At 40.3% G+C, this 1153433-nt stretch overlaps 3 protein-coding genes, 1 long non-coding RNA gene and 1 pseudogene across 22 annotated transcripts in view; 4 read left to right on the top strand and 1 right to left on the bottom strand.

Moving 5' to 3' along the window:
- The first annotated feature begins 254767 nt into the window (after window positions 1-254767).
- CA10 (carbonic anhydrase 10) lies at window positions 254768-779397 on the top strand. Its single transcript, XM_009190286.4, has 10 exons — window positions 254768-255440; window positions 256348-256995; window positions 345148-345222; window positions 476680-476822; window positions 663834-664019; window positions 758299-758394; window positions 762769-762841; window positions 773742-773896; window positions 776111-776285; window positions 778121-779397. The coding sequence occupies exons 2-10, from the start codon at window positions 256935-256937 to the stop codon at window positions 778141-778143; spliced, it is 987 nt and encodes a 328-aa protein (XP_009188550.1). The 5' UTR covers window positions 254768-255440; window positions 256348-256934; the 3' UTR covers window positions 778144-779397.
- Window positions 696487-700974, top strand: LOC116271054. The gene is made up of 2 exons (XR_004179430.1): window positions 696487-700297; window positions 700620-700974. It is a non-coding gene; the product is annotated as an uncharacterized LOC116271054 (long non-coding RNA).
- A 122934-nt stretch (window positions 779398-902331) lies between the features above and the next one.
- On the top strand, window positions 902332-908440 carry LOC110741609 (annotated as a pseudogene).
- A 205553-nt stretch (window positions 908441-1113993) lies between these two features.
- UTP18 (UTP18 small subunit processome component) lies at window positions 1113994-1150349 on the bottom strand. Of its 2 annotated transcripts, XM_003912766.5 has the most exons (14): window positions 1149911-1150349; window positions 1147178-1147290; window positions 1143953-1144051; window positions 1141368-1141435; window positions 1136542-1136630; window positions 1134033-1134158; window positions 1132724-1132898; window positions 1129948-1130048; window positions 1129578-1129668; window positions 1125080-1125203; window positions 1122460-1122634; window positions 1116266-1116408; window positions 1114932-1114970; window positions 1113994-1114144 (listed from the first exon to the last, which is right to left on the bottom strand). In XM_003912766.5, the coding sequence occupies exons 1-13, from the start codon at window positions 1150301-1150303 to the stop codon at window positions 1114946-1114948; spliced, it is 1722 nt and encodes a 573-aa protein (XP_003912815.4). In that variant the 5' UTR covers window positions 1150304-1150349; the 3' UTR covers window positions 1113994-1114144; window positions 1114932-1114945. The 2 variants fall into 2 exon arrangements, with proteins under 2 accessions (XP_003912815.4, XP_021784752.2); XM_021929060.2 differs by lacking the exons at window positions 1113994-1114144; window positions 1114932-1114970; window positions 1116266-1116408 and adding an exon at window positions 1116807-1118315.
- Window positions 1149891-1153433, top strand: part of MBTD1 (mbt domain containing 1) — an 86596-nt gene continuing 83053 nt past the window's right edge. For 4 of the 18 annotated variants that reach the window (XM_021929049.2, XM_021929047.2, XM_021929051.2 and 1 more), the window contains exons 1-2: window positions 1150774-1151002; window positions 1151632-1151695. Coding sequence is in view for 6 of the 18 variants with exons in the window: in XM_021929041.2 (XP_021784733.1) it covers window positions 1150580-1150717 (138 nt within the window). In the remaining 12 variants the exon portion in view is untranslated. Of the gene's footprint in view, window positions 1151003-1151631; window positions 1151696-1153433 lie in introns of all 18 variants that reach the window. The other 14 variants (XM_021929048.2, XM_021929046.2, XM_021929053.2 and 11 more) reach the window with 11 other exon arrangements.

The following is a 1153433-nucleotide window of genomic DNA, read 5'->3' on the forward strand; positions in this document are numbered from 1 at the left end:
TAAACAAGGAGCTATTATTTAATTTAAAAAATCTTCTTTCAAAAAAAAAAAAGAAAACTCTTACAGATTAGACAAATGTGTTAATAGAAGAAACCCTGAGTGTAATCTAAATATTCAAAAATAAGATTACATTATCTAAAGAATATCTATTCAACAGAATATTAGGCAGCTACTGAAAACAGGGTCAGTGTTTATAATATAACATCACATAAAAAGTTATTATATAGAATTACATATATGGTTTGGTTAAATTATACATAAAATAAATTTCAAATAAAAGAAAAAAGAAATAATGCCTTATTTAAGTCTGGATGAAGTACTAAGGTCTTACCTTGACAAATTAAGATCCTTCCAATGTAGGTCCCAAATTACTTTCCACGTATTTGTCCTATCAGTCTTATTCATGCAGCATATATTCATTCATTCATTGAACATTTACTGAACACCTACTGTATTCTAGGAACTGAGCTAAATATCACACAGTGGTCACACTAATCTGTCGTAGTCTGTTCAGGCTGCTATAAAAAATTCCATAAACTGAGTATCTTATAAACAATAGAAACGGATTTCTCACAGTTCTGGAGTCTGGGATGTTCAAGATCAAGGACGAATCAGTATCTGCTGAGAGCCTATCATCTACTATGAAAAAAGGACAAGGTAGCTTCCTGGGACCTCTTTTTAAGATATACTAATCCCATTCATGATGGCTTGCCCCTCATGATCTAATCACCTCTTAAAGGTCCTAATTCCTTAATACCATCACTCTAAGGGTTAGGAGTTCAATATATGGATCTTGGAGGGACACAAACATTCCGACCATAGCACTGGGTATACACCATGATCATCCTGCATATACCTGTGGTTTTACATGTACCGTCTCTTCTTCCTGTAATGAGAGTTCCCTCCCTTCCTTTTCCTCTCTCCTTTTGGAAAAGTTTCTGTATACCCTTCAAGACTCCATTCAAAAGTCACTTTCTCTATGAAGCTCATGCAGCTCATCTAGGCACAGTAGCTCTTGGGCTATCACTGAAGTTTCTATGCTCCTCCTTTATACCATGAATGTCTATCTGTCTATTGTCTAGCTATTCCATCCATCTACTTCTCTCCTGGTCTTTTGCTCTTGAATGTAATAGCCTCAAGGACTCTTGAGCCATGTCTTCATAATTTTTCTACTTCCTCGCAGAACATCTGACATTTATAAATACTGTGAAACTAAATTTGCCTGCTATTCTAAAGCCATAAAGAAATACCAGTTGGATGATCTAAATGGTTGTATTTGTAAATAACCTTTAGGCTACATTTTTAAGTGACTTACTCAGTAATTACCCATCATCAAGAGTCTCCCAGTCTAGTAAGAAACAATCACAAAAATAAATGAAGAAAACAAACTTTTGTTATGAACTGAATGTTAGTGCCTCCCCTCCCTGCCAAACTGATATGTTGAAATTTTAACCTTCAATGCAATAATATTAGTAGCTGGGAATTTTCGGAGGCAATTAAGTCAACAGGGTGGAGCTATCATGAATGGGGTTGCAGCCCTTATAAAAGAGGCCCCAGAGAGCTCTCTAGCTCTTTCTCTGCCTCATGAGGACACACAGAGAAAATGGCTCTCCATGAACCAGGATGTGAGACTCCAACAGACACAGAATTTTCCAGCGTCTTAAAATTGGACTTTCCAGATTCCAGAACTATTTTAAAAAATTTTGTTGTTAAAGCCACGCAGTCTATGGTATTTGGTTATAGCAGCCAGAACTAAGTAAAATAGTTATACTTGTGACAATAATGAGGCAGGAACAGTGGTAACACAGAATGGAGGAGAAAGTTATGCAGGCCACCTGAAGGAGTCTGGAAATGCTTCTTTTAGGAAACAATAATTGTGCTAGGACATAGTGAGTAGGTCTTAACTAGGTCGACAGCAGGGTAAGTATCTTTTAGGTACACAAATGTGCAGTCCATGTGAATGTGGTCTATTCAGGGGTCCAGTAAGTGCAAAAGGGTAAGTGTGTAGGTGTTTAGAGGAAAGTGAAAGGAAATAGAAATAAAGTACTATAAAACGCCAAATTACAAAGGGTCTGACATGCCATGGAATAGAGTTTTGATTTTTTTTTCTACCAAAGGGAGGTTATGAAAGCAGTTTACATCTAATGTGGAATGATCAGATGTTCAGTTATAAAGATAACTCTGGCAATAATGTAAAGGGTACAATTTTTGGAGAAGATTGCATTTATCATCCAGGAGACTGTTATCACCTCTTCCAGCTTTTCACATGCAATTGATTTTAAAAGCCATAGAGCAGCCCCCTGGCTCAGGAAGCTCTAAGTCCCTGGCCCAGTCCCCTGGCTGATACTGTTCCTGGAGTCTCTTGGCCCGAGACACTCTCCTCTTTGCTTTGTGGTCCCCTGACTTGTTTTGCTTCCCAAGGAAATTTCATTTTTTTCTTGTACATACCCTCTATTTAAGGAAAACCTAATCATCTATAGCTGGGTCCCCAAAGATTTCTAAACTTTCTATTTTCAGAATGCAAAAATATAAATCCCCTATTCTAAGACATTCTTTATTCGTTAGGATGAAGATTATTTTGCTTGCAAGTGACAGAAACCCAACCTAAATTAGCTTATGTAAAAAAGTGAATTCATTTGCTTATGTAATCAGAAAGTCTCAGAGGGCTGATTCTGGTCAGATAAAACTAGACACAGGTTTCAAATTGTCAACAGGACTCTCTTCACTTCCTGGCTGTACTATCCTCTCTGCTTATTTTTACATACACTCTCTTCCTAGGGTGGCAGAAGTGGTGATCAGCTGCTGTTCATTTACATTGTCTGTACAGCCTTAATTCCAGAAGAAAGCGAATGGCCCTTTGCCCACAAACGTCCATACAGATTCTTCAGAAAATTGTTAATCAGTCTTGTCTGGACTTATGTACCTGATTCTGAACCAATCACTATGTCCAGAAGGATAAACGGTATCATGATTGGCGTGTTGGTGGTGGCTTAATGAAGCAGGCTTATATAAACTTGGCACAGCCAATTTCATGCCCCTCTCCCATGTCTACATTTAGTGATGTCATGTTATTAGCTTGAAGTCAGTCATGGTGGGAGAGTGGGGGTGTATATACCACAGAGACACTAGAGATGCTAGTGCTACAAATCAGGACCTCCTTGTTTGGAGAGGCAGGTTATTAGCACGTCTTTACCTCTCAGTGTCATGTGTTCCTCATCCTCATCTTACAAACTAACGCGTTTCATGAATGACATCTCCACTAGGATCACCTGGAGTACGGAAAGTTCCAAAATGGAAAGCATAAACAACAGATCAAAAAGCAGCTAGCATCTATCACATTTAAAACGTATTTAGCTTTTGGTCACAACAAGCAAAACCTGCCTCTTTGGGAGGATGAAAATATAGTTTCCTATGTCATTTCAAATGCCCATGTCCCAGGGACCTGCCTGTAGTTACTATCTTTAGAAAACACGGGAAGGATGGAGAGAAGAACAAGACTTACTCTTCTTGCCTTTAGGGCTCTCTCCACTGAGAAGTGATGTACTGGAGAATGTGAAGATCTGTAACAATAGTCTTACCCAATAGAAGCACCACCCAACACATTGTGGAAGTTCCATAAATATTTCTTAAAATACCATGACCAATGGCCATCTCAGTTTTATCAGATGCCTTATATTAGTATTTTTATCCTTCATTAGCTGAACTGGAGCTAAATTAGCCACTGTATAGACTACAGTGACACCTCCTAAGACACCTTAGAATATCTTAACTTTCAAGAAATGAGGGAGATAGTCAAGTAGGTACCCAGAAATATCCATTGCTTTGACTGTAACCTAGGAACCAGATGAACAAAAAAGGCAAAACTTATCTGTAATTATAACTACCTCTGCTAAACTGTGTTTCCTTTCCCCTGCACAACTGGAGACACAGATGACTCAGAAAACAAACACTCGCCATTATAAACTGAAAAGGCTATCAGTGTAGGGCAGATTCCCTTCCCTGCCCTATGTGTTACTATATAAACATGTTTACTCTCTCACCAGCCCTATTGTCCTAAGTGATTGTTTTCTCTCAGAAGAAAATAACTTTTGCATAAAAACATAATTGCTTCTAAGACGCCACGCAGTTTTTCTGTTGACCCCTCAATTAAAAATTAAACAGAAATGGCAGAGTTTGGTGATATAGAGGAGACCTGCAGTAACATAGGCTTCCTAGGGATTGCTTGGGGAATCAGAAGTCCAGGGCAAGAGCAGTAATGAGGAAAGTGGCCTGAGACAGCAGACCAACACTGGGCATATAAGCAGAGGAATCACAGAACACCAGGTACCCTATGCCCTACCAAACACCAGAAGACTCAATAGAAGAAAGCAGACTTAACTAGTCACCAAGCAGGCTAAGAATATCTAAAAAGCCTTTGGGGTTCCCTACAATATTAATACAGGAAACTTCCTAGAAAGCAAGGACCTTCCTGATAGTCAGTGCGTAAGGACTCAGAACACCTAAATGCTGTTCCTTACTGTAAAATGTGACTACAGTTTTAATTACCAGGTAGTGGAGCCTGTGATATTTAAGTTAAAACCAACTATTGACAAGGTATAAAGATGGTGAAAGTAATAGAGTGATTTCCCATATGATTCTGTTTTCCAGTCATGAAATCTGATGATACAAATTCTCCTGGTTATGCAATTACTTATTACAAATCCTTCATTAGTTGCTTGTTTCCTGTTAAGACAAAAGCTCCATCTAGCCTGTCTTGGCATGACTCTGTCTTGGTATGATACCCTTGTGGTATGACTCCTGCAACTTTCTCTAGTCTTATCTCCTTCTTCTCTCTCCTATATATCCTGAAACATAGTCATGTCAGCCTGAATCTATGTCAAGGAACACATGGCATATATGTTCTGATGCTTTTAAATATGCTGTTCCTTCTCCCTGGGATGCTTCACATGGCTGTATCTTCTCCATTTGGCAACATCTTTCTCATTCTTTAAGAAATAACTGTTTTCAGCTTGTTCCTGACTCCACACTTTCTCCTTGTTCACTCCCTTCTACCTCAACCCACCCTCAAGTGATATTAGGTCCAACCCCTCTGCTCTCCTCCTAAGTAAACTTGTGAGAGTATTTACCATGGTATTTTGAGTTTATGCACACCTTATTGACTATGTCATGAGTTCCATCAAAGCAGGGATTTCTCTATGGATCCTTTTCTGCATTTCTTAAGTCTGTCACTCCGTTGGGTACCTAGTAGGCACTTACTACACACTAGGTAAATTTAAACAGTCAAAAATGTAATGTCTGAACTTGAAAAATATTAAAACCTCAACCAAAAAATGCTTTTAAACTTGTATTTTTAAAAATAATGGTGTATATTCAGATTTTTAACATTCATATTAAAATTGCTTACAACTCCATATGTAAGTAGAAATTATAGAAAAACATACAAGTTGTTTTATAATGTTTACACCACTATTCATCAAGCAGAAAGAATGCCCCGTAGTGGAGTAAAGCACATTACTAAATACAATAATTAATTGATTCTAGATGAAGAACACATATTGAATTGCTAATTATTATGTTCGTGTCAACAGAGCAAGGGCCATTCAGTAGATAAATGAATGGGAAAATATCTATTTAGTTACATGAGAAAAATATGAACAGAGAAATTCCAGCTATACCAGCAATAAATCACAATAATTTGCAAATCATTTTAAATACCAAAGGTGCAGTGATTTTTTTTTTCCAAGAGTAACAACATTTTTATGTGGAAACTTCCTGTAATAAAGGTAAACATTAAAGCAGAATTAGCTTATTTTCAAAAATGTGTGTGTATATATATTCATATATAAACACATATGTGTATATATGTGTTTACTCAAGAATTAAATTTATTTTATGAAAGGTAATTATGAGTCTTGAGTCTGTATTGATTAGACTGACATTGAAAAGCCAGAGTGCTAATTTTCAAAAGTAAGCTCAACTGAAATTAGAGGCTTTAAATATTTGTTTGCTATTCTTATTATCCAGTAAATTTTGTGGCTAAATATTGAATGTGGGAGGAGCATGAAATACAGTGGATAAATAGTTCACTGAGATGTTGCTTCTGGACATTTCATTAGCACTAATTCATCAGAATCAAAAGCAGATGGAGGCTCAGTAGTCACATATCATCCCCAAGTGCTAACCCTCTTCGATTTGAATATAGACTTACTTGCTAAATTGAAATTAAATGTTTACCAAGTGCCTAATATGAACAAGACATTGTGAGGAACTTAACCATAAGATATAGTCCCTTCCCTCAAGTGGCAAGTACTCTCCCCAAAATAAAGAGGTGAATACATTTACAAATATATCCTAACGATCATGCATTAAGCACCTACTGTTTCTAAGGCATTGGTCTAGTATTCACATCAAAGAGGTAAAAATGATCCAGTTACTGACTATATTGCTCTGATCAGAAGAATACCTAAGTTCTAAAATGTACTATATGTTCCCTGGGGTAACATTGACTCCTTAATCTATAATGGTCTTATTTAAGGTACCTAGGAGAAGAATTTTACTTAGAATTGGAAGGTAGAGTCACAGAAGCCAGAACTCATTAAAGACATGGAGGGAGTCAGGTAAACAAAAAGAAGTAAATGCTGTAATCAATGCTCTGCATGAGACTTAGTAAAGTCTACTATAATTATCAATGACTACAAGCCTAAGTTACTGGAAACGCCTCGCAGATTGGATATGTCTCATATTAATCTGTTCAAAGTTAAACAGTCAGCAAAGATAGGAAAATACTCATTTGCATAACAAACTTACTAGAACTGCAAAGCCTAATACGGCAAACCAAGAGGTTAATATGTTACATTAACTATGTTAGTGGGTATAGACTAAGCTGAGCTGTGATAACATTGGCCCTGTAATCTCTGTGGTGTAACACAATAAAGATGTATTGCATGTTCATGCAAATTCTGATGTGAGTTGGAAGAAGAGATCTCTAGAGAAGCTGTGCTGCTCTAAGTGACTATAATTCAGGCTGTTTCGAACTTGTTAGGCGGTTCTTTATGGGGAAAGGAGATATGATGGGTTGAACACCAACTTTTAAATATTTTATTCTGAAAATGATACATTTTCCCCTTTATATTCCACTGGCCAAAGCAGTTTTATGACATGCCTCACTGCAAGGTTGCTGAGAAATATTCAGGAGTGCATGACTGATAAGCAATAAATGTTTATGCCACATTGACAATTAATGCAAGTCAAGTAAAGAGGACAGTAGCCAGGATGAAATGACAGAGATCTGTTGAATGCATGCACTGGGTGGAACAAGTAAATACAAGAAGAAGTTTGCCCTCAGATGGAGGAAATTTCACTTCTGCAGGAAAAGAGGATAAAGTTACCAGGAATTAGTCCACGAGATCAGCCTATAGAGTAATAGTTGGAATTTCAGATGAACCTCTAAGTCAAGTTAGGAAACACATTTAAAAAAAAAAAAATGGCCAGACACAGTGGCTCATACCTGTAATCCCAGTAATTTGGAAGGCTGCGGCACAAGGATTGTTTGAGTCCAGGAGTTCGAGACCAATGTGGGCAACATAGGTAGACCCCATTTCTAAATTTTTTTTTAAACTTAGCCAGGCCTGGAGGAGTTGGAGGCTGCAGCAAGCCATGATTGTGCCACTGCATTCTAGCCTTGGAGATAGAGTGGGACCTCCAACTCAGAAAAAAGAAAATTGGGCACAGGGATGAGATTAGTACTACTAATAAAACAACATTTCAGAAAATTATTCTCAAACTTTCTTAAAATTTGCTTATTTTAAACCAAGAAGTCTGCAATGAAACAAACCCAGGATAAGTATTTTGTAAGCAACCCAGATGATTCCTGTTTAGTGGGTCCATGGATTCTATTTAGAGATACACTGGTTCAAGGGATAAGCGAAGCCAGGATTCATATACAAAAGAAAGCAAAATGATAAGATGAAATAATACCAGTTTTATAAAGTGCTGTTTAATTGGTAAAGTAAGTACTCTTTTGGATGAATGCTCAAGTTAAATAGAAACTAAAGTTACCAAGGATCTAAAGTGGTGATATCACATCAGTTTGTAGAATGAATGTACTACGCTTTCATAATTTATCTTTTAAAAATATTTTTATTTTAGATTCAGGGAGTATGTGTATTTGTTTGTTACATGGGTATATTGCATTGTAGTGAGACTTGGGCCTCTAGTGTACCTATTGTCCAAATATTGTACCCAATAAGTAATTTTTCAACCCTTACCTCCTTCTCATCCTCCTCGCTTTTTGGAGTCTCCAGTGTCTATTATCTCCATCTTTAGATCCATGTGTTCCTATTGTTTAGCTCCCACTCATGAGTGATAACGTGCAATATGTTTCTGCTTCTGAGTTAGTTCACTGAGGACAATGGCTTTCAGCTCTATTTATATTGCTGCAAAACACATGATGTCATTCTTTTTATGGCTATATAGTATTCTGTGGGGTGTGTGTGTGTGTGTGTGTGTATATATATATATATATAAACATATATAAACTCACATTTTCTTTATCCAGTCAACCATTGGTGGACACCTAAGTTGGTTCCTATGGCTCTGCTTTGGTCAGTAGTGCTGCAATAAGCATATGAGTGCAGGTGTATTTTTTTGTAATGATATCATTTCCTTTGGATAGATACCTAGTAGTGGGAATACTGAGTTGAATGGTAATTCTACTTTTAGTTATTTAAGATAGATCCATACTGTTTTCCACAGAGGTTAAACTAATTTGTATTCCTACCAATTACATATAAGTGTTCCCTTTTCTGCATCCATACCATTCGTTGTTTTTGACTTTTTAATAATGGCCATTATGATTGGTTTAACATAATATCTCAGTGTAGTTTTAATTCACATTTCTCTGATAAGTGATGTTGAGCATTTTTTCATGTGTTTTTTGGCCACTTGTATTTCTTCTTTTGAGAAATGCCTGTTCATGTCCTTTGCCCAGTTTTTAATGAGATTGGCTGCTTTTTTTCTTTTTGAGTTGTTCAAGTTCCTTGTAGATTCTGGATATTAATCCTTTGTTGGAGGCATAATTTGCACATATTTTCTCCCATGCTGTAGGTTACCTTTTTATTCTATTGATTATTTCTTTTGGTGTGCACAAACTTTTTCATTTAATTAATTTAAACTATTTTTGGCTGGTTACATTTGCTTTTGGAGTCTTTGTCGTAAATTATTGGCTTAGGCTCATGTCCAGAAGAGTTTTTTCTAGATTTTCTTCTAGGATTTTTATAGGATAAGTGCTAGTTTCTTTTCCTTTTTCTTTTTTCCCCAAAATGCTTGATTTTTCTAATTATTTCTAACTATATTAATATTAGATCTCTGTCTTCTTTTGAGTGGTTATGTTCCATCTTATTTAAGGACTCCATGATTTCATCTTTGAGAAACTGAAGACCTGAGAAAGTCAAAAGGAGGTATCTCAGTTGAGTGGTACATAGTAACCATAAGGAAGTAGGGAAAGGTGGGAGCTTTCAGGATGTCAATCAAATAAGTCACCTACAAATATAAATCCAAATAAGAAGGAAGCAGTAAAAAGTAAAACCTAGGTAGAAATACAATATTAAGGCTCAAAAAAAAAAAATAGGGTTAAGACTATGCTATAAGGTTAGAGGTACAGTGTTCTACAGCTTATCTAAATTCAGGCAGCTAGAGGAAACGAGAGGAAGAGTTCACTCCGTGGCTGTCCAAATAGATATAGCAGTTGTTATCACAAATCCACCTAATATTAGAATTGTTTGTCAAAAATGTCAAATATGCATGCACAATATGCGATTGATATTAATTATTAGATTGATATTAGATATTAGATTATTAGTTCTGTTGCTAACTACAAGTATGTATATATGCCTTGATATTGGGAAAACTGAATATACATATGCAAAGAAAAAAAGAAGTTAGACTCTTACCTTATATCATATACAAAAATTAACTCAAAGTTGATTAAAGAACTAAATCTATGACCTTAAACTTTAAAACTTCTAAAGAAAACATAGGGAAAAAGCGTTATGATATTAGATATGGTAACGATTTCTTAGCTATAACATGAAGAACCCAGAAAAGAAGCAAACAAACAAATGGGACAACAAAAAACTTGCAAACTTCTGTGCACAAAAGGGCACAATCAACAGAGTAAAAAAGCAACCTATGGAATGGGAAAAATATTTGCAAATCATGTATCTACAAGAAATTAACATCTGGGATAAATAAAGAACTACAACCACTCAACAACAAAAAAAGCAAACTGAGAAATTTAACCCAATTAAAAAATGGCCAAGTGGGATTTATCCCTGAGATGCAAGGATGGTTCAACATTCTAAAATCAATCAATGTAGTGCACCACATTAACAAAAAATAAATTAAAAACACATGGTTTTCTAAATAGATACAGAAAACACATTTGACAAAATTCAATACCCTTTGATGACAAAAACTCTCAACAAACTTCTTTTCAAAATATTTACTTCAACAAAATAAAGGTCATACATGAAAAGCTCACAACTACCATCATAGTCAGTGTTCAAAGACTGAAAGCTTTTCCTCTGTGATAAGGAACAAAGCAAGGATGCCTATTCTCACCACTTCTATTCAACATAGTACTGTAATTCCTAGCAAGAGAAAGCAGGCAATAATAAGAAATAAAAGGTATTCAAATCAAAATGGAGGAAGTAAAATTAACTCTGTTAGCAGATTACATGATCTTATATGTAGAAAATAGTAAAAACTACACACACACACCCCCACACACACACAAACTTAGAACTAATAAATTAAAGTTTCAGAATACAAAATTAATATGCAAAAATCAGGTGTGTTTTATACACTAAAAACTAAACTTTAAAAATTAAGAAACTAATCCCATCATAACACCAAAAATAATAAAATACTTAGGAATAAACAGCCCAGGAGACCAAAGAGACTTGTACACTGAAAACCATACAACATTGTTGAAACAAATTTTTTAAAAATATACAAAAATAGATGAAAGACATCCCAGGTTTATAAATTGGAAGACAATAATGTTAAGATGTTCATACTATCCAAAGTGATCTCTAGATCCAATGCAGATTCAAAAAAATCTAAAAGTAGAACTATCATATGCCCCAGAAATTCTACTTCTGGGTATTTAGCCAAAATAATTAAAATTAAGATCTCAAAGAGATATTGGCACTCCCAGGATCATTGGACTATTATTCAAAGTAGTCAAGATGTGAAAACAACCTAAATGTTCATCAGTGGATAAATGGACAAAGAAAATGTACCATACATACATACAGTGGGTTATTAGTAAGCATTGTAAACAGAAGGAGATCTTGTCATATACAGCAACATGAGGGGAACCTTGAAGACATTTACTGAAAGTTAAATAAGCCAGTAACCAAAAGCCAAACACTATATGATTTCACTTATATGAGGTATCTAATATAGTCAAAATTCATAGAAACACAAAATAAAATGGTCGTTACTCATGGATGGAGAGAGGGAAGGAAGGGGGAGTTGTTTAATAGATACAGGTCTTCACTTCTGCAAGAAAAAAAGCTCTGGAGATCGGCTTCACAACAATGTAAATATACTCAACATAACTGTACACTTACAAATAATTAAGATGGTAAGTGTTATGTGTTTCTTACCAAAGTTTTTTAAAAAGTCCCATAATCCAAGCTTTGTGATCTTATTCTTGTATCAAATAATAAAAGTAATAGTAATTAGAAATAAATTCTGTGCCTCAGTTCCACATCTCCATAGAGAAAAGTTCTTACCTTGACTAACTCACTGATTGAGGTCAATCAGGTTATATTGTGAGTCTCAAATAAACTGATTTGTTTCAGTGCAATTTGAAAATAAATAATACATAATATTCATTATTTTTTTTACAAAACACAGAAACTAGTAATTAGTAATTACAGAGATTTTATAATTGTTTTAAGGACTCTACGAAACAGTTGTTGGAAGTTTTGAATAGGTACAATTTAAACTATGTAGGAGGTGGGTCTCAACAGGAAATAGTGGTACCATAAAAAACAAAATCACACCCAAAATAATTTGTAATAAAGAAACCAGGCAATGAGTTATACACAGAGTCAAGAGAATTCACCAAGGGATTATGAGATATCTAGAAATAAGCAACAAGGAGAATTGTCACACACTCACACACACACACATGCACACACACACAACACCTCCTACCCTGTCTTCACCCCAGCCTGGGGGTAAGAGGAGGGAACACAGTTACTGGAACTCAGTGAAAGCTTAGACCATAGACATGGACAGGGTGCTGTTCAACAAGAACTGTAGCTGTAAAGGAATGCAACCACTGTTAGAACTGCAGCAAGACAGGAAGAAAATGAAGAAGTTAAAGACTGATCTCTCTCTCCTCCTAGCCTCTAATATCCATCATTGGCCGAACACAAACATAAGCCAGAGTACAAGAGAATACAGGTAATACAGTTTATAGCTGTCCTACCCCTAGGAATAAAAGCAGAAAAGACAAGACCAGGGAATGCTGGTGAGAGTGGAGGAGGCAACTAGATTATAAGCAACAAAAAAAAAACACATAGAAAAGCGCAACAGAAAAGCAACTCAAGTGTCAATGTTACTTTTAAAATGCGACAAATGTGTCTGTCTTTCACAGGTCAGGTAGGTCATAGGTTATAGGTAACATATATTTATGACAGCAATGCTGTGAAACAAATGACCACAAAAGCTCAGTAGTGTATAACAGTAACACAATAATAAGAATCTCTTTGGCTCACATGCCTGTGCACTGCCCGGGAGTCAGTGCCTAAGGCTGGGCTTAATCAGAACAGTTCTATTTCTTGTGTCTTTCATCCTTCTCCGGGATGTCAGACAAGCCCACTGATGCCCTTCTCACAACAATAACTGGCAAAAAGAAAAGACCAAGACCAACTGTATAAGTGTTTTTCAATGCGTTCGTCACATCACTCACATTAACATCCAACTGGCCACAGCAAGTCACAAAGCTGTAGCCAAAGTCAAGGGGGCATCTACAGTCCATACTCTATCTCTTTGATGGGCAGAACTGAAAAGTCACATGGCAAAAGAAGCAGTTATGTGGAAAAGTGAAGAACTGGGGCTATGAATGTGTTCTTCTACATGTATGTATTAAAGCCTTTTGTTAAATACTACTATTATCATATCCAGGTGCAGACAGAAAGAATGGATACCTTTTATACATTCTGCATTATCCCCTGAAAAAGACGATTTAGACTTTTAAAGCTGGTTATCACAAAAAACCATGTTCAGAAAGAATTGGAAGCCATCATAAATCATGACCTGGGCCTATATGGCCTGAGCATTTTTAAGTGTCAATGGGTAACAAAATTACATCTATTAAAGCAATGCTAATTCCTCAGGCCAGCACATTGTGGGATGTTAAAAATAATAAAGAAAAAGAAAACAGCAAGCAAGAATGTATGTAGCGAGACTTCATGGTACAAAACTCTACAATCCAAAGGTCTTCGTTGCTTGTTAAGTTATTGTGTCCCAGAATTCCTTCAGCACCAGAGACCATTTTTATTACCATATGCCCCTTCAGTATCTTTTTTGAGCTTCTCTTCTGATCCTTTGATTTTCCTCTTTAATAGCCAATGTTCTCTGCCTGGTTACCATTTTGGCTTCACACTATTAGCGTCAAAGGGCTTCTTGCATTTGTCATCTTAATCATCTGATAACTTTGTCATTGCATTTCTGAAGAATTTGCCCTCAAGAGGAATATAGAGACAGGTATTATGATGCAGGATTCATGAACTTGACTGTTAGAGCAGTGTGTCTAATAAAAAACGGCATGAAGCAGGAGAAAAATCTGACCCCATAGGACGAGAATCTCCTAAGGGAGTTCACCACAATAGCATCTGGCTATCCCACTGACAGATTCTGAAACTTAAATATTATTTTAGAGTTGGTCTTATTTTCATGATCGCACTATACATACTCACAAAAGAGGGAAATACATACACCAGAATTCTAAAATGGAAATTATAATTACATTGTTGTTGTTGGATGGAGACAGGGGTTTCTAAGAAAAACTATGATTTACGCTGATTGTCTTCCTTGAATGTTCAACTGATAATCAGGAAATCTGGAGTTTCGTTTTCTTTTGCCACATGGGAGATGAACAGGAGGAAGAATTCCATAGAGGCGCCAGGGTTTGGGCTCTGGAGTGGTGGTTTGGTTTTGGAGGATGGGAGATGGCCTAGGACTGAATGTATTTTTTTTTCTTGGCTCTGAGGGACCACAGTTGAATTGTCTCTTCTCATAATCTGTCTCAATGGGACATGTTCAGGGCATTTCCTTCCCACTCTCTAGAGACCTACCTAGTTGAAGAGCAAATAGGAAAAACAGGGAAACAGGTTATTTTTAGGTAGTCTCTCCTGTGTCACAACCTCAGTTATCTCTTCACTGTATCTAATCTCTCTCTCCACACACACACACACACGTATATACATATACTATATAGCTCATATATAGAAATGTATATATATGATGTATATGTATATATACATGCATATGCATGTAACTATATATCACAAAATACAATGCCTTTCCTAAGATCATACAGCTGGTAGGCATTCAAATTGAAATTTGAACCGAGGTCAGCTGGAGGTTTCTGGCTCATTGTCTTTCCAGTGTGACAGACTGATTAAAAACATTTATGCTTTTTTCCCCAATGTCTTTGGCTAGATTAAGGAACTATAGCTTTTAAAACCACTAAGTCCTTTGAGAAACTCTGAAAGATAGCTTGTGAAGCCCTAAGTTTCATGGAGGACAGCGGGTAATCACTGGTCAAGAGGCTCTGCATATTGACTTTATAATCCATCTGAGTGCTTCTGAGAAAGAGCTCGGAATATCTAGAGAAGTAGACTCACAACATGTGCTTTTAAAGAATTTTTCCTGAAATAAGACTTATTTTACCCCATGTACACACATGAGATGTAAACCAGATGATTTATGGAAGGAAAAAAAATGAAGTCAATACCTTAGAGTGTTTTCTCTGTGCCAAGCACTGTACAGGTTCCTTCGCACCCACTTCTTCATTAAAGTTTGGGCCATGCTTCCTGGTGAGAACTCGAAGCTCTGGTCTCTAGTGCAATTTACACCACCTTTAAGAATTTTATTAAGTTTGGCTTTCTATTGTAAATGGTGAGCAGGCTGAGGTGGAAGGCTACCCAAGCATCAGATAAAGAGAGACAGAAAGAATGCTTGGAGATATGAACAGCTGCCTTGGATCAGACTGCAGGCCGCACCTGCCCGTGCGCATGCTGGTGTGCTGAATTAATGAATTAACTTCCAACAAACATATCTAGAAATATCTTTCAAGGTAAAAATAAAAAACTGAAGAGCATCAGAGAAAAAACTCATGGATTACAGTTGAGGAAGAAAATATTTTTTCCAAATAAACATGTGTAATATGTGTTAGGAAATACACCTCCCCTTTCAAGTAGGTATGTATTACGTGAGTACATAAATTTACTTCAATAGAGCCAGCTCAAGTTTTAAATATAAAATTTGATTCTGCTTTTATAAAATCACTTTTAGAAGTCCTCATAACACATTCTCTGGCAACTTTTGGTCATTTAAAGATGGACTGAAACATGGAAAACAATCACTTTAGCCTAATGGAAATTTTATTGACTTTGGAATTAAACAATTCTGAGTGTGAATTTACACTGAGAAGCTCACTTGAATGACAACTAAAATCTAGGGATTATCCCCAGGATGACTGTTCCTGCCTTGAATGTAGTTGGAAAATGCAGAGCTCAGGGACTTAACATACTTAACAAAAGCTATTACTGTTTTCATGAAAAAATTAAAAAATAACTCACATCGTTGATAAAGTTGGAAAATATAATTCGGCAACCAAACGTTAGATGCCTTTTTAATTTGTAACTTGTAATGGCCTCTGAAACCATGTGAAGAGAAAAATTCCCAATATTTTGCATAGTGGGAATTAATACAGTAAGTGCATTTACAAAGAAATAGCCTCCAGTAGCATCTGTTTTAAAGGACACCGTTATTTTGGATGCCAAGGTGCAGGAATACTTGTTTAAAGAGCCATCTCTGTGCTTCATAATCACTCCAAGCTCCCAGATGCAGGCTCAATGACAGATAAATTCCATGCAGACCTGCCTCTGAGGATCTTTGTAGATAGTTACAACTTGGCTGGCAGAATGTTGCCTGAGCACAAGACTCTCTATTTGCAAGCTTGGTTCTTCCTACAGGCTAAAAGGATCTCTCTGTTTTTATTCTCCTTCCCAGGAACTCAAACATATTTCTGTCTTTTTGAGGAGATTGCAGAAACCTGCCAAAGAGAACTGAGGCCACACCTCTGCAATCCCAGCAGAACCTCCCCTGACCCTGGTTTTCTAACTGACTGAGACCCCTCCCATGTGACACGAGGCTGTTTCATAAGCAGTGAGGCCATGTTTTCATGCCATTCAGATGCTGAAGGTAGAAGGATTTAAAAGGGTAGGGGTGTTAGGAAGGGGAGTGACCCACAGCTACTCTGGGGATTGTGTGATGTGACAATAAACTTGACAAAAAGCCTCCATGCAGATCACCATAGCAAACAAATGGAAAGTTATAGTCAACTTGCCCCTTTGGGATTGCCCTAGCAGTGCTCAGAGATTGGCTTCAGAGGTTAAAAAAGCAGGAGCTGGAGGTGCAAAGGAAAGGACTGTCCAGATTTGCAACAAATAACAAAAAATAGTTCACATGTATAACACTGCAATTCAGTGTATAAAGTTTTCTCTCTGGTCCATCATCTCCCTGGGGCTTTTATTGTACTTTTTAACACTTCTGACAAAGAAACCAAAATCTAGAGAGGTTTGGAGATTTGTCTGAGTTAAATTAAACTGGAAACTATTAGGGCAAAGACAGAAACCCAAAGCTCTGGAGGCCAAGGTCTTGGTTTATTCCCCTCTGTCACCTACTTCTGCTTCCCAGGTCGTAGCCACACAACCACGTTGTTTCCCAGTGGGCACTACAGGAAGCTCCCTAGTACCTAGTAATAATAATAATAATTTCTATTAATAATGATCATCTTCATTATTTACTATTATTTACTATGTGCTTGCCAGGCCAAGTGCTCAGTACTTTTCATAAATTATCCCATTTAATCCTTAAAAACAGTGAATGAAGTAGATATGATTATTATCTTCATTTTAGAAATGAAAACTGAATTAGGAGGTTAAGAACTAGACCAAGTCACAGAGTTAAGAGCCCACCCTCGTCTGTGTAATTCCAGGGCCCCGAAATGTAAATCTTACATTCCCATAGCTAAGAGACACCACACCCTTCCTGCTGACCCACAAGCCCAGGGATTTTTCAACACAGCAGAAAGGATCCCGTCTTCAGAGCACCCCCTTTGAGCTTCTGATTGCCCACAATCCAAATACGTGGGAACTGAAAGGAAAATTGAGGAGTAGGCATTGATCTAGAGACCCAAGGATTTCAGAGTCTCCTCACAAAAGATAATCTTCTTCTTTACTCGCTCCATTCTGTAGCAAATATTTCTTCTCCTTTTATTTCACCCTATTGCTATATACCTGTCTGAGGGATCCATGGGCTTAATAAAATAGCCCCCAAACAATATAAAAAACAAAGCCAAGCCAAAATGAAGTTGTAGGAGAGAAAGTACTGCTGGCTTAGAGGGATTCCTTGAGCTGTTTTTCTTACTACCTTTAGTACTGATTCCTCTCCGTGAACCTTTAGTCCCCTATGGCCAGCCCAACCAATTATTTTTTTTTTTTCAATGTATCACCAGTGGAGCCAGATATTTTTAGGGCTCTGATGACTTAATGAATCTAATTTGATGGCTTCTCCAGATATTTTTCTCCTATCCCCTCTCCTTTACTGAAAGGCAGCACTCACGGTAAGTCTCAGTATGAACTCTAGTTTTCCCGTATGGTCTAAACATGTGGAGCCCAGACTTTTACTCAGGCAGCATGGGTTTAAGAAGAGCCAGCTGAGAATCAGGCAGCGGAGTCAAGTGGTCTGGAAGTCAGAGGTTCTGGGTTTTAATCTTTTCCCTGTAAGTATCTCATTTGTTTCATTCAGAAAGCATCTATGGGTTTATTTGCCCCTTGCCAGTTACTGTGCTGCTGGCTATGTAAACTGTTCACTTTCACTTTCCTTCTTTTTATCGTGTTCCTTCCAGCTCTAACACTCCTGGCTTGGAAGCTCTTGAAAATGGTAAAAGTTGATGAGAAGTTGCAGGTTTAGATGGGGGTCTTTATTTGGTGGTATAAGAAGCAAGGGAGAAAAGGTTTGAAAGAATTCCGTAGAGATAAAGAGGCAGACAAATTCAGTTTTGCACTCACACCCTATCCCTCCCTTCTCCTACTTTATTTTCTCAGGGTCCTCCATCACTGATGCATTTGTTCTGTCCTAGGGATAGGAGTCATGACCATCATCACATGACATCTGACAATGTAGCCAAGGAGGCATAAGGGTCCCCTTCCTTTACTCAACGGGGGGACTCCACAGCAGTATGCATAGTGGGAGAGCTTAGGCCATTGAATTATCCTTTGCAATGAATCCCTCCTTTTCTCTTCATCTTTCTACTATTAACTTAGCACAAGCTCTTGTCAATGCATTCCTTAATTACTACAACAGAGAAGAAAGTTAACTAGTCTTCCAGTCTAAGTTCCTTCTATGGTTCTACTCCTTCTAACCCACAGTGTGTTTCTGCTTTCGTCTTCTAATTCTAAATAAAGTGCTTCACTGGCTCCCAGTTTCCTCTCATACCTGGCCCAGCTGTTCTCCTTTAGCTCCTCACTAGACACTCCCTTCACTGTATACCTTCTGTTTAAAGCTCAAGGGTCATTCCCACCTCCTCCCCTTTTTCTGTCAACTATCATCTTATCCAGTCCTCAGAGTCCAGCCTGTGTCTCTGCTTCATCATTGGGGATTACTCAGACTATTTTATTTATCCTACTTTTTCCTACGAATAATTGACATAAGCAAATATTAATTTACTCATCATGTGTATTAAAGAAACTCGCAATATGTGTGTGAAAAAGCAAGGTTCTTAGCCCTCCTTCAGTGTGATACAGTAAACTTCAAATTCCTTTACCTTATCCTCAGTAAGCTTATAATCACAGCAGAAAGTGAAGCAGGAGCAAGGGGGAGGAAGATGCCGTGGTCTTTTAAAGGACCGGATCTCACATAAACTCAGAGCGAGAACTCACTCATCACTGACGGAATCCTGCTAACCCATTAATGAGGGATCCACCCTCACATTCCAATCACCTCCCACCAGGCCCCACTTCCAACACTGGGAATCATATTTCAACATGAGATTTTCAGGGGACAAACATCCAAACCTATCATTCCACCCCTGCTCCCCCCTCCCAAATCTCATGTCCTTCTCATATCGCAAAATGCAATCAACCCTACTCAATAGTTCTCCAAAGTCTTAATTCATTCCAGCATCAACTCAACCAAAAGTCCTAAGTCCCAAGTGCAACGACTCATCTGCAGATGAGTTCTTGCCACCTATGAGCCTGTGAATTCAAATACAGGTTATTTGCACCCAAGATACAATGGTTATACATATATTGGGTAAACGTTATTATTCCAAAAGGGAAAATTGGCCAAAAACGGGCTACAGGCACCATGCAAGTCTGAAACCCAGCAAGGAAGTCATTAAATCTGAATGCTTAAACATAATCTTGTGTGCCTCCACGTCTCATGCTGATGCTAAGGGTACGCTCCCAAAGCCTTGAGCAGCTCCTCCCCTACGGCTTCCCTGGGTGCAGCTTACACAGCTGCTCTCACTGGTTGGGGTTGAGTGCCTGCAGTTTTTCCAGGTGCAGGGTGCAAGCTGCTGGTGGAGCTATCATTCTGGGGTCTGGAGGGCTGTTGCTCCTTCCCAGAGCTCCATGAGGCAGTGTTCTGGTGGAGACTCTGTGTGGGGGCTCCAACCCCACATTTCTTGTCAGCACTGGCCTAGTAGAGTATCTCTGTGGGGGCTCTGTCCCTGTGGCAGACTTCTGCCTGGGCACCCAGACTTTTCCATACATCCTCTGAAATTTAGGTAGAAGCTGCCAAGCCTCCTTCACGTTTGCATTGTGAGCATCTGCCGACTTAACACCACATGGAAGTTACCAACGCTTATGGCTTCTGCCCTCCAAAGCTGTGGTCTGAGCTGTACCTTGTCCGCTTTGAGTCAAGACTGGAGCCAGAGCAGCCAGGATGCACAGAACAGTGTCCTGAGGGTGCACAGAGAAGTAGGGTCCTGGACCTGACCCCCTAAACCATTCTTTCCCCCCAGGTTTCTGGGTCTACTTCTGATCATAGGTTGTTAGAAGCAACCACAGCATTTCTTGAATGCTTAGCTGCTTAGAAATTTCTTCTGCTACTCAGTATGTGCTCTGTGAATCAGAAGCACTAACTAATTTGGGAACTTGTTAGAAATGCGGAATCTCAGGTTCCACTCCAGACTTACCAAATCAGAGTTTGCAATTTAACGAGTTATTTTCATGCGATCATTAAAGTGTGAAAAGCACTGGTGAAAAGAACCACATGCGAAACAAGAAAAGTATTAAACGGACATATGTTTGGAGAAATGAAAGAACAAGAGGCAAAGCCAAAAGGCTAACTTTGACTGAGCCAGGCAGTATACTAGAATCTTTCACCTAACCCACACATCTATCTCTTAACCCCACGAGTGAGTATGTTATTAAAGAGATATCATTATATTCATTTTTGAGAGGAGAATACTGAGGCTGAAAAAGATTCAGAGTTTTGGCCCAGGTTACACAATTAATAAAAAGGAGAGCCACAGACTAGGGAAACATATTTGTAAAACACATGTCCAGTAAAGAATGTGTATCTAAAATATACAAAGAAACTTAAAACTCAACAACAAGAAAACAAACCACTTAATCAAAAAATGGAACCAGGTGTGGTGGCTCACACCTGTAATCCCAACACTTTAGGAGACCAAGGTGGGTGAATCACCTGAGGTCAGAAGTTTGAGATCAGTCTGACCAACCATGACCAACATGGTGAAACCCTGTCTTTACTAAAAATACAAAAATTAGCAGGACATGGTAGTACATGCCTGTAATCCCAGCTACTTGGGAAGCTGAGGCAGGAGAATCGCTCAGAGCTGGGAGGCGGACGTTGCAGTGAGCCTTGAGATATGGCACCACTGCACTAGAGCCTGGGTGACAGAGTGAGCGTCTTTCTAAAAAAAAAAAGAAAAAGAAAAATGGACCAAAGATCAACACACAAGATAAACCCAACACACATAACACATAAAAGGATGCTCAGCATTATATCTCATTGAGGAATTGCAAATTAAAACAAAAGTGAGCCAGCATTACACACCTAATCAAACGGCTAAAACCCAGAATACAACAACACCAAGTACTGAAAAAGATGTGTAGCAACAGAAACTCTCATTTATTGCTGATGAGAATGAATAATGAATAACGGTATGCCATGTTAGAAAACACAGTCTCTACTAAAGTAAACATAGTCCTATGTTTAATAGGATAATCTAGCAATCATGCTCCTAGGTATTTACCCCAGTGAGTTGAATACTTCTGTGCACACACACAAAAACTTACGTTCATACAGATGTTTATAAAAGCTTTATTTATAACTCCCAAAACCTATAAGAAACCAAAATATTCTATAGTAGGTAAAGGAATGAACTTTGGTTCACCCAGGCAAGGGAATATTATTCAGCAACAAAAATAAACGAGCTATCAAGCCACGGAAAGACATGAAAGAAACTTAAACATCCATTACCATATGAAAGAAGCCAGTCTGAAAGAGCCACATACCGATTCCAACTCCACGACATTCTGTGAAAGGCAAAACTATAGAGACAGCGAAAAGATCAATGGTTGCCAGAGTTCGGGGGGAGAAAGGGCTGGATGAATAGATAGATCCCAGATAAGCTTAGGGCAGTAAAACTCCTAATGATACTGTAATGGTCCAATACATGTCATTATACATTTGTTGAAACTCATTGAACTGTACAGCATGAAGAGGGAACCCTAATACCAACTATGGACACATGGACCATATTAATGCAAAATGTTAATAATAGTAGAAACTGTAGGGGTGAAAAAGGAATGTATGGGAATTCTCTGTACTTTCTGCACAATTTGCACAATTTTATCTGTACATCTAATGTTTTTAAATAAAGTATATTACGGAAAAATCAGAGGCAAAGTTAGAATTTGAACGTACATCTATCTGATATGAAAGAATACTCCAGGAAGGTGCCAAAAGGGCACTCAAACTTCCGCAAGATGGCAGTAAGCTTCCTTTAAGTGGAAGATGGAGAAAAAAGTGAGTGGTTCCATCTTAATCTTAAAGTTGCTCCCTTTCATAAAACAAATTTCCTTTGCAGTAACAATGATGTAAACAGTGAGTTTGCATCCATGAATTAAATCCCAAAGAGCAATAAAGAAACTAATTTCATGCAGATCCTTCCAGAAAATAGAAAATACTTCTCAACTTGTGTTACAAGGACAGCGTTGCTCTGATTCCCAAATCAAAACCATTATGAGACAAAAAAAAAAAAAAAAAAAAAAAATCTTATAATTCAAGTGCATGTGGCCTTTCCTACTTTTCTCTACAAATTCTCAGATACAGCTCAGAAAGACTATCTGACTTAGAGTCATGTGTGAATTTCCAACGAAGTGAATTCAATGATCAACAAAGAAGCGGGGAGAAACAGCAATGATGACAAAACTGATAATACCTGCTAGCCCTCAATTTATGAGAGCAATAGAATATGTGGATAACATAAACCTTTTGCACCCTCTCACCAAAAGTCAATGTCTTTAAAACGCACACCTCCCTGCTAGCTTGCTGTAAGGACATTATGAAGACATCTCTGGGGTTAAGCTCTGTGAGTCTGATCAATGACGCCAACACCTGTTTAATTTTGGAGCTGGTGCTGTTGTTTCTACATATTTTGTTCTAATTCCAATTGTTTATGAAAAAAATGAAGGTAGAAGTTAATGGCAAGTATTTACTTTTCCATAAATTTGAAATCTTCAAAACACTCTCTAACCCATAAGCTATAAATCTTTATGACACCATAAGATATTAGTTATTCAATCATAGTAAGAATTTCTTTTAATTTCTCTCCTGGGTTATCTGAAAGGAATGTTTTTTTTTGTTTTCACTCTACTACATTCAAAGGGAATTTTACTCCCAGTTTAAAGCTTGATGGGAGCCTATACAGACTCCAAGCTGAAAGCTGTCCCATGCCTTTGGCATAAACTCATGTCCTTAGCAAACTCCTCCCCCTGATTTTTCTGACTTAATTAGGGTGATTTCTACTGCTGCTCCTCCAGTGACTCTTCCAGTCTTTCTGAAAGTCTGTTGCTGATCCCTGTGACAGTATCTGCATTTTTCTTCACTGAGCACATTAACTGTCAACCAAACACCAGGCAATGTTCTCAGCCCTGCCCATCTTCCATCATGATGTAATGTCTTTCCCATCTACCTTCGCTCAGGTCAGTGACACCAGTTCCCTTTTGTCCCAAGCTCTACAGCCGTAGAACTTGAACTTCTCCACTATGCAAACTAGGTTAGAGCCCCCTTTGCTCAGTGTCTGACACTGAGGACCACTCTCACAATTGCCCGCATCCCTGAGGCCCACCAAGACCCACTCTAGGCCAGTAGTTAGTATTCAATGAATACTAACCTGAAGCCCGGAGATTCCTTGAGCTCCTACTTATTTCAGTTCAGCGCTCATTGGGATATCGCAGCCCTCAGTGAATATGCTGCTCTGTCGTAATCTAGAATGTATTTAGCCCTATGAGTGGAGATAAATGTCTGAGGCTTTTAGTGATCATTCTGCATTCTGCACAATCTAAAGGACCAATAGCCAACACAGGGAGGCCCAAGTCCAGGGTAAGTCATTTACATGGAAGACCATGGGCGTGTTCTCCAAGTTCCTGCACACAGCAGCAGCGGTGAGTGGTGCCAAAGACTTGGTCTAGTGTTGCTGTCAAAGGCAATGGCATAATAGTGCCCTCTAGTGGCAACTGAACTGTGTCCCATAAGCTGTGACGTGAGCTCAGCATGGTGAATCCTTTTCTCCTCTGAAAGTGAGATGGTGTAAATAATCTGATGCCTGAGTCATAGGCACCTTGTCAAGAACATGTGCTCCCCTTAATGAGACTCATACTGGAGTCTTTCAGAGTGCACGAGGTCTCTTCTTTCTCTGCAAAGGCCCCTACTGCCCTTTATTTTTAAACAGCTCTCTTGAGACCCAATTTATATACCACAAAAATTCAACCAATTTACATGAACAACTCGGTATATTTTTTCAGTATATTTACAGGGCTCTGCAACCATTATCACAATCTCATTTTAGAACAGTTCCATCACCCCAAAAAAGAAACCCTGTGCCCACGTGCAGTCCCTCTCCGTTCCTATCCCCAGCCCTCAGCAACTGCGAATCTACTTTCCGTCTCTGAATATTTGCCTGTTCTAGACATTTCATATAAATGGAATCACACAAGCTGTGGTCTTTCGTGTCTGGCTGCTTTCACTTAGCAGAATGTTTTTGAAGTTCACACATATTGCGGCCTGCATCAGTACTTCGTTCCTTTTTGTGGTTGAACAGTGTTCCATTGTATGGATATACTACATTTTATTTTTGAGATTGAGTCTCACTCTGTCACCCAGGCTGGAGTGAAGTGGTGCAATCTTGGCTTACCGCAGCCTCCACCTCCTGGGTTCAAGCAATTCTCCTGCCTCAGCCTCCCAAGTAGCTGGGATTACAGGTGTGCACCACCATGCTTGGCTAATTTTTGTATTTTTAATAGATATGGGCTTTCACCATGTTGGCCAGGCTGGTCCCGAACTCCTGGCCTCAGGTGATCCACCCGCCTTGGCCTCCCAAAGTGTTGAGATTACAGGCATTGGCCACTGCACCCTGCTGGATATACTACATTTCATGTATTCATTTGTCCTCTCATGCTCTTTGGGAATAAAAGTGTTTATGAGCTGAGGCTTTAATGCAGTCATCACCTTGGCTTTCAGGTTGATTCTGAAAAGTTCCAAAACTAGACTTTCAGAAAATTGAAAATCTTCATTTTATCCTTTTGTAGTAAGATAATAAGGGTATAAGAGCTTTCCAGACTCACTGTTGTGAAAAGTGGTGATGCCATTATCCTCTGCAATATCCCTGTTCCACTACAGTACTTGATACAGTACATCCCATGTCCTGTCTCAGGTTATGTGTTACCTTGAGAAATCCTGATGCAGTAATTCTTGAATTTCCCACATATTTTAATACATACCAAAATTTATATTATTCATTTTCATATTTTAACCCCCCTAACAGCCCTAAAACCTAACATAATTGACCATAAGTAATGGAGACTTTTGTATAATCCCTAAAAGCTTCCATAGAACTAAGATGGTTAAGAACTTAGTTCTGTTTTCAGCCCTATACCAGCACATTCTCATAAAGCCCTGCCTTACATCAAGACAGGCCTCTTACCCAGCATTACAATTTTTTTTTTGTATCCAAGCAAGATCCCAGTTTCCTTGAGAGAGAATACCTACCTTAATTCTTAATACTGTAGTCCCCTAACAATATTGACTACCTGGCCAGTGATGCTAAACTTTTCTGGTTATGGTAGGAATAGAAAATGCGGTGTATTCAAAAGACACAATAGAACCAACTCTCAGTCATAATTCCACCAGAACGTTTATTCTAAAACTCATCGAAGTTTATATGAAACAAATGACTATGCTTTGCAAGAAAATATTTATTGAAAGTTCAAAGACTGGATAATAGGTTTTTTGTTTGTTTGTTTTTTGTTTTGTTTTTTGCTTTTTGTTTTTTGTTTTTTTGAGATAGAGTCTCGCTCTGTCGCCCAGGCTGGGGTGCAGTGGCCGGGTCTCAGCTCACTGCAAGCTCTGCCTCCCAGGTTCACACCATTCTCCTGCCTCAGCCTCCCGAGTAACTGGGACTACAGGCGCCCGCCACCACGCCCGGCTAATTTTGTTTTTGTATTTTTAGTAGAGACGGGGTTTCACTGTGTTAGCCAGGATGGTCTCGATTTCCTGACCTCATGATCTGCCTGCCTTGGCCTTCCAAAGTGCTGGGATTATAGGCATGAGCCACTGCGCCCAGCCAAATAGTTCTTTTCTACTATTGCTATAGCTGTAGTTTGGATCTGAAGCCAAAATATCAAACAGCTATACTTGACTTTTTTCAGAATTCTGAGATTCTCTAGTGTCAAATGAGTAAAGTGGGCTCTAAGAAACAATATTTGAATTGTTGATATTTCAGGGTTGTTTTTTTTTTCCTTCATTTTCTAAGGACTGTGTTAAAACAGGAAACTGCCCTTCCAAAACAAGGTTAAGAGTGGCACCGCCATTCATCATGGAGCTAGCTAACGCTCTGTTGTAGCTGTGTAATGCAGTGTAGGTGACACGCTTAAAAGTAAGTTCGGTTGCCTTAACTGGAAAGCGAGGAAGAAAATGTCTGTTTCTGTCATTTTTCCTAGAACTGATGAGAAGAAAGATTGATGAGTACAGTTTTAGGATGGCAAGAGACAGAGATTTCAGACACTGGGTTTTACTCTCAAGTCAAATAAGGCTGGGATGGATGGCATTGTTTAAACCCTCACTGTATCTCAGTGAACAGCTTGGGCACTATAATGGAAAACTGCAGGGCAGCCCAGGTGGTACGGATGTTTCTTATGAGGGCAATAGCTATGACTAAAAATCTAATAGCAATCAAAAGTGAGTCCCGAGGGGCAAATTCCCTTCCTTCAATGTTGCTGAACAATAGCAGCAGCACTTTTGATGCTTGAGAGCTGATGAATGACCAAGGTTGCCGCAGTATTGTATAACTTTTCAAAGCCATTTCTGACATCAGAAAAATCGAGACATGTGGTAAGCAAGCCTAAAAACGGCAAAGGCTCTAAAATAGACTCTAAAAAAATAATGAGAAACTTGAGCAGCTGAATCATAATCTAATACTTAAAGAATAGTGAGTCTGCTATCATCATCCAGCTTTGCCAGGCTCTGCAAAAATCTTAACCCTACTTCCCTACCTCTTAAAGGCATACCTCTTTCTCATCTTCCCATCACCTCTACCTCCAAAACCAAAAAATAGGGTTATAAGGGTCAACTTGCATTCATAGACGGCCAGCTTGTTGCATACTGAGTTCCCTAATGTGATCTAATTAAAAATCTGATTTAATTAAATCATGAATAAACAAAATCTACAATAAAAATTATATTAACAGGTTTTGAAGGTGACATCTCATTTAATTCTTACTTTTAAAAACTATAAATGTATGTACTATTAGTAGTGATGCAGAATATTTTCTTGATCCCATCACAGGACTCACAGCAGTGGTGCTCTGTTTACTTAACCCACCATGCTCAAACCCTCTTGGGAGGGAGCACATGAGCAAACAAGTGTGAGAATAGGCTGGCTGCTTTGGCACTGGCAGGAGCAAACTCCATTTACCTGGGCACACTGCACTCAACCCCTTGTGAGAGGGAGCACACAGGCAAGTGAGTGTGGGAACTGGCTGGCCGCTTTGGCACCAATAGGAGCAAACTCTGTGCAGGCCATGCATGTTACAATGCTCTCTTTGCTCCACCATCCGTGGACAGTAGTGTTAATCAGCTCAGTGGGCCCCTTGCCTCATCACATGGGGCAGCTGCCCTCCGCCAGTGAGGGTGAAGGGCCAATGTGACAGCCTTTTTGGGTACCCCCCAAAAAGGTGGGTCCTGAATTCTTGTCTGGTGCCCAAGAAGAATGAGGTCATGCAGATGAATTAAATGATGGTGAATGTGGAGAATTGTATTGAGTGATGAAAGCAACTCTCGGTGGAGAAGGGAGCTGGAAAGGGGACAGGAAAGGCAGGTCACTCTTCCCTAAAGTCAAGTCACCTCTCTGCCTCTCTCCGCCAAAGTCAAGTTGCCTCTCCCTGATGTCCCCCACAACATCCAGTTACTTCTCCAAAGTCAAGTTGCCTCTCCCTGACGTCCAGCCACTTCTCCTCTCTGCCAGCTAAGTCTGAGGTCTTTATAGGCACAGGATGGGAGGCGGGCCAGGCCGTAGGTAGTTTTGGAAAAGGCAACATTCTATTGGTCAGAAGCCATTATTCAAAAAGAACCAATCTGGAGAGTGCGGACAAACAGGAATAGAAGTTCTCACTTTGGGCTGTGGGTTTCAGGCTACTTTTGGCTTAAAGGTAAGGTTTCCACCAGAGTCCCACCTCTGTCTGCCTAAAGTTTCTCTGCCTCCTGCCTCTCTCATTAGTACTGTTTTACAAAAGAAGAAATTTGGGGTTCAAAATGATTACATAACTTGCCCAGAGTTATTTAGTTAGTAAAGGACAGAATTATAATTTCAGCCCAAATTTTTGAATCCTTATTTGCTATGGTTGCTGGCAACTCATAGTTTTAAGTGAATTTTGTTAACAAAGCGTATCTGATACACCAACCTCATAGCAGGTGTTCAATAAATGTGTTTCCCATTTTGCCCCTCTTTGGGGAACTAAATCTTCCCCTCTCCGGTATATTCCTTTTTGAGTTCATAGTGCCTTGAAAGTCCCTCTGAAGGAGTTAAACCCAATGTTTGCAAAACAAACTATGGGCCACAGTCATTGCGAACAATTGTTTGCAAAACAAACTGTGGTTCACACCCATAGGGAGCAATTGCTCGCTAATTGTGCCAAAGGGTTTGCATTGTTTTATCTTAGAGAAACTCTGAGACTGAAGAATGGCACCCTTTCTCTTCAAGCCCATGACACACAGTGTTAGGTAGGATGTTGAAAATTTTTTTGAGGAATGTCTTTGTACATAAAATATCTGAACCCTAGAATCCAGCTAAGGAAGGTGGGGAAAAGCCTTTGGAATTTAAAAGAGTTCAGTGTCCACTGGTCACCATACAGTCTATTGTTTCTCCAACCTTTAATGATGTTTATTCTTAAAATTGATATAAATTAAATGCTTTTAAAAATCAAATTATATTTCTTTGTTGCCTTATATTTGAATTTCGGAGATGAGACTCAGAAGCAAAAGTGACCATAAGCCACAGTCCAAACTGTATCTGAGGATTTAGCAAATGCCACATTTAAAGGCAAATGGTATGCATTTCCTGATGAAATATTGATATGCTCGGTGACTTCTTCGGCCCCCGCATTTGTGGACCGGAGAACATCACCCGAGAGCGCCGGCGCGACTTCCCTGGCCCCCCACACCTGAGGACCAGAGAACCTCGTCCGAGAGTGTATGCATATTTGCAATAAAAGACTGCCACTTTCTTATGTACTTTGGCCTCATGTTTAATTACTTAGCTCTCCTAAATTAAGTTACATTAAATGAAATCAAAACAGTTAGTGCCAAATTAATTTAAATTAAAACAGTTGGTGCAGAAACCCGACCCAGGAGGAGACCCTTCCTCAACGTCCCCTAAGGGTCTAACGAACCTCCTCCACAGCGAACCGGCTCCCAGCCCAACCAGCCACGAACACCAAACAAGTGTTCCAGCTTTCCACTGGTGCCGCTCTGAGAATTTCTTCTTCGGTGAGTACTCCCCTTTGTTAACCATCTCCGTCTGTTTCCGTGTCCTTGGCCTAGAGTCGTACGTACGCCCAAGGACGTAGCCACCCTGTGGCGCAGTGAGGCCTTCAACCCGGAGACGTCCGTCTTGAAGTTCCTCAATTTTCCGTTAGTGGCTCCAGGAGCCCCCGGTCCCCAGCAGCGGCAAAGGACGCTTTGCCACTGCGTGAGGTCGGTTTCCATTTCTGGTGGTTAAACAATGGGAACCTCACAATTGAAAATCTCTACGAACACTTCTTTAGGGTGTCTCCTCCAAAACTTGGAAGCCTTACATCTAGCTCAAGATTTAAAACGAAAGCGGCTAATTTTCCTCTCCACTGTGGCATGCCAAAAACCCGGGAGGAGACCCCTCCTCAGGGCCCCCTAAGGTCCGAGGAGCCTCCTCCTTCACGCCGCGGACAGACCAGGACCTAGACATCGCTTTCCACACCTCCAAGTCTCCTAGGGGTGAGTATCTCTTGCCTCCCTCTCATACTCCTTGGCCAGAAGTCCTGCGCAGGCCCAAGGTTTTTTGGTCACCAGGTGACCCACAGGAGAGTTCCCAAAGGTAGAGACGTCTGCCCAAAGGAACTCCATTCCAGTCCATGTGAGACCCGTCCAGGACGGAGACGTCCGCCTGGAGGTAATCTCCATTCCGGCTCCAGGAGCCTCCCGGTCTCTAGTGGCTCCAAAGGACGCTTTGTAGCCAGGTAGAGTTCGGTTTCCGCCTATGGGTGAGAGAAAGGCAATGGGAAATCCCCAATCCAAAATACCTAGAGACACCCCTTTAGGGTGTCTTCTAACTAATCTCAAAACTTTACAATTGGCCGGGCGCGGTGGCTCAAGCCTGTAATCCCAGCACTTTGGGAGGCCGAGACAGGCGGATCACGAGGTCAGGAGATCGAGACCATCCTGGCTAACACGGTGAAACCCCGTCTCTACTAAAAAAATACAAAAAAAACTTAGCCGGGCGAGGTGGCAGGCACCTGTAGTCCCAGCTACTCGGGAGGCTGAGGCAGGAGAATGGCGTGAACCTGGGAGGCGGATCTTAAAGTGAAAGCTGACTGATTTTGCCACTGCACTCCAGCTGTGGCGTGGCCAGTCTCAACGGCCGCCTGAAGGCACTTTAGACCGTAACATTTTAATTAGATCTCTCTAATTTCTGCCAGAGGCTCGGAAAGTGGTCAGAAATTATCTATGTCCAAGGCTTTTAGGACTTGAGCTCTCGCCCAGACCTGTGCGCCCGCTGTTAAATGGCCCAGGTCTCGTTAGCCTAAACCCCTAAACCCGGCCCTTGGCCCCCACCTCAGCAACTGAGGAGGACTCCACCTCCATTTCAGATGGGGCCGACGGCAGGCGACCTCCCTCCCGACTTTCCAACCCCCCTCCCTATGGACTTCCTACCACCCCTCCCGACGCTCCTCCTTCAGCCACTCCTCTCACCCCTCCCTATGGAGCTCCAACTGCCCCGCCCGACACTCCTCCCTCAGCCACTCCTCTTACCTCTCCCATTTCCATCCACACTCGCTCCAAGACCGCGGTAGCGGCCCCCATTAGTCAGCCCTCTACCAGTCAGCCTGCCTCAACCCCCTCTACCAGTCAGCCTGTCTTAACCTACCCTACTGGTCAGTCTGTTTCAACCTCCCCTGCTAGTTTGTTGCCCTCTCCCCCACCCCAAGAAGTTGCTGGAGCCAAAGGCGTGGTTAGAGTCCACGTCCCCTTTTCCTTGGCTGACCTTTCCAAAACTGAAGAACGACTTGGCGACTTCTCAGCCAACCCCACCTAATATTCCAAAGAGTTTCGATACCTAGGCCAGAGCATATAACCTTACCTGGCATGACTTACATGTCATTCTTACTTCCACTCTTAACCCAGAGGAAAGAGAGTGCATTCTCGCAGCCACCAGGCAACATGCAAATCAATGGCATTTAATCGACGCCACCGTCCTGTTAGGAGAGATGGCTGTCCCGTCCATAGAACCAGATTGAGATTACCAACCACAGCAGCCTGGCCGCCGTAGGAAGGACATTATGGTTCAATGTCTCTTGGCCGGTATGCAGGCAGCCTCTAACAAAGTGGTCAATTTTGATAAACGAAAGGAAATCATCCAGCACCCAGATGAGAACCCGGCTTCCTTCCTAAATCGCCTTACAGAGGCACTAGCCCAATTTACTCGGCTAGACCCCACCTCCCCAGCCGGAGCAGCTGTCCTAGCCTCCTATTTTATCTCCCAGTCAGCCTCACATATTCCAAAAAAGCAAAAAAAAAAAAAAAGGTTGAAGATGGGCCTCACACTCCCATACAGGAAAATTGGCCTTTAAAGTTTTTAACTCCAGAGAAGCAGCAGCTGAGGCCGCAGAGCTAGACAAGGAAAAAAGAAGGGCTGTGCTTCAGGCGCAAGCTCTAGTGGCTGCCCTCCAACCACCGTTGCCCACTCTGCCGGCAGGGAAGACACAGGGCAAGTCTCCCAGGGGCTCCTGCTATAAATGCGGAGACCCAGGACACTGGGCAAACCAGTGTCCCCAGGCCAAGCCGGCCACTCTGTCTCGTCCATGCTTTAAGTGTGGCACAACTGGGCATTGGGAAAAAAGGTGTCCAAATCCTCGCCTGCCTACCACGCCATGCCCAACCTGCCAACAGGAAGGACACTGGAAGTCTGATTGCCCCGCCAGCAGGGCAGGCATTGCGCCTCAACGTGGTGCCTCTCCTCAAAGGCCGGAAGGCTCCTTCCAGCTCCTACACCTGGATGACGACTGACGGTGCCCACACTCGGAGACCCTGGTCACCCTCGCCGAGCCTAGGGTAACTCTACAGATAGCGGGTAAACCAATTTCTTTTCTCATCAATACGGAGGCTACCTATTCTGTTTTGCCAACCTATGGAGGTCCTAGCCAGCCATCCACTATCTCAGTAGTTGGGGTAGACGGTAAACCGTCTAACCCTCGCCAGACCCCAGTGTTAAATTACTGCCTGGACTATGCATGCTTTGCCCACTCTTTCCTCATCATGCCCTCTTGTCCCACCCCCCTCTTGGGATAAAACATCTTAACCTAACTCAAAACATCTATTCCCCTTCCCTTTCTCCAGGTGGCCAGGTTCTACTCAAGGATCAACACCCTCCTCAAATTTTCTCGCTTCCTCACCATTCTTCATCTTAACTTAACTGACTTTTCCTTCATAAACCTCATAGATACCCTCCTTCCCGACCCATCTCCCAACCAGTAGGTTTCCCAACTTTTTACTCTCATAGAAGACCTAGCTTGGCAGGGTGCCCTTTGTGATTTTGGCAATGTTGAACTTACCCTCTACACCTTTGTCATCATTATTATGGTTCACTCTAATTCCCCTAGTTACTCCTACTAATCCTAACTTTGTATGGAGATTCTAAACCTGGTCTACAGACAACCAGATACACTCAGTCATGCAGGGCATGGCAGATTGTCCCCCCTCCCCCCACCCAGGGTTGTCACTCTGCCCTCTCCCTAAATAAAATGTGGACTCATTAGGCCAGGATGAAGGACAGATACAGGGAAGGAGAGGCTGTAACCAGAAGGCAGTAGAAAGCCCAGACCTCCCCAAAGGCCTCTGCTGCACTCAGTCCCTGTTGAGTCAGAGATAGGGAGAAGCCAGGAGGTAGGGGAGTTGGTGAGGGGAGCAGCCTTGGTGAGCGGGAGGTGGAGAGACGGAGACGGAGATGGAGACAAAGAGATACAGAGATAGAGAGAGACAGAGGTAGAGAGAGACAAAGACAGAGGTGGAGAGAGACAAAGACAGAGATGGGGAGAGACAGAGATGAGGAGAGACAGAGATGAAGAGAGACAGAGTGAGACAGAGATTCCTTTTTGCTACTCTACGCCAAACTCTTCATGGTGTAATTGCACATAAGCTCCCAGCAGGACCCAGACGGCCCCTGTTGGAGGCTACTTTTGGTGTAACCAAACTCTATCTAAAACTCTTAACCATACCTCCATCACCCAGTCCCTTTGCGTTCCGGTATCTTTAGTGCCTAGCTTAACCCTATATAGCGAAGGAGAATTGTCTGAACTAGCTTCCCAGCTCAGCTCCAGCAATAACATCCAAAAGCGGGCTGTTTTTCTTCCCTTAATTATTGGGGTTTCCCTAGCTTCAACAATTTAACGCCCCCTTAACCCCCGGACCACCGGTATGGCTACCGCCTGTAGTACAGCAGATGCTTCCATTCCTAATTCCCATACTAATCCTCTGCCTTATGTTATGTCTTGCTCCCATTGTAATAAAATTTCTCCGAGCCAAGGTTCAAGAGATCACCCGAGTCACCTTCAACCAAATGCTCCTTCATCCCTACACCCAACTGCCAACCTCAGACCCTAACTACGCCCCTTAACATCAGGAAGCAGCCAGACAGACCACGGCGCCCTAAATTCTTATAATCAATAAGAGGTTGGACTGTTTGGGTGAAGGAGAAAGGACAAGATGGAGGAAGGTGAACAAGAAGGCATAATCCATGTTGCTTCCGGGTTCTTCCTCACCAACTTTCCCGCGCACGGGAAGATGCAGATCAACCGAGCATGCTCCAGGTGATGTCAATCCGAAGAGATCAAAACTTACCCAGCCACGCCTATGGAGACGCCCCTATCACGCCCTTATCCTGCCCACTGCCCTCCCCCTTCCAGTACCAATGCATAAAAGTCTGCCACTGGCAGGAGCCAGCGTGACTTCTTCGGCCCCCGCATTTGTGGACCGGAGAACATCACCCGAGAGCGCCGGCGCGACTTCCCTGGCCCCCCACACCTGAGGACCAGAGAACCTCGTCCGAGAGTGTATGCATATTTGCAATAAAAGACTGCCACTTTCTTATGTAAAAAAAAAAAAAAAAAAAGAAATATTGATGTGCTCGGTGTGCACCTTCAGCAGGACAGAATTGGGCTTAAAGGAGTGGAGCTGCAATGGAAGACTGACAGCTATCACAGGGCAGGTCTCCTGTGGGCATGAGTCCATATACTGATCTCCCAGGTACACAGCCTGAACAGCTTACTTGTAGTAATTTAGCCCCAGGAAACCGGGCTCACACCAATCAAACTCACACAGGATTGATTGGTATTAGAAAGCTACTTTAATAAGTTACAAGAAGAAATCTTGACTGCCAGGATTCCAGCTATCCACAGAAGCCAATCAGTGTACTTTCTTCCCAGCGGGGATGCCTGCTTGAGAGACCATCTGCACCATAGGGATTTGCTAGAGAATTTAATCATAAATTGATGGGAAGCCAGTGTCTGCTAAAGGATTATTTAAGACAGCTGATATTGGAAGAGAATGAATCCAATGGACTATGTAAATAATCTATTCTTCTAGATTTTCCAAGTTGCCAAATTATCAGAAAGCAAAGTGCTTGAACTATATTAGCTTAACATTCCCCATCATGGAAGATGTGGTCTGCTGTCTCTTAGATTCCAGTATTCACATTCAGTGAATGGATGTTGTGATCAAATAGTCCTCACGTATAGGATGTGCCAAGGAGAAGATAACATTTTGACTCTGCATTTGAAAACTGCTAATGACTTCTTATGTTTCCTTTAGTTAAATTGTACAATAGATATCATTAATCTCCTACTAGGTGTTAGGTGCTCTGCAAGATTCTGAAATTATAAAGTTGAATAAGACACAGTCCCTGTCCTGGGGGAGTTAATAGTCTGTAAGGAAATTACATACTTAAGACAGCTAACATAATTAGGATTGGGCAGGGGCATGAACAAAGGGTGGAGTCACTAATTTAGCCAGAAAGCAATACAGGAAATGGTTCAGGAAGTTTCTACTGAGGAATTCAAAAATAAAATGGCACTTCCTAGATGCACAGAAACATATGGGCATTCCAGGCAAAAGAAAACATGATATGTTTACTGGACAGAATGCTTCTGAATGAAAGTAGATATCCAGTACAAACCAGCTTGGAAAAAATGCATATTGGCTTATAAAACTAGAATATCTATGAGAGTATACAATGTTCACGATTCACTTCAGGCATGACTGAAACCAGGCACTCACACTTCAGGCACCACTGGTTTCTTTCTTGTTTCCTGTACTTCTGTTTATATTGTCTGCGTTTTCACGGAGGCTGTCTCCATGTGATGGGAAAGACAATTAACAATTTCGGGCTTGCATGTCCCTTTGCAGCCTGTGATTCTAGAGGATATTAAGGAACATCTTTCTCAACAAAAACCTGCAAAAGTACAGGAAAAACTCTAGGTCTGGCTTGTACAGCATACCTATACCTGAAATAATTGTGATATTCCTTGTGTTGAAATGCTCTTAACTGCTCAGTAAGGTGATGGAGACTGAAGAGGATTATTATGACAGAGTGGGGTATTTCCTACAGAAAGGAAAGCTGGAAAGATATATCCTATGTGTCCACAATGCTACCAAAGCCTAAAAACACATTGTATTTTGGAACTTATAGGTGTGACAAGTGAATACAGTTCAGAAAATAATATAACATCAGTCAATAAAGTCAGGTTGTTCTAATGAAGATTTCAGAATATTAATTTACCTGACAACACGATCTGTAAATAGTTCACATAAAGAGATTGGTGTTTATTCTAAATGTCACCAGGAATCAGTTGCAATTTGTAATTTAAAATGTGCCTGGTACCTTGTAAAAACTTTCTAGTATAATCATTACAGTGAATTCTTAAAAATTCCTATGAATTAAGTATCATTCTCTTTATTTAAAAGATGGAAAAAATAAGCTCAGAGATTAAGTAATATGCCCACGTCATAGGACCAGTAAGTAGCAGAATCAGTATTCAAGCTCTGACACAAGTTTAAGGCCCATACTTTTAGTCCCTATGCACACACATCTGTTGTAGATGTTTTTGCTCCTTAGTTCAGCTAAATCCAGGTTCTTGTGCCACGACCAGAAAAAGTTAAGCGTGCAGACACATTGAAGGGTAAGAGGAAAGGAATTCATTGGACAAAAAGGGGGGCAGGGAGGGGCAAAACTCTCAGCAAAGCGAGAGCGGGTCCTGCCAGCCAGTTTCCGCCTCACAGATTGAACACCAAGTCACCACACAGGAACTGAAGAGGCCAGGCTCCTCCCCTCTGCAAATGTTGGGAACGCCCCGTGGCTCCATCCCGTCCATCCAGCCTGCAGGCCAGTCGGAGAGTTTCCTGGGACTCTCCCCCTTATCATTTATCACATATATGTAGTAATTTAGGTGAGCCTGCCATGATGAAGAAGGGTGGCTTTAAAATGTCAGTTTTAGAAAAGGGGAACAGTCTTTACTGAGAAAAAGAAGAGTTGAAAACTCTTTAGCAATGATCCAGGGGTCTGTTCTATGACTATCCAGATGGATTGACTGGACTATATTTAGTGAGGAAGTATGGTTTAACAATTACCACAACTCAATTTAAAAAAAAAAAGAAATTCCATAAGAGCAGCCTCTTGCTTCTGATCTGCATTTAATGGGTCAGTAGTTCCCAGTACAGGTTGTGCATGTGGCATTTGGGTTTTTACAAGCTCCACAGGTGACATTGATGCTCGGACACATGTGGGGCCCATAGTACCAACAGTATTCCCATTTCAATGTGCTCCTTTTCCCCCGCCGAGGTACAGTGATTTGTATCCCCAGGACAAAATGTTGAAATGCCTAATAAAAATGCCTGGCATTTGATACAACCGTATGCTTAGGACAGAGGGTAGCTGCCCTCTCATTCACTAGGATTGATAGTCTCTTGGTTCCAGATAAGCAAAGCTAATTCCCCTCCTCAGGTATTTGCTGTTTCAAAGTTTATTTGAGAAGGTTTATTTACCCTAGTCATTCTGAATTTGGGAATTGGAGTGGTTTCATCTGTTGCCACTTTAAATTTCCTTTGACTTTTGAAAAGCTGTGATTACCTCAATATTTCCTCAAGTTTTTATTTTTTCTACTATCCACTCATCTTCAAAAATGTCTCTTCGCTGTTTATCTTTCTTTTAATAAATCAGAACTATTTCATTTAAAATGCTTTATGGTTATATTTGGAACAGACATTTATTTCCTTGTTCTTAGCATTTTCTCAGATAATCATTCTTAGTTTATTCTGTTGTGTGTTTTGAGCTTCACGGATCCAGCAAAAATGTCAGTGAAAAACAAACCATCAGGAATGAATTGTTTAGAAATTGATACTTGAGTCACAGGAGTCTATCAGAAGCTTCCCTAAAACTGGATTTAAAATAACACGAAAGGCTGGGCACGGTGACTCACGCCTGTAATCCCAGCACTTTGGGAGGCCGAGGCGAGGGGATCACGAGGTCAGGAGATCGACACCATCTTGGCTAACACGGTGAAACTCCGCCTCTACTAAAAATTAAAAAAAAAAAAAAAAAAGCCAGGCGTGGTGGTACACGCCTGTAGTCCCAGCTAGCTACTCAGGAGGCTGAGGCAGGAGAATGGCTTGAACCTGGGAGGCGGAGCTTGCTGTGAGCCGAGATCGCACCAAAAAAAAAAAAAGCGGGAAGCACTATAAATACTACGCGCATCTTACCAGAATGAACACAAAAGGAAGAGGGAACGTGCACAGAAAGGGAAGATTTGAGAAAAGAAAGATAAACATTGTCTGTTTCATAGTTTCTTTTAATGTTTCCCTAATTGAGTTCCTTAATTATTCTCAGAAATCTGAACATTTTCTGGAGAGAACATAGAGCTAATGTATTAATTTTTTTTTTTATGTGGAACTCTTTTCCAACAGAGGGCAAGCTCAAGAATATCTATTCAGTGTTTCCGAAGACCTCCATATAAAAACAAAAGTAAATTAATAGTTTAGAGATCAAAGCACTTAGAAAATGTTGTTTATCATCCCTCTATGAGTAAGTGGAGAATCATCACATACAAGAATATTTAGTAATATGCATTTCATTAAAATCAAATATTAGTGGGAGTTATGTGAGTGTGGAGAAAAAAATAACTGACTTCAATCTGTAGGAAAAGCAAGCAAATTTTTGGGATGGGAAGGAAAATTAAAGTTTAATTATCAGATATTTTCTTAAAGTTAATTTTCCTTGCCTTTGTCTCATGCAGAAGCTCTATCAGAGACATGATTTATGGGCATCTTATTTTAATTAGCAGTCTGGAGGTAAATGTTCTGTGAAAAGTTGAGTGTGTGTCCTCACTTTGCAAGGCTGCAAGGGGAACACATTGTGAAATATGTCACACAAGCTTACTAATGCCATATGTTATATATTCAGTTTCATTTTGCTTTGTTTTTAATTGCATAAATGTGACCAGGCATGTGTGAACCATAAAGCTAATAAAATGCAAGTTTCATGGCCCCTACCTTGCACAGATTCTTCCCAAGGTCCCAAGAGGGGCCTTGGCAATGGCATCTGGTGGTATGTTTCTGTAAAATTGATTAAGTAAGATATATTTGCTGCAATCTTTAAGATCAGGTTTCCTCAACCCAAACTGGTATTCCCTAGTGCCATTTGATAGTAATATAGTCATGGCCATTTATGAAATCCACTTAAGGGGAAGAGGAGTTGCGAGATACATTTATTTTGCATTTAGTGAAATATAGTTATGAGCTTCAGAGTCACTTCTGTGTATAGTTAGATTATTGCCAAACACCTCAATGTTGAAATGACTTCCAGAAATATCTTCCTGCCAACTGTGAAGATTTACTATGTGATATGGTTTGGCTCTGTGTCCCCGCCCAATTCTCATGTCAAATTGTAATCCCCTATGTTGGAGGTGGGACCTGTGGGAGGTGATTGGATCATGGGGATGGATTTCCCTGTTGGTGCTGTACTCGTGATAGTGAGTTTTTGTGAGAGGTGGTTGTTTAAGTGTATAGCATCTCCCCAACTCTCTCCCACTCCTACTCCAGCTATGCGATGTGTGTGCTGTGTGTGCTCCCTCTTCACCTTCCTCCATGATTGCACATTTCCTGAGGCTTCCCCAGAAGCCGAGCAGATGCCAGCATCATGTTTCCTGTATAACCTGTGGAACAGTGAGCCAAACAAACCTTTTTCATTTATAAATTACCCAGTCTCAGGTATTTCTTTATAGCAGTGTGAGAACAGAGTAATACACTATGCCACATTGAAAAACTACGAGGCTCAAAGTGGTATTGTAGTCTGCAGGTATGCCTCAAATCTCTATAAGGGCGATATGTGAAAAATTGAAGAGAAATAAGCTTTGAACTTTATGGAGCCATAAGCTAGTCTCTGGAAATTTCTTCCCAATATCACATGTGTAAAATTATAAGTAGAGGATTTGTTTCTTAATGATGCCTCTTCAAAACAGAAGTTTTCTTGTCATGAATATATGAGATAATGCAGATTATATACTTATAAATGTACCAAGCACCTTTACGGATATCATGCAAAATAAAATTTGTCAGAATTCTGGTGTTTAGAGAGAGTAAAGCTGTAGCAGACATATGAAACAGAGATAATAAGTTTGAGAATTGTCAACTGTTATGAATACCCAATATATGTAATTGTTAAAAAACTACGTTTGTTTATTTATACTAAAGAAAAGACTAAATTTGTCCAGACTCTATATAGAAAATCTTTTTAAATTGTTGTCCCATAAAGAGGTGATTTATTAAAGAGTATATGGTCAACAGTTATAAAAACTAAAAGTATTATGGTGACATATGATCAAGTTGTTCATGAATAAAAAAGTTATTTTTCTCAATTCTGTGGTATTTATTATATTTGTCAGCTATACAAAATTTTGTAATTTATTATATGGTTTCTTTTCTATTTTAAATATATATTCAATTTTACATAGTTTGTATTCATAATTGTATGAGTTTATTTTTAGAGACAGACTCCAAACTGAATAAGCTTTAGGTTCCTATAAACCTGAATTTTCCTGTATAGGCGACTTCTTCCAGGAATGATATCTGAAGAAATGGAGCAGACAGCTCCTTACTTGCAGAAGGGGGTCATTCTCCTTCCTAAGGAGTATGAACAAGTAGTGTTTATTCCAGCAATGTCAGAAAGTTTAACTTTAGAAAACTCTGTTAATGTAATTTACCCCATTTATTGATTAAAGGAGAAAAATTCTGAGATCATTTCAATAAATTCAAAAATATATTAAATAAAATACCCAGGAGAGATAAAATTCATAGTAAACTAAATATGGAAGGAATCATCCTTAACCTGATAATGGTTGCCTACCAAAAGGCTATAGCAATTATTGGACTTAAGGTGAAATAATAGAATCAATCACTTTAAGATCAGGAACAGAATGAAAAATCTCTACTATTACTGCCAACTAAAGCAACAAGACAATAAAAAGCAATTAGAAGTGAAAGTATTGGGAAGGAAAAATAATTTATAATCTACCAATTATATATTTGTGTTCCTCGACTATTAAATACAATCTATAGGAAAAATGCTAGAAATAATAAGCAAGGCAGTTGCATTGAAGATATAAAAATTAGTTATATCCCTATGCACTAGAAACAGCCATTAAGAAAATATATAGGTCCAAGACCTATATGGAAAAATGAATAATATCTTTATTGAAGGCATAAAAGTCCCCTAAGTAAATGAAGAGAGATACTTTTGGTCATGGATGGGAAGAATCAATTTCATAAAGGTGTCAATTCCCTCTAAATTAATCTATAAATTTAATGAATTTCTATCATAATCCCATCACAGTTTTTTATAGACTGTGACAAACTAGTCTGAAAATGCATATGGAAAAGTGCATAGCCAAGAATGGTTAATTTCAAAGAATAAGGAGGAGGAATTATCCCTATCAGACTTATACAGTTATAGTAATTGGGAGAATAGAACAACTCTGACACAAGGATGAGGACTTTATGTTTGACAAAGGTAGCAATTTACAATTCAGCAGGATGTTGGACTGCATAATACGTAGTGCTGAGACAGGATGCAAATGGAAAAAATACAGAATTATTGATGTCATTTATACCAGTGTTTCTCAATTGGGATGATTTTGGCCCACTGTGGCAATGTTTGGGGTCATTTTTGGGAGAACAACTGGAAGGGAAGAATATTATTGGTGTCAAGTGGATACAAGTCAAGGATGCTGCTGAATGTTCTACAAAGCATAGTGCAGTTCCCCACCATACCCCTCCCAAAAGAGCATTATTCAGCCCCAAATGTCATAGTGTCATCACTGAGAAACCCAGCACTAGCAAGAACAGATTTCTTTCAGATAACCAGAAGATTGGGTTGTGGTTATCTGGGAGAAATCTGTCATCCCTTTTCAGATCTGTTCAAATGTCACCTTCTAAATACAACTTATCTGAACCCCGTTTATTTACTTATTCTTTCATTCACTTAAATTTCTTCTTTATGGCATTTTTAAAATTTTTAAATTTCAGTTTTTATTTTAGACACAGAGAGTACATGGGCAGATTTTTTTACATGGGATTATTGCATGATGCTGAGTTTGGAGTACAGATCCCGTTACCCAGGTAGTGAGCATTGTACCTGATAGGTAGTTTTCTTAACCCACTCATCCCCCTGCCATTCTCTCGTAGCCCACAGGGTCTGTTGTTCCCCTCTATGTAAAATTAGAACCTCCATTCCTCCTTCTATAACATTTCTGATCCCTCTCGATTCTACTCTCCTTTTTCATTATTCTATAGCACTTACATTCTAACATTCAACAAAATGTAGTTGTTTATTATGTCTATTGTTTATTGTCAATCTGCTAGAATGTCTTGTTTTGTTTATTGACATATCACACACACCCAGAATAGTGCTTAGCCTGCAGCATTTAATCAATAAATATTTAATAAATAAATAATCCCAAGTGCTAATTACTACATACAGTGGCAGGATCGTTCCTAACCTTCTGGTGGATAGTGTCATTTTGAAGAGGACTGTGGCATTGTCAATTATATTTGAAGATGCACACACCAAGAAAGTCAATGTGAAGATGGAGGTCAAAGTTCATCACAGAACTTTTCCCCCCAGCACCTAACCAGATGAGCCACTAAAGTCGACTCCAAGGAAAAGAGTCACCAAGTTATTCTGAGTAATAACTCAAATGCATAAAATTAATGACATGTAACTAATAAAAGAAGCAGAAGATTAAGAACAGAAGAGAATTGTAGCATGTCAGGGCTCCTAACCCTCACTACCTCCCAATCTGTATGCCATGATCTTTTAAAAACATTTTTATTTTTAGGCAATAAATAGGAACTCATATTTGCCCTTTTTTCCTCATAATTTAAAACAAATAGGCATTTGAAAGCGATTATCCAACAGCACAAATGTAGAATCACATGAGACACACACACATACATGCACATGTGTGTGTGTCTGTGCATTTGTGTATGTGCATATAAATATGTATGGATACTTATATCCTGATGCTCAAACTCAGACCTTTTGAAGTGGAATCTCCTGGTATGGACCCAAACAATGTGTGTGTGTGTGTTCCTTTTTGTTGTTGCTATTGCTCTTCGGTTGATACTGATGATCAGCGAATTTCTACAACTTTCCATCCAGCAGGTTTTCAAATGTGTTCCAAGAAGCCCTAAGTATGTGAGTATCTGTGGAGATATCTGTGGAATCATATATTTGGTACTCTGGTAAATAAGATGGTTTTATCTCTTTTATATTTTATGTATATTTACAGATTTTATGTAAGATATTTTTTGGAAAAAAAAAAGTATTGTTTTAAAGCTAATATTCTATTGATTCAGAGAAACCTGGGAAACTGAATGATGTTTAAAGTATGTGGTAGGTGCTGTGATGGACCACACAGATCTGCAGGAATGAGGAAATTTTTCTTCCAGCTGTTGAGAGTGCGACCAGAAGATGAACCTCAGCTGCCATCCATCTTTGAAGATTGCTTCAGCTGAAGAAAACGGTCTGGTCCTAGGTCAGCTTCCTTCTAGGAAAGGCACATATCCCATATCCAAAGGTTAACTTTAGAAAAATCTGTTAATGTAATTTACCCCTCATGTGGGTGTAACAGAGTCCTGACTCTCTTGCTTCAACTCAGGACAACTTTGAACAGCGATCCCAGTCTCCAGAACACCCTCTGATGGGGAGCAGAGCCCTTCACTAGGACGGCATCACAGCTGCCTCTGCCCAATCCTGCTCCCTTTCCATCCTCACTGTTAAATTCCCAGAGCGCTCCCTAATAAGCATCCTGCTCATTAATGTGCATCTCAGAGTCTGCTCCTGAGACACCAACTTACAACACCGAGTGAACCTAGATCATGTGAATATATGATGCGCCGCACTGCATCGTTGCGCAAACGAGTGAGCTGACTAAAAGACTGACAGATAAAAGAAGGAAAAATGTACCACATGCCAAAATCACACCGTTCTGCATTCATAACACATGGAAACTAACGGTCTGCCAGTTGTGAGTTAGCAAAACAGGAAGTTTGTAAGGCACACTGGCATGAAATTACATGGATACACATATCTAGCATTAACTTCTGCCTTCGCCTGCTTAATTAGAGACACTGTTTGGAATATCTACTTGTGACAAAAGTTGGAGAAAGATAAGAGCAGGTAATTATTAAAGTCTGAGAAATGAAACTATTGAAGAGAAGTCAAAGAATTTGTTTTAAACATAGCCGTCCTACCTCTGAGACCAGTGGAAAGAATTAAACGAACTACACCCACCTTCCAATTTGTAAAAAATAATAAATAATAATAATGTACATGCAATAATTGTTTTTTAAAAGATGACATCTTAAATAAGTTAAAATACATATACACTGATGTCAGATAAAAATGCACACCAAAGTCATGGACCAGTTGCAGGGTTCCACTGGCGGTGAAGGAGACCGAGACACTACCATTCTGGGTAAGGACATGAGGCCACTGTGGGAAACACTGCCTCCCAGTTCCTCTGTATCACTTACATCTTCTGAGGCTATGTGCTCTCTGAGTTCTTGTTTTATTTTGCAGATTTATAGTTGCTGCTGTTTTACTCAAATAAATTCCCATCTAGAGAAACTTCAGTTAATGTCATAAGAAAGCATTCAGATGACGAACCATTGAAAGAGGTGAAAAGATCACTGTTAACAGTGAAAAAGGCAGTCAAGGAGATATTTGACAGTGCTGCCAAGATGAAAGGATATACTAAGGCTGGAACCACCACATATGAAGAGGACTCCCTATGTAAGAATATCTGTGACAGATGATATAGGATAAAAGAACTAATACTGTGGTAAATTTATTCTGTGGCTTGCATCACTGTTTCTAACTTTTGTTCTCATAATACAGATTTGTATGCATTCATTGTTTCCAAACCAGTGTATTTATTGTTCCAATAAGTAAATGTGGCAAAAACAAAATACAACTTCAATATGACATTTTTCAACCTTTTGTACCATTGATTCAGCTTATTTGTTCACTTCTCATTAGAATATGTAGTTTGATTTAAATTTTTTAACTTATTTCCACTTTCTATAAATCCAACTAATATGTCAATAAAAAGACAAACGTGATATTGTAAAAAACCTAGTCAGTATTCTGGAATTCAACATGTTATCTACCCAAACTTTCTCTAATGCCTAAAATGTGTCTCAATACTCCTAGATGAACAATATTGCTTTGAATTCTTAAATATAATCAAAAAACTTAGATTTACTTCAAACTTGAATAACTGCTACAGATAAAATAAAAATGCTCATCTCTCTTCAATAATTCTGTATTATAATAGGCTATTTAATAAAATAGAGCATGAATTATTTAATTGCCCACCATAAGAAATGAAAAAGACCTGTGAATTGGTGATGAGATTGAGAAATACAATTAAACTGTAAAATAAAATCTCCACTTTACCTAGATGGGTAATTGAGAAATAATACACATTGTCTAAGAATTTAATTAGACCAGAGTAATTTTAAAGCTTAGATTCACAAAAAGAGTCCCACACTAAGCCTATGGGAAAGGAATAGAAAAAGCTAACACTGTGTATAAAACTACCGAAATATTTGTTTTTATGTGTGCAAAGAAAGGGGCCTAGGAGGAAAGATGAGGAGAAACAGAGAGAAAAAGAGAGAGAGAGAGGCTAAGCAGATGGCAAGAACTAGGATCAAGGTCTGTAGAAATGGCTACAACATTGCAAGTCTGTTTGTGTGGTTGTATAACTTTCCTTACCTTCAGTCAAGTATCCTACATCCACACATGCCTTTTATAAGTGGTGTGTGAGTTGTATGTATGTGCATTCATATGTACAATAAACAAAAGGACAGAATTCTACACGTAGACCTCCATGAGAAAAAGGCGTATGCATAGGATGGTGAACAGCAGCAGAAACTCGGATCAAGGTGAACTTAAGAAAAGAATCCCCCTGGGAATTTACAGACTTCATAGAGAGAGCCTTAGACTTTGCACAAATCATGGAATGGGTTTAGCTAGTCTTACTCGGGATATTATAAATTCACCCAAGCTGACATTTGCGGTTCAGATCTGAGCACATCCTGGTACATTCTATAATTTAAAATTCAACAATGCCAGTTCCTGCTAAATATAACTGGTATTCCCTAAGGGCTTGGCTTAACTTCATCATGACTCTCTTCTTAAGGTCAGAGATCTTCTGAGTTATGCTGATGCAAACATCTATTGAAAGCAGTAAAGACAATTTCTCTCTCCACCCCAACCCTCTCCACTGCATCAAGAGGCTGACGTTAACTCTCCAGTTAGATCTTAATTAATGCAGGCTTTCTACACCACTTTGGAGCCTCAAGACCTGCCGTTCCCATCATTCCATTAAGCAATTTTTGTTCTGATTTTCTACAAATCTCTCTTTCATGACAAACTCACACATTTAAAGAAAGCCACGTGTTATCACCAATACAGGGAGATTCTCTCAAGAGGCCCTCTAACCAAGAATCTCTGTTGAAGACTACTGTCTCTTGTACCCCTCCAGTCTCTTCCTTCTGCGTGGAACATTCATTACTTAATGAAATATTTAACTCCTCTTTGCAAATCTTCTTCCACTTTCAGAGATTTTTAGCATTTTACTTTCTATTGATGTGAACTGGTTCTCTTCCGCCTCCCATTGAAAATATTTCCTGTTTAGAAACCTTTTTTAGAAATAAGTTTACAGTTGTTTCATCACAGGGTCAGATTGGTAAAACTGAGAAAAAGATGGTAATTCATCTTCCTCCTCCCTGCAACTCTTCTCAACAAGGAAATGACTATAAAATAGTGGAGAGAAAATACCAAAATTTGGATCATTTTCATTAGCATTGTAATTAACTGTATATCTTCTGTGTCTGTCTGCTGTAAAGCACATACTGTCTGGAACCTACTTTTTGGTTCTTCCATGTTGAAATAGCTGTATGATTGTTTCTTCTTTGCCCGAGTTATATATGTGCATTTTAAGATATAATTGAATATTGATGTAAATAATTAAGAAAGTTAAAACGATCACACATAACTATCATGTCTGTACAATTTGTTGTCCAAACTGGGACCTTTTCAGAATGAAAGTGGTGGTAATAATTACTTTGGGAAAAATAGACTGTTCCAGGAGAATCCCGATGCGGTCACTCTAACATCAATTGATGTGTAACCTTCCAGAATTTATTCTATGAATATACACACTATAGATTGCTTACCTATTTAGAAAAAATGAAATATGATGCATAGTTGTGTAAGCTTTTTATATAAAATAGACATTTATTTCTATATCAATAAGTACAGAGCTACACAATTATTTCAATGGCTAGAGTGACTTGCACTTGTTAAGTGCTACATAAATGTTATTCTTATTAGTTTTAGAATTCCTGTGTTGTTATAGTATGCTTTTGCTTAGTAAATGAAATTAGTTTTACATCCTATTACTTAAGATCCTATTCCATTTTTGCTATTTTAATCAATACTGTGATAAATATTTTTGCCCTTCCTTAAGGTAAATTTTTGCCCTACCTTAAGATAAATGTTTAGAAGATGAATTTTGGAATTTAAAGTATGTAATTTTACATTTGGTGACATGCTTATATATTGTTTTCTTAAAACCAATTTGTTTTGTATATTTTTAAGAACAAGATAAATTTAAATGTATCAACATACATACCCATTGGAAATGTATGATTGCCAATTTCCCTATAACCCTGAGAACAATAAATATTGTCAACAATTTTGACCTTTTTCAATTTAACAAATAGAAATGGTTTCGTATTTTAATTGCACTCTTTAGATCCAGCTAATTAATATTCACCCTGGAGCTGGGGATACAGTAGATAACTCAATAGAATAGAGCTTATTGTAGAAAGTAGGAACAGGGACAGAAAATAGAGCCACAATGTACCTTACAAAAGCAATCAAATTTTAGAAAATTTTAAGTGGCTAAATAGAAAAAAATTATGTTTTTGTCAGAAATTTATTTTTGTGAGGTTTAACACAGAAATCTAATGTTATTCAAATAGTTTTAATTTTGATGATAAAAATATGAGTATTTATGTTTATACTTTTTGTTTCCTACTTAAGGTATCTTTGTCTAAACCTGATGTTTTAAAATTTTAGCTCGCATAATTTATTGAACTGTCATCCTTTCTACATTCAATTGCCTTAGTGTTTTTTCTGAAAATCAACTTGCCGTATTTGTTTGGGTCCATTAATGGATTTTTTTATCCATGTCCATTCATCTATGTATTTTTGTGCCAATACTGCACATTCTTACCTCGGGTATTTTTTTTAATTGCCTTATTGCACTGTATAGGGCCTAGATGCCCTTTATTAGGTTGAATAACTTTTTCCTACTTCTAGTTTACTGAGAATTTTTGTCATGAATGTATATCAACTTTTATCAAATGTTTTTCTGTAACTATTGAGATGACCATGCATTGTTTCTTCTTTAGGCTGTTAATATTGTGAATTATACTGATTAATTTTAAGACATTAAAGTAGTCTTGCATTCCCAAGATAAACTTCACATGGTCATGATGATTCTTTTTTAATGTAATATATATTGCTAAGTTTGAACTGCTAACATTCTGTGGAGGATTTTTGCACTTATCATCAAGAGGGCTCTGTAGAGGTGATTTTTGTTGTAAATTATTTGCCTGGTCTGGACTCACAAAATGAGTTAGTTACAGCTTGTTCCTCTGTTATACTCTGGAAGATTTCATGCAAAACTGGGACTCCTTCTTCCTAAAATACTTGCTAATATTCACCAGTAAAGCCACCTGTGTCTGGGATTATCTTGGTAGAAAAGTTTTTAACTACAAAATCAATTTCTCAAATAGATGTGCCCCTTCTGGTTATCTAAATCTTCTTTAATGCATTTTGATATTTTTTGTCTTTTACGGAATTCCTACAGTTGCTCAAAGTTGCTGATTTATTGGCATAAAGTTGTTTATAATAAATCTTTATTATTTTAATGTCTGTAGAGTCTGCAGTTACGGCCATTATTTTATCTTTTATATAGTTAAATTGTACCTGTCTTCTGTTCCTCATCAATCTGCCTGAAGTTCTATCAGTTATGTTGATATTTTTCAAAGAAGCAACATTTGATTCTATTGATTTTCTTTTTCTGATTTCTATCTTGTTGAATTATGTTATTTATTATTATTACCATTTGTTTCATTTTGCTTAATTTGACTTTCTTTTTTCTAGTTTCTTAAATTGGAAGCCTAGTTCAATCACTAATTCAAGACCATTTTTGTTGTCTAATATAAGCATTTGATGCTATATAACAGTTCTCTAAACACTATTTTAGCTGGATCCCACAAGTTTTTATATATTGTTATCATTTTTAATCAGTTCAAAATATTATCTAAATTTTCGTGTGTGTGTGTGTGTGTTTGTGTGTGTGTTGTCCTATGGCCTATTTAAAAGAAAGTTGTTTAAATTTTCAAATATCTGGGACTTTTTGCAGATAATTTTCTTTTTTTTTTCACATTTCAATACTAACATTTATCTTTTTTATTATTATTATTATTATACTTTGAGTTCTAGGGTACATGTGCATAACGTGCAGGTTTGTTACATATGTATACTTGTGCCATGTTGGTGTGCTGCAGCCATCAACTAGTCAGCACCCATCAACTCGTCATTTACATCAGGTATAACTCCCAATGCAATCCCTCCCCCCTCCCCCCTCCCCATGATAGGCCCTAGTGTGTGATGTTCCCCTTCCCGAGTCCAAGTGATCTCATTGTTCAGTTCCCACCTATGAGTGAGAACATGCGGTGTTTGGTTTTCTGTTCTTGTGATAGTTTCCTAAGAATGATGGTTTCCAGCTGCATCCATGTCCCTACAAAGGATGCAAACTCATCCTTTTTTATGGCTGCATAGTATTCCATGGTGTATATGTGCCACATTTTCTTAATCCAGTCTGTCACTGATGGACATTTGGGTTGATTCCAAGTCTTTGCTATTGTGAATAGTGCTGCAATAAACATACATGTGCATGTGTCTTTATAGCAGCATGATTTATAATCCTTTGGGTATATACCCAGTAATGGGATGGCTGGGTCATATGGTACATCTAGTTCTAGATCGTTGGGGAATCGCCATACTGTTTTCCATAATGGTTGAACTAGTTTACAATCCCACCAACAGTGTAAAAGTGTTCCTATTTCTCCACATCCTCTCCAGCACCTGTTGTTTCCTGACTTTTTAATGATTGCCATTCTAACTGGTGTGAGATGGTATCTCATTGTGGTTTTGATTTGCATTTCTCTGATGGCCAGTGATGATGAGCATTTGTTCATGTGTCTGTTGGCTGTATGAATGTCTTCTTTTGAGAAATGTCTGTTCATATCCTTTGCCCACTTTTTGATGGGGTTGTTTGTTTTTTTCTTGTAAATTTGTTTGAGTTCTTTGTAGGTTCTGGATATTAGCCCTTTGTCAGATGAGTAGATTGCAAAAATTTTCTCCCATTCTGTAGGTTGCCTGTTCACTCTGATGGTAGTTTCTTTTGCTGTGCAGAAGCTCTTTAGTTTAATTAGATCCCATTTGTCAATTTTAGCTTTTGCTGCCGTTGCTTTTGGTGTTTTAGACATGAAGTCTTTGCCCATGCCTATGTCCTGAATGGTACTACCTAGGTTTTCCTCTAGGATTTTTATGGTATTAGGTCTAACATTTAAGTCTCTAATCCATCTTGAATTAATTTTCGTATAAGGAGTAAGGAAAGGATCCAGTTTCAGCTTTCTACTTATGGTTAGCCAATTTTCCCAGCACCATTTATTAAATGGGGAATCCTTTCCCCATTTCTTGTTTCTCTCAGGTTTGTCAAAGATCAGATGGCTGTAGATGTGTGGTATTATTTCTGAGGACTCTGTTCTGTTCCATTGGTCTATATCTCTGTTTTGGTACCAGTACCATGCTGTTTTGGTTACTGTAGCCTTGTAGTATAGTTTGAAGTCAGGTAGCGTGATGCCTCCAGCTTTGTTCTTTTGACTTAGGATTGTCTTGCAGATGCGGGCTCTTTTTTGGTTCCATATGAACTTTAAAGCAGTTTTTTCCAATTCTGTGAAGAAACTCATTGGTAGCTTGATGGGGATGGCATTGAATCTATAAATTACCTTGGGCAGTATGGCCATTTTCACGATATTGATTCTTCCTATCCATGAGCATGGTATGTTCTTCCATTTGTTTGTGTCCTCTTTTATTTCACTGAGCAGTGGTTTGTAGTTTTCCTTGAAGAGGTCCTTTACATCCCTTGTAAGTTGGATTCCTAGGTATTTTATTCTCTTTGAAGCAATTGTGAATGGAAGTTCATTCCTGATTTGGCTCTCTGTTTGTCTGTTACTGGTGTATAAGAATGCTTGTGATTTTTGCACATTAATTTTGTATCCTGAGACTTTGCTGAAGTTGCTTATCAGCTTAAGGAGATTTTGGGCTGAGACAATGCGATTTTCTAAATATACAATCATGTCATCTGCAAAGAGGGACAATTTGATTTCTTCTTTTCCTAACTGAATACCCTTGATTTCTATTATTCATTTTTATTTTAATTATATTATGATCAAAGAACATAGTATGCATTATTTCTGTTTTTCATAATTATTGAGATGTGCTTTATGGCCTTCAATGTGGCCTGTCTTGGTCAGGATTTGGGTAGTAATTGAAAATAATGTATATTATTATTTTCTCTGTTAAATAGAGCATTCTATAGATATCAAAGAGATCGAATGGGTCGATTAGTTATAACTTCTATTTTTAAAGTACTTTATCTACTTATTTTATCAATTACTGAGAGAGAAAGATCTTGAAATCTTCAACAACAGTTGTAAATTTTTAAAATCTATGTATTTATTAGCAGAAAATTCTCAAATTCTTGCTCAGTGTCTAGAGTTTAAATAATATGAGCATTATGATATAGTACTTAGTAACAAAGGTTCCTATAAATTAGTACTTCAAGGGGAGAATACTTATACAAAATAGTATCAAAGACAGTATTTAAGGCAAACAAGACGTTGAGCTCCTCTGATTTCTCACTTCAAATTCAAGTATTATTAGTGTAGATAGTACTATAAGAAAAGGTTTTCTCTCAGCTGACTTCTAATTGTACTTCATTCTTCTAAGTACATGCTTACATGAAAGTCTGCCTAAGCATTTATTAAATGAATAATGGGAAGATAGAAACATGATTTTAAAAGATGCTGGTGGAAATTCAGAGTCAGCTGTTTTAAATTTTATGAACGCAGTAGTAATTTAACTTGTGATGAAAAGAATTTTATTCCCATTTCCAAGAATGCTAATGCTCACATTTCAGTTATTAAAATTAATCTGACTCAATTTTGTTCTGTACGCGTGGGTTCAGCCGTACTGATTGAGAATAGCAACAAACATTAAGTATGGTTTTGTGATCTGTGACACTCTATGGCTGTTAACACCAAATAGGAATGGGTTGATAGAGTGTCCTTTTGACCCAAAATGCAGAATTCATTAGGAATTAATGGTAAATGATATTCCAAAGATAATGTCATTCATTTATTTGACAAATATTTATTGAGTCTTTCCATAAAACCATGCCTAGGGAAGGGAAACTAACATTTACTGGAGACTCCAATATATGCCAATAACTGTTAGGCTTTTTCTAAACGTGACTTAATCCTCATGGCAACAGAATGAAAATAGGTGTTATTATTATGGTTTACAGGTGAAAAAATATAAATGTATCAAGGTCACCTTGCTCAAATTCAAACAAAAGATAAGCGGTGGCACTGTAATTCACATCCATATATTCTGTAATCCCAAATCTCAATTCTTTTTATTATGCCATGTTCCTAGTAACTGGGTGGATTTCAAGAAGCATAAGACATGAATTGTTTCTATTGTCAAAAACTTACAGCCTAATTGGAAAGACATGATATGCAAATGTCCATTCACTCAACAAACACATTTAAGCCACAGCAATAAATAATGTTTTATACAGGTGGAGAAAAATTAGTTCCATAGTAGATGCAATTTATATCCCATGCATTGAGAAATTCCTGAATTATTTTGTCTTTTATGAGCAAATAAAATTGTTTATGTTTTTTAAAACCCACTTTATATATCCTATGGGGTGAAGTAAAAATAAATGAATGAAAAATTTAAAAATCGACTTTAATAAAAATGTTTTCTTCTTAACTATAAGGTGAAACATGAAGTTTTCCAACAAGTAACCACTTTCTGATGCTTGCAAAGTTAATCAGAGCATCATATTTAACTTAAAGCACAAAATTGCTCATAGACATTTCAGTGGAAACTTTAATTCATGAATTTTCTGGCACTGGCTTGGACATGTTTGTACACATATGAGACAATGAAATTTTATTGTCCTTTACATTTGTTTAACTCGCTCAAGTTCTTTTTCATATGTCACTTGGGAATCAATAGTGTATTCATTGTATCCAAAATTAAAGTCCCAGTTTATATCCCCAAATTTGTTCCAATCCCAAGTTTTCCATCTCACTGAATTACAGAACAAAAATATAAAAGTTAATCTCTAACTCTTTCCTTTTGCTATCATTCCATCACCCCTATTATTCATTAATACATTTTTTCATTCTACATATCCACAATGTCTGCCAAAAATATATATTTCTCTCCAGTTTTAGTCCTTCTACCATGATCTACCCCATTACCACTTGAAATTTGGTCTACGGCAATAACCACCTAATTCATCACTCTGCTTCTATTTTTGCCCCACCCTATATCTTCTCTACACTATAGCCATTTTTTATTCTTTTAAATATAACTCAAATATTATTTATTCCATATTTCAACACTTAATAAACTTAAATTCATTGATTGATTAATTTCCAAGGCTCTGAAATTCCTTTGACTTTAGAATAAAGTCTACATTTCTTATTCTATAGGAACCCACAAAGCTAATGCCTCTTTGCCCTTCATCTGCAAAACATAGGTTAGTACATGATAGCCATTTTCTCCATGTTGGAGTTGGTAAACCAAATGCTTAAACCAAGATAATCGCTACTTCGATCAGCATCTTGTTATAGAACCAACAAATTTATATGCCTGCTGCACAGTGAAATACCAATACACTGAGGCAGTAGAGTTTGCAGCAGAGAAAAAATTTAATGATCTCAGGGTAGCAAGCAAAGAGGCAGGAAGAGGCCCTCAAATCCTTAGCCCTGAGGAGTTCAGAGCTGACATTTTTAAGAGGATTGTGGATGAGGAGCTGGAAAATCGGGATCATTGATTGGTCAGGGTAAAAGTGATTAAATCATCAGGATGTGGAAACTTCATTCTTTAGTGAGTCATCTCCTTATTGGATACTTCAGACCAGCTGACATCAGTAGTTTTGCTAGTATACAGGACCTGAAAGAATATCTCAGATGGAAGGCATAATATTTCATAATGTTGTTGTCTGCAGAGGAGTTAAGGGGAACTATAATCTTGTGACAAGGTCTGCATAATTGGCAGCAAATAACTATGAGAAAGTGAATCAGAGCAAGCTGACCTAATGATTATTGCTGAATGTGCTGAATCAGCAATTTATTTTCATTTCTTACCTCTCTTCTTCCCTGGTTAAGTTTATAAAGTTAATAGAAATGTTTTGAATCTCATGTCTACATCACGTTCACCAGGTTGTTTCATAGTATTTTATTTTTGCAATTGCTACTCTGGGCAAGCCAATTATATAAGATTTATATATAATCTTTTTAGGGCTAAACTAGTCCTACTCATATGCTTATTATAGATGGAAGACGTTTGGCTTCAGAATGACACTTCCAATAGAATCTGGGTTCTACCACTCCCTTTCTGAACATACTTAGTTATTTCACTTCTCTTTGTCAGTCTCTTAAATTATAAATTGGGAACAATCAACATATATTTTACAAAAGTGTTGTGTTTGAGTTAAAAGGAAATAAATTGCAAAAGAGAAACTTGGAGTAGAAATTTAGCCAAAGTCAGTTCCTTTTATTCCCCTTACCTTATAACACACAAGCCAAAACTAAATTTTTCTATAGCTTAGTCATGGCCATTTAATTTTATAGCCTAAATTATGTTCAATTGGTTAATTTACTAACCAGCATTGCTTTCTTAAAGTAACCAATTGCTTTAACAATAATCTCAGCTTAAATTTTTTCTTTTACATTTTCAGTTCTGAGGTTTTCTCCTTTTAATATGCTAGAGACAGCTGCGTGATATTCCTAGCTGTGGTACAAACACCCTATGACATTGGGCATAGTTGCTCACATCTCCCGTTACAGCTCCACTGGGAGCTGGTACAGCAGCAAGAACAGGAGAATTCTCTTTTGATTGTTTTGTAATAAATTGTAGCTGTAACTATATGTACAGCAGCTTTTGGTTTTCTTGGCTTGAATACAATCATTTTCATAGCCTTTGTCCAGATACTAAAATATTCATCAATCCTGGGGGATGGGGGATGGGGAGAGAGAAGATACACCATACTTTAAGGCAAAATATACTCCTTAAGAAGAATTTGTAAAACCTTTTATAATAAAATGATTTATTTTTTTAATTTTTGAGACAGGGTTTTACTGTGTCACCTGGGGTGGAATACGGTGGCATGATCGTGGCTCACTGCAGCCTCGACCTCTCAGGCTTAAGTGATCCTCCCACCTCAGCCTTCCACATAGCTGGCCTACAGGCATATACCATCACTCCTGGATAACTTTTGTATTTTTTTGTAGAGATGGGGTCTTGCCCTGTTGCCCAGGCTGGTCTCGAACTCCTGGGCTCAAGTGATCTGCCATCCTTGGCCTCCCAAATTGTTGGGATTACAGGTGTGATCAACTGCATTTGGCCACAGTTATTTCTTTTGAAATTGAATTACTTCATACCAGAGATGATCAGTTGATCACTGTCAGGTCCACATCTACCTCACTTTGGAGCTCCCAGGTACTCTTTCCTTGGCAGTTCTGCTCAGGGGTCTAGTGCTATGCAACCAAAGTCACATCATGATAATGCTTAGGGGGCAGAGCAGTGCATTAGGATGTTGAAGAATAAATGTATTCAAGAAGGATGAATGTTCCAAAATAATGGATCAGAATGTGGTGTGGGTACTCTTATAATATTAAGAAGCATTAATCAACATGTAAGCCCCATGATTTTCTCTTCACACCTTTGGAAAGACAGAGACTGACTTGACAACATCAGTTTTACACCCATAATCCACCGGTTTTGAAAACTTCTCATTAGTGAAAAGCAAATGATATATGAATTTTAATGGACCCTGAGTAAAGAGTTTCATGTTGCAGTGCCATTCCAACATGGCCGAATAGGAACAGCTCCGGTCTGCAGCAACCAGCATGACTGACGCAGAAGACGGTGATTTCTGCATTTCCAACTGAGGTACATGGTTCATCTCATTGGGACAGGTTGGACAATGGGTACAGCCCACAGAGTGAGAGCCAAAGCAGGACAAGGTGTCGCCTCACCCAGGAAGTGCAAGGAGTCTGGGGATTTCCCTTTCCTAGCCAAGGGAAGCCATGACAGACTGTACCTGGAAAATCGGGACACTGCCTAAATACTGTGCTTTTCCAACTGTCTTAGCAAATGGCACACCAGGAGATTATATCCTACGCCTGGCTCAGTGGGTCCCACACCCATGGAGCCTTGCTCACTGCTAATGCAGCAGTCTGAGATCAACCTATGAGGCAGCAGCATGGCAGGGGGATGGGCATCCGCCATTGCTGAGGCTTGAGTAGGTAAACAAAGTGGCCAGGGAAGCTTGAACTGGGTGGAGCCCACTGAAGCTCTGCAAGGCCTGCTGCCTCTGTAGACCCCACCTCTGGGGGCAGGGTATAGCTGAACAAAAGGCAGCAGAAACTTTTGCAGACTTAAACGTCCCTGTCCGACAGCTCTGAAGAGAGCAGTGGTTCTCCCAGTATGGTGTTTAAGCTCTGAGAACAGACAGACTGCCTCCTCAAGTGGCTCCCTGACCCCCGTGTAGCCTAACTAGGAGACGCCTCCCAGTAGGGGCTGACTGACACCTCATACAGGCAGGCAACCCTCTGGGATGAAGCTTCCAGAGAAAGGATCAGGCAGCAATATTTACTATTCTGCAATATTTGCTGTTCTGCAGCCTCCGCTGGTGATACCCAGGCAAACAGGGTCTGGAGTGGAACTCCACCAAACTCCAACAGACCTGCAGCTGAGGGACCTGACTCTTAAAAGGAAAACTAACAAACAAAAAGAAAGGAATAGCATCAACATCAACAAAAAAGACATCCACAACAAAACCCCATGCGTAGGTCACCAGCATCAAAGACCAAAGGTAGATAAAACCACAAAGATGGGGAGAAACCAAAGCAGAAAAGCTGAAAATTCTAAAAACCAGAGCGCTTCTTCTCCTCCAAAGGATGGCAGCTCCTCGCCAGCAATGGAACAAAGCTGAATGGAGAATGACTTTGACGAGCTGACAGAAGTCGGCTTCAAAAGGTCGGTAATAACAAACTTCTCTGAGCTAAAGGAGGATGTTTGAACCCATTGCAAGGAAGCTAAAAACCTTGAAAAAAGATTAGACAAATGGCTAACCAGAATAAACAGCATAGACAAGATCTTAAATGACACGATAGAGCTGAAAACCATGGCACGAGAACTACATGACGCATGTACAAGCTTCAATAGCTGATTCAGTCAAGTGGAAGAAAGGGTATCAGTGATTGAAGATCAAATTAATGAAATAAAGAGAAGAGAAGTTTAGAGAAAAAAGAGTAAAAGGAAACGAACAAAGCCTCCAAGAAATATGAGACTATGTGAAAAGACTAAATCTACGTTTGATTGGTGTACCTGAAAGTGACAGGGAGAATGGAACCAAGCTGGAAAACACTTCAGGATATTATCCAGGAGAATTTCCCCAACCTAGCAAGGCAGGCCAACATTCAAATTCAGGAAATACAGAGAACACCACAAAGATACTCCTTGAGAAGAAAAACCCCAAGACACATAATTGTCAGATTCGCCAAGGTTGAAATGAAGGAAAAAAATGTTAAAGGCATCCAGAGAGAAAGGCATCCCTTTCTCTCTGCCTTTAACATAAAAAAATGTTAAAGGCATCCCTTGGGTTACCCACAAAGGGAAGCCAATCAGACTAACAGCAGATCTCTCGGCAGAAACTCTACAAGCCAGAAGAGAATGGGGGCCAATATTCAACATTCTTAAAGAAAAGAATTTTCAACCCAGAATTTCATATCCAGACAAACTAAGCTTCGTAAGTGAAGGAGAAATAAAATCCTTTCCATACAAGCAAATGTTGAGAGATTTTGTCTCCACCAGGCCTGCCTTACGAGAGCTCCTGAAGGAAGCACTAAACATGGAAAGGAACGATCAGTACCAGCCACCGCAAAAACATGCCAAATTGTAAAGACCATTGATGCGATAAAGAAACTGCATCAACTAACGGGCAAAATAACCAGCTAACATCACAGTGACAGGATCAAATTCACACATAACAATATTAACCTTAAACATAAATGGGCTAAATGCCCCAATTAAAAGACACAGACTGGCAAACTGGATAAAGAGTCAAGACCTACCAGTGTGCTGTACTCACATGCAGAGACACACATATGCTCAAAATAAAGGGATGGAGGAACATCTACCAAGCAAATGGAAAGCAAAAAAAAAGGCAAGGGTTGCAATCCTAGTCTCTGATAAAACAGACTTTAAACTAACAAAGATCAAAAGAGACAAAAAAGCCATTACATAATGGTAAAGGGAATAATTCAACAAGAAGAGCTAACTCTCCTAAATATATATGCATCCAATATAGGAGCACCCAGATTCATAAAGCAAGTCCTTAGAGACCTACAAAGAGACTTGGACTCCCACACAGTAATAATGGGCGATTTTAACACCCCACTGTGAATATTAGAAAGATCGATGAGACAGAAGGTTAACAAGGATATACAGAACTGGAACTCAGCTCTGCACCAAGCAGACCTAATAGACATCTATAGAACTCTCCACCCCAAATCAACAGAATATACAGTCTTCTCAGCACTACATCGCACTTATTCGAAAATTGACCACATAGTTGGAAGTAAAGCACTCCTCAGCAAATATAAAAGAACAGAAATCACAACAAACTGTCTCTCAGACCACAGTGCAATCAAATTAGAACTCAGGATTAAGTAACTCACTCAAAACCACACAACTACATGGAAACTAAACAACCTGCTCCTGAATGACTACTGGGTAAATAACAAAATGAAGGCAGAAATAAAGACATTCTTTGAAAGCAATAAGAGCAAAGACATAATGTACCAGAATCTCTGGGACATATTTAAAGCAGTGTGTAGAGGGAAACTGATAACACTAAATGCCCACAAGAGAAAGCAGGAAAGATCTAAAATCAACACCCTAACATCACAATTAAAAGAACTAGAGAAGCAAGAGTAAACACATTCAAAAGCTAGCGGAAGGCAAGAAATAAGTAAGATCAGAGCAGAACTGAAGGAGATAGAGACACAAGAAACCTTCAAAACATCAATGAATCCAGGAGCTGATTTTTTGAAATGATCAACAAAATTGATAGACTGCGAGAAAGACTAATAAAGAAGAAAAGAGAGAAGAATCAAATAGATGCAATAAAAAAATGATAAAGGGGCTATCACCACTGATCTCACAGAAATACAAACTACTATCAGAGAATACTATAAACACCTCTATGCAAATAAACTAGAAAATCTAGAAGAAATGGATAAATTCCTGGACACATACACCCTCCCAAGACTAAACCAGGAAGAAGTTGAATCACTGAACAGACCAAAAACAGGCTCTGAAATTGAGGCAATAATTAACAGCCTACCAATCAAAAAAAGTCCAGGACCAGATGGATTCACAGCCGAATTCTACCAGAGGTACAAAGAGGAGGTGGTACCATTCCTTCTGAAACTATTCCAATCAATAGAAAAAGAGGGAATCCTCCCTAACTCATTTTATGAGGCCAGAATCATCCTCATACCAAAGCCTGGCAGAGACACAACAAAAAAAAGAGAATTTTAGACAAATATCGCTGATGAACATCGATGCAAAAATCCTCAATAAAATACTGGTGATCTGAATCTAGCAGCATATCAAAAAGCTTATCCACCCCGATCAAGTTGGCTCATCCCTGGGATGCAAGGCTGGTTCAACATACACAAATCAATAAACATAATCCATCACAGAAGCAGAACCAATGACAAAAACCACATGATTATCTCAATAGATGCAGAAAAGGCTTTTGACAAAATTCAACAGCACTTCATGCTAAAAACTCTCAATAAACTAGGTATTGATGGAATGTATCTCAAAATAATAAGAGCTATTTATGACAGACCTACAGCCAATATCATACTGAATGTGCAAAAACTGGAAGAATTCCCTTTGAAAACTGGCAGAAGACAGGGATGCCCTCTCTCACCACTCCTATTCAACATAGTGTTGGAAGTTCTGGCCAGGGATCAGGCAAAATAAAGAAATAAAGGGTATTCGATTAGGAAAAGAGGAAGTCAAATTGTCCCTGTTTGCAGATGACATGATTGTACATTTAGACAACCCCATCATCTCAGCCCAAAATCTCCTTAAGCTGATAAGCAACTTCAGCAAAATCTCAGGATATAAAATCAATGTGCAAAAATCATAAGCATTCTTATACACCAATAACAGAGAAACAGAGAGTCAAATCATGAGTGAGCTCCCATTCTCAATTGCTACAAAGAGAATGAAATACCTAGGAATTCCACTTACAAGGGAAGTAAAGGATTTCTTCAAGAAGAACTACAAACCACTGTTCAACAAAAAAAAGGAGGATACAAACAAATGGAAGAACATTCCATGCTCATGGTTAGGAAGAATCAATATCGTGAAAATGGCCATACTGCCCAAGGTAATTTATAGATTCAATGCCATCCCCATAAAGCTACCGATGACTTTCTTCACAGAATTGGAAAAAACTACTTTAAAGTTCATATGGAACCAAAAAAGAACCCACAATATCCTAAGCTAAAAGAACAAAGCTGGAGGCATCCCACTACCTGACTTCAAACTATACTACAAGGCTACAGTAATCAAACAGCCTGCTACTGGTACCAAAACAGAGATGTAGACCAATGGAACAGAACAGAGGCCTCAGAAATAACACCACACATCTACAAACATCTGATCTTTGACAAACCTGACAAAAACGAGCAATGGGGAAAGGATTCCCTATTTAATAAGTGGTGTTATGAAAACTGGCTAGCCATATGTAGAAAGCTGAAACTGGATCCCTTCCTTACACCTTACACAAAAATTAATTCAAGATGGATTAAAGGCTTAAATGTTAGATGTAAAACCATAAAAACCCTAGAAGAAAACCTAGGCAATACCATTCAGGACATTTTATTCCATTCTTTATGGTGGTTTTAAGCACAGTATTAAAAGTATGGCTCTGATATAAGGCTGGGCAAACTTTATGTTTTGGCTTTTTAACTTATTAACTATATGACCTTAAGCAACTTATTTAGTTTCCCTGAAGCTCAATTTCCTCATAATTAACATTATTCCTCATGTTAATAGTAATAGTCATGTATTGTCCAAAAAGGGATATCAGAATTTTAAATAAGCAAATACATATACATTGTTTAGCAGAGTGCTTGAAAAAATACGTGTTCAATAAATATTAGTTGTTATCCTTTAACAGGTCTTTTGAAGTATAATTAACATAAAATAAACTGCATGTTTTAAAAAGTACAATTTGATTAGCTTTGACATAAGTGTTCACTCATGAAACCATTGTCACAATCAAGACAACGAACATATACATTATCCTCGAAAGTTTCCTTGTGTCTTTTTGTAATCTTTTCCCCCCTCTCCTGATTAAAATCCCTTCACTGCCCCAACAGTTTCTAGGGAAGTATCAATATTATTTCTGATACTACAGATCAGGTTTCATTTTCTTGAATATATACATGGAATATTCAGTATGCACACTTTTAAAATCCACCTTCTTTAAATCAGTGTAATCATTGTGAGATCCATCTTTGTGTCAATAGTCCTTCAGTTTTTTGCTGAGTAGTATTCCATTGTATGGATATGCCACTATTCATATATTCAATTTTTCAATTGTTAGATTTTAAGAATATTTAATATTTAATAAAAAATTAAATCCCATGGGGTTTGCTGTAAGCAACAAGATGTATCATTGTCTTCCTTAATAAAGATGTAGGGGACCCGAGTTGGTCAAAGAGAGGGAAACACACAGTTGGTCAAAGGTGGGCTTGTCTCTGCAACTTGGCTATAGGACCAGGCTTCAGGAGATATTAGCTAGGAGACCACCTTTTACGGGAACATTAATTTCTAGTTTTACATTTCCTTTTTCTGCATGCTAATAATTTATCCTAAAATCTTTAATAAATGTCATGTTAAATGTTACAGCCTACCAAACCTTTAAGGAATGATACCAATTCGACACACAACTCTTCCAAAAATTTGGCTTCATTTTCAAGGCTAGTACTGCCCTGATACTAAAACCAGGAAAAAGGCAAGACATGAAAACAAAGGTACGGACCAATGTCTGTCATGAACATGGAGGCAAAAAATTTCAACAAAATGTTAGCAAATTAAATACAGCAATGTATATTATAAAAAGGATAATGCATCATGACTAGCCAGGGTTCATTCCAAGAAGGCAAGGTTAGTATAACATTTATGTACCCATTAATGTCAATGTAATTTAATACATTAAAAGAGAGGATAAGGAGGAAAAACTATATGATCGTCTCTATGGATTCATAAAAAGCATTTGGATTTAATAATATACAACATTTGTTCATGGTAAAAAAAATCTTTCAGGACTGTAAGGGAACTTCTTCAACCTGATTAAGAGAATCTTTTAAAACCTATAGCCAGTATCATACTTAATGAGTAAAGATTAAGCTCTTCTATCTAAGATCAGAAACAAGGCGAAAATGTCCACTCCTACTTTTTCTATTGTACTGGGCATCCTAGCCAGTGAAGTAGAGCAAGAAAAGTAAGTCAAAGACTTACTTTTGGAAAGAAAGAAGTGAGATAGTCTTCATTTGCAGATGACATGAAAGTTTACATAGAATAATCTAATAAATCTATAAAAATCTACTTATGAAAATCCTGGATGCTGAACATGACATGATATTAAACAATGAAATTAAAGGAGAGAGATATATATATATACACACACACACACACCTTGTATGTGTATGTATGTATATGTGTGTGTGTATACACACACACACACACACCTTGTATGTGTATGTATGTATATGTGTGTGTGTATACACACACACACACACACACACCCCTTGTTCATGGATTGGATGAATAGGTATTGTTAAAGTGTCAGTTCTTCCAAATTGACCTATACATTCAATGCAATCTCAATCAAAATCCTAGCAGGCTTTTTATTTTAGTAGCAATTGACAAGCAGATTCTAAAATTTTTACAGAAATGGAAAGGATCCAAAATAGCCAAAACAATTTTGAAAAAGAAGAACAAAGTTGGAAGACTTACACGATGTGATTTCAAAACTTCCTATGAAGCTACAGTAATTGAGAAATATAGGATTGGATTAAGGATAGCCATATAGCTAAAGACAGTATCATAGAGATAGAAATATAGATGAATGAAACAGAATAGAAAGCCTAGAAACAACCAGTACATATATGATCAATTCATTTCTGAAAAAGGTGTCAAGGTAATTCAATAGGAAAAAAAATAATCTTTTCAACAAATTGTACTGGAACAATGGTATGTCCATACTGAAAAATTTAAAAACCCTCAATCCCTATTTCATATCATATTCAAAAATTAATCTAAAATAGATCATCCTAGACCTAAATGTAAAAGCTAGAACTATAAAACGTTTAGAAGAAAACGAAGGATTATAAACACATGCACACGTATCTTTACTGCTGCACTATTCAGAATAGCAAAGACTTGTGACCAACCCAAATGTCCATCAATGATAGACTGGATTAAGAAAATGTGGCACATATACACCTTGGAATACTATGAAGCCATAAAAACGGATGAGTTCATGTCCCTTGCAGGGACATGGATGAAGCTGGAAACCATCATTCTGAGCAAACTATAGCAAGGACAAAAAACCAAACACTGCATGTTCTCACTCATAGGTGGGAACTGAACAATGAGAACATTTGGACACAGGGCGGGGAACATCACACACGGAGGCCTGTCATGGGGTGGGGGGCAGGGGGATGGATAGCATTAGGAGAAATACCTAATGTAAATGACGAGTTAATGGGTGCAGCAAACCAACATGGCACATGTATACCCATGTAACAAACCTGCACATTGTGCACAAGTGCCCTAGAACTTAAAGTATAAGGAAAAAAAAAGATTTTCACTTTGCATCCTCAACACCACATGAATTTTATTAGTGAATGGCTTTATAGCTATTTTGAATATTGAGAACACTCAGGGAGCATTCTTACAGAAGTCATAACAATGCCAGAAATTGTGATAGGTATAGAGTTTAAAATAAAATCATCAGAGTAGAAGCGAACAAGTGAGCAAAGGAATAATGTATTGTCACATTTGTCTGTTTACTTGTTTGTTTACTTTGAATATTTTGAATACATGAACAGAGGTAAAGATAAAAGATCAGAAACCAAAACAAGAGAAAAATAATTACAGGCCGGGCGCGGTGGCTATGACCTGTAATCCCAGCACTTTGGGAAGCTGAGGTGGGCGGATCACAAGGTCAGGAGTTCCAGACCAGCTTCGCCAACATAGTGAAACCCCGTATCTACTAAAAATACAAAAATTAGCCAGGCATGGTGGTGCGCGCCTGTAGTCCCAGCTACTCAGGAGGCTGAGGCAGGAGAATCACTTGAACCTGGAAGGTGGAGGTTGCAGTGAGCCAAGATAGTACCACTGCACTCCAGCCTGGGTGACAGAGCGAGACTCCATCTCATGGGAAAAAAAATTATAATATTTGAGCAATATATTGAAGCCCAGGTTTCCAAAGCAAAACAGGAAAGGGGGCTTTACATAATAATGTACACAAATTTTCCTGTCTGATAAAAGAAAGCTTATAAAACCTTTAGAAGAAAGTTTTGCTGGCACTAAAGACTAAAATTAAATTATCTCATGGAAACATTTTTTCCTTTAGCAAGGAATTATCGAGATGTGACAGTGAAGAGCATGAACTTCAGAATACACTTCTTGAGTTCAAAGACTCCAATCTTGCTCTGAGACTCAGTTTTCACATCTGTTATATGGTTGTAACAACATCTGTCACATAGAGCCTCTATAAAGATTAAATGGAAATTAGGCCGGGCGTAGTGGCTCACACCTGTAATCTCAGCACTTTGGGAGGCCAAGGTAGGTGGATCATCAGGTTAAGAACTTGAGACCAGCCTGACCAACATGGTGAAACCCCATCTGTACTAAAAATACCAAAAAAAGTTAGCTGGGTGTGGTGGCGCGTGCCTATAGTCCCAGCTACTCAGGAGGCTGAGACAGGAGAATCACTTGAACCCGAGAAGCAGAGGTTGCAGTGATCCAAGACTACACCACTGTATTCCAGCCTGGGTGAGACAGCGAGAGTCCCTCTAAAAAAAAAAAAAAAAAAAAGATTAAATGGAAATTAAATGAATGTAATGCAAAATTTAAGAAAAAATGTAATACAAATATGAAGAGCTTAGAATAGCGCTTGGCACATAATAAGCACTATGAGTGTTATGATGATGATGAAAATGACGATTACTACTATTATTAAAAGAAGACTTGTAGTAAAAATCAAGTTTCCTGCCACAAACCTCTCCTGTCCTGTCTAGCTCCCAGGAAATTCCTATATGTTTTAACTACTTTTCATATTGATTGCTTCTGGTTGTTCATTTCAAAGTGCTAAATAACATTCTAATATGTATTTATCAACTTACATACTTTACCCCCACCTTCTTTTCCTCCACTTCTGTGTCACTGTTCTCACTCCTCCACTGGGCAACTCTCCAACTCTAAAAGTTCTCTCTCCAAGCATTGGTTACTTATTCATTCAAGTCAGACAGCATCTCTTGACTCTTAGGTTAAGGGCAATAAGTCATGTCAAAGAAACTGTCTTTAATTGTTATACAAAAGCTGAAAAACACAGGTTACCCAGAATTTTTTTTCTATTGACCTCGTATAAATAGTAATGGCATATCAAATCACTTTTTTTGTATAATTTCTATGATACCTAAGCTAGCAATATTAAAAATGCTTTGCTTTCTGATGATGTGACCTGATAGGAGAATTTTGTGAGAAGCCAGAGAAATCAGAGAAATAGGTGAGTTCACTCAAATGTTATTTAGTTTAACCATGCTTTTGACAGGAAACAAACCATGTGCACTTTAAGATTATAGTGTAGATATTACATGCTTGAATACTGAAAAGAAATGTATGTGCTTACATTGCCAAGCTTTCAGATTGAAGTCTTCATATTTTGTATTAAGAAAGGAAAGTCTTTTGTTGCCTACCATGTGATTTATTGCATAGAACTCTAAAAGCACAGGCAACAGAAGCAAAAATATACATATCGGATTGTATCAAACCAAAAAGTCTCTGCATAGTAAATGAAACAAATAACAGGGTGAAGAGACAGCCCACCGGTTGGAAGAAAATATTTTCAAACCATGTATCTGATAGGGGATTAATATCACAAATATATAAGAAACTCACACAGCTCAAAAGAAAGAAAACAAACAACCAAGTTTAATACTGGGAAAATGGTCTGAAAAGACATTTCTCAACAGAAGAGATATGAATGACCAAGAGATATTCAACATCTCCAATCATCAGAAAAATGCATATTAAGACCATAATATGGTTTGGCTGTGTCCCCACCCAGATCTCATCTTGAATTGCAGCTCCCACAATTCCCACGTTATGGGCGGGACCCAATGTGAGATAACTGAATCATGGGGGCAGGTCGTTCCCATGCTGTTTTTGTGATGGTGAATAAGTCTCATGAGATTTGATGGCTTTATAAAGCGTGGTACCCCTGCGCAAGCTCTTTCTGGCCTGTCGCCATGTAAGACATCCCTTGTTCTTCTACCGTGATCATTAGGCCTCCTCAGCCATGTGGAACTGTGAGTCAATTACATTCTTTCCTTTATAAATTACCCAGTGTAAGGTAGGTCTTTATTAGCAGCATGAGAACAGACTAATACAGACCACAACAGAATACTATTTTACATCTGTTAGAACAGTTATCATCAAAAAGACAAATGATAAGAAGTGCTGGTGAGGATGTGGAGAAGTTGTTGAGGTGATGGATATATTAATTAGCTTGACTGAATATTTCTACAATGTATACATAGATCGAAACATCACGTTGTCCTGCATAAATATACGTAATTATTATTTGTTAATTAAAAATACATTATTTTTAAAAGAAGGGAAAGGATCTAAAGTGTACTGATATTTGTAACTTGTTTTGAGATGCTTGAAAAGTATGATGGATCAATAGATGGGCAGATGGGAAGATAGAAGGATGAATATGAGACAAAGAAAATGTAACAAAATTTTAACATTTGTAACATTTACATGGTAAGTGTATAGGTGTCTACTATATAATTATTTCAACTTTTCAATATGTTCCACAATTTTTAAGATGATATGTTGAGGAAAAATAATAGAAATTCCTGATTTTCTTCTATCAGCACTGAAAATGCATTGAAGTGGTTTGTATGAATGAAGAGCTACATTGTTTTCAGAAAAAAAAAAAAATTGAAGATTTACCTGTTTAAAATTTAAATGCACAATCTGAGGCTCTTAAAGTCTATATTATAAAGCAAAAATGAAAAAGCTCTGTCTTACATTTACTTAAAATAGATACTACGCATGAGCAAATTTGATGGCTAAGAAATCCCAGTGCAACTCTCCTAGGCCATATAGTTTTCAATGACATTGTCCTCTAGTAATCTCCTGGCATAATGAGTGAGCATCAAAATTTACCCCCCAAAACTACATGTGTAGACCTGAGATTTTTTCAAGTTTACCTCTTAAAATGTTAGCTAGTGTCAGTAAATAACAAAATTTAGCTTAGTACTGAAGTATAAATATTTCTTAATCCAGATTGAAAGAAGAGCATTCCAGGAAGAAAGCTCGAAGCAAAGCACAGAAATGTAGAAATATGAGTGTTGGTTAGCAAATGGCAAACAGACAAGTATGGCCAGAGAAGGAGATGAAGGGAGAAATTAATAAATGGGTCTGGAAACACAGAGCAAGATGGTAGAATAGAAGCCTCCACAGATAGTTCCCCCTCCTCCTGCCCAAGGACACCAATTTAAAAACTATCTACACAAGACAAGGACCTTCATAAGAAATAAAAATCAGGTTAACACTCACAGTCCTGGTATTAACTTCATATCACTGAAACAGGCACTGTAAAGGGAGAAAAACACAATCTTGAATCACCTATGCCACCCCTCATGACCCCCCCAGAGTGGCAGCATGGTGCGGGAAGAATTTCTGTGGCTAGCAGAGGGAGCACACAGCAATAGTGAAACATTAAACTCAGTGCTGTCCTGTGATAGCAGAAAGGAAAACCAGACCAAACTCAGCTGACACCCCCCATCCACCCTGCACACAGACGGAGCATTTAAACCAGCCCTAGCCAGAGAGGAAACTGAGATCCCAGTGATTGGAGCTTGAGTCCTGCAAACCTCACCACTGTAGGCTAAAGTGCCCTAGGGTCCTAATACATTTGAAAGGCAGTATAGGACTGCAACCTTTATTTGAGTCCCAGTGCTGAACTGGAGCCAGAAACAGTAGACAGTGGGGAGAGGAGAACATGCAACCTACCCAGACACCAGCCAGGGCAGCTAAGGGGTTGTTGGCAACACCCTTTTCCTAACCCCAGACCATAGCTCACAGCTCCAAAAGAGACCCCTTCCTTCAGCTTGAGGAAGGACGAAGGAAGAGCAGGGAAGACTTTGTCTTCAATCTTGGATACCAGCTTAACCACAGCAGAATAGGGCACCGGGCAGAGTTGCAAGGCCCTCTTTCCAGGTCCTAGCTGCTGATGACACTTCTAGACATGCTCTGGGGCCAAAGGGAACCTGCTGCCTTGAAGGGAAAGACCCAGTCCTGGCAGGATTTGTCACCTGCTAACTGAAGAGCCCTTGGGCCTTGACTAACCATCAGCAATAGCCAGGTACTATGTCAAGGGTCTTAGGTAAGGCCGAGATTTTCTGGCTTCAGGTACCAGCTTAGCCACAGTGGAGTAGAGCCCCTAGCAGCCTTTAGAGTCCCTGATTCCAGAAGTTGACTCTTGGACAGCGTTTCTGGATGTGTCCTGGGTCAGAGGGGAGCCTACTGCCCTGAATCATGAATCCCAGGTCAGGCAACATTCACCAAAAATTGATTCAGAACTCTTGGGCCTTAAGGTAAGGTTGGCAGTAGTCTGGCAGTACTCCTTGTGAACCTGTGGTGGCAGTGGCCATGGGGTGGCGCTCCTCTGCCTTTGGAAATGAGAAGCAAAAGTGGGAACCATTGCAGACTGTGGTTTGAGTGCCAGCTTAGCGGTAGTACAGTGGAACACCAGCTAAACTTTTAAAGTTCTTTAGTCCCTAGCTCTTGGAAGGCACCTCTGGACCCACCAGGGGACAGGGGTTACTTGTTTCCCTGAAGGGAAGAATACAGACCTGGTAGGCTTCTCTGCCGGCTGATTGCAGAGCCTCAGGGCCTTCAGCAAACATAAGCAACAGCCAGGGAGTGGTTACATCAGGCCTTGGGTGAGACCCAGTACTGTGCTGGCTTCAGGTATGAGCAGGTACAGTCACAGTGGTGGTGGCCACTGAGGTTACTGTGTCACTCAGCTTCAGTTTCCAGTGGCTTAGAACAGAGAGACTCCATTTGTTCGGAAGAAAGTAAGGGAAGAGAACAAGAGTTTCTGTCTGGTAATCCAAGAAAATTCTCCTTGATCTTTTCCAGGATCATCAAAACGGTACCTACACAAGTCTTTTTTTTTTTTTTTTTTTTTTTTTATGACAGAGTGTTGCTCTATTGTCAAGCTGGAGTGCAGTGTCACAATCTCAGCTCACTACAACCTCTGCCTCCCGGGTTCAAGCAATTCTCCTTTCTCAGCCTCCTAAGTAGCTGAGACTACAGAAGCATGCCACCACATCAGCTAATTTTTGTATTTTTAGTAGTGGTGGGGTTTCACCATGTTGGCCAGGATGGTCTCGATCTCTTCACCTCGTTATCCACCTGCCTCGGCCTCCCAAAGTGCTGGGATTATAGGCATGAGCCACCACACCCAGCCCTACACAAGTCTTTAAGAATCACAGTATTATTGGGGTTGGGGTGATCCCTAAAGCAGATACAACTTAGATCTGTAAGGAACATCTCCATCCAAGTCTTTTGGAATATCTGGGAAGCCTTCCCAAGAAGCACAGGTACAAACAAGCCGACAGTGATGACTATTCAATGCCCAGACAGAAGCAAACATCTACAAGTGTCAAGATTTCCCAGAGGGAAATTCCTCAGCTTTTATCTGGGAATGTCTTTATTTCTCTTTCATGTTTGAAGGATATACAGTTCTAGGGTAAAAGATTTTTCCTTCTGCACTTTAAATATGTCATGCCTCTCTCTCGGCCTATAAGGTTTCCACTGAAAAGTCTGCTGCCAGAAGTATTGGAGTTCCATTGTATGTTATTCGTTTCTTTTCTCTTGCTGCTTTTAGGATCCTTTCTTTATTCTTGACCTTTGGTAGTTTTATTATTAAATGAGTTGAGGTAGTCTTCTTTGGATTAAATCTGCTGGCCATTCTATAACCTTCTTGTATTTGGAGATCAATATCTTTCTTTAGGTTTGAAAAATTCTTTGTTATTATCTCTTTCAATACCCCCATCTCTTTTTCTATCTCCTCTTTAAGGCCAATAACTCTTAGATTTGCCCTTCTGAGGCTGTTTTCTAGATGTAGGCATGCTTTTCTTTCTTTTTTTTTTTTTTTTTTTTTAACTCTTTTTTCATTTGTCTCCTCTGTGTATTTTCAGGTTGTCTTCAGGCTTACTAATTCTCGTTAGGTCAATTCTGCTGTTAAAATATTTTGATACTCTATTCAGTATGCCAATTGCACTTTTCAGCTCCAGAATTTCTGCTAATTTTTTAAACTTATTTCAATCTCTTTGGTAAATTTATGTGATAGAATTATGAATTATTTCTCTGTGTTATCTTGAATTCTTTTGAGTTTCTTGAATATTACTATTTTGGATTATCTATTTGGGATTATCTGTCTGAAAGGTCACATATTTCTGTTTCTCCAGGATTGGTTCTTGGTGCCTTATTTAGTTCATTTTACTTGACTTGTGCTACAAGAAATGCTAAAGGAAAGACACTAAAGAGCAATAAGTAATCACCTGAAGGTAAAACACTCACTGGTAATAGGGAGTGGTTATATTAGGCCTTGGATGACACCCAGTACTGTGCTGGGTACACAGAAAATCCCAGAATACTATAGCCCTGTAACTGTGGTATGTAAACTACTCTTCTTATAAATAGAAAACTAAATGATGAATGGATCAAAAATGATTATCTACAACAACTTTTTAAGACACAGACAGTACCATAAGATATAAATAGAAACAACAAAAAGTTAAAAAGCAGGGGAACAAAGTTAAGATAGAGCTTTTATTGGTTTTGTTTTTTTGTGTTTGTTTATACAAAAAGTGTTCATTTATTGTCAACTTAAAATAATAGATTATAAGATGATACTTGCAAGGTTCATAGTAACCTCAAATCAAAAACCATACAAACCAAACAATAAAAAGCAAACTAAATTGTTTCACAAGAGAAAATTGCATTCACGAAAGGAAGACAGAAGAGAAAGAAAGAAGAGGGGACTGCAAAACAACCAGAAAACAAATAACAAAATGGCAAGAGTAAGTCCTTACTTATCAACAATAACATTGAATATAAATGGACTAATCGCTCCAATCAAAAGAAACAGACAGTGAATGGATTAAAAAAACAAGGCCCATTGATCTCTTGTCTACAAGAAACACTTCACATACAAGTACACACATAGGCTGAAAACAAAGAAATGGAAAAAATATATTCCACGGCAACAGAAACCAATAAGGAGCAGGAGTAGCTATATTTATATCAGACAAAATAGAATATAAGACAAAAACTATAGAAAGAGACAAAGAAAGTCACTATATAATGAAAAATGAGTCAATTAATGAAGATGATATAATAATTTTAAATATATATGCACTAAAACAGTTGTGCCCAAATACATAAAGCAACTATTATTAGAGCTAAAGGGAGAGATAAGCCCCAATACAATAATAGTTGGAGACTTCAACACCCCACTTTCAGTACTGGACAGATCTTCCCAACAAAAAATCAACAACAACAAAAAATCAGATTTAATCTGCACTGCATACCAAATGGATCTACTAGATATTTACAGAGCATTTCATCTAACAACTGCAGAATACACATTCTTCTCCTCAGCACATGAATTATTCTTAAGGATAGGCCATGTGTTAGGTCACAAAACAAGTCTTCAAACAATGAAAAAAACTGAAGTAATATCAAGCACCTTCTCTAACCACAGTGGAATAAAACTCAAAATCAGTAATAAGAGGAATTTTGGAAACTATGTAAATACATGGAAATTAAACAATATGTTCCTGAATGACCAGTGAGTTAATAAAGAAATTAAGAAATTGACCAATTTCTTAAAACAAATGATAAAGGAAACACAACATACTAAAACCTGTGAGATAGAGCAAAAGCAGTAAAGAGCTTCTGTACAGCGAAAGAAACTATCATCAGAGTGAACAGGCAACCTACAGAATGGGAAAAAATTTTTGCAATCTATCCATCAGACAAAGAGCTAATATCCAGAACTTACAAAGAACTTAAACAGATGTACAAGATAAAAACAAACAAACCCATCAAAAAGTAGGCGAAGGATATGAACACACACCTCTCAAAAGAAGACATTTATGTGGTCAACAAACAGGAGAAAAAAAGCTCATCATCACTGGTCATTAAAGAAATGCAAATCAAAACCACAATGAGATACCATCTCATGCCAGTTAGAATGGCGATCATTAAAAAATCAGGAAATGGCCAGGCATGGTGGCTCATGCCTGTAATCCCAGCACTTTGGGAGGCCAAGGCAGGCAGATCACAAGGTCAGGAGATCGAGGCCATCCTGGTTAACATAGTGAAACCCCATCTCTACTAAAAATACAAAAAAATAATTAGCCAGACGTGGTGGCAGGCGCCTGTAGTCCCAGCTACTTGGGTGGCTGTGGCAGGAGAATGGCATGAACCCCGGGAGGCAGAGTTTGCAGTGAGCTGAGATCGTGCCACTGCACTCCAGCCTGGGCGACAAAGCAAGACTCCGTCTCAAAAACAAAAAACAAACAAACAAAAGTCAGGAAACAACAGATGCTGGAGAAGATGTGGAGAAATAGGAATGCTTTTACACTGTAGGTGGGAGTGTAAATTAGTTCAACCATTGCAGAAGTGTGGCAATTCCTTAAGGATCTAGAACCACAAATGCCATTTGACCCAGCAATTCCATTACTAGGTATATACCCAAATGATTATAAATCATACTACTATAAATACATATGCACACGTATGTTTATTGCAGCACTATTCACAATAGCAAAGACTTGGAACCAGGCCAAATGCCCATCAGTGATAGACTGGATAAAGAAAATGTGGCACATATACACCGTGGAATACTATGCAGCCATAAAAAAGCATAAGTTCATCCTTCTGCATGTCCTTTGCAGGGACATGGATGAAGCTGGAAACCATCATCCTCAGCAAACAAACACAAGAACAGACCATCAAACACTGCATGTTCTTACTCATAAATGGGAGTTGAACAATGAGAACACATGGACACAGGGAGGGAAACATCACACACCTGGGTGTGTCACGGGGTGGGTGGCTAGGGCAGGGATAGCATTAGGAGAACTACCTAATGTAGATAACAGGTTAATGGGTGCAGCAAACCACCATGGCACAAGTATACATATGTAACAAACCTGCACGTTCTGCACATGTATCCCAGAACTTAAAGTATAGTAAAATAAAATAAAATAATTAAGAAGAAAAGAAAGGAATACCTATAAGTGCCCACATCAAAAAAGAAAAAAATCTCAAGTAAACCATCTAATGATGCATCTTGAACTGACCATTAACAAGTAATGAGATTGAAGCCATAATAAAAAGTTCTCCTGTAAAGAAAAGCCTGGGATCCAATGGCTTCATTCCTGAATTCTACCAAACATTTAAATAAGAACTAATGCAAATCCTACTCAAACTATTCCAAAAAATAGAGAAGGAGGGAATACTCCCAAACTAATTCTATGAGGCCATTATTACCCTGATACCAAAATCAAAGACACATCAAAATAAAAAATAAAAAAATAAAACTACAGGCCAATATCTCTGAAGAATACTGATGCAAAAATCCTCAATACTGAATCCAACAATACATTTGCTCATTTATAGTGACAAAGTGGGATTTATCCCTGAGATGCAAGGATACTTCAACATATGCATATCAATCAATGTGATACATTACATCAACAGAATGAAGGACAGAAACCATGTGATCATTTCAATCAATGAAGAAAAAACATTTGATAAAATTCAATATTCCTTCCTAATAAAAATACTAAAAAAAACTGGTTACAGGGGGAACATACCTCAATATAATAAAAGTCATACATGACATACCTACAGCTAGTATCATACTGTATAGGGAGGAAATGAAAGCCTTTCCTCTAATATCTGGAACATGCCCACTGTCACCACTCTTATTCAAAATAGTACTTAAAGTCTTAGCTAGAGCAATCAGACAAGAGAAAGAAATAAAGGGCATCCAAATTGGAATAAAAGAAGTCAAATTATCCTTGTGTGCAGATGATACGATCTTATATTTGAAAAATCCTAAAGATTATACAGACAAACTATTAGAACTCAAATAAATTCAGTAAAGTTGCAGGATACAAAATCAACATACAAAAATCAGTAGCATTTCTGTATTAAAAACATAAACAATCTGGAAAAGTAATAAAAAAAGTAATCCAATTTGTAATAGCCACGAATTAAATTAAATACCAAATAATTTTATCAAAAAAGTGAAAGATCTCTGTAATGAGAACTATAAAACACTCATGAAAGAAATTGAAAAGGACACCAAAAAATGTGAAAATATTCCATATTCATGGATTAGAAGAATCAATGTTGTTAAAATGTTTATATTACACAAAACAATCTATAGATTCTATGCAGTTTCTATCAAAATACCAATGAAATTCTTCACAGAAATAGAAAAAGAAATCTAAAATTTATATGGAACTACAAAAGACCCAGAATAGCCAAAGTTGTACTAAGAAAAAAGAACGAACCTGGAGGAATCACATTACTTGACTTCAAATTATACTACAGGGCTATGGTAACAAAAACAGTATGGTACTGGCATAAAAACAGACACATACACCAGTGGAACAGAATAGAGAACCCAGAAACAAATCCACACACCCACAGTGAACTCACTTTGGACAAAGGTAGCACGAACATACACTGGGGATAGGATGGTCTCTTCAATAAATGGTGCTGGGAAAACTGAATATCCATATGCAGATAGACTCCTTTATCTCACCACATACAAAAATCAAACAAAAATGGATTAAATAACTAAGTCTAAGACCACAGACTCTGAAACTTCTACAAGAAAACATTGGACAAAATCTCCAGGACATTTTTCTGGGCAAAAATGTCCTGAGTAATACCCCACAAGCACAGGTGACCAAAGTAAAAATGGACAAATTGGATCACATCCAAAACCTTCTGCACGGCAAAGGAAAAAATCAACAAAGTGAAGTGACAATCCAAAGAATGAGAGAACATATTTGAAACTACCCATCTGACAAGCGATTAATAGCCAGAATATATAAGGAGCTCAAATAACTCTATAGGAAAAAATATAAAAATCTGATCAAAAATGGGCAAAAGATCTGAATAGACACTTCTCAAAAGAAAACATACAAATGGTAAACAGACATATTAAGAGGTGCTCAACATCATTGATCATCAGAGTGAATCAAAACTACAGTGAGATATCATCTCACCTCAGTTAAAATAGCTTACATGCAAAAGATAGGCAATAAGAAAAGTTAGCAAGGATGTGGAGTAAAGGGAAGCCTTGTACATTGTTGGTGGGAATGTAAGCTGCTAGTACAACCACTATGGAGAACAGTTTAAAGGTTCCTCAAAAAAATAAAAATAGAGCTACCACATAATCCAGCAATCCCACTTCTGGGTATATACCCCCAAGAAAGGAAATTAGTATATCAGAGACATATGTGCTCTCCTATGTTTGTCCTGCCTTTGAAGTGATGTTTACAATAGCTAAGATTTAGAGGCAACCTAAATGTCCATCACCAGATTAATGGATAAAGAAAATGTGGTACATGTACACAATGAAGTACTATTCAGCCATAAAAAAGAATGAGATCCTGTTATTTGCAACAACATGGATGAAACTGGAGATCATTAAGTTAAATACACCATGACAAATATCACATGCTCTCATTTATTTGCGGAATCTAAAAATCAAAACAATTGAACACAGAGAGCAGAAGGATGGTCACCAGAGGCTGAAAAGGGTAGTCGGGGGCTGGGGAGATGGTGGGGATGGGGATGGTTAATGGGTACTGAAAAAATAGAAAGAATAAGACCTACTATTTTATAGTACAATAGGGTGACTATAGTCAATGATAACTTAATTGTACATTTAACTAAAAGACTATAATTGGATTATTTGTAAGATAAAGGATAAGTGCTTGAGTAGATGACTACTCCATTTTCCATTATATGATTATTGTTCATTGCATGCCTGTATCAAACATTTCATGGACCCCATAAATATATATATACCTACTATGTACCCAAAAAAATTAAAAATAAAAAAATTTAAAAATGGGTCTGAGAAGGTGGGAAGTGTCCCAGTAAATAAACATGATCAGTTATTTAGACTTCCTTCCACATGTAATAAGAAACTATCGAAGATTCTGTGCAAAAGTGTGTGACTAGATTTGTAGTTAAAAAAATATATTTATCCTGGCATAAAGGAACATGGAATAGAGTATAAAATTAAAGTCAGAAGATCAGGTTAGTTAGATGTTATTCTTTTCTCCATTAGCCTTTCACTATCCCACTTCACCTTCCCTTCGCTCCTTTCTATGTTTTCGGAAAATAAAACACTGGCATCTATTTATTTGTGCAACTATATATGTATTAGGTTGATGCAAAAGTAATTGTGTTTTTTGCCATTGAAAGTAATGGCAAAACAGCAATTACTTTTGCACTAATTTAATATATATATGGATGAGTGTGTGTGTTCAATACACTGTCTCAAACATTCATGTGCAACAGAATCCTCTAAGAAGCTTTTTAAGAATGCAGATTTCACAGTTCCACTCAAGATCTAGAAACAAGTGAAACAGCTCATTAGTGAGACATTCTGAGCATTACTAAAAAGCATATTACACAAAATAATATACCTATAAATGAACTTTTAGCAAGTGTTCCACTGATCATTTCATAAGGGCAACATCTGTCCTGCCTTTGGCTCAGTGTTTCATTGAATTTTTATGAAAAGTGCAATGTGTTGTCTGTTTTGAGCTATCTCAGAAATTAGTGCTTTGAACAGATTTGCCGGAGGGATTACCACGTAAGAATTAACAATGACTTCATTATCACAGTGAGTTGGCATTTAAAGTCTTATTATAGGAAAGAAAACAAAGTCAGTTGCCATTTCTTGGGAGTCTGCATTGAGAATCTCACACAAGATTTTACATGTTTTACATCAGTAAACTATGAAAATATAAGCAGCTTGAGGACGGGGTGAGGTCCATGTTGACATAGACAAGAGACTTAGTACCTAACACTGTAAACTAATGCCATTCTTGTTAGAAGAGACAGATGCACATCCCTTCAGCACTGCTTATTCTCATTGATTCATTTACCCATTCATTCAGTCAGTACTCATAATACTTACATCTAGCAAGAGGATTTGATTAAAACAAAAATTATCATAATATAAAAACTCAGATGATTAAGACTGGCTGGGCTGAGGCATGTGAGCCTAATTTAGAAGAATCATTTTACTTATCACAACACATAAAAACATTTCCTGCTGACAGCCCCAACACGAAAAAGTGAGAGGATATTTTGCAGTTTTAAGAAATGACACCTGGCTATGTGATTATCAGATACTTCCTAATAAAAGGTCAAATCTCATTCACCATGAGACAAAGGATGAGGTGTGAAAATGAAGGCATTATTCTTCAACGATAAATGTGCTTCAAAGATACCTCATTTACGGTGAGTAGACATCTAAGCAAAATGGAATGTAATTTCCTATAGGTGAGAGAATCTCAGACACATGGTATGGCAAATTAAAGACTGATGCAAATTTTTGGACACTCCTCCCACCTACCGATGTGATCTATGTCTTCTTCTCTTGAATCTGGGCAACTTATGGGACTGCATTGACCAATAGAAAGTGATGTTGCCTCAAATTTTAGGTTCACACCTTAGGAACATGTTCTACCACCTGTTCTTGGAACATATTTGGAACCCAGAGCCCTGATTACGTGGCAGCTGCTTCTGCTGTGTGAAAGCCCAATATAACTATGTAAGGAAGAAGTCAGATAGAGATAGGGAAAAAGAGAAAGACAGAGAGAGAGTCCCAGCCGGGGCCTCCATTGTTCCAACTCCAGCCATTTGAGTCATCTCAGCAGAAGCAAGTTTTGGGGTAGTTTGTTCAACAGTAATAGATAACCTACATGGAAGTCCGTGATAGTGGCCACTGAGGAAAGGCCTCGAGAGATCAGGCAAACAGTTCCCATGACTGAACTCATGCAGGAGGGAATGGTGCACCAAGGGAGCTTCCTGCCCTCAAGATCACCAGGCCTGGGTAACTGGCAATGGCATTGGTGACCACTATGGCAAAATGTCATGATCCTATCTCAGGAGTCCTCGTTTTATCCAAAGAAAGGGAAAGCAACCTTGAAAGATGACTGTTGCTGTACTGCCTGATAACCTTGGGGGAAGGAGAACTGAACTAGGTTTAATCTAAACTAAATAAAAAATTTCACACCTCGCATCTAAGTGTGAGCAAGTCTCACTGGTTAAAAATACATTGAGTTCTTTCTAGCCCTTCCTTGAAGAATGAACTTGGGAAAGCCATTGAGACCCTCTGTTCTCCTTCTATAAAATAGAAATAACTCCTACATTACCTAATTTGAAGAGTTATTGTAAAATCAATGAAATACTAGCCATGAAATCATGTTGAGAACTATAAAAACACACAGTACAATAAATAAGTAAAACTGTAACCACCTAACCACCATCATTCTATTATGTGTTCAAACATGTTTTGAAACAAAAGAAAAGGTAATCCCTCTGCTTCCTGTATATATGTTTATGTACATACACACACACATACACGTGTACTCCTCCTCCTTAGATATCTCTATGCCTGAGCATAAACTTTCATAGGTGAATGGTGGGCCTAGTTGATAAAATAATCTCAGAACTGAAGAGAACAAGGACAGTGGAGAGGAACAGGAGTCAGTTATTTATTAGCTACCTGCCATGTGCTTTTTATGCATTTATCTTATTAAACCCTCATTAAGTCTAATAATCTAGACGTTATTATTATCATCTTTGTAAAATGCAAAAACCGAGGCACAGGTAGGTTAGTTACTTTGCCAGAGTCACAGACTAGTGAGTAGCAGAAATGGATTTAAACTCTAGTCTATGTGACTACCTAATGTGTTTTCTTATGCCTCATTGAATAAAGTAATAATAATAGTAATACAGAATGATAAAAAGTTTAGCTTTAAGCTTTGAAAGTAGCTTTTCCCTATAGTATGGTCAAGTGCAGGTATCTCAATGGCCCACAATATCACCATGACAACCAATCCAACCCAAGGCTAGCTTTCCTTTATGTGTTCCAAATTACCTCTGTGTCTGGGGCACTCCAGGGCTTGCTGGCCTTGTGAATTAAACAGAGAGTCAGTCAAAGCAATGAGTAAACTAATTTCCACTAAACGTCTGGACTCATCAATGTATGATGTGCAGATCTGGATTTCCGGGTTCAGCCAAATGCAAGGAAAACCTGACAAGAATTCAATTGAGGAGTGTGCAAGAAATGAGAGTTGAAAATAGAACAGAAGGCTCAGCATCCTGTTAGACAAGACATGGATTTGCTATGTTCCTGTCTTTTCCCCCCTCATTCTTCCTACCAACAAAGAACCCAAGCTTGGACTTTTGGCTAAGCTGCTCCATATTTGAATTTTGCAAGGTTTAACTCTTTACCTGCTGACTCACCCCTTCTGTGTACATGGGCATCATGGAGAATTAAGCCACGTGATTCAAAGAAAGTTCCCTGTATCAATCCTGCAGGGTGTGTAGAAGTATGAAAGAAAGAATTAAGTCTGTACCAAAAAATGAACTTTCAATTACCTTAGGATGGGGGATCAATGAAACAGCCTAAGTTGTTTACTGAGCAACTAGAGTTGACATTGGTTGGGTGAGTTTAATTGGGTATGTTTCAAGGTGAGTGCTGAAGAGAGATGAAAAGCTATGCTTAATAAGAATAAAATATTGTTGATAATCTTGTCAGGAGAGAGGAAATTAAAGAATTCTCATGGTGTGACTCCTTTCCCATAACCTCCATAATCTTCAGCAAATCTGCTAAACACAAAATGCTACATGCAAATGTATTTCTGGTAGAAACTGATGGAATAATTGATTTTTCATTGTACCTGTCCACGATGTGGGAGCAGGACAGAATCTTCTTGTACTCAGTCCACAGAGTGGGAAGCATCTAGTGACCATGTCTTTTCTGGGATAGAGCACACTCACAGAAATGGAGATGCTTTACATGCAGCTATAGATAGAGTTCCTTAATCTAGTCATAGATATGACATAGATAAAGATTAATCATTAGCAGGGACTGTAAGAGCAGAGGCCCTTAAGAATTATTGTTACTACAGGCAAGGTCCTGTGATAGACTTCTAGCAGGAGAACCAGGCAAGTCTGTAGTTAGATCCGATTTTAACTAGGGAATTTTACAAAAGGGCAGGCAACTGTCCTCCACATTCAGTCATGAGGGATTACAGACGAATATACTTGAGATGTCTTATCCATTCATCTTCTCTTTCATTTAACATTCATTCAAACAAGTATTGCAAGCACTGTGCTAGACAAACTGAGTAGATAAATGAACAATATAGTTCAGTGTTGCTCAAACTTCTTTGCACTAAAATTATCTGGTGATTGTTAAAATGCAGATTCTGAGATTTTCTTCAGCCTCTCTACATAATTTCATTTATAAGTTTGGGGTGGAGCCGAAGAAATTTGATTCATGTTGTCTGTGGACTCTACTATAAAAGGATATACATTTAATCTTTCACTCAAGAAAGGTACAGCATAGTAGGGAAGATAAATATATAAACAAAGATGATATGGTTAACAATTGTAGGGGTTGTGATTGCTCTATGTTTTGGGACCGTAAGAGAACCAAAAGAGGGACTACTCATTTCCTTCTTTGGGAAGGACTTATCGGGGAAGCTCACACTAACATTGAGAGTAAGAAATGACTAGAAGTTAATGAACATGGGTGGGAAAGAACTTCTAAAGAGAAATGGCACAAAACAGGTATGAAATCATGAGTTGACAGAACTAAGAAGCCGAGAGTGGTTGAGTGCAGGGTCAATAAAGACTCCTACCAAATATATAAGAGATGAGCAAGAGAAAGATGTGAAAGGCTTTGACAGCCATACAAGGAGTTGGACAACAGGGGAGCCACTGGAAGAATTTGCAAAGACTGAACAGGAGGGTAAAATAGCCCAAATTTCATTTTTTGAGGCTTAATATAATTGCAAAACAAAAGGCTGGCACTGAATTATGGTTGACCTCTGGGAAACAGCCTTGAAAAACTTCTTCTGTTAAAATCTCAAAGGTGTCAGATTCTCAGGAAGACTACAAGAACTTCTAAGTAGGCAGAAAAGAGCTATAAGAAGGCATCCTCTCCCGCTATGGCTCCAAGAATAGGAACGTATTTCTGCTGTGCTGTTGATATCATCTGAAGTAAGGAATAGTGAGTTTCATGAATGTCTTATGTGGACCACAAAGTAAAGTTATACTTATTAGTTATCCATCTCATCAATAGAAGACTCAGCCCTTCCAGGCTTCTCCAGCATTCCCTGTTCATCATCCAAAGCTTGAATTTCTACATCTGAAGGCTGAAATCCCCAAAGGAGATAGATGGTCTTTTGTTTTGTTTTGTTTTGACTTCTTCTATCCTTTGTACCTTCACCATTCTGTAAATTTGTAACCAGAACTTTATCACATCCTGGCTTTCAATCTGTAGATGTACAAATCTAGTTCAGTATCTGTACAATGTCTAGAAAGTCACAGGTCCTGTAGTCCAAATCCAGTGTCAAATGATGGCTAGACTTGTCTGTATGAGAGACATATAGCAATGGATACAGTTGGGTATTGTAGTCATTTAGGTGAAAAGGGAGAATCTAAGACAAAGATGACCATTTTTCATTCATTCTTTAATTTGTACTAAATACCAATTGTTGAGTCTTTGTTTAGAATTGAATGGCAGTCCTAATAGCCTGACCAAGTCAACTAGATTTCCAAAATGCCCCACTTGTGCTTTCATACTTGGAAATACCTACCCAGGTATGTGCATGCATTTATATCTAAGGGTGGATAATCTGACATCCTGTAGGTATAGATGTTGTAAAACTTTTGAGATTTCTATCATTCTGAACAAAGTTATAAAATTATCAGCCCTTGTAAACAAATATTAATTCAGGAAATGATTGAACAAAATAATATTAAAGGCACTAAAATAAATATTAGCACCATTCTAAATAATGTAAACAAGGAGCACACTGTCATTCATTAGAAAGCAAAGCTTTGGTTAAAACACACACACATGCACACACGCACACACCTGGAAACCATCTGCTTAACTACAGTAACATCAAACAGTAAAGATTTAGGATTTAAACCAAAGTCAGAAAACCTCTCGTTCTGCCTTTGTTGAGTACAAATTATTTAATAATTATTATTATAGTAATAAGTGCTAACATTTATTTCTTACCCAGGAGCTTAAGATCCTTGCCCAAGGTCCTACAACAACCCAAGGACAAAGCCAGGCTTCAAAACCAAACCTGTAATATTCTCATGTGCATACACATAGTCATTTGTCTGGTCCTTCTTTAACTTTCCGTCTACAATTGATGCCCCTTTGATGTTCCTGCATATTAATTTAACGGAGTATAAATACTGAGACTAAACAGTGAGGTGCACAAGATTTTATCTTATCATTTGTCTTCAGACTGTCTATGACTGCGCCCTCTTCTTTCCTGTACTTGTTGGTCAGACTCTTATTGCCTTAGGATTATTATAAGGAGGTGTTGCTTGTTGCTATTCGGAACAGGCAAAAACCTTTAGGAGCAATATTGGATAAGACAATGCTCTCATGCCCTCATGCCAAAATAAGTCTTCCCAACACTTCAAAAAGAGGAGTGAGCAGGGAAAGATACTAGCAACTTCCTGATATACCAGCATATTTCTCAGAAAGACTCCTCTGACCTGTACAAAATTGTGTTTGAACCAGAAAAACTGGACTCTTGCTCTGTCTTAGTCACCAGTCATCTCTGGCACTTGGTAAAACAAGTTACTTCCTTTGCCTAGAACCTCATTTGCTAATCTCTAAAATGGATTCATTGAGCTAAATGATCTCATGTTTTTTTCTAACTCTTAACTTTCTAGGATCCTAAATAGAAGAAATCTTTAGTGTAACCATTTGCATGAGAATTACTTCGTCCAAGAACCAAAGAATTTTCCCAAGGCACTACAGATTTTCTTTCTTCATTTATTTCTGTACAATCACTAGTAGGGTGCTGATTCAAGACAGTGCCATGTTAGATTCTTTTATCAAGAAATGAAGTGAAAAAAAGTTTTCTTTTTTAAAATGTGTAACTGATTCAAGTGATTGGGGCAGCAAGAAGGAGAGTTGCAATTTCTTAGAAACACTATGAAACTTTTTCAAATTGCACTGGCCACCTATTCTTTGACTTCAAGGGTAAGGTGGAGGAGAGCTAACTCTATGTTGGGGAAATTGAAAAAGGATTATTTTAATCAACCAGCTGGGGAAACCAATGGCATAGAGTGGTAACCTCTAAGGAAGAATTGAGCTTCTTTAAGTGAAAAAAAAGTCACCTGGAGAAGTTGAGGAAGGCAAAAAGAAAAGGAGCAAGGGGAGAAGGCAACTTTTACTGACTGTCCAGTTAAAAGTACCCCAGATTTGTATAAGCAGCCGACTTAGGGTGTCTCCTTCTGTTTTCAGTAATTCCAGATTTAAATCAGTGGCTCTAATTCATCCTCAGAACTGTTTTTTTTTTTCGTGATTCTGTTCCTGTGTGTATATTATATGTACATATTTTTACTGTTTATGCTGGGGAATAGGAAGTGTCAGAGTGATGAAGGTAGTTATGAACATAATCTAGAGCTCAGCAAGAACAAATGCCTCTACTCCAGGTAGCTTTGCATAGCTCTAGAATCATAGCTTGTGGCTAAATACACTTAGGACAGGCAGATAGTTCTGACAAAAATGGGAAAGTGAGGAAGAAGGAGGGAGAGTATAAGAAGAATGACACAGAGAGAGACGGAGAGAAAGAGGAAGAACAAGGATGAGAAGGAGAAAAGGAGAAGGAAGATGAGGGGAAGAGGGGAAAAATACAAATTATTTACACACAGGATTCAGAAGAATTCTGGCCAAAAATTACTGAAAACTGGGAGGTAGGGAACATTCCTAGAACAATATTTTTATCCTGTTTCAGAATTATTAAAAGAGAACTTGTTACTGGCAAAAATATACTCAAAACTGGAAGGTAGATAACATTCCTAGAACAATATTTTTATCCTGTTTCAGAATTATTATAAGAGAATTTGTGATCTAAAGCCTAGGTTCTCTTGCATAAAATTATCTAATAATAACAGTAATAGCTAGATAACAAAATATAGAAAAAATAACAGGTTAAAACCACAGGCTGAAGGATCAGACTTTCTGAGTTCAAACCCTCAATTCACTAATTATATCATCAGGTATCAGTTATACAGTCTAGGGCAAAATATTAAATATCTATGAGTCTTAGTCGCTTTATCTTTAAAAGAAGGATATAAGTTTATAAATGAGGATAAGTTTATTTGCCTTGCTAAGTTGTTCTAATGATTAGGTAAAATGACACTTGTAAGCTGCACATTGCTTAACACAAATTGGCCATTAAATGCTAGCTCTGATTACTCAACTTGAATAGAACATCTATCATGTGCTTTGAGCTACATTACAGCTAATCCTTACAAAATTCATTCTCCCATTAGATTGAACACAGTCCTTTTCTCAGAATCATGCAGTAAAAATAGAGATCTCTGACTCCAAAGCCTTCACGTCTTCTATATCACTGTCCTCAGAATATGACACTACTATATGATGAAACTGATCAAATAGAATAAAAAGACACTGCTAATAAAACAATTAGTTTAAAAAAAAAGCATAGTGAGGTAACAAAAGCTATATGCCTTAGACAAAATAAATTAGCACTAATTTAGAGTATTCAGATTTTCATGGGATGATTATTTTTCTACTACAATTAAACTTCAAAGGTAATGAAACAGTAGTTGCTCTCCACTCAGTTTATTAAACATAGGTTATGAATGTAATATTTCTTTTTAAAAAGTTTTTATGAATCAGGAAATAAGAGAAACAGAGAGAATGTACAAAAATCAAATGTAGAGATTTTATGTTGGCTGTGAATTTGTCATAGATGGCTTTTATTATATTGAGGTATATTCCTTGTATGCTGATTTTGCTGAGAGTTTTAATCAAAAAGGAATGCTGGATTTCATTGAATGCTTTTTCTGCATCTATTGAGATGATCAGGTGATTTATGTATTTAATTCTGTTTATGTGGTGCATCACATTTACTGACTTTCCTATGTTAAACCATTGCTGCATCCCTGGTATGAAACCCACTTGATCATGGTGGATTATCTTTTTAATATATTGCTGGATTTGGTTAGCTAGTATTTTGTTAAAGATGGTAGCATCTATGTTCATCAGGCATAGTGGTCTGTAGTTTTTTTTGGTTATGTCCTTTCCTGGTTTTGGTATTAGGGTGATATTGGCTTCACACAATGATTTACAGGGCAGGTTCCCTCTTTGTCTATCTTGTGGAATAGTGTCATTAGGAATGGTACCAATTCTTCTTTGAATGTCTGGCAGAATTCTGCCATGAATCCGTCTGGTACTTGACTTTGTTAGTAATTTTTAAATTACCAATTCAATCTTGCTGCTTATTATTGGTCTGTTCAGGGCATCTAATTCTTCCTGATTTAAGCTGGGAGGGTTGTATCTTTCTAGGAATTTATCCATCTCTTCCAGGTTTTCTAGTTTACGCACATAAAGGTGTTCATACTAGCCTTGAATGATCTTTTGTATTTCTGTGATGTCAGTTCTAATATCTCCTGTTTTGTTTTTTATTAAACTTATTTGGATTTTCTCTCTTTTCTTGGTTAATCTTGTTAATGGTCTATCAATATTATTTATCTTTTCAAAGAACCAGCTTTTTGTTTCGTTTATCTTTTGTTTTTTTGTTGCTGTTGTTTGTTTGTTTCTTGTTTTTGTTTTTTGCTCCAATTTCATTTAGTTCTGCTCTTCATGTGGTTTGGCTGTGTCTCCACCCAAATCTCATCTTGAATTCCCATGTGTTGTGGGAGGGACCTGGTGGGAGGCACTTGAATCATGGGGGCAGGTCTTTCCTGTGCTGTTCTCGTGTTAGTGAATAAGTCTCACAAGATCTGATGGTTTTAAAAACTGGAGGCTCCCTGCAAAAACTTTCTTCTTTTGTCTGCTGCCATATGATATATGTTTCACTTTCCACTATGATTGTGAGGCCTCCCCAGCCACGTGAAACAATGACTTTATTAAATCTTTTTCTTTTGTAAATTGCCCAGTCTTGGAGATGTCTTTATCAGCAGTGTGAAAATGGACTAATATAGTAAATTGGTAGCAGTAGAGTGGGGCGCTGCTGAAAAGATACCAGAAAATGTGGAAGTGACTTTGGAACTGGGTAACAGGCAGAGGTTGGAACAATTTGTAGGGCTCAGAAGAAGACAGGAAAATGTGGGAAAGTTTGGAACTTGCTAGAGACTTGTTGAATGGCTTTGGCCAAAATTCTGATAATGACATGAACAATGAAATCTAGGTTGATGTGGTCTCAGATGGAGATGAGGAGCTTGTTGGGAACTGGAACAAAGGTGACTATTAGTATGTTTTAGCAAAGAGATGGCATTTTAGCAAATGGCAGCATTTTGCCCCTGCCCTAGAGATTTGTGGAACTTTGAACTTGAGAGAGATGATTTAGGGTATCTGGCGAAAGAGATTTCTAAGCAGCAAAGAAGACAAGAGGTAACATGGGTGCTGTTAAAGGCATTCTGTTTTAAAAAGGAAAAAGAGCATAAAAGTTTGGAAAATTTGCAGCCTGACAATGTGATAGAAAAGAAAGTCCCCTTTTCGGAGGAGAAATTCAATTGGCTGAGGAAATTTACATAAGTAAAGAGGAGCCAAATGGTAATCACCAAGACAATGGGGAAAATGTCTCCAGAGCATGTGAGAGACCTTTGCAGCAGCCCTTCCCATCACAGACCTGGAGGTTCAGCAAGAAGAAATGGTTTGGTGGGCTGGGCCCAAGGTCTCTGGGCTTTGTGCAGCCTAGAGATTTGGTGCCCTGTGTCCCAGCCACTCTAGCCAGCTCTGAAAGGGGCCAACATACAGCTTGGGCCATTGCTTCAGAGGGTACAAGCCCCAAGCCTTGGCAGCTTCCATGTGGTGTTGAGCCTGCAGGTGCACAGAAGTCAAGAACTGAAGTTTAGGTACTTCCACCTAGATTTCAGAGGATGGAAACATGTGGATGCCCAGGCAGATGTTTGCTACAGGGGTGGGGCCCTCATGGAGAATCTCTGATAGGGCAGTGCAGAAGGGAAATGTGTGGTTGGAGCCCTACTGGGGTACTGCCTAGTGGAGCTATGAGAAGAGGGCCATCATCCTCCAGAGCCCAGAATGGTAGGTCCACTGACAGCTTGTACTGTGTGCCTGGATAAGCTGCAGATACTCAATGCCAGCCCATAAAAGCAGTCAGTATGGGGGCTATACCTTGCAAAGCCACAGGGGTGGAACTGCCCAAGGCTGTGAAAGCCCACCTCTTGCATCAGTGTGACCTGGGTGTGAGACCTGGAGTCAAAGGAGATCATTTTGGAGCTTTAAGATTTGACTGCTCTGCTGGATTTCAGACTTGCATGGCCAATTGTTTTGGCCAATGTTTCCCATTTGGAATGGCTGTATTTACCCAATGCCTGTATTCCCATTGTATATAGGAAGCAACTAACCAGCTTTTAATTTTACAGGCCGATAAGTGGAAGAGACTTGCCTTATCTCTGATGAGACTTTGGACTGTGGACTTTTGAGTTAATGATTAAATGAGTTAAGACTTTTGGGGACTGTTGGGAAGGTATGATTGGTTTTGAAATGTGAGGACATGAGATTTGGGAGGGGTCGGGGCAGAATGATACTGTTTGGCTGTATCCCCACCCAAATCTCATCTTGAATTCCCACATGCCATGAAAGGGACCCAGTGGGAAGTAATTGAATCATGGGGGCAAGTCTTTCCCATGCTGTTCTCATCATAATGAATAAGTCCACAAGATCTGATGGTTTTAAAAACAGGAGTCTCTCTGCACAATCTCTCTTCTATTGTCTTCCACTATGTGAGATGTGCCTTTCACCTTCAGTCATGATTGTGAGCCCTCCCCAGCCACGTGCAACTGTGAGTCCACTAAATCTCTTTCTGTTATAAATTGACCAGTCTCAGGTATGTCCTTATCAGCAGCATGAAAACAGACTAATACAGCTCTGATCTTGGTTATTTCCTTTCTTCTGCTGGGTTTGGGTTTGGTTTGTTCTTGTTTCTCTAGTTCCTTGAGGTGTGACTTTAGATTGTCTGTTTGTGCTCTTTCAGACTTTTTGATGTAGGTGTTTAGGGCTCTGAACTTTCCTCTTAGCACTGCCTTTGCTGTGTCACAGAGGTTTTGGTAAGTTATGTCACTATTGTCATTCAGTTCAAATAATTTTTTAATTTCCATCTTGATTTTATCCTTGACCCAATGATCATTCAGGAACAGGTAATTTAATTTCCATGTATTTGCATGGTTTTGAAGGTTCCTTTTGGAGTTGATTTCCAGTTTTATTCCACTGTGGTCTGAGAGAGTGCTTGATATAATTTGGAGTTTCATAAATTTATTAAGGCTCATTTTGTGGCCTCTCATATGGTCTATCTTGGAAAAAGTTCCATGAGCTGTTGAATAGAATGTATGTTCTGCAGCTGTTGGATGGAATGTTCTGTATATATCTAAGTCCATTTATCCTAGGATATAGTTTAAGTCCATTGCTTCTTTGTTGACGTTCCGTCTTGATGACCTGTCTAGTGCTGTCAGTGGAGTACTGAAGTCCCCCACTATTATCGTGTTGCTGTCTATGTCATTTCTTTGGTGTATTAGTAATTGTTTTATAAATTTGAAAGTTCCAGTGTTAGGTGCATATTTGTTTAGAATTGTGATATTTTCCTTTTGGACAAGGTCTTTTATCATTATATAATGTCTCTCTTTGTCTTTTTTAATTGCTGTTGCTTTAAAGTTTGTTTGCTCTGATGTAAGAATAGCTACTCCTGCTCTCATTTGGTGTCCATTTGCATGAGGATGAAAAGGCATACTAATGACACAATGGACTTTGCAAACTCAGGGGGAAAGGGTAGCAAGGGAGTGAGGAAGAAAATACTACAAATAGGGTGAAGTGTATACTGCCCAGGTGATGGGTGCACCAAAATCTCACAAATAACCACTAAAGAACTTATTGATGTAACCAAACACCACCTGTTCCCCAATAACATGTGGAAATAAAACCAAAAACAAAAATCGAATGCAGAGATTTAAGAGAAGAAAATCTAGCTATGGAAAAATAGACAATTTCTTAAGGTCAAACAAAATTTCAAACTCTTGAAATCTAACATCATGAAACATTTCAAACACAGGATTTCAGGAATTTTTAAATCTACAGAAAAGTCAGGTATTTATTTTGATTAATAAGTGCTGAAAACTAGATAATACAGCCACACTTCACAGTAACTATACAACAATGAATTTCAAATGGCAACGCATTTGCCATAGAGCTCTGGTATGCATTTAATGTTTACTGAAAGAGCTCATTGTAATTAATGTCACTGCACTGAATGTCAAAGGAATTAATAATGATTAGCCTCTGATTATAAAAAGCTGCCTATCATGGTTATTATGTTAACATTCAAAAACAACTTGCTTTATTAAAGCATTTGTTTTTGAATTGTCAACAGCAATCTGTAAATTAATGAGTTACATTTTTCAGGATCAAGGATCTCATATAGGTCGTTGGTTTTCTCACTGGAGCTGTGTTCCGTAACTATGCTTTTAGGCAGATGATCAATCTGAAAGGGGAAGAAAACTGAAACTCCCTAAATTAGATCTTGATATTACCCATTACCCTGTACGGGGTTGTGTCTATAGTTATCTAAATAACTAAAATATTTTTACTATTTGAAATGTATAGTGTCATAAGTTACAGTCTAATCTGGAACTAAGAACATAAAATTTTTTTTAAAAAACTGGCAAATTGGCCTGCATTAAATGCTATAAGATTTGTCCAAATCTACAAAACAGATATTTGTGAAAATTAAAGTTGCTGAAGTGCTGAGTGTCATCTTTCTCTTCATCAACGTATAACTTTTAAGACGGTTGAAATTCATAAGCAAAATGCCTTGCAAAATAATTGAATTTTTGAAGGATTAAAATTATTATTTATATATAAATCTGGACACCTGAATGACAATATGAAAGCTGGTTTCCAGAGGGCAATGGCATATTTAAGTCAAAAGTACCATCGATAAGAGTGAATGATGATCAAACCCCAGAGAACAAAAATGTGGGGGGTTTCAGAAAGATAATTGCACTTAGACAATGTGTGAAAAGGAGAAAAACATTGTTTTCCAATATTTATGCAGTCAGCTGCCCACCAAAGATAGTTTACTTCTTTCTTTCAATGCAAGATGATGTATTTAAAATGCACATCAGATTGTGCCTATACAACAGACTGAACCCTTCAGTCTTCAAGAAGTTCTTAAGAGAGAAATAATGGAGAGGAGCTTTGAGGCTTCAGTGCCATATGATTTGAGATCCGGAAAGCAGGCAAAAGTTCTCAAGGCTCATTTGAACTGGCCATGAGAACTTTTAATATAATAAATAATAATACTATGTACTTACCATGAAAACCAATACTCCTTATTATTTCTTCCTTTCTCCTCTTGCCTAAAAATAAATTCTTCTTTCTATCCCAGGAGACTCTTGCTGCTTTGACTTCTACTCACATATCACCCAGGAAACTGCTGTTTTAACATCAGTAGGAATCTTTTAAAAATGATAGGAAAGCTAGCCATCAAGATCTATATTTGGTAGGAAAATAAATCATAACAAATTTCCAGCCATTATTCAGCATGCCTTGCTCTTCCAGGCTGCCATTCCTTTGCTATGATAATTTCTGATTCCTAGAATGTGTGAAATTCCGGAATAAAAACTTAATTTCTGGTTTCCCCATTCTTCTCTTCCTTAAGACTCAATTTCAAATGTTTCCTGCCCTGATAAATATTTCTAATCTCTACCTCAGGGATTCCTCGGCATACAAATGTATTCAAGACTTACTATATTATATTAGAACTGTTCATTTATGCTTCTGTATGCCTTCACTTGACACAGGGTTGGAGGCTCTGATCAATTTTCATCTCAATATCCCAGACACATATGGCTTTAGCCCCTTTTCACTGCAAGAAATAATTTCTCAAATTTAGAATAGTTTAGTAATAATTCAGCTAATCTAAGGAAGAGCCTGCCCTCAAATGCCTGATTATAGATTTTTAAATTTGCTTTAATTATCATTGTCGAGTATATAATAAACAAAGTAGTGGCTCTTAAACTTATTTGTGTCAAAAGCACTTTACATTCTTAAAACTATTTGAAGTCCCCAGAAGTTTTTGTTTATGTGGTTTGTGTCTATTGCCATGTAACATATTAGAAATTAAAACTGAGAAGTTGTTAAAACTCAATAAAAACAATACACGTTTCATCGTACATTAGAATGATGTTGCCATCACACACCATGTAGCCTCTGGAAAACTCTACTGTATACTCCTGAGACAATTAGAGTGAAGAGAACAAATATTATCTTTAAATTATTATGGAAATAATTTGGCTTCATCTACCTTTATAAAGAATTTGGGGGTTTCACAGGGTCCCCAGACCATGCCTTTGAAAGCCACTAGAGTAGGCTAATAAAGCTGATAAATAATAAATTTTCTATCACTTTATAGTTTCAAAGTGCTTTTACACATATTATCTTGTGTGATGCTTTTAACGACTCAGAAAAGAAGGATAGCAAACTGGGAAATCAAGGCTTGGGTTAAGCCACTTGCTAAAGACATACAATAAGTATCAAAACCAAATTTTAAATAAAGGTTTCTAACTTAAAATCCTCTATCTTTTATATAACATTAAAAGTTGCCTTTCACTGGAGTCTTGGAGAAGTGCTTAGGGGATTAATAACTAGCTTTTGTTATTTTTAAAATTTATTTTCAGTTTCACTTATTTTTTTATTTGGGTTGTAACTCAATATTGCCATTATTCTGTTACTCAAACTGTTTCAGCTTTGGACATTAGGAGATCGTTCAGGATAGTTTTATGTTTTTTTATATGCATCTATATATCTATTTTACATATATATACACACACACATATATATATAAAACCTAGTGAATTATATTTCACATCTATGTGTATATATTTAGTATATAATTTTTAACTTTTGAGCAGTACATGATGCTCCAGGCTCATTCTGTATTTTCCATGCCTTAGCACTAGTATCAGCCATTTCTTTAAGAAGCTCTAGCTTCTTTGGTGGAAGAATTGTCTTTGGAAACTAAGATCCCGGTACTAGGTATGCATGTTTCTATTTAAGTGTCACTACTTCTAGGCCCTCGCAGCAGACAGATCTACAAAATATATGTATATATGCTAATCTATGTTTACACATATATCTATCTATAATTATTTATCTACAGACACAGGTTCATATGAACGTATCTGACTATAATCCAGTAACGAAGGGATTATTCTAGCCTTCTCCTCTTTCTTATTTGTAAATCCTTTGACAGTGAAAGCCAAGGTGTTTTTAATCATTATATCCTTCCAATTTATAAATGTCTTCTAAACATTAACTTTAGAATTTGGGATGCATTTTCTCATAGAAAGAAACAATTGTATGCATACTGCCCTATTTATACATGGGAGTTAGGTTCCCAGTCTAGCCTACAGAAACCTGCTAAGCCCTGGTGCAGGATTTAGAATTCAATTCCAAATTCAACAGTCGAATTTACAGTACTCTCAAATCTCAGTGGGTTCTATTGCCATTAATGCTAAAATTACTACCACATCTCACATTTTAATAAAACTGCTAAATTTACAAAGTGCTTGCACATAAATTATCTCACTCCATCCTCATAAAAGCCACAAGAGATGGTGGTGATTATAATTTCCGTCACTTTAGAAATTAGAAACTTGAGAATCATCTTCAAAAATTAATCATTGATTACAGAAAACATTTTATTTATGTTTAATGCATATCTAATTAAGTTAGCCAATATTTGCTGGGTATCATTTGTGTGCAAAATTAAGACAAACAATGCAGTAATACTTTGGAGTAGTACTACTCAAAATATACTCAGCAGCAGCATCACCTGAACGCTTACGCAAAAATTATATGGCACTCCTGGCATATTGAATCAGAATGGTTGAGATTGGCAGCCAAAAGTTTGTGTTTTAACAAATCTTTCAGGAGATTTTTAAGTTCACTGAAGCTTGAGACATAGATAAACCCACTTAGAAACAGAAATCAGGCTTCATAATGATGGGACTTGAGCGGGACTTTATCAGGGTCAGGAAAAGGATTTTCCTATATTCTAGTAGATATTCAGGTCATTCTTGCCATGTTTTTCATTTTATTTTCAAGACAAGTCACAAGTAAGCTAATTGTTCTCTTTCTAGGCAGGGTCTGGTAGGAAGATTGTTGGAAACATTCTTGGTGGGCTGGTAAATGTGTGACTTGTATTTGCAAGACCGGTCAATAGTGTGCTTAACATTTCTCAGAAAAAAAGTATTTGGTTCTTATTGTTATGCATATTCACCCTGAGGAATGAACAGTAGGTGTGAAAAAGAATATTTTTGGATGTGGAGTTCAGGACAAGGAAGGTTTTGGTGGCCATTGAAGCTCATCCTATGAAACATCTAAATCCCCTCATTAGTATTCACTGTACCTGGTAAGCAGTACTTCTGAGCACAGACTTTAAATCAAAAGCTTTGCTCAAAATTCTCATCTCTTTGCAAATCACAATGAATATCAATGATGAAAAAAAATTACAGCATAGAAGATTGCAAATGGGCCTCAGAAATCATCTGGTCCAGCTCTGTCACTTTGCAAATGAGAAACCTGCGGTGTAGAGAGATTCATTGGCTTGCCCATAGTCACACAAGGAGTCAGTGGCAGAGCTGGGACTGGATTCTTCGTTTCCTGCCTCTTTAGATACTTGTGGATATTTAAATCAGACCCCAAAAACAGGGTTTTCCTCAAGTGCCTTTTCCACTTAATCACTCACAGGATAGCAATATTCTTACAGGAAAGGGGTCTCTTACATGTCCCCACATCACTCTGGGGTTTCATGGATACATGCAGGATAATGCCAACAAAGAGAAAAGCGAGAGACTCCACTGAATTAACAGGTGTGGAACAAACTGAAAGAGCAAAGAAAGGTGGTGTTTGTAAATATCTTGAATAATTTTGCTGTGAGTCAACTCATTTTAGGTGAGCATACATATAGGCAGGGGTGATTTAAGTTTTTATAGTCAAGCATCTATTTGAGAGTGAAATGACAATTACAGAATTTTTAAAGGAATGTACCAAAGAGGAAGCTGGCACCAAAGGGAAGAGGACCTCATGGAGAAAGTGATGGACACAGAAAGTAATTCCCCAGAGAGGATTTAAAGGAAGAGAGAAATATGGTAACTCTGTGCAAAGTAGGCTTGATCCTTGACACTCCTTTCAGGAAATCAAGAACTCATTGATGGGGGCTACAAGTTGAAGAAAAGACATGTAAGCAGCCTTTTCTCATGATATGAGTCACCAAATCCTGAAAGCCCATAATCAAACATGATCAAAGCACAAACACCCAAAAGAACAGCTGAGTATGTCCAGAGGAGACCTAAATCTTCAGGAAAACATTTATGCACAAACTTCAAATTCTGCATGTGGGTTTTGAGAAGGAAGTTGCCCAGATACTTTTCTTTTGTTCTTTGTCTATTTATGTGTGTACATATACATACACATACACATATATACTGTTTCTCTCTATATATACATATATACACACACACATACATACACACATATATATTCCATATACTTCATATTCAATGAATGTTGTAGGTAGTATTTTGTATTAATTAAAGATATCAATATAGGTTTATGTCAAGAGTACTTATACTATATTGAAGCCTTTTTGGAGTTCTATAAAAACTTTATATGCTACTCACAATAGACCAAGAAAATAACAACCTGATAGAATTTATGAAAATATCTATGGAAAGAATGTGCTACAAAAATAAACAATTATTCTTGGTGTATTATCACTGCATTTTTCTTAACCTTGCAGCATTTTCATTTTCTTTAGAATTGACTGTATGCCTATTACTTTCTTAGGTGCTGTATTAAGGGAAAAATAGGCCACAAAGGAGCACATGGAGTTGAGTTCTGCAGTCATGAGAAAGCTTTGAGTCCTTAATTGTTATATGCTAGCTTAGGAGAAAAATCTAACATGAAATAAGGGGGAAAAAAAAAAAAAACAATAAAGTGCTGAACTAAGAACAGTGAACAAAGGGATTAGCATTATTAGAAATAGACAAAACTTCACAGAAGAAGTGGAATTGAAGTTGTGTCTTAAAGAATAAACAGAATTTGGATCAATGAATAAAAGAGTTTGTGTATTTTAGGCTAGGAAAAGATCCCTGATCACTAAGGCAAGAAATAGCTTGACCTATATGTATGGAAGGTAGTGGGGGATGGTGAGGAGATTATGAGAGGAATGCCCTGGGGAACACTGGAAAACAATAGGGGAACACATTAGAGCGCAACTGAGGATCAAACCTTCTGGGTGGTTTTGGTACCAGAATATGCCAGGCCATGAGATTTTTGAGTGTTTGCACTTGATGCTGAGAAAAATAGGAAGTCACTTAAGCAGGGAAGAGCCATAAAGGAAACATTGTTTTAAAAAAATAATTTCAGAATAATGATAAAGGAAAACTGAGAAGGAAGGTAATATAATGAGAGCTGTTTGAAGTAATGCAGGCTGTAGTTTATAAATGTCTAGTCTAAGGTATTAATATAGTCATGCATCACTTATCAATGGGGTACATTCTGAGAACTATATTATTAGGTGATTTTGGCATTGTGCGAACATAGTAGAGCATACTTACACAAATCTAGCTGGTAGAGCCCTACTACACACCTAAGCTACGTGACATAGCCCATTGCTCCTTAGCTACAAACTTGTACAACATATTTTTTTTTTATTTATTTAACCTAATAGGCAATTGTAACACAATGGTAAGAAGTTGTGTATCTAAAGATATCTAAACATAGAAAAGGCACAGTTAAAACACTTTATTATAATCTTATGGGACCACCGTCGTCTATGTGGTCTGTCATTGACTAAAATGTTACATGGCATATGGCTATACTGAAAATGTGTAAGTGATATTTTGAAAGAAGAATAGGTTGTAACTGTCAAATTTATATAATGATGTATAAATGTTTGTCTAAAATATTTCTTTTAAGCTTGAGATATTCAAGAAAAAATAATGAATGACTATTGGATGTTGTTAAAGTTAGCTAACTACAGTTTGGGGAGGAAGACAATGATGTAGATTTAAGACTTAATAAGCAGCTTGAGTGGGAATATGTAGAGAAAATAGTGTTTATCAAATTCTATTTTATTTGTTCCCTCTAGTGTTCATGCGAAGGCTATGAAGGCTACATTTATGAGTCTCCCTCAAAGTTAAGTTGGGATCATGCAGCTAAGTTCTGGCCATCAGAATGTGGTTGGAAAGCATATATGCCATTTCCACATTTAGGTCACATCTGGATCTCTGAGCCAGTTTGGAAGAGAACAAGTTGCCACACATTGGGTATAGCATGAGTAGAAATACAACTTTTTTTATCACTAATTTTTCAGGCTTATTTTTTGTGAAGTAGAACTTGTCCTGTCCTGACTCATATAGATGCACCATCTTGGCAGACATAGACAGTGTTGGAATGTAGATAACCAGATTTATACTTTGAAATTGAGAATTGGAATTTGTCTACCTGGTTGGAATAGTTTTAAAAGCAGCAGTGGGTAAGCTTTCAGAGGGAGTGAATGAACAGAAATAAAAGCATAAAACATGAGGCATGGACGGAAATTCACAGTTACTATGAAAAAGAAGCAGTCAAAGAAGATGACAAAACAAAAAATTTCAGAGAGGAAGTGGTTTAAAGAAGCAATGGCTAATCAACAGCATCTAGTGCTTTAAAACTATTGAGGATAGTGAAGATTACGAAAGGACATTGGGTTTTTCAAAGAATGTGTTCTCAGCGATATTAAAGACCGTAGTTTCAGTTGGGGGGGTGGTCTCAAGTCACACTCATGGGAATTGGTAAGGGAAAGAAAAAAGAAGTTTGTTTAAACAAGGTAGGGAAACCTGAAAGTTTTGTGTATAGAAAAGAGAAGGGGAAGGACATTTTTGTGATGGGCACAGCATGCACTGTGTTTATATCTGCATCTCACCCTCTAAGCAAGACTGACCTACTCATGTAGGATGCTCCTTTTGCCTCATATGTATGAGATGGTTTCTGAGGTAATCCCCCTATCATTGCTTCATTTTCTTTTGCTTGATTCCATCTCCCCTGGCATTTCAGATCTGGCTTATTAACCTTGATTTTTATTTCATCTGATTTTCAAAGATTTATTCAACCCAGTATTTGAACTTCTGCTTACTTAAACGATGTGAAACACTCAGGAAACAGCCTGAATCATAGTACACACAGATCAAATATTAGCAGTAATAATAATTACTGTTATTATTCTTTTAAACTCAGTTTTAACTTGTCTTTTTAGTTCTCGTAAACCATCATTATCTTGGGAGGAATTTCTTTTCTGCCCTAGGAATAAGCATGATTATGCAACAGAAGTCTGAGAGACTGAGAAGCTATTATTCCAACATAAAGTAGAGGGTGTATCCTGAGAGCTAAGTGTGAACATGAATTGGGTCTCTGTTGTATCCACAATAACTAGCTTGTGAAATGTTATTAAAAATGACTTGAAAAAAATGAATGCAGGCATAAGTGAAAAAAATGAATGAAATAAGTCAAGTTGGCATTATGGTGTCATTGCTGAGAAGTTTGGTTCAAGAGTCAGGCACACCTAAGGTTAATCTCAGTTCTCATTTATTTTAAGTAAATGTTAATATTACCTTAATGCATATCTCCTACAAAAAGTTTATATTATGAGGTTGATTAGTGTACATAAAATGTTTGATTTGATATACAGTACAACATAAGCACTCAACAAATGTTAGCTATCATCATTACCATTAAATAGTAGGATGACATCCGATTCTGGAAGTTTATTAAATTCTAGCTCAGTGTTCACTGAACTACAAAAAATTAATATGTCTACCCTAATCCCTCAAAAAATATCTAACTGCCCAGTTGGAATGATATGTATTTGTTACAATGGCTATATAGAAAGCAGCTTACATTTTAAAGAATTCTGTGAGACAAACATAAGCCAAGATGCTCTTTTAAAAATTTATTATATGCATTTAAGGTATAAGGTATGATATTGATATACATATACGTAGTGAAATCATTACTTCAGGCAAGCAGATTAACATATTCATCAACTCACAAAGTTAACTATTATGAGTGTGTATGTGTGTGTTGCGGGGGTGGGGGGGGGGGGTAAGGGCACCTAAAATCTACCCTCTTGGCAAATTTTCAATTTACAATAAAATATTATTAACTATAGTCTTCATGTTATACCTTAGATCACTAGACATATTCATTCTACATAACTGCTAGTTTGTACCACTTGACCTGGCTATATCCATTTCCTCATTTTCTTTTGTAACTACCTTTCTACTCTCTGTTCTATATATTTTACTTTTTCAGACTCCATGCAGTATTTTTCTATGTCTGGCTCATTTCACTTGGCATAATGTCCTCTAGGTTCATCCATGTTGTCACAAATGACACAATTCACCTCCTTTTTAAGGCTGAATAATATTCTATCATGAACACACCCACACACATGCCCCACAATTTCCTTATCTTTTCATCTATTGATGATCATTTAAGTTGTTTTTATATCTTAGTTATTGTGAATATGTAGCAATGAACATGGGAGAACAGATACCTCTACAAGATTTTAATTTTATTTCCCTTGAGTATATACTCAGCAGACAGATCTCTGGGTCATATGGTACTTCCATTTTTAGTTTGTTTGTTTTTTTTTTTTTTTTTTTTTGAGAAACCGTCACACTGTTTTCCATAGTGTTTCTACTGATTTATATTCTCACCAACAGAGTACAGAAGTTCCACCCCTTACCAATACTTGTGATCTCTTGTTTCTTGATAATAGCCACCCTAACAGGTGTGAGGTGATATCTGATTGCAATTTTAATTTGTATTTTCCTGATGATTAGTGATGTTGAACACCTCTTCATATAACTGTTGGCAATTTACCTGCCTTCTTTTGTATTCAGGTCCTTTGCCTATATTTAGTCAGATTATTATTTTTCTTACTGAGTTGTGTGAGTTCCTTATGCATTATGGGTATTAACTCCCTATCAGATATATGGTTTGCAAATATTTTCTCCAAATCTGTTGGCTGCCTTTTCATGTTGTTGCTGCTGCTTTACTCACCTTGATTCTTCCCAATTTAGATTGACCCACATGGTACCTTCTAACTTCCGCTGTCTTCCTGTTATATTTATTTAGCACACACTACATGAAAATGACTTTGTTGCCTTTTAGTCATTATGTTCTCTCATCTACCCAGGAACAGGTTGGCAGCTTTGTTTTTCATCTTCCAATTTTATCAGTGTGGGAAGATATCTTATGCTTGATGCAGCTAAACAAATCCATTCATTTTAATCCCAGATTTTGCCGCATCTAAGATGTCTTTGAGGGACTTGCTATAATCGTGTCTTTGTTCTTATCATTCTTGTGAAAATCACATTTCCAGGACTCTGGCCAGCTCTTCAACCTTGTCATAGTCCCTACACTGAATTCTGTCTCTCCTCTCTGCTTTGTTTTAGATAAGATTCCTATTCCACATATCTGAGGAGAGACTGAAAGCCTAGCATGTAGGTGGGGGTTTCCAATAGAACAGAAACCTGGATACTCATTTGGTATTTTACTGAATTTTATTGTTCAAGTTCAAGTGAATGTTAATGACTCCCTTGCACATGTTTTAAGGATTGCCTCTTATAAATCATTGACATTAAATTTGTTTGCATAATTTTAATGCCTTATAAAATTATATTCGTCTTGGACTTAATACAATTCTCACTCTTACTCTATACATTTATTTCTAAATAGTCCTGATATGATTTAATAAACACTGATATGTATATATACACATTAAAATAGTATTTCCATATTTTAGGTAATTTAATTTAATTTTTATATTACTCTTTAAATGTTAATTTTATTTAAATTTTACTTAAGAATAAATCCCCCCGGTAAAATTTTTATACAATGCTTTTGTTTAGTTTGTTTTGAGAGAATTTTGCTCTTGTCACCCATGCTGGAGTGCAGTGGCACCATCTTGGCTCACTGCAACCTCAGTAGCTGGGATTACAGGTGTTCAAGCAATTCTCCCACCTCAGCCTGCAAAGTAGCTGGGATTACAGGCATCAGTCACCACACATGGCTAATTTTTGTATTTTTAGTAGAGATGGGGTTTTCACTATGTCGGCCAGGCTGGTCTCAAACTCTTGACCTCAGATGATCCACCCACCTCAGCCTCCCAAAGTGTTGGGATTACAGGCATGAGCCACCGTGCCCCACCTGCAATGCTTTTAATAGAACAATAGAAGCAAAGTAGTTAAATTGTCAAATCTCAAACTGTTGCAGTCAAAACAAGGTATTTACTGATGTTATGGGTAAATAATATGACTATCATGCTTATACTCAATGGAAAATGTTCAATTTCAGTTTAGATTCAAATTGGAAAGCAATTTTTCCCACCAAAATTACTCTGTACCACAGCAGTACAAATAGCACCAGTTTGGGACACCATATGCATTCCATTTGGAAAACAGAGATAGCAAACTGTCCATACAGAGAGAGAAGCCTTTCCAGGTTAACACACAACTGGCAGTAGCATTCAGTTCCTTACAAATAACTTCATAAGGGCTGTGCTTAAAATTAACTTTATGTAAATTCAGAAGTAAAAACTGAGGACAAAATCTCAATTATTTTATGAATAAACATTGATTGAACATTTATTAAGCACCAGGAACTGTGTTCAGAGCTTTGTATTTATTATTCCATTTAATATTCACAACAGCCCTAATGGGTAGTAATCTGAAGATGCAGGTAAAATATGAAGAAATTGATGCATAATTGTTTTAAAATTGGAAAAAGTCACACAACCAGTCATGTCAGAGCTGGGATTTCAGCCCAGGTCTGCCCGATTTAGAGCCACTGACTGACTCTTCACCAATATGGACTTCCTGTGTTACACAGAACAGTCTTAGATAGCATAAAAATAGAATGGGATACAGAAAAGAAAATGTAGTAGAACAGGAAAGAAGACTTCACATAACAGCAAAAAAGAAGCTACGTATGATGGATTAAGGTCAGCCCCAAATTCTTTCCTTCTCCTCCCTTAAGAGGTAGAGTCATTTTTTCCTTCTCTTCAGTCGGGGATGACATATAACTTGCTTTGACTGCAAGAATGTGGCAAAAGTAACAATCTGGGATTTCTGGGCCCCAGTCTTGAGCAGATTAGGAACTTCCTCTTGCACTCTCTGGAAAGCTACATGCTCTGCTTTAAAAGTTAAGGGTTATACCAGTGGTTCCCAGTTGGTGGTAAATTTCCCCCAGGGAACATTTGGAAATATCTGAAGATATTTTTGATTGTCACAACTTGGGGATGAGACAACCACATATCTAATAGGTATAGCCAAGGATGCTGCTAAACATCCTACAATGCACAAGATAGCTCTCTGTTGTCCTATTCTGTAAAGAATTAATCTAGTCTAAAATGTCAATAGTTCAGAAGTTGAGAAACCCTAAATGATGAGAGAAATGAAATATGGAGAGATAAAGGTCATATAAAGGACCATTAAGAAACCAGACATGTACATTGAAGACTTATTAGACCTTCTGGCCTACATCAGTTGTCAGCTTAATGAAACTGAATGAGTGAACGACCTCAACTGGCACAACTTGGAGCAGGAAAATCACCCAACATAACCCTATCCAAATTCCTATGCTATGACATTGTGAAAAGTAACAAATTTAAGCAATTAAGTTAGGAGCTAGTTTGTTGCACTGCAATATATACTTGAAACACTATACTTTTAGCCATATTTGGAAGAATTAATTCATTCATCAAAAAGGATTTACATTGAAATTCAATTGTACAGTATCTCCAAATTGTAGCTTATTAATATGCCTAAATTACTAGCATCATTAGAGTACATAGTACTCCCCTGGATTTGGGCTCATTTCTTCCCATCAAAATGTTTGTTTTCTTATAAGGTCCCAAACAAACCATGATATGCTTTGGCTATGTCCCCACCCAAATCTCAACTGGAATTGTATCTCCCAGAATTCTCACAGGTTATGGGATGGACCTGGGGGAGGCAATTGAATCATGGGGACCAGTCTTTCCTGTGCTATTCTCATGATAGTGAACAAGTCTCACGAGATCTGATAGGTTTATCAAGGGTTTCTGCTGTTGCTTCTTCATTTTCTCTTGCTGAAAATGAACATGCCACCATGTAAGACATGCCTTTTGCCTCCCGCCATGATTCTGAGGCCTCTCCAGTCATGTGGAACTGTAAATCAAATTAAGCCTCTTTTTCTTCTCAGTCTCAGGTATGTCTTTATCAGCAGCATGAAAAAATGGACTAATACAGTAAATTGGTACCAGTAGAGTGGTACATTGATGAAAAGATACCCAAAAATGTGGAGTGACTTTGGAACCAGGTAACAGGTCAGAGGTTGGAACAGTTTAGAGGGCTCAGAAGAAGACAGGAAAATGTGGGAAAGCTTGGAACTTTCTAGAGATTTGTTGAATGGCTTTGACAAAAATGCTGATAGTAATATGATCAATAAGATCTCAGCTGAGGTGGTCTCAGATGGAGATGAGGAACTTGAGAACTGGAACAAAGGTGACCATTGTTATGTTTAAGTAAAAAGAATGGCGGCATTTTGCCCCTGCCCTAGAGATCTGTGGAACTTTGAACATGAGAGAGAAGATTTAGGGTATCTGGCAGAAGAAATTTCTAAGAAACAAAGCATTCAAAAGGTGACTTGGGTGCTGTTAAAGGCATACGATTTTAAAAGGAAAACAGAGCATAAAAACTCAGAAAGTATGCAGCCTAATGATGTAGGAGAAAAGAAAGACCCATTTTTTTGAGAAGAAACTCAAGCCGGCTGCAGAAATTTGCATAAACAGCAAGGAGCCTAATGTTAATACCCAAGACTATGAGGAAAATGTCTCCAGACCATGGCAGAGACCTTCATGGCAGCCCCCTCCCATCACAGGCCTGGAGGCCCAGGAGGAAAAAGTGGTTTTGTGGGCCTGGCCCAGGGTCCTCGTGCTGTGTGCAACCTAGGGACTTGGTGCCCTGTATCCCAGCCACTCCAGCTGTGGATGAAAGGGGCCAATGTAGAGCTTGGACTGTGGCTTCAGAGGGTGGGAGCCCCAAGCATTGGCAGCTTCCACATGGCATTGAGACTGTGGGTGCACAGAAGTCAAGAATTGAGGTTTGGGAACCTCCACCTGGATTTCAGAAGATGTATGGAAAATCTTGGATGCCCAGAAAATGTTTGCTGTAGAGGTGGGGCCCTCATGGAGAACCTCTGCTAGGGCAGTGCATGTCTGGTTTCTCAATGGTCCTTTATAACCTTTTTCTCTCCACATTTAATTATCTCATTCAAGCCAGGCTTTCTCAACTTCTGAACTATTGACATTTTAAGCTAGATTAATTATTTACAGGACAGGACAACAGAAGGCTATCTTGTGCATTGTAGGATGTTTAGCAGCATCCGTGGCCTGTATCCACTAGATATGTGGTTGTCTCATCCCGAAATTGTGACAATCAAAAATATCTTTAGATATTGCCAGATGTTCCCTGAGGGAAATTTACCACCAACTGGGGACCACTCTTGAAGAGATCAGAGTTATAGACAACAGCCAATATCATGGTCTTAGAAATGCTTGTTCCTGTGTTGATATTTTGGGATATGCCACATGGCCAGCACAAATGTACTGGAAAATTAAGATGAACTGTGAATTTTTCAGGCACAGGTACAGCAATTTGTAGAGTGGGGAAGCTTTTGAAAGTTGTCCTCTTGTAAATTGATCTAAAATAAACAAATTAGCACAAAAACCTTAATGTGAGCATATTAGGATGATGTTGCATTGGTAAAACAGCAGGTTTCTGGCATGCTTTAACTAATTATGATTATTTTGGTAATAATGAAACAATTCTATTTAAGGCTGAATCACATATTCTCAATCAACTTATATAAATTCAATTGTGCTAGCTTGATCTATAATAGAAAAGGAGGAATAAACAAAGACAACACATGATCTGACCTGATAATCCATTCACTAGTTTGCAGCCAAAAGCAACCTTGACGTGGGAGAGGCAGAGCCATTCTCTTAAGCCCAGGTTCCTTATGTTTCTGATAGCATAGCCTTCTCTTCTCCCAGCGTGTGCTTATGATAGTATATTTTTAGAACAACTTCACCCATAAATGCAAGAAACTATTTTTTATACTTTTATACTACTTTTTAACTGAAAAAAGAAATTATCCCAAGGCAGGTGGGAAGTGCTATATTAAACCTCTTTGAAACTAACTTCCCACAACATGAAGTTTTGCAACAGGATATTCAAGGGCAATTTTAGCTACCGTTCATTATTTTCACTTTAAAATCACTTTATATTTTGACTCTTAAGGTTGCAACCCCACCATGTAGTATATTTGCCACTACTATTGGGGTTATCTTTTTTAACTTTTAAGTTCAGGGGCGCATGCGCAGGTTTGTTATGTAGGTAAACTTGTATCACAGGGGTTTGTTGTGCACAGATTATTTCATAACCCAGGTATTAAACCTAGTACCCATTAGTTATTTTTCCTGATACTCTCCCTCATCCCACCCTCTACCCTCTGGAAGGCTCCAGTGTGTGTTGTTCCCCTCTATATGTCCAGTGTTCTCATCATTTGGCTCCCACTTATAAGTGAGAACATGTGGTATTTGGGTTTTTTTCTTACTTTAGTTTGCTAATGATAATGGCCTTGATAGTAATTTATTGATTTAAGCAGTGAACCAGCATTTTTTAATATCTCCTATATGATCATTCAGGGGAATACAGACTTGCAGAAATCATTTTTTTATGCGAAATACCACATTGAATGTCAGTGTAATTGATTTGGAGCTTAAGAAGGAGGATTCAAACCCATGCCCTGGGAAGACTAATAAGTAGAGGCTGAAAAGCATTGTTGCTACACATTTTTATGCCATATTAGGCTAAAACTTCCCAAGACATGGACCACACTGCTATTCTTGTTTGACCATCAGTCATCTCCATTTCTTTCTTCTCTTTGTCTTTCTTTCCTTAAATATCCATAAAGTTCTCAATTATAAATGGGAAATATTTCAAATACATATGTAAGAATGGGAGTAATGTAAAAGACACACATATATTCACCACATAATCTAACATTTTATCATCGTATTACACTTACTTCAATAATATATTTAAAAGGTAACACTTAATGGAAATAATTGGAAGCTCTCTCCTTTAATCTCACCCCCAACCCTTTTCCTGCAGAGTTAAATGTCATCTCAAAATTGGTGAGGACTATTGACGCACATAATTTTAAATTAGCACTACATATGTATAAATCCCTAAACTGTATTTTGTGAGCTGTTTTTTACTGAAAAAAAAAAATGCAAACATGGTATGACACTGTTCAATACTCTATTTCATTTTTTGACCATTCAACATTGTTTTGATGTTTATCCCTCATATATGTTTACTTTATCAATTCATTTTAACGTTTACATGGAATTTCACTGAATACAAACAGTGTAATTTATATAGTATCCTTCTATTACAATTTCTGGGTTTTGTTAAATATTACATATTACAGTCAACTCTGGTGAACATCTTTGTACATGCTTTGAGTATATGGGAAAAGATTTATCCGGAGTTCACACTTGTGTCATAGGTATCCACAGCTTTCACTTGATGTAATGTGTATCTTCCCATATGGTTGCAACCAATTTACCATTCCTCCAACAGTAAGTGACAGTTTATCTTTTATCACATCCTCCCCTTCAGTTGATCTTAATATATTTTTAATGTGGGCCTATCTGATGAGTGTGAAGCATTGCCTCATTGTTGTTTAATTTGCATTCTCCTGATTGCTAGTGCTATTGAGCATCTTTTCACAAACTAGTTGGCAATTCAGTTCAGGTTCTCTCCTCTGAATTGCCTGTTCATTTTTTAAGTTCTTTTATCGTATTGATTTGGTGAGGATTCTTTATATAGCCTGAGTAAAAATTGTATTAGTCATTGTTCTTGCAAGCAGTGGAATATACTGTAGCCAGTTTAAGCAGAAATGTTGTATATTAAAAGCATACTGGACAGATAATATAATAGAATCTCCAGAAGGGGTAAAGAGTCAGAATCAAGGCCCTGTGGTTCTCCCAAATCACACTGCAGGATTGTCCCGGCAAAACCTCACTGATGCACAGTTGGAGCCAAACACTTCATGTACCACTAACAAACCCGGAGCCTGAAGTGGACACACCTCTTGCAGTCCCCCAAAACCAAGAGCTTTGTTCCAGTTCAGAGTCTTTTCTGCATGCATCAATCACTGAAACCTAGGCCTCTGCCCATGCCCTACCTGGTTTCTGCCTTGAAGAAGCAGAAATCACACAATGGGGAATTCCCTAAATATCAGGAAAAGTGTGCAAAACATGACGGGCATGGTTAATGTCTACCTCACTGTATTAGTCAGAGTGCTCTAGAGGGACAGGACTAATAGAATATATGTATATATACAAAAAGAAGTTTACTAAGGAGAATCGACTCACACAATCACAAGGTGAAGTCCTACAATAGGCCGTCTTCGAGCCGAGGAATGAGGAAGGCAGTCTGAGTCCCAAAACCTCAAAAGTAGGGAAGCCAACAGTGCAGCGTTCAGTCTGTGACTGAAGGCCCAGGAGGCCCTGGAAAAACCACTGGCGTAAGTCTAAGAGTCCAAAAGCTGAAGAACTTGGAGTCTGATGTTCAAGGGCAGGAAGCATCCAGCACAGGAGAAAGAAGAAGGCCGGAAGACTCAGCAAGTCTGCTCCTTCCAACTTCTTCTGCCTGCTTTATCCTCTCCATGCTGGTGGCTAATTAGATGGTGCCCACCCAGATTGAGTGTGGGTCTGCCTCTCGCAGTCCACTGACTCAAATGTTCATTTCCTTTGGCAACACCCTCCCAGACACACCTGGAAATAATACTTCGCATCCTTCAATCTGATCAAGTTGACATTCAGTATTAACCATCACATTCACTAATCATGTGTTGCCTAGAAGTGATGTAAATATGTATTTCTTGGCAGTGATTCATCTTTTAATTCTGTTTCATGATGTCTTTTGGTATATAAAATGTCTGCATTCTGATTCTGTTGGATTTTTAAATCTTTTCCTTTGTGTCTTACTTTTTGTGTGAGTTATGAAATCTTTCTCCATGCTCAAGACATAATAAAATTCTCCTATAATTTTTTCAAAAAGTTAGAAGTTTTGCTGTTTATATTTGTGTTTTTACTCTATCTGAAGTTGACTTTCATGTCTTATGAGAGAAAGACATTGAGCCGATTTTCCCACATATTTACCCAATTATCCAGCACCATTTATCAGGCAGTCCCTGATATTCTCATTCATTTATGCAGCTATATGTCTCATATACCAACATCTCCTATCTATGTAGACCTCTGCTTAGACTTTCTATTCTGTCCCATTAGTCTGCTTGCCTATTTTTGTACAAGTACCATGTGGTTTTAATTACTAGAGCTTTATAATATCTCATAGAGTACCACTGTCTCGTTATTTTTCTTGTTTTGGCTCTTCTCATTTCATCCACATGCATGTTTTTAGTTTGACAACCCATAATGTAATTTTGATTGCAATTGTACTGAATGCATTAATTTATAACATTTTATTTCATAAATACTTTACTGTTATTAAATTTTCTAATTGATTTTTCCTTGTGCATCAGAACATCTTTGATTTTGGCATGTTAATTTTGTGTCAGGTAAATTTGCTGTATCCTTTTTATTAATTCTATTTGTCATTAGATCTTTCGGATATTTCTATATATACAATTATATCTCTTCAAATAAAGTCCGTTTTATGTTTTATTTTCACTCTTATACTATTTGTTTATATTGTCTTACTGGGTTGGATATTATTATCTTACTGGGTTGACCATGACCTTAAGGGTGGCACAGAATAGAAGCTGCAAAAGTGGGTATCCTTTTCTTGTCCTTTCAAGCCAATACTTCTAACATTTCATAATGAAGCACAATGCTTAGTGGAGGTTATTCATAGTAACTCTTTATCAGATTATGTAAACTCCTTTCCGTTGTCAAGAATGAGTATTTAAATTTATCCAAAGCTGTTTTTTCCTCCATTTTTAGTATGATCATATATTTCTATATCTTTTGTCTGTTATTGTGGCAAATTATATTAATAGATTCTTGCATTCCTTGTGTAAATACTAATTGGTCATGGTATGTTTATATTTGTGTATATACTTCTGTGCATATGTAAATGTAACGAGGTAACCCACATTCTATAGAATCGGAAAGGTAAAATTTGGGATCCTTCTTTAAGAAAAGATTCCAAAATTCCAAATCCAAATATGGTAATATGACTTAGAAGGAATCCTGAGACTCTGTCCTTCTAACTGAAGGACCCTGAGGCTTAAATGTCACTATTTTCATGGTAAATTCACCTCTGCAGGTGTATGAACAACAAAATTCTGATTGTTAAATATTTAAGACATTATTTATTTTATAACATGAAATTGCAAATTTATTTTACTCACATTTTCCTCTGGTTTTAGTATCAAGGTTATACTACCATCGTAAAATAAGTCGGACAGTTTTTAATTATTTTTGTTTGTTTCTAGAGCTACTTGAGTAACATAGAAGTTACCTATGCCATGAAATTTTCAGTTTGGAGCTGGTGCTTTCATTAATTCAATTTTTACAATAGGCCTAGACTTCAACAAGGTGCAGAGGAGGAACAGGAGAAGGAGGTGAGAGGATTAGGAAGCCCATCTTGTTCTCCACTCTGCTTTAAGAAGTAATAAAACCAAAGTATTTTCCTTTTCTTTGGTAATCTTTTGTCTATTTTAAATTGATTCAGGCCTCAGAGAGAACAGGCATAGCATTTATCATCATCTTCACTCCTTAAAACCCTCATACTTAAGTTTCTATTAGCATGATCCACACTTCGCATTCTGAACTATGGGAGCCACTCAAACAACCCACACTGAATACAGCAGTTTCCAAACTTCCATGAGTGGCCAGCCACCCAAAAATTTACTCAGCACCTACAGAGTGTACAGAAACACTCATGGCAGCTATTGATTCATAGACACTGCCCTGGCCTAGGGAAACAAAGTCAAACCTGAGACTTGCCTCTGCCCCTGGTTTTAGAATATCATCATGATACTTATGACTCAACACCACCCTACAGTCATTGAGTAATAAATTATTCCCCATAGAACAACCAGATAAACATATAATTCCAAAGTCAACACCAAAATTATTCCATAAAATACTTTGATAGGATTATGTCTACATTGTTTTCTTTACTGCTCTGTTTTCTTATTCAAAGCAATATCTGGAGCATGAATCTTTGTTTCTGGACTCTGTTTGCACATTGCAGTTCTTTGCACATTGCAATTCTTTACAAAGACTTTCTTTACCTAGGTCCTAATCAGCCAACCTTCTGAATAGACAGCAACGGATGACAGTATCTGCCTCTTAAGAGTTTGAAGTCAACCAGGAAAACGGTGATTGAGTGGACAATGCAAGGCACTGGAGTTGCAAGGTCACACAGACTTAGGGACAGAGACAGGCTCATGACAAGCCATTGCCTATGCAAGTCACAATTATGAGAGGAAGTAATTAAAATTTCATTGAAGGGCAGAGGTTGCAGTGAGCCGACATGGTGCCACTGCACTCCAGCCTGGGCAACAGAGTGAGACTCCGTCTCAAAACAAAACAAAAAAACAAAACAAAACAAAACAAAGGCTCACTGAGGAAACAGTTCTGAAACAAAGTCATGACATGCTCAGGAAGAGGCAAATACATATTTTTAATTCCAAAAAAGAACAAGAAAGTAAGATTGCCAGAAGACTTTTCAGTCCTATGAAGTAAAAGTCTTTATTCTGCATTTGGTTCTATGGAATTTTCCTGTATTCTTAAAATATAATGTTTATATTTGGCATTGAGTGAATTTCTTATTTTTACTACCAAATCATCCCTAAATAAGGATTAGTAATATTCATCTGAAATATAAGTAATGAGCATTATGCTGATGTAAATTAATTTGATCAGTTTATTATAAAATTAAAATTTTCATCTGTTGCCTTTCTTATAATAACTTTGGTACCCACCAGGCCCAAAGATGTACAGTAGTTTTACCAGGTTGATTCCAGAATTGAACAAACAAGGAATAGAATGAAAAATATTCACTCATACTGTGACATTTATTGAGTGCTCATTATGTTCTGGGCATGGGAAATATAGCTAAAATATGCATGACCCCTGACATCATGGTTTGTATCATACTGAAAGAGGTAAGATGTATTTTAAACAACTATATGAAAATTATAAAGCAAGTGCTATGAAGGTAAGTTATATGGTGATATGAGAGAGGAAAAAGAGGGATAGTGGATCCATATTTGGGGAGGATAAGGATTCTTTCAGAAAGTAGCACATTAGCTGAGACTGAGGTTAGAGGTTAGAGGTTGGCCAGATAAGATATCACAGGTGAGCAACACACTCCAGGGACAGGAAATATACTGTGCAAAAACCTTCATTTGGAAGAGAGGAAGCCAGGCTGTGTGAGAGGAGAGAGACTATAGGCACAATGGAGAAAGAAGAAAAAGTCAGATAATTTAGAATCTTTCAGATCTCATTAAAGGAATCAAAGCGTACTCTGTTAAAGGAAATGGTAAGTCACAAATCCAGTGGCCCACATCTTTAGGCTGGATTTTTTTATGAGGTTCAATCTCTCGCAAGTTTTTAATGAACAATTTTAAATATCCATAAAGCAGGAAAATGTTGATCCTTTGTCTATGTTCTTCTCACTCCCCACAAACACTCAGGAAGTAAAATAAACGTCATCTGTAAATAAAAATTATCTAAGATACATTATCAGCCTCTAAAGCATATCTACTCCATGCAAGCCTGCCCCTGTGTGTAAAACATCTAATTCTTCCAAGCATTTATTTCTTCACTATATGCCAGATTACCTTACCACCATCGCAGCTAGAGCATGTGATACAAACAACATTGTTAAAAGTGTATGGCACTGAACAAAATGTCAAATTAAAAATCATTAGATAATACATTAACATAACAAACATTAATCTTATAATCATCCAAATAAATATATAATGGAAACAGTAATGGTATTGAGCATTTCTAACTGGTGTGGGTGACTTTGTGTGGACTGCTTTGCTTGTAATGTTCCAAAGTGTTCAAGAATAAACTGTGCTGAGTTGCAGGCTACAGAGGCTGGTGGCAGGAATAAGAACATTTAGTTCAGCCTGGGAAAGAAAGTTTGATGGATTTCAAAACAAAAGCTAAGGCTGCAGAAGGAAGAAATGAAGCTGACATTCAGTGACCAAGTACAGACCAAAGCAAATTTGGTGAAATATCTTTCTTCTCTGATTGACACACTTCAGTGCTGCCATTGCCACATGGGACAGGACCAGGGACAAAAGACAGTGTCCTCTAATGAACCAGTGTCCGAGCAAGTACTTGAATAGAACTGACTTGAGAAAGTGTAGGGCTAAATAAACCTAAGAGACATCCTCTATAACAAAACTTCTTCTCAGCTTTTGGTATATGAGAAATGTAAGGTATATATAATTTTCAACTATAAAAAGTAGAAGAACTGGAAGAGATGACCAAATTATCTGCTCAAGTATCTCATTTTATAGGTAGGGAAGTTTGCTCTCTAGTTTATTATCTCTCCACCTTCATCCCAAATCCCAGTGCCTATTCCCACCTTTCTACTATCATTCATGACACATATCACTTTCCTTTATAAATGTATTTACAGAATAGAAATATTTATATATCTCTTATGCAAATTTCTTTGTACACAGAGCTAGTTTGGGGTAAAATTATGAGGTCATTTTGGGTGGAGGGGAGGGGGCCTTTAGGAAAACACTCACAATAAGTAGGAGATGATATTCTCATGTGAGAGTTTCTACTAATTGATCTCGCATGACATCATAGATATTGGAACAATATGTCCCAACGCTATGTTACGTATTGAATGTGCCTTTACCTATCTCCCAGGCAGAATGATTTCTGGTGAGTCCTTACTTTTAACTGGCTCAAGTTTACTCAAATATGAAATAAGAGGTTGAGAATAGATCACTGGTTTGCAGGTATTTGTCATGTTGATATTGGATGTGTTAGTACAGTCATCCATTTCTTTTAAACAAAGAAGAGGTTAGAGAACTCTGCCCTAGTTTACCCCCTTAATTCCTCATGCAGTATGGGGAACAATTCAGAAATCCTAGGGGTCCATGTAATATAACCTTAAATCCTGGAGGAAATGATTCCCATGGGCCTGTTCAGCTGTCACACTTTATGGTTTGTGATTAATGGTCAGTCTGTAAGGGAAAACCAATACTGAGATCCAAGTTGGAAAGAAAGCTAACATTGTGGGGCACCCACTGTGTGTCCAGATACTATATTAGTGCTTATATGGATTATCAAATGTAATACTCAGAACCACCCTATGGAGGAGGTACTGTACTCCCATTTTACCTACAAAATAATTGCAACTCAGAAGGGTCAGTCATCAGGAATTACATGACTCTTAGTGCCATGGGATTTAGAAGCAGCTGAACTAGGATTTGAACCTAGTTCTTGTTAGCTCCAAAAGCTTCTGCTCTTTCTACTACTATGAGTTTCAGTCATGAGTTAAGAGTTTAGGCTTGGCATTAGACATGTCTTATTTGTTTTAGCTACCCAGAGGTGTTAGCTGCTGTTCCAGTGGGGCAGTAAGATTGAGTAGGCCCTCTGATTTCTCTCAATTTGAAATAAGTCTGAAGTGCTGTACTAAGCTCCTGAGTGATCTTAGCTCCTTATGCATATTTGATTCCACTAAATCCCCATTTCCGAATCAGCGGTTTTTCCTATGCTCACAAAGGACACAGAGATATAACACACGCGTTGCCACAATGTTCTTTTTTTGAAGAAGAAATTAAGGCATATTTCTTGAGCACCAACTTCATGTCAGATCTTGGGCTTACATATATGTTCCTGCATTTTACCTTTAACAATGCTTCAATGTAGAACTTAATATGTAGTTTATGGACAAAATAAACAGGAATTTAGCTAAGATGACACAGCTAAGAACAGGTGAAGCTAGGATTTTAAATCCAGGCCTCCTGGCTCTAAGCCTAATCCTTTTTTCATTTTTCCACACTGCCTCCCTAATGGTTCCCTGTCTGAACTAAATCACAATTCAGCTGCTTTTTCATCCTGCCCTTTTAAAGGTTTGTATGCTTAACCGGATTTCAAAATAGTTGCAATAGTTGTCTGGGTTTTCAAAGAAATGTGTATTTCATTCTGACATCTTTACTCTCTCATTACTTTTAAATGCTGTTAAATTAACTGCCAGTTTACTTTGAAATTCTCATATCATGAGATAATGATCACTGGCACAGGGTTCAAACCCAATGATAAAGCAGAAAGATTAATGCATGAATGTTAATTATCCAGCATGGAGGGTTCCGAGTCCTCTGTCATGTCACTGGAAAAGATGGCTTTATTTTAATAGACAAACCTCTTTCAGGTGAGCTCCATATTACTCACTGGCAAATCATTACTGGGTGATATACAGATGACACAAACCTTGGCAACTGGGATGATTGCCCAGGCCGACTCCCCAAATTCCTGATAATTGGGGCAGACTGTGGCTACAATTGAGTCTATGGCTGAGAAAGTCTTTCTAAATAAGAACCAAGAGCATGAAGCGTTCTGATCTCACATGTGTTCCTCATTCACTCACCACTCATTTATAGTTTCCATCTTTAACCAAATATTTGTGTGCTATCTCCTAAGCATTGTGCTAAACACTGGAGATGCAAAGATGCACAAGCTCTCTGCTCTCAGGAAGCACACCCTCTAGATGAGAGAACAAACATATATCTGACCATAATTCCGTGTAACATGAATATCCTTAGTAAATTCAAAGGCATTAAAGGTCTCCTGATGATGCAATAGTTCAGGCAACTTGAGAAATAGAAGGGGTGGATAAGACTCCAGAGGTGAAATTGAACTGAAGTGTGAAGGAAGAGAATTATTTAGCCTTGCAGAAAAGAAGGTAAAGGATTGTAAAGCAGAGGAAACAGCCTATGCAGGAAAGAGCTCAGAAAAACATAACATGATCTGGAAATCATAATGATAATAACATCAGATAACTAGCACATTGGTTTTGAGACAAAAATAATAATAGAAAACAAATCTGAGGTAAGTTGATACTAGATCATGAGGGTGCTTGAGTGCCCTGCTAAGGCCGTACATTTATTATACGGATGTTAGGAAGCTAGCTTTCTTACTGATCAGCTGTCCTTGTTATCACCAGTGGGAGGTAGGCAAAGGTCGTAAGGACTCTGGACAGCTGTTTTCAGCTCACACCAATCACACTGTGCGTGAGCCAGCATCATACATTAGAAAAAAAGACACGATGTTCTCTCCATTTCAATTTTCATTTGCACTAAAATGGATGGCCTTTTTGCACACTATCAATAATGCCTGTGCTGGAAGAGCTTTTAATAGGACAAGCATTCATCATTTTAAGGTTACTCTTTCCCCAAAAGCATGAGAGCAATCTGTTGGTAAAATAGAAAAGCCTTGTACACGAGGCTGCCCTGCTGCCTTATTTTTCCAGGTGGTGTCCACTGATAGGAAAACTGGCAGCAACTGGGAACAAAAGTAATAAGAATTTGCTGAGGATTCTTATTATTTGATATAATAAGAATAAAATTCTTATTATTTGATATATATGAATTTGATATAATTATCAAATTCCCTCCCTTTGATCCACAAAACAAAAAGAGCTGGGACAAGAGCAGATGACCCGGGCTCTAACTCCAGCTTTCTTACTAAATAATTGTGTCACTTCAGGCAAATGATTTTCACTCCCCAACCTTAAATCTCCTGATCTTTAAAGGAGGATTAGACTATAGATTATCAATTTTCTCCCATAATAGCAAAATCCTATGCTATCTTGATATTAGATTAGATAATATAAGAACAAAAATAGGTTTTTAAAAAAGCATGAGTTGTTCAAAATTTCTAGTATGTTATCCATAACATCACACAGTTCTCATAATTGATTCCAACATACTAGCTGTATTAGTCTGTTTTCATACTGCTATAAAGAACTGCCTGAGACTGGGTAATGTATAAAGATAAGAGATTTAATCGACTCACAGTTCAGTATGGCTGGGGAGGCCTCAGGAAACTTACACCCACGGCGGAAAGGGAAGCAAGGCATCTTCTTTCAAGGTGGCAGGAAGGAGAAGAGCCCCTTATAAAACCATCAGATCTTGTGAGAACTCACTCACTATCACGAGAAAAGCCTGGGGGAAACAACCCTCATGATTCAATTACCTCCACCTGGTCTCTCCCTTGACATATGGCCATTACAATTCACGATGAAATCTGGGTGAGGACACAACGCCTAACTATATCACCAGCTGTGTTCTGATAGTCTTATCACTCATATAGAAAACACCCTTTCGACTCTAACATACCCACCACTGGTACCATAATCAATTAGAAATCACTCATTTTAATTTAGTAGAAGAATTGCAGATGAGCTGTGAGTCCAAACCAAAAGACCATATATATCTGATGCTCACTTATTCTTTATTAATAAAGTTTTAAACTCCTATTGCCAGTTAGTACACTGGGTGGTGACTGTGGCGTAGAAAGGTTGCTCTCAGCAGGATCACATAATAGTACCCTCGTGCAATAATGGCATTTGGATTTAAATGCAATCAATTTTCACTGCATCTGCATTTAGAGATGTCCTGTTCTATGCTAGACCCTGTGGGAAGTCTTGACAGCCACTGGAAATTAACAGAAGACAAGATCTCTCACTCTAGAGGGGCTAGAGTCTAGTTCTAGAGGACAAACACACAAGAGAAAGAGAAAAAATCCAAAGCATTCTATAAGGGTGCCCAATAGTTCAAAATAATAAAAATCATCAAGTGACAAAGTTGTCCAGGAGCACTTCAACTGAAAGTTATCTCCTTTTTTGAAACATTCCATAGCAACAATTGCTCCTTTTCAATAGCATATCTCATTTCTACCACTGCATCACAGTGATTGGTATCTTCTCCTTATTTTAAGCACTCTGAAAACAGGAATTGGACATCCACAACCAAGGTGAACTGACTTGAGTACTGAAGGATACTGAAGTAAGAATCACAGAATACTGGTAGTGAATGGTGAGGGGCACAGAAACGAGGAATCCATTTGGGGGCATGTTGAGAGACAAGTGTATGTAGGAAAGGAAAGGCTTTCAGGTAATCGGCCAAGCTTGAGGAGTTTCCTTTCGATCCAGCAGAGCTAGTAAAAGTTATTGAGGAAAGGAGAGATATGTGATAAAAATCTGTGCTTTAGGAAGATTTATCTGACAATCTTGTACATGATGACTGAACAAAGAGAGTAGAGGCAGGAAAATCAACCAGGAGGCTATTACCACAGCCCAGAGTTAGAAATATTGGCTTTGATATGTACCTTTTAATCTTTAATTTATTAAGACTGAGTATGGGCAGAGCCTTATTTTATCTTGTCCTGGCTACTTCTCTAGCCTCATCTTCTATTATTCTTTTTGCTTTCTCCACTCCAGCCTTGCTATATCTTTAACAGATCAAGCACAACTCTCAAAACAAGACCTTTGCTCATCACTTCTGCCTAGAAGTGGAAAGCTATAGAGGAAAGCTGTTCTCCTCTAAGGAATTCTCTTCTCCCAGATCACTAACTGGCTACCCCCAATTCACACAGGCATCCTATCAAATACCACTTTTTGAAAGAGTCTCCCTGACCACTTTACCTCTCCACCCTGGCATTCTCTATCTCTCTAAATTGTTTTGTTGTGGTGGGTTTTTTATATATATAGTCTTTGTTGTCTACCCAGGTAGAATGAAAGCTGTATGATAAAAGACATCAGAGACCTTTTTCTTCTTAGCTGCACTCCTGGGAATAGTGTCTGGCATATAGCTGGTGCTAAAAAATACTTGCTGAATGGATGAACAAATGAATGGGCAACTCTAAGAAGTGACATGAGCTAAAAAGCACAGTTTCTCTTTTTCCAGGTTAAAATAGACACTTCTACCTACTTACTTCTATCGAAATGAAACCACCTTTTTAAAATTTTATTCTTATGATCACATTAATGCTAAACTGTCATCTTGCCATGCAGTGTAGAAGTCAAACACTGGACTTCAAGTCACATGTCTTGGTTGTAGATGTGGCTCTCTGCATGTTACATGTTGTGGCTCTCAGCTATTACTTTCCCCATCATCTCCTTCCTTAACTACTGAGCTATCATCATAATTATTGTCTCTGCATTCCCCTTGCCTCCACCAAACCAGTCTCCAAAACAGCCGCCAAACTAGTGTTTTAAAAGTCAGTCCCTGGGTCAGGTGTGACAGCTCATGCATATAATCCCAGCACTTTGGGAGGCTGAGGTGGATCTCTTGAGGCCAGGAGTTTGAGACCAGCCTGAGCAACATAGTGAGACCCTGTCTCTAAAAAATAATTAAATTAAAAATTAGCCAGGTGTGGTGGCACAGACCTGAGGTCCCAGCTACTTGGGAGACTGAGGCTGACAAATATCTTGAGCTCAGAGATCAACGTTCATAGTAAGCTATAATGGCACCACTGTACTTCAGAATGAGTGACAGAATGAGACCCTATCTCTAAAATACTAAATAGTAAGATTAAAAATAAATAAAAGTCAGTTTCCCCTCCACCTAAAACCTGTTGACCTAAGGGTTGAGTTCACAATGCTTCATATATCCACAAGTCTCTGTATGCTTTGGTTACTGATTATTTCTTCAACTTAATTGGATGTCACTCATGTCTTAGCTGCTAAGCCACAAAGGTTTTCTTCAGTATCTTGATGCTATAGGGCTTTTTTCCTATGAAGTTTCTTATATTTGTTGGTCCTACTGCCTGGAATGCTTCCGCCATTTCTATCGCCCTTCCTTGTTTTCTCAATTTGGATTTATAAATTTCTGCTCGCTGGCTTAGTCTCATCTTGAATATTTCCTTAGGAAAACTGCCCCAGGTCCTTTAGCTCAACTACACACCACATGCTTTTCTTAAGAACATCATACTTTTTTTCTTAACATCAATTATTTTAAATTAATTTTATCCTATAAAAATAATAAGAGCAGATGGTTATTTCTAAATAATAGTCTTATGTTTCTCTATTATCTATCAGCTTTCTAGTATGAGAAATGAAGAATTCACTCTTTTCCATTGCCATTTCCTCTGCAACTCTTTCATCATCTTGATACAGTTATATTATACTTTTCTGTTACAGAATATGCAGCGTTTATATTCCTATGGCTAGAGTAAAACATTTCAAGCTGAGCATTGTTGGGTACCATGACTAGATTTTCCTTCTTTTTTATTTTTAAAATAATGGTCCCTTGTGGTTTTTACACTTTAAGATTCTTTGTACTTCTTGTAAATTTTTCCATCACTTTCAATAACCTTTCACTATAATTTTGATGAACTCAATCCAGACAGAGGCACTATCAGCTGAGTTTTATTTTTCTTGGAGACATCCCTCAGGTAGACGTTCATTCTTCCATCTGGGCTGGTTGCTCTCCAGGACTGCTGCAGAGCTGTTATCCTAGGTTTTCCTTCTGTTGCTATTCTTGAGTTTATTTTGTCTTCCTCCTGGGTTTCATTCCCTGTCTCCTGGATTGATTTTTTTGTTGTTGATCTTTTAGGATTTATTTTATTCATGGAGCACTTTTTCCAGTACATTCCTCAAGTTTAAAAAACAATGACAGAGAAGACAGTGATGAGAGCCCTCAGCTCTTGAGTCAAGTTCTCTAGACTGGAGTGATCACCCTCTATGCCTGGTTCACAGTTTTCATCTTGAATTCTCTCTGCGCTGTCATCCTGAGCTGTCTGTTGCAACTCTCCTATATCCAATATCTTTTTCGTTATTGTTTATATCCTGTGTGGAAGTCACACTCAAGTAGTTTCCAGGGAAAAGAGTATTGGAAGATTATTTACTAAAATGTTGGAATATGTCATTATTCTACCAATAAATTTAACTGCTATTTTTATTATTTTGGCTAAGTAAAATTTTAAGTGTGAAATCATCATTTTGTTTTGTTATGTAACAATTCTTGTACCTCCACATTCTGAAAGCTTGTAGAACTTTCTCTCTGTGCTCACTATTCTAAAATTTTACAGTGCTTTCCCTTCATGTCGGTACATTTTCCTACATTGTTCTGGGCACTCACTGATCCCTTTCATTCTGGAAATTCCATACTGGAGACTTATTAGAGTTACTATAGTGATCAACTCTATTCCATTTTCTCAGTTATTTCTTCTGAAATGCCTATTATTCAGATAACCCGGAATTTATTTTATATATATCTTTTTGTCCTTCAAATTTCCTCCCATTTTATTTTTATTTTGCTCTACTTTCTGAGAGACATCTCCAACTTTATCTTCCAACTCTTTCAATTAGATTTTTAATATTTTAAAGCTTCTTTATTGCTCTTGAATCTTTCTATCCATCTATCATGTATATATGTCATGTTATTGTTTTTTTACACAGTTTATTTCTCTGAAGATATTATATATTATTTAAGTTTAATATATATTTTAAGTTTCTTATTCTCTGAATAGTTTCTAGTTTCTCTGATTTATGCCCACCCCAACCCCCCACCCTCCACCATCTCTCTTTTCTTAATTTGGTCTCTTTTGTGTTAGAGGCTTTCCTCAGTTGTTTCAGATATCAGTAGATTGTGATTTGTCTAAATATAATTCAGAGTGGGCAAATAAAAACTTGATTGGCATCTCTGAGGATGTGGCTGGGGCTTTTCCAGTTTGAGTTTCCTTAAGGATAATGTGATAGGCTTTTGGCGGTAAGCCCTCGATGTCGGCGAGCAGGGTGGAGTGTTGCATTGGTGACCTCCAATGCCTTATGCCTCTCAGCATTCATGAATGTTTACACTGACTGTGGGCTGGGCTTCTGCTTCATTTAATCAATGAAATATGGTGGCAGTGATACTGTGCCAGTCCTGGTCCTCCCTTTTGAACTCCTGCCTCTTGAAACATCACTTGGAAGTTAGTCTCCATGATGTAAGGCAGCCCAGGCAGTCATGTAGAGAGAGCCAAAGGGAGAAGAACTGAGGCCTTTAACTAACAGCCCCAGCTGCAGCTTCACATGATTCCATCCACCCAGTACCCGAGTCCATGCCAAGAGGGGCTAAAGAACTCTTCTGTCCACATACAGAATTATGATAAATAATAAGTTGTTACGTTAAGCCCCTGAGTTTTTCAGTGGTTTATTAGACAGCACTAGATCCTTGAGTCAATATCATTAAGGCTGTTTTTGTTTTTTTGTTTTTTTTTTTTTCTTTAGACTTGTCAGGTTTCTCAGAGAGAAGCATTTCAAACCCCTACCTGGAACTCAAAGTATGGCAGTCTGCATTCTGAGAACTAACTGGAAAAAAGTTTTGGAGGACCTCAGCTTTCAGTATGTGTATAGTCATGTAACTTCCCTGCTTTTCAGATGAGATCCATGGTCTCAAATGTGCCAGTCAATCCTGGTGAGAATAAATCTTGCCAGAAAATAAATATCCATTTTTCTGCCAGAGAGGAAGATGTATAGTCACTCAGCATCATGAAATGGGGGAGAAGATCTAGATTTCTAACTAGTGCTCAAAAATATTTCACCCAATAAAACATAGTTTGGCTTTCTTCCTTACCCTTTCCCCCTACTTCTAGAAATTCCTGGTATTTCCAGAACCCAAGTCTTTTAGGGGCTTTGCAATATTAATTGGGTTGTTTCCCAGCTGTACTGCTGGCTCAGAATTTGGCTTTCTTTGGTATATTTGGCCCATTTTAACTGGTTTGTCTGCTTTCCAGGTTCAAAAATGCCATCAGTGTGTTGTGTCTTCTCTCTTGTTTTTGCTGTACTTTTTAAAAGTCTCAAGGGCGGATAAAAATCTTTTCAGTAGTGACTGTGTGCGGTGGCTCACACTTGTAATCCCAGCACTTTGGGAGGCCGAGGCAGGTGGATCACCTGAGGTCAAGGGTTCAAGACCAGCCTGGCCAATGTGGTGAAACCCCATCTCTATTAAAAATGCAAAAACTAGTGGGGTGTGGTGGCAGGCACCTGTAATCCCAGCTACTCGGGAGGCTGAGGTAGGAGAATTTTTTGAACCAGGAGACAGAGGTTGCAGTGAGCCAAGATTGTGCCACTGCACTCCTGCCTGGGTGAGAAGAACAAGACTCTGTCTCAAAAATTTAAAAAAAAAATCTTTCCAGTAGTTTTAATGGTGGCTTTTGGAAGATTAGAAATGAGAAATTAGATGTATTTGTTCAATTTGCTATTCTAACAAGAAATTCTTATCTTTAATGGTAACACCTTGCATAGCTAGTACAATATCCTGTGCTAAAGAATATTAGGAGTTTGACATGGTACAATCCACAGAATTTATATAGTCCCAGAATTGCATGTTGTCATTTGTATGTATGTATGTGTACATGCATGTGTGTGTAGTTCTGTGTAATTTTATTATGTATGTAGATTCATGTAACTCTTACCACAATCAACACAAAAAATTGTTCCATCATCACAAGAATTCCTCCCTGTGCTACTCCTTTATAGCTATGCCTACCAACCCTTTACCTGTAATCCTTGGCAATAACTAATCTGTTCCCCAATTATATATTTCCTTACTTTAAAAATGATATATACTTTGGAGGTCAAGGTGGGAGGATTTCTTGAGCCCAGGAGTTCAAGATTAACTTGGGCAACATAATGAGACCCTGTCTCTACAAAAAATAAATTTAAATTAGCCAGGAATGGTGGTGCATGCCTGTAGTCCCAGCTACTTGGGGCTCTGAGGTGGGCGGATCACTTGAACCTAGGAGATAGACTGAGACCGCAGTGAGCTATGGTTGTGCTACTGCACTCCAGCCTGGGCAACAGAGCGAGACCCTGTCTCCAAAAAGAGAAAGAGAGAGAGAGATACAGAGAGAGACATTGGCTTTTCCTTTTATTTCTTATACTTACTCTTTAACTTTTTGTTTAATCTTTTATTATACTTTAAGTTCTGGAATACATGCGCAGAACGTGCAGGTTTGTTACAAAGGTATACACGTGCCATGGTGGTTTGCTGCACCCATCAACCTGTCATCTACATTAGGTATTTCTCCTAATGCTATCCCTCCCCTAGCCCCGCCCCCAACAGGCCCTGGTGTGTGATGTTCCCCTCCCTGTGTTCATGTGTTCTCATTGTTCAACTCCCACTTATAAGTGAGAACATGTGGTGTTTGGTTTTCTGTTCTTGTGTTAGTTGCTGAGAATGACGGTTTCCAGCTTCATCCATGTCCCTGCAAAGGATATGAACTCATCCTTTTTTATGTCTGCATAGTATTCCATGGTGTATGTGGGCCACATTTTCTTTATCCAGTCTATCATTGATGGGCACTTGGGTTGGTTCCAAGTCTTTGCTATTGTGAATAGTGCTGCAATAAACATATATGTGCGTGTGTTTTTATAGTAGAATTATTTATAATCCTTTGGGTATATACCCAGTAATGAGATTGCTGGGTCAAATGGTATTTCTGGTTCTAGATCCTTAAGGAATCACCACACTGTCTTCCACAATGGTTGAACTAATTTACACTCCCAACAACATTGTAAAAGTATTCCTATTTCTCCACATCTTCTCCAGCATCTGTTGTTTCCTGACTTTTTAATGATCACCATTCCAACTGGTATGAGGAGGTATCTCATCGTGGTTTTGATTTACATTTCTCTAATGACCACTTATATATATTTATGGGACACAAGTGCAATTTTGTCATACTGATATATTGCATTGTGGTGAAGTCAGGTCCTTCATAGTATCTATCAACTGATTTTTTTTTTAAGTCTTGAATCCTCACTAAGCCATAGGCTTTGTGAGGGAGAGACCATATCCATCTTGTGTCCCTGGTGCTATTATATTCCTAGCACCAACCAGCTGACGCACAGAAGGAAATCAAAATGGTTGGCTAAGTGACTGAATAAAGCTCTGGTCCATGATTCTCTTCATTGATTAGGATTATTTTGGCTCCAAGTATCAGGAAAAAAAATAAAACTTAAAAACATTTAAACAACACAGGAATGTTTTATCTTTCACATCAGGGAGTCTGGAGGACAGCGGTTCTAGCAGCATGCCAACATTATTATCAAGTACAGAGACTCTGGACTACTCCCCTTCATGGTCCCAGGACAGGCGCCGGAATTCTAAGCACTATGTGCAGAGGCTGCAATATCCAACAATAGATACTTCTTCCTATTTATTTCTAAGGAGTATGTCAACCTTTTCCATAAGCTCTTCAGCATACTTCATCTTGCAAGTTGTTGACCAGAATTAAGTTTCCTGTTCATATCTAAACCAGTCACTAGCTGGGGGAACAGGACCATTGTTATCAGCTTACACAAATATAGTTCAGTTGTTTCTGAGACACTGGCTAACCTGCTCTGGAAAACAAGAAAGATAGTTACCTAAACAAATTGGGTTCCTACTAGTAAAGAAAAAGAAATAAATTACTATCAGGAGAGTATCAACTATAAAATGGAGGCAATCTTGCAATAGGATAGGAAAAAAATCATTTCCACTTCTGACTTTTGTGATTATTAACTAAAAGTTTTTGTAGAAGCTGGGCGCTGTGGCTCACACCTGTAATCCTAGCACTTTGGGAGGCCAAGGTAGGTGGATCACGAGGTCAAAAGATGGAGACCAGCCTGGCCAGCATGGTGAAACACCATCTCTACTAAAAATACAAAAATTAGCTGGGCGTGGTGGCTGTATCCCCAGCTACTCAGGAAGCTGAGGCAGGAGAATCGCTTGAACCCAGGAGGCGGAGGTTGCAGTCAGCCGAGACAGTGCCACTGCACGATAGCCTGGGCGACAGAGCGAGACTCCGTCTCAAAAAATAAAAGAGAAAGTTTTGGTAGAGTTAACTCCTACAAACCTGGGATCTGCATTTGTTCTGAAAATTAAATCAGTCTTTATAAAAACTGCTTACATTTATAATACAGAAAAATAAAGTGAGTACTTTCTTTCCTTTTTTTTTTTTTTTTCTTTTTGAGATAGACTCTCCCTCTGTTGCCCAGGTTGGAGTGCAGTGGATCTTGGCTCACCGCAACCTCCACGTTCTGGGTTCAAGCAGTTCTCCTTCCTCAGCCTCCCTGAGTAGCTGGGACTACAGGCGCCAGCCACCAGGCCAGGCTAATTTTTTTTTTTTTTTTTTTTTTTTTTTGTATTTTTACAAAATACAAAAGAGACCAGGTTTCACCACATTGGCCAGGCTAGTCTCGAACTCTTGACCTCATGTCATCCCGCCTGCCTCGGCCTCCCAAAGTGCTGGGACTATAGGCCTGAGTCACCACGCCTGGCCAAAAGTGAATACTTTCAATTTCATTAAGGATATATTTTCCTTCCACTTTTCCCTTAACCTTTCAATACAAGTTCTCATTGCCCTTTCATTGATCATCGTTTACTCTTCTCCTAAAATGGTGTTACTATAGCCAAAAGAACTAATGAGATATTCATGAAATAAGGGATAGTGAATGGATGAAATACTGCTAATAGAAGCTCAACAGAGACATACGAACCAGTGCTAGCAATCCCAGAGGCTTCTGAGACTGCAGATAGTTTTGCATTTCTACTTCTTAGAACTAATTTTCCCAATTTTGAAAAGAACAATCATTAGAGGAGTCTGTTCTTCCCATAATGTTCTTTCAGGACCCTTCATTTCAGTCCAGTTGCATTAATGTGGTGCTTAAATTTATTGCTCTGGAGTCTAATGTGCATTACTCCTGTCAGCATTAAATTTAATTTACTACGATGGGGCAAAGGGGTTGCTGAAACCAGATTTTAATTCCCAAGCCATTAAAATGTGTTGTCCTTGACAAGCAAGATCTTTATTTTATGCCGGTACAATGTGTGTGCCTATATAGAGCTATAGCTCTGCAGAATGTGCCTCTTTGGATAGGCTTTTTCTTTTTCTTTTTTAAAATGAGGCTTAGTCTCTTTATTCTGCATATATGAATGTTCCAGAAAGGCTGGGCTATTGAAGCATTTTGTTCTATGATTTTTTTCAGATGATGAAATAGGAAATCTAACCCCAGCAAGACTACAGAAATCTGCTGTATTCCTGCTGAGGTCTTCTCACCAGTGGATTATAGCCAAAGACACAATGTTGACATTTTTTGTAAGGGCAGATACTGAAGACAGCAGGGATTTCTTTGTTGCCAAAATGAAAATAGATTTTTTTTTAATCTTTAAAAAATTTTAAGATCATTTTGTTGTTAAAGTAATACATGCTTGTAAAGAATTCAATCAGTATGAAATGTTACATATTTTCAGCATTTTGTCATCTCTCCTTTGAAATCTTTCCTATCTTTCTTCTTGTCTCTTACCTCCCCTCTGTAAGTTTATGTGTGTGTGTACATGTCAGTTACATGTTTGCATATATACATTGTACATATATACTAACATTTGCTGCATATTTACTAACCTAACCCATTTCCATGCATAGCACATAGTGAGTATTCAGTAAATGTCTGGAGAATGATGGCATTGCCTAATGTATATATGTTATTCTTTCTCGTTTACTAATTCTACCAATCAGACGGACAATGCTATATGTAAAAACGAACAAATGAAAACAACCACTAATTGAAAAGAAGCTGTGTTAGCTCACCTGAGAGGCAGTTTGTAGGTAGGATGGACTTCAGGGTTGATTTATTGGGAACTCCGTGATGTTTTCAAGGCCCTAGGTTTGTCACGTATCTCCTCCATTCTGTGATGTCTAGCAGAGGCTTTTTGTTTGTTTGTTTTTGTTTTGAGATGGAGTCTGGGAGTCTGGCTCTGTCCCCCAGGCTGGAGTGCAGTGGCGCCATCTGGGCTCACTGCAAGCTCCGCCTCCCGGGTTCAGGCCATTCTCCTGCCTCAGCCTCCTGAGTTAGCTGGCGTTACAGGCGCCCGCTACCACGCCCAGCTAAGTTTGTATTTTTTCAGTAGAGACGGGGTTTCACCGTGTTAGCCAGGACAGTCTCGATCTCCTGACCCCGTGATCCGCCCGTCTCAGCCTTCCGAAGTGCTGGGATTACAGGCGTGAGCCACTGCGCCCGGCCTAGCAGAGGCGCTATTCTAAGGGGATTCCCCTACGTCAGTAGCAATTAGAGCTCCATGTTTCCTCATTTACAACGAGTATTCTTTGGCGCGCTCAAGACGGCAGAAGAACTTGCTCAGAAATCTGTATTATGCCTCCTCCTGCCATCTTGTTAACCCAAATTAGTTTACATAACTATTTCTCAATCAGTCACTGGCAAGAAGGTGAGAGTTTCATTGGATCCATCAGGTCAATCTTTAGCTTATTCTGAGAAACAGAACTGTGGGTCTGAGAGGTAAATACTTGAGAAAAAGTTAGTTTCTAATAAGAAGGGAGAATCCTGGGTCTATCACTGACAAAATCCATTACGGTAGTATGAGTATTTAAGGTCCTGATTTCACTCATTGACCTCAAGATGTATTGAGCAAAATACTTTTCCATTTAATTTTCAGTTACTTACTGTTTCTTTCTCTTTTTATATGTCTTTGGTTTTAAATGTTTGCTTTATGATCTGTGTTTCTTTTTTGCTGTATTCTGCTTTTCCCCCCTTTTGGTAATTCCAACATTGTGAATTAAAATTAAAGGCTTTCCAGTGGTCACCTTTTAATACCTTATAACTTCAAAATAACAAACCTAAATTTGATTTATGAATTTAATGACTTCAACATCTACTGATATTTTGCCCTAAAAATAAAAACATTATTATACTTCCAATGTCGTCTTCTTATAGTCTCTGTCTTTGATATTGATTAGTTGTAGTAATATGACATTGTCAAATTTTGTATCATTTGCATTATATTCTATAAACCATTTAATATAGATTTGAATTCTAATTTATGTATTTACATGCATTCAGCGATCTCTACTACTTCTTTTATAGTTTAGTTTCGAAATTTCTGAGTTTTCATTTTGTTTCTTCTTTGACTCTCCTGCTCCTCCTCTTCTATCTCTTCCACATCTTTCTCTTTCTCCCACTTCTAATTGGCTAGATATCAATAAAATATTTATCCAATCCATTTAAGTGCACTTTTTCTCTAAGTTCTGAAGTTACAGACATTACTTTTCTATACCTCTTTTAAGAACAGTAACTTCGCTGGGTAGGAAACTTACGTATTCGCTTTCTTCTCATAATTCTGAAAATATGGTTCTAATGTACTCTGCTGTTGCAGTATTGTTGAGGAGAATTAGGAAATCAATGTTTCTTTTCTCTTTTCATGTATTTCTGTTCTGCCTAGATAACAATATTGTTAATTTTTATATGATGAAATTATAGTAATTTCATCAGGGTGATGTTACATGATACTTCTTTTTTTTAAAAAAAAATATACTTTAAGTTCTGGGATGCATGTGCAGAACATGCAGGTTTGTTACATAGGTATACATGTGCCATGGTGGTTTCCTGCACCCATCAACTCGTCATCTACATTAGGTATTTCTCCTAATGCTATCCCTCCCTTAGCCCCACCACCCCCTGGCAGGCCCTGGTGTGTGATGTTCCCCTCCCTGTGTCCATGTGTTCTCATTGTTCAGCTCCCACTTAGGAGTGAGAACATGTGGTGGTTGGTTTTCTGTTCCTGTGTTAGTTTGCTGAGAATGATGGTTTCTAGCTTCATCCATGTCCCTGCCAAGGACATGATACTTCTTTAGCAGTGGTAGATACATTCTTTAGCTGTTTTTCCCTTGTACTCATGCAGTGTTCTTTCAATCTATATTTATGGCTTTTTTCATTTTAGGAAAATTTCCTTGTATTATATTTCTATTTTTTCTGTTCCACATGAAATGTATGTGTTGTGTTGTTTCCTCTATTTAATAAGAGGATGCCAATTATGCATATATGTATTCTTTGTAGCCTCCAAATACTTCTGCTTCTCTCTAATTGCTGTTATCCTTACCCTGTGATTTGAATAATTTTAACAATCCAGTTCACCATGCCCCTGTGTTCCATTAATATCTACTCAAGTTCCTTCTGCATTATTGTGTGGTTGTCATATATGTACATTTCTGTCTTTTCTGACATTTGTCATCTCACTTTTATTCTCTTTCCGTAGCTATATTAACTTTTCTGTGATTGCTTATAATTTTTGAAATGTTTATATTCCTTTAATTGTTTGAAAGCGTAAGAGAGTGGTTATCTAAAATATTCTTTTGTAGCCAGGCATAGTGGCTCACCCCTACAATCCTAGCACTCTGGGAGGCCAAGGCAGGAGACTGGTTGAAGCCAAGAGTTCAAGCCCAGCCTAGTCAACATCTTCTCTACAAAATTAATAAATAAATAAGTACAATTAGCTGGGTGTGGTAGCATGCACCTCTAGTCTTAGCTACCTGGGAGACAGGCAGGAGCATTGCTTGAGCCTATACATTTGAAGTTGCAGTGAGCTATGATAATGCCACCACACTTAAGCCTGGGCTGAGTGAGGCCCCATCTCTTAAAAAAATAAAATAAAATATCATTTTATTAATTAAATAATTATTTTTAAATGTACTTTTTTCATTTCTCTTTTACGTTTTAGTTCTCATCTTTATGACATTATTTAGCTTTTGTTTGTGTGTTTGTTTTCTCCCATCCAAGAACAATCCCAAGCTGGGATTTTCTGTTTTCTGAATGAGAGTAGTTTATTCATGACCTGCCAGTGTTTCTCAAGAGTAGGGGACACTAAGGTGTATCAGGACAGGTAGCCCCTCATTTCTGATTTCTTGTCTTAAAATACTACCCTACCCAAACAAATGCTATCTGTGGTGTGAGCACACTCCCTCTCAGTGTTCAGAGTTCCTTCTTTTGGGGTTATCGTGTCAATCAGGAAAAGGATATTTTAATCATCGTATTAGTCAGGGAGGAGATGAATCAGTGAATTTCTGTAGCTCATGAGAATTGGGTTTTTTTTTTCCCTTGAGATGGAGTCTCACTTTGTCGCCCTGGTTGGTGTTCTGTGGCGCCATCTCAGCTCACTGCAAGCTCCGCCTCCTGGGTTCACGCCATTCTGCCTCAGCCTCCCCAGTAGCTGGGACTACAGGCATCTGCCACCACACCTGGTTAATTTTTATTTTTATTTTTTTGTATTTTTAGTAGAGACGGGGTTTCACCACGTTAGCCAGGATGGTCTCAATCTCCTGACCTCGTGATCCGTCTGCCTCGGCCTCCCAAAGTGCTGGGATTACAGGCGTGAGCCACCACGCCTGGCCGCTCATGAGAATTTTTAATGGTACAATGCCTATTTACTTCTGCTCAGTTACCACCATTCAGGAGCTGCCAATAGTATGGCCATCTCTCATCTTTTGTACAACAAATCCACCTCTGATAAAACAAAGGTGCCATCCTACAAAACCCCTCCTAAAACCCTGCCTCTCCAGCAGTCTGAAATGTAGTTTTAGCCTCCCAAAAGGTATTCCCCACTTATGATGATGATCTGAGGTTCATATTACGACTATGAGGAACCAGGCTGCCTCAGTAGATTGTGGTTTCACATATGTCCCGTGGACAAGTTGTCTCACTCTGCTGTGCCTCACAGACGTTATTTCACCTGTAAAATGTGTTCACTAGTAGTATAAGCCTTACTGGGCTGGACAAGGATTAAATACACTAATATGCATAAAACACTTAGAACAGTGTCTGGCACACTCTTGAAAATTCATGGGCTGCTCGCACCCTACATTATTTCAAGAAGATACTTACCCATTTGACCTCCCAGGAAAGTTTTACTTTCAGAGCTGTATGCATCTTGTTTGAAATCTGGAGAGGTCTGAATACACTTTTGCCATCCTCCTTATTGAAGAGAAAAGTCACTGTATGGCAGGCAGTTTTCATAGCTTAGGACCTCTGGTTTTAGCTGCTTCCTGTTATCACTGCTAATAAACTTTTATTCCTTAATATATTTTCTATCATGTATTTAGTATGCTTTCATGAAGACCAGTAGATAAATGTCTTTTCTATCCTTGAAGAAAATTCTATTTTATTCTTATTCTAGAAATATGTGTATTTCCTTTTAAAAAGGAAGTCAAAATGTACTGCAGTAAATCAAAACAGATTACTAGAAATACCACCAATCAGAATTAGCTCCCATCAATAGTTTAGTGAACATCTGTTCAAGCATTTATGTGTACATACATGTGCGTGCACACACACACACGCACAAACACCTACTGATCTGAAGACCCTTCTGTGTCTCCTTTCTTCCTTCCATAATATGTTACAAAGTTCTATGTAAAGAAATGCACAATTTTAAGTTGATTCATATTATTCCATTAGATAAAAATAATATCTTGATAGACATTCATTTGCTTCCAGACTTTATGAGACTTTTTTTCTATAACGAATAATGTTTTAATGAGCATACTTATCCAGTGATCTTTTTCATGGTACAGTTCAAATTGTGGAATGAGACAGCAGGTCTATGCCTCTCTCCATTTAGCCTGTTCTTTGAAATCAAACCTTTTGTCCAAGACACTGATAATTCTCGCTGTCTCTCTCCCTAAGAGAGAAGTCATATGCTTTAAAAAAAAAAAAATGCTATCCAGTCAAGGCAAAGATGGACTGTGACTTAAACCTGGAAGGAAATATGTTTTCTCCTTTTCCCCCCTTTTTTTTCAGAGGAATTCTGAAATATTAAACGGATGGATGTAGGGTGCTAAGAGAACAGTTATACTCTCTGTTCCCTAAACTGGTATCACCACCAGAGGAAGTTCTAAATATGAAATCGACTTGTTTGGCTAAAGCCTTACTTTGTTCTGTAAAATCCAAGCTTGAGGACTGTCAAGAATAGTGAGTCTGATCACTTGTCAAAAGCCCAGAGAAAAGACAGGACTATTGAAATCAGCTAGAAGAGAGAGAAAGGAAACTCTCAGAGGTCTGTCTGGTACAGAAATCAAAACTAAAAAAAAAAAAAAAAGTTTAAATGTCTACGCTTTCTTTTGTATTTATATAATATTCTATTTCTAGACAGTTTGGAAAATTAATGTGCTAGCCTGCAGTGTCTGTATTAATGACTCTTAACTACATAGCAGTGAATCATCTTACATGCTCTATCACATAAATTCTTCACAAAACTCCATCTATACATTGCATATTCTTTTAGGCACAAATTCAGTAATATTTTTCCTCTTTTCTGTCATTTTTCTCATGCAGAAATATTCACTTTTCCTGGTAGATATTTATCAAACAGACTGTACCATGTTGCAGAGAAAGATTACTCTGCTACCATTTCTCTGCATGTTCAACTGATAGCCCTGAAAGAGTAACTGTGAGTATAAAATGCTTAGAGACATCCTGTATCTACCAAAAAAAAAATTAATTACCCATATGTGATGGTCTGCACCCATAGTCCCAGCCACTCAGGTTAGGAAGGCTGAAGTGACAGGATTGCATGAGCCTAGGAGTTCAAGGCTGCGGAGAGCTGTGATTGCACCACTGCACTCCAACGTGAGCAACAGATCGAGACCCTGTGTCTAAAATATAATAATGATAATAATAATGTTCAGGAAAAGTGCTGAGACAAATATGGTAGTGGACATATCAACTAATATCATGATTCTTCCCTGTTGATGGACGTTATTGTACTCTTTGAAGTATTTTGGCTGATTCCAGTGACACTCTAAGATTCTCTTTTTTTCCAAATCTTTATCAAGAAAAATAGATGTTAAATTATCAAACTAAAGTAAGGCAGATTCATTCAGATTCAACTTGTAATCAGATTTGCTATAACACTTGTGAAAACATGAATTTGTTCCAATGCAATTGATGTATTAGGAAATAATTTAAGCAAACTGAAAATGTTATATTTGCTTATGCACGATTTTATACGGGACAAATATTAAGTGAAGGCAGAAAACTCCACTCAGTTGAACCTAGCCAAGGAAAAATACACAAAACACATACACACAGATCTCAAATATCTACACCTGCTTCAGTTCATCTTGTGTTATGAGCCATATCCGTCCACATCTGGTCTTAACAACTTTCCGTCTTATTTCAGATAATACTTCTTCCACCACTTCACAATAACTCACGAGCTGCAGCTCTTCTAATGTCCATTTCTATGGGCAAACTTCAGATCTTCTTTAAGGAAAGTACCCTAATTATTGTAGCATTTATGTGTTTCTTAACAATTTTACATATGAACAATGATGCTACGACTTTTATTAGTTTCCTAGCTTTTGTTTTCTTGTATCACCTATGAAGTTTTTGGCTGTTGTGCCTCGATTCCATTTTTTCCGCAAGGCCTATGGTGTTTACTATGTTATTTTGTGTATCGTGGTCATTTAAGAAATGCCTGTGTCTTATGACAGCAGAACTAACTATATGTAGTCTCCCTATGACTATCATTGGTGATATTGCTTACGGTGGTGTCTGCAAGATTTCTTCACTGTAAAATTACTAATTTTCCCTTTCCATACTCTAGTCATAAGAAGAGAGTTGCCATCCTGGCTAACACGGTGAAACCCCATCTCTACCAAAAATACAAAAAATTAGCCAGGCGTGGTGGCGGGTGCCTGTAGTCCCAGCTACTTGGGAGGCTGAGGCAGGAGAATGGCGTGAACCTGGGAGACAGAGCTTGCAGTGAGCCAAGATCACCCCACTGCACTCCAGCCAGGGCGACAGAGTGAGACTCCATCTCAAAAAAAAAAAAAAAAAAAAAGAAGAGAGTCACCAGTCTAGCCCACCTTTAAAGGTAGGAAAATTACCATTCCCTATATAAAAAAAAAAAAGACTATAAATTATCTGTCAGAATATATTAAAACCATCACAGGAATTAACATTTTGGGGCGTGTACTGGGCTGTTCCTTGCATTGCTGTAAACACCTTAGACTGGGTAATTTACAAGAGGTTTAATTGGCTCATAGTTCCACAGTTTGTACAGGAGGCATAGCACCAGCATCTGCTTCTGGGGAGGCCTTAGGAAGTTTTTGCTTAAGAAGGCAAAGCAGGAGTTTGCATGTCACATGGCAAATGCAGGAGCAAGACAGAGAGTGGGAGGGAGTGCCACACTTTACAACAACCAGATCTTGTGAGAACTCACTATCTAAGTGAAAATTCACTATCTAAACTCAGTAAAGAGAGCACCAATCCATGAGGGATCCTCCCACATGACCCAAACTCCTCCCTCCAACATTAGGGATTACAGCGCAACGTCAGATTTTGTGGGGACATAAACTCAAACTATATCAGGGAGATATTTTGAGGCTATGCAAATATCTCTTTTTTCCTTAAAGCTTTGTACACTCATTTTAGCATGCATCAATAGATCTAACATGCAGCAATTCTTACTGTAGTTCTAATGGTGATTCCTATTGCTCTCATTCCTTATACATTTATTAATTGGAATTATTCTGTACAGAAGATTTGTCACTTCTTTCCCAGTAGTTTATTCATTTAATCATTTATTTATAAAAGTAAGGACTCATGGATATATATTTACAATGTAACAGGAAAGACACATCGCCTCCATGATTTTCTTCCCCCAAATCCAAAATCATGAGATAACATGAAAGAAACTCAAACTGAGGGACATTCAGTAAAATATCTGACCATTACTCCACAAGTGCCAAGATCATGAAAGGCAAGGAGAGGCCAAGGGACAACACAAATGTAAGACTAAACAGACATGAAAACAAAATGCAATGTGGTATCCTCAGTTGAATCCTGAGACAGAAAAGAACATAAGTATAACAACTAGGAAGATCCAAATAAAGTTTGTACTTTAATTAACAGCATTGTATCAATGTTAATTTCTTAGTTGTCATAAATGCATCATTGTTATCTGAGATAGTAACATGAGGGAAACTGGGTAAATGGTATGTGAGAATTCTATGTACTATCTTTTCCACTTTTCTGTAAATGTAAAATTATTTTGAAGTAAAAGGATTTGAAGAAACATAGGAATGGGCCGGGTACGGTGGCTCACGCCTGTAATCTCAACACTTTGAGAGGCCATCGTGGGCAGATCACGAGGTCAGGAGATGGAGACCATCCTGGCAAACATGGTGAAACCCCGTTTCTACTAAAAATACAAAAATTAGCTGGGTGTGGTGGATCATGCCTGTAATACCAGCTACTCAGGAGGCTGAGGCAGGAGAATCGCTTGAACCAGGGAGTCGGAGGTTGCAGTGCGCTGAGATCGCACCACTGTACTCCAGCCTGGCGACAGAGTGAGACTCTGCCTCAAAAAAAAAAAAAAAAGAAAAGAAAAAGAAAAAGAAATATAGGAATTTAAAAATGGGAATGACAATTTTCCCTTCACAGAGTTTTTTGAAAGGCAAATAAGTTAACATGTAAAGCTCTTAGAAAATTGCCTTTGCCATGGTAAGCACTATGTAATAATTTATTATTATTATTTTGTTGCATACCTAATACAGGTAAAGAGCTTTATATACATCATTTTCTTTATTCTTTGAAGTAATCCTTGAGGTTTTTCTTTTCTCCTATTCTAGAACTAGAAGCTTAGAGAACTGAAGACATTGAAGGTTCCGAAGGTTGATGGCTAGTAAGAGGAGAAGCTGGGTTTTAAATGTGATCCTCTCTGAATCTAAAGAAAGCCTTCTTTTTCCACACACATGCTGTCTTCCTGGAGAATGTGTGAGGCTGTTATGTATTATGGATCAGTTTGTAAAACTTTTCACACTGCCCTAAATAGTTTTGGGAGTCTGATGGAGAAGGAATTTTTAAGCAGTGAGTAAAATTCATATAGTATTGCTTTATGTGTAGGGGATAACGGCAGATTGAGTGATTGCATATATTTGTACTTCCATAACATTCTTAGATGTGATCTCCTTAGTTGTCTTTGTATTTAATGGTAAAATAAATGCAAAAGCATTTTATATAAGACACTCAACTAAACAGAACTTGGGAACCAGTTTTTTTGTGTGTTTGTTTTTGTTTTTGTTTTTGTTTGAGACAGGGTCTTGCTCTGTCACCCAGGACAGAGTGCAGTGGCGTGATCTTGGCTCACTGCAACCTCTGACTCCTGAGTTCAAGCAATTCTTATGCCTCAGCCTCCCAAGTAGCTGGAATTACAGGCGTGCACCAACACACCTGGCTAATTTTTGTATTTTTAGTAGAGAAGGGGTTTTTCCATGTTGGTCAGACTGGTCTCGAACTCCTGAGCTCAAGTGTTCCATCTGCCTCAGCCTCCTAAAGTGCCGGGGTTACAGGTATGAGCCACTACATCTGACTGGGAACCACTTCTTAACAAAAGCATAGCTAAATGACCTCTAGTAATGTCTCAGATCTACAGTGAATTCATTTGATCATCATTATCCTTATCCCCAATGACCTTGTAAAGTATTAAGGAAAAACCAGGGGATTTTTATTACAGTAATCACTGCATTCTAGAATTCACACTTTAATGTTTCTGAAATCATGATGCTTGTTACAGTCAATATGCATATTTCAGAGTTTCCTTTTTCCCTAAAATTATCTGTTATTTTTCAAAATAACAGCAAGAATGAATATCAATGACACCACCAAGTTTGAGGAAAAGATAGTTTGTATTATCATAATTCTTCTTTCTATCATCATCCTTCATTTCTATCAAAGCTGAATATAAACGATAACTTCACCATCCTATCCTTCTCACATTTTGAAACTCCTAAAGTCCCCATAGCAATCTTCTTTTTCTCCTTCATCCACCAAGTGGTCAGCGTAAAAGCTTCGTCTGTAACTAAAATAGGTGATAGACTTGGATGTCACAATTTCAGTGTCAGGAGAATGGCTCTCCATCCCAAGACCTAACTCTCCCACCTACAGGCTGCTACCTGGAGTTGCATATTTAGAGATTTGAAGTAGCCTGCTGTGGTTCAAGAGCACAAGCCTGAGTAGGGGGAACTGAGCTTTAAATGCCCGTTGCTCCTCTTACCAGCCATATAGCATCAAGCAAGTTATTTAACTACTTGGAATCTCAATATCCTCATCCACGAAATGAAGATATTTATAAACATCTCTTATAGTTGTTACTAGGACTAAATAAGATAACAAATATGGAATGATTGGTGCAGTGCTTGATATATTGTGAGCACTATGCAATTGTTAATGCCATTTAATTTAGTTGGATGCCATTGAAATGAGCATGTGTATACATACAAAAACATATTTTAAATATGTTGGAAGTTAGCTTTGGAAACAAATTTTGTAACAAAGCTCAAAATTATATGAACTCTACAACTAAAGTGGAACAAACCAAAAAAGTTCAAATTATGAATATTGATCCTTGGTGACTTTTAGTATACCTGAATCAATGTGTGTCTTTATTATTCAATTGCATGAATTATTCAGAATATATTGACAGAACAAACTTGAAATGCAGATGTCCAATGAACAATTTCTTGAGGATTTCAAAAAAACTGCTTTAATTGGAGGAAAATCCTTTCTCTTAGAATTAAAATCCCAACACAGAGAGGACTACGGACAAGGAGGGAACTTTATTATTTGAAATAAACAATAATGGTATTTACTGTTGCTGTTGGATTTAATAGTAAAAATAATATAGTTACATTTATTCAGAGCCAGGCAGTGTTCTAAGTTATTTGGAATAGTAATTCATTTAATTAATCATATTAACTCTAAGTGACAGATATTACCCCCATTTTAAAGTTGAAAAAAATGAGGAATAGACAGGTTAATAACTTGCCTAAGTTGGAAAGTAGGGTAGAAACAGTCAAAACCTGGCAGTCCAATTCCAGGGTCCACATCTCAACTAGTAGGCTATAAGGAGAAATTGTTAGGTCCTAAATATGTGTAAGAAATGTCCCTTGATAGTTCTGTCCATGATATAGTATATTATATTGTAATATTAAAACAGTAGAACTAAAAGATCATGTCTCAGCAACATGTGTTTTTGAGTGCAAAATTGGAAAAGATTAAGAGACTGAAAATTTCTCCTTAAGACCACAAGAAGAGAGATCAAGAAGGATTTAATGTCACTAACAGAGAATTAAATTTTATGATGGGGTGGGTAACATGTAAAAGAGATCTATTGACTCAGTGGTCACTATAGTCATAAATGAATGTCTGAATCCCCACTGATTCACTTTTCCTAGTGGCTGATAGAAATGCACAAACACATACACACACATCCTGGTTAGAGATGGCTAGTCTCTTCTCTTGGTCAATTTTGCAGATTCCTGAATTGCCATTAATTGTGGCTTAATCAGTGGTTGCCTTCTCTACTGATAGCTGACAAGTGGTGAAACCAAATTTTGAACCCATTTGTGTCTGTCTTCAAAGATATTTTTAGGAGCCATTATGTTTTGTGAGTTAATTGATTCCCAATCCTAGATCCTCTGAGTAACCGACCCTTTCTAGAAGCTTTAAGTAGACAAAGAAGCAGCTTATGCATTTTATTAAATAAGATAATAAATGCAATAGATATCTTTAATAAGATTAATAAGGATGTTTTTTAATAAGATAAATAAAATGCAATAGAAGTCATGTATTTTATCTCTTTCCTCTGACTTTTAGTTCCTTTTCTGTAAATTGGAATAATAATATCTATTTCTCAAGTTTATTATCAGGATTAAATATGAAAATCTTTATAAAGCACTTAGTATCTGACACGTTGTAGACAGTATATTAAAATATGTAGTATTAGTACTGTTTTGTTCCCACTACCATTAGACAGTATTGACATGTATTTGTTTGAAACATGACTTCTTTTCAACTAGCTGGTCACTGCTTTATTTCATAAATAATAGTAACCTGGAACTACCAAATTAAACATTTCTTAAACTTAATCCCCAGGAATTACTCTTGACTTCTCAAAAGAAGCCTTATCTTGACTATTGTATTTACACTGATTTAAAAAAAAAAAAAAAAAAAAAAAAAAAGAGCTCTAAACATCCACTGAGACTGTGGCAGAATGCGTACTGTCTTGAACATCATTGGAGTTTGTTTGATAGTATTTGGAAGTCATGGTGTAGTTGTGGTACAAATATGAAAGGTGGGCAAACTATAATGTATCCTACAGGAGTGAATTAGAAATGGCGACATTAGGCCAGGCGCGGTGGTGGCTCATGCCTGTAATTTCAGCACTTTGGGAGGCCAAAGTGGGCAGATCACCTGAGGTCAGGAGTTCAAGACCAGCCTGGCCAACATGGTGAAACCCTGTCTCTACTAAAAATAATTAAAAAAAAAAATATTAGCCAGGTGTGGTGGCACACACCTATAAGCTACTCAAAAAACTGAGGCACGAGAATTGCTTGAACCCAGGAGGCAGAGGTTGCAGTGAGACAACATTGCACTATTGCACTATATCCTGGGCAACAGAGTGAGACTCTGTGTTAAAAAATAAAAAAGAAAGAAAGAAAAGAAAAGAAAAGAAAAGAAATGGCAATGTTGGTGTTTGCCCATGATTTTAAATATACAGAGATAGAGAAATACGTGTGTGTAAGTTGCTTATTTATGTATTCTTTACCTCTATCCACTGACAGGGCCTGGGAAAAATGATAATTCAACAGCAATGAGTACTCTTAATTCAAGATTGTGGTGTCTTCTCTAAATGGAACAAGAACACCTTGAACAATAGATGATTCCAGCACTGGCGTAGAGTAAGTACATGATAAACACAGAATATTGTGTTGTACCAGAAACTCAGGGAAGTGTTTAAGAAGTAATGGGAACATGTCAAAAGGACATGAAGGTGAGATAGAAGGTTCTCCAGCTGGCCTAAGAGAGGATGATGTGAGAGTGAATAATGATAGTAATGGATTATATCCAGTTTAATAAAATATTAAATTATAAGTCCATAAATAGTTAATAAGTTGAAAGTCTGATGAAGAACAAGATATTAACATAATTTCAAAGTGTTTCCCTTAAACTACTTAGTAATTATAAATTGGAAAAGAGTAAGTTTACATTGGAGCAGCCCAGAAGGTACTACCTTAACTAACTGATCTAATTTAACAATAACAGTAATAGGACAAACAAAACTTGAACACTACTTTAAAGGGTGCAATGAAAGGAACAAGCCTGCCAAAAATGTGTGAAGTAAATCTAACCATTTGAAACACTGGACAAACCCAAATTAAGGGATATTCTACAAAATAATCTACCTGTAATCTTCAAAAGTGTCGGGGTTACAATAATTAAGGAAAGAGTAAGAAAAACTGTTCCAGACTGGAGACTAAAGAGACATGACAATTGAATGCAGTGCCTCATTCTGAACAGGATTCCTCTACCATATAGAACATAGTGGAGATACTTGCCAAATGTGAATGAGGTCTGAGGGTTGGATATAATATAATAATACAATAATGTAATTTTCTGATTCTGATGGTTGGGTTGAGACCCTGTAGGAGAATGACCTTGTTTGCACAAAATGCCTCCCAAAGTATTTAAGAAAAATGGGATATCAAGTTGGCAGCCTATTCTATATTCATTCACAGGGAATAAAATTCTTTGTACTGTACTTCCAGGTTTTCTGTATATTTATAATTATTACAATACTTAAAAAACCAAAAAGAGATTTTTTAAGTCAATAACATGCTTTTTAAAATAAATAAATTAAAGGAATGGCTGTCTGTGATTGTTAATTTCAGGTATCAACCTGATTAGGTCATGGTACTCATATATTCAGTCAAACATTATCCTAGATATGTCTGTGAAGGCATGTTTTAGATAAGATTGGCATTAAGTCAGTAAAGTTTAAGTTAAGCAGATTACCCTATACTGTGGTTGGGCTTTGTCCAATCTGTTAAGGGCTTTAATAGAGAAAAGACTGACCTACCCAGATGAGGCGGGGAGAATTCTGCCAGTAGACTGCCATCAAACTCAAACTGCAACTCTCTCTCTCTCCCTCCTCCATTCTCTTTTCTCTCTCTCTCTCTATACTCTCTGTACATATATATATAATATATATACACATATGTAATATATATAGAGAGAATATATATGAAAATATATTATTCATATATATATAAATTGCATATGTTATACATAAATTATGTGTATATGTGTGTGTATATCTGTATACACACTACCTTCACAAAGTGATCTAATTTATCACTAATAGTAATAGAACAAACAAATCAACATATTTTGTTGATTCTGTTTCCCTAATGAACCTCACTAATACATCTGACTTATATACTGCAGTTCTTTTCTGAAATCATATTATTACACAAGAATTCACACTTCATATTGAATGAACTTTAAAATATGCAAGACAAGATAGAAAGTTGAAATTTTAATATGAATTAGCTCATTGATTAAATATTGACTCCAGTTTTTGTAAAATGTTCTAAGATCCAAACCACACTCATTGATGTTTTTAAGATCCAGTTTTTAGGATGCCAGTTTGTCTCCTCTGCTCTGTGGCTATCATACTGAAAGCTTTCCAAGCCTTGGGTGCACCATAGCTGGAGAGTTGGGGAAAAACGCCTTTGGCCAGGGTTCAGGCATGACACAACTGCTTCACTCTGAGCAGTTCTGTTTTGTATGTTTTCTGTATTCGTTTTCTACATAAGATTTCCTTTGACAGAAGAGGTTCAATGCTGAATTTTTAAGAGGTTAGAAAATTACAGCTCTAAAGAACCAGAATTAAACTATTTTAAAATGGCAAAACATCATCACAGAGATGCTCTAAATCATTCTCTCGCTCAGCATCCACCCTCGCAAGTACCACTTTTCATTCTGTCACCATGAAATGTGAGAGTCCCACAGCAGGGCCATCTCCTATCACATAAAGAGAACTTTGTCAAAGCTTTCAGAACCTCTTCTCCTGGGAAGGCTAGAGTCTTGTTGTTTGTATGTGCTGAGATCAAATGAAAATCCAAAATCGTGAATAGTGACTGGGAATCTCAATTGTGCAATGGTGTCTAGGTGATCTCTCTTTTTCTCTTGATTCCTTCTCCATAATCCCAGTCATATACCTCACCAGTTACTACTTAGATCCTTTCCATATTCTTAACTTGTTGGAGGGGCAGTAAACACGATTTTAAACTATCAGGGTCTAAGAAGTCTTCTTAGTTATAGAGGAGGCTTTGGGACATGGATCTAGGGAACGTGAGTACGGCAGTATGGCAGTCTCAGGGTCCTAAAGGAGGTCAGTACTGAGACATTACATCAAGTGGACAGTCCAAAGATCAAGGCAGCCTCACAAATTGGGAGTCAAGTATCCTGATTAGTGTGTCTTATGAGTGATTTGCCACTTGTGTCAGGATACTGGAAAACATGCTAAGAACATGGAATGCAGAATCTAGCAGTCAGATGGGAGTTAAGGTGGGCATTAGAATGCCAATCAAGTATTTGGAGGTTTTGTTGGGAACCCCGACTCTGGAAGACTGGAAATCAACTCTAGAAAATATGACAGTCTATGGACATGGAGAGGTAAAGATCCAGTCTACAGGACTAACCTGACCCAGGAGGTGGGGAACGTGACTGGGTGGGAGCCATGTGTGTATTCATGACTTATTCAACTATGCGGTCTGGTCAGGTTGTCAGTAATAGATTCTGGTAAATCATGAGGGAATGGAAAAGCATATGGAATTCAACAGGTAATGATTTTGCCATCAAATCTCTAGAAAGATCAAGGAGTTGAAAATGTGACTCTATTCAAGTCCTTACCAAACAGCTCAGTCTGAGCCATCAAGGCTGACAATCTTAATTGACCTTCTAACTCAGTGGAGAAAAAGGGTAGAAAACAAAACAGGAGCTAAGTGAGTAGCCTCTGACAACTACTTTTTCCTATGGCATTAGATGTGCAACTAGCTATTAATACTTTTTACAGCAAGTCTCATTTCTCCAGAGGGATGGGAAACTCTTCAGCAGGGATAGACCATTGCCTTTTTCATTATTAGTGCCTATCACTGCAACCCACAACTAGGAGCCTTCCACTAAATCTTTACTCCCTCCCAAGCAGCAGCATGATCCTGTTATTGTTCTAGTTAAAGATATTTAATGGCTCTCAATCAGTGCACATCTCAGCTTCTCATCCTGGCCTCAGCTCTCGCCTCCCCTTGCATCCTACACTTGAGCCATGCAAACTACTTATAGTTTCCCACGTTCAACAGGTCAGCAATAATTATTTTACTTCACAAGCTCAGATACACAAGAAATATCCTTCTTCTTTGTACTCTTTACATTAAAATAAATCTAACTTTGCACCCATGTTGCCAGCTTGAAGGCAAATTCACTCAGTCATTGTGGGCTCTCGTTCCACCCAACTCCTCCTCCTACCGTTCTTTAAAATGTTATGTTAAGCAGAGCATTCAGAGAGACTCCTCTGATGTCCTCCATACTGGTCACTGCTAGTCTCTGTTGATGTGCCCATTGTCCAAGCCAAGGAGGTTTGCAGACCTCCAACTTCCCTGTAGGTTGATTGATTGCTTGATTTATGAGAATTAGAAAAAATTGTTGTGGGGGGTGGGGTACAAAAAATAAATAAGACATAAATGAATTCTTCAATAAGTTATACTTCTTTACTCTCAGTATTCTATTAGGGCAATACTCTCCTTTCTTTCTGGTAATTTTTTTCTCTCCTTCAGAAACCAGCTCAAATATCTCCTTTTCAGTGAAACCGTCCTAGTTTTTTCTCCCTACCTGAATGCATAGCTCCCTCTTCTGGTCCCTCAGCACTTGATACCAACCTTTACTGTAGCATTTACCCAGCTGTCCTGTGTTTTTAATGATCACGTCTCTATTTTGCCCTACACATTGTTCATTTCCCAAAGGTAGATATTATGTATTTTTTTTTATATCCTAGGTCTCTACTAGAATCCATGGAAAGTGATGAATGTCCAGTAATGAATAAATGGAGTTAAAATAAATTTCTCTATACTTATTGATTTTCTTTCTTTCTTTTTTTTTTTTTTTTTTTTTTTTGAGATGGAGTCTCACTCTGTTGCCCAGGCTGGAGTGCAGTGGCACGATCTCTGCTCACTGCAACCTCTGCCTCCTGGGTTCAAGCGATTCTCCTGCCTCAGTCTCCTGAGTAGCTGAGACTACAGGCATGCACCACCACACCCAGCTAATTTTTGTATTTTTAGTAGAGATGGGATTTCACCATGTTAGTCAGGATGGTCTCGATCTCCTGACCTCGTGATCCACCTGCCTCGGCCTCCCACAGTGCTGGGATTACAGGTGTGAGCCACCATACCCGGCCTGATTTTATTTCATTTGATCATAAGTGTGTGTGTGTGTGTGTGTGTGTGTGTGTGTGTCTGTGTCTGTGTGTTTGGGGCAACCACATACAACATACAATCTAAAGAAACAGTTTTGATTTGTTTTATTTCCAATCTAGGTTAGAGTAGAACCACTATCTAAGAGATAGTCATGAAATACCCTGAAGGACCAGCTCCAACCCAGAGGCAAGCAGCTTCTTCCAAAAGGGCAGAGCAACTTTCATATAGAAGACACAATTCCTTTCTCATGAAGAACATTTTAATTAATGCTTCCTACCAGGCAACCATCTTCAGTTGGATTGCTCAAAAGGAGACCCTGAGATAAGGATTTGTATGCAAGCAATTTATTAAATAAGTTTGAGGAAAAACTAGTAAGTGAGTAAGGAAAGCAAAAAAGCAAAAGGAAGCAAGAGTGCAATTTCAGGCAAAGCTTCCAGAGCTGAAACTCAACCTGATCTAACAGAGAGACCCTGGAAGTACAGAAGTATAAATTATACCTCAGCACTATTGCAACCTAAGCAAAGAGCTGGGCTTTTAAACCTCCTCACCCATAGGTATTTATCTGGCTAAGGATCATCCCTACAAATGAGTGGGGTGAGGTATAAATTCCCAGGCACTGCTCACTTTTTATACTTGAGGGGCAAAGTGGTTCCAGTAGCCTGAGGGTGGCCTCCGAGGTGGAGCCACTGCTATAGGTCATTGATGGCAAAAGCCACTGAAGCCAAGAGACGCACCTGAAGCAGTAGGAAAGATCTGTTTTGGGAATAAACATTGAGTGTTCAATCAAGGAGTCTCACTGCCTTTGAGCCACAGTGCTGGACCTCTGTACACAGGCTCTGAGAGAGAGTTTACAGAGCCATTTATCCCATATCAGCAATCATCCTCTGCCCACAACAGATTTGTGTCAGTGTCATACAAACATAATCATCAAATATCCTAAAGTGGTTATTATTCTTAGACATCAGGTTTTGTATAAAGTCAGGATACATGGCACATTACTTAAGACATACTTGATAGTGGAGAGACAGAGATAAAAATCCAAGAGAAAAAAAAATCCTCAACATTGTGTTTCTATTTTGCTCATACTTTAAATGAGGAATAATAACATCATTTTGAACTATCATAAGGATTAAAGATATGTAATAATGACCTATGAAAAATACTTGGTAAAACATATGTACTTATTACATGATGGCCCACTGATGGTCTGGTTTTGTTTTGTTTGGTTTGGTTTGGTTTCTGCTTCATTCGCTACAGAAGCGGCATTTAGTGCAGTGATTGTCAGTCTTTTATTAAACAAATGAGTAAATGAACAAATGAATTAAATGATTAACACTACAGACATTCGCCTATCTTCCAAATACTTAATAAGCACAGATCAATGTACTAGAGAGGATTCAGAATTACATTAAACAGCCCACACTTTGAGGGGCTTATGGTCTAATAAGATGAAATGTTTGGTATTTAGTACAATCGCATGATCAAGGGAGAAGTGTCAAATGTGTTAAGAAATTATTATAGAACCAAGAAAGACATGAGAAGACCAGGATAGAGGCTGGAGATGAGAGATGGCTCAATGGAAAATAAAGGACATTTTAACTGGACATGAGGAAGAAGTTGCATAGCCTTCAATATTCAACAATATTTGAGCTGTTGTTCTGTGACAGCAGTACAAAAATAGACATAACTCCTGTTCTTATAGAGCTTTCGTCTCAAACAGAGGGCTAGTGACAAAGACGGGATGAACAGATAAGCTAATAACAAATACATACTAATCAAGTGGCGGTAACTGCTATGGAGAAAAATAAAACAGAGAAAGGAATGGAAGAGAAGGCAGCATTTCTGATACACGAACAGGCCAAGGAGAGAGCAAGTCTTGAGGATATCTAGGAGAAAAGCATTTAAACAAGAGGGAGCAATAACACTGAAGACCTGGGAAGAGGAGCAGGTTGTTAGATTTGAGGATTAACAAAGAGGCTAGGGTGGCTGGAATTGAATGGTAGAAGATGTGGTCAGAAGGATGTTGGGGAGATCATGAGGTTGAAGAAATGGAGAAAATGCATTTTAGGTAAAAAAAAAAAAAAAAAAAAAAAAAAAAACTCACAAAGCACCAAAGCACCGCCGCCTGCATTAAATCTAGGACATGAGCAGGAATATCAAGCCAATCTGTCATGTTATACTGCCACCAGCAAGGGCAGTAGGCCCACTTCACGCCATTTAAAATCTCTTGTAGGAGTAAGGGGTTGTATAGGAGAGTCTGACTTCTCTTCACTAACTTCACTCACTCACAGGCTGTTCTTTCCTAAATCTTTCCTGTCATCTGCATCTTCAGGAAGACTAGCATCCCTGGGCTTGTGACCCAAGTAGGTGGGTATCTTAGATAAGATGGTGACATTTCATTGGCAGTACTGCCTTTATCTTCACCACTTAATGCTGTGTAAGATCTGCATTTTCAGAGAAAAAGAGTTGGTAGGGAACATATTGGCCCATGTTATTTTTGGTGGTTCCATTATTCATCATCCCTTAGCTTGCCTCTGCTGACGTGTGTGGCAGCTAAATGGTAGTTTTGAGGGGGTCTTTGTGATGCTTAGGAATGACTTAAAAGCAATGAGGGGACTATGAACTCGGCTATTAGGCTAGACTTATTGCCAGCATATGGTATCCAAAGGTACCCAAGTCCCTTTATGATAGCTGGAAGAATTTTGTGTCAGGACACACTGGATTTTATTGGCACAAATGAATTATGCTAACTGTGCCAGGGGTTTCTGGGTTATGGAGATGGACTGGCTGGCCCCACAATTACTTCCTATATATCTCACTTTGGGAGATGTGAATACTTGTATCCAATAATCACTTTCAAGGGAATATGTTCTCTTGTTCATGAAAAGGACCATCTGATAGGATGATAAAGACCTTATAATCTCCGCTGTCATGCCCAACTTGATTTCTCAGGTCTAACTTTGTTTTCAAATCAGAGAGCAAGACATCAAACAAGAAAGTTAGAGTAAGAAAAAGGCTCTAGATACCTAGCCCTAGAAATCAGTAAAAGGAAAACAGCCATTAGTACTAACATGTTACATTAGTATAGGGCTTTGTCATTTACAGTGTGTGTGTGTGTGTGTGTGTGTGTGTGTGTGTGTCTACGTGTTTAACATTAGCTTTATTCCTCTGATTATCACAGTCACTCATCGGGATACGTGTCGGCCAGAAAGCACTACCATTTTAAAGATAAAAAGCAAACAAATATATAAACCATCAAACGAAAAGAAAATCTGAGGTCTAGTGGTTCCATGAGTATTTCACCAAAGGTGAAAACTGGCAAAACCAAGTTCTGTCACTTTAATACTGACCACGAAATGTGCTAGAGAGATTGTCTAGTAATGGCCTGCTCTGCTTGTCTGTAAACATATTGAGACACAGAGATGCACCATCTAGTTCCCTTCAGGGAAAAATTTGTTTGCCTGCTGTGGGGGGTCCAATCAACAGACAGCTTCCACCTGTGAGCACCTTAATGCTCTGCTTTACCTGCAGAAAGCCATCCTACCAAGATGATATTCTTGCTGGGTCAACCCAGCATATCACGACTGAGTGAAGCAAAAGTATAAATGTCAACTCTAGAACTCCCCATTAGGTTTGTTTTTGTCAAGCCTGCATTACAATTTGACTTTTCCCTCTACCAAACCCCACCTTTTCTTTCACAGGTGTTAATCCATAATAATAAGCATTTGCACCCAAAATTCTAGTGGCTGTTTCCTTTGAACCCAACCTATAGTGGTCATTACGATGAGTAACCCCCTAAAATGGTGGTAATTTGGAGGCAGATTGCTCACACCTGGTGGATAATGAGCCCCTGACCCTCCCCATTGCTGGTAGCAGGTAAAGCACAGACAACCTCCAGCACAAAGTGATGGTCCAATTTTTAAGATTTTCACTAGCGCTAAATTGAAATGGTGCCTTGGTGGAAGAATATAATTAGCTGTCATTTAAAAGACATTAAGAAATTAGGAGCTCTAAAAATAACAGTATTGAAAACTATTGTGAAACTATTGTGAAGCATGATTGATGTGCTCCAGAAATATAATGAACTGATTATGGCCAATAACAAGCAATTGAAAGTCAGGGGCAAATGCCAGTGGGTCTCTTTGTTTTCATGCAATTAAGCTCTAATCTTCAGTGGGAGTATGGATAAATCTAAGTTAAGACTTGATAAGGCCAGTGTCTGAATTTCAAAGAAAGTTAAACACAATTAAATCAGATCTGTTAAGCCAAGGTCAGGACCTAGATCAGAAAAACCTAAATGAAAATATCTGGGTGGAAGCCTCCAAAAATTGTAACTGCCCAGACTCTTCTGAGCCTTCTGTGTTTGCAGAAGTGCTTCAGCTTTCCCCAATAAGAGTGGGCACTACATCCCTCCAAGTGGGAAGAAAATGCCAGGCATCTCTCTCACAAGGGAACAGATGCATTCCTCTGGATTTTTCCTCTACCTGTAGGCCTGTACCTAAAGGTTAAATCATAGCATAACCAAACTGGAAACATGCTGGGTCTAATATGGCAAGAAACAGACTATATGCCTAAGGAGCTGCACAACCTGGCTTGCAAGTGCTTATGGAACAAGATCCTCAGGATACTTAAACAAAGGTGCTAAGAACATGCAATTTGATAAGAGAGACTTCATTGATTTTGAAGCATTCTCCTGATATAAAGAATCTGACAGCGGGCAAGGATCCCAAGAAATAGTGCAACATGCATAAACATTTTAAAAATTCTTGGACACAGGATATGTGTTGACATTGAGACTCTGAGACCTAAAACATCATCATGGCCACAAAATTAAAGTGAAGACAGATAGGACTCAGGTAATAAATGGAGTCCTAGACAATATCAAGGTTATAGTGGTCATTTCACCAGTTCATGTATGTAAAACTGAAATTAGTATCATTGAAAATTAGCATACTCCCCACAGTGGAATCATGGTCTGTGGGAAAAAAACTATCATGTGGAGGTCTAGTGGAAACCTTGAAACATGCCCATCCCAAGGCAAAATAGTGAACTCAAAGCAATATAGCATCCGGGCAAGCAGAGAATGGCAAAGATTGGTGCCACCATTAAAGATCTGAACGAGGCAGAGGCAGAGGTAGTTGTCCCCATCATGTCTCCATTTGATTCTCTAGTGTGGACGCTGCAGAAACCAGATGCAATCTCAATGATGATTACAGACTATCGCAAGCGCAATCGAAGAGTATCTCCAATCACCATGACAATGCCAGCTGTGGTATCTTTATTACAGAAAACAGAGTTTTGTTGTTTGTTGGTTGCTGGACACATGAGCTCAAAATATCCAGGTAGTAGGTATAGGTTATAATTAAATGGGACTCTTTTTAACAAGCATGTTCACATATCCTATGAAAGAGGCAGAGAAGATTTTATTATTTCACCCATTTGTAAACTAAGACAAGATGTTAAAATTAAGTCTTCTAATTACACATTCAAACTTTTCCCCTCAGTTCCTGAAGCACACAAATTAAACCAAAAACCTGCCTACAAAGACACACAAACACAAAAAAGACCAATAAATATTCTTAATATCATGCTGAATACCCACATTTTTATGCAAATCATAGCAGTATTTTAGAGGAAATTTTATTTTTTGACAATATTTAATAATTTTGCTTAAAATAATATGGTAAGACTAATATTTGGTAATGAGATGCATTTTGAAGTTTTTCATTTTGAAGATTTTGAAGTTTTTCATTTAATTAGTCCTTTAGGCTATAGTAATAAGTTATTTGCAAACTTGCAAGTAAATCATTTCTGCCATCAATTAATGGAGAATAAATAAATACAATCCTTTTTTCTGTATTTACACTTTATATTTTTTCATTAAACATGAAAGTATCAGTTGCTTAGATTTTTTATGCTAAAAAATGTTAACATTAGATTCTACAGTTTATACTACTTTGAATTTAAAATTTCTCCTATTAAAGAGGTAGAGAGAATATAGTCTAAAAATAGACCCAAGACAAAAGGGGCATTTAGTATACCCCTTCTTTTATTAACAATGACATTTCAAATTACTGGAGGAAAAGATAGATTATTTGGCATATGGTGTCAAGGCAAATAGCCACTTAGAAAAACATAAAGCTGGATAATGCTCCTTAGAGAATAATAAAATAAACCAAAAATTTAAATGTGAAATGTGTCTATTTTTATAATCGAAAGTTTTGCTTTACGTGTTTAGAAAATATTAACTTCATTCTGTGACAAATATTGTCCTAAGTGCTGATACTGACATAATGAACAAAAGAAATTTGAGTTTACCAATTTAACATCTAGTAGGAAAGGAAGCAATTAAAAATAACTACACAGGTATTTGTGCAATGATAGATAAACCAATGAGTGAGAATACCAACTGCAGAAAAAAGACACAAGAAAATAAATAGCAAACATTGTATCAGAACTAAATGAAATAGAAACCAAAATAAAAATAAAAATAATCAACAAAACAAGAAGTTGGTTGTTTGAAAAGATAAACAAAATTGAAAAACACTAGCTAAAATAACAAGACCCAAGTTAACAAAATCAAAAATAAAAATGGAGACATTGTAACTTACACTACAGAAATACAAAATATCATCAGAGACTCTCATGAATAACTACACACTAACAAACGAGAAACCTAGAGGAAACAGATAAGTTCCTGGAGACATGCAGCCTCTCATGATTGAAGCAGGAAGAAATGGAAAACCTGAACAGAACAATAATGAGTAGCAAGACTGAATCAGTAATAAAAAATCTCACAACACACACACACACACAAAAGCCCATGACCAGACAGATTCACAGCTAAATTCTACAAAACATAAAAAAAAGAATTGGCACCAATCCTCCTTAAACACTTTCAGAAAATGGAGGAGATAATCCTTCCTAACTTTTCTTTAAAGCCAGTATCAGCCTAACACCAAATTATCACCCTAATACCAGGCAAGGACAAAACAACAAAAGAAAACTACAGACAAATATCCCTGATGAACAGATATACAAAAATCCTCAAAAAAATTAGCAAACCAAATCCAAAGTACATAAAAAGATAATATAACAAAATTGAGTGGGTTTTATCCCAAGGATGCAAGGATGGTTCAACCTATATAAATCAATAAATGTGATTCACCATTTAAATAGAATTAAAAATAAAAACCATATGATCATCTCAACAGAGGCAGAAACCACATGATGATCTCAATAGATACAGAAAAAGTATTTGATAAAATTCAGCATCCTTTCATGAAACCCTCAACAAAGTATGTATAGAAACAACATACCTCAAAACAATAAAAGTCATATACGATAAACCCCCAGCCAATATCATACTGAACAGGGGAAAGCTGAAAGCATTCCCTCCAAGATCTGGAACAGCAGAAAGATGTCTACTCTCCCCACTCATTCAACATAGTCCTGGAAGTCCTAGTAACAGCAATCAGGCAAGAGAAAAAAAAAAAAAAAAAATGGTATCCAAACTGGAAGACAAGTCAAATCGTCCCTCATTGCTGATTATATGATCTAATACCTAGAACACCCTAAAGAATTATCCAAAAATCTCCTAGATTTGATAAATAAATTCAGTAAAGTTTCAGGATACAATATTAATGTACAAAAGTTAGTAGCATTGTTATACACCAATAACCATCAAGTTGAGAACTAAATCAAGAAGTCAATCCCATTACGATAGCTACAAAAAATACCTAAGAGGTGAACAATCTCTACAAGAAAAAACAAACAAACAAACAAACAGACAAAACCACTGGTGAAAGAAATTACAGGAAACACAAACAAATGGAAAAACAACCTATGCTTGTGGATTGGAATAATTAATGTTATTAAAATGACCATACCTCCCAAAGGAATCTACAGATTCAATGCAATTTCCATCAAAATGCCTATGACCTTTTTTCACAGAATTAGAAATTACAATGCAAATATTCATATGGAACCAATAAAAGAGCGTAAATAGCTAAAGCAATCCTATGAAAAAGAGTAAATCTGAAGGCATCACATTACCTGAATTCTAATTATACTTCAAAGCTACAGTAACCAAAATATCGTGGTACTGGTATAAAAATAGACACATAGATGCATGGAACAGAATAGAGAACCCAGAAATAAAGGCACATATTTATTGACTACATGGATCTGATCTTTGATAAAGTCGACAAAAACATACACTGAGGAAAGACCTATTCAATAAATGGTGCCAGGAAAATTGGATTGTCATATGCAGAAAAATGAAACTGAATTCCTATCTCTCACCTCATACAAAAGTAACTCAAGATAGATTAAAGATTTAAATGTAAAACCTGAAATTATAAAAACATTAGAAGAAAACCTATACAAACTGGTATGATTAGGCTTTGTAACCACACCCAAATCTCATCTTAGATTGAAATCCCCATAATCCCATAATCCCTACATGTGTCAAGGGAGAGACCAGGTAGAGGTAATTGAATCATGGGGGTGGTTTCCCCCATGATGTTCTCATGATAGTGAGTGAGTTCTCAGGATATGTGATGGTTTTATAAGGGATTTTTCCTCCTTTGCTCAGCACTTCTTCCTACCACTCTGTGAAGAAGGTGCCTTGCTTCCCTTTCACCTTCTGCCATAATTGTAAATTTCCTGAGGCCTCCTCACCCATGCTGAACTGTCAGGCAGTTCTTTGTAGCAGTATGAAAACAGAGTAATACACAAAGTATTTTTTTTTTTTTTTTTTGAGACGGAGTCTCGCTCTATCGCCCAGGCTGGAATGCAATGGCGTGATCTCGGCTCACTGCAAGCTCCACCTCCCGGGTTCACGCCATTCTCCTGCCTCAGCCTCCTGAGTAGCTGGGACTACAGGCGCCCGCCACCACGCCCGGCTAATTTTTTATATTTTTTAATAGAGACGGGGTTTCACCGTGGTCTCGATCTCCTGACCTTGTGATCCGCCCGCCTCGGCCTCCCAAAGTGCTGGGATTACAGGCATGAGCTACCGCGCCCGGCTCACAAAGTATTATAGATATTGACCTAGGCAAATGATTCATGACTAAGACTTCAAAAACAGATGCAATAAAAAATAGACAAATGTGACTTAATTAAACTAAAAAGATTGTGCACAGCAAAAGAAATAATCAACAGAGTGAATAGACAAAGTACGGAATGAGAGAAAATATTTGCAAACTATGCATCCTTCAAAGGACTAATATCCAGAACCTGCAAGAAACTCAAGCAACTCAACAACAACAACAATAAACAAACAACCCTATTTAAAAGTAGGCAAAGGGCAGAAACAGATATTTCTTAAAATAATACATACAAATGGCCAACAAGCATATAAAAAATGCTCAACGTCACTAATTCAGAGAAATGAAAATTAAAATGGCAATGTGCTATCACCATTTTAATTACACCAGTTAGAGTGTCTATTTTAAAAAGTCAAAAAATAAGAGTTGTTGGTGAAGATATGGAGAAAAGGGAATGCCCTTAGGCTGTGAATGGGAATTTAAATTGGTACAACATCTATGACAAACAGAATGGAGATTTCTCAAAGAACTAAACATGGAATTAACATTCAACCCAGCAATCTCACTACTGGGTATCTACACAAAGGAAAAGAAATAATTAAGAAATCATTATATCAAAAAGATAGTTGCATTTGTGTGTTTATCACAGCACTATTCACAATAGCAAAACTATGGAATCTTACTCCATTAATGGATGACTGGATACATGTCACAAAACGTGAATGAATAGATATACCAGGGTATGTATACCTAACACATACTTAAAAAACACTTCTAGATATTGACTTAGGCAAATAATTAGAAGAAAACCTAAAAAAGCTCTTTTAGATACTGACTTTTTTTTTTTTACAATGGTGTGTATATACCTACAAAATGTCATTATCTAGAAGAGTTCTTTTAGGTATGTATGTATACACATATATATTATTTACATTTATATATTATGAAAATGTATATTATGACATATATGCATATATTATATATCATATGCATCATATATAATATGTATTATATATAATTATATATAAATATATTATTGTATATATACATCTATATCTTATATGGGTATATAATATATAACATACACATAAGTATATACATATTTATATATTACATATACCTATCATATATACATTGTTTAGTATATATTGTATCTACATTATAATTATATATACACATATATACACATATAAAACCTACACATGTAATATTTATGTGCATATATAATGTATATTTAATGTATACACATAAATATATATTTATGTCTATATATTTTATATATATTTTATATACTTGCTTAATATATAAAATACATATTATAGGTGTATATATATTTTATGTTATGTAGTATCCCATGGTGTATATATATATATTTTAGACATATATATCATATGATATGATACGGAGCACGTCTTCTTAACACCCTGTGAAGAGGCTGCCCTGCTTCCCTTTCACCTTCTGCCATAATTGTAAGTTTCCTGAGGCCTCCCCACCCATGCTGAACTGTGAATCAATTGAACCTCATATATCATATGATATTGTATATATGTCTAAAATATATATACACCATGGAATACTATTCATCCATAGAAAAAAATAAAATCATGTATTTTGCAGCAACATAGATGGAACTGGAGGCCATTATCTTAAGTGAAACTATTCAGAAACAGTCAAATACCACTGGTTTTCACTTATAACTGGGAGTTAAATAATGTGTACACATAAATAATGAGATAGACAGTGGAATAATAGACACTGGAGACTTGGAAGGGTAAGAGAGTGTGGGGTAGTGAGAAATGAGAAATTACTTAATGGGTACAATGTACACTATTCAGGTGTTGGTTACATTAAAAGCTCAGACTTCACAGCTACACAATATAGCCATGCAACAAAACTGCACTTATAGCCACTAAATTTTTACAAATAAAATAAATAAATTAATAAAACAATAATTAAAATTAGCAACTTTGGCTGGGCAAAAGACACAGTTCAGAGAATGAGAAGACAAGCCACAGAATAAAAGAAAATATTTGTAAATCCTATTTCTTACAAATAACTTGTATTCTAAATAAAGGACTCTCAAAACTGAAAAATAAAAAATAAAAAAGCCCAAGTTTAAAAACAGGCAAATTTTCTCAATAGAAACTTTACCCAAATATATATACAGGTAGCAAACAATATATGAAAAGATTCTCAAATAATATAGGACAAAATGCTCAATATTTTTAGTCATTAGAGAAAATTACGTTAAAACACCAATGACATACCACTGACACCACTTACAATGACTAAAGGAGAAAATGGAAATACCTAGGCAAGAGTACTGGAACTCGCATGCATTACTGGTAGAAATGTAAATTGGTACAGCCTTCTGAAAAAAACATTTGGCAGTTTCTTATAAAGTTAAATACACTCACTAGGTGATCCAGCTAATAAACATGTGAGTATTTGTCCAAAAGAAATGAAAACTTACATTCACACAAAACGTGCACACAAAGGTTTATATTATAGCAGCTCTATTACCAATAGCAAAGCTTGGAAACAATACCCATGTCCTTCCACTGGTAAATGCATGACCAAATTATGATACAAAGGAGTAGTACTTATTCACTGAAAAATCAAATTTTGTTGATTTATAAAACAACATGAGTGAATCTCAAATGCATTTTGATAAGTAAAAGAAGCTAAACCAAAAATGCTACATGTTGTATGATTCCATTTATATGTCAAATCAGTAAGAAAAAGATAAACATAACATTTATTTTATTTTTTTTTTTCCTTAGAAAGAAACGTTTACTGGGGACTTAGGAATAGAAGCCATGTCTGTGTCCTGGGCAGCAGCAAGACAAGATGGTGGATCTTCACACCATCACCCCCTCAGACCAGAGATATAGACTGTATGGGAGGGACACAGGTGCTTCAGAGGGAATGGGTATGAATTTGCTCTAAGGGCACGATTTACGTTAAGTATGTGCTCTTACACAAGGAATAATAGATAATCTGGAAATCTTAGAGGTATTCCCAGAGCTGGGGTTCATCCAAAGCCAATCTGTTGGATTAGCATCCAAGATGGAGTCCCTTTGGCTTCCACACTCCACCTCCACCCACACTCCAATTTGGTTCTTTCAATCTCACATGCCCTCCTCTTCTGTGATGGTCCCTGAGCCTTTAAGAGGGGTGCCTGATATGGTAGAGGTTAAGCAGCAGTGCACTGGCAATGGAAAACCTATCAGGCCAGTGAAATTCGAAATGCAGTAGATTTACAGGCTGTTGAATCATCTCTAGTCTTCAAAATATCACGACTTTGGTTTTCACAGAAGTAAGACAATGAGAGTCACATAACATGAACAATTTGAATAGCAGAAAAATAATATACACAACGATTACAATCAAAAGAAAATTTGTATGCCAGAACAACAACAACAAAGAACCTATTCCATTAAGGAACCAACGGAAATTATCATGAAGAAAATTAAAACCTGGTTCTTTTTTAAAGACTACATGTAGCCAAGAAATAACTCAGGGTTAGCCCAAATTGTGGGCAAATAATCAAAACTCAAAACAATGGGCAGAGCTAGATTCTGAATTTTTCTCCCTTCAGGTTCCCCATTTATACCAAGAATAAATCACAGTAGGACCAATTTATTTGCAAAATAAATTTTAGTCTCATTATAATTTGCCTGATTTCTGCATCCAGTATAGCAAGAATAGTAGTCAGCCATATAGGCTCCTTTTAAGGGGGCTTTATTAGAACTTTTAGAAGGAGTTCGAGATTTGACTTTTTAAATGTCTTGAGGCCAGAAGCCAAGCCAAGTATCCACCATTAGACTGTGCTTATAACACCCGTACAAATTCCTCTCTTCTCAACGTCCCCAAATATCTTGAAGCTCCAGGGCCTGTTCGAAAGTGATAATCTTTACTTACTACACATGTCAGGAATCTTGAAGGGAACCACTGAGATGACGTACAAGGCCAGTCTTTCCAAGGGGCTTTTTATCAGCTCTATAAAGTCAACCTCAAGTTCTCCACACAATCTGGTCATATCTGAAAATGTGTCATTTCAGTCAAAGCCTTGGTAAAATAACCAATGTCTCCAATTGCACCCTGTAACAAAGGAAAACATATTCTGACTGAGCTTGTGCGAATAACTATATTGATATAAAATAAGAAGACTCACAAATAGTTTCCAAATTTTGGAACTTAGGTAAAGAGAAAGGTAAATTTTGCTCACAAAAATATGCTTAATTTTTGTAAGATATAAATAGCTCAAAATAAAAAGTTTTTTCTTGACTCATCTTCAATCAGAATAGCAGTCTTCCAGACAGAATATAGTTTGTTCACCTTGGAACTGCCATTTACAAGCCACTCAACTCTTTGTCAGTCAGGTGAGAGCTATTTATTGGGCACTACAGAATCTGACAGCTCTTCACAGTTCCAGAATCAGTCCTAGGGAAAAAAGAGGCTTCCTGCCCATAAGTATCACCTCCTTGCATTCCCCAGGTAGCCAAATCCATTATAAACTATTTCCATTTTATCGTGGGACTCTTTTGGGCACCCCATTCCATTAGGGTAGCTTCAGTTAACATCACATAGCAAGGCAGTAAATACCTCTGAAGTAGAAATTCTCTTGTCCAAAGTCTCAGTATTTGTCACTGTGAGGTGCTCACAGGCTTTTGCCATAAACCCCTGTAAATGCTCCATAAAGGTCTACCAAGTGGAGAATTCGTCCTTACCAGCACTTCATCTCCCACTCTACACTATGTGGGCCAGGCAATCTTACTAGTTCCCATTTAGCATGGCCACTTAACATTGTAATATTGCTCAAAGGGTAGATTTACATGTCTTCTGTTTTATAGTACTGTTATAGGAGTTATTAATAAATTATTTTAGGCAGATAGGAAAAGGGGTTTTTGTAATTTTTTTCTTCCTTTAAAGCAGTTCTAGAAACATTTCTCATCTAGCAGAAAAGCCCTGACTCTTAGAGCACCGCCAGCACGCTTTAATATGCAAATGCTGGCCATTAGAATCTGGGTCCACCCAAACATGCCGATTCCCCTCATCTTCTTCTTGTCCCCACATGTGCCTGGCAACATGGCCGCCACCATGTATCTCCACATGTGTAGAACATCATGGCGTCCTGCACTTGCATATTCAAAGGTTAGGGTTGTAGCAGGACAAGCCACAGACAAAACCCCTCAGACACTGAGCTAAAGAAGGAAGGGCTTTATTCGGCTGGGAGCTTCGGCAAGACTCACATCTCCAACAACCGAGCTCCCCGAGTGAGCAATTCCTGTCCCTTTTAAGGGGTTACAACTCTAAGAGGGTCCACATGAGGGTCATGATCGATTGAGCAAGGAGGGGTAAACCACTGGGAGCTGCATGCACAGGTAATCAGAACAGAACAGAACAGGACAGGGATTTTCACAATGCTTTTCCACACAGTGTCTGGAATCTATAGATAACATAACAGGTTAGATCAGGGGTTGATCTTTAACCAGGCCCAGGGCACAACACTGGGCTGTCTGCCTGTGGATTTCATTTCTGCCTTTTAGTTTTGACTTCTTTCTTTGGAGGCAGAAATTGGGCATAAGACAATATGAGGGATGGTCTCCTCCCTTAGGGTGGGAGGGCCAGTTTTTCTGCGGGCTATTTGAATGACATACCTGGTCAAACCAATCCCCTGGGCCCTATGCAAATCAGACACCACCTCCTCCAGTCTTCTCATATAACTGGCTGTTTTCCACCACACTGGGGGTTCCCTCTTTGGGCTTGGAGCCCCCCTCCCTCCTTTTCTGTACAGGGGGAGTCTCTTCCTTCTTTCTTGCCTGTTAAATTTGCCACTCCTTAAAACCACTCCACATATGTCTTGTGTCATTTTATTCACACCAACACGAGACCAAGGACTCTGGTGTTCCTCCAGTCATCAGAGCCAAATCAGTAGTAGGTAGGAGAAATACCCCCAGGTCAGATACAATATTCGTTTTCATAAAACATTTAGGTAAAGACGTACAAACTATGTTACATAAAGCGTCATAACAATTGTTAAAAAGAAAACTAGGTAAAGGGCATACATGTATGAGGGAATGTCAGTGCCCATAAATATATGAAAAATTGGTCAACCATATTAACTATCAGAAAATACAAACCAAAACAGAAAAAGGTTGTAATTTGTGTTTATCAGATTGGAAAGGTATTTTAAAAGACTTAAAATATCCAATGTTGATTACAAAACAGTGTGGAGAAATGGACAGTCTGTGCTGCTAATGAGAGTGTACCACTTTTCTGGTGGGCAGCGTAGCAATATGCAGCAACATCTTAAACTGCAAACCTATAGACCTAAAAATGACACTGCCCCAGGGAAAAAAAAAAAAAGTATATTAAGGAGATGATCACATAGGTGCAAAAATAAACACATAGGTAATCAATGCAGTATTATCCATAATGGTGAAAATTCAACAGAAAACATAAATATGCACCAATTGGACACTGTTTAAAGATTTTATTTTATTAAATACATAGCAACAATGGACTATCAGTCATTTCCAGCACTAATATTTCCTAGTTCTGAATTCCAGTAACCTGATTTACATTTGACATTCAATTTTGAAAGCATTTCAGGACCGAGGAGGTACCCATCACTGCACTAAGTGCTCAGGTTACCAAGATGAATAAGGCACAAACCAAAACTTCCAAGATCTCATGATTTAATAGAGCCAGACTTGTAAATTAACAACTTAAAAAGCCATAAGTGCGTATGATAAAGCAATTTATAAGTTTCTAAGGGAATACAAAGGAGGAACACTTAATTCAGACTCTAATTAAAAGTCATACTTGCCAGAGAGTTGATACATTTCCTATTTTCCACTAATAATTTGCTCAACATAACACAGTAGCAAGTTTATGTGCCAGCATTTGAGCATGTGTCTGCCTGAGGGTAGATCCTTCAGAGTTTTCTGTTACTTCTCCTATGGTTGAGATCAGGGCTATCCACAGAGAAGCTTAAATTCTTGGGGCTATAATAAAGAGTGAGGTCTTTGACTAGCACAATGTACTGGCACAGAGCCTTTGAAGCGTATATTGAATATAGATTCTCAATGGATGCTTGTTGGTTTGGTGAATTTCTAAAATCTTTCAAAGGGTTGCTGTAAGATATGCCAAAGCAAAGTGTCAAGCCTTTCTCCAGTATTGGCAAAAACAAACTTCCCTTGATGGGTATATATCAGATATAGCTATAGAACAATAAAAATTGAAGGTGAAAAGTTTTAAGCCTAATTACCTCTTTGTTATTATAAATATTGGGCCACACAGGTAACTAGTTTGCTCTCTGGAAAATCTGAACCCCCAAAGACTATCCGGAGAAAGTTTTGGTATGAATCATACTAATTTATCACTGGCTGCCATACCTAATAAGAACTTTAAATTTGTATCTCACTCTCTCTAGAAAAAAATAAAAAATAAAAAAATGAAAGTAAAAAATTAATAATGAAACTACTTATAGCAGTAAGTTTAAGGATAAATCACTAATTAGACTTTTAGGAAGGAGAGAAGGGAAGAAGCAATTAATGTATTTTTTCTTCTGTAGAACAATGCATAGGTAATAGCCTATTGTGGGCATGAATTGCAGCCTAGCTGCAAAAGTGCTGTATAATTTTAACATTCAACTGGCTTTTCTTAATCAATCTCATTGATGGTCTTTCCAAGGATAAAGAATGGAAGCTTGACTTCTTTAACTTAAAGAAAATATAAGGTCTCATTCTGAGTTTCTCCGTTTCTTTGTTACGATGCTTTAATGCCACCAGTATAATTGATTCTCTCTTTCTCCTCAAGTCGAAGGCTCATTTTGATTCTAGCATGATAGCATCTGCTTCTCTGAAGCTGTGATGAATGAGGTATATGTACTTCTCTAACTCTTCACTTTTATGTCCAAAAGATGTGCTGCAAGAAGAGAATTGCTGGTTGTCAGAATTAGAGGCGCATCTTTCTACACTGGTGAAATATTTCCTGACCATTTCTGGCACAAATAGAGAACAAGCAAAACAGTCATCATAAAACCCTGAGGGAGTAGGCAAAAATCCCTTGCAGGCTTGCCTAGAAAAATCTATATCAGAATCTAAGAAATGCATCAGTTGCAATGGTATAGAGATAAGCATTTTTAAGCAATTTTGTTCAAGTGCCTGTTAGCCACCCCAACTTTCAAAGAATCTTTGAAACTTTGAATTCTCACTATAGCTAAAAAATGTATTAGGCACATTGCATATATTATTATTAATTGTTACAATATCCTAGAAAATCACTCCATTAATTTCCTTTCCAAATGAGAACAATGGACTTCCACAGTTTAATTAGCAGTTAGTTCCAAGATCACCAAGCTTGTAGGTATTTAAACTGAGATTTGAACTGAGGTCCATCTGTCTTCAAAGTCCAAGCTCAACCAAACTATCTAATGGACAAAAATGTGGGTGAACCCAAAATATATTCTTTAACACTTGGTTGGGTCTTGAAAACAAAACTATTGTGAACCTCTCTATTCCACTGCCTCTCACACCAATGAAAAAATGCTGTTTTCCTCCTCTCATCAAGAAAAAAGGCTGGGCACCCAGTTGCTCATGCCTGTAATCCCACCTCTTTGGGAGGCAAAGGCAGGTGGACTGCTTGAGCTCAGGAGTTCAAGACAAGCCTGGGTAACATGGTGAAACACTATCTCTACAAAAAATAAAAAGTTAGTGGCACTTGCCTATAGCCCCAGCTACTTGGGGGGCTGAAGTGGGAGGATGGCTTGAGCTCAGGAGGCAGAGATTGCAGTGAGTCGAGACTGCGCCATTGCACTCCAGCCTGGGTGACTGAAGCGAAACCCTGCCTCAAAAAAAAAAAAGAAAAGAAAAAAGAAAGAAAGACCATAAATAATTATTTTTAGTATTTTTGCTGAACTCTAATGGTATATAAATCATGTAAATACTGTGACACTTAATTTGACCTGGTTTTAAAAGATTTTTTAATAGACTTGGCACGTTGTTAAGGTTATTTTTATCTATTTGCTAATATAATTTAGATTCATTGCTAGCAAGAAAATGATAAGATGACCAGTGGTAAAAATGCATGCTTCCTTATTATTCAAGATAGTGGCTTTCACATCTAACTCTCCGCTAAGACAATACTTTATACTTCTAATACTTTGCGTAGATGTTGCATGTTATCAAAAATTAGTTTTCTTTATCTTTCTGTCTCTCCTTGAGTTTGTCAATTTTTTTTAACTTTATCTCATTATGGGCCTACTAAGTACCAAGAAACTTTCATATTTTCTCATTTCATCTCCAATAAGAAAGAACTGTTATGTCTATTTCTACTGCATGTTTAAGATCACATAGACAATATGAGAAGAGCCTAAGATTTAACTCCAAATGTTTCTGATTTAAAAGCCAATGAATTTTCAATAGTACGATGATGAATCTCTATTATCCTTTCTTGGTCTCATTCCCTTTATTTCTCTGTATAACCCCGTTTAATTGAATATTATTATATTGTTCCTCTGGTCAAAGAAATAACTGTACCTGTATTTCTTCCATTTCTATTTCTTTTCACCTCTGTATTCTATATTATACCTGCACTAAACAACCCTCAGGACCAACTCTCCATGTCTAGAGGTATAGTATTCATTCATTCATTTATTCATCAATTCAATCGATCAATCATTATTCCCTTCATTAACAATTCAACAAATATTTGTGAACCATCTATTATGCACCAGGCCCCTTGATGAAAATCACAAATATAAAGAATAAGGTAACATATCCCTTCTATAAAATACCTCATGGTCAACCAAGCTAAACATGCTGTGATGAAAAATGTAACCAGCTCTAAATATACAAAGCTAAGGAAACATAAAGGCAGGGAATTCCATCTTATAGATAAAGGGAAGTTTATCTATATTTTTTTCCAAAAGTGAAAACCATAATTGTATATATTATTTGAATTCTGAAGTTTTAAAAATCTAACTTATGCATATTTTCTTATGAGAGTACATATTACTTAAAATATTATTTTAATACCTATGTAATAATTAATGTGTAAGCTTATGGTTTATTTTTAAAATTCTATTATTGTTGATTGCATTGTTTCCTTTTTTATTAAACTAATAATGTTGCAATAATTTATCCACACTTTTTATTATACTTGTAAGATAGATACCTAGAAGTGGTATTGAAAAAATTCAGGTACCTTCAATACATTTTGCTAAAGTGCTTTTCAGAAGCATTTCAAGCACACATGCCCAATAGAAGTCTACAGAGTGGCCACCTCAGAGCACTCACCCTAGTATTAATACAAAAATTTTAAAAATTCTATTTAATACATTAAAAAGAATACTTTATTGTTACATGTACTTGCATTAATTTACTTACTAGCAAAGTTAAAAATATTCCCATATAGCTATTGGTTATTTAAATTTCTTTAGCTTACTTTTTGTTCAATGAATCATTAATGTTTCTCACACTGATTTATCAAAAATATCTTAATGAAATGTTAAATTTTTATTAGGATTATTGTATTATTTGGCATTGTATATTACATATTATAGAGTATTTTTCATTAAATCAAATATTCGCACAATACTGGTTAAAAGACTACTGGCTCCAGGTGATAGACTGAGCACACGTTTTTCTCCCTCTCTTGTGAGTTCCCATTAAAATGATGATACAGAAGTAAAAGGGAAAATAAAATCAGAACAAAAAGAACACAAGAGAGTAGAGACTTCAGCAGATTTTTGGATATCGAAAAGAGATGGAGGCATATTGATAATTGAAACAAAATGGAGGAAACCAAAGCCGAGAAAAGCAAGAGAGAAGTTAAGCAGAAGACGAATCTCATCTTTCTAGGAGACCTTCAGGAAGGATCCTGAGGAAGAGGTGAATGATGGAAGTGAAGGGGAAGGCTAAGTCTATTCATGGAAGACCCTTGATAGCCACCCCTAGTCCCTGCTCCATGCCTGTCTACAGTAAAAAACAGTCTGATGCTGATGTACAGGCAAACAAACAAAAACAGAAATAAACTACTTAAAGAAATTCAGTGCGTTAATTGACAAACCTAGAGATGCCTAGCTCTGGGTGGAGGAGTAAGCCTTGAGAAAGGGTCTTATAAGCCAGAGTAAAGTGCACATCACTGGTTGAGGATGTAGGGTCAACACCAAAACAGCCAGACCCCACCTACTCGCCCTAAAGTCAGCCCCAATAGACTGAGCAATCACACAGTGGGGTTTTTTGTTTGTTTTTTTTTTGACTTTCAAAAGTTTTTATTTTTATGTAGTGCAACCTATTAATAATCTTTGTGTTGGAGTTGCTTCCATTGGCTTTTATTGTTAAAAAATTCATCCTATCCATGTAATCAATTTAAATATTGCTTATCTTTTCAAAGATATTTTCAGTTTTAAACATTTTAAACCCTTTAATTCCCTGAAAACATATTTTCTAAAATGCCCTACAATCTAACCTAATATTTCAAACAACAACCTTCTGAACATTATTTTTGGTGTTTTAAATGCTTATATAAGTTTTTATATAAACTATTGATTTTTTCAGTTATTTATTATTTTCCATTGAGTTGTCTCTTGGTTAATGTGTCAATTTCACTCTGGTTGAAATTTAAAATAACTCAATATTTGAAAAGGCAGATTCCCCCATATTTGACTTTTTTCAAAATTATCCTATATATTCCATAGATTAATATCATTTCACTAAAGTCTCCAAACTTCTAACATTTTAATTGATACAGTCTTAAAACTATCAGTAAATTTAAAAATAGATATTTAGTCTTTCTACTCAGGAAGATGATGTATTTCTTCATTAATTTGTATATTTTTATTCTTCTCATAAAATGTTGCCATTTTCTTCACATGACAACAACATATTCTTCATGGTTATCTCTAGGATTTTTTTTGTTTTGTTTTTTTGTTTTTTTGAGGCGGAGTCTCACTTTGTCGCCCAGGCTGGAGTGCAGTGGCCGGATCTCAGCTCACTGCAAGCTCCGTCTCCCGGGTTCACGCCATTCTCCTGCTTCAGCCTCCCGAGTAGCTGAGACTACAGGCGCCCGCCACCTCGCCCGGCTAGTTTTTTTGTATTTTTTAGTAGAGACAGGGTTTCACCGGTTTAGCCAGGATGGTCGCGTGATCCGCCCGTCTCGGCCTCCCAAAGTGCTGGGATTACAGGCTTGAGCCACCGCGCCCGGCCATCTCTAGGTATTTTTGTTTCTGTTGTTACTATGAAGTGGTATTTCTCTTCAATAATTATTTGTCTCTGTTATTAAATTTGTATTTTTATCAAAATTTAATACACATACAGACAATAAATCATCAAATAGCTCTACAAGGCTTTTACAACAACCAAGAGAAGTCCGTTACCATCACCACCCCGTCTACATTCCCTGATTTCCAGGAGCAAAACCACCTTCAACACTTTGAGCTGATCCTTTCGGTATTTACTCCCACATTTCTAAATAATCTGCTTATATTACTATTCATTGACTTCCATTTTTAAGGATTATCTATTGATTTTTCTCCCGTAGAAAGTACAAACTAAGCTTTACTTTGCAGTCTCCCCACTCATCCTTCCAACATCTTATTTTTTATTTAATCAATATTTACATTATTTTTCTTTAAATATTATTGACAGCAGAGGAGAAGTTTAACTTTCCTGATCAACTTTTTATTTTCCCTGACATTGTAATTATCTTGTTTTTATGTATTTGTTTGGGTGGAATTTTGGGAGGGGAAGGAGGCAGGGCATAGCTTTCTATGTACTACTCTCTAATTCATCTTCATATTCTTTCCCAGTGGTGCAAAATCCTCTCAAGACGTTAAAAAATACTACGTTTTCTATCACATTCATCTTGTAGGAGGAGTTTTCCATGGAGATGTGTACACTTTAGGCCTACTTTAAGTGGGGTCTCCCTCAATTCAGTTATTCCCTTGAGCTTTCTCTAACGTTGGCAATCTTTCTCTTGTGTTGGATCCATGGTTTACAAGATTCCATTTCTTCCTCTTTCATGCTTCGCTACTGTATTTTGGTAGAGCATGTCTTTCAGTAGCTCCCTTAAAAATAGTGCATCTCTCGGAGTATGTACATTTAAGCAGAGGGAGGCAATTTTTTGTGTGTGTATACCTTGCATGTCTACAAATGCCTTTATTCTGCCCTCACATTTTGTTGATAATGTAACTGAGTATAGAATTTTCAGATGAAAATTATTTTCACTCAAAAGTGTAAAGGCACCTCCACAATAGCTTCCAGTTTCCAGTGTCTTTGTTGAGAAACACTTTGCCATTCAGACTCTTGGTCCTTTACATGTACCTGCTTTATTCCCTCTGGAAGGTTTTAGGATGTCCTTTTTCTCTAATGTGTTCTGAAATTTCTCAGCATGGGTGATATGGGTTGACTTTCATCCATTTTGCTGGGCACTCAGTGGGCCCTCCAAATCAAGAAACCTGAGTCCCTCATGAACCTTTTCATTCTGGAATTACTTCATATTATGTCCCTTTATACATTTTCTCTTTCGGCTTTTTCTGAAACTCTTCTCTGCCATTGTACTTCTTAGACAATTCCTTCAACATTCTCTTTTTTTCTCTTCTATTTTTCATCTCTCTGACATTTGTCAATACTTCTGTTAAATTCTGCTTTACTGAAATTGTAGTTTTCATTTCCTAAACCTGTATTTTGTCCTTTAAATATCTTATTTTTTCTCCTGTTTTGACTTTTTAAAAAATATCTCTTGGAATTGTCTGTTTTCTCAAGGTTTCATTAATGTCTATTGTGTTGGCCTTGATCTTTCATGTTTTCTCATAATTCAGAAAGAACCAAAAAATTGATTAGAAACACTGTGTAAAGTAGCGGAACCTGTTGTACAGTAGAATGATCTCACTGAACCATATACTTTGGATGCCTCCCACCCCATCCCCTCCCCGCGCCCCATGCCCCCGCCCTCCCCCGCCACACGCACACAAATACAGTGTTATAGTATTTAGTCATTTTTCCTGGACTGGTCACATTCACCAGAAAAGGTGTTTAAGATCTCCTGGCTAAAGGGCACAAATGGATTCTAAGCCTTCCAAGAGCCACCAAAAAAAGAAGGCTGAGGATCTCAATAGTCAGTGAATAAACATATATTTATTTCCTTCTTTTAGTACTAGCACTCTTAACTGAACCTGGAGGTTCCTACTGTTATCTTCCCCCTAGTATCCTCCAATTTTCTGCTACCACCATAGGAAAAGGCAGTCATTCACGTGGGTGAAGTTGGGGACAGAATCTAGGAGTCTACATAGGCTTTTTTTTTTGAGATGGAGTCTCACTCTGTCGCTCAGGCTGGAGTGCAGTGGCACAATCTCGGCTTACTGCAACCTCCACCTCCTAGGTTCAAGTGATTCTCCTGCCTCAGCCTCCCGAGTAGCTAGGATTACAGGCATGCGCCACCACGTCCAGCTAATTTTTGTATTTTTTAGTAGAGATGGGGCTTCACCATGTTGACCAGGCTGGTCTCGAACTCCTGACCTCAAGTGAGGGTGGCCGCCTCGGCCTCCCAAAGTGCTGGGATTATAGGTGTGAGCCACCATGCCCTGCCAGGCTATCAATCACTCACTCTCTTTTAAGCTCCATAATCACCCACTACTTGACCATCCTCATGTACCTACTGCCACTCGTTCCTGAGCCTTCGATAAGCCCACAGTATATATTAGCTTGCTTATGTTTTCCCCACTGGCAGCTTAGGATCACATTTCTCAGGTTTGGTAATAAATGAGGTACCAGTCTCTCATCTGCTTATCTATTTCCAAAATATTTCCCATGGTCTTTTACCTTGTGAGCATGTATTAGGCCATTCTTTCACTCCTATAAAGAAATACCTGAGAGTGTGTAATTGATAAAGAAAAAGGGTTTAATTGGCTCACAGTTCCTCAGGCTGTACAGGAAACATGATGCTGGCATCAGCTCAGCTTCTGGGGAGGCCTTGGGAAACTGACAATCATGGTGAAGACAAAGGGGGAGCAGACACTTCACATGGTTGGTGAGAGAGAGTGCTGGGGGTGGTAACAGGTACTTTTAAAAAACAGATCTGATGAGAACTCCTTCACTGTCATGAGACCAGCACTAAGAGGATTGTACTAAACCATTCATGAGCAACACTTCCATGACCCAATCACCTCCCACCAGGTCCTACTGTTGACATTGGGGATTACAAGTCAACATGAGATTTGGGTGGGGACACAGATCCAAGCCATATCAGGGCGTATGCCATTAGCTGGTATTCTCATTACATTTTTTAAACTCCAGTTTCATGAGGGGCCATTACTAAAATGTATAGTTATTTGTCCTCTGTAATAAAAAATGTTTATTGATTCTACACATTAATTTGTTAAATTAATGTATAGAATCTACAGACTTATTCTCATTTTCTATATATGTAGTACCTGAACTCTTTCACTAATGATGAGTTTATCAACTAGTTTTTTTCATATTTCTAGACTTAGAATTGTCAAAAAAATTTGACATGTATTTACTTCATATATTTATATTTATATATACAATGTATATGTGTAAATATACAAGAAATATATAAATATCATTTATAAAATACATATTTATGTATTATATATAGAATACTTCATGTATTATTGCATTTACAAGAAATTCCAGCAAAAAGTTGTAAACAATGATTTTAGTTATCATTTTTTCATTGCAGTTTCTAATGTTTTACCATTAAGCATTTGCTTTTCCATTAGTTGTGGTAACACTGTATTTTTTTATTACCTTAATATAATTCATTGCATCTTAGGAAAGTATCAATGCTATATATTTATAGAAGAGCTAAGCAACTTTCATATGTTACATTAAATACATATGCATTTTTAAATGATTTACAACATATATATATATATTTGTTCAGGACATTATTTTCAGAGCTAACCCGCTAAAATAAAAAATCTTCCATCTAAGACTTATAAGAAATATTTATTGAATTTCATTTTACTAAATGCACAACAATTCATTAACCATTCATTTCCCAACACTATTGCAATCCTACTATATGGCAGGCAGTTTGTTAAGCACCGGACAAGATAAACAAAGTTCTTGTACCCATGACATCAATATCCCAATCACCTTGAAATAAAGGTGTCCAGATATCCAAATTTGGTAGTCAGGAAAGATCTCTCAGAGTATGTACATTTAAGCAGAGGTTTAGGGCTTAAGTAATATGGTGAATGGTGGTGTCATTTAATACAATGGGGAACACTGGAAAGGTAAAGTTTTGGGGGCTGTGAGGGAAGAATTCCAGTGTTTTATTTGGGTATATTAAGTATGAGATATCTATTAGGCAACCTGGTGGAAATGGCAAGTAGTCAGTCTGATATAGGAACCAGGAGCTCAGAGGAGATGCCAGAACTATGGATACAATTTTATAATTTTTCAGGATCAATTATATTTAAAAGCATGAGCCTGGATGGTATCATCAAGAGAGCCAGTGTCAGGAGACTGGAGGAGAGGAATTAGGACAGCACCCTGAGAAGCTTCAAGAAGCTAAAGGGTAGGAAAGCAACCTGCCAAAGAGTCGGAAAAGAAGCATCCCGTGAAACAGGAGGAAAAACAGAGTGAAAAATAATGAACGCAACACAAGCAGCATTTTCAGAGGAAGGAGTGATCAGCTCGGTCAGAGGCTTCTGAGATAACTGGTAAGAAGGGCCAGAAAATTGAGCATCAGTTTGGCAAGGATATTATTGACCTTGAAAAGTATGATTTCAAAAGGGTGGCGGGCACACAATCAACCCCTGGTATGTATGTGTATGTGTCTGTCTAGCAAACATTAAGTTGCTGCTTAGGTTCTCACACAGACTAAGTGGAAAGTTGGATTTCACGAGGTTTGGAATTTTCCCAGGCAAGTGCAACAAAAGAGAAAAAGATATAGAGAGAAAGAGAGGCGACTGTAGGAATATGTAATGATGCACCATAAAATATATCATGAGTAAGGAAAGAAGAAAATGGTTGATATTGAGAAAATAACAGGGTCCGTGGAAGAAACAGCTCCATGATATTTAAGAATGATCCTATTAGTAGTAATGAAATATATAGCTGAAAGGATACAATTTGTGATGAGAGAATTAGATGCCTGAGGTCAAGAGCTCAGAGGCAGTTCAGAAATAGTGATGAAAATTCAAGTAAGTAGTCATTGATGAAGACAGATGAGATGGGGTGAAGGAAAATATTGAGAGATAGACTGTAAAAGACCTGAGAGGACAAGGTTGATGCATCATCCTGATGATTGATGAAATACTAATATTTTACTGTTAATCATTTGTTTCCCCACTAGTTGTTGGTAACATAGTTTTAAAAATTATCTTGTTCTATACTGTGACGAAGGATGGTCACAGAGGCAGGAATTTTAAAAAGCAAAAAGTAAAAACAGTCAGTCAGATGCCCATTAACAACACATGAAGGCAAGTAATTGGTAACCCCTTTACAGCAACCAGAAAAGATAGCAGACTGTAGAAACTGACATTAATACACACTTGGGTGAGTCACGAAGTCGACAAAATATACATTTTAGAAGCAGCAATGGACATCAAAGAAGACATCTACTCCCAAGTTACAGGGTACTCCTTGAGTGTGTGAAGCGAAGGTTAGAAGGAAGAGAGAAAGAAAATCAGTTTGACATTGCTTACATGCAGAGTTTGTGGTGAAAAGTAATAAGAGGAAATGGGAAAGGTATCCCAGATAATCTACAACATTTTATACCAGGGTAATTAACTTAAAATGTGTCCTATGAGTAATGAAGAGTCACGGAAGATATCCAAGTTTGTATAATTATTTTCCTTACAGCTATAAAGCCATTTTAATGGAAGGGTCAAACACAAAAAGACCACTGCAAAGCAGCATCCTGAGTTGTCAAATGAGACAATTCAGACACTGACTTATGAGATGATTGCTTAACATTCATTCATTCTTCACAAACCTCTTGAATGCTTGCTTCATGAAAAAAATGGTGTTGGGTACTGACACATATGAACAAATCATAAATGGGCTTGTCACAGGATTTTAGCATCAAGTACAATAAAATTGAGGTGAAACATGTTTTAATTGGTTGGCATCTAACAAGAATAATTGAAAATGTGAATATATTTTATTGTATGTGAACTCAACATGATATATATGCTAGATATATATGACCTCTATATATTCAGTATGATTTAACAGTCATCTATTCCACTTATCTCAATTTAAGGACAAGGAACTAAGACCCAGAGAAGTTAACATGAATTCTCAGAAATCACCCAGGTGTTCTTACGCCCATAAGTGTTAGGCCCATCACGTTTCCATTCAGGTTTGCACAGCTGTAAAGGAAATCACTTCACAGAAACTTTCCTCAAACTTGGGTGAATACCCTGGGCAACAGAAGCCTAGGGAATCAGGCAGATGGAGAACATATTAAGAATGTATTGACTTGTTAGAGCACAGAAGTTCACAGGTGAATTGTCAAGTAGTAATTGTCTGGAATCTGGAGCACTGAACGTAGGTCCATGGTCCCTTGGAGAGAACTCAGCAGCCTTTCCACTCATTAGACAATGACTCTACATTCTTTGGGGGTTTTCTCTTAGCTATTTGCGATGTAGAGAAATTATTCAACACAGAGATGCCTTCAAAGACAGACTGTTGGGAAGCACTTGCGATGTGGAAAAACTGAAAACCATTCTTAATTTCTTGTTCGCTGAAGGTGTTCTGCATGCCATGTTAATCAGCAAAAGCACTCATTTGCCTCCTTCTATCTAAATCACTATTTCTTCTACGTCTATTAGAATTTTGAAGGCATGCTTAAAGACAGAAAAAATACAAAATCTCAAAATTTAAAAAGAATTTATTGTCAACAGTCCCTTTTTTTTATATTACAAAACTAAAGAGGGTACATGGTATAACAGAAAGAAGGGACTTTGGCATCAGCCATACCAATATTTAAATTTAGGTCTCTTACCAAAAGTTCAGAACAAGTAGTTGAACTTTTAAAGTAAATAGAAAGTTTTACTTTCCTCTTACGTAAAATAGGGAAGAATACCTCTGTCTTGGGCTTATTCTATCAACTAAAAATAATATTAATATATATTCAATGAGATGGTAGAAGCAATAATAATTAGAGAACATTGAACTTCCGTACTCTACCTGAGTGAAAAAGAAACCACAGTGTATAAGTAGAAATATCACAGGAAGTGTGCAGTGACTTTTACATGGAAAATAATCAGCATTAACAGTAACAGTCATATTGACATCTTGCACCTCCTAAAAGGGCACACTAAGAAGGACACAATACCACTTTTGTGATATTCTTACCAAAAATCTACAACCTGAATATAATCATAACGAAATACTAGACAAACTTCAAACGAGGACAGTCTACCAAATAACTGGCCAAATCCTCTTTACAAGTGTCAAGGATAAGAAAGATAAAGAAAGGCTACAGACAAAATATAAAGAAAGGCTAGCGACCCATCTCAGACTAACGGAGACATAAGGAGACATGACAACTAAATGCAGCATATGATCCTGTATTGATCCCGGCCAGAGAAAGGACCTTAGTGGCACAATTGCTAAAAGAGTAATAAGATATGTAGATGAGAATAGTAGTACTGCATCAGTGTTAATTTCCTGATTCTCATAATTGTACTGTGGTTATGTAAAATGTTAGCCTTTGGGAAGTCTTGGTGTGGTTATGTAAAATGTTAGCCTTTGGGAAGTCTTGGTGTGGTTATGTAAAATGTCAGCCTTTGGGATGTCTTGGTGAGGAGTACAAGGGAATGTCTTGCTTGGACTATTTTTGGGATGTATAATGGAAATCAAAAATTGTTTCAAAATAAAAAGTTAAAATGTAAAAGCACTTTAAAACTTGAGTGTTAAAAAAAGTAAAACACTGGGAAAAAATAAAATCATATTTCTTAAGAGTATTCTAAAATTCAGACAAGCCTTTCAAATCAGTGCTGTTTTGCCCCTGGGCTCCAATTAAAAATCATTGTGGAGAATTTTAACAAGTTTTAAATTAAGTAATTAGATGGTTAGAAAATAAGTAGTCCAGGGCTTTCCAACTCAAAATAATATTTACTGAGTATCTACTGCATGCAAATAATAGAGCTACATAATATGGGTGATACAAAATGAAGAAGATACAGTTTCTTTTTTCAGTCAGCTTTCAGTCCAGTGAACCAGGAGGACTTAAAATGACATGATAAAATATGCAACTATAAATTAAATTGTGAGCAAATAATCACAGACAAACAAGAAAAAAGAAATGTCATTATTCGGTGACACTGACAAATGCATCATTCTGATTTACTGGATTGGTTCAAAAGAAGGGGAAATTCCTTGTGGCAGATTGTAGCTCCATCTACCTGGCAACTCCAGCCCACAGCCTTGGGTCACGGGAGTGTTGTGAAAAGCAGCACAGTATAGCACCACAAGAGTTGGAAGAGCAGAAACAATTGAAGTGTAGATTCAGATGCCTAAGTTCAGATCATGACTCTGTCGTTTATCAGCTGTGTGCCTTTGGACATGTTACTTGACCTTTCCTTGCCCCAATTCTTCATTTCAAAAATGAAGATTGTTAACATATAGAATGGTTAAATCAACCCAATGAATTCCTATATGCAAAAGACTGGCATATAATAAATGCTATGTAAATATTATTATTCTGCATTCCTTTCTTTCTCTTACCCAGCCCCCCTGAACCCACACATATAATCTTCCCAGAAGTTATTTTGCTATTCCTCGATAAACATTCCCTTAATCAGTCTCCTTTCCTCTATTTCCACTGCTAACTTTTTCAAGTCGGTGCCATCTCTTGCTTGCAGGGCTATAATTGTGTCCCTAACCGGTCTCTCTGCCTCCACTTTTGCCACCCTCCAATCCATCCTCCACACCACAACAAGAGCATCTTCCTAACATAAAACAGATGCCACACCTCCACTTAAACAACCAGCACCTTCCTATCGCACTTAGAATAAATTCTAATTTTCTTACCATGGCCTGAAGGTCCTCTGTGGTCTGGAGAGTGCCTCCTCTCTGAACTGATAATGCCTTCTTCCTCGTTCACTATACTCCAGCACAGGGGCCCCTCCCTGTTATCTGCACACTCATTCCACATCACATCCACCCTCAGCCTGTGCTCTGCTTCCACGTCTTCAGATACCTGTCTCCTTATTACCATTTGTTACACATACTATTGGTTATTTCAGCATCAATATACTCCATTTCCTTCTTCTGTTAGAATTCAATTTTGTTCAGGTTGGTATCCCTCCTTCACATGATCCATAGGATGACTCTAGTACAATCTTAATTTATGCCTATTACTTAAGTATAAATAACAGCATTCCCTTTCACTTTCAAAAGTGTCCTGATTGGTACCAAAAATTATATGGTCCCTCTCTCCATGGGCAAGTCCTAATTAGCAAGCGGAAGATCAGCAAACCATGGCCTGAGAGTCAAAACTGAATGTGTGTTTTTATAAATACAATTTTATTGGACACAGACACACTCATTCATGAGCATATCGTCTACGGCTGCTTTTGCATTACAACAACAAAATTAAGCGATTACAACAGAAGCCTTATGGGCCACAACCCTGAAAACATTTACTCTCTTGCTCTTTACAGAAAAAGTGTGCTGCTCCCTGTTCTAAGCCAATCAAGGTTATTCATTCCCCTGTCCTGCCAGTGATTGGTGCAGGAAGGGGTAGAAAACCCAATCCTGGCCAAGAAAATGTGAAAGGACATCCCCCAGGGAAGAACGTGTGAAAAAGTTCTTAGCCAGTGAAAGAGACACAGGAGGAGAGCTGGTATTTTTTTTCATCCAGATGATCTGGATATATGGATTTACTGTCTGGAATGCTACAGTCATCTTTAGCCAACCTGAGGATGAAACCAACAAGCAGATATCAGAGCCAAGAGATTTTCAGGAAAGTGGAACTGGATCCCTGAAGTATTAAGCCTCGAAGCTATCATATCTATGTTTATCTTCTCATAGGAGAAGAAAATCTGATTATTGTTTAAGCTACTTCAATGTTAGCGGTTAAAGCTAAAATCATTTCACCTGATGAAAGGTCATCAACCCATGCTGGGATTTTAGTAGTGGGCTAGTCAACAAGGGAAGCAAAGTAGGAATGGGCTTAATTGGGGTAGGAAATTGATCAAGCTGTAGGATAGAGTCTTGAAGGCATTGACCAAAAATCTAATGAGAGTGCGGAGAGAGTTTTATGTATTTGGACAATATCAATATCCAAGACAGTCTTATGTAGTGTTTAAAGAAGGGTTAACGGGGACTTAGACAGCTATCTACTGACCCAGGTAGTTACAGTTTCTCATTATTTAATGCAGTCTGTCTTTCTAGAGTGGGACAGACTATGACAGCAGTTGGGAGTCCAGAGGATAGAAACCTCTCCTGGCCCAGGAGGAGAGGATCTAAAAGAGCTCAGCAAGTAGCCAGTGCTCCAGTTAAACAGGCTGAGGTTTTGAACAGGGGTCCAGAACAAATATATGGACTAAATATGAATTATAATGGCTGCTCAGGGGTGATAAGCTCATGTATTCTTCATTGCCAAGAATGAAGGCAAGGGCCTTGCTAGATCTCAGCTGTAAATCTGCATATTTTTTTTCTGAGGACCCCAAGTTTTAAATGTTTGCAATTCATTTGGATGTTCAAACAGTATTATGCTAATTAACCATGTGAGAGGCAAGAAAAATCTTTTTGGGTCTGAACAAAATAAACACGGTAGTGGTTAGGCTACAGCTGAATGAAATGTGGAAGCCCAACTAACTCTGCAGTTAGCCAAACTCTGAACCTGGGGAAGCAAGACAACACCTGGACTCTACTCACCTGTAAACAGAGATGAGGCTCCAGACACTCTCTTTATCCTGGTCAGGACTCATTCAGGAATGGGTCAGCCCTGAACCTGTAGCTCAAGTCTCAGTAAATCCACCTGCTGCAGGCAAAGGAAACTGAGTCTGGTTCAAAGAAAGGGTTTGTGTATTGGGAGAATAAGAGAGAAAGCTAAAGACTAAAGACAATGTAGATCCAATTGGTTGCAGAGGACCATTATTCAAGGAATGAGGCTCATAAGGAGAAAGAGATCTCTTTGCCATATTTGGAAGTTCGATGAATGTGCCAGGACCTGGTTTACCTCATAGAAATGTTTGCACACAAATGAGTAAATACACCTGTCTTATTAGCAGGCAGCCTGAGACCAAAATGAGCTGGAAAAAAAATTTACATTGCAAATGTTATAACAGTTCAAATTTTCATTTTTTAACGTAGCTGCGTTGAGCTAGCCCTAGAGCTATGAGGATCAACATTAGGAATGTTTAGAAACTGCGTCTGCAAAAATGAGAGTTGCAAGTTGATACTCATCTTCCTAAATACCTACATTTATTCTCAAAGCTGTCAAGGAATTGTTCAGGAACCACTGTCTCTCCCTACTTGCCCTCCATCTGCCTCACATCAGCTTGTTTCTCTAAGAAGAAACAGTGACAATGTTTGAACAGAAAACTGTCTTTGAAACTTGGCCACCTATCTACTAAAGCATAAGAAGAGGAAATGTGTATTCAACCTGTTGTATGTACAGACAAGAGCCCGAAAATGCACAGCATCGGCACAATCGCCCAGCAGAGCCAGTCTCCACTCGGCCTTGGGAGGTAACATAATCTGCTAATGAGAGACCATGGAAAACACTCTGACTAACACTCTGACTACAAACCACTTAGGCCTTTGCTGATTGATTTCAAACTCACAGAAAAAGACCTAGAGCACTGATTCATTTGTAAGAATAATTATGCTATGAAAGCCGAACCTGCCGTACAAGAAATTAAAGGTCTAGCACCAGGTACATTCATATCTCAGGATTTTAAACTACAGCTGGATGCTTTAACTTAGTTGTACAAGTTCTCTCAGTCTAATTTGTTTCCAGAAAATAGTAATTTTTCTTTATCAACATCATCATCACCTACCAAATCATAATAGCAGTTAATAAATACGCAGCATTCACAACATGCTAGACATTTTGCTAAATATTTTATATAATGTATCTCAATGAATACAACAACCTTATAGGGGAGATACTATTTTTATTCCCCACTTAACAGATGGGAAGAAAAATAAGGCTCAGAATTACTAAGCACTTGAACAAGTTCCCATGGCTAATCATTGATAACGAAGGGATTTAAACCTTTTTTTTCTCTGAGGCCAGAAACTGCACTCTTAGCCAATATACTGTAAATAACGTGCCTATTCCACTTGAAGACTACGATGCAATTTCCTAAGAGGCATATTTAGATAATAGGGTTACTTAGGCCCGCAATGATGGCTCACGCCTGTAATCCCAGCACTTTGGGAGGCTGAAACAGGTGGATCACTTGAGCCCAGGAGTTCACAACCAGCCTGGGCAACATAATGAGACCCCCACCTCTACAAAAAAATACCAAAAAATTAGCCAGGTGTAATGGAGAGCGCCTATAGTCCCAGCTACTTGGGAGGCTGAGCTGCAAGGATTGCTTGAGCCCAGGAAGTCAAGGCTGCAGTGAGCCGAGATCACAGCACTGCCCTCCACTCTTGGTGACCCTGTCTAAAAAAAAAAAAAAGATAGTAGATAATAGGGTTATTCCAATGTTTAATTTATTATTTGTAACATTCTATCTATCTTGTTATTTAAATTAATTGAGGTATGCAAAAATATAGGCAGTTTATGAGAATTGCATGTCAGGATCCTGCCTTTGTCACCAGTTTATATATTGAGACAACCTCTACCTCATCTAGCCCATCAATTACTCTGTTCTCTTTCCTTTCTCTGCATCCCAATTTCTGTTGTTGTTTTTTAAATCACCATTGGCTTTTGACACAGTTTTAGACTTCCCTCTCCAACTCAATGCTAAAGTTTACATTTTGACATGCCTAAAGGTTTTGTCCCTTTTTGTCAAATGACACTTGTACCCTCCTTCTCCCAATTGTAGCCCCCAAATGACTCAAACTACCTGGACCTACCCTACCCAGCCTTCCCCCTAGGAAACAGGAAACTGACTATGACCAGTTATGGAATTTCAACTGATTTTACTATAATTTCATACCTTTTTTTCCTGCTTCAGTGACTGGCAATAATATATGGAGATCCCACACAGCAAATGTCAAAACCTAGAAGACTCTGCCAGCATTTCAGGTCATTTTCAGTCTACAGTTAGGGCAGGCAAAACAGGGAGCCAATTACAATAAGCCAATTATAGGCCCCTGACCAAGGACTGAGTCTGACTCAGGTTTATGACAGTGTGAAGTAAGAGGTTTAATGAGAAGTAAGAAAAACAGTTTGCTTTCTATTTTCTGGCTTTCCCTGACTGGAGACCTATTGCCTGATTCCACGTGCTCAGCCATTGTAAGGCAGGGCCTGTAATGGGCTGGTTGCCATTCCCCAGGGAAGCACAATTGAGCTGGGTCTGGCATCTGTTTGCAGCTAATAAGGTCAGATTGTGAATGCCCAATCCCAAATAGAATAACAATATATGGTCACTCAGAGTGACAGAATTAAATTCCCATAAGTCACACCAATAAATACTACTAATAAAGCGTCAGCACCCTCTGGTCTAATAATATATCTGATTCCTTAAAGACAGCGAAAAGTAATACACAGCAATGAATGTTTTGGTTCATATTCCTAGTTATTTACCATACCCAGAGCCCTTGGAGGCTCTGTCCAAAGCTGTATACAGAAATTGGAGCCCCTGCCTGATAAAGTTAATAGGTCTATTTGCTTCATTAAAGTAATCTAATTTTGCTTTTTAAAAAAATCCTGATTAACAACATTTCTAATTGATCTTCCCTGCTGTGTTAGTCCCTACTGGCATTTCTTCTTTATATAAATATATGCACAAAGCAGTCTATGTTCACAATACTGTAGCTCTTGGTTCAATTAAGCATTCTCTTGTATGTTTCTGTTCTTGACATATGCTGATACCTCTTCCTGAGACTCCTCCTTCTTTTCTGGCCCTATCAGACTCTTACTCCTACTTCAGTAACCAGTGTGAATGTCACTCATTTGGGAATTCTTCCCCAGATCCTCATGTAAACCTCATCATTTCATGTAGTGAAGACTTCTAGGCATAACCACAGTGATACTGAAAATGACTATTCTGTTTTTTACTTTATGGACAAATCTATCCAAAGTCACATGAGACTATAGTTTTCTTTGACTTTCATCAGTCTTTGATTTCATACATAGAAACCAAAGAACTTAGTATGTGCTGTTTATTACCGACTAGTAATGTTTATTACTGTTTCTTCAAAATCTGTACTCTAATAACTGCCAAAACTAGAAGTGATCCATCAATAGAAGATGGCATTTTTAATACTCTACAAAGACACAGTTTAAACTCTCTTCCCTATTTCAAAGTTTATATTTGTGTTAAAGTGAATTGAGCCCTGTATCTTCTCACCATACTAAACTAAAAGATTAAATATTCTTCTATGTATTGAGCTAATATCCACAGGACAAATATTTCTGGTGTAATACCCATTGCTATTGATATACGGGCACACCATTACTTTAAAAAGTAAAGCATTGCCTTTGCAGAATCTCTCTAACATTTAATGAGTCTGTATTGATTAGTAGAATCCTATGCTTGGTATCACCAAGGAGAATGCTGATACTAGACAGGGAGGTCCTCTTAGGCAAGTTTCAATGTGAAGGGAAACTTCACATTCGTATCACAGCCTGTCTGAGATGATCAGACAACTTCACATTAGGTTGAAAGACAGAAATTCAAAGTCCAAATGTATGTTGACAATAAGATCTTAACTTCTTGGTACATGAAATGCTCACATTGCCAGTCTGGCCAGAAGTCAGAATTTGGGGGGTGCCTCACTTAAGCTCTGGGAAAGCCCAAGTAACTGGACTGTTTTGATATTCCAGGTTTCATTTTTGGACAAGGTTATATTCATATCAATAATATTAATATCTCTTAAATTTTTTTAAGATTATGACCTCTGTCTCACTATCTATTGCTGCATAACAAACTCTACTAAGACTTCAAGACACAGCGTTCCCTATGTAAATCAGCCAAAACCCAACTCAGTGTAAACAGAAAAACAAAACTTAAGCTTAACCAATCAGAAACTGCCAACCAGTCTCTAACTAGGGACTTTGCCCTGGAATGATCCAAATAAAGCTACTGCTCCACTTTAACCATGCAAATATTTTCTTTGCCTTGTTTCTGAGTTCACCCTATAAAAGCTTCCCCTTATGCTCTTTGGCAGAGCCCCCAAACTCTCTTTAGTCTGCCTAATTCATAATATGTTACCTACTCAAATATACTCCTTAAAAGTTTAATGTATCTCAGTTTATCTTTTAACAGCACCGTGACTTCTATTGCATTTTATCAGCCAAAGGAAATGAAAAGTTTAGTTTATATTCAAGGACTCCTACATTGAAGAGGAGTTGTAAAGTTATACTGCAAAAGTCATGGATGCATGGATGCTTCAACAATAGTATTTTTGCAGTTGATCACAACCTCTACCTCTTTTTTGACACTTATTTTTCTTTTGATGTAATATCATTGTTTAAGCTATGGTCGAGTTTCTGCCAGCCTGTTGTATTAAGAGGCATTCTGGCCCTTATTATTATTACATACTTTGAGGATACCTTGTATGTACAGTCATTCATTGCTCAGGCATATATTTTTATGGCTGACTCATTGTCATGAATTCTTTGCTCCACTCAGGATTTTTGCGGTCACAGTTAATGAATGGTACAGAGTGCAGCAGAGCAAGGGAACTTTAAAAGTTGGAAAGAGAATTGAATAAAAGTGAATTAATAGCTCATATTCAATACCTTAGCATTGTATATATGTAACTACTGAAATGACAGGTCATAGGGGTGACTGCCGTTTCCTGCTAAATTCCTTGCTAAAACTATTCTAGCCTTGGTCTATTATTTGTTTCTTTGGAATATTTTGTAGGGGATTTTGAATGACAACATGCAGTGACTTCAACCACAGTTTCAAGACAGATGCAAAACAGAATCCATGAAACTATAGTTCAGCCAAGTGCTGAAGCATATCTGAAAATTATTTCTCATGAAAATCCTGGTTTGATGGTAGGTCCCTCTGTGCACTGACTCATGGCTTCTCATTCAGGGAAGCACGTATTTTACTTTTCGTGCCTTTTTCTATTTTTCTGTTTTTCAAGTTAGTGAGTCTTTCATTAGTCAGCAGTTTAGGATATGTTGCACCTAGAATCTCAATAAACCATTATAAATTTGAAAAATCTGTAATCTAGTGCTTGTCAACAATCTGGGACATTTAAAATTCAGGTTACAAGAATCCACACTACAATACCACTGGTGTGTAGTTTGGGAATAAACACTTCTTGTTGCATTAGCCTACACTGAATATCAGTACAAAGTACTGAAGAGAGAAAACTCCATGGAAAACACTTCAGAATCAAAGTACAACAATGTAGGATTTTTGGTAACTGGGCAATAGTAGGAATCAAGCCACATGTCCAAAGCTTTTTTGTGAATAGGTAATTGGGAGTCAGTATATATAAGCACAAAATCTTTGGTTCAAATAGATCAAGGTTAAGCTGACCTTGTTGGGAGGATTATAAGAATAATACACAAGTGGAAGAAAGGAGGTACAGCTCATCAAATGTTTTATCTGATTAGCTGGTTCTAATAATAGTGCAACAGAGAGCACCAGGCTGGAGGAAGTGAAGAGAGGGAATCTAAAGGCATTTCTTTTGAAAACTACAGTTTTTCTTCAGGAAAGAAAAGCACTATATATTATATCCCTATGGTGGATATATATAAACATATTGAGTACTAGGCTGTAGATTCAAGGGAGCTGCTGATGAATTTACCCTAGCCAGATGGTTCAAGCGAAAAGAGATGCTGTGCTAGCCTCAAAGATACTGGAAAACTCCAAGACCCAAGTCATGGACAGACTGTAGGGTCACTGAAGAAGTAGAGTCAGGCGTTTTGGCCATAAATGATTCAACTCAGAAGAAATGAAGGCAGTGCCCTCCATCTACATTCACAGTCTGCATCACCATATTTGCATAGCACTTTAAATGACATTTTCTGCAGCGTTTTCACAACTTGCAGTTTATTTTATCCACACACCTTCCCTTGGAGACAGTTCAGAGCAAGTTTCATAAAATTCACAGTATTTTTAAAGAGAAGACATGAAAACAATAAGAGGTAAAATGATTTGCCCAATGTCACCTAAATAATCAGGGACAAATTCAGAAATAGGACAACCATAGGTCTCTGCTTCTCAAAGTCACTATTCCTTTAGGATACCAGTACGTATGACAAGCAGATTTAGTAACAGCCCCCAAGGTGAATTCCAAAGTCTTCTTACATGCAGCTGCTCCTAAATTATCACTGTCCATCCTCTCCTTCTCTGCATTTGATCTGTGGTGAGCCTCCAACCACTTCCCTTCTCCCCATCCCTCCCTGAGAACAGTTAGTTAACTGACTTGGGGAGATGGGAGACGAACTTTCCTTTAGCATCTGCTTATTCTGTTTTATTAACTCAGTCTAATTCTAAAATTAGATTAGATGGATAATTGAAAAGCAAAGAGGAACAATCAATATTAGATGTGGTCATTTGCTATAATTCCTGGTTATACAGAGCCTGAATTCATGAGTGGGTGTTGGTCACAGGCAAAGACAGCCCGGTGGGGTAAACACAAGCCTTGGAATCAGCTGGGCCCCATTTCAATCTGGAAAACACTCACTTGTTTATTCCCTGATCATAGACAATTTAACCTCTCTGATCCTCAATTTCTTCAACTACAAAATAGATATAATAAGTCTCATTTCACAAGACTTGAGGGAATATTAAATAATATATAATACCTCCAAAAAATCTATTAATCTTTTCTTTCTTCATAAAAAAGTCACTTGCCAAACAATATACAAGATTATACACACAGCTAATTCAAACAGAATAAGGGTAAAAAAATTGTCTGAAATACTTAACATAGTGTCTTAGTCATTGCAGGCTGTTAAAACAAAGTACCATAAACTTTGTGGCTTATAAGCAACATAAATTTATTTCTCACAGTTAGGGACCCTGGAAGTCTGAGATCAGGGTGCCATCAGGGTCAGGTGCTGGTGAGGGGCCTTTCCAAGGTTGTATACTACCATTTTCTTATTGTACCCTCACATGACAGAAAAGATAGAGCGAGCTCTCTGGGATCCCTTTTATAAGAGCATTAATTCCATTTATGACAGTTCCACCTCATGACCTAAATACCTTTCAAAAGGCCCAGCTTTTAAATACTATCACATTAGAGGTTAGAAATTCAAAATATGGATTTTGAAAAGACACAAATATTTGGTCCATAAGACAGAGTTGGCCGGGCGCAGTGGCTCAAGCCTGTAATCCCAGCACTTTGGGAGGCCGAGACGGGTGGATCACGAGGTCAGGAGATCGAGACCATCCTGGCTAACATGGTGAAACCCCGTCTCTACTAAAAAATACAAAAAAACTAGCCGGACGAGGTGGCGGGCGCCTGTAGTCCCAGCTACTCGGGAGGCTGAGGCAGGAGAATGGCGTGAACCCGGGAGGCGGAGCTTGCAGTGAGCTGAGATCCGGCCACTACACCCCAGCCTGGGCGACAGAGCGAGACTCCGTCTCAAAAAAAAAAAAAAAAAAGACAGAGTTGTATCATTTTTAATTATTTAAATATATTCATAAACGTAATGGCTAAATGTTTCCCAACTAGAATCTAGAATATGGATAATTTGTTTTGTTAAACAAAATACTGTGTAATTTGAACATTGCATGTCAATATTAATGAAGTTATGATAGGATTAAGTGGAACAGACATTTCTTTTTCAGTTTATACACTAATTAAATTTCTATGATGGTTTGATGTGTCAGCTTAGCTAGACTATAGTCCTTGGTTATTTAATCAAATGCTAATCTCATGAAGGTATTTTGTAGATGTGATAAAAGTCCACAATCAGTTCACTTTAAGTAAAGGAAAGGATTATCCTAGCTAACCTAGGTGTACTTGATTCAATCAGTTGTAAGACCTTAAAAGCAGATCTGAGACTAACCAAAGAAAGAAGAAATTCTGCCTCTGGACTGCAGCTTTAGCTTGTGCCTGAGAATTCCAGCCTGTGCTTCTTGATGGCCTGTCATATGGAGTTTGGATTTTCTTAGGCAGATATACATATGTTTATATGTATATCTGGGTGGATATATGTGTATGTATAGTAGAATATGTATCTTACTAGTCACACGTCTTTGGTTGAGCCTGATATACCTCCTTTTTTCCATAACAAAGTATATGCTTTTATTAATTTTGCGTAAAAACTGTGTGTGTGTGTATATATATATGCATACATGCATATGTCTGTGTGTATATATATGTGACTCTGTGTGTGTCATTCAACTACATGACTCTGCTCTTCTGTAGGTCTAAAAAGATCCTCATGAAAAATATACCAGATTTTCCTGTACTTCTATGTGCTAGAGGGTCTCAGCCTGGTTTATCTAACAAATACTGTGAAATGGAAACACTTAATGAGTCTAGTGATTAACCAGGTCCTGGACCGCAATCCCCTCACAGCATAACAAACTGGGAATCTGTAAGAAATGTATGTCTTTCTAACAGTACTAGAAACTCCCACCAGCTTTGTGGAAGTGTGCAGCTTGTCTTTGTTCAATTCTCCCCACCTTGCATATTGTCAGATCTGTTTCATCCCCATTCATACCAAGCCTTCAACAGGGCTTAGAGGCAGCATTTAGGAGAAATTAAGAATTGAAGAGTCCAAATAACCATTCCTTTGTCAACGCAAAGATTCAGAAAAACAAACTCCCAGCTAATACGTTGTGATTCAATTCATTCTCAGACAGACATAATCAATACCACCAGATTTGAGGATATCATCTTTCTTGCATCCCCCCAGTCTTACAGACTCCCCGCCCCATCCCCCGCCCCGGAATTATCTCCAGCCTAATACTGCAATGAAGCTGCAAGTCTGCTTTGAATTGAACCAAAATATTCCTCCTGCTCAGACAAAGCCAGGAAACTTTGCTTTGTACACTTTTCAGCTGATGTGCAGCTTCCTATTGTGTGAGTAAGCCGGCCACCATCCATCTTCCTTTGGAAGGTTGTGACGCTGCTCCACAGCTCCTAATGAACTGGCAAGGTCAATTAAGCACTGCATAGAATATCCGTAGCCAACTAACCCACTGAAGTACAGATAGAACACATTAATACTGTGTCTTTTATAAATGGAGATTACCAGGAAAAGGGGCTTTTGTGTTAATTTCTAGCCCGGAGGGAAGTGGTTACCCAAATTCACCAGACCAACGTCTTTTTTTCCCTTAGGGACTTCTTGGCCAACTAGATCCAGCTAACATTTACAGAATGTCTAATATACGCCGGGTGCTAAACTAGGCAGTTTCATATGTGTAATGTCATTCAGTTATCACAGTAATGACTGGACATAAGGATCACTGTGATGAAAATATTGGCACTCATAAACTTGACAAATCATGCAGCTAAAACAATGGCAAGGCTGGAAGCCACATACAGATTTCTTAACACCAAGTCTGATGTTCTTTTCACAGTTATAGCTTTCATAGAGACAGCACTTGCATTTATGAGATGGCTAACTTCATGGGATAGATACTTTTTAAGGTAGCTTCCCTAAAATGTCTTCTGTGGAAGCCATTCCTCTTCTTTCTTCTGAGTGCTTACTTTCTCGCACCTCCACTTGAAATCTTTCCATGATTTCTAGAAACAGAGGAGGGGGAAAGTAAGCCTCACCATAGTTGGCTGAAATTGAGACAAAGTAACTTTGGAGGCTGTTAATGGCTAGGTCCTACCACAATTGTTCAATCTCCCAGAAGAAAGATGAGACAAAAGTGGGAAAAAGCATAGTAGCAGCAAGAGAAATGATCATGTTTGATTCTTCTAGGAGCTCTGACCCCTCTCTTCAGTCTGTTGCTGGTGTCAGCCAACTTTTGAATACTTCCCCCAAATACCACTGATCATCGTCTTTTATTTAAAGTAGACAGGCAGTTTTTGTTCCTTGGAATCAAAAGAGCTCTGATACAATAGAGAAGTCACACAACACAAGTTTGTCATTGGAAGCTAACAGGGAACTGTGCTTGGGTTTATATCAACATCCTTCTTGAAGCACTACTTTGGGGTGATAAGGTGAACTGTACTTATAAGGCAAAGGGAGTATGGGTGGAATTGAGATCAATTTAGGTATTAGCTAAAGCCACTGGTGAAACTGTCAAGGGCTAGGTAGAGAAGAATTGAAGAATTTATACCTTCAGGGAAAGCCACATTTATAATATAAGAGGAACAAGATGTGCAAAGAAAAAGAAAGAAGAGTCAGGGTTAAAGAATTAGAAAAAGAAACAGGATAGTGCTGAGTCACAGAAATTAATGAGAACATTTCCAGAGGGAAACGAATGTTCAATAGCACCTAACGCAGACAACATGGTGAAGTGCCTCAGTTGACAGGAGGGGACTTAGTTATGACCCATGAGCAAACTTTTTCATAAAAGACCTACGAAGACAAGTCAGATTGCAGTGAGTTACAAAATAAGTACATGTGTGATAGGGAAGTTTGTGTACTAAGAGTACATTACTGCTTTTTAGAACTTTGGTCATAAATGAAATGAAAAGGGGGCAGTAGCTTGAGGGTGTAGCAAACTGAAACTATTTATTTAGCACATGGGAAATGTGAATGTCCTATTAGTCAAGGAGAAAGCACACTTATTTCCCTACAATATCAGTCTACAAACCCATGGCAGAAACTGATAACTGTCCCACAATACCCATTCTCTCCTTCTTCCTTTAAATAATAAGTTCCTTCCACAGCTGGATATGACATATCCCAGCCACCCTTACACAGCATCCGGTATACTAATTCTCATCAATGGAGTAGAAATCACGTGGGCTGCTTTCACACTCCTCTTACGTAAAAATCCCCTGCCCTTTCCCCATAACCTGGAAATCATATTTGCTGGTGAACCAACTCAACCAGAATTCTAAGGAGTGGTAGAGAAACAAGAGAGAAGGAATTTGGGCTTCTCACGGAGTGAAGCTACCCACTCATTCCCCTTCTAACATCCCTTAGACCTCTGGGTTGTTATAAAAGAGACAGAGAAAAAAAATAGTAATAAAACCCCATTGTGCTTGAGTAAACTATATGCTGGGGTCTATATTTCAGAAGTTTAGCCCATGACTCAACATATACTGTAGCAATGATAAAAGGTAATTATCCTAGACAATTTTAATGAGATGCAATTATCCTAGGTTATTTTAATAAAAGTCTGTCTTAGTGACCACTGAAAATGACTGTCTACATGGAAACAGGTAGGAAGACGTGTTTAGCAGGTTTAGATCAAGCACTAAAAAAAAAAAAAGTCGCTACTTCTAGATATGAAATAAATCAGATTTGGGACATCCTCCTTCAGATAAAGACGGCTATTAACTTTAGACAAAGAAATGGAAGATTAATAAAAAAACGACAGAAGTGCTTTATAAATGCGCAATTGGAAGAATCTTTGCTAAGAATGGCAACAGATTCCGTTTTGATGCTGTTTATTGACAGTTTGGTCTTGCAAATGACAGAACTAAACTCCAGGAAGTTCAGGTAAAAGGAGATTTTTTGGTTCATACACACATAGAAAAGTCAAGGATAAGAAGGCAGCCAAGAAAAAGGGAAGGAGAATTGCTTGAACCCAGGAGGCAGAGGTTACAGTGAGCCAAGATCTTGCCACTGCACTCCAGCCTGGGCAACAGAGAGAGAGTCCGTCTCAAAAAAAAAAAAAAAAAAAGGAGGGGAGCTGAATCACCGCTCGCTCGCTCTCTCTCTCTCTCTCTCTCTCTCTCTCTCTGTCACTCACTCACTCGCTTTCATTGCAGGCCAGTTTCTGTATTTTACAGCAGACTTCTCCACAAGTTGGAGAACTTGAACATGGACAAATTCTTAACCTCTCATAGCTCAACTTCACCTCCCAAGAGTGGCTGGGACTTGCTCTATGCTCCCAAATTCAAAAGGAGCCCACAGATTAGCCTAGCTTGGCTGAGGTCCCCAACTTTGGGTCCACTAATTTATGGCAGAGAACAGGATATCTAAGAAAGTGGTAACCCACATTTAATTATTTATTCAACAAGTTACATTTGAAACAGAGAACATCACTTGTTCCAGAAGACTGACTAGAGCATTTTGGAAAGTTTGATGTTTAGTCTGCTCCTTGGAACTCATATTATCAAGAAACATTCTTTTTATCTTCTCATAGATAAAGTTTAGGCTCCTTAAAGGAAGCATGCTTGGCTGGGGATAACTAATAGGACAATTCTATGCCCTCCTCATCTTTTCTTTGTTTTCTTGAACAAGGACATAAAATAAATTTGTGAAAATCAGGCCTTATTTAATTCAAGTGTTTGATCATAGGTTATGAGTGTGAACTTTCTATTAGGAAATAATCAAATCCCAGCCTAATGAATACAGGACATAGATGAGTTGAAATCTCTGGAAACAATGGCCAAAGGAATCACGAGGTGGCAGAGGGAAAGGCAATTGCAGGTGATTCTGAGAGGTAAAAGCCTCACCCAACACGAGACTTAGTAGGGTCCTGAAAACAGAAGGATATTATCAACCACAAAGCTCACGACTAGAGCTTTGTGCAAGATTGTGCACCAGAGCCTGAATCAGGTTATTTTATGCCATGATAAGGAGAGGATTCCCCTTCATAACCCCAGGATGAGATCAGGGTCTGGGGCCATCTGTCTCCTTCTTATTTGGTACAGTAGAAGAATTCAAATGGATCTCCCATTGCCATAAAACAACCGAGGTCTGAAGCTAAATCAAGACTCCAGATCCCAGTTTCCCCCATCTCCTCTACCCCAGAGGGAGTGGATATTCTGCCAAACACTCGCCTGCAGAGTTAAATAAGATAAGAAGCTGGAATCTTTTTGAATGCAGACCGTAAAACATAATTGGAGAATCTCCACAGACAGTATAAAATATTGTATCCTGTCTCACACAGATGGGATTATTTAGCCTTCACACAACCTTCAAATAATGCATTGTGCTCCTTTTAATCAATCCATAATTCAAAGAGGACATCTTGTAGCCTCCAGAGGTTTTTCACTATGACAATAGATGTGGGCAGGCTATGGCGAGATATGTTTTATTATGAAAGTCGAAGTCGGCTTGGGCTATAATTTTATAAATCTCATTAGTGATTATAGTCTCTTATTTCCAGGTATGATAAAATACCAGTTTTACTTTGTAAATGTATCTCAGCCAGAAGGAGGGATCCCAGGGCCTCTCTACCAGGCACCAGGAACAAAGGGTGTGGGAGACTGTGCCAGTGCTGATAATGCTGTCCTTTGCTTACAAGCAGTGCACAATGAAAGGTCAGAGAGCAGAGGAGTCTCTCTCTGAGTCCCTCAGGAAGAGAAAGGCAACGAGTTTTGTGAATGCCAAAATAAATGACCTTCCTCTGCCCTCATGCTATGAGGCCTGTGTAAGGCCCAGTGACATATAAAATAGGAATACAAATTTCTTGCAGTCACCAACTGCACATGTGCTTGCAGAGGCTGAACTGCAGACTCTTAGAGAGCTTAAGCTGCAGCTGGAGAAACCCCTAGTGGAAGATGGTAAATCTTCCACCATCAATCAGTCAACTAAGCATTTGTGCCCATGTGGCCATGGATCTTAGTGTGATAAGAGGTAAGAGGCAATTAATACTCATTTGGAAACAATTTTCAAGCATCTATTTCAGGCAAGGCTACAGGCTAGATGTTGAGGAGACAGCGGTGAAAAGATATCTTTTGCGTGCTCAGATGAGAGGAAAAGTCAGCTGTGATGGGGTGGATAAGAAAAGTCTGCACAGAAGGTAAGATCTTTGATTTGTTCTCAAGTATGAGATAAGATTCCCCAGATGGACAAGGACAGAAAAATCAGTGGGAATAGCCAATATGCCAGTGTAATAAAAGAACAGGAAATATGAAGTTGAATTGGTAGAAAGGGAGATTGAAGACTTACACAGGGATCAAATCCTAGAAAGCTATGCTAAGGACTTTAGAGTTTTATATTTTGTTTTGTTTTGTTTTTCCTATAGGCAATGAAGAGACATGGAGGCATTTTAAGCAAGAAAATGATAAGAACATGTCAGAGGCATTTAAACCAGAGCAACTCCATCTTGAATAGGAGCTCAGTAAAATAAGGCTGAGACCTGCTGGCCTGCATTTCCAGGAGGTTTGACATTCTTAGTCACAGGATGAGAGAGGCGATCAATACAAGATACAAGTCACAAAGACCTTGCTGATAAAAGAGGATGTAATAAATAAACCGACCAAAACCCACCAAAAGCAAGATGGTGCTGAAAGTGACCTCTGGTCGTCCTCGCTGCTCATTATACACTAATTATAATGCATGAGCATGCTAAAAGACACTCCCACCGGTGCCATGACAGTTTACAAATACCATGGCAACATCAGGAAGTTACCCTATATGGTCTAAAAAGGGGAGGAAACCTCAGTTCCGGGAATTGCCCACCCTTTTCCAGGAAAACTCATGAACAATCCACCCCTTGTTTAGCATATAAGCAAGAAATAACGATACATATACTCAGTGGAGCAGCGAATGCCACTGCTCTTCCTATGGAGTAGCCATTCTCTTATTCCTTCACTTTCTTAAAAAACTTGCTTTCACTTTATGGGTTTGCTTCAAGTTCCTTCTTGTAGGAGATCCAAGAACCCTCTCTTGGGGTCTAGATTGGGACCCCTTTCTGGTAACAAAATATATTTGTGCTTTTGCAGTATCATCCAGTGACAGCACAGTGGAGGATAATAAGTCTGAACAAATGGGAGAGTAATTCTGGCACACAGTAGGCTCAGTAAATATTTGCTAAATAAGTGAATGACACAGACCAGACACGATCAAACATGTACATTTTTTTAAAAGATGGCTCTCCTTTATCTTGCCTTTTCCATGTAAAAGGCATGTAACTGATTACTAACGTCAGACTATGCATAAGTGAGCCAGAATTCACAAAGTTTTAGCAAAGAACTTTTGCTACATCAGTCTATGGCAAGCAAGAAAACAATATTGAGAGTGTGAGTGCAGCAGTCGATCACGGTGGTAATGAGTTTCATCAATGACTGGAGATGGAATTTTATTAAGTTGCATGTCAATAGCAGGAACAATTTAACTTAGAATGCCAATGGTTTCACTACCTTTTTAAAATGATGTGCTGAAATAATTTAAGTACATTTCAGCAGTAATACTACAGGTTAAGAGTCAGGAGAAAGCAAAAGTGCTGCATATTTATCCTCCTCCATATTTTATTGTGAAAACTACAGCATGAGAGATCTTGAAAGAAGATTCCATCTTCATCCCTTGTCGTTCTAATTTTTGTGTTTGTTTAGAATTTTGGTTGCATTGTTTAATTGCTATAACCATAAGAAATATAGTTTTATCCCTTAAGCATCACCATTCTGGCCTATTTGTCTGTATGAGATAAAATACCAGCTGCTTATATACTTTTCATGGATGTGAGTAAGAAAGCAAGATTACATTCTTTTTGAACTTGGAAAACAACTGTCCCAAGGTTTTGAGCAGGCCGATTAACCCACACAGTTGTTTTGCTGTTTATAGCTACATCTTTTATTCTGATAATCAGGCAAAATTTCATAATCCAGCATTTTCCTCTAACCTGCTGCTTTAGAGGGCTGCACGGGCTATCATGCCACCAAATTAAGAAGAGGCATAGGAAAAATATATCAGCTCTTCAACTCCAGAATCCCAACCCTATGATAATACAGAGTCTGGATTCAGTAAACATTCTCCTTACCAGGACAAATATTAAACCCTGAAATTAAACATGTCTCTCTGGGCCTCTGTTGCCTTGTTTACAAAGACCACTCAGTTAATCTCCAAGGGTCTTTTTACTTGTAACATTTTCAGGTTTATAAGAGAAGATACAACTTCAAATGCAACACAGATAATTAAGGGTCAAAACCTTAAATGGTTAATGGAAATAAAAAAGACTCAAAACCCAGTGCTATTAGCTTTTAAATACCAAGTATCTCACATTCTCTTAAGTCACTGGTAAGATCACAAGACTTCAGCATAAAACTCTTTAAAATATCCTAGATCATAACCGATCCACCCCACACAAACACTTGAAATACACTGCCTTTTAAAATGTGAGTTGTTAAATCTTCTTCGGCATTTTGTTTATTTTTAGTACAGTAAATTTACCATGGCTACATGTTATCTATAAGACCTGCTAGGGCTTTCTCCTCTCAAGCACATTGTACAGTATATCTTTTGTTCCAGACACTACCCAGTGTGCATGTCATAATATCTTTTCAATAAAATATGTGAACTTGTGCAGAGGGAGTCGTGGGGGGCAAGAAATTGGAAACTCAAGTCACACACTGTGTAAGCCACAGGGAATCAGGCCTTATGTGTTTTAAATGAAATCCTTTCATCTTTGGAGACGCCTCTGCGGCTCTCTACTTAACTGAACAGGTCTGTTTCCAGGACGTTTTACTCATCATCAGACCTCCTCATACTGCAGGGTGACAATGTCGTAAGCACAGAGCCAGAGACTTCTCATTGTTTCTAATATAATTGGTTGCTTTCACTCATTTCCTCATTCTTCTTTATTTTATTTTATTTTTTTCTGAATTTCACAGACACCCAGCAGAACTAATGTAAGTGCCCTCACTGCAATCTCTTTTCCAAAAAGAGAAAGTGGGTAGCGGGTGGGGGTCATACATTTGTTCTGCTTGAGTGTTCCTGTTTTTCTCAGCAGAACAATTAGACTTTTTTTTTTTTTTTCTGGTGTCTCTCACCAGACCATTTTAGCTTTCCTAAAATAAAAGTGAGGATTTTAAACCCCACTCATCTCTCAGCTCCTGTCTCACTCTCACTCATATGCTAAGGTTTGTAAGGGTCACACGTCTGGATTCCTCAGCACCTTCTTTCCTTTCTTTCTTCTCTAGCTCCTTGTTTCTCATTTGATTCACCAACAGGACATTACCTCTAGTCTCAACTGTTTCTCTAGACCCCAACTAATGGAAACCTAATCGCATTGTCTTTCTTCTCTCCATACTTCCTCAGATTCCTGGTTCTGAGGGCTGGAGGATCTGGAAGTGGGTTTCTGTGTACCTGTTCTGTTCTGGCGGCATGGACAAAATATATCTTCTGCTTCGTACTCACCTTCCATGTAGTTTGTTCAGAAGAAAGTAGAGACAGCTGGGAAGTGATCCACATGCCAGATGATATCTAAAAAAAAACTAGTAGGATTTTGAGAAACAATTCCAAAAGAAGAGCTTTTAGCTCAGATCCTCAATACATGAAAACCTGAATACCTAGATATCTGAATACCTGAATACTTGATACCCAGTTATCTGAATGTCCGGATTCTGAAGAGTGGCAAAATACGCCACCCCCAAATATGCCACTTTGGCATAAAGATTATTTTGAGCTGAAAGTAACTGAGAAGAAGTGGACACAAGAAAAGCTCTCTGCCCTCCCCTTATTTGCCCAAAAGCAGGACCTAAATTTACAAAGGAACCCCTCTCCTCTCTACTTGTGAAGGACAAACTTTTAGGACCTTTTCAGCACCAGCATAGCAAGCTGTACTGACTAGCCTTTATCACCATTTATTTGCTTTCCCACAATTTGCTGTCCCTAGGAACTCTAAGACCTTTTTCTTTGTCTTGTCAGCTCTCTAAAAATTTGCTCTTGTTTGTGGAAGAAGCTATATTAGCTGAAGTTATAAGCTACCTCTTTTGAGATTTACTCATTCCCTAGGTATCTCCCTTGTATATAGGAGATATAAATGTTAACGAACTCCTGTTTGTTTTCTCTCTTCTCAATTTGTCTTTTTTTTTTTTTTTTTTTTAAACAGAGTCTCACTTAGTGGCCCAGGCAAGAGTGCAGTGGTGCAATTATGGAACCCTCCACTTCCTGGGTTTAAGCGATTCTCCTGCCTCAGTCTCCTGAGTAGTTGGAACTACAGGCACATGCCACCATGCCCAGCTAATTTTTATATTTTTAGTAGAGACAGGGTTTCCTCATGTTGGCCAGGCTAGTCTCGAACTCCTGACCTCAGGCGATTTGCCCGCCTCGGCTTCCCAAAGTGCTGGGCTTACAGCTGTGAGCCACCACGCCCGGCCTTCAATCCATCTTTTATTACAGGGGTCCCAGGTAAAAACTCAGAAGGGTAGAGGGAAATTTTTTCTCCCCTACAACTCTTCCAAGCATATCTGATAAAGTTCCCTGCTACTAGGTTTACGCCTTTCCAAACCTTCATCACGATCTGCCAGAGTCATCTCTCTGAATGTGAAATCTGATGCATCACAGGGCTATTCATATCTTCCATAAGCCCCTAAGCCTCCAGGATAAGGTCTTGGTCTTTAGCAGGGCACACAAAGCCCTCCAAGACCTCACCCTTCTGACTCCTACAGCCCTATCACTTTCCCCTCAGCTCCTTCTCCCACCTCAACATGAATCGTATGCTCTATTCACATTCAGTAAACTGCAGATTACTGGACTGCATCCTGCTCAAACATCTCCCTCTGCTCAAACTGTCATTCTTGTCTTCATCCACACACAGAATACCTCTTGAGTTTTTAAAACTAAGCTCATACTATAAATCCTGTTCCTCACAATTATCTTCAGGGAAAATTGAAAACCGTATATCTAGAGTCACAAATTTATTTTACACACACATTTCTCAGTACATGAGCAACACTTCTGAGATATATATTTTTTAAAGTTGTCTTTTCCCAGCAAGACTGTAAGTCCTTTAAGGGCAAGGGCAGGCCTGTCTTATTCATTACTGACTCCCCAAGGTCTAGCACAGTGCCTGGTACATAATAGATGCTCAGTAGCTCAGTAAATGTTAAATGGATGAATGGTTGTAGTACATTGTTGCTCAGGCTGGAGTGGTGCAGTGGTGCAATCTCGGCTCACTGCAACCTTCACCTCCTGGGTTCAAATGACTCTCATGCCTCAGTCTCCCAAGTAGCTGGAATTATAGGCATGTGCCACCACATTCAGCTAAACACACACACACACACACACACACACACACACACACACACAAACACACATATATGTACTTGTAGTAGTGATGGGGTTTCACCATGTTGGTCAGGCTGGTCTCGAACTCCTGGCCTCAAGTGACAAGCCCGCCTCAGCCTCTCAAAGTGCTGGGATTACAGGCATGAGCCAATTCACATGACCATTTTCTTAAAATTAGTATGGGTTACAATGGTTATTCATTCTCTTTAGAAATCTACCTCTGAGCACCTGAACTAAAACTTAAACTGGAATCAGTTTATACATTTTCCTCCACTGATTCTGACCTGTACTTTTCACCCAAATCAGGAAAGGAATCTTCTGCTAATTTTGATCATTTTATCCTAAGGACCACAGGACCCCAGGGGGAACACTAGGTCAACTGTGACATTTAGTATGGTATTTTTTTAATTATGCAAATATCCATCTGTTCAGATACCAGTTGGGGGCTCGTTTAATGTGTATAATTTAGGATAAAGGGGATAAAACTAGAAAAAGTGCATCTCGCTTTGACTCCATAGAAATCTGAGTGCTACCTGATTCATTTGAAGCTATGAAGGGGCTGTGTTTTAATAGCGCATCTTTTCTCTTTGGTCAGAATTCTAAATCTTTTTAATTGCAGTTTAAACACCTGTAGCCAAATTTTAAATGTCTTTCTCATTTAAATTCCAAACATTAAAATTCCAAACATCTTGATTATGTAAATGGTAAAAGGAAAGGACAGAGTTTTCTTTAAGATTTTTTTCCCCCACTCCCTCCCACTGCTCCCAATTGTGGTTCTTCTTTAAGCCCCCAGCAAGGTGGCTAGGTTTCCTGGATTACCCCGAAGTTCATTTTTGGAATAGAACAGGAAGGCTAAATCCCAGCAATGTGTTTTTAAGACACAAAAAACAGTAAAAAGTAGCCACCATTTGTTCAGCACCTATTATTTGCCAGCCACTACAAGGGCCCTTGAAGCAAATCTGTTATATATATTCAATCTTCATAACAGCCTACAATTTAGTATTATCAAACCCATTTCTCAAGTTAGGAAACTGAGGCTAAGGTACAGAAGCAACCTGTCCCAGGTTAGATATCAAGTGACAAGGCTAGGGTTTAGAATAGAAGAGCCTGAGTCTGCGTGATCTCTTTACCACACCACTTCCTTCCAAATGCCTGTTTCTGCCAGGACACATGGGTAGAAAATTTTTAAATAATTAAAATTGACAAAGGAGGTTGATAAAATGGACAGAGACACAGAGGAGTATGCTTTTAAAAGAAGACAATATACAAAATGAATAGCCATTGTAATCCATACTAATTTTAAGAAAATGGTCATGTGAATTGGCTCATGCCTATAATCCCAGCACTTTGCGAGGCTGAGGTGGGCTGGTCACTTGAAGCCAGGAGTTCGAGACCAGCCTGACCAACATGGTGAAACCCCATCACTACACAAGTATGTGTGTGTGTGTGTGTGTGTGTGTGTGTGTGTAGCTGGATGTGGTGGCACATGCCTATAATCCCAGCTACTTGGGAGGCTGAGGCATGAGAGTCGCTTGAACCCAGGAGGTGAAGGTTGCAGTGAGCCAAAATTGCACCACCGCACCACTCCAGCTTGAGCAACAAGAATGAGATGAGACAAAAAAAAACAAAAGGCCTGGCATACATGCCAGGTTGAGGTGAGGAGGGGACACTATCACAAAGATTCATCTACTGAAGGTCTTAAGGAGCTTGCCTTTCAGTTTGAGACCCACTTCTGTGTTTCCACCTTACTCTGGCTTCCTGTGAGACCTACTTCAGCCCTGCTCCACCTGATTCCTACATGGAATGGTCTTCATCATAGTTTCATAACATGATTCTGCTCTTGGATATTTCTGATCTTTTTTCTAGTACCTCATTTATGTACCCTAGATTCAAATGTTTGAATCTATTCCTCCATTCCTTGCCAATCTGCCTCTAAGAACTGGCAATGTCTATACCTGAGTATTCTTTATCCTGATCTGTAGCCTTCATTTTTTTAACCTCGTTATTACATTTGTGCATCAACGGTCCAAATACTTTGCCTTGCCAGCTTGAAGTATCATGGTGTGCAGGAAAGAATCTGCAACAGACCAATTTTAGGAGTCATGTCAGGATATGTAAGCTCTTTGGGTGTCATTTTTTTCATCTATGAATTGTGAAGAGTACAAAGCTACAGTCCAGATGTACTTAAGATTAATGGAAATAATCCATGTGAGAATGCCGTGACACAAAGCAAGCACTCTGTGAATCTTATTCGCTCAGCACATATTGATGCTCTGTCTTTCTGAATGCTTGGAATATACTGATGAACATAACAAAGTTGAGTCAGATAGCAAACAACAGACAAATTAACAAAGTTTACACTATGCGATAAGTGATTTGTGCCATGTTTAAAAAAAGCAGAAAAAAGTATAAACAGGAGAATCAAGAGTGCAAGAGGGGGTGATGGGAGAGGTGTAGGTCAGAGTATTAAAGAGGAGGATGAGTGAGAGGGTTAGAAAGTTAGCCAACTGATATCTGGAAAAAGAGAGTTATGGGCAGAAGAAATAGCCATTGCCAGTGGGAAATTCAGGGAACAATAAAGAGGACTGTGATCTTGGAGTGAGTGATGGAGGAAGAGACTGGTTGGAGATGAGATCAGGGAGGTTAGAGGGATGGGATATGTAGACCTGAGGACATTGTAAGGGCTCAGATCTTTACTTTGAGTGAGATGTTAGTTGACTTATCTTTCCTTTGGAGCCTGGTATGACAGTTGACTTTTCAGAACTTTTCTTTGTTTTCATGCATACTCTGCGTCTTGATTTTAGCACTAACTACTCAAGGGAAGAAGCATGTCCTATTCATCTTTATAGTGCTAATGCCTAACATGGTGCCTAGAACATAGGCCATACTCAATGAACATCTCTTAAACTGATAATATTGTTTTAGATGCTTATCCTGGGAATTTTTTAAAGATAACATAATGCTTTTACCTGGTTAAAATGTACAGGACACTTGAAGGCCACTAGAAAATAAAATCTTATAATAGGCCTTTTCTAGTTTCTCTCAAGTCCCAGCCAGAGATGGATGTGTGCCCTAGCAGCATATTACTTACCCTATATCAGACCATTTAATAAAAAGATACAAGCTTGGAACTCAGATGACCTAGGTTTGACAACCAGAAATACCACTTACTAGTTATATGATCTTAAATAAATTATGTAATTCTTCAAAACCTTTTATGTCAGACTAAATGCCATCCAAATCATGGGATCCAATGAGAATCTAAAAATATAATGTGGAGGAAAACATTTTGGTAAACTGCATTGCAATATATGAATGTTAAATGTTCTTATTATAATTTAAGCATTAGCTAATATTTGACATGAAAATATAAAATTGTCCCTAAAAATTACAAACATACTATTTGGCAGAACCAGAAATTATGTTGTGTTGCTCTGGATGCTCAGTGAGGAAGGACCTCTTTCACCAAAGGAATAAATACTTCTGTTGCTCTAATAATCTGCCATACTGTTGAATTTTTTCTCACTCTCCTATGACAACTTTGCTTATGTTAGGATGTTCTTAAAATAGAATTTTCCCAATTAAGAGTCCATTAAAGTCCGTTAAAGATACAGAAGGTATTGTGCCTGATCATAACTTCAAACCATTCAAAAACTTGGCTATGAGGTGCTAAATAAACTCAGCTCTCCATCTGTATGCTCTTCATTGATTGCACACCTCTCTGGGCACCTACCAGATCCAGGGGTGGAGGCTCCATGATTCCAAAAGGGTTTGCTGAGTTCATCCCAACTAGCCTGTTGGGAACAAGTTGGGAGCTTCCCAGTGCCATTAGCAAGGCAGTCACCCAACTGATCCAGAGGAGTCCCACCTCCCAACTTCAGCCAAATTCTTTTCAAAACTGACTCTGTTTGTAGATATACAGGCTTTAAGCACTTCCCACAGAAGATTATATAAAACTACAAAGAAAATAGAGAACTGCATTCATTTCCCACGACTGGGTGGGATAACATATTCAGTTTTAATTGACTCTGGAGAATCCAAGTCAATTAGACGAAGGGTATAATAGGAACAAGAAGCTGTATTATTTCACTAGCTTGATTATTTTATAAAAATAGAAAGAAATAAATGTAAAATTTGAATAGTCCCACAGCATTGAGATGTGCCATCTATACCAGGCTGTTTTGAGCCACTTGGGGTACATCTCTTTATTTTAAAACTAGCTGAAAAGTGGATTTGAATATTCAATAGTCTGAGTCGTGCACTCTTCTCTAAAACATTAGTTCCGCTCTGGCCAAATGAGCAAGCCACTTCTGGTGGGTGGGTTAAGTACATACGTAAGAGTAGAGCCAGATATCAACATATTTTTTGAAATGGTGAATTTAAAACTAGGAATTCTGAGAGAAAAAAATAATTAAGGATTATTTGACATTAATTACCTACTATGTTCTACACACTGAGCTATGTTCTTTGCATGGAGGGATACATGCATTTCCTGAAGCGATTCTCAATCAAACAGTAGAAATATACGGAAAATCAGGGCAAAACAATTTACTTGCTATGGATTTTTTTTTCTGAGGGGGAACCGAAGAGGAAGTGGTTGATTTTGCACACAAAGAAAGGTGAATTTATGGAAGTTTTCACTAAGTCAGTGAGGTAGGTCTTGCAAGATTAAAAGGATCTCAACAAAGAGAGGTGAAAGAGACAGCTATTCTAGGCAAGAACACCACCATGTAGCTCTGAAAGTACATGGAACATATGGGCTTGAGAATAGCTCTGTGGCTAGATCATAAAGAACATATTGGGACAGAAAGGTAAGAGAAAGTAAAGACTGGGGAAATGGAAAGAAATAAGGCTGGACATGTTGAGTAAGTTTAGATTGTAAAGAGAATTGTTCTGCTATCGATTTTGAACTTTGTATTATAGGACTTCAAGAGCTACTAAAGATTTAAAAGAAAAGATATGACATATCTAGGTTGGGAAACACACACAAAAAATATGTATTAGGTTAAATATCATTAAAGAAAGAAACAGATCTCTGGAAGTACTAAGTTGTTTAAATTCTGTGTCAAACTGGTAATATTTTACCCAGACCTTGCATTAATCACTGATTTTTTTTTATAATCATCCTTTTAGTCAACAAATATTAAGTAAAATTCCTGTACCATGCTAGATTTCTGGGACATAATGTTGACTATGACAAATGTAGTTCTCGTCCTCATGGAGTTTACAATCTACTGGGGAGATAAACATTAAATATATAAAAGAGATAAATGCAGGTAATTACTGATCTTTCTACAATAACATGCTGAATAGCCTCAGGAACTCACTGGTACTGAGTTACAAAGATTTCAGATTTAGTTCATCATTATCCTTCTCACCAAATATGTGTGGGAGTTATTTTTTGTTAAGTAACAGAACTACATTTTTTAAACTATGGTATTTGCCAGTGAATTTGAGGTTTAGCGGCCTCAACACAACCCACTGTAGTATCTGCATGATTTTTTGCTATTGCAAACATTTATAAATTACTGGGAATCATTATATTTTGCAAGAGAAAGAAATAGTCAAGCTTTTCTCAGTTGGAATCTTTGAAATGTATGGGTTCACTGGTAAAAAGGACAGATGGCTGAGCTAATGTTAGTAATTGCCAAGAAAAAAGTCCACTGTTGACCTAAAAATGCAATGAAATCTATTCCTTTATAACTTTCCACTGACTGTTTAGCTTAAGTCCTAATTATTACAAAATTGAGAAAGGATTTCTTAACATTAGAAGATTTCCCTAAGAACATAAGAATATTAGGCCACATCTCTATATGTGCCTGTTAACCCATTTACTTCACAGGTTATTTAACCAATTTTCTTTGGTCTGTGATGCATCCAAGAATTTAATTAATCACATGTCATACTACAGGAATGAAGGTGAAAGTTAGTAGTGAAAGCGAAAAAGTAACCCAACAATTTAATATAAAAATATTTTTATGAGAGTATCTTTTTATCTAAAAACTTAAATTCTCATTAAGTCGTTTTAAAATGTATAACCAATACTCTTTTGCATTTTGATCATAACAGTGCACTACTTTCCTAAGGCTGATATAGCAAAGTATCACAAAGTGGGTGTTTTAAAAAACAATGTGTAGCCTTACAGTTCTAGTTGCTAGAAATCTGAGATCAAGGTGTCTAGAAGGTTGGTTCCTTCTAAGGACTGTGAAAAAGACTCTGTTCCATGCCTCTCATTTACTATATAGTGGTTTGTTGACAATCTTGAGTGTTCCTGGCTTATAAATGCATCACTAGATCTCTGCCTTCATCTTCCCATAGCATTCCTCTGTATGCTATGTCTGTCGTCTATCTCCAAATTTCCCCTTCTAATAAGGACACCAGTCATATTGTGTCAGGGCCAATCCAAATTACTTATTTTAAATTGGTTACCTCTGTACAGAACCTGCCTCCAAATAAGGTAATAAGGTCGTATCCTGAGGTACAGGAGGTTAAGACTTCAGCATACAAATTTTGGAGAGACCCAATCGAACCCGCAACCAGTATTTTCTGAGCTGAAAAATAAACTTTCTTTTCAGAAAAAAAAAAAGAAAACCTTCAGCATCTTTGCTATAAGCATCAAATTGCTTTATATCCTTTTTCATACACTCAAGGGGTGTGTGTGTGTGTGTGTGTGTGTGTGTGTGTGTGTGTAGCTCATTTTTATTTTTCATGCAGCCTGTACTTGGGAATTTTTTAATTGTGAAAATTAATGTTGGAATACGAGGTGTATAGCAGACAATTTTGGTGGTGGCTGCCTAGCTCAAAACAAATACTCCTTCTCTGAGATGGACTCATAGCTGACAGGATTATGCTCTGGAAGCTTTGCCTTTTCTGTGTGACCCTACCCCACTGACCATCTAATCCAAGCATAGATGCCGGACCTGGAAAGACCCCACGGGATTTTGAAATTTGGAGTAACAACATTTGGAAACTGGGAACAATTAAAGCTGATGTGTTGTTACTCGCCCCCCCAAAAGGTCCAAAACTTCTCCTAAGGAGGTGTCTATGCTGTCCTTATTCCTTTCCCTAGTGAGGTTCAGTTACTCATTTCTTCCCTCATTTCTGTAAGATACCACATTGTGACTACAATAAAATATTTTTTAGTGTGCCTATGCTTCTCAGGGTTATTTTTGTTGCATGTGACCAAGAGAATCTTAACAAATACAAGTGGCTCTGCAGTAATCTATGTCCCATTTGTGCACTTCTGGTTCTTTAACCCATATAATTTTTTCTGGTTCATGATTGCAGATGATACTCCTGGCTCCTGTCAATCCATGTCATTAGTCATAATGGGAACTCAGGGCAATAGTAAGAGTTTTTGGGCAGAAATCCATCCCTACTCCTAGAAAAGCAATAAAAAGCGTGCATTTTATCCATGTTGGGTCTATAATATAATCTTTGTATATACCTAATTGTAAAAACATGTTGAACTACCAAGTTTATTTTTTGATTTAAAAATAATAGAGAATAATCTGAAATAAGTCAAAGTCAGGAGCCCTTATTGAGGAAAAATTGCAATTATAGATCCGTGGAAGTTAATATTTACAGTCCATGATTGTCATTCAGCAACTTCCATCAGAGTTTCTGCTTTTACCTTCCACAGAGGCAAGAGCAATTGCTGTTGCCTCTAAAAGAGAATGTATTAAATATGGGCACTGGCACACAGCAACCTAAGCCCTTCTGTCCCACTCATTCTTACACAAGAGCCCCTTGATGACCAAACATTGCACCCAAGACCTCTTTAGGGTTTTGTTATCATTTGCATAAATAAAGGCCAAAATTATAACTGAATTTTTTTTTTTTTTTGAGACAGGGTCTTGTTCTGTTGCCCAGGCTGGAGTGTAGTGACACAATCTCTGTTCACTGCAACCTCCATCTCCTGGGTTCAAGCGATCCTCCCACCTCAGCCTCCCTAGTAGCTGGGACTACAGGTGCACACCACTATGCCCAGCTAATTTTTGTGTTTTTAGTAGAGATGGGGTTTCACCCTGTTGGCCAGGATGGTCTCAAACTCCTGTCCTCAGGTGATCCGCCTGCCTCAGCCTCCCAAAGTGCTGGGATTGCAGGCGTGAGGCACCACTCCCAGCCTTTTTTTTTTTTTATGTTAAGTTTCCTTAAAGGAGCTTCTAATTAGTTTATCTACTGCCACTTAAGACATTTGCAAGTCTATCTGTAAAACTCTTTGTATAGTGGAATGAGTAACAACAGAGAAAGTTAAGGGTTCCTCAACTTTGTACAAGAAATATGCATCAACATTAGACAGAAGGGCAGATTTCCATCAATGACTTTGCATTATTTGATGACTCCCTGCTCCATCAAATCTCCTAGGAAGGAAAGAGTTGTAGCACTGAAACTCCACAATAAGTCTCTGAGAACTTAGCTGTGGCTTTACACAGAGAGTTGCAAAGCGTTGTAGCTCAAAAGAAATGCAGGTTATATGGCAATACTAATGCTCTGCACAGATTTGCTTCAACCATGATATATCTACATTAATCTTTTCTTTTACCTGCAGATCTCTAGAGAATTCTTAGCTCAAGACAATTTGGTATAGGCAACTATGGAAGCTCATCAGTGAGAGAAAGAAAACAGGTTGGGTTGGAATAAAATCTAGGTGGATGAATTAACTAAATAGAAGACAAGCACTTAGGCCGGGCGCGGTGGCTCAAGCCTGTAATCCCAGCACTTTGGGAGGCCGAGACGGGCGGATCACAAGGTCAGAAGATCGAGACCATCCTGGCTAACACGGCGAAACCCCGTCTCTACTAAAAACACAAAAAATTAGCCGGGCGAGGTGGCGGCGCCTGTGGTCCCAGCTACTCGGGAGGCTGAGGCAGGAGAATGGCGGGAACCCGGGAGGCGGAGCTTGCAGTGAGCTGAGATCTGGCCACTGCACTCCAGCCTGGGCGACAGAGCGAGACTCCGTCTCAAAAAAAAAAAAAGAAGACAAGCACTTGATGGCACTAACCCATAGTACAATCACGATATTCAGAAGGATGCGGTGAGGTTGAGTATATTCTAATCCTGTGCTCTCCTGCTACAGGAAATAGCAAATCCAGGCAGTGGAAGCATTCTGGTTACAAATGAAACATCCACATGGAACAGGAGCGCAGTCAGCATCAAAGGCTGTAAGTAACAGTGTCTATCTCTAAAACAGATGGGTGTTAAGGACTTAGTGAGATGTCAGTGTCTCAGCAAAGTGTCCTGGGCTTCACTAGAGGAACCAGCATCTGAATCAAGACACCAATGTAGTAGTTCAGAACCAAAGCTCCACAAACCAATGATTTTTCCTTTGTTTTGTTTTAGTTTTTGTTTCTTAAAGTGGTGATATGGTTTTGTTGTGTCCCCACCCAAATCTCACCTTGAATTATAATAATCCCCATATGTCGTGGGAGGGGCCCGGTAGGAGGTAATTGAATAATGAGGACCAGGTCTTTCCCACGCTGTTCTCGTGATAGTGAATAAGTCTCATGAGATCTGATGGTCTTATAAAGAGGCGTTCCCCTGCACACACTCTTTTGCCTGTCACCATGTAAGACATCCCTTTACTCTTCCTTTGTCTTCTGCCATGATTATGAGGCTTCCCCATCCATGTGGAACTGTGATTCCATTAAACCTCTTTCCTTTATAATTTACCCGGTCTTGGGCATGACTGTATTAGCAGCATGAGAACAAACTAATACAAGTGGCAAAACCATACAGGTGGAGTTCCCAAGCAAGTTGGCTAGTATGCTGCACTACACAAAGAAGAGTTCCAGGCCCCATCAGCTGGAGTGACTGGTTCTGGTACTCTGCCCCCTACCTTGCTCAGGTCTGACTAAGAACCTAGGCAAGGTATATATACCTTTAGTTGAAATGCCTTCAACATCTGAGCTGACTCATGTCAAGGGAGGCAGGAACTAACATTGTGAGCATCTAGTATTTACCTACCTAGACTCATTTTTATCAGCCTATTTTCTTTACACTGACACCAGCACAGTACACATTTTTCCAAGTATTTCTTAGTTTATGTAATCCTCATCATCACTTATATAAAAGTTGGGTTTTATGTTACTTGATAAAAGCTACTATTGTTTCAGTACCTACTGTATTCCAGGTACTGCACTAGGTATTTCAAATACAGTACTAATTTTCAAAACAGTGCAAAATAGGTATCCTTATCCTCAGAAGAGGTAGATAACTTTCTCAAGGTTATAACACAGGGCTGAGATATAAACCCAGATACATCTGACTCCCAAGCGTGTGTATCTTGCATGTATCTTGCACTACATTTCCCTGAGAAATGTTTAAATTCATTTTGATGTAAGTTTTCTGTGTGAAGTTTTTAATATAACCAGTTAAACATAAGCTCTTTCCTTCAACTTGAGTTTGATTTCAATGTACGTTCCATCCTTTAAAAATACTTTTCATATTGAAAAGCAGTTTTACCAGAATAAACACTGATCAGAAATGAGATGTGAGATCTCATGCCAGTGAGTCATGTGACCTTGGGAAGTCTTTCACTTATCTAGGAAAATGTTCTTCCTTAAAAACAAAAAAAAAATGTGGGGGAGTAAAGACTAGTAGTGGGGGAAGGATTAAACTCGAAAAATTAAACTCTGAGAGTCTCTTCTAGCTCTCCCAACTTAAGGGTCTCTCCAATCCTTTAAAATCCACTCTCTTTATATATTTTAAACACTACCTTTTGCAAGGGAGTCATAAGCAAAAGACAATTTTAAATTTACTTTAAAGAAAAAATTATCAACTGTCTGCATATCTCAACAAGTTAGTCAACTTTCTTCACTTTTGTGCAACTTATGAGCATGGCAATTATGATATTTGAAGTTGACAACTCAAAGCTATTTGAAGCCTTGTTGACCAATGAAAATGTATAAATATAGATAGCAAATAAATCAAGTTCTTGTCTTCAACTAAAAATGCATTTTCAACATAATTCAATTTAGGGAACCAGTATTTTAGTTTTAACCATGAAAATATCATTAGATGGTGTATGTGGAAAGAAAAAAAAAAGGAGACTAGATATAATCATGTCCTTCACAAAAGAGTTGGCAATTGAAATGTTAGTACTGCAAATAAAAGTGTTTTCAGACCTTAAAATAAAAGTCTGTGAAATGCTTCAGGTACACAGCTGTAACAAAATCACCTATCTGACTGCCTTTGTGGCCTAAGCTAAGGACTATATGAAAGAGAGGAAGGAAGGAAAGAAGGAAGGAAGGAAGGAAGGAAGGAAGGAAGGAAGGAAGGAAAGGAAGGAAGGAAGGAAGGAAGGGGAAGACCTAGAAGGAAGCACATAATAGACTGCTTTGACTAGGTAATTTTTCACCTAATATTAAGTGCAGATGCTTAGAATAGTTCGTCGTGATTTTGCAGTGTGGTCTCAGGTTTATTGCTACAATTAATTTCTACATTTCTGTGAAGGACATTATACATTCCATTCCTATCATTTTAAATACTAAATTAACTTTAGTGCATTTTTGCACTGGCTTGAATGGAAAAGATGAAGACCAATTGATAGGCTCTGAGTTTTTAGAACGCCTTTCAACAAGATTAAAAGCATAAGGCATCCCAAGTCGGCTCTTCTAAAAACAGAAAGTAGCCATCTGCTGGGGCTGCAGAGCTATTCTACCCTAGAGTGCTGAGTAGTCCAGCAGAACAGACAAAGCACAAGGTATACGCCTTGACCAGACTGATCCTTAGACAGATTTGTGGCTTTGTGTGCTTTCAATCAACATATTGTTTGAGGTGCCCTCTATTTCTGTGTGACATAACTAATGAAAAGAAAAAAGCTACTTGTAATCATACCAGAACTAGAAAATGAAAATAACCCCAGTGAACTTGCTAGCAATCCTAAAGAATTCCTGGGTTTCCCTACGGTTATTCGAGCTAGCAGGGGGGACTAGGGAGGGAAATTGCGTTGCTCTTTATAAATGAAATGCTATGTTGGGACTTGGGTAGAAAGGGGAATGAAATTATTTTAATTTTGTTTGTTCATTTCATTTTTTGCTTTCTTCCAGTACTTCTTTCCTGTTTGTAAATCTTCACTCATCTTTAATCCTTTCTTGCTTGCCTTTCTACAATGTATGATACTGAAAATTGTGCTGGAAAGCCAATTCTCAAGGAAGTCTCTTCTCTTAATTTACTCTCCAATTTCTAATGGGTGCGTTTTTCTGAGGTCAAAGCATAAAGCTTGGGTGAATTTTTATTCCGTTAAAGACAGAACTCCATCATCTTTATTTAAAAATGTGTTGATATCTGATGGAAAGACCAGACACCTGAAGAGACATGCTGACTCTTAATTAGTTTTAATGATTAACCCATGTCCACTGAAAGCAGCTTTGAGAACACAATACTACACTTTATTGTTCATCAATGGATTGAAAACAGATATTTCAAGAAGATATGTGTGGCAAACACTGTTAGCTGGCAAAGCCAACAGCCATCCTCCAGCCAGCCCCTTGTTCCTTGCCTACCTTCATCTATAGGCAGAGAAGGCTAAACACTTGTCCAGTCTCCCATACAGCTCACAATGGCCATGTGAATTTCAGGCAATGAGAGGGGAGCAGAAGTCTGATGGGGGCTTCTGGAAACGCATGTGCTTTCCTAATAAAAAGAACAAGTAAATTGGCATTTCTTCCTTTATCTCCTTTCTTTCTACTTTGGATGCAGATGTAATGTCTGTAACTGTTGCAGCCACCTTTGAGGCAACAAGTATAAAGACAAAAGCCAAGAAGCAAAAGATAATGGAGTAAAACTAGACGCAGATCCCGAGACGCTGATAACACAATGAGCCAGCTGAACCAACAACTTACCTCCATATTTCTAGTCAATGAAAAAACAAACAAACAAAAAAAAAAAAAACACCTCTATTTGTTTAAGCCACTGTTTTTCTGGTTTTGTTTCTTGCCATTGAAATCCTTCCAAATGATAGGGCAGTTGTGTTTTCAACATCTAATAAGCTACTTTTTTGTGGTGATCATAAAATCTGGCATTTGTTTAGCATTTCCCAACTTATAAAGTTGGGTTTTGCCATATATTATCTCATTTAATCTGTACAATAGGATGGTAAAGCAGGAATTACAAACATAGCTTTAAAGATGAGCCCATTTAAGCACAGAGGGTTTAAAGTAACTTGCTCAAACTGACAGAAAGAGAATATGGCACAATTTAGGACTTGAACCCTTAGCCTCTGACTCCAGTTCCCAGCTGATCATAATTTTCTCATATTGGAAACCAAACCAAACTCTCGTCTTTGCATATTTATTATGTTCTTCATAATCCCCGAAGTACTTCTGTGAATCAGTCTTTAAAAGATAACAGACAGGAATTAGATAGAAATTATTGAACTCATAGCCTGGAATGAACAAAAGCGCTTTGATAAAGCCTGAAGTTTTAAAGAGGAATAGTAGGAAATATTCAATTCTAAGGATTTCACAGGCTACTAAAAAAGACAAACATATAAACAAGTTATTCTAAATATGATATAGAGTGGGGGTAACGGATGGATGTTTATTGCAGTACAGGAATCCTAATGCTTCCTTTAGGGGAGCGGAGATGAGGAACGCGTGAAGGTGGAAGCCATGGAAACAAAAACAGGTCATGCCATTAAACAGTTCTGTATGGCTGTGATATATTTGGAGTGGGGTGATTTATAGGGCTTCAAAGCCGAACATGTCTAGATCATCAAAATTCTTATAGGTACTAGGGTTTTTCTATTTATGTGGGTGATTAAGATCAATAAAAATATTTCAAACATGGTCATATTATATATAGAATTATATTTTTGAATATATCTTTGGCATCAGGCAATAAACTGGAAGTAGACAAGACTGGAGACAGGGGGCGAGTAGGATGCTGGGGCAAGCTTCCCAGCAAGATATAATGAGACCACAAACTCCAGTAATGTCTGTGGGTTGCATAGAAGGAAACAGATTGGAGACATATTCAGATATTATAATCTATGGGCTATAGTAGACAACTGGACACAGTTGGAGGGGTGGTTGGTATGTGAGAGGGAAAATATAGGATTTTACGCAGGTTTCTGGCTTGGGCTACTAAGGAGGTGGTGGTGCCATTTATAATAGAAAATACTGGAGAAGTATAGAGAGGTAGAGAGGCATAAAAAGGAAAATAAATTCCACATTGCATATGTTGAGTCCGGTAGCCTTTTAGAACCTCCAGATAGGGATGTTCACCAAATAATCAGAAATGAAAGATGTAATTCAACAAATATTTCTGGACTGGAGAAATCAATTTCTGAAGTTATGGAAGTAAATAAAATCTCACTGGGAGCATGTGTAGTCAGAGAAGAAGAAAATAGAGCTTTGTAGGAACACAGACATTTAGTGAGGAAAAGCATGGGATCCAGTAAAGGGAATGAAGTAAGAGAAACCAGAAAGGGAGGAGAAAAGCAAGCAAACAGAGAGAAGTTCTTTCCAGAAAGCTTCCAAATAGGTCTCAAGAAGTTAGTGAGTGGACAATAATAATCTTAGTAATAATACATGACATTATTGAGCACTTATATGCAATATTGCTTTTAATCTCTGTACTGTCAATTATCATGAAGAGGTTAAGTAATATAGGGGCTGAAAATTTACAATTGGATTGTGCCACAAGCGGATCTGAAGACGTTACGTAATTATGACGATGTTAAGTAATATAGGGGCTGAAAATTTACAACTGGATTTTGCCACAAACCAATCTGACCCTCAAAAAAAAATGGCATTTCCATCAAATGGGGAGTGTAGAAGTCACATTGCAACAGGCAGAGAAGTGAGTGGGAGGTGAGGAAGTAGAAGGCAGTAAGAGGAGTCTATCCTTTTTAAAAAGCTTTACTGAAAATAGAAAAAGAACAATAAAAATTTCAGCTATGGGTAAAGGGTGAAAAGAGGTAACTACAAGAACAAAAGAGAGGGTAGAAGTGATGGAGCAGGGCCCCTGAGAAGGTGAAACAGGATGAAATAATAGGTTGGGCGGAGGAAGAATTAGCCATAATAGAAAGAAGCACACTTCTTCCTCTGAGAACAGTGGGAAAGTAATATGTGCGACTGCAGTATTTGATGACAAATACAAACATATAAATATCAAACTGGAACTAGCATACATCCAGCAGTTAACTTACAACTGCTCCAGTCATTTTTGACCAATGGTCTGTCTTGATTAGACACTCATCTTCTGTGCCCAGTCTGTGGGAAGTCAGCTTGTGCGGATTAGTTGCTTTCATATTTCAAGCTGATTTGATAACTGAAGAGAACTCTAACATTCTCTATTGGCCCGTGAGCAAAGCTCAGACTTTAAGAAGAAACATCTTCTTAAAATTAGTTGTCCCTGGAAGCAAGACCAGAGATTCAAATTTTAGTGCAAGTAGTTTATTTGGGAGAGGAGCAAGTATGGCAGGGAAGTAAGGAACTGAGACAGAGAACAGAAGAAAGTTAATGCAGGGACCACCATAAGCAGATTCCTGTTGTGGGCAATTGAGGTCCCATTTCCTTGAAGAACTCCAAGAGATCGTGCCAAACGGACCTCAGAATTGACCCTCTTCCAGTGGAGGGACAGGAATCTGGAATATTTATCTGCCGATAACTGTTAGTCATTAATGAGAGCTGCCGTGGGCTTGTAAACTCTCTGACACTTCCAGCCTGCCCTGCGTGTGCACTAAAGCATGTTCCCATAGCCAAAGAAAGCTCTAGGCGGAGAGGCAATGATGTTAACAGTGAGAAAGCTTAGGAAACAGGGACCAGACACCAACAGTGTCTACTCAAGCTCCTCCTCATGAATGGCACTTCTTTGGATAGCAGTGGAGTTTGAGGGAAGGACAGATACAGTCCCCTCCAGTGTTTAGCCATAAGGGAATACATTCTGAGGAGAGTACTACCAGAAAAAGTTCCTATTCTTTAGTTATGGAATTTTGATTAGAAATTAAAAATAAGCAGCTTTGAAATCATAATAGACACATAAAAATGTACCAGACTTGTAGTTACAAAAATGTAGGTTCACGTTCCTGGTGCTGCCACTTACTGTGTAAACTTGGGACAGTTGCTTGGTCTCTGGAACCTTCAGTTTCCTCATCCATAAACAAGGATTATACTTCCTCTGCTATCTAGAAAATCAAGTTATTGTGAAAATCCAATGACATCATGCACATAGGACTTCTCCAGCCATGAGATTAAGGGGAAGAAGCATTCCAATTAGACTTATGGAAACTACGAAACAGCATGACTGTGTGTAGAAGTAGAGGACAACCATGAATTCCAGTAGAAGTAGTTTGGACTTGTTTCTATAGGCAACATGGAGCCATAGAAGTTTCAAGTGGGAGAGCAGGTCTGTAGGCATATATTTTTGAAAGATCACTTTGACAACTATGTGGAGAAGAGTATATATTGCTTTTCAGCAAGAGAGACAGAAATTGGAGAGAGGAAGACCAGTTAAGATGTTATATTAAAAATCCTGTCTCTGAAATTTATCTAGCAGTCTCCTTTTGGGTGAGAAGGTGAGGGTTGAGGAACAGGCAGAAAAACTGAGGAAGGAAGTGATATCCAAGAAATAGCCCAAAGGTTGATTAAGTTATTATTTGATTACTTCCCCAACTCAGTGACCAGGGCTCAATCTACACACAGTAATGAGGACTGAAAATTCAGTTTACAGCTTGAGAAGACATATGTGCAGGGGGACAAAATTACAAGCAGCCTTTGGGGTAAAATGAAGCCTGCACATACGCTTATAAATACACAAGACATCCAAATGGTCTTCCTGATTCAGCTCAAATTAAATACAGCTACTTTTGAAAGGTTAGTGAGCTTGGCTTTTGCTGAAGTGTTCCTTCTCCACACTTTGTTTTAATATTGCACTGACAAATTGCCTTCACTTTGAGGATTTATTTCCCTTCAGATACAGCTCACCAAATAGAAGCTGTACAGTCATAACACTTCAAGGGGGTGATTAGTGGTAACGGGTAAAGGGTGGGGGATGGGAGGGTGGGAAGAGGACTATGTGCAGTGCTATTTGGGGAAGAGGAAGCTCCCCCAGAGCCAGCTGAAAACATCTGCCACCCAGGTTTTCAAGGTGTCATTAGCCCTAGGGCTAGTCAGCACTCTGGTATGCCACAGAGTGAAATTCTGCACTTGTGACAAAGACCAGGTAATCACACAGCCCAGCGGTCCTCTCTCAGAGCTTGCCCAAGAGCAACAATTCAGTCAGAGCCTAGAAAGGGGAAGCTGCCTTCTAATTCAGATCTGGGCTTCCAAGGATCTTGTCTTGACAGCCGCCAGGCTCTTGTCACTGAGAAATGAACAAAGCCGTTTCAGTGCAGAGCAGGCAGCCCTCTGGGTAGCCAGACTCCTAGGAAAAAATAGTCTGCCCTGTTTTGGTCCCTGCTCACGAACTCCCCTGGCAGCAATGCCTCCAAGGTATTTCTGTACTCGCAGCTGGCACTGGTTTTTCCAATTCATTGAGGAGGAAGCCTGTAAGAAATCCGATGTAAAAGCACAGAGAAAGGGCTGGTTTAGCAAGCCCTTAGCAAGGTGGTGGCATGTCCAAGCCTTTAATAAATCTAAGGTTTTCTTATTTGTCTTTTCCAAAGTTGTTTTTCTAATCTCATCAACTTGATGAAATGCTGACATTACAATTTGGCTTACTATTCTGCCAAACATCTAACCATGTTTAACGGCCTCACTGGGTTTTCATGGATATACAAATAACTTAATCTATTTATTGTATAAAGTTTTATGACTTTGGAAATATGCAAACACCTATGGTACCATCGCCACAATCAAAGCAAAAGACATACTCAACGCCTTCCAAAGTGTCCCATTGTTTTTATTTTGTTGTTCTTGTTTTATTTTTTATTTTTTTACTTTTTGTGCTAAGTACATTTAACATGAGATCTACCCTCTTAACAAATCTTAATATATGTAATACCGTATTAACTGTAAGCACTAAATTGTATAATTAGATCTCTAGAACTTATTCATTTAGCATAACTGAAGCTGTATACCCATTAAACAACAACTTTCCATTTCCCCCACCCCCATCCCCTGGAAACACTCATATTCTCTGCTTCTATGAGCTGTGACTATTATATTCAATCCACAAGTTCCATACCCATGGATTCAACCGACAATAAATCAAAAGTATTTGGAAAAAAATACACATAGATGTTTGGAAAAAAACAGAAAAACAATACAATATTAATAATATAAATTTAAAAGTACACTATAACAACTACATTGTATTAGGTATTATAAATAATCTGGAGGTGATTTAAAGTATACAGAGGATATATGCAAGTTATATGTAAATACTATGCTATTTCACATAAAGAAGTTGAGCATCCACAGATTTTGATACACTGTGGGGTCCTGGAACCAATCCCCTAAGCAACAATTGTATAGATAACTCAAATAAGTGGAATCATGCAGTGTCTCTCCTTCTGTAACTGGCCTATTTACTTAATATAATGTGCTCCAGGTTCACCCATGTTGTAGCAAATGGCAGGATTTCCTTCTTATTTAAGGTTGAATAATATTCCATCGTATGCATATACCACATTTTCTTTATCCATTCATCTGCCCGTGTTCATTTGCATTATTTCCATACATTAGCTATCGTGAATAATTGATGCTGCAATGAGCATAGGAGTGCAGTTATCTCTTTGAGATCATAGTTTTAATTCTTTTGGATATATACCCAGAAATGGGATTGCTGGATCATATGGTAGTTTTATGTTTAATTATTTTAGAAACTTCTATACTGTTTACCATAGTGGCTACACCATTTTGCATTTCCACTAATATTGTACAAGGGTTCCAATTTTTCTATATCTTTGCCACCACTTGTTACCTTTTGTTTTTGTTTCCCTTGTCAACAATAGCTGTCCTAACACATGTGGGTGATATCTCCTTGTAGTTTAGATTTGCATTTCACTGATGATTAGTGATATTGAGTGCCTTTTCATACCCGTTGGCTATTTGCATGACCTCTTTGGAGAAATGTTTGTTCAAGTCCTCTGCCGATTTTTTAACTGGGTTATTATTGTTATTATTTGCTATCAAGTTGTAGGAGTTCCTTATATATTTTGGACATTAACCCCTTATCAGATACATGGTTTTTAAATATTGTCTCCCATTCTGTAAGCTGCCTTTTCATTCTGTTGATTTGCAGATTTTTTTTTTTTTTTTGGTCATATGTAGTACCACTTGTCTATTTTTGCTTTTGTTGCTTGTGCTTTGGATGTCATCATATCATCAAAATATCATTTCTGAGACCAATATCAAAAAGTGTTTTCTCTATGTATTCTTCCAGCACATTTATAGTTTCAGGTCTTACATTTAAGTTTTTAAACCATTTTGAGTTGATTTTTTGTAAAGCATGTAGATATTTAGTTTTCCCAGTACCATTTATTAAAGACACTCTCCTTTCTCCATAGTGTATTTTTGACACCTTGTCAAAGATCAGTTGAACATATATGTATAGATTTATTTCTAGGTTCTCTATTCTGTTTCATTGGTTTATATGTCTGTCTTCGTTTTAACGGTAGTATTGTAATATATTTTGAAATCAGGAAACATGATGCCTCTAACTTTGTTATTCTTTCTCGAAATCATCTGACTATTTGGGGACTTTGTGATACCATATAAATTTTAGGATTTTTTTTTTCCTATTTCTGTAGAAAAATGCCATAGGATTTTGAAAAGCATGGCACTGCATCGGTATATAGCTTTGGGAACTGTGGACATTTTAACAATGTTAAGTCTTATATCTCCTTTAATTTTTTAATTTTTTTATTTGTTTGTTTTCAGTGCACAAGTCTTTTACCTCCTTGGCTAAATATATTTCAAAGTATTTTATTCTTTTTTATGCTATTGTAAATGGGATTGTTTTCTTAATTTCCTTTTTGGATGGTTCATTGTTGGTATATGGAAATATACTATGTGTTGATGTTGTATCCTAACAGTTTACTGAGTTTATTTATTAGTTCTAGTTATTTTTCTGTAAAATATTTCGGGTTTGTTTTTTTTTTTCCTATAGGATCACATCATCTGCAAACTAAGATCATTTTACTTCTTCCTTTCTATTCTGGATGCAAAAATTCTCAACAAAACACTAGTAAACTCATTTCAACAGGACACTGAAAAGATCATACACCATGATCAAGTGGAATTTATCCCTAGGGTACAAGAATAGTTTACCATATGCAAATCAATAAATGTGATACTTTAGGAATAATCTCTAATGCTGATATGGAAGTTAAAAAGAAATTATTTAGGCAGATAATGAGGGTAAGGAAGTCCTTGGTAAGGTTTTCCTTTTAATGAAAAGCAGCCCCAAATCATTTTGTTTTCTATCAAAGTGCAATCTGTAAAATCGAGCTGCAGACCTACACAAGCAAGCAGGAAGCTTGCACAGGTGAATGCCAACAGCTGTGACAATGGGAAAGGGGTTCCCTGGGGACTAGGCATGCTCAAAATGGCGGCACCATCTTCCCCTTTCCTTGTCAACCAGTGCACAGTAAGGAGCAAGTAACATGGCTGTCAGCCAAGTAGAGACCCCACCTGCATAATAAGATTAGGGTGGAGCAGCCAGCTTCCTCACCAGCTATGTAAATATCACACCTGCTCCAAACAATCTTTGGGCCTTACGTAAATCAGACACTGCCTCCTCAAACCTGTCTATAAAACCCTGTGCTCTCGGCATGGGCCAGAAGTCCCACCCAGGGACCTCTCTCTCTCTCTCTCAAGAGAGATATTCTCCTTTCTCTTTCTTTTGTCTATTAAACCTCTGTTCTTAAAGTCACTCCTTGTGTGTGCCTGTGTCCTTGATTTCCTTGGCATGAGGCAACGAACCTCGGGTACTACCCCAGACAACTATTCTGCCTCGATACACTATATTAACATAATTAAGGATGAAAATCACATAATCAGTTCAATGGATGTCAATAAAGCTAGACAAAATTCAACACTTTCAAGATAAATATGCTTAATAAACTATAGAAGAAATGTACCTCAATATAATAAACAAGCCCACAGCTAATACCATACTTAGTTGAAAAATTAAAATATTTTCCTCTGAGATCAGGAACAAGAAGACAAGGATGTCCATTCTTGTCATTTCTATTTTAACACAGTACTAGAAGTTCAAGACAGAATAATCAGCCAAGGAAAATGTTAGTTTTTGTGAGGGTGATGGTGACTCCTTCTTAGTCAGTAGAAGGTAGGGTAAATTCAATCCATTACCATAAATACAAAAACCACTAATAGGCAATCATGAGCTCCCAGAGGCCAGAGGTGGAACAAAGATTTCTTCACCTTTCTCATCAAATAATCTATCAGTTCACAGAACAAGATTTCTTGTCTCTTTCTTCCTCCTTTCTATCCCTTCCTCTTTTTCTACTCCTCTACTCTCCTGCAATGGTTAGAGCTCCATCTTGGAGAAAGAGAAACAGATCTTCTTTCAAACTTAACACTCTGGATGGTGACGGTCAGTCCTTCTTTTAAAGAGGCAATCTTATTCAACACAAACAAACTCTTCTCTACACTCTGTTGACTTATTTTCATAGCATCACTTCAATATATTGTTATACAAACAATGTCTCTACTTCACCATTTTTTTTTCTTACTGAACACCTCTAGTCATAAAAGGAATAAGAGTAGGCAGAAGAGTATAAATGGAAAAAACAATGTACTACTACAATCTTGTTTCTGCTGCTGATAGTTGTTATTACTGATGTTAATACTTTATCATTATTATATATTAGATAGGAGCTCTCTGCACAGACCCAAAACTCCAGTAATTGAAAATTTTCAGTGTTCTTATGTAATAAATGTTCAAGTATCCAAAGATTTTCTAGTGAGTAACTCAAAAACTCCTTTGTTATTGCAAAAGAAAGGGCAAGGTATAAAAAGTATATCTTAGTTCAAAAGCCACCATCAGAAAAAGAGTGGCAACAACAACAAGATAAAGAGAATTGGTTTACAACGCATTAAATCCAGGTATTAGAGGAGATGAAAAAGCAAATTAGGAGCCAAATCATTGGGAAGCTGATTCCAAAGTTGGGTTAGAACTGGAAGCAATACACACTCAAAGCTGAGCCAAAAAGTAAATGATATGGAGCTCCTTCTAGCGCCCCTGCCTGGAGCCAGGATTGGTTCTGGAGCCCAGACATCATGGGCTGCAGGCTGGGATTAAAGAGAGATAGCTGGCCCAGTCAGAGGCTGCAGGAAGTGAGAGCTGATGTTCCTATCATCTGTTAGTTAGAATTTGTTATTCACATTTGATTTCAAGAAGATGGGAGCATCTTTATCTTTCAAGAACAAGAATAAACTCTTTTAAATTCTCAATATTGCAATGGTAGTGGTGGTTTTTTAACATGTTTGGATGTACATTATTGTTACTTTACTCTGAATTAAACTTTTAAACCTGCTTGTCAAGCCCCAGCTGGATCCCAGAGAGACAAAAATACGTATTATCAAACTAGAAAAGAAGTACTTGTGCAAATATATATTCTCTGTTTTCAAATAATAACATATCTGTATACAATTAAATCTAACATAATAGCAGAGGGTTTTCAATTATATTGTCTGGACCTGCTATATTTTTCTTGTTTATCAGAGAACAGTTAATCATTATTGAATTATTTATCTCTGCTCAGTTTACAGTAAAGTTTCAGCCATAAGGCTAGTGAACATTTCTTCTCTCTCCTTCCTGCCTCACGTACAAGTTTAGAGAAAACAGAGCTGGTGGGTGTATTAGTTCATTCTCACACTGCTATGAAGAAATAGCCAATACCCAAGACTGGGTAATTTATAAAGGAAAGAGGTTTAATTGCCTCACAGTTCCACATTGCTGAGGAGGCCTCAGGAAACTTACAATCATAGCAGAAGGCAAAGGAGAAGCAGGCACCTTCTTCACAAGGCAGCCGAATGGAGTGAGTGTAAGCAGGGGAATGCCAGACACTTATAAAACTATCAGATCTCACGAGAGCTCACTCACTATCACAAGAACAGCAGTGGGGAAACCACCCCCATGATCCACTTGCCTCCACCTGGTCCCACCCTTGACACATGGGGAATATGGGGATTATAATTGGAGGTGAGATTTGGGTAGGGACACAGAACTAAACCATATAAGTGGGCATGTTTGCACTATTGCTTCTCTCCGTTGTTCCCTTATATACTCTTCTCCACATAGCCAGGGTTATCCTTAAAAACAATTGTTCTCAACTGTGGGTGATTTTGCCTTTAAAAACACATTTGGCAATGCCAGGGAACATTTTGGATTGTCATAATGGGGGATTGTGGTGGTGCTGGCATCTGAGATGTAGAAGCCATGGATGCTGCTGAACATCCTACAATGCACAGAAATCCCTTCACAACAAAGAATTATATGATCCAAAATGTCAATAGTACTGAAGTTGAGAAACCCTGCTTTAAAACTTTAGTTAGATCGTGCCACTCTTCTGCTAAAATCACTTCAATGGCTTTCCATAAGACTCAGGATGAAATTCAGTTCCTTTTTGAAAGTATATGATTATAAATACATAAGTAAAAACATACATAAACAAATTACAAGATGTTTGCCATCTTCCATTATCTTGTTAAAAAAATTACGCTCAACCAAAAGGGTCTCTGGGATAAGTGTCATATGATTTAAACAGAGCATAAAGGTCACTGGGTGTAATAGACATGTTTGAGATGGAGGAAGGACATTTCATGTAGCAACTAATATAATAAAAGGAGCAAAAGTGAAAAAATTGAAGATTCATGGAAAAGTGCACAGGCTAGCCAAAATAGAGGTATCAGGTATAGGAAGGAGTCATAAGGGAAAGGAACAAAAATTCAAATGCTGCATTTATTGTAGAGAGTCTTGAATGTCAGAATTTGTGTTTTAGTGACATGAAGCCATTAAAGATTTTCAGGTTGGGTAACAACAAATTGAAATCTGTGTTTTAGGTAGACTTTTAGGGTATTACAGTACAATACAAATTACAGAAGAATGAATGAAAACAGGAGATAAGAAACTATAAGAACCGTTTGAGTGTGATGTAATTTGTACCTAAACAAAGGTTGTGCAGGTAGTGAGAGCAAACAGGACAACAGCAAAATATTTATAATGTGTCAGGGTTTTAAAATGCATCCAGCAACAATTGGTAAATGCCATGGCCAGAAAAATATTTTGGCACTGAAAATATAAAGAATAATATTAAATTTTCTACCCCAAAAGCTACTCATATAGGACACATCATTCATGTATTTATTATTAAATACTCAGTGACTGTCTATATGTATCAGACAATGCTCTAGAGGCTTGTAATTTATCAAACAACAAAAAAGACAAATGTTTCCCTCATAAAATGTACGTTCTTGTGGAAAAGATAGACAATAAACACATATGTAATGAAATAATAAGAGAACACAAATGTTTAATTTTATCATTTTAGCAAGTACTTAGTGAGACCCTAGCCTAACTCAGTATTTTTGGAGATGAAAACGAAAGCATATTTAAAACTTAAGCTCAAAGTCTCACAGTCTTGCTGGCAAGACAAGACTAATGCACACGTCACAGAAAACTACATTAGACAGCGTAAGATAGCACCATACAGTTTACAAAGCTTATGTCCCTTAACATATTTGACCATCACAACAATTATTTCAGGCAAAAATTATGATGTCTCTATTATAAAAGAGGAAACAGAACCTTAGTGATTTATTTACTAATCAAAGGTTCCAGAACTAAAAACTGTCATAAGCAGTACTTGCACTCAACTTTTACCATCTAGCCATTGCCTTTTTCATATAACAAGAGGAGACTTATAGTTGTTGCCAGTTGTGAATTCCCAAGGCCAGGTGCATGCACTGATGAGTATTTCTTTGCTAATACAGTTATTATTTTAACTAGTAATTCAAATGTGGTCTAATGATGCAGGTACATACTACATGCAGTATATAATTTATGGAGTCCGGTTCCCACAGTGTCAGATTATAAAGAGATGATCAATTACTGAGGCTTCTTGGGTAACTTGAGTTGAGTGGGAGGCAGGAGAGTAACCAGCACATGGAGGAGTTGAGACTTACTCATTGCCTCATTTATCATCCCACCATCAGCATCCGTTGGAGGAGCTACCAATTAGGACAAGCTTCCAGAAAGTTATTTTAAAATCACAACTTCCGTTTCAGAAGTGTCATGAATTGGCAGCAAAGTTAAAGTTGTGTGGAATTGCATATGTTGTATAATAAACAGCCTAAAATTTGGAATCAGAGGATCTTTATTCAAGCCAGATTAAATACTTTAGAGAGTGTAACTTCAGGAATCAAGTAACATTTGGTTATTGGCCTCAGAATCTTTGTAAAGTGAGGATTATGACCATTAAATACCATTAATACCATGTAAACAGCACTCAATAAAGGTGTAAAAATGTACTGTTAACTTGGGTTACTTTTGAGAGGTTTTTTTTTTTTTTTCCTTACACTCTCTGTTTTATATGGGAAAAATATAAATAGATTTTAAAGTGACTTTTCCAGGTTCTTTTGAGCATAAAATAAGACAAATTTTATAAAGATGTGTATGTGTGAATTGTCATCATCATTGTTATTTTTTGAGAACCATCTCCAAAACATTTTGCCCCATGAAACAATGATAAGACCTGTGAGAATCTGTCTTTCCAAATTTAATGCACTTGTCCAGCACCCAAGAAAGATATCACATGGGGCCTAAGAGTGCAGACTTTAAAGAGAACAGAAATTTTAATTCTGGTTCTGCCCCTTTCCAAGGATTTAAACTAGGGTCAGTTTCTTGAAATGTTATTAAAATTATTTTGAGGTGTTTTTATAATTACCTTTATAAGTATCAAATTCTCATCCTTCGTCTCTCTATCGTCTGATTTACTCATCAATCTTCCTCTTTCAATACACTAATTCTCTCTTCAGCTGTGTTTAGTCTATTCTTTGGTCTGTTTCCTGAGGTGTTTGTGTATATGTTTGTTTGTAAATTTTATTATTCATTATTTTTATTCAGTTCTTTTTAAAAATATACCTGTTTTCATAGTTTTCTATTATTTCTCAAAAATTCTATACCTTATTTTATCTGTCTGAACATTTACATGTAGTTAATTTAACATCCATATCAGAGTGTTCTATTTTCTGAAACTCATTGTGCATGATTTCTGTAATTTTCTCAGTTGCCTATTTCTCCTGTCATTGTATTTCCTTGTGTGCTTTGTAATTTTTGCCTGTAGAATGATTTTTATTGGTCCTAAGAAAATAATTCTGAGGAAGTTGCAACTGTTTCTATGTTGTGGAGGGTGTCCTGGGGTAGTTTTATGATCAGCCTTGTAAGGGCCTAATAGGACTCAGTTTCAGACCAATTTTTACACTAGTGTCTGGCTAAGGGCTTTTGCATATAAAGATAGTGTATGAATTTAAGCTTCATAGGCATATGCGGCTCAATATTTTTTATTCCATTTCCCACATTGACTCTCTGAATTCATGCCTTTGGGGAGATGACTTACTTCTCTGAAGCACACTGGAGGTGATAAATTTATCTAAAAAGACCTCCCTTCCTATCTCCCAGAGTTAACAAGGGACCATAGTTCCTATTTCAATGAGAGGTCTAAGGCTTTGAAGCCAGGCTCTGTGAAGGTGTTTATTCCCTAACCCTAAGGCATATATCCCATGTAATTGCCCCATCAACCATGCCATTTCACAAACCTCAGGGATTACTTTTTCCATTCTAGTGCAATAGTTGTAAAATACCTTTTAAAACATTTACTTTGGTGCTATATTTATATTATGGTAATGATTATTGTAATCTCACCACTTTCACCAAGCATTTATATGTGTTTGAAATATGAAGCAGGAGACCTATATAATTCATTTGTACATCTTGACTGGAAGATCCCCCTTTACTGTTTTGGAGGTGGTATTTTTATTTTCTTCATTATTATTCTAGATTCAATATAATTCTCATTCTTAAGACATCATAAAAATTTGTAAACATAGGATTATCTAAAATGCTACAATTTGAAAGGATAAAGTTCTAGTGCTATAATGAAAAGATAAAAATAAAACTGTTGAAGCTGTGAGGGGCGGCAATCTCAACGGACTTCTCCTTGTGATGCTATAAACCAGAACTGCCACCCTTGTTGAAAAGGGAGAGAAAGAATGTAAATGAGAACAGATGCTCTCCTGGGAGACACTGGATTCCTAAATACTGGTAGTGTTCAAAGAGAACAAGAACTTCAGCCTTCATAGTAACAGAAAACACAGCTGTATTAACTTTTATTCGCTTTTCTTAAGGGACCAAACAAATCATTCAGCAATTATTTTCAAACAGTTTATCATATAGTTTTAAGATATATATTGAGAAAAGAACAAAAATCAGGGTTTATGTAAGACATTGTCATTTTATAGCCTATATTCTATAGTAGGTTTTTCAGCTTGAGTTATTTGCCCTTAAGGATGGAAAACCAATAAACTTTCTTTTCATGTGAGAACAACTGGAATACATTTGGAGACAGCTAGCCAGATCCCACACTATTCCTGCAGCCAAAATTCAGCCCTCAACACACATGTTTCTGACTTCTACTTCTGCCAAAATAATAGACTGCATAACCAGGAAATGTCCCCACTAAAACACTTAGGAAGTCTACAATAATATGTGAACAGATTTGAAACTCATAGCTAAAATTCTGAGAAGGGAAATTCTTGGGGACAAGACATAAAAAGAACACTGAAAACTACAAATGTAAATAGGTGAGCAGAAGTTGCAACTTCCCTAGGAGATACTGTCAGCCTGTATGATCTGTATTCGTATTGTTATATTCATTATCACAGGAGTTGAAACCTCAGGCCAGTGGGAAATACGGATATGGAACTGAAACCTGCATCAAGCTGAGCAACCTTGACAGTGGGATTAGTCAAGTATTTCAAAGATACTTTGTCTGCTTTTGCTTATTCTTTGCATAGGAAGACAAGCCTGCCTTAAAAATTCATAATTATCAATTATGTTACATATGGATTTGGTGTCAAATTTATATCATCTGCATAGAGAATGAACTTCTAAACAGAGAAGAGAATATTAAAATTGATCCCAATTTGTAATACCTGAAAGTTCTAGGCAGGAGAAAATTCCAAACCACCTTAGAGAAACATGCTTTTAAGCCAACCAGGATTTTCACAGGGAAAGCCAGTCTAAGGAAACTATCACATCCAAAATCATAAAAGAAGTGAAAAATAGCCAACCATGAGTAAGAGATCGCATGCAGGCATGCGCGTATGCACACACACACACAAACACACACACACACTGAATTAGGCTACCAAGAAAATCAGATTGTAGAATAATCTGAAATTATGAAAAATTGTATTTAAAATGAGTACGAATAAGAAGTAAGAATTAGAGTAAGCAAGCAATCTGTGAAAAAAGAACAGATGTATTTGAGAAAGAAACACATAACACTTCTGTAATTTTAAATTTTTTTATCATTTAAATTGAAGGATAACTAATGGGTTAAAGGGCAGATTGCACACAATGTAAGACAGCTGAAAAATACATAGAAGAAAATTATCCATTATGAAACAAAGGAATTAAAGTAAAAAAAAAATATGAAAGGGAGGTTAACAGGGGAAAGGGAAGGTTCACAATATACCTCAATATATCTGGTAGGATTTCTAGAAAAAGAAAACAGAGTATAGAGAAAATATAATGTTTGAAAAAATAATAGCTGAGAATTTAGTACAACTGATAAAAGACAACAATCCTCAGATTTTCTAAACTCGGAGTCTTACGAATAATTTGAAAAGTTAATGACTAGACATGCAGTAAAATGCAGCACACCAAAGATGATTAGAAGGTCTAGAAGGCCACTAGTGGAAGGAAGATTACAACAAGAGTAGCCAGAAGACAGCGTTATTTCTACATGTTAGCAATGGAAAATCCAAAAAAGAAATTAATGAAGCAATTCCATTTACAATAGCATTAAAAAGAATAAAATACTCAAGAATAACTTTCTTTAAGTGTAAAACTTGCACATTGAAAACTATAAAACATCCTTGAAATAAAGAGCAAAATAAATGAAAACACATCTGTGTTTATGGATTGTTAAGATTGCAACACTCTCCCAATTGATCTATAGATTCAGTGCAATCTCTACCAAAATCTCAGCTCACTCTTCTGCTTAAATTGACAAGCTGATCCTAAAATTCATATATAATTGCGGCATTATTCATTGGGGAAATGCACATCAATACCACAGTGAGATATTACTTCTTATCTTCTAGGATAGTTATAATTTAAAAATGGAAGATAACCAGTATTAGTGAGGATTTGAAGAAATTATAACCCTCGCATATTACTGGAGGGAATGTAAAACAGGGTAGCCACTTTGGAAAACTGTTTAGAAGTTGTTCAAAGCTTTAGGCATAGATTTACCATATCATATAGCAATTCTTCCTCTAGGTACATACCCCAAAGAATTGAAGACATGTGTCCACACAAATATGTGTACACAAATGCTTATTCATTATTCATTCCAGCCAAAAAGTGGAATTAAAATATTCATCCACTATGAATGGATAAACAAAATGTGATATATCCATACAATGAAACATTATTTATCCTTATGAACAAATGAAGTACTGGCTGCAACATGGAAAAAACCTGAAATCATTCTGCTAAGTAAAAGAAGCCAGAAAAAAAGGTCACACATATTCTATGATATCATTTATATGAAATGTCCACAATAAAGAAATCCATAAAGATGGAAAATGAGTTAGTGTTTTCCAGGTGCTGGTGGAAGGGAGGACTGAGAAGTGACTGCTAGTGAACATGGGGTTTATTTTAGAGATGATGAAAATGTTCTGAAATTAGACAGCAATGAATATAATGTGTAATGATTGCACAAGTTAGTGAATACACTAAAAACCACTGAGTTGCACACTTTGAAAGGGTAAATTTTATGGCAGATAAATTATATCTCAACATCTCAATTTTAAAAAAAAGAAAAAGAAAAAGAAAGGTAGGAGCCCATGAAGGCAAGCCACACTGTGCAAACACATCAAGTCTCTGCTCACACAACCTTTATGAATATCTCATTGTCCAAAGCAAGTCCACGTGGTCTAGAGCAGAATGAACTGACAAGAAAGAACATTTCACCAATGAAAATGTTGAGGAGTGAACATGTACTGAGCAATCATCCAATGGAACATAACTCATAATAATTTATAACTTTGACTGTATAAAATCATGAAGGAATTAAAATACTGGACAAAATCAACATATACAGTAAATGACTTAAAGCATTTTAATATTATTGTATTGATTAAATGGACTATACAAATATTACAACCCAAATGTCCATCAGTGACAGACTGGATTAAGAAAATGTGGCACATATACACCATGGAATACTATGCAGCCATAAAAAAGGATGAGTTCGTGTACTTTGTAGGGACATGGATGCAGCTGGAAACCATCATTCTCAGCAAACTATTGCAAGAACAGAAAACCAAACACCGCATGTTCTCACTCATAGGTGGGAACTGAACAATGAGATCGCTTGGACACAGGAATGGGAACATCACACACCGGGGCCTATTGTGGGAAGTGGGGAAGGGGGAGGGATAGCATTAAGAGATATACCCAATGTAAATGATGAGTTAATGGGTGCAGCACACCAACATGGCACATGTATACGTATGTAACAAACCTGCACGTTGTGAACATGTACCCTAGAACTTAAAGTATAATTAAAAAAAAAAAACTTTTAGACTTAAGAAGCATATTTTATATTTGAGTAACACAAAAATCAAACATTTTATACACATATGTATACACATATGTATTATATATACACATATTCGCATTTTCTAAAACAATTGAAAAATAAAAAGGGAATAAAAACTACTTAATTAATTCAAGAAGGTAGAAAAGGAAGGAGAAAAAGAGGTAAAGAGAAGCCTGGTGAATAGAAAGCACAAACTAAGATGGTAGCAATAATCCCAAATACATAATTAGTCATAATGAATGTAAAGTGCTCCAAAACCGTCAGGTAGAAGACAAATTTTGAGATTACAATTTTAAAACAATAAATGCATTTATATGTCATACACAAATGAGAAGACAGAAGGTTTTTTTTTTTTTTCATTTTTTTGCAAATACAAATACTCCCTTTCCCCTCTTAAAGTCTTAAAGGCTCTAATGAAAACATATTTAATTAGTATTTCAAAATCATATGAGCACTTCACTTCAAATTAAGGACATTTAAACTCTGTACAGGATTTTTCTACATTCACCGTCATATCTGCCCCTATTGTTGGTGGCAAAGAGTAAAGGTCAACTTCTCCAAGTGGAAAAACAGGCAGACCGACAGAAATTTGCAAGTGATCTCCTGAATGCACATTGGGGGAGGCTGGAACATGAAGCATATTGAATCTCCATGTGATGAAGGAAGTGAGATATAGTCTGTGACAAGGAGCATATCAGGGGACTCTTTCTCCCCGACTCACTATTTTGAATTGTACAGAAGCTTAGTCAAATATGGAAGCTATTAAGGTGAGGGCTAGAAAAGCAGCAAGAAAACTGTCTGAGGTCAGTTGCTGCAAACCACAATTCCTATATTAGGTTCTGGACACAAAGACTACAGTTCAGCAACCTATTTGATTTGAAAGAAGCAAATAGACAAATAACCTACTAACCTTTAAGATAATTGTATTAAGAAATAAGGAAACAAAACATAAGCTTATCTAACTGCTATATGATTGATTAACCCAGGGGTCCCCAAACCCCAGGCCACTGACCAGCACCACGGTACCATGGCCTGTTAGGAGCTGTGCCACACAGCAGGAGGTGAGTAGCCTAAGCGAGCATTATCACCTGGGCTCTGCCTTCTGTCAGACCACTACTGAAGTATTAGATTCCCATAGGAGTACAACCCTATTGTGAACACGCATGCGAGGGATCGAGATTGCACGCTCCTTATGAGAACCTAACTAATGCCTGATGATCTGAGGTGGAACAGTTTCATCCTGAAATCATCCCTGTCCCCATCTATGGAAAAATTGTTTCATGAAACTGGTCCCTGGTGCCAACAAGGTTGGGGGTCACTAGATTCACCCTTAAGAAAATTCCCATGTCCCTGAGCTCACACTGTGTTACATAGACTGCTAAAGAGGTACAACCACCTATACGCAGAAAATGGCCTTCTTAAATCTAGCCACAGAGAGCAATGTAAAAAGAACAATCCGTTAGAGAACACCTGGGCCACCAGATTGACTAATCAAGACTTTCTGCCTTTATCAGAGATGAAAATTCCTACTTTCTGACCTGCAGGATATGACAACTGCCATGGATATATAACCACTGTATACTATTCACCAATATCTACCTCTTCAAAGAGGAGTCTTATACCATCTGTATACCACAGTGTATTGGTTAAGTTAGATGTAGATAAATTTATAATTTAGGCATATATTAAAAAATGAGGAGGAGCAACATCCCAAAATGACCAAGAAAGCTATACATCAGTTAAGGAGGAATCCCGGACTTGAACTTTTTCCCTTTGAGTGAGTTTTATCTATGAAAATGTAGGTATGTAGGTATATTTTGAATAGCAAGGAATATACTTTCTTGAACATCTGTTGTTTTCAGCTCAACATCCATTTACCCTCCTTCTGGGGACAAGACCATGAATTTCCTTTGAGAAACTAACTCACTCTCTTTCTCAGCCTGGTGGATTTGGTTGGATTAACCCCATACCTGCTCAATGGGCCCTAACTAGCTAAAACCAATAAATGAATCCTAACTCCCTCGGAACAATGAGATGAACTCCATTATGAGAGAGGGGGAGAATAATGAACTCTTTTTTTTGGTTTGGTTTTTAATTATTTGTCGGCAACAGAGTATGTACCTATGTCTATGAAATTACTTGGTAGTGATCATTTTGTTTATTTGGTAGCTCTATGATTTAAATAGATTATTTTGATCAATTTCCTTCTTTTTTTTTTTTTTTTTTTGACACAGAGTTTCACTCTTGTTGCCCAAGCTGGAGTGCAATGGTGCGATCTTGGCTGCAACCTCTGCCTCCCGGGTTCAAGCAATTCTCCTGCCTCAGCCTCCCCAGTAGCTGGAAGGGGATTACAGGCATGTAACACCACGCCCAGCTAAATTTTGTATTTTTTAGTAAAAACGGGGTTTTACCATGTTAGCCAGGCTGGTCTCGAACTCTTGCTCTCAGGTGATCTGCCTGTCTCGGCCTCCCAAAATGCTGGGATTACGGTCATGAGCCACCGCACCCAGCCTGACCAATTTCTATACAAACACTGACATTAAGCTCAATGTATGACACTATCTGCAACATTGAAATCACCAGTGGATAATCAAAGGAAGCCTATTTGTAAAATATATGTTGGGTAGAGGAACAAAATCAGGACATTGGTTAAAAAGAAAACAAAATAAAACCTTGGTTAAGAGGGCAGACTGGTCTGAATAAGTTCTCTTCTGGTTCTGAAAACTACTGAGGGTGTTGAATTAATGTCTTTCAAATAAGGATTTGTATTAGCTTTCTATTCTGCCATAACAAATAACCATAAATGTAATGGCTTAAGACAACACAAATTTATCTTTCAGTTGTGTAGGTCAATCTGACTTTTGGTCTCAGCAGGTTAAAAGCAAGGTGTTGGAAGTGTTGTGTTTCTTCTGGAAGCTCTAGGAAAGATTCCAAGTCCTTATTCATTCAAGTGGTTGGCAAAGTTCATTTCCTTGTGCTTATAAAACCGAGGTCTCCATTTCTTTACTGACTCTCAACTGAGAGTCATTCCCAGCTTTTAGAGACTGCCTGCATTCCTTGGTCATGGCCCCCTTCCTCCATTATTAAAGTCAACAATGACAAGTAGAGTCCCTCTCATACTTGGAGTGTCTCCTCTTTCTTCTTCATCTTCTCTCTCTGACTAACCCTTCTGCTTTTCTCTTCCACTTTTTTTTTTTTTGGAAATGGAAGATTGGGCCCACCTTGATCATTAGGATAATCTCATTTCAAAGTCTTTCCCCTTAATCACAACTGTAAAGTCCCTTTTACCATGTAAGGTAACTTATTCACAGATTCCAGAGACAAGGGTGTGGACATCTTTGGAAGGCCATTATTCTACCTCCCACCACATTGTTACTATAATTTTAGCAGGATTTCAAGGAAACGTGTTTCAGAAATGGAAAACACAGTGGTGAATGTTTATAAGAAGCAATTCAGTCCAGCTATCTTAAAATCAACTAAGCATGTTGTTTGTAACATTTGCACAAAGTGAAAATGGCCCTCACTACCCAGATTGACTGACAAGTAAAACACACTACTTATCTTTCAATGACAGCTATGGTCCACAGTGTGACACACACAGAAGAGACATCCTAGGTCCTTCCTTCCCTATAAATCAAGGGTAATAGTTTGGGAATAATAGTTTGAATTACTTTCACATTGGGCCACTGAAGTACATGATCATAGATTATTCTCCTCTGCCTAACATATCATCATTTCTCCATCTCCAAATTCTGTTTAGCTGGACATAGCAGGTCCAATGTAGCCTGTTAAGATAAATGTAGAAACTATCATCCTCACATTAAGGTTTGTCTTAATTTTATTGTGTCTGTATCAAAGCAAGATGCATTATTCCTTGATTTATTAAAATTCAAATCCATCTACACAGAGAATAAGAAAAGAGAAAAGCAATAGGGACCAGAGGTGGAGGACTCTAGTCTCTACTCAGTTACAGTAGTGTCCTTGGCCATGCCGCTTCCCTCTATAGATTTTCTCAGTTGCAAAATGTAGACATATATTCTTAGGCCATTTGAGTTCTGGAAGTCTACATGATTAACCATGTCAGAAACTGAATCCAAAAAGTTCTTTGAAATCTCATTTTCACTGAGAATCCCAATTTATTTAGGACCCTATGGGATAACGCTATTTTAATATTTAAAAACATATATTAGGCACAAGTATACATATGTAACAAACCTGCACATTATGCACATGTACCCTAGAACTTAAAGTATAATAATAATAAATACATAAATAAATAAATTGTAAAATTTAAAAAAAAAACCATATATTAATTTATGCTGTTAGCTATTAGCAATTGCACATTACTTTTTTCAACTCATCTTTGGAAAGGTTATTTTTCTCATGTCTTGAAGAATAGAAAATGCATATTGGCAGTAAAGTGTGGTTGTCAAATATACAGGATCTATCTACCCCAGACTATCTGGGCTCAATACTCTGACTCCTACTTAGTAGCTATATGATTGTCAAAAGATAATTTAATCTCCTTGTGTATCTGTTTCCTCATCTGTAACATAAGAATAATAATAGTTATTATGAAAGTATATGAGAGGAGTTAATGAGTTAATACTAAATTCTTATTGCTCAGCCTGACAGACAGCAAATATCTAATAAATGTGAGCTATTATTACAAAACTCAAAGGTTCTTTTTTAAAAATAATAATAATAATAACTGAAGGGCCTCCCTTAAAATAGTCACAAGGCCCATTCTCAAATTTGAATCAATTCTCAAATGCCTGGAATCCTCCAGCCTATGGCAATATTCAGCTGAAATTAAAGCAGAAAAGAATCCAGGAATGCACATACAATGAGGCTCTCCTTGTAACAGTGGTGATAAAACTTAATTGAGCCAAAGTTGTTTTTTTCTGTATGCTTTTAAAGCATGTATATAATTTTAAGCAACGCTTGGATCCATCAGAACAAAATATCTCATCCAAAATTAAGGCCTGTGATTCTACACTAAAAAAAAAAAAAAAAAAAAAAAAGGGGCTGGGGGAGATGGGTGTGAGAGTCACAGTTAAGCAGGCTCTGAAATGTGCCAGGAATCCTTTGACATTAGTGCTAGTGATATTCAGGCTAGAGCCAATGCTTGCAATGTAAACTCTGGAGCATAACTGCAGCTTCTGCGAAGGTATCGTTTTTCCTTCTCTCCAAACATTAGAACTTAATCCTCATTTGTAAGTCTATAACACCAGCAAACTGACAGTGTGCCTCCTGTCACCCTTTTCTTCAAAGGTGAGTCTCAGGGGCTAGGTCTTCTCTGCAGAAACAGGATAGGAACAGATGTGACAATCAGTTCTATTTGTCGTTTCTTCTGGGTCTTCCCAAAGTAAAGAAAGGTCTCTAAGAAGAAAAACTTGGTAGACATGATGATGATATTGGTAAGAAGAAGAAACACCTTTGAGTTAAGTGTCAGCACTTTATCTAACTAGTACCTCAACAAATAACAAATTCATGAGATGGGAGTATTTGGGTCATATTCTGTGGAACAGAACCAAGGCACATCCAGGATTAGTAACTGGCGCAAGGTCACTACATTATTTAAACCTCTGTTTGAATTCAGAGACCCTCACATTGACCACTGTACTTTATTGTCCCCATAAAAACTGCAGGGAGGGTCCCCCTCCACCCCTTCTCACCTCACCCTAGGACAGTGTCTTTCCCTTGTCTCATTTTTCCTTGGCATCCAGGCTCACATTCAGTATATTTGTTTACTTACGAAGGGCTTTGCTCCAGTGATTAAGGACCTAACGCGGATAATTACCCTGTGATTTGCAAGCAGTGCAGTGGCTGGTATTTCAGGAAGTAGCATTGCCGTATAAATATTACCTGTGTGCTGTGTCAGCTTATTGCCCACCTTGAGAGCAATCTCCCTGTTAGTTTTATGGCACATTAAGTCCCCTTTTGGAATGAATTGGGTTTGTGTGAGCCGGAATGGTTACATCAGAATAAAAGAGTAAACAGCAGGGATGACTGGAAAGCTATAAAAGAGACGCATTAGAGGAAGGGAAAGATGGTGGGAGGGGGGAGGCATTTAAAGGAGACGTTTAAAATGATAAACTAATAGAAATGGAGTGAGAGTCCAAGATGGTTATACTTACTGCAGACAGTCTGACTGTTACAGCAAAGGGGCGAGTCAGAGGATGAAAAACAGGCCGGGCGCAGTGGCTCACGCCTGTAATCCCAGCACTCTGGGAGGCCGAGGCAGGTGGATCACGAGGTCAGGAGATCGAGACCATCCTGGCTAACACGGTGAAACCCCCGTCTCTACTAAAAATACAAAAAAAATTAGCCGGTAGCGGGAGCCTGTAGTCCCAGCTACTCGGCAGGCTGAGGCGGGAGAAGGGAGTAAACCTGGGAGGCGGAGCTTGCAGTGAGCCGAGATCGCGCGAGATTCAGTCTTAAATAAAAATAAAAATAATAAAAAAAAAAACCGCTCTACAGGAAGGAAATTACCTGGGAGGGAGTGGGGAGAAGACAAATACTAGTAGGTATTATATGTCTACCTCTGTCTCTTCTTGGACATTTAAGTCAGCTGCGGACATGCACTTACTTTTAGGGACCAAGGTGACACCACGCGCAGTCTTCCATCTTGCCTCCGCCTCCACGCCCTTTGCAGTTGCCAGGAGAAAGGGACAAAGAGGGACTTCAGCACCATGTGCCAAGCACTTGTTACACGAACCAAGGTGCTGATGGGTGTTTCCTCTGCTAACATTATAACCATTGAAGCCAGAGAGAATTTTGCATATTGTGGTATGCCTGATACTGGCAGGAAGCGCTCAATAAACATTTGTTTGTTCAAAATAAATAAACGAATAAATAAGACGATGTACTGAGCAGCAAAGTCCATCTCTAGAAGTGCCAATGAAACTGGATTTCTTGGTATGAATTTCAGTACAAACCTGGAGCCTCTCAAATGCTGTTTTATTTACTAATTACAGAAGATTAGGGGCCTGGAATTTGGTCAAAGTCCCTAACTTTAAAAAATTTATTAATTTTGACATTGCTTTGTGTAGGAATTTATAATAGTACAAAAAATACAATAGTTCCTCTATGTACTCCTATGGCGGGGGAGCAGTCTCTATGATGTATAATTAAACAAAACCAAATCAAGGTGAAGAAAAATATTTGGAAAAAGGAATGCAAGGAAGTATGTGTTTGCTTTGCTTATTTCAAAGAGTCATAGAAAAATTTAAAAAATTAAAATGGTAACCTGTGGGAGGAAGAAAGAAAGAGGATACAGAGGACTGAGATTACAAGTTAGAAATGTCTAAATATATCTTGTTTTATACCTTTGATCTTGGGATAAAATATATATTTAACATAATTAGAAAATAAAAATATAAAAGCAGTTTCTAAAACTAGGAATCGTAATGAGGCCGGGCGCAGTGGCTTAAGCCTGTAATCCCAGCACTTTGGGAGGCCGAGACGGGCGGATCACGAGGTCAGGAGACCGAGACCATCCTGGCTAACACGGTGAAACCCCGTCTCTACTAAAAAAACACAAAAAACTAGCCGGGCAAGGTGGCAGGCGCCTGTAGTCCCAGCTACTTGGGAGGCTGAGGCAGGAGAATGGCGTGAACCCGGGAGGCGGAGCTTGCAGTGAGCTGAGATCCAACCACTGCACTCCAGCCTGGGTGACAGAGCGAGACTCCGTCTCAAAAAAAAAAAAAAAAAAAAAAAAAAGAAATCATAATGAAATCAAGGAACCTGTGTATTGAGTTGGTGGCATCGCTATACATAGGAGAATTATTTCACGTGCTTTCAAAACATGTTTATTATACTGAATATCTCTAGTAAAATACATGCTAAGGACAGCAGACTATTACATATTTGGAAAACAGATATATCTTTACATTTGTGGCAGTCTTGATAGTTATTGTGAGACTGTCATGAATTTTAGAATTTCAAAAATTAATGCTTATGTTGCTGACATTGGGAACAAAGATTTTTGATGAAAGAATGAAGTATAGCTCTAAGCTTAAATAAACTAATTTAAAAGTTAGTAGCCCAAGCAAGCTTATTTTGAAGTACCATAAACTTATGTGTTTTATCTTCAAACATAAACATGCACTTATGTGTGTTTACAGGCACACATGTACATACATACACACACATGCATACATGTATGCATATATTTCCCCTTCTGGTTCTGTGTACTGTAAAGACCTAGAAATTATGGCCAACCTAGGAGCATTGAACACCCCATCATACAGAATATGGTCTCAAATATCAGGACTGTTTGAGAGTTATTGACAGGAATTGTACCAGGTGACCTTGTAGCATTTCATCAGACCAGAAAGCAAGGAAGTTATCAAAACCATGTTGCTTTTTTACTTACTAACCTATTCTGGAGCAAGTAAAAATGGTTTTTATTAGTCATTGTTTTTTATTTATACTAGTTTCTTCTTCCATTTGGTGTAGTGCACACATACGCGCATTTCATGAATTTATGGTGGATAAATATAAACATGACTACATTTGAAGGAAGGGAAAAGGAAAACCACCAAAAGCCCATTTAGACAATTAGAACCTACTCTTTACATCTGTCATATAAGCTGCTGAGAACTACTCTCTTTAAATCATTGTTATATGCTATTAATTAACTTGAAGTCTAGACTATTCTTTGGCTTTTCTTTTTAGCTTTTGTTTCAAATAAATATTTCAATTTGCTATTGTTTTGCTCACATTCTATGCTTTGCTTTTCAATACAAGTTAAGCACAAGTATTTTTATGTTTTTACTAAAATCAATAAAAGATTTATGTTGCCTTTAATAGAATAAATACAGAAGAAAATGGATGAAATTGGCTGCTAGAGTATTTCAATTACGCAATTTATAAGGTGTATTAAAATCTCCCACAATTTTAATTTTTTCTATTTTCAAAAGTTATATTTTAAAAATATATGTGACATTTTATTAATTGGTGCATAAATGTTTACAATTGTTATCTTTTATTGCAGACTATGCTGTTAGTAGCATAAAATAAGCAGCTTTTGGCCAGGCGTGATGGCTCACGCCTATAATCCTAGCACTCTGGGAGGCCAAGGCGGGTGGATCACGAGGTAAGGAGATCCAGACATCCTGGCTAACACAGTGAAACGCTGTCTACTGAAAATACAAAAAAAAAAAAAAAAAAATTAAATTACCAGGCATGGAGGTGGGCGCCTGTAGTCCCAGGGAGGCTGAGGTAGGAGAATGGCGTGAACCTGGGAGGGAGAGCTTGCAGTGAGCTGAGATCGTGCCACTGCACTCCAGCCTGGGCAACAGAGCGAGACTCCGTCTCAAGAAAGAAAGAAAAAAAAAAAAAGCAGCTTTTTTTCCACTTAATGTTTCTTGCCTTGAATTATAATTTCACCTATGCCTTCATTGTCCTGGTACATTTGTCAGATTGTACATTGCATTCAGTCCAGTCAGCAAATTTGATGATGTAATTTCAGAGATAGTTTTCCTCTGTCTATAAAATCTCTGTGGGGATAAATGTCTCTAAACTATAAAAAGTATCCTTTTCAGCTTAGGTACAATAAAAGGGAAGACCCAGAATTCATACTCTATTGCCTCTTAAAAAACAGATAATTAAGTGTGGTCTGTAGGCTACCTGCATCAGAATCACCTGGGATGTTTGTTAAAAAGATAAGCTGCAAGACCCCACCTAAGACACATGGAGTCCGAGTCTTTGGGGAATAAAGTCCTGGCGTCTGAAGTTTCAGCAAGCTCCTCAGGTGGTTCCTATGATCATTGCAGCTTGAGAACAACTGAAACTGAAAAAAAATAATGACAAAGCATCACTAAAATAAATTCACTTTTTATGTATTTGGATGATTTTACATGGAAAGCTTCCAAATTAACTTTTTCTCTATGCAGGAAGAGTTAAGTATTTATTAAGATAAATTGACAATATTTATGGAAAGATTATTTCCTATTCCCTCTCTCTTAGTAACTCATAATAGCAGAAGAAAAAGAGGTAGCATAGTATTCAATTTGCCCTCTTTCCTGCCCTAGATTTTTCTCTCATTTTGCCCAACTGTTTTCCATTTTCTACCTTTACCCTATCTTTAGCTATTACTGCCTTCCTATTTATATTTCATGATCCTCACCTATAGGATCTTTTGTATAAACAAACCAAGGCTTTTTTTAAAATTTTTTTATTTTTTGCAAAAGGAAACAAAATAACCCCACACATTTGAAATGATAACAATGTGTTAACATGCTCTGATTACATAATCAAGGTTTCCTGTTTTCGTTTTATTCCTATGCAACAGAATTTCAATTTACCAGACCAAATATCTCAGTACTTTTGCTGTCAATCAATGAAGCTGTAATATGTAATTCAATCATCATGCATTTCTTTCCCCACTAAACAAACATTTACTGACTTTTTAGATTAATCTTTTGGCTGAAGTAACTGGAAACATTGTCAAGCACATAGCAGTGTATAATAATTAGATTAAGTCCCTTCCCTTTGCCCAGGCATTAGTGAGACAAATTTTTGTTTATTCACTTTGTTTTATTAGGTCAGGTCATCAAAATGGGACTCTTTGTAAGCTTTAAATGACATTTCAATTTGTTGAGTACATTCCTAATTGAATTCTATACACTTTCCCCTTGGGAAATATTTGCCTTACAGGCCCCTATGAAGCAAAGCCTGCTGGAATGTCACTAATGAGTTCAAAATATCTATTAGCAAACAAAGGTTTTGTTTGATCCTTAGAGACACAGTACAAATGAAATAAATGGACCTTTAGAGAAAACCTAATTTAACTCTTTCATTTTTACATATAAGGAAACTGGAGTACCTAGAGATGGAAAATTTCTTACTCAAGGCAAAATTATAAGTGACAAAGCTCAGAAAACTATCTGAGTTCTAGTCCAGTGCCACAGTGGCTATGCCTGGCTATCAGTGGGATATGCCAGGATATTATTTTTCACATTACAATAAAACTTTTCCTTGAAACTACTGATTCTCTGCCAGTTTGCAAAACCATTATGTCTTTGTTCCACAATAAAATCTTTAGCTCCTCTTTTTCCTCCATCCCCGTGTGTTGATAGTTCAACACATCCTGTAGACACTACCCTGGAAATAAATTCCAAATCCAACCACTTTCTCTCATCTATGACCCCAACATCTCTTCCCTAGTCTGCAGCTGTAGCTTTTCTCAGATGATCTCTCTGCTTCCACTTTCCATGTCCTCCTCTTTGTTGTTACCTGTGTCAATTCTCTACACTGGAGATAAAGCCAGCAATTTTCTCAAAACAATAAAGCCTTTGAACCAAACACTTAAATGACTTCTACAGTCCAGTAGGAATAGAATCCAACATGTTACCATAGCCTACAAGGTTTGACAGCATTTGATTCCAGCCTACCTCTCTGACCTCGCCTCCAACTACCCTTCCTCTTGTTCACAAATCTCTTATGGTTTTTCATACCAAGTTCATTATCTTCTGGGTCTTTGTGCTTGCTATTAGCTCTGTCAGAAATGCTCTTTGGACTCTGCTACTTTGTCCCTTGCTTTGATCAGGTCCCAACTTGAATGTTACCTCCTTAGCAAAATCTGTTCTTATCACTTGATCTCAAAGAGCTACCTGCTGTCCACCACCCCACCACTTTCTATTACCTTATTCTACTTTAATCTTCTCATTTAGCTATCTGATATATAATTATATAATGATATGTTTACTATTCCTCAACTACAATATAAGTTTTACAAGAACAAAAAAAGTGTCTATTGTGTTCATCTCCAATGTTTTACTATCTGTAGCAGTGTCTGTCACATAGTAAAGATCTTAATTAATATTTATTGAATAAATAAGCATCACTTTCCAGAAAAAGCAAAAGCATATATACACACTCACCCATACACAAACACACCCCATCTGTTCTGGTTAGACCACATGAGAAATACTGCATTTAATTCTACATCCTCTTTAATAGGTTGAATAAATAAGGCTCTTTATCTTTCAAAAATGAATAAAAAATTATTTGAAAACCAAAAAAATCACCACCCGAAAAAGCAGTAAATGGAGCATGGGTAGAGCCTGAATAGATGAACATTTTGGAGTAAAAGTTGCAGGCCGAGCACGGTGGCTCATGCATGCAATGCCAGCACTTGGGGAGACCGAGGCGGGCAGATCACCTGATGTCAGGAGTTCAAGACCAGCCAGGCCAACATGGTGAAACCCTGTGTCTACTAAAAATACAAAAATTAGCCAGGCATGGTGGCAGGCACCTGTAATCCCAGCTACTCAAGAGGCTGAGGCAGGAGAATTGCCTGAACCTGGGAGGCGGAGGTTGCAGTGAGCCGAGATCATGCCATTCAACTCCAGCCTGGGGGACAAGTGCGAGACTTCATCTCAAAAAAAAAAAAAAAAAAAAAGAAAAGAAAAGAAAAGGCTTTAATAGCCATAAATAACTAAAAATAGAATGGACATCAATATGAAATCAAGAGTCTGCAATTATTGAAGATGTCCAAGGTATAACCCGGACAACCATTAATGAGCACAGCTGTAGAAAGTAGTTTAACACAAAAATAGACAGCTGCAGGAGGTGGTCTTATTTGTCTGTTCCAATCCCAAGGTGCTCTGATACAAAGATTTTACTCGCATTAACATTATTTAGAGTATTTATGAAATAGTTTCTTAGAAATTGCTTTCTAAGAAACTGGTTCATTCTTTAGAATATACTTATTACTGACAAATTCAAGATTGCTGAAGAAAGTGAGTGATAAGGCTTGTTGAAAATACTTTTTTATACTTAAAAAAATCGCTGTGACTGTTATATGGCTACTTCATTTTGCCATGACTTTTAAAATTCATTTTTCAAATAGGAATTCCCATATTATTTTGAGAAATGATAAAATTGGAAACATCCTTTTCTGAGGTTCCTCCTTTGAAGAATGAAATTGTTTCAACTTGCAAATTTTGATTTGCGTGAATAAAAAAGAAACATGCTGAAATTATCAAATTAAATTGCAATCTCATCTCTTGCATAACATTCATAAGTTTCCTAATATATGCAAAGCGATTAAACGAAATATCTCATTTTAACGCTTTCATAACAGTAAACATCATTAGTGTCTCTATTTTGGTGATATGTAATTGAAGATAAGACACATTGAATTACTTGGCTCATAGTTAATTGAGTGCAGACCAGGTCTCAAAATTTGATTCTAGGTTAGTGGTCATATTATTCACCTCACCTTGATCACTTTGGTCTAGAATGAAGACCTTACCCAATGCTGCAAAATTCCAGACCCCACCAAAGGTACATGGAAAAAATAATTCTGGGAGGTCTACTTTTTATTTTTTCTCAAACTATGCTGTATAGGAAGTTTTCTATTCAACTTCCTCGTTGGAATGTTCTGGCTGTAAAGCACAATGAAAATGTCAAAAATTATTCTTTCCTGTAATGTGGGCCTTTTCTTGCCAGCGTGTAGAAAGCAATGATGGGTTTTCAATACACTTGATAAATTGTCACACTCTTGTTATTTTGTTTTCCAAAATCTATTTACATTCCATGGCTTTATATTAAGCTTGGGTTACTAACTCGCACATTTATTCTAAACTTAATTGAATTTTTATTACTCATGATAAAATTGGTGTTTTGCATTTTGCACAATATTTCTCTGCTGTGGACTTTCATAAGGTACAATTATGCAGGAATCAGAGCCTGGAGCAATTAATTATTAATGAATGGAATAAAGATATTAATGTTTATTTGTAACAAATGAGAGGCTACATTTGCTTCCCTCAATTGTCACAGCAGACCCTGGATTTTGATAGCCCTTTCCTTGCCTTAATTAGTCAATTCCAGTCCCGGGATTATAATAGCTAGATTGTCTAATATTAAGATACTATCTGAAATAGGTCTTTTATATGTATATGTGTGTATATAGATAGACATGCATATGAACATATATACACATATAAATATGAATTCACACACATATGTACAAACATACACATATACACTCATATACACATAGGCACACACATATAAAGTGTTTCCCACTGATATTTTTCGTCAGATCAACCACTGAGTAACTCTGTAAGGTAAGGAGACTCAGTATTACTCTCTTTGTTCCAAAGATGAGGAAAACAAGACTTGGAGATTTTAAGTGACTTACCCAGTATCACACAGCCAATAAGTGGTGAAGCCAAGACTCAAGTCCTTATCTCACTGATTCCAAAGTCCACAAACACTAAATGCTCAGGAGCTGACAATAATGACCCCCATTAGGGTTTGGGGAGTTTATTCTGTACTAGGCACTTTGCATGTAATATCTCATTCATTCTGCTAAACAGCCATGGGTTAGATACTAATTCACCTGTTACAAAGTCAAAAAACAAAACAACAACAACAAAGACTGGGGCTGGAAAAAGTTAAGTAACTTTCCCAGATAACTTCTAAATTGCAGAGCCATGACATCAACCCATGTCTTTTGGTCCCTTTTACAGTTCTTGGAAACTCATCTTTCTGTTGTTTTTCCTCTCTGATAAGAACAAGAAGAAAGACTTGTTAAGTGAATGCCGAATAACTATTTGCTTAACACAAATGTCTGCTTGAATAATAATCTATTAGATTATGTCTAATCTAATAATCTATGAATCTAATAATCTATTAGACATAATAATGTAATAATATAATTATGCCATACTGGTGAGTGGGGAAGGGATATAGAATAAGATGCATGAGAACCATAACTTGGTATACATTAAACATCTGGTAAATAATGTCTTTTTAAATTCCTGGTTGGTATGTTTCATAAACCACATATTACATTTTCCAATTACAATTTCATATAGATTTAGATGAATTAATTATTATCTATGATGTGTTACCTGCTTTTTATTTATATTCCATTTCATTGTTTCAATCTATATAAAACATGTTTTTTTTCTGCTTTTGCAAAAGAAATTGTGACTTAAGCACTTCAGTGTCTTTTAAAATCTCATAGGTGGAGAATGGCAGACTTCAGATTCAAACGTCAGCTTTCTGATTCAGGGTGCAGTGCCTCTTTATCCACTGTATTCTCCACAGTGCCTGAGGCTGGCACATCTTTAAGTTCAAGGCAACCCATTTCTTTCATCAAAATTTGCCCAAATGTATGGTTGATATTGGGCATTCCTCTTCTGGGTTCCTATAATGGTTTCTGAAACTGCAGGTTGGCAGCATTGCTTCTCTCATTCAGATGACCTCAGGGTCAAGTTTCTGAACCAGAAAACATCTTTTTTTAAATTATTATTATTTTATCATTAACATTATCTTCTGGTAGGTTCTAGGGACATGGAAATGAGGCAACAACCTTGGTGTGATCAGCTATTTGGAGGCTAGTCCCCACTGTGATTGTAAGGAGGGCTCAGCCATCGACTGTGATGGCAGCAAGCCAAAGCTGTGGGATGACAAATTTGAAGGTAGAAAAGAGACTGTGGGGTAGGCTGCTTAGTTTCATAGGGTAGCAAAGCTTAGCTCAAAAGCAGATTTTTTGTAAAGCCAAATACATATGAAATTGTGGGTTAGATATCAGAACTGCTATTGAATGAGGGAGAAGTGCACTGGTTCAACATCAAGCACGGTGAAAAGCTTCTGAGGAGCAGCACTTCATCCTGAAAACCCTGCAGTATAACAACCCATGTAGCTCTACAACATTAGAGGCTAATTTTTCTTTCACTCAAGTCCTGTCATTGTTGGAATTAATGGGTGTGACCGTTATTAGCCTATAATCTTTTTTTTTTTTTTTTTTTTTGAGATGGAGTTTCGTTCTTGTTGCCCAGGCTGGAGTGCAGTGGCACGATCTCAGGTCACTGCAACCCCCGCCTCGCAGGTTCAAGCGATTCTCCTGCCTCAGGCCCCAGAAGTAGCTGGGATTACAGTTGCACACCACCACGCCCAGGTATCTTTTTTTTTTTTTTTTTTTTTTTGTATTTTTAGTAGAGATGGGGTTTCACTATGTTGGCCAGGGTGATCTCGAACCCCTGAACCCAGGTGATCTGCCCGCCTCGGTCTCCCAAAGTGCTGGGATTACCGGTGTGAGCCACCACACTCAGCCTAACCTATAATCTTTTCACTCCCAATCCCTCCATATTCTGTGATGCTATTGCTGAGTCTCAACCAAGCACATTTCTCTTTTGTCAACTTGCTCTCTGTTAGGTTTTTGCCAACAGGGAGTGCTAGAGGGAGCCTAGAAAACAAGAGGTGCAAAGAAAGGACTTGATTCATTCAGTTTTGCATACCGGTTTTGGAATTGTCTCCCTAGCAATAGCTCTTCACTTCAGCAAGCAGCAGTTGCTTCCACTTTCCAGTTTCTTCCAGCAGTCTCTGAACCAGCCTCCACTGGGTTTCATTGTCAGCTGAGATGGAGGCTGTACTCAGAGGTCTAAGTTACAGCTCCTCCTCTGAGTTCTAAGGTGCCAGTCCAATGGAATGGGATGCACCATCTCTTGCGAGGTACAGTTCCTGGATTGTCAGGGACCCCTCCTCTAGGCTTCTAGGTTCTGATCATCCTAACCTCTTTATGTTGTCTGCCTGGTCATAATGGTGATAGCTGTTTCCTAGAGTTATTCTCTGTGTGTTAACTTGGTGTTTCGTGGTGGCTTTTTAGTCCTCCAATGCCTGTTCAACCAATTCTCTACTTTAAATTCTCTCTGAAAAAATAACTTGCTGTTTCTGTTCCTGGAAGGACTCTGCTTGGTTTTTTGGATCTGCATTATCTAGTTTGGGTTTCCACCAGAGTAGACCAAAATGTCTTCCCCTCAGTGTGAATGGTTAGACTGAGGTTCTTAAGTTCCCTTACCCCTAGGTACCTTTATTTTAAATTTGGCCATTGCTTCCCTACATGGATAAAGCATCTCCAGCCTGACTCAAGGTTGCACCCTGCTGGTTGAAAATAGATAGCTGGTAGACAGGAGGTGAAAAGAGGCTATCCTGATAGAGCTCAGCTGCCAAACTGGATAAAATCAGTCCCTGAACCAATAGAGACTCTACTCTTTATACCAATGACCCTTATTCAAACTTTTTATCATTTGATTTTGTGACACTTTCATGCCTTATACCTCATTTGTAAATTTATTTTTTATTTGTATTTTACTTTTTTAGAGACAGAGTCTTGCTCTGTCACCCAGGCTGGAGTGCAGTGACACAATTAGCTCGCTGCAATCTCGAACTCCTGGGCTCAAGCAGTCCCCCCACCTCAGCTTCCTGAGTAGCTGGGAATACAGGTACATGGCACTTGGCTAATTTTTTTATTTTTGTGGAAATGGGGTCTCACTATGTTGCCCAGGCTGGTCTTGAACACCTGGTCTCAAGTGATCCTCCTCCCTCAGCCTCTTGAAACTCTGGGATTACAGGCATCAGCCACTATGCCCAGCCCCTCTACACTTCCTTAAGAGTCATTGTAATTAAAGTATATTAAAATCAATTTTTCTTTGAAAATATTATGAAACTTCTAATGGTAAATGAGAATTTTAGAGTAGCACCCACTTTCTACTTGATAGGAAGCCCTATTATTTATCTTTGGTTATTGAGAACTATCCAACAAGCTAACTCAAGTAGTTACTGATTGAGCTGAATCCAATAACTCAAACATTATTATGGCAACATCTCCAAAATTACTACCATCTTCATCTGAAATGTACTTATACAAGAGGAGAAAAATAGAGCTTATTCTGCTCATTTTATTTCCAACAAAAATTGACTGAAGCGAAAAGGGCAAGTTGCCAGTCTGTATCCCATTTCATGGGAAGGAAAATGAGAAACAGCCACCAGAAATTGCTATTTTATCATAAGAAAGGTTGGGTGAACACAGATGAAAAGAATATAAGTTTTTACTTTAATAGTTGATCATTTAAACTATATTTAAGATTTCATTCACATTCATTTAAAAATCTATTTTCCTAAAGAAATAATAATTTATGAAACATGAAAATGGAATATCATCTTATATGTGATATTTATGTTCTTCCACATCCCAAGAGGAAATTCTCAGTATAAGATATTATTAACTCATACAAGTCTTAAAAGATTCATTAAAAGAAAGCATTTGAACTAATGAGATAAGAACCATTACTTAGTCATATGTTTATGTGACATTTACAGCAACCTTGATATTTTTCAATACCTGACAATGGCATGTTTATATTTTTGTAGGAAAAACTCTACTTTTGCAAGCTTCTTTGATCTCAATTGTTGTTAACTCTGTCATAAAATTATGGCTACTCACAATATCTCCTGTCCTGCTGGGCAGCAGGCTTTTTTTGCTTTCATTAGTTTTCTTCTCTATCTAGTAGCAATCAGAGAACACATTCAGAAATTTGAGGGTTTTCTTCTATGGTAACTCAACTCTGACTTTATTACATTCACACAATAGAATCAATGAGAAAAAAAAAATCTGTTGTTTTGAAGCAGGATACAATTCAGGAAATCTCATTTGCAGGAGAAGAAAATTAACTAGATCTCTATAGCAGGGTCTCATCTTCTGTACTGACTTGGAAATGGAATTCCTTTCAGAGCCCTCCAGTTGCAGTATTCCTCCCTTGCTGAACTTCCTCAATGCTCTAAATAAGTGGCATTTGAGGATTTGATGTTTAATACTGTTAAGGTGTGTGTTCATGGTGGTTGGGTGGGACCAGGAGGATCTCTTTCCCCAAAAGTAGACTGCAATGCTGGCGAGTGCATACCCAGGACTGAACCTGTGGTCAAAGAATGGCCCTTTAAGGAGATGTGTGTAAAAGTATGGTCTTAAGGCAGTTGATCTTGAGACATCTCAAACAAACATGAAAGATCCTACATGTGTCCCCTGACCATGAAGACAGTGGCCAGGAGTGGAAAGAGAAGGGGCAAGGGGCATGGGCTTCAGGAAAGGAAGACTCTTGTCCAAGACCTCTGACTTTTCATAGTGGATCTGTCTGCCACACCCATTATTTGTTAATTTTCCTAATAAATAAATGAGACCCGTAACTCTATAATCTAGCATGAAGACATTGCTGAGTAGAGAACTACAAAGAGTCTTCCAAGTGCAAAATGAAGCTTAATACTTGTAATTTTAATGCTAATCATTGGAAAGGCAATGTAAAAAATAATCTCAGCAAATAGTTTTGAAATCTAACGTGTTAGTTGCTGACTCCAAAATTATGCAAGCTGCAGTGAAAGCAGACTGTTGTGTGAATTAAAGCCTTTCTTTACACCTAAGAACCATTATGAAACTAAAATATTCTATACTGATCTATAACTGCTACCTGATAGTAGGGCAGTTGACACACAGAGAAGAGCGAAGGGTTCCCATTGGTATAAAACTTCACTGGAAAGTGCTTAATGTAAAATAAACACACACCACCCAATCACACCCACATACATACACACACACAAATGGTCAGGTAGAGTTGAAAGTGCATTGGACAGAAAGAACCAATCCAAGAAAAACATCTCCCACTAAAATGCATGGTTTTGACTAATACATTTGCCATCTATGTTTCAGCTGTTGCACTGTGTTACTTGGTCACAAAAGAAATAATGATGGGAATGGAAGGTTTATAAAAACTAATAATTAACTAGGAAGGCTGAAATTCTGACTCTGCCCCTGCTTTTGCCTCTGTTTGAACTCGGACACATCACTTGACCTAATCTTAAGCCTCCATCTTTCCACATAAAAAAATAAGGGAGTTGGACTACATTAGGACTGAAAGTATATTAATGTGCACCTACAATGTATTAGGAAACATTTATCATCAAATTCATTACAAAAAATGGAAGAAAAAGTAGATTTATTTGAATAAACAAATAAACAAACCTATTCAATTCTTCAGCAATCTTTTACAGAATGCCTGCTAGGTACTCATTGCAAATTAGTCTTCCATTTTTAAGATCTTGAGTTAAGAAGGCTGGATATTTGAGAGAAATTAACTTAAATAAAAGAAGAAAAGTGTAGCATGGGTTTTACTAACTTTCAAAATGATGACTAAAGCCTTAGCCCACGTGCCACAATCTTAATGTGAACTATTTCATCAAACTCATTATCCATTTGCCAAAATTCAAATAGCAAATAAGGTATAGCATTGTAATTCTTTGATGTTGGACACAAATTATAGTATGGGTGAGAAGAAAGTCTATTTTTAAAATATAATAAGCACTGGTGGTAATTAAACTATTATCTATTCTGATGTCAAAGAGAGGTAAATAATCTATTTTCCTAATGGTGTATGTCATTTCGGCATCCTCACATTCTTTGTACAGAGAAATGAACTGCATCCACTCAAATACCTTAACATCTCCTCTTGATAGACTCATTTATAGAGAACAAGGTCTCATACCAATTCCTCAAATAACTCACATGAACTCACTATTGAAAAATGTAAGGTACATTACCGTATAGATTGAAAAGCGGCAGCTTTTTTTTTTCAATTACTTTATGAGAAGCTCCACTGATCTACACTTGGCATTCTTCATGTGACCCATATCAATCTGCTTGCGATAGGTAGAATAATGACCTCCTCAAGATGTTAACATCCTAATCCCTGGAGCATGGGAATGTGTTACTTTACATGGCAAAAAACATTTGACAGATGTTATTAAATTAAGGATCTTGAGATAGGGAGACTATCTTGAAATATCCAGTTGGGTCCAATGTAGTCATATAATCCTTATAAGGAAAAGAGAGACTCTGGGGAGAAGATGTGAGGATGAAAGCAGAAAGTATAGGAATATCATTTCTGGAAGACAGCCGTGAGCCTAGGAATATAAACAGTATCTAGAAGACAGAAAAGGCAGGGAAAAGATTCTCCCCTAAAGCCACCACAAAGAATCTGCCCTGCAGATTTGTTTCAGATTTTGACCTTCAGAAGTCAAAGATACATTTTTGTTGTATCTTCTGGTTGGCGAACGCATCCATGTGCTAAGAGGGTGGCACATCCTAACTCCATGGGAGAAACTCCTGGGCTCAGGGCCCTTCCGGACCTTGTCCTATCTACCTCTTCATTGGTATCTTTTATGATAAACCAGTAAATTTCAGTATAAATAAATAGTATAATAAATAAATATATTTTTGTTATTTTAAGTTACTAAGTATGTACTAATTTATTACAGCAGAAATAAGAAGTTAATACACAGCTCGACAGCCCCAGTCTTCACACTGGATAGCAGATTACTAGTCCCCCTTTTGAAGTTTTTTCCTCCCTATTAACTTTTTTATTTAAATATAATGGTCATACACTTTCTTCAGTGTTTTTATTTCCACCTGACCTTAGTCTACACTGAATATCTTTTAATTTTTTTTTAATTTTTAGTGCTTATGGATATGTAATGGGTCTATATATTGAAAGAGTATATGAGGTATTTTGACAAAGGCATGCAATGTGTAAAACTCACATCAGAGTAAATGGGGCATAGGGTATCCATTATCTCAAGCATTTATCATTTACAAACATTCCAATTATACTTTTTAAGTTATTTTTAAAAGTACGATAAATTATTGTTGACTGTAATCGCTCTGCTATGCTATCAAATATTAGATCTTATTTGTTCTAATTACATTTTTGTGCCCATTAACCATCCCCACTTCCCTCACACCCCCACTACCCTTCCCAGCCTCTAGCAAATATCATTGTACTCTCTATCTTCATAAGGTCAATTGTCTTCAATTTTAGCTCCCACAAATTAGTGAGAATATGTAATATTTGTCTTTCTGTGCCTGGCTTATTTCATTTAAAAAAAAAAACCTATGGTTTTATCTATGTTATGTCAAATGACAAGATATCATATGTTTTATGGCTGAATAGTACTTACTGTATATATGTACCACACCTTCTTTATCCATTCTTATGTTAACGACCCCTTAGGTTGCTTCCAAATCTTCAGTATGGTAAATAGTGTTGCTATAAATATGGGAGTGCAGATACCTCTTCTATATACTGATTTCCTTTCTTTTGGGTATATTACCTTAAGAGTGGGATTGCTGGATTATAGTTAGTTCACTGCAAAAGTAATTGCAGTTTTGCCATTACTTTCAATGGCAATTACTTGCATAACTAAAAAAAATTGTTAATTTTTTGAGGAACCTCCAAACTGTTCTCCATAGTTATTACACCAATTTACATTCCAAACAACAGGATATGAAGTTCTCTTTTCTTCATATCCCCTCCAGTACTCATTATTGCCTGTCTTTTGGATAAAAGCCATTTAACTGGGATGAGATGACATCTCACTGTATTTTTGATTTGCATTTCTCTGATGAACAATAATATGGAACATCTTTTCATATAGCCATTTGCCATTGGTATGTCTTCTTTAAAGAAATACCTATTCAGATCTTATGCCCATTTTAAAATCAGATTATTAAATTTTTTTCCATTGAGTTGTTTGAACTCCTTATATATTTTGGTTCTTAATTCCTTGTCAGATAGATAGTTTGGAACCCCTGCTAACTCTTGGGGAGTCCCTTCGTGGTTGACTCATCTGGTCGTAATCCCTGTTATCACCAGTGTCTTTACCATCCCCCACCTCCGTTCTGCCACAGGTCTGCCCTTTGTGTCGCTGTCCCTTCTACTCCGTGATTTGAGGTACCACCAAGGTTGGTTTCTGCTTCTCCTACCATCTCCACATTGGTTTCAGAACTGTGGCAATTCCCCTCATCATTTTAGTCCATGTGTTTGCAGGAAATTTTCCAAAATAAATTGCAATGTTTGTAAATAGTTATCTGAAGAGCTGGTAGAAAGGAATAACATTGAGGCTAACTTGTCACTGGTCACCAGATGTGATTACTCTCAGATCAGAGTTACATTGCCAATTTTATTAGGTCACTTCAGTGTACCTTTCTGTCTTATAAAGCCTTCCTCCCTGCCTAGCTCACAGCCCACAACCCAATGACAGTAGTCAGCTTTCCCAGCACCATTTCACATCCGCGAGTGTACATAGACACTTCAACCTATCATCCTTGCTTAATGAACAAAGCATTTGTTGCTCAGCCACAGTTTAAGGCTCATCTTTCGAGTCTTTATTTCTATCCCAAGAGCTGCTTCTCTCCAAGTCTGGCAAACCTGGGTATTTTCCACTGCCTCCAAAGGAAATCTGTCCAGTTAATAACAGGGAATTTTACCCTGTGGTACCAACAGGACAATTACTTTATAATATAATAATCCAATACCTGTAAAGCAGATAAAGATATAACTACAACATCAGAGCTATTGGTTTTACACCAGAGCTTACAAATTGCAGAGAAATACAACTCTTTTAATATTTCTCAAAGTTTAAGTAATTAAACATTTTGTATGGAAAAACAACAGTTCAGTAATGTTGAGTTTCTCTAAGCCTAGTCCAGCCACACTTTTTAAAATATCTATTTATCATTACAGTTTCTGCCTTACATTTTCAAAAAAACTAATTCATTCATTTGGCTGGATTATTATCAGGTATAACTGACCTAAAACAAACTGCATGTGTTTAAAATGTATATTTTGATAATTTCTGACATATGTGTACACCCATAAGCCATCAACATAATTAAGATAATTAATATAGCCATTAACCCAAAAAGTCTCTTATGCTGTTTGCAGTCTCTCCCTCCCATTCCTCCCCATATTCTGGCCTGCCTTCCCAGGCAACCACTATTCTGCTTTCTGTCAGTAAAGATTAGCCTACATTTTCTAAAATCTCGTATAAATGGAATCATACTATATGCACTCTATTTTATCTAAATTGTTTCTCAGTGTAGTAATTGTGAGATTAACCCATATTGTTCCATGTTACAATAGTTCATTACTTTTGTATTGCTGCATAATTATTTCACAATTCAATTGTCTATTGATTTGTTGATGGGCATATGGGTTGTTTTTAGTTATATCTATTACAAATGAAGAACTACGAACATTTGAGTAAAAGTATTGTATAAACATTAGCTTTTCTTTCTCTAGGATAAATATCTATGAGCAAAATGGCGAAGTCATATGCTTTATATATATTAATATTTAATTTTTAAGAAACTGCCAGGCCAGGTGCGGTGGCTCATGCCTGTAATCCCAGCACTTTGGGAGGCCAAGGCAGGAGGCTCACGAGGTCAGGAGATCGAGACCATCCTGGCTAACATAGTGAAACCCCGTCTCTACTGAAAATACAAAAAAAAATTAGCCAGGCACAGTAGCAGGCGCCTGTCGTCCCAGCTACTTGGGAGACTGAGGCAAGAGAATGGCATGAACCCGGGAGGTGGAGCTCGCAGTGAGCCAAGATGCACTACTGCACTCCAGCCTGGGTGACAGAGTGAGACTCTGTCAAAAAAAAAGAGAGAAACTCCCAAACATTTCTCTAAAGTCGTTGCATAATTTTACCTTTTCACCAGCAATGTATGAGAGTTCCAGTTGCTCCATGTTCTCACCAACACTTGGTATTGTTTTTTATTTTGTTTCGTTTTGTTTTTAGTTTTAGCCAAACTAATAAATGTATACTGCTATCTCATTGGAGTTTTAATTTTTATTTTCCTAATGACTAATAATGTTGAGCATTTTTCTATATTCTTAATTTCCATTACTATATCTTTATAGTAAAGTATTCAAATCATTTGCCCATTTTGAAATTTTTGTTTTAATAAATTGAGTTTTCAGAATTATTTACCTATTTTGCTTACAAGTCATTTGTGCCATATATAATTTTCCAATATTTTTTCTCAGACTGTGACTTTTAAAAATTATTTAAAATTGTCTTTTGAAGAAGATTAGTTCTTAATTCCAACAAAGTTTAATTAGTCATGATGTTGGTGTCATATATAGAAAATCTTTGTCTAACCCAAACTTACAAAGATTTTCTTTTTTTTTTTTTTTTAGCAGTTTTAAAGGCTTAGGTTTTACATTTAGGTTTATTTTGAGTTAATCTTTTTTTATATATAATGTAAGGTATGGATTGTAGTTCATCTTTATTTTTTCTCAAAAATAGACACCCAAATATTGAAAATGCAATTGATTAAAAAGACTATTCTTCCTCCAAGGAAATGAGTGTGCACCTTTGTTGAAAATCAACTTAATCAATATATGTCAGTCTATTTTAGACTCTCTCTGTTGTATTGATTTGTTATATTGATGCCAGTACTACATTGTCTTGATTACTATAGCTTTACAAGCCTTGAAGTCACATAATTTAAATATTCCAGCTTTGTTTTTCTTTTTCCAAAGTGTTTTGGCTATTTTAGTTCCTTAGTATTTTTATATGGATTTTAGAAACAGCTTGACAATTTCTGTTTTAAAATTGGCTGGGATTTTTATTGGGATTATGTTGACTCTATAGACCAGTTTGGGGAAAATTGGTATTTTAACAATATTGAGCTTTCTCATTCGTGAACATGGTATATCTTTCCATTTATTTTGGTAATTTTATCTTTTTGGTAGAAGTTAGGGGTAGCTTCATCGCTAACTTCTCTTTCCCTCTGGCATCTAAGCAATTAAAAATAGAAACATTTTCTAAATGGGTATGGAACTGACCTTAAATAGAGCTTGATGTGTTTCAAAATGGCATTTTCCAACTATTCACCCCAAATTCAAAACTAGAAAATCACTTGTAAGGATGGTTGGGTCTACAAAGAAGGCTCTAAATATGCTTTCCTAGCTGCATACATGATTGTGACTGGCCCCAGAAAGCTAAGTACTGCAAGAAAGCAGAGATCTTACTGGCTCTGCTCTTTAAAAGTGGCACAGAAAATAAATATGCATAGGTACACACACTAAAATTGTGAGCTCAGTGTGCCTGAGGGCAGCTTTACCAAGAGAACAGAGAAGTGGGAAAAGTGATAGTTTTCCTTTGTCTTCTAGTACAGTGTGCTTGGCCTCTGATAAATGCACCCTAATGAAAGTCAAACACTTACAAAGTTTACCATCAGATGAGTCATCCCTTCTTCTGTGGTGTTGGTACAGGAAGAACCCAAAGGAATTTAATATTATCCTCTCTTGGAAAATGGAAATATAATTCCTTGCTTTCTACAGGACAATTGGTATCTCTCACACTTGGGTGGGCTTGGCCAAGACTCTCTTAAATGTGTAAGATACTTGCACTTAATTTGTAATGCAGAAATGTAGAGGAGTAAGTAAGGAACAAAAGATAAAGGCGGATATAATGTGGAGAGATTCTTTGTAGTTATTTAGATAAACATATAAGCACATTAAAATACGAAAAGGGCTAAGAATATTTTCTAGCTTCATGGACTTTTTTTCCACATTTCTTTGGTTTGTTTTGTGGACTAAAAAAACAACAAAAAGGGGAGGCAGAATTTACTTAAATTTAAAGGCTTCTACTTAATGCATTTTTTTACTGAGTTATTTTCTGTATTAAGATGGTGAATTTCTCAGAAAAACATATAGCAACCTACTCTAGAAATGTGGTAGCCTAGAAATGACTCAAGAATGTATGGCTCTTTCTTCTAGCAATCACTAGTATGGAATCAATATGTTGGGGACTATTGTGTTCATTGCTGTATTCCAAGTGCCAAAACCAGAACTGACATCTAGCAGGGGCCAAAATTCTGTCATTAGAAATGCTTTTGATTACTTCTGATTCCCAGTGATCTTTTCCTTCTCCCAACTAATGTAGTCGGGTTCTAAATTGCATTGTCTACTATTAAATTTTCATACCACCTTTGATTACCTTCTAGCTGTCATGTGTGTACTTCTGCTCTCTTTAAGTGCAAAATGACCTCCCCAAGATGATATTTTTCATTTTACAGAGCATATAAATATGTGTGACATGATTTCTGAGTTTAGACTTTCCAGCTATGGTCTCTACACTACTGATTAGTAGTTGTGGAACCTTGGGCAAAGAACTACCCAGGTATTGTTTTATTGTCAGTAAAATGGAAGTAATAATGACATTTATGTCACGGTCACATTATGATGATTAAATGAGATAATTTATGTAAGGGATTAATAATGCTTCACACATAATCTTCACACATAACAATCAATACACATAATACTTCATACATAACAATCAATACATTCAAATTTGTTTTTTAACTAACAAATATTCTCATATGAGTTGTCTTTTTAAAAACTGAAAGCACTTAGTGGCTTCAAAATGGAATTTTCTTTGGGAATGCTGGAGGTGAGTATGCAGACTGAAAGGGTGGAAATAAAGTATTGTTTTACTAGCATTGGCTCTTAAAGCAGAATATAGAGGGATATATGGTCTGCAGATTTTTTGAAAGCGAGGATAACGTATTTTCAATTACAAAGCCCAAGCATCTTGCCACAGTGTTTGACACATATAAGACACTTAATAGTTGCAGAATTCATTAGTAAATGAGTGGGTGGTGACGTAAAAATTCAGGCACCCTGCTTCTGCTTCCAGAGAGAGCTTTTCTGCCAGCGTTGTTTCCCCACCCAAGCACAGACGGTAGGTCGCTGTCCACGGTTCTGAACTCTCTCCAGGATGGAATCTGCTCACCTTTGTCAGACTACTTTTTTTTCTCCCGCTCTCAGAAAGAAAGAAAGAAAGAAAGAAAGAAAGAAAGAAAGAAAGAAAGAAAATAATTAATAATAGTTCTTCATTCTTCATGCAGTCTACTTTCAAGGCACGGAGACAAACGCCCCCATGTTTCCCAAATGGGCTAATTCTCACTGTCCGGAATTCTTTTAATGTTCTGAAGTTTCATTCTTTTCCCTGCTGAGCCTGGAAGCTCTCTACATACGAATGCTGGATTTATTTCATCTGGGCCTAGATTTTTAATGTGTTGACCACCTAGAGTCCTTGGCCTTTGTTTCACAGAACAGATCTCACGGCCATATCTCCTTTAAGAGTAGGCAGGTCTGCCGGCGGTTCCTTTTTCGAATCCCTAGAGTCGGTGGGACTGCGTAGCTCTGGCTCCTGCAGCCGCCCAGCCCAGACAGCTCAGAAAGCTGCTGATCTGCTGTGTGCTCTCTCTTATTCCTCCGTCTTCTCCCCGCCACTCAGCAAAAAGACCCACCAGACTCCTGGGCAGTTGGAGTCCCTTGAAGAATCCCGGGAGCACTGTAATGTAACTCCTTTAGCTCCCACTCCGCACCCTCGGATGCCGCACAGCCTGGGGGCTGGGATCAACACGGGAAGATTCACTAGATTGACTCTGTGCGGACGAACGGCACCCTTTCCTTCCCCTCCTCCATCTCCACTTATCTACCCTCTGTGCAGTTCTTCGACCGAGGTTTATACTGAAATAGCTTCTAAACATCAAAAATTAAAAGTGGATAAAAAATCCCCGCGGGGTATGTGTGTGTTTATGTTTGTTATGTGTGTGTTCATCCGCGTTTGTGCAAAATCTCCTAACGTCACAGTTCCCAATCGGGACAAGCGCGCCGAGAAATCCTGGATCTTCCCAGGGATTCCCTCTACGCTCCCTCCTTTTCGTCAGTAACCCCAAAGAGGTAGGTTTGAGCTTTCGCAAACCACCACTGCAGCGATGGAAGCAAACAAATCTGTTGAGATTTTGTCTTTCCCCTTTCGTTCCCAGCCCTCTTAGGCAAACAGTCCTGAGCACAGGGTTTTCTTCAATTCTCCCGCATCCACACTGCAACCGGGTGCAAGTCTTTCCTAGGCTATAGATAGCCCGCCTCCCCACGATACCTTCTGCGGACCGGCTGCCCCTGGCCTCGGCCTGGGTGGGCGGGTGGTGCTCGCGCCGCCCCTACCTTCCCCTGGGGCCCTGGAGCGCCGCGCGCTGGGTGTGTGTGTGTGCGCGCGCGCGGGTTTGGTGGGGAAATCTCCTTCAGTGGAAGCTGCTGAGTGTCGTTGGCGGAAAGTATCCTGGAGCCCAGCAAAAGCCTCCAAAGCACTAGAGCTTCCCTAAAGAAAAGCAGAATAAAAGAAAGACAAGGAGGGAACCCCGTTCCTCTAAAGCTCGGGTTTCCAATAGTCCTGAATCCTCCTGGAGTTGGGCGAAGGCGCAGTTGGCAGCAGCTGCTGCTGACACCCGGACTTGGAAAGGCGGTGTTCCCCCCTTTCGCGAGGAGGGAGGCAGGGACTTGCAGGCAAGAGTTGCACCTGGTCTAGGAACCTGCAGAGAAAAGAACTCTGGGGTAAGTAGTGTTCTGGCACTGGAGCGGAAAGGGGGAAGGGGTGGGGGGCATGAGATGGACGAAATGGAGAGGGCAGGCAATGAATTATGCAAAAAAAAAAAAAATCTCCAATATTTCGCAGCGGAGGGAGAGCACAGCACAGCACTCCCAGGATGAGTCCTGCCTGGGTCTCCCGCGCCGAACCCGCAGCACGAAGTTCTTTTTAAGAAGAGAAACTCGAAAATCCTGGAGGGTAACAGAGGCAGCCAGGGCGGTGCGGAGTGCGGAGGCGGCTGCCAGGGACTGGGGCCGAGGCGGCGGCCAAGGTGGCCTGAAGCTGTAACACCCAGCCTCCTCCTCCTCCTCATGGCCGAGCTCAGCCGCACCTCCCCGCCCGGGCCTCCTGCCTCCGCCCCCGGATGCCGGGCTGCGGAGCTGACGCTGGGACTCCCGGCGGCGGCGGGGACGCTCACCTGGCCGAGCCTCCTTCTCCTCCTCCTCCTCCCGCCCCCACCTGCCCTCCTCCTCTCTGAGTCGGGAAGCATCGGGATCCGTAGGCGAGGAAATAACGACCCCTGCAGTTGCATTGCGGAAAATCTCGGCAGCGGCGCTAGTTGCGGGCGATGGAAGCCAGGCAACTGGGGGTTCTGGGGAGTCTAGGAAAATAGCAAAGAAGCAGGAAGCGCGCGCGCGACCTGGAGAGTCCGTGGGCCCCCACCGCGCCCCAGTCCCCGGGGCCCAGCCCTTCCCCTTGGCACCCTGGACGCACGGCCGGAACCCGGCTGAGAGGCGGCAGGCTGCGCGCGGACTTGGGGAGCAGGGAGGGTCGGCGGAGGCTGCCGGCGGCTGGCGGTTTCGGGCAATAATCCCTGCCTCTCTTTCTCTGTGTGTCTGCTGTGTCTGCTCCTTCCCCGCCCCCCGGAAGCAGGAGAAGAACGGCCCCGGAGCGCAGCAGCCACCCTCCGACCATGCCCCGGTGAGGGGGGCGGACTTCGAGGGCAACTTGCCGCGGACTGCCTGGGCTTAGCCAGCGAGCTACGCGCTCCCGGGAGCCCGGAATTGCACGGCGCGGCCCGGCGGGGGGCTATCGTCTATGTCTTCTTGGGGCGCCAGGCGAATCGGGGTCTCGTTTTTGCTGGAAGAGCCCAGTGTTGGTGGCTTCAGGTGGCTGCCGCCGCCGCCGCCGCCGCCGCCGCCGCTGCTAGTGCGGTTTCCGCTGCTGGTGCGAAGAGAAGAGACACGCGAGCGGGGAGACCTCCGAGGCAGCGAGGCATCGGACATGTGTCAGCACATCTGGGGCGCACATCCGTCGAGCCCGAGGGGAGATTTGCCGGAACAATTCAAACTGCGATATTGATCTTGGGGGTGACTGTCCCTGGCCGGCTGTCGGGTGGGAGTGCGAGTGTGCACTCGCTCGGAAGTGTGTGCGCGTGTGTATGTGTGTGTGCCGTGTCGGGCTCCCCCCTGCCCCCCTGTTTTCCCGTCGAGTGATGCACTTGGAATGAGAATCAGAGGATGGAAATAGTCTGGGAGGTGCTTTTTCTTCTTCAAGCCAATTTCATCGTCTGCATATCAGGTACGGGACGCGCCGAAGTCACTGGCTGATTTGGGTTATGTTGTGATGTTTGGGGTGTATGGGGTTTTATTGTATGTAGCCGCGGGGCGGAGAGGGGGGTGGCGAGACCCTTTCAGTTCTGCGGGTTTGCCGCCTTCAGAATCAAAATCCTTCTCAGCCCAAGGGTGTCTGAATGTGTGTGTGTGGGGGGGGCGGCACGGGGAGGGTGGTTAGGATCTGTGTGCAGTCCTGGAAGGGTGAAGGAAAAAGTGGTGGGGGATGAGAAAGAAGAGCCAGATGGGTGTTGATTTTCAACTGCTTTCCTGGCTGAGAACTCTGGCGCCGAAATCCGAGCCTTGGCAACCACCACCCCCATCCCCTGGCTTTCAAAGTTCTCAAACTCGGTGGTTCCTGGCTGGCAAAATGGACGCGGGGCCCTGCCCGGGTATCTAAACACTTTCAAGAGACTGCGGGAGGATGTAGGACTGGAGAGTACCAGCAGGGATCAGATATGTCCTCCATGCCTTCCCCAAACACATCAGGACTGATTGCGATGCTTTGAAACCTGCTGGCACACCCTCCTCTACCCCTCAATTTTCTTTTTAAAGCACTACAGTGTCACAAATACCACTCTACATCATGGTGTTTCTTAATTCCCAGTAGCAAGGATGTGCTGGCTCAGACCTCTCAGTCTACTTGGGCCTGTCTGTGCTTTTAAGAGCAAACGGGATTTCAGGGTGTTGAGGTGAAGGAGGTAGGGCTTGTGGACACCTGTGCCTGAGTGTGTTAGGACGGGTTCTGGTTTTTGAGCAGTGTCTTTGTTGGTGCAGGGAATTGGGGATGGGAGGAAGCTGGGAGGGAAAGGGGAAAGCCCCTGGACCAGCAGTATTCCCCAGTTCCGTGGCTCCTCCCATTGAAGGCACCCACCCCATTTCCCTTCACACCTGCCACTTGAGCACCCAAGGAAAAGCCCATTTGTAGTGCTGCCTTCTGCCTGCATTCCTTCTGCAGAACTGGGGACTCGGCCAACTTCCCATGAAGTCATCAGAAGAGGAGAGCAGGATATTGCCCCTTTGAGCAGCCACATTTAAGCAGCATTGGGGTGGAGAGACATGTTTCCTGCCTCTTCCTTCAACCCTGTCAATCCCCTCCCCGTAAGCCAGACCTGATTCTTGATAGGAGAAAACAACCCTAGTTCTGTCCTCACCCTGGACTCTGTTCCAAATCCCAGTCTCGCTTCCAATTTTCTCCTCATAGGGAAGGAATGGGACTCTGTTATCCGAAACCATTCTATGTGGGACTTGGTTATCCTATTAAGAAATTTGTCTCTGTGATACATCAGTGAGATGTGTTGTGTACCTGGCAGACAAGAAAATGTGCCCTGGGGTCACCGCAACTCCTCTAGTGGGACTTCTATTATTCCATTCTGCATCTAGGAGTAAAAATTCTCAAGTGACTTGTAAAGGTTTGTATCAGTCATATGTCCAGATATGAACTGGGTGGCATCTCACAAGGCCATATTTTACATCTTTCTCTTCTACATGTCTATTTCAAACTCTCTCTCTTGTTCCGGAATATTTGACTAGTTATAAAATAGCCTTTCCTTACTTCTCCCCAGTATCATTAATAATTTTCAAATCAGACAAGCCATCTGAGTACCTTTAAGATTTATAAAGGGTTAACATTGATTAAGGCTCTGGATTTCCTCCAGCATCCTCTTTGTCCCCAGCCCTTACCCTGAGTTTGGCCAGGCAATCACCGAGGGGAACAGGCTGAGAAAGGGTCTGATCTTAGCCTCCAAAAAAAGCATTAGTGGGATACCTGTCACAGCTATATTTGATTTGGTGTATCAGCAACTAAATTATTCAAATGGAAGCATTAGGAGGGGGGTTATTTCCAACCCAGGAGGAGTGCTATGGAGTACATGGCCTTTCACATGTATTTACTAAATAATCATTATTGCTATGTAATGAGAGGATAAAAGTGTAAGCAAAATTGCTAGCTATTAGCTAAACACAGAAAACTAGGTTAGCGTTCCAAATGCCTAGTTAGGATCTGCATTAATTTGCACTTTATGAAGACATTTAGGCAGGGATGCAACATCATATACTCTTTATTTTACACATCCATAAACAACTTTAAAAGGCCATTTCTTCTCCATGGTCAGGATGGCCTCATCCTCCTGTAAGCAGAGCCACTCATTTAATAATGCCCATGTATGTGAGAATTATTATTAGTAATATGATTATGACTCACAATTGCTACAGTTTGGGAGACTCAGACTCCATTCTTTTTCCATCTGGCAGCCTTAGAATGTATAGGAAATGCAATGCACTAAGGTTGAATAATTGTGGCTTTGAGAGAGTTTAGTGGATCTTTCTTTTCTGTCTCCATGATTTGCAGTTTTAATTTACTCATGACTGAGCTCTACTGAAAGGAACATAACCCTGTGATCATAGAATCTGCTAAATCTTAAATTAAAAAAATTAAAAACAAAGCACCTCTTTAGCATCTTGGAATGAATTTTCCTGACCACTAAATGGGTGCTAATCCTTACAGAGTTACCAGACATTGATACTTAAAGCACTGATAGAGTTGGCTCCATTACTGAGAAACACCAGGCTGGAAAAGGCTAGTAGAAGTCTGCAGTCTAAACACTTTACAGAAGGAAAATGTTGGTAGTAGATTTGTCGTATGGAATATATATTGACTGAATTTCATTTGGTGGCATTTGCTTTCAGGAACACACTGGTGCTTTGTAGCTTAGTGTTTTGTTAACCAAAGGTTCCAATACTTCCTCTAACCCACCCTCAAATTTCTCCATGGGCCTATTTGGATATATTGCTTAAAGTACAGACACCTGGGCTTGGCATGTTTGATGGTTCTGCACTAATAATTTGGTTTTGATGAAACTATTGGAAAATGGGACTGTTTGGCCAGGCTTAGCTAGATGCTGGGTCAGTAGCACATATGTCTTTTATTTGCGAGATCACATCAGCTTTGGCTACTTAATGCAACACAGCTAGGCTAAAGGGCATGATTTGGGAGTTCTTCTGGCTTTCCATTAAACTCAGATCTCACTTTGCTGAAAATGTAAGGCATCCAGGGTCTATGAAGAGATCAGAGAGTTAAAGAGAGAGAACCAGAATGATTTTTCTGTGTACTGCAAGAGCACCATTCCCCTCCTACCAAAGCAGCTCAGATCAGCAAGAATGTATGCTTAGCAGCATGAGGAGAGAATTTCCTGGTCAGACAAGAGCTGCCTAATTTAGTTTATACAACGCATCCTACTTCCTCCTTATGTAACTTTACTTCTTTGTCAGTTTATTCATAATAATAACATCAACAACCATTTGAATTATGTGGCATTTTCACATATTTTACATATATTGCACATATTTAATTCATCTATTCTTAGAATTTGTGGGACAATCTTATAGATATAGCAACCAAAGCCCACAGAGCTTCAGCCTAGAGGTTTCACATCCAGGTCTACCTGAGTCAAAATTCAGTATATCATTTACGTTTTGGTTCAAGATTCCTTTCAAATATTTTTATTTAATTTTTTTAATATTGATGTCTCTGAAAGAATAAATTGGGTTAAATGAATGTAAGTCTCAGAGAATTTGGTAGTAAAAGTTTAAGATGATTACAGTTTAGAGCTAGAATTAAGGTAGCATTTGAGTTGTACATTACCCTGTCAATCAAACAGATGAGGCTATTACCCAAATGCCTCTAGCATCTTAGGATCAGCAATCTCTACAAGAAAGGAATATTTCCTACATTGTTTTCCTAATCTTAACATTAAAATGGCATAACTTCAGTTTTCTTATGTGTAGAAAAGAGATAATAGTACACATACCACATGTTTGTTCTATCAACTAAATGAGATATTGTGTCCAATGATTTTCACACAGCACAGTTTCTATCACATAGTAAGCATGCAATAATGTCATTATTTCCTACAAATCTGATGTTGTATAGGCTTAGTTCATGGTGGAGTAGAGCTTTTACCTTTTTCCATATCAACTTGTTTAAAAGCAAAAAGAAAACCATCATCAGCAAGCACATCTATAACATTGAGCACAAATCTTATTTTCCAGGAAGCTTTGGCTAAACAATTATGAAAAGTCTCTTAATTTTCCTTCCCATACAAATGAGACTGGTGGCATTAAGCTTTGGTGCATAGTCATGAGCGTAACCCACTTTATCCCTGTAAGTCCAATATGGAGTTGAGGCTTGGAAAGTTTACTAAACTACCTGGAAACCACGTAGTACTTATTACCCAGGGGATTCACAGAATTTTTCTTTCCATTGCATATTATAATGCAGTATAGACCCAACTTTAAAGTGCCTCAAAAATGGCAAACTACATATGCTTTCAATATGGCTCGAAATAGAATGTCCCCCAATAAAAAGTCCCACCCTTACAATGACTACTTATCTGATGATCTCCTTAGCAATGTGGCTTCTTTAAATCCAGTTTCCCATGTGATGTCATATAGCCCAGTTACTGACAGATAACCACCATCATAGATAAAACTCTCCAGATAGTGAGTCAAGAAAGTCTTTTGGAGTTGTATAAAATCTCAAGGGCAAAAATAAATGTCAATGTGGACTGCCAGTCCCTTGGCTGGGGAGAGGGGTTTGAGTACCAGTCCAAGTCAGTAACTAACATCTCAATTTATCACCGTAATTAAGCATTATATACTTGGGCCTAAGGGTTAGGTCAAAAAGAGATCCAAGTATCATAAATGTGTATGATAGCAAGTCATTATAGAAAGAATATGGAAATCAGAAGACTTTTCCTTCAATACAACTCCACCTTCATTACCTTTATAACTTTGGGCAGTTTTCTTGACCTCTCAGAATCTCAGTCCTCATCCATAAAATAAAAATTATATTTGCTTTGCCTATTTCAAAGCATTGCTGAGGGAAACTTCAGAGAGTTATTCTTGAATAAACATGTTTTGCATTATGCAAGTGTAAAGCATCTGTTTTACACTATATATGCTTTACACTATATATGATCCATACTTAAGATACAGTTATAGAAGCAAAGTTGAGATACATACACACAGTTTAGAATGATATAATGTAATATGAGTAATGTTTATTTGTTAAGATATTATTATAAATGCAACGTTGTAATGCTAAAATGCATTGTGATATAAATGAATAAGAATAATGTCTAATTGTTTAATAATTGGCACAAATTATATAGAAGGGAGAAGTCTAGACATGAAAGAAAAGGAGATTGATTTTGGAGATTTTGATGAAAGAGACAGAGGGGACCTCATCATCAAAAAGGAGGAATAGAAACGAGGATGTACGCTAAAGAATGTCCCAGCTGAAATGAAAGATTCACTTTGGGAGATACTGGAAAGTTGGGATGAGCCCACTTAGGGAGCTATTGAATTGAGAGAATATGAAGTATCCTAATATGGTTATTCACTTTGTGACTTTTGTTTTTTTATTATGGATCTTTGCATCAATTCAATGGATTCTTGGTTAAAATTCATTTGAAATTCTGACATTTCTTTGGATTTTAAATTTCTGTTGCATGTCTACAATTAGCACTGTACTTTACAGAGTTTGTAGCCTGTTTGAGATTGTAGACAGTTGAGTTGGAGTTCTTCTGTAGGGGGTGAACTGGAGGGGACTGGAGGTAGGCTCTCAGCTTGCTCATCTGTAAAACAGATACTTACCTCTCAAGGTTGTTGTTCCTACAAGGTAATTATAAGGATAATAAAACACCATTTGTGAAATGGCTAATGTGGTATCTGGAATACAGTAGCCATTAGCCAATACACATCATGTGAGAGCAAGCCTGGGTTTTAGAGCCCAGATAGGCAGACATGTGAATTCTAACTTTGGGATTCACTCTCTGTGTGGTCTTGGATAAGTAATTTAAGTTCTGTGTGCCTTAAGTCCTCATCTGTAAAATGTGAGATATAGAAAATGTACAAAAGAATCTGCCATACTGCCTGACGTGTTATTAATCATTCAGTAAATTGAAGTTGCTCCCATAAAATTATCATCATCATCATCATTGACATCAGTAATAATACTTGTTGACACTTTGGATCAGTTTTTCTAAATGCCAATTAATTATTTAATCATTTATTCTATGTTCAACAAAAATGTATCGACAGCAAACTGTATGCCAGGCACTGGAATCACAGAAATGAACAATACTTGGTCCTTAGTATTTAACAAGAGAGTACATGCTGTAAAATAGAAGTGTGTATACAGTATAATAGAAATATAAAGGAAGAGCAATTAACTCTGTTGTGGGTAGATACAAGTGGGGAAGGGAAAAGATTTATAGAAAACATATGAGCTAGACCTAGAAGAATACATGAGATTTCAACAGAACATGGAGAAAGAAGACATATCATGTGGCAAGAATAGTATGTTCATAGACAAGAAGGCATTTAAAAAACAAAATATCAAAGTATGGTGGATTGGGCATATGGAGTGGATGGGTTGGAATAAATGACTGGATATAGGGGTTACAAAAATAACCTTAGGCCAGTGCGAAGCAGATTGTAAGCCACGATAAGAAGCTTAGACCTTACCTTTTACTTATGAGGAGCTAGCTAATGGGGAGCTAAGGAAAATGACATAATCGGGTTTGTGTGCAACTTAATATTTTTACTTTGATTGTATTAAGATATTACTTAGAAACTCAACTCCTTGTCTTCTTTTCCTGTCAACATTTATTCTTGATCACAAAACCCATTAAAAAAATCCTGGCCTGATAGATCAATTAGGCCATTATGGGACATTCTAAGTGATAGACTTTTTAAAAAATTCATTTTTTATAAATCTCTTGTGGCTCTCATTTATCCTGATCTTTGAGATTTGGTATTTTCAGGTTAAGCAAATACAAATGTCTTCAATTTTGTACTTGAAGAATAATAACAATGTCTTTAGCATTAGATGAAGGCTAAGAGAAATGAATCATCTGTACATGCATTGGTGTCATGAAGATTAATTGTGGGCTAAGCAATAGATACACTATTTGACATAAAACAGATGCTTGAAGCACTACAAAGCATTGTGTAGCAGTTTTATCTTATTACATTCTGTTCAACTCTTATTTCCAATAGAGTACATATTCACTTAACAGAATATACCCCTGGTTAACTAAATGATATATCCAATTTACCCACTCTATGGTTCAGTTAGTATAGAATGAGTGTAGAGACCTAAATTGAAATGGTTTTCTTTGTCCACTTAATCATTCAACATTTATTGAGGGCACACTGTACATCAGGTACTCAGAATCCAACCAGAATAAGTAAGACAGTGACCTTTTCCTCCAAAAATTCTTCATCTAGTAAGAGACTGATTTTTAAAATATTGGTAGTCACAGCAGAATGTGATAGGCATTGTAATAAAAAGAGGTATAGAAAGTGTTTGAGGAGAAGAGAGCAGGGACATCTGACTCATCCTGAAAGTAGGAGGGGTAGAGAAGGAGAGTAAGTAGTGTTAGTAGAGGATGCTTAGGGTGAGTCTCCAAGGATGTTAAAGAGTTGTTGTGGAAGATTTTGGCTAATTAACCAAGAGGGATGTGATGAGAGATGGATGAACATATGAAACAGCATTTGCAAAGGAAGGGAGATTAGATAGGACATAGGACACGATTAATTCAGGGGACGGTCAAAAAGTCAACATGGCCACAACTAACGAGTGTAGTGTGATGGATGAGGTTGAGACGGAAGAGTATATAAGGTATGTAATTTCAATAACAGTAATCCCTTGCATATAATATTGTCAGTAAGAATCACCTAGTGCCCCTCTATGCAAGGAAGGCATCTTTTAAAGGCCCAAGGAAGTATGCAGTTTGCATCCTTCATTAGGAAGAGATCAGTCAGTATTAAAGCTTTGGCTCTTGTCCAACTATGCTCCACTTGGCCCAGATCATTTTCCAGTGTTGTCCATGGTTCCAGATGGCTTCCCAGAAGCTTTGGAGTAATCCAGATATAGATTACAGAGTTTATATCATCTCTTTACTTAGTTTATTGCCATATAATTACACCCTGGGAAAAAAAAGCCAGGACCCTACTGACTGATCGTGAATTTTACAGTATGTCTATTATCATCTTACTCATTGATTAGTGAAGGTTTTCTGTAACTTTTTTGCAGTTTTTATTTCATGTAACCTTAAACAGAACTTTAAAGGATTTCCAGCAGTGAGGGGTTGGGGTGGGAAGGTTTGGGTGATGAGAAATGATCTAGGATCACTTTTATAACAAAGCCACAATTGCTGTTTATTAGCAAGATTGGGCTGGTAACGGGATAGCCAGTGTGGGGTTTGATTACATTTGCATTAGGGGGCCATCAGCATGGCAGTGGAGAGATTATCAATGGTTATGAAGGAGACAGCATACAAATGCCTTTGCCTGCTGATCTGGGAGAGGTGGTACTTTCGTCACAGTAAATGAAGAATTAATCTTTAACTTTGTCCAATACTTCATGCCTGGTGGCTGAAGGGGCTGTCAGTAGGAAATGAGGCCTGCGACTTTTAGGTGAGTTTTCCAGAGCCAAGTCTTGCTGGCTTTGCAACACATTTGGCAGCAATGCCAGAGTTGGAATAAACACATTTACTGAAGGATATGAGTCAACATATTCTCTTTCCGCTCCCCTCTCTCTCACTACACACACAGCTACCTTTTACCCTCAAGGAAAACAATTCTGATAGCTGCAATTATTGAGGGAGCATAGGCCTGTCCTCCAACACAAGGTTAGAATAATAATAAATACCTCAGAGGATTCTTGAAATAAACAGTAAAGTAATATATATGGAAGATTTTTTTCCCCGTGTTTAATATATTTGTTAATATTTATTCCACAAATGATAACGAATGCCTCCTATGAGGTGGGCACTGGGCCAGGCATAAGATACAATGTAGCAAACAAAACAGCAATGGTCTTTGCCCTATAGAATGTGTATGTAGTGACACACGAATGTGTGTGTTTTTTTCCCATTACCCAACCCAGTGCCTGGCATTTAGAAAATGCTCAATAATGAATGACTGAATTAATACATAAATGAATAACAAGGAGCGATTGAGAGTGGCTTTTCCACATTCAGGGGAGACTGGGGGACAAGATCTGAGGCCATGAGGGAGGGGAGATGAAGATGACACCTCTTTCAGCTGTTGTCTTGCTTCTACTGCATGTAGGTTTTTGAGTGTGCAGAGTCACAGAGAATGGGAACCTTCCCAATGGGCAATATGTTTGATAGTTTTCTAGTCCCTGCTCTGACTCATATTTCATTTGACAAATCATCCTTATTTGGGGCACTTTATAGTTGTTTAAAATGTATTTTGGCTCTTTTTGTATTTTTGACACCATACCAAAGGTTTGAACTAGGACAATTAAAGATCGGTGAATACACTGTCATTCTTTTCTCCATGTCATCTCTGTTCCTTCTTGAGGAGATTGCCTAGAACATGTATGGTATTTCTTACCAAGTTCCTACTTGGGAGGAAACAACACTTCAGTAAGCTCACTGTTCCCTAGTTAGTGTTCAACTAGAGTGCTTGAGGGAGAATAGCCTACCCCACTTTTTAGTCTTGATGCAGAGCAATACAGGAAATTACTGTGGTCTCTATGGTGTTTTCAGTCTTGTGTCAGAAAACATTACTTCCCCTCTGGCCTTCTGCAACAGCATTGTGGTGTAGTTGACTAGTTCTTACCAGAGAAGAGCTGGCAGCCAAGGAATTGAAAGAATGGAGTGGATTTGCTATCCTCGGCTGTGAATTCACCCTGTAATCACCTGGTTAATCTTTACAACTGTGAGGAAATGGTCAATTGGATAATAATGTTGTTTGCTTATAATCTTAATTATGGAAAAAAAATAAAAAGGGGTTATAGAAAAAAAAGGGGCCTTATTGTTAATTTCTCAGTGGATGTTTGGGGATTTTAAAGTGAGACATTGGTGAGTATCAGGTTTCTATTGTATGACCTGGGTGTGAATAGAAATATGTCACTTGATGTCTAAGTCTTATAATGCACCATAATGATATTGGCTCTAAGTTACACTGATTCAAAACCCTGTAGAGTAGAATACAAAGTAGTGAAGTCATTATGTTTTATTTCTGTAACAAGTTTCATTCCTATTTTTCCACTGTGGTGTAGTTCTTTGTGGCCTTTTAGTTTTAGTTTTGTTTTAGCACTGAGTTTTATTGGCTGAATGAGAGCCACGTGCTATTTTAACTATATAAGTTAGTGCAGGCTTTTTTTTTTTTTTTTTTTTTTTTTTTTAAATCGGCTTTCAGAACTGCTGAAATGAGAGCTTGACTAAGCCAGGTAAAGGCATATAATGTGCCACATCCAAAGTAAGACAAGTTGAACAACTTAATGAATGACAGTTGTGTTTATGCCTTGGTTGTTTAGGCCAATCATGTATTCAATTGAGATGTTCTTTCTTGACCAGTGCTCCTTGCAAGACAGGGACTGTATATGCAAAGTGTTTTAGTGTCACAGACGTGAGTGAAGCCAGGAATCAATGAGTGTATTTTATGCCAAATATGATACAATATTAGAAAAAAATTTAGGAAAAAAATTATTCCCCATAGACCAAATTTTTGTTTACTAAATTTTGAAACTGTAACTTTTCCAATTTGTACTTTAAAAAGAAACTTTGTATCTTAAATATTTTCCCATGTTGCTTCCTAGTTGTGTCAGTTCAGGATATCCTGAACCCTGACACATACACTCTGCAATCTCAGTGACATAACACAATGGAGGCTTACTTCTTATTTGCATTAATTGTCCAATAGATGTCAATGTATGTGTGTGGGCATGTAGGTGCTTGGTGAGAGGAAAGAGATACAAGAAAAAAAATTATGTCATTAGTAGTGACTTGGAGTCTCAAGGTTGATGGGGTCTCTGCTACCTCCTGTGGTTTCCAAAGTTTTCCTGGGCATCGATATCACCAGATGGGGAAAAAAAATGTGTAGAGGAAGGCCACAGGAGGGGTTTCTGTGGGCCAAGAAGGAAAGCTGTGGGCATCCTTTCTGGTCAGTCACATTGCCACATCTTATTTTTATTTTTGTTTTTTTATCATGGGGTTTCACCATGTTGGTCAGACTGGTCTCAAACTCCCAACCTCAAGTGATCCTCCTGCCTCTGCCTCCCAAAGTGCTGGGATTACAGGCGTGAGCCAAAGTGCCCAACCAGCCACATCTTATTTATTTATTTTATTATACTTTAAGTTCTAAGGTACATGTGCACAACATGCAGGTTTGTCACATTTGTATACATGTACCATGTTGATGTGCTGCACCCATTAACATCTTATTTTAACACACTTGGAGAGCTGTAGGCTAGCCTTGTAGCCAGGAGCAAAGGGAAAATGGTTTGTGAACAATTAGCTAGTATCTGCTACTTTAATATGCATTTTTTTCTTATATTTCCAGAGTAGTTTATTCATCTAAAATCGCATTATTTATATTTAACTTTTCCCTTGCTTTTAAGCATATATGTTGTTTCTAGTTTATGACATTTTTTGGCATTTGTTTTTATCCAAGTAGATATTTATTGAATTATTTTTAAAAAATAATCTCAATATTGTGATTATTGGGTCAAACAGTATGAAGTTCCTTATCGTTTTACTGTATTATATCCGAAAGTAAAGTATAACCTGTTTATGAGGCTCTAGTAATGTGCTTGAATTCCTTGAGAGAGTAAGCAAGTATATAGAATAGTGACTAATCTTTCAAAGATCCTTTCAGCAATGGTTTACCTCAAAATCTATTAAACAAACCTCAATAGCTATGGGATTCAAGATGTTATTTTGCATAACAAGTTAGATCAGAGACAGGAAACCGTGGTTAAGAATAAACAAATACCTTTTCTAGGTCTAGAATTTTAAACCTTCTTAAGTATTGTTCCTGGAGGACATTTTTATACATTATAGGAAAGCTAGAATTAGGTGATTTGCTAAAGAGATGACTAGGATGGAAGTTAGGACATGTGTTTAGCATTAGTTTTGCCACTGCTACTTCTGGCTCCAGTTTCCTCCTTTTAAACAGGTTAAGTATATTGGAGTAAGTAGTTTCTAGGTCCCTTTCCAACTTGGGAACTTTAGTATGTTAACAGACTTTTACAGAAAGTTGTTCAAATTTGCTATTCATGCTAAACTTACCCAGTCTTTGAAATGTTGAGGCAACAAGATGAAAATATGGGAAGATCTTTCACGACTTGAGTGAACAGAAAAGTGGCAAATGACTTTCTCGATGGGCAATCATAAGATAAGACATTATGAGAAAAATAACCCAAATAATATTTGTTGACGATTACCTTGTCACCCTCTAGTGCAACACTGGGAAAGGGTCTAGGGGTCATCATTGACTGCTACAGATTTATTGAAGAGCATTCATTGAAAATATTATACATTGTTTTACTATGTAACCTCAACTCTGCTGTTTCTTATTGTGTGACTTTAGGAAGTTACTTAACATCTCTAACTAAGTGTCAGTATCCTCATTTGTAAATTGGACGTAATAACACCTATCTTTGGAGTTAAGCGGGCTTGAAATAAAAAAATGTGGAGCCTGGTGTTTGGCACGTAGAATGCACTTGATAAATGGTGGCTTTTGCTTTCGTTATGGCTGAAGCTAAAATAATAAAAGACGGCCGGGCGCCGTGGCTCAAGCCTGTAATCCCAGCACTTTGGGAGGCCGAGACGGGCGGATCACGAGGTCAGGAGATCGAGACCATCCTGGCTAACACGGTGAAACCCTGTCTCTACTAAAAAAATACAAAAAAAAACTAGCCGGGCGAGGTGGCGGGCGCCTGTAGTCCCAGCTACTCGGGAGGCTGAGGCAGGAGAATGGCGTAAACCCGGGAGGCGGAGCTTGCAGTGAGCTGAGATCCGGCCACTGCACTCCAGCCTGGGCGACAGCGCGAGACTCCGTCTCAAAAAAAAATAAATAAATAAAATAAAATAAAATAAAATAAAATAATAAAAGACACATGGAGCAAAATTAGGAAGGAATTTGGCAATATCATGTAAAACATGGCGATTAAATGAGCCAATGCATGTGAAAATGTTTAGCACAATGTCTGCACATAGCACGTAATCAGTTAAGGTTGGTTGCATCTGATTCACTAGGGGAAACTAGAATGTTTGGGGAATATTTTAAAGGTAATAAAAAGGGAGATAATGATGTCTTTTCATAGCATCATCTTCAGAGACAGTTTACTGGGTCTGGCCCATATGTTCCTTTAATAATTTTTTAAAAATTAAGAAATTAATGCCACCTATTTGTAGTTTACAACTGCACTTTAAATTTATCAAAACCTCTCATGTAGACATGTGGTCTCATGTAATCCAATAAATATTCGGCCTTGACAGTAGTGGCATAAATAGAATCATGGCTCAGGAATTTGCTGCTTATTTTTTCCCACTTAATACATTAGTAAATTCTAGGTCATTTGCCAGAGCAGTAAAGAAGTGAGGTATTATTATGGTCTAATCCATTTATGATAAAAGAGATACTATTTACCCTGCAATTTTTGAAACTGTCACTCATTTTTACTGAAATTTGGCTACTCTATTTCCTTTTCATTGCTCAGTTTTACCTGCTTCCCCAAGCACTAATTTGTGTTTATGATAACCCTACCCATGTTTTTTTCAACCTATTTGCAACATGAAAACATAGCTTTGATTTGTGTTTCATATTCACTTGACAGAAGGATTTTTTTAAATGATAATTAAATGCTGAGCTATTCCTGGGATTGCGGTATGGTTCCTTTTCAAATATATCTGATCTGAGCATTTCAGCAAAAGGCATGAAAGGAAAACCAACAAGAAATAGGACAGATGATAAATACTGTACTGATGTTAAGTAAAGATAAGCAAACTGTGACCTGAGTATGTCTGTCTCTAGGGAGCCTGCTTTAGAGCTTTTCCCGGTGTTTGTTTTTTTTGTGGGATTTTTTTTCCTCCAATCTCGTTGGTAGAGGCTGGATTACAACTGAGAATGCAGAGATTAATGGCCTGCTGTGACTAATCCACTAAACCTCTACTCCTGTTTCTCTTAAATTGATTGTACTTAGAGAAGCTGAGTATAGACCCACCCCAGCTAGCCTGATTTTAGGTCCCAGGGATTTAATGAGATCCAGTTGCTTTAGGTACATGGAACCTTCATGGAACATCATCACTTTTTGCATTTGGGCATTATTTCATTAGTTGCTGATTAGTTCCCAATGTATTATTTTTATAACCTCTCTTTTCTTAAAAAGAACATTTTTCACATGATTATATTTTAAAATTTGAACACTAACATAATCAAATTTAAAATAATTTGGAAAAAAGAGAAAAAACAGATCACTTATAATCACATAACCATAATACAACTATTATTAATATTCTGGTTTGTTTCTTTCTAAGCTTTCATTTATATAAGCATTTTTTACTTATTTAAAATTTTTATTATTTTTTTTTTTTAATTATTATACTTTAAGTTCTAGGGTACATGTGCACAACGTGCAGGTTTGTTACATATGTATACAGGTGCCATGTTGGTGTGCTGCACCCATTAACTCGTCATTTACATTTGGTATATCTCCTAATGCTATCCCTCCCCGCTTCCCCCACCCCACAATAGGCCCCGGTGTGTGATATTCCCCTTCCTGTGTCCAAGTGATCTCATTGTTCAATTCCCACCTATGAGTGAGAACATGTGGTGTTTGCTTTTCTGTTCTTGCGATAGTTTGCTGAGAATGATGGTTTCCAGCTGCATCCATGTCCCTACAAAGGACATGAACTCATCCTAACTTATTTAAAATTTTATCACACTTTTGTGTTTGGCCAAAAATTCATGTTAGATAAATATATGGTTTGTGTTCATCAAAGCAATATCCTCCTAAAATGTAACCCAAATAATGTGAAAATAATTATACACAAAATGGATAGATTTGCCATTGATGGAAATTAAGATTTAATGCTAAATCAGTGCACTGGGTTTGTATGAAACTTGAACAAAATTTAAATTTACAAATATTTTATTATTAATCTGGTGATCTTAAAAAGTAATTCATAGGAAGATAAAAAGATGACAAATGTAATTATAGTATTGGGGATTTTTGAGGAGAGGGAACACTGGAGAAACAATTTAGAAATGATGTTAAAAGTGTTTTATTTAACTGTTAAAATGCAGAAATATGTTTAAATCCACTGAGATGCCATATAGCTTGAGTTGAGAATGATTAAGAGCTGCATTTAAACGCACACTCTGTCTCTTACAAGCTGGTTGGCTTTGGGTAAGTTAACTTCTTATATATCTCAGTTTTCTAATCTGTAAAATGGAGATAAAAATAACCCCATCAGTGATTTCTTATAAGCATTATTAAATGACATATGAAAGTAAAGCATTTAGTACAGTATTATCAGGCAGATAATAATGGCTTAATAAATGTGATTTGGTATTAGCATCAAATTCATAACATGTGAGATGCAGCCAACCATAGTCTCTTTGTAAAGGAGGAAGACTATTTGAGTTGGCTGCTTTGTAGGGGATATGAGCTCAGAAACCTTCAGTACCTGTCACTGACTCTTAAAAATAAAAAGTTCACACTGTTGAAAGTGATGTTTTAAAGTCTTCCATGATGTGCCATAGACTGACCTTTCCAACTTTGCTCCAACTTGCCAACTCAGGATTCTATGCAGCACCTTGCAGATACTTCCCTGTGCTTTTGCTCATGCTGTGGTTTTTACCTTGTTTTGACCCACCTGAATCCTATGTGGCTTACTCATAGGTTCTTACATGTTCAACCAGAGGCTCCTTTGTGAACACTGTTATGAGCAGTCCAGCCAGCAGCAGTATCTCCCCACAATGCCCCATCGGCTCTTCCTGTCCCCGGTGCTGCCCATCCACTGGCTGCCTTTCTACTTTCATCAGGAAAATTCACCATGGCCAGGATTCATCTAGGGTATCCCCGCCCTACTCCTAATGCAACATCCTCATTGGTTGGGTTTTACTCTCCAATCCGTAATAATAGGTTTTTCCACATTCTCACCAGTAGTCTCTGCTGGTTTAGGTTTTTTTTTTCTCTTCCCTAACCGACCTAGTCCCTTCTAGATATAACACAACTCAGACCAGAGCTCAGCAAACAACAGCCTGTGGACTAAATCCAGCCCACAACCTGATTGTTTACAACTTAGAAAACTAAGTTGTATTGGGACACAGTCATGCTCATTCATCGATGTATTGTCTGGGACTTGTTTTACATCACAACAGCAGTGTTGAGTAATTGCAACAGAGACCATACTGCCTGCAAAGCCTAAAACATTTATTATCTGGCTTAAAAAAAAAATTGTGAGAAACGATTGAATCAAATTCTTCCAACAGGTAGGAGGATAAACTGGGTGCCTGGATAATAATTTTTTCTTCAATAAAGGATTGATTGAATTTTACATGTAATAGTCAATTTTTAAAAGCTTTGAAGCTTCAGGAACCTCTGAACTATCTTGACTTTTGTGGATACCTTGGCCATTTTACTACCCTAAAAATGCTTCAAGCACCTTCTACTCTCAGAAACCAAAAACAAGAAACCTCAGTTTGTGCTGGTTTGCATTTATAAAGCTCCCTTTGCTCTCAGAGGAGCTTAGAGTAGCTCTGGACCCATCCAGGCAAACATTATGGGGGAAAGCCACCCTCCCCTAAGGCATGGTTTGCGCTGGGATGCCAGTTTGGCAGGGAAGGAGCAAGCTTTCTGAGTACTTTGCTTCTGCCAGCTCTTTGAAAAAATAACCCTTCTCTTTGGGGAATGAAGGTCAGACCATACTCAGAAATAAGAACATCACCTGGAGAACAAGCAATTTTAGGAATGACAACCTGAGAAATCAAACCTTTCCCCCTGATGATTGAGACAGGCCAGACTCATAACCCAGGCCATGATCAGCTTTTGCACTTGGATAGAGCATTTTCTCTCGAATAACAAACTCAATGAGCTTTACCGGGCTCTGAAAGATGACTGTTGTCCTCTCTGCACAGATGGCAAAATTGAAGTCAAGAAGCAGCGGCTTAGGCTGGCCACAGAGGGAGTGGGTTCTGGCAAAGACCCTGCAGGGCTCACAGGAGCTGGACTCCCAGCCCTCTTAGACATGGTATTTGTACTAAGTCCCTAAAGCAGATTTCATAACGCTGCCTAACAAAGCCTCTTTGGAACTCTAGAGCAGGGGCTGACAAACAGTGGCCCACTGATCAAATCCAGCCTACTGCCTGTCTTTGTAAGGCCCAGGGTCTAGGAATGGTTGTTAGATTTTCAGATAGTTGGGGGAAAAAATCAAAAGAGGAAATAATATATTTCATGAAAATTATATGAAAACAAATTTTGGTTCATGAATTGTGTTTGACTGAAACACAACCACACCCATTCATTTATGAACTGTCTAGTATCTATTTCTTTTTTTTTTTTTTTTTTTTTTTGAGACGGAGTCTCGCTCTGTAGCCCAGGCTGGAGTGCAGTGGTCGGATCTCAGCCTCACTGCAGCTCACCCCTGGTTCACGCCATTCTCCCTCAGCCTCCGGTAGCTGGGACTACAGGCGCCCGCCAACACGCCCGGCTATTTTTTGTATTTCTTAGTAGAGACAGGGTTTCACCGTGTTAGCCAGGATGGTCTCGATCTCCTGACCTCGTGATCCGCCCATCTCGGCCTCCCAAAGTGCTGGGATTACAGGCTTGAGCCACCGCACCCGGCCTAGCATCTATTTTCGATGGCTACCTTTACACCACAGTGGCAGAGTTGAGTAGCTGCAACAGAGCCTAAGGTCGGCAAAGCTCAAATTACTTTCTATCTGGCCCTTCCCAGAAAAATGTTCGCTAACCCTTGCTCTAGAATACACATAATACATTAATTAAAATAAACTTTTATTGAAGTGCAATAAACATAAAATGCACTCACTTTAAGTATATGGTTTGATGAGTTTAGGATAAAAAATATAGTCCTATAATCACCACTGCAATTAAGATGTGGAACATTTCTATCACTCCCCAAATTTCTGTATGTTTCTTTGAAGTCAGTCCTTCTCCAATTCTTGTGCAGGCAAACACAGATCTGATCTCTGTTAGTGGTAACAACCTTTAAACAATTATTTAGAAAGGATTTCAGATCACTAGAGACCGTGTTGAGGGAAGGTGGTAGTGGTGGGGGATATTTGAAAACATGAAGTTGATTTTATTATTTCATTTGATAATTCCTTAATTCACTCCAAACAGCCACTTAACTGTTCGTAATATTAGAACCTAACAGGCACTGTGCAAAGTGCTCTCCATTTATTATCTCATTTTATCTCTAACCCTATGAGGGAGTTCTTCTCCATCTCTGATTCTATTGAGAGGAGACAGGCACCCAGGTAACACTGGGGAGCACACAGCTGTTAAGATGTAAGCTAAGATTTGAATGTGGACCTGTCTGAATCCAGAGTCTGAGCTCAGCCACCATACCACATACTTATTCAATCTTCACTATGAGTCTGTTTGGGAGCATAATATCAACATTTTTAGAAGAAGGAAGCTCAGAGAGGTTAAGTAACTAGTTCAAGTCACCCAGCTACTAACTGCTACAGTTAGGATTTGAACCGAGTTCTCCAAACTGCAAGCAGAAGACACTGAAGAGAGAGGGATGGAAATGCATTATTTTGAGGGGAAAAAAAAATCACCTTCTCTTACAGATGGATAAAGTAAGAGCCATATGTGAGCAAGTTCTAGATAATGCAGAGGCGAGTGAGGCAGTAGGCAAAAAGCAGTTTTAAGCCAGATATAATTTTGCTTTCTAAACTAATGGCTATCCAAGACTATTTAATTTAATATAAACAATTAATGACTGTAAAGTGCTTTGAAAATCACTGAGGAGTGCATCCATGCTGACCAGAATCAGTAATCAAAATCTCTCTTGCTATTCCTTCACAAACAGAATTCTATCTGAATTGGTCTGTTATATTGAGAAGAGATGAAAATCAAAGTCTCAGAACAGACCTCCATAGGATATTCTCTTTCTCCCCTCCCCCTACACCAGGTGTTATAAAGAACAGTGCAGTTTACCAACTCCTAGTTTGAATGATTGCATTCCATTTCTTCAGGGTCTTTTTACGAAGTACCTAGCACCTAAATGATGCCCCAAATGATTGTCTGCTCTTCCAATTTTCTAGGAGCACTCCGTCAGCTGCCCTGAAGGCCCTTCTTACAATCTAGCACAGGAGGCGATGTCCATTGGGTTCCTTAGTTATAAATAATAAAACCTTCAGGATTACTATAAGCAGAAAAAAAATTTATTAAAGCACTTGAGGTGCTCACAGGGTCTGAGGGTAGGCCAAAAAATAGGAAGTGGAAACTGTACTTACAAGGATATATTATGGCATTGCTCTGAAAAGGGTTCCTGCCACTGCTGTGTAGAAATAGCCAGATCTCATCGCTGGTGTGGACTGAGCTCTATACACCATTGGTATCCAGAAAGCTGGACACTGCTGCTACTAATCTCACCAGAAGATGGATTTGTTATCAAATCTGCTTCCTCATGCTGTTCACTTTAGAACGATAATCTCAGGCATCTGCATGACTAAGTTCAGTCACATGCCTCCTGTCCAAAGTAAAGTACAGGATTCTATCTGGGTGGGACTGGATACAAAACTCAGGAAAAAACTCCGAACATAGTGAGCTGGCTGAAGAATAGCCTCCCAGAGATGTTCGTGTCCTAATTCTAATGCCAGGAACCTGTGAATATGGTTATTTTACTGGTAAAAGGGATTTAGCATTCATGATTAAGGATCTTGAGATTGGGAGATTATCCTAGATTATCTGGGTGGGCCAAATGTAATCACAAAGGTCATTATAAAAGAGGGGCAGAATGATCAGAATCAGAAAAAGAAGATGTGAGAACAGAAGCTGAGGTTGGATTGATGCACTTGGAAGATGAAGGAAGGGAGTTACCAGAAATGCAAAAGGTCCCCAGTAGCTGGAAAACACAAGGAAATTAATTCTTCCCTGGAGCCTCAAGAAAGAACACATGCCTGCTGACACCTTGATTTTAGCCCCTTAAGATTCATTTCAGATTTCTGAGCTCCAGAACTGTAAGATAATACATTTGTGTTGTTCTAAGCTATTAAATATGTAGTAATTTGTTACAGCAGCAATAGGAAACTGATGCACATAGGATAGGCATTGAGAGTGTGATGACAGTCCAGGGAGCATGACAAATGTCCACCACAGCTGCTGTGAAGGAAAGCTAGAAAAATTATTAATATTTCCCGCATCCAGTGCTCTCCACCTTTTGAGAGCATTCTAATAGAGTCCTAAAGCTAAGTTGGGTGAACAAACTAAGTAAAATTGCTTGTGACCGTTCAGATTGTTCGCCCACTTTATTCACCCCACGATTTATTCAATAAATATTCCATTTATTAAATAAATATTTACTGGAGTTGAGTGCCAAGCACTGTGAAAGATACTATGGCTTCAAAGGAGAATAAGAGAGTAAGACTCAAAGCTAACGGTCAAGAAATTCACAGATACCAGACTTATATTGAGCTGATTTTCAGTTGTCTCTTCATATCAAATCCTACCCCAAATTTATACTGTTTGTTTTGAACAATAGGAGTTAGGATGTTGAGATGATTCACAATTTATGCATAAAAGCATTATACTGAAATGAATATTTTCACTTGAATATCTAACAGTAGTCAATAGTTATCTAACAGTAGTCAATATTTATTGAGTGCTTCCTGTGTGTTACAGATAACAGTAATATTTTTTATTATTTATTTCATTTAATTGTCACATCAACCCTGGGAGAAATGGATAGTTGTTCTCTCCATTTTGCAGATGAGGAAGCTGAGGCTTAGGAAATATGACCAAATTCATATTGCTAGGTAAGAGAGCTGGGATTTGAACTTCCAGTTATTTGACTTTTGGGTCCATACACTTTTGCCACCCTTCCTCCCTGTGTGCCAAGCTCTGGCCCAGGGACTCACATGTGTGTGTGAAAAAAAAAAAAAATCCCCACATAAGTAAACCTCAAAATTTAATAGGTATTATAAAATGAGCTATACAAATACAGAAGAATTTATATAGATTTCCAAGTTGACTAATTTTTATAGGGAAAAATTCCTCATTTGAATATTAATTACCAGGTCATTTGGTAAAAGTTCACATTATTTTACAACTGAGGTATTTTCCAAAACAACTCTATGTTGCCTTCACTAATCTAGGTGCAAAATTTATTCTGTTAGATTATTTCCATTTCAAAATCACATCTCACAAGGAATATACATGAAATCTACTCTCCCCTATCACCTCCTTCCCTCCATCCATAACAGTGTGAATACTTCGGCCAATGATTTTGTTTATGTTAATACCTTTTGTAGCCTCTTGCGGGAAATTATTAGGCTCAGAAAGGGACAGACGGAACTCTCCAGGACCCTATTTCTAGCTGGATGTCTCCCTTCTGCAAAGCTCATCAAGCATCCACACAAAAAAGCTGAAGCTGGCTGGTCTGTGAGCAAGACACACAGATAGCACCCTTCACTCCCAGTTTGAGTAGTTAGGGTGCATAGGATTCCATGACCGTGAAGCTAGGGGCCATGTCTTACACAAATAGCACCCAAGTGTTTTGCTCCTTAAATTCTGGGAACTGCTGTTGGCTGAATTACCTCTCAGCAGTCCTGTTGACAGATGGTGTAACTTGCTCATTAAATCAGGATCCTCCCCATTCCGAGGGCCCCAGGCATGTTAGGAGACAGACCTGGTGGTGTTTTCTAATGTTAATGGTCTGCAGCTCCAGAGCGAAGATAAATATTCTACTTTATTGTGCAACCACTAACTTAAGCCTTACTGGGTCTGCTCCCTTCATTTTGACAGGGCACATTTAGAAAAGTGAAATGAAGTGCTTTTAGGCATCCAGTTCCTCCATCCATCACTTTCTCTTATATTCTGCCAGCCTCGTCTTTTTCTCTGAGACTTGCCTCCACACAGTGCTTTATATCAGTGACATACAATATCCTGAACTAAAAAGAGACCTTACTAGTCCAGAGTTCAGGACTTAACTTTGGTTTTAAGGCAGTATTGTGCAAGGCTTATTTATTTGGAGAGCTTGTTGGAAGAAACAACAACAGCCTATGGAAAGAGGGGGCCTGATATAAAGTCAGTATGGCTCCAGCACAGATAATAAGCATGATTATTAAACAGCCATGTTTAACAAGTTCCATGTGTATGCTAAGAGCAATGGGAAGCCAGGAGAGGGCCTTAAGGTGGGGGTTTCACATGATCATAGTTATGCTTTAAGAAGACCTCTCCAGCTACAGAGTGGAGAATTGAGCAGGAATGAGAAGCAGAGAGGGGAGACAAGTATCAGCTGAAGAATGACAAGATTCATAAATTTGGGAAAACAGCTTTATTTCTCATAAAGCATTGCAGCCTGCAGGGTGCCCATTTCCGCAGGCTAGGAAGCATAGCCTCTTGCCAGAAGCTAGAAACAGACACTTCAAGGGAGAGGCAAAGGGAATAGGAGCATGTGCTGAACAGGGTGGCCGAATATACATATTTAATAAGCTATAAGAGCAGTCATGAATATTCATGAAAGGAGAAACGTGGTCCTGTGCAATTGAGCTTTATGCTTATTCATGGGTCCCATGTACCAAAAAAATGGTAGCATTAGCATGATCCAAGGGTGGAGTTTTAAGCTCTCTGATGTCAAAAGGTGAATCAGAGGACACAAAAGCCTTTACTGCACATTCTCTGTAGGCTGACCAGAACCACTGCATGGTCAGTGGTCTTATCTCAGGCAAAAAAAGGAGAAGCAGCATCAGGTGGTTGGTTAGTATCAAAAGTGGAGTCTTTCCAAAGAGCTAGTTATGCTCATCCCTTATGGAGGAAAGCCTAACACGGTTAGCAAGGGAGGGGTATACTGAGGCACGTCTGACCTCTCATCCTGTCATTGCTGAGAACTCAATTTTCAAGGTTACTCTGGGGTCCCCTTGGCAAATAGAGGGTCCGTTCGGTTGGGGGTGCTTAGGATTCCATTTTTATTTCTCACAGGCGACCTCACGAGGGCAGTCAGGAGGCTCTGGTGGCAGTCTGGGTTGGAGATGCAGGTAACCCGTTGAAGATGATGGCACACGTGGAGAGCAATGGCCAGCATCAGGAGCTGTTCAGGATGTGGATTAACAGAGCCTGATGAACTGTGTATGGTGGGGGTGAGGGAGAATGGTGAGTCAGAAAGAAACCAGGGTTCTGGCTCATGCATGGTGTGGATGGCAGTGACATCCACGGTGCGAGGGCACAGTGGAAGAGGCAGCTGTCATGTGTAACCTGCACCCTGCTTTGAGTCACACAGAGAATTGCAAAATACTGTGAAGGGAAAAGGCAGATATGCAGTTGTAGGAGGGGAGAGAAAAAGAAATAATAACCCAAGAAAGAGAAGACAATTCTTTCTCCCATAGAGTATACCAAGGCATAAGAACAAACAAACTTACTACTGTTATTATTGTTAACTAATATTGGCAGTGCCGCTATCACTAGCTGCTGGTATTGATTGTTTAGTTCATGTTTAAACTTTACAATAGCCTTCAATTCTTACAAAAATCATGTGGATAGGCATTATTTATCATGCCTATAGAGGTGAACAGATATTCAATAATATAATATCTGTGATATTAAATAATTTAGTTAAAGACAGAAAGCTTGTGGGTAGATGAGCTAAGATTTGAACCCAAGTTTGACACTAGAAAGTACACTCATAACTCTTAAAGAAAACCATCACTTCCCAAGGGACAAATAAATAGGTACAAGGTTACAATAGGTTAAGAATAAAGTACTGAGGAACAAAGATGGGAGGTTATTTTAGGATTATTTCTTGGAGAAGTTGAGGTTTAGGATTATTTTCTGGAGAACTTGAAACATTTTGTTTTGAATGAGTCTATATATGTCAAACCTTTGGATGTGAGCACATTAGTTCGAAGTAGGGAAGAAATGAGATTAATAACGTATGGAGTGAAGATGGCACTGGGGGAACAGCTCTTTGAAACATTCTGCTTTACAACCTTTTATTATGCTACCTTGCCAGTGGTTGAAAGCTGAAACGCTTAGCTTGGCGCACATCACCAGCATGATATGCTAAGACACCTTTATAAATCTCACTTCCTGCCTCCCCTTGCATGCACCCTGTACAGTCATAAAGCATCTTCCCTCCTTCGTTCTTTCTTCATTCTTTAATCTGCTATTCATTTAGTGATCATTAATTGAGCATTAGCTAATATGTGCCAGGAACTTTACTAAGGCCTGGGGATATAAGGATAAATATCCTCAAGAAAATGATGAGTGGCTATAATATCCAGAGTCATAATTCATTGCATAATATTTTAAAATATGCTATTACAAAAATTGTATCTATTAAAACAGAGGCCAGAAGAGGGTACGGCTTTGTCTAAGGGAGGTGAACTTTGAGCTAGAGTTAAGAACAAGTAAAAGTTTGTCAAATGCATAGAGCAGTCGAAAAAATGGAAAATAGTGTTCTCTGTAAATGTCGATTTGAGACTTGAGCAGTTTCTGATATGCAACTGTTTTTTTTTTTTTTCTTGTTATCACTTTTTGCTTTGCTTTCCCCCAAATCCTGAAGCCTCTTCTTCCAGTCTCCCATTTTCTGTTTCCTTCCACCTCTTCCCTGACTTTCCAGATTAAACTCAGAATTGCGGATCTCTGACAATTTCTCTCCTGCTTTGCTAAATGTCTATTTAAAAAATAGACATTTAAAAGCCTTCTGTGTGTCTCCTGCTATGGTGTGGCTCTCCTGCTGTGTGAATTGAAGCTCCCTGCCCAGAGGATGGATGCCCCACTGCTGGGTGCACTGGAGGCTCCAAGGCTTACCTTAGAGGATTGCACCGTGGGCTGTGATGAATGACAGCTTGGCTTTTGCTCCCCAGGGTCAGTCACCTGTTCCATGCCTGCTTTCACCAAAGGGCATGGTACCAGACTGCTTGCTCACCAGGAAGGTGAGGCCCGGGCAGGGCAGTGAAGCAGCTCCATGCAACATGGATTAGGTCCAGCCCGACTCCCAGCTTTTCCTTACCTTCAGAGTCATAAAATCCTTATCTGCATTCTCAGCCTGCCCATGGTCCTCTGGGCTGCTCCTGAGAAGAGGTAGCACTGATTTAAGCCCTATAATTCCACCCCATATATTAGGCTCTGCTCCAAGGTACTCTTGCTGCTGTCTCACTGTGGTCCTGTGCATCAGCTGAGCCACGAGGTGTCACCTGTGTCTGGACCAAATCCCCAGTTTGTACCCCAGTCCTGATGAGGGCCCTCTCTTCCGTACCTGGTACATGCATTTCTGTTGTGTTAACCTATACAAGGACCTTGGAATCTCTAGGCTTAGGGCCCCAAATCCTCCCTAAATTTGATTCTAGAACTGCCTAGAGGCTAACTTCACTAAAACCAAGTATGCTCAGATGACCAGAGGCTGAGGAAAGATGCCGAATTCTGCATGTTCACTGTGCCTTCATTCCCTGTTGCTGTGCCCCACATATAAGTCAGAAACCCAGAAGTCAGATATTGGTCTTCATTCTAATTATTCAGAATAATATAGCAGTTAACAGGTACAACACACCTGCTTTCTCCTTTACTGTGCTTAGCACTTTAGAAGAATTGACTCACATAGCTCACAACAGTTCCAGGAGTGGCACTCTGTGGCACGGGGATTCCAGTTTAGGCAGTCCTCTTTCAAAGTCCATTTTCTTAGCCCCCCATGTGCTTTACTGTCTGCCTCATCTGGACCATATCCTGCTGTTGTCATGCTCAGTGCCTCTCCAGTCAAACCATCTCTCTTGCAGCGTCTTCCTCTGAGTCCACCTCTCCATAGCTTCCACAGCTCTTGGGGGCAAGTTGTTGTAATTTTTTTTTTAATTTAAAAATAAAAATAGTATATATTTATCATATGTAATATTATGTTTTGATTTATGTATACATTATGGGATAGGTCAATCAAGCTAATTATGCATATGTATTACCTCACATTCTTATTTTTAAAAACACTTAGAATCTACTCTTTCAGCAATTTTCAAGTATACAATACATTGTTATTCACTATAGTCACCATGGTGTACAATAGATCTCTTGAACTTATTCCTGCTGTTTAATTGAAATTTATATCCTTTGGTGGTGTGCGCTTGTTGTCACAGCTACTCAGGAGGCTGAGGTGGAAGGATCACTTGAGCCCAAGAGTCTGAGGCTTTAGTGAAGTATGGTAGTACCAGTGAACTCCAGACCGGGCAACAGAGCAGGACTCCATCTCGAAAGAAAAGAAAGAAAGAAAGAAAGAGAGAAAGAGAGAAAGAGAGAAAGAAAGAGAGAAAGAGAGAGGGAGAGAGGGAGGGAGGAAGGAAGGAAGAAGGAAGGAAGCAAAGGAAGGAAGGTACAATAAAGTAAAGGAAGGCATGGAAGGAAGGAAGGAATATCCTTTGACCACCATCTCCCCAATCCCCACCATCCAGTCTCTAGTAACCACCATTCTACTTTCTGCTTCTATGAGGTCAACTTGATTGTGTTCCACATATAAGTGAGATAATGTGGTATTTGTCTTTTTCTGACTTATTTCAATTAATGTAATGTCCTCTAGGTTTATACATGGTGTTGCAAATGACAGAGTTTCCTTCTATTTTAAGGCTGGATAGTATTCTATTTGTGTGTATACTACATTTCTTTATTCATTCATCCATTGATGAACATTTAGATGGATTCCATATTTTAGCTACTGTGAACAGTGCTGCAGTAAACATGAGAATGCAGATATCTCTTCAACCTCTGATTCCATATACTCTGGATATATACCCAGAAGTGGGATTTCTGGGTCATATGGTAGTACTATTTTTAATTTTTTGAGGAACAACCATACTTTTTTCTTAATGGCTTTTCTAATTTGCATTCTCACCAACAGTGCACAAGGGATCCCTTTTCTCCATACCCTCACCAACACTTGTTATCTTTCATCTTTTTGATAAGAGCCATTCTAACAGGGATAAGGTGATATCTCATTGTGGTTTAAATTTTTATTTCATTTCACTGATGATTAGTGATGTTGAGCATTTTTTCATATACCTGTTGGCTCTTTATATGCTTTCTCTTGAAAAATATCTATTCAGGTCCTTTGGCTATTTTTAAAGCGAGTTGTTTTATTGCTATTGAGTTTCTTGTATATTTTGGATATTAACCCCTTATCAAATGTATGGTTTGCATATATTTTCTCCCATTCCATTGGTGTTCTCTTTATTCTGTTGATTGTTTCCTTTTCTGTGCAGAATTGCCAACAAATCTTGTTCCAGTCTGGCCCATTCCCTGTGTCCAGGCTGATGTTAAGTAATTGAAACATATGCAGTTGAGTCTTGAGATGATGATAGAGAGGACTCAAGGACACCGAAAAGACCATGGACAGCAAACTGTAAATTAGGCATCTAATGAGTACTTACTTTGTACTCATTTATTACTATTTAGTACTATTTATGTTCTCAGCTGTCTTTGGTACTATAAAAGGATCACATGAAAGAAAGTCTCATTGGTTAAACTCTTAGACTCTAGAACCAGGCTGCCAAGATTCAAATACCTGATTCACCACATAGTATATCCGTGTGATCTTAAGCAAGTTGTTTATCCTCTCTGTGCTCAGTTTTCTCATGTGCATTATGAGGATAGCAATGGCATCTGCCTCATAATGTTCTTGTGAAGATTAAATGGATTAATTCATGTAAAGCATTCTTCACTCAATAAGTTAAAAAAAATTTGCAATGGTGAAGAAGACAATTATGAGAAAGGAGAGTATGGCAATATGTTCCCTGCTACAAGAAACTTTTTGCCTAATAAGGGAGATGATGGATCACATAAAACAATATAAAACCATATATAATTAAATGCTAGTTTGGTTGATGAATATCAGAAGTTAATAAGGTTTCTAATAACTGTTGGGGACAGTTGAGGAAGGCAACATGGACTATGGCTTTCAGGATGAGTAGTCTACAAAGAGGTAGAGGAGAAAGTGGTGGCTTAGTCTTCCTGACATGAAGGCCACTTCTTTCAATAAAACACTGTTAGTCCTTGTTACAGTGTTTGTTATACATTATTTCAGTTACCATTCAAATAAACAGGAACTCAAGAGACTGGGTCTAACTGAAATAGTGAGGATTTGCTGTATTCATGGGTAGGGTATGATTCATCCTTGGGAAGTAGAGCATGAATTGGAAGGTGATTCAAGAGATAGTATCCAGATATTTAGCTGTCATGGAAGCCAGGCAGTCAAATCAGGATTTCCCTCAGCAGCTGAGTTGGAAGGCAGAATGAAGGCATGCCCAAAGACTAAAATCTGTAGTTAAATGCTAGAAGAAGAAGTCTGGGAAGGAAAGTTAGAAAACAGGGTTTAGAAGTGAAGGGCTGCAAGATATGACGGTCTCCATTTGATCAATTAAGGCAAATTAATTCTACTTAACATATCAGATAAATTAACTCATATGAAGGCATCAGATCTTGCATCAGTGGTGTCATATGAGAACGGGCCATAAAGCAAATGGTTCTCAGTGGTAGAGATAGGATTAGAAACCATTCCTATCTGGAGGTTCTGATGTGAGAATTACCTCCTGAAAAGATGCCACAGTGGGCAACCCATGAAGGCCATTGTCAGATTCAGCAGGGGGAAAATCAGTGATCTGGGATTATAAGGGAGAACTTTTGTGAAGCTGAGTGGTAAGTATATCTTTCTTTCAAGATATATTTATCAAGTTCCTACTGTGTTTGAGGTACTGTTTTTTTTGAAATGGTCTTGGAGACAGAGGTGATTCATCCATGCATTTTTCAGTTGAGAAGCTAACAGGCTAAAAGATAAGATACATCCAATTGACGAATAACTAATAAAAGGTAGAAAGCAATGCCTGATGCAAGGGACGCAGAGATAAACAGCCTTAGGAGAGCAGAGAAGGGAATGATTGCCTGCAGCAGAGCCCAGTGGCTCATAGCCCCAGAACTGGTGTTGAAACCACCCAGCCCAGATCCAGATTTCTGCTCTATGTCTTAATAGCCATTATGTCCCTGGGTAGACTTACATACCTCTTTGACTGTGTACTCATTTGAAAAATGTAGATCAAAGCAATACCTATCTTACAAAGTTATTTTGAGGATGTATTTTGAGGATGTATTGAGATAGTATGTTCAAAGTATATGTCAGTTCATCAATGGTAGTTGTTATTAATTCCAAAGAACAATTTTAATGGTCAGCTGAAACACAGGTTCACAGGATATCTGTTGTCAAAGATCTAGCCTTTTAAGTACTGTCTGAATTATTGTGAGCATGTGTTCACATCTTATTTCAGCTGAAAACTGAAATAAGAAAGGACAAAGAAGCATTAAAAAAGGAGTTCACTCCAGTGAAATGAAAAGGGGGGAACCATTGCCAGCTGAGCTCCTTTCACCTTGTGGGATTTACCTACTGAATGTATGTTCATAACCCTCAGAGAGCTAGAGGACACCAGCCTCTTCTGCCCAACTGATACCTCCCTAAAATAACACAGAGATGCTTAACTGGAGTGGATTCTGTTGGTGAAAGTGTACATTGTTACTTTATTGGAGGGCAAATCTGCAGTGTCTATTTAAATTTAAATGGAGGAAAGGAAGTGAATACTTCCGAAGCCACAATCATACCTCTTAGTGTATACCCTGGAGAAATATGCATGCATGTGTGCTAGGAAGCATATACAGCATAATACATCAGAAACAGCCCAGAAGCCCACCCGTCAGAAATGGGGTAGGTAAAGTATAGTAGTGGATCCATGTAATACGATACTATGCCACAGTGAAAAAGAATATGCTAGAACTCGATGTCCCCACATGGTAAGGTCTCCAAGACATATGTCAAAAACAAACTTGCTGGACAATATATAGAGCATGGTATTTATGTAAAATCCATATATATGTTTGTGATTACATACTAAAAACTCTAGAAGGATACATACCAAATTGATAACAGTAATCAGTTCATGACTGGGGTAAGGGTATGATAAAGGAGGAGAATAGGTAAGAGGAACCTGAGTCTTTTAAGTACTGTCTGAATTATTGTGAGCATGTGTTCACATCTTATTATATAATTGCAAATAAATATACAAATATATAAGTAAAGTAAAGAGGCCAGTGCCCTCCTCCATTTGCTACATTCTCTCCTCACTCCTAGTCAGCTTTCAAAAAGGTTGACATCAAAACATTCTTTAGCAACATGTAATATAGAAAAGGCATTGCTTAGTTTATTTTTATGTATTAATCCTTTATAAAGCTACCTAAAGTATGCTGCCGTTTTTTGAAATTTTGCAAACAGTTGCAAAATTAAATTTGATTCCTAAGTTTCATGGGTAATGATTTAATGTTCTCCCACGCATTGCTGGGATTCACATATGCCCCAAATAAAAATGAGCCACATAGAAATATAAATAACATTTATGTGAGATGGACAGTCCTGCTTAGCTTGTTTTTCAAAGTGGGCATGAAAATACCCATTTAAAATTTATGTTTAGACAGGAAAATTACCATTATCTCAATAGTATAAGAAAAAAATAATAATCCTGGAGATTGATGCTTTCAAGGGCACAACAGTAAATGCATGACTTTTCCAACCATGCAGATAGGTTAACCAAACATTCAGATGAAGACCGAAGCTGTCAGCCAGACATTTGCTTATTTTCAAACATCTAAATGACTGATGGATTTTTTTAAAAATTCATGTGTTGGCTCTTGGAAAGGGCAAATAGACACTGCATTACATCAAAATTAAAATAATAGCAATAAAGGCAAATGCTTGATCTGTTTTCAAAAATGCATTGCTATTCTTTCATATGTGAGCCTCACAGCCACCCTTGCTAGTTATTTAAAGCAGAAATTATTAGCACCATTTTATAATGTTATTTTATAACACTGAGTTTCAGAGAGCCTTTAGCAGGTTTGTCCAGGACAGGATGAGCAATATCATAGCCATGTTTTCCACATAACACTTACCACTAGTATATATTACATTGTATATGTGATTATCTTTTTTTAATCTGGTCTAACTCCCTTACTGGAAAACCTTATGAGGGCAGAGGCTTTGCTTATTCCCTTTGTCACCTAGAATAGTACCTAGCACTTAGGTAGAAAGTGTTCCATAAATAGCTGTTGAAAGAATGAATGAATGAGTGAATGGATAGGACTTGAGCCTGAGCTAGCACCCAATCCAGCATTCTTTCCACCACATCAGTCACTCTCAAACAATAACATCAGTCACCTTCGATCAGTCACCCCCAAACATCAGTCACCCCCAAACAATGGAAGCACTCTATGAAGAATGGAAACTGAAAAGATGGAAACGAATCTACAATAAGGAAAATCAAGGAGAAACTGATCACAGACTCTTCTGGGAAAGGCAGGAAATATATTAAAGAAGAAAAAAAATATTTAAGGATAACTGTTATGGGAAAAACACCTTCATCCCTGAACTGGGAAAGTGTCAAGAGACCGAAGAACGATTTGGACAAGTGCAGCTTGGCAAGCAGATGAGTTAAATTTACATATAGGGCACTCCTGGATGGTAGGCAGCAAGGCACTTCCAGAGATCTGCCCCACTTCCCATCTCTAAGCTGCTTTTAAGCTAATTCTCTGGCTCTTAGGCCTATTGCGCATGTGTGATGGGACTGTTTTTCTTGATAGGTTATTAGATACTCTAGGATGTTTGGGTTCTCAGGGACACCTGCTCTTTGGCTGGTCACCGTGACCTCAGCTCACCCACCAGGTGGCTGTCAAGATGCAGGCAGTGGGTATATACCCTTAAGTAACCTGATGGGGGATCCTTCACACTACAGTAACATTGGAAGAGTCAGTCACTAAGTGCTTATCAATGAGACACTGGCAAGGAGGTACCACGATGGCGGAAGCACTCAGACAGCAGGAGAGACTGACACCAACACTGACTCGGGGCTTCCAGAAGAATGTGACACCTCAGCTAAGACCTCACAAACACCGAGTTGAAATTTTCCTAGCAAAAGCGATGAGGGAGGCAGAGGGAGCTGTGTGTGCAAAAGCTGTGAGGAGAGACAGACAGTGATGTGTATGTGGAAACCATAAGTAATTCATTATGGACAGAGAATAGCGTCAGAGGGCATGGTAGGTACAGGAGAAGGTAAGACCAAAGATGTAAAGCAGATCCAGATCATGAAGGGCCTTGACTGCCACGTAGAAAGATATAGACCTTATCCTGAGGGCTGTGGAAACTGCTGAAGTAACAGTGTTGTGGGCACAGAGGAGAGCAAGCCTCACTCAGTGAGAAAGGTTCCTAAGTCATACTTAACAAGTTCTAGAAGGATGAGTTGGAATTTGCCAGGTGAACAGGATGGGAGGGGCATTGCAGATGAAACAGCATAGGCAAAGGCTTAGAGGCATGAAGGTGGAGGACAAGGGGCCTGCCAGGTTGGCATAGTTTGGGTACTATGGGAATAATGAGGAGTCATGAAAAAAAAAAGCAGGAAAGTCAGACAAGCCAAATTATGAATATCTTATATATCATGCTACAGAATTATATTTTTATTCCATAGGCACAGGAAGATATGGCTCTCTAGTATCATCCAAACCTTCTTACATGACTTATGTCACTTCTTATGTCAGGCTTTAAGCAACTGCATGCTGTATACCATGTTGAGGTCCTTGGTAATATAACAGAATCCTGGGGAAAGGAGACCTGGTTCTGAATCCCAGATCCATCACTTACTGAAATCTGAGGTCATCACTCTTAAATTCTCTGACCTTCAGTTTCTCCGTCCATAGAATGGAACCAATAATAACTTTTGCATTGCCTGCTTCATAGAATTGTGAGGAACCACTCAAAAAGTGTGCAAGAAATTATCCATGCTGGACCCAATTGTGTAGATGGGAAATGGGATGAAGGAGAGAGGATAAATGCAGGACTAGAGAGGGTAAACTAGTGTGTTGGAGTGGCAGGAAGTACAGGATGGAGCACCATAGTGAAAATGAAGAATAAATGAGTGTGGTTAAGGTTGTGTACTATCTTGAACAAGTTACTAGAGAGTTCAAGTGGGACAAATCCAAAAGGAAGCATCTGTGGAACATATCATTGATTTGTTAGCCAACAGGGGTGAATGAATGAGGTGCTTTATAATGTCTCTTAATGATTGTTCTTGACCAAATGCTTTTTAAAAACAGGGTCCCAAGGCTCTGCTCCTGTTGGATGCCCATATCTATCTTAATATGGGTTTCTAATCCTGATGCCTTTTAAAGTTTATTCAGATGTTAAAACAATGGTGATAAAAGAAGGAGCTCCTCATTCATTTATTTATTCAATAAATATGCACTGAGTCTGTCTGGGGAAAACACTGCAGGATATTAGGCCACACAGGTGGTTCCTGCAACTCAGAGAGCTTACATTCTAGTAGATAATCTTGAAAAACTTCTGGAAATGTTATTTTCTTAATGAGTTATATCAAGCTTCGGTCAATGGCTTTGGGTCCCTTGGACTGCTTTCCTTCCATGTATTTATAAGCCTTGTATTCATTCATACTTGCTTAGAAACTCATTCCTCTACCAGATCTCTTTCAGTCATTTGCCATAGCTGATTTGTTTCAACAAAACAATGATTCCTACCTAGGAGGTCCTTAGGTCCCCAAAGAACTAGAAAGCTGGTAATGGAGATCTGGATTATTTTTCAACTTTTAAATGAAAACAACACACACACACACACACACACACACACACACCGCATACATATATATACACACATATATATACACATGCACATATATATACACATATATATATGTAATCCTGTTATTACTATACCAAACTTTTTTACTTATTGCAGTTTTATAAAGCTACATGAAACATGGTATAACTACCATTTCTTTCATGTCACTCTTTTAAGTTAATATTTCATTATAATTATTTTTGAGAACTCAGTATTTCAAAATACCTAATGAAATTGCAGCATTCTTGATGAAGCTGGGCAGGCTGAATTGTGGGTCAAGTATCTCCGCCTTTGATCACAACTGTGTTGGTTCCCTCTGGCAGTCACAGGTGATCTCCCACTGATCAGAGGATATGACTGGCAAATTTAGATATCTTGGTGTATTAAATGGTGGACAGAATTTATGCATACATTCATTCATAAATGATGTATTTCAAAACACAAGCCCTAGTTGCAGGTGGGGAGAAAAAGAGTCTTTGATGGTATAAAGCCTGGTAATTATTGATCTAAAAGGACCCTGTTTGCGAAACAAAACCCATCATACAGCAGAAATGGAAAAAGTTGATGTTAAATTTGGGACTTTCCAATTACAGTTTATCTTGAATAAAAGCCATAGCATTTGAACCCAAGAGGCATATTTAAGCTGTTTAAGAATACTTACGTAGGATCTGCCCTCCATTCCACTTCTACTAATTCCGGGGCCTCTGATTTTTTAAAATAAGATGGGTAGCAATATTATGGAAAGCTGTATCAGAAGACAATACCCTTGTTCTTTCTAGTGATACAAGAATTATCAGTAATTTGGAGCAGGGCAGGGATAAGCATGAGATAAGCAAAGAGCTTGCCTTGGGTGCAAATTTAAGAGGGTGCCACCAAGAAACTCCTAAATCAACATATGTAATATTTTAATAAAATATTTTTAAAAAATCAAACTTCATGCAAAAAAAATCCATGATGAATGAAATATCCAAATTTTTAATGAAAACATAATCAGCATTACTGATTTTCTCTTTTGTCTTAGGCTTTAAAATGGCTCGTGATGGTACTGCTGAATTTTATTATTTAAAATTTTGATATTTCGTTCACAATGAATTTATCTGCATTAACTTCTATTTTAAAAAATGTATTGCATTAGAATATAATTTATCTATCTCAATCACCACTGAGCTTTTTAATGCTTTTTTTTGCCTTACCTTCCTAACTTCCATCAACTAGCCCCCAGCATCTGTGGGTTCTTAATACAAATTTGACTTTGCAGTTCATTTGTCTGGCTTTAGAACTTTTTCTTACTCTTCTCCCTCTCCAAGCTGTGTTAATGGCTGTTTGGGTAATTCCGATTGAGGTGTGCATAAAAGGCTATTTGCTACACAATGAAAGGCAGTAAGAAGTGTATTCGTGGATGAGATGTTAGTTTGCTGCTGTTGGTGCTAGGATAATAAATACTACATTCTGAGAGATGCGCCAGAGGTTAGGGACGAGTGAGTAGGTCAAGGCTCCTAATGATCAGCTTCTTGCCTACAGGTTTCTGGAGGCCATTGGATGGAAGGCAGCACAGGTGTGCAGCAGGGGCAGGATTGTTGTCTGGGAGACGAGCTTGCTTTTGTAATACAGTTTTCACTGTGTTCTGAGCTGTGATTGACCCAGTGCCTTCTAGCAGTGATTAGAAGTTAATATTTTGCCCTGGTGTGTGTGTGTGTGTGTGTGTGTGTATGTGTGTGTGTTTAGAGATAGCTAGAGATTCCCTCATTTTTTTCCAGTTTATGTGATTTCCAGAGGATGTCTACTGAGGGGCTGCAATTCTTTTTTTTGAAATGAAGATCTCTTTCTAATGAAAATTATGGAATGGGTTCACAGCTTCACATACCTAAGCATTGTAGAATGATTTATGGAAGAACTATTCAGCACCTCTGTTCTGCAGTACATACTAAGTATTAGGCTTTAGTTTGCATGCTAAGCAGAAGTCTCTTTTTTTTCTTTTTGAAGCAATATCCCTTCCACCCTAGGCCTTCTCCCTATTTTAATGCTAATGAGACAGTTTTGCCAATAATAGCAGAATCAAGGAGTTCGGAATGTCACCCTCGTCTTCTCATTTTGTCAAATCAACTAACCAGAGATGAGGCAGAGAAGGTGAATCCTTTAAGAATGCTTGGAAGGAACTCTTAGTGTATTTGCCATAACATTGGCAAGAGAGGAGGTGATTCAACCTTTTGAGGCTATCTGCTATATGGAAAACTCTGACAGCATTTGAGTAGATTAGACACCAAACCACAAATGGCAAAGACATGGAAACCAGTCAGATTGTTGGAGGCAGAGGAAGTGATGGGTGAAGATTTTAACAGAACAGTGGAAGGTATCCAGGTTAATGTGTAGTCATCATTTGAGCAGTCCTACCATAGACAAGTTCTCAGAAGGTAATGATACAGGATTTTTCCTCCTTAGTTCAGCTAAAATCCAGGTTCTTGTCTCACAACAAGGAAAACTTAGACATGCAGACACGTTGCAGGGTGAGGAAGGTGGATTTATCAGGTGAAAAGAAAGCTCTCAGCAAAGAAAGAGTGGGTCCTGCCAACAGGATCCCACCTCACAGATTGAATACCAGGCTACTACAGATGAGCTCAAGAGGCCAGCCTCCTCCCCTTGCATGAGGCATGAGTTCCTGGTGGCTCCGCCCCATTGCCCCAGTGCACATGGGCCACCAGTCCCTTGTAGGCATGCCCAAGCAAGACGCTGTGCAGGTTCCCCTATCTGCACAAAGACATCTGGCATAAACACTTGTGGGGCAGGTCAGAGATTCTCCAGGGACCCTTCCTTATCTGCCTCCTGCATCTATCATTCCCCCCACTAAAGAAGTACATCTAACTTTTCTAAGGATAAGGATAAGGATAAGGATAAGGATAAGGATAAGGATAAGGATAAAGACCAATATTAACTGCTTCCTGCTGACAGGGGGCGCTGTTTTGGGGAATTGGCAATCAGATCTCCCTCACAGGCCTATCTAAGGGTCCCTGGTAAAAGGGTTGATCATTGAAGGCTCCGGTGGCAGGACTATTTGGAGTATTTGGAGTTTGATGGCCTGAAGGTCAGAAGAGACAAACTGGGTTATTGGAAAACATGTATCAAAATGAAACAAAAAGAAATGGGTAAGGGCTGCTCAAAAATCCCAAGGCTGCTGGCACACACAGGTAACTGGTGACTATAGTTATGCTTGCTAAGATTTGGGTGCATGGGGCTTGACTTTGGTTAGCTCCCTTGGTCTTATTTTCTCAAAAACGATACCTCTGGGTGATGGGCACCCTATTCACTCCTATTACCTGCCAGGATTTGCAAGGTAACTGCCCAGAACTAGAATATTGATCCAGATTTTTACATTACCCATCTCTTTTGTTTCTTCTGAGCTGCAACTGGAGATCACTGGTTGGTTCACAGGAATAAGCAGAGTTAGTTTATAATGTGGGGAAAAAATCTTAAAACAACTAATGAGTCTAGAATTTAATGACAAATGTCTAAGTTTTGGAACATAATTTCTGTCTCTCCAGTCCTCGTTCTTGTTAAAAACAAATCATGATTGGACTGAGTTGTTTGAAAAATAGACTTTAGTCTTATACTTGGCCTGATTATTTGCATAAAGTACAGCACAAATAATTATTTTTACATAGGCCTTTCAGATTGGCTTTGATGGAACTCTGTTCCACAAGGAATCTGAGATAGGACTTTTTTTTTCTTTTTTCTTTCTTTTTTTTTTTTTTGAAGATCAGCCTGGCCATGGTTCTGTACCCTCAAATACCTGAGTTGTATGAACTCCTGTCTTCTTGAGGTCCCAAGAACATGGGGTTCCTGGACCTGTTAGAAAGTGACATTCTTTATTTACCACAAGTCAGGAATCCTGTACAGGCTCCTGACCATACAAGGTATGAGGCCAGTCTTCCCAAGGGACTTTTACTGGCTGTGCAAGTTGAGCTTGATTCCTTAATGGGATGCATATCCTTCCAGTCAAAGCTTTGATAAAACAACCAGTTTCTCCACTTGCATTCTGTTGCAAAAGAAAATGGATTCTTATTGCATTGACACAAATAACTATATTGCCATAAGTCACAGATACTCAGGACTAGTTCCCAAATTCTGGAGAAGCCAGGCAAAGAGAAACAAATATGCTTCAAATTTTATTCACAGAATTATACTTTACTCAATTATTAAAGGCCATAAATAGCTCAAAATAAGTTTCCTTGACTCTGAAAAACAAAACAAGGATCAGCAATGTTCTAAGCAAAAATTTAAGAAGGCTACTTCAGTTTTCTATTAGTTCAGTTCATTCTGTTAACTCTTGTTCTGTTTGATATTCATTAACATTTCAGCTCTTCATGAACCCTGTGCATTTTTGTTTATTCCAATGTCACAATCTCCAAAATTACTAGAAACCTGCATTTGAGAGCACCTGTCAAGTTCTATAGCTGATTATAAACCATCTTTTGAACAGGATCAAAACAAGACAACAATTGTCTGTGAATAAAAAGAAAAATTCCAGGTAGTTACAGTCAAAAACACCATTAACAAATAAATTTGGTTATCTCTGTGGTTTACAATAACTTAACATAATATCAACCTTAATCAAGATTGATAGCATATACCTAGACATTAGAATTTTAGAAATCTCATACAATTTTGGGACATATATTAATATTATTCCCAAAATTATAACCTGAAGAAGATTAAACATCATTTTAGCAACCCCATGTACCTTAACATGTCAAATAATCCTGTTTAACTCTCTTTTGGATGCTCCAGGGGCCATCTGTAGCATCCAAAATCTGGGGTCAGAAAAGACAACCTGAAGCTGAAATTTGATTCAGGGAAGCCTGTTAAATATGTTAAAAGTTTAAAACACTTGATGTTATGAAATAGAATTTCAGATTACCATAAGTTATTTATTTTGCCAAAATGATGACTTAGGAATTTTAAAACAAGGCAAAAAATCTTTACTCATTAAAAGGGAAGACTTAGTTTTCCAAAAAATTTTCCTCTTGTTTTTTCTTTCTTTTCCTTGGCAGTCTATTCACAAGGTAAATGAAAATCGCTCATTATCCTTTACTAGTACATGAAAATCTTGTACAAGGGAGAGAAAGCCAAATTTCACCCTTATGTTAATAGTAATTTTACTCTTACTATTAATGTCAATCCCAATTTTCTAATGAAATCTTACAGACAATTCTATCTAATCTTAACCAGTTTGACCACCAGGTGAGAGCCTTATAATCCTTCTATAACCCTCTACAAATTTTGCTAAAGAGCAGATTAGTGCCTTAAGAAAACCTTGTTGTGCTTTTACTTCAAAGTTCCATTTACAGAAAAACCATATAATATCCTTTTGAATAAAAACCATGTAATATCCTTTTGAATTTAGTCAATGTTCAAACACAGAATTTCTTTTGCAAGATTCTTAGAAACCTTCCACAATATGTTTAAACCTTTAGCTTTATCTTATCGAATTCAAAACAATTATTTAGCCCTAGGCAAAAATTTACATTTCCATGCCTTCTTATAATCTTTTACTAAAAACACATTTTACTGTTCTTACACACCTTGCATGTAAATCCATTTTCAGTGGTCTCAATTACATGTTATAGTGGTAACTCTTAGCAATTTTTAACTGTAATGTAAAATCTGGTAAGTTGTTTTAATTATGTACTAGGTACCGATACACACTTTGACTCCTTCCAGCATAGTTAAGGGAGTGGCTAATTCCATATCCCCAGGCCTGACCATTTGTGAAGCAGAGAAGTTGAACAGTTCTCAACAGCTAAAGAAGCAGTTTATAACCTTAAAATATTTAGCAAACCTAGTATTTGACCCATATAATTTAGACCACCTATTTACATTTTAACAACATTTGCATTTTACCAATAATCTTTAGAACTCTTTTTATTTCTCAAAGACTAAAGTCATATTAACTAAAAGGCATTATGGCTTTTATCTTTCCTTCAAAAATATTTGATCTAAGTGCTTATTTTTCTTTAAGCCAATTAATTAGAGCTCTTTTTTATAGACGTCACACACAACACATATATAACTACACAGACAGAAGAAGATCCAGTAGCTATAAAATTTTTCATTTGCCCATCTCAATTCTCAGGGTGGAGAAAAAAGAAAAAAAAAATCCCAATCTCAACAATCCCAATTGGATTATTCGCCTCAGAATGGAGCCCTTTAAGAGCATGCTGTTTCCAGGGCCCAATAAACAGGTATATCTGAAAGACAAAAACAGATTTTGAGAGGGATTTATCTGCTTCTAATTCCTGGGCTTCCATGAGGAAAACAGAGGCTTCTCCCAAAATGGAATCCATGGTGCCTTTTCTGTCTTTCCCAGGGAGTCCCAGGCCATCAGAAATTATCTTGCGGCCTCCCATGCACGCGTTAAGAGTGGCAAGGCAAAATGGAGAAAAATAATTCAGTCAACCGAGGAAAAACCTTTTTTCAGCAAAACAAGATTCAAGAAGAGAAAAACATAAGGGCCTTTTAAATACACCTATAACTTGGTTATACACTTCTAATTAAGCTGAGCTCTCTTTAAGAAAATCCTTTTAAATCCCTTATTAGCTTACTTTAGCCATGCCAAGCAGCCGATATATCTAGCTTTTGAACTTTATCAAAAGTAACCTCACCAGTGAAACCAACAAGCCTCAATTAAGACACACAAAGCATACCAGATTGGCTATAGCTTAAGACCAACCTCATAAATCCTTTTTCATTAATCAGAACTTTACAGATAATAGAAACAGTTATTCTTATCATTCCTTTTACTGGTTTGCACAGGGAGAGGGAAGCCAAAAGTCCGACTGGTAATAAAAAACTTTTACCCTTTTGCCAGCATGTCAGGCTTCTGGGTTCCTTTCCCCTGAGCTCAACCCCAAGCCAACTAGACTGAAGGTGAATGGCTACTCATCTAGAAAGGGTAACAGGCACCCCTAGTTCCTTTCTCTTTTTAGCGAATACCCAGGGCATCCTTTTTCCTTCTTCCATCTTTTTATTTCAGAATCCCAGTGGCCATGACAGGGTGCTGCCCATGGGTGTCAATGTGGCTTTCACCCATGTTAATAGGGAGGCCTGGGGGAGGGATTATCTGCTTTTACCCATGAACACCATGTCCTGCCTGCTGTTGGTAGCCTTCAAGTTCCAAAGCCTGGAATGGAGTTTGGGACAAAAATGTGTCTCATGGGGTTGCATGGATTCCTTATAAGCTGAATGTTAAGGCAAAGCTATGGAACTGAGTCCCCCTCCGAAAAGGGAGAGAAAAGAGTGTCTTGTGAATTGGGGTCCTAGCCTAGTAAAAACACCTTCTAAAAGGAAAAATCTCTCACAAAAGTTAATTCCTGATAGGGTGAAAAAAGAAGAAAATAATAATAGCTTAAGTGCGGGGCTGGAAAGATGCCTGGGGGAATAACCTCTTATTCTTATGTAAATGGATTTCTCCAACAGGGAGAGAAACTGTTTTGTTTGTTTGTTTGGTTGGTTGGTTTTGAGACAGAGTCTCGCTCTGTTGCCAGGCTGGGGTGCAATGGTGCAATCTCAGCTCACTGCAACCTCCCCCTCCCGGGTTCAAGTGATTCTCCTGCCTCAGCCTCCCAAGCAGCTGGGAGTACAGGTGTGCACCATGACACCCAGCTAATTTTTGTATTTTTAGTAGAGACGGGGTTTCACCATTTTGGCCAGGATGGTCTTGATCTCTTGACCTTGTGATCCTTGGGAGGCCTTAGCCTCCCAAAGTGCTGGGATTACAGGCGTGAGCCACTGTGCCCGGCTGAGAGAAACTTTTAATTGATGTTGGACTGAGCTGGATCCCTTGGCCAGGAGAGGGGAAGACTCCTGGTGCATGGCAGGGAATGCTGGCCAACTGACCATGCAGGGTCCTTGGGCCATGTGCCCAGCCCCAAACGAGAGGGGCGGGGGGCAGAGAGCTGCTGCTCACCCATCTGTCCTGTGCATTCACCTGTGGCCATTGGGGTGGGGGTGGAACACCCCCAATACTGTAAAAGAAAAGATAGCTGCCATTACACTCCTGACAAAAAGAAGGAAATTGACATAGAAAAAACTGGGCTGGACTGAGGCCAACATTCCTGACCCCCAAGAGTGATAAGGTGAGTCTCAGCTTTCTCTACCTTTAGAAGAAGTCAGAGGACAAGAAGGCTACAAAACAAAAGGGAAAGAGATGTTCAGGTCCTCATTTTACTCACCCTTCCTCAGGTCCCCGTATGGGTCATCAATATGATGCAGGATTTTTTGCTCCTTAGCTTGGTTAAGATCTAGGTTCTTGTCTCAAGACCAGGAAAAATTAGGCACACAGACACATTGAAGGATGAAGAAAGTGGATGTATTAGGTGAAAAGAAATCTCTCAGCAAAGAATGAAGGGGTTCTGCCAACAAGCTACCACCTCACAGACTGAATACCAGGCCACCACACAGGAGCTGAAGAGTTCAGGCTCCTGCCCTGCATAAGGGGTGAATTCCTGGTGGCTCCATCCTATTCCTTCAGTGCATGTGGGCATGCCCAGGGAAGACCCTGCGCAGGTTCCCTTATCTGCACAAAAACATCTGGTGTAAACACTTGTGGGGTGGGTCAGAAATTCTCTAGGGACCCTTCCTTATCTGCCTCCTGCATATATCAGTGGCAGAGCATAGCATTAGGGGACCCCAGTGGATGAAGAATGGCTGGGATGCAATGACTTAGTTTTTAGAATCACTGACATCAGTCAACACTAGTAACTCTTTCCAGAGAAACACAGGTAGTCTGAAGCCAGGACCTGATAGGTAGAAGGAGAATTTTAGAATTAATTATAATATTATAATTAGGTCCTATTAGTGGAAGGAGTGGGGTAAGATACCCACAAGGCCAGAGAGAAGACTACCAGATTGATAAACTCCAACTTGTTATATCTCCATTTGTAGGACCAGTGTTGGTCCCAGAGAAGGAGGCAGGTTGCCTCTATAGCTGACATGTTAAGTAATTAAAAGAATTACTAATTCTACCCTCTTACTTAGCAGTGACAGGGTATGTCAGCTTATATTTATAAGGTATTTACTATAGATAGTTCAAAAAACTTCACATGTATTAGCACATTTGGCCCTAATGACAACTCTATGAGTTTAATACTAGTATCCTTCCCATTTACAAATGGGCAAACTGAGGCTCAGTGGATGGATAAGCAATTAGCTCCAGATCACAGCAGTGGGATTGGGATTGGAACCCAGGTAGTTTAGTCCGGGAGTCACATTCTTTACCGCTATGCTTATGGAGTTTATCCAAGCAGATCATCAAGCTCCAAAATAAGAACTCTAGTGGTCCAAAAGGAACAGAAATCTGAGGGTGTAGTTAAATTTGAATTTGGTGCCATATCTGGAAATAAGCCTCTTCCCCAAACATCTAGGAAACAAGGGTGGCTGCAGTGAATTGGTGAATATGATAAAGAAGCTTCATTCAGGAGACTCACTTGTAAGTGTTTTAGCTTAATCTTTCCAGAAAGTTTTAGAATTCAGGCATGCCTGTTCATTCGTGCTGACTCTGGGGAAACTACTCTGAATTCAACTGAATTCAAGTTGAATGTTCTGTCAACTTGTGGGCCTTTTGATGCTGTTCAGGACCCCATCCTATCCTCCTGTTTTTGCTACAGGAGCATGCCTTCTTCTCAAGACTTCACCATTCCCGGTGTCCTGATTTCCATCTGAGTCTTTGGGTCTAGCCTACACATTATAACTGAAGTTGTTAGAAAACAAGGTTCAGTGACTGATTAACAAACATTGTTAGCCTGGGATGCTAGTTAATTAATTTTTATTTTAAATGAAAACACCTTAAATTACTCACTTGAAATGTAAATACATATTTAACTTTAGCGTTTTTTATCTTCCTTCAGTAGGAGGAAGTAGTATGGCCATTTTCTTGTGTTTTGGTTAACAAATTTACGTCATGTGGATTTTGTTTTCCCCTGAAATTTCTATAATATTAACTATCTGAATTTAGCAACTAATTACTTACTGCATGGCAGTATCTTTTCCATTGTTGTCTTGTACTGTCATTGAACTCATTAATTGCTATTTAACTTTTCATAGGCTTGTCTTGTTTTCCCAAGCAGATGATTAACTCCCTAGGATGGGAATTTTACCACATTGATTTTCTCCATGGTGCCCAGGGCAATGCCTTATGCATATGGGCATCAGTATACATGTTTTTAGAACTCAGAACACTGACCTTTTTATTATGAACCTGGCCATAAGGAAAAAGTGGAAAGGAAGTGAAAGAGAGAGAGAAAGAAGTATAATCTGTTTATTGATCTGTATTTCTCAAAAAGGTGGGTTTTCCAAACTTCTACTAATTTTACCCCCACTTTACATTCCTACCTTACAGAGGCTGTGGCCCTCTGTTCATCTTGAGCATCTAATCTGGACAAACTTGTAAACTCTCTTAGGAATTCAAGGTTTATATTCTAAGCCAATCTCTGATCCTACAATCTCTTTACAACCTCTAATTGATTCTAACCATGAGAAAACACTACGAGTTCTGAAAACAAACCAGTTGTTCTACCAGAGTTGTTAGTCTGGCCATTAAATATTTTAGGCAGAGGAAGGAGGTTTGAAATCTGTGCTTGAGCTTTTTACTGAAGCCATCTTCCAAGAATAAAGTGAGGAAAAGAAATGGCTTCTTCCCTTCTGCACAGCTGTTACAGAATAGCTAGAACACCTAGAAAGTATCCGTCTGCATTCAGAATGTTGGAGAGACATTCCAAACTTATCCATGAGAAAAGGCAGAAGGGCCTCTGGGTGGTTCTGTTGGCATGAGAGCCAACCATATATATGGGGAGAAGTTTATTTGTTCTTACTGTTTATAATAATAATGGCTCATAGTTATTAGATCCTGAATACATGCTAGATGCTGGTCTAGGCACTTTGGATATTTAAACTTACTCAATCTTCACATCAATCCTAAGTGGTAGATAGTGTTCGTTTCCTCTTGATGATGATATTGAGAAACTTTCTGAAAGTACCACAGCTAAGAAGTGATAGAGCCAGTATTTAATATCATGGAGTTTGGCTATAGAGCAAGAGTCAGCAAACATTTTCTGTAAAGGGCCAAACAGTAACTATTTTTTGGCATTGTGGCCAGCATGGTCTTTTTCTCACCTATTCAACTCTACTGTCTAAAAGAGGCATAGGCAGTATGTAAATGAATGGGCATGGCTGTGTTGTAATGAAACTTTACTAACAGAAACAGGCAGAAGAGAGATTTGGTCCTTAGTTTATGGGCTTCTAATCTAGGGCTCAGCTATATTCCTTTCCAAAATTAAAGTCTGTTTTTGCCATTACAGTGGATGTATTAATACATGTGAGAGCTAACTTTTTGTATTGCCCATACCAAATTGTGAGTTTTGTTTTTTTTACTTTTTCTTCTTTTCTCAAATACCTCATGATCCTAATAGAACTAAAATGAAAACTGGTGAATTAAGGTAGTAAATCCACTTGTTTTACACACATGAATCTCCTGAAATTCAACAACTAGTCTTTAGATATTCATTTCCTTGACTTCACAAGAGTGATGATGATGGAGAAAATCCCCATTTCCTTTTTATATGTTATCTGTTGGCCGCTCACAATTAAGACTCTTGAACCACTTGCCAGGTTTGTTTTCTGAATTCAATTTAGTCTCTACCAGTAGAGAGAGTATTAGATAAAAGTACAAGAAAAGAGCTGGTTCCTCAACCTGTTTAGGCTCCTTTTTATTTGTCCCCAGTCACCTGAACAGATGTGAAATCTCTGGAAGGGGCTGATTAATGCAGAAGGAGATGGAGGTAGAGCCAGGAGCACTGAACATAAAGTTGATGGTAGAATAATTACTACTAATAATTGACCTTTATAAATCACCTTGTGATTTACAAAAAGCTTTCCTCCATTCCTACTGATGACCAACCCAGCTCTTTCTTTCTATCCCTGAGTGTCTGGGATTTGTCCTAATGGTGTTTCAGAGTGTAAGGCTGCTGATACAATCTAATCTGAGCAGGTACTGGGACCTGTGTACATTACTTATTCATGCATTTGCTGATGGAGATGGAAACCCAAGCATGACATCAGTAGATTCACAAGGCAATCCTTCACATCTTCTATCTCTTTAAATCTGGGTTCTTGCTTGTCAAGGAGAAGAAAAAGTACATTATTTAAAAGTGCACCTGTCACTTACGTGCTTGGAAACATGTCACAGTGAATGGTGAAACATTATTAATTCCTTTTGCCTTCAAAGAATAATTCATGCACTTACAAGCGTAATCTGCATCACAATGAAATATTTGGACGTACGCGTAGGTGTAATTAGCACCAGAAAATCTCTGAAACAAGAGAAGCAAGAAAATTTATAGTTAAGTGAGCTTCATACATAATCAGTGTGCCAAGGAATTTAGGGGCGTGCTACAACCTTGTGTAGTCTTAGCGATTCTGAGGGCCGGTGAAGGGGAGGAATGTGACAACTGTCTCCAAAGATTCTGGACATGTAGATGAGAAAAAAGCTATTCATGCTGGCTGTGCGTAGTCTATGCAATTTAGATTCTTTAATTTAGTTCAACTATTTGTTGAGTCCCTGTCATGTCAAAAGCTTGTATTTGGACATAGAATGATACAAATATAATAATAGTGTAGTGGGTGCTTCTGGTGCCTTGCCCAGATCTCCCTTACATGGTTGCTGTGAGTATAGGTTGCTGTCAGCTCACAACTGCCCTATTCTTCATGGAATTGTCCTTGGCCATGGGAGCTGCTTGGACATGGAGGATACGTCCTTCTCTGCCCACACAGGAAGGCAGCCTCTATCCAGTAACCAATGGACATGGAGGGTTTGAATCGGGGGAGGATAGAAATGGCTGGACCCATCCCAAGAGGAAACCAACCTTGTGGTGCAATTTATGCTTCAGACCTCCCTGTGGGATCAGGCTGAAGCTAGAGTTCAGCTTAACTCCTCCCCCGACTCTATCTTACTTCCCTAACTCCTTTCTTTCTGAGACCTCTCCTTCAAGTAAATCGCAGACACCCAAATCTCTATCTCAAATATTACCTCTAGAGAGCCCAACCTAAGATACAGTGCTATTATTCATCACATCAATTGCTAGGGGCAAGCATTGGCTAAGAAATTTACATAAATGTCATTGGATACTTACAGTAACTATTTTCCTATTGGAATTGAGGCTCAGAGAGGTTAAGTGCCCAAAACCCTACGGTTAGTAAAGTTGGCCTTCCAGGATAGGTCTGTCAGACTCCAGAGGACTCATTTTATCCTACTGTCTGAGTTAAGTGAGGCACATGATCATACCTGCTCCCTACCCACAGGAGCTTACAGTTTAACAGGCAGAGAAAGCAAATGAAAAGCTATTATCAGAGAATACAAGAAAGGTTATGGGGATCCAGGGTAGGGAGAGCTAGCACTCAGTTGAAAAACATGACTAGAGATTGTATCACATGCTTATACAGAGACCATGCTGATCTCTCAGTTTTTTCAGTTGGACTCATGCCGGTGTCTGGTCTGGGGTATTTTATGCTTTGTGTTTGCAGAATAGTCACGTGGATGAGATTAGGAGGGTATGAGCATTCACAGTTATATTATATAAGCTCCTCATACACCTGTTGCAGATAAAACTTCTGTGATCATGATACCAGAGGAGGCATGGGATGTGATGCCTCTAGGTTCCAGAGACAATAGGAAGAGGGTCTCAAATTCTTTAATTTAAGTCAGAAAGGAAAATGATTCTTCTTTGATATTGCCTTCTCTGAGATTAACTGCCCGAAAGTCATGAAACACACTGTCAATGCTCCTGTTCCTATCTTTTGGACCACTGATCTAGGATAGTAATAGTGAAGATGGAGAGAATAATGGAATGTGAGACATATTTTTGAACTAGACCTGATAGAGTTTAAAGACTTGCTCAAGGGATTGAATGTGACTTGCATTAAACTCCCTCTCTATTATTTTCCAGTCCCTAGAAACTAATAGCCACTATTTTGTCTCTAGTCCTCAGACAGAACACAATGTAATCTGCATTAATCTGCAATAGTTTATTCCCCAACCAGGAAATGAGCTGCGAAAAGATTACAACCTTCTACGATGTTGCACACACAGTGTCTTGTTCTGGAAGATACTCACACTGAATAGAACTCTTGCTTTGGAAAAGTTAGTGCAGAATCACACTCAAACATTTCTTCTCTCTGCACTGTTGCTTTGGTTTTCCCCTGGAAATATGTGGTTTATTTTGTTTTTTTCTCTCTTTGGAAAAGAAGATACACATATATAAATCCATATAGCCCTAGCATCCTTAGAAGGACTTGAATGTTTTCTCAGAAAATCTCTTAGAGCAAAGTTTTAGATATCAGAAAATAGTACTTATTATCTGTGGGATTTGGTCTTTGTAGGGAAGGTATATAATCTTCTTAATTATCATTCACAACATGAGCGTAATGCCCCTATGATTCCCTTCCTAGTATTGGTTTTGTTGGTGGTGTTGTAATAAACTTACAGATTAATTTGGGGAGAATTGACAGCTTTATTATGTTGAGTCCTCCAATCTGTGAACATAGTAGGAATGTCTCCATTTATTGAGGTCTCCTTTGATTTCTTTCATCAGCAATTTGTAATTGAATATATAGATCCTGTGTTTTTCACATTTTTAAAAAAAGTTTGTACCTAAGTATTTTATTGTTCCATAACTTGTTGGGGTACAGTTGGTATTTGGTTACATGAGTAAGTTCTTTAGTGGTGATTTGTGAGATGATTTTGGTGAACCCATCACCGAACAGTATACACTGCACCATATTTGTTATCTTTTCTCCCTTCCTCCCCTCCCACTCTTCCCCTCAAGTCCCTAAAGCTCATCACATCAATTTTTTTTTTTTTTTTTTTTTGAGATGGAGTCTCCCTCTGTCGCCCAGGCTGGAGTGCAGTGGCTCAATCTTTGCTTACTGCAACCTCTGCCTCCCAGGTTCAAGCGATTCTCCTGCCTCAGCATCCTGAGTAACTGGGATTACAGGCACATGCCAACATGCCCGGCTAATTTTTTTGGTATTTTTTAGTAGAGACGGGGTTTCAGCATGTTGGTCAGGCTGGTCTCAAACACCTGACCTCGTGATTCACCTGCCCCGGCCTTCCAAAGTGCTGGGATTACAGGTGTAAGCCACCATGCCTGGCCCATTGCATCATTCTTATTTCTTTGCATCCTCACAGCTTATCTCCCACATATCAGTGAGGACGTACAATGTTTGGTTTTCGATTCCTGAGTTACTTTGCTTAGAGTAATAGTCTCCAATCTCATCCAGGTCATTGCAAATGCTATTAATTCATTCCTTTTATGGTTGAGTAGTATTCCATCATACACACACACATATATAGATATATAGTATATGTGTGTGTTCTTTACATGCATACACATATATGTGTGTGTATATATATACCTAATATTGATTTTTAAGAAGCAAATACAATTATTCATTTGAAAGTGCCTGATAGAATTAGTGCCTGGCTTATTCTGTTAATAGAATAAGTGTCTGGCTAATTAAATGCAAGGACATTTTATTTTTAAAAACAAATTCTGTTCTTGAAACTTGGTAAATTTTCACTAGGCCAGATTATTGCTAAGTCAATCAATTTTACGTTGTTGTATGTGGCATTTTCTGCTTTTTCTCATGGTAGAAAAGAAGTTCTTCCAGCATTGCCTTGTTCTTTCTTAAATGCTCTTAATGTTTGTTGCAACTATGGAGGATTATACTGTGCTCACCTTGCCTGAGCAAATGTCTTCTTTGCACTGTGACTAGGGACTGAGTAATCCACCAAAACGATGGAAGCAAAAGTTTGCTGATCACATTGCAGATCTGCTTTGAGAAGGGAAGTAGTACGGCTTTTAAAAAATGTTTCTGCTTAGGGACTCAGAGCCAACTCTTCTCCCTTGGACTTGAAGGGCCTCATCATTTCATTTTTCCCCCCAAATTATATGAATCTGCAATAAGTCTCTAGAATCTGGTGTTGGACTTTTTTCTCTCCTAGGTTCTAGATAATAAAAATGTTACAGGTTTTTCAAACTGTTTATGTTGAGACAATAGTTGCAGCTACAAGTATGAGGAGCTTTGTAAGGAATAGATTCTATGTTTTCTAGAAAATTGTCATAGGAAAAAAGAAAAAAATAACCTTTTAAAAGGGCTTTAAGAGGACTTATCTTTCTGAAAATTCCTCCCTGTCTCAAGGTTAGTATAACTTGAGTCCTAACATATTGGAATTCAAAGGAACCCTGGAGATTGCATACCCTCCTCATTCACTTTATGGCAAGAGTAAAAGGGAATCAGAACTAAATCTCAAATTAGGACTCAATCGCAGGGCACCTGGCTTCTAACATGGGGTGCGGTCCCTACCACACCAGCTTGAGAGATTAAAAAGGAGCCTTGTGCCTGTCTAGCCCCAACCTTCTCCTTTCACAGATGAGAGGGTAGGCCCATGTGAACTCAGATCTTCTGACCCCTGGTCATGGTTCTTCTTAAATTACCAAATATATGGAATCGAAAGATCTTTCAGGAAGCAGAATATTCAAAAACAGAGCAGATAATATGGGGTTTTATACACAGAAGTCTCTCCACCGTACTCATAATTGACCTTGAAAAAGTGTGTTCAAGTTGAAAAGGCCAATAGTTTCTAAAAATAGCTGTACTTTTTGTAGGACATGGTCAAAAACAGGCATGTACTCCAGCATGTGGCCAGTAGAGGGCGATCCAGTTAATACAATCTGAGCTGTGGGCTTTCAATTAATGCATGGAAGTGAATAAATAAAACAAAGAACCAAGTTAGTCTAAATGTTTTAAAACAAACCCGTTAATCAATATCTGCTAAATGCAGGAAACCAATTTTTCTTTATCTACTGTAGTCATTCACCAAGGAGTATTACAGAGTTATAGCATAGCCTGTTACAGTTCCTTAATTAAGCCCTAGAAATCCAGGCAGCTTGCTCTTCCATCATTGTCAGGGCTCTTGATGGCCGTCAGGTGGAAGACAGGCATGGCACTTGGCATGTGTTTTTGTAGCACTTATAGCAGCATCTTCATATTAACAACAACGAAAAGCTATACTCTTCCAGAGTGAAAGGACCCCTTATCAAATGTGATGGGGAGTAGCTCTTAACTCATTCCTCACACCTCCCCTTTCCTCCCTATTCAATTTTCAAGGACTCAGCAATAAACACATCAATGGTGGAGGATTCCACCTCCCTGGCTCACTCCACCTGCAGCATAAATCAGTTCTGCTCTTGATTAGAGCCATGGGCGGGTTGCAGCATTTGGAAACAGAATGAATGGTCAGGAAGACTCTCACAATCTTGAGACACAGGCAAAATTAGTGTGGCACGTGAAGGCAAGGGGAAATTCCCTAGTAATCCATTCATTTGTGCATTTAGAAAACATTCCTTAAACCCCTGATGCGGGCCAGCCCCTGTAGCAAAAGCTAAGAAATAAATACAAGGAAGATCTTTGGCTTTACTTAGGAGTCAATCTGGGTATTTTCTTGGGCAGGAAATGTATTAAGAATACTCCGGAATTTTCGACTTTTGTTGAAAATCGACCATTATGTGCAGTTATAACAGCTGGCATTTACTGAACATTTACTATGTACTAGGCCTCTGCTAAACACTTTTCATGCAATATTTCATTGAATCCTCATAACATACTTCTTTTACGCTGTTTATAATCTCCTGATACACAAAGGTGTTAGGTATCCCAAGGTCACAGACCTGGAGATTAGTCACTATGTCTTATATACACACACACATAAAATGCTCATCCACAGTAAGGGAGGGCTCAATAAATGCTTTAACATGCTAATAATAATAAGGTATCATTTCGTGAGACTTGCTGTGTGTCACACATTATGCTAAGTAATTTCCATCTTACTTAATCGCCATGAACACTTCCGTGGCAGGTACTGTTGTTATTGTCATTTTGTAAGTGAAGTAGGTAAGAACTTTGCTCAAAGTAATATGGTAGTGAGTGCAAGAATAAGGATTTGAGGCCAGGTGCGGTGACTCACGCCTGTAATCCCAGCACTTTGGGAGGCCGAGGCAGGCAGATCACGAGGTCAGGAGATTGATTCCATCCTGGTTAACATGGTGAAACCCCATCTCTACTAAAAATACAAAAAATTAGCCAGGCGTGGTGGCGAGTGCCTGTAGTCCCATCTACTCGGGAGGCTGAGGCAGGAGAATGGCGTGAACCCGGGAGGCGGAGCTTGCAGTGAGCCGAGATTGTGCCACTGCACTCCAGCCTGGGCGACAGAGCCAAGATTCCATTTCACCAAAAAAAAAAAAAGAATAAGGATTTGAACCTGGGTCTGGGTCTGATTTCAGAGCTGGAGAGTTTAATAGGAAGCCAGTGGGTTTTTAAGCTTTAATGTGTATAGAAATCATCTGGCAGCTTGAATACAGGTTCCTTGAGCCCGGGCCAGTGATTTGACCCTAATCATCTTACAAATCACCTGAGAAGCTTTTTAAAATACCCATGTGGCCCCACCCCAGCCTAACTGAACCAGAATCCCTGGAAGTTGGGGGTCTAGACTTCAGGTGAGTCTAACGTGCAGCTAGGTTAGTGATCTTTCAACAGTCTGGGTGGCTCTCAGGAACCCCTTATTTTTCTTTATAAGTACTCCAGCAAGAAAAGTTGCCTAAGCGCCACTGTTAATTAATCTAAGCTTTATCTAACCTACTGGGAGAAGAGAAAAATGTTGTCATCCGTGCAGCAAATGATGAATCGACAGAAAGCCGTAGCAGGGCCAAGACCAGCGAGAGGCACCCAGGGCCCACAATGCAAGGAGTCAACGCTTAGGACCTGGGAGAGAGTGAGCACCTCCTTAATTCAGTACCCTCAGTGCTTCACTTGCTGTGCCACAGAGTCCAGCACCTGGGAAACATGCCGGTAAGGCACAAAGAGAGGAGGAGAAGGAGGTAAGGTTGGAGATTTCAAAGAGGGTTGGATCTAGGGGTGGGAGAATGGATATTTTGACAAAGTTCTCCCAGTAGTTACTGTTGTTTGTGCCCTTGTTTGAGAAAGAGAGATAAGAACAAGGCAGGGAGGGCCAGACACAGTGGCTCAAACCTATAATGTCAGCATTTTGGGAAGCTGAAGCAGGCAGGTTGCTTGAGCTCAGGAATTCAAGACCAGCCTGGGCAACATGACGAAACCCAGTCTCTAAAAAAAAAAAAATTGCAAGAATTAGACGGGCATGGTGACGCACGCCTGTAGTCCCAGCTAGCTACTTCGGAGGCTGAGGTAGGAGGGTTGGCTTGAACCCAGGAGGCCAAGGTTGCAGTGAACAGAGATTGTGCCACTGCACTCCAGCCTAGGTGACGGAGCCAGAACCAGATGCTGTCTTAGAGAAAAAAAAAGAAAAGGCAGGAGGTGTGATGAGGGACCCCACCCTCCTTTGTAAAGGGAGCCAAAGGAGGAATGAGCAGGTGCTGATTGCCTAACGGATGTTCTAATATCATCTTAAGTCCATTAGACTTGTGAAGCAGGTGTTATTTTATTATTATCCTCATTTTATGGATCGCAAATGGAATCTTAGTTAAGCGTGGTCATTGGCCTAAGGCCACAGAACTTTAGGTTCTGCAGAGCTAGGGTTTGAACCTAGATCAGTCTGGCTCCAAAGCCCAAGCTTGCTTCACTACATCAGGCTGCCCATGTGGAAACATCTAAGGTGTGAGGCAGCACCCACGCAAGTGTGAAATCATGTCATCCAACTAACCACCCCAAGTGCTGGGGGGACTGCCTCGTGCAGTGAGGAGAAACTTGGGCTATGAACTTGAAACAAATGAGAGCCTTGGAAGAAGAAATGCGATGAACTGCATCCTTCATTTTGTGTATATGAAAAGTAGTTCCCAGCTTTGTGACTAAAAACAAACATCAATGCCGAAATCACCCTAGTTCATCCTTGCAGCATCAAACAGTCATGGCCACCTAATCCAGTAGGGAAGCCAGCACAGGTTGAGTTTCCCTAATTTAAGGGTAAAGCAATCTCGGGCACAGGCAGAGACTACTGAGTTGCTCTGATTAGGTGGGAGCTTACCCAGACTCACTCTTGAGCAAGATTGACCAGCTCCCTGTGGGGGAGCAAGAATGAGATTCAGGTGACAACCAATGGTATAAAAACTGAATGTGTGAACAAGCGCAAACCTGCCTCTCTTGCCTTAGAAGTCACTGTGGATTGTGCTGTGGATGACTGGGAGTGTGATTGGCAGGGAGTTGATGCTGGGGCAAATGATAGAGCTCGTGGTCATTGAAAAGTCTTAATTATCTAACCATTGGAGGTGGTGTGCTGGTACCCAAAGAAGGAAAACAATAACGCTATCCTCCTGTGCTAAATAGTGGGAAAGTCTTACAGCTGTATACAAAAATTACCAGGGAAGATGGTTTTACAAAACACAGGTGCTGGGTATAACCCTCAGACTCTGATTCAAAAGATCTAGTGACGTTCTCAGCAGTTTCAAAATCTCTAGGTTATTCTGATGATTACCTTAGGCTGAGACAGTTCTAAAAGTGTAAACCCAAAAACAACGAAAAGAAGTGCATGCACGTAGCAGGTTAAAAAAAATCTAATAAATGAAAGCCCTTGAGGATGTCTATTCACGTCAACAGTAAGTGACTTCCATAGAGGATGAAGGATAAATAAGAATATACCTGGGATGACATGAATTTTGGATCTTGTGTAAGGTTTACTCATTAAGAATGATGTCTCTTTCTTAGATCTGTAATGAGGTTGAGGACAGTTTTATTTACGAACATTCTTGAGACGAATACTGGTAAAAGATAAACGGAGGCACAATAAAATTGTATAGAGCTTATCTGGGCGAACAGTGACTCATGAATCAATCAGCAAGTGGTTCAGGTTTCCACTGAAGTCCGAGGGGAAGGCTTTTATGGTGAACACAGAAGCAAGGCAAGGAAGATATCTGATTGGTTTTGGTTATATAGTTGCCTCATTTTGTCCATACTACTGGAAAGTTTCTAGTTGCATAACTGTTGGCAGCTTTTGATTGGTTCAGTTTAAGTTTCATTTTTCTTAATGTTGGCATTTGTAAGAAATAGCTCAAGCTGGCCGGGCGCGGTGGCTCAAGCCTGTAATCCCAGCACTTTGGGAGGCCGAGATGGGCGGATCACGAGGTCAGGAGATTGAGACCATCCTGGCTAACACGGTGAAACCCCCTCTCTACTAAAAAATACAAAAAAAAAAAAATACTAGCCGGGCGAGGTGGCGGGCGCCTGTAGTCCCAGCTACTCGGGAGGCTGAGGCAGGAGAATGGCGTAAACCCAGGAGGCGGAGCTTGCAGTGAGCTGAGATCCGGCCACTGTACTCCAGCCTGGGCGACAGAGCGAGACTCCGTCTCAAAACAAACAAACAAACAAAAAAAAAAAACAAAAAAAACCCAAGAAATAGCTCAAGCTAAGTTCCACTTATAATCGCAAATCAAACAAGTTTAAGGTCACTTTCAAGACCTAACTATCTCTGTCTGCTCTAGAATTTTTCATGCCTGGTCTCCATTTTTTTTTGTTTTAACAACACTGCATTTGCTTGAGATAATCGCTCAGCAAAATTGTTTACTAAGGAGGTGAGAAAAGATAGAGACCTCAAGGACATGTTTAAGTAAACAAAGATGTTCCACAGACAGCCTTCTAAGGAGGCCGGCCGGAATTCTCTGGAGGAGTCTCTGTTTTCCTGAGAATCTTGGTGTTTAGGTTGGCAAGTTACGAGCTGAGAGAGTGTTATATTGGGAGTTAGAATACATGGGAAAGTAATTTGAAATTCCACAAGAGGAGGGGACAGGATTCAGGAAGGGTGTCAGGGTGGCTAAGGAGGGATTTTGGAGAGCAAAATTGTCTGTGGATTTTAAATTTTAGTGGAAACAATATGCCCTCCAAAATATCCTTTATAATGACTCAATCGCTCTTCAGTATGGATGACCAAGGAAAAAGTGAACAGAAGAGAAAGAGAAATGGAAGAAAGGAAAGAAAAAAAGGGAAGGAGAAAGAAATTTATTAATTTAGGTGTTCATTATTTACCTTTGAATATTTCTATTTAAACCCTATGCTATATATAAGTTGATTTCATCCATACCCTAGGAACAGCTAACATTTGAAGTGCCCTTGAGAAGAATACACACCCCAGAGGGTAGCACTGAAGAGACACTAATTAGTAGTGAACAGTTCAAAAGCAGCCCAACAAGTGATCAACTCTCCATACCTAAATCTCTACCTAGAGAATTTGGTGGTTAACATAAGAATATTATAATTTTTTATTGGTGAAATGGATGGTCTTCAAGACATGTGGATTGGTCAAAAGCATCATACAGGAACCACTGCCCTTGAATAAGCCCAATACAGCAACCCCAAAAGCTGCATGCTCCTTTCTAGTGGTAGCCCTCACTTAGGGATCTGTCTTATGTCCTGCCACTTAATAGATAATTTGCTTGGTTGATTTTAACTGGAATACTGGCTGAATTCTGCTGCTGACATGATGTCACATTTGCCTCAAGTACTCTTTTTATACAAGGGTCCTTTTGAAGGTGTCTTAAAGAACAGAGATTGTGCTTCACCATCTCACATGAGGAAAAAAAATTGTGTACATGCTCATGAATAAAAGGATGTATGTGTTGCAGAAATCAGTCAGATACATGTTTTCATTGCAACAGCTCACCTAGTGGCTGGGTTGGGAGGAGGGGACTTAGCTCTCACTTGTGTCTCATTACTGGAGGCCATCAACATGTACCAAAAAATCCTGCCAGCTGGGAATGGTGGCATCAGCTTACATTATTCTCAGGGTCATTGAGACTAGAATTCTTGGGGGAATATGTTAAAGTCTGAATTTTGCAACTACATTGACTTAGAACCAGAAGAGAGTAAGCCTCATTTGGGCAAAGGATTAGCTAATATCTGGACTGTAAGTCAGAGTAGCAAAAAATATTTAGAAGGCATCATAGACAATGAAGATATCATTATTTCCTCCAAAGTGCCTATCAAAGCTATAATACAGTACAAGAAAGACCTTGCTAAGCATGTAATAAAACAGAGAGATCAAAGTAGGGCAAGATCAATGGTGGGTGACATTGATGGATATCAGGAAAGGCTTGATGAGGGTGATATATTTGAGATGTTCCTTGGAGGAGGAGTGGGAGTCTCAGCATACCAGCATAAGAGACAGGGTATGGGGAGAAGGCTGCCAATGGCACCATTTTAAGTGTCAGAAGTAGTGTGGGAGAATTGAGACAGGATGAGATATAGTTCCATAATTTTAAAGCATTTTTATGCTGTTGAGGATATCATATTTCCTCTCCCCATTTCTGTTCAGAACTTGCTTACCTCTTTCTTGCCCTCTTTCATGTAGAGTTTTGCTTTTGTTTTTGTTTTCACTTGTAGTTTGTGGGGTCCCACTAAGTGTCGGCTTGTCTGTTTTTCTTGAGAGTCCTGTTGCCCTTGAGAATGGGTTATGTTTTTTTCTCAAACATAGAAGAAAATTGAGGCAGACAGAAACCCCTATACCTTTTCACTGCCCAACTAAACGATCTGTATCTCTATCCTGTCTCTTTCAGTCCTGTTTCTATGAAGATGATATCTCTGTGCCTATCAGAAATCAATCCTAATGCTTTGGTCTGGATCCCGGTCATTTTCACTTTCTCAAGGTCTTTGCTTCTGCAATGATATCTTCTTTTATTCCTGAATCATCATGTTATCCCCCTCAACTAGTCCATTTCCATTATTATACAAATACGCTCTTGGATCTCCTATTAAAAAATTGATCTCTTGTTTCCTTCCAACTACCACTGTCTTCACTCTCTTCACACAAAATCTTGAGCTTATTATCTACAGTCATTATTTTTACGTCCTTTCTGACATTCTCAACCCATCTGATCAGACTTTCCTCCCCACCACTCCACTAGGGCCACTATTATCAAGGTCACCAGTAATCTGTGTATTGCCAAATCTGGTGGGTTTTTCCTTGTTCTTATCTACCATGACCTTACAGTAACATCACATATAGTCAGGCCTTGCCTCCTTGAAACACTTCTTTGAGCTCATAAGACTCCATATCTTCAGTCTTCCTCTTTTCATTCTTCCTCTGCCTGAACTGGCCACTTCTCAAATTCCTTTGCTGGTCTTTCCTCCTCTGATCAATCTGTTAGTATGACATTCCCTATGGATATGCCTTAAGAGCCATCTGCTGAATGTGCCAGGTCTTTTGCTCTTGCCTAACAGCTCAATGATTCTTCAGGACTCTTATTTCCAACAGTCAGCTTGGCACCAACACATGGATGACTGGCAGCCATCTGAAACTTACCATGATCAAATGAAATTCTGGTGTTCTCTTCTCAAACATCACCCATACGACAACTTTCCCCAACCAAGTAAGTGACCCCAACAGCCAACTGATTGCTGAAGCCAAAAACAAACAGAAAAAGTAGCTACCCAGTAATTCTATCTGAAGCCTTATAGAGTCTATCTCTAAATCCCAAAATCTCAATGATCACTAAGGCTGCATATCACACTTAGAATAAAATCTATACTCCTGACCCTGACTCATGTAGGTCAGCAGGATCTAACCCCTTTCTACCTTTTCAATGTCAGTGTGTTCTATCCCAACCCCCATTCATTATGCTCCAGGCAATTTACTGGCCTTCCTGGTCTGTGAGCATATTAAGCTCTTCCCTGCTTCAAATCTAGTACAATCTATTTTCCTGCCTGTGATGCTTTTTTTCTTATTTTCTATACACGACTTTTTCCTGCTAGTAATTCAGGTCTGAGCTTAAATGACATCATCCTGACCACCCAATCCATAGGAGCCACCCTGCCACCCTCACCTCTTGCTGTTATTTTCAGCATAGCACCACCATATGAAATTCTTCTTGTTTATTCATGTATTTTTAAAGCATATCCGACCCCAGCAGAATACAAATTCCGTGAGAGGAAGCACTTTGTCTCAGTACCTAAAGCAAAGACCACCAGGTGTGAATGCTCACGCACTATTTGTTGAAGGAATGAATGAAACCTTGTAAAGATGTGTCTTAGAGCCTTAGCTCCCTGGAGGATTTCTTTAATATAGCAGTGGGCCTTTGTACAGCTAAAGAAGCTCGGGTGCATTGTTGGATGCATGCTAGGTATACCTTCTCTATGAGCTGGCCCGGTAGAGGAACAGGTGGGTATTACAAGCCCCTCCCAACATCACTAGCCTCCAAACTAGTGTAGCTGCAAAGATATGTGTATACAAAAACATATCTCCATGAATGGACGATGAAGTAGTATTGACTTTAACTTTTGCCCTTCCTAAAAAGACTTAGAGGACTTAGGTCAGTACGTGTCTATAGTGTGACACTGTTGTCAAAGAACTGATTTGACATTGGGCTGGGTCGCTAGTGTTGGGTCAGAATTATGGTGGTGTTGGTTCGTCTACATTTTAAGCTGCAAAGACCCTTGCTACTCAAAATATGGTCCTCAGACTAGCAGCATTGGCATCACCAGGCAAGTTGTCAGAAATACAGAATCTCGGGCCCCAGCCCAGGCCGTCTGTGTCATATCTGCAATTTTTTAAAAATGTAGATGTTTCATGCACACACTGAGGTTCGATAAACACTGTGCTTAGACTATTTTCCCATAAACCTACATATTGTTCTGAGCACTATAATGTATGAAGGATAAAGACAGATCTGAAAGAGAGTGATTGGGATGGTGAGAATACCTGTAACCAGGACACAAGTGAAAGTAGCTCCTTCCAAATATGATGGTCAAATATGTAACAGCAGTTCTGGGCACCAGCCCATCAGAACAGGCCAGCTTCAGCACAGGCGTAAGGTCCTGGTGTACCTCCTACACCCTGCCACCCCCTTAGTTGATATAGAAATATTGGGGGGCCTTCCCTGGAAGAGTGGCCAGGTGATGGGGAAAGATACACAAGAGGCCTATGGCAGTGGATACTTATTGCAGGCAAGTTTTATAGAAATGTCTATTTTAATAAATGGTGTGGTGAGAGGGTGAATATCTGTTAAACTCATCCTCATTCTGTCCTACCTTTGTTTCTTGTGCATACCACTATTACTGGGCTTACCATGTTGTATCATTAGTTAATTTGATGTCTGTCTCCTCTATTAAACTGTATCTCCTTGATGACTTGATCCAGGTTTTATTCCTGACTTTGATGAGTGCTTAATTTGTGTTTGCTGAAATGAATAAATGAGTAAGTATGCGAATGAATGAATAAATGAACAAATGGATATGTAAGGCAGTGATATGAAATAAAGGTCAGACTTATTCTGTGTCATCCCAGAGTGCAAAACCAGTGTATTGGATAGAAATATCAACAATGCAGATTTGAGTTCAATTTTAAAAAAGAAACTTCTGAAAATTAGAAGTGTGAGAGAAATTGGTTGAGCTTTGCTGGGAGAAGTAAAATTGAACCAGAATTATTCAAACAGTCTAATAAACCATTTGATGTACAAAATATATAAACAAGACAGTTTATAGATAAATTCCAACAGCCATAAATGTATGAAAAATTTGTTCAGCCTCACTGGGATTCAGGGGAAATTAAAATTGCAGTAGCATGCCATTACAAACCCATCTATTGACACACATTTAAAAATGTGATTATACAAACTGTGGCCAAAAGATGTGGTGTTTTAAATTGTTATAACCACTTTAGAAAGATCTAATTTATTCCAAGATAGGCATACTCTACAATTGAGTAATTCTGCTTCTCAGCATCCATTCTAGATTTTTTTTAATGGGATATCCTAGTTCATAAACAATGAGACCTACACAAAGATATTCATTGCAGCATAATTTAAAATAGCCAAAAATGGCAGAAGTGAGGTGGATCCAGCTATTTATTTGTAAGAGAATGGACAAATCCATGACCATTTATACATTGCAGTTAAAATGAATGGATTGTATCTGCATTATGATAAATGAAAAAAAGCAAGTTACAAAGGATAACAGGGCTAGATGCATTTTCTATAACTTTAATGATACCCCATACTATATTATATGAAGACTGTGGATAGAAAACAAAAAGCATATATACAAATGGCTTTCACTAACCTCAGAAATGAGGTGCCTCAAGGGAGAGGAGAGAAAGAGAAGGCATACAGAGTAGAACTTCAACCCTATCTGTATTTTTTTTTTTTTTCAAGAAAGAAATCTTAGCACATGTAGCAAAATATCAATGGCTCTTCCAGAAGGATCTTGGAGACATTGGTATCTATTCTGTTATTGCCTGAGCTTCTTGGAATCTGATATGTAGTAATTCTTAAAAACTGAGGGATACCAATTGTCATGGTTGTTGATGGGAATGGGGGGATAAAAGATTGTTCACTCTGTCCTCAGAGCCAGTTCTCATCTCTCTCTTCTGTAATCAGATGTACCAGAGTGTCCAGGAACTTTTTCTCTAAAGATGGGGAAAAGAAGGTAGACCAGTGGTTCAAGTTCCTTGGTCATTATCCAGCCAAGCCTTTTAAGACACTCTTACAGGCTTCTTGTTGAGATTCCTTCTTCCTGACAGTAGACGGTGTGTGTTCATTAGTGAGAACACCCACTAAGTTCCAGAAAGGAAATGTGGGTCAGAGAAAAAGTGACAGATGGAGAGCAATGAGATGCTCAAGCTGTAGTGGACACTCAGGTCTGCTGCATTTTTGATGTCAGCCCATTTACCCCTACATTGGCAGCCGGGTGAACCCTGCTACCCATGCTTTCTAGCTCACAGTGCTTTCCCCAGTGCATTATCCCAAGAGATATTCACAATATCTGGGAGGTAAATAGGGCTAGCCTGGTTTTTAGAGGTGAGTGGGCAAAGGTTCAACAAATTGAAACCAAGATTTCACAGGTAATAAAAGGACATCTAGACTCAAGCTAAAGTTTTCTGACACTGAATATTGCTCTCCTTTTATACCACCTTTCAATTTCTGTGCTAAGCACCTTGTTCATTTAGTACGTCATGTTATATCCTTACCTGCATCCAACACGGTTTTGAGGTAGTGAACGGCATACATAAAACATTTTCATGAGAATGGAAGTGGGGCTGGAGTTTGGGGAGTGAGGAGCAGAGAGAATGAAAGTAAATATACCAAAACCTAGGCTAAAATGATTAATTTAGTATTGAATTGGTGTGTGCTTCCTGACACAGGTGAGACATGACGGGATATATGGTTTTATTATCTGATAAAGGGAATATTGCCAGAGTGTCAGGAGAGACAAATGTTTTCCTTGGACCTTAATTATGAATATAAAATGGATAGATCATATAAATTCTTATTCGGGAAACTGGTATAATTACAAGTATATTTCCATTTTCCATGCTCTTCTCACTGACAGAGTGCTGTTTGGTTGATTATTTGCTTTTTAAATTGAGATTAACATACAAATGCACAAATCTTAATTGTACAAATTAATTTTACACATGTATATGCCACATAACTATCACACCAATCAAAATATGGAACATTTTTATCACTCCAGAGGTTCACCCCCACCCCTTCCCAGTCAATTACCAACACCCTTTACCCCCACCCAACAGAGGAAAAAAATATTCTGACCTTTATAACTATGAACTTGTTTTACATGTTTTTAAACTTCATATAAATAACATCATGCAGAATGTACTCTTTGGGTCTGACTTCTTTCACTCTACAATCTGAGACTCACCTATGTTGTTCAAGGTAGGAATTGTTCATTCTTTCAATGTGTAGTATGTATGCCATTGTATGAATGTACAAAAATGTATTTCGCCATTCTTGTGTCAGTAGACATGTGGGTTGTTCAGTCTTTGGCTATGATAAATAAAGCTGATGTAAACATTCTTGTACATGTGTTTTAAGTAGACGTGCACTAATTTTTTTGCATATATACCTACGAGTGAAATTGTTGTCATAGAGTAGACGAAATTTGTAGTTTTTATTAACTTTAGAAGATAAGGACAAACACATTTCCAAAGTGGCTGTGCTAATTTATATTACCACCAGCAGTATATGAGAATGCCAGTTTCACCACATTCCTGCCAATACTTGCTATTACCCATTGTGTTAATTTTAGCCATTCTGGTGGTGGTAGTGGTATTTCATTGGGGTTTAAATTTGAGTAATGTTGAGCAAGTTTTTATATGCTTACTGGCCATTTGGATATTCTCCTTTATCAAGGGTCTATCAAGTCTCTTGTCCATAAATGAACAAAAGACTTCATCTTTTCCCTATTAATTTTTAAAGTATTTCCGGATACTGTATGAGTATATTTTGGATACAATATATTCTAAATTCAATAATTTTGCCTGGATGTATGTATCTTCTCCCAACTCATGAATTACATTTTCACTCTTTTAATGATACCTTTAGGTGAACAGAAGTTCTTAATTTTAAAGAAGTCCAATTAATTGTTTCCCCTAGTGTCCTGCTAGTGAAGCCTTTGCTTACTCCAGTTTCCTGATGATACATTCCTATGTATTCTTCTAGAAACTTTATTGTTCACTGTGACGTAATTTTAAGGACATAATTTTTTTGTTTTTTGCTTTATACATTTAAGTTTTTAAAATTATACTTTAAGTTCTGGGTTACATGTGCAGAACGTGCAGTTTTGTTACATAGGTATACATGTGCCATGGTGGTTTGCTGCACCCATCAACTCGTCCCCTACATTAGGTATTTCTCCTAATGTTATCCCTCCCCTAGTTCCCCACCCCCTATGGGCTCCAGTGTATGATGTTCCCCTCCCTGTGTCCATGTGTTGTCATTGTTCAGCTCCCACTTATGAGTAAAAACATGCAGTGTTTGGTTTTCTGATCTTGTGATAGTTTGCTGAGAATGATGGTTTCCAGCTTCATCCATGTCCCTGCAAAGGATATGAATTTATCTTAAGGACATAATCTTTAGAGTTGAATCTTTCAGGCCCCAACTTTCCAACTTACCAGATGAATGATGCTGATCAAGTAACTTTGAACTTCAGTGTCCTCATGTGTAAATAAGGTAAAACCTACCTAATAAATTTCTAGTGAGAATGAAACAAGATATACGTGTAAAACATCTAGCACAGAGGAGACTCTCAGAAAATTTAATTATTACCCTCTTTTCCATTCTACCGCATGAAAGCTAGCAATGCTTAGGAACACTGGTCTCTTGCACTCAAAATATTAATAAATTAAACATTTATACTAGCACAATGAACACACAAAAGTAAGGTTCTCTTAGTTGAAGAGACAATGACAAGAGAGGAGTGAAATGACAATACAAAAGTTAAGTAATGATTAAAAACCCCACAGGGAAGTAAAGGATAAATTGCTAAATAGGTGAACATTGTCATAAACATTTAGAGAGGAAGAGTTGTTTCAATTCACAGCAACACAGGAGATTTTCCATGGGTTGGTGATGGTTTGGGTCAGGATGTAAATAGCATTTGTACAGAGAGGGAACAACCTCAGATGAGGTCTGTGGATATGAGCACTGCATTTATAGGGGACACTTTTCTAGTTGGCTGGAGCGAAAGATTTGCTTAGATGAAGATGGGGAGATAATTCTATTAGTTAATTCATTAAGTCAACAAGTTAATATATTAAGCAGCTAGTATGTGCCCATCTCTATGTTGCTTGGTTTTCCCAACTATGTGCCCTCATTTACTTCCTTGATATATGTATGTGTACGTATGTATCTACATATACATATATGAACAGTAAGTCCTCACTTAACATTACCGGTAGATTCTTGGAAACTGACTTTAAGTGAAAAAACAAACAAAACCATTTTTTTAAATCAACATTATAAAAATGACATTGAATGAAATGACATTATTGAAGGGCCTACTATACATTGTTTTACTTAAAGCTCCAGTTTCCAAGAACCTATTAACAACATTAAGTGAGGACTTACATAGACAAATTATTTTACCTTTTATTTTTTACAGAGAATAAATAGAAATCAAAGGCCATATTATCTTACCGAAGCTAAGGAAAAAGCAGCTTAAGAAGATGAGCTCCATGGTGCTCAATGCTCAGAGAGCAAGTACAGTAAGGACTGGGTGAAGGACATTGGGTCTACAACATTAGAAAACCCTATCAAGGATACATTTACTTTGTCTTAGGAATGAAGATCAGGTTGCAGGAAGTTAAAAAGAGAGCTGGTAGGAAAGGAATGGAGGTGGGAAGGATGGAGGACTGGTTGCTCTGCTGCCTTTATACCTATGGGTTAGGTCAGTTTACATCTTAGGCCATGGATTTCCCAGCCTATAGGTTAGGAAGAATAGCCTTTATCACAGAGAAGGTACACTCTGCAAGCATGTGCGCATACCAAGAAGGGTGTTACTCGAGGGTCCAAGGGGACTCATTACCAAACAGCCATCTTCCATTTTCTGTGAACAGGTGGCCTTTGGACAAAATTCTTCTGTGAGCCTCAGTTTCCTGATTTATAAGAAAAGTTTTTGGTTTTATCTTTAAAAGTTTTTTCCTCCTCTTAGGATTGCCGAATGGCTTGAATTAAATAGTGTATATAAAGTAGCAAATACTAGTGCCAGAAAAAGTAAATGCTATAATAGTCCCCTTCCCTTCTAAGAAAAAAATTCCGTGGACAAGAAAGAAGGAATGTGGTACAGGGAATAAGACAGAGATAGACCCTGAGAAAAATACAAGCAGAGACACTCATAGAAATGCACACAAAGAGCAAGAAACAGACAAAGGAGAGAGTCAGAAGGAGAACAGGGACAGATACAGAGACAGACAGGCAGAGAAAGAGAGACAGAGAAAGACAAGGTGTTTTAACTTGTCCCTCCCACAGAAACATGTATCAGTATGTAAAAGTTTGCGTAGTGATTTGGAAGCCCAGGTGTGTGAAGAGCATAGGCAGCATATACCTTTCAAAGGTAACATTTATCCCATTTTACACATGTCTTATAAAACCTCACTGGCTATGCAGAAAGCAGGTCATTCCAGGGCACATTTATTTCATTGTGCAGTCCTCTTATGAAGTCCTCTTAGGAAAACCTGTATCGTGGAGCTGGTTCCCTAAAGTGTTTGCAATTTCTTGCTAAATTGAATTCTGGCGCATACAGCGAGGTTCCCCCCCACAGCAGTGTTCATTGTCTTGTACAACAGCAAATCAAAGTTGAGTCCAAAGTGTCACCAAGTTCCCTGAGCTTAGAGCTTGAAGTAACACTCCAGGTTGTCCTCATCATTAATCACCCTTAGGGTGGTTTCTCTGATTTAACATGTATCTTTTATGCATGAGCAAAATGAATAACTGAGAATGGGGGGACATTATTTAGCCAGCAGCACAGTGGCCAGTGTGCGGGAGTGAGAAATTATGCTCAGAAACGGTCAATGTCCTGTGGGTTTTCTTGCTCCCATCTATAGCACTGAAAATGAAATATTAATGTTGGGAAAACTAATTATTGTTACCACTGAGAAGATTTTGTTAGGGTCCTCAGTGAAATCGGGGTTACTGGTTCTGGGAAGCTCGGCACACACTGGGAGGTTTTACCTTTTTAAAAAATTTTATACCATTTTTATCCTAATCATAAAAAATACACATTACAACAAGAAGTTGGAAAATATTGGTGAGAAAATTAACTTCACTTCATCATCATAAGACTTGAAAATAACCTCACTTAACATTTGGTTGTATTTTCTTCCAGATATCTTTTTCCTTCTCAAAATTATGATCATATTTTATATACTTTTTTGTATCCTGATTTTTTTTCAGATAGTATTTTTTGGTGAGGATTTTTCTGTCTTTACATAATTTTCAAAAAACATTATTTAATATTTCTTAGTATGAGTGTTCCATGATATATTTAGCTAATGCTGTATTGTTCAAAATCCTGTTATTTGTAAGTTTATTAATAAGAGTGTGTAGTCAGCAGTTATTTACACAAATCTTTATCTTCCTTGGCTCATGGCAACTCCCCTGGGGGATCCACTTATCTTTCCTTTAAAGAAGCCCAGATCATCAGATAATCTACATAGATCTGTAACTCAGTTTTACACCATGTTCCAGTTCATCTCACACAGGGGTGTGGGCAGAATTTATTTTAATTTCTCTGAATGTTCTGTGAGAGTTAGGCTGCTGGTCTACCTAGAATGTATAAAAAACCCTTAGGTTTAGGACAAAGAGGAATCTGCATTAACTTAAAGATGCTTTATTTACAGAAAAAATAGTTACATTCTATTCACCTATTTTAAAATTTTCATTTTACATTTAACTTTTAAATCTATCCAGGATGTATGTTGTGACAAATAAAACAATTTTTGTTACAGTTAGCCACTTTTCTTAGTAATTGTTAAACAGCCCACTTCTTTGCCGTAGATTTTGATATTTACACTGTTATATCTTATATAAAAATATGCTAGGGAATATTTCAGCATCATCAACGATATTTCATTGACCTGTCAATTACTTATCAATACCTCATCATATTAGTTATTACAACTTTATAAAGTTTTGAAATCTCCACAAGTAAGTCCCTAGAATTTTCTTTTTTAAAAATCTTGTTTGTTCTTCCATGTAATTTTGGAAACGGTTTAAGTTACTGAAGAATCCCTTAATGTTACTGAATTAGGGTTTCATTAAAACTACACCTATCTAAGAATTGATGCCTATTTGGCCTATCACTTTTGAACTATAAAGATTCTCACTGATCTCTATCTTACTGATTTATCTATCTTACTCTTCCCTTCTGAGGTGGTTTTTTTCTAGCTAATTTTTAAAAACACATGTTTAAGGTTATCTAATAACTTGTTTGTTTACAACTATACCTGTTTTTCCTCACCTATTTTAAATCATGGCTTCTTTTAAGCATACTGGAAAAACTACTGAGAATATGTGAAATACTAATAACCCATCATTCTAAAATAATAAATATTAACATTTTGCCGTATTTGCTTCTGATATTTTAAAATAAATACAATTTGTAGTAATCTGTGTAACCTTTCCCAATTCTATTCCCCATTCTCTCCCTTCCTCTCAAGATAGAGAACCAATTTTTCAAAGTTAGTATGTATCCATGGTTTTAACTTTACCACATATGCATGCATGCATGAAATTTATAGTTTTATTTTGAGAGTTTTAAAATATGCATATTATAAATGTCATATAAAATATATATACATTTCATATTATCAGTGTTCAAGTAAACCTTATTTAATTGTTCTATTGCTTACTATCTACTGCTGTTAATCTCTTACAGTGCCTAATTTGTAAATCAAACTTTATCATAAGTATGTATGTATAGAGGGGGAAAAACCAGTGTAAATAGTCACAAACTATCTGAGACTTCAGGCATCCACTGAAGTTCTTGGAACACAATCCCCCGCAGAGAAGGCAAGAATACTGTAACACTAAAGACAGTTGTTGTGAATTTAATGAGTCAATACATATATAAAATGTTTAGAACAGTGCCTTCCCATAAAAGCTATTTAAATGTTAGCTATTATCATTTCTTCTCTTGGCTAACTTTTGGCTGCTAAGAACACCTTGGAATCCAACTCAAGTCCAAGATCTAATGCCAGCCCACCCTTGGTCTCTGTGGTGACACTTTCACACATTGTACACTCACCAAGACCGGCATCTTTTCATTGAACACCATAGTATGTGTACACATAGTGACACAAAAACTCAGTTAAGGTCAATACTGGTGTATTTCTTGCACAGTTCTGTAATCTTCCTATCCTATCTTTTTGACCTTGAAAATTAGAGCACAACATTTGCATCGGCAGCATGCGGAACCTTTTCTGTGTCTGGTTTTGCCTACCTTTTGAAATTCATGATTACATGATCCTGCGTGTTCCAAAGGAAGTGAAATTGTAGCACTGTAGAACATTAGCCTAATGATGGAATTGCTTACTTTCTAAACAAAACATAATCCGAGAAACCTGGCTACCATGATAAAAGTATTTTATTGACAGATTTATATATGATCTATAGTGTATTTTTCACTTTTGTGCTTGGTGATTTTTTTCTTTTCTGAAAGTTAAGGATGCTGTGGCTCTTACTAATGGCATCTGCCTCACCCGTGATTTTAAAAAGCGTAAGGGTTTTCTTCTTTTCATTTCTTGCTTTTGTAACTATATGCTGGCATGCAATATTTATAACAAAAATATGGTGTTCTTGGCATTCCCAGAAATTTGAGAAAACTATTGTTTGAGAGGAAAAAATGTCTATTTTGAAGTACATTTGCCTTTGTTCATTGAAAGATTAACTTTTAGAGTGGTATCTCAGGGAAAGCAGGTTCCTATTGGTTCTCTCTTTTCATTCGTAATAATCTTTTTGATGTATAAAGTGAGTAGACCTTGAGGGTGCGTGGTAAGTGCTGGAGGTGGATAATGGAAGAACAAAAGGTGCTTACTGTAACTTGTGACCCAGGAACGTGCCAAACTGTTCTTCCACTCAATTTTCCTAGACAGGGTGCCCATCCTCCTCTAGGGTCACTTTTCTATATGCCAACAAGACAGAATCTCATTGTTACACGTTTCTTTGGTAGAATGACTGCATGTGATATTAAAAAACTTTGAAGTTTACTGACTACTTAACTAATTATCCTAAATAACCGAATTCAGATGTTCTGTTTAGCTGACAACTAATTCTTCCTTTTACAACTTTTTTAATTCAAGGGTACATGGGCGGGTTTGTTACATAGGTAAACTTGTGTCATGGGGGCTTGTAGTACAGATTATTTCATCACCCAGGTGTTAAGCCTAGAGCCCGTTTGTTGTTTTTCCTGATCCTTTCCCTTTCCCCCACCCTCCATCCTCCAATAGGCCCCAGTGTGTGTTGTTCCCCTCTATGTGTTCCTGTGCTCTCATCATTTAGCTCCCCCTTGTGAAAACATGGTATTTGGTGTTCTGGTCCTGTGTTCGTTTACTAAGGATAATGGCCTTCAGCTCCTTTTAAAATCCTTTTGTATGTAGTTGATAGAGCAGCAATTTGGTCACCAGAAGCCCTCATAGTGTTGGCTCCTACCATTAACTCTTCTGAGTTTTTATTCCTCTAGGACTCTGTTTCCCCATCTGATAAATAAGGGGGGCATAAAACACTGTCTTAAATCTCCCTTTCACATGTATAATTCTATGTTGTATTTTCATTTTTCTACTCATACTGGCTCATAATTAGGAGAAAATAAATTAAATAATTTCTGTATAAGATAATTATAACTTATTATATTCAATATTTTGTAATATAACTCATTCCGGCAGCTATTCTCACTGTATAGAACAGAATTGAAGACAGCATAGGGAGTCATGTTGAATATTTGCTGTTGAAGAAAAGTTATTCAGGGAAGAGGGAACCGTTCTCCATACCTTCTACCACTCAGCCTTTAATTCCTCTAATAAGCTTATTTTCTTGACATTTGCCTCTTTTTATCTAGCATTTAAATACAAGGAAAGGGACCAGGTGCGGTGGCTCACATCTGTTATCCCAGCACTTTGGGAGGCCAAGGCAGGAGGATCACCTGAGGTGAGGAGTTTGAGACCAGTCTGGCCAACATGGCAAAACTCTGTCTCTACTAAAAATATGAAAAATTAGCCGAGTGTGGTGGCATATGCCTGTAATCCCAGCTACTCAGAAGTCTGAGGCATGAGAATCACTTGAATCCAGGAGGCAGAGGTTGCAGTGAGATGAGATCACGCCACTGCCCTCAAGCCTGGGCAACAAAGCGAGACTTTGTCTCAAAAATAATTAATTAATTAATTAAATACAAGGAAAGGTATCTGGGTCATCAGGTTTCTAGTAATTGTGTCTTCTGTAGCCAGTTGAGTTGTTTGTATTGACTTATTGGCTGGTAAATGGTGAGTAAGAAAGCAAGTGAAAGAGATAGGTTGCAGGAGGATTGAGAGAAGGTGCACATTCTTGATTTCATTTAGACAGCAAACATACAAGACAAAATATGTGTCAATATGTGGGTGATCTGGTAGAAACCTAAGTTCCCTACAGGCAGAGTCTTCAAAATGGCTAAAGCTGTATGTGGCAAAGACTGCTAAGTGTAGAGATGTTACATAATTTATCATCTAAAGTGTGACATCTTTGAGACCCCACTTTATAATAATATTGGAACAACAAATGCAAATAGAATATTCTAGGCAAATTAGAAGTTATAACCACTCTGGCTGCATGTTCTCCAAAACATATTTACTCCTCTTCTTGGTCTATCTCAAGAGGGTGGAAAACTTTCAAATTCTCTTCAGTATCATTGTGGTGTGTGAGGGATTCTACAAGACTTCCCTCAGTTCTATCCAATCCAACACCACTGTGTAGTCCACAGCTGTACTACATTTCCCTAGCCTCCTTTTACATTTAGTTGTATTGAAGAGGCTAAGTTCTAGTCAATGAAATGTGGGCATAAGTAGTGAATATTATTTCTAGGTTTAAGCCAGGAAAACAACTTTTGAGAAATCCTCCCTGCTTTTTTCCATTCTGGCTTGACCTACACAGCATAGTGGCTTTTGAAGTCTCGTGTTGCAGATAGCAGAGCCACAGGTTAGAAGAAACCTGGGTCCTGACTTGGAGAGCTATATGCAAATCAGGAAAACCAGTTTGGAAATTTATATGTATGAGAAATAAACTTGTACTGCGTCATTGAAATTCTAGAGTTTGCCTATTATTTCAGGTAAACTAGCATTGTCAACACTATCATTATCTTCATTTGTATATTACATACAGTTTAACCTAGAATATATTAAAGACATCCCTTTATTTCTCATTGCACTGTAAACCACTCCAAAATAAAGACCTAGAATGAATATTCAAACATAATGAGTATGTTCTAAATACTAATATTTTCTGGATTTGATTGAATTGAATCATATCAAATTGGACTGAAATGAAATGAATTGTATACAATATGGTAAGAAACTTCAGAGATAATAAAGCTTTCTTTTATCTGGAGAAGCCATGGAAGGTTTCTAGAAGGTAGTGTTTGAGCAGACACTTGAAATGTTGGTTTGCTTTGGATATACAGTAAAGAATATGATACTCCAGTAAAAGTAAATAGTGTGAGCACATGGCAAACATCACCAAGAGCAGATAGTTCAGTCTGACTAGGATGTAGGGTCAGTCAGTGAGAAACAAATGTCTAAATTTACTTCAGCCCAAATACATTTACAGGGCACCTATTCTGATAGGAGGACAATCTCATGAAGAGGTGATTTAAGAAAAATATATATGTGATAAATAAATGTATAAAATAAATGCCATGAAAGCACAGAGAAAAGATGCCCAAAGGAGATAGGATGAGTTTTGGAAAACAGGTAAGTTAGCCACACCATACAGTTTGTTGAAAGTTTCATTGGAACACTTGCACATTATTGTGTAACCAATAGGGATTCATTGAAGGGCTTTGTGGAGAGCCTTGAAAGATGATCAATGAGTTTGGACACGGCTTTGTAAATAGTTGGTAAATGAGCTTCGTAGAAAGACTCTGTGCATGTCTTTCACTGCCCCTCAAAAGTGAAAGATGACATGGACACGGTGTTGCTGTAAACAGGAAACGTAATCATGCAGGAGGTATGAAGACCACAACGGGGAGTATGGATGGACACAGGAGTCCAGTTACTAGGCCACTATAATTGACCATTTAAGTAATTACTGAGGGCCTTTGTCTAGGATCTGTGTCTAGGTGGTAGAAATGTGAAGGAAAGAATGGATTAGAGTTATAGCAGAAGTAGAGTCAATGTTTTCACTCCATGGGTATTGAAGGCAAGTGTGTATCAGCTAGGATTAGTTTCAGCTATGAATGATGGGTAAGTCTAAATAAGATGGGGAGATTTATTTACATCTTACAAATGTAGATCATGCAGGGATCCCAGCTCTTTCTATCTTGATGTTGAAAATAAGGCATTTGCATGATGGTTCATGATGGCTATTTGAAGTCTAGTTATCATGTCCACATCCTAGCTTGCTGAAAGAGGTGAGGAGAGGCATAGCATTTTCTTTTAGCCCTTTCTGGAACTCTTATACATTTCCTAACATCTCATTGACCAGAACTTAGTCACATGTCCACACCTAGCTACAAAGGAGATAGGGCTACATAGTCTTTATTCTGTGATGTCTTACCAGACATCATGCAGGAAACATGTGGTCTTTGCTGGGACAAAGCCCAGGGAAAGCCCGATGCCTGGTAGGAAAGGAGGCAAAATGACCTATTAAGTCAATTTGTCATGGTGGGACGTAAAGCCACATGCAAACCATAGAAAAAGGCCAGAGCAGATATATGTATATCATAGCTCTATGTATTTTTGTCCTCCATTCCGATTCTGATCCGCACAGCATTTGCTGAGCATGCACAATATGACAGGTGCTGTCACATACTTATAAGTGTTAGAGCCAGTGAATTATGACCTTATCTGGGCTTTCCACACAAGAAAACTTTGGCTTTCCAAACCAGAGTTTTCCTTGTTAAGGAAGAAGGAGAAATAAATATTGGGGGATTTAGTAGCACTATCTTTGCCACAGGCGCAGAAGACAGTTGTGATCATGAGGTCCTGGAAAATAGCAATATTCTAATTAGTAGGGTGCTGAAAAGCTTGCATGGAACTGGAATAAAAAATCCAGGTGGGGAATATAAATTTGAGAATCATCCTTATTGAAGTAGTAGCTGAGATAGGGATGGTCCTCAAATATCCTCAGATACAACTCTCCAGACAATTCAAGTTCCAAATTTTAGTTTGGTCTTGGTTATTTATATAATGAAAATCTAGTTTGGCTTGTGTAGAAAGCCCAAATATGGTCATAATTCACTGGCTCTACCACTTATAAGTATGTGACAGCACCTGTCGTATAGTGCATGCTCAGCAAATGCTGTGTGGATCAGAATCGAAATGAAGGACAAAAATATGTTGAGCTATGATATATCTAAAAAATCTGCCCTGGCCTTTTTCTATGGTTTGCATGTGGCTTTATGTCCCACCATGGCAAACTGACTTAATAGGTCATTTCACCTACTTTTCTACTGGACACTGGGCTGTCTCTGGGCTTTGTCCCAGCAAAGACCAATGTTTCCTGCATGAGTTCCCTGAATCAGTTGTTTTCCTGCTGCAAGTCTTATGTTCTGTTCCCCAAGTTTCTTCAGTGACTGTACTTTGACTCACAAATGGCGTGAATGTCCTCAGAGGCTCCTGAAGTCTTTTTTCCATCAGGCAGGACTATCTTTTTTCTTCCACAAGTTGGCTCATACTTTAGAGGAGTTTTCTTGGTAACTAAAAATAGACTACCATTCAATCTAGCAATCACAGTATTGGGTATCTACTCTAAAAAAGAAATCATTACATCAAAAAGATAACTGCATTCATATGTTTATAGCAGTACTGTTCACAATAGCAAAGACATGGAATCAACCTAAGTCTATCAATGGGTAAGTGGATAAAGAAAATGGGGTATATCCATACCATGGAATACTATTCAGCCATAAAAAAGAATGAAATCATGTCTTTTGCGGCAACATGGATGGAACTGAAAACCATTAGCTTAAGTGAAATCCGAAACAGAAAGTCAAATATCACATATACTTATAAGTGAGAGCTATAAGCTATAATATGTGTACACATGGAGATAGTGGAATAATGGACCTTGGAGACTTAGAAGGGTGGGAGAGTGAGGGTGATGAGGGATGGGAAATTCCTTAAGGAGTACAGTGTACCCTTTATGGTGAGGGTTACACTAAAAGCCTGGACTCCACCACTAAGCGATATATCTGTATTTAAACAAAAAAAAACTGCATTTGTACTTTTTAAATTTATACAAATATTTTTTAAAAAGAGAAATAATTTGCCCAAAGTGACACAATTAGTAGTAAATTTGTGATTTAACTACAGGGTGCCATGTATTTTCCATCATTTCACACTGCCTTCCAAAACAACCATTCTGCTTGATTCCTTTCTTTTCATTGCATTTAGCCTTGCTGAATTCAAGCTTAAGAGAGATACAAGGAGATTTTAGTCTCATTCAGAGATTTTAGCTGTGATAGAAAATTTTATGTGACATGAGATTAATCCCATAATTGACTAACCCATTGATTTTAGGAATTACCAATAATTTCTTTCCAATTGTAGTTTAAAAATGAATTTATTACATCAGTATGCTCCTAGCATTCTGAATACAGCACATACACATTTTCCTTATGGCTGTGATTTATGGGAGGCTGCATGAACCTGGGCATGGACTTGGACTCTTTTGATCTGAAGTTTCATCCATCTGTTTAAAAACATAAATACACTCTACTACCAAAAGGAGCTACAATATTTACAGAGAATAAGTCTGTACCTGATTCCAAACAGATAAATAATAGTAAAAATATGGAACAGATTTCTATGAAATGTCCATCTCATGAGCTCATGACAGAACAGATTCATCCATTAGATAGAGTAGTGATGCTTCTTAAGTTGCCTATTTGTCAGAAGTCAAAATTATATTTAAATGGTTAATGTTATTTTATTATGTATTTGTCCTGAAAGTACCCCCAGAATTTTCCTTTCAGGAATAATAATCTATACTTTTGTGGCAATGCAGATTGTTATAACATTTTTTACAAAGTAACTTGACATATATACTTCTGTCCCTTGACTCTGATTTTGGCTCACTGTGCTAAAGAAAGGTCTAAAAGAAGATAAGCAAGGGAAGCTTTGTACCTGAAAAGGTTAAGTGCAGTATTCAAACAAGTAGATAACCAATAGGGAAGGAATAATTGGTAAATTATGGCGTATCTACTAAAAGAACTATTATCTGCACATTAAAAATAAGAATGAAAAAACAAGACGTAATGTTTGGTGAAAGAAGCAAAAAAAATTATAGCTATCCTCTTAAAATTACAGAGATTAGAGGTAATCTTTTTGTCCCTTTTCTTTTGTGTTCCACTATTATTGTTTGAGTTATACTCTTCTTTGAATTCTAAGGACCTTTTATCATTAAACTTATTCCAAGGAAATAATAGAGGGTAGTCATCAGAGTGAATATTTCTGTAAAACTTGTCAATAACATTTATAAATGGAGGTTCACATGTCTTTCTCCCTTTCCTAGATTTATTAAGCAAATATTTGTTAAACACTGTGCCAGCATACCCCTATGATATGTGTTGCATTATGGAAGACAAAGCACAACATTTTTACCCTTGAGACAGTTTTAATTTAGTCAGGGAGAGAGGAGTAATAGCAAAATATACAATAAAAATATACAAAGAAAGTGTTGCAGCCATGAGGAGACTAAAGAGACATGGCGAGTAAATGTAACATGGGATACTGCACGAGGTCCTAGGGCAAAAAAAGGACATCAGGTGAAAAATGTAAGAAATCTGAATAAAGCGTGGACTTTAGTTAATAATAATGTGTCAGTATTAGTTCACTAATTGTGACAAACATACCATATTCAGCATAGAATGTTAACAATCAGGGAACCTGGGTATGAAGTATATAATGAGAACTCTGTATTATCTTTGTAATTGTTCTATAGATACAAATTTCTATAAAATAAAGAGTGTGTGTATGTATATAGAGAGAAAGAGAGAGAGAGGAGAGAGAAAGACAAAAAGATAGAGTGGGAGAGACAGAAACGGCACTGGGCTATTTTCTCTTCTTCTTAACTTTAGTGGCCTCTTCCTCTTAGTCTCATTTTGCACTTGTATCCTCTATTCAGCCTTAAAATATTGAATATCCTGGAGTCTATTCAGTGTCCCTTCTGGTTCCTTTCTTCACAGTTCTCACAGTCTTGGTGACCTCTCTTAGACTCACGGATTTAAATATTATGTATATGTCGAAGAGCTGTAAACATAATCTCATCTTGACTTCTCAGAACTCATTTTATATCCAATGGCCTATTTGATGTCTGTCTCCCCATAAATGCTTACTAGCTATCTCTAACAGAACTGTTTACTTTATGCTCCCAAACTACTCCTCCCTTAGTCTCCCTGGTCATCTCAGTAACTGTCAAGTCACTCAGACTAAAAAAGGGAGTTTTCCTTGGTGTATGGTCTTCAACTTCCCTCATCCAGTTCATTACCAAGTCCTATCCATGCTTCACCTAAATCTTATGATGTTCTATTTTCACCAGCACTGCCCTCGTTGAAGCCACCACCATCTTTCTCCTGGGCTGCTATCTACATTGTCTGGTTTCATTTTTAGCCTCTCTCTCCCCCGTATCTACTATTGTCACACCTATTGGCCACTTTTAGTTTTCTTAAAGAAGCCAAACTTATTTCTGCCAACTTTCAGTCTCTGAATCTACCTGAAATACTACCACTGTTGATCTTCATGAAGCCAGATTGTTTTCGTTATTTAAATCTCTGATTAAGTGTCATAATTTCAGAGACCATCACTGTCACACAATCTAATATGTTCTTCCAGTCACTTTACTACCTCACCCTCTATATTACAGAGTACTTTTCTCTGATTTTTCTTATATATTTGAATTCAGTTCTTTTCTCTGTCTCCCTCCCGGAGAATGTATTAGATTTATGCAAAAGTAATTGTGGTTTTGCCATTACTTAACAGCAAAAACCACAATTACTTTTGCACCCACCTAATAACTTCATGGAAAACAGGAACTTTGTACCCTCAATGCTTAGAACACTTACTGACAATCATAGGTACTCACTAAATGTTTCTTGAATTAATAAGATTGATAAGTGAGGAATAGACACTAAAGTCCTGAAATTCAGGGAAGTGAGGGATTACGGTAGAGTTGGAATGATCATCAGTACACCTTTCTTGAAAGGAGTGGGAATTGGAGAGGCTTTGAAAATTAAGTAAGACCAGGTCAAGAAAAAGTAGACAAAGAGGGAATTTCAGGGGGGAAAAGTGCAGAGTGAAGGTGTGAAGAGAGTAATAAACATAGTATACTTGGGGACAGCAGGAAGAATGACTCTTGTAAATATTATGAGAAATGATATTAAATGTGTGGTAAACCCATATTGCAGACATTCTAGAATACTAGGCTGAGAATTAGCCATAATAGGGACCTTCCTCTTATTGATTTTAAACTGTAGTTACTTTTGAGCTTCTCTCTCTCTCTCTCTTTTTTTTTTGCCCGGGGGGGGGGGAGGGAAATGGAGTCTCGCTCTGTTGCCCAGGCTGGAGCGCAGTGGTGTGTTCTCGGCTCACTGCAAGCTCTGCCTCCTGGGTTCAAGCCATTCTCCTGCCTCAGCATCCCGAGTAGCTGGGACTACAGGCGCCCGCCACCACACACCTGGCTAATGTTTTTGTATTTTTAGTAGAGACGGAGTTTCATCGTGTTAGCCAGGATGGTCTCAATCACCTGACCTCATGATCCGCCCGCCTAGGCCTCCCAAAGTGCTGGGATTAGAGGTGTGAGCCACCGCACCCAGCCTTGAGTTTCTTAACAATAGTATCATGCTAAGCTTTTTAGGTGAAAGTAATACAGGCTACCCACCATCAATATTTTTTCTTATCTCCCAACACAAGTGTAATTTTGTCAGCTTGCTTAGGTCTGGTCCAACCTGCAAGGTGATTCTAGGTCATACCCATCTTCTCTGCTTGGAAATAGTTACTTTGTCACCCATTAGCCAGTTCAATTCTCGATGATCTGAGTGTCCTAAAGTTTTTATGGTAAGTGGGGGTGTCACATAGGATGGAGAGATAGAAATGAGTTTCATCCTGTCTGGAGAATTCAGGAAAAGCAAAGAGTGACAGAGATGTAAATAGTTCCAGGTATGACACATTTTCCCCTTTGCTTTTAAATGAAACACATTGTGCTAAATAAAAGTGGGTTTGCTGAGAGGCTTTGATTTCCCTAGGCAGGGTGTCAGCTCCTGGTGCTCTTCCATCTGTCAAGCACGTGTGGGCCTGTCAACCAAGTTGAAACCACTTTTGTCCACATTCCCACTGACCACAAATACAGGCGTCATACCCACAAGTCTTTGGATATAGACTAAAACCTCCCAAGGATTGTGTGAGCTGGACTGCAGGTTGGTATAATATACAACTTCACTACCACATTTATCAGGCATTCACCCAATATTTTTCTGGCACTTTTATGTACTAAGCCTTTGCATAAATAATGGATTTTTTTTTTTTTAGACGGAGTCTCGCTCTGTCACCCAGGCTGGAGTGCAGTGGCGCGAACTCTGCTCACTGCAACCTCCATCTCGCGGGTTGAAGCAATTCTGCCTCAGCCTCCCACGTAACTGGGATTACAGGCATGGGCTACCACACCCTGCTAATTTTTGTTTTTGTTTTTGTTTTTGTTTTTGAGCTGGAGTCTCGCTCTGTCGCCCAAGCTGGAGTGCAGTGGCATAATCTCAGCTCACTGCAAGCCCCGCCTCCCGCATTCACGCCATTCTCCTGCCTCAGCCTTGTGCATAGCTGGGAATACAGGTGCCTGCCACCATGCCTGGCTAATTTTTTATATCTTTAGTAGAGATGGGGTTTCACCGTGTTAGTCAGGATGGTCTCGATCCCCTGACCTCGTGATCCGCCTGCCTCAGCTTCCCAAAGTGCTGGGATTACAGGCGTGAGCCACTGCGCCTTGCCAAATAATGGAATTTTAAAATAAAATATATTCTCTGACCTCAGGAAGGTTACGGGTAGGTGGAAAAGAATGATATGGAAACCGATAGTGTGGGGCACTATCTAAATGTTAGAATGTAGGACCACACATAATACAGAGAGTGCACAGAAGAAAAATACCTTCCCGGTGTTGTAAAAGTCAAGCACTTGAGGAAGGGCATTATCCCCGTTGGTCCAGTGAGTGCCATGCAGCTCAATGGGGCTGACATTTTTGGTTCTTCTGATGATCCACACACTTCTCAATGTTCCTGCTTCCCACTTAAAACACAGAGTTGGCCATTCAAGGAAAGACAGTGATGTCATGGATATGCATCCAATGTTAGAAGTACTTTTTTACCTTCCAACTTATGGTGTTTCCTGGTCAATAGACTTGGTACCTTCCTCCTTGAATTACCTTCTCCAGTGGAGAAATGCAGTTTCTGAGGGAAACAACTGTTCAGGGCTTCTACAATTACATTCAAATGCGGTAACCACAGCAGTGTATATACTCTACCTCTCCTCTATATCTGGCTCCATCTTTGCTAGTTGTAGACCACTTGGCACAGGTATAGCTTGGAAGCTCATTTTTTGCAATGTGTGTGCTTATGGTTTGGTACGTTTTGACTGATGGTGAAGTTTTATTAAGCAATGTCCCTTCCCTGACTGCATCCCTTTGTGAGGGCTCCTCTGTTCCCTGTTGCACCATTTCCTTCCCCACCTCAACTGTGCTGTCTCAGATGTTGCTTTTAAGTCTTGTTTCCCACCAGGTCAAGAGACCACTGTAATTTCCAAATGGAGGTATTTCACAGTTATGTTATCTCTGAACCTAAGTTAGTTAAATTAGTTGACTTGGAGCAGTAAGCTCTGTTAATGATAGGGATTTACTTACAGTCCAGATCGCGTCATCTTTGGGAAGTTTTAGTCTGGATCGAAAGACTTGTTGGTGTGATGCCTGTATTTGTGGTCAGTGGGAATAGGAATATAATTTTTTCAGTTGGTTGGCAGGCCCATACTTACTTGAGAGAGTTTATGGACTTGTGGGAAGAATAAAAGGGAATTAAGATATTGTTCAGGTCTTTATTGACTGGTTTCAAAAACCCAACATGGGATCGGGCACGGTGGCTCATGCCTGTAATCCCAGCACTTTGGGAGGCCGAGGTAGGCGGATCACAAGGTCAGGAGATCAAGACCATCCTGGCTAACACAGTGAAACTCTGTCTCTACTAAAAATACAAAAAATTAGCTGGGCATGGTGGCGGGCGCCTGTAGTCCCAGCTACTTGGGAGGCTGAGGCAGGAGAATGGCATGAACCAGGAGGCTGAGCTTGCAGTGAGCCGAGATCGCACCACTGCGCTCCAGCCTGGGGGACAGAGCAAGACTCTGTCTCCAAAAAAAAAAAAAAAAAAAAAAAACCCAACATGGGTTGTGGGTCTTGTTTATATAAGGCTCTACCAACTTTGGTGGTTTAGCCCAATGGAAATCAGGTGGAGAGAGGGAAATACTCAATTTTATGTAGATGCTGGTGACCAGTTTCAGATCTGGAAAAGATTTAGTATGACACATAGCTTCTACAGTACATATTGATTAGATACCAGGTACATATAATCAGAAACCCATATATTTCAACATTCTGACTTTTTTGTAAAGTAGCTCACTTCTAAACATTTAAGTAAGAGAGAAATGGATAACAAAAATCTTTTAGATCCAAGACAGGACTGAGCAAACTATGGCCTACAGATCAAATCCAGCTCTCTGTTTTTGTAAATAAAATTGTACTGGCACACAGCTACACCCCTGCATATTGTATACGGCTGCTTTTGTGCTACAGTGGCAAATTGAGTAGTTGGCATAGAAATAGTATTGGCTTCAAAGCATAAAATATGTATTATGTTGCCCTTTATAGAAAAAATTTGCTGACCTCTGTTTTAAGATCCCAGCCTCTTATAAGTGCGATCCCTTCTCTGTGCAAGAAGGGATCACCAGAAGCCTCTGTTCCATCCAGAAACTTGCAAAACACTTTGCTGTTTCTTCATCCCCAATGATGGCTTCTTCAGCTATCCCATTCATTCTGAAGTAGAATTATGTAAGATAATTCTGCTCATTTGTATAAGAAGCCATTGGAGCAATGAACGTTGTCTCTCAAAATCCTGAGATTCAGAGTTTCCTTTTGAAACTCATCAGTTCTGAAACTGCCACAGTGAAAAATAAACCGAGAATGAAATTGAAATAGATTTTTCCTTGCTATGTATATCTTTCCTCTGGCAGTGATGACAATTTTTATTTTCAACACAATTTTTTAAATTAGACACCTGGATTTTTCCCAGGGGCTGGTTGCACATTAAAAATTCTGATCCATACCTAGGCAAAGAGGAGGAGAGAATGCTGTAAAAGCTCAGGCGGCTCTCTGTTCACCTGTTTGCTCTGAGGAATTCTCAATCAGCTCTTCACTCACTTCAAATCACATGTAAACAACAACAGGATGACTACCAAGGATCTGGTGGGAGGCGTTAAAATAGGAATCCTGTATTTCTCTAGGAGCTCCGTCTATAATAAACTCCTTGTAGTACTGTGGCAGAACTTTAAATGAGGTACCTTTTTAAATGTGCCATCCTGCCTTTCTAAATTGCCCAACAGTATGAGGCTAGACTGAGCATCCAAGGGCATTTGAAAACATTACATAAAACACCTTTATTTTCTTCAACTCTAGTCTGCAGCCATTATATTTTGTAATTGACAGACATGAAATGGGCTCTTCTGGCTGATTGATTTTTGGAGGGTGAATTTCGTTCTTCATGAGGCACATCAAAGACAGCTAACAGGAGCTCTGCAGTTCTACTGTTACAATAGTTTTTATTCAGATGGTCTGATTGTCTTATTACCTGCTAAAATCTTACATAGTTCTACTTCTGAACGGATGGGTTAGCTGAAGAAGCAATGATTGGAGATGAAGAAAGAGCAAAGTGTTTTGCAACTTTCTGGATGGAACAGAAGCTTTGGGTGATAATCTTGTCAGTTCCAATACTTTTACTTACACAGGGGCTTCTTTCTTCTTCCTTCTAGATAGGTGTTTCTTAAATTGATATTTCAGTTCGACTGATAGGTTGTCCTGATAGGGGAGTGTAGAAGATGTGCACATGTAAGAAAGAGAGATAAAAAGAGGGACTAGGAATGCATCTAAATATCTGAGAACCTAGTCATCTTACTCAGGTTTTATTAGAGTTAGCTTTCCCTTTTTTGCCATCTTGACAACACGCATCTATGCTTTCTCTTTTTTTCCTTACTGCTTTATCCCTTGTAGAAATGAGTTTCTTAATGATATGGTCAAATGGCAGGAAAGAGTAGAAAAAATATTTGAACATATAATGTGGCAAATATATTCGGTAAGACACTGCAATTCAGATATATGGGGAAAGATGTATCTTTTGTCTACTTAGACAAAGCACTATCCTCTGATTAGTGTTCAACATGTTTCATTTTATCCTCTTTTAGCACACGTAAGTACTATAAATAGCACCTTTACGTCAGTGACTGTCAATAGGAATGTCACTGTTTCTGGGGGAATATTTTGGAAATAGGTGAGGGCACTTGAGATTGTTATAATGAAAGAGTGGCAATTAGCACCAACTAAAGGGGGACAGAGATGCGATGCTCTGCAAAATATTAGATAGATAGAAACAATAATAAATTATCCCATGTCCCAACAGACATTCAAGTGACTGGAAAAACTTTTATTTATTTGACCCTCCAGTGAAACTCCATTTTGCATATGCACACAAAGCATGTCTTACAAAGTTTTATTATACCTTTTTCTTTAGCAATGCAAAGATGTAAATCAAGAGAAGGTGGTACTTAATTGTGTTCTCATCTTTGCCAAGAGTTCACTATTTTGGAAAATCATGTACCATTGAGAGCAATGCCACTTGTGGATTCTGGAATCTCTAATAGAATACAAAGTTATTTGTGTCTGTGTCAATCAAACATCCAACTTCTTCATTTTCTCTTCTAGTGCACCATGCCTGAGTATTTACATATTGAAATATGTAATATTTTGTTTTACATTATGTTCCTTGTGTTCCCCCTTGTATTATAGTCAAAACACTCTATTGATTATATTGATTATTTTTCTTTTTGAAATTATGTATGTAAATTAGCACTCAACAAATTTTTTTAGTAAAGAGCCATGGAGGAAACATTTTAGGCTTTGTGGGCCAAATGGTCTCTGTCATAACTATTCCACTCTGCCATTGTAGTGAGAAAGCAACTCTAGAGAATATGTAAATAAATATGTGTGGCTATTTGGCAATAAAACATTATGGACACTGAAATTTGAATGTAATATAATTTTAACTTTTCAAAATATTTTTTTCAACTCATTTTTTTTCTTTTTTTTTTTTAATTATACTTTAAATTCTAGGGTACATGTGCATAACGTGCAGGCTTGTTACATATGTATACTTGTGCCATGTTGGTGTGCTGCACCCATCAACTCGTCATTTACATCAGATATAACTCCCAATGCAATCCTTCCCACCTCCCCACTCCCCGTGATAGGCCCTGGTGTGTGATGTTCCCCTTCCCGAGTCCAGGTGATCTCATTGTTCAGTTCCCACCTATGAGTGAGAACATGCGGTGTTTGGTTTTCTGTTCTTGCAATAGTTTGCTGAGAATGATGGTTTCCAGCTGCATCCATGTCCCTACAAAGGACACAAACTCATCCTTTTTTATGGCTGCATAGTATTCCATGGTGTATATGTGCCACATTTTCTTAATCCAGTCTGTCACTAATGGACATTTGGGTTGATTCCAAGTCTTTGCTATTGTGAATAGTGCCACAATAAACATACATGTGCATGTGTCTTTATAGCAGCATGATTTATAATCCTTTGGGTACATACCCAGTAATGGGATAGCTGGGTCATATGGTACTTCTAGTTCTAGATCCTTGAGGAATCGCCATACTGTTTTCCATAATGGTTGAACTAGTTTACAATCCCACCAACAGTGTAAAAGTGTTCCTATTTCTCCACATCCTCTCCAGCACCTGTTGTTTCCTGACTTTTTAATGATTGCCATTCTAACTGGTGTGAGATGGTATCTCATTGTGGTTTTGATTTGCATTTTTCTGATGGCCAGTGATGATGAGCATTTTTTCATGTGTCTGTTGGCTGTATGAATGTCCTCTTTTGAGAAATGTCTGTTCATATCCTTTGCCCACTTTTTGATGGGGTTGTTTGTTTTTTTCTTGTAAATTTGTTTGAGTTCTTTGTAGGTTCTGGATATTAGCCCTTTGTCAGATGAGTAGATTGCAAAAATTTTCTCCCATTCTGTAGGTTGCCTGTTCACTCTGATGGTAGTTTCTTTTGCTGTGCAGAAGCTCTTTAGTTTAATTAGATCCCATTTGTCAATTTTGGCTTTTGTTGCCGTTGCTTTTGGTGTTTTAGACATGAATTTCTTGCCCATGCCTATGTCCTGAATGGTACTACCTAGGTTTTCCTCTAGGGTTTTTATGGTATTAGGTCTAACATTTAAGTCTCTAATCCATCTTGAATTAATTTTCATATAAGGGGTAAGGTAAGGATCCAGTTTCAGCTTTCTACTTATGGCTAGCCAATTTTCCCAGCACCATTTATTAAATAAGGAATCCTTTCCCCATTTCTTGTTTTTCTCAGGTTTGTCAAAGATCAGATGGCTGTAGATGTGTGGTATTATTTCTGACGACTCGGTTCTGTTCCATTGGTCTATATCTCTGTTTTGGTACCAATACCATGCTGTTTTGGTTACTGTAGCCTTGTAGTATAGTTTGAAGTCAGGTAGCATGATGCCTCCAGCTTTGTTCTTTTGACTTAGGATTGTCTTGGAGATGTAGGCTCTTTTTTGGTTCCATATGAACTTTAAAGCAGTTTTTTCCAATTCTGTGAAGAAACTCATTGGTAGCTTGATGGGGATGGCATTGAATCTATAAATAACCTTGGGCAGTATGGCCATTTTCACGATATTGATTCTTCCTATCCATGAGCATGGTATGTTCTTCCATTTGTTTATGTCCTCTTTTATTTCACTGAGCAGTGATTTGTAGTGTTCCTTGAAGAGGTCCTTTACATCCCTTGTAAGTTGGATTCCTAGGTATTTTATTCTCTTTGAAGCAATTGTGAATGGAAGTTCATTCCTGATTTGGCTCTCTGTTTGTCTGTTACTGGTGTATAAGAATGCTTGTGATTTTTGCACATTAATTTTGTATCCTGAGACTTTGCTGAAGTTGCTTATCAGCTTAAGGAGATTTTGGGCTGAGATGATAGGGTTTTCTAAATATACAATCATGTCATCTGCAAACAGGGACAATTTGACTTCTTCTTTTCCTAACTGAATACGCTTTTTTCTTTCTCTTGCTCAACTCATTTTTTTTCAACCATTTAAAAATGTAAATTCATTTTTAGCTCTTGGCAGTACAGAAATCAGGCAGTGGGCCATATTTGGCTAGTAGGCGCTAGTTTTCCAATCTCTGTTCTAGTGTACCATACTCAAGCATGTTCACGTTGAAATATATATTATTATAAATTTCTTGTATTTTTATTTATATTATAGTTAAAACACTACATTAAATTTTTAAAGTGATGTGTAAATACTGTAAAAAAACTTTTTGTAAAACAATTAGATAAAAAGCTTAATGTAAAACAAAAATTGAGTGCTAAGTGGTTATTTATTTGGGGTAATGAAACACATGCAAGAAAATGCAGCTTCCCCAGTGACTGTCTCATAGAATGCAGCTTCCACCAGTGACTGGATTTACGGTTTAAATTGTTTGATGACAGTCAGCAATCCTGATTGGATAAAAATTGGTGTGAGTTTTTATAGAACTCTGAAGTTTTTGCCTGTGATAAGGAAAACCAGTCCTGGCTTATCTCTGATGCAAAGCTGTTACGTGATGTTTATAGTTCAAACTTTCAAGATCTTAGAAATGTGCATTTTTCCCAGGCTTGAGACATTTTACATGTCTAGCAGAGCTAGGCTGAAGTTTAGTGAATTATCAGGGTTGGGATTTGGTTTTGTTGTTATTGTTTTTTAGTAGGTTGTACTTTCTGTGAATTTTATTTAATTATACTCGAGGTAAGAATTACAAAGTGGTTGTTTCATAAGAGGGCCATTAGATATCTGATCTCACAGGTTTCTAAGCCTTTCGGATTCTCCCCTAGCTCCTATGATGACTGTCTAATGAACTGGGGGAGAAGGAGCGTGAGTCAGGCAATACCAAGACCCAGAGGAAGAATCAGAGCCCTTTCTGAACTCTAGAGAAATGTTCTTTGTCTACCCACTTGGGGAATTTTGCAGCCAACCAAACCTTGATTTGGCTTCTTGACTTGGTCAGGTCTAAAGACCTCCTGGCTGACTTCAAATCTCCTTGTCTTTCCCTGGTGCTACAAATTCCCATAGTCTCAATTGAATCTTCTGCCTGGTTGGACAGAACATTTCCGGCTTCTGCTTTGAGGTCACTTCCTCCTTTGCCTGCTGTCCCAGAGCAGATGCACTGGCTTCCAACTCAGTTGACCTCGGGATCTTCCTCAAGGGTTATGGAAATGTCTGAACTCTATCCACACCACAGGGGCAATAAGAATACCAGGAAATCCAGTGTACTTTGGTGTGTCCATGCCCAAGATTTGTGCTGGGCAAATTTAAAGGCATTATTTTTTCGAGAATCTTAAATAAGCTCTTTGTCTCTCTTCTATTTGTTTTTAAAGTCCCCTAAGCCCACTGTCAGTTCCAGAAGGAGTGGGCTTCAGTTTCACTTATCCTATGTCAGAAAATCTTCAACCACAAAGATACAAGCCTCAGGGCTCTTAATATCCTAGGAAGAAAATGTATCTTCCCTGTACTATGAAAAGAGACTTGAAGCTAAACAGTACAAACTTATCTGGAAGCTAGAGAAATCTAGTAAATCTTCTCTCTATACAAAGCTTTGCATTCAAACCCATTGTCTTAGACCCATTCTTTCTAACTCAGAATGATGAGTCTTTCCCCTAGAACTTTGAAGAGGAAGGCAGGGGGGAAAAAAACCCCACCAGAATTAAAGAAGGAAAGAAAAAAGTGAAGGTTTAACATTAACTCTATAGTAGCCAAATTACAAATATGATTGATTCACTTATTTTCTTCCAATGTGGCTAGGAATTGAAATATGAATGTAGTTTAATAAAGGGATAAGCAAATTTATGTAGCATGTATACTTTGGGGTTTGCATGCATGTGTAATGGCATTGTCCCAATTCACTTGTCAACTGTCATGAATTCAAGGGTTTCCCTGAGGTCATGTCAGCATGACCTTACAGATCTCAACAATATTTTCTAATATCTTGAGCCCTCTGCACTTGAGCCCTGTGATGTCAAAAACTCCACCACAGTTATTTATATTCTTGTTTTCATTTTCCTGGGACCTAAGGAAAGCTGGCTGGGTATACCTTTCAGCCTTCTACACTGGCTCCTTCAGCAAACTTCAATCTCTCCCAAAACAAGGGTTCCAAGGACATACATGGATGGGATATGCCTCCCTCCTCAATTTCAGCATGGTGTGTGTGTGTGTGTGTGTGTGTGTGTGTGTGTGTGTGTGTGTGTGTGTGGAAGATGATGAGGACAGGTAGCAGGGGACTTAAATACATAATTACTATCTCTTTAACATCAATTAAAATATTTGAGTACTTTAAATAAAAATTTTGTTTTATTTACCCATCAATGATCTATTTGGAAAAAAAAAAGGAAGGGAGAAGGAAGGTTCTGTTGTAGTATGACTTTGGGGTAGAAGAGGATTATTTTATGGTATCCACCCTTGTTGCTTGGACAGCTGGGACACAGTGCTTCTCTACTATCATCTTAGTCTCTCTTCTTTGCTTTTCCTTTAGCTCAACAGAATTCACCAAAAATCCATGAAGGCTGGTGGGCATACAAGGAGGTGGTCCAGGGAAGCTTTGTTCCAGGTAAGTACACATTAATTCTTATTTTTTTTATTGAAAACAATTAGAATGAAAGCTAGCATTATTTCCAGGATTTTACATTGCAAAAGGTGAGGCAGTCTAATTTATGTACGCAATGAATACTCCATCAAGACAAAGTTTGTTAAGTAACAGGCAATTAGAGTACTTTTTTTTTTCCATCTGAGCCTGCAGTCTCAATGTCCTTCAATCGATAGGATACCCTCAGGGGCAGGGGGATAGATGATTAAGGGCCGAAGCTCTGTCTGCTGACATTTGGTTAAGTGAAGAAGAGCCACTTCTTAACATTAATGAAACAGGAACTATGAAAAGACTGACCATGGCAATGGAGCTTGCTGGAACACATGCTGTCACTTTAGCAGCATCCATGGCCAGGACTTAGCACATCGGGCCAAGTATCAGCTAAAAATACCAGGCAAAGTGGATCCTGTCAGCATGGGGGCAGAGGACAGAAAACTGAAGACAGATTAAAGCAAGGATTATATTATGACTTTAGTTCAGAAGCAAGGTGGAGGGTCCCTGTGTCTCCTCCCACTACTCTTACCCTCATTATGGTCCTCTTGCTTTTGCTGCTTTAGTAAAGAGAAAAAGCAAGCAAAAGGCAAAGATAGAAGGGAAGGCAGGTGACATATTTCAAAGTATTTTTAACTGCTCAGATGTGAGAATAAGAAATAAAGCACTCAACAGGAGCCAATGTGCAATCCCTACTCAGGCACTGAAAACAGAGGGCTGGAGATGTCAGTTGAGGTCTCTGTAGTTGGTGGCAAATAGAAAGACCAGTGTCCCAGGTCACCTCATTCATTCTTGGCTCCTATGTCTTCTTTTCCTGTCCTTCTGTAGAGTCTATTACACCAGCTGTGCAGAGCTAAGCAAGTCACAAAACCCCTCTGGGCATCATTTTTCTCATTTGTATGATGGGGCAATTATTCGTACTTGTGAGGCTTTGCAGTAGGAGGAAAGCAGGCATGGTAAGGGAGAGTGGGTGACCCAGGAAAAAGCCAAATGGCTGCCAAATAGCTTCAGAAATGAACATTATTAACTTGATAAATTTACTATGGCACATCTATTCTATGGCCCAGTGAACATAGAAACTGAACTTGATTAACTCATCTAGAAGTGACCAGGTTTCTTATGATAATGTTAGAACAATTTCATTGGCACAAGCTATGTTCATGTGAAATAATATCAACAAATGGCATTCAGTTCTTACAACTGAGGACACTCCTTTTAAAGAAATAGAATGTTTATGTACTTTTTGCCTAGGAAATCTGTCATATTCAAGATATCTCAGAAGTTACATTTATAATTATATTCTTGTACCTTGTGAGTATGGAATTAGAGAAATAAAGGGTATTCTCTCCAGGTAATAAGAAGTCTTGCTAAATTAGTACTACCCCTGAAGAGAACATCCTCTGTAGTGATTGACATGTCCATGGGTAGAACTGGGTGGTCACCGCAAAATGTTGTGTGTCTGCCTCTTATTTTTTGATGTTTTCTTCTCTGTTGTCACATTCTTTTTTTAATGTGTTCAGGGCCCTATTTTGAGTTGGTTGTTGCTTCTAAGACAACCACAGGAAATAATTTTTATTGTCCCCTTATGTGTTGATATAAAGGAACTTAACTTTTCCTTACTCTCAAATTTAATTGAGATACTCTGTGTAAACCTTACTACATGGGAAGCAGTGAGGTGTGCAAGTGTGATTATGGCCTCTGAAGTCAGACTGGATGGGACTTGAGTCTGCGTTCTGTGGTTTCTTGTTGGTAGAACTGTCAGCAAGTTACCTACCCATTCTCAGCCCCCTGGGTTCTTCATCTGTAAAATAGAGATAAGAAATAAATCGGTTTTGTGAAGTTTGCTGAGGATTAAATTACAAAACGGAGGTAAAGTGCATATGGTAATGTCTGGTGCATGTTGAGTCAGTGTATGTCCATTGTTGGTATCTGCTTGAGAAGAGGGAGACAATTACAAACTGGAAAGTGTAATAATGTGTGTAAGGGTTTCTCAAGATGCCTGAAACATGGGGGATGCTTGAATTTATAAAGTAAAGGGTTTCTACACAGTGGACAACTAAAAGATGACTTCCTCATCCTCTGAATGTAACAGTTCTAAAGCCTTTTGTCTTTCTGGTAGAAGAGATTGGTATCTGATGATTCCATGTTCTAAACTTTTGGGAACTCCAACTCTGTTGAAAAGGATAAGAGTCATGAGAATTTGTGAATTAAGTAACTGAACCTGGGCTGTAACATCTGACTCCAGATGACCTACTTTATCTGAGTGGGTGGTTGTGGCAAACAATGGACCCTTTACCTCTTATTACTTGACTATGAAGTTAAGAGTGTTCTTCAATTTGTTACTGAGATTTTTTTCAGGTTATGGATGTGTGAAATAGGAGAGAACTTGATATGACTGAGCTAGTTTTATCGTCCCATAAGTTCCTCACTAAAGTGTCTAGAAAGAATAGTCAGTTGGTATAACAGTTGTGAATCTGTGACTTCAACAAAGCTGTGGTAGATAAAAATATATGAGCTCTATAACAATGGTGGGTACAAGGTTAATTCAGCACACAAATGCCCTACTTTGGTCAGTTCAATAGCATTTATGGAGTACCTATCTTGTGCTGAGCACCAAGTTTGGGCGGTTAATAAACAGGTAACTGACACATGATTCTTACTCAAAGGTGAGCCTACAGTCTAAAGGGGAAGGTAAGCCATAAATCCATGACTCAGGATAACAAGGGCTCCAGTAGGGTTTGTAAATGTAAAGGAGGCAACACAATATTGGGATTCTGCCTGCCTAAGTGTTTAACAGATGTTGTTTACCTGCTCAAACCTATGCCTTCCTCTGACCTCACCCACAACTAGAATCTGTCTTGCAGGCAGAGCCCTGACTATGCTTGCACATTCACCCTCCATACCATCATACTCTCAGGGAAGGAGCCCCTTAGCAGCTGCAGAGGGTTACTCTTGGCTGAGATTTACACCAGCAATGGTGATTCTGGTCTTTTCTTATTGGTTTAGACATTGTGATGGCTAATTTGATGTGTCCATTTGGCTAGGTATGGTACACAGATATTTGACCAAACATGCCTGGATGTTGTTGGGAAGATGCTTTTTAAGACCAGATTAACATTTGCATCAGTAGACTTTGAGTAAAGCAAATTATCTGTATAATATGTGTGGGCCTCATCCAGTGAGTTGAAGGCCTTAAGAGGAAAAGACCAAGGTCCCTGAAGAAAAAGGGAAATCTACCTCCAGAAGCCTTAGGCCAGGAGCAGCAATATCAACATTTCCCTAGGCCTCCTGCCTATTGGCTTGCCCTGTACGCATCATCCTTGCCAGTCATCATGTGAGTCAATTCCTTAAAGTAAATAAATCTCTCACTGTCACCCCATTCTGTTGATTCTCTTTCTCAGGAGAACCCAGAGTAATACACTAATATAGACATGCACATGTGATACACAGTTCTATTCACGCCATGTAAGGAGAAGCCTTCTGAATAAACTTGGGTACAAAAGACACTAAGATGGCAAAATGGAGAGTTGAGAAAATTCCATGTCTTCTATGGCTCACTTAAGGGTTGAATTCACCATGGAACTGCCTCACCACTTATTGTGTTAAGTGATGTAACAAACTTCTTACTGCTCGAGCCACTTTGAGTCAGACTTTCTGTTACTTACAGCCTAAAGCAGTCTTCTAGGGCCAGGCATCTCACTACAAGGCTAAAGGAAGGAAAGAAGTTAGAACTGAGTCCTGACAAGGTTCAGGAATACTCAAATTGAAGAAGGGTGGGAATGTGAGGAATATTTGACAGTACAGGCAAAGAGGGATTTTCATACTGCTTTAAAGAACTGCCTGAGATGGGGTAACTTATAAAGGAAAGAGGTTTAATTGACTCACAGTTAAGCATGACTGGGAGGCCTCAGGAAACTTACAATTATGGCAGAAGGCAAAGGGGAAGCAAGATACCTTCTGTACAAGGCTGCAGGATGGAAAAGTGTTGAGCAAAGGCGGAAGAGCACCTTACAAAACCATCAGACCTTGTGAGAACTCACTATCATGAGAACAGCATGGGGGAAACCACCCCAAGATCCAATTACCTTCACCTGGTCTCTCCTTTGAAATGTGGAGATTATGGGGATTATAATTCAAAATGAGATTTGGGTGGGGACACAAAGCCTAACTATACCATACCACTTTGGGTCCCTCCCAATCCTCATGTCTCTGACATTTCAAAACCAATCTTGCCTTCCCAACTGTCCTGCAAAGTCTTAACTCATTTCAGCATTAACTCAAAAGTCCATAGTCCAAAGTCTCATCTGAGACAAAGCCAGCCCCTTCTGCCTTTGAGCCTGTAAAATCAGAAGCAAGTTAGTTACTTCCTGGATACAATTGGCATTGTATGGTACAGGCATTGGGTAAATATAGCGATTCCAAATGGGAGAAATTGGCCAAAACAAATGGGCTATACAGACCTCATGCAAGTCCAAAATCCAGTGGGGCAGTCAAATCTTAAAGGTCCATAATGATCTCCTTTGACTCTGTGTATCACATCCAAGTCATGCTGATGCAAGAGGTGGGTAGCTCTACCCCTGTGGCTTTGCAAGGTACAGTCTGCCTGCCAGCTGCTTTCACAGGCTGGTATTGAGGGTCCACAGCTTTTTCAGGTGCATGGTGCAAGCTGTTGGTGGATCTACCATTCTGGGGTCAGAAGGATCTTGGTCCTCTTCTCACAGCTCCACTAGGCAGTGCCCCAGTGGGGACTCTGTGTTGGAGTTTGCACCCTGCATTTCCCTTCCACACTGCCCTAGCAGAGGTTCTCCATGAGGGCTCCCCACTGCAGCAAACTTCTGCCCAGACATTCAAGTATTTTCCTACATAGTCCAAAATCTGGCAGAGGTTCCCAAACTTCAATTCTTGGCTTCTGTGCACCCACAGGCCCAACACAACATGTAAGCCACCTAAGCCACCAAGGCCTGGGGCTTACACCCTTTGAAGCAACAGCATGAGCTATATGTTGGCCCCTTTTGGTCACAGCTGGAATGCAGGGCACCAAGTCCAGAGACTGCACAAAGCAGCAAGGCCTTGGGCCCAGCCGAGGAAACTTTTTTTTCTCCTAGACCTCTGGGCATGTGATGGGAGGGCTGCTGTAAAGACCTTTGACATGCCCTGGAGACATTTTCCCCATTGTCTTGGCTATTAAAATTTGGCTCCTTATGCAAATTTCTGCAGCCAGCTTGAATTTCTCCTCAGAAAATAGGTTTTTCTTTTCTATCGCATCATCAGGCTGCAAACTTTCCAAACTTTTATACTCTGCTTCCCTTTTAAACAAAAGTTCCAATTCAAAACCATCTCTTTGTGAATGCATAAAATTGATTGCTTTTAAGAGTAGCCAAGTCACATCTTGAATGGTTTGCTGCTTAGAAATTTCTTCTGCCAGATACCCTTAATCATCTCTCTTAAGTTCAAACTTCCAAAGATCTCTGGGGTGGAGCAAAATGCCACCAGTCTCTTTGTGAAAGCATAGCAAGAGTCACCTTTATACCGGTTTCCAACAAGTTTTTTTTATCTTCTGTGTTCATCTGTTCTCATGCTGCTAATAAGGACATACCCAAGACTGGGTAATTTATACAGGAAAGAGGTTTAATTGACTCACAGTTCCACGTGGCTGGGGAGGTCTCACAATCATGCTGGAAGGTGAAGGAGAAGCAAAGTCTTGTCTTACATGGCAGCAGGCAAAAGAGCTTGTACAGGGGAACTCCCATTTATAAAACCATCAGATCTCATGAGATTCATTCACTACCACAAGAACAGCATGGGGGAACCATACCCATGATTCAATTATCTCCACTGGCCCTGCCCTTGGCATGTGGAGATTATTACATTTCAAGGTGAGATTTGGGTGGGGACCCAGTCAAACTGTATCACCATCTGAGATCTGAGCCAAATCATATCACCATCACTGAAATCTGAGCCTAACTGTATCACCACCTTAGCCTGCTGTATTTCATTGTCCATATCACTATCAGCATTTTGATCAAAGCCATTCAACAAGCCTCTAGGAAGTTCCCACATCTTCCTGTCTTCTTCAAAGCCCTCCAAACCATTCCAACCTCTGCCTGTTACCCAGTTCCAAAGTCAATTCCACATTTTTGGGTATCTTTATAGCAGCACCCCACTCTCTGTGATACCAATTTACTGTATTAGTCTGTTTTCATACTGCTATAAAGAACTGCCTGAGACTGGTTAATTTATAAAGATTAGAGGTTTAATTGACTCACAGTTCAGCATGGCTGGGGAGGCCTCATGAAACTTACAATCATGTTGGAAGAGGAAGCAAGGCACCTTCTTCACAAGGCGGCAGGAAGGAGAAGAGCCGAGCAAAGGAACCACCACATATGGTGAAACCTCATTCAGTGTCAAGAGAACAGCATGGGAGTAACTGCCCACACAATTCAATTATGTCCCACCAGGTCCCTCCTACAACATATGGGGATTATGGGAACTACAATTCAAGATGAGATTTGGGTGGGGGCACAGCCAAACCATATCAATGGGCAAAGGCCTGAAAGCTTGGAAGAGAATGTTCACTAGTGCAGGAAGAGCTCTGGTAATTAAGAGCAGCAGGGGCCTAATTATGGAGGGCCATACCAAATGGGAGTTTGGATTTTACCCGAAAGGAACTAGAAGTTTGGATTTTACCCTAAAGAATCAAAGGAGAGGTTGAACTCTTACAGAATTCAAAGTCAGAGAAGAGGGCCATATGAGCTAAGATAGGAGCAGGGGAGGGGTCTGGGGAGGGTGCAGCTTCTAGGGTTAGGGACCTTGTCTCTTTCCACACCCTATCCCTCCAGGATATACCTCAGGGCTTCCATGCACCAGGGACTCAATGTTTGCCAAACAAACTTGGATCAGAACAGACAGCAATCTTTGTTCCTTAAAGAAAAAGACAAAGGCTTGACTCTGGAGACAGTCAAGGGCTGTTTCTCAACCCTTAAATTGAGTTATAAAATAATAATAACAAATACATCAGTACAATCTGCAATACATGCTATAAAGGGAAAGTACTCAAGGTTTTGAAAAGCCTAGTAGAAATAGTCTGGAAATCAAGGAGAGCCTCCTTGTGTAATCTAGGAGAAGCTTAGCTAAGGAAGGACATTGCTAGTGCAGAGTGGTCTTAGACCAGCTGTTTAAGGCAGAAGCATGAGCCTCAAGCATGGGCATGACATGTATGAGAAATGGAACAAAGCTCACTGTGGCCAGAGTGCAAAGTGGTTGGAGATTGGGGTGGTCAGGAGCCAGCTCATAGAGGGTCTTGTGGGCCACATAAAGTATTTGAATGGAGATCCTGGAAATAAAGGACAATACATAGTTATAAGCAATTTATTCTTCCTCTGAGATCTGGGAAGCAGGGATTTCTGAGGAATTAGATCACAACTTATTCGGCAGCTTAAAATCGTAATACAGAATTCCTCTGAATGATTAATAGAGGAACTCATTGCTGCCATTTCTGATCAGCATTGGACCCAGCAGGCTACTTTGGCTCAAGACAGCATCATCTGTTGCATTCTATAAATTGGGTACAAATGATTTACCCAGGTCAATAGCCCTCCCAACATGCTATTTCCCATCTCTTTCTTTTTGGGTAGTTTTAAAATCTAAAGATTATTGAACACTGAAGGTAATTATACCCAACCATCTACAGGTTACCACTGATGTCTGTTTATCAAAATGTCCATTTTCTTTTTTGTTTGTTTGTTTTGTTTAAAAAAGTCTCATGCTTAACAGAGGTAAGGAGTATAAGCTCTTCTTTCTCCACAATACTCCCAGGAAAGAAATCTGGCTGGATGGTGAGGGTTACTTGCTGATCCAGGATGGCCAGCCTGGGGTTGTGTATACCCCTTATGGCTTGCACCTTCTGGAGCAGCAGCTGGAATAGTATGTGGGGCTATTTGTGTCTCACCTGGAGCTGAAGCAACCTGAATGTTGAGAAAGCATACCAAAGTGGCTTCGGGGTAACTTGGGCCTGTTCCCTGAAACCATTTGGTCTCCTAGGCCTGCAGGCCTATAATGGGAGGGGGCTACAAAGATTTCTGAAAAACCTTTATTCAATTTTCTTGATTCTTCACACCTGACTCCCTTTTAGCCATGCTAATCTCTTTAACAAGTGGTTACCCCTCAGCACCATTGGATTTGTCTCCTGAAAACACTTTTTCCTTTCCTGTTACATTGCTAGACTATAAATTTTTCATGTTTTTATATTCTGCTTTCCTTTTAATTATAAATTCCACCTTTAGGTAATTCCTTTGCTGCCATATCTTACTGTAAGCTGTTAAAAGTAGCCACATATTAGCCAGGGATGGTGGCAGGTGCCTGTAATCCTAGCTACTTGGGAGGCTGGGGTATAAGAATCACTTGAACCTGGGAGATGAATGTTGCTGTGAGCCAAGATTGTGCCACTGCACTCCAGCCTGAGCAACAAAAAAGAGTCCATCTCAAAAAAACAAAACAAAAAACAAACAAAAAAAAGCTATACCATTTCTTGAAAGCTTTGCTTTGCAGCATATAGTGAATTTCTCCCTCAGAGGGAGAAAGCCTCAGAAATTCACTATGTGACCACCCCTTCCAAGAGACCCACATTCAGTCTCCCTTTGATAAGCCAGTAAGCTTATCCTTCAATACATCCACATTAAATGATAGTTAAAGTCATTGCATTAGTTTCCTATAGCTCCTTGTACTGGTCCTTTTTCACACTGCTATAACGATACTACTGCTATAATGATACAAGACTGGGCAATTTATAAACAAAGGTGGTTTAATGGACTCACAGTTCCACATGCCTGGGGGAGCCTCAAGAAACTCACAATCATGGCAGAAGGTGAAAGGGAAGCAAAGACCCAAGGCAGGAGAGAGAAGAAGCCAGCAAGGGAGGAACCATCGAACACTTATAAAACCATCAGATCTCATGAGAACTCACTATCATGAGAACAACATGTGGGGAAACTGCCCCCATGATCCAATCACCTCCCTCTACATCTCTCAACACCTGGGAATTACAATTTAAGATGAGATTTGGGTGGAGACACAAAGGCTAACCATATCGCTCTTGTAACAATTTACCCTAAAGTTAGTAGCTAGAAACAACAGATTTATTATCTTACCATTTTAAAGTTGGACACACTAAAATCAAGGTGTCAGTAGGGCAGCCTGCCTTATGGAGGCTCTGAGGAGAAATCAATCCCTTGCCTTTTCCACCTTCTAGAAGCCACCTGCATTACTTAGTTCAGGGTCCCTTCCTTGCATGTCTCCAGCCCATGCTTCTGTTATCACACATCTTTCTCTAACTCTGACCCTTCTGCCTCCCACTTTTCAGAATGTGATTGCATTTGGCCCACCTGGATAATCTAGGATGCTCTCCCCATCACACAATCCTTGACATAATCATATCTGCAAAGTATATTTTGCCATATAAAGTAACACATTCACAGGTTTGGAGGATTAGAATATGGACATTTAGGGAAGACTGTTATTCTTTTTTTCATACTCACATTGTCTCCAAAGCTAATGGAAGCACAATAACCTATCACATGAACATTAGATTTTGTAGTTGTCAATGCTTCCTCACTCATGTTACTTCATTCAGCCCTTACAAAATTTGCACTCATACTCCCCTTTTTCCAGATGAGAAAACAAGTTAAGTAAAGTTATTGTCTAAATTTCCAATGCAGATCAACATGGAAGCAGGTTTGTAAATAAGTACATTTCGAATCCAGTGCTCTTTCCACTACAAATATGTATAAATATGAGTAACAAATGATACCTCTTCTTGGATAGACAATAGTACTATTCTTATCTTCTAGAAAAAAATGAACTAGAGGCAAAAATAAAATAAAAGGCTATATATCAGATTAATCCACTGAAAACTCAACACAAATCTATCTTCTCTCTAGACATGATTTAGCATTTGGATATCATTTATTACATTTTAGAAGCCTTTCCAGGTGTCATCTTTCAAAATAAATTTTTTATTTTGGAATGACTTTAGATTTACAGAAAAGTTATACAGGGAGCTTCCATATACTCTTTATCCAAGGTCCCTAATTTAATGTCTTACATTAGCATATACATTTGTCAAAACTAAGAAACCAACCTGGATACATTACTACAGATTTTTAAAAATATCCAAGTTTTTCCACTAAGGTCCTGTTGCTGTTGCATAATCCAATTTAGGATACCACATTACATTTAGCCTTCATGTCTCTTTAGTCTCCTCTGGGCTGTGAACGTTTCTTAATCTTTAGATTTTTTATGGCTGGCAGTTTTGAGAAATACTGGTGAGCTACTTTGTATAAAATTCCTGAATTTCCATGTGTTTGATGCTTTGATTAATCTGGGATTGTGAGTTTTGGGGAAAAGTTTCCTGGAGATAGAGTTCCATTTGCATTACATCCTATCAGAGGGTATGTGATATCAACATGTGTTTGTCTCATTTGTGACAACTTATAAAAAAAAACAACACGTATTTCTATCACCAATCAGTAAATGTGGAAGATTCAACAAGGCTAGAGATTGATCTTTAGATGTAGAACAAATGAATGATGGACCTAGAACCAGATCACCTGTATTAACAGGTAGTACTTCTCAAATTGGACTGTACTCCAAAGCCCTTCCTGATGTTTTACTTTAGGACATCAATTGTTTTGCTACAAAAGTGTATATAAACCTTTGTGTTTGAGAGTAGAATTTTGTTTCAAGTTATCTTAAGAATAAAACTTGCATTTTAACAAGCCCTGTGGCATACTGAATAACTCTTTCCATTGAAGGTAGTCATATTTCAGCCATTGAATTTTCTTGGGCAGGAAGTGTGTGGGTGAGCACACCAGTAGTTTGTCCCCCAGACTTCGTTTTTGTTATCAACTGTCTTCCTCCTTTGGATAATAGATGTAGCAACGGGTTTTGGAAAATGCTCAGTGGATTGTGTCTTCCACTGACCGAACATGAGATCTTAGGCGAGTCACTTAGTATATCAGGACCTTGTTTTCCTCATATAGAATCGGGGTATTGAGCTGTGTGGTTTTCAAATAACCATTCCAGCTCTGATATTTTTTGTGAGCTTGCTAAGATTGATTTGGAAGTTATAGTTAGCAGCCTTAAGGAATAGAATATTGATTTCATTCACAGGATAATTTTATTATGTTCTCAATATCAGTGTTTGTAAGTGGAGGCAGTGATGCACATCTCTCTCTAGATTTCTGATTTTTCATCTTCAGGAGGAAGCAAGCAGAATTTAATGGATATACTCTCTCAGTATGAGAGGGTGATGTTACACTGACTCACCCTCAATTAGAAATACTTTGTTTTTTCCCCAGAAATTGGGATGCATAGTGTGTAAGATTTGCTCAGAGCATGATGTGCCAGACACTCTACCAGACACTAGGGATACAAATAAGAATAAATGACAACTCCTGATCTTAGGAGCTCACAGTTGAGTTTAGAGACAGACATGCAAATTAAGAGTTACAGTTTAGCCTAATAAAGCATGTGAGACATGAGTGGTGGGATCCACACATGTGGATTGGCTGCAGAAAACAGAAAACAACTAACCCCACCTGGGGGTCAGAAAAGGCTTTGCAGATGAAGGCTTCTCTTGACATAGGACTTAAAAGATGAATAGTCATCTGCCAGGTATGCAAGATGGAAAAGATCATTGCTGGTGGCTTAAACATAGTGAAATCTGAACTACTACGAAATAACAGATTGAAAACTTTATGTAAGCAGTAAGCAGTCCTATTTATCATTTCATCTGTGAAAGTCCCTATTATTACCACACATCAGAGCTGCATGGTGGAAAGCCCACTGGACCCAGAAGGTTATGCTTTGGATCCCACTCCATTGTGTTCCAACCATTTGATAAACAGTAATGTTTGAAAATCACCTAATGTCTCAGAGCCTCAGTTTACCCATTTGTAAAATACAGTAAGACCTGTGTCTCAAACATTTTTGTAAAAATAAAATTTTGTATTAGAGCTAGTCCTGCATCATAGACTATGAAAGTATACAAAGACATTACTATTTTTATTATTATAATTTTGCTTTAGGCTATTTAAAGTTGCATAAAAGCAACCTGATCAGTTGTGCCACTACTGAGTTCCTAACACATCCTTCTGATCCAGGGAGGCATGTGTAAGGCTTTTCAGTATGTGCCAATGACAGTGTATTGTACTTACAGACACCACCTCGTGTAAGTATATATAAACCTGCATATATATTTCAGCACTGAGAGGGTTTGGGTCATGTTGCAACCATCCAATATGAAGTACTCCTGTTGGGTAGGCTTTTGTGTACCAATCCTTCTCAGAGGTTCATGGCTTTCCTGGTCACACCAGGAAATTTCTGGCCAATCAACACAAGTGGTTCCAGCTAATCAACCTCTTGAGAAGCACTTTGGAAATTCAGGACCTACACAGTCAGAAGTGCACAAAGGAAGGAACATAGGGAGTCTTCCATGCTGGGTGCAGGCAGTAACAGCATGCACTGTCTGGAGAGACATTTAGTAATAATAATGAAACCCACCGAAAGTTTGACCTGCTTTTTATTATCCCCAGGTGCTGGAAATTGTAAAAATGCCAGTGATAAAACACTGTACTTCGAAAAACCTTTTGTTGGTCTAAGTTTTAAACAATTGCTGTAGTTACTGATTTTTTTTTTTTTTTTTTTTTTTTTGAGACGGGGTCTTGCTCTGTCACCCAGGCTGGAGCACAGTGGCACGATCTCGGCTCACCGCAAGCTCTGCCTTCTGGGTTCACGCCATTCTCTTGCCTCAGCCTCCCAAGTAGCTGGGACTACAGGCGCCCACCACTATGCCCGGCTAATTTTTTGTATTTTTAGTAGAGACGGAGTTTCACCGTGTTAACCAGGATGGTCTCAATCTCCTGACCTCGTGATCTGCCCGCCTCGGCCTCCCAAAGTGCTGGGATTACAGGCATGAGCCACCCTGCCCGGCCAGTTACTGTTGAATTTTAACAATACAATTTACCCTTGAGCAATGTGGGGATTAGGGATGCTGACCCCCATGCCGCCAAAAATCCATGTATAACTTTGATTCCCCCAAAACTCAACTACTAAGAGCCTATGGTTGACCAGAAGCCTTACTGATAACAAATAGTTCATCAACACATATTTTATACATTATATGTATTATATACTATAGTCTTACAATAAACAAAGCTAGAGAAAATAAAATGTTATTAAGAAAGTCATAAGGAAAAGAAAATACATTTACTATTCGTTATGTGGAAGTGGATCATCATAAAGATCTTCATCCTTGTCTTCATGTTGAGTAGGCTGAGGGGGAGGGAAAAGAGGAAGGGTTGGTTATGCTGTTTCAGTGGTGGCAGAGGTGGAGGAGGTAGATAGATGGGGAAGCAGGAGAGGCAGGCACCCTCGGTGTAACTTATTGAAAATAATCTGTGTATTATTGTAATCTATGTATTTCACACCCCGTGTTGTTCAAGGGTCAATTGAACGTTTTTGTTACCATTTCTTTACTAAGTGCTGTATTTTGCATAGAATTTGATTGGGGAAACTCATTATTCAGTTAGCCTCCAACACAGAGGCATTCAGCTACATGACTTTTGTTCCAAGAGAACATTCCAAAGGGTTCCAGATTGGTGGAGCCACTGTAGGACAAGTTATGTCTCCAATCCCTGTTGTACTACATACTCCTGAATTTCAGCAGTTCATATAAAATAAACAATAGCCCTGTGATTGTAAACACAAAGAACAGAACTGGAATTACATCAACTATATCATTTTGTGTGACTATTTGGAGCTTTTATTTCTACTTAAAATCAGGTACAGCTTTATTGAAGAGCAGCTTGGTTATCTGTTGATACTTTGTAAGGGTAAGTAGTGCTCATTGTGTTGTTGTATGATAATGGGATTGTTTACAGAATACACAGCAGGATACTTTCACCTCAGGTTATTCCTTTTTGTCAGGTAGAAGAAAATCAAAGACAGCAAGACTATAACCCCCAACCAGGAATTCTACTTCTTATAACTGCAAAAGCATGACAGTGATATGCCTGTGGATACTTACAAAATGTAGTTTCTATAACAGTCTTAAAAAAGACAAACTATATAGCAAAAGCTTTTATGCAGCAAGTATCCAACATGGGATGCTCTTACTTTGAAAATTTCACAACACAAGCAAGCCAGCTCCTCTTTCCCAGCCCAGTCTCAGTTGAAGGACCCGTTTTGATGATCATGGCTGAGGTTAGGGGGCTTCTTTCTCCCCACCAACCCACTTCATGACTTCTTATGAATAGACTCCATAGTGACTGATGATTTTTGCATTCCAACTCCAAATTGCCCTGCAAGCTCCCTTCTTCCCTCACTGAACGGAATTGGGTCGTCAGTTCCTGCCAAGTGCCCTTGCCTCCTTTCCAATCACCAACCACCAATCACTCTCATTTTGGACACCTCCTATTCCTTTCGGAGGAGTGCACATTTCTAGGTTTGAGGGCTCCTTTGCAGCCGGCTGTGCCTGCTGTTCCTCATGTCACCTCCTAAAAGGTAGATTTCCAGAGCCTCTTCATCTGCCATCTCCTCTTCTCACAGCTTCCATCAGTGGTCACCTGCTTTATGTGAACTACTACAAAATCTCCCACCCTAGTTCCAGTCACTTCCCAGTTACCTCCTCATATTCCAAGAATTTGGTCAGCTTTACCTCCCCATGTGAGCACCTGAACTTCACAGGGTGTAGCTAATATCAATTATAAATGCTATTATGCTTTATTTGATGCTATCTGCCTTATTCTTGGAGATATGATGGCTTCCCCCTGAAGGATCTTTCTAACACTATATCAGTTGCCCAGAATTATGTCTCATTTTAAAGAGTTTTATATTCAGACCATGCCATTCTTGCATTTATTTTTACTAGGAAAATATTACCTTTTTATGGGTAATCAGGAGAAAACCTTTCATCTCATCAGTCTGAAACTGTATCAGTAATATATTATTATAAGACTTTTTATAATATATCACACAATAATATATCAGTTTCACAATGCATTTACACTCTTGATTTTTAATCATGCATTTGGTGTTATGACAACTACTTTTTCTTGAAGACATTATTGGAGCCTCCAACATGTTGTTCTAATGATGGCTTTCTAACCTTGTTTCTCATATCACACTAAATTTGTTTTACTGCCTAGATTATTTCTATTCTTTTTCATATATTGTGATATACATTTAAATTCACTTTATAGTTTTGGAAACTCCATATTTCAGTTTTGCTTTGTTTTGATTTTCACAGGAAGGGTATATGAGTGATGAATTTTCTGGGTCCTCAGGTGTCCAATAAAAGGTTTTTCTTCACCCTCACACTTTACTGACAGTTCGTCTGGTAATAAAATTCTAGTGTCAAAATTACCTTCCTTCCTTAAGATATACCTAGGTGTTACTCTATTGCCAGCTTGAAGAGTCCCAGATAAGCCTGATGCTTTTGTAGATAAAGGTTCCCTACCAGACCAGGCCTTACTGGCTTTTATGATATCATCTTTATTCTTGAAGTTCAAAAATGTCACTGCAATATATCTAAGTGTATATGTTTGTTAATTATTTGTGCAAGGCAGAGATTTTTTTTCCTGTTTTGTTTCCTGATCTATAAATGCTAAGAACAATGCCTGGCAAAAAGTAAGAGCTCACTAAATCTTACCGACTAAATGAATATTCAAGTCACTTCTTAGAAAATTTTTCTTCTATTATTTCTTTGATTATCTTCTCCCATCTGTTACCCCTACTCTCTCATTCTGGGTAGGTTTTGTGACACATGGGTTTTTATGCCTTTTTTTCTTTCCATTTATAATTTCCATATCATTTCTTTGCACTCAATTTCTATCTGCCTTTTAATATTAATTTTTAGATTTCCTTTCTTTATCTTCCATATTTCTTCTTTGGCTTTCAACAATGTCCATTCTTTTGTACAGGACTTCTATTACCGTCTTAAATTTTGACAATTATATCTTAATTTCCAAAAACTTTTTATTTTTCTATTTGTTTATGAGTATTTCTTATTTTATAGACATATTAGTTTGCTAAATTCTTGCAAGTATATTGATTGAACTTTTTAAAAGTTTTCTTTCATTTTTTATGTTACCTCTCTTTGTTAATCTTGGTTCTTCTCTCTCATGCTGTTGATTTCTGTCAGATGTCTGGTTATGTTTATCTATTTGTTCCTGCTTTGAACAAAGAGCTCAGTTGGTATTGGAAGCTGGTATGATTTCCTCTGCAGTTATACCTGTGCCTGTGATAGGCCCCTACTTTTAATGAGAAAAAAGGAGACAATGCTGGTTGCACTATCTTCCTTCAAGATACAGGAGCAGAGGATAAAGAGACAAGTTGGTGAAATCTATTTCTAAAGTAAGGAAAACATTAGGAAGTGATATGTATGGTTGCATTTTAGTCCTCTAAAGAATTGTCCTTATTTTTTCATTTCTGTGTCAGCTGTATGATTCTGAAGTTACCTTGGTTTGGTCTGCTTCTCTCTGGCCCCAGGCACACAGTAGGAACCACACACACACATCACTCATACTCACTCTCTCTCTCTTTTTCTCTCACACACACACATACTCACACACGCTGTATTGCTTTACTGGAAGGTCCTTTACATGGTTTCAATATGGGAGCAAATGCCATATCCAGTCTTAGCATTAATATGCAAACGAGGAGAAAGAAAAGCAGCCAAGGCTTTCATAGGTTGTACTCTAGTTATTGCCCTATGTAAGCTGCTTCTGCTCCCAGTACTTTTGTCAGCAGGTTTAACCTTTATCTAAGGAGCCAGTGAGAAGTTAGGAAGAAAAGCTATTATACTGCAAGGAGTTTATTCTCAGTCCTAGTTATTTATTTATTATTTTATTAAATCTGATCCTATCCACTTGATATCTTCTGAAAACTCCTCAAAATTCCTGGTTCTACAAGTACCACTTGTTCATGTTTATTGAAGTTGTTATGTATTCATTTCTTTTCTAATATCTTTTCTGTAATTACATGTGGGGAGCATGCATGGAGGAGAGAGTAAATATGTGTGCCTTGAATGATAATGAGCCAAAACTTAGTGAGTCCTCTTTTCATACCAAACTGGTTTATCCTTCTTAACTCCATTGTTTCAATGCCTTGCCAGATCTGAGAAGCAAGTCAATGGCTACTAGTCAGGGTTGGTGAATGCCTGTCTTTAAAAAAAAAAAAAAAAGAAAGAAAAAGAAAAAGCCTTTAAGTTCAGGGGTACAAATGCAGGTTTGTTTGTTACACAGGTAAACTTGGGTCATGGGGGGTTGTTGTTCAGATTATTTCATCATCCACGTATTAAGCCTAGTACCCATTAGTTATTTTTTCTGATCCTCTCCCTTCTCCCACCCTCCACTCTCTGAAAGGCCCTAGTATGTATCGTTACCCTCTATGTGTCCCTGTGTTTTCATCATTTAGCTCCCACTTATAAGTGAGAATATGAAGTATGTGATTTTCTGATCCTGTGTTAGTTTGCTAAGGATAATGGCCAGTAGCTCCCTTTATGTCCTTGCAAAGTACATGATCTTGTTCTTTTTTATGGCTGCATAATATTCCATGGTGTATATGTACCACATTTTCTTCATCCAGTCTATCACTGATGGGCATTTAGGTTGATTCCATGTCTTTGCTATCATGAATAGTTCTACAGTGAACATATGTATGCATATGTCTTTATAATAGAATGATTTATATCCTTTTGGATATATGCTCAGTAATGGGGCTACTGAGTTGAATGGTATTTCTCTCTTTAGATCTTTGTGGAATTGCCACACTGTCTTCCATAATGGTAGAACTAATTTACACTCCCACCAACAGTGTATAGGCGCTCCACAACCTCATCAGCATCTGTTATATTTTGACTTTTTCATAATAGCCATTTTGATTGGTGTGAGATGGTATCACTGTGGTTTTGATTTGCATTTCTTTAATGATCAATGATGTTGAGCTATTTTTTATAGGCTTGTTGGCCATAGGTATGTCTTCTGTCGAAAATGTGTGTTCATGTCCTTTGCTCACTTCTTGATGGAGTTGTTTTTTTCTTGTGAATTTGTTTAAGTTATCTATAGATGCTGGATATTAGACCTTTGTCAGATGTATAGTTTGCAAAATTTTTCTCCCATTCTGTAGGTTGTCTGGTTACTCTGTTGATAGTTTATTTTGCTGTGCAGAAGTTATTTAATTAGAACCCATTTGTCAATTTTTGCTTTTGATACAATTGCTTTTGGTGTCTTCATCATGAAATCTTTGCCCATGTCTGTCCTGAATGGTATTGCCTAGGTTGTCTTCCAGGGTTTGTGTGCCTTGTTTCTTTCCTTCTTTTCTTCTCTCTCTTCATCCTTCCCTCATTTCTTCCTTTCCTTTCCCTCTCTGCCTCCCTCCCTCCCTCCCTCCCTCCCTTTCTTCCTTCCCTTTTTTTTTCTTTTCTTTCTTGTCAAAACATACATTTCAACCCAGGTACTAAACAGGGTTTGGGTGTATAGCAGTAAACAAAACAAATATGGTCTTGTCCTCTCAGCTTATAATTTAGGAGATGAGGCAAATATCAACCAAACAAGCCTATAATAAATACATATTTTCAAAGTATGCACATTCTATGAAGGAAATAAGAGTTGGGGGGCCTTGCTGGGAAGATGCCATTTGAAGGGAGCCCTGAAGGTTAAGTAGAATTTGTTCGGTGAACCAGCAAGGTTAGAAAGTTGCAACAAGGTGGAGCACAAACCTCAGAAGTCCTTGAAGTGATAGAGAGCTTGGCATGTTGGTAGATGATAGAGAAAGCCAAGGAAGGAAATGAAGGACATGAAAAGATAATGAGAAGCTAGGAAGAAGAGGCCTTGTAGGCCATGTGAGAATATTGAAGCTTAAGTCTTTATTCAGTAGTGAGCGATTAAAGAGTGTTAACCAGTGTAGTGGCATGCATGATATACATTATTGACCAATCTGTTTAGCCGTTGTGAGGAGAATCGACTAGAAGAGGGCAAGCGTGGAGCTGGAGAAACTGATTAGATGTCAATTACAGAAGTGCTGTGGAAATGTTTTGGAGATAATGTCTCCAGAACATACTGATGTATTGAATGGGGGGGAAAAAAGCAATGAAGGATGAATCTTAAGTTTGGATTTTCAACACCTCCGTGAATGGTGGTGCCGTTGTCTGAATTCAGGTTTGGGGTGGGGAGAGTCAAATAGTCACGTGTCACTTACCACTGGGGATATGTTCTGAGAAATATGCTAGACTATTTCATTGTCATGTGAACACACTGTAGAGTGTACTTACACAAACCTATGCAACATTGCCTACTGTACACCTAGGCTATGTGGTATAGCCTGTTGCTCCTAAGTTACAAACCTACACATTAAATCGCTGTCCTGAATACTGTACACAATTGTGGCATAATGGTGAGTATTTGTGTATCTAAACATGTAAACATAGAAAAGGTCCAGTAAAAAATATGGTATTCCAGTATAATCTTATAGGATTATGGTTGTATATGCAGTCCACCATCGACTGAAACGTCCATATGTAGTACATAACTGTATTCTGTTTTAGTCATGTTAATTTTGATGCACTTGTGAAACTTTCAAAAGAAGGCATCTTGTTGGCAAGAGAAGTCTGAGGGGACATACACATTTGTCTCCTGCCAACATACAAAAGATATTTATATCCACTGAGTGAATGAAATTGACTAAAGAGAAAATATAGCTTTCAAACAAAAGATTAAGAATGAAGAAAATACAACACTTTAGGAGATGGGCAGAGATGCCAAAAGTTTCACCCACTATGGCAACTCACATTAATATAGGACTGTGTGAACATAGCGAGGTTTTGTTTGTTTTAACAAACACTTGTAAAACACTTACTTTGTGCCAGGCATGATTCCAAGCACTTTGCAAATTTTAACTTATTTCTCATAACTTTCACATAAAGGAATTATTATGATTGTTGGCCGTATTTTACGAGAGGAGGCATGTGCAGGTTTAGTAACTTACTCAAGGTCACATAGCTAGTAAGTAGCAGAATCAGGACTCAAACCCAGGCAGTCCAGCTGCAGAATTCACATTGAGTACTCTGCCACGATATTATTCTGAGCATCCCGTGGTCACACCTGGATTCAGTGAGATTCTCGCAATCATAGGTGAATATGTGAGATGGGAATGAAAGTACATCTGCTCCTGTTAGCCTTCTGGATCTTGATTCTTCCTAACTCCCGCCACTTAAAGTCAATATTGCTCAAACTCATAGCTTTTAACTACAAAATAATTCGTATATATGTCATTTTATTGTATGCCTTCTGCTACCATTGTGGTTTCAGGCTTTCAGAATATTGTGATAAACTCCTACCTTGTTTTTAGTTTCTCCAATCATTTTTTAGTCATTACAACAAAATTAATCGAAGCACAACAGCATCCTATTATATCCTTGATCAGAAACCTTCAGTGACCTCCCATTTCTTGTAGGGTCATGTCTACACTTCTCTCCTGGTAGCCAAAGCCATCTGCAATTTGGCCTCAACTTCTAAGCTCATCAGTCACAATTCCCCCAGCATGTAGCTACTGCTGTCAACCTGGACTAATTAACTCTTCCCTGGGTATGTCCTCAGCATTCTCAGCTCAGCAGCTTTGTCATGCCTCTCAGCATATTCAGATTATTTTCCTACTCTACCCCACCCTGAGGGCTCCTATACCTGCCTGTTGGAATCTGACTCGTTCCACACAAGCCAGCTTTAGAGTCCCCCCTTTCATGACTCCTTGGTTTTTCAGCTGGAAGTGATCAAATTCTATTCTGAATTCTTAAACTTTCTTTGTACTCTTTATAATAGACATCACATTATAGGAATTTGTGTACAGATTGTCAAGTCCTAGAGGGCGAGTAATTTGTATCTTTCCACCGGCTATACTGCCTGCACGGTGCCTGGCTAACAGTAGGTGCTTAAAGTATTTATGTACTTGATAAACAGATGCAAGAAATCGCTCTCAGCTGCTTCTTTCTATCTGATTAGTACCTGCAGAGCACTGCCCCCTTTGTCTTGCTTTCCAGTGGAATGATTCTGCTTCCCAGAGGCATTTGTATCTTGGAGTGATTTATTACGTCTTTTCCTGAAATATATACTAAAACCAAGAATGTTAAGTGACTGACTCCAAAGTTAAGCCTTTTGCAGACAGGGTGAACTCTAAACAAGACTTTTTTTTCCCCTAGTTGGGCTCTCAGCAAACTGCCTTTCTGATGCTTCAGCAAAATAAATAAAACCAAAAACAAAGGTTTGGGTTTTTGTGTGTGTGTGTGTGTGTGTGTGTGTGTGGGTGGGTGGGTGTGGGAGATTGGAGGGAGCCATTGGTGTATAGATTAGAAGCAAGTCTTGAAAATTCATTTGTTTTCATCTAAATAAGACCAAATGAAACTTTTTCAGGCTTTTATTTTACTAATATTTTTTCACCATAAAACATATTTTCTAACTGGAATTTTTTAAGTTGGAAAGAGTTATTTTGCAATACTTATGGCTAGATATTCTGGGTTTTCATATCAGGAAAATAAACATATATTAAGTTTCAATTTTGTAGTTTTAGTAATAAAAGCAAGATATTAAATCACATATATAGTATGATTAAATTTTTTATATTCTCTCATAACTGTATAAGAAAAACTCTGGAAGGAAAGCTGCAAAAAATATGTATTTATCTCTGGATGATAGTTACTGTCTTTTTTGTACATTTCCACATTTTCTATCTTTAAAAATAATTTGCATGAATTTTATGTGAAAATTTTGTTAAAATTGAACTTTCATTTAAAAAGACTTATGAAAAAGGGAGATGTTGAGAGTTTATAGTCTAAAATGTAAGACTTGGAAAAACCTTGTAGTCTTTTAAAAATCTATTTTATTGAGATATGATTTACTTACAGTAAAATTCTTTAATTTCAAATTTACAATTTTATGAGTTTTCACAAGTGTATACAGTACTGTAAAAGCAGGATATGTAATATTTTTATAATCCCAAAATGTTCCCTTGTGCCCCACTGTAGTAGATGAACTCCTCTGACCCTTTCATCCCTGGAAACCAATATAATTTTACATTTCCTAGAGGTTCATATTAACAGAAACATATGCATATAATCTTTTGCAGCATTTCTTTCCCTTAGCATGGTGCTTTTAAGGTTCATCCATGTTATATTGTTGACTGTATTTGCGGTTCATTCCTTTATATTGCTGAATAGTGATTTATTCTATACATATATCACAATCACATATTGATGAACAATTTGAGTTGTTTCTAGATTTTGTCTATCTGGAATAAAACTGGTATCAGCATTCATCTGAAAAGTCCATGTATGAACATATGTTTTCATTTCTCTTGATTAAATACCTAGGAGAGGAATTGCTGCATCTATGGAAATGGCTGTGTGGTCTTTTATTTTTAGTTTGTTAAAGTGGTGAATTAATGATTTGTTTGTGAATGTTGAGCCAACCTTGTATTTCTGGGATAAACTGCACTTAACTATGATATATTATTCTTTCATATATTGTTGTATTCCATTTGCTAATACTTTGTTAAGGATTTTTGCACTTGTGTTCAAGAGGTAAATTGGTCTAAAAGTTTTTTTTCTATATAATGTGTTTGTCTGGTTTTAGTATCAAGGTGATTCTGTGTCTGGTCTCACGAAATGAACTGTGAAGTGTTCCATCATCTTCTATTTTCCAGAAGATTAAATATTTGGTAGAAGGCATCAGTGAAACCATCTAGGCCTAGACAATTTCTATAAAGATTTATAACTACTACTTCAATTTCTTGAATTGTTATATGACTATCCAGATTATTTCTTCTACAATAAGCTGTAGTAGAAAGTATTTTCAAGGAATTTGTCCTTTTCATATAAGTCGTTAAATTTATTAGCATAACATTACTCATTATATCCCTTTAGTATACTTTTAGTGTCTGTAGAATCTTAGTGATAAATTCCTTCCTTCCCTTTGTACTATTGATAATTTGTACCTTTTATATATTATTTCCTTATTTAAAAAAATTTTTTAACTAGAAGCTTACCAATTTTATTAATTTCTCAAAAGAACAGTTCTTGGTTGGTGTCACTGATTTTCTTTTTTCTTTGTTTTCCATTTCATTGATTTCTCCTCCAAGCTTTATTATATCTTTTTCTTTATTTTGGGTTCAGTTTTCTCTGTTCTAGTTTTTAAGCTGAAAGCTAAAAACCTTGCATGCATTATTTTTTCATATAAGAATTTAGTGCTACAAATTTCCCTGTAGGTACTACATTAGCAACATCCCACAAATCTTAGTATGTGTGATTTAATTTTTATTCAATTCAAACTATTTTCTTCTTTCTCTGTAATTTTTGACCCATGAGTTATTTAAAATACACTAGTTAAGTTCCAAATATCTTAAAATTTTCCTAGGTATATTCCTATTACTGATACCTAGTTCATTTCTGTTGTGATTGTCACACGTCTTAACTTTTTAAGACTTGTTTTATGTCTCAGAGTATGATCGAATTGGAAAACATGCCATGTGCACTTGAAATGAATACATATAGTGCTGTTATTTGGTGGAGTTTTAAAATAAATGTCATTTAGGTTCCATTGGTTGAAAGTGTTTTTCAAGTCTTCCATACATTAACTGATTTTTTCATTGTTAGGTAAATTATTTAATAAGGTGTGCTGAAATCTCCAACTATCCTTGTGGATTTCCGTATTTCTTCTTTCAGTTCTAGCAATTTCTCTTTATGTATTCTGAAGCTCTCTTATTAGTATATGGAAACCTTACAACAGTACACTTCCATTGCCCTCCTCTTGGCTTTGTGGTATGAATGTCATATATTTTATTCCTACTCGTGTTATAAACTGTATTGCAATTGTTATTTTCACTTTAAATCAGAAGTTGTCTTTTGAAGAAATTAAAAATGAGAAAAATCTTATTTATCCAAATATTTAACTTTTATTATGTTTATTCCCTTGTGTAGATTCAAATTTCCATCTATAAAACTATCATTTTCTATATGATTTTAGTACCTCCTTAAATAGTTGTTTGAAATATTGCAGAGCTCTCGCCAATGAATTTTTTTATATTTTTTTTCCTGAAATGGGCTTTATTTAACCTTTATTTATAACATGTGTTTTTACTAGATAACAAAATCTAAGTAGGTTGGTTGGTTGGTTGGTTTTCTGTATTTGATATTGCATCAATTAGTTTTGTTTTGCATAGTTTTAAGTAAGTTTGCTAGCATTCTTTGTATCTCTGTATATAATATACTTTTTAGTTTGCCCACTTCTAAGATTTTTTCTTTGTTCTGGTTTTCATTTATTTAGTTATGATGCATCTTATTATGGTTTTATTTATGTTCAATTGTTTATGGTTCATTGAGCTTCTTGAATTTGTAGGTCTTCATAAAATTTGGAAAGATTTGGCCATGATTTCTTCACAGTTGTTACCGTCACCCACTTTCCAACCTCGATTCCTTCTGGGATTCTAGTTATACATAGATTGCTTGATAATGTTTCACAGGTTGAGATTCTGTTCAATTTTCTTCTTTATTTATCTTTGCACTTAAAGTTTAATAGTTTCTATTGCTGTTTCTTCTAGTTCAAAATCTTTTCTTCTGCAGCATGTAATCTGCTACTAATCTCATGAAGTGTATTTTTTTATTTCATATATTTAAATTTTTTATGTCTAGAAGCTCCCTTTGTATATTTTGTAAAGCTTCCATTTCTCTAAAGAAATTCCCAGGCTGGGGGCAGTGACTCACATCTGTAATTGCAGCACTTTGGGAGGCTGAGGGAGGTGGAAGGCTTGAGCTCAGGAGTTCGAGACCAGCTTGGGAAACATGACAAAACCCCATCTCCACAAAAAATGCAAAAATTAGTCAGGTATGGTGACATGCACCCATAGTCCCAGCTATTTGAGAAGCTGAGGTGGGAAGATTGCTTGAAGCCTAGGAGGTTGAAGCTACTGCAGTGAGCAATGAGCATGCCACTATACCCCAGCATGGGCAACAGAGGGAGGCTCTGTCTTAAATAAAAATAAAAAATAAATTCCCAGAAACATACAACCTATCAAGACTAACCATGAAGAAACAGAAAATCTGAACAGACCAATAGTGAGAAAAGAGATGAAACCAGTAATCAAAAACCTCTTATCAAAGACAGACCCAGGAGCAGATGGATCATGGGGGAATTCTACCAAACATTGAAAGAAGAATTAATACCGGTCCTTGTCAAACACTTTGATAAAGTTGAAGAGGACAGAATTCTTCCAAACCAATTTTACAAGGAGAGCATGACTTTCATATCAAAGCCAGATAAAAGCACTAGGAGAACAGAACATTACAGGCCAATATCCCTGCTGAACATAGATGCAAAAATCCTCAACAAAATACTAGCAAATTGAATTCAACAGCACATTAATAGAATCATACACCCTGATCAAGTAGGATTTATCACTGGAAAGCAAGGATGGTTGAACATAAGTCAGTAAACATGATGTACCACATAACAAAATGGATTATGAAAAACATATGATTATCTCAATAGATGGGGGAAAAACATTCGACAAAATCAACATCTTTTCATAGTAGAAATTCTCTACAAATTAGGTATAAAAGAAATGTACCTCAGCATAATAAAGGCCACATATGACAAGCCCACTGCTAACATTATACACAACAGTGAAAAGCTGAAAGCTCTTTCTCTAAGATCAGAAACAAGATAGGAGTGCCCACTGTCACAACTTTTATTCAACATAGTACTGGAAGTTCGAGTCAGATCAGAAAGGAAGAAGTTAAATGGTCTCTCTCTGCAGATGACATGATCTTATTTATAGAAATGTTAAAACTCCACCAAAAAAACCTGTTAGAACCAATAAATTTAGTAAAGTTGCAGTATATAAAATCAACATGCAAAAAATTTTGTTTCTGTACATTAGCAACAAAATATGCAAAAAAGAGATTAAGAAAACAAACAAATTTACAATAGCACCAAAAAGTATAAAATACTTAGGAATAAATTTAAAGAGATAAATGATCTATACAGTGCAAACTATGAGATACTGATAAAAGAAGACATAAATAAATAGAATGATATTCTTTGTTAATGAATTGGAAGGATTAACATTGTTAAAATGCTTATGCTATTAAAAGTTATCTACAGATTCAACACAATTCCAGTGGATTTTTTTTCACAGAAATAGAAAAAACATCCTAGATTTCACATGCAACCACAAACAGCTCTGAATATCCAATGCAATCTTGAGTTACAATAACAAAACTGGAAGCATCACACTTTCTGATTTCAAACTATATTGCAAAGCTCTGGTAATCAAAACAGTATAGTACTAGAATAAAAACAGACAAACAGACCAATAGAACAGACTAAGAGGTCAGAAATAAACCTGTTTACATCACTCAACTCATCTTTGATAAGGATGTCAAGAATACACAACAGGGAAAGGATAGTTTCTTTAATAAATGGTGTTGGGAAAAATAGATATTCAGATGCAAAATAATGAAATTAGACCCTGTTTTACATCATACACACACAAAAACCTTGAAATAGATTAAGACTTAAATGTAACATTTGAAACTAATACTCCTAGAAGTAAACGTAGGGGGAAAGCTCCTTGATATTGGTCTTGCCAATGACTTTTTTGATATGACACCAAAAGCACAGGCAACACAAACAAAAATAAAGAAGTTGGACTACATAAAACTAAAAAGTGGCTAGGCGCAGTGGCTCACGCCTATAATCCCAGCACTTTGGGAGGCTGAGGTGGGCAGATCATGAGGTCAGGAGATCGAGACCGTCCTGGCTAACGTGGTGAAAACCCGTCTCTACTAAAAATACAAAAAATTATCCGGGCATGGTGGCAGGCGCCTGTAGTCCCAGCTACTTGGGAGGCTGAGGCAGGAGAACAGTGTGAACCCGGGAGGCAGAGCTTACAATGAGCCAAGATTGTGCCACTGCACTCCAGCCTGGGCGACAGAGCGAGACTCCATCTCAAAAAAAGAAGAAGAAAAAAAAAAAAGCTTCTGAACAACAAAGAAAAACATCAAGATGAAAAGGCAAACTATAGAATGGGAGAAAATATTTGCAAATTATACATCTGATAAACAGTTAATATCTAAAATATATAAGAAACTTATACAATTCAATAGCAACCAAACCAAACAAACAAACAAACAAAAAAAACCCTAATTTAAAATTGTGCAAATTATCTAGATAATTTTTTTTTAAAGACATACAGTTGACTAACAGGTACATGAAAAGGCATTTAACATCATTAATCATAAAATAAATGCAAATTAAAACCACAACAAGACATCACTTCATACCTTTTAGGATGGCTATTATGAAAAAGACAAGAGATAACAAATGTTGGTGAAGATGAAAGAAAAGTGAACCCTTATACACTGTTGATGGAAATGTAAATTGGTACAGCCAGTATGGAAACAGTATGGAGATTCCTCAAAAAACTTTAACATTGAACTACTACATGATCCTGCTGTCTCATTTCTGGGTATATACCCAAAGGAAATGACATCAGTATCTCTAAGATGCCTGCAGTGTCATGTTCATTGGAGCACTATTCATTATAGCCAAGAGATGGAAACAAGCTAAGTGTCCATCAATGGATGAATGGATAAAGAAAATGTGATTTTCTCATACAAACACACACACAGGAATATTATTCAGATGTAAAAAAGAAAATCCTGTCACTTGCCATGACATGAATGAACCTGGAGGACATTACATAAGATGAAATGAGCCAGGCATAGAAAAACAAGTACTATATGATCTCACTTATATGTGAAATAAAAAAAAAAATTGGAACTCATAGAAGCAGAGGGTAATATGGTGATTGTCAGAGCCTGGAGAAGGGGAAAGAGCAGAATACAGCGAAAATGGGGAGATGTTCTTCAAAGAGTACAGACTTTCATTATAAGATGAATAAGTACTGAGTATCTAATCTACAGCGTGGTGACTATATTTAATATCATATTGTATACTTTAATTCACAAAAGGAGTAGATCTTAAGTGTTCTCACCACACATTCACACAAAGGGTAATTACATGAGATAATGCATGTGTTTATCAATTTGATTGTGGTAATTATTTCACAATGTACACATGTATCAAATCATCATGCTGTGTGCCTTAAATATATACAATTTTTATTTGTCAATTATACCTTAATAAAGCTGGGGAGTAAAAAGCTTCCATTTATCTTCTCATCATGCTCATACTTTTGTCTACTTCCTGAACATGTGGAAAATCATGATAATAGCCATCTCAATGTTTCTGTTTGCTAATTGCATCATTTGTGTTATTTCTGCTTTTGTTTCCATTGATTGATTTTTCTCCTGGACATAGGTTATCTTTTCTTGCTTCTTTGTATGACTTGCCATTTTGAATTGATGGTAGATACTGTGAATTTTACTTTTTGGGTTGCTGGATTTTGTCATATTCCTTTTCTAGTGTTGGATTTTCTTCCAGTATGCAGTTAAGTTACTTGGAATCTCTTGTAGCCTTGGAAGCTTTGCTTCATTAGGGTAGTTCCAGAAATCATTCTAAGGCTAATTTAGCCCCTCTACCAAGACCATGCCCTTTAATGGATTCTACCTGATGCTATGTGTATTATTTACCTGTGTATTTCCTCTTTACCTGTTGGGAATACAAACTCTTCCCAGCCCTTTATTACCTTCAGAAATTGTTGTGATTACATCTTTTCAGTTTTCTTCCCAGGCTTTGGGTAGTCTTTTCTCAAGCATGCTAACATTCATCCTCAGCCAAAGACTCAAAAAGACCCATCTGCCCCATCTGCACATTTCTGGCAGTCCATCTTGGTATAGTTCCTTCCTCTTCAGTAACTTGCACCATGATTTCTAGCTGCCTTGGTCTCTCCAAACTCGGAACTCTGTTCCCTCCACTCGGTGAGGCTACTGGATTTGGTTTGGGTTCTCCTTCTCTGTGCTTTGACCTGGAAACATATTTTTCAGATGATGCTCTGGGCCATTTATAAGGATCATCTTGTTTGTTTCTCTTCTTTCAGGGATCATTGTCCTGCAGAGCCTGCTGTCCAATGTCTGAAAACCACTTTTTATGTATCTATACTAATTATCTAATTGTTTAAGGCATGAGGGTAATCTCATCCCTGTCATTCCATGGTGGTCTGAAATGAAAGTTTCTTTAATCATTCTCTATTTGAAGACCTACATTCAACATCTCTAGAATGCAGAGAAACCTTTCAAGGAAAAACAGGAAGCAAATTACTATCATAGAAAAGGATATGAGGGCCCCCAGTACCTGTAATAAAAATGATACCACTAGTGGAAAACAAACATGAGCACTCATAAGTAGAACAGATACCTGATATCAGAGTTCCATGTTTACCGATGAAGATGAAAGCTCATGTCTTTCTTCCAGGGGAGATGGTGGTTTTTCTGTTATTGATTTTGAAGGTGACTTGAGAATGACTCCAAAAACAAAAGAGGAAGGAAAAAAGGGATCTTAATTCTATAAAGAATCTTTGTTACTTCCTAGCTATATCATCTCCAACTAATAGCCATTTGACCTCTCCTTACACACATTGTGTGTCTAGTCAGTGTCACCTTCTGAGAGGACCTGTTCTAACGCAGGATTGCTTGATCCTTTGGAATCTTCTCTGTACCATTTAATCAAATATCTCTTCCTCCTGTTTATCTGCTGTGTCCTCCTGGATAACATAGAATGTATTGTGTTCAACATGAATAATTGACGACCATTATGAGGTCTCTCTTAAATCGTCTTTTATCTGAATTACAATCCTCTGTCATCTTATAGAGAACATGACTTTCAGACCCTCTTACTGTGCTACCCATTATTCTTTGGACAAACGCTGATGTGTTACTTTTACACTTAGCAGATGATTACAAGAAATGAATAATCTAACTTAAATATAGAGCGAATGAGTCAATTACTTCCCATGACAAGGAAATTAGATTTCTATTAATGCAGCTTAAGGTGGTATTAACTTTTTTCAAATGTGTAGAGATTTAATTTCTAGGTCTATCTGGAACTGAATGTAATTTAAAACACATTTATTTTCTACCCAATTGATATATGGGTAGCAGAGATGATCACAGGGAGCCCATTGGTTCATCCATCTGTCTGGGCTTTGGATAGAGATTCGTGCTGGTTTCAGATCACTTTAAAAAAAATCAATGTAACTTTCATTCCCTGAATTAAAGCCAGGGCCTACTGTTTAAGATGATCACTTCTCCCCTGAAATTTTCTGTCAGCTTCCAGCTGACAAAAGGTGCTGTGTGGAATGGAAGTATGTTTTTAATCGCTGTCAACAGTGAGAATAGGAACTTAATCTAATATTTAGAAGAAAAAGTTGCTCATCCTGGATTTCAGTGCTATAATAATAATACTCATAGAGAAATTTGTCTAGTATGTATTTACTTTCTTGGAATCATATCAAGAATAAGAAAATAAAGACACTCGGCCGGGCGCGGTGGCTCAAGCCTGTAATCCCAGCACTTTGGGAGGCCGAGACGGGCGGATCACGAGGTCAGGAGATCGAGACCATCCTGGCTAACACGGTGAAACCCCGTCTCTACTAAAAATACAAAAAACTAGCCGGACGCGGTGGCGGGCGCCTGTAGTCCCAACTACTCGGGAGGCTGAGACAGGAGAATGGCGTGAACCCGGGAGGCGGAGCTTGCAGTGAGCTGAGATCCGGCCACTGCACTCCAGCCTGGGCAGCAGAGCGAGACTCCGTCTCAAAAAAAAAAAAAAAAAAAAGAAAATAAAGACACTCTCAGATTCCTAAGAACCAAATTGTCAAGATGGGGGAGAATTAATCTACATTTCCCTTATCACAGGAATTTCAGAAGAGTAAATAATTATAAAATACATGAGTTGGGAAAATTTTAGAAATGATTTAATTCCATTCTCTCACTTTACAGGTAAAGAAAGAGAGGCCAAGAGAAATAAAATTATTTCCACGTGGCCACATAGTTGGTTTGTGACGGAAAAGGCCTTCTGACCCCCAGTCAAAATTTCTATGACACTATTTGAAATATTTCTTGAAATATACCATGTTATTAAATTAATTCAAAACAGGACTCAGAGAAACACCAAGTCTTACTTGCAATCATATTTTGATGCTAAGGCAAAAAGGAAAGGATAAGCAAAAAATTGGCAAGAGAAATGTTTGAAGAGTGTAGAGCAGGGAGGAAGTCAGGAGTCCTACAATTTATTGTCTCTTAGATACATAGAGTTGTTCCAGTTTTGCACAATGCCTGCAAAATATATTGTCTTACTTGCTTCTCATCACAATTGTATGAGGCAAGCAGATGCGACATATCTGATTTCTCTCCTTTATAAATCCGTTTTTTATACGTGTATCTCTTCTTGCCTCAGCAGTACAGATGCCATTTACTAGATCAGTTAATGGATGCCAAGTCTCTATTTGCATCTTGTTTTAATGTTTAATTCAGTTCAATCTTGTGTATTCTAATTCGTAAAAGCAACATGGTATCAGAATACTGAAGTATTGTAAGAATCATATTCAATTGTGTACTGACACAAGCTGCTCAATTTGGGCAACAAATCGGTACCCTCTCCAAGCTTCTGTGCACTCATTCTTGAAATGGGAATAATAACACTATTTTAAAGTTTATGTGATGATGAAATTACTTGTGACAAGTGTGCCTAGTAGGTACCTGGTTACTTTCTTCTTCTTTGTAAGCCATCCCCACTCCCACATCCTCTCTCTAAACTTCAGTTCTCTGTATCCCACTCAGTTGTTAGTTTATGTGAATAACTTCTTGATTACTTTTCTTTTGCTTGTCCTGAATTATTTAGACATGCATTTTAAGCATGGCACCTATTTCCTCCATCCTTTCAATACTGCTTATTGAGTGCCTTCTGTATATCAGGCACTTGGATACAATAGAACAATTGGATAGAATACAGACCAACAGAGAGGGAGTCGTTTTTCACCTTGAGGCACTGAGGAGGTAAATAAAAGAAGCATGGGTTGTGGAAAAAAAATGCTATGAAGAGTGTTGGGCCAGAGGATAGTAGTAGGTGGGCAAGATAACGAGGGTCTGGTATGGAGCAAGAATCAAGCTTTAAGGTATGAGAGAATTATTTCCTCATTTTAGGAAAAGTTAAGGGAATTCTTCACTGAAGGAGCAGGATGACCAAAGGCACAGAGGAGTCATGGTGTGTATTGGAAAAATACAGACTCTGCATGGTTAAGACAATCTTCATAAAAATGTCTAAGGAGGTAGGTGAGGCTGGGCTAGTGTTGTCTGGGGATCACAGAGAGCTTGGAATGTCCTTGGGGAGAGGGTGAGAGTAAAGCTTTCAGATTTTTATTCTTCTTGAGGTTTTTAGGAGGAGGGTACTTTGTTCATTATGGGGAGAAAAATTGCGCTTTGACTTAATTTCTGCTTATCCCCTTTTACCTTCTTACATGCAAATGTTTATTTCTTTATGAAATGTACACAATGCATTCCACCCAGTATAAAGCAGAGGTCTAAATTGCCTCTGCTGGTTCTAAATCTAGGTGTTACTCACTGATCTTTATCTTGCTTGATCACTGGAGTATTCTATATTGTTGACGGCAACTCCTTCTTAAAATTATTCTCTCTTAGCTACTTGGATGATGTCTCATGATTCTTCTTTTCTACTTCTCAATGCTGACTTTTTAAGCATTGGTGTGAACTCCCTTTTCCCTACATAGTATTGCAGGGTGATATTTCACTTCCATCTATTCAACTGCCAACCCGGGGATTTCGAATTTGGGTAGCCAAGATCTTTCTTTTGAGTTCCAGACATTTCCATTTCGATATCCCACTGATTTCCAAAATTGACATCATCATCTTTTCTTCAAAATCTTTTCCCAATTCTTGGGTTACCACATCACTTGTCTTAATCATTCTCTGCTCCTTCACTTATAATGTAGACTTTAGCATGCCACTCTTCTGCCACTCTCTGCTCATTGTCCTCCCTGAGTCAGGCAGGGACTAGAGTCCTTCATTTTCTGGCCTTGCCCGCCTCAGTAGCTCCACCTGCACCTCATACTCTAGTTCATTAATGACTGAATGTATCATGCTCTGATACATCACTGGCTATGATAATAACACTAATAACAATTGCCCATATTTATTAAGGACTAATTGTGTTTCAGGCACTAGGCCAAAACACTATACATTCATTATTTTATGTAATTCACACATCAACCCTAGGTGGTCAGTTCTTTTATTATCCCTACATTTGGAAGAAGATACTGAGGTTTTCAGGTTAAATAACTGACCCAGGCTTGCAGCTAGTAAGTGGCAGAGCCAGAATTCCTACTGTGAGACATAATGCCATATTGCTTCTCTTATGCCTTACACAATCTGTTCCCCCTACCTGGAATTTCCTCCCCTTACCTGCCTATTTTTCCTGTTCGATGACTATTTATTCTTCAAGATACTCCAGGTGGCCCCTCCTTCAAGAAACCAGGTAATTATCTGGGGTCCCAATGTTTCCTATGCTCCCAGGAGTCTTACATACTGTATCATCTATTATCTCATTTCTTCCACTAGACAGCAAGCCTCTAGAAGGCAAGGGCCATGTCACATTTATCTTTATATACCCAGAGTCTAGCACAGCACCCAGGATACCATTGTCACTTTATATGTTATTTTAAAATAAACAAGATTTTGAGTGAAACCCAAATTCTTTTACTTGCTGTCTGACCTCACTTTCAAAATTGGATCAGTTCTATTCATTGATCCAATTTGGCCTCATTCTATTCATGTATAAAATGAGAAAGTTACATTAAAACAGTGGACACCCACACATGTGTTCCCTGGCCCAGCAGCATCGACATCCTCTGGAAACTTGTTGGAAATGCAAATTCTCAGTCTCTACCCCTACAGAATCAGAAAATCTGGGAGTGGGGCCCACCAATCTGTGTTTAGCTCTCCAGGTGATTCTGATGCATGGAATATTTGAGAACCACTAGACAAGGCGTTGGCCAACTACAGCCTGAGAGTCCATGAGCCAAATCCTACCCAAGGCCTGTTTTTCTATGGAAAAGTTTTGCCAACTTCTGCATTAAATGCTAGTGAAGCAGGATATTTCCCTGACCCCTTCATGGGACTCACAACACGGGTGCCTCATTTACTTAGCCCGCTGCCCTCAACTCCTCGCAGGAGAGAGTTCATGAGCGAACAAGGCAGGAACTGGAGTGCATCAGTGTTGGAACTGACAGGCTGCATCGGCACCAGCAGGGGTGAACTCCATGTGGGCCCCGCGGCAGCAGCCAGGTGGGGGTGCCTGCGACCCCTGAAGCCCCAGAGGATGTGTTACAGTGCCCTTTTAGCACTGCCCTCTGTGGATGGCTTAAATGTTAACAGCTCAGTGAATCTTTTGTCTTTTTGTGTGAGGCAGCTGCCCTCCGCCAGCGAGGGCAAAGGGCCAGTGCGACAGCTTTTTGTATCCACACTCATGGTTCTCGAGCTCTTGTACAGCATCCAAGAAAGTGAAGTCACACAAACAAATTGAAGAATGGTAAATGCAGGAGATTTGATTGCCGATGAAAGTGGCTCTCATTGGGAAGGGGAGCTGAAAAGGGGACGGATGAGAGGGTAGGTAATCTTCCCTTGAAGTCTAGCCATCTCTGGCCAGATTATTCTCTGAAGTTACTCTATCAAGCCATCCCTCTGAAGTCAAGCCGCTTCTCTCTGACATGCAGCTGCTCCTCCTCTCTGCTGGCTGAATCTGGGGTCTTTATAGGCACAGGATGAGGCGTGGTGGGGCCATGGGTGCTTTATGAAAAGGAAATATTCAAGTGGAAAAGCAGGGATAGAATCTCTTACTTTGGGCTGCTGTTTCAGGCTTTTCAGCTTGGAGGTGGAGCTTCACCAGAGACCCACCCTTTTCTGGCTAGAGTTTCTCTGCCTCCTGTCCCTATGGGTAGTATCACCAAGGAGCCTTCCAGGTATATAGTTCTTTTGTTATGAGCCCAGTGTGATATCTCTGTTTCTACCTTGTAATAAAAGTTAATTCTACTCCCCTAAACTTAGTTTTCTTGTCATGAAAAATGAGATTGAAATAAGGTTATCATCACCCATCCCAGCTCTCCTGTCCTCTACCTAATTGAGCTGTGCACTGCATTGTTTATTTTTATTTCACCATCACTTATATTTATTCCTGTAGTCTCTCAGAGCTTTCAAACACTAACTCATTTAGTAATTGTAGCACTGTTATTAGCCATATTTTATAGGTAAGGAGTTGAGACTTGGAGAGGTAAAATCATTCTCCCAAGGGGTCATGCACTGGTGAAATGGTTGAGCTGGACTGGATTGGACTCAGACAGCTTGGCTGCAGATCCCCACTAATCTCCCCATAAAATAGAGGGGACTGGTATGTAACCATCCCCCAGCTCTATCACATCTAAAAAGCCTGCCAATTTGTGTTACATTTCCCTCTTCTAAGAAATAAAGATGCGACCGGGCGCGATAGCTCACGCTTGTAATCCCAGCACTTTTGAAGGCCGAGGCGGGCGGATCACGAGGTCAGGAGATCGAGACCATCCTGGCGAACACGGTGAAACCCCGTCTCTACTAAAAATACAAAAAAAAAAAAAATTAGCCTGGCGTGGTGGCAGGCGCCTGTAGTCCCAGTTACTCGGGAAGCTGAGGCAGGAGAATGGCGTGAACCTGGGAGGCGGAGGTTGCAGTGAGCCGAGATCGCGCCACTGCACTCCAGCCCGAGCGACAGAGTGAGACTCCATCTCAAAAAAAAAAAAAAAAAAAAAGATGCAGTCACAGTTAAAGGCAACTATGTACATCTTAACTGATTCTCTTCTTTGCTTTTCTACCTAGATCAAACCTCTGTCCAAGACTCTATATTTGCATTCTCATGCAAGCTTTAAAAAACTTATATTGAGATATGCTTGACATAGGCTGTACATATTCAATATATACAACTTTATGAGTTTAGAGATAAACACACACTCATGAAACCATCACCACAATCTATGCCATAAACCTATCACCTCCAGAAGTTTCTTTCTGCTCTCTCTATCGTTATTTCTAGTATTTTGTGTGTGATAAGAACATTTTACATAAGAGCTACACTCTTGACAAATATTTAAGTATACAATACAATACTGTTAACTATAGGCACTATCCTGTACAGTAGATCTCTAGGACTTGTGTATTCCAAGTGTGGATAAAGTGAAATTTGTGCCCTTTGACTAATACCTCCTCACTTACCCCTTCCCGAATTATTATCAACCACCATTTCACTCTGCTTCTATGAGTTTGACTAGTTCAGATTTCACATATACCTGATATCACACAGTATTTGCATTTTTGTATCTGGCTTATTTCACTTAGCGTAATGTCCTCTAGGATCATTCATGTTGTGGCAAATGGCAGGATTTTCTTCTTTTTAAAAGCTGAATAATCTCATAGGAGTGCAAACCCTATTGTATATAATTGATCAAGAAGAGAGAGTTTCACTCTCATGTTCATTGCAGCATTATTTACAATAGCCATGCAAGCCTTTTAATGTATATATTAAACAGTTTGTAGTACCATTTCCATGCTGTTAATCTTTATTGGTATGGTATCTTACAGTACATATCTTTCTGTAGCTTGTTGTTTTCTTTTTCCACTTAATATGTTTGTTGAGACTTATTTATTTTGATAGATCCATTGAGTTTTAGTTCATTTAACTGCTGCATAGTACCCTATTAAATGGATTTACTACAATTTATTTTTCCATTCTGCACTTCATGAAAACTTAAGTTATTTCTAATTTTTCACTATGATAAACAATATGCAATGAACATTCTTTTGTATTCTTGGATACACATGTGGGTTTATATCAGGAATTTGATTTCTGGATTATAGGGTATTTGCATCTTCAATTTTATTAGACACTTCTGCAGTGTTCTCCAAATTAGTTCTATCTATACATGGAGTATTAATCTATATCTTTATCAGTACTTGGCATTGTCAGTCTTTTGTATTTTTTCGGTGTGAAGGGGAAAAATGAAATCTTCTAATTGTTTTCTCTGGGTTCAAATTGGTATGAGCCACAGCATCCAATTGTACTACTCCATATCTTTGTCCTTGCTGTTTCATTTTGTATGAAACATTCTTCTGATTCTCCACTTAACAACATCTATTTTTCCTTCATGATCCAATGCAAAAATTTTTCTGAAACCTCTAGTGGCCCACCCTCCTCCAAATCCATGGTTGGAGTTGGAGTCATTGCCAACCACTTAATAAGCCAAATATCTTAGTTCTCTTCACTAATGCCTCAATATATACCTCAATTAGGGTTCTCCTTTGTGTTTCAAGACATTTAGATCCTAATTAGGATAATGTTTATGTCAGTTGTCCTTGCAGAATTATTGATACTGCCCCCTTTCATTCTCAAATGTCACCCTGTTTGGATAATGAATCAATGTTGACCCTTATGCTAACTCTATTATGGGCTTTATTGGAGTACATTGACATCCCATGTTGGCCCATTTTTCTCTCTGGCAAATCTGAGATATCTTAGACTACTGATATTTTCAAAGTGCCTGACTTCCAATATTTGCTCAATAAATGTTTGCTTCTAGCCAGCCACTCTTTTGTCATCCAGAAGGAAGGGTTCCAGTCATACTTTATTATCTTTTCATGGGGCCTGACTTGGCCCAAACCCAACTTTTCCTTGCCAGAGAGAAGTGTAAAGAACCCTTTCTCTACAGAGGCATAGCCCATTTTCTTATGAGCAACCGGCCAAAAGGAAGGTACTATGAAGACAGTAACTAAAGGAAAAGAAAAAGGCTGCTTTGTAATTTTACTTCAAGCTTTATTTAAGAGTTGAGTTTCATGAGATAATTAGATTAAGTCAGCGTGTTTCCAGCATGCAAAAAGAGATACAAAGCCTTATGGATTACAATTATTCAGAAAGCTATCAAGCAGACCAATACATAAAAGGAATTGCTCTTCAAGGAAGGTTCTTTGCAGAATGAAAATAATGATAATAATAAAATGATATTGATATCCTTTGATAGCCTTGGAAATACTAGTTTATCGGCTCCTATAAGGTACTGTGGTTCACCCCACTATGTTAGGTTTAATAGAAAATCACATAACCAGCTATATTTTTAACCATGTCTAGGATTTAAACCATTCACTGGGCTGTAGCAGTAGTGGGTAAGCACAGAATTATACATTTTAGTTTGTGCATTGATATGACCTCTCTGTTGGGTCGAGAGGGCAGAAAAGCCAGTGCTTTTAACTTACTCGATTTTTATTTGTGTGTATTAGAGATGTTTACTGTGTTCATGGCAGCTCTTGTATTTTTTCAGAGTGCTTTCAATTTCAAATTTCTGTCCCTCTGTTAAAATTCTGTATTGCCCTAAATATGTGGTCATGGTAACTATATCTCAAAAATTTCAGGGAAGCCAGACATTCTCAATTTCTAATTTTTATCAACTGTATCTTTTCTCCATCATTTGATTTATAGATTGAGCAAGTTATTGCAAAAGGGAAGTTCGGGGGAATGGGAGAAGATAATAGCATTAATTAAACACATGGCATCACCAAATAACTGTGTAAAAAACTCTTATTATTGTCTTTAATCCTTGAGATGTTAGAAACTCTTGATATTTAAAAAAAATATTTTGGGAAACTCTACTAGAAGATGATAGAGCTTTATATGAATCCTTTACATGAACAGTCACAGAATCCCACGTTATTCCTATTACACAGTGGTGAATTGGTGAACACTACCTATATTTTAAAAGTGTCAAAATTTACAAGATTGGGTACAATTAAGTAAATGTGTTTGTGCTTTATCTGTCAGAGAGTGGGAGTCACAGCCAGGCACGGTGGCTCACACCTGTAATCCCAGCACTTTGGGAGGCCGAGGTGGGTAGATCCCTTGAGGTCAGGAGTTTAAGACCAGCCTGGCTAACAAGGCAAAATCCCATCTCTACTAAAAATACAAAAATTCACCAGGCATGGTGGTGCGTGCCTGTAGTCCCAGCAACTTGGGAGGCTGAGGCATGAAAATCACTTGAACCCCGGAGGCGGAGGTTGCAGTGAGCTGAGATCATGCCACTGCACTCCAGCCTGGGCAAGAGTGAGACTGCATCTCAAAAAAAAAAAAAAAAAGAGTTGAAGTCATTGCCAACCACTTAATAAGCCAAATATCTTATTTCTCTTGACTTATGCCTTGATATATACCTCTATTAGGGTTCTCCAGAGAGACAGAATCAATAAAATATGTATGGATAAATGAGAAGAGATCTATTAAAAGCATTGGCTCATGTGATTATCAAAGCTTAGAAGTCCCATGACATCCTCAAGCTGGAGACCCTGGGATGCCAGTAGTGTGGCTCAGTCCAAGTCCAAAGGCCTCAGAACTAAGGAAGCTTGTGACAATCCCCATTCCATGACCAAAGACCTGAGAGCCTCAGGTGGGGAAAGGGGTTGCTGGTATAAATTCTGGAGCTCAAAGGCTGGGAGCCTGAAGGTTTTGTCCAAGAACAAGAGAGGAAGAGTGTATCCCGGTTTGAGCAGATAGATTGACACATTCACCTTTTCTGGACTCGGAAGAATGAATGGTGCCTTCTCATATCGAAGGCAGATCTTCCCCACCTATTCTACTCAGACCCACATGCTAATCTCCTCGGAAAACCCCCTCACAGACACCTAAAAATAATGCTTTACCAAGTTTCTAGGTATTCCTTATTCCAGTCAAGTTGAAACCTAAAATTAACCATCACAGTACCCAAAGCCTGCATATTTAGAGCAGAGATGGAAATGGAATCCCATTTGTACCTCCTGTGCTTCCATTTACGTGGGATTCTTCAATTCCCACAGGACTAAAGCAAGTTTCCTTTGCTAGCCTGAACATCCCTGTCCCACCTCCTCCTCTCCATGGGTGCTGCTTCTGGGTACACACTCTTTCTCCCTTTCGTCCATTGATGTTATCCCACTGTTTTGCAACTCATCGTTAGGCGAGAAAGGTCAACAGGCCCTACGGCATGATCTTTAAAAGGCTGATAATGTCAAGATAAATGCATCCTCTTAAATCTGTTTTTAAAGGCCAGAACCATTCATGCATTTCTAGGAGAGGATAATGACATCAAAATTATTACCAGGAGCCAGTCCCTGTGATCATCAGGGGCAGCCAGGATTTACTGCTCAGCTGGACAGAAGCCTTTGCTACTACAAGCCTGTGTTTCATCCCTGGTGGACTCAATTTTAGGGAATGAAGAGCAAAGTCATTCTCTCTGCACTCTGCAACAAAGCAGTATGTGCTCTACACAAATGAACAGGTGCCCTCACTTGACGTGAAAAGTCTTATAAAAGTCTTTCTCTCTTAAAGTATAAATACATAGTGTGTGAGATGTATACATATGTATTATAATACAATAAATTATAGAGTAGATCCACTTTTTAGTTCAGTTACATAGCTTTTTTCATACTTGGATTTGAAATGAAACATATGGCTAAGGAGTTATAAGTTTCTTAGAATATTTGTGATCAAGGTTCAGTGGCTCATGTATTTCTTAATTTCTTTACTTTTCTTGAGAGAGTCAAGCTCAAGGTGACTGTGAAAGCCACTGAATGACTGAATCAGGTACCACTATTGGCCAAACATCCTGGCAGTCACTTTATGTCTTGCTGATCTCCCACAACAGTGATGGGGATGGCAATCTTTGGTATTTTACAAATGAGAAACAGCAGAAGGCTTGAGAGGTTGAGCAACCTTCCTAAGCCTGTTGTAGGGTGTTGGGGGGCCGGGGGTGGGTGTGGTTTAATTCCAAGACCTGTGCTCTATTAATACACCCCTGTTTCAATCTCAACAGGATTATTCAAAGTTCAGAAACATGGTGCTCTATCTAAATCAGTGTATTTGCTCTAGAATCAGGAAGAGCACTCAAGTTGTGGGAATAAGATTGGGCTTGTTGACCAAAGCATGTTTTGATACCATCTCTTGAAAACTTAAACGTGAGATAACTGTTCATCTCCTATGACGGTCTACCTAAATTAGGCAAGAGGGGGTCCAGGAGATCTAGGTGGGTTCCTTCTTGGGTTATAGAGAAGTTATGAGAAGGCAAGATCTAAGAGGAACTTCAGCAATGAATAAACATAAATGGGCTCAAGTAAGTTATAGAATTAACTTATAATTTAAAACTGAAGATGTTCAATGTTTACTAGTGAAAAACCTTAGACACTGACATATTTGGGCTATGATAGCACCCTCAAAGGGAATTATCCAGTCATTTTACATAATATTACTGAACAGGGTTGAGGGACAGGAATAATGTTGGAAAGGAGATGTAATGCCAGAAAAACACGTTCTCCAGGCCACAAGCTGGGAAGAGTTTTAGTGTAAGCTATGTGGGAAAAGGGAAAAATTGAAATGTAAGAGTTAGTGTTAGCTTCTTCATGGCTCTAAAAGTCCTATCATCACAGCAGAAGCTTTGTGGGTACTCTAAGAGTCAATAATTTTGTGGGTTTGCATTAGAGAAGTGGACAGTACGTCTAAATCAAGGTGATGACCCCACTGCTCTTGACCAACACTGGCCCTTTGCAATACCCTGGCTCATAGCTAAGTGTGGCTCCCTACTTATTTTGTCCACACCCAGGTATTATTTTTAGTTGCTTTTCCAGAGCAACGGCCTCCAATATTTGCATGTGATGCAACTGGCTGGTAGAATCTTCTCTTGGGAGGGCTCCACTGCCAAAATATCAAATGGTTGTCTAGGAACTTCAGTCATACCTCACTTCATGCCAGATCTGTACCTTTAAAAGGTTTTCAGGAAATCATTATTTTACAATTCCAATTTCACTGAAATGCCACAAAGCATGAAATATTTTGAAGTTTTTTAATAAGGAAAACTAGAATAGTTTTGTGAAAGACAGCTATACGTATAGATCCTTGATGCTTTTTCTGTTGATTGTATTTGCATAGAATAGGTTTGTTTAAAAATGAGAACCCACTTGTAGTCAGTTTCACTATTGGGAAATACTGATTTCATATCTATATCTCCTTGCTAAAAAATTGAGAAGTGTAAGAATTTGGCCAAATGTAACTCTGCAGCCTCTGCATTTTGTTAATAACATCATAGTACCTCATGGGGTTTTTAACACCATCATTAAGAGGAGCTCATTTGGTTCTCACCTTTATTATCTCATTTATCTTACTATCCCTGGGAGGCATGGACTCAGATATTGCTGCTTGTATTTACAGAGAGGAAACTCTGAGAGGTCAGCCAATATAAAGTGATGGTCAGCAAGATGGCTTTAGAGAGAACTCACCTCAGCCAAAAGCAGTACAGCCTCCCAGTGTTGAAAGTAGGATCCCAGAAGCTCTTGACACAAGGGTTCGAGGGAAGGGAGATTCTGTCAAATGACTGTCTCTGTCTCCTACTTGTTTCTCTCTACCACTTATTAGATACACTGTGTCACTGTGGACAAATTACTCAACTCTGACTCACAGTTTTCTTATCTGAAAAATGCAAAGCGTTGTATCTGCCTCACTTCTGGAAAGAGATTCTTTCCTAAGAAAAATTAGCTCTGATTCTGAGTAGGGGTGAGGGGAAAAAAGTGAATGAGGGTCTGCAAAAGGGAATGAAGTCTCCTGAACATAGCTTCTGTAAGAAGAGTGGCATAGTCACTGCTTCAGCCTCAGGGCTCCCTTCCTTCCTACACTACATAGATTTTTAAAATATAACTTCTCCTATGTGCATGTCGTCTTTCCCCAATTTTAGATCCTAGACTCTCAGAGTACCCAGCTGGGGCAGACTTCAGATAATTATAGTTCAAACCCGTCTTATTATAGATGAGAAAACCGAGAACCAATGAGGGGATTCCAAGAAGAAAGCCAGTCTGTTGCATTTCCTTTCCTGTAGAAGAGGGGTCTCCAACACCCCCACCCTCTACCCCCATACCAGTCCGAGGCCTGTTAGGAACTGGGCCACACAGAAGGAGGGTGAGCAGCAACAGATGAGGGAAGCTTCATCTGCATTTACAGCCACTCCCCATGACTCACATTTCCACCTCAGCTCCGGCTCCAGTTGATCAGCAGCTGCATTCGATTCTCATAGGAGGGCAAACCCACATGTGAGGGATCTAGGTTGTGTGCTTCTTATGAGAATCTAATGCCTGATGATCTGTCACTGTCTCCCATCGCCCCTGGATGGGACCACCTAGTTCCAGGAAAACAAACTCAGGACTCCCATTGATTCTACATTATGGTGAGGTTGTATAATTATTTAAATATTTCAATGTAATAACAGAAATCAAACACACAATAAATGTGATGTGCTTGAATCATCCTGAAACCTTTGCCCCAACCTCCAACCCAGGTCCATGGAAAGAATGTCTTCCACAAAACTGGTTCCTCATTCCAGAAAGGTTGATGATATGGTTTGGCTGTGTTCCCACCCAAATCTCGTATTGAATTTTAGTTCCCATAATCCCCATATGTTGTGGGAAGGAGCCCATGAGAGGTAAATGAATCATGGGGGTGGTTACTCCCATGCTGCTGTTCTCGTAATAGTGAGCTCTCTCAAGATCTGAGGGTTTTATAAAAGGCTTTTCCTCCTCTTGTTTGACACTTCTCCTTGTTGCCACCATGTGAAGAAGGATCTGTTTGCTTCCCCTTCCACCATGATTGTTGGTTTTCTGAGGCATCCCCAGCCATGCTGAACTATGACTCAATGAAACCCCTTTCCTTTATAAATTACCTAGTCCTGGGTAGGTCTTTATTAGCAGCAGGTGAACAGACCAATATAGTCAGGGACTGCTGCTCTAGGAGGTTTTCTCTCATCACCTGCCTCTGTTTTTGAAAACTCTAGGTCTCTGGGAGGATTAAGCTAGAAAAAAAGGGACATAGTAGGTGCTGTTGAGTAGAGAACCATGGGACTAGTATGAGAGAGGAAAGTGAGATTCCTCAAATCTAGAAAGACAGTGGTGGTTCAGAGGAGACTTTGAGGCTTATGTAATTTTACTCTAGTGCACATTTATTCCACAACTCACTTTGATGAAGAATCTTCAGCTGCATGGGGCCCCTAACCCACGTCACTCTGTTCCACCTCAGTGGAAGACCCTTTGGCTTTCTTAGACAATTTCCTCTGTCTTTACTGGGGCAAGTTAACTTATGAATGGGAGCCCATATTTGCTAGAATCTTAACCTCAGCCGGATTAGAGGAAAACTGTTATTCTTCCCTCAATTTAAAAGGTATTTTCCTTCTGTGTGTACATGCATGTGTACACACACACACACACGTATGTAATATACACATTATATATACATATATACTGTGTGTGTGTATATATATATATATTTCTATGTGTGTATATTTCTTTGTACATAAAAAAGCATAAAAGTACATCCTGGCCAAGTTTATTTCCTCAGCCTTTCCTGTATGGGTTCCATCTCTTCCCTGTCACCATCAATTCTGTCTTTATCTACAGCTTGAAAAGCAAACATCAAGTCCATTTGTATCAACAAAGTTGCCTATCACATGCTGAAAAGGCTGGTATTTTATGCATGTTTTACTTCTCTACAATCAAAAATATCTTAAGTTAAATGAAGACAGGAAAGGCATTCATGAATAGAAATGGCAGTGTCCTGATTTTATCATTTTCTATCTAGGTGCCTTACCCATTTGGTTTAAGTGGCAGTTAGATTTTTTTTTTTAAATTATCCTCTTCTAAAAATGCAGTGAATTTGAAGCAAAAAATCCATCTAGTCCTATGTAAATGAGCCTTGGGAAAATTGCTTTCTATTATCGATATTTTCCAGCAAGAGCCACAGTGAGGAATGTGTCTCTTCTGAAGTATGTGCTGTTTCTCCTTGGAACCTTGCTTAGTAATCATCCTGAGACTCTGAGCTATATAAACTACTATGAAGTCCTTCTTCAAACTCTACGACAATGAGGAAGCTTTATTCTCTCCTTGACGTTACTGGTATGAGGGAAAATGGAGTAGAACCCAGGTGGACCCAGGTGGAGGCATGTCCTATGTTACAGAGACCCTGTTTAGGGCACTGGCACCCTGATTAGAACTCAGCAAGTTCAGTCAGATAGAGGCTCAGAAGCATGACCACTTTACAGTAGAAAACATGTTTTAAAAGCAGCAAATATTGGACTCCCCTTTTTACCTTGACCTTAATATACAGTATGTGTGTATATTTAAGACTTTTTTTTCCATGGACCAGGGGTTGGGAGGGAAGGTTTTGGGATGATTTAAGCATACATACTTACTGTATTTGGGAGACTGTATATATACATATACTGTATATAGAATATCCTCTTTCTTCCTGGTAATGATGATCATTCTTACCTTATGACCGTCATCACAATCGTCAATATCTTAAACACAATAATCATTCTCACTATCACCATTATCATAGCTCTGACTTATTAAGCAATTACCATGAATGAGACACTATTCTAAGCACTTTGCATCTTTGTTATTTATAGTCACTACCAGCTTGTAATATAATTATTTATGATTATCATTTTAAGAAATCTGAAGCTTAGAGACAAAAAGTTATCTGCTTATAGAGGGAGGCCTGGGCATCATCTGTGAATGAGGAAGTAGCCTGTGAGGGCCCCAAACTGCTTCTGGATATCTTCCAAGACACAGTATACCACGTTGTTACTTCCTTTACCTGGCTCCCTTCCTCTGCTTCCCTTTGGCTTGGGATTTCTGGCAGTAGCTTTACCCCCTCCCACCCCCCACTGACTCCAGCTTGTGATTTGGCAGCCTCTCAAGCATGCATGGGTTTATAGTGAGGTCACATTGCCCTAGTACTCTCACTTAGGGCAACTGGTGACTAGGACTGCAGATCTTAATGTTACTTAATAGGCTCAACATTATTATCTTCTTACATAACTTAGATTTGGCTCACGTTTCACATATGTGACTACGTCTAAGTAAAAATAAGTATATTATGTGTTCAGTCTATGGCTAGGATTATGACAGTATAAGAAGTATCACCTCAAAAGGGGATGTTCTCCTTCTGGCTATGGAGGATTAGCTTAGATCAGATTGATCCTTTCACAGAGAACTAGATAATGTGCATAAAATGATTTAAAAATATCCCAGAAGGGATTTTAGAGTAACTGAGGTTACCAAGCCCTAAGCAGCCAAGAGCCCAGATAGAAGGGAAGTGCAGAATAAGGTAGGAGCCATGTTTGCTGAGATAATGGTTGAGAATTTTCTAAAACTGATAAACACACTAACCCACAGAGACAATAAACTTGACAAACCCCAACAAGAATAAAATAAAATAAAACTACATATAGGTAAAACATAGTAAAACTGTTTAAAAAAAAGTAAAAATTTTAAATAGAGACAGAAGAAAAAAGAGACATATAACTTTTAAAGAAAAAGAAGTAAAATGCAGACTTCATTCAACACAAATTATATCATTGCCCACTTTTTAATGGGGTCGTTTTTTGCTTGTTCAATTGTTTAAGTTCCATTTACATTCGGGTTAGTATAGTAAGCCTTTGTTGCATGCATACTTTGCAAATTTTTTTTTTTTTTTTTTTTTTGCCATTCTGTAAGCTGTCTGTTTACTTTGTTGATAGTTTCTTTTGCTGTGCAGAAACTCATTAGTTGAATCACATCCCATCTGTAAATGTTGGAGGTTTTTATGTTGCAATTGTTCTTGAGGACTTAGTCAAAATTCTTTGCTAAGGCCATGTCCATTAGGGTATTTCCTAGGTTTTTTTCTAGGATTTTTATAGTTTTAGGTCTCACATTTAAGTCTTTAATCCATCTTGAGTTAATTTTTGTTTACAGTAAAGATACAGGTTTAGTTTCATTCTGCATATGCACAGCCAGTTATCCTGGCACCATTTATTGAATAGAAAGTCCTTTCCCCATTGCTTATTTTTGTTGACTTTGTCAAAGATCAGTTGGTTGGTTGTAGGGAAATGGCTTTATTTCTGGGCTCTCTATTTTGTTCCATTGGTGTGTGAGCCTGTTTTTGTACTAGTGCCATTGCTGTTTTGGTTACTGTAGCCTTGTTATATAGTTTGAAGTTGGGTAATGTGATGAAGTCTAACTTTTATTTTTTGCTTAGGATTGTTTAGCCATTTTAGCCATTTGGGCTCTTTTCAAGTTCCATATGAATTTTAGGATCGATATTTCCAATTCTGTGAAAAAAGACATTGGCAGTTTGCTAGGAATAATATCAAATTTGTAGATTGCTTTGGGCAGTATACTCATTTTAATGATACTGATTCTTCCAGTTTGTGAGCATGAAATGTTTCTCCATTTGTTTGTGTCATCTGTGATTTCTTTCAGCAGTGTTTGGTAGTTCTCCTTGCAGAAAATTTTCACCCCCTTGGCTAGATGTATTTCAAGGTATTTTATTTTTGTTGCTATTAATAGGATTGTGTTCTTGATTTGGCTCTCGGCTTGAATATTATTGCTGTTTAGAAATGGTACTGATTTTTATACATTTATTTTGTATCTTGAAACTTTATTGAAGTTGTTTATCAGTTTTAGGAGCCTTTTAGTGGAGTCTTTAGGGTTGTCTAGATATAAAATCATGTCATAAGCAAAGAAAGATAATTTGACATTTTTTCCTATTTGGATGCATTTTATTTCTTTCTCTTGCCTGATTTGTCTGGCTAGGAGTTCCAGTACTCAGTTGAATAGGAGTGGTTAGAATGGCATCCTTGTCTTGTTCTAGTTACTAAGGGGAATCGTTCTAGCTTGCACCCATTCGATATGATGTTGGCTATGGGTTTGTCACAGATGGTGCCAATAATTTTGAGATATGTTCCTTCAGTGCCTACTTTGTTGAGGGTTTTTATCATGAAGGGATTTTACTGAAATCTTTCTGTGTCTATCAAGATGATCATATGATTTATGTTTTTGATTCTGTTCATGTCGTGGATCACATTTACTGATTTGCGGATGTTGAACCAACCTTGCATCCCAGGAATAACACCTGCTTGACTGTGGTGAATTAACACTTTGATGTGATGCTGGATTCAGATTGCTAGTATTTTGTTGAGGATTTTCATATTTATGTTTGTCAGCGAGAGTAATTTGTAGTTTTCTTTTTTTCATCGTCTTTGCTGGGCTTTAATGTTGAGCTGACGCTGACTTCATCTAATGAATTAGGGAGGAGTCTCTCCTGCTTGATTTTCACTTGATCTTAGCCAAAAGGCCGAGAAGCAGTCCTCCTCGTTGATTTTCTAGAATAGTTTCAGTAAGGATTGGTACCAACTCTTCTTCATATGTCTGGTAGAATTTGGCTGTGAATCCATTTGGTCCTGGGACTTTTTTGGTTGGTAGTCTTTTAATGACTGATTCAATTGTGGCACATGTTATTGTTCTGTTCAGGGTTTCAATTTCTTCCTGATTCAATCTTTGAAGGTTGTGCATTCCTGGGAATTTATCCATTTTCTCTAGATTTTCTGTTTGTATGCATAGAGGTGTTCATATTAATCTCTGAGTAACTTTTGTGTTTCTATGGGATTGGTTGTAATGTCACCTTTGTTGTTTCTAATAGTTCTTTTTCTTCTCCCTTTTTTCCTTTGTTAATCTAGCTAGTGGTCTATTGATCTTTTTTATCCTAACAAAAAATAAACTTTGGTTTTCTCAATCAGTTGTATAGATTTTTATTTTATTCAGTTCTGAAAATAAGACATACAACATTACTAATTATCAGAGAAATGCAAATCAAAGTTACAATGAGATATCATCTGAAGTCAGTCAGAATGGCTATTAAAAATAGAAAAATAACAGATATTGGTAAGGCTGCAGAGATAAGGGAATGCTTATACACTGTTGGTGGGAATATAAATTAGTTCAGCTACTGTGGAAAGCAGTTTGAAGATTTCTCAAAGGACTAAAGATAGAACTACTATTCAACCCAGCAATTCCATTGCTGGGTATATCTCCAAATCATTCTCCAAAATAAATCATTCTCCCAAAAAGAAACATGTACTCATATGTTCATTGGAGTGGTATTCACAATGACAAAGACATGGAATCAACCTCAATCCCCATGACTGGTGTAGAATTTCAAAATTTCTGTGATTTGCTTTAATTCTTAAAAAAATGTCATTCCATTTATTCTGCCTTCCATAACTTTTTTTTAAATTTAATTTTATTTTTTATTATTATTATACTTTAAGTTCTAGGGTACATGTGCATAATGTGCAGGCTTGTTACATATGTATACTTGTGCCATGTTGCTGTGCTGCACCCATCAACTCGTCAGCACCCATCAACTCGTCATTTACATCAGGTATAACTCCCAATGCAATCCCTCCCCCCTCCCCCTTCCCCGTGATAGGCCCCGGTGTGTGATGTTCCCCTCCCCGAGTCCAAGTGATCTCATTGTTCAGTTCCCACCTATGAGTGAGAACATGCAGTGTTTGGTTTTCTGTTCTTGCGGTAGTTTGCTGAGAATGATGGTTTCCAGCTGCATCCATGTCCCTACAAAGGACACAAACTCATCCTTTTTTATGGCTGCATAGTATTCCATGGTGTATATGTGCCACATTTTCTTAATCCAGTCTGTCACTGATGGACATTTGGGTTGATTCCAAGTCTTTGCTATTGTGAATAGTGCTGCAATAAACATACGTGTGCATGTGTCTTTATAGCAGCATGATTTATAATCCTTTGGGTATATACCCAGTAATGGGATGGCTGGGTCATATGGTACATCTAGTTCTAGATCCTTGAGGAATCGCCATACTGTTTTCCATAATGGTTGAACTAGTTTACAATCCCACCAACAGTGTAAAAGTGTTCCTATTTCTCCACATCCTCTCCAGCACCTGTTGTTTCCTGACTTTTGAATGATCGCCATTCTAACTGGTGTGAGATGGTATCTCATTGTGGTTTTGATTTGCATTTCTCTGATGGCCAGTGATGCTGAGCATTTTTTCATGTGTCTGTTGGCTGTATGAATGTCTTCTTTTGAGAAATGTCTGTTCATATCCTTTGCCCACTTTTTGATGGGGTTGTTTGTTTTTTCCTTGTAAATGTGTTTGAGTTCTTTGTAGGTTCTGGATATTAGCCCTTTGTCAGATGAGTAGATTGCAAAAATGTTCTCCCATTCTGTAGGTTGCCTGTTCACTCTGATGGTAGTTTCTTTTGCTGTGCAGAAGCTCTTTAGTTTAATGAGATCCCATTTGTCAATTTTGGCTTTTGTTGCCGTTGCTTTTGGTGTTTTAGACATGAAGTCCTTGCCCATGCCTATGTCCTGAATGGTATTACCTAGGTTTTCTTCTAGGGTTTTTTATGGTATTAGGTCTAACATTTAAGTCTCTAATCCATCTTGAATTAATTTTCGTATAAGGAGTAAGGAAAGGATCCAGTTTCAGCTTTCTACTTATGGCTAGCCAATTTTCCCAGCACCATTTTCATGCCCTTAGGACATCTGCTCTTCAGGTGACATATCAGCACCATAGTTCAGCAATCTTCATACTGGCCTGGTGAACAAAACGATTAATTAAAAGGCAAACAAGTGAAAAATCCAAACATGATCATTTCCTTTATGTTATAATCTATTCATCAAATATTTATAAATTGTTTTGCTTTGTATAGAACAAAAATTAGACAAATCCTAGTCTTAGAGAGTTTACAGTCCTATAGAAAAGAAAGTCTATGTCCATAAATCACTATCTTATGGTATAGAAAACAACAAGTGGCATAAAAGAGACATGTTAAAAAAATTCAAAATTAAAAGAAATTATTTCCAGTTGTCACTATAAAGAAAAGCTTTACAATAGAGGGAGACTGACTCTTGAAGGAGTGAGATTTAGACTTGTAGTGTCTTTAAGGGCTATGTTCATATTTGTAGAGATGAGATAGACTAAGATAAATGGCAAAAAGACTCACTTGTAACTATTAGAAAAATATCTGTTGAGTACTCTGTGCCAGGCACTGTAGTAGGCACCAAAGTCAAAACGATAAGAAGCACTTCCCATTCTCTAAGAGTTCATGGTCTAGTGTTTAGGTGAGGAACTGAGGGAAAGGTGAGATGTTAAACAAAGGAAGGCAGAAAAATGCCAAGCCTTCAAGAGCAGCATCTGCTCTTCTGTTCGCTAAGAGGGAAAGGTATTCAAAAGCAGGATCAAAAAAGAAGCTCAGATAGGAAGCCCAATACATTCTTGTTTCAATTCCATTTTTGTTTTTTACTTGAGCAAGTTAAAGAACTTTATGTATTTAAGATCTACATGACACTTGAGACAGGTTATCTTTCAAAATTTCCTTAAGTAAAAGAAAGATACTGGAGGATCTGTAACTTACAATATGTAAGTCGTCAAGATGATGTTGCCCTTCTTCTGATTCAAACACATAGCAGTAATAGAAAAAAATAAAAAATTGAAATGAGAAAGCCTCTAGAGTACTCCATTAAATTACTAACATACTTAACCAATGTGTAAATTATTTAGTTTCTCTATGCTGGTCCCTCCAAAAGACAATCATACATTAAATACCTTATGCACCCTGTTCCCTAGCAATTGTTCTCTAACACCTTATCTTCTCAATAAAAATAGTTCTTATGTTTTTATCTAGTCATGTATTCTGAACCATCTCATATAAAATTTACTTTGTTCCCTCTATGATTTTTATTCCATTTGGAATATAGTCAAATCGTAATCATTGATTTTATCAACTTTCTTTGTAATAGTTTTCCTCAAATGGTTTAGAAATTTGTTTGCAAAAGAATCCCCTGGAAAGAAGCAATAATGAATAGAAAACAAACAAGAGATGATCAATACAAGTAAAACTGGCCCTTTGAAAAATAAAACTGATTGTATTAAAGAATAAATAAGCAAGACTGATTAAGAAAAAAGAGAAACTGAATGAGTAATGAAAAAAATAATGCAACTGTAGATGCAGTGGAATGATAAACCTATGGTACTATTTTGATCAGTTATTTTATTACAGCAAATATTTAAAATGTTAAGAGATGGACAATTTTCTTAACAAATTATTAAACTTGCTTGAAAAATTAGTTTGAAACCAAAATGAACCAGTAGCTATTATAAAATGTCTTCCTTAGAAAACTATAGATATAAATGGATATATGAGTAAATGATAGTATATATATAGTCCAAACTGTTTCAAAGAATAGAAAAATAAAGAATGCTACCCAATTTGTTTTATAAGGCCAATATAGTCTTAACATCAAGAGGAGATAAAAACAGAAGAGGAAAAAAAAAAGTATAAGCTCGTGTGTGATCATATATACAAAATTGTAAATAAAACACCAGCAAATTAAATCCAACAGAGTATTAAAAATACATTGAACTATTTTTAAAAAGCCTTTTTCTTCCAGGAATATGACAGTCAGCCACTATCATAAAAATTCACAAAAATCTCTCAGTGTAATTCTGTACATTGATTAAAGAAAATAATCACACAATGACTTCAATAGAAGTAGGAAAAAATATTTCTGAATGTTAGCATTATTCATAATAAAAATTCTTATCGACCTAAGGTTCAAATACACTTAATCTATTGAAGAGTATCCACCAACATTCTCTAGCAAACACCTTACTTATGGATGAAATGTAATAAATCTTTCCATTAAAGACAGGTATTTAGTAAGATATAAGATATTCAGGGCTACTGCTAGCACTTAGATTTGTTACTGGAAAGAAAAGAGAAGAAAATAAACTATAGGTTGATTGGAAAAAAAGAAAAAAAATTGTCACTATTTGAATATGATATGATTATATAGATATTTGAAAATGAATTTCCAGCCAAACTGTTAGAAGAGTGTTTAAAAGGTTTATTGCACATTGGATTAATATAAAAACTTGAGAGTGTTTTTATACATCAGCCATAACAAAATAGAGAATATAATAGGAAAAGAATTGCCATTGATAATAATGACTACAAGCAACCTGTAACTATGTACATAATATGTGTGAAAAGCCTTTAACAGCAATCAAAAAACTGTAACATGCAATTGAAGGATCTAAAAGATTGGATGAAAGAGAAAGAATCACATGTGCATGACTGGCAAAAGTTAATATAATGAAGACATTAATCTCAGATTAATCAATTTAGTAATATTCTAATTAAAATTCCAAGAGGGTCCAAGAATCACAATGATACTTTTTAGAAGATGTATTTATAAAGAAATATATTCTTGAACTTGAATGAGCTAGATTTTTCCATTTCAGCACTGAAAAATCTCAACCAATCTTGTGTGAAAAAGCAAATTGCAGCATAAATACTATATGATTACATTTATGTAAAACTTTTAAAAACTCAAATGCTATGTGTTATGCGGAGATGCAGATAGGTGATAAAAATATACGAATAACAATCAGAAAGGATATAAAACAGCTTTGGGACCTTGATTACCTCTAGGGAAAGAGGGAAAAAAATGCTTAAAAGTGACGAAAATTTATCTTCCACTACATTTGCATTTTTCTCACAAAGAGAGATTTGTTGAAAGAATGGTAAGTGTTAACATTTGCTAAATCTGAGTAGAAGCACATGGCATTAGCATTTTAATATTATATTCCAAATTTTATGAAATTTTTATTTTGATATTTTACAATTTTAGCCCCAAATTTAGCCCCAATTTTATTGTGATATTTTATAATTTTCTGCCCCATTTTCTTTTTCAGTATAGCTAGTTGGGAACAAAGGGACAGAATAGAGTAATTTGCCCATCATGAGTTCATCCTTTCTTCTGTAGGAACTGCTAGTGTAATGCTGGAGCAGTCAATAGAAATAATATCAGGTGCTACTTCCTTGTACAGACACAGAGACCAAAATCTCTGATCTCTGTTGATCAGCGATTTTATAGTATGTGCCTTCAGCATCATCTTCTCTTTGGCCATCTCATTGCCTTACCGATTACATGGGATAAAAGTTGCAACATGGCATCACCCCTAAAACCAAAGGAAGCTCTGTGTGGGATGGAAATTTTTATACATAAAGGCAGTCTTTTTTCATCTTCTTTTTGCTTTGAACCTTTAAATCAGCTCACCCTCACCTTTCTTACCTCTTCAAGTGTCACTCTTCTCCTTCCATGTCCAGATGTTGAAAGTAAATCTGATTTATGGCCCACCATTCTCCAGACCCTGGTTGTTTATCATATGACCAATTAGTATGAGTCAATAGAGCCAAGAGATCAATACATTTTAGAGAAAGTTCTCTGAAACAGAATTTGTGAGGATATAAAAGGATCCTTTTGAAAAGTTTATCGTTACATCAACATAGCAGACAAAACCCCAATGGCTCCCCACTACTGCTACCCTGGACCATGGAAGTCTGGTAAAGAATTGTCAGTCCATGAAATGGTTTTGATAGCTATTCTCCAAACCAGTTAAAGGGAGCTCTTCCAGGCAGCATGCAACACTCATGGTGTTTCCTATTGACAAAGTACCCTAAAGAGTCATAATGTGTGATGAGTATAATACCACTGAGGCATAGACTGGAAACACACAGTGTGACCTGGCCAATCTCTTTGGCCAGGGAGTAGCCCAGGTGGACTGCCCATCTTCTTCATCTCAATAAGCTTTGAAAGTTATCTATTATTCATTGTTTAGAGATCAATAATTAATGGAGATTAAATGTTTCTTTTAAGATTCCAGTAACTTCACAATAATGTCACAACAGTAATGTGGAAGCGTAATGAGGTGTTGTGTTTATTTCGGAGGCAGAATTTATTTTTATGGATTATTAAACGATTTTATTAATGTATTTGTAGAATAATTAAGGTCCTAAAGGGTTCACTGAATTATTATTTTGTACTTTACTACGTTTTATGGGATAAATGATGTGCTATAGAGGTATTCACAACTTGAGATTTATGGAGATCCATGATCTTGGTTATGTACTTCAGAATAACTTGCTAATATACCATTGAAGTTCAAAAGCACTTTAGTACTTGAGGGTCTTATTTCTTAAGTCTTCGTTTTACTTTATTTTAGACAAGTTTATGACTTGAGGGGAAAAAAGAGTCTCATTCTTGACCTAGCTTTGGATGTCTGAGAACAATTAGCGAATTTCTTCAGAGGCTAAAAATAATTGGGGATTTTAATGATTTTATACTAAAAATAGAGAGTTTTGCATTAGAGGATGTGATTGGTCTGTCATCTTATAAAACAAGACCTAGTCTTGTTTTATCATTTAGCGTTTATCACTATCTCATTCGTATTTTTGAGGCATTCTCTGAACTTCTCCATGCCTTACTTTCTCTAAAAGATTGAAAAAATACATATTAATTATTAAAACACTTCGAGCATTTTGTAGAAATGATGTGAAAATAAGGTAAGATAGTGTCATGTGTACTAATCATGCAAAAGACGTAAATTCCAGATCTCCAATGTTACATCATTTTATTAATTCTCTTGTTAATGTCTAAGGCATAGAATGGCTGTACTAAGAATCTCTACTGTGAACTTCTAAGAAAACACATACATGTGTCTTTTCTACAGTGTTGGTTATAAATTACAGTTTTGGTGGAATGAGCAAGATGTTACACTTATTTTAGAAATATGCAGCTGACTTTCTTATTGACTGGGTAATTTTGTTGTTCTGATTCCTAAACAGGTTGGGTACTTCTCTCTATGTCTTTTGGTTTGGGTTCCAGTTAAGAAATTATGAAGCGAGAAATTTGTTTCATTAACTCTTCATATGCATGTGTGTATATAAAATGCATTGATTGCAACTGACTGCTAAAGGGTAACATAGGGAAATCGTTACTTATCATGGGGATTTATTCTGGTGCTGAAAAACAAGATATTAAATTATACTATAAGAAGAAGCATAATTCAATGAATTTTTATGATCTGTAAAGCTGGGCAAATTGCATTGCAAATGATAGATGGATTTTCAGCATCAACATCTACAAATAAATCATCATAAGTAGATATTTTGATGTATTAATGTAACTAGGAAGCAGCCCTTTGGGATGTGCATATTATTTTTGGTGGTTGTCCTCATAGAGACAGATACTTATTAGGTGTTGTGTTAAGTTTTTGTTGTTGTTGTTGTTTTTAGATTTTTACTGTAAGTATCTATTCTGGATATTTTTAGGAAATGTTTTAATCCCTTAGAAATAAGCTTTTTTGCACATGGAAGTGGGAATAGATACTAATTTGATTAACTCAGTATCAAAACATAGTAAAAGCTGATGAAAGTCAACAGGACAGTTGGGAAGTCTCTTTCTCTGTCTTTTCCTTAAAGAAAGCCATTGCAGCTAAATGTATCCATTTCCCTTTTGTGTGAACTTTTGTTTTCTACCTGAGTTGCAAGTTCCTTTCAAATCTCTCTATCTGAAGCTTCTTCTACTCCAATATCATTGGATAAATAACAAAATAATGAACATTCCTGTTTGTCTTTCCTTGATCTATTCAAAATTGTAGCCTAAAAATTATTAAACAGGAAAACAAAGGTTTCATCTACTCATTCTTTTAACGAATACTAACTGACCACCGGTAATCAGGCACCATGCTGGAGCCTGGGGAAACAGTGAGCACAGCCCCTGCCTTCAAAGAATTTATAGTAAAATAAAAGAAATACATACGCAATCTGGCTCTCACAATGTACTGTGGTATTTGCTTGATAGGGAGATGGTAAGGTATTATGGGAACCCACAGGACAGGCATCTTTATAAACTGGAGGGCATCCTTGGGGAGCCATGATGGTGTCACAGCAAAAAAGGGGTGAGGGAAGACTTCCAGGAGGAGCTGATGGTCAAGTTTGACTTGAAAAATATAAATAACAGTCAGGTTATCTGTGGCAAGGGGAGCAGCATGTACAGTGGTCCACAGGTTAATGGGACTATGTTCAGGGATCAATAAGGAGATCACTCTGTTGACAGGTCCATCGTATAACCTGAGGAACAAAGTGGAAGCAGCTTGATATCTAGAAAGAACAAGAGACTTGGAGACAGCAAACCTCATTCCTGTACAAACCTTTCTCTCCTTATTTCTGAGGGTAGGATAATCCTACATAGAGAAGGAAGGGTTGTATAATGGAAAGAGGTCAAGGTTATAGCCAGTCATAGAGCTCAAATTCCAACTTTAGAACTTGCTACTTGTGTGGGATCTTGACTAAACTTCTCAGTCACAAATTTTTCATATGTTAAAAGACAACAATAACATCTAAATACACGGTAATAAGCACACTGACTTCTTGCGATGCTTGCATGAGGTAATGTGGAAATGTCTATGGAGTGCCTGAATGTTCATCAGAGGGGTTTAATGGATATGTTTCCTTTACCTTTTTGAAACTTTTCTAATTACTGAAATGCAGAACTTGATTCTTTCTCCCTACATGAATTTTAAGAATAAAATAAAATTATGCATTGAAAATAATCCATAAATAAGTATAGATATAGTGCGTGCTCATTATTTATTTTTGTGTGGGCATACATTTAAAGAACCCCCTGAAGTCTCACCATTTGTTTAGATACTGGGCTCTCTTTGTTTGACTCCATAACTGTCCATCTTCCCTCCTCTACATTCTTTGTTCAAATGACCCCAGTGTAGTCTCAGAGGCACCTGGACTTTTTATGGCCCTGTATGAATTTGTAGGCTTGGCTTACATGCCTCTGGCCTCCCCTCTCTCATTGATAGAGATCACTGCTTATCTTTCTCACACACCTTACCTCTGCAGTGGGCCAACCAAGAAGCATTTCCAGGAGATTAATGTGGTTTTTTTTTTTTTTCATTTATAACTTTTCTTTTTTTATTATTATACTTTAAGTTCTAGGGTACATGTGCACAATGTGCAGGTTTGTTACATATGTATATATGTGCCATTAATTGAAGTTTCATGGGAGTCTTGGAAGCACTTGTTTGCTTTAATATCTGTGGGTTCTTTACTCTCTTCCTAACATATTTTTGGTAAAACCAGGATAAATCTCAGAGTGGCTATCAGGTTACCTGTCTTATGTGCTTCTTGCCCCTCCTTATTTTTGACCTAGAAAGGAGGCTAGTAGCCTTGAACCTGAGGGTAACTGTTGCCTTCAGGGTCAGCCAAATGAAGGCTGCCCTGAGCTTTCCAGCACAGTGACTTGGCTGTAACACTATTGTGTGTATTTTTCATGAAGATAAATGCTGTCTCCCAAACACACATTTTTATCATAGAAAGATGTGAATGGTAGTAACTTAAAATCTGCTTCAGGCAGGATAGTTTTGAGAAGATACATATATAACCCTAATAAAGTTGGGCTGCCTTATGGTCTATTTCTATACAGTGTAGTACCCTAAAGAAAACACAAATCCACTTTCAAAAAGTTATAATAATCTTTACTAGAATGTCTTCTAAAAATGGTAAGAGATTACATGGCATGACAGGGAGCAATATCCCCTATAAAAAACAAACACATACTTCCCTATAGTTACTTATCCTTTAATTGCTTACAGAAAGGTGTGACAGCAAAGGCAGAGAATATCTACTATCTCATTTATTCTTATTCACTTCACTGAAAAACACCAAACACAGTTTTCTTCTACTTCTTTCATTCACTCCTCTATCTTCCAAGATCTGTTCGCTGTCTAGGTTGAGCTCTGCCTTTTTAGAATAAATCAGTATAGGCTTTCTGGCTCTTTTAGTTCTGCATCACAAGGTTGAAAAAACAGCATGGATAGTCTATGGTTTGGCAAACTTTTTCTATAAAAGGCCAGGTAGTGAAGATTTTTGGGTTTGCAAGCCACACAGGCCTCTGTTGCATATTCTTCTTTGCTTTTTACAATCCTTTGAAAATGTAAAAACATTCTTACCTCATAGGCCACACAGAAACAGGCCTCAGGCTGGATTTGACCCATGGACCATAGTGAACTAATCCCTGGTATATGCAATAAAGGCACCAGGTCTTCTTAGACTAAGCCCTCAGGAGTGAGACAATTAACAATAAACAGAGTGCTCAGTACATGTCAGGCATGGTATTAGCAGCTTACTTATCTTAGCTTGGTTAGTTCTCAGAAAAACAGTTTGAGATAAGTACTGTACTGTTTCATTATTAATAAGCTGAGGCTTAGAACATCATACCCACCCCCACCCCCCAGCCAGTTGATCATCTGTAGTTGAGATTTTAATCCTCATTACCATTTAACTTGATACAACATAAAGAGATGACTTAACCTCTCTTAATATTTGAACCTCGGTTCCCTAATCTATAAAAAAGGGATACTATTATTATCCTCATAGGCTTATTTTTGAGGATTAAATTGATATGCATAGGCAATATCTGACACATGCTTATACGTTCCATACTTATCAGCTCTATCATCATTATTTCAGTGAATTAGATTATTGGTCCTTGTTCTACCACTTGCAAGCCATATGACCTTCAAGCAAGCCATTTTTATACTCTGTGCTTATTCCCTCTTAAGGAAAGTGGGTGTTAACAGCATTTCAAGATTACTCTGAAGATCCATTGAAGAGAGCTAGCAAAAGTCACAGAAACATACAAAAGTAAAATATAATAATTACCATTAATTCACGACTATGTGCCTAGCTTCATCTTGAGGTCTCCAGATCCATTATCAATGTGCTTCTCATAGCAACTTTATAAGGCAAACGTTTTGACAGGTGTGGCCACTAGCTGTGAAAGCACTTGAAATAAACAAGGTGTTAAACTCATGTGTGGAGTTATTGCTTTCACTACACCTGCATGAAACCAGGACATTCAGCAACCATAGGTCTTGCTCTCAACCTTCATCTTCATCACAGGCTTCTTCACATCACTGGCCCAGGGCTTGAGGACTTCCTTGAAATGTTGCTCACATCATGAAGTCCAAGATATAATTCCCAATGGTGATTCTTACCTTCACAACAGCATCACCTGTTAATTTAGCTTATGATTATTTAAAATGCAAATTGCCTATTTTGTGAACTATCTGTGAACAGAAAGAAAAAACCCTTAGCACAATTCTATGTCATGCTTCACTTTCACCATAGAGCCAGAGGAACTAATTATTGATTAAGAAACAATTTCAGAGTTTGATCAGAGAAGCAGACCTGATAGGAGCCATAAATAGTAAAGAATTATAACAAGGATTGGATGTTATGCAATTGTGGGTGCTGGATAAACAGTCTACGTGAAGCTACTGCTTCTGTGTCTTAGTGCTAGAGCCTGAAGCCCACATGTAAAGCAGTAGGGAAGAAAAATGGGATGTGAAGTCGAGGAAACAGGGACAAAATGGACAGGCTGGGACCTATGAGGACAGATGAAACATACATTAGTCTCTCCCCATACCCAGCTTTCAACTTCGATGATGGAATGATCTGCAAGAAGAGCTGGCACCCTTCTTCAGAGATATGAACACACAGAGGATATCCAGCAGGAACTGAAGGTGCTGCAGACCCAGTCACTGCCTCACACTAACAACTCAGGCTGACAGAAAAGTGACAAGGCTTGTGCACTTCAGCAGTGCCTCATACTCAGCACCAACCTTGCCCACATAAAAAGAACATGGCTGACACCTTACTTCTGCCTTCCAGTCCCACACAAAATATCTCTTGTGGCCCACACTAACTCAGAACTGCAGCAAAAGAACTTTTCAAAAACAAAATTCCAACTTAGCTACATTGCCACAACACATATCCTCCATTTTCAATACATGTGTGATGCTCTAGAACTGTTTTCCCTAACTCTTAGCCCAGAGATTTTCCCACAATCCTCTGCTTCTCTGAACTTCCTACTCCATAAACTAGAAGAATGCCTTCCTCATGGAGTGATTGCACGAGACAATGTTTATAAAGTACTCCAAACAGTACTGGCTTGGCATTCTAAAAAGTACTATCTTCTTTTTCTTGATGTCTACTTAGAGATCAAGAAAACATCTTTAATAAGAAATGTAAATCTTTTGGAGGGAAAAAGTATGTATTGTGTTACTCAAGACAAGTATCATTAATTCAGAGCCACCCATGATTTTAGATTATTCACTCCATTAATTCCCATTACAAGTCAGTAATAGAGAGTCAGTTCCAATCTCACCAGACCAATTTGGAACTTGCTTTAGCTCCAGTTTATGTGAAGTGGAAGAAATGCACTATTCTATATGGAAGAGAGAGAGAAGAGGTGGAGAGACTCATTTGATTACTCTCAGCTGATGGCCTACCTGACACCCCTGGATTATTACTGAGAATTATTCTGTGATCAAAATAAGGTGATTAAAACCAGAGTCCTAGCATTAAAGTGAAATTAAACTACACAGTGTGATTTTGATATTAGACTCTTTCCCTGTGGTGTGTTGCATAATAGAAACCAATTGAAAATAATAGGTATTAGGACAAATAAATATAAGCTGATATACTGCCAAAAATGGGCCGGGGAGCCCACAGTGAAAGGGGGTACTGCCAGAGTTTAGAGCATTATCTTTTAATTAGTAAAAGGAAAATGAGAAGAGAAATCCACTCAAGGAAGAAAGGATGGTGCTCTAATTTTATAAGATTGGTGTTTTATGGGATAAGAAATTCCCAGGGACAGGCATTAAAAGAAAGTAAAGTTAAATTTATTCTTGGCTGACTACACTCAATGAAGAACTACAGGAGAGCAAATACTTCTATCCCATTTTTTCTGGATGGCCATTCTCTTGTCTCTAGTTATCTATAGCACCTGCAGTCTGAATGTGTAATTGAGCACAAAATTATTATACTGCTTTCATTGTTCCTTCATTTTCTCCCATGAGGAGTCATTTTTATTCTTGTTGCCCAGTATGTAGCAGTCTAGGGTGGATGAACAAAGGACGTGGCTCTGTAAAGAACATAGGCTTTGACCTGGGTCCCCACCTAGTGGAACAACTTAGCATCCCAATACTTCCTCTGTCGGCACTGGGCTGGGTCCAGGGAGACCTATCTTTTACCTTGGCGGATGCTACAGTCAATATGCTGCTCTCCAGTTTGCCACTTGATAGCCATAATATCCACCTGTCTCTGTGGTTCCCACTAGGAAACTGACCTTAGGGTTGTCACGGGAGGCTGACATTATTACAACAGCTTATGTTGAGTTTCTTCCATTACTCTGAGTGCTTCTTTCCCTGGGACTCTGGTGGGATGTGTACTCAGTGGTGGCAGTTTTCTTTGATGATCCCTGAAAGTATTGCCCTGTTCTTTTAATTTTTTAGATCAAGTTATTTTAAATATGATTTCTCCCAGTTTGAGTCAGATAATATTTGTCTCAACATTGTGTTACATCTAAAATTCTTTCCCCCTCACACACAAAAAAAAATCAACATGTTTCATGAAAGAATCGTGGACAGTTTAACTCTCTTCTACCACCAGATGAGTTTTCCATCCCCTGGAGAGTGTGAGAAGAACTTTGCTGAGCATGATTGCGAATTTCAAAGTACTTTTTTCCCTCTTTGTCTCAAGGTATCCATAGGTTCCTCATACAGTCAAAACTCTTGGAAACCATTTAGCTACCCTGATAGAAGTAGATTTTCATAAATAATTGATTTATCCATGGACCAAACTAAGAACATGCCATCTACTAATTTTTTATACTTTTATGTCACCTGGCATGATGCAAAATGGAATTATATTTATTCCACACATACTTATTGAGACTTACTCTGTGCCAGGCTACGGCTAGGTATGCGTGGATAAACAAAACAGTGCTAGGTGTGGATGGATGAACAAATCATTACAAAGTTTATGAACAAGTGCAGAAAAATACAGCAAACAAATAATCTACAATGGTAAATTAGGGTAAGTACTATTAAGGAAAAGAACCAGATTCTATGAGAAAGATGATAGCAGGGATCAATCTGGGTTGAACATCTAGAAAGATCTCTTGAGGAGGTTGAACATAAGCCAAAACTTAAAGGGTCAGCAGGGACCAACCAGACAGAGGGATTGAAAGTCACGAAGCTTAAGGTACAATCTAGTCTCTGTCACCTGGAATCTCTGAACCCCTAGCCTACACCTGTTGGCTGTGAGAAAGTTAGATATTTTCAGAAATTCATTAACATCTTTGGATCAAGGGGAAATAGTTGTGCATATTACAGAAGTTCTCTTGGTGACATTTTTACCACCTGTGATTGTTTTGTGTTTGGCTGGCCTGGGGTCCTCAGCTGTGATTTACAAGGTAAGTTTTTGTTCTCATTTGGAGTAACCTGCTATGGTTGGGTGTAGCCGTCTGTTAGCCCTTTACAAGGTGGGTGTCAAAAAGGCCAAGTGGGCGTGATTTTTGGTCTACTGAATAAGCATTTTTGTGAAGAAGATGGAGTCATGAAGAAATTCTTACCAAGTAGAGAAAAGTACCTGCTGTAAGCTGCAGACAATTTGAAGAAGAGGGCATTTTTAGGAAATTAAGAAAAGTTTTATGTATCCTGGAATATGAGATAGGAAATTAGGCTGGAGAAATATAAGAGGACCACACTGGGAAGAGTTAAACCATGGGCCATGTCAAGGAGATTGAACTGTTTTTGTGAATAAGTCAGACCTGATGGAAATTTTTGAACCAGTGCTGCTTAAAAATAATAATAATTTAAGGAAGGAAGATACTAGTGGCAAAGAGGTTATTGTAATTGTCCAGGCAAGCGATATGGAGGACCTAGTTCACTGACGGCGAGAAGAGATATGAGCTATTTCTGAAGGAGAAAACACCATTTAATATGAAAAGGTGAAAGAGGAGAGGGATATGATTGTGAAGTGTGGAGGACAGGGTGGATGATGACACCATGAATAGGGAATGTGGGAGAGTCAATATTTGAATGAGCTGCTTCTTCATTGGTACTCTTCCTCTGACATGAATAACTACTTACATATTTGCTTCTCTTGGTTTACTGGGAGCCCCTCAAGGACAAAAAAGTTTTATTTATTACTGAACCCACAGTACAGGTGACAAGGCACATCTGAGGAGTTCAGTAAGTAGTAACTACTATTATCATTAAGCTTTCAATAGTTGTGTTTGAGTGAATGCATGGATAGCATGCTTTTGACAGTATAATAGTGAGTTCTGAAGACTCCAGAGAGAATGATGGGAAGTTGATTGAGAGAAATTCTCTTTAGATGAATTTATTTCAAGGAGGAGAAAAGTGACAGCTCCTCAGGGAAGAAGAAATGTAATATGTGAGGGGGCACAAAAGCTGACCCAGTTTGGTTCCACTGCTAAAAGTCAGCCACTGGAAAGGTTTGAAAGCAAGAATAACACAGGAAATTGGTTCTGAAAATCCAACCATCTCAGTTGAGTTATCCTTAGGCCTGGATAGTCAGAGAACCTTTGCACAAAGAACACGTAACTTTCTCAGATATTACATAAATTTTGAAATTAACCTTGGCTATACTTTTCTAAGTTTGCATCCCCTTTTTGTTAGACCCAATTCCCCTTATTTAGGGAATGTCACCAAATGTAAGGATTTAATATAACTTTCATGAAAATGTTAAAGTGGCCTGATGAGGTTTTTAAAGTTTTCTCAATGGTTGAATGATATCTCCCTTAATGACCGAATTTCAATTATTTAGTTAAATCATTATTTGCATATCTTTTTTTGTAAAAACAATGCTAACGCACATAAACAAAATTCTTAGTTGAAAATTCAGCATTTGTGTTTCAAGCATCTTATTCCTTATTTTTTAAACTTATCTGTAGTAAGTGAAGCACAACATAAAAGCAATTAACAATTTTAATTAAAGAATGACATTTTTCTAATAATCCAAATGCTGGGTGTTGGGTTTTATTTCTCTTGGTTGTTTTATTTGTACCAAATATTTTATAACTTGAGATGTGAGCAATAAATCATATTACATGGTTTTACTCCTCTATGATAACTTTGTTTATCAACCATAATCTTGATATTTTATCAGTTTTATTCTCTTTCTTCTTATATGGCTGTGCCTATTTGTTGATTTCTGGGTACCATCACATTCAATTCCATTCAAGCATCTTTTGTAGTAAACTATAGGAAAGAAAAAAAGACCTATAGAAAAGGAAAATTTGTAAGTGGTAAAAGTCTAGAAGAAAACAAAGTCTGAGAGGTGATTCTTTAACACTGTTTTTAGAAAAGTGTTTCTGGTCCATCTTATTAAAACCATTCCCCTTGACAGACAAAACTCTACCATGGATATGGATATAATGAGGTAGGTGCTTTTAGGATCTAATATCATAAAATATTTAAGTCATTCAATTCTTTTTGCTGGAAGTCCATACTTAAGTAGCTTTTGATTAAAACGTATATTTCCCTATAATTTTTAATAAATTTTAGGGCAAGCTGACAAGAATATTTACTATAAATCAATAAATTGATCTATATTTATATAGCTTATTCTAAATTTAGTCTGTATACGTCAGATACTCAAGTCCAGATCTCTGTAGCATTGATGAGAAGTTTCTGGACTTCCAAAATTAGAAACCAGATACTGAACTACAGTAAATTCACCAAGGTAGCCTTCCAACTTAGCTCTCCTAAAGACAAACCAATCTCATTTCCTACTGTCTCTCAGGACTTCTGCAAACCTTCAGTCAGATGTGTCCTGCCCAAAGCTCCTTATAGTAGAGTTGAAAAAAATTAAAGCCTAGAAAAGAAATGTGACTTGACTAAGGTCACATGCAAATTTGGTCTCTTGCCCGATCTATGTTCCTTCCATTGTACCATATAGGGTCTTAATACATCATTATCCTTGGAAGTCTAAGGAAACAATATTATCCAAGTCATAGCGGGAAACAAAACTCTTGGATTATGTATCAACCTAATCCTTATTCTTGTACCTCAGTGGGCAATGGGGCTACATGCAATTGAATACACTGTGTGCTTTTTTCTTTCTGATGGAGTCAGAACCTAGACAATGTCTATTCACTCTTTAAGATTCACCATTTGTTGCCTCCAGTTTCAAAGTTTTTCCCATTTCACCAAGTAGGGTTAGTCGTTCTCTCTTCATCCATGTGCATCTCTGTTACATGCCATATATTATATGCCACATGATATTAAATATGTACCTATTTTATTGCCTATTAAGATGTGAACTACTCTAAAAGAGTAACTACTGGTTCCTTATCTCTGCATGCCAGCCCCCGTCACAGCATCTGACACTTAGTAATTTCTCGATAAAAGAAGAGAGGGAACAAAGGAAGGAGGGAGGTATAAGAGAGAGAAGAAACTTGAATACATCTTCCCCTGGGAGAGACGAGAAGAGGAGGTGTATAAATTTAGGCAAAACCACATATACGGCTCAAAATAATACTTATTTTTAAGGCTGATTTGGAAGACCTTGAGTTATTTCCTCTTCCTATCACCTTAAGGATAATACAATGATAAATTATTAGAATTTTTCTTCACATTCCATGGTGAATTTAAATAACAGTGCCCTTAGAACACCTGAGGCACTGAGGAGAATTTCTGTTCATGATTACACAGATGCTAATAAATAACTGTATCAGTTCTCCAAAGTGACCTCATGTCAGACCTGAAGGATAGTTGGTTCCAGTGGCAACTGAGATGCTGCATCAGTTGAACAGATGGGAAAAAATCAAAGTGTATGCTTGAGAAGAGATCCTTATAACATTCAGTGTCAGAGACAACAGTAGATGTTAATCCAGCAGAGCTAATTCTGTAGTGGGGAGTGAAATATTATTTAATCAGCAGTGCTTCATACATAATTCAATTAACTGCCTTCACTCATCAGTATTAACGAGAACAGGAGCTTGGATTAATGTGCAAGAGCCTCATAAAAAAGCTCCCAGCCTACCTAAGTGCTGCCAAAACTTAATAAAATCCTGCCAATCAAATCCTGGTATCTGGACCCAATGCATCAGTGCACCGATGTTACAAATTATCCCAAGCACTTCTTATTGTTTCCTAATTCTTTAATTATGCTGATATCTGCACTAAAATGTTTAATTAGTGTATGGGGGAAAACGAGTAAGATTGCCTGCCACTTCCTTGACTATCAGTATTTAGCATCAAGTAAACAAAATCGAATTTTATTGCGAATAATGTTTAAAGGCAAGTTCAGCTTTTTTATTCTGTAAATCTTGATAATTGAAAAGGAAACAGCAAGTTGGGTTATAACAATCTGAAAGGCTGAGAAGATATTGAGGATGCCAGAAGATTGAGTGCTCATCTATCCATTATCTTTCAGTGCAGGCTCTGGACTTTGGGAACCTTAGTTTTGTCCTGGTTGTTTTTGTTTTTCTGGTGTCAGGTATTGGAGATGCGTATGTGATACCAACAATCAGGCGATCAGGGCCCCTTGAAAGAATAAAGAGATCTTCATTACTCTGGATTTTTGAGGATGAATGGATATTAGCCTGCATATTCTGGTCAAGTTACTATTTTGGAGAACTGGTAAATAACTATGCCTAATGTGCTTTAAGACTATGCCTGAAATCAGAGAATGGAAGGCAATCAGTCCAGTCTTTACAGCCTTTATTTACTTTGCAAGTTTTGTGTACTTCCTGTGTATCAGGAACTGGGCTAAGCTATAGGCATATAGAGAAAATATATAGTTCTAGATCTCAGAAAAGCAAAGACTTACTGGAGGAGACATATGAATGTGCAGAGAAACATAATAAGGTCAAGAGTGATGATAACAGTGATGGTGATGATGAGGATGACAGAGACAACTATTGTTTTAACTCTTTGTCAGTCACAGTATAAATTTTATTTTACTTAAGCCTCATAACCCTTTAAGAGGGGTATTGTAACTCCTTTTTTTTATAGTAAAGCAAAAATGAAACTTACAGACACAACAGGACAGTGGTTGCCTCCAAGGAGGGAGGAAGAGAATAGAATTGGAAGGTTCACAGCTATATCAGAAACATTTAAAGATCTTTAAAAACCAGAACCAAACTAATATAACAAATGTCAACATTCATGAAAAATTGAGTGGTAGAGTAAATCACGGATGTTTTGCTTCTCTGTATGTTTGAAATGTTTTATAATAAAAAAAAAACAAAGGAACAATGCCCAATTTGCAGTTAAGTGAATAAGGTCTGTGATGGAGGGCCCCAGAGTAAGATGACAGGGCAGAGCTGGAGTGGGCAGAGGAGGGGGTGGTTATGGAAAGTTTTCCAAAGACTTTAGGCACGCCTAGCATCAACAAAAGGCATTTATTTATTTATTTTGAAATGGAGTTTCGCTCTTGTTGCCCAGGCTGGAATGCAATGGCGTGATCTCGGCTCACTGCAACCTCAACCTCCCAGGTTCAAGCGATTCTCCTGCCTCAGCCTCCCAAGTAGCTGGGATTACTGGCATGTGCCACCATGCCTGGCTAATTTTGTATTTTTAGTAGAGACGGGGATTTTCCATGTTGGTCAGGCTGGTCTCAAACTTCCGACCTCAGGTGATCAGTCCACCCCAGCCTACCAAAGTGCTGGGATTGCAGGTGTGAGCCACTACGCCTGGCTTAACAAAAGGCATTTACTGAGCACCCGTTTATTCCTGGCATTGTAGTAAATGCCCAAGAAGGGAAATCGAGCTAACCTAGACCCTGTCCTAGGATGTTGATGATGCAGTTGTAAGTAAATACAGGGGTCGTTGCATACAAAGATTATTCAGCAACAAATACATCTGAAATACATCTAAAGGACAAATACATTTTGGAGGGAGTTGACATGGACATGTTTGCAGTTGGCCATTAGAAAAGTTTTAATAGAGGGATAATATCAAGTTGAGGCCTCAAAATTCCTGTGATTCAGTAGGAAATGTATTGAAGGAAAATGCTAATGGATTATCATTTGTCAGATGCTGGACTCTGCACTATATTTTCCATCATTTTTCTCATTACTGTCGGAAACCCTAGGTGATAAGTTAAAATGCCAAATGGAACCTGCGATTCATAGTGGTTATCTAGTTCACGTTGACGCAATTAAAAACATAAGGTTCAGAGAGCCTGAGTAACTTGCCAGAGGGCATACAGCTCTTAAGTGGTGAAGGTATATGCACACCATGGTCGTCTTTATACCTCTCCAAAGGCAGATTCTTCTCCCTGTTTCTGGCATCTGCTTTATTTGAGGCAAAGACTGGGGCCATCTATGATACAAGTGTTTTTTCTGACCTGGCAACACCTCCTAGGAAAAAACAACTAGATGTTGACAGCCAAAATGTGCATCCACGTAAGGGCACAAAGAGCTTCCCTACCCATACCTCTCAAGAACATCCCAGCCACTTTATTGCAGTGAAGTGAGAAATAGAGTGCGGAAAGTTCCAAAGGAAGAAGAATTGGACCCTTTCCAAAAAGCAGGCATGTTAACTGAGAAAATGTAAATGAAATTAGATTGATTAGAATAAAAAGCAAGAGAATCTGAAAAGAGGATCACTAATTGATGTGCAATAAAACTTATCACCTAGATATCAAGAAAGTGGTTGTTTGGATTTAGAATTATCTCAGCTTTGTACTTTCTCCCCTCCTACTTCCTTTATGGGCATTTCACTGGTTAGCACAACTTCTACTTGTAAAACTCAGATCTGTTAGGTTATCAGTTAGATTAATTTTTTTAAATTAGGAAAACATTTTAGCAAAAATTCTGTTTGGATATTATACAATTTCATAAATATTTTCTTAATATTAATGTGAAATGATAGACACAGAGCTAGCACCTGGCAGGTGTTTTGACCATAACTGTCACACAATAATATGTCTACTAGCACCTATAAAACAGAGATCTTGAGTACTGGAAATTCTGGGGCAATTGGACCTGGAAGGGCAGTCATAGCAGGAAAACACAAATGAAGCCATCCCTCCCTCCCTTCTTTACAAACACATTTACTGTATTAAATAGTTGTTGTAGAGAAAAGATGTATAAGATATATATCTTTGAAGAGCTAGATGTATCTTAAGTAGAAGAGACAGATATATAAACAAACAATGGTTGGTTAAGACACTGGATTCTGGAAGCAGGCTACTTGGTTTCAAATCCCAACTCCACTAATTACTAGCTGGGTGATATTGAGCAAGTTACATAATCAATTAGTGCCTGTTTTCTCTTCTGTAAAATGTGGATGATAGATCTTGTAAAGCATTAGCACGTAGTAACCAGCACGTAATAATTGCTTTTTGGAGGAATAATGGATATGAGGAGAGAATTGCAGCAGAAAACAGGTTAAGGAACTGGTGAAGAGCTTCTAGAAAGTGATTGAGCTGGATATAGGTAGTCCTGCTACTCAAAGTGTGGTCTGTGAACCCAGCAGCAACAGTATCATTTGAGTGCTTGTTAGAAACAGATTCTGTTCCTGTGTTAGTTTGCTAGGGATAATGGCCTCTAGCTCCATCCATGTCCCTGCAAAGAACATGATCTCATTCTTTTTTACAGCTGCATAGTATTCCATCGTGTATATGTACCACATTTTCTTTATCCAGTCTTTCACTGATGGACATTTAGGTTGATTTCATGTCTTTGCTATCGTGAATAGTGCTGCAGTGAACATACTCATGCATGTGTCTTTATGATAGAATGATCTCTATTCCTTTGAGGCCATTATCTTTGGCAAACTAACACAAGAACAGAAAACCGAATACCGCATATTCTCTTATAAGTGGAAGCTAAATGGTGAGAACACATGGACACTTAGAGAGGAACAACACATACCGGGGCCTTTCAGGGGGTGGACCATGGGAGAAGGGAGAGGACCAGGAAAAATAACTAATGGATACTAGGCTTAATACCTGGGTGATGAAATAATCTGTACAACAAACCCCCATGACGCAAGTTTACCTATGTAACAAACCTGTACTTGTACCCCTGAACTTAAAAGTTAAAAAAAAAAAAAAAAAAAAAAACAGAGATTCTGATATAGTAGCTCCAGGATAAGGACTAAGATTCTGCATTTATTACATTTTCTGGGTGAAGCCAATGCAGCTGATCTGTGAACCATATTTTGAAGAGCAAGGATCTAGAACACACTGTCCAATATGATAGGTACTAGCCACATGTAATTGTCAAGCACTTGAAACAACTATGAATTGAGATGTGCTATAAGTGTGAAGTACACACAGGATTTCAAAGAAAGATATCCAAAAAAAGGTGAAATAGCTCATTAGTATTTTTATATTGGTTATATTGTTGAAACTATAATACATTGGATATAGTAAGTTAATAAAATATTAAATTAATTTCACATTTTTTCATTGTACATACTAGAAAATTTAAAGTTATATATGCATCTCCTATTGTATCTCTATTGAACAGTGCTGCCCTAGGACATTTTTACCAACAGATTTCTCTATAATATTGCATCTCTAAGTATTGTACTTAGAAGCTGACACTAGTAGAAAGGTAAAAATAAAGAATGTTTATTCTTGGGTAAGAGTAAAGAACCTGATACTTTAAAAATGATTTTTATTTTATTTCTTATTACAACAATGTTGTATATTTACTGTATGATAGTTTTTAAAGGTAGAAACAGAATGGAAAATAATTAAATTATCCACAAAAACCACCACACTGAAACAACTACTGTTTAAATTCTGTTTTATAGGTACTCAACATCTAATAATATACTTTTAAATGTACTTTTTAACCTCCTTTTATGAGAATCTTTCTTCATAGGCATTCTGGAAACCATCCTCTCTTGGTTTTTCTCCTGTCTTACTGACTGCTATGTTTCATTTTCGTACCTTATTTCTCTTCATCTTCCCCACCAACTATACTTGCATATTTAATAAGTTTCTCAAAGTTTGTGTCTAAAACCCAGCTCGATTTCTGTCTCTTAACCAGACTTTTTCTTTTTCTTTTTTAACTTAGTGGTTGCACTGGGGTTTGCAAAATACATTTACAACGAATCCAAGTTCACTTTCAAATACAACCATACAGCTTCACAGGTAGTGCAAGTTTCTTAAAGTATTCCCAATTCTTCCCTCATTTCCCTTATGACATTACTATTATTCATTTCACCCATCCATAAATTATAGTCACAAGATACATTATTATTTTGAACAAACTTATCTATTAGAGTACTGAAGAATAAGAAGCAGGAAAGATTTTATTTTACTTTCGTTTATTCTTTCTATAACATTCTTCTTTTCTTATATAGAACTTAGTTTCTGACCTATATTATTTACCTTCTTCTGATGAATTATTTTAACATTTCTTACATGGCAGGTCTGCTGATGACAAATTCCCTCAAATTTTGTTTTTCTTTTGAATTTCAATTTTCATGTATTTGTACTGTACCCCTCTCTTAATTGCCTTTGGTGAATAGTTGATCTATTTTGAGTTGTTATTTATTGTTGTTACTTTTTTCCATAGAACAAAATATCAGATTTAGTAGTCAGATCTGCAGTTTTTCTGTCTTTCGTTTATTTTCTGTTTTTATCTGGCAGATAGAATATTCTGAATAAATATTTGTTGAATGGATTATTAAGTAAATATTTTCTCATCCTTTTCTTACCTTTTCTACATTTTTTTTAATTTCCATAAGTTATTGGGGAACAGCTGGTGTTTGCTGATATCAGTAAGTTCTTTAGTGGTGATTTGTGAGATTTTGGTGCACCCATCACCCGAGCAGTATACAGTGCTCCCTATTTGTAGTCTTTTATCCCTTGTCCCTCTCCTACCCTTTCCCCCAAGTCCTCGAAGTCCACTGTGTCATTCTTATGCCTTTGCATCCTCATAGCTTGGCTCCCACTGATGAGTGAGAATATATGTTGTCTGGTTTTCCATTCCTGAGTTACTTCACTTAGAATAATAGTCTCCAGTCTCATCCAGGTTGCTATGAATGCCATTAATTCATTCCTTTTTATGGCTAAGTAGTATTCCATCATATACATATGTGTATCACAGTTTCTTTGTCTACTTGTTGATTGATGGGCATTTGGGTTGGTTCCACATTTCTCCAATTGCTAATTGTGCTGCTATAAACATGCATGTGCAAGTATCTTTTTCGTATAATGACTTCTTTTCCTCTGGGTAGATATCCCATAGTGAAATTGCTGGAGCAAATGGTAGTTGTATTTTTAGTTCTTTAAGGAATCTCCACAGTTTTCCATAGTGGTTGTAGTAGTTGACATTCCCACCAGCAGTATAGAAGCGTTCCCTGTTTCGCGTATCCATGCTGACATCTTCTGTTTTTTTATTTTTTGATTACTGCCATTCTTGCAGGAGTAAGGTGGTATTGCATTGTGGTTCTGATTTGCATTTCCCTGATCATTAGTCATGTTAAGCATTTTTTCGTATGTTCATTGGTCATTTGTCTATCTTCTTTTGAGAATTGTCTGTTCATGTCCTTAGCGTACTTTGTGATGGGATTGTTTGTTTATTTCTTGCTAATTTGTTGAAGTTCGTTGTAGATTCTGGAGATTGTTCCTTTGTCAAATGTATAGATTGTGAAAAATTTCTCCCACTCTGTAGGTTGTCTGTTTGCTCTGCTAACTGTTCCCTTTGCCATTCAAAAGCTCTTTAGTTTACTTAAGTCTCAGCTATTTATCATTGTTTTTTTGTTTTCTTGCATTTGCTTTTGTGTTCTTGGACATGAAAGACCTAAGCCAACATCTACAAGGGGTTTTCTGATGTTATCTTCTAGAATTTTCACAGTTTCAGGTCTCAGATTTAAGTCCTTCATCCATCCTGAGTTGATTTTTGTATAAGGTGAGAGATGAGGATCCAGTTTCATTCTCTTACATAGGGCTTGCCAAATGTCTCAGCACCATTTGTTGAATAGGGTGTCCTTTCTCCACTTTATTTTTGTTTGGTTTGCCAAAGATCAGTTGGCTTTAAGTATTTGGGTTTATTTCTGCATTCTCTATTCTGTTCCATTGGTCTATGTGCTTATTTTTATATCAGTACCACATTGTTCTGGTGACTATGGCCTTATAGTATAGTTTGAAATCAGGTAATGTGATGCCTGCCTCCATATTTGTTCTTTTTGTCTAGTCTTGCTTTGGCTATGTGGGCTCTTTTTTGCTTCCGTATGAGTTTGGGAATTGTTTTTTCTAGTTCTGTAAAGAATGATGGTGGTACTTTGATGGTAATTGCATTGAATTTATGGATTGCTTTTGGCAGTATGGTCATTTTCACAATATTCTACCCATCCATGAGCATGGGATATATTTTCATTTGTTTGAATCGTCTGTGATTTCTTTCAGCAGTGTTTTGTAGTTTTCCTTGTAGAGGTCATTCACCTCCTTGGTTAGGTATATTCCTAAGTACTTTTGGTTTTTTATAGCTATTGTAAAAGGGGTTGAGTTCTTGATTTGATTCTCAGCTTGATTGCTATTGGTGTATAGGACGGCTACTGATTTGTGTACATTAATTTTGTATCTGGAAATGTGCTGAATTCATCAGGTCTAGGAGCTTTTTGGAGGAGTCTTTAGGGTTTTCTAGGTATACAATCATATCATCAGTAAACAGTGACAGTTTGACTTCCTCTTTACCAATTTGGATACCCTTTATTTTTTCTCTTGTCTGATTGCTGTGGCTAGGACTTTCAGTGCTATGTTGAAGAGGAGTGGTGAGAGTGGGCATCCTTGTCCTGTTCCAGTTCTCCGAGGGAATCCTTTCAACTTTTCGCCATTCAGTATTATGTTGGCTGTGGGTTTGTCATAGATTACTTTTATTACATTAAGGTATGTCCTCTGTATGCTGATTTTGCTGAGAGTTTTAATCATAATGTAATACTGGATTTTGTCAAATGCTTTCTCTGCATCTATTAAGATAATCATGTGATCTTTGTTTTTAATTATGTACATGTGGTGTATCACATTTATTGGCTTGCATTTGTTAAACCATCCCTGCATCCCTGGTATGAAACCCACTTGATCATGGTGGATTATCTTTTTGATATGTTGTTGGATTCAGTTAGCTAGTATTTTGTTAAGGGTTTTCGCATATGTGTTCATCAAGGATATCAGTCCATAGTTTTCTTTTTGGGTTATGTCCTTTCCTGGTTTGGGTATTAGGGTGATGCTGGCTTCATAGAAAGAATTAGGGGGAGTTCCTTCTTTCTCTATCTTATACAATAACATCCAAAGGATTGGTACCAATTCTCCTTTGAATGTCTTAGAATTCTTAGAATTCTGCTGTGTATCCATGTGGTCCTGGACTTTTTGTTGGTAATTTTTAAATTACCACTTCAATCTCACTGCTTGTTATTGGTCTGTTCAGGGTATCTAATTCTTCCTGATTTAAGCAGGAAGGGTTATATTTTTCCAGGAACTTATTCATCTCATCTAGGTTTTCTAGTTTATGTGCATAAAGGTGTTTGTAGTAGCCTTGAATTATCTTTTGTATTTTAGTCATGTCAGTTGTAATATCTACTGTTTTGTTTCTTAGTGAGGTTATTTGGATTTTCTCTCTCCTTTTCCTGGCGAATCTTGCTAATGGTCTGTCAATTTTATTTATTTTTTCAAAGAACCAGCTTTTTGTTTCATTTATCTTTTGAATTTTTTTCTGTCTGTTTCTATGTTATTTAGTTCTGCTGTGATCTTGGTTATTTCCTTTTTTCTGCTGGGTTTGGGTTTGATTTGTTCTTGTTTCTCTAGTTTTTTGAGATGTGACCTTAGAATGTCAGTTTGAGCTCTCTCAGTCTTTTCAATGTAGGCGTTTAGGGCTATGGACTTTCCTCTTAGCACCGCCTTTGCTGTATCACAGAAGTTTCGGTAGGTTGTGTCATTATTGTTGTTCAGTTCAAAGAATGTTTTAATTTCCATCTTGCTTTAGTTTTTGACCCAAAAGGAGCGGGTTACTTAATTTCCGTGTATTTGCATGGTTTCTTCTTATTTACATTTGTTTTGTATCTCTTTTTCTATCATACTATTCTGTGAGATTGTATAGAGAATTATAGATGGGTAGATGTACATTTCTTGGTGAAAGGGTAGAGCGCTTTCATTACTTTAGTAGTCTAATAGAATCAGAATTCATTAAAAGTTGAAAAATACCAGATTAAGAATAATTTGGGGAGAATAATCAAAATACAATAGCCATGATAGTTATACTATTCAAAGTCAACTCTTGTATAGAGACTTCATGTTGGAAATATTTGCCAAAAAGAACAGAAATCAAGGTGCTCTTACCAAAATAGTTGAAAAGGTCTTCCACCTTTTAATATGGCAAACTTTGCCTGCCACCCAAGCAGTGACACTACTGTCCTTGATTTGTTGGCATAGGATTTTAAAAATTTTATCTCCAATCATGAAAGTGTGAGGGACTAACAAAGTCATTGACTTTCATTATTGTTGTCCAGGAACTAGACCACCTTGTTGCTGGTTGTTTGCTGAAGCTTTATTTAATTACAGTGTTCTTTTTATGCTTGATATACAGCCAGAGACAGTGTCTTATTTTGTTTTGCTTTTGTATCTGACTTTAAATCAATAAGAAGTATACAAATGAAAGGTGAAATGCATGTGCAGTCATCTGGAAAAAAAAACACTTTTTTTTTTTTTTTTGTAAACTGGGGTTCACAAAACTAAGGCCTGCCATACATTCTCAGAGTTATTTAAGTAGAGTATATTATTGCATTCAAGAGACAGAGAAGAGGTACTCTAGCTACAGATAATTTATTGAGATTTCCATGGTACTTTTGATATTGCATATCATACTGGAATAAATCAGCCAGACAAATCAGAAAGCCTTATGTGAGAGAGATTGTGTACAATAATCCCCAATTTGTTTTTAGGAAAGAAAGAAAAGTTATTCATGATGACAGAAAGCACTCTCTGTTATGAATGCCCTAGATAGGAATATAGCTTGAAAAGTGTTCAGGTTTGCTGATGCGCACAAAGCTGACAGGGAACATTAAATGGTGAGTAATCTGGACAGAGTTAGTTTCATGATGGATAAATGGCACACTCTATTAAGGGTGACCAAATATAAAACACAAAAGAGTTCGAAATGAAGGAAATAGAAAAAGATACATCATTTCCTATAACAAAATTGAAAGCAGACTCAAAGATGTGAAAATAGATTAGGCTTGAGATAAAAAGCAATATTACTGTAGAGGAAAACTCAAGAAAAATAATCTAAAATGTAACTGAATATCTTAAGCTGAAATCATCTTTATAAAGTTGGCACCTAATCTAATTTTAGGAGTGATGGTATTTCAAAATTTCTCTTCCTATAGGTCATTGGTCCCTCATCAAACAGTTATTTGACACTTACTATGAACCAGACCCCAGGGGCAAAGATTAATATTACAAAGTGCCTGCCCTCAATGAGCTCCTAGTCTTGTAGAAAAGAGACATGAGCAAATATATTTAAAATATCTAAAGTTGATGGTGTAATTTATTGGGAAAAGGTTGCGGTATTTGTCAGTCTTGAGTGAAGAGTAGGGCAGAGTAGGGCTTTAACTGTCAGGGAAAAGGAGGGAGAACATTTCAAATAGAGAAAGAGACATAAAGGAGTCTGGACCACCAGATGTAGTTTGGAATGGTCTTTGCTGTTGCAAATTACTTCAATCAAAGTTTGAACATGTGAAACTGGGATGTTCTTGACTTAATGCTTGTTTTTGAAGGCTGGAATGAGTCAGGGCATTGCATTTCCGTCCCTGGACACCTTTAACTTGTGAACACGAAAGGCTCCATCGTGTATGACAGAATATAGCTGCATGTCTGGATAGACCCTGATTGCACAATTTAAATCAACCAAAAAGCTGAACACAATGTGGTTGTTGACAGTAGTGATGAGAATCTTCCTAACTTCACTGCCTTTATTGCCACCACAGCTAAATCCCCAGGGGGAAGTTTGCACACAGTAGACACGCTGGCAAATGTTAAATACCAGGAAAAACACTCTTTGAAAGCACAGTGCCTGTATTATTTATGCATAATTTCTCCTTGATGTTTACCTAGTCCCTATAGTTCTACATGTTTGAAGAGGGAGGAAAGGTTCCAAATAATTTGTATAGTCTGACAGTATATTATAAGTTAAAATTTCATGATTAAGAATGTAGTTCCACATCTGGTATTTGTTTAATCTATAAGCCTGAATGGCAATTTTCCAAGTGTGCCTTAAGTTCTTGATACCCTCGTGTATTATGTTGGGCTTACCTGTAGAAAATGTTAGGGGAAAAAAGATAATAAATAAATTCAGCTGGTTTTCTGAATTCAGCCCATTTCTTCTTATCATTTAAGTGAGTTCTTTTGTCTTATGCAGTATCTTCCCAGTGTTCAGACCAATTTCAGTACTGTCAAAATCTGCTATTTTGATTATCATTTGTTGTACATCCCAGTAATGGGGGAGAAAAGAAATTAAATGGCTGTCCTAGAGCGGGCAGAAGCAAGTATCAAGTTTTATTACTAATCACATGGGTAGTCTTGTAGAAATGAAAATATAATGTATTTACAGTGAAATGCATATGCTGTAACTGTAAAATTCAGTGAATTTTGACAAGTGTAAACATTTGTTTAATACACCTCCACCAAGATATAACACTTTCATGACCCCAAGGAATTTCCTCGGGTCCTTTCTCAATCAACCACCCTCTCAAGTGAGAATCAATGCTCTGATTCCTTTCACCATAGGTCAGTTTTGCCTATCCGAGAACTTAGTATAATATAGTCCTTTAATATGTATTATTTTTCTGTTTGACATTTCTGCTCAACATAATGTTTTTGAGATTCACCCATGTTGCATGTGTCAATCGATCTTTGCTTTTTACTTCCAGACAGCATTTCACTGTATAACTCTATTACAGTTTATCTATTTTCCTTTTGATTTTTGAGGACCATTTGGGATGTTTCAGTTTGGGGTTATGATCAATAAAGATGCTACGAATATTTGTGTGCAAGTCTTTATGTCAACATAGATTTTAATATTTATTGGGTAAATATTTAATAGTGAAAAGGCTGAATCCTATGGTAGGTATATTTGTAACCTTTTAAAAAACTATTAGAACTTCCAAAATGGCTGTACCATTTTATTCTTGCAACAGCAGTGCATGAGTATTGGAGTTGTTTCACCTTCTCATGAGCATTTGGTGTCACCAGTGTTTTCATTTTATCTATTCCATTGGGTGTGTAGTGATAATCAATTGTGTTTTTAATGTGCATTTTCCCTGATGGCTAATGATGTTGAATAATTTTTCATGTGCATGTTGTCCAGTTGTAAATAACAGTTTGTGAAGTAACTGGTCAATGGAACAGAAAAGAAAGTCCAGAAATGAGGCTGCACACCTACAACCATCTGATCTTCAACAAAGCTGACAAAAACAAGCAATGGGGAAAGGACTCCCTATTCAATAAACGGTGCTGGGAAAACTGGCTAGCCGTGTGCAGAAGATTGAAGTTGGGCCCCTTCCTTATGCCATATACAAAAATCAACTCAAGGTGGATTAAGACTTAAATTTAAAATCTAAAACTATGAAAACCCTGGAAGACAACCTAGGCAATACCATCCTAGACATAGGAAAAGGCAAAGATTTTGTGACAGACACCGAAATCAATTGCAACAAAAGCAAAATTGACAAATGGGATCTAATTAAACTTAAGAGCTTCTGCACAGCAAAAGAAACTCTCAGTAAATAGACAACCTACAGAATGGAGGAAAATATTTGCAAACTATGCATCTGGCAAAGGTTTAATACCCAATATATATAAGGAACTTAAATGTATAAAAGAAAAGCAACCCCATTAAAAAGTGGGCAAAAGACATGAAGGGACACTTTTCAAAAGAAGACACACATACAGTCAACAATTATATGAATAAAAGATCAACATTACTGATCACTAGAGAAATGCAAATGAAACCCACAGTGAAATACCATCTCACACCAGTCAGAATGGCTATTATTAAAAAGTCAAAAAATAACAGATGCTGGCGAGGGTAGAGAAAAGGAAACACTTACACACTGTTGGTGGGGATGTAAATTAATTCAACCATTGTGGAAAGCAGTATGACGATTCCTCAAAGAGCTAAAAGCAGAATTAGAATTCAACCCAGCAATCCCATTACTGGGTATATACCCAGAAAAATATAGATCATTCTGACATAAAGACATGTGCATGTGAACTTTCATTGCAGCACTATTCACAATAGCAAAGAAGCAAAGACTTGGAATCAATTTAAATGCCCATCAATGACAGATTGGATAAAGAAAATGTGGCACAAATATACCATGGGATACTATGCAGCCATAAAAAACAGGACCATGTCTTTTGCAGGATCACAGATGGAGCTGGGTACTTATCTCTGGGTACTAATCCCTAACAAACAATAGCAGTAACAGAAAATGTAGCTCCTGCATTTCATGGAATCCGTGAAAACAAATAAGGCCTGCCGTCCATTCTCAGTTATTTAAGTAGAATATATTATTGCATTCAAACAGAGAAGGGGTATTTTACATATAGATGATTTATTGAGATGTCCATGAGATTTCTGTTTTCATTCCTATGAAATGCAGGAATAGAAAACCAAATACCACATGTTCTAACTTATAAATGGGAGCTAAATGATGAGAAGTCATGAACACAAAACAACAGGCACTGGGGTCTACTTGATGCGGGGAGAGAACGGAGAGGAGCAGAAAAGGTAACTATTGGGTACTGGGTTTAATACCTGGGTGATGAAATAATCTGTACAACAAACCCCAATGACACAAATTTACCTATGTAATAAACATTCACATGTACCCCCAAATCTAAAACAAAAGTTTAAAAAAAAATTAAGATGTTTATTTTGTATTACTAAGATATTTGTTCTGGGTACAGGTTATTTGTCAGATATATGTTTTGCAAATATTTTTTTCAATCTGTTATAGGCCTATTTCTCAATAAGGCTGTGTCATAAGTGGGGGAGCAAATACCCCTTGTGGGGTCTTTAAGGTTCATTCCAGTATGGTCATGGAAATTATACCTGGAGAGGCATAAGAAATTAAAAGATTTATTATACCCATAGGTCCTAGAGAAGGAGACACCACATGCTCAGAGAGCCATGCGAAGTCACCCAAAAGCTAAACGCTTATGGCAGGCAGGGAGGAAACAGAATAAGGACCTCTAGGCAAGTGGCTTTACTGAGGGTCATGGGTGAAGTAGCTGTGGCATGCAGGAAGCCTTCTTGTGGGTAATCTGAATGTAACTGAGTTACTATGGAGGGGAAAGAAGGAGTAAAATGATGAAGTCATCATGAGACTTACTGCTTGAAAATACACATGTTAGGGATGAGTACCCAGAGACGGGCCATGACTAGGTAAAATTTCAAAACAAGTGGGGTGGGTGCTGGCATTCAGGCAGCCATGGAGACAACAAATAGCTTTACATTGCAAAGGCCTTTTAATGAGGAGAAGATTTTTCATTTTGATGAAATATAATTTATTCATTTTTCAATTAATGGCTAATACCTATTGTGTTCTGCCTCAGATATTATTGCCTACTTTAAGACCAAAAGGCTCTTTTTGTACATTTTTGTGTAATTTTTATAGTTTTAGTTATCCTGGTTCATTGAAAACAATATGATATGAAGTAGAGGTTAAGGTTTGCTTATTTTTTCCTATATGAATATCTAGTTGCAGCAGCACCATTTGCTGAAAAGAGTTTATTTGCTCCATCGTATTGCTTTGGTACTTTTGCGAGCACGCGCGCGGACACACACAGACACACAAATCAATTGAGTATATAAGCATGGATCTATTTCTGGGCTCTTAATTATGTTCCATTGATCTATTTGCTTATATTAGTGTCAATACCTCACTATTTTGATTATTGAAGCTTTACAGTAAGTTTTTAAGTTATCCAACTTTCTTCTTTAGATTGTTCTGGCTATTTTAGATTATTTGAATTATTATATAAACTTTAGAGTCCATTTGTTTCTGTTAAAAATACAAGGCTGCTGAGACTTTTATAAGAATTGCATTGAATTTTTAGATCCATTTAAAGATAAAAGACTTTTTATTAATACTGAGCCTTCCAAACCCTAAGCATGGTATATCATTCCATTTATTTAGACTTTCTTCAATTTCTGTCAGCAATATTTTAATTGTATCAGCATTCTTACACAGCACCCATTAAATTTAACCCTAAATGTTTTATGATTTGAATGATATTTTGAATGATTTTTTGTTTTTATTTTTCAAATGTTTATTGCCAGTATATAGAATAGAATACCAATGTTTTTCTAGATTGGATTGTATTCTGCAATATTAGTGAATTCACTTTAGTTTCACAGGAATTTTTCTTCTGTGGATTTCTTAGAACTGTACATGTTCACAATCACGGTGTCTACAAACAATGATGGCTTTACCTCTTTACAATCTCTATGCCATTTATTTTTATTACTTTATTGATCTGTCTGGGGCCTCTAGTAAAATTTTAAATGAAATGCTGTCAATATACATCTGTGTCTTTTTCTAGATCTTAGAAGTGTTGAATATTTTATAATTATGTATGACATCAGCTATAAGTTTTTAGCAGATACATTTTATTAGTTTGAAGACTTCCCCCCATTTCTAGTTTGCTAAGAATTTTTCCATGATTGGCTGTTTAATTTTTTAAAAATAGATTTTTTGAGCCAATCTAAATGATTATATGCTTTTTCTCTTTAATATTTTAATGGAGTAAATTCTATTAATTTTGTATATTTAGCCAACCTTGAATTCCTGTACTAAATTCATTTAGTCATTATATAGAACCTTTTTAAAAAAATGTGTTACTGGGTTTTGTTTACTAATATTTTGTTAATAATTTTTGTGTCTGGGTTCATGAGAGGTATTGGTCAGGATTTTGAGGGATTTTTTCCCTTTTGTCTGGATTTGGTATAAAAGATACGCTATTTTCATAAAATAAAATGTAAAGTTTTCCATCTCCTCTATTCTCTGAAAAAGTATGTGTGAAATGGATATTGTACAGTTCTTAAATATTTGATAGTATCACCAGTGAAGCCATTTGTGCCTAAGAAATATTTAATAAAAATTAAGTTTCTAAAATGTATACAGGGTTGGTCACACTTTCCATTTCTTGTTCTATTAGTTTTGCTAAGTTTTGTTTCATGGAATCTGCCCATTTAATCTATATTGTAAAACTAATTAGCATAAATTATATATAATCTTTATTGTCTTTAGAATGTCTGTAGAAAAGTCCCTTCTTTTGCTTCTGATACTGCTGATTCTTGTTTTTCCTTTTTATCTTGATCAGTTTTATTAATTTTACTAAACCTTTTCTTCAAATTTTGATCTTGTTGATTTCCTTTATTCTTTTTTTCCACTCTCATTTTTAACATTCCCTTTCATTTACTTTCAGTTTAATTTGTTCTTTATTTTATCTTCTTAAGATGAAATCTTAAACCATTGCTTTTATAGCTTTTATTTTCCTTTCTAATGTACACATGTAACACTATAAATTTCCCCCAGAAGAACTGCTTTAACTGCATTCTACAAATTTTAATATACAGTGTTTGTATTTTCCTTATGTTCAATAATTTTTTAAAATTTCCATTGGGTTTCCTTGTTTGACACGTAAGTATTTTAAAACTGTGTTGTTTAATTTCTAAATATGTGTTTCTTAAAATAATGATTAACTTTTAATGTGTAACAGTGTGGCCAGAGAACACAATCTGTATGATTATTGATAGTCTGAAATAAACTGGTAGACTATCTATCTTGAAAAGAATATGTATCCTGCAGTTCTTATGTGTAATGTTTTAATTAGGTCAAGATGATTTATAGTGTTATTCAAAACTTCTATATCTTACAGACTTTTGTTCATTTCTTCCAACAATTACTGAAAGACTGGTGTTATTGTTTTTAACTACGATTGTGAATGAATCTAATTCTCCCGTTAGTTCCAAAACTTTGAGTTTGAGAGATTTTCTATGAAATGAATGCATTTAAGATTTATGTCTTCTTGATGAATTGTCACTTTCAACATTATAAAATATGTGTCATTATCCATGATAATACATTACTTGGTGAAGTCTAATTTGTAAGATATTTATATAACTATATTGGCTTCTACATGATTAACATCTCCATAATGTTCCATAATGTTTTCTCCATCCCTTTTCTTTTGACCTGTGTCTTTGTGTTTAAAGAATATTCCTTATAAACTGCATATAGTTGACTCTAGCTTTTTTTTTTTTTTTTTTTTTTGGAGACAGAGTCTTGCTCTGTCACCCAGGCTGGAGTGCAGTGGCACAATCTCAGCTCACTGCAAGTTCCGCCTCCTGGGTTCTAACGATCTAGTGATTTTACTGCCTCAGCCTCCTCAGTAGCTGGGACTATGGGCATGGCCCACCAAACCCAGCTAATTTTTGTATTTTTATATTTATTTATTCATTTGTTTTTGAGACAGTCTCGCAATGTTGCCCAGGCTAGAGTGCAGTGAGGTGATCTCGCCTCATTGCAACTCTGCCTCCGGGTTCAGACAATTCTCCTGCCTCAGTCTCTCAATTAGCTGGAATTACAGGCATGTGCCACCATGCCTGGCTGAGATTTTGAGAGACGGGGTTTTGCCATGTTGGCCAGGCTGGTCTTGAACTCCTGGCCTCAGGTGATCCACCTGCCTTGGTCTCCCAGAGTGCTGAGATTACAGGCGTGAGTCATTTCGCCCAGCCAGACTCTTGTTTTTAAGCATGATCTGACAGTCTTTGCCTTTTAAGTGGGCCATTTAGTCTGTTGACACTTAATATAATTATTTACAGTTAGATTAAGCACACTATGATTATATTTTCTACTTTTCTATATTTTCTCTTTGTTATTTCATTTTTGCTTTCTATTTGTGCTGTTTGCTCTGTTACTTCAGCTTCTCCTTTTCTACCTTCTTTTAGGTGAACTGAATAATCTTTAGTGTTCTATTTCCTCTCCTATACTGACATTTTTGCCATGCCTTTTTGGGTTACTATTTATTACTCTAGAGATTATAATGTGCATGTTTAACTTATTGAAGTCTATCTTCAAAATATTAACTCTCCAAGAAACACAAGTTCTATTTACCTACACATTTTACCATTTCTTGTGCAATTTATTCTTTCAACTAGATATGTGTTCCATTATCCTTTAACATAAAAATCTTATGATATGACATTTCTTGCCTTTCAAATTCTCCTCATTTTAGTTTTTACTGAAATGTCTTTATTTTACCTTTATATTTGAAAGCTATTTTGTTGGGTATAGAAGTCTGGACTGTGAACAGGAGTTTTTTTCAGCCCTATAATGTGTCCCCTTTTCTTCTTACTTGCCTTGTTTCTGATAAGAGGTCAGCAACAATTCTTATCATTTTTCTCTTGTATGTAATGTGCCTTTTCTGACAGCTTTTAAAATTTTATTTTCAGTAAAATAGTAAAATAAGTTTTCAGCAGCTGGACCATTAATTCTTCAAATAATATTTTTGCCAAATTTCTCTCTCTCTTCTCCTTCTAGCACTTCAATTACACATTAGACTATTTGGACTATTTGACATTGTCTCACAGGTCATTGAAGCTCTTTTCTTTCTTTTTTTCTTCCTTTCTTTTTTTTTTTTTTTTTTTTTTTTTTTTACAGTTTTTTTGTTTTGTTTTAGTTTGCATGACTCCTTTTATCCTTGTCTGCGAGTTTACTAGTACTAATTTGGCATTGTCCATTTACTGATAAAGCTATACAATTTCTTTTCTTTTCTTTTCTTTTTTTTTTAATGAGATGAAGTCTCACTCTGTTACCAGGCTGGAGTGCAGTGATATGATCTCCGCTCACTGCAACCTCCACCTCACGGGTTCAAGTGATTCTCCTGCCTCAGCCTCCCAAGTAGCTGGGATTACAGGCTCCCACTACCATGCCCAGTTAATTTTTGTATTTTTAGTAGAAACGGGGTTTCACTGTATTGGCTAGGATGGTCTCAATCTCCTGACCTCATGATCCACTTGCCTCCACCTCCCAAAGTGCTGGGATTACAGGTGTGAACCACCGCACCCAGCCTACAATTTCTTTAAAAATTTCTGTTGTAGTTTTCAGTTGTAGAATTTCTATTCTTTTTTGGAGCTTTTCTTTAATGAGATTCTCTATATAATCTCATCAAGGTAATAAGTATATGCTTACTTTCTCTTTTTGAAGAAAAAAATTGAACGTATTTATGATAACTAATTTTGCAATCTTTATCTGCTAATTACAGCATGAGTCTTACCCACATCTATTGACATTATACTTCCCAATTATGTGTCATATTTTCCTGCTTCGTGTTCTAGTAATTATTTTATTTTCTGATGTACATTATGGTCACTTCATATTTAGAGCCTAAATATTACTGTCTTTCTTTAAAAAGCAATGTCTCTTTTTAACAGAGGATAGTTAATTTTCTGGAGAATCAGATTTATGCTGTGGAGACTTGGATTTGGCTTTGTTAGAATGGGTCTAAAGACGACTTTAAGGCTCGTGTATCCTTATTCTTTATTTGCAATTTTTATGAAATTTCAGCTGAATGCTTGAGGCATTGGGAAAGTCTCTCCACTCTGAATGTCAGAAGTATGGTATTTCCCCATATTATGCAGGCTTCAGAAACTCTGTTCAGCTCACAGTTCCCCAGAAGTTATTCTCTGCTAGACCTCAACAAAGTCTAGCCTTGCTTATGTACACTGTAATAGTCACTACAGTCTAGGAGACTCGTAAGCAGATTTCTGGAGCTCCTTATCTGCAGAGCATCCTCCTGTCCTCTTCCCTGCTGGAAGGTTCCTGCCCCTCACAATCCCTGTAGTCCAATGTGTTTGCTTCATCCAGTTGAGAACGCTCCTCTTTGCATGGGCTCCACTCCATATGTCAAGATTTGAAATGTGCCTCCTGGCAACAATTCAGGATCAATGTGGATCCCACTCGGTGTGTTTTTCTTTCACAGATCACAGCTTTGTCTTCTCTCTTATCCATGTCTGAAAATAGTAACTTCTAGTCATATAGTTGTTTACGGCAGGACGTTTGGTCTGGTATTCATTACTCTGTTATATCAGGAACTGAAAATGGTGATGCTAATTAGCATTTAATACTAAATTAGATTGAAACCCTATAGAATGCTGCCTCTTCAATTGGCTAGTACTCTGCAGACCCATTTTCCAACGTTTTGTAATCAATTTGACCACATCAGCCTGAAGTGATATGAGTAAAATTCTGTCCTTGTGATTCTCAATAGCCATGCTTGCATTTTTCCTCATTTTTATTTAGGTAGCATTTGGATGGTCTCTTGATAAGCTGGCCTTCATGTTTTGACATGTTCTTTTAGTACTGTTTACTAAGGTTTTGGTTTTTTTCTTTATCATTTCTTGCCTTTACTTACTAATTTAATCTTTTCCATTGTCTTCAGAGGTGGAAAGATTAGCACACTATGCTAAATATTTCACTTTTTGTTTTAAGACATGGTTTTCAGAAATGTGTGATATTTTCAAACAGCCTCTTTTCAATCACCCAGTACATTGTGCTATTACAGTATAGTAGATTTATATGTTCCTGAATCCACTTCCTTTAATGGATGAACCTCCTCTAAGACCAGGAGTCTTACAAATCTCTATATCAATGGTTTTATCCACCTCTATATCAGTTCTTATTAATCTCTGTATCTATAACAGTAATGAAGGTCACAACTGTTGTTTTCAGATAACTTAGATGTTCAGAAAAGTGCATTATACAAAACTTAGTTTAGAATACCATCGATAATCTTGAGTATTAACTTCAGATATGGAATCGAAAAGACTGAGGACTTTATTAGTCCTCAATATTAGTGAAGATACAAATATTAGAATTATTTCTAATATTAGTGAAGATATGAAGTAAAATGGCAAATTATGACCATCGCATGGTTTTTCAGCTGGTCTCCAAAAAATTTTCAGTGTTCAGTCTGAACCTTTCCATGACCAGAAAAAAGAAAGGAGAACTGAGTAATCTCACATTTCTTCTGTAATCTTGTTCTTTTTTTGATTCCCCAAATGGCATGCTTCCCTTATATAACTCACATATCACATTTTCTATAATTTCTGGTTCTATTTTGTTATGTAATTACATATGCCCATATCTTTTTCTTCCTCCAAGGCTGCAAGATATTTGAAATTAAAAAATTGTGCTTATATTTTAATCCCCCTCTAGTGTGATCAAATGACTACTCTGACAAATCAATAGAAACTAAATAAATGTTGGTTGGTAGAATACAGGTATAATTATTATAAATTGAAAGGAAATCTTAATGAAATTTTCAATTTTAATTTTTATAATTTCTAAGAAAAATATTTAAAATTATTTTAACTATGTTATACTAGCTTAGGCTAATAAAATAGATGTCTAGTATCTTTAGTCTATGTGTAAACAAGTAAGAATAGCTTTTTATTAACACAGGACATTATGAAACAAGAGTTCTTTTTAAAATGGTAGAAATGTAAAGCTCAAAAATGCATTAGTATTTTTAAACATTTCCAATATCTTGTTAAAATTCTGGTTGGCCTACTAATAAAAATCAGTAAATAAGATTAACTTTCACTCCTACATTAATGTTATCTGAAATAGCACAAGTCCTGATTAAGCAAGTAATAATTTTCTATAGTGGTTGCTCTCTAGCTAGATCATCCCCCAAAAATGTTAACTAAGCTTTATCCTTCAACAAGAAAAGCCTAGACTTTCTGAAGATTTCCTTTATAATACAGGATCCATATCTCATACGCAGAGGTATTTTTGATTTATCATGCCCGAGAACAGGCTTAAACAAAATCTCACTAAGTATTTTCTGCTTCTTAGGAGAGAAATTGTTGAGTAGAAGTTTCATATGATTTTTCCGCTCTTAATCCTATGAAAATAGTAAGCATAATGTTGCCTTTTACAGATAAGAAACTGTAAGCTCGGAGTTGCCTGTGAAAATGAATGTGTTGTGTTCTAGGTTCATTTCTAAGCAGTCCTCATGGAAATGTAGAGTGGTTTGAGAAAGTCTCAAATCCCTCTGGTTTGAGATTTTCCAAAAATGTTGGTCTGAGATTAATGAACATTTTAGGTCTTTAGTTTATGGAAATATTCCAATCAAGTCAAAAGTCTGATCTGGAGTTTATTTTATAGTATATTTTGAAATCCATATTTAGATCATACCCACTAATGAATGAACACCAGTTACATATAGTACCTACCCAAATACGGAATGATCAGAGCAATATTTCCCATGCAAGTCCATTTTGTAATCAAGTAAATTTTCATCACTGTTTGCCCACTTTCTCTACTGCTTCTCTTTCCAGTCTCAAAACCACTTCTTATTGCTGATTCTTCTTGGTTTCCTCTGTGTAGGTATTTTACCTTACAATATAAATGTTACTTTATTTTTAAAAGGAAATAGTAAGAAAGCAAACGAAACTTCTCTCTGATTTGTGATAAACAGAATAAACAAAACGCTGAATATTTTCAGGATAAAAGAATAAAGAATCTTTGAAGAATATGCTTTAGTAACTTGGAAAGACTGATGGATTAGATCACAAAAGGATTAATGTATATCATGCTTATCTCATGCGAGCTAATGGTTCAAATAATTCTGAATGAGCCAGATAGTCATTTCAGCATTGGATTAGCAACACATCTATGCTCTGCTATAAAAAAGTATGCAGGGTGATAACAGAATCGCTTTTCCTCTCTGAAAGCTGTATAGGATAAAATTTAAAATAAGCTGCAGTAGTAGCTTTTAATTCCGATTTTTAGACTTTCTGTTCTCTTTTTATTTCTCATGTGTAAGAAGAACAAAAAATAATAAAACTAAAATATTCCTTTTACTTCATGGAGGACATTTTTTTTCTTTCCTGAAGGAAATGCCTTTTTGGATAATTCCTTCTGTTTTTCATATATATTTTTAATCCACAGTCTCATAAAATTCAATTGAAGAATAAGACTTTCTAGATGTCATAAAAGGATATTTGAGAAGATTGTGCTTTAATAGGATTTAAATGAAGTAAAGACTTAGCTTGGGTAGCTCAGAATTGGACAAGCTTTTGCCCAGCCTTGCATTGTATCTTTTTAATTAAAGAGCCTATGAAAATTCTATTTGGAGTAAAAATTTACATTGGCCTGAGGTGTGTGTTCCATCCCTCCCCTTTCCACTCCTTGAGCTAGCTGTTCTGTGAGCTTATATTACTCTACAAACAGCCCACTCAGTAGCTCCATATGCCTTGGTGGTTGCACTGCAGTTAGAGCATCCAATTCCCACTGTCAGGCAGCTGTGAAAAGAAGCAAAGAGCATTTAAGGGGCAGAGAGGGTGGTTTCTCAGAGCAGAATTTTTATTTTTATTTTTCCATTTCTTTGTTAATACTGTTTCCCTCTGCCTGGAGTGGACTTTTGTGCTTATTTCCTACTCATAAGATCCCCACAAAAATTTCTTATGGTTTATTTCTTTTATAAAATTTTTGATCTAAACTCCATTGCTTAACACAGTCCCTTGCACACAGGGGGTACTCAATAAATACCCATCTGCGTGGAAATATGAATATGTAGCTGAGTTGAAATAAGAACTGGGCTGTTTCTTATGGTTCTAATCTATTCTTTTATTCAACATAGCAGATTAGGGAAGACATTCTAGAGGGGACACTGTTCTCCTCTAAGACTGTCAGTCAGTTTGCTAGAAATAAAGTGAAAAAAGGCATCACATTTGAAGAACTATTAAGGGAAAATAGCAAAGCTATGAGTGTGGTGTAGTAGTGATAGAAAGGACATAGTCATCTGGACTCAGACGCACTGTGAAATTACAGCTTTGTCCACTTCTCAGGTATGTGAACTTGGGCAAGTGTTTAACCTAGATGAGTGTGTTTTCTCATCTGTAAAACAGGAACCATTATTTTACCTGGACTGTGGTGGCATATGTAAAGCATCTAGCAAAGTGTCTGTCACAGAGAAGATGGTAAATAATTTGTAATAACCATATCATTGTTGTTAATTAGTTCATTGTGGTGGGAGTGTTGAGTGGAGAACTAGGCAGGAGGTGAAGCTCAAAAAGCATGCTTATTTAGGTTTTGAAGACATTTTACATGATATTTGGAACAGATTGCTGCCCTTTATCCAAATATATGTGGGCTTTTGTTTTCTTTATCAAAGCTGGGCGGAGAGAAAAAAAAATCCATGCTTCGATGATTCTTTAAGACCTGAGCAATGCCTATTAGATGAAGGCAGCTTAGAAAAAAGATATTCAATGTAGTTCAAGTTAAAAACAAAAGAAAACTAATATTTAATAGGGTTAAAAATGAGATTGTATTCACCTTATAGGTTTGTTTTCAAGGTAAATATTTAAACTGAGTAAATCATTTTTTCCTAAAACTACTTGGTGAGTATTATCATGCCCTTCATTGCCACACAAATACAAATTTGCATTTAAAATCTTAGATTACAATGTAGAAGCTAATCAAAGCAGTTCACCATTTTTATTTTTTATTTATGTACAATAAAATTCACTCTTTTGTGGTGTATAGTTCTGAGTCACGTAACCACTACCAGAATCAGGATACAGAACAGTTCACTCACCCTTCCCTCAAGATCCCCTAGTATTACCCCTCTGTGGTCAATATTAATCCCCATTTCCTAACCTTTGGCCACTACCTGTCTGTCTCTATAGTGTCTGTTTCTTTAGAAAGTCATATAAATGGAAAAGTACAATAGGCAACCTTTGAATTGGTTTTTGGTTTTGAATCTGTTTTGTTTTTGTTTTGTTTTTGCTCAGTGCAATGTATTTGAGATTCATTCATGGTGTTACATGTATCAACGGTTCATTCCTTTTTATTACTGAGTAGTCTTTCATCTATAACACGGAATACTTCTCAGCAACCAAACCACAGTTTCTTTCTCCACTCACCAGTTGAAGGACATTTAGGGTATTTCTAGTTTGGGGTGATAATGAAGAATGCTGCTATAAATATCTGCTGCTATAAATATCTGCATACAGGTTTTGATTGAATATAGTGTTGATTGTATATAGTGTTCATTTCTCTAGGGTACTGCTGTGCTGTGGCCTAGGTGGGTTATAAAAGATGTATGTTTAACTTTATAACAAATTATCAAACTGTTTACTAGAGTTGCTGTACTATCTTATGTTTCCTCCAGCAATGTTAGAGTTTCTCTTGCTCCATATCCTCACCACACTTGGAATGTCTCTGACTTTCCTCTCTGTTCTCAGCTGGAGACAACATTATGCTTGTAAATGGATCATGTGGTTAGATTACTTATACCTCAATAATCTCCCTTTTCAATATAGAGTAATACACAGGAATGATAGCATTAAGCTGGAAAATATTGGGAAGTCATTTTTCGTATTCTACCTCCCTATTTTTTTTTTATAATTTCAACTTTTATTTTAGATTCAGGGGTACATGTACAGGTTCATTACATGGGTATACTTTGTGATGCTGAGGTTCAGAATATAAATGATTCTGTCACCAAGGTAGGACCTGACAGTTTTTCAAGGACCTGACAGTTTTTCAACTCTTTGTCCCCTTTTCTCACTTTCCCCTGTAGTAGTCCCCCATGTCTATTGTTCCCATCTTTATGTCCGTAAATACCCAAGGTTTAGGCCCCACTTATAAGTGAGAATATGCAGTATTTCGATTGCTGTTTCTAAATTAATTTGCTTACGATAATAGCCTCCAGCTGCATCTGTGTTACTGCAGAGGACATGATTTCACTCATTTTTAAAGCTGCATAGTATTCCATAGTGTAGATGTACCACATTTTCTTTATCCAGTCCACCATTAAGGAATGCTTAGGTTGATTTCATGTCTTTGCTATTGTGAATAGTGCTAAGATGAACATACAAGTACATGTGTCTTTTTGGTAGAATTATTTATATTCATATATATATGCGTGTGTGTGTGTGTGTGTATGTATATATATATATCCATATCCAGTAATGGAATTGTTGACTGAATTGTAGTTCTAAGATTCTTCAAGAAATTTCCAAACTGTTTTCCACAGTGGCTAAACTAATTTACATTTCTACCAACAGTATATAAGTATTCTCTTTTCTCTGCAGCCTCACCAGTATCTGTTGTTTTTTGACTTTTTCATAATAGCCATTCTGACATATCAGATGGTATCTCTGTGGTTTTGGTTTGAATTTCTCTAATGATTAGTGATGCTGAGAATTTTTTCATATGTCTGTTGTCTTCTTTGAGAAGTGGCTGTTCATGTCTTTTGCCTGCTTTTTAATAGGGTTGGTTTTTGACTTGTTAAGTTGTTTAAGTTTCTTATAGGTTCTAGATATTATACTTTGTCAGATATGTAATTTCTGAATGTTTTCTCCCATTCTGAAGGTTTAGTCTGTTGATAGTTTATTTTGCTGTGTAGAAGCTCTTTAATTTAATTAGGTCCTGCTTGCCAATTTTTGTTTTTGTTGCAGTTGCTTTTGAAGACTTATTCATAAATTCTGTCCCAAGGCCAATGTCCAGAATGGTATTTCCTAGGTTTTCTTCTGGGATTCTTACAGTTGGAGGTCTTACCTTTAAATCTTTAATTCATTCTGAATTAATGTTTGTATGTGGTGAAATGTAGGGGTCCGGCTTAATTCTGCATACAGCTAACCAGCTATCCCAACACTATTTATTGAATAGGGAGTCCTTTCCCATTGCTTATTTTTCTTGACTCTGTTGAAGATGAGATAATCATAGGTGTGTGGCTTATATCTGGGTTCTCTATTGTTCTATTGATCAATATGTCAGTTTTTATACCAGTACCATGCATTTTGGTTACTGTAGACTTGTAGTATAGTTTGAAGTCAGGTAATGTGATACCTCTGGCTGCTTCTTTTTGCATAGAATTGCTTTGGCTAGTCAGGCTCTTTTTGAGTTTCATATAAATTTTAGAATTGTTTTTCCAGTTCTATGAAAAATGACATTGGTAGTATAATCGGAATAAAATTGAATCCATAGATTGCACTGGGCAGTATGGCCATTATAACAATATTGATCCTTCCAATTCATGAGTATGGAATGTTCTTTCATCTGTGTCATCTATGATTTCATTGAGCAGTGTTTTGAAGTTCTCCTTGTAAAGATCTCTCACCTTCTTGGTTAGATAAATTTTGGGGTATTTTTTCTATGGCTATTGCGAATTAGATTACATTCTTGATTTGGCTCTCAGCTTGAATGTTATTGATCTATAGAAATGGTACTGATTTTTGTATGTTGACTTTATATCATGAAACTTTACTGAAGTTTTTTGTCAGTTCCAGGAGGCTTTTGACAGAGTCTTCAGGGTTTTGTAGGTATAGAATCATATCAGCAGTGAAGACAAAGAGTTTTACTTCCTGTCTTCCTATTTGGATGCTTTTTTTTCTTTCTCTTGCCTGATTGTTCTGGCTAGGACTTCTAGTACTATGTTGAATAGGAGTGGTGAGAGTAGGCGTCCTTGTTTTATCCAAGTTCTAAGGAACAGTTGCAAATGCTTTCAGCTTTTGCCTGTTTGCTATTATGTTGGCTGTGGGTTTGTAATAGATGGTTCTAATTATTTTGGAGTATGTTCCTTTGATGCTTAGTCTCTTGAGGGTTTTTATTATGAAGAGATGTTGGATTTTATAAAAGGCTTTTTCTGCACCTGTTGAGATAATTGTATAATTTTTTGTTTTAATTATGTTTATGTGGTGAATTACATGTATTGATTTGTGTATGTTGAACCAACCTTGCATCCCAGAAATGAAGCCTACTTGATCATGGTGAATTAACTTTTTGGTGTGCTGCTGGATTCGATTTGCTAGTATTTTGTGAAGGATTTTTGTGTCTATGGCCTGCAGTTTTTTAAAAATTGTCTTTACCAAGTTTTAGTATCAGGCTGATGCTGGTTTCATAGAATGAGTCAGGAAAGAGTCCTTCCTCCTTGATTTGTTGAAATAGTTTCAGTAAAATTGATAGTAGCTTTTCTTTGGTAGAATTTAGCTGTGAATCTATCTGGTTTATGGCTTTTTTATGTGACTGATTCAATTTCAGAACTCACTGTTGGTTTGTTCAGGGTTTCAATTTCTTCCTGATTCAATCTTGGGAAGTCGTACATTTCCAGGAATTTATCCATTTCCTCTAGGTTTTCTAGCTTGCATGCAAAGAGGTGTTCATTATACTGCCTGAGGATCTTTTTTATTTCTATGGGATTGGTTATAATGTCACTTTTGTTGTTTCTGATTGTGCTTATTTGGACCTCTGTTTATTTTTTAATCTAAACAGTGGTCTATTGATATTGTTTATCCTTTCAAACAATGAACCTTTTGTTGATCTTTTGTATGGATTTGGGGGTCTCGATATCTTTCAGTTCTGGTCTGATTTTAGTTATTTCTTTTCTATTGCTAGCTTTGGGGTCAGTTTGTTCTTGTTTTTCAGGTTCCTCTAGGTACAATGATGGATCACTAATTTGAGATCTAAATTTTTGAGGTAGGGATTTAGTGCTTTAAACTTTCCTTTTAGCACTGTTTTTGCTGCATCCCAGAGACTTTGATATATGGAATCTCTATTTTCATTTATTTCAAAGATTTTTTTTAATTTCTGCATTAAATTTGTTTTTTACCCAAAAGACATTCAGGAGCAAGTTGTTACATTTCCATGTGATTGTGCTGTTTGGGGCAGGGGATTTTCTTGGTGTGGATTTCTATTTTTATTCCATTGTGATCTGAGAGTACGGTTGGTGTAATTTCAAATTTTTTTCTGAAATTATTGAGATTTGCTTTATGGCCAAGCATGTGGTCAATCTTGGTGTAGGTTCCATGTGCAGTTGAGAAGAATGTATATTCTGTCGTTTCTGTGAGGAGTGTTATATACATGTCCATTAGGTCTAACTGGTCAAAATGTCTAATTTAAGGTCAGAATTTCTTTTAGTTTTCTGCCTTGATGATCCATCTAATGCTGTCATTGGGGTACTGAAGTCCCCCATAATTACTGTGTGGCTGTGTACGTTTTTTCTATAGTTCTAGAAGTTGTTTTATTTATCTGTGTGCTCCAATGTTAGATGCATATATATTTAGGATAGTAAAGGCTTCTTGTTGAATTAAACCCTTTTTCATTATTTGATGCCCCTCTTTGTCCTTTCTTTGTTGGTGGTTTAAAGTCTATTTTACCTGATTTAAGAATACTGACCACTGCTCTTTTTTGTTTTCTATTTGTGTTAAAGAACCTTCTCCAGCCCTTTACTTTGAACCTATGAGTGTGATTATGTTTGAGATGGGTCTCTTGAAGACAGCAGATGGATGGGTCTTGTTTTTTATCCAACTAGCAACTCTATGCCTTTAAAGTGGGGCATTTAGACCATTTACATTGAAGGTTAGTATTGATATGCAAGATTTTTATCCTATTGTGAAGTTGTTAGCTGGTTGCTTTATCGTGTCTATTTTTTGGTTGCTTTGTAGGGCCTATGGGATATGCACTTAGGTGTATTTTTATGGTAGCAGGTATCATTAAATTGTCTCCATGTTTATAATTCCCTTAAGGGTCTCTTGTAAGGGCTGTTCTAATAGTAACAAATTCCTTCAGCACTTGATTATCTTTAAAATATTTTATGTCCTTCACTTAGAAAGCTTAATTTCACAGGCTGTGAATTCTTGGTTGGAATTTCTTTTCTTTAAAAATGCTAAAAATAGGCCCCAGCCACTCCTGACTTGTCAGGTTTGTGCTGAGAAGTCCTCTGTTAGCCTTAGGTGGTTCTCTTTGTACATGATCTGATCTTTTTCTCTAGCTTCCTCTAAGATTTTTTCTTAGTGCTGATCTTGGACAGTCTGGTGGGTAATTAATTGCTTTGGTGATGTTCATTTTGCATAGGATACTGCAGGTGTTCTCCGGATTTCTTATATCTAGATGTCTACTTCTCTAGCAAGATTAGGGAAGTTTTCTTGAATTGGCCCCTCAAATATGTTTCCCACATTGCTTATGTTTTCTCCTTCTCTCTCAGGAATGCCAATAATTTGTTGGTTTGTTCACTTTACATAATCTCATATTTCTCAAAGACTTTTTTCATTTTTCTAACTTTTTTTCTTAATTTTTGTCTGACTGGGTTAGTTCAAAAGACTAGTCTTCAAGCTTTGAAATTATTTCTTCTTTCTAGTCCAGTCTATTGTTGAAGCTTTCAATTATATTTTGAAATTCCTTAAGTGAGTTTTTCAATTCTAGAAGCTCTGATTGATTTTTAAGGTGTTTGTCTCTTTCTTCATTCCATTGATTTATATAGAAGTTTATTTGTGTTGACTTTTAACCTTGTCTTAGATCTTATTGAGCTTCCTCTCAATACATGCTTTGGATTCTTTGTCATTTCTGAATTTCCGTTCTGGCTGGAGACCATTGCTGGAGAACTGCTGTAATCCTTTGGTGGCATCACTACATTCAGATTTTTCATGATGCCAGAATTTTTGCACCATTTTATTCTCATCCAGAGATGATAGGACTTCTAATTTTTATAATTATTTAACTATGCATAGGATTTTTCCTTTTTTTCTTTATTTCCCTATAATATCATTAGTGGGTTTTTTCTTTCCCTTTCTCTTTCCCCTTCCTCCCTATGGGGTGTAACCATAGAGAATGTTGAGTATGGCTTTTGTTTTGCTTCTACAGCCATATGCACTTCCTTTTGGTAAATTTTATATTGAGTTGTGTGGTTTGACTTACAAGCCAGTAGATGGTACTTATGGGTAAGAGCTGACTGTGGCCAACATGCCTGGGTATATATTTTATTCTTGTTTACCAATAGAAGCTCTCTGTTACCTCTAGCAATGGGCTCATCTATGGAGCCCACAGTGGTCTGAGCTGTCTGCTCAGTCCTGAGGAGTTTGGGAGCCAGATGGGTGAGGTCAGACTGGACAGGCCCATGTACAGGTCCCCCAGTGTCAGCCACATGCATCAGCACCAAGGGAGAAACCAGTGAAGGGCCACCAAGCCCCCAAAGGTGTGACTAGGCAAGGGCCTGGGAAGCTTTTTTGCTCCAAGTTCTCTGCACAAGCGGTGAGGTCAGCCTAAACTCCTGATCCAGGAAAGTGTTCCAGATGCCTGGTCATCTGCCTGGTCATAGAGTGTAGAGGGCTCCACTGCACCACAATTTCTGCATAGAAAGTGGGAGGGCAGTTTAGGCTTATAATCCAGGCAAATGTGTGTTCTGACTGCCTGGAGATTTGCCTTGGCATGGGGCAGAGAGGCCCTGCTTCACCACAGTCTCTGCACAGGAGGAGTTGGGTGGTTCAGTGTGCTGATCCAGGTGACTTGGTGCTTTGACTGCCTGGAGATCTGCTTGGGCATGAAGTGGAGAGGGCCTGGATGCACCATGATTTCTGTGCAGGAAGGGTGAGGCAGCTTAGGCTGTCAATCTGGGTGTGCTGGTGCTTTGAATGCCTGGAGATCTGCTTGAGTGCGAAGCAGAGAGGGCATCCCTGCACCAGAATCTATGCACAGGAAGGGATGATTGCCTCAGACTGCTGATCCAGGTGACCACTACCTCCCCATTTCTTCTGGGTTTTGGTAGTTTTTAATCTTTCAATAAATTGATTCATTTAATCTGAGTTGTCAAATGTTGGGGAATAGAGTTGTCTATAATTTTTTCTTAATATCATTTTAATGTCTGTGTGGTCTGTAGTGTTATATCTTCTTTCATTTCTAATAGTAATTTTCTACTTCTCTCTTTGGTCAGTCTTCTTAGAGGTTTATCAAATTTTATTGACCTTTTCAACAAACCACCTTTTGATTTCATTGGCTTTATCTGTTATTTTCTATTTTAAATTTCATTTATTTTTTTTTCTTTTGTCTTTAACATTTCTCTTTCTCTGCTTGGTTTTGGCTTAATTTGTTTTTTATTTCCTAATATTTTAATATGGAAGCCTAGGTTATTGATTTGAATTTTTCACTTATAATTCAGTATTTAGGGCTGTAACTTTTCAGTAATGTATGACTTTTTTCTCTAAAGCTTTAAATGCATTACAGAAATTTTAATGAGAAGTATATCAGTCAGTTTCCACAAAAGAAGCTCTGTGTGTGTGTGCGTATGTGTATGTGTGTGTGTGTGTAGGTAGGTAGAGAGAGAGTAGGGGCAAGAAATTGGCTTATGCAATTATGGGTTCTGGCTAGGCAAGTTCAAAATTCATAGAGCAAGCCATTAGAAGCTGGAACTCCTGGTAAGTTGGAGCTGAAGTTGCAATCTATAGTTAGAATGTCTACTTTTGCTCCAGGGAAGCCTCAGTTCTGCTCTTAAGGCCTTTCAACTAATAATCTTGCTTAAAGCAAAATAATTATACAGTAATCATGTCTACAAAATACCTCATAGCAATACCTAGACTCATGTTTGATTAAATAAGGACTACCACTTAGCCAAGTTGAAAATACAGAACTGACCATCACTTGTGGTATTTTCATTTTCACTTAGTTCAGAATATATTCTAATGTTTCTTTTGACTTCCTCTTTCATATTTGGATTATTTGAAAGTGAGTTATGTTCCAATATTTAGAGGTTTTTAAATATCTGTTTTTGATTTCTAGTTTAACTTCACTATGATCAGAAGGTCTTTATTTCACTTTTTCTGAAGGATATTTTTGGCTAATATAGAATTTAGAATTAATGGTTTACTGTCAACACTTTAAATAGATTATAATACTGCCTTCTGGCTTCTGTGATTTTCACTAAAATACGTTGTCATTTGAGTTACTTTTTTCTATATGTAAAGTGCTCATTTTACTTGTTGCTTTCAATATTTTTTCTTTATCTTTGGATTTTAGTGGTTTAGGTATGAGAGTGCATGACATTTTTTTTTTTTTTGAGGGGGGAGTGGTTTCTCAGCCTCCTAAATCTGTAAATTTATGGCTTTCCACAGATTTAAGAAGTTTCTAGCTATATTTTTTTCTGCACCAATCTCTTACCTGTCTCCCTCTGGGATTCTAGTAACACAAATGTAAGACATGTCCCACAGGTCCCTGAGGCTCTGCTCATATTTTTTTATTTGTGTTTTCTCTCTTATTTATAAAGGATTATTTCTGTTGATCTACTTTTCAAATTCAGTGACTCTTTTTTTTTCTGGCATCTCCATTCTGCTATTGCATTCATCCAGTATATTTTTTAGTTATTTTTTATTTTTAAAATATTTACTTCTTGTTTATATTTTCTATTTTTTTTACAACATTTCTTTCCATCCATTTTAAAAGAATATTTCTCTTTTCATGGAGGATGGTTACAAGAACTACTTTAAAATCTTTGTCCAATAATTTCAACATATGGGTCACCTTGGGGATTGATGTCAGTTGACTGACTTTTGAGATGCTCTTTTCTATTTTTAGCAATTTGGGATTGTCTTATGGTCTTTTGAGTATTATATATTAGACTCTGGTCCTGTTAAAATCCTCTAGAGAAGATTTTTCTTTTCTTTTCTTTTCTTTTTTTTTGTCAGCAGGTAATCAATCTCCCATGGTTCTTGTCATAAGTCTAACCTCAACCTGCTTTATGTAGACTTTGGTTTCTATGTTAGTTTAGTTTTCAGATCCTTTGTAGAGCTAGTTTGTCTGCTCCCCACACACATATACCAGCCACCCAGGGGTCAACCTGAGCTTCGTTCTATATCATGGTTTAATTATTAAAGCGGTTATTATGCTGCCTTGGTTAATTTCAACACATGTGCCAATTAATGGTGAGCCTGAGACTTCACACACAAAATTAGGTGTACTTTTTCTCTACCACTTTCTCCTCCATGGTTTCTCTTCACTCGCTAGTCCCCAGGGGCTTATTTCTCTGGTCTTCTGTCATAAAAGGCAGGGTTTTAGGTTCCCTGTGCTATTTCACACTTCCCATGATGACTTGCTTTCCTTGAGGGCAAAACAACCAGAGACTGGAAAGAGAAAATTAATGAGGATTCATACACATACACACACACACACACAGAGAGAGAGAGAGAGAGAGACAGAGAATTACGAGAACCCAGTTTTCCAGTTTTCTCTGCTCATAAAAAAAAAGAATGTCTTTCAGAGTTTGAGGTGTATGCATAGCTGCTGCTTTCACTATGCTAAGGCTTTGTGACTGGGGCCTTTCTAGGATAGAGACAGGCACATATGTTTCCCTTGAAGCATTTCCTGTCTGTGCTTGATGTGCATTTCTGGGACTTGGGCTGTCCTGGGGTCCAAGCTGGAGGATTAAGAAGAAAACTGAAAATACCATTAAACTTACTACCATATTGATACTACTTTCCATTTTCATTTTGTTCCGCAATTCACCTGTTATTATTTACTTTTCTGAATTTTCAGATAGACTCCTTACATTTATTTATTTGTAATCAATGGGAAATGGAAGGTGATATACGCTTATTCACAGCCAGAACTGGAACCAAACCAAATTATTATTTTTTCTTCTATTGGTATTCTCATGTTTTCTTCTTGTTTTGTTTTTGCTTATCTGTTTGTTTTGTTTGCATTGTGTTTACATCATGAATATATTAGCCTAATATGTTTGAGTTTTAAAATAATTTTTCTTAGCCTGCCTTGCTAAGGTATATTTCTCTTTTCCTGTAAATTATCTAGAGAAAAAAGCCCAGATATTACTTAGGGAAAAGCCATTCACAACTGTTTCAAAAATATAATGAACTATAATATTGAGGGAAAAATAATACACTTTTATATTCCCTGTCTAGTGTTTTTCTTCTTGCCTTTAAGTTTTCCTCCCTGGGCACAATTTTGAGCTATTTATTTACTTTAATAAAAGCAAACATTTCACCATGTGCTATCTAGGAAAGGTAATGAATCCAGCAGCAAATGGCCTGCTTTGAACATAATTTCTAAATGAGATTCATGTGAAATACCCTCACTTACCCACTCAAACATACACAATTTGGTTGCTTGCCCAGGGAATTGAACCTAAGATCTCTTGGTAGAGCCAAAGAAATGAATGCCAATTATCAAAAAAAAAGACAAAAAGCAAAAACCCTCGGTTATTTTCAGTAGAATCATACTTACATGGAATTTGACGCAATTATACTACCACTATCTGTTGACTACTCTAATTCCTAATACTACACATATTTTTCTTTTCAGCTACACACGTCATTTAATGAACTTCACATTGAACACTTACTATATGGTAGTACTGTGCCACAGATTGAAGGCACGACAAAGATGAATTAGATGAGTCCCTGCCTTCTGAGAGTAAAGGACACAGAGGCATGCACAATTTACGAGACTATTTGTCAGACTGTGCGGAGTGCTGTATTTTACAGAGGCAGAAACAGCCTTCTCTGGGAATGCACACAAGGGAGGGATGATTCACCCCTCTCGGAGGGAGTGAGGAAGGTTTCCTAGAAAGACAATGCTTAAAATTAGCTTTAAGGTTGCATTACACAGTGGATAAGTACAGAATACAGGGAATGTCATTCAAAGCAGGAGTATCAGCAAAGGCTTGGAGGCTTGCAAATGCATGGCACTCTAGGAGAGCAGAAAATAGTTCAATATAGCTGGTGTGTGGCACACTCCATTTTGTTTTTATTCTCTTGAACTAAGTTGTATTATTTTTCTTACTTTGTGGTTTGGGCAGTGATGGAATTGAGCAAACTATGAAAATAGGACTTGGACTCTAAGTACATGTGCTATTGCAAGTGCTCCTTGGAGGCAGTAATAGATTGTTATAACTTGGCCTTCACTTGCATCCACCCTCTATGTGGAATGTGCTTCCTATGTGACTCTCCAGAACTCCTCAATCTCCTGCCTTCATCAGTGAACCATATCATCACTCTCTCTTTACAAAAAAAAGTTTTCGTATATTCAGGGAGTAGCAAGTAACTTATTAAGAGCCGACATCATCTTATTCATCCCAATGTTCTACCACCATGTCTATGAAATTAGATGGTCTCATAATAAACAGAAGGAAAAAAGTGATAAATGTAAATGTTTCAGTAGAACCAGTGGGAACAAGGTCTGCCTTGAACACCTTGGAATAACATTTCTTGCTTTTCTTTCAATTTGTATAAAATCGTTAAGAAATAAATCCAAGTTCTACTTTAATGAACTCACAAAATACTTGAGCTCATCTATTACCCTCTATTCTGTAGAATATAGGCATATTTTAAAACTGAGGAAAAACAATAAAATTTTTTGTAAAAGAGCTTACTATTTCAAGAGAATATAAAAGCAATCTGGGCCAGTGCTGAATACAGAAAACTGGGATTTAAAGAGGTAAGACTACAGGTGCCATTTGGACTTAATTCTACCATTCTGTATAATAGCATGAACAACATTGCCTACCTCTGTTCTTGAGACTTGGAAGAGCTTGGCAGAGGCTAAAGGGCCCCCATAGCATGTGTAGCTCCCTTAAAAATGCTGACTGATTTCCATCTGCTTTGGGTGTGGGTTAAAAAAAAAAAAAAGCCTCTGCTTTTTTGTAGGTCTAAAGAATAAAAAGTTTTTTGCTGAACCAAAAGGAACAGGAAACCTTTCACCACTGCCAAATGTATCATTTTGATTTCCCCATGATTTCTTTTCTACCCTAAAGGCTTCAATGGTGTTTAAGGATGGGTAAGATTCATAGTTAATGGATCAATCCAGATCCACTTCCTGTTTTTGCTAATACAAGCAGTGCTGCAACGTGCACTGTTGTATGTTTCTCTTACTCTACATTAAAAATCAAATGAGAAGCTAAAATGTCTATCCATTGAAGAGAATTATTTTTGTGTATTCACACAATAAAATACTACACAGAACATTCAATAAGTGAACTACATCTACAAAAATCACAAATGTATTGCTGAGTGAAAATCAACATATGTACAGCTGATCTATACATAGAATGATGTCATATGTGTCCAACAACATATGAGACAATCAAATATGACTGCTGGGATACATACATGTGCAGTGAATATTTAAACTCATGCCAATTAACCATAAATGCTTAATCAGGAGAGTGATTAATTCTGAGTAGGAACAATTAGAATCAAGTCTCCTTAGAATCAAGGAGATTTTTATAGAGAACCAAGTATTGTTTTATATCTTTAAAAATAATCTGAATCAAATGGCAAAATATTGAGATTTGATAAAGATGGAAAATGAGTATACAGGTGTTTTTAATATCATTATACTTTTCTATAAAATGTTTCTTCTAAAAATTATTAGGTGGGAACTGTCTATACTATATCTGCAACATTTTTGGAAATCTAAAATTTAGTCCAAATAAATTTGTTATTTTAAGTTCTGGGATACGTGTGCAGAATTTGCAGGTTTGTTACATAGGTATACATGTGTCATGGTGGTTTGCTGCACCTGTCAACCCGTCATCTAGGTTTTAAGCCTTGCATGCATTAGGTATTTGTCCTAATGCTCTCCCTCCCCTTTGCCCCCACCCCCTGATAGGCCCCAGTGTGTGATGTTCCCCTCCCTGTGTCCATGTGTTCTCATTGTTCAACTCCCACTTATAAGTGAGAACAAAAGTTGTCAGAGCTGTCATCGGTTTACAAATGACTTTGTCTTTAGGTCTAATCAAAAGAACGAGAACTTAGAGTAGAAGACTTTGAGACCAGAGAAAAAGCTTGGGTGGAGGAGTGATTCATTTTGGCTGGAAGGTTTCTCACAAACAAGAGCCTCTGATCTGAGCCTTGATTCTTAGGGAGAATATTGATTGATGAAGGAAAGAGGGGGAAAAAAGCATACCCAAGAGAGTGGACAGCCAGTGGCATGTTTGAGGAGTGGCAAGTTGTCACTGTGGCCAAAACATGAGTTACCTGGAGAAGTGGAGCAGAAAATGAGGTTGGAGTGGAAGCTGAATTTCCAAAAAGCACGTGGCTTGCTATGCTGAGGAACGCGGACTTTGCAATGTGGAAATAACAAAGGTTTCTATGAGTGGTGACAAAATGCAACCTGTTTAGCAGTGTGAAGGATGGTAGAGATGAGTTGAGGCCATCAGGAAAGCCACTCAGAGGTAACGAGGCTCTGAGATCAAAGAGGTGACCACTTTGAGATCCAGAAGGATGAAGGAGCAGTAGGAAACCAGTTTCTCTCTTCTTTTTTGCCTCTTGCTTTCCTCTTTCTCTTTTTCACTCTTTATTCCTTTCAGTACTTCTCCCAAAGTTTTCAGTTCCTTTATGAAGGCCATCAAATACTCCACCCAAGAGCTGGGCTATTTTTAAAAATGAGGTGCAGTGTATTCTGTGGGAAGGTCACCAGTAATAGAGCCTCAAACTTCCTATCTCTTTTGTGAATCTTGACAGCCTGAAAAGAAGCATACATTATCTGTTACACAGACTCCCTGGAAGGAACTGATGTTCTTTCCTCTGGAGCTGTAATGGGGTCTCTACAGAAAGAAGCCTCATCCCTCGACATGCAACCTCTTTTCATTTCCTTACAGAGGAGCTGCTTTGTGCCTGCAAAGGGCACCAGGGCTTCCAATTTAATAATTCTGAATATCACCGTTGCACAGCATTGTACTCATTTGCAGTCTCTCCTGTGCATCTTTGATGACCTTTCTTGGCTTCAGAGGAAGCGGAATAAAAGCAATCTGATCAGGACTTTATTCCAGCTGGTCACTCTCTGATTAAATCAGTGCCAGATTTTACAAGCATCAGAACACTGGGTTGGGAGTGAGGATATCTGGGTTTTTTACTTGCTCTAGGACCTAGTGCCTTAGCTTTTTTATTTATAAACCAGAGAGCATTATTTAGAAATCCTCTAAGCCCATTCAAATCCTAAGCTTATGTGACTCTGTGACTCCCTAGAGTCTACAGATGAACTGTCATCATTTGTTCATATTTTATGACCATCTGCTGAGTGCAAAGAAGTGGATGCCTCAAGTGCTTGGAAATGCTTAGAGAGAGCTGGTTGGCTTGTGCTAAATTTACATTTCAAGGGAGGCATAAAAATGGAAGTAAATGAACTTTTTTAATGTTTAGTTTAATTTTGCTCAAAACAATAAAAATTTAGGAAAGGGAGAATTGGAATTTGAAACTGAAATTGTAATAGCATACAAGCTTTGTCAAACTGGCTTGTAACACTTTAGTTTAAAAAGTCACTTATCTTTGAACCTCAGTTTTCCTTTCTGTCAAATGAGAATAATGTTTGTTTCTCAGACTTTGCAGAAAACAAATGATAATGGATTTGAAAATATTTTATGGTGGAAGCTCTAATCACAACCGAGTAATATTTATCACTATTAAAATTGGTTTTATTTATTGGTTTAACTTTGTTGGAGCACTGAGCAATTGCTAGGTACAGTGTCTGGCACTGAAGTTTTGTTATTCAGTATTGAAGCCTTGCTTTTCCTTTTTATTTTTGATATTTGTACTTTTATATGTCTAAGAGCAACAAGTTAAAAAGTTGTAATGTAAGAAAAGATGCCATCACAATAACCAAAATGATAAAATATTTAGGAATAAAATTAATATGCAAGATATATATGAATTAAAATGCTACTGGTATATTATATCAAATATATTGTGCACTATAAATATATACAGTGTTCCTTTTGTGAATTAAAAAATGTTCGGCCGGGCGCGGTGGCTCAAGCCTGTAATCCCAGCACTTTGGGAGGCCGAGACAGGTGGATCACGAGGTCAGAAGATTGAGACCATCCTGGCTAACACGGTGAAACCCCATCTCTGATAAAAATAATACAAAAAATTAGCCGGGCGTAGTGGCAGGCGCCTGTGGTCCCAGCTACTCTGGAGGCTGAGACAGGAGAATGGTGTAAACCCAGGAGGCGGAGCTTGTAGTGAGCTGAGATCCAGCCACTGCACTCCAGCCTGGGCGACACAGCGAGACTCCGTCTCAAAAAAAAAAAAAAATGTTCAATGCTATTGAGAAACACCAAAAGAGACTCGAATAAAAAGTGGCTAGTTCTTGAGAAGACTCAGATGTCAATTATCCCTGATCTATAAATGTAATGCAATTCCCAATAACACTTCCAACAGGAAAACCAGACATTCTGATAACAAAGTTCAAATAAAAAACACAGCAGCAATATCTGGGGACTATTCATAGCAGATATTAAACAGGTATTCAAACAAAGTGGTAGTGGAGATGGAAAAGACAGAGTGTAATGGAATACAATTTAAAGTCCGGAAATAAACCCAAATGCATGTGGGAATTGAATATATAATAAAGATGGTATTTAAAATGAGTTAGGAAAAAAGTTTTTCAATAAATGTTTGGATCAACCAGATAGCCATCTGTGAAAAATAAAGTTAGATCCATACTCACAGCTTATACCAAGATAAATTCCTGATGGAGCAAATATTTAAATGTGAAAACAAACTGGTACTAGAACAGACTGTATCAGTCTGAGTCCAATCAGGAGGCAAACCACACAGTGATTTAAACAAGGAAAGTTTGTATAAGACTTTGAATCTAGGCTGCATGCAGTGACTCACACCTATAATTCTAATACTTTAGGAGACTGAGACAGGAGTATCTCTTGAGGCCAGGAGTTCAAGACCGGCCTAGTCCTTTTTTAATTCTCCTATTTTGAATGACCTCCACAAAGCAAGTTACTGTAGATATGTCGCATAAATCTTTGAATGGGTTTTTCACATAGGATGAGTCACTGCTGCTACTTCCCCTCCACAAATGCGTGTGAGTCTCAGCTTTGGGAAGAAGGAAATAAAGGCAGTGTGTGCTTTGGAAAGCACCAGAGCAGAGCCATGTGCCTTGTTCTCTGAGTCTCTCATATGTCGCTATTGCTGACAGGTAACCCTGGATAAGTCACTTTCCCTTTCTATTTATCACCAAAAAACAAAAGAGCTGGACCAGGTGTCTCTTAGTATCTTCTTAAGACCTAACTTTTTAAAAAAATTTTTACCATTTGTTATAGTTAAATTGTGTTCCCCCAAATTTATTGATCTTCTTTTAGTTTTAATTTTGTTTGTTTGTTTTTTGTTTTTTGTTTTTTTTTTTTTTTTGAGACAGGGTCCCTCTCTGTCACCCAGGCTGGAATGCAGTGGCATGATCCTGGATTATTGCACCCTTGAACTCTTGAACTCCTGGGTTCAAGTGATTTTCCCACCTTAGCCTCTCAAATAGCTGAGCATGAACTAGTGTGCAGTTACACCCCCTTCCCCAAATGTACAAGTTGAAGTCCTAACCCCCGGTACCTCAGAATGTAACCTTACTTGGAAAAAGGGCTGCTGCAAATATAATTATTCAAGTTAAATGAGAACTCTCTCCAGAACTGTGAGACAGTAAAGTTCTGTTGTTTCACCACCCAGTATGTGATACTTGTTATAGCAGCTTTGGCAAACTAATACAACATTGGAGAGTCACATCACTGCTGGCAGAGGGAAATACAAATGCCGTTCAAGTGAAAGAAAATTACATCTTATTTTGCACTTACCTGTTCATGCAAGCTGTTCTGTTCTGGTTCTAATAGAAAGTAGAGTTCCATTTTAATAATTTTGGCAGTTAATTTTCTCTTCTTCCCAAAGACTGTTTGAACATCACAGTGTTTTGATTTATAGCTCAAGAAACTCAAAACCACATGAGAAAACTCTTACTCATGCCGCTATATATAGCCAGAGATGAGCACAGCATTAAAAAATGTAGCCACATGCACATAGAAGTTATTGTGTGTACAGAATGTTTCCTCCTGGATGCAGGATTCAGCAGTTTCTCCCCACTTAGGTTCTCCCTCCCAAGGCAACCTCAGCAGGTTCCACGAGGTTGTCTTGAAGATCAGATTTTGTTCAGTATGGTAGCAACTCTTAGAGTACAGCTGCAGTTATTGATTAGTGCAAAGGAAGGAAACTCAGGCATGTGAAAAATAATCTGGTTTATCCAATAGTAAAGTAATGGGCATGTTTAATAGTCATAGAGCAATTCATAAAGAACCCATCACCCAAATTTTCACATGGAAGACAAAAAGGTATTTGTATATGTTTCTCGTTTTTAAAAAAAAATCATTTTCTTTTGAGTTAGCTCTTTGCTGTAAGGGATGTTGTTACCAAAGACAATTGTTAAGTCTGATTTGGGCAACTAAGCCCTAGGAGTTATAAGTTAATTAAGTAATGGAGCATCATATGCAAATTAAGTAACTAAGCTGGGGAGCAGGATTTTGATTGATTTTTCCTGTTGCAAGTAGGGACAAAGTGAGGGAGCCAAGGCTTTGCTTCCTTGGGCAGTTTTTATGGTCCTTATTGGAAGAAAAGAAGAAATGTCCTTAAAACAGAAACCAGGAGGGAGAAAGAAAATCTGTTAAAGACAACTTGTAAAGGTGAACTAATAAGGTCCTTCTCATGATTGGCTCAATATCTGTTGGAGTTTTCATTATAAGAATCTTGGAGGAGGAAAGTGAGAACTTTCAGGAGAGTTTGCTGCTACATTACATTTCATGTGCTTTGAAAATAATCAGGGATATGTATCATGTAGGAATTAAGCTAAGTTAGTCTGACACTTAGAAAAGCCGGCAAAGAATGATACATATTTGTCCCTTAAGTTGGTGATCTCCAAAATGGAATGTGCAAGACAATCCATTGGGACCTAGGAGGAAAGTATTATTCATCTATGTATTTGGCAGGTACCTCGATGCCTACTAAGTGCTGTGCACTATCCTAGGAGCTAAGCACATAGCAGAAAACAACAGTTGAAAATTCTCTGCGCTCAGCTATTTTACATTCAAATGGGAGGAATCAGACTAGCAATATAAATATATGCTATGTTTATTGGTGATAAGTGCTGTATCATTCAGGGTCTTGGGAAGAAAAAGGTGGCATGCTCAAAGTAAATGAGGAGAGTGCATGAAAAGCTATTTATAGAAAGCTAGGCAGAGTTTAAGAGAAACTAACAAGGAATGGTGAAGTCATCTAGGGGCTTCTAATAATAGAGAACTATCTCCTCCAGGGGAAGGAGCGGTGGCCCAAATGAAGAGGAAGCAGTGATTAGTGTTAGGAGAAGGACACCCAGGAGGTGTGACCTTGGAAGAGGAAAACAGCCATTTCCCATCCATAGCCCTGCAAGGGTGGTTGCTGATGGAATAAATGTCCAGGCATCTCTCCTCTCACCCTCCAGCTCCCTGTGAGTGCTTCCTATTGGCCAAACCCAAAGAGAAGCCATAATTCAGGGGAGCCCAGTTGAATGTAATCCATGCAAATCAACCTCCTAGGGCACAGAAAAAGGACAAAGAAAGGGAAAGCAGTGTCTGCAAGGTAAACAGAGAAACCCAGCACAAGTGTTCTAGAGTAACAGGAGAAGGAGGGTCAGAGGTAACACAGGAGGTCAGAGAAGGCCTTCTGAGATTGACTTTTGAGCAGTCCTGAAGTAGTTGAGAATATGAACCAAGTGACTAGTGGACAGAGAGGCATCCAGTGCAGGGATGGTGAGACAGGGCATGTTTGGCAAGGCTAATGATCAGTAAGAAAGTCAGTGTGACTACAACTTAATGAGAAGTTGCTGGCTGATATTCAGTGTCTTGGAGGGTACCCAATACTAATTGTTCCTAATTGTGCTAATAGTGTAACAGCATCCGTATGTAATTTATGAATAAATATTCATATGGTGGCATTGCACGCTACATTTTTTTCCCTGATAGGGAGATACTATCCAACATTTTTTGCAACTACTGCCTTAGACTGAGTTGCTTTAAAACATTGCAGTTAAGTGATCTTGTATAATGGCAGGCTGCACAGGGGCCACAAAGCTCTATAGTCCAACATCCATCTTCACAGATGAAGATTAGCCCAGGGTTCCTCTATGGAACATCACCCTCAAGTCTAACCTTCTGTAGTTCCTGCTCAATGTTTGCTTCCATACATCATACTCCCCTCCTACTTTATAAGACGCTGAGGGCCAACTGTCTTAATAAGGAGTTCTATGTTGGCTTACATGCTAAATGAACATTCTTTGGCTGTGGAATCTTGGCCACAGTAAGAGACTAACCTCCTTGCCTGTGCCTTAGAACCTCACCCACACAGCTCTAAGTGGAAATTTTGACAAAGGAATCAAAGTGTAGAAATTTCCAGCATATGTGCAGATATTCAAACACTGTCATTTTCTGACAGGTACTTATGGCTTGATTGAAGGCAGAGGCACAGAGTTAAAATTAATTCATGAATGAGTTTGAAAATAGAAGTGTAAATGAGACCATAATTAAAGTTTTTACTAATTCTTCTTCCCAGCTGTAGACTTTTCTGTGAGTTGGTTTTAGTTATATTTAGTTAAAAAGTTAAATTTTAGATGCAGTAGCATGTGTGCCTTTGAATTACACATATTATATAAATGTTTTGGGTTTCAAACTGTGACAAAGACATAAATTGCATCTTAATTGTTTGATAGTTATTGCAATCCCAACTAAATATTGGGCAGAAGAAAAATCCTGCTTCCCCAATTACGTATGTTAAAGATATTCTAAGTTATTTAAATAGGGATAACAAAATATTCTCATAGAGATCATAGTATCCTGTTTTTTTTTTACTTCTTAACAATTTCATTTATTTTTCTTTAATTATGAAACAAATGCTTACTATTAAAAAATCACTGCTGTTATCACTCAGTATATTATGGACATCTTTCAGGACAGTAATCTTGATCTATCATGTTCTTTTTAATAGACAGATTAATCACACATTGTTAGCATGTAAATATACCTTCCAAAATATATGATATCAGCAATTTAGCAAAAATCTGTGTAACTCTGTTACAAGTAATAAGTTATGTCAACTAGGGCCCAGTGAAGAAAATAGAAACCATGCAATTATCTCAACTGTGAAAATTTAATATAAAATAATTGTTTAATTGGATATTAGAGGGCTGGAAAAGCACACACAGAAAAGACCCTGGTGCACCACAAAAGTCATAATAAAAGGAACCAACTACCACTTCAGGGAGGGCAGAACAAGGAGAAGGGACTGGGATAAGAATTTAGAAGCGGAGCATTGGAGACCACAGAACTGGAGACCCAGAGCAAGGCTTTCCCCACCTCCTGTTGAGGACTCTGGAGCTTGGAGGAGGCCCTTGCAGAACTGGAACCCAGTCCTCTGGGAGCGTTGCGGCTGATCGGTGTTGGTGTCTCCAAGGAGTTATGATGAGTCTGGCTCTAGGAATATGGGAGGGTAAATCTGAAGAGTGGAACCAAGTGCCAGGGCAATGACCCATCACTGGAATGATGCCAACAGGAACAGGAGGCAAACAGGAAGAGCTCCAGCCTTCCGGTGTCCCTCTAGATTTCCTATGGGCAGAGCCTGCAGGAATGAGCTGACAAAGCAGAAATATGGCTTATTGAGCCCCAGCCCCAGCAACACAGGTGGAGTGTAGAAAAGTGGATTGAAAATGGAGAGAACCTGACAGGGCTCGTAGTCTTGTTGCTAAGTCCCAGCAGTAAAATAAATTCCACTGTGTCTAAACTTGAGCTCAGTTTCCTTGGCCTCCCTTAATTGAAGTCCTAAAGGATAATTAACCTTGACAACAACTAGCAGGTTGAAGATGGATCTCTTTGCTGTATGCCAAAGTCCCCAAGAATGAATCTAGATAAAAAGTAGTTGGGGTTTGGTCTCACCCCAACTACTTTTTTCTTTTTCCTTGAATTTCTTGAGCCTTGCTGATATCTCTAGGATAGACATGTTTCATATTCTCCTAAGAGGGGAACGTCACAACTGGATATAAGTTGCTGCATGTTATTCTATGGGGATTTGCAGGCAGAAGTGTTTGAAAATGCTCAGAGAGGCTGATAAATAACCTCACAGCCAGCTCCTGCATCATCTCAGGATTGTCAAGGTGTGCTAAGTGCACCGTGGCCCCTGCGCATGATGCTACAAGAGGGGCTTGAAAGAAGGAGCAGAAAGTTTTAGTCAGAAAGAGGTAATGACTTAATCGATGCTACAAAGTGCTGCATTGTTAAAACTTTGCATGTGTAGTTTTACCCTAGCTCCAACAAGACCCCTGTCTCACATTAAGAATTCAGATTATAGTGTTATGTTAAAGTGAAGTTAAACATCTGTCTGTTTGCTGGGAGAATAATTTCGCTGAGTATAATGTGCCTTTACAATTGAGTAGAAATATTTGCACAGCCCTAATATAGTCTGCAAAGAGACCGGCAAGGTCACGTCTACACTGACAAGAACATATGCTCTGTTTACAAACCCCAGGTATGTGAACCTTTGTCAGATTTTATGAGGCTCTCCCATTCACTGTAGCCATTTGGGCTGCTCCTACCAGTCTTTTACAGCACACAAATAAAGGTGACTCAGAAAGTCTAAACAAGGTCTTTGACCTTTTTTTTTTTTTTTTGGCACATGAAGATGCATTCTAAAATCAAGATGTCGCATTGTAAAACGTGCCCGAGGGCCTCTAAAGAACAAGGTGGATTCTACATACAGAAATACTTGAATAATTACATTATAAAGACCAAGTAAAAAAATTCTGTCATTTCTGAGACAATGGAAGCATTCATCATATTTTTGTTTTTACTGTTTTTCTCTCTGCTTATCAATATTTTATTTTTCAATTTAGATACTCAAATTGTGCTCACTGACAGAAATGTGCAAATATATGAGAGCCAGAGCAAGTAGACAAGCATAAGAGAAAGGTCCATCTGTGTGGTGTAGTAGCATTCACTCAGAATTTGTGTTCAGGGTACCTCAAAAATTCACTTCTCATTCATTCATCAAACAATGTTTATTTCATTATCATACTATAAGCTACAAGGAATATTAAGATGCAAAAACATGGTTTCTGCTATTGTTATAAGACATATCACAAACGGTGTAAGAGAGACATTGAATACAACAGAATTTTAGAGGAAGAAGAAAGTACCACTTAATGTAAGGAGCATTGAGGAAAATCCTCAAAGGAAGCAATACTTGAGTCCAGCCTTGGAAAATGAGTAGGATTTGAATGAGTAGGCATGCCAGGTGAGGGACATGGTGTGATGGAGAAAGGAAAGCACTAAGACACACTGGAAATGTCAGACTCTCATCCAGTCAGAGGCCAAGATGAGAAGCCACAGAAGACAAGCCCCATGGGGTGGATTGCTGCCAGACAGCACAGGGCACCGAAAGCCAGACTAAAGGAGGCTCAATGCACCAGGGGCAATGAGGAGCCATTGACTGTTCTTAATCCCCAGAGATACTACAAGCATCCGATCAGTAGATTGAAGTAGTTAAACTAAATCAAGTTCATTAACATATGTATTACCTCACACATTTAGTTTTTTGTGGTGAAAACACTTAAAATCTGTTCTTAGCAATTTCCAAGTAGACAATACATTGTTTTTAACTATAATTACCGTGTTAATACAATAGATTTCTGGAACTTATTCCACCTAACTGAAATTTTATATCCTTTGACCAACATCTCCCCAGTTGCTCCTCTTGTCCCAGCACCTAGTAACTACTATTCTGTTCTCTGATTCTGTGAGTTCAACTATTTTAGAATCCACATGTAAGTGAGATAATGCAGTATTTGTTTTCTGTGCCTGGCTTGCTTTAGTTAATATGCCTCACCCCCTAGGTTCATCCATGTTGTGACAAATGACAAGATTTCCTGTGATCTTTTTAGGATGGTTTGGTCATAGCCCTCATCTGGCCTGAATTTCTTATCTAGCACAAATTTCAATCATCATCCCCACCTTTCCTAAGTGTGTTTTTTTCTTATATCTGAACGTAAGTACCAATCAGCAGTTCAGGCTGTGTGACTGTGAGAGGTGTAATCTTGTATGGGGAGAAGGAGAGAGAGACTGAAAGGGAGTGAGAAATGGAAATAGACTACCTGATAAGGGAATCAAGGGGGAGGAGGCTTAAAAGGCAGGTGAAAATGTATGGAAGACCAATTTAGCCCACCTCAACATTTTGCAGAAGGCTAGCTCTACTAAGTGGTTTTATTCTGATACTTTGATGACAGTCCCAAGAAATGAGGTTGCTAATCCCCCTGTTAAGTGGTAGAACTGACTGATGTGGGAAAAGAAAGAGCAAACTCAGCTGACATGGGCTTACCTGGCACCTTCAGAAGGCCCACATAATGCAAGAGCCTCAGCCCCACAGAGTCTTCTGTCCCTACCCCAGAATGAGTCTGTATTGATTTAATCTGAATTTAGCATTAAATGACAAAATTGAATGTGTGCCATCGTTTTCAGTTTTTCTTCAACGAGGCAGGAAAGCCTGTGGTGTCCCAGCAGGGATATTTACCCCACCTTTGATGGAGCCCCCAGTCTCCAGGAAAGCTAATACTCTGAGCTCCAGCACCTCAGACCCCCTGACACATAAAATGCAGTCTCTAAAACATAATCGGCAGCTGAGCCCTCCTGTTATTTGTTTCCTCCTCTGCAATTTTTCTTGAGATTGGAATGGATTCATCAGCCAATTAGGAAGAAAACCAGCCAATTAACTAAATCCCTGTTAGCTTCTCCTGTCCAAGGGCAGGGATGAAAAGGAGGAATTCTTGCTCGGTATAGAGAGGTCTCCCAGGTCTACTTTTTGACAATTGCTAAGTGTGACTGCCCTTTCTCTCCTTTCCTACAAGGGGAGGGCATACCACCTGCATTTTATTCCCGGGTCTACCCGGATCATCCCAGTTGACCCAGAAATTCAGAAAGAGGGTACATGGAAGTGGAGTCTCTTTATCATTTCCTTGCTAATGACAAGAGATGTGATAAGAAAGTTAATTGGTTTAACAGAATATAGTTCTCCGTAGTGTTAAAATTTGACCCAAATAAGCAGTCTTATTTTTCAAATGTTTTGTGAAAGTACTACCTGCTCATTGTAAATAGCTTGGAATATACATATATGTTAATATTTACCTGTAATTTCACTATCCAGAGATAACGTCTATCCGCATTTTGGTTATCTTTTTGTCCCTCCAGTGCACATTGTTTTATATATTTGAGACTATATATAAAAATTTGCTGTATTGTTAAAATTTATGTTAATGATGGCACCAATATTCTTTATGTAAGTATACCTAATTTGCTAAACCATTCCCCTATTACTGTTGCACGTTTAGATTGTTTTCAGTGTTTCATTGTGCTAAATTATGTTCTGGTTAATGTGTTTGTGCATAAATCATTTTTGATTTTTAAATGCAGCTTGTTGTTTCTAACGTGATGATGAGTTGCAGACTCCCTTCCCATAAGGTGGGGGTAGCCTGCAGAGGTAGGTCATTGAGAAGCAGGGTCAGGTTGCTGGCAGTGCCTGTTGGGGGCCACATACTGGTTAAAACTTCATGGCCCCATATCTGATAAACAGATTCTTAATTCCAGAAACAGGATAGTCCTGGTATGTTCACTGATTAGGACCTTAGGGCTGACTGGTGATCATTAAAATAGCACAGGATGATGAATAAACCATTATGACAGTTCATTTTATAATGTGGGAATTGGGAAATCCCCTTTCTATAACAGAACTATTCATGTCTGCCATCTAAGACATTCTTTTTCTTTCTTGGGATTAGAACACTCGGTAACCTTTATCCAAAGGTTGTTTGGTGGACAAAGAATTAGAACAAAAGGTGGACAAAATTGAGAGCAATGGTAGGTCCCAGTGAAATTTTACTAATCCCACCAAGAGATACTGTTCTGTACCTCTCTCAAGGGGCAGGGCAGGAGGCAAAATTTGAATGTTTGTTTCTCTGTTCCATATTTCGTTATCGACCCTTTAGTCGATATATTTTTCCTTTTAGGCCTGTCATTGTTAAGGTCATGTTGCTGACCTTGTAAAGCCAAGAAAAACCTGCTTTCTTCCAATAAATGTTAATTTCATCTGCTGGTTTCTCCTATTATCATGACCTATGGACAACTGCATGGGAAGCACCTGGGCTGCTTGTTAAATAATGCAAATCTCCGGATCCCACCATAGACTTATTTAATCAGTCTCTGGTTTGAGTCCCAGATTGCGCTTGCAACAAGCACTCCATTCAATTGTTGTGTATCCTAAAAATCACAAATTAAAACAATATAGGATCACATAGTAGTTAAGGTGTATAGGCTCTGGAGCCGGACTGCCTTGCTTTAAATACTTTCTAGCTGTAATATTTTGGAAATTTGCTTCAAATCTCCTTGTGTCTCCGTTTTCTCAACTCTAAAATGAGGATGGTAACTATACCTACATTCCAGGAGTGTTGTTAGGATTAAAAGAGTTAATACATATGTCAAACACTTAGAATGGGGCCTAGAATGGGTTTAGTATTTAATAAACATTAACCATTTAACCACAGCACTAGACCAGCTCTGTTTATGGCATCCTGCAAAGACCTTTGACCCTTTCCCTTTCTTTGTCAACATTAGTCTATTCCCTTATTTCCTCGCTGAACTAGTATTAGCCAATGCCTCTTATGCTCATAGTCTTGCTAAGCCCTGAAATTAGTGCTTTATCACTACACTAAGCCTTCATTAGTATATATTTACAGTTATCAGTAATGCATCACTTCTGATTGCTTCTAGATTTGGATTTTGCTTCCTGCTCTTTAGAACAAAAAGAAATTTAAAAAGTTGCCTCCTTCTGAGAAAAGAAGGTGTACAATCTCATTTGGTGACTTGGACTTTATACAAGGGGCTTTTGTTGAACTGCCAAATGAAATCATGCACTACTGTATAAGGTAGTAGTGAAACCTTTATGTTTTGAGAACGTGCTTTATAAACCATAAAGTAATACAAAAATTAGAGCTCTGCTGATTCAGCCAGATTTCTCAATGCAAAAATAAATAATAAATAAATAAACAAATAGAAAAGGGCAGAAAGGGTAGTCTTATGATGAATCTGGAGCTAACGCTTAGGCTGCTTACAGAGGAAGCTTCTTAGAATGTGTTCACTGTTGATCTAATTTCTGAGCAGTCCTTGTGACTGTCTTAGGCATCATGGCCTTTAAAACTCAAATGTTCTTTTCATGTCTTGTCACCATGAACTGGTGTTTCCTCAGGGCAGTTTGAGTTCTCAGTGAAAACCAGAGCAGCACTTGCAGCTATACTGAGAAAACTTCGTACTCTCACTGTTTCACACATAACACACAAAAATGTTGAACTTTAATGTCTGGAGCCATTGATTTGAGAGAGTTTTCTATGCTTGATTAGTTTCTTTAAAAAAGCTTAGCTTAGATCAGCATGAATTTCTTTTGCTGGATTATTGGGGATCTCCTAGGGAGCCTTCAGGTTGGAGTAGGGTTTGTTAAGCACCTTGGGAAGCAACAGTAAAGGAAAAAGCCAATATTTATGCCATATATTTAAGTAAGTATGACAACATAAATATGTTCCTTGTGTTTTAGTACATTAACTTGAGCTGTGGTCCTGTCTAGGCAGCAAAAATTGTACTGAAATACAGAGACCCAACTGACCAAGAGAGTGCTACTCATTTGTATGCATATTGCAATGTAAATATGAATAATTAGAAACCAAAAATGTATAACAACTGACAAAGCACATCTACATTCATTCATCATTGAATCTTTGTACAGTATTCTGTGGAAATGAGAAGCATCTTTAAAAATGAAACCTAAGGACAGGTGTACATTCTTTTATGTTCTAAAGTCATATTGACCAGTGTCAAGGTCTCTTGAGGTGGTACCATTTTACTACTTCTTCTTCCAACTTGATTATTGGACACAGTCTTAAACCTGTTTTTCATGATTGGTACAAGGATGGATGAAATGTTTGCCATAGGGCTATACTTCTGAAAGCTCGGAGCATACCATGCTCATGAACATAGAAATGAGTAAAATGCTTCTCTGTTTATAGTCTAACTCATAAACTTCTTCTATTCCCTTTCCCACTGACCACTGCAAATCTCCTTACTAATCTACTTTCTTCCTTTAGTTTTGCATCTTGAATCACTCTTTCTTTTCCTGTTCAATTTGGTATCCCAACTTTGGACTTCTGCCTTACCAAGAATGTGGTCAAATCCCCACTGTATCTGGTATTCATACTTTACAACATGGATAAACAACACCGTGTTTCTGGAATCAAGCCTTATCTATCACTTCATCTGGGGAGGGTTACAGGATAATAAACAGTCATCCTGAGTAAATGCCTAGCACTGGGCCTATCACAAGTACATGCCCAGTAAAATGACTGCCCTCCCCATTCCCATCATTTGCCTCATCTTCCACTAGTGTATATCAGGTTTTTACTAACTTTTATCTCTCTTTTTGTTTTTATTTAAACACCATTGCCTGTGGATCTACCAATACTGGACACTTGTCTTTGGAATGATGAGAGATGGAAGTCTCTGTTTTCAAGAAATGTTTATCCTAGTTGAGGAGGCAGGCATGTACAAACTTACAACATAGTGAATATTAGAGAAATGCCCAAAGATCACAAGGGCATATGACTCCACTGGAAAGAGTCTGGAACAGAGGGAATGGAAGATGGGAAAACCTGCTTAGAGGAGTCATTGACCTGCACCTTGAAGAATGAGAATATACTCTATGCATAGGAAAGTAAGGAAGGATGCTCCAGTCAATGCAGCCACTGCAGGCAAAGGCTTGTTAGTGGAACTGCCAGGAGCCCTGAAAGGCTGGGCATGCGTTTGGGTACAGGGTGGTGAGGAGTGCCAGAAAGTCACTAAATCTATTTTTCTGCTAGTGTTATTTTGAATACAAGAGATTTTCTTTAAAAACCCTTTAGAGATATTTACTTTTGGTCAGTCACCTTTTATAGGCCCAGGCCCTGTAATTAGGTCTTGTGCCATATCAGAGTTCCTGATCTTGAAGAACTTGCATATACTTAAGGAAATGCATTTTTAAAACAGTGAACAACATAACCATGCATAATTAAGTAGGAATCCTCTAGCACCTAACCAGCTTCTCTAGAAATCCAGAGTGATTATTTCAATAGTAAAGGATGATGTAATGCAGGGATTGGGATTTAAATTAGGGATGCTAAGAGGTATAGAATTTGACTAGGGGCTGTAGAAAGTAGAAACAATAATTAAAGCAAATGCACAAAAGTAAGCATGAGCATATTGTGTTGTTGGGGGTATTGAAGTAGAATAATTCTCCACTCATTCTACAAATTGTATTGTAAGATCATAGTATGACAAGGACGGGAGGGAAAATGGTATGCAAAGCGGACACTTGGTCCTGCCCTCTCTCATGCATCTATCCATTCATCCATCCACCCATTCAATAAGTAGTTGTTGCATATCTACATTGTGTCAAGTATTGGAATGGAAACTGGCAACATCACAGTGGCATCAAATCAGAACTCCAGGGCTCTAAGGGAACACAAGTCTAGAGTAATCTCATCCTTATATTGCTGTGCACTAAATTCTGTTGTGGACCATGGACCTAGCCCAGTTGTTAGTCTGGGTTCTTCCTTGTCTGCCAAGCTCTCACGTCATTTGCAAAAGGCCTGCAAGATTTCCTTCCTGGCTAATAGGAAGCGTGATTATACAAAAGTCTAACAGGAAAGTTAAGAGGACAAGTGAAATGTGTTGGTCAAGACACTATATCATAGAAGCAAAATCTAGCCCCTCAATAAAAAATACGTCACACATTTATTGGACAATGAATCCCAGTGCAAAATCATTAAAACACCAACAGATCATATATGTGGTTTCGTGCCATCTTTGGTGACCAGTTGTGTTGTGTTTGGGCTCCAAGACTCGGTGGCAGCATGAAGGTTATTTCTCCTGATGTCTCATGAAGATAAATAAGCCCTGTTATTTGTGTAAATAATAAAGAAAATACCCTACATCCACATAAACCTCAAGACAGACGAACAGTTGCAGGTTTCTGTAGAATTACACAAATGTGAAGACAATAAGAAATTGCAAAAACTGAGGTATCCACTGTTGCAATGGGCTCTAAGGCTAAGTTCAACTGACCTCCATATACAGTTATTAATAGGTGATAGTGTTTGCAATTCTACTGTACCCTTCATTATTCACCTACTTTTGACATATGTGTAAGGGTATAATTTTGCATGTACATACAGAGTGAGTGAGTGTTAAAGGGATAGAGGGACAGTGAGATGTTTATATACTAAAATAGATAAAGGATAGTGTATTCCAAGATATCCAGATGTTTTGCAGGATTTTAGAAGTGCTTCACCAGATGTTTGAATTTGTAGGAAAACATCACCTGATACTGTTTTGGTGAACTTTCAGAATGTACAAAGGCTGAAGAAGATCACCTATTTTCAGTGGTCGTATTATTTTATCTGGCATTTAATTCTCATGTCCCTGCTGGTTTCGACATTACTGGTATTTGCTTCTGAAAGTCAAGAAGATTCAGCTTTTGTAGAAACATCAAGGAGGTCATGTGATTATCCAGAGGCATCAGCCTGGTCGTTTTCTTCAGAGTTGAGTAGGTGGAAATAATTAATGGGCTGGTTTATTGTCATACATTGAGACATTCCTCTCTTTGTGGTTTTAATTCCCAGCTTCAATCAACTAATTTCAGGTTTTATCTGAAGCACCCATAATTACCGGGGGCAAGAAAAATTGCCAGCCAAATGTAACCTGATAATGCTTAATACAACTGTTAGACTAAATCTTAAACCTGATACAGGCACACAAGAGCTTAATGCCTACATAAACCAGACTGTCTTTTATGCCTTCCCCTGGGTTCTCACAAGAACAAGTCACCTGATTCAGGAGCCTTAATTCTCAGAAAGCAAAATATTGAGGAGGAAACAATGATGGCAGCTTAATTCATCTTAATTCTGTGCTGGGTCTGAGGAATGAATGAGAACAGAATGAGAATAGGAATTTTAGACCTGGATTCAAATCACCAGCTCAGCTGTGCACTGGCTGAATATCCTTGGATAAATTACTCAACTTGTTGAGCCTCAGTTTCCTATCTATAAAATGGGAAAACTAGTACCCATCTTTGGGGACTGCAATTATGTAGAACTTGATGTAAATCTACCTTCTTTCTGGTTTCCCACCAACGGCATACTCCATGACTTGGTGAATAAATAGAATTGGCTATGATGGCCATTGCTAATTTTGTTGTTTTGAGTTTTCACTATCACTTTGGTGGACAAAGATATTCAGCAAAGTGTGTCCTCTTATGACCCTGATTTTACAAAGGAGGAGACTGAGGCTCAAGAGAAAACATGTTTGGCTTAAGTCAGGGCACCAGGTTAGGAAGGAAGTATAGCACAGGAGTTATAAGAACAAGGAATCTAGAGCCAGAATAACCTGAGTTTTGAATTTTGACTTCACCACTTACCAGGGTGTTTTTTGTTTATCTTGAACAAGTTAGTTTGACATCTCTATGTCTCAGATTCCTATAAGACTGGTGAGAATCAGGGCAATAGTAAGGTCTACCTCCAAGGTGATTAAAAGAGTAAATTTTCCCTTGAGGGCTTTTTGAAGAAAGGGGCAGGCACTGTCCTCTATCAAGTATGACTGAAGTACGTAACTACCTGAAGACATGAGGAGGAGCCAGATAACCTCTGACAGTCTTGTGCCCCCAAGAATGCTCCAACAGCATAAGGGTTCCTAGGATCACTAGTCCTAACTCCAGATTTCCCTGGAGCTTGGGTGTTTATGGTCCCATAGTGGTAGCAGGGGAAGAGCAGTGTCTTTTTGATCAGGAAGCTTTGTCATATAAATTACCATAAATGTTACTACACTCAAAACAGCATGCACTTACACAAGAATACACAAATAGATGAAACAATCTAGAAAGACCAGAAGCAAATCCAGTACATATGGAAACTTGATCTGTGATCAAAGGGGCATTCAGTTTGATGGTGAAAGATGGTTTGTTTAATAAATAATGCTGGCACTATTTACTTTTTACCTGGGAAAAATGTGAGACTTCTGTCTCATGGCATATACAGATATTAATCACTGGTATATATTTTAATCAAATTGTAAAAAGTGTAACAATAAAAATATTTTATAAAAATTTAAGGAAAACGTATATATAACCTGTAGTTGTAAAGGCCATCTTAAATGAGAGCAAAAACTCAGAAACCTTATAAAGAAAATTATGAACAAATCCAAGCATACAAAATGATAAAATCCTTATATAGCAAAATACCAAAAAAACAAGGTTTAAAAGCTAGATAAGAGGCTAGGAGAAAATATTTATACCGTATCACAAAAGGTCAGTATCTCCATAATTCACATGACAGCTAAAGTTGAAATGAAAAACATAACCTGGAGAAAAATATGTGAAGAATATGATCAGAAGATAAATGCAAATAATCAATGAGCATATAAGATATGCTAGAAATATTTCTAGTAACTAGAAAATGCAAATTCAATCAGTGAGATACCATTTTTTCCTATAGATTGCTAAAAATAAATAATAAATAACATCCAATACTATGGACATTGAGGGGAAATGGACACATCACACATTGCCGATAGGAGAGTAAATATTCATCACCGTCACTACCAGTATCTTTGAGACTAATTTGACAGCATCTATTAAAATCATGTGCATACCTTGACTGAACAATACTACCTTTAGGAATCTTTCCTACTGAAATGAAAGCACTAGTATGAAAAAGAATATCTCTGAGGCCATTTATTGCGGCATTGATTTTCATGGTAAGGTAAGATGGAAATAACTTTAATGTCTTTCATCTAGGGAATGATTGAGAAAAGTGAAGTGCATTCAAACTGTAGAAGTTCTGTAGCTTTACACAAGAAAGAGTAGCTCTATTAGTATGGACATGGAGGGACATCCATGGCATAATGTTACTTTTTATAAAAATATTTCTTTTTTAGAAAAGAACCTCTCAAAAAAATATATATATATATATTTGTGTGTTTGTAGGAGCATACTAAAAGATATTGAATGATGCCTAATACACTTTCATACTGGTTTCCTCAGGGCCTCACTGGAAGGAGGAAGAGATGATTACCTCTTGCTTTATATACCTGTGGATCGTTTGACATGTTACCATGTGTGCATTACTTTGTTTGGTTTTTTTTTGTTTGTTTGTTTGTTTTTGTTTGTTTTAAAGAAATAAACTGATCTCAAATTCTAGTTCCCTAACCTACTTGGTCAGGTAACCTTAGAAAGCCATCTGACGTCTTTGAGTATTATTTTCCTCACCTGTAAAGTAACAATATTGAGGAGGATTGAGCAAGATAAGATGTGTCAAGTTCCTAGCACAGAGCTTGTTAAACGGGGTGATCAGCAAAAGAGAAACCCTCCTCTTCCTTTCTCTTTACCTTCAGTGATGTGTTTTCTGGGATCAAGCCAGTGACCACTTGGAACCAAGCACAAACAGGAAGAAGGATGAAGCTGCTGCTGCACAAATAAATAATCTGACAACTTCCAAAAGCTACATTAAAATCATTTTTATTTGGAGTTAAAAACCCTCTTGGATGATCCACATCGCTGCTCACTGCCTCCATTTATCCAGACACTGAGAGCTATGGATCTAAGAAATAAATGCACATGGCTGATTGAAAATATGGAATTAAGCAACTAATCCTCTGACCTAGACTCCCATCAGAGCGCCCTGTTCTGAAACCAGGCTGGATTGGGTGGGCATCTGAAAGTTGCCTCCCTGTACCCTTCTGCCTGGATCCTTCACCCTCATCTGTCTCTGCCCTGAGAATGCCACAGTGTTGGAATCACAGTGTGGTTCATGCTGTTCCCCCTCCTCACTCAACCCCTTCTCCAATGTTTTAAATCCTTATTATAGAGCCAACATTATGCTAGACCATTTATAAATACATTCTCACAATCTTCCCAACAACTCTGTGAAGTAGCTGTCATCCCCGTTTTTACAGATAGAGAATGAAGCCACCTAATAATTTAGCCACCTTCTTTTGATTCTGTGTTAAGGACATGGTACTACTGATCTTTCCGCCATAGAATAATAGCTGTATGGGAGAAATATTGGAGAAGTCAGAAGATGCAGTGGCTTAAATTTTCCCTGTATAATAGTTTGTATTCTGGTAATAATCCATCTTAGTTGTTAGGACTAGTATATCTCTGTTTGAGGAAATGCTTCAATGTTTTAACTAGCTACAAGATTAAAAACACAACCAAAGCAATAGGATTAAAACAATGCACTCTCTACTAGTAAGGCTTGCCTTAGCACTTGAGAAAACAGCCAGATCAGCTTGCTTCTTGCTCTGAATTAATTTAAGCCTTAATATACACATACCTTTATTATAACACTTATCATATTTTGTTAGAACTATTTGTTAGCTTGCCTATCTTCCCACCATACTGAGTGTCCTGAAGAGTGGGAACATTTTGATTTATCTTTCTATCCCTGGTTCATTAGATACAGTCCATTAATTTTTTAGATGAATGCACAAATTAATGATTATGGGTTAAATAGAATATATGCAATTCCTTAGAGGTTCCCAAGTGACAGCCCTAGTTCTCAATGGGAGAAATTACCTTTAACAATGGGCAGCCCTAGTTAAGGACCCTCCATGTGCTATGAGTCGGAGGTCCTGCAATGGAGGAAGAATTCATCAGCAAAGGGGTTAACTTTAAGGCCAATTCCATCTATGAAATAAATCTGAAATCAGAAAGGGACCAAAAGCCTGCAGCAGTGGATATTTTAAACTTGCTCATTAATAATGGCTCAAAGTGGAGATTTATTACTGTTGAGAAGAGAGGAAGAGACAGTAAATCAGGATTGGTGAGGAAAAGAGCAAGGGAAAGATATGAGTTCTTATTTAAAATGTATTCATATGCTTTATAACCCCAAAGTAGAGATTGCTATATTGAAGTGGAAGGCTTTATTTGTAGGACTGAATTCACTATAGATATGTTTTATGCCAGTGTTCATTTTCCCAACTTTCATTTGCTTTTCCTTGACCGAAAAGTAGGGGACTTAGTTTATAGCTTGAAAACGAGAAAAGATTGCTTTAGCTGAGTGTCTTCATGAAAATATTCCTTGCTTCAAAGAATGGTTTGTAAAGCACTAGTTGGATCCTAGGAAAACACGATTTTATTGGCACATATTTTGAAGAGAATAATTTTTAAAACATTCAATTAGTTCTGCCTTTGAGATACAATTTAAACACACCCAAAGCAATAGGATTAAATTCATGTAAAAACCTATGTCCCCAGCTGTTGCTTGGGAACAAATTCTTTTCCCATTCAAACTACTCCAAGGATAGTCAAGCTTGCTGTTGGCTGTGTTCCACCTGAGGCAGATACCTGCCTTTAATTCAAAAATCAGACCATGGTACTTCCCTGCTAAACTCTCAGTGGCTTTCTATTAATTTGGAGTAAAATGCAAACTCCTTAGTGTGGCCTGCAGAGCCCTGAACCATCTGTTCCTGGTCTACCCAGCCAGCACCATCTCATTTCGCTCTTCTCCTCATCTGGTCCATCAGGCTTAAGTCAACCGACTTCCTCTCAGTTCCTGAACACATCCAGCTCTTCTCTGCCAAGACTGCTCTCTTTTGCTCTGCCTTGGACATCCTTTCTCCTGCCTCTGTATAAAAGCAACTTTTCCAGTCCTTCCAGAGTCTACCAGCTGACCTTTCTAGAGAGACCTCCCTTGACCATGCTACCTAGGTTTTCTCTCCCATACATGCTTTAAGCTATGATCCATTACCATCTTGTCTCCCACAACATGCTTACCAAAAACTTTACACAGATAGACATATAGAAACTTGTTTGTCTCCCATATTTCCCACTAGCCTGCAAGATTCATGAGAATAGGAACCATATCTCTCATTCATAATTGACTTCCCAGAACTGATGGCAGTGCCTGACACATAGTAGGTCCTCAGTAAAGATTTGTTGCAACAACTTTCAGTGCCAATCCTAATGCCTGGCACATCAGAGGCTGTCAGTAAATGCTTTTGAATTGAATTTATCTTGTTGCTATAGGACTTAGCAAATTCACATAAGCTGTATAAATTAATTCCAAGTGCCTAACATCCTGCCCACAACAGCAAATTCTGCTGGCTCAGGACAAATGAATAAGGAAGATGCTTAAAAGCTCAATCTAACTTTGTAACACCTTCTCTAGGACAAAGATGTCATCAAGGCCAGTTTTAACTCCCTTATCGGACTTGATTCCTCTGGTTCCTTGCTCTTCTGACCTATTTGTTTTTGGTGAAAACTTTGTTGTTTTAATCTGGACATTGCCAAGGTGTGTTATTAAACAGCTGGAGCTTTTTTATTTCATGGGTCTGAACAAGCAGCTGAGAAGTTTTGCTTTGGGTTTGCCAAGGCTCGTGATTTAAGCAGTTGAAATCACAGAGTCACTGAGCATCTTTCATAACTCACTGGACCCAGAGCCAAGAGAACGTTTGGGATTTGTAATTTATGATAAGAATGGCAGTAGTGCCATTGGGAAATATTTTGGCAAGATAACACGTCGCTGTGATGCAGCAGTTAAGTTCCATGGTTTAGGCTGTGTGAAAATTAATTTGCAAAAATATTCAGGTCTGTTTTGTGTTCTAGTTTATATGTAAATTAGAAGATTGTACAACAAGGATGCCAGGGATGATGGAATTCAAACATCATCAGACTGGTTGTCCATTAATTAGAGTGATTCTTTATTTTGCTTTATTTACATTTTCTGTCAACAATAAGTTGTATTGATCAAGTAAACAAAAGACACAGCATTAGCTAATAAGCCATAATAATGGACGCTTTAAAAATAAAAGTTTAAAAATCTGATTTGGGAGGATAGCCATGGAAACTAAGAGAAAGAATTCAACAATATTTCTCTTAGCTTGGAAATAGAAGCAGTGCTGCCACAGCATTATATAAGCCACTTTTACTCCTAAAGGTCACTTTTATTCCTAAAGGTGACAGCGTTATATAAGCCACTTTTACTCCTGAAGGATAACACTATGAAGGGTAGTTAAGTATCAGAACCTTGGATATAAGTGAGAGTTCTGTGCAAACCCACAGGGCGAGTTTCTCACTCTAAATACTGAAGCCTTCATTCATACACCCATTCTTGCTCTGCATGTAAAGTGAGCCATCTGACTCCTATGCCCCAATAGGCACGGGCACTTCATGCCCTCCTGTTTTCACAGCCTTCATTCTAAACCATTTCCCGAGAATCTAGATTATGCCACATTTGCAGACCTAGTCTGGTCCATTTGGCGCTTGAGTTCCCTGGACTAGCTTCAATACCTTAATTACTGTCCCAACACTTAACACTGCTTCTAACAGCAAAGACTTCTCATTTTTTTCTGCACTAAAAGCTTACTCAGTGCAGCTGACCCCAGAAACTATCCCTGGAGCAGCTCTTTGTGTGCAATCATCCCCATCGGGTCTCCTCAGAGGCCTGCAGATGGGACCCAAACACATTGCCTGAATTGAAGTATTTTCACACCCAGGCCATTCTGTGTATATTACCCCATGGTTGTATGGCTACTTTAAAATCCTAAGTGTATTCAGAATAGTTGACTTTCAAAGCAGTTTGATTCCAACCTTTGCACTTGAAATTTATTTTAACTGGAAAATTGGCACTAATGTTACTCTTGATTTACCAAAAGAGAAATGATGGCAAAAGTCTTACAGGGGTCTTGGCAACAATTAACTGAAATTTCCTGCAATGATCTGCTCATGTATAGAGCCTGCTGGAGAAGAAGGGGTTTAGAGCAGCAGAGGCTCAGTAGCACTGGAAATCTTGAGTTCTGTTCTTTACTCTGTCCTTCCTCGCCTCTACCTGGCTGTGTGACCTAGAGTGGAGGACTTTACTCCTTACCTGTATGGCCTTAAATCCATGTAATGAATTTAAGTCAGACAAACTCTAAGGTGGCTTCTATTTCTGAAAAGCTATTAATTCATAGCTGATTTAAAATCAGCAATCCAGGGGTAAATAAACTTAGATACCCGTTCAGGACTGGATCCAATGAGAGACACAGCTGGGCAGGGGAGAGTGTTTCTCCGTTGTTCCTCGATTGGCTAAGCAGGTGATTAGCATCAGAGACACAGGCTTTGATCGTGAAGTGGGGATATAAAACCCTGAAACTGTTTGTCATAAAGAATTCCATGCCCAATAAAAGAGAAGGCAGATGTTCGCATAAAGTTTTTGCTGTTTGTGTTTTTGTGGGGGTACTTTTTGGGCATGACGTTTATTAGTGAAGTACAGCAGCAGCTGCCCACCCATGTTGCCACATAATAGCAGTCTTACAATCCATTTATGGGCTTGGAATTATTTTTGTTAATGCTTTTCATGGGAGTAGATGAAATGCAATGTGCACCAGCTGTAACTACTTTAATTATGCAGCTGCCTTCTAGGGAGAGCCCCGCAAGCATCATAGATGTCTTCATTGTCAAAGAGGTTATTGTCTCACAGAGTTTTAAAGGTAAAGAGGTGCTGTATTACTTTTCTATTAGTGCTATAACAAATTATCACAACTGCACAGCATAAAACAGCAGACATTTATCTTCTGTTTCTGGAGGTCAAAAGTATATGTATATGTATGTATATATAGGCATATATATATTCTTAAGGGGTTAAACATCATGGTATCAGCAGGCCTGTATTCCTTACAGCAGGAGGCTCTAGGTGGAGAATCCATTGTCTTGCCTTTTCCAGCTTCTAGAGGCCACCTGCATTCCTTGGTTCATGTCCCCTTCCTGTATCTTCAAAGTCAGCAGAGTATTATCTTCTCTCCTGGCAGGTCTCTGTTTCCATCCATATATCTTTACTCTATATCTCTGACCCTCCTACCTTTCTCTTATAAGGACTTTTGTGATTACATTGGGCCCACCCAGATAATCATAGATAATCTCTCCATCCCAAGACCCTTAATTACATCTGCAAAATACCCTTTACCATCTAAGCTAGTATATTCACAGGTTCTGAGTATTAAGATGTAAACATCATTGGTGGGGAGCTGTTATTCGGCCTACCACAGGAACCATGAAGAATGAGTCAGGTCCAAGGGACACATGACTTACCAAGGGCCACTCAGTTCACTTGTGGACGTGCCATGACTGTATCCCTGGCATGCTCACATTTGCCACTTGTGTGTGGGTTACTGAGAAAGACTGCTAGGAAGATGCCCTAATGAAGGTTTTATTTTCATAATTTGAGATGATTGAGGGATAAATAAATACAAGATCAAGTCAGTGTTTTTTTTAAAAGAGTAGTTTAGAAAAGACAAGTTTATATTTATAATATAAGTGCATTCATAATGCAAGAACTTTCTTAAATATTGTAGTCTTTCTAGGATATGGTACCTTCTAAAGGTGGAATAACTTGTAATGATAACATATTTTAAGCAATGATAAGAAATGACAGTGCTGAGGAAGCACATGCACATGTGTCAATATTTCTCCTCTTCCTCCTCCTTCTCTTTCTCCCTCTGTAACTCAGGCCATTGCTACCATTTTGAAAGTCATTAATGACTGAAAAGCCAATTCAAACTCCTTAAACTAAAGGAAATGGTCTACCAGAGGCTTGTGGGCATGGATGAAACCAAATTAGATATTTGTCATATTTTAAAATGAGACCCATCTTATTTTGATGTTGAAGTGTTTGTCTAGGCCAAGGAACTTATTTTTAGTTCTCCTCCCATGTCTGTTACAGTTGCCTATAACAAATAAGAGAGTCATAGAATTTGAGTATCTTTGGCAAGTGTCTGCCAAACTCCTCTTTTGCCTTAGTTTTCTCCATCTATGCTATAGGCAAGAATGATGGCTACTGTAAGTTAAAGCCTTTATTCAATTTGAGTTTAATTAAACTTGAGTTTCTAAGAGGACAGATTCATTTAAGAAAGCTAATGTGATTGTTAGGCTCATCTTCTCCAGGAGTCACTCCCTGCCTCCCCTCTACCATGGCAGGGTTGGCTTCCCCTCATCCAGAGTCTCGTAACATACTCAACCTCACACTAGTGAACCTCCCCAGTGTGTTCGTTATTCTTGTACTTACCTGCCTTCCTCGAGATTCAGCCTAACCCAGGGTGTGATGCAAAATAGGAATTCACTGTGTGTACTATGGGTGAATGAATGAATGGTCATATAATCTCAGGGGAATTTGAAGGACACATGGATCCAGAGACTCAATGGAAGTACTGAGAGGGGCAGGGAAAGGCTGAAAGTATAGTTTTGATCTTCACTGATATAAAATTAGTAGGCTGGCTTCCCACCCTTGCCCTGAAAACTTTCTTAAATAGAAATAGAACTGGAAACTGCTACAGAAATTTATTCTAATAGATGTTTTAATGTGACACTGAAAATGAGTGGATGGTTTCCTTTGGGTATTTGTGCTTAGCTCTCGATGTCATTTTTCTAGCTATCAAATGAACACCAATTCTTTATCTACAGGTACATTAGGTTGATGACACAGTGTTGAACTAAACAAAGATGAAGTCAAGTTGCCAAGCTCTTGTCTGACACTGATTAGAGAGCTCATAAAATAAGTCACTCCCTCAGTTTAGTCTTGACAGTCCAAAGAAAAACTGTGTATACTGAATGACGCTTTCCTTGAAAAACTTCTAAATAGGATAAGGTTGATTTTCACATCATTCTTGCCAGATAGGAAAAGCAGAGCATCAACTCAAGGGAATTGCTGAATATTTGTACTACCTCAGGCATATCGCAAAGATGATATGACCTGAACAACGATGTTAGCATTAAAGTGGTAATGATGACTGCACTCAACACAGAAACTACAGGATGAGTAGGCCTCAAACAAGAAAATCTGATGACAAGAGATCATGAAGGTAGGACTTAGAGAAGTGGACCAAGATTCAGGCCAGGAAAATACCGTAGCAACCCCCAAGTATCTCCATGGGTGGGAAGATTTGGTGGTTCTCTTCCATTTTACCACTTTTGTACATAGCTCTGTTTGTTTATGTTGTTTCCCCAACCTGCTACTCAGCCTAATTCTACAATTTCTTTTTGTTTCTAGTTCCTTCTTTCTGGGGATTGGTGAACTCAGCTTGGAATCTTTGCTCTGTGGGGAAACGGCAGTCGCCAGTCAACATAGAGACCAGTCACATGATCTTCGACCCCTTTCTGACACCCCTTCGCATCAACACGGGGGGCAGGAAGGTAAGCCACCATATTGCTTCCATGGTTAACCTGAAGATGGGGCCATCTTGATTCTGAAGGCTGAGCCTCAAGGCTTCAGTCTCTGTGATGAGTTTGTCCTCCCACCTAGGAATACCACAGACTTCAGACCTGCTGCCATTAGAAAAACGTCTACATTGTGCTTTTTTACCCTAGTCACACTTTTGTGCTTCTAATTACCCTGTACCTCCTGGAGGTTGCCTGAACTCTTATCAGACAACCTTGGTACCCCCATAAAGGACAGAAAGATAGTGGCCACCCCTGCCTATCATGCTGGGAAAATCTTTCCTCTAAGAAACTGCTTTACTAGGCTTTCTTTTAACCTTAGTGAAGTGGGAAAACCAATTAACAAAAATAAAATCAGACGTTTATCATCCTGGGAGGAAAAAAACAAGAATCACCTTAGATGATTTATATAAAAATCAATAATTAATCTTCCTAGGGGCATCTTGCTTGCTAAGAATCCTAGCTCCTGCACAGAAATGCTGAGCTGGGCTTTGTGATTCTCACACCTGAATCCCTCCCTCGCTCTCCTCCCCCCATAGCGAGCTCCTCCTTAATTTGTGGAAGAGCACAGTTAGTTGCCCATTGGGTCTTCTCATCACTGGAATCTTAGCATTTCTCTTGCTGGTTCATGTCTACTTGGCTATCTTTTACTGTTGAGTACATGTTAAGGGTAGAAAAGAAATGCACATGCAGAAAGTTGTGTTCAAAGGTAATTTAGCTGTTAACTCAAGAGAAATGGAAAATTTGTGTGCAAAAAATTGAGGTTAAAATTATTGACAGCTTTTGTTAATACCAGCAGCTGATATTTTAGGGTTTGGACTCATTGGGCTCTGTTCTGTCTTCCTTTGCACAGTCTGTTCAGTATAAATACCATGAAGTTTGTACATTAATTTTTTCCCCTTCTGATATATTGAAATATATTTTCTTGTACCATGTAACTGTCACAGACACACACACCCCTAATGACTCATCCAAAAGCTGTAAGTGACTTTGACTCAGGTCACAAGTCAGGTTTTAAAAGACATTGCATGTGGCCCATACCATTTAGTTATGCAGTATTTGTGTACTGTTTTAAATATGAATTGAGAAGCACTTTTGTGGAAAGGTCATATATAGGTCATTTGGTTTATTGCTCCTATTCCATATAAAACTATGTTATCCTAATTATTGTTCCATTTACAGTTTTATTTTTATAAATCCTGCAAGGAACTTGTCATGGCTTCTAAGTACATTTCTCTTTTAAAAGGTGAATTATTTATTTAAAGTCATGAACACGTGTGAGTTCACTGGTCAGTATTTAAGAAGGGAACATTGCAGTTATGAATAAATATTCAGTCATCATTCCTTTCTTGGAGAGGGTGATGTAGGAGATAACTGCATTCTAGGCAAAAGGAAAAGCAGGGAGGAAAAAGCCCAAGACTCAGAATGGAGTTTGGTGCCTGAGTTCCAGAATTCAGCTGAAAGGTAGCCAGCAAGGCTGAACACAGATAGCGAAGAGGGACTTGCAAGATGGTAGGCTGGAGAGGACAGTAGAAGGCAGGTCCTGAGGCAGTGTTCAGGAGCTGAATCCTTTGCCTGAGAGTTATGGCAAGCATTTGAAGGGTTTTTAGATAAAGTATAGATTGGAATTGAGATGGAAAATGTGTCAAACTAACACAAACAATGGATATATAATTTTTGCTTTCCATCAGAATGTCTTAAAGGAAAAATGTTGATGTGAAAGAAACCAAAAAATAAAAGTCAACACAGCTTCTCCCTAAAATGTATTGGGAAAGAAGAGATTGGGAGATAGTCTGGCGGTAAAAATCACTCACATGTTATAATTTGGGTTTTTTTTTAAACAGATGATTTTGTATCTTTCCAATTCAGTAAAGTATACCTGATCCAAACCAATTTTCAAATGCATTGGAGTTTGGAATCTTGGCAACATTTACTTTTCACGATGTAAATATTTATATCTGGCACAATTTTTGTTGTCAGTGGTTTGAAGAGCTGAGAACTGTCTGATGGTTCCTTTTGCATTTGTGAAAGGTAGAAAATAAAATATAGTTGGTCGTGATAAACTAATTGGTAATGAAATGCCTTAATTTGATAGACAATAAGTAAATCATGTTTGCATCACATTTTTGAAGGTGATGTTTAATGGGTTGGAAACTTGTTTTGAAAGTGAGAATTCAAATCACTGTTCTGAATTTTGTTTTCCCTTAAAGAAATACCCAACTTAACTGATTTGAAAATCACCCTGTAGAATTTTTGTAGAATTTGGGCAAGTTCTGTAGTTTTGTAGAATTTGGGCAAGATGTCACATTTTGAAGTCTGAACCCAGCTGGGTGTCAGTAGGTGAAATGCAGCCCAGTAACTATGTGTTTTGTGTTGCATTTGTATCCACAAGCATTATTCTTTCTGGTGTTCAAGTGTATCTTATGCACAAAACTGTGATGCAGCTCTCTGGAAGCCCCTGACTTGTGTTACTATGTTTATTTTAATGTATTTGACCTGACATTGGGCTCAAATGAAGGAAAAAGGGCTTTTCTTACCATAGTTTAAGACTAACATTCAACCTCAGTACAAGAATAACAAGGATTAATAGTTATTCCTTATTCTGCAGTAACCTTCTCATTCTATGCACTGTGCCTTGAATGTAATAGAAAATATTCATTTTTACTTAAAAATGAGACTTATGTCACCTTTTAGCCTCATGTGACAGGTTGCAGTCAAAATGTAGTTCAAACTGTGTTTCATGCAAAAAGTTATTTAAAATATTGTATATAATTACCTTCAGGCTATGTACATGAGACATAATGTATATGAAGCATACATGAATTTTTTTGTTTCGACTTGGGTTCCATCCCCAAAAATCTCATTATATATATATGAAAATATCCAAAATTAATAAAATTTGAAACACTTATGATCCCAAACACTTTGCATAATGGATATTAAATTTGTAATTGTATTTTTACAAATGGCACGCCTTTAAGGCTGGGTTGTATGTAAATATAAGACACCTACCTTGGAACCAATCCCCAGCCTTTGACGCCATTAAATTTAATGTCCAATTGCTACATTGTTTGGAGCTAATTAATCCATTCTAGTTAAAGCTACTAAATTAACTCAAGAATCAAGAAGGAGGAAGATGGGGAGATAATTCTTTGTAGTTTCAGGTTGTTTAAAGTCTCCATATATGAAGAAGTTTGATTATGATATAAATGATGTTTTACACTGAGTTAAGCCTCACTGACTGTTTTAAAGATCGAGATGCTTGTTAGCCATTGAACTTGTAAAATTTCACAAAAGTTTCACCTTTCATGTCTTTTTGCTCAGACCAAAGTGAGTGTAAGCAGTGTGTTTGTGTTTTAATTTTAGTGTACTAGTCACATAAGTGAGAATCTTGGTAATTTGAAAATGAAATACAGGATGGGAAGGTTACCACAGAGTAAAATATGGATAACTTCAATAAATTATTTTGGAATATAGATACTTGCTTTGAGCATTTGATATAGGTGGGCATTGAAAGGTTGTGAATTTAGCTTTCAGGAAGGAAATATGGCACATAGAAACCTATCTGCTGATCTAAAATACCTAAAAGGAGAAAAAACATATTAAAACTGAGACTAAAATCCACTCACCGATTCTACCATTTTAACCAAAAATTAGTCCTGCCAACTTTTCTCATCTTTTAACTCATTTAATAGAATAGACACCTCAGTAGTTAATGACATGACAGTTCCTTATTGTATGTTAAGTATAAAAGGTAGGATCTATCATATGTTAAGTATAAAAGGTAAGATCTAAACATACTTATCATATGTTAAGTATAAAAGTAGGATCATATGTTAAGTATGAAAGGTAGGATCTGAGTATAAAAGGTAGTTAATGACATGACAATTCCTTATCATATGTTAGGTATAAACGGTAGGATCTAAAAAAGAGACTGGGATGAAGGATAATACTGTTTTATTTTTTCTTTTCTAAAGTTTCCAGATTTGCACAAACAGACTTGCATTAATTTGGTAATCTGAAAAATACTTATGTTCTAACCTCTCTTTCCATTTCATTTCAAAATATATTTGGAGTTGTTAAATGTGGTAGATAGAAGAATGTCCCCTCCCAAAAATGTCCACATCTTAACCACAGGACTTCTAAGTGTGTCGCTTTATGTAGCAGAAGGTATCCTGAAGATATGATTAAATAGAGGATTTTAAAACTGGAAGGTTACCCTGGACTATCCAGGTAAACCCCTTGTAATCACAGAGTCCTTAAAAGGAAAAGACAGAAGCAGGAGAGTCCGAATCAGAGAACAGAGACGTGAGGATGGAAGCAAAGGTCGGAGTGACGCAGGGCCACGAGCCAAGGAGGCCTCTAGAAGCTGCAAAGCGCAAAGAAACAGATTCTTCCTTGGAACTTCCAGAAAGAATACAGCCCTACTGACACCTTAATTTTAGCCCAGCAAAACTGATTTCAGATTTCTAACTCTCCAAATATAAGATAATAAATTTGAGTTAACTTGAGCCAGTAATTATGGGGTAATTTGTTGCAGTGCCACAAAAAAAAAAAAAAGAAAAGAAAAAAACTAAAATAATAGATGTGAACATAAAAATGGTACTGGTTTACTAACCACAAATCAACAAATTATTTTTAAAACTTTTTGGCATTTTTGTAAAATTATAGTCAGAAACAGCCTTTTTTCTGTACAACAGGGAAACGATTAAAATGAATCTAATCACAGATTCACAGCAGCTTAGATTTGTGACAGTACCTTTGGAAGCCAACTCCTGGCACTTCCAGTCCAGTGCTGGAGTCTAAGTTCCTCTCCACCCTCAGTATCATCTCATTGTTTCTAGGAGTTCTAAACTACTGGTAGTTCTTCATTTGGGTCCTGTGTTTGGTCTCTGCTGCAGAATATTTGACAGCCATTTTTTTCTTTTACTGTTTTAAAGTGGATGGTTCAGTGACATTGAGTACATTCAGGCTATTGTGCAGCCATCACAACTATGCATTTTTGTCACTTTTTTGTCATCCCAACTTGAAACTCTGTACCCAGTAAACAAGAACTCCCCTTTTTCCATCCCCCTAGCCCCTGGTAACCTCTGTCCTACGTTCTGTTTCTATGAATTTGCCGGCTCTAAGTACCTCATAGACGTAGAATTACATAATATTTATCTTTTTAATGTCTGGCTTATTTCACTGAGCATAACGTTTTCAAGGTCCATCCATGTTGGAGCATCTATCAGAATTTAATTCAATTTTAAGGCTCAATAATACTCCATTGTATGTATATACCACATTGTGTTTGTCTGTTCTTCTGTCGATAAGACATTTGGGTTGCATCCAGCTTTTGATTTTTGTGAATAATGCTGCAATGAAAATTGGTATACAATGAACTGTTTGAGTCCCCTGCTTCCAGTTTTTCTGGGTGTATAGCAAGGAGTGGACTTACTGGGGCATATCTATGTTTAACTTTTTGAGGATTGTCACACTTTTTTCCACAGTAGCTATACGATTTTACATTCCCATCAGCAATACACAAGTATTCCAATCTTTCCATATCCTCACAGAAACTTGGTGGGGTTTTTTTGTTGTTGTTGTTATTTATTTTGAAATAGCCATCCTAATGGTTGTGAAGCGATCTCTCATTGTGATTTTGATTTACATTTCCCTAATGAATTGACAGACTTTCACGGACATCCAGTACAAGTTTTTGGAATACAACCTGTTCCTGATACAAAGTATAGAAGATCTTGAAACCTCTAGGGAGGAGATAGGTGGTAGAAATAATGTGACCTTAGCCTAATGGCACAGTCAGGAATATAAGAAGTCAAAAGAAGCAGGGTGCAGTGGCTTGCACCTGCAATCCCAGCTACTCAGGAGGCTAAAGCGAGAGGATTACTTGAAGCCAGGAGTTCAAGACCAGGCTGAGCAACATAATAAGACCCCGTCTTTAAAAAGAGAGACAGAGAAAGAGAGAGAAGCAAAAAAGAGAAGAAACTGACCATCAGCAGACTGTGGACCTACATAGGTTATCTCAAAGAAGCAACCTTTCCCCCATATGTTCAGGTTTCTTGTTTGAAATTTTGCCCAGTAGAGGCTAAAACTACTGTTGTCACCAACTTCCTTTTGATTTCTAGATACCTGGGGCTTATATCAGGGAGAGTCTCAGCAGGAGACATGGAACATGGTGAGTCATGAGGATCCCTCATAGAGGGATCATTTGTAACCACCCCAGGTCTGGAAGGGGTGAGGAGAGGGAGTGAGGACCAGAACCTGGAGACCAAATGAACCAACCATGGAGAGGAACACCTGACCTTCAGTGAGGGAAGCAACCAGCTCAGGGCAACCCCTAAGGATGGAGCTGGGGAACAAGGCCCTGACTGTACTCCTTTCCTCCCCTCTTATGGAAAGAAGGCAGAAGCCAAAGGAGCTTACTGAATCAGTCCATGCAAGCCAGCCTCCAAGCCCCTAAGCAAGGTAAAGATGGATCCAAATGGACAATCGGAAGACATCCAACTCAAAGCTATAGGTGTATCTACATTGAAGTTTCCATATTTCCCATGAAATAAATATAAGCTAATAAAACTCATACTTGCTTATAAATCAGGTATAAATGCTTCAGCCTGGCATTCATAGCCCTTGTAATACAGCACCAATTCTCCTTTCCAGAGACATTTACATTATACTTTGTACACACCTTTTATTCCCAGCGAGAGTGTAAACTTTAAAAAACAAACAAAAAACCTGAATGCATCTCACCTTTTCCTGGGATCTGTGCTTTGGCCACAATATACCCTTCACCCCACTTGCCTAAGAAGCCTCAACCCCTGCTTTTAACCTCTGTGGTTCCAATACTATCTCTTTCATTAAATTCCTCTTGATCTCTTTAGCTAACTGTGAAATCTCTCTTTATTTGGCTTCTTAAGCACCTTACTTATATTTATTTTAGGATCTGAACCTTGCCTGTAATATTAATATTGCTTTCCTTGTAAGGAATAGTAAGACAAATATACTATAGATATTAGCCCTTAGATTAAGAGCTCCTTATGATAAATATGCTTTTGTATTTTCATTTTGTATCCTTGGGGTCATCCATGACAGTGCTGGCTGATTTGAATTGAACGAAGAGTACCCTTGCTTACCAAAAAATGTGTTTAGGTGGAATTCACCAAAAGTTGCTATGATACAAGTTGGAGGAATGTGAGAAGGCCCATGATGAAAAATAACTTTGCTATCCAAAGAATCTGTTACTAAAACTAATTTTCAGTTATGTTTTTATGACCATTAAAATAAGTTGAAATAATAAGAAATGTGAATTGGCTCGGTATTTAAAATCTTATCACTTCTCTATTTTAAAATTTTCCTGTGAACCTGATTGCAAAATTTAGTTGACTTTATTTAATCATTGCTATTCACAGCATGTCCACATTGCTATGTTCTGAAACCTTTTATGTTTGAGGCTTCAATGTTCCTTCAAAAAATTTATGATATATTTGGGAGAAAATATAGATACCCAGAAGTTAAATGGCAGTAACTGATTTAAATAACTATTTGAGATAATAATGGAATCAATGTTAAGAAATGATTAATTAGCAAATCAATCATCTTGGCATTAATGTTTTAATGAGAGTAAGAAGTTGGGTTGGTCACACAAGACTTTATGGAAGTGGTAGGATATGAGCTAGCATGAAAAGGGAGGTAGAAGGAAATGTAACTTACAGGAGGATCTTAAATGTCAGATGATCTTACTCCATATGCAGAAGGTGGAAAGAAAGGAAAAAGGTAGATTGATTTTGTCATCTAAATGTGTTGCCATGGTGCTGATTTTTATTGGATAACTGATGTTAAATTTTCCTGGATAAGTACCTTACCCATTTAGAACTCACTAGCTGTCTTTAAGCACCAAAGGTCTTTTTACACTGAAACTCTGATATGAAAATGGTATATATAATTGTATGTATATTTGTGGGATAGAGCAGATCTTTAAGAGCTGCTGAAGAAGTGGATGCAATTCTTACTCATCTGTATTTTGTGGTTAGACAAATTCCTTTATTGGCATATCAATTATATCCTTTCCAGGAGAAAGTGATGGGGGTCTGTTTATTTAAATTTAATTCTAACCAAAGGCTTAGTGATGTGGAAAGGACAGTAACTCTAGGAAAAAAGTGGGTATCTTATCTTAGAAACAATGGTAGCAGGGTAAAAAAAAAAAAAAAAAAAAAAAAAAAAATCTAGGCTAGGCTTTGTCCGACATGGATATGAAAACTTCAAAAGGCAGATTTTTAAAATATCATGATTAAAATTGATGTGATCTCATTGCCTCATGGACGATGGCTCTAGTGGATTGGGAAGCTCTTAAAAATAAGATCATGGTAATATAATTACAAATGATAGTACCAAAAAAGGAACTGGTAGGGGCTAAAGATATCGATGTGGCTGCACGGGGAATTTTATGAGAAATAATATTGTTAAATGGCATGTAAGAGATGTAGGAGAAAGGGCTTACAGCCAAGGAAGACCAGAAGATAAATCATTTGTAAATGGTTTCACAGAGAATAAAGCCCAGGACAAGTTGAAGTTTCCAGAAAATGAGGAGAACTTTAAAAAGTTGTGGTTAGGGGAAAGTAGGATAAGTAAGACAATGTATACCTCCATTTGGGAGAGAATACATGGCCATGGATGACCAGATGTGAGAACTGAGTTTGAATTTTAGATTGCTACTGTCTAGTCAGCACTATCATAGATAAATGTGAGAAGGTACTGGCTGGTTCAAAATGAACCAAGCTTATCTCTGATTACTAAACAAAGGGTTTATTTGGCTTACTTCTCTAAGCTTCAGTTTCCTTATTTGTAAAAGGAGCATTCATCATTCTACCTTCCTCTCAGGGTGGTGGTGGAGAGAATTATATGAAAAAATGCACTTATTAGGCAGGTTATAATGCAAGTTATCAAGCCAGTGACTGGCAGAGAAGAACATGTTGTTAGCTACCATCACAGGTATTTTTGTTGTCAGCAAGAAAACATAACTCCCAGTTGAATTTGTCAAACTAATGTTTGCATTAGAATTCATAGCATATGTAGCAAGAAGTGAAGTGATTTCAACTCTTCGGAAGACGGAAGAATTCAGAGCCACCTCGCTAGTACCCCAAACCCAAAAGGCATAAAGATAAAACTTTCCTCCCAAATATATATTTACATAAAATGTCACAGATTCAGGCTGGGCAACATATTCTATAAGAACATTACATATGAAAAAGTAAAGGAAGTTAATGGATAATCTGCTCAGTTGAGTAAATGGCACAGGGACAATACCAAGAGATGAATTCAGCCTAATTACACAGTACATGAGGTTCTACATCCATGAAAACTGAGACCATTGTCATGCAATACCCTTCACCGAGAAGACAGTATCTGGAATGTTAGCATCAGTTCCCCTAGTGCTGACAGTAAGATTAACTAATAGAAAAGACATTGACACAGTAAAGTACAGAAGAAGAGGAAGAAAGTAATGAAAAATGAAAACGTTTTATATTTAGTTTTCTCTTTCTATGCAACTATTGGAAAAGAAAATATTTTAAGAAGTCATTACAGCTGACTTTTAAATGTACCTTTTCTGTGCAGGCTCAGACATAGAACTAGCTCTGCTGTTTGGAAGTAGCTTTGGCCAGACTTCAATTCAGAATAGGAATTCAAGCTATGTGAAAATTGAATGACCTTCTGTTTCATTGAGACCTGTGGCACAAAAAGAGTTCTGATGGGCACTGAGGGGTACTTGAAATTGTAGAACACAATGAAGCATCAGATAAGAGCTTTTGACTTGACCTGTGAGTCCCCTTCCAACTTTGATGTACTTTGATTCTGTATGAGCAGTGGTTAGATGGGATGTGTGGAATATATTTGCTTGCAGCCACCCTGGAATGAGGATTTAACTAGGATGTAAATCCTCCTAAAGGAAAGCACCCTATAAAGCACTAGCATTGGAAGAAACTTGCATTGCTTCTCAACCACTATCAAAATTATTCCTGAAAGTTTTGGATACAGGCTCTCTCCTTTGGTATATTGTACTCTGAGTAGCTGGAATGAAGGATTCAGAGCAAAATGAATGTTATAAAAGAGGACTTTGATTACAGATTTTAAAAATGAGACCAAGGTAATTGTGTTTGTACTCAGAGCAGAGCTTTTTGCAGAGAGTGAAAGATTTCAGTGCGTAGCAGTGAAAAGTGATGAAAGATAAGCAAAATGTGAAAGACTAAGATGCTGTATTTTAAGTTGGGAAATGGATTCAGCGCAGAGTCATTCTGTTGTGGATATCAGGTTCTCATGCACCATTGCTGAGCTTAGATCTTGGCTGAGGATTGCCGCTCACTGTCTTGGCGGTTCCTTGTAATGTTTACCTCTTGACATCATCCAGAAAATCAATGCAGAGTCATTAAGCAAATCTCCCAAGGAAACACCTGCTTGTTGGCTTTAGTATTTCATAAGTCTCTCTAATTCTCTCTCATTCTTTACTCCTCTGGTGAGTATTAGAAAGGACTTTGCTCTTCTTTCCTGCATCATGTTCCTTTATTTCTCTATACTTCTTCTCAATTTTTTTTCCATTTTTCATCTCTTTTACTCTCTTAGCCTTTTCTTTTCTCTCCAGTCTTTATCTCCAACCTCCTCTCTCCCTTTCATCATTTCCATGTCTCTTTCCCTGTCCTTTCATTTCCTCCCTCTTTTCTCCTGGTTCTGTGTACATATGACAAAGGAACCTGTGCCTTCTCTTTTCTATATGAGTGAAATTGGTTCTCCATTTTCATAGAACACTTTAAACACAGAGAAATTGACAGTTGTACAGTTTTAGTGACAGTACTTAAATGAGAGAAAATTCAAGTTATCACAGAACTGAGTATAATTTGTATTAAAAATTATGGAAGGACTAACTTCAGATGTTTAATTAATTTATAGGCAGATGAACTCCTAAAAGAGAGAATGTTCTTCAGGAATCTGATGAGTTCAATATCCATCACTTCATACCACTTTAGTTTTCTGGTTACATAATCCCACAGATAAAACTAACAGGCATTTGGCTGGGAGCGGTGGCTCACGCCTGTAATCCCAGCACTTTAGGAGGCCAAGGCAGGCAGATCATGAGGTCAGGAGTTCACGACCAGCCTGGCCAATATGGTGAAACCCCGTCTCTACTAAAAAAAAAAAAACAAAAATTAGCCAGGCATGGTGGTGCACACCTGTAGTCCCAGCTACTCAGGAAGCTGAGGCAGGAGAATCGCTTGAACCAGGGAGGCGGAGGTTGCAGTGAGCAGAGATCATGCCACTGCATTCCAGCCTGGGTGACAAAGTGAGACTCCATCTCAAAAACAAACAAACAAACAAAACAACTAACAGGCATTTTACAAAACAACCAGCCTCTTAAACATAGGCAACAAAATGTGTTATTCACATAATACTACTTGCAGCCCAGCTCTCTTACCATCCATCTAAACATGGAAGAGAAAAGAAAAAAAATGACCTAATTTTTACAGACTTCTTTCCAGCTAACTTCACCTGTGTAGCAGCCTAAGACAAATGGTTTTTCGTTAGTTAAAAAGATGAGACTTGTAGATCTCCTGGACAGTGGCAGAAACAGCCACACACACCCAAGATAAGCTTTTGATGTTGATCTTAAAAAGCTGGTATCAGTTGTACGTTCTCTCCAAGAAGGCTCTAAAATTGGTTGATCTACTCCTTGTAAGCCTGACCATTTGAATAAACTCACAAAGTTGTTCTGTGTAAACCTCAGACACTTTGAATCCTATTAAAGGAATATTATTGCCTATAAACTGGGTATCTTTGGTTGCAAAATAAAAATAAATAATAATGTATCCACTACCTCAGAAAAGAAATATAGTAGATTCTGTTTGAAAGGCTTAAGAAAATGCTCATTTTCTTCTAAGCTTGGTTTCTGAAACAACTAAATTAAAACTGAAAAACTGGAATAAATAATGCAATTTGAGTGGTCTATGCAGCGTAAACAGTTGAACATCTGAGCAGCTCTCAGACTTAATTTTTCTGATGAAGATTTAATATCATATAGATACGACTTTATTAATGTTACATAAAAGATTAAGAATAGCTAAAATGATCAATCTCTTTCCAGTATCTCATATTTTTAATGTTTAAAAAAGTTAGATGTTTTAGTTCCTTACTCTGTAGTATGCTAGGGCAAAGATCCAAACTGCAAATAATGTTAAAATAAGCCATTCAGCCTAATATCTGTTTTTCTCATAGAGCAAACACAGTGTCTATTCATTAAGGCAAGAGTTTTATTTTGTTAATGTTATCTTTGCCCACCTAATGTTCTGAACAGATTAGTGTTCTGTTTCTAGTCAGATCTTCATCAGATGTGACACTTGATATGATGTTAGTCCATCCTGGCCCTTAGCTCTGAAACATGCATGCTCTAACCCACATGAAACATTTACATACAGTATAAGATGAAGGTACATGATTTCATTTTTACCAATGGGTGAAAATGTATATACTCACACAGTTTGGTATGTTACATCTAATAGAAACCTATCAAACTAGCAGCATCTCACCTGCCTAAAAATATTTTCTGCCACCTTCATATCAAGAATATTTTTCACATCTCATCTAAGGAGCAGAGATTTTTCTCAATTTGCATTTTCCTCTGAAATATTCAGAAACTTTTTTTTTTAAGGAAAAGCCACTCTTGCTTCCCTTTAAGCCAAGTAGCTATTTTCACTATTCTCAATATAAGCAAAATGCATTACTTGCACTATGATGAAGAAAATGAATACACATTATGCTTAGTACGTTGCTAGTTAATGCATCGTTGCTAGGTAGGTTTGAATACAGAAATCAATTCAGAGTTTGTTGACTCTCACGTCATTTATTCTGAGCTTGTCAAATTCAAATAGAATAAGATTTTCACAAAATTATCTGTTCAAAATAAGGGTTGTGTCACCCTTCCAGAGTCTGATGCTCTCTAAGCATAGGTTTAGAGCTTGAGATGAGGATTCTTAAGCAAATAATTTTCTGAAGAAGATTCTCAGGTGAAAGCTGCAAGGGAATGGGGGAAGTAGGCCTGGGGAGAAGTTCAGCAAAGAGAATAGTTTAACTGGAATCCAACCATAGCCTGATCCCATGGTAATATAGTTTGGACATTGTACCCTCCAAATCTCATGATGAATTGTTATCCCCAATATTGAAAGTAGGGCCTGGCAGGAGGTAATTGGACCATGGGGGTGGATTTCTCATGAATAGTTGAGCGCTATCCTCTTGGTGCTGTCCTTGTGAATGAGTTCATATTAGATCCGGTTGTTTAAAAATGTGTAGCATCTTCCTTGCTGGCTCTTGTTTCTGCTTTTGCCATGTAACTTGCCTGCTGACACTTTTTCTGCCATGAGTAAAAACTCCCTGAGGCTTCCCAGAAGCTAAGCAGATGCCAGTGCCATGCTTGTACAGCCTACAGAACTCTAAGCCACTTAAACCTCTTTTCATTATAAATTACCCAGCCTTGGCTATTTCTGTGTAACAATGCAAGAACAGCTTAACATACACGGGGACCTCCTAAGCATGAATAACACCAAAGTGCTCTGATCCTGCCATGCACTCCTAGGGCCTAGGGAGGCAGCCTTCGGTACCTTCTAAAAGGCACAGCTCTTCCCTGGTGCTCCCAGGCAAGGTGTCCCCTGTACAGTGGTGTCCTTAAGGAGTTGGCTTATCCTGCCCTTCAGAGCCCATCGTGTGTATCTATTCCCACCTCCACATTGGGTGCTATCAAGGTGGTGACTTGAAATCTACCATGGTAGGGGTGTTAACACCACAGAAATCTGCAAATGCTACATAGAATCCCCCCACCTTTTTTTTTTTCTGGAGAGCTGGATGATAGAGATTTATCAGCACATCACTGTTCTTCTAGGTCAGGGGCAATTCCCAGAATAAAGGTGAGTTGATTGCAGCCAAAATTAATAGAAGCTGGGGGACATGTCCAGTGGCCTCAAAAAGTGAACCCAGGTAGATCACCAACTATTGCAGCCGGTGTTGGAAAGAAAGCCTCAGATTCATTACAAATACTCATATTCGAAAGGACTCCAGTGGCCATGGTTTGGCCTCCTGAAGAATGATTCCAACAGAACTGCCTGTGCCCTGTATTTCAGGTCCCCCAGGCCCAGTTGCCACTATCTCCTTCACAAAGGTGAGGGGCAGGGGAAGAGCACAGGCCTGATTATATGGAGCTATGACTTTTCTTAGTTTCATCTTAATTCCTCTTTTAATACATCTTTGTGTTAGTCTGTTTTCACACTGCTGATAAAGACATACCCAAGGCTGGGTAATTTGGTAATTTATAAGGGAAAAGATGTTCAATGGACTCACAGTTCCACATGGCTGGGGAGGCCTCACAATCATGGTGGAAGGTCAAAGGCGTGTCTCTCATGGCAGCAGACAAGAGAATTTGTGCAGGAAAACTCCCCTTTATATCAGATCTTATGAAACTTACTCTTACAAGAACACCAAGGGAAGACCCACCCCTGTGATTCAATTACCTTCCACCAGGTCCATCCCACAACACATGGGAATTGTGGGAGCTACAATTGCAGGTGAGATTTGGGTGGGGACACAGCCAAACCATATCAATATTCTTTCTTTGCTTGCGTCCTCCAAGACCATAGTTCTTCTAGTGGCAGCTTTGCAATGATAAGGTTGGCATATAGGTATGGCTTTTGCCCAGTGCCTTGGCAGTCACAATGTTCTCATCTTCTTTACCAGTTTAAGCTTCTACCCATCCAGAGCCTGGGAAGTCCTGGGCTATTTCACAACCCAGGTGCCAATCAGCTTCTGGCCAATGACACTGTGTTTCCAGCACCATAGCATGCAACACTGTAAATGCATGCTGGAAATATGTTCAAAATCTAAACAGAGGAAATAGAGGGGAGATTTTAGGCTTCTTCAAGCATGTGATCTTTATTCTACACATTGCCTTTTAATGATTCACAGTTTCTGAATATAAAAGTTAAGGTTGTTTTTGGGGTTTTTTTTTTTTTAACCAAAATCTTAATAGCAGTGAGGAAATAGGCCTATGCCAAGCAGTTTTGAGTTCATGCTGTTCAATCAATTCAACGTATTACTAGCATTTTCCTCAAGAGTGTAATATATGACAACTGCCAAGCTTTCCTTTTGCGATTACAAAAAGGACAGATACTGGAGTGAGCCATATTTCTGCACTGCAGGGATATAAAAAATGAACTGCTAAAAACGGCCCGGGAGGAATGAATAGCAATAAGACATCAATGTCATCTGTATACTGATTTGTGATGAATTTTCAAAAGGCTTAATGGTATGATGCTATGATATATAGGGGCCTCCTGAAAGTTAATAACTGTAAGTTATCCACTTGGAGGAATGTAATGGGGGAAAGCGAGTGGTCACAGATAATATATAAATAAGTAACTTTATTAATATAGTCAAACTGTTCTGTGTTGTTGGCCTCTGTGATTAGAAATATAAAATTAAAAGAATTGTGGAGACATGGGAAAGCTGAATGTTACACAGACTCCCAGGATTACACACTTGGTGAGAACTTTAATTTGACTTTTAATACATTGGAATCAATCTGTTAAAGGGAAGAATGTAAGAGTTTGTCAATCACCTTTCAGAGGTGAAGTAGTAACAGAGACTTTGAAGGGAGGCATTCAAGTGGGAGCAACAAAATCTGTTTTGATGAACAAATTGTCCTTGCCAGTTACCATGAGATCTGGTATTTCCTACATGGATGGTGTAACATGGTGTAATATCCATATAGGATGGTTGAAACATCAACAGATATGAGGCATAAGATCTGCATAAAGATGACCCCTTTCAATCTACAGTCTGGGTTCCTTTTGGCCCACTAATTTTTATGGCTGTGTCAGATAGCATCTGGTGAGCAGCAAGGTATGTAATATATGGAAAGCAGTCAATAAATGTTTATTGAATGAAATAATAAATAGATGAATTCTAAAATGCCCCAGATCCTGGAATTACCAAATAGATGAAGAAGGGGAAAGGAACTAAGTATATTGAATACTTACTACTGCCATTTATACATACATATTTTATCTCATTTAATTCCCCAAATGACCTGAGATGGCCAGTTTTACAAACCAGGAAACTGAAATGTGCAGTTGTTAAATAATTTACCCAGAGTTACAGAGATGACAAGAAACAGAGCTGAGTTTTAATCTTAGATTGTCTGACTCCAAAACTGCTTTCCTTTCCAGAACGTTGCACTGAAACTGAAGATGGGGAGAAATAGATTCCATCTATATCAGGGGCTTAGGAAGAAGGCAGCATGGGTCAGAAGAGTCCTGACCTTCAGCCAATTTCCTTCTCTTTGCCATGTTTTGAGAGCATAAGGGAAGGTGGGTGCTCTGATATCACCATATTTCAGCCTATTAATTGCATCTCTGCAGCCTGTTTGTTTTGGCTCTAGCACTATACATATTTTATCCTTAGGAGTGGTGTTCCATGTCTGCTTTGTTTTCTGACCATTGCTCTCTTCCCTGGCAAGGTGGCGAATCACATACTGAATGTCGTTTCTGAATGGGTAATTTTTTTACACCGTTCATCAAAAAAATGGCACATAAAATACCCGAGATAGTTATCATCACTACAGCAGTTCTGGCAGCTATAGAGTCAGGGGAAAACACATAGTTTTAATTTCTAGGTCACGATATGTATGTTTTCTCTGTGTAAAAAATGGCAGTGGTGCTCTCTCTGTCTCCTCTGCAGTCTGTCTTCTTGGCTCTGTCTCTTACTTTGAAATGAGGACAGACCTTAGTATTTTTGCAGCTGGGATGTTCACCCCAAAAGCATGATTGTACTTTGGAAACCATAATAGGCACATTTCCAAGTTCTTCAGGGCTCAGAGTGGATCAGGAATAACTTGTAAAGTCATGAGCCTCAAAGGACTAGCCAGTGTAAATGGCCTGTCTCTGTTTCTCCTAGGCAGTCATCCTTTAAGTCATTTCATATGATGTGCATAATTTAACAGGGGCAAAGCTGACACATCCCTGCCATTCATTTCTCAGGCTGCCCTCAGTTCTCTGTGGATAATAATAATGATAATAGATGGAAATTTAAGATTTGTGCGTCTCCTAGTTCAGGGTTAAGACTGAAAGGAATTCAAGGGTGACCCTCAGTTCCCAAGTCACACCAGGAAGAGGATAATCAAAGGCTTTGATTGCCATGGTATTTGGCTCAGCATCACCACCAAACACTATTGCTGCCAGCTTACCCCAGCCTCCCAGGGTCATCCCTTCTGCACAGTCCTGGGAGACATATGTTTCTTTGGAGGCTGGTGCTTGGGGAGGTGCGGTCATTCGGACTTCTCTAATCCAACAGCATTCTACTCCACTCTTGCAAGCACTGTTGAAACATGACACAGCTACTCCCATCATGACAGTGGTATTTCTCTGAAGAAATAAAGAAATTGTTCCCAAGCCTGAAAGGTCTGACCTTGAAGGGACTTTAGTCTTTCGAGTTTCCCAGAAGATGGCATGGCTTTCCCAAATTTCACAAAAATCTCAAACAGTTTAAAACAGGATCCCTGGAGACTTGCTAGGATGCCATTTGAGTGAACTGCACCAGGTGAGACTCAGAGACTGAGTCACCAACACAAGGATGTTTCTGCTAGGCATATATGTCTTTAGACTCACCCTGCCTTCAATCCTTCAACTGCCAAAAATTGGTGCATTTCCTCCCCCCTGCTTTTCTAGAGATTCTCACTACCAGTTCCAAAGTTTCCTTTGCTATTTCCTGAGAGTGTCCTGAAAGCTTTATGTAAATGTGTCTTAGAGGCTAGAATCAATACCCTTGTGATTCTAGAGAGATATGCAAATTCAGCTCCTACTTAACTCCCTGTGCACAGGAAAGAAATTCCTCTCACTATCCTATCCTGCCATTCAGGAGGAAGCCTTAGTTAATGGATGCCCTCCACTCTGCCCCTTAGCTTCCACCTCTTCCCCAGCTATAAAGAGTGGGTAAAGCCATTGGGTTGAGCTTTTCTTCCTGTAACTGAAGGATAGATTCTTAGCACAGACAAGTGAACTGCCTAAAGAAGGCTATGAGGTTTTTTGAATGCTATTAATGTGAATGCAGCATTATTAGAATGTACTTTGAGTTTTAGATGGATATTTTATCCTTTTGTTACCAAGGCTTTTCAAAAGATAAAATATACATTATACGGCATGGAGTATATGAAAGTTCAGTAAAATATGATAATGTTGCTTCACACGCTGTTCTCTTGGGTATGATATCAGGAAAATGTTTTCCTCTGACAGCCTCTTATAATGGATGAAAATATTCCCTTTCATTGCACACACAGTGCAAGGTTTGAGGCATATTATTGGAGTCAGGTAATCTGCCTCTGAAATACTGGTATTTGAAAAGCAAATTTAAGGCTTAGGACGTTTCAGCTTTATGATCATTGACACTGATGTTAGTAAACTCTTTCACTGGCTATGAAGAAGAGAAATGGCAGGCAAGTTTTTTCTTTTTTTTCTTTTTCATTGCCATTTGCTTTGTAGTGACTGCACCATATGGAGCACAGTAAATAAACTATGAAGGTGGCAGGATGCATGAAAACAAGGAGTACACCTGGACTCCAGGGGTCCGTAGCAAGTTACTTTACTTGTAGTAAAGTACAAGTACTTTACTGACTTGTAGACTGGAGCTAATATTTAAACATGGTGGTGAGGACTACAGTTTACTGGAATGCCCCCATTATTGTACCTAGCACACAGTGTTTCCACAATTTAATTTTAATTTTACAGTGAAATAGCTGACCCTGGAAATCATGTCAATAGAGGCTACTCATGTAATATCCTTGTGATTTGAAGTCAGTGTTATTTATTCCGTCAAGTTTACTATACTACTTAGTCCACAAAAGAGGTAATGGTGCTACATATAACATGGTGAAATAGATGCTAGATTTGTGGGCTTTATAGAATGTGGTATCTGTACTTGTTAGTCTTCATGAAGTGCAGTAATTTACATAAATTACTCATGTAATCGCTCATGTAATTATGATTTGTCATATATTTAACCATGTCTAATGGTCTGTTTGCTTATCTCTGAGGCTACAAATTATTTGGCACATAGTAGGTGCCCAATTAATATGCACCAAAATTGTTGGTCAGTGCTTGATAAATGCTTATTATGTTTATTTGAACTAAGATGACCAAACTAGGTTAAGAATATCCAGAAATTTGAATGATTTCATTATCACTTCTATGATGTTCCTCAGAAAATGACAAGTAGATATTTCAGAATTCTACAGATTCCGAAGAGGTGTCTCCATCATGTCAGATGATTAGTGCCTAACTATAGACCAACCAGACTTCCATTTTGGTTTTCAAACTCCTTTTGTAGCTCATTACTATTCTGTCTCATTCTTTTACACTTCTCAATTGTCCTTTTTGTATCATTCCAACCAGAAGTCTCAACTCAGCCTTTCTTTCCTGCTTGGCAGATCAAATATACACAGGGCCTATTGTAATACAGAACCATCCATATAACATGTCAACTAATGGATCTGGTAATGCTATGTAGAACAAACCATTTTCTCTAACTCTTCATTTGCTCGTTCAATTTGGATATGCAAATAATATCCAAGATCATTCTCTCACTTAGTCTGCACAACCTCATGAAGTCGTCAAGGCAGGGTGTTAGTTATTGCTGCAATAATGCTCTCTAACCACCATAAAAATCTCAGTGGTATAAAATGTCAGCATGTATTTCTTGCTCATGAGTCTTCAGGTCTGCTGGGGAAGGTCTGATTCAAGCTTCAAGTCAAGATCAGATGTATACTATGGCCCAGGGTGAAGAGGCAGCTACCTAGAGCTTGCCCCCTTGACTGAGATTAAAAGCTCCTGGAGAGGCAAGTGGAACCACACAATGCCACATAATGCCTTAGGTTCAGACTTGGTCCACAGCCATCTCCACTTTTATTCGACTGGCCAAGGTGCATGATCACCTGTGTATCCCACCCACATTCTTTTCACTGCAGAGACCGGCTTTTACTTGAAAATGTAACATAGAACAGTTCAGAGTTGACAAAAGTGATAAATTGAAAGGTGATAACTTACAGACCAAATGTGTCCCCTCCCTGCAATGACAACCACCTTTAAGATTCATTTTGCTTTACAAAACTTAATTTTATGAGCAGTTTGGGGGAATTGCTATTGGTATTTTGTAAAGGACATTGTGTCATTGGGTCTTCCAGAAGGAAGCCCCAGATGAGAAATTTCTTTAACCCTAAGTGCTAGGAAAAACCTCGCTTCCTTTGAACAATCGATGTGTGTGTGTGTTTTGTTTTATTTTCCTCTCTATAAGAACGGTGTAACGATGCTGTCCATTTCCCTTTGAGTGTCGAGGCCTTCAGAGCCAAATTTTCACTTGTAATAAAGTTAGAGGAACTTTATAAACTGGTGAATTACTCTGGATCCTGCCATTCTATCTGAATTTGTCTTTAATCTGCTTTGATTTTTGTGTTGTTTTTGTTGTTACATGTAATGTTAGACACAGTATGTTTTTCTTATCCTGTAAGCCATAACAAGTCTTTTGTGAAATGAGGCAGGGTAGAAGGAAGAACAAAACAATTAAATGAAGCTGTGCACCGTCAGGAACAGCTGATTCAAAAGAGGGATATCAGCTGGTGTGTTTCCCTGCTCTTTCGTTGTTATCAATTACCATTGGTAGAAGGATATTTTGTTTATAATCAAAATTAAACTAAATCTTTGGAGATTAAGTTTTCTGAAAGAGCTTAAGGGCAGGATCAAGGGGGATTGAGCACATTGTCTCTAATGCTGCCCTCTCACCATGCCCCTCTCTAAGCCTCTCCTCCCCCCACCTTCCAGGATGAACCCACAAAAGGACATGAGCCTCCCCTTCTGTTATTAATTCCTATCACCCTGCTTCTCATGGTGCATCTGGTTTAAACAGCTTCAGTCACCAGGATATGAAAAGAAAAGATGATAAGAAGAGGAGCAGATAGATTAAGCAAGCAGTGCAGGGCAACATTTTATTGCATGTCCATAATTTTTTAAATTGAAGCGAAAAATATTTCCAATTACAGAGTGGAAGAACTTGCAGTAGTTTAAAAGAGCCAGTGCAGGAAAAATGGTGAAGGGGCTATGGGATGGCGGGCAGGCTGTTGAATAAAGGGGTCTTTCTCGACATTCTTGTTACTTTCTGCAGTTAACATCGATGAGATGCGAATATTGGACAAGAGTGAATACTGCAAATCTCAGAGGTACTAAATGATCTAAGAGAATAGGATGCTTTTTCTGGGAAAGTAAATTATAAAAAGCTGAGCCTCCAGTTGACTATTAAATAAAAAGCTATCAAAAGAACATCTGCAGAAGATTCCCTGAAATGGGGTCTTTTTCCTCTGAGTAGATGATTGGAAATTGACAGGTTCCGTTTCATCTCAACACTGTAATTTTGCTCTTATAAAGGGTTGCTTTTTATTTCTAATACTTGCCGTGTTTCTTTAGTGTCTTCCCATGTCTCAAAATAGCTCAATAAAAAGAGCAGAGGACGCTGAGCTTCCCCCTTTCAAATTTACAGTGTTTGCCTCTGAATTTCACCTGACTTGCGTGGCTTTCAATTCCTTGAAATCATGGTAGCAAGCTGGATTCTTGGTCTTCAGATAAATAGTGACTAATTCTGCAAGTCTGACCTCCAGTTCCAAAGAACTCTGAGCTCCCCCTCAGTGTAATTCTACAGAACCAGGGATGACATCCAGTCTTCTTTGGTATTGCTTTAGCTGGAAAAAAAAAAAGTGAGTTTTTATCTTTAACAGAGGCCAGGAAAGAGATATCTCAGTACACCTTTCACCTTCTGTCTCACCTGTGACGAGGAAGTGCCTGCGCATTTATAGTGACTATGGGAAAGACAGCACGGCTGCTTTGAAATATCATGTGCGCTGGAGCATGCGTTCACTGGAGGTACAGTCTTCCCTGAAATGTAAGCAGCTGTATCTCTGGCTTTTGCAGAAAACCAGATGAAGTCAAAAAATCAGTTATGAAAGGCAAGGACATTTTATTCAGTGAGAGTGGCCTATTTTACTAATGTCTTTGTGTCGATATCAGATTAGCATAATCAGAGTTTGATTCTCTCTGCGTTTGGACAGATGTTACAGTCCATGGCTTTCCTAGTGATTTGGTAAAGTAGGGTACTAAATACATCACTGGAATATAAGTGGTGACGCTGTGGGTTTTAATCCAGTGAATGCGACAGGAGTCATTTGGAAGATATAGCATCATTCCTTATCTGAACTGGCTTTTTATTTAGTAACTGGATTTGTGTTTCCCCAGTAGTCAGGAATGAATGTGGTCAGTATACTTAGCTATTCCTATTGGCTGCCTCCCATTTTATTTTGGTGTAGAGCTAGCTAATAGCAAAAGTGTCTCAAGTGGAAGTCCAGAACAAGAAGATATGGAGTTGAATGCTGTCAGAGGAGAACTCGGCTTCTTAACAAAATCAAATCCAGCAGCCAGCAACTGCCAACATGATAAATATTCTAGTCTTTAATATCAGTGTACATACTGGGCAGAAGAAAAGGAGAAATTATTCACACACTCAAAATTTGTTAAAATTATGTCATTTGACTTCAAGGGAGAGAGGCCTAAGGAAATACAAAGTTCAGATGGAAAACTCGGGCTGAGCCTGACTCTGGGCTCTCCAGGGACCTTCTGATGTGTCAACGTGACCAAAGTAATGACACCGCCATGCATGAGCTCTCCCAGGTTCACCATTTGTGGGAATGAGTTCTTTCAATTAATCTGTGTGCCTTAGCAACTGCAAGTTTCATCTGGTACCAGGTGCATGCAGAAGCAAGGGCAGAATTTCAAATGGAACTGAATTTCTAATTGTAAGTTGGAATTGCCTGGATGGTAGTGTTTGTGGGGCAGAGAACACAGTGCCTTTGAGATCATACAGTACTGAATCTGATCCCAGCCCTTCTACTTTATTCATTAATTTACTCACTATTTATTGAACACCTGCTATGTGCCAGGCACTGTTTTAGGCTCTGGGAAGATAACTGAAAATCAGACAGATGAGGTTTAAGCACTGGTAAAACTTACGTTTTCATGAAGGTTTTACACGTCAGGTTCCCCAGGAAACAGCCTCTGACGTGGACATTCTGCACAGGAAGTTCATTGAAAAGGGCTCTCAGGTTTAAGTCCTGCGGGAAAAAGGAAGTAAGAAGGACTGGACCATGAGACAGGCTCAATAAAGGCTGCAGCTGACCCCGTGGAAAGCTCTAAAGCTGGGATGACCCTTCAAAATGGTCCCCCATTGTGCCGAGGGAACCCTCATCTTTAGACAGGTGTATAGGTCAGTCATTGACTGTGGACTTACCGGGAATGAGGTGCAATCTTGGATAGGGGCTCTTATCAGCTAAAGACAATCCTGGGAAAGAGATGGCCACTGAGGACTCCCAGCAGTTGGGGGAATAAGTCCTTCAGCCTTGAAGAGGGATCTGGTCAGGAACAGATATTAAACCAATAAAGTACATAAATATATATACACACACATATACGTATATATGTAAAATATTTTTAATGTGGTAAGTTAATAAAATAAATAAAACAAAATGAAAAAAGGCTGGGGTTGCTATTTTAGATGGGGCAGCCGGGAAGGCCCCCACTGAAGGAAGAGGTGACATTTGAGCCAACCTAAGTGGAGTAAGCAAGTGAACACCAGGAAGTTGATTATTGAGCCAAAGAGAACAGCTGCTCAAAGACCATCAGGTGGTACGGATTTGGCACATTCAATAAACAGGAAGAAGGTTACTATGAACAGAGGACAGCGAGCAGAAGGTGAATTCAGGTTACAGAAAAGCAGCCAAAAATCTGATTGTCAAGAGCCACATAGGCTATGGAAAGGAGTTTGGTTCTAATGCTGATGTTATAGGAAACCACTGGAAAGCTTTCAATAGAGATTGGAAAGACTTGGTGTAGGTTATTAAAAGATTGCTCCAAGTGCTGTGTGTGAAGTTGACTGTACAAGGTAAGGATGGAAACAAAACACTAGGAAGCCACTGTGTCATCTGGAAGAGACGTAAGACATAGTAGATGCAAGGTGCAGATAAGTGATGTAGTGCAATATCTGTCTCAAAGGTAGGGCAAGCAGGACATGCAGATGGATTGGACATTAGTTGTGAAAGAAAGAGAGCAGTCATTGAGTGAATGGCCCTTTGATATATTGAGATAGAGAAGACGGAGGGAGGAGTGGGTTTTGGCAGGGATGGGAGATCAGGAATTCTAATCTAGAGTTACTGAGTTTGAGGTGCCTTTTAAACATGCAAATAGAAATGTCAAATAGGCAAAACACATGTCTGGAAACTGTGAGAGAGAGTGGAGCTGAAGATATAAATTTGTTGGTCCATGGCATATAACAAATATTTAAAGCCAGGGGCCTAGGTTAGACTCTCTAGGGAGTGAGTGTAGTTAGAAAACAGGGCTAAGAATTGAGTCCTATGGTAACCCGACGTTTAGAGATTGGCAGGCAAGGGAGGCACCAGCAATGGAGACTGAGACGGCACATCCAGTGAGAAAGGGAAATCCAGAGAGTGTGGTGCCATAAAAGCCAAATGAACAAAGTTTTTCCTGTAGAGAGCAATTAGCTGATCATTTGATTTAGCAAGACAGAAGTCATTGATGGGGCAGTTTCAGTGGAATAGTGGGGGGGAAAGCTGCTTGGAAAGTTGATAAATGAATATAGAATGAGATAGTGAAGACAGTATAAAAACCGTTAAAAATTTTTTGACATAAAAGGGAGCACAAAATGGGGGTAGGCTAGCTAGAGAGAAATAGGGATCAAAATAAGGATAGATTTTCATCCAGGAAATATTAGGATATACTTGTGCTGATGGGAATAATCCAATTCACTGGTGATGCTAAGGAAAGACAGATTCTCTGTAGGTGTCAAGTCCTCCTCCATGCAAGAGAATGTGGGATCCTATCCAAGAAAAGAGGTGCAGGCCATCAGTATGTGAAGGGACAGCTCACCCCCATAACTGGAGGGACAGAGGAGGGTTTCTGTGTGAGTGCAGCTGGGGAAGTAGGTTTGGTTGTGGGAAGATAAAGTAGCTCTGCTTTATGTTCTCAAATGAGAATCAAGGTCATCAACTGAGAGTGAGGAGCGGTAATTGGAAATTTGGGTAATGGGGAAGGCAGATAATAAAATAGCTAGCCCTGAATGTGGGAGTGTGAGTTGATTAGGGCAATGTAGGAGAATTGTGAAACACACTTGAGATTTATGGTTACAGATGAAATGATAACTGTATATCTTTATCCAGATTCATTAAATAGCTTGGGAATAAGAACAGAGAAGACAGAGAGCTAGGTCCAACCAGCTATAAGGAATGACATGTGAGTTTGATGAAAGAGAGCAGCAAAGGGTTGAGTTGTTAAAAAAAAAAAAAAAAAAAGGACTGATAGGGATGATGGGCCATGAACTCCAAGCAGGTAAGGAGGAGAGCCAGAAAATGATAGAAATACCACTTATGAGCATGTGGCACTTCTATGCCTTGTGCCAAGAGGAGAAAAGAAGTGTGCCCAACTTAACCAACAGTCAAGAGCTTACTCTGTGTCATACACTTTTAGATCACTTCTCAACTCATCTTTACAACAGGCCCAGAAGGTCAGGGGGAATTAACTCCACCTGAGACTCAGTGCAAACCATTTACCCAAAGCCTCCTGTCTCCAAGCCTAAGCCCCATTTTCCACCTCAACGGCTGTCTTAGTACCACAGGGAAGCGTCAACTGAAATTTATGGAGCACTGATGGATAAACTTTTTGATTTCCAATCTTAGGGCAAATATTCAACTGCTTATTTTGTCATCATGAAGAGAATATAGAGAATTTACTTACATCTTTGATGGTTGAAATTCTTGTATGCCTTACAATTATCTATCATGCTGAATGTGAGAGCAAACCAAGCAGCCACCTTAGGAGGTTGGGAACATGTAAATAGTATTTTTTAATGTTTCTAGATCTCTGTGAAAATGTAACAAGTGAACCGAGATTTAGAGGATTAAATAATTCATCTAAGTATACTGAACTAAAAAGTGGCAGAACAAGGACCTTAAACCAGCTCTGAACAAGCTGGAGAGGTCCAAATTCCATAGGGTTTATATTACATGCACTGCCTCCGATGGGCATGAGAAGCAGAAGCAGCCTAGGATAGAGGCTCCCTCACCGAGCCTGCAAATAATACAGGTAAAGGGGGCTTGGGGATAGATGAGAGGAAGCATTGACCCTCTTGGGTATGAACTTAATACATAAGCAAACTGAGCTAGAACTTGCTCCTTGGGCATATAAAATTTCCAAATGCATATTTTTATTGTGAGGTTTTTTTTTGTCCTTTTTATGACTTAAAAGTTTGTCATGTGACTTTTTTTCTGTACTCTGGTGAAAAATGCCTAGAAAATATAAAAGGAGCTCTGGGCCTTCTTCATGGATAAAGGGTGGATGAAGTTGGGGGACTTTCTCTCGCTGCAGTGGCTAATTGAGTATTCAGCCCCAAAGCTGTGAGCATGGCCATTAAAAGGCAAGGAGCTGGGCCAGAGGAAAAGAAAAATGGTGGGAGAAGGCTAAGGGGTTCGGATGGATGAGCCAGTTTAGGAATTACAAAGATCTCTGATATTCCTATAAGCAGGTAGCTTCATTCCTCCACATTGGTCAAAGGAGAGAACAAAGGCGACAGCACTGTACTGGTCAACATGACCTTCTAAGCATATAAAAAGAGGGCTTTTTTGTTTTGTTTTGTTTTTAAAGAGCCATACACTATATACATCAAGGGTTATCTCAGATTGTCTGGGGCTTTCTCAGTTTTAACACTGAGATTCTTGCATCCCAGAAAGCCCCTCCATCCTAAGCAAACAGGGTCAGTTGGTTGCCCTGTGACACATACCAGATAAACAGAGACTGTACTTATTTCAAATATGCTTGCTTCTAGTCCCACACACATACACACCAGACCACACATTTTCCACATACATGTCAGGTCATAGATTTTTCCATTTTTGTATAGAAGATATGGCAACCCTGCTACATCCAGGGAACCCAGAAAATTTTCTCCCATTTCTAATTATCCAAGAAAGAATTAAGACCTTGATAATAGAAAATAGCTTACTACCTTATTCTCTTTCCTTTGTGTTCTAAGAATTCCCTGCCTGCCAGAATATTTTGGAGCTCTCTTCTCTTGTTCTTGAAAGCGTAGTTTTTGACATAATGTAGATGGGGTACAAGTGTTGGCTAATTAAGTTTTGACACATCACCATATTCTGTGAGGTGGCTACAGCATCCTTCATGTAGGAGGGGAAAAAATTAGAAAGAGTATAATCAGGTTTGCATTACTTCTAACATAGGCACCCTGATGCCATCTGTTACCCTCAGCAGAGGATGCTTCAGGTTGGGAGTTAATGCTTTACTATGAACACTGTGGATATGATTGCAGTTTTCTCTCCATTAGTGTGTGCCTGGCTCATTGGGCAAAGAGGAACAGTCCAACATTACACTCCATATATAAACTGAGAACAGGAAGATTAGCATCTACTATATGCAGGGCTGTAAAGGAGGAAAAGGAAGCAGCAGTGTGGTAAGAAATAGCCTATCAGATTATTACAATAAAGGATATAAGCAATATTAAGTAAGCCACTTCCAATCAGCACCTGCAAACTCTCCTTTGAATAGCCGAGCCTTGGAGGAAATACAAAACTTCTCATGTTCTAGTAGAGGGCTGCAAAGAAACTCACCCTTGAATCAAAAGGATAGATCACATGCTTCTTACACCACTAACTATCCTTTGCCATATTTATCACTTCTGATTTAATGTAGGTCTATATAATCATTTGGTCAATCTTAAATTTCCCACTAGATGATAATCCTTGAGGATAAATATGTTGTGTCTATATTAACTGTGCATCCCCAGAATTCAACGCAAAGCATGGCAACAAGAAGGCAGTTTTTATTTGTTGAATAAATGAGTTAATGAATGATGAGCAACGTGTCCCTTTTCTGAGAGCCCACGACACTTCATTATGTCTCCTTCACGTTACTGATTCTATTGTGTTGTACTTCTAGATTTAATTAACTGCTTCCCCACTATAAGCTACCTGAAGACAAGCATCACTGAATGCCCAGCACTTTCATAGTTCTCTGCATGCGATCAATGAGTGTTGCATGAATGGCAGAGTAAAAGGTGGGATACAACTGATATTCCTTTGATTTTGCTGAGAGTTGTAGTAAACTGAATTTACAGCAGACATTACACAGAACCTTCACCCATAAATATCTTAGATAGCTGATATATTGATAGGCTTGTCTTTCCTGCCAAGAGGAATCAGGGCTCACAGATAAGCTGTTGTCATGGAAGCAAGCACTGAGTTAAGAGTTAAGATTGTGTTCTGTGTTCAGGTTTTTACTAGCTCATTGTGTGGCCTTGGCAGGTAACTATGCTCACTGTCCCTCATTTTCTGTAACATGGGCATTGACAATGCCTGGTGTCCTAGTCTCCCAGGGCTCTTGTAAGGCACAAATGGGAAAAAAAAAGAAGATAAAAATAAATTTACTGAGAAAAGCATACATCATCATGACACCTGAGGTGACATTTCTTTACGTTTCATCAGAGACACCTTTCCCTTTCTGAGCAATCTGTAACCATGTTTCTCTTTTAGTGAATTCTGTAGTGGTGCCTCCAAGAGAGAATGGTAGGAAATACATTTTTACCTGATGAATAGCAAAATCTAACCTAGGTTTCCTCGAGGCCCCAAAAGATCCTTTGAGAAAAAACATTGCCTAGTCATCTCCAGAAAAGAAATTGCACATCGTCTGTTTATTTTAAATACATTTTCTTGTATTTTCCCATTGTAACAAGGGTTTATAAGAGAAAAAAAAGGGGGGGGAAAGAAAGGAAAAACTACACATAGTTTTACCTTTGAGAACCAACAACTATTAATATTATACTGTATTTCTGTCCAGGTTTTTCGGTAAGTTGTTTTTTCCTTATAAAAGATAACATTTTATGTCTTGCTTTTTCCATTTCTCCACTTTATTTTAAACTCTTGGTAACATTATCTTGTACTAACTTTATAACTTAGCTTTGTAAGATGGTTCTGAGGACAAAATGAGAGGGTGAATCTGTTCCTAATGATACCTAATGAGGAATCAATAAATGTTAGCTGCTGCTATCATCAACAACATTGTCATCATTATTAAAATTACCATGGTGTACCTAATGTTTTCTTTTGAGACAGAGTCTCACTCTGTCACCCAGACTAGAGTGCAGTGGCACAATCTCAGCTCACTGCAACCTCCGCCTCCTGGGTTCAAGCAACTCTCATGCCTCAGCCTCCTGAGTAGGTAGGACTACAGACATACACCACCATGCCCAGCTAACTTTTGTATTTTTAGTAGAAACAGGGTTTCACCATGTTGGCCAGGCTGGTCTCGAACTCCTGATTTCAGATGATCTGTCCACCTCAGCCTCCCAAAGTGCTGGGACCTGATGTTTTCTTGTGTTAGACATGTCGTGTTTCTGAAGTTCAGATATTAGAAATAAAACCTGCTACACTGCTAACTCCTTTTTAAATGAAATGTTTAAGGAATTATTTCACTGTTGCCTTGTCATAATCAAACCCTCTCAAAATGCAAGGAACATAAAAAATTGTAAAATTACATAACATTAATAATGTTTCCGCCTTTAGCCTTCCTACACTGGACTCACAAGTAATGTACATGAGTGATATAGCTAGGATATTAGGAACGCCCGTGAGAACTTATCAAGTTCCTGGTGCTCATATTCATAGCTCTGTTTGCCAGCATGTGTAGCTTAGAGCATGTAACCTTTCAGTAGACTGTTGCCTTCTTGTCATCATCACTAAATAGAAGCAATACTCCATAGAAGCTGACTCTAACCTGGACCCTTTTGCACATACAGAGCTATATCTAGATGATTTCTGCCTCCTGGGTCCTGTCCTGCAGGACTAGAATGGGCCCATAGGAGAGGATTTGAAGGCCTGGATTAAAGAAGAAAGGGTATTCATAGAGGCAGCACACCAGTGATTAAGCACTGGGGCTCTGAGTTCAAATCCCATTCTGTTATTCTTTAGCTGTGTGATCTTGAGTAAGTCACTTACCCTTTCAGAGATTCATTTGTTGACATATGTAATGGGGATAATAATAATAGTACTTCCCTCACTGAGAAGGATTGTGGAGACTTATAGCTATATGTGAAGTGCTCAGCGCAGTGCCCCCTGAAGAGATGCACCCAAGAAGTGTTAGTGCCTATTGTTGTCATCGTCAGTATCGTTTATTTTCCTCCTCCTTCCCTGTCTCTTCCACATCCTCCTTCTCAAAGTGACCTGAAGTAGGGTTTCTGAGACAGAACATCAATTATAATCAAGAGGAAGAGCTAAAATTATAGCCTGGAAAGTGGTACCAAGTGAAATTTTAAGGGTAAAATAAGATGAATAAATAAGAACAGGAGTAAAAAAATATCTGTCATAGAAGATAAAGAGGAGGTTAGATTAGGGAAAGAAGTTTAGACCAAGTTTATGAAAAGTGTGGAAAGTTTACATCAAAGATGGTTTCATCTGGCTCTTCTTTGGCCTCTGCCCAAATGATCCACTATTCACTGGGGACTGTTCATTTTTGACTTAAAAATAGATGAGAGAGAGAGAGCTCAGTCTTACAATTGGCAAAATGCAAAGTATTACACCTAACATAAGTAGACAGTGATATCATTGCATGATTCATATAAGTGAGGGATAATTTTATCTTAGATTTATATTCTTTTTTACTTTCATGCATGATCCAGCCAGGTGTATCATATGCAGAATATCACAGTATAATATAGAATATATATGAGCTATCAAGTGGAGACATCTGACATGATGGGCCGAGACAGCAATATGAAACGCTAAAGGAAAACTCACCAATAGTGTCTCCTTTTTTTTTTAATTTTTAGATAAGGAACATAAAATTTTTAGATAAGGAACATAAACTGTAGTTTGGGTTTCTCTCTGTATGTTAGACCCATAAAGCCCATATCTTTTTCAACCATATAGCAAGCCAATTTGATTTTAACTAGAGTTACTTAGAAAAAAAAACACATTAAAAAAATCCCTTCATTCCATTAAATACAGACTTTTAAAATATTTATTAAGGCAGGGCACAATGGCTCACACCTGTAATCCCAGCACTTTGGGAAGCCGAGGTGGGCGGATCACTTGAGGTCAGGGATTCAAGACCAGTCCAGTAAACATGGCGAAACTCTGTCTGTATTAAGCAAACATTAGCTGGGCATGGTGGCCTGCACTTGTGGTCCCAGTTGCTCAGGAGGCTGAGGCAGGAGAATCACTTGAACCTGGGAGACAGAGGTTGCAGTGAGCCAAGATTTCGCACCACTGCACTCCAACTTGAGTGATAGAGTGAGACCTTGTTCAAACAAACAAAGAAGCAGAAGAACCCTTATTAAGCAGGTTCAAAATCAATTAAGATTCAAATAGATGGATAAAGTCCCCATCATAGTGAGAAGAAGGAAATCACGTTTTGCTAAGAACACAGTCTAGGCTTGATTTCATTAGAATGATTTGCCACGTGAGAATGTCAATACTTCCTCCTATATACCTCCAGGAATCCATCCACTTCTCTGTGTACTCCCAACTCCATCCTAATCCAGATCATCCTCCCTTTCCAGGGCAACTTAATAGTCTTCTCATTGATATGGTCCCCCTTTATGTTCCAATTCATATTCCATTCTCTTTATCCAGAGGTTTTGAAATTAGAATCTCATCACCTCCTACATTAGCACTGTTTAAAGCCTTTCAGAAGTTTTTCAAGTGTTCATCTGATCTCAGAAGCTAAGCAGGGTCAGCCCTGGTTAGTACTTGGATGGGAGAACTTTTCCAAGTGTTTACGATAAAGACAAAATTCCTCACCATAACCTCAGAATAAACTCTCATTGAACCTTTTACTATTCCTTTGTAGTAGTTATGACCATTATAATTTTACTTTCACTTGTGTAATGATTTAAATTCTACCTGCCTTCTCCACTGTACCACAAGCTCCACTGGGGCAGAAACCACGTAATTTTACCCAGCACACTACTTAGCAAATAGCAACTGTGAAAATGAAAATGTATTCAATAAATGAATGCTATTTTGCCCTCACTTGCCATTGAATCTGGGCAAGGGACACCAGAAGTAAATGCTTAGGAAGCTGGGTTCCAAATTTTTGAACTCCGAATTTTTCCTCTATTGCCAAACTACATGGCCACGCATTTGATGCTTTCTGTGACTTTTTCTGCTAGTGTGGAAGAATGGAGAGGACATGGCCTTGATTTAAATCTCAACTTTGTACTTAATAACTCTGAGACTTAAAGAAATTTCTGAACCTCTCACTCTTAGTCCATTTGGGGTCCTGGACCCAGGGACTTGGGAACAACAGCCACTGATTTCTCACAGTGCTAGAGGCTGGAAGTCTGAGATGAGGGTACCAGCATGGTCAGGTTCAGGTGAGGGCCCCCTTTTGGGTTGCAGACTCCCAATTCCTTGTATCCTTATGTGGCAGAAAGAGGGCAAGAGAGCTCTCTGGGATCTCTTTTATAGGGGCATTAATCCCATTTATAAAGGGATTTATCCTCATGGCCTAATTGCTCCCAAAGGCTCCACCACCTAATACTGCCACATCGAGGGTTAGAATTTCAACATGTGAATTCCGGGGGAACACAAACATTCGGTCCATTGTACACACTAAGCCACAATTTTGTCACCTGTATGAAGCAAGGAGGCTATGAAGATTAAATAAAATAATGCTAGCGAAGCACTTAACAAAATGCCTAGCAAATAATAAGCACCCACGAAAGGTGAAAGGGTAGCAATTATTTTTGTTATACTATTATAATAATTACTATCACTAATACTTCTGTTATTTTTAATATTACTCTGTCCAGAACTTTGTGATCTGATTACAAAAGGTCTTATGACCTCTAAAAGTATAAGCTCTTAGAGGATGACTTAAAGTATTTTTCACCATAATAAAGGTGACAGTGCTATAAATGGTTCCAATCGTTTCAAGGATGTGGTAAATGTCTGGGGGGTGGGGCGTGGGTTGGGATTCCAAATTTTTGAAATGTTTCTACTTACTTAGATTTGGAAATACTCATGACATCAGTTTTATCCCCTCTTATGGTATAAACAAACAAGGCTGTTCTTAGTAACTAAAGGTGATGGGGGCAGGGGCAGGGGGTGATCGTATTTCCTTATTAGGGTGATAATTGCTCACAGTTTATTCAACATTATTATTAAATTAGTATTGAAAAGCTAATTTCGTGCTTCATGAAGTGGCAAATTCAATTCATATGCTAGGAAGGCAAAAGAACCAATATGACATTGACCTGGATAATTATGTCCCACCCTAAAACAAGGCAAGGTAAACCTTTCACATGACTTTGGAATGAATGACCTTTTCCTTACCATCTTCTTACTAAGGACAGGACATCATAATGGAAGTCCCTTTGTTAGAATGTATTGGCCTGATCTTTTTCTAAGTAACAAATTGTTGCATTTTGTTTGTCCTGCTCAGGAACAGATTTGTCACTTGCTTACATGAAATGAATGAATTCCCCATATTATGTATGAATGAGGTCGAAACAGTCTCTGCATCCCCAAAGTGTCATCATACTCTTTATCCAGTCTTGGCTTTGGTTTACAAAGAGCTTCAATCTTTGAGGGAGGAGTCTGTGAAAGCAAGCCTTGCTTCATCTCAACCTCCCTCACCAAGCAATCATTTCTTCAATCTTCACTTTGTACAAGTGGGTAGCAATGTTTTTTTTAATGAGGCTGCTATGTTTCTGTCTGAAGAACTAAACTCAGACTCACTGATGTTTTCTCGAAAAAAGGAGTTTTTCTTCCTTGGGACTAATCTGATAAGGGAGTGGTTAGTTTAAGAAGTAGCCTTACAAATTTATCATGGTGTTTATTGTGGATAGAGTTGTTGAGGTTACTTGCCTCAGTGTTTTATATGAAGCCCAAGGAAAAATTTTGGTTAGACCAGAGTACCTAGAAAAATGGTATCACTGGAGACTATGGCCACTGTTTTGCGAGGTTATTATGGTTTTTGGGATCGTTATACTGGATATGTTTTCCTTCTTGCTTTGACCACTGGAATGCTCAGTACTGGATTTATGACTCAACCCTATTAAATCCCTGAATTTCTGTGAACTCATGTACCCCCAGTGTCCTCTTATTATCCTAACCTTATCTTGCTTTTACCATCATCAATTTGTCTATTTTTGTTAATTGTAAAAGTAATGTTACAAGTTCAAGATTAAATACCATAGTATCAAGTTAAGTCCCAAGGATCGCTATCTAGGGAAGTTCATTGTTGACAATTCAGCATTGTATATCCTTTTAGACATTTCCCTAAACATAGTCAAATACCTAACATATGTACATATATACATACCTACATGTGTATGCGTAAACAGGTGCATGTGTGTGCACATGCTTTTCTTTACTTAGCAATATATGGACATTCTTCCACGGCAGTACATAAAGTTCTACTACATTGTTTTTTTAATTGCTTAGTATTCCATGGTATGGCAGGTCTTTATTTTGTCTAGCCATTCTGTTGTCAAAATTGAAATCAACTTTTCTCTCTTCAAATAATCATACACTGAGTATCTTGCAGTATACATTCCTAGAAGTAGTCTATATAGAAGCATCTATATTTTAAAATTTCTAAGGGTTACTCCTAAATATCTATATTTTAAAATTTCTAAGGGGTACTCCTAAATTACCTTACATGAGACTGAACCAATGTAAACACTAACCAATAAGCTATAAGAATGCTTGTCACTTGAGGCCAGGAGTTTGAGAACAGCCTGGGCAACATGGCAAAACCCCATCCCCACTAAAAATACAAAAATTTGCTAGGTGTGGTGGTACTCACCTGTAATCCCAGCTACTTGGGAGACTGAGGCACAAGAATTGCCTGAACCCAGGAGGCAGAGGTTGCAGTGAGCTGAGATCATGCCACTGCACACCAGCCTGGGCGACAGAGCGAGAATTTGTCTAAAAAAAAAAAAAAAAAAAAGGAATGTTTCTTTCTATACACTCTACTAAAATTTTAAAAATGTTTTCCAATCTTTTTGACAAAAAATGCATCTTGTTTTAATTTCCATTTCTCTCATCTCCAACATGAACATTTGTTGCTATGTTTGTTAAACATTTCTATTTCTTCCTGGATCAGTTTCTAGTTTACATCATTTACCCATTTCTCTACTGACCTGTTAATTTTTTCTCCTTAATTTGTAGATTCTCTTTGTATGTTATTGGTGCTAAGCATTTATTAAATAGACTGTAACAGTTTTTTCTCTTTCATATTTTATTCAGTTTGTGACTATTGCTACAAAAAATGTTTAATTTTTTGCTTTCCAAACTGCTGTTCTTTATGACATTTATGTCTCAACTTTATATCCTATTCTTAATTCTTCTCATCTCTAAGGAGTCTGGATGGTCACTTTTGACATTCTCTTTACCTAAAATGTTATGTACGTGAGTGCTTAAAAATGTCCAAGAATTTTGATTTTCCTATTTTTTTTTTTTACTTTTCTATTATAACTTTGCTTTTATATCCAACTTTATTGCAGAGAATGTGACTTGTAGGATATGAATCTTTGCATATTTACTGAGATTATCTTTGTGGTCAACTGTAGGATCAATTTTTGTAAGTATTTTATAGGCATATAAAAGGAATGTACAATCTCAGTATGTCTGGAACAAAATTCAATGTTTCCTATTCCTTAATTCCTTTCTTTCTTCCTTCCTTCTTCCCTCCCTTCATTTCCCCTTTTTCTCTCTCATTCTTTCTGGATTGTTAATTATGTTATTGAAATTCTCCATATCCTTAATTTCGTATCTACAAAACTTTTCACTCTCCCCATATATATTTTATTAAAATTATTCTTTTATTCTTTTTTCTTTTGTGTATTCTCAGTATTATTCACAACTATTATAACATTGTAAGAACATATACGTTTATCAATGTGAATTATGCTCTGTTTTGTGTATAATGTTTTCTGTCTTGAGTTCTACTCTGATTATAACTCTTAGGTCGTTGTACTGTCACTGGCTTAATAAATCTTTGTCCTTTTTTTTTAATTTTCAACTTCCTTGTGTGGTTTTGTCATAGGTATTCCTCCTTAAGCAAATATAGTGGTGGTGTTTTGTGTGTTCGTTTGTTTGTTGTTTTTCTCACCCTAGACTGAGAGTTCTTTAAATCAAAAAATTCAGACTAGTGCCCCAGCCCTGCCACACCACTGCCACTGCCAGTGCAAGCACATGCAGGAACACTGATACCCCACTCCCACTGGTACCTCTCTTTAGTCAGCACGTGTGCCCCATGATGCTGCTGTAGTTGCTAGCATGTGTGAGTGAGCACAGGTCCCATGGCCAGTGCCCCAACAAAACACTTTGGCTGGCACCCCCCCCCCCAGTTGAGTATTGTGGCTAGGGAACACCTCAACCTCTCTTGTACAGCAGATTTCTAACCTCAAGGGACTAGAGAACAGAGCTGGGGGCTGGGTACCAGGCCCCCAGAGTTAGAGCATACAGTCCAGGAGTACTGAGCTGAGCCTTTGCCCCCTAAATATTCCAGAAATGAAGCCAGTTGACTGAATCCACTTTATACCACAATCAAACACCCACAGGCCTCAAAGGGGGGGGGGGAAGCAATAAAACCCATCCAAAGGGCAGTAACATCAAATATAAAAAGGAACATCATCCCATACACATAAGAAAAAACCAGCATAAGAACTCTGGCAACTCAAAAAGCCAAGATGTCTTCTTATCTCCAAACAACTGCACTGGTTCTCCAGCAACGGTTTTTAACCAGGCTGAAATGGCTGAAATGACAGACATAAAATTCAGAATATGGATAGGAATAAAGATCATTGAGATACAGGAGAAAGTTGAGACCCAATCCAAGGAATCTAAGGAATATAATAAAATGATACAGGAGCTGAAAGACAAAATGAACATTTTAGGAAATAATCAAATTGATCTGATAGAGCTGAAAAACGACTTCAAGAATTTTATAATACAATTGCAAGTATTAACAGCAGAATTGACCAAGCTGAGGAAAGAATTGCAGAGCTTGAACACTGCTTTTCCAAAATAACTTAGACAAAAATAAAGAAAAAAAATAAACAAAACCACCAAGAAATATAGGATTATGTAAAGAAATAAAATCTACTACTCACTGGCATCCCTGAAAGAGAGAGAAAGCAAGGAATTTGGAAAATATACTTGAAGATATGGTTCATGAAAATTTCTGCTACCTTGTTAGGCCAACATTCAAATTTGAGAAATACAGAGAACCTCTGTGAGATACTATATAAGATGACCATCCCCCAAGACAAATAGTCATCTGATTCTCCAAGGTTGAAATGAAAGAAACAAATGTTAAAGTCAGCTAGAGAGAAGGGGCAGGTCACCTACAAAGAGAACCCCATCAGGCTAACAGTGGACCTGTCAGCAAAAACCCTAGCCCTGAAGAGATTGGGGGCCTGTATTCAGCATTCTTAAAGATAAGAAATTCTAACCAAGAATTTAATGTCCTGCCAAACTAAGCTTCATAAACAAAGGAAACATTAGAATCTTTTTAGACAAGTAAATGCTAAGGGAATTTATTACTTCCAGACGTGCCTTATAAGAGGTCCTTAAGGGAGTGCTAAATATGGAAAGGAAAGACTATTATGGGCCACCACAGAAACACACAAATGTATAGACCATTGACACTATAAAACAACTATACCGTCAAGTCTGCATAACAACTAGCTGCATAACAACTAGTGACACAAAGCCAGGATCAAATCTACACATATCAAAATTGAATGTAAATAGGCTAAATGTCCCAATTAGCCGAGTGGCAAGTTGGATAAAGAAGTAAAACCCAACTATATACTATCTTCAAGAGACCCATCTCACATGCAGTGACACCCATAGGCTCAAAGTAAAGGGATGTAGAAAAATCTACCAAGTAAATGGAAAACAAAGCAGGAGTTTCTATTAATTTCAGACAAAATAGACTTAAACCAACAACAATCAAAAAAAGACAAACAAGGGCATTATATCATGGCTAAGGTTATTCAATTCAACAAGAAGACTTTACCTGAATATATATGCACCCAACACAGAAGCACCCAGATTCGTAAAACAAGTTCTTAGAGACCCACAAAGAGACTTAGATAACCATACAATAATAGTAGGAGACTTCAACACTCCACTGATAGTATTAGACAGATCACTGAGGCAGAAAACTAACAAATACGTTTGGGAACTGAGCTAGACACTTGACCTAATGGGCATAATAGAGACCTACAGAACACTCCACCCAAACACAACAGCATAGACATTCTTCTTATCTACACATGGCACTCTAAAATCAACCACACAATTGACCATAAAAAATTCTCATCAAATTAAAAAAATATATATTACCAACCACACTCTCATACCCCAGTGCAGTCAAATAAGAATTAATGCTAAGAAGATTACATAAAACCATACAATTTCATGGAAATTAAACAACCTGCCCCTGAATGAATGACTTTTGTTAAACAACAAAATCAAGGTAAAAAAAAATTCTTTGAAAATTTTCTTTGAACTAATGAGAGCAAAGATACACCATACCAAAATCTCTGGAACACAGCTAAAGCAGTTCCAACTTAAGAAAAAAGTTCATAGTGCTAAATGCCCACATCAAAACATTAGAAAGGTCTCAAATTAACAACCTAACGTCTTAACTAGAGGAAGAAGAAAAACAAGAGCCAGCCAACCCCAAAGCTAAAGACAAGGAATAACCAAAATCAGAGCTAAACTAAATGAAATTAAGATGAGAAAACCATACAAAAGATAAATCCAGGAGGTTTTTTTAAAAGAACAAATAAGATTGACTGCTAGCTAGACTAATAAAGAAAAAAAAAGAAAGAAGATCTAAATAAACACAACCAGAAATGGCAAAAGGGATGTTACTACCACTGACCCCACAGAAATATTTAAAAAAAAAAACCTCAGAGACTGCTATGAATACCTCTATGCACACATACTAGAAAACCTAGAAGAAATTGATATGTTTCTGGAAATGTACAACCTCCTAAGATTGAACCAGAAAGAAACTGAATACCTAAACAGACCAAGAATGACTTCTGAAATTGAATCAATAATAAAAAGCCTACCAACCAGACAAAGCCCAGGACCAGATGAATTCACAGCCAAATTCTACCAGATGTGTTAAAGAGCTGGCACCATTCCTATTGAAACTTTTCCAAAAAGTTGAGGAGAAGGGACTTGTCTCTAACTCATTCTACAAGGCAAGCATCATTCTGACCAAAAAAACAGGCAGAGACACAACAAAAAAGGAAAACCTCAGGTCACTCTCCTTGAAGAAAATAGATGCAAAAATCCTTAACAAAATACTGGCAAACCAAACCCAGCAACACATCAAAAAAACTAATTCATCATGATAAAGTAGGATTTACGCCTGGGATGCAAGTTTGGTTCAACATAGGCAAATTAATAAATGTTATTTATCACATAAGCAGAACTAAAAAACTACATGATCATCTCAATAGATTCAGAAAAGGCTTTCAACAAAATTCAACATTATTAAAAAAAAAACCCCCAACAAACTAGGCATTGAGAAAACATATCTTTAAACAATAGGAGCCATCTATGACAAACCCACAGCCAACATCATACTGAAAATGCTAAAGCTGGAAGAATTACCCTTGAGAAGCAGAACAAGACAAGGATGTCCAGTCTCACCACTCCTATTCACCATAGTACTGGAAGTCCCAGCTAGAGCAATCAGGCATGAGAAAGAAATAAAAGACACCCAAATAGGAAGAGTGTAAGTCAAATTATCTCTGTTTGCAGACAATATGATTCTATACCTAGAAAACCCCATAGACTTTGCCCAAAAGTTCCTAGGTCTGATAAACAACTTCAGCAAAGTTTCATGATACAAGATCAATGTACAAAAATCAATAGCATTTCTATACATCAAAAACATCCAAGCTGAGAGTCAAATCTAGAACATGATCTCATTCACAATAGCTGCAAGAAAGAACAAAATACCTAGGAATACAGCTAACCAGGGAGGTAAAAGATCTATACAATGAGAATTACAAAACACTTCTCAAGGAAATCAGAGATGACAAAAACAAATGGAAACACATTATATGCTCATGTATAGATGAATCCATCTTGTTAAAATGGCCATACTGCCCAGAGCAATTTATAGATTCAATGCTACTTCTATCAAATTACCAACGACATTCTTCCCAGAATTAGAAAAACTATTTTAAAATTAATATGTAACCAATAAAGAGCCTGAATATCCAAAGAAATCATAACCAAAAAGAACAAAGCTGGAGGCATTACATTACCTGACTTCAAATTATACTACAAGGCTACAGTAAACAAAACAGCATGGTGCTAGTTCAAAAACAGGCACACAGAACAATGGAACAGAATAGACAGCTCAAAATAAAGCTGCATACCTACAACCATCTGATCTCCTACAAAGATGAGAAAAACAATGGAGAAAAGGACTCCCTATTCAATGAATGGTATTGGGATAACTGGCTAGCCATATGCAGAAGATTGAAACTGGGCCCCTCGTTTATACCATATACAAAAATCAAATCAACTCAAGATGGATTAAAGTATTAAATGTAAAACCTAAAACCTAAAACCACAAAATTCCTAGAAGATAACCTAGGAAATACGATTCTGACATAGGCTGTGGCAAAAATTTCATGATGAAAACACTAAAAGTAATGGCAACAGCAACAAAATTGACAAGTCAGACATAATTAAACTAAAGGGCTTCTAAAGAGCGAAAGAAACTATCAACAGGGTAAACAGAGAACCTACAGAATAGGAGAAAATATTTGCAAACTATGCATCTGACAAAGGTCTAATTCCCAGCATCTACAAGCAACTTAAACAAATTTACAAAAAAAATATTAAAAACTGGGCAAAGCACATGGACAGACACTTTTCAAATGAAGACATACACATGGCCAACAAGCATATGAAAAAATGCTCAACATCACTAATCATTAGAGAAATGCAAATCAAAACCACAACGAGATACCATATATCAGTCAGAATGGCTATTATTAAAAAGTCAAAAAGTAACATGCTGGGGAGGTTACAGAGAAAAGGGAATGCTTATACATTGCTGGTGGGAGTGTAAATTAGTTTAGCCACTGTGGAAATAGTTTGACAGTTTCTCAAAGAACTTAAAACGGAACTACCATTTGACCCAGCAATACCATTATTGGGTAGATACTCAAAGATATATAAACCGTGCTACCATAAAGACACATGCATGCATATTTTCATTACAGCACTGTTCACAATAGCAAAGACATGGAATCAACCTAAATGTCCATCAACGTTAGACTGGAGAAAGAAAATGTGGTACTTATACACCTTAGTTCGCAACCATAAAAGGAATGAGATCATGTCCTTTGCGGTAACATGGATAGAGCCGGAACTCATTATCCTCAGTAAACTAATGCAGGCATAGAAAACGAAATACCACATGTTTTCACTGATGAGTGACAGCTAAACATTGAGTACATGTGGACACAAAGAAGGGAACAACAGACACTGGGGCCTCCTTGAGGGTAGAGGTTAGAGGGAGGCAGGAAGGTGAGGACTGGAAAACTACCTACCAGGTACTGTGTTTATTACCTAGGTGATTACACAATTTGTACAGCAAACCCCCATGACATTTACCTATATACCAAACCTGCACATGTACCCCTGAACCCAATATAAAAGTTTAGAATAAGTTAATAAAAATATGTGCATATTATTGTATGCAAATAATACCTTGATGAAGCTGATTTAAAAAAAAAAAAGAGCATGGAACATTGCATATTTCTAGAATAGTTTAGAAAAATTCAACTGATAGTCATTCACTATATTGTCTCATATATTCTTATTTTATGTTTTTTATTCTTTATTTTCTTGTTTTTTATTTACAGTTTACCTCATAGTAGCTTAAAATTTTCACCTTACATTTTTGTTCTGCTAGTGAACATCCTTAAACTTGTAACAATGAGAAATTGTTTTCATGTCCAAATAAAAATACAGCAGTGTCTACAACAACTTCACTTAAACCAAATACAGATTGTATCATTGATATTTTAGAACTTCCCTTTATTTCTTCCTTACTACCTCTTTGATATTATTAAAAATTATCTTGAATTTTGGTTCCAGATTGTTAATTTTTTACTTTGTGCCTCTTCTGTTTTATGACTAACTACTTAACAATTCCATTAAATTTCACTGCCATATTTTCAACCATTACTTAGTATTAGCTATAAGTTTTACTGATATCCTTGCACGTTTTATTGGTATGTTATGTATTTCTGTTTTTCAACTTTATCTTGCTGAAGTACAACCTGAAGTTTTTTGTTGTTGCTTTGTTTTCAGAAAAGGTTATGTGGGTGGTAAACTTTCTATGTTCTTAAATGTCTAAAAATGCCATTCCTCTCTACCCCATACTTTAATGATAGGACTTGAGCTTGAAAACGTACTTCTTTAGCTTTTTACAGGCACTGGTCCATTGTTTTCCTGTTTTCTGTATTGTAAATGAGAAGTTTGATGCTAGCAATTAATGTAGTGGTCTTCAGAAACCCATGTTTCTGAACTTGACTTTTAATTCCATTTCTACCACTTACTAACTGTAGAACTGCATAACCTCAGGGATCCTCTTTCTCCATATCCATATACAAATAGATAAGAGTGTGGTATAGGGTGCTAGTGTGGTGAAGATTAAAGTAAAATACTTAGCTCAAATAAATAATGGGCTCAGTGATGAGAATAATAATTCATTTATACCAACCTTACATTTTTTTATGGGAGCTTGTAAGATTTTTCTTTATCCTTAGGGATTCCAATTTTTTACAATTTTGCCATAAGGGACTCAGTTGGCCTTTTCTTCTCTGAAAACTCAAGTCCCTTTCCAGCTTCGAGTCAGTCTTTCTATTATTTATTTGATTGCATCATACCCTCCATCTATATCTCTTTCTTTCCTTGTGATTTCTCACTACAGAGTTATTGGGTCTATTGAGTCTGTTCTCCATGTGTATTAGTTTCCTATTGCTGCTGTAACAAAGTACCACAAACCTGGTGACTAAAAACAACACAAATTCATTATTTTAATTTTTTAAAGGTCAGAATCTGAAATGGATTTCATTGGGCTAAAATCAAGATATCAACAGGGTGGCATTCCTTTGGAGGAATAAAATTTCTTATTTACATTTATGAATCAGGATCTAAGAAAATAGAATTGGTTCCTGAAATGTAATCCTCCTTACATGAAAAAATTATTGTGTCTCCAACAATGGGTGTAAATTCTTAAGACAGAAGCCCTGGCTCCTTTCAGGGGTTGGGGCACTGGGAAGTCTTTTCTTTAGTAGGTATGAGAATTTATCCTTTAGTAGCCCATTATGGTAATCAAAGTTCCTTGGGAGTTCAGTGCTGCAATTTTTTTCGATGCTAGTGCCCACTCTGGGACCCTCTCACAGATGATTCACCAGTTTATTCAGGGAGCTATTCTTTTAGCTTTGCTTGGGGGACAAACGCGGTGTCCGCCTTTTGAATGGGCCAGCTCTTTCAGGTCTCTTTATTCAGTCACCCCTCACCTTTCTCTGCCCCCTGATCTTGGAATCCCCCAGAATTTTGCTGAGAAAATCCCTTCTTTCTTCTATTTTGTGTTATGAAGTATTTAGCTTTTTGATATTCTCAGACAATCTGTTACTATCTGCCTTACACCTTTCAGAAATTCCTCAATATTCTCATCTGCCAAATGCAACCTCCCTATACTTTTCTAATGATGTTAAAATTTTGTCCTCTTTGTGAATATCTTGTGTCATCTAATGGAACATGAGGTTGGAAACATGCATAGTCAAATATCTTGAATTCTAAATTCTTTTTTCTATTGCTTATTCTATTGCCATATATGTGTTTCTGTACATTATAACAAATATTTCTCAAAAATGTATACTTGAATATAAATTATATAGACAATAGATAAGTAGATAAAAATTTTGATCTATTGACCTCACAAACACAGGATCTCTGATTTTGTCTGAATAACCGTGTTATTTACTGGGTCGATTGCTTGTTTGGCAAGCATATCTATGCCTGGGCTATGTTACTCACTGGAGTTACTTTTTTAAAATAAGCCTTTTAATTCTTCATGGTGTCTATTGTTTGTATGATTCAATTTTGTACTTTAGTTTCATTCTAAACATTTAGCATACATTATAGATTATCAATTTATCTCATTCAGTAGTTGGTTAGAGAAGTCTGAAGATCAGAGAATTCATTTCCATGGACCTTAGCTTTTCCTATTTCTAAATTCTTTACCAGAAACCGGACTCTCTTTGGTAGTTTGACTACTTTCTATCCCTACAAACACTGAACACGGTATTTAAGTCAAAGACACAAAATCCCTCTTCTACAGCCCAAATGCTGATTTTACAGTCATCACTCAAAATACCCCAGTAGAAATGCTTCCCTCCCCACATCCCCTGCCATGGTTGCTGTGTTTCTGCATCTGGACAGAGAGCCCTTTACTCTAACCCTGGCTTCGGGCTTAGAGCGTGGATTTTCCCAACATCTGTACAGACAATTTCCACCCATGTAGAACCAACGTGGTTTTATGTTACTCTCAATCATTCGTGGTGACTTTATTTTCATTTTTTCATGAGGATATCACATATTTGTTTATGTATTTTGATTATAGTCTTTTTATCTGTAAGTTAGTCTATAACTTGATGTTATGCAACTTACAAAAACAATAACAATACTGATGATGACAAGAATAATAATAAACATCACTTACTGAGTATAAAGTAGGTACCAAGTGCTTTTATAAACTACCAATTTTAAGTGTTTTTAACTGGAAGTAATGAAAAATAAAGCCATAGTGTCTAATACAAGTAGTTTATTTTTGTCACATAATGAGAAGTTTGAGGATTTGCAGCTGCTAGTGTTGGTCCAGTTGTTCAATGTTATTCATAATGAAGCCTCTAGTACTCACATGGTCTTTTCCCCATTGTGCTAAAATGACTGCATCAACTCCAGCCATCATGCCCACAAGCAGGAAGAAAGGAGTATAAAAGGGAGGAACCTGTATCAGAAAAGTAAAAGCATCATTGAGACTGTAGCTGATCCCATCTATGTCTGATTGGCCAGAATAGTAACACACCAACTGCCTTAGCTGGAACTGGCTAGGGAAAATAAATGTGGAATGGAGGTTGGGCCAACTAACCCATATTGGCAATGTATTTGCCATAACAAGATTATCTCATTTTATACATTTCTGCCATTGTTATTCCTCTAAGGATATCGAAAGCCAGAGAATTTATGTGACTCATGCAAAATCACACCATTGGCAAGAGAAATGGCTGGATTTGAACCTATCTCTACCTTTCTCTGAATTCTCTTTATTTCCTTTTATTACACTGTCTCCCAGGATTGTTTACAACACAACAGTATATATAATTAAAGCAGAATTGAAGGAATAAATGAATTAATGGCTTCCTAGCATTGTTGTTTATGCAGATGGCTCTATATAAGAGATCATTCTGTTAAAGGCCTTACTGAGTCCGCTTTGAGAGACAGGTGGAAAAAGGCCAGGAACAACTAGCCTGGATTCAAATCCCAGTTCCACCACTGACTCATATAGGACCATGAATCCAGCACTCATGTCTCTGCATCCTGAGTTCTCATCTTTCTCTTTGTAACTGTTCTCTTCAAGTCCAGTTATGTATTATAACCAAATTAATCATCAAGCAGTGTTTTATTCCCTTGCTCAAAAACCGTAATAGTTCTATGGTGAATGCCATGAACTAGCTACTCAAAAGGGACTCATAGTTACCTTTTCCCTGAGCTTTCTTTGCCAAAGACTCAGGAAATAGAAAATACTCAATTTCTCAGCCTCCCACGTGGGTATGGATGGCATGATACATTCCTAGCCAGTCAGATGTAGGTGACAGTCTTGGGAGGGGATTGGCCAGTATGTCCCTTTACTCTTAAACCTTCTTCCTGCTTATAGTGCAGACACGGGGCTGGAAGGGGAGCAGTCATATTCCCATCATGAGAGTGAAAGCCACCTGTGCAGAATGACAGGGCGGGGCAAAAGAAAAGAGCCTGAGTCTTCCATGGCCTCCTGAGCCACCATACTAACCCTCACCTGCTTGCCTCCTAACTTCTTGTTCCATAGAATAAACCAACTGCTTTTCATGTAAACCACTGTCTGTTATATTTTTCCATCAATTGCAACTGACTGCATTCTTACCTGACAACACTTTCCAAGTAAAATGTAGGCCCTTTACACCAATCTTGAAGATGCTCTAGAGTCTGGCCTCAACCTTCTTCCCGGACTTTTCTTCCACTTCTTCCATTCACAAACTCTATTATTCAGCCAAACCAAATCGCTAACTGTTACCACCTCTGTTTCAAGGCCAGGCTGAAGTCTGACCTCCGCATTCAACAGGTCTTCCTCATGTTGCCTGACTGGTGCTATTTCTCATTCCTTAGAACTTTAGTCTTCTTTAATACTTAGTACTTTCTCTCTCGAATTACATTTATTTGGCTATCTATCTCATCTCTGCCTTTGTGCATTACTAAAAGTCCTATTTTCACTACCAGCAACCCCTCCCCAATCACACACACCACTTCAATCCCCACATGGCACCTTGCCCCGGTGAATCCATAGTGTCTCCATGGTAATAAATGGGTAGTAGTAGATGTGATTGTTTTGGGCTATTTCCTCTTGTTTTAAATACCACTGATAATCATTGGAACCTCTTATTTGTCTCTACTGCCTTTTGCATCTTTTTCAATCAAAATTATTTTCTTAGATCTGGAATTCCATCTTTCCTGAGCTATTGTTGACCTACTTATAAAAACCTGTAAAGGAGGAGAAATGGCCTTGTTTGCAGTGTTTGGTTCATAAGACTCTTTCCGGGCTGTCTGCTGTGCACTGAGCAGAAACAAGTTTTTAATTCTCTCCTTGACAGGCAGGCAGACTGGTCTGTTCTCCTGGCATAACTGTCAACTAGCTCCAAATTCAGTAACCTCTGGATAAGTAGAATAAAAGCAGCTTTGCATACAGGGACCAAATTTGAATTCAGTCCTCTACAGAGCCTAGCACAGTACACTATATGTACTAGTGACCCAATAAATGTTTTTATGGGTTTGAAACTATGGTTTGAGTCCAAATTTTCAAACAGGCTTACTTTGCTTTAATATTCTGTTCACTCATTTTTTATTTATGTGTATTATTCATACCCTGACTACTTCTCAAAGAGATGTGTGGTAACTAAAAGCTACAGGTACACCATAACTATTAAATCATTCAAGCGAGGTTAAAAAGGCCAAAAGCAAACAACAAAATAGCCTAGTAGTAGGGAGACCTAGGGTAGGGTCTTAAGGTTCAGCTCCTTTGTTCCTTCCAACAAAATTATGGGTTTGGTATTTTTTACAAATGAGGAAGCCAAGGATCAGAAATACTGAGCAAATGGCAACAGGTCTTATACTCGTGAATTTAAGAACCCACAACTCATATCCAATATCTGCAGATGCCATGGTCTGAAGTCTTCACTCAGTTTCATGTTGTGATCGAATAAGATTCTAAATACCCAACCTACTCTATCCCCATGAATGAACCAAAACACAGACAAGAGAGAGATTATTAAGTAAAAATGCATTACAACAACCAGAAGTTAACTGGAGTGTTCTCTTCTGTGAAGTTCCCTGCAAAACACTAAGCCACTGGCACATTAGTGGAATATCAGGAGAGAAGTGCCCCTAAAATTCATCCAGTGTTGCTACCCCCTTTTCTTCAAATGAAGAAAACTAAGTGAATTGAGCTGCCTAAGATAATCAATGTAAAGGGTTCATAGGTGCCAACCTACTTCCCCAGGACTGCTTGGAAACTGGGAGATACCAACTCTCTTTCTGTCTAGAGATTGAGGTCAGAAAGTCTCAAAGCATGATGTCTCCAGTGGGTGTTCAGCTAATGAAAAAGCTTTCACAAAGCTTTCTTTGGCAGAATCATATTTGGTCATATGTTTTGTTACCTTTGACAGAAACCTTGTTTTCATAGAAGCAGGTGAAACTTCCATTTGAAATTTGTAGTTAAATGGTAAGTGATCCCACTATTGATCTGGCAAAGATAGAAATGCTCCTATGGGTGGGGAAGTTCAATTATAATCTAGGCAAGCCCAGCAGCTAGTGTCTAAAGATGGCTCCCAATTACCCACACTTCCCAGTAGTCATGTCCTCGTGTACTCAAGTATTTGTGCACTGGATTCTTTTTTACTTTATTTTATTTTATTTTATTTTATTTTATTTTATTTTATTTTATTTTGAGACAGGGCCTCACTGTCATCTAGGCTGGAGCACAGTGGCGCAATCATGGTTCACTTCAGTTTCAACCTCCTAGGTTTAGGTGATCCTCCCACCTCAGCCTCCTGGGTAGCTGGGACTACAGGTGTGCACCACAACACCTAGCTAATTTTTTTGTATTTTTTGTAGAGACAGGATTTCACCACATTGCCCAGGCTAGTGTTGGGCTCCTAGCCTCAAGCAATCTGCCTTCTCCAGCCACCATACCTGCCCACCTGCTTGATTCTTGACTACCCCTGTATAATCAATAGAATGTGGTAGAGGTGACACTGCATGACTTCCACATCCAGGTCATTAAAAGCCTTGCAATCTCCTCCTGGGTCTCTTGAAATGCCCACTTGTGGGACTCTCCCTCACAGAATTCAGCCACCATGCCCAAGAAGCCAAAGTCTAGGGAGGCCATGTGTTGTTATTCTGATTGGCACTCCCAGCTGAGCTCCTGGCCAACTTCTAAGAGCAACTGTCAGCCTTCCAAGTGAGCCATCTTAGACAGCCATGCCAGAGAACCTTCAAATAATGTATCTCCAGACTACAATCATATTAAAGACCCCCAAGTGAGAGTCACCCAGCTGATCCCAGTCAATCCATGGAACCATGAGTTATAATAATAAATAACTATTTTAAGGCACTGAATTTTGAAGATGATTTGTTATGTATCAATAGGTAATGGGAACAGCAGAACACACTAAAAAGGTTATTTTTCTCTCCAGTTTCCACAAAACTCAGTGGCAAAACATTATCAATATCTACCAAGATCTAGAAGATGGTCAAACTGGAATTTATTTAAACTCCTCTCCCATCCTACCAGAGATTATGTCATTTCCAACTAAGTTATTTGTTTCATTCCTAAGCAAGAGACACAAGGGATAGAAGGATCTTGAAAGAGGAATGCAATTTTAAAATATCTATTGAGATAGGTATTATGACATTTGAAGGAAGAAAAGACAATTTAGGATGCTTTAAGAGCTTTCCAATGTTTACCTTCAAATTATTTCATGCTCAGCTATAGAAAGTAATCCTTATTCTACTATTTAGTTATGATTTAGTTTGGAGCAGTCTACAATGGCATGGTGTACCGTTTAAAGATTTTAATGTAAATGTTCAGTAAAAGATGGTATTTGCAGGTAGCTTATTTTATCTGCCAAACTCTGAACCAAGCTAATTTTCTTCTATTTATGTATCTTTTCTTTTTTCTATTTCCTTTTCCTTCCTTCGTTACTTCCTCTCTCCCTTCCTTTCCTTTCTTCTCCCTTTTTTTTTTTCAAATCAATACCACCTTCTGATTATCTCTTACTGGAGACAAAGAAAAGAAATCTAGAAGATGTCATATTTCAGGGACTTCCCAAGTTTCAACTATCATGTGAAGTGATCACACACAGTTTTGTTTCTGTTTTTGTTTTTTCTTGAGACGGAGTCTCGCTCTGTCTCCCAGACTGGAGTGCAGTGGCGCGATCTCGGCTCACTGCAGCCAGCCTCTGCCTCCTAGGTTCAAGCAATTCTTTGCCTCAGCCTTCTGAGTAGCTGGGATTACAGGTGCCTGCCACCATGCCCAGCTAATTTTTTTTCTTTTCTTTTCTTTTTTTTTTTTTTTTTTTTTGCATTTTTAGTAGAGAAGGGGTTTCACCATCTCGGTCAGGCTGGTCTTGAACTGCTGACCTCGTGATCCACCTGCCTTAGCCTCCCAAAGTGCTGGGATTACAAGCATGAGCCACCACGCCCAGCCAACACACACTTTTATTTTATTTAATCTTCACAATAGGCCAGCCAACGGGTGATGTTGTTCCCATTGTGCAGATGCGGAAACTGAGGCTGAGATGAATAACTTACCGAGATTCACTGAACCAAAAGTAATTGACAGAGCAAGGATCCCAAATATGTTATTTGTTAGTCCAAAGACTTTGCTGTTCCCATCATATAACTCTGTACCTGAAGTCTACGTTTAGTTCTGGGTTGCTGAAAAGTATACAGAATGGCTGCCCAGAGTTTCTAGTCATCTCAGAGTCCCCGCCTGCCTTCAGGTTTGATTGCTAACAAGCTCTCAAGAACTGCTGCTCTCCTCCATTCTGTGTTTCCGCCTTGTAGGCCTGCCTGCCTCAGCCTACAGGCTGCTTTCTGGGTGTCTGTTCTCTAAGGGCAGTTCTATTGGAGGAGGTGAGTATTTAAGAAGACCCTAACTTGAAGACAAATAAACCTATACAAAGACGTGTGTGTGGTTTTTTTTCATGTTTTTTTCTTTCCAGCTTTTCAAGAATAGGATTGTATTAGTCAGAGTTCTCTACTGAAACAGACTTATGGGATATACATATGAGGAGGTTTATTATAGGAATTGGTTTACATGATTAGGGATGCCAGGAATTTTCATGATCTGCTATCTACAAGCTGGAGAACCTGGAAAGCCAGTGGTGTGATTTGATCCCAAGTCCAAAGGCATGAGAATGGAGCAGGGTGCACACAGGGAGCTAATGGCATAAGTCCAGGTTCTAGTTTGAAGGCCCAAGAACAAAAAGTACCAAATCCCAGGGCAGGAAAAGATGAATATCCCAGCTCAAGCAGACAGCAAATTCATTCTTCCTTTGCCTTTTTGTTCTATTTGAGCTTTCAACAGATTGGATAATTCTGGCCCATTCCGTGAGGACTATTTTCTTTACAGTTCTACTGATTCAAATGCTAATCTCTTCCAGAAACACCTACACAGACACACCCAAAAATAATGTTTTACCCGTTATCTGGGCATCTGTTAGTGCAGTCATGTTGACACATAAAATTAACCATCACAATGGCTGACCACAATAAACCATATACATGGATTTAGGGATGGGTTTCCTTAATGTAGGTATTCTCATTTAGTATTCTCATATTCTCCTGGGAGCTTATTGCCAGTGCACATTCTAGTACACTACTGCAAAGATCTGATTCCAGGGCATCTTAGATGAAACCCAGGAATTAGGTTTTTTAAAAGCAGTCAAGTTATTCTAACAGAATGACTCTAAGATTTTGTAGAACACTGTTTAAAGATAAGATCAATTGCACTTTTCAGTTACATTGTGAGAGGGACTTGTTACTCCAGGAAGTTTTTATAGTTGGAAGGTACAGTTTTTATAGCCACTCTGTCTCATCTGTATCTAAGACCACACTGCCACATTCACCCACAATGCTCAAAATACCTCTAAAAACAGCTCTAAGGGATGGTCTTTAGAAAACAATGCAAGTGGCTATGGGCGGATTCTCCCCTTGACTTACTGGATGGGCATTAGCTGTTAGACAGCTTAAGTCCATTTTTTGTCCTCCTGAATAGTCTGTTTTGTGTGCTCCTATGCTAATCTCTCTGCACTCTCTGACCATGACTAAGGCCTTTCCTCTAAGGCACTTATTTATAGTAACTTCCAAATGCCTTAGTTAGAAACCTCATCTTTCCCACCTACTTATTGGCTAACTCTGTAGTGCATACATCCTGGGGCCCAGTGGCCTAAATTATATTTGCTGTTACTTCAAATCTTAAGAAGGCAAATCTACCCTAATTCTTTCATTTGGTCAAAGGTGTTTAGCATGGAACTGTTACAGTGCAAGCACCGGATAGATGCTGGGGTTTGGACTGAAGGAAAAATGAAGAGATAAGGAAGGCATTGGCCCCTCTCTGAAAGATCTCCCAGTTGAATGGAGAAGATCTGGGTTGTCATGATTCTCCACCAATACATTCATGTGCTAAGATGATAAAATTTCTAATGAGAAAAGGGATAACTGAAAGGGACCCAGAAAAAAAGGTTGTTAACTGTTCATATGGAAGGTTTCAGAGTGAGAACTGAGCTGGTCTTAGGAGAATGGGTAAGATTTTCACAGAGAAATATGTGTCATAAAGGAAAAGAGGAGTAGATGGGGCTGAAGGGGAGAGAAAGAGCAAATAATGGGAGTTGTGAACATGTTTGTTTGAGGAAGATCCAGGAGTTCCTCTTAGTAGAAAGGGGAGATACTGAGGGAAGTGATGAAAGCTAAGAGTGAAAACTTCAGTGAGGACCAGTTTGTCTAAGAGCATGAATGCTGTATCCAGTGTTTGAACCTTTGTCCTCTTAGTCATGAGGAGCTAGCAGGGGGATTTAGTCATTCAACAAGTCTTTATGGGTTGCATCCCACCCAGGTATAGCAGTGAAAAAAATCGACAAAACTCTGTGCTTTCTTAGAGCTTGCATTCTTGTATAAAGAGAAAGACAAAAAACTTAAGTAAAAATATTTGTATGTCCTATGGTGCTAGGGGTTGAATTGTCTCCCCCAATAATATATGTTGAACCCCTAATCCCTGATACTTGTGAATGTGATTTCATTTGGAAATAGTCTGCAGATGTAGTGAAACTAAGATGAGATCATACTGGATTAGGGTGGGCATTAAATTCGGTGATTGGTATCCTCATAGAGAAAGGTCATGTGAAGATACAGGAACACAGACAAATAAGGAAGAAAGCCGTGTGATAATGGAGAAAGTGATTGGAATGATGTGTCTACAAACAAAGGAACTCCTAGGATTGCTGGTGACTACCATCAGGTAGGACAGAGGCACGGCACAGATTCTCCCTCAGAACCTCCAGAAAGAAACAGCTGTGCCAGCACCTTGATTTCAGAGTTTGTGGAGCAATACTTTTCTGTTGTGCTAAGCCTCCCGGTTTGTGCTAATTTGTTACAGCAACACTAGGGCACTAATCATTTTGTACTAAGTGCTATGAAGAAGAAAATGCTGAAAAGGTTAGGAAATACAGAGAAGGTAGGAGAAGCTGTGTGCTATTTTAAATAACATAGTCATTGGAAAGCCTCAATGAGAATAGAACATAGAGACCTGGACGAGTTAAATTTGCAAGCCATTGGATGTTTGCAGGGGAGAGTGGCCCAAGAAGGGAGAATGGCAGATGCAAAGATCCCAAGACACCTGTTCTAGAGAAAGCTTGGAGGCTGGAGAGGGAGAGTGGAGGAGTAGAGGGCAATGAGGTGAGAGGGAGCGCAAGGATTTTGCTTTCAATTTGAGCACACTGAGGAACTTACGTAGGGCTGCGAGCAAAGTGGTCATATGTTTTAGAGTTTTACAGCATCACTCTGTGTTGAAAATTACTGAAGTTTCTCAAAGACTGAGTCCAGGTGTCCAGTGAAAAGACCATTGCAACAATCCAGGGAAAGGGTGGCTGTGTCTTGACCCAAGGAGGCAACAGAAGAGCTAGTGAGAAGTATTCGGAATCCGAATATAATTTGAAGGTAGAGTCAACAAATTTTGCTGATAGGTTAAATGTGGAATGCGAAGAAAAAAGAAGGGTCAAGGATGACTACAAGGTTTTCTCTTGAGCAATTGAAGGGATTGAAGTTATCCTTTATCATTTTGTAGAAGAATATAAGAAAAGCAGATTTGGGAGAGAATATCATGAGATGAGCCAGTTTTGAGTATGCCTAGTTTGACATATTTGTCAAACATCCAAGTGGAGACCTTAAATAGGAGGTAGAGTGTGTAAACCTAGATTCCTGGACAGGGTTAGGCTAAAAGAAAAATTTTGAGGTGTATTTGACATAGACGATATTTAAAGCCATGGCTAATGAAATCATGCTAGAAAAAGGCTTAAGGACTGAGCCCTGGAGCACCTAACATTAAGATGGGGAGGAGTTGAGGTGGAATCAGAAAGGGAAACGAAGATGGAGCTGCCAGGGAGGGAGCCAGAAAACTAGAAGAGTGTAGTATCCTGGAAGACAAAAGAAGAAAGGGTTCTAAGGCAGAAGGAGCTGTTCATGGGTCAAGTATGGTAAAGACTGAAAATGACCACGGAGTCAACAATATGGAGGCCATTCATGAGTGGCCTTAAAGAGCAGTAGAAGTGAGTGGGAAGGGGGATCATTAGCATATATTCATGAGAAAATGGGAGGAAAGGATTTACAAATGAATATGGATAACTCTTGAGGACTTTTAATGTAAAAAGCTCAGAGAAATGGAGTAATAATAGCACAAGTGGGAAGAGTGATCAGGAGGGGATTTTTTTTAAGTTGGGAAGAATAGCAGAGCATTGAGTATACACTGAGAAGAATGATCCAACAGAAAAGGAAAAATTAGAGGAGAGAAAGAATTATTATTGTATTATTTTTAAGTTGATGTGCATGTGTTTGTGTATGTGTGTGTATGTCCAAGTTTGTTAACCCTCTCAAAATGAAATCAAACCAAAGTTTACTCCAAAGTGCTAAGGAATAAATGTGACTGACAGTAGTTATTTAGTTTCACCCCCATTACTGCCCCCCTTCCCAAAAGGAGATGACTCACCACTAATAGTTTAGTGTGAATTCTTCTAGACCTGCACTGTGCACATAAAATCGATCCTACGAACAAAATTTTCCACCAGTACCTTACCCAAGATGTACCCAGCCAGGATTATATCTGTTGGGAGCACAACTTTTTTCAAGAGAGAAGTGTCAAACTATTACTCTATTCTGAGAAAGGAGAACAAACAGCAACTTCTGAGATTTTAAAGAGAAAACCTTCCTTGACCTCTTTGTAGGCTCCCTAGTGAGGGAAGGAGGATGGCAAGGTTAGGTCTCTAAGCTGACAAATTCCAGTCTTGACTCAGGCTCTGGCTGGCAGGGACCCTTGAAATTGTTTGTGTAGGAACAAGAGAGCTGACCACAGAGAGCCACACTCGCAGCTGAACTCAGCCCAAAAACCATAGGGAGCATCACTGTACAAGTACCAAGTACTTGACATCCCAAATCAGGAGGCATCATCACAGTCAAGTGTTACCATCATAGACTTGACTATGTCAGGTCGATGTAGTCAGGTGACACCTGGAGAAAGCCAGCCCCATTTAGTTCCATCTTTTGAGTCTGGAAGATGGATTGCCATCCTCCCCCAACACCCATACACACACACACAATTTACAATTGGCATTCATGAGGTGCTGAGGTTTTGGGGCAATTCTGGGGATAGGCAATCTCAAGTGGGAGATCCTGGATTTTCTTGTACTAAGGCTTATGGGAATTCAAATGATCAGCTGGGAAAAATGAAAAAATATGATGATATAGCACGATAATATGAAACAGTTTTTCATCAGTTACTTATATTTTGTATATATAAATAGATAGCTATCATATAAAATATTTTTATAAACACATATATACGTAGTGAATACTGTACATGTTATATCATTTTGCAAGTTTTCTTTCTTTTTAGCCAACAATGTAACATATGCATCTATTTTAAAGTCAGGCTGTCAGGCTGTGTAACTCTGTTCTTTTTTTTTTTCTTGGTTGTTTTTTTTTTTTTTTTTTTTTTTTTTTTGCCACTGCAGAGTTTTCCACAGTATTCAATCATGTCTATTGATGAACCATTAGCATTCTTTCACTTTTTTACTATTACAAATAGTATTGCATCTAACATTTTGCACATGTGTCTTTATGCATGTGAGCCAGCATGCCAATAAGATATGTATCTAGAAGTGAAATTGCCAAACCAAAAACTCACAAACTTGTAGTTTGGATGAGTTCTGCCCACTTGTCTTCTCCAAAGCTGTCTTCCTCATATTAACAGTGAAAGATGCTCCGTTCCTACCCACCTCCCACACAGCTTTGCCAAACCTGGATATTACCAGTCTTTGTAATTTTTGACAATTTAATATGGAAAAATGCCATCTCATTATTGATTGAATTTGCATCTCCTTGTTAGTGAGGTTCATCACCTTTTCATATGTTTGCCCTTTGTATGTAAATTGCCTATTCATATCCCTGTTCTTTTTTTCTATCAGATAGGCTGTGTTTTTCATATTGATCTTTGGTTTTTATACATTGTGAATATTAACCATTCTTATGTTTTAGGTGTTGCAAATTTTTTTCTTTTTTATCATTTGTCTTTTTGAATATGTTTATAGTGACTTTTGCTGGTGTACAAAAGCTTCCATTTTTAAAATATACATCAATCCTTGTGAATTCTGGGTTTCATCCTTTTCTTGGTAAAGCCTCCTTTAGTGTAAGATTATAAAAATATTATGCTATTAATAATTATGGTTTTTTATATTTGTGTCTATAATCCATCTCAAAATTTTTAGTTCATTGTATGATAAAAAGATAAAGCTTTTTCTAATTACCCAACATATTAAATAAATTGTCTAATCACCACTAATTTGAAATACAACTAAATTTCCACATGTATATATAGAAATATGTTCTGTGCTCCCTCTTTCAGTTTTTTTCTTCATCTATCCATGCACTATGAACATTATCTGTTTTTCATGCTTCCGCATAGGTCTTTCATTACTTATTTTTTATTACTGAAACTTACTGGATATGCCAATAAACAAGGTTTCCTATAGGAGATTGGCAGGGAGTCAACAGTTAAGTTGCACCAGATGCACCACAGTAAGGAAGGCTTGCATTCTAAAATATGGTGTATGTATTAAAAATGTGAGGTATGGTTAGCCCAACAGATCAGGAAATAATTGCCACTGAAAAGACATTTTGTGGCAGGCCACAATGTCTCACACCTATACTCCCAGCACTTTGGAAGGCTGAGGCAGGAGGATCACTTGAGCCCAGGAGTTCAAGACAAGCCGGGGCAACGTGGCAAGACGCCATCTCTACAAAAATTACAAAAATCAGCTGGGTGCATTGGCACATCCCATCCCAGATGCTTGTTAGGCTGAGGAGAAAGGGTCGCTTGAGCCCTGGAAATGGAGGTTGCAGTGAGGCAAGATCATGCCACTGTACTCCACCTGGGTGACAGAGCAAGACCCTGCCTCAAAAAAAAAAGGAAAAAAAATTTTTGTTGCTGACAGTTTCCAAGAGGAAGGGTCATGCCAGTCTACTCAGTACCACGCAGGGACATACCAGGGTTGGTCAGGAGGAATAAAGGGAGGAGGGAACTATGGGGAAGAGCCTTTCTTATGGTTTCTGCTGGAAGAGGCAAGGCAAGGAAAGCAGGGTTAGGATTGGCTAATTTGGTAATTTCAGCAGGTTCTGGGGTGATTAGAGCAGGTGGTTAGTGGCCTGGAGTATGAGAGCCCTATAAAGGAGATAGTTGAGGTGTGGATTCTGGATTGGCCAGTTTGCATATGAAAGGCATGCTTAGAGGCAAATTGTTCATTATGTCTAGGAATTGGCTAACACCGGGAGGGGCACTTCCTCCTGAGTCACCAAGGCGCCAGATATCAAAGCATACAGAAAATAGAAGACATGATTAATACACCTTCACTCAAGGAGTGCCATTGGTCAGTGAAATTTACTCATGGACACATGTCACTTCCTTTTCTTTTTAAAAGAATTCTCCTCTCTAATATGGATAAGAATAATTTAATAGGGGACTTGTTTGCATTTCATTCCTGCTCCTCATGCTCACAGTTTCTCCAGGATTCTGTTGGGAGCAATAACTTCTCTGCAGTGAGCTTTTCATTGGTCAACTTTGGGACGCTCTGTTCTCTGGTCTTCACTTCCAGCCAAGCCTATCTTACTTGTTCTTTATCATTCAGAAGTTTCTCAAAGTTTCTATTTATTCCTGTTTTCTAGAGTTTTCATTGATTTAGTTCTTTATTTTAGACCTTTTTGTTCATTTTAATACTATTGAGAAGTTTGGAGTTGTTAGATAAGTGTGCTCAGCTCCACCATCTTGAGTGGGGATCCCATGGTAGACTTAATGAAGTAGAATAGAGAGAGGGTAGAATCACTGGGTTAGATAGATAATCTTGGGAGTAGTAAGGAAGATGAGTAGAAGAAGAAAATAATTAAAATAGGACATTTTAAAGGCTTATGCAGCTATTTGTAGTATTTGTCTCCTCAGTAATTCCAATTCTGATGGTTTATCTTAAAGAAATAGAACTACACATAAAAAAATTCACTGTAACACCATGTTCAGTGGAAAATAATTAGAAGCCACCTGAAATATCTGAGAGTAGATAAATGGCTACATAAGTGTGATAACCAACTGATAAGATACTAGTCAGTGGTTTAAGTTCCATTTTGAATAAACTGAATCATGGGGAAATTCTCATGTTATAATGGAAAATAAAAGGAAAGTTACAAAGCTATATAGTATATGTTTTTATTTAAAAATGAAACCAATAATCTAAAATACCAAAAGTGGTTATTTTGAGATTTGGGAATTATAGAATTTTATTGTTATATTCATTATCTATCTATCTATCTATCTATCTCTCTCTCTCTTTATATATATATATATACACACACACATATATATACACACACACATATATAAAAAAATGTGAAAAAGTTGAACTGATGAGTTCCTTGGAAGAGCACCCTGTTTGTCAGTGAATGAATAGTTATAAGTTTGAAAAACATTTCTTTGGCTCATATTATGTATTAAAATCCTGGAAAATGTAGAAAATTCCTCAACACATGCAATCATCTAATTGAGTAATTAAAATGAATACCTGGATCACAGAAGATAATGGATCAAAGATTCTTACAGGTGGAAGTCCAACTCACACATTTTGCAGGTGTGAACCCTGGTGCCTACAGAGCTGAGTTCTGATCTGCCAGTTAGATCAGAGCCAGGGATACATTTCAGTCTTGAACAATAATGTGAAAAATATCCTATGACAGATTGTGATTCTGCCAGGTAGGTAGTATAAACTGTTCACATCCCTAAATAGCTGGGGTAATTGCAGGAGTTTTCCTGAGTCTTGTCAAGTTTTGTAGGGTCATACTTCTTACCCCTTCTACAACTAATGCAGGGGCTTCTGAACTTGTCTACTCATCAGAATTATATGGAGAACTTTTAAAAATATGTTAAGTCTTAGGCCTCAGTGCGGTTAAATCTTAGAAACAGAATTCCCAACTTTCAGGAAGTAATTCAGATGCACTATCAGCTTTGAGAATCATTGTGTTTTTCTTTTTTCTTTTTTCTTTTTTTTTTTTTTTTGAGACAGAGTCGTGCTCTGTCACCCAGGTTGGACTGCAGTGGTATAATCTTAGCTCACTGCAACCTCTCCTTTCCGGTTCAAGCAATTCTCCTGCCTCAGTCTCCCAAGTAGCTGGGACTACAGGCGCATGCCACCAAGCACGGCTAATTTTTTGTATTTTTAGTAGAATTGGGGTTTCACCGTGTTAGCCAGGATGGTCTCAATGCCCTGACCTTGTGATCCACCCGCCTCAGCCTCCCAGAGTGCTGGGATTACAGGTGTGAGTCACTGCGCCTGTCCGAGAATCATTGTGTTTTTATACCTCTTTACCTCTCTTTACATTCTTAGGAAATGGACAAGCAGACAAAAAATGTGGAAAAGTTACTGGTTAATGAAAGACCTTCTATACACTGACCTATAGAAGACAGGTTTTAAAATGTCTTAGTAATACTGATTGTCATTTAGAAGAGGATGTTTGCACCAACACAGTGATGCTACCTCCTTGAACCTTAGATGGTGTACCAGCACACCTGATGGTCAGGTGGTCAATTACATGGGTACTTACTTTACTTCGTATCTTTGAATTTGATTTATTGCCAAGGTACATTGACGAAGCTAAAGTCGTTCTGCTAATCCTTTACAGAGAGTAAAAGTTGTGAGTTTATCAAAGGGAGAATCATCATGATGCAGGATGATCAGAGAAGGGTAAATAGTTATAATAGTAACAATCATTCACTCCGAACTTCTTTTGAACCAAGAACTGTGTTAAATGCATTACCCACATTTGTCACATAAATGCTCACGATAAGTCTATCACACAGGAATTTGATTTAGTCAAAATAAGCTAGCAAGCAATCTGAAAATACCAGTGGATTTAAACAAAGGTTTATTTCTCACGCGTACCTCATGTCCATTTGAGGTTTGGCAGGGGACTCTCTTCCATGTCATTTCTACTCAGCAACACTGGCTGATGACATCTCCACCATCTGGACTGTAGGTGGTTGCTAAAGCTTGGGGGAGGGAAAATGGAGCAGTGTACAACAGCTCCTACACACGTCCACCGTGAAGTGACCCACCCCACTTTCACTCTGGCCAAGCCAATTCACATAGTCACATGCAACCTAAAAGGAGCAAGAAATGAAACTTTCTCAAGTGAGGAGAATTGCAGAACTAGAAATATTAGTGAGCTGCATGCACTAATATCTGCCATAGTGTCATTATCCCTGATTTTAAAATCAAGAAACTACCTAATTATAGAATGGCCAAAAAATGTAAGACACCTCCTGATATCAAGTACTGACAAAGATACAGAACAACTGGAGCTCTCAGGTGTAGCTGGGGGGGATACAAAATGGTACAGATGCCCTGAAAAATAGCTTGGCAGCTTCATTTAAAGTGAAACATATACTTACCATATGGACCAGGATCTTGTTTATGAGTTTTTACCTTAGAGCACTGAGTCCTCACTGAAGTCAATTTTGCCCCCCAACATTTGGTAATGTGAGGAGACATTTTGGTTTTCACAACTGGCTCAGAGGTTCTTATGGGTACCTAATGGGTAGATCCAAGGATGCTGCCAAACATCCTGCAATGCACAGGACATTCCCCACAACAAAGGGTTATTCCACTTTAAATTCAAGGTGGAGACATTTTGTACTGAAGAAATAAAAACTGCCAGGTACCCTGACTCATGCCTGTAATCCCAGCACTCTGAGAGGCCAAGGCAGGAGGATCACTTGAGCTTAAGAGTTTGAGACCAGCCTGGGCAACACAGAGAGACCTCATCTCTACAAAAAAAAAAAAAAAAAAAAAAAAAGATGAAAAAAAGTAGCTGGGTGTGGTGGCATGCACCTGTAGTCCCAGCTACTCAAGAGGCTGAGGTGGTAGGATTGCTTGAGCCTGAGAGGTCCAGGCTGCAGTGAGCTGAGATCATGCCACTGTACTCCAGCCTGGGCGACAGGGTGAGACCTTGTTCCAAAAAAAAAAAAAAACAACAACAACAGAGAGAGAGAAGAAATAAAATTTTATCTTCACATAAAACCTATACATGAATGTTTATAGCTGCATTATCCATATCACTGAAAGCTGGAAACAACTCTCATGTCTTTCCATAGTTAAATAGATAAACCATGGTCCCCCATACAATAGAATACTACTCAGCAATAAAAAGAAATGAACTATTGATAAATGCAATATGAATCTCAAAGACATTGTGCTAAGTCAAGGAAACTGACCCCAAAAAGTTTCATGTTATTCCATTTATAGAACATTCTGGAAAAAAGAAATAGGAATAGATAACAATCAGTGGTTTCTGGGAGTAAGAAGTGTCAGAGAGTGGTGAAGGGGAGTTGAGTTAAAAGGAACTGCTTGAGGGAAATGTTGGGGATGTTGGAATTGTTCTGTATTCTGATTTTGGCAGTGGCTACACGAATCCACGTGTACTAAAACTCGTTGAACTATATACCCCACCCCACCCCCCAAAAAAATAAATTTTAGTAATATAAATAAATTTTTAAGTTGAAAAAATTAAAATAAGTAAAAACACAAAAGAACAGGGCTGAGAGACTTGTCTGTGTCCCAGAGATTGGGGTGCAGAATAAAGAATAGAACCCAGATTAGAATGACTGCAGAGACAGCCTTCTTCTCCATTGCATAAAGCTGCCTCCACACAAAGAAGGACTGTGAGCTGTAAACAGAGCTTAAATGACTTTTAAGTTCAAAAGTATTTGTTGTTCCATTGTGTTGACTCTTGAAAGTGTTAAGTGTATTATGGTGACTTGGTAACCTTGTAATAATACCATGGTTCTCCATCAGTCTAAGAACACAGATCTAGATCCAGGTCAAAACTACATTTCTAGGCTGGGCACAGTGGCTCATACCCTTAATCCTAGCACTTTGGAAGGCCAGGATGGGAGGATTGCTGGAGCCCAGGAGTTCAAGACTAACTTGGGCAATATAAGGAGTAGAAGCTCTCCTGGTTCCTGGCAAATATAGGGAGACCCTATCTCTAAAAAACATTTAGAAGTTAGCTGGAAGTGGTGGCTTACAACTGTAGTCCCAGCTACTTGGGAGGCTGAGGTGGGAGTATGGCTTGAGCCCAGGAGGTCAAGCCTGCAGTGAACCATGATCACACCACTCCAACCTGGGCAACAAAGAAAGACCCTAAGAAAAAAAGAAAAGAAAAGAAAAACAGAAGAAAACAACTACCTTCCTTACTCACTACCCCTCACCCTACCCTATACAGGATGCCCAAGGGTAAGCATGGAGACATATCAACTGGAGGAAAGACCCAGTTTAAGTTGCAATAGCCTTGGGTAAAACCGACACTCTATGGGAGCAATAGAAGCAGATGCTGAATTTGGTGTTAGAGTTATTTCAACTCAAATCTACACTTCATTTTTCCAGACCTTCATTTTGTAATAATCTTGCAATGGTTAATTCCAATAGTGAGCCATTGCTTGAGGTATCAGAAACAAAACCAGGAAGAGCTGAGTATCAATGTTTCCAGTACATTTTACATGTGGAACAAGGTTAATGTAATAGACCACGTTAATAATGAGGTCACCTGGTGCTCTCTCATATGGCTTTCCTGGTGCATGTGGTCAGAGGCTTTTCTAATCAGCTCTGCCCACCTCCTGACATTTTAATCACTCAAACAATTACTATTGCCTGGGAAACAAATTTGAAAATGAATAAAAGAGCAGATAAAGGGAAGCTGAGTTTTCAATTTTGTTTTTGTTTTTTTAATAATTACTCCAAGAGTAGATGCTCAGATGAGAAATTTTTTAATGGAATTAATAAGATGATGTTAGGGGTTAGACACAACCTCCACTAAGAATGGACATAAATGAACCCAAACCTGATTCTTAAATCTCAAGGAAAATACACCACATAGTCCTGGCCATGAAAGCCACAGTCTTGTAATATTGTTTGGTATCCTTCAAGTATTTCTATGTACAAAAATGGACTTAGAGCATTGGTCTAGATTCTTCAGGAAACAAACGTATACATTTCCCCTACACTCTACACAGAAAGTTCATAAAACAAACCATGCTGATTACAAGCCATAGTTAACTGGGTCTTTTTCTTTCATCGAGAAAGGAGGGTTGGCAAGTCTGGGAAGAAAAGGAACTCAAATTTATTAAGAACACACAACAGTAGCCAGGCACAATAATAAGTGTTGCAAGTGCAGTGCACTATCCTATGTGCCTGTGTAATCCTCCCAAACACTGCTTATCAATCAGGGTTTAGTTGCAGAGCACAAACACGTTTTTGGTCGTTTTAGGCAGTGAACTGTGTATTTACATCATTGAGAGAGCTGAAGAAAAACACTAGGCTGGACACTCAGCAGTGACTCCCAGAACAGCACTGTGGAAACCAGGAGAGTTGCTTCTACTGTCACAGTCAAAAGGAGTGGAACCAAAGGCCCACCCCATCCAGCACAATTGACTCTCGGCACCCCCACGGCCATCATGGACACTAGAATTGTGCTGCAGTGAAGCCCAGCATCTCCACAGCCATGCTTGCCAATAAAGCCAAAAAGCAAAAAAATGGCCTCTCTCTTGTATCTGCATTTCAAACAAGTACATCGCATTGGTGGAACCTAATTCTCTTATGAATGCTAACTCCAAGGGAGTGTGGGAAATGTAGTTTTTAGCCTCCCAGGTTCTGTAATACTGAGATCAGGATGATAGAACGATTGCTGAGTGCCAACTACCTAATACACTGCACCCTGTGAAGGAGTTTATGTTTTTCCAATTCTTTATAAGAAAAATATCGAGGCTCAGAGAAGTGAAATAAGTTTAACAAGATGGTACAAACTGAAAAGTAGCAGTGCCAGCATTTGAACCTAGTTGTCTATCCTCATTGTCATCATCTATTGGGTACTTACTCTGTTCTGTACTTTGCTCTAAGTACCTTCAAATATTACTTTATTTAATCTTTACTGTAACTCTGTTACATAAGTATTATGGTCCCCACTTTGCAAGTGAGGAAAAAAAAAAAACAACGCAGAGACTTAAATAACTTTCTTCAAATCCCAGTTAGTAAAGATTAGAGCCAGCACATTTAGAAACTAAACTCTAGCACTTCTTTTCCTACAGCACATTGAACTCTTGACAGTGGGTGTTTGATCAGCACCATTGTTGATATATATCTCTCAACACTCTTCGAGACACCAACATTCCATGCACATGGAGTAAGATGGTAATCCTCTGAAAATCACTTAGGTGCTTTTGGCTAACTGGTGTGGAAAGTTTGAGGGCTCTTTAGAGCTAAATACTTGGTGCAGTGCTGGCAAGAATCTAACAATAAGCTCCCTGAAAATAAGAGTCCTAATTTGTAGCCTTTACCAGTCTCTGTGATATAAATACTCCAACCATGGCCAATTTCAAGCTACCAGTATAGTATCAACCAGTTTGCAAAATTCCTGAAAATTTAACAATTGGCTCTTGCAAGCTAGTATGAGCCAGCTCCAGACGGCTCTGTAAATGGTTTCTATTTGCTCAGGGTCTAGGATACCCTTACAAGGAAACTTGAATCCTTTCTACATTTGGAGTTCTGACATGTATTAAGATGTCTAAACACCGGAAATCTCTTGACAGAAGGCAGACAGCAGAGAGAGACAAAGAGATCTCTGAAGGGGGAAGAACACCGTAGGTTTGTCATAAATCTGGTGGGATGGGCTTGATAATTTCTGAAGAAACAATGGTTTGGGGTGCTACTCTTGAACTTGCTTGGTCTCTGACCCCTGTGTTAACTATGAGCCCTAGAAAGGAGAGACAAACTTTTAGTGATTCAAGACACTTTGCTGGGGGAGGCCTTTATCACAGGTAGGTGAGTAATAAAGCTGAAAAAACACCATGACTAAGATTCCAAGTCATTCTGTGGAATAACTCCTATTCTTTGTGCTATCAAAAGAAGGGAAAGGTATTTCCATTCTAACCAGAGACTTACAGGAGCATCAGCACTGCAGAAATTCTCCATAGAAAAGACCAAGTGTAGCTACTGCCTTTTTGCTGTCTTTAATGTGCTGTTTCTTACCTGGGTATGCTTTTCCCATTTCTTTACCAATAAAAAAATCCTATTCCTCAGTCAAAATTTAAATGCCATCTTGTATAAGACACTGGGACCCTTTCCCAAAATCTCTACAGTTGGGGTTAGTAATTCTTTCCTTTGTTTATATTATCTTTTAAGGTACATATTTCATTCTTGTTGGTATTAGCATTAATTGCCTACACATGAGTCTCTGAGGGTACATGATGAACTCTCAAGGTAATGGTGGTAGCTCATTTGTGTCTGTGGTTCTGTTCTCTGGTACATAGAAAAGGGCTGTTGCATGCGCATGCTCAGTAAGTAATGCTGACGTTGCTTCTATAGCAGGCAGAGAAGCAACTGGTATTAGAGTGCACTCAAAAAAAAAAAAGAGGTTAAAGAAGAAGGAAGGGCTGGCATGGTGGCTCACGCCTGTAATCCCAGCACTTTGGGAGACTGAGGCAGGTGGATCACCTGAGGTCAGGAGTTCAAGGCCAGCCTGACAAACATAACAAAACCCCATCTCAACTAAAAATACAAAAATTAGCCAGGTGTGTCTGGGCACGATGGCTCATGCCTGTAACCCCAACATTTTGGGAGGCTGAGGCAGGTGGATCGCCTGAGGTCAGGAGATCATGACCAGTTTGGCCAACATGGTGAAACCCCATCTCTACTAAAACAAAACAAAACAAAAATTAGCCAGGTGTGGTGGCGGGCACCTGTAATCCCAGCTATTCGGGAGGCTGAGGCAGGAGAATCGCTTGAACCCGGGAGGCGCAGGTTGCAGTGAGCTGAGATCATGCCATTGCACTCCAGCCTGGGCAACAAGAGCGAAACTCCAACTCAAATAAATAAATAAGCCGGGCATGGTTGGGCACACCTGTAGTCCCAGCTGCTCAGGAGGCTGAGACAGAAGAATTGCTTGAAGCCAGGAGGCGGAAGTTGCAGTGAGCCAAGATCGTGCCACTCCACTCCACCCTGGGTGACAAAGCAAGACTCTGTCTCAAAAAAAAAAAAAAAAAAAAAAAAAAAAAAAGGAAGTAAGGAAGAAAGTAAAGAAGGAAGGAGGGGTGGAAAAAGAAAAGAAATCTCTACCATTCAATGTTTTGTCTAAAGGGTGAGGGTACATTTTTCCCCATTATCTGATATTAAAAACAGGTTTTTAGAGAAAAGCAAAGAATCTCTTTAGAATATCTTAGAGCTAGCTGCCTGAGTCATGGCATAAGAATAATCCCCCCACCCCCTCTATTTCTTATTTGTGATTCATCCTTTCTAGGGATACACATGTTCCCCACAAGAAGTGTTTACCAGTGAAGTTATCCTTGGCAAAGCCATTGATCAGAGGGCAATTCAGTCCATGTGCCAATGCTTCCTTGATGGCGGTTGCTTCCACGAAGCAAACACCTTATTCACTTTGTTTTCTCTAGCATGTCAATAAGTGCTCATATATAATAAATGTGTGCTCACAGCATATGTAATATATATGGATGTATGTGGTGTTTTGTATTCCACGCCTGAAAGAACAGCTGATTTATTTCATAGCTTTTATGGACTGTTTTATTATTCTCAACAACATCACATCCATTCTCTTTGCATGCATATTTTATAGCACCTTGATGGACTTATTTGATTTGACCCAGTGTTTTGATGACAGCACAGCCATAGGAGGTTCACATTAGCTTACACAAATCATTTGCTCAAGTCACTTTAGAGTGTGATCCTGCCCTCAGGTGATTTGTGGACTGCCAGCTCTTTCATGATGGGCAAAATAGCATAGCATGCCCTATAAAGCTATGGCTCAAGAAAAGCTCTTGGTGATTCTTGGATCAGCAGGGCAATCTCCTAGGAGGGTCAGTTAACTGTATAAGTACAGTCAGTCATTGACAGAATTCTATCACTGGCTTTGATTCAATGTGATTCTTCTGGCTGCCAACGTCCTTATAGGGAGAGGCTAAGACAGAGCATCATAACTGTATGTCAGATTCTTGAATCCTAAAAGTTCATGCAGGGATAGATTGGTCTTGGTAAATACTAATTAAAGAGTGGTTTAGGCAGGAAGGTCTGAGGATTGGCTGCGATGACTTGGACAAGCACTAAAACTTGAGAAGCCCTGCTTTAAGAAGCTCATGATCTTGCCAGGGATGTTAACATAGGCTCTAATAGACATCTTTATACAGTGCTTTAGGAGCACAAAGAATGTAGTAAGAAACTCCATTTTGGGTAGTTGAGGCCAGTCTTCCCAAAAATTGACATTCATCCTTTGATTTTTTTCCTACTCTGGCAGACAAACTGCTTTTTTATATCATTATTTTTTGTAGAGACAGGGGGTTTGCTCTATTGCCCAGGCTAGTCTCAAGCTCCTGACCTCAAGTGATCCTCTCCCCTCAGCCTCCCAAAGTTCTGGGATCACAAGCATGAGCCACTATACCCAGCCGAAACGACCTTCACTCCGAGTCTCATAATGAGTCAAAATGGCTCTGTCCAGGGTTCTGAAACTTGCCTCATAAATGTCCTTCATGTAAAATCAGTTCAAGGATCTGACAGGGAGTCTCCTGTTAAGTTTACTGCTGTGTTTTATATTGTTTCTTGGTGATCCCATATTAAACATACCTGGGAGGCCACAGGAGTAAACTTTCACGTCAGAAAACTGAGTCTAGAAGAGGCCTAGCAACTCAGCCCCCAGCACAAAGCGAGTTGATGTCAGGACCAAGAAGACCAGCTCTTAGGCTTTCTGACCTTAAAGCAGCTACTATTTCCATGACATTGGGGTCTTTTCCTGGTCCATTTGAAATGGTTTGTGATTGGATCTGTGGCCATAAGTTAGTGTTCAAGGCTGAAATTTTCATAACATCAACAGAGATGAACTTCTTAATCTTATTAATATTTTCTTCTTGTCTGTGTAGCCTTAATTTGTGGCAGTAGTCCTTTTTCTATTGGAGTTTGACTTTAACTTTTCCCCTTGATAATTTGTATATAAAAATTATTATGAGCATCAAAATCTTTATATACCAGTATATTTTGAATGGCATTAGAGGTGTATAAATCTTTTTTAAAGTAATATGTTTCCATCAAAAGTAATTAGCATAACTTAAATTAGACATTATCTTGACTTTCCATTTTTTAATACTTGTGTGTGCATGTAACCTTTTATAACATCCTTTGTAAAAAAAAAAAAAAAAAAACTTTTGGCTTCAGGGCTAACTTGGAATTTCTTTCTTAAAAGATTTGAGAATGATCGTGAGTGTTCTATATCAACACTCTTGGGCAAGAATCGAGGAGAGCTGGTGACCGTAAACACTGAGTGGTGTCCACCTGAGCTGCCCAAAAGTGTTATTTGTAAAGGAAGGTCATAAGGCCAAGCAGGAGATGTCAGAATATCAGGTGGTTAGTCTGAGCAGTGCTGGACTAGGAAGAGAAAAAACAGGAATCAAATCTTTCAGCTAGAGATGCAGCTAAATCAAGGCCACAACTCTGTGGAATTTATTAAAAGGGAGGCCAGAAGATCAGGAGACATATCAACAAAAGTCAGGCAGAGATTGGGCAGGGTTCATAGTGTAAAATAAGGTCAGTTCAGGGATAAATCTTGTAATTTTAACCACTGAGTGCCTTTTACTGGGAACTTGACACCCTCATACTGGGTAAGGCAGGAGACAGCATGCTTAAAGCAGTAAGCACCTTCTGAGCAATAGGTCAGTTTCTCTCAGAAGCCGTACCACAAGCATGCATTTATAACCCATGGCAGTAAAAATAATTTGAGCATTATGAGAAGGAGTGGAATAGATTCTGGTGCTTTGTGTAAAAACCTTTAAATTCCCATTTCATTAAAAATTCTTCTCTGCAGCTGGTAGCAGAGATTACCATGGTTCACCATCTGTGCGGATTAATGTTTGCTTAAAAAGAGAGAGGGAGAGTGAGCAGCAGATAAGATGAATGATTTCCAGATACAAGAGAAAGCCAAAGTAGAATATCTTTGTGTGTGTGTGTATGTGTGTGTATGTGTCTTACACCTGCTTTATTTGAATTCTGTGATAGAATTGTTTAAAGAAAACCCAGGTTTATTTATTTTTAAAGACTGAATAATGTAGAAACAGTCGATCATCATCAAATTGTTTAGATTTACATTTTATACAGAATTCGTTTTGAGAGGATTTTAGAATCTGTTAGAAATAATTTGGCATGTTTGGAAATTTCTTTTTACATTTCCCATTCTGGGAAGATTTTTCCTGATACTTACAGATTGAGTTCATGAGGCAGAACCCCAGATTCTATCCTGAGGGGACCAGATTACCAATTCCCTCTAGGTCTGAATCTAATCAATTACAGACATGCATCTCATCCGTAGACTGAATTAGCTTCAGTAGATCACTGAAGTTGCCTTCCAGGAACTGGAATTGCTGGTGAACTATGAAAACAATAGAGGTAGTTTTTTGCTTGGGGTCGGTTGGTTGGTTTGTCTGTTTGTTTTAGCACTGGCTGTGTGACAAGTGCAGTCTGTGCTTTACCTGCAACGTCTCTTTAATTCTCACAACCACCTAGAGAATAAACACGGTGAGTATCTCTTCTCATTATAGAGGAGACTGAGACTTAGAGAATTTAAAGAACTTGCTGCATTTCAAAGCTAATACATGTTAAAACAGATATTTGAATTCAGATCTGTCTTCCTCGAAAGACCATGCTCTTAACCATTACACTCTACAGTCTCATTCAATAGTTAGGTTATTTCCAATTCTATTTAGGCAGTTTTAGACCCCATCTTAATATTGAGAATCTCATTTCCTTGAAAATAATGCTTTTTCCTTTCAATATGCCACGAGTCACCATAACCAGAGCAGAAAGCATCTTACTTACTGCAATTACACTTGCTAATCAATTCTGCATCACTGCCCAGTGTTATAAATGTGTAGTTACCTATATTCTATTGACATGTGGCCTCATTTCTTACTGAAAAGGGCAGTAGTCTTAATTTAGAGACACTTTTTTAAAATAGCACAGGGGAGCCAAGGAAATATGTCAATCTCATTGCCAATCAAACAGAAATAAACCATTGTGGTCATTCCTCATACCTGGGATCCATCAGCTCAGTGTGATCCAGGTACTTCTGAGTCTTAACTTCTGAATTAAGGGTACTATTCTGAGAAACTGTTCTTCTTACCATTATTTTCAAATTTCCCTTTAAATTTTATATTGATAATTATCTAACTTGCATTAAAATATTCAGTATTATTTTATAGGGTTTAAAAACCACTATATGGAGCTACATTTCTGCTAAGCTTTACAAAATGAAACATCATAAACCATGTGACTATGTTAGAAGAAATCAGGATTGATTCAGTGGTTGACTAGCCAACCACCCTAAAAGCGGTATAATGGAAGGTGAGGAAGCCCTGTCACTTCCAAAGAAGAAGCCAGGAATTATAAAGTCGAGCAGGTATCTTGAGTGTTAGTTCAATGAAGGTCAGCAATGATGTCCAGGGTGCAGAAGGAGCAAGGGCAATTAAGAGGCAGAGGTCTTAGCATCAGCTAGTTGCTTATGCTCTAGATACAGAGAAAGCTGTCATGGCTGAGGAGTCCTGGAAGCATGGTCCACTTTTGGGGAAACACTGATAAGAGTGAGATGAGAAGAACACAGGAAAGAAAGGAGTAAAACCTAGCTGCCAAGAAAAATAGCCATGAAGTGGCAATGAGGTTTAGGGGGAGTGCAGAGGGCATGGTTACTTAAAGAAGCTGTTATGTGAACTCCAGTCCACCTTTAAGCAAGACATGGAGACAATATACTATTTTTAGAGTCTTCTTCCTACTCGAGGGATGGAATAGTTCCTAATCTAGTGCCTCCCTGGGGCATTGTTGGCTCAGACATAGGGAGCGGTAGTCCTTAACCAGAATAAGTCAGATTAAGATTAATGACAGTTGAAATGGTCTTAGTGACACAGTCAGGAACTAGCAGGACATGACAGAGACTTTTAACATTGCCTTTGTTTATTTGGCAATAGCCATTTATTTCCTCATTTAATGTCTCTTCAGAGTAAGTCACCAGGGCACAGTTAACAGGGAGATAAGGGAAGCCAATAGCTCATTCACTGCATCAGTTTTATATCTGCCCCGTTCAGCCTTCTTTGAATGGTGCAAAGGGGTGCATGGTCTCATCTTATAGAATCAACGTGGTTCCCTCTGTGAATATTTGTCTAGCTTAGTGCTTCTAGTGGAGCAAATGCATCTTGCTTATTTTTCACATTCACCAGGATATGATATAGATGCAGACTAACATCATAGATGAGGAAAGCATGAACCATGGCATCTCTCAGGCATGGATTTAAAGCTTAGCTCTAGCACTGATGAGCTGTGAGGCTATAGGCAAGCTATTTCAGCACCCATGTCCTCATTTCTGAAATTAGAATAACTTGTATCTCACAGGGGTACAGCAAGGGTTGAATGAGACAACGCATATTATATTATCTGGTTTTGACGGCATATTGGTTCCCTCCCCTCCTCCCTGAGGCCTTGGACACTGCCCTGTGGCCTGGCAGCCTAAGGAACATGTCCAGCCCACTCTGGAGGATCATTGCACTATAAACGTCTTCTCAAATTTTTCACTAGCCAAGAGGAGTCTTAGACATTTGGTCAGCAGGAGGAACCCCCTATTTAGTAGATTCATTCATTAATTCAACAGATTTTTATTGAATACCTACCATGATCCAAACACAGATTTAAAAACTAGACATACAGCTGTGAATGACTAGATAAAAAACACTTGCCTTCATGGAGCTTACATTCTAGCTGGGGAAGAGACAAGCAAATAAACCAATAGGCGAATTATATAGTGTGTCAGAGGTTGGTGAGTGCCATAGAGAAAAATAAAGCAGGAAAGAGAGATGAGGAGTGTCAGGGTGCAGCAGAATCAATGCAATGTGATATGTACCAGCCACACTTCGGAAGGTAATGAAGAGACCCTGAAGAATTATTTCGAATTAAAGGACCTCAGAGGGAAGGTCCATTCTGCCTGTTCCCATCCCCACTGTCCCTAAGACACTAGGTTCCTCAGGAAGATGCTGCCCCTTCTTAGTCCTGGTATTCTTGGCACCCAAGCACAACATCTGACACATACAAGGCACTCAATAATTGTTTGTTGAACCAAACTGCACTCCTCAAACTTTGTTCAGGAGCCAGTGTGCCCTTTGACACCTGAAATATCAGTTTGCATTAACAGCTCCACCTGCATGCCTCAGTTTGACAGGCAGTGAGCTGTGGGCCTGCATGTTGTTTATTGATTTGAGTAATAATAAGTAATGGAGTGACCACTCAAGTGACATTAATGTGGAAGGAAATGAACACCATAATTGAAATGCTGTCCTGCGTCGAGGCACCTCTGTTACTGAGAGAAGAATTTGATTTTCTTACACAGTGTTTTCTGTTTCACTTCCTCAGCTCTCAGAACTGTAAAATCCCATTGAAAAGGTGTGAAAGGCAAAAGCAGGGTTTTAAGTAGAAATTCAAAGTCTGTTTCACAGTAGTAAGAAATGGTGATAGTGGGATGAACTCAATGAAAATAGGACAAAGCAGAGAAGGAAATAGAACAAGAGATGTGAGGGCTTCAAATGCCAGAAGTAAATCTATCCAGAAAAATAAAGATAATTGGCCAACTCTCCTTCCATAAAGTTAAAACAATGGCCTTGTCTTGACTTTTATTATTCACTCTGTTATTCGTTTAGCAAATATTTATGGACCACTTACCATGTTTTGGGTTACTCTACTAAGCAACTTATGGTGCATAGTCGTTATCCCTATGTAATAAAAGAATTGGCTTTCCTTTTTCCCTGGTTCCTGGGAGGTAACCACTAAACTTTTGGAATTTCCCAAGTGATAGAAATGTCTCTGTTATCCATGGTGGACCCCTTGAAACATACACCTGATAGTTTTTGCTAATGAGGTGACTCACGGTGGGCTCCCACATAGATTATGCTAATAAGGTGAGTCAAGGTGGGAGCTGGCTGCATTAGAAAGACCAACTGTGTGATTAGAAGGCTGGGGTTTTGAGCTGCCTGATATTAACCCAACCCTGGAGAAAGGAAAGGGACTGGTTATTGATGGCCAATGAATCATGGCCAATGATTCAGTCAATCAGTGGACATAATGAAGCCTCAATAAAAGCTCTGGACACCAAAGCTTGAGTGAGCTTTCCTGGTTGGCAGTCCTATAAGTATTGTCATATATTGATGTGCCAAGAGGGTAAGACATCCTTGAGGATGGTGGGAGCTTCACATTTAGAATCCTCCCAGATTTCTTTCTACACCTCTCTTCTTTTGGTTAGTCCCTGTTTGTATTCTCATCACAAGTATAGCATGTTCCTGAGTTCCGGGAGGTGTTCTATTGAATTACCAAACCTGAGGGTGTCCATGGGGACCAGTGAATTTGTATCCAGTTCATCAAAAGTGACGGTGGCCCCAGAGACCTCCAAACTTGTGACTGGCATCTTAAGTGAGAGGAGTGTGTAGAAAACTATGCCCTTAACTGTGAAGCTTGGACTAACTCCAGCTAGTTCTTCAAGTATCTCAGAGTCTAGCTAGCAAAATCAAAGAAAAAAAATCACATTCACCAGCAACGGGAAGGCTATTTGCACACAAATACATCCTAGTATGTCATGAAAGGGCAAGGTCCATGCCATCTAACTCACGGGGATAATCAAAGGTGGCCTTCTAGACAAAGTAAAACTTGAGCTGGATTTAAGCATAACTAGTAATTAGCAAAGCAAGGCAGGGATTAGGTAATGGAGACAGAAAGAGCAGCATATGGAATAACTTCCAGATTCATCCTTGTGCCATCTGAATCGATGATGATAACAACAACCGTAGTAGTGGCTACATTTCCTTGGAATATTTTTATGTGAAATGTGCTTACTGTTTGTTGACTTATACAATACCCCAAAACCTCATCAAGAAGTTATTGTTGTTCATATTTTCCAGTGAAGTATATGAGATTTAGAGGGTGTATACAATTTACCCAAAGTCATCCAACTAGTGAGTTGCCACACCTTTGCTTCACACTTCAGTTTATGTTATGGAGTGAATATTTGTGCCTCCCCTCCACATTCATGTATTGGAACCTTAATGTCTAGAGTATTGATATTTGGATATGGGGCTTTTGGTGGGTAATTAGGGTTAGATGAGGTTGTGAGAGTAGGACCCTCATGATGGGATTAGTGCCCTTTTAAGAAGACACATCAGATAGCTTGCTCTCTCCTCTCCCCAACTCCCCCTCCCCCCCACCTCCCCCCCACAAACACACAGAGAAAAAGGCCATATGAACAGATGAAAAGGGCCCTCACCAGAACCCAACCACAATGGCACCCTAATCTTGAACTTCCAGACTCCATAACTGTACAGAAATAAATTTCTGTTGTTTAAACCACTCAGTCTGTGGTATTTTGTTATGGCAATCCAAGCAAAGATAGTTGCTGAACCCAGAACTCTTATATATGATTATTGCACTGTATTTCATTTGGGAAAAGCAACTTAGCCTCTGGAAAATATGATTACTGTAAGGCACCCTATCTCCTCTAGAGTATAATGCACACCTTGAGGTGGGAGAAGGTGCTAAGTTTGAAGCCCCAAAAAAGACTCCAGTTAAAGGCTGGTTCTGTCTCAAATCCTCTCTTATCTAAATGAATAGAGCTGTAAATTTCTGTAGTAACATATTCTTGTTACTGGCTGCTAAAGAATCCTAAGAATCTCAGTGCAGAAGGGACTCCCCCATCTGATTCTAAGTTCAAGCAGTCCTCCAACTTAAGCTTCACTAATACTAGTTGGAGCAAATTAACTACCTTCCTAGGTAGCTGATGCCTTCATCATACAGATGAGATCATTAGAAAATTTCTTCAAGGGGTCGAAATTTACCACTGTGTGTTTTCCACTAATTGGTCCTGATGTTATCTGTGAGAGAATTAAGGCAAAAATTAATGGCATTAGCAAGAGGGTGGGTGTTGTATCTGGTTCTATCTGTAAGAGAATTAAGGCAGAAATTAATGGCAGTAGCAAGCGGGTGGCTGTTGTATATGGTGGACCATATGAGAAGTCTTACAGTTCTGTTTTGAACCCTTTCTAGCCTTACAGAATCCATTATAGTTCATTTTAAGAAAATCATGGGTCTGGAGTGCTTTTCAGATATAGCCTTTGGTGATTCATCTTTCACTATAAGCCTTTGAAGTGTCTAGTCATATACATAAGTAATCTTTTATTCAACTCTTATTTTCTGTGTATGCATTCATTGTTCACATTAGACTTATTTTATGTAAATCAAGTCCCTCCATATGAGGGAAACAAAGCAAAGCCAGATTAATTGGCTAATTTTCAAAGACTCATCGCAGCTTTTTTTCCCATGAAATTTTTATTATGCTCTTTCTTTGCTATGCTGAGTCTCCTTTGAAACAACAAAATGTAAAGTTGGTATACAGAAAGTCGACCCAAATCATCTCATTTAAACACACACACACACACACACACACACACACACCTGCAATTGTGACCTAGTTCTCATTTTATCAAACTCAGCAGGTTTAAAATATAATAGGGGGAAAAGAGTTTTTCACAGGTAAAGCTTTTCCTAATGCCTTTCTAATCCTATACTTTGTGTATGTACACCTTTTTTTTTTTATCTCTCTCTCATCTTTATTTTTCCACTTTTGCCATTTTAACTCATGCATTTAGAAAATTTCCGCAACGAGGCTGGTTCTGCAATGTTGGAGAAACTGCAAACTGAATTAGATTTCTGTTAGAGGGAGGAACTGCTGCTGCCAGAATAAAAAAGCGAGGCCAGCAACACTTTGCTAGGAGCAAACACTAAGCAGACACTACTAAGGGTATCAGATCTCTCCCGTGTCCTCTGGCTTCGCAGTCTCCTTTAGCACCCCCTACTGGCAGAACCTAACAAGGATCAGCTGGCAAAGCAGAAATGCAGTTTCCTAGTCCTTAGTCCCAGCACCTCAAAGCAAAGTACAGAAAGTTAGATGTGAAGTTGAGGGACAGTGGCTTCATAAATGGCATGGAAGGTATTTTATGTTAAGATTTCAGAGAGTACACTTTCTGTCCTTGGCTTAATAGGAGGTCAGCACAATACAGCCCACAAGTTGTGGGGAGTAAGATTAAGTCAAATACTTAGTGTAATATCTTTGTCCCATTCTCACTCTATTTTTGTTTGCTTCCCCAAATCTTAGTCTATCAGGATGGCTGCTGGAGGGGCGTCTATTCTGAATACCCCTAAAGGTATTTTAGTGGGAGAGAGAAATCAATAACTGCTATGTTGTGTTTATATATACATATAGCAGAGCAACTATTGATACATGGCCATATCATCTCTCTGTATATAAAAATATGATATATATTACTGGCATATATAAATATATCATTAAAAGTCTAAAGCCTGTTTCTGTTATATACGTAAAAGCCTAGGAGGAGGAGAAAACCTAACTTAGGGAAAAAGCATCCATCCTCCAAGACTCTCTAGGAAAAGTGGATGTGGACAGGGTCCAACCATGCCCCACCAGTTGGTTCTTTCCTTCAGTTATTCTTGCATATCTGCAGCATGGAATGTCAGGCCTGCCTCCTCCATATTCAGAAACATCACATATTTGGCCACTATCCTAACCATTGTTTGCAGTCAGACTTCCAGCCATTCAGTTTCCTGGGTTTTTTGGAGAAAGAAAACAAGAGAATACTGAAAATAAAGCCTTAAGACTGCTGAGGCAAAGAGAATTGCAAATCTGGTTGTGCTTGAGTCTCTACATAATTGGGTGGTTCTAAATAGGAAGGGCTAATTTCATGGGGTCAGCACTGGATCCTGTAAAAGCATATGCCATTTAAAAATTAATGCTTGATGAGTGCTAAGTCCAAAGTGTCTCAAGAGACTAGGGGAGAAAGGGTTTCCGGGAATGAAATTTGGAAAGAACATAAGGATGAAATGGGATATGTCTGTAAGGAAGGAAGAAACATGTGAAGAAATTCAGTTCTAATAAATTAGGAGTAAGTAAATCTTGCTCTGTCTTTGCACACTTCCTTTTCTGCATCCCTGTAGCCTGACACAGCCCTGTACAAACAGCCCCTCACCTCTCACCATTGTACCCTATCCTTATCCAATCTCACCACTCTGACCTTTAAATAAGAAATATAACGTTTATTCTTATGTGTATCATGGCAATCTTCAGCCACACAAACCCTCAGAATTCTTTTTTTTTTTTTTTTTTTTTTTCGGTTTCTTGTTTTTTTTCTCTGGCTGGGGTGCAGTGGCCCGATCTCAGCTCACTTCTAGCTCCGCCTCCCGGGTTCCCGCCATTCTCCTGCCTCAGCCTCCCGAGTAGCTGGGACTACAGGCGCCCGCCGCCTCGCCCGGCTAGTTTTTTGTATTTTTTTAGTAGAGACGGGGTTTCACCGTGTTCGCCAGGATGGTCTCGATCTCCTGACCTCGTGATCCGCCCGTCTCGGCCTCCCAAAGTGCTGGGATTACAGGCTTGAGCCCAGAATTCTTAATATAAGCAACTGATCCAACAATGATGATCCTGTTTACCAAAAGTTATGTTAACATCTATGTGGCTCTTTATACTTTACAGTGCCCTTTTGCATCACATCTTTTAGTCTTCACAAAAAAACCTGTGAAACAAATAATATTATCCCCATTCTTCATTTTTCATATGAGAAAACAGAGGCTCGGAGTTCATGTAATGTGCCCAAAATCACATCATCAATAGCAGGTAGATCCAGGACCTGGACTCAGCTCTCCTGATGTCAATATTGACAGTCTTTCAGTGGCCTGTGTGAAACATGGCACAAAGAACCATGTACCACATAGCCTTACTGTGTGACTGGGTATCCCAAGGTGATTTCAAAACCCAGTCACAAGTATATTCTTGGCAGCTCTCCTGAACCAAGTAATTCCAGTATGAGGGAAGAGGGTAACAAACGTGGCCAGTGCAGAGACATTAACATACTAGTTTGGGACGCTGACAATTGTTTACCTGCTGTCACTCACTCACAGACATGGCCAGGCAGCAGTGTCAATCTTGCTGTGGGCTGGAACCCCTTGGTGAAGGAGGCGCGATCTCGGCTCACTGCAAGCTCCGCCTCCTGGGTTCACGCCATTCTTCTGCCTCAGCCTCCGGAGTAACTGGGACTACAGGCTTTCAGTACTCCTAAGAAAGTGATTACAACACTTTCTTGTATGAATTTGGTCATGAAATTTCACTCTGCCACAGATTGAAGAACTCTGCCCTGATATAGAAGAGAGAAAGATATCAATCCAATAATTAACTAGCATTTAACGTTAATTATTAACATTTATGTTAATTATTAATTAATAATTTATTGATAATTAACTAACATTGGGCACTTACTAGATGCTTCGTATATCTCATTTAATTCCCACCACATCCTATATATGGAGGTACCGTTGTTGTTGCCATTTTGCAGATGGGAACACCGAGACTTTGATAGGCTAAGTGACTTGCTCCCATAGGGATTAAGAGGCAGCTCTAGGATTCAAGCTTAGTCCCTCTGACTCTAGCACCTTTCCTCTTAATCACTGCGTCATATGACCTAGACGTTAAGGTTGTCCTTAACTACCCTTCACTAGCCACTGAAATTATTTCCGTATGATGTTTCTCTCAGTAGGTTTGCACAAATGTGCTAGCCATAACAATTTACAATGTTCCAGCAGAGGCAAGGACCAAGACACATAGGAGCCAAGTGTTTTAATAACTTCCTGTGCTAGCAGTTATAAAAATGTAATTGTTTCTGCAGGTTCAAAGAATTAAAATATGGCAAGGTAGAAGAAGCTATTAAAGCCAGCTTTCAGAACTACGGCTTTGCCCTTGTAAACAACTTTTATATACCCCTTTTGGAGTGTGTATAATGAAATGACTAACATTTTCAGCTGTAACTGGAGCTATTACCCAGCAGCTGACTGTTTTGTTGCTTGAAATCTGTTCAGGAAAACATTGAAAATTGGTGGAAAGGGTACACTATGGGGACTCCTTGTCTCTGCACGGGAACATTTTCCTCGTCGTCCCAGTGAAAATGGCCTGCAGGTGAATTGCACCCATGCCTTCTCAGTATAAAATGAGGCTCTCATCTGCCTGTTTTGCTTCTGCTTTTAATACCGATGTCCCTTCACTCTTGCTCACTAAAGTGGAACATATGGTTTTCTTTATTTTTAATCTTCTCCAAAGAAAACTACAAGTGGAAGATTCCAGGTGCCCACCTAGAATTCTGAAACTTACATGATTTACATTTTTGGTGGAAGTTCCAAGAGAGATATATAATGAGTCACTTCTCTCCTCTTCTGTTTCTCAATTTACATAATAATATAGTTATAGTTGCATGTCACAGTTATAAATATTAAGAAAAAGTTAATAGGAAGTTAACTGAGCCTGTTTGCCCCTGAATTTCAGAGTGGGCCTCTGAAGACCGAACAACTGAGGCTAAGGAGAAACCCCTGAACTTCTCATCCAATTTCAACCCTGACTGTGCTAAAAATGAGTGTTTTCTAAGGACAGATGCTATCACAGAATCAGAGAGGTTGTTGTTTTACTTGCTCCTGCAGACTAGACAGGAATCATAAAATTATGAAAGCAGAATATTGTGCTTGTGTCATCCACTGTCTCTTATGTCATTCAGATCGTAAAGATAGACTCTGTTCTATTTTCAACGCTTTCCTATGAGAATGGCTGTGGGAATAGAACATTAGGACTGTTGCTCTTCCCCCAAATCCAATAATAGTTTTTTGCTAACAGTTTGTTGCAATAGTAATTTGATGCATGAAGCCATGCGTGTCTCGGTCATATCGTGACAGATAAATTGGGCCAGCTTCATTATCTGAACCAGATTATTGTATAGTGCTGCATGGTGTGGTGATTAGGATTCCTAAGAGTGACCTTGAGGAGCTATGCTAACGACAGTTCTTTTCATCTCTGGCTTTTCCTGGTAAAATACAGAGTCATGCTCTTTGCTGCCAAAATCAGTAGCATGTGGTGGAAGGCGTACACTGCAGGTGGGAGTAAAGCAGCCTTTGGAATCTGATAGCCTTTTCTTTAGTTTTCGCTCTGCCATGATATGCAGGTTATGTCATTTGTCAGAACCTCTGTGTCCTCATCTGTAAAATGGGATAATAATACATATTTAGGAGGGTTTTGGCAAAGACATCACAATTGTAAAATGCCTGGAGATGTTAGACACTTCATAAATGACATGTAATATTATGGAGTACATGGTTTGGTAAAGAAAAAACAATGGTTTCCATTTGTTTGGAGGAAAATAATGTTTTGAATCCTTGATTTATGTAATTGTGGTATCACTTTCCTCCTCAAAACAAACGAATTGCTCTGCACTGCATGTAAGATCAGCCTCCCTGTCTCTGTCTCCTGTAACATATGTACACACAAACACCTGTGAAATCCATAATTCAGCCACCATTCACTCTGGACTATTATCCTGAGCCATGGACTTTATGTCCTGTCAGTCATTTAGAATGCCAATTACTTCTTTCTCTGCATGTAGAACCATTTCGTCAGCCTGTTGAGCCCCATCTGACCTCCCCCTCTTTGGAGCCTTTCATAAGTCCCCTGATTCAACTTGGGGCTCCTGAGACCTCCAGGTAACCTTTCATCATACCTCCATCCTAGGACTCTGCACAAGCAGCTTGTAGTAAAGGGATCCTGAAGCTGTCTTTCTGCCCCATGAGAATGTGAGAATCGACTGGGAATGGGAATTGTGGCATATTCAGCTTTGTATTCCTCCTAGTTGTGGACCAAGTAAATCAGTAAAGGCTGGTTTGTGCAGACGTTTGGTGTTTATGCTACTCCTATCACTGCTGTGAATTTTCTACTTGTTTATCTATGATTTGCGTGCCTTGTCATTATTTTTATGCTCCTTGGTGGCCACTTGCTTTACAACTATCTGCCCTTTTATATTAAGTGTTTCTAGACTCCTTGTGGTCTCATGTAAAGCATTTGGGGACCAGGAGAGCTGTTGTTGTTGATGTTGTTTTACTGAAATGTCTCCCTCACCAGTTTTCATGTGGTTGACCCCTTAAATAACCAGAATTAACCCCGGGAAACAAACTATGAGTTTGCAATGCAGAGTTTCTGCCAGAGCTATTGCACGGAAGGAAAGAAAGATCTAATACATTAGGTTTGGATATGCTTTAGACATTTTAATCAAGCATGTCAGTCCTTCTGCAAATAGAAAGCACTGGCAGCAAAGAGCCAGGATCGTCCAGGGAACAGGTTGGGAATGCTAGAAACAAACATTAGAAAGTTCACTATCCTAGTATCCTCTTCAGCTTAACCCTTGCACATTTGCCCTGGGCACATGTGCGGGCCTGCTCAGAGCTGAACGAACCTTGCTGTTTGCTCCTTCAGCCCCCCGTTGATAGATAAGATAATTGAGTCCAGAGGTGAATCAGCCAGTCCAGGTCCTGTTGGCAATTAGGGAGGAAAGCAAAGACCATGACAAAAGTCTTCAGGCTCCAAGTCCCCCGCTCTTTCCTCCTCTATACCTTGCGGCTACTTTCTGTACACTGATTACTCGTGTAGTTCAAATTTTGACATTTTAAGGATTCATTTAAGGAATTAATTGCTACTTTCATCATTATCGCTTTTTACTTTGAGGCAGCACCAGATTTCAACATTATTAAACTCTGCAGCTCCATGAATGTTGAAGAAACCAGCCAGTACCTAATTGCCTTCATGCATTACCTACCAGCAGAAAGCTGGCCTGGATGAACATCTGTGTGTAGCTTTTCATTTTCTTTATGGTCCAGGCACTGTGCTCCTCAAGAAACTGGTTCTGTCTTTGTTTCTTTGCATTTCTTTCCTTTCTTGCTGGAGTTGGGGTGGAAGGGGATCTCAAATGCTTTTTGAGTTGTTTGCACCTAGGTCAACTATACTATATTTTGCATTTAGCATCATTCAAGTTGAGATGGGTCTTATAGTCAATGGTGTGTGATAGTTTAATTTTCAACTTTATTTCTTAAAAGGATGGTGCATATTACAATCTTGCTATTGTGAATTTTAAAGGCCTATTATAGTTCACATTTTACAAAGTGCTTTTCTGTATAGTCATAAGAACTAACATATATCAAATGCTTATTGTGGACCAGGCACTGTGGGCTTGGTGGGAGACAGTAACTATTTTACCTCTTCCTCATAATTCTTCAAGCTGGCGTTATCCTCCATTTTATAGGTAAGAAAACCAAAGTAAAGTAATTTTGTCAGTGTAACAAAGCAATAAGACACAGAGTTATAGCCACACCCAGGGTGATTTTAATCCAAAACTGGTGCTCTTTCCACCTCTCTTCCTATCAGGTTTTGCACTCAGCCTCCCCCAGAACCAAATGGGTGGTAAAAGGGACATCAGAACACTGACTCTGGAGTTACCTGGAGCCAGTTACTTAATCTCCCTGTGCCTCCATTTTCTCCTCTGTGAAATGGGGGTAAAAAGAGCATAAGGTACTTGTGAAGTTTAAGTGAGTTGAGCTGGATAAAGCACTGGCACCGTAACTCAACACACACCAAATGCTAAGGAAAGATGAGTGATCACATTATTCCCTGGTTTGCTTCATACCCTGTGAGCACCACAGTAAGCTTTGAATATGCTCCAGTTCCTTCTGTTAGGTCATAAGCCATGTGGCCAGAAGCCTTTAGAGTGCCTTGTACCATACACCCTCTTCTAGGAGAGAGAAAGGAGAACCACAGACTTGATGCCTCTGCCTTCCAGGGACCCTCCACAGTCCTGGGATGATGACTTGAGCAGAACTCACCTTCCTTAGATACTGCAGTCATTAGGAAGTGACTCCTCAGCCATCTCATCTCTTCATGCATGTTTCCCAGGCTAAAGGGGAGCTGCCCACAAAACTAGTCCCTAAAAACTACTCATGCCACTAGTAATAAAGCCAAGAGGTTGAGTGCATCCTGTTCATTTACAAATTGCATGGACATGCATTTCACTCTCCTCTGGAGAAGCATTTCCCGGCGACAACTCTACCTTTGCTTCCCAATGCCTGGTCCTAATCCTAGGTCTCCTGCATGACCAGAGACTGTCTGACCTCACTGAACATTAACAATGTCCAGCAGGGCTGAAGCTGTTGCCACCCCTGACCTGTGAACCCATTTACTTGGCCCCAGTTTCTCAACAGGGACCACTCGTTGGTCAGAGTAACCTCCTGAGGAGGGTGGAGAAAGAAAACTGCTGAGCAAGCCAACTGGCTGAACATTCACTGAGAATCTTGGCAAGGAGAAGGTGCCTCTCATCCATGGCCAAGTGTAGGACCAGAAGGTAAACATCTGAAGTGTATCTGAGAGCAGGTGCAGAGACTGAGTCATAAAGTATGCCTGTATAACAGATCACCAAGGCCAGATGTATTCGTTTGTTTTCACACTGCTATAAAGAACTTCCCTGAGACTGGATAATTTATAAAGGAAAGAGGTTTAATTGACTCACAGTTCCACATGGCTGGGGAGGCCTCAGGAAACTTACAGTCGTGGCAGAAGGGGAAGCAGACGCCTTCTTCACAAGGCAGCAGGAGAGCAAGCATGTGAAGGAGGAACTGTCAAACACTTATAAAACCATCAGATCTCATGAGAACTCACTCACTATCACAAAAACAGCATGGGGGAAACCGCCCCATGATCCATTCACCTGTCTCCCTTGACACGTGGAGATTATAATTTGAGATGAGATTTGGGTGGAGACACAGAGCCAAACCATATCACCAGGGCATCCTACAGTGGACAAAAATAGCTAACGAGTCTGGAGAACTGAGGAACCAAGAGTAGAAAGAAGCACAGAGTGGAGTAAATGCACCAAGAGGTGACTTGGGCTAAATCCAACATCATGGGCAAGTGCCTCTGTTGGGGTTTGGGGCACTTCCTATATGGGCAGGCCATATATACTTAAAGGAATCACTGGGACAGACATTCTAAGTACCCAGAACTCCCTGCCCATGGAGCAAGACCCCTGACCAGTGCAGGGACAGCAAACAAGCTCCAGGCCGTGCCCCACAGACTAGCCCTTGTCCAGCCTTATGCAGAACAGCCTGAGGAGCAGGGACACCAGGTGGCAACGCTAAGGCTTTCAGCATTAGATCGCTGTAGTATTTCGTCACCCCACTCCCAATTAGCAGTTTCCGTGGGGTTTATTATGCAGTTAAATATCATCATTGGGACTTTAAAAATATTCTCTCTTTTATTAAACAACAAATATATTAGCATTCAGTTTAATGTCTCTCAGTAGACTCAAGCTCTATTTAGCTATCCACTTGTCCCCTTTCAATTTTTCCAAGGACATAGGATAAAGCCCCCCTATTTCTAAATAGCGTGCATCTTCATTTAAATAAAACAGCTTAGACAAATTAGGGTTTCTAAATTAAACATTTGTAAAGCCATTGTTCTCTTAAGAGTTAAGAGAATGGGACAGATCTGAATTATGTAAGTAGCATGATGGAGGAGTAGTAAATTTAAAAAGTAGTGTTAATCTGAACTTGATTAATTGTTTATTTTGTGGCAAGCATTGTGCTGAGACACTCAGGTGCCAAATCTCACTTAACCTTGACAACAACACTGTAAGATGAGTGGAGTTCTTTTTCTCATTTCACCATGTGGTAGAAATGATATTGGTTAAGTTTAATAGGTTCCCCCAAACAATACAGCTCTTAAGAGGCAGATTTAGAGTTTACATCTAGATCCTTCTGATTCCACAGCCCAAGTGTTTAACTCAGCATAGGGCATTTAGATTCAGACCTGGATTTAAATTTCAGCTGTGTGACTTTGGGAAAATTACTTTACCTCTCTGAGTCTGTAATCTGAAGGTTCATCATCTCTACCTTAACTGCCATGATGACTGAACTTAACATATAAGCAAGTGCCTAGTAGTACTATAATAGCACTATATGTGACACATATTTACTACTTAAGAATTATTACCCAAATTCCTAAGTATTTCAGAAAATTAATGGAGGTTTTTTTTTTGCCTGCAGTTTCTCTGGCAACTTATCATGGCAGGCTTTTTTGCCTGCAGTTTCTCACCTCCACTTACCATTATAGTGTGGAGAACACAGACAAACCTGATCTCCTCTCCTCTGACTTGGTGCAGCTGAAATCTGTTTGAATGGAGCTGGGCTGCGATCATGGTTGAGTGTCCATCTACCCTGATACTGTCTTGCAAACATGGACAAATGAATGTTGCAAGTGACAAACCCAGTGCTGCCCTGATTCTAACACTGGCCCTGAAAGGTTTAAAGGCCGCATGATGCTGGCTGGGTCCTGGGTAGAAAGTGTTGCCTTTATATTTCTTCTACTTAATTGTATGACCCAAAGGAGAAGAGCAGCAGATTTTGTAAAGCCATTTCAAATAGAAGTCTTTATTATGTGTGGACTTCTGGCTAACAGCCAGATAAAGAGCTTTTCCTTAATTTCTTTCAAAATACGAGGATTTAAGATGGAACTGAAAGTGGGGAAAGAAAGTTTAACAAAATCTGAAGTTCAGTGAAATCTAAACCTTTTAATTAAAAGAAGTTAAGTGTTTGGCTCAAATTTCCCAATGTTTGAAACAGGAAAAAGTAATTCATGAGGAAACATAGCTAAAGGGACTAGGGATTTTATTTGACAAAAGCTGGTTCAGATTAGTTCAACAAATATTTACCAAGAACCCTGTATTTGCCCATCACTAGACAAAGGGTGATATGTGGATAAGTGGATACACCCCTTGACTTCCAGAAGCTTCCAGTCTGTTCAGGAAAAGACCCTAAAATAAGTTGCTTCAATATAGAATTTTTAAAAATAGTAAAATTATATCATAAATTTAAAATAACCATAAAATATTTCTCATTCATTTGCCACATGCCTTCCAAATGCTTTACATGTATTAATTAATTTTATCCTCAAAACAACCCATGAGGTACATATTTCTTTTATTCCCACTTACAGGTGAGGAAACTGAGGCAAGATGGCACAGCTTGAGAATGGCAGAGCTGAGGTTTGAACGCAGGCTTGGCTGGCTCTGTTTGTGCCTTCTTTCTGCTGTGTACCCATCTCCTCATCCAGGAGCAGGACCACAGTGTTGAACAACTTCAGGGGCCACTGTTTGCATCATAGGTTACAGGCTGTGGAGTTGGGCACTATCTAGCCTATGAAGCTTGTCCAGCCTAGAAGACAGTAAGACGGGCATTAATGTACTCATTTCATAGGGTTAGGTGATACCTCCAAAGTCACACAGCTAATAAGTGACAGTGCTGAGGCTTGGAACTGGATCTGCTGCCCCCATGCATCTTGGTCTTTCTAGACTCCATGCTGCCTCCCCTTTGCTCCTCAGAAGCTACTATGTGAGCACAGGGAGAATTTAGTATGGCAGCGTGGTCTGCAGGAATGGTCGGGGCAGGCACTGGGAAGAAGGGGCAGCTTGCCCTTTAAACTGTGACTTCCCAAAGGGTCTCCATAACCTGCCCTCTCAGAGGCTGCAGCTCTCCCTGCACTCACATGAATCCGCACAAATAAGCTGCTTCATTCCTGTCATCACTGCAAAGATTCTATGGGAAGAAACCAGACAAAAAGTCAGCTGAATTCAAGTTTGCCAACTTCACTCACTTGCTCAACACATGCACCGAGAACTTACTAAGTGCTGGGCGCTGTTCTAAGAGCTGAGGATACAGGGGTGTGCAAGGCCCTTGCTTTCATGAGGCTTCTATTTCAGTGCAATATCTGCTGCCTGTGTGTCCTTCCAAATGTAACTCAACCTCTTGCCCGTCGGTTCTCCCATCCATGAAATGGAGACAGTAGTACCTGCCTCATAAAGTTGTGGGGAGGCTGAAGTGAGAGAATGAATGTAATGTGCTTAGCAGAGACCTCACCTATTACAGAGACCTCACCTATTGCAAGTGGTCAAGAAATCTCAGTCTGTTCTCCACCCACTTGCCACCCTACAAAATGCATGCAGACAGACCTGCCTTTGCTGCTGGCATTCCTCTAGGTGGTGAGTGTACTTGTTTGATGCTGCATAAGTTCTGTGTATTATTCCAAGACCATTTGACTAGCATGGGTTAAAGCAATAAACTGGATCTCTGTGTTCCTCTACTTTATATACATTATGATTCTGTATATGAAACCATAAAACTCAGGACAGATTTATACATATGCCATGCTGCATATTTTCATAGAAATGCTTTTCCAGGCACCTGTAATACACTGATATATGTGAGCAGTTTCCTAAAGTTTATTTCTCATAGATCTCTCTTAAACTGCATGTAAAGTGACGTTTTATGGTTTAACTTTTGTTTTCATGACACAGCCCCAATTTGCATCTCTGCCATAGCATTCAGGACTTCCCTGCTTACAGCATGTGTATTTCCCTGTCCTTGAAGCATTTCTTCGGGAAGCTGTTTCTAAAGACCCCAGTTTGGCATCTTTCCTGAAGAAGCCAATCCTTCTGTGACTGTCTTGTGGAAATGGACTTGAATTATTCACATCCCATATCCAACTTGCTTATGGGGTATTAATGCAAAGAAACAGAGTGGTCTCATCCTTGGTGTGGTCAGAGCCCTTGGCATGACAGCAGCTGTGAAATCTCATTGCCTGTTTCCCAAGTGGTTTTATTTGCCTGGGGTTGACTCAGCCTTTCTGACCTGTACTTTCTTCCATCAAGTTCTGAAACAAAATAGAAAAGAAAGAAATGCACATCCACCAAGTTCCTTCTATGAGGCAGACTCTTTATGGAGCACTTTGCAGATCTATAATCTCACTAAAGACCTGCACATTTGGTAGTATTGACCTTATTAAAAGAAATAGTTGCAGAAAGATTAAATACATTGACCAAGGTCATATGGCTAATGAATGGTGAAGCTAGGTTTCAAGTTCAGATCTACTGACCACAGATCTTTCTGTTGCATCAAGCCCTCCAGCATCCAGGGCACTCAAAGGGGTTCTAGGTGGGCAGAGTGTAACCTCGTCATCTCCGTTTTACTTACAGGAAGCCATTTATTTGAACAGTCATTCAACAAACATTTTATTAAGTGTATCGTATGTGCTAGACACTGTGGTAGGTGATACATGTGAGCTAGCCACAACTGCATATATTTAAAGGGACTCCAAAAAACTTAGTTTTATATGTGTGTAGATAGATAGATAGATAGATAGATAGATAGATAGATAGATAGATATTGAGAAAGACAGTCAGTCAGTCTCATTCTGTCACCCAGGTTGGAATGCAGTGGTAGAAACACAGTTCACTGCAGCCTCAGCCTCCTGGGCTCAAGAAATCCCCCTGCCTCAGTGCCCTGAGTAGCTGAGACTACAGGCATGCACCACCATATCTAGCTCTTTTTATTATTATTTTAGAAACAGGGTCTCACCATTTTGCCCCAGCTGGTCAAGAACTCCTAGACTCAAGTGATTCTCTTGCCTTGACCTCCCAAAGTACTAGGATTGCAGGCATGAGCCACCATGCCCTGCCCACAGCAATTTTTTTAGTTCCAAAAGGATTTCTCACGACTGCCTCCTGCCACTATAAATGTTTTGTAAGGAAATACTGACTCACATAGTGACTATTTTCTTCCTGTGACTCCAGTTGTCCCAGGCTCATATTGGGCACACTCAGAGGAGGTGCTTCCTGAACATTTTGGAATGAATCAATGAATAGATGCATTCACGACAGCCCTAAAGAATATATGGCACATGTTTGTTTGCTTATGGACATTCTCCACAGGTCAGTGTTGTGTCCACTGCCTGCCACAGCACCTGGAACAGATTGGAGGCTTGCTGAATGAGTATGAGTCAACAGATAGTTAATATCAGACCAATTTAGGCACAATTAGAAATAATCATCAGATGCATCAGAAATGTCACCAGAGTCAAGATGAGTGTGAGGGGAATGAGGCACAAGCCTCAGGTGCAGAATTTAAGGGGACACCAAAAAACTTAGTCATCAAGATAAATAGTATTTTAATGCAATATTTTAAATATTCAGGACAGGATCTGAAAGGACTGAGACCAGGATAAGTCAACAGAGGCATCAACAGATGCATCAAGAGATGCATCAACAGAATGAAGAGCTGGATCCTGCCTCTGTTTAAAATTTTTATTTTTTCTTCCTTTCTTGCATTAACTTTGGTTTTTAAAAATATTGCATGAAAATATTATTTATCTCAATCACTGAGATTTTGGCACCTCTTAAATTTTGTGCCCAAGGTGAATGCCTCAATTGCCTTAACCTAGCCCTGGCTCTGTAAAGCCAATAGAAGTAACTGAAATTCCATGATGTCAGATTCTATGAAAGGTACTTTGTGTACATAAAGTTGCAGAAGGTCCCCAAAAGGTCTTGTCTGGAAAGTGCTGTTCTGATCTCTGTTTTACAGATAGGGTGGCTCAGACTCAAGGAGACAAGTCTCAGGACACACACCTGAGGTGTCACGGATGAATCACAGATGCACTTGAGAGATTGAGCTTCTCAGTCCCCAAGGAGTGCTGGCTAGTAGCTTTGGTTACAGAGACCCCTGGATGGCTGCCTCCAACCAGATGAAGCCTAATGCATTTACCCCCGCATGCTGCATACATAATATATCCCACTGATTCCAGCCATTGTAAGAAGTAGGATGATTTTAAGTACCATGTTCCTGCTGCCAAGATGACAGCAATTGTAAGGTGCTCACATTTGTAAGGTATATCCCAACTTAAGAGATTTTATGATGCAAAAAAGTGCATTTTGGAATTAGGTGAAATGCGTTATCATCATATCCCAAGTAACCATGATATTGAAAAAAGTTGGGGAGACTGTACTCAAGGGTACACTGCAATAACAGACATAAAAGGACTTTGGCATTCTCTAAATATCCAGAAGTCCATTCACCACCCCCAGGCTGTCAAAAGCTGATGTGATTCCTGCAATGAGACAAACTTTAACAGAAAAGCAGAGGATGCTTAAAAAGGAGACTATTTCATTTGCCTTCTGGAGCAATTTCCCTGAGAGAGGAAAGATTGCAGTATTAGTTGTCTGCTTATATTATTCTTGGGTGGGTTCAGAATTTTAGCTACTTACAAAATTATTTGGAGCCACAGATTAAGGAGAGAGGGCTGATGCAGTGCAGCTGATGTGAGACTCAGACTCTCTTTTAGTTACCAGCCTCTATTTAAAGTAAATCTATGTTGAGCTCCAGAGATTCCCTAGCTGTCATCCAGGGCGTCATAGGATGGTTTTGGGTTTATTATATAACACTAAACTATCCATATTATTCCACGTTGTACTGATCTGCCTACCCCACCAGGCAATTATATCAGCACACCTAATTAATTTCATTCCAAAATATTACATTAAAATTTATTTAGACTTATTCACAGTGCTACTTTGATCCATGTCAGCCACTGGCTTCCTGACCATTTTAGGGCATGATCACAAAACAGCTGAGTCTGCCTCCCATCATGTACTTTTCTAAAACATATCTACCCAGCACAGACCCAAATCAGCCCACAGTGGTAGAGCAAGCTCGACAGCATTAGATTTGCATGATTTGCTTAAAAGGCTTGAAATTCTGCCTTGTGTCATTTTTATCAAAATTCCAAATCAGATGTAGTAAACAGTAAAACATCCTTTTTGCTGGTGTTCAAAAGACTATGGAGAGATTAATATGGAGGGGCATGGCCTGAGGCCAGACTGCCCAGTTTTAAACTCACCTGTGCCTCTTACTATGCCTCAGTGTCTTTATTTGTGAAATGAGGATAATAACAGTACCTACCTGTTAAGGTTGTTTTGAGGATTTCCAGGGCTAATATCTGTAAAGCTCTTAGATCATTGTGCAACAATGGGCACATAAGATTGGCTGGCATTTCTGACCATAGGCGGCCCCAGCTCAGGGTTTCCACACTCAGTCATCAGAGCTTGTCTATTCATCCAAGGGGTGTGAGCCTACAGTTCTGAGGCTGCTGTATAAGTGGATTTGCTTCTCCTCTCCTGCTCTGACCTTTCCTTCTTCAACATTGGATGGATGCAGTTATCACCTGAAAAGTGGTTCCTGATTCATAATGGTGGGTCTTTAACGTATTGTGCCCAGTGCATGGTAGGTACTTGATAAATTTGGGTGAAATCGGGCAAAAGACCAATGCCGCCTCTGTAGACCTGTGGTATGTCCGTAAGTGGTTCCACTTTCTCTGCTCCATGCTGAGGTATCCTCTCCCTTCCTCACTGGAAAAACTGTCGAAGCAGCAAACTGCCCTCACTGGGCTCTTGAGGGATCAGGGAGACCAGAGACCAGCTATTCACGTAGATACATGAATTCCCTTGAATGTCCTCTAAAGCTTACTGGATAGAATGCCAGTGTTGGCATTCATGCCCATGAGCATTTTTCAAGGAATATGAGAAACTTCAGATCATTTTTGAAACATCTAAGGTAATAAAACGAATAAATCACATTCACAGAAGGCAGTCGCCCTTTATTTAGAATCTTCACATATCAGAGATGATGGGCCTATATGACAGAGCGTACTGTGCAAGAAAGAAGCCCACTTTTTATCCTGTCAGGAAAAGAGGTGGACAAGGAGTAGAAATAAAGTTATGAAAAGTTATCAGAGCCTTGGGAGATGAAGGATCTGTTCAATGCTGAGTGCATTTTGAGTATACTTTTGAGTTGGGGAAATTGGATCTGAGGGAACAAAGGGGACTGTATTAGTTGTTTATTACTGCATAAAAATTATGCCAATGCTCTGTGGTTTAAAACAATATTTAGTATAACACAGTTTCTGTTCATCAGGAATTTAGAAGTTGCTTCACTGGGGTGCTAGCTCAGGGTTCCTCAAAAGTAAGGTCTACTTTCAAGATGGCTCACTCACATGGCCATGGCAGGAGGCTCAGTTCCTCACCATGGGGTCTCTCTGCAGGCTGCTTGAGTAACTTCAAGATTTGACAGCCAACTTCCACTGGAGTGAGAGATCCAAGAGAGAGTGAGCACGGAGGAAGCCTCAGTGCCTTTGTATTACAGTCTTTGAAGTTATCTCCTGTGCTGATGTTCTAGGGCAGCCATAGCAAAGCACCACAAACTGGTGGCTTAAAACAATAAAAAAAATTATTCCCTCTCACATCTGGAGGTGAAACATTCAAAATCAAGATGTCAGCAGAGCTGTGCTCCCCCTGAAGGTTCTAGGGGAGGAATTCTTCCTTGCATCCTCCTCCTTCCTGGTGGCCACTATCAACCCTTGGCATTCCTTGGCTTGTAGATGCATCATTCCAATATCTGCCTCTGTCTTCACATGGCTGTCTTCTGTCGGTGTATCTATTTGCCTAAGAGCACCAGTCATTGAATTAGGGCCAGCCATAATGACCTCATCTTAACTAATTATATCTGCAAAGACCCTATTTCCTAATAAGGTCATATTCCGAGGTTCTGGATGGACATCAAATTTGTGGGATGGGTGGGGGTGTTTCTATACAGTCCACTCTACCTACCATCATTTCTGTTTTGTTTTATTAATTACCACTGAGTTATAAGTCCAGGCCACACTCAAGAAGAGGGGAATTAAGCTCTGCCTCTTGAAGAGAGAAGTATCAAAAATTTTGTGGACATATTTTGGAACTACCTCAAGCACAGTGTCACACTTCCAGATACCTGTTATGCTGGGACTTTCTGGTCTCATGAGGTTGTGTGGCTCCGTGAAAAGAGATAAGAATATTTGCAGACATTCCATGTTATTTAATGACAATGGATACGTAGAAAAGGCTATTTTAAGTGAGTTATCTTAAAATGAAAACCAAAATTCATTTAAAGATGAGTGAAAATATTTTGACTTGGACTTTACATTGAGAATGTATTTAAAAATTAGTATATTTTACTTAAATTTGAAAAATATTTCAGGTAATATAACTATTCACTAATTCTTGAAGGATAAATTGTCATGTTTTGTTTCAACTTTTGGTGCAATTTTTCTGATAAAATTATGTGATTTCACAACATATTCTTTACTTAAAGTTTGACTTTCTCAACATTATAAAAAGGGTTATTTTGCAAATTTCAGGTATTTTAGCAATATTCCCCAGTTCTATTGGGATTCATGGCATTCTTTTCTAAAAGGTTAAACTATCATTATCCTTAAAAATTCCTCTTCTTCAAATAAGCTCTAGTAATGTTTCTGTCACATCATCATATCAATAATTCTGCATGTGATTCCAGCAGCTCTTCAATATCACTTTTTTAAACTTCATGAATCTTCCATTTATGGCAGAAATTTAAAAATTTACCTTATGATCAATTTACAGAGCATTTTTATAAGACTATTTTATAAGAGTTGGTAAGAGATCGGTTATGATGTTGACTAAGATTCCAGTGTTAAGTCGAGACTGATTTTGAATGGGGACTGACTTTATAAGTGGTCAATTCAGTGACGACTATTTTCATACTATTGTGAATTTACTTTTCTGTAAAAGTTTGCAACAGTGGAGACTCCTATCATGAAAACCAGGCAATAAGAACTCCCTGAATTTTTCTCTTCTTTCTACAGCTACGCTTCTATCCTCCTAAAGATATCATTAAAATCTTTCTATCTTCTTTAATGCAATACCATAAAAAGTAATAATATTAGAATTACTTTGAAGGGAAGTATATTGCTGTAGGGAAAGGTTGGCATACATAATTAGACACTATTACTAGTATCTAATTGCATCATGAACTTCTTTACGAAAGATGAGCACACATCATTTCAGATAACCAAGAGAAGATCTGGTACCCTGATTTCAAGGGAGACTTCACGTGGGGGAAAAAAATCGACCCCAACTGGATTATTCCATTTCATTTTAACCTGCCCTGTAGCAGAGGTCTACAATTTGTTCTTCAAACGTCCCATGAAGTCTTAAACCAGTGTGCAAGGCAAAAACCAGTGTAACAAAAATAAATGACAGGATGTCTTTTCTTACAAATGTCATGGTCTATTCAAAGGCTGTGTAGTTACGGAGTCGTCAATTTAGTAAGTTTTTTGAGCCAAACATTAGAGGCCCAGTCATGAGAAGCTGTCTGCCTTTCTTTAGAGAATGGCCCCTTCCCACAGCAACCCACTCCAGTCCCACTTTACCCACTTGGAATGTGCTAGATGCCTGAAGTTCCTTGCTGTCTTCAAGAACAGATTGCCTCCACTGATGGAGATGTTTCCACGGTTTGTTTCTTCTGCAGCTGTTTTTCTTTAACCTTCACTTTAGCTTGTTTCTGGGTGAATTTTGGCCATCACCTCAGTATCTCTATCAATTCCAGCTTCAACACATTCACAATGGATTTTTAGCAATGGAGATGGTCAGTGTACTTATCATTTGCAAGTAACTTAATAAGCCTGCATATATGCATTCTGCTTGTTCAACTTTTGGAAATAACCCATTCGTAGCTCCCATTCTGCACATTTTCTGCAACAGAAATGAATTTTTGGTTGTCTCTCAGAAGTTCATTTATAAAAACTTAAAGCCAGCTGAAGATATGGGGTCAGGTTGTGTGGTTCCATACCATATACTGTTAACTTTCTCAGACTAAATGTTTGCATTTTCATTGATATGACTCTTACTGAAAGCAAAAAAAAAAAAAAAAAAAAGGTTTAATATGAATGAAAAATAAATGATCAGTTATACATATTTCTCTGTGTAAGTGTATATGTGAAAGAGTTTCATGCCAACGATGCCTTATCTTTTACAAGAATATGTTTCCAACAAGTAAACCTAGTGACCGTGACTTTTTAAAACTGCACATGATGTAACATATAATGACTGCTCACTCTAAAACTGCACACATTCTGATAGTGAACACAGAGTTATCTGACATGGCGCAGTGCTCAATCTCAGTAGTGTTTAATGGATAAACAGGAGATATTTTCACATTTATGCAGCTGTTGCTCACAGGCAACCAGTTCTTTAGATCTTCAGATTTTCTCTATAATTGTCACGCGGTCCATAAGCAGACTTCCTTGTCCCAGAATCAGTGTATCTTCTTGAGCCTGGTCCTATTCTAATAGCATCCTTTGTGATTGTTTTTGTTTTTTCTGTTTTTTTTTTTTTAAAGTATTATATGTAGAGAGTAACTGTAGCAGATGCTGTTGGCTATACACTTAAATTCTGACCTTCTCTTCTTCATTGATGGAGTAGTGATTTTGTTCAGGTAGGCCCTCTCAGAAAACATGACTCTATCCCCCCTTGGGGGACAAATTCCAAATAGTCTAAGACTATCACAGGAATCCCATACTGCTTATAAGTGACTAGGTTTAGAGCTATGCACACAGACCTTGTTCAGACCAGTGAAATGAGAAAGTGTCAGTGCATTTATGGGAAATATTTATTTGGTCTTAAAAAGAGGCAGAAGGAGAAGACAGCCCCTTCTCTTCCTCTTGTCATTGGCATGCCTGGATATGATGCCTGGAACTGCTGATGAAGCAAAACTTGGAAAGGAAGACAGGGTCACAGTGAAGTGGGGTCAGTGTCCTAACATACCCTCCCTGGAGCTTTCCTGACCTGTGGGCACCTTGCTCTGGGAAATAATAAATCTTAAATTTAAGCTGGTTACGTCCAGGTTTTCTGCTCCTTTTGCCAAAGCGATTTGAAAAAGTAGCCAAAATAATAAATCAACCCATACTGTAGGCTTTGCTTGGAGGGAGCTTCTGCCCATGTTTACTTGGTGGTTTTGAAGACTAGCCAAGGTTTCTCTGAAGTGCAATGAACTGTAGTCCAATTTCTCATGAAACCTTGTGCTTACATCCTGCTATTTATCCTATTTATTGGAGTTTATTTGTAGGTTTGTCTTCCCACACTCACACTGGGAATTCCCCTTTGGAAGAGCCAGATGTGCACCAGAAACACTACCATAAGCACCAGTCAGTAAAATGTCACTAGCAAAGAAGATGCACTCTTTTTGCACACTGGTTTACTGGGGAAGACGCTGCCAGAGTTAGAGACAATACTAGTGTCATAGCTGTGTGTGGAGACCATGAAACCAGGAAAGGAGACTATGAAAATTAACTATCAGTATGTATCTACACACAGTCACGTAAGATGACAACTATGAATGGCATGCGGACTGAAGATGGCAACTATGAATGACATGCGGACTGAAGGCTTAAGGTTGGTGTGGGAGGGTGAAGTCTGGACATGCTGCTATAGGAAAGGGAATGGAAGGAACCAAAAGAACTAGTCTGTCTTATGGGCAAACCAAAGGGACTTGGCATATTAGAAACTGGTTCTCTCCAGGAAAGCAGGATCCTGACTACCTGGTTGAAAAAACTGAAGGTCATTACCATCTCTCTCTACTCCTATCACTTAGCCTTCGAGAATATTACTTCAGCTCTACTTCTGAGCAACCACATGGGTCTCATGAAAGGGACTCAGCTCTGGTTTGCTTTCTGTTTCTTAAATGATAAACTATGAGTTTATTCTCCCTGAGGTCTGCCTCTGTTGCTGCATTGGTTTCAGTGCTGGTCTGTAGTCATAGCCACAGCCACACTTCTTTTTGGCTGTGGTTTTGATATTGTATTTTCATACTCAAAACTTCTTGGCCTTCTATCTCATAGTCAGTTTCCTATAAATGATAGCTTCTCCGTTTGTACTTTCCTCTGTACTTACATGATCCATGGTAATCTCAGACCCAATATATTCAAAACTGCAATCATCATCCTTCCCATCCTCAAGCTAAGACCTACTCTCCAAAGTCAAAAACACAGGAAAGAGTCTTAATTTCTCCCTCCCTTTATCTGTTACCTACCAACTCTGTGTTATTATAGATATAAGAAACTATATTACGTGTGTGTGTGTGTGTGTGTGTGTGTGTGTGTGTCTGTGTATTAAAGGTTGGGATTGGGTTCAGAGTTCAAGTATGTTACAAAAAATCTATTGTCAGGACAGAAATGCCCTAATAATGCAATCAGAAGAACTGCATTCTGCCTTTTTGTCCACATCAGACATCTAATGAATGGATGTCAGTTATCCAGTTTGCCCAGAAAGGCAACAAACTCAGTAAAAACAGCATGAGCTCTGTGATAAAGCCTGAGTGTGAAACCCTATCTTGATCCTTGCTAGTGGTGTGCTCTCAAACTAAAGAAATAGTCAGCACTTAGTGGGGTCTGTATTAAATACTCTACCTGCCTCACCAATGAGGTGGACACTATCATTAGCCACTTTCCCAGGTGAAAATCCTGAGGCTTAACATGATTTGTCCAAGGTCACACAGTTCAGTTATGGACCCAATATTCAAATCTTGTTCTGCCTGACTCCAAAACGGGTATACTTAACCACTATACTCTATTTACTTTATGCACATGATCCTGTGTTTTATCTGTAAAGGGAGTCGGGTGTTTACTTTCTAGGGTAAGCGTAAAGAATAAGTGATACAATAGAAGGAAGAAACTTGCAACAGTGTCTGACACCGAGTAACACTTTATCTAAATGTTAGAGACCCATTGCTCATTGACTAGCTGTGCGTTGCTGATTCCTGGAATTGATTTTCCTGTGGATTCCTTTGCCAGAGCTATATTTGCCTCTCTTCCAAAGTTTTCTAATTTTATATTTCAGTCTTCTTCCCATGTAGGACTTTGGTTTATTTTAGTTAGTTGATTATAGGCCAATCTCTTTCTACCAAGCTACAAGCCCCTCCAGGGTCCCCTGTCATTACTTTGTATGTCTAGTTATCAGCTAACACCTGGAGCAGAATGAGTACTTACCTAATATCTGAGGAATAAGTCAATGAATTTTTCACATCATTTCTGTTTTTAACTGCCTCTTTTACAAGGTAGTGCCTTTTTCTTTTTTTTTTTTGTCTGAGACAGAGTCTTGCTCTGTCACCCAGACTGGAGTGCAGTGGCACGTTCTCGGCTCACTGCAAGCTCCGCCTCCCAGGTTCAAACCATTCTCCTGACTCAGCCTACCCAGCAGCTGGGACTACAGGTGCCCGCCACCACGCCTGGCTAATTTTTTTGTATTTTTAGTAGAAACGGGGTTTCACCGTGTTAGCCAGGATGATCTCGATCTCCTGACCTTGTGATCCACCCGCCTGGGCCTCCAAAAGTACTGGGATTACAGGCGTGAGCCACCGCGCCCGGCCAAGGTGGTGCCTTTTTAATCACAACATTCTGCACATGGTAGGGAAGCACTGGATATGTTCAAAGCCTGTTGCTTCTTTTGCTTAACAATGAACATGTAATTAACTAAGGATGAAAACCATGATTTTAGGCATTTGTGTCTCTTCCAACAAACACTTTGTAGTGCCTGCCTTGTGCTAGGTACTGTGTTAGACATCAAGACTACAAATGAAAATAAAACAAATCAATCTCTGACTTTGGTGGTAAGTACACGATTTTGTAGGAAAGAAAATAAAAAATGAAAACAAAATAGCTTTATTATTCATAGAGGTCTATAAAGGGCACAATGATGGTAGATGAGTAGGAGTGATTCAATCTTTGATGGGAGAAGTGGAGATGAGAAGGGCAGGAGCAGGGTCATGGAAGGTGCTGGAGAACTAATCTGCAGGCTCCCTTGAGCATAACTGTGTGTTTTCCAACCATCTTCTTTGTGTTTGAGAAGTACAGGGTATGTATGTAGAGATATTTGCTATGTAAAGGGGAAGGGCTCTTGCTTTACTATGCAATGTCTCATTGAATTTCTATGGAAGTTTTGATAATGCATGAAGTAGTTCCACAAAATAATTGTCAGTCTTCAAAGAAACCAAGAAACAAGGCTCTTTTCCTCTGAGTGTTGACTGCAATCGGCGCCTCATGGCAATTAAGCAGTCCCATCCCCTATAATTGAGTTAGTGCACAAGCCACTTCATACATTTATTTCTCAGGATTGCTGAAGCTACAGCAGTCCTAAGAGCCACATTTTCATGGAAGTGGGGGGTTGAAGGCAAATAGGTGTTGATTTAGATGCTACTGGTTCCATCAGGATCTTTTCTACAATATAAATATTTAATATGCCAGGACATTAAGATATCAAGGGTATATATACAAAAGGCATAGGTTAATACTGAGACTCAGGCAAGATGGTTTAGTAGAAATGCCCTAAGTTCAGAACGCAGAGCCAGGAATCTTGATTTCAGTCTGTCATTTGCTTCTTCTGTTGACTTAGAGGTAAATCAACTGTCTCCCTGGGGCTTAGATTTTTAAAATCTGTTAATGTATATTTGTAAAATGAATGAATTAGTGGAAGAATGTAAGATGAGGATCATAATACCTGCACCACCTACTTCATAAGAGTTTTAAACAAGGTAATTATATGTTGGAAAGATAAAATGCTTCAAGACACGTGCCCTCCAATTTTTAAATCAGTGGTGATAAATATCACTGTCAGGATTTCAGAGTCTGAGAATGTACAAATGCTTTCATCATCCAAATTTGCCCTTGACCAGGAGAAAAGAAATGTTAACTTGAAGAGCAGATGTTATATTGCATTTTTATTAGATAATTAACTGATTTGAAACTCTAAATATCTAGCCTCCCATGGACCTGACTCAAAAATAAAATTTAAAAGTTAAAAATAATGGAAAGTTTTCAATAGCACTGAAATAATGACAAATAACTATAATAATCCCTCATATAGGTGTACCTAACATATATAAAATATTTTACATTTTCACATTTGATCATGCACAAACAGAAGGCACTCTGATGAAGCAGTGGTTCCAGCTAATGCTTTCAGGGAAACATTGCATAGTGGGAAAGACAAATGCTTTGGAATAAAGGAGGCCTGGGTTCCAATCTTGACTTGTACCACCAACGTCACTTCAGATAATTATTTCATAACTCTAAGCCACAATTTCCAGACATCAGTGAAATTGATCTAGCCTTTCATACCCAACATTGTAATGTGGTCATGAGAATCAAATGAAATTTTATATACTTATATCAATCTATCCATTTAATCTGTCAAAGGGTAGACCCTCAGAAACGTCAGCCCTCATGTCATCGCCACTGTAATTGGTAGAAGAAGGTCCTACTTTTATAACAGGTGCCAGGATAATGCTAAAAGATGAGGTTCATATTTTCTGGACACTGGACTTGCAAAGGAAAGCTGTGCAAAGGCCTGCTAACTCTGTTTTGCCTTCCGGACCTCTTCCTTGGAGAATCTTCCTGAAGGCTTGGAGCTTACATAGGACTAATCTCAGTCTTTTTCACTGACCTTCCCAAGTTGTGTGTGTGTGTGTGTGTGTGTGCTCTGAACTCAAACCAATGTATATGTACTGCTTCTTATGGCATTATAAATGCTCATACAATATTTCATTCCCAAGTCCTTCCTTCTCCCCAGCCTCACACCCCCTTTCCCTCCTTCATTACTCCTTTATGCCCAGCCAAGTAAAACCTTCCAGTGGAAGGAACTAAGTATATACACTAAGAATGAAAATGCATAGCAAGCTCCTGTCATTCTCTTATACTCAAGTATGTTCATCTTTGGGGAGTATTTGCTGTACCCACACCCTCCCTGTCAAACCCCACTCCATCAATTGCCTCCCTCCTTTGTGCCATCACAGTTGTCTAACATTCAGCATGTTATACGCAATTATTTTTTTACAAGTCTCTTTTCCTCATACACTGAGAGATCCTTAACAAATGTGTCCAAAGCACTTGGCCTGGGCACTTCACAAATATTAAGTATTGGCAAATAAATGAACTTGTGTCTTTTTCTTCTCTCAGAGCCTTTACTACCTGGTGGGGAAGGGTGGGGGCTCCCCACAGGCGAGTGGGGGGAAGACCTGGGTTACCCAAGTGCCCCGTGCATGTGCTGTGGTACCTCTGCCCTTAGACAGCTTAGACATGGCTGCCTCCATCCTGTGAGCTCTTACTGCAAAGGAGGAACCTGACTTCTTTACCAGACTGATTTTGCCTATATGTTGGGTCCTGCTACCTTTTTCAAAGTGCTTTTACATAGAGCATCTCACCAAATTTGCAAAGGATTCATGGGGTTTTGGGAAGAAAGATCACAAAGGGAGTAATGACAGTTTTCCTTAGCAGTGTGTTTACCTAAAATGGCAGTGAGAAATGGAGAACCAACATTTAGCTTATAGACAGGATGCCTTGCTTTTTGGCCAAGTCAACAAAGGCTGTTGTAGTCCTATTTGTGTTTGCTTCTCACAGTCCCTTCCCAGTGCATGAATGAAAAATGTGTATGGAAGCATAAACCTGCGCTGAGAGGTATATTGATGATAGCTGAGAGTATAAATCTGTTACATGCTATTTCATTTTTTTTTCTGCTCCTCCTTCTCTTTTCTCTCCTTGCCCTTGGGTCTTAATCACCATCATCAACACCATCATCATGCCTTTATTCACGTTCTTCCTTCCATTCCTCTTCTATGTGGCTAAGTCTTACCATTCTAACTCAAATGTCACCTTCTCTGACCTTCCTTGCAACCCTTCTCTGCTGCAGTACCATTCTGTCTATTACACTCTTATGGGACTGAGCACTAGCCCTGCCTATTAGGTTGTTTAAGTAGCTGACTTCCCACTTAAATCAAAGGCAGGTGTTATATGTTATTTTTTTATAAAACACATAAAGTACTTAGAGCACTGCCTGGAGGCAGTAAAACTCAATAACTATTAGGAATTACTGTTGTTGGTATTAACCCCCCCTCCCATTGCTCCATTTCTTGGCACCAAGGAGGTATAATGTGAATGTTTATTTTGTTGAATCCAAAGATAACAACACCTTTCTTAGAAACCTAATTTCATTTTGCCTTCTGCTAGTTTGCTTTCAGTGCCTATACTGAACTCACCATGTAGCGGAGAAAAGCCTGATTGCTGAATGGGAGTGGCAAGCCATAGATAGCTGGGATATTTAAGAAGTACAGCTGTGTTGTCAGCAGGCCACAGTTCCACCTCTGAAGTGCCACAAAGTAAATCTTGACTCATAAAATATATGGGTCAAGGGAAAGTGGTCTCTCTTCTCAACCGTATACTCCAAGGCATAGCCTCCACTAAAATGCCAACCTTGCTGCCTGCTGCTGAAAGCATCTGCCCCATCTTGTGTACCCAGCATGTATCACTCTCTGTGGTTAACTCTTAACTCTTCCAGTGGGAGGGGCTTAGACTACCTGCAAATGGGGGCTGACCTCAGTCTAGGAATAAATACCTTCCTGAGAAGCTGATGTTCAGCTGCAAGATGTTTACCTACAACAACCTTGAGCAGCCAGGGCACAAGGTCGGATTGCTTTTGCTGCTTTTTTGAGAATTACCTTATATTCTTCCTATATAAAGTGAGAGTAGCAGGGATGGGTTGGTCCCATTCCCAGAGCACAACCTCACACTATGTCTGGCCAACTCAGCTCCTGGGAACCGCTCTCTGTCAGAGACCGAATAGAATTGTCGTACTGATCCTTTGCCCATAAATTTGCCCAATAAAGTCTGCTTTTGCATGACACTGGGATGGTTGCCATTACTTCTAGTCCCCACTAATGAGTATCTTTAATTCCCTTGACAACCATATGAAGTAAGTTTAATTGGCACCTTTTAGCAGTTGAGAAATCTGGAGCTCAACTAATTTCAGCAACGTGCTCAAGGACTCGCAGTAAGTGGAGAAGCATGGGTTCAAAGTCACGTTTGTGTGACACCAAAGCCTTATTACTTTGTCACCTGCCTCATGTGGAAGCTTCTGCTCCTCATGGAGAAGGGGGACCCTGTGCTACATGATCCTCAGAGCTCCTTGCCAGCCCAGATGCATGGAGTCTGCTGGCGTCTCTGAACCTACAGTTAAAGACAAAGTGGAATGTTAGTGCCTCGATTTTATTATGATCATTTGGACAGCAAGCAACTTCCCTTTCTTCTAAGTAATTGCCATTGTACAGATGACGTCTTTCAGGCGCAGGAACAGAGAATCTGAGGAAGGAGGTAGGTCCATGAAGAGTATTCATTCTCTTCCTGTTTTCCCAGGAAATCCCAGGAAGTGCTACATGCAGTTACTTTATGAATTGAAGTCTGGGAAAAATCTCTAAACCCTTCTCATGCATGCATCATATGTTGCTTTTCAAAGGGAAAGAACATGCATTAAAAAGATATGTTCAGTCTTAAACCTGCCTTTGAGCATCCAAGATCAATTTGAAGGCTGATTAAGTTGTGCTCTATAGATTTCTATAGACAAGTTCATCAAGGCATCCATTCCTCTTCCCCTAATGATGCTGAACCCCAAGTTCTTCTCTGAAGTGCTTTAATTTTCACTTGGCCATTGCAAAAAGACAGTGACTTAATGAACTGCAAATAGGAAAAGAAAGTTACATAAATCATCTTCGCATCCTTTTCCGTGGTCGTACCATGACTATTCTTTCCTCATTACAGTGCCTCCAGTGGCTTCTCCGTACTTGGCAGTGGAAATTAAATTATAAACCACATTTTCAGCAATGTGATACACCAATAAAAACATAAAATCATCAGGATAAATAACAAAGATGAATTTATGTCAACATAGTACAATATTATTTTACCCTGTGTTACCATAATTTTCTCCCAGTTGATTCGTTAGATCTTTTAGAAGATGGTTGCCTGCTATTATATACATATATACATATTTCAGAACTACTGTCTATCAATGAAAATTTTACAAACTGACTTTCAGGAAAAGACTACTACACAGTACCCTTTTCTTATTCTCTGACAGACAGTCCTGCCTTTCAAAATGATAAGATAATGAGTTTGTGGTTTGAACACAGCTCTGTGTTTTAAACGTAGCATTGAAAATTAAAGTGAAGTACTAATTAAAGATTAATCAAAAGTGCTAGACCCCTAGTAAGTTCAGTGCTTTTTGCTTAATTCTGAATGGCCCACTTTGAAAGAGTATTTCAGCTGAGCTAGAATTTTAATCAGCTGGCTAGAAGTTGGGAGAATAAGAGAAAGAAAGAGAAATAATCCTGAGGGTACATGTTTAAAAATGCATCAAAGGCTGTTGGAAAATAAGCTCTTAATCTGTGTCGTGTTGGAGGGAAAGAATGTTGACAAGAGGACAGGATGCATTGGTTTCTTCTGGCCTCCAGGGTGGTGGCCTTCCTGAGATCCATCAGTGAGAATGGCCAGCCGGCTTCCCTTTCAGAACAAGCTACCCTTACTAATGCTCAAGGGAGAAGCCTGGATACCTAGAGGACTTCATAGTCATTCTCCCAGCAGAGGCACTAAGGGAAGAGCAGAGGAGTCTATGCCTGTGTTTGGCTCCAGAGGGTCTCTTTAAATTCAGCACCCCTCTCAGCTGGAAGGGCCTCTCCATCCATTCCAGAAACTCCTGTGTGGCTGGTGTTGCCCTGCCCCTAGCTCTCACAGAATTTTGGATCTCAGAACTGAAAAGGTCCTCAGAAGCATCCACCCTTACTTCCCTGCCTCCATCTGAAGCATGAAACACCTCTATAGGTGATGTGCTGCTTGATTACCCCTAGTGACAGGAAACCCACCTCTCCCCAGGGTCACTCATTTCACTGTTGCCTAGCTTATACCCCATGTCCTTTCTTCTGTTGTTCAAAATTTCTCTCCAGTAATATGATCCTTATCTTCAATCTCTGGAGACTAAACATATATGTGAAATTGCTGCTTCACAAGCCAGTGCTGCTGACACTTAAAGAAAATCACCTTAAAGCTCCTGGTTTTTCTCCAGGAAAATCCTCAATGGTCATCAGGCAACCTGCTACTGACATTCCTGTTCAGTTTCCAGGTACTGAGGTTGAATGCAAAGAGCCCAGGTAGACTGGATGAGTGATTCTGCTCAACGCTTACCAGATTCTTCCTTCAGATCCATCATGAGCATCTTTAAGCCTTTGAGTCATCACCTGTATAAAGGTGTTGTATGAGATTAAATAAGCTGATGCACATAACATTGTTCTGCAACACACCTGTAAGCGCATATCTGTGGAAACCCTCACCTTACACGTGGAATCAACTACCTCTTTTCAAAAATTACTGGGTTATATACATGTGTTGTCAATCACCCTCCCTAGAAGGACTATGTGTCAGAACACTCCACACTACTCCTCCTCCTCCTCCTCCTCCTAAAATAGTTATTGCTTATCATGTTCAGGAATTGAGTGTTACTATAGCATTCAGTCTTCACAACAACCCATGAGGCAGTGCTATTGCTATCCCCACATTACAGATGAAGAAAGAGAAGTGAGGAAACCCTTGCCCAGGTTGCACTGGGGGTGTGGAAGAGCCAGATTCAAACCCAGGTCTCTGACCATGGGTCCAGCTGAAGGCCCTGAAGCACCTAGAAGTTGGCCTGGGGAAAAAGGAATGGGAATCTTCTAGGAAAGCTCTGTCTTCCAGGAGCAGAGTCCCATTGCCAGATCTTGTCAAAGAGGGAGCAAGCTTGGAGTGGGACTTTGGTAGGAATCAGTTGCCTACCCAGCAACCCCTCCCCTCCCTTCTTTCTTAATAGTAGAATCTGAATGTCTTAGCCCCTGTCTAAGCTTACCATGGCTATCACATTCTTCCTTGTCAGATCCTTTTGCAACTAGTGGTGACCTTATAACCCTGTCCAGTCAGTGAAAAATAAGGTGGAAGGAAGGTGTTTTTCTGCTGCTGCTGCTGCTTTTCCTTTTCTCCTTGGAACAATACATTTTGATGATATCTTCCTCTTTTTTGTTTTCCTTTTCCTCTTGGAAAAATAAATTGAGAAGATGTGCTACTTGGAGCCATTGACAGTCTTCTTGGTCATTGACAGTGACCGTTAGACAACCAACCTTAAGATAAAAAGTAAACTCACAAAACATGGGAAGATAGAGGCTGAATCCTTACTGATACTTTGAGCCACCACAGCAACCCTGAAGTAACCTATTCCTGCCCCATACTTCTTGTCACTTGACAAGAATCTGAATTGCAAACAACAGCATCCACCGTGGTCAGGAATCTGAATTGCAAACAGCATCCACTGTGACTAGTTCAAATTTTAAAAACAGTAATTTTAGAAAGATGTTAGGGGACTTGCAGACTCTCCAGGAGGGCCAGAGAGAGCCAGGCTTTAAAACTACAGAGACAAGAACAATGTCCAACCATGCCTTGGGAACTGTTTTAATGAAAGCATCACCATCATAGCTATTGCTCTCAGCTCCAGTTCTGCACATGCTGGAATGCTAGAAGTTCTGCTTGGCTCCTTGGAAGAAGTAGCAGCCTCTACCATGATGAATCGCGGCATAGTGAGCGCCCACATGTGGCCACCCCCTCACATTGCTCACTCATGAATTCAAGTCTTACATGGGTGTATTCGATTGGTATAGGTTGGTGAAAAGTAACTGCAGTTTTTGTCATTACTTTCAATGGCGAAAATACAACACAAGTTCAAGCCTGTAGTCTAGATGCGAAGAGGTCTGGAAATACCAGTTTTCTAGTCTCCTATTTTTGAGCAGGGAGGACTTGTAATGTTAGATTTTAACTAAAATATGGGCAAGATGTGGAACAGCCACAAATGGCAAATATCTACTAGAGTGACACAAACACATCATCATTCCTTAAGCCAGTGTCAGTCAAGTATTCTGTTTCATGGCTCTCTCCCCTCTGTCAGGTGTGAAGTAAGCAGAGAGGCTGCATGATGGCCTCTTTGCTGAAGCAGAAATGTCAGCTTTGTATCCCTGGAACACTTGGGCCCTGACCCTGCAAGCTCAGGGTTGTGACGGAGCCATTTAATGAGGTGAATTCCTAAAGTCATTCAAGAGTTGCAACTTTTTGGCATCAACTGATCATAAACCCTTCATGAATAAAAACAACAGAAACTACAAAACACGGAAACATAGAATTGTAAGGCTGGAATGGATCTCAGAATTTTTTTCTTTTAAGAACAATACTTTTTCTAAATCAGGTACATCTGAGAGAGAGAGAGAGAGAGAAGAAAAAGACATCCCTGGTCTACTGTGCAGGAATCTCATCCATTCCTACATTCAGAGAGTTTTCTGGGATCCCAGCACAGTTTTCATGTTCAGTCACCTATGTGTAAAAGCTTTCAATACTTTCTTGACTTTTTTCTTTTTTCTGTTTTTTGTTTTTTGTTTTTGTTTTTTTTTTCTTTGGAGACGGAGGCTTGCTCTGTTGCTCTGTTGCTAGGCTGGAGTGCAGTGGCACATTCTCAGCTCACTGCAACCTCCGCCTCCCAGGTTCAAGCGATTCACCTGCATTAACCTCCCGAGTAGCTAGGATCACAGGCATGTGCCAACACAGCTGGCTAATTTTTGTATTTTTAGTAGAGATGGGGTTTCACCATATTGGCCAGAATAGTCTCGATCTTTTGACCTCGTGATCTGCCTGCCTCAGCCTCCCAAAATGCTAGGATTACAGGTGTAAGCCACTGTACCTCTTGAGCTCTTTATGTCTATATTGACTCCTTTCTTTCTGTGGGTTGGGCTACTTCTAAATGTCATAGCAAAGTTTCAAATACCTTATGTTCTAGGAAAGAACAAGGTCTTATAAATCAACCTAACCTGGACTCCAATCCTGTCTGAATGAGTCCTTGATTGAGCAGGCCACTTGCCTCTCTGAACTAGAGTTTCCTTGTTTGAAAAATTGGGATGATAATTATAAGCACCTCACTGGACTGGTATGAGAGTTAAAATGCTGCTATGCTAAAGAAGGCATCTAGCACGATGCCTGGCATATACTAGGTACCTAAATAAATGCTACTTTCCCTTCTCTTTCCCTTTGTGGTCTTTCCGCTTAGGGGGGTGCATTGATTGTCAATTGTATTCCTCCCTTACGACTCTTTTTCCTAAGTATTAGCATGAAGCTTTTCAATATAGCTCCTCATGGCTGCCTTCATTTGCATAGCACTGTCTTTGCAAGATGTCACAGGGGTAATCTTTTGAACCCCCATGGAACATAGCCTCAGCACCTCACTGCTCTGTTTCTGTAACAGCTTGGACAATCCAGACGTATAATGAGTCTTTATAGCCACCAAAGCTACAGACTTGGTAAAGATTTCAAACACTTTAAAAATTAAAGGAGGAAACTGCAGGGAAGCTGCAATGGGCTGCTTAGAGGATTCCAAACACATTCATGGGGGCAGTCTTTGAGCTGTTACCCTTAGGCAAGGATTGGCAAACCTTTTTCTCTAAACAACCAAGCAGTACTTATTTTAGGCATGCTCTTTTTTTTTTTTTTTTTTTTTTTTTGCTTTTCTTTGTTTTTTTGTTTTATCCCTTAAAAATATGACAACCATTCTCAGCGTGCAGGGCCATACAAACACAGGCTCTGAGCTGGAACTGACCTTGGGGGGTGGTTTACTGACTTAAGTGACAACCAGACATCTTAATAAAATCAAGGAATGAAACCCTTCACCTATGAAATAATGAAAATAGCTAACATTTAGTGGGCACTTGCTATGAGCCATGCACTATTTTAACATAACTCTTCATAGCAACTAGGTATTTTCATTATTCACATATTACAAATAAGAAAAGAGAGACAAAAAGATTAAGCAACTCAACATAAATGTTAACCAGTAAATCTTTGAAAGATTTATTCTGTGAACAAAATGCGTTTAGCTATGACACCACCCTATTGGAAAGTTTGAGCATGAAAATTGTTTTGTTTTCCGTGTTTGTTGTTCTTGAAGCTTTGATTCCTCCTGGAGTGTCTTGAGTTAGTTTTCATATTTGTTTCGATGGTGGAATTTACTGGGAGGTAGTCTAAATATGTGGGGAAGTAAAAGTTTGGGATGCCTTATTATGGCTATAACAAGTCCTAGGAATTCATTCATTCAGTAAATTTTTTTTAGTATCTACCCAATGCCAAGCCCCACATAAAACCTTAAGAGGAGGGACAATAATACATTAAGGTCTCTGACCCCATGAAACTCATGGTCAGAGGAGGAAGATCAACATGTATGCAGAGAAATGAAATGCAATGTAACGAATGCTTGCAAAAGCATTTGTTACATGCACAGGAGCAGGTACAATGGGCAAGGGAATAGCCAGACGAGCTGGGACATGTGGGAGACTTCAGAGAGAAGAAGGCTGGATGCAGAGGGATGTTCTGAGTTTGAAGAGGCCAAAGCTGTCTATATCTCCAGGAAAACCACTGTCTGCAGTGCCCAGCCATAGGCCACCCCCTTAGACCTCCTAACTCCCTAGTCACAAGAGGCTGCGTTAGTTTGTACAACACCAGACACAGTCACAGATGAATTCTACAATCTCAGTGAGTTTGTACAGTAGAAATTTATTTCTTGCTCTAAGTCCAAACAGTGGCAATGGGAAGAGGGGTGTAGAGGAAGTTCATGTCTTCAGAGATGGAGGCTGAAGAAGTGGCTGCCATCTTCAATGCGAGCTTTCCAAGTTTGTCCTGGGTATTGACATCCTGCCAGCATATGAGAGAAGAGAACAAAAAAGGGAGAGTTTTATGGGTCAGGCTTGAAGGTGGTCCACATTATTTCTGACTACATTCTGTTAGCCAGAACTCACATGGCCACACCTAAGTTTAAGGAAAGCTGGGAAATGCAGTTCATTTTGTGCACAGGAGGAAACAGAACCAGGCTTGGTAAAGAGCTAGCCAGCCTGTGCCACAGAGCCTACTCAACCACCAAGTACTCACAGAGCCCATAGGGTGTGTTAACTCTATGTCTAAAGATGGGACTAGTAACGATTACCTGTCAGCAAGAGATTAATTATCTATAGCTATTTTATTTAGTGCAATCATGAAAGAAATATATAGATACTATGTATGCTGTTAGCTGGTAAAAGGTATAAGAGTTTGCCAAAATATGTCCCTAAAGCTCTATTTCTCTGAGATTTTCTTTCTGAAAAGGGTTCCTCAAGTAAGAAAACTTGTAATGTCTATATATTATATTCCATCAATTCTAAGACCAACATTTTTCACATTTTAACATCTTTAGTGATACATTTTATAATAGACTTCTTACACTTTAATTTGTGTGTGTGTGTATGTGTGTGTGTGTCTTAGTGGTGCATAGTATGCACGAAAGCAAATGAAATGCTCTGAGAAGTCCTGCAGATTGAAAATAAAAGGGGGTGGTAGTGAGATAGTCTGTTTAACTTTGTGTCTTCCAAAGGTATTAGAAAGTAATTTTTATGTCACTAGTATCTATTAGATTGAATGTTCCATGGTATGCACTTTGCCAAAACTGGGAAAAACGGTGAGAGCTTTGAGTTCAGTGCCAGGTGGAGTAGCTGTCTGCTAGGTCCAGGCTTGCTAGGAAGGCCTCATAAAGAAAGTAAAACCTTGAGCAGATGAATCATGAGGGTCCCAGTAGGAAATAATAGCACTTATTAGGAGAACTTGAGGAGAGTTTGGTAGAGGGAATGTTTGCAAAGCTGTGTGCAGAGTATAGAGAAACCACAGGAAGAATGCAGTGCCTAGCACTGGCTATCACTGCCTTTAGCTATTTGAATGAGAGGGCCAGGTAGAGAGGGCTGCCTTGAGGGCAGCAGTGACCTCGGTTGAGGGACATAGCCACACGGATGAGATCCTGAGTAGGGAGAGGACAATAGAATAAATACCCTGGCTTCTTGTTCCTTCCTCACTCCAGTCTCCTGCCAGGGCCCCTCACTGGCCAAACCCAACCAGAAGCCAGAGAATAAAGGAGCCGCTGCTGACCCTAAATCAGGGGCCTCCCAGAGCAGAAACAGGTAGGAAAGAGTGGAGGCAGGAGCTAGGGGTAACTCTGAATATCCACACAAGCAGGGCTCTGAAGGATGCATGGAAAATAGACTAAGCATGATTAAATTCGCCCAGGGAAAAATGTGATCACCTTCCAACTGCCTCATTGCTTCACAGCTTATGAAGTCCTTTCATATCATCTTTCATTTGCTGTCACAACAGCCCGTGAGGTACACTGAGCAGGAGTAATTATCCATATTTTACACATGAGGAAGTTGCCTTCCTCACGTTGGAGCTGGAAAGGTCACGTTGGAACCTGAAGGCAGAATTTCCCGGAACCAACCTGGTGCAATTTCCACCATGTCAATGATGCACTTTGCTGACGGTGTCCCAGAAGGGTCATCTCCATGAAAGGACATTATCATTAGTCACCTGCTGCTTTACTTTCCAGTAGATAGTACACTTCAGTTCTTCCACGTGTATATAGCACTTTATACTTTCCATCCACAGTATAAAAAGGTCATGGAAAATCCACAAAAACCTGAGGCCTTGCAGCAGCTGAGAGGCCATTCCTACTGGGCAGGCCCCATTCCCCTGTACCCCCTTCAGCAAGTACTTATTACCATGCTATTTTGCACAATGCAAAGATGAAATACACACAATGGATTAAGAGAGATTATAAGTGCCTAGAGTAAAAGAACAATAAAGTATGTTGAGAAATTGAGAAATTAAGTGGTATGGGCATTCTAGGAATGATAGAGAAGTCCTATCTTGGAGTATCAGGGAAGGCAACTGGTTCAGTCTGTCAGAGCCACCGTCTATACTGCCTGTTGTGCAACGTTCAAATCATTTTGTTACATTTCCTTTATCATGGAAGAGGTAGCTTTTATCTGAGCCTTAGAAAAGGCAAGAGTTAGGATGAGCAAAAATGGGAGAGGGGCATAGGCCGTTTGTATGTAATGAGTATGCAATTGAAAACAAAAATAAACATGCAAAAGTGAAATATGTGAAGTCCAGTTGATGTACATGTTGTGTAACAGGTTTGGTGTCCTGGTTCAAAAGATGGAATTCTGAAGTCAGACTAACTGGGTTAAGTCCATGCTCTGATGCTCACTAGCTGTGTGACCTTGGGCAAGTTACTTAACCTCTCTGTGCCTGCTTTTTCATCTATAATAGGCAGCACATATAAAACAGACAAGGTTTACACCCCATAGGGTTCTTAGAAGGATTACATAAGTTAATTCATGTGCAGTGCTGAGAAGACGGCCTGGTACAGAGTATATTCTACATTAATAATTTTAATAATGTTACAAAGATGGTCCCAGAAGAGTTAAAAGAGGAGGAAAAAAGCATCAAAGCTTAATTTAACTTCAGCTTTTGACACAATCTTCGATAACATACCTTCAGCAGTTTTATGCATTCCTTAATCCTGTTCTTTTCTTACACGTGTGGACACAGTCAACAGGCAAATGCAGCGAGGCTCTGATTGAACTGAGAAAGCATTGCTTTTGACATGCCTAATGATTTCCATTTTTGTTCCTATTAGATTAGATTAGCAGACGTATGCTTCCTCTTGCTAGATTCAGCTCTTTCGTTTTTCTGTTTTCCACTCATGATCACAAAATAATAAAGAAAATGCAACAAAATGATCCGAAAGTTAAACAGCAGGCAGTACAGACAGTGGTACTGACAGACCAAACCAGCGGCTAGCCAGCACCGCTGCCAAGGTCATGCCTGCAAATGGCCATTGGTTAGTAAAGTGAGGAAGTCAGAATGTGTGAAGCAACAGTGAGAGATATCACACAGTGGTATATGATCAGTCCACCATAGTTTAAGAATATAGATAAAACACACAAACATGCACATATTTCAAGAGACCGATATCCCCAAAGTCTAGGAGCAGTTGCCCAAAGGTCTGGAGGGAAGAAATGCCCAAAGAATAAAAGATTCAACATATAAGTATGATTAGAGTGCAGGGCAGGAGTCAGGGTGTTGTTAAGGATGGGATCAGTGCTGGTCTGAGCCATATTGAAGTCTGAGGCAAAAGGAAGAATAGTAAGACTGATCTTGCCTTTATTTAAAATGTTAAAGTTTTATTCATCCTAGTGTTTTTAGCATTAAAATTTCTGAGTTTTTAAAGTACATTACAAGTTATTTTAAGCACATTTCAAGTTATTTATTTTAAGTATATTACAATGTTATTTATTTTGATTATTGAATGTTGGTGCCTTCTTAAATTGTGCAGGGAGACGGGTGCCTCTCTTCCCCGCACCAACCAATCCCTGGCCCTGCTAGAGTGTACCTGAAGGGATGTATTAAATGAGATGTCTTCAAACTCATCTGGCACAAGCTTAAATCCTGGCTCAGATCTGATCCCAGCCACATCCTGAATATGTTACCATGGGTAATTTATCACCACTTTAAACGTTTGCTTTATTTCTCAGTGAAAGAGCCATAAAACCTAACTCATATGTTCATTCATCTACCAATATTTATTGAGCACCCATTATGTTATTGAGGCATAGGGACTCTAAGTTAACAAAACAAAACATCCCTATTCTTAGGATGTTTTCATTTTAGTTTGAGAGAGCAATAATCAGTAAAAATAATATGAAATGTCATGTAGCCTAGTTATGGTAAATGCTTAGAAGAAAAATAAACCAGGTGGAGTGACAGTGAAGGCAGCAGAGAGGGGTAAGAAAGAAGAACAAGCTTAGAGAAAGGTTATAAAAAGGAATAGTGGGACAGTTATGTCTAACATGTGTGTCACAATGCCTAACACAGCTTAATGACTTAATAAATGATTTATGTTGCCCTAGCTAGAAAAAAGGTAAATTTGGGATGACAAGTGGGGACCCACAGACATGGCTATGCTGCCACCTATGAAGTTGAAACTCCAGAACTCTGGGCAGTTCTAACAATTCTACCACTAAGAGCATTAAGTGCACAGACACAGTGTTCAAGTCTTAAGAGTTGTCCTCATCCACTGGTTCAGCTCTGGGAGCATGAAGGTCTCTGGCTCTGAGACCTGGAAAATGGAGTAATCAGAAAAGTTCCACCCTGTTCTCCCTCCATAGTGAGCACACCTAGGCTTCATCCAATTACAGAGAGAACAGAGGAGAACCCAGATATGCAGAAGAGAGTAAAAATGACGGGCAGAACTGGAAAGCAGCCCCTTGGCAATTGGTATCCAAAATGAACATGATTCCTTTCCAAAGCAGCATCCAACCATGAGTAGAGAACACCAGCAAGGCCGTCGCCCTTGGCTGGAACCAGAGGAGCTGCTCCTTACTCTGAACTGCAGCGACTTGAGTGCGTACACCCACCATGGCTTCCTGGAGTCGGCTGATCTGTCCTGGCCCAGTCATGTGGCCCTTTGCCAAGGTTCTGATGTGAATGCCTGGGCATTTCACTAACTCCTTTCTTGGCTGTTGGCTTCCAGCACAGCAACATGTAAAGAAAGGAAAGATCCCTCTTCTTCATCTGGACTTTCAATGTCTGTTAAAAATCAAAGAAAACACAAAAAGGGAAAACAAAAGTAAAAAATAAATAAATAAAGTGCTGCCCAGGTTAGAAAAGGCAGGGCTTGTGGAAATGTTTAAACTCTCTCTGTGGATAAAACCTCTAGTGGATTATTAAGCAGCAAAAGTGGGTGGGGGGAGGGCAGTTGAATAAGGCTATGTCTCCTCCTTAGGCCATTGTAGAAGAATTCTGGCTGTCATTCCATCTAGAAACACCAAAAATTTCACAAATGACTCATGGTCTTTTATTCTTTAGAGTTTTCTCACATGATATTTGGACCCCCCATCAAATACCTTCTTCCCTCCTTTTCTGCCTGCCTAACACCTTCCAATTCTTCAAAACTTAGAACAGATTTCCAAGAAGGACTCATGACCAAGTCCAGTTAGATGCCCCCTTTTTTGTGTATCTAGTGCACCACGCTATGCATTATTTCTACTTACATTTATTGAATACCTACTATGTGCCACTGTTAACAATTTCTAGAAATACTTCACTGAACCAAACCAGCTTTCATTCTAATGGAGTGCAGGACAGTAAACACCTAAATAATTTATATATGTCCAGAAAAGTTAAGCAGGAGAGTAGTAATAATGGGAGAATGCAGGTAGTAATAATGAGCGAGTGTGGTCAAAGATGGTTTTTCTGTTTTTGTTTTTTCGTTTGTTTGTTTGAGACAAAGTCTTGCTGTGTCACCCAGGCTGGAGTTCAGTGGTGGATCCCGGCTCACTGCAACCCCTCCCTCTCAGTTCAAGCTATTCTCGTGTCTCAGCCTCCTGAGTAGCTGGGATTACAGGTGCATGCCACCATGCCCGGCTCATTTTTGTATTCTTAGTAGAGACAGAGTTTTCCGTGTTGACCAGGCTGGTTGTGGTGACTTCAGGTGTTCCACTTGCCTTAGCCTCCCAAACTGCTGGGATTACAGGCGTGAGCCACCACACCTGGCCAAGGATGGGGTTTTTAATATGAGATATGAGCAGAGGCCTAAAGAAAATGAGGGATGATCTACGTGTATATCTGCGGAAAGGATAGTCTAGGCCAGGATTGGTGTCAAAGTCTCTGTAAAAACTCTCAGGTGAGCATGTGCTGGAAGTCATCAGGGCCAAGCAAGGAGGCTGATGTGTGTGAGCTGGGCTGGAAAGGGGTGACCACAGGTGAGAGCAGAGTGTCCAGAACCAGATTATCCAGAACCTTGTGAGGAGTTCAGATTTTACACTGAGTGAAATGAGAAGCCACTGAGGAGCTCTGAGCAGAGGAGTGACGTGTTCTGACTTAGGTTTTTACAAGTTCTTCCTGACCCCTGGATATAGATTAGACTGGATGGGAGGGAAGGTAAAAGCAGGAAAACCAATTAGGATGCCATTCAAATCAGTTTGCGGAGAGATGGTAATCATTTGGACCAAGGGAGCAGCTGTGGGGAGACAGCAATGATCAGATTCATGATGTATTTGAGAGTAAAGCTGGCATGATTTGCAGATAGAGGGACTGCAAGATACAAGGGAAACTGAGGAGTCAGTGACGATTCCAAGGTTTAGTGGATGTTCTTTCAATATTGACTTTCTCTCTTTCCACCTGTCCATGGCACTTGACCTACTTCAAAGTGGTTAGGGATACACCTGTCTCTATTTCCTTTTTAACTGTGGGCTCCCATGAAGGGAAGGAGGTTTTTCATTTGGTTTCATCTACCCAGCATCTAGCACCTGAATATCCAGCACTTAGCACCTAGTACCTGGCATGCATTATGTGCACAATAAATATTGGGAAGAAGGGAGGGAGGGAAGAAGGAAGGGAGGGAGGAAGGGAGGGAGGGAGGAATTAAGGAAGAGAGGAATTAAGGAAGGGAGGAATTAAGGAAGGGAGGGAGGGAAGGAGGATGGATCTTTGAAGAAATCAATCAGCTATAGCTCTTCTACTAAGGAGTTCTACCTGGGGTAACAATCCTCAAGATTTCTACTGGATTTGCTATCCAAACTAAATCACTGCTCAGTTATTCTACCGAAAAGAAATACTTCTGCACCCAGTTTGTGGTCAGTAAGAATAATAACTGATGTACAAGTTAGATGCAATGTATTATCTGACATAACCCTCACACTAATTCCGGGAAGTGGTCTCAATGAGTAGGTGCTAGTATGCCCATTTTACAAATGAGAAATTGAAGCTTCAGAATCTTGAGCCAATTGCCAAAGGTCACAGCCAATAGGTAACAGAACTGGGAGTCAAACTTAGGTCTTCTGACTCTAAGCTCCTTGCTTTTCTGCCCTATTAAAGTAGCTTGGTGTTAAGTAGTCTTCAGGGATAGGTGGAAATTTTCAAATATGATTCAGACTACAGGAAATGAGTTTGTATGTCAGAGATTTCATCTAGACATGAGAAAGAACTTTCTCAGTAAAAAGACTCTCTGATATTCAGAAAGAATGTAACAGGTTCAAACTATGAGCTCAACTTTGCACAAGAAAATCAGAGCAGGGGGAGGGGAGTCCCCAGGTTTATAAAACAAAATCATTGCTTTCAAAAGATTATACCCCATGAGTCATCCAACAAACACTGACTGAATGCCCACTGTGTGCCAGTTGGGGAGGTTCATGTACATGCACGAGATAAGAACACTTTGGAGTGGGAAATTGTGTAGGTGCAAACAACATTCTAATAACTCACAGTTGAACGGGGTGTTACTGGGGGCGGGGAGGTTCTCAGGTTCATGTTCTGGAGTCAGACTTCTTGGGTTCAAATTCTGGCAGCTTGCAAGCTGTGGAACTTGAGACAAGTCATTTAACCTCTCTGTGCCTCGTCTACATTACAGGAACAATGGCAGTAACAGCCTCATCAGGTTCTTATGATCAAGTGAGAAAATGTATATAGGAACTCAGCACAGAGTAAATCCTCAAACACGGACAGACAGAGGGGGATAAACAAAGAGCAACAGGCAGACAGAGACAGAGAAACCAAGAAACAGAGGGAGAGAAAGACAGAGATGGGGAGCATACATTTCCCAGTAGGGAGCAGGATTTGAGTAGAGCTCTGGAGGCTGAGTCTGGAGGCAACAGGAAGAGAAGGGAGAGTTATTCACTGGACCGGAAGCCCGTCCATGTTCCAGGCTCTGGCCCAGCTGGGAAGAGAACCCCACCTGCACTACTTCCTCTTAGAAGAAATATGAGCACAGGCTTTGGGGCCTTGGGAAACTGCTGGAAAGTTACTTTATTTTTAGGCTGCAAATCTAATAAGTGACTTCAGAAGGTGACCACATTTCAGTTCCATTAGCTCATCAGCAGTTTCTTAATGAGACTAATTAGCCCTAAGCAGCTCCCATCCCAGCAGGGTTCTGCCGAGAGCTTGGTTGTGTGTGAGCCAGCAAGCCTGTGACCTCTGTCAGTGGCGAAGAGGCCTGTTTCCTGGGCATCAACTTCACCCAAACTTAATGCTTCAAGACATCTCATAGTAAGGGTTTGTGGTGCCATGGATCTCTAGAGCCACCAAGGTGAGGATCAGCTCTATGGCCATGAAGGAAGCTGCCCCAGGTGCAGATTAAATCAAGTGGCCAATACCAACTCTTGACCAGAAAGAAGGTATCCACAGGAGATCTAACTCAGGAAGTTTAAAGTGTATATGGTGGTTTCCTCAGTACCCACACTTGCTGACACCAGAACACAAAATAAATACATATTTAAATTCACATTTAGTGATTCCAAGCAAGAGACCTAAACTAACAGTGATTTTCTAAGATGCTGTTTTTCTCAATTATAAAACTGGGCAGATAGCCATGGCTGCTTATGACTTGTTTTTTTAGCATCCTTTTTATGGACCTCAGGATGATACATCATAGCCTCTTTCCTGCCCCATGAGTAAATTGTACAAAGGAGGCTTTTGATGTAGAAGCTTTATGTTGGGCAGCTAAAACAGTAACTATGATAACAGCTGCATTTATAGTCTTACTACATGCCAGGGACTTTATTACACGCTTTATCCACATCATCTTATTTAACCTCTCGATGCCCTATGAGGTAAGGGCTATTATTATTCTTGTTTTACACATGGAGAAGCCAAGAATCTGCAGGAGGGAAATAAAAGAGCCCAAGATCCCATGGTTTGTCAGTGGCAGAGACACCATTGAAACCCAGGTCTTTCTGAAGCCAAAGCTGGTGAATTTAATGTTGCACATCTACCCTGAAAGAAAAGGGACACATTAGGTGCAGCTTCTGCACTCAGAGAACCATCATCTCAAAAGTGATCCCTCCTTCAGGAGTCAGTGAAGTAGTGTGGAAAGCACAGGGCTCTAGGAACCAAGGACCAGAGTTCTAGTTTCAGCTCATACTTCCTGGGAGACACAAAGCAAATCCTTTTGCCTCCCTGGATGCTTGTTTCTTCAACAACTAAAAGAAGGTTTAGAAAGATGTGCTAAATGCCCTTCCAATGCTGACATTACATCATTCTACAATGTGCGGCGGTAATAGAAGCAAATAAGATATAATAAAATAAAAAGAGATGCTACTTTTGGCAACTGTCAGTTTTGTGAGTATTTCTAAGAAAATTAACTCTTTTTTAGTGTAGAGACTTAAAAAAGAAAGATTCACCCAGCTAACTTATTTCCTTTCTTATTTAAATGAGTTTGCAATTACTCAGTGAGGTAGGATAAAGATTACGATTCTGTTCTGACAGTTGAATGAAGTGAGGCTCAGAGAGGTTAAGTGGCTTACTTAGGATCACACAGCAATTCAACATCAGAGACAAACAAGAGTTGACTTGTATCACTTGAAAGACCATTCTGGCAGTAGCCTTGTCACAGTTACACTTGGCAAACACATACATTGCACAAAGGCAGTCAAATGATACTAATGGCAGTAAAAATGATGGAGAAAGCAATGTTGGGCTGTAGAGACTACTGGGCATGGAATCAAGCTAGGTTACAATCCCCGCTCTGCCACTTACTAATTACACCATGGTGGGCAAATTCTTTGACTAAACTTCTCTTTGTGTGGTAGTTTCCTTCTCATATTTTCTTAACCCCTCTGTGACTCAGTTTCCTCATCTGTAGACTGGGCATGAGCATATCTTCTGCACTGCTACATACCGGTATGAAGGGATGTACCACCAGAAAGATGTGGGACAAACCAGCTTTGGTCTTCTGCCCCATGCATGCCTTCCAGATCTGAGGATGTTGGTCTACCTCATCAAAGGAAACCCTTGTATGCATCAATACAGTTAACTAATTCAAGCAAGTGACAAATGGGGCTACAGGTTCTGGCTTTAAATTCAGTTGGCCCAACATCCATAGATGGCAGGCATGCTGTGTGTTCTCTTGTGCCCCGGTTCAGGCATCCCACTGAGCCTGAGGAGGGTGGCATCCTCCCAGGCTTTTTATCTGCATAAAGAGCCTGCAGTGCATCCCTGCCAGCCATCACTTACAGGAGAAAAGTAAGCCCTAGGATAGAGGTTGCAAACTTTCTCTTAAAGAGACAGACAATAAATGCTTTAGACTTGCAGATCATTGGATCTCTGTCTCAACTACTCAACTCTGCTATGAAAGCAGGCACAGACAATATGTAAACCAATGGGTGTGGCTGCATTCCAGTGAAACTTTACTTACAAAAACATGTGGATTGTAGTTTGTTGACCTCTGGCTTAGGGAAAAGCAGCCCCACTTGGTGATCCATAAAAAACCCTCCTTTCATCTGTTGTGCATTTCCATACCAGTTCTCCCATTTATTCCTCCCAGCCATCCTGTGTGGATAAGATTCTTTCTAAGAGCAAGTTTGGAAGCCAAAGCTCAGAACAATTAAAGGGTTTGGCAAGGTTAATTAGAGCCAGTCAGGACAGGCTAACGGCTTTAACAAACATCTCCAATATCTCAGTAGATCAACATAAGAAAGGCTTATTCCTTGCTTACACCATAGCCCAATGAGGGAAGACAGGACTTTGGTGGAAGGGAGGACTCTGCTCCATGCAGTCATTCAGGGACCAAGCTCCTTCCACCAAGAGCAGCAACTCAATATTTTTGTGCCATGGTCCTCTTTGACAGTCTGGTATGTCCTCTTTGACAGTCTGGACCTTTCTCTGAATAATGTTTGTAATTCAATAAAATCTACAACAAATTTGTAATGTGGTAATATGTGTGCTTCTGTATCGATGTATTATGAAACAAGATCTTGCAGCTACTCTAATAACTACTATAATTACAAAGTAGTGATGAGTAAAAATATTATTTTGAGATAGTTGATGTAATAAGTATAAGTGATATGAAAATATCTCTGATTTCTATTAGAAAATTAGTCATGCATACCAATAACACTACAATAGTTGGTGCTTACATTCATAATGAAAAAACTGCTTTCAGTTAGAGGTTAGTGACAATAAAGAGGCCATTTTTCATGGAAAGCAGTTTGGAGGTTCTTCAAAAACTAAAACTAGAGCTACCATATGATCCAGCAATACCCAAAAGAAAGGAAGTCAGTATATTGAAGAGCTATCTGGACTCCCGTATTTATTGCAGCACTGTTCACAATAGCTAAGATTTGCAGCAACCTAAGTGTCCATCAACAGAAGACTGGATAAAGAAAATGTGGCACACACACATAGTGGAGTACTATTCAGCCATGAAAAATAATGCGATCCTGTCAGTTGCACCAACATGGATGGAATGGAAGATCATTATGTGAAGTGAAATATGCCAGGCACAGACAAACATTGCATGTCCTCACTTGTGTGATCTAAAAGTCAAAACAATTAAACTCAGAGAGAGAGAGTAAAAGGATGACTACCAGAAGCTGGAAAGGGTAGAGAGTAAAAGGATGACTACCAGAGGCTGGGGCGAGGTGGAGATGGTTAATGGGTACAAAAAAATTAGAAAGAATGAACAAGACCTACTATTTGATAGCACAACAGGGTAACTTTAGTCAATAACAATTTAATTGTATACATTAAAATAACTAAAAGAGTGTAGGGTTGTTTGTAACATGAAGGATAAATGTTTGAGGAGATGGATGTGCCGTTCTCCATGATGTGTTTATTTCACATTGCGTGCCTTGTATCAAAACATTTCATGTGCCCCAAAAATATATATACCTACTGTGTACCTGCAAAACTTAAATAAGTTTTTCAAGAGGCCATTGTCCCCCCCCTCTCAAATTGCAGCATCCACTGACCTCTTGGGGATCTAGGGACCTAAGTTTAAGAACTCCTGATTCATTATCTCGGTCAGATTTCAGAAGCCTCCCCTGGATTCTCTGCCACTGGCAGATAGTAAAAAGGAGCATGGTTGGAAGGTCTCATGGATGGCTTAGGGGCTTGATCATTTCACCAGCAGCTCACTGCCAGGCACTAAGTGACAGGACTCTATCAATCCATGGTAAGAGGCAGGGAGGAGCTCACTGTGTGAATTTTATCTGTACCAGGAAGTAGAGGAGAACTATATGGCAGTGAGCCCCAGAAGTCTTTCTCACACTGGTGCAAGCAGGACTTGAACACTGACTTTCAGGCAACCGAGCAATGCTGTCTTCAGTAATCCAAGCTGCCTCAATAATTGGACACGCAACCCAAACCATCTCACTTCCTTTAGTCCAGGGTTTCTCCACATCAGCACTTTTGATATTTGTGCAGGATAATTCTTTGTTGTGGAAGGCTTTCCTTTGTATCATAGGGTATTCAGCATCATCCCTGGCCTCTGCTCACTAGATGCCAGTAGCGCCCACCTGGGGTGACAGCCAAAAATGTCCCCAGATACTTTCAAATGTCCCCAGGCAGGAGGCGTGGGGCGGAGCTGCTTCTAGTGGAGCACTGCTGTTTCAGTCTCTTTACCTAATTGTTGGTGTTTAGTACTGTCTCTGGAATGTTCAACACACTCAGAAAGAAAAGCCAATAAGATACCAGAAGTTTCACTACACCTTTCCCTGAACTCCCACCCCTGAACCTTTGGCCGGATGTTTTAGAGAGATGAGAGAATCTGGGCCAGTTACACAGTGATGTGAAATTTGCTCAGTACAGGTAACTTAGCATTTCATTGGCAACAAGTGGAATTTAACGGGGGTTGGAGTGGTTGCCCAGCTCCGTTGAGCCAAAACAGCTAGGAAACCGAACAAAAAAGGTTGTTAAATTTGTTATGGACAGAGGACTGTAAGATGTTTCTGCTATTACTGCAAGTCAGCTGCATATTCACTCAGAAACAGAAGAACTGGTTTTGCCAGACACAAGACCTTGATCAAATTACTTAGTCTTGATTATGCTAAAGGTTCCACAGAACAGGAGCACAAAGAAACCCAGTTTTACAAAATATTAATAGAAGGCAGTTTCTCTTTCATGGTTATATGTTTTAGCAAACATATTTAAACAAACTTCAGCAGGTTTACTTACTGCAGAACTTATCAGAGCCTTTAATTTGCCTTGCCCTTTTTTCTAAGTAGGGGACATAGTATTTCCCACTCATACATTTCTTCATAGAGTATCTTGAGGGACAAATATTTTCCCAAAACACATTTTATATAAAATGCCTCTGGAGTCTCTAGGCCTCAATTTCTTCACACTCACACTGGCGTAGTAACATCTGCCTTAGTGACCTTCCAGAGCTATTGGGAGAAGAGATAAGAAGACACTTGAGAAAGTGCTTTGTAAACATGGAAGAGTTATAAAAGTTTAAGAGGTCATTATTAATGCATATTTATTAATAATTTACTACTAATAAAATTTTGCCTGCCATTTCTTCAATGTTGAGTTAATGAATGTGACAATTGAAGTAACTAAGGCCCCGAGAGGTTAAGGTCTTGCCCAAGGTCATGTAGCTAGAAATGAAGTCACAGACCAGATTAATTAAAATGACAAATACCGAAGCACTCTGAGCTCTGGAAAAGCACTGTCTGCAATGTCAGTGGCTTCTGTCATTGGTGTGGTTATGATTTTGACTGTAGTGGGAAACGAGGCAGTAGAAAATCAAACAGTGGCATAAGCCACCCGAGAGCTTGGAAACACTGAGGAAAGAGTGCTAGATTTAGGGTCAGAGCTAGGTTTCAGCCCTCTGCGTTTGACTTGACTTTTTGAGCCTTTATTCCCCATCTACAAAGTAGGATTTTTTTTTTTTTATAATACCTGCTTTCCAAGAGTGGTTGGAAAAGCCAGCATATTCTATGGGACATCAGGATTCTAGTGTGGGAGTGGAGCCATTCGGAGGCAAAAGCTTTCACTGTCACTGTACAATTGCACACAGCTTTATGGAGAACCCACTAAAGCTGCAATTCTCTTTGATGGGCAGGTCCCTTCACAGAAAGCAAGAGAAGCAGGTGGAATGATCCTAGACCTTCAGGTGAAACATGCAAACAACCATGCAAAATAACATTGAACTTAGGGTCACCCGAGAGTGAGTTACTGGAGTTCTGAACGGGGCCTGATCATCTGAAAGTGCTCCATGGGGGAGGAGGGGCATGTGCTGACCACCTCTTATTTCACATGTAAGCACAGGCGTGGCCCCTTACAGCACCCTGGGAGAATGGGGCAGGCCAGTGCCTGATGGAAGCCAATGGATTTATGCCAAGACTGCAGCAATTTGAAAACCTGCACTGTAGGTGTGCAGTACTGAAGCTCCACATTCTGATATAATGGCACAATTATGTCTCAGCATTGATGCAGTGCTTTATGCTTTTGAAGTGTTTTACAACCATTAATTACCTGGACTATTAATGTGCCAGATACCATCACTGGAGGAAGCTGCTTCCTTCAGAGCACAGTGCTCTTGTTCCTCTCCCGGTGGCATAATTTTTAATCTGTTATCTATGACCCTCTTTTCTATTCACCCTGTGCTTTTTCTATTCACTCTGTGCTTTTTCTATTATCCGATTAGTCCACGTGAAATTTTAATGCCAATTGAACTTTTTAAAGTAAATAAATAACCTGGGCATGTTTATTTCTAAACAGACCCTGACATAAAAGGAAGGCTCACCTATTGTGACTGTTCCCTTAGTTGAAAATGGGGAGCTCTTTGGGAGATGGTTAAGCAGGTCCCCTCATCCTGATGGCTCTCATCAGTACTCCAAGAGTGCTGTCAGAAATCCTCCCCTGAGCTATTCCTTGCTTTTTCTTGTACTCAAGCCATAGACAAGCAATCGGCCTGAGAGCAGGTGGGACTCAGGACAGTATTACAAAAGGATATCTTAGTGCCCAAAGATAGGACTCCTTAGACAAAGAAAATCTGATGCTTATACTTTTTATACCAGAGGTCAGGAAAAGAGTTTAGATAATTAATTTCCTTCTCCATCATTTTTCTTATCACCTAAACAGTTCTTGAATCCATCCACAGATCTCCAGCTTTGCTCTCAATGCCTCGTGCAAGGCCTCAGCATCCGTGGATTAGTGTAGCCAGTGGGGCGCTAGTAAATGTTTAGCAATCAATTGGAGAAAGCAGAGCAGAAGCCTTGGTTTGCAGTGTTTTCCAATTTCAATGGTGTAAATATTTTCACTATGGCAAATTTCGTGGCAACATGATGACACTAAACATGGGATTGGAAAGAGATGCACAGTAGGACACCATTTTATGCTATCTCTACCATATAGATACAACCAATGCTAATGTACTCCAGAAAAAACATAAAAGTATGAAAAGAATTAGGAAGTGAGTTTTGAGAATGTATTACCGTTGTTTTTAATATCTTTAAATGTATTCAATTATAAGTTTATATAACTTAATTTGTAGTAGTGCTATGTTTAATACTTGGCTTGCAAAATTCCTAAAAATTTGGCAATCAGCTGACATGAGCTGGTACAGGTGGGCTCCCACATATTAGTGACTACAGCAACCTTTTAGCAGTGCCATTGCCTTCCAGACAAAGACAGGAACACATCTGCAGTTGAACAGGTTGAGTGTATTGCTGTTTCTAATGAGGGACAATGCGTAATGTGAGATACCATGAGGCATATCAGCAAGAGGTACTGGGAGGGACTTACAGGATTCAGATTTAGATACTTTGGAGGACAGTTCAAGGAAGCAGGGCTTCACTCTGGACTGTGTGCTGTCAGGAAATGGGGCTAGTTATAAGATTGTGTATCCTAGTAAATCTTATCTACACAGAGGAGGAATGCAGCAGGGCTAAAACTGTAATTAGTAAACCATTACTAATAAATCATAATAAATAATGCTACTATAAAGACACATGCACAAATATGTTTATTGCGGCACTACGCACAATAGCAAAGACTTGGAACCAACCCAAATGTCCATCAATGATAGACTGGATGAAGAAAATGTGGCACATATACACCAGTAATATTATGCAGCCATAACAAAGGATGAGTTCATGCCCTTTTCAGGGACTTGGATGAAGCTGGAAACCATCATTCTCAGCAAACTATTGCAAGGAAAGAAAAGTAAACACCACATGTTCTCACTCATAGGTGGGAATTGAACAATGAGATCACTTGGACACAGGGTGGGGAACATCACACACTGGGACCTGTCGGGGGGTGGGGGCTGGGGAAGGGATAGCATTAGGAGAAATACCTAATGTAGATGATGAGTTGATGGATGTAGCAAACCAACATGGCACATGTATACCTATGTATCAAATCTGCACGTTGTGCACATGTACCCTAGAGCTTAAAGTGTAATAAAAATCAGCCACTCATATTAGCCAAGAAAGGGGAATATTTGGTCATTTTTATAGTTTGGACGATGTTCATGCTTTTTGTTTGCGTTCAGATTTTTTTTTTTTTTTTTTTTTTTTTTTTTTTTTTTTTTGAGAGATGGAGTCTCTCTCTGTCATGCAGGCTGGAGTGCGGTGGAACAACTTTGGCTCACTGCAAGCTCCGCCTCCTGGGTTCAAGCAATTCTCCCACCTCAGCCTCCCAAGCAGCTGGGATTACAGGCATCCGCCACCATGTCTAGCTAATTTTTGTATTTTTAGTAGAGACAGGGTTTCGCCACGTTGGCCAGGCTGGTCTCAAACTCCTGACCTCAGGTAATCCACCCGCCTCGGCCTCCCAAAGTGCCCAAAGTGCTGGGATTACAGGCGTAAGCCACTGTGACCAACCTGTGTTTTTTGACTTGACCCATTGGAATTGCAGTGGCCTTGTCTGGTGTGGTTGGAGAAAATGTTTATGTTGATCAAGCAAGCATCAAGTCCTGGCTGATAGTCCCAGCCCAGCTCCTGGAGGGTCAGGGGCCACTTTTTCTCAACAGGGATCCTCACCCCCAATCTTGTGTCACCCAAATGTGTCTTTCCATACTGCTGAATTTTTTTTAAATGCTGATTTGATCACGTCATATCTCCAATTACAAACTCTCCATTTGATCTCCTTTATCCTTCAAAGCTTCTGGGGCTTCTTCTTGAGCTTCATGTAAACAAGTCCTGCCTGACACTTCCCAGCTCCTCTGCATACCACGTTTCACCACCATTGTCTGCCTGTGCCGTTCTCATGCCTTGCAATGCCCTTCCTCCCTTCCCTCAGCCCTCTCGCTCTTGCCCTGATTCCGTGGAGAACCAGTTCATCATTTAAGGCCTATCTCACTGCCACCTCCTGCAGGAAGCCTTCCCTGACATCCACCCCGCCCCATTCCTGTCCAGGCTAGAAACCCTTCTTAGTGCTCCAAAAAAATAATTAACTCAATAAATATTGAGCGAATGTTTTCTTTTTCAAGCTTGGTTTGAGCATTTAAGAATTCAGGTAGAAATAAGACAGACATGGTTCCTGCTCTCTTGGATTTTATATTCTAATGAAAAGAGATAAACAATCATATTTGTTTAAAAATGACAAACTGAGAAATGTAACCAATGTTGATCAATATTTTGTATAGATTTAAGATTGGGGTCTAGGCGAAATGACTGGATGACTACTACAGACCAGGCCTTTCTGCAGAGGTGACAATTTGAGGCTGGAAGCTAAATGATAGCATTCTGTCCCATGTTTTGGTCTCATGATCTGATTATGGGCCCATTTCCCTTCCAAGACTCAGGGAGGCTGGACGATGGCTTATATATCACTTCATTCCTAGCCCCCAAACAAATATAGATGTTTAATGAATATCTGAGGAATCAAAGGCCGCTCTTTGTCATTCCTTATTGCGGTCGCTGCATTATATTTGACATAATTTACTTGACTCAATTGTGATTCACTGAAGGAAAATCACCCCCAGCCTCAACCCAGCACATCCTCCCCTTCTGCACCCCAACACCATGATCATGGGGTCATTCTCACCTGCCTGCCTTTCTGAGCTGCTGTTAATATCTTCCCCAGTATGTCCACATATCCAAATCTTACCCACTATACAGCCCGGTGAGGTCCTCCATTGTTCAGGAAAGCTTTGCCAGCTACTGAGGAGTTTGTCCGTCCTGCAGCATCTGTCATCTGTGTCACATGATGGTCCTTGATACCAGGATGTTGCAGAGAAGCCACTGGATGTGCTACAAAGAGCATGTTAGTAAAGCCCAAGAGATATTAATTTAAATCCTGGCTCTAGCACTGTCTTTCTGTGGGACATTAGACAAGTCATTTAACCTTTCTGAACCTGCTTTTTGCATCTCTTCAGTGGACAAGCTTCCTTGAGATAAAGAGCTATACTTGTCTTAGGTATAATAATTTTGGTATAATTTACATACAGCCATAATGTTGGTATCTTACTTATCTTTGTAATTCCAGTATTGAACACACTGCCTGACACATAACAGGTGTTTAGAAATGTTTGTGGAATAAATGAATGGGAATGATCATACCTACCTTCATCAGGGAGGTGTTTATGAGAAAACTGATTTCAAGGGTCTAATAAGCAATAGGTCAAAATAAACTGTTTACATTCTTACATTAGCCTCTATTTTTTCCCTATTACTTTTGTTCCTTTTATTTGCATCGTTGTATTTTGTTTTTGTTTTTGTTTTGTTTTTTTTAGCCCACATAGTGCTATGAGAAGTTCTAGATGCCAACTCAGGGCTTAATAAACTTCAATTTACTGATTTAAAACTATAATGTTATTAGTAATATGAGAAACTCAATAGCTTTGAAAAACAGAATACATTTAGAAAGGAAGCCTTAAAGATATTGAAAATGAATTTTGTTTGTCTTCAAAGATGTCATTTTTGAAATTATAAATATAGTGCATATTCTTTAAGGAAAATTTGGGAAATATAGAAAACCAGAAAAAGAACAATATACTCTAGTTTTCCTACCTAAACATAATCACTGTTGACATTTAGTATATTTTATTTTTATACATGTGTAATTTTGCTTAGTCGAGACATGCTATATGGACAATTTTGCTTGCTTTTTCTACTTACCATATTATAAGCACTTTCCAAGCTATTGTTGGATTTTAATAGCTGCATTATATTCCATCTAGCAGATGCATTATGGTTCACTTAAGCCTTTCCTGTCATTGGTCATTTATTTGCTTTCTATTAGTTTCTATTGTAAATAATAGCAGTAAGCTGTTCTATGGAACAAGAGTCTTCCACTAAAACAAAACAACATCAAAAGTTCAAGAAACAGAGATGCAGATGTACATCTAAAATTGTCTGTAGAACTTTTGGATGGGTAAAAAAGAAAAAGGAAAAAAAGCTATACGTACTGCTAAAAGAAAAATAAAATTCCTTAGATCTAATCTCCATTGGTATAGGTTGAAAAGTCAGAGAAAGAGGATTTCAGAAGTTAATTAGGAAATAACAAGCAAGTTGAGTAAATTGCCTAATCTAAACCCATTAGATAAACATTTATTGCAATACAAAATCTTGATGACTATAATTAACACATTTATAAACTCTCTAAGAAACTTAAAAACCTTTCTTCAATTGACTGAAAACCAGCAGCTTTTTCAAGCAGAGCTTATGGCTGGGCTGACGTGTTCCCTGGGCTGAGACTGGTCAGCAAATTCCCTAAGCCTAACATTCTTAAACCTGGTCTTATCTCTCAGAACTGTAGTGAGAACTATGGGATATGACAGTGGAAACTTTATTTTTCATTCATTACATCTATTGACATATAAGTTGCATTCAGAAATGCACACAGATCTTAAGAGAATATCCTGGCAAATTTTTATCCACGTTGATACCCCTATGTTACCTCTACCAGATCCAGACACAGAACATTCCCAGCACCCTGCAAGGTTCCACTAGTGTTCCCCATCAGCCATAGCCACTGGCACTACACTATTAAGACTTCAATCACTATTTTGCCTGTTCTTGGATTTCACATAAGTGAAATCATGCAGTCAGGACTCTTTTTTTGTCTGAAATCTTTTGCACATCATTGTGTCTGTTAAGATTTACCCATGTTTGTTTTGTGAAGTGGTAGTTCATTCTTTTTCACTGCTATATAATGTTCCATGTTGTCACCATACCACAATGTATACACCCATTCTACCACTGAGGAATGTTTTTGTTATTTCTGTTTTGGACTATTATTTTAAAAGGTGGCATGAACATTTTTATGTCTTTTGGTGGACAACAGATATAAGCATTTAAGTGTTCTACGAATTAATGGTGAGAAAACAGATCCAAGAGCTAGAGGACCTGAGTTCTTGTTGGAGTTCTGCCATTTTCTAGTTGTGTGATTTTAGACAAATCATTTCATGTCACTGGTTCTAAATTTCCTTAACAATAAAATGAATAAGGGCTTTTCACTCTGAGAATGCATGGCCTTCTGACTAAATACCTGTGTAACCTGAAAGAAAGTCCTTTCATTTCTGTGGGCCTCAGTTTCATTATCTATAAAATAAAGCAACTGAAGTAAATGCTCTCCAGGGTCTCCTCCAGCTGCAAATTCCATGTTTCAAAAGAGTTCACCACGGTGTGCCTCCTAGAGACAATCATTGCTTTCTGCAGGGAAACACCCAAGTGTCCCAGATGTGGCATTTCTTTCCAAGAGCCACTAGCCAGCAAAAGAGCGTGGAAGCAGAAGGCATAGGTTTGCATCTCAACTAATACCTTAGACATGCACTTTAATCTGCCTTGGTTTTCTCATCTGTAAAATGGAGATAATGAAATTTGGCTTTCCTCCCCTCAAGCCTGTTACATGATCCCCTGCTCCTTAGCTTCCTTCAACAAGACCACAGTCCCTCTCAAGGGGACTTTTACTATCTTGTTAAACCAGGTACTAGCCAGCACCACATAACATAATGCCTGTTATCTTATAGGTGCTCAGCAACAATTTCCCCAGTGAAGGAAAGTGCTTTGAATACTATACATTATTATCACACGTTATATTCCTTGTGCTGATGGAATTCAATCTCAAGGTAGATTCATGTACTCAACATGAAATTATGCATTGCCTATTTTGTACATTAAATTAAGCTTCTTGTTGTGGAGATTCAAAATATGAAGCATGGTCTTGATCCTTGAAGAGATGCATCATTCAATTCAACACACATTTATTTCCTGAACACCTGTTACTGTACCAGGCATAGTGCCAAGTGCTAGAAATAGAAGGAAAAACAACATATAATTCTTTTTTCTTTCTCATTTTTATTTGCTTATTGAATTTACCATTAATTTACTTGTTCAGTGAGATGTTTTCCCCCATGCAATCCACCAAATGAGTTGATAGCCTGATAGACATGTAAACAGATTATTAACGATTGCATATAATTGTTTGTTTAATGAAAGTGTAAATTGAACTCCATGGAAGCAAAAGCAGAAACACTGAGAAAGTCTCCCAAAATGGGTCACATTTAATTAGGCCTTAAAGAATGAGTTGAATTCAGCCACATAGAACTAGCCTTCTAACTGACCTTCCTGCTTCCCTCTTTTGCCTTCCTCTAAAATAGTCTCTAAAAAACTGTTCAGAATTTTTTAAATGAGGATTGAAGTATGTCACACTGCTATGTGAAACCCCTTAGTGATCTCCCAATGCTCCCGGAAGAAAACTCAAGCTCCTCACCATACCACAAAGCTCTGAAGGTTCTGGACGCTGACTCTCGCTCTGCTCTCACCCTTGCTCATTAAGTGCAGTGGCCTCCTTTCTGCTCCTGGGCTAAGCTTTTTCCTTCCTCCAAGCCTTAGCCTTTGCTATGCCCTCTGCCAGAGGGCGCTTCTACACACTGCTTGCACAGCTGGTTTGTTCTCATCCTTCAGATTTAACTTCACCACTCTCTTCCTCATTTACTCAGTCATAAAGGTCCTCAATCCAGACTACACAGAAAACTCCCTGGGGAATGAATTGTCTAGAAAAGGCAAATCTATAGAAAGCAGATCAGTGGTTGCCCAGGGGTGGGTGTGGGGAGTTACTGTAAATAGGCAGGAGGAAGCTTTTTGGGTGATGGAAATGTTCTGAAACTGAACTATGGAGATGGTTGCACAATTCTGTAATTTACTAAAAACTATCAAATTGTACCCTTACAGTGGGTGAATTTTATGGTACGTAAATTATTCTTCAATAAGGCTGTTTTTACATTTTTCTTGTGGAGCTTTAAAGAATACTAGAATTTGGACCTCATTCCCAGAAATTCTGATGTAATTGATTTGAGAATGGGGCCCAGGTACCCATAGTTTGGAAGTTCTCCAAAGGATTCTGATGTATAGCCACAACTGAGAACCACTGCCTTATCTTATCACCCTGGTTATTGCCTTCACAGCACTGTAATTGTCTTAGTTACTCAATTGTTTACTCAGTATTTGTCCTTCTCAGGAATTATAATGAAATATCCCTTAAGGGAGAGACTTTTACTCAATCACCTTTGAATCCCCAGTCGCTAGCACATAGTAGCCGCATAATATGTTTATGAAGTAAATGAACAGAACAGTGGAAGCTGGAGGGAAAGCACTCACTAAGGCACAGAAACGTGAAAGAACGTGGCATGTTAACATGGCGTGCTTGCCAAACAACTGCCCAGAGTGGCAAACGTAGCTGGAACTAAGATGTTTCTGTGAAAATCATGCAGACAGTGCTGAAACGGACCACTGAGACCAGGAGTCCCAGCAAGGCGGTCACGTAACCCTGCAAAGCAATGTGGAAAGACTTCAGACACAGGAAATGCAGGTGCTCCGCAGAGGAGCCCAGCAATATGGAATGGAAAGTTCAGGAAAAGTACTGTCTCTCCCTTCCCTAGTTCTCCACCCTCAAAGGGGGAAAATTAGCAATTGAGGAACTTAAGACCTTCTGGCAAAAAGAGGGTTAAAGAAAGTGCTATAAACCTATGCAACCCCTTATGGTTGATTTTGCGTTCACTAAGATAATAAAACAAAGACAAGTTACTAAACAATAAAATATAAATAGCATCACGTACATATTTAATTAGTAAAAATGAGCTAGAAAGTTTTCAGGCCCCCTCCCCCGTTTTCAGTGAGATGTGTGTAACTTTATTTCTCCTGGAAAAGTACATTCATTTGTTCTCTTTGGTGCTCTATTCAAGCTGCAAGAGTGAAAATGGAAACTAAGGCAGAGTCTTGGTGAAGACTGGGATTCTATATTAATAGAGACATTTCAATAAGGGGAAACCAAAATGTCTGACCTGAAGTCAAAAGCTGACCATGAATGCAATACAGGGAGCAGTTTCAAAAGAGAAGACCCAATAAATAAAAGGAGAGTCTAGGCTGGGAGGATCTTGTGGGGAGAGCAAGGTAAGCAAGATGGGGTGGACCTTGATCAGAGTTCAGTAAGCGAGCAGCTTTCTGTGAAGAGGATGAATGAATGATTGGCTAATTTTGTGTGGCAGATGTTATCAATGACTTTCCATTCTTGTTCTCTTTTTCTCCAGATTCATTTATAGAAATTTGTATTTTTTAATAGGCTTGACACTGGAGGAGATAAGTTTAGAAAGCACAAAGATTGTTTAAAAATCATCATAGATAGGACTAATTTAACATTTAAATATGTGCCAGGCACCATTCTAAAAATTGCATAATAACTAATTTAGTATTCACAATGACTCTATGAGCTGGACACTAATTAATATGAAGAAACTGGGGGATAGAGAGGTTTAGTAACTTAGTCAAGATCACACAGCCAGTCAGTATCCAAGTCATACCATGAACCAAACAGCTCAGCTCCTGAGTTTATGCACTTAACTACAACACAATTCATACAAAATACAATGTGGAAGAAAGTCTCTTTGATTATCATTGCTTTGTCTGCTTTTTCTTCTCTGACAAAAGGAAAGATGCTCGATTCCTTGCAGTTCAGTAACTTACAGGTTCACTGCAGTGAAAGTGAAAAACATTGAAAAGTAAATTTAATTAGTTCGCTGGTAATTATTGTCTGACTAAATTATACTTTAAAATTTAATATTCCAGTCACCACTTAATTAGCAAACTGAGTTGTAGAGGATAGCCTTATGCTTCTAAACTGACTAAAGCTGGAACTTAAAAATCAGCATTGTACACATTTCTCCTTTTCCTAAAATGTAGTATTTCTTTGCTTATTCCTTCACACCACCCAAAAAAGGTAGAAATAAACCAACAGTTTTCCATGATTTCAAAAGAGGCAGAAATTTTTTTGGTTACTATATTAGATTGTAAGGCCAGGAGAGAGACTGAGAAACCGGGATTTGGAGAGAAGAGGCAGTAAGGAGAAAGTGTAGTCTCCAGCTGAGGCCTGGAATGTAGGAATACAGGAGCGGGAGATGCTGTGGGAGAGCTGTCCGGTTCCTGCTGCCATTTGGGACAGCGAAGACTGGGAAAAGGAGGCCCCATCGCAGGAGGATAAAAGGCAGGGCCACTTCTACAGTAATCGCTAGGCAGAAAGCCCCGTCCTTATCAGCTTCTCAGGGCACAAACCCCAAACCTATCTTCCTGAACAGCCTTCCTGCAAGATTATCCTAGTTGCCCACAAATCAGAGTTGAAAACTATCCATTTTCTGGGAGGTGTCAAGCGATGTCAGGGAAAATAAGGAAAAAACTGGTTTGCACTGTGTTAGCATAATCCCCCCCATTTAAACCAGGAGTAGCATGTTAATTCTGTAGCCAGAAGGATGTCTTGTCATCACTGGCAGAGTCCTGAGATTTTGGAATATGAGTCTTGCTGTCTGCTACTCTGCACTTAATGTCAACGAGATGGCTGTTTTATCACTATTGGGAAAGGAATGGGGCACTTAAATACAGGGCAGATTCAGCAGAGTCTGGAAGCAGATAGAGCTTGACTCTTTGGAAGTAGGTACAGGTTGCAGAGCTGTTGGCTGTTAGATATCATGGCTTAATGAGCATGGCATGGACATGGCAAGGCCCTTCTTCACCACAGCTGTGTCATCTGCACACGAACTGCAGGTGGGGACACTCTGGGGATACCCCTAGCCATCTGCCCCTCCGGCTGAATCCAGACTCAGCAACCCCCGTCTCACTTCAGGATGAATTCCCAGATGTCCTTTTTCTCAAATGTAGGGAGTGCTTCTGGGTTGTTTGTTGTTTGTTTGTTTGTTTTTGTTTTTTGTTTGTTTTTTTCAGACTTCAGGCACACATGATCCAAGCAGAGCCTGCAGATTACATTAGACTTGGTCTGAAGGCACTAGCCTGAGGGGAAAGAGTTTTCTCAAGTGAAAAGTGTCTTACTTCTACAGATTCCAGGTACTGATTCTGCTAGGCATTTGTGAAGATCACATGAGTCAAATAGACAAAGCCCTTTTGGACAGTGCATGGCAAAGTGAGCTCTATGTTAGAGATCACTTGTGATCATTCTTCTGACTCGGCAAATGAGAAAATGGAAGTTCAGGGAGATTCAATAAATTGCCCCACTATCATGTGATAAAAAACAGAACAGGATGGAAACCAAGGTGTGCCTGAATCCAAATCATTCCCTGCTAGGATACTGTCTCCCTGAGAGGAAATTAATGAGACGTAGTGTAACAGGCAGAACTCAACTCTTCCACAAGCCCTAGCTAAATCCATAGATAGGCATGATCAGTAATAGTTGGCTTTTCACCTGAAGTTCTAAAGCAGCCTCAGAATCCTTCACAAGGTATGCCAAGCAGTCACTTTCCACCATTTGGAATCCCGATGAAGAATGATGCTATTTTCCATCTCTGAGTCGTAATACCCAACTGTAAGCATCTAGACCACACCCTGCACCTCCTTCCCAGGAAGCTTCATCAGTTGTGGTCTATCAGTAATTGTTCTCTGAGCAGTGTCTTCAGTAAGGCTGATATTGAAACTTCAAAAAGAAAATCTCACATGTGTTTAATACAAGAACCGCTATGGGAATTACACACCGTGATCAAAGACTTCCTGGTGTCACTGGGTTAGATCCCTATCATAAAACATGGGTTGTCTGGCACTAGAATTCCTTCTTCTTACTACACTATAATTTTCATGAAGTTCTGCTCTAAACCTGGAATCATTCAGAACAAAATGCCAGCCGAAGAGAACTGTAGTGATGTAGACGCAGCGTCTACCACACTGCTTACTCTTCTCTTTCTAGATTTTGTTTTTGAGAAAGGTATCTGATCACACTTTTTTTTTCATTGTCTGTCTCCACAGAACAATTCTGCAGCTCATACAAAGTTCACATATATGGAAGACAGAACTGAAGAGCCTATTTTTTTAAATTTTTTCCTCCAGTGTGAAAATTAGAAAGCACACACTCATGCTGTTAAGAAAGTACATGACAGCCTGCCAACAATGAAGCTATTATCTTATCTTTCCTAGATGAGACTTGTAAATTACAAGAGGGAGAAACTAATTCTCCCCAGTCCCCAAGGGAGACTGGAGATTTGCTGATGACCACAAGGTGGATGAGTGAACCTTTCATGCATCCTATTGTCTATTAGTCAACAGCTCTGACTACTCCTCACCCAAACAACAGCAAACATGTGTGTGGTTTTACACTCTCTTCTCCATGGAAGCTGCTACGGGGACCAGATGTCTCTTGCCATGACAAAGCACTCTCTTTGTTAATCCTAGTCACATCCCATTATAGGAGAGAGAGAAGATGCTTGAAGGGTGTGGGAGGCAGAAGTGACCTCCAGTCCCTAAGGGAAAGGCAGGTCCATTCCACACTCAGAGATCCACGCCTACAAAAATACAAGAGATTCTCAGGCAGACCAGACACTCCTACAATAGAACCGTAAAGGGAATGACAGAGCAGCAGGTAGGACCAGAGAGGGCAAGTACTTCTTCTGGGCATACCTGCTGAATTTGATGAAGGCTGGGAGTCAAAGATGGGTACTCCCAAAATCCATTAATCTAGGAAAGATATCTGAGCCTAGAAATGGAATCCGAAGACAGAAAGATCTACTTAGTTGAATAGATTTAACTTCAGATGCTGTTTCTTCAACACGTGCCGTAATTCATTGCATTTTCCATATTTTAACATCTTCAAAATTAAGATACGTCTTATAATTGATGATCTGTCATAGTTCACTTGGTAATGTTTTTTCTTGGTGTATATTAAATAACGATGTCTCTTACAATCTATAGCATCATAGATTTTACGAAGTATGGTTAACTTAGCCAAGCTTATAAGGTACTGTGCTGAGTAACTTTAAAGGAGTTGTCTCATTTGGTTCTTTTTTTGTAGAAGGTTTATTGAGACACCATAAAATTCTTCCATTTCAGGTGTATAATTTAATGGTTCTTTTGTACATCCACAGAGTTGTGCAACTACCACCACGATCAATTTTCAAACATTTTTATCACTCCGTTAAGAAATGCAGTACAAGTCACCCCCATTTCCCTCTGACCCATCCAGACTTAGACAACCACTAATCTACTTTCTAGCTCTATAGATTGCCTATTCTAGACATTTTCTATAAATGGAATCATAGCATATATAGCCGTTTGTGTCTGTTTTCCTTCATTTAACATAATGTTTTAAAGGTTCATTCATGTTGTAGCGTGTACCGGTACTTCATTCCTTTTTGTGTCTGAATAATATTTCATTATATGGGTCTACTACATTCTATTCATCTACTAGTCAGTTGATGAACATCCAGGTTGTTTTCCCCTTTGGCTGTTATGACTAATGATGTTATGAACATTTCTGTGGACATATATTTTTGTTTCTCTTGGGCATATACCTAGGAGTGGAAGTGTTGTATCAAAAGGTAACTCTGTTTAACTTTTTGAAGAACTTCCAAACTGTTTTCTAAAGTGGCTGCACCAACATACATTCCTCCAAGCAGTCTATGAGACTTCCAGTTTCGCTGCATCCTCATCGACACTTGTAATTATCTGACTTTTTTATTTTAACCACCCTAGTGGGAATGAAATGGCATCTCACTGTGGGTTTAACTTGCTTTACCCTGATCATTATTGATGTGACCATTCTTTTTATGTGCCTTTGAGACATTTGTATATCTTCTTTGGATAGTATACTCAGTTTTTGCAACAAACTTTTATTGAGCCTTTACCCTATTCTAGTCATGTAAGAGACTTATTGCTGACTAATTATTTACTGTCTTCTATTTTCATACTCTTTGCCACATAATTTGGTAGCACTTTCTCCTTTTGACTCTGAACTTAGCCACATGACTTGCTGTGGCCAATGAAATGTTAGGATATTGTACCCAAGGGAGTCTGCTGGAGGATGAGATTCATGGTGGAGAGCCAAGCTGCCCCATCATCCCAACTAAGACCATACTAGATCAGCCAATAGCCAGCAAATCCCCAGATAGATGAGCAAACAAAGCAAGTTTAGCAGAGCTGCCTAAATGACTTGCAGATAACCACAGAAACATGAGCAAATCCAGCTAAAATCATCAAAACCTCAAAGACTTATAAACTAAATAAATTGTTATCTGCCACTGAGGGTTTATGGTTATTTATTTTGCAGCATTGTTAAGGAACTAAATAACTGATATAAGACAGTGTCTTAAATACTGAGGATAAAAAGATGAAAGAAGTGATTCATGCCTTCCAAGAACCATATTGAATTGGGGAAAGCAGAAAAGTACCAGCAAGTGGTACTTTACTGTGCTGCAAAAGACATTTGGACACTCCTTTGACCAAGTAGCTATGACTGCCCATTTTTCAGAAGAAAGCTTTCAGAGTTTGTGGAACAAAGCTTCCTAGCTACTCCCCACTATTTCCCCACCTTGTGCATTTGACTGGTTCCCTTGATGTTCACTGCAATGTATCCTGTACCCACATCATGTTCTTCCTGGAGCCATTAAAAATGTTTGGTGATGCGCAGAGTTGGCATAAAATTTTAATTATGAATCTTGGTTGCCCAAATTAGTGTACTAGCATAACTTTAATTAAAAGTTACTGCTTTATATTCCTCTCAAGTCCTGCCCTGATAAAATGTTTTATTATCCTTCCAAGTCTGTGTCTTAAGCCTTCTCTGGCTTCTCTTGCCTTTTCCTTGAGGCATTTTGGGTTGGCCATACTTGTGCTTCTCACTAGTGACAATGCAACTTTAAGCCAATTAAAAAAAATTCTCAAGCTGCATTAGCTTTTATGATCATGTTTTCTATGTTGACATTTTATCAATCATTTTCACTATGCCTGGCACAGCTAGATGTGCCAAAAAAGTAGTAACTTAAGCTGTGTCTCTCAAGTAAATTTATTTTTGTATTTTTTTTAAGTTCTAAACCATCTCCTCCAAAACAATAGCCTCTCATTAGGGATATTGTAAACCAGAAGTTTTAGCCATTTTAAGGATGTAGATAAATGCCATTGGGCATGTATGAAAGCTACGAAATTTCTTGCCTAAAACAGACACAGATGCACCTACACAACAGTATTCATACATTTTCAGAGACTGATCTCTAAAGCTTTAGGGTCTTCCTAAAGCCTTGAGGTGCCCACCTAAACAATGTAGAAGGAACCTGAGCTTCCGTAAGGAAGGAGGATTAATATTTTTGATCAATAAATGTGCTTACCCAGCCAAATGTCCGTGTGTTGTATTATGAATATAGAAAAATAGGAAGGAAGCTGTGGCCATGATTAAGGGACAGGGCATGTGCATTGTGAGAAGGAGCAAAATAAAAGAGGTGAGTGCATTTATTTCTAGTCTTATAGTCCCATTTCTGTCAGGGCTTTGCTTAAGGCAAGTCACTTCCTCTCCCAGGGCCATTGTGTCCTCTTCAATAAAAATTGCAGGGAGGGGTGGATATTTGAACTGTGATCAGTAGCCCCTACATGCTAGTCTGTGGATGTGTGGCAGATTAGCTACATCCAAATGATTTGGAAATCTTGCCAAATATAGATTTCTTTCTCTCTCTCTTTTTTTTTTTTTTTTTTTTTTTTTGAGATGGAGTCTTGCTCTGTTGCCCAGGCAGGAGTGCAGTGGCGCAATCTCCACTTCCTAGGTTGAGGCAATTCTCCTGCCTCAGCCTGAGTAGCTGGGATTATAGGTACATGCCACCATGCCCGGTTAATTTTTGTATTTTTGGTAGAGATGGGGTTTCACCATGTTGGTCAGGCTGGTCTCAAACTCCTGACCTCATGATCTGCCCACCTCAGCTTCCCAAAGTGCTGGAATTACAGGTGTGAGCCACTGTGCCTGGCCTCTTTCTTTCTTTTTAAGGGAGTGGAGGGGTTTACCTGTTAATAATTCTGATTCAGTATGCCAGGGGTGGTGGGGCCTGGGAGTCTGTGATTTCTAAATATACCCCCAGATGGTCAGTAGGCATAGTCAAGTTTAAGAATGACTGGATTAAATGATCTTCAGGTCAGGTCACCTCATGAGTCAGTGAGGTTGTGTGTGTGGGTGTGGGTGTGGGTGTGGGTGCATGTGCACACACATGCATGCTATGATTTAGAACAGGATAGGGTTTGAAGCCTGACCATGGGAAGTCCACAGAAACAGCAGCACACTGCACTGTGTGGACAATGGGATATCCTTTTTCATGCTGCTTTAACTAAGCCCTCAGTGCCTATTCCATGTCCAAGTTGGCTGTGTCATCCACCAACAGCTGGGGCTACCCATGACAAGGCTGCCTGCCTGTCTGATGCTGGAGATGCACTCTGGAGCTGTGCAGAGACTCTCTTGGTCCATCTTCCTTCTGATGGGCAGCTGTTCTGGCAGAAACAGCTGGCAGATGGTCTGTGGCTAGAAACCTAAATGTGTATGAGATACTTCTGGGAGTAAAAAGGAGGCCTTTAAAGATGAGAATAATGACTGAATAATTGTTAGGGAGGTCACTATCCCTCATCTTTAAAGACACCTATTGTATAGTTTATAGAAGAAAGTGCCAAGGTCTCTAATAGTTGTGGGAGCTGGCTTTGCTGTGACCTCTCCAGGCCTTGTGGATGGCTTGTGTGAAAGTAGAGGGCTCCTTGCACGGATGCAAGCAGGCTTAGCAATGGACAAGACTTCAGGGAGTTGGAGAGGAAGAGGATGAAATGACAGATGTTACATTAAAGTTAAGAGAATGGCTGCCCTCATTTGAAGAGTTCCAGGCACCCTAACTGTAGATAGAGAAAAAGCCCAGAGCAATACAATTTTATGACTATCGTTGTGAACTTACATTTAACCCAAAGCTAGAGTGCTCCAGGATTCATGAACTTTACTCAAATTACCTAAAAAATACTAAGACTAAGGAGTAATAGGTCTACTAATCTGTTTTGTTGATTCAATCTCCTCCCTATCTCCGCCACCCCATAGAATATAGATTTCTCTGCACAGTGCCCTAGAATGGCCTCAGGACAGTGCAGACGGGACACTTGAACTTGCAATCCCTGGGGGTGAGGGGAGCACACTGGCCCTCTTTGAAGTCTTTGCACACTGCAGTAGAAATGACACTGGGTCTGTGATAGGGCAGGCGATCTCGGTCAGGCTTTCTCATTAACTTCCATGAGATCCCAGACAAGGCACTTTCCCTTTTCTGGGCCTCAGTGGTCGCCTCTAAAAAAAGAACATGATTGGAACACAGACTCTGTACAATGCTTTCCATCGATAACATCTAACTCCATGTTAGGGGTCCTTGGGTGGCCTTAGGAAAGAAGGTCAAGGGCCAGGTCATCACAGAGATGTCAGCAAAAACATTGGATGAAAAATCAGCACCCCCAGGTTCCAGTCTCCCTGCTGCTATTTACTAGAAACCTCTGTCTCATTCCAGTCTGCAAGTCCCATTCTATAAAATAAAGCTCCTGATCAATAGCTCTGCTTTCTGTGACTTTTTTATGCCATGATTTTCTTGTGCTTTGAATTCTCTCTCACTTCAATCTACCCGCAAAATCTATTTTTGGAAAGCAGGGAGATCTGACACATTTGGAAGCATTCATATGTGGACACTCACACCTATTCCTTCCTACAACTGCCCAGGACACTGATGCCCTGTGAGGATGAGGGCCATGCAGAAGTCACCTTGTGCCTCCCTGGGGTCAGCCCTGAGCTCTGTCAGCACTGGACAGATCTGAGAGAGACTATTTTTAGTAAGGGCACTTGGGTCCTTTACCTCCTGGAGGAAGTGATGCCAAGAAACACAGACCTGCACCAAAGGCACCTTTGTTATGCTAATATAAAACAAAACCTCAGTCACCCACAATTTTTGTAGCCACTGTATTCTGAGTCATTAAATCTTCTGGTTGACCATGTGGCAAATACTTTTTCCTTTTCTCTGGCTAAAAAGCCCTTCCAGAAACGTGTTTCCTTTTCTCTGGCTAAAAAGCCCTTCCAAAATGTGTAACGCCATTGCTCTTCTTTGGTAATTGGAACACATTGGTGAGAACAGAATTGTGTTTAGATGGCTACTGCGTTCCTGGGGTCTTGCTGCCATCATTTCGAATGTTCATCTTCACTGTTTTATCTTATGGTGTAGATGGCACCAGAGACAACTTTGTGTATGGATCAAGCCCAGGAAAGTCCTCAGGAAGTGCATTTTTAGAAATGAGAAAGAAAATATGCATTTACTAAGCAGGGGCTGTATGTCAGACTCTGGGCCAGGTACTCTACGTGCATTTTATCCTCCCACCCACACAATGAAGCCTCACATTGGCCTTTTTCAGTAAATGAAACTGAGCCATAGAGAAGTTGTGACTTATGGAAAATCTGGAACTGAACCTACACTGTTTCCTGATGCCATCCTATATTCTTTGTGGTCTCTCTCTGTCAAAGCAGAACTAGCAAAAACAGTTCTGATTAACTGAGAGTCCCAGATAATTCCCTCTAGTTAACTAAGATTTTACAATAAACCCTATTTAAAGTGAGGATTTCGCATGTTTTGAAAAACCTCAAGTATCTTGCCTTATAGACATGGGAATGCCTTTAGTTAAGCTGCAATTGCTACATTTCCCGGGTTGTACTCTCTACTTTTTAATTTCTCAACTTTTTCACTCCACTGTAGATTTATTGTATTTACCTTTGAAACTCTGACAATCTCTATTCCAGTGCTCTGCAAAGAGGCCCCAAATAAATGTTTGTTGAAAGAATAAGGAAATGATGATGTTGCATGTTATATGTAGTATATATATAGATATATAACACATGATACTTATATGGTTTTATATCTTTGGTGTCATTTAGTAAACATCATATGATTAAATTTTAAATAAAAATAGAACCCTAGCTGACTATGAGGGGAAGTCTTACAGCCCAATACAGAGAAATTAAAATTAATACAATATAGTGAGATGACACCTGCCATCCCAGGAGTAAAAGGACATAGTCTCCACATCCACCTCAACCACAGTTAGCTATATGACCTTGAACCAAGCATGTAGCCTGTCTGACCTCAGTTTTCTACGGGTAGAATGAAGAAGGGGCACTTCCAGCAGCTTTCTTTCCAGTTCTTACACCCCTGTCTATACATGGGGGAGTGCAGGCAGCATAACGCCCTGTTGACAGGCTCATTTTTGTTGTTAACAATGGAACCAGAAACAAACTAAAAACACACCTTTCCCTCTTGTGATATTCAAGAAATTCAAGGTGACTGGTGTAATTAACTTCTCTCCATGGGCCTTTCGAGACCCAACAAAAACCCTGGCAGGAAAGCAGTTGTTTTAATTTGCAAATATCTGTCCTGCCTAGTTCAATTCAGCTTTTTTCCAAACAACTACCTGGCATCTGTTGACTTTGCAAAGGTGGGTCCCACAGTCACCATTTGCTGTTTGACGTGTTGTGTACAAAGAGAAAAGGACTCTGAAAAGCAAATCCCCATCAGACTGCATGGGATGTCCAGAATCTGCGCATGCTCAGGCATTGGAAGGCAGATGGAGGCACAGCAGGTAGATAAATGATAACCCCACACTGAATGCACAATTGACAAAGAAAGGTCAGAAATGAGATGGTAAGGAAAGAAAGCACAAGGAACACCAAACATCTGTCTGAAAGACACAAGGGAAAAGAAATTGTCTCTCCTCTACAGATACCATGTGGGTCTGTGTACTAATTTACCAATCAACAGCTGTTCAGCGATTCCACTGTCCATTGTGCTGGAGACAAGTTTATTACCAAGCTACAGCAAATATCTCTACACTCAACCTCTAACCAAATAAACCTTTTGTTTTATCCTTCCATCTGAGCCAACAGTTTCCACACAGGACAAAACCTGGTTTCTGTGGGGTATCCAGCCTCTTGGGTGATAATGTAATAAGTTTTTAGCAAATTAAAGATTGTCAGGGATTATCATTCCAGTCTTGATTCAGTTTGTTGCAGTCTGTGTTCTTTCCTCCTTTTCAACCATGTGGCTAATTGATAGGGGCAAGCAAATAACCCTAATCCCACTCCCATCACATGAAACCGCAACCACATGGTTTCCATAACATCTTACTTTTTGTTTCCTTGATTTTTTCCCCCAAATGGCCATTGATACAAAGGAAGTTGTCAGGACATTCAGGCAATGCAAGAAGTTCATACTCCAGCATTCTCCCAATTCCCCTCCACCCCAAGTTTATGTTAAACCGTAAAGCAAAATTTTCCATGTCTTGAGTTCACGTGCAAGGTATGCTGGGTCCTCTGCATTGGCCATAAAGAGAGAAGAAAGATGGAACAGCACAGACAGGGATAATGTGACTGGAGTAATCAACTTTTCTCCATGGACCTCACCACAACCATCAAAATTATTGGAAGAAAAGCAGTTCCTTAAGGGTCTGCAATTTCTTCTTTGCTCTTCCATTAACTATGGCCATCCTTGGGCAAGTAGCTTACACCCTTGAACCTCTGCTTCCTCTCCAGTGAAATGGAGGCAATAATATATACCATATAGTCTTTTTGAGAATACAGATTTATGCAGATTTAAGATAATGTTAAGATGACAAAGAGGTGTATAAACAAACAATATTGCTCTATTGCTATATAGTTGTCATAAGAGTTAAACAAGACATTGATCATCTCTAAAGTTTACTCACACATGATTTATGACTCCTCACTGTATAATGCAGACCAGCCTCTCCACTGGTTGTGTTGATCTTGGTGCTTATTTTCCTTCCTTTTCTTTTTCAGATGTATGAAAGCATAATTAATAGCTACCAGTTCATTTATTTTTTTAAAAAATTAACAGCATGCTAGGATGATTGTTTTTGCACAAATCTAGCAACTAAGGCTAGGCTTCTACATGAAGCTTAACTCATTAATTCTGTCTTTGCCTTCTATCTAAGTGAATTGCCTTTTCATAATGTAGTTATTCAGACAAACATATGTTGCCACCAATCTTCTATTGCTCAAGTAATTTGAAGCTGTTAAATGATTTGATTACGCTTAGCTATGATCACATAGCTCCTATTTGCAAGTGAGTTTATCAGGTCTTGTTTCAACACTTGCTAAACCTCTGTCTTGTGCAAAACATTGAGCTGGAGATGGAAAAGCAAAAGGGATTTTGAAACTAAACAGAATTGGTCTCTATATCTAGCTCCACCATTTGCTGTCTTCATTGCTTGGAGGAAGTTGCTTCACCTCTGTATGTCTGTTTTCTCTTTGGTAAAACTGAGAAAGTAATATCCTTCTCTTCCATGAGAATTACCTGTGATAGCTCTAAAGCATCTGGCATAATACCTGAACTCAGATTAGATACAATATAGCATCTCTTTATTTATTTCTCTCTCACTTGTTCTTCTCTTTCCTTCCCAGCCCCACCCATCATGCATGTTTCTCTGTGCAAAGATTATATAAGTGTCTATTGTCAAGAGCTTAACATCTAATAGAACAGAAATACACATAAAGAATTTTAATACAAATCAGAATTACATAGGTTCTAAAATAAAGGTTCAAGCAAAGTTCCATGGAATCACAGTGGAAGTGGATTAATCCCAAAAATTTGAATAGATTTACAGGGTCTTCAAAAGCTATTAAAAGAAAGAATTCTGTTAATAGTAAGTGGGAAAGATAGAACATTCACTTAGATAGTTAACTCAAAACAGCTGATTCTACCACAGCACCATGAGAAATTCATTTGGGTCTGGTCATCCGAGTTGGTGGCACCACAGTGAACATGATTCCTCAGACGTGGGGATTCATCTCCTTATGGACCACAATGAGTTTCCTTAGGGTCTTCATCATTGACAGTTTCCCTAAAGTGGACCAGAAAGAATGGGATTGATTCAGGCAATCCAAAAAAAAAAAAATAATACGTTCATATTATCCTGTTATAATCAGTTACCAAGTCTAGCACTTGCAAGGGGAGGAGAATTCACAGGGCATTTTATTTAACAAACATTAGTTGAACACCCACTGTGCACCAGGCACTCTGCATTCCAATCAAAATGAATATACAGATGGAATATTAATTTTAACTTTGTAAATGAAGATAGAAATATGAGAATTTCTTGTTATATTGTCATTTGATTGCATGAATGGGTTTTGAATAGAAATTTAAAATGGGGAACTGTTCTATTAGGCAATAGTAAACTGGTACAATAGACAAGTCGTGAAATTTGGAATGCCTAGACCTTAGTCTAGCTCTTCTATTTACTAGGAGGTATGTGACAAGAATACCATTACCATTACCATGCACAGAGAACAAACTATATCGTGGGTACTTACATAAACTCACTTATCTTTCCAAAAGTGCTTTGAGGTATGTATATTGATTCCCATTTTACAAATGCAGAAACTAAGGCTAAACGAAGTCAAGTAACTTGTCCGAAGTCACATGTCATGTAGTTGGTGAAGCCTGGAATTAAACCTCAGTCTGTCTCACTTCAAAGTGCATCCTCTTAAGCAGCATACTGTGCTGCTTCCATGCCAGTTGGCTCCTGAATAAGTTTCCACGCCCCCAAAACAGAGATAATATATATGAAAGTGGTGATGTACTGCAAAACACTATACAGATGTTGGTCATTACTTTAAAGTGGCATTTAGTGCATTGTTAACAAATGTTAATATGAATGAGATGCACAGATGGTAGAACCTTTAAAATTGATCCACCTACTCATCTTACCTTGTCATGGTAACAGAAGGAATTTGTGACTAAGTTTATCTGGACACACATTTAAGGCAACCAATATTTTTTTTATTCCATTGTTTTTCCCAATATAAAGATGAGTAGACAGAATCTCTGCCCTCAAGGTACTCACAGCTGCTTGCATTTGCAGGCAAATAAATTGCAGTTTGTTTTTGGTGAATTCATGAAAAGAAGTGTGTTCAAGGTACACAAATAGCAGAGAGGAAAGAATGCTCACTAGAACTGGGAAGGTGACAGGTCAAGAGGGTGAATCATTATGGATTTGCCAAATACAAGAGGTATAATCCCAACCACATATCCATTAAGCCAGAGATTTATTAACTGCAACTCCGAGGACAGTTGCTACAACAGGCATGTCATCCTGTTTCACACAGGAGCCGGGTTCTAGCAGCAGGCACATTAGATCTGCTGAGTTCCCTTCTCTTCACATCACTGAGGCAAGTTACCATGGGCCCAGCTGAACAAGGGAAATCAGAGGCTGGGGCTCCAGCAAAGCAGCACATTAAACAAGGGCTCCTGGCTCTGGAAACTCTAGTTTTTGCAGATTTAGAAAGCTACTACTCAGAGTGAGTCCTGGCTCCCCACTTGGTTAGTCTAAGCATCTGATGCATGATGGCTCCTCCCATTTCCAGCAACCAAGGAGGCCACTAAGTTAGATGCTGACCCAGCTTCACCCAGCAGGGCAAGGCTGGAGCTGGCTGCTGCTGGCACAACGTGTGGACTCCCAGGAGGGCCCTTAGGGTAATGGGGATGTAAGATAATATGACTCATACAGAGAAGAGGTCTAGGGGCATCACTGATCTTCATCCCTTAGTCATCTCCACAATATCTCCTAAGGCTAAGAACCAGAGTCATTTCCTGGGTTTCACAAGCCCCTTACGAGGGTAAAAGGTGAGGTGGACCTACTATCCTAGGCATGGAAAATGGAAAATGGGTCTCTAAGTGTGAGTGTCCTGAGCACCTGTGTATGAGAACTTGGCATGTGAAACAGGCTTAGGGAACCATTATAAGATGAGGTCAGAGAAGGCTTCCCCAAGGAAGGAAGAATATGTTAGTCAGGTGGAGTGGAGGCAAGAGTGGGCAGGGAAACAGGCTTCAAAACTGAGGGAGTACCATGAGCACACACTCAGAGGCAGCAGGTGGTGAGCTCAGGAAGCGGTAAACCATGCAGCATGTGCTGGAGTATTGCATGCAAAGGAGGTGACCTTGGAGAAGAAGGTACTTGCCAGGATTTGTTGATGGAACATAGAAGAAACTCATGATAAAATACTAAACTTGCTTCTATAAGTTGCAGGCTGTAATCTGTTAGTATACAATAAATTACAAATAAATATAGCATCAAAGCATTACCATCATGTAAATGTCTCTTATTAGAAAACTGTAATTGGACTGGGCACGGTGGCTCACACCTGTAATCCCAGCAGTTTGGGAGGCCAAGGTGGGTGGATCTCGTGAGGTCAGGAGTTCGAGACCAGACTGACCAACATGGCGAAACCCCCTCTCTACTAAAAATACAAAAATTAGCCGGGTGTGGTTGTACACACCTGTAGTTCCAGTTACTCAGAAGGCTGAGGCAGGAGAATTGCTTGAACCCAGGAGGCAGAGGTTGCAGTGAGACAAGCCAAGATTATGCCACTGCACTCCAGCCTGGGTGATTGAGCAAGACTCTATCTCAAAAAAAAGAAAGAAAATTGTAATTGAAAATTAAATTGTATGACAAACACTATACATGCCATTGAATGTTAGAGGAAAGGAAGAAAGAGTGGATTTATTTAGTTATTCTGTAGTTGTACATTCTATCTAGAGGTATTGAGGTAGGTTTTTTAATCCCAGTCTTTCGGGGAGGAAACTGAGGCTCTTGGGGGGCAGAAGTGTAAATTACTTTGCCTAGAATCACAGATAATTAGCAGTAGAACCAGGACTTTAATCTGTGTCGATTCACTTCCAAAGCTGCTGCTCTTGCCTTCTAAGAACCATTGAAGCGTTCAAGGGAAATCATCCTAAAGGAGGAGATATGGGGCTCTGTGGAAATGCTATAGCAGGTTGCTTTGTTTGTTTTTCAAAAATTATTTTTACTGATACATAATAATTGTACATATTTATGGGGTATGTGTGATATTTTGATGCATGCATCCAATGTGTAATGATCAAATTAGGGTAATTAGGATATCCATCCCCTCAAACATTTAGTTGGAGGTCATCAGGTTAAGCAAAATAAGCTAGGCACACAAAGACAAATATGGTAGATATTTACAGAACATTTCACCCAATGGCTGCAGAATACTCATTTGTTTCTTCAGTACTTGGACCATCATCAATGGTAGACCATATGTTAGGACACAAAACAAGTCTGAAAACATTCAAAAAACTTGAAATACTATTGAGCATTTTCTCTGATCATAATAGAATAAAACTAGAGATCAATAACAAGAGGAATTTCAGAAACTAAACAAATACGTGGAAATTAAACAATCTGCTTCTGAATGATCAGAGGATCAATAAAGAAATTCAGAAGGAAATTGAAAAAAATATTGGAACAAATGATCATGGAAACACAACATGCCAAAAAGCAACAAAAGCAGTACTAACTGGGAAGTTTATGGCTCCAAGTACCTGCATCAAAAAAGAAGAAAAATTTCAAATAAGCAACCCAACCATGTATCTTAAAGAACTAGAAAAGCAAAAGCAAACCAACCCTAAAATTAGTAGAAAAAGTCTTTTCTTCTCTCCTTTTCTTTTCTCTCTTTCTTTTCAGTTCTTTTTTTTTTTCTTCTTCTTCTCCTTCATTCTTCTCCTTGCCTGTCTCAGTATAGGGAATAGAAAAAGGCTGGATTGGAGTTAGGTGGTCCTTACTGAGAATTCCAACTCCAACATTAATCAGCAAAAATGGGAAAGCAACTTGACCTTGCTGGGGTTTGGTTTCTTTATGTGTATAATGTAGACAGTGGTAGCTAGTTTGTGTATTTGTTGTGAAGACTAAATGTGAATATCTGAGTTTTTATCTAGCCATTAATACTATTTAATTAATCCATTAATCAGAGTACCCAGTGTGTGTGAAACACTGTTCTACATTTTGAGAATAGAGCAATGAGCAAAAGCAACATGAGCTTTCATACTTCTCTAATGGGCCATTCAATAAGTATTCATTTTCAATGTAGTTCCTGCTTTGGGGGCATTGTCCTGCTTATCATTGTCTCTGAAATATGGGAAGGAAGGAAAGAAAAAAAAATCATTTCTCTTCAGCCAGTAAAACAACTCCAGGGAAAAGAGATGATTATTTAGACAACACTTGGGTGATTGTTGATAAAAAGTCTACATTCCATATTATGTCACTCAGGATTCATGGTTGCAAGCAACAGAAATTAACTCTGGCTGTCTTATGCAAAATGGAGATTTTTCTGGAAGGAGATTGGTGGGAAATTAGAAGAGCCAACTTGGAGCAAGGGAGGCCAAGCACCAGAGACAACCACATGCTGGTCAGGAGGCTGTCAGTGACACTGCCACGTCACTGCTGCCATCACTGCTCTACCACTGCTGGGTCAAGCTGATGTCCGCCAAGCCACCATTTGCTATCACATACTCAAGATGCGACATCCTGCCTCCCTGCTGAACCAGAAATATTGGAAGGATCTAAGCCCCAAGTTTCCAGAGTGGAGGACAGGCATTGAGAATTGCTTTCCTGCCAAGACCATACACACTGGAGGAGAGACAGAGTCCCTCTTGGTCAAGGGGGTTGGATGCTGTACAATCAGAAAATGGACACACATCTATCATACTTTTCTTTCTGTTTTCCTGGATCCATGGAGAATGAAGAGATGAAAGAAGCAAGCTTGGCCTTTTCTTATCAGAAAGGAATGAAGCAGTGCTGGATATCATCTGCCATTGTTAAAAGGAAGATTCTAGTCCAGTGGGCCTTGATTTCATTTTGATGGAGAAAATGTTTTCTCCATGAAGATCCCTAGTATCAAACCTGTTCTGCAAAGAGACTGCACTGATGAGCTGGTTTGTCATCTGTGATTACAGCATCCAGGTGCTTGTGTGATGGATGGGAAGCCTAGATTTTCAGGCAGCTATTATAATGCTGCTTAGCATATAAACAGAGAAAAATATTTTCATTTTTCCCATATGTCAAAAGAGTGGTGATTCCCAAAGATGAGAACAAGTTAGTAGTACATTCTTTGGAGTAATCAGATGACCATGGAGCAAAGGTCTTTTCAAATTAAGTCTCTGAGTATTTAATAAATGTCTGCTTTTCCACATTAGGTTGGGTACTGAGAGAAAGAAAATATTCAGCAAACAGTCTGGTTGGGGAAAGAGACTAACGTACATGGAATGAATTAGAACATCGGAAGACAGTGCACAAACTCAGGCTTGAGAGTCAGATAAGTCAAATCCCAGTCCTGCCACTTACTGGCTGTTAAGATTTGGAGCAAATCTTCTGAGCCCTGTTTCCTCATCTACAAAATAGGAATAATAACAATACCTCTCTCATTGTTATCTAATACCTACCTCATTATATAAGATATAAAATGGTATACATACATTGTTAAGGATTATGTCTAGCACATAGTAAGAATTCAAAAACTGTTACATGTCATGATCTAAGAGCAAAGTCTATATGGCATAGGGATAAAGGTGTGACTTAAAGGGGAAAAGAAAAGGAAGGTGTCACATGCAGACAGAGAAATAGACACAAAGACATCCTTATTAGCCATTCATTGAGTCCTATTGTGTTTCTGGTTCTATGAATGACAAATGAATTGGTCCACTTTCAAGGAATTCGAAGTCCAGTGGATGAAATGAACAAGTAGATTTTCATTATTAATGCAAGTGAGTTCAGATAATAAGAGGCCATTTGATCTAGGGCCTTCATTGAAGACTTCCCCTCTGGACTCATGACCAAATAGCATCTCTCCTTATTTAACCTGCTGGAAAAAACAAAGCACCTTGCTTCTAGGGCCTGTGTCCAAACTCATGACATCTCCATCTTCAAATGCCTCCCATTTATGGAGAAACTGCCATGAATAGTAGCCAACATTTTACAACACCCACTAAATGTCAAGAACTGTGCTGGATTTATCTCAGATATTATAATAATATTCACAACAGTCCTCTCAGGAATTACTTTTATTCCCATTTTACAGATGAGAAAGATAAGGCTCAGAGATGATAAATCACTTGTCAAAGCATGTCTTTACCATTTGAGTCCCTTCTTGATCTCGTCTTTACCAAGCTGACCAGATTCATCTTTTGTCACACCTTCCCTCCCAGTTCTTCCTCCCCAAGCTCTATGCTCCAACCATCCTGAACTACTCATGATAGACACATATTTAGAAGAGTGTCAACAAACTGCGGCCCACTGGCCAAATCTGGCTCTCTGCCTGATTTTGTAAACAGTTTTATTATCCCACTGCCATGCCCATTTACTTACATGTTGTCATGCTACCACAACAGAGTTGAAGCCATATGATCCACAAATCCTAAGATCTTTGCTTCTTTGCTCTTCACAGAAAACGTTTGCTGACACTTGCTTTAGAATTCGAAACCGCCAGGCTCTTGCTCACACTGGTCTTTCTGCCAGGTGTGCCATTTCTTTCATCAGGACATAACAAGATTTGACTTTTGACTCAATACCCTCTGAGAAGATGTCCCTAATTTTTCGAGGAGTTAGTCACTTTCTCTCTTGAGTTGCCACTGCTCTGTGTGTACTTCTACTCTTGCATTTGTCACATTTTATTGCAGTTGGTCATTTAGGTGTCCATGTGAACTTGCATCCTTACGCCTCATCATGCCACTCAATTCCTTGAATATATTGGGCTCTCACTTAATATGTATGAAAAGAAAATGAAGTCCTTGCTGATTTCCCTGCTTCTTAGCATACTGTAGTCAAATAATGAGGGGATCTCAGAAACGGTGTGGTGGCCAGAAAAAGCCACTGGGAGCTGGAAGCCAAGACTCAGAAAATGTGGCATCTCATCTTTAGTTCTCTCATCTTACCTCCCAAGTAGCACTGAGCAAGTCCCTCCACCTTGCTGAGCCTGCATGCCTTCATCTGCACCATGAAAGGATTAAACTAGATTATCTCAAATGTCCCTCCCTGCCCTAAAAATTCTACAAGACTCTGATATCTATGACTGAAGTTTAGCACTCTAAAATACAGTCAGGAAGACATCTAAGTCACAGACTCTCTTTTGTTGTCAAAGGAGGTTTCACTACAAAGAAGCCCAAGATTGTTCTAGAAGTCCAGGTTGAGTGTCTATGGTTACACTCTAGAATCTATTTAAAGTTTTTTTTTCTATAAAAAAGTATTAATTGCCAAATTATGATGTTCCTTCCTGTTTTCATGTGTGTTGGATTAGAACACTTCTCACTCAGCATCCACAGGGAGAGATACACCCTCTGGATACTACATATGGCAAAGCCAAGCCAGAAAGGGGTGGCTGATGTCACTGTGGTGCCCACCATCATCCAACCACAGGCAGCACTTCCCAGCCCCAGTCGGTTCCAGCCTTCTCCTGAGGCACATTCCCTAACTTGTCTATGACAAGAGGCACACAAATTACTTTCCAAGGTACAGATTTTCAGGTTCCTCACCTAAATCCATGAATCTGAATTACCTAGGTGGGGCCAAGGAAGCTGTGTGTTTCACGAACAGCCTCAGTGGTTCAATAGGCAAGCTTGGGAATCCCGACATAGAAGTCCGACTCCAAACATGAAGTTCTACTGGATCCTAAGCCACACAGGTTCAGCGTCACTGTTTGGTTGAAATGGCAATCCATTTGTCACCCAAACAAAGGGTAATTCCAGGAAAGCATTTGATGGAGGGGATGCATTTTTCAAGATCTGCTGCAGCACCTTCAGATTAGGCTCATTTGCACACCTGCATATTTTCCCCCAATTTTCCAGCATAACCCTCTGTGAATCATTGCAGTTTTGCTAATTGAATCTGAGAGCACCTGTTTCTTAATATTAATGCATCACATGGACACAGAATTTGTAATGAATCATTCTAGGGGGGAGAATGATGAAATTCAAAACAGAAAAGTAAAGTGTTCACTGTTCATCTGCAACCTGATAACTTGTGGCCAGAATTCCATCTGGGAAGATGTAGGGCAGAGCAGGGGTAGCAGACAGGGAGCCTCAAGACACCAAGCGCCTCCACAGGGCTCTCACTCAGGGCACTTATCTTTCTCCCATTTTTGGAAAGGGAAAACAGTACCTATAACCTGCCAACTCCCAAACACCTGTTCCGTTGCACCCTGGAAGTCCCCCTCCCTGGCTCTGAGGTCTTCAGTATTATTATAGCTTTCTGTTTCTTCTCAGTCCCCAGGCTCTGTACTTCCTGCCACAAACTCTCTCTTGATCTTGCTGTAGATAAAATGGTGCTAATCCAGCTGGCTAATGGAGGTCAGGGCCTTCCAGGAGGTAGAAGCTGAGTTCCTGGGTCCTACTTTGACCCAAGAACATGAGGTTTCAGTGTTTCCATTTCCTCAGCAGTTTCCACTAAGCAGTTTATTTCTCCAGGAAACACTTACCCCTCTCCTCCTCCCTGAGCAGCCTGAGCTACAGGCCCCATTTCTGGGATCCCCTCCATTTGTTGTACCTTCTAGCATGCTCTCCTCTGATTGTCTCGGGAACAGAAACTGCCCTGCTCACCTCTGAGTCCCATGCCTCGCACAAGGCCTGGGAAAATGTAGGCACTTTACCACTTTGAGTTGAACAAATGATTGACACTGAATTGTTTCCTCTGTGTAAAGGTGTTAGATGTGATTTTACAGCCATCAGGACTATTACCATGTGGTCAAGGTGTGATTTCTGCAATCCCGACTAAGTTGATGGAACAAAACCTACTAGCAAAGTGTGAAATCCCGTAAGACCTCATCATCTGGATCACGTGTTCGGTAGCCTTATACTTAGAAAGCTATCTGAAGAGTACTCATACAGCGATCCATGCCCCTGAACAAACTTACAGGCAAGGCCAGCTGGCCAAGCTTGACTTCCATAGAGCACTGAGTCTGAAGGGCTGTGAGCCGTGCCTCTGTGCTCCTCCAGTCCATCAGTTGAGTCTGGGGAGAGCTTTTTATGTGCCCAATAGTGGCTTTGTCCCATGAAACAGGACCTTCAGAGTTGGTGGGTCCCAAAAAGACTAACCCAAGGTAAACAAACACCCAGAAGAAGGCAGCATAAACTGAAGGCCCTATTATTTAGAATGAGCGTGCACTTTCTGAAGACTATGTCCTTTACCCCAGACAGCTCTCTTTACTATCATTTGTCATCAAAAGGTGCTTGGACTCAGAGAGCAAAAGGGAATAAACATTCCTGAAGGATCTTTTCTATCTCAACTGAGGGGAGCACTGTGAGCCAATCCTGCCTCATAACAGATGAGGCTCCATCAATAACCACATTATATATACATAATATATTATATATAATATATAAGTATATTATAAAGTATATATAAATATATAATATAATGTATATATTATATACATTATATATGATATATAATTATATATGATACATTGTATGTAATATATAATATATAACATACATTATATATAATTATATATAATTATATATAATGTATGTTATATATTACATATAATGTATTATATAATATATATATGGACAGTGACAGACAGGGTCTTGCTCTGTTGCCCAGGCTAGAGTGCAGTGGCACAATTATAACTCACTACAGCTTCAACTTCCCAGGCTCAAGCAATCCTCCCACCTCCTCCTCCAGAGTAGCAGGGACCACAGTTGCATACCACCATGCCTGGCTACATATTTTTGTTTTTTCTAAAGACAAGATCTTGCCATGTTGCCCAAGCTGGTCTTGAGCTCCCAGGCTCAAGCAGTCCACCCAAAGTGCCGGGATTATAGGCATGAGCCCCCATGCCTGGCCTATAAATATTAATATCTGCAATTTGGCCATTGTTTCATCTTGTGCCCAGACTGGGAGCTATTCTATAATATTTAAGATGAGTTTGCAGATATCTGATCATTCCCTTTGTAGTTGTCCCTCAGTATACACAGGGTATTGGTTCCAGGACTTCTAAGTCTACCCAAATCCTCTCATACTCAAGTCCTGTAGTGGGCTCAGCAGAACTCTTGTACAAAAAAATCGGCCCTGCATATACGTGGGTTTTATATCCCTCAAATACTGTATTTTTTTTGTTGTTAAAACAATTCTATTTTATTAGATATTGTTGTTAATCTCTTACGGTGCCTAACTTATTTTTTTTATTTATTTATTATTATTATTATACTTTAAGTTCTAGGGTACATGTGCATAACGTGCAGGTTTGTTACATATGTATACTTGTGCCATGTTGGTGTGCTGTACCCATCAACTCGTCAGCACCCATCAACTCATCATTTACATCAGGTATAACTCCCAATGCAATCCCTCCCCCCTCCCCTCTCCCGCCTCCCCATGATAGGCCCCGGTGTGTGATGTTCCCCTTCCCGAGTCCAAGTGATCTCATTGTTCAGTTCCCACCTATGAGTGAGAACATGCGGTATTTGGTTTTCTGTTCTTGTGATAGTTTGCTGAGAATGATGGTTTCCAGCTGCATCCATGTCCCTACAAAGGACACAAACTCATCCTTTTTTATGGCTGCATAGTATTCCATGGTGTATATGTGCCACATTTTCTTAATCCAGTCTGTCACTGATGGACATTTGAGTTGATTCCAAGTCTTTGCTATTGTGAATAGTGCCACAATAAACATACGTGTGCATGTGTCTTTATCGCAGCATGATTTATAATCCTTTGGGTATATCCCCAGTAATGGGATGGCTGGGTCATATGGTACATCTAGTTCTAGATCTTTGAGGAATCGCCATACTGTTTTCCATAATGGTTGAACTAGTTTACAATCCCACCGACAGTGTAAAAGTGTTCCTATTTCTCCACATCCTCTCCAGCACCTGTTGTTTCCTGACTTTTTAATGATCGCCATTCTAACTGGTGTGAGATGGTATCTCATTGTGGTTTTGATTTGCATTTCTCTGATGGCCAGTGATGCTGAGCATTTTTTCATGTGTCTGTTGGCTGTATGAATGTCTTCTTTTGAGAAATGTCTGTTCATATCCTTTGCCCACTTTTTGATGGGGTTGTTTGTTTGTTTCTTGTAAATTTGTTTGAGTTCTTTGTAGGTTCTGGATATTAGCCCTTTGTCAGATGAGTAGATTGCAAAAATATTCTCCCATTCTATAGGTTGCCTGTTCACTCTGATGGTAGTTTCTTTTGCTGTGCAGAAGCTCTTTAGTTTAATGAGATCCCACTTGTCAATTTTGGCTTTTGCTGCCGTTGCTTTTGGTGTTCAAATACTGTATTTTTGATCCGCATTTGGTTAAAGAAAATCTGTATATAAGTGAAATATGTTATTTTTATTAGTCAAGCTCTAAACTGTCCTGGAATCTTTCCTGATCTCTTGGCTGGTCCATCTCAAAGCCAACTCAACATCGCCACTTGGATCTTTCACAGGAACTCCAAACTCAGATGTCCAGAATCAAACCAATGGTCTTATTCCCAAACCAAGGCCTCCTTCCATCTTTCCTATCCAGTAAATGCTACTACTGTTCACACAATTGTAAGCCAGAAACCTACAAATCATATTTGATTTCTCTCTCTTTTTGCCTCTCGTGTTGTTCAGTCTATAAACTGTTTCCTACATTAATTCTCTGGCAGTGGATTCAGCCCTGCCCCATTCCCCTGGGATTTTATTTTCATCAGGGTTCATGGCCACCTAACTACGAACTGCCTCTGGCTTCCTCTGGCTGTGAGAGTCTGCTCTGCCCAATCACAAGCAGGCCTAGAGTGCCAGGAACAGTTCTTGGCCACTGACTGCAGTTGGTGTATGAAAAACCTGACTCCCATGCCCCACTACACAGATGAGATTCTCCAGGACTGAACTGTCCAATACATGTAGGTACTAGCCACATGGACTACTGAGGTCTTGAAATGGGGCTAGTGCTAACAACTGACATTTTAACTTTACTTAATGTGGACTAATTTAAATTGAAAAATTAATAGTTCAGTTACTGGAAAGCTTTCAAATGTGTTAATATGATCTAAGTGTATGAATATTTTTTTCAACTACAAGTTTTATGAAATTTAAACATAGATCAAGTACTTATAAGAAAATCTGGTACTCAAGTTGAGATGTGCTGGATTTTGAAGACTTCATATTAAAAATGCACGTAAAATATTAATAATTTTTATTTTGACTACCTGTTGAAATGATCATCTTTGGGATAGATTGAGCTTAAAATCTATATTCTTAAAACTGATTTTACCTGTTTTCTTTTTCTTTTGCTAATGTGGCTGCTATAAAATTGTATTTTTTATATTTATTATTATTATTTTTTAGATGGCGTCTTGCTTTGTTGCTGACGCTGGGGTGCAGTGGTGCATTCTCAACCCACTGCAACCTCCACCTCCCAGGTTCAAGTGATTCTCCTGCCTCAGCCTCCCGTACTATAAAATTTTAAACGATGTATATGACCCCACATTGTTTCCACTGGTCAGAGCTGCTCTAAGGCCTGTGTCCCAGTGAGATCAAGCTCCAGTTGCCCTCACTACAGTAACTTGATTATTCATGCTTTATTGACCTCCTCCTTTTCCCTTTCTCACTATCACCTTCTGCTATTGCTGTTTCCTGAAATCACTTCCCAGATAAATTATGATATTTGGGTCTCAACCCAGACTAAGACACCTAAACCATTTCCATTGCAGCAAGGTGAGTTTCTGTCTCTATGTCACATTTGGATTATGGTAATGGCTTCCTAGGTAGGTTCCTAGCTTCTGCTCTTGCCCTAATTCATTCGTTTTTTTTTTTTTTTTTTTTTTTTTTTTTTTGAGACCAAATCTTACCCTGTCACCCAGGCTGGAGTGCAATGGCGCAATCTTGGCTCACTGCAACCTTCACCTCCCAGGTTCAAGCGATTCTCCTGCCTCAGCCTCCCGAGTAGCTGGGACAACAGGTGCACACCACCATGCCCAGCTAATTTTTGTATTTTTAGTAGAGATGGGCTTTTGCCATGTTGTTCAGGCTGGTATCAAACTTCTGACCTCAGGTGATCTGCCTGCCTTGGCACTAATCGATTCTTTATACGACAGCTAGGGCGACCTTTGCGAAAGCCAAATCTCAGCATATCTCACCCTTGCTTTAAGGCCTTCAATGGCTTCCCATTTCTAAGATCTTCTCTAGATCTTAGAAAACACCTAGAGTATCCTAAATCTGACCCACAAGATCCTGCACAATTGGCCTACCTTACCAGCTGCATCTTGCTGTATGTCCCATTCCCCTTCTGTTTCTGTTTCAGCCACACCTGCCTCCCTTCAGGTTCCCAAGTACCATGTGGGGAGATCATCCCTCATTCTTTCCCACATACATACTGTGCTTGCCCTCTTCCTGCTAATCCCTCAGAGTCCTGTTTAAATGTCACTTGCTCAGAGAAAACAACCTTCAACTTCCAGACAAGACTGTGTCGTGCTCCCTGTTAGACATTCTCCCAGCATCCTGTGCTTCTTTGCTTTGTCTTTATTGCCGTGTAATTGTGCATTTAATTGTTAAATGCCTTTCTCCACCACTAAAATACATACTTGATGAGGACTCTTTATTTAAAACCTGTGCCCTGACACATAGTAGATACCCAATAAATATGTGTGGAATAAATAAAAGAACAGCTTTGCTATTTACAATAGATTCTTATTTGTGTTGGAGATGGCTAGTAAATAACATTCCCTACCCACCCCCTTGTACCCTGCATGGTTTAATTAAGTAAGAGAAAGACCCAGGAGTCAGGTGAAGGCCAAAATGTTAGCTTTATGGATGATGAAAACTATGTTAGAGGATCCAGCTAACTTATGCTGCAAAGTGATTTTGAGAGCATTGCCTACACCATCACCCCAAATTAAACTTACCCTAAACCATCAGGCTGACCTCAGAGAGGACAAGTCTTTACCATTGAAGTCCCAGCACAGCCAAGAGAGTAAACCAGACTGTGCCCGCTCTGTGAGCAGGCCTTTCAGAGCAGAGAGCGTGGCACTGAGCTTCACAGGCCCAGTCCTTTCACTCAAGTCACCAGTCAGAGAGGCGAACCCCTCCCCCTTTAGAGGAGTGAGAGGGGGGCAGAGAGTCCAGAAGTGTCTCCCTGGGAAGAGTCCCTTCTCATGAGTCAGGAGGCATGAGGAACAATGGTCCCCCAAGGCCTGGGAACCTGCTTACTCATCTGTAAGAGGAGGGGAATAAACAGCACTGTTAGGAGGGTCGGGTGAATTGGGGCACATGTAAGTGCCCCCACATGGTACATAACTATAGGGTGTATGTATTAAAAACCTCTGCATGCACCTTGGCTGGCTGGCATCCTGCTTTCTTTCCTCATCTTTCTTTTAATAAAAATAAAAATTACTTATGGTCTGAAAAAACTGGTTTCTGGCCCATGGCCTTGAGCCTAGATGATGACCTTGAATGGGCCGGGCGCGGTAGCTCATGCCTGTAATCCCAGTATTTTGGGAGGCCAAGGCAGGCGGACTCCCTGATCTCAGGAGTTTGAGACCAGCCTAGGCAACACGGTGAAACCCCATCTCTACTAAAGATACAAAAAAAAAAAAAATTAGCTGGTGATGTGCGCCTGTAGTCCCAGCTACTTGGGAGGCTGAGGCAGGAGAATTGCTTGAACCTGGGAGGTGGGGGTTGCAGTGAGCTGAGATTGCGCCACTGCATTCCAGCCTGAGCAACAGAGCAAGACTCCATCTCAAAAAAAAAAAAAAAGATGACCTTAAATGAAGCAAGATTTCCACTCACCCCTCCCACCAATCTAGCATTATATTGCCACCCCACTCACAGAATATAATAGCCAAACAGATTGTTTTGCAGGCTTGCGGGCAGGGGGAGAAGCTAATTAAAAATGTGCTAAAGTCCTTTGAAAATTCATAAGTAAGAGCTAAGGTTCTAGTTTGGTGCTTACATTCTGACAGCCTGACAGCTTCATGGGTTGAACTCTTTTGAAAAAGTAACTTTAAAACTTGCATAAATTGCACCTTTTGTATTTTAAGTCACACAGGCATGACAACATGATTATTCATGACTTTGGAGAATGTTCTTGACAACAAGAGGACATTAATATCCCCAGCCCTATACCAAATTAATAAGAAGCCCTGAGAATCAAAGAGAACAAAGAAGCAGAGGCCCTTCTCCATAGGAAGAGAGAAGAGTCTGTGCTTTGAAATGTGCTGGGACCTGGGGTGCCACTTATAAAAAGACAGGTGTGTGTTTCTGGCTAGTAGCTGATAAATATGCTCAGGCAGATACCACTGAAGAGACAGGTCTGTCTACCAGCAACCAAGCCAACTTTGATTTGCTTTGTGTTGTAAGTAGCAATTGGACTTCTGAGGGTTCTGAAAGCAGGAAGGAAAAAGTATCCAAGATGCCAGAAACATTCAGATGGAAAGCACAAAAGAATCAAATGGAGGCACAACCTTAAAATGATAGCTTCGATGAAGATGACAGTTCACTGAAGTGTATTATGCATCCAGCACTGTGCTGAAGCACATGACATGGGACCCTGAAGAAGGCATTATCATCTTTATTTCACAGAGGGGCAAACTGAGGCCTGGGCTGGTTAAACAGTTTTCCCATGGTCACACTGACTATAAGGAGCAGAACCAAGATTTGGACCTGAGCAATCTGGTTCCAAAGGCCCAGTGAGATCCTTTCCATGATGATAATCCTGCAGAAATCTAGCAACTTCTCCACCAGGCTCTGAGGGTGTCTTCCTACTGAATGTCTACTTCATCCTTCTCTCTGCTTCTCAGACAGGAGATGACCAGCCCGCAACGCCTCAGTTTACATCGCCTGTCTCTAAGAGACCACCCCAGATGTCATCTCCCTAGTCCTAGTCCCAAATTAGAAAGACAATTATCTGAGCAGCTCAGCTTCAGTAAAGGATCCATACTTGAGTCAATCTTCTATTACCAGGGATGGGAATGTACCACCCCAACCTGACTTCCAGAATGTTCTCCACACTGAGCAACCTTTGATTATGAAAGTTTTTGCATTCTCCTCTGTCTTTTATATCATAGAATCTCTCCTCTCTACTAGGTTACTCAACAGATACTTACCATGTAGAAGACAATATGTTCGTCAGGTAGGAAATAGGAAAGTGACTAAGATGCTGACTCTGTCTTCAAGGTGCTTATGGCCTGGTGGTAGGGATCACTTGCTGTGTGCACATAAAGCAATGCATGCCGTGTGTGAGTGTTGTGTGCGTGAATTACAGAGATGCTAAGTGCTCTAAGAGTTCAGAGAAGGGAGACGTCAAAAGGTGCTCTCCTGGGGTGCTCCCCAGAGGCTTCTGTTGTTGGTAGAGAGGTAGAGAAAGCATGGGTTTTAGAGTAAATGTCTGTTAAAATTCCGTTTCATTTTGTGACTTCAACAAGGTACTTGAACTTGAGTCTCAATTTCCACATTTGTAAATTAAGTCTAATACCATGTATCTCACATGACAGTTATGACAATTAAGTTACATAACTGTGTTAACTGGACTAAAAAAAAAAAACAAAAAATGCTTCTCTCTTTTCCCTCTCCTTGTCTTCTCTGTTCCCATGGCAATTGTAGGCCTTACCTCATTTTAACCTGGTGGCCTGTCTCTGTATCTGTCTTTCCATCTTTGCCATTTGGAAATTCCTCCAGAATTTAGTCAATATTTTAGTTATCTTTGTGGCCTTAATTACTGAAACATGAAATGTTAGAGAGATATATATCTCAAAAACAGCCAAGTTTAGGAAATCTTATTTTATATCACTTTTTTTGCTCCGTATCATTCAACAGTTTCATTCATTGTAAAATAATAAGCAAGTACTTATACTGATTTGCATTTATTTACATATATCTTTATAATTGTTACCTGTGTGGGCATCATAGTATTAGCAGTAATGATAATACCAGTAATTATTAATAGTAACTAACTACGAGTACCTAATGTTTGTTAAGTAATTATTATGTGTTATGTACTTTTCTAACTATCTTTACATGTATTACCTTATTTAATCTTCACAACAAAACAGTAGCCACTGTTGTTTTCCCCATGTACAGATGAGGAAAGTGAGGCACAAAGAGGTTCACTTGTGTATGAGAATGAAATAGAGGAAAGTAAGTAGGAGGAGACAAAGGACTCAGCAGCAACGCAGAGCACTCCACCAGGCATCACAGGGATGGTAATTGAACGCTGATTCTGCACAGCATGTGGCCACAGATGAGGCACATACACTCTGTGAGAGGCTGCGTCCTCACTTGTGAGATGGGATGCCTGCTCCTACTTCAGATTCCTGTCTGGGAACCACAGGAGAATGGATGTGTGAACACTCTCTGTAAATGGTAAGGAGCCATATTGACGTTAGCCAGCTTGGCATTGGTCAAGCCTCGCCTCGCTGGTCTCCTCCCCTCCTGCCCCACTCCATCACTCAGAACCTAGGAAACCGTTGGTCCAAGTACAAGTTCAATCAGTGCTTGCTAAGTCAACAGGAAAGAGTCAGGGCTGGCTAACATTCACTTTCTCAAATTTAGGATGAAGTGGCAAGGCTGAGACATAGTGGGACTGCCACTCATGCCAAAAGGGGGAAAAGCAGAACTTGAGATTTCCAAGTGTATGACTACTGAGTTTCATGGAAAATTGGAGTCTCCAGATCCACCGCAGCCATTACAGAGAGTAGGCAATACTGGGCGTGACGTGGGCAAACTCCGTTTTCTTACTTCTGGGAGGTGATATAATAGGGAGAAGTCCTTACGGTGGGCAAGCCTGGCTTGGTGACCTAATTTTGTCACCTCCTAGCTCTGTGATTTTGGACAGGTCAATCATGCTCTCTGAGCCTTACTTTTCATCTCTATAAAACAAGTGTAATATTAGTGATATAGTTTGGATATTTGTCCCAGTCCAAATCTCATGCTGGGGAAATATATCCCCAGTATTGGAGATGGAGCCTAGTGGGAGGTGTTTGGCTCATGGGGGTGGATCCCTCATGAATGGCCTGGTGATGAGTGAGCTCTTACTCTCCGTTCATAGGAGATCTGATCTTTTTTCTTTTTGTTGAGATGGAGTCTTACTCTGTCACCAGGCTGGAGAGCAGTGGTATGATCTCGGCTCACTGCAACCTCTGCCTCCTGGGTTCAAGCAATTCTCCTGCCTCAGCCTTCTGAGTAACTGGGACTACAGGCATGTGCCACCACACCCGGCTAATTTTTGTATTTTTAGTAGAGACGGGGTTTCACCATGTTGGCCGGGATGGTCTCAATCTCTTGCCTTGTGATCTGCCCGCCTCAGCCTCCCAAAGTGCTGTGAACACAGGTGTGAGCCGCTGTGCCTGGCCGAGATCTGGTCTTTTTAAAAGTGCGTGGCTCCTCCCCCACCACCCTCTCTCTCTTGCTCCCACTTGGCCATATGAGATGTCTGCTCCCTCTTTGCCCTCCGCCATGAGTAAAGGATCCCTGAGGCCTCCCAAAAGCCAAGTTGATGATGGTGCCATACTTCCTCTGCAGGCTGCAGAACCATGGGCCAACTCCACCTCTTTTTTTTTTTATTAATTACCCAGCCTCAGGTATTTGTGTATAGCAATGCAAGAATAGCCTAATACAATCAGTACCAGAGCTCATAGGGTTACTGTGATGATTCAGTGAGATACTGTGCTCAGCACAGGGTCTTGCACATAGGAAACAGTTGAGCAAATTTGCACAGTACAGTGTAGCAAATATGAGTACTAATGGTGGTATTTTGTGCCCCTCCAAGCCTAGGGTTTGCGGGGAGGGTTTGTGTCTCCTTAGTTTTCATTGTTTAGGGATTCTTTGTTTCTCCATAGCATATGGAGAAAACACAGGATATTATAGCCATACTTGGTAACTTGTTGCTCACCACAGATAACTATGATTTAGAGCATAACGTAGAAGTCATGCCTGGAAAGCTTTTTACTTCTGCGGGGAGCGGGGAGTGTGTCAGGAATGCGTTTTACAATGTGCAGCTACTGTGCATTCTTATGAATTAAAAACAGACAGACACTCCCAAATAGCTCTAGGAAAAAAAAAAAAACTACAGAGGCTATTTTTAAAAGGTTTAACCTCAGTCCTATAAAAGAGCAACAGAGATATAGAATCTTAGATTCAGGAGGAAGCCTCCTAGATCTCCTGTCTAGCCTTTCTACAGATCCTCCAGCAACTGGCCTAAAAAAGACTCATAGTAGCAACTTTATGGCCTCACAGTAACAGAGGATACACCCATTTCTTAAGCACAAATGGATCCCCATATTTACACACTGCCCCACATTGCTATTTGATCATTGCCTGTGGCTGAATTGCGGCTGTCCTCCCATCATCAACCACGTTGGCTTCTCTTATATCCCCTCTTTACCTGGTCTGAGGCTGAACAATCAATTCATGTTGATCAACTGTTTTAGGATGCACTGGTGAGCGCCCAGGAAGTAGTGTTTAACTCACTAGCTATATCGAGTATGCTTTTTCTCTGGTTCAGTTCAAACAGAAGGATGACTGAATATATACCTTTGATGTACTGCGCTGGTCTCATAGGATTTATGTGAGCCTGAATCCACCCCCTTTTACATATGGCTGATGTCTACCCATTCTGCTAGACTGATGTCAGGTTTTATTTCCTTCCCAGAAATGTTTCTGAGTACCCTTTAACCCACTCCCCATCACCCCCAAATACACACACACAGTGTGAGTCATTAACTTCCTCTACATATTTCACTAGCACCCTTTGCAAACCTCTGTCTTAGCACTTGCCATTTTGTATAGAATTGTGTATTTACTACTCAGTCCCCACCAGAGAGATGACTCTCTTTTTTATCTTTCTATTATATTTCTAGTTCTAGCACACTGCCTGGCACCTTGTGATTGCTTAAGAAATGCTGGGTGAGTGACCCAATGTGCCCAGTGGTAGCAAAAACTGCACCTTCAGCTCTCCCACTCACTAGCTTGCCATGGATCCTGGGGTGTCATCTCAAGGGAATCTGTCCATCCATTTTAAAAACTATGAGCAGGCTAAATATTAGTCATCCAAACGCTGTTTTCTCATTGAGTTGCCTTAACAAATGGCAAGAACAGATGGCATTCAAGACATGTTGTCATTATAAAAGTATAAAAATGTTATTTGTTTTTAAATTAAAAAAAAATACCTGCACATCACTGCAGACAATTTCAAGAGCAGCCCTGGAAAAACCGGTGTAGTGAAGAAATACTGTGCTTTTTTCTTCTCAGTCTTGCTGTGTCATCAGTTTTCATCATTGACCCTTTCCTTTCTGAAAATGAGATGAACTCTCAAAATTGAGTTCTGAGACAAGTTTGATTTTCCTTTGTCCTAACTGGAAAGAGAGCTTTAACAGAGATCACATACCCACTATGTGCCGAGTACTAGCTTACATGACTTGCAGCATAGACTCACAGGCTTTGTGCCACATTGTTTAATAAGCATTAGCAAAATTTTACCATAAAGTTAAAGCAGCAACGATGGAGAGAAGGTAACTATCATCAGTGTGGACTTGATGTAGTGCCAGGAACTGAAATTTAAAGTCAGGGACCCTGGCCTCATAAATGTCTCTCCCCATGTAAGCAGATGACATCCTCATTGCAGAAAAAGTACCAGCCAGCAACTCTTGCTGGCTTGCCTTATTGAAAGTTGAGCACTAAGATCAATAGAGCAATATTTTATGAAATTCAATTTATCAGAAGATTTGACGTCTTAAAGATGATGGAATGTCTTATTTATTGGCAATCGTGGAAACTTCAGGAACGTTTGGCATACTGAATGCTAAAGCCCAAAGTTGATTTGAAATTTCCTGTCCTTGAAAGAAGACAGTGATGGAGAGTCACTTTTGAAAGCTGAATCTCAATCCCAAACCTTCGCAGCTATTGTACAAGCAGGCCAAGATCCCAAGCCGAAATGAAAGTGGTGTGTGCCATGAGTTTTAAGAACTGCTGCTACCAGAAGTAAAAAATAAACAAGAAAAAAAAAGCCAAAACAGAACATCTTTACGTGGATCCAGGCTACAAAAAATGTTAGCCTTTATCCCTACCCCGACTTTTTCCCAAATGAAGTTGTGGCAAATAATCAGATTACAACTGAGAGTCACTAAATGCAATGTAGTATCCCAGCTTGGATTCTAGACTAGAAACCAGACACAAGTGAAAAAACTGGTAAAGTCTAAGTAAAGTCTGTAGCTTAGTTCAGGGGTCCCCAACCCCCAGACCATGGACCGCTCCCCATTGCTCACATTACTGCCTGAGCTCCACCTCCTGCCAGATCAGTGGCAGCATTAGATTCTCTTAAGAGTGTGAACCCTATTATGAACTGTGCATGTCAGAGATTTAAGTTGTGTCCACCTTATGACAATCTAATGACTGATGATCTGTCACTGTCTCCCATAACCCCTGGATGGGACCATCTACTTGCAAAAAACAAGCTCGGGGCTCCCAGTGATTTTACATTATGGTGAGTTGTGTAATTATTTCATTATATGTTACAATGTAATAATAATAGAAATAAAGTGCACAATAAATGTAATGTGCTTGGATCAGCCCAAAGCCGTCCCCCGACCCCTAGGTCCCCGGAAAAATAGTCTTCCACGAAACCAGACCCTGATGCCAAAAAGGTTGGGGACCACTGGTTTAGTTGATAGTGGTGAAACAATGTTCATTTATTAGTTGTAACAAATGTACAATGATTACATAAGATGTCAACATTAGGGGAAGCTGGGTGAGGGATATATGGAAATCTGTATACTATCTTTGCAACTTTTCTGCAGACCTACTGAAATTATTCCAAAATAATACAAGTTTAAGAGGGTCAAATCCAGAGGAGGATGAAGGAGGATCCTTCACTGAGGATGAAGTACTAAAAAGAATGTGAGATATGGAATTCACCCAAGGATGAATGAAGTATGAGTATGAAACTCCCCTCTTCTTCTGTTAGTAGCTAACTATATGATTAAGCTAAACTCCCTGAGCCTCAGTTTTCTCACCTCTAAATACAGGCATAATTAAACCCTCCTCATGCAATTATTATAAAGATCAAATGAGAGAACATTTAAAATGAACTTGCCGTTAGTAAATGTTCAGTGCACAGTAGTTGGATTTAGTCAAAGGCCAAGACAAGGTAGAAAAGTCAAAAGTTAGAGATTTTTTTTTTAAATCGCAACTAATCTCTGCTAAGGCACCTCCCAAAACTTCTGGACAATGAGTTTTATTTCAAGGATGGAGCAAGCTAATGGGCTTTGCCAGTCATTGCCTATCAAGGACCTCTGGCAGAATGTTGAACTTAGCACAATCCACTTCTCACCTTAAGTAAACACTTCCTAATTAACACATTATAATTTTGAGCCCCCTGAATCATGGAAAATTTTTCTTTTCACAAGTTATTTTCACGAGTTACTTGAGTTAACCGCAACCTTACTTTCCTGGCTAAAGTCCATTTTAGATAAGAATTGCTTCAAGGGAAAGAATACTGATTCTGTTTATAACTTATTTTTTCTTATCTTTGGTGTTGGAGAAATAAAAATAAGCAAAAATAAGCAAACTGACATATTCATTTATCTCCCCCACTTCCCTGCAAATAGATAGATCGCCCAGCAAATTAAATGTCAGTTAAGGAAACCACAGCTCAGAGAAGTTAAGCAACCTGCCCAACACCATGAAGCTAAGAGCAAAGGAGCCAGAACTTGAACCTGACCCCAAGAGCTATCCTTTCTCCTGCTATGTTGCCTGTCCACTCCACTGGAACCAAGTTGAAAAATGCTAGTGAAACCAGTATTTCCCACCTGGTTCTCCCGGCCAGATCAGAGCCTCTGGGCGTGGTTAGATAGCATGCTGGAGATTCATCAGCTCCCACATGGAGACTTGTGGAATTCGTTTTCATCCACTTCTAACTTTAAAACCAAATAAGTACCTTATTGTGGGGTGCATATTATAGCATCAAGCAATTCCAGCAAGCCTGAACATGGAGTCCTTGCTCTTAGAGGGTCTATCTTGGGCTGGAGCCTTTTAAAGAGACACCATTGGCTAGGGCTGTACTTGGCTTCACCACCATCAAGTGCCTGGTTTTTCCTCCTACCTCGTAGGCAACCCTGAATTAGGATGAGTTTCCAGCACCACTGCTTACTTTCGAGCGTTCCTGAACCCTTTTGCTGCCCAGCATTCCTGTTTTTGAATTGCATCTGTTTGTTTCACCTTCAGGACCACCTACTTTCTCAGGCTGGATTTCACACTTGGCACTGCTTACCTCGTAGTGATCTCAGCTTCTCTTTTCAGCTGTAATTTACTCTTGGCTCTCAGACTACTTACCCCTGACTTTTCCAGATATTCGTCTGTCTGGCTGGCTGGAGCCATCTCAGCCTGATACCCTTCTAGTTCTGGACTCTCCCCTGGTACCCTTCTAGTTCTTGACATTTCTGCTGGATTGTCTACAACCAACACCCCCTACACACATGCACGCGTGTGCGCATGCACACACACACACACACACACACACACACACACAGGGAGCTGCCTGCCTTGCAAGCTCTCATTAGCATTAAATGCCAAGTTTCAGGAATAACCAGCCTTCTTGGTTACAAGTAAAACGGAGATCGCTGCATTAATGCAGTAATGGAAATATAATGGAGGAATTTATTGTCCCTGAAAGACAATATCTGCCACACAAACCCCATGGGATATCTCCAGACAGTAAGTAAAGCTCCACGGCTCTAATTCCTCTGGCCCATAATTATCTTGGGAAGACCGTGACCCTGCAGTTCTCTCTATTAAGAGTATATTTCCTTACAAAATGAACTGTGCTGTATTGAATCGCATCATTTTGATCACTAGAAATTGACATATTGGGCTCATTAGCCAGGAAGTTGGATAGTTAATTTATGAGGTTTCTCAGAGCCTGTCCCAGACCACTCATTGAGGGAGCTCAACAGCCCACGATGAGATAGAAGAAAGTTACTCCAGCAGAGTGCATTTATTTTTCTCTCATTACAGAGATAATGAACAGAAAACTTCCCTGGTACAGATATCGCTTTCCATCCCTTCTCCCCCCAACCCCAGAATGACTTTGCCTTATTGCAACCAGATACCATTTGATGGGCGAACAGTCTTATTCTGCTCATTAGCACCATTTTTCATTTAAAATCTTCAACTGCTGAGATAAAAAGATGATCTAAGTCTTTGCCTTTATCTTTAATATTTAAAACTGTTCACACAACCTTTTAAAAATCAAATATTGATGCTGCTACCTGTTGTTCTTCAAAGTGGAGCAATTATATTGCAGGCCCTTCACAGTAAGTCTGCCTTTATTAGAAATGAGAATGGGGATGTTAAGGAGACATTTATTTCCCTGTCTGTGGCCTCTGCCCCCATCCCCATAGGGTGGAGAGCTAGGAAGAGCATTTGGCTCTTAAGAAATGTGCTGAGGCAGCCACTTGAAAGCACCTAGTGGGCAGGCTGGCAACAAATACAGAGATGCTAGGAGCATCCTCAGGGTCGATTCTGCAGAATGGTACTGGGCCCTTGGAGTCATGTACCCTCCTAGGCTCTCAGCCATTTTGCCACAGGAGGCCAGTTTACTACAACCTCTGCAGCCTGGATTCTTGGGGAACCGCAGTTCTGGGCAATGGGATGGTTCCACACTGCCCTCTAGTGACTAGGCTCAGAAGCTACATGTATCACACAGTCCTTTGCATTCAGCAATTCACGGAGGACCTGCCCTGTCCTGTGTCGAGGACTGGGGATGTGGAGGTGAAGGAGACACATAACCTGTTCTCCAAGCATTTCTCATAGTGGAACATGGGGGCAGATAATTACAAAGCAACGTTTATGTGTTATTACACTTAAGGATGTCATAGGAACTCAGGGAAGCATCATCACCAAGCCTATGGAGTTTCAAAGGACTTTGAGGAGGTGGTCTTGACAAATGAGAAGGGGCTTTGCAAGCCTAGGAAAAGGAGATGCAGCTCAGGGCCTGATTGTGAAGGGCCTGTTGTGCCACTACAAGATTGTGGGCATGAGCGGTCAGGAGACAAAAGAATTTCATAGAGATACTGTGTATTGTCCATTTAAGATGCACTTTTTTTTTTTCATGTTTCAGCATCTCTTTAGGAGGCCTCCCACAAACAACTGCATATTTTATTTGTAGATTTTTTTTTCTACTTTCATGGTGGTTCATAACATCAGGATATATTTCACAACCTATGGCATATTTCAGGAAATATGGTAAAATAAGGGCTAAAATTGGGCCATGTCTAGGGGACAGAGAGGAGGGGTCAGAATAAGAAGAGGGAGCGAATAAGATACATTAGCAGAGACAGAGAGAATGGGCAGATTACAGAGGGTTTTTAGGACGTGGAATTTATTTAAATTGTTGAATAAGTGTATGTCAGAGGTGAAGAAGGAGAAGAAGAAAAGGCTCGTCTGCTAAGTGTGTGTACGTGTGTATATAAACAACTGGAAGGAACTCATGAAAATAGGTTTTACCATGAGCATTCAAGTTCATTGACAGCAAAAGAGGTAGGGGGATTGCATAGCAGAAATGCACCATGAAATCACCTCATTGAGTGGAAATCTGAGAGGCTTTTCAGTGGACTAGAATGGTGAAAGTGGGACAGAAAGGGTGTTAAAATGGATCAGATTATTTCATTTGGACCCTCTGGGTTTATGATTGTCTTCTGTTTATAGAAAACAGGAGCACAGAATTGCATTTAATTGTCTCTAATTCATCTGGTGAACATGCTTTCCTGATATTAGCTGGATCAATTGTACAAATAACTTCAGAACCACTCAATACTTTTGTCATGGATGAGACTGAAGGGTTCCATTTGCTTTCCCGTGCTGGATAACCAGAGAGCTGATTTTAGGGTCATTAGATGGCAATAAAGACTCCCCACCCCCACAGCACATACTCCACTGACTTCCCTCAGTAGGCATTTCACTATATTAAAGACACAAATTGGCTGATATAACCGTTGCTTTGAAGCCATGAAATGGAATATCAGTTGCATAAACTGAGCCACATATTTCTGAGATATTGATTATTGCAGTATAAATCTTCTCACCCCTAAGGTAAAATCCTAGCTGGTGCTGTCAGCTACTTGATAATCATGCCATTGGGCTTTTCTTGGTTGTTGATTTTTATATTTTATTCCTATTAGGCAAAGACCAGGCAAGAGGGAGAAGACCGTTGAAAGAGGTGTGGTGGGAGTGGAGGTGGGGGTGCACATCACAGAGGAGGCACCGAGAGTGGGGGCTTGCCTCGATATAGAAATGTAGCAAATCTGGAGAATTGGTGTAGGAGGGCAGAGCATAAAAATGGGACATTATTTCCTAGGAAAAGTATCTTTTTTAAACATGATTTATTTCAATTTGTAGTGGGAAAGGGTTGTACAGATGTGCATTCAAATTCTCCCTCCTTTTCTTGCTAGCATATGGCCTAGGCAAGTTATTTAACCCCTCAGAGCCTGGTGTTCCTTCTTTGTGACTCAGATATAGTAATAGTTCCTACCATACAGATTTGGGTGGAAAGTAAATAATAGAACTATGTGAAGCCCTAGCAAAGAATCTGTCACACAGTGGCTGTTTGGCACCTACTGTCGCAGATCCTCTGTGCAGACCCTTCCCAGCAGCTGCTCCTGTTCCAATCACTTCGGGAACACTGGACTCGTCACTATTGCCATTCCCTTTGCATGCCTTATATTTGCCCATTCCCAAGCCTTCACTGATTTTATTCCCTATTCTAGGTATCTCCAGATGACTACATCCTGTCCGTGCTCCAAGACCCATTTCAAATGCCCAGTCCTCTGGGAAATGCCTGTTGTACCCATGGACACAAATCATCTCTCCTCCTTAGAGCCAATAACACATGCTCTAAGACCCATTTCAAATACCCAGTCCTCCGGGAAATGCCCCGGTACCCATGGACAAAAATCATCTCTCCTCCTTACAGCCAATACAGCAGCTCAGCAGGCAGTCAGCATGGGTTCTTTCACATGTATTATCTCTTACACTCATAGATCTGCAGCCTATTTACCCTCACTGAGCCTCAGTTTCTTCATCAAATGGTGATAATAAAAATATTCACTTCAAGTATCAAGTTGCGAATGCATGCACAGTTGCAGCCATATAGAGCTCCATAGACGGTAGTGATATTGACGGATGATTATTAGTAGTATATCTAGATTTGACCTCTAGTTAGAAAATGTAATCTCCTTGGTTGCCTGCTTCTAGAAAGGATGCGTGCAGTTTCTAGAAATTTCCGTGGTCACACCTCACTTGTTAAGGGCTTCAGTAGTAGATAGCAACAGTGGTGAATCCAATAATACGTGCATGAAGGGTAGAGACCTGTTTGGATTTTGGTTGTGGATGATGTTTATTTATCAGTTTAGGACCCAACGCCTTGCTTCCACGGCACAGAAAACGTTCATTACACTTGCAGAGCCACTGAGAAATGCAAATACGTGAAAACTGGACAGCAATGTGAAATATCAAATTCACAGTCATTAACTGACAAGACCAGGAGCTTTGATGAATAGAATAAATGATTGACCTTCAAGATGGGAGCAGAGATTATACAATCTTGGGAGGAGGAAGAAGCAGTGAAATGAAAGCCCCTGGGAATTCTTCCATCATCCCCCACCAAATATACCTGTGAACAAAAGGTTTCCCACTTTTATGTCATTTATCTTTTCAGGTTTTTTTTAATGATGTTCAGATTCAACCAAATTCTTAGGAGAGATATTAAGAGGCTTATAATTTAGATAATGGGACACATTATGTATTCCTAGTAAATAGCACTAAGCTATGCATTACTGAGTTTCAACATCAATAGATTCTAACTGCCAACCCAGGCGACTGTCACTTGGCTGCTCCCAGGGTGGTTGACCCATAAAACTTGCAATATGAATCACACACACAAAAAGAAAGAAACCTCAACAGATAGAGGGCTATCTGTCTATTTTGGGGATAGGAAACAAATATAAGTTACTGGCATTAGATGCCTAATTTATTCATGGAGTGTTTAAGCCTCCTCAGAGCCTGGTATCCTCAGCAGCTCCCCAGCTGGCCGCTCCTTAATATAGCTGTGTTTGCATGAGGGAGGGCGGCCTGTGAAGGAAGACTGACCAGGCTGCACTTCCAGTATGGCAGCCACTAGCCACATGCCGTGATTGAGTCCCTGAAATGTGGTGAGTTCGAATTGTAATGTGTTTTGAATACAAAATACATATTACATTTCCAAGATTTATGAAAAATGAATGTAAAACACCTCATTCATAATTATTATATCGATTACATGTTGAAATAATATTTTGAATATATTGGGTTACATGAAATATACTCCTAATGTTAATCTCACTGTTTTGTTTCATTAATGTGGCTACTAGAAAATTTAAAGATTGCAGATGTAACTTGCCTTCTGTTTCAGTTGAATAGCTGCTGTACTGTACAGGACTCTTGTAACAGCCCAGGTTATACCATCAGATGTGGTTGTCTACAGAGTATTTCATTTCATTTTAAAAATCATTCTGTTTATTTTCAAAATTCAAACAATATGAAAGAGCACAAAATGAAAAATGAGTCTTGCATCCCATCCTCTCCTTTTCCTGCATTTCTTTCTGTCCCTCCTCCAGAGGCCAGCTCCCAGTGTCCTGAATACTGCCCCAAAGACATGTAAGAGACGAGAGATGATGCTCCTCCATACTGCCACCATCTCCACCACTCCCTGCTGTCACACACCTGGCCTGTCTCGCTGATTTACACTGCCTGCTGACCACTGTGGCTATCTGAGTGCGTCCTAGAGCACAGCACTCACAGTGAGCGAGAGCCTAGACACCATGGGAAATAAATATTACATCTTGAACTTGCATACAATGAAATGAGGAATGAGCAAAGAGACTTACTATCTAATTATCCCCCAAGCATTTGCTATTTCTACTTTCTTTGAAAAACTGGCATCGAGGATGTTAACATCTGACCAGTGACGACCACACGGGGAATGTTAAGAAAATGATCTATGGACCCTGCCAGTGTCCTGTGCGCCATTGTGTCCCACAGGCACCCCTTAAAAGGCATTTTCCTCTTTGGAGATAAAATAACTGGAGATCGGGAGTTATTTGCCTAAAGCCCTGTGAATCAGGGATTGAATTAAATGACATTAAACTAGAAATAAGCTTTCTAAGGCAAGTTTTAGTATGTTAATTAAAGCAGCCTAACGTTGAATTTTCGTAGTTTAGGGAAAAATGGTGGCCTGAAGATGAATCAAAGTATAACCCACTACATATATTTAGAAAGAGCTTTAGTGCTATATCTTTATAATTATCAAAGCAATTCCTTAAGGTATGAAGGGAGGATGGAGAAAGGATAAAAAAACTCACTCTATATTACTGTGCCCCTTCCCCGCTGCACTGAAGAACTGTCAGACTCAGTTCAAATGAACATCAAAGGAAGCCCAGAAGAGGAAGACATCAGATTCCCGAGTCCTACCTCAGACCTACTGAGGCAGAATGGGGGCTGGAGCTTGGACCAGGTACCCAGATGATGCTCAAAGCAAAACCTTATCCATTTTCATTCAACAAATGGAAACCAAACATTTTTCAGGAATCAAGAAAGGTAAATAGACATCCAGTCATGCCTATATTATCCTTACAAAAAATTAAATATATTAAATATAGATTATTACATAAAATATATATTAAATAGTTTATATATTACACATTTACATATATTAAATATATTTGATATATTAAAGTATATTTTAAGCACACAGAGCAAAGAAGTGTACTCAACCCAATCTCAATTTGGGCTGGCATTGACAGCTAAGGTGAGTCCCCAACTCATGAAAGGAGCATCAGCACAGGCGATTCCACTGGGGACATACTGCTAATCAATCAGCTGGTACCATCTTGGTTCCAGTAACTTTATCCAGTTGGCATAAGACTCCAGCCACTCACTAAGTAAGAAGTTAAAAAAAAAAAAATTGGATCCAGACAACCAACAATGAAGGGCTTGACAAGAACTCTCCAGGCTCTCCACATGCTAGTGGGCTAAGGTTTAAAGCAGAGTTTTAACCCAGGTAAAGGAATTGGAGAACCAAACCAAAAACCCAGACTGAATTGGGGTCGTTCGGACTAGGCCTGCTTGTTGACGGTTAAGAGAAGCACAGTGAAGCATAAGGAGATTGGCTTTGAGATTGGACAGTCTTGCATTCACAGTCTGGCTCTTGAACCCGCGGGCCGTATGAGCTGAGCACGTGGCACCAACCTCCTACTGGAAAATGGGAAGCTCATGCTGACCTCGCAGGTTTTGTGTCAGGATTTTAAATGTTCATAAGGCATCTGAGCAGACACAGAAGACAAATTATCAAATTTAAATTTTACTTATAATATGAAATTATTAAAATAACAATATTAAACTAATAAAACCATTGGTTGGCAGTGGTGGTTCAGTAAGAAAGAAATACATGGGACTTGTCCCCGGAAACCCACATACCAGGGTTGTGAGGGAAAAACTCATTCCAGGTACCACTCTCTGAAGTGTGCCTTCCTGGTCAGAGGCTAGGCAGCCTGAAGTAGGTGAAGGGCTTCGGTGCCAATGACTACGTGTGTCAAGAACATGTTCGGCCTAACGCCAGTCATGAGCCCATGGTATCCTTGGATTGGATGGAGGAAAGGGAGCATTCTCTTGACTTAGCCCATGCCTTAGTGAACCAGGCAACATCATTCACACCTGTTCTCTGTGTCTTCTGTCATTACCACCATCAATCAAGTTGAAGAGATGCTTCACTGCAATGGTGCCACCTAGCATCCCTGCAGAGTGTGCAAATAAATCATCTATTATTTGAAGAGTCAATATTATCAAAAAGAGATTCAATGTTTTTAATAATAATAGGATTAATACAATAAACAGCACATGTGATCATTTCATCTAGTTTTTCAGTGTAGATGCCAAAATCCTATTCTTTTCACAGAGGAAACACAGGCTGACTCAGATGGATGGGTAAAAGAAAGATCAGAGTAAACTTAGCATTACTAAGGAAAAAAAACACTATTTTCCCTGCAGGGTTAAGAGTAGTGGGTGAAATCTTAGAAGTACGTCAACTCCTGTACCCAATCCCACCAATGGTAACTCAAAGCAGATCACTCCATTCTGGTTTCATTTTCTTATGTACCTACATCTAAGCCACTCTCTTCCTAACAGCCCCAGCCTATGAGCTCCAAATATTTTCCTTCTGCTTTCTTTCAAAGATGCATTGCAAAAAAGAAAAAATGCATGCCTACTCCTAAAGCTCCACACCCTCTGTCACCATGCTCTCATCTAGCCTCTAATCTTTTCCATTTGTAATCAATACTATGAAATCTACATAGCATAAAACATCTGGACAAACACTGAGAAGAGCCCAGTATCTAGATACGTAGTGTCATGTAAATGGCAGGTCCAGATGTCAACTTGAATTGTTTCTATTTTTCTGTAGGCTGTAGTAGTTGTATATACACACACTTATTATAGTACTCTAGCATTTCTAACTTTGAGTCAGTATTCTTAGGTACCCTCAGCATAAGATAATTTAAAGGAAAAGCAAGAGAATAAGAGGAGGGGGAAGTGTGCTACACAAAGCAAGAAACAGTCAGTGGGTTGATTTCTAATCTTGGGTTTGCTGCTTGTTTGCATAATCCTGGACAGCTCACTCAACCACTCTGTGTCTCAGTTTCCTGGTTTATTGAATAAGAAGTTGGGCTTGATGATCTCTGAAGTCCTTTAGCTTTAGAATCCACACACCCCTAAGTTTGCTAATCTGTATGTCTGCTATGCTGCACTGAAGCCAATGATTTGACTCCAATTTTTGGCACTAATTTTTTTTCTTGCATTGATGCTTCCAGAGTTCCCATGTAAGTAAGCAGCACACTGGCTTTTTGTATTCACTCTTTACAAATCAACCCTTTGATCTCTTGAGCTACTTTGCAGAAAACTAGACTAAGTGGTGTTCTTAAATCTCAGACTCACTGATTACATTGCAAAGAAGGCCTATTATACACCTCAGCAGAGTGGCCAGAGACATATAACAGGAAACTTCGGTTGCAAAGAAAGGTCACCTAATTCATGACATGGCTGTTGGACCTTCTTCACTGAGTGGCCTTCCACCATTATGGGCTCAGCCACCCAGTTGCTCAGCACTAGGAGAGGCAGGTATCACTCATCTCTCAACTCCCAGCAAGCGAGGATTGGAACTGCCCTGCCACCCTGGGTCTAGACCAGGTCTGGACAAATTAAACCCAATCTGGCATAACCATGCAGGCATCGTATTTTAATTAAGAATTGATTCCTAACCCCAGAAGCATTTTAAAAACTTACCTCATCTCCCCAACACTCTTTTACCAACTCTGACTTCTCTTTCAAAGAGCTATAGAATGTGCAGTCAAATAGGCCTGGGCTAGAATTCTGGGACTGCCAATTTCTAACTGTGGTGCTTTAGGTAAAATCCTTTAACCCCTTTGAGCTTCTGTCTCCTCATACGTAGAATATGGATAATGCCTTCCTCACCTGGGCAGCATAAGGATGAAATGAGATGATGTATAGAAAGGGCCCGAATACACGGCCCAGAGTACACCACAGTCAAGCCACTGTTGTTGATGTTGTGATCCATCACCACCCAGTGTGTTTATAGTTACGTGTTTTATAGTTATAGTAAAAGAAAATTTGTTGATTCAAGCTCATTCTTGTATTTAAAAAAAAAAAAAAAAATCTGCTGAATAAGACTGTATCCCAAATCCCAAAGACAAGAATGCCAGCTCTCCTATGTTATCAGTGAACAGGGCCCAGGTGCCAATTCCATATAGAATAGTAAATAAATAAAAAGGACATTATTACATTTCTGAAATGTACATGGTCACTGAGAAATGGGAGTGCACCCTCTCTACAGTGACTTAGAAGCTGCTCTTTGAAACCCTGGGAAGAGCATGAGCTTTGGGTCATGAAGATTTGAATTCTAGTCCCCTTACTTTTTCCTTTTGTATTTTTGAGTAGAACTCTTAGCCTACCTGTACCTGGTTTTCTAATCTAAAAAGTGGTACCACACCTGACACATAGTAAATCCTCCAGATTAGTAGGTGTCCTCCACCCTTCCTTTCCTAACTAACTGGGTTAAGAATGCAAGTAGCTCCTGTACACGTCAGATGGGCCATCTCTTCCTTCTACACGACTGAAATTCTGTTTCCTCTCAGCTACTTCATGTGTGGTGTTATATTTCCATTTGAGCTGTAGATAATTATTTTTTACTATATTAGAGGAGATCTGAGTCAGACTGCCTCGAGAGAGAACATATCGGAAACCTCACATAATCTTTGTGTCACATCAAGCAAGTAGCTACTTATTGAATCTTTTGGAATTTCTGAAGGTAATATTTCCTCTAGCTTAGCTTTCTGCAATAAACATCCACCCTACAAGCACTATCTCCATTAAACCAAAAGACCTTTGACATGTGTATTTTGTGAATTGGTCTTTATAAAAAGATATACCTCCTCCTCTTTTTTATCCCAAAATATGAGTTTATACAACATCTAAGACCAAAAACAATAAGGGATTTACATAAAAATAACCTCCATGGTCCCATCTATACTCAAGGATAAACTTGCCTTGTTCTTTAACAAGAAAAGTTAAATTATTTCTTTGTAATTGTTCTATCATTCAGATGTGCATTTTTTCAAACTGGTTCTCCTTCCATGTGACTGACATTTGGAAAACAGTCTTTGTATAGCTGACTTTTAAAAGTATATGATGTAGGAAATATATAGATAAAATGCATATGTGTTTGCATTATATATAATATATGTATATGTATATATAATATGTACAGATATAGATAAGGTAGCTATATAATATATGCATGTATATATACACTCATGCATATTAGTATAATATAACCCTTTATGTGTGGTATCAGAACAACTACTTGGTTAAGAGCTATTTGAACAGATGTAATAAAGAAGGCAAATAGAATTTGAAAATAAGTGTAGTGGTTAATTGATGTGTTAACTTGGCTGGGACATGGCACTCAATATTTGGTCAAACATTAATTGGGATATTTCTGTGAGAGTGTCTATAGATGAGATAAACATTTAAATCAGTGGAATTTGAGTAAAGCAGATTGCCCTGCATAAGGTTGATGGGCCTCATCCAATCAGTGGAAGGCCTCAAGAGATCAAAAAGACTGACCTCCCTGAATAAGAAGGAATTCTGCAGCAGGGGACCTTCAGAGGTAAAATGCAGCATCAGCTCTTGTCTCCAGCCTGCAGGCCCACCCTGCCAATGTCCATTATTAGATGAGACAATTTCTTAAAATCTCTTTATTTTCTGTGTGTGTGTGTGTGTGTGCATGTGTTGTCTCTTTATTTTACCTATATATATGTATACACACACACTATTTTACCTATATATATATGTATACACACACACACACTATTCTGTTTCTCTAGAGAACCCTGAGTAAACAGTAAGTAATCCTAAACATCCTGAACTCCAAAATACTGTGAGGCTCCTACACTCTCAACCCACCTCTTGAAGAAAATGCCGAAATATTATGTTGTTAAATAACCATCTCTGGCCGGGTGTGGTGGTTCATGCCTGTAATCCCAGCACTTTGAGAGGCCGAGGCAGATGGATCACCTGAGATCAGGAGTTCAAGACCAGCCTGGCCAACATGGTGAAACCCCATCTCTACTAAAAGTACAAAATTTAGCCAGGCATGATGGCAGGTGCCTGTAATCCCAGCTATTCGGGAGGCTGTGGTGGGAGAGTCACTTGAACCCAGGAGGCAGAGGTTGCAGTGAGCCAAGATCACGCCACTACACTCCAGCCTGGGTGACAGAGCGAGACTCCAACTCAAAAAAAAAAAAAAAAAAAAAAACTGCACAACTTAATAATTTCCAGTGGTTAAAAGCATAGGCTTTAGAGCCAAAGATAGCTGAGGTCAAGTTCTGGCCCCAGACTGATGGCGGTTTGCTTCTATGGAAAGTGCCATAGAAGCCAGGTAAGACAGGTATGCCCTGTGGGAGGCCTTTCCTCCACATGTGGGTTTAACCTAATATCTTCCCGCTGAGAATAAGCAAATGGTAGGGTGTCAAGTACCACATCATGTTTGGTGCTGGGTTTAGTGAGGGAGAAATTGTGATGATTAACAGAGAAAGTTCAGGTTCAGAATTTACCACCAGCCCCTGTGACACCCAGTAAAGGTTCTAACCAAGATGCCATCTGTTATGAACAGGATTGTAGATGACTTTCAAAGAAGGAAAATTTTTCTTACCTTAAAAATACATTGACCGGCTGGGCACGGTGGCTCACGCCTGTAATCCCAGCACTTTGGGAGGCTCAGGCGGGCGGATCACAAGGTCAGGAGATTGAGACCATCCTGGCTAACACAGTGAAACCCCATCTCTACTAAAAATACAAGAAATTGGCCAGGTGTGGTGGTGGGCGCCTGTAGTCCCAGCTACTCAGGAGGCTGAGGCAGGAGAATGGTGTGAACCCAGGAGGCGGAGCTTGCAGTGAGCTGAGATCGCGCCACTGCACTCCAGCTTGGGTGACAGAGCGAGACTCCATCTCAAAAAAAAAAAAAAAAAAAAATGCGTTGACCAAATTTATTTCCCTCTAACATAATGGTGTCACCAGAATGAAAAAAGATGACCCCATTTATTAGAGGCCCTGAATCACAGACTGCTTCAAAGCACTGTGTTTGCTATGCAAGGATATCTAATTTTGCAAAATAAATATACCAGGCTAAAATTTTTGCTCTGCAAAAGAGCATATTACTTCTAGATGGTTTCAAGTCATCAAGATAATATTGATTGACATAAAACCTGGACAGGCATATCTGTGGAGGACCTATTACCTGCTTCCCTCAATATATGTAGCTCCAGTCTTAAACCAGTATGAATTCTGCAGGTGAGGAAACTGAGGGATTTCCTTAACCTTCAGGTTTCTCGAAGCCTCCTCCTGGGATGAACTTCAGCAGCCTAGTGTCCAATTATAGTCCTATCTTTTCCTGAAAAAGATCCCACTTTTTCTGGAACTGCCTAAGATCTGCAAATACAGACTGGAGAAGAAATGAAAATCCCCAACATATTTTTTATTTACTTATTTTTAATTTTAATTTTAATTTTTTTGTTTATTTATTTTTGAGATGGAGTCTCACTCTGTCACCCAGGCTGTAGTGGTGCGATCTCAGCTACTGCAACGTCCACCTCCTGGGTTCAAGCAATTCTCCTGCCTCAGCCTTCCAAGTAGCTGGGATTACAGGCACACACCACCACACCCAGCTAATTGTATTTTTAGTAGAGACGGAGTTTCACCATGTTGGCCAGGCTGGTCTCAAGCCCCTGACCTCAGGTGATCCACCTGCCTCGACCTCCCAGAATGCTAGGATTACAGGCATGAGCCAACGTGCCTGGCCCCCCAACGTATTTTTTTTTTTTATCTGAAATGAGCAAGGATACTTGCGTTTGCTTACATCGAGATCATTAGTCTTGGAATCAGAAGACCTGGGTTTGCCACCTGCCACTGTGTGATTCTGGATAAGTCACTGAACCTTCACCAACCCCCACTTACTTTCTTTGCTGTTAAAATGGATATCACACACATCTCACACCTTATTTTGCAGTGAATTAAGATAAAGCAAAAAGAGCTGTGAGGCAGCCAGAGGCAACCTGGACATCCCTTGCAGCTCCAACTTCTCCATTCTGTTTTGTTTCCTGGTCTGTATAATACAACTTTTTTCAACATGCTGTGCACCAAAGTAGTTCATTGAAAACACAGTAATTAGCATTCGAGATAAAATGACACTGCTGCAATGTTAATTACTACAGTGCAGATGTACCCTTAGATATCATACATAACGTTGTCAGGCCTTTATTTTTAAATTAAAGTGCAACAAACCATACCCTGGCTACACAGCTTTTTTTTGATTAATACAAATTAATGTTATTTCGGTGTCTAGGGGAAGAGTGGGGATAAGGGGTTGTTGCATCTCATTGTAAGAACACATAGGAAAATGATAGCAGTTATGGATTGCCCATAACTTTGTGCCCCCATTCAGGTCTCTCCAAAATGGAGTGCGAGCTCCATGATGGCAGGAAGAGGGACTGGCTTTGCTCACAGTCATACTGTCCCCAGCTCCTAGCACACAGTTAGGTGCATTGAATGTTTTGTTCTGAGTAAATGGCCAACTGAATGAATGAATGAAGACAGAGCCATGTATGCAGAAGGGGTCTGGAAGTGGGATCGAAGAACTAGAAGGCACTCTGGTGTATTCCTGCTTCTGGTTTGGGGTTTGCTTCATGGCCTTTAAGATGATTGTGCATTCTCCTCATATCTAGCACCTTAAAACCCAAAATGAGAGGCCAGTGAATCCTCACAAGGCAGAAGTTAGCTCCAGTTCTTCAGGATGACATTTAACAAGCAACATTATATTCCACCAGGCTCTGGGAATTTGGGAAGACATGGGGAAGAACAACGAGAAACCTTCAGTATCACCTAGGCACCCATGCCATAATAGCCAAGAGTAAGGGAAGGAAGAGAATGAACATTTGTGACCATTGCATATATTAGTTAATTATCACAACCTCGTGAGGGCAATTTTTACCAACTTTTTATTGTTGTAAAATACATATGACATAAAATTTACCATCTTAACCATTTTTAGTGTACAATTCAGTGGTGTTAAGTACATTCATATTGTTGTACAACCATTACCACCATCTGTTTCCAGAACTCTTTTTATTTTGTGAAACTGAAACTTTATACTCATTAAATACTAACTCTCTCTCCCTCCTTCAGTCTCTGGCAATCACGATTCTACTTTCTGTTTCTATGATTTTGGCTACTTTAGATACAGCATACAAGTGGAATCCATTTACATTTAAAGTAATTACTGATAAGAAGGGACTTTGTCATTTTGCTATTTGTTTTCAATATGCCTTACAGCTTTTTTGTCTGTCATTTTCATGGAGGAAATTCTGTTATCTCTATGGTTAAGAAAACTGAAGCTTCAAGAAATTAAGTAAACTACCCTAGGTCGCATGGCTAATAAGAGGCATACTGAGAATCTTTTGACTCCAGGGCCCCTGATTTTTCCACCCGCTGGTGCCAATGTGTTTCCCAAGTACTGGGAAAATTCAGGCAAGCATAAAATGTAGTCAGTGCCTTGATTCAATGGGCAAGAATTTTCTTGGGAACATTAGACAGACATAGATGAAAGGATTTCTAGAAGTGTTAGGAAGCCCAAGATACTTGACTAATTACACAAAGCATGCATGTCATAGGAACTTGGAGCAATGTTTTTTGTTGCCTTTTATACCACAGAATGTCACTGGATTGAATCCCATGGTTCTGTGCTTAATGTCATTTGAAGGGAATTACAGAGATCCAGCCCTGCTGTGTGGGATCTACTCCCCATAGCAGATGGATGCAGCAATACATAGTAAATGCTGTAATAATGTGCACACTGTTTGACCTGGAATTTGCATAATGAAATATCTCTGGATTAGTGAAAAGATTGATCCATAAGGATGTTGATTACAGATTTTTTTTTTACAATAATGAAAAAGTGAAAGGACTGTAAAGATTCAACAATCAGCTATATATTTTTACAAGGAAATATGATATAGACATTTCAAAGTGATATTGCTAAAGAATAGTTAATGACATGGAAATATCTATATGTTAGTGAGAATAACATATAAAGTCATATATACATACAAGTGAAAAGTCTTTATTATATATTCATAATGCACATATATAAAATGATCTCATTAAAATATGGGTCTATAGGTATGAGTGTGAAAATTATATGCCAAAATATTAGTGGTGATTACTATTTAATTGTGAAATTGTGGTCTATTTGCTATCCCATATCTTTCAAACCATATAATAATGCCTATGTATTATCTTAATAATTAGGAAAAATAGGTTATATTTAGAGATGGAAGTCATGTCAAACACAAATCTGTCTTGAGCTATTGCACTGCAAAGGAAGTTATGGGAAATAAAAAGAAGACAACTTCTGATTATCTCACACTAACTAAATAGACATTTATTTGAGCCTGGAGAACAGGAGTGAAGTCATTGGCATGGATCATTTGGTTGCAAGGAAAAGATAACTTGAGGTTAAAAAATGTGTTGGTAAGGCGTAGAATATTACAAAGTACAGTTCGGGCCTCTAGAAGAAACTAGATCAAAGAGACACAAAGACATCTGAAGCTAAGTAGTTATTCTCCCCATTCCCTCCCCTCTTCCCCAGTGTGTGGTCTCCTCTGTCAATGTTGGGACATCTGCCTCAGTCCCCTCTCTCTGATCTGACTTTCTCTGCTTAACAGTATGGTTGGTACCAGGCGACCTTGCAGTTCAGAAACTCAGTAGTCTCTGTTGATAGTTCCAGATTTCATAGGAGAAAGAAGATGACTGACTTAGTGTATATCAGCTCCCTTTTGCTGCATAACAAACCACCCCAAACTTTAGAGACTTAAATAATTTTTTAGCTCCAAGCCTGTGGTCAGTGGGCATTTCTGATCTGGGCCAGGCTAAGCTGATCTCAGCTGGGCCAGTCAGCTAGTGGATCAGTCACAGAATAGCCAGTCTAGACAGCCTCTCCTGGAATGGCTCTCCTCACTGTGGTCCCATCCTCCAGCGGGCTAGCCCAGGCTCATTTGCATGGTAGTTCACGGCTCCAGGAAGAAATGAAGAAACATGCGTGCCCTCAAGGTCTACTCTCAGGACTATCATATTGTGTGTAGCACATGCTGTTAGCCAAAGTAAGTGACAAGGCCAGCCCAGACTCGACGTAGAGAAATAGCATCTTATCTAGATGACAGCAGTTACAAAGTCACATTGTTGGGAGCGTAGTTATAGGGAGGGGAAGAATTCCTGTCATTTTTGTAAACTGCACGTAATCTCTAGAGGCCGAGCCTGACATGAGCTCCATGCAGTAGCTGCACCACATTGCCATTTCCATATAATGTCGTTGGTCGATGTACCAGGGGAAGGTGAGTCTAGGGAATCCACTATTTCAACCTGGAAGTGACACTTGTCATGACCCCTCCCAGCCCATGGCCCCCACCAGTCACATGGGCTCCATTCTACAGTAAGGTAGCAGGAAACAAAATGAGTCACTGGAGTATTTGGTGAGCATTATGGTCTCTGCCACGGTGAACAACCCAAGAGCTACTCATTCACAACACCAGTGTCAGAAAGGTGGAAGGGGGGCAGGAAAATGATAGCGCTATAGAGCATATATATGAAAACCACATCTAATGAAGGTATCAGAAGTTACAGGAAGCCCTTCAGGAATCACTAGGGCTGAAGGCTTGGCCAAAGAAGTCAGAGTAAGTAGGAAGAAAATCCAAGTAGTTCAGCCTCCTGTAACCCAGAAACACGCCTTCCAGACTCATTCAATGTCTCCCCTAAGCTCTAGATCCTACTCCCAAAGCTAAGCCAACCCAAGAGAGTAGGAAAGTAGAGTTTCAGATGGGAAAGAGTGTTCCAGAATCAATTGTTGTTGAGAAGTGCTAAGGTCACAGTCAGGAAGATGAACCTGAACATCAAGGCCCAACAAGAAAAGAAAGAAGGAAAACGAATGCCCAGCAGTCATGTTAGCAGTTTGGAGGGGCTGGAGCAAGATGGAATCAGGAATAAGGAGTAAGTCTAGGAATCTGTGAAACTGGAAACTTGAGTGAATCCCTTTAGTTTAACACTTGAGGCCCACAAGCTATGAGGATTCTGTGCAATGTCTGGTTGCAGGGCAGGAAAAGGAACTAACCAAGACACACCATATAGGACGCTTGAGAATTCAGACCTAGGCTTTCCATCTCCCACGAGCGTCTGCTTCTGTTCACTCATTTTCTCTTCCTTGTCTCATTTGGCCTTCTAGTATCTCACCCCTTACTAACTGCCTTCTCCAATTTCTCAGCTGAGATTTAGAACTCTTGCAGTATCTTTCCATTCCAAACACTTACAGTAAGAAGGACAAGTTCATTTTTTATAAGATGCAACGCACAAAATATTAGTCACAATTGGTGAAGTCTCCTGTGAGTTCTTACCTCAAATTCCTAAGCCATCATGTGGTTTATGCCTCATAGAAATTACCATAGATCCCACATATACCCTCTGGGGCAGCTGCCACTCCCTACTCCACATGTGGATTTAGCCCATCTTCCCATCAAGAGGAAGCAAAAGGCGTTGATCCAAGCACCATGCTGGGTTTGGGGAGGCATAGAAGAAGGAGGGCCTTGCTTGACCTGTTGCTAATTGCCTTGCAGGTCAGTGGGACCATGTACAACACTGGAAGACATGTATCCCTTCGCCTGGACAAGGAGCACTTGGTCAACATATCTGGAGGGCCCATGACGTACAGCCACCGGCTGGAGGAGATCCGACTACACTTTGGGAGTGAGGACAGCCAAGGGTCGGAGCACCTCCTCAATGGACAGGCCTTCTCTGGGGAGGTATGTTAGTCTGTCAAAGTACTAAGTTTAAATGTCAACGTACAAGATTGGGTGCCTGTTTATATCCAAGATGGGATGACATAACAAAGAGATTTTCCCTAATCTATGAAATGAGAAGACCCATGCCTTCTTTCTCCATCTGTCTTTTGCAAATTGGCATCAAAGTCAATAACAAGCTTCTAGTATTTTCCAGGGAAGGCTACAATGAAACTAACTCTTTCTTTCTGAGACACTAGTGTGGCTCTCTTGAGACTCATGCCCAATGATATTTCTAGAGCATTATTTCAACCCCAAACCCTCACCTTATATATATAATACGTCTTTACTTACACCTATCTGGGTGATCAGCCTCTCATGTGTCACATATGATAGCACAGATTCCATAACTTTTCTTTTGAATATAATGAGTCATATTTGCATAAAACTATAACATACCATAAAATAAGTGTCAGGCAACTCAATAGGTTTCCTGAGTTTCGGCAAAATGGAAATGTCACTGTGTGCCACCATCAACCCAGACAGAACTCAAGCCACAGCAGAGAGCCCAACCACAGTTTCATTTATAGGACAAAAGCTATGGTTTAAACAGTTGTCATCTGTGGTGTGACACTTCACAAGCAGGGTATAGGTAATTTGATCTCTTTTACATTATAGTGGAGGGCGTTTATGAATTAGAGATCAGGGGTCCTTAGACCCTAAATGCCCTGTAACTAGGTTTCTGTTTAAGAGTCCTCAATAACTGATGTCAGGAAGGCTTTGAAATTACAAAAATATGTATCGCATGTGGTCTTTTCATTTTTTTAAAGATCATGTATAAATCTGGCCTTGTTTTTAGGGTGTTAAGGCCAAGCACTAGGAAACAGACCCACAATCTTAATGAGTCCAGCAGCCAGATTTTAATGTGCATTCAAAATGCATCAATAAGAGCCTGCCTAAGGACTCATCTAGTTACCAGGGATACAGAGATTAAAAAAAAGAAAGGCTCCTACCACAGAGGAACTCAAAGAGTGCTATATTCAAGTCATTAAAGTATAATGTCATGCTGTAATGGGGATGTACAAAGGCCCTGGCAAACTCAAAGGAAGAAGTGACAAATTTTGCTTGAAGGGGTCAGGAGAAGCTTCACAGAGAAGGTGCCCTTTGAACTGGGCTGTAAAGAGAGGCAATGAAGAACAATTTTAAGACCATCAGCTTTGGAGTCCAGTGACCTGAGTTTTGTAGTCTCGCTTTGATACGCACTGTGTGATCTTGGGATGTTACTTTAGCCTTCTAAGGCACAGTTTAGATACCTCTAGAGGTTATTTTAAAAATTAAGTGGGATTCCAGATGTAAGAACACTGAAAGTATTCAATGATTGATAAACAACAATGATAAAGCAGGAAATGAGGGCTAGTGTGAGCAAAAGCCCCGAGGCATGTCAGGGCAGTGTGTGCTGGAGAAGCTGCATGAAGATTTCATCTAGCATTTTATCTGTGATCTATTAATAATGACTGTATAGACAATAGGGTTGAGCTGTAGGATGGATCTCCCTCCTGGATCTGTAGAGAAAAAAATGCTAGGATTCATTAGGGATGTCTGCCAAAGGCATTGTAATGCCAGGCTCCCAAGTTGCAGATTCTGAACTAGAGTACAACAAGAAATACAGTGAAAGCAGGACAGAAACTCAGAATTTGAGCATAACTGGGTACTTCCAGTCTGAATTAGAGAATATTCAAAATTAGATGAATTCTTGCTCTTAAGTTATTTTAAGGTTTGTAATTATTTTATCCATTGGCTTACTTGCTCATTTTTTTCTTTTCCATTATTTCTTTTTCTCCCCCATATCCTGTCATATTCCAGCACCTATCACAGCACTGCCTCAGAGTAGAAATAATTTTTAAATGAATAATTGATAAAATGTAGACGTTCAGTAGGCTAAAATCTTTACATTGTATTATTCTTTACTGACACTTGTTTCTTCAGTATATGGTAAGGGTGCTTTGTAACTTATACATGAACCACAATTTTAAAGTAAATGAGTGCTTCCAAAATCCCTAAGGGAAACATATAGTAATTTGATCTCTTAGTGTATGAATTTTCCTAGACCTACCCCAGACCACAGGTATCAGGTACACCAAAGAATTTGCATTTAAAAAGTTCCCAGGAGAGTCTGACAATTAGGTTTGTGAAGTATTTCCACAATGGTACATTATTATGTGTTCCCAGTGAAGAAAGCAATGAGTGAAGAAAGCATGTAAGCAGGGTTGCAAATCACAATGAACTGGGAAGCCTTGTCAAAATACTTTCCTCTCAGTCCTTCCCAAAACCAACTGAATCAGAGTCGCAGGATATAGGGTCCCGGTTTGTACATTTGTAAAACTTTCCCCAAGAAATTTTGTTTAGTAATCACTATGCCAATTTTAGGTGAAATTCCGCCTGAATTATCCCAGTTTTCTAAACCAAGGGGACTTAATCAACAAAATCACACTGCATAAAAGGTGGGGAAGGAGCACACTTTGGTAATTGTCCCCTGGAAATGGCAAGGCTGGGTGCTGTCTAGACTGATGAGACTTGGAAAACAGCTTCCCAAGTAGGGTGGTCACACACACACATCCACTGCTTCAATGTAGGCTTGAGCACTGGCCTCAGCATAGGTATAATTATACCTTGCCCTGGGTAGATGCATTCATCGAATCACATTTCTTTCCAAACCTCTCAATGTCAGGGGTCTATGGACGAACTGCTATGGGTTTAGGTGCAAGAGACCAGAATTTCAGAGTCCCCAAAACAATGTTATATGCAAAGTAGTGCGATAAGCAATTGACCTTTGAGATCCCATTTAAGGATTTCAGCGAGCAACAAGAGTTTGGCATCTTCTATGTAGCCTAAGGGAAGATACCTATGGCCAATGGGTGGAAGCTACATATAGATGGAATTCAGCTACATATGTGTTCTAATGATGAAAATGATACACTGATGAAATGAGTTTCCCTCTGAAAATTGTGACTTCCTATTACTGGAATTATTTTATTTATGTATTTATTTATTATTTATTTATTTATTTTGAGAGAAAGAGTCTTACTTTGTTACACAGGCTGAAGTACAGTGGTAGCACCATCACAGTTCACTGTAACTTCTAACTCCTGGGCTAAAGCAATTCTTTTGTCTTGGCCTCCCAAAGTGCTAGGATTATAGGTGTGATCCACTGCACCCAGCCCCATTACTGGAGTTATTAAGCACTGAACAGAATTTGGTGACTCCATAAAAGTGACTCACACTCAAATGAGCAAGGGAAACTGTCAGTTTTAATGTATCTTCTGATGCTGAAATTTTATACAATTCGTAAGTTTGTTTTGGTTTTTTTTGTTGTTTTTGTTTTTTGTTTTTTTGAGATGGAGTCTCGCTCTGCCACCAGGCTGAAGTGCAGTGCCATGATCTTGGTTCACTGCCTCCTGGGTTACCTCTGCCTCCTGGGTTCAAACAATTCTCCTGCCTCAGCCTCTCTAGTAGCTGAGATTACAGGTGTGCACCACCATGCCTGGAGAATTTTTTTAAAATTATTTTTTAAGTAGAGATGGGGTTTCACTATTGGCCAGGCTGGTCTTGAACTCCTGACCTCAAGTGATCCGCCCACCTCAGCCTCCCGAAGTGCTGAGATTACAGGCGTGAGCCACCACGCCAATCCGTGATTTTCTTATAGAAATTTCCTTAAATTGTATTCTACTGAGGATTAGCCTCAGTAAAAGTCAATATATCTCACCCTGAAGGTTAACTTTTTTAAAAACGAATTTCAACTTTTATTATAGATTAAAGTGTACACGTGCAGGTTTGTTATGTGGGTTGATTGCACGAATCTGGTTAACTTAATTTTTATTTTGTGCTACCTTCAAAGCCACCTTTGGCCTCTATTTTTGGCTATCCTTTGAGAGGACCCAAGTAGACACTTCTAGCAAGAAAGCATGTGTTTATTTTGTTGACAGTGAATAATCACATTGCCATCTGCCCTATCTATCATTGCTGATCGTGATAAGTCAATTAATGCCAGGCATTTTCCTTGGCACAGTGCAACAGTCGTTATCTGAAGAGCTGTAGATTAATTGCAGTCTTGTCTAGTGAGGTTATTGTAATTGATGGTAATCATTTGCTTTGTTTTATAAAGCTGCGTGGATGTATGACACAGTCAGCAACTGCATTTTTATGAAAATTACTCATGTCCTACACAGAGAACTCCTGGATTCCTTGTTGGGAGTTGGTGATAAATGAGCATATTCAGGGATTCAAATGTCTCAATTTCTTTAAGAAGGAAAAATTAACTTTTTAATAAGTAAGACCCTTAGCTTGCTAATCATGTCTAAATGGTTAATGTCCAGTATAAAGTAGGGTATTTATGAAAAGAAGAAAATACATTAGCCAGGCAAAAAATAATGTTTGAAGAGAATCATGGCTTGGATTCCACTGCAGTAGTGGGGCTAGAGAAGAAGAATCTTCCTGATTTGGGATACATTGGACAAGGTCATTTAAAAATCCTTCCTTTAGTTCTTCTTTTCAAGGGGGCAGAGGGGTACACTGAGAATTGTACCAGCCACTTCATGCAAGATCTACAGCCAATTCCTCCTGTTAACTTCATCCACTCTTCACACGCTCTTGTGCTTCCGCCATGTGGTAGGCTCTGAGCTAGGCATGGGCCAGAGTGTAGCTTCTGCCCACAGATGTGTAAAGTCTATTGAGGGATACGTATATTGATAATACCACATAATATGGATTATATCTGAAGCTTATTCCAGAAGGGGATTATGAAATAGCTCTCTCTGGATAGCATAAGGGAAGAAGGGGTGAACAGCTGTGCAACCTGACCCACTTGCTGCTCCCTCTGAAAGCAAGGTAGAAACACCTTGACCTTGCTAGATCTCAGCCTCTGGATTCTCTGATCCTGCTCAAAACACATCTGAGAGAGGGAAGAGTCCATAGCTGTTGCTATGGTGATATAGATAGGATGTGTTTAATTAAAAGGGGAGAATTGAAGTCATATGTAAAATATGGGGCTTTCTCTCACTTTCTCTCTCTCTCTCTCTCTCTCTCTCTCTCTCTCTCTCTCTCTCTCTCAGTGGCTCTGAATCAGAAAAGAGAAAACAATTATCTCAGAACCAACAACTGAAACTAAACAACAGAAAATGCAGGCCTTGTCCTCTTCCAGGAATCAATTATTTGCATCCTTGAGAGGCTGGTTTCACTAAAGCAACACAAATTTGTAGGAATAAGCAACTAACATCAAATTGTCCTGAAGTGTGCTAGGGTATGAAAAGTGCTGAGGAGAACATCCTTGAGAGCCAGGGCCCCATTAGGTATTGAATGGCTTGTGAGGAGTGCTCAGGCAATGTAATTAGCACTTTCCTGCTCTGCCACGACCTCCTGGTAGAGATGGTCTGTTGACACAATTGGAGATTGAGAGGGAATGAGGATTGGGATGTTTAAGGACAGGTACATGGACAATACATATGGAAGCGCTACTTATATGCCACGGTAAAGCTGCTCCCTCTACTCTCAATGCCAGCCCCATCTCCCTTCCCCCATCCACCAGTCCCCCATTGTAGCTTCCCAAGCCCCTTACTCTCCTCCCAGACAGGAAGGTGCTGCCTCCCATTGACTTCCAGAGGATCCTGTGTATTCATCTATTATAGGGGTTTACAAACCATACCCTGTGGGCCAAGTCCAGCCCAGGAGCTAAGAATGGTTTACACTTTTAAAGGATGCTATTAAAAAGAGAGAAACTGACTGACCATATGCAGCTTGCAGAAGCCAAAATATTTACTACCTGGCCTTTTTAGCTGACCCCAATCTATTATATTGCCCATCACTGTGGGTCTTGTAACTGTTTAATCTCACTTCTATTGGAACCATAGTCATTCATTGATGGGAATTTTATACTGATTATTGCTGTGTTCCCAGCATGTCATACATTGTCTGAACATGAGGATAGTCAATAAATATTTGCGGAATGAGGGAATAAAAATACCTTGGTAAACCTCTTAAGGACAAGATCTATTCATCTTTGCATGCCAGGCACCTAGCACAGGGCCTGACATACAGTCAGTGCTTAAGTGGTGTTTGTGCAGTCAACAATTCAGTCAACCATTTGTGTCCCAGGAACAAAAATCTTATAGGCCTTTTTCCCCTGAAATTCTGATGTTGCATCCATTGACTATACAGGAAATATACAGCCCCATTTAACTTGAAGATGGAGCATTTAAATGAAGGCTACCCAAAGCATTAAATTCCACTAGAAACAGTAAAAGAGGAAGAGTGGTTCAGTCTGCAGTTACTACTAAGACGTGGTCTGGAATTTCTCTGGTAAAGAAATCTGCTTTGAGAAATTCAAAATGTATTTAGAAGGCACCCACCTAGCCCTATCTTAAATGTGGTAAAGGACACAAAAGGATTGAGCAATTTAAGTGCTACCCTGGAGCGATTTAAGAGCCATTGGAAGTACAGGGCATAGACTTGAATTAATTACTATGTAGCACAATCTAGAACTCACCCAGTCGTGCCCATAGGTGGCTGCAGAATCTCACTGCCAACACTTGGCCACTGTTGATGCTTTGTGGTTTACCTTCATTTATTCATCCAGTTAACAAATATTGATTGAGTGTCTATTATATGCTACAGTGAATAAAACAAATAAAAATGTCTACCTGTAAGGTGCTTATAGTCTAGCGGGGGGAGACAGATAATAAATAATAACATAATAAATGAGTAAATGTACATGTCAATTTAGAATATTATGAATGCTACAGAGACAGAACTAAAGCAAAACAAGAGAGATCAGAGAATGAGGAGTGGAAGGAGTGAGCTACAGGTTTAAATAGCGTGGCCAGTATAGGCCTCAATGAGAAGATGACATTTGTGAGGTTTCTAGGGAGATGTCTGGGGAAGGAAATTCCAGGCAGAGGCAATCGCAAGTACCATGGTTTTGAAGTGGGAGGGAGCTGTGAGCATGCAAGGAAGAGGAGAAGCAGCATGGGCACACGTGTGAGTGATGGGGAAGGAGGTCAGAGAGGTCAGAGCATGGCCAGAGGCTGCTGCAGACCACGCAGGTCCTCTCTACAGGCACTTTGTATGGACTTTAGTTTTTACTCTGAATAAATTCCAAAGCACAGGGACAGAAATTCTCCCATTTGATCATAAACCTCAAGGAGGTTGCTCTCAATGTTACTACCTTCTTGGGGAAACAAAGGCCCAAGACCATGCAGGCAATAAATAACCAAGATTGGACTTAACTCGGGTCTTCTGATTTGTAACACTACCTAATGTAGCCCACAGTTTATCCATAAGCCCAATACGAATGATTACTCATCTGCTCTGGGCCCTAGCTTGGTAGGGAAATTCAAAGACTGATAGGCCATAGTGCCTGCCTGTAAGGAACCTACAGTATAGTAGAGGATCCTGTCTTTCCAATCAGACTGTTAACTCCCTACAGTCGCAGAGTATGTTGTACTTTTTAAATATCTCCCCATATACATAATGGGCACCGGGTACATATTGCTGAGTAGAGATTAAATGAGTAAATGAAGATAATTTAAGAATGTAGCTTTCAAAGTATCCAAATTATGCCCAATATATCATGAATTAAATTGTGTAGTCATAATGGCAAACCTAATAAAGTTGTCAATATTAACAGAGGTTCTAGAATTTTTTATGTTAAATTATTCACAAATACAAGGAAAGTAAATTCGGAGTACCTGGGAGAAATAATGGAACAATTGAGAGTCTGTGTACCAGAAAAATTCATTTAGATTCCTCATTTCAGCCCTGGAATTATGCCTAGGATCAGACTAAGGAGCTTTGCCAATGCTAGACGTCAAATTTCTAGATTCCAAGAGCCAGTCCCACCAGAGTGAGCAAACTGGCCTTGGAGAAGCAAAGCAAACAGAGGCAGAAGCTCAGATGGTGGTATGGCACATTACAGCGATATCAGCAAGCAGATGATGACTCTGATCTAAGGAGAGGAAGTTCTCCCTCTGGACATTTTTATAATTACTTCTGGGAAAGCACAGCCCAATCAAGTCAGCAGTTCCTGAATTGCCAGTATTAGACCACTAGTGCAGCCTGAGAGAGAGGGCATTGCATTAGAAGACAGCCTCCTGCAGTCAACTCATTATCCCATTGACTCCAGCCTAATCTGCATCATAACTCTGGCCTGGACCCCCAGGATGGCATATGACAGCCACCATCCTCCTCCACTTGACTCTGATCTCTCTGCTGATGTTTCATCAGAAGCAAGGAGGGAGGTGTTACATTACAAAAGACAATATTAAAGACAGGCATTAACTGGAATTTGATCAGGGTTCTGCCTCAGACCTGTCACCATGGAGACCATGGCTATCATTTTACAAGTGTTGAATGAGACCTTCATTTATTTAGTAACCAATGACACTGCAGTTACAGGCATGAGTACCGTTCACCACACTTCCATGAACTGGCTGTGTTTTTTAACTCATTTCCAACGCCACAGGAATAAAATCAATTGGAAAAGGAGGGGTTAAATAAGAATGACCTATATTCATTGGGACTCTGATACTCTCAATGGCCGATGAAAATTTGTAGAGGTTCTGTGAAAGGTCACATCTCTCATTTCCAGACATAGACCTGGACTTGGAAAGGACAAGTCTACTCCAAATGTCCACCTCAAGAGACAGTGTCAGAGGGGGGAACTTTTGAGGCCATCTCTTCCAGTGCACACCCTGTAGGTACAAGGGAAAAATCAAATGTCAGAAAGGGCAAGAGACCTGCCCAAGGTCACGGAGATTTAGTGGTAGAATTAGGACCAGAACCCAAGTTTCCTGACTCTTAATTGGAGATTTTTAATTTTTTAAATAAAATTTAGAATTCTGTCAAATCCCAAGATTCAAAAAGCCTTTTTAGGTCACCTGGTTTAGTCACCTCATAGAGCAAATAGAGCCTGAGAATCAGATTTCCTGCATTTGTGAGCACAGCCCCATCACAAGGGCATTTATAGAGTCAGCCTCAAAATGGCAAAGACATTGGCAGATTATTTTACAAAACATAAGCCATGATGAGCATCCATGAGGAAATGGATCTAGAAATCACCAAATCACCCCTGAGAAAAGACCACCAATGTGAGAGCAAGCCATAATAGTGCCTGATTGAGATAAACGTGAGAATTAAAGATTGGAAAACTAAAATACACTATCTTAAAGATTCTTCCTTGGTCTCAATATGAAAAGGCAATCATACTACTGCATTAAGAACCTAAGAACAGAAGCAATGCTTTTGTGCAGTTTAAATCTCCCCCGCCCATGTTCCCCAATAACCCTCCAGAACAGTTCAGTGATATTAAATATAAGTAATCTAGATAATAATATTGCTAAATTAAATCATTCAATGTCTAGCTGCTCCATGGATGTGCTGCTCTACAATTCAAAATAAAGCCATTTAAAACCCCCGGATTCATTTGCACTGACATATCGATAAACTTTTGCTGAAACAAAGCTAATCATTTCAATAGTGCCAACTTAATTGCTCGCCCAGTTGACAGATAATAAACAGACCTGAGGATTAAAATATGAACTAATTACCGTACTCACTTCCATTTACTTGATTTCATGTTCCATTAATTTTTTCGCATCATTTCTGGTGGAAGCCTTAGATTTATGGTTGCCCCAAATGAATTATGCCACTTTGTTGCCTGTGCCATGCCTGTGTTCAGAATTGGTTGGAAAGGGCAGAATTCTGGGCAGTAAATATTTAGCCAAAGCAGCCTAGGATATAGTAAGTGAAGGTAATTATCCATTCCCAAATACCAGCCAGAGTCAGTTCTATAAATCTATCCCCATCTCCGCAGTAAAAAGGGCAACAGTAGGGTTACTCTCATGATTATTCATTGGATCTGCTGGTGAGAGGCAGACTCCAAGAGCAATGGTTGGCTTGGCCTGGAAGGGGGGCTGTAGGGAAGCAGGGACAAACACACTAAGGGGAAGAACACTGGCCTGAGAGTTGGACACTTGGGCCACCGGACAGAGGGCAACATTTTGACTTAGAAGATCTGACTTCAACACTCCTCTCTGCCACTTACTAGCTGCGTGATCTTGGAAAAGGCAGAATTCAGTAAACCACTTTGCCTTTTTGAGTCTTTTAAACTGGGAAATGGGGCTAATCATGCTGGTTCTATATATATATATATTACCATATAATAGATAAATATATATTACATATATATATGTGTGTATATATATATATATGAAAAGGACGTGTTAAATAAGAATGACCTATATTCATTGGGACTCTGATACTATCAATGGCTGATGAAAATTTGTAGAGGTTCTGTGAAAGGTCACATCTCTCATTTCCAGACATAGACCTGGACTTGGAAAGGACAAGTCTACTCCAAGTGTCCACCTAAAGTGACAGTGTCAGAGGGAGGAACTTTTGAGGCCATCTCTTCCAGCGCACCCCCTGTATGTACAAAGGAAAATCCTGCCCAAGGTCACGGAGATTTAGCGGTAGAATTAGGACCAGAACCCAAGTTTCCTGACTCTTAATTGGGGATTTTTAATTTTTTAAATAAAATTTAGAATTCTGTCAAATCCCAAGATTCAAAAAGCGAGCCATATATGTATTTTTTATATATATATAAAATATATATAGCCATATATATAATATATACTATATATAATAAATACATAATATATATATAATAAGGTAATTGTGCAATGCAAAGCAAACTCTTCTGTGATAGGGCTTTTTAAGCCATAAAGTGCTGTACAAGTCAGTTATTGGCTAGCCAATGACTAAGTTCTAAGGTTCACCTTAGAACTCATCTAGTCCAAACCAAAGATAAGATACATTAGCATAATCACAGTGAACTAAAACGACTTCTACTATCAGCTGTAACTTATTGAGCATGTACTTTGTCTCAGGCATTGTGCTTAGCGCCTTATCAGACCCGGTCCTCACAGTAAGCTTGTGAGCTAGCACTCATTAGTACCATTTTATATTCAAGGAATGGAAACCTCGAGAGGTTAAAGAACCTGCTTTCAATTTCATGGTTGGTCCAGGGAAGAGAACCGGGTCTCTGACTCCAGCTATGCACTGAGAGACCTTAGACAGTCACCTTACCTCTCTGGCTCTGCCACTAAGTAGCTACTTGATCCTGGGTAAGTCCATTCTTCTAATCATAAGTGCCTGATTCTGTTACCTGAGATGATCTTCCAGTTCCTCTCAGTTCTACATCAGCCTTAAGAAGCTGTAAAGTGAGACAGGAGCCTATTTCTCCAAGTAGTACAGCAGCAGTGTGAAATATGACACAGCATCATTCTGTGTTCCTGCGGAGGACCGTGGCTTCATTCACCTTCCCCTCCCAGACGGACAGCTACTGGGAAGTTACCCACAGATGTACAGTTATATTTTTTCTGTCTTCTTTATAACAAGCAAGGCATTGTTTATCTGTAAATTTGTGTATAAACACATCTATTTGCCTCTGCAGAGCACAAGAATCCGTATTCCTTAATCTCAGAGGTAGCTTGGGTGAATTCATTATCTCGCTTTGGATCTATTTGCTGAGCTAGAAATTTCTGGACTCAGCCTTGGAAATGAATCCTGCAGGAGCTATTTGGCAAAATGAGCTCAGCCAGGAGGTTTTAAATCACACTCTCAGCCAGGAAATAGGGGAAGGCCCAGGGGCCACTAGATATCTGCATCAGAACTTAGCATCCCGGCACCAGTTTTTCAAATCAAATAATTGTGTCTGCTTTGGGAAAGACTAATTGTGTGTGGACTCAAATGGCCACCCCAGAACAGCTGCTATTTCTGTAAGGTCCTCTGTGGGGGTCAAACATTTCCTGCCTGTTGCAGCTGCCTCTTTAGGGCTAATGTGTTCCCATGACCCAGGTTAAGGACCATGACCTACTTGCATGAGCAGCTGTTAATTGTGAAAGTGAAAATTGGTGGAGTTATTCATTCCTATATTTGAATCCTGGCTCTATCAGCTGTGACCCTAGGCAATTTATTCAACCTCCTTGTGCCTCAATTTCCTTATTAATGAGACAAATATGAGTGATGTCCATTCTATAGGGCGGTTTTCCCCAGCTTTGTCGAGGTATAGTTTGCAAAAAGAAAAATTCAAGAATTTAAACTGTACAATATGATGCTTTTTCACAAATACATAATTGTGTAACCATGACCACAATGGTCTAGAACATTTCTATCCACCCAAAAAGTTTCTGTGTTCTTCTGCAGTCCTTCCCTCCTACCCTAGCCCCTGACAATCACTGATCTGCAATCACTAGAGTTTTGCCTTTCCTGAATTTCAATCCGTGGACTTATACAGTATATAGTCTTTTTTTCTTTTTTTTTTTTTTTTTAAAGTTATACAGTAGAATTAACTTTTTTATTTTGGCGTAAAATTCTCTGAAGTTTAACAGGTATATAGATTTGCATGACCATCAGCACAATCAGGAGACAGAACAGTTTCACTTCATAGAGTAGTTGTATGGATTCAGGGGATCAATGTATAAAAAGTGTTCAGAATAGTTCCTTGCACAGAATGAGTGCTCAAAAATTGTTGTTTTTATTAGCAATGACATGCTTCTTCAAGATGCATCACCTGTGGTTCACATTTTTTTTTAATAATTTCAACTTTTATTTTAGATTTGAGGTGGGGGTACATGGTCAGGTTTGTTGCTTGGGTATATCTTGTGATGCTGAGGTTTGGGATACGAATGATCCCATCACCCGGGTACTGAGCATAGTACCCACCAGTCAGTTCTTCAACTCTTGCTTCCCTCTCTCCCTACCCCTCCAGTAGTCCTCAGTGTCTGTTGGTGCCATTGAGTATCCAACGTTTAGCTCCCACTTATGAGTGAGAACATGCAGTATTTGATTTTCTGTTCCTACATTAATTCACTTAGGGTAATGACCTCCAGCTGCATCCATGTTACTGCAAAAGACATGATTCTGTTCTTTCTTATGGCTGTGTAATATTCCATGCTGTATATATACAAGGTCAGCATTTCTATCCTCCATCCCCATCTAACAAGAATCCAGAGTAGCACCCATGCAGAAAGTAAAATTCTGAAAAATTACATGAGCAGTTGTGAGTTAGTTCCTGACACCCTTATTCTAAGAAGATGAGTCAGGGCCCTTCTGAGTGCTGTTTTCTTATCAGTGTCAAGGCTCCCTGCTGTAGGGCTACCAGGAAAAAAAGGCTCCTCCTTCTTTCCCTTCTGCCTTCCACCATTGGATGACACAGCATTCCTCCCCTCTGGAGGATGCAGCCTCCACCAGAGAACTGAGCCTGCTGGTGTGTTGATCTTGGACTCCCCAGCCTCCAGAACGGTGAAAAATAAATTTCTGCTCTTTTTCACTTACCCCATCTCAGATATTCTGATAAATGGACTAAAACACTCACTCAGGCCTGCAGAAGACAGTCAAGCCCCTGCTAACCGCACTGAATTGTGGAGAAAACCCATCAGCTTGAGGTCCTGCAAGAAGCGCCCTCCCATTCCTGGCCTCCAGGTGGTGCCCTTCCCCGCCCCCAGCTGGCAGTTTATTCTTGGCGAAGACTCGCAAATAGAATATTCCTCATTCCTTGTGAGTTTGAAGCAAAGCCCTGAGCTGTCTAGACAGGATGATCACCTGCCCTGCCTTGCCTGAACAGTCCAGTTTGACACCAGTTAAGTCCTGGTATCACTGTAATACTACAGTACGTCCTTTCACCTTCAGAAGTGCTCCAGTTTGCACAATGAATCATATATGCTCACCCTAGGACTAGGTGACCTTTGGCGAGCCACTTAATCTCTCCAGATCTCTTTCCTTTCATCCAGAAATGAAAGGACTAGAGCAGCTCTTCCAGCACCAAGAGGCCTATGGAAGTAAAATATCCTTGCATAAGTTTGTCATCACGTATAAACCATTCACTAAGGAGTCATGGTGCTATCTTGAGAGTCAGAAACATTGATGTGTGATAAATTCTTTGTGTTACATTGGACCCCACCACCACAACTGCCAAAGATTGAGTAGACACTTTGTAACCACCCTCATACCTCCTTTAAGGTAAAATCTTGGGAAATTAAGTCATTTGATGTAACATCAAAAATTAAAGCTCAGATTCTTCTGCACACTTGGATGTGTGACCTTTTCTTGTTATGATGCTGGAAATATTGAACCTCCTGCTCCTACCACTACCATACTAGTAGCTTGCACACACTCACACACACACAGAGACACACCGTCATACCTCAGTCATTTTGCACCTCCCAGGTAAAACTCCCCTGTGGTTAATAAGGTATTTTACTAGAAACTCTAGGTTCCCCTTGAACCATTTTGCTTTGTATAATTAATTACAAGTTAAATGATTTCTCTGCATTGAGCACCCCTAGGAAGCAACCCCAGGAATTATCAGCATCATCTACTTAGTTTTTATTTCAATTCTGGTCTTTAGAGAGCCGAAACAGCAAGACGATTCTGTCACCTCCAACCCCTCCATGAATCCTACTGGTGTCAGCATTTAGCCTCCTTTGCCATCAGACAAAAGGGAGAGTGTTTCTGCTCCAAAAAGCAGTTGCAGGCTTTGCTTTTAAAACCTCAGGGGCATCCAAACACTCAATCCTACAAAGCTCTAGTGCTGCTTCTGGAGTATTCATTTAGCTTGATTTACATTATTTTAATTTTCTTAGGGGTGCCTTTACTAGCTGGAGGGTGATATTTCCCCCTTAATTAAAGAACAAGTTGATTCCAAAGCACTCAAAACAAAACAAGCCCCATTCAAACCCTGTCTCGCTTGTCACTTTCTCCTGCTGTTCCCTGTCTGCTGAGTGCTTTTCAGCTTCCCAGCCTCCCTGCCTTCTCAAACTGGAAACAAGGCGGAACAACAGCGAGAGGCAAAGCGTGGCTTTCAATGGAACCAGCCAGCCCTTCGTTTCAATTCATTTAATTTCCTGGAGCAGATGGCAATTTGGGGAGGACCAGGTAGTGTTATCTCTATCTCATAGATAGAAAAACTGTATCAAGTTAGTAAAATTCAACAAAAATTCATGTAACTAAGCCAGGAACTGTGCTAGCTCAGGACTGCCCCCAAGAACAAATCCTGCCACTGTCCTCTAGGGGCTCTAGTTCCTGACGGCATCTTAGGTAAAGTGCTTTGGGGTGTGAGTAACAGAAACGCACTCAAATGGGATTAAGTTAAAAGGGAGATTTCCTAGAAGACTTTTGGGATATGTCGTAGAACTCAAGGGTAACTGGGCAAATGAAGGAACTGGAAGCCAAAACTGAAACAAGGTCATGAGCCGGGAACTCACTCCTCCTCCATTGCTCATCTCTGCATGATGGCCTTTATTCTCAGTTCTCCCCAGGAGCTGTCTTTTTTTATTATTATTATTCTCTGTGTATATAGAGGGTAGAAATGGTCCCACTTCAGCTCCCAAGTTTATGCTCCTTTGGCGCAAGACCTTCTTGTACTGACTAGCTGGCTTACTCTTTATCCCAATTCCAAATTCTTCAAAGAAGAAATTCGATTTTCCCAGAGAGTATCTGATGTCCTCTCCGACCCAATCAGCTATCCATCTGGGATGAGGTCATGCAGATAAATAGGTCTTGGTTACCTGCCTATATGGTGGGGAGAACAGTTATCTGGAGAAGGCAGACACTGTCAGTTATACAGACACCCTAAAAGATGTCTGCCACAGTGGGGAAGATAGACATTTCTATTCAGATCAGCCTGACAAAATTCACAAGCTCAAGTGCTGTTGACACATCCGACTCAAATCAGGGGGATGGAGAAGGCTTTCTGACATAAGCAGGATCTTGAAAGAGAAGCATGAACATAGCTGCAATAGGATAAAAGCATCCCAGACAAACAGGAGTATCACCCATTAATAGAAAGAATAACTGTAAGCAATCCATAATGTACACTCAAAGAATTTAGCATCTTGTAATTGAGTGTCACAACAATCTCACTCATCACAGGGACATCAGTGGCACATCACAGCCATGTGACTCATCTTCCTGGCTGCTAACATTGTTCTCCCTCTCCTTCCTTTCTGCCAGTCAATGCAAAAATCACAGGGTGGGCTCAGATGAGTTGCTCAGGCGTTACCATTAGCTTCAAGCAAACACATTTGAATGACAGCTCTGCCACCTACTATGTGCCTTCTGATAAATTATCTAGGCTCTTCCCAAGTGAGAAGAATGGTAATAATAATAATAACTAATAATAATAACAATAATGTTAACCTCAAAGGGCTGCTGTTGGGATAAAATGAGTTAGTATGAGATAAAGAACCTAAGCAGATCTGGCACAGAGTACTAGCACTTTGGGAGGCTGAGGCAGGTAAATCACTTGAGGCCAGGAGTTCGAGACCAGCCTCGTCAACATGGTGAAACCCTGTCTCTACTGAAAACCCAGCCCGGTATGGTGGTGGGTGTCTGTAATCACAGCTACTCAGGAGGCTGAGGCACAAGAATCGCTTGAAACCGGGAGGCGGAGGTTGTAATGAGCCAAGATCTTGCCACCACAGTCCAGCCTGGGCAACAGAGTGACACCCTGTCTCAAAAAAAAAAAAACAAAATTTTTTTTTTCCAGCCCCTTCCCTCTCTGTGTTTTCCAGTAGTAGGCTGATGAGACGTCATAGACTTTAAAAATGCAGACTTTAGGTATGTGGTCTAACATAGGGACAGAATACTTAAAACAAGGACTACCCCCACCACCAAAGAAGGAAGTTTTCTAACATAATGGTCCTTCAGATATGTCCTCATCTCTTGTCTCCCTGTCAGTTTCTAGAACTCAGAGCAAAAAGAATAATTTATATTGTTCCAGATTACTCATTGCCCAGGATCCATTTCCCTTTTTTTCTTGAGACAGAGTCTTGCCCTGTCACCAGGCTGGAGTGCAGTGGCGCAATCTCTGCTCACTACAGTCTCTGCCTCTCGGGTTCAAGTGATTCCCCTGCCTCAGCCTCCAGAGTAGCTGAGACTAGGCATGCGCCACCACGCCCAGCTAATTTTTGTATTTTTAGTAGAGATGGGGTTTCACCATGTTGACCACGATGGTCTCCATCTCTTGACCTCATGATCTACCCGCCTTGGATTCCCAAAGTGCTGGGATTACAGGCATGAGCCACTGTGCCCAACCCCATTTCCCTTTGTTGATGTGGAGCCTGTTAGGTGTGCACCGTCCTGTGCAGCCAATCTTCCTAGCTCCCTGTTGTCCACGCCCAGTCAGGGACCATCTTATCCGGGCAGAGGAGATTGGTCTATAACAGCTGTATTTAGTATTGGTCCCTTCCAAGGTAGTAAAACAACCCAAGCACTTTTTTTTTTTAATCCCTGTGTTGATTTATCTTTTTAAGAGTCCCAGATGTAGGACACTTTCCAAAAACCTTTTGAATATTTAAGTCCAAGATATCCCCACTGGGATAGTTTTCCCATTATTAATGTTTTGAAAAATGTCAACAGGTTAGAAACACACAGCTTTCTTGGGCAGAGGTTAAGCTTGATCAACATTGCAGGTTATATTGTTTAATTTTTGTGCTTGTTGTAATTAAAAGTTTAGTTACAGTGGACCTTTAATATGGAAGATGCTTTTTTTTTTTCATACTGGCATGCATTTGATTTCTTTTCTAAAGGAAAAAGAATGTTTGCTTGAGTTCAGAGCTGGGTCAGGGTTGAATTTACAAAACCACTACTTTCTTAGCTGCAGTATGACTCGCTTTATTGCAAATACACGTTAATTCCTTTAACCTACGTTAAGTCCCTGTTGATTTTCTGACCAGATTTACAAAACATTTCTGTGAGGAAATAATACCCAAAAGGTGTAGAAAAGGAATCCAACTCAGGAAAATAGATTCCTGCATTACAGTCTGAGCAGTGTCTTTGCCTTCCTCATCAAGGAAACAGAAGAATGACTAATCCAAAATAATGAATAATCCAAAACTCTGTATGATGAATAATATTTATTCCTCACAGATACCTGAGTTCCTACTGTGTGAATTATTTTGCCAATCTCTAGGTTCAGTTAGGAGTAATTCCTAATTCTTGCCCTCGGGGAACTTCCATTCTAGTAAGGAGATATTTATAGTCTCTCTTTGCTCATGTTGTGCTAGGAGAAGGCACTGTCTGCAATAGGAGTCCTCCACACTAAGCCACTGCCAGGGGATTATGGCACATCCAGATTGCTTGGACTTGATTCTTGGCTCTGCTCCTGGTACTATCCTTAGGAAAGTTATTTACCACTCCCTGCCTCAGTTTACTCAACTGTAAAATGAGAATTATAGTGGTACTAACTTACGCCTCGCTGATTTATTTTCTGTGCTGATTCATTGGCCATTTAGGAGAGATTCCTATTCAAGACTTATTTCCCTTTATCTGACCATGTGGATTGACTTGCCTTTTATTTTCTCTGAAAAGAAATGCGACCTCAATATCCACATCCACATCATTAGCGAACACAGAGATTTATGAGGTTTAGTAGAAACTATATGATATCATACAGCTCATGCCAGCTGGTGTGAGGCATGATGCATGTGCCTCTTTAGTCACCAGCAAATGAAGAGGGAGCAGCAGAATTTGCTAATACCTGAAATTTAGGCAGTGTCTAAAGCACGGAGCAAAGCAATAGATTGTTTGTCAACCTGGCAGTGATAACTGTCAGAAAAAAAAAAAAACAACCTTAAGGAGATGGATGCTAAAGAGTCACAGTTGCCTGTTGGCTTTTCAAGCAGGGCCAGTAAGCTTAAGAAAGTTTCCAAGCCCGTATGAAAAGTCCACATGCAATGGGCTTCCCTCTAACCCACGTGCCAATGCTTCTAGGGGCTGGGGCACCTACTCACTTACTGTGTGTTTGTTTGTGTGTGTGCATGTTTGTGTGTGTGTGGTGATACAGGAAAAAAAAAAAAGATTAAGCATCTGAAAAGATGACATTGAATAAAACCTTAGAGAAATGAGGGAGATGACCATGAGGGTAAATAGGAGAATAGTTTCTCCATAAGGAGCTGCCGGCACCAAGGCCTAAGTATGGAGTGTGCTTGGTATGTTTGAGGAATAGCAAGGTGGTCAGTGGGGCCAGAGGTGGAATGGGGGACAGACTGTGCAGATTGTGTGGGCCAGTGTTGGGACTGTGGCTTTCCCTCTGGTGGAATGGGATTCATTGGAGGGTTTTGAACAGGGGAGAGGCATAGCCTGATCATGCCAGGTTTGCTCCTGCACTGGAAGCTGTTCCTTCTCTCTAGCACGCTCCTCCCCCTGGTCTTTTCATGGCCAACTCCTTATTATTTGGGACAACTGAAACTGTCCGTAACCACCCAGTCATTCACAATCACATTACTTCGTTTTGATTCTCTGCTCAAAACTGATCATTCATTGATAATTTTTTGTGCTTATTTACTTCATTATTCTCTATCTCCTTTCACTAAAGAGCAAGCTCTGCTAATTCTCCTCCTCTTTAGTGTGGTGGGCAGGACTTTGTAACTTGCTTCCAAAGAAAAGCAAATGGAAAGGGAAAATAATATCTTCACAGAGAAGGAACCTGGCAGACACCACCTGGGCCAAGTGATCAAAGCTAACTGCACCAGGGGCATCATGTGGATATTGGGTACCTCTGATGTGATGAGAAGGGCACTTTCCCTCTGTGATATGTATCCAAAAATCCATAAGCCCAGAATAATTGTAAGAGAGCATCAGACAAACATGAACTGAGAGACATTCTACAAAATATCTGATAAGTACCCATCAAAAGTGTGAAGATCATGAAAAGCAAGGAAAGACTGAGGATCTATCGCAGATTGGAGGAGACTGAATAGAGATGACAACTAATTGTATGTGAGATCCTGGATTGGATCCTGCAACAGAAAAGGGGCAATAGCAGAAAAAGTAGTAGAATCTGAATATAGTCTCTAATTTAATTCAGAGTATTGTGCCAATGTTAACTTCTTAGTTTCAATAATAAAAAAATTAAGGGAAGATGGATGAAAGTTATATGCAAACTTACTGTACTATCTTAACTCTTCTTACAAATCAAAATTATTTCAAAATAAAAAGTATTTAAAGGTCCAGCACTGTGGCCCACACCTATTATCCCAGAAATTGTGAAGGCTAAGGCAGGGATCACTTGACCCCAGGAGTTCAAGACCAGCCTGGGTAACATACCAAGATCTTGTCTCTACCAAACAACAACAACAAAAAATTAACTGGGTGTGGTGACATTCACCTGTAGTCTCAGCTACTCAAGGTACTGAGGTGGGAAGATTGCTTGAGCCCAAGTGTTCAAGGCTGCAGTAAACTATGATCATGCCACTGCACTCCAGCCTAGGAGAGAGTGAGACCCTGTCATTAAAAAAAAAATTTAAGTCTTTTTTTTTATAAAAAAAAGTCCTACAAAAGCCTTTTATTTTAAAAAAAGAAAGTTCTGCAATAACAGGGGCATTGTCTTTCTTTTCTCACTGCTGTGTTCCTAATGTTTAGAATGGTAATAGGCACTCAATAAATATTTGATAAATAAATAGGATGGACATGAAGTAAAATCAGAGATGGCATCTTTAAAAAAATAAATGAAGCATTTAAAGTGGTTTATCAAGCTCAAAGTACTTTGCAAGTCACTATTTACAAATAAAAGGACATATCATTATTATCCTATTTTGATTTTTAGAATAGGAGGACTGCCTACTTCCTGAGGCATAGTTGTAAAAAGTGACAGCTTAGCCCAGGACCCATGTGAACCACTGTATGTGATCAAGGCATTTCTGAGCATCATTGACATGCAGCCGTCTCTGTTCATAAAGATCTTCTGAATCAAAGGCTCTGAAACAAAAGAAACTTCATTTTAAAGTAAAAAAAAAGAAATCATCTTGGTGACATCTCATTAATCTGGGTTCATTAAAAATGTGTGGGATACCCGTCCTACTCCACAGGTGATTATTACTCTGAAAACACTCATCAGAGATGGGGGGAAGACCCTCCTGAAGAATTAAAAATGAAAGCAGGAAATTACATCCTCCCTACTCCCTTCCTCCCCACCCCCCACAAATGCCAACTGCTCTGTGAAAGGTGTCCTCAGAAGGCTCTGGTAGGAGATAGTCCATTGTTGAGGTGTCTCCACTTTTGGAAATACAAACTCGCCTCCCCCAAGATGATGTGGAGGCAACAGGGAGAGAGATGAAAGAGGTTTAGCAGATAGCTGAAGAGTGGGTGGCATTGAGACAAGGCTGCAATTGACATGCATCACACACCCATGATATCCATCTATCCACCTGCCCACAACAAACAGGGAAGCAGCTGATGAAACCGGCAGGCCACTACCTGAGAATTAGAAGACCTGAGTTCTGATCCTACCTGTGCCACCAAATGATTTCATTAAAGTTCATTTCCCCTTTCTGAGCCTCTTATTTGTCAAATGAGAGCAGTTCTCTGAAAAATCTCTAAAGTCTTTTTCTGGCTCATTCTAGATACATGTTAAATATTTTTAAGTACTCCGTTCTATGCTTGTCATAGTAGGGGAACAGAATATATATAGAATATGCTCTGTGCTTTCCAAGGGCTACTGGTATAGTTAGGGGGAAAAAATAGATATCTATTGGAGAGTTAAGTAACAACACAAGGCCTAGTTGATTAAGTATAGACAGATAATGCTACCGATTTTTTTATACATTAAAAAAAATTTCAACTGGCAAATTTAAAATGTATTTATTTTTGGTGTATAACATGTTTTGAAATATGTGTATTTTGTGGATGGGTTAAATCAGGCTAATTAACACATACATAATCTTGCATACTTATCGTTTTCTTGTGGTGAGAATACTTAGAAATCTAATCTCTCAGCAATTTTGAAGTATACAATGCAGTATGTTGTTAACTACAGTCACTGTGTTGTACAATAGATCTCTTGAACTTATTCCTCCTGAATTTCAAAGGATTCAAAATTTTTTTGAATCAAAAAATTCAAAAATTTTTGAATCCTTTGAAATTTTGAATCCTTTGACCAACATCAGGATTATTTTAAAAGGAGAGCAAGGTGTTACCTGAAGTAGTGTAGATCCGCCTCTCAGAGAAAGTGGGACTTGTGCTGGACTTAAAGGAGGCATCACATTTACCTAAACAGAGAATGAGTATTTCCCAGTTTCTTCTCTGAAAACCACATGTTTCTCCAGCTCTTTGCATAGGCATTTGTCTGCCCCAAACACTCCATCCTGCTGCCCTGTTTGCCTATCAAATCCTACTTCTCTTTCAAGATTCAGTTTAAATGTGCACCTGAGCTATGAAGACTTCTACCCCACCAGTATCACCACTTTCACTCCTCAACAGGGTGAATGACTCTTTGGGGCTCTCGCAGAATGTATAAATGTGTTCTCATTACACTTCACATTTTTTTGTACCTAGAGGGTCTTCCCACCCCCAAGATGGTTCAGGGTTCCTGTCCTGCTTAGAACACAATGTCCAGCGTAGAGTAAGCACTCTATAAATAATGAATGCACAAGTGCACACATATATGAATAAAGAACAAGCCCAGAGCCCACTGCAGCTGGCTGTGAGTATCTGCCTTCACTCAAGCCTGAGAAACAGGCATGCAGGATGGGTGCAGAGAAAGGGCAGAGAAATCTCAAGAGAAAAAAGGGTCTCTCTCAGTGAGCTGACACACCACCCTGGATGCTGGAGAAGAAGAGTGAAACCAAAAATCATTCTTTATCAATCAGCCAGCAAGTGGCCACTGTGTACTTCCCTTTGCCCACTCCCACTTCCTAGGGATGTGTGGAGACCTCCAGGAGGGCTGCACTGCTGGTCCTGCCACAGAGAGGGTTACTGGCAAAGCTTTCCTTGCCTTGTTGATATGCTGGGCAGTGGTGCACGCTTCCCTCCCTGAAAAGTGTGGCTCACGCTGATGAAACCTTGACATTTAGTGAAACTAAAAAAGAGGAAGATGTGCATTCTATTAAAGTTCAAGCCTACAGCAATGAGAAAACCAAGAAACCAAGCCAACTTACTGGTCCTTTCTCATGTGGGTTATTCAAAAGCTATTTTCAAAGGAGCTCCGGCCCACTCATCAATCTTTGGCTGTCCAGGTGCAAATAGGAGCACACCAGCTGGTCACAGCAACGTGTGTCCTGTCCTGTGCAGAAGCCGCTGAGATCTCTGCATGGAGCAGGGTCTTTGGAATCAGATTCCAGTCCTGCGTTTACTGATTGTGTGGCCTTAGACTTCGCCTTTTTGAATCTCAGGCTGACGATTTGTAAAATGGGATATAATTCCTTTTTTGCTGGCTCATTATGAGGAATGCATATGGTGACTATTGAGGACCATAAAACTGCTCCCACCAGAGCTGGCTCCTGGTAGGCACTCAACAGTGAAAACTGTTATCGCTAGATTAGCTATTACTGTGTTCTTCATCTTCAAGTATTTACTGAGCAGCCAGTAGACTCACACCAATGTGCTGCGCCCTGGGTAAGCACAAGGATATTTAAGAGGGGAATTTCATGGAAGGAATGGAATTTTCCCTGGGTCTTCAGGGATAGGCATGGTTTAGTTTCATTCTCAAGTCAGGAAGGGAGATATTCTCTTTTACATTATATTTTCAATTGCAAACCTTCATCTCTTTAAAGAGCAGGTAATTGTTTTTCCACATTGCACAGATATCATAATGATATTCTGAGAAAACAAAATTTAAAAAAAGGAAAAAATTTACCCACAGTTCTCCACCCCAGTAAATCAAAACTGCTTTTGATTTCCAAAGTTCAGAGTGAGGGCAGTTTTATTAGGCAAAGACAGAGTGAGGAATGACGTTTCATTCAGAAGTGGTTGGGCCTCTTTTACCTCATCCAAAGCATGGAAATTCTAGCCCATCTTATACTTTTGTTGGCAACTGCCGGTGTTTATAGTGAGCCCATTCTGAACATTCAGGTTATTTAACTAATAACTAGACCCTCCGAATTACATATATGGAAAAGTTTCCTTAAGTAGAAAATAAGCAGGCAGAACCAAATAGCCTCAATACATCTCCCAACCAAGGAATGTCACTTATTTTGGCAATATTCTTTCATATTCCATCCATTACAGAATTCATGAGAATGGGTGTGTCTGTCACTCTACAAGGACAGTAATATAAACTGCACTTGCTGGAAGTTCTTTCTTTCGTTTAAAATAACTGTTTACAGAATCTCACACTTTCTAATTCTATCCAAAACCTCATTCCTCTCCAGCCCCCTCAAAATTCCAAACTCCCAGCACCCCTCATCCTCCTGATTACTATTTGTCAGGCCTGTTCATCTGCCCTGCAGCACTGTTGGGAGCCAGGACTCAGGGCAAGGGATGTCAGAGCCCTTGGTTTCTCTCGCAGGTATCCAGGGCAATGCCAGGCACCCCCCATGGGCACCCAGTAAACATGGGCTGACTGGCTGCAGTGGTGCCCCAGCTAATGAGTGCCAGGCTTTTAATCTGTACTCAGAAATGTGAGGACAGATGGAAAAGAGGGCAGAGGGGAAAAACAGTTTCACACTGAAGCCCAGATAGCATTGTACCAGCACATGTGTCAGACATGAAGGATTCTGATTTCGGCAAAGATAAAAGGGTCAGCAAGCACCCTCTCTGAATGACAAGTAGGCTAAAAAAGATTTCAGTCTAATTCTGCTTTTTCCACATCAAAGGAAAGATAAACTGAGTTTCAAAAAGCTTCCCCAGAGACCATATGTATGTAATTCCTTGATATTATAGGATGTTATTTCCCTAAAGCGTGTGTCTTTCCCATAGATGATATCTGCAGGAGCACTCAGTAGATGCCCTGTCTTGTCCTGCGTGGTACCCATCACCACATCCCAGGCACCAATCCTGGGCACAAGTAGCACTTACCGGGTGTTCACATCTTAGGTTCTGAACCACATTCCTCATACTGAATCCATCCTTCTTGAACCTTTTGGCTTCAACTTCATGATTCATCCTCCAATTTCATCCCTAGCCTCACCTTTTGAACTTGACATTCAGCACTAATTTTTAGCTGCAACCTTGATCCTCCCTGTCACAGTTCAAGTTCTCCCACCAACTACATGTGCTAGGCTAGCTTGAGTAAGTACATGCCTAGGTTTGACTCATCCCTCACATTCTCCTTCCCTTGGGGTCTTATTGGGCAACTGTCCCATTTGGTCCAGTCCCACATGTGGGAACCAGGCAGCATCTTGAAGGGCTCATTAATAAAGCTGAGTGTTATTAGTCTAATTACACTTTTCCAATCTTTGTCTCAACAGGAGGGAAACTAACTTGAGGAGGAGTCTAAGTTTTACAGACAGTGGTATTGGCAGGGAGGGGGAAGGTAAACCCTAGATTTACTATAAAGAAAATCTGCACTGGGGGTCTAAATGATATAACCAAAGGAGAAAGTACCAAACTAAGAAGACAAATGGGTTTTGAACCCAGCTCTACCAGTGACCTTGTGGCTTTGGGCAAATCACTTCCTGATCCAGGCTTCATTTTCCATTCACAAAATGAAGGGATTTTGCCACATGATCTCCAAGATGCCCTCTGGGTTTCATATACTTTGATTCTTTTATTGTAAGTCTGAGACTCCATGCTCTCATTTGGAAAATAGTGATAATATGTCTAGTTGAAACGTCCTCCCAAGGCTAGTATGAGTATCAAGTAAGAAACTGTATGAAAGTCCATGGCATACTGTTAATTTTGGTAAAGGAGCAGGGGATCGGGGGCCCTGAGGCCATTGCACAACCTACTGTTTGGTGGAGTTACTTACATGAGCTATGACTGCAAAAATGCATCCCTCTTTCTCATTTCTTCAATTAAAGAAAACTTAGAAAACACACAAAATGGAACCGGATTACAGGATACCCAAATCAGTCCTGTTGAAAAGATGCTTCTTAGGGGTAAAATGTCACACACACACCAACAAATTTGCAATGGACCTTAATGTTGGAGCAAGGAGTTGGGCCACTGGAATTAGGCCAGATCATTGAAGTGGCTGGGGAGGCATGAGGGAGAATAAGCACTCACACAGTGCTATTGCCTTCTAGTCACTCTGGGTGCATTAGGCAATTCAGCTGTCTCTGAAATAATGCTGTAAAAGTATAATTCATTATTATTATATGTTTTTTAACACCAACAAATTCTCCAGTTCTCCAAACACCAGCTGACTGTTCTACAATTTAATTCAATTCTAAGACTTATCTACCTAAAGTTAACATCAGATCCCAAGAGTTAAAGTGTTTCGTTTCATCAGACTCCTCCTACTTCAGAGGCCAATCATAAGTCTAGGCCTCAAACTGACTAAGCAACTACAAATCCTACAACCCCTCTTCATATTTGATAATTTGCTAGAATGACTCACAGAACTCAAGGAAACATAATAACTCTGGTTTAGTGTAAAGGATACAACTCAGGAATAGCCACATGGGACAGGTACACAGCGTAAGGTTGCCGCAGGACTAGGGCAGGGATGAGGAATATGCAGACTATGCAGGAAGCTTCTAGGCCTTTTTTGGGTGCACCACCGTCCCAGCACCTCAATACGTTCACCAACTGGGAAGCTTATCAAATCTTGTGAAGACTTTTTTTTTTTTTTAATTATAACCCTCACTTGATGGACAGAATTTTTTTTTTTTTAATTCATACATCTTAAAGTTTATTTTTAACTGGCCAGGTGCGGTGGCTCATGCCTGTAATCCCAATACTTTGGGAGGCCAAAGTGGGCAGATCACTTGAGCTCAGGAGTTTGAGACCAGCCTGGCCAGCAAGTGAAACCCATCTCTATTAAAAATAGAAAAATTAGCTGGGTGTGGTGGCAGGCGCCTGTGTAATCCCAGTTACTTGGGAGGCTGAGGTAGGAGAATCACCTGAACCTAGGAAGTAGAGGTTGCAGTGACCCGAGATCATGTCACTGCACTCTAGCCTGAGTGACAGAACAAGACTCTGTCTCAAAAATAAATAAAGTTGTTTTTTTTTTTTTTTTTGAGATGAAGTCTCACTCTGACCCCTAGGCTGCAGTGCAATGGCATGATCTCGGTTCACCGCAACCTCCGCTTCCCAGGTTCCAGTGATTCTCCGGCCTCAGCCTCCCCAGTAGCTGGGATCACAGGCTCATGGCACCATGCCCAGCTAACTTTTTTGTATTTTTAGTAGAGACAGGGTTTCGCCATGTTGACCAGGCTGGTCTCAAACTCCTGATCTCAGGTGATCTGTCCACCTTGGCCTCCCAAAGTGCTGGGATTACTGGCGTGAGCCACCACGCCTGGCCTAATAAAGTTTATTTTTAACTGACAAAATAATAATTTTGTATATATATGAGATACAATGTGATGTTTTGATCTAGGTATACATTGTAGAAAGAGCAAATCAAGCTAATTAACATATACATCACCTCACATCATTTTTTTGTGGTGAGAATGTTAATCTATTAGCAATTTTGAAATATATATTATTGTTAACTTTGATCACCATAGAGCAGAGCATAATAGATCACTAAAACTTATTCCTCCAGTCTACCTGAAATTTTCTACCCTTTCTCCTTCCCTCTCTCCACCAACCTCTGGTAACTACCTTTCTACCCTGTTTCTGTGACATTGACTTTTTTAGATTGTACATATAGGTGAGATCAGTTGGTATTCGTCTTTCTGTGGCTGGCTTATTTCAGTTAGCATAATGTCCTCCAGTTCCATCCATGTTGTTGCAAGTCATACAATTTCCTTCCTTTTTAAGGCTGTATAGTATTTCATTGTGTATATATACCATATTCTCTTTATCCATTGATGGACACTTGTTGTTCAAGACTTTTTATAGAGCTTGTATCTCCAGCTTTCAGACTGGTGGATGGGACTGAAGTTTCAGCCCTCTAATGAGTTGGTTCTGCTGACCAGCCTCTTCCTGAGGCTATCTAGGGTCCCCACCTTAAGTCATCTCGTTAGCATAAACTCAGATATGATTAAAAGGGCTCATTATGAATAACAAAAGATACTCTTAGCATTCAGGCATGTCCACTGCTTCCAGTATATAATACTGTGCTATAAAAGGAAGTGCAGAAGACTTCCTCGCTGTAGTAGGTTTCCAAAGACGGCAGGAACCTATTGAATAGATTACTCAAGTAATAGAATAATTCATTGTAGATGTCCCGTCCTACTTAAGATTCCTCCTGTCTACATATTCCAAGCCAGAAATTCCAAGTGTTTTGGAAATTCTGTGGCAGGAACCACAGACAAAAACCAAATAATATTTCTTATTATACCACAATTATTATTACTCTTATTATTATTATCATCCTTTCAGTGCTGGAAAACCAGGGTCCAGAGTTTTTATGCCTATTATGTTCTAGAGTTGAGAACCAAACTCCAGCCTATCTGGATCAAAGCCCACTTCACTGCCTTCTTAAAAGGCTGCAAAAGTTTTGTTTTGTTTGTTTGTTTTTGTTTTTGTTTTTGTCTTTGTTTTTTTTTTTTTTTTTTTTGGTGGCAGGGCCTGGCTCTGCCATCCAAGCTGCAGTGGTGGGATTACAGCTCACTTCAGCCACGAACTCCTGGGCTTGTGATACCCCCCGACCCCAACTTCCTGAGTAGCTGGGATTACAGGCTCATGCCACCATGCCTGGCTAATTTTTTTTTCTTTTTTGAAGACAGGATCTCACTATGCTGCCCAGGCTTGTCTTGAACTCCTGGCCTCAAGTAATCCTCCCACCTCAGCCTCTCAAAGTGCTGGGATTTCAAGCATAAGCTACCACACCCGGCCAATACTTAACCTTTTAAATCACCCCAACGTAGGACCAGGATATCATGAATGAAAGACATCTGATGGGTCTTAACTTCTCTTGAACAGAGGCAGCTCTTCTTCCTATTTGTAAACATGCCAAAAACATTTTCTGAGACCTGCTGTGTCCCAAACTCATATTAGATGCTGGGCAACAGGGGTAAATACACCATGGATCTTTCCTTCAATTCCCCAGTGATTCAACTTTCTTGTCTACTTTTCAGCAACAGGTGAATTCCAGGTGTTACCTAGGTTCAGTGGTGAGAGGTGTAGCTATTGCACAAGTTTTGTGAGGACAAGTTGAAAAGAACAAGGAGGTGCCATCTGGGAGTTTAAAATTTCATGCCTTCATGCCTCAATTTGCAGGCGATGTCATGCATCATTTATGTGGGGGTTCTGGTGGCATTTATTTTATTCAAAGCCCATTTATCCTGGACTTTTTCTAGTGCTGTGTGAGATTTTATGATTCATCAAATCCCTCTTCTCCATAATGTAGTTTTGCATGCATGCTGTTGTGTGCTATGCTCAGATGAGCTCTCAGAAGGGAATAAAGAACTGGAGTGAGGTGAGAGGAAAGTGTGACCATATTTGGACCTGGCCATGCTTCCCATGTGTGATGCTGTGCTGTGAATAGAGGTATAGAAGACATCCTCAGGGCAATAGTATGAGATATGGAGAAAAGAAAAAACAAAGTGTCTTTTTTCTATCCTCTCATTCAACAATCAACCCTTCTGTGACCTCTGGTTGCCAAAACATATGAGGATTTCTTCCCACGGTCAACCAAGCAATCAATTCTGTAGCAGACACCAGCTGGGTGTTCTCTTATTCAATTCAATTCTGATGCTATCTACTTGGAGATAGCAACAGATCCCACAGATGGAGGGCTTAGTTCCCCCTCCCCGCCCCCAGAGGCCAATAATAAGCACAGGTTGTGACGTGTGTTCCCATGACCACCTTTTTAGATTCAATTAATTTCCTAGAGTGGCTCACAGAGATCAGAGAAACACTTACCAGTTTACTACAAAGGGTATCACAAAAGATACAAATGAACAGCTGGGGGAATAACTGTATAGGACAAGGTATGGGGAAGGGTTGAGGAGCTTCTGTGCCCTCTCGAGGCCTACCGCCTTCCAGGAACCTCTAGAACTCAGTGCTTTTGAGTGTTTATGGAGGCTTCCTTACCTAGGAACAATTGATTAAGTCATTGGTCATTGGTGATTAGCTCAACCTTTGGCCTCTCTCTTCTTCCTGGAGACTGAGGTGGAGCTGAAAGTTCCAATACTTTATTTTTATTTATTTATCTATCTATTTTTACTGTAAGCTGCTTTGGCTTTTATTTTATTTTTAATCTTTTTTTCGTAAGTTATTAGGACACAGGTGGTATTTGGTTACATGAGTAAGTTCCTTAGTGGTGAGTTGTGAGATTTTGGTGGACCCCTCACCCGAGCAGTATACACTGTACCATATTTGTATGTCTTTTGTCCCTCGCCCCCCTCCTACTCTTCCCCTCAAGTCCCCAAAGTCTATTGTATCATTATTATGCCTTTACATCTTCAAAGCTTAGCTCCCACATATCCGTGAGAACACACAATGTTTGATTTTCCATTCCTGAGTTACTTCACTTAAAATAATAGTCTCCGATCTCATCCAAGTCGGCAAATCCTGTTAATTCATTCCTTTTTATGGCTGAGTAGTATTCTATCCTATATATATATACCAGTTTCTTTATCCACTTGTTGATTGATAGGCATTTGGGTTGATTCCACGATTTTGCAGTTGTGAACTGTGCTGCTATAAACATGTGTGCACAAGTATCTTTTTCGAATAATGACTTCTTTTCCTCTGGATTGCTGGATCAAATAGTAGTACTACTTTTAATCACATGGTTCATTTTCCTGGCAACCAGGCCCATGTTGGGCTAGCCAGGTGCCCACCAAGAATCATCTCATTAGAACAAAAGAGGCTCCTATCACCCAGGAAATTCCAAGGGATTTAGGAGCTCTGTGTCAGAAAATGGGGGTCAAGGACCAAATGTTAAAAAATTCCAGCACCCCTGTCTACAAGGGCATTAGGAGCTCTGTCTCAGGAACTTAAGCAGAAGCCAAGCATTAGAACAAAAAAAAATTCTCCTAGCACTCCTACCACTCAGGAAATTACAAGAGTTTTAGGAGCTCTGTGCCAGGGACTGGGGACAGAGACCAATATGTATATTTCTTATTATTTCTCAAGTGACGGTTCCAAAGATGGCAGTAACCTATTGCACAGATTACTCAAGTAGCACTATAATTCATTTCTCTGTGTCTCATCCTGGTTAAGATCTCCCTGCCAGCATATTCAAAGCTCAGAAGACTATAAACTTGATGAAGAAATGCTGGACCTACCATGACCTTGGCCAACCTTTGGCTTTCTGTTGAATGAAAAACCAGTTTCCTATCATTGTTCAGTAATAGGTCTTCAGATTGAAGGGTGCATAAAGGAAAGGATTTTATACCTAATTCAACATTTATTGAGGCCAGTGATTCAGTAGCGTACACAGCACATGCTTAAACAATTCCTCTACAAAATGCTATGGAGGGAACTGTAGCTTAATGAACCCCAAGTGCATACATTGGTAAGTGGTGAGACAGTATTTGAACCATGTTACTGACATCACCTTAGGGGCAGCCCTGCTACCCACTCCAACAAGAGCCCAACCCTGGGGGGCTGGCGAGAACCAGGAGGGGACAGAGAAGTAGCCAATGGATGGACTTATTGCCATTTTTTTCTCTCTCTCTCTCTCTTTTTTTTTTTTTTTTTCTCTGAATAAATATCACTTTTCAAGGCCAAAAAAAAGTGGGGGGAACCATGAACATTTTAGACATCCTTTTATTTGAGGGTGTGCTTCTCCCAAAAATACTGATCCAGTTCCCTCAGATTAGTCACATCCAGGCCCAGGGCTCTTCCATCCCAACCCAATTCCCTTGAAAATGATTAAAGACTCTATAATATATCACTCAATCTCATTTGCTGGATCAAATCTAGAGAGAGAATTGCTGAGTAAGGTGACCCAGGGGACCGTCTCCAGGTGGGGAGCAAAAGAAAGAAAGTAGTAGCCATTTTCACAGTGTATTGTGTAGTATTTATTGATTTAGGAAAACAAACACAAAATTCTGAATCAAATTACTTGGAGGATGATTACCAGAGTCTGGGAAGGGTAGTAGGGGCTGGAGGGGAGGTGGGAATTTTTAATGGATTCAAAAAATGATAATTAGAAAGAATGAGGACCAGGCGCGGTGGCTCATGCCTGTAATCCCAATACTTTGGGAGGCCGAGGTGGGTGGATCACCTGAGGTCAGGAGTTCAAGACCAGCCTCGCCAACATGGTGAAACCCCGTCTCTACTAAAAATACAAAAGTTAGCCAGGCGTGGTGGTATGGGCCTGTAATCCCAGCTACTTGGAGGCTGTGGCAGGAGAATCGCTTGAGCCTAGGAGGCAGATGTTGCAGTGAGCTGAGATTGAATCAGTGCACTCCAGCCTGAGTAATAGAGCGAGACTCTGTCTGAAAAAAAACAAAAAAGAATGAGTGAACAAGACTACCATCTGATCACACAACAGGATGACAATAGTCAATAATAAATTGTACATTTTAAAATAACTTAATTGTACATTTTAAAATAACCAAAATAGTGTAATTGGATTGTAACACAAACGGTAAATACTTGAGGGGATGGATACCTCATTCCCCATTTTGTGATTTCATATTGCATGCCTGTATCAATACATCTCATGTACCCCAAAAATATATACAAGCATTATTTACCCACAAAAATTTTTAAAAAGGAAATTTTTTTTAATTACTTGGAAACTTCTCCCCAAAAATGTTTTAATCCTCCCTTATTTTGTTCTTTTCACCACAATAAACTTAGAACGTGAGAACATGAAGCTATAAGAACTATGATTATTGAAAAGCTAGAACTCTTATAAAGTACTGATAATTTGAGAAAAGGGCTCTTGTGTTACCAGGCTCTGCTATTTTTTTCATTCTCTGAATAATGAGCACCTATTTAGCCAGAATCACAAATGTGAAGGAAGAGCCGTGATTTTTAATTCCTCCCTGCCCACTATCTCCTTAGGAAACAAACTGAAATCATCACACATAGGTGTAGATTTAAAAATTGAAGTTCTGCAGATTTCTTGTATCTGTGATTCCTTCTTCTCTCTCCATCTGAGCACATCCTTGCTTACATCTCAACTAAGCTTCTCCCATCACCATCGAAGTCCATTGTCTTAGCAAGAGCAATCATCGCCTTCTCAGTCACATCTCCCATGTTTGAAACCACAGTGTGTCTCTACCGACCCACCTGAATGTGGCCTCATCAGGTATCTGGAGAAGGTCCAACCCTGTAAAATAACCATAGTGATGAGGACCCCAGCCCACCTCCCAAAGAGCTCCAGAGGGAGGAAGGAAATTATTTTTCTAGTGCAAGTCACAATACTTGGCCCTTTTTATACATTGCCTTAAATCTCTCAAACCCCTGTGAAAAGATAGGTATTAGTGTACCCATTTTACAGGTGACAAAGGTGAAAGGATACAGAATGTGCCCAAGATTACACAAATTGAAAATGTTGGAACTGGCAGTCAAACTCAATTTTTTATGGATTGCAAAATCTATGCAAAACCTATCCCCTATGAGACTGTACCTCTTTAAGAAAGAGATGGATGGTCACATATAATATCACACCCTGCCTCTCAAATTGAAAAGGGGCCTGAAGTACCTTTTGTAGAGGCCTCAGGAACTGGTGTCAGTGCTTATACCAGCACAAATGCACACATATACAGACAGAGCAAGAGAAAGACTGGCCTTTCTCTCCTTAGGGGCATCATGGCCCCTTACACTGAACACTCAGTGTTCTTTGACTATAAGAAGAAGAAAGCCACTCTAGTTAATTTAAGGATTAGTTTATTTGAGAGAATACTAGGTAACTCGTAGAATCAAGGACCACAAAAGGCCAGGAACATCAGGTCAGTACCAGGGATCTCCAATTCATTCTTTCTGAGCACTGCCATCAAACTGACTTGTCTTCATTCACCTTCCATTCATATTTCACTCCACTTATAATTCAGATTCCTGGGAGACTGAGTCTGGCCAACCTGTAAGGTCATGGACACACCCAGGAGCAGGGTACTGGGATTGATATCCCCCAGGGCCATATGGAAATGCAGGAGGCACAGTTTTGCAAATGAAAGGAAGGGTGCTGTTACCAAGGGAAGAGGGATAAATAGATGCTGGGCAAGATAACAACAGATGCTTGTACCCGCATTCTACTCTTTGCTCTAATAAGTAAGCCTAGTGATTAGAGAAGCTCGTGTTTGGTCCTAGGCTTAAGTGACAACTAGGGAGTGATATTTTTCAAAAGATATAGAGCCAAAATTTGTATTTTTTTCAGGCCCTATTTTTCTCAAATGACTTACCATCACTATTGTCCTTAGGTCCTCCCGTTGTCCCCACTAGACATCATTGATGGGTTCAGAAATGCATATTTCTAATAGTAACCTCACACTGCCTGTTAAACATCTATGCCCTTGCTGTGGTCATGACCCAGCCAAGAAATGGCCAATCATAGGCTCCTTTCTCCTTCTGACCATGCCTGAAGTCCAGCCATTGATCCAGTCCCTTAATCAATGGTAAGAATGATGCTCAAACCATTCAGTGTGTAAGATCATCTTGAGTAGCAGCTCCCAATCATTCCGGATCTCTAAAGTAGGAAAACACTTTCTTGGGAAGTTACCCGATCAAACAAATGAAGTCTTCACGGTCCTGGTGAAAACCTCACCTCCAATTTACTGTTTGGCTGAGTTTTTGTGATGATCTTCTGCTCTAGACCCACAGATAGCTGAGGACACGACAGATCATCAGACAGTGGGAACACCAAGTCACAGAGTTCCTGCAGCTCTGTGTCCTGTGCAGACAAAGCCACTCACCTTCCTCCTGCCTTTATGGAAGGAAGGTGGTAGGCAATGTTACTTTGTTTTTGGCAAACCCCCACAAAGAGAAATCATTCCACATAGTCTGAGAGGGAGTATAGTAAGTGTTGTGCATAGAGACCTCATTAATGGCCAACACCTGTTTTATTTGCAACTCACCATCTTTCTAGTTAAGAAGAGTTCAGAGCCTGACCTGCAGACTATATTGGGAGATAAAACAATGAGATGCTCACTCTCAATGTGCCTGGCTTTATGGAGTAGCTTCATTCCTACAAGTGTATTCTGTAGATCAATATCAATCCCCGGTGCCTATTGACTTTACCGCACAGTTCCAGTATTGCTTTATCTTTACAGAGTAAATTTTTATTATTAGAGGTTTCTAATCCTTTAGCTTTAAATGTCTCTATTCCTGCACTTCAGCCTTTCTGCCAAAGAAAAACATTTCATGAGAAAAAGCTAAATTACTAAGTATATTCATGTGCCATTTCTCCTAATCCTAACAAAAGCCCTGTCATGTTGTGATATTTCCCTATTTTAAAGATTGGACAACTGAGGTACAAGACCTCATTCCTAATGAAAAAATACACAAGGGCTCAACCCCTGTCTTCTGATGGGACTGAACCTCAAGTCGCAGTTATTGCTTCATCTTCAGTGGGTATTTGTGAAATGTGTAGAAAGGGCATGGAAGCTGCATCATGTTCAGTGGACACTGCAAGTGATCTGTTTGCCATTCATTTAACACACATTTGTTGATGACTCATTATATTCAGAAGTGAACAAGATAGTGTCTGGAGCCTGGGGCAGCTCTCACTTTAGAATAGGCTTGTTTATCAAAGACAACTTTCATCTTGCCTAAGATCACTCAACAATCTCTATGAGGCAGAAGTTCCTTGGTCCAGTCATGTAGACTTCCTGCCCAGATCCCATCCGGTAGCCACTGTCCCTCTCCCCCAGCAGCTGTGACTTTGTCTGATCACACCTCACAGCCACCACTTTTCCTGGGGGATTGCCCTCTGCTAATTGCTCAACAGGCTACGCTCCCACATTCCCACGTCACCCCCAGCAGAAGCCCACAGCCCATGACTAATAGATACATGCCAAGGGGCATCAGAGGCTGATCTTCTTGCCTCAGGTGGAACTACTTTTGTTGTGAGATTCATACTCCAGCGCCTTCCTATGGGCTCAGACTGAAGCAATCTGCAGGCAAGTCAAAAGCTTTGCTTTGATATTTGTTTCAACTCTGTCCCACTTTCCTCCTTCCACTTTTCCGGGGACCATATCATCAGGAAAGTACTTGAATTAGACTCTCCATCACAGGCTGTGTCTAAAGGAACCCAACATAAGACATCTAGATTGACTTCATTTTGCAGCAGAAGAGTTACAAATTTTTAGTGTCTGAAAAAAATCTGTATTTCATGTTTTCATTCATTCAGATTGGGCCTTCTCCTAAAATTAAATAAAACCAGCAAGATCTGTCTTTGCAGGATTTTGTTTGTACTGAGGGTAAGGAAACAGTCATCTCTTAAAATATTCAGGACTACTAAAATACAACAGGTGCATTGCCAGTTTCCTAATAGTATATCTCGAAACCAATTTTTTTGTGAGGTTTTTTTTTTTTTTTTTTTTTTTTTTTTTTTGAGACGGAGTCTTGCTCTGTCGCCCAGGCTGGAGTGCAGTGGCGCAATCTCGGCTCACTGCAAGCTCCGCCTCCCGGGTTCACGCCATTCTCCTGTCTCAGCCTCCCGAGTAGCTGGGACTACAGGTGCCCGCCACTGCGCCCGGCTAATTTTTTCTATTTTTAGTAGAGACGGGGTTTCACCATGGTCTCGATCTCCTGACCTTGTGATCCACCCGCCTCGGCCTCCCAAAGTGCTGGGATTACAGGCGTGAGCCACCGCGCCCGGCCCGAAACCAATTTTTTTGTGAGGACGTCACACCCACTGATAGGAGTCATGAGTTTTTGCTTTTGAGTAGTGATATGAACCTAAGTGTGAGTTGCATTGAAAATTAATGTACTGCCTGCCTGATCATTTTCACAGAGCCTTTGGTGAGGTTGATGTTGAGCTTGTTGGATAATTATCTGTTTTTTAAAAATCTAAGCATCCTTTTGTACATCGTGTTTTCTGTTTGCAAGTTTCGCTTCAAGTTTACTGAACCGTTTAATTAACTTAAGTGTTTAAACTTCTAGAGGTGTTGATTGATTCTAATCAGTATTTTCTGCTATTCTAATTGAAGGCCTCCTCTCTTGGACTATTGTCAGTGAAGCAAAAAAAAAAAAAAAAGCAAAATGTTGTTCAGTCTTTGGCATAATCTAACACAAATTTAGTTGGCCCCATGATTGCATGAACTTCAGGAGGCCAAAAGAGAGCCAATTTCTCTATGTTCTTGAAATCGCAGAGCCAGCCCCAGGAAGAGACTGTGCTGCAGGTACAGGGAGGACGTGCAACCTCTGGCTGGGACTTAGACTCCGAGCCAAACCACTTTCAGCTTTGGCAGTTTTCACTCTTCCTGGAAACTCAGTTGGGGGATGTTTTGCAGGGACCCTTACCACCCAGAGGAAATGATTTTCTCCTTTAACCACTCTTCTTTTCTCAGAAAAACAAAAAAAAATTACCCCCAAACTCCCACCTTCTGTGTTAACACCCCAGGCAAAGGAAAATTTAGTCCCTAGAATAAGAGCTGCCCAATATCGAGTAGGTCTTTCTGCTGGTGGTGAGAAGTCAGGCTTCTAAACTCTAGATATTCAGACAACCTGGGTGTTGTGTTTATCTGGCCTTTAGAATTGCTCTGGAGAGAGCGAGAGGGGAGTCCCTGTCAAAACAGCTCAGGGAGCTCCTCCAGCCAGCGGGCACCTGAGACATGGCCCCTCGACCGCTCCCCAACTTCAGCTTTTGAAGACCAAGTTTTCTGCTGCCTTCAAAAATATTTTCTGGCAAGCTGACTTTGGTCCCTCTTGAGACAATTCTGTTCTAGTTGACTTCTGTTCAGCACAAAATAATGTATTATGGATATTGCATTTTTCTGCTAAGAAAACGTCGGCTGCTAAACTAGATCAAACCACCCTCCAGTTCTTCAGTGCTGACTCATTTTAATTATTGAACTTTTCTCCCTGGAAAGCACACTCTGTGCTGTTTGTCGAGAAACTGGCAGTTTTAACACAATTTGGAAACTTTTCATAGATTGATCACCCCGGAAAACAGGCGACTGCTCACCAGAGAAATTCTGCAGTTCAGATTAGTTTGCTGGGTGATGACACTGAAGAAGTGAAATGTGTGGGGTTTCTCCCTACCACCCATTCCAACTCCCTGGCTCCTCACAAGACAGTGCCACTGCATGTAGCAAGGAGCTCTTGTTTTCTGTGTACTTCTGTGGGGTCCAGCTCTAGATCTGTGACATGCTCACCAGCTCACCTAAGTGAATACAATCCCTGACTCTCTCCAGATTTGTTTCTTACCTCCATCTAATTCAGTCATTCCCATCCAGCCATACCTACCTTCTCTCTCCCTTGGGAACACTCCAAGCCATTCCCTACCTTAGGACACTTGCATGTGCTATTCTGTCTAGTAAGTTCCACTTCTAGTCTAGGTTGGTTTGCAACCCTGGCTGCACGTTAGAATAATTTTAAGCCTTATCTTGAGGTCAATTAAATTTCAACCTCTGGAGGTGGGGTCCACTATCTATTTTTAAAAACTCCCAGGTGAGGCCGGGTGCGGTGGCTCAAGCCTGTAATCCCAGCACTTTGGGAGGCCGAGACGGGCGGATCATGAGGTCAGGAGGTCCGAGACCATACTGGCTAACACAGGCAGAGCCACGTCTCTACTAAAAATTCAAAGGAAACTTAGCGAGGTGGCAGAGGCATGCCTGTAGTCCCAGCTGCCAAGGGAGGCTGGGAGGCAGGAGAATCGCGCTGTAACCAGGAAAGTGAGAGCTTACAATGGCTTTAGAGAGATCCGACCCTGCACTCCAGTACGAGAAGGCGACAAGCGAGACTCCGTCTCAAAAAAAACTCCCCGTTGATATGGAGGATGCACTTCCCCGGGTTGTAGTCATCACTTTTAATGTCGTGGCTGGGTCCTCCCATTGTTCAGGTCTCAGCACCAAGATCTCTTCCCAGAGAAGCCTTCCTAATCATCCTATCTGAAGGAGCCTGAACTCTAACCCCTGGAGCTCTATATCACTCACTGATTTCATTATCTCTACAGTACTCATCACTCTCTAAAGTTATCTTTTCTATTTTTTATTTATTGTTTGTCTTCCCCACTGTAATTCAAGCTTCAAGAGAGGATTTGTTCATCTTGTTGACTTCTGTATCAGGACATCTGCCCAATACGTAGCAAGTGCTCAAAATATATTTGCTAGATGAGCAAGTAAATGAATAGATGGATATATGAATGAATAAAATGAATGAATGAGTTTCTGCCCTTAGAGTCTGTATTAGTCAGGGTTCTCTAAAGGGACAGAACTAATAGGATAGGTGTATATATGAAGGAGAGTTTATTAAGGAGTATTGACTCACACAATCACAAGGTGAAGTCCCACAATAGGCTGTCTGCAAGCTGAGGAGCAAGGAAGCCAGTCCCAGTCCCAAACCTCAAAAGCTGGTAAGCTTACAGGTGCAGCTTTCAGTCTGTGGTTGAAGGCTGAAGGCTGAAGGGCCCTGGCAAACACTGGTGTAAGTCCAAGAGTCCAAAAGCTGAAGAACTGAAGGTCCAATGTTCAAGGGCAGGAAGCATCTAGCCCGGGAGAAGGATGAGGGCCAGAAGACGCAGCAAGTCTAGTCCTTCCATGTTCTTCTGCCTGCTTTATTCTACCCGTGCTGGAAGCTGATTGGTTGGTGTCCACTCAGATTGAGGGTGGGTCTGCCTCTCCTAGTCCCCTGGCTCAAATGTTAATCTCCTTTGGCAACACCCTCACAGCCATGCCCAGGAGAAGTACTTTGCATCCTTCAATGCAATCAAGTTGACACTCAACATTAACCATCACAGAGTCCAAGTTAGTATTTTTGATAGTATACTTCACTTGATAAGAGCTGCCCCTCAGCACACCTGGGGAAAAGTATACTTGCTCTACAGACATTATTTTCTACTTTGAGTTCCTCAACATGAGGATTCAAAAAGTTTTAATAAACAACAACAAATTTATTTAACTACAACCTATCACAAGTTGCATATTGATATTGAAAATTCTGTGAAAGTCTAAGTGTTCAACGCCTCCCCTTCCATGTGTCCCTTCAGCATGGCCATCAGAGCAGCAAGTCAATGCTTAGCCACCCAGCACTTGTGCCTTCCCCACCCAGTGCCAAGGCACAGTGGAGGCATGAGAGCTCTTTTCTTTCCCTCTCTATTCACTCTCTCACCTTTCGAAGCTCCTAAGAGAAGTATTTAAATAATATGCTGGTCTTCAATAGAATCCGCTTGGAAGGACTGCTGGAGACCACTTGTAATCACTGAAGCAGCAAGGAGAGATCACGTCTTTCATGATTTTCTTCCACTTTTAGTGCCATCTTCCACTCGCTTCTACTTCCAGATCCTTCCTGGGTTGGTGTCCTACCTTAAATGTCTCCATGAGTGTCTTATCCGCTCAAGTGTCTTCATCATGAATTGCCGGCAGCTCATCCTTTGACCAACACATGTCCCAACTTGGAGAAGCCTGACGAGTTCTGGGAATCACCACCGCCGTGTTTCTCTTACTCAGAGCTGCCTCCAGTTTTTCTGTAAAAACCAAACCACTATTCTCTAAAACAGAAAAAAAGGGTACAACTTCAAATTTGGCCATGAGGTATTCCAGAAGGGATTCCATTTTCCTGATTAAGGACAGGAACATGAGAGAAACACACACACACACACACACACATTCATCCCCTTTCCTTCCCTGCACACCTGCTCAGCAGGCACAATGCCTGTGTTAATTCATACTTATATAATAAATTTATCCTCTTTCCTTCCCTGGAAAGTGGATGAATAATGGCAGACTCTGCCATTTCCTATCATTTTGGCTATTAATGCACGTCAGCAAGTGTGTTTTGGCTTCAGAGGACACAGAGATATTTCTGGTAACCTGTGAGAGCTAATTCACCTTCAGGAGGTGAGTAGCCAAATATTTATATCTTATCAGAGTCTGACTCATTCTCCACCATTGCAAATATGTGTCACAGTGCCTAAAGCTTAAGCTGGGTATCAGGGACATCTAAGGTCCCAGACTGACTCTGTAGTCCAGAGGATTCAGAAATTTGATTTTAGCAGAATCTCTATAAAGAGAATGCTCAGGGAGCCTGGCCCACACTAACCTTATAAGCCAGGACAGTTTCTGAGCATACAAATAAAGCTTCACCCCAAGAAGTGTACTGACCATTCATTCACATAATAAATATTTATTAAGCACCTAGCATGTTGCTTCTATGAGAATCTAGGCACCGAGGAACAACAGGGAACAAAAAAAGAACAAAAACTCTTTTGTAATGGAACTTAGTGGGAGAGACAGACAACAGACAAATATGTAAAATATACAAGGATCAAACAGTGACAAGTGCTGTGGGTAAAATAAAGTAGGAGATGAGTTATGGGAAAAGGCGTCCAGTGTAGGGTGGGGATTGCAGTGTTAAATGAGGCAGTCAGGGAAGGCCTCAGCTAGAATGTGACATGTGAACAAAGACCTAAAGGAGATGGAAAGGCCAGCTTGCAAGTTTCTAGGTAGAGAGGCTTCCGGCCCTCAGGCAGGAGTGTGCCTGGTGTGTGGCAGGACCACTGTAGCTTGAACCTATGTGTTAGGAGAGAGTGCATAGGATCAAAAAAGTTGGCTGATGTACAATCCTGAAGGTTTCGGGGAACTGGATCTGGATATGGGTTTTCTTCTAAGTGTGATAGGGGCCATCAGAGGTCTTCAAGCAGGGGAGTGGCATGATCTGATTTAGCTTTTAGCAGGTTTTTTCTGGCTGTTAGCCAAGAGGAGACCATAGAGGGTAAAGGCCCCAGCAGGCAGGCCTATTAGGAGGCCACTACAGTCATCTGGGAAAGAGATACTGACAGCTTGAACCAGGGCAGTAGCAGCAAAAGGAGAGAGAAGCAACTGGGTTCTGCATGCATTTTGAAAGGAGAGCCAATGCAAGTTGCTGCTATACTTGGTATGCTGTGGAGAAAAAGAGAGGAGTCAAGGTTTAGAGCCACCTAAAGGAACAGGTTCCATGAGAGCCCATTTCTGGCAAATGGGTTTACTCAGGAATCAAATGCAGACCAGACAGACAGTTAGGTGAGCACAGAATTATAACAAAGTAATTCATCTCACTGGCAACAGCTTTCACTTAAGAGCCCTGAGTGTAGGCCAGGCCCTGTGTTAAGCATGAGCTTACATACTCCATTTCCTCTTCCAACAGCCCAATGGTAAGCATACCATTATCCCCATAAATGAGGAAATTGAGGCTCAGAGCACAGTGACTTGCACAGCACTGCACAGCTACTCAGTGCTGGAACTATGACTTCAACCAGGCCTGTCTGACACGCCCTCAACCACTGTGCTACACAGATTCCTACTCAAAATGCTTTTTAACCACATTCAAGAACAACTACGGATTGTTCTTTTTCCTCTAGGGCTTTTTCAACTATTTAACCAACATTCTAGACAGAAAAACTACTCCTACCTTGCACAGTGGCAGAGACCCTTGGTCAAATTCTGTCTGTCTGGCCTTTTGTTTTCTCCATCTCTCCCTGTCACCTATACCCTCCGTCAACAGCTCAGCAGTGGCTTCACAGCTATTGTTACATCCATTTTGGTTCAAAAGTGTCCTCCCCCTTAGGTTTGAGAGACACCCCGGGCTACCTGATGGGGTTTAGAGAGCACCTTGCTCTTATGTGCTGTGAATTTGCAACATATAGGTGGCTTTCTTTTGAAGCATTTTTTTCAAGTGAATTACCCCAATAAGGATGCTATTTCCTGTCCTCATCTCCAGGTGTGAGGAATTCATATTTGTCAGCCTAGGGCACTCACCATATTCTCCATGTTTGTTCAGAAAAATGCTTGCTGAGGGCCCTCTATGTGCCAAGCGCTGTTTTAGGGAGTGCAGTAGTGAGCAAACTAGACCCAGTTCCTTCTCCCATGAGGCTGGTAGGCTGGTAGGGCAGTGAGATGTTAACTAAGGACCCCTCTGCTAGGGTTAAGGGTTGAGGTTTGTGCTCTAAAAGGAAGAAACATAGATCTATGTGTATATATATAGGAGCCAGGCCTTACCTGGGAGGTGAGAGAAAGTGTCCCTGAAGAAATGGTGAGTAGGCTGCTATCTGAAGGATGAGCAGTTCTCCCAGGATAGAAGATGGGGAAAGGTACAAGTGGTCCACACGGAAGCCTTGTAATAAGAGGGAACATAGCAAGTTTAAGGAGCAAAGTAAGCAAGTCAAGGCTTAATACAAAATGAGCTGGAGAATTGGGAAGAGCTGCAAAGACCTTCCTTAAGAATGTTGATCTTTAGCCAAAGAGGAATAGAATCCACCACTACACCACTACAGGGATGAATGAAAAGAAAGATGTGACAGATTTTCTTTTCTTTTCTTTTTTTTTTTTTTTTGAGACGGAGTCACTCTGTTGCCCAGGCTGGAGTGGAAGGGTATGATCCTGGCTCACTGCAACCTCCACCTTCACCTCCACCTCCCAGGTTCAAGCAATTATCCTGCCTCAGCCTCCCTGATAGCTGGGATTACAGGTGCATGCCATCACATCAGGCTAATTTTTGTATTTTTAGCAGAGAATGGGGTTTTGCCATGTTGGCCAGGCTGGTCTTGAACTCTTGACCTCAGGTGATCCACCACCATAGCCTCCCCAAAGTGCTGGGATTACAGGTGTGAGCCACCACACCCGGCTGTGATAGATTTTCTTTTGAAAAGGTGATTCTGCCTGCACTGTAGAAGACAGAAGATAGAGTGGATGGGCAAGGTGGACAGAGGAGACCACTGACTAGATTATTGCACTGTCTGCACTCACATGATGATCTCATCTTGCACTGAATTTGCTTGGACAGAGAATCTTAGCATATCTGACCACGAAGAGATCATAGAGAACATTCCTTGAGTTCAGCTACATTATTTTATGGATGAAAAATATGGCCTAGAAACCCAAGACCACAGGGCTGCTTAAATTACAAAGTCAACTCTCAAACCAAGGTCTTTTGACTTCACGCCTTGTGCTTGTAACCATTGTTTCAGTTATGTGCATTTACATGAAGCCTGGGCTCTTTCAAAGTATTGATTGTGTCATATTTAGTATAGAATCTCCAGTGTTTGGCGGGAGTAGCAACTCAGTATGTGTTGGATGGATGAATACAGAGATGGGTGAATAAATGGCTGGAAGAATAGGCAAATAGATGGATAGATGATGGCTGGATGATGGATGAATGAATGAATGATAGATGCATGCATGCATTGATGGATGGCTGAATGGATGGATGGATTGATGGCTAGGTACATGGATGGGTAGATTTGAAAGGATACTTTTTTATAATCCGCAAGCTTCCATAGAAACAATCGAAATAGATCATTTTTCCTTTAGTGAAAACCATACTTCATAACCTTTCTCGAGTCATGGCAACCACTCTTGGGCCACAGCATCAGTGTGACCCCACAGGACATCCTTCCTTATCCAAGTCTGTGCCTGGGAACCTCAGTCCCTGAAAGAAGGTGATAAACTTACTGCAGTTGTTTGGAATGGCAAGCAGCCCGGGACTGGTTAGGTCATGCACTGACTCCTTATTTTTCCTGGAAAGGAGCCTAGCTTGCTAACTGTCCAAATTGAATTTTAAAAACTTTAATTAGGTCACCACAAAGGTTTGTCTCCTTTAATGGCAGAAAGCCCAGTTTCCTAAGTGTTTCCTCAGGAGCCCATCCTTCGCCACCCCACGACTCTTGTACATCACACACCTCATTAAGGGAGGACCCTGAATGGAATGCTGATGAAATATTATCTTGAGTGTCAACAGTATGGAGGTGCTCAGAAAACGGCTCAGAGACTATTGCCAAAATACACCCTTGACACACATCCTCTCATTTTATTCTCAAAACAATATGGGATGGGGTGGGGTGGGGTGGGGAGAGAATGAGGCCTTATCTCAATTTTGTAAACAAAAAGAATGAGACCATAGAGTCTAAGGGGCTTGCCCACCCCAGGGCCAATACACAGACTCAGATCTGCTAGGGATACTCCCAGTCTGGAATATCATTATCTTTCCATGGAAAGATATTATCATGGAAAGACAATGATATTCAAAATGTGCTGACTTCCTTGTTGGAGTTATTTAGAATGTAATCACTATACTAATGAACAAATAAAACATGTTTGTCATCAGCCAACATTTATTGATTACCTATTATGTACAGTACATTTTACCAAAGGCTTATCTCAGGCCAATTGGACATTCCTCTTTTCCATCAGAGCATGAAACTAGGGACCTCATTCAAGTCCCTAGTCAGCCGCTTTCTCCACAATACAACCTAGAGAAAGACACTTAGCCTCCCTGAGCTTCAGTCTCCTTCTCTGCTAAATGGGCACAGTGATTTGTATACAACCTCCCAGCAGGATACACACAGAACACGCCAAATTGAATTATTTGAGGAGAATATATTACAAAAAGACCATTCCCAAAGGCCTGGGTAAGGGAGCCACCAGAGATAATGTACTAACCCAGAGATAGAAAGAGCGTGGCTGTTACTACTCCAAGGTCTAAAGAGACAAAAGGAAGTAGAGGTTATAGGAAATGGAAGGGGAGAGATTCTTGTAGAGTTGGCATCCCTGAGAGAACCAGGAACCTTTGGGACACAGCCAGCCTGAGACAATTTCACAGAGCAGGAACCAGGGTAGAAGGGCCCTGATCTCCCTGTCTACCTCCCTCTGGTTTCCTTCCAGGGTGGCCATGGCAGGAACCTTTGATAGCCAGAGGTATGGGAGCCAGTGAGTGCCATGCACATGGTAGGACTCCAGGCAAAGTAGAGAAAGGAGAAGAGGGAGTCTGGGGTGCAGGTGGAAGCCACCATCACACAGCACCTGCTCTGCCTTCGTGAAAGTGATCTTATAAAGGTAAAGATACTCTGTAAAAGAGAAAATATCAACTAGTATGCAAAATTTTCTACAAGCCTGAGAGTAAGAATGACCTGTCATCAGCCATCTATTGGCTATCTAGTGTGCCACCAAGGATGATAGTGATTGAAAAGCAGGGGCCCAGTAGTTCAAGGCAAGGTCATGTAAAGGGCTCCAGATCCAGGCAATGCTAGATCTGAATCTGGATCTACTGCCTGCTAGCTGAGTAGTCACAGCAAGTCTCTCAACCGCTCTTGGCCTCTGTGCTCTCATCTGGAATGCAGAGACCATAATATCTACCTTGCACAGTGCTGTGAGGTTCCAAGGGAACAGGATAGGAAACTCACAATGCCTGGCACATAATAAGTGCTCAAGAAATATATTGTAAAGTGAATAAAGGAATGATTTTTAGGACCCCTTCTGACTCTCACATGGTAGGGGTCAGATTCTCCAGTCTGGTTGGCTGATTCTGAGAAGCACTTGTGAAATCTGGGTAAGGTGCCAAGCTGAGGGCAAGACCCAGGGCAGGATGGGGTGGCCAGAGGTACACATGGTGACTACAAGGTCCACAGAAGGAGGTTCTGAGTGGAGACAATGTGTCTCAGAACTCTGTCTCTAGTCATAAAACCTTTTGTAGAACGGTGGCAGCCTCTAGGTAAACGGAATGTGAATGCAAGCTAGAAACTTTGATAGAATGTCTAATTTGTCAAAATAGGATTTTTCTGGCAATACAGTACAAATGACTGTGAAATTGCTTTCTTGGCCAGTTACCAAACATGGGTGAGTAATTGAGAATTAACTATTATGAGACTTTCATTTGGGGATATAAATAATATTTAAAGGGGATTAAGAACTTGAGGGAAGGAAGCTGCCATTTGTGAGTATCACGGGATCATACCAGCTCATATATTGAAGGTCCTAATCTTCGCAGTTTACTGAGCAGAGGTCAACAAACAAGAAACATAATAAAAATAAATAAGAGTGTTACGGGTTGAATCGAGTCCTCCAAAAAGATATATTGCAGTCCTAACCCCCAGAACCTCTGAACGTGACCTTATTTGGAATGAGGTCCAGGGTCTTTGCGGATGTACTCAATCAAGTTAAGATGAAGTCATACTGAATTAAGGTAGGCCCTGATCCAATAAATGATGTCCTATGAGAAGAGGGACATTTGGAGACAGACAGAAGACAACCATGTGAGAACAGAGGCAGAGGCTGGAGTGATGGTGTCGCCAGCCGAGGAATGCCAAGGACTGCCAGCAACCACCAGAAGCTAGGAGACAGCATAGAACAGATCCCCCTCCCAGCCTCCAGAAGGAACCAACCCGTCCAGCACCTTGATGTCAGACTTTTGAAAAAAAAAAATTATTCTGTTTTTTTTTAATTTTAAGTTCTGGGATACGTGTGCAAGGCATAGAAGATTGTTTCATAGGTATACGTGTGCCATGATGGTTTGCTGCACCTATCCATCCATCCATCCATCACCTAGGTATTAAGCCCTGCATGTCTTAGCTTAATCCTGATGCTCTCCCACCCTGCTCCCTCCACTCCCGCCCCCATAGGCTCCGGGGTGTGTGGTGTCCCTCCCTGTGCCCATGTGTTCTCATTGTTCAGCTCCCACTTATGACTGAGAACATGCAGTGTTTGCTTTTCTGTTCCTGTGTTAGTTTGCTAAGGATAATGGCTTCCAGCTCCATCCATGTCCCTCAGTTTGTGGTATTCTGGTAGCCCCAGGAACTTAACGACCGCTTATGGGATGTTAGGCGATGGTAAGTGCTGTCATGAAAAGCAATCCAGAGAACAGATGAGAAGGATTAGGAGGAGAGGCTAGGCAGGCAAGGGAAGAATAGAGTAGTTAGGACAGGCTTCATGGAGAAGGTGAGCAGATGGAAGGCCGTGAGGGCGTGAGCCAAGCACAGGTGGAGAAGAATGTGGCAGCAGAGGAAGCAGGTGCCATTGAGGCCCATGGAACTGTGCCATGTTCAAGGAGCACCAAGGAGGCCAATGTGGCCAGAGTGTGAGCAAACGGAGGTGGGAGAAGGGGCCAGAGAAGACGTCAGACAAAACCCAGGGGTCTTGTCATCCATTGCCAGGATTCTGCTCTTACTCTGAGTGGGGTGGGGAGCTTTGGGAGGGTCTGTGAACAGTGCAGTGATATGATCTGAAGTATGACTTAAAACACTCCCTCTGGCTGCTGCACTGAAGACAGATGGAAGCAAGACAAGGACAGCAGGGAGACCTGTTAGGTGGCCACTGCAGCAACCCAGCTAAGACTACTTCACTGACTGGGACATTCACCAGTTTTCCAAGGACACTCTTCTGTTTCAAAGGCAGAGCTGGGATTCCAAGTCTGGTTCTCTCTGCAGCATCATGCGGCCTACCATCCAATGGCCACGCCTCTAGCCACAACCATGATGCAAACTTATTCTAACATCTTGAAAAGAAGGAAGGAAAGTACTTTGCATGCCTTCCCCCGTCCTTTACCCTCATTTCTGATGTCTACCCCTTGGGGATGTTGCAAGAATCAAATAAAGGAACAGCTGTGGAAACATTTCTGAAAAAGCATGAAGCACTAAATGCAAGAGATTATAATTAATACTAATAGCAGTCACCTCTCTCTCTTTATCCTACAACTGACTGCTTATAAATACCACCAAAATAATGTCTCATAAAGAGATTGATACCCATGTGGGGATGAAGCTGGTATACACATCTGCTGGGGGGAATTTTTCATTTAATAGATTTCACTGTAACAAGATCAGCAATGCCCCGTTACCATGGGCCATCTGTCGGGACATGCAAGTAGACTTGTCATGCAGAACTGGACCGTCAAAGGGCACAGCAGTCTACCAACATGCAATCAAGCAATAGATTTTTTTCTGTATTTTTAAAAATGATGACTGTTTTTTGTTATGCTCTGGAGAAATGTCTTGGCTGAAGCTAAGCAAAAAGTGGGCATGAGAGACCAGCAGACACCTGCTGGTAAACAAGCATTTGCAGGAATTAGTAGGCCTGGGGGCTGTGTGTGTCTCTGGTTGCAAGAAAGGGAGGAGGTTAGTTCAAAGAAAACTAGAAAGCACTATGGAGGCTCCTCAAAAAATTAAAAATAAAACTACCTTACTATCTAGCAACCCCACTTCTGGGTGTGTACCCAAAGGAAATAATTTTTTTAATTAATTTTTTTTTTGAGACGGAATTTCACTCTTGTCACCCACACTGGAGTACAATGGCGTGATCTCGGCTCACTGCAAGCTCCACCTCCCGGTTTCAAGCGATTCTCCTGTCTCAGACTCCTGAGTAGCTGGGATTACAAGCGCCCACCACCACACCTAGCTAATTTTTTTGTATTTTTAGTAGAGACAGGGTTTTACCATGTTGCCCAGACTGGTCTCGAACACCTGACCTCAGGTGATCCACCCACTTTGGCCTCCCAAAGTGCTAGGATTACAGGCGTGAGTCACCACGCTCAGCCCAGGAAATAAACTATTTGTATCCTGAACAGATATTTGCATTCCCGTGTTCACTGCAGCCTTATTCATAATAGCCAAAATATGAAAACAACATAATGTTCATGAACAGATGAATGGGTAGTGAAAACGGAATATTATCCAGCCTTAAAAACGAAGGAAATCCTGCCATTTGCAACATGGATGAACCTGGAAGACATTAGGCTAAGTGATATAAGCCAGGCACAGAAAAGCAAATACTATGTGATGTCTTATATATGGAATCTAAAATAGTCAAGCTCACAGAAGCAGAGAGTAGGTGGTGGTTACCAGGGGTTGGAAGGAGGGGCAAATTAGGAGATTTGGGCAAAGGGTACAGTATCAGTATGCAAAATTAATAAATTCTGGAGATTTAATGTACTGTAATGTGACAACAGTTAACAATACTGTATTGTGTATTTGAAATTTGTATGAGGGTAGATCTTAAGTGTTCCTACCAAAGAAAAAAGAGAAAAGGTAACTATGTGAGGTGATGGATATGTTAATTAACTTGACTGATTATTTCACAGTGTCTACAAATATTAAAAAGTCATTCTGTATACCTTAAATATACACAAATGCCTTTTATCAATTATACCTCAGTAAAACAGGAAGAAAAGCAGAAGGGAGACAAGAAAATTAAGGGCACGATGGTGTCTCTTTGTCAGATACTGGTCCTAAGTGAAAACTGAAGAAGACTTGCTTTGACCAGTGACCTTGAAAGGCTTGGAGCACACGCTGCTTCACTTCAGGGTCCAGATGAGCCAGCCAGACAGAGGGTGAGGGAGCGGAGCATTTTCTGAGTTTCTAGGGAGAACCTAGCGACAGCAGCCAGAAAGGATGGGAAGCAGCAACAGTAGCAGCAGCAGCATCTGCTGTGTCTGGCAAGGTGATGAGGAAGCAGCAGGACCCAGCAGGGAGGCAGGAAAGCAGTATCCCACAGAGGGCAGCAGCTGCTGGGCAGAGAGGGGCCACCCCCACAGGACTTCAAGTACCTAATGCCACCACAAGTCCAGAGCTAAAGAACAAAATCAGATGGCCACCTGGCCCCAATTATAAATGACCGGAGGAGACATCACGGTGGTGGTCGAAAAGGAGGGTGACATCCTGCAGGTGTGCAGGTTTGGCAAGTAGTGAAATGGGGCATTAAAATTATTCACAGCTCCAGGATGAAGTAGCCTGGGGGAATCCAGGTAACAATAATAATAGCTACATTCCTTAGATATATACAATATGCCAGGCACTGTACCGAGTGATTTCATTCATGAAATCATTTGTTTATTTATTCATTCAGTGAATATTTATGGGGTGCCTTCTATGTGCCAGACTGTGTTCTAGTTGCTGGGGATACATCAGTGTAAAACACAAAGACCCTGACCCTCATGTGGCTTACATTCTAGCAGCTGGAGATAGCTACCAATTAATAAATAAATACAATGTCTCATCTATAAGGAGATGTTAACTGCTATGGAAAGAAGAGAAAGCAAAGCAAAGGGTCTTGAGAGTGGCAGGAGGAGGATACAGAACTAATCAGAGGAGTCAGGACAAGCCTCATGGAGGGGGGGACATGACAGCCAAGACTTGATGTGGTGAGCCATTTGGGGATCTGAGAAGAAAATGAGCAAAGGGAAGAGCTGGTACAAAGGCCCTGAGGCAGGCACTTGTCCAGTGAATTTGAGGAATGACTAAGAAACTAAGGCAACTGGAGAGAAATGTGCTTTGGGGAGATAAGCTCAGAGATGAATGGGAAACCCAAATCAGGTAGAGCTTTATGTATGTTTAATCCTCACCATGAAACTAAAATACATGTTACTCTTCCCATTTTACTGATAGGAAGGCAAAGGTACAGAGAGTTTAATTTGCCCACATGGAGATAATACATAGGTGATGGTACTGGTACAGTCCAGCTCTAACACGATGCTTTTTTTTTTTTTTTCCATTACATTGCATTATTATCTCTTAAGAGGCCCCTGGGATATACCTACCCATGTGCATAAATTAAAACCAAAGTCCTGTGGTTTACTGATTTCCCAAAGCCAAAACACATAGACACAGATATATGCACATATCAATCTACAGGGTGTCTCTTCCCTCTATTGTTTTCTTTGCTATGCAAAACTTATTTTAGTTTGATGCAACTATATGTTTGTTTTTTGCTGCCTATGCTTTCGTGGTTCTATCCAAGAAGTCCAACAGTTCATTGAAATAAATGAAAACAGAGACACAACATGCCAAAATCTCTGGGATACAGCAAAAGCCATGTTAAGGGGAAAGTTTATAGTGCTCAACACCAGCCTGAAAAAGTTAGAAAGATCTCAGATTAACAATCTAACATCACACCTAGAGGAACTAGAAAAACAAGAACGAACTAACCTCAAAGCTAGCAAAAGAAAAGAAATAACTAAAATTGAGCAGAACTGAATAAATTGGCAATCCAAAAATCCATGCAAAGAATTAAAAAATCCAGCAGGTGGCTTTTTGAAAGGATAAACAAGATCAATAGACCACTAGCTATATTACCAAAGGAAAAGAGAGAAGATCCAAGTAAGCACAATCAGAAACTGTGGAGGTAACATTACAACAATCCCATAGAAATAAATAAATTTCTGAAAATATGCAACCTCCCAAGATTAAATGGAAACCCAGACCAATATTAAGTTCCAAAATTGGATCAGTAATTTAAAAGCTACCAGCCCAAAAAAAAGGCCAAATCAGGTAGATTCACAGACAAATTCTACCATATAAACAAAGGAGAGCTAGTACCTACTCTACTGAAACTATTCCAAAAAATCAAGGAGGCGAGATTCCTCCCTAACTCTTTCTATGAAGCCAGCATCACCCTGACACCAAAACCTGGCAAAGACACAACAACAAAAAAGAAAGCTAAAGGTCAATATCCTTGATGAACATAGATGTAAAAATCTGCAACGAAAAACTAGCAAACCGAATCCAGCAGCACATTAAAAAGTTAATTCACCGTGATCAAACAGGCTTCCTTCCTGGGATGCACGGTTGGTTCAATATATACGAATCAATAGATGTGATTCACCACGTAAACAGAATTAAAAACAAAAACTGTGGTACATGTATACATATGTAACAAACCTGCACGTTGTGCACATGTACCCTAGAACATAAAGCATAATAAAAATTTTGAAAAAAAAACAAAAAACAAACACCATATGATTATCTCAATAGATACAGAAAAAGATTTTAATAAAATCCAACATCCCTAAGTGATAAAAACCCTCAAGGAACAAGGCATCAAAGAAACAAACTCAAAATAATAGGAGCCATCTATGACAAAACCACAGCCAACATTATACTGAATAGGCAAAAGCTGGAAGCATTCCCCTTGAGAACTGGAAAAAGCGAAGGATGCTCACTCTCACTACTTCTATTCAACACAGTACTGGAAGTCCTTGCCAGAGCAATCTGGCAAGAAAAAGAAATAAAAGGCATCCAAATAGGGAAAGAATAAGTCAAACTATCTCTCTTTGCTGATGATATGATTTATCAGTGCCAGCAGCTTTTTGACAGAGTCTTTAGGGTTTTCATTACATTGCATTATTATCTCTTAAGAGGCCCCTGGGATATACCTACCCATGTGCATAAATTAAAACCAAAGTCCTGTGGTTTACTGATTTCCCAAAGCCAAAACACATAGACACAGATATATGTACATATCAATCTACAGGATGTCTCTTCCCTCTATTGTTTTCTTTGCTATGCAGAAGAATATAGTTGCATCAAACTAAAATAAGTTTGATGCAACTATATGTTTGTTTTTTGCTGCCTATGCTTTCGTGGTTCTATCCAAGAAGTCCAACAGTTCATTGAAATAAATGAAAACAGAGACACAACATGCCAAAGACTAGAAAACCCTAAAGACTCTGTCAAAAAGCTGCTGGCACTGATAAAATTACTTCAGTAAAGTTTCAGGATACAAAATCAATGTACAAAAATCTAGCATTTCTATACACCAATAACATTCAAGCTGAGAGTCAAATCAAGAACACAATCCCACTTACAATAGCCCCCCATACACACACACATATCTCAATACATCTAAACAAGGAGGAGAAAGATCTCTACAAAGAGAATTACAAAAACAAACAAACAAAAAACTGTGAAAGAAATCATAGAGGACACAAACAAATGGAAAAATATTCCATGCTCATGGGTTGGAAGAATCAATATTGTTAAAATGGCCATACTGCCCAAAGCAATCTACAGATTCAATGCTATTCTTAGCAAGCTACCGTCATTTTTCACAAAAATAGAAAAAACTATTCTAAAATTCATATGGAACCAAAAAAGAACATGATTAGCCAAAGCAATCCTAAGCAAAAAGAACAAACCTGGAGGAATCATATTACCTAACTTCAAACTATACTATAAGGCCACAGTAACCAAAACAGTATGATACTGGTACAAAAACAGACACATAGAACAATGGGACAGAATACAAAACTTAGAAATAAGCCATACACCCACAGCTATCTGATATACAACAAAGTGGGAATAAATAAGCAATGGGAAAAGGACTTCATATTCAATAATGGTGCTGTAATAGCCAGCTAGCCATATGCAGAAGAATGAAACTGGACCCCTACCTTTCACCTATACAAAAGTCAACTCAAGATATATTAATGATGTAAATGTAAGACCTCAAACTACAAGAATCCTAGAAGAAAACCTAGGAAACACCGTTCTGGATGTTGGCCTTGGGAAATAGTTTAGGAATAAGTCCTCAAAAACAATCGCAACAAAAACAAAAATTGACAAGTGGGACCTAATTAAACTAAAGATCTTCTACACAGCAAAAGAAACTGTCAACAGAGTAAACAGACAACTCACAGAATTAGAGAAAATATTCACAAACTATGCATCCAACAAAGCTCTGATATCCAGAACCTACAAGAAATTTAAACAACCGAAGAAGCAAAATAATAATAATAATAATCCCATTAAAAAGGGGGCAAAAGACAGGAACAGCCACTTCTCAAAAGAAAACATACAAGTGAACAACAACAAAATGTTCCATGTCACTAATCATCAGAGAAATGCAAATCAAAACCACAAAGAGAAACCATCTCATACGAGTCAGAATGGCTATTATTAAAAAGTCAAAAAACAACAGATACTGGCAAGGCTGTGGAGAAAAAGGAAACACTTATGCATTATTGGTGGGAATGTAAATTAGTTCTGCCACTTGGAAAGCAATTTGGAGCCTTTTTTATTTTTATTTTTTATTTATTTATTTATTTTTTTGAGACGGAGTTTCGCACTTGTTGCCCTGGCTGGAGTGCAATGACGCGATCTTGGCTCACCGCAACCTCTGCCTCCCAGGTTCAAGTGATTCTCCTGCCTCAGCCTCCCAAGTACCTGGGATTACAGGCATGCGCCACCATGCCCAGCTAATTTTGTATTTTCAGTAGAGACAGGGTTTCTCCATGTTGGTCAGGCTGGTCTCAAACTCCCAACCTCAGGTTATCCACCCACCTCAGTCTCCCAAAGTCCTGGAATTACAGGTGTGAGCCACCGTGCCCGGCCGGGGGTGGATTTCTTAAAGAACTTAGAACAGAGCTACCATTCAACCTCACAATCCCATTATGTGGTATATATCCAAAAGAAAATAAATTGTTCTACCAAAAAGACACATGCACTCCTCTGCTCATCACAGTAGTATTTATAATAGCAAAGACATGGATCAACTTTGGTGCCCCCCATTAACAGTCAACTGAATAAAGAAAATGTGGTACATATACACCATGACATGCTATACAGACATAAAAAAAGAATGAAATCATGATTTTTGCAGTAACATGGATGCAGCTGGAGGCCATTATCCTAAGCAAATTAATGTAGAAACAGAAAACCAAATACTGCATGTTCTCACTTATAAATAGGAGGTAAACATTGGGTACTTATGGACATAAAGATGACAAACACAAACACTGGGGAATACTAGATGGTTAGGGGGTGGATAGGGGGTCAAAAGCTGAAAAACTATTGGGTGCTATGCTCAGTACACCTTGGTGATAGGGGGAGTCATATCCCAAACTCAGCATCATGCAATATACACAGGTAACCTGCACATATAATGCCAAGTCAAAAATGTTGAAATTATTTTTTTAAAGAAAAATATATAATTGCCCAGAGGAGTCTAAACTGTTCTAAACCAGTCAAAACCAGCTAAAACTGGCTGCCACTGCTTTAAACCAGTTGAAGCCAGCTAAAACTAGTCAAAACAGTGGTTGAAGCCAGCTAAAACTGGTCAAAGCTGGATGAAACCAGCCAACATTGGCTGAAGCTGGATAAAACCAGTCAAAAACCAACAGAAACTGGTCAAAACCAGCTGGAACCAGTTGGGCCCTACTGAAACTAGTCAAAACTGGCTAAAACTAGTAAAAATCTGTTATAACCAGTGGAAATTAGCAGAAGCTAGTTGAAACAAGTCAAAAGCAAATGAAACCAGCTGGGCTAGCTGAAACTGGCTGAAACCAACTAAGACCTGTTGAAACTGGCCAACACCAGCCAAGACCATTCAAAACTGGTGGAAGGAGGGGGGAGGGATTGCATTGGGGGTTATACCTGATGTAAATGACGAGTTGATGGGTGCTGACGAGTTGATGGGTGCAGCACAGCAACATGGCACAAGTATACGTATGTAACAAACCTGCATGTTATGCACATGTACCCTAGAACTTAAAGTATAATAATAATAATTTAAAAATAAAAAAATAAAAAAATTAAAAAATAAACTGGTGGAAACCAGTTGAAACTGGTCATAGACATCCAAAACCAGCGATGGCTGCTCAAAACCAGTCAAAGCCAGTCGCAGCCAGTTGAAACTGGTCAATTCATAGTAACACTCCTTGATGTTCATTTAAATTAATAAAAAAACTTATTTCCACATGAAAACCTGCACACAAATATTTATAGGAGCTTTATTCATAATTGTGAAAACTTAGAAACACCAACATGTCCTTCAATAGGCCAATAATTAATGGATTAACCATGGTGCATCTACACAATGAAATACTTTACCATGATAAACAGAAATGAGAGCTGAAACAAGACAAGGATGTTCATTTTCACTGCATTTATGCAACATAGTACTGGAGGGGTCATGAGCAATTAAGCAAGAAAAAGAAATAATGGGTATCCAAGTTGGAAAGGAATAAATCAAATTATCCTTGTTTGCAAATGAGATAATCTTAGGTTTTTAAAAAAAAAAAAAAAAACTATCATTCCCACGGTTAATGGTAAAAAATATAGCTAGCTAGTTAGCTAGATAGATAGATAGGTAGGTAGGTAGATAGAAAACAAACTGTAGCATTACTATATGTTGTTAACAGTGATCAATCTGAAAAAGGAATCAAGAAATCAATCCCATTTACAATAGCTAACAAAAAAACCCTAAGAATAAATTAACCAAAGAAGTAAAAACTGTCTTCAAAGAAGCCTATAAAACACTAAGAAAAGAAATTGAAGAGGACACAAAAAAATGTAGTCGGATATCCCATGCTCATGACCTGGAAGAATTAATATTGTTAAAACATCTGTACTACCCAGGATGGTCTAGAGATTCAAGCAATCCCTATCAAAATACCAATGACATTGTTCATAGAAATAGAAAAAAATCCTAAAATTCATATGGAATCACAACACATGTCAATTAGCTAAAGCACTTTTAAATCAAGTTTTAGGAGCCATGTTTTATTTTTAAGTATTCCGTGGGTTGGGATGTTTTTTCTCAGCAACATGTGAAATTGACTCAGGCCAATATAACAAGGGTAACAAAGGTATCAAGAACACACAGTGGGGAAAGGACAGTCTCTTCAATAAATGGTGGTGGGAAAACTGAATAGTCACATGTAGAAGAATGAAATTCGACCCTTAACTCACACCATGCACCACAAAAACCAACTAAAAATGGATTAAAGACTTAAATGCAAGACCTGAAACTATGAAACTACTAGAAGAAAACATAAGGGAACATTGGTCTATCACATTAGTCTAGGCAATGATTTTTTTTATATGAACACAAAAGCACAGGCAACAAAAGCCAAAATAGACAAAGGGGACTACATCAAACTGAAAACCTTTTATGCAGCCAAGGAAATAATCAACAGAGCATAGAGACAACCTACAGAAGGAGAGAAAGTATTAATATTTGTAAACCATATACCGCATAAGAAGTTGACATCCAAGATATATAAGGAGTTCAAGCAACTCAATAGTAGTAAAAACAACCTGATTTTAAAATGGGCAAAGGATCGGAACAGACAGTTCTCAAAATGACATACCAATGACAAATAGGTATGTGAAAAAATGTTCAACATCACTAATGATCACACAAATGCAAATGAAAATCACAGTGAGATATCACCTCACAACTTAGAATATCTATTACCAAAAAGATGAAACATAACAAGTGTTAGAGAATATGTGCAAAGGATGTGAAGAAAAGGGAACCCTGGAACACTGTTGATGGGAATGCAAATTAGCATAGCCGTTACAGAAACAGTATGAAGATTCCTCAAAAAAGTAAAACTACCATATGATCCAGAAATCCCAGTCCTGCTATATGCCAAAAGGATATGGAATCAGTATACTGAAATGATATCTGCATACCATGTTTTTTGCAGCATTATTTGCAATAGCTAAGATATGAAATCAACCTAAGTGTAATGGTAAAGAAAATGTGGTGGATATACACAATGGAATATACTCAGCCTTAAAAAAAAAAAAAAAAGAAAGTCTGTCATTTGAGACAACCTAGATGAATCTGGAAGACATTATGCTAAGTGAAATAAGCCAGGCACAAATACCACAAGATCTAACTTACATATTGTATTAGTCCATTTTCATACTGCTATGAAGAAATACCAAAGACTGGGTAATTTATAAAGAAAAAGAAGTTTAATGGACTCACAGTTCCACATGACTGGGAAGGCCTCACAATCATGGTGGAAGGTGAAAGAGAAGCAAAGGCATGTCTTACATGGCAGCAGGCAAGAGAGCATGTGCAGGGGAACTGCCCTTTATAAAAACATCAGATCTCACGAGACTTATTCACTATTACAAGAACAGCACGGGAATACCCATCCCCACGATTCAATTACCTCCCACCAGGTCTCTCCCACAACACATGGGGATTAGAGGAGCGATAATTCAGATGAGATTTGGGTGGGGACATAGCCAAACTATATCACACATGGAATCTTAAAAAGTTAAACTCATAGAAGTCAAGAGAAGAATGTTGGTTACTGAGGCTGGAGGAAGGTTGGGAGATTAGAGCGATGTCAATCAAAGTATACAAAATTGTAGTTAGAATAAGTTCAATAGCCCTACTGTACAACATGATAACTATAGTTAATAGCAATCCCTATCAAAATATTGTGGTATTAAAAATTGCTAAGAGAGCAGCTGGGTGTGGTGACTCACAGCTGTAATCTCGGCACTTTAGGAGGCCAAGGCAGGCGAATCACCTGAGGTCACGAGTTCAAGATCAGCCTGGCCAACATGGTGAAACCCTGTGTCTACTAGAAATACAAAAATTAGTTGGATGTGTTGGCATGCGCCTGTAATCCCAGCTACTTGGGAGACTGAGGCAGAAGAATCGCTTGAACCTGGGAGGTGGAGCTTGCAGTGAGCCAAGATCACACCACTGCACTCCAGCCTGGGTAAAAGAGTGAGACTCCATCTCAAAAAAAAAAAAAAAAAAAATTGCTAAGAGTAGATTGTAAGTGTTCTCTCCACAAACAAGTATATGAAGTAATGCATATGTTAATTAGCTATATTTAGTCAATCCACAATATATACATATTTCAAAACAACATATTGCACACAATAAATATATTTAATTTTCATTTGTCAGTTAAAAATATAAATAAATTTTAAAATGCTAAAGGAAGGAAGAAAGGGAGGGAAAAAAGAGAAAGAAAAGGCATGTTGTCTGCACCACAGGGCACATGGAGGCTGGGGACAGCTCAAATTGTAAAGGATGTCAGTCTCTATATTGGAAGTTGTCACTGGCAATCAGCAGGTCACATAAAATAGAATGTTATCCAGCACAAAGTCAATATTCTTCTTACTGTGGCATCATTTCCTTATATCTCAATAACCCCATTATTTCAAATTATATTTATCTCAAAGTAGAAATAAGTACACGTGGATCATTCACTTTCTCCTTTGCCAATTTATGACAAATGATATTCCATTACATATTCATGTAATCATTCATTCATTCATTCAAAATGATTGGGAGTGTTTGATGCCATGAAAAAAGAATGGCCCTTGGAATCAAATGGCCCTGGGCTGGAAACCTGACTGCTGTGCCACTCTTAGGAGCCTTACTTACCCTAAGTTATTCAGCCTTGCTAAGCCTTAGGGTTCTCATTTGTAAATGGCGATTTTTAAAAATCCCTGCTTTGTAAAGTGCTCAGCATAGTATTTTATATAGCAGATAATAATTGCTGTTATTTTTATTACAAGCTTCCCATATTCCAAAAACTCTAGTGGGCACTAAGGACGCCAACATAAGTGAGCCAGGGTCTCTGTCCATACGGTGCTCCCTTTCTCTGAGGGATGATATGGTTGAGAGCACCACAATGGGAGCTGAAATGCCCAGGTTTTAATCCTGGTTCTACTGCATGCTTAAATCTCTCTGTGCCTCTGTTTCCCCTTATATAAAATAGAGATAAAAATAAGACTTGCCTCATAGGGTTATTGTAAAAATTACATGAGTCAATATATACAAGTGTTAGGACAACACCTGGCCTGTTGTAACAGTCAAATAAGTGCTTGGTAGGATTGTATATGGTAGAAGAGATGGCTATGTCAGTAACTAATTGTAATACACAGTGATAAGTGCTATAATAGAGAAAAGAATACAGGGACAAAGGAGGACAGGATCAGTTCTTTTGAGGTGAAGAAGGGCCTCCTAGAGGATAGATACTTGTACTAGGTCTGGAATAAAGAGTAATTCTGTAGGCAGATGGCGAAAGGGATGCAATTCAGGCATAAAAGATGGTACTGCAAAGTCATTTAGGCATGAAATAGTCCATAATAATATAAAACAAGAATAATGATAACATTTAATAACATTAGTTCCAAACACAGACATCATCTCATTTAATCCTCACAGCAACCTAAGAAGTAGGGATGAATACTATTTCTATGTTATAGACAAGAAAGCTAAAGCTTAGGGATGTTTAGTAGTTAAACTAGCCGGTCGTGCAAACCATGATTCAGAAAAGATTACAGCAATGCCAAGGTCTCCAGATTCTTGGAATTTTATTAATCAGTGTATTAGTTATCCATTGCTGCATAATTCATTATCCCAAAATTTAATGACTTAAAAGAAAAAATATTACTTCACACAGTTTCAGGAATCTGGGAGTGGCTTAGCTGGGTAGTTCTGGTTAGGGGTCTTCGAGAAGTTGCAGTCTGATGTCACCCAAAGATGCAGTCATCTGAAGGCTTGACTGGGGTAGAAGATTCTCTTCCAAGGTGGCTTACTCATATGGGTGGTGAATCAGTGCTGGCTGATGGCTGGAGGCCTCAGTTCCTCACCACACACATTTCCCATAGGGCTGCTTGAGTGTTCACATGACATTGCAGCCATCTCCCACCAAAGCAGGTGATCCAAGGGAGCATAAGAAGGAAGTTGTGGTGTTTTATGATGTGGCCTTGGAAGTCGCACACTGTCATTTACTCAATATCCTGTTGGTTTCACAGTTCAACTCTATGCAACATGAGAGGGAACCACACAGGAGCATGAATATCGGGGGGCAAGAATCATTAAGGAGTATTCTTGGAGGCTTGATACCACAATCATAACTTTTTTTAGAAAACTAGAAACTTTATTGGGTTATCACAGTTTTTATTTTGTTGAGGAAGTTAAAATAAACTCCCAAATAACTTGTTATATATTATCAATAGCATTTTATAAGAGCAAGGACATTTTAATACCAAAAAAGCAAGAAGTAAATAATCTCAAAATATAAGCAAGTTGTTTCTATTTGATAGAAACACAGTGTATTTGTTCTCATTTCACTTTGGATTGACAAAAAATTGACCTGGAAACCACTGGTATAAACTATAGAGCATGGCCACTACAAGCCATAAAATCAAGCTAGTTTCTCTGGGCCTTGCTTTCCTTCAGTGATAGAATTCATTCATTTGTTCATTCATTCAACATGTATTTATTGAGCACCTATTATGTGCCAGGCTCTATATATTAGGCATTGAGAATTTAGCAGTGAACAAAATAGACTAGGTCCCTGCTTCATGGAATTTACATTCTAGTGAGGGCTTGTAGGTGAGAAGAAAATACTACATGGTGATAAATGACTAATTGATATTGAATGACTAAGACTGATCTAAGAAGGAGACATCTTTATGGTGTCATCTAAATGACAAGACCCAATGAGCCCTGTGAAGATCAAAGGAAGTACATTTTACACAAATGAAATGGTACAAAATTTCAAACATGGAAATGAGCCTGATGGATGAAGGATGAATGATACAAAATGAGATCAGAAAGGTAAGATGCAGAAAGTCATTGAGGGCTTCAAAAGTCAGGACAATGAGCTTGGATTTTATACTGCATGGGGTAGAAGTCATTGGAGGTTTTTAAGCAGGGGTGTGACAAGACCTGGTTTTAATTCTACGATTACTTTGGATACAAGAAGGATAAGTGAGTAGAGAAGAGCCAAATGTAAGCAAAGACTAATTAAAACTTGCAGTGGTACAGGTAGGACTTCACAGTAGAATGATGTTGGATGTTTTCAAGTTGGAACTGAAGAATTTGCTGGTGGAGTAGCTGTAGGTAGTGAGAAAAAAACAACAACTAGAATCAAGCTAACGTTTGGGGCTTGAGATCCGTGGATGGGGAAGTGGGGGGAAGCTTCCCCATCCACTGACCAAGTGTGAGATGATCAAGTGTGAAATAAGGATAATAATGAAGTTTGTTTGGTCATATTACATTTGAGACACTATTTCTACATCCAAGTGGAGAGATTAAGTGGGCAACTGGGTATAGAAGTCTAGAGCAGTGGTTCTCAAACTTGACTGCACATTGGAATTACCTGTAGTTAAAACTAATGCCTGGGTCCCACTCCTAAAAAAAATCTTAGACATTAAGATTGTAATACCTAGAAAACTTTGAGACCCCCTGACTCAGAGATCTAAGCTAGGGAGTGGTCAATTGAAGGTATAACTTTGAGTATCTTCAGGGTATAGATGATTCTTAAAAGACACAGGACTGGTTGAGATTCTTTGGTGAGATAGATAGGGAAGCTGAAGAAGAGAAAGCTGAGGCCCAAGTCCTAGGGCACCTGTATTAATCTCTTCTTATGCTGCTAACAAAGATGTACCTATATCTGGGTAATTTATAAAGGAAAGATATTTAATTGACTCACAGGTTCACATAGCTGGGAAGGCCTCACAATCATGGCAGAAGGTGAATGAGGAGCAAAGTCACATCTTACATGGCAACAAGCAAGAGAGCTTGTGCAGGGGTACTCCCATTTATAAAATCATCAGATCTCATGAGACTTACTACCACAAGAACGGTATGGGGGAAACAGGCTCCCCCCCCCACCATGATTCAATTATCTCCACCTGGCCCTGCCCTTGACCCATGGGGATTATTACAATTCAAGGTGAGATTTGGGCAGGGACACAGCCAAACTGTGTTAGCAACCAAACCCTGGGGCACCCCAGGTTTGGAGGTTGAGCAGAGGAGCTGGCAAGAAGCTTAAGAAGCAACAGCTAGCATTGAACTCAGAATGGGTGTCAGGCCATTTGTATTCCTCTTTGTGGAGTATCAGGTGCCTATAAGGCAGGAGTTAACTTGATCTTTCTCCTCCGACTTTTCTGGGGTTATTTTTCTACAACAGGGACCGGCCTCTTCAGCCTTCATCTCTGTCGATTGTTTGGCTGCCGCTCAGGCCCATTTCTATTCCCTGGTCAGTGTAATGCAAACCAATTCATTTAGCAGCTGTTCCTCCTTCTGATTGTTTGTTCCAAGACATATTATTTTACATTTGTCCGCATTAAACTGCATTTTATCATTCATTATCCCAAGTCTTTCAGTGATCTGGGCTCCTCTGCATTTGATTGCAAGGCTCAGAGATTTGTGGTGCCTGCAAAAGCCATCATTTGCAGATTTGAAATCCTTCTTTCAGGGCCATTATGTGGGTCATTAGCATCAATAACACAGAGCAGTTGTACCTGGCAGCTTTGCAGAGGTAGGAGGAGACACAAGGGGCTGGAGGTGGGTTTGTTTTCTTTACCAGAAGACACAACAACACTCTAGCCCTCCCATTTCCCACTCCCAGCATCTGGGACTTCCCTTCTAGTCCTGATGATGACACTGAGAGTCTCAAGTGATTTACAGACTCCAAATCTGAGTCTTCATGTCATCTTCCCCATCATCCATAGCCTCCAGAAATCTCAATAATAAACTGTTCACAGCAGCATGCCTCTGGCTATCTCTAAGCTGGGTATATTTTTCAGCCATCCCTAGCCTAATTGTAAGGGATATTTCTGGAGATCAAACATATTTGTATTTTTAGCATGAGAGCCTCAGATGGCTATATCAGGTAAACCATATGTCCCTCCTAATATCCTATGATTTGCCTTTGACCCACATGTGAGACCTAAGAAGGTGTTCAAGTGGGTAATGCCTGTCTAATTTTTGCAGTCAGGAATTCAAGGCCAAAGGTGGAGCTAAGAAACAAACCCCCACCAGGCATCTAGGTATCTCTTTCTCTGCTCCTTTTAATGACATTTGATTTCTTTATTTTCAGCTTACACTTTTTAATATTTTAAGGCATCATAAATTCTTTTTGGATGAGTGAGAAATAAAGAATCCATTTATTTTCTTCACAATCACTTTGAGAGCACAAACTCTGGGCCAGGTGGTGGATCCAGATGTACAGAGGTCATGTAGGCATAATGAAGTTTCCAATCTCATAGTGAGCAAATTAATATTAAAGAGAACCATTAAGCTTTAAATGTATTTTTTTAAATTCTGCTTTTCTGAAGCGCATTCCCACCGGTTTAGTCCCCAGATATGTCAGTGATGTAAGCTGTGCCTTTCAACCAGGGCATGGCACATTTTGGGTATTTGAAATGATTTGGGAGGCTAGCATTTAGTACTTACCAGATGCTAGGTGCCCTGCTATGCTAGGAACCAGCCTCCACTCACATGACAACAGCACCCCACTGATAAACACTGGGAAAGGTGGGGGTGCACTGGTTTCCTATGGCTACCCTAACACTACCACAAATGTAGTGGCTCAAAACCACACACATTTATTATCTTATAGTTCTGGAGGTCAGAAGCGCAAAGCGGGTTTCGCTGAGCTAAGATCAAGGTGTTGGTAGGGCTTCATTCCTTCTGCAGGCTGTAGGGCAGAATCTATCTTCAAAGCCAGCAATGGCCAGTTGAGACCTTCTCACGCTCATCACACTCCAACCTCTGGTCCCACATCACATCTCCTCTGCTCTCCTCCCTCCCCTGTTCATTTGGAAGGATCCTTGTGATTATGTTGAGCTCACTTGAATAATTCAGCATAATCTCCCCCATTTTCTCAAGACCCTTAACTAATTCACATCTGCAAGGTTATTTTCTCCATGTAAGACAACATTTTCACAGGCTCTGGGGATTAGAACATGAACATCTTTAAGGACCTATTTATTCAGCCTGCCGCAGGGTGGCACCAGGCTTAGGAGTCTGAAGGTTCTCTGACAGTCTCAGCCACTAGAGAGTGATCTAGGTAACCCCCAATTATCCTTCCTAAAGTGGCAGTCCTATTAATATTCATTTATTCACATTAATCTAGTGGCGCACTGGCTGTCACATATCAGGAGTTTCAGAGAATACATGTGCACATGCCTTCAGAGGGTGGCTTGTCCCAGGGTTTCTTGCATTGAGTAGCAGCCTTTGCCAGAGAGCACTTTTCATACTTTATTTCATCTGTCAATAAATGCAAATTCCTTGTTTTCACATCATCCACGCTATGTGAAGTCACCCAAAAGTGAGAGAAGTCCAAAGCTTTATGTATTGCACAAAAAAGAAACTGGTTACACAGATAATCAACTCCATCAGGACTGGATAATATTAAGACCTCACAGGCAGCTTTACCATTTGCAAAACGTTTTCCCGTGCATTATCTCACTTGGTCCACACAATGGATCTGGAGGCAGTCAGAGCAAGTGTGATTTTTTTTAATCACCATTTTACAGATGAAAAAACTGACCAGGAGAGCTTTAGTAACTTGCCCAAGGTCACAGAGCTAATAAACTGCACAGCTGTAACTCAGTCCTTGGACTCCAGTTACCGTGGTCATGTCCTCTCCACCACACTGACTCTCCAAGCTCTAAGGAACTGATATGCAAAGCAGATACAAATTTTAAGCCCATCTTGTCTGAGTCTTAATTGGACCCGTCATTGCTAAGGAGGCAGCATGAAGCCATGAAAAGGGTTTAGAATTAAGGGTCAGGCAAAACTACTTTCCACAGCTATATAACTTGGGGATGATGAATTAGTCTAATGAAGTGTTTTCCAATCTAGTCTGATCATTAGAACCCCCTGACGTGATGGTTAAAAATACAGATTTCCGTGTTTCCCCAGAGAGTAGGATTCAGTAGGTCCAAGGGAGGGACAAAGACCTCTGAATTTATAATAAGCATGCCTGATCGTTCTTACAAGCAGGTAAATTTGGGAAAGAATCACCCACAGGATTTTTTGTGAGAATTAAATGGAATGACGTATCAAGCACCCAGCACTGTGCCTGCCACAGAGGAGCCCTTCATCAGCGTCAGGTTTCCCTTCTTTGCCCCATCTTTATCAGGGCGTGTTCCGTCTTTCCATTTCCTTACATTTGGTTATTAATGGTAAGGGGACAAGCTTCTGTTTCCAATTTATATACAAAATTCCAGAATGTTCTCATAGAATATAATGGCCATGGGTAGATGGGGTAAATGGGATGAAGCCTTTGGGTGGTGGCAGTAAATGGTTGCTTAAGAAAGAATCCACTGGGTTTACTGAATTCTCTTCATTTTCTGTGTTAACTGTAATTCACCATCCCCTTTCACCTTTATCCAGGAAGCAGGAGTATCTAGCCCAACACATTTATTTTACTTACTTGTGGATTTATAAAACCCACCTTCTGCCTTGAGCCCTGAGTATATTATACTCATATAAACAATAAACCCCATATAATCAGTCTTGTCAAGCAAACCACATCCCCTGAGATAAATTCAACCTCCTCACAGTGGCAAGGGGAACTTTCATTTTGCCAGTGGGTTCAGCTTGTACCTTGGCCCAACTCTCAGAATAAACACCCACATAAATCCACCTGGCCTCCCATCTTATCAGTGTGACTGCCCAACCACGATTTTAGAAACCCGATGGCAGACTCGACCCGGAAAACGAATGGCCTCTTGATGGCCAGAGTTTCAAGAGTCTTCTTCCCCAGGCGGGGCTCTGCAAAAAAAAAAAAGGTTGTCCCTACCTAGAGAACAGGAGCCATGTCTTATTTCTATCCATCCCCAGGATTGAATGCAATGCCTGGCATTAGAGGAAAACATGGTATGTTGAATTTACAGACCATAGAGCTTGGAGATTTATGTTCAGATTTTTTGCTAAGACAAAAATCAAAGCAATCCTGCATTTCTCCCTTCATCCCAAACAGCCACAAATCAGAAAATCAAATACCCCATGTTCCCACGTCTAAGTGAAGCTTAATAATACATACCAGTAGACCTAGAGTATGGCCTTATAGACACTGGAGACACAGAAGGGTGGTGGTGGGTGGGGGGCAGGATGAGAAATTACCTGATGGCTGCAATGTATGTTATTTGGGTGATGGTTACACTAAAAGCCCACACATCACTACTACACAATATATCCATGTGACAAAACTGCAATTGTACCCCTTACATTTATACAAAAAACTATAGTCTTTTTCCCAACCATTTAAAAATGTATAACCATACTTGGTTCATGGGCCATACAAAAATAGGATGTGGCCTGCAGGCTGTTTGCTGAATCTGCTATATGGCATCCATGTGACCATCCCACTGCAAATCCTTTAGCATTCTTGACTCCTGGGGAGTAAATATCAGGAGACGTCCCCTAATTATTATGACAACCCAAAACAGATGTTTCCAAACACTCCCTGGGGAACGGGGTGTGGGAATGTCACTCCCCAACTTTGAGAACCACTAAGTTCCAAATGCTCACCCAGAAATCCAGTTATACCTGGCCTTCATTATTGCTCACAGATACACATGTAGTCCACCATACATTTGCCCAGTTGGTTTAATCTTCCAGAGCTGGGAACCAGAGTGTCTATGTCAGAGCATTTATCTTTCCCATTCGGAGGGAAGCTGGCAGTCTGGACAGTAACCTGGCTTAAGGCTTTCGACACTGAGCTCTGCAGTCATACCACCTGCTTTCCTTATTTCCAAGCCTACGCATTTACTAGATTTCCTTCCTCAAAGGCTGCCACTCAGATCCTACCCGCTGGCCAAGCCACTCATATGCTCTTCCTTCATGAAGTCTCCCCTGATGAAAATAGCTGGAAATGACCTTTCCCTCCCTCTTGAAATCCCCTATTACTTTATACCAGGGATAGACAATTTTATTTTCCTGTGAAGGGCCAGATAGTAAACATGTTATGCTTTGTGGGCCATATGGTCTCAGTTGCAACTACTCAACTCTGCCTTTGTAGTGGGAAAGCAGTCATAGACAATATGCAAACAAATAGTGGTGACTGTTCCAATGAAACACTGCTTACAGATGCTGAAATTTGAATTTTATATAATTGTCAGTTGTCATGAAACAGCCTTCTTCAATTGTTTTGGTCTGAGTTTTTTCGCAACCATTTAAAAATGTATAACCATCCTTAGTTCATGGGCCATACAAAAATAGGAAGTGGCCTGCAGGCTGTTTGCTGAATCTGCTGTATGGCATCACCTTTTATTGTGGTTTTCACACTTTAGCCCCTCAGACCAGGAACACAGGCTTCACCTCCATGCTCTTAGAAATACAGAGTCTCCATTCAGGAGGCTGACGCAGGAGAATTGCTTCAACCTAGGAGGTGGAGGTTGCAGTGAGCCGAGATCACGCCACTGCCCTCCAGCCTGGTGACAAAGCAAGACTCTGTCTTTAAAAAAAAGAAAAAGAAAAAGAAATACAGAGTCTCAGACCCTGCCCCAGATATAATGAATCATAATCTACATTTTAACAAGATTGCCGAAGGATTCATATGCACAGTACAGTCTGACATATGATGCTCTGATTTACTGTACACTTGTTTGTGTCCATGTCCTCCACCCCCACCAATAAATGATAAACTCTTTGAGGGTGGAGAATGACTGTAGCATACAAATAAGAAATGCAATTGCTTTGGAACATGAAGGAATGAATGAATGGAGAAAGCTTAAGTCTACAGGCAATCCTTGTCCTTGTTTCCCTTCATTCTATTATTAGTCTCTCCCAAAAGCTTGGTTTCCTATTTGCTGGCTAATCCATTAGGGAAGGATAGGGCTTACTGTACCTAAGACTTCCTTTGCTAATTAAGATAAAGAGAGAGACAGAAACTTGGAGACTTCAGATCATCCCAAATTGTTTAATGGAGAAAAACTGCCAATTTTATGCTCCTGGATCTGTCTCTCAGAACTTGCCTGCATCTTTCTCCTTCACATTTTTCTCTTGACTGCATTAAACCATTCCTACGGCCCTGTCTTAGATGTTCACCTGTCTTAGAAGCAACTGAGTTATTAATAACTTTCATAGTTCCTGATTTTTACCTGAAATCCCTGGACCAGCAAGGCCAAGTTAATGACCACATACACATGCTGGTGGGCTGCATATTGGCCACCTGAGTTCCCCACACCGACAGGGATTTTCAGTTATAGCCAGAAGCAACAGAAGTAAAGTATTTTTTTAAATGGCTTTGCTTTTCAGGAGTAACTAAATCAGTTATTCAGGCTCAGCCTTTCATTCTTTATTCCATAAACATATATACATATATACATATATATTTTTAATTAGTTTAATAGTATAAAAGCACCATTTTAAAGTGAACAATTTAATGGCACTTAGCACAGTCATAATGTTATGCAACCACATTTATCTAGTTCCAAAACACTTTCATCATTCCAAAAGGAAACCTCATTATCTATTAAAGTCACTCCTATTTCTCACTTCCCCCAGCTTCTAGCAACCTGTTGCTATGGATTTACCTGTTCTAGATTTTACATATTATTATACAGTATGGGAGCTTTTTTTGTCTTTCTTTCACATAGCATGTTTCCAAGGTTCATCCACATTGTATTTTTAAGTTTTAAGAACATTGTATTGTAATTGTAATTTCTTCCTTTTCATGGCAGGATAATATTCCATTTTGTGAGTATAATTGTAATTTCACAGCAGGATAATATTCCATTTTATGGGTATACCACAATTTGTGCATTCATTCATTGATGAACATTTGGGTTGTTTCTAGCTTTTGGCTATTGTGAATAGTGCTGCTATGAACATGGGTGTACAGTTTTCAGTTTGGGTACCTATTTTCAATTGGCAGTGGGTAGGGGGAGTAGATCCCTAGGAGTGGCATTGCTGGGTTATATGGTAATTGTATGTTTAACTTTTTGAGGCACCAAATTGTTTTGAGCACTTACTCTGTTCCAAGCACTGAGTTGAAGAGTTCACAAAATAGTTCACTTGGATGACAAACATCTAGAGCCAAGAGGAGGCAGAGGGCCAAAGTAGTTCAAACTCTCTCACTCTCTCTACTCCACCCTGTCTCCCTCTTTTAATGTACATACTTTTTCTTTAATTATCAGCAATGATTAATAACAGCAATAACCACTTCTATTCGTTCATTCTCGCATTGCTATAAAGAAATGCCTGAGACTGGGCACATTATAAGAAAAGAGGTTTCATTGGCTCATGGTTCTGCAGGCTGTACAGGAAGCATGGCAGCATCTGCTTCTGGGGGGGCCTCAGGGAACTTACAATCATGGCAGCCCGCCACTGCACTGTCTTCATATGGCTGGAGCAGGAGGAAGAGCACAAGAAGTACTACACACTTTTAAACAACCACATCTCATGATACTCACTATCAACAAGAACAGCCCCCAGCAGATGGTGCTAAACCATTCATGAGAACTCCACCGACATGATCCATCGACCTCCCACCAGGCCTCACCTCCAGCGTTCAGTATTACAGTTGAACATGAGATTTGGGTGGGGACACAGACCCAAACCATATCACCACCATTTATTGAACAAATATTATTCCATGTAGTAGATATTAACTCATTTTGCAGGCTCAAGTAGCAGAATCAGAATTTGAACCCCAGTCTGTTTGACCACAAAATGTATGCTCTTTCAACACACTACTACATTACCACTTCCTGACAGCAGAAACAGGAAAGGCTTAAAACAAACACCAGATACCAAATCAAGGCTGCTCTTGGCTGTCAGGAAGCCACAGAGGGCTACTCTGTGGCCAAGGATTCTGTGGTAGACCCATCATTACATTTGCAGGCTGGCCTGAGTGGTAAAGAAGAGCACAGTCTCAGGATTACTAAGACAACCCTGGATTACTTCTGCCATGACAAGTTAAGAGCCCCTGCCATGACATGGAACCGAGGTGACTCTGCCTGGAATGGTAGGGTTTTGCAGCTGTAAGTGAAGTGGGTGCAGATAACTTGCTAAAAGTGGGGAATATTGCATATGATTCACTGTATTTAAGTTAGAGAAGACTCAAAGCTATCTCTAAAGCAGTATCTGTCACTCATTTTGCAGCCAATAGGGTTTCTGATGTAAGAGCAACAAGGATAATGCTGTACCTACATCTATCTCAGAGTTTCTCAATCTTGAGTAATCATCAGCAACCCTTAGAGGGCTTCTTAAAAACAGATTCCTGGGCCTCACCCCCAGAAATGCTGTTGCAGTAGGTCTGGGTGGGGCCTCAGATTCTACATGTCTAATATGCTCTCAGGTGATGCCTGTACTGATGGTGCCACTCACAACAGACAATCGGTAGAGGAGTAAGAGCAAGTGAGCAAGAGGAACAATTGTGACAGATTCCCAAAGATAACTTGAACTACTTTGGCCCTCTGGTCTCCTCCTGGCTTTAGATGTTCACCCTGCAAGTACACTATCTCATGAACTCTTCAACTCTGGGCCTGGAACACATAAGTGCTCAACTTTAAAATATAGGAAAACGATTTGGGGGTTCCTCAAAAAGTTGAACATAAAATTATATAACCCAGCAATGCCGGTCATGGGTATATACCCAAAAGAACTGAAAACAGGTACTCAAACTAAAACTTGTACACACATGTTCACAGACTCCACTTTAAGTAGCACTAGCAATCTTATTTGTGCCAAGACCCCCAATAACCAGCCATTGCTGACTTACCATTAATACTTACGACATTACAAGCATCATGGTGCTTCATGTCCCTACCAGATATGTGTAGATCCTTCTCAAAAGCAGAGTGTTCCCATGGGAGTATCTCTCACATGTGAACATCTTGCATGTGTACAAGAGAAAATGTTAGTCTGGTACAAAAGTAATTGCGGTTCTTGTTCTGAAAACTTAAAACTAATGGCAAAAACCACAAGTACTTTTGCACCAACCTAATAGAACCACTGATTCAGAGAATTGGGAGTTGTTGTTTTGTTTTGTTTTTTGAGACACAGTTTCGCTCCTTCGCCCAGGCTGGAGTACAAGTGATACAATCTCAGCTCACTGCAACCTCCGCCCCCAGCGTTCAAGCAATTCTCCTGCCTCAGTATCCTGAGTAGCTGGGATTATAGGTGCCCACCACCACACCTGGCTAATTTTTATTTTTGTTGTTGTTTTCATTTTTTGTTGTGTTTTTCTTTTGAGATGTTTTACTCTGTCACCTAGGCTGGAGCGCAGTGACGCGATCTCAGCTCACTGAAACCTCCCCCTTCTGGTGAGAGATGACAATGTGCTAGCAGCCCTCACTCTCTGGGGTGCCTCCTCTGTAATGTCTGTCCCTGCTTCCAGTGTAGGACGCTAGCCAAGCCCAGAGGAGTCCGGCCTCTAGGGAGCCCACCACAGCCTCCCCAGGCCAGCGGCCCCCACTCAGCCCACCTGGGCCTCCTCTCTCACTAGGAAGCCCTGCTGCTTCTTACAGGCCTTTGACCTGATGGTGCGCCTACCATGCTGTGCCAGTGTGAGGGCTTCAGCCCGCCACTGCACTGTGGGAGCCCCTCTCTGGGCTGGCCGAGGCCGGTGGGGCTCCCTCTGCTTGCGGGGAGGTGTGGAGGGAGAGGCACGGGCAGGCGGGAACCGGGGCTGTGCTCGTGGCTCACAGGCCAGCGTGACTTCAGGCGGGCGCAGGCTCCGCAGGCAGTGCACTCGGAGCACAGCCTGCGGGCACCACCGGCCCAGGGCAGTGAGAAGCTTAGCACCCGGGCCAGCAGCTGCAGAGGTTGCGCTGGGTACCCCAGCACTGCCGGCCTACATAAACCCCGCTCAAATTCTCACCGGGCCTCAGCCCCCTCTCCATGGGGCAGGGCTCGGGACCTGCAGCCCGCCATGTCTGAGCACCCCCTCGGTGGTGGGCTCCCATGCGGCCGGAGCCTACCCGATGGGCGCTGCCCCCTGCTCCATGGCACCAGGTCCCATCCACTGCCCAAGGGCTGAGGAGTGCAGGAGCAGCGTGGGACTGGTGGGCAGCTCTGCTGCAGGATCCACTAGGTGAAGCCAGCTGGGCTCCTGAGTCTAGTGGGGACTTGGAGAACTTTTCTGTCTAGCACTCTGTGTCTAGCTCAGGGATTGTAAACGAACCAATCAGCACCCTATCAAAATGGTCCAATCAGCTCTCTGTAAAATGTACCAGTCAGCAGGGTGTGGGTGGGGCCAGATAAGGAAATAAAAGCAGGTTGCCGGAACCAGCAGTGGCAACCTGCTCGCGTCCCCTTCCACACTGTGGAAGCTTTATTCTTTCGCTCTTTACAATAAATCTTGCTACTGCTCACTCTTTGGGTCCACGCTGCCTTTAAGAGCTGTAACACTGAAGGCGAAGGTCTGCAGCTTCACTCCTGTCAGCGAGACCACGATCCCACCAGAAGGAAGAAACTGCAGACACATCTGAACGTCTGAAGGAACAAACTCTGGACACACCATCTTTGAGAACTGTAACACTCACCACGAGGCTTCATTCTTGAAGTCAGCGAGACCAAGAACCCACCAATTCTGGACACACTGGGTTCAAGCAATTCTCCTGCCTCAGCCTCCTGAGTAGCTGGGACTATAGGTGCCCACCACCATGCCCAGCTAATTTTTTTATTTTTAGTAGAGACGGGGTTTTGCCATATTGGCCAGGCTGGTCTCAAACTCCTGACCTCAGGTGATCCACCGGCCTTGGCCTCCCAAAGTGCTAGGATTATAGGCATGAGCCACCATGCCTGACTGAGAATTGGGAATTTTAAAGGGCACGGATCCCATGCACATTGCTCAGGCAACACAGAATAATGACAATTATGCTAATTACTCCTCCAAACCTCATGGCAGTTTGGAGGACTATGCTTTTCCCTCCTCCAGCCGCCTCCATGGGCAGCGTCCTCTGCAAACCTATGCTTTCTTACCTCCTTGCCTCTTCAGAACTTACCTCTTACAAAGGAGTGCACAGCCCCCTGGAGATGGTTCTGTTTGTTTAAGGCAACTGGGGGCAACAGCCTATGTGCTGAAGATGAAACAGGAGCCGTGTTAATTTTGTGTTAATGACAGCAGAGCAATTTTCTTACAGGAAATAACTAGTTACCTTAATCATTTTAAGTAGTTATTAGCAGCAGCTAAAAAGGATGGCTATGCTTATCACAATACACGCACAAAGGAAATGAAGACATGAATAACAGGACCTTAAACAGACTTCTGGCATCTTCCTTCTGGGTGGTATTAAATGGTATTAATCTTTTTAACTGACTTCAATCCTGAGTCCACAGCCATGTGATAAAATGTTAAGTGAACTGCTGGAAATAGAGGTGGTCCCCCCAGATTTATTGTGCCAATTTACCAGCAGTGGAAGAGCACACCACTGCTGTGAGAAAAGCCATAGAAAAGAAAGAATGACAGGTAGATGTATGGATTAATTAGTATAATGCAGATAATAGCATCTTTTCCAATATTAATACTTCTTCAGAGGCTGTTCTATATATGTCTCTGGGAAAGAAAAAAGCTAGAATATATTGTTTGCTATTTCATCCCATCCCCCTCACAAGATAATGATGAGAGTTAAGAAATGAATAAAACTCAGACAACTTTATCCAGACCACAGCCACACAATAAAAAAGTAACCACACAAGAAGGACAAAGTGCTTGTTCAAGGGTTTTACGATTAAGACATGTCAAGTAATTTTTTTCCTAAATAAGAGGACTATTTTTCTTTCTTGCAGTGGTTGTGCTTGTGAAAGGAATCGACTGGATCAGTTCAGAAAAATCATCTATCTCAACAAAGTATATTTAGTGCTTATGATGTGTCAGGAGCTGTGCTAGGTCCTGGGGAAATAATTTCTATGAAACACTGTCCGGCCCTCAAGCAGCTCTCATTTTACTTGGGAGATGTCCTACACACAAATCATTGCAATATAGAGCAGTAGAGGCCTTAATAGAGTTATGTTGTGGGCACGATGGTGGCAGAGAGGCATGCATGAGCATCTCTACCTGGAGGATGAAGCCTGGGCAGGGTTTTGAAGGATGACTGAGAGTTTTCCAGATGAACCTGGGGAGGGAAGGACATTCTAGGAGGAGGGGAAGGTGTGTTTACAGATACAGATGTGCAAACAGCCAGGTCCATGCATTATGTGGACTGGGCAGGGAGGTGAATGGTGAGGCTGGAGGTCATGGAGAGCCTTTCAGGCCGGATAAAAGAGACTGGACATTTCCCAGAGGAAACCAAGGTACCACTGAAGGATTTCCTCTGCAGGGAAGTGAAACGTTTAGACCTAGAGCCATCACAATGGCTATGGAGAGACTGGCTTCAAGAGATGTAAGGTTGGAAGCAGCAAGGCCAGTTAGGAACTGATGCAATAATAAGGTAAGATTACTTGAGGCCATGATCTGAAGCAGTAGCACTGGGCATAAAGAGGACAGGAATAGTTGCAAGAACCATGAAGCGTATTACAAAAATTCACAAAACTTCGTGACTAATGAGCTCTCATGAATAAGGAAGACAAAAGAGTCTCCGTAGGCACCCACGTCTATAAATGTAGCACTGGGAGGATGATTGCCATGTTAGAGGGGACGAAGGAAGAGGAGATTTGGAGTGGAGTTCAGGGTGGCAGGATAATGAGCTTGACTTGGAATAGGCTATTTGAAGTACAGAATTCCCACTGAGTGCTCATAAGTCTTTCTTGCATAGACGCAATGATTCACTACAACCAGCTGAGGTAGCTGCATGGACTGCTTGGGGCCATCCCTTGTCTCTACCATCTGGGACATCAAGGTTCCTGCTTACCAAATGCCAAAGGAGAGTGAGCCTGAGAGAGACTCCAGGGCTGGCTGGGGCTGGAGGGCTCATTTTCTCATCACTGCTCAACCCAGCTCTGAATTCATGGACCAAGAAAGCAAAGAGTGGCCCTTTCCTGAAATCATCCAGTGTGACAGGCATTAAGGCCACAAGACTGTTCAACTCAGAAAGACCAACAAGAGAGGTGTGTGTTTTGTCTCAGCCAAGACAGAGTCAAGAGTATCCATTTCTTGAGCATGCCTTAGAATAAGCTAAGTTGATGGAGTTCTTCCAAATCTCCCCTCCTGCAAAGCCGCTGGAACTCCCTCCCCACTAGAAAGCAGCCAGAGCTCAGGGAACTCATTTTAACTATTCCAGGAGAAGATTGGGACTGGCAGCGTGGGGGATCTGGGCTGGTAGAATTCATTTGTATTCAATTCAGCTCCCCTGGGCAAATAGCCCTGGCTTGGGAATCAAGAAATGAGCTTTTCCTGAATTTCTGAAGTCCTTTCTGAGACACTGCAGAGGACTCTGAAAATAGTGCAGGCTATCTGGAGTTCACTTTCATTCTGGCTTCTGGTTAAGAGCCAGGATCTGATATTAGGCTCCTGGGGTCTGAATTCTAGCTTTTCAACTTATTAGAAAAGTGAGATATTGGGTAAACTACTTAACCTCTAAGTTTTGGTTCCCCGGCCCCCACCACTCTGCAAAAGAGGGGTGATGAAAATGTTATTACCTAACCCCATAGGGGATTCATTGGGAGGCTCAGATAAGATAATGCTTGTAAAACACCAAGTACAATGCCTCGGTGTTGTACCCAATAAATGTTAACTGCATTACTGTACTAACTTAGGGCAACTGATCCCAACCCAGGTGCTAGTTACTCGATTGCAAAACAGTGACTAAAACCATGGACTGTTAGTGAACATTATAGCGCTGGCATGCTGTGATCCTGTATGCACTGGGCATTGAGCCATCTTTGTGGTGGTGGTAGCAGCAGTAGTATTGTTTGTGTGTGAGAGTTTGTGTGTATTTTGGGGAAGAGGTAATAAGAAATGTGGGAATATGGGTAACTTAAGATTCTTGAGTGCCTATTGCATGTCTGGTGGATACTAGGTGTTTTATATGCATTAACTTACGTAATTCTTACAACAACTGAGGAAATAAACAGTATTATCTCTACCCTAAAGATGAAGTTCAGACAGGTTAACTCAATGCCCTAAGTCAGTTATGAAGTGGCAAGGCTGGGGTTAGATTTCTAACTCTTCTTACTACATACAGGCTATGGAGGAACCGCTACAAGCCCAGAAGCTATCATTGAAAGCACAGTCAAGTCCACATTTTAATGTTACAAGATTTCAAAAGGAGGAAGAGAACAAATTCATACAGGAAAATCCAGAAGGCCAGCATGGAGGAGATAGCAATTTAGGAGGGGCATTCCACTAACAGAAATTATAGCCAAAACAATGGCCATTCCTGGTAGAGACAAACCACATGGATAAAGATCCAAATGTGGCCGGGTGCAGTGGCTCACACCTGTAATCCCAGCACTTTGGGAGGCCAAGCGGGGAGATCACGAGGTCAGGAGATCGAGACCATCCTGGCTAACAGGGTGAAACCCCATATCTACTAAAAAATACAAAAAAATTAGCTGGGCGTGGTGGCGGGCGCCTGTAGTCCCAGCTACTCGGGAGGCTGGGGCAGGAGAATGGCATGAACCCAGGAGGCGGAGCTTGCAGTGAGCTGAGATCGCACCACTGCACTCCAGCCTGGGTGACAAAGCGAGACTCCATCTCAAAAAAAAAGCGACCCAAATGTGTGAAACTGTGAGGCATGTTCAGGAAGCATCAAAGAGCCCCTTCAACAGTAGGTGTATGTTGTAAAAGAGGAGGTGAGAGGAGGCTGGAAAAGTCAGGATTGGGCTGTGGAGAACGCTGAGGGACAGCTCAGGGCAGGGAGCCTTGAATTCAGGTGGGAAAGAGATAGCATTAGCAGCTGGGAAGAGCCAAAGGCCGGCCCCCAATCAGAACCTGCAGGAAAGGGTTAGTGCTGTGCCTGGGGTAGCTCCTACCTAGAAGACAGAACCTGAGACTTACAGCTGGCAGATACACCAAGTCAGCTGTGCCCATTTCTCCACAGCTGACATGAAGTAAAACACTCACTACAGGAGTGCAAGGGGACTTCATTCCACAGGGGATCATTTATTTAGCCACCCTCTACGTCCCAGAGCACTTCCATCTATTGGAGGCAAGATAACTTGGTACTTAACATTTTGTCTTTGGCATCAGACACAAGCTCTTGTTCTATTAAAAACTGTGTGACCTGGATACATTACTTAGCATCTCTAAGCCTCAGTTTCCTTAACTCTAAATTGGAGGTGATAAGGTTCTCATACATGGAATTTTTGTGAGGATGAAATGAGGTAATGCATGAGAACAGGCTATCACAGCCCTGGCTCACATTATAGCCCAATAATGTTCACTAGAGTTCACTAGTGGTGGTGTTACTCATTGTGGATATAAGAGATAAGCACCTGGAAACTTGGGGAAGTATGGATGCTACAGATAAATCCAGAGAAAGAGCTGGAATGGAGCTCAGGGATCACTGAACCCCTCAGCCAGGGCCCAACAAGAGAAGATTAATTCCCCAGGTTCACGCATGAGTTGGTGTCCCAGAGATTCCAGGAAAAAAAATTAAAAAAGGAATGCAGACCCAAACAATCAGGGAAGCTCTCCACAATCCTGGGCGAGAAGGGGCTGCTTCTGCAGCCCACAAACCAGGTCTAACATGTACATGTGGCTCTGCCTTTTACTGACTGAGTGACTTCAAGCAAGCTATTTCACCTCCCCCACTTCAGTTTCCCCATCTGCTAAATGGGGACAGTAATCCCTGCCTGTACACCTGCTGTGAGAACTGAATGAGATGACCTCTGTAGGGCATTGAGGACCCTGCTGGCACATGGGAAACAACTCTCCTTAAATGGTAGCTACTATAATTCTTTTAAATTGAATGTCAGGCAAGATAGGATGGGCAGATAAGAGTAGGGAGGTGTATCAGTCCATTTTCATGCTGCTGTAATTTATAAAGGAAAGAGGTTTAATTGACTCAGTTCCACGTGACTAGGGGGGTCTCACAATCACAGCGGAAGATGAAAGAAGAGCAAAGGGACGTCTTACATGGCAGCTGGCAAAGAGAATGAGAACCAAGTGAAAGGGGTTTCCCCTGATAAAACCATCAGAACTCATGAGGCTTACTATCATGAGAACAGTATGGGGGAAACCACCCCCATAATTCAATTATCTCCCACCGGATTCCTCCCACATGTGGGAATTATGGGAGCTAAAACTCAAGATGAGATTTGGGTGGGGGCACAGCCAAACCATATTAGGAGGGTACACCAGACAAAAGCAGCAGCTTGACTAAGTCTACAGATCGAAAATAGACTGTGTTTGGGAATCAGAGACCTGGATTTAAGTCTAGATCTGTTGATAAACAACTAAGTGACTTTGGGTCGTCAGCTCCTCCTGTCTGAAAGACAGTTTCGAAGCATCCTGGCCTCATTCACAGAAGGGCTATTGTTTGGGTTCAGAAAGGAAGTGGGCAGGAAGATACATTGTAAATTATAAAGCTCTGCCTGCAAGAGCTGGTTTTCTCTCTCCCTGGACTGAAAAATGCTTGAGGCCAAGACTGAGTCTCTTCTTGAAATCGCCCCTCCCTGGTACAGTAGCTGGCATAGCATGCATGCCACCACTCTGTGGATGGGAACCACACTGTCCCCCCACTCACCCTTGGGAATGCCTCAGACTCTGGCTACCCAAGGGATGAAGACAAGACCTTCCCCTCTAGCTGACCCAGTTCTACTGGAAACAACATTTGCCCTGACAAGAGGCCCCAGAGCGAGCCACGGTATTTGGGGGTGGACCCTCTGCGGAATGGTTGGGCCTGGGTTACAAGTATAGGGAGGAAAAAATTACAAATGGAATCTGCCCCAGAGAGATCGGGACCAGTGGTTTCCAAGTAAAGCCACAGCGCTCTCACATACACACAGATACACTTGGAATGGATATTGAAGTCTTAATATAGACTGCCCACACGCCTGTTCCCAAGTGCTGTCAGCAAAATGCTGTCTCTGTTTCCCTCCCAGAGCATATTTTGGAAGCTTAGGACAAGGGCACCATCTGGACTTCCCTGCAGTACAGTGAGAGTAATTTGGCTTTCCCTCCTTCTGTCTCCTTTCCCCACTGTCACCCCCAACTCACCTTTCAGTCACAGGATGAAAGATCCTTCCGTAAAACAAAATCCACTAGGAGAGGAAAGAACCAGCTGCATCCTGCACAGAAGTGACATTGAATGACCACACAGAGTGCAGCAGGAAGGATGTTCCAACCCAAAGTCATTTTTTTTGCTTGCTCAGCAGAAATGTGTAGCACAAGAAACTATCATTCTTCCGATTTACAGATAAGGAAACTGACTTTCCTAGCCACAGCCCTCCATCTGGTCAGTACACATACATATATACCACAAGGGCTGTTTTAAAATGGGTAGGAGGTATTTGGGATTGACATCATGATGGAAGTACTGCAAGCAATTAGTGGGAGTAGTGCAAAGTTTCTACAGGCTCTGCAAGCATGAGATAGTCACACACAATGAAGACTTGTTCAGACCCCACTGTCCACTGATCTCTAGTAACACTGTCTGGGGAGCAGGGGGAGAGCCGGATTCTGAGATTTAACTTGGCCCAAAAGCCCTTCCATCAGAATTCATAATTCCTTCTTCAATGTGATGCATTCCTGTGACTCCTTCCCTCCTATGTGGCATGTAAGAGCCCGTAAAACAGATCTCATTGTCCTCTGGCATTTCGCTTCATTTCAAATCACAGCAACAGGCTAGAATCAATATGACTATCCCTGGATTGTTCAAATTAGTTCCTGAATCATTGCTTTTGTACTTCTCCACATAAATGTGGGTACTTTCTTGGTATTTGATTTTTCTTGCCATTTATTTTCCAATAATTGGATGAAATGTGTCTTGTTTCTTGGAATAAGCTAATACTTTTCTGTGCTCGCCAAAAGTTGTTTTGTGCTCATTACTCATCTTTTATAATCTTCTTGGATGCTTTTCCCAATTTTTCAGAAGCCTGCGTTGGGATCTCCTATTCCCTGCAATCTGAATTGATACATCATTTTCTTATTTGCTTTTTTATTTAAAAAAAAGAAATCACTAAATAATTTGTGGTGCCTTGTATAGTTAAAATATTAGTAATCAGACAGATATTCAGATTACTTTTAACATGTCAAGTACTGGCACATGAGAGAGGTTATTAAATTTGGATGATTTGATTCCAGGGTTAGGAATACCTGGCTCACCAAGAACCTAGGCGGGCTCTGGAAGGGCAGGAATAGGGGAAAGTTGGCAGGCAGTTGGCAATGTGATTTCTGGAAGAATCAGACACCACCATTGAGAAAATGTGCTATAGTAAAGGGTCACTTCCCTCTAGAGTTTTCAACTGAGTGTCAGAAATAAACCTGCTGTCATCAACATTCCCTACCCCTGCACGTACAACCCCCTTCTCCATCTTCAAACTTTGGATGACTTTCCACTGTTCTTAGGATAAAGGCAATATTCTTACCAGGGTGTCCAAGACTGAATGTAATCTGTACTTACCTTTTTCTCCTGGGTCAGCCTACCTCATTCCCCTTCCCTTCTGGGCTCCAGACTCTTCCTCTTACACATGATGCTATAGGACACTTGCACATGTGCCTCCTACTACCTCTAAGGTCTTCCCTCTTTTCATCTCCTCATGCCTAGCACAATGCCTGGCACATGGGAAACACATATGGGTTTGTTGGAAGAATCAATGAGTGAAGGTTTGAGATATTTTGTTGGATTTGGTTTGATTAGACCTAAGCACGATCAAATGGAGAAACCAGAAGTCACAAAGTGACTGCCAGGAGGCCCTGGGACTAAGCTGTACATTCATATTTTTTGGGCATGGTCCTTGCCTAGCCTTCTTCTCTGTTGAGACAACCAGCCTGGTCCCATAGTCGTCCATTTGCAACCCCAGGCATAAACATGCTGCCTACTGAAACTTTGGTTTAAATATTTGGTTTCAATTCTACATACAATCACATACCACATAACAACATTTCCTTCAATGACAGGCTGCCTGTGTGACAGTGGTCCCCTAATTTACAATACCGTACATTGCTTGAGCCTCTTCAATGTTTGGATACACAAATACTCACCACCGTGTACAATACAATTGTGTATGGTAACATGCTATGCAGGTTTGTAGCCTAGGAGCAATAGGCTATGCCATATACCATCTAGGTTTATATAAGTACGCTCTATGATGTTCACACAATGACAAAATCACCTAATAATGCATTTCTCAGAATGCATCTTGGTTGTTAAGCAACGTATGACTGTAAGTTGACTTTGATAGAAACTCAGGAGGCAACATCCTATATTTCCCATCAGTGTTTTAGAAGAATGACAAAACACTGTCCTTAAAATCTCCATGTTTTCCAGATAAAGACCCTGAGGTCTAAAAGGGGGCAGTGGCTCACCGAGCACACCTACCTACTGAGTGGCAGAGCTGTCATTCAAACTCAGCCCCTTTGACTCCCAGTCCTGTGCTCTTTCTAGTATCCATCCCCCACAGTCAATCCACTGTGGGTTTAATGGCTTTGGAATAAACTAGTGTGTGTTTCTGCTTATTAAGTATCATACTTTATGCAATTAATGTGTGCAAAACCAAGCCTAGTTCTGTTAACATTTTATCCAAATTGCTGTGCAGCTTCATTTACGAGAGGAGAGAAAACCCTCCTCTCTTATCTAATAGATGTTATGTGTCTATTTTCCATGAATATGTCAGGACAGTAGACACCTAAAGTGACTCTTCTGAATTAACCCTGAGTGAATAAGAGGACTTTGGCAAGCAGTGCGTGAGGATTCAGTCTTTCCTTCCCCCAGGATGGGGACTAAGTGTGAAGTGAGCTAGAAAAGTCTTCTCAGTCAACCCTTTGGTGTGCCTCTATTGCAGGTACTGAGAGTCAGTGCCCCTGGATATTTGACAAATCACATTCCTCTTCAATTTAGTTATATCTATACCAGTGAAGCTATAAACCTTTATGAATAACTATAAGAGGATAAAACTTTGCATTGTGGTCTCCTGAAATGTCATTCAATCACATTGCCCTCTGGACACCACATTGCTGAAGCTTTCAGAGCCTTTCTCAGCATCACAGAGACATGCTTTGGCCTAAATTGTCTCATGATCGTGTAGAAGCTGTCTTCCTTGTTCACTCCAGAGCTCAGACCTCAGGCAAAAGACATCCCAGGCATCTGGCTGAAGCATTGGATTCTTTTTTTCTTTTTTTGTACAGTTCATCCATTTAAGTGAGAAGTAATTCCACTAAAATGGATGTTAATTTGGTTAGCTATATCTAAATATAAGTAGTCCCTATTGAGATGTTCATGGCCCTTTTTTTCTACTTCATTCAATCGATGTGCTAGATCACATTGCAAGATTTCTCCAGCATTGATTTACCCTTAACTCCTGATATGAGCCCTACTTGATTGTAATAAATTATTTTTAATGCTTTTTCCACTAGCTAGTATTAATTTTGGCTTTTTGCATATGTGATTGTAAGAGACATTGGCCTATTTTCTCCTCAAATATCTGCTGAAATATACTTGTAAACCCATCTAGACCAACACTTTTTGTGGGTAGGAGATGATCAAAAATAATTCTTGCCTTTATTCAAATGAACTACATAACATTAAATCTCTACAATTAAAACAAAGCGAGCCTTTACTAATACTATTGATGTGGGCACTGGAATGACTTAATAAATATTTAACAAAAATGCCCTATACATACCAGTACAGTGGTTCTCATGGGACAAACTCTTCCACAGAAATGGCAATGATGCTAAAAGAGAAAAGGTATATCGTTTGAGACGTGTTCAGTATATCTATTTTCATAATACAAGAATACGAGCTACAGAAAGACAAGACTGGCAAAATCTTCTTGGTAGTCATCAGACAATAAGATAAAGTAAGATACAAACGTGAATAATATATGGACTCTCAGGAAATACAGTCCCAAAAATGTGTGAATGGCCTGACTTTGTTATCTATGGAACTTAACACATCACTTCATTCTAGGGCCTCTCCCTTTATCGGAGCCCCAGCAGCCAGACATTTCTAGTAATAAGCATTGCAACTCCCATTTAATGAGGGTTTACTTTGAGCCAGGCACAGAATTTGAAGCCTCCTTTATCTCATGTACACCTGAGCTCATTTACATGTTTTAGGCTTATTTAATCAGCATGATTCTTTGAGTAGTTATGTTGTCATCACAGTTTTGCCTATGAAGAAACTAGAGTTCAGAGAGACCAAAAGACCCAGGAGTTGGAGCCAGAGCCAAACTCTCCTCATCCAGGCCCTGTGTTGCGATGAGTTTGAAGTCATAGGAGCATGGGGAGGAAATAGGTTTAATTAAAATCAGCAAAGGTTTCAAAAGGTCCTGCAGACTTCACCGTTAATTCATGGATGGTGGCAGCCACTGCCTAGAAGTCACTTCTGGGAGGATCTGGACGTCGTTGCAGGAGGCTCATCCCACTCTGGCTTTCAGCAGCTTCTTTAATAAGAAGTGGAAGAGATACAGATGCTCTGGGGAAAGGATCATAGAAGAAAAGTTGGCTTCTAGAAGCAGCTATTTCAGAATGTTTCGGGGGGGGAAAACAAAGCATCACGGGACTTCCCTGATTCTTTGTGTGTTATCTCATCTGTTTCTCTTATTTGCTTATACTCTGCCAAGTTCCTGAAAGACTGTGTCATTGATTATCTTGTTTTACTCTAATGACAATTCTTAGATGCATCCCTATATTATGGATTTAAAAAAAAATAATCAGAGGGGCTAAGTAGCCCCAACTTACATGGACAGAAGAGGTATCTGACTAGGCTCAAGGTCTTGCATTTTCCACCATGATCCTGCACCCAAATATATCACTCTACATTTGTGCAAACTCCTATACAACTTGATGAAAAATGTGCTTTAAAATCCAAGTTTTCTTATCTTTGGGGGGAAAATAATTGCATTTCACTCTGGTTTTCTAGGTTGATATGATAGCCAGACCACATTTGGGGATCTTCAGTCAATGAAACTATGGAAAATTCTTTTTATTTTTAGCCATAATTGCATTCCATATCCTACAATGCAGAAAATCTCATCACCAGGCAGACCCATGATAATTGCCAAACCTTAGGGTGAGAATGTGGTGGTGGGTAAACATCAAACTGTGGTCTTCTCTGCAGACTGTGTGTGCTCTTATGCATAAAGACAAACTTGTTAATGACTTTCTATAAATAAGTTCTAACTTATAATTGTTGCAGCAACAGCTGCTGAAATGTGATCTCCCCTCAAATACAGAACACCTTTCCTTTTCTCTTTACTTTCTTGTAGAAAGAAACTATTTGCATGCTCTAAAGTGAAATAGTCACTGTCACTTTTTGTCTGTGTGACCTCAGAAGAGGTGTTTAATTTCTCTGTACCTTAATGTCTTCGCTTCACCTATTTTAGGAACAAATGTGGTAATATGGGTGAGCTCTTTTAGGCTATAGAATATACAGCATTCATCTCTGAACTTCTGGGATCTGGCATAGGGTGGGCATTTTGGACCCATACGTTGACTAGAATTCAGCTTATTTGAGTTGAATATGCCTTAAAAAGTTTAAAGGACCGTAGAAAGGTGACAATAGTAATCATCATCATTTAAAGGAAAGGGAGAGCTTAAAGTTCAGGTTCTCTCAACATGTATTTTCCTTCTATCTGTGTAAAACACTTACTGGAAAATATATGTCCTGGAAGTTCTTTATTCATCTCCCAAATTAAAACTAGCAGGGGTCAGCAAACTACAGTCACAGACCAAATCTAGCCTATGCTGTGTTTCTGTACCTTTACTGGAACCCAGCCACGCCCATTCTTTTATATTTTTCCATAACTGCTTTCATACTATAAAAGCAGAATTGAATAGTTGTGACAGGTACTATATAGTCAGCATAGATAAAAATATTTACTATCTGAATTTTTACAGGAAAAAGTCTGCTAACCTTTGAATTACAGTATGAGCCATTCAGAATGCATTTCTCTTTAAAAGTTCTCACCTCATTCAGTGTCTGGAACACAGTGAGTGCTCCCCAATAGGTGACATCTTCCTCAAGTTCCCTTGGGAGAACAGACTCAATGTCAGATCCACAAAGGAGACCTGCACATACCTAACCCCTATTTCTGCAGAAGCTGAAGGCTGTATTATCTATTGCTTGTATAATAAATATTGCATAACAACAACAATAATAGCTAATTATAGAATGCTTACTGCATGCCAGGCCCTGGGCTAAGTGCTTTTTTATATTCCGTTTTATAGAATCATCACATTATTATTACTATCCCTGTTACAGATGAGAGACTTGCTCACCTAATGGTACCCAGGGGTGAAAACAGGCTTTGTGACCCATACAGCCCAATGTGATACTCAGTGTCTTGTTTCCCATTAGAGACACCCTTTGGAATTTCAGACTGTTCTTCAACCAGTTCAGTCAAGCGCTTTGTTCTCTCTGTCCCTTGGAACATCACACTTCTTTGTACAATAGACAGCCTGCATTGCTTCATTCATTCATTTAACAATTATTTCTGCCTTGATACAGTTAATATGTACCAGGTATAGGGGATGTCACAGGGGCCAATAAGATAGAGCCCTTGCCTGGATGAAGTCTAAAGTCTAGTGAAAGAGGTGAGCATCATCAGTCACACAACAAATGTCAACATAAAACTGTGATATGTATTTTGAAAAGTACAGAGTGCCATGAGGTGGGTCATGGGGATCTCCCTCAACAGGTGATCCTTGAGCTGAGATACAAAGGAGTTCATAAGTAGGAGTCAAACAGCGAAGGGAGGGAAGGGTATTCCCTCCCTTCTCTGTTTGAGGGAAGGGAAGCATAAGAAACAGAATAATCACATGTTCTAGGAAAGGAAGAAGCCCAGTATATAAGGGAGGCTGAAAGAAAGACACTGAGCAGAGCACAGAAAACAAGGAGACATGGTTAGAAAAGTCAGGGGTCCCAGATGTGCATTTTTATGTTACAGGCAAGGGGAAGCCACTGGCGTGTTTAAGCAGGGGTAAGGTGATAGCATTGTCACTCTGAATGCCATGTGTGGTCTTCTAGTTCCAAGGCTGCTCTTTTGCATTCAAAGGGCTTCTGCTAATGGAGCATCATGCTGAGAAAGGCGATCTAAGGTCTGAGAATATAGCCTGTTGCCCTCCTGAGGCATGAGGGGTGAGTGAGCAACCCCCGGCATGCACTGGTGCATCACCTTGCTACCACAAAATGAAAACTCGGAGACCTGTGCAACTGAAGCTGCTCCCAGCTTAACCTATGACAAGTGTGGCTTGTGTCAACTTGGAAGCCTGCTTGCAGCAGGTCTGCTTATTTAACACAGAGGAGTACTTGTCTATTAGCTTGAAAGCTGAATTACTGGTCACCAAAGGCTAATGGTTTTCAGGCTTCCACTTCAATTAGGTGCACAGGAGAAGCTTTGCCTCTGGTCCTAAGAAAATTCTAGGACATAAGTGAAATTCTTCACTACCCTTAGGATGGAATCAAGACCCCCTACCTTGGCCTGCCAGCTCTTCATGGTCTTCTCCTGCCTTCCAATACAATTTCTCCTCATACCACCCTCCCTTACTTAGGAGTTGCCCAATAAGCACATGTCGAATGATTGGATCTATGAATGACTGTATAATCATGGGCAAGACATAGCTCCTCTTTGATCCTCATTTTCTTCATTTTTAAAAGTAATGGGCTGAGAACTAAGGCCTTGGTTTTCTCTAAGACGCCTTCTAAGACTCTATGAGATGCAGAATTGGTATTCATTCAGCAAATGCTTGCCAACATCTCCTCTGAGCCAAATCCCATCACCAGGAATGTGATGATGGATATCCATGCCCTTGAGATGTTTACCCAAAAGTAGACACAGACACAAAGAGAATAGTTTCAAAATAGCATATGCTTGAGTATGAACTCAAATAGTCACAGGAACTGGGCACAATCCCAGCTCTGCCACTATCTCTCAGAGGCTTGGTGTCTCCATGACTCAAATGGAAATAATGGCACTAACTCATGGAAGTTTTCAGGAATTAAATGAGATGTTTCTGCTGCCATCATCTCTGGCACAAAGAGGTGCTCAACAAATGTTGGTGATGATCATCAACAAGTGGTGATGATGACTTTTTTTTTTTTTTTTTTTTTTGAGACGGAGTCTTGCTCTGTCACCCAGGCTGGAATTTTCAGTGGTGTGATCTCAGCTCACTGCAAGCTCTGCCTCCCAGATTCACACCATTCTCTTGCCTCAGCCTCCCAAGTAGCTGGGACTACAGGCACCCGCCACCACGCCTGACTAATTTTTTGTATTTTTAGTAGAGACGGGGTTTCACTGTGTTAGCCAAGATGGTCTTGACCTCCACGCCTGACTAATTTTTTGTATTTTTAGTAGAGATGGGGTTTCACTGTGTTAGCCAGGATGGTCTTGATCTCCTGACCTCGTGATCCACCCGACTCAGTCTCCCAAAGTGCTGGGATTACAGGCATGAGCCACCGTGCCCAGCCGATGATGACTAACTTTGACAATGATGTTCAGCACCCATGTGACTGTATCAGGTGTCCATGGTTTACATCTGTTCTGATCACCCAGTACCCATGCCATTTTGGTTGCAAAATATTTTGAATTTTGATTAGAGTTCTCCAAACAGAATCAATAGGCTATATACACAGATATATAAGAGATTTATTGTGGAAATTTGCTCACAATTATGGAAGCCAAGAAGTCCCACAATATACAGTCTGCAAGCTGGAGAACCAGGGGGTGCTGACTGTGTAATTCCCAACCCCAAACCATAGGGAGAGAGGTGATCGCTAGTATAAATCCCAGAGTCTAAAATCTGGAGACCCAAGAACCAGGAGCTCTGATGTCCAGGGGCAAAAAAAGAGGGATGTCCCAGCTCAAGGAAAGAGAGATAATCCTCCACCTTTTTATTCTATTCATACCTGCAATAGATTGGATGTTGCCCACCCCCACTGATAAGGCCAGATCTTCTTTACTCAGCCTACTGATTCAAATGCTAATATCTTCTAGAAGCACCTTCACAGGCACACCCAGAAATAATGTTTTTCCTGCTCTCTGGGCATCCCTTTGCCCAGTCAAGTTGCCCATATAAAATTATCACAAACTTGCCTCCTGGATGAGAGCACCTATGAGAGCAGAGAGGAGCTACACTTGGTGCTCAGAGACAGTATTTCATGGAAGGTGTCCTGGAGAAGATGAGACACAAAGAGAATAGTTGCAAAATAGCATGTGCTTGGGTGTGAACTCAAATAGTCATAGGAACTGGGCACAAACCCAGCTGAACTATGAGGTAAGGAAGGGTAAGCAAGGCTTCCTCAGACCCCATTTTGCCCTCCTCTACACCAGAGAGATCTTTCAAAAACGCACATCAGATCAATTGGTTTCTTCTTTAACACCTGTTACTTCCTATTGTATTCAGAATAAAATCAAAGCTCCTCACCATGATCTACAAAGCCTTGCATGAACTGATCCCATCTTGAGCCACCTTCATCCTTTCCCAGCCATTCCTAGCTGCTTGTCCCTATCTCAGGCTCTTTGCATTGGCCATGCTCTCTACAAGTGATATGCCTCCCTCTGATCTTCCCATACCTGAGTCCTCGTCATCAGAATTTGGCTCAAATGTTAGCCTACCCAAAGGTTTTCACCAACCATACTACAGAATGTTGCTCCCACTTCTGCATCCCTGCCCCCATTCTTTCCAATATTGCCTTTCACTTTGTAAGTCAAAATCTTGTTTTGTTTCCTTCAAAGCTATCTTTGCCACCATCTGAAACTATCTCTAGGAGGACAAAGACCTTCTCAGTCTTATTCCAATTGACCTTAGCACATAGCTGGCCCTTAAAGATGTTTTGAACAAATGAATTCCAGGTCCACGTAAAGGATTGAGGTGAGGTGGCCTTTCTGAGATGAGAAGACAAGGACAAGTCACATCAGATCATGAAGGACTTAGATATAGAGAATGCACTGGATCATGGCACCTGCCATGTGGGAGCATCATGACAAGACTGGTAATATTCTCCCTGGAAGACTGCCTGTCATTTCTCAGTCTTGCATTTCCAGGAAGCTTCTCTAGGAGGATACTCGCCTAAAACTAATTTAAAAAATCAAGATTATAAAATAATTTCCAGGAATCCAGGTTTAGCCCTTTCCCATGGTAATTCCAACTAAACTAGCAGAAGTCCTCAAGGCACCTCTTTGATGAATGTCTTAGATTCTTGAATTTGGTGTTTAATTAGCATGTCATCATCAGCCCCCAAAGAGTTTGCTCTCATTGTCCCTGCAATCTTAGTCAAATCATGCACTTGCTCAGACAGTTGAACAATCACTTATTGATCATCTGTTTCACATCAGACACTCTGATTACTGTGCATAAGCCTTAAAATTGGGGCTCAGTTAAGGTATAGCTTAGGGCCCATCTAAGTTATTCAAAAATTCAGACTTTAAATGGTTGAGATTTAAAAGTGTTACCTATAAACGGCAAAAAGAAATCCACAGGCATCACTTTCAGAACTCATCTGCCAATCTGATACTCTGTCCCTAGCAGGATGTGATTTGCACATTGCTGCTCCCCAAGCCCAAATTCATGGTAGGAAAGCAGTGAACCCCGCTTTTCTCCAGACCCACCTGGACCCATGCATGCTGTGAGTGGTTAGTGGGTATTGGGTTGGCATTCTTGTGCCTGACTAGGGAAGAGCAAAGGCAACAGCTGCAGGAGCTGTGATCACCACCAACAAAGACCTGGAAGGCAGTAGAAAGGAAGCAGCACTTTTTCATGGTTAAGCCCTGCTGTTGGTACATGACCTGGTACAGGTCCAGGTTATCCTTGATGCCCAAACTGTGTTCTTACAGCTGAGAACAAAAAGCCTGGTGACTGTCAAGCTGTCTCCTGAGCTCTTCTGTTGCTCCTAGATGTTCTGTTGCCTGGGGAATCTCCTGGTGCCTCTTCAGCACACAAACATACACATTCTATAAACTGCAAAGGCCTATAGAGCACATGTCTGCCTTAATAGCCATCACCTGAAGTTAAACACCCCCCAAACTCCCACCTCTATTTTCTCCTGGTTCCAATCTGCTCTCTTACAGTCCATGCTGATTATCTCATTCCCCTGCTCAAAGCCTATCTATTGCTGACATTCCAGGGGTCCTATGATCCGGACTCAGCCTGTTTTCTGACATAGGTGATGCATGTGCTCCTTAACCCACCCAAACTGAAGTAGAGAAGGGGTAAACAGCCAGACAAAACAGGACTCTGCTCACCAGCCAACAGTATCGGCTATAGCAGCACTTCCGAAACTTTAGCGTGCATCCAAATCACTAGGAATTTGAGAAAATGCAGATCTTGATTCAGAAGACCTGAGATGGAGCTCCCGATTGTGCATTTCTAACAAGCTCCTAGATGCTGCGGCTGCTGCTCATCCCTAGAGCACACACTGAATAGCCAAGCTCTGTCATCTTATTAACATCTGACTGGGGGTCAGAAAGAAAATGCTCAAAACTCATATTCAAAATAGCTTTATTTCTAGAAGGTATTAACTATAAATTCACCAGTTTTGTAAAGCAAAAGATCAATTTCATACGGTTCAACCTAACACAATAGACAGTCCATCAACAACTGCTAATAGAAACCAAAGCTCCTGATATCAGAATCCTAGCCAACTCACCTTGGAACAGACAGGAGGCACGACTTCAGATCAAAGTTTTAAATGTGTTAACTTAAGCTTAAAGCACAGCACAGCCTCAGCCCTGTACTTGCCAGCTCCTTTCTTACAGTGTCTGGCTCCCGAAAGAATCCCACCCTATGGGGCAACCCATGGCCCAGGAAACTTCTTCCTGCCTTTTTCTGGCTTGCAAGCTGGACAGAAGGATCACTCCACTGGATTGCCTTTCACATCCCTGCTCTGGTGTTCAGAACATGCTGTAACATCAAGGCATGTCTGGAAGCACTGGCACATTCCCTGGCGGTTTTGTCGGTCACCTGTATCAGTGGGAAGAACTTAGCAGATGGCAGGGTGTGTTTTGTTCTCATTAGAAGCTTACTCAGCACTGGAAGGGAGGTGTGCTGAGTGTGTGAGAACCCCCCAGTCCCTGATTCTTCCACCTGGCAACATTTCTCCCCCTGCAGAAAGTCCTGGTTGTGTGGGGGTACAAGGGAGGGGGTATTAAAAGTCCTGCAGAGGCAGAGCAACCCCTGCCTGCGGTTGCCTTTCTGATGGCAGAGTAGCTACTGTAGAATCATCCATCTCCACTGGCAAAACTCATAGGTGAAAAAGCAAAAAGCAAATAGGATATTTCAAGAGCAACAGTAATACGTGCTCTCTTCATGAGAAGTTCCACTACTGCTCAGGAAGCTCAGGAGGTACTGTCCATCTGATTAGGCACCGATGGGATATTAATGCTCATTGATTATGTTCCACTTGTTCTCAAGTCCAACCTCCCTCTAGCTGGTAAGCTTTTGATGAATACAAGTATCATCCTACATCAATTAAATCAGAATGTGAGAAGGCATAGACAGGCACAGGTGGGCTTTAAAAGCACCCAGGCGATCTGGATGCACAGTGAAGGTCACAAACCACTGGGTTAGATATGGTTTATTTTTCTCAAAGTTCAAGGAAAAGCATCTTTTTTGATCATCACATTTCTCAACTTCCAAAACTTCACCTTTTTTAATGCAATACAAGAGATTGGCAATAATGAGTACTCTCCTACACTTTCAGAGTCACAAATCACTTCTATGCGCACCACCTTATTGGATTTTCAAATCAGCCTGTGGAAAATGCTAACACCATTACAGAAAGATATATGATGTGCTTGCTGTGCCATTGTTTATAAGAGACAAAAAAAAAATGGAAACAACCCGAAAGCCAGTGAGAAGATGTCTAAATATGTTATGGGCGTTTGTGCAACTGAGAATTCTATAGTTATTAGGAAGACTTGGGGAGATCTATATGCATTGACTTAGAGAGATAGCTACAAACTACTTTTAAATTTTAAAAAATCAAGTTCAGAATCATAATTATGAATCGTCCCTTTCTATTTTTTAACACTTACTGTGGACTAGGGAATTTATTGTTTTTTATACCCTATGTGTGTTTGTGTGATTTATAAGCACAAAACAAGTAACCACAAGGATGTACACTAAACTGTTAATAGTTGTATGTATGGTGTGGACTAGAATTAGAAAGAGGTGGTAGGGGGGCATCACTTTTTTTACTTCTATATTTTAATTTGTTAAAAAATTATGCTTCCGGCTGGGCGCAGTGGCTCACACCTGTAATCCCAGCACTTTGGGAGGCCAAAGCAGATGGATCACGAGGTCAGGAGATCAAGACCATCCTCGCTAACACGGTGAAACCCCGTCTCTACTAAAAATACAAAAAATTAGCCTGACGTGGTGACATGCACCTGTAGTCCCAGCTACACTGGAGGCTGAGGCAGGAGAATCACTTGAACCTGGGAGGCAGAGGTTGAAGTGAGCCGAGATCATGCCACTGCACTCCAGCCTGGGTGACAGAGCGAGACTCCAACTCAAAAAAAAAAAAAAATTATGCTTCCATACTGTTAAGAAAAAAGTATTTTAAAATCACAGCCCTGAGATGAATTTTAAGGAGAGATCATCTTACGCATTTTTCAGAGGAAACAATTGATCCCAGTGATGTGGGGTAACATTATCATGTGGCTTAAAATTGCTGAAACATCTGTTTGAACATGTATGTATGCTTATGCAAAATTTTTAAAAATGAATTTTAAAAAAAATAAGTAACAGGAAAAAGGCTCAACAGGTGGACTGATCCTTGTTGAATGAGGAGGAAATAGAGTCCTGCACAACCAGATGACCGGAGCAGGCTGATGCATCAGAAGCCTGATCCATCAGCTACTACTGCATCTTGCAGGCTAGCCAGTTTCATCCCAGGTCATGACTGACTCAGGACCTAACAGTTCCCTGTTTGCCCCCAGGCTGCGAGGAAGATTTACTGGCTGCCAGTGGCAGCTGTTGGTGCAGCAGGGACACAACGTCCACCCCTACTGGGCAGTTCCGTTCCTAACAAGGAAAATTCACTTTACACGTGCTTTAGGGGAAATGGATGGAGCCAGAGCCAGATGGGCTCTGAGCTTATTAAAAGCATGCTTGTTACCAGAAAACATTTGCAAATATGTGTGGGTATTTTTGTGTGTGTGCATGCATTTTACACACACGCGAACACATATCCCTCTGAAATCCCTTCAATTAAGATTGTCTTCCAAATTGTTCCTCAATATACTTTGCAGTTTACCCTTATGTAGGGGCAAGTGCTATGCCTCCTACCTTTTAATGTTGGATTATTGTTCTGATTCTTGTTTTTCCCTCCTGCCAGGTGCAGCTCATCCACTATAACCATGAGCTATATACAAATGTCACAGAAGCTGCGAAGAGTCCAAATGGATTGGTGGTAGTTTCTATATTTATAAAAGTAAGTCTCTTGCATTCCTTCATTCTTCTCACCATCCCCACCTCAATCAGAATACCAATTTATGGTCTCTGTTGGAGTTAGAAATATTGAAAGGGGTGCTATCCATGCCTAAGAAAACTACAGGGTGGTGCCTTTTATATACATGAGATTTATGAAAAATGAGATCCCCTGCAGTGAGATGCAAAAATGATGAGCTCCATTCCAGAGCATCTGGGCCTGAGGATTCAAGCAGCTTCTGTCCTAGAAAGAAAAAGACGGCTGGATCCAGGAACAGGCTTTGGGACCCAACTAATGTAGTCAAATCAGAAGGATGTAATACTAGAAGGGCAGGTGGCTCACTAATGCCCCACAGGATTAAAGTCCTGTTCACCATTCAGCTGCCCCTTATAAACACAGGAAGCAGCGAGATGTCTCTCCCCTCCAGGCACTGCACTAAATAGCTCCTTCCAGCTTCCTCACAATTGCTGTGATCATCATCTTTCTGTCTTACTCTCCCACTTCTTCATAAGCATCCCTGGTGATAAGATTACCCACACTGACTTTATAACATTCTAAGGAAATTCCACATCTCCCTAACAGTCAACAATGACAACATAAAATCTCCAACCAAGCACATTCTAATTTGTTAAAAAAAAAAAATACCAAATACCTTTAACATTTTAGCAGATGTAGAGAGAAGCAGGTATGCAAATTTTTTAATAAAAAAAGAAATTGCTTTCCTAATTAGAAAAAGTTTTTAAAAAGCAATGTGTGGCAGTTCCAAACATTAGCAGTCACCATGCTAGCCCCTGGGGACGTTTTGGCCAGATCATTAGAGAAAGTGCCCCAATCAGAACTGGGAATCTCATGAAGATGATGAATAGAAACCCAGTATTTGCCACCAGGGAATTTTAACAGGGCTGTCATGATGACATCATTATTACTCAAAAGAATGGGTACCTGGGGCACTACTCCCTCTCCCCACCCTGACAAAAGCATTACCCCGTGCAATAGGCACTTCACCCTCCCTGGTCATTCATGCCATGCCCCCTCCTAACTTCCTCACCCTCCCCTCAGTCAGATCGTGGCAGACCTATGCACTGGGCAGGGGCTCGACGGAGCATCTATGGCATGTTGCTATCCATGGCTACTAAGGTCAACCTCCTCTGGCTTGTCATTAGCAAAGAGAGGAAGGGACATTTGGCCAGGGAAGCAGATTTTTAGGCTTTCATGCCTTTATGATACTCGACACAACATCTCAAAGGAAACTGGTCCCAGCACAGATCCTAATGGTATCTCCTGGCATCATCACAAACCCTGGAATGATAAACAGTAGATTTCTGAATGCCAGACACTATGATATGTATTTTACATCTATTTTATTGTTTAGTAATAAATTCAGAGTTGGGCATTTGTGTTGTATCTTACAGATGAGTAAAATCGTTCAGAAAACCTTTGGCATTTCACCCAAGTTCATGTCGCTTATCACAGCCCAGCCAGGAGAGGATCCAAGTCTTCCCTGACTTTAATACTCATGAAAGAATGGCTTACTCATTCTATCCCTTTCTAATAGAGCTGGGAGAAAGCAAGTGAGGGCAAGAAGGGAAACCATGACATTTTAAAACCTTTTTCCCATGCTCCTCACAACCCCATGCTACTCATAAGCACAGGGCAAATTCCTGTATCTCTTAATGAAGCCCTGATTATGGCACTGATAACCAATTTGTACATTCAACCTGGGCCGCACTCACTGTGAAGCCTGTAGATATGTCACAATATTGTCATGTGTGTCCAGGAGCTCACCTCCCCCTATGGCTTTCCCAGCACAAATCCTGCCTGCCCCAGCAATTCCTGTCCTTTGGGGAGTGTCTCGACCTTAGTCCTGACTTTGCCTCACGTGACTGAAAGCTTGAATCAGTGACTGTCATTCCGGAAGCACAGGCACATGACTGCTGACAGAGTGATGGATACACTGGGAAGCCAACAGCAAACTATTGGTGTGTTTCACAAGCTCCTACAGAAACGTTCATTCCTACCGAGCTCATGACTAGCAGTTGGGGTTAGCAGGTCCTGGTTGCTTGCCCACAGGTTGTTGAAAGAAACTTAGCCTGTAGACCCTGAGGTCAGTGAAGGGATAATGACTAGCTCCTGTATCTTCTCAGGTCAGTTTCACTCCTAGGGATGAAGCCCTTCTTTCCCTGAGCAGACCTAAAGCTTTCTTGCTAGATCTCAAAATAAGCCACAACATTTCTGTCTTCCCTCCATATAATCAACTCCCAGAAAATCAACTCCCAGACAATCAACTCCACCATGAGTTATTTATGCTGTGGCTGACCATTCACTCATCTCAAAACTCTGATGGAGCGTGGGGTACTACAGGCCAGCCCTCTGCTAGGCACTGGTACCCAGAAGTAAGACGAACAAAGCTCTTGGTCCCTAAGGGTTCACAGCTTCTTGTAGTTGTCCTCCCCTCCTTCTGAACTCTCTGCCCCTCCCTTTCCAGCAGGGTGGGCAGGAATGGGATATGACAAGCCCCACATCCTGGTAGTTTAGCCCTAGAGTTATCACCCTGGCTAAAAGCTGAGCCATAAAAAAGTTGGAGTTACTGTCTAAAAGGAGATACTTGCTTATCTGTTTTATTTATCTGTGTCCTCCACAAATCTCCCACCCTTGCTGTGACCACAGGGAACTGAGATTTGGCTGTAATTGCTGCTCAATCACACACCATTAACTTCCCACTTAAGCTCACTTATACCAAGTACATATTTTATCCTCTCACCCACGCAGCCAACACACTAGAGCCCACAAATCATCTGTGTGCACTTTGGAAATTTTCAATTATTTTTAATCAGCTCAAAACAGTCTGGTCCCAACATAAGAGCTGCCCAGACTCACCAGGTACCAGGAGCTCAAGGCACCCAGGGAGTAAGGTACATCACAGATCCCTTACCTGCCACGACAATATATTCCTAGCCATCTTTCTTTCATGGGGTGCATCAGCACCAGCAGCAGGCTTCAAGCTATCTTTTAAATGACTGAAGAGGATGTCAAAGTAGATGTTGAATATAGCACTGAGGGGAGCAACAGTATTTAATTTGGGACTTTTTCTATTTAGGGGTGGACTTTTACCTCCATTGGGCGTTGTCACTCACCAAGCTCCCTTTGGTGTGTGTCTCACCACAACACAGCCAGGAAACTGCAAAAAGAGAGACAGATGGTGGGAAAATAAACAGTCTGTGCTTTCTCTAAGCTAAAATTACCTGTTGCTTATCTAATAATAATAATCATCTGCTGCAATTTTTCCAACCCTCAGATAAATCAGATTTAAAATGTTGATGTGTCACAACATCCGATTAGCCGCTGAGGCATAAATTACAGAGCAGAGCTAAGCAAGGTAGGAGAGAAATGACTAGGATGAACAATGGTACCCCAGAAAAGGCTGAGTAAACAAATGTTGTTAAGAAAACCCTTTTCTCATGTAGGGTCACATCACAGTCTCATCAATGATAGTTCCCTACTGAAGCCCCTGAAAACCTGGTTTCTTCTCCCAAAGGAGGAATTTGAAGCTATAAGGGCATAGGCATAAAATGGGAATGGATCCCTGAACATCTGGTACAATGTTTGACCCATGATAGACCCTCTGCAAATATTTGTTGGATGGATGGATGGATGGATGGATGGATTGAATTACATGGCTTATGACGTACTCAATTCATGCAATAATGAGCAGTGATATACCAAGATCCTATACTACTTTTCAGGTTTTTTTCCCATTTCCTTATACCTCTATTCTGGGTATTCTTTATGTCTCACTCTCTACCTAGATGAATTTCCCCTTCCTAACATGCCAGTCCCTACCTTGCTTAAAAGCCTGACATGATCTGGCCCCTGCCAGTCTTTCTAGGATCACCTCCTCTCCTTCCCCACACTCTCAGCTCCAAGTACACTGAAGTCCTTGCATGAGCATGCCTAGTTCTCACTTCCCCGTGTCCGTGTATGTACAGATTTCTCTGTATGAAATGCTTTTCCTTGCCTTTCATCCCTTTTCACACTCTATCACCAGAACACTTTGTTAACTTCTACCCACCCTCCCAGACGCATGACTTAAATTCTCAGGTGGTGGCTGGTCTTCCTCCAACATCATTACACCAATGACTCAATCATGGCACTCTCCACACTATATGAGAGTGGTTTGTTCACTTACCTGTCTTCCTCTCTAGACTGGGCTGTCCTTGAGAGTAGGGACTCTGGCTTTGCTCTCTGAATTTCCAGCTGTCATTGTGTTTGGCTCATGGTAGGTACTCGGTAACTATGAATGAATAAGTGAATGCCACGGGGAGATGTTTGTCCTGCAAGAGTGATGGCCAGTCATTAATATTTTCTTTTCTCCTCCAGGTTTCTGATTCATCAAATCCATTTCTTAATCGAATGCTCAACAGAGATACTATCACAAGAATAACATATAAGAGTAAGTTTGGTTCAATTTCCTCTACAGCAACTATTCTATAAAGGTTAGACCTGCCTGAAGGCAGGAAGCCAGAACTGATGATCTCCATGGGCCCTTTTCAGTCTCATGATCCTGCAATTCTGTTGAAAGTCACTCTGGAGAGTAGGGTTTGGCTAAGCAGCAGCTCATTTCAAGCAGAAGTCCCTAGTCATCCATGCCTAAGGCGATAATGATTATGGTTATGGTGGTCATCTTTATCCCACAGATGGGTAATGAGCCAGGGGACTCTGCTGGCTGATACGCTCCACCATGTCAGCTGGCCACAGTTGGGGCTTTGCCAATTATGGGATTGAGAAAGCACTCATCAGGTACTGTGGATCCGATCGCAACACTTACAGAAGTCCTCAGCTAGACCAGTTCTGTGTGTGTGGCTGGGTCTCCTTTCCAGGCAGAGACAGGATGGCATCTCTCTTTATCCACATGCGTGGCCCATGGATGTAGAGGACTTTGTCCAGTTTCCTTGGGTTTCCAGAGTGTTTTATCCCCAGACTCCTTACACAGAAGAGAGAACAGTGCAAAGTTGAAGGAGGAAGGAAAAAGATGCTGCTGTCATCCCCAGCAATCCCAGAAGGTGCAGGATTTGGGAAAAGTTGGGTGAGATAGCACACACCAATAGATGAAAGAAATAATATGAGGATAAAAAGATTGTCTCTACCTAGTTAGGAATGAGCAGGATACTGGGATTCAAGTCTTGGCTTTGTCCTTTATCAAGGAGTTTCCTCACTTTGTCATTCATCTTGTAAAGTAAAAAAGCTGAACTTCAAGTTTCTAAAGTCCTTCTAGGTCTGGGATTCTGAATCAAGCAATAGGTAAATAATGATTCTCACAAAAGTGAAAAACAGTTGGCAAACATTCCAGCACCCCACATCCCCTTGGTGTGCCCTTCACCAAGCCAGGAGCTCAGCTGTGTCTGCTGCTTCTATCTCCAATGGCAATGTGAAAAAAAAAAAAAGAATGTGTACAGATCTCATCTTGGACTGCCAAGGGAGAGTATGGAGAATCCTTCACTCAGCCGTTTACTCACTTATCCGACACACATTTCCTGCATGCCTTCCACATGACAGACACCAAGCGAGGCTCCAGGGATGGAAACATGGCCCAGACAGTAGCCCTACATCTACCAGGTGCTCACCGCCAAGTCCCTCCCATCTGCAGAGGCTGGGAGGCTGGTAGGGCTGAGGAATGAACCTGGAGAATCCCACTCCACCTAGATAGACATTTCCCAGAAGAATGAATTAAGTTGTCTCCAAGCATATTCTGCCTTTTCTCATTAGTATTCTTATGGAGTCCTCTCTAAGCACACACTTAGATTGCTCAGCTAAGGGAGATATTTCTGTCTTGTGTGTAAATAGCACATTTATAACTGCCCATAAAAGATTATTATTCTTTTAACTTTTTTGATTAAAAAAGCATGAAAATTAAATAAAATGTTTTCAAATAATCTTGGATTTGCAATTTAGAGACCGTGAAAATGCATGAAATCACACATTAAGCCCCAACACACAGTCTAACAGATTGCCAGTTGCAGAGTAAATCATTAGAGGGACTTTGCTCCCCACCCCACCACCCCGCCCCCAGCACTGGTCTGATTAATATTAAATGATGTGGCTTGGGCCACCAAGGGAGGAGCAAGAGTGGGGAGGGAGTGGAAGGGGAGGCAGGGAAGAAGGGAAAGACGGATGGAAGGAAGGAAAGGAGGAAAGGAAGAAAGGGAGGGAGGGAAGGAAAAGCATTCCAAGTGTGGAGAGCTACATGCACAAAACCTGGAGAGTACTGAAGGCCAGCGAAGAGTTCAGAGGGAGGAACTCTGTCTTCATCAGCTCTTCGTCTCAGTGCCTAAGACGAGGCACACCCAATAAGCACTGGTGATGGCCTGGGTGAATAGAAGGGTGAATGGCCTCTTTCAGGAGCTGTGACGGGGCAGAGGGAGTGGCAAGAAAGATGTTCTGGAGCCAGATCTTGAGCCATGTTAAGGTGTTTATGCAGAAGGCAGGCAGACATTTAAACACCCTTACCACCTCTGAAGACACATTCCTAAAAATACAAATAGAAGACAGCAGGAGCACCCCCGCTTGTGATCCCCATACTCTATACCTCTCAGGGCCCAGGGAAAAGAAAGGGGAACCAAAGCAAGATAAAGAGATCCTGGCCTGCATGGGGAAAGGTAGTTGATTTAGGCCCCCTAATAACAGGAATTTTGAGCTCCTATAATCCAGCAGGGAGTAATGGAGGTGTCCTCTGTAGTGACCTTTGTCACATACCTGAAGGGAGCAGCACTGCAGGAATAATGATGGCCGATTCATGGGAATGACCTCAACACTGCTTTGCCCAGGACACTGTGGCAGAAAGGATTGATTTGCACAGCAGAAAACCACAGCTCTCTTTTGTCCCTACGGCAGCCAGAAAGTTGGCCCAGTGGCAGGCAGGGGAGTCTGGAACAGGAGTCATTCACTAGAACACAGCCAGTGGGTGGGAAACACAAGACTGGAAGTCTCTCCCGAGGCTCTCCAACAGGCAGCAGGTTAGGCCAGCACTGGCCCATAAATTCAGGTTACCATGAAGACAACTCAGGCGGCCCCATCAGGGTATCCTGCTTCTGTCCTTCTAAGTGTGTGAGAGACAGAAATCAACCCCCCACCCCACCATTTCTACCATGCTACTGAGGGACACCTAACATCCACCCCTGCCCTTTCTACTGCTGCTACCCAGAACTTCACACCAGCATAGCTTCAATTTGCTCTGCTCATTTAGATGTAGTATCCACTCTGCAAGGTGCTGAGCCACAGGATTATGGAGATGATGCTTACTGAGCACTTTCCATACACCAAGGTCTATGCTTTACATGCAGGCCCCTTACCTAGTGCTAATGAAGTCCTTCAGAGTGGTATGATTGCCATCCCTAGTTTCCAGATGGGAAAAATCAAGGCTTCAAGAGGTGAAGTCATTTGACCAATGACACACATTTAATGGCTGTATCAGTCAGCAACTTCTGCGTAATAAACAAGCATTCAATGATAAGCACTGATTTCTTATTGCTGTCTCTGTGGGTTGGTAGGGGTGGCTCTGCTTCCAGTTACAGGTCTGCGAGTGAGCTGAAGCAGCTCAGCTCCACATGGCTCTCATTTTTCTAGGATCGAGATGATATCCAGGGCAAGTAGTTCTCATGGTAGAGGGAAGAAATAAGTGATGTGACTTAAGGCCTAGTCATGAAACTCACACATTCACTCTGTCCACTTCCACAAGCCAAAGCAAGCCATATGGCCAAGCTCAACATGAAAATCCTCCCAAGGAGATGAAGATGAGGAAGAAGTGAACATTTCCTGAAAAATACTCTATTCTTCCATGGTGGAAGAGCAAGGATCCAAATACGGGTCTTCCTGGGTACTGTTTCCTCTGCTTTTCCTTCCTATCATGCTTTCTCCCTAAGGAGGAAGGAAAGCTTAGGTCCAGGGTCTTAAAACTAATTGCAGTGAAGATACTTTCACATTCCATGAAACTTATTAGCACGTTTCTCTTAATTCCAACTTTGGTTCAGTTTGAAGAAGCATCTTTTTGCTGTTTGCATGTGCCTCCACTTGAAAGGGACATATACTAACCACAGAACTGATGGGAACTTTGGCAGTTCAAGTCCATCCTGACCTAAGCTCTCTCCAACTCCTGCCTGGCCCTGAACATGGTACCTCCGGTGGAAATCAGTCATTCAGAGGGACACAGTGACATTGCCATTATTGCCATAGTTACCAGAGAAGGCACAGAGATTAATTCTAGAAGGGATCGGTCTTCTGCAAATCTGCCCTTTGAAGGTCATTGTAACAAAAAGCCAATCTAGGAATTTAAGCAGAGTGACATAATCTGCTGACAAAAGGATTGCCTCAATGCTTGGTTGAGAATAGACTACAAGGGGTAGAGTCAACAATAGAAGAAGATTGCAGCAACCCAAATGATGAGACGATGGCACTCACCATGACAAGGCTGATGGGGATTGGCAGGGAGACGGTGAGAAATAATTGGGTATATTTTAAAGAAAAACCCAGGAGACCAGGCACAGTGGCTCACACCTGTAATCTGAGCATTTTGGGAGGCCGAGGCAGGGGGATCACAAGGTCAGGAGTTCGAGACCAGCCTGACCCCATCAGGTCAGGTCAGTAGAGATGGTGAGACCCCACCTCTACTAAAAATACAAAAAGTAGCTGGGCATAGTGGCACATGCCTATAATTCCAGCTACTCGGGAGGCTGAGGCAGGAGAATCACTTGAACCTGGGAGGCGGAGGTTGCAGTGAGCTGAGATCACACCATTGCACTACAGCCTGGGCAACAAAGCAAGACTCTCTCTCAAAAAAAAAAAAAAAAAAAAGCCAAGAAGTGTACTGATATATCTGATAATATGTCTGATGTTTTATGTGAGAGAAAGAGGGGAGTGAGGGATGACTGTAAGGCTTTTAGCCTGAGCAACTGCAAGGAAGACATTTTCATCCACTGAGATGGGGAGACTGTGGATGAAGCATATTCGTGGGTGGGGAGGAAATCAGAAGTTTTGAACATGTTCAGCTTGAGATGTTTATAAGGTACCCACGAAGAGGTGTGGAGTAGGCAGTTGGATATATGAGTCTAGATTTCAGGAGGGAGAACTGGAGATATAAATGTGGAAGACGTTGGCATCCAGATGGCGTTTAAACGTTGGTGAAATCCTGGGAGTAAGAATAAATAGAGAAGAGAGGCGGGACATGTCCTCACTTTTGAAAGAGCAACTCAAATCTCCATGACTTAGGATTGAAAATCACTTCTAAAGATATCTTTAAAATCCCACCCTGGAAGAGGCTCCCGCGTGGCTGCCTCATCGGCTCGCTGAGGTGGTGCAGGGAGCTGCTGCAGGCATGGAGGCACTGGGGTGAAATCACAACATGGCAGCTGGAAGAGACACAGTCCATTTGCCCAGTTTGTAGGATTGGGCACAGAATGAATGACCAGGAAAAAAAAGGGGAACTGTGCAAAATCATTCTTTTGAGTCAGTTTAAAAAAAAAAAAAAATCAATGCCAGGAAATTCATACAAGGAGTAAAGAGGGAGAATCTCGCCAAGAGGATTGGGAATTTTGGAAGCTAAATGTTATGCTGGTAAAGGCACCACACCCATGGGAGGCAGTGTGTTCTAGTGAAGAGAGATCTGGGCTCCTATCCTGGCTCTACCACTTCCTTTTGTTGCCTGACTTCAAGCAACCTTCTAAACACCTCCCCCATCTGTAAGAGGAGGATATCAATGCTGATGTTGAGATGCTTGGCGTGAGAATCAAACAAGGTAATGAGTCAAATGCCTGAACAATGAGCGGTATAAACTAGGTGTACAATGAACGTGTATTTCTAAGTTGTCCTAAGGTACATGACTGTCAAATCCAGCTTCCTTCAGGGCAGGAGGCAGATTGCTATGATGCCAAATAAAAATTATGTTGAAGGTAAATGCAATACAGGACACAGAGTCAACAGAATTTGCTTACTTTAAATGAAACACCGCTCCTGTGCTTGAATCCATGCAGTGGATGGTAATGATTTAATGAGATTCTACTACTTTCCTTGCAAGCTTAGATTTCATATGTCTGAGTGAAACTTATAAAACACTCTAACTGGGACTGACAATGAAAAAAACCAGCCTGAACTAAATTTGGGCTGAATTTAGAAAGTCTTCTAAAGAAAATCCATTTTATTAAAGTCAAATTCCCCTTCAACAGATTGGAGGTGAAGACTGAAATCATGACATTGAAAAATAGATTTTCTGAATGGATTTTCTGGAGGAGATACTGGTAATTTACTTGAAGTATTTTAATTTTTTAATGTAGTGTATAGGAATAATGCTAATATCTCTCATTTTTCTTATGTTAATTAATTGGCATTAACAGAATCCCAATTAAATAAAAGGTAGTATTCTTATTTTATCTACCCGATTTCATTAAGCTAGCATTATTTTTTAAAGAGATTTTATGCTATTTTCAAGTGGCTAAACTAGTGACCGATGGAGTGTAAAGAGGCTTCTTAAGTGGGTAAGAGGGAATAGTTATTAGAACACTGCATATAAAACACTTTCTTCCAACATCCTAGGACAGTATTATTTTGATAGCTTCATTCTCCTTCAATGTCACATGCCCCATTCATTTCATGGGTAATAAATACAGTGGTGAGCTTTAGTCCAATAAGAATCCAAAAGATCACAAATTTCAAATTTAAAAAGGTATGGTGGCCGGGCGTGGTGACTCATGTTTATAATCCCAGTATTTTGGGAGGCAGAGATGGGCAGATCACCTGAAGTCAGGAGTTCGAGACCAGCATGGCCACCATGGTGAAACCCTGTCTTTACCAAAAATACAAATATTAGCTGGGCATGGTGGCAGGCACCTATAATCCCAGCTACTTGGGAGGCTGAGGCAGGACAATCAGTGGAACCTGGGAGGTGGAGGTTACAGTGAGCCAAGATCACGCCACTGCACTCCAGCCTGGGCAACAGAGTGAGACGCCATCTCAAATAAAAAATAAGAAAAAAAAAAGAGATACGGCTATTGTCTTAAAGTATTTCCTCTAAGGAAATAAAACCACACCACTGAAGGCATCTGGAGGAGAGCTTTCAAATACAGCGTTTTAACACGTGGCACAAGCCCCTTAAAGCATTTTTTTCAGTCTTACCCGTTTATAACTTTGCTTTACCCGTTATAACTTTATAACCTCCCCCAACCCCCAGATATTCTATTCAGCTAAAAGATGAATGTGTAGGCCAGGACAGACTAACTTGGAACTGCCTTAAACTTCTCAGTTCTTTGGGAAGTGTTTTATGCGCCGCTCCTCAGAGGGACGCAGTGTTAAATGTGATGAAATATCACCAAGGAGTTTAAGCATATTGCTCCTGGTGCCTTTCTCTATGCTTAATTGAACTTGTACTCTCATTTCAAAGGAACGGCTTTGGAAATGTTTTCACAGAATGCGAAATGCAGCACACCACTTTCCATGTTGCAATCTAAGTAGTTACTCACGTCAGCAAGGAACAGAACAGGAGCAGCTCACCTCCATGAATCCAATTCTCAGAGGCCCCTTTTTTCATTTATTGTTTGTGTAAAACAAAATATCATATTACTTCATTCTTTAGTAATTGCCTTTTTTCATTTCAGTTGAATTTGCCTCAGATTACAAGAGGAAATGTCATTCTATATGAGAAAATTGCCAAATAGTTCCATATTGATCAGGAACTAGTCCAGTATTGATCTCTGAAACTGCCGTGCCTTGTTCTCATTGGAATAGTTCTCTTTGAATGGGAACTTCATAAGCAGGAAGCTGGGCAATATTAAATCTCATCAGTGGTCCACATGAGTAAGCACGATGCATTATAGAGGTGCACATAACAGAGGCTGCCTGTTAAATGCAGACTAAAAAAAAAGAGCTCAGACTGAGGGAAAGTTTTCCCCCACCCACCCCATGTGGTCCTAGGCATTTTATCACAGTGTACATCTCCTACAAAAAGAAAAAGTCAGCTTGGGAGTTGTAACCATGACTAAGAACTCAGTATAAGATAAATCACAGGTTCATCAAGAATATGTCAAAAAACCAAAGGTTCAGCTGTCAACTTCTGCAGTCATTTGAAATAATAAAATTGGGTGATAAACTACACACATATATTCTACACTTATTGATTATCCAAGATCCAAGGGGTCTTCCTTTACTGTAAAGATATAGCCAACACATACAAAATTACAACACTGTCATACAAAAATTTGACCTGCCTAAGATAAATTTGGCTAACAAGCTTATTTAAGTTGAAAGATGTTTTTGGATCCTAATACTTGAAGATGCAATTTTCCAGGACTGTCTGGTACCCTCAAGTAAGAGGTTACATTCTTTTCCGTGAAGGAAGAATGAGTTGCTGGCAAAGCTACCATTAGAACTCAGACTTGAATTAGGACTCTTGACTTGACATCTAGGATTTGCCCTTTATAAGCTATTTTCTCAGATGACAGGTAAATAGCTGATAGAGATATGAGAGAGAGAGAGAGAGAGAGAGAGAGAGAGAGAGAGAGAGAGAGGGGATAGGTAGAGAAACCTCTCTGTAAAACTATTCATGAAACTTGATTTGAACATCTGTCCTCACTTCCACCAATAAGCATCCTTCAAGCAAGCAGAGGCATGCAGGATCACTCCCACCGGCCTCTGAGCTTCACCCCAGATTTGCATCTTTGTTCACAAACAACTCTGACCCCCTCTAGATCTTTGCCATCCTTACTCATGAATAGAGCCATGGAAGTTTAGAGAGAAGAATCGCCCTTCTGGTATATTGGTTCTCAGTCTCCTTTCTGTCTATAATGCCCAGATGATAACGCTGACAAGAACCAAACAATGGTTTTCTGCTGGCTGCTGCATGGACAAGATAGTATGTGACGAAAAACTAGTTCCTGGCCTAGTTAGCCCTGGAAAACACCCCAGCATGCCTTGACATTAGGGCTGAAAACTTCTGTTTTACTCATGTTCTTTTCTTGGGTCCTTCTGCCTCTGTCCTATCAAACATACCAAGCAAGCTTCAATAGAGAGAAAAGAAGATGCAAAAACTTTAGCCAGTGTCTTTCAAATCCCAATACCTAAAAGACAGACACTGATTCAATGGCAGCCTCTGAGGCAGCGTGATGAGTCATGAAAACAAACATGGCACATTAAATGCACACCGACTCAGCAATGTTAATATGAAGGTACAGGAGTCTTTGGTATGGAAACATGGTAATACCATAGGGAGATGGAAACAGGGCAGGCAATCTCACCCTAATGTCTTAGGGTGTGACACATGGGGGCGGGGATGGTAGGCAGCATGTATTTAAGCTGAGGACGCTGACTGGAACCTCAGAGATGCTTCCCCTCATCCGACAGATGATGTCATCTCTTCCTCCCTTGCTTTTGCCCAGCACTGCCGGCAAGCAGAGCCGCTGAGCAGAAACCATTTCATTCGTTCATTCAAGCAGTGTTTACTATACACCCAGTATGTGGTGGACTCATGCTGGCATTTGGGGGCTCAGAGATAAAAGATGCAAACCCTTCCCCTGAAGGCGCACAGCTTTGTAGGGACAGTCAAACAGGTAAATAATGATTGGCAAGCTAATTCAGTAAATACAGTGAAAGAGGTGGGCACTGGCCCAGCTGGGGAAGCCAGGGAGTCCTTGAGGAGAGGAACAGTAGTTATCCCAGGGAAGCAGGGCAAGGACCCTCCAGGGCAGGGCAGGAGGATGTGACAAACCTGGACCGCACCTTGTGCTAGGTGCTTGAGAAGCATGATCCCGTTTATTCCTCAAACAAGCCCATGAGTGAAGTACTCCAAACATCTGCATATTACAATGTGGAAACTGAGGCTCAGATGGTTACCTATGGGTCCAAGGACACACGGATAGTGAGCAGCAAAGTCCGCTCCAACTGAGATGTGAGTCTAAAGCTCACTCTCTCCACTCTGGGTCTTTCCAAGTTCTGCTGTGTGAGGATACAGAAAGGGCAAAAGGTAGAGTATACGTATTAACAACATTTGCAGAAAGAACACAGTAGGGAATGAAAATGTCAGGACAGCAGAAGCTGCCTATGTCCTCTGATGACTGTTGCATCTTGGAGAGGGAGTGGACAAAGAGGGATCTCCTGGCAGGACCTCAGTGGATGGAGTCTGGGGTATCAGCACTATGGTGTTTTGGAAACTTGCTGTGTGTAAGAAATCCCTAAGCATAACCTTTGCCTCTTGCTTCTAGCCTATACCACACCTCGGCCCCCAATATTTTCCACAAATATAGGTGCAGCACAAAGGCTGGTTATAGTTTCAAAGAAACAAAACATGTTCCTTTTATTTACTCCAGTCATGCCTGGAATGCCTCTCTTTCTACTTCTTCACTTCTCCCCACCACCCCAAATAAAATAAAATGCAATAATAACAGCATGCTAGAGTACGCAATGTGTTCCTCGTGCAAGCTTGGTTAAGCAAATCACATTGACCTTTAACAAAAATGTGCCGAATGCTTCCTTCTCTTATTCAATATGTTAATCTTCAGGCCAAACCACCATTAGAGCAAGCCTCATTAAGTGCAGCTCTGATCACGCTACTCCCTGGCTTCAAACCCTTCAGTGGTTCCGCATTGCCTCCGGATGAAGCCCAAACTCCCAGTAGCGCTGGAAAGACCTTCTGGTGTGGCCTGTGCTGACCCCACCAGCCATATTTCTCACAGCAGCCCTCCCTCCCCTTGCATCTCCACATCCCCTGGCAGCTCACACTCCATCCGTCCCCAAGTACACACCACTCTTTCCTTGGGTCTTTTTCTAGCATTGCTCTGTCTACAGTGGCCTTGACACCCTACCTCACTGCCAGCTACACACTGATCACCTTCTGCTGTTAAAGATGCAGTTGAAGTCAACTCCTCAATTCATTCCTTCCTCAGTCCCCCGCACCCCCGCCCCAGACAAAACTCACAGCCTCTCTTGGGCCCAGTGCAGATTTAGGTCAGTGTCTCTATGATGCCTTCTGCATTCACTTAATTATTTCCTATTCACCTATACCTGGCTTTGTGCCTGACACATGTTAGGGATTTAAGAGGCAGTCAGAGACAAATGCTGATATCCAATGTTAACTTATTATGTTGGCCCCGATATATATATATGTGTGTGTGTGTATATGTGTATATATATGTGTAGGTGTATATATGTGTGTATATATGTATACATATGTATCTATGTATGTGTATATATGCATACATGTATATGTGTATATATGTATACATGTATATATGTGTGTATATATGTATGTATGTATATATGTCAGCAATACCATCCCTTTCTCAAGAAACCTAATTTTTAAATCTTCTTTCCTTCTCTAGATGATGCATATTTACTACAGGGGCTTAATATAGAGGAACTATATCCAGAGACCTCTAGTTTCATCACTTACGATGGGTCGATGACTATCCCACCCTGCTATGAGACAGCAAGTTGGATCATAATGAACAAACCTGTCTATATAACCAGGATGCAGGTGAGTTTCTCTCTGGTCCTTTAGCTAAAGGAAAAGAATGATGTAAAAAAAAAAAAAATCACTGAATTGTGGAATGCCTATTCTAATAGTTTACTAGGACCATTATAACAAAGTCCCACAAACTGTGTAGTTTAAACCAATACAAACTTATCGCCTCACAGTTCTGGAGACTAGAGGTTCAAGACCAAGGTGTTGGCAGCATTGCTTCCTTCAGTGGGATGTGAGGAACAATCTGTTGCATGCCTCTCCCCTAGCTTCTAGTGGTTTGCTGACAATCTTTGGTGTGCTTTGGTATTTAAAAGCAGCACCCCAAGCTCTACCTACATTTTTTTTCTTTCTTTTTTGAGATGGAGTCTCACTCTTGTCACTTGTCACCCAGGCTGGAGTGCAGTGGCGCGATCTCGGCTCACTGCAACATCCACCTCCTGGGTTCAAGCGATTCTCACGCCTCAGCCTCCTGAGTAGCTGGGATTACAGGCACATGTCACCACGCCTGGCTAATTTTTGTACTTTTAGTAGAGATAGGGTTTCACCATGTTGACCAGGCTGGTCTTGAACTCCTGACCTCAGGTAATCCATCTGCCTCGGCCTCCCAAAATGCTGGCATTACAGGCGTAAGCCACCATACCCAGCCTCTACCTCCATCTTTATAAGGTGTTTTCTCTGTGTCTGAGGCTCTGTGTCCAAATTTCCCGTTTTTATAAAAACACCTTCTGTATTGCATTAAAGCCTACCCCCAATAAGCTTGTCTCAGCTAATTCCATCTGCAATGACTATTTTCCAAATAATTTCACATTCTGAGCTACTGGGGGTTACCAGTACCTTCAGCTTATGAATTTCAGGGGTATACGATTCAACCCATATGCCTGGGTTTAAAGAGCCAGCATCCAAAAGGCTTAGCCTGAGCTAATTATAGAAGCATCTCACCTGTCTCAGTGGGAAAAGACAGCCATTAGTTCCCAGAGTGCATTCTACAACTACAGTGTTCAGAAAGCAAGCCAGCAAAATGGAAGATGTCATCATGCATTTGAAAAAGTTGGGTTTTAAAAAGTTAAATAGATTCCATTCTTGAAGGACTTCTGGGGTCCTTCTTAAGTGCTAATACATGTGTCAGTCTTCAAGAGGAAGTGGTATGATACGTAGCGTTTCGCACACATATTTGAATGTGGGGTTTTTTTGGATCATCTCGCAGAGTTAGTACTCCTCAGAACTCGACGGAAGGCAGATGGGTCCTCCTGTGTGAGCTTGGCTACACAGCTTATTGTGCTCTTCAGGCCTGTCACCCCACCTCTATGAAATGAACACTCCTCTTCTTTATTGAGAGGGGGATAAATTACATGAGTTCGCTCCGGCTCTGACATTCTACGACTGTGGGAGTCTATAACAAATTAAAGGAGAGATGAGCTAAGGAAGCAGAAGCCAATCTCCTTGATGGGATATGTGTTCCCACCTGACAACCATCTGAACAATTTGAAATTCCTTATCCTATCTGTATTGATGAGGACTCACTAGGTGACAGGCAACAGTAACTCCCCGCTTAAGCTTAGAAAAAGCATTTATTTGAGCGCTACAGGGGCATCTTAGAGAATTTAACATCAGAAATTGACATCAGAAATTCACTGAAATGGGAACCCCAGAAGTGCTTTCTCTCTGCTGTCCTCTTGTCACCACACATTCACTTCATTCTTCTTTCCTGCTAGAGACCGTCTTCTTTGGCCTCACAGTCCTGTGGCAGAACACGGCTGCAAACAGTCCAGCCACGTGGCCCTCATAGTCTCACAGAAAAGAAACCAAACTGGTCCAGCTTAGTTTAGCTCTGACCCATGGACCAGTCACTATGATCCAGGTAATACTATGTGGGAGTCATGGAGTTATTGAACCAAAGAGTATCAAAGAACAAACAAACCCTGGAGAAACCTAACCAGATTTCCTCCTTTTATGGATGCTGCATTTGAGGGTGACAGAGCGCAAGTGACTTGTTCAGAGGCATACACAGGCTAGTAAGCTAGAAGCAGGGCTGGCTTCATGCACGGAGACATAGTGGGCCTTCAGCTCAATTGAACCCATGGAAAAAAGGGACTCTGTGGGGTTTATACAGCCCTTTCCTCATACAACTGATACCACCTAGCTTGGCCCCAGTCTCTGTGGTCTTATTTTCTTCCCTGGTGCATTTAAGAGGATGGTTGGATCTCACGGCTACTTCTCTCTCCTCAGATGCATTCCTTGCGCCTGCTCAGCCAGAACCAGCCATCTCAGATCTTTCTGAGCATGAGTGACAACTTCAGGCCTGTCCAGCCACTCAACAACCGCTGCATCCGCACCAATATCAACTTCAGTTTACAGGGGAAGGACTGTCCAAACAACCGAGCCCAGAAGCTTCAGTATAGAGGTGGGTGTGGTGGCTCAGAGAGTGGAGGATCTAGGCCAGAGCTCAGTCTCTCTGCTTAGACCTGTTCTTAAAGGCCTGGCATTATCTTCCATCATAGGAATGATGATTATAAATGACAATAACCATCACGCTCCATTTGCATGGTGGTGAAGGTCTTAAGTTTTGATATATGTAATATAGATATCTGTATGAACGCATCTAGGTAGCTAGGTAGGTAGGTAAGTGGGTGGGTGGATGGATGGATGGTAGGTAGATGGCAAGGTGTAGAGGTTTGATATATGTGAGAGAGAGAGAGATATATATATATATAACCTTTAAATACACATATGAAACCTTTAAAACCCCTGTAGATCAAGCAAGACAGCTTCTTTTTATTGCCATTTTATAGAAGAGCCCAGAAATGCTCCCAAGGTTATCTGTTAGAACAGGACAGCAAAAAGCATTAGAGCTTTTAAGTATATGCAAGAAAGACCCCCTTTTCCCTAGAAGGTTAACAAATACTCTAAAGGGCAGGCCATTAGGATCCAATGGGATAATTTGTGAGTGTATCTTTGCCCAGTGCTATGTCCCTAGAAATGGTTATTATTCCTACTAAAGGGGACATTTAAGGTGACATCTGCCTCCTGTAACTCTGTGATCCACACCCAGCCCTCTCTCTCTTCCCTTCTGCATACTACTAAACATCTGTTAATCATTGTGGTAAACATTCAGTGTAGAAAGAGGCACGATGGGGTCTTGGAGGGCCCTGGACTGGAAATCAGGACATCTAAGTCCTGGGCCGGGTTCTAACAAGCTGTACAAACCCAGCCACATTGTTTACCCCCTAGACCTGGCTTCTTCATGACAGTTCCTATGACATCTACTTCACAGTTTGTTAAAGGAAGCAAACAAGAGCCTGGATGGGGAGGCCCTTTGTAGCAATAACATGCTCCCCAAATAGGAGGGCTGTGGTTATTACCAGACAGCTTTTAGAAGCAGCCTCCACCACTACTCCTTGATCCTCCACTTCATTCTTCCTACTTCCCCCATGTTCCCTTCTTTTTTGTCTCTCAGATACACTTGCGTGCCCAAACTACATATTTTCCACTCCCTTCCAGCCAGAACTACCAGAAAAGTAAATACCTAACTCATTCATTGCTTCTTCTCATTAGTCAATACCCCTGTATTGTGTTCCTAGTATGTGTCAGTTAGTTGGGTGATGGGTGACAGATAGGACCCCTAGCCACACAGAGCATATGGTCTACAACAGGAGTCTACACACTTTTTCTATAAAGGACAGAGTAAATATGTTAAGTTTTGAAGCCATAAAATCTCTGTGGGACTCTGACATTATTGTATGAAATCAGCCATTGATAATATGTAAATGAATGGGTATGGCTGTGTTCCAATAAAACTTTATTTATAAAAACAGGTATTGTGCTGGATTAGATGTGTGGACTGTTGTTTTTCCATCCCTGGCCTAGAGCAGTGTCATCCACTAGAACTTTCTGTGGTAATGGGAATGTTTTCATGATAGGTTGATTACTATCCTGCCTTGTCCAATACAGCAGCTACTAGCCATATGTGGCTATTGAACATTGGATGGGTGACTAGTACAATGATGCAACTAATTTTTTAATTTTAATTAATTTAAATTTATAGTATATCGGTCAGTATAGGCCTAGAAGGTCATGGAGAATTGGAAGGGGGTAGCTGAAATGCACATAAGTAAGCAGGCATTTACAAAACAGTCCCGTCCCCTCTGGACGAATTCCCTAAAACTGTGCAAATTAATTGAATATGCCTCATTTTATGTTGTATGTGTGATTTTTTTCTTTCTTTCTCTCTCTCTGCAGTAAATGAATGGCTCCTCAAGTAGGGAACAAAGCCAAGAAGAATCCCACCTCAGTGAAATGCTACAACTGTGAATTGACGTAACCTAGAATGTCCCCCTTCTTGCTTCTCTCTCCTTCTTTCCCCCAAGCCTCATTCATTCTTGGGATTGGCCCTTTCTTCATGAAAAGTGTCTGCAAAACCATGGCAGAGGAATACATCTCTCACACACTCACAAACACACACACAAGCACTTGCACATACATACACACACATGCAAACATACCTACACACACTCTCTTACAACCTCCATCATGGGAAGTCAAGTTTCAGAAACAAAAGTCTCATTCATAAGGTCTTAGAAGAAAATAACCAGTTAACCTGATTACAATTTTGATACCGTTTTCCTGAACTAATAAATCTACCCAATGAGACTTTTCAGCCTTTGTACATACAAAATTCTTCCAAAAGAGAGAGAAAATACAGCTCTGATGGCATCAAACGGACTTTGCATCAAGTAATTTCAGATAGTGTCCTAGGATCCTTTGAGGGTGTTGGTAGCAGGTGAGCAGGACAAAGTTGACCAAGGACACTTATTTCTAGATTATGATTCTTCTGTTTACTCAACAATTTAAAAAGAAAAAAAAAGGACAGACATTGAAGAGCTACACATTGTATATATATCACCACAGACTATAAAGAAATGGAATTATTTCCCTCTTTGTCACATATCTGTAGTAGGATTTGCCAAGATCAGAAATGACCCATTTGCTGTTTCTTGTTTTCCAAAGGTCATACATTGTGTTTGGTTATTGTTACCAGCTCAATAAATGTGTTTAACGAGTTAATTTCATTTTTCTGGCTTTGGTCTATTCTCCTTCCTTACAGGCTAAGCCCTGGCTCCATGCAACTGCATTCTTTGATTTCACTTGTTCCTTCATCTACATGTTTTGTTCATTTGCAGCCAGTTTTTACTGAGTTTGTGGCAATCAGGAATGCATTTGCTAAGCAAGTATAACTTTAATTCCACTCCATGGCTCGATCATTCACATGAGGTGAGCTTCAGCCTGAGATAGCAGGCGACAGATTTCTTGCGTTTCAAAACTGCCATGCCCCCCTGTGATGCTCCCGTGAAGGAATGCACTTTGCCTTGTAAGTTCCTGGGAAAGGGGTATCTTTTCTCTCCAGGTGCAGCCAGATCTCACAAAGTACAAACGAATGCCTTTCTTTTCTTGTTTATAATGGTCACTCACTGTGTTTGGTTACTGTCAAGAAATCAATAAATGTGTTTAACAAGTTACCCAGTACCTATGTCTGACTTTATTGAGAAAGAGGATGCTCCCTGCTGAAGTCTCTGAGTCCTGCTGGGTGCAGGAGCAATTGCATATGAGACTGGCAGGGCAGCCAGAACAGCCTGTCTGGCCATTCCCAGAGCCAGGTAATTAATACCCTGTTGAGAAAACATATAGGCTTAGCTGCTGGAAGAGAATACTTGGATGTTTGTTCAGTGGCCAAATTAAAAATAACTTTCATCTCTCCTTTCTGTCACACTCTCCTGCAAGGGAGAAAGCTCAGGCAAGGAGAGTCTGTGCAAATGAGAACATTCCCAAGCATGTGAAAAACTTTAGCCCAGTGACTAGATGGATTGACAAGGAAAATTTCAAAACACTCAGTTATTTCATATTCAAAATAATATACTTAACTGGATTTTATCTTTTACTTTTTGCATCAATGTCAGACACACGGCAGCCTTAGCTATGATGGCATCTAGGCCTATTTCTGAGCAACCTTATTTTTCCAGAGAACCAAATATTCACAAAGGTTTAGGGCGAGCAGGTGGCAATCTTTATTTATGTGGCTTGCTGCTGCTTCTGAGGTAGAATCTTCCTCATCCTGCAATGGCAGGCAGCGATATAGTATAACAGCTGAAGAATATGGATGGTAAATCAACTTTACTCTGCCTCTTGCCTGCTGTGTGACCCTAGGCAAGTTGCTTTACTTCTCTATTGGTACACTGGGGAGGTTAATAATTGCCTCTCTGAGTTATGAGGCTTAAACACTATGTAGCTACTTAAAGCAGCTTGCACAATACCTGCAATGACTGTTCTATAAATGGTACCAATAGTAGAGCATTTGTATGACCTGCCTATTAAAAGTTTATCTGAATCATATCATGCCTTCCTTTACAGGGTGGTGGTAGCATCAATCACAACAAGGACACCAGAGTGACAGCAAAAAAAAAAAAAAAGCAATAGATACCCAGCAGACTGCACATAGATAAATGCCTGCGATGTGTTGAGGAAGACAAGGAAAAGCACAAGTGAGGAAGGAAAGCAGGCATCTGGATTTCTAGGCCCCACCCCATCACAGCATCCTCTCTGACACTGGGCAAGTCAACTCCCCTCCCTGGGACTGAGTCCTTATCGACAAACAGTTTGGATAAGACGACCTCCCCTGACCTTTGCACTCTTCATTCCCCCAACTGTGCCTCTCATTCAGTTCTTTAGTCCAGTGAGAACAAAGAAAAACTCAGTCTCTCACCCCTAGGGTCCCTGGGCAGAGGCAGACTTTCACCTTGGCCAAACACGACTCAAAATGGGGCAAACTGGCTCCTGCCTCTGACTTTCTGGGCCAGTCCTAAATGCCCCTTTCTCCATACTCACTAGATTTCCCAAACTATAAAAAGAAAATATAGTCACTTTGCCCTCACAATATGCGGGAGTAATAAAAAGACTAGCTAGATTAGTACCTCTCAAAAAAAAAAAAAAAGCGGTGGTAGTTTTTAAAGTACCAAAGAGCCCCTGGACTTCCTGAGCACCCATAGGCTGCAAAACCTATTGACGTATTTTTGTTCTTTGATGTCTTCATCTAGGACTTGGTCTGATCTGGGTCTTGATCTCTTCAACATCACTAATCATCAGGGAAATGCAAATCAAAACTACAATGAGATACCACCTCATACCTGTTGAAGACATCAAGGAACAAAAATACATTAATAGATTTTGCAGTCCATGGGTGCTCAGGAAGTCCCAGGGGGGCGGTGCCTCCTCTGTGCTCCACAGTGTGTGCCAATAGGCCAGCTTTGCCTGCTGGAACCCTGGCTGACATAAGCACCCCTTCCTTTTTGGAGAAGAAGTCTACAATCTGCAAGGAAACACATGCTAAGCCTCAGTTCTCTCCTCTGCAAAATTGGGGAGGGAGGTAAATATACACCCGAGAATGCTCTGGACAAATTGAATGAAAAAAAGAACACACCGAGGTGGGTGGATCACCTGAGATCAGGAGTTTGAGAATAGCCTGGCCAATATGGTGAAACCGTGTCTCCACTAAAAATATAAAAATTAGCCGGGCATGGTGGCATGTGCCTGTAATCCCAACTATCTGGGAGGCTGAGGCAGGAGAATCACTTGAACCCAGAAGGTGGAGGATGCCGTGAGCCAAGATCCATCACTCCACTGCACTCCAGCCTGAGTGACAGAGTGAGACTCTGTCTCAAAACAAAAACAAAAAAAAAAAAAAAATCATGTGGAAATCCACAGCACTAGCCCCTTCTTGGGGACACATTTTGTGATTTTCAAGACCATTAGGGCCTTGTTCCAGTCTCCCTCTGTAGCAGTTAAGTTTCCATGGTGACATTAGGACAACCACAACTCGCTGCACTAAATGTGTCTGGAACGTGGTACAAGACAGTGAGATAATCACATGGAATCTGGACAGGAAAGCAGTCCTTGACCACAGCCCATAACACACACATCAGGTCAAAGAAGATGACTGACAATGGTCAATTAGCATATGCCCACACCCCCAGGGTGGACCCTTCCTGCTGGAACCCAGAACACCTGCAGTTCATAAGAGTATCTCAGTTTTCCTGTTCCAGAAATCCTAAAAGTAGGACCTCTAGGAGCAGAAACTCACTGTAACATTATTCACCAACTGGCACAACTGAACATAAGGAAAGATCTGCCAAGACTCCAGTTGAAAAACACATACTATTATTGATAAGGTCTGCCATAGGTTGCACATTTTGTGGTCCAGGCCCTGTGCCAAGCAGCTTACAAATATCATCTCATTTTACCCACACAATGACCCATAAAGTAATCACTACTGCTGTCCCTGGGTTATAAATACAGAAATGGACTTCTTATAGACCAGGTGATAGCCTCAGGATCACATAGCTCATAGGTGACAATGCCAGACTCAACTCTTCTAAGCCAGTGGTTCTCAAAGCATGGCCCCAGCCATCAGCATCACTTAGGAGCTGGTTAGAAACGCTCATTTTTAGATCGCACTGCAGACCTATTGACACTCAGAGGGTGAGGCCCAGCCATCTGTGTTTTAACAAGCCCCCTAGATGATTCTGATGCACACTCAAGTGTGAGAATCACCATAAATCAAATATTCATCCCTACTACTTCCTACTCTAGAGTTTCCCAAACTTTACTACATATTAGAACCTCCTTAGCATAATGTCCTGCAAGTTCATCCACGTTGTGGCAAATGGCAAGATTTCCTTCTTTTTAAGGCATTCCATTGTATGTCTATGCCACATTTTCTTTACCTGTTCATCTATCAGTGAGCATTTTAGCTTTTATCCATGTCTATGCTATTGTAAGTAATGTTGCAATGAACGTGGGAGTACAGATATCTCTTTGCAATCCTGATTTCAATTCTTTTGGGTATATACCCAGAAATGGGATTGTTGGATCATACACTAGGTCTATTTAATTTTTTGTGGAATCTCCATACTGTTTTCCATAGTCTGTACCAATCTACATTCCCATCAACAGTGTATAAAGGTTCCCTTTGTCAATATTTGTTATCTTTGGTTTGCTTGATAATAGCCATTCTAATAAGTATGAGGTGGTATCTCATTGTAGTTCTGATTTGCATTTCCCTGATGATTAGCGATGTTGAACACCTTTTTGTATACCTGTTGGCCACTTGTATGTCTTCTTTGGAGAAATGACTATTCGGGTCTTTTATCCATTTTTTAATCAGATGATTTGGGCTTTTTGCTATTGAGTTGTGGGAGTACTAAATGAAATAAGCCAGACACAGACAGAAGAACAAATACTACATGACCCCATTTATATTAGGAATCTAAAATAGTCAAACTCATAGAAGCAGAGAGTAGAATGGTGGTTACCAGGACCTTGGGGGAGGGGAAATCAGGGAGGTGTTGGCCAAAAGTCAAATCGTTTTAGTTATCCAGGATGAGTAAGTCCTAAAGATCTACTGCAGAGCATAATACCTATAGCTAACAATGCTATTCTTTACATTTAATAAATGTATACATAAAAATAATAGGGTAGATCTTATGCTAAGTGTTCTTATGACAAGACGAGGAAACTTTTAAAGATAATGGTTGCATTTATGCATTGTTTATGGTGATGGCTTCAAGGGTGTATACTTATCTTCAGACTCATCAAGATGTATATACATTAAATATATACAACATTTTTATGTCAGTCATAAAAACATAATTATATAGATGTCATTCATTTTATATGTCAATCATAAAAATATATCTCAATAAAAGTACATACTAATAATTTTAAAAAAGAATCTCCTAGAAAGTTTTAAAAATCCCAATGCCCAGGTTGTACCACATATCACTTAAATCAGGATGTCTGGGAGCAGTAGCCAGGCTTCAGTGTATTGTAAAGATCTGCAGATGATTCCAACATGCAGCAAACTTTGGGGATCACACCTCTACCTAAAGGACCTTCTCAGTGGAGGGTTCACCTCTGAGGGGCATCCATGGAAGCCCAGAAGTCAGAGTTATCTAATGGCCATTCCCTTTTCAGAATCAGATCCAGATTCCTATGCATGTTAACTATTTTGGATGGTCTCAGAATGTTCCCTATCCCAATTTTCTCCTTCAATTAACAGGTCCAGAGTTTGAATAACAAATCTCTCTCAGAAACATTACTATTTGAAATACTGGTTTGGCACCAGCCTTCTAAAATTCACTCCAGGTCATCACTTCTAATAACTCAGATTGCAAAGCTTCCAAGTCCTCAGACTATTACAAACAAATGAAAACAAGCTGTGAGTCAGGACACCAGAAGTTCAGAAACATAGGCTGTGTCCATCACTAAAAGTTATAAGCCAGCTATGGCCCATCAGTTCTAACTCCATCGTGTCTCTTCCATGCCACATTCCCTCCCCACAACCCTTCAGTCCTGTGACAATGCCTAGTCTGAGCCCTCATCTTCTTTGGCCTGGACTACAACAATATCTACCCAGAAGGTCCTTCTGCCTTCAGTCTCCAGATAAGTGAGAGACCCTGGGTCAAGAGTGTAAAAATACCCAAACATGGTTCTCATATAAAGGGAACCTGAGTTCACCCCGAATAAATGTTGAAGGAAATTTAGGCTGGGCTGAGGAGTAGGTAGAAAACAATCTCAGGCACTTTCCAGAGAGGAGACCAAAACACAAAGCTACACAGAAAATCCAGCAGGGCAGCATTCCAAATTGATTTGGTAGAGAAACAGATTTCAGGCGCAATGCAAGAGGGCAGTACCTGGACGCCAGACCTGGAATGGACATAGGAATCAGGACCCAGGAGAATTGCCTGAGCAGCTCTTCACAGGGCATCTGAGGTCTTAGCCATGGCCCAGGTGGGGAGGAAGGGTTAGAGAGTCACATTCTGACCCAGACATTGCCAGCCCACTCCCATCTCATCACTCGGACTAACGAACGAAAACCTCCAACCAGAACACATCTCCCAATACTCAAACTTTCAATGGTCCCCAGTTGTTTCAAGGTTAAAGGATCAAATTCTTTCGCAAAGCCTTTCTTAATGGATTCTCAGCAGAGATCCAAAGACTCGTGTCTCAACCCTCCTGATGAATGTTGTGGGCCCAGCTACCCTAGAACCTTCACTGACATGCAGACGCCCACTCATACTTTCCAGCCTCCTAACCATAGTCCATGTCATCTCTCAGCTTAAAATGCTCTTTTTGATTCTTCCTCACCCATGGAAACATGATGTACCTTTAAAGAGCCCTAGCTCAAATGCCACTTCACAGGATTCCTTCATCTCCTCAGGGGAAATGATTTCTTCCATCCTCTAAGCTCACACAGCATATTGATTATATCTCTAATTAACATTTACTTCACTCGGTTCTATGTTAGAAATGTGTGTATGTAATAGATGAAGAACTTCATGTGGTTCTGTATTTTCCTGTCTGCACGTGCCAATTTGAAGTTCCCTAAAGACAGAGATGATCTCTTCATTCATCTTTGTCTCTCTCCCTTCTATGCATAGAAAGAAATAGAAATCATATCATAATACTTTGCAAAATAGGAGATACTAAAAAATATTGCTACATAGAATTTTCCTATGGGATGGAGGAGAGCATTTGATTCTTTTCAATTCAGAGTTGTTGACCTATGTAGCAAGTATGTATCAGGCAGAGTGCTGGGTTATTTTACAAATATTTTACATACATTATTTTATTTGGCGCTCCTAGCAGTTCTGCCAAGTAGTTCTTGACCTTATTTTATAGATAAGGAAGTTATCAAAGAGATAACCATACACATGCAGGATCATATAGCTGGTGTCGTACTGGAAACAGAAAGTTACAGCAAAGGTTGATGCTAGAGAAGCCTCAGGTGAACATGTCTTAGCTGATGCCAGAATGGAACAGTGCTTCCCTTTGGGACTGTAGTCATCTAGTCCTATTCTTTATACTGGATCTGTTATGGTCTGAATTTTTTTTTGTTTTGTTTCCAAGACAGGTTCTCAGTCTGTCTCCCGGGCCGGAGTATAGTAGCACAATCATAGCTCACTGTAGCCTCAATCTCCTGGGCTCAGGCCATCCTCCCACCCCAGCCTCCCACATAGCTGGACCACAGGTGTGCGTCACCACACCTGGCTAATTTTTATTTTTAGTAGAAAAAAGGTCTCATTATATTACACAGGCTGGTCTCGAACTCCTGGGCTCAAGTGATCCTCCTGCCTCAGCATCCCAAAGTGCTGAAATTACAGGTGTGAGCCACCATGCCTGGCCTAATCTGAATGTCTGTCTCCCTAAAATTCATATGTTGAAATTTTAACTCCCAAGGCAAATGTATTAGGAGGTAGGACTTTTGGGAGGTGATTAGGTCATGAGGGTGGAGCCCTCATGAACGGGATTAGTGTCTTTATAAAAGAGGCACGAGAGCGATGCCTCACCCCCTTCTACTATGTGAGGACACAGCAGGAAGGCACCATCTATAAGACAGAAAGTGGACCTGCACCAGACACTAAATAAATCTGTTTTAATCTTGGACTTCCCAGCCTTCAGAACTGTAAGAAATACATTTCTGTTTTTATCATGCAGTCAGTTTATGGTATTTTGTTTAAATAGCCAAAATGGACTAAGATAGGACCCAAGGTATAGGAACTCTGCCAATGGCTCCCAACCCCAGACCAATTAAATCAGTCTCTGACTCTTGAGTCCATGCCATCAATAGATTTTTTAATTTTTTTTTAAGTCACAGGTGATTCTATTCTTCTATCTGCAAATATATCAAGACATTTGCTTTCCTCTAGAAAATAGCTTCCAAGGGAAAAAAAAGATATTTGCCTAACAGTTCCAAATACATATAGGTTACCTGGCCCTGGAACAGATGCTCACATAGAGTGGTAGGATGGAGACTGGATGAAAGAAAATAACAATTCCTTTAGGGGCCCAGGATGCTAGGTTCTGACACATGAATTCAGTGAGATGTGCTACGGGTTGATTATCCCTTATCTGAAATGCCGAAGTGTTTCCGATTTTTTCAGGTTTTGAAATATCTGCAGAATAAATACCATTTTTGAGCATCCCAAATCTGAAAATCCAAAATTCAAAATGCTCCAATGAGCCTTTCCTTTGAGTACCATGTCAACACTCAAAAAAGTTTTGGATTTTAGAGCATCTTGGATTTCAGATTTTTGGATCTGGGATGCTCAACCTGTAGTAGGATTTCTAGAGCTGATGAGGATACTCACCCCTCCCACCCAAGTTGGCCTCTTTACCTCTGGGGTCAGATTCTGAGAATTCTAAGGATATTGAATGGTTAACTTCAGACAAGAGTTAAGAGGAGGAAACAAGAGCCAAACTGTCACTGTGCCCGAGTGAGTGGCAGCCTCACCCCTGTCACCAGACAATGAGATAAGATGCTTCTGCCTCCTGGAGTTAAGGTGCCTCATGGGAGAAATGGATATAATTTCTTTTCTCATAACCTAATAGGTTGTGAAAACAAAACCAGAGAAGAGATGAGAAAAAGCTTGGGGAAAGTGTTAAACACATGTCAAATAGTGCTAACAGAAGGGATGCAAATACTTTTGCTGCAGTGAATGAAGATGCATTGCTGGAAAATGTGCATAGCTAGGGAACCTGGTGGACATACATTCAATAGCCATTGAGTGAAGGCCTACTATGTGAAAGGCACACACCTTGTCCACAAAGGAACTTAGTGTAGAAGGGGAGACGTGGCCCTAGTGGATTTTGGGGATTTACCTCCCTGATAGAGATTTTAAAGGTAAAAATTTGAGCTGTATCTTAATAAATACTTTTGGGAGTTGAGAATTGTGGGTTAGAAGAGAAAGACCACTTTGGAAATTGTAGGAGGAAGAAATTGATTCTAACAGAGGCTTCTGAGAAAGAAGACTTCCCTAATGAATGCCATTTCAGCTGATAAAGCTCAAAATGAAGGAACACTAGTTTGTGGGTGTGCCCCCAAAATAGTGAAGCAGCCAGTGTGGCTAAGATCATCTGTAGGTGTCAGTCAGCTCTTTCCTGCAAGAGTTTTGCTGGGTCCCTTCAGAGCCAAGGCTGACACACCTCCTCTAAGTCACTTCATTTGCTGGACACTGGAGACTTAGCACCTGGCTTTGGACCAGGCACAGTGGAGAAAACTGAAGGATAAGTAGTGGTCATTGCCCTCAAGAAGTTTAAAATCTAATTGGGAAGACACAATAAATGAGCGTGGAACTCTTGCAATCTATGTGACAGGAATATTTAACACTCAGCAGTTATTTTGAAACTGTCAGATAGGCAAGTTGGCTAAGTATGGTTGTATAGTCAGCACACTGCCCAAATGTGCCCAGCTGAGAAGAAGACTAAGGACCTCCTTTTACAATTCATCAGCCTAGGGTAAATGAATGGTTCTTGTAATTCACACAAAGACACTGCTTGTGCTAGCTGAGGGCCAAAGAGCAGCAACTTGAAAAATGATAGGAAATTCAGAAATGAGGAACAAGGTCTTGATTGAAAAGCTCAGTAGGAAGCTTTAGTGAAGAAAAGAGGGATTTGAATTATGCCTGCCAGGTGGCAGGATTGGAACTGGTGGGAGGCAGGATGGTATTCCAGACAAACAGAACAGCTGAGGCTAAGATCTGAAGCTAGAATGAGCCTGGCAGGTGCTCTGGGCATGATGAGAATTAACTGGCTTAGTATAGATCAGTTGAAAGTAGACTAAGGAAAAGTCAAATGGGTTTGATACAATGGGTCAGAGAGGGAAGGCAGTGTGCAAACTAGAAGTAGCAGGTAGTCCTGGGTCTGCTTGTGTCTTCTAGTCTGGGCTCTGCAATTCACATGCTGATGACACTTGACAATTATGTTATGCCTCTGAGTCGAAGATTCCTCATCCACAGAAAGCAGAGGAATCTCCCTTACCCACTTTGCAAGCAAAGACACAAAAATGAAATGGGGAGAGAGCTACCTACTTCATGAGGTTTCAGAGAGGTTTTCTTAATATAACAAACAATGGGAAGCCATTGTAAGTCGTGAGCAAGAATATGGCATAGTCTGGGCATATATCTGAGACACAGATCCAGAGAACCCATGGAGGGGAGGAAGAAGGCAGCTTTAGATCCCTACTGGTCAGGTGGGAATAAGCGCAAAGCCCCAATCCTCTAAACTTGGTGGGTGTCTTCTTCCTGTTCCTGAGAAGCTGACTTCCCAGGTTCCTAGGACTCCTTGTGTTAAAGGGACAGCCCAGTGGCTCAACCACCTTGCCCAGGAAGAAATTTCAGTCACCAGCTGATGAAAGAGCTGCTCTGGATATCTGAAAGATCCTAATACAAACAGGGGTCCAAAGGGAGACTGCAGGAAGTAAGTACTGAAAAGAGAGGATAGCAGTGATTGCTGATATTCATTACACACAGACTATGTGCTTTACAGGTATCAATTCATCTGATTATCACAATCCTCCTATAGGGGCTGTCATTATGAACTCCATTTTACAGAGGCGAACACAGAGGTATGGAGAGGCCAAGCCCCTTGACCAATATGGTTCAACCAGTAAGTAGCGAAGAAGAGAGCCAGGTATCAGAGTCCTCACGCCTCATCACTCTGTCATAGTGCCTCTCAGAAAATGTGGTGGCAAAAAACACAGCAGAGATTAATTAAAATAAGTAGCCAGAATATACCCCAAGGAACTGAAAACAGGTATGCAAACAAGTACACATCAAGCATGTTTACAGCAGCACAAGTCACAATAGCCAAGAGGTGGAATCAGCCCAAAAACCCATGGATGGATGAATGGATAAGCAAAATATGCTACAATGACTATTATTCATCCATAAAAAAGAATGAAGTACTGATATACACTACAATACGGATGAGCCTGAGCACATTATGCTACGTGAAAGAAGCTAGACCCGAAAGGCCACATGCTGCATGCTTTCATTTCTATGAAATATCCAGAACAGGTAGATCCATAGAGACAGACTGGTGATCACAAGGGATTGGAAACAGAGGGGAACAGGGAGAACTGCTTAACCAGTATGTGGTTTCCTATTGGGGTAATAAAAATGTTTTGGAACTAGATAGAGATAGTGGTGGTACAACATTGTCAAGGTACTGAATACCACTGAATTGTTCACTTCTAAATGGTTAACCTTATGCTATGTAAATGTCACCTCAATTTTTATTTTTTTTTAGGTGAATCTTGCTCTGTTGCCCAGGATGGAGTGCAGTGGCACGATCTTGGCTCACTGCAACCTCTGTCTCCCAGGTTCAAGCAATTCTCCTGCCTCAGCCTCCTGAGTAGCTAGGATTACAGGTGTGTGCCACCACACCTGGCTAATTTTTATATTTTTAGTAGAGACAGAGTTTCACCATGATGGCCAGGCTGGTCTTGAACTCCTGACCTCAGGTAATCCGCCCACCTCAGCCTCCTAAAGCGCTGGGATTACAGGCATGAGCCACTGCACCTGGCCTCACCTCAATATTTTTTTAAAAAAAATAAGTAACCAAAGCCCAGGATAGGCAATGCTAGGGAGGAAAGCACCTGCTCAACAGCGGAGGAAATTATAGGGAGGCATAGAATCTACAAACAGCCTCTGGCTCATGTCCCCCGCACAGCCTTGCTTAAACTGAACTTTGTTGTATCACTTGGTTGGTGGGAAAATACAGTAAAGAGCAATGCCTGCTAGTCACTGAATACCTTCCATGTGCCAGACATTATGTTAAGCACTTTACCAGCATTATTTTATCCAATCCTTTAATAGTATTCTGTAATTTAAAAAAATACTTGTTGTCCCTAAGCACAGTAAGCCCAACAAAGGTTCAGAGTGTTGAAGGAACTTGCTCAATAGCCTAATCTTAGTAAAGTGGCAGAGCCAGGATTCAAGCTCTGGTCTCTCAGATTGTTCAACACTACACCTTGCTATACTATTCCTCTGTCCCTGAAACTTCAGAATCCCTCCTCATATCTGGGTTACTCTGAGACTGGTGAGATCGCTACTGTAGACATCCAGCAACACTTTCACCTCAGCTATTTACAATTCTTTGGGCAAAGAGAAGTGAGCTCACCCTTCCACTAGCAGCTTGCAGTGGAGTTACCTGCCTGCCTGAGTTTAAACTAATAGCATGCAGCTTGGCCATGCGGCTTCCAATTTTTTTCCTTCATTCAGAGGTAGACAAGTAGTCATTGTGGCTTAGAGCAATTGTTTTGTTTTCAGTGAATTAAAACAACTGTCAAACCACTGAGGCCATCTTCTAGACTCTTGTTACAGAATTATTCAGAAGGGAAGTTTGCATGATAAAGATGCAAACCAATTATAGAGAGAAGCCCAGCATCAGAGAGAACCCAGACTCCTTCCTGCAGTCTGCAAAGTCTGCAAATAACTACGGATCTGTCAAACACCCAAGGGAAGCAGAGAATGAAAAATGGATAATAAATATTTTCAAGAGGAGACTGGACACTGACAAGAGGAAGTGATACAAGTGGCCCAATTCCAGGAATTCAGACAGCTTAACTTTCACTCAAGTGGCATACAACCCGGGCTTCCCAGAAAAGCCAGAGTTGGGGAGAATTGATGACACCAAGGAAAGCTTCGTAGGAGAGCATAATTTAATAAAGAGAGAGGAGAAATTTGGTTACCCTAGGTGCCAGAAACCTCAGGAAATAACTACTCTACCAACCTCAAGGAGCACTGACACTTCAGCCCACATTTGAGATCAAAGACAGAGCTAGTTGGGCTCTCCTTGAGCACATTCTATAAAATTGCTGACTTACAATTAAAGTCATAGGTTGATACTGATAGTTTTTAGACTTATAACAAAAAGTACATCTATATTAGCAGAAGCAAAGCAAAGGTAAGACTTTGATTTGGGTGAAGAAATTTGCCAAAGCTGGGATCTTTTTGTGTGCCAGCTGCTCCCGCCCACCAGAGGTACTGGCCCATCACCCAACCTTGGTTCGCCTGGTGTTGAAATGTGGCTACATGGTGAGTTACTTTTTAAATTGAGCAGAAACAGTTCTAGAAGCTCTGAATAGAGACTGGCCACTTTCTAGGGGAAGTCTGATTATCAACAGAAGAAAAAAAAAGGTGGGCTTTGAATATGGGTTCCAGTCCCAGGGTTTCACCTTACCAGCCAGGCGACATGGATGAGGCACTTTCCCTCTACGGCCCTCAGTTTTCTCACATAAATGGGTAGGGTGTTACTTTCTATTCTCTTTCTTTTTTCACTGAAAACACATGTACATGTTTTACACAATACTTGGTGAAGCTTTCTGAATTCTGACAGCTCATTTACTCTGGTCCTTCCTGCATTACAGATGTCTTGTTCTTCATATGCCTTTTTGAAAGTCTTTCTTGTATTGTTTCATCTGAAGGTCCCTTCTTCCTTCCAGATTATTAGTAACTTGATGGCTCCCCAGCTGTGCAATGATTGAAAGTTATTTTTTTTTTGAGCCAGTTTCTTCTTATGCAAAGCAGAGATAATGAATAATAAATAATCTCTCATGATTGTTGAGAAGATTAACTGAGTTAACATGTGTGAACATGACTAGCATATTTTTTAAAAGCCTAGCATAGCATTGGCCACAGAGTCATGATCAGATAAGTGTTATTTTTATCTAAGAATAAAATGACAAAATAGAGGTGGTATCTCCTCCACATACTAGAAATGTTTCCCCTGAATATTTCTATTTAAAGGTTCAGCACATCAAGCACACATTTGTCCAGCTAAAGACTAGGAAGAGTATATTAATGAGTGAAGTTAATTCAAGCTAGCTGCTATAAAAACCTCAAAAGTTTAAGATAATAAAGATTTCTATTTCTCTTACATTACAGTTCAATATCAGCATCAACTCTCTTCAGTAGCTGTCCTCCAAGCAGGGGGTGACTCAGGGATCCAAGTTCTTTTTCCCACTTAGGATACTGCTGTATTAAACACAGCCACTGAGTTAGTCAGGATTCTCCAGAGGGACAGAACCAATAGGATAAAAAGGGTGGTGGGGAGGGAAAGAGAGAGAGGGAGAGGGAAAGAGAGAGAGGGAGAGGAAAAAAGGGAGAGGGGTGAGGGGGTGAGGGGGGAGGAGGGGAGGGGGAGGGGGAGAAAGGGGGAGAAGGGGGGAGAAGGGGCGATAGGGGGAGAGAGACAGAGAGAGATGGACTGAGTGGGGAAGATTAGCCCTCAATGTGAGCAAGTACCACCCAATTGGCTGTGGGCCTATCCACATTGAGGGCTAATCTTCCCCACTCAGTCCATCAATTCACACAACATTCTTCTCTCAAAATACCCACACAGACACACCCAGAAGTAATGCTTTACCAGTTCTCTATGCATATCTTAATTCAGTCAAGTGGACCCTAAAATTAACCATCACAGACACCAGCATCAGTTTTGAAGAAGAGAGTCCTTTGCTTCTAGCGGCACAAAAGGAAAAACCAGTGAGTTTGTGGACAATGACTCATGAGGTCTAATGGCCAGACTGGGAAGTGTCATCTGTTATTTATGGCCACATCTTATTGGCCAGGATCCAATCACAAGGCCCACTCTAAATCCAAAAGAAACTGGAAATGTAGTCTTCCTGTGTGACTAGAATGGAGACAAAATCGTTTCATGAGAATGTGGCACTGCCCCCAACACGGTCTGGCCTCAGCCCTGGATTTTACATGACTGTGGCATTGAATGAATGCATGATTTGATTTCTCAGCAGCTCTTACCATTCATGTAGTTGTTTCATTCATTCTTTAATTTATTCATTTATGTATGTATTCATTCCACATTAATTGGGCATCTACTATGTGCCAGGCATTATGCTTCCTCCTCAGATTACAAATAAGACATAACGCTTGCCTCCAGGGAGTTGCTCATCTAGCAGGTAATAGATAAGCAAACAATTAGAGTACAGTATAAAAGTGTCTGCAATACAGACAATTCTTTTTCTCAATACAGACCTGTACAGGCAGTACAGGAGACTTGACTCACCTCACAAGGGGAGGGCCACCTGTGAAAGTGAATGTCGCTGCAGGAACACAAATGCTTAGACACCTGAGTCCTGGGCCCTCTTCATCCACAAGTCCCAGGACAGAGCTTCCTCACTTCCCCAGGGTGCTATAGCATCTCCGTTCCCCTTCCAGACCCATTTTCTTTATCCTGCTCTGCACCCCAGGAGACTGACCTTGGCACCCATTAGCAAGCTCCCTGGCTCTCATTCCCATTTGGGACCAGTAATAGTCCTGTGACAAGCAAGAGACTAGAGGATTGGGAGAGAGTGAGGTGGAGGTATTTATTCCCACAGTTCTCTCTCCCAGGCAGCAGGCTGAGTGTCTGGATTCTCTGTGAAAGGCCAGAGCTCCAGGGACCAGCCCTTCCTGCAGCTACAGGCCTCAGAGAGCAGCTGCTTCCTCCCTCTGCCCCGTGGGTTTCATTTACCCATGATGCAAGTCTCCACCATGTTCCCTCGGCTAAAGCATTTATGCTGTATGTGTCTGGGTACCTGGTAACCTTCCCAACAGAACAGCTACGTCCCATGTCAAAGCTTCGGAGGATCTAGATCTCATCAAGACTCACAGATCCAGGGCAATGTGGACCCTCACTGCAGCCTCCAGGCCCAGGAAGATGTGGGATGTGCTAGAAAGAGACTTGAGTCTAGGCCCGGATGGGGCAATAATTTGTTTCACAAATATGGGCAGGTTCTTTGGTCTCTCTGAGGCTCATTTTTCTTATCTGTGAAAATAGGGTGAAACTATCCCTTTCTTGAAGACTAAATGAACAATATAGGTGCAGTGCTAGCCAGAGGGGAGCCTTCAATAAAAGAAGAAAAAATATCAGAAAAAAGAAACTTTTTTCTTTCCTTCCTTCCTTTCTTCATTCTTTTCTTCTATCCTTCCACTTCCTTCTTTGTTCCCTTCCTCCCTCCCTCCCTCTTAAATTCCTCACCCATACAGTAAAGGAGGGAATTTTAAAATCAGATTTAAAACAACACATCTTAATTAAGCATCCTACCGTGGGCAAGCAACTCTACAGCATGCTGTGGAGGACACAAGACGATGTACGCCCTATGCCTTCTTCCAGAGAGGTCAGGACTCTGACAAGGGAAACGGATTATCAGTCCCTGCATCTGAAACAGGTGGAGGTCGGCCAAAACTTGAACAAAACACAAGGGGAGCACAGTGCAGGGAGCAATTACCCAGAACTGGGAGATGGGAAACGCATCCTGAAGGAGTTCAGGTCTAAGTTCTGAGTTTTCTATAGAACAGTTGGGACAATTACCTATTCACACTAAGCACCTCATCTCCTACAGCAACCTGTCACCATTCAGCAGGTTGGGCCTGACATCCAATTCTTCCCTGGGCAAAACCCTCTTCAGAGTGTAAATGACATTTTCTTATGGTTTTGTCCAAAAATAATAATAATAATAATGCAAAAAGGAAAAACCAACATTGCTGTACACTGTGGGCTCCTGACTGCAGTGTTAACAGAGATGATTTGTTGAGAAAGTCTCCAGAAGGCTCCCCTGCAGCCCCCTGGGCTCATCTGATCTCTCACTTCCTGCTTGTATCTGTCAAGTTCCACCACTGCCCTTGGAATAAAGATGAAATTCAATCCACTTAGTACTGTCCATAAGGCCTTTTATTATCTGACCCCCACCTTTCCCCACTGCTCTCAGACCCCAGACTCTCTGTCCTATACCCTGTGTTCTCATCACACAAATTACCGGCAAGGCCTTGAACAAATCACAGTACTTCAAGCCTTGGTATACGCTTTTTCTCTCTGCTTGAAACATCCTTCCCCAAACCCCTCTCGTCACCTGCGTAGTAAAAGCATTGTAAGTACCACTTCCTGCCAGAACCTCCCCTGAATTTGCCATCTGCCCTTCCTCTATGTACGTGTCTGTATTGCAGACACTTTTGCCCCGTACTGTAATTGTTTGCTTATCTATTACCTGTTAGATGAGCAACTCCCCGGAGGCAAGCACCATGTCTTATTTGTAATCTGAGCAGGAATCATAATGCCTGGCACATAGTAGATGCCCAGTTAATGTGGAATGAATAGACATGTAAATGAATAACTTAAAGAATGAATAAAAGAAATAACTAAATGAAGGCTAAGAAGAGCTCCCGAGAAATCAAACCATGCATTCACACAACGCCACAGTCATGTAAACTCCAGAGCTGAAGTCAGCACTCGGGGTCCTGTGCAAGCCGATGTGTATGCACTCTGGAGAGAGGGAACAGAGCAGCCCCTCAGCAGCTGGACAGCAAACTGCTACTTAGATGGAAGAAAGAGCCATAGTTAACTCTTCCTGCACTCTTATGTCATAGGTATAATTACAGTCTTCATTTTACACATTAGGTAACCAACACATGCCCAAGGTCCCACAGGTAATGGGTGGTGAGCCAGGATCCACACCTGGGAAATTTGACATCAGAGCCACCTGCTCAACCCCTACACAATAGCCTCCCAACTTGGGGATACTGTCATCAGTTCCTCATCACTCCCCAGGTCTCACAAGACCTGGCTCCATTTCTTATACTTACCTTGAATTACACAATGCTACCTGAACCCTGACAGTCAATGCCCTGCACCCGACCTGCAGGTCTGTGTTTCCTATGACCCAGGAGGCCAGATTCAAGGTCCTCTGATGAAGGCTTTGGGAAGGAATGGGAGCAAAGGCCAGGATAACACATGAAGGAGACCTAAGTGGGCCTCCCTGAAGTTCAGGGCAGAAGGGCACAGGCTGCCTGGATAAAATATGCCAGAGGGTGGGTCCCAGGCTGGCATTTTTTTTTTCTGGTAGAGACAGGGTCTTGCCATGTTGCCCAGGTTGGTCTTAAACTTCTGGCCTCAAGTGGTCCTCCCGCTTTGACCTCCCCAAGTGCTAGGATTATAGGTGTGAACCACTGTGCCCAACCCAGGCTGGCATTTTAAAAAGTAAAGTTCTAACAGCCCACCTAGAACGCTATTCCTAAAGCTTCTCCTTATCAATTCCCAAGGCACAAGCCTGGATAAGGAATCTGCTCAAATTGTTTATTGTTTCTCAAAGGAAATGTCACCTAGAAGCTGTCAGCCTACGTCTCAGAGAAGCCTAAACTAAAAATATCAGCAGGATTCTGAGACTCAGAGACTCCTTGAGTAGTAGAGCTGGAATAATGAACATAATAATGAAAGCAGCAATGACTACATGTGCCAGGCCTCAGGATACATACTCGATATATGTTCATCCAATTCTCAAAACCCTCCCTGCAAAGTTAGTATTATCATCATGGTTTTTATGGCCAAACCATCTCAGGATCAGAAAGATTAATTAACTTGCCTAAAGTCAAATCGTTAGTGTCCAAGGTAGGAATCAAGCCCCCACGGGTCTAATCTCATTTCTCAAACCCTTCCCACTATAGCAGCATTAGCCTACTGCCTGTTTGTGTAAATAAAGTTTTATTGGAACACAGCCGTGTTCTGTGCCTGCTCTTGTGGTACAACAGTAGGGTTGAATAGTCCGACAGAGACCATATGGCTTGAAAAGCCTAAAATATTTGCTCTCTGAACCTTTATAGGAACAGTTTGTTGATCCCTTTTTTTATACCTTGCTACTTTGGAGAGTTTTTATTCCTACCTTTAAGATTATCCAAGTGATGTACAGATAAGTGACTTACCCAAGGCCACACTAGCTCTCCTCACTGGTTTTCACTCAATAAATATTTACTTCTTCACTGTGCTATTTACTCTGAGGAACAGGAATTGGCTCCTGTCCACAAGGAATGTAACCTACTGTTGCAAAGACAGACGTACCAAAAACAGTTTCTGAACACAAGTCAGTACATACTGCATATTGCCGCACGTCTCACTTCAGGCTCACCTCCCGCAACCCTACCCATCCTTTGTTACACTCTGGCCTTCCTTCTGTTTCCCAGCAGGTTATTAAAGACCAACCACAAGGCAGAAAATAAGTCTTGCAGGGAGAAGCCAGGAAATCAAAACAACTGGATGTAGGCAAGAAAGCAAAGTGTGTGCAGGTCCGGCTGAGTGGATGGGAATGGAGGCTGTGAACACTTTGTGGGTAGACTGGGAACTCAGAAGCACCAGACAGAAACAGACATCCCATGTCAGGGAGCTGACAGATGTGCAGCCCTCTTTATAAAGCTGATGCTTCAGCTCCACTTTTTATAGGAAACTTGGGCTGCTTTTTCAGTTGCACAGAAAGCGAGAACTCAGTCAACAACATCTTCTTAGTTGCAAACTCCCAAGTGCCTGATCTGATGTGAAAGGTCTACCTGAATTTCTCCCTTAGAGAGCTAAGGAATTTGTATGAGAATCAGTTGAATGACTGCATTAGCTACTCCTGTTACCTAGACTAGGCCAAAAACTACCTCCTGGAAATCAAAACTCATTTTGGCTGGTGAACAACAAAGACATCAGAGACAAAGGAGAATCTTGGCCCTCACAGGGTCATAATCCAGTAGAGAAGAAAGGACATGTACAAAGAAGCAACATGATAGAACATGCTGGGCTTTTGAAGATATGGGTTGTAGATCTGGCCCTTCGGATTGACCCTTTACAGGCTATCAGGCCCCAAGTAATTGAATTAACCTCTTAGACCCTCAGCATCTTCACTTCGAGCCTGGTGATGATCTTGCCTATGACATAGGGCCACTGTGAGGATTAATGAGATTATTGTCGATATTAACAAGTAGTTATTAACTAGCATTTCTCTCACACTTTACAATTAACAAATCACTTTCCACTTAGTGTTTTCATAAATGGTAAAAGTGTTGTGAGAATTAAATATTTGTGGAAACACTTAGGTCATGCTCTTTTCCTTGTAACTACGGAGGACTTTGCCTGAGCTGCCTCATTTGATCCTAAGGGTCTGTTGCCCAGGAGTTGTCACATTGGACCTTGGGGGAGGCCCATTCTTCTTGAGGGAATTTACAACCAGATAGATTGACATATAGTCTTGAGCAAGTTATTTCTTTCTGAACTTCAGCTTTCTCCTCCATAAAATGGGGTTATTACCACTTAGGTTATTGTGCTCTGAAGAAAGAGTTCCCAACACAGTAGAGGAGAGAGATAGGAGAGAAGTAGGTAAATAATACCTCTTCACCAAAGGCAAGCCATTCCCTAAGTTAGAACAGAACACAAGATTTTGTTTTGTTTTCAACTGCAATGAAGTTTCAGGTCAAGAAGCAATGATATACTGTGGCAACTCATGCCAGCTCACAGAAAGCTGACTGTAAAACATTCAAGAATTTTGCAGGCTAGTTGTTAAACCGTTGGTGGTTTGAAATCAGCCACGGTGGAAGCATTTACACCATGGAAATTGGCAAACACTACAAACTAGGCTTTTTTCATCTTCCTGGAGAGCTGCTTCACCAGCACACCAATGGCAAAGTTAACAACTTGGTAGCGATCAGAGTGTCAGGGTCAGTGATTAGAAATTCACCCAGGAATAGAATGAATGGAAAGCTGTTTTAAACAACATACTCAATTCTATAGTACTTCAGACATAAGGGGGGGCCACAATCCTTTCCTCAAAACAGGGGCTCTTAAAATTTTCTCCCAGTCAAATACACGTCACAGGAAAGACACATAAGTCTGATTTCCTCCAGCACCCTGCCTGGTGCTCCCCCATCCCTTCCCATCCACTGAAGAAAACATATCAGAATGCCACACGTGGGAGATAATACTTCTATAAACATAATCTCGAGGCTGCTTCCACTTTTCCTAAGTACACTGTTTGCAAACACTGTTACTTCATTACTACCAACAAATTGGTTATGACAAACTTCACCAGAGTCAAGACCCAGCTATTGAGAATAATCATACTAAGCAGATGATGGCTCACAACTTGTACTCAATCCAATGCCCTCATTTTTCAAGCTGACTTAAGAGCTGCTAATGCATTTTCTGAACTGATTTGGAAAAAGAGAAAAATCATCTCAGAGATGACACTTGTGATTTTACACTTACGTTTCCCCATAAGCAATCAGTCATTCACTCATCTATCTGTTCAATAAACACGTGGTGACCCTGTTGCGTCCCCCATTCTCTAGTTGCTGCCAGGGGTGGCCAACAGAAATGTAGCCTTGATCCCTTTCTTCTCTTTTTAGACCCTTCACTAGCTCCCCGACTGTCTGCAGGGTGGGTTCAAACTTGACCCTGAGATACAGGGCTCATATCATCTGACCCCAGCATATGTCCCCAACTGCACTTTTCTGGAATGACACATGCTCCCACATCTTGACTTGTTCTTATAAAATAATTGGGAACACATTCTCAGGATTAAAATTTTAAACAATAAAAAAAATACATGAAGTAAAAAAAAAGTTCCTCTTTGTCTTCTACCTCTCACCCCCAATGTCATCCTCTGCCCCAGAGGAAACCACATAACATTTTAGGTTCTATCTATGTAGACTTTTTAAAAACGCATTTTCACATTTACAGTGTATGTACGAATGTATTGTTTGGATTTTCAAAATAAGATCATATATATTTATATGTATTATATGCTATATATAATATGCAAAATAATTTTTTTACTTTATATCTCAGAGATCTTCCTGTGTCTTGGCATGTGTGTATCTCTCTCATTATTCTAAACTGTTGTCAATTTCCATAGTGTGTATGTGTGTGTATATATAATTATTTAATCAACTTCCACTTGATGGACATTTAGGTTAAGTTTTTCACAATTGCAAACAATTCTGTAATGAGTATCCTTGTACATATCAGTGCACATGAATAATATTTCTGTAAAACAAAAATCTGGAACTGGAATTTCTGGGTGAAAGTACGTTCATTTAGAATTTCAACAGGTACAGCCAAAACGCCCTCCATAAAGACTCTACTGATTGGTACACCCATCTACAGTGTATGACTGTTCCTATTTTCTCACAATCCCATCCAATCCTGATCTTTCTTACTTTTTCATTTTTTGCTGATCTGATGGGTTTAAAGAATAGTATCTCATTCACTGTCACTTAAATGTTTATTTTCTTGGTTACTGGAGTATGCAATTTTTCAAATACTTATTGGCACTCTTTTCTACTGTAAATTATCTGTAACTCTTGACCATTTTTCTGTTGGGTTGATAAGGTTGTCTTATCTTACTGATTTGTATGAGTTCTTTATATACCAATAGGAATAATCCGTTGTCTATTAAATATGTTAATTCATCACTCCCTTTGCTTTTTAAGAAGGCTTGAATGAGAAAAAGTCTGATACAAGATTTTTTATAATATATAATCCCTACAAACACTTCTCTACTTATATTACTCATCCTTAAATAGGTGCAACTGTATCCGGAATTGGTGGGTTCTTGGTCTCACTGACTTCAAGAATGAAGCCGCGGACCCTTGTGGTGAGTGTTACAGTTCTTCAAGATGGTGTGTCTGGAGTTTCTTCCTTCTGGTGGGTTCGTGGTCTCGCTGACTTCAGGAGTGAAGCTGCAGACCTTCGCCTTTAGTGTTACAGTTCTTAGCGCCACGGGTCTGGAGTTGTTCATTCCTTCCAGTAGGTTCGTGGTCTCACTGGCCTCAGGAATGAAGCTGCAGACCTTCACGTGGTGAGTGTTAAGGCTCATAAAGACTGCATGGACCCAAATAGTGAGCAGCAGCAAGATTTATTGCAAAGAGCTACAGAATAAACTTCCACAGCATGGAAGCGGACCCTACCGGATTGTTCCTGGCTAGCTCAGGCAGCCTGCGTTTATTCCCTTATCTGGCCCCACCCACATCCTGCTGATTGGTCCACTTTACAGAGGGCTGATTGATCCATTTTGACAGAGTGCTAGCTCAGTATTTACAAACCCTGAGCTAGACACAGAGTGCTAGACAGAAAAGTTCTCCAAGTCCCACTGGGTTAGCTAGATACAGAGTGCTGACTGGTGTATTTACAAACCTTGAGCTAGACACAGAGTACTGATTGGTGCGTCCACAATCCCTTAGCCAGACACAAAGGTTCTCCAAGTTCCCACTAGACCCAGCAGCCCAGCTGACTTCACACAGTGGATCCTGCACCAGGACCGCAGGCGGAGCAGCCTGCCAGCCCCGTGCCTCGCGCCCGCACTCCTCAGCCCTTGGGCGGTCAATGGGAACGGGCGCCACGGTGCGGGGGCGGGGCTCGTTGGGGAGGCTCAAAGCCGCGCAGGAGCCCACAGTGGTCCGGGGAAGGCTCAGGCATGGCGGGCTGCAGAGATCCTGAGCCCTGCCCCACCGGGAGGCAGCTGAGGCCCAGCGAGAATTCGAGCACAGCACCAGCAGGGGACCCTGCACACCCTCTGCAGCTGCTGGCCCGGGTGCTAAGCCCCTCACTGCCCTGGGCTGGCCGGCCGCCAGCCGCTCCACGTGCTGGGACCTGCCCGCCCACCGAGCCCACACCCACCCGGAACTCGCACTGGCCCGCGAGCGATGCACGCAGATGCGCGCAGCCCTGGTCCCCGCCTGTGCCTCTCCCTCCACATCTCCCTGCAAGCAGAGGGAGCCGGCTCCGGCCTTGGCCAGCCCAGAGAGGGGCTCCCACAGTGAGCTGAAGGGCTCCTCAAGCACTGCCAGAGTGGGCGCTGAGGCCGAGGAGGCGCCGAGAGCAAGCAAGGGCTGCCAGCACGCTGTCACCTCTCACAACCATGGCCCCTTTCTGTGCCTGTGATACTCACTGAGCAATCATGACATTCTATCCCACTGAGCCTGAACATAGCCCTTGAATCTGTACCAATGCAGTGCTCCAGCTAGCTAACTTGAATAAACCAAAATTGGCCCAGTAGAGTAAATCTTTGTGCCACAGCAGCTATAAAACATACATGTTTAAGAATGGTCCTGTCCAAAGAAGCATCATCCCTCAGTCCTTAGTTTCTAGATTAATATTCCAGGGGTTTGCAAAACTTCTCTGTCCTTGGCCAGGTCGCAGTGCTCTTATAAATGTTTAAAATAACATTGTTACTTGTGTGCACACCCTTCTTATCTCCTTGCGAGTTGTTTTTAGGAAGGGTGTGTTATTATCCTTATTTTTAAAGTTAAACTGTAAACTAAGTTCCTCCCACAGCTGGCTTGGCTTACATGCAGGAATGAGCAAAGGCAGTTAGCCTGTGAGGTCAGAAGCAAGATGGAGTCAGTTATGTTCGATTTCTCACTGTTACACTCACTACTGGGAAGCCAGACTGGATGATGACTGCAAGATTTTGTTCTTTCTTGTCAACTGTTACTTTCATCCTCCAGCTGAAAGTCCCATCAAAAATAATGTTTATGCTATGTATTTTCCTCCAAATGTGAATTCATTAATTCAGCCATATGATCAGGTTATCCTTAAATCAATGAAGAGTAAATATTAAAATACTTTGTTGAATAGCACGCTAGCAGCAGTGAAGAGAGGCATGGGTGTGACAGGTTTTCAAAAGGAGTTTAGCATGAAGGATGCCATACATGCTGTTGCCAACACTTGGAACACAGTGACTAAAGACACAGTTGGGCACGCCTGGCACAAGCTCTGGCCTGCGACTACATTCAGTAATGATGATGAACAAGATGGTGACTTTGAAGGATTCTGTATGTCAAAGTGAGGAAAAAATGATGTCTAACCTCCTTACATATGCAAAAAAATATACCTTCAGAGTCCATCAGTAATCAGAAGAAACGGATATCAAATAAATTTTTAACGTTAATAATGTTACAGTTGGTTCATTCATTGACCAACCGTGAAATAGCAAAAGTGATTGTAAATCAAGGTGATTGAGATAACAGTGACAAAGATGACATTGTTAACACTGCAGAAAAAGTGCCCATAGACAACATGGAGAAAATGTATACTGGGCTTATTTAAGGACTAGAGCAGCATGTGTTCATAATAGAACAAGAAATCGTGTCAGTTTAAGCCAAAGAGAGTCTTCTAAGATAAAAACCATTGTTCATGAAGCAAGTGATTCTGGAGGAAACAGCTTTTAAATCCCATCCAGCAGAATGCCTGCCTCCTCATCCCAAGTGACCCATGTCCTGGTGCCTCAACTGCTTCTGATGTTTCTTCTCAGCAAACAAAACTGAAATACAATGGAGAGTAACTTAAGTCAAAACACAACATCGAAGGTGGAGACTGAAAGCCTGCTCTTGTCAGCCACTGCTGATGTCTAACAGCAAATGCAGATATTATGGCAATGCTGTTGTGCTGCTTAGTTATCCTGAGCACATTTTTTTTTCACTCTATTAATAGCATGTCATGTTTTCTAATGTTAAGTACCTATGGGTGAATAAATGTAAGAAAATGATTGCTTATGGTAGCATATAAATTCAGTCAGGAATGACGATGATGTCAAATAACCACAGATCATCCACATAGGTGATGCGATAGAGTCCTTTGCTTTCTTTTTTTTTTTTTTTTGAGACGGAGTCTCACTCTGTAGCCCAGGCTGGAGTGCAGTGGCCGGATCTCAGCTCACTGCAAGCTCCGCCTCCCGGGTTCACGCCATTCTCCGGCCTCAGCCTCCCGAGTAGCTGGGACTACAGGTGGCCGCCACCTCGCCCGGCTAGTTTTTTGTATTTCTTAGTAGAGACGGGGTTTCACCGTGTTAGCCAGGATGGTCTTGATCTCCTGACCTCGTGATCCACCTGTCTTGGCCTCCCAAAGTGCTGGGATTACAGGCTTGAGCCACCGCGCCCGGCCCAGTCCTTTGCTTTCTTATGGTTCAATGTACACAAACTGTTTCATGCACAAAATTATTTAAAATATTATATAGAATTACCTTTCATATATATAAATACGTATGAAACATAACTGAATTATATGTTTAGACTTAGGTCCAATCCCCATGATATCTCAGTATGTATATGCAAATATTCCAAAATCTGAAATCTGAAACACTTCTGATTTCACACATTTTGGATAAGGGATACTCAACCTGAAGTTTCTATCTGATGAGTACTGTTGTGTCCGGTCATTCATGGCCCATTGTCCAAACCTGGGCTGGCCCCGGTTTCATAAGGCTGAATCTGTCTCTTGGCCTTGAACAATATGTCTCCAGCAGATAAAAATTAGGGATAGAGGAGGTATACTCCAAGTCACAGAGCATGCACACAGGAGACATGCTTGTGAAGCTGACACAGGCATCCTTACCAGTGGTGCTAGAAGAAATTGATTTCCTCTTCTGTAAAATGTTTTTCCTCCATTCACACAACACTTCAGACACCAAATGCATACCAAGAAGTTCTCCAACTCTCTGGACACCTACTGGGTGTCCAATAATTTAATTAATTTTGACACTACCTTAAGTTAGCATCAGATCCTGCAAGCTAAAGGCTCACTCCACAAGATTGCCCCAACTTCAGATGCCAGTTGTAAGTCCTGACCTCTTATACTTCTGATCAACTGACTATAAACTGGGGCTTCGTACCATCCCCTCCTTGGGTTCAATTATTTGCTAGAATGGTTCATAAAACCCAAGGAAACATTTTATACTCATTTTTACAGGTTTGTTATAAAGGATACAGCTCAGGAACGGCCAGATGGGAGAGGCATGGGGCAAAGTATGGAGGTGGAGGGGTGCATGGTGCTTCCTTCAATGCCTTCTTTGGGCACATCATCCACCCTCCCATCACCACCCGAAATCACTCATTAGCATAAACTGAAGTATCATCAAAAAGTGCTGGTTATGAATAACAAAAGACACTCTTATCATTCAGAAAACTGCAGAATTAGAAACTCGGTTCCCAGTGCCAGGAACAAAGACCAAATGTGTTTTTTGTTATACTACACTTCTGAGGCATGAGGAAAAGAGGAAGTAAAGACAAGCCTGAGAGTGCATGATACTTATGTCCCTGATATGACACGCCACCTAGGAAGCCTATGCACCATCTCCTTCCCCACTCCCTGTGCATTCCTCAACATTGCTGCTCTTATCTCCTTGTTCTATAACTGTGTTTTTACTTATCTGGAGCTGCTTCAAGGTAGAGATGAGGCCATATTCTAATTTTTCAGCCTAAGAATTTGTCATAGTGACTGAAACTCTATAGCTATTCAGTAAATGTTATCGCACTAATAAATGAATGGTCATTGTACTTAACAGTGAAGGCAGAACTATTCTGTGTTGAGCCCTATGCTAAGAACATTACATACTTTATAATTTAATTCTCACAACACTATGAAGTTGGAGTTATTATATATATTATATTGCTGGTGAAACTGGGGGTAAGTTAAGTAAATTCTCTAAAATCATATGGCTTATATGAAAGTTGTCAGAATAAAAATGGATTCATTTGTGTCAAATAGCCCTGACAAATCGAAATGTGGAAGGCCGTGAAAAGAGAATTCTCATGCATAAATGGCTGATAACAAAAACTGTCAAAGACTGCAAAAAAACACAACCTTGCACAAAGGCCATCATAACTTTATACAAAAAAAATACTTCTGCAAGGACATCTGCCCAGTAACAGACTGTCCAACCTCAGACTGGTGTCACTCTTGTTATTAATCCTTGTAGCCAAGGATAATTATGTCAAAACAATTATGCAATTCTCCTCATTTTTTCTTTAAAACACCTTGTCTTCTTTTACTTCCCTGAATACTAGGGCATGTATATTCCCATTGCAATGCCCTACTCCCAAATAAATATCATTTACTTTTAGAGAACCTCTCTCTTTTTATTTAGGTTGATGTATAGGCCATTCTTAACATCCCTATAAAGAAATACCTGTGACTGGGTAATTTGTGAGGAAAGGAGGTTTAATTGGCTCATGGTTCTGCAAACTTTCCAGGAAGCATGGTGCTGGGCATCTGCTTAGCTTCTGGGGAGGCCCAGGAAGCTTTTGATTATAGCAGAAGGCAAAGGATGAAAGCAGGAGCAAGAGAGAAGGGGACAGGGTGGGTACCACACACTTTTAAATGACCAAATTTCCAAGAACTCACTATCATGAGGACAGCACCAAGCCATGATGTATCTGCCCCCATGATCAAAACACCTCTCACCAGGCCCCATCACCAGCATGGGGGATTACAATTCAACATGAGATTTGGGTGGGGACAAATATCCAAATTATATCATTCTGCCCCAGCCCCTCCCAAATCTCATGTCCTCTCACTGTTGATGAAGAGGCAAACTCTGTAAAATATTTAAAGAGACTTATTCTGAGCAAAACATGAGTGACTAATGGCCCATGACACAGCCCTCAGGGGATCCTCAAAACATGTGCCGAAGGTGGTTGGGCCACAATTTGGTTTTATACATTTTAGGGAGACATAAAGCATTAATCAATACATGTATGATGTATATTGGTTTGGTCTGGAAAGGCGGGACAAAATGAAGTGGGGGCTTCCAAGTCATAGACATATTCAAAGATTTTTTTGATTGGCAATTGGTTAAGAGAGTTATTATCAATAGAAAGTAATCCTTCAGTTACAATAAGAGTCGTGGAGACCATGGTTTTATCATTCAGATGAAGCCTCCAGGTAGCAAGCTTCAGAGAGAATAGATTATAAATGTTTCTTATCAGGCTTAAAGAGTCTGTTCTATCAGTAATTCCAAAAGGAAAGTGGGTACAATGATGCATATCTGTCTCCCCCTTCTCATCATGACCTGAAATAGATTCTTCAGTTTAAATTTGGATGCCCTTGACCAAGAGCAGGGATCCACTCAGATGGTTGGTGGGGCTTACAATTTTACATCACATTGCAAAATACAATTATGCCAGGAATTCCTCCCAAATCTTATACCTTTCTCACATTGCTAAATACAATCATGCCTTCCCAACAGTCCTCCAAAGTCTTAACAAACTTCAGCATTAATTCAAAAGTCCAGTCTCCTCTGAGACAAGGCAAATCCCTTCCACCTATGAGCCTGTAAAATCAAAAACAAGCTGGTTACTTCTTCCAAGAAACAATGGAGGTATAGGCATTGGGTAAACTTCTCCATTCCGAAAAGGAGAAGTTGGCCAAAAGAAAGGGACTACAGGCCCCATGCAAGTTGAAAACCCAGCAGGACAATCATTAAATCTTAAAGCTCCAAAATAATCCCTTTCAGTTCTATGTCCTACATCCAGAGCACACTGGTGAAAGGGGGCAACTCCCATAGCCTTGAGTAGCTCTACTTTTGTGACTTTGCAGGGTTCAGCCTCCAAGGCTGCTCTCACAGGTTGTTCAGGGCCTGTGACTTTTCCAGGAACAGGGCAAACTGCCAGTGGATCTACCATTCTGGAGTCTGGAGAATGGTGGCCCCTTCTTATAACTCCAGTAGGCAATGCCCCATTGGGGACTCTTTGTGGGGCCCCCAACTCCATATTTCCCTTTGACTCTGCCCCTGCAGCAGGTTTCTACCTGAGCACTTAGGTTTTCTCATACATTCTGTGAGATCTAGGTAGAGGCTGCCAAGCATTCTTCACTCTTGCATTCTGCACACCTGTAGGCTTAATATCACGTGGAAGCCACCAAGACTTACAGCTTACATTCTCCAAAGTAGCAACCTGAGCTGTACCCGGGCCCTTTTGAGCCATGACTTAAGCCAGAGCAGCTGATTGTGAGAAGCAATGTCCCAAGGCTGTGCATGGCAGTGGGGCCTTGGGCCTAGCCCACAAAACCATTCTTCCCTCCTAGGCCTCTAGCCCTGTAATGGCAGGGGCTGCCACAGAAGTCTCTGAAATGTCTTTGAGGTCTTTTTCCAATTACCTTGGTTATTAACACTTGGCTCCTTTTTAATTTTGCAAATTTCTCTAGCAAGTGGTTTCTTTCAGCCCGCTTGAATTCCTCTCCCTAAAAAGTATTTTCTTTTTCTGCCAAGTGGTCAAGCTGCAAATTTTCCAAACTCAATTTGCTTCCCTTTTAACTGTAAGTTCCAACTTTAGGTCATTTCCTTGCTCCCACATTTTAGCACAGGTTGTTGGAAGCAGCCAGGCCATATCTTGAACACTTTGCTGCTTAGAAATTTCTTCCACCAGATACCCTACATTATCACTCTTTAGTTCAAACTTCCACAGATCCTGAGGGCATGAACCGAATGCAGAAAAGTTCTTTGCTAAGGTATAACATGTATGACCTTTGTTCCAGTTTCCAATAAGTTCCTCACTGCTATCTGAGATCTCATCAGCCTGGACTTTACCATCCATATCACTATTAACATTTTGTTCACAACTATTTACCTCATCTCTAAGAAGTTGCAAACTTTTCCTCATCTTCCTGTCTTCTTCTGAGCCCTCTAAACTCTTCCAACCTCTGTCTGTTACCCAGTTTCAAAGCTGCTTCCACATTTTCAGATATTTTTATAGGAATGCCTCACTCTTGAATACCAATTTTCTGTGTTCAGCAATGCTTGCATTGCTATAAAGAAATAGCTGAGACTGGGTAATTTATAAGGAAAAGAGGTACGGCCGGGCGCAGTGGCTCAAGCCTGTAATCCCAGCACTTTGGGAGGCCGAGATGGGCGGATCACGAGGTCAGGAGATCGAGACCATCCTGGCTAACACGGTGAAACCCCGTCTCTACTAAAAAATACAAAAAAAACTAGCCGGGCGAGGTGGCGGGCGTCTGTAGTCTCAGCTACTCGGGAGGCTGAGGCAGGAGAATGGTGTGATCCCAGGAGGCGGAGCTTGCAGTGAGCCGAGATTGCACCACCGCACTCCAGCCCGGGCGACAGAGCGAGACAAAGTCTCAAAAAACAAAACAAAACAAAACAAAACAAAAAAAAGAAAAAGAAAAGAGGTTTAATTGGCTCATGGTTCTGCGGGCTTTACAGGTGCTGATATCTGCTCAGCTTCTGGGAAAGCATTAGGAAGCTCATAATTATGGCAGAAAGTAAAAGAGTAGCAGGCACATCACATGGCAAAAGCAGGAGCAAGTGAGGGAGAGAGAGAGCAGGGGTGGAGGTGTCACACACTTTTAAATGACCAGATCTCACAAGAACTCACTATCACGAAGACAGAACCAAGCCATGAGGGATTCACCCCATGATCCAAACACCTCCCACGAGCCCCCACCTCTAGCACTGGAGATTACAATTCAACATGATATTTGGGTGGGGACAAATATCCAAACTGTATAAATTGAGAAATAAAAAGAAAGGCAATCCCTGAGAAGCCTTGAAAGCTGAATCCCCAGCCACAACAGGATGAGAGATCAGACATGCCTTGTTATCCCTCCTCCCTCACTAACCACCATTAGGCTTTCTTCCCTAAGGGTTAAACAAAAACCAGTTCTTTTAAAAGACTCCACGACTGATATCAACCAACCACCTAATGCTACCCGACCATTCTGGGGTTTCCACACAACCAACCAGCATTCCTTCCTAATAAGGGACCACTGACCATGGAGTGATTCTTGCCAGTCTACAGACGATACGCAGCAAGGGTTTTTGTGTCCTCTGCTTCACCCTTTGATGTCAGAGGGATGAAAACTCCACCCTCAGATCATGCTAACACTGCCCTTTTTTGCACATAGGATCCAGAGAGCGACATGAAACTCAGTGTGCGTGCACGTGTTTCTCATTCCATAAACATCCATAACTCCTCCTGGAGCTTATTAAATATGTATATTTGGCCACTTCATTCAGCATAAATTCACGTTCCCTTTGCCCCTCCCTCAAAGTGCCTGGTTACTGGCTCCTAGCCCAAGGCTATGCTTCCCAGCCTGTTAGAATGGCCACCCTGCAAGCTACGACCCTTTATGAGAAGTAAAGCTCTCCTTTCCAAATTAATGAACTTCATCATTCTCCATTTGATGAGGTTAACACTTATAAGTGGTAAATCCAGAAATAATGCCAAGATCTATCTGAATTCAAAGCCCACTACTCTGAATTATTATTCTATACAGCCTCTAACTGAAGTCAGGTTCACAGGTGGGCAGGATAATGTCATTGTCTTTATGGAGCAAAAAGAATGAATACGCATGCAGGATATAAAATATTCTGTATATAAAAATAGGATATTTTAGCTATTAGAAATAAGATGAATATTCATTGATAACAAATTTATAATATATTAAGTGAAAAACAGCCATTTTCAAAACAATATGCCCCATTATATACAACATATAATTACAGAAAAATATAGAAGAAAATATACACTGTGATATTACAATAATTATCATGGGTCTTGTGCATTTTTTATCTTCAAATTTATCTGTATTTTCTAATGTCTAATATTTTGATTAAATTCATACACATTATCCTTGAGATATTAGAAGACAACAACGCTCTCAAGACATGAGTCCTTGTGCCAGCTAGCAACTGATAATCAGAGATGTGAAATAAAACAGTATAGAATATTACATTTAACAATTAATAATAATGACCCCATTTTACAGATAAGATCAGTAAAATCCAAAAACATGAAGTGATTTACTCAAGTTTACTAAGCTCCTGAGCAAGATATTCAGGATCACAGCCAAATAAAAATATCGCATGTTCTCACTCATAAGTGGGAGTTGAACAATGAGAACACATGGACACAGGGAGGGGAACATCACACACTGGGGCCTATCATGGGGTGGGGGACTAGGGGAGGGAGAGCATTAGGAGAAAGACCTAATGTAGGTGATGGGTTGATGGGTGCGGCAAACCACCATGGCATGTGTATACTTATGTACCAAAACTGCAAGTTCTGCACATGTACCCCGGAACTTAAATATAATTATTTTTTTTAAAATGTCCTCTCCCAACTCAGGTTATCTCCAGCTTACAACACATCTGACTTCTTCCAGCGGGTCTGAATGAGGGACCTCCTGTCAGTGTCAAAAACAGCACCTGATCTCTCCTTGCACTAAACTCCCTTTTCCCTGCTGCTCTCTCCCTCCCACGGTGACCTCTGAAAGTATCCCAGGATGGAATGCTAACTCATTGCTGAGGAAGCACTTTTAAATACAGCAAAGGCAAAGGCACAAATAGACAAGAAATAGTAAAAGCTATAAAATAAAAATGAAAACAGAGGTCAACCAAAGTCCCTCAACCAAATCTGGCCTTCTGCCTGTTTGTGTGAATAGTGGTATTGAAACACAGTCATGCCCGTTCCTTTACATGTTGTTTTAGACTGCTTTTGTGCTACAGCAACAGAAACTGTATAGCCTGAGAAGCTGAAAATCTTCCCCATCAGGCCCTTTACAGAAAGGGTTTGCTGATCCCTAATGTAAACAAGTAAATGTTGTTAAATGAAGTTTAGCATAAAGTTGCCCCATTTTTTTTTTTTTAAGACAGGGTCCCAGCCTGACCAACATGATGAAACCCCGTCTCCACTAAAACAAACAAAAAAAAATACAAAGATCAGCCAGGCATCGTGGCACGTGCCTGTAATCCCAGCTACTCAGGAGGCTGAGGCAGGAGAATCTCTTGAACCCGGGAGGCAGAGGTTGCAGTGAGCTGAGATTGCACCACTGCACTCCAGCCTGGGTGACAGAGTGAGACTCCATCTCAAAAAAAAAAAAAAAAAGACTGGACCTCACTCTAGTGACAGAGTGACTCCACTGAGGTGGAGTATAGTGGTGCAATCACAGATCACTGCAGCCTCAACCTCCTAGGCTCAAGCAATCCTCCCACTTCAGCCTCCCAAGTAACTGGGACTACAGGCATGCACCACCATGCCCAGCTAATTTTTATATTTTTTGTAGTGAGGGGGTTTTGCCATGTTTCCCAGGCAGGTCTCAAACTCCTGGGCTCAAGCAATCCACCTGCCTGAGCCTTCCTTACGTATTTTAAGTTCAGCCTAAAGATTTCTCTGTACATAGTGAACTATAACCTAAATGGAGGTGTAAACAGACTGTAACCCACTCTGGTGCCAATCGCCAGGTTTTGGCCATTCAAAGGGGGCCAACTGTTCAAACTGTGTTCAAATAAGGCAAAAGCTGAGCTGTAACCCATAAAGCTGTTTCCATACCTTCCTTCCACTTTCTACACATCACTTTCCTTTTCCTTCTGTAAATCTTCCACCACAAGGCTGTGCTGCAGTCTGTCTGAGCCTACTCTGGCTTAGGAGGCTGCCTGATTCATGAATGATCCTTTGCTCAATTAAACTATTAAATTTCATTTGGCTAAGGATTTTTTTAACCATCTAGTTCCCCTTTTGGTGACACTCATCAACAAGGACCATCAAACAATCCCCCAACAAGCTTCAGAGGTGGCCACTGAAGGGCATAAGTTCACACAGTCCCTCCTATTAACTTCAGCAGGCACACAGCCCAGAAGCAGATAACACAGACACCCAGATGGGCCCTCAGATGGGAACACTCAGATCACGGCTACACATTTAATGTTTGCCATTTTCCTTTTTTTAAATTTTTAATAAGAGAAAAACACAAACCCCTACTAAAGGTCAATAAGACAGTTAACAAAGAGTGACGACAGGGCAAGATATGAGAGAAACACTGTCAACGCAATCTGCAAGATTCCACCAGTCAAACAGCATCGATAAGGAATAAATGGGCCATCCAAAGAGCTGGAAAAGGTCAGGGAAGACTACACAGATGATATTAAAAAGGAAATAAGGAAAATTGGAAAAGGCAGAGTATTCATAAGTGGGGGCAGGAGAGACAGATGGACTGTCACAGAGGGTAAATTGCTCCGAGAGAGAATGAGAAATATGCCAAGAGCTGAGAGAAAATCAGATCCTGGGCCCACGACGCAAGGTGGGGAAAGGAATAATAAAGACAAGTCTGCAAGCACAGTGATGTACAAATAGTGTTTTTTCCAGAAATAGACTAATAAAATGCAGATGAAAACCATCAAATTGAAAAATGCTTTTCATCTCCTGAAATGCAGCAGCACTATGTCCTGAAAAGTGTATGGCCGTGGAAGCCGGTTAGAAAGGGGTTGGAATTCAGGCTCCATCACTTAATAGTTCACCCACATCAAAATAAATTTTACTGAGAAGGAATTCTCTAAGTGACCCTGCTTACCTAGCTTGACTCACTATAGGTACCAGAATCTTGACTGACCCCGGTATTTACATCATGGGTAACATTCAGAATCTCTAATAGTAGTTATGCCATCAGCCCTGGCCAGAGTAGATGCCTACTGGTAAGGCATAGAGGTGTGTGCTAAGCCAGCATGAGCCCTGATATGAGACACAGCAATGCCTAGGGTGGATTTGTGAAGAATGATTAGAGCCTTAGTCTGGAATGAGAACTACTTACAATGTGAATGTGTATGAGGTGGACTAGAAAAAGATGTGAATCTTGACCCTAGTCTATGCTTATTCTTCAGGAAGGGGCAATGATAACTCTCAGCGCTGGCCTAGGATGGATCCTTCTTCCTTCCAGTGTTGAGGATCACCTGTTTTTCCCACGTTGGCTTCTTGCTATAGGCCTTCATAACTAATTCCACATGCTCAAAGAGAAATTCTTAAGGATTTAGTCATTTTTCATTGATTTCTGCAGAAGGCAACATTTTCCTCTAATGTAACCCAGTAAGCACAAAATATTGGCTGTGTGTATTCCTTTCAGGAGAAATACTCATATTTTTCTCTTTTTTCTTTTAACCAGAGAGCTCAGGAAGGTGACAGAGCCTTCCACTGTGACGGAGGAGGGTTTTCATCACCTCTAATGAGCAGAGACACTTTCTGATTGAGATCTGAGCTGGAAATGGATGGAAGATATGTCACCTTCAGCTTTCTGAGCCTCAGTTTCCTCATCTATAGAATGGTTGTAGCAGAATTCATAAATTGTTTTAGTAGCTGATACATGACGAAGCCTGAACTTCCTGGATGAAAAATACCCGCCACCCACCCACCAGAAAACACCTGTGTCTCTCACCTTATCAGTGAGGAAAAAAAAAAAAAAATCAAAGCAAGAATTTGGTTTTAGGCTAATGTATTTTAGTGGAAAGAACATAGTCTGAGACCAGGCCTAGAGGCCCAGGTTCAAAATTCCATCCTGGCATTACCTGGTTATGAGCTCTTGCACTGACTGTATTCCCAGCTGTCGAATAAAAGTTCAGATCTAGAACAACAGTTTCTCTGGAGCTCCAATAAGATGCTTCAGGGACCACAGAGAATGAGGCTGAACACTGGGGACCTTCTCCCCTCCCCATTATCAATCCGTTTCTACCTGAACCATTTCCCATCATCTTTTATATATATTATGTAGTCACATCACATTTCGGTTGATAAAGTGGACCATTACTTAAGAAGATAAAAAGTTTAAAAACCTCCCTTAGCATTCCATGCTTCTATAACATGATCCTTTTTTTCAATCATTTAAAAATATTTTTGTAAGATAAAAATGTAGTGCTTATGTTAAAACGCTAAAGCAGAAAGAGAAAGAAAGAAAGGGAAAGAGAAAGAGAGAGAGAAAGGAAAGAAAAGAAAGAAAAGACAAGACAGAGAGAGAAAGAGGGAAAGAAAAAAGGAGAGAGAAAGAGAAAAGCAGCAGGCAAAATATGGAGGATTAAGTCAAGTATTTAGCAGAGAATAATAAAAAGTAATAAAGGGATTTTTCTCTCCACTTCAGAATGGGACTGGGGTGAGCACTGGACTGGTACTATTTGTCCTAAATTGCCTATGTATCAGGTCTTTTTGGAAATATTCTGAAATCCATATTATCTTGTCTTCTTGTCTTTACGTCTGAACTGATCCACCAGAAGGCACACGGTCTGCCCAAAAGAGCCGAGTGTTGGTTTCCTATCGCCACTCTAACACAAATTTAGTGGTTTGAAACAACAGAACTGTATTACCTTACAGTGCTAGAGGTCTAAACAGGGTCTCACTCTGCAAAAATCCAAGTGTTGGCAGAATAATTTTTTCCAGGAGGCTCAAGAAGACTCTGTCCTCTTGCCCTTCCCAGCTTCTAGAGGTTGGTTCCCCACATTCCTGGGCCACAGCCCCTTTTATCTTCAATACAAGCAATGGCCATTCAAGTCTCTCACATACGTTACTCTGACCCTGACTCCCCTGATCCCTCCTTTCCCTAGTACGGACGCTTGTGATTTCACTGGACTCAGCCAGATAATCCAGGATAAACTCTCCATTCAAGGTCAGCTGATTGGCAGCCTAAATTCCATTTGCAACCTTAATTCCCCTTTATCATATAACATAAGATACTCAGCTTCTGAAAATGAGAGCATAAACATCTTTGTGGGGAGGAAGGGAGGACGTTATTCTGTCAATCACAGGCAGTTTCCAAGGAAGGAGGTTTCAGGACCTGCCAGAGCAGGAGGTAGTTGGGAAATGATGGAAGGAGAAAGGGTTATTACCAGTCGTCTACAAGCACTAATGTCAAGGTAGAAAGATAAACTGAAAATGGAAGTATCAGGAGTCCAAGATAAATGTTGAGAGCTCTGGTCGAGCAAGTCAGTGTCAGAACTGGATGTATGTATCAGAAGTGGGGATGGACTAGATGGGAAACTAAAACTTACAGAGATGATTGACCCAATGACACTCAAGTTTTGTTTGTTTGTTTGTTTTAGGGGTTTTGGTTCTTTCTGGGTTTTTGTTGTTGTTGTTGTTTTCCAGACTTGGTCTTACTTTGTTGCCCAGGCTGGAGTGAAGTGACGCTATCATAGCTCACTGCAGCCTCAAACTCCTAGGCTCAAGCCATCCATACACCTAAGCCTCCCAAGTAGCTAAGACTACAGGCAGGTACCACCAAGACCTGCTAAATCTTTTTCAATTTTTTGTAGAGATGAGGTCTCGCTATGTTACCCAGGCTGGTCTCAAACTCCTGGGCTCAAGCAATCCTCCTGCCTCAGCCTCCCAAGTCACTGAGATTACAGGCATAAGCCACCACACCCAACTGACACTCAAGTTTCAGGTGAATTCTAAATCATGTCTGATTCCAAAGCCCATAAACCACTGGGCTATCATCCTCCCTATCACATATAGCTTTTACAACAGAATTGGCATGTTTTGTCAGACTGGAGAAAGAGTCTTAAAAAAAATTATCATTCAGTAACTTCACATTTTTAATCTAAAATGAGTTTGTAAAATGAAAAATACACTTAAAATATATTTTTTTTAATTCTCAACTTGTAACTTTTTATTTTAAGAATTTTTTAACCGTACTTTCTAGTATCCGATAATCAATAAGCACTGTGCAAGGCACCTTAAGCTATGTATTTGGAAAATGTTTTCGCAATTGACAAGCAGTTAACAAATGTTGGTTACACTTCCATTTTAAAAGCATTGCCTGGGGAGTGTTGAGCTTGGTGTTAGAATCCTGTCTGGGTATTGAGGAACTACAGACAAAAACTCTGCCTCAAGGTCTCCATCCCTTTTCTCTATTCACTTCTCTTTCACTCCAGAAACTGTCCACTGTTTCCTCCAGGTGTCTGAACATGAGGCAAAGTATTCAGATCCTTTTAGCTACGAAGGGAAAGAGAACCATAATTGAATTCTGTTTTCCAGAGTTTCTTGTATGAATTCAAATTGGCATTGATTCACTTCTAGCAGAAAATTCACTCACCAAATACCTTGACATTTGAAACAAAGATAGCCTCCTTTTTTGTAATCTTAAGAGCAATAGAAAAATGCCTTTCAAGACTGAGTTTCGGGGCCTTCCATCTGCAGATTCCCATTCAGGCTCTGATATTGCTGTCCTTGATGTATCACCTTCCATAGACAGGCTCTGGGTAACACGGTGAGAATCCTGGCCCACAAGAAAATGAGGTATTCTCCAAAGGGAGTACTCATAACTGGCCAACAATAGCTAGTCAGGTCCCGAGAGAGAGAGGCAATACTCGAGGAAAGCCAGCTTTCTAAAGCGAAGCCAGATCACATCAGTCCTCTTCAATTATTCAACGATCCTCCACCACTTACGGGACCCATGCCAAGATACTTAGTGAAGTACAAAAGGCTCTTCATAACCTGGCCTCTGCTGATCTTTCCAGGCTCACTTCCAAGCCTTTCTCAAACATGCAGCCAGTCAGAGCCCTGCACTCTGGTTCTACCAAACTTGTCATCGTTTCCAAGTGCACCTTATCTTAAGGGATTGACACACGCTCTTTGTTCTGCCTGGAAAGCAAATTCTTTACCTCAACCTCCACTCTGTTGACTGAGCTAGCCCTTTGGAAGCCTTTAATACCCACAGTCAAATGTGATCCCATCTAACCATCCATCTGCCTATTGTTGCCATAACAGTTGTATCATATACGTATCTTCACAAATACGTATAACCCAGAAGCAGAAAAGGCAAAGAAAAGGCATTGTTTCTATCCACAGCTGTTTTGCTTCCCTTAGTCATCCCAAACCCAATGCTAAGATTGAATTTCTCTCCTTCTGTGATTTACACCCAGAGGAGTACATACATCTGCAGAGGCCAGGCTCAGAGTATCTGATTTATGGACCGGCTAAAGTCAAGTTCAAATCATGGTCCTGCCCTTTATTATTATTTTATATTACACAAGTTACTTAACTCTTCTGATCTTTAGTTGTTCTATTCTGCAGAACGGGGGGTACTAATATCTACATAATAAGAATTTTGTATAAATGAAATGATATAACTTAAATAAGAAAACTAGTAGTGCCTGGCAAACACTAGGTACTCAACAAATGGTGTTATAAAAGCTTCACATATAACAACTTAAAAGTTCACATTTTAATTTAAAAAAACAAAAAGAAAATATATATACACATTACATTTCAAACTTAGTATCCCAAGAAGTATAACTGAAAGTAGTAAAGACATAACCAAAAAGGAGAAAAAGTGGGTGAGTTACGCAGCCTCCCTAGGTGACTGGTCATTAACTCCCTTTCTTTTGTGAAGGGAGGTTCAAAATGTCACAACTCTAAAAGGTCCCAGAGATTATCCAAATCTACCCACCCAACATTGTACTTTTCAAGAAGAAATCAAAGACCCAGTGGCACTGCTAAGAAACCTTACAGGGCCTAGAAGCTTCAAAGGACAAGGTCAAAAGTAATTAAGAATTTAGCTGCCTCAAATTCGTTTTTGAAGCAGGTGGGACATAAATAATACATAAAATAAATAAATAAGATTAATCATTTTCTTCCTAACAGCAGCAGAGACTGTCTGCCTCTGATAAACCAGAAGCCACGTGCAAAGACCCTGTAGATGAGAGGCAAATACTAGCCTACATGCAATCACAAAAGGGGAAGACCCAGATAGGCAGCAGATCATGGTAAAAACAGTCTTCAAAGGAAGAATATGAGTGACAAAACATACCTTATTTATAATCAGCAACTAGGAATTAATGTCTTCTTTCTTAACCAAGAAAGGCTTTTGTGGGAAAGTATGAGCAAGTGTGAAGTCAATTTATTATAAGTTATTGCAAACAGGAAGTTCCCCAAAGCACTCACATTACTTCTAAGAGCATCTAATCACCTAAGGCTAGCATTTCTTCCCTTAAGTGATACTGATGAAGCATTTACAGATGGTCCCCAGCTTGCAATGGTTCAACTTTGATTCTTTGATATTACAGTGAGGTGAATGCAATATGCATTCAGTAGAAATCGTACTTAGAGTACCCATACAACCACTCTACTTTTCACTTTCAGTATTCAGCAGATTACATAAGATATTCAATACTTTATTATAAAATAAGCTTGTATTTGATTATTTTGTTCTACTATAGGCTAATGTAAGTATTCTGGGTACATTTAAGGTAGCCTAGGTTAAGCTATGATGATCAGTAGGTTAGGTGTATTAATTGCATTTTTTACTTAAGATATTTTAACTTTCAATAGGCTTATTAGGTTGTAACCCCATTGGAAGTCAAGGGGTATCTGTATTTATTCAGCTAATATTTATTGCACACCTATTAAGTATCACACACTGTTTATCTAGGCACTAGGAATACTAGCAAATAAAACAAAATAAGGTTCTGCCTGAGACGGGAGACAGAATCAACAATTTTAAAAGCCAGATAATTTTTATGGAATGACAAGTGCTCCTTGGAAAAATAAAGCAAGATGGTACAAGGGAGAGAGCTACCTTCGTGATACAAATCTACCTTCGTGATACAAATCTCTCTGGCAAGGTGATGTTTGCACTGAATGACAAAGGATTAAGCAAATGAAAATCTGGGAATAGTGTTCTAAACAGAAGGAAACATAAGTTTAAAGGCAATACAGAATGAGCCTGGTTGGTGTTCAAAGAACAGGAGGAAACCAAGTGTGGTTAAAGGAGAAGGAGCAAAAGGAAGACTACAAGGAAAAGAGGTCAGAAAAGTGATCGGAAGAGGACAGATAGGGTCAAGTCTATTAGGCTGGAGAAAGGAGTTTGAATTTTATTCCATAACTGGAAATTATTTGAGACTTTAAACATGAAAGTGAAATAATCTGACTTAAATTTTCATTATCAAGTTTTAAAATCTTCAATATAATGGAAGTCAGTATCTAAAATAGGTGTCCTTAGAGGAAGAACCCAATGCCAGTAAGCAGCAGAGCTTCCCCTAGAGTGAGTCTAAAACAGTAGCTTAGATAATATGTGAATATGTGCATGTAACCCAGATAAGTCCTAGGGCCCACAAGACTCAGTGTCAGTATCATTCATGCATTCATTCATTTATTCATTCAACAAATATTTATTGAAAACTAAGTGCTGGACATAGAGCATTAAATAAAATAAAATATATCTCCTGATGGATTTTATATTTTGAGAGGGAAATAACCAATAACACACGCACAAATATTTAAAGATTAGTACTATGAAGAAATATAAAATAATGCAAGATGCTAAAGAACACCTGGAAATAATATTTTTGATTTTCCTCTTTTTAGAGGGAAAGTCCCTTTAATAAATGGAGATTTAAGCATAGAGCTAAATAAGCCATGCAGCTATCCAGGGACAGAACATTCCAAGCAAGGAATAAACAATCACAGAAGCTCTGAGGCAGGGGCATGTTTGCTGTGTCCAACAAACAGCAAAGGCCAGGGAGGCTCTGCCATTGCAACAAAAGCAAAAAATGACAAATGGCATCTAATTAAACTAAAGAGCTTCTGCACAGCAAAACTATACACAGTGTAAACAAAATACAGAATGGGAGAAAAATTTTTACAAACTATGAATCTGACAAAGGTCTAATATCTAGCATCTATAAGAAACTTAAATTTACAAGAAAAAACTAACCACCCTGTCAAAAATTGGGCAAAGGACATGAACAGACACTTCTCAAAAGAAGACATACATGTGGCCAACAAGCATATAAATAAAAGCTCAACATCACTCCTTATTAGAGAAAAGCAAATCAAAACCACAATGAGATACCATCTCACACCAGTTAGAATGGCTATTATTAAAAAGTCAAAAAATAACGGATGCTGGTTGTAGAGAAAAAGGAATACTTAGACATTGTTTGTGGGAGTGTAAATTAGTTCAACCATTGTGAAAAACAGTATGGCAATTCCTCAAAGACCTAAAGACAAAAATATTCAATCCAGCAATCCTACTACTGGGTATATGCCCAAAGGAATAAGTCATTCTATTATAAAGACACATGCATGTATATGTTCATTGCAGCACTATTCACACTGGCAAAGTCATGGAATCAACCTAAATGCCCATCAATGAGACTGGTAAAGAAAATGTGGTACACATACACCATGGAAAACTATGCAGCCATAAAAAAGAATGAGATCATGTCCTTTGCAGGGACGTGGATGAAGCTAGAGACCATTATCCTTGGCAAACTTACACAGGAACAGAAAACCAAATATCACATGTTCTTACTTATAAGTAGGAACTAAATGAGAGCACATGGACACAGAATGGAATGACACACGATGGGGCCTATCGGATGGTGGAGGGTGAAGGGGTGAGAGGATCAGGAAAAATAACTAATGCCTAGGTGATGAAACAGTCTGTACAACAAACCCCCATGATATACATTTACATGTGTAACAAACCTGCACATCCTGCTCAAGTACCCCTGAACTTAAAAGTTTTTTAAAAAGAATTATTAACTAGTAAAAGGTAGTTTGGTGCTAAAAGAATTTAAAGAACACTCTAAGGAAGACAGAAATAGCAAAAGTAGGGAGTAGCTACTAGCCATGGTGCTGGAAGGTACCCAGCTAGTACCCAGTGGGGTGCTAGCAAAACAAGCTGGAAGGTGGGCACTACAGAGTCTTCTACAAGCTGCTAATAGCCACATGATCCGAGGAAGAAAAGCATCCTAGAACCTAAAGAAACACCCCCTTCCTCCTTCTGCTATGCCTTGCAGTGTCCCTCCAGTGCCCTCTCCTGACAAAGCCTAACATTCCGCCACCTGGCATTGAAATGTTTCCAGGGTCCAGCTCTACTACCACAAAGCAGAGCAAAGAAGGGTGCATTTGGAGCTAAAAGTTAATAAATTGGTAACTAGTATAATAACACTGTAAATTATTTGACTCTAGAATGAGTTTTGAAATCCTTTAAAATAAGTCTTGAACAAATCCTCTACCTTCTTCTTATTCAAAAGCACCTTGGTTATTTCTGGCCTTTTGCGTTTCCAAATGATCATTGGAACCAGCTTGTCCATTTAAAAAGAACAAAGTTTTAACTTGTATTGAGATTGCATTGCATATATAATCAACTTGGGGAATGTTGACTTTTCAAATCTTGAGTTTTTCCTTGCATGAACATATTAAATCTATTTGTTTTTACATTGTTCTTAATTTTTTTCATCTTCTAGGTACAAGTTTTGTCAAAGTCTTTTAGATGTATTTCTAGGTGTTTGGTATTTTTGTTTTGTGGTCATGAATTTCAGGTCAAACAGTCATTACAGTTACAATTTTTCTTCAGTTACATTCAGCTTCCATGGGTGGAGATACAGTGTAGGAGGAGAGAGTTAACCTGAGATAGTGTTTGTCTTATTGAGTGAGACAGGGGAAAATAGGAGCAAGAGAGTTGCTCCATAACAAAAGATTTATGCAAAGGGCTACAAACATGGGCCTTGAAATTTAAGTTGGGTAACAGGGAAAGTGGGGTCATGAGAAAGATAATGGACAATGGAAAGTGTTGAGATTAGTGGATTGAAGGTCTGTGTGGAGTCAAAGAGTTACTAGAGTGAGGCATGTGAGGTAGTCAACTGCAATAATGTGAGATGGTAGTCTGTGGCAACAATGCTTGAAACACACAAGGTCTTAAAAGTAAAGCACTGTTCAAGTGAGCTTTCTTGCAGTGATGGAAAGGTTCTACCATCGGTGTTTCATCATAGCCACTGAACTTACACAGGCATCAAGCACTAATGTGGTTTTGGTGCCACTGAAGGGACTAATCTTGCCATATTTTATTACTCACCACAGCTTTCTGCATGTGGGTAGTTACTTCGTTGTATTTAATGTAGTACGAGTCTAGTGTATGACCATGATAAATGCCCACGAGGCGAAGCACAATAACGCTGGGAGGAGAGCCAAGGGAAACCCGAAGTGCCAGGAGCCGACTGGATTGGGGCCTGTCCCATGTGGGATTTGAACAACAAGAATGATGGCAGGACTGGGGATGGTTGCCAGCCAAAACAGCTTGCTTTTTTTTTTTTTTTTTTTGAGATGGGAGCCCTGCTCACCCAGCTGGAGGTAGTGGCACATCTACCACTGCAACCTGGCGCCCCAGGTTCACCATTCTCCTGCCCCAGCCTCCCAGACCATGGTGCCCGCCACCCCGCCTTTTTGTGGCTTTTAGCAGATCGGTTTCACCCGCCAGCCGTGATAGCCCTGAGCTCCTGACCTTGTGATCCACCCACCTCGGCCTCTCAAAGTGCTGGGATTACAGGCGTGAGCCACCGGGCCCGGCCAGTTGCTCTAATTTTCAATCGATGAGTTTAACCATCAGAACTGAAGAAGACTGCAACAATGAAGGGCAGTGGATGATATGGTCTGAAGGAGCTAGGTTCTTTAAGGATGCAGAAGAAACAATGGTCTGGAAGTGAGCATGAGGAACAGACAGTACCTTCAGGACCAGTAGTTGGCAGGAAGTGGGGGAAGGAAAAGCTACAACATGAGAGGATATAGGGTAATCAGTGGCTTCAGGGGAGTCAGTTTTCATATAGAGCAAGGAAAAGAAGTAATGTTATAAATAGATTTTGAGAGTGCTGGGAATTTTGCTATTAACAGACCAATGAGTTCCAAAGGGCAGAGTGCAAAGGTCTGAGGAGTTAAAGGGGTGATATATTGGGTCAAACTGGGGGATATACAGACCCATAACTAGATGAGAGTCTGGGTGAAAATGGGTCAAAATAAGAAGCTTGAAAGTCTTGGTAAGTGGGGTAAACACACATAAGGGTATGATGCGACTGGTCCTTGTGGTCACTTAGGGCACTGGCTTTCAATCACTACTGACTGAAATTCGCCAAAAGAAATGCCTCATAGCAACACTAATATACAGACATCATGTAAAACAACCTGGAGGTTCCTCAAAAAGATTAAAAGAGTCCAGGTGCGGTGGCTCACACCTGTAATCCCAGCACTTTGGGAGGCCAAGGCAGGCGGATCACAAGGTCAGGAGTTTGAGACCAGCCTGGCCAATATGGCAAAACCCCATCTCTACTAAAAATACAAAAATTAGCCAGGCGTGGTGGCGGGTGCCTGTAGTCCCAGCTACTCAGGAGGCTGAGGCAGGAGAATCACTTGAACCCAGGAGACAGAGGTTGCAGTGAGCCGAGATCGCACCACTGCATTCCAGCCTGGGCAACAGAGTGAGTCTCTGTCTCAAAAAGAAAAAAAAAAAAAAAATCAAAATATAACTGCCGTATGATCCAGCAATTCCTCTTCTGGGTATGTATGCAAAAAATAAAATAAAATCTGTATGCCACAGAAATAACTGAACTCCCACGTTCAATGCAGTGTTATTCACAATAACCAACCACGAAATCAACCTAAGTGCCCATCAATGGATTTTTTTTAAATGTGGCACATATACACAATGGAATACTGTTCAGCCTTAAAAAAAAAAATAAGGAAATCTTCTTAGTTTCAACAACATGGATAAACTTGGAGGACATTATGCTAAGTAAAATAAGCCAAGCACAGAAAGACAATTACTGCATGATATCACTTATATGTGGACTCTGAAAAAGTCCAATTCAAAATCAGAAAGTAAAATGGTGGTTACCAGAGACTGAGAGCGAGGGGTTTGGGGAGATGTTGGTGAAAATATACCAAATTTCAGTTACACGGAAGGAATAAGTTCAAGAGATCTATTGCACAACCTACTGACTATAGTTAATAACAATATATTGTATACTTGAAAATTGCTTGGGGAGTAGATTCTAAATGTTCTCACTACAAAGGAAATGTTAAGTATGTAAGGTAATAGATATATTAATTAGCTTAATTTAGCTATTTCATAGCTAAATTATACATTATACACGATATGTATACCCCCACCCACCTACACACATATAGGTTTGGGGTTTCAGGGAGTACCTTCGCCCATCTGCCAAGTGAAGACTCAGCAACACGGCACTATCTATGAAGCAGAGAGCTTTCACCAGACACTGAATCTGCCAGTCCCCTGATCTTGAACTTACACACACACACACACTTATAATGTATAATTTAGCTATGAAATAGCTATATCAAGATAATTAATATATCCATTACCTTGCATACTTAACATTTCTTTTGTGGTGAGAACATTTAGATTCTACTCTCCTAGCAATTTTCAAGTATACAATATATTGTTATATTGTGTATACATACACACCATGTTGTACACCATGTACATACAATCATTGTACACCATGTTGTATACTGTCTTAGTCTATCTGGGCTGCCAGAACAAAGTATCTTAGATCATGTAATTTGCAAACAACAGTTCTGGAGACTGGGAAGTTCAAGATCAGGGCAACAACAGATTCAGTGTCTGGTGAAAGCTCTCTGCTTCATAGATGGTGCCCTGTTGTTGAGTCCTTACATGGCAGGTAGGCAAAAGAATTCCCTCAAACCTCTTTTACAAGGGCACTAATCCCATTCATGTGGGCTCTGCCATCGTGACCTAGTTACCTCCCAAAAGCACCACCTTACCAACACATTGAGTATTAGATTTCAACATATGAATGTTGGAGAAACAAAAATATTCAAACCATAGCAAATATAAATATATATAACTTTTGTCAATTTAAATTTTAAAAATACTAACATAAAAATAAAAGAAATGCTGCATTAATATACATATGGTGAAACAAAGGTTTTAACTGATACCTGCCTTTACTATCTGTCACACAGCTTGTTTTTTAAATCTGTTTATTTCCTTGTCTATTTTGTTTTCATTAGAAAGGCAACATACAGGTCACAAGACATGGAACTTATTCCACTACTCTAAGTTGGGCAACACTGGCTTACAAGGAGGTGGATAATCAGATCTGGTTATGTCCTTCTTGGAAATGGTCTCTTGGACGGTTTAGTCAGGGGAGGCAGGGAGTTTGTATATAGGGTGTTGAAAGGTGAGAACCACAAGGTCTTCACAGGTTCATGGAGAGCTCTATGGATCCCCTCATTTTAAATCCTATAAAGAGGACTGGTGAATCCAGACAAGAAAAAGTCTTGCCATAATATGATGTTGTCATCAAAGACTACAGATTAGTTAGCAACCAAAGCAACTTTAATTCTATATGCATCTATCAGGAAAAAAATATTAAAGATCCAATTTATAATCTACAGCACTACTTTTTTTCCAGAGCAGGAGTGAAAGTATATTAAAAACCTTTAGAACATTAAAAAAAAAAAAAGGAAAGTACAACTTGGAAGAGGGCCAAGCGAGCAACCTGAAAAACCAAGTGCACCCACAGCACTACTACTTAACACTTCCTCAAATCCTCTTCCTAATCGTCTTGGTTTCCAATTTTCCCACAAGCCAAAGCTACACTGGAACCTCCTCCTTTCCAAGCCCTCGTCAATCAAATCTCAACCTCAATGGCCCTAAATACTGGATGCTCAGTTGAATCACCTAGGCAGTTTTATTAAAATGCAAATCCCTAGACCAGTTAAATCAGAGGCCCATGCATTGGTATTTATTTTTGTTATTATACTTTAAGTTATAGGATACATGTGCAGAATGTGCAGGTTTCTTACATAGGTATACATGTGCCATGGTGGCTTACGGCACCCATCAACCCATTATCTACATTATGTATTCCTTCTAATGCCATCCCTCCCCTTGCTTCCCATCCCACCGACAGGCCTGGTGTGTGATGTTCCCCTCCCTGTGCCCATATGTTCTCATTGTTCAACTCCCATTTATGAGTGAAAACATGCAGTGTTTGGTTTTCTGTTCCTGTGTTACTTTGCTGAGAATGATGGTTTCCAGTTTCATCCATGTCCCTGCAGAAGATACGAACTCATTTTTTATGGCTGCATAGTATTCCATGGTGTATATGTGCCACATTTTCTTAATCCAGCCTATCATTGATGGGCATTTGGGTTGGTTCCAAGTCTTTGCCATTGTGAATAGTGCTGCAATAAACATACATGTGCATGTGTCTTTATAGGACAATGATTTATAATTCTTTGGGTATATACGCAGTAATGGGATTACTGGGTCAAATGGTATTTCTAGTTCTAGATTGAGGAATGGCCACACTGTCTTCCACAATGGTTGAACTAGTTTACACTCTCACCAACAGTGTAAAAGCATTCCTATTTCTCCACATCCTTTCAGCATCTGTTGTTTCCTGATTTTTGAATGACCACCATTCTAACCGTATGAGATAATATCTCATTGTGGTTTTGATCTGCATTTCTCTAATGAGCAGTGATGATGAGCTTTTTTTCATGTTTGTTGGCCACATAAATGTCTTCTTTTGAAAAGTGTCTTTTCACATACCTTCACCCACTTTTTGGTGGGTTTTTTTTCTTGAAAATTTGTTAAAGTTCCTTGTAGATTCTGGATATTAACCCTTTGTTAAATGGGTAGATTGCAAAAATTTTCTCTAATTTTGTAGGTTGCCTATTCACTCTGATGATAGTTTCTTTTGCTTGCAGAAGCTCTTTAGTTTAAATTAGATCCCATTTGTCAATTTTTGCTTTTGTTGCCATTGCTTTTGGTGTTTTAGTAATGAAGTCTTTGTCCATGCCTATGTCCTGAATGGTATTACCTAGGTTTTCTTCTAGGATTTTTATGGGTTTAGGTCTTACATTTAAATGTTTAATCCATCTTGAGTTAATTTTCATATAAGGTGTAAGGAAGGGGTCCAGTTTCAGTTTTATGCATATGGCTAGCCAGTTTTTCCAACACCAGTTATTAGATAGGGACTTTTTTCCCCATTGCTTATGTGTGTCAGGTTTGTCAAAGATCAGGTGGTTGCAGATGTGTGGTCTCTATTCTGTTCCATTTCTGAAGTCTCTATTCTGTTCCATTGGTCTATCTCTCTGTTTTGGTACCAGTACCATGCTGTTTTGGTTACCATAGCCTTGTAGTATAGTTTAAAGTCAGGTAGTTTGATGCCTCCAGCTTTGCTCTTTTTCCTTGGGATTGTCTCGGCTATACAGGCTCTTTTTTGGTTGCATATGAAATTTAAAGTAGTTTTTTCTAATTCTGTGAAGAAATTCAATGGTAGCTTGATGGAAATAGCATTGAATCTATAAATTACTTTGAGCAGTATGGCCATTTTCATAATATCGATTCTTCCTATCCATGAGCATGGAATATTTTTCCATTTGTTTGTGTCCTCTTATTTCCTTAAGCAGCAGTTTGCAGTTCTCCTTGAAGAGCTCCTTCATATCCCTTGTAAGTTGTATTCCTAGGTATTTTATTCTTTGTAGCAATTGTGAATGGAAATTCACTCACAATTTGGCTATTATTGGTGTATAGGAATGCTTGTGATTTTTACACATTGATTTTGTATCCTGAGACTTTGAAGTTGCTTATCAGCTTAAGGAGATTTTGGGCAGAGACGATGGGGTTTTCTAAACATAATCATGTCATCTGCAAACAGAGATAATTTGACTTCCTCTCTTCCTATTTGAATATGCTTTATTTCTCTTGCCCGATTGCCCTGGCCAGAACTTCCAATACTATGTTGAATAGGAGTGGAGAGAGAGGGCATTCTTGTACTGTGCCAATTTTCAAAGGGAATACTTCCAGCTTTTGCCCATTCAGTATGATATTGGCTGTGGGTTTGTCATAAGTAGCTATTATTTTGAGATAAGTTCCATCAATATCTAGTTTATTGAGAGTTTTTAACACGAAGGGGTGAATTTTATAGAAGGCCTTTTCTGCATCTATTGAGATAATCATGTGGTTTTTGTCATTGGTTCTGTTTATGTGATGGATTATATTTATTGATTTGCATATGTTGAACCAGTCTTGCATCCCAGGGATGAAGCTGACTTGATTGTGATGGGTAAGCTTTTTAATGTGCTGCTGGATTCGATTTGCCAGTGTTTTATTGAGAATTTTCACATTGATGTTCATTGGATATTGGCCTGAAATTTTCTTTTGTGTCTTTGCCAGGTTTTGGTATCAGGAGGATGCTGGCCTCATAAAATGAGTTAGGGAGGAGTCCCCCTTTTTCTATTTGGAATAGTCTCAGAAGAAATGGTACCAGCTCCTCTTTGTTCCACTGGTAGAATTCGGCTGTGATTCCATCTGGTCCTGGATGTTTTTGGCTGGTAGGCTATTAATTCCTGCCTCAATTTCAGAACCTGCTATTGGTCAATTCAGGGATTTGGCTTCCTGGTTTTGACTTGAGAGGGTGTATGTGTCCAGGCATTTATCCATTTCTTCTACATTTTCTAGTTTATTTGCGTAGACATGTTTATAGTATTCTCTGATGGTAGTGTGCGTTTCTGTGGGATCAGTGGTGATATCCCCTTTATCATTTTTTATTGTGTCTATTTGATTCTTTTCTCTTCTTTATTAGTCTGGCTAGTGGTCTATTTTGTTAATCTTTTCAAAAAACCAGCTCCTGTATTCATTGATTTCTTGAAGGGCTTCTCGTGTTTCTATCTCCCTCAGTTCTGCTATGATCTTAGTTATTTCTTGTCTTCTCCTAACTTTTGAATTTGTTTGCTCTTGCTTCTCTAGCTCTTTTCATTATATTAGGGTGTCAATTTTAGATCTTCCCCGCTTTTTCACGTGGGCATTTAGTGCTGTAAATTTCCCTCTAAGCACTGCTTTAGGTGTGTCCTAGAGATTCTGGTATGTTGTATCTTTGTTCTCATTGGTTTCAATGAACTTATTTCTGCCTTAATTTAGTTATTTACCCCGTAGTCATTCAGGAGCAGGTTGTTCAGTTTCTACGTAGTTGTGCGGTTTTGAGTGAGTTTCTTAATCCTGAGTTCTAATTTGATTGCGCTGTGGTCTGAGAGAATGTTATTATTTCCATTCTTTTGCATTTACTGAGGAGTGTTTTCCAATTATGTGGTCAGTTTTAGAATAAGTGCTATGTGGTGCTGAGAAGAATGTATATTCTGTTGATTTGGGGTGGAGAGTATGTAGATGTCTATTAGGTCCACTTGATGCAGAGCTGAGTTCAAGTCCTGAATATCCTTGTTAATTTTCTGTCTCATTGATCTAATGTTGGCAGTGGGATATTAAAGTCTCCTACTATTATTGTTGGGAGTCTAAGCCTCTTTGTAGGTCTCCAAGAACTTGCTTTATGAATCTGGGTGCTTCTGTATTGGGTGTACACATATTTAGGATAGTTCACTCTTCTTGTTGCATTGATCCTTTTACCATTATGTAATGCCCTTCTTTGTCTTTTTTGATCTTTGTTGGTTTAAAGTCTGCTTTATCAGACTAGGATTGCAACCTCTGGTTTTGTGTGTGTGTGTGTGTGTTTTTTTTTCCTTTCCACTTGCTTGGTAAATCTTCCTCTATCCCTTTATTTTGAGCCTGTGTGTGTCTTTCCACGTGAGATGGGTCTCCTGAATACAGAACACTGATGGGTCTTGACTCTATCCAATTCGCCAGTCTGTGTCTTTTAATTGGGGCATTTAGCCCATTTACATTTAAGGTTAATACTGTTATATGTGAATTTGATCCTGTCATTATGATGCTAGCCGGTCATTTTGCCCATTAGTTGATGCAGTTTCTTCATAGTGTTGATGGTCTTTACATTTTGGTGTATTTTTCCAATGGCTGGTACCAGTTTTTCCTTTCCATATTTAGTGCTTTCTTCAGGAGCTCTTGTAAGGCAGGCCTGGTGGTGACAAAAATCCCTCAGCATTCGCTTGTCTGTAAAGGATTTTATTTATCCTTCACTTATGAAGTTTGGCTGGATGTGAAACTCTAGATTGAAAATTCTTTTAAGAATATTGAATATTGGCCCCCACTGTCTTCTGGCTTGTAGGGTTTCTGCTGAGAGATCTGCTGTTAGTCTGATGGGCTTCCCTTTGTGGGTAACCCAACCTTTCTCTCTGGCTGCCCTTAACATTTTTCCTTCATTTCAACCTTGGTGAATCTGATGATTACGTGTCTTGGGGTTGCTCTTCTCAAGGAGTATCTTTGTGGTGTTCTCTGTATTTCCTGAATTTGAATGTTGGCCTGTCTTGCGAGGTTTGGGAAGTTCTCCTGGATAATATCCTTAAGTGTGTTTTCCAACTTGGTTCCATTCTCCCCATCACTTTCAGGTATACCAATCAAACATAGGTTTGGTCTTTTCACAGAGTCCCATATTTCTTGGAGGTTTGTTCATTCCTTTTCGTTCTTTTTTTCTCTAATCTTTTCTTCTGGCTTTATTAAGTTGATCTTCAATCTCCGATATCCTTTCTTCTACTTGATTGATTCGGCTATTGATACTTGTGTGTATGCTTCACAAAGTACTCATGCTGTGTTTTTCAGCACCATCAGGTCATTTATGTTCTTCTCTAAACTGGTTATTCTAGTTAGCAGTTCCTGTAACCTTTTATCAAGGTTCTTAGCTTCCTTGCATTGGTTAGAACATGTTCCTTTAGCTCAGAGGAGTTTATTATTACCCACCTTCTGAAGCCTACTTCTGTCAGTTCGTCAAACTCTTTCTCCATCCAGTTTTGTTCCCTTGCTGGCAAAGAGTTGTGATCCTTTGGAGAAGAGGCATTCTGGTTTTTGGAATTCTCAGCATTTTTGCACTGGTTTTTTCTCATTTTTGTGAATTTATCTACCTTTGGTCTTTGATGTTGGTTACCTTCGGATGGGGTTTTTGCACAGTTGTCCTTTTTGATGTTGATGCTATTGCTGTTTGTTAGTTTTCCTTCTAGCAGGCCCCTCTTCTGCAGGTCTGTTAGAGTTTTCCCAGGTATCACCAATGAAGGCTGCAGAACAGCAAAGATTGCTGCCTGCTTCTTCCTCTGGAAGCTTTGTTCCAGAGGGGCACCCGCCAGATGCCAGCTGGAACCCTCCTATATGAGGTGTCTCCATATCAGGAAGCACAGTGGTCAGGAACCCACTTGACTTTCCCAGTGGCTAGTACCAGACAGAGGCAGTCTGTCCCTTAGCAGAGCTCCTGTGCTGTGCTGGGAGATTCACTGCTCTCTTCTGAGCCAGGAGGCAGGAATGTTTAAGTCTGCTGAGGCTATGCTCACAGCTGCCCCTTCCCTCAGGTGCTCTGTCCCAGGGAGATGGTAGTTTTATCTATAAGCCCTTGACTAGGGCTGCTGCCTTTCCTTCAGAGATGCCCTGCCCAGAGAGGAGGAATTTAGAGAGGCAGTCTAGCTACAGCAGGTTTGCGGTGCTGTGGTGAGCTCCACCCAGGCTGAACTTCCCTGTGGCTTTGTTTACACTGTGAAGGGAAAACTGTCTACTCAAGCCTCAGTGATGACAGAGCCCCTCCCCCCACCAAGCTTGAGCAGGTCAACTCCAGACTGCTGTGCTGGCAGCAAAAATTTCAAGCCAATGGATCTTAGCTTGTTGAACTCCACTGGAGTGGGATCTGCTGAGCTAGACCACTTGGCTCCCTAGCTTCAGCCCCCTTTCCAGTGGAGTGAACAGTTCTCTCTCACTGGTGTTCCAGGCACCACTGTGGTATGAAAAAACATTCCTGCAGCTAGCTTGGTGTCTGCCCAAATGGCTACCCAGTTTTGCGCTTGAAACCCAGGGCCCTGGTGGTATAGACACCCAAGGGAATCTGCTGGTTGCGAAGACTATGGGAAAAGCATAGTATCTGAGCCAGATAGCACCGTCCTTCACAGCACAGTCCCTCACTGCTTCCCTTGGCTAAGTGAGGGAGTTTCCAGACCCTTATGCACTTTCCAGGTGAGGCAATGCCCCACCCTGCTTCTGCTGGCCCTCTGTGGGCTGCACTCACTGTCTAACCAGTCCCAATGAGATGAACTGGGTACTGTCAGTTGGAAATGCAGAAATCACCCACTTTCTGCATTGATCTTGCTGGGAGTTGCAGACTAGAGCTGTTCCTATTCAGCCATCTTGCCCGGGAGTCCTCACATTGGCATTTTAAAAACACTCCCAAGGAGGTTCTAACAAGCAGCCTTGCCTGTCTCAACACCCCTTGCACTCTTCCTTTCCCTTCCTCCTTCTCACCATCTGCCATTGTTATTTTTTCTCTCAAGTAATCTTAGCTGGATAGAGGGAAGAATGCAGATGAAAGGATGGTAAAAAGTCAAACAGAAAACCCAGAAGTTTACCTAGCAGAGGTTTGGAGTGGAAAAGATTCTACGACGATACTAATAGAGTCATAATTTTTCTTGGCTGCCCCATGTATAACTACAGAAAGAAGAAACAGATTTTGGGTGCATGAATAAGCAAAAACTGCCTAGTTAACCATTATGTCGGTTCATTATCAATTATGGGAAGGCTAAAGTGTGCTTTTCTATCTGAACTATATTTCCTGTGATCTTATGTGTACATTATAGTCCCTGGGTATAGTCCCTGCCCTTTTAACCATAGGGCTGCCTGGGATCAATGGGCCAGAAGGACTGTACCAAACAGAAGAGTATTCAAGTGTATACACTTTGCAGAAGAACTTTTAGCAATGCAGAATTTCCTCTAATTTAAATGTAGTAATAGGAGATGACCTTGTTTTTTTTGATAAGTAATATTTGTACATATTTTGGGGGTAGCATATTTTGCTACATGCATAGAATGTGTAATCATCGAATCAGGGCATTTAGGGTATCCATCACCTTGAGTATTTATCATTTCTATGTGTTGAGAATATTTCAAGTACTCTCGAATATTTTGAAATGTGTAATACATTGTGGTTAACTATAATTGCTCTACTCTGCTGAATATTAGAACTTATCCTTTTTACATAACTGGATATTTATACCCATTAATCTGTCTTCATCCTCCACTCCCACTGCACACCCTCCCCAGCCTCTAGTACATATAATTCTATTCTCTACCTCCATGAGATCAACTTTTTAGCTCCTACCTATGAGAGAACATGCAACATTTGTCTTTCTGTGCCTGCCTGATTTAACATAATAATCTCCATGAACTTGTATTTTTGAGGTCTGGAAAACTATTTTTAGAGGAACTATACAATATGCATAAATTGATCAGTAGCTTAATCATTTCAAAGATAGCTTGGAAAATCAATAATTGCATTATTTTCATCAGAAATCAACATTTTTCTCTAGCATTTTCTACCCTCAAAGGGGACAAGTGGAAAGAAAAAGTGAGAAGAACAGGAAACCTGAAATTACACATGTACGAAGTATTTTAATCCCTCTCCACAAAAAGAGGATAAATGTTCAGAAAGTAAGGACAGTTGTCCCAAAACGTGCTCTTCTACCTGAAGCTCCAATATAAACATCTCATGATGGACATAGAGGATGGAGAAAAATATGTCAAAACCACCGTTCTTTAAGTGTCCCCAAAACAAAACTATTTCAAGTTAAATTATCACTGCTACTTGGAGACTGCTGCATTTTTTGCCTGTTTCTGATGAACACCTCCTTCTGTCTCACTCGTTTGTATTTTTTTCTCAGTTAAGAAAGTATTTTCCATGACTTTTAATATGAAAAGCAAAGGACAAAAGTACAACAGGGTCATGACTCACTTATATACTCTGAGTTTTACAAGGAGATACCAAGATTCACGGATCCATGAAAAATCCTGAGTCCTGCTCAGGGTTTTCCTTTATCAACGTCAGTTTGCTTTACATAACCTCTTTTAGCTCAGTGGTTGGTTCAACCCCAGGGAAAAACGAACAGGCCCAATGGTCCTTCATTGTAACTAGTCCAAAGGACCATCAGCTCCTGTGTCATGGGTATATGAAGCAAGAAAAGACTGTTTGGACCTGAGAAAGTAATCTTGGCAGTGGCCAAGGCAGAGTCTTCAGCCTTCATGTTGGAGCCATCTTTGTTTCCCTGGCTTGGTGTCAAGAGGCCATGGAGATAAAAACTCAGCAAACCTAAGAACTATGTGTAGACATTATCTTTTTACCCCCTAGCAATTCTTTGGGTTGTCAATTTGATAGGGCTCAGCTGGGATGGCTCATCTCTGTTCTACATGGTAACAGCTGGGCTGACTCATCCATTTATGGTCGGTTTTCAGGTCATCTGGTGGCTGGCTGACCCAAATGAACTCAGTCACATGTTTGTCAGTTACCTGGGGCTTTCAACCAGTATGCCATGCCTCTCCTTTGAAAGACTTCTCTTCCCCAGTAATTAGACCAGGCTTTTTCCATGATGACAGGGGCATTCCATGAAGATGACAGTAGCAGTTGCAAAGCCTTTTTATTTTGGAGATGGAGTCTTGCTGTGTTGCCCAGGCTGGAGTGCAGCGGTGCGATCTCAGCTCACTGCAAGCTCTGCCTCCCAGGTTCATGCCATTCTCCTGCCTCAGCTTCCCGAGTAACTGGGACTACAGGTACCCACCACCACAACCAGCTAATTTTTTTTTTTTTTTTTTTTTTTTAGTAGAGACGGGGTTTCACCATGCTAGCCAGGATGGTCTCGATCTCCTGACCTCATGATCCACCCACCTTGGCCTCCCAAAGTGCTGGGATTACAGGCCTTTTAAGGCTGAGCCTCAGAAGTCTCAGATGTCACTTCTATAGCATTCTATTAGTGAAAGTCACAAGGGCAGCACAGATTCAGGAAGTAGGGAAACAGACTCCATGTGTGGATGAAGGGAAAAACAGTCACATTGCAAAGGGAGAAGACAAGGAGGCATCATTTATTGGGGGCCAGTATTCCAACAAACTACCACTGTCCTCCCTCTGGCCCCAGTGATTCATGTGAAATACATGAAATATATTCACCTTCTCCCAAGATTCCCAAGTTCTCTTTTAATCACAGTATCAGGCTCAGTCATGATTTCATGATCTGTAGCAGGTTCTAATACAGTCAAGGTTGTTTGGGTACAGCTCCTCTTGATTCAAAGACACTGTGGGCTGGTAATTTGGGCAGGGCTCAGCTGGGATGGCTCCTCTTTACCCCACGTGGTGTCAGCTGAGTTCATTTGTGTTTTTGTGATCAAGTGGTAGTTTGCTGGGCCAGATAGTTTCCAGTGACCACTGTCTGACATTTGGCAGTTGATTGCAACTACTGACTGGGAGGGCAACATTCTTTTCCATATGACTTCTCATCCTCCAATAGGTTAGACTAGGATTTACCACAATGACAAAAGCATTCAAAGCTAGACTTTGTCATTTCATGGGTGTCTTAAATTAACATTGTGTTGTATAGGGTGTCCTTTAAAAATTGTCACCATATACAGTCTTACCTGAGGCCACATTCCCCCAGAAACAGACCCTGAGACAAGGATTTGAGTACAGGTAGTTTGTTTGGAATGTGATCCCAAGAAACATGGTTAGGGAAGTGAAAAAGTGAGATGGAGATGGGAAGAATGTCAATAAAGAGTTTGTTGTCAACAGGGTTTCGACTTGTGGAATCCTAAGCTCAATCCACCTGGGAAACATTGAGAGGCAAGGCAGTACCCACCACAGAGTTGTTCCTCTCAAGCAGTGAGGAAGCCAGGTTATTTATCCTCCAGTTCCCATATTTCATTGACCAATAGCTATTCTCAGGGTCATTAAACTCCCAATACTTCCAGTCGCCCCCACTGCAGGTTTAGAAAATCCTGAAGTGTAGGATTTTAAGAGCTTGCAGTAGGGTTAATCAGAATATGCTCAAACAACAAGTACCAAAAAAAATGCAGGTGAGACATGAGTAGTATTTGCTTCAAAACTTTATACCAGCAAACCTCAACTCAGAAATGTGTTGTATTCTAAAAGTTTATATGAACATTATATGAACAATTTTAAACTCAATATTTTGTAAAAAAAAAAAAAAAGTTATTTTTATATGTGTATACATATATTATATACACACATCTTTTTCTTTAAAAAATTTGTAGATGTATATATACATGCATATATATATATTCAGAAGTTCTTAACTTTAGGTCCATCAAAGGAATCCCAAATGGTCTTGATCCCCCTGAAGCTTTAGATAAAATGCTGACAGTAAAATTTTCTGGAAAGAGCATCCACAGCTTACATAATACACTGTAAGGATTCCTGACCTCAGATGGATAAGAAGCACTGCAGAAGAACACAGGACTAAGAGCCCTACGTTTAAGCCTTAGCTTGGCCATTTGAGAAAATTTCTTAACTTCTTTGTGTCTCTTATGTTCTCATTTTTAAAGAGGAAAACAATAGTACCTATTTCATAGGACTGTGAGAACTAAGCTCAGGAATATAGCACAAGCTGGTGCCAAAATAATATAACTATAGCTGATCGTAACCTGAGCTGCTAAAAGTATCTGGAACAATCAAGATTCCCAGCTCTGACTGGGAAAATCCTGTAGATTTTTATTTATAAGTTGTTACCCCAATATCTCCTTACTGTCTCCTCCCCAACTATGTGTGGAGAAAACCTAGACAACGTTTCTCCCTAGCATTTGCTTTCCCGATTTTCCGACTTTCCAAGATTCTAGGTGAATTTTTTTTTTTTTAAGACAGAGTCTTGCTCTGTCACCCAGGCTGGAGTACAGTGACACAATCATAGCTCACTATAGCCTTGAACTTCTGGGCTCAAGCAATCCTCCCACCCTCAGCCTCCTGATTAACTGGGACTATAGGCATGCATCACCACACCCATCTAATTTTTTTTCCATTTTAGTAGAAATAAGGTCTCCCTATGTTGCCCAGGCTGGTCTTGAACTCCTGGCCTCAAGTGATCCTCCCACCACTGCCTCCCAAAGTTCTGGGATTATAGGCATGAGCCACCATACCAGGCCTAAAGTGAGAAATCTTAAAATTAGCGAGACATTTAAAATAGTCACCTTGCTTGAAAAGCTCACCACTGAGATTGACTTTACATTGTTCCTTTGATGTAGAGCTTCTCTGCTCAAATTTGCTAGACAACTGCCAAAACGTCAGTGTAGCACCACATAGGTTGTCTATTACATGCTCGTCCCTTTAAATGAACCCAGCCTGATCTTCCCAACATGTCTGACTTTCTAAAACTGAAATTTAACCTAAGATCCCCACACCTCCAGAATTAGCCCAAGCAACAATCCTGCTCACTAATTCTACCCTGCTTCTACCTGTTTTTATCTTCCTTCATGTTCTGACCCCCATTTGATTCCAAATCTTGGTCCTAAGATTGGTGTCCCCTCATTAACTACCCCACTTAAGATCTATTGGATCTCCATACTTTGGGGGCACAAATTTGCTTCTCTGCAACCTGATTCCATGCAGGGACTAAGTACTGGGTCTCCTTCCTGCCTTCTTCCACAGTGGGAGAGAAGAACTGCACATGGTCAACTGTGTCAGGAGTTAGGGTCTAATGTAGTTCTCCTAGCATTGTCGGCTCATGCCCTTCTTCATCTGGTGCCCATGGGTCCAGACTGAGCTGCCCATAAGCTGCCCATAGGCTTAGGTTATTTTATACACAAGTAAATACACAAGTATCAAATAACCTAAGCCTATGCCAAACAAGGGGCTTATTCCCAGTGATCAGTTCACATGGAAACTGCATACCATGAGGAAGCAATCTCAAAAAGACACCAGGAATCAAAGCCAAGGGTGGCCACAGGGCACTGTAGGTGAAGGTATTAGGTAGAAGAGAAATTTGACAATAGAAAAGGCAGATAGCAGGAAGGCCACAAGTTGTAGAAAAGTGGAGCCGTTCTACATCTCAGTCTATGAGGCTGAGCACCTGCAAGAATGTTCTAGGTCCATGCCAGCCCTTGAAGTAACATTAGGTGAACATTGTTTTTGCTTGAAATCAAAATTGTCTTTACTAACAATGGACTCTGCCTTCCTCTTATTGAAAGCTACGCTGATTATCAGTGTCAATGATACAAGTGACATGAACTCATAACTAGCATAAATTTAATTTTTCCTATGTTTTACCACTAAAATGTTAGCCCAGTTTCTTCTCATTTTTCCAGGGATCTTCCAAATTCTCATCAAGAGGCAGCAAATGGAAATCTGCTCTTAGAATGGTTAGCTCCGTGAAACCCAATCATTTCCTCTAGTGGAGGAGACAGAACTACTAGGGTAGGGTTGCTTTATTCTGGGCTATTTGTTACTTTTTTGTTTTATTTTTCACTTCTCTGCTCAAGTACAAAGCAATCTTCAGAGGCTGGTTTAGTTCCAGAAATAAAGCATAAAATTTAAATACAACTTTCTCTTGTAGTGCAAATAGAAACGAAAACATTTCACACTTTTTGCCTGCTCATGGTTGCAAAGAAAGTACAGGTCAAATCAGGTGAGATGCTAATATCTGTATTTAGAATTTGTTAAGAATGTATGAAAAAAATACTTAAAACATAACACAGAAAAAAAGAATGCATATGAGGGAAAACAGTAACTCAACAGTGCATAATCAGACAAACTCCTTGACTGGATGGTCAAAATTAACATCAGTGAGGGACAGATGGAGATGGGCACCTTCAGATGTGATACCTTGAGAAGGACATAGAATTGCTTATACAGCATTCAAGCAAGGATGCATAACCTGAATCCAACCACAAGGAAACATTAGATAAATCCCAAAACAAGGAACTTTCTGTTAAACATAAAAACAGGATTGTAGCTTCAAAAATATCAATGTCAAATGATAAAGGCTGCAAAAAGTTTCAAATTAAAGGAGACTAAAGAGATGTGACAACTAAATGAAATACTTGAGCCTACATTTATTTCTGTACTGGTAGGGAAAAAAAGAAATGCTACAAAGGGCATTATTGAGTTAATTGACAAAATTGGAATACGCATGTAGATTAAAGCATCATATTAGTGTTAAATTACTGAAGTTGACATATAAGAATATTCCTATTCTTAGGATATACATATTTAAAGTATTTAGGGATAAAGGGGCATGACGTATACAAACTTATATCAAAAGGTTCAGAAAATGTGTGTGTCTGTGTGTAAAAAATCATCAAAGCAAATGGGCTAAAAATGTTAACAATAGCTCATCTGGATAAAGAGTGTATTGGTGGTCTTTGAACTATATACTATTTCTTGTAGCATTTCTGAAAGTCTATTTTCTAATAAAACGGGGATATTTTGGCTTTTGTTTTTTATTTGTATTCATCAGTACTTTTAGAGTTATGTTTCTTCATTTACCCTGAATGTCACATACAAGAACCTTGAATACATTCTTCTAAGATGAATTAAAGAAACAATAGCCCAGCATGAGGGAAAACTAATGTAAACCAATGAAAACAGCAAGCCTTGCGCTCTCTTCTACCTCCATGTCAACCAAATGTCTTTATTAACCTAAATATTCTAGTACACATATCCAACAAGATGTCATCCTGTTCTCAGGTATTTTTAATTGTCTCATTTCTCTATTTGTGCCTGGTGAGAGGGTCCAGTGGCTTCCAAAGGTATCTGGAAATTCTGACTTTTCCCATCCTAGCATCACACTTAGAGGGGGTGACCAACTCTTCCCATTTGCCTGGGACTAAGGAGTTTCCTGGGATATACAGTTTCAGTGCCAAAACTAGGAGAGTCATTAAGAGTTACCCTGCCTTATAGTTCTGAGTCCTAGCTACTCTGGTTTCACTCCCAACACCTACAGCATCTTTCTTTTTTCTCTGGCCCTCACCAATCTGGAACTCAGCCCCTTTTCTGTGGTGACACTTCCCATCTGCCCCAAAGTGGACACTACTCTCTCTCAAGTCATCTGAGGAAGTAGGTGTCTCAAGATCTGAGCAGTGAGGAGTTTTACAGCACCACAGTGCTCAGTCACCTGTCCCTTGGTTTCTTGGCTCTCTTCACTCTGGCTTCCTTCTGAAACTCAACTCTTCTCAAGTATACCCCTGGAACCTGCACTCCTGAGTCTTCCTTTGGATAATCTGAAACTTTTTTATTATTATTATTGTTATACTTTAAGTTCTAGGGTACATGCATACAATGTGCAGGTTGTACGTGTCTTTATAGCAGCATGATTTATAATCCTTTGGGTATATACCCAGTAATGGGATGGCTGGGTCAAACGGTATTTCTAGTTCTAGATCCTTGGAGGAATCGCCACACTGTTTTCCATAATGGCTGAACTAGTTTACAATCCCACCAACAGTGTAAAAGTGTTCCTATTTCTCCACATCCTCTCCAGCACCTGTTGTTTCCTGACTTTTTAATGATCGCCATTCTAACTGGTATGAGATGGTATCTCATTGTGGTTTTGATTTGCATTTCTCTGATGGCCAGTGATGATGAGCATTTTTTCATGTGTCTGTTGGCTGTATGAATGTCTTCTTTTGAGAAATGTCTGTTCATATCCTTTGCCCACTTTTTGATGGGGTTGTTTGTTTTTTTCTTGTAAATTTGTTTGAGTTCTTTGTAGGTTCTGGATATTAGCCCTTTGTCAGATGAGTAGATTACAAAAATTTTCTCCCATTCTGTACACCAAAAGCAACGGCAACAAAAGCCAAAATTGACAAACGGGATCTAATTAAACTAAAGAGCTTCTGCACAGCAAAAGAAACTACCATCAGAGTGAATCTGAAACATCTTAATATGTTTCACTAAAGAATCAACTTCATGTTTTTCACTTTAGAGGCCAGAACCCTGGACAGTGACTTTGAAATTTCTGCATTTTTTTCTCTGCCATCTCCTCTCTGATACTGAAAAATATTTGGTATCATGTAAGAGAATAAAATATATTCTGCATAATTTGAACTTTACATGTCCTTTTATTCTAATTCTTTGAAAATAGCAATTCACGGTTAGCATGTAATAATATAATATCTTCAATATGTATATTTCAATATAGAATGTTCAAAACACTCCTACATACATCACTTCATTTGATTCCTGCATTATCACTGACAAACAGACAGGACAGATATATGATACCCAGTTAGAAGAGTCAAAGCCTGAAGCCTGGATAATTGATGTAATTCACTAGAAAGCAACAGAGCTATGCCTTTGATCTAAGCCCAGGACTCTTGCCACCATTCCACAGCCTCATGTTAATTCTGCATTAACTAAAGTGTCCAATTAACCAAAAAATTGATTTCTGAGCCAAGCAGTATATCAGAAAATTTCCCTAAGATGATGATAGAGCAGACCTGGGTGGGTGAGAAGAAATTCCTTTCATCCTATTAAGAACTACTGGTCTTGTAGGTGCAGCCAGGTGCTACCTGACAGGAGCCTTTACAGCTAAATCAGACTAATTAGGCCCTGAACTGCCAGTGATTATTCTCTTACCCTAGCAGAGTATGAGAGGCTCTCTGGGGCAGACATTGTGTCCATTTCAAAGCCCTCTAGCTTTAGGGTACAGGTAGCTCCATCCATTACCATGACTCTCCCAGTCTCCTTGGCTCTCCCTTCTGCCCTGCCTTCCACTTTCTGTGCAATGTTGTATCTTGAGCAATGTCAGTTTAATTTAGCCTCTTATAAATCCACTCTACATGATTTCTTTGCATGCTACTTTCCATCAATTGCCCTTTCTTGTTCAGCTTTAGCAGCCATTCACCTACTTCCAATTCCTTCATGTCATGGGCCTTTTAGTTTTACCTGACACAGACAAGATCCCATTTCACCTCTACCACTCACAAAAAGCGATCCTACACTTTACCCTAATAGCTTCTGTCTTACCTTCTTTCTCCCAGAGCTTGCTAGGAAAACAAGACAGTGTTGCTGTGGTTTCCTATCTGAGTCTCTTTTTCAAGGCTTGAGGTCAGGCCTAGTGGAGATAATGACAAAACAGAGTCCTGGGGACAGATTCAATAGGATTCCTTAAAGCCAACAGTTATGAACAGAGGTGGAGCAGAAGCTAAGAGATAGCCAAGGATTTAAACCCAAATGATGCAATTGATTTATGGGTCTAAAACAGAGCTTCTAAGTCCAGCACTAGTAAATATCCTGGGTTGCATAATTACTGTTGTAGGGTAGGGGTCCAATAGTTGTAGGTACCAGTCCATGGCCTGTTAGGAACTTGGCCACCCAGGAGGTGAGCAGCCAGCAAGCCAAGGAAGCTTCATCTGTGTTTACAACCACTCACCGTCACTCACGTTGTTGCCTGAGCTCTGCCACCTGTCAGATCAGCAGGAGCATTAGACTCTCAAAGGAGCACAAACCCTACTGTGAACTATGCATGCAAGGGATCTAGGTCATGTGCTCTATGAGAATCTAATGCCTGATTATCTGTCACTGTCTCCCATCACCCCAGATGGGAGCATCTAGTCATAGGAAAACAAGCTCAGGTCTCCTACTGATTCTACACTATAGTGAATTGTATAATTTTTTCATGATATATTACCATGTAATAAAAAGAAAGTACACAATAAATGTAATGTGCTTGAGTCATCCCAAAACCATCTCCCCCACCCCCACCCCGGTCCATGGAAAAATTGTCTTTTACAAAACCGGTCCCTGGTACCTAAAATGTTGGGGACTACTGTTGTAGAGGACTGTCCTGTGGACTGGAAGATGTTTAATTCCAACTCTGTCCTCTACTCACTAGAAACCAGGAGCATCCCCTCCAAGTTGTGACAAACAAAAATGTCTCCAGACATTGTCAAATGTTCCCTGGGTGGGGAGAAGAAATGTCACCTTCCCCCACCGAGAACTACTGACCCAAGATAGAAACACAGGGTCTTTTTCACAGAGACAGTTACACTTTTCGGGCCAGGTAAATGAGAAAGAGAGAAGACAGCAAATTGCTAAACAACAAAACTGATAGCTTACCACCACAGAGTGCGATATTTTCCCCAAACTCATGCTAACTGAGAGCTGCACAAGTCTACATGACTTAAGAGAATAAAGGTGGGGGCAGAGCAAGATGGGCCAAATAGGAACAGTTCAGTCAAATCTACGAAATGGCCAGAAGACCGCATTTCGCATTTTCAACTGAGGTACTCGTCTGAATCACCGGAGTGCTCTGATGACGCGTAAAGGTCAGCTGCTGCAGCCCTCGACCAGCGAGCTGTTGGTGGGCGAGCAGGCATTGCCTCACCTGGGAAGTGCAAGTGTAGCAACCTTTTCCAGCCAGGAACTGAGACACAACACCGGCACGGTAACTCACCCCACTGCACTTTTAAGCAAACAGTACCAGGAGATCGCGATCCCACACCTGGTCGGGAGGGTCCCACACCCATCGAGCTCCTCATTAAGCGCACAGCAGTCTGTGATCTACCGCAAGCAAGCAGCAGCGAGGTTTTGTGGGAGGGGCCTCACCATTGCTTATGCCGGGTGAACAAAGCTGCCGGGAAGCTCTGACCTGGGCGGAGCTCACAGCAGCCTGGGCGAAACCTGCCTGTCTCTGTGGTGACCACCTCTACAGCACAGTAAACACACAAAAGCAGCAGAACCTCTGCAGGATGCAAACGACTTCTGTCTGACAGCTAAAAGAGAGAGCGGTCTCCCAACACAGAGGTTGAGATTCAGAAGCGGCGACTCCCTTGCTCAAGTGGGTCCCTAACCCCTGAGTAGCTCCAACTGGGAGATTGTCTCCTCCACTAGGGCAAGGCCCGACACCCCACACCTCACAGGGTAGAGGCACCCCGAGAGTGGAAGCTCAAAGCAAGAATCAGACAGGTACACTCATTGCCTGCAAAGATTCTATCTTCTGCAGCCTCTGCCAAGATACCCAAAAACAGGGTCTGGAGTGCACCGCCAGTCTCCAACAGACTCCGATGGCTGAGGTCCTTGGACTGCTGAAGGAAACCGATCAAACAGGAAGACACCTGATACCAAAAACCCCATCAGCAACACCATCATCAAAGACCAATAGAGGCAGATAAACCACAAAGATGGGGAAAAAAAAGCAGGGCAGAAAAGCTGGAAATTCAAAAAATAAGAGCACATCTCCCCGGGCAAGCGAGCCGCAGCTCATCACAGCACCCGATTCAAAAGCTGGACGGAGAATGACTTTGACAAGATGAGAGAAGAAGGTCAGTCCATCAAATTTCTCAGAGCTAAAGGAGGAATTACGTGACTTAGCGCAGTTGAAACTAAAAAATCTGAAAAAAGTGAAGAATTGATGGCTAGAGTAATTAATGGTGAGAAGGTCATAAACGAAATGAAAGAGATGAAACCGCTGACACCTAGAAATACGGACTAATGCACAAGCTTCAGCAACCACTGATCAACTGGAAGAAAGTTATATCACATTGAGGATCAAATGAATGAAATGAAGTCAAAGAGAAACCAAAAAGAAAAAAAGAAGAAAAAGGAAATGGAACAAAGCCTGCAAGTTATATGGGATTGCGTAAAAGACCAAATCTACGCCTGATTGGGTGCCTAAAAGTGAGGGCAAAATGGAACCGCTGGAAAACACTCTTCAGGGATATCATCCGTGAGAAATCTCCCAACTCAGTAGGGCAGGCCAACCATTCAACGGTACGCGAGAACGCCACAAAGATATTCCTCAGAAGAGCACCCCGGCATTGTTACAATTGCCAGATTCACCAAAGCTGGAAAATGAAGGAAAAACTGGCGCGTCAGAGAGTACCGTTACCCACAAAGGGAAGCCCATCAGACTAGCCAGCGATTCCCGGCAGAAACTCTACAAGCCAGAAGAGAGGAAATAACATTCAACATTCTCAAGCAAAAAGAATTTTCAAACCCAGAATTCTGGCATCCAGCCAAACTAAGCTTCAAGTGTGAAGGAGAAATAAAACTTTATATAAGCAAATGCTTAGAGATTCGTCACCACTAGGCCTGCCTTACAAGAGGTCTTGAAGGAAGCACTCAACATGGAAAGGAACAACCGTTCGTTTCACGTTACGCCAAACCGTAAAAGACTATCGAGGCTAGGGAGTGAAACTGCATCAACTACGAGCACTAACCAGTTAAGGACAATGCGGATCAAGTCAGCCATAACAATCTAACCTTTAAACAAATGGACTAAATGCTCCAACGGTGACATACACTGGCAAACTGATAAAGAGTCAAGATTCATCAGTCTGCTGTATTCAGGGCACCTATCCCCAATAATTTTATAGGCTGGCTACATAGGCTCAAAATAAAGGATGGGTAAGACGGTCACAAATGGAGAACAGAAAAAAGTGGGTTGCAATACTAGTCTCTCTGACAAAACAGACTTAAACCAATGTTATTCCTGAGCATGTTAGCCACATAATGGTATGATCAATTCAACAGGGCAGACACCATCTCAAATATATATAACCCAATAATAGTGAGTACACCCAGATTCAAAGCAAGTCTCAGGAGACTTTACAAAGAGACTTAGACTCCCATACAATAATACGTAGATTCTGCAACACCTAATTGTCAACATTAGACAGATCAACTATATGCAAGTTAATGTAAGGATATCTCAGGAATAACTCACCCTGCAGTGCCAGACCTAATATATACATCTATAGAACTTCACCCTCAAAATCACCAGAAATATACATTCTTTGTACACCACATCGTGGACACCTGCAAATTGACCTACATAATTGAAGTAAAGCGTACCTCAGCAATGGCCAAGAAATTATAAATAAACTGTCTCAGACCACAGCACCAAACTAGAACTCAGGACTAAGAAACTCAATCAAAAGTTCACTCAACTAAGGGAAACGAACAACCTGTTCCTGAATGATCAACTGGGTACACTCACGAAATGAAGGCAGGAAACAAAGATGTTCTTTGAAACCAAATGAACAAAGATACAACATACCAGAATCTCTTGCATACATTTAAAGCAGTTAGAGGAAATTTATAGCACTAAATGCCACAAGAGAAAGCAGGAAAGATCTTAAAAAATCATACCAACATTGCAATAAAAGAATTTGAGAAGCTAAAAGAGCAAACACATTCAAAAGCTAGGCAGAAGGCAAGAAATAATCAAGATCAGAGCAGAACGAAGGAGAGGAGATGACAAAACCCAAAAAAAATCAATGAATCCAGGAGTTGTTTTTGAAGACTAAATAAAATTATGACCACTAGCAAAGACTAATAAAGAAGAAAAGAGAAGAATCAAATCGACGCGAATTAAAATGGATAGCATATCACCACCAACCCCACAGAAATGGCAAACCACCATCAGAGAAAATACTATAAACACCCTACCAAATAAACTGGAAAATCTAGAAGAAATGGATAATTTCCTGACACTTACACTCTTCCAGCACTAAACTCGGTGTTAGTTGAATCCTCGAAGGACCAATAGCAGGCTCTGGAATGGAGGCATAACACAGCCTTACCAACCAAAAAGTCCAGGTTCCAGATGGATTCATTAGCTGGAATCAACAGAGGGTACAAGGAGGAATTGGCAAATTATCTTGGAAACCACCCAATCAATAGAAAAGAGGGAATCCTCCTTAACCGGCTTTATGAGGCCATCATCCTGATACCAAAGCCTGGCAGAGACACAACAAAAAAGAATTTTAGACCAATATCCCTTTATGAACATCGGGATGCAAAAACTTCTCAATAAAATACTGGGCAAACCGATTCAGCAACACATCAAAAGTTTATTTCACCATGATCAAGTAATAACCGGGATGCAAGGCTGGTTCACCATCGCAACCAATAAACATAATCCATATACAAACAGAACCAAAGACAAGAACCACATGATATCTCATAGATGCAGAAAAGGCTTTGGATGTGCCCAACAGCCCTTTCGATGCTGCGCCAATAAATTCCCGGTATTGATGGAACGGCCCTCAAAATACAAGAGCTTTATTTATGACAACCAGCCAATACTATGCCGAATGGGCAAAACTGGAAAATTCTAAAACCTGGCATGATTGGTGGATGCCCTCTCACCACCTCACCAACATAGTGTTGGAAGTTCTGGCTTAGGCACGAAGTGTAGAAAGAAACTATGGGTATTCAGTTAGGAAAGAAGAAGTCAAATTGTCCTCTTGCAGATGACATGATTGTATATTTAGAAAACCCCATTGTCTCAGCCCAAAATCTCCTTAAGTTGATAAGTTAAATCAGCAAAGTCTCGTGATACAAAATTAATGCAAAAATCAAGCAATTTTTATACACCAGCCAGACAACAGAGAGCCAAATCAGGAATGAACTTCCATTCATTAAATTGTTTTAGGAATAAAAACAATTTTAGAACCAACTTCTGGCTAAGGGATGCAGCGATCTCTTCATGAGGAAACCACTGCTCAGTGAAATAAAAGAGGCTACAAATGGAAGAACACGCTCATGGACAGGAAGAATCAATATCGCGGAAAAAATGGCCATACTCGCCTAAGCATTGCTTATATAGATTCAATGCCATCCGTCAAGCCACCAATGTTTCACAGAATTGGAAACTGCTTTAAAGTTCATATGGAACCAAAAAGATTCGCATCTCCGCTATCAGTCCCCTAAGTCAAAAGAATGCCGGAGGCATCACGCTACTCCCGGATCTCAAAGCATGGTACTTGCACCAAACAGAAGATAGACTACCTGAAATGAACAGGAGTCCCCAGAAAATACACACGCGAAAGCCATCTGATCTCGACAAACTGGAGAGAGTCAGGCGAAATGGGAGCGACTCACGACAAATGGTGCTGGGAAAATTGCCAGCCATAAGTAGAAAGCTGAAACTGGATCCTTTCCATCTTTATACTTTTAAAAAATTCAATCAAGATGGATTAGAGACTTAAATGTTAGACCACCATAAAAAATCCTAGAGGGAAACCCAGTACCATTCAGGACATAGGCAGGCAAAGACTTCATGTTCAAAACACCAAAAGCAACGTAGCAAAAGCCAAAATTGAGCAAATGTGGAACTTCATTAAACTAAAGAGCTTCAGTCATAAAAAGAACAACATCGAAAGGAACAGGCAACTCACAGAATGGGAGAACATTTTAAATCTACTCATCTCGGACAAAGGGCTAATATCCAGAACCTACAAAGAACTCAAACAAATTTACAAGAAAACAAACAACCCCATCAAAAGTGCAAAGGATATGAACAGACATTTCAAAAGAAGACATTCATACAAGCCACACACATGAAAAACACTGGCCATCAGAGAAATGCAAATCAAAAACCAATAATGAGACACCATCTCACACCAGTTAGAATGGCAATCATTAAAGTCAGGTAAAAGGAGAGCGGAGAAATAGAACGACTTTATTAATTGTTGGTGGATTTCCGTAAACTATTCTAACCCTTATGAAAAACAGTATGGCGATTCCCAAGCGATCTAGGAATCAGATGTACCATAAGCATTCCAGCCATCCCATTGTCAGTATATAATTCGAAGGATGAGTGAACATATGCCATAAAAGCACATGCACATCGTGATGTTTGCCGCAGCACTATTCAATAAATACAAAGACTTAACCAAACCCAAATGTCCATCAAAGTACAGAGACTGATTAAGAAAATGTGTAATACATAGCACCATGGAATACCATGCAGCTTCTACAAAAGGATAGGCCGGTGTCCCTTTGTAGTGGATATGGATGCCGGAACCATCATTCTTAAAGCAAACTATCACAAGGAACAGAAACCAAACACCGGGTGATGTTCTCACCATAGGGAACCGAACAATGGAGATCATTTTGACTCCGGAAGCGTGGTAGAAACATCACACTAAATGGTCATGGGAGGGGAGGGGAGGGATTTTGCATTGGGAGTTATAATTTGATGTACTGACGAGTTGATGGGTAGCATTGTTAACATGGCAATGCTTATATGCTGTAACAAATCTGCACATTATGCATATGTACCCTTACACCAGTATAATAATAATAAATAAATTTTTAAAGTAATAAAGAGCTAATGTGACCTCACAATTGTCTCAGATTTGTCTAGGACTAATAAGAGCATAACAACCTGCAGCATGTTAGGCAGCTGCTCAGCTCTGCAGCCCACATCTTTACGATGATCGCAACCTCCTTAAAGTTCTAGGCAAAGAAGTTTCCACTTCCCTTTGTGAAGCTTATATGTCAGGGCAGCAGCACAGATCTGTGTCTACTCTAGGTCAGTTCATTATGTTGCCTTTGTTATTAGCCAGGTCTCCATCAATTGGGAATGATTTTGGCTGAAAAATAATTTTTAAAAAAGAATATTCACTTCTGTTTAAACTAATTTGAGCAAATTAAGGATTTTTCTTTAGTTTAAACAAATAAGATTTTCCCCCATAAGAAGTCTGAGAGTAAACAACTGATAGTAGCTCAATGATTGCATGGCCAATTTCTTAGTAATCTTCTAAGCCTTTCCCATGCAGTTCTAAGTTGGATGCTTCAGCTCCAGGTATTTGATCCATGTGTTCTCAGGAGGAAAAAAAGTAGAGATGATGTCAGCTGTGTTCATCTCTTTATGGGGAGAACCATTCCCAGGAGAAAGGAAGGCTGAGAAATGAGCATTTAGCTTTTCTAGCCTCTATAGAGCAGGTGAGCAAAATAGGAGTGGGTACTGGATTAGCCAAACAGTAAAGCCTTACATAGCCTCCACATTCAAAATTCCCCAAATTATCACCCTATTACTCCCTTATCTAAAAGGGGAAAAGGCTACCAAAATGAAGCGTCTTAGCAGGATGGTGAAACTACTCATCTACTAAGCCTGAGGTGATTACGAAGTTCTCCCAGAAAATTCAGGGAAAGTAGGAAATATCTCCAACAGTCAGTCTCTAAAGTGTATCTGTGAATAAAATTACTTACCCTAACAAGGAAAGGAAGGAACAAGGAAGCCAAAAGGTCGAGAAAAACATATTGCTGGAAGGTCAGTCCCATTAGTAAGAAGGTAGGGCACACAGTCAGGATGCCTCTTACCCTCAGCCCTGTGGGGCAGGATGACCAACATCAAGATCATTTCCTAGAAAAGTGTCAAGGACAAAGCCAAGAGAGTGGCTCAAACCAGGAGCCAAGCAAGGTGTGGAAAGGGAACTGGGAATTAGAATCAAAGTAAGTGAAGACTGACCCACGAGAAAGCCATGAGCAAGAAGCAGTAGAATGGGAGATTGGGAGGGGGTCTACAGGAGGTTTGGAAATATAATCTACAAATGCCAGAGCAGGTTTTCCAAGCATTGATAAGGGAACCATGCTTATTAAATGGGACAGAAAGGAGAAGACACCTGCATTCCAGAAGTCACCACATGGTTTACCTACTCAGCACACACTCTTGCCTTTAAGCTGCTTGGAAAGAACATGGCTGGAATCAAGGTCAAAATGTGCTAGCAGCCAGCAATACCAGCTGTTGTTGAGATGACATCAGTGAGATAAGGTGCTTACCAGGCTATAGAAGCTGGTTCTTCTTCAGAGAGGACCCCATCAATTCAAGATATCATGTCCAAAGGGTATAGTAAGCTCAAGCCTGGTCTGGGTGAGTATCAATGCTAACAAGTCCAATCTGACAGAAGAGCACAGTAGCAAAACTCAAGAGTGGAGATTTCATGAAGTCAAGGGAAGGGTTCGCATTATTCAAGTGATCTACTTATTCATTATAGGACCCTTGCTAGTGGCTGGGGGAATGAGGAGCATGATTCAATCCCCCATCAAGGTCGTAGCTACTGGAATACCACTCCTAACCACCTCACTGGGGAACCCGACGAGGGAGGATATCAGCCAAGGAAACTGTCAGAGATTGGTTTCCAAAGGGCCATGCATAGTGATGGCAGTTCAGATTGAGACAGGTTACAAGCCAAAGTCCATTAGAGAGAACCATGAATCCAATGGCAAAGAGACCAAGACAAATATAAAAGCCAAAGGCCCAGAGGAATAATGTTGTGGGGGCAGTGCTAAGGGTTCAGAGTTGGGCAGGGACAGCACTGAAGCAGAAACAAGCAGGGAGAGTGCAAGCCAATTGCAATAAACAGCCCTGAAGAAACCATGGCTCACCTTCATCAACTGGTAGATAATTGGCGCATACATGTGAGACTGTCCTAAAGGTCAGAACAGGCCAACACCAGACAAGTTTAAGTGTTCTCCTGGAGAGCCAGGCAGTCAATAAGCCAGAGTCTAGTCTGGGGCTAACAAAGTAGGCAATGCTGTGTGACTCAGAAGCATCCCTGATGTATCTCTGAATTTCAACGTAGAAAACTTAAAATTCCGAGAACTACCAAGTGATGGCGCTGTGGTCATTAATACATTCCCAGCCTTTGCCCTAACTGACGGGAAAGAGGGTGAACTTGGGCTCCAGGATTGGTCCTTCGCCCCAGCGATGAAATGAGTTCACAAATTTAAAAAATAACTCGAAGCAGGTTTTGCCTCAATTTTAAAGGCTTCAAAGCATATCCTGGCGACTGTGGCTGATACAACTTTTTTTAAGTAAACTTGGTTTTGAAGTACAACACATATACAGAAAAGTGCACTAATCAAAAGTGTACAGCCAGATGAAATTTTGCAACATGAACATACTGTGTAATCAGCACACAGATCAAGAAACAGAATATCTGCTCCCCAGAAGCTCCCATCATGTGCCCTTCCAGTTTGACATTTTTAAACTTTTTATTTTGAAATAATTTTAGATTTCATGGAGGAGTTGCAAATACAGTACAGAGAGATCACATATCACCCCATTTCCCCTAATGTTAAGCTCGACTTTATTCTATATTCACATTTCTTGTCCCTCTACTAAGCCCCTGGTCCCTGTCCTGACCTTCAGCCCTGCATTTTCTATAGACCTGTGCCTACAGTTGGAGATAAGAAATGGGCGGGCTTGCATTCAGAGCTTCAGATCCCAAGAAACTCACTGAGAAATGACGGCTCCTGAGCAAGAATTCTGCAAAGAATCTGATTTGACACTTTGAAAAAGTCTGTTTCCTAACACATCAGAGCCAACATTTTATAGCACACACACACAGGGCCAGAGTGATAGGGAGAGGCCATCTTGATGTCCCCCACTATTCAAAAGAACAATTAGTCACTGAAAAAAAACAAAAAACAAAACAAAAAAAAAAACAGGTCATCTTTTTAAATATGCCCAAGATTTTGCAAGATCTTCTAAACATTAATTTAAATTTTTTTTCCACCTAAATCTCCCAGTCATTTTTTTCTCATTCTGTTCTCATGATTCACAGTAATGTAATGAGGTTGGATTCTAAATTTTATCATTAATTAAACATGTAAGAATAACCAAGGCTTAGTAGTAGATTTGTCAGGTCACCTGTAATTACCAGAGTCCTGCTAACAAACTAAACCGCACACTCACGACTCTTCATCAGTGTACAAGGCTGTAGTGGGGCTAGTTCCAAACTCTCCTGGGTATCCTGCTAGCACAGGATATACATTATCACTGACAATTTGACAACATGTCAGTGATAATGTATCAAATATGGAAATATGGTAACAAAGACAATTAAAAAAAACAAATTTGAACATACTAAAAGTTGTGACCTCAATAAAATGCCAGCAATCACTCCCTCCAATTCCAGGTAGTTCAAAGTCTATCACCTGATCACCCCAAAGCCAATATGAAACCAGTCATCCAATTGGACTCCCAAACCAATGCAAGAAAAAGAGGAACATACACAATTAGTTTAATTAACATACCCGATAAAACTACATATTGTTAGTATTGCCGCCAGCTGCATTTAACAGAAACCTGACATTAACGTTTCAGTCCAAGAGTGTATTGTTTTTGAGTAACGAGCAGTCCACAGGGAATTGACTAGGGTTGGTACAGCTTCTAGAGAAATCTAGTAAGGACGCAAGCCCATTCCAGCTTATGCCTCCACTGAACTTGTTTCTTTCCTTATGCTCACAACTTAGCTGCACTTATTGCATATATTTTTTAATTAAAAACATATAATTTATTCTTACAGTGTAAATAAGAAGAAATTTAAAAAAAAAAAAAGCTTAAAAATGATTCCAAACCCAATCAACCAGAAGTAACTAATGTTATTTGTTGACTATCATTTATGATAATTCCCATTTCCCATACAGGTAAAAGTATGGATGGATAGGCAGAGAGAAAGACGGCTAAGCAGATAAAAGGTAAATAGATAAGAACAAGGTTATGCTTTATATACTACCTTTAGTTAAAATGATTAAACCTTTTTAAAAGGTATATAGAGAGTGCTGTATCATCTGAGTTTTCACAGGCTTTGAAATACGTGTCTATGGCCTTTATATCTGAAAAACATCGTGGCTGAGTATAAATTCCTGGATCAACTCTTTTCCAGAGACTCCATAGATACTTCTCCACTGTCTTCTAGCATTACATGTGGCTGTAGAGAAGTCTAAACCTCGGGGCTCCAATCAAATCATGATTCCATCAAATGATGATCAGAGGCTCATTGTTTGCTCCTCATCCACCAAACTTTTCTCGTACCATGTCTAATCCATCAGTGGACACTTCTTACTCTCTTCCAAAACATACCCCAAGACTTCACATTCCCCTCCATCTCTACTACTTTATCCCTCTGTTCCAAGTACTATCATACTTGTTTAGGCAACTGCAATAGTTGAACTGCTCTTCCTGCTTCCACCGCTGCATCTCTTCATTCCACCCTCCACACCCTCAAGATTAGCCACCATAATCTTCCTGACAGTCAGATCATGTCAGTTTATTTTTCACTACTTAAAACCTTCCAGGGCTGTTATTTATAATAACCAAAATCTAGAAACAACCCTTGTGGCCATCAATGGGTGGGTGAATAAGCAAAAGGAGCTATCTATACCATGAACTGCTACTCAGCATTAAAAACGGAAGAAACAAAGTATGGGCCACAACATGGATGAGTCTCAAAACCTTAAAGAGATCAGTGAAATCAGTGAAAGGAGTCAAATGCAAAACATTACATATTATATGATTCTTTTATAGGAAATAATTGAAGACAGAGTAGACGAACAGTTGCCAAAAGCTGGGCGTGGGAATAAGGAATGACTGCGAAGGAGCAGGAGAAATTTGGCGGGGCAGGTGGGGGCAGGGGATGATGAAAATGATATAAAACTGAACTGTAGTGATGTTTACAAACCTCTGCAAATTTACTAAAAATCATTTAATTGTATACTTGAATAGGTGAGTTTTACGATACCTCTTTTTGAGACGGAGTCTCGCTCTGTCACCCAGTCTGGAGTGCAGTGGTGCAATCTCAGCTCACTGCAACCTCCGCCTCCTGGGTTCAAGGGATTCTCCTGCCTCAGCCTCCCACCTAGCTGGGATTATAGGTGCTCACCACCACACCCGGCTAATTTTTTCTATTTTTAGTAGAGACGGGGTTTTGCCATGTTGGCCAGGTTGTTCTCAAACTCCTGACCTTTGATGATCTACCCTGCCTTAGCCTCCCAAAGTGCTGGGATTATACCTCACTTTGTAAACAGGGGGCCTCCAAGAGTATCCGTAATACTTCAGATAGTTTTCTTCCCCTGACTTACAAAGCCCTACATGACATGCCCCTTACTCACATGTCTGTCATTAGTATCTTCCACTTCTCCATCCAACATAAGCATCCTCTGTGCACACTATGCTTGATCCCATCTTAGGGCCTTTGTACTTCCCGACTTCCAAATAGCTGACTCCTCCTTGACATTCAGATATTGGCTTAAATGTCAGCTTCCTAGAGTAGCCTTCCCTGAAAGACATAAGCTAAAATAGCCACCTATTAGCTACATCATTCTGTTTTGATTCTCTGTATTGCCTTATTTCCACCTTATGTTTTTCTTGTGGTTTATTACATGTCATCATTCACCAGAATGTCCAAGTGAATTGGCACCTTTTTGACAGGGTATCACTAGTCCCATCATATCTTCCTACTCATAATATCAGAGGATATTCACTGAATGAATGACTGAATGAACAATTGAAATTATCAGAAAGTCATACAGAAAAAAAAAAAATGCTTTTCCAAGGAAGAAAACAGGAGTTTCCTGTGCTTGCTTTGAGTTTAAAAGATACCAAAAACATTAGATGGCTTCTTTGACCTGGACAATAGTAGCAACGAGACCATTTGCTCCTCATACCAAAAGAAATGGACTCCCATGAAACCTCCTAAAAACACAGAGGAACCTCTGAAATTAGTTATTTGAAAGAATGTTGGTTGTTCTGCTCAAGGCACGTTGAGTGTCAAGGAACAAACCTATTTTAAATAGCTCCAGTGAAGGAGTTTTTTCTAAATGTATGAACAACAGTCAAATAAAAATCTAAGAATTCATTGAGACAGGAGCCATGACTATTTTCTACCTATCAGAAGCTACTTGGGTCCATTGTAACTTTTCTTGGCTATCAGCAATTTAGTTCTTGATAGTTTTTTAGTTTCCTTCACCAAGACCTTGACCCTGAACAAATGTGACGTGGGAGAGGTAAGTTGATTTGCATAAGAGTTAAAGGAACTGGTCTGAGTACCAGTGGAGTGCTTAAGTGGAGTGCCCTGAAGGAAGGAGAACATGGGGCTATGAACAATTAGAGTGGAAAGAATGTAGAAAGGGAGAAAGGAGGAATCTAGGGAAGGTACAGCAAAGCTGACGTGGGCAATTCTAGGCTATTGGTTGGGGAAAAGCAGGTCTAGAGGGTGAAAGACTTATTTTACTTCCGTACAACCAACATAGAGTACTATTATTTCAATATGTAGTCTACATATTAAGTAGCTATTTCATATTTTTCATACTGAATCTTTGAAATCATTGTATATTTTGTATGTATATCTCATATTTTAAGTGCTCAATAACTTCATATATCTAGTGGCTACCACATAGATCTATATGGGTGCTTCAATACAGACAGGCACTGCATTAGGCAACAGGGTACTAAGTTGCAAACTGCAATTTCTGACCTCAAATTGCACACAGCCAAGATTGTCAGAATCTTGAACCTAAATTGTGCCTACCACTGTGATTCGGATAAGATCAGGCAAGTTAAGTGAACTGGCTGGAAAAACCCACCTGAAGGCTTTTTAAATTAGAATCCAAAAAACCTCCTGAGGAAGAATTCTTCCTACAGAAATAGAGCCAGAAAGAAAAGCCAGTACTGGTAATGGATCCTTAAATTATTGCAAAAGAGAGACAATTATGAGAATCAGTATGATCTGTTTGCAAATCCAACTCAAGTTCCAAGACACTCCCTGCCCAAATCACGTCATTTTTTTTTTAAACTGAATATGTCTTTCTTTTATGGTATAAATAATAATCATAAATTTTTCTCAAAGAGGGATTAGCTAGGCGTGGGGGCGCATGCCTGTAGTCCCAGCAACTTGGGAGGGGGAGGCAGAGGTTGCAGTGAGCCAAGATTATGACATTGCACTCCTGGTGACACAGCAAGACTCTGTCTTAAAAAAAAAAAAAAAAAAAAGTTTGTGGTGATGGTGGTTGTGGGCTATAAGAGTGAGAGGGGGACTTCTTGTAAAGTTTGTCTTGGCACCCAGAGCCTCTCCTCTCGTCGGCTGTCACTGTCTTGTTCTCTTTGGAGACATCATATCCAGGTTTGGAAACAGATGTTTTCATTCCACTCCATGAGTTCCACTCCCTGAGTGATATATCCTGCACGCTGATAACAGCAGATGGCCATTCCCATCGTGGTGGCAGCATTGCCGTCTGTCTGTCTCCTGTAGCAATTTGTGAGCCTCAGAAGCTGGTGTTTTCAGTGCATTTGTGCTTGGTTTGTGGCAAATGCCAACCCACACAAAGCAAAACACCAAGATGCAACATCAAGGACACAAGCCCAGGCAGAATGGTTCACTCAGTAATCACATATACATCACCTCCACGGGAGCCTCATGTGGCAGCGACAAGTGATGGAGAGGAAATGGCACCCTTTCCATAGGGAGTTATATGAGGAGGCAGGTTATGGGTTCAGAACGAGGAAGCAGTGTTATAGGCTCCTGGGTGAGTCTAGAAATCCAGAATAAAGTATAGAAGAGAGACACTAATTCGGAAAAGGAGATAGTGATCCAGGGGTGAGTGGTCAGGACAGAGAAAAGGGTCCAAAATCAGGAGAATGTTTACAGCAGAAGTCAACAAACCTTCTGTAAAAGGCCAAATAGTCACTATTTTAGGCTTTGTGGGCTGTAAGGTCTTTGTTGTGACTGCACGATTCTGCTGCTGTGACATGAAAGCAGTCACACGCAAGTCAAGTGAATGAGCATGCTGTGCCCCAGTAAAGCTCTATTTAGAGACACTGAAATTCAAATCTCATGCAACTCTCATGAACGATTCTTCTTTTGATATTTTCTTCAACTATTTAAAAATGTAGGTCAGGCATGATGTCTCACTCCCCTAATTTCAGCACTTCGGGAGGCCAAGGCAAGAGGATCTCTTGAGGCCAGGAGTTTGAGACCAGCCTGGGCAACATAGCGAGACTTCATACCTATCAAAAAAACAACTAGCCAGGCATAATGGTGCATGCCTGTAGGCTGAGGTGGGAGGCTGAGGTGGGAGGATAGCTTAAGCCTAGGGGTTTGAGGCTGGAATGAGCTGAGATTGCACCCTGTACTCCAGCCTGGGCAACACAATGAGACTCTGTTCTGAAAATTGAAAAAAAAAAAAAAATGTAAAAACCCATTCTTTTTCTTTTTTTTTTTTTTTTATACTTTGAGTTCTAGGGTACCCATTCTTAGCTTGTGGCCATGCAAAAACAGGCAGAGGGCCAGATTTGGCACAGGAGTAAATTTGCCTACTTCTGGTCCAGAACAGCACCATCCAATAGAAATATGGTGTGAGCCACATATGTAACTTAAAATTTTCTAATAGCCACTTTAAAAAGTATAAAAAACAGGTCATTGAGGAATTATCCTAAACTCTCTAAGATTAGGCTAATAACTCTAAAACGAAGGCTAATAGAAGTAACTCACAGCATTGCTGTGATGACTAAATGACCCAGATCACGTGAAGTATCTAGAACAGCGCTGAGCACACAGTAAGTCCTTGATAAACAGCTTCATTGTTACCCTCTCAAAAAAGCATTAAAGTAAAATTTTATTTTATTTAATTCTATATAACCAAAATAGAACACTATTATGTTAATATGTAGTAGGTAAATTCATTAGTTTTACATTTTTCATACTGAATCTTTGAAATCCATTGTATCTAGTGGCTGCCACGTAGACCTAGAGCACAGGTCTCAGGCAAAGATGAATCCCCTATCAAAGGTCAGAGTCAAGCAAATAGAGCAGATCCTGGAAGAAGTAGACAATATCACACAGAAAAGGTAAAGTCCAAGGTCAAAGAGGTGGGTAAGTTACTGGCACCTGGGCAAGCACCAAAGCAGACCATGGCCCAGGATTCAGATGAACATCTGGGAAGCAGAGACCTTCTGGGCCAAGCACAACAGGAAGCACTTCACATTGATTCTCTCATTTAATCTTCACACGACCTTGTAGTATTTTCTCTCTTTTTTTTTTTTTTTTTTTTGAGATGGAGTCTCACTCAGTCGCCCAGAGCTGGAGTGCAGTGGCATGATCTTGGCTCACTGCAAGCTCTGCTTCCTGGGTTCACGCCATTCACGCCATTCTCCTGCCTCAGCCTCCCAAGTGCCTGCCACCATGCCCGGCTAATTTTTTCGTATTTTTTTTTTAATAGAGACAGTTTCACCATGTTAGCCAGGATGGTCTCGATCTCCTGACCTCGTGATCCGCCCACCTTGGCCTCCTAAAGTGCTGGGATTACAGGCGTGAGCCACCACGCCTGGCTGACCTTGTGATATTCTTACCTTCATGTTAGGATTGAGATGCTAAAGAAAATAAAATTATTTGTTCAAAATCATATAGGTGGTAGGTAAGTGGTGGAGTAGGATTTGAACCCGTGTCTGTCTGGTTCCAACTCCCACTCAGCTTCTTAATTACACTGCTTCATGCATAGCCAAGGCAATGAGGGTGCATAAAAGCTCAGAACCCAGGGGAAGACACTGAGCAATGATGTCTCATGCCTCCATCTACTCCTCTCCATCCTGACTGCCCAGGCTCCAGTTCATTCTGTCTTCACCTCTTACCTGAGCTAGCACAGCAGCATCAACCCCGGTCTCAAGTATCTCCAGCTTCAATTTTTCCACCATTCATCTGACAAAATAATTTTCATCAAGCCCAATTCTGGGCATATCCCTTTCTGGCTCAATACCTTCCACTGGCTTCTCTTGGTTGCGGGATACAAACCCGAGTTCAGAAAAAATAGATCCTAGGCTCCCCTGTCTTACTCTAATTAGCTCTGACTTCTAGGCATGGCATTCTAGACTCTCTGTGCCTCAATCTATCACTGCCTTCACACTCCTTGACTTCTATATTTCAAGAAGGTGTGCTAGAATCTAGTCAACCAGCCATTGACCCCCTGACACCAGCTTTTTCCCAAACACAGCCTATGATGTTTACATCTGTGCCTGGGGGTCACATTGTTCCTTCAACTTTAAAAGACCTTTCCCTCTTGTCCTCCCTGTTCTGCTTGTATAGACCCTACTTGTTTCAATCACATTGCTTCATGAACCTTTGGATCCCTGATCCCTCTTCTGGAGTCTCTCGATACCATGTCTGTGCCACTTGTATAGCTCTTACTACTTCCTACCTTATTTCTCAGATATATGGTGTGTCTCTGCCTTTCTACAATGTGAGCTACTCATGGAAAGGTTTGGTATCTGTCTCCCATAGCATATGCAATAGCGTTTCACATTAATGGATCAGGTATTTGGTATGCTTGTTTAATTAAAAAACAAAACAAAAAAACAAAAAGTGTTGGTTGAGTTGAATTGATCATGATGCTTAAAGTATTTTTTATCCAATTTCTTCCTTAAGCACACTCAAGAAATTTTAGGCTGGATGTGGTGGCTCATGCCTGTAGTCTTAGGACTTTGGGAGACCAACACGGGCAGATCACTTGTGGTCAGGAGTTCAAGATCAGCCTGACCAACATGGGGAAACCCCATTTCTACTAAAATACAAAAATTAGCCAGGCGTGGTGGTGGGCACCTGCAGTCCCAACTACTCAGGAGGCTGAGGCTTGAACCTGGGAAGCAGAGGTTGCAGTGAGCCAAGATCAGGCCACTGCACTCTGGCCTGGGCAACAGAGTGAGACTCCATCTCAAAAGAAAAAAAAAAAAATTTTAACTGAAACAGTGTACTACATTAACCTAAAGATATAAAATTCAGTAACATTCAGCAGGATTTTAGTATGCCACCATTCACTAGAAAAGGGAGCCACGCAGCTAATGTTTCTGTTTGCTTTGGCTGTTAGGAAACTCAGTTGAAAATCTAGTGCTCAAGGACAAGAACATCCTTAACCTGGGCTTTTATTGTCCCTCTAATCCCCTTATCCCTTTAGTGATTCAGTGTTTGTTTGTTTAAGCCAACTTTAAGTATTGTTTATTAAAAGCTGCCTGGAATACTTTTGAAAGGATGTGTGAGAGGGAGTGGATATAAGTCCTAAACCAATACTATTGGTAGGATGAAGCTCCTGAGCTTAATCATGAGACATAAGCAGGAGGAATTCTGGGCCCTTAGTCCCCTGGGGGCAGAAATAAGGGGAAGAGCCAATATCAAAGGGATGGAAACTAAGAAACGACTCAGCATCAGAGCTAGTCCCTAAATGGGAAACCATCAGTCCAAAACCCAACATCCAGCAGGATGTGGGGGTCTCAGGTTTGACTGGGCTGGAGCTGCAATGCAAAGGACCCCAACTTAGAGTATGGGACATGGTTGCAGGGGGAACCAGGCAGCAGCCATATGCAGAGCCAAGAAATAAGTCTTATCTGATGGCTAGAAATGATTGAAAATCCAACTTCCAGAAGGAAGGTTGGCAAGACCTGAAAGGGAATCAGGGTCTCCATTACAGAACAGGGATTCACAACCAGACTCCAGCCCCAGTGTGTGACAACAGAAATGGACAGGGAATCCAAGCAGAAACAGCTATGAAGAATGAGCAGTAACGTTGAGACTAGGGGAATTGAGATTCAGTGCCATGAATCCCTAAGTCCCTCGGGAAATCCTAATAGTGGGCTCAGAGCCATACACAAGGCAATAGTCTTAAATGGATGTCACTTATCTGTTAGCCTAAAGATTGAAAGCCTTGCCCCCTACAGGAAAATGTAATAGGAAGACACATAAGATGACAGTTTTCTGTTTTGAGCAAGGGCCTGAGAGAATGCACAGTATGGCGGGTTAGCTTTGATAGGTTTAATGGACAGGAAAACTCCAGACAAGAGGCCAAGGGCCAGAGAAGGTATCTATACAGGCAGAAAACAACAGAGTAGAGAACACCTGTGAACAAGGAAGCAGAAGCCTCCCAAGAGGGCAGCCTCACCATTTGGTCAAGAGTCAATTCTGTTAATATGGAAACCGCCTAAGATGGAAAAAGGAACAGCACTTCCTCCCTACCATGATGGATACACTTTCTAACTTCACAGCAGACATTGTTGTCCCATTTTACAAGGGAGGAAATGGAATGAGTGCTTATGTGCCCAAGTCATCTAGCTATGACAAGTCAAAATTCAAATCCAAGCCACTGACTCTCGAGCTGGTGCTCTTACCACACACTGGTCTGTCATCCAATAAGAGTTGACCTGGCAATCCCATTACAGGGTATGTACCCAGAGAAATATAAATAATTCTACTGTAAAGACACATGAACACAAATGTCCATTGCAGCACTAGTCACAATAGCAAAGACATGGACTCAACCTAAATGACCATCAATGCCAGATTGGATAAAGAAAATGTGGTACAGATACATCACGGAATACTACACAGCCATAAGAATGAAATCAAGTCTTTTGCAGGAACATGAATGGAACTGGAGGCTATTATCCTTAGCAAACTAAGGATCAGAAAACCAAACAGTGCATGCTCACTTGTAAGTGGGAGCTAAATAAGAACTTATGAACACAAAGAAAAAAACAACAGACACTGGGGTCTACTTGAGGGTTAATGGTAGAAGGAGGGAGAGGAACAAGATAACTATTGGACACTGGGCTTAATATCTGGGTGATGAAATAATCTGTACATCAAACCCTTGTGATACACGTTTACCTATGTAACAAACCTTCACATGTACCTCTGAACCTAAAAGTTTTTTTTTTTTTTTGGCTGGGCGTGATGGCTCATGACTGCAATCGCAGCACTTTTGGAGGCCCAGGCAGGTGGATCACTAGGTCAGGAGTTCGAGACCAGCCTGACCAATGTGGTGAAACTCCATCTCTACTAAGAATACAAAAATTAGCCGGGCGTGGTGGTGTGCGCCTTTAATCCCAGCTACTTGGGAGGCTGAGGCAGGAGAATCGCTTGAACCTGGGAGGTAGAGGTTGCAGTGAACCAAGATCGTGCCACTGCACTCCAGCCTGGGTGATAGAGCAAGACTGTCAAAAAAAAAAAAAAAAAAAAAGTAAAATAGAACAAAAAAAGGAAACAAACTAAATGAAACTTCTGGAGCTCACCAAATACTCCCTTGGCACTGGGCTGGGGTACAAAGTCTCCCCAGTGAGGTCAGTGCTCTCCTGCCCTGGGGCTGCAGGTACAGGTGGCTTCAGGAGGGAAAACACGCATCCCCAAGGTGAGCTGTACTCACACCATGGAGAGAGAAATTCCAGTCCCCAAAGGTGCCTGCTGCTGCTTCAGTTCATGGAACTGATTATGTCTGCCAGCTCCTTGGGCAAAGGGCTCTGCTGCAAAGCTGAAAGGTCAAGTGCACTGTTCCTCACCACCTGACGACTGGGCCAGGCTGGCAGCGAGGGCTCCGATCTGGACAGTTACACCTGCTAAGAGCACAGAATGCCTCAGGCCTGCCCTACCCGCCTTGACATTTCCTCTTTAATTGCCAATCCTTGCTTTTTACCTCTTTGAGAAGCTGATTCATCCATTCGAGCCATAGAGCTGGTGTGCAGTGGTCCTCTGAATTCTAATATGCCAAGAGTTTTCTCAAGCCGTATTTAATGGGAGAAAGCTCATGCCTAAATCCATCTTGTTTAACAAGCATTTTTGATGCTTTCTGTGCACAAGCAACTTTGCAGGCATTGTGGTAGACCCATGGTTTCCCAATCAAGGGGAAGGCAGAAACATATCACTAACTTAAGTTAGTGATGCCAAACCTATATAAGAAATCTACAGAAGCCATGATTAAGGGCAGGGGAGGAGGGGGGAAGAGCCATTCAGTGGGGCCAAAGTCCTCACCTTGTACAGTCTCTAGGATGCTTTCATCTAGTAGGTTCCAGGAAAATAACATCCCCTCCTGGCCACTGACATTTTCTGCCTTGTGCCATGGGTATCCCCTCTCTGTTCTGCTGAACGGTATTTTAATCAACTGCTGTTGATATTTACACCAGTAAATCCCTCGACTCCGCAGGTTGTTGACCCTGGATGCCTGTGTTCCCTTGGACATGGGGGAGTGAGGATTAAGGATTAAAACTATGTTACTATATTCCCAAGAAGGGGGGCTTTGTAGTGAAAGAGTGCCTGTTCTTCATTAAGAATTGCAAGACAAGTTCCCCCACTCTGAAACTGGTTAGAGAACATTTGAGTGTCACCATCTATGACAAAACCAGTCTCTTTCCTTGTTAATAATCAATTTGTGTCTCAAAACAGAAGGAAACTCAACATCAAGGGAAAATTCTAACCTATGCCAAGAACTTCATCGCAGAGGTGGGTAATAGGGTTTATCCTCTTTTCTTCGCTGGAGAGACTTTTTTTAGAGAGAGAGTCTCGCTCTGTCACCCAGGTTAGAGTGCAGTGGTGCCATCTTGGCTCACTGCAAATTCTGCCTTCCAGACTGAGGCGATTCTCCTGCCTCAGCCTTCTGAATAGTTGGGATTACAGGTGCCTGCCACCACACCTGGCTAATTTTTATATTTTTAGTAGAGACAGGGTTTTGCCATGTTGGCCAGGATAGTCTTGAACTCCTGACCTCAAGTGATCTGCTCGCCTTGGCCACTCAAAGTGCTGGGATTACAGGCATGAGCCACTGCACCCAGCCAAGAGACTTAATTTTGGTTTCCCAAAATTTAACCATCAGTTTCAAAATACTCTCTTCTAATATCCCAAAAGTTCCATGAAATTCCCAGGTAAATAGTACTCCTGGCAACACGTACCACTGAACCAAATTTCCCACTCCAGCAAATGGATTCAGCTTGTCTCTCAAAACCACACAGCACTCATACAGTATACACACATATGTATTTGTAGTTAATAATTATGTAAAGAAAAACCTAGAAGCATTAAGTCACAAAAGTAGCAAGAAGCAATTTCTGAGCCCAACCTAGGAATGTGACAATATTCAAGTCAGAAGCCAGGACTGACGGCAAGTTATATGATGTATTGTCACAAGTGGTTCAGAACTAAGACTGTGAATGGTGAGACAGTGCTAGAAGTTCACTTTTATATGCTCTATGTAACCTGGGACAAACCCAACCACCTAAAGGGCCAGTCAAGGGTCAGATAGGGTGGCCAGGGTCTGCTGGTCCACAAGTGGGCTTGAACATGGTGGTTAAGGGTTCCTACTTCCACAATGAACTCAGTCGAGAGCAATTCCTTCTCTTGCCTGTGCCTATGCAGAAGTTTGTTTCAAAACTGCCCTGAAAGAGGGAAAACTTGGGAGGGAGTTGGGATTAGGGGCACTTGGGATGAATTGGCTGCCCCTGGAGTTCGCCTTGACTGATGCTAATTGAATTCTAATTGAAACCATCCATCCAGGCCCCAAGTGCCCCTGAAGGAAACTTCAATATCCGGAAGCCACACCCCAGGGAGTTTGCAAGCCCCTCTCTCTCCTCTTGCGCAATTCCACCAAGTACATCATTTGTCCATTAAACCTTAATACACCTTTGGAGACTCCGCAGATTGCCCTGCTAAAGACAAAGCACAGCCTCTATTTTGGGCTGCCCTACAAAGTTAGGTTTTGACCTGGTAAGACTATTACAGTTCATTTAGCATCATTGCTGTGCACCATACTAATTAGAACTTGGGGACTCTTAAAATCACTGGATTATGCAGTGTTTCCTCCCAAGTCTTTCTGTGTTGTGGTCCAAATCCTTATGAAATTTGTATTGAATGAATAGAAACCGGGGAGGAAAGACATGGGGAGTGAAGGGGAGTAGCTAGAGGTGAATCAGAATGTTATATTGCTTCACTGGGTAAACAAGCTCTTCAAACAGCCTTTTGTTCATTCATTCCACAAACAATTACCGATCCCCTACTATGTGCAAAGTATTAATTATTCCAGAACCTAGAGATACAGTGTCTCAAAAGTATGTATTTTAGTGAAAGAGGCCAAACAGGTGGAAATGAATACATGAAATACTTACAGGTGCAAAGTGCAATCAAGAAAACAAAATGGGGCAATCAGATTAAGAGTAGATGGAGAAACAGGGGTTAAGTATTAGTCCCTTCCTACACTGCTGTGAAGAACTACCTGAGACTGGGTAATTTATAAAGAAGACATTTAATTGACTCACAGTTCTGTAGGTTGTACAGGAAGCATGGTTGAAGAGGCCTCAGGAAACTTACCAATCATGGCAGAAGGCAAAGGGGAGCAGGCACGTCTTACATAGCCAGAGATAAAGGAGGAGAGATCAAGCAGGGAGGTGCTACACACTTTTGAACAACCAGATCTCATGAGAACTCACCTATCCCAAGAACAACAAGGGGGCAGTCAGCCCCCATGATCCAATCACCTCCCACCCAGGCCCCTCCTCCAACACTGGGGATGACAATTCGACTTGAGATTTGAGCAAAGACACAAATCCAAACCATATCAGCCAGGGTTGATGGGAAAGCCGTCTCTATGGAGATGACATTTGAATTAAGAGCTGAACAATGAGAAACAGGTTTGTGAGAAGCTCTGAGGAAAGAGTACTCCAGAGGAGGCATAGCCAGTATAAACAAAGGCAGGGAAGAACTTGGCATGTGTGAGGGTCAGAAAGAAAGCCAGAGACAGTTAAGACTAGAGAGGTAACCAGGGACTCATAGGACCTTGTAGGTGATGGAACAAGATTTGTGGGGGCTGGGGGGCGTTTTCTTAAATGAAATGGAAACCACTCCTTAAGCAGTAAAGTGTCCTGATCCGATTTCTACTTTAGGAAGATCATTCTGGCTACTCTATGGAAGATGGACTGGGAGAGGGGGCAGTGGATGCAGAAACAGAGCCAGAAAGATCAGTTAGGAAGCTATTGCAAGAGTCAAGCAAGAAATAATGCCTTGTACTGGATAGGAGCAGTGATGCAAAAATGTGGAAACAAAGTCCATAGAATGTATTAACAGATTGCATTTGGGAGTGTGTAGAAAGAGGAAATAAAGCTCAGGCTTTGGGCCTGAGGGATGAGGTGGATGGGGGTACTCTTTGCCAAGATGGAGAGACTGGAGTGAGAGATGGAGCTGGAAGAAAATCCAATGCTGCATTTGGCCACATTTTGTTTGACATGACAATGGAACATCCAAGTGGAGATGGGAGGAGGTGGCTCTTGGATACCGAAGGCTGGTGCCTGGGGAGAGGTGTGTGATGAGGCCTCAGTATGAGGAGGATGAGGTGGGTTCAGGTCACCAGAGCCCAAGTGTAAATGAAGAGGAAAGCCACTGAGGTCAGAGTCCCAGGCCTGGAGAGCCTGGCTGGGGCAGGGGAGCCAGCTGAGGGATCTGGGAGGAAAAAAGAAGGGAGACGGAAACCAGGAGAGTGGTCTCCCGGAGGCCTAGAGAGGGGTTAGCCCTGTCAAATGCTGCTGAGAGCATCGGTCAAGCAGTTTCTGGGACTGACCACTGGTTTTGGCCGAATGTGGTCACAGATGACCCTTATTAAGGGGAGCTTCCTCGAACAGGTGGCAGTGACCACCCAATTGAGGAGTCATTAGAAGAAAATGGGAGGTGAGGAACTGGGGAGAGTGAGTGTAGACAATCTTATTTTCTTACTAAGAGAAGCAGAGGAATTAGGTAATAGCTGGAGGGAGATGCAGGGGTCAAGAGAGGACATGGATCTTGTTTTGTTTTAAAGATGAATGTCAATGGTCTGTCTGTGTGCAGTGGATGTAAGCCCACAGAGAAAAATCGGTTATTCGAGAAAAGGAGATAGTCACTGGAGCAGAGTCCCTGAGGAAGCAAGAGGGGGATAGGATACAGGAACCAAGAAGATGTATCAGTCTAAGTCAAGAACACTGCCCCAGCCAAATCACAAGGTCATTCCTAAGGCTTAATATGCAGAGAAGGGTTACAGACAATAAACAAAGAGGCAAATATAGAACTAGGAAAATTTCTAGTAGTAGCATTATGAAGAAATAAAACAGTGACATGACAAGGAGTGACAGAACAGGAAACAGGCTACTTCCAGCCATAAAGGCCTCAGTCACCACAGCCCAGTGGCCCTGGCCCTGTTCACAGTGCTCAGTGACAAGCTGGAGCCAAGGTGGAAAATAGTTTGCAAAACCAATATTCCTCAAGACTGTTTTATTGGCTAGAGGCTTTATAAGTATTCTCTTATTAAATTCTAGTTTAATCCTCACAAGAACCCCATGCAGTAAATATTAGCCTCATTTTCCTGATAACAATACCGAGACTTAAAAAGCCTAAGTGGGCTGGGTGTGGTGGCTCACGCCTGTAATCCCAGCACTTTGGGAGGCTAAGGCGGGTGGATCACCTGAGATCAGGAGTTCAAGACCAGTCTGGCCAACATGGTGAAACCCTGTCTCTACCAAAAATACAAAAAATTAACTGGGCATGGTGGTGGGTGCCTGTAATCCCAGATACTTGGGAGGCTGGGCAGAAGAATTGCTTGAACCCAGGAGGCAGATCTTGCAGTGAGCCAAGATCATGCCATTGCACTCAGCCTAGGCGATGGAGTGGGACTGTCTCAAAAACAAAACAAAACAAAAAAAGCCTAAATGCTTCCTTGAGGGTCAAGCAGCCAGTGAGCATCAGAGCTAGTGTCTAACCTCACATCTGCCTGATTCCAGGTATCAGCTATCAGGTATTTTTTTCCGATATCTCACGTTGCATTTCTTTTATAAACGTTACTGACCTTTATTTATTATGCTTGGCATAAATGGACATGCTCAATAAAAAAAATATATAAAACATTCAATTTTTTTTCAGCAAACCACCATGGCACATGTATACCTATGTAACAAACCTGCACGTTCTGCACACGTATCCCAGAACTTAAAGTATTAAAAAAAAAGACGCCAAGACCATCATATTGATGACAAAAACCTATTATGTGGTTGTAGGTACATTTCTAAGGGGAGGTAGTGTATGGCGTGACATGGGAGAAGGTGAATGGAACCTTCCTGAAATTCTTCCCCCTACTGGAGCAAGCCTCTCACTCCCTTTCTAATCCTACATTTAAAATTTATCCTCTGGGAAATCTTCCCTGAATTCCCTTTCCGATCCTGTTTCTCAGTATACATCTTCTGCATCATCTAATGAAAAGAGATACTATTTACCTGGAAGGTAATGAAATATGAAAGTGGTAGGCACTTAGTATGTGTTACTATATTATTGCTATTATTACTACTTTGCCCTTTATTGTTACTGTTAATATGGCATCAATTGCTAAAAGCTTTCTCAGACATGGTTTCATTTGTCCTGCCTCTCTTCATCCTAAGATACACAGACCACAACACAAAAGAAAAACAATGTAGATAATGCTCATTTGTACCCAAGTAACCAAATCCTGGCTGTAGCCTGCAATCTTGTAAAGCTCATTCATAATGCAAAGGTACAACGAATTCCATCCACATCACAGCTTTCCATTTTCCCTAGCTCATTGCTCGAAGTCACACATTATAAATTGCCTTTTATGTTATCTCTCTATTCCAGCAAACCCTTCCCCTAATCCTTTTGCCCTGCCCAGAGCCCATGCTCTGGGGCTGCCTGCAGCAAGCCACCAGCAACTGCTCTTTGTAAAGCTATCGATTTCTATAAACTACTTTATTAGTGGTCATTATTCTGTTTCTAATCACCACTTTAATTAAAGTTTTATCATCCACATTAAAGAGGGTATATGACTTTTCATAGGCTGGATGGTACTCTCCCAGCCATGAAGCATTCCTGTGAAATCAGCCCAATGGACTCTTGGTTTCAAGGACTTTCTGAAGCCTGACTCTGTCCGGGACACAGGTGTGTGTGTTTATGAGTGAAAATGGGGTGTAATGCATGGAGTTCCCTCCTCAGCAGCCCCTTTGTCTCCCTGGCTCGGGAACGCCCCCCACCCCGCCCATGGCAAGTGCTCAGTGGTCACATAAGAATTATCTAGTCTCAGAACTGAAAGTACCCACCTAACTTGAAGAGTCTGTAAATTCAAAAGGGGATATTGATCAAGACTTCAAAATCTCCATCAAGTCCGTATTTCTTATCATACCCACTTTCGCAAAATCTTCCCCACTTGCACTAAGATCTAAATAATAAAGAGAAGCAATTGCTTCTCTGACCAAACCTACATCCAGATAGAATAATTTGCTGATATATCTGCCCCCACAGGCTCCCTGAACCCTCTCTTCCCATGCTAAACTGAGCTATTTGAGGGAAAGGGCACATCTGAGTTGATTTTGGATCTGCAATATCAAACCCAGTGCCACGAAAACAATGGGTCTTCAGAGGGTCTAGAGTGACGTCAGTGACTATCCAGGAGGCCGAGCCCACAGTGGAGGGTAAAATAGAATCGAAATGGGTACTGCCCTTCAGGGCCCTCTCCTTTGTATTTCTCCTAGAGTAAGAAGCAGGAGAATGTGTTCTTTGCAGCATTACTCACAATAGCCAAAGGATGGACACAACCCAGTATTCGTTGACGGACAAATGGATAAACAAAATGTAGTTATATATGTACAATGGAATATTCGAAAGGAAGGAAACCCTGGCCAGGCGTAGTGGCTCATGCCTGCACGCCCACTTTGGGAGGCCGAGGCAGGAGGATCACTTGAGGTCAGGAGTTTGAGACCAGCATAGTGAAACCCCATCTCTACCAAAAATGCAAAAATTAGCCAGGTGTGGTGGCGTATGCCTATAATCCCAGCTACTCAGGAGGCTGAGGCAAAATAATCGCTTGAACCCTGGAGGTAGAAGTTGTGGTGCACCGAGATGGTGCCACTGTACTCCAGCCTGGGCGACAGAACGAGACTACAGCTCAAAAAAAAAAAAAAAAAAAAAGGAAATTCTGTCATATGCTACAACATGGATGAACCTAAAAGATATTATGCTAAGTAATGTGAGCTCATTACAAAAAACTTTATATTGTTTCACTTATATGAGGTATCTAGAGTAATCAGATTGATAGACAGGAAATCAAATAGTGCTTTACCAAGGGCTGGGAGGAGTGGAAATAAGAAGTCATTAAGGAGCTTCTGTTCATGGAGATGAAAGATTTCTGGAGATGAATGGTGGTGATAGTTACACAACAATGTGAATGTACTTAATGCCACTGAATGTTTAAAAATGGTTAAAATGGTTAATGTTATGTGTATTTTAATCACAAGTTTTCAAGTGGGGAGGTATTCTTTGTTATCTAGGGGCCAGGAAATACAATGTTTTTGCAGTTAGATCTTTTTGTCTCCTCCTGGGGTTCCAGGAAGTCTAACCACAATGTGGCACAAGTCACCAATTGCATTCATGCTTTCATCAGTGGACACTGAGTGCTACTGTGTGTTAAGAACTAGAACGACAAAAACAAAGTGTGCACACCGTGCAAGGGACGTGCTTGCAGTCGGCGGCACCCCACAGCCATCAAACCCTCTGGGGCCGCATGATGTTGTGTTCCCTTCCATTCCTACCACGTGGAGCCACCCTGGGTTCTTTCAGAGACAGGGAGAATGCCCCTTACCCAAGGCTCTGTCTTAGGTTGTCAGTGGGCCTGATGCCACTCTGCTTCCCAAATCCCATGAGATCCTAGTGCAAAGTCCTTTTCCCTCAAACTGACAGCTCTCATTCCAGGCTCAGAGCGGGTCCACGGGGCCACCCTAGAGACAACACCATCTCTCTTCCTCACAGGGCTGGGACTTGCCTTGGGCGCAACTTGAAAGGGGTGCCAAAAAACCTCACAATCAAGATAAAGAATATGTTAATGCAACATTTTTTAAAAATCAAAATGAATGCAAAGAATCCCAAGATGAGCAAAACATCAAAACTTGAAATAAAAACAGGATTAGTATTACTGATTTGTCCTTTTGCCTCAGGCTTCAACATGGTTTGGCTTGACACTGTTCTTGACCCTTTGTTCATTTGAAACATTGATGTTTTGTTCGTTGTGATATGTTGTATTCATATTTTGTGTTTCAACTGTTTTTCCATTGCATTACAATATAATTACTGAGTTCTTGGGCACCCCTTTAAGTTTGGGCCTGAGACAAGCGCCTTACTTCATCTCACCCCAGTCCAGGCTCTACTTCTCCATTTCATTCCCTCTCCCACCAGCAGCCAGGACCCTCAGCAGCCTGCAGCAACTGGGACCTGCAGCAATGCCTCCCAAAAGATAATTAAGAACCCACCTGGTCATCAAAGAGAAAGCAGTATCAATCATCCCAGGCTCATACCTTTAGGACCAGGGAAGTGGGGGCGTCTGTGGGGCAATTGAATGTGTGTATTCCTAACCACAAGTTCGTAGGTGGGAATTCTAGCTTTCAATGTAAAAGTACTAGGAGGTGGCAACTTGGAAGGTGTATTAGTCTGTTCTCACACTGCTAAGACATACCTGAGACTGGGTAATTTGTAAAGGAAAGAGGTTTAATGGACTCATAGTTCCACATGGCTGGGGTGGCCTCACAATCGTGGCGGAAGGCGAAGGAGGCACAAAGTGACATCTTACATGGTGGCAGGCCAGAGAACATGTGCAGGGGAACTCCCCTTTATAAAACCAGCAGATCTCAGACTTATTTACTGCCACAAGAACAGCATGGGAAAGACCCACCCCCACCATTATCTCCCACCAGGTCCCTCCCATGGCACGTGGGGATTATGGGAGCTACAATTCAAGATGAGATTTGGGTGGGGACACAGCCAAACTATATCAGGAGGTGATTAGGTCGTGAGAGTGGAGCCCTCATGAATAGGATTAGTGCCCTTATAAGAGCTTTCTTTCTCTCTGCCCGACCCTCTCACCCTCTCTCATGCCCACCCCACCCCATGTGAAAACACAAGGAGAAGGCGGCCATGTGCAATCCAGAAGAGGAAGCTTGTGCAAATTACACCAAGCTGGCACCCTGATCTTGGACTTCCAGCCTCCAGAGCTGTAAGAAGTAAATTTATGTTTTTTATAAGCCACCCAGTCTATGGTGCTTTGCTGCAGCAGCCTGAGCTGGCAAAAACAGTCTCTGTCCATATGCTCCTGCCCATCTCTCCCACCAGCCTGCAAGCACTTACAGAAAGGCTCTGTGCTGCTTCCTTGGTGTCTGTATCCCGGGCCCCTAGCATAGCACTTACAATAGGACATGGTCTCAAGCAGTGTTGCCAAACTCACTTTAATCCCTCTAAGGGTCCCTGCGAGAAATATAAACAAGTATATTTACTTCTACACCTTCTCATTTGCCTCACGTGAAGTTTCATAGCACGTGAGGTTTCATAGTTTTATAGTTTTCTTCTTCCTTTTCTTCAATCCAGGCTTCTTGGAGAGGTTAAGCTGCTTTTTAATCAAGTACATTTCCCTTGCAACCTGTTCCTCACATCTCTATCGAGCAGGTCACAGACTCTTGCCTGTAATTACCCCCTATTTTCAGCTTTGCCGCCTAAGCCTTCACTGTGGAGTTCATCCCCTACGGGTAATTTTCAGCTGTTTTGTGAGCTCAAACCAATCCCCACCCCAGCCCCCGACAACTCTCATAGACACTTCACCATTCACTATTTTATTTCCTTAATTGGATTTTAATTTGTCTCACTAAACCCAGATTTACTTGAAAATTCCTCATCCCATGTTTAAAATTGCAAATTGAAATGACACATACCTTGCAGAAGGAAGAAGATACAGGATGTAGGTCAGGACAATTACAAAGGGCAGAAAGAGCCAAAAGAAAGGTCAGGCCGGGCGCGGTGGCTCACTCCTGTAATCCCAACACTTTGGGAGGCCGGGGGTGGCGGGGATGGATCACGAAGTCAGAAGTTCGAGACCAGCCTGGCCAACATGGTGAAACCCTATCTCTACTAAAAATACAAAGATTAGCCAAGCATGGTGGTACACACCTGTAATCCCAGCTACTCAGGAGGCTGAGACAGGAGAATTGCTTGAACCTGGGAGGCAGAGGTTGCAGTGAGCTGAGATCACGTCACTGCACTCCAGCCTGAGCAACAGAGTGAGACTCCATCTCAAAAAAAAAGAAGGCCAAAGGGACCAGTTTTGGTTCACAAAACCATCTAACTTTTGAGTATAACAGGACCACCTCATGGCCATTTTACAATGTTACATTCCCAGAAACTTCCAAACTGAGATTCAAAAGATGCACACACTGAAAAATAGTAAGTCTTTATTTTGCTCATCATTGTCTCTCACTACTCCCCTCTCTTGGTAAATCAGTAACCACTCTTTAGCTTCCCTTTGATCCTCCCCATTCTTTATCCTAAGCAACACAGCAAGGCCCAGGAGCTATGCAGGTGATCTGGGGATCCCTCCAGAAAACAATGGAGAGGTCAACGCTGTGAGCACTTAGACACTGTATTACTTGTGCCTCTGTCACACACCCATTGCCTCTGAATCTGTTTCAAGGCAAATCTGCGGCAGGTACCTTAGTTCAAGTGGACAGAATAACAGCATCTCCCTTTCGGCCTGAGGGACACAGAGAGTGGAGGTTGGGATGGAACTGGTATACAGGATAAGGGCAGCTGTTCAGTAGGACTGACCCATTGTGTGCAGGGGCTCCTTAACCCTGGCTTTTGAGAAGGTGCTGCTAGGTGCCAACTCATACCTGCATCCTGACTCAACTTCAGCACATCTTTAGGAATAGGTTTCCTAAGCTGATAACCTGGTATATTAGTCTATTCTCACATTGCTATAAAGAACTACCTGAGACCAGATAACTTATAAAGAAAAAGGGTTTAATTGGCTCACAGTTCTGCAGGCTGTACGGGAAGCCTGGCCGGGAACTCCTCAGGAAACTCACAATCATGGCGGAAGGCAAAGGGGAATCAGGCACATCCTACATAGCAGGAGGAAGACAGCAAAGGGCTAGATGCTACACACTTTTAAACAACCAGATCTCATTAGAACTCACTCACTATCACGAGAACAGCAAGGGGGAGGTCCGCCCCCATGATCCAATCACCTCCTACCAGGCCCCTCCTCCAACACTGGGGATGACAATTAGACATGAGATTTAGGTGGGGACACAAATGCAAATCATATCACCTGGCTTCTATGCCTTCCCTGCCCCTGGGTGTTTCCAAACTCCCCTGATGATAAGCATCACCTGGGTACTTGTTATAACTGAATTCCAGCCCCATTCCAGACCCACTAATTGAGAATCACCTGTGGAAGGACCCGGGGAGCTGTATAATCAGCCCCAGGGGATTCTTTTTTTGTTTGGTTGGTTTGGGGGAATTTTTTGTTGTTATTTTGTTTGTTTGTTGTTTGTTTTGACAGACAGGGTCTCTGTTGTCCAGGCTGGACTGCAGTGGCTCAGTCATCACTCGCTATAGTCTTGAACTCCTGGTCTCAAGTGATCCTCCTGCCTCAGCCTCCTGAGTAGCTGGGACTACAAGCTCATGCCACCATACTCAGCCAATTTTTAAAAATTATTTTTTGTAGAGACAACTTCTCACTATGTCACCCAGGCTGGTCTCAAGCCATCCTGCAGCCTTGGCCTCCCAAAGAGCTGGGATTACAGGTGTGAGCCACCACACTTGGCCCCTGGGGGATTCTTAACAGCAATGAAAACTGGGAAATTGATGATTCCCGGTCCCTGCCCTCATAAATTCCGGCCAGGGTTTTTCAACCTTGATATTATTGACATTTTGAGTCGAACAATGTTTTGAGGGGCTGTCCTGTACATTGAAGGAAGCTTAGCATCCCTGACCTCGACCCACTAGATGCCAGTAGCACCTACAACCCGGTTATAACAACCAAAACTATCTCCAAACATTGGCAAATACTAGGAAGTGTGGGGCAAAATCCATATGGTTGAAACCCACTAGTCTAGGGTGTGGCCTGAGCACTATAGTTTTTGTAAAGCCCTCTGGATGATTCAATGTGCAGCCAAAGTGCTTTAGCACTTCTAAAACCATAATGTGCATGAAAATCACCTGTGGATTTTGTTAAAATGCAGTTTCTGATTCTGTAGGTCTGCGTAGGGCCTGAGAGTCTGCATTCCTAACAGGCCCCCAGAAAACACTGATGTTGCTCATTGGCACTTTGAGAAGCAAAGCTAAAGATCATCCTTTAATGGGGCCAGTCACGAGGGTTATTTTATGCAACTGTTATAGCAAACTAGTTTTCCCCTGAGTCAACAAAGATGAAATCACCGTAATGCAAGAGTGGAACTTACAAGCAAGGTCCATGGAGTGGGGAGGATACTGACAGGTTGCCCACCATTCAATCTCCTGGAGAAATGATTTGCAGAAAGCTACCTGCACAGGTTCTCCTGCATACTGCACCACTAACCCTGAGGACCACAAATTAGCCATTAGTCTGGAGGCTCTCCATGGATGACAAGAATCACCTGACTCCCTCCAGGGGCGATAGAAGGGCAGGGGTGGGTGGAGCCCAGCCACAGATGACTCTGATCTTCCTGTGTCAGTTGATGTAAGAGCAGTCCTTTGCCCAGATAATTCTTATTTGTTTGTTTGAGATGGAGTCTCGCTCTGATGCCCAGGCTGGAGTGCAGTGGCAAGATTTCGGCTCACTGCAACCTCCACCTCCTGGGTTCAAGCGACTCTCCTGCCTCAGCTTTCTGAGTAGCTGGGATTACAGGCGCCCGCCACCACACCTGGCTAACATTTGTATTTTTTTTTAGTAGAGACGAGGTTTCACCATGTTGGCCAGGCTGGTCTTGAATTCCTAACCTCAACTAATCCGCCCACCTCAGCCTCCCAAAATGCTGGGATTACAGGCGTGAGCCACCATGCCCAGCCTTGCCCAGATAATTCTCTTTCTCCCTTAGCAATAGCTTTCTGGGAACAGAAAATGGAATGTAACAGAGTTCTTTGGGGGAGACTGCAAAGGAGGGACAGAAAAAAACTTGGGAGTAGTAAGTTCAAGGCTAAATGTCAGAATCTTCCTGTCTAACCCTTTGGACAGGGGCTCTGGCCTGGCCACGTGCTAGGATTCTGAAAGCCTAGAATTCTTCATTTGAAGCTTTAGGAAATCCAAGAATGTGCAGTTCCTAAAACCTTACAATAAAACCAACTTCCAAAAAACCAGAACGAGTTGAAAATTTTTAGTAAATTAGCACAAGAAAAGGTGCTTCCTTACCATAATAAACCAAGAGCAGCCAGCATCATTTTTATCAATGAAATACTAAAGACATTCTGAGAAATGAAACAGGGATGTCCACCATCACCACCATTACTTATCTTTATTATTTATTGTTATTATTCAGGTAACTCTAGCCAGTGACTGAGGAAATAAGAAAGAAAAAACAGTATAAATATTGGAGGAAAGGAAAAATGTGATTACCTGGAAACCCCAAAAGGATTAACTGAAGACTTTTGGTCTAATAACAGTTTGGTAAGCTGGCTAATTACAAAATGCAAACACAGAAATCAATAGCATTTTTATGCATGCCAAGTCTAAAAAAAAGTCTAATAATTTACACTCTTTCCCCACACACTATAAAAAATAATCCATGAGGATTTTAAAGATATGTTCACAATTATTTAATATGTCTCTCAAGAAGTGAGGCTTCATTTCACTCCCCCAGTCTTCTAACTTGGGTTCAGTCTCTCTCTCTCTCTCTCTCTCTCTCTCTCTCTCTCTCTCATCACTTTCTCTCTGTATGTTTTGGGGAAAGCTAGCTAACATATCATGAAGACACTCAGCCTATGTAGATCCCCACATGGCAAGTGTTTCAGTTCATTTTGTGCTGCTGTAACAGAATACCACAGATTGGGTCATGCATAGAGAACAGACATTTATTTCTCATAGTTCCGGAGGCTGGAAAGTGCAAGATCAAGGTGCTGGCAAATTAGGGCCCAGTCTCTCTGCTTCCAAGATGGTGCCTTGAATGCTATATCCTCTGGAGGAGAGAAACATGCGTCCTTATATAACAGAATAGAAGGAGAGCAAACTCACTCCTGCAAGCTTTTTTTGTTTTGTTTTGTTTTGTTTTTCCGAGATGGAGTTTTGCTCTTGTTGCCCAGGCTGGAGTACAATGGCACGATCTTGGCCCACCGCAACCTCCGCCTCCCAGGTTCAAGCAATTCTTCTGCCTCAGCCTCCTGAGTAGCTAGGATTACAGGCATGCGCCGCCACGCCCCGCTAATTTTGTATTTTTAGTAGAGACAGGGTTTCTCCATGTTGGTCAGGCTGGTCTCGAACTCCTGACCTCAGGAGATCCGCCCACCTCAGCCTCCTAATGTGCTGAGATTACAGGCATGTGCCAACTCGCCCAGCCCCTTGCAAGCCTTCTTTACAGTGGCATTAATGTATTCCTGAGGGCAGAGCCCTGATAACCCAAACAACTCCCACTATGCCCCACCTCCCAGTGCTGTTGCATTGAGGATTAAGCCTCCAACACATGAATGTGGAGGGGAAAAAAAACGTTCAAACCACAGCCGCAGGAAACTAAGGCTTACCAGCAACTTGGAAGCAGCCTCATGACAGAGCTTGCACGAGAACCATGCAGCTAAGCTGCTCCCAGATTTCTGACTCAGAAACTGTGAGATCATAAATGTTGTTTTAAGATGCTAAGGTTGCAGTCATTTGTCAAGTAGCAATAGATAACTAATATAGGAGATTTTGTTGCTCAAGTGACCAAGGATCTCAGCTTGGGTGGTGCTTGATCAGAGTAATGGATAGACAGGCAGAGCTGGAACAATCCTAGAAATACTAATTTAGGTGACATTTAAAAGGGCTTGGTGCTACCCAAGGAAGAGCAGGATAGATCTGGAAGAGGTGAATGGAGAGAGAGAGAGTGACACACAGTTGGCAGGATGGGTGACCAATGATGAGGCATCTAGCCTGCTTTGCTGCGCACCATGCAAGGTAATGCTCCCCTTGCACCCTTTAGTGAGCCTTCGGGAAAGATTTGAATTGTTTTTAAATTCTTTTAAATATCAGCCTTGTATTCTGCCAAATGCGACCCTGCTGAAATCTGTGTCAGTTGTGAAACCACAGCTGAAATGTGGCAGTTCAGCTTTATTTGCATATCAACCATATCAATAATAACCAGTTGGAAATGTAATGGGATAATGGAGGGAAATATTCCTTTGTAATAATAACCAAAAATTGCATAATGTCTAGCAATACAGCAATCATGCAGGCTTTATATGATATAAGCAATAAATTGTTACTATGGGACATACAAGCAGATTTAAATAAGAGATAATCAGTCATTCATTTAGTCAAAAAACCCTTGGTTGAAAGATCAAGGCCTTAGAGAAAATAAAAGGGAAGCAATTTAAAGTGTATATATGGTTTAAATATTAATACGTATTGTAAAACAGGATGAGCAAACCCTGTAGGAGCTATCGCCTTCCAAAACAAGCCACAGACGTTGGCATTAGAAATCTTCTTTAGGAGAAAACCCTTTTCTTGAAAACCTTTTTTGAGCAAGCAATTCTGAAGCATCAGGGTGTTCTGGGGAAGATTATCCTCAGAATCTTATATTTTGAACACAATAGTTAACAGTTATGTCTTTTATAAATTTAAATGTAATGGCTTTTCTTACAATCTCTCATTTCACAAAATCATCAAAAAATGACCTTCTAGAAATTGTGACAATACTAAAGGTAAATTTTCAAGACCTCTTATTATATCTTGTATGTTGAGAATTAGAGTATAAACTGACTTCCTCTCTCTGAACTACCCCATTGACCAGTTTGTGTGACCTACGAAGGCAACGATTGTTAGCCTGTCACATACATTTTTTAAAACTGTTCATTTTAAATTTTATGTTATACAAATGTGAAATTAAGTAACTCATACTGAGGTAGACAAAATTGTTGTAATCATTGCATGTATGCCCACATAGCTCTGCTATGGCAGTGAGTGATATTACTATTCCCAGTTTATAAACAAGGAAACCAAGGCCAAGGGCACCATTGAATACATTGCTAATAAGTGGCAGAGCTGAGATTCAAACCCCAGCAGGCTGGCTCCTACCTTCTTAGCCACTATGTAATCTCAATGTTCAGTATAGAGAATTAGTTGCAGCCATTAAAAATATTATATAAGAGAGGCTTAAAAACTGGCTGTCAGAAGCCACAAAAAGGCTAAGTGATCTAGCATGACCCACTCTACTCAACCTCTATTTAGAGAAGCTCTGCTTTCCATTTTGTCTATTGGGATTCCACAAAAGATTTCATTTGTAAGACTGATTAGAATGAGTGTATTGAGGAAGGAGAGGTTATAATCAAAGTTATAGAAGAATCTCTAATGACATGAGGAAATGTGAAAGGAAAGAACAATTTTCCAAGCAGTATATATAGTAGGACCCCTATTTGTAAACAAGACACACACGCACACACACACACACACACACACACATATATGACTGAAAAAAAAACATTTCAAATAGTAATAATGGTGGAAATACAAGGGATTTTTATATTTTTCTTTGACTTTTCTGAATATTTTTAATTTTGTACAATGGATATCTTTAATTTAAAAAAAATTAAGGCACATAAAAATGCCCAACATCATTAGTCATTAGGGAAATGCAAATTAAAGCCACAATGAGATACCATTTCATACCCACTAATGGCTGTAATAAAAAAGACATGCAATAATAGATGTTGGTGAGGATGTGGAAAACCAGAAACTCTCATTTATTGCTGGTAGGAATGTAGAAAGGCACAGCTATGTTGGAAAACAGTTTGGCAATTTCTTAAAAATGAAACATGAGTTTTCCTTATGATCCAGCAATTTCAGTCTTAGGTACCTACTCAAGAAAAATGAAAACATATGTGCACACAGACTTGCACGTGGACGTTCTCAGCAGTGTTCTTCATAATATCAAAAAATTGGAAACAACTCAAATGTCCATCAACTGGACTGGACAAAATTTGTCAATGACTAGACAAAATATGGCACAGACACATATAATGTAAACTAGTCAGCACGACCAATACATGCTATGACATGGATGGACCTCAAAAACATGATGGGCCAAGAGACCACATATTGTATGATTCCATGTACATGAAGTATCCAGAAATGACAAAGCTATAGAGACAGAAGGTAGATTACTGGTTACTTGGAGAAAGAACAGAGAAGAGGGAAAGATGTATATTAGCAATAAATATGCTTGAGGGATCTTACTAAGATTATAAGAATATTGTTTTTTTTATTTCAATATTTTTGGGGGAACAGGTGGTGTTTAGTTGCACGCAAAAGTTCATTAGTGGTGATTTCTGAGATTCTGGTGCACCCATCACCCGAGCAGTGTACACTGTACCCAATGTGTGGTCTTTTAACCCTCACCTCCTTCTCATTCTTCCCCCTGAGTCTCCAAAGTCCATTATATCACTCTTATGCCTTTGTGTCTTCATAGCTTAACTCCTGCTCATAAATGAGAACATACGATGTTTGGTTCTCCATTCCTGAGTTACTTCACTTAGAATAATGGTCTCCAGCTCCATCCAGGTTGCTGCAAATACCATTATTTCATTCCTTTTGATGGGTGAGTAGTATTCCATGGTGTATATATACCACATTATCTTTATCCACTCATTGGTTAATGAGCATTTAGGCTGGTTCCATATTTTTGCCCCTGCAAATTTCACTGCTATAAACATGCATGTGCAAGTGTCTTTTTCATATAATGACTCCTTTTCCTCTGGGTAAATACCCAGGAGTGGGATTGCTGGATCGAGTGGTAGTTCTACTTTTAGTTCTTTAAGGAATCTCCATACTGTTAGTGGTTGTACTCATTTACATTCCCACCAGCAGGGTAAAAGTGCTCCCTTTTCACCACATCCACACCAATGTCTATTATTTATTGAGTTTTTGATAATGGTCATTCTCGCAGGAGTAAGGCGGTATCTCACTGTGGTTTTGATTTGCATTTCGCTGATCATTAGTGATGCTGAGCATTTTTCATATGTTTGTTGGCCATTTGTATATCTTCTTTTCAGAATTGTCTATTCATGTCCTCAGCCCACTTTTTGATGAGATTATTTGCCTTTTCCTTGCTGATTTGTTTGAGTTCCTTGTAGATTATGGATATTAGTCCTTTGGTGGATGCATAGTTTGTGAATATTTTTCCCACTCTATGGATTGTCTGTTTACTCTGCTGATTTTTTTGCTGTGCAGAAGGTGAAATGATAAGAATACTCTAATCTGATTTGTGGTGATAGATGCGCCACTTGGTAAATGTAATAAAAAATCATTGAATTGTGTATTTCAAAAGGGTAAATTATATGATATGCCAAATTTACATCAATAAAATAATTTTTAAACAATGAAAACAACATGAGGAGAACATCTGGAGAGACTCCAAACCATAGGAGCCAAAAACAGGAAATAAATCCAAAAATTAAGAGGGACAGACATCAAAGTGAGTGACAGGAAAAAAAAAAGGAGAGAGATTATTCTAAATAGTACTTCTCAAACTTATCTCAGAAAGAATCCTACTGGTGGTAATGTGAATTCGTATATCCCCTCTGGAAGGTCATCTGTCAATATGTGTCATGTTTCAAATGTTTACAGCTACTTTAACTCTTCAATTCCACTTCTAGCAATGTATGCTATGGAGTATGTTGGACAACTGTTCAAAGATGCATGAACAAGGATGTTCACCACAGCATTGTTTATAAGAGCAAAATCCTGGCAATACCCAAGAAATCGAGATTGGTTTAAAAAATTATGGTGCATTCATACAATGAAACAGTATGCAGTCATTTATTTAAAAATTCATTCTTTGGAATGATATTTATTGCTATGGAAAGATGTCCATAGGACATTATTGAAAAAACTTGCAAAAAAATGTAAACTAGCCTAGAAAATATCTAGAAGGTTATATGCCAAAATGTTAACAACAGTTTTCTTTGGTAGATGGGATTATGAATGCTTTTATTGCTTTCTTCTTTATAGCAGCCTGTATTTCTACCTATGGAAAAGCATTAAGGTATTTCGATGAGGATAGGGCCTTTAAAGCAAAGCCTCCATTCCATCCCCTATGATACTAGCTTATGTCTTGAGCAAATTATGTAACTTTTCTCAGCCACACTTTGCTCATCTGTAAAATGGGCATAGCAATAGTTCCTTCCTTCGCATGTTGCTCGTGCATGTAAAGTGCTTAGCCCAGTTCCTGGCACAGATTATGAGCTCAATCAGTATCAATTCTGATAATTTTTCAATAGCAATACTTAGAATCCATAATTTTTAGAACACATAATAAAGTTATTTTGTCTAATTTTTTTAAAAAAATAACAATGACTGAACAGAGAAGAGCAAAGGCGCAGTAAGTGTTGGCAGGGAACAAACACCAGATACACACGTCTTTACTTTTTCTCTTCTCCAAAGCATGGCATGGTCTGCTCTTCTGCTCACACTGCCAAGGCTCCCTCCCTTCCCTCTGGGAGGCCACGGGGGCCAGAGATGCTGGACACTGCACCTGCTCGCCCGGGGAGGAAGGTGCCACATTGTATATAGCTTGATTTGTTTCACGAGCCTTAACAGTTTCTGTAACAACCGCCTCATCTGCACAGAGCTTGTGTTTGCAGGATAGACCAGAGGAAAAACGTGTTCCTGTCTGCTCCCTCACTGACTCCCTTCAGCCAGGCTGCAAGGAGAGGTGGGGGGATGGCCAGGATTTTAGATTGGGAAACAAAGCAGAGAGATGCCAGGACTCATAAGAGGTCCTACTCCAACGAGTACCCAAGCCAGGACCTATGGCCCACAGTGCTATATGACCTTTTCATTTACAAAGTGCCTGAATGTCCATCGTGTCCACTGATCCTCACAGCAACTGCCCTTTCCTGAGTCTTTCGTGCAGGCCCACCGTGCAGCCAGCAGCCAATAAAACCAGACCTTGGTGTTTTTACAAGGTTCAAGACCCCCACGGTCAACTGCACCTGAACCACCCCATTCGCCACTGTTCCTAACACCCCTGATTTCTGAATTAGTGACTCATTTCCCATCAGTGACCCTATCTTATTCCTCAGAAACAGCTCTTGCTGTAGGGGTATCAGACCACAGGCCTTTTGTGTGTGCTGTGGGGAGAGGAGAGGAGGGGAAATAGGAATGGGGGAATAATCATTCCATGAGATTCTTTGGGAAACTTTCTTTGCCATTCTCAGTGGGGTTTTATACCTCCTTGGCTCTCCTGGGAATGCTGCAACACTGCCTGTATGTCTACTTAACCACAAGGTTCAAGAACAAGAAAAAAAAAATCCCAGCCTATTCCTGAGAGCTTACTGTCAACTTCCAAGGTGTGGCTATCTTCTAACAGGTCCAGGCTCTAGGACTACCTGAAGTCTGTTGTAGGACCAGTTTACATTCCAGCTAGTATAGGAATACTTTAATCCTCAGCCTGCAAGAGTTACACACATTTAGTAAAAACACATGATTCCTGCTCATGAGCTGGAATGTATTAGAAGGAGCTCCTCCCATAAATAAGATGCTGAAATACGAGGAGGATTCCAGCACCAGGTTGCAGTAGGAGGGGTTTGCCCAGAGTAATGTATGCAGTCAGAGGGGTCACAGTCATAGCTAAAGGAGCAATGCCAAGTATCAAATATGAGAGGTTAGGGGATGACAAAAACAAATGGATAAACGAAAATCAGACCCTTTGAACTCGCTGACATAGGCTCTGCGTAGAACAAAGTCCTCCTGACACTCCCATACTGTATCAGTTCAGGTCCTCTGAGCAGCAGCCCTCAAGACAGAATCAAATGTGCAAAATATTTATTAGGGAAATGGCCATGAAAGACAAATGGTGAAGGAGTAGGATAGGCAAGAGGAGTGTGTGCAAGTCTGACACCTGGGAAAGGAGAGAAGGAAGGAAGAATTGGGTAGGAAGAGCCTCAGACTGCAATGCAGTTCTGAAAAACATTTGATCTGGCCAATACAGAGTCTCCAAGCAAAAGTTGCCCATTAGGGAAATCCAGCACTGTGCAGAAATAGGGCTGTGCTAGTAAGCCAGCTGCACCCACCATTGGTTGGAAGCAACCTGGAGAGTGTGGCCTTGGCCTCCATGGAACAACAGCTGGAAACTGTCACTCAACTATTCTCCCTGCTGCAGGTCCTCTCAAAAGAGGCCTGAATGGCATACTTCTGCTACTGCCATACCTTCCAAGGGCCATTCTGTAGACATGTAGTTCTGTCTTTATGGGAGCCTTTTCCCAATCTGGGCATTTGCCAACACACCCCAAACCATGAGATGATGTCCACCCAGACGGGATTCTTTCCATCTCCGCCTACAAGCCACACAGCAGCTCTCACCACTTTTTCAAGACCAAGCAATATATAGTTTGTGAACCCTCAGCCATTTCTGGGATCAAATATCCTGCTATTTTTTGCCAAAATTAAGTATTTTGAGGCAAGTCACTTGCTACCAGAGTTCTCATCCTTAGTCACCCAAAGAAAGGCAAGGACTTTTCTCCATCTCATCATTCTTGTATTCTAGCTGACTGCTGCTTTGTACTTCTTCAGTCTTGAGTCTAGAATAGAGCCTTCCTACTAAAAAAAAAAAAAAAAAAAAAAAATCAAAGAAACAGAAATAAATCTTGTAGCTCCATCCACTGAAAAACTCATTCCCACTGCCACTTTCTAGACCTTATCCTTTTCATCTTCCCCTGGGGGTCACACCACTGGGCTTGTTCACCCTTAACTTTTATGCATCTGACCATCCAGCAACCTCTTAGCACTTCATCTCATTCCCTGAAGATGTTGGAACCTACTCATGGTTTTCTGCTTTACCCCAGCGGAAGATTTCAGTCTCCATATAAATGATGAATTCAGTAACCTAGTCTTGGGCTTGGGCTTGGAGAAGGAGTGGGTTACAAGACTCAGGAACAGCAGGGTGTTGGAGAAAGAATCCATGAAGTGGAGCCTGGGAAGACCAGGCAACTGGAAGAAAGTAGCATATGTGGAGAAGAAGGCTGACAGAGGGATGTCCACAGGCTTGGGAAGCTGGTGACCTGAGGGAGTATGTCTATTTAAAAGAATAACTACTGCACACCTATTTAAATAGCTAAAACCTAAAAAATAGATGATGCCAGTTGCTGAATGTGGAGGAACAGAAGCTCTCATTATTGCTGGTGGGAACTAAAAATAGTGCATTACTTTGGAAGATAGTTTGGCAGTTTCTCACAAAGTTAAACATAGCCTTACCATACAATCCAGCAACCATGCTCTTTGGTATTTGTTCAAATGATTTGAAAACTTAAGTCCATACAAAAATGGACCAAGAATGGCCCTAACATTCTCCTCACCTTGTCTACACTTTAGACAGGTTTCTCCCTGACCCTAGGTCCCTAAACCTCCCTTTTCTTAGATCATTTACTTTAGAAAAATTGCAATAGTAGATTCTTTCTCTGCCCCTTTATGATGGAAATCTTCTTCCAGCCCCTTGCCAGTTTTGCCACCCAGGAATGTCTCAAGGACCTGGGAGCTGTCCCTTTGAAATGTAAACATCAATAAATATAGTGCCCCTATCTCCCAGACTCTGTGGAAGGAGTCTAACTTCAAAAGTGCTGATTAGTAATCACAAATGCCCTGATCACATTAGCCAACCTTCACCTTAATATCCTCCAGTACTTTTTCACTAGCTCACCCCAGCACTTAAAAACTTTCTTTTTTTTTTTTTTTTTTTTTTTTTTTGGTCAGCCAAGTTAATTTCAATCTCTCTCCCCTGTTTTAATGGTCTGGAGTAAAATCCCCCTTGCCTATTTAACTTGCCCAGTGCAATTTCCTTTGACAAAACTTACACACAAATGTTTATAGGAGCTTTGTTTATAATCATCAATAACTAGAAGCAACCAAGATTGTTGTCCTGCAACAGGTAATAAATAAACAAACTGGAGTATATCCATCCAGTGGAATACTATTCAGTAATAAAAAGGAATGGCCTATCAAGCCATTCAAAGTCATGGACGAATCTTTCATGAATATTGCTAAGTGAAAGAAGCCAGTCTGAAAAAACTTGACTCATATGACATTCTGGAAAAAGCAGAACTAGAAAGTCAGTAAACAGATCAGGGGTTGGAAGAGAGGAGGGTTTTTTTAGGGTGGTAAAACTATTCTATATGATAATATAATGGTGGATACACAGCATTTTGCATTTGTCAAAATCTATAGAGCTTTACAATACAAAGTAAACCTTAATATCTGCACATTTTACAAATTCATTTGAGTGGTCAGGAGATTTCACAGTGGAATGCAGACTGTGATGAAATAATCTGCCTGTATTATAAATGTATGAAATAACCTTTCTGAAGGAGGTGGAGAGAACTATTCTGACCTATATTACTTTGTTGTTATGGTTTGGACATCCCCTCCACTCATGTTGGCCTAACAATATTTACAGACATGTATATATAACCCTCCACTCCTTGAGTGTTGGTAGCACAGGGTGACTTCCTTCCAAAAAATACAACATGGAAATGGGGAGGGGAGGGGAGTAACTTTGCAGCGGGGAAAGCTGATACACACTACTTCAAGCCAGTTGATCAAGGTCAACATCAACACTAATAAGTCATGTTGACAGTAGGTCCCCATGATATGATGTGATGAGAATGGCACTTGACCTTTGGGGTTTCCTCTCAACATCTCATAACCCCAGTTTAATAAGAGAAAAATGTCAGACAAATCCCCAGAGGGACATTCTACAAAATGCATGACCAGGACTCCTCAAAACTGTTAAGGTCATCCAAACTTAGGAAAGCCTGAGAAATTGTCACAGCCAAGAGGAGCCTAAGGAGATGTGACAGTTAAATGTAATGTGGGATCCTGGATGGGAACCTGGAAGAGAAAAAGGGAACTAGATTAAAAACTAAGAAAATCTGAATCAAGTATGGACTTTAGTTAATTATAAAAGTGCACACCTGCTATATGCTTTTTGCTCTACACACTTTTCTCCCATGGCCCTCTTTGACTTGAAGTTGCCTCCTCATTTCCCTGCTCTCCTTCCCTGGCCATTACTTGTTTTTGTCACTCATTAGATTACAAGTTCCCTGGAAGCAAGAACTGTGTCTGCCATGTTCGTTATTGCATCAGTACTTAGCACAACGATGCCTGGGACATAGCAGGGAGTCAATAAATTTTTAATGAATAAAAATGAATTCTAAAAATCCTTCATTTATCCTGTGCCCCTCTGGCTGATATCCAGTTTCTCCTCACTTGCTCATCTGAATTTCTCAAAGTGGTAATTTACAGTTGCTTTCCACACTTTTTCTCTTTCCATTTTTTTTCCAATCCACTAACATCTGGCTTTTGCCTCCTGCAACCACTCTATTGAATTTGCTCCTCTTGGGTCACCAATGACCTCCAGACTGCCAAAAGCAACGGGCTTTTGAAAGATGCCCTTTCTCTATATTCCTGGGCCCTGTGCTAGATCTCTCAATAATACAATTAACCTTTTATGTGTCTATTTCTTCCACTACACTGAGATCACCTTGAGGACAGGAATTGTGTCAAGATTATTCACCTTTGTATCCTCAGCACGTGGCACATTTCTCAGAACTTAGTAGGTGCTCCACAAATTCTTGCTTTTGGTTGAAGCTGTAAGGGTTGACAACAAAATGGAATTATGCATGAGGAGCAGCTATAAGAATGTGTTTCTAAAACAAGACTGCAAAAGGCACTTTGTGTTGAAGCTTCTTTTCTACAGACTGCTTTCTTCATATGTGACAGTTTAAAGAAACTTTGCCCAGTCAAGAAGAAAAGGGAGAGGAAGAGAATTCCCTTGGACTCCTCACTCATGATGCTTCAGCAGTTCTGAAATACCACCACAAACTCACGAGCCCACTGTGGGCAGATAAACCTTGTATTAAACAAGAGTTCTCTGACTCGAAGCAGTGCTGATGGACAGGTGCGCACTTACAGGCACACATACACCTGCCTCCCCACATCCTTAAGAGGGGGCTACGCAACCATCAGCAGTGTAGGCAGCAGCCTCAGGGACAGTGGTAGTGTCTTCCTGCCTGAATAACACTTCCTTTACCTACTGGCTAATGATGAATGCCTGGCCTTCACTTACCCAGCTTAAGGGCTTTAGTCTTTCTTTTTTTTCTTTTTGGTCTTTTAAAAAAAAAAAACATATTCAGCAGAAAGCAGCAAGTTACCCAGCTGTTACCCAGCCATTGTCCCAGTGAAGATGAGATCCAGCTCCTTCCCTGAAGGAAGTTGTTGATGGAGGGGGACAGCAGAGTGTCTGCATGAAGGAGTGGAAGGAGCCCACCAGGTGCGACAAGGCTGGAGAAAACTGAAGGTGCCACCAGAAACGTCCACTTCACAGGTTTGCCTGGAGTCAGCCTTGCAAGGAACTCTGCTTGTGATGGCTCATTTACTTATCAAATTGCTGCAGAAAAAAATAGGGAAGAAAGAGGCTAAGAGATGAAAGAGAATTTTCAAGTAGACCTCCTGCATGAAAAATACTAGTTCCGGTTCTACCTGGGGTTCACACAGCAAACAGGTTTAAAACCCACATCGAACATTGGCCACTGAACTATAGATATGACCATGCATAGGTTTTTCTCATGGCTATAAAGTTTCTTCAGGACAGAATTCAGACTCATTAGCATGGCACTCCAGACTCCAATATACATTTCAGGTCCCATGTGACATTCCCCAAGCATTCTCTGTGTCTTTCAATCACAAGACTTACTGCTGAATTCAGGACACTAGGATTTTTATATCTCCACACTTTCTCTCTGTGACATTATAACTTAAAATCAGAGATACATACTTGGTCTTCATCCCTGCTTCCTGGCACAGAGCTCCTAAAACCCCTGTAGATAGGGGTGCTAGGGGAATCTTTTGTTCTAATATTTGGTCTTTGAGCCCAGTTCCTGACACAGAGATCCTACAACCCTTGTAATTTCCTGGGTGATAGGAGTGTATGACACAGAGCTCCTAAATCCCTTGGGATTTCCTAGGTGCTAGGAGCCTCTTTTGTCCTAATGAGGTGACTCTTGGGGGACTCCTGGGTAGCCCAAGATGGGAGCTGGGAAGCAACCACGTGATTAGAGGTTTGGAACATTCAGCCAACACCGAGCCTCCAAGGAGGAAAGAGGGATTGAAGGTTGGGTTGATCACCAATGGCCAATGATCTGATCAGTTTTGCCTATGTAACGAATCCTCCATAAAAACCTAAAAAGGTTGAACAATGAGAACACATGGACACAGGGCGGGGAACATCAGACACCAGGGCCTGTTGGGGGTTGGGTGACTGGGGTAGGGATAGCATTAGGAGAAATACCTAATGTAAATGTCGAGTTGGCGGGTGCAGTAAACCAATGTGGCACATGTATACCTATGTAACAAACCTGCACATTGTGCACATGTACCCTAGAACTTAAAGTATAAAAAAAAAAAAAAGTAAAAGGACTAGGTTAGGTCAAGGAAGCTGCTGGATGGCTGAACATATTGAGGTTCTAGGAGGGTGGAAAGGCCGCGGAAGTTCCTTAGCCCTTTCCACGTGGCTTGCCCCATCTGGCTACTCATCTGTAACCTTTGTCATATCCTTTATAATAAATGACTAAGCATAAGTAAAGTGTTTCCCTGAGTTCTGTGAGCTGCCCTGGCAACTTAATCAAGCCTAAGGCGGGGGTCATAGAAACCACAATTTATTGCTCATGGGTCAAAAGCACAGGTCACAACCTGAGCTTGCAATTAGCATCTGACATTGGGGTGGGAGGCAGGAGTCTTGCAGGACTGAACCCTCAACTTGTGGGATCTGATGCTGTCTCCAGGTAGTGTCAGAATTGAATTGAAATAGAGGATACCCAGCTGGTGTCCACTGAAAAATTGCTTGCTTGGTGTGTGAGGAAACCTCCCCCATGAATCTGGTGTTAGAAATGTTGTGTTGAGTAGTACGTGAGAGGGAATAGAAAAATAAACACTTTGGTCTTTGGTTTTTCTTATGTCTATTACTCTTTATCTGAAATATCCTCCCTGCTTTACCTTCTGGACCTAGTAGACTTATATGCTCCATCCGAAGCCCAGCTTGCCAATCCTTCACTTGCTTCCCCTTGTAGAGCTTTGTACTACTTTTTCTATTTTCTCAATGATACAGTAGTCACACTTTATTATGGTGTTGGAGATAGAAACTGTCAATTAACTCCTGCTCTTGTCCTCTGGGCTCTAACTGGTAGAGAATGGAATCAAAAAAGGCTCAGAGTAAAATCAGCCTCATTAATGATAAAACTAGATTGGAGAACATGATTTGAATGAAGTCCTAAATGTGCTTTCTGCTCTCTGCCTTACTAACTGAAGAGAATTAGCCCCTAAGAAACAGCTGGCCTGCTCTCCCTCCCGCATTCACAGGCCAAGAAGCTGGAACAGAAAGAGCCAAGACCTGGGCTGGGCACGGTGGCTCACGCCTGTAATCCCAGCACTTTGGGAGGCCGAGGTGGGCGGATCACCTGAGGTTGGGAGTTCGAGACCAGCCTGACCAACATGGAAAAACCCCCACCTCTACTAAAAATACAAAATTAGTCAGGCATGGTGGCGCATGCCTGTAATCCCAGCTACTCGGGGGGCTGAGGCAGGAGAATCGCTTGAACCCAGGAGGCAGAAGTTGCAGTGAGCCGAGATTGTGCCATTGCACTCCAGCATGAGCAAAGAGCGAAACTCCATCTCGAAAAATAAAAATAAATAAATAAATAGGAAGAGCCAAGACCTGACTGGTTAAGCAGGAGGCAGGTCCTACCTGGTATGTGCACCCTTCAAAGACTGGCCATGCAAAGGGCCTGCTTCCATCAATCCAGGGTTTCTCAGCCATGACGACACACTAAAATCACCTGGGAGCTTTAAAAAACACAGCTGCCCAGGGCTTACCTAAGACCAATGAAGTCTGGAGGTAGGGCCTAGGCGTCAATATTTTTTTTAAGTTCTCCAGTTGATTCTAATGTGAAGCCAGGGCTAGGAATCTCCAATTGAGTCTAAGCGGCCAGAAGGAAACACAAACCCACCAGTAGACAAACGAGGCTAATAATGTCAATGGCTTCCCTGCTTCACCAGTCAGGCTAGCTCTGCCCCTTCATTAGAAAAAGGCGAAGAATGGAAGGAGAACTAGAGGGTCTCTTTTCACTTCTTCCTTGTTGACTGGGCAAAAGCGTCATTTGTTCTCTTATGGGCTGAGGAGGAATGTGAGAACAAATGTTTTCATATAATACTTCACTTGAACTTCACACTTCCTGTGTGATATTGTAGGCAGAATTATCTCTATGTCACAGGGGAGGAAAGTATTTATACACTGTCATCCTTTTCTTTCTTTCTTTTTTTTTTTTTTTTTTTTTTTTTTTTGAGACAGAGTCTCGCTCTCTCACCCAGGCTGGAGGGCAGTGGCGCCATCTCGGCTCACTGTAACCTCTGCTTCCAGGTTCAAGCAATTCTCCTGCTTCAGCCTCCCGAGTAGCCAGGACTACAGGTGTACACAACCACGCCTGGCTAATTTTTGTATTTTTAGTAGAGATAGGGTTTCATTTTGTTGGCCAGGCTGGTCTTGAACTCCTGACCTCAAGTGATCCACCCGCCTCGGCCTCCCAAAATGCTGGGATTATGGGCATGAGTCACCGTGCCTGGCTCTTGTCTATTTGACCTTCGCTTCATATTTTATATTTTTCTGATTATAAAACTAATGCAGGTTCACTATGGAAATGTATGAACAGAAGTATAAAGCATTAAATAAAAACAAATAATTCTACTACCAACCACACAGCTATTGTTCTGTTGTATTTCCTTCCAATTTTGTCTTCTTCCATTCTCATTTAAAAATATATACCTTTATGTATTTTTTAATGATTACATTATATCCCGTTATGTGGTTGTATGACTTATTTAGCCATTCTCCTCACTTTAAATGTTTAGGATATTTCCAAATTTATATCATAGTAAATAAAGTTATAGGAAATCTCTTAACCATATGGCTTTCTACATTTTAAATTATTTCCTTAAGGTAAATTGTTATAAATGGAGCTACTGTGTCAAAGAGTATGAATATATTTTTAAGAATCTTGATACATTTTTCAAAACTTCTTTTTGGAAAAGTTTTTGCCAAGAGAAGCCATAGTTATTGATGAAAGCAGAAAAAACACTGAGTTTTCTCTATTAGTGACAACTCAGTGTGTTTTCTGACACGTTTTAGAAGTAAAAGGGATTTCTGCTTTTCATTCTTCAGGAGACATCTTTTATTTTTTCTTCTGTAAGAGATGACAGAGGTACTTCTAAAGTTCGTCATCTTTACAACAATCGTCATTTGCTTTTCACTATTCCTGGTTCGACAACCAAATGATTCCAGTAGATCCTGGATAAAAGATAAATGAGGCAAGAAAAGCCAATCAGTTTACCCATCATGCTTTCCAAGTAATAAAGACCTTTTGTGTACTCTCTGTGTCTACAAAGCCAGTAAAGCAGTTGTGACAAGTTTCACAGGTATCCTGTTGCTGCTGGAAGAAAGTGGGGCTCACAGAGACCATTGTCCAATGTCACAGGTTGGCGAGGATCCAAACACAGTGTTTTTTTGTTTGGTTGGTTTTTGGTCTTGGGTTTTTTTTTGTTTTTGTGGGTTTTTGGTTGCTTTTGGTTTGTTTTTGTTTTTGTTTGTTGTCTTGTTTGTTTGTTTGCTGTCACCTATCTGTCCCAGAAGTAACCAGGTCTTCTGTCTCTAAATCTTGGTGCTTTGCCCCTATACCTCAGCTGCCTCTGTCTCATGCTGTGTATAAGGTGGGATACAGATATCGTTTTTTTTAATTTAGATGGTAGCGTGTCGTTGTGAGGGTTTTTGTATTTTTTTTCTTCTTCAACTTTTATTTTAAGTTCAGGGATACATGTGCATGATATGCAGGTTTGTTACACAGGTAAACGTGTGCCATGGTGGTTTGCTGCACAGATCATCCCATCACCTAGGTATTAAGCCCAACATTCATTAGCTATTCCTCCTGATGCTCTCCCTCCCTCCCCTCCAGAGGAAAGGAGGTCCCTCTCCTCTCCACCCATGCCAACCCCAACAGGCCCCAGAGTGTGTTGCTCCCTCCCATACGTCCATATGTTCTCATCATTCAGCTCCCACTTATAGTGAGAACATGTGGTGTTCAGTTTTCTGTTCCTTTGCGTTAGTTTGCTGAGGATAACAGCTTCCAGATCCATCCATGTCCCTCCAAAGGACATGATCGCATTCTTTTTATGGTTGCATAGTATTCCATGGTGTATATGTACCACATTTTCTTTATCCAGTCTATCACTGATAGGCATTTAAGTTGGTTCCACAGACATCGTTTCTTACCAAAGATATCCCACATGACAGCTGAGATCTCCCTGCCTCTTGAGATGTAGATGAGATCACCTAATCCATTGCACTAATTTTCTAGGGCTGCCTAGAAACAAAACAAAATACCACAGACTTGTTGGCTTAACCAACAGAAATTTATTTCTCACAGTTCTGGGGACTGGAAGTCCAAGACCAAGGTACCAGCAGGGTTGGTTTCTCCTGAGGCCTCTCCCCTAGACTTGCAGACATCTGTCTTCTTGCTGTGTCCTCACATGGACTTTTCTCTGTGCACGTGCATCCGGGTGTCTCTTTTTCTTCTTACAAGCACACCAGAGTTACTGGAGTATAGCCCCACCACCATGACCCTGTTTAACCTTAAATACCTTTCTAATGGCTTTGTCTAAGGTAGTGGGAGTTAGAGCTTCAACATATAAATTTTGAAAGGAGAGAATTCATCCTGTAATACCCTTTATCCCACCTCCCACAGAGCATAAAGCTCTCCCAACTTGAGGTGGGTTCTTGGTGGAGAAGTGGTGGGAGCAAGGAGAGAAGTGCCCCTCTCTGGCTCCAAACCACTTTTCGTAAAATTAAGTCATTGTATTCATCTTGTCTCCATCCAACATAGATTCTGTCTCTTCCCCACTTCCTGTTGACACAGAAGCGAGAAAGAGATCTTGTGTTTTCCAGGGTGAAATCATTCTCAGGGGCCATTTGGGTGTATATTTGATATTATTAAGAAGTCCAGGGACCAGAAGGGATAGAAAAGGTCTCTATGGAGAGTTTCAAATTGAACACCAGACAGCCTTGTTCTTAGGAGAACAAGCTTATCACATTTGAATCCAAGTATCTAGTCTCAATCGGTTAGAGCCCAAGGGAAGGAAAGCTGGTTAACTTATAGTTCACATCATTAACCTCATAATAATGTGTGAATACCGTATCACAGGGAAGTAGAGAAGATCCACCTATGGGAATGTTTCACTGGCTACCTAGTCATGTGGTTCTAAGCCTAGTGCCATCCTGTAGGCTCTTCTCTCATGCTTTGCCTTCCTTTATTCCTCCTGACTCTTGCCCTCTTGAATTGCTCCCTAGAAATTCTAAATTCATCTCCCTCAGTTAGGTAGAGTCTTTCCACTCTCCCCAGCTCCCAAAGACAACCTCTGCTCCAGACTGCCTTTGAATAGCCAGACCGAACCCCTGGAAGGCTCAACAGAATGGAAGGCCTTCAATTTAACCAGCTCTACTTTCCTCAGACTCCAGTTGCAATTTAAATAGCATTGTGTCTTCATTACTCAAACAAATCCTAATAATGTTGATATTAGTGAAGATGAATGTTTAACAGCTTGGGACTGAAATAATGAAGTTGCTAAATAAAGAATGAGGTGAGAGTTGCTAAACTGCTTGAAAAATGTCAGCTGGGATGGATAAAAGGGCATGCTGTCATGAGTGGCTTAAGAATATAAAGTAGAAGAGTCTGGGAGAGAAAGTTAAGTGAATCAAGCTATAGTCCTAGGTGTGCATTTAGTCACAGTCAATGATACACTTCAGTCCTGAAGCCATTGCTTATCACCTGGGGTGGGTGGGGCAGAGGTGGAATCTGACCTTGGGGAGAGACAGAGAGTGAGAAACTGACAAAGAAAAGATGTTAGCAGGTAGCTGCCTCTCTGCCTTAGCCACTGAGGCCCAAAGGAAATGAATTTTGACTCATTCCATTCAGCGACTTATAAGCAGGAAAATAATTGCAGTAGAAAACCAAACCGTGGGGTTTAAAAAGAAAGAAGACATAGAAGAACCCCATAGAGTGTGCTGTAATGTGGGCTTTCATTCCTAGCCTCCATAATAGCAGCTCCCATTTACTGATCACCCCCAACTGTGTCAGGTATTGTTTAAACTGGAAACAACCCAAAGTTTGTTTAGCAGGAAAATGGATAAGCACACTGTGGTACATCTGTACATTGGACTATTATTCAGCAATAAAGCGAACCAACTATTGATACACACAACTTAGATGGATCTTAAAGGCATTGTGCTGAATAAAAGAAGCAAGACCCAAAAGGCTGAATGATTCCTTCTAGTGGATATTCTCAGAAAGACAAATTATAGTGATGGAGAAAAGAGAAGTAGTTGCCAGAGGTTAAGAGTTGGGGAGGGTGTAATGATAAAGGGGTAATTGAGGAATCTGTTCTGTATTTCCATGGTTGTGGTGGTAACACAAATCTATGCATATGTTAAAACTCATAGAACTGTGCACTCTCAAAAATTTTACTCAATTTTACTCTATATTATTTTTTAATAATTTTAATAAAAATTAAAAAGCAATAATGGAGAGAATGTGGAGAAATAGGTACACTTTTACACTGTTGATGAGAGTGTAAATTAGTTCAACCATTGTGGAAGGCAGTGCGGTGACTCCTCAAGGGTCTAGAACCAGAGATACCATTTGACCCAGCAATCCCATTGCTGGGTATATACCCAAAGGGTTATAAATCATGCTACTACAAAGACACATGCACATGTATGTTTATTGCAGCACTATTCACAATAGCAAAGACTTGGAACCAACCCAAATGCCCATGAATGATAGACTGGATAAAGAAAATGTGGCACATTTACACCATGGAATACTATGCAGCCATAAAAAAGGATGAGTTCATATCCTTTGCAGGGACATGGATGAAACTGGAAACCATCATTCTCAGCAAACTAACACAACAGAAAACCAACCACCACATGTTCTTATTTATAAATGGGAGCTGAACAATGAGAACACATGGACACAGGGCAGGGAGCATCACACACCAGGGCCTGTCAAGGGGTGGGGGGCTTGGGGAGGGATAACATTAGAAGAAATACCTAATGTACATAATGGGTTGATGGGTGCAGCAAACCACCATGGCATATGTCTACCTATGTAACAAACCTGCACGTTCTGCACATATATCCCAGAACTTAAGGTATACTTTTTTAAAATCATTATTATAAAATAAAATTATTCATTTAAAATAATCCATCAACCTAAAAATTCAAAAATACACCTGCACTAAATGTGTATATGACGTGATTCTTCCTTATGTTTCTCCAATTCCCAGGTTTCCTCAGAGATGCCCCAAGGGCTAGGGTAGCAGTGTAGAGGAGGCCCAGCAGACAGGGCTTTCCACTGCCCTTCAACCAGAAAGCTCCACTCTAACCTGTTTTCTATATTTAGGTCTAAGAAACATGTCATTTGAACAAATTAAAGCTTGAACCATCAATATAACAAAACCTAGTAATAATTAGCATACATCGAGAGCTTACTATTGCCAAGCACTGAACAAAGTTTTCTCAGATGCATTATCTCATTCATTCCTTCATTGAATTTCATGATTAAGAGATGAATTATCTTAAAGATGAGGAAAATGAGACTAAGAGAAATTACTTAACTTGCCGCAATCACCTGGAGAGTGAATGGCAATGTTACTGTAGAGGGTCTCGACTGCAAGGTTCTTGGCATTTTGAACACAGAATTGGACAAAACACACCACAGAGCAAGAAAAGATTGAAACAAGGAAAGCAGAGATTTATTGGAAATGAAAGTGCATTCCACAGGGTGGAAGCGGGCCGAGTGGCAGCTCAAGGGCCCCAGCTACAGAATCTTCTGGGGTCCAAATACCCACTAGAGGTTTCCCAGTGGCAACTTGGTGTACACCCCATGCAAATGAAGTGGTGGCCTGCAATCAGTCTGATTGCTTGCAGAAAGGTTGCTTTCTGCAACCAATCAGAGGCTGAAGTGAAGCTATAAAAGTTAGGCTGCGATGCAAATGTCTAATTGGTTACGGAAAGCAACCAATCAGAGGCTGAAGTGAAGTTACAAAGTTGCACTCCTCTGCAAAGGAAGTCTTGGCCTCCAAGCAGTCTGGCTGTGGAAAGCAACCAATCAGAGGTACTTTCAATTTTCCATCTGCCGCGCCGAAAAGGGGGTGGTTTGCAAAGAGAGTAGCCTCATCCTTTTGTTACTGAGGCATGGAAGGTTGGGGTTTTCCTTTCAATTTAGTTCTAGGAAATCAGCATGAATCGGTCTTCTGTTTCTGCCTCCAAACCCTATTCTCCTGCCTCAGCAAAACAGAGATTGGCACCGTAGCAGTGTCTCTCAGGTCCTCCATGCTGGAAGGGTAACAGGCCCACAGCCCTGATGCACTCTGATATCCACTGCTGCTTTCACATAAAGCCACATGTCCCAGGGGCTGCCCTGGGCCAATGACTGAGCACAGCAGGGGTGCTGTTCTGGGGAGATGCGAGACTTTTCTTACATATGAATTTGGCTCTAGATTCTCCATCAGCGTGGCTCCTTAAAGCTATTCTGCAGTTCTTCCCTTCCTTCCTTCCTTCCTTCCTTCCTTCCTTCCTTCCTTCCTTCCTTCCTTCCTCCTTCCTTCCTTCCTTCCTTCCTCCTTCCTTCCTTCCTTCCTTCCTTCCTTCCTTCCTTCCTTCCTTCCTTCCTGCTATCCTGTCTACATGGCTTCCTTCCATCTCTCTCTCTCTCAGGGGCCAAACCTGCAGCAGTCTGATGCCTCTCCTGGACTTCTCTGTCTCCTTTCCCATTTTCCCTCATCAGGAAATTCATCTTTCCCAATGAATCCTTGCATGCCTAATTCATCTTGATGTTTGCCTCTTGAAGGACCCAGACTAGCACATCTTACTCCAGAAGTCAAGTTCTCATAAGCTTTGCAACAAGGAAACAATCCAAGTCTTAGAGATAATAATATTTAACATGGGGTTGTTGTAAAAATTAAATTCCTAAAGGCATAAGAATGATCAATGGACTTTGGAGACTTGGAGGGGAAGAGTGGGAGGGAGGTGAGGGATGAAAGACAACAAATATGGTGCAGTTTATACTGCTCAGGTGACGGGTGCACCAGGTTCTCACAAATCCCCACTAAAGAACTTATTCATGTAACCAAATACCACCTGTATCCCAATAACTTATGGAAAAATAAAATTTTAAAAAAAATTAAGCTTCCCGACACAGATGAATCCCCACTGTATGCCCTTCACCTGGCTTGTAGTATATACTCAACAGTTATTGGATGAATGAAATGAAATGAAGTTTGTATGACCATTAGCTAGGAGGGATTTCATGAAGGTTTGTTGTCTTCTGGCATTTGAAGAGAACAGAGGAGGGAACAGCAAGTGGAGTCCCTCCAGGCATCTGGCAGTCCCTACCTGAGTGTCCATAGGACCACAGCACTACCAGCCTCTTCCTCCCTCCAAACCCAGCCAGACGCGGACAGACCTGGCTGCCTCTTCTCACCCCCATCAGCTTTTTATACAAAGAAGAGTTTTCATGCTGTCATCCCAGCTGGCCCCAGAGCTCGTGAAAGTCACTTCATGGGCTGAAAAAGAAAAAAAAAAAGTCTCTGTCTGAAAGAATCACTCTTATCAAGTGCCGTGAATTGGATGCTGACCTGGAGTTGACCAGAGGAATTTTTCAATACCCACTTTTATATATAAAATTTGTAACCTTTCTCTTTTCATTGAAACTAGGTAGTATTGACAGAGTAGAAATTTCAGGAAAGTATGTTTGGGACTTAATAGGAGTCAGCCCGTGGTAATCGCGGCTACCTGCAGTTCCATCAAGACTCCTAACCAAAAGGAGAAAATAAAATCAGAATCAATACTTTCACAGGCACGCAGTTTAAGAACTTTGCAGTGATTTGAGCAGAGCCTCCTTCTGGCACAGCCAGCTCTCGTTCCTGCCACAGGCCTGTTTCTCCATCATTTGTCAGTTGGGAGACAAAGAAGGAAGAATTGAAGAAGGAATAAATGGAAGGGGATTCCAGCAGAGAGACAAGAAATCCATCAGCAGGGAAAGGAGACCAGAACTAAGAACCAACCAGAGAGGAAAACAGATGCTTTTATGTAACAACAGAGCACCAACTCTTGCCTGTCAATAGTAGGCAAGGGTCCTTGTCTTCAGAACTTGCAGAAAAATCAGAAAATGTCAGATCTTGAAGGGTACAGGAGATTCTTGTTTTGAAAATAAAACTAAGGCTTAGACAGGCCCAGCAACTTCCTCAAGATCTTGAAGAAACAGGTGAAGAAGGGGCTAAAATGTAGCCCCCGTCATTCAGAATCATTACACATAGGCCTATTCCTTCTCACGATAAAGGATCTCACTACTTGTAAGTTTCCCTCTTTCCTCCTTCTTTAGTTATCCAGAGGACTCGACTTTCAACTTTCTTTAAGTCTTCCAGGACCCAAGCACCTAAGAGTTTATCAAGTTTCACTTCCACTGGGAGGTGGGGTTCGTGGGTTGGTGTATAAACATCACAGGACTCAGAGACTTTCATCGGCAATGCCTGACAGGAAGACCTGGACTCATGGTGCACAGCAGGAGATGGAGGCAGGACAAGGTGTTAAGGGACCCTCCCCTATAGGACAAAGAAATTGGGCCCCGGTCCAATCAGAGCTTTCACATCATACCCTGAGTCACCCTCTCCACTGCTCCCATTGTTCTTTCTTTCTTCCTCTCTCTCTCTCTCTCTCTTTTTCTTTCTTTCTTTCTCTCAACAGGGTCTTGCTATGTTGCCCAGGTTGCAGTGCAATGGCACAATCATAACTCCTTATAACCCCAAACTCCTGGGCTCAAGCAATCCTCCCACCTCAGCTTCCCGAGTAGCTGGGTCCCCCATGCTCAGCTAATTATTTTTCTTTTTTGTAAAGAGAGGATCTCATTGTGATGCTCTGGTCTCAAACTCCTGGGCTCAGGTGATCCTCCTGCCTCAGCCTCCCAAAGTGCTGGGATTACAGAAATGAGATGCCGGCCCGGCCCCGCATGGTACCCTCTTCCAATTAAGCGTGACTGAAAATCCTAAAGAACTGAGATTGATTATTCACAGTCTTTGTGTAGAGGCGGGGGCCTGATGAGTTGATCTTTTGCCAATCAAAAGAACCCAGCTTTTCAGAGTGGCATAATTTTCTCCTACTCATGAGATCCTACTCCACAATTCTATCTCTGGAGTGTTTGGGGTATCTTGCAACCAGCACACCACTGGCAATTTGGAATAAATGGAAAACGGGGGAATAAGTGAACAGTGAACACAAAGGAAAACACTGTTCCATTTGGCTGCACATGTCCAGCAAATGAAAGCGTGCAATAGATTACCCATGAATTTCCAGTAATACAACGTTTTAAAAGGCTTATTTGAAACCCAGATGTCTCTCAAATAGCTGAGCTGAAGCCTTGTATCTATACCACAGACTTTTAAATTTCCTTCCCCAGTTAATGGGCTATTCATACTTTCCACTTCTTCCTGAATCAATTATGATCATTTATATTCTGTCAGAAAATCATCCATTCTTTTGATATTTTCAAATTTGTTATTATGTAGTAGAATTTTATCCTTCCCTTAAATATCTATTGTTATATCTTCTTTCTAATTCCTCATGTTGTGTGCTTATGTTTTCTCTCAATTCTTGATTTGAATTGCTAGCACCTGGTCTATTATATTACTTTCTTTTATTTTTTAAAGTTGTCATAATCTTTATTTGCTTTACATTAAGCATATTTGTTTTTTTAATTACTGAATTAAATTTTTGTATGCAGTTTATATGCCTTGTTTAAAAATAAAGGTATTTAAGGTCATGCATTTTCCCTGAGTCCAATTTTGGTCATATCCTATAACGCTGGATATCTAGCGTCCTCAATGCCATTATTGTCTAACTAGACTCCAAATGTACTTTTTTTTTCCTAAGACAGAGTCTTGCTCTGTCATCCAGGCTGAAGTGCAGTGGCACAATCTTGGCTCACTACAACCTCCACCTCCCGGGTTCAAGCAATTCTCATGCCTCAGCCTTCCAAGTAGCTGGGATTACAGGTGTGCACCACCACACCCCACTAATTTTTGTATTTTTAGTAGAGACAGGGTTTCACCATGTTGGCCAGGCTGGTCTTGAACTCCTGACCTCAAGCAATCCACCTGCCTCAGCCTCCCAAAGTGCAAGTGTACTTCTTAATTATTCCTTGACCTAAGAATTGTTTAGGTGAATGTTCTGCATTTGTTTTGTTTTTCGTTTTCAAGCGGTAGCAGTTTTATTTCCACTTTTATTTATTAATAGCATTATAGTTAAAGAATGTGACCTGTGTAATTTTGATGAAGGGAAAAGAGAACAGTTTAAATTAACTGCAGAATTGCAGAGATCCAGCAGCCCGAGGGAGGAAGCTGAAGCTATAGGACACTACTGCAGAGGTTTAATCTCTGTGTTTACAAATTTATTTGCCATGCTAGAGTGGTAGCCAAGAGTCAGCCGGGGAGTGCCCCCATGCGTTGTCTGGCAGAAACATCTGTGCCAAGTGCAGTCTGTAAGTAGGCACCACACTGGCATAGAACACTTAATGGGCTTCTTGCATGATCCAGACATTTCTCTCTGACTGGCTGCTGCCCACTCTTGCCTCCAGTTGGCATCCCTCAGAATGCAAAGATGTCTGAATTCTGGCAAAATATCTCCTGCTCACCTCCCAGACACACTGGTTTTAAGTATAAAAGAAGTCATGAATCCAATCAGTCCTTCTTTAGATCCATATTTAGCAGACAGGCTATGGTTTCTGGCATATGTGTCTATAAACATTTCTCACGTCCTATGCAGATTTCTCCTTCCTTTATACCCATGGCCATTTCCATGAGATTCTCCAAGGATAGGAACTAGATCCCAGTGCTGAAGTCACTAACTTCCTTAGAAATTCACACTGCCCCTTTTTCTTTTCTTTTCTTTTTTCCCTGCCACTCAGAACAATAGTCTATTGGCAAAGTACTCATTAGTGGGTAGGTTAATATTTCCTCTTCAGATGTGGACCTAAGGATAGAAAACTAAATGCATTGAAAGCAGCACCATTACAGAATGTGCTCTGCCTAAGACTGGTTTTAGCTGAGCTTCAGGGCCACACTCTACTCCTACCAGAACAGCAGATGTCCCTGAGTCACCAGAGCTCACCATCAATCATATCTTATGTCTGAAAATAAATCCAGCATTAGGCAGCTGACCACATATGTGCCTCTGAAACTATGGCAACAGAAAGTCCTTTTACCTCTGTGTCCCAATTAAAAGTGTTCTGTTGGCTGTAATTGGGGTGTTTGGTCTCCAAAACTAATAGATCAAAGCAATCACATAAGCCTCAAATGTCACCATCATACAAATTGATATTTCCCATGCAAGCAGCTAATGAGTGGTCACACCAAAGAGCATATGAAATTGAGGTTACAGAGAATAACTGGATAAATCCATTTTTGGATCCTTTTCTCCATATTCCCAACCTACCCAAGATTTGAAAACTGATTGAATGTTGCAGAGGGGGGAGAAAGGACAATGGCAATTTCAAGTTGGATGTCCAGGAGGATACAGGAGCTTTTAACAGAAATGGGGAGAAAATTCTTGGAGTAGGTTTCGTAGAAAGAATGACACATGTTGAGAAATAAATGTATTCAAGTCTACTGTACTAGGGTAGCCAGGTGTCTGGCATTGAACCAGGGCACATAACATTTGAGTTTTCTGCCTGGTTTCTAAAAAAAAATTAACTAGTAATATGAATGTCTTCTTTTGATCATTATACTTTCAGATTTGTTTTATTGTTGTTTCTGATTGATTCTTAATGAACAATAGCATGGAACAACTCTGCTTTTAGTTTTTTCTCTGATAGTATGAAATGATCAATAAACAAGCACTTAAAAAAAATGCAACTGAAAGATCTTTTGTGTGATCCCTGTAATCTTTTGGTAATAGGAAAAATCCTCTGGTAACATAAACAAGCTTACTCTCTAATAATCAGTTTACTAATACAAGTAATACTACTTAATAATGTAAAAGGCTATGGGGGGAACAAAGGTATATGTACACTTTTTTTTGCTCTATCAGAGGAATATGTTTGACAAACAATAGGAAGCTCAATTTATAGTAGCTTAATCAACTCAGAAAGTAGGCAGTTGCTGATATTAGTTCAGCAGCTCTGAGTACAATTTTGTCTTCCAGTCACCATTAGACCAAGAGAATTGCATGAGATTTGGCTCAAGCTCAAGCCAAACCCTTGCGATTCTCTTGACCTAATGGTGACTGGAAGATTATTCTGCCTCTAATATGTCATCCAAATTCTAGGCAAAAAGAAGAGGGTTAAAGAGAAATGGCATATTCGCTGCGTCTTCCCTGCTGTAAGGGAACCTTCTCAGCAATTCCACCCAGTGATGTCACCTACATCTCATTACCCAGAATTGTGTCACATGGTCATCCCATCTGGAAAAAAAAACCCTGGTAAATGTAGTTTCTTAGTGGATGCATCATCATCTTTTAGCTGGAATTTTGCTAATAATAAAGAAAGGAAAATAGATATCGGATAAGTGGTTAGTTACCATCTCCCCTCTCTATTGAACTCACCCAGAAGGACTGGCATTTTTCTGGCAGCCATCATGCAGCATTGAATCTAGGGTTTCAAGAGGTAAGCCATACATGATCTATCATTAAAACGAAGGAGTTCCCATCAAAAGACCTAGGATCAGGTTCTGGCTCTGCCACTAGCTCCGTAACCTTGAACAACTAAGTCATTTACTTTCATTTCTAATCTGTAAAATGAGAGAACTTAAAGCAGTCATTGTAAAAATCCTGAAATCCTATGCTTCCATTGTAGAGCCTTACCTGGTAGATATCAAAGTTTTCTTATGCTCCTCTCCTGGACCCTGTGCCCAACCTTTTGTTCCTGGTAGACAAGGAAACATTGCTATAGCAGTCTATCCAGAACCTAAGAGCAGTATAGCTTCAGGAACCATGTTGCCTTGAACAAATAAAAATAGTTTCTTCTATCCCCTATAAAGAGAATGTTGAAGGGCAATGGTGGTTCTAAGGTAATGCACATGATCCACTTCAGCAAGGCTCCTGGGCTGTGTGTGACTGGCACACCTGTGTCCAAGACAAGAGGTCATCTGTGGAAGTCAAAGATAAGAAATCCATCATCTTATGGATCTTCCAGCAGACGTCTCCAGACAGTAGCAACACTGGCCACCACCATTGCACACAGACTGCCAGGAAAACAGCTGGAAGTGGGATGGGAAAAGGGGAGGAAGTAGGGAGGACAGGGAAGTAAGAAAAGCTTAGGGTAACACAAGTAACCTTGCTCAGATCTACAACACTGTGAGGTCTATAGTGTTTTCTTTGGCAAATTTACACCACACCACCAAAAAGGAAAAATTCACTTTCTTCCTACTCCCTCCATCCAGGAAACCTCATCCTTTCTTAGCTAAACCCACTTTCCCAGCTAGAAAAGGAGGGCTGCTCTATTGGTTACATGCAAGAGGTACCAATTATGCTTTGCATCAGGGAACCTGTCTTACTAGTTACACCACTGTAGGTGAGCCCTATTCAAGCCAAAGAAATTTTACAGTCTTCCTCTCTCTTTCAGCTCCACCTACCACCTTCTCACTGCATCAAACTTACTGGTGGATGGAGACTTCCATTAGCTGCCTCTGGTTAGCTGATAAGTTGGGCTTTGGAATGCTTCTACGACTTTATATCACCCATTAAGCGCTTTCGATATTTAATAATAGAAAACCCTGACCTCTGTTGGAAATAATCCACAAAGGAGTACAGCAAATAGAAGAATAGAAAGTGCCTCTTTCCCATGTAAATTGCACAGGCTAGAACAAGATTACCGAAGAGTCTGAGGGACCTTTGACAGGTAGATAGTGCAGTAAACCACCATGGCACATGTATACTTACGTAACAAAACTGCAACTTCTGCACACATATCCTGGAACAACTTAGAGTAAAATTTAAAAAAAGAAAGAAATGAGCTATCAAGCTATGGCAGACATGGAGGAAGCTTAAATATTTCTAAGTGAAAGAAGCCAATCAGAAAATTTGTGATTCCAAAAATATGACATTTGAAAATGGCAAACTATGAAGACAATAAAAAGATCAATGGTTGCCAGGAGTTAAGGGAGGAGAAGGATGAATAAACAGAACCCAGAAGATTTTTAGGGCATTAAGACTATTCTGTAGGATACCCTAATGGATACACGTCATTATGTATTTGTCAAAACTCACATAATGTACAACATCAAGAGTGAATCCTAATGTCAACTGTAGATTTTAAGTGATAATGATGTGTCAGTGTAGGTTCATCAATTGTAACAAATGTACCAATCTGGGGCCACAAATCCATAGTGGCAGAGGTTGTGCATGTGTAGGGATGGAGGTATATGGCAACTCTCTGTGTATTTCCCTCAATTTTCCTGTGAACTTAAAACTGCTCTAAAAAATAAAGTCTATTAATTTTTCAAAAATTTATTTGCTGACCTAAAAATGAACATAGATGGTTCTAAACCCTCTTCACCTCCCAAGAAACTAACACCTCAATGCTTCCCAAAGAGAGATTGCTAGAAATTTAGGAGCATCTACTGATTGCAATCATTTCTGTTCAGTCCTGTTCTCACCACTGTGGCCAATTGACTCTTTACTCTGCCCACTGAGCTTTAATTTCAATGACCGCATTTTTCATTTCAAGGTCCCTTTGGTTCTCCTGCTTCATTTTTCCCAATATTCTCACTTTCTTCTATGATAACCTTGATGATTTTCTTGGTATACTCATTTCATGGTCTTCACTAATAGCTCTGTTACTGGAAGCTCTTGGGGCTCCAATCCTGCTGTCTCTTTTGCCTAGTGGCTCTTAGATATGGCAGATGGTTTCCTTGTGGGTTTTGTAACTTTGGTTTTTGAGTTCAATTCTAGTAGAGCTCTATCTGTGCAAATACCAAGCAGCCTGAGTTAAGGGTCTATTCAGCTCTCCAGGGTAGTTTTGTATTTGCTTCTGTGGTCATTCCAAGGATATTACTTGCCTAGAACCAGTGCCATGTTCATTTTTCAGTTTAATGGCTCCCAAGATCATGCAAGTAGAATACATTAGAATCTCAAACTTGTGCAAAAAAGTGTGTTGTCAATGAATATTGTTATGCATTCTCAAGGGGAAATTTATCCCCCACTCGGAACTCAAGAGAAGACAAATAAATCTCACTATAGTGTATCTGCCAGTGAGTGAGCTTTTTTCTATCTATCAATTTCTCCAAAGGTGTAGCTTTTCAATGCCCCAGATTTTTTCAGTGATCTCCATTCCAATTTCCTGCCACACAAGGGCTCAAGATCTCATCTCCCATATCCATTTGAGCTTTAAAATCCAGAAGCCTTATACATTGTCGGTGGGAAAGTAAATTACTACAACCTCTATGAAAAACTGTATGGAGATTTCTTGAAGAACTGAAAGTAAAATTACCATTTGACCCAGCAATCTCAATACTGGGCATCTACCCAAAGGAAAAGAAATTGTTATATTAAAAAGATACCGCTCTTTTTCAGGCTAGAACCATGGAGGGTGTAGAAGAGAAGAAGAAGAACGTTTCTGCTGTGCCAGAAGCCCTTAAGAAAAAGAGAAAGAATTTCACAGAGCTGAAGATCAAGCACCTGAGAAAGAAGTTTGCCCAAAAGATGCTTCAAAAGGCAAGGAGGAAGCTTATCTATAAAAAAAGCAAAGCACTATTACAAGGAATACAGGCAGTTGCACAGAACTGAAATTCAAATGGCAAGGATGGCAAGAAAAGCTGGCAACTTCTGTGTACCTGCAGAACCCAAATTGACGTTTGTCATCAGGATCAGAGGTACCAATGGTGTGAGCCCAAAGGTCCGAAAGGCATTACAGCTTCTTCGCCTTCGTCAAATCTTCAGTGAAACCTTTGTGAAGCTCAACAAGGCTTCAGTTAACATGCTGAGGATTGTAGAGCCACATATTGCATGGGCGTACCCAAATCTGGAGTAGGTAAATGAACTAATTTACAAGCGTAGTTATGGCAAAATCAATAAGAAGTGAGTTGCTTTGACAGATGACACTTTGATTGCTCGATCTCTTGGTAAATATAGCATCATCTGCATGGAGGAGCTGATTCATGAGATCTATACTGTTGGAAAACGCTTCAAAGAAGCAAATAACTTCCTGTGGCCCTTCAAATTATCTTGTCCATGAGGCGGAATGAAGAAAAAGACCACCCATTTTGTAGTAGTGGAGATGCTGGCAACAGGGAGGACCAGATCAACAGTCTTACTAGAAGACTGAACTAAGGTGTCTACCATTATTATTTTTCTAAGCTTGTTGGTTAATAAACAGTACCTGCTCCCAAATTGAAAAAAAAAAAAAAGATAACTGCACTCGTGTTTGTCACAGCACTGTTCACAATAGCAATGTCATGGAATCAACCTAAGTGTCCATCAGCAGATGATCGGATAAAGAAAATATGGGATATACACACCATAGAATACTATGCAGTCATAAAAAAACTGAAATCATGTTCTTTGCAGCATCATAGATAGAGTTAGAGGCCATTATCCTAAATGAAATAACTCAGAAACAGAAAATCAAATACTGCATGTTTTGACTTATAAGTAACAGCTAAACTCACAGACATAAAAATGGAAATAATAGACACTGAGGACTCCAAAAGGAGGAGGGCTGGGAGGAGGGTAAGGATTTTAAAAATTACCTGTTGGGCTGGGTGCAGAGGCTCACATCTATAATCCTAGCACTTTGGGAGGCCAAGGCAGGAAGATTGAGCCTTCTTGAGCTCAACTCCTGCTTGAGCCCAAGAGTTTGGACCAGCCTGGGAAACATGGTGAAACCACAACTCTGTAAAAAAAAAAAATATATATATATATATATATATACAAAAATTAGCTGGGAATGGTGGTGCATGCCTGTAGTCCCAGCTACACAGGAGGCTGAGGTAAGAGGATCACTCGAGCCCAGGAAGTCAAGGTTGCAGTGAGCCATGATCACACCACTGCACTCCAGCCTGGGCAACAGAGTGAGACCCTGTCTCAAAAAAATACAGACAAAAATTTTAAAATGGCCTACTGGGTACAATGTTCACTATTTGGGTAATGTTACACCAGAGCCCAAACCTCACAATTATGCAAAATATCCATGTAACAAACATGCACATATACCCCTTGAATCTAAAATTGTTTTTAAAATAAAATAAAACAATGGCCTAGCAAAAAAAAAAAAAAATCCAAGCCCATTATTTACCAGCAACAATAAACTCTGGATCCTCTGAGACTGCATGACTATCGGCCCTAGTTTTCAGCTCCCTCTGGTTCTAGGCATTTGAAAAGATGTTTGTTCAGGTTAAATTTTGTTATCACTTATGACAATTTCTAATGTTTATGGATAAACACTGGGAAACTAATCCTTTCTGAAAACTACTAGTAAGCCTACATTGGTATAAAACAACTAAATATCTTATGTCATAGTTGCTCAATGTGTTATAATGTACATTTGAATTTACATATAATGTGTGACTATGGAACAGTCTTTTTTCCATATCAATATGAATGAGAATAGATGTAAAAATCAAGAATAAAATCTAATGGTGAAAAAATAAAAGGATGTCCATTACATTCTATTGAACATTTCTAGGTATTTTCTAGTAGGAAGGTTTTCAGACTACTTAGACTCCTATCTTACTGGAAATGGAACCAGCAGTTACATTAGATGCATTACTCCATTTAATCCTCATCCCAACCCTGCAAGATAGATAATCATACTCCCATTTCACAAATGAGGAAATTGAGACTCATAGAAGTTACCTAATTTTATCAAGGTCACACAGCTAATGCTGTCTGATCTCAAAGACCACATAATTCTCCTTATCTCATATTACTTCTTTGGAGAGCCAGCCTATTTCCTCTACTGTGCCTGAAAGAAGGGAGTCCAGAGTTTGTGAACAGTTTAAGCCAAAGGGTCCTTTGAATGTTCTCCTTGAAAAACAGTCTTGAGAAAAAAAGTTTCTGGCAAGGTTCCATTATTAATTATAAGGGTGAGTGGTAAGCCAAAGGATTATGAAGCCTGGATGTGACTTGACATCACCTTTGGGGAAACCATCAAGAATCCCTGAATAGGCTCGTGTCTGAGCACACAGAGAGAGAGAGGCAGACCTTCCCTCCCCAGGTAGCCAGCCCCATTTTATTCAAGGGTGGGTCAGCAGAAGGTTTGGAGGATTAGCTCTGCCTGAAATCTGTAGGAGAAAGTGGATACAGGAGAGGTTAATGTCCATGCTGAGGAATCATGAAGCCGATAAAAATCTGGATCATTGGGTTAGAAGCTGGCCCAAGGCCAGACACAAAATATAGCCATAATGGGAGCCTTCCCAAGTAGAAAAAGGTTATTAGTGGAATCACATTAATCACAATGATTAATGCTGAAACTCAAGCCTTTTATTATGTAAAAGGCTCAAAAGAGTATATTGGCAGAGAGGGAAAGGGTTTCAATTTTGCAGAAAATAGTGAACCAAAGAGGTACAGTAAATATTCAGGATGTGATTTGAAAATCAGAAACCTGGACGGGTCACACAAATCACGCTTAAAAGCTGCTTATGCAAAGAAATTTGCCAGAAAGCAAATATGCCTACAGATGGCCCATCAGGAGGCAGTTGGGTACTCCCAGCTTGCTGCAAGGGCAGCCAGGCCAAGGGAGAGGACAAGGCCAGGAGGGGCCCAGGGTGTGGGGTGGAATGAGAACACAAGCCAAGAACAAAGATCTCACTGTCCACAATCCTCCCAGAGTCCTCAGCCTGCCAAGGGCAATGCCCAGGAGAGGTCATCTTGGAGCTCCAGGGCCTTTAAAATCTCCTACCCTGGACCAGTTGGGGCAGAGGACCAGTGCTAACCAGGTATGACTTGTGAGTCGAAAGAGAAATTACAAAAAGAAAAAATCCCAAAATTGAAAACCAGTGCTGAATCAAAATAAAAGTACACAAACCAAAGCCTCACCCATGAATCCAAACCAAGCTGGATGAAAGGTTGATCAGTGATAAGGGAGACTGAGAAGAATGAGGCCATTTAAAAATGAAGAAGAAAGTTTACACTGGAGAAAGTCTCTAAACCGGAATTAGGTACTCAGGAGGCTTCTGTGGTCTGACCATTACCAATGGCAGGGACCCAGCTCACAGGCAGGAAAGGACCACAAGTGTCCTTCCATATTCCTGGGCTTCTCAAACTGAGAGCAGACCATTAAATAATTATTCCCTGCCTTACATCTTATAGAAAAAAAATTCTGGAAGAAGAGAGGCAAAGTATGTGTCGTTTAAAATTAATTTTTAACATGCTTGTTTCTAAAAGGATCTAGGGTATGTCCCACTATTAAAGCATATGCACATGGCAGTTAAATAAAGATGCTTGGCAAAGACTGGCTCACTCTTCACCAAACCCATTTTCTCTTCCAGCCAATAACATATGAACAGAAATATTAGTGCCACTTTCAGGGCTGGCCCATAGACACCTACTAGGCATGACCACCCATAGTCTTTCTTCATTTCCTGGCTAAATGCAGGAGGCTCTGAGTGGAACGACTCTCTGGGTCCCTGAATCTTTGCCTGTGGGACAACTGCCTGATGATCAGGAAAACACATTTGCACTTCACATGGGAAAACAATTCCGACTGCGAGAAGCCACTATGACTTGGAGGATTATTGTTACAACAGCTGACATTATATTTAATACAGAAGTTGGTAACTTGAACAGGAATACTGACATGATAAAAACTAAACACAGTATTGGCTTAGCACTCAGGTGGCAGGCAGAGAGGAAACTATTCTCAGAGTGGAAAGATGGAGACCTACAATATTCCATGGCAAAACATTACACTTGTCACCTGGCATAACGTGGAAGCCAGAGCATGTGCCAACTGAGCCTATAGCTCTGGAAAAGAAGTTGAAGAAAAGCTCAAATTTTTTTTCTGCTTTTAACAAGAAGGAAGAGGGAGGGAGAGAGAGAAACAGAGATTGAGTCAGGGGCCTCTAAGGATTGTAAAATCCTACGATTTTAAGGCTGCAAACAGTAATAGATTAGACTGAAGAAAGTTAAAGAAAAAGGACTCCCAGAGAAGAGTGTATTCCCAGCCAAAGCCTCTCATTATGACGCCCTACCCTCTATGGCCTTTCTGTTCCAACATGAGGCTCCCTCAGCTCCTTGCCTCTCTAGCATGTGCACAGCCCTCACTGAGGCTCTAGGGAGCCTCTCATTCCCTGGACATTGTTCATGGACCCTGAGGAACTGGAGAACTCTCTCAGGCCCAGCTACATGGAAACTTCCCTCAGCCATGTCTAATCTACATCCGGCCTCAACCACTGTGATATCAGACACCATAGTGCAACTGGAGCATCTCCAAAGGCCTTGCAATTTTCTTAGTCTATGGCTTAAGAAATGTGAAGTTCCCTGCCACCGGGTTTTCCCCTACCAACCTCTCCAGGTGCTTCCACCACCCCTTGATTCTCCTCTCTACTCCCAGTTCTTTCTACCCATACCAGAAGAAATTCCTTCCTCCTATTCCTATATGAAAGAAAATCACCTCTAAGGAAGGTCTTTCAAAAATATTGACCCTCTTATGCCTAGGCACATCTAGGCTATAAGATCCTTAATAGCAAGGATGCCTTGCCTTCAGGACTCATCCAGTGTCTGACGTGAAGTAGGCACCAATGTATTTTTGGTGAAATAAGCTGAACTGTAGTAAATTAAGGGACAGAGGAAAAGGGCTTGCAAGCAAAAAGTGGAAGAGAAGCTCCAAGGTCTCAAGATAGAGACCTGGGGAAGCAGGGAGCAGTGGGAAGGGTGGTGGAGTTGCAGCGTGTATCTCTTGCCTGTGATAAACTTCCCAAGAGGACTTCTGAATTCAACTTGTTGCAATCCCTGTTTTCCTGCAAACCCCAAGAAAGGAGTACAGGCATGACTGCATTCACTCACAGAGGTCCAGACTTAAAGCCTAAGCTGTATTCATTATAATTCAAACACATCTGGGCATGAGTAGAAGGCTGGTGGGGCAGGTCTTCCAAGGATCAGTTTGCATGAGGCACTAAGGAGTCCCCTGGGAAATAATCCATCCCAGGGGAAGAAAGAGTTGAAGGGGAAAGTTTGAACCAAACAGAATAGAGGGTCAGGAAAGGAGGGGCAACTTTGAGTACAGCATAATGTCTATCTTTCAGCTCATTGTCTAGTCTAGTCCCTGTGGATCTGTGCCAGAATCCAAGATAAAGGACACTGCATTAAAAATAATTTTTAAAAGAGAGAGTTTTATCTTTTTTGAAAAAATATATATATATATAATTCAGTTGGTACTACAGAAATTGAAAGAAAGTTTGAGATCTATGCAGAGCGATCATATGTCCCAGTTCTCCCAAGACAGTCCCAGTTTGCACCTGTTGTCTCAGCAGGTAACCCTGTTCCCTGTTCCAGCTTACTTCTGAAGTGTCCTAGAAGTTGTATGGTCACCCTGGTTCTGAGGGACATTTGGGGATAAATCTAAGTAAGTCACACACTCTTTTTCTAACATATAATGTTCTTATGTTCATAAAAGGAGTCTCCTACTACAAAACAAAGAGAACAGGAAAAAGAAACAAATTGCATTTTCATATGAGACTAGGTGACATCTGTAACCCAGAAGAACATGAGATGAATCCAGAAAGCAAATAGAAGAATAGTAAATGGCTCAGCAGGGCAGACTGAACTAACACAGAAGTGTCTTTAGAGGGACTTAACAGTGAGAAGAGGGCTAACATACCCTGAAGAATCGAAGAAAAACTAAGGAACTGGAGATACCAGCTACCTAGAAGGCAAGAGTAGAATCATCACTGTGTGCTATAAAGAAATTATCCCCTCAACATCCCATCAGGAGATGGGATATAGATTCTCTACATGAGTTGAACCAGACTTGCCTCATCTCAGGGACACCAGGCCCAGAGGAGGGCATGCGAATCAAACTCAAACCAGGGAGAATTAACTGAATACTGTATCCTGAATCTGAGACTCCAGTTATTTTCCCAGTTCCAGCTTCAGAACATTATCATTTAGCTTTCCATTCTCCAAGAAGATTTTAAAAAATAAAACACCCTGGGGGTGGAGGATTGAAGGGAAAACCTATAAATAATGACATTTGGGGCAATCTGGCTGGCCAGCGAATTTTCCTACTTGAAACTCTATAAGTCAACAAGACCAGCCCAAGTCTAATCAGGTTTTTAGTGCCTCATTCTTAAATATGAATGGGCACCAGGCTTTGGGGCAGCTGTCAACGTGAAAGACAGAGGCTAAAACAAACAGGATAAAAAGAACAGTGGGGATAAACAGAGACAAGATAAGAAGCAAGAGAAAAATGTTAAGAAAATTATAATTAATTATAACCAATGACTTTAGAGGGTGAAGAAAGATAGGCTACTATCTTCCTAAAGAAAACAGTCAGAGAATATGAGTAAGCTCTTAGAAATTTAAATATTATCTCCAGATTTTTTAAATTATTGAACAAAAAGATAGAGGTGGACATTAGGAGAGGAAAACTGAGGGAAATGGAGGATCAATCCAAGTGGACAATACCTGCCTCATAGGAATTCCAAAAACAGAGAAAAAAATGGGGCTCAACAGAGTGGGTGGCACGTGGGTGGCACATGGCTGCAATCCCAGCACTTTGGGAGGGTCATGTGGGAGGATAGCTAGAGCCCAAAAGTTTGAGACCAGCTTGGGCAACACAGTAAGATCCCATTCTACAATAAATAAATAAATAAAAATTTAAATTAGCTGGGGGTGGTGGCATATCCCTGTAGTCCTAGCTATTCAGGAAGCTGAGACAGGAGGCTTATTTGAGCCCAAGAGTGCAAAGTTACAGTGAGCTATAATTGTACCACCACACTCCAGCCTGGGCAACGGAGTGAGATCCTGTCTCTTAAAAGAAGAAAAGAAAAGAAAAGTATCAAAGAAATACTACAAGAAATTTTTCCATTTGGACAATCATTCAAATTGAAAGAACACACCAAGAATGTAACATACTGAATGAATAAAAGCACATCCATCATTTGTGAAATTTCAGAACATTATGGATAAAAAGAAGATTTCAAAAGATCTTAAAAGTTTCCAGAAAAAAAAAAACAAGTCATGAAAAAAATGAAGAAAGAGAATAGCATCAGATTTTTAAAAAGCAATATTGGAAGCTAGAAGAAGGTAGAGTAACACATTACACACTCTGAAAAAAATAGTTTCCAACATAAAATTCTATACCCATTTAAACTATCAATCAATTTTTAAAGTAGAACGAAAAGGATAGAATCTTATAAAATATATCTGCCATACTTCCCTTTCTCAGAAAACTACAGGAAATGGGCTCCACAAAAATGATGGAGTTAAACAAGGGGAAAAAAAAAAGAGTATATCGCATCCAGGAAATAGGAGATTCAAGATAGGAGAAAGGCAGAAGGAACAGCCAGGATGACATTCAGGGAACAACTCTTTATGACTAAAGCAAGGGAAGAAAGGATCTAGGAGAAGTTAGCCTCTAAGAAAGGTTAAAATGCTAACTGATTTTAACATTGTCTGGCAGGTACATGAGAAATTATCCCCATAAATTTTATAAAATTCAGCAGGGAAGGGTGAGAAGAGACACTAAAATAAACCAGGCTTGCAGCACATTCAGCATTAATCATTAGGTCAACTTGCTCTTTGATCTGCTTTCTCACAGTCTTTTTGGTGCCTACTGCTTCACCTGTCACAGCTTCAGAACCTGTTACAGGATTATAGTTCCAATGACAGGAAACCAAACACCACATGTTCTCACTTATAAGTGGGAGTTGAACAATGAGAACACATGGACACAGGAAGGGGAACATCATACACCAGGGCCTGTCAGGGCCCTGGGAGGGGTTAAGGGAGGGTTAGCATTAGGAGAAATACCTAATGTAGACGACAGGTTGATGGATGCAGCAAACCACCATGGCACGTGTATACCTATGTAACAAACCTGCATGTTCTGCACATGTATCCCAGAACTTAAAGTATAATAATTTAAAAAAAGATTATAGTTCCCATGAACTATACACAGATGAACTATACTACAGATAACAACTTAAACATTATAAAATGTTCACTTTTCCACTTAAGATATTCTTTCATGTCCTGTGTACCAGTAGAATTACTGACATCAGCTGGTCTGAAGGACCCCATGAGAAGCTGACTCACCCAAAAAAAGTGTAGTTTCCTCATCCTGATGATTTCATTCCCTTTACCTCAACTAATCAGTGACGCTGATTTTCCAACTCCTCACCTTCCATAATCCCCTTAAAAACCCCAGCCCAGAACTCCTTGGACAAATGGATTTGAGGGTCTCCTCCCATCTCCTCACTTGACACCCTGAAATCACTAAACTCTTTCTCTGCTTCAAACCCTGCTGTCTCAGTGTATTGGTCTGTTACTGCATAGCACGCATATAAAGGTGTTGGTCCTGTAACACATGTAGAAAAATTGAATTGAGTGGAATTTTATAGAACTATGGCAAGATGTGGAAAGATTTAGCCCAAGATTCCTGAAAATAAAATAAGTAAAAATAAATGAGATACTTACCAATTTTTGGAAAAATAAGTTGTTCAAGAAGGAAGTAAAATAATATCCTCTTAACTTATCCAGAATGAGTAAAATCAAACAATATGCTAAGAACAGTAAATATGGACTTTACTATGGTAATGTAGTCTTATAATTATATTGGGAGGGTGGGAGATAGCAGGTGGTAATAGAGATTTAAAAGTCTCATCTCCCATAATAAACACTGTCTAGAAGTGATTAATCAAGAGAGAGCAGCATGTCTATATTATTTAGAAATATCAACGTAAATATCCGAAGAAAAAAGATTAAAAGCTAAAAGTGACTACTTCTGGAAAGATGGAGGAAGGCTATTAAGAGGGGAAAACTGGGTATTTTTTAAATAAGTATTTTAGCATTACTTGACTTTTTAAAATTACAGGCATGTACTTCTTCAACAAAAATAAAAATACTCTTCTAAAGAGTAGGACTTCTTTGTAGGCTCTTTTTCCTCCATCTAGTAATTTTTTAAATTACAATAATAAATCTATGTAAGAAGATGGGAGCCTAAGGCTTTAATGAGTGGTGAAAGGCATTATCTCCATTTCAAAGCCATTGCTGAAGCACGGAACAGACCCAATAGCCCGAACAGTGAGTACCAAGGAGGTTTTTCATAATTTCTGGTATCCAGAACTGTGTGAATTGCCTTCCTGAGTTTAGAAAAGTTTCCACTAGAGTACTACTGCCTCCCCAAGTCAGATTCTTGTTTCCCCAGTCTTCTTTGCAGCCAGGGCATGGAGCACAGGCTTCAGTGTGAGGCAAAGTGACGTGAAGAAGGAGGCACAATATGGGAGCCCTTCTGGCAGAATGGGAAAGCATGGCAGGGTTACAGCTGGCCCTCAAAGGCAGCAATGGCAAAGGTCTTAGCAGTCAGCATGCCAGGCCCAGCATTGGCACCATGAGCCACATTGCCCCTACACAGCAGGAAAAGTGAGCAGTCAGCCCATGTAGTTGGGCTTTGTTTCTAGCTGTGTTGCTCAAAGCCTGATTCTCTGATCTCTTCTATGATTCTTTAAACAACCTGGTATCATTTAACAAATTTATTTTCTGCTTAAATTAATTAGGGTAGGTTTCATTACTTTCAACTACGAACCATAACTGGTACAGTGAGCCAGACCAGCATAACCTGGAATGGAGATTTATGAGAGGACAAGAGAACACTGAAATGTCAAGATTCAGAGGAAACTCCCTTGTAGCAACCAGAGCAGGAGGAAACGAAAACAGCAGAAGAACATGGTAGCTCGGAGGGCTGGGTTAGTAAACACTTGAAGATGTCATAGTCTCCCTGAACTCACTGCAATAAATTTTAGGATGGCCTGGAATTCTGACAAAGCACATAAGGACAGAACCAGAGAGGTATAGTTTCATTATTGTTAAATGATGAGCTTAGTTCTGTCCCCCGAACTGATGTGTCTAGGAAGCAAAGTCCAGAGTAGTCAAAGACTTGAACAGAAACCTATGTGTCACATTGAGCTTCTCGTGGGTATTACAGTCCTCTGCTCAAACCCTCCAATGGCTTCCCCATCTTATTCAATGAGTCCCTCCCCAACATTAAGTTTCTGACCTTACTTCCTACCCCCTTCACTCCTTATGCCCCAGCTACTGTTTTTGCTATTCCCCAAATCCAGACATGCTCCAACCTCAGGGCCTTTGCACTGGCAGGGCCCTTTCTCCAGAACACCTTTCCCCAGATTAAGCCATATGGCTTACCATTCCCTTTTTCCAAAGACTTAAATGTGGCCTGCTCTGACCACGCTATTTTGTATCTCACCCTTCCCAAGCACTCCCCAAACCTCTGCTTATTTTTTTATCATAACACTCGGTGCCATCTAGCTCACTATACAATTTACTCAGTTATCCAGTTATTAACTGTCTCCCTCGACTAGATTGAGGGTGTTGGATCTCAAGTGAAGCTAGAGAAGCTATTTGTTCATTTTTAGTTTCTGTATCAACTGATCTTCAAAGGAAGCAAAGTACTTTTAGCAGCTCCATGTTTCCAAACATGGCTGAATTAAAAGCAGTCAAATTCTACTGGCCTGAGGATGGCATGGCTTGCCTTTCACCTGAAATGAAGTCTAAAGGGTAATCAGCATGGCAGGCCGATTCAGTCTCTAATTGACGATCTTCCACAGCCCGTTAGCAAACAACTCAGAAAACACCAATCTCTGCTCTCAGGAGCCTTCCAAAGCTGCCTAACAGCCAAGAAGATCAGATTCCATTATTGTCTTCAAATCTAAAATCACTGATGTGAAAATGAAAACTCCAGAATACATACACGGGCACACACACACACATACACACGCACACACACACACAAACATACACACACTCTATACAATAGGTAGTACGTTCTCTTACTCCCAATTTGAGGAGCTGACATTGTACCAAGACTTACTACTAATATCAAGTATGTGAATGAAATGAGAATGGTTGCCCCTCCCTGGTGCAGAATTCCACTCATGCTAGTGTCTCCAGCAGTGTCCACATTTGAAAATAAGAGTGAGGTGTGTGCTGCCAGGGGTCTGGCCAGCACTACTGAGAATTCAGGCGAGCAGCCGCTGCATTGCCTCCGTCAACCGCGTGCTCCTGCATGGTCCTGGCCCCAGCCAAGGGAGTGTCAATGTAACTGAAAACCACAAGCATCTGGAGGGCCACATAGGGTCTCTAATCTCCCTCCCAGATGAGTGGGGCTCCACCCAGGCTGGATTTCCGGAGCATGCCAAGTGGGCGTGATGGCAAGGCACATCCGCAGAGTGAAATGGAGAGCAAAAGGAAATGGAAAACTGTGCCATCTTAGTCCATTCGGGCGGCTATAACAAAATACCACAGACCATGTGGCTTATAAACAACAGAAATGTATTCCTCACAGTTCTGGAGGCTGAGAGGTCCGAGGTCAAGGTAAATTCAGTGTCTGGTGAGGGCCTGCTTACTAGTTTATGGACAGCTGTCTTCCTGCTGTGTCCTCACATGGAAGAAGGGGCAAGAGACTTCTTTGGGCCCTCTTTTTTTTCTTTCCTTTTTTTTTGTTTTTTGTTTTTTGTTTTTGTTTGTTTGTTTGTTTTTATTTTTTTGAGACAGAGTCTCACTCTGTTGCCCAGGCTGGAGTGCAATGGTGCAATCTCAGCTCACTGCAACCTCCAACTCTTCCTCTTGGATTCAAGTGATTCTCCCTCCTCAGCGTCCCAAGTAGCTGGGATTACAGGTGTGCACCGCCATGCCCAGCTACTTTTTGTATTTTTGCTAGAGACGGGGTTTCACTTGTTGGCCAGGCTGGTCTCAAACTCCTGACCTCAGGTGATCCGCCCTGCCTCAGTCTCCCAAAGTCCTGGGATTATAGGCAGGAGCCACCACACCCAGCCATCTGGGCCCTCTTTTAGAAGGGCACTAACCCCATTCATGAGGACTCCCCCGTCATGACCTAATTCCATCCTCATGTCCTAATTCACCTCCTAATTCCATCACACGGGGGACTAGTAACTTATGAATTTGGTGGGAGACACAAACATTCAGAGCCTAGCATGTGCAAAGACAAAGAGCATTCAGAAGCAAGGAACCTTCTGAATCATCAGGTCTAAGGAAGCAGGCAGAGAAGACAGAACAAAATTGAGTCTCGAGGCTCTACCCAAATGCAGGACAGATGCAGCAGACAGGTGCAGAAAGCAGTGCCCAGAGTGGTTCCCTTGGTACCAGGGCACGGAGGAGGAAAATGTTTACAGAGCACGTGAGGTCTCATTCTTGAAGAGTGAGGTGGCAATGGAGAATCCTGAGCCATACCAGACTGTGGGGGAAACAGTCACTGAGAAGGTGGCTGGCATCACTGCTGTCAGGGTTGATGGAGGGCCTAAGTCCATGTGGAACACAATGAGGAGGACGGAGAGCAGCAGCCTAGGATTCCAGGCAAGAGAAGGGCATTGAGTAAACATGTGCTAGACCCTACAAGCAACACTGGCCACTGCAAAGATGTTCAAACATTGATTTTTCATAAGCCAAAACTTTTTTTTAGAGACAGAGTCTCACTCTGTCATCCAGGCTGAAGTGCAGTGACACCATCATAGCTTACTCTAACCTCAGCCTCCTGGGCTCAAGTGATCCTCTGACCGCAATCTCCCCAGTAGCTGGGACCACAGGCATGCGCCACCATGCCCAGCTAATTTTTTAAAAAATGTTTGTAGAGATGGAGATCTCATCATGTTTCCCAGGCTGGTCTCAAACTCCTCAGCTCAAGCAATCCTCCTACTCTTGTCTCCCAAAGCGCTGGGGATACAGGCGTGAACCACCGCACCTGGCCCCAAACTTATTTAAGTACACTGAGCGATGATTTTTAAAAGAACCTGTTGTGATATAAATAATCTCTGAGCCGCAGTGTAACTTTAGATCCCCAGATATTTTAATTTCTTGAAGCAAGTCAAAGAAGTACGCAAATAGGACTTATTCTCAGCATTTCTACCCTCCCTGCCGCTAGGAGGGTGTATGTAATAGGTAGTCCTCCCAGGCAGGAAAGGAAAAGCAAAACCTCCCTGAAGCCAAATTCTGCAAAAAAGAGGACCCTCTTACTTGATCCCGATGGGGATCAGAATATTGGCCATAAAAAATTATTTCAGATTCATCCAGTTTGGTTATCTGCATAAAATACCTAAAGAGAATCTTTTTTAAATATGTTATTTTTAATTGACAAATAATAATTGTATATATCTATGGGGAACAATCCAATGTTTTGATACATATATACACATTGTAGAAAGATTAACTCAAGCTAATTAACATATCTACCACTTCACATTTTTTTGGTCTAGTGCAAACATTTAAAATCTACTTTTTAAGCAATTTTAAAATATAATTTTTTATTTTACTTTAGGCTCTGAAAATACATTATTACTAACTATAGTCCCCATTCTGTGCGATAGAACTTATTCCTCCTAACTGAAACTTTGTATCTTTGACCAACATTCCATAACTTGAAACTTTATGAAGGCAACAAAATAATTCCTTAAGAATGTCAATTATATATACCCAAAGGATTATAAATCATGCTGCTATAAAGATACATACACACGTATGTTCATTGTGGCACTATTCACAATAGCAAAGACTTGGAATCAACCCAAATGTCCATCAGTGACAGACTGGATTAAGAAAATGTGGCACATATACACTATGGAATACTATGCAGCCATAAAAAAGGATGAGTTTGTGTCCTTTGTAGGGACATGGATGCAGCTGGAAACCATCATTCTCAGCAAACTATTGCAAGAACAGAAAACCAAACACCGCATGTTCTCACTCATAGGTGGGAACTGAACAATGAGATCATTTGGACTCGGGAAGGGGAACATCACACACCGGAGCCTATTATGGGGAGCGGGGAGGTGGGAGGGATTGCATTCTGAGTTTTACCTGATGTAAATGACGAGTTAATGGGTTCTGATGAGTTGATGGGTACAGCACAGCAACATGGCACAAGTATACATATGTAACAAACCTGCACATTATGCACATGTACCCTAGAACTTAAATAATAAAAAAAAAAAAAAAGAAAGAAACTTTAAAAAAAAAAAAAAAAAAAAGAATGTCAATGACCTTCCTTCTCCTTGGTAAGGACACCATCTGGATTACTCTGCTTGTCAATACACAGCAAACAACAGAGAATATGTGGGGAATTCTCATCCTGAGTCCCCCATTTCCTACACAGTACAAACCACCAGCAGACTCACGAGTGTTCTTATCTGTCCTAAATCCTTTTGTTTATAGTTAGGTTGCTTTTGGCAAATGCTACTTTTGACTTATCCTCTGCCTTTGCAGCCGTTCAATATACAATTTTTAAGTTCTAGAAGACTTGTCAAACTGCAAGCCCTTTTGAATTTAACACTCACAGTTTTGACCATGCTTGAATGGCACTGAAGGCCTAGGGCATCTACTATTTTGCAGTTTTATTGAGGCACAAATTTCAATCCTATATTCTACAGGATCAGTGGTCTGAGCCAAGTTATCAACTTAGCTAGTGAGTAAACCTACTTGGATCCCCAAATCTGCATTTCAACATGAATCGGTCATTCTCTCCTCGTTGTCATGTACACCATAAGTTTTATGAAGTAACTGAAGTTTTGTTTCTGTGTGCAAAGTTGCTCCCAAAAGAAAATCAGCTGCTGGTGCTGATGATAAAAATGAAGAAAAAGTGAAGATGTCTCAGTAAGTAACGGTTCTTATCAGAGAATTGAACATTCAGGGTGGAATGTCACATTTGGCATCTATAATCTAATAGACTCCACTCTGCATTCTATATAATAACAATAAAGGCAATTTGTAAAATGGCTTCCGGACATTTTATAGCCAGCGTAAAACAAAAATTGCTCATTGGGTGAGCAGTAAGTCATTTTTGTAAGAGTCACTTACATTTTTCAGTTACACTCACAAGGAAAAAGCACATGCTGGAATGGTGGGGATTCCTGTTGCTCTTGAGACATACGTTGACTAGCAAAGACACATCTCAACCATCAATTGTATTAGGTTTTTATTCACCAGCAGTTGCAAAAGGTTTTGCTCTCCGCAGGCCCCTGTGCCACACAGCGGCCGTGTCTGTGATGTTGCCACCCTCTGTCTCTCTAACGTGAGGACTCCGCGATGACAATGACTCTTACCTGTGATTGCCTTTCATGTACTCAGGTGACAGATAGGGTGGGGCCTTCATGGGTGGACTCTCCTCCTGCCTGGACTTAACTCTGAAAATAGCTCCCTCTTGAGACAGAGAGATTCATATGGTGACACTCCCTGGCTTACAACACTGAAGAGCCCCCAGAAATCACAGTGACTGTTCAATCATTTTATTTGTTCACTTACTCATTTTTCCTTTTTATGTTATGCTCTTAAAAAATAAACAGCACAACTCTTCATCATCTTGAAGACCACACCTCTTTGTAATATTGGCCATCAACCATTTGAGTACACATACACACATTATTACCTGGGGAAGATAAAATTTTCTAATGTGATGGACCTAACCTTAACTCCCAGAGACACGCTGAACTGCAAAGGTTCTCATCTCTCTTCGGAAAAATAGCCCTCCTTTTCACCATTTTCTCACAAGTTGGGCAGAAATTCCATGGCCACTGAGAGGGGGCATGCTTAGCATATTTGACACCTGGGGCAAATTATTTTATAATACCCCCCTCCTCTATAACACAGAATTATTTTCAGCAATAATCATAAAATAAAATAACAATCATTTCTTGGGAAATTCAGAGAGTAATAAGTTTCTTCTATTGAATCTTCTATGTATAAAATAATGTCAGTAAAGTTAAAATATTATGGTACCTTAGATGACCAATCCCCAACATTATGCAGTATACCCACATAACAAACATGCCCATGTACCCCTTAAATCTAAATAACATAAAATAATAATAAGGCTGGGCGCAGTGGCTCAAGCCTGTAATCCCAGCACTTTGGGAGGCCGAGATGGGCGGATCACGAGGTCAGGAGATCGAGACCATCCTGGCTAACACGGTGAAACCCCGTCTCTACTAAAAAAAATACAAAAAACTAGCCGGGCGAGGTGGCGGGCGCCTGCAGTCCCAGCTACTCGGGAGGCTGAGGCAGGAGAATGGCGTAAACCTGGGAGGTGGAGCTTGCAGTGAGCTGAGATCCGGCCACTGCACTCCAGCCTGGGCGACAGAGCGAGACTCCGTCTCAAAAATAAATAAATAAATAAAATAATAATAAAAAATAAATATTACAGCACAAACAGGAAAAAAAAGAATAATTTAAAGCTTTGTCATCACCTATACTCCCCTCCCCAGTCAGCATGCGCCCAGGACTGAGAACATCTGCAAAGGGGCAATGAGGTCAGCAGCTGCCTTGTTAAGATCATAACACACTCTACTCTGGCTGTATCATTCTCGATTCCATTTTAAGGAGGAATTTAGACCTTCACATATTTATCCCACTTAGCATTTTGGTTTCATCCAGAGCATCTAATACATTCAAAACTATTTTAGTAAACAGACGCTCAAGATTTCTCCCAGGATAACACGGTGTCCTCGATATTGCCTGCGTTTTGGCCAAATTAGTGCAGATTCATGTCTGGTTCTCTAGTTACTATAGATAACTTCCTAGAAACATATAATGGCTTAGATAATGTCTCCATAATGTACCAGTCATTATCTTGGCAGTTTTATCTTTTTTGAAATATGTCTGTGCATAGAATGAGGTCCTCAAGTCAGAAAATCCATGCACAATAATCTCCACGCACAATAATTCTTGTGGGATGCATAGGCCTCTTGGTCCATTCCTTTAGCTGCTCTCTCAGTCTGGGCCTTTCCCTTTATGTGTTTTACAAAACTGTTGGTACCTGTATTTCATATGCATTGCTATTCCTAGAAAGTAAAATTAGCCTCTTCCCAATTCACTTAATAAATATTTACTGAGTCCCTGTTCTGTGCCAAGCACACAGAATATAAGAGGGAACTAAACAGTCCCTGCCTTCAAGGAATTTAAGTCTAGTTAGAATCCAGACAACACCCAGTTAATCACAATATAGGAGCTTTTGATGAAGCCTTGGCTCTCTGACAGATGACAGTACTTCTTCCCTTTGTGGACTTGGTAAAGATACTCTGTAAGACCAAAGACCTGTTCATTTACACCAATTACAAAAGGGAAGTCAATGGATGCCTGTGAGTTCTATAGTTTTTCTATTGTGAACTTGCTTATTTGTAATGTCTCTGTTAGAGACTTTAGAAATACCAACTCTCAGTACCCAAAAGGAGAACAGAAAGGCTGTAATTGGATGACATCATTGCTAATCACCCAGGTCTAAAACAAGCAGGTTACATAAAGAAACAGCAGCAATGGCAGAGCCTGATGCTGGACTTGCCCTCTTCTGTGTGCACCTCCTAAAAGGAACTGGAGCTAGGCTGCTCTCCAGGTCTGTGTGGGTCTTGGAAATAGTTCAAGGAGAGAGATCTCGCCCCTAGAGTGCTGAGAAGGCACTGCTGTCAAATTCTGATTCTTAATGTTACCGTAAATAGAAAATGAAGAAAGTCTTTCAAACCACTTATGAGGAGTATCTGCTTATTAGAGTTCTGTGATATTCACTTTATTGCTGCGGTCTGGAACCAAACTTGCAATATCTATGAGGTATGTCAGTATTTATATTCCAAAGATCTGCTACAGGGAGGGACTTGATTACTATCAAGATATTTAAAACCAGGGGTGCTTTAGCAAATTAAGCAACAAATAAGCCCCAAAACAGCTCAACTTCTAGGTAGATAAAAGAAACCAATCCTTGCCCTAGCTGCCTGACAGTGGAAAGAACAATCTCTTTTAGGGGAAAATATTATCTATTTCAGACTTTACTATTCTATTATATATAATGTGACTCGTAACCAGAAGAAAAAGTAGTTAACACAAGTAAGTAGTCTCACAGATGATCAAGATGTTGGAATACACAGAAAATATCTCTAACGTAATTATTATTCATATAATAAATAAACTAGAGCACACTATCAATAAATCGGGTGAAAAGATGGGAAATTTCCATAGACAAATGGAAACCAAGAAAAAACAAACTGGAAAATAAAATATCCAAATTGAAGAAATCACTGGATAGCCTTAACAACAGACTGGACATATCAGAAGAAATGATTGTCCAGGTGTGGTGGCTCACGCCTATAATCCCAGCACTTTGGGAGGCCAAGGCGGGAGGATCACTTGAGGTCAGGAGTTCAAAAGCAGCCTGGCCAACATGGTGAAACCAGTCTCTACTAAAAATACAAAAATTAATTGGGCGTAGTGGCATGTGCCTGTAAGGAATTTAAGACCTGGCTACTCTACTCGGAAGCCTGAGGCATGAGAATCACTTAAACCTGGGAGGTGGAGGTTGCAGTGAGCCAAGATCGCACCGCTGCACTCTAGCCTGGATGACAGAGCAAGACTCTGTCTCAAAAAAGAGAAAAGAAAAAGAAGAAATGATTAATAAACTTGAAGACAGGTTAGTAGAAATTATCCAAACTGAAGCATAGAGAGAAAAAAAATATATAGGGGAAACAAAGAACAAAGCATCAGAGACCTCTGGGACAACATCCAATGTATAATTGGAGTCCCAATTTCGTGTTTGAAATGCTCGAATAATAGCCAAAAATTTTCCAAAATTGATTAAAATTATCAACCTCCAGATTCAGGAGGCTCTACAAACTCTATGCAGGATAAGGGAAAAGAAACCTACACCTAGTATATCACAGTCAAAATGTTGAAAAGCAAAGATAAAGAGAAAATCTTAAAAGCAGCCAGAAGAAAAAAGGGCATATTGCATTCAGGGGAATAATAAGAACAATGAGTGACTTCTCTTTAGAAACAGTGGAAGCCAGAGAACAATAGAATTACATATTTTAAAAGCTTGAAAGGAAAAAATAACTGTCAACATTAAATTCTATACACAGCAAAAGTATGTTTCAAAAATAAAGGAAAAATAAAACTCCCACCTCCAGCATTTTTCTAGTTTTTCTAAGTACAACTAAAAGCACTGAACATTATATATAAGTGAAATATAAAAAGAATCAGAAAGATGAATAAAAGGCAGACTGGCTAAGGACCCCAGGATCCAAGGAGTGACTTAGTGGTGAGTTCCGTGGGTTTTCTTTTTGCCTCCTATATCTGACTTGGAGACAAAAAAAAGCTAGCAACCCAGAAATGCCAACAGGCACAAAAAACAAAAGCCCTGGCAAAAGCCTGACTGCTCCAGCCAAAAAAGCAGGAAAGGGGCATCCTAGCAGACAGAAAACTTAAAGACAAAAATGACTTTGCTACAACCAAACACTACAAAAAAAAAAAAACTGTGAGCACACTCCACCCACATCAGTAAAGGCCAAATGAAAAGCCTGGACTTCCACTCTCACTACAACAAAACACTCCAGTGGCCCCGCCAGGGTAGGTAGTGTCAGAGAAGGACAAGCAAGAAGCCAGGACTTTCATCCCTGACAACTTGCAATGGGCATCCTCTGACCACAGGATCAGTGGAGACCACACAGGGAGCCTGCACTTGCACTCCTGCTCAGAGGTAACAAGAAACCACCCACACACACTGGCAGTCCACAGACGTTAAGTGGGGAAACTGGAATTATACCTTCAGCTGTCAGGATGAGGTGGTGTTTCCCCTTCCCCAGCCAGAGCAATGTTAGAGAAAGCCAACTAAAACAGAAGGTTTAAAAAGGATCTAAAATTTTAAGATATAATATGAAAATCAGGTCTCAATAGAAAATCACTCTCCATACTAAGAACCAAGAATATCTCAAACTAAATGTGAAAAAAAGACAGTAGATTCCAATGCCAAAATGACAGAGATGTTACAATAATCTAACAAAGATCTTAATGCAACCATGATTTTTTTAAAAGTACTTCCACAGGCTGGGTATGATGGCTCAAAACTGTAATCCCAATATTTGGGAGGTGGGAGGAGTTTGAGACCAGCCTTAACAAAGAAATAGAAAGTCTCAGCAAAGAAATAGAAGATATAAAAAAGACCCAAAGGGACATTTTAAAACTGAAGAATACAATAACAGAAATAAAAAGCTCAGTCGATGGGCTCAACGGCAGAGTGGAGAAAACAGAGAAAAGAATCAGTGAACAGGAAGGTTCACTGGTTACATACTGTTGAGGTTACATAACCTCAACAAAGAAAAACTAGGCTGAAAAAAGAAATGAACAGAACCTCAGGGCTGCAAACAAAACAAAACAAAACAGGACTCAGGACTGTAACAAAAGACCCCATTTTCATGTCATGGGAGTCCTGAAGAGAGCGGAAAAAGAAGGCAGGGCTGGAAAAGCACTTTGAAAATGTAATGGCTGAAAACTTCCCAGGTTTTGCAAGAAACGTAAACTACAGATTCAGAAACCCTAGCATATCTCAAACAGGGTAAACCCAAAGAAATCTGCTCTGAGATGCATCATAATTAAACTTGTGAAAACTAAAGAGAAAGAAAAAACCTTGAAACAACCAGAGAAAACAACATCTTGTCTATGAAAACCAAGACGAATGACAGTGAATTTCTTATCAGAGGAGTGGTTAACGCTGGCCAGGTTATCAACAAGGCAACTGTTTCTATAACTAAATCTTCATATGGGTGGTGGCAACATGATAAAAATTCATCCTAGCTGTACACTCAAGATGTGTGCATTTTGGTATGTAAATTTTTCCTCAATAAAGTACTGTAAAAATACAGTACCAGCATTAAATGTTGGTTTGGAATAAGAAAGAGAGACCTGGGAATAAATTAGCCATATCATAGTGGACTCCTCTATAGAGTGGCCTAAGATGGCTTTGCCACACATAAACTCTTCTCCCACCACTCAGTCTACTGGTGGGAGAACAAATAAAACTGTCTTTTCTAGTGAGTTTGGCTGTTTCAAATGACTCCCTTAGCACATCAGGGTGGTCGGACTGTAGGGTCAGACTGTAGGGGGTCAGACTGTAGCCCCCCCTTTTTATAATGTGGGTATATATATATATATACAGGGTCTCGCTATGGTGCCCAGGCTGGCCTCAAGCGATCCTCCTGCTCTGCCTCCCAAAGTGTTAGGATTACAGGTGTCAGCCACTGTGTCTAGCCAATGTCCCCTTTTAAAACCTTCTTTTTGTTGTCTAATTAACTCCAGCCATTTTATGAACTAACCACTGTTTTCAGAGCCTAGTTACTATCCCAGAGATTCTCACTAAGGCTTTCAACCCTCATACGAATTACACTAATCTGAGACACTTAAAAATAAAAACAAACAACAAAAAAAAACGAACAAACAAAAGAAAAAAAAAAAACACCCAGGCCCACAGACCAATTCAATCAAAATCGTTGTGGTGGGTCCAGGCGTAGGACTGCCATTTGAAGCTCCTCTGGTGATTTTAACATGCAGCCAGGACTGAGACTGCCTGCACTAAGCAAATGAGCACAGCAGAACCGCAACCTGATCCGATCCAGATCTGACTACAAACAGACCCAAAGCAGGCAGCACATAATTGGGTGCAAAAAAAAAAAAAAAAAAAAGAAAAAAGAGTCCTATTCCCAATCCAGGCCAAGGGGCGGGGGTGGGAGGTGGGGGCAGATTTTCCTCTGTGTTAAGTGGCAGTGATTATGAAAGAGCATGTCAGGCTACTTAGCTTTTCTGGACAGCTCCATCTCCAGCAGGAGGCCTTTAATTAAGCTCGGTCCCCACAGCACATCAAGAGACAACTGGGAAAAGAAACCCGCCATCAAAACTTCTCACTGGACTCAATCTCCAGATCCAATTCAATCAAAAACATTTCCCCACAAGCTTTATAAGAGTTATGTGTCCTCAGCCTCCAGCAGCTCTGAAATACCCTGTGGAAGACACCTGCGCCCTGAACTCCAGACACTTTTTTATTAAGTCTGACTCTGAGAGAGTTGGCATCAGTGCAGGACCTCTTTGCAAGTCAGGCAGATCCTTGGCTATTTGTGCACAAAGTCCCAGCACATGAGTGCTGTGAAATCTAAACACTTGCCAATATCGGTAATGACCCCAGCTTTCCCCAGACTCTCCTTTTGAGGTCTAATGGCAGGTGTAAATAACATCTCTGCCCTGGAACTGGTATTGAGTGTGCTGGGGGTAAACCCTGAATAAAGCAGCTTTTCCTTGCAAGCTCCCCATCTCAACTCTAGCCCTCACTAAAGCATGCCCTCTTGGCTGGGACTTGGACACCTGCCTTGTATCTGCAAGCCCCCATCTCTCTCTGGAAGCTGAACACTGCCGTTTGTACCCCCGTAAACAAGTTATGAACTTGCTACATGTAGATATGAAAATGGACACCTCACCCTCTTGAAGCTCTATCATCTTCTGCTTACATGCCCACTTTCCTGCCCAAAACTGGGCTCCCTGAATTCCAACACCTGCTAACACAAGCTTAAATAAGCATTTCAACATTGAATATTGGATCTCTAAGACACCCTTATCAACTCTATTTGATTTCAACATTGGCTATTGGATCTCTAAGCCATTCTTATCGAATCTATTTGATTTCCACATTGGCTATTGGATCTCCAAGCCACTCTTATCAGATCTATTCACTGCAGCTGGGTGAGTGTCCTCAGCCTCTGTCTGAGCTCGGACTTCTGGCACCTCCCAAGGAGCCAAGTTCCTGAGCTTCCAGCACATCTCATGAAGACCCCATCAAAGTTCCGACCTTTGAAAATCCAGAGTTCTTCAGGTAGAAATAAATAAGTATTCTTCTATTAATTTACCTTTTTCCCCAAGAAAGAACATTGATTATACATATACACAACAATAGAATTTTGGACAAAAGAGAATTGCTTTGCCCTAGAGTGGCAAGTAGTTTTCATCTCTAGTAACCCTAATCAATCAGCAGGAGCAGCTAGAGAGCCACTTAGAGAAGAATTCTGAGGCTGTCTCTCGACTCCACTTGAAATCTTATCTTGATTGATTAGCAATGTCTGCCATAGACAAAGATGGGAGTATCAGGATTATGTCAAATATCATCAGACACTGATTCTACTCCATATTAGCAGCAGAGTCAGGTCTAAAACCCAGGTTTCCTGACACCCAGTTGTTCCCATATGCCATTACACAACATCTAATAGACATGCATCCGATATTATAAAATAGAAACTAGGTATGAGCCATTGCATTCCAGAACTCTTTTTGCCTTGAAATGTCTTTACATGAAAAATGTCAAGTCTTTAGTAAGTTAAAGGGTTGGTTTGTGGATCATTAGCAACTTGACTGTAAAACCTGAAAGCAGATCATTGGGAGCTCTCACTAAATGACCGTCAGAGAGAAATTAACCTGAAATTAAGCTCAGAGATGATCATATAAACTAGTGGTGAAATAAGACATAGTTTATAAGAACTCCATTTATCTTGAGTTTTTCAGAATCATGTCTCCTAAGGAGATAAATACATTCTCAAATTGCAAAGAAAAATAAAAGGAGACATAATATTTTCTCTTTGGTGCTCTTCATAAGGTGTGAAAATGATTCTCTTTGGGATACGTGATTTATGAAGTTAAACACTTATTTGAAAAGAAAAAGAGAAGTTTTACAGTTTTACAGCAATTTTCTTGAGTTAATGGATTAGCCAGAAATCCCATGAAGAGACGTAATACATTTCTCTCAGGAGAAGAAACCCCTAAGCAACTCTTCTCATTGTAACGGAGGTGTAATGAGACATGATGGAATAACCAGTAAATTGAAGGAGGATATCCAAGGACTTGGACCTGATAGACATGAGTTTCCCAGGAAAGAGTTAGCAGAAAGAGGGAAGGAGGGAACTCTGGTTCTGAGAGCTCAATAGTGTAGACTGCCCAGTGGTCACTGAGCTCTGCATGGCTGGCACTGACTGTGGACCTCTGGCTAATGCGGTGAGGGTTCACATTAGATGGGAATAAAGTGAAAGGAGCTTCTCCATGGATGAAGAAAGATGGCCAGCTGCCTGTAGACTTGCCGAATTACTGTTTTTCTGGTTGATTTGCTGTCATGCTAGCAATTCGCAGCATTATGCTACTTGACTCAAGTTTACAGACCATTGTTTAGGTAACAGGGCCCCTGTACTTGCCCCTAGTAAGGACTCAGAACCAGCTGCCTGCCCTTGGTCAAATCTGTGTCTCACCATCACCTTTTGAATCTGCAACACAATCTATAATAGCAGCATCCTGGAAGAATAATGATCCTCGACAATAAATGGACAGAGGGTTCACCTTCCATTACAGCAAGAGTGACTTGCTGCCTGCCAAAGCTAAATAAGTTTTTTGTTTTTCTTTTTTGTTTTTTTGTTTTTTGTTTTTAAGAGACTGAGTCTCGCTCTGTTGCCCAGGCTGGAGTGCAGTGGCACAATCCCGGTTCACTGCAACCTCCGCCTCTTGGGTTCAAGCATTTCTGCTGTGGCCTCCAGGGTAGCTGGGATTACAAGTGCGCATCACCATGCCCAGCTAATTTTTGTATTTTCAGTAGAGAAGGGGTTTCACTTATTGGCCAGGCTGGTCTCGAACTCCTGACCTCAGGTGATCCGCCTGCTTCGGCGTCCCAAAGTGCTGGGATTACAGACGTGAGCCACTGTGCCCGTCCCCAAATTAAGTTTTTTAAAAGATCCAAGATAAAACCTGTGTCACACCCATAAACTTCACACACTGAAGCTACGTTGGAATTTCTGTGCACACAGATAAAGATGCTCACTGATTTTTTTAATCTACTTTTTTTAATAAAAGAAGGCAAAACAAAATTATATCAATAATTCTTGTGGACTGGATCTATATATCTACGTCAAGCAACTGCCTTTGGCAATTTTTTCATTTTTTAACTGCACAATTATAAACCTGCAAGAGGTGTGGTGTATAATGAAGTCACTGATGTAACCTTAACTGGCTCCCTGCTAATAGGTGTCTCTCTCATTTTGCAAATTATAAGCTGCAAATGATGGCTTGCCTGGAAAGCAGTGATGGGAACTCATGAAGCTTAGCACCAACAGTTAGAAAATGCCCATGAGAAGCCATTACAGGCAGATTTATTATGACATTACACAATACATGTATGGCATTAATTATACCCTCCAAGTTTTTGCTAGATTGCAGCCCCAGATAGTGTGTCAGGCAGTAACACCCCATCCACAGTGTCTCTTAGCCACTTATCAGTGACATCTTTGTCACGAACAGCCTGCTACACTAGAAGCCCCCAGGCCCAGGCTCAGAGGACAGGCTCCAAATGTTCCAGCCTGTCTCAGTCTGGAAGGCAGCCTGGTGAACTTGAGCTAATGATAAGAAAGCAGTACCCGCCTCAAAAAAAAAAAAAAATCTCAAGATTGAAGAGAAAATAAGAGATTGGCTGAGAGGCAACAGGACTACAGAATCGGGGAGAAAGAACTTGGAATTATTGAGCAAAAGCAAAATAGTGCTAGAGATGGAAGTAGGAGAAGAGGCAGAGAAGATGTCTTTATATCTTCAGATTATTGATTCTCATGCCCAGAAGGGATCTAAAACTTCCAGCCAACACTTTGGTCTTTAAACCCACCAAAAAGGCAGACAAACCCCCCTGCACAGCCCAATCACAAAAACTTTTCACTTCCAAGATTGTTTATTTTGTCTTAGCCAGCTCTGACGATCAGCAAGTTTATCTTTCTGTTGAACCAAATTCTGCCTCCCTGTAACTGACAGCTGCTAGAAGAAACCCAGAATGACTGCTTCCTCCTTCAAGTGATAATAGCAGCTTCAAGTATGACGAGAGCTATTGTATCCCACAGATGACCCTTTCTCAATATAGCATCGATGCATCTGTTTCTGACCCATGGGAACACTATTATCAAAAACAGAAAAAGAGAATTTTTTAAAATAAATAAGTGTATAAAATAAACACATGGAAGAACTCTGTGATAATAAAGAACTGTTAAAAGATAATTTTCCCCAAAAAAAGTAAAATCATGACATTCATATAGATATAAACTAAACTTGTGTTCAAGATTTTATTTCATTCATGACTGAATGAGGGAACCACTAAGATGTTAACAACCAATTCAAAGGACAAACCAAAGAGCAGACACATTTATAGATGAAGAATACCGAAATGAACATGCAAATAAAAGCAAAACTGGTTTCTTTCACAGTAGGAGAAAGAAGCCAGTTAAGCCTCTTTGTGGACAGGACAAAATTTGCATGTCTATAGATAATAATTATTTTGCATTGCTAATAGTTACCTACAATTTTGAGGTTAAAATAGCTCAAAGGCAATGTATTCCTTTCCTAGGGCTGCCTTAACAAAGTGTCACAAATGGGGTGGCTTGAAAAGCAGAAATTTATTGTCTCACAGTTCTGAAGTTTGAGCATCCACTATCAAGGTGTCAATAGGTCTGTGAGAAAAAATCCATTCCATACCTCCCATCTAATTTCTGTTGGTTTGCTGGCAATCTGCTATATTCCTTGGGCTATAGAGGCATTGCCCAGATCTGTGCCTTCATCTTCACATGACAGCACTCTCCTTGTGTGTGTTCATGTCCAAATTTCCCCTTTTCATAGCAACACCAGTTATTGAATTAGGGGAACACCCTATTCCAGTATAATCTCATCTTACATCTGCAGTGACCCTAATTCCAAACAAGGTAATAATCTGAGATACTGGGAGTTAAGTCTTCAACATATTAATTCTGGGGGGACGGAATTCCATTTATAACAGGTGCAAAGCTCCCATATAATCAGAATAAAATAATCTGAAAGAGTATGCTCTAAACAATGCATAAATTTCCACTGAAGCACAAACTTCTTCCCTACCTAACCACATAGAGAACTTCCATTAAAATTTTCAGGAAATATTGAAAGAGTGATACCTGGAGACCTGGATATTTAGAACTAATTCTCAGGGATTTTTTTGTGTGTGTAATTTGTCAAAACATTGTAAATTCTGTTCTGCAGATCATTCTCCAATGACCTGATGGAAAAAACATCCACAATTCAAAAGGCTAAGGAAATTGCCTACTGCTGCAAATGTGTCCACTTGCTTAAAAATTTTGTCTATGCAAATTTTAGCAGATGCTGATTGAGTTGGGTTGAAAAAAAAAACTCTGTTATGATAGCAATAATTTATTTCTATAGTGCTTTCTAACGTAATTTTTATGACCCTTGGAGGTAAAGAGTTTGGTTCTGTTAAAAATAATTAAATGGGAAACTACTGGACTGGGTACTCTGACACCCTGGCTTCCTACATAAGCAAACCAAAATCAAACTCAGAATTTAAAAGAAAGCAAAACAGGCTAGCAAACTTACAAACAACCAACTGGCATTAGTTATATCGTCTTGAACTTCCCACCAGGATAATCCAAATAGAGAAACTGCTCAAACTTTAACCAAGTAAATAATTTCCTCGCCATGTTTCTGCAGTTACCCTACAAAAGCCTTCCCCTCATGTCCCTTACGGAGAGCCCTTATCCACTTCTAGTTTGCCTGTTTCATGAATCACTGTCTGCTCAAAAAACCGTTTAAAATTCCAATGTGCCAAAGTTTATCATCATTTTTTTATGTACAGAAAAATTGGAACGTAAAAGTTTATATTTTAACAGTCCCCATCTAGCCCAATATGATGGCCTATGCCTGTAGTCCCAGCTACTTGGGAGGCTGAGGCAGGAGAATCACTTGAGCCCAGGAGGTCGAGGCTGCAGCAAGCCCTGATTATACCACTGCACTCTAGCCTGGGTGACAGAGCAAGACCCTGTGTCTAAAAAGAAATAAAATAAAAATTAACAGCTCTCATGTTATAAATGGAGAAGTGAAGCTCAGAGTATTTAAATCTCACATAGTAGGTGCTCCTCTGAGAAGAAACTAGACTTAAATCTCCAGAATCAGAAAGCTGGATAGAGACTGTGTGGCAAACACAGCTTCACTTTATTGTTGTTCTACCTTCTCTTCGCCTTTGCCCAAATGTCCTTATCAATTCTTTAAATGGTTGAGTAGTGTTTGTTTCTCAACCCACATCCACATGCTTTGTTGAAACAGAGCAAGGAATAAAGAAGTTAAAAAGCCACACAACCAGGATCCGAATATGGTAGCAATGCTTCTGCCTATGTCAGCACAGCTACTAGGTAATGGGTCCTGCCCCACCACCTCCTCTGTGGGTCTGGTGAGCAGGACTGGTGAGCAAAACTGATGCTCAGAGTACTGGAAAAACCTGTCAAGTGCCCCAGATTCTATGTCTCATATGCATAGTCAGGGTTTAGGAAAAAAAAACATTTCGGGAGAATTACACCCTCCTGTAGCATCTTCATGTGAACAAGATCAACAAAAACAAGACATGTGGGATCTCAGAACTGCAGAGGAGCAGCGTATGTTATGTGACAGGGACTGGCACCTAGCTAGCAAGTGTTCAATAAATATTAATTTAGTGAATTTTCTCCTTTCCATCCCTTGAGTAAAGCCAGATCCACACAGCATGCAGACATAACTCGTCCCTTTCAGACATGCTTATCTTGCTTTTTTCCAGCATTCAAAAGTTAAAGAGAAGTATAGAGTTTGGTTTACAAGATGAAAACGTTCTGGAGCTGTATTGCACGAAAACATGAATACTGAGTGCTACTGAACTGTGCACTTCATCATGGTTGGAATGGCAAGCTTTTTGTTACTTTTTTTTTTTTAAGAGATGGGGTCTCACTGTGTTGCCCAGGCTGGAGTGCAGTGGCACCACGATGGCTCACTGCAGCTTTGACCTCCGGGGTTCAAGCAATCCTCCCACCTCAGCTTCCCGAGTAGCTGGGACTACAGGCAGGTGCCACCATGGCAGGCTAATTTTGTTTATTTTTTTGGTAGAGATGGGGTCCCCCTTTGTAGCCCAGGATGATCTCAAACTCCTAGGCTCAAGCAATCCTCCCCTCTCAGCCACAAAGTACTGGAATTACAGGCATGAGCCACCACACCCTGCCTATGTTACATGATTTTTTACCACAGTTTTTTTTTTAAGGAGACTCAGAAGCTTTCTAATCGGTTATGGTTATTCCTCAGTCATTATTGATTCAGACAACTTTTTTCCTATAGGAGACTGAGGTTTTCCTCTATACAATTGGCAGGTAGTTAGGTGAGGAGATACTCCTTTTCTCTTTGCCCAAATTTCCTTATCTATTTTTTAAACTGTTGGTTAGTATTTGTTTTGGATTAATATTTGCTGACCTTTGTTTTGTCAAATGCCAAGTGTTGGTTATACCCATACATTCACACTTTATTAGTATGCACATGTTAACTACAAAAGCGAAGGGAGGGAGGACCAGAAAAATCAAGAAAGTCATTTTAAATGAAACTGCTTGCTCTAGATATCTTTGGGGAAGAGGCTGCTTTTCAAAAAGGATTCTTATAATGTCCACCCCCTTTCTCAGATTGAGGGTAATTTGGATCCAAGAAAATCTGTGTAAGAATTCTGCCCCCGATTCTCTACACCCACCCCAAACATAACTATTTCCTCAAACGCTCCCTCTGTGGGTGTAAAGCAGCAGCAAGCAGTGAAGTCCATTACTCAAATATAAATTGCGTGGTGACAGCAGGGGGAACAGCTACTTTCTCTCCCCAAACTGAAGAAGGAGAGTCCTCAAAGTACCTCCAAATAGATTGTTTAGTTATCAGGTATTTACTGAGTGCCAGCTATGTGCCTGACACCACGCTAGTTTCTGTAGACGGTAATTCGAGATGTGGCACACATTTCTGTGCAGTTACTTGCTGTGGATGGGCAATTCTGATTCCTGCAGGCAAATCATTAGCTGTTCCCTTGCACGTACAAAGGCACGAACCAATGTTGCAGTAGAGTGCAAATCCCTCTCACAGACTTAGCAGTGTTTTTATATTTCTCACAGCTCCAAACTACATGTTTTTTTTTTTGCAAAGGATCCATGTGAATCAAAGGATTTACCTTGCTTCATAGGCCTGTCACAAATAAAATTAATCTAGCAGGAAACAGGCACCCCTCCCCTGGGTATTATCCAAAGTAAGGATGAGTGCTGGGACAAATTCCTTCATGCAGGCCTCCTCTTGTATCTGAGAAGCACTGAGAAAAGGGGCTGGAGAGAATCTCAGGAATTTTCTAGCCCCAACTCTTCTTATTCTAACGGGAGAATCTGAGGCCCAGAGATATTAAACAACTTGCCCAAAGTCACACAGCTGGAGCTAGAACCCAGATGTCCCAGAGCCAGGCCAGGGACTTTTCCAACACATCCTAAAGAGCTTGGTTTGATTTTAAAACATCCCCTCCTCCTCCTAGTGATCTGTAATACCTGATACTTTATTAGATGTTTGCTTGCCATAGGTTTTGCATTGTTGGGGCCTTTTTTTTTTTTTTTTAAGAGACAGGGTCTTACTCTGTCACCCAAGCTGGAGTGCAGGGGCTGTCATAGCTCACTGCCCGCTCAAACTCTGGGCTCAAGAGCGTCTCCTACCTCACCCTCCCCAGTAGAGGAAATTCTTTGAGTGCTTCTTTTGAAATTTCACGAGAGCTATTAATATTACTGGAGACTTTCAGACAGTAATTTTTAACCACGTGTAACTTGAAAAAAAAAAAATACCTGAACTCCATACCAAACCTGCTGACTCTGAATCTTAAGGATGAGTTTTAAGCCTCAAGGGAATTTCTGAAGGGCCAGAAACCACGGCTCCAGGTTATTCCAGAATCAGTCTGGGAATGGTCCCTTCACAGGGCATAATTTTTTTCAGGGTCTTAGTATTTTATTGATTTTAAATGTACATATCATTTCCAACTATACCTACTATGCTTGGGCATGCTTAGTCAAGGATTACACAGAATCTGCCTGGAACATGAGACTACATTGCACAGGCTAATGGTTTATTGCCATTTCAAGTAGCTCTTGGGGTTTTTTTTTTTTTTTTTTTTTTTTTTTGGAGGGGTGTTGTTTTGTTTTGTGTTTTGAGACAAGATCTGGCTTTGACATCCAGGCTGAAGTACCATGGCATGATCACAGCTCACTGCAGCCTCGACTTCCCAGGCTCAGGTGATTCTCCCACCTCAGCCTCCCGAGTAGTAGGTATGTGCCACCATACCAAGCTAATTTCATATATTTTTTGTAGAGAGTTCCACCATGTTGCCCAGGCTGGTCTCAAACTCCTGGGCTCAAGCGATGCACCCACCTCAGCCTCCCAAAGTGCCAGAATGATAGGCATGAGCCACCACACCTGACCTCAAGTAGATATTCGTTAAATGTTTATTTAATATCTATTTAGTGGGGACAGGATCAGGCCTAACTTTAATTTTTTAATATAGAATTGGAACTTTTCTTTTAGATTCAGGGGGTACATGTGCAGGTTTGTTAAAGTGGTATACAGCATGATGCTGAGGTTTCGGTGTGACTGGTCCCATCACCCAGATAGTGCACGTGGTACACAATAGGTGTCTTTCAGCCCTTGACCCCCCTCCCTCTTTAGCTGTCCTCAGTGTTTATTGTTCCCAACTTTATGTCCACATGTACCCAATGTTTAGCTTCCATTTATAAGTGAGAATATGGGGTATTTGGTTTTCTGTTCCTGCATTAATTTGCTTAGGATAACAGATTCCAACTGAATCCATGTTGCTGCATAGGACATTATTCTATTCTTTTTTATGGCTTCATAGTATTCCATAGTGTATATTTACCATATTTTCTTTATCCAATCCTCCATTGATGGGCACCTAAGTGGATTCCATGTCTCTACTATTGTGAACAGTGCTGCAATGAACATACAAGCACATGTGTCTTTTTGGTAGAACAATTTGTTTTATTTTGGGTCTATAACCAGTAATGGGATTACTGAGTTAAATGGTAGTTCTGTTATAAGTTCTTTGAGAAATCTCCAAACTGTTTTCCACAGTGGCAGAACGAATTTGCATTCCCAGTGACAGTGTATGAGTGTTCCCTTTTCTCCACAGCTTCACCAGCATCCATTGTCTTTTGACTTTTTAATAGTAGCCATTCTGACGGGTGTGAGATGTTATCTCATTGTGGTTTTGATTTTCATCTCTCTAATGATTAGTGATGTTGAGCATGTTTCCATATGTGTGTTGGCTGCTGTATGTTTTCCTTTAAGAAATGTCTCATAGGGCACATTTATTCAGCAAAATCATTTCACAGAGAAAGAAACAAATGCTTCTAAGAGTTAAGAAAGTCAGTAAGGGCCAGGCTCACGCCTATAATCCCAGCACTTTGGGAGGCTGAGGTGAGTGGATCACGAGGTCAGGAAATCAAGACCATCCTGGCCAATGTGGTGAAACTCCATCTGTACTAAATATACAAAAATTAGCTGGGCTTGGTGGAGCACACCTGTAGTCCCAGCTACTCGGGAGGCTGAGGCAGGAGAATCACTTGAACTCGGGAGGTGGAGGCTGCAGTGAGCCGAGATCGCGCCATTGCATTCCAGACTGGAGAGAGAGCGAGACTCCATCTCAAAGAGAAAAAAAAAAGAAAAAGAAAAGAAAATCAGGAATGTGCACATACAAAATCTCCACTTTCATTATAAAAACAGACATGCTGGACATGCTTACAAGGCAGGTTCAACCCCTTGCAAGCTGCACTTTTGCTATTTGCGTGAGTCCAGTTAGAAGACGGAACACTCACACATGCAACTGACATGAAGCTTATTATTTACAGACTGCAGGCGACAACGGAAGACTAGGATTCATGACAAGCTGGTTCCCTCAAGGCTCAGGAAAGCTGCTCGGGCAGATGGAGGCTCATCTCATCTTCTCATGCCCCACTTTCACCACAGCTGGGGCACCCTAGAAAGCAGCCCACCCTGGGTTCTATACCCCAGAAGTCACAGGATCGCTGCGCTAAAGTGCTAAAAAACATCCTGTTTCTAGCAGGGACTGGAGGAGCCCAGGCTGTTCTGGCCAGTCTCTCCTTATCTCAGGATGTTGAATTCCCAGTACCTTCTACAGTTATTCTTGAGAACTACAAGTGAAAAACTGAAACTGGGTTGGAAAGTGGGTCGGTCCTAGACTACCCAGAAGAGTGTCCTACAATGATATTTTGTAATATATAAAAATACATAGTACGGGATAAACGAATTGTCCTATATTCATACAATGAAACAATATCCATCAATAAAAGGGTATAAATTAGTGAGACAAGTATCAATATGGATGAATCTCAAAATGATGATGTTGAACCAAAGAAGCCACACCAAAAGAGTGCATATTGTGAGATTGCATTTACACAATGTTCAAGAACAGGCATAACTATCTATTGTAATAAAAATTAGGCTAACTCATAGGAGAGATCGTACTACCAACAAAGGGACCAAGGAAAAATTCTGGAGTGAGAGAAATAGTTTTTGGTTTTTTTTTTTTTTTGAGAAATAATGAAATTATTATCTTACTCTGTTGCCCAGGATGGAATACAGTGGAGCAATCACAGCTCACTGCAGCCTTGACTTCCCAGGCTCAAGTGATCCTCTCACCTCAGTCTCCAGAGTATCTGGGACTACAGGTGCACACCACTACACCAGGTTAATTTTTGTAGTTTTTTGTAGAGCCAGGGTTTCTTTATGTTGCCCAGGCTGGTCTCGAACTCCTGGGCTCAATGATTTGCCTACCTCAGCCTCCCAAAGTACTGGGATTACAGGCGTGAGCCACCACACCCAGCTGAGATAGGTTCTGTCTTAATGTCACATGTATGTTAAGTGCACTTAAGATTTTGTCTTTTACTGTATATAAATTGTACCTTAATAAAACATCATTAATATGAAAATTCAAAAAGACAAAATACAAAGCTGTATTCAAAAACAGGAGGAAAAAAGGAGCAGAAGGATATAAAATTGAGGGTAGTAACTGCCCGTAGGGAGAGAAGGCCTGGGTCAGTGCACGGCGCTGAAAATGAGGCTTACCTTTACTTTTAAGAGTTTCTATCTCCTATGAAAAGCAAATAGGACAAAACCATTTTTAATTCTGGACTGTTAGATTACGAGTGTTAGTTAAATCACCCACTGTACTTTCCAGGTTTTGTTTTCGTTTTTGTTTTAAGAAAGAAGAGAAATCAATGTGAGAGAAGGCTCAAGAGTCATAAGCAGAGGCCACATCTTCTTTCACCGGGTCCAGCAATCTTTCCACTCTCCAGAGAGGGCTATTAAAGGAGTTCTTCCTCAAATGTGTGCATTCTTCAAGAAGCTTGTCAATGAAAGGACATGTGTGCTAATTGGTGTTTTGCCTTATAATTTTTGCACTTCATATTCAGTCTGGGGTGTTAATGGGCTCCGTTTATTCACTCAGATGAAAAGATGAGCCATAAACTCCCCTCCGAGAATGTTTTATATCTTAGTTTTCTCATCTATAAAATGAATTGATTGGACCAACTGATCTGTAACTTCCCCTCATTCATTCATTCATTCATTCAGCTGCTCAGATTTTTGTTTGTTTGTTTGTTTTTTTTGGCTTTCACTATTTGCCAAGCCCTGATGCTACGTCTCGTTCAGATCTGTACAAATTCATTCAATCATGTATTCATTACATATTTATTAAGCATCCCTTGAATGCCAAGCTCAGTGGCAGGCAGTGGCCAACAAGCTGAGAGAGGAGCTGTGGATACTACTGACCCACAGGCCAGGGGATGCTTGAACCAGACAGGAACTCATCCAGCCCAGCTTTGTAACAGGTGAACGAAAAGAGATCCTGAGAGAGACTGTGACTGACCCAAAGTCAGCTACCTGGTTAGGGGAAGAGCCAAGGCAAAAGCTTGGTCTACCTGCTTCCAGATCTCACTGAAGCTGGTGGTCTTCCTAGAGGACAATAGAATAAATATCAGGGGTGTGCATATATAAATGCCAAGTTACTTTCACAGTGAAGAATGGCCATAGGAACCCAGAAGAGGAAAAGCATAGCTTCTGACTAGGGTCGTAGGAGAAGCTTGAAGGACGGCTAGCATTAGAAGCAGGTGAGAATCCAAGAGAACATAACAATCAGCAAAAGAGAAGATGCCAGAGGCACGAAAACTTGCTTGGTGTTCAGGAACGGTGAGAAAACCAGTTTGGCTTCGGCAGAGAATTCAGGAAGACAGTAGGTATTACACTGGGAAATCATTGCTATTTATAGATTCTTCCAGTAGATTTGGATGTTTGTGGACTTGGTATTGTGCCATGAACACTGGAAAGAGTTAGAAAACTCAATCCTTTATTCAAAAAACCTGATTCTGCAGCTCCTGCTAAGTTCCAGGCTCTGTTCTAGCCCACTGGCAGTCAGCCTTTTCTACATGTTAGAATTATGTGGGAAGTACATATATGTCAGACACACATGATAGCAATAGCTTAACTTCAGAAGAAGAACACGTGTTCAGAGTTCTGCACTAAAGAATCCAGCACTGGCCAACCTGGAGATTCATTCCTTATCTGTGAGGAACATCTGAAGGCCTGGCCCAACCCATGGAACCCAGGTCATATAGGGGATTGAGGCCCTTTATTTGGGTTTAAATGAAGGTTGCCAGGTGGAGGTTGTTAAGGGGAGGGTGCTAAGTGAAAATACTATATAAACTGCATACTTTTGTAAGCAGTTGTCGTTCTCCTGTCCAGCCCACCAATGCTGGACTGCCCTGTATGTAAGTCCCCTCAATAAACCCTATGTTTCATTCACTGGCTCTGGGTCTCTCTTCTTCAGCCTCTTGAACATGGTGCCACTCCTGTTGAAGTTAATAGGAGTCTGGCATGACAGTGTATTACTCAGCTCAGGTACATAACAAAGTACCACAGACTAGGTGGCTTAAACGACAGAAATGTATTTTCTCACAGTTTTGGAGACTAGAAGTCTGAGATCAAGGTGTTGGCAGGGTTGGTGTCTTCTGAGGCCTTTCTCCTTGCCATGAAGATGGGCATCTTCTTCCAGTGTATTCACATGGTCTTCCTCTGTATCCATACATGTCTTCATTATCTTTTTTTTTTTTTTTTGAGATAGAGTCTCACTCTGTTGTCCAGAATGGAGTGCAGTGGCGCAATCTCAGCTCACTGCAGCCTCCGTCTCCCAGAGTCAAGCGATTCTCATGCCTCAGAGTCCTGAGTAGCTGGGATTACAGGCATGCGCCACCACAACTGGCTAAGTTTTGTATTTTTAGTAGAGACGGGGTTTCACCATGTTGGCTAGTCTGGTCTCAAACTCCTGGCCTCAGGTGATCCACCCACCTCAGCCTCCCAAAGTGCTGAGATTACAGGTGTGAGCCCACTGTACATGGCCATCATCACCTCTTCTTATCAGGACACCAGTTATATTGGATTAGGGACCACCCTAATAATCTCAGTTTACCTTAGTTACAACTTTAAAAGCACTGTCTCCAAAACAGTCACATTCTAAAGTACTGGGGATTCTAACTTCAACATATAGATGGAGGTGCGGGGACACAATGCAGCCCAATACAGCTTTGAAAACATAGCAGTTCTGGAGTCCCAGAATTGGTCTGGATGGGGCCTGGCACTGGTATTGTTTTCTAAGTTCCCAAGAGAGTCTAATGTGCATCCAGCATTAAGAACTACTAGCTGCAGATTCTAGTGCCAATGCAAGCCAAAAAAAAAAGTAGGGGGGCAACATACTTTTCCCAGTTATAAAATGAGCCAGCTGGACAAAACAATTTTAAAATTCATCTTAGTAGTGAAATTTCATGGTACAGAGGGAAGCAAATAGTCTCAAGCCTAATTCTTCTTTTCATCCTAGACACTGTTACCTTTCATGGCATCCTGAGAAGAAGTGGCACATTTGGGGTTCACGAGTAAATGTAAAGAACTCAGAAAAGTTACAGGAGGATCAACTTCTAGCCAATCAGGTGTTCCCCAGTAATACAGTTGGGCAGGACGCTCATGGCATTCTGCCTAAGTGCTATTGCAGCTGAAAGCTATCGGGAAAGCATCAAGGGGCCCTGCCATTAGCGTCTCTGAGCAGCTGCAATGGGACTCCTCTGAAAGCAAATTTGCACAAAGACTATGGTATGCTAATTAAAATGGAATTCTGTGTGGATATTTCACTTGTGGATTAGTTAAATGCAATTAGCATCTGGGGCAGAAAGGGGACTTTGGGAAAGAGGCTGAGCTGGGGACATTTTTGGGTGGAACGGAAGAGTTAGGCTTTAGTTACGGTGCTTAAGGGAGCTGACTCTGCAGTCTCCTTGGGAGCTCTGTTATAGTGAGACAAAAATCCACAAAGCAGGCTGGGGGAACCCAGGCCATATGATAGATTTCGTGGGTTCTTGAGCTTACACCATCTTTCTTTCTACTTCTCGTCTTGCTTGCCACCATTAGGAACGTAATATAATAAAAGCAGATTGATAAACGGCATGTTCACTTTTAGCCAGCTAGTAATATGAGACATCAAATTGCATGTTTCTGGAAATTTCCTACAATGAAGCTTTTAAAAGGCGGCGGGGTGGGGAAAGAAGGTGAATTCCAAACTGCCAGGTACAGTGGACTATAGGCCAGGAGAGACAAATCACTGGAGGGCATGTGTGAATTCAGAGAACTTATTTTTCTTCCCTCTGCCCTAAGGCAAGACAAAAAAAGGCCTGGAAATAGGGGACAAGAGATGGTGGAAGGTAAACCAATGTAGGGGGGACATAGTAGCTCAAGGTCCTTCAATTAACAAGGAAAAAACAGGGAATGTGAAAGAAAAATATGAGAGAATCCTCTGGAAGTTTAGGTGTATCTGTAAATGTGTGGACTAATATGCTATTTATTTTTTCTAGAGTCAGGCCAGCCCAGACTGGAATGCAGTGGTGCATGACGGCTCACTGCAGCCTTGAACTCTGGGGCTCAATCAGTCCTCCCCATCAGTTTCCCAAGTAGCCGGAACTACATGCATGAGCCACTGCACCAAGCTCCCTACGGTGCTCTTTCTTGACTAATATTAGAAATTGAGAGTCCCACCAATGCCGTGCATAGTACAAGACATGGAAAGGACAATAAAGAGACGGTAGCAAGCATTTCCAGACAGGAAACGGCAGAAGCGCCCCCTAGCAGCTTGCACCTAACATGGATAAGACCCAGAAGGTATCCATGCCCCGGGGAGAGGAGATACACGGAAGGCGACAGTCTTGGTGGGCATGCTTGACCAGCCATTTCTATGGCAAGCAGCAAAGTGACCCTGGAGTGGAAGACTTGAAGGCCAGCCTGCCCTAGCCCAGGGGGATCCCAACTGCAGCCAGAATCAAGTCCGAAGTTCCCCTAAAGAGATGGCTAGTGTATCCGGTGGGGTCCAGTCAGGAGACAGAAACCACGCCAGTTATTTCAACAAGAAAGAATGTAAAGAACTGCCAATAGGTAACTGGAAATGCCAAAAGAGAATTCTAGGGTATCATGGAAGTAGAGACTGAGGGAAGAGCCCCTAATCCCCTAAGGCTGGGGGAATAAAGGAGAGAGATTGTAATTATTGACAGTTGAAGCTTGAATCAGGAGATGTTCCATGGAGGTGAAACTCAGATCCATGAGGGCAGGGTGCCAGCCAGTTGGTGCCGATGTCTCTAGGGATACAGGAGATAGCTGGTTCTGTGGTGTTGAAAAAACTGCAGAGTAGATTCAGCGGCTGCTACACGGAGGCACTGCTGCCGCCAGGGTGCATCGCTAGAGTGACGCTCAGAGACAGACAGGAAGCCCAACGGAAGGCGGCCATCCCCTCTCCCTGCTCCAGCCTGGCAGTCTGTCTCTCGCTCTCTCTCTAGCACCACCTACTGGCAGAGCCTAACAAGGTCAGCCGGCAAACAAACTTCACAGTCCCAGCCCCCAAGATCCCAAGTATAGAGTATGGATGTGGGGGTTTCGATCCAAGAAACAACAGCTTGGCAGTAGCAATAACTGGCACAAATGGTCAGTCCCTATGAGGGACCAGACTGTATATACAAACAACAGTGAACAACCACCAATCTTCCTCTGGTATTTTAGAATTAAAGGGGATTCTCTTCTTTCTGTGCTCTGTTCCTCCCTGATAACATGGTTTCTAACCATGAGATCCAAGGATTCCTCAACTTACTTTGCTATTGGTCACCATCTAGAACTCTGGAACTCTTTAGGTGCAATGTTGCTGCCACTACTACAAGACTGACCTCAAGAAGAAAGTGGTGTAAGCAAGACCTAACGTCACTTTAAGTCTGTCCACACCTTCATGTCAAAACTTTATGGCACCACCAATACAACTTTATTGAAGGTTTAGGCATTACCAAGGAAAATTATCATGCAGAACAGGAAACAGCTCAAAATTGAATATTAGATATTACTGTTACTAAAGTTTATCAGACATTCTGTCTTCAAAGACTCTCTGTCCTTAAGGCTTGATCTGCTATCATATTCCTATGCTCTATTTTCCTATTCTCTCACTTCTTTGAGTTCCAGGCCCCAAATCCACAAGGGCGAGCTGAAAAGTCCTGCTGATTTGTTGTCTACAGCAAATTCAAGTCCATTGTCTCAACTTCTCAAATCCAGAATTAGCCTTGAGTCTCTCTTTTCATAAGCAAACGTCCATTATCAGGCTTTCCTAAATAAAACAATATTTTTCCCCTAATGAAAATTATACTACTTCCCTAAAATACATGAACAACTGATGTTAATATTTTTATGATTCTTCTTTCTTTCTTCTCAATAGTTGTCCTGGAGTAGACCCTCCTGACACATCATGTCTCAGAGTCACTTGAATCTTCTGAACTAAACATATTGGACAGATCACAAGCTAGTCATATCTGCCTGTGGAGCTTCCATTTCTTCCTCAGCAAAATAAGAGAGTTGGATCAGATCTAATCCAAGATCTCTTCCAACAATATGATTCCATGAATATTCATATGAATTATGAAATTGATTGGTTCTTCTTTAGCTTTGGTTTTCTAACAGCTACCACAATACTTGATCCATAATAGATGCTCAATAAACATGCATCAAATGAATAAATGAATCAAAGAATCATAGTCATAATTTTGTAGTTTTTTTAACATCTACAAGGGAAGGAGAAATCCAGTTGTGAGTCCCATGTGTGGTGAGCTGCAATTGGTCAATGAGCAAAAAGACACATTAATGATTCAAAAAAGGGAAAGTATATAATTATATCAACAGGTATGTCAAAAAGTAAAATATTTTATAAGCTCCAATTAATCAATTCATTTGCTCTTTCAGTAAATAATTTACTCATGGCCTACAGGCACTAATCTAGCCACTGGGGACAAAAGAGATAAAAACCTATGTCCTCACAGAATTCATTACATTCAAAATTAAAACTTTTTTACAATCTAGGAACAGAAAAAAACTTTCTTAACCTGATAAAGGATTTTTTTTAACCAAAACCTGCAACAAACATTATAGCTACTACAAAAACCTTAGAAGTACGCATATTGAAGTCAAGAATTAGTTGCGCACTGTCTCCTTTTTTATTCAACATTGTAAAGCAGGCCCTAATCAATGAATTTACATAAGAAAAATAAAATGCATAAGAATTAGAAATAAAGACTTGCAGATTGCTGACACAGAAAATTCAAGATATCTAAAAATTATAAGCATAAGAGAATTCATCAGGATTGCCAATTGCAAAAACAAAATTTTAAAATCAGTGGAGTTCCTTTATACTGATAATAATTAGTAAGAAATTATAATAGAAAAAAAAGTACCCCTTGTTGCAGCATTCTACATACCTCTGAATAAATAAGATGTGTAAGAACTTTATAGTGAAATTACAGAACATTACTGGAAATTCTAAAGAACACCTAAAGACAGAGCTATGCCATGTTCATAAATAGGAACAATTCCATATAGATTTTTTCCAAAGCAATCCGTAAGTTTATGACAGTGACTGCCTCTCTGAAAAAGAATTGAAAGGACAGAGAGAGAAAAGGAAATAAAAGTGAGTTTAGGAACAAAGGTGACTCAAGTTTATCTGTAAGTGTCTATTTACTTTATAGTTTTTAAAATGAAGGAAAAATGGGAGAGGAAGATTTGCTGGACCTAACTCCCCATTCGACTAAGCCTCCCTGACCCATAGCCTTCTCCCCTCCATGGAAGCAATCATCTATCTGTTCTTTGGAAGGGAAAGGAAAGGTAGCCACTGGCTGGATCAAAAGTGGACCGCACAACCAGTTCAAGGACTGGCCAGTAGTCTATGATGCGGCCTGAAAGAAAACAATGGGCTAAGCCAATCCGATTTTTTTTCCCCCAAGACATGAACCGGAGGCACTGAAAAAAAAGATACCAGCTGCTATGGTCGGAGCTGGCAAAAGAGTTACTGAATCTTTTTTTTTTTTTTTTTTTTTTGAGATGGAGTCTCACTCTGTCACCCAGGCTGGAGTGCAGTGGCGCGATCTCAGCTCACTGCAACCTCCACCTCCCGGGTTCAAGCGATTCTCTGCCTCAGCCTCCCAAGTAGCTGGGATTACAGGTGCCTGCCACCATGCCTAGCTAATTTTTTTTAGTATTTTTAGTAGAGACGGGGTTTCACCATCTTGGCAAGGCTGGTCTTGAACTCCTGACCTTGTGATCCACCCGCCTCAGCCTCCCAAAGTGTGGGATTACAGGCGTGAGCCACCGCGCCCAGCCAAGAGTTACTGAATCTTGTAAATGGGTGTTCTGGAGTGAAAATCTGCAGCCCAGCACTGCTAGGGCCATGGTCTTCCCAAGTCTGGCCATTCAACTTTTCCTGGGTTTCCATGCATGCAGCAAACTGTCAATAAACTCCAGTACTTGAAGCAACTTGGGTGGGTTGCAACCAACAACATCCTGCTAACAAACCTCTTCACCTATGAATTGAATGGCATCCCCTTCCAACTGCTGATTATTGTCATCCTCCTCTGGACCTAAAATCAATCAATCAATATCTTTCTCTCATTCTCATTCTCTCTCTCCCGCCCCCCACCCACGCCTTGCCTCCTTCATGTCTACACATTTAAATACATTCAAGTCTTCAAGTCTCTTTAATCCTTCCCTCTGTCTGAATCAGTTTGAGTTGCTGTAACAAAATATCATAGACTGGGTGGTGTAAACAACAGAAATTTATTTCTCACAGTTTTGGAAGCTGAGAAATCCAAGATCAAGGTGCTGGTAGATCCAGTGTCTGGTGATGGCTGATTCCTGGTTTACAGATGGCCATCTTCTCATTGTACTCTTATATGGCAAAGAGCAGAGGGGGAAAGGAAGTATGCCCTCACATGTGTGTTTTTGTTGTTGTTTTGTTTTGAGACTGAGCCTTGCTCTGTCGCCCAGGCTGATGTGCAGTGGCAGTGGCGTTATCTTGGCTCACTGCAACCTCTGCCTCCCAGGTTCAAGTGATACTCCTGCCTCAGCCTCCGGAGAAACTGGGATTACAGGTGCCTACCACCATGCCTGGCTAATTTGTGTATTGTTAGTACAGACGGGATTTCGCCATGTTGGCCAGGCTGGTCTTGAACTTCTGACCTCAGGTGATCTGCCCGCCTCGGCCTCCCAAAGTGCTGGTACTACAGGCATGAGCCACCGTACCCGACCTTCATGTCTTTTTATAAGGGAGCTCTTTGGCGCCTTCCATCTTGTGAGGACACTGGAAGAAGGCACTATCTGTAAGGAATGGGCCCTCACCAGACACCAAATCTGCTGGCAACTTGATCTTGGACTTCCTAGCCTCCAGAACTGTGAGAACTAAGTGTTGTTTATAAACCACCAAAAGTCTAAAGTGTTTTGTTAAAGCAGCCTGAACCAACAAAGCCATAAATATTAACATTCCTTACCATTTTTAACCATCCTAATGTTGAATGTCTTAGCCCTGAATAATTTCACTAATAGTAAACTTAATTTTTAAAAGTCTGCAAATTGGTGAGGGCCACTTGTATAAAACTATATATTTGGTCATTAATTGCATCTTAAATTGATACAGCTATTGCATTCAAATAAAAGGGTTCTCAACTCCCTGACTTTTACGGAACCTCAATTAAACCTGTTTATAAGCTGGTTCCCTTGAGCAGCCTCAGGGATGGAACAAAGAGTGAAGTTGTGTGGTTCATGCAAAGGTGTCTCTCTCAATCAAAAACAGACACTAAGGACCCTGTTTTAAAAGGTACAAAGCAAACCTGGTTCCCTCTGAGACCACAGAGACCACAGAGACTTGTTGGCCATGTCAGAGAAAGAGTTAAGCTTCTTGTTTCCCCTTTGAACTTCATGCAAATATAAATGGTAAGTGCAGAAAATGTAGCAGCTTTGGATTTGCGTCATAAATCACAAGCATGAGAAGCAGCCTTTCTTCTGGCAATTTTAGAGTTTATTATGTTCTGACTCATGCAGTCAAGGATGACATCAGCACAAACTCAGTTAAGATATATAAGGTGATGACAACCCTGACTGATGCCCACTTTTAGCTTCCCATTTCTGAAAGTTGAAATGTGCCCTTTCTCCCTCCAAATGCAGTAAATTCACATTGACTTAGAAGACACCTTTCCAAATAAGATACCAAACTTCACGTAAGGGCATTTCTCTTGAAGGCAGTGGATACTATTGCTGGCCCAGTTGGCTGCTCCGCTTCTGAAGAATTCTTGAGTGTGACTAAGGCCAGGAGCCCCATCCCAGTCGTTGTGGATCTTGCTATAGGGTAGTTTAAAACTACACAGATGACGGGCACAGTGGCTGACACCTGTAATCCCAGCACTTTAGGAGGCTAAAAGAATCACTGGAAGCCAGGAGTTTAAGAATAGCCTGGGCAACATGGCAAAACCCTGTGTCTACAAAAAACTTTAAAACTTAGCCAGGTGTGGTGGTGTACACCTGTAGTCCCAGCTGCTTGGGAGGCCAAAGTGGAGGATCACCCAAGCCCAGGAGGTTCAGGCAGCAGTGAGCTATGATTGTGTCACTGCACTCCAGCCTGGGCAACAGAGCGAGACCCTGTCTCTAAAATTAAAATAGAGGAAAATAAATAAATGAAAGTAGACAGAAACCAATCTGGCTGCCATTCACTTGAGAGATTTTTTCATCTTCATAAACCCAAAGGGCCTGATAGGAAAGTTAACAGCTACCAGGGCTCTCTCAGGGGTGCCCAGGATCAAGATTGTAGTCGCTTACCTTCAAGATGGCCACCATCAATTCTTTTCTCCCTACAGACATGTGTTCCCCTCCTATCAAGAGGTGGAGCCTATTTCTGAGTGCAGGAATAAATAGAAAATATTTCCCGAGGCATTAGTGCATAGGCAAAGTTTTCCTTGAGTCCTCCAGGCTATTATGAGCTTTCTCCTCCGGGATATTGTACCTTCCTCCACCGCAGCACTTACCTCATTATGTGTAACTCTTCTATACCCACAAGACTGCAGGCCCCTTGGCAGTTCCAAGCAGAAAGTCTGGCAGGTGATGGGCAGCGCAGCACAGTGATTAACTCCAAGGGTTTGGAAGATACCCTATACCACATTCGAATCCTGACTCTCCCACTAAGTTTTAGAAGTATGACGTTAGACAAGTTATTTGACTTCTCTGATTCTTAAGTTTCTCCATCTGCAAAAGGGGGTAAGAATATCTCATAGTGTTGTGTGGTGCAAGCATTAGATGAGATAATGTGTGCAAATGACTCAGCACAGGGCCTGGCACAGCAAAGCCTTCACTAGGTGGTGGCTATTATTATTAGGTACTCAACGCATGTTATAGAGCAAATGAAAACACTTCTAAGCTCTCTCTGGCCCTATGAGATGGCTTCTTGTATTTCTCGTCTATCATCCCCTTTAACTGATTGCCCTTCACTTCCGCTACACAGTATTATTACCTGGGAAGCCTTAAAAAGTCAGATACCAAAAATAAATAATAATTTTTAAAGCATACACACACACACCCCATTCTGATACCCTGGTTGCCTTTCAGGCCAATGAAATCAGAATATCTGGAGGTGAGACCCAGGCATCAGGAGCTTTTATAGCCTCTAAGTGATCCCAACATGCAGCCCAGGTTGAGCACCACTCCCTTAAATGGAGGCATTTCTCAAGGACCAGTCTTTGGACCTCTGCTCTTCCTCATCTGCGTGGCCTCCCTGTGGGATCACATCCCTCTCACAGCCTCACTGTCTTCCCCTAGGCTGGTGACTCTCAGGACTCTCCTCTGGACCTATCTCCTCTCCCAAGCACCAAATATGGATTTCCCTCTGCTGTCTGGCCCTTTCATCTGGATAACTCACAAGACTTTGAATCAACAAATCCAAAACAGAAGTCTCTGTCTTTCAACCCCACCCTCAACCTACCCCCCTTGTGGGTTTCCCATTTCAGATAAGGGAAAGGGCAGATTCCTAAGTGCTCAAGCTGAAAATCACAAAATCATGTCTTTCTCTCCTAGCCCTGAAAGGATGGGCTTGGCCAATTGAAAGCCCATCTCCCTATTCACTTTCATCATTGAAAGGAGGTTTCCAAGTCACTGAATCTACTATCTCAGTGCTGAGAGCGTCATTCCCTGTTGTGCCAAGAGGAGCCACAGCACAGATTTAAGAACAAATTCCGGAGCCAGAATATTTTAGATTTTACTCCTAGCTCTGCCACTTGTCATCTGTGTGAACTTGAGCAAGTTGCTTAACTCCTTTGCTTAGCTCCTCCATTTGTAAAGTGGAAATAATAATAGTACCAACTTATAAAGTTGTCATGAGGATTAAATGACTTAATATTTTAAGCTCCTTAGAATAGTATCTGGCACATGGTACTAAGCATTGTGTAAGAGCTTGTTAAATAAATAGGGAATCTGAGTATGTGTTAACAAGCCACCTAACAAGCATGTAAACCCCCTCAGGGCAAAAATAATGTCTTATTGGTCTAGAACACATTAAGTGTTCAAAAAATATGTGAGTGCTGATAGCTGGTGGTAGAAGGGGAAATTGATACGTTTCTGGAGGACTGTTAGATAATATGTATCAAAATCTTTAACACGACTATTATTTGATCCAGTAATTCCAACTCTTAGAATGTTTTCTATGGACACAACTAAAAAATGTGAAAAGATGCATCTATAAGAATACTCATTGCAATGCTGTTTATAGTAGCAAAAAAAAAAAAAGAAAGAAAGAGCCTAATGTCCGTTAATAGAGAATCGGTTACATAAACCGTGAGACACATATACAATGGAATATCATGCAGCTATTAAAAGATGATGGGGCCAGGTATGGTGGCTCACATCTGTAATCCCAGCACTTTGGGAGGCCAAGATGGGAGGATCACTTGGGATCAGAAGTTCAAAACCAGCCTGGGCAACATAGTGAGATCCCCCCACCATCTCTTAAAAAAAAAAGTTTTAAAAATTAGCCAGTCATGGTGGCGTGCACCTGTAGCCACAGTTACTTGGGAGGCTGAGGTGGGAGGATCGTTTGAGTCCAAGAGTTCAAGGCTTGCAGTCGCCCTCCAGCCTGGGTGACAGAGCAAGACTTGTCTCAAAAAGAAAAAAAATGCTACATATCTATATTCTGAGAAAATGAAAAGATGTCTAAGATATATCATTAGGCTTTAAAAGCAGGCTACACCACAATATACTTTGATTTTTTTTTGCACATACACGTATATGTATTTACATATGGATAAAAAGCATCAAAAAGATGTCAATTTAAAAATAAATTTAAAATTAGAGAAAAAATCAGAAAGAATGCATATTAAATGTTAAAGGTTATTACATCTGGACAGTGAGATTATGGGCATTTGCATCTTTTTTGTCTTTAAATTATAAAATGATATATTTATTAACGTGCTTTTGATTGAAATAATACCGAAGTATATGTACTAAAAAAAGAAAACAGTCCCTTCAACCTCCTGATCACTCACACCAAGTAGTATTCTCCACATGCAGCTACACAGTTTGAGGTGTGAACTTCCTAAACTTGTGTGTGTGTGTGTGCATTCAAACATACTTGAATGTTGTATACAGTTTTTGGTTGTTTTTTTTTTGAAATGCCCAAAAGCAAGTACAAGAAAGAGAGAGGAGAAAGAGAGAGAGAGACTGACTTAAAAAAAAAAAAAGAAAGAAAAAAAGGCCTCAAAGGTTTAGACTCTGCCTGGCCTTTAGCTGCTTACGGTAATTTCAGTGAAAATTTAGACTTTAGATTTGCCCTCTTCATGAGTCTAGCTTTGCAGAGGTTGAACTCCTACTGCATGCCAGGCCCTGACAGTTGGCAGTGTCTGGTCTGGTATGCAGTAGGTGATCAATACATATTTGTCTGTTGGTAATTGCTAATACAACTTTTGAGGTTTCCTTTGGTCTTGAGGAACTGGTACCCTGCAGCATGTGGTTTGCTTTCTTTTTTTTTTTTTTTTTTTTTTTTTAAATATACTTAAGTTCTGGAATACATGTGCAGAATGTGCAGATTTGTTATATATGTATATATGTGCCATGGTGGTTGGCTGCACCCATCAACCCATCATCCACATTAGGCATTTCTCCTAATGCTATCCCTCCCCTTTACCCCCACCCCGTGACAAGCCCCAGTGTGTGATGCTCCCCTCCCTGTGTCCATATGTTCTCATTGTCCAACTACCACTTATGAATGAGAACATGTGGTGTTTGGTTTTCTGTATCTGGGATAGTTGTTGTGTTAGTTTGCTGAGAATTATGATTTCCAGCTTCATCTATGTCCCTGCAAAGGACATGAACTCATCCCTTTTTATGGCTGCATAGTATTCTATGGTGTATATGTGCCACATTTTCTTTATCCAGTTTATCATTGATGGACATTTGGGTTGGTTCCAAGTCTTTGCTATTGTGACTAGTGCTGCAGTAAACATACATGTGCATGTATCTTTATAGTAGAATGATTTATAATCCTTTGGGTATATACCCAGTAATGGGATCACTGGGTCAAATGGTATTTCTAGTTCTAGATCCTTGAGGAATTGCCGCACTGTCTTTCACAATGGTTGAACTAATTTACACTCCCACCAAAAGTGTAAAAGCATTGCTGTCTCTCCACATCCTCTCCAGCATCTGTTGTTTCCTGACTTTTGAATGATTGCCATTCTAACTGGTGTGAGATGGTATCTCATTGTGGTTTTGATTTGCATTTCTCTAATGACCAGTGATGATGAGCTTTTTTTCATATGTTTTTGGCCCGATAAATGTCTTCTTTTGAAAAGTGTCTGTTCATATCCTTCACCCATTTTTTGATGGGGTTGTTTTTTCTTGTAAATTTGTTAAAGTTCCTTGTAGATTCTGGATATTAGCCCTTTGTCAGACAGGTAGCTAGCAAAAATTTTCTCCAATTCTGTAGGTTTCCTGTTCACTCTGATGATAGTTTCTTTTGCTGTGAAGAAGCTCTTTAGTTTAATTAGATCCCATTTGTCAATTTTGGCATTCGTTGCAATTGCTTTTGGTGTTTTAGTCATGAAATCTTTGTCCATGCCTATGTCCTGAATAGTACTGCCTAGGTTTTCTTCTAGGGTTTCTATGGGTTTAGGTCTTACCTTTAAATCTTTAATATATCTTAATTTTTGTATAAGGTGTAAGGAAGGGGGTGCAGTTTCAGTTTTCTGCATATGGCTAGTCAGTTTTCCCAATACCATTTACTAGATAGGGACTCCTTTCCTCATTGCTTGTTTTTGTCAGGTTTGTCAAAGATCAGATGGTCGTAGATGTGTGGTGTTATTTTTGAGGCCTCTGTTCTGTTCCGTTGGTCTATATATCTGTTTTGGTACCAGTACCATGCTGTTTTGGTTACTGTAGCCTTGTGGTATAGTTTGAAGTCAGGTAGCATGATGCCTCCAGCTTTACTCTTTTTGCTTAGGATTGTCTTGGCTATACCGGCTCTTTTTTGGTTCCATATGAAATTTAAAGTAGTTTTTCTAATTCTGTGAAGAAATTCAATGGTAGCTTGATGGGAATAGCATTGAATCTATAAATTACTTTAGGCAGTATGGGCATTTTCATGATATTGATTCTTCCTATCCATGAGCATGGAATGTTTTTCAATTTGTTTGTGTCCTCTCTTATTTCATTGAGCAGTGGTTGGTAGTTCTCATTGAAGAGGTCATTCACATCCTTTGTAAGTTGTATTCCTAGGTATTTTATTCTCTTTGTAGCAATTGTTAATGGAAGTTCACTCATGATTTGACTCTGTCTGTTCTTGGTTTATAAGATGCTTGTGATTTTGCACATCGATTTTGTATCCTGAGACCTTGTTGAAGTTGCTTATCAGCTTAAGGAGATTTTGGGCAGAGATGTAAACATACAATCATGTCATCTGCAAACAGAGATAATTTGACTTCCTCTCTTCCTATTTGAATATGCTTTATTTCTTTCTCTTGCCTGATTGCCCTGGCCAGAACTTCCAATACTATGTTGAATAGGAGTGGTGAGAGAGGGCATCCCTGTCTTGTGCCGGTTTTCAAAGGGAATGCTTCCAGCTTTTGTCCATTCAGTATGATATTGGCTGTGGGTTTATCATAAATAGCTCTTACTATTTTGAAGAACATTCCATCAATACCTAGTTTATTGAGAGTTTTTAGCATGAAGGGCTGTTGAATTTTATCAAAGGCCTTTTCTGCATCTATTGAGATAATCATGTGGTTTTTGTCGTTATTTCTGTTTATGTGATGGATAATGTCCATTGATTTGTGTATGTTGAACCAGCCTTGCATCACAGGGATGAAACCAACTTGATCATGGTGAATAAGCTTTTTGATGTGCTGCTGGATTCAGTTTGCCAGTATTTTATTCAGGATTTTCACATCAATGTTCGTCAGGGATATTGGCCTGAAATTTTCTTTTTTTGTTGTTGTGTCTCTGCCAGGCTTTGGTATCAGGATGATGCTGGCCTCATAAAATTAGTTAGGGAGGAGTACCTCTTTTTCTATTGATTGAAATAGTTTCAGAAGGAATAGTACCAGCTTCTCGTCATGCTTCTTGTACAGTTCGGCTGTGAATCCTTCCTGTCCTGGGCTTTTTTTGGTTCATAGGCTATTAATTACTGCCTCAATTTCAGAATTTGTTATTGGTCTATTAAGGGATTCACCTTCTTCCTGGTTTAGTCTTGAAAGGGTGTATGTGTCCAGGAATTTATCCATTTCTTCTAGATTTTCTAGTTTATTTGCATAGAGGTGTTTATAGTATTCTCTGATGGTAGTTTGTATTTCTGTGGGATCAGTGGTGATATCCCCTTTATCACCTTTTATTGTGTCTATTTGATTATTCTCTCTTTTCTTGTTTATTAGTCTGGCTAGTGGTCTATTTAGTTAATATTTTCAAAAAACCAGAACCTGGATTCATTGATTTTTTGAAGGGATTTCGTGTCTCTATCTCCTTCAGCTCTGCTCTGATCTTAGTTACTTCTTTTCTTCTGCTAGCATTTGAATTTGTTTGCTCTTGCTTCTCTAGTTCTTTCCATTGTGATGTTAGGGTGTTGATTTTAGATCCTTCCACCTTTCACCTGTGGGCATTTAGTGCTATATATATCCCTCTAAACACTGCTTTAGCTGTGTCCCAGAGATTCTGGTACATTGTGTCTTTGTTCTCACTGGTTTCAAAGAACTTATTTCTGCCTTCATTTTTTTATTTACCCAGCAGTCATTCAGTAGCAGGTTGTTCAGTTTCCACGTAATTGTGCAGTCTTGAGTGAGTTTCTTAATCCTGAGTTCTAATTTGATTGCACTGTGTCTGAGAGACTGTTATGATTTCCGTTCTTTTGCATTTGCTGAGGAGTGTTTTACTTCCAATTATATGGTCAATTTTAGAATAAGTGCTATATGGTACAGAGAAGAACGTATAGTCTGTTGATTTGGTGTGGAGAGTTCTGTAGATGTCTATTAGGTCTGCTTGATCCAAAGCTGAGTTCAAGTCCTGAATATCCTTGTTAACTTTGTCTCGTTGATGTAATATTGACAGTGGGGTGTTAAAGTCTCCCACTATTACAGTGTGGGAGTCTAAGTTTCTTTGTAGGTCTCTAAGAACTTGCTTTATGAATCTGGGTGCTCCTGTATTGGGTGCATATATATTTAGGGTAGTTAGCTTTTCATGTTACATTGATCCCTTTACCATATGTAATGCCCTTCATCTTTTTTTATCTTTGCTGGTTTAAAGTCTGTTTTATCAGAGACTAGGATTACAGCCCCCGCTTTTTTTTTTTTTTTTCTTTCCACTTGCTTGGTAAATCTTCCTCCATCCTTTTATTTTGAGCCTATGTGTGTCTTTCCACATGAGATGAGTCTCCTTAATACAGCACACTGATGGGTCTTGACTCTTTATCCAATTTGCCTGTCTGTCTTTTAACTGGGGCATTTTGTCCATTTATATTCAAGGTTAATATTGTTATGTTTGAATTTGATCCTGTCATTATGATGCTAGCTGGTTATTTTGCCCATTTGTTGATTTAGTTTCTTCATAATGTTGATGCTCTTTACATTTTGGTATGTTTTTGCGGTGGCTTGTACTGGTTTTTTCTTTCCATATTTAGTGTTTCCTTCAGGAGCTCTTATCAGGCAGGCCTGGTGGTGACAAATTCCCACACATTTGTTTGTCTGTAAAGGATTTTATTTCTCCTTTACTTATGAAGCTTAGTTTGGCTGGATGTGAAACTCTGGATTGAAAATTCTTTTCTCTAAGAATGTTGAATATTGGCCCCTACTATCTTCTGGCTTGTAGGGTTTCTGCAGACAGATCTGCTGTTAGTCTGATTGGCTTCCCTATGTGGGTAACCCAACCTTTCTCTCTGACTGCCCTTAACATTTTTTCCTTCATTTCAACCTTGGTGAATTTGATGATTACGTGTCTTGGGGTTGCTCTGCTCAAGGAGTATCTTTGTGGTAGTCTCTGTATTTCCTGAATTTGAATGTTCGCCTGTCTTGCTAGATTGGGGAAGTGCTCCTGGATAATATCCTGAAGTGTGTTTTCCAGTTTGTTTCCATTCTCTCCATCACTTTCAGGTACACCAATCAAATGTTGGTTTGGTCTCTTCACATAGTCCCATATTTCTTGGAGACTTTGTTTGTTCCTTTTCATTCTTTTTTCTCTTTTCTTCACACTTTATTTCATTAAGTTGATCTTCAATCTCTGATATCCTTTCCTCTGCTTGATCAATTCGACTGTTGATACTTGTCTATGCTTTACAAAGTTCTTGTGCTGTGTTTTTCAGCTCCATCAGGTTATTTATATTCTTCTCTAAACTGGTTATTCTAGTTGCAGTTCCTGTAACCTTTTATCAAAGTTCTTAGCTTCCTTGTGTTGGGTTAGAACATGCTCCTTTAGGTTGGAGGAGCTTGCTATTACCCACCTTCTGAAGCCTACTTCTGCCAATTCATCAAACTCATTCTCCATCCAGTTTTGTTCCCTTGCTGGCAAGGAGTTGTGATCCTATGGAGGAGAAGAGGCATTCTAGTTTTTGGAATTCTCAGCATTTCTGCACTCATTTTTCCTCATCTTTGTGGATTTGTCTACCTTTGGTCTTCGATGTTGGTGACCTTCGGATGGAGTTTTTGAGTGGTCATCCATTTTGTTGATGTTGATGCTATTGCTTCCTGTTTGTTAGTTTTCCTTCTAACAGTCAGGTTCCCCTGCTGCAGGTCTGCTGGCATTTGCTGGAGGTCCACTCCAGACCCTGTTTGCCTGGGTATCACCAGCAGAGGCTGCAGAACAGCAAAGATTGTTGCCTGATCCTTCCTCTGGAAGCTTAATCCCAAAGAGGCACCTGCCAGATGCCAACTGGAGCTCTCCTGTATGAGTTGTCTGTCAACCCCTGCTGGGAGGTGTCTCGCTATCAGGAGGCACTGGGTCAGGGACACACTTGAGGAGGCAGTTTGTCCCTTAGCAGAGCTTGAGCACTGTACCAGGAGGTCCACTGCTCTCTTTAGAGCTGGCAGGCAGGAACATTTAAGTCTGCTGAAGCTGTGCCCACAGCCACCCCTTCCCTCGGTGCTCCCTGCCCCAGGGAGATGGGAGTTTTATCTATAAGCCCCTGACTGGGGCTGCTGCCTTTCTTTCAGAGATGCCCTGCCCAGAGAGGAGGCATCTAGAGAGTAGGCATCTAGAGAGGCAGTCTAGCTACAGCGGCTTTGTACTGCTGCGGTGGGTTCTGCCCAGTTCGAACTTTCCAGTGGCTTTATTTACACTGTGAGGGGAAAACTGCCTACTCAAGCCTCAGTAATGGTGGACACCCCCCCACCACCACCAAGCTCGAGCATCCCAGGTCGACTTCAGACTGCTGTGCTGGCAGAGAGAATTTAAAACAGTGGATCTTAGCTTGTTGGGCTCCGTCAGGGTGGGATCTGCTGAGCAAGAGCACTTGGCTTCCTGGCTTCAGCCCCCTTTCCAGGGGAGTGAATGGTTCTGTCTCACTGGCATTCCAGGTGCCACTGGGATACTAAAAAAAACTCCTTGGCTAGCTTGGTGTCTGCCCACCCAGCCGCCCAGCTTTGCGCTTGAAACCCAGGGCCCTGGTGACATAGGCACTGGAGGTAATCTCCTGGTCTGCAGGTTGCGAAGACCATGGGAAAAGCATAGTATCTGGGCTAGAAAGCACGGTCCCTCACGGCAAAATCCCTCATGGATTCCTTTGACTAGGGGACGGAGTTCCCTGACCCCTTGCACTTCCCAGGTAAGGCAACGTCCCACCCTGCTTTGGCTCACCCTCCATGGGCTGCACCCACTGTCTAACCAGTCCCAGTGAGATGAACTGGGTACCTCAGTTGGAAATGCAGAAATCACCCACCTTCTATGTGGGAGTTGCAGACTGGAGCTGTTGCTATTCGGCCATCTTGCCCAGGAATCTCCCTGTATGAGGTTTTTCTAAGCTTTCCGATTCAAATAAAACTGGCAATGTTGCTTCCACAACCTCCTAAAGACAAAGGCTCTTCCTAAGATTTCTATAAATCCCCAAAGACATACATTTTTGTGACCTCCACCGACTTTGAATCCCTAATCTTACCAAATTCTGTCTTGTTTCTGAATTCCCTTCCCCATCTGTTCTTTCTTCTGCATTCACTGATCCTAATGTGTTTAGGGTAAACACACCTGATAGCATCATTGAAGCACACCCTTAGAACAACCCTATATGGCAGATGCACCTGAATGTGTGTTCTGAGCTAGAGAATCCAGGAGTGGCCAACCTGGAGATTCATTCCTTATCTACAATAAACATCTGAATCCCTGGCCCATCTGGTGAAACATTGACTGAGGCCCTGAGTTTTGGGTTAAATGAAGGTTGCCAGGTGAAGGTTGTTGGAGGGAGGGGAGTAAGTGGAAATGCTACATAAACTGCATGATGACCTTTGCAGGCAGTTGCGGTTTTCCTCTCCAGCCTGCAGCTACTGGGCCCTGTGATTGTCTTGTCCAGCCTGCTGTTGCTGCACTGTCTCCCTTGTATGGAAGCCCCTAATAGGACCCCATGTCTCGTTTATTGGCTCTGAGTGTCTTCTTTGGCCTCTTGAGCCTGGTGTCTTCACTATTGAGGTTAATGGAGGTTCAGCACAATGATGTGTGACAGAGTTTTTATGGGTTTCTTCTGATTTTGCCCAAATCACTCCCATATTGCTAGAAGGATTTACTGAGTATTTGATGCAATGGCTGGGGACTTATTTTACAGAAAAAGAACTTATAACCTAAAAATTCCCGTTCTTTTATTTTTATTTCAGGTTCAGGAGTACATGTGCAGATTTGTTACCTAGGTTAACTGGTATCACGGGGGTCTGTTGTACAGATTATTTTGTCACCCAGGTACTAAACCTGGTACCCAACAGTAAGGTACCAAATTTTGACAGGTTCAAAATTTCAGTGAAGGAAGTAACTGTGGATGTGGTAGAAACAGCAAGAGAACTTGAATTAGAAGTGAACCTGAAGATGTGACTAGATTGCTGCAATCTTGTGATCAAATTTGAATATATGAGGAGTTGCTTCTTACGGATGAGCAAAGAAAGTGGTTTCTTAAGATGAGATTTACTCCTGGTGAAGATGCCATGAACATTGTTGGAATGACAACAAAGAATTTAAACTATTACAGAAACTTAGTTGATAAAGCAGTGGTAGGGTACCCAATAGTACCGGGTTTAGTACCTGAGTGACAAAATAATCTGTACAACAAGATTAATATGTTTTTCTGCTCCTCTCTCTCCTCCTACCCTCCACCCTCAAAGAGGTCCCAGTGTCTGTTGTTCCCCTTTGTATCCATAAGGTCTCCTCATTTAACTCCCTCTTATAAGAATATGCACTAGTTTTCTGTTTCTGCATTAGTTTGCTAAAGATAATGGCCTCCAGCTCCGTCATGTTCCTGCAAAAGACAGGAACATGATCTTGTTCTTTTTTATGGCTGTATAGTATTCCATGGTACTTATGTACCACATTTTCTTATCCAATCTGCCATTGATGGGCATTTAGGTTGATGTCATGTCTTTGCTATTTTGAATAGTGCTGCAATGAACATTTGTGTGCCTATGTTTTTATGGTAAAATGGTTTCTATTCCTCTGGGTATATACCCAGTAATAGGTTTGCTGCAGCAAGTGGTAGTCCTGTTTTTAGCTCTTTGAGGAATCACCACACTGCTTTCCACAATGGTTGAACTAACTTAAACTCCTACTAACAATGTATAAGTATTCCCTTTTCTCTGCAACTTTACCAGCATCTGTTATTTTTTGACTTTTTAATAATAGCCATTCTGACCGGTGTGAGATGATATATCTCATTGTGGTTTTGATTTGCATTTCTGTAATGATCATGATATTGAGCTTTTTTTCATTTGCTTGTTGGCCACATGTATGTCTTCTTTAGCAAAGTGTCTGTTCATGTCCTTTACCCACTTTTTGATGGAATTGTTAGTTATTTCTTATAAATTTGTTTAAGTTCCTTATAGATGCTGGATATGAGACCTTTGTTGGATGCTTAGTTTGCAAATATTTTCTCCTATTCTGTAGGTTGTTTACTCTGTTTACTCTGTTGATAATTTCTTTTGCCGTGCAGAAGCACTTAGGTTTAATCATATCACATTTGTCAATGTTTGCTTTTGCTGCAATTGCTTTTAGTGTCTTCATCATGAAATCTTTTCCCGTTCCTGTATCCAGGGTGGTATTGCCTAGGTTATCTTCCAGAGTTTTTATAGTTCTGGGTTTTACATGTAAGTCTTTAATCCATCTTGAGTTGATTTCTGTATGTGGTGTGAGGAAGGAGTCCAGTTTCAGTCTTCTGCATATGGCTAATCAGTCAACCCAGCACCATTTATTAAACAGAGTCCTTTACTCATTGCTTGCTTTGTAGAAGATCAGATGGCCATTGGTGTGTGGCCTTATTTCTAGGCTCTCTATCCCCATTCTCAAAAATCCTCCTGCACCACCACTCCCATCCCCTGCAATGGGAATTTCTCCTCACCACTTTTCTCAATGGTCTAGAGACTCCAGCTAGGTTTCTTGAGCTTTCTATATTTCCCAAGACCATCCTCACATTTCGAGCTTACAAACTGTTCAACAAAAGGTCATGTTCTCTAGGCCTCATCCTTAAGGTGACATATTAAAGACCCCAAAACACATTGTTCAGCCGAAGCATCCAGATATTTCCCCAGATGGTGCCCCAAGGCGGAAGTGGTGGCTCAGATGATTCCACAGAGCACTGCATGGGTAACATCTTCCTCTCTCACTCCAGAGGAACTATAAATATTTCTTGATAAAAGGTGAATTTCTTTCAACCCAAGAAAACTGATTTTTAAAAAATAAAAAGAAGAAAATAACAAATAAAGCATGAATTTCTAACTCTTCCTGTTGAGACATCCCTCCTGTTTCACTGCCTTTAGAGGGGGTTTCTTCCTAACACTGTCATTAAATAATGTTATTTCAGTGCCCAGAAGCCTCAGCTCAGTCAACCAATTCCAGGAGCCCCATATTTAGCTTATATCATGGGGGAATTGGGAGGGATGTCCCTATGGGATGTCCCTATCTTCAACGGTACCATGTGTCCCTCTCCCATGCTCAGACTCGCTATTTACCCACCTCCCTTTATTCCTAACAGTTTGAAAAATCCCCTTAGGAAAATCTCCCGAGAGTCAGAAGGAAGTTCTAAAACTCCTTTGAGATGAACCTCACCATGAGGGTGGTGGGTGCAGGTACACTGTCAGAGAGCCAAGTACACATGGTCTGAGGGCCAAAAAGTTCCCTCAGGTGAAAGCAGGCAAAGGAGGCCTCTGAAAATTGCTCGGAAGAATCAGCAGCTACAGACACAGGATTTCTTTAAAGTTGAAGTCTTTGTTGAAAGACATGCTTGGACTGATGGAAAATCCCTACCCAGCCCACCTGCCAAGGCAGAAGCCCAAGGAGACTGGCTGACACAGCACAGAAAGAAATTAGGGGTACAATGGACTCCCTGGTAGAAGCTGCGTGCTATCAAGCTCGGGGCAGATTCTAAGGAAATGCAATGCAGGGCCTGGAGAGGATAATTGTAACGTGTGGTTAGACACGTTCTGGAGATGTTATTACAATACTGGCAGGGCCCTGAAGCAGAGGAGCGGGAACTGACAGTCAGTCTCCCAGTTTCTGCTTCAGAAGCCAGCAACTGCCTCGGAGCTTCAAATGCCTCGGTCCCTGTGGCTGGCTGCTTAATAACATTCAAACAGGTAGCTAGAAATGCAGAGGGAAGTGAGGACTCAGACACTAAATGTTGACTGTGTTCCAACAGATAGGAGAAATGTTGTCCTCATATGTGTGTCAAAGAACAGTTGCTGGAGACAGCGTGGGAACTGTGAGCCGGCTCCCAGAGAGAGGCCCACCCCAGACTGTCCCAAGGTGGCATGACCAGGCCTTTGGGATTCTGCCCCTGACACTCAAGATTCAGGGGAGTGGGACAGCCCCCACCTCTGTCAGAGGGTTTCCAGCAGAGACCTACTTGGAGTCAACTATCCTACTGATAGAGACAGCTACAAATTGCCTCTTGGTGCTTAGCAAAGAGAACGTGACAGATCCACGAAAGAGCCAAGAATGTGCCAAGAACCTTCTAAGGGCAGAAGAGACAAAAGCGAAAAGAAATGCCCTCTGCTCTGAAGAAGCCTGAGGTCTCCTGGAGACAGAGTTACACAATGCAAATCATAAAGCAGTAAAGTGAGGTCAGTGGTTTACGCAGGTTCAGATGCTCTCCCAGGCCTGGATGGGGTGTGTCTATGGCACCCTGTGTTTACTCTTCAATCACTGTCTTTTCTGTCTGCTTCTCCTACTATACTGAACATGCAGAGAGGAGGTACTATGCCTCAGTCAACACCATATCCCTGCCATGGCATCATGCCTCACAGTGGCAGGTTCATTTATCTAAGCGAAAATTAAACACAGAACACATATGTTAGTTGGAAAGTAAAAACTGAGACATTCACACCCTTGAGAAACAGGGTACATGGCAGGAATACAGAGAAGTGATCTGAAAGAGGCAACACCTAGCACAGTCCTCAAACCAAAAGAGCTCTCCCTCTCATTTGGAAGAGTAGATGAAAGAATCCCAGACATGGGTCGGAAGGCAGGGCTGCTGGTTCACCTGGGCCTCTGGCGCGATGTGTGGTCAGGTGGTTAACCTCCTGAGCCTCACTTCCATGGTCTCTAAAATGGGAATAGCCACACCCCCACTGCCCACCTAACCAACCTCATCAAGTTGTGGAGAAGCTCACACAGTCAATGAAGAGACAAAATATAAAACAGTGCTATCAAGTGCTATTCAGGAGTCAGGAGCTATTGTTCCTGTGCTTCCCATTGGATGGGCATGAAGACCACGGCAGGCCCAGCAGCAGAAGTAGAAGCTCAGGGTTAGGAGAGAAGAATTGGCCGAGACCTCCTGCCTGCCTCTCTCATTAGCTCCAAGGAGTCCCACAGCGCCCCTTCCTCCTCTGGGCCCTGGGCCCCATGCACACATCAGCAGACCAGAACCACCTCTTCCTCAAGGAGAGAGGCCTGGCCCTTCCCCAGCCTGGGCAACTTGAGCTGAGCTGCCCTGGACCACGCCCATCTATCAGAAAACCCACTCCTGCATTGCTTGACTGAGGCCACTCTGCATGGTGTAAATATCACTCAGCTGGTGCGATGGGTTGAATCTTTGTCCCCTCCAAAACATATGTTGCAACTTAATCCCCAGGGTGGCAGTATTGAGAGATAGGGCTTTTAAGAGGTGATTGGGTCCGAGAGCTCTGCTCTCATGAATGGATGAGTGAATTCCTGGAGTCACGGTTATCATGGGAGTGGGACTGGTGGCTTTATAAGAAGAGGAAGAGACAGCTGAGTTAGCACGCTCAGCCCCCTCACCATATAATGCCTTGTGCTACCTCAGGACTCCACAGAGAGTCACCACCAGCAAGAAGGCCCTCACCAGATGTAGCCCTTGACCTTACACTTCTCAGCCTCCATAACTGTAATAAATAAATTCCTTTTGTTTATAAGTTACTCAGCTTCAGGTATTCTGCAACAGAATACAGACTAAGACACCTCAGGGGGAGGAAACCTCCACTCTGGTCTCATCTCTGCCTCACTTGAGCTGTGTGACTTAGGGGTGGGCATCCAACTCTTAGGAACCCTGTTTCCACATCTGCAAAGGGGGGGTTTCCAAGATCAGACTTTCTCAATCTCAGCACCATTGACATTTCAGGTCAGATGATTCCATATTGTGGGAAGCTACCCTGTGCATGTTTAGAGTCTGGCCTTGACCCACCAGAGGCTAGTAGCACACACCCACCCCCATCATGACAACCAAAAATGCTTCCAGACATCACCAAATCCCCCACAGTTGAGAACAAATAACCTAGCTGATTCCTTAGGGCCTCCAACCTGCTTGGACTTCTCCAGCCCAGGCACTCTGCCTTCAGTACAGGCTTCCTTTGCTTGAGACAAATGCCGCCTCATATCAACCACCACCTCCTCTTTAACAACCACACCCAAAACAAAGGCATTCTCCTCTCTCCATGGGTTTCTTCAGTTACCTGCATTCTTGTATTCCATTTAAATGGTGGTCAGGCATGGAAATCTGAGCAGAAAGGATCCAGCTGTCACGTCACAGGGTCCAAAGGAAAAGGGAGATTTCTGGAATGGCCTTGGAGTCAAGCAGATCTGAACGTGAATCCTGGCTTTGCTATATGTCCTTCACCAATTCACAGAATCGCTCCAAGCTTCGACTTCCTGTCTATAAAGTAGGAAAATAAAATAATTGCATGGGGCAAACATGAGGATTAACTATGTTGAAAGGGCCTGATGCTCTGTCTCCTCCACAGTGGGCTCTGGATGTGTGGTCACTTCTGCCCTGCTCTGTAGTTGTGTTGATGGCAAGGAACTCAGTGATGGGGAGTCCCTCCCCTCCAGCTCTTTGAACTGACACCTTTCTCAAACCTAAGTTGACACTGCATGGCTTTGCTCCATCTCTCTTGGCTGTGGCAGCGTGTGGCCAGAGGCCCTGGCCCATTTTCATCTGGCCTCAGCAATAGATGCCTGGTCCACGGGCCAGCTCTCCAGTAGGAAAGTCAGTCCTCATCTTCAGAGCTCTGCCACCAACACGAGGCAATTAAGCCCATCTTCACATCGTATGGATGTATCTGGACTAAGTGGGAAAAGCTTCTGGGGAATTCATTACTTGCTGAAAACAGAATCCTCTTAACCCTGCTTCATCTCCCTTCCTGCCCATCCTCCCCAATCCTCACATTTCAGTAATTTAATAGGAAGGAACCAGAACCAACAGGAAACAGAGCTGCCTGTCTGTTTGCAATAAACACAATAGAATCTCACTTCAGAACAAATCCAGGAGCACAGGCTCGCCTATGAGTCACGCCTACTGATGAAGCATCCCCCTTCCCCACTGCAGCAAGGAGGCCCTCCCCAAGACCGGGAAAGGCATGCAGAGAAAGCACATGAATTCTGCAGTGTGTGTGTGATGTTGGCCTGTCTGCTCAGCCTTTCCTCTGTCAGATAGAAAACATCAGAGCAGACCAAGAACTTCTGGAGGCCTTGAGCAAGTTAACCACTCTATGCCTCATTTGTTAAGTAGAGGTAGTAAGAGTACATTACCATATAAGGAGGTTGTGAGGATTGAGTGGGTTAATATATAAAGCACTTAGGACAGTACCCGGGATATACTTAGTACTATATAAGCGTGCCATGTTTTTGTTATCATCATTATTACTATCCTCAGTCTCTATTCCTAGTTATTTGGGGACCCCAGAGACAGATGAGATCCAACACAGCACTATTATCCAAGCTTACATGATTGTAATCACAATCAAAGCCAATGTTGATTGAGAACTGACTGTGCGTATGTTTCTTCATTCTTTATGGCCATTCTGTGTGGCTGGCATCATTATTATCTCCATTTCATAGAAAAGAAAACAGGCTTAGGGAGTTTGGGAGACCTATCCAAGGACACCAATAAGCAAAGGAGCCACTAGATGTCACATCCAATTTGGCTTAGGTCTCTTCACTCCAGAGCCTGAATGTCACTAGGTGGCATGGCCTGCACTTCCCAGCACTTCCAGAAATTTCTGAAACACAGAGCACATTTCTTGCCACAATGGGGTCGCAAACAACAGAAAGTGATTTTGCCTAACTGAAGCACAAAGGGATACCAGGGAAGGAGATCAGAGTCTCTGGGAATCCACTGGAAGGCTGGGACCCAGGCCTGGACGCTGCTAGGGGGCACAGACAGTTCCTGGAGGCAGAAAGAACAGAAATGGTCCCAACGCAGGAGCAGCCAGGTCCAGGCATCACCAATGGATGACGTTTGCAACCTTTTCCCATTTGCTTGAGATTCAAATTCTAGGGAAAAAAGCGTCTCTTCGGCAGGGTTTGGGTCACATGTCCCCCTCATGTTTATTGGAAGTCAGGGTCCTGCCAGACTAAAGCCACTGGACAAAAAGCAATTGTCCCAAAGGATACCAAGGCACTGTTAGGAATGAGACATGGATGCCAGAGGGCCCCAGGCATGCTTGCCAGCACCAAGAGGCTTCCAAGAGTTTTCACATCATGGCACATGAGGAAAAGAGTGAGTACTCTGATGGGGGATGAGTCAAGTTATCTTGGGTGTGACAGAGCTAAATAAGAATCCTAATGTGCTAGAGTTTGAAGGAATCTTGGAATTATCTCACCCAGCCTCCCCCTTCCCCTTTTTTTTTTTTTTTTTTTTTTTTTACAGACAAGGAAAGAAAAAATGGTGGGTTACCAGAACCACACCACATGTTGCTGGTAGAGCCAGGACAAAGGACTCTGCAGCCCATCGGTGCCTCTTCCACTAAAATACTAATGATCTCCCACTATCCAGAAGCATTGCCACCCATTCCAAACACCAAGTCAGGCCCCTGTGCAGTCCCAGAGATCTTTCTGGGGTCTGGAAAATCAGGTCAGTCATCCACTCTATGGCCTCCCTTTCCTGAGCAGCCAGCCAGAGATGCCTTTAGGGGAGGCAGAAAACCATAAAGGGGTAGCTCAGCCAGCCCTGAGACACCTGTCCACACACATTGGATCTGAATGGGAAGAAGATTTGTTGCTCGTGCCTTTCCCCTTCACCATCCCCCTCCCAGGCTCCTGTGGTCCTTTGCTATATCCTTGTATCCCTGAAGGGGTCCTCAATATTCACTGTAACCAGACTTCCCAGTGTTCTGATGTGGGGGAGTCTGGGGGTTCCCTCGGCTGAGACACACTCAGGTGTCACACTCAGATAAAGATGGCTCTGTCTGTTCTTGGTCTTTTGAGTCGTGACATCTGGACTGCCATTGCGAGTGCTCTAATTTAGACTTTGCATCCCTGCAGAGGCAGAAATAAGAAACAGGGGGCAAGCAGGGGTGCAGGGGTGGGGCGGAATATGTGCTCCCAGGTGCTAGAGGGATGGCCCCTGTCAAAAAAAATTAACAAATGCTAGTTTTTGTAAATTCTAACTCAGCTATGTGCCGATAAGGAATGTGGGCACAACCCTATATGACATTACCCAGGGGCATCATTAACCTGTCGACTCCATCCACTCCTTGTTTATATACTACGTCAGGGTCATGCAGATAAAAGTCTACAAATAGGGTGCAGTGTATACTGCCCAGGTGATGGGTGCACCAAAATCTCACAAATCACCCCTAAAGAACTTACTCATGTAACCAAACACCACCTGTTCCCCAATAACCTATGGAAATTAAAAAAAAAAGAAAAGAAAAGAGAAGTTACATATCACCTAGTCAAACTTCTGGATGGGGAAGAAAATTCATTGCCCCAACTGCTTTATAAAAAGCTTCTGAGGCAAGGCACGGTGGCTCATCCCTGTAATCCCAGTACTTTGGGAGGCCAAGGCAGGTGGATCAACTGAGGTCAGGAGTTCAAGACCAGCCAGGCCAACATGGCAAAACCCCACCTCTGCTAAAAATACCAAAAAAAAAAAATTTGCCAGGAGTGGTGGTACATGCCTGTAGTCCCAGCTACTCAGGAGGCTGAGGCAAGAGAATCGCTTGAACCCGGGAGGTGGAGGTTGTAGTGAGCTAAAATCATGCCACTGCACTCCAGCCTGGGTAACAAGCAAAACTCTGTCTCAAAAAAAAAAAAAAAAAAAAAAGGCTTCTGAGAGTATTGATGCTGCTACCAGAAAAATGGCTTAGACAAGAGCAGACTTCCACTGAGAAGGCAGAAAGTCATTAATACATTGCTCTTCCTCCTTTCCAAATGCAGTAAAGCTTGTGTTCCCATATTCTAAAATGGGGCACTCTTTGAAACTTTCAAGATCATGACAAGCAATAAAACACTGAGACACTGTCACAGATGGGAGGAAGCTAAGGACCTCTATCAACTACACACAATGTGGGATCCCAGGTTGGATACTGGAACAGAAAAAAAGACATTCGTGGAAAAGCCGGTGAATTCTAAAGTCTGTAATTAATAGCATTGTACCAAAAAAGGTTAAAAGCAAGGCAAGCTGGATGAAGGGTATTTGGGAATTCTGTACTATCTTTGCAACTTTCCTGAAAATTCAAACTAAAAAGTTAGTTACAGTGGGGAAGGGATCTCAGATAGGGCAAAGGATGGACCGCCCCTTGGTACTAAGCCCAGCATGGGTGTGAAGGGACGCCTTGGATGAGGCACATTTAAGAGCAAATCTAGCTCAACCTCACTCAGGCCTTGAACATTCAGAACCACTTTGGCAGAAATGCCAGAGAAAGGAAGCAAAGAAAAGGCCGAGAGTTCGTCGAGTTAACAAGCAACACCAGCAAAAAAGCCAGGAGAGATCATGGGGACTTATCTCATCCTCATGAAAATACAAAGCAAAAAAACATCAAGCTGGGCCAGCTTGGGTGGTAAGCTCCCAGATTTTAAAAAAAGAAGAAAACATGAAAAAAAAAAAATTCTGTGATATTTAATAAAGGAAAACCTTAAAATTTTAAAGTAGCATTAAAAAGGGAGCCAAGGGGTCAGGCAGACAAAGGGTGGAGAGGGGACAAAGATAAACACCGGTGTCGTCTGGTCACAGGGGAGCAGAAATCAATCTGACTGCACAAGCAAACTCCCCAGAAGCCAACCATGCCCTTGCCAAGTCCAACTCACCCTTCCGAGGCTCCCTACCAGGTTGACTGCTGGTAAATATCATGACTGCACAGCACCCCACGTGGTGAACAGGCTGAGTCTTGCATAGGGGTTCCCCTGGCTGTACATCTAGAGCTTGGAAAATAGCAAAACCCCACACATCCCCCAGCATCTCCACCTACTATCTGCAGCCACTTCTCGGCTGAGCTCAACTAAAATACTTTCAGCTGAAAAGCAAAGGTAGCAAAAACTCCAGGAAGTGGTCTTCACATCCAGGACGCAACTCAGAGTCTGTAAACTTTGACTCTGTTTTTCTTCTTTTTCCACCAATTTATTTGTTCATCCAGCAGCTGCGTAACTGCCCAATGTGTTCACCTTGCCCGCTGCCTAGACACAGCTGATACATCAAGACAGGGGAATTGCAATAGAGAAAGAGTAATTCACTGCAGAGCCTGCTGTGCGGGAGACCAGAGTTTTATAATTACTGGAAGGATCACAGTTTTTCAGGACAGCTTGGTGGGTGGGGAAAAGCCAGTGAGCCAGGAGTGCTGATTGGTTAGGTAGGAGATGAAATTATAGGAAGCTGAAGCTGTCCTCTTGTGCTGAATCAGTTCCTGGGTGGCGGCCACAAGATCAGATGAGCCAGTTTATCAATCTGGGTGGTGTCAGCTGATCCATCAAGTGCAGGGTCTGCAAAATATCTCAAGCAGTGATCTTAGGAGCAGTTTAGGGAGGCTCAGAATCTTGTAGCCTCCAGCCACATGATTCCTAAACCATAATTTATAATCTTGTGGCTAATTTATTAGTCCTACAAAGGCAGTCTATTGCCCAGGCAGGAAGGAGGTTTGTTTTGGGAAAGGGCTGCCATCGTCTTTGTTTTAAACTAGAAACTAGAAACTAAGTTCCTCTCTAAGTTAGTTCAGCCTACACCCAAGAAGGAAGAGCGCAGCTTAAGGGTTAGAAGCAAGATGGAGTCGGTTAAGTTAGATCTCTTTCACTGTCTCAGTCATTATTTTGCAAAGGCGGTTTCAGCTGCACAAGCTGATTCTCAGAATTCTTGCAGATTTGATCCTCTTAACTTCATTAACTAGCCTGCCAAGTTATGCTGTTAGTTATGAGTTCTAAATTTCTTTTCAAAGAATCAACATTGTCAGTATGTTCAATTCTTTGCCTTCTACTTTTAAACTTCCTCCTAAAGCAACCTTTTTCGATTACTGCTCCACCCTGACTCATTTCAATCACCTGCTCCACCCTGACATTCCAATTACCTGCTACCTGCTCGACCCTGACTCATTCTCCACCCTGCATAATCATTTTTTCCCGCTAAACCACTCACCCCGTCACTCTCTTTAAATTAGCCAATTGGAATTAGTTCAGCCTGTGCGGTCTCTCCCTAGCCAATAGGGGAATGGCACAGCAGCAGGGGCCGCGTGCCTCAGGGATAAGAACCCTTTCCCCTCCCTTGTCCAGGTGTGTGCTCACCATTGCTCCATCTGTAAGGGTGCACCCTTCTATAGAAGTACATTGTCTGGCTGAGAATTAAAAAGAAAATTTTATATTCGAGTGCTATTTCTTTTGCGGCACCAAAACTTTATAACACCCATCTCAGAGTTAAGGAAGCCAATGGTCAGTAATGTTAGTTAAGCTCAGGTGACTAAGAAGATGCAAAGCTGGGGCAAAAATAGGTCAAACTTGAGGGCCAATGTCATGTCCCCAACATCATAGTAGTGAATTGCTTACCATGTGTAAGGCTGTGGGAAAATATAGAAAACATTTTTTTTTTTAATGGTCTCTGTCCTTAAACAGATGAACAAAGAAACCAAAAATGCCCACATATAATTCAATTGAATAAACATTTCTTAATAATTAAATCTAAATGATAGAAGTGGGACTTGAAATTGCAATGGAAGTTTAAATGGATTCTTAAACTATAAGAGGCACGCTCTAAGAAAAAAGTTAACATAAAATTAAAATTCCAAATTATTTTGGCAAAACTGGAGGGACGTGATCACTATTTCATTTGTGTAATTGTTGGAGAGATATGTTTAACTACGTATATTAAATGTAAACACAAGTAGAATATGAATTCATATTAGAACTTCTAATTCACTGGAGATGAAGAAAAAGGAATCAACTGTATCAACTTAACAAAAATAAGTAAAGCAGAAATGAGGGAACCAATAGAAAGTGTAATAAACAGAAAGCATAAAATTAAATGGCAGGAGTGAGACCAAACCTCCTGGATGCCAAATTCATGTGAGAGGGTTAAATTCCACTTTGAAATGATAAAGGTCCTTGGGGATGGGTTGGAAAAACAAAAATCCAATTATATGCAATTTATAATAGATGGACCTAAAACAAAATGACACAGGAAAGGTGAAAACAATTGGATGAGCAAACATATCAGATAAAAGCAAACAAAAAGAAACATGGGTAGAGATATTAAGGGCTAAGAATAGAATGTTAGGCCAAAAATTTAAACAGTTTAAAGGCAGGATATTCTTAATGATAAAAGGGCACTCCGTGAAGAAGTAGCTATAGTCATGAAAATGTATGCAGTGAACAATCTACAAGGTAAAGTCTCTTAGAAATGCAAGGCAAATTCAATTAAAAAAAAAAAAAAGCACAGTGAGAATCCAAAACACCACTCTTCAAATTTTGTAGATTAAACAGACAAAAGAAGGAACAAGTATAGACATCATTTTGGCAGCATAATTATCAATCCTGATTTAATAGATATGTAGAAAGAGAACCATGTACACTAAAAAGGAAAATATATTCTTTATTCCCATAGGAGATTTAAAAATAGGGATCATGTACTTGGCCACATATGTTTTTTTCTAAAAAGTTAGTATTTTACAGGTCATGCTAATTGACTATAATTAAACAAATTCAGAAGCTAATAATTAACAGATAAGCGAACAAAAAATTGTAATCATTGGGAAAACCTGAAAATTATCCTTTAAATAACTTGGGAATTTTTTTTAATTATTAGAAATAAAATGACAAAATTGCCAGGCTCAAGGCTGTAATCCCAGCTACTTGGGAGGATAAGGTGGGAGGATCGCCTGGACTCAGGAGTTTTAGATCAGCCTGGGCAACAAAGTAAGATCCCATCTCTAAAAAAATAAAAATTAAAAAATTAGCCAGATGTGGTGGTGCATGCCTGTAGTCCCAGGTGCTCAGTAGATTGAGATGTAAATATAGCTTGAGCCCAGAAGTTCAAGGCTGCGGTGAGCTATAATCACACTACGGCACTCCAGCCTAGGTGAAAGAGCAAGACCTTGGTCTCTAAAAAGAAAAAAACAAAAAAGATAAATTATTTAGGGCTAACAAAAATTAGATCACTTCTTTTCAAACTCTTTGGGATATGGCTAAACCCATACTTAGAGGAAAATTCATAGTCTTAAATTATTTATTAATAACTATTAGAAAGATTTAAAAACGAATTACACAAGTAATGAGCACATGAGAAAACATTCAACATCATCAATCTTCCGATAAATTTAAACCATGATAAACTACCACTACATACCTGCTTAAATTGATAAAATGAAAAAGATAGACATTGTGTAATAGAAAAGATAGACACCATTGAAGAGGATGTTGAGTAACCAGAACTCTCGTACTTATTGGTAAGAATGTAAAACGATGTAACCAACTTTGGAGAACTGTTTGGCAGTTTCTTAATAAGTTAAATGTACATCTACCCTATAAGGCTGAAGTTTTACTTCTAAGTTTTTGTGATTTAATTAATTATTTAAAAGTGTTTAGAACAGGGCCTGGTACACAGTATAGGGTCAATAACTAATAGCCGTTATTATTTCAAAAGAAAGAAGTGTGTGGCTAATACTCTAGGTGATTTGGTAAAGTCAAGCTCGTGTTCCCTATTAGAAGGTCTTATAGTTTAACGACAAGATCACTTACCAGTAGTGTGAGCACCCCACCCTCACTAGGAGAATTTACTTCTGTCTTTTTCTATGAATAGTAACAGAAAACATCTTAACAGGGATAATACCCACTAGGCCATCTGAGCCAGAAAACAGGTGTAAAACCTAAATGTCCTATTGCCATTTCCTCCAATCTCCTTTCCCAAAATGCAGGAACCATGCTGAGGGGGCAGAAGATCAATGCTGAGGGGGCAGAAGATCAATGCTGAGGGGCACTGGCAAGTCTCTTGTTCATCTGCAACCTGAAAACATTTCGCCCATGCCCTTATCTGTGAATATCCATCCATGGAGGGCATCACGATGTAGAGAAAGCAGCCGGTACTTGGGTGGAGTCCACCCGGGTCTGAATTCCAGCACGGTGGCCTGGGCCAGTCCCTGCATACCAGACCACCACCTTCCCCATTGGGAAAACCAAGAGGATGACAGGCACCTGAGATATTTCACCTAAAGCAGCCTCTAGGACATGGCGTGTGATACATTTTAATTCTCTTGCTTAGTCAAATCTTTCCAGGTTGCAAGTATCTCCTTTGAAATTTTAATTGCCTGTATTGTTTGAATTTTGCTTACAATGAGCATGTATCACTATATAATCAGAAGAAACAACAAAAACCCCCCACTACATGGGGAAAAAAAAAAAGCAATTACTCTGGACAAATAACCTTCTAAGCATTCATCAGCTAATCCCTTAATGAGGCAGACTGGATAAGGGTGTATGGGATGGGCGGTCAGTGAAAACTGTCAACAATAATAACAACACCTTACAGCTGCATAACACTTGTCCATTTACAAGGCACTTTCAAGCATGTAATTTTGATTTATTCTAACAACAAAGCAGCACAAGCTCTTCTTCCTTCCAGGTATCTGCCCTCCCCTCCCTTACGGCAGGGTTCTGTGGCCCCATCGGAGAAGCTGTCAGAGGCTGTTTCAATAGACACAACTTTGTCTCCATTACGCCATCCTCATCCTGCTCTGTATTCCTCCAGAGCACTGATCACTACCTGAACCTAAATACATAGAGATCTATATTTATATCTTTATTTATTTATCTAGATAAATCTAGCACCCGGTATGTGTTAAGAATTAAAGAAAGAGGAAAGAAACATGAAAGGTGGCTCAACAGTCAAGGACAGGTTTATTTTAGAGAAACCAAACCTGAGAGTGGCTTCTGGCCGAGTTAGGTCAGAGCCCACTCTCTTACAAACTAAGGGTTTTTAAGGATTCAGGGTGGGAGAGTTTCTCAGAGGTTTGGACTGCTTCTGTGTCTCTTTGTTGTGCTTCTCTGGGAAGGAGAGTTTTGTGTCTGTTCTCATACATCTTTCTGCAGCTGCAGACATACCCCTGAGTCTACTTTTAGCTTCCCTATCTTAGTGCACCTGAAGGGAAAGGAATGTGCTTATTAAGGCCCACTGTTTTACTGGGGCCCACCGTATGAGGGTGAAGTTTGGCAGTTACCCAAGAGACTCTCCCCCTACCTCCCTCTGTGCCCAAGCTGTCTTATCTGTGTTTTACTGTCTGCTCTTTCTGGTTGCTTGTTGTTAGTAGTTATTTCCTCGAAATGCATGAGGCTAGAAAGGGAGCTGGAACTTAAAGTAGCAGTGTTTATCTGAGATGACGGTGCTCCTGCTCTGTCAGTATGTATGTAGCCTATCTCCCCTACCAGAATGTAAGCTCTGGGAGATATAGAACTGTGTCTGTCTTACTTGCTGTTGTATCACCGGGGGTACATAGCAGGCACTCAGTAAATTTGCACTGTGTGAATGCATGGCTGTGATAGGTGACCTCTAGGATGGCCCCCAGTGATCTCTCCTCATGGAACCCATCCCCTTATGGTATTTCCCCTCCTTGAGTCCAAGCTGGACTGAGCAACTCTGTTCTTACAAATAGAATACAGCATAAGTGATGGAAGTCAACATGATAAAGGTCCTTTTCAAGATTGGGTTATACAAGGACATTTGGGAGTACTTTCAGATTCTCCCATGCATCACCAGCATCTCTGTCATGAGAACACTCAGCAGTTCATGGAGAGGCCTGTGTGGTGAAAAACTACTATGGCCCAAGTTGTGTTCCCCCAAAATTCATACGTTGGAGCCCTAGGCCCCAATGTGACTACATTTGGAGATAGGGCCTTCAAAGAGGTAATTAAGGTTAAATGAGGACATGAGGGTGGGGTCTAATCCAGTAGAACTGGTGTCCTTATAAGAACGGGAAGAGATCCCAGGGATGCACAGGCACAGAGAAAAGGCCACATGAGGACACAACAAGAAGGCAGCCATCTGCAAGCCAAGGATAGAGGCCTCAGGATTCACCAACTCTGCCAGCCCCTTAATCTTGGACTTCCAGGCTCCAGAACTGTGAGAAAATAAATTCCTGTGGTGTAAGCCACCCAGTCTGTGGTATTTTGTTATGGCAGCCCCAGCAGACAGGAACCAAGGGTATGCGAGTGAACTTGAAGTTGAGCCTTAAGATGACTGCAGTCTTGGCCCACAGCTTGATTACAATCTCATGAGAGACCCAAAGCCAGAAGTACCCAGCTAGGCTGTGCCCAGATTCCTGACCAACAGAAACCGAGAGATAATACAATGTTTGTTGTTTTAAGCCACTACATTTTGGTGTAATAACGCAGCCATAGGCCACTAATATAGTGAATGAACACTTTCCTGAGTTAGATCAAGACTGGTTTTATCATTGGCCCCTGTTCATGGGCAAGAAAGCTAAGCCTCCAAAAGGTAGAATGACTTGCCTAAGGTCAAACAGCCTGGCAGAACCTGTCAAGGGAGAGCAGAGGAAACCAAAGATGAAGTTCGGCCTCCGTGCAAGTTTTGCTATGGGCAACACTGCCAGGCCTATTCAGCTGGGGACACCAAGATACAGAGAACATTCCTGAAATACCCCAGAGTGTCACTTTAATGGTCTCCTTGGAGTCTTTGCTGCCAGACAGAGTTGAACAAGAATTGGAGTTTTAACAAGGTTCACCTTGTTAACCTGGCCACATGCAGTAACAAGCTCCCTTGGACACAGTCTAAGAGAACCACCTCCGTCACACCAAACAGTGTGCTACTGAGGCTCATGTCAGAAAAAAATCCTAATGTTTGTGGTCTTATCAGAAATTATAACAGCAAAGACTTACAGAACATTTACTGTGTTCTAGGCAGTGTTCTAAGCACTTTATTATATTCATTTAATTCTCTGAGGTAATTCCACAATCATCCCCATTTTATAGGTGAGGAAACTGAGGCGCCTAAAGGGGCTGAGCAGTTTGCCCAGAGTCATATAGTTAGCAAGTGATAGAACCAAGATTTAAGGCCAGGTAGTTTAACTCCAGAGTTAATACTCTGACAAATTTTTCTCTAAGTCTTTGCATTATTTAATATCCCCAATATAATAGTAAGTAATTTGCTGGCAAGGCTCTATATCCCAAAGCCTCTCTAGCTTTAAAATACCAAAGTGAAAAATAATCACAGCACAAGAAGGCATCTTGCCATGCCCCAAGGAGAACCTTTTAGGGGCTCCCCACTGCCCTCAGAGTGGCTGATGAGGCCCCCCAGGTTCTGACTCCCAGCCTGTATTCACTACTCCCTCCCCCACTCAAACAGCCTGATCTCCTCTTTGCTGTAACCCAGGCACCCCACATCCTGTGCCTTCCTGCCTTTGCAGAGGCTCTGCCTGGGAAATCACCTTCATTCATCTCCCTTCCTGCTAAGCATTGTTTATTCTTTGCTTCTGGGGAGTTTCACCTTCACGCTAGTCAGGAGCCTTAGTCCTGCCCCCACCACCCTGGAAACCCTGGCCCGGCGCTAGTGTGTTATCCCTTCTCACTCCCTCTCCCACTGGACTCTGATTTCTGCAAGGGCAAAAGCAGGTTATTTGTCTTTATATTCCCAGCAATTAGCACAGCACCTGGTTCCTATTAAGTACCAGTTTGTTGAATGAACACAAGCCCTCCAAAGAACCTAGCAATACTGTTTCATTTCTCACTCCAACTGTCTCCACTGTAAGGTCCTGGAGCATAGACTATACAAGGGCCATACTGGAAGGGGCCCAACAGAGATGCCAGTTTAATCCAATCCCTTCAATGAACAGGTGGAAAAACATTGCCTCAACTAGTCAAGGGCATCATAGGAGCACAGTGGGGTCAAGTTTCCAGACGTCTAAGCCCCAAGCAAACACTCAAAGTCATCTGTATTCGTTTCCTGTTGCTGCTGTGAGAGATTGTCACTATTTTTGGAGGGTTTTTTGTTTTGGTTTGGTTTTGGTTTTGGGTTTTTTTTTCTTTTTTCTTTTTTCTTTTTTTTCTTTTTTTTTTTTGAGCCTTGCTCTGTTACTCAGGCTGGAGTGCAGTGACACTATCTCAGCTCACCGCAACCTCTGCCTCCCAGGTTCAAGTGATTCTCCTGCCTCAGCCTCCTGAGCAGCTGGGATGACAGGCACATGCCACTTCAACCAGCTGATTTTTGTAGTTTTAGTAGAGACAGGTTTCACCATGTTGGGCAAGCCAGTCTCAAACTCCTGGGCTGTCACAAATTTAGTAGCTTAAAAACAACACGCACTTATTATGTTACAGTTCTAGAGATCAGAAGTCCAAAATGGATTTCACTGGGCTAACACATCAAGGCGCTGGCCGGGCTGTGTTCACTCTGGAGGCTCTAAGAGTGATTGGCTCCCTTGCCATCCCAGCTTCCAGAGGCCACCTGTGTTCCTTAACTTGTGACCCTTTCTTCTTCAGAACCCACAGCGTAACATCTTCAAATCTCCCTTTTCTTGGATCTCTGCTTCTGTCACCTCCTCCTGCCTCTCCTGCCCCCTTCTTTTCCCTATAAGGGCCCTATAATAAGGACCCAGGATAATCTCATCTCATGACCCTTAATTTAATCAAGGCTGCAAAATCTCCCTGCCATGTAAAGCAACATGTTCACAGGTTCTGTAGATTGGGACGTGAACATCTTTGAGGAGCCACTGTTCAGTCTACCGCAGCATCCTTATGTTTCTGATGTTAAAACACTCATGATCTGACAGCATCTTCCATGGGCAGGATGAAAACAAAACAAAACTTCACCAATGTCCAAACATATTATATTCTCTTTTTCCATTGTCTAAATGTCTAGTTTTGAAGAACTGGTAAAAGTGGTTTATATATACTTATATAAAATATGATATTATATACTAATGACCACAGTCTATTCCTCTGTAACATTTATGTTTTAGGCATGCATTTCTAATATATTAATTCTTCTGATTGATTCCATACAGAGTCTGTAATACTTAATATGCAAAGAGAGTGGATAGAAGGAAGTAATGTTTAGTGAGTATTGCTATATGTCAGGCACTCTGGGTCTTACCTAATGTAAGCCTCACAGTAGCCTTCCGACCTTGGCTCTGTTATCTCCTATTTCATAGATGAACAAACTGACTCTTAGATGAGGTGACTGATCTAACTGATAGAGCCAATAAGTGACAGAATGGGTTTGAAATCCAGATTTATTTGACTCCAGAACTCATGGTCTTTCCACCAGACCTAGTGGTGTCCCCAAAAAGTTCAACTTTCTTTTAGCTGCCTGGTTTATTGATTGATCCAGAGGAAAAGGGAAAAGAGGGGAAGAGGAGAAAAAGAGAGAAAGAAAGAGAGAGCAGGATGGATAAATTTGGGTGGAAATTTCCATGTGCAAAGCAACTTTGGGGAAGCCCTTCTCGAGGGAGTATGGATACTGTCCACCAAAATCTGCAGTAAGGTCCAAGAGACTGCTGGTTGCTAGGCAACTCCTCTCCGACCACACTCCACATCAATCTAATTAGCAGATTTCACCTGAGTTCCAACAGTTGCTAGGTAACTCTCTGACTGGGGCCTTTTCCTCTCCCCTTCAAGCCACTTCTGATCCCAAAAGAAAAGAAGGGTGTGTTCGTAAAAAAAAAATCCACTGATGGTGTATCTATCTACAAAATTCCCCTGTGCTTTCACTATATCCACCAAGAGTAAGCAAACCCAGGAAATGGAATTCAGTGGTTCTGATGTTGCAAAAAAAAGGGGATCCATGAGCCAGAGAACTGATACTTTAGGGACAAAAGACTTATGGGACAGGGAAAGGCCAGAGACCAGGCTGAACTATGTTTGTGAACCACTTCAGACAAGAATTCCTATTGGAGACTCTAAAAGGACTGAGCTTGGAGCACCCTGAGAGGGAGGAAGGGGGGCTAATATTTATGGGCACCTGTTATGTACCTGGCAACGGGTTCGATGGTTTCACAAACACCCCATTTAATCTCCACAAAATTTCGGTCAGTTGGGTAGCTGTTACCATCTACATTTTACCGATGAGAAATTGCAGTTCAGAAATAGTAAGTAATTTGATCACAATCACTTGCCCAGAGGAACTTTAAGTTAAAGGCAGGACTGTCTGACTAAATTTCATGCATGATCTTTCCACTACTCGCTGCACATTCTCCTGTCTCCATGGGGCTATCTCCACAGGATGACAAGTACTATCATTCATTCAATATAACTTCAGTATTAAAACAGACTACTGCAAACGAAGATACAAGCAGAAAAAAGGTAAATCCCCTTCCCCCGTTCATTGCCAGGGACTTAACATTACCCTAAGGCAGTGAGTGATTCTCAAACTGTTTAATCCCAGGATGCCTTCACAGTCTTAAAAATGAGTAAGGACCCCAAAGAGCTCTTGATTATATAGGTAACATCTATCAATACTTGCCATATCAGAAATTTAAACTGAGAAATCTCTACAAATGTACACATTAATTCATCATTAAAGTAACTAATAAACTCATTGCATGTTAACATAAATATCTATTTTTACATAAAGTAACTTTTTTTTTTTTTTTTTTTTGAGACGGAGTCTCACTCTGTCGTCCAGGCTGGAGGGCAGTGGCACCATCATCTCGGCTCACTGCAGGCTCCACCTCCTGGGTTCATGCCATTCTCCTGCCTCAGCCTCCCGAGTAGCTGGGACTACAGGTGCCCACCACCACACCTGGGTAATTTTTTTGTATTTTTATCAGAGACGGGGTTTCACCGTGTTAGCCAGGATGGTCTCTATCTCCTGACCTTGTGATCTGCCCACCTCGGCCTCCCAAAGTGCTGGGATTACAGGCGTGAGCCACTGCACCTGGCCTAAGTAACTATTTTCAAAAAAAAATAGAAGAGTGGCACTGTTTACCATCCTTGTGGACTTCTTTGATGGCTGGTTTCCTGGAAGAGTTAGGTTCCTGTGCCTGCTTCTGCATTCAGTCTGTAGCATCGTCACATGCCAGGCATCCCCTGGAACATTTCACTCTCCTCCACTGAACACCGGTGAGTCAATGACAGTAACATAAACAAATAACGTCTTATATTATTATGAAAATAGTTTTGACCTTGAAGACCCTCTGAAAGAAATCTCAGAATCTCCCAGGGCTCCCCAGAACACACATTGAGAACCACTGCCTTAAGGCACGATAGCTGGAAAGCCCAGAATGCATTCAAAGTTTGACTGTCTTCCTTCTGTTTTTCCAGCCAATTGTTTAAGAAAACCCACATCTTTCTTGCCTGTAGCATTTTATGGCCCCTGAGAACCCCCAGCTATCCCTCTGGTATGCTGTCTTTGCAATGCCATCTGTGAAAAACAAGATTCAGATACTGGCTCCAGCCTGACAGGAATGGTTAGAAATATCAAAAGTTTCTGTGTTCCCAGCCACCTTTCCCCCACCTCTTCTAGTAACTGGTACAGAAAGAAGCAAGAGACCCTCTGGCCTGTGATTGGTAGAAGGGATAAGCATTGGACTCAGCCAGGCCAATTAGAACCCTTCCCTGAATTTTTTCACCCTGTCTTGCAATTTATCTTTCCCCTGAGGTATTAGCATGTTATACTGGATCACCAGCTTTATGTCGGTGCTTTACAGTCATCCCTCCTGCCCTCCCACCTCAACCCCACACTATGATGTCACATATTGGGAATTCTATCAGATGACTTCTAACAGAGCTTTTAACACTGAGGTTCTGCCCTACGTTTGTTTGCTAAACAAATGTCTCATTGTCCCTGAAAAATCTCATCTTGGCTGCCCATCAAAGTCCACAGCCTGGAACACTGACAGGCATCTCTCTGCTTCCTCCCATCCTCCCATGCACTTACTCAAATTCCTTTTCCAGGGACTCCAGCCTTCTCTGCTTCCACAGCAGTGGCGAAGCAGCTCAGGATGAATATATGCAGCTTCCCACCTTGCAGCTAAGTGCCATGGTATAACATGCCTTTTGTCTTTGTGTGAGCCATTCCTTCTGCCTGGAAGTCAGCTCAAAACACTTTAGCAAACATTTATTGAGCACTTACTACGTACAGAAACATAAAAGACAGTCCTGATCCTCAGAGAGCTCACATACAGGAGGGAAGCTGAGACATAACCAATAACTACAATAAGAGCGAGTTGATAAGATTTATATATCACCTAGGACTCTTACAGTACAAATGATAGAAGAGGCATCCAAAACTGGCTTAGGCAAAAAGAAGGATTATTGGTTTTCCCAACAGACAAATCTAACAGATGTTAGCTTTGTGCTGTTTTTTTTTCACTTACCTCCCCCACCCCAGATCCATTCTCTGCCCTTCTCCGCTGTGTTCTGTGTCTGGAAGGCTGACCTTAATCTCTGGCTTTGATTGTTGTGTGCAGTCGATGCAGGTGCCAGCAGAAGATGAGAAGGCTCCAGGAGGGTAGGGTCAGAGCATTTGCCTCCCCCAGCCCATTCCACTTCCTGCCTGCCTCATCACAGTCTGCCAACAGCTGCATTCCTCTACCACCACCACCCCCCTTCCATGGCTCAGCTCCTGTCAGGCTCTGGTACCACTGTTCCCTTCCCTCACCCCTTCAGGACTACGGGTACTAATAGCTTCCCTCTGTTGCTAGTCCCTGAGTGATTCACTGTGCTTTCTCATTCCCCTAATCCTCCTTCCACACCTCTACAAATACTCCTGGCATTAGCCTTTCTTCAGTTATGTCCTTTTGTGTATTCCGTCTGTTTCTTGCTGAGAATCTGACATAAGTTTGATGCAGAGGCCCAAATGATGACATCGAGAACTGGTTTCTTCTCTAGGTTCTGCTATACCTGTCGGTTCAATTCTCAGGCAAGTTCTCCCCTCCCGGCAACAGGGTGGCTATTGCTGAATACAGCCTCCTATCCTCAAGCTGTCAAGATCCCAGGCAGTGGAAAGAGGGTATCTCTCTTTCCTGTAGCATCCACTAAATTCTAGTCACCTGCCCACCCCTCAACCAATCACTGTGGCTAGAGGAATTCAGTGGTCCGACATGCCAGGCGTGGCCATGGGATCCACCCCCAAAGCCAGCAATGGAGCCATCTTCATCTAACACCTGTGCCCTTAAGCATGAGGAAGGAGTAGCCCACAGGAAATTCTAGGTGCTGTCACCAAAAGAAGGAGGAATGAGCCGGGGTGGCCCCAAAACAAGAAATTTCACTTCAGTGCGTCACAAAAGAAAGAACCAGGTGGAGACAGAGAGATGAGAGGAGCCACCAGTAATAAAGATTGTCCCTCTGTTGATTATGCCAGAACGTTCATGTCCCCCTTTTACTTCAAAGGCTATTCTCAGCCTAACATGCTCACTATTACTCACCAAGAGGGTGAGACACCTCTGCATATTCCTCCATGATTCTCTGGACCATAGACTTCTCCCAGAATACTCACAGGAATATGTCTGCTGCCACTTCATTTCAAATTAATAAACTAATCCAAAAGCTGAAGTTGAGGTATATGCCAAACCTCATCAGACTTGGTGACTTCTTTCAAAATTATCATAATATGCATGGATACGTGTGAACTTCCAAGCAATAAATTGTAACAGACATGCCCTTTTATTCCATTTAATGCAGCAAATATATTGCATGCTGAAGTGGGAGCATTTTGTAAATTGAAAAGCACCATACAAATAGCAGACATAATTAATGCCATGTTTAAGCAATATGCTGGGCCCTGTCCCACCTGCTCAGCCCTGTAAGACTGCAATCCCAGCCTCCGTGCCCGGCAGCCAGTACTACCAAAGGTAGGTGCTTCACATCCACTATCCAACTTCCAAACAGCCTGTTCCACTACCCTACATCCCAGTCTGTTGCAAATCACAAAGCCTTGTCACATCATTACTCTGGATGTCCTCCCTCTTCAGACTTGAGCCTTCCCAGGTAGGATCTTGTCTCCACTCCTGCCCAGTTAAGTCTCGCCCTGGCTGCACTGTCTCAGACCACATGATAGAGGGCCTCCCTCTGATCCAGGATGGGCAAATACTCCCTTTCAAGATGCAGTTGGTTCTGGTGTCCTCCTGACCCTTCAGAAACAGAGTGCACAACTCTGAAGAATCCTGAGCCACAGTCCCTGAGAACAACACGTCGATTATCTTCCAGGATGCTCACGATATCAGATGCGGGGAGAGAGTGAGATATGGCAAGCCCCTAGAAAGAACTCTTTGATGGTGAGACTATGGCACACGTATCCATCAGTGCCTTAGAGTCTAAAACAATGGCTGATAATCTTGTAATCAATTAAATCTGATTCCTCTCTTGCCAATTTGTTGCCCTTCTGCACTTTCTCCTCCCTCAATTTGGATATCGATACCTGTGGCCATACAACTTAGATGTGAAAAGCAAAAATTGTAGGATCACTTGACCTATTTTCAAATGTAGGCACTGTCCCTTATCAGCCATGTGACCTCAGGCAATTCACTTAACCTCTCTGAACCTCACTGGTAAAATAAGGATAACCATTCTGCTCTACCCACCTCACCAATGCCTGCAGATTAAGTGAGACTGTAAGTAGAACACAGTAGATGCTCAAAAAAGAGATGTGTGAACTATTACTATTTTATCATTATCATTACTGTATTGGTCTGTTCTCACGCTGCTAATAAAGACATACCAAGACTGGGTAATTTATAAAGGAAAGAGTTTTAATTGACTCACAGTTCCACATGGTTGGGAGGCCTCACAATCATGGTGAAAGGCAAATGAGGAGCAAAGTCACATCTTACATTGTGGCAGGCAAGAGCGTGGCCAGGGGAACTCCCCTTTATAAAATCATTGGATCTCATGAGACTTATTCACTCTCATGAGAACAGTACAGGAAAGACCCTCCCCCATGATTCAGTTACCTCCAACCGGGCCCCTCCCACAACACATGGGAATTATGGGAGCTACAATTCAGGATGAGATTTGGGAGGGGACACAGCCAAACCATATCAATGACTATTAATAAAACTTGAGAGGACATAAGTCCCATTTTTTCCCTTCCAATAATCATACAGCACCCCCCAAATCACCCCTCAAATATAGTCACCTACTTCAACCAAGCTCACGTCCCTCCCTGACCACCAGGGCACTGTTTGCCTCATATATTTCTCTTTAAAAGTATCATTACTTGGAACTGAACTCTCCATAGAAACCCAGAGAATAAATAGAAGCGGCAGGTTTTCAGTAGTTTCCACTCTGACTGCTTCAATTAAATAAACTCCACACAACTCTTCCATTAGCATGTGGGTGGAGAAGCCAGCAATGTCTCAGCGACCCTCTCTCCATGGTTCACTCAGACCATCCAATTATTTTCAGCCAATAACATCTCCTTAGCTGGTCTTATTACAAGTAACCTGTGCCAATGTCTACATGAAGAGATGTGGTTGGGACAAGTCTGCTGTAACCTTCACATCTCTTACAAGTGCTGAAATTATAAATGTGTTTTGAATCATGAAATTCTTTATCAAGTACTTTTTTTTCTTCCAGCATTTCTCCAGCATCTTCTATTAGCAGACTCTTGAACTTATAAAAAGGTGAACAATAAATAAATGGAAATAGGAATCCTCAGCTTGGTTGAGAACGTATGAAATATAATCTATATGAGGAAAGTCCTATGCCTGGTGGGGCACTCCACGAGTCAATGTGCACCAGGCAGAGTCCCTACATCTTTCCCCATGAAGGCTTTCTTCAGGGCCACAGGTAGCCTGCTCTCTTGTTCCCACCAGATACAGCCAAGTAGCCTGTCAAAGATGTGGCTTGGCTGGCTGCCAGAGGAAGAGATTTCACCACAGTGAAATGAAGTTGCTGAGGAACAAGAAGAGAAACCCTGGCTTTGGTGTCAGTGAGAGATGTGGGGAGTGAAGGATGAGGGTGCCCAGAGTCCACACCTGCTGCAGGGGAAGCAGTTCTGCATTTGCATTTAGAAAGCTTGAGGGTGATATAGAAAAGTGCCACCTCTCTACCAAGGAAAACAATGAAGTAGCCTGAATGATTCCAGTTTGCAAAAACTAACATGTAAGACTCTCCAAAGCAGATCGTTAAAAGAAAAAAGCCAGTTGCGACTTATCTACAGTATTCCACGCGTGGAAAAGAACACATAAGCACATGCAAAATAAAATTATGTATTTCTATTGATTGATAGATAGATAGATAGATAGATAGATAGACAGATGGATAGATAGATATGCATATATCTATATATAGAGAGAGAGAGATGTGTGTGTATATATATATAGAGAGAGAGAGTACATGTGTAGAAAAACATCTGGCATGTTAAACACCTAACTATTAATAGCAGAGTCCTGAGAGAAGACTGGGTTCGGGGTCGGGGGGAGAAAACTCAGATCCCACCATTTCCAATTTTTGTATTAAGTTCATTCTGATTTTCCCCATTCTGCATGTGGGCAATTTGAGATCTTAAAAAAATTGCCCAGAGACCCAGAGAAGTCTCTGGCCTTTTGCATGAACATTGAACATCTTTGTTTTTATATCTGAAGATAATGGCCTTTGCTCCCTTGGTGCACCTGTGCATATAGTAGGTATCGTGTGCACACGCTTCCTCTAGCTAGTGACTCTCAGACGCTGCCATCGCAGTGCTTTCTCGGGTACTCTTGCTTCTGTGGCCACATCAGCATCTCTGCATCCTGACTATCCCTACTGTGGTCAGATCGTACTAAACTCTCTCCAGGATTATTTCAAGAGACTCCTAAGTGGTCTCCCTGCCTTTCTCTAATCTGCCCTACACTTAACTCCAGGGAGAGTTATCTAAACCACAGATTCAGCAACATCACCACTTAAAACTCTTCAATGACTCTTGTCTATTTCCACCACAGTTCTCAACTTCAGGGTACACCAGAATCATCTGGGAGCTTCTCTAAATGCAGATTTCTGGGTCCCTCCTTCAAAGGCTCTGATTCTGCAAACTCTGATTTTTTTTTTTAACAACTATTTCAGATGATGCTAATGCAAAGACTATGGGGATCAAATTTTGCAAAACACTAATCTTAGGCTAAAGAAGCCCTAGTTCCTTAGCATGGCCTTCAGATTCTTTATAACCTGGTGCTTACTTACTTCTCTAGGCTTACCTTGCACCTCTCCACACCTCACACATTTCCTTCCAGCAACACAGAACAGCTTCTTGACCCCCACTTACTGTTTTGCCCCCAATGCTGTTGTCCTCAGCTGTCCCAAAAGGCTCTCTTTGCTCATCCACCACCACTCTTCATCTGGCTGATGCCTACACAACCTTTAAAACTCAGCTCAGGCATCACCTCCCTCAAGAAACCTTCCCCAACACTCCCAGGTTATGTTACATGCCCCCACCTCATCCATCTAATAGGTAAGGTACATGTCAGGCAAAGCTCTTACTCTGTTCCCTGGATTTCGTAGAATTCCTGGATTCTGAGGTCCTTGTAACAAGTCTGTGTCTTACTTGTCACTTGACTTCCACAAGAGCTAGCACAGAGCTTGGCACACCGTGGGCAGTTATCGGGGCATGCTGTGGGCAGTTACAGTGGTACACTGTTGGCAGTGTGCTGATGGTCGGATGAGGCCACAGCAGGGAAAGACTTTTCAGATGACATTTCCTTGAATCCACAAGAGCAAGTTGGCCAAGAGATGATAAACTTGCCCCCAACCCCTCCTCAATCAGTGTTTCTACTCAACCTAAACTTTAGTATTTTTCCAGCCTCACACACACATACAAAACACATCTAGCAGAAGTTTGGCTCCAAAAAATTCAATAACCACTGCTACTGAGAAACAGGATTTTTCTCAACCCCCTTAGTAAACCAGACAGCCTTATGCTGGGTGAGGTTCTTACTCATCTCACAGTTTGCCACCATTCTATCTTCTGACCCTATCCTCACTACCAAATGATTTTTAATTTCTGGAAAATACTCACAAGGGCCTTACCTCTAGAGAGTAATGGCTATGCTTAGGGGCAAAAGTAAAGAATGAACTTTCCCTCTCTCCTTGCCCACAACGTGGGTTTGGAGGTCCCTCATGAGTGACTCCATGAATGTTCACCTCATTCCTGAAGAATTTGTGCTAATCAATCATAGCCCTGTTTGATCCAGGTTACCAGTTTCTGACTTGCTGCTGTACACTGGACATCACTAAAAAGAGATAGGGAATGCATTCCCAAACTTACTTGACAGACTGTCTCAAAGGACTAGTGTCCCCTGAAATATATTTTGGTAAATGCTCCTTAAGAAACTACTCAGTCTTGAGATTTGCTCAACAAATGCCCCAGATATTCCAACACACTATCTTAGGATCCAATGCTTCATTCCATTTCCAGGGCAAGCTATGGAGTTGGGGTAGAGGAAAGAATGAACCTCATTTAATAGGGATGACTTCATTTCCCTGAGACTTCTGAGGGAACCCAGTCCATCAGAAAAGGTGAACAGTAGGAGGTACTGTAGAGATTATATCCAATGCTCTTGTTTCCCAGCAAAGAATTGTAAGTGCCAGATAGCTGGCGGAAAAAAAAAGGTGTCTAACTTCACAGCCACACAGTCATGGAGCTAGGATCCAGAACAAAGTTCTAACTCAAATTCAGAAGTCTTTCCACTACAACATGCTGCCTTCAAATCATTTATTATATCTGCAAGATATATAATACTTTCACCTCCCCTGCAGAAAAACAATATGTAGTAATGCCACTGGGTGGTTAATGCATCCTAAGTAGGTAATGTACTTCTGCAAGATCTCCCTAGATCTGTCTCTGTTTCAAAGACCCTTTCACAGCCAGGCATGATGGCTCATGCCTGTAATCCCAGCACTTTGGGAGGCTGAGGTGGGCAGATCACTTGAGGTTAGAAGTTCAAGACAAGCCTGGCCAACATGGTGAAACCCCCTCTCTACTAAAAATACAAAAATTAGCTGAGTGTGGTGGTGTGCACCTGTAATCCCAGCTACTCAAGAGTCTGAGGCACAAGAATCGCTTGAGCCCAGGAGGCAGAGGTTGCAGTGAGCTGAGATCATGCCACTGCACTCCAGCCTGGGTGACAGAGTGAGACTCTTATCTCAGAAAAAAGAAAAAAAAAAGCAAAGACCCTTTTACAACCATCCCTTTTTTCCATCTCAATCTCACTACTATCAAGTGATTTTTAAATTCTAGAAATTATACACTAAGCACTGGAAGGCAGTGCTTACCCTCTGGGGCAGTCAAATAAAGCCTTCCCCTCACTCTTTATGCATCACATGACTTTGGAAGTACTTGATATTCAAATATTGCTAATTCTAATAATGTCTCCCTCAAAGCTCTTTCTGACCCATGGAACTATTCTGTCTTGATTTTCCCATCCACAGCCAAATTTCCTAAAAAATGATGTACTATCTGTCACATCCTTACATACCATTCACTCTTTTTCATCCAATGTGGCAAAGTATCAATAGTTGATGAGTTTAATTCATTCACATTTATTGTTGTTGACATATGTGGACTGGGTTTCTGCCATCTTACTTTCTGCTTTCTATTTATTTTAATTTACTTTTTCTTTGCTTCCTCCTTTTCTTTTACTACACTGTCAGGAGCTGAGGGAGATTGTGTTTTTGTTATTAGAAAAAGAGGGAATGAATACTAAGTAGGAAAAGCGAGAATTTTACTACATGCTGTTCAAATAATTTAAAACTAACTTTTTCAGGAGCACCAATTACTCACGAACATTACATTAATTGCAAATCTTTCTTGTCTATTCATTATAGCAAAGCTGGCAGACCTCTAATTTTCTAACATTTCACAATATGTTTCATTTCTCCTCTATTCATTTAAAATTTAGGCCAGGTGCAGTGGTTCACATCTATAACCCCAGCACTTTGGGAGGCCAAGACAGGCTCTTGAGGTCAAGAGTTCAAGACCAGCATGATCAAATGATGAAACCCTCTCTCTACTAAAAATATAAAAAATTTGCCAGGTGTGGTGGCGCACACCTGTAATCCTAGCTACTTGGGAGGCTGAGGTGGGAGGATCACTTGAGCCAAGGGTTAGAGGTTGCAGTGAGCCGAGATTGCGCCACTGCACTCCAGCCTGGGTGACAGATGAGACTCTATCTCAAAAAATATATATATATATATATTATTTTAGTGGCTACCCTTAAAATTTTACCAGAAATACTTAGCATAACAAAGTCTACATTATTCAGTATCTTAAATCCATCCACACTTCAATAAGACAAGGGCCTTAGACTACTTCATTTTCAATCACTGCCTCCCAATATATGTGTTCTTATCATCTAGCATTTTAGCTCTGTCCTTTTTGTTTTCTCACAGATTTTACCTTATCATCATCATCTTCATCACCGTTCATCATTATAAACAGACAATGCTTATTTACATGTACCGACATGGTTTCTGATTTATTCACTCACCATTCCTTCTTACATCTCAGATATTTTTCCTGGATCATTTTCCTTCTGAAGTCCAATCCTTCAGAAGTTTCCTTAGTGAACGTCTGCTGGTGATAAATTCTTGGCTTTTGTTAATCTGAAATTTTATTTTGTAGTCTCATTATTACTGTATAGATGATTCTAAATTGTTGGTAATTTTCCTTTGGCACGTTGAAGATATTATTCCATTGTCTTCTATCTTTTGTTGTTGTTAGAAAGTCCACCATCAGTCTAATAGCTGCTTCTTTGTTCATGATCTGTCCTTTTTCTCTAGTTGCTTTCAAGATTTATCTTCATTTAGGGGCTCTGCAATTTCACTATAATAGGTCTAGAATAGATTTATTTTTATTTATCCTGAATGAGATTTGTTTTGCTTCCTGATTAAGAATAACTTTTATCAGTTACAGAAATTATTTCTTCAAATATTTCCTCTCCCCCATTTTCTCTGTTATCTCCTTCTGTGATCCTGATAAGACATACGTGACACATTCTCATGTGATTCTCAATGTCTCTTGTCTCTCTTTACTATTTCTCAATTATTTATCTCTTCATGCTTCATTATTTATAATTTTTTAGACCTATATTCCAGTTCACTAATTCTCTCTTCATCTTCCTCTGATCTATTGTTTAACACATTCACTGAGGTTTTAATTTCAACAATTACATTTTTATTTCTAAAATGTCTATTTTCCACCTTTTAAAATCTGCCTGACATTTTTATGACTTCTTGTTTCTTGCTCACAGTTCATTTCATCTTTTGTATCTTTAGACATTTCATATTTAGTTGCCTTATATTTTATATCCAATATTTACAATATTTGAAGTCTTTGGAGATCTAAATCTCTTATTTCTATTCTACTAATTCCCATTTATAGTGGTTTGTTTCCTTGTATGTTTGGTAATATTTTCACTGTAGGCTTATATTTTATAGAACTTAATCTTAGGAATTCTGAGGGCCTAAACTTCCTATTCCTCTAGGCAGGACATGTTTACTCCTGTCCGATTCAAGGGACCCTACTGACTGGGTCTTGACCCTTTCAGCTCCTCTCCTTTGCCAAGGTTTCAAGATCTAATCTCCCATTTGCAGAGTTGATATTATATTTGCCTATCAAGAAGTCCCCCTGTTTGAGTTTGCTTATTGCTCACAGTTCCCTTCTTCCTGATCTGTGTTTAACTCCCTGATTTATGAAAAATTTTTATTTGGCTTTGTTCTTCCTCTTGGTGATTTCTCTTATTTTCAAAAGTAAGATATTAATTAATTATTAAAAATTAAGGCCAGGCATGGTGGCTCACTCCTCTAATCCCAGCACTTTGGGAGGCTGAAGTGGGTGGATCACTTGAGCTCAGGAGTTTGAGACAAGCCCAAGCAACATGGCAAACCTAGTCTGTACCAAAAGCACAAAAAATTAGCCAGGCATGATGGCATGCATCTGTGGTCCCAGCTACTCAGGAAGCTAAGGTGGGAGGATTGCTTGAGCCTAGGAGGCTGAGGTTGCAATGAGGCGTGATCCTGCCACTCTGTCATCCAGCCTGGGTGACAGAGTAAGACCCTGTCTCAAAAAAAAATTATTAAAAATTATAGTTGATTGTATTTAGCATGAAGGCCTTTCATAGCATTTTGATGCTTCAGCCCAATGTAGCCTAGGTCTAACCGCCTCACTCCATTATAACTATTCTCACAAAAGTCACTGGCAACCACATATCACGTCCAGTGGCTTCCTCATTCCAGCATTCATTCAAATTGACATCTTTGTAGCATTTGTTAATATTAGCCACTAATGCCTTGTTAAAATTCTGTGCTCCCTTGGTTTTTGCGACAGCTCTCTCTACCTCCTCCACCTCTGGTTATTCTATTTCTCTGATTATTTCTCCTCTATCTTTTCACTGACTCCAATTCCTCTATCAAAGCCTTAAATAAATGCATTCCCCCAGAGTACACTTCTTTACTTTCAGTCATGTTCTCTTCCTGGCCTCTCAAAATCACTTCTTGGTATCAATTAATGCCCATTCAAACTTATCCATCCAAATATTCATGATGCCTAAACCCATATCAGCAGCCCAGGCTCTCACACAAATGCCATTCACAGACCTGCCTGAGTCCCACTAGCACCCCAAGCTGACTACATCTAAAATGAAACGTATTCCACCTACCCACAATTGTTAAAAACTTGCTCTTTGTCCTTTGTCCTCTATCTGTGGTGATAGCATGTCCATTCCCAACGTCGTTCAAGCTAGAAGTCACACTACCCTTGACTTCGACTTTCCCTCCCCCCATGAGGTGTCTTTGTCAATTCTTCCTATCTGTCACAACTGCTATTCCCTTGATTCAGATCTTCATTTTATCTTGTCTGGATTCTATCAATAGCTCCCTAACTCATCTTCCCCACCCTCCTCACTCCATCTTCATGGTGATATTACCACAATCTGATCACATTATCTTCCTTCCTTGACTAAAAAATTACATTTATGATGACTATAAATACTACTTAAAGTTTCCAAAATTCTATGATATAAAAAGTAAAAGGCATAGAAGATATATAGACACACTAAAAATATGCAAAAGAATAGATATGTGTAAAAGATAGATATAAAAAAACACCAACTAGTAGTTGGATTGAGGTGATAAAATTCACCACAGATTTTTCTCTTTTGTCTATTTTTCATAATGAGGTTATACTACCTTTTCAACTGAAAAAATAAACTTATTTTTTTTAATTAAAACTCTGATGCGTTCCCATCACCTATAGCAGAATTTTCTAAAGTGCTTTGAGCTGTTAACCTGTCTTAGGTGAAGAAAAACAAAAGGAAACTTGATGATCAAATAACTTTGGGAAATACTTGATAGACAAAGTTAAACAGGTCTCTTTGCTGCATGATTTCTTGGGGTTTTTGAATTATTAATGTTCATTATGAATCTTCAAATGGGGACAAGAGTATTCAGTGATACCCAAGGTGATTTCATCTTTAAACTCTATTTCTGCAGAATATATCAAAGGACAGAACACTTTTTTGGAGTCTCTGCCCTGTAGGAAAAAAGAATGCAACCTACGAAGCTTTTCTTAGCCTGGTTCTGCCCACTTCAGACTCCTCCCCCACATCCTCTCTTCCCAGTCGGTATTAGGTTTCTATTGCTGCTGCAAAAATGACCACAATCTTGGTGGCTTCAACAACACAAACATATTCTCTTATAGTTCTGGAGGTTGGAAGTCCAACACAAGTCTCACTGAACTAAAATCAAGGTGTCGGCAGGATTGTGCTCCTTTCTGAAGGCTCTGTGGGAGAATCCCTTGCCTTGCCTCTAGTGTTTCTGGAGGTCACCCACACTCCTTGGCTTATGGCTCCTTTCTCCATCTTCAAAGCCAGTTAAATTCAGAGTGAGTTGAGCTTTTCTCACCTTGCATTACTCTGACTCCTTCCTCTGCATCCTTCTTCTATTTTCAAGGACATTTGCGACTACATTGAGGCCCGCTGGATAATCCAGGATAATCTCCCTACTTTAAGATCAGCTTATTGGCAACCTTAATCCCATCTACAACGTTAATTCCTCTTTGCATGTAAGGTAACATCTTCACAGGTACCAGGGATTAGGATGTGAACATTTGGAGGGCGGGAAGCATATTCTGCCAAGCATATTCTGCCTACCACACCACCTTTTACATTTCCTTACCTTTCTTCCATAGTACCCTCTACACTTTTCACCAAAGCCACCTATTATTCTCAGAGATAAAATTTTTCATACCTCTACTTTCCTCTACCTCTAATACCCATTCCCAGTCTCACCATTGTCTTATCTATCCAGAGCATTCCTACTTATCCATTGAAGTCTTGTTCAAATCTCACTTCCTCTATGAATATGTCCCTGAATCCTCCAAGTACAATGGGACACTCTGGGCTCCTATATTATTTTGTTCATGTCACCCAGATAACACTCATCATACTGTATTGCGTTCATAATAACATAACAGCTAATACTAATTCAGCACTTACTAATGTGTCCATCACTGTGCTATGTGCTTCACCCACATTATCTCATTTTCTCTTCACAGCAACCTTATCAGGTAGGCATTATTGACCCTTCGTCTCCTCCTCCAGCCCTAGATGATGAGCATTTACAATGCGTGAACCCTCCATGCCTCCTTCAATTCCACACCCTCAACACCTCATTCAAGCTCAGTTCATTTGGATCTGTTTAACTGCACTGCTAGTTCCCTGAGCCAAAAATGGCCACCCTACTAAATGCTGGAATCAAAGCTTTCCTGTAGGTCACACTGAAGGCCTATGACATCTGATCTATCTCAAGTCTTGGGATCAGGAGCAAATATGACTGAACTTGGTACATGACAGATCACAATGCAGCCCAGCTGTTTGAAGAGCATCACACAAAGCCCTCGATGAGCAAGAAAGAACAGCTTGTAAGGCAAGTGCTGCATCAGAAGCAGATTTCTGCTGTAGCACCTGCAGACACCACTGTGGTGTCCATTTGTTCATGTACCCCTTCTAAAAGAATGAGCCATCCAGGCCTGACACAGTGGCTTACACCTGTAATCCCAGCACTTTAGGAGGTCAAAGCAGGCGAATCACTTGAGCTCAGGAGCTTGAGACCATCCTGGGCAACATAACAAAACCTCGTCTCTACAAAAAATACAAAAATTAGCCAGGCATGATGGTTCATGGCTGTGGGTCCCAGCTACCTGGGGGGCTGAGATGGGAGGACTGCTGGGACCCAAAAGACAGAGGTTGCAGTGAGTTGAGATCACGCCACTGCAATTCAACCTGGGTAATAGAGCAAGACCCTGCCTCAAAAAAAAAGAAAAAAAACTGAGCCATCCATCACTGGCTGATGATTCAGCCCTTAAATCCACCATGGAATAAATATTTGTTGAGTATAGCCCGTTACATATTAGTATAAAATAAACTCACTGATTAATAAGCACATCAGTATATTGAATGGCAACATTTCTTCATATAATAATAGTTCCTGAAGACATGTCACACTGGGGGCATAGACAATGAATAAAACCAGGCTCCTGCCTGTGAGGATGTCATGGTTCCATAGGAATAACAGACCAGAAAACAAATTTGTACAATTGGGCTGTGATGTGATAATAAAACCCCTGGACAGTTGCTTTATTGCATAAGCCTCAGGTTCCTCATCTTTGCATTGGGGATAATTATAGTATCTACCTCTATAGGATTTGTGTGAGGATCATAAGAGTTATGCATTTAGGGAGCTCAGATGGACAGGAAGACACAGGGGGTGTTTTGTTTTGGTTTGGTTTGGTTGGTTTTTTGTTTGTTTGTTTGTTTGTTTGAGACGGAGTCTTGCTCTGTTGCCCAGGCTGGAGTGCAGTGGTGCAACTTCTGCCTCCTGGGTTCAAGCAATTCTCGTGCCTCAGCCTCCCAAGTAGCTGGGATTACAGGCGCCCGCCACCACACCTGGCTAATTTTTTGTATTTTTAGTAGAGACAGGGTTTCACCGTGTTAGCCAGGATGGTCTCGATCTCCTGACCTCGTGATCCGCCCACCTCTGCTTCCCAAAGTGCTGAGATTACAGGCATGAGCCACCGCACCTCTCCACAGGGGGAGTTTTCTATAGAAATAGTCTCATCCCAGGGGTGCCCATAAGGGAAAGGATGGTCCTTGCTGCTCTACCCTAGGGTTTCTCTTTGACGCCAAGTTATGCCGTACATGACGTTAGCCTAAAGAACTTGGGCTGAACTGTTTACAGCCAGTAATTTTACAATCCTTAACAAAGAAAGTGTAATCAATGGTTACATTTGTGCAGGGTATTTGTGGGGGCTTTGGAGGATGGAGGAGCTTACTGCTTGTATTTATTGTGACTCTAAATCTTTAATAATAAAACAAATGTAAAAAAAAGTTTGCCATCAGACTAGAAGTTCCAATAAACGAAGTGGCAGAAATCAGTGGCTATACATTTTATCATGAGGAATGTTTAGACTCTGAAGGGTAATAAATAAATGGACAATGAAAAAAATTAAAATAAAGAGCTCAGAACAGGGTCTGGCACCTAGAAAACCCTGATTAATGTTGACAATGCACAAAGATCTGTGGAAGCAAAGAGGGGGATGGGTGCTCGTGCAGAGCTGGGAGACACTTCCTGGTGATGTTTAGGCTGGGCCTGGAAAGATAAGGAAATGTTTACCCACCCAGAGAAACAGGGGAAGAAGAATTTAGGCTTAAATTTTTAGTTTCGTTTAGGGAAGAAGAGTTTAGAGAAAATAGCAAGGACAAACGCATTAAGATTTGAGCTAGGCCAGGCGCGGTGGCTCACCCCTGTAATCCCAGCACTTTGGGAGGCTGAGGTGGGCGGATCACCTGAGGTCGGGAGTTTGAGACCAGCCTGATCAGCATGGTGAAATCCCATCTCTACTAAAAATACAAAATTAGCTGGGTGTGGTGGTGCATGCCTGTGGTACCAGCTACTCAGGAGACTGAGGCATGAGAATTGCTTGAGCCCCAGAGGTGGAGGTTGCAATGAGCCGAGATCATGCCACTGGACTTCAGTTTGGGCTACAGAGTGAGACTCTGTCTCAAAAAAGAAAAAAAAAAAAAAAGATTTGAGCTACAGAAATAATGCTATTTGTCCATCAAACCCATTTCTTTGTCCTCTTGGGCACACAACTCAACTACATTTCCCAGCCTCCTATGCAGTTATCGGGGTCACACAATTGAGTTCTAGCCAATAAAATCGGAACAGAGTGATATAAGATCTGGCTTCTAAAACTTCCTAAGAATCCACCCATACCCTTTTTTTTTTTTTTTTTTTTTTTTTCTGAGACAGTCTCCCTCTGCCATCCAGGATGGAGTACAGTGGTGTAAGCTCAGCTCACTGCAACCTCTGCCTCCCAGGTTGAAGTGATTCTTGTGCTTCAGCCACCTGAGTACCCAGGATTTCAGGTGTGTGCCAGCATGCCCAGCTAATTTTTATAGTTTTAGTAAAGACAGAGTTTTGCCATGTTGCCCAGGCTGATCTCAAACTCCTGACCTCAAATGATCTGCCCACCTCAGCCTCCCAAAGTGCTGGGATTACAGGCATGAGTCACTGTGCCTGGCCTCATCCATACACTTTATCCTCTCATCTCCTGGCTGGATGACTCCAGGGTGAACTTAAAATCACTTGTAGAGATGGAAGGAGCCTGGATCCCTGAGTTATTGCTTGGAGGAGAGCTGCCCAGGAAAGCTGCCAAACCAGGAACGTCACATTAGACTGAGGAAAAGCAGTATATAAAGTTTTATTGTGTTAAGGCACTGATATTTCACAGTGTATTTGTTAGCTCAGCAGAGCCTAGCATTACTTACCTTAATACAATATAAAACCTTATCTTGAGCTTAAACAATAACTAGGAGTTGTTCACTAAAATTTAGATTTGTGTGAGAAAAGCCTGGAAAGGTATTCAGGAATCAATTTGCAAAGGAGCATAAATGCCTCACTAAGGACTTTGGGCCTTGTCCTATAATCAATGGGAAGTTATTAAAGATTTTGACTAGGGCAATAGCAAAATCAAAGGTGTGCTTTTGAAAGATCACCCTGCAACAGGGAGGAAGGAGAACCTGGGTAGAAGTGAGGCTGAAAGTGGAAATTCAGTTATTAAAGACCATTAGTTAGTGAGGCCTTGAAGGCAAAGAGTATCATGCCCAGCATTGCCCCAGGGCTTAGCCCAGTGCAGGTCCTCAGTGCAGCTGGGTGGATGGAGAGATGGATGGGTGGACAGGCAGATGTTATTACAGAAATCCTAGTGAGAGATGATGAGGCATGAACTAGAATGGTGGCAGTGGGGATAGAGAGTAAGGGACAGACTGGAGATGTATTTAAGGAGTCTGAGTGAACAAGGCTTGGGGACCCGTTGGCTGTAGAGATGATGAATTTCCAAGAAACGTCAAGTTCTGGGTCTTGAAGTCAGAGCCTAGAGGCAGGGAAGATAAACAGTAGAGGAGAGCCCTGTCATGAGCCAGGCTTTCAGAAGGACCATCTCGAGACCTGGTCTTTTTCCAGACTTTCAACACATATTTTCCTACAATCTCTGCAAAAGGTTTTGCACCCCCCACAGAGATAGAGTAATTAAAAGAAGAAGATGTATCCATTTCCTAATATTTCCTGGCTGCTATTACCAGGTCTCTGGAAGGTCTGTATTCTCCCTTCATTCCCCCTCACTCCTTTCTGTGGAAAGTAGTGTTTTCTCACAAATTCTCTGCCTTAATCTCTTGGGGGTTCCTCACTTTTCTGATTCTGTGATTCCTCATTTTGAAATTCCTCCCACTTTAGAAGTCAATGATGTTCTATGACAGGAATCAATAAACTTTTTCTGTAAAGGTCCAAAGATAAGATATTTTAGGCTTTGTGGGCCGTGCAGACTGCCACAACTCCTCAACTCTGTTGTTAAGCCATAGATAATACGTAAATGAATGAGCATGGCTGTTTCCCAATAAAACTTTACTTCCAAAAACAGGCAGTGGGCCAGATTCAGCCTGTGGGCCACCGTTGGCCAACCCTGCCCTAGACAGACCCAAAGCCATATTGGAGTGGAAACCACAGCCAGAAAGGAGAAGACCCGATCCCTGGTCTTCTTTTACTGTGTCACCATGAGCAAAGACCATAGAATCTCCCTGGACCCGAGTTCAGGAATAATAGGGATATTGTTATCAGTTATTCCTGCCATCTCTATATTGCAAACAAAACAACTGACTACTGTTACATCCCAACCATGTGCCAGGAACTTTCTACTCCATATTTCATCGAATCCCCAGAGGAACCCCATGATGTATTATCACATCCACTTTTCAGATGTGAAAGGCAGGTTTCAGAGAGGTTTACTTAACAAGGTCTGTACTAGTCTGTTCTCACGCTGCTAATAAAGACATACCCAAGACTGGGTAATTTATAAAGGAAAAAGGTTTAACCCTTCACATGGCTGGGGAGGTGTCACAATCATGATGGAAGACAAAGGAAGAGCAGAGGCATGTCTTAGATAGCGGCAGGCAAGAGCATGTCCAGAGGATCCCACCTTTATAAAACCATCAGATCTCATGAGACCTGTTCGCTATCACCAGAACAGCAGGAGAGAAACCTGCCCCTATGATTCAATTACCTCCCACCAGGTCCCTCCCACAACACATAGGGATTGTTACAATTCAAGGTGAGATTTGGGTGGATGGGAACACAGAGCCAAACCATATCAATGTCACATTGCTTAAAAAAAAAAAAAGGCAGAGCTAGGATTTGACTGTGGATTCACCTGGTTTCAAGTTCAACCCCCTTCCAGTATATCACACTGTTCCCCAAGGAGAGCTACTGCCAGGGAAAAGGTAGCTGACCAGCTCTGGCCAGAGAGGCCCTCAACCTCACCACCACTTCCCCAGGTCTGGTCCTCAGCTTGCAAGGTGAAGAGTTAATTGACCTGTCTCTCTTGGACAAACCCCCATTAACCAAGCTCATAAAAGACTTATTATAATTCAGAATGCCAAAGTGTCTGTTTCTCATGGGGGATCCCATTCCTCATTTTTTGTAACTAGAATGTTCTAGTCCCTAAATCAGTGCACACCCCTTCCCAATATCAGGGCACACAAAGGTCAAATTAAAATCCCAGTGGTTGTGGAATCAGCCAGGGGAAATGGGAAGCCAAGGTGAGGCCCAACTCATGATCCATCTCTGGACATAACAGGGCCTGGAATCCTCATGGCCCCAAATTCAGGTCTCAATGACCAGGACATTGCTGTCCACTGCACCTTTCTGTTCTCTCTCTGCCTCCCCATTTTCCTGGGAAGGAAAACTGGTCACTGGTGGTGGAGGTATCTGAAGATGGACAGACATACAGTCTCTGCTTTTCAGACCTGTTGCTGTTCTTCTCCACAGAGATCTGAACTAATAGAGACAGGCCCAGAGTGCAGCACGAGAGGTGCAAGTCAGACCTAGGGCATAAATTGATGGCTCAATACCTCCCCTTTAATGACTCATTCTTTCTTTCTTTCTTTAATAAGTGTTTATCTTACTCCAAATACAAGTTCATTTTAGGAAACTTCAAAACTACACTAAAGAAAATAATTATAAATCAGCCATAATCCACCATCTTAACATAATTGACTGAAGACTTGGTCAATATTTTGGAATACAGACATTCAACCTTTTTTCTATACATGGTAGTATATATACACATAAGAATGTACATATATGCATATGTACATACACATACACATATATGCTTTTATAAGACTGGCACTGTCTTGTATATGCTTCCTGGTCACTTTTTTTCTTCACTAAATAATATATGGCAAACAATTTCTTTCCTTCTTTCCTTTTTTCCTTTTTTTTCTTTTTTTTTTTTTTTTTTTTTTTTGAGAGAGAGTCTTACTCTGTTGCCCAGGCTGGACTGCAGTGGCATGATCTCGGCTCACTGCAACCTGCACCTCCCAGGTTCAAGCAATTCTCCTGCCTCAGCCTCCTGAGTAGCTGGGATTATAGACGTGCACCTCCACACCCAGCTAATTTTTGTATTTATAGTAAAGACGGGGTTTCACCATGTTGGCCAGGCTGGTCTCGAACTCCTGACCTCAAGTAATCCACCCGCCTCAGCCTACCAAAGTGCTGGGATTACAGGCGTGAACCACCACACCCAGCTGGCAAACAACTTCTCATGCTGCCATCTTATCTTCCTGATCATTAATTTAATGGTTGCATGATAGCCCATTACAAGTATGTGCCATAATTCATTTTCCCAGTTCCCCTTCTGTTGAACTCCTTCTTCCTTTAGCTGCATTAATATCCACCAATTTGACAATAGCTTGTCCTGGGAACCTTCAAGTCTCTTAATCCCTTGCCTTATTTTTATTAGTCATGCTCTCTGCCTCTCCTATCTGAACCATTCTTCCTCACAGCACGCTCTGGGGTCTAAATAAGGTGTGCGCATTAAAGCCTTCTGTGTGCTGTACAGCATGGTCCCCAGGGAAGTGCTGATTGAGCCTGCGTATGAGAAACTGACAGGAGGCTGGGATTAGCACCAGGGAAGAATGTACCGTGGAGTGGGGTTGGGGAATGACCTTGGGTTTTCTATCCCCGGCCTCTCCCTCCAAGGAACTGCAGAAACCCACACTAGAGAACAAGGGAGTGGGACTGGGCAGGCAAAGGCCAAGGTGCATCAGTGCCCAGCATCGTCAACTGGGACAGCCCACGGTGCTCCTGTACTGACTGCAATCACTCATGCAAACACATAGGCACATGCACACACACACACACACACACACACACACACACATCAGAGTCTGCCAAGAATATGAAGCTCCTCGATGTCAATGTCAGAATGAAAAAGTCCCCTTCTTCCTGTGGCTGCTGAGAGAGCAATGAGCATCTGGGCTCTGGATTCAGACTCTCTGGGTTTGAATTCCCAGCTCAAATCCTACCAACTACAGGGCCTTGGGAACACTGCTTAACTTCAACACAGCTGTACACTGCACCTTTGTAAACTGGTGATAAAATAATGTCTACCTTACAAGACTATTTGAGAAGCATGAAATAATGTACATTAAGTGTTAACATATATGCCCAGCACCTAGTAAAGGCTTAGCAGGCTTGAGCTATTTTTATTATTATTATTATTATTATTGTTATTACTGCTGTTGTTAACAAAGGTTAAGTGACATCTCAGAGCCTGCTACACAGAGAAGAACCTGAGCCTTGATAAATTCCAGCTCACTAGGGCCCATAACAACTCCATTATCACAGCCATAAACCATTGGGGGCACCTTCAGCACACTGGCTGATATAATGCTGTACGCTGGATGACAGAGGCCAACCCATAAATAAATCAGACCAAGCTTCAAAACCAGAGCGTGCAGCCTCCTAAAACTTACCAGTGTGCTTGTCATTTCAGCTTCCACCCTTTTTCCATCAGCAGGGTCCCAGGGCCTAAGTTTCCACAACCTGTCACTACCTGCAGGTCTAATTAAGAAGGGAGGCTGGGTGTGGCAGTGTGCACTTCTAACCCTAGCTACTCAGGAGGCTGAGGCAGGAGGATCAGTAGAGCCCGGGAGTTCCAGGCTGCTGTGAGCTGTGATTGCACCATTGTACTCCAGCCTGGGCAACAGAGCAAGACCCCATCTCTTTAAAAAAAAAAAAAAAAAAAACGGGAAAAAAGAAGAAGAAGGGAAGTATCGTGGTGGAAGCAAACAAAGGCACAAGTAGGAGGCGTGTGGGGATGATGTAATTGGCAGGGGAGCTGTCTGAGGATGCACAGACCATATAGTCTTTACTTTTCAGAGCCTGTTGCTGTTCCTCTCCACAATGATCTGAACTAACAGAAACAAACCCAGAGTATAGCATGAGGGATGCAAGTCAGACCTACGACATAACCTTATGGCTACAACAACAGTTAAAACAGTGGCTGAGAAGTCAAAGTTGTTTTAGCGTATCTTTCCTCCAGGGTATCATTAAAAAGAAAAACAGATTGGATCTCCCTGGTTCAGGCCAGACTTCCCCCGCAGAGGGGAAGAAGAGGACGGTGAAACGGGGAAGAGGAGGCAGTGAACAAAATAGGAGGGAGACACATGCTGTACCTGTTGGTCACATGCTCACTTTACTCAGAGATCAACTGCATAACAAGTTCATATGCTCTAAAGTCAATCATGACATTAATTCCAAAAGGAGATTTATTTCATCGCCTGAGTTGAAAGTCCTGTATTGACACATGTCTGCTACTTGGCACTCTTCTTGTAAATTAGTGCCTCTTTCCATCAGGGTCTGCATGCTGATGAGAGCAGGTGGTTTTTAGTAGCAGAATCAGGCTTCGGCTGCCTGGTTTGAAATTATACCCCAGGGTGCAGCTAGATCCCAAGCAATTCACTCCTTCTAGGCTGACAACATCACCACCACCCCACCCCACCCATCATGGGAGAAGGTGATCTTCCTGAGCTCTATGAGATGGGATGGGGTTCCTTCCCTGCTCCCTCATTCTCTTCTTCCCACACTCACTTCTTCCTGAGTCAAGGTCTTTGGTAAGGCTGTAAAAGACGCACTTTGTTAGGATAATGACACCCCCGGGTTCTCCTTTAAGAGGCTGTAGATAATGACAAACCAAGGGTTTTTGGTCATACGGAGGTTTTACTTGGAAGACTTGGCAAGACATGCAGTGCCCAGGGTTGGGCCTATGATGAAGCCCTTCAGGGTGGAGCTGGGACTCTGTGGGGAGAAGCAAGAGCCTGAAAAGACCAAGAGGGTCCCAAGGTGGGAAGGGGACAAGAAGGAAGGGGATCAGAGAGAAAAGAGCCTCCCAGGCATCTAGTAATAGGAGTTCGATACGGACAGAAAGGTGGTCAAATGAAGCAGGAAGGACATGGCTTATAGCCTCTGGACTTTGTGTGTTTTTCTTGGTCGAGTGAGGGTAAGACTTTCATTCTGGCAATAGTTCACATAACCACACCCCACCAGATGTCATGGGCATTACCAAGGGCTTTGTCCTACACCGAGACTCTGTCTGTCTTTTTCTGGTGGCACACTGAGAGCCCAAGAAGGACCACATGAAAAGAGTAACAGCAAATAAGGATTTGTAGTTTACTGCCTTTCAGGTGCTGGTCCAAGCATTGTATGCATATTAATTCATCTAGTTTTCTCCACAGCCCTCTTACAAGCATAGCTCATATCCCCATTTTATAGACGAGGAAACTGAGGAGCAGAGAGGTTAAGGAATTGCACAAGGCTACACAGCTAGGCAGTGGATGAAGCTGGGATTCAAATCCAGGCAGTCTGGTTTCAAGGAAAGGCCGTGGGCCAGGATCAGAGCTGAGGAATAGAGCTTGAGGCCATGTCAAGAAATGTGGAACAAGGAGATAAACAAGATAAATGGGAGAGGAGGTCAGGGGCAAACGTGAGTCATAAGGGAAGAATCCATGAGTGCCTAGAACATCTTCTAGCATTCAGGACTTATTTGGGGGTGCAAAGAAGTATGGGGCATGGTGTGTGGATGGTCCCACCTGGCTTGATGGGCCAGGAGTAGTAGATGTACCAGATAAGCAGCACGTTAGAGAGTGAGATACTGACAGGTTCTGCATCTCCACCGACTACTCCTGCATGAGACCTTTTTGCCCTCTCTGATCCTTTCACTATATCACATAGGAAGAGCCCACTAATGAATCAACACATATTAATTGAGAAGCTCCCATGAGCTAGGAACTGTGCTAGGTGCCAGGGGCATAGGAGAGTGAACAAGACACAGTCCTGCCCTTAGGTGCTTGCATTCAAATGGGCCCGGAGGAATAAATTTTGAGCAGGAAAAGGAGAGAGAGGGTGGACCCATCTGAAGGGATGCTTTGAAAATAAAATTCCAGATACAATCTGGAAACAAAGCAATGGTTTCACAGCCCTTCTGTGTCAATCTGCAGGGAATGTCAGCATTAAGCAAACCAATCTGATCACTTTAGGGAATTCTCTTGCACGTGGTACAGTAAGTTTTTAAGGTTTAGCTAAACACCAATAAATTGTTCCAATAATCTCATAATAATCAGTCATTTGGATCATTTTCATGAATTCCGTATTTTTTTAAGTGATATTTGAATGCACTTTGCAAATTATGGTGCCTCCCCCAAATAGTATCTAAAGCTCATGATAATTTTCAGTGACAGTATTTGTGTGAATATGGACACCATTCATTCTTTTATATATTCCACAAGCGATTATTCGGTGCCTGCTCTATGCTGGGCACAGCGTGCTGTGTTTGCCCTCAAGGATCTACGGCAAAGCAGGGACACACTATTGTGTGCCAATTACAATATGGCCACGAGGCACTGAGTGGGGTGAGTACCCAGTACTAAGGAAGGCCTAGACTTGTGGAATAAGAGGCCACATGAAGCTAGGAATTCACATCCTAGCTAAGACCCGCAGGATGTATAGAATGGCCAATAAAATACCCAAATAAGAATCCTGCTGTCAGCTGGGCACAGTGGCTCATGCCTTTAATCCCAACACTTTGGGAGGCCAAGGCAGGCGGATCTCTTGGGGTCAGGAGTTCAAGTCCAGCCTGGCCAACATGGTGAAATCCCGTCTCTACTAAAAATACAAAAATTAGCTGGGCGTAGTGGCGTACGCCTGTATTCGCAGCCACTCAGGAGGCTGAGGCAAAAGAATCACTTGAACTGGGAGATAGAGGTTGCAGTGAGCCGAGATCGCACCACTGCACTCCAGCCTGGACTGCAGAGCGAGACTCCGTCTCAAAAAAAAAAAGGAATCCTGCTATCACTTCTGGAGAGAATAAAAGCTCCAGATTCAGAAAAGCCTAGGTGTAAATCATAGCTTACCAGTTGGGTGTTACTGGGCAAATTCCTTCATTTCTGTGAGCCTCTGTTTCCTGATTTCGAAGATAAGCACACCAACATTCACTTTCCAGGCTCAGTTTAAGGATCACTTGTAAATTGCCCAGCACAGCGCCTGGCACACAGTACATACTTAATAAACGGGAGCCATTGTTTGTGTGATTGTGGGAAGTCAATAAACAGTTGTTCCGTTCAACAGACCAGGAGTAACCCTGAGCTGACAGACACAGGCAGCCAGGGAAAATAAAGGAAAAACGTTACCATATTTCCTCATTAACACCTGACTTCACTTTGGAAATAAGAAGATTTTTCCTCCCTCTTCTCTCATACATTGTGATTAACTAACCAACTCCAAAGTGGTAGAAAGGCCACTTCCCCCTCCAATAAGTAATAAGGTGAAATTTTTCTACATGCTCTGGGCCACCTCTGGTCTCATCTTTGTGAGCCAGCAGGAAGACTCTCCTGAGTGCTGAGGGTGACTGTAATTGAATCATTTGGCATGAAATTGGGGAATGCACCATAATAAATCAGACCCACTCCTGCATCCTGAAAGAAGCAGGCACCTAAGAGACTCAGATGCCAGATCTAGCTGGGAGGCCCCAGCTGCTGGGGCCATAGAAGGTTGCATGCATTTCTGCACAGTTGTTGAAAGCAAGGCTATTGACAGGTCGTGCCACCTATCCTTCTGACTCCAGAACACCGTGCACTCACCCAGTGGACATAGACAGAGCCTTTGATGTGTGCAGACGTGCTCAGAAAAGCAGATTGCTCAGGCAGCAAAAACAGATAGTGGGAAAAGCAGAGGCTCTGAGTCTGACAGTCTAGTTCAGGACCAAACCTTTATTCCATCTCTTGCTAGCTGTGTGTCTTTGGGCAAGTTGCTCAACCTGACTGAGCTTCCTCATTTGTAAAAATGAGGATTATAAAAATACAACCACATTAGTTTCCTATTGCTGCTATAATAAACACTGCAAATTTAGTGGCTTAACACAACACAAATTTATTCTCTTACAGTTCTAGAGCTCAGAAGTCTGAATTCAGATTCACTGGACTAAAGTCAAGATGTCAGCAGGGCTGGTTTCTTCCAGAGCATCTGAGAGGAGAACTCATTTCCCTGCTTTTTCAGCTTCTAACAGCCACTTGTACTTCTTGGTTCGTGGCCCTTTCCTCCGTCTTTAAAGTACATCACTCCAACTGCTACTTTATCACACTGCCTTCTCCTCTGACTCTGACCCTTCCGGCTCCCTCTTATAAGGAAGGGCCCTTGTGATTACACCAGGCCCATGAGGATAATCCAGGATAAGCCCAATCTTAAGATCATTAACTTCTGTCTGCAAAATCCCTTTTGCCGTGTAAGGTATCATTCACAGATTCTGGGGATTAGGATGTGGACATATTTGTAGGGGTCATTATTCAACCCAACGACACTACAAAAGAACAAAAAAGACATGTATGTAAAGCACCTAACACAATGCCTGGGACTCAACAGGCCCTTGGTAACCTTCCCTCCTTTCCTTTTCCCCCTGGACCCCCACGGGACACTTGTGCCTGGAGGGATCATTGCATAGGCGCGCCTTGCCTTTCATGCCATAGACACCATACCGTGTCTTCACAGCTGACTCATCCAGCTCCACTTGGAAGCTGCATATCTTACCACTGAGACTCTGACTGTTCCTGACTCTCTGATGAGGCACCTCTCGTCATCTGTGACATTCTTCTGGTCAGGGGTTGTTTGCTTTCAAGGAAAAGAAACCTTCTTGGGCTAGATTGAGTCATTGTAGGGCTACAACAAGCAATCAAGCATCCAGAGACAGGAAACTGGGTCGCAAGGGACTTGGAAACTCCACAACTCTCCGTCTGGACCTTGGCACATCTCTGCTTCTCTCTGCTTAATCCTCTCAAAAGACCAGCTTTGGGGCAAGGCTTTAGAGTCTCCCCGAATACATTCAGCTTGCCTGTGGGCCTGGCTGGCCCTGGCTCCAACTCTGGCCCCAACATTGCATGAATGTCCCTTGCCCAACACCATCCCATCCAGCCAGTCTCTATATCCTTTCATTCTGTTGATCAACAGAGATTGGTTGGCTCAATGCATTGGTGATACCCTTGAGTTAGGTGTCCGCCCCAGCTCAATCAGCCCTATGGGTAAGGGGCTGAGATGGCAGAGGACAGACCTACACCCTTAGATCTCTCTCCACACCTGGGAGAGAGACAGCATTCTCCAAAAAAGGCGATCTGGGCTGACACTCACTCCAAAACACAGATATTTGACAACCACCTTTTTTTTTTCTTTTCTTTTTTTTCTTTTGAGACAGAGTCTCACTCTGTCACCCAGGCTGGAGTGCAGTGGCACAATCTCAGCTCGATGCAACCTCTGCCTCCTGGGTTCAAGTGATTCTCCTGCCTCAGCCTCCTGAGTAGCTGGGACTACAGGAGCACACCACCATGCCCGGCTAATTTTTTTTTTTTTTTTCTTAGTACAAATGGGGTTTTGCCATGTTGGACAGGCTAGTCTTGAACTGCTGACCTCAGGTGATCCACCCGCCTTGGCCTCCCAAAGTGCTGGGATTATAGGCATGAGCCACCATGCACGGCTGACAAACCACCCAATCTCTAAAAGGGATCCAGAACTCTGCTCATATTCAAAAGTGACCATTAGTTTTATTAGTGCTTGGAATACCCAAGAATCATTAATAACAAACTGCCTAATGATTAAGAATGAGAACTCCATGAATTGCTAATCGCAAATTCCCACTTCCTTGCCTTGGAAGCTGGCAGCCTAGTGAAGTAAAAGGCACCCAATGGGCCCAAAGTCTAATGCTGCCTGCTGCTCTGCCCCTAGAAGCAAAGATGTCCATTTCCTCCAAGGCTTCAGAAAGCCCGAAACATACATAACAGTGCCTAATTTGGGAACTTTAGAAATGTCTTTCTCTATTGTTAGACCTAAGACAATTTTTCAGCAAGACAAGACAGCCCTGCTGTCTGAGCTTTCAATGACTAATGCAAAAATCACCCATTTAAGGAAATACAGAGTTGAGTCTTGATTTCAAAAAGCCAAGAATTAGAAGGCAGGCAGAGAAAGAGATAGAATCTGATCTGTTGATCAGACCACAACTTGCCGACACCCCAGAATAATGGGAGATGGAGTCACCATGCCCTGGAGGTATCATTGGTGTCATTTGTAACTAAGATCTTATGGGCCTCGTTGGCTGTTCTCCCAAAAAGGATGTGAGGACATCCCTGTGTAGGTGAGCCTCCTCTCATCCCCCTAGTCCACAGAAAGGTAGCCAAATCAACATGAGCTGGCACCCATCTAGAGCCCTCTAGACCTCGTCTGTTTCAAACACACTGGAGAAATGGAGGTAGTTTAGAAGACTCTTCATTGAAACAGTGGTACTCCTGCCCATGGGGGGAGGCGGGAATCCTTCTAGGCCAGAGTTGGCAGGGTTCTGCCTTGCTGCCGAGCCCGGCGTAACGGAACACAGAGGGAATGGGAGTGAGATTCGTGCTGCGTATGTTTATCAGCCCGTTTCCAATTTTGTGTCTGAAATCAAACAGCCAAGGATCTGCATGCCTTGAATTTTAATCTGTCCCTTTAGGGCAGTCACAGGTTATGAATACAGAGTTCCCGGCATGGTGAGCCAGATATGTACATATATTTATCCTGGGCATGCCTTTACCAAGGCCTCAGCATAGAGGTCCTGCTGCTCTTATTTTAGCCGAAATTCTTGTGCCAAAAAAAAAAAGAGGCATTTTTATTTCCATCCAATAAACACCATCTGACCATGCTCTGGAGGCAGCCAGGTAGCTGATGAAATCTCATTTCCTCTCTTGAACAGTGATCTACTCTGACACCTCAGTCCCCAGGTGACCATGTTCGGAAAGAACTTCGTTTATCAGGGATGTTTGGCCTCCACGAAAACAGATTCTTCATTTTCAAAACATCTTCTCCATGGTGGCAAAAAGAAACCAAATACTCATTCTATGGGGCCTCAAAATTGAAATTGAAGTTAAAATGAATATCAAAAAATAAAACATTAGAATTTTATGAGTAGCCATTGATTTTTAGATATTTTGAATGTATGGATTTCTTTTATGTGGTCTTAATGTTATGCATTCCAATATCTTTGGCCCTGCTCAGGATTTTTAAAAGTTATATGTTGTCTATAGATGTGAAGGTTGAGTTCTAAATTATGAAAAAAACAAAGCGATGCTTTTTTTTTTTTTTTTTTTTTTTTTTGAGACAGGGTCTGGCTCTGTCACCCAGGCTGGAGTGCAGTGGCAAGATCTCGGCAAACTGCAACCTCCGCCTCCCAGGCTCAAGGGACCCTCCCACCTCAGCCCTACAGGCATGCACCAAGATGCTTAGCTAATTTTTGTATTTTTTGTAGAGACAAGGTTGCACCATGTTGCCCAGGCTGGTTCTGAATTCCTGAGCTCAAGCATTCGGCCTGCCTCAGCCTCCCAAAGTGCTGGGATTACAGGTGTGAGCCACCACACCTGGCCAAGATACATTTTTTGAGTAGGAAAAGATAACACCACAAGCAACTCCAGAAGTTTCCTGTAAATCAAAGTACCTGACATTCAACTTGGACTCTTAACCAAGTCTAAGTCTACATATTTAGCAAGTGTATACTGAATGGCTGATTGGGATTTAATCCTATTTAACTTGCAAATATGAAGAAAGAAAAAAATTGAGACAAGTTTTTTTTAAGGCAAATTGGTTTTATTTTTGCAGAATCAAAGGGCAGTGCAGCTTTCTTTCCCCATTTCAGGCTGTCTTCAAGATGTCTGTTTAAACCTAATCAAAGGCTTCTTCCCTTGCATACCATATCAGTGTTTCTGAAATTATGGGTGATCAACCACCATAAAGCTGGAAAAGTATGAAACCATGTTTTGTTTTGTTTTTAATTTAAGGTCTAGTTTGGCAAATGGATTGAATTATGTAGTGAGCCTACAAACTACATGTCAGTTAAACTTCTTCTGGGCTTGATAAAGAAAAAAAGACAATTCAACCTTCTACGAGGGGAAAACTTTGGCCATGAGCCACTTATGCAAACATAATTGCAGAAAAGAACCCCAATTTGCACAAAGACATTTATCTTTGTACTTTTCCTACTTTAAATGAGTCTCAATGCTAAATGGCCCCTTGCAGTTCATTGATTTCTTTCTCCGTTGCCTTCAAGGACAAGATTTCCTAGAAACCAAGTTACTAGGAGAATTAACTCTAGAAGGTAGATTGAAAACGCTGAGAATAGTAGATTCTCCCATGGGATGGGCAACAAGGCACTGTTCTGGAGCCAGGAGGGTAATCTCACTGGAAACTGAGGGAGACTGAAAGCTGTGCCCAGAAGCCTAAAATGAGAAGGCAGATCACAAGGTCAGGAGTTCGAAACCAGCCTGGTCAACATAGTGAAACCCTGTCTCTACTAAAAATACAAAAATTAGCCAGGCATGGTGGCGCATGCCTGTAGTCCCAGCTACTCAGGAGGCTGAGGCAGGATAATTGCTTGAACCTAGGAGGCCGAGGTTGTGGTGAGCCGAGATCGCACCACTGCACTCCAACCTGGGCAACAAAGCGAGACTCCATGTCAAAAAAAAAAAAAAAATGAGAAAGATATATTGGATCTACCCTTTGCTCTGCCTCTAATACCCTTCTTAACCTCTCCCCTCACCTTTTTCAGCTGGAAGAACTTCCCATCCTTTGAGCCCAGACAAATTGATACCTTCTCACTAAAGCCCATTGGTTTTATTGGCCAAATGAGGATAATTTCAGAGGAGAAAGGGTTTTCCATAAGGATGGATGAGTAATGGTCTGAAAAGGACCACGGAAGCAGGAGGGAAGCTAATACCTAATCTACACCCCATTGACCAAAACCTAGGCTTTTCCACACCTGACCCTGTGTACCTTTTATCATGCTGTAACTTAATATATTGTCTTCCCAGCTGATTCTACCTCCTCCCCACACTCAAAACCTGTGACCATGAGCCCCAGAAGGTTCAGACTGTATCCCAGGATCTCACACAGAATACAGCCTGGGACATAATCATCTCATAAGTTTCATAATCATCATAAGGTTTCAGCTTATATTTACTCTCCCTGACTTGAAATCCATCGTCCCTTCCTGATTGCCTGCCCGTAGAACTTCAAGCTTCAGCATAAGACAAAAGCCTAATAGAGACTGTTTAACCAACTTGCACAATTGAGAACAGTGTAAACTTGTAACTATGTGTATATCTCCCAGGGTTCCGTTTCTCTGATTAAACCTAGTATTGTCTTTTTTTTCTTTTTCTGCGTGCTATGATGAATGGTGGAGGCCCTCTACCCTCAGACACAAAGAAAGACAGCCATCGTTGTTCTCTAAATCCGGAACTATTGAGTATAACAGGGTCCAGGAAAATCCTGAAGGCAGGAATTCCTTCAGAATTCCTAAAGAAGAAAGTACTGATGCACTCCCCAGCTCAGCCACAAATATTCAATCATGAGCCCCCATTTGGCACCTAAAATGTTTTCACCTGATGCCCAGAAATCTGTAGTCTTCTTTAGTTCCCCTCTTACTGGCTCACTCTTCCCCTTAAACTCAAGACTAGGTGCCCAAACTGACTATGGCCAAATACACCAACCACAAAACAACCATTGCTGTTGACCGAAGTGTGTTTGAAAATGTTGACTCTTGACTGGCCTTACCCTGAAAAATGGCTGTACACTGGTGAGTGTCCATGTGTCATCTTCCTTTCCCCAAACAGTGCACCTCAACATCTTTGAGTGTCTCCAGCCTTGGCCCAGTGTTCTAGACCTCCAGCCCACAGTCCCTTGGGAGAATTTGAACTTCTAAGGTAAAAAAAAAAAAAACTGGAAAGTAAAGAATGCTGCTTTCCACTGTCTCTTCACTCCACAGAACCAATGGCAAGGGCAGCTCACAGTGGCTGGCAGGGAGGGTGAACAGAGGGAACAAGAGTCTCCCACAGATCAACCTCAGAACAAATTCCCTCCACCCTGTGATGGTGGTTGCCGGCTCTTCTGCCTGCACTGTCTACCCATTCTCTCCACAGCCACTGCCGTGCTCCAGATAGACACACACTCACAATACACACACACACACACACACACACACACACGGTTCATTCTTAGCACCTCCTACCACCCAGTGCTCCAGCTGAACAAGTGCGGTGGCTCTTTGATCTGTCAATTTATCTAGGCCGAACATGATTTCCCAAAATTTCCTTCCCCGTGGCTTCCCATTAGGTTTGACCACAGGTTGGGGCAGAATCATTGCTGTTTTTGTAGCTCAGAGGTTGTCACTTACCTGATGACTCACCTCGTTGGCACTGGGACAGTGTCAGGTCTTCACCTGTCCCACCTTCCCCTGGAGCCTCCGTAGCCCTCTCCGACGCGGAGCCAGGTGTGCATTTAGCTCTGTGATGAAGGGTTCCTGCCTCCCCCACAGTATGATCACACCATCCAGGCTGGAGGCAGTGAGGATGCTGCAGGTTCTAGTCTGTCCTCGTGGGTTCTCACTCATGCTCATGGGTTCCAGCCTGTCTTTACTCTCCCCTACTTGAAATCCATCCTCCCTTCCTGACTGCCTGCGGGAGAACTTCAAGCTTCAGCATAAGATAAAAGCCTAATACTGTTTAACCAACTTGCACAACTGAGAACACAGTAAACTTGTAACTATGTGTATATCTCCCAGGGTTCCATTTCTCTGATTGAACCTTGTATTCTCTTTTTTTTTTCCCCGTATGTTATGATGTTTTGATGTGTGTGTGTGTGTGTGTGTGTGTGTATGTGTGTCAGAGCCTTGCTCTGTCACCCAGCCCAGGCTGGAGTACAATGGCACGATCTCAGCTCACTGCAACCTCCACCTCCTTGGTTCAAGAGATTCTGTAGCCTCAGCCTTCCAAGTAGCTGGGATTACAGGCACCTGTTACCACGACTGGCTAATTTTTATGTTTTTAGTAGAGAAAGGGGTTTCGTCATGTTGGCCAGACTGGTCTCGACTCCTGACCTCAAGTGATCTGTCCGCCTTGGCCACCCAACGTGCTGGGATTACAGGCGTGAGCCACCGTGTCCGGCTATGTTTAGATACCTTAATAACATTTCTAGGTGGGGAGAGACTGCCCCTCCCTGAGCTAGCCAATTCTTACAGAGAGCAAAGGGATCAGCCAGGATACACCTTAGATACACAAACCAATCAATATAGAGCCGCACCTCTTCTCTCTGGCTCGTGATCCCCAGGAGGCAATACTCCTCTACCTTCATCATCCCAGGGCTTGTACCAGGCAACTGAGGACCGTTGGTGCACACACACAAAGTTCATTCTTAGCAACTCCACCCTTAAGCTTGGAGTCCGCTAAAATTATTTAAACTAGCCCACAGGCTGTGCCTCCCCTTTCTAGGACCTGAGAGTACAATCAACTTTATTTTCCTGAGCCTCCCCTGTGTCTCCTCTCGTAGCCACACCTAACTGACCATTACATTAAAAACATGGGACAAATCTTGGCTGATACAACATAAATGCTAGAAGACCCTTCTCTTCTCCATCAGCTCTGCATCCCCTGGGATTGGACCGCTGTGTCCCTCCTTTGATCTCACTGCAATGAAAAGGCATTTTCTATCATCTCTGCGGTTGGTGTTATCTTTATTTGCCCCATGCTCTTTCATTCCCATTCCTGGATTATACCCAACCAGGGGCCAATAAAAGAACCAAATATCCCTCAACAAACGTGACCCAAGCTGAGGCCATTATAGTCTTTTTACACTGGAGCTGACGGAATATTTTCTTGCTTTGGGGGTCATGGAGAAAGCTCCCCTGAAGGAAAAGGGAATGAAACTTAATGAAATCCAGCAGAAAGAAGTAGAGATGAGCGAGAAACTGACAGACAAACAGAGACTCAGTTCTATCACACGCTCCTGATTTCCATCATGACATCACTCACACCAGTCCATGGACATCACTGCAGGTCCATGGCCCTTCACAGCTGTGGCCTATTTATTTTGCTTCCCTGGAGGACCTTTCTACAAAGACTATTTACTAAAATACAAATTCCTCAACGCGGCAAAGGATTCCACCATCCACTAAGATGAGGAAACCCTGTTACGGGCTCAGTTGTGCCTCTCCTAAATTCATTCGTTGATGTCCTAACTCCCAGTATCTCAGAGTGTGACTGTATTTGTAAATAAGGCCTTTAAGAGGTGATTCAGTTAACAATGAGTCCTTTAGGAATCTGAGCGGGAGATACCAGGAAGTTGTACATGTGGAGAAAAGATCATGTGAGGACGCAGGGAGAAGGGGGCCATCTGCAAGCTAAGGAGCAATTACCTTGGGAGAAACCAAACCCGCCAATGCCTTGATCTCAGACTTTCAGCCTCCAGCACTGTGAGAAAATAAATTCCTGTTTCTCAAGTCACTCAATGTGTGGTACCACGTTATGCAGCTGATCCGACCAGGACACTGACCATAACGTCTCCATGAAGAGTCACAGTGTGTACTAACCAGGTAAAGGCTCTGTGAAGTCCTGCAGTGAAGATGACTTCTTGCCTTCAAACTGTGTTTCCTGAAGTTCTTTCTCTATTCTCTGCACAGAGCTGCCATGATCAAGAAGGATGGCAGAGAGAAGGTCATCTGGATATCAGTAAAAATTATGTTCTTGCTCTTCAGAAATAAAGAGGTGAAGAAATAATTGTCAAAACATTTACCAAATTATGAAAAAGGAGGGATGTTATAAAAATGTAGACAACTTCATGGTGTAAAGATAAAAACACCAAACTTAAAACCAAAGTTCAGATTCCATCTCTGCTATTAACTGACTGGGTGACTTTGGTCAAGTCCCTTCTCCTCTCTGACCTCAGTTTCCCCATTTGTAAAGTGAGTGGTCTGGCTGGTGATCTCTTTAACTAGGTTTTCTCAGAAATTTGCTGGCATGCCAAGATTTCTTAGAGATTCCCTAGTTAATCTACCAAGGTCTCTTCCTTGTTTTCAAATTCAGGTTGAAGTTCCTTATTGTCGCTGTTTTAAATTTGAAAGCATATCTCCTAACTTGGTTCCCAACTCCTCTCTGATGTTTTCAGTTTTCCTGATCTTTAATTTTTTTTCTCACTCTGTCACCCAGGCTGCAATGCAGGGATGCGATCACGGCTCACTACAGCCTCAACCTCCCAGGCTCACACAATCCTCCTACCTCCGCCTCCAAGTAGCTGGGTCTACAGACATGTACCACTGTACCCAGCTAATTTTTTTTTTTATTTTTTGTAGAGATGGGGTCTCCTTGTGTTGCCCAGGCTGGTCTCAAACTCCCAGGCCCAAGCAATCCGACCGCCTCAGTCTGCCAAAGTGCTGGGATTACAGGCATGAGCAATCAGCACTCAGCTTTAATTTTTTTAACCTTTAACTGTTGTCATAAAATAACATTTTGATAAATTACCAGGATATCCCACCTCCACGCATTTCCTTTATCCTTTGCTCTTCTTTATCCATGGATATGAGCATTCATTCTATAGTTACCATTTCAAGGAAAAAAATCACATAGCAAAATACAGAGAGAACAAGTGAGTCATTCTTGGCTTTTTGACTGAAAATCCTAAAATCTGAGTGGGTTTGGGGCATAGAAGAAACATGAAGAAGAGCAAAGCTGGACTAGCTGGAGATTTCCTGGAAAGACTTCTGATTCCAAAATGGTAACACAAAACTCTTTCCACCGCCTTTCCTTCGGAAAAATTATCTCAAAATAACAAGCGGAAAAAGATACCAGAAATCCACATTAATGAGGCTACAAGGTATCTGTAAAATCAAACCGTGACATATAGAAATAGAGAATGATGGAGGAATGGAAAAGGGCATGGCAGAGAAAGGTCAAAACTGAGCGTCCAGAGGAAGAGATCATCAGTGAGAAGAAAACCAGTTCACCCCTGAGACCCTCAGAGAGGCAGAAAGGACTGGAGGCAACAGATACCTTGAAGGGCGGGGCACTAAAAACAGGGGGCTTCTTGAGAGTCTGCATAAAGAAACAATAGAGCCTGTGATAGCCAATCTTTAAGATTCCCCACAAAGATCCCCATCTTCTGGTATTCACACATTTGCATTATTTCCTGCACATTGCAGCAGGATCAGTTTGTGTGACCAGGAGAAGACAGCAGAAACGACAGTAAGTCATTTCCAAGATTAGGTTATAAAAGACACTGCAGTTTCCACCTGGGTCTCTCTCTTTCTCTCTCTCCTCTTATGGTTACTAGTGTCATCTTGATTGGACTGAAGGATGTAAAGTATGGTTCCTGGGTGTGTCTGGGAGGGTGTTGCCAAAGGAGATTAACATTTGAGTCAGTGGACTGAGAGAGGCAGACCCACCCTCAATCTGAGTGGCTACAATCAAATCAGCTGCCAGCACCCCTAGAATAAAGCAGGCAGAAGAAGGTGGAATGAGCAGATTTGCTGAGTCTTCATCTTTCTCTTGCGCTGGTTGCTTCCTGACCTCATACAGCAGATTCCAAGTTCTTCATCTTTGGAGTCCTGAACTTAGACCAGTGGCTTGCCAGGGGCTATCAGGCCTTTGGCCACAGAGTGAAGGCTGCACTGTCGGCTTCCCTGCTTTTGAGGTTTTGGGACTTGGACTGATCCACCAGTGGCTTCCTTGTTCTTCAACTTGCAGACAGTCTGTCGTGGGACTTTACCTTGTGATCGTGTGAGTCAATTCTCCTTAATAAACTCCCTTTCATGTATACATTTATCCTATTAGTTCTGTCCCTCTAGAGAACCCTGACTCATACACTCCACTCCACCTTACTCCTTCTCTCTCTTTCTTTCTCTGCCTCTCTCTCCTTATCTCATCACTAGCTCTATGGACTAGTACAGGACTTCTCAACTGCAACACTGAAAGCTAGAAGAAAAGGAACCAACACCTTAAAATTCTGACTGAAAGTTATTTTCAGCCTAAAATTCTTGCCATCGCCAAACTATCAGTCAAGTGTGATGTAAGAAAAGATACTTTCAGATGCTCATGGACTCAAAACAAAACACCTCCGTTCACCCTTGTCTCGGGAAACTGCCAGCAGCTGTGCTCCACCCACGTGAAGGACTAAATCATAATAAACAGAGCTATGGGATTGAGGAAGCAGAATTTCCAACACAGGAGAAAAGTAAGGGGCACCCCAGGGTGACGGTTATGCAGCAGGTGGAGGCACCCAGGACAGGCTGGGGCAGCAGGACAGAGGGTTCCAAGAAAGATGACTTCAGGGTAGGGAAAAAGGTTTGACTATGTGGACATTTGTATCAAAGACTATTTCATAGACTTATTGGAAGATGTGAGGAGGCTTAGCCAGAAATGCAAAGAAAACAAGAAAGCAAATAAAATGTCACAATTATTAATGTTTTAAAAGAGTTGTGCAAGAAAGGATATAGGATCAAAGCACATTCCATAGTGAGCAGTAATAGTATAGTTATAATAATGAAACACTTGATATGCACAAAAACCTGCAATACAACTAGATTAGAGGGATGAGAGCATTGAAGAGGGTGAACAAAGGCAAAATATTCTCATCTACCATAGTAGGAATTAAGTAGAGAATGTCTAAAGTGGACAAATCAAGAGAAAGCCATATACACGTATTATTTACAAAGCTGGGGAAATAGCTTTTTTTAAATGGAAAGAGTTGCCTCTGGGGAATGAGAAGGAGTGGAAGTGGAAGGTAGGCAGGTCAGGGTTGCTCGTTTTTATTAAAAGACTTTTAGCACAATTTGTCCTTCATGGACTGATGCTGGGATGAGGGGAGGATGCCTTGGGAATGACAGCAGAGACACCACCAAGACCTTGGCATTCATTATGTAAGACTCCCAGAATCCACCCTGCCACAGGAAATGGGAGAAGGACCCCAAAAAGACCATTCATTAAGTGTCCTTCATCCAGCCTGAAAAGGGCTTGAAATAAATATTAAATTCAGTCATAGAACTTGAAGCTACATTTCTTAACTACATAAGTAAACAGACTGATATTCGCACCCATTAGCAACACGGCCCAGAAGAACTTTCTGGAATGGTGGAAATGTTCTCCACTGTCCAGTGTAGTAGCCACCAGACACATGTGGCTATTGAGCCCTTAAAATGTGGATAGTGTGACTGAGGTCCTGAATTTTTAACTTTATTTAATTTTAGTGAATTTAAATGTCAATAGCCACCTGAGGCTAGCGGCTGCCATAATGGACAGCTGCAATAGAGTATCTCCCATTACATCAGTCTGTCCTTCAAGAAACGTGGGGGCCTACTGGAGTGAGGCCCTGTTCAAGGAGATCGAACAAGTCATGCTAGTCCCTTTCCTTACAGAGTATCGGGCTAAGTGGGTGAGGCAGACACTCATGGTTCCCATGTGTGGTGCCATGAAGGACAGACAGGCTGGTAAGGGAGAGTATCACTGTGGCTCCTCATTCAGATGGAGAAGTCCTTTCAGGAAAAGGGGGCAGGAACAGAGCCAGAAAACAACGGTGGGACCGGAGGCTAAGGTATCTGTAGGCCCAGGCTTGAGGGAAGACAAGGACCAGGAGATGAGGCTGTGCAGGTGGGCAAAACCACATTGTCAGGGCCTCTTGGCCAGCCTGGAAGTTTATATTCTACTCTCAGTGGCACGAGCAGATTTCCATTTTAAAACAGGAATTAGGCTGGGCACGGGGGCTCACACCTGTATTCCTAGCACTTTGGGAGACCAAGGCGGGCGGATCACCTGAGGTCAGGAGTTAGAGACCAGCCTGACCAACATGGGGAAACCCCATCTCTACTAAGAATACAAAAATTAGCCGGGCGTGGTGGCAGGCGCCTGTAGTCACAGCTACTCGAGAGGCTGAGGCAGGAGAATCGCTTGAACCCCGGAGGTGGAGGTTGCAGTGAGGTGAGATCGCACCACTGCACTCCAGCCTGGATGGCAAGAGTGAAACTCAGTCTCGAGAAAAAAAAAAAAAAATGGTGAATTGAACTCCAGTTGTGTGGAGAATGACGTGAAGAAGGCAGAGTGAACGGGTGAAGACTTGCAAGGGACTGCCCTGGGTCTAAGGGCGAGTGACGGTGACTCGGGCCACGCTGGAGGCGGCTGAGGCGTAACCAGGTCACGGCTGTTTATGGGAAGAGTCGCTGTGGTTGTGGGAGGGGACGAAAGGCATGTGGAAGCGGGCCTAGAGGAGCCCACGTGAGGGGAAGGATAGCGGATGAATCCGGCCAGTGGTCTGGGTCGGCGCTGCAGCTTCTTGGATCTGGGGCTCTGTTCTCCACCCAATCTTGGAAGGCACGAGGGATGCAGGGGTGGACCCTTCAGCTCCCAGCGGCTGCTCCATAGCCTGTCCAGCTCACTACACAGCAGCAGCACCCTCTGGTGGCCCAGCCCCCTTTCCCCACCCCACATACCCATCTCACTCCAATCTGGGTTTTCACTGCAGGGCCTTACTTTCACCTGGAGTTCTTGTCATCAATGAATATCTCTCCAGGCCCCATCTCCTCGACACCCCACTCCCCAGAAGCCTGTCCTGTGTTTTCAGAGCAAAGACCCCCATGCTCAGGACAGGGCTGGGGCCTCAGGGTTAAGGGGCTGGGCATGGGAGTGGGCTGAATTCACAGCGAGGGCTGCGTTTCCAGGATGAGAATGTAACTAGAAGTCCAGGGAAGAGCCAACATCCCAGAGTCTGCAATGGAGGGAGGGGAGCAAGAACAGACCCCAAGCAGGATAGAAGGCTGAGGAGGCCACGGGCAGAGAGCCCTTTCAAGACGGTTCTCGGGAAGACTCCCCCGGCCAGTGGCACACGGGCAGGGGCCTTTTATGGCCTGTCTATGAAGAGCTCTGGGCTGAAACAGAGCCCCTAAAACCGCCTCAAGGAAAACATTTAACTCTGGTGAAATGTAAACTCTAAAAGGCTGGGCTGTTTTCCTTTGCACAGAAAAGGCGCCGCACCCCAAACTCCGCAAAAGCCTCCCTACCTGGGACCACGTGGTCGGCGTCCACACTCTGAAGGAGCTGGTGCTCTGGGGCAGCACGGTCATGGCCATGTGTCTCAGATCCAGCCCGTCCATGGGCACAGCCATGACCCCTAATACTGCCCGAGGCTCCACTCGGCGCCTCCCTAGACCCCAATGAGCTTGTATTGGCCTTTTCTCCTTCCCATAACCTGACCGGTCTGAGTTCTCAGGTGTGCACCCTTTTCTCCAGCTGGTGTAGGGGGTCCCCATCTGAGTGGCTTAACTAAGAGGATGCCTGGTTAGGCACATCTGGGAAATCTGAGGAATCAATGAGACGCCCTCCACCAGTGATCTGTGTGCAAAAAGGAAACAGGGGCCTCCCAGGATGTAGGGACCTCAGCTTAAGAGAAGAGGAAATGTGATATATAAACTTTTGGAAGGAGAACTTTTTTGGAAAGGTTAGTGAAGGTAGGATGATTCTGACCACAGTCCCGGAAAGAGGAGTTGGCTGCAATAAGAGCCCCGTGACAACCTCTGCAAGGTGGTGTGAGAGGAAGCAAGACCTGCTTTGTAGCCTACGTTCCATGCTCCAGTGTGACACACACAGCATAAATGCCACCTCCTCCAGAGGACCTCCCAGTAACCGACACTAGGTAAATTCTCCTTGCCATATGTTCCCACAGGATTCTGTGCTTCCCTCTCAGCATTTATCAACTTTCTCTAGCACTTGCCTGTCGGCTTACCCACCTCTCTGCTGGACGGAACCATTATGAGCCCACAGGCCACATCCGTCTTGTTTGCTGTTGTATGCCCAGCACCTGCAGCAGTGCCTGGCACAGGACTTGGAAAGTCATGATGCAAGTGTAGACACTTTCCCCATTTCAGTGAGGAACCAGGTTCCTTCCGAGGGAAGACACCTGCGCTACCCACTGACATCAGGTGCCAAAGACCTCCTCAAGGGGCTGGCAGGAACTCAGGAGAAGTTTCAGCAGCCACAGTTCTGCAAGCAGGAATAAAAGCATAGGAAAGCTGCATGCATGTGCCTGCAACCCTGAAACTGGCCTAGCTAGGAAACAACTATGACACACACTAGCACATCCTAAGCAAAGGCTACCAAGGTCAGGGCCACATCTCTCCCATCATAGGTTAAAAGTGCAAGGACTAAGTTGTTGCAGATGGATATATAGAAAAGTAAAGCTTCTAGGCCCAGCATGGTGGCTCATGCCTGTAATCACTTTGGGAGGCCGAGGCAAGTGGATCACCTGAGGTCAGGAGTTTGACAGTAGCCTGAGTAACATGGCAAAACCCTGTCTCTACTAAAAATACAAAAATTAGCTGGGCGTGGTGGTGGGTGCCTGTTAAACCCAGCTACTAGGGAGGCTGAGGCATGAGAATCACTTGAACCCAGGAGGTGGAGGTTGCAGTGAGGTGAGATCGTGCCACTGTACTCCAGCCTGGGTGACAGAGCAAGACTCCATCTCAAAAAAAAAAAAAAAAAAAGTAAAGGTTCTAATAGAAGCAACAACATTTCTTCAGCTTTACAGACACTGTCAGATACCACGACAATATTCATTGTCTTTTCTCCTGACTTAAATCATTTTTCCTCAGCCACAGGACCATCAGTTTAGAATCTGATGTACAGCTATCAGAGAGAATAACAGACACTTGCTGCTCCAAACTTGACTCCTAAAATAAGATAATAATTCTTTTGACACCTCAGAGAATATTCCGTCAGTTGGTCAAAAACGGATGAAGCCATCTAAATATATTTCCAGAACTCAGGAAGGGTTGATTTAAGCACATTTTTTTCAAAGAATTGGAGAAGGGGGTAGAGAAGAGACTGCTGATTCTTAAGCCCAGAAAAGTCATGAATTTACTACTTGACCGCAGGCTAAAACCATATTAATTTCATTTCAAATGTATGTATCCAAGCTAAGAGAGGTTGTCGTGAAAGGTTTAAATCTTAAATCAAATGTTCTTTCCAATAAGGTCATTAGTGACAGGCTGAAATGTTGCAAGGGATGTATTACATGATGGATGTTTGTCATTTATTCACAGAAAAATGCTACAGTGAGCCTAAAGGGTCATTTCTCCAGCCACAAAGTATTCTCAAGGGGCAAAGCTGCCAAGCAATGAAATCCAAATTGCTCTCCCCCTCTTCTCACCATGTTAATTACTCCTGAACTTTGCAAGGACAAGCATTCTGCTCTCGATCAGCGGTCTCCCGCATTGCCGACGGAAGTTATAGCCAGTATGTTTGAACATGTGCTCTTCAGGAGATCACCAAACCCCAGAAAAGGGAAAAGGAAGAAGAACTTTACATCATCAGAAAGGTCTGATGGCTTTCCCCGAGCATGAGATTTATGGACATTTTTACATGTTCATATTTGGGAAGAACCAAAGTAACCAAGGATATCACTGGACCAGAGGTGGATGTGGGTTCAAATTCTACCAGTTGGTACATGACCTGTCATGGGGCCATTAAGTATCAATACCACTGCTGTGTCCCCCAGCATCTACAACAGTGATAATCAGATAGTTGCAGAATCTCCCTGAAGTCCCTATGAACAATCTAGGGTTGCACAGAACAGAGTTAAAAAATAACTAGGAAATTTGAGATTGTGTAGGCGTAGGCAAGGTTAAGACCTGACCCCACCACTTCCTAGCTGGGTGACCATGGATAAAATGTGTAGCTAAGTAAACAGCCTTTCCCTAGTGTCCCACAATTCCTCCCAGAATCCCCTTCTTTGCCCCAAAGCCTGCTGGTATCCTCACTGTCACGGAACTATAATAACCAGCTAGCAACCATGGTTGCAATAAGCAGAATACCACTCATATATATACAGTTTACAAAGCATTTTCAGCATACATTATCTCGCATCTTTCTCCTGACAGTCTCTTGATGGAGGGAGCACAGGGCTATTTGCCTGTGTTATAGGCCAAGGAGAGCTCAGAGAGATGAAATAATGGGCCCAAAACCACCCAGCAAAGAGATGCGCCGGGACTAATACTGGGAGCTCCAATGTTCTCTTTCTGCACTGTGCCGCCTCCTCACTCAGCACCCAGCAGTACCCACCAGTCACCTGGCACACACAGGGGTATATAACCATGCCACAGTCTACTCCAGGGGGCTGTAGGAAGCCTGTGGTCCCAGGGGAAATGACTGCCCTTGGCTGGGCTTTATGAAGGATGTCATCTACAATAAAATGAAGCCAGGGCTGTCCTTGGAGCAAATAAATTGGCTCCTGCATCACACTCAACCCTTTTCTTGAATATTACAAATAAGAGTTCATGGATGTCCATAGAAATGGCTATATCATGGTGATACTGCTGCTCTGGGCTCCTCTGGTAAACTATCTTCCACAATATTGGATTTTCTTTTCTGAAAATGCATGGAAAAGTCATTATAGAAATTATAATTCTCTACCCTCATTGTAAGTTGCCAAGATGAACAAGTCACCTTTGATATCATATTCAAGTGGCATTTGGTATGGAAAAACCTTTATAATTTACAAGTCTTGGACTGGCAGCGTCGAGCTACATTAGCCAAGCACAAAATCTGGAAAGTCTAATGGCAAGGCACCCTCTTCTCTTCACATACATTGAAAAAACAGCTCTTCAGGACCACTCCCTCCCTGCTTATTTATGTCTTTCCAGACTGCTAGAGTCGGAGCCAGGCACCCTCAGTGTCTAGTAGTCTTATAAGTGGTCAGCCTTGGCTAGGCTTTGGGAGGCTCTTGCTCCTGTCCTGGAGGAGTCCATGTACCTGATCTTTTCTGCCAGGAGAGACCTCAGGGATGGTTTTATCTTATAGCCTCATTTTACAGATGAGAAAACTGAGGCCAAAAGAGTTGAAGGCCCTTGTCCAGAGACAATCAGCAATTTAAGATATGAGCTCCGATGCTGTTAAAGAGACACACTAAATGAACCAAAGCAGCCATGTTTTTCCTAGTTCCCCATGCAGTAATATATTCAATCGCTTTTCTTTCTTTAGGGTAAGCATAACTCTTTTGTGCCACCAAGCTAAGCTCTGGGCCTTATATGATCCTTACATCAATGAAACAAAAGACACACCTGATTTGTCTCATTTTACAGATGAGGAAGCTGAGATGGAGTTGTCCAAGGCCACAAAATGAAGAAGCAACAGAACCAGAATCCAAATATAGTTTGGCTTAGCTCCCAAGTATGCTTGCTCTCCTTCCTCAACCTGTGGAGTGTACAGAGACCTCAGCTGGGTTGTTCTGGAGGCTGGCACTCACCTGGAATTTGGAAGTTTGGTTCTAGGTAGGCTGCTGAGCACCTGGTCCTTGCTGTCCCAGAAAAGAACCCTTTCCGCTTAGCTGTCAGGGGACCCTGCAGCAGTCAGATGCTTACGGGCCACCTGAAGATGTGGAAGCCATTCTCCTGAATGCCCAGAAGGTGCCCTTTGTGAACAGAGTAGCTGGGAGTCTCTACCTTTAACCTGCCACCACCATGACTTAGCTAGCCCCTTTCCTCCGGCATTGGGAAGCCAGCCAACCGCAAAGACTTCTGTCAGGACAGTAGAAAACCTCCTGAGCCAAGAAATGGGGCAAAGGTCTAAGAGACATGAGACTCAGACCCACGTGACTCAGACTGCCACCTGAAACCTGCCTCGCACTGGCACAAATGCCCTCCACAACAGGCAGCCCGCCTCCCCTGGGCCCTGGGCTCCATGCTTCAGGAGTCTGCTCGCTCAGAGGAACGGCAGACTGCCTCTGTATGCTAGTGCAAAAAGGAAAGCAATTGATTTTGTTTGGGAGAATTTTATGTTAGTCCTTTTTATTATCTCAAGAAGGGTCATGGAATCTACTGAAGCAAAATCAATTACAACCATGCTGAGGGAGGACAGAGCAGTCCTTTGGCTTTGAGCAAGAGGCAGGTCTCCAGATGAGAAATCCTAGCCTTTGAGTGGTTGCTGGTCTTCTCCCTGCTGGCTTGGAGTCATGTCACCCTCTGCTCTCTATAAAGCTCCTTTGTCACCTGACTGGATAGCCCTGCCCTAAGACCCACAGTATGGGACAAGGGGGGACGCTGGTCCACACTGGACCAATTGATTCCCTCTCCTAGAAATTGAGAATTGGGATCCAGAGCCAGATAGCCTCTGAATGTGGCTGGAACAGAAAGGACATTAAAATGGTAACTGGGGAAAGGGCATCTTCTACCACATGTTCTAAAAAGCAGGGGAAACCTGTCTGAACAGAAAAAGAAAAAACTGATAGATAAAAAGAAACAGAAACAAAAGATAGTGTGGAACTCTGGCAAGTCTTCAGACCCTGGCCGCAGACCCCCTGACTAGGCATGGCTTCCAGAAGGAACTCTCTCAGTTAGGCCGGCTCAAGCTGGTATGTGCTGTTTGCAACCAAATATCAGAAATATTTTTCTTCAGTTTCATAAATGTAAGAAAGATACCCCACAAATTTGTTCAGATGTTTTCTTTTTGTCCTTTTTTTGAGATGGAGTCTTGCTCTGTTGCCCAGGCTGCAGTACAATGACACCATTCTCCGCTCACTGCAACCTCCACCTCCCAGGTTCAAGGGTTCTCCCACCTCAGCCTCCCAAGTAGCTGGGACTATAGGTGTTTCACCATGTTGGCCAGGCTGATCTTGAACTCCTGACCTCAGGTGATCCACCCACCTCAGCCTCCTAAAGTGCTGGGATTACAGGCATGAGCCACTGTGCCTGGCCTCAGCTGTTTTCATTAAGAAACAGGGCCAGGTGCAGTGGCTCACATCTATAATCCCAGCATTTTGGGAGGCTGAGGTGGGCGAATCATGAGGTCAGGAGATGAACCCTGTCTCTACTAAAAATACAAAAAATTGGCGGGTGTGGTGGCAAGCACCTGTGGTCCCAGAGGTGACAGAACAAGACTCTGTCTCAAAAAAAAGAAAAAAAGAAGAAGAAAAAGAAAAAAAGAGGTAAGTCCACAGAGATAGAAACAAATTGTCAGTTGCCAGGGAGGAGTAGGGAGTGACTGTTTAATAGGCATGAGGTTTTCTTTCCAGGTGATGAAAATGTTTTGGAACTTGGTATAACTGCTGGTTGTACAAAATTGTGAATGCACTAAACACCACTGAGTTGCATACTCTTAGATGGTTACTTTTACGTTTGGTAAATTTCACCTCAATTTAAAAAAAAAAAAAAAACCAGCTTGTTATGCCTATGAATATCAGGAAGGTCCAATAAAACGCACATTTTGCCAACTAACTTGCTGAGGTATCTAATTCATTTGTCCATTTATTCATTAATGAGAACACATATACATAGTATTGACCACGTGCCAAGCACTGTGCTGAGAATACTGTGGTGGCCAAGATAGACATGAATCCTTGCCTTGGAGAGCAAGATGGACAATTAGCAAGCTGTAACATTAAAGTACTTGTTTTTGTCCTCCAGCACCCACGCCTCCTTTCTTCCAGCAACAGAACTCTCCTTTCCAACAAATAATGTATTCTCTCTGTGTGATACAGAAAGGAAGCTGGTTCTACCCACCCCTTCCAAGAGATCAGTCAGAATACTCCCTCCTGGCCCTCCTGGCCACAACGACTGGTTCGGAAATGGACACTTGACCAAAGGTGAACCAATGAGAATCTCCCTGGAACTTTTCTACCATTGGTATTCTGAAAGACTGTCTTTTCACTGATGTTGCTAAGCATGGGATGCTGGGGCCATCTTGCCCATCATGTGGAGATAACTGGTCCAAGAAGTAGAGGGAAAGAGAGAGGGACCGAGAGCCCTACAATTAGCTGTCCAGTGTTATTTCACATTTCCAGTGATGAAGCCAAGAAATTATCTTGCTTTTGCATTAAGCTAGTTTGAGTTGTGTTTAATCACTTGTATTGAAGATTTTTTCATTGCGAGGAGGACAAGGGATGTACTTGATACAGTGGAAGCTCACAGCAGGCTCTTCCATTAGAGCACAGGTTATATGAAGTGTTTTTTCCTATAATTTACATGTACATATAGGATTTCAACATTGATTGACTAGTGAACATTTATTCTCAAACTGCTGTTGCTATACATCACTACACTATGATTTCCAAAACGTTTTATGAGACCAAGCACAGTGGCTGATGCCCGTAATCCCAACACTTTGGGAGGCCAAGGCAGAAGGATCGCTTGAGGTCAGGAGTTCAAGACCAGCCTGGGCAACACAGTGAGACCCCATCTCTACTAAAAAATTTTTTTTAATTAGCCAGGCATGGTGGTGCATGCCTGCAGTCCTAACTAGTCAGGAAGCTAAGGTGGGAGGATCCCTTGAGCCTAGGAGTTTGAATCTGCAGTGGGCTATGATCATGCCACTGTACTCCAGCCTGGATGACAGAATGAGACCCTATTTCAAAAAATTAATTATTAATTAATTAAATGTTTTATGGCCACTGCTGTTTGAGAAAGATTACACCACAAGATACCATCTCTGAGCCCTTGGAGAACAGTCTGTAAGAGAGCCATTCCTAGGGCCTCTGTGTTTCCAGATTCCTGAGGAAATAGCTGGCCAAAGCCACACAATGGCAGTGGCAGGGCAGGGGTAACCCTCAGTCTCTGGAAGCTCAGAAGAGCCTGAATTGATCATGTACGTTTAGCATTCTTCATCACATCCTTCATTCCAGCAGGACTGAGGCTGGTTTCCTAGCAACCCTGCTCCATTCCTGTCCACCCACCCAGAATTACAGTCCATTCTTCTTCCCGAGGTTACTAGAATCACTCCCTGATGGTCAGATTCTCAAAGTCTACTACCTCCCTTCTCCCTTAACTGCCCCCCGAGGAAGTTCTCACTATTCATCACACATGACATTTACATACAGCTTTACCATTTATAACATGCTTCCACTCACCTTTCTTCCTCAGACACTCACCGCCACCCTACGAGGTAGGAATTACTCCCTTCAATGTACTGATGAGGAAACCGAGGCTCAATAAAGGAACCAGGATGGGACAATTAAAAAGAAATCACCCATCTCAACAGACTGCTGTCCACATGATTACTCATAGGCTGAACACTCTCCCACCCTGGTTTCTGGCCTTTGCCAGTTGATTCTGTCATCGGTCTCATTGAAACTCTGTGACTCTTGCTATCTTAACTGGCAAGGGACCTGATCCTGCTTTACCTTCCAGGATGCAGTTTCCACATCCTGCCCACATTCTTGGGGACATCTAGTCTCTTACTAGATGGGTGTTTTGCTTTTCACCCATCACAGACATCTCAGGAGGTCACAGGGTCACAAGCATAGGACAATGGTTGGAAAACACCAAATCCAGGAGGTCTTTTGACAACCTGAAGGTTTAGGTGCCTGTCAGTTGTAGCTAATACATAGGTTAACAATAGGGATACACAACATAATTCAGGATATGGCTGATGTTTCCAAAACTAATTTGACATTTATGGCAAAGAGAACTTAAACCTAACAGGACTCTGCCCTGGCTCCCTGGGGTAGGCCAGGGAGCTCAGTTCACCAAGGTGGGGGCGGTTTCCGGAGAAACCAGAAGCAAAGCAGTTTCTCCAGAAGAAGGTGCTGATTAAGCAGAGGAGATTGTGCAAACTGTTCGATTCCATTTAAAATTATGAGAAAAACTCCAGGAGACCTTGTGTCACAATGTCAGCCACAGCAGTTGTCTGTGACAAGGCTGGCCATTCAGAGCCTGGTTACCAAGCCCTGGCAGCAAGAGTTTATCTTACACAACTGTGTGTGTTTATGTGCATGTGTGCATCTGTGTGAGTGTGTGTAGTTTTATGATTGTGGCATATAAAATTACTGTTTTGTTTTGTTTCTGGGTTTTTTTTGTTGTTGTTTTTTTTTTTGAGATGGAGTCTCGCTCTATCACCCAGGCTGAAGTGCAGTGGCACAGTCTAATAACTTCCATCCCCTAGGGTTCAAGCAACCGAGTAACTGGGATTACAGGAGCTCACCACCATGCCTGGCTAATTTTGGATGATTAGAGATGCAGTTTCGCCATGTTGACCAGGCTGGTCTTGAACTCCTGACCTCAAGTGATCCTCCCACCTCGGCCACCCAAAGTGCTGGGATTACAGGTGTGAGCCACCATGCCTGGCCTAAATTTGCTGTTTTTCTAAGACCAAAGCAGCTAGGTCTCAGAAATGTTATTTGGTTCAAACTAATGTTTTGAAAAATGGAAAATTCCATACTCATGGATGATGTATTCACAACCCTCCTCGGAAAGTTTACTTTTCAAAACCCACAAGCAACACAAAGGACTGATTTGGCTTTCAGTTGATGAGTATTAGAAGTAAGGGCCCGAGGGAGAGGGGGTCGTGCTCTCAATCATGCCCAGTCCCTGGCAGCTCCGGCAGGAGGCCTCACAGCTGCCTATCAAAGGCATCATCTGCTGGAACCAAGTCAGACCCTGCTTATTCTACTTGGAACCCCTATGTGCCTCATTTGTTGGCAAGATGATCTTGTTCTCTGCTTCCGTTTCCCCTTCGTGGACTCTAGCACTTCCTCTGCTTCCCAGAAAGCATGAAGGCTTCCAGCACTCCAAGCTCAACTTGCAGTTCCACTCCTGGTTTCTCCGACTACGAGTGTCTTTTCCTTACCGTACACCCACTCCCGAACCCTCTTTCCCCGCTACGCCTCATTCAATGCCAGCACACCACAGGATGGCTTTCGTGAATGTTTTTAAATGTCTCAGAAATGTATTACAATGGAAATGTTTGTCATTTTTATCCAGGTCTATTCCCCTAAAAATGTGGACTGTCTTGAGAAAACTTCAATAAGGGAGGATGCTGCTTTCAGAGAAAAGAGACTCCGGGAGAAGCTGGAAACCTTGCAACCTTATTGAGGACCTGGGGAAACAGAGGCCTGGGAAATGGCAACCCAATAAGGGGCACAGTTGGCCAGAAAAAAAAATGAGCTGTCCAGGAAGGGATGAGCCCTCAAAAGCTACCCATAGGAGTTTTCAGGGTCTGATTCACGCTAGGTGGGCTTCTCCAGGAAAACATCCCAAACTCACATACCCTGAGACAGGCAGTGCAGCCTTCGGTTCAGACGCTGCTGCTGGCAGTCCTGTGGGAGGAAGGTAGAGACTGAGAAGAAGGAAGGGAAGTGTGCAGAGGAAGTCAAGAAGCTAACATTACTGGCATGGGGGACCCACTGACAAGGCTTGTACAACTTCTCCACTATTTACAAAGCAGGCATTTCACCAAAACAAGGCAGAGAGACAGCAAGGCAGTGGGCGAGGATCCAACCAATGACGAGCCTCCCAAGAGCACCATGAGATGATGGTTAAAATCAGAGTTCCTTCCAAAGCCCTTTCCTTTGTCTGCCCCACCACAAAAAAAAAAAAAAAAAAAAGAAAGTCCTGCTCTCTGTTTACCATTCCCCAAACATCACATTTGGTGATGTTATACAAAGAGTACAATATTTGGGACATATTTATACTAAAATATTGTTCATTGTTTATCTGAAATTCAAATTCAACCTTTGTCCTGTATTTTACCGGCAATCATAGGAGGGTGGGGAGGCTTCCAGAAGGGACACAAAACTACCTACCCAACCTGTGATGACAGCCTACCCACACCTCTCCCCCAAGGTGAAACCTACACTACCGTCAGCACGAATGAAGGACAGGCTCACATTTCAAAGGGAGAGTCAAGAGGGGTCAGGATGAGGATGCGACAAAGAAGTGCTCCCAGCTCCCTACAACCAGCCTGGGCTCTGGTCCAGTTCCCAGACCAAGGGTCTAAGCATACATGGTGTAAGTAGCTCCCACACCTACCTATCCGTCACCTCCAGGAAGTATTATATCCCTCACCCTGTGACACCTTCCCCCAAGTACATCTGTGGTCCCTACAGCAGCCTTTTCAAATTTTAATCTTGACTATGTAAATGACAGCTGTAAATGATTATGCGAATGGTTCACTGTAAAAGAAATGGAAAATAGAGGAAACCCTAAGTGAAAGAACAACAGGCAATCCTATTGTGCTGAAATGTTCTCTTGCAGTCTTTTCAAATGCATATATGAACTTCTTTTTACGTAGCTGGCATCATACCATACATTCATTGTTTTCCCTTGTTTTTACTCCAGCTGTTTTTTCATTTGACATCATCCCATTCAACTCAACTTTAGTCAATAAATATTTACCAAATGTCTGCTATAGGCGCCTCACTCTGTGCAGAGCAGTAAACAAGCCTGACACAGTCTCTGCTCTGTGCTGCTGTGGTTCAGAGTGGGAGTCAGACACTGAACAAGGGAGATAAAAAGTGAATTAAGTAGTCTCCTACAAAGTCTGCAATATAATTCAATTGTACATTTTGCTTTCGAGGAAATATGTTCTTAGAAATACCGAGAGAATGTTTTAAAGGGTTATATTTAAAGTAAATATTTTGTGCATGACTCTAAATGGTAGAACATGTAAATGAAAATAGGTATTGCCTATTTGAATTTATTTGTGCACCACGTGAACCCCGAGGCTTCCTGGGATTGCTACTTAACAAAGCACTGTGATGTCTGAAGGGCCAACATGTTCTTCTACCGCATGATTTTGGGGGCTGCCTCCAACACTTTTGTGTGACACTTTTGTGTGACTAGACTGTAAGTTCTTTAACATGTTATAGATAAACATTTACATTAATTCTAAACATTTACTTTTATAATAACAGAGCAATGAACATCTTTGTGCATGAATATCTGTGTGTACAAATCTGATTATTTATTTGGGATAAGCTCTATCGTCCATATAAAGAATGAGTCTGGGGCAGAGATTGGCTGGTTATACGCAAAACCTATTTCCTCATTCTCCCAGGCACAGGCTAGACTACATTTCTCAGCCTCCTTTGTAGTTAGGGATGGCCTCATGACTCATTTCTGGCCAATGGAATGAAGGCAGAAGTGATGTTTCCATCCCCATTGGGGCTGGCTGGAATATCTCCCATGTGTGCTCCTCCATGTTCTTTCTACTTCTTCTAAGAGTCTATAGAAGCCACATGTTGAAAATGGAAGAGTCCCAAGTTGGAAGGAGGTTGGGTGCTAGGATCACCATTTGAGGAAGAATTACCCACTAGCTGGTCAGGGATCAGCCATTCTGAACATTACACAAGCAGGAAATGAACTTCTGTTGTGGTAAGCCACTGAGATTTTAAGTCTTATCTGTTAGAGCCGCTAGTGTTAACTAATACAGGAGTCCTGCCTTCACTTCCCCTGCCTGAGTTCAATCCAGGTATGCCCAGCTGGACATCTCAGGTGGTAGAAATGCTGTGGTCCCCACTCAAAGTTTCCTCTCCATTCACCTGTGCACCTCCCCAGTTTCACCACAGGAACCAAGCCCCAGTCTTGTTCTTGATAGTCTTCCTCCCTAGGAATTGTCCCAAAAGCTGAGCCTCAGTGGAAGCTGCCCTATCCAGATATCCACCTGGGAAGATCCCAGAGAAAGCCACCGGCTGCCTACCCTGGGATTTGCTTTGCAGCCTCTGCATCTAGAAGGCCAGCACCGATTTCTACCCATGAAACAAAAAGAATCTATATACATCACAGGATAAATCACCCCACAGATTACAAATAACCCATTCTCCAGGCTCACTGGCACTCATTCTATGCCCGGAAACCTCTGTGTCATTTTGTCTCTATGTCTCTTTCATCAGAAAGCAAATGGACAATGTAGCTCTGTTCTGGGAAGAGCTATGGGTTACTGCAAATGGAAGTGTCTGACTATGACTGCTGGACTGCCTGGAGTTTGGGTCAGCAGGGGATGTCAGCTTTTCAATCCCTCTCTAAAAGCCCCTTCCCCCAACTATGCATTAGGGAGCCTTCTCTGTAGCTGGAAGACAGACACTCAGTGTTCCTTCCTGGAGGCTGCAAGTCCATCCATCCTTGTGCTGTGACTGCCATCTTGTGGCAGAGAGACAGCAAGGCAGTGGGCGAGGATCCAACCAATGACGAGCCTCCCAAGAGCACCATGAGATGATGGTTAAAATCAGAGTTCCTTCCAAAGCCCTTTCCTTTGTCTGCCCCACAACGAAAAAAAAAAAAAGTCCTGCTCTCTGTTTACCATTCCCCAAACCATATGCTTTGGGGATTCTCTGCAACTAGTTTTTTTATTTAGCTATTATAAAAATAATACGTGCCCATCATTTACAAATTTATTCCAGGTGCAGTGGTTCACTCCTGTAATCCCAGCACTTTGGGAGGCTGAGGTGGACAGATCACAAGGTCAGGAGATCGAGACCATCCTGGCCAAAATGGTGAAACCCCATCTGTACTAAAATACAAAAATTAGCCAGGCATTGTGGCACGCATCTGTAGTCCCAGCTACTCGGGAGGCTGAGGCAGGAGAATTGCTTGAACCTGGGAGGCAGAGGTTGCAGTGAGCTGAGATTGTGCCACTACACTCCAGCCTGGCAACAGAGCCAGACTCAAAAAAAAAAAAAAAAGAAACACTACTGAAGAATTTAAAGACTAAAGTCACAAGTCACCCCAAATGCAGCCACTCTGAACTAGCCAGCATTAGTACGTGGGGCAAGTCCCTGCAGATATCTCTCCATGCCACCACAAGCAGAGAAGCAGATGGCCCAGTAGGGGTTCAGAGCTTGGGCTCTGGTGCCCGGCTGCCGGAGTTCCTGGTTGGCTTTGCCACTTCCTCGTTTGTGACCTTGGGCAAATTCCTTAACCTCCGTGTATCTTATGTTCTCACCTTAGAAACAGGACAACAGTGGCATCTCTCACAGAGTTGCTATAAGGACTTCCTCTGCAAACCTCAGAGCACAGTGCCTGGCACTTGGTAAACATTCACATGTCAGCCACTGTTATGATGGATGGATGAACAGGCAGATAGTAAAATACACTTTTAGGAGAAGGATGTTTAATGTCGCATGTTACTTTTTTTTTTTTTTTTTTAGTTTTAGTTTTCCCCTTCTTTTCACGGACAGTGATGCATGTTACTTTTTACTTTAAAGCAAAAAGTATGAACTGTGAAAAGAACAGGATAGGGAATCCGTAATTGGAGAGACTAGGAACTGAGTAGCTGAATCCTCCTGAGGCCACAGGTGATTAGCCACATGTCTCCTGACTGGCTCTTCATCCCCATCGGGTCTCCCCTGCCAGCAGCATGCCACCAGGGATGCTGCCTCTAGCTGTAGCAGTTCCCACTTAAGTAGTTCTCAATCAGGAGGAACAAGGTGTGCTGATAACCAACCAGGGAGAAACGGAATTAGGAGAGAAAACCCATCCTGCTGCTGGCACAAATCTATGAAATGGTACAAACCTCTGAGAGCCAGCACCCATACATTGCTCTGTCCAGGGGCTTCAAGGCCACTGAGGAGGGCGAAAGAAACCAGTGGCCATTTCTGCAGTTGTGAAAGGCAGCGGGCCTACCACACCTCCTCAATGCCTTCAGGTACTGCCCACTAACTGTGTATGATGCAGGCCTTCTCCCAGCCCCCAGCAGAACACGGACCTGCCCTGGCTCTGACTCCCCAGAACCCGCACTCAGGTGATTGGACCTATTTCCACTCCAAACTGTGGGTGAGATGGCCTAGTGATGCAGAGCTGGCCATCGCCAGGGCCAGCCTGCTTTCCAGCCCCCTGGTTTCCCCATCCAGGATTTGAAGAGTAAACCCAGAGTTTCCCAAAGCAGTCAAAGAAGCCCTGAGAAGAGTCACTGGGATGGAAGGAAAGCTCCTGCCACATAAGAATGGGGCATAAAATGCTGTCCAATTCCCCTTAGGAGTCCCATACACCTGTAGGGGAAAAAAAGAGGCTGGCAGGCTGGGAATGTGCTCACAGAAACAGCCAGCCTTTGGGAGAATGCCAAGTAACAAGGGTATGGACACTCCCTCTTGCCCAGGACAGAGGCACACACCCTGGGGCCGCAATTCTCCTTTCATCCTCCCCTCCCCTCCTGCAGTGAGTGGAAGCCTGGACAGGCAAGAACGTCCCACAGAAAGGCATGTCCATGACGAGGCACTGGGAAAGAGAGAACAGCATTCCCAGAAATGTGTCCCAGGATTCTGCCAGACCACAGATTTGTCACATTTGAGTAGCCCTGAGAAGGCCCCTAGATCTGTTCGTGTACTAGTTGGCTTTGTAAGTGGACATCAGATTTGGATTCTGGAAACTTGGGCTCAAGTCCCAATCCAGGCACTAGCCATGTGACCTTATGTAAGGCATTCCCCATCTCTGGGCCTCAGTTTGCTCAGCACCATGACAGGGTGAATTAAGAGATGCCTCCATGGCCTCCTCCAACTCTGACTCTACAGTCCTCAGTAGTGGCCATAGCATGGAGAAAGGAGAGGAGGAGTGATAGGTGAGGCTCCTGCTCAAGTTAAGTCCATCCCCAGATGCAGCAGAGGAATGACTGATTGGTTATGTTTCCACCTTTCTATCTGCCCAAAACATGCCTGCCCTTGTTTAAGGAAGGCAACTCCTGATCTCCACCTTGATTTCACATCAGAAAAACATCAGAGAGACTCAGAGTGCAGCTGGACAATCCTCACATTTTACATCCAAAGAAGATAAAGCCCCGAGAGTGAGAGGCAATGTTGACAGTGAAACCCAGTGAGACCCAGTAGGACTCTGGGTCTACCTCTGCAGAGTGACTGCAGGCTTTCTGAAGCACGCCATCCTTCTGATTGAGACTGCCCAGAACCACAGGGGCTGAAATGGCACTAGGGGCACTAGAGTGGTGTGCACAGAGTAGGAACATAGGAATTATTAATTCTAGGAATCCAGCTGCATTACAGCCAAATTATTTGCATAATCTCAACAATGGAAGTTTCACACATTTGGAGTTCATTAAATAATTTTTCTATCTTGTAAGAAAGTTGAAATAATGCAGTGGTTCATTCTGTGGATCTAAAGAAAGCAATGGACCCTGATCTTGACCCTGATTTCCCAAAAACATAAATGCCTGATTTTGAAACAATTTCAAAGGGTTCCCAAACCCAATGAAACTCACAAATAATCTACTAGGTGTCGTGGGACCCCAGATTAAGAGTCCCTGGAGAAGAAAGACCTCAGGCTTTTAAAAATTGACAAGTGAGATCTAATTAAACTAAAGAGCTTCTGCACAGCAAAAGAAACTATCATCAGAGTGAACAGGCAACCTGCAGAATGGGGGAAAATTTTTGCAATCTATCCATCTGACAAAGGGCTAATATGCAGAACCTACAAAGAACTACAAGTGAAAAAACAACCCCATCAAAAAGTGGGCGAAGGATATGAACACACACTTCTTGAAAGAAGACATTTATGCAGCCAACAAACATGAAAAAAAGCTCATCATCACTGGTCATTAGAGAAATGCAAATCAAAATCACAATGAGATACTATCTCACACCAGTTAAAATGGCAATCATTCAAAAGTCAGGAAACAACAGATGCTGGAGAGGATGTAGAGAAATAAGAATGCTTTTACACTGTTGGTGGGAGTGTAAATTAGTTCAACCGTTGTGGAAGACAGTGTGGCAATTCCTCAAGGATCTAGAACCAGAAATACCATTTGACCCAGCGATCCCATTACTGGGTATAAACCCAAATATTATAAATCATTCTACTATAAAGACACATGCACACGTATGTTTGTTGCAATGCTATTCACAATAGCAAAGACTCGGAACCAACCCAAATGCCCATCTAAGATAGACTGGATAAAGAAAATGTGGCACATATACACCATGGAATATTATGCAGCCATAAAAAAGGATGAGTTTATGTCCTTTTCAGGGACATGGATGAAGCTGGAAGCCATCATTCTCAGCAAACTAACACAAGAACAGAAAACCAAACACCGCATGTTCTCACTCAAAAGTGGGAGTTGAACAATGAGAACACATGGACGCAGGGAGGGGAACATCACACACCAGGGCCTGTCGGGGGTGGGGGGTTAGGGGAGGGATAGCATTAGGAGAAATACCTAATGTAGATGACGGGTTGATGGGTGCAGCAAACCACCATGGCACATGTATACCTATGTTACAAATTTGTATGTTCTGCACATGTATCCCAGAACTTAAAATATAATTAAAAAAAAAAAAAAGAAAGAAAGACCTCAGGCTTCTCAGCTAAAATTCTGAGGTTCAAATCTCAGCTCCACTACTTTCTAGTTATGTAATCTCAACCTATTTTCCAAACCTCTGAGCCTCCATTTCCTCATCTGTGAAGCTAAGGTTAATACCTCCTCCCTCGTAGGATAGTCATGGGATTGAAGGAGATGTGAAATCCTATAATACAGGGATGCTGCCAGGCTTGCAGTCAGTAATAATAGGTGATATAAACTGAGTGCTTTCTAAGCACCAGGCTCTGCCCAATGCAGTGTATCTGCACTATCTCAACACCACTAGGAGGCAGGTACTGTTGTGATCCCTGTTTTATAGATAAGGAAGCTGAGACAGAGAGGTTAATATTTGCCCAAGATGGCACAGCTTCTAAATGGCACAGCCAGTCAGTGGATTCCACAGTCCATGTTTCTAACCACTGCATCATATTATCTCATTAAACAAATTGAATTTACTCCAGAAGTGTGGCTTTAAAAAAATTAAACTCAGAGAAGGAAGAAGAATGGAAAGAAAAAGATAGATCTTGGTGAGGAATGAGTTGACCTAAAGGCCCCTTTGCCAACCTGTCCATTTTGTCCCTTTCTAGGGACAGAGGCAGAAAAGCAGTGTCCTGAGCTCTGGGCAGCAGATGGCCCTGAAGCTCCATCTCACCCAGGTTGGGCCGGCCGGTGCCTTGAGGACACATTTCATGTGCAGGCACTGCTCAAAAATGCTTTGCAAAAATCATCCCATTCAATTCATCCCACACACTCACAGTGCTGTGAGACAGATGCTACCACTGGCTCCATTCTACAGGTAAGAGAACTAAAACACAGGTGTAAAATGTCCCCCACAACCACTGCTGCCCTAAACTACTTCCCACCACAGGGTCTCATAAACAATTTTGGTAAAATGCTGAGAGGGGATAGTTCTCTTGACCCCCTTTGTGGGCAGGAACTGGAGTGGCTCGTTTCACTCAGCCCACCACTGGCCACCCCTCTCAGGAGGGAGAGTGTGAGTGAGCGAATACAGGAACCCGAGCGAAGCAAACGAACACTGGAACTGGAACCGGTCGGTCACTCTTCTCTGGCGGGAGCAGGCTCTGTGTGGGCCCCACGGCAGCGTCCAAGCGTGTTACAACCAGTGCTCTTTCAGCTCTGCCATCCGGATCAGCCAAGTGCCAGCCAGCTCAGTGGAGGGTCAGAGTGACAGCCTCTGGCCTCTCAGCACCCAGGTTCTTGTCCAGCATCCAGGAAGAATCAGGTCACATGGCTTGTCTGAAAGGCGATGAATGCGGAAGACTTTATTGAGAGGCGGGTGGCTCTCGGTGGAAAGGAAGGCTGGAAAGGGGATGGGAAGGTGATCTTTCCCTGAAGTTCAGCCATCTCCGGCCGGGCCCCTCTCTGAAGCCACACTGTCTGAAGTCAGCCACATCTATCCATAGTCTCTGATGCTCAGTTGCTTCTCTGCTCACTGTTCAGCCGCTTGTATCCTCGAGACTCAGCCTTCTGTGTTGTTCTGCCAGCTAAAGTTTTTTATGGGCACAGGATATGGGTGACGCAGGCCAAGAAGGCAACATTTAGACAGAAAAATGGGGTCAGCTGTTTTCACTTAGGGTGCAGCTCCAGGCTTAAGGGTGGGGTTTAGCTGGGAGCCCAGCCCTTCTGTTTCAGTACGATGGTTAAAATCAGAAACTTTGGGGCCAAATCCAGTAAAACGTGTGGGGGTGGGGAGAGGGGCTGTTAGGGAAGAGGATTAAATAAGCACAGTCCACATACCACACATTGGAGCTATTTCTACCCCATGTGAACTGCATGGGTGTAAGGAACATGGCTGTTCTTTGGTCAAGGATAGGCCACGGTAAGATGTTTACATCCCTGTGTGTCTCAGCGAGTTCAGAGCGCAGGTGTATAACTCCACTTGTTATCACAGCCATGTAGCCATCACTACCTGGGAAGGCCATCACTTCGCTCTACACCACTATTGTCTATAAAAGGCATAATTGCCCTGCTGACACTGTGCTGGCGCCCAGAGAAAGAGAGAGCGAGCCAAAGCTGTCCATCTGCAAGACGGACAGAGTGGAACCACGGCACTGCTCGCCCTCGTGCCCAGAGAGAGAAAGAGTTAAATTGCTGACCCTGAAGGTAAGAGAGAGCAGGCCACGCAGCTGTGTGTGGGGGCCGCCGGACCAAGCAGCTGAGACAGGGTGGACAGTGTGAGAAAGCTGTTGATAAGAGCTGCTGCTGAATAAAATAATTCACCTGCCTATGGCCCCCCAAGTGTTCTTTCTGTTCATCCACTCGCTCCCTCCAGATCTCAGCATGACCTTTGGCGTAGTCATGAACCTGACAATGGGTGTGTCAGGACTCATCAGAGAAGCCATCCCAAGGCTGGAGAAGTTAAGTAGAGGAAGTGAGCTGGCAGATTTGAGTCAGAAAGTTGTTGGGTGAGGCAGGCAGTGCTTTAAAGGAGGAAATTGGAGGCCTGAACCCCAGCTAGAAAACAACAACCCACTCTGATTTTCAGAGCCCCTGGGAAAACTCAGCACCCAGGGCTCTGACATAAATGACAGTGGGACACAGGAACAGCCCTTGCCCCATCCCCTCCAGCCAAGTGAACCAGACCTCATTCTTTGGCTCTGAATTCAGCCTCCAGATAAGCAGCAGCAAGTCAGTGGGGACAGGACGGAGACTTTCAAAGGAAGAAGTGCAGGACCACGGAAAAGCTGACACCCTGTCTGCATATGCATCCTCACACCCCTCACCTTGCTTAAAAATAGTTGTTCCTAATCTTGGCCACATAGTGGAATTACTCAAGGAGCTTTTTAAAAATACCAATCTTCTCTAGGGATGGGACTTGGAGATTCAAGTGTCAAAAACCCACCAGGTGGTCTTCATGTGCAGGCAGAATTGAGGATTCATCCTCGATTTGTCACCCATCATGTCCTATCAAGGACACTTGCACTCTAAGTGTGGTCCACACAGCCTCTGCCTCAACATCGCTTGGGGACTCATTAGCAATCCAGAATCACAGCTCCCTCCCCAGTCCTCTAGACTCGGAATCTGCATTTTAACAAGACCCCCAGATGATTCATGTGCACAGTAAAGTTGGAGAGATGCCAGTTTAGACTCTTATGACCTACCCACCACCCCGTTCCGTCTAAACAATCAGCAGCTGTTCCACTCCCCACCTCCCTTAGCCTGAGACAGGAATCAAGATGTAATGCAAGTGTTCCCAAGTTTTAGCATGACTTAGAAGCATCTGAGCAGCTTATTTAAAATACAGATACCCAGGCTCAGGTGTGTTTAACACACACTCCCCACCCCAGGTGCTTCTGCCCCAGGTGCTCCAGAAGCTGTGAATGGAAAAGCTGTCATTGCGAAAGCACAGAGGTATTGGAATCAGGCGAATCACACCCTAAATTCTGACTCTGCCACTTGCTATCTATGTGAACTACAGGAGTCACAGACGTCTCTGAGCCTGTTTTCTCACCTACAAAAATCAGGATAATGACATCTCACTTACAGTGATGTTATGGCTCGTATTGTGTCCCCCAAAAAGATAGGACAAACTCCTAACTCCCAGTACCAGAAAATGTTACCTTATTAGGAAATCAGATCATTGCAGATGTAATTAGTTAAAATAAGGTCATCCTGGAATAGGGTGGGCTCTTGATCCGATATAACTGGTCTCATTAAAAAACATACATATACACAAGGGGAGAATGCTTTGGAACAACAGAGGCAGGGATGGAAATGCTATAGGTGCAAGCCAAGGAGCACCAAGAATTGCCACCACCACCAGAAGCAAAGAAGCAGCAAGGAAGGCCTCTCCTGGCTCCAGGTTTCAGAGGGAGTGTGGCCCTGCCGACACCTTGATTTCAGACGTCTGACCTCCAGAACTGACAGTTTCTGTTGTTTTAAGCCACCCGGTTTGTGGTGCTTTGCTATGGCAATGCTGGGAAGCAAATACCAGTGAGGGTCAACGATTAGAGGGTTAATATTTGGGAGATACTACAAATACGAGGTATCAACAGAAATGGTTCCCATCTCCTGTACCATACCCCATTTTCTGGTTTTCCAGTCCTTTGTCGGCATTCAACACGACAGCACTACAGCTGCCCACTCCTTCAAGGAGCTTTGGGTCCAGCAGGGAAAATTCTTTGCAGGGTAACACACGAAGATACTCAGTCCTGGCACCATAAGCAGCCAGACAACAGCTCTCAGAGCAGAGCAGTGTGATCAAAACCTAATTCTGCCTGTGCCAAGTCCACAGCAGCAATGACCCCCAGCGTGGCCCCAGCAGCTGTCAGCAACCCAGAGGGAAGCCTTCTCCCTGAGTGACCCACTGCTCCCCCTACCCACACCCCAAAGAAAAAATTCAAAGGATGGATCAAATAACTACTCAGACTTGGAAAATTATTTCAGAAAAGTCATCAAATCTTAAAAGGAACTTTGAGTGATGCCAACTGGATTGAGTAAAAGAGAAAAGAGATGCAAGGACAAGGTTATTTGAATATGAAAAGCAAAGAATGGCTCTTAGAATGAATGAAGAATTATAAGACATTCCTGCAAAATGGGACTTAGAAAGCATCTCCCATCCCCGCTGTGGCAGAGAGGGCGATGAGCTCACCCTGAATCATTTTACAGATAGGGAACTGAGGCACAAAGACAGGAAGGGTTATCCAAGGTTACACAGGTGAAACAGAGCTAGGACCTGAGACTTCTGACTCCCAGCCTGGTGCTCTTTCCAACACTAGAATTCCTGTGAGGATGCCTCATTCGTTTGTCTGTAGAGGGTTATTGAGTCCAAGCTGGTCTGATTGTGAAAGGTTCTCTCAAGCCACAGAGCTATGAGCATGTGAAAGAAACCCGAGAGTGTGGCAGCAGGGATCCTTCCACTGAAGTCAATACAAAGAGAAAAGTTTTGTTTTGTCATAAAAAATCAGACCCAGAAACCCTGCCAGGCAGCAACTCTGGACAGTGCTCCTCTAAGCTCACGTGTAGACTTTGCCCTGGCGTCTTTGCTGCACAGACAGAGAACCTGCTGGGCTCCCCTCACCTTAGATTGTATCCTGACCCTTTGTTATGGATGGAATGTTGGTGCCCCCACCAAAATTCATACGTTAAATCCCTAACGCCTAATGTGATGGTATTAGGAGGTAGGGCCTTTGGGAGGTCATTAGGTTTAGATAAGGTCATGCGGGTGGAGCCCCTACAATGGGATTTGTGTCCTAACAAGAGGAGACCAGAGCCCTCTCTCTGCCATGTGAGGATACAGTGAGAAGGAGGCTACTGTGAGATGGAGGCCATCCGAAAGCCAGGAGGAGGGTCCTGACCAGAACTCAACCATGTTGACACCTTGATCTTGGAATTCCAGCCTCCAGAGCTGTGAGAAATAAATGTCTGCTGTTGAAGCCACCCAGTCTATGGTAATGTTACAGGGAGCTGAACAGACATGAGCGGTACTTAGACACCCACTAAGAATGCTGGGTGATGGTTCAGCAATTATGACATTGCCTCTCTAAAAGTGATAAATTAAGGCTGGGCACATGGCTCACACCTATAATCCCAGCACTGTGGGAAGCCAAGGCGGGCACATCACCTGAGGTAGGGAGTTTGAGACCATCCTGACCAAAATGTAAATGTTTAGTAAAACTCTGTTTCTACTAAAAATTAGCTGGGGCTGTGGTGGCGTGTGCCTGTAATCGTGGCTACTCAGGAGGCTGAGGCAGGAGAATCCCTTGAACCTGGGAGGCTGAAGTTGCAGTGAGCCGAGATCGCATCACTGGACTCCAGCCTGGGCAACAAAGGGAGACCCTGTCTCAACAAAATATAAAATAAAATGAAAGTAATAAACCAGCAGCCGGTGCTAGGGAGAAGCCATTTCCTTAAGGTCCACAGCTGTTGCACTAAAGTGTTAATTGCAGCCAGGTGCAGTGGCTCACGCCTGTAATCCCAGCACTTTGGGAGGCCAAAGTGGGTGGATCACCTGAGGTCGGGAGTTCGAGACCAGCCTGACCAACATGGAGAAACACCATCTCTACTAAAAATACAAAATTAGCTGGGCGTGGTGGCGCATGCCTGTAATCTCAGCTGCTCAGGAGGCTGAGGCAGGAGAATAGTTTGAACCCGGAAGGCGGAGGTTGCTGTGAGCCGAGATCGCGTCATTGCACTCCAGTCTGGGCAAAAAGAGCGAAAGTCCATCTCAAAAAATAAAGTGTTAATTGAATGCAGATGCCAGGAAGAAGCAACTTCCCAGGCATCTGCATTAAGACACAAAATGGCGGAGTATGACTTTCCAGGGGCACTCCACCAGAAAAGGGAAGAACCTCAGATGGGCACGCGTACAACTTCCTAAGCACACTGCATGTTCTCACTTCCCAAGCCTAAGAAGGGCACTGCACACGTGGGCAGCCCATCCTAAGGGAAGAATCATGGGAAAGAGTCAGCCTATAAAGCCCTAGGATCACACTTAAGCTCCGCACTTGACGTTCAGGTGCCCACTTGGGTTTCTTCCAAGTGTTCTAAAGCCAATTTAAGTAAACTTCCACTTCTGCTCTGAAACTTGCCTCTGTCTCTTTTTCTGCCTTATGCCCCTCAGTCAAATTCTTTCTTCTGAGGAGGCAAGAATTGAGGTTGCTGTAGACCCCTATGGATTCACTGCCGGTAATGGGGATATCTTCCACCAGTAATGGTATTTTGTTATAGCGGCTTGGACAGAGTAAGACATCCTTAGAATCCTAGAATGGCTCATCCAGAGGGGGCCTAAGGAGCATTCTGGTCAAACCACCTCATTTCACACCAAAAGCCAGGCCCAGAAAGGAAGGACACATTTGGAATGGAATAATGAGAATAGCAATGGATGGTGACAATAACAGATGCTTGTTAAACAGTGATCATGCTAACCATGTGTCAGGCACCGCTGCATAGTACTTTCATGACCTCCTTGAATTCTCATGACAACCCTGGGAGGTACTGGTATCAGTTGGGGTTTAGTACAAGAAACTAGGTGTGCTGGCTTACGCCTGTAATCCCAGCACTTTGGGAGGTCAAGGTGGGGGGATCACGAGGTCAGGAATTTGAGACCAGCCTGGCTAATATGGTGAAACCCCATCACTACTAAAAGTGCAAAAATTAGCTGAGCATGGTGGCATGCACCTGTAATCCCAGCTACTTAGGAGGCTGAGATGGGAGAATCACCTGAACCTGGGAGGTGTAGGTTGCAGTGAGCTGAGATTACATTATTGCACTCCAGCCTGAGTGACAGAGCAAGACTCCATCAGAAAAAAAAAAAGAGAGAGAGAGAGAGAGAGAGAGAAACTGGAACAACTCTGGGTATTTTAAGCAGAAAGAGATTTAATAAAAGAAATTAGGCACTACAAAATCATTAAAAGAGCTAGAGAAGTAGGCTCTGGCCTAGGTGCCAGGACTGATGTCCAGAACAATAAGAACTAGTCAATTTTGGGAGATGCTATGTCTAAGGCTGACGCTAGACTACTAAGTCCATGACACAGCCCCAGTGCTGTGAGCCAGAGGTCAGAAACCAGAACGAGGAATTTTCTGCCCCCGAATACTGTCTCTGTAACCACTGCTCATTCCAGGAGGCTGGAAGCAGGATACTAGAACACTGCAATAAAACCTTTTACTCTCACTCCCTTGCTTGCCAGCAGAAGGGTCAGGAAGAAGGCCTGTGCGTGGCCTCACTTGGCCTTCCAAATACTGGGCAAGTGTCTTTAATTATAATTAGACTCTACATTCTATTCTAAGCCCTAGCCGCAAAGCATCTGAAAAATGTAGATTGTTGCTTTCCAGGTTCCATAGTACGGGAAGGCAGCCTAGAAGGAGAGTGGAATGGAGATTGAGCAAGCCAGTCCACAACACTGCTAGCCAATCCATAGTCATTACTAGTGTCATTTCTGCGTCTTACAGATAAAAAATGAGGCATAGAAAGGTTCAGTAATTTGCCTAAGGTAACACAGAAAATCAGTGGTGGAGCCAGGATTTGAACCCAAGGGATCTGACGTCAGGATCCTCACTCTTAAAATGATCCCTTTCAAGAAAGGACAGTTTGCAACTTTAGACAGCATATTTACAAAAGAGATATACTTTTTGCTGCAGAAAATGACCAGATAAAGCTCCATTTTTTGACATTACACTATCAAAAAATTGTCAATATGGGACTCTAAATTCAGCAGAACTGCTTGAAATAGAGTTCAGATATCTAAGAAGTTTTTTAAATAGCCGTTGTATAAAATCTAGTCTCACATGTTGATGGAAATGGAAGGATGAAGTAACACTATGCTATTCAACTCAGAATATCCTAGGAGAACACAGAGAAGCAGAGATCCTATAGCCTTGGAGCACCAGCAGCTTGTCCTGGCTTCTTCATGAATGGCCAGGAAGAAAGGTGGATAGGAAACTGTAAAACCACTAGAAGAAAACAGGAAAAGCTCTACCTCACTGGTCTGGGAAAGTATTTCGTAAATATCATTCACTTCACAAACACTGGCAACAAAAGCAAAAATAGACTAATGGGATTGCATCAAACTAAAGCACTTCTGCACAGCAAAGGAAACAACAAAGTGGAGAGACGACCTACAGATTAGGAGAAAATATTTGCAAATCATGCATCCAATAAGGCACTAATACCCAAAATACATAAGGAACTCAAACTACTCAATAATAGGAAAACAAATAACTCTTTGTTTGTTTGTTTTGTTTTTGAGGCAAACTCTCACTCTGTTGCCCAGGCTGGAGGGCAGTGACATGATCTTGGCTCGCTGCAACATCCACCTCCCAAGCTCAAGCGATCCTCCCACCTCAGCCTCCTGAGTAGCTGGGACTACCTAATCTTAAGCAGGGACAGGTGCATGCCACCATATTCAGCTAAATTTTTTTGTTTCTTTTTGTTTTTGGTAAAGATAGGACTTCATCAGGTTGCCCAGGCTGGTCTCAAACTCCTGGGCTCAAGCAATCCAGCCGCCTTGGCCTCCCAAAGTGCAGGGATAACAGGCATGAGCCACCGCACCTGGCCCACTCTATTTTAAAATGGGTAAAAGACCTGAATAGCCATTTCTCAAGAGGCTGTATAAATGGCCAACAGATATATGAAAAAATGCCCAATGTCACTAATCATTAGGGAAATGCAAATCAAGGCCACAGTAAGATATCACTTCATCCTAGTTAGAATGGCTAATATCAAAAAATAACAAATGCTGCCAAAGATTTGAAGGGAGGGGAATTCCTATACATCGTTGGTGGGAATGGAAAGGAGCGTGGCCATTGTGGAAAACAATATGGTGGTTCCTCACGAAATTGAAAACAGAACTACCATATGATCCACCAACCCCACTTCCGGGTGTATATTCAAAGGAATTGAGATCAGTATATCAAGGAGATGTCTGCATCCCATGTTCATTGCCACGTCATTCACAATAGCCAAGATCTGGAAACAACCTACGTGCCCGTCAATGAATAAATCGATTTTTAAAATGTGGTGTCTATATATACTATAGAATACTATTCAGCCTTGAAAAAGAAGAAAATTCTGTCACTTGCAGCAACATGGATGAATCTAGAGGACACTATGCTCAGTGATATAAGCCAGGCACAGAAAGACAAATACTACACATGATCGCACATATATATGGAATCTTTTTTTTGAGATAGTCTCACTCTGTCACCCAGGCTAGAGTGCAGTGGCGTGATCTCGGCTCATTGCAACCTCCAGCTCCTGGGTTCAAGCAGTTCTCCTGTCTCAGCCTCCCAAGTAGATGGGACTACAGGCACCTGCCACCACACCGGGCTAATTTTTGTATTTTTAGTAGAGATGGGGTTTCACCATATTGGTCAGGCTGGTCTCGAACTCCTGACCTCAAGTGATCCACCCGCCTCTGCCTCCCAAAGTGCTGGGATTACATGCATAACCCACCGCACCCAGCCATATATGGAATCTTCAAAACCTGAACCCATAGAAGCAGAGTAGATTTTCAATGTCCTCACCACAAAAAAATGGTAAGTATTGAGGTGATGGATATGTTCATTAGCCTGATTTGATCAATTCTACAAAGTCTACATGCATGGAAACATCACATTGTACCCATAAATATATGTGATTATTATTCATCAATTAAAAGTTTAAAAATTAGCCAGGCATGGTGGCTCATACCTGTAATCCCAGCACTAAGGGAGACCTAGGCAGTAGGATCACTTAAAGTCAAGAGTTCAAGACCAGCCTGGCCAATATAGTGAAACCCTGTCTCTACTAAAAATACAAAAATTAGCTGGGCATGGTGGTGTGCACCTGTAGTCCAAGCTACTCGGGAGGCTGAGGCAGGAGAATGGCTTGAACCCAGGAGGCAGAGGTTGCAGTGAGCCAAGATCGTGCCACTGCACTCCAACCTGGGTGACAGAGTGAAACTCCATCTTAAAAAAAAAAAAAAGTTTAAAAATTAAAGTGGATTAATTCTGAAAAAATAAAAAGAAAGCAGATAGGCATCTGGAAAAGGTACCAGAACCTCCCCATTCCAAGGTTACTTATCACAGAGTTGTGAATGGATTTCTGGGGGTGATGCTATAGAACAAAGTGATCAATGACAAGCGACAAGCAGTGATTCCCAAACCCTTACCTGGGATCTAGGGTGCAAGACCCACAGATCTGCCCTGTGGGCAGTGAGGAGAGATCAATGAGCAGCTGTCCTCACCCTTGGGTGCCCACCTCCTTTCTTCAACCTTACAAATCTGACCTGTGGATATGAGGTCTAAAACCCCCATCGACATAAGTCTGATTTTCTTTCTGCTCTGTCTCCAACACAGACAAGAAGAGAACCTTTTAGGTCCCAAAAGAAAAATGATAAATTCCAACAAGGTTTGAGATTAATTGCATTTTTCATTTTTTATTTAACTCGCTTTGCTTTCTATGGCTCCAGGAAAGCATGAGTGGTCTGTAAGGGCTGTCCCTTAGCCGAGCATCATAATCTTTGCTAATTCAGGACCATGACATGCATGGAGGAGCAAATGGATAGTTACATAGATAAATTGACTCTTGGTGGGTAGATGAACTGGTAGATAAATAATGCTATAAAGAGAGAGAAACAGAGACAGAGAGAGTAAATCTTAAACAGTCAATCAGCAAGGCCAGGGCTGGAACAAACACATCTCCCTAGAATTTCCCAGAAGAATGTGGCTTCTGGAAGGCTTCTAGGAGTGTACATCGAAGAATATTCAAACTGCCCAAAGAAATAGCAACAACAACCACAACAACAAAAATCAGTTATCCAACTACAAAAGAGTGAACAGAATAATTATGAACCTCAGCAATTAGAAATAGAAAAGGAAAGAAAATGGAAAGAGAGACTTAGGAAAACCTTAACACTCCTATCTACTGCCAGGTTCAAAGTAATGTCCAAACCAATCAGCAAAACTCCTAAGAGAAGCCTGAGGCTGCAAGAAATCCTTCTGAGGTCACTGAGTCCCTACCCTGCCGGAGGGAGGCAGAGCTATTCCTAAGTCGCCCTCCCCTGGAACAGAAGCTCGGATCCCAAGGGCTGATTCCTGCGCCTTGGAGAAATACTCTTTAAAATTGAAGAATTACTTGGCAGGTTTTTTCTTCTCTTGCCTAGTCGTGCATTACCAAAAGGAAGAGTACGCTGCAACTGTCACGTCCAGTGACTCCACCCTCAGTCTAGGAAGGAGCTCACGTGTGCACTGTCATCAGACAGATTTGTCCCTAGAGCCAGGATGTTCTCTGCAGTCTCAGTTATAACGCCCAGAAAATTAGATCCAAGGCTGCTGCTGTTTCTGCAGACTGGCATTGGTCAGTTACAGGCAGGGCAGGGAAGGAGTGGATGGAGAAAGTAATTACCTGTTTTGAATAGGGATGGCAGGGAGGCAGTATGGGGGCAGGAGCAACATGCACAGATCTTTGGGTTTTCATTTCTGCTCTGCCAGATGGCCACTGTGTGCCTGTAAGCAAGTGACCTCACCTCTCTGCCTCTCTGAACTTCCACTTTCCCATCTGCAAAAAGAGATAGTAGTGCCTATCCTCTGAGGTTATTTCAGGATTAAAGATTATGCATAAAAGGGCCCATCCCACAATCCATGAAAGCTGTCATCATGGTCATCAGCCCCTGTCTGGCTCTCAGGACCACCCCGCTGCTCCAGCCCTGCCCACAGCTGAGGCTTCTGACTCCACGCGCAGGTTCTTCCCCTCACTTCCCTCCAAAAGGCAGCTCCAGATGGAATGTGTCAGCTCTGCCTCAGTCTTCCTTGCTACTGTGCCAACTTAATAGGGTGGCCCCAGCATTAGAGGTGGCCTTTGACCTGGTGTCTGCCTCTAGTTTCTTGGTCTCATCAACTATGCAGTGGTCTTACAGAGTACCTGCTAACTCAGGTCCCTTCTGAAACAGACATCCCGCCTGGCTCCTGCCTTACTCTCTCTGTCTCTCTCCCAGAGACTGGACCTCCGCTCTGAGCCCCAGTCTGGTGACAAATGCTTTGCTATTCAAAGAGAGACCTCTGTACTAACAGAATCCTAAGCATCTCCCACACCAGGACCCCTGTTGCTGGACTCTGCCCACGTCAACCCCCACCACTTGGTTCAGTCCCACCCTTGTTGCAGGCTGCCTGCCAGAGATCACCAGATACCTCCCTCCTTCCTGCCAAATCTTTCTCCCTCTGCAGAATGTGGTTTGGTGGAATAGACACAAATTATAGAATCAGACTACCCTGCACATCTGTGTGTGACCTTGGGCAATTTCTTCACCTCTCAGAACCGCATGTATAAAATGAGAATAACAACAGCCTCATTGGGCCATGGAGGAAATTCAGGGAAGGGCGTGCATTGCAAGCCTGGCACCGTGCCTGGCATGGAGGCAGTGCTCCCTAAAGGCCCACTCCCCTTTGCCTCCTGCCATCGCCAATGGCCTGTAACTGGTCATGCCCACCTGAATCCAGAGGTAGAAAGTGGTCATTAAAACAAATTGTCACTTGATTCTATAAGCCAGGTGGCACATGACAGCCATTAATTTTTCACATGAAAAATGGCTCTGCTAATTGAAAAACATCAAAAAGATTGAGGTTTACACAAATGTTCAGCTCTGTTTATTTTTTCTAATTTACTTTTCAGCAGTCAGTAAGAACTTAATGAGCTCTCATTTATGGCTTCCTCCCTATTTATAGATATTGGAGCCTGCGGTGTTCTAGATGTATATACTGAGAGCATTCAGCCTGGGCTACACGGCCAGTGGGGAACAGTTACAATACCCGGTAAATTCCAGACAGGAATTACTGCTCCTCAAAAACTTAGCTAATACACTGTTCATTAGGAAAACGCCACAGCTGGTACTTTACATGGGCTGGATACTGTTTTCCTCTTCTTGGGACAAATTTTTCTAGCTTTAAGTTTCATTTGATATGACATGAAAATAGGTAACATTTATGGAGCAATTGCTCTGTTTCAGACGCCACATTGTGCATGGCATGTGGATTCTTTCATTTCATGCTTGTCATAACACTGAGGAAAATACCCTTATTAACCCTGTTTCCAGAATAGGGAATTAAGATGTAGGGGAAAATTAAAAATGTTGAAACCCAGTTTTCTCTGGGTCCAGATTCCATATTTTTATCATGGCATCTACACAGGCATACCCTCTTTTCAACAAGCAGAGAGCCAACTGGTGAGTTCTGTCCATTTGAGGAGGAGAGACAGATATGGGAGAAGAGCTAAGAGTCAGGAGACATGAATTCAAGTCCCACATCTTCCAAGAGTCCTCAGGACCTTGAGCAGGTCCCTCACCATCTCTGCTTTGAAGTTTAGAGGTCTGGGGTAGGGCTCGAGCCAGAACATGGGCACCAACCCTTCTTCCCCTCCCACTGACCAGCTAACAAAGACTAGGGGAATTAGAGTTTCAGATTTGTTAATGGCCAGTTTTATACCCCCAAACCACCCAAAGTAGAGCCCTCTGACAAAGCTGGAATGGCAAACACAGATTAGACAGAGGGCAAAATGGAGGCCTCTGACTCCTGCCCCAGATCTAGACCTTGGAACCCACCAGACCGTGAGGATGTCCCACCTGGTCAGGCTTGGAGTGAGAACAGAGGTCTTTGAGTCATGGGGCAAACAGGTCAGAAAGATAGAGTGGAGCCTCTTTACCACTGCTGAGGCACCAGAAACCCTGCCCAGCAGCAAAACATGACTCAACCAGTCCTCTAATGAAGAGAAACAGAAGGGCAGAGAGAGGAACAGAGCTTCCCTGAGCAGGGAGACATGAGAGCAGAAGTTCTCACCTCCATGGGCCAAGGTGGGGGGTCTGCAGAGAGGAGGAGAAAGATCCCCCTAAAATTCTTGACCTGTAAACTGAAAGGCCGGACCCCTGAAGCAAGAGGCAACACAGATGAATGAGAGGAATGGCTGCCACTATGCAAAGTGAATGGATTCAAGAAGTTTGGTTGTACCTGACCGCAGACTAAAGACACAGCAGTGGGGAGGTTGGTACCTCTGGTTTGGAGAAACTGAAGATGATCCCTTTGAGTTAAGGACACTGTCTTACTCATTCTGTATCCCCCACACCCTGCGCTGATGGAGCCTGGCTCAGGTCAGGCACAATCACTATCTGTTAAACTAATGAGAGAATGAATAGAAGGGCTGTGGTTTGGCATCTCCTGAGACAAGAAGCCCACAGAGCTGCTCTGAGACATGATTCATAAGCCTTCGGGTGCTGCAGGGATGGTCACCCATGTTGTACCTGTTCATTTTGACTCCCAGTCACATATTAACAACCAAGATGGCAGCAGTTCTCACAATAGCATTTGTGGGGAGATGACACAAACATAAATAAATTACTTCTAGAGATCAGCGTGTTACAGCCCAATCACTTGTGTAACCACATACCTCACACCTTGGGAGTATAATAGAAATTTAGCCTGAAACCCTGGGCTCCCGACTTGCATTCTGGTGCTCCTTTCCTACACCACAGAGCACAGCGGATGCTGCCGTACAGGCAGAGCTACACACAGCACAGGACTCGGTGAAGACCCCATCTACACTCAGGCCAATAACTCTTTTTTCTTTTCTTTTTTTTTTTTTTGAGGCAACATCTCATTCTATCACCCAGGCTGGAGTGCAGTGGCGTGATCTTGGCTCACTGTAGCCTCACCTTCCTGGGCTGAAGCAATCTTCCCACCTCAGCCTCCCAAGTAGCTGGGGCTACAGGTGTGCACCACTATGCCTGGCTAATTTTTTTATTTTCAGTAGAGATGAGGTCTAGCTATGTTGGCCAGGCTGGTCTCAAACTCCTGGGTTTAAGCAATCCTCCCACCTTGGCTTCCCAAAGTGCTGGGATTACAGGCTTGAGCCACCACACGCAGGAAAGAGTTCTTCTTACGAACTGCTTTTGTCAACACTCCTAACCTTGCCGTCATCCTACAAGTAACGAATAGTTACAATCCTCTTCTTGGACTTCAAATACAAGTGCCAGGAATACACAGAAATATATGTGTGAGTTCTCTTGCAATCTTATGTTGACAACTGAACCAGTGAGTTCAGGCAGCTAGTAAGCAGCTGATCTGGGCTGTGGTCCCAGATATTCCCTGAGCCAAGGCCCAGGAAGAGCTTTTTCAAGAATGTGATGTTTAAGCTGAGCCCAGGAAAATGAATAAGGAGGAGTTAGCTTGGGGAAGGGGATGAGATGGAAGCTCCTACAGGGAGAGGGAGGAGCACTTTCAAAGTCCTTCAGGTGGGAGCGCCTGTGATTTTTCCATCAGACCACGCTGCCTCACAAAACCTCATTTTATGAATGAAAAGAGGACTTCCCCCACAACAACAAGCTTGTATCATATCACGGGAAAGGAAGGAAGGGGCAGGGAAAGCGAGGAGGGGACAGAAGATCAAATTATTCCCCTTTCCAATATGACAACATCCTTTTCAGCAGATCACTCACCTTGGGAGATGCTCCATAAAAACAGAGTTCTGGCCGGGCGCGGTGGCTCAAGCCTGTAATCCCAGCACTTTGGGAGGCCGAGACGGGCGGATCACGAGGTCAGGAGATCAAGACCATCCTGGCTAACACGGTGAAACCCCGTCTCTACTAAAAAATACAAAAAACTAGCCGGGCGAAGTGGCGGGCGCCTGTGGTCCCAGCTACTCGGGAGGCTGAGGCAGGAGAATGGCGTAAACCCGGGAGGCGGAGCTTGCAGTGAGCTGAGATCCGGCCACTGCACTCCAGCCCGGGCGACAGAGCCAGACTCCCTCTCAAAAAAAAAAAAAAAAAAAAAAAAAAAAAAAAAAAAAAAACAGAGTTCTGAGACCAAATAAATTTGGGAAATAACCACATAGCTATGTCCTCCTCTTGACAAGTCACACAGCTCATTAACCATTTAAAGACCTTGAGAAGTCCTGCAGCAAAGAACATGAGTTTCTCCAACCCATTTGACTATTTCTTCAATCAATACCTATTTAACATTCTACAGGTTATACGTCAGGGAAAGCCTTCCCTAAATTAACTTCAACAGCCACGTGGAAAGTGCTAACTCTGACCTCGGCCCCAAGGACCAAAAGCTCTTTAATACCACAGTCTATTGTGCCAAGTTTCCTATGCAGTCCCGTGAGCAGCATCGCAAGTGCCCTGGTCAAGCCCCAGGCTTAAAGCACCCATCCCCAAGACAAGGGGCGTGTGGAATGAAGCACACGCTCACTATTTGATCCCTGGGAAAAGGGAGGAGGAGGCATGACTCGAGCTGGCTTAACAGAGATTTACTTCACCAGTATCCTTTGGAATGGATATCCTGCATGATTGAGCCGGGCTTTGTTCAATTCTCAAAGCAATTTGCCAGGAGCGAGAAAGGAGCGCTTAGAAAAGCAAGTTGGTCAGTCCTGGATGATTACTTCTTATTCCAAAACAATTACTGTAAAGGTAAAATGGGTTATGTTGCTGTAAAAATATGACTCTCTCCAAACAGTAACACATGGATTCCCACCCGGAGCCATCAAGGCCACAGCCAAAAGCAGACCGGGCATAGGAACTCGGGGGGAGACGCTTCTGCCCGTCAAACAGTACTGATTTAAAACAGAATTAACACAGATGAAGGAGGGCTAGATAAGTAGGGGTTGTGGGGGGCAGTGATGGGGTCCCCTGAAGACAAGTACCTCCTTAGCAGTCTGAGCCCATCCCTACCGAGTACTCTGAGATGTAAAAAACACAAACACCCAGTTTCCTTCTTCTTCTGCCTCAACCTCCAGACCTACTGGGCCTCCTAAAAGAAGAGGGCTAAGTAGGATTTCTCAACCTCAGCACTGCTGACATTTTGGTTTGGTAATTCTTTGTTGTGGGGGGCAGTCCTGTGCATTTTGGAATGTATAGCTGCAACCCTGGCCTCTACCTCAAATACCAATAACAATCCCTCCTCCTCACCCAGTTGTGACCATCCAAACTGTCTCCAGACATTGCCAAATGTCCCCAGGAGGTAGGAAGTATGGGCAAAATCACACCTGATTGGGAACCACAGGACAAAAGCAACATGGACATGGGAGAAGGATCCAACCAAGTCTTTGGATCCAGCCCATCGCCAAGAGAAAATTGTGCTCAAGACTGACCTCTCCAAGAGAGCAAAGAGGAATGCATCCAGAAGTTGTTGCTGTTGGCCCCTTTTTTGGGCACTGATGGAACAAGAGGGGTCTGAGTGCCCAGTCACTGGCATCACAGCCACGTGGTGCCCAGCCTGCTCCATAGAGGACACCAAAGAGCCTTCCTGATAAGCCAAGTCATTCTAGGCAGCCATTCCCCTTACCTAGCCTGGCTTCCAATCATTCCTTTGCTGGTTGAAAGAAGACAAGTTAAAATATGAGAGTATCTTGTAAGACTCAGGGAGGCTAAGTAGGAAGAGTTTGGTAACTGTTTCTCAAAACTAAAGATGTTCATTGTTCCCCAACTGACAGCCAACAGATAATGTTGCTATATAATGGCCTGGGTTTGTTTCTCACAATTTATTAATAAGCTGCCATTAATATGAACTGCCTATGAATGATAGAGTGGGAAGAATGCCTTGGCTTGGTGTTAGATGCTGAAGTATGGCTCCTGATGCTGACATCTGTTCAAAATCACTTCACTTTAGCATCCCCAAGCTTTCTCTCCACCATAAAATGAAGAAAACAGCAATATTCCAAAACCCACCTCCCTGGGTTGTTGCAAGTCTCAAATGCAATGTGTGTGAAAGTGAGTTGCAAATGCAGAGCACCAGGCTGATGTCAGTTGTTTTTAATAACTCATCAGGTCAGTTTTGACTCACTTAAAAGTAGACATGAGGCAACAATTTGCAGAGGAGAATACTGGGAAGAAATATCTGCTTTCATTATAGTGATTAAGGGAAGCTAAGATGGAAGAAAAATGTGGAACAGTGTTTTTAAGATTCTAAGAGTGATTATTAAAGCATCTCAGAACTCTTAGGTAGAGAAAAAATAACATTGCTCTTCAAAGTGGTCCTTTCTGTGTCTTTTTTTCCACTTTCTTAGCCCTTTATTCTCTTTTCCCCCATTCACCTCATTTCCATCTCTGCCCAGGCCCCTGAAGTACACTTAATTGTCATTGCCAGCCTCATCCAGAGCCACTATGAAGCGTTTAACTGCTGATGGCACCAACCAGGCACTGTACCGAGAAAATTACTATTGGTGTAGGAGGGAAGGAGGAAGACAGGGAAAGAGAGAGGCAGGGAGAGAAGGAGGAGGTGAACAGAGAGAGAAACTGGGACCTGATCTCTCTTAAGCTTTGAATCTCAGCCGTGCATCCAAACCTGGAAGTCGGAGGGGAAACTAACATTGACTGGGGACCTAGCATGTGCCTGGGACTATGCTAGGAGATTCACGTAGCTGCTCACATCTAATCCTTGCAGCATTCTTAAGTAGGGCAGCCTTCCCAGAGCATGTTCCATGTAACTGCAATGGAACTACAATTGCATTGATTTAACCAAAGTTTACTATGCTTTCTCTATGTGCCAGACACCGCTAGGTAACTATAAAAGCAAATATTTATATAGGGCCTATTATTTGCCAAACACTGTTTTATGTATGTTCATTTAATCACAACAACTTTATAAAGATGTTATTATTACCATACCAATGTTACAAACGAGAAGAATTCAGTTATTGCCCAAAGTCACACAACTAGTGGGACAGGCAGACTCTCAGATGGTCTCCGAAGACCCCACCTTAGGGTATTCACACCACTGCATAGTCTCTCTCCCTGAGTGTGGACTGGCCTAGTGACTGCTTCTAACCAACAGAATATAGCAAAGGAGACAGGCTATCACTTCCATAATTAGGCTACATGAGATCGTGCCTTCCATCTTGCTAGCAGACTCTCTTCTTCACTGGCTTTAATGAAGCAAAATGTTATGCTGGAAAGGTCCATCTCCAGCCAACAGCCCACACGGAACTGAGTCCTGCCAACAGTCCCATGAGTTTAGAAGCAGATCCTTCCCCAGCAGAGACTTCAGATGAGAACCCAACCCTGGCCAGCACCTTGACTGAAGCCTCATGAGAGACACTGAAACAATGACTCGGCTCAGCTCTCCTGGATTCCAGACCCATGGCAACTGTTATATAATGAAAGTGCATTGTTTTCAGCCACTATGCTTGTGGTCAATGGTCACATGGCAGTAAACAGCTGATACAACTAGTAAGGAACAAAGGTGGGGCTTGTGCTCAGGCCATCTGGCTCCCAAGCCTGTGTCCTTCACCACTACATTATATCACCTTTCATATCTAAGGGGATATTCTGTTTGTTTAAAAAAAAAAAAAAGTGGTAACATAGGTCTGGAAATGTTGAATATTATACTGCCTTCTTGAAGATTCACATTGCAAGAAGTCCTATAGTGAAGAAGTGTCTTTATCTTCACCTGACCCAGCATTGCTCATACTTTTCAAATCACAGATTTCTTTGTTTATGTGACACCTGTGGCATCCCACAAAACCAGAACTCCATAGAAGGGATTTTAGAAATGTTGAGACAGGCATAATCTCCTTATTTTACAGATGAAAGAAACTAAGACTTGGAGAGGTTCAATATTGTCAGAAGTCACACATGACGGTGGTGAGCCTGGATTTGTGGTCTGACTCAAAGACCCATCCTTCTCCCACCAATCTACCCTGAAAAGGGAAGGGCAGACAAAATGATGTGGTGAGTAGGGTGGGGAGGAATTGGGGAGTGGAGAAGAAATCACCTGAAGCAAGCATCATTTGACTGATCAGCGGCCACTGCTTAAACCACAGCCAATCAAACAGTCACCAGCCTCACACCCGGAAGCCCTCGTGCCCAGGTGATAGCACCTGAACACTGGGAAAGGAAGTCTCATCTGCTGGGGCCACAGCTGCAAAATGACTGCGGTGAGAAAGGACAGGTGGGAAGGTGCAGTCCAGTAAGCAGGGGAGAGAGCCCCCGGGACCTGTGTCTACAGCATGTGCAACCCCAACTTTCTTTTATGCCCTGCTTTGCCTGGACAAGCAGGTCCCGAGGCCCTGAAAGTGCTGCCTACAAGCAACCTAGAGGCCTGCTGTCCTCTTCGGCCAGGTGGCCACCTACACTCATGCCCTGTTTGAGGGAGCTTGGCATCATCACCCCTAATTAGCTCATCCTTTGAACTGACCTCTGAAAAAATGTCAAGAAGGAGAGAGGAACACTGCCAAGTGGCTATATTGTTGCATGCTAGATGCTGAACAAACGCTATAGCATTGAATCCTAACAAGCTTCCGAACTGGTGACTCTCCTGCCTCTCCCATTTTGTAAGTGAGAAAACCGAGGTTCAAAAAGATTAAGGCATTTGCTCAAGGTAAGTAAATGATAAGTAAACACAGGTGGATCTCACTCCAAAGCCCAAAATTCATTTAAATACAGTTTGGAGCAGGCAGAAGTTTCGTAGAAACCCTTTTCCCGCTCTCCACATTTCACATAAAGCTGATGAAACATGGATGCATTGTGAGCTTTCAGAGAACGAGCAGTGTCAGAGCAAAGCACCCGTCTCTTCACAAACACTCAGCTCTTGCTAGGTTTCCAAAAAACCTTGGTGCTAAGAACAACTCTAGGAGGAATGTTTCTGCCCCATCTGTGGACAAATGTAGAAAAACAGCCTCAGGGGTTAGCTTAGGATGTGAGGTTTTGGTTCTCTTTTAATGGCCATTTTTATAAGTGAAGTGAAAGGAACTACACTTCCCGAAATAACAGAGGGGGAGTTTTGTCATCCAGGACGTCTTGGAAGCTGCATGGGCCAGACAGAACAGAGTCCGTCAGAGGTAGAGGCTCTGTCTTGTACGAAGCTGTGGTTCTGGTGCACCACCAGCATACCAACGCGAGCAGGATCCACAACAGCCCTTTGTGTACACAGGCTGTGAAAGCAGATGTCTTCGTTAATATTCTGCAGGGCTACTCCTAGGCTCACATCTCCTTCCGCGTATGTGTTTGTTTGTTTGTGTGTGTGTTTTGTAGATTCAATCACCCCTAGATGGGCAAATAACTATGAATCACTCCATCAATCCACAGAAGAACACGAAAAGGAAATGTACATGTAATGAATTAACTGCCAGACCCTGCATCAAGCACTGAGCACACATTTTCTTGTGTAATGCTCAACTTGCAAGGCAGACCCTCCCCCATCTACTATCCCCAGTTTATAGATGAAGAAAGAAAGGCTCTGAGAGGTTAAGCCACTTGTGCAACACCACACAGCTAGTCCACGGTCAAGCCAGGATCTCACCCAGGTCAGCCTGGCTGCAAAATGCACATCCATCTTCTGTACCATGCTACTTCCGAAGGCAGAGACATAAAAAGAAAAATGAGCAAACACTAAGGGGTCCCAACTGCATGCATAGTGTCTGTGCTGGCTGCCTTCCACATTCAATCCTTACGGCGATCCTGCAAGGTACATCCTACCATGCTCATTTCACAGATGAGAATGCAAAGGCTCAGAAAGGTTTAATAAATTGCTACCAGATGAGCCATGATCTGAACCTAGGAATACCTGACTCCAAAGCCTGGGAGCTTTCCACCACACCATCAGTACTCATTGACACAACTCTGCCCTCTTCCCCAGCCCTCCACTTCTACTGCCCTACCCCTCCCTAACCCACTCCAGGAGCACTGACCCAGGGAGGTAAAAGAGACAGACTGGGAGCTAGACTGGCTGTTTAGGCACCAGCATAGAGTGGGTTTGGGGGAATCACTGTTTGTCTCAGCCTGCTACAGTGAGTAAGGGTGGATTCTGGTGACAGTAGGAATCATTTTCATTTATGGAGCTGTGTGTGTGCACTGGATGAAGGAAGGGCTTGGGCGAAGGAGAAAGCGTATTTGTTGCCTCTGGCCCAGTTATTGTGTTCATGCAGCTTCAGTGGTCACATCTGTAAAGTGGGGTCAACCCAACAGTCCTGACGCACCTCACCCTGCAGGTGCACAAGTGGAGGAGAGTTGGTTTCCGGAGAGAGCAGCGCCCTGAGGCAAATGCCTTTGGCCCAGAGCTAAAATCATTCAAGCACCAAGTAGCCAAAAGAAGTCACATGAGACTCTACAGGCCCATCCTATGTATTCACCTTTCCTATTCCACTCTCCCTTCCTCTTAGTTCTAAAAGATTCACTTATGTTACATTATAACCTCTAGTTTGTTTATTTTTGCCTAGATAAACAGATTTGCTTTTTGGGGGGTCAGATTACATTATGTAATTCCAGTTTTAGTTTGCTACAGCTACATCCATTTAGGGAAGCCTCTTAGAATAATAAAACATGGGTTTACTTCTTTGTTTTGAGACAGAGTCTCACCCTGTTGCCCAGGCTGGAGTGCAATGGCGCGATCTCGGCTCACTGCAACCTCCTCCGCCTCCCAGGTTCAAGCGATTCTCCTGCCTCAACCTCCCGAGCAGCTGGGGCTACAGGCATGCACCACCATGCCCAGCTAATTTTTGTTTTTTTAGTAGAGACGGGGTTTCGCCCTGTTGGCCATGCTTGTCTCGAACTCCTAATGTCAAGTGATCCACCTGCCTCGGCCTCCCAAAGTACTGGGATTGCAGGTGTGAGCCACCGTGTCTGGCCAATAAAACATGTTTTAAGGAAATGTTTCAAAAATGAGTCTCCATGCTCTTCCAGGAGGCAAGAGGTCGCAGCCTAGTGCCCTGTCTCGCCCTGTGTTCCCTTTGATCCCTGCACAGCAGACTGCCATGCGTCGTTACTCTCATCATCCATCCATTTATGCATTCCTTCCTTCATTCACTGAAATGTACTTATTTATCTATTTATTCAACGCCTACCAAGTATCGGTTGCTTGGGAAACATGGTCATGGGTGAGCAAAAATAAGCACGGTCCTTCTCATAGAATTTAGTGTCTAGTGGAGGGGAAATGAATTAATATGTCACACGCAAAAAAAAAAAAAAAAAAAAAAACAGTATCTCTAAAAAACACGATAAGGGCATGGAAGGAACAGTACATGATACTTTGAGAGCAAATAACAGAAAGACCTGACCTGGTTGAAGAAAATAATGCTTCTGGCTGAGTGCAGTGACTCACGCCTGTAATCCCAGCACTTTGGGAGGCCGAGGTGAGCAGATCACCTGAGGCCAGGAGTTCAAGACCAGCCTGGCCAACGTGGTGAAACCTCCGTCTTTACTAAAAATCCAAAACTTAGCTGGTGTGGTAGTGGGCGCCTGTAATCCCAGCTACTTGGGAGGCTGAAACAGGAGAATCTCTTGAACCCTGGAGGCAGATGTTGCAGTGAGCCGAGATCGTGCCACTGCACTCCAGCCTGGGTGACAGAGCAAGACTCTGTCTAAAAAAAAAAAAAAAAAAGAAAAGAGAAGAAAACTTGAGGTGTGGTCTAAGGTACAATAGAGCTAGGCATGGTGGTGCATGCCTGTAATCCCAGCTGCTCGGGACGCTGAGGCAGAAGGGTGGATTGAGCCCAGTAGGTCAAAGCTGCAGTGAGCTATGATCACACCACTTCACTCCAGCCCGGGAGAGAGTGAGACCCCACCTCAAAAAAAAAAAAAGGAATGGGTTGGAAGGGGAGTTCCAGATATGATCAGATTTGCATTTTTATAGTGGGGAGAGGCGGGGGGGTAATTTTCCTACAGGGTACAGTGTTCACTATTTGGGTAATAGGTACACTAGAAGCCCAATCCCTACCAGTATGCAATATGCACATGTACCTCCCTGAATCTAAAATCAATCAATCAATAATAAAAGATCCCTGGATGCAGGCTGGGAGTGGAGACAGTGCAGGTTCCAGGGCATGTGAGGAGAACTGATGGGAGAATGTTACAGAACTCCAGGAGAAAAGTGATGCTGGCTTGGACTAGGGTGGTAGTTACAAGTTAAAGAATAATGGATAGAGTTCAGAGCTATCACAGCAGTATCACTGACAGATTCAGTGACCGGAGGGTGAAAGGAGGAGGCACCAAGATTGACTCTTGGTTTTGAGGCTGCCTAATGGGATGGCTGGGGATGCCATTCATTGAATTTATCACCCACGGTGTGCCCAGAACAGTGCCCAACGCCATGAGCCACACAAAGGGAGCACTGGTCTTGGACCCTTCCCCTGTGTCCATAACTTACTAAGGCCCAGGCTTCATAATCTCTCATACAAACCCACCCAAACCATTAAATGGTTCCATGCAAAGGCTGTCATGGTTCCCCTGGCTGTGCTCTAAACCCTGGTCACAGTGAATTCCGCATCCTCTCCATCCCAGAAGATGCCAGGCCCCATTCCAAATTCAGTGCTTTAAACAACAACAAAAAAAAATCAGCAAACTATCACAAGAGCAGAAAACCAAATACCACATGTTCTCACTCATAGGTGGGAATTGAACAATGAGAACACTTGACACAGGAAGGACTCAATGCACATCGGTCCCTATCAGGGAGGGGAGGGAGGGATAGCATTAGGAGATATACCTAATGTAAATGATTTAGCTACGGGTGCTCACACTAAATATAGTACATATGTATACATATAACAAATCCCTGCACACTGTGCACACAAAATCTCTGTAACTTTAAAGTATAATTTAAAAAAAAAAAAAAAAAAAAAAAAACAACAGGCATGGTTCCTGCACTGGTGTAGAAGTGAACTTGAACTTACCCTCCCAAGAGTCCACCCTGATCCACAGTCCCTCTTGCAGCCATTGTCACAGACCCTTTGCCTGGCCTGTGACCTGGCTCCTGGTATCCATTCTGTTCTAATTTTCAACAGCTTCACATACATTTCCCACAGCCCTCATCTCAGTCGTGCATCTGGTGCACGATGACTGAATTTGGCCCTCCTGCTTTAAATCCTGCATGCTCTAAGGTCAAAACCCTGTCCCCCATCTAGCTCCTTCCACCACCCTGAAGGTCAGTCTTCTAGGACTAAAACACTAGGAAGACAGCAATGAAAAGCCCTGGGACAGAAACCAGTGCATCAGTTTAGGGTTTTCTTTCGTTTTGAGGGAGAACAGTTAATGCATAAGAACATGATGATGACCTAGATGGTTGAAGATTACCAGAAAGCAGGAATAAAAGGGGTTCGAATTTTTCCGTGAAGTCGCCATCATAAAGAGAGGTAGATTTCCTCCTGAAGGAAAGCTCACTGGGTTCTAGAAAAAAGACCAAGCTTGAGTCACCACTTAACTGTTTAAGTAAGTGATGTTAGACAGATCACATCACGAGTTTGGTCTCTCTCCCCTGTAAAGCAGAAAATAACACCCACCCAACAGGGGCATGATGAGATCTAAATGCGGTCATGGGAACCCACATGGTGCTGTACACAAGTAATTCTCGTCACTGCCAGCAGGTCTGCAACGCTCATTCTAAAGCCTGAATCTTCACACTCACTTTCTCTAAACCTGTTTCCTCTGCCCTCCATTCAAAGGGGTCTTTTGGTCTGCAGAAGGCTGCCCTAGTGGCCTGATGGGTACTGTCCCTCTTCTTTCTCATCCACAGGTGAAGAGAGTGATGCATTCAGGCCCCAGAATTTCAGCCCAGTGGGCACCCTCCTTGCCAGTGCCCCCAACCCTATTCATTATTCAATCAATAAACATTTAGTGTAGAACGACTTTGTATTGGGCACTGTTTGGGGTGCTGAAGGTATAGAAGTAAAAAAAATAACACAGCGGCCAGGCAAGGTGGCTCAGGCGCCTGTAATCCCAGCTACTCGGGAGGCTGAGGCAGGAGAATCACTTGAACCTGGGAGGCAGAGGTTGCAGTGAGCCAAGATCGCGCCATTGCACTCCAACCTGGGCAACAAGACTGTGACTCTGTCTCAAAACAAAACAAAAAATAAATAAATAAATAACACAGCACCTCTTAAAAAGTCCATAGTCATGGGAAAATAGCTAGGTAAACAGGCAAGTGTTCTATGATAAGTCATGTACCTTTAGATAAGGCAGGTGCTTGCATAAGATAAAAAGGCAACAGTGAGGAGGAAGATTTAGCCAGAAGGAGCCCACCCAGGAGGCTCCCAGAAGAGGTGAAGCTTGAAGAAGGCATAGGACAAATGCAGTCAACGTGAGATCTTCTGGGGCCATGAGCAGGACAGAGATGTGGAGGAGAGGAAGCCTTTCTTGAATCAAAGAAAGCCATATTGGAAAAGAGAAAGAATTTTCCCCTTCTGCCCTTCTTGGGGTGTTTCCCTGCCAGGTCACAGAATTTTTCATCACAGTGGAATCAAACATTCTTGGATTGGAAAGTGAGACAGCTCACTCATGCATGTTCTTTTAAAAGCATGTGACAATAAAACCAGTGACCTAGTTAACAGCCTACATGGTTGTCTTTTCTTCTTTCTTCCTTTGCTTCCCTTTTACCTGAAAGGGGCAAACATGATGTATACCACCACCACTGATCAATTAGACACAAACCCTGAGCTGAGCAATTTTGGGGAAAGTATAAACCTTTTTTTTTTTTTTTTTTTTTGGTAGTAATCACATGCACACGATAATCAAGGGACAAAGAAATTAGCAGACTCTTCCAGTTACATTCAAAACTCCAACCCTGGCATTTACTTGAAAATATTAAGTACCTTCAAGGCAAATCATTGAAGTAGCTGAGAAGTCTCTACTGCAGTATTTAATGATGCTTATAAATCCTAAAACCCTCATGGGACCATTCCTGGCTGGTGATGGAACAGTGTTTGATGTTACTGAAATTGTGAATGTTTAATTATGTCTAACAAAGTTGGTTATCAATAAAATGTGCATCCATGTCTGAACTCAATCCATCTCTTCCTGTCATTTAGGATGACTGGGAATCAGTTTGAATGGGGTTAGTGAGCTTTTTCTGTAAAAGTCCAGTCAGTACATATTTTTAAGCAGTGCTGTCCACAATGTCTCTGTCAAAACTATTCAACTCTGTCATGGTAGGGCAAAGGCAGCCAGAGATAATCCATAAGTAAATGAGCAGATCTGTGTTCCAATAAAACTTTATTTATTACTTTACATAATAAAGTTTATTAAAAACTTTATTTACTAAAACTACAATTTGAATATCAGTTTTCATGTGTCATGAAATATTATTATTCTTTTGATTTTTTTAACCATTAAAAATGTTAAAATGTCGGGTACGGTGGCTCATGCCTGTGCCCTCATTTAATCTTCACCAAGGGCCTCTGATTATTCATTTTATTTTATTTTATTTTTATTTTTTTGAGACAGGGTCTGGCTTTGTTGCCAAGGCTGGAGTGCAGTGGTGCAATCTCAGCTCACTGCAGCCAACAAGGCCAAGGCTGGAGGACCACTTGAGCCCAGGAGTTCAAGACCAACGTGGACAATATAGTGAGACATTGCCTCTACAAAAAAAAAAAAAAATTTAACTAGCTGGGCATGGTGGTGTGCACTTGTAGTCCCAGCTACTTCGGTGCCTGAGGTGGGAGGATCACTTGAGTCCAGGAAGTGAAGACTGCAGTGAGCAGAGGTCTGGAGGCTGAGGTGGGAGCATTGTCTGAGCCCAGGAGGCAGAGGCTGCAGTGAGCCAAGATTACGCCACTGCACTCCAGCCTAGATGGCAGAACCAGACCCTGTCTCAAAACAAATAAAAATAAAAATAGTAAAATGGGCTGGGTGCAGTGGCTCACCCCTGTAATCCCAACACTTTGGGAGGCCAAGATGGACAGATCACCTGAGGTCACGAGTTAGAAACCAGCTTGGCCAACATGGTAAAACCCTGTCTCTGCTAAAAAAAAAAAAAAAAAGAAAAGAAAAAAAAATTAGCCAGCACGGTGACACATGCCTGTAGTTCCAGCTACTCAGGAGGCTGAGACAGGAGAATCACTTGAATCTGAGAGGCAGAGGTTGCAGTGAGCCAAGATCACACCACTGCACTCCAGCCTAGGTGACAGCAAGACCCTGTCTCAAATAAATAAATACATAAATACATAAATACATAAAATGAATAATCGGTGGCCCTTGGTGAAAATTAAATGAGGTGACATGTATAGCAGACAAACATTCAGGAAGAATCCAGAATGTTCGAGCTCAGGAGGGATCTGAGTGCTCTGTAAATGCCAGCTCTGTTTTTCCCCTACTTTCTAAGTGTCTTACTACCAGTGTTTCTGTTTATTTCTCTATCTTTGTATCTAATCTTCCCTTGTAGCAACTGATTAAGTAATGAAGCATGAGAACAGATTTGCTCCTAACAGGCGGAAAACCAGCCCCAGCCCTTGTTGACTTGAGCCCTCCCAGGCTGACACTTTTCCTCTTGGTGTGGGTGGCCTAAGCCTGGTCCTGGAGGGCTGGGTTTTAACTACCATTAAATATCAGGGAGAAACTAATGAAGCCACAATTGATTCATCGAGCTGGATCCCATCTCCCTGTGAAAGCGTCCCATTAGAGATTCAGGGTCTGTTTGAGGGGATTTACAGCGGCTGCAAATATCAGTGGCAATTATATGCGTCTCTTCTTTCTTATCAAGCTGCCACCCTCTCCTCCCCCTCCCTCAAGTGCCCCAAGGTTTACCAGTCACAAGCACCACAGGTCAGAGCATCCTCCACCAGACTCACTGTGTCCCATGGGCTGGGTAGCAGTGGGGGAGCATCTCTCCCCCACGAAAGGAAATCCTAGAAGAAATAAGGAAGCCTGAGCTTCCTGAGAGCCGGAGAGTGGAATCCAAGTGGGATCTTCAAGATCACCTGAAGCTGATTCTTTCTAACTGTGAAACTCTCGAGAAGTTATTTTAAAGAGGCATGGGCCGGGCGCGGTGGCTGACGCCTGTAATCCCAGCACTTTGGGAGGCCGAGGCGGGCGGATCACGAGGTCAGGAGATCGAGACCATCCTGGCTAACACAGTGAAACCCCGTCTCTAAGAAAAATACAAAAAAATTGGCCGGGTGTTGTGGCGGGCGCCTATAGTCCCAGCTACTCGGGAGGCTGAGGCAGGAGAATGGCGTGAACCCGGGAGGCGGAGCTTGCAGTGAGCCGAGATTGCACCACTGCACTCCAGTCTGGGCAACAGAGCGAGACTCTGTCTCAAAAAAAAAAAAAAAAAAAAAAAAGAGGCATGCTCTGACCTACTGCTTCTTGAGGAACAGGATCAGAAATCCTCTCATTTCAAATGCTCCGTATCTGTACTAGTCAAGGTTCCCCAGGCAGACAGAACCAGTAGGATATATGAAAAGAAATGCATTAGGGGGCATTGGCCCATGTGATTACAGAGGCGGAGAAGTCCCATAATAGGCCATCCACAAGCTGGAGAATCAGAGAAGCCGGTAGCATGCCTCAGCCCAAGTCCAGAAGCCTCAGAATCAGGGAGGGCCAACAACACAGACCCCTGCTGGAGGCTGAAGGCCTGAGGGCCCCGGGAGGCCGTTGGTACAAGTCCTAGAATCCAAAAGCCAAAGACCCTGTAGTCTCATGCCCAAGGAGAAAAGGCATCCTGCTCCAGAAAGCCGGGAGAGAGAATCCTCCTCCTTCTGCCTGTTTGTCCCAGCCTGGCCTTGAGCTGATTGGATGGTGCCCACTCACACTGAGAAGGGGTCTCCCTCTCAGCCCGCTGGCTCACATGTGAATCTCCTCTGGAAACACTCTCACAGACACACCCAGGAATGATGGACTCCACCAGCCATTGAGGCATTCCTCAACTCAGTCAAGCTGATACCCTAAGATTAACCATCACAGTCTCAGATCTTAAGAATGCCCAAGGACATCTATTCTGGCTGGCCAGTATGCTAAAGCTGATTGGTGCCATCGGGAAGAGCTGATGAGATTCACTAGAGATGATGCAGCTTTAGCATTAGGAATCAGTGTCCAGATTTCTGCCTCTTCCTGCCTTTCGATGCTGAACTTGCCTCTCTGATCCTCAGTATCTGAACCTCTAATGCCATGGGAAGATGGAAATCATAGCTCCTAATGTGAACCAAAGAGACAGCATCTGTTGAGCTTTTGGGTTTTCCTATAAGTACTTCTTCCAGGAAGGTCCATCAAACCTTCCTCTACAAAGGTTTGTTCCTCCAGTGAGCTCTGCAAGGGCAAAGAGTGCCTCGTGCCCCTCACTATCCCTAGCAGCCAGCTGGGTGCAGGACCCAGCAAGTGCCCAGTAAGCATCTGCAAAGCAATGACAGCATGCCTGGAATCTACTTAGAGAAGAAATCAAATGGCCATTGTTCACAGTTGGCCAGGTCTGCCATAACAAAGTACCACAGGCTGGGTGGCTTAAACAACAGAATTTATTTTCTCACAGATTGGGAGGCTAGAACTCTGAGAGCTGGTTTCTTTGGTGGCCTCTCTCTTTGCCTTGCTGTGTGTCCACATGATCATCTCTCCGCCAGTGTGTTTTCCGTGTCCTAATCTCCTCTTGTAAACACACCAGTCATGTTGGTTAGGACCCACTATATGACCTCATTTTATCTTAATGACCTTTTTAGAGGCCCTATCTCCAAATACATTCACATTCCAAGGTACCAGGGGTTAGGACATCAATATGAATTTTGGGGGGACACAGTCACTGCCTACATCCCCACCCTTCTGCTTTGCCCTTGTAGCTTCGCTTCCTGGGGTCTCCATGCAAGGCCAAGGGTGGAGACGCCATACCTGGCTACAGCCACCTCAGAACCCACCATTCAGAAAGGCCTCTGCAAGTGACTTGGGTCCCTGACAATTACTCCCTTGTGCCTCTGACCATGTGCTCTTGTTCCTAGAAGCAAGCATGGGGTAGCTGATAGGACCTCTTGTAGATTCCGCTATGTCCTCTTCTCCATGGGCAAACTCTTTACCCTCTTGCGGGCCTGTGCTCTCACCCTTCACCCCCTCAGCCCCACCTTGGTCCAGACCCTCCTGGACCCAACACCGGCCTGAGGTCCACAGACCCCAGCAGAGACACACCCCTTTGGTGTCAGGCTCCCACCACCCTGACTTTGTCCCTGGCCCCTGAGATTCATCTGCTGTTTTTATCTCCTGTCCATACACCTGCACTTCTCTGCACTGGGATAAATTTTGAAGAGTTAACTAATATGTTTTCCCCACCATCCATTTTTTCCTAGCCAGCCCTCCCTACCTACAGCTTCTCTTATGTCCATCCCCCTTGCCTGCCACATCTTCATCTGCACCAGCAGAAGGGGAGGAGGAAAATCTGCTTTCTGCTGATCACACCTTCTTCCCAAATCTTCCTACTTTATACCTGCTCCTGTGGCTCTGGAGCTTAATGGGTAATAATTTGCCACCTCTCTTCTCTGTTCTGCCCAATGCTGGTCTCCTCGCTGGTCTCCTCTCTCTTGGGGAGAATCAAAGGGCCTGGATAAACAGGGTGTGGGTGGAAACTGCATCGATGAGTTCCTTACCCACCACCCTCCCTACAACACACACATCTGAGGACCTTGGTTTCTGATCCCACCTCACTCCCTTGGCCCCTGTCATGGAATAAATGTTTGTGTTTCCTAAAAATTCATACACTGAAATCCTAACCCCCAAGGGGATAATGGAAGTGGGGCCTTTGGAAGTAATTAGGTCATGAGGGTGGAGCTGTCATGAATGGGATTAGTGCCTTATAAAAGAGACCCCGGAGAGCTCTCTAGCTCTGCCGCCTGAGGATAAGAAGTCAGCAGTCTGCAACCCAGAAGAGGTTCCTAACCACAAGATTGTTGTGGCCCTGATCTGACCTCCAGCCTCCAGAACTGTAAGAAGTCAATGTCTGTTGTTTACAAGCCAAGCTGTCTTGATTGTTACAGGAGCCCAAACTAACTAAGACAACCGCATCTGAGGCTGGGCACAGTAGCTCACGTCTGTAATCCCAGCACTTTGGAGGCTGAGGCAGGTGGATCACAAGGTCAGGAGTTTGAGACCAGCCTGGCCAACATGGTGAAACCCCATTTCTACTAAAAATACAAAAATTAGCCAGGCACGGTGGTGCACGCCTGTAATCCCAGCTACTCAGGAGGCTGAGTCAGGAGAATTGCTTGAACCCAGGAAGCAGAGGTTGCAGTGAGCCAAGATTGTGCCACTGTGCTCCAGCCTGGGCAATAGAGCAAGACTCCGTCTCAAAAAAAAAAAAAAAAGACAACCCCATCTGGAGAAAATTAAAAAGGCTCAATCTTTCCCCTGGGCGCAGAATGCCCTTCTTCCCCCTGCCCTAGGAAAGCCCAGTCACCTCTGAGGAGGCAACAACATCCTGGCCCCTCCCACTTGCTTTCGGTGCATCCCCACGTCCATTCTCTCATGGAACCCTGTGCATACCTCTATCTGAGCACCTGTAAGACTGTGTTCCACCAGCTTATGTGTTCATCATCTTTGTGTTGACTGTAAACTTCACTTTGTACCCTGTCCCCCAGAATCCAGCACCTAATCTGGCATGCTGAATGAACGAACGAATGAATCAATGAATGAGTGGGCAAGTAAGTGAATAAACTAACAAGCTTCCCTGGAGTGATGGCATACGATTGTCTCTTAACTATTTTGTATGTTTCTCCTCTTTCCAGCTTCTATATCACAACTCAGGATGATTCTAAAGGGTCGTACCAGCTTCAGAGTTCCCTGGGGGCTGGCTGAGGCTTTTACTGGGACTTCACCAGTGCTCAGCTTCTTCATCTGCCCCATGCTGCTTCCACCTCATTCTTTCCACAGGTGTTGATCCCAAGCACATTCCCTCCTGCATACAAAGAGCTTGCTTCTGGGAACCCTCATGCTACAAGTCATTAGGAACATGGATTTTGGACACTTCTAACAAGCCTGAGTTTGGTCCTGGCTTTTCTACTTACGTGTACTGTGACACTGAGAAAAATTGCCTAACTTCTCAGAGGCTTCATCTGCAATAGAAATGAATTAATTGAGTAGCGGGAGTTCAATGAAATGTTGTTTGAAGCACATTTAGCACAGCACCTGGCACACTGATAAGTGCTCACTAAAGGATTATTTGTATCATCAATATTGCATGGTCCAAGGAACATGGTAAGGCTATGGAACACACAGAAGCCAACTAGATTGGCTACAAGGCCGGCCTCAAGAGAGGTAGGTCCACTCTGGCTTTCAAGAGGTGGTGGTTGGGCCTGTATTCATATGGTAGTGGTACCTGGATTGTGCATGATTCATGGGCTGTATGATGGGTTCTTTGGGAGTTGGTGGGATTTCAGAATGAAGTCTGTAGTCTAGGGACTCCACCAGTCCTCAAGCAAGTTCCATGCATCATGGGGAACTAGAATTTAATCAGCTGCTAGAGAAAGCAAGAATGTATTTTTCCAATGGTACAAGTGATATTGTCCTAGGGGGATGTAAGTCTGAAATCTGTATCAGACTATGGAGGGAGGTACTGCTGTTCTGACTGGGATGCTGGAGACAGACCTGAATACATGCACAGATATGTTGTGCTTTGAGTAAATTTGGCTTTGTTTAATCTCTTCTCTTAGTCTTAGAAGCCACGTCTGAGTAAGCACTTTTGTCTCTTAAAACATCAGGAAACACAAAAAAGATGGTCCCTTGTTAAAGGTCTTGGATGTTCTGTTCTCACTTAGTCTTATTAATGAATACTAGGCAAGAGAGTTTCAAAAACAAATAGGACCATATCCCTACTCTCGAGACACTGATATTCTTATAGGAAGAAACAGATATATATATATAAATACAAATTGTAAACCTTATCATATAAAGTCGTCATTTGTCCACTAACTGGCTATTTAGTGCTAGGCGCTGTGTTTAACGTGGTAGACACAAAGATGAACTAGATGTTGCTCCAGACCACAAGAGACAAAGTTTAGTGGGTACAAAGTGCAGTGGGAGCAGTAAGGAAGCAAAGAAGGAAAGCCTGGAAACAAGAAACGAATTCTGAGCCAGAGCCTGGCTGCAGTCATGAAAACCAGCCCAGTCCTGATGTTCCAAAGACTCTCAGACACCCCAAGTCTTTATTTTGTCACTACCTGGAAATATTGAGGTAATAATAAGGCAAACCCAATGCACAATCAAATGCAGTAAACCTATTTCATTGCATTCATTTCAGTGGCTAGCAAAATGTAAATCAGATTTCTGCTTAATGCAACTTCCCAGCACCTACTCCACTAAAGAGAACCCAACTAAATAAGTATAGTCTCTTTCTGGTTCGTATGTCCACAAAGACATACATTAAATATATTTTCATACATGCCAGAGACAATTTGAAAATCCTTGCCCAGTCCTCCAGCAAATAACCTGCGATATAAATTTATTAAACTGGAATATCAGAAGTTTCTAGCTTCTGATGGTAGACTGAACAAATATATTTATCCCCTCTCATTTTAGATTTCACTAAATTTATAGTAAAGGAATGAAACACAATATATGCCCACAAAAAAGAAAATGGGGGTAAAGGCCTCATTGTGAATAGAGATTTCTGCAAAATTGTAGATATCAGGCAGCCAGTGGCAGAGCGATCGCTGGTGGAGCAGAGCAAGCAAGCCCTAGCAGTGTGCTCTGAGGGGGGCTACAGACAACAGGAAAGCCAATTTGCCCTCACAGAATGCACAGAAGTTCAGAGACTCCACACTCAGAGAAGCACAGGAGTGAAATGCAGGGTTGAAAACAGAGAGATTAATTAGAGATTTTTAGGAAGAGGACACCCCTCACCTGTCCCTTTGCCATCACTAAACCCCATCCCCCATCTTCGCATAACACTGATGAGTAGGCAGGCATTTCCCCACACCCACTATGGCAAAGACTGGAAGTTTCTCTTCTGAAAAAAATATCAGGATGGTCGCAGTAGCTCACGCCTCTAATCCCAGCATTTTGGGAGGCCGAGGCAGGTGGATCTCTTGAGTCCAGGAGTTTGAAACCAGCCTGGCCAACATAGTGAAACCCCATCTCTACTAAAAATACAAAAATTATCCAGGTATGGTGGCTCATGCCTGTAACCCCGGCTACTTGGGAGGCTGAGGCAGGAGAATCTCTTGAACCTGGGAGGTGGAGGTTGCAATGAGCTGAGATCACACCACTGCACTCCAGCCTGGGTAACAGAGTGAGACTCTGCCTCAACAGCAACAACAAAAAAATCAGGCTATCCCAGGGAAAAAGACCATCTCATTCTGGCCTTCTCCTCCAGCATAGCAACAGTATCTTCCCCATTCACCCAAAGCAAAGCCTGCCAATCATGCAGTACTTCCTTCCTACTCAGAGTTCCAATCGGCTTCACTATGCCCCACTCCTGTAATCAAAAGGACCAGCCAGGAATCACCAGGTTACTTGAGAAACACAGGGGGAAAAAACTCCAACATAAAAAAAGATAAATAAGAAAAAGTAACATTCTAACCAGAACATCTATCATTATTTTCTTGAAAGAGCGTAAAGATATTGCACCCGTAAAATAAGAAGACTTTTTGAAGAATAAAGTTAAAAAACAAGAGTTCAAGAAATTTAAAAGTATCTGCTAAACTATGAAAATTTAACAAAAAATCAGAAGATAAAGTCAGAAAGCAGAATAAAACACAGAGACAGAAGATATGAGAGGAAAAAAAGAGAGATATTTTAATTCAAGAGGTCCAAAATCTATTGACTTAGGAGTTCTGTTATAGAGAGATAAACAGAGAAACTAAGGAAGGTAGAATTACTGATGAAACAGTTCAAGTTAATTCCCAGAGCTGATGTTTACAGATAGCAAGTTCCACTGAGAACCCAGAACAAGGGATGCAAAAAGACACAAACCAAGAGACATTAAGTAAAATCCTGCAGTACCCAGAATAAAGAAAGGATTCTAAAAGCTACCAAAGAAAAAGGCAAAAAATTTAAAAATTGCTTTGAAAGTAAATAGAATCAGAATAGTATCAGATTTTGTAACAGTAATACTGTCTACCAGGAGAGCAATGCTTCAGAATTCTAAGGGATTTGATTTCAGATTCAAGTAGTTATTTTCAAGTTCTAAGAAAATTTGCCTCCAATACATCCTATTTTAGAAAGTTATTTGAGAAAGTGCTAGGAAAAAGCAAGGGACTAAACCAAGAAAATGGAGAATGTGGGAGCCAGGAGACAGAAGCCAACCACCAAGAGAACAGTCAAGGAGAATCCCAGAGTCCAGATGGGAGCAGAAGGAAGATTCAGGAAAACAGATCAGTGCCTGGTCTAATGGCACAGCTGGAGGAAAACACAAAAACAAACTGAAGATATGATAAAGGAAGGCTACATAATAAATTAATTGTAATCAAAATATACCATTTCCATTTCTAGTTAATAATACTCACTTAGTCATAATAACAGAAAAAACTGAACATAATAAAATTACTATATTGGAAGGACTGAATAGGGGAAGGGAGACTGGTGCAATAGAGATAAATTCTCATTTAAATGTTACAGAAGGAAGTAAACATAAAATGTCTAAAGATGATACACCATGAAAAAGTAGTATTAACATATTATCTGGAGATATGGAAGCCGCTATCAGGAGAAAGGGCGAAAGGGATTCCAAATGTCTGCCTCTAAGGAGTAGGACTGAGGACTTCCTTCTAGGACTAGGGCCCATGTTTAGGAGAAACTGCACACCATAAAGACACATCCAAAAAACAGAGTAAAACCATTATTGTTTCAAATCAAGCTCAAACACATTTTTTAAACTACAAGACATAAAAGAACATTATAAATCAGAATTAGAAAAACTCAGAAGTGAAGTGACAGAACTCAGGAAAGAATTGAAAGAAAAAGTATTTCAGAAATGAAGACTAAACTAGAAAGAACAGAAGATCAAATAAACATGTTTATTTATTTTATTTTATTATACTTTAAGTTCTAGGGTACATGTGCACAACGTGCAGGTTTGTTACATAGGTATACATGTGCCACGTTGGTTTGCTGCACCCATTAACTCGTCATTTACATTAGGTATTTCTCCTAATGCTATCCCTCCCTCTACCCCCAACCCTACAACTAGCCCCCATATGCGATGTTCCCCACCCTGTGTCCAAGTGTTCTCATTGTTCAAGTCCCACCTATGAGTGAGAACATGTGGTGTTTGGTTTTCTGTTCTTGTGATAGTTTGCTCAGAATGATGGTTTCCAGCTTCATCCATGTCCCTGCAAAGGACATGAACTCATCCTTTTTTATGGCTGCATAGTATTCCATGGTGTATATGTGCCACATTTTCTTTTTTTTTTTTTTTTTTTTTTTTTTTTTTTTTGAGACAGAGTCTTGCTCTGTCACCAGGCTGGAGTGCAGTGGTGCAATGTCTTCTCACTGCAAATTCCACCTCCTGGGTTCACACCATTCTCCTGCCTCACCTCCTGAGTAGCTGGGACTATAGGTGCCTGCCACTGTGCCCAGCTAATTTTTTGTATTTTTTAGTAGAGACAGGGTTTCCCTGTGTTAGCCAGGGTGGTCTCCATCTCCTGACCTCGTGATCCGCTCGCCTTGGCCTCCCAAAGTGCTGGGATTACAGGCGTGAGCCACCACCCGTGGCCATGACACATTTTCTTAACCCAGTCTGTCATTGATGGACATTTGGGTTGGTTCCAAGTTTTTGCTATTGTGAATAGTGCTGCAATAAACATACGTGTGCATGAGTCTTTATAGTAGCATGATTTATAATCCTTGGGGTATATGCCCTGTAATGGGATCTCTGGGTCAAACGGTATTTCTAGTTCTAGATCCTTGAGGAATTGCCACACTGTTTTCCACAATGGTTGAACTAGTTTACACTCCCAGCAACGGTGTAAAAGTGTTCCTATTTCTCCACATCCTCTCCGGCATCTGTTGTTTCCTGACTTTTTAATGATTGCCATTCTAACTGGTGTATCTCATTGTGGTTTTGATTTGCATTTTTCTCATGACCAGTGATGATGAGCATTTTTTAATGAGTCTGTTGGCTGCATAAATGTCTTCTTTTGATAAGTGTCTATTCATATCCTTTGCCCACTTTTTGATGGGGTTCTTTGGTTTTTTTTCTAGTAAATTTGTTTAAGTTATTTGTAGATTCTGGATATTAGCCCTTTGTCAGATGGGTAGATTGCAAAAATTTTCTCCCATTCGGTAGATTGCCTGTTCACTCTAATGGTAGTTTCTTTTGCTGTGCAGAAGCTCTTTAATTAGATCCCATTTGTCTATTTTGGCTTTTGTTGCCATTGCTTTTGGTGTTTTAGTCATAAGTCCTTGCCCATGCCTATGTCCTGAATGGTATTGCCTAGGTTTTCTTCTAAGGTTTTTATGGTTTTAGGTCTAACATTTAAGTCTTTAATCCATCTTGAATTAATTTTTGTATAAGGTGTAAGGAAGGGATCCAGTTTCAGCTTTCTACATATGTCTAGCCAGTTTTCCCAGCACCGTTTATTAAATAGGGAATCCTTTCACCATTTCTTGTTTTTGTCAGGTTTGTCAAAGATCAGATGGTTGTATATGTGTGGTGTTATTTCTGTTCTGTTCCATTGGTGTCTCTCTCTCTCTGTTTTGGTACCAGTACCATGCTGTTTTGGTTACTGTAGCTTTGTAGTATAGTTTGAAGTCAGGTAGCGTGATGCCTCCAGCTTTGTTCTTTTTGCCTAGGATAGCCTTGGCTATGCAGGCTCTGTTTTGGTTCCATATGAACTTTAAAGTACTTTTTTCCAATTCTGAGAAGAAAATCACTGGTAGCTTGATGGGTATGGCACTGAATCTATAAATTACCTTGGGCAGTATGGCCATTTTCACAATACTGATTCTTCCTATCCATCAGCATTGATTGTTCTTCCATTTGTTTGCGTCCTCTTTTATTTCGTTGAGCAGTGGTTTGTAGTTCTCCTTGAAGAGGTCCTTTACATCCCTTGTAATTTGGATTCCTAGGTATTTTATTCTCTTTGAAGCAATTGTGAATGGAAATTCATTCATGATTTGGTTCTCTGTTTGTCTGTTATTGGTGTATAGGAATGCGTGATTTTTGCACATTGATTGTGTATCCTGAGACTTTGCCAAAGTTGCTTATCAGCTTAAGGAGATTTTGGGCTGAGATGATGGGGTTTTCTAAATATACAATCATGTCATCTGCAAACAGGGACAATTTGACTTCCTCTTTTCCTATTTGAATATCCTTTATTTATTTCTCTTGCTTGATTGCCCTGGCCAGAACTGCCAACACTATGTTGAATAGGAGGGGTGAGAGAGGGCATCCCTGTCTTGTGCCAGTTTTCAAAAGGAATGCTTCCAGTTTTTGCCCATTCAGTATGATATTGGCTGTGGGTTTGTCATAAATAGCTCTTATTATTTTGAGATATGTTCCATCAATACCTAGTTTATTGAGAGTTTTTAGCATGAAGGGCTGTTGAATTTTGATGAAGGCCTTTTCTGCATCTATTGAGATAATCATGTAATGTTTGTCATTGGTTCTGTTTATGTGATGGATTACATTTATTGATTTGCATATATTGAACCAGTCTTGCATCCCAGGGATGAAGCCAACTTGGTCATGGTGGATAAGCTTTTTGATGTGCTGCTGGATTCTGTTTGCCAGTATTTTATTGAGGATTTTCGTTCATCAGGGATACTGATCTAAAATTCTCTTTTTTTGCTGTGTCTCTGCCAGGTTTTGGTATCAGGATGATACTGGCCTCATAAAATGAGTTAGCGAGGATTCCTTCTTTTTCTATTAATTGGAATAGTTTCAGAAGGAATGGTACCAGCTCCTCTTTGTGTGTCTGGTAGAATTTGGCTGTGAATCCATCTGGCCCTGGACTTTTTTTTATTGGTAGGCTATTAATTATTGCCTCAATTTCAGAGCCTACTACTGGTCTATTCAGAGATTGAACTTCTTCCTGATTTAGTCTTGGGAGGGTGGGTCCAGGAATTTATCCATTTCTTCTAGATTTTCTAGTTTATTTGCATAGAGGTGATTATAGTATTCTCTGATGGTACTTTGTATTTCTGTGGGATCAGTGGTGATATCCACTTTATCATTTTTTATTGCATCTATTTGATTCTTCTCTCTTTTCTTCTTTATTAATCTTGCTAGCGGCCTATCAATTTTGTTGATCTTTTAAAAAAAAAACCAGCTCCTAGATTCATTGATTTTTTGAAGGGTTTTTTATGTCTCTATCTCCCTCAGTTCTGCTCTGATCTTAGTTATTTCTTGCCTTCTGCTAGCTTTTGAATTTGTTTGCTCTTGCTTCTCTAGTTCTTTTAATTGTGATGTTAGGGTGTCAATATTAGATCTTTCCTAATCTTGTGGGCAGTTAGTGCTACAAATTTCCCTCTACACACTGCTTTAAATGTGTCCCAGAGATTCTGGTACATTGTGTCTTTGTTCTCATTGGTTTCAAATAATATCTTTATTTCTGCCTTCATTTCGTTATTTACCCAGTAGTCATTCAGGAGTAGGCTGTTCAGTTTCCATGTAATTGTGCAGTTTTGAGTGAGTTTCTTACTCTTGAATTCTAATTTGATTGCACTGTGGTCTGAGAGACAGTTTGTGATTTCTGTTCTTTTACGTTTGCTGAGGAGTGCTTTACTTCCAACTATGTGGTCAATTTTGGAATAAGTGAGATGTGGTGCTGAGAAGAATGTATATTCTGTTGATTTGGGGTGGAGAGCTCTGGAGATGTCTATTAGGTCTGCTTAGTGCAGAGCTGAGTTCAAGTCCTGGATATCTTTGTTAACCTTCTGTCTCATTGATCTGTCTAATATTGACAGTGGGGTGTTAAAGTCTCCACTATTATTGTGTGGGAGTCTAAGTCTCTTTGTAGGTCTCTAAGGACTTGCTTTATGAATCTGGGTGCTCCTGTATTGGGTGGATATATATTTAGGATAGTTAGCTCTTCTTGTTGAATTGATCCGTTTACCATTATGAAATGCCCTTCTTTGTCTCTTTTGATCTTTGTTGGTTTAAAGTCTGTTTTATCAGAGACTAGGATTGCAACCCCTGGCTTTTTTTTGCTTTCCATTTGTTTGGTAGATCTTCCTCCATCACTTTATTTTGAGCCTATGTGTGTCTCTGCACATGAGGTGGGTCTCCTGAACACAGCACACTGATGGGTCTTGACTCTTTATCCAATTTGCCTGTCTGTGTCTTTTAATTGGGGCATTTAGCCCGTTTACATTTAAGGTTAATATTGTTATGTGTGAATCTGATCCTGTCATTATGATGTTAGCTAGTTATTTTGCCCATCAGTTGATGCAGTTTCTTCCTAGTATCGATGGTCTTTACAATTTGGCATGTTTTTGCAGTGGCTGGTACCAGTTTTCCTTTCCATGTTTAGTGCTTCCTTCAGGAGCTCTTGTAAGGCAGGCCTAGTGGTGACAAAATCTCTCAGCATTTGCTTGTCTGTAAAGGATTTTACTTCTCTTTCACTTATGAAGCTTAGTTTGACTGGATATGAAATTCTGGTTTGAAAATCCTTTTCTTTAAGAATGTTGAATATTGGGCCCCACTCTCTTCTGGCTTATAGAATTTCTGCCAAGAGATCCACTGTTAGTCTGATGGGCTTCCCTTTGTGGGTAACTGGACCTTTCTCTCTGGCTGCCCTTAACATTTTTTTCTTCATTTCAACCTTGGTGAATCTGACAATTATGTGTCTTGGGGTTGTTCTTCTCAAGAAGTATCTTTGTGGTGTTCTTTGTGTTTCCTGAATTTGAATGTTGGCCTTCATTACTAGCTTGGGGAAGTTCTCCTGGATAATATCCTGAAGAGTGTTTTCCAACTTGGTTCTATTCTCCCCATCACTTTCAGGTACACCATTCAAACATAGATTTGGTCTTTTCACATAGTCCCATATTTTGTGGAGGCTTTGTTTGTTTCTTTTTACTTTTTTTCTCTAAACTTCTCCTCTCGCTTTATTTCATTAGTTTGATCTTCAATCACTGATACCCTTTCTTCCACTTGATTGAATCGGCTATTGAAGTTTGTGCGTGTGTCATGTCGTTCTTGTGCCATGGTTTGCAGCTCCATCAGGTCATTTAAGATCTTCTCTACACTGTTTATTCCAGTTAGCCATTTGTCTAATCTTTTTTCAAGGTTTTAAGCTTCCTTGTGATGGGTTCAAACATCCTCCTTTAGCTCAGAGAACTTTGTTATTATCAACCTTCTGAAGCCTACTTCTGTCAGCTCATCAAAGTCATTCTCCATCCTGCTTTGTTCCATTGCTGGTGAAGAGCTGCAATCCTTTGTAGGAGAAGAGGTGCTCTGGTTTTTAGAATTTTCACCTTTTCTGCTCTGGTTTCTCCCCATCTTTGTGGTTTTATCAACCTTTGGTCTTTGATGCTGGTGACCTACAGATGGGGTTTTGCTGTGAATGTCCTTTTGTTGATGCTGGTGACCTACAGATGGAGTTTTGGTGTGGATGTCCTTTTTGTTGATGTTGATGCTATTCCTTCCTGTTTGTCAGTTTTTCTTCTAAGAGTCAGGTCCCTCAGCTGCAGGTCTGTTGGAGTTTGCTGGAGGTCCACTCCAGACTCTGTTTTCCTGGGTATCACCAGCAGAGGCTGCAGAACAGCAAATATTGCAGAACAGCAAATATTTCTGCCTGATCCTTCCTCTGGAAGCTTCATCCCAGAGGGGCACCCACCTGTATGAGGTGTCAGTCGGCCCCTCCTGGGAGGTATCTCCTAGTTAGGCTACACGGGGGTTAGGGACCCACTTGAGGAGGCAGTCTGTCCATTCTGAGAGCTCAAACACCATGCTGGGACTACCACTGCTCTCTTCAAAGCTGTCAGACAGGGTCGATAGACACATGTATCTTAAGAGAAACAGATGAGGCTCAGTGTGGTGCTTCATGCCTGTAACCCCAGCACTTTAAGAGGCTGAGGTGGGAGGATCACTTGAACCCAGAAGTTTAAGACCAGCCTGGGAAACATAAGGAGACCCTATCTCTATTCAGGAAAAAAGAGAGAGAGAAAGAGAGAGAGAGAAAAAAAGTGAAAAACAGGAAAAAAAATCTTAAAAAAAAAGGAAGAGATAAAAAGAACTCAAGAGAAACTGACAAATATTGAAGGAAAACAAAGAAGATCGTACATACAGATAATAAAGTCCCTAAAAACACCACAAGAAGGGAACAGAACAGACACTAAAAACTATAATTCAAGAAAACTTTCCTGAAATAAAAAAAGATTCCAGACTTCATATTAAAGCAGTAGACCTCATCCCTGAGGATATTTACCCAGAATGACCAGTACCAAGACACTCCAGTAAAATTATTGTACTTTAAATAAAAAAGTCTTTAACTATAAAGAAAATTAGAGTACAATATTTAAGAAGGGAAAGAAATTCAGCTTATTATCAGACTCTTCAACATCAATATTTTATGGTAAAGGAAATGGAATTCACATATTTAAGATGCCCAAGGAAAGAAAAAGTCGAGGATTTTATAGCCAGTAAAACTGATCTTCAATTGTAAAAGGCACAGATAAATGTTATCAACACACAATAAACCCCTTGCCTCACATCCCCCAGTTCTAAATTTTTATTGAAAAGGTCTAAAAATAAGGCCCAACCTCAGTAGTAATGATCATCACTAGCAGATTGTGGTCTTGACACACAATTTTGTATTAGGGTTCTCTAGAGGGACAGAACTAATGGGATAGATGTATATATAAGGGGGAGTTTATTAAGGAGTACTGACTCACACAATCACAAAGTGAAGTCCTACAACAGGCCACCTGCAAGCTGAGGAGCAAGGAAGTCAGCCGAGTCCCAAAACCTCGAAAGTAGAGAAGCTGGCTGGGCGTGGTGGCTCACGTCTGTAATCCCAGTACTTTGGGAGGCCAAGGCGGGTGGATTACCTGCAGTCAGGAGTTCGAGACTAGCCTGGCCAACATAGTGAAACCTCGTCTCTACCAAAAATACAAAAATTAACCTGGCATGGTGGCACACGCCTGTAATCCCAGCTACTCAGGAGGCTGAGGCAGGAGAATTGCTTGTGCCCGGGAGGCAGAGGTTGCAGTGAACTGAGATCGTGCCATTGCACTCCAGCCTGGCTGATAGAACAAGACTCTTCAAAAAAGAAAGAGAGAGAGAGAGAGAGAGAGAGACAAAGAAAAGAAAGAAAGAAAGAAAGAAAGAGAGAAAAGACAAGAAAAGAAAGGGGGGGTGAGGGAGGGAGGGAGGGAGGAAAGGAGGGAGGAAGGAAGAAAGAAAGAAAGAGAAGCCAAAAGTGCAATCTTCAGTCTGTGGCTAAAGGCCCAAAAACCCTGGCAAACCAGTAACGTAAGTCCAAGAGTCCAAAAGCTAAAGAACTCAGAGTCTGATGTTCGAGGGCAGAAAGCATCTGGCATAGGAGAAAGATGAAGGCCAGAAGATTCAGCAAGTCTGCTCTTTCCATCTTCTGCCTGCTTTATTCTAGCCACGCTGGTAGCTGATTAGAATGAGCTCAGATTGTACCCATTCAGATTGAGGGTGGGTCTGCCTCTCCCAGTCCACTGGCTCAAATGTTAACCTGCTTTGGCAGCACCCTCACAGACACACCCAGGAACAATACTTTGCATCCTTCAATCCAATCAAGTTGACACTCAATATTAATCATCACAAATTTCTTATCCAAAGTAACCAGTGATTCTCAGAGAAATGGCTCATTTTATGTCTGGAGTAGGAAATATATGAGATGAGCCTGGAACACTTCTTCATGCCAAATGATAAGGAAACTATAAAAAACCACTACGGTCATGTCCAAAGGACTTAGGATCAAACCTGAAGAAGCTTCCACTGACCAAAGATGGGGGACACCTTGAGCTTCACTGATGATAATAATTGCAATAGACCAGGGGTGTCCAATCTTTTGGCTTCCCTGGGCCACACTGGAAGAAGAGTTGTCTTAGGCCACACATAAAATACACTAACACTAACAGCTGATGAGCTTAAAAAAAAATTGCAAAAAAAATATCATATTTTAAGAAAGTTTACAAATTTGTGTTAGGCCACATTCAAAGCTGTCTGGGCCGCATGCAGACTGTGGGCCGCAAGCTGGACAAGCTTGCAATAGACTAAAACCATCAACTATATTTAAACCTATGGATTCATAATGATATTTTTAAAAATGATTGGTCACCCTCAGAGGATGATAGGGAGCTAATTCATTGTCTTGAAAACTGGTAGGTAAAGGGGGAAAACTCCAGCACTAATCCAGCCTTTCCCACAGGAACTGCACCACTGGGTAAACAAATAACAAACAAGGGTAAGTTTCCCTTTACAAAAGCATCCCAACTAATAAATGGAAAAAAAAAATGATAGAATATCACCATTCTGCAGCCCTCAATAAAGTACGTATGAATGGTTACAAACATAAAAAGAGAGACCATTAGATATTATGCATTTCCTATAGTCATGCATAACACCACCAATAATCTTGCCAAAGAAACTGAACCTGGCTTCTAATCCAGTCTCTGAACTACCTGTCAATTTGTAGAAAACACAGAGGTCTGAGGATTATGCTTAACTGCACCACGAGTATGTAATCAACAAAACTCAGACTATGGGAAACTCTACAAGCCGAATGGCCTGAACTCTTCTACAGGTAAATTGTAAAGAAAAAAAAGAGGGATGGAGGAAGAATTTACTGAATAATCATGGCTTCACAAAATTATCACATTTTTTTAAATGAGCAAGACTAGAGTATCTTAAGATGCGCATTTGGACTTTAAAAATAAACTTTAAAAAGCAAGTAAATGATTACTACAAAAGTCAAGAGAGTGGCTACTTATAAAGAGATAGGGGTAGGCAATTGGGATGGGGGAAAAGGGCACAGGTTCTGGGGTGGGTGGCAAAGTTCTACTTCTTATCTCAGGTGGCGTTCACAATAATTCATTAAGCTGTGCATTTGTTAGGTGTGGGTTTTTTATCTGTGTTTTATTTTTCAATAAAAAAAGTTGAAGTATGCTTAAGTAAATTGAGAACTTTGACTCACAGAGTTGATGGTAGTATAAACTGATAAAGGTTTTCATAAGGCAATTTAGCCATATCCTTCTCTATTTCAAATTCATATTGGTCCCATGTGCCTCATGGGTTTGGAGCAAATGAAGTCATGAATGTCACTGTGGATGGATAAATGTGAAGGACAAACATAAACACCTAAGATAAACTCGGGCTGACCAAGCCCCTACTAAGTGTTAGAGACAGTGCTATGCAAGGCTCTTTACGTCAACTCACTGAACCCTTTACACAGGTCTGTGAGATAGTAATAGTCATTTCAGATGTGGCACCCGAGGCTCAGAGAGAGGTTCAGCAACTTACCCAGCATCACCCAGTCCACAAGTGAAACACCCCTTCATTTCAGAAGTGAATACTCCAGAGGTAAGAAAATAAGCAAGCAACAGCCCTACCCTGCTAACCTATCAAACAACAAAGGATGAAATCAATGCTTTTACTGAACAAAACGGAACGTTCTTGGTAATGTGTAAAAGCAAGAAGCCCAGAGGCCTTGCATAAGAAGTTATCCTTTGTATAAAATGCAAGTAAAAACTCATTCGTATCTTTCCAGTAATATCAAATATATATTATAATACTTGATATAAAATTAAATCATTCTGCAATTTTCAAATGCACACATATATGTTAGGTTTTATTTCAAGTTGAAGGGAGTCAAAGTAATTCCACCCAATAGACAACTAAGTTAACTCCCAGCTGAAGGCTCAATGTACTCACTGCATGAGCAGGAACCCTCCAGCCTTCCAGCAACTGAGTAGCCCTCCTAAATCCTCCGGAGAGGCCTGCATCCTGGCCTCACAGAAACAGGTAGCGTTTTGACTGGTGGCTTTCTGGAAACTAACACCAGGCAGAATTCTGACAAGAGGAGGACAAGCTGGAAGGAAAGAGAATTCACAAACATGAAAGTCGGTCAGGCAGATCCCCAAGGGAAATGCCATTCATTTCAGAGGTCACTCAGAGGAAGGAGCACTGAACTGAGAGTCAGACCACCTGGGGTCTGGACTGCCATTCACTGGCTCTGTGACCTCAGATCAAGTCATTTAACATTTCTGAAACTCAGCCTTCCCAGGGATATAGAAGGGTTAATAACACCTGCCCTGCCTATCTCCCAAGGCTGCTGTAGGGATCAGATGAGAAAATAATAACAGCTGGCATTTATTTAATGCTTGCTATGTGCCAGGCAATGGGCCATGTGCTTTATATGTCGTAGCACCTCTTCTTTCTCCATCAGCCCTCTGAAGTAGCTTTGATTGTTGTCCCTCTTTTACAGGTGAAGAAACTGAGACTTGGAGAGTTTAAATAATTTGCCCAAGTTAAGGCTGACATTAAACCAAAGTAGACTGACTCCAGGTTCTGTGTTCTTAACTCTGATGCCACACTGCCTCCTAGAGCACATCTCTAGAAGGACCTTGTGTACTTAACACTCTACAACAGAAGATGGCAGTATGGTATGAACTGTCACCTATAACACAATTCCTCCAAAAGTGAAGCAGAGGGATGCTTCAAGGACACTTGTAAGCAAAGATTGAGGAATGTAGGGAGATTCCAGGATATAAGTCCTCCAGATGCTCAGTCAGATGAGACAGACTCTGGTAAGTAGCAGGAGGGGGCATTATATCCTCCCCCCATCTCCTCCCATCCCTGAGAGCTAGGCTCTCTAGAGAGAATTTCCAGTTTCTGGGATTGCATGAGATAGTCCACTTTTTGCAGAGAAGACAAAAAAAGACCTTTGAGCACAGAGTCAAGGCCTTTGTCACTTTCTAGTGATAAAAGACAGGGACCCCACAAAGACACTGGAAGAGCATTGGGCACTGTCATAGAAAGAGCATTAAAGCACAAATCAGGATGCCTATGCTCAAGTGTGAAGACCTGGATCCCAAGCCCAGCTCTAACATTAATTAACAAGTCATTTAACCTTGGACAAAACCTTCCCACTGTCAGGAATAGATGAACTTCTAAGGTACTCAATAAACATTTGATTCCTACAACCCTATCTTCTCTACCTTAACTGGCCCATGGGCACCGGGATGAAGGGAGATAAGTCAGCAGTTATGAAGTGCCTGATATGTACAATGTACAATCCGAGTCTTTTAAAAATAGTAGGAGTAATACATATGAAGAGCTCACCCTGTGTGGGACCCAGTGCTAAATGCCTTATCAATGTAGCAATGCTATGGTAAGAAAAGTTAAAAGACAAAATGATTACCCCATGAAAATAAGACAAAATGATTACCGTATCCTTTGAAAGTCATATTAGAGCACTGTGTAAGAAGGAAGAGTCACAGTAGCATTTTTTTCTTTTTTTTTGAAACAGAGTCTCACTCTGTCACCCAGGCTGAAATGCAGTGACAGGACCACAGCTCACTGCAGCCTTGACCTCCTGGGCTTAGCCTCCAGATTAACTGGTACTACAGGCGTGGGCCACCCACACCTGGCTAATTTTCTGAGAGACAGGTTTCATCATGTTGCCCAGGTTGGTCTTGAACTCCTGGGCTCAAGAGATCGGCCCACCTTGGCCTCCCAAACTGCTGGGATTGCAGGCATGAGCCACCACACCTAGCCCACAGGAACATTCTGTTGCCAAACTGAAATGGGGAGGTGGGCAGAGCCATCAAAGAGGAGAGACCCACTGGAGACCCAGGAGCTTCAGGAAGAACCCAGGGCTCCAAAAAGAGAAGCAGCCAATAAATGCACAGGGAGCTTTCACAGTAAGACAAGGAATTCCAGAGGACAAGGGAGAGCAGGCTTGAAGAGAAATGGGGTGAGGGGAAGGCGCTGGCATGAAATACTCCTGGTCAACTTCTACTCACTCTTCTGAACTCAACTTAAATATGGCTTCCTTGGGAAGACTTCCAGGACCCTTCAGACCAGGTCCTGTTTCCTTGCCCTATGTTCCCAAAGCACTATGCCTTTCTCTTTCGGTCATGTTTGCCCAACTTGTAATTAACTAATCCATGACTTTGCCTCTGTGAGTGCTGGGAATCCAGCGTGAACCACATAGTGCCTGACATCCACAGGAACTCCATTGATTCTCATTGGGTGAATGGGAGGAGGGATGGGTGGGTGGATGGATGATCTGAAAATCCAGATGAGGGCAACAGAAGGAAGATGTTGCATTTGAAGAAGCAAGGGTTTGGGAGAGAACAGGAGGTATATAAAAATAACAGCATATAATCTTACTGGAACTTTTGGGAATTTGATTTTATTTTACAGAAAGCATATAGGCAAGCCCATATATGTTTTCTGAAGAAGAGGTAGGATCTACAATGAGGGAATTTTATCACTGCTTAGCTGTCAATGAGAAAATGCATTTACTGGCTGCTGGCTAATTCAGCTTCATGGTTTATTTTCAACTCATCATTTTAAAAACTGACTTGAATTTTGCCTGCAGCTACCTATAGTTCATCTGTCCTTACACCGCAATATTCCCTCTCAAGCTCTTCTTTACAATTTAAACTCCAAATAGTCCCAATTCCAAATATTCTGACTTGTTGTCTACAAAACATCAAAATACCTCAGAATTTTCATCATTTCTACATTCATACCATGCCTCAAAGACAGCGTCTCACGTCTCAAAACGGCACAAAAATCCCTAGTTAGCCCATGTATCTTGATTTGGGACTCAGCAAATGTGCTTTTAGCTCTCACTCCATATTTACTCTGTAAACCAAACATAAAATTCTAAACCCCTCAACTGACTGAATGGACTACCACCTCTCCGCCAAGGGCATTTCCAAAGTAAACCTGAAAAACTAGTTCAGGCCATGATAGGAAGGGAAGTCCAACATCCCTCATTATACCCTCCTCCCTTTGGAATTCAGGAACAACTGATCAGCATTATCATTACAACAGAGATATTAAGACTGACAAAACAGACTCTTTGTAGCAGTAAGATACCAAATTCCAACCTGACTCTAGCATCACATGACAGATAGCAGGCCCTGAAAGAATTCAAAGTATTTTACCCAAAAATGTATTTGACATTTTTTGAAATGGCCCTGCAAAACTCTCTCTTATAGGGAAAATCCATATTATGTAGAGAATCCCCTTCCCTTTCCAGGTCTTTTCGTGATCCAGGAGATAGTTAATTAAGAGTCTGGCACATTTTTAGGTCTGATAAGAGAAAATTGCCATCTATTCTCTCTGAAGCCAGCTACCCGGAGGCTTCATCTTCAATAATAAAAACCTTGGTTTCCACAACCTCTTATCTTAACCCAAATCTTCCTTTTTATTGATTCCAGGTACTATAATCCCCCCACTTCAGCCTCCCAAAGTGCTGGGATTATAGGCATAAGCCACTATGCCCAAGCTAGAAAATCTTTGAATCCACCTACAAGTTGGAAACCCTCCAGCCCTTCAAGTTGTCCAGCCACTCCAGACCCAACCAATGTATACCTTACATACATACATGCTGATGTCTGCCTGTATCTGAGACAGGTCTCAGTTAATTTAGAATATAACCTTAGATAATAACTTAACTCTTTCAACCAATTGCCAATCAGAAAATATTTGGGTCTTTTTTTGGGGGGGTGGGAGGATGGTGCATGTAGGATATAATAAATTCTTCTTCAAAGGTGTTAGCCTGTAAATTGCTAAGTACAATGAGTTCTGATATCCTCTCCAAAGAACCAATGTATCAGTATGTTCAGTTCCCCTGTTCTTTGTTCTTCATTTTAAAGTTTAACTTCCTTGTTCTTTACATCTCCTTGTCCCTAGTTTCAGTAAACAAACCCTTCCTAGCCTCTATCACCTGCTTTGACCTTAGTCACCTTTGGTCACCTGCTCTGACCTTAGTCATCCTTAGTCACCTGCTCTGTTCTTAGTCATCCTGAGCCACCTGTTCTGTAACTGTCCTTCCTGCCAAACTACCCACCCTGCCACTCTGGTTCATACCCCTGTTCTCTTTAAAATAGCCAATCAGAATTAGCTTAGACTGTGTGGTCCAACCCTAGCCAACAGGGGAACAACACAGCAGTAGGGGCTACCTGTGTCAGGGATAAGAACCCCTTCCCCTCCCTTGTTTGGGTGTGCTCTCACCATTGCTCCATCTGCAAGATGCACCCTTCTATAGAAGTAAAATTGCCTTGCTGAGAAAATTCATGTTCGAGTACTATTTCTTTTGCGGCACCATAAATTTATTTCTAACAGTGCAGGAGGAAAGACAAGAGCTCACTCTGTCATCCAGGCTGGAGTGCAGTGGCTCACTGCAGCCTAAAATTCCTGGGATCGAGCTATCCTCCCACCTCCCACATAGCTGAGACTACAGACACGCACCACCGTACATGACTAATTTTTAAAATTTTTTGTAGAGACAAGGTCTCACTATGTTGCCTAGGCTTGTCTTGAACTACTGTGCTCAAGCAGTCCTCCCACTTCAGCCTCCCAAAGTGCTGGGATTACAGGCATAAGGCACTGTGCCCAAGCTAGAAAATCTTTGAATCCACCTACAATCTGGAAACCCTCCAGCCCTTCAAGTTGTCCAGCCACTCCAGACACAACCAACTTATACCTTACATATATGCACACTGATGTCTGCCTGTATCTGAGACAGGTCTCAGTTAATTTAGAAAGTTTATTTTGCCAAAGTTGAGGATGCACACCTGTGACACAGCCTCAGGAGGTCCTGATGACATGTGCCCAAAGTTATTGGGGCACAGCTTGGTTTTATACATTTTAGAGAGACATGAGACATCAATCAGTATATGTAAGAGGTACATTGGTTCCATCCAGAAAGACAACTTGAAGCACTCACAGGTAAGTGAGAGACAAATGGTTGCATTCTTTTGAGTTTCTGATTAGCCTTTCCAAAGGAGGCAATCAGATGTGCATTTATCTCAGGGAGCAGAGAGATGACTTTGAACAGAATGGGAGGCAGGTGTGCCCTAAGTGGTTCCCAGCTTGACTTTTCCCTTTAGCATAGTGATTTGGGGGCCCCAAGATTTATTTTCCTTTCACATTTCCCCCCTTTTCTTTTGAAAAAGCTTTTGGAGAAAGCATAGTAGAAGGAAATGAGTCTCTGGTCTCAGGTTTCATCTGATCTCTCATGGCTAGGACAGTTTATTCCTAGATAGGTAGGTCCCAAGTTGTCAGGACAGTTCACCTTTAGCAGGCTATGAACTCTCATGTCCTATGAAGAGAAAATAGGGAGAGGAATGGTGAGAAACAACAACAAACGAAAGAACAATCCTGGAAAACTGATATAGGCCACGTTACTCTGGAATCCATACATGAGTAAGCAGGTAAGAAAGTGGCTTATGTATGTAAATTGTTGCTGTTATTTTCTTCTGAAGTTTAAGTTGTCTAGCTTTAGTTTGCAGAGTTTTAAGAAAGCACAGCTTAGTTTTCAGTTATTTCAAATTAGGAAAATGGTGGGTGGGGGAAGGAAAAGAAAAAAGAAAAAAATTGAAAACATTATTTTGGAGACTTATAGCCAGGAAAAATTAAAATTCAGTCCAAACTGTAGAAAATAATAAAAACTGAAAAACATTAGGCAAGACTAGAATCTAACAACAGATGTATTATAGTTTTTGAAATATAATTTTTCTCTCTCCAGTTACCCATTTTTACAAAAGACAAATCGTGGTAGGACCAATTTCCTTTATTATACTTGGCCAGACTATTTGTATAAAGTGAAGCAAGAATAATTATTTTTTCACATAGGCTTTTAAAATTGGCTTTGATGGAACTTTGTTCCATAGAAGGAATCTCAGATAAGAATTTTTAAAGCCAAGCCCCGTCATGGATTTGTACCATCAAATACCTATATGTTGAGTAAATTCCTCTCTTCTTGAGGTCCCAAGATAACTTGGGGCTCCTGGACCTGTCAGAAAGTGACATTCTTTACTTACCACAGGTTAGGAACCCTACTCAGGAACTGTGTAGACATGGTATGCAGCCAGTTTTCCTAAGGGACTTTTATTGGCTCTATAAGTCAAGTTTGATTCCTTAAAGAAAAGTACACCATTCCAGTCAACCCTTTGGTAAAACAACCAGTTTCTCCAATTGTGTCCTGTTACAAATGAAAACAGGTTCTTACTGCACTCATGCAAATAACTATATTGCCATAAGTTAAGAATACTCTCAAATAGTTTCCAAATTCTGGAGAAATCAGGTAGCAAGAAGCAAATATGCTCCAAGTTTTGTTCATAGGAGTGTACTTTACTTCATTGTTAAACACTAGCCCAAAAGAAGTTTCCTTTACTCTGAAAAACAAAATAAAGGATCAGCAACATTTTAAGCAAAAACTAAAAAAGATTACTCCAGTCTTCTATTAGTTCAGTCCATGCAGTTAATTCCTATTTTGCTTAATACTCGTGAATATTTCAGCTCTCCATGAGTCCTGCCATTTTTCCTCTATTCTGATGTCACAATCTCCAACGTAATCAGAATCCTGCATTCAAGAGCACCTGTTAGAGTTTTATAGCTAATCAGCTATAAAACCACCTTCTAAAGAGGACCAAAACAAGACAACAATTGTCTGTGGATGACAAAAAGTTTTAGGGCAGCTACAGTCAAAGACACAATTGATGAGGAGTTACCTCTGTGGCACATCATAATTTAACATAACAATTATAATTATTCCTGATAACATACACTAAGTCATATCAGAATTATAGGAGTTTCCCATAATTTTGGAACACATACCAATAATATACAAATAGAGTCCAAAGAAAGCCAAAAACCATTTCATGTTTGACAATGCTTCCTGTATATTTTTTATACTAAATAAGCCAAATTATGTCATTTTTTGACTTTCGGGAAACTAATATCTTAAAGGAATATTTATGTCAGAAAAAGTCATAATTTATAATTTGATTTTGGAAAGTTTGTCAAATATCAGAGGTTTAAAACATTTGATATCACAAAATCACAGATCATTGTGAAATAAGTCATTCATTTAACCAAAGTGATAACTCAAGGATTCCAAAAAAGGCAAAAACGTGCATTCTTCAAGAAACTTAATTTTCCAAATAATAAACCCTAATAAAAAGAGCATGAAGACAATTAATCTTTCAAAATTTTATAAACTGTATACTTTTAATAGTGATCATAAAATATAAGTCCCATAAGCCTTTTACAACCATTATAAGCTTTATAAAGAGGTTGGTTAATACTTCAAGAAAACATAGTTAATATGACAAAGGGGCCCATATGCTGGTTTTGCATCAGTGTACCTTTCACATTAATGGTTAATTTATAGAGAAACTGAACTTATTTTCTCTCTCAAAATCTGCCCTTATAATCTCACTCACCTACCTTTTCCACGATAGCCCCCGGGCCCTGAGGAGTTAAATAACTTTCATTTCTGGCCATTTGTCTCAGGAACATAGCTTATTTTGATTGGCATCTTCTGCCAGGCCAGAAGACAAGGCTTTAATTACTGCCAGTGTTTAAGATTTAAGAAGACATAGTGTACTTTTTATTTTTTATTTCATTTTATTTTTTTTGAGACAGAGTTTCGCTCTTCTTGCTCAGGCTAGAGTGCAATGGCATGATCTTGGCTCACTACAACCTCCACCTCCCAGATCCAAGCAACTCTCCTGCCTCAGTCTCCAGAAAAGCTGGGATTACAGATGCACATTACCACACCCAGCTGGTTTCTGTATTTTTAGTAAAGATGGGGCCTTACCATGTTGATCAGGCTGGTCTTAAACTCCTGACCTCAGGTGATCTACCTATCTAGGCCTCCGAAAATATTGAGATTACAGGCGTGAGCCACCATGCCTGGCCTGGTGTCCTTTTTAGATCCAAGAGTCAAAGCCCTGTAACTCAACGTCACAAAGACTTTAAAAGCACATATAGAAAGATACACAGATGTAATCATCTTAATTTTAACAAAACCTTTTCAAGTCTGTAATCCCAGCAATTTGGGAGGCTGAAGCAGGCGGTTCATAAGGTCAGGACATCAAGATCTCCTGGCCAACATGGTGAAATCCCTTGTCTGCTAAAAATACAAAAGTTAGCTGGATGTAGTGGTGCATGCCTGTAATCCCAGCTACTCGGGAGGCTGAGGCAAAGGAATCACCTGAAACAGGGAGTCGGAGGTTGCAGTGAGCCAAGATCATGCCACTGCACTCCAGCTTGGCAACAGAGTGAGACTCAAAAACTTTTTTAATCTCAGTTTTTTCCTAATCAAACTAACACTTAATAATAATGGCATGGGAATTATTTCAATAAAACATAAAATCTGTTACGACAGTTACCAAAATGCAAAAGAAAAGACCTTCTGCACTGCACAGAATATTATGTTGGAAGAAAACATTTGCTTTAGACCTTTAATGAAACATTGTTAGCATAAGGCCACAACAAACAGAACCTGAGTGGGGGAGAAAAAAAACTTAAGCTGAAAATGGTTTGAAGAATAGCATTACTATTTCATGCCTTTTGAAAGGGAAGAGAAAACCAAAAATAGCAAGATGCAATAAAAATTGAGCTTTGGGTTTAAAAAAATTAAAATATCTTAAGAACAAATCAATCCCTTAAGAAAATTTCATTGTTCTGGCCAGGCACAGTGGCTCATGCTTGAAATCCCAGCACTTTGGGAGACCAAGGTGGGTGGATCACATGAGGTCAGGAGTTCAACACCAGCCTGGCCAAAATGGTGAAACCCTGTCTCTACTAAAACTACAAAAATTAGCCAGGTGTGGTGGTGGATGCCTGTAATCCCAGCTACACGAGAGGCTGAGGCAGGGGACTCACTTGAACCTGAGAGGCGGAGGTTACAGTGAGTTGAGATCACACCACTGCACTCCCAGGCTGGGCAACAAAGTGACACTCTGTCTCCAAAAAAAAAAAAAGACAATTTCATTGTTCTAACCAATTCTTTAGTGTATAAGTGTTTTTTTTTTTTTTTTTTACATCAAACCCAATCTCTCGAAAGACCATTATATTTTTCCTTTAATTACAGACAACTTGATTATATAAATGTTTTTGGTTTTTTTTAAAAAATACTCTTATTGTGGCTTATAGATACCATCCATGACATGCTGGGACTTTCTGGGTTCTCCTGAACATCTCTCTTTTTTTTTTTTTTTTTTTTTTTTGAGATGGAGTTTTGCTCTTGTTGCCCAGGCTAGAGTGCAGTGGTACGATCTCAGCTCACTGCAACCTCCGCTTCCTGGGTTCGAGGAACTCTCCTGCCTCAGCCTCACGAGTAGCTGGGATTACAGGCACCTGCCACCATACCCAGCCAATTTTTTCTGTTTTTAGTAGAGACAGGGTTTTACCATGTTGGCCAGGCTGGCCGGTCTGGTCTTGAACTCCTGAACTCACATGATCCACCCACCTCAGCCTCCCAAAGTGCTGGTATTAGAGGCATGAGCCACTGCGCCTGGCTTGAACATCTCTCTTTCTTAAACTACCAGTCATTTTATTCTAGGACTAAATTAACCATGCAAGATTCTTTCTCATATGAAATCATTTCTCTTGGCTGGGGATGGTGACTCACACCTATAATCCCAGCACTTTGAGAGGCTGAGGCAGGTAGATCGTTTGAGCTCGGGAGTTTGAGATGAGCCTGGCTGACATGGTGAAACCCCATCTCTATTAAAAATACAAAAATTAGCTGGGTATGGTGGCGTGCACCTGTAATCCTAGCTACTTGGGAGGCTGAGGCAGAAGAACTGCTTGAACCCGGGAGACAGAGGTTGCAGTGAGCCAAATTTTGTCACTGCACTCTAGCTGGGCAACAGAGGGAGACTAGCTGGGTGACAGAGGGAGACTGTCTGAAAAGAATAAAAAATCATTTCTCTTTAAGCTTTCTTACCAAAAAATACCTCTTTATTTCTATAACTTTCTTTTTCTGTTTGTTTTTTGAGACAGGGTCTCACTCTGTCACCCAGGCTGGAGTGCAGTGGCACGATCTCAGCTCATCACAACCTCTGTCACTAGAATTCAAGCAATTATCCTGCCTCAGCCTCCCGAGTAGCTGGGATAACAGGCGCACACCACCACACCTGGCTAATGTTTGTATTTTTAGTAAAGATGAAGTTACACCATATTACCCAGGCTGGCTTCGAACTCCTGGCCTCAAGTGATTCACCCATGTCAGCCTCCCGAAGTGCTGGGATTACAGGTGTGAGCCACCATGCCTGGCCTTTATTTCTATAATTTTCTTTACATCTCTCTTATTTCCTGGTTCCTTTTACCTTGATTATACATAACCTTTAAGCATTGAACTAGACAAAAATTATTCACCTTTTTCAAAAGGACACTTTTTTCAAGAAGGAATGTTTTCCTACAAGATATTTTTATTGGAAAAATACCCAAATAATGAAATATCTATTATTTAATTTAACATAAGTTTAGAATCTAAATTATGACAAGTTTGTCTACAAGTATTTCTCCCATTACATTTACCTAATTATTTTATTTTGCTTACCTAGTTTATGAAAACTGCGATAGTCATCATTTAAAGCTATGAAACCGCCATTGCAAAATTGTAACTGAAACAGTGAAAAAGATATGACTTAATCCATCTTGCTTCTAACCGTCAAGCTGTCCTTGTTCATTCCTGGGCATAGGCAAAACTAACTTTGGGAGGATCTGAGTTTATAGTTTAGCTTTTGTGATAGTTAATACTGAGTGTTAACTTGATTGGATTGAAGGATACAAAGTATTGATCCTGGGTGTGTCTGTGAAGGTGGTGCCAAAGGAGATTAACGTTTGAGTCAGCGGGCTGGGAAAGGCAGACCCACCCTTAATCTGGGTGGGCACAATCTAATCAACTGCCAGCTCTGCTAGAATAGAAGCAGGCAGAAAAATGTGAAAAGAGAGACTGGCCTAGCCTCCCAGCCTACATCTTTCTCCTATGCTGGATGCTTCCTGCCCTGGAACATTGGACTCCCAGTTCTTCAGTTTTGGAAGTCAAACTGACTCTCCTTGCTCCTCAGCCTGCAGATGGCCTATTGCAGGACCTTGTGATTGTGTGAGTTAACACTTAATATTAAATCCATATATATATATATGTATGTATGTATGTGTGTATTATATATATATATATTCCATTTGTTCTATCCCTCTAATGGAATATATATATAATTAGTTCTATCTCTCTAAAGAACCCCAACTAATACAGCCTTGAAACAAAGACAATAACAATCCTTTCCCAAAACAGACCTCCTTCCTGCCTGTAGACTAGACTGCCTAAAGCCACAAGATTAGAGGTTATAGTATTTCAGTAAATAATTCAAGCTGTAGCTATCTTCATTAAACCAATATCAAAGTCTTCTTTATTAAAAATTACACAAGCAAAGATCATTGTGTTTGGGGCTGGATTTATAGTTTTGTAAACCCTATGCCAAAATTTTGACACCTTATAGTATTTGGCAGGGATAAGTGTGAAATTGCTTGAACAATAAATACAAACAAAAATGTATGCTGGCAATTCTTATGACATTTCTAATATTACTTTACCAATAATTTTAAAGCTAGCTTATTTATTAAAGATTTTACTTAAGTCACATAAACTTGAAAAAGCATTTGACTAGTCTTTCCTTTTGTTCTGATAAAGTATTTAAGTGCTTTCATTTTTCTTCAAGCCAATTAATTAGAGCTTTATTATTATTATACTTAAAGTTCTAGGGTACATGTGCACAATGTGCAGGTTTGTTACACAGGTATACAAGTGCCATGTTGGTTTGTTACACCCATCAACTCGTCATTTACATTAGGTATTTCTCCTAATGCTATCCCTTCCCAATCCCTCAACAGGCCCCAGTGTGTGATGTTCCCTCCCCTGTATCCAAGTGTTCTCATTGTTCAAATTCCCACCTATGAGTGAGAACATGTGGTGTTTGGTTTTCTGTACTTGTTGAGAGTTTGCTCAGAATAATGGTTTCCACCTTCATCCATGTCCCTGCAAGGACATGAATTCATCCATTTTTATGGCTGCATAGTATTCCATGGTGTATATGTGCCACATTTTCTTAATCCAGTCTATTATTGATGGACATTTGGGTTGGTTCCAAGTCTTTGCTATTGTGAATAGTGCCACAATAAACATACATGTGCATGTGTCTTTATAGCAGCATGATTTATAATCATCTGGGTATATACCCAATAATGGGATCAGTGGGTCAAACGGTATTTCTAGTTCTAGATCCTTGAGGAAGTGCCACACTGACTTCTACAATGGTTGAACTAATTTACATTCCCAGCAACAGTGTAAAAGCGTTCCTATTTCTCCACATCCTCTCCGGCATCTGTTGTTTCCTGACATTTTAATGATCGCCATGCTAACTGGTGTGAGATGGTATCTCATTGTGGTTTTGATTTGCATTTCTCTGATGGCCAGTGATGCTGAGCATTTTTTAATGTTGCTTGCATAAATATTTTCTTTTGAGAAGTGTTTGTTCTTATCTTTTGCCCACTTTTTGATGGGGTTGTTTGTTTTTTTCTTGTATATTTGTTTAAGTTCTTTGTGGATTCTGGATATTAGCCCTTTCTCAGATGGGTAGCTGGAAGAATTTTCTCCCATTCTGTAGGTTGCCTGTTCACTCTGATGGTAGTTTCTTTTGCTGCGCAGAAGCTCTTTAGTTTAAGCAGATCACATTTGTTTATCTTGGCTTTTGTTGCCATTGCTTTCAGTGTTTTACTCATAATGTCACTGCCCATGCCTATGTCCTGAATGGTATTGCCTAGGTTTTCTTCTAGGGTTTGTATGGTTTTAGGTCTAACATTTAAGTCTTTAATCCATCTTGATTAAATACCTTATACTATTTTGTATAAGGTGTAAGGAAGGGATCCAGTTTCAGCTTTCTACATATGGCTAGCCAGTTTTCCCAGTACCATTTACTAAATAGGGAATCCTCTCCCTATTTCTTGTTTTTGTCAGATTTGTCAAAGATCAGATGGTTGTACATGTGTGGTGTTACTTCTGAGGCCTCTGTTCCTTTCCATTGGTCTCTTTGTTTTGGTACCAGTACCATGCTGTTTTGGTTACTGTAGACTTATAGTATAGTTTGAAGTTAGGTAGCATGATGCCTGCAGCTTTGTTCTTTTTACTTAGGATTGTCTTGGCTATGCGGGCTCTGTTTTGGTTCCATATGAACTTTAAAGTACTTTTTTCCAATTCTGTGAAGAAAATCATCAGTAGCTCGATGGGGATGGCATTGAATCTATAAATTACCTTGGGCAGTATGGCCATTTTCACAAAATTGATTCTTCCTATCCATGAGCATGGAATGTTCTCCCATTTGTTTGTGTCCTCTTTTATTTTGTTGAGCAGTGGTTTGTAGTTCTCCTTGAAGAGGTTCTCACATCCCTTGTAAGTTGGATTCCTAGGTATTTCATTCTCTTTGTAGCATTTGTGAATGGGAGTTCACTCATGATTTGACTCTCTGTTTGTCTGTTGTTGGTGTACAGGAATGCTTGTGATTTTTGCACATTGATTGTGTATCCTGAGATTTTGCCAAAGTTGCTTATCAGCTTAAGGAGATTTTAGGCTGAGACGATGGGGTTTTCTAAATATACAACCATGTCATCTGCAAACAGGGACAATTTGACTTCCTCTTTTTCTATTTGAACATCCTTTATTTCTCTTGCTTGACTGTCCTGGCCAGAACTGCCAACACTATGTTGAATAGGAGGGGTGAGAGAAGGCATCCCTGTCTTGTGCCAGTTTTCAAAGGGAATGCTTCCAGTTTTTACCCATTCAGTATGATATTGGCTGTGGGTTTGTCATAAATAGCTCTTATTATTTTGAGATATGTTCCATCAATACCTAGTTTATTGAGAGTTTTTAGCATGAAGGGCTGTTGAATTTTGTCAAAGGCCTTTTCTGCATCTATTGAGATAATCATGTGGTGTTTGTCATTGGTTCTGTTTATGTGATGGATTACATTTATTGATTTGCAGATGTTGAACCAGCCTTTCATCCCAGGGATGAAGCCAACTTCATCATGGTGGTTAAGCTTTTTGATGAGCTGCTGGATTTGGTTTGCCAGTATTTTACTGAGGATTTTTGCATCGACATTCATCAGGGATATTGGTCTAAAATTCTCAGGAGGATTCTTTTTCTATTAATTGGAATAGTTTCAGAAGGAATGGTACCAGCTCCTCTTTGGACCTCTGGTAGAATTTGGCTGTGAATCTGTCTGGTCTTGGACTTTTTTTGGTTGGTAGGCTGTTAATTATTGCCTCAATTTCAGAACCTGTTATTGGTCTATTCAGAGATTCAACTTCTTTCTGGTTTAGGCTTGGGAGGGTGTATGTGTCCAGGAATTCATCCATTTCTTCTAGATTTTCTAGTTTATTTGCATACAGGTGTTTATAGTATTCTCTGATGGTAGTTTGTATTTCTGTGGGATCTGTGGTGATATACCTTTTATCATTTTTTATTGCTTCTATTTGATTCTTCTCTCTTTTCTTCTTTATTAGTCTTGCTAGCAGTCTATCAATTTTGTTGATCTTTTCAAAAAACCAGCTCCTGGATTCACTGATTTTTTTGAAGGGTTTTTTGTGTCTCTATCTCCCTCAGTTCTGCTCTGATCTTAGTTATTTCTTGCCTTCTGCTAGCTTTTGAATTTGTTTGCTCTTGCTTCTCTAGTTCTTTTAATTATGATGTTAGGGTGTCAATATCAGATCTTTCCTGCTTTCTCTTGTGGACAGTTAGTGCTATAAATTTCCCTCTACACACTGCTTTAAATGTATCCTAGAGATTCTGGTATGTTTGTTTTTGTTCTCATTGGTTTCAAAGAACATCTTTATTTCTGCCTTCATTTCATTATTTACCCAGTAGTCATTCAGGAGCAGGTTGTTCAGTTTCCACGTAGTTGTGCAGTTTTGAGTGAGTTTCTTAAACCTGAGTTCTAATTTGATTGCACTGAGGTCTGAGAGACAGTTTGTTGTGATTTCTGTTCTTTTACGTTTGCTGAGGAGTGCTTTACTTCCAACTATGTGGTCAATTTTGGAATAAGTGAGATGTGGTGCTGAGAAGAATGTATATTCTGTTGATTTGGGGTGGAGAGCTCTGGAGATGTCTATTAGGTCTGCTTAGTGCAGAGCTGAGTTCAAGTCCTGGATATCTTTGTTAACCTTCTGTCTCATCAATCTGTCTAATATTGACAGTGGAGTGTTAAAGTCTCCATTATTATTGTGTGGGAGTCTAAGTCTCTTTGTAGGTCTCTAAGGACTTGCTTTATGAATCTGGGTGCTCCTGTATTGGGTGGATATATATTTAGGATAGTTAACTCTTCTTGTCGAATTGATCTGTTTACCATTATGTAATGCCCTTGTCTCTTTTGATCTTTGTTGGTTTAAAGTCTGTTTTATCAGAGACTAGGATTGCAACCCCTGCTATTTTTTCCTTTCCATTTGTTTGGTAGATCTTCCTCCATCACTTTATTTTGAGCCTATGTGTGTCTCTGCACGTGAGATGGGTCTCCTGAACACAGCACACTGACGGGTCTTGACTCTTTATCCAATTTGCCTGTCTGTGTCTTTTAATTGGGGCATTTAGCCCATTTACATTTAAGGTTAATATTGTTATGTGTGAATCTGATCCTGTCATTATGATGTTAGCTGGTTATTTTGCCCGTTAGTTGATGTGGTTTCTTCCTAGCATTGATGGTCTTTACAATTTGACATGTTTTTACAGTGGCTGGTACCAGTTGTTCCTTTCCATGTTTAGTGTTTCCTTCAGGAGCTCTTGTAAGGCAGGCCTGGTGGTGACAAAATCTCTCAGCATTTGCTTGTTTGTAAAGGATTTTATTTCTCTTTCACTTATGAAGCTTAGTTTGACTGGATATGAAATTCTGGGTTGAAAATCCTTTTCTTTAAGAATGTTGAATATTGGCCCCCACTCTCTTCTGGCTTGTAGGGTTTCTGCTGAGAGATCCGCTGTTAGTCTGATGGGCTTCCCTTTGTGGGTAACTGGACCTTTCTCTCTGGTTGCCCTTAACATGTTTTCCTTCATTTCAACCTTGGTGAATCTGGCAATTATGTGTCTTGGGGTTGCTCTTCTCAAGGAGTATCTTTGTGGTGTTCTCTGTATTTTGTGAATTTGAATGTTGGCCTGCCTTGCTAGCTTGGGGAAGTTCTCCTGGATATTATCCTAAAGAGTATTTTCCAACTTGGCTCCATTCTCCCCATCACTTTCAGGTACACAAATCAATGTAGATTTGGTCTTTTCACATAGTCCCATATTTTTTGGAGGCCTTGTTCATTTCTTCTTACTCTAATCTTGTCTTCTTGCTTTATTTCATTAATTTGATCTTCAATCACTGATATCCTTTCTTTCACTTGATCGAATTGGCTATTGAAGCTTGTGCATGCATCACAAAGTTCTTGTGCAATGGTTTTCAGCTCTGTCAGATCATTCAAGTTCTTCTCTACACTGTTTATTCTGGTGAGCCATTCGTCTAATCTTTTTTCAAGGTTTTTAGCTTCCTTGTGATGGTGTAGCACATGCTCCTTTAGCTCAGAGAGGTTTGTTATTACCGACCTTCTGAAGCCTACTTGTGTCAGCTTGTCGAAGTCATTCTCCATCCAGCTTTGTTCCACTGCTGGTGAGAAGCTGCGATCCTTTGGAGGAGAAGAGGCACTCTGGTTTTTAGAGTTTTCAGCTTTTCTACTCTGGTTTCTCCCCATCTTTGTGGTTTTATCTACCTTTGGTCTTTGATGCTGGTGACCTACAGATGGGGTTTTGGTGTAGATGACCTTTTTGTTGATGCTGGTGACCTACAGATGGGGTTTGGTATGGATGTCCTTTTTGTTGATATTGATGCTATTCAGGTCCTTCAGCTGCAGGTCTGTTGGTGTTTGCTGGAGGTCCACTCCAGACCTTGTTTGCCTGGGTATCACCAGCAGAGGCTGCAGAACAGCAAATATTGCAGAACAGCAAATATTTCTGCCTGATCCTTCCTCTGGAAGATTTGTCCCAGAGGGGCACCTGCCTGTATGAGGTGTCTCCCTGTTAGGCTACATGGGGTTCAGGGACCCACTTGAGGAGGCAATCTGTCTGTTCTCAGAGCTCAGATGCCATGCTGGGAGAACCACCATTCTCTTTAGAGGTGTCAGACAGGGATGTTTAAGATTGAAGAAGTTTCTGCTGCTTTTTTTTTTTTTTTTTTTTTTGAGATGGAGTCTCGCTCTATCACCCAGGCTGGAGTGCAGTGGTGTGATCTCAGCTCACAGCTCTGCCTCCTGGGTTCATACCATTCTCCTGCCTCAGCTTCTCCGAGCAGCTGGGACTACAGGCACACCCACCACCATGCCTGGCTAATTTTTTGTATATTTAGTAGAGAAGGGGTTTCACCATGGTCTCAATCTCCTGACCTCGTGATCCACCCACCTCAGCCTCCCAAAGTGCTGGGATTACAAGCATGAGCCACCGAGCCCAGCCTCTGCTGCCTTTTATTCAGTTATGCCCTGCCCACAGAGGTAGAGTCTATAGAGGCAGTAGGCCTTGCTGAGCTGTGGTGGGCTCCACCCAGTTTGAGTTTCCCCGCCACTTTGTTTATCTACTCAAACCTCAGCAATGGCAGATGCCCCTCTCCCCACCAGGCTGCAGCCTCACAGGTCCATCTCAGACTGCTGCACAAGCCTTGAGCAATGCTCCGTGGGCGCAGGACTCACCAAGTCAGGCATGAGAGAGAATCTCCATGTCTGTTGGTTGCTAAAACCTTGTGAAAAGTGCAGTAGTTGGGTGGGAGTGTCCCATTTTTCCAGGTACAGTCTGTCATGGCTTCCCTTGGCTAGGAAGGGGAAATCCCCAGACCCCTTGCATTTCCTGGGTGAGGCGATGTCCTGCCCTGCTTCAGCTCGCCCTCTGTGGGCTGCACCCACTGTTCAACCAGTACCAGTGAGAGGAACCAGGTATCTCAATTGGAAATGCAGAAATCACGCATGTTCTGCATCAATCACACTGGGAGCTACAGACCAGAGTTGTTCCTATTCAGCCATCTTGGAATGAAAATTAGAGGTTTTATATATTTTTAGTAGTGAAACATGGTGTACACAACACATAATTACACAGATATATTAGGCGTACCAATACAAGTACATCTGATAGATTCATAAGACCTACTTTTCTTTTCCTGTCTTAGACTTGTGAACTCCTGATAACCTGTTTCATTACCCCAGCAGTTGTCAGCTAAATAGCCTTAAATCTGCATATTGAAGGAAACAACTCTTAGATGAAAAATCAGGTAACGAAATTTACATCTCAAGGTACAGAGAGAAAAAGTCTGGTGGTGCTAGAGGGAGATTAAAGATGGATGCCAAATCAAACATAAAATTATAGAAATGTATCATAGGATTGTATAAGGAAACCAATTTTATTTAGATAGGGACTATCTCCCTTTTAAGTGGATCTCTGATCTCTGGGCAGAGCCACCTGAATCCTGGATCTCCAAAAAGGAAGAATGACTGTGAGGCTAGACCTCATGATACTTCTCCAGTGCACGCAAAAAAAAATTTTTTTAAACAAAGACATTTCTAAGTGTCTAAACTACATTCTTCCTTAACAACCCAAGAGTTGCCTCTGTAGCAATAACTATTTTAGTTTTAAAAAATCAGGTAACACAATACAAAAGCAGTTTGAGAACTGAGACAAACTTGTCTGTTTACACTCTTTGGATTCCATAAGGAAAAACAAACATTTCCCAAAAGGGAGTCTGGCATCTTCTGTTTTCTTTTTTTTGAGACAATGTCTCGCTCTGTTGCCCAGGCTGCAGTGCAGTGGCCGTGATCTCGGCTCACTGCAAGCTCCGCCTCCCAGGTTCACACCATTCTCCTGCCTCAGCCTCCTGAGTATCTGGGACTATAGGTGCCCGCCACCACTCCTGGCTAATTTTTTGTACTTTTTTTTAGTAGAGACAGGGTTTCACCATGTTGGCCAGACTGGTCTTGATCTCCTAACCTCATGATCCGCCCACCTCGGCCTCCCAAAGTGCTGGGATTACACCTTCTCTGTTTTCTTTAAGGAACTTCAGACTATTATAAACTATTTTAGGTCCTTCATGCAGCAGAGGGTGCAAGAGAAAGGAGGGACAGCAGAAGCAAATAAAGAAAACGGAATTCAGTCAACAGAGAAGAAAAAAGCTTTTGTTCAAAAAAAAAGACAAGGTCCTAAGAGGAAAAAAAAAATAAAGTCCTTTAAAATACAAACACACACACGCATGCATCTTCGATGTTAGCTTTTAATTGAGCTGACTTTTAACCATTGAGTTCCTTTAAAAAAAGTCTTTTTAAATTTCATTACTGTATTTCAAATAGGAAAAATTGCTGCTATTTCAGAAGTATCAGGTATGAAACCAGAAAGGGCTTCATTTAGGGACAAAACCCAGGCTGTCGTGGTGATAAAAAGAAGGCAGAACATTAGCTATGGAACTCCACTGTGGGGTGACAGCCATTGCTCTTACAGTTTGGCCTGGCTACCCAAAAGGTGGCCTTGTTATGTAAATAAAGCCCCTTAAGTAATCAAAATCAAAATCAAATAGCTTTCCTTTTTTTTTTTTCCTTTTTGCTGGCCGTTATCACCTTTGTGTTAACGAAGCCATTGTCACCTTCCCTTCGTGGGAAGGGGGGTATGGGGGGAGTATGGGGGAAATGAAAAACAGCCCGCAAGAGGGAAAAAAAAGGAAAGATTTTTTATTTTGACTACTTGAAGGCTTTGTTTACATAACAAGGCCACCTTTTTGTGTATGTGTGGGAATTTAGTCAATTCAGAAGGCTTGTTCCCTATAATTTGAAACTTTCTTTGGATTTGATCAAGTCAGATACAGTTGGTCAAACCCAATGGGAAAAAGGTTGAAACAACAAAAACAGAGACAAACAACAACAAAAACGTTAAGCAAAACAAACAATCGCACAACTTATATGATTACTGAGCACTCTAATGGTAAGGAGAAATTAAGACTAGCTGGTTGTTAACCTTAACTTTAGCCAAGACAAACCCCAATGCAGTTACTTACCTGGGGACAGGTCTCAGGCTGAAGACTGCTCTCTATTATCCTAGAAGCAGGAAAAAAACCTTCAAATTCGCCTTCCCTGGTTGGGAGCAAGTTCAAAGTCCTCAAGAAGTAACTTGCCTTCCATTATCATGGAAGCAGGAAAACTTGCCTTCCTTGTGCTGGAGGAAGCAAATAAAACTCAAAAAAAAAAAAAAAAAAAAAAAAAAAGTTGTACAGCAAAATCAGATCTTGACCAAATTTTGAGAGATCAGGGATTCTCTGGAGGGCATTCTTCCAGGCCTCAGCAAATTGTCCTATTGGTTTGAGCCATAAAGATAGCTCAAGATGGTACCAAGCACTGATAGGAGATTTGTCAAAGTTCGGCGGCGGGGGGGGGGGGGGGGGGCACCTCCACTCGAGAGTTCCTTCCTGGTTACCAAAATGTGAACCCTGAATATCTGAGACAAGTCTCAGTTCATTTAGAAAGTTTATTTTGCCAAAGTTGAGGACTTGCACCTGTGACACAGCCTCAGGAAGTCCTGACAACATGCGCCCAAGGCAGTCGGGACACAGCTTGGTTTTATACATTTTAGGGAGACATGAGACATCAATCAATATATGTAAGAGGTACATTGGTTCTGTCCAGAAAGGTAGGACAACTTAAAGCAGTGAGGGGGCTTCCAGGTAACAGGTAGGTGAGAGACAAACGGTAGCATTCCTCTGAGTTTCTGATTAGCCTTTCCAAAGGAGGCAATCAGATGTGCATTTATCTCAGCACAGGGATGACTTTGAATAGAATGGGAGGCAGGTTTGCCCTCACCAGTTCCTGGCTTGACTTTTCCCTTTAGCTTAGTGATTTGGGGGCCCCAAAATTTATTTTCCTTTCATGCCTCTGTCCCCCTAAAATATCTAAAATCAAGCTATAACCCAACCACCTTGGGCACATGTTCTCAGGATCTCTTGAGAGTCTGCATCAGGCCTTGGTCACTCATATTTGGCTCAGAATAATTCCCTCAAATATTTTATGGAGCTTGACTCTTTGTTGCCAACTTTTTGTTCTATCTGTAATCAAGTCAGTTTTTTTATAAAATAAAAAAGTTTATAAAAGTTTATAAAATTATATGTCTAACATATGGAGCAAGCATTGAACTAAATGCTGGAGACACAAAGGTGAATAAAACCTAGCAGGAAAGAAAGAAGTTGACAAATACATGTCAAGAATGTGGAGGCGGGAAAGTATTGCTTTCCCTGATGAACTAGTATAAACTCCTCTAACATTATGAATCACCTAACTTGTGTTACCCATTGTTCAGTGGCAGAAATCAAAATCACAGCTTGAGCAAACTAAAATAATAACAGGAATCATGTTTCACTCATGAGATTATGAACAACATCTAGTGGTGAACACATACAATAAAGGGTACAGGTACCATAGTAAAAGTCCATCCAGTTTACCATTTAGGACCAAAAAATGTGGACAAGGAATTCCAACTGAGTCTTGCTAGGTAAGCGATGTTTGAAAGGAAGCAAAGGAAAAAGCAAGGGAGACACATCAGCAAAACAAAGTCATGGAGGAGAGCAACAGCTTGGCTTATTCAGGGAAATCACAAGTAGCTCAAGATACGGGCAGCCTCCTAGGAGTGAGAAAGCTGGAGAGATGTGAAAAGGCCAAACTAACAGGCCTTTCTAACAAGCTAAGGAGCTTGAACATCATCTTGCAGCTGACCATGGTCAAAATGATTATGATGACTGTAACTAACATTCACTGAGAATGTGTTCCGGGCCAGGTGCTGTTGTAACTAATCCTACAAGGCAGGTCTGTTTTTATGCCCGTTCTATGTATGGAGAAATTAAAGAGTGTTTGGGAGAGATGAACTGTTGAAGAATGTTAAGCAAGTATAGCATGTTAAAATGTGCATTCTTAAAACACATCTCTGTATATACTACAGATGAAATAATACACCTTGCCTTTGCTTCAAAATAAACCAGAGTTTGTGGGTGAGGATATAAAGATTTCCAGTTGTTGAATCTAGGTGATGCATACTATTATACTAATCTCTCATCTTTTTTTCTTTCTTTTTTTTGAGACGGAGTCTTTGATCACCCAGGCTGAGTATAATAGTGCAATGTCGACTCACTGCAACCTCTGCCTCCCAGGTTTAAGTGATTCACCTGCCTCAGCCTCCCAAGTAGCTGGGATTACAGGTGCACACCACCATGCCCAGCTAATTTTTGTATTTTTTAGTATAGATGGGGTCTCGCTATGTTGGCCAGGCTGGTCTCGAACTCCTGACCTCAGGTGATCCACCCGGCTCGGCCTCCCAAAGTGCTGGGATTACACGTGTGAGCTAACATGCATGGACTCATCTTTTATATGTTTGAAGTCTTGCATAATAAATGTTTAAAATAATCGCTGGCTATAATGTGGGCATCCAATTGAAAAGCAGGAAGTGGGAAGTAATAAAACCCGTTAGGGGATTGTTTGATAAGTGAAAGCTGATGAGGGCTGGGGAAGTGGCGGTATGCTAGAGAGAACAATCTTTTTTAGTAAATTTTTAATTTTTGTGGGTACATAGTAGGTGTATATATTTATGGGGTACATGAGATATTTTGATACAGGCATGCAATGTGTAAGAATTACATCATAGGGCTGGGCGCGGTGGTTCACGCCTGTAATCCCAGCACTTTGGGAGGCCGAGGTGGGCGGATCACCTGAGGTCAGGAGTTCGAGACCAGCCTGACCCATATAGTAAAACTCCATCTCTACTAAAAACACAAAAATTAGCCGTATGTGGTGGGGTGCACCTGTAATCCCGGCTACTCGGGAGTCTAAGGCAGGAGGATCACTTGAATCTGGGAGGCGGAGGTTGCAGTGAGCCGAGATTGTGCCACTGCACTCCAGCCTGGGCGACAGAGCAAGACTGTCTCAAAAAAAAAAAAAAAAAAAAAAAGAACTACATCATGAAAAATGGAGTATCAATCCTCATTTTATCCTTTGTTTTTATCCTTTGTTACAATCCAATTACACTGTTATTTTAGAATGTACAATTATTACTGACTATAGTCACTTTGTTGTGCTATTAAATACTAGGTCTTATTCATTACAGAGAAAAATTGGAAAAATATTGCTTTGAACTTAGTCTTTGTGGTCGGGGGTGGGGTAGAGAAAAATCTCAAGTTTAAAGTCAGTCTAAAATACCTAGCTTATGTGACAGTTAATGGAGAAGCTTTAACATTACAGGGAACATAAAAAGAGAATTTGGGAACAGTGGAGGACAGGGTATGGAAATGTGTCAAGTTTGGCATGCCAGTGAGGCACCTAGGCCAGTGGTCCTTTAATAAGAAATGTACATTGAGGTGAGACCGGTGGCTCACGTCTATTATAATCCCAGCACTTTGGGAAGTTGAGGCAGGCAAACTGCTTGAGCCCAGGAGTTCCAAGACCAGCCTGGGCAATATGGAGAAACACTCTCTCTACTAAAAATACAAAAATCAGATGGGCGTGGTGGTGTGCCTCTGTAGTACTAGCTACTCGAGAAGCTGAGGTGGAAGAATCACTTGAACCTGGGAGATCGAGGCTGCAGTGAGCCACGATCATGCCACTGTACTCCAGCATGGGTGACAGAGCAAGACCCTGTCTCAAAAGAAAAGAAATGTACATTGAATGTACCCCAATGTAAACATATCTGTTTATGGCCAGGTGCAGTGGCTCATGCCTGTAATCCCAGCACTTTGGGAGACCAAGGCAGGTGGATCACCTGAGGTCAGGAGTTCGAGACCAGCCTGGCCAACATGGTGAAACCCTGTCTCTACTAAAAATACAAAAATTAGTCAGCCGTGGTGATGGATGCCTGTAATCCCAGCTACTCTGGAGGCTGAGACAGGAGAATCGCTTGAACCCGGGAGGTGGAGGTTGCAGTGAGCCGAGATCACGACATTGCACTCCAGCCTGGGCAACAAGAGCAAAACTCCATCTCAAAAACAAAAACAAAACAAAAAACTGTATCTGTTTGTAAGTTATCTCTATGATCTACAGCATGAATACATTATGTAACAAAAATACTTTTTTTAGACAGAGTGTCACTGTGTTGCCAGGATGGAGTGCAGTGGCACAAACTTGGCTCACTGTAACCTTCGCCTCCCGGGTTCAAGTGATTCTCCTGCCTCAGCCTCCCAAGTAACTGGGAGAAAACTACTTTTTACACAGCATAGAAGTTCTAGTATTTCTTTCCCACAATCTAAAGGGCTGTATCTCATACCCTTAGAGTATGCAAACCCTGCTTTGTGGACCACTGATCTATGTCAAAATGATGGCTTTGGGACCAAGATGTTCAATCTGTTGAAACCTCAGTATACTTCCCTGTAAAATGACAAATGTTATTTTCCTCACAGAGGAATGAGAATTGTATGAGATTCTATGTATATATTACTGAGGTCAGCACAATTACAGCACCAGGGGGTCGGGAAGTGCTATCCACATTCCCACAGCCTACCTTCTCCCCAAGGCTCTTGCTCCAGCCTCCATTTCCTTCAGTTTAAAATAAAAGAATGGAAAATGCTTTGTTTCTTGTGTAATGACTTTGCAGATGCATTTAAGTATCTTCCCAAGTAGCTTAAGAACTCTTCGAAGCTGTGAGTAAGCACCTGACTTCATGGGCATTTGCTTGCCTCCATCCCATCCTCAAACTGGAGGTGCAGATATGCCTACAAACCCTTCAGCTGGTCGGCTTAGAACAGGTTACATATCCTCACCAGAAACACACACATACCCACACACACTTAACGTCCATCTGTAAGGCAAATAACTTTTCACCCGTACTTTGTTTAAACAGAGGAAACGTCTTCGTAAGACTAATCATTATTCGGTTCACTAAATATTAGTGAGGACGAGGGGAGAGATGAATGGGATACATCAAAGATTTCAACTTGTCGATTTATTACTCAAAGTATACCCAAGTACATCCTGTGTGGCTCTGGATGGCAAAATATCACCTCACAGCTCAAGATGGTTTCCCCCAAAAACAGGGACACGAGCCACTTTCATGCTGTCACAGCAACTGCCAAAAGAGCATCTGTAAAGAAGTTCATGGCTATGGATCTCATTTCCTTGAAGAATTAACTTTTCTCTGGTTACAAGGAGACGCACTGAAAGCCTGACTCAAATCTCTAACTTCCACTGAGGGGGGAAAAATTAAACGTTAAAATACAAGACACAGGATTAGTAGCATCTCTGTCTGCAGAACAAATAGCACATCTGTCTACCTTGGAGATTAGAACTGGATTCTTTATTCTGCTCCTAGTAGTGTATAAAAATGATCTAGAGAGTTTAAAAAAGAACAGTTAAAATTTAGACTCTGCTTCCATCATTTTCTGCAGAATAAGTTCCTATAATTGTCACACTTCTGGGAACTGAAAACCACACGCAAAATAAGCACATGTAAGGCTTGGTGTCCATTTCTGAAATGATTTAGCTGAAGCTAAGGACAAGGTGACAGCAAAAAGCTCCAAAAGCCTTGCCTTCAACTATTCATGTGATAGAATGCTGCCCTCTAGCAATGGGAGAGAGAAATAGCACTAACAAGCCCACTGGTTTCAGGAATGTGAGGTTTTAGCATTAATACTATTTACTATGGAAAAAGTTGCTGAGAAAGGAAATAGGGGAAGTGTCTCCACAATTAGATTGCAATAGTCCATCTCAAGATGAAATGTTCTTTTAGAAAGATGCTGGGATAAGTTAACACAACCCACACCTATTGGACTGCTCTACATCCTACATCCTCTCCAGCTGACCCAGGAGAGCCTTGAAGACACAAAGGGGACCTATTACTTCACTGGACAGAGTTACTTTCTGTTGCTGAAAAAACTCCCTCCTCCGCCCTGACTTCTCTCTTCCATGTTTTAGTAGAGGGTGGGGCTGAAAGCTATTAGACCTAACTTGATACTTCTCATAACACCCGCCCACCCCTTTAATGCTTCTTAAATGCACAACATAGTGTCAGTTCTTCCTAAGAAATGTAAGGACTGGTCTCAAGCAAGGTTATATTATAAGATAACTATGGAGCCAGCTGTCAACCTTGAAATACAAATTAAACATTTAAGTTGGCATAATGAACACTTATCTCCAGGAAGGGCAGTGGCTGATAATCTGTAGGACAAGACTACCAGGTTTACTATGCCCCCTCTTCAAATAACAATGGCAATGATTTGAAGTAATAAGCCCAGAAAAACCTTTTCATTTCCAAAATCACCTTTCCCAGAAGACTTGGAAGTTCAAACTTCACTACGTGAGATTTCACTGCTCTATATCAAGCCAACTGACCTCCACAGCTCAAGAGACTTACCTGTTAGCTGATCCCCTAAAGCAAAGAGAGATCTATTCAGGAAGGGGGAAACTAGGCATCAGGGTTAGCTGTGAAGTATGAGAAAATCTGCTTATATTTTATTTTTGGCTACAGACAGGTGTTTCCAATTTCTCATGTTTAGTCTTAAATGCATCCAAGTTTGTGTGTGTGTGTGTTGGGGGTAGTGGGAAGAACCAGATACACTTATTTTCAAACAAAAGCTGCCACATGTTTATTAAGACATTACCGGCTCTTAAGCACACTGGCTCTATAAATCATTTTCCATATATTATCACACATTCAGGAAAGTTTCTGAGACGATATATCAAGACAGGCTTATCTTGTGACTCAACTGGACCTGAGGAAAGAACAAAAGAAATTACATACCTGATTTATAGCTGCTGGTCATCAACAAACACATACTGGCAATGTAATCTTTAGAGACAGGATAGCCAAACTGCTTTCCCCTCCTGGCTAAAGCTTTGCCCAAAATGCCTGTAACTTCAAAAATCCTTTGTCCTAATTAAATATATATATCTGCATTCTCAAAGTCTCTCAACATTCATTAATCTCTGAGGAGACCAAACAGTCAACTGAGATGAAGAGGCCAATTGCAAAGCTCAATCTCAGAACCACTGCATCTCAGACCCGAAAGGACGCTATGAGAAGGGAAGGATGTTCTACGGTTTTAAATATTGGGCAGTAGAACTGATGGCCAGCCCCATTATCTAGCTCTGTGAAACAGGGCAAGTTGCTAATTTCTCAAGAAACATATATATAAGAGGATTTAAGCTCATACAAGCTATAGCTATATTTGAAGACCCATCTCTCTGTGTTATTAAGTCTTTTGTGGATTAAACATGCTCAGTAATTACAATTTTGATGAGAATTATTGAATGCAACATTAGAGATCAGACCTCAGAAGAACCGAGCCAGATTATTGTGATTTGGGATAAGAAATTTCCAAGGAAGGTTCAACTTCAGCTAGACGGTTCCTGATCTACTTCCATCCCACCCCTCTAAATAAAGATGCAGTAACCTAGGGGTAAAGAAACAAAGCTCAGCTAATGTGCTGCTTCCACCAATTGACAGCAATGGATGTAACCTTAAAACCAGCAGAATTTGTAAGACAAGGGTTTTCTTACTTCAAACAGTCTCTTTAGAAGTCTGAGTAATGGTGCAACCTGGAAAAGTGAAAAATAATCATCTAAACTTTGTAATTACCCACAGTATTTTCAATTAGATCACAGAATGGCATTTAGGAAGATTTTAGCGGGAAAAATATGTAATTACAATCATTCACACCAGGCAGTTAGGTTCAGACTCGTCAATCTGACATTCTGGAGGATTCGAATGCCTCAGATTTTAGATAACATGAGTAAGCTTACTCCAAAGTTTCACATGGGGGTCTATGAAATACCTGATCAGAAATAATCAATAAAAATGTCATCAGTCCATTCCAGTCACTGGTATAGCTAGAAACAGTCTCATTCTACAGAGCAATCCCCTGGTGAACAATCTAATGGCCTTTGGGTCTTAGAGAAAAGAAAATTTCAGTTATAAAAATACCGAAGGATTTGGAAGAGAAGTGCAATAAGAATCTGCATCCTTTTATAAAATACAAAACTGAAATAGAACCACTCCAAATCTGATCTGAAATGAGACTGATGAAATTATCCTGGTATAACCCATTTTCCTTTCAAAGTAAGTAGAACTTTAAACTACATTATTGTCTGGTACATTCTTCTTTCACAACTATTTCCTCAAAACCAATTTACATTCCTCCTTTTCTTCACTCCTGATTTTAGTTCATTTTGAAAGCAGGAGTTCCCTAAAGCATACAAACATAAACACAGGGTTCTATGTAGCATTCACTAGCAACACAAGGAGCAAGGAAAGAGGGCTGTGATTTACATCGCAAGTTTTCTACTGAAAACTCTTTAGTTTGCCCTGAAGATCCACCTTGTCACCTATATCTTCTGGCAATGATGTAATTAGGTTTTGTTTGTTCCTGTTTTATAGCCAAGTATGTTGGGTACAGAAAAGAACGTGGACAGTGCATGTAAGTTTTGGTTATCTTTGTGCTTAACACCCTTATTTACAGCTTACAGCTACAGGGAAAGAAACACCTTTTAAAAAGAAATCAATTAAATCTAGTGGAATAAACTGAATTATTAAATCAGCAAAAGTTAATCTAAACATAAGGCACCAAGAAAGTGGAAATATTATTAAAATGGCTACTTTTCCTCAATTTGACATTCTCAAAATAGTGCTTTCCAAAAAATATATATATTCCCCTGGTGAACTTTTCTGCTAGTGACATTTTATGGTAGAAAAATACCTAAAGATAATGAAGATGAGAGTCAAGATAAACAGGCTATAATTTACTAATTGTAGAATTAGGAATATATAGTATCTCTTCATACTGTCACACGTAGTTTATAGGTATCTCTGACTTTTAAACATAAATAATACCTACCTATACATCAGGGCCTTGCCCTTTTCATTCCCCAAGGCAAAGTATCCACTTCTTGGAGAAAAATCCATGGTATGAACATGAGAAATATTCTTCTTTTTAACCACTGGGAAGTTTGAAAATACTGTACAGGAAGGAAGATGAACCTGCAGGAGATAATAAAAAGCTTTAAACTGTAACAACTGGGAGCTCATGTTTCTTAAATTGTAATCTTCGTTCTATTTTTCTGCTGAAACATAAAGCTCATTCTGATTGTAGCACACAAGAAAGTACAGTCTATTAGTGCAGCAAAGTATTCCAAAATCAAGTTTGATCTTTCATTTTTTTTATTACTTTATTTTTATAGTTAAGAGACATGACTGCAGTTTTGCTACATGAATTTCTTGCACAGTGGTGAAGTCTGGGCTCTTAAGTGTCACCATCATTCCAATGGTGGACAGGGGTGTCCAATCTTTTGGCCTCCCTGGGCCAAAACGCAAGAATTGTCTTGGGCCACACACAAAATACACTAACACTAACAACAGGTGATGAGCTAAAAAAAAAAAAAAAAAAAAAAACTCATGTTTTAAGAAAGTTTACAAATTAGTGTTGGGCCACACTCAAAGCGTCCTGGGCCGTGGGTTGGACAAGCTTGATGTACACTGTACCTATTAGATAATTTCTCGTCCCCTATCCCCCTTCCATGCTGTCACCCTTCCAAGTCTCCAATGCCTATTATTCTATCCTCTGTGCCCATGTGTACACATTATGAAATTTTATCTTTAATGTGTTATTAACTGAGAAGAAAAGGAGGAAAGAGAAAAAAGCATCAACACAGCATCTAGCATGATGCCTGAGAGATTCAAATGTTTGTTCAATGAATAGATTAATGGATACACTAAAGCAAACAGCACCCACTCTAGCTTAATGGCCACAGTAAAGAATACTAAAATCTGATCACAGGGAAAAGAGATTTTAAACATGAAGATTCATCTGGTTAGTTAAATGGTGAAAAAAATGAAACATTATAAAGTCTGATTTTACATAACTGAAACCTAGGCAAAGTCATACCACATATATTCTACTACCATAAAATTGCCATTTTGTACTTTTAATTTTCAACTATTGTATATACTCTTTGCCTTTTACAATTTCTCCTCAAAGAGAGCTGAATCATGAAAATCTAACTCCAAGTGAAACTGTCCTGATTTAGAGAGAGCCAAAAGCTCACCTCAAAGCCAGACCTAAGTATGAGGAGGAACACACACATCTCTTTCTCCAGAATCTACTTCCTAAGTTCAAGAGACAGGTCCTCACCCAATTTGTGGATGAATAAAACCCAGGTGTGGAAGCAGTTACCTTTAGGCCACAATTGTAACAACGCTCACTTTCAGATGTTCTCTTAGCTCTCCGAAAAGATATAGCACCTTGATGTTCAAATACATATAACCGTTACCATTCAGCTATTTACCTGGGCAGTTAGTCATCCTCCACACTTTCAGGTCACACTTTATACCATCAATCAAAGTGATTTTCACAGACAAGTGCTGGGTAAAACCCATTGATACATACACCTATTAAACTGCTTTCAGTCAGTCACACACTAGGCCAAATTCTGATACATACTTACTGACCATTTTGTCAAGAAAATACTGTTTACAGTGAATCTTCAAGCCACATTCAATTATTTTCAACTTTGCTGGAAGGCAGGTTCTGCCTGCACAGCACAGCATCAATGTGAAGGCAATGGTGCTAATGAGAAGTGGTCTTGACCCATTAAAGCTAAGTTGGCAGTACCCCAATTTGGTCTTCACTTCTCAAGTTCTTAAATACCACTCTCTATACAGGTTCCTCAAGAAATTACTTTTTTATATTAAGTATATATATTTTTTCAAGCACTTAGTAAAAAAGCAGACTCCTGTTTTATAGAGAGAAGCCACAACATGGATATTGCAAAAATTTATTTACATTTAATTTGGGAAGGCAGATATTATACAAATCTGTGATAAGTACCTTGGTTTAACTGTGTTTCGCTTGTGTTATTGTAAGTTTGTATCCTCCAAGCATGCCCCAACTATGAACAGATGATCCAAAGCATCAGGAAAGCAGATGACCAGGAAAAAAACATTTGCTGCAAGGGCTAAGGACAAAGCTGTCCTACCTCTGCCTTTTGTTCCCACCCTCTTCACCTGATACTACAAAACCATGCCTTAGGCATTCACTCACCAACTTTCCTGGAATGACTTTGAAGTTTGGGGAGCTAGTTTTCTGACTCTTCCTCATCAAAATACACTAGAACCAACCTTTCTATCTGAATTTTTTTTTTTTTTTTTTTTTTTGAGATCAGGTCTCACTCACTGTTGCCCAGGCTGGAGTGCAATGGCGTGATCTCAGCTCACTGCAACCTCTGCCTCTTGGGGGCAAGCAATTCTTCTGTCTCAGCCTCCGGAGTAGCTGGGATTACAGGTGTGGGCCACCACACCCAGCTAATTTTTTTATTTTTAGTAGAAATGGGGTTTCCTCTTATTGGCCAGGCTAGTCTCAAACTCCTGGCCTCAAGTGATCCTCTCACCTTGGCCTCTCAAAGTGCTGGGATTAAGGTGTGGGCCACCGCACTTGGCCTATTTTTAAATTTTATTTCTGCTACTGACTTGGAATATGGGGGAAAGGAGGTGGATTGTTTACAATGTCCTCCTAAGACATCAATAGTCTCTACCTGCAAGTATCTACACTTCCCCAGTGTAACCTCTCACTGCATTGGTGAATCTTCCCTCAGGCCAAAGATCTCACCTGATTAAAACTACGCTGTGCTCTGACATCTATTTATAGTCCCTGTTTTAAAAGCTACAATTGAACTATTAATTAGGAAAAATGCCTATAAAGATCCGACTTCTTTAACTCCTGGCCTCAGGTGATCCATCTGCCTCAGCCTCAAAAAGTGCTGAGACTACAGGCGTGAGCCACCGCAGTCGACTTTCTAATACCATTTCTATCACAACAGTTAAGTATCCAGATATCAAAATTCAACAAGTAAAAGCTCACTCATCCTTGATTTAATGGGTAGAAAGTTCCATGACGTTCTACTACATCCAAAATTGTCGATGTAACAGGAATTTGACTTCTGAGTCTCCTGCTATTCCAACAGCTGAAATTCACAGTGATTTGTAATAGGATGACAAAACTGTCTGAATCATTATAAGGGATTGATTGCATTTAACGATACTAACAATGTTTTACCAAGGCATTATGGAGCTGCTATGCCTGGCTTCTTTCCATTAGATATCATGGTTGACTACCATTTAAAAACTCTGATTTGGCTTTTACTAATGAATTCCTTGTGTGATTTTGCCACAATAAAAAAATATATAAATGCTGTCATGATCACTGAAGCAAACTATGCAGAACTAACTATTATATGCCTTGCAGAATATATTATGTCAACAGCAGATAGATCCCATGGTTTTCTAAAACAATTTACTACCATTAAAGTGATAAAAGGTTAATATTACTAGTACACCACTCCCATTAGGGAGCAGGGATTTTAAAGCTGACTTGAATTAGAACCTTCTCATTTATCAAATGATTCATTCAACAGAGAGGCAATAAAATGGTATGCTGTATTTTTCACTCTTTTTCCAGCAAACCATTTTGTTGTTGTTGTTGTTTTTGAGACAGAGTCTAACTCTGACACCCAGGCTGGAGTGCAGAGGCACGATCTCGGCTCACTGCAACCTCCACCTTCCAGGCTCAAGCGATTCTCCTGCCTCAGCCTCCTGAGTAGCTGGGATTACAGGCGCCCACCACAAAGCCCAGCTAATTTTTGGAATTTTAGTAGAGATGGGGTTTCACCATGTTGGCCAGGCTGATCTTGGATTCCTGACCTCAAGTGATCCACCTGCCTTGGCCTCCCACAGTGCTGGGATTACAGGTCTGAGCCACCACGCCCAGCACAACAAAACATTTCTTAAGGAAATCATACGCAGAATCCCAATATATACCAGAGACAACAATGATACTGCTCTACATGATACAAGTAGGTGCTTAGCCTCCTCCTTGTCCTACATGCCATATAAAGCCCTGTGCAGAATCTAGGGCTCTGTGGAATTCAGCCAGAAAACCAATGAACTGCTAGAAAAAAATGTGGCATCCAAATCACAATTCTGCCCTTTATTAACTGTTTACTTTGGTTAAGTTAATCTCTGAAGAACTGTTATTTGGCTCAAACTTTTTGTAGAACTCTTTGTAAATCTTTGTAAACTATATATTCTAATATATATAGTTTATATTAGAAACTGACAAAGCTGATGGCAGATGCAAGGCTTTTTGCCAAGTGAGCACAACAAAAATAACACACTTTGTAAAGTGTGTACAATCTGGTAGTATACACATAGCAGCAAATGCAATTCTGCTATTCAAAGTTCTATGCCTTCTGTATACCTGGTGCCTTGAGCAAAAAATTAAGTGAATGATGAAATTGGTTCTGCCTGAAGAGTAGGAAACTTCACAGAGATGGGGTGACACTGAAGCTGAGCTCTAAGGCTGGGCAGAAAAGAGTTTCCATAGGCCCGAGGCTGCTATCCTTAGAAAGTTCTGGGCCAGGCCCGGTGGCTCATGCCTATAATCCCAGCACTTTGGGAGCCCGAGGCGGGCAGACCATGAGGTTGGGAGTTTGAGACCAGCCTGACCAACATGGTGAAACCCCGTCTCTACTAAAAAAAAAACAATACAAAAATTAGCTGGGCGTGGCGGCACACGCCTATAATCCCAGCTACTCAGGAGGCTGAGGCAGAAGAATCACCTGAACCCAGGAGGTGGAGGTTGCAGTAAGCTGAGATCACGCCACTGCACTCCAGGCCTGGGCAACAGAGCGAGATTCCGTCTCGGGGGGGAAAAAAAAGAGAAAGGTCTGTCTACAAGGGTAGCCATCGCATGGTGTTGGAGAACTTGACTAGCACACAGTTCCTCATCCTGGCATGAAACTTTCCCTGAATGATATGGGTAGCTCACTGTGCCTAAACTGTTTGTACAAACAATGTGGTTTATGCTAAACACCCGGCTTTTCTTCTGGGAATCTAGAATTTTGGTACATGCTAAGCAGAAGGGTACAAGATAGGCAGAGGTGGTACCTATATGAACTCCCAATAAAAATCTTCCGCAATGAGTCTCTAATGAGCTTCCCAGGTAGAAAAAACTTAACACATGTTGTTACAACTCATTACTGGAGGAATTAAACTGTCCTGCGTGACTCCACTAGAAGAAGACTCTTAGACGGTTTCCTCTGGACTTTACTCCATGTACCCTTTCCCTTTGCTGATTTTGCTTTGTATCCTTTTCACTGCAATACATTTTAGCCATGAGTTCAACGAACATATGCAGAGTCCTGGAAGTTGTCTATAGTTAGCCACCAAACCTGGAGGTGGTCCTGCAGATTCCTGACACAAAGGTTATATTCACAGGTACTATCTAGCTATTTAAATTACAATACTTTTACACAATTTAATTTTCAAGTTCAACTTACTTTCAAAACCCAAGAATTGCCTCCGTTCCATTAAGACAACAGGCCTTAAAAAGGCAGATGAGGAAAGAAAATTGTGAAGGAAGGGTTTGCCTTAAATATAGTCCTTAACATTAACACTATAAGAAACCTCTGGCCGGGCGCGGTGGCTCAAGCCTGTAATCCCAGCACTTTGGGAGGCCGAGGCGGGCGGATCACGAGGTCAGGAGATCGAGACCATCCTGGCTAACATGGTGAAACCCCGTCTCTACTAAAAATACAAAAAACTAGCCGGGCGTGGTGGCGGGCGCCTGTAGTCCCAGCTACTTGGAGGCTGAGGCAGGAGAATGGCCTGAACCTGGGAGGCGGAGCTTGCAGTGAGCCGAGATCGCGCCACTGCACTCCAGCCTGGGCGACAGAGTGAAGACTCCGCCTCAAAAAAAAAAAAAAAAAAAAAAAAAAGAAACCTCTGAAAACGAGGACCACTTTAGGAATGGTGAGAATGGACAGCAAAGCTTTCCTGAAAGAACTGACATAATCAAATGTGGTGGTTACTGTGCATCCTTCCAACAACCACATCCAAAAGCTACAATACTAGTAATTTCTACATCAAAAGAAGCCACTGTTTTAAAAATAATTCAACACTCTCCTTTCCTGTTACTCTTGCATGTTTTCAACTTAAATTTAATAATTAACAACGATAAAGGAGTAATGAAATATTTACCAATCTGACTGCTTCTTTCATTTTTTCTGAAGCAATTGCCAAGATTTCTGTAGTAGGATTGAAGGTCAGAGAAGTAACACCTGTAACCAAGTTCATTATAGCTTTTATTGGCTTTGGGTTTGTTTCTTGGAGACAAGAATCTTGATTGTATATATTTACCACTCCACAATTGGAACTACAAAGAGAAAAGGGATTAAAGTAGATTAAAAAACAAGTAAAAGGGCTTTCACAACCTAAGTGAATATAGATTTAACCCCACAAACTGGTATTTACAGGAATCATATGTTACAAAGAGTCCAGCTATCACCACTATAGCCACAGATGTCCTATAGAACCTCCAACCAAACAGGTTGAAAACAGAATTCAAATTCTCCCCCTTCTGTTGACTTCTTGAAGGTTAAACTTTACTGACTCTTCTTGCATCCTGTTTCCTTCACAGTCACCTCTTTCTCCACTGATTCTTGTCCTCAGGATTCTATTTCTAACCTACTTCTAGTGTCTCACTTATCTCATTTACTCCCACAGACCACCTAATCACCCACCACATCCAAATCAGTGCCTTTAGTCCTAATTATGCACTGCATTCCTAACGGTTTGTGGGGGTGGCCACATGCATTAATTCTCTCTTCTAATACCGTCACCCCCTCCTCCCTTCCTTCCGCCTCCTTTCAATGACAATTCCACTCCTCTGGTTGCACAGGCCTGGAGCCTGAGAACGTGAATACTTCTCTCCCACTTCTCATCATCTAAGCATTTATCAAATACATTACAAACATCCTTTGCCTATTCCCCTATTGCCATTCCTACTGTCCTGGTGACTCATTACCTGATGCCTGCCTATTGCTGCAGTGACCTCAAGGCTCATCTCCCTGTCCCTTTCTTCCTCTTCTAAAAGCTTAAAGATTTGCTTAAGATTCTTTAAGAATAACTTTAAGATTCTAAAGCCTTAAATGGTCTTTAGAAAAGCACATCAGAAATCAATTACACTGAAGGGCAATTAAAATTAAATGAGTTTAAGCTACTAGTATTAGATTCTTTCCTATATAGGCCCTTCAAAGGTGACTAATAAAAAGTGATACAAAAAACAGAGGGCAAGGAAGACTGGCTTCACAAATTTGAGTGAAGACCATTTTTGTGCAGTTTTTCTTGCCCCACATAGAGGCAAATGCAGGTCTTCTTAAAACTACTTATAGTTTAAACAGCAGTCTTCATTTTAAAGGAGCTTGATTCCCAAAAGATCTGCTACTCATGAACTGCTGCCACAGCACACACTACCCTGGCAGACGCTCGGCTTGTGCTGAGATGTCCCTCGCTACAGGCTTGGCACAGGCATGGGTAGGAAAGGAAGGGGTCTTCATCAGGGCACTCCCCCTCCAAGGGATCTGTTACTGTCTTACTGTCTAAGGCAGATGGCCTGGTCTCCAAGCTCCACAGCCTAGTTCTACTTGCCTTTCCTCCCAAACTCCAATTTGCAAATGGTGGTAGGGATATATACACAAGTAGTTTCCCCAGTTTTAACCTGGAAGGAGAGAGTGAACAAGGAGTAGAGAGCATGCTAAGTTTCTGGACAGCAAGACCCCTTGACTTCCCATCCCAGGGAGGATTTGACTGAAATCATTTCATGGCTCAATTGTGTTTGGTCTAAGAAAATCATAAAAGTCTACTTCTTGAAGTTATAGAATTATGGGTGCTAATTAGTGGTTTAGTAAGGTAGCTTAGAATTACTGCAAAGTATCCAATGCCTCATCCTCCCACCCTGCATCTTCAGAATCAAGTAGGAGAACACACCCATCTTTTCCCCAGTGTAATAACCAATTTTTTCAGTAATAGCACAATGTGGTCTAGATAATATTTTTAAAGTTTCTACAATACTATCAAATGGTATTTCCTAGAAACATGTTTTTTATTTATACCCTCAGTTGGATAAAGGAAAAATGCTTTAGGTATCTTAAAGATTTAAACCCAAAGTTAGACTTATCTCCTCATCAATGACAAGAAGCTGAAAATATTACAGGAAAACTTGATGTGACCAAACAGGCATTTTAAATAGGAAAAACTACAATGACATAAGGTAGCGCCAGCATTTTCTTTGCTAAAAAGGCGTTCAACTGCAGTTATAGTAATCCCTCCTTATCTGCAGGGCATATGTTCCAAGACCCCAGTGGATGCCTCAAACTGGATTACTAAACCCTATGTGTACTGTGTTTTCTCCTAAACACACATCTCTGTAAAAAAAGTTTAATTTATAAATTAGGCATAATAACAGACTGACATAACTAACAATAAAACAGAACAATTATAACAATATATATCCTAATGAAATTTACATGAATCGTGGTCTCTTGCTCTCAAAATATCTTACGTAGATTTCAGATTGTGATTAACCACAGGTAACTAAAACCACAAACAGTGAAACTGCAGATAAGGGGGGAACTACTGTAATATTATTATTCAACACTGCACAAAGACGATAAAATGAAAAAAGCTCAGCTGGGTTGACCAATTTCCTAATTACTGAATAGTTTATAAAGAGAACTACTCACGCACCATCTAGTATATTCAATTCCTTAACATATTCTCATTAGCACAACGTGATTAAGGTTACAAGAATCTCTCTTACCCACAAGCAACATACTGTCCATTCCTAGATGTGGCAATGCTTAATCCATATAAACTGCCTTCATCAACAAATCTGTTAAGGCACTTCCTTGAGTTCACATCCCAAACATAAACTTCTCCATCCCCTGAATAAAAGAGTGAAAAAAATAGTTGTTACTTTTGCTTTAAACTTGAAAGGCAAGTAAACTGGCCACTCTCAGTCCCTCTTAATAGTACAGGAGACTACAAATACAGACCTATTATAACCCTCCTAGTTCTGGAAAACTGGACTAAGAATATTTCTTTTTTCTTTTTTCCATTTTTGAGACGCAGTTTTGCTCTTGTCACCCAGGCTGGAGTGTAACTGCTCCATCTTGGCACAATGCAACCTCCTTCTTCTGGGTTCAAGCGATTCTCCTGCCTCAGCCTCCCAAATAGCTGGGATTACAGGTTTGTGCCACCATGCCCAGCTAATTTTTGTATTTTTAGTAGAGACGGGGTTTCACCATGTTGGCCAGGCTGGTCTCGAACTCCTGACCTCAGGTGATCCACCTGCCTTGGCCTCCCAAAGTGCTCGATTACAGTTGTGAGCCACCATGCCCAGCCTAAGAATATTTCTTGTATATTCACATATACAGAAGAAAACTGTATCAGTTAGTCATTAATAGACAATACCTTTAGGTTTACATGAAAAAATCACAAGCTGTTGGTTTGAGTTGAACTTTTAGAAAAAGCTTCTAAGTTCCACTCAGATAAATTATTGGAGCAAAAATCTGAGGCAAAACAAAAACACCACTCACTAGCATAGCTCTTCCAACATCTATCAACAGGTATTAGAGTACCTCATAGGCAAGATTAGTGATTTACATACCAAACTGTTAATGATGATGGAAGAGGAAGAAGTGAAAAACGAACTGATCCAGAACACAGGAATTTATAATTAAGACACATAATTTATCTATTACCAAGTTATTTAAATGATAAAAAATGCTAAACGCAAGCTTACAAATAAGCACAGATAGTTTACTGAAATGACCATACATCCATCTCAAAAGTGGATCCTCACTATTTTACCTCTTCCTTTTTCTAGTACCTCAATATCCTTCCTTTTAGGATATTGCTCTAAACTTCACCCTTCCAAATGTACTCTTATTCTCCCAACGAGAATTCAGTGAATCTCAGTTTCAACTCCCTAACAAATAAAATGTTCCAGGCTGGAGTAAGGTGCAGGTGAAGCAGCAGTAAAACATATTTGGGAAAACTGAATAGGATCAAATTTTTAAACCTTTGCCTTACATGTTTGCCTGTACATTAATGCTATAATAAAGGAAAGTGTTTAAAAATTAGTCTCTCAATAGACTAAAATGGGAAGAGATCAAAAGCAAGAACATCTAGAAAGCAAGTGCATGAAACGACCATGAGTTGATGACTTATGGCAAAAAAGGCAGCAAAGAATCCATGAGATTGCCAGGCATGGTGGCTCATGCCTGTAATCCCAGCACTTTGGGAGGCCAAGGCGGGCGGATCACCTGAGGTCAGTAGTTCGAGACTAGCCTGGCCAACACTGTGAAACCCCGTCTTACTAAAAATACAAAAATTAGCCGGATGTGGTGATGTGTGCCTGTAATCCCAGCTACCCAGAAGGTTGAGGCAGGAGAATCGCTGGAACCCGGGAGGCAGAGGCTGCAGTGAGCTGAGATCGTGCCACTGCACTCCAGCCTGGGCAACACAAGACTCAGTCTCAAAAAAAAGAAGTGGCTGGGTGTGGTGGCTCATGCCTGTAATCCTAACACTTTGGGAGGCCGAGACAGGTGGATTGCCTGAGCCCAGGAGTTCGAGACCAGCCTGGGCAACACAGGGAAACCCCGTCTCTACTAAAATACAAAAAATTAGCTGGGCATGGCGGTATGCACCTGTAATTCCAGCTACTCAGGAGGTTGAGGCAGGAGAATTGCTAGAACCTGGGAGGCAGAGGTTGCAGTGAGCCGAGATCTTGCCACTGCACTCCAGCCTGGGCAACAGAGTGAGACTCCATCTCAAAAAAAAAAAAAAAAAAAAAAGAAGAAGAAAAGGAGGAAGAAGGGGAGAGGGAGGAGGAGAACCATCAAAATTTCAAAATTACCCCTAACTTACCAAGGCTCAACTTTTGATTTCTCCTTCCCTGCTTTCTTAGGACCTTATTATAAATTAGACAGCCATGACCAAATTTGTAAATACATTACATCTGCATCCAATTCATATACCAAATTTCAGTACCTCTGCTGACCAATCCTCCCCACCTCTTTTCCCTTCCCCACCTCTTCTCCCCTCCCTGACTCTCTCTCTCCCAGGGCCAAGGGTCATTTCATCAGGAATGTTACTCTGAATTCCTTCCTTCCTTCCCTCCCTTCCTCCCTCCCTCCTTCCTCCCTTCCTCCCTCCCTCCCTCCCTCCCTCCCTTCCTTCCTTCCTCCCTTCCTTCCTTTCTTCCCTCCTTCCTTCCTTCCTTCCTTCCCTCCTTCCTTCCTCTTTCTCTTCTTTCTGGTCACAAAAACTAGTATAATATAGAAAATATAGCTACTCCTGGCCTTTTATTCATTGATTAGAAACATACAAATGTAAATAACCTTGTGAAAGTCTGATTCTAGGATAAAAACAAAACAGAAATTAATGTTAATGCTAAAATTAATCCTTTTTAAAAAGTGAAATAATTTTAATTAATGCTACTCATTTTATTAACGTTAAATTACTAAACGCTCCTAGCTGAGGTCAAAGAAAAATTATGCTAAAAAGCTGTACAGAGATTGCTGACTACTACTCACAGAGCAGAACCACTTGAAAGCCTCCCACTATCAAACACAGCATTAACTATGCTAAGATTATGTAGCTCTCCCAAGGGATGGCCCCCACGGTCCTTTGGGATACAGAATAAGAGTCAAGAAGGCTTAGGGAAGTCAGAAAGGTAGAAGAGCAGGACAGTGCAGTTAATTAAAAGAGCTACAGAAAGGTCAGAAAGGACAATAATGAAGACAATTTAAAACATTATCGAAGTCAAGAGAGTATTGTTACAGGAGTTGATGATTTTAAGTAACTTTCAAAAAGAAAGTCAGAAAACCTTCAAATGAATCATCTTTTTTTAAATAATGTCTGCCTTATCTTTTTAAGAAAGGTAAGACTACTTACTTAAAATCATGTCTCTTAAGATAATTGTAGATTCACATACACTGTAAGGAATAATACAGAAAATACAGTGTGGTCTTACTTTACCATTTCCCCCCAATGTTAACATTTTGCATAACTACAGGACAACATTACAACCAGGATAGTGACACTGATACAGTCAAGACACAAAACTTCCTGTCACCACAAGGACCCCTCCTGTTGGTCTTTTACAGCCACCTCCACTTCCCTCCTGCCCTCAAATCCTCCTTAAACCCTCACAACCACTAATCTATTCTCTGTATCTATGATTTTGTCATTTCAAGAATGTTAATATAAATCAAACTGTAGTGGAAGTTTTTCCTTTGCCCTCTGAAGGTTTCCTGAAAACCAAGTGACAAAAGATAGAATAGGGAAAAAAAGGCATATAAAATTTTATTTTAACGTTCATAGCACGGGAAATCATATGAGAATGATTACCCCTGAATAACCTTTTACATAAGTGTAATCTTCTCATTCTTTCCCCAAACATGTTAAAACTGCATGTTAAATTGTTAGCCCTCCACTATTATTAGTTAATGAGAAGGCAATGGCAACAAAAATGAATTCTAAAAATAAATCCGATTTTCTACCTAAAAAGAAACTTAAAACCAAACACGGCTTTTCGTTAAATTCATATATATATACAAACATATATATATATATATTTTTTTTTTTTTTCTTTTTTTTGAGATGTGATCTCAGCTCAGTGCAGCTTCTGTCTCCCAGGTTCCAGCGATTCTCTGCCTCAGCCTCCCGACTAGCTGGGATGCCTGGCTAATTTTTGTATTTTCAGTAGGGACAGGGTCTTACCATGTTGGCCAGGCTGGTCTTGAACTCCTGACCTCAAATGATCCACTCACCTCCACCTCCCAAAGTGCCGGGATTACAGGAGTAAGCTACCACACCTGACTCTAGTTGTTTTTTGTTTTTTTGTTCTGCTTTTGTTTTTTTTGAGACAGAGTCTTGCTCTGTAGCCCAGGATAGACGGCTAAAAAAAAAATTTATTGGGATGGAGTCTCATTCTGTCCCTCAGGCTGGAGTGCAGTGGCCCAATCACAGCTCACTGCAACCTCTGCCTCCCAGGTTCAAGCGATTCTCCCACCTCAGCCTCTCAAGTAGCTGGGATTACAGGCCCGTGCCACCACGCCCGGGTACTTTTTGCATTTTTAGTAAAGATGGAGTTTTACCATGTTGGCCAGGCTGGTCTTGAACCGCTGACCTCAAGGTATCCGCCCACTTCAGCCTCCCAAAGTAGTGTGATTACAGGTGTGAGCCACCGTGCCTGGCCCAAAATTTAAAATGTAAAAGTATCCTTAGCTTCTTTCAAGTCATTGACTTACCCGAAGAGGCATACACTTTCTTACTATCTGAAGAGAATGTGGATGCTGCAACCCTTCCATTAATTTTCATGCTTCCAATCAGTTCTTTGGTCTAAAACAATAAATATTTATCAAACTGTTAGAAAGTATACAGAAGAATCACACAATGTAGAGAAAAATAACCTAGTTCTCTATTTTCTAGCACCTACTCAACTGTATTTTTCCCTGTAATCAAAAGGTCTACCCCAACTGCCAACAACTTCTCTCCAAGTCCCACCTGTGCTCCTCTACTTAGAGATGCATATTTAAGGACACACTGAGTTAAGGTTCAAGACTATGCCTACACTAATGTCTTGTGGGAGAAGAACAAGTAGCAATAATAATGCTTTACCTTCATTGCTAGCAAATGCAAATATCCAGCAATGCCATTTATGAGCAAGAAGGACCCATCTGAGGAGACTTCAAAGCTCCTCACTATCTTCTCTTTCAAACCTAAAATAGGAGATAAGGCAATTAAATAAAGTTTAATACAGTTTTCAATAAAACTATCATCTATTTACAAATGAGTTTCTTACTTTTTAAAATATGTAAGTGGCTCAAATTAAACAAAACCCTGGCTCAGACCCTGAATAAGTCTAAACCCAGGCATCACTGAGTTTGACCCAAACATAAGGTCACTACAAAGCACTTAGCAAACTTCTCTTCTTTGTCCTGGTTAGCATTTACCATTTTACTTGCAGGCCACAGACTCAGCTCTCCAAACAGTAAACATATCAATTAATTTTCCAAATACATGCAGTAATACTGCTAATTAACTAAAAGGATAAATTATACTTCTTTGTCACAAAGTTCATTACCAGAAGGGAAATACACTGCCACTAGAGACAGCCAAAAACATAAAAACATATACAAACTAGCTGCTGGCCACTTACTAAGCAGCTCATGATGGAGGAGTCTCATCTTTAACTTTGTGAGACAAAAAAAAAAAAAAACCCCAAAACTTTTCACAATATGTCAGTTTACTTAAGGATTGACTAGCTTCTCTGGATGTGACACATGTAACCAAATCATAGGAGAGCTAGGTATACAAACCAGTCAACTTACTTACAAAAGGACATGTCTTTTTCCATGACTGAAAGGTTCATATTGACTATACAGGAGACTCTTCCTGACATCAAAATGCTTAGAGAGCCAAGTTACTCTTTAAAAAGTTACCGAATAGGATGCATCAGAATGCATACAACTGGCTACCTCCAAAGAAGGAAAGTAAGTAGCCAGGGAGACAGAGCAGAAGATAGTTTTCACTATTCATTCGTTTCTCCATATCAGACTTTTATACCATGTGAATATATTGCCTAGTCAAAAATATATGTCTGTATTTTTAAAATTTTAAGTTACTAAGTTAAAATACTAATTAGAGAAAAAGGATTTACGAAAATCTGGTTAAGGACCCTTGTTCCACTTCAGGAAAATGCAGATTAAGGCTACTTTCCACTACTACAAACTAGATATCCCACTCTAGTCCTGCCACCCAAAGACTACATCTTAGTTCCCTTGCTTGCACTCATGCTTCCCAATATTATTTCAGACACATATTTCCAAGCACTGGGGTTACTTCTGCTGATGACCAGTCTCCTTACTATGAAAGGCACTTCACTATCCCTAATAAGGGTAATTTTAATTGCAATTTCTTAATAAACCGTATGTACTGACTAAAGTATACTGAAATAGTTCCAAACATAAAGAAAATATCATTTCATGATGAAGCAGAGACAGGAGGCTCATTCTAGCACCATGTGAAGCTACAGCTGGAAACCCCTACAGACCTAATCCTAACAGCACAGTATCAGGCAGTGGAAATGTGAAAATAGAAAAAGGAGAAATACTGGGAAGGAAAGATCAATGCCATGTCTCTAGAGGAGTTGGTGACTAGACACACACTCCTGCACACCTAGCAGATCCATGGTAAAGATCACTAACTGTATCTTGGCCAACGCATGGTGTGCTTTCTCCCAAGAGGATGCAAGACAAGGAGACGCCAGAATCTATTACTTTTGATTAGTGAAATGACATGTAAAAATAACAACTACTACATATTGTTTTCTATTTCAATATGAGAAGATGGTTTAAGGCTTTTTAACCACATGAGGTCCATGGACCACAGTATCACCATCACCTGAGAGAACTAAAAATGCAGAATCAACCCACCTAAGACCTACAGAATCAGAATCTGAAGCTTAATGAGATCCCCAGGTGATTCATGTGCACATTTACTTCTGAGAAGCTCTGCCTCAGAGTAAACCAAGGATCTACTCGGAAAGGATCAAAGTGTCAGGAACACAGGAAAGAAAAGACTGGAAATGCTATTAACATCATAAATGTTTCTAAAGTTGGCCCCATCTACTTTCAGCCACTAGTAGAAAAATGGTTGTACAGAGCTACTCTTGTCCTTTCCAGCCACACGCACGTGCAGTTTAATAGGGAAAGCACCAGTGAGCCGTGCCATATGCCAACACTACCTCCTGAGATTAGCCAGACAACCTCATTAGAAGGGCTTTGGTCCCCAAAGGATGCATGAAGGTGTCGGTGTATTTTAGGGTATAAAGGAGTAGGGAAATACAAGAAAAGAACGGGGAATGTAGAGGGCAAATAAATTTTCACCTCCTAAAAAGGCATTATTTTTTAAGTAGTTCATTCTTTAAAATACAGAAGTACCTCCAAAAGCAGTGCTTTATTCCCCCTAAATATAAATTAAAATTTTATTATAACTAACACTAAAACTACAGAGTATCCAAGTTTCCTGAAGATCAGAGAGGTGAAACAGTTTGTCCAAAGAAATGGAATCCGGGTCTTCTAGCTCCATGGCTCATGCTTTTTCTGCTGCATCAACTGCTAACTTTATAGCCAAGTATTTGCAATTGTTTCTCTGGTTTAGGGGGAATATATACTTCTAAATTACAATCATTCCATAAGTGTTCAATAAAAAAGTTCACTGGTTTCATTCAAATGCATTACCTCAAAAGCACAAAGACATTTTCCAAATACTATACCGAAAGAAACTCTTATTTTTAAGAATCCTATGGAGTGAAAAAAGTGGTTGTAAACACTGCTATATAAACTCACCTGAGGGGGGATGATTGGTTGCATGTGTTCAACAGAAATCTTACCTCTCACTTGATGCACAGGAATTAACTTTCCAGCTAGCATGTCATAGACATAAAGAACCTTGCTGTGGGTACTCGTGGCTAAAACTTCTTCCCCATTAGCACTAAAACAAGCCTTAAAGATTGGAAACCTTTCCAAATAGATGCTCTGGATTTTAGGATTTGTTTTCCCATCAACCTATAAAGAAGTACAAATTGGTTCTTTTGATTATTTCCATGAACCCTGTATCCTGGTAGTATATACTTTTCACTACAAGCATTCATTTAAAAATACATACCCAAGGGGCTGAAGGCTGACTTAAGCAGCCATGGCCAATGATTTAATCAATCATGCCTATGTCAACAGGCCTTCATAAAAAATCTTAACAGAAGGGGTTCAGAGAGCTTCTGGTATGCTAAACACGGGGAGGTGGCATGCCCTGAGAAGGCACAGAGGCTCCACTCTCCTTCCCCATACCTTGCCCTACTAATCTCTTGCGTTTGTCCACCCACAGATAAGGAAATAGAGTCAGTCGCATCCAAACTACATGAACTGGACCAAGTGTTGTTCTCTAAAAGAAAACTGGGATACCCTATCCAAAAGGAGATACTGTGAAGCACCTGCAGGACTGAACGGTTACATTTGTGACCATGTGTTCACCATCTATAACCCCATCAAAGAGTGACATCCTGAAGTGAAGGGCCAGGTCTGTTGTTTATTGTTGCAATCCAAGAAACTTATCAGGGTACATCAGTGTTAGATGAATAAACATGGAAGACGCAGTAAAGTCATGAGGTCATATTATTGCTTTGCTCTAATAACTCACCAGAAAATTTAAAAAACACGTTTTTATAGAGATAATATATTCACTAATATGATTAATACATTCATCACCTCTCAATCTATTATTTTAAACCAATATTTTGCTGAACTTTTATATTCAGTGGAAGAAAAATTTTACTACAAATCCCCTATTATTACGGCTCCTTGTACACTGAAGTCATACAGGTGCATTCAATAAAAATGTGAGTGGGCAAGGGATGGTGAGCTACCAAAACTGTGAACAGGCAAGGGGTGAGCAGCTGTGATTGACAATAGTGACAACACACTTTGGAGCAAGAAGCAAGGGCAGTATGCTGACTGGAGGTTCTATTTTGTACTTCCAAGCAAATGAACTCTGTCACTTCCATTGAGACTCAGCTATGCTTTGGGCTATGACATTTTAGCCATGAATATTTTTTTTTCCGGTATTTTTGCATTTGGGGTTGCAAATGTCTGGTTCTTAAATAAAAATAATGCATTAGAAATACATAAGTAAATAAGGACGCACACCTGAAATAGTGATACAGCATTATCTAATCCAGCGACCATCACAATCTGTGCACCGGGATGGAACTGCACAGATGAGATCCGAGCAACAGTAGGACGTTCAGCATTCGCAGGCTGGCAGTTCTTCATCTACAGGAAATGAAAGCTGGGATTTTATCAACTGAAATGAATTAACATTATTTCCTTTAGAGTATAAAGAAAAGACATTATCGTTTACAATGCAGGAAAAAAAATGCACTGGAATGTTAACCAAAGGACAACTCTAAAAAAAAAAAAACTGCAGCTCTGGCACCAACTAGCAAGTCACTTTACCACACAAGAATCCATTTTTACCATCTTTCAAATAAAAAGATTAAATCATTAAAGTGCTTTCCATATCTAGAAGTCTGAATGTATTACTCATTCTTAGAGCACTAGTATGTAGTCATTTCCCCAAAATACATCCATTTGTGTTAAGAGACTTTCACTTCTGAGGAAATTTCATTTAAAACTTCTACTTTGGCACCTGGCATCTTTGCATTCATGGCACAAATGCAAGAGGCACCACACAGTTGTCCCCACAGTTCTTCGATTGGCACAGGTTGCTTGCTTTATTCTCTTAGGGTACACGGTTCCAAGTTTAAAGTAATGGTAATCTCATCCATCACCTGGACTATTTTGTTATTTATTTTGTTTTTACAGGTTTCCCCTTGAATTTTTAAAACTCAGTTAAAAACAAAAGTGTTTTGTTTGTAGTCACTGAAGGTAAATTTTTACGGTAACTATTACCTTTTTTCTGAGACTGAGTTTCGCTCTTGTTGCCCAGGCTGGAGTGCAATGGCGCGATCTCGGCTCACTGCAACCTCTGCCTCCTGGGTTCAAGCAATTCTCCTGCCTCAGCCTCCCAAGTAGCCAGGATCACAGGCGCCCGCCACCACACCCAGTTAATTTTGTATTTTCAGTAGAGACGAGGTTTCTCCATGTTGGTCACGCTGGTCTCAAACTCCCGACCTCAGGTGATTGGCCCTCCTCAGCCTCCCAAAGTGCTGGGATTACAGGCGTGAGCCACTGTGCCCGGCCATGCAGTAACTACATTTTTAATGGAGGTGAATTCACCCTGTGAAGGCCTGATGAATTGTCCTCATAAGGTGGGAGAGACAAAATCACTCTAATTTATCATAATAGGTTCCCCTGCCCCATTTAAATACTCCTGCCAATGTGTAATAAGATACCTATGTTGCCAGGCACGGTGGCTACGCCTGTAATCCCAGCACTTTGGGAGGCTGAGGTGGGCGGATCACCTGAGGTCAGGAGTTCGAGACCAGCCTGACTAACATGAAGAAACCCTGTCTCTACCAAAAATACAAAAAAAAAAAAAAATTGCCAGGCATGGTAGTGCACGCCTGTAATCCCAGCTACGTGGGTGGCTGAGGCAGGAGAATCGCTTGAACCCGGGAGGCAGAGGTTACAATGAGCCAAGATCATGCCCTTGCACTCCAGCCTGGGCAAAACAGCAAAACTCCGTCTCAAAAAAACCAAAAACAACAACAAAAAAGATATTTATGTCATAGAGGGATCTGTTAATATGACAGATATTAAACTACTGTCTGCTAATATGATGGATCTAACTAAAGTACTGTGCTAGGTAGGCAGCTGGTTACCACAATGAACAAGCTAGACATAGTGATGAGTTAAAAAGTGAATAGTGTAGACCACTTCAGACAAAGTCTTGTCTAAGGTGCCATCTGAGCAGAAAAGAAAGAATGAGCTAGCTATTAGGACTGCCTGAAGACAAGACAGGCAGAACAAAAGAGCAAGAGCAAAGGTTCACTGGCAAGAAAGGACCTAGCAGCATGTCCAAGAAACAGAAAAAGGCTTGTGTGACTCAAGTGGGAAATCATGGGAAACGGGTCTGAGATGAGGCTAAGGATCCAAGCAAAAGCCAGATTGTAAAGGGCAGTGTAGAATACGATAAGGAATTCAGAAGTTTTCAAAAAGCAATGAAAAGTGACATGATCTGATGTTTTATTTTTAAAAGATCCCTCTGGCTGCCATACGAAGAATGATTTAAAAAGAGGTAAAGTGGCAGTAGAGAGCCCAGTCACAAAGCTACTGCAATATGCTAGATAAGAGATGACAGCAGTATGGACTAGGTTGATGCCAATGAAAATGAAGATAAACCAAATAGGATTCCTAGAATTATTGGAAAATTTATTTATTTATTTATTTATTTATTTAGAGACAGGGTCTCGCTTTCACCCGGGCTAAAGTACGGTGGTTCCATCACAGCTCACTGTAGCTTCAAACTCCTGAGCTCAAGCAATAGGAACGTAATACCTCTAGAACATTTTTGCAAAAGGAAAAACAAAAACAAAAACAAAAAAACAATAACATAAGTATTTACCAGGGCAAAATGACAGCAAACATATTTAACCCCAGAGATAATAGGAATCCATACATCTGTTACTGGGAAGCAGATTACATTGCAGAGGTAAGTAGTCGGATAGGGTCCCCCAACTTCACTGACTCTCACCTTCAAGATTCCTCTTGGAAGAGAAGTTGATGTGGATATGAAATTCCCAGTCCTTTGCAACAAATCATCTTCATCCTCTTCACTTTCATCTAAGTCAAACAAACCCAGAAGGCTGATCTTTAGAATCAAGGAGTTGCCCCTCTACCTACCCAAAACTTCTATGAATATATTTTCAACATCAACTCCCTTTCCAGCCTCCCAACTTCAATTGCTTTTTTAAAAGTTGCAATTGGCAAAAACAAAACAGGAAAAAAAAAAAAAAAAAACCATTTAAAGGGAAGAAAAATATGACACAAAGCTTAACATCCATAGTTAAAATCAAAATTTAACTCTAGAACGAAAGACTAACACATACACAGATGGTTACTAAAACAAGATAAAGTGAAATAAAAGTTTTTAAAGCCAGCATTTCATTTAAAAAGAGCAACTCATAATCACGGCAAAATTGGCAATAGGTTGGCTACTGATCTAGCTTAACAACTCACATGAATAAGAACCAGAACTTTTAGCTGACTGATCAGTCAGCAATCTATGTATCAGAACTTCAAAAAGAGCTAATAGGGCTGCTTTTCCCCTGGAGATGACTGATGATTCCCGTGGAGACAGCTAAGGAGCTGAGCAAACTTAAAACACTTGCGAAGCTAAGAAGAAAAAAACTAGCTCCAAGCTTCTTGACAGGGTCTGGTAAGCCACCAGGTTTTGGATTGAGGCCACAAAGGGCTACCACTAGGATTAAAGGTGAAATCAAAGAATTATAAGAATATCTTCCAAAAACTGAAACTCCGCTTCATAATTCCTCATTAAAATAAAACGTTCTGGGATTGCTAGTGTCCCCTGCCAAGCTAGCTACCTAGAAGTAAACATATAAACCATCATTCTAGATCTAATTAATCGACATTATTTTTCATATGAAATGTTCATCACTCAATGAAATATAACCAGACAAATACTGACAAGATAACTTGACTAAAAACCAAAAGGAAAACTAGACAATCCCCACAGGGATCTAGACAACGGAATTATCAGATACAAACCTTAAAAATACTATGTTTAGGCCAGGCGCGGTGGCTCACATCTGTAATCCCAGTACTTTGGGAGGCTGAGGCAAGTGGATCACCTGCGGTCAGGAGTCCAAGACCAACCTGGCCAACATGGAGAAACCCCGTCTCTACTAAAAATACAAAAATTAACCGGGCATGATGGCTTGTGCCTGTAATCCCAGCTACTCGGGAGGCTGAAGCAGGAGAATGGCTTGAACCCGGGAGGCAGAGGTTGCACTGACCTGAGATTGTCACTGCACTCCAGCCTGGGTGACAGAATAAGACTTTGTCTCAAAACAAAAACAAAAACTATATTTAATGTAGTTAAAAATGAAAAACAAGACTCAAAATTGAGCCAGAAATCTAGAATATTTTAAAAAGAAATTCTACAACTGAAAAATACAGTAATTAAAATTAAGCCCCCAACAGGCCGGGCATGGTGGCTCATAACTATAATCCCAGTACTTTGGGAAGCCGAGAGAAGTGGATCACTTGAGGTCAGGGGTTCAAGACTAGCCTGGCCAAAACGGTGAAACCTCGTTGTCTACTAAAAATACAAAAATTAGCTGGGCGCGGTAGTGCACACCTGTAATCCCAGCTACTTGGTTGGCTGAAGCAGGAGAATCACTTGAACTCAAGAGGCAGAGGTTACGGTGAGCCAAGGTAGCGCCACTGCACTCCGGCCTACAAGACAGAGCAAGATTGCCTCAAAAAATAATAATAAATTAAATTAAATTAAGCCTCCAATATAGGTTTTTAACAGTTTACCAAATTAGCTGTAGAGAGAATTTGTGGTCTAGAAAACAAATCAGAAAAATATACCCAGACAGAAGTACAGAAAGAAAAAGGATAAAAAACACACTGAATGCCAACGTGGGCAACATAATAAGATCCTGTCACTACAAAAAAAAAAATGTTTTTTAATTAGCTGGGCATGGTGGCATATGCCTGTAGTCCTAGCTACTCCAGAGGCTGAGGTGGGAGAATTGCTTAACCCAGGAGGTCGAGACTACAGTAAGCCAAGATCACATCACTGCACTCCAGACTGGGCAACAGAGTGAGAACCTGTCTCAAAAAAAAAAAACAAAAACCAAACCACACAGAATAGGTTGAAAATATTTAATATACATATTACTAATAATCCAGAAAGGAAGACTGGAACAGAAACAAGACTTGAAGACAGGTGAGAATTTCCAAAACTTACAGAAGACATCAAGCCAGTTCAAAAGTACTATGAAGTCTAAGCAAAATACAAAGCAAGCTAAAATGATGGGGGGAGGGGATAAACAAAGAGCAACACAATAAAACAACTCATAATATTAATGAACTGCCATTGATTTTTGGAAGTGTGTTATGTTCAAAAGCGAGAATTTTCTTACAAAGAAACTCAGTAAATATGTACAGATAAAAATTACACACTGGAGATAATTGTGAAGCTGAGTGCTAGTCACCATTCTGTCAACAATAAGTATACCTTCAAGTCACTATCTCTTTGAACCTCTCTGATGTACAAAATGAATGTATTAGACAAGCATATCCCAGACTGTAGTAGACTGACTAATTGCTGACTTAATCCACTTCCTTTTTCTCCTGTGTACAAAGCCAAACTACACTTTCTAGGATCCTCTCAGTTAGTGTGGCCTTATGACTGAGTTCCAGCCAACAAAATGTAGGCAAAAGTATCCTGTACCGGCCGGGCGCAGTGGCTCAAGCCTGTAATCCCAGCACTTTGGGAGGCCGAGATGGGCGGATCACGAGGTCAGGAGATCCAGACCATCCTGGCTAATACGGTGAAACCCCGTCTCTACTAAAATATACAAAAAACTAGCCGGGCGAGGTGGCAGGCGCCTGCAGTCCCAGCTACTCAGGAGGCTGAGGCAGGAGAATGGCATAAACCCGGGAGGCGGAGCTTGCAGTGAGCTGAGATCTGGCCACTGCACTCCAGCCTAGGCGACAGAGCGAGACTCCGTCTCAAAAAAAAAAAAAGAAAAAGTATCCTGTACCATTTCCAGGAAAGGCCAATAAAAATCCCTTCTTTCTCCTCCTATAAGCCAAGTGGATGTCAACATCTCAGGCAACTATGGAAGAACCAACCTAAAGATGACAGAATTTCTATAAACTTGGGTCCCTAAAGTAAACCATCACCTTCCTACTACCCCAATTTTATGTGCTAAAAAAATCAACTTCAATTGGATTATGCCACTGGGATCTGTGGGATTTTGTTTCAACAGCTAGCATAACCATATCTAAAATTACAGGACTCTAAAATGTTGTGGGGTTCTATAAATGCAGCATTCTGAAATGGACAATAAAATTGTTTCATACAGGAGGACAAACTGGTGATCTAGGGTCTAGAAGTATGCCAACAAAAAAATAGTCAAAATAACGAGGGATATTTAACGTATTAAAAAACAAACATGGAAAGAGGCTTCCCAAATAAGAGAAAAAGAAGATAATCCATATGTTTCAAACCGTAGGAGTAGAGAGTTGTTGGGAAATAAATTTCAAAATAGGAAAAACTGTCTAACAGTTCTTCAAGAAAAGGGAAGAAGGGGAAGAAACAGTTTAGTAAAAAGTACAGTATTTAGGCCAAGCACAGTGGCTCATGCCTGTAATCCCAACACTCTGGAAGGTCAAGAGTTCAAGACCAGCCTGGCCAACACAGTGAAACCCCGATTCTACTAAAAATACAAAAATTAGCCAGGTGTAATGGCATACACCTGTAACCCCAGCTACTCAGACAAAACAATCACTGGAACCCGGGAGGTGGAGGTTGTAGTGAGCTGAGATTGCCCCACTGCACTCCAGCCCTGGGTGACAGAGTGAGATTCCGACACACACACACACACACACACACACACACACACACACACACACACAGTACATTACTAGATATATTTAAGCAGAGGATAATGTAGAAAAGATTACTGCAGTGGATAAAGTCAGGCCACATCACTAAGATTCCTTCAACCTCTGAAAGCAAATGGCTAGAAACAAACACGGTCAATTTCTACTTAATAACAGACTGTCTTTTCTAATAGAATTACATAGAACACTGGCTCTTTGTATGGGCTACCTGTATTTACATACCATGCGGACTAACAGGCTAGGGAGAAAGGGGACAGAGGTGGTGGTCATAAACTGAAGCTCAACGGACATCAAGGATGCTAAGGAAGGAGCTCCTACATGATGTGAGAGGATATACTCTGGACTCTCAGGATTTCAAAGGTTAATTCCAAGTCGAAAATGTGTAACTCCAAGCACACAAACCAGATTTCAGCTAAGCCATCCATATTTATAACAGCTAAACTCAAAAGATCGAAAAAGCAGAAAATAGCCATGGTACAAGTTAAATTTAAAACCTACAGTCAAAAAACAGATTTTGTTTTTTGGTTTTTGTTTTTTGAGACAGGGTCTCACTCTGTCACTGAGGCTGGAGTACATTGGCACTATCACAGGTTACTGCACCTAGTCTTCCCTGGCTCAAGCAATCCTCCCACCTCAGCCTCCCAAGTAGCTGGGACTACAGGAACACACCACCACGCCTGGCTAATTTTTGTATTTTTTGTAGAGGCGGGATTTCGCCATGTCACCCGGTCTGGTCTTGAACTCCTGGACTCAAGCAATCCACCCAGCTTGGGCTCCCAAAGCACTGGGATTACAGGCGTGAGCTACCCAGCCAGGCAAGAAATACCAGGTTTTAATGAGCCTCATAAGAAAGCTCAAATAATAACAAACAGGAACAGGGACTTACGTACTAATTTAAACAGAGGTATCAACGCTCACCATCTGAAGATGTTGTCCGCTTAGTAGTCTCTGCCCAGGCAGGTACTCCTCCCATGGCATGTTGGAATCTAAGCAAAAATATTTGAAAAGTAAATTTATGGCAACCACTACATGTCCATAAAGCTTGACACATTTAAAGCATATAGGTTGGATCACCCTTCAGAATATGTATGGACTCTCTTTCAAAGAAGTTAACTATCTTTAAGAACAGAAGTTATCTTTACTCACACAGAACAGTCCCAACCTGGGCCGGGCGCGGTGGCTCAAGCCTGTAATCCCAGCACTTTGGGAGGCCGAGACGGGCGGATCACAAGGTCAGGAGATCGAGACCATCCTGGCTAACCTGGTGAAACCCCGTCTCTACTAAAAAATACAAAAAACTAGCCGGGCGAGGTGGCGGGCGCCTGTAGTCCCAGCTACTCTGGAGGCTGAGTCAGGAGAATGGCGTGAACCCGGGAGGCGGAGCTTGCAGTGAGCTGAGATCCGGCCACTGCACTCCAGCCTGGGCGACAGAGCGAGACTCCGTCTCAAAAAAAAAAAAAAAAAAAAAAAAAGAACAGTCCCAACCTGCCTATATTGGAAACTTCCATGAACCTCTGCCCACTTAAACTAGTCCTGGATACATATTTTTTGTTAATTATTTTCATCTAGTTACATGGTTGTCTTATTTGTTCATATCAACACACCCTGGATATCAGGACTATGTAAAGACGTCTCTGTGGTTTATGCCACAGTACATAGACTACACACTAGAACACGTCTGAAAGAAACTGACCAGATTGGTAAGAATATACAAAACCTCATTATATATCATCTGAATAAAACAGAAGTACTTCACTCTGGCAAAAGTAAGCTTTAATAGAAGCATGATAGCTGTGTTCTTAAGAACTGGTACCTGGAAGAGGGCAAACAGTTGTTATAATTTTTTGATGCAGAAGTACAGACTAGCTAACTAAGCTAAGCCCACTAGCCATAAACAACTAGAAACCTGGACAAAACATATGAAACAACTTTTTTCGGAAACTGGATGATAGCATAGGACTATGATCCCTCAGGGAAGGGAAATAAGCAAGATGAACCCCATCACCACCACGAAATTTCCCCTAACAGCGTTTATAAAACCCTGGCACAAAGCTGAGAAAAAGATCAGACTTGAAAGAGACTGACACAATTGGACTTTCAGGGGCAGTGTACGGTACACATCATCTTAAGATACTCCTCACCAAAATATGTCATTGAATTCTAACCAAGACTTTAAGCCCAACTTAAGAGGAATTACAGATGACAGAACAAGTTAAACAACACAAAGAAAAAATAATCAGATTGAGGGAAGAGGAAATGCGAAGTGACTAATTAATGGAGAGTTTTCTTTCGAGGTGATAAAAATGTTTTAGAACGAAAAAAAAAAAAACCAAAAGAAATGTTTTAGAACTAGACTGAAGAGGTGGTGGCACAACATTCTAAATATACTAAATGCCACCAAATTTACACTTTAAAATGGCTAACACTGTTATGTGAATTTCACCTCAATAAAAAAAAAGAATCTTAAAATTTCAGAATGTGGGATATTCTACAACAGGTCTGAACACTTAAAAGATAGGCAATGGCTGAGCACAGTAGTACACGTCTGTATTCCCAGCACTTTGGGAAGCCAAGAAGGGCAGACTGCTTGAGCCTAGTTCAAGGCCAGCCTGGGCAACATGGCAAAAAACCTCATCTCTACAAAAAAATACAAAAATTACCTGGGCATGGTGGCATGCACCTGTAGTCCCAGCTACTCAGGAGGCTGAGGTGGGAGGATTTCTTGAGCCCAGGAGCTCAAGACCAGCCTGAGCAATGGAGTGCAACCCTGTTTCTACAAAAAAATTTTAAAAATTAAGGTGGTAAATGCCTGTAGTCCCAGCTATGGGGAGCCCAGGAGGTAGAGGTTACAATGAGCCATGACAGCACCACTCCATTTCAGCCTGGGTGACAGAGTGAGACTCTACCTCAAAAAAAAATAAATAAATTTAAGGGACATAAAATCCAAATAAAATGTATGCACCTTACAACAATTGGAGAAACTAACATGGACTAGCCATAAACTATTAATTTTAGGTATGACAATGGTATTGTGAATATGAAGAAAAACATCCTTAATCTTAGGAGATGCACATTGACAAATTTATAGGTTAAGTGTCCCATTATCTGTACCTTACTCTCAAATACATTGGGAAAGCACACACATCCCCCAAATATATATAGCAAATATAACAAAATGTTAAAAACCATTGAACCCAGGTGGCAGCCATTTAAATTTTTGAAAATGTTCATATTATAAAATTATGATTAACCACATGCAAATGAACAAGCAAGTAAGCAATATCATCACTGATTATATTTGAGTGGTAAGACTATAATTTTTTTCCAAATTTTCTTTGTGTTTGTGCTTTGTCCCCTCTCCTCTAAAACTACAGAAATTCAGTCACTGCCCGCAATAATAATCCTGTTTCAAAATGGAAAACTATACAAGAAGCAGTTACAGTTCATGACTGGGCATTGGTTATACACACCTCTTGGTAAATCATACGAAAAAAGACACTTACTCTTCTTTAAGTCTCTTTTTAAGGTTGTCTTTCGAAAGTTTACTTTCGCTAGCATTTTTCATCATATCTTTCCGAAACCGATTGTTCATCATGTCAACCCTACAAAACCAGAACAGCATATTTTTAAATAACTTTTAAACAGTTAATATAAATAGCTGCTGCTTTTAGCACCTGGAGAAAAATGTTTAATGAAACGATGTAAGTCAAGGTTTTTAAGATGTGAACATTTCAAATGCATCTTCTCTGTTCTTCCTAAAACAAAAAAGTAGTCTCCAATATTTCAGATCATCTGGTTTACACTTTGGAGAGCTAGTATTTGAGAAAATTCATCATGACTTATTTACACAAAGTTTATGAAATTATCCAAAATAAATCCCAGGTAAATCGAAGAGTTAAATGTATCAAGAGCAAACCTTAGGCCCCGCGTGGTGGCTCACTCCTGTAATCCCAGCACTTTGGGAGGCTGAGGCGGGCAGATCACGAGGTCAAGAGATCGAGACCATCCTGGCCAACATGGTGAAATCCACCTCTACTAAAAATACAGAAATTGGCTGGACTTGGTGGCACACACCTGTAATCCCAGCTACTCAGGAGGCCGAGGCAGAAGAACCACTTGAACCCGGGAGGCGGAGGTTGAAATGAGCCCAGATTGTGCCACTGCACTCCAGCCTGGGCAAAAAAGTGAGACTGTCTCAAAACAAAACAAAACAAAACAAAACAAAACAAAACAAAACAAAAGCCAGGCATACCGGCTCACGCCTGCAATCCCAGCACTTTGGGAGTCAGAAATGGGCGGATCACTGAAGGTCGGGAGCTCCAGACCAGCCTGGCCAACGTGGTGGAATCCCGTCTCTACTAAAAATACAAAATTAGTCCAGCGTGGTGGCAGGAGCCTATAATCCCATCGACTCGGGAGGCTGAGGCAGGTGAATCGCCTGAACCTGGGAAGCAGAGGTTGCAGTGAGCCAAGATCATGCCACTGTACTCTAGCCCAGGCAAGAAGAGCGAAACTCAGTCTCAAAAAAAAAAAGAGCAAACTTTGAAATACTATGAAGTAAAAATACAGGCAAACATTTGTCTCTCTCTGATAAAGAACGACCTACTATTAAAAACAGCAGTAAAAATAATGAAGGAAAAGATTCACAGATTTGACTACATAAAAATTTAAAACTTCTATGCACAGAAAGCTGGGGAAAACCTACAATAAATCTAATACATAAAGGTTTGAAATTCTCAATATGTCAGGAACTAACATACCAAGATTATTTAAAAAGTATCCAACAGACAAAGACATAATAAAGAATATTTATAAGAAATGAGGCCAGGCATGGTGGCTCATGTTTGTAACCCCAGCACTTTAGGAGGCCGAGGCAAGCAGGTCACTTGAGGTCAACAGTTCAAGACCAGTGTGGCCAACATGGTAAAACCCTGTCTCTACTAAAAATACAAAAATTAGCTGAGCATGGTGGCATGTTCCTGTCGTCCCAGCTACCTGGGAGGCTGAAGCAGGAGAATCGCTTGAACCTGTTAGGTGGAGGTTGCAGTGAGCCAAGATCGCGCCACTGAACTCCCGCCTGGATGAAAGGATTAGAGTCTCGAAAAAAAAAAAAAAAATGACAATGACTAAACACAGAAATGTTTTCCCAAAACAAATTAGGTAGAGATACTACCCACGACCAAACTGACAGAGTCTGAAAAAAAACAAATAAACCATTGCATCTAAGAATGGACTGAGGCCGGGCGCGGTGGCTCACGCTTGTAATCCCAGCACTCTGGGAGGCCGAGATGGGCGGATCACGAGGTCAGGAGATCAAGACCATCCTGGCTAACACAGTGAAACCCCGTCTCTACCAAAAATATAAAAAATTAGCCAGGTGTGGTGGCGGGCACCTGTAGTCCAAGCTACTGGGGAGGCGAGGCAGGAGAATGGCATAAACCCAGGAGACGGAGCTTGCAGTGAGCCGAGATCGCGCCACTGCACTCCAGCCTGGGTAACAGAGCAAGACTCTGTCTCGGGGGAAAAAAAAAAAAGAATGAACTGAAACTGACACCTTTCAATGGGAACGCAAACTGGCAGAACCTCAAAGCATGCAGTCTGGCAGTACTTAACAACAGCCTTAAAAATAACTGTGCTCTTTGATCAAGTAATTCTACCTCAAAGAATCTTTCCCAAGGCAACAAATTAGAAAATAAAGGTTTCTTCATAAAGAGGTGATAAACATTAATGCTGAGATAATTTGCATTAAAGGGAAAAGTAAGGCTGGGCACAGCAGTTAATGCTTGTAATCCCAGCACTTTGGGAGGCAGAGACGGGTGCATACCCGAGGTCAGGAGCTCAAGACCAGCCTGGCCAACACAGCAAAACTCCGTCTCTACTAAAAATACAAAAATTAGCCAGGCATGGTGGCACACACCTGTAGTCCCAGCTACTCGGGAGGCTGAGGCAGGAGAATCACTTGAATCTGGCAGGCAGAGGTTGCAGTAAGCGAAGATTGCATCACTGCACTCCAGCCTAGGTGAAACAGCAAGACTCAAAAAAAGTCTCAAAAAAAGTAATTTTTATAAAAAAGGTAAAAAGAAAATCTACCCAACAACAGCCATGTAAATTATGGTTAGTTCACATAATGGACTACAACAGAGCCATTTTAAAATGTCTATTTTTTTTTTAAGTAGGGAGAAATGCTTACAAACAACTTTATGTAGAAACTTTATGTAGAAAAAAGCAAAATGTTATATCACGCATACAGTACATTCTCATCTATGACAGTTCCTATGGTGTGAGCTACTTTCTTTTTAGCCTTTACTCAGTTTCAGGCACTGTGCTAGAAGTTCTACATGTACTATTTCATTTAATCCCAACAAACTTCTGATGTAGTTACTATCACTGTGCCCATTTCACAAAGGAAAAAATGTAGGTTCCAAACTGCCCATGGTCAATTAGAAACTGGCCAAATGAGGAGGCAAATTGAGACCTGACTTCAAACACTGTATTCTCTTAGCTATTGCATAAAGCAAAGAGGAGACTGAGACAGAAGTATGACAACATGCTAACAGCGGTTCTCACTCAGTGGTGGGATTAGGAACCATGGAAGATCTTTTCCATATTTTCAAGTATTTTTCAAATCTTCCCTTAATCACAAATTGGTAAAAAGAATGATTTTTAAATCTGCAAAATAACTTTTTTAAATGTCCAGAGGGATTCAGAAGAAAAGTCAGGCAACTTACATTTCCTCATCTTCATCATCTTCATCCACCCAAACTGGCTTCTTTTGAGGTGGAAAATTACCTTTTGCTTCATTCTCCACTTCTGAGTCACCCGAGTCTTCATGTCCTTGAACCTACAGCAGACAAAACACCCTCAAGCACTGAGATTTTCCTATTCCATGACTGCAGACACATAGGCCTTATACCCAAATGGTTCACAGAATGTTTTCTCTACCACTTGCCGATGAAATAATGGGACAGAATGCTACCACTGCAAATGCTGGAGGCAGAGGCAGAAAATGGAGAAACCAGAGAATGGCACCACCAGCTGGACAGGTGAGGCAAGATGGAACAGCTGAGGAGAAAAAGTCAACACTCAACACGCAGAAAGGAAAACACCAAGCAAGACAAGAACAAAAGGTGAGTCTGCAGAAGAAACGAGGAGAAATGTCAGAACTACAGAAATTACAGGACTGGAGGCAAACTAGAGTCAAAGATATCTCCATTTTCCTAACCTGTTTTTGACCCCCTACCTCCTTAAGAAACTTTATACCAGCAGAGTGCAGTGCCTCATGCCTGTAATCCCAACACTTTCGGAGGTCAAGGTGGGAGGACTGCTTGGACCCAGGAGTTCGAGTCCAGCCTGGGCAACATAGGGAGACCTCGTCTCTACAAAAAAATTTTTTTAATTAGCTTGGTGTGGTGGTGTGCACCTGTGGCCCCAGCTAGCTACTTGGGAGGCAGAGACAGGACTATCACCTGAGCCTAGGAGGATGAAGCTGCCTTCTGAGCTTAAAGTGCTCGGAGAATTGTGCAGGTGTAACTTATCTGTGACCAATAGGAAGAGCAACCAGTTACTATTAGCAAAAGGGAACTGGAAGACTAATAGGTGTCGCTGCACTCCAATCTGGGTAACAGGGTGAGACTGTATCTCTAAATAAGAAAATAATAAATACATTTATACCATCAAATCTAAATTCTAATATTATAAATGTATACCATAAAGTTTATACTATGAAATCTAAATCTAGGCCAGGCGCAGTGGCTCACACTTGTAGTCCCAGCACTTTGGGAGGCCGAGGCGGGCAGATCATGAGGTCAGGAGTTTGAGACCAGCCTGGCCAACATGGTGAAACCCTGTCTCTACTAAAGATACCAAAAAAAAAAAAAAATTAGCCAGGCGTGGTGGCACACACCTGTAATCCCAGCTACTTGGGAGGCAGGAGAATTGCTCGAACCTGGGAGGTGGAGGTTGCAGTGAGCCGAGATGGGGCCACTGCACTCCAGCTTGGGCAACAGGGCGAGACTCCGTCTCAAAAAAAGAAAAAAAAACTTTGGGAGGCCGAGACGGGCGGATCACGAGGTCAGGAGATCGAGACCATCCTGGCTAACAGGGTGAAACCCCGTCTCTACTAAAAAAATACAAAAAACTAGCCGGGCGTGGTGGCAGGCGCCTGTAGTCCCAGCTACTCGGGAGGCTGAGGCAGGAGAATGGCGTAAACCCGGGAAGCGGAGCTTGCAGTGAGCTGAGATCTGGCCACTGCACTCCAGCCTGGGCGACAGAGCGAGACTCCGTCTCAAAAAAAAAAAAAAAAACCTAAACCATAGAATACCCCTTGAAGTGAGTTTGAGCTTCCCAAAACCACAGGACAGAAATGTCCAAGTGGTTTCTACTTGCTCTACCACCAGTCTAATAAACAGACTTCAAACCCAACAGCTCCCACCTCAGTACACTCTTCCTTTTCCAGACGACAAAACTGTCACAAAGTTCAGTTTCCAGTAGCAGTTCTGTACTTCCCAAATAGATTGTTGCCACTTCTCCCACAAGCACCCGAAGGAGGCTCTGGTAAGCAGCTGACATTAGATGGGTCAGCATTTGTGTAAGAAACATGGACTGGGTAATTTTCGGTGCGCTTTCCTCTGCCCCCTATCTAAAATTTCACAGGCCTCCTCTAGACACACTCATCTCCCTTTACCGTATGTCCTTTTTTCTCTTCAGCACTTGTCACCAACAAACCTGAAGTTTACCGGTTTATCTCATCTATCTTGTCTCTGCCACTAGCATACAAGCTCCAAGAGGCAGGGATTTTTGTCAGTTTTGTCCATTGCTGTGTCTCCTCCAGTGCCTAGAACAACGTCTGGGACTCTCTCAAGAAAAGCCTGGTATAGAATTAAATGGATAGCAAAATGTGTGCAAAAAGTATGATGAATCACGCAGGGTTTGCCATTGCCAGAAAGGGTATCTGGCAACCAACAGGTTCACCAATATTTGCTAAATGAACGAAATTCACGATCATTCTCAAAACCCTGTGGGTCTCACAGTCACATGGGGAGATAGTTACAACGCAGATGCCCAGGCCCGTGCCCACGAATTGATTCCATCAACGAAATGGAATTCCTAGATCACAAAGAATTGAGGCAGGGGATCAAAAGACCACATTGTTTGGGGAGAGGCTAGCGGAGCCGAGCAGCGGCGAAAGATGCTCACTACCACAGTTCGCAAAGCAGATACCCGAGCAGCGGCGCCTCCGGGGGCGGAGAAAGGCGCGGTCCCCGCCCTCCAGACACTTTCAGTCTGGAGCAGGGAGGCAAGGGACCCGCAGCTGCGACCCTCGGCGCCCGCGTTCTCAGGCTCCCTCCCACCTGAGCGCTCCCCGCCGCCGCAGGTCGCCCAGGCTCCGCCCCCCAGAGCTTCACCGCCCACCGCGCGCCCCGCCCGAGCGCGCCCAGCCCGCGCGCCGCGGCCTCCCTCACCCTCGGGCCCCGCAGACGCCGCAGCAGAGCGTCCTCGTCGTTCTCGACGTCGCCGAAGACCAGCTCCTCCAAACACCGCTCCACGGCCGGTTTGTCCTCCTCCAGCGTCAGGCGGTTCCGCTGCCGGAGCCGTCTCTCCTCCTCCGCCGCCGCGACTGCAATCGCAGCGGCCGCAGCGCTCGGCCGGGCCGGCGGTTTCCGCTGGGATGAAGGGGCAGGCTTTTGGGAAGGCCGGCCTGGCCCTGCTCCGGCTTTCCAGTCCGGCCTCGTTCCGGGCTTCCGTTTCGGCTTCGCTCCGGTTCTCCGGTCCAGTTTCATTCGTCTCCTCCGTTCCGGCGGCATCGTTAGGTTTGAGGAGAAACGCAGGCGCTCACGTGGAACCTCGCTGCGCATGCGCCCAGGCACCTCCCTGGCCGCCGCCGCCGAAGCCCCTGGGGCCGGAAGGAGCCTGCGCAGCCTCTTGCCACGTGACCAGCACTCCCTCCCTCTACGTAACTCTCACTCCCCTACCCAGCCCCGCCCCGTGTGGGAGTTCCTCCGGGAGGGCCAATCTTCCGGGTGTAGGGGGAAGCGGCGTGACTGGAGTGGAAAAATTTTCCAACACAACTTCGCAGCTGCAACATATTGAAAGGAGCGCAAGAAAGCCCGAGTATACACTCGGACAGCTGAATGAAACTTCTGCTTTTCCTGTTGACTTTAACCGGTGGATTTAACACAAGCCCCAATGCGCTTTCCACCTCTCGTCTTGGTACGGTCCTTGGAGTACGGAGCCTGCAGAGGGTCCCACGCTGGAAGCGAGTGAGGAGGGTATGTAGGGAAGTGGGCCAATCGGGGCGCGGGTCACGGCGCAGGCGCGCTGGGGAGGGAGGGCTATGCTAATGTTGTTGATATCCTGGGGCCACCCGAGTTAAAGGGGGGAAATCCGGGGGCTGCCGCAGCCGCCACCGGTCTGGGCCCAGCCGGGGGCCCCCTGTAGTCGCCGCAGTCCCGGGGAGAGGCACCTGCCCCCAGCCTGGGGAGGGGGCGCCGCGGGCTCGGGGAGCACGGACAACCCCTACCCATGAGGCCCTGATGGAAAACACAAAGGATCTGGTGAGAGCCGAGCGCGGCAGCCGCTTTGTGTGCCAGGTGGGGGGGACGCCTGCAGCTCCCCGACCCCAGGAACCCCGCAGCTCCCTGACCCTGCTCCCTGGCCTGCTTCTCCATCCCACGCCCCCTCAATCTCCGGAGCCCCCCCTCCCCCTTCCAGCCGTTAAACGATTCAGGGGTTCCCCTCCCCCCACCCCGTCAGCCCTGGACTCGTTGGGGTTCTCTCCATCTCCTCCACCCTCTGGAAGAAAAATTCGAGAAGAAAGTTTTTCTCTGCGTCCTGCCCCCGCCCCCTGCTCTGGCTAGGGGGGAAAGGCTGGATCCGAGACTTTTCCTTTTTTAGCCACCCAGGGTGGGAGAGTGGAGTAGTCCTCTCTTCTTCGCGGGGAGGGGGAGCATAGTTTTGGTGCTTTGCAGGGGTAGGTGTCTGTCCGCCTTGGGGCCAGTGCCGCGAGGCGGTTTGCACGTGGAGGTGGAAATATTGAAAGGGGGCGGGGTGGGCACGTGCGGGAGAGGTGGGAGTGGTGTTTGGGAAGCAGCCTCCAAGGCTGCGTATTTAAAAGGGTTTCAAGTCAGTGGGCTTCTATGACCATTGCGTTCTCCTTTGTGAAATAAGAATCCTAACATTTCAGAGTCGGAAGAGACATTAGAGGTCATCTAAAGCAGCCGTCCCCTCTGCAGCCTCTCTGACAAGTGGTAGGTAGTCTGACCCCTGCTTAAACCCCTAAAAGCACTGAGCGCTCACTACTGCCCTGGAAAGCCCATTTTTCAGTAGTTCTAATTGTTGTCTGCCTACCCTTGTTAGACCCTTCAGTCTCTCATTCATGTCCTGGTTAAGTTGCTCCTTTTTTTACTTCTCAAATTTTCTCTCACATCCTCCTCACCCACCCACTGCTCATTGGCCTATATTTTGTGTGCCAGGAAAGAACAGCAGGGAAGTGGAGGAAGGGGGGGTTGAGAGATAGTGAGGGCCAGCCGAAAACTTTGCTGGGTCAGTGTCAAGTGTGCTGCCTTACATGCCTGAAGGTGTTTTTTCTACAGGAAGCTAAATAATTACAATATGGGAATTTCATGCCTGTTTTCTCTCACGAGTGCATCTTTTTGAAGTTAGAAATTTCAGCGTCATCTCCGTGGTTCTTGTATCGCAAAACACATTTGCGGATTACCTAAATCACTTCTCCTAAGGATGTCTAAAACTGTTAGGGATGGTACTGAAGCATCACCTGGTAGAGGGATGATTAGATGATTACCGCCCCCACCCATTTGACCTGTGTTCCTCGGGAGCTAGTCTTTCCTCCAGGGGTCCCTCTTCCAAATGCTTTTACTCCTTTTTTTTTTTTTTTTTTAAAGTAACTATCTTTTATGAGATTTGAAATTTATGGACCATTTTAATACTTGTTTAGAGTTTACAATATTTTTAATTCTCCTTATACTAGCATGCACCAGTACTTATCCCTGGCTGGTTGAGATAGGTCAGTTGAAACTATTGTCACTGGGTGTTTCTTTAACATTCTCCTTCATTTGGTGAACTGTGCTGCCTCCAAAAGTAGTTTTATTGGCCTAAGAGTCTTGGATGTGCCTGTTTCTCCCTAATATGGTGAAGTGGGGGGTCAAGACATAACAGATATAATGTAGAAATAATGCATCTGATTTAAAAGCCAGCAAATAAATTTCACCTTAAGCCCCAGTCTCCTATTTAAAAGGTTAGACTCAATTTTTCTTTCCTCCTTTTATAACTTAGAGACTATTGCTTTGCTCTTGTGTACTTAGACGGTTATTTTATTTTTCGTTTGTTTACCTCAACACCAAAGAGTGTTTAGAAGAAAAATAGCTGTGTTTTTTTTTTTTTTTTTTTTTTTTGCATCACCTCCTTCTCTGAATAACAAGTAGCTTCTATCTAGAACCCCATACTGAATGCTTGTAAGTACCTTGCAAATTATGGTAACATCTGTCTTGAATAAGTATTTGTTCATAGTGCCTTATGTTGTTGCGTCATGTTTTTTAACCATCCAATGTCTAACTTTCTGTAACGTTTGACATAAAATATTTTCTCTAAATCTACTCACTAGAATTCAGCTTGTGAAAAAAGAATCAATAGAGCTGTAATAATAGTATTTTTAACATTTTAGTTAATAAGGAGTTCCGGGTTGTTTTCCTGCGTACTTTAAACGTGAACTGTCATGACTTAAGTTGACTGACTTTGGAGACATTTGCATTCTAAACATACTAGACAGGAACAACTGGTTTTATTTTTAAGACACTGCCATATTCTTTAAAGCTGATTATATGTTGACCTTATTATCTAAACCTTTCTAGATGTTTTAGTGCTTCTTTTAGTCCCTCAAATTACGTTGAAAATTGAAACACTTTAAATTGTTTTCAAACATAACAGTGGTCAAAGGAAAATATAGTTTAAAAGTGAAAACATACTAGT

This window comes from Papio anubis, chromosome 17 (genome assembly GCF_008728515.1).
Source record: "Papio anubis isolate 15944 chromosome 17, Panubis1.0, whole genome shotgun sequence".
Taxonomy (NCBI): domain Eukaryota; kingdom Metazoa; phylum Chordata; class Mammalia; order Primates; family Cercopithecidae; genus Papio; species Papio anubis.

Excerpts from the sequence above, each read along its gene's own strand:
- CA10 (XM_009190286.4), top strand. The coding sequence starts at position 256,935 with ATGGAAATAGTCTGGGAGGTGCTTTTTCTTCTTCAAGCCAATTTCATC. Across the intron at positions 345,223-476,679 it reads CCAGGGAAGCTTTGTTCCAG|TTCCTTCTTTCTGGGGATTG; the intron begins GTAAGTACACAT and ends TTTTGTTTCTAG. Across the intron at positions 762,842-773,741 it reads CACAAGAATAACATATAAGA|ATGATGCATATTTACTACAG; the intron begins GTAAGTTTGGTT and ends TTCCTTCTCTAG.
- UTP18 (XM_003912766.5), bottom strand. The coding sequence starts at position 1,150,303 with ATGCGCAGCGAGGTTCCACGTGAGCGCCTGCGTTTCTCCTCAAACCTA. Across the intron at positions 1,141,436-1,143,952 it reads AAAAAGAGACTTAAAGAAGA|ATTCCAACATGCCATGGGAG; the intron begins GTAAGTGTCTTT and ends ATTTTTGCTTAG. Across the intron at positions 1,129,669-1,129,947 it reads TGCATTTGCTAGCAATGAAG|ACCAAAGAACTGATTGGAAG; the intron begins GTAAAGCATTAT and ends TTATTGTTTTAG.